This window comes from Purpureocillium takamizusanense, chromosome 5 (assembly GCF_022605165.1).
Source record: "Purpureocillium takamizusanense chromosome 5, complete sequence".
Classification (NCBI taxonomy): Eukaryota; Fungi; Ascomycota; class Sordariomycetes; order Hypocreales; family Ophiocordycipitaceae; genus Purpureocillium; species Purpureocillium takamizusanense.
Genome location: NC_063072.1, coordinates 304,550 through 1,341,563, shown reverse-complemented (window position 1 = coordinate 1,341,563; position 1,037,014 = coordinate 304,550). Strand labels below are relative to the sequence as shown.

Genomic DNA, 1,037,014 nt, shown 5'->3' with positions numbered 1-1,037,014 from the left:
TGCAAGGGGGCCAGGCGAGGCGGGCGAAGACGGCGAATGGCGGGAGCGAGACGCGCGAGAGGCTCTTGGTGGTGAACTCGGCCTCATTGATGAGCACCTCTTGGATGGCCGGGTGCGAGGGCTGCTGCCAGTGGGGGGTAAGCGGCGCCATGGTATCTAGGATCTGGGACTTCTAGTAGAGAAGAGGGAGCGGTGGGCGGTAGAGAGTCGGGGTATAGAAAGCGGTCGTGTGCCGGCGGGTTCGGGTTGGTATTTCAGTCGAGGGTGAGGTCAATTGAGGTTTCTCGCAGCAATGGGGAGCTGTAGTCGATTTCGTGATGAGGGGCGAAGAGCACTTGTCTAATTGTATGAAGGTGCGGCGGGGCAATTCGGTTGTTTATAAGACTTGGAGAGGAGGAATGGAAAAACGAAGAGCAAGAGGACCGATTCACTTGAGTTCAACGGCCCAGAAATTTAATTCCCGCTCCCTACGATTACGGAAAGTACCTACCTACGTAGTGCAAACCATCCGCAGCAACCCGTGCCAAGCGAGATTCTGTTCGAGCAGCCACTGCCATCCGTAAAAGTCCCGATTGCCGAGGAAGCAGTGGGCGGCATCTGGAGTTTTCGCATGCTGGCGGGGCCCGCGACTTGCCCTGGGCACCGACTAACCTAGGATGCTAGGGTCGCTTGTGTCGAGCAAGTGAGGGGATGGAGGGGCGCGGCGCGGTGTTTGGCCTGTGATCGCCCTGCCGCTCACTACCTAGGTGCTGACATCCACCGACATTGCGCCTAGGATCCATACTCTACCTATCAATCCGGTCAATGGGCCGGCGCCCGTTGCGGTGGCACCGACACACCCGTAGCGGCCACCCCCCAGGTGCTTTGCTGCAAAAGCCACCTCAAGGGCGGAGTGTCAACCGGCGAGGGCAATGGGAGGCACCTCGCGCCCCAGATGCTCCGCAACAGCAAGACGCGGTGGTAGCACCAGCACCTTATTTAGGTAGCAGAGAGCCCGGTAACACGAAAGTGGGACGTACGCGTGGATAGGTGAGATGAGGGACACCCGACGCAGCCGCATGGAGCACGAGCCAGGTGACGTAGTGGGCGCCCACCCCTCGCGCATCGCCGCGGAGCGACGCCTGTGGCGGGGTATGGCGGGCACACGGAACCTGCAGCGGTGGCAGACGTCCCCCCGCTGAAGAACACGGGCGTCGCCTGGATGCGGGGCAGCCAGTCCTCTCCAGCTGTCTCATGCAGCATTCCCCCGCCCGCCATTGATCAATCAACCCGCTGGAAGGTGCAAGGGGTTTTCACCTGTGTTGTACAAGTGCAGGGGCATTGCTGCACGCCAAACGGGTTGGCATGAACGGTGCCCACCGGCCGGAATACTGCTCCCACCAGAGGCACGGCAATGGACCGGGCATCATGGTTGCGTATTTCTCGCAGGGAAAGGGAACGTTGCAGAGCTGGTTTCTTACTAGCGGCGCTTGGTATCCTGGGAGCGCCAGAGAGATGGCACTATCCAGGCCTGCCAGGGTATCAATGCAAGCTTCTTCTTGTCCGGTAGAGCTGCATCGACCCTGACACGGATATAATGTAGCCATGGCGGATAGTGACGAGCCAGCTGCTGTGGAGCGCAAGCCGCGGCAGGCGAAAGTGCACGGCAACCTCTTTTGGGGAGGGCGAGTCTTAACGGTCGGTGGCCATGTCGCAGGGCGAGCCGTGTCTCGGCAGCTGTCGGCAGTTCCACGCGAGGACTCAAGTCGTGTGTTCAACGCACGACCAGACACGCGCATGCTAGCGAGGGGTATATCGTCGCGGCATCTGTAGCATGTGCAAGCCATTTCTGCACGGCTTCCGAGGACAGAAGCTACATCCGCAGGCTGCGTCTCGCCCGGGGATTTTTAAATGCTTTTTTTTGTTCAAGCACATCAGCACCCACCACGACACATTTGGTGGGCTGCGTAACATACATGTACGTACCTCTGCACCCGACATGGCGGCAAGGCGGCTCGCTCGCCAATCTGCGACCTGGAGGCTGAGCGGCTCTGGCGTTGTGTCACGGTGGCGGTGAGCGGCCCGTCTGGGCTTAGATCCCGCGGCCGCAGTGACACTCCCGCACGTGCTTAAAATCCGCGCGACGTGGTGTCAGTGTCCACCAGGGTTGGTTGGACGGCCACACCACTATGTACACCAATAGCATTCTGGAGACGCTCATGATGATACCTCGTCCATGGATGCCTCTTCAAGTCCCAGTCGAGCAATGGCCAATTACACACGCAGATCATGTCAATGGCTATGGTTGCTGGGAGAAAAAGAGGTGGAAAAGGGGGCGTGTGGCAGGGCAGGGGAATCACATGTGAAAGTCCTCTTCATTTTTGCCTTCTGTGCAATCAACGCTCTTTCACTCCCAAACACATCAAGCTTTCAGGGTTTCTTGAGGGAAATTGCTCCACTGGCTCGTTCAACATCACTGGACACCCATTGGAGCACAAGCGAAATGGAAAGAGGCGCACACTTTGCGGCTCCTGCCACAAATGGAACAGTGCCGCCTGCTGCCAGCTGGCAGGTGGGACTGACGGTCCGGCAGAACCTTGGAACTCCCGGGGCCATGTAGTATCTTAGTAAGGTTAGTACTAAGGTAAGGTATACGTACAGCAGTCGAACCTGCCCTCCACCGCCAACACTGCCTGGCAATTGGAAGTGCATCACTGTAAGGTTCCAAAGGGTAGGTTCCATAGTACCTAAGGTACCTACCTGTACCTAGCAGGAGGTGTTCAGTGCAGCCGCAACGTGCTCGCGTCACCGCTGGACCGGCCGCTGAGGTGCCATGTAAACAAAGCTCGGGTTATTGGGGCGCCGCTTCATCCATTTCCCTTCCTCACCTACATCCCGCAGCGCGCTCCCTCTCCTGTGCGGTCCGTCACCATTCTTTCATCAAAGCACGGTCGACATCCTGCTCAGTGCCAAACCGTCGCCACCATTGCTTTCCGCCTCCCAGGAAGCGTGCCTTCTCTTTACAAACCTGCTCTCCGCCGTCCCAGCATCTCTTTGTCGGGTAGTTGCGCCTCGCGCGACGTCGAGGCAGGGGTGAGCCTCCCCTGCAACTGCGGACGAGGCTCTTCTCCCAACTCTGCTCCTGACCCAAACAGCTGCGGCCGTCGACTGCGACTGCGACACTGGCTCATCACAGGCAGTGCTCTCCCGCCACGTTCCGCAGCGTCCTGCTCTTCTCTCGTATCGGTTCGCCACTCTTCCTCTTGGCATCGAGGGTCTTCTGCTCGTCGGCGCTCACGCTACCTGATCTCATCAGATCCCTCGCCCGCCTTCGGCCAGCAAAACAAAAACTCGCCAGAGCTGCTCTACCTTGTCTCTCTCGCCCGCCGCCGATTTCCTCGCCGAACTTCGAAGTTGGATGCTCGTTCGAGGCTGTTTATGCATACAGGTCGCTGATTGCTTGCCCTGAACCCAGCTTGGTAAGTCGCTCATCCGATGTTGCTCCCTCTGCTTTCGATTCTCCTGCCTTCCTTTCTACATACCCCCCCGGCCCCGGAGCAGCTCAGCTTCTTTCATCACCCGAAACCCATCTCCATCTGTCACTCCCGCATGGTCATGGGCATCCCAGCTCGCTGCATCTGATCCTTCTCTTTGCCATTTCTCTTCAAGACCTATCCGACACTCGGCTCGCTGTGCAACAGCATCGGGGGAGAGGTTCATCCCAACGGTCGCGACGAGGCCTACCCCTTGCAGCCATCACTCAGCAGAACAAGCACATCTGGCTCTATTGCGTCCAGTAGAACCTTATATCGTGTCCAGTCGGCACTTTGAGGGCTCCGCTTGGGTCCCTGCTGCTTTCCAACTGCCCCTGGCGGACGTTCTCGAACACCAGCATGGTCATGACCAGGTCGAAGCGGGCGAAACGGATCGTCCGCTCTCTGTCCCTTGCCCAGCACGAGGATCACGTTCTCAGTGCCTTCACTCCTCTGCTAATCAGATATAATTTGTTGCACAACTACCATCGCTGCATTCAAGTCTCCGTCGACGTTGGCTGGCCCTCAGATCGCGTCCCAATGACATCGCCCTACGGCACCCTGCCCAACTTTCTGAGGTCGCAATTGGACGCACAAAAGATTACTGACGGCACAAGGCTTTGGTCACAGGTCGTCCCTCTCTTGACATTCATTCAGTCCAACATTCGACGCCTGGGCAAATCCCGCGGCTATCCTACCTTGTTCGTCTGGCACTCGCGTGAGAACCATCGTTCCTACTTCTTTTTTGCCTTTGTCGAGATCAAGATGGTTTCCAAGACATACTCGATTCGTGAACTTGTCCGCATGAGAAACTCCTCGGCAAGTAAGGAGTTCTACGATCGTCTGTATGACAAGCTTCAGCGAGATCCAAGCTTCGGTGCGTACCTCCCACCCTTTATGCTCCTGAGGTCAATTTCGACTGGTATACTGACATTGACGCACAGGTGACATCTTCAGAATGTCTTCTGATCGCTCTCTTCCATTGATTCGCGAAGAAGAGTTGGATATCGTGGGTGTCTCCGATCGTCCTATAATGAAACGCGACTCAGCAAAGGTCATCGCTGCCCGTCAGCTTGATGGCACCGACTATGAGTGGAAGTACCGTGGTCGAAGCGAGTCCGAAGAAGCTGTGCCGCGCCCGATTTGCAGCCCCGTTGGCCTCTCCGCGCAGAAAGATGAAGGGTTCCAGCGATTCTACAAAGCTGTTGTCTCGCCGACGCATGTTCGCGTTACAGCCGGAGGCCGCATAGTCCCCAACACTCGCGGCGTGCCATCGCCAACGGCCAAGTTAGCAAAGGAAAGGCTCAATGGTGATTCTCGGACATCCTCCCGACCCGAAAGCCGCAGCAACCTGGAGAATACCCCATTCTCCATTCCTCAAGTCGCGTATGGTGCGTTTCCACCGATGATCCATGGCATGCCGGCTGCCGTGGCACCACCCATGGCACCCGGGATGGTGCCCGGCCACCCGCCGTATCCGATGATCCCTTGGCCTATTGCCCATGCTTACGGAATGATGGCTCACTCTCACATGGTTCCTGCTGCAGGTCAGGTCCCTGGTACTAGCAATGCTGCCCCTCCGCTCCAGAACGACCGGCAAGGCGACGCTGCCAATTCGGAAAATGCAAGCACAATGCATCTCTCGCCCCCTGAGCAGTTTGATCGCAATCGCCCATTTTTCTACAACGGTCAATGGATGATGCCTCCCGGGACTCTCTATCCACACGGCGCCATGCCCCATGTTGCTGGCTTTCCCGTTGCCCTACCAGGGCAGCCATCTATGGGTCCCAAGCCATCGGCGTACCCCTGGATGCATCTCCAAGCCATGCGCTCGGATCCGTCCATGAATACTCAGGTTCCGCCCCAGTGCACCACTTCTGGTTATGGCGGTACTCTGCACATGCCAGTGTCGTCAATCCTTCAGAGTGAGATCACCAAGAAGCAGCTTGCTCACCTTCGCCAGCACCTCAAGAACGCCGAAGACCAGCTTCTGTACAACAAGCATCAGATTGACGAGAGAGCCACAGAACAGTCAATCGAAAATCTTCGCCATCAGATCAAGCTGTTCGAAAATAACCTTGAGCAGGCACTGGCCAAGGAGGAGAGCCTGAAGCCAAAAACTGATGATGGAGCTGTACTGACAACTGATTCATCCGCTCGCGACGACTTTGCATTAAAAGGGCCGTCTGCTGGTGACCGACGAACTTTTAACGAGCCTCGCAGCGAGATGACGTCTTATGACGGCATGTCATCCGCCCGGAGCGTCAACAATCACAAAGGCAAGGATCGCATGTCTTCACCACTTCCGTCAGGTTCAAGCGCGGCCCAACCCACCCCGCTCAAGAGTGCTCTTAAGAAGCCTCGTTCCACAGAGCCTATCAGAAAGGGATCGTCTCTCCCTGTCAGTGCTGCTCTTGCTCCTCCCTTCCAGCCTCGCACAGACGGCACAGCGTCCGCCGCAGCAACGGACACTTCGGCGGCATCTGGTGAGAACTTGATGTTCGCGGATAATACATATCCATCAATTGACTCACATGGCCTGGTGTCCAAGCCTTACCTTGTTGGAACCATTCGAGCTGGCTGCGATCCCACCCTGGCCAGCGACGCTGATTATATCTACGAGCGCGAGCTGACCGAAGACGAGCTGAGAGCGCGTCACTTGTTTTGGGGGAATACCCCCCGGAGCCTTCAGAGAGGGCTGCCCAAATTTGACGGCAAAGACTTCTACCCGCCGTCTCCCGTCAGAGCTAACATGGTGGAGCCAAAACTGCGACGCCCGATTCCGATCGGTCAAATCCAAACCGACCACGATCTATCAAAGACGAAGGCAGACAGTGATCCTTTCGGATCCATGGGTCGATACAGCCTCCGGTCTTCTCGCAATCTCACCCAGTCTGAGCAACTTCCCAGCTTCCAGTCGCCTGTGGCTGCGTCTCCCGCTTCAAGCAATGTGAGTCCCGTTAAGCGGAATATGCAGCCTGGCCGCTATGACGATTTTCGCAAAGCATTGGGAGACGCGTTCTCCGGTTCCACGAACGAGCACACAGAGAAGTCGTCTCCTGATTCTGGCGATGACGCCAGCCTCCTGTTCAAAGGACGTAGAAACGCATCGATCAACAGGTTTGTGTTCCCCCACATGTTGAGACCCCACCTCGATGTAGCGACTGACGTTTGTCCAGGGCCAAGAACTCCCACGAGTTTTTGACGTCGATGTTCAAGAAAAGCAAGTCAAGCAGCGTCGCGGTGCCGGGAACGATTTCTTCGACAACGGCGCGAGGCGTTCTCCCCCACTACGCCGGGCACGCCACGGCATCGCTGACGCCGGCCATTGCCAACACTCCTAACGGTCGCAAGGAACCTGGTCGCAAGGCGGCAGAAACCGGTGACCTCGACCGTCGCGGAATCGACGAGATGAGCAAAGTAGAGAATCTGCCCCTGAACAGCTCTCACCACAAGGGCCCAATCACCCGTGCCAATGGTTGAATTCGGGCCGTTACGCTCTCACCTTCTGTCAGCCATCCACGACCTACGGCTTGTACAAGGAGATGATACAAAAGCTCTAGCGAGAGCATGCATTATTGCTGTCATACTTACGACTTGTATGAGTATCAAGACGGTCTCGCAACGGTAGGAGCTTACGTTGACCTTGCGTCGGCGTTGTCGACGGGCATTTACAGGCTCGGACTCGCGAGGCGCATCATTTCGTACATGTCTCAATTCGGCTTGGCCATGCGAGACTGTATCCCGTCATTCTCACAGTTACCATTGTTAAAGTATAGAATGTGTTACCAGTACCAGGTGAGAAGTTGAGCCCTTCCGCATTGGCGGCGTTTGCATTTTGAGGAGCATCAGGCAGGCGAGAAAGTCGCGCATGTATGTTCAACAGGTCGGCTACTGTAGCTCAGCCCGACCGAAGCCTGGCTTGGGGTGGCAGCATGGCAGGTCTGTACTCACTTCGATTTGTAATTAGTCATTTCGACAAGGAGACGAGAGTGCGGAATCAATTGTGTTATTGATTACTGACATTGAAATCGTGCTTCCTCCTATCAACGCTGCGGTTGACAGCCCAGGAGCCAGGTCAAGCAAAGTCATGAAGAGGACGCCACAGCTACCTCGAAGTGCTTAGATGCGCGTGCCCGAGGGAGATTAAAGGGCATGTTCCTTACCATCAAATTTCCATCGTCATGGGATCTCGGTGAAAATCTTCGGGCAAGAGCAGAGAACTGGTGATAACATATTGTCCCCCGCTGGTTCGCTCTTCGCCAGTCTTTACCTCGAAGACCATGGATCTAGGTGGTCGACGAGGTGATATGCTAGCGGATTGGAAAACTACGGTGGGGAAAGGGTCTACGAAATGCATACTGAACCAGCGCTACGACTCATATCTCGTTGCTAGGACTGTGACGTTTTACGGGAAAGGACGGTGAACACGAGTCCACAAAGCCGGAGTGCGGACGGCGAAATCAGCCGAGAGCGCAGCGCGGGTCACGACGAGCTGTGTGTCTCGGCAGAGGGCAGAGTGATGACTTCGGGAAACGCCTCCCATGGAGCATTTCACAATTGAAGTGAAATGGCCATTGAGAACCATGAAAATTCTCAATTCATCTACCTGCCGTGGAGTCCCGACCCGCCCGGGGTGTTGGCGCGGGTGTCGCAAAACGCCGGAGTATAAATGCCCATTTCGTTTGATGTCCGAAGGGGAAAATGCGTGCCTTTTTCCTCGTTGTCCCTTGTTTGATGCCTCCATTAGGTGTGTGGGAGGGTGTGTGTGTTTGTGTGATTGAATTGTCGTCATCTCGTCTCCCGTTCGGTCTGCCGTCTCGTCGCTCCGCTCAGAGAGGGTATTCAACCCTCAGTGCGAGGGCGCTTAGGCGGTGACCTTGTTCTTGGCGCGCAGCTCACGGCCGACCTTGGAGCGGGCCAGGATGTCCTCGCGGTCCTTGTCGAGCTTGAGCTTGGTGATGACGACATTGGAGGGGTGGAGGCCCAGGGGGACGCTCTGGCCGGAGGCCTTGTCGCGGGTGACGCGCTCGACGTGGATGACGTATTTGAGGCGGTAGACGGAGGTGACCTTGCCCTCACGGCCCTTGTTGGTGCCACGGACAATGGTGACCTCGTCGTCCTTGCGGATGGGGATGCTGCGGACCTGTTGCAGCGTCGCAAGTCAGTCAAAGGTGTCTCGAGCGCCCATTGTCTCCACCATGGGTGCAACATACGTTGTACTTCTCGCGCAGCTCCTTGCTGAGGGGAGCGCTCATGATGGTGCGGCGCTGGCTGGAGGGAGCCTTGAAGTGCGCGGCACGGCTCTTGCGCCGAGACGACGAGACGGCTGCGAGTCCCGTGGTTAGCGCATTGCTTTGCTGGCGACTAGCATCGTCGACGTTGAGTGTGCCGTATATGTACTTACTGTTGCTGACCTTGACCATTGTGACGGCAGGGGATGGTTGACGACGAAAGGGGGATTGTCGGCTTGTCGGCGTTGGGTGATGAAGAGAAAAAAGTTAAGACCAGGCACACCGTGAAAACGAATTTGGTGGTGTGCTTGGACATTGTGGGCGAAATTTAGGCGAATTGTGGACTGCACGTGACACGATTACCCTACCCCCAGCTTTCTTCCGCCGGCCCCGCCACGCTGTTGAACATGGATCTGAACAATGACTAAGCGCATATAGCAGCGGATTTCCCAATTGGGAAACGCTTTGGAACATGGGTCCTAGAGGGAACTGAGCATGGATGACAGCGTTAAAAAGGTGAACGATGCTGCACAGTCTTTGGTCCGCAGGGCCAGGAAAAGCTGGCCCAGTTGGTTGTTCATGTTGCTGCCGGGAGGTATGTATCTGAAAAGTCATACCAAGCATGCTCCTGAGCACGTCACTGGCTTGACGAGACGGATTCAGGTCCTCAATAGTGCAGTACAGTACGTATATAGTACGTTTGATCCTGTCTACCGGCTCTCTTTGATCTTACACGCAATTGAGTCAAATATATAGGTGACTGTTATACAGAAGCTGCGTATCGCGCAGTTTAAATTATGGCTGGGGCCTTGAACCTGCCGTTGTTGTCATATCGTGCCTCTGCAACTCGCGTCAGCAAGAACCGTTCGTGCATCTACGTAGCCGGGTCAAGGGGGAGGCCATACTGAAAAAGGTGTAGTTTAATGTCACCGTCTCGACTCCCTTCATGTTCAAGTCATTGAGTAGGTCTGGGTCAAGGTAGAAGAAGACGGGCATGTCGACCGTCTCGCCGGCGTTGAGGCGCTGCTCCTCGAAGCAGAAGCACTGGATCTTGCTGAAGTAGGGCGCGCACTGCGCAGGCGTGACGCTGTAGGTGGCGACCCCGATGATATCCTTGTCGCCGCGATTCTCGGCTTTGTAGAAGGCGAGGGCCGTCTCACCCGGGAGGACGCGCACCTCGCGTTGCTGCGGGACAAACTTCCACGGCAGCTCGTCCGAAACGGAGGCGTTGAATGTGACGCGTATTCGATTCGCAGAGGTAACGGGCACGAGGCGGCTCGATATTTCACCTTCGTAAGAGCCACCATGGGCGCGGATGGGTTGGCCGCCCCAACCGGTTGTTTGGCAGATCTGGGAGCAAAGTTAGCAACGGAGGGCTTGCGGTGGCAGCGCAGTTTCGAAGAGCAGGGAGACATGCCATCTTGTACAGTGGTACCGAGCCGTAGGACAACGCCACCGTACCAAGAATTAGGCTCATCGTGTAGTACCTAAACATGACCGTATCAGCATCACTCGCCGCAGCCAGCGTCTGGCGCCATGCTCATACGCCACCGTGCGGTTTTTCCGGCTATAGTGCGCCCGAATCTGCTCCATCGACGGAGCCTGCGCGCCCTGTCCGAGCGTTTGTGGTCGCGGCGGAGGCGCGGCTTCCCTCCGAGGCATCGAGCTGGAGATGTGTCTGCGCATGCCGCCCGCGAGTGGGAACCGGGGTCGAGACGGTTGGGCCTGCGGCCGAGCATGCTGGCAAAAGAAGCACGCCCATTGCGATGCATCGGTGCGAGCCGTGCTCCGCGCGACTCGCGGTGCGCTGTTCATGGCGTCGGTGTGGTTTCGGGCGGCGACGATGTCGTTGCAGTTTCTGGAGGCAGCTCGACGCTGCCGTCGGATGGAAATGTGGATCTCAGTTTGAAGGTGAGCTGACTGACCCGGATCGATGGTGGGGCGCAACCGCCACAACGGCCATGTGTTAGTGAAATGGGCGCCCAGTCAGCCTCCATCAGTTGTAGACTCCAATGCCTACATACCACATACTTCATTCTGTCATTCAGAGATGCCGATGGGGGGATGCAAACTCTTCTTCGTCTCCAGTTTTTATTTATTTGGGAGAATATGAACTCTTGGAAAGAGATTGAGGCTTGTTGTAGGCCGTACAACTAGCGAGCGTCGCATCCTGGCCAGTGTCACTTGCCATTGTGTCTCAGGGAGATAAGCAACAAATGTATCGAACGGCAGAAATTACCTCGTGCATGTTTGGTATTGCCGAATCCCCAGCCCTATCGGCGCGGAAACATTAAGCAACGTCATGTGAACGCCATGTCTACAGCGCAAGCACTCACAGCATATGGGACGCTAAAACGCTACCGCTGATGCAGCGGAATAGACGCTTCTACTACAACCCTCGTGCGTTGAAATGTCGGTGCCCAGCGAAAGATGACGGAACTTCATGCTTTGTAGTACTAAATGCAGTGCTATGATGTGCAAACTTCAATTAAAGCTGATGCATATTCCAAGAAATAGCCTCTATTCCTTCACGCTTGCTTTCCCTGCACCCGCTTCGGCTTGACCCCGTTGAGAATAGGAGTGGCTCTTGACCTGCGCGATCCCGATAGCCTCTCCATGATCTGGACAACGAAAACTTGAACAAGCAGGATCAGAAGCCTAAGAAGGAGATCCCCGAGTCCCAGCTTCGGTTTCTTGCCCCGACTGTATGTAGAATCTTTGAACTCAAACGGCAATTTGGCCCCGAGGTGCTCCTGTGCAACCAATAGGCCACTACTAAATCCATCCTCGTGGAAGCCATATTTGGTCCACGCACCCGCGTAACTGATGCCCCTTTTATTCTGGATATTGCGCAAAAGTTTCTGAGCACGGACTGCTGTGGGAGTGTATAGAGGGTGAGAGTAGAAATAGCGACCTTGAGTTTGAGCCGGACGTGGTCGATGCAACGGGTTCAATGTCACCAAAACATCGCCGAACGGCTCGCGCGGAATGTGTTGCAAGATGTTCATATTGTAAGTGAGGGAGACCTGGTCAATGTTTGCGCGTGACGGCGATGAGAGTGTCAAATAGTTCCAGCTGGACCAGGCCTTGCGTCTCTGTGGCATAAGCGTCAGATCGGAATGCAGAACGACCTCGTTCTGTGACGTTTGGAAACAGGATAAGATTGACCGCTCCTGTTCTGTGGCTGTCGGTGCGATTATGGACAAAGCCTGGTCGCCATGGGTAGCCAGAATAACATGGTCGAATACTTCCGTCTTGCCGCTCTCGAGATGAAGTAACACGTGACCGCTTTCATCGTTGGAGACGTGTCGCACTGGGGTGTTGAGAAATAAGTGGTTAGGTGGGAACCCTTTCATCACAGCATCGATGTAAGACTGAGAACCGTTTCTGAGAGTGAGCCAGTCGGGGCGGGCGGCAACGGTGGAGAGAAGGTGATGGTTCCATCTGCCAGGTAGGTCAGCTCCAAGTCACTGTGTGTAAAGATTTTCATATGTGCGTACAGAAACCTAACCAATGTCACGGCCGGAAACTGTAGAGAACACTTGTCTGGACTCGTGCTCCAGACGGCAGCCGTCATCGGTATCAGGTAATCATCCCGGAAGGCATCAGAATAGCCCTCACGATCCAAATACTCTCCAATGGTCTCGGCCGGAGTGATAGAGTTGAGCATGGTGTCGGTGGGCCGGGCATGATCCTCCTCATCGTGCATAAGCAGGTCCAGGGCGAATTGGTTGAATCGCACAATGTCGAACACCATCCTCCACATGCGCGGTGAGAAGAGGTTTCGCCTTTGGCAGAAGACGGCTCCCAGACTGGTGCCCGCCCACTCGAAAAGGCCCTGGTCTCGGGAGACACCGAATGTCATCTCTGTCTTGTCTGTGGGTACATGGATCTTATCGAGGAAGTTGAGGAAGTTGGCTGCGCTGGTCAGTCTTCGGCTTGAGCCTCGCTGAGAGCACTAGGCCGCGAGGGTGATTCAACTCACGATATGTCGCCGTGTTCAAGACTATGAAGCCCGTGTCGACAGCGGTCGTGTACTTGCCCGACTTCCACTGGACTGTGTTGGTATGGCCGCCCAGGCGATCGGCGGCTTCGTAGAGGTAGACATCATGGTACGTCCTATTAAGAGCCCAAAGCGCTGCGATACCAGTGCACCCGCTGCCGACAATAGCGACCTTTTTCCTGGTAAAACGGTCAACCGGTCGGCTCATTGTCAGCGGCGTTGAACGGCGCCAATTGTACGCGGAGTCGGCACGAGACCAAGGCAGGAGAGTCGAGGCGACGATAGAGAGAGCGGGTCGGGTGCCGACTCGAGGGGGGGCCAAGACGAGGGTGATGATGAGGGAAACGTCTCAGATGCATTGTGGGATTGATTCAACAGGGTGGACACTGAAACAGAACGTCACGGCCACGGGCAAAGTCAATCGACGGATGCCGCAAGGAGGGGATGGGTGCGTGGCGTTATCGACGGCCGCTGCAATGCAATGCGGCTGTCTCATCTGATTCGATGGCGACCGGAACGGGACATGCAGAACGGGATACGGCTGGCGTAACTCACACATGCTTTCGCTCGGCCATGGCTGAAGCCTGGCAGTACGACACGAGGCAGCGACCGACTGGGTTCTCGGAAGGGGACGTACGCGGCGCAACAGGCTTGAAAAAGTGCACACCGGATTCTACCGTTGAGGACGGTGATGATTGGCGTTGGGGAGTTGCCGTCCGCAAGGAAGGAGGTGCCTGGTTTCAAGCGGTCCCGAGGCCCCGCGGCATGTATGTATGTACCTGGCCTGGCTGGGAACACCATCCTCCAGTTCCACCACCAGTGGCAGGAAGGAGCGGCTCAAGCGGCTACGTAGTGTCGCTTCGTAAGACTATGATGACGCCAAGATTCGAAGCGACAGGCTGCCGCGCCACCTGTGGCTGAAGGACCAACGGCCCGCTCCCCTCCTAACAAACTCTGACAGGCATTCCAGGTCCCTCTCAGTGCTCAAGTCTCACCACATCCGGACAGAGCAGCCTGGAGCTGAGCAACCGTCCTGTCGTGGAGCGAGATGGTTTCTCCAGACCGTCTGCAAAGTACGAGAAGAGAAGTGACTGGGCGCATCATCAAGGCACCTGCCGATAAACATGACATAGCGACCTACCATGCGCACCAGGGAGTCCGCAGCATCGCATCTTGTTGTGATGGGATGTCGAGCACTCAACGGGATCGGTCGACGTCGGTACGAGTCGCCAATTCTTGAAAGCGCCGTACGGGGGTGAACCCGCGTTGCTCTGCCCGGTCAATTTCAACTATACGCCACAGACCGAAGTCAAGACGTCGAGCCGGTTTTCTTCACCATCCGGGGGTCAAATTTCAACTTTGAGAAGAAAAAGAAGAAGAAAGCTTTGCTCCCCACAGAACCGCGCCGATAATATTTCCCACCATGGGCCGTGCACGGACCACTTTGAGCGCTAATCACGTGCGTCCGGCTGTGGCTGGGCCCCGCAAATCATCCTGTGACATAGCGGTGCCACCCCGTCTGCGCGCTGACGAGGACGCTGCGCAGGCAGAAGGACAACAAAGGGACACTTAATACGCACAGGCGCAATCTTCTATCAGTCGGTTCATCTATCGCGGATCGTTCTCGGTCTTCTTCTCTGCCGGTAGAGCGAGCTTTCCATCTTGCGACTCTCTTTGCTCTGACTTCACGCCACCCCAACCACTCTTGCGACCATGGCCAACCCCCTCGATACCGATGCTGGCTCTGAGCTGTTCGGCTCCTATGAGGCCGAGCTCAAGCTCGTTCAGGCAGACCTGGCGCAGAAGCTGGATCAGATACCCGAACTTTCGGGCGAGCCCCGAAAGGGTGCTATCAACCAGGCTGAGCGTGCACTCGAGGAGGCCGACGAGCTGGTGCGTTTCCCCGCTACGCTTCCAACGAGACACCCGCTGACCCCTGCGTCGCTTTAGCTCGGACAAATGCGACTCGAAAAGCAGAACATTCCAACGTCTTCCCGCGCCAAGGTCAACCAGCGGTTCCGCAACTACGAGGCAGATGTCGATACGAGCCGTCGAAAGCTCACCTCCCTCTCTTCCGATCGTTCCGCTCTATTCGGATCGCGATACACAGACGAACCTGCTGGAGCTTCAGACATCCACCTTGAGCAACGCCAACAACTTCTTTCCGGCACGGACCGTCTAGACCGCAGCACTCAACGGCTCAAGGCCAGCCAGGCCCTCGCCAACGAGACCGAGGCCATCGGGGCAGACACCCTGGCGAACCTCCACGGACAGCGGGAGATGATCCAGCACACCCACGACACACTTCTCAACAGCGAGGGATATGTGGACAGAAGCGTCAAGACGTTGCGGGGGATGGCGCGTAGGTAATGCCGGTCCTGGATAGACCGACATATCGACAAATATGGATGACTGACATGATTACAGGATGGCTACAAATCGGGTGATTACCATCTCGATCATCACCGTTTTAGTCCTCCTCATCGTGGCGGTCATCATCAGCAAATTTCGGTGAAGCGTATTTGCGAGTTCGGAGTTCCGGCAGTGTATTGGGTTCTCATGTTATTTCTCTGAAGCAAAATCGTCGGACAGACGCGTGCCACTTCAGCGCCTGCGAATGGAAGCTGGGCAGTGTCATGAGATCCGAAACTAGTGTGGCATTGTGAACTGTATTATAGAGGCATTGGCGGGTAATCGGCATACAACTCAAGAAATGTAGGCGATCCTCATGCCGCCACGATAATGTGGCCGTATGCTACTTCGTACCCACGCTACTATTAAAATTAGCATCAAATGACTCAAGACCATATACATCTCGTAAGGTCTTAGACAACGCGTAAACGCCTTTCCGTCTGCTTGAACATTATTCGATAGTAAATTATTATTATTATTATTATGGCGTTTAACGTCTGGGCTAGCCCCGTTGGGGCGAAAGACGCGCTGGGCTAGGGATATATATAGTGGGCCTGTCGCGTCGCGAGACGCGCCCTGCTTTCTATAGGGGTCAAAAGGGGCCACCTTGCTAGGTGTCAAGATAGCTCTCCTCCCTCTGCCACACCCATAACTATGCTTCCCTATCTAACTATTCGGGGCCTCTAGGGCATTATTTTCTAGGCCTATTCCCCCGTTAGCGGGTTTAAAAGGCGCGGGTATTAGCTCGCTATATTACTTTCGGTTCTTTAGCATTATATAGGTACCGTCTTCCTAATATCGGTATAAGTACGTCGCTAAGCTCTATACTACTAATATTAACCATGCTATAGTCTTAGGAAGTATATAGCCGGCTGGAAAAAGAGAGATATAAGAAAAATAAGGAAGGGATACGCCGCGGTGCGGTATCGACTACGCTATTACCTATGCTTAGTATCGTAGGTAGATCCTATTAAAGAACCCTAATTCTTAGGCTAGGTATAGGTAGCGACTCTAGTCTATACTTACTACCTGGCGGAACGTATTAATAGCTAAAGGGGTTAGCTTTAGCCTACTATTAATATATACTTTCCGGTAGTAAAGAAGGTAGTTAGGTAATTTCCTCTACCTATATAAGTAGACGTTATAGGAGTTACTATAGTTAAATCGTTTATAATAGGCTATAAAGTCTCTATATGCCGTCTATACTACTAAGAGATAATATAATTCGGTACGTTAGGCTTAGAGTTCCGGTAGGTAGCTAAGCCTTACTAGAAGGTTAAGGTCTCTATAGTAGTCTAAGACGGTATATACCGCTATTTACTATTAATTAGAGAAGTCCGTCTTAATTTACTAATAGGCTTACTATCGTAGGTATACTACTATAGGTAGCGGTAGTAAGTATAGTAGTAAGAGCGCTATATTAGCTTTCGCTAGCTAGTCTATTCTTTTATTGCCTAAGATATTATAGTAGCCTAGGCACTAATGGACTTATATACTTATAGCCTAGGTAAGGCGTTAGAAAGATAACGCCGCCGCTTAGGAGGAATTAGACGCTTAGTATATAATAGCCTATATAGCTATTATATTATCGAGATAGACTATAGCTTATTAACTAAGCCCTAGGTCTATAGCTACTTAGAGGCTAGCTAGGGTACCTTCGACCTCTACGTTAAAGACTTCTACCTATCCGAGCTAGTAAGAGCTAAAGGTAACCTTAATGCTGTCTCTTATAACGCTATAGCTATAGCCTATAGCTCCGTTAGCTTAAGAACCGTCTATAAAGATAGTAATAATGCTGGCTAGTAGCTATTAGTACTATACGTAAAAGCTCTTTATAGCCTATATCTTATCTTAGCCTTACGTTAAGTCGGTAGTAAGGGGCCTAAGGCGGAGGAGTCTAAGTCTAGTTCTTAAGTTCGTAAGGCTCTTTACGATAAGCCTCTTGAACTATATAATAGCTTTATATTCTCTATATATAAAGAACTATTATTTAATAGTATTATACCGTAGTATAGCCTATTATATAGTATACGTTACCTATTAAGGGAGTCTCTATACTAGGGGGTATCGGTAGTCTAGCGTGCCGAGGTATATAGCTACTATTTTACGTATTAAGTCGAGTATTATATTAGTAAGTACTATATTAGCTTCTCGATATAGTATAGCTATTAGGGTCGTTTTCTAGACCGGCAATATTACTTTAAGCCTAACGTTAAGTACCGTCTATAGCTTCTTAATATATCTTTATGCTTATATATTAATAAGCTTATAGGGGTAGCGGGTAAAGAGCTTTTTTTATCTTAAATACTATATATTAGCGCCGTAATAAAGTATTAGGACTATATAGGCAAGGATCGCCCGCTAAGTAATATTAGCCGGCGGGCCCCTCTATAAGTTCCCTAGGCTCTAGAGGAAGGTTATAAGTCTACGCCCTTTAGTAGCCTATATTTCTATATAGGTCCTAAAGGAAAGCTTCCTATTAAACTAGACCCTTAGCTAGCGTATAGCTATTACTAGCGGCGTAATATCCTTGCCTTAGTATTTAACGCTTAGGTTATTATCGTCTAGGCGCTTACTAAAGTATATAGCTTTAGATTTAATAGGGTTAAAGTTAATACCGTTTTTATTGCCCTAGCTAATTAGCTCTTAGGCCGACTTAATAGCTCGGGCAGCTATAGTATAGAGGTCGTCGCTAATATATAATATAGCTACGTTATTAATATACCCGAAACGGTACTTTTATTGCCTTAGTCTAAAGATAGGTTCTATATATAATAGGAAGAGTATTAGCGAGGTAGGGGACCCTTAGGGTAGCCTATAATTAAGTAGTTCCTCTTATATTCGGATATCTTTATAGCAGACGGTATAAAGGGCTTAGCCTAATAAGAAGCCCAGGGCGCGGCCCCAGGCGTAATAACGCTACGTATAGCTACGGCCTACGCTAACTCATGCCCGCAGCCAGTTACGTAGGCCCATATATAGCAAGCGCTACGTATATAGGGGCTACTCGGTATATAACCCTTATTTCCCTCCTCTATAGTACGTTAAATATTAATAATCTAACCGGCTCTTACTATATAGCGCCGGCCCCGTTATAATATATACTATTAACGATAGTAAACTAAGTAATAGAGATAGACCTAGCGGCAGCCTATAGGCTCTCGATAGAATAGTAAGCGCAATAATAAGTATAATAATAGGCGTAATAATAGGCATAATAATAGGCATAATAGTAAGCGCAATAATAGGCGTAATAATAAGCGGAATAATAAGCGTAATAATAGGCGCAATAATAAGCGCTATAATAGGCATAATAATAAGTATAGTAGCTAGCGTAATAATAGGCGCTTTAATAAATAGAACTTAAATATTTAAGGGCGTAGCTATAGTCTATACTTAACTTAATAGCCCCTAATAAAGCGGCGCCTAAGCCTAAGAAGTAGAAGCCGCTCGAATAGCTAATATAAGACGGTAAGATAAAATACTTTTACTTCTTCCTATACCGACTAAAGAGTAAATATAAGACTAACGAAATAAAAGGCCTTAACGGGGAAAGTAAAGTTACTTAATATTAGCTCTTTAATATATTACCTATTTAACTATAGCCTTATATAAAGGGATTTTAGACTTAAGGAGGACTTAAGGGCAATAAGGAACTATAGGCCTTCTTTAATTATATCGAATGCCTCTTTAGTAATAAGTAAGTTAAAGAAAGAGCGCTTAATAAGCTATAGGGCCTACGCTAGAGAGATAGGTAGCCCTTTAATACTTTCTTCTCTAACTTCGAGAGTACCCTTATAAATATAAGCGGGTCTACCTAGATAAAAGATACCTAGATCTTAGCGCTATAAAATACTATATCCGACGCCTTAAAGGAATAGCTTATTATAGTATAGATACCGGTCGTCTTTTATAAATATACCTAGCGCCTTTAAGAAATTACTTAAAACTTCGAGAGGACCCTATACTTTAAGGAGCTTTAAAAAAGGGGCTAGGGCCGGTTCGAATACTAGCCTATACCCCTAAGAGTAGACTAGGCTAACTCCCTTATAGCTATCCTAACTATCGACTATTATAGCGATATTATAATATTAGCTACCCGCCCTAAAAGGCATAGGACTAGCCTAAATAGAGGGGGCCCTTAAAGAGACTTAATTAAAGAGGGCAATAAGCCTTATTAAGCTAAATAGGCTACCGAAGATAAGAGGGAAAGAAAGAAAAGTAAAGGGCTATACCTCCGCTATAGAGGGAGCGGCTACTTTATAGCGCGCTACCTTTATACCCTAATAAAGCGGCCTATAATATCGAGCTTAGTTAAGCTATACTATATAGTCTTCGTTAAGCTAAAGCTTAAAAGCGAGGTTAACGAAGAAAGCGGAAGTAAAAAAGCGGCGCTTATATAAGGAAAAGCGCTACCCTAAAGTAAAGCTATACTTTAGGGCCTATAGTAATATAAGTAAAGAAAATAAAGCTTAAAGGATACTTAGAGACGACCCTATCGGTAGTAATAATATCGATTAATAAGAGTCCTCTTTATTCTATATTTATCGATAAGGGATATAAGTATTATATAGCTATAGATAAGGAAATAGCCCGAGACCTTAAGGTCTTAATAAAGAAGATCCCTTCCTATAAGGTAAGGGGTATATTAGGCATTATAGATAGGGTAGCTATTAAAGGGCTAATATAGCTAGTCGCAAATATAAAGGGCTACCTATAGCCTATCTACGCCTATATAGTACCCTAACTAAAGTTCCCCTTTATCTTAGGGAAGCCTTAGATATAATATATAAAGTCTTATTTAATCCTATATAAGGGTAGGCTATAGTATAGGCTATTATAGATATAGGTACGGTATTATTAAAGGCCGCCCCTTAATAGCCTATTCTCGAGGGATATAGAAAACGCTTATTATATTACGGTATCGATATTCATAAGGTATATATAGCGGATTAGGAAGTAAGAAGGTAGCGATATAGCTAAGGTAGCTATCTTCGCTATTAATATAAGGGATATCGAAAAAGCGCTTACGCTTAAGCGGCCTAAGTCGAAAGAGGAACTCTAAGAGGTTATCCTACCGCGCTTTTATAACTTACTTCCGCTTTTCGAGAAGCAAGAAGTAAATAAGCTTAACCCCTATAAGCCCGGTATAGACTATTAAATCCCCCTTAAAAAGGGCCTAAACGGCTAGGACCTACCTATACCCTATAATACGCTTTATAGTATATTACGCAAAGAAGTACTAGTCTTATAGAAGACCCTTAATAACCTTCTCGATAAGGGGTTTATTAAAGTTAATAGCTTAGAGGTAGCGGTACTTATCCTCTTTATATAAAAGCTAGGGGGCAGGCTTCGCTTTTATTATAACTATCGCGCCTTTAACGCTATTATAAAGGTAGACCGCTACCTTATTCCCCTTATCGGTAATACCCTTTATAACTTAATAAGCGCCTATTAGTTTACTAAGCTTAATATAATATAGGTATTCTATAAGGTATAGGTAATAATAGGAGAGGAGTAAAAGATTGCCTTCTATATAAGGTATAGTCTCTTTAAGTAAATAATTACCCTATTTAGCCTTAATAGCGCCTTAGCGACCTTTTAATACTATATTAATAATATACTACGGGACTTCCTAGACGACTTCTACTCCGCCTATATAGATAATATCCTTATCTATATAAGCAATACCTTCGAGGAATATTATATAAAGGTATAGTAAGTACTTAAGCGGCTATAAGACTATAGCCTATATCTTAACTTAAATAAATACGAGTTTAGGGTTAAGACTATTAAATACCTCGGTTTCATTATTTATATAAGTAAGGGTATCGAAGCGGACCTTACGAAGATAAAAGTAATTATTAAATAGCTAGCCCTAATAATATAAAAGGGGGTATAGAACTTCCTTAAGTTCGTAAACTATTATCGAGTCTTTATACCTAAGTTCTTAAAGATAGCGGCGCTACTTATAGCCCTAACGGGGAAGCGGGTTCTATTTATATAAAAGTAAGAGTATTAAATAATATTCGAAGCTCTTAAGGAAACCTTTATAAAAGCCCTAATCCTCTCGTAATAAGACCCTAACTTGCTTACTTTCTTAAAAGTAGACTATAGCGGGACCGCCCTAAAAGGAACGCTCTTATAGGATATAAATAGCTAATAAAAGTTAGTAGCCTTCTATTTATAAAAGCTATCCCCTATTAAGTAGAACTACCCTATCTATAATAAGGAGATATTAGCGATTATCCGCTATTTAAAATAATAATTAGCGGAGCTCTATAGCTATAAAAGCTTTACGGTACTTATAGACTATAAGAACCTAAAATATTTTATAACCTATTAACGCCTATTAAAGCAGTAAGCGCGCTAAGTAAAGCTACTCTTAAAGTTTAACTTCTCCTTAGAATATAGGCTAGGTAAGCTAGCTATAATACCTAATACTCTTTCTCGTAGGGACTAAAATTAGGAGACCTAAGAAAACTATAAGGCTAAGGATATATAACTTATCCCCTAGAGCGCCCTCTATATATATATTAGCGCTACCTTAACCGAGCTAGCTACCTTATTCCCTAACCCTTAGCTAGGCTCTCTATAGCGACGCGAAGTAAAGTAGGATATAACTTATTAAAGCGCCTTTTATATAGTTAAGAGCGGCGCTCGCGCCTTTAACTTAAAGCTCGGCCTTAAGGTCTAAATTATAGAGTATAGCCTTAACGCAATAGGGAATCTCTATTATAGGGACCGCCTTTAAGTACTTAGCGCCCCTTAGGTAATAGAGGTAGAGGTAAAATCCGCCCCTAAAGGAATAGACTTATAAAACGAGCTTAAGGGTCGGCTAATATAATAGGCCTATAACTCTCCCTTATTTAGGTACCTAAATAGAGAGGGTATAGTAGCTATACTACTATAAGAGTTCTATTAGCCCCTAATATAGTAATATATTAAGAGGTTCCTCTATAACTATAATACCTATAGCTATATAAAGATTTAGAGGGAATATAAAAAGGGGCTATTATAGCCCTTATTAATACTAGACTAGTTCTATAGGTAGATCTAGATAGACTTTATTATAGACCTCCCCTTTACGAATAAATACCGCTTCCTTTAGGTTATCTAGGATAGGCTTAATAAGGAAGTTATACTAAAGCTAATAGCTATTATAAACGCTACTATATATATAAAGCGCTTCCTTTAATATTATTTCCGTTAGTATAGCTAGCCCGCTATTATTATAAGCGACTAAGGAATAAATTAAATAAGTAGCTTTTAGTAATACCTCTATAAGCTAGTTAATATCGAATAGTAACTTAATATAGTATATTACCCCTAAATAGATAAAGGTACGGAGAGGATTAACTAGGAAGTATAGGCATACCTTAAGGCCTATATTAACTATAATTAAGACGATTAGGACTAATAGCTACTTATAGCCTAGCTCGCGCTTAATAGCTAGATAAGTATATCGATCGGGATATCCCCTTTCTTTACGCTTTATAGCTACTACCCTTAACCTATTATAAGTAGCCCCCTTCCCCCCTTAAGGGAAGTAAGCTAATACGCTATATTAAAAGGTAGGGCTTAAGCCTTTATAGAAAAGCTTAAATAAGTTATAGAGCTCTATAGCTCTACGATAGTAATAGCCTCGCTTAAGTAAAAATAGAGGGCTAACTATATATATAGCCCCGCCGATAGGTATAAAGTAAGGGATAAAGTCTAACTCGATTTCTATAACTATACCTTTATAAGGCTAAAGAAAAAGCTCGATTAGCTATACTTAAAATATATAATTAATAAGGTAATAGGCCTATATATAGTTAAGTTAATAAGCCTATTATTAAGTATATATAACCGCTTCTATATAGACTAGCTACGGTAGGTAAGTAATGACTTTATACTTAGCTAGGCTATTTTAGATAGTTAGCCTATATTAATATAAATAGGTAACGATAAGTTTTATAAAATAAAAGAAGTCTTAGCGGCCCGTTAGAAGCCTTAAGGCTAGGGAGCTAAGGAAGAAGCCTTAGTTAAATAAAGTAAATATCTCGAGCTAACGTAAGAGCCCCTTAAGGAGGTATAGTATATAGAGGTATATAAGCGGTTTATAAGATAGGCTAGTAAAGAGCGCTAAAAAGAAACGTCGGTATTAGCTTTACCCCCCTTAAGAAGGGGGGGCTATTTTATAAGGCATAGTTATTTCTCTTCCTTATTTTCTTCCTTATCCTCCTTATCTTCCTCTTCCTCCTTTTTTGCCTCCTTATCGGCGGCGATAGCGGTAATAGCGGCGGGGGGAGCCTTAATAAGGGCGGCAATAACGGTCTCGACCGCTATAAGGCAGTCCTTAAGGGTACCTACCTCGGTAAATAGCTAGGTATTACTACCTAGGGTAATAGCTAAAGCGGCAGGGGTAGGGGCGGGGGCGGGGGTATTAAGGTTATTAGCGCTACCTCTATATAGGGGTTAATAACTATATTATCGGCGCCGTATAGGGATAAAGGGAAGGGACTTACTTAAGTACGAGGCCTATACGCTTTAGTTCCTAAAGGTACCGGGTCGCTATATAAGCGGCGCTTAGTACTTTCTTCGCCTTAGCCTCTACCTTCTCGGCAGCAATAGTAACGGCGATAGCGGCGTTAGCGGTAATAAGGGGGGCAATAGTAATAACGGCGGTAATAGTAGTAGCGGTATTAGCGGCAAAGATCTAGCCGCGTAAGGTAGCGAGGAGGGCTAAGCCCGATAGGCAATATATATAGTTAGCTATATAGTAGCTATAATAGCTACCCTATAACTAATTAGCGTAGGCTATATAATCGGCCTTTAGCCCGGCATAATATATATAAGGGTAGGAGCGGAGCTCCCTAATAGGAGCGTTAAGTCTTGCCCTCTTCTATCCCGGGTTAGCGACGGCTATATAAAAAGAGATAGAAATACTTATAGAAGGCGATATTAGGGGCGGCAATAAGTAGCTATAGTAGGTACCTTAAGGGGTAGCGATAGGAGGGGTAATAGGGGGGGGGAGGGCTAGGGAGGCGGCGGTAATAGCATAAAGCGTAGTAAAGGGGCCGGGGATAGCTACGATAAGGTAGGCGGCATAGGGCCGTAGGGACGGCGTCGGCGATAGCGACGAGGGCTCTAAGAGCCTAGCCTAGGAGGACTCCGATAATATCTATCCCTAATATTAGCTTAGATCGGTACGCCCCCGCGCCCTATAGGGCAAGGGAGTATAGGGGAGGAAGGATAAGTAAGCTTACTATTATTATTACTATTAATATTATTATTATTATTATTATTATTATTACTATTATTATTATAGCGGTAGTAGCGATAGTACGGTAGCGGTAGTAATAATAAGGATATAGGAAGAAAGAAGGAAGCCTATTAGGCCTAAGGGAAAGAGGTCCTTTTATAGTTATGCTATATTAGTAATTATATAACGCTCGGAAGGTAACTTAAGGCAAACGGCTATTATAAAGTCGTTAACCTAGCCGGCTATAAGTATACGCGAGCTAGCGGGTAGGGCCCGCGCCGAGGGGGGTAAAGATACCTAGTTAAAGGAAGTAAGGCCCCTACGAACGGACTTACGTACTATATAGCCGGCAATAATAAAGGCTAGCCGCGCGCGCCCGCTTACGGGCCGCCGGGTATAAAGGAAAAGGAGCCCTTAGTTAAGGGGCCTAAATAAAGGACTATCGCGAGCCCCCTTATAGTAGCTAGGGCTAGCCCTAGGGGGGGGGGGGGGAAGAGGGAGCGGGGGGGTAATATAAAGGGCTTAGCCTAATAAGAAGCCTAAGGCGCGGCCCCGGGCGTAATAACGCTATATATAGCTACGGCCTACGCTAACTTATACCCGTAGCTAGTTATATAGGCCTATACGTAGCGGGCGCCGCGTATATAGGGGCTGCTCGGTATATAACCCCTATTTCCCTCCTCTATAGTATATTAAATATTAATAATCCGACCGGCTCTTATTATATAGCGCCGGCCCCGTTATAGACGGTAGCCCGTCTCTTACTTATAAAGGCATCCGCCTAGCTAACTACTTATTATAGCTAGCCTTATTCTTAGAGCTTAAGTATAAATCTTTTACGCTAAATGTAATTAAATATGCCTTATATATCTATAGTTAGTAGGGTAGTAACTTTACTTATTATAAGCGCTATCTCGATATCGTATATAATAGCGGTCGTTAGGTCTAATATTAACCTCTTTAGTAAGGCTCTTACCTATTATAAGCTAAGTATGTCTTATATAGTTATTACTTAGGCTATGCGTCGGGCTATTAGCTATTTTAGTCCTTTACTTAAGTAGCTAAGTAGTAAAATCGGTCTCTAGGCCTTAGGCTCGCTTTAATTACGCTTACCTAGCTTAGGTAGTAATACTATTTCTACTATCCGGTATAGACGGGGGTAGTAGCCCTTATAAAGATACTTCTAGTATAGATCTCTTACTAGCTCTCTAATAGCTAGCTAAGCATACTATAGTAGCTAGACTATAATGCTATCGGCGCTTAGGGATATATTGCCTATCCTTACGTAGTAATGCTTAGCTTCCGCTAATATAACTATAAGCTCGACCGAGAGCTAGTATATAGGTTATACGCTAGCTATTAGGTAGTTATTAAAGCTATCTTTCCGCTCTAAGAGGGTTCTTTAGAGCGCGTTAGCTTTATTTATCGGTATAATATAGACCTAGTCTCCTACCTATAGTAGCGGGGCCTAAAAGGCGCTACCTTTCTTAATCTAGTATATTACTTTATAGATCTTTTAGTTATCGCTAGTATTTTTAATAATATCTCTCTAATAGTCTCTTTTAGCCTTCCTTACCGTCTTCTAGAATAACTTCTAGGTCTCTTACTAGCCGTCTTCGAGCCTAAGGTATGCTATAGTCCTAGCGCTATTATATAATAGCCTAGCTTAGCTATAGCTATTATTCTACTAAACTGTCCCTTTAAGCTAGGCTCTCGGGACCTATCTTATAGCTTTTACGGCGGCTTAGAGTATCTCGGTAATATTTAGTGCCTATTAGTCTAGTCGCTCTTCTATAAGCCGTTATAGTAATAACTAGATATATAGTATTATAGCATAGGTATAGGCCTAGAAGTACTTAAGCTCCTCTTTTATCGTAACTTATAGCCGCTATATAACCGGGCTATATATATCTAGCCTAGGTAATATCGTAACTAGCGTTCTATAGTCTACTATAACGTCGAGGTATTATTCGACCTTTATATCTATTACTATAATATTACTAAAAGCTAGGTCTAGGGTATTGCCCTTATTATAGGTCGACTCTTTTAGTAGGTTTAGTACTATTAGGTCTATTTACGCTACTTATTCGGCTATATCGGTGCCCTTATTCTTAGTAGCTACTTTTAGTTACTAAGAGTAATATATTACGTTAAAATCTCCTATTATAAGAGCCCGGGCCGGGACCTAATAATAAAGTATAATATCGAAGGGCCCGTCCTCGGTCGGGGGCCTATAAATATTAATTATAGTAATACTATTAACTTTTAGCTAGACGATATAGTAGGTTAGTTCTAGCTATAGCTATATAGCCATAAGGTATAGGCTCTTACGGATGTATATAATAGCTTTAATCTTATTGTCTTAATAAGTTTATACGCTAGCTAGGTAAGCGCTATAAGACCTATAAGACTTAGTTATAGCTATATTATAGGCTATCTAGGGTTCTTAAATTAGTATTATATTAAATTTACCTTCGTTAGCGAGAGCTAATATTACGTTATAGCTAGGGCTATAATTGCTAACGTTAGCTTAAAATACCCGTAAGGTATTACGTCTATTATAGCCCTAATATTATATATAATTATTTATTAATACGCTAGATAAGTCTACTTAAGGTCTTACGTCTCTTAGTTAGCGAGGATATAGTTATTAATAGCCTTAAGAGCTCTAGTGCTCGTATTAACGTAAGTAAGGTCGGTAGTTCGACTATTAGGCTACTCGAGACTAGGCGCCTTATCTAGAGCTCTTAGTTAGCTATATAGAAGGCTCGTACTCTAGCTAACTTAATAGTAGCTCGTTATCTCTTTATCTAGGCTATATAGTTACCGTTAATCTTAATAGGGCATACCGGGCATTACTTATAGCTATTAAGTACGGGCGTAAAGTAATTAATATACTACTTAAGCCGGCTATAGCTTATAAAGTTATAGGTATTAAAACGACTATAGTTTCTATAGCGGGCCTATCTAATATAGTAGGTCCTAATATAGAAGTTATAATAATTAGGGCACTACTTAAGTACTAATAGCTTTATAATAAGTCTAGCTACCTCGCTATAGCTAAAGAGCCGCTAGCTCTTTTATATCTACTCTATTAGTATTATTATAACGGTAAGAATATTACTAGCCGTTAGGTCGTTATACTTTAAGATATAGATTTAGAGTAGCTTTTAGCCTATCTATGCCCTTACTTCCTTTATTATAGCCTCTTCCTATAGCTAGCTATCTTATAGGCCCTAGAGGACCTTAAGGACGCCTAGTACTATATAGAAGTGCTATTTCTAGTACTTCTCTACTATTATCGCTTTAATCTATAGAGCCTAGCTTATTTCGTAAGCTATAATCTTATCTTAGGCTATTAGGCTATTAGTCTATATTACCTAGCCTATCTTTATTAGGTTATAAGTAATAATATTACTAATAGCTAGCCTTAACTATTCTATTAAGTACTATTAAATAATATAAGGCGAGACCTACTTTAAGGCGCCTTTATTAAGTTTAATTAGTACCCTAGCTTCTTCCTTAATAGGGGGGGCCTAATAGGTCGTCTTAAGTCTAGCTCGGGCCGTAATAAGGGTCTACCGTAATCCCTATTAAGCTACTAACGTATAAGTCTATAGCGCGCTTCCTTTATTTTAATTATATACCGAGCTATTAAGGCTACTATATTTTATTAAGGTAAGTAGGTATTATAGTCGAAGGGGTCTAATATAGTCCTTAGCGAGAACTACTTCTTAGTACTTTAGGAAGCTATTTAAAAAATCCTCTACTATATAGCGCTAAATATTATAGTCGAAGCTCTTAGCTATTTAGTCGAAGGCCTATATAAAGGCCTATAGTACGTCGAGCTTTACTTATATATAGGTTTAGTACTTACGGATTAGTTTAGCTACCGTGCCTCCTATCGTAATAGGCGCCTAGCTTACTGCCTAGCTCTAAAACGGGTCGTTTTCGTCATTACTAGCCTATATCGCTATAGGCGTCTCTCGGCGCGCGCTAGGGGCATTCTATATAGCTCCTAGGTGGCTACTATTATTATTACTAGTAATAGTATCGCGGTATAGACCTAGTCGGAGGGACGGGAAGTCCGTAATGTCTTTTTATAGCGTACGGCGTAGTTAGGCCTGCCTGGCGCCTCTTTAAAGATTGGCTAGCGAGCTAGAGCTTAGTTCGGTTCGAAGGGGTAACGATAGCGCCTCTTCTAGTATGTCTAGAGCTATTTGAGTCGCTATTGCCGCTTATAGCGTAAAGCTATGCTTAGTATTAAGCGGCGTTAATAGTGGTTTTGCGGGTATATTAGCGAAATCCTTAATAGTTGCTTCCAAGACCGGGGGAATATAGGAGAGAGTGGCGTCATTCGATGGTAAAGCTGACGTTGCTGTGAGATACAGGGTAAGCAACTTGCGCATGTTGGAACCGGCTATGGCTAGCCGAGAATAGTCCGATAAACAGCCGCTACCGCACACGATGGCCGAGTGAAGAAGGGCTTCAGAAATGAGCTCCAGCCTCTGCGCTCCAGGTCTCGCAAATCTTTCCCTCACACCACTCCTTCTCCCTCCCACATTGACCACCTCCCTCCGCCGCCGCAGTCGACAGCATTCGAACTTTAACTCATTCCTAGCCTCGTGCTATTGCATACTCATTCTAAATCTCCCCTGCGACTTCTCCGATCCTTCCCCTGACAGCTTGCTGCGTGCTCGACGTGGCATCACGGCCCAGATGTCAGAATTTCTCGGGTACGAACAGCAACTCCTCATCATGCAACTGGTCCAATCTAACGCCCCTTGATTTTCGCAGGTCACGCATCTCGCTTATTTCCAAGAGCGACATCCGGTATGTCATCGCCATGTTCCAACGCTGAGATCGAAACCCATCTGACCGGTCCCGCAGCTATGTTGGCACACTCCACGAGATAAATTCAGACGAGTCCACAGTTTCGCTTGAAAATGTCCGATCGTTCGGAACTGAGGGTCGTCGTGGCCGGCCCGAGGAGGAGATCTCCCCCTCAGACCAGGTCTACGAGTACATCGTGTTCCGTGGCAGCGATGTGAAGGATCTCCGCATCGAGGAACACCCCAGCATCAAGGAGAACAAGGCGCCTCCCGCCATGCCCGACGACCCTGCCATTGTTGGAGTAAGTCTGCCTACCCGAGTATTTCGTGCCCCGCCCTTCACAATGATGAACTATTTCGGATGTAAAACACACTGTTGTCGGAATGCGCAAACATACCATGTCGAGATTTCCGTTGCCTTCCTTCTGATACTGAAGGGCATCTTGCTGTCGAACATACTCGCTTGACAATATTACCCCGAGCTTTATGCTGATGGATGTTCCATAGGCCCGCACTCGCGATGCCGCCCCACCAAACCAAGGTGCTCCTCCCGCTGGCTTTCAGCAACCCTATCCGCCGAACAACTTCTACGGAGGCCCGCCTCCTCCAGGACCTCCTGGCTCCTGGGGCCGTGGAGGTGGACCGGGCCCCATACCGGGCCCTGCTTTTGGCAACATGCCATACCCGCCACCACCGGGCTGGTTCCCACCCGGACAAGCCTTTCCTCCTGGTGGCCCTGGACCGTGGAACAATCATCCCTTCCCGCCTGGCCCTGGCGGGCCCCCAGGCCCTGATGCGCTGAACCAGCGTCAAGGTCCTCCCGCCGGCCCGGCCCAGGAACAAAAGGGCGGCCCCCAGGGCCCTGGTGTGGACAGATCCAAACCAGCAGGGCAGCAGGGCCCAGCTGTCCCTGCGACTGAGCCGAAATCACTGGCTCAGACGGCTCGTCAGCCTTCCAATGCCCCGAGCCTACCCGTCGAGTCGAAGCCATCCGTTGCGGAAGTCAAGGCTGCTGCCAACACATTGAAGGCGAACGGATCTACCGTCAGCGCGGAGGCGTCCAAGCCTGTTCCTGCTGGCCCACGAAACAACCGCGTGAACCCAGTGTTACCCCTCTCGGGCACGGCTGTGAAGCCTTTCCAACTTCCCACAGCTGGCAAGACAGCACCCACCACGGTGAAGACAACCGTGACGGGTGGACAAAACAGTGTTGAGGACGCTACCAGCGCGGCACGAGCCGCCGTCGCTGTGGCCATGGCACAGCTTGGCAACACGAGCGGCACGGCCATGGACAACTTGACGAACAAGGTCAACGAGATGAGGGTGAACGCCGGGAGAGGAGCAGCTGCTTCCAACCCGCGTCCTCGAGGTCGTGGTGGCCGTCACGGCACGCAAAAGATCGATGTTCCTGATTCGGATTTCGATTTCGCGCAAGCCAATGCCAAATTTAACAAGCAAGACATTGCAAAGGAAGCAATTGCTGGATCCCCTTTGACGGAACAACCTACTGAGCCCGTAATCGAGGCTCCTGAAACCGAGCTCGCCGACGGTAGCGTTCCCGTGGCCTATAACAAATCCAGGTCATTTTTCGACAATATTTCGAGCGAAGCCAAGGACAGAGCCGAGAATGGAGGCCAGAAGCCCGGAGGCCGAGAGTGGCGCGGCGAGGAGCAGCGCAAGAACATGGAGACTTTCGGCCAAGGTAGTGTTGACGGCGGATACCGCAACTATCGTGGACGCGGACGCGGGCGTGGCCGTGGTCGCGGATTTGGACGTGGCGGCCGTGGAGGGGGCCGACCGCAGTACCAATCTGGGGCACCCGACCAGTAGATCCAACCGACTTATCGATATCGTTGGAGGCAATTCAGGGTAGGGTGGCAGCTGGATGACTGCCGCAACAGGCCCCAGTTGAGGGCTCATCAATACCTTTCGACGGGAGAATTGCATTTTTATCCCTTTACGACGATGTAACAACACTCCCTCTTCTTTCGGGACGATTTGGTTCTTCAAAATCTGCTTGTGGGAGCGAGTAAGGGATGCGAATACTCCTGCTTTTTCAGCGGACTCAGCGGAACATCGGAGCGATGGTTTTGCCGGTTATGGAACGAAACCAAGGCCCAGGAGTTTGGATTACGAATCAAGTGGAAGCTGCCTTAATGTGAATATGAATACTCGGATGGCGGACTCGCATCGGTGGCGGGAATGGTTATCGGCGAACAGCGTGGGCAATGCGGAAAGAAGCCTATAAGAAAAGGCCAAGCGAGGACTGTAAACTCGACGCCGCATGCGGCTTGAGAAATGGGCCTAGTTTTTTTGCTTGATGCCGGTGGCGATATGGCTGCCCTCGGACGAAAATACAGTTTTCATCAAGGCAACTAACTCACCGTGGCTGATTGTGCCAGTCAACTGTAGCTTGTGAAGCGTACTTCGTAGACTCGTCAACGGATATAGTCTTTGTGGTTGATAGGTGTCCGATGTTGATTGGGTAGTCGCATGAAAGGGAGAAACAATGACCGATGCAAATACTACATTTAGGGCAACCGGGCCTCATCAGGATTCATATGCGTAACGGACTGCGAACAAAGGGCGGCGACAGCTGCAGAGCTGGAAAGATGGTTGACGTTTGACAGTCGACATTTTTTCAGGTTCTGCCCCACATATGTAATGTAATGGCTCTGTCGCCCCGGTGTGACGCAGAGCACCACTCACTGCCTCACCAAGCTCAGAGTTCAGCACATTCCACGCAATCTCTCATGCTCCATCTCATCCCCGGCCGCAGCGCAATCCTTCTGCGATCATTTTCTCCTAACAAATCCGACGGATGCAACCTGATCACCATTGACGCCGCGCACGAAAGCTAGCATATCCAAGGCAACGGCGACGTCACTGGGCATCATCTCAGGTTCCGGGGAGGCAATTCACCGCACGCCACCATGTCGAGCAGACAGCTGCGCAAGCTCCAGCAGCAGCGCGAGCTCGAGAAGGCGAGGGCGCTTGAAGACCAGGAACAGAGCTCGGACGAGGGTGAGGACATTGGGCCCGCGGTGTCGCCCGTCAAGTCCCGGCCAAACCTGTTTGCCGCGCTAGGTGGTGAGGACGAGGACCAGGATGATGACGACGCCGCCGCCGCCGCCAACGACGATGGAGAAGACGATTTCAACGAGGGCGGCGAGATGAAGCGGCGGGAGTTGACCCAGGCGCAGCCCCAGACAAGCTCGAAGAAGAGCAAAAAGAAGAAAAAGAAGAAGAAGAGCAGGGCCGCCGAAACGGTCCCTGCGGATGCTCCCGAAGCCGACGAGGATGAAATCGACAAGGCTATGAAAGACTTAGGGCTTGCGAAGGGTGCTGCTTCTAGTGCGGTAACGGAGGCGGACGCTCCGGGGGGCCGTGGAAGCACGACGCGCCTCAATGAGTTGCTAAGCATCAACACCTACCACCTGCGGCCCGTCAACGAGATGCGGAACCTATTCGGTCGTGATGTCATCGAGTCAGCCAACGCCGAGGAGCAGCAACAGCAGCAGGAGAGCGCTCACCGTAGGAGGACGCGCGGGCCGGTCAACCAACAGGTCGACCTCGAGACGTTCCTGCGGGCGCCGCCAGGAGCCCCCAAGCTGCCCGAGGTGTCCCTGCGCCGCAACATATTCGTGCAGGGGCGGGAACACTGGCCGCGCCGGACTGCTGGCGGCCTGACCATGAAGCAGATCGGCAACGCGGGCGCCGGCGCCGATGGGTCCACTGAGTATGCCTACGTCCACGACAAAGAGTACGCCGATATGCAGGCCCTGTTCTTCGCCAGCGTGCAGATTGGAGACCCGATGCGTATGGTGCATTTGCTCGGCCGAGCGCGTGAGTTGAGATCCTAGCCTTGCACCCCTTCTATGACTCCTTTGAGGAGGGCATCAGGGGGCCCCCTTACGACCTAGACGCTGACATCTCGACCTGCGAGCTAGCCTACCACGTGTCGACATTGCTGCAAGTAAGCAGCGTGGCTAAGCAGGACCAGAACATGGCTCTGGCAGGAGAGCTATGCGAGCGCGCCCTCTTCACGTTCGGAAGGGTGACGATGTCGACATTCCGGCAGGACGTTGAACACGGCCGAGCCCGACTCGACTTCCGCCGCCCGGAGAACCGCCAGTTCTGGCTCGCAGGGTACCATTTCCTCAAGAGCCTGATCCGCAAGGGCACGTATCGAACCGCACTGGAGTGGGCAAAGCTCCTCTACGCAATGGATCCGCGGGACCCCTATGCCATGAAGCATTTTATACACCTCCTGGCCATCCGGTCGTACGAATCTCGTTGGCTCATAGAATTCTTCGAGTCGCAAGCCACGGACGACGCCGACGGAGGCGCCGAGTATCTCCGCCAGACGCTGGTCTTGGCCAAGCTTCAGGCGGGCGATGTGGACGGGGCGCGTCGGGACCTTGCGCACGGCATTCAGCAGCTGCCCTGGCTGTACTGCGCGCTGTTTCAGGAGCTCAACCTGGACGCGCCGCCCTCCATCTGGGGCATCAGCGCGGACTCGAACGCGCGGTCGTTTTGGGTCAAGCTGTATATACACCAGGCCAAGGACCTGTGGAACAACGCGCAGGCGACTTCGCTGCTTCAGGACGTGGCCAAGAGCCTCCCGAAAGTCGACACGTCAGTGATGCCGCAGGACGACCCCCCGCCGGGCCTCAGGCCTACGAGGTTGGCGTACCTCGAAGGCCAGACGTCTCTGCTCGCCGTCGCGCCCCGAGAGCTACTCGAGAGCCAGCCAAATTACGAGTTTGACCCCTTGCCGCCGCGAGAAGAGGACAACATCTTCACGAGCGAGGGCACGCAGCTGCCATGGCGCGATACCCAGCATCAACAGCAGGGCTCCCGCCTGGACGCCGAAATGCTCGCGCAAATAGAGGGCATCATGGCGGCCGGAAACAACCCCCCCTGGAACGCGGCGCCGGCAAACGCCCTGTTCGGTCAGGGCGACGACGATGACGACGACGACGAGATACGGGCTCTGAGGGAGGCTGACGATGAAGAGCTGTTGCGGGACATCGAGGCTCACAGGGGCCGTGGCGCCGGCGAGGCGGGCATCGTGGCGACGCTGTTGGAAATGATCGGTCTGCGACAGACGGGCGCAGACCAAGGCGATGCGGCCGCCGCCGCCCATGACGACGACGACGAGATGGCCACGGACAGCAGGGACGATGGTGGCGAGTCTTCACCGACGGAGCAGCGGTCATCAAGTCAACAACAACAACAACAACAAGGCGCGGGGGACTACCTCCCGGGGGCTTGGCCAACGGGCGATGATGGCGACGCTGATGCGACGGGCCAGGCTCGCGACAGATGAATGTAGTTTTGGCCCCCGGCCCGCGGGCCGAGGGTGTCGGCGAACACGGCGCGGTGAGGGCCAAACACGCCGCGCAAGGATGAGGACAAGGCTGAGTCGTTTTGAGAGTGGGGATGAGCGTATGCGTACGTACAAATTTTGATGGGCTCAGCAAAAGGGTCACAACGGGTTTGGCAATTCTCGTGTGAAACTGTCTGTGTGTGGGAGCATTATACAGAGTAGCAGCAGCGGCAGCAGCAGCAGCAGCAGTATTACACCAATTACGCCTTCGTCGGCAGCTCGCCTTAGCAAGAGGTGCACGAAGTAATAGTACCTAGTCAGAAGTAAAAGGACTTACACAGCAGGTACACGCCTCGCCGACCGTTCCTCCAAATCAGTGCACTCGCAAACGCAGTGTGGTTGTGGCCGGTCCCGCACGCTCCGTTGAGCGCTCGGAGGGAAGCCGACTGACAGACACGTGTGTGACTTTTGGTAAACTCACTGCATGCATGGCCCTGCAAAATAAAAAGTTGACGCTGGGCGACCTTAAGGAGTAGTAGTCAATAACACTCGGCTCTTCGTTTACATGGACTCCGCACATTGCGTGTCGATGTGATGCTGCGGTGACCCTAAGCAGGGGGTTGGGGGGGATGCGCCAGGATTGAGAGCCTTGGCATTTGCGTCCTTCTTTGCCCTGCCGTCTCCCTCGTCCCCTTGTCACCGCCCCTCAGCTCGAAACAGTTCGTACGTCCAGCCGGGGGGGGGGGGGGGGGGCTTATTAGGGCAAGGATGTCGGTGTTGACGAAATGAGCTGCCGGCACAGAGCCACCGCCGGCACGGCAGATGGAGTGCTTGTACATAGGAGTACTACTACGTACTACTAACATGCAAAGTAGGAGCAGCGAGGGGAAAGTAAGACTGCTCTGAATCCCCATGCCCAGATGTGGAATGTCGCGCAGGCCGACCGACGCAGCCATTGTCCTCAGGGGAATGTTTTGCCTGCCGTGCCGCCTTTGACACAGCCTGCAACCTATGCTCATATGTGGGTTTCCATCACTATTGCTCACGCCCGTCGCAACTGGTAGGCTGATAGCCTACGGAGGCTGTGACGAACGCGCGTGTAAGTCGACGTGCGCGGGTGACCCGACCCAGTGCGCGACGGCGAGGCGCAGCGTCCCGTCGCGATTTGATGCCTCGTCGGTGCTAGTAGTAGTAGTTGACGGCGGCGGCGGCACGGTCAGAGAAGGCAGGCTTTTAGTCAGTAGCCCTGCAAGGCTGCCGCGAGCCCGTCGACCTACCAAATTGGTGCAAGCTGGGGCACCCAGATTGGCGTGGTGCAGCAGGGCTTGCGGCTGGATGTGGCTTTGCGACCGACTTCGGATCCGGCGCCCGTCTTGGTGCGCATAACAGCCCCCCTGGTCAAGCTGTGCTGATTGACCTCCAGATGCGCATCTGTCTGGCCCGACCTGCCCAACCAACACGGAGCCGCGTCGACCGAAGCGTATCGGAGCCCATTTCACGTCATGGTTCCAATGGCACATCCCTGTGCGGATCCTTCTGGGAGTTCTCCTCGGCCCCGACGCATGGGCCCCATACATCCAAGGGACCATTGGATCTGCCAGGTAACTCATGGTAGGGTAGCTCACAACTTGTCCACGACTTGGAAGCCGAGCCTGGGCCGTTTTAGAAGCGGCAACGCTTGCGCGGCGGCGGCGATCAAGTCCGTCCGCCATACGTACTTGGTAGGTAGTATGCACACGGCATCCATCATAGGGTATGAGGGATCGTCCGTTGGCCACTGTCCAACGATGCCTGATCGTCGGGCACAGCAAATTCAAATCTCACACAAAGTCGGGGAAGAGCAGCAACAAGTTGATGTACAAGTAGGCTGCGTATCGAGACCACGACAACCGCTGATCTTGTGTGTCGTCTGTTGGTGCGAGCTGGTCTGGTGTCGCTGTCTCTCTGTCCCCTGTCTTGTCACTCAGCTTTCCCCGAATTGACTGCTCGGGTGTATTGCCCAACTGATGACTGACTGTGGGGTCGTACGTTTGTACTTCGTACAAATGGGCGTACGTAGTAACTTTCGTATGCTCCGTCCGCCATGAGGAAATGTCGGAATCTCGTTTTGCTCGGCAAGGGAGCCCACCCGCACGGTGAAATCGCAGATCGACCGCGGGCGGACCAGTGGCACAAAATACAACGGGCCAACCGCCAGCCCGCCGTCCTGGCCGCTGGAACGTCCCTGTGTTCCTCAAAGCGTTGGTGATGTGGGACCGCGGAGGGGGGTGGATAGTAGCAGCAGGTCGGTTTTACCCATCTGCCCATCCATCCTTTGCGCCGCCGGGACCGGCCCCCAACTAAACGCCCTGACTCGTGGAGATGACGCATTGCATCAATGGCTCGACACCCCAGATTGACCACTCGTGGTGCGAGGCAAACGGATGAAGCCGTCGTCCACGTACGTACTAGCAGTCGGTGCCGCATGCTACGTCGGACTGGGCGGACCATGATGCTTGCATGCCGCGCCTAGTCGCTGCAAGATGCCCAAGAGTCTCAGAAAGTCGCGGGCGTCGAGTGTTGGTTCCAACAGCGAGAGGCTGAACGGCTGATCAAGCGGCGGGCGGGGCAACACCTGCTGAAAACCCAAGCTACCAAGTAACTACGTTAGGACTTTGTGCGGCACGAGCTCTCAGGGCGACGAGGGCAGTAAAACCGACGAGAACAGCGACAAGTGGGTGCGTGCGACGAAATGACGGGAGGCGCTGGCCCGTCCATTGGCGGCTTTCTGTCCGCTCCCACTCACTCGCGCCAACTTTGACCTGCGGGTCCGTCGTCGATTCTTCGAAGGTCGCACGCACACCACGAACGGGCGGCCGAGGACAGCCCAGGCAGGCAGGGAGCGACCAGGGTATAGGGCGAAGAGGAGGGGAGCGAGGCAGGCACTGATGAGCTGGACCTGCTGCTGCCCTTGAGTCAGTCAGAGCCGGCCGGGACGAGGCGTTTGTCCTGTGTCCTGTGTGCTCGCTCGTCAACAAGGCTGCTCCGCCCGGCGCAGTGCAGTGCAGTGCAGTGCAGTGCAGTGGAGGAGGAGTGAGTGAGTGAGTGAGTGAGTGGCTGGACATGGACGAGACAAGGAAGCATCCCGACTGGGATGCGTCTCGTGTGCTGCGGCTCCTGCGGCCGGGCCAGATACCAGGCCAGGGCCTAGGATCATCATTGCGTGCGCCGGACTACAAAGTTAGCACCGGAGCCCACATGGCTTGCCCTTGCCAGCATGCGAGCTTGTTGGGCCTAGCCCAGGATCGAAGGTGGCAAAGGTTGGGCCGGCACGAGATGTCGTGTGCGAGCCATGTCGCGATCTGGTGGGCAACAAAGACGTCTGAGACGATGCGAAGGGGGCGGCGGACGGACGGACAGACGACTGCGGAGATATCCGTTTTCTTGTTGGAGGGCAGCGCAGGCACTTGCGAGGCACAGCAGGGGGGGACCGACCTACAGTGTTGCTAGGTACTGTACCTGCCCGACAAGACGCAAGCCCAAGTACTGTACTAATGAACTAACGTTAGTGTAGCACCTTGGGTCGCGGCAATTTAGTACTTTCGCCTTGGTACCCAGCAGGCAGCTACGAGTGGCGGCTCGAGATAAAATAAACTATGAGGTAAGGGCACGGAGTAAGCATCTGGTCAGAATTTGCCCATCATCATCATCATCGTCATCATCGTCGTCGCTCGCACCCATCGCCGCCGCCGCATTTCGCTTGATGAAAGACACCATCCGAACGCGGAGGCGAGAAGGGAAAAAAAAATTCAGGTACGTACCTATCTTTGCGATAGTACATACGTCCCTCGGTACTTGATACGATGTACCCGGGCCGTACGCGCCGGAACTCGTACGAGAACTGCGGAGCTTGGCAACTTGGACATTTTAGCTTCTTTTGATCGGGATCCACGATAGCTTCTGGCATGAGACGATCGGTAGGCACGTTAAAATCCACCCAACAAGTGCGCATGCACGCACCTATACCGTACTGGGTACTGCGCATAAGTTGCGGCCCGGTGAGGCGCCTGTGCTGCTGGAACGGTGCCGAGTCCTCACCTCGCCTGATGCATACCTTAGCTTCAGTGGTACTAATAAGTATGTAGTACGTATTTTGTTCCGTGATGCGTATCCGTACCGTACTAAGTGACTTAGAGACTTGACGCAATGGAACCCATGCCATGCTGCTGGGCGTTGGCGTATGCACGGGCGCCGTCGACGGGTCGAGGCCGGCGCCTGCAGTGCCCAGCTGCCACTGCCGGCTCTCGCCTGGTATCAGCGAGGTACTCGCGCCATATCATCCAGTCGTCTCAGGTACCACGCGCTGCCGGCACCCGAGCAGGGTAACCTCCTGCCAAAGTTTACTGAGTGACGAGATGCTAAGGTCCCTGGGACTTTGCTACTAGGGCGCCGCTAGAAGGGCACTCGGCCGTCTCGCTTCATCTGCCAACGTGGGTTAGGTACTGTAGGTAGGTAGTACCTGCCTTGGACGTGCAAGGAGCAGGCAGGCAGGCAGGCAGGCAGGCAGGCAGGCGGGCAGCACCCTTTGCAAGCCCAGGTCAGAGATGTCGCGGGAGCGTCTTTTTTCACTTCGGGGAATCTCACCACCACCACGATCGAACTCGACTCGAGACTGCGCCGTCTCGTTCCAGCCGCGTCCAAGCTCCCGGGTCCGATGACACCAGACCTCGCTCGGGTGGCCTGCACTCGACCCGACTCGAGACGCGACGCCTTCCCTGGCCGGACCCCCCCTCCTCCCTCTCCCTCCCCTCCCTTCCTTCACTCCGCTGCTGCTGCTGCTGTTGGCGACGAGACGACGATCGAGCCCGGACCATCGGCAAGCAGTTGACTTTGCGGGCTCAGAGCTGGGCCGTCGCGTTGCGCACACGCCAGCCCCAGCGGCACCGCCACCAACAGTCCGAGACCAACCCCGGGGGGGGGGGGCTCACCTCGCTCGGGGTGGGCTGGAAGGATTAGATTGATGGCGCCAGCACTGGCGCCAACACAAACACCAGCAAGAGCCGGCACCGCACCAGCAGCACCGCCAGCTCCCCAAGGAGGACCTGGACCCAAGACCGGCCCCCAGCGCCAGCGCCGCTGCCGCCGCCATCTTCCCACCTCGAGCGCCGCCAGTGCCGATCGTCGACCACGACAAACGTCCGTCTCCATCATCCTCCGCTCCCAGCTTATGCCCCCTGTCGCAACTTGAGAGGCCCGTCCTGCAGGCACGCACCGCAATCGACGTCTCAACTTTGGAGACTCCCACGGCCCAGTCCAGTCCCACAGGCCGGCTGACAAGGGTGCGAGGCTTGTCCGTCATTTTGTCCACCTTCTCTTGACTAGTAGCAGTTGCCAGTCGTGACCTCTCTCGTACCCGCACATCACTTGCGCTCTTCTCCTGCACCTCGTACGGCCCCCCGGCCCTCCCCTCGAGAACAACAGTTGCCGTCTCCGCGCACAAATACAAGTACAGACCAGCCGTCTGGCATCCAGCGGATCCTTGTGCTGGCTGCTGCGCTCTTCAGCCAACGCAACGCGGGACCGACCCTTCCTCCAGCTCCGCCGCAGCGGCTCCACAGGTTCGCACCGCACCACCCACCACCGAGTTCCATCAGGGCCATCAACATCCCATTGGAGAAGAGTCAAAACCTCGAGCAAAACGGCAAACCCAGGGGCGCGCATCGAGCCTCATATGGCCCTTACATGCTAGAACCGGCACCTGTTCACTTTTATCTCGCCCCGCGCCTCGTGGCTTTGAAGTTGTCGAGCATGCCTGACATCATCACCATCCGACCGCTTGTGAGGTAGTGTCGCTCAAGGACACGCGCGCGCGCACTGCTTCACACTCCTACGGCAGCTCATCCGCTCGCAAGTTCGCCACCGCTGCTACTTACGCAACCACCCTGAAGCTCGTTGGCAATTCCCAACGCCTTCGCTGGCGGTGTCTGGCCCTGCCACCATCGCCTGTCGTGTCTGGTCCCGCAATCGCCTGCGTGACGATGACCCACGGGCAACCTACGAGCCTTTGACAACCGACCCTCCTCTGCCGTCCACGCCTCTCACATTTTAAACCACCCTCGATGCCGCATGAGGAGCATAGACTGAGCCAGCACGGGTTACGAAGTACCATGAGCACTTTCACACCCACCAACGACACGGGGCATGCTCCCGCGACCCTGCCCAACACGGATGGCCCTGGCGGCCCCTTTGACAATGCGCCCGCGTTACGACACTCGCCACCTCCACCTACACTCGCAGACGCGAAGCATCAGCATGGCCACCATCAAAACAGCCACCAGCAACAGCCGCAGCACGACCCACTCCCGTCGCATGCCCAGATCGTGCAGCATCAACCGCAATCGCAACAGCCACGCAGCGTCAAGCGACCCAGGCCTGTCAAATCCTGTACAGAGTGCCGAAAGCGCAAACTACGATGCGATCGGCTGCTGCCTTGCTCGCAATGCCAGAAGTCGAGTCGTATCTGCAGGTACGCTACTGACCAAGACGCAGCAAATCTTTCGGACGGTTCAGACGTGGAATCAACGGACATGAGCCGGCCCATGAAGCGAACGTGCCCGCCTGGCTCGTCAGGAGGACCTGGAACAACCTCCCAGGACGTAGCCCATACGCCGAGTAAGACTGGGGACTCACCGAGTCTGCCACTTCTTGAGGAACTGTCGCTGCGAATGGAGCGCCTAGAGAAGCACGTCCGGGTGCGTAGCCCAGCGACAGAGCTCAGTGGTGGAAGACCCATTGCGGCATCCCAAAACACCATCAGAGGGGTGTCGGTCAAGCGCGGGGCCCAAAGGACACGATACTTTGGACAGAATAGCCCCCGTGTCTTGGTGAACCTGGTAAGCCGCTGTCAGCCTTGTGGGATGAGCTGTCCCCGGAGCGTGGCTAATGTCAATGCAGTTCGCAGACGCAAAGGCGTACATGTTGAATCAGCAGCACTCGCCCAGCCACGCTGAACTATTCACCAGCTTTGGGGCTCTGCACAAGACGCTTCAGGACAACTTCAACAAGGCCATGCTGCCAATTACCGTCTTTGTCGATTCCATGATGCCTGTTCAGAAGCGAATGACGGATATACTACCCAAGAAAACGGTCTGCGACCGCCTCGTCGCCTCGTATATTGACACGTCGGAGACCATTTACAGAATCCTGCACTTGCCAACCTTTTCGGAACAATACGAACTCTACTGGGAAGGCAAACTCCAGTCCGAATCCTTTCTTCCTCAGCTACTGTCGGTATTGTCAGTTGCCTCACGGTTCGAGACAAAGTCTAAAGGTATGGGCCATGAGCGAGTAGAAGGCGTGCACATCCCCACCGCCTGCGCTCTCGTACGATCGTGGCTCGACGGTCTCAAAGGCAAGCAGCTGGTCGATTTAGCGACCCTGCAAGTGGAGGTGCTACTTCTGCACGCTCAAAGAATGATCACGCCGCGCGCTCAAGAGTCGTGGACCCAGCTGGGCTTCGTGGTCCGCCTCGCCATGACCATGGGGCTGCACCGGGACCCTTCCGAATGGGAGCCTCGCATGCCCGTTTTTATTGGGGAGCTCAGAAGGAGGCTGTGGTTTACGATTGTCGACATGGATCTACACATGTCCTTGGCATGCAACCTCCCCTGCCTCGTGCGCGATGGGGACTTCTCGTGCCGTCCGCCTCGTAACCTCAACGACTCGGAATTGTTTCTGGATATGAAGGAATTGCCTCCGACCAAACCTATCGACCAGGTCACGGACAATCAGATGCAGGTGTATGCTGCAATGACGCTTGGCGCCCGCATGCGTGTGGCGCCCTTGATCAACAGGATTGACTCTATGCGCGACTATCAAGAAGTCATGGAGGTCGGCGCCAAGCTGGAGCGATTCCTGGATGACATCAACTATATTTTCCCACGTCACGGAATATTAAACGACACACAGAGGAGCAAGCAGTGGCGATGTCGCGTTATCCTCGACATGCACGTACGCCGTCCCTTGCTGGCGCTCTACCGGCCCCTTGCCATGGGCGTGCCAGAAGTGCCGCCACAGATTTCGAGGGCGTATCTGAGGTCATCCATGGTCATCTTGAAATACCTGGATGAGCTGGATCCTCTATTGGCACACTTCCAGGACATCGCCGAGATGTACCATCAAATCTTGAAAAGGGACATCATCCAGGCGGCCCTCAGCGTGTGCTTCTATATTCAGTCAGCTGTGCGCCCCAATTCCGAAGGCCTTGTCATAGGTCAACAAGCGCTACGAATGTCACCGGATTCTCTGGATGACTTTCCATCATACACAGCCGAGAACCTTGTCTTGTGGTCTCCTTCAAGGCTCGTCAATACCGTGCAAAAGACGCTCGCGCTGCTCATGAACAACATCAGCGGCAGCGACACCAAGGATATTCTTTGCGTGGCGATAGTGTTGGAGACTGTAAAGACCGCGGAGCCGAAGGTCCAAGACATCGCGCGGGAACTGTATGGGGTTCTCGACGCTTGCTTGCGGGCTTCGAACCTGACGCGCGAGAAGCTCCGCATGTCGCTGGACCAGCTCCACCAACCGAACGACTTCATGCGCAGCCGAGCATCATACGGGTACCCAGGAAGCACGACGAGCGCCAATCCGGCATTATCGGGGCCCATGGGCGACATGGGCGGCTGGATGCTGTGGGAAGGATGGGACTGAGGACGTGGAGATGTGGGCTATCGAAGATCTGGGATGCGACCGTGGGGTATACATTGAGAGTAGCGGGTGCTGCGACAGGCTGCTTCGTCACACTTTCCCACAGTTGATGGCGGATGTGTGGCGCTTGGGGCGGACGGAGTCTGGACCGTGGAGAACATTGAAGCACGGCGCGGATGGTTTACACGGCGCTTGGGGCTTGGTGAAGAAGGCGATTTTTTGTGACACACTATGGCATGCCGAAGACGGTAGCGATGGGTATGATTACGTGGAGAAAAAATTGGCAGGTCTGACACATATGCGACACAAGACTCGATACCCGTTAGGATGGAGCGCGACTTATTGGATTTGAACAGGCTATGCTACACATCTATGGTGCGATTGTGGGCATGCAAGCACTCTAGGTAAAGTTGCCTGAGTGAATTTTTCGGATAGAACCAAGGAGCGAAGCAGGTGATGGATATGAAGCACTAATTGACGATGACGGGCGACGTGCCATCCCATTCATCAGACTCTGCAGCTTGAACGAGCCACCTTGACGCACTGTGACGCGTGATGATGGGGTTCCAGCCACAACCAGTGCCGTCGTCAGGCAGAGCTCTGACGCTCGACGGCGCGCCTTCGACCAGCCTCGCCGGGCGAGCCAAGACAAAAGGCAGGCCGCTATTGCGCACCAGAGCGTCCATGTCGTTGTGACTCTGCAAAGTCATGCCCATGGCGCCGTGGCTAAATATCAGCTTCATGGGCCAAAGCATGGCCTTCCAGGAGGACCCAACGCCAAAGGAGGAGTTGACGACGAGCTTCGGAGGCGGCGCAACAGGGCTCGCGGCGGCGGCAGCACCAGCAGCACCAGCAGCACCAGCACTACTGGAGGGAAAGACGCGCGTGACGGCGGCGATGAGGACGCGCATGGTGGCGGGAAGGAGGTCCGGGGGCGACTCGCCGCCGGGACGCAGCGGCGAGAAGGGGCTGTCGGAGGTGCGGCGCGGGTTGAGGGCGGTGATGACGGCGTCGGCGAGCCGGGGGGTGGCGAGGGCGCGCTCGACGTCGGCCTGCGAGGTGGGGGTGCCGAGGACGACGGTGAGGCGGCTCGGGTCCGCTGACGGCGGCGACGGCAGCGACGATGACGACGATGGGTCGCGGACCAGGACGGTGACGGTGTGGCCCCTGTCGAGGGCTTCGCGGAGGGCGAGGCTGCCGTTGCGGCCGGTGGCGCCGGCGATGTAGATGTGCATTTTTTCTTTCTGGTAGATGGGTGGTGGTGGATTGGGAGGACTTGAGGGCGGAGAGGGTAGGTAGGGTTGGTGGTGGAAGCGGTGAAGGTGATGGTAGAGGAGGTGTCGTCTGTGATGAGCGAGATCGCTGGGATGGAGTGGGTTGTAGGGATGACGCCTGAGAGCTGTCTGAGGAGGCGAGGCAAGGAGTTCTCCTGTCTGGAATTTCAAAGAGATAAACTAATGCTGTGCTGTGCGTACGCCATGGGAATCGTCGAAGAAACGCGAGCTCGAGAGCCCTTTTAAATACTCCAGCGGGAGGAATTCGCATTTGTCACGGTCGCGGAGCTGCGGCGAGCTGAGAAGTCCGTCTGTTGTCTGTTGCTCCGCACTCGGCCGAGACGACATGCACCCGGCCGGCCGTCGGGCCCGCCGCCTCGGAGAGGACCCGCTCCACTCGGCCGGGTGGATCGGAGTCGGCATGGTCCGGGGCCGAGCCGGGCCGCGAGCGTCCAGAACCAGCGGCAAGTCAGTCAGTGGTGTGGGCCCCCTCCTCCCCCTGCCTGCCTAGAGAAAAAAAAAAGCGCTCCCGAACCGGAACATCCCAACATTCGGTACGACATTGTACTAGTGGTAGGTAGTACCGACCGATCTTGTGCATGCATGCGCCAAGGCTGCAGGGGGGGGGGGGGGGGCATGCATCCGTTGGACGGACGGACGGACGGAGCGGAAGGGACACAGTCAACACCTAGGAAGAGGAGCTTGCTTGCAGCTAGCCGGCCAAGATCTTGGAGCGACTGTTCGGCCTGATCGTGGCAGTCAGCACTGAAGAGATTGTTTGACGGCAGACCACCCTCTGCGCTTCTAAGGTAGGTACTTCAGCGGGCTCCCGGCCTTCTCGGCCGACGGTTGCAGGTTTGTGCCTGCCAAACTGTACACGAGGAGCGGCCCTTGCCGGACTTGACTACATCCCATCCAGCGTCTGCTCTTTTCTTGGGCTTGCGCTTCCAGCCGGACCATACCATTGACAGGTAGATTGAGGTCAGCCTCGCGGGTCCCGATCTGCTCCACACTCGTCTGGTGTCGGGAATCTAGGGGGCAGCGGAGCGCAACGCGTACGGCTACAATGGCTGCATGGTCTACCTGACTTGGAGCCACAAAGCCAAGGGGTTCTCGCATCGTTGCCATCAAACTCTCTCTGCTCGCTAAGAACGAGACTGTCTTTACATCAGCTCGTACCACCATATCTTGTCTCTAATCTGTGCTGCTGTATACGAGCTCGGGTCTTCCCTCCTTCCGTGACGCCGGCTGCCTTCAATGGGCTCGAGGAAGCGACCAACATGCCGGCCCATGAAGGGCCGGTGGCAGCACTTGGTTGACCCTGAGTCATTGTCACCTTGTGCAGTGGCTGCTGCTGTTACGACATTGTTCACCCAGACCAAGTCGCGAGCGTAGCCGCCACACTGGAGCCCTGCGTTGACGCACTGTTCGCAAATGGGAAAACCCCGATCGCACTATGATGGTATGTGTCAGTGGAATCGTAGGTTGCGGTTCTTGGCCAACTACGCGGACCAGACGGTCTGCGCATCATCAGCCGCGGCCGAGTACTGACACCTTTCTTCCTTCGCCGGCAAGTGATGCAGCCTTTAGATCTCCCCGGTACGCCAACCATGACGGAGGTCGTCGGCTCCAGTCTCAAATGCGCAGGAATAAGCTCAGGTCAACAGTCAAGAAGGCCGGTGACGGAAGAGCAGGCGGGGTGAGGATTGGAGAGGGACAGACAGCCTAGGGGAGCCAAGGCGCTGGCGCGTGAGTGTGATTGAAGCTACATGAAGCCATTCCCTCCCCATGGCTCCGCATTTTGGCGCAATTTGTCCGTAGGCTAATTGCCAGCCATCAGCCGCTGAAGACGGCCAACTTATTTAACGCTCTGTCTCACTACATACAGCCCAAGTTTGGCCGAACTTGCTTATACTATATCTGACACAGTAAACCACATTCTACGGACTTCTGTATGCCTATTACCATAAAGGGTTTTGGCCACTGCCGTTTCGTTATTATTCAGGCACCCCCCTATCACCACTCTAACAGCGCGTCCAGCAGTCAAAAAACTACATTGTGTTGGTGCGTGTAAGCCAGCTAGAACAGCGCTCCATGCGCCGTCACAGCGAAAACCAGAAAGATAGGAACATCATTGTGAATTATACTGGCGCCTTGGCAAGCAACGGGAGTGATCCGGCTGGCCCTGGCATAGGTTCTCACTACTACTACTACTACTAACTACCGCTACTATCCTTGCCAGGAGCCCACAAAACGTGAAAGGGATAGCGCAGCACAGCCGCTGCCGATCGGCACCCGCCAGTGCAAAAATGTTTCCTGATTGACCCAAGGCGGAGCAGGGGTGAGGCTTGGGGCCAAAACCCCTGTCTGTAATCATGCCGAACTGTGAAGGGTTCAACGGCTAGTTGGCTTAGACCGAGCCGGGACCGTATTATCTCGTACAAAATCGTCCGCGCCCCAGAGTTGAGAGGAGGAGTCAGGGGTTCGAGTCGACATGCCCAATCATGCCATGGCATGGAGGAACATCATCTCGGTAATCGTGGTGTTGACTACTATATGTTTGTGCTCAATCATACTCTGACTACAGGGCTTCGGTCCCCCCCCCCCCGCCGGGCACGGACGAATTTCCTGAGATGATACGAAGTACGATAGTAAGCCCTCATCTAACACTACTTCGTACATTCGTAGGTAGAAGGCGCCCTGTCTTTCTTTGCACATGTGTTTTCTTTAAAATGCTGCGGGGAGTCTCTCCGCGCCTTGAAACGGCACCCCCTGAGCCAAGATCACGGAAGCAGGTCAGTCGCTCGTTCCCTCAGTACTAGTACCAGGATAGGCATCATTCGTTAGTTGTCTGGTTCAACATGCTTCGGCACGCAGCCACTCTCTTCGCCCTGTTGCGGCTTGGCTCGGGCCACGCTATCGGCGCATCCCATCCTCATCCGCGGGCCGTGGAAGGCATCCAGGGTGTAGCCATCCCCAACGGCTTCTCGCACTGCTTCTTCTATGACGACTTCTCGCAGCCGGCCGGCTCGCAGCCGTCGCCGTCGCGCTGGGCATTCGACCTCGGCCACGGGTACCCCGGCGGCCCGGAGAACTGGGGCACAGGCGAGGTGCAGTCCTACACGTCGGACCCGCGCAACGTGGCCGTGACGGACCGCGGCACGCTCAAGATCACGCCCCTGCGCGGCGCCGACGGCACCTGGACCTCGTCGCGCATCGAGACGACGGAGCGGTGGGACATTGGGTGCCGGAAGGGCGACCGCATGCGTATCGAGGCGCGCATCCGGCTCGGCGACGACCCCGCGACGAAGCAACTGGGCATGTGGCCGGCGTTCTGGGCGCTGGGCTCCGAGTTCCGCGGCGATTACTCCAACTGGCCGGGCGTCGGGGAGATTGACATCCTCGAGAGCATCAACGGAGAGAACAAGCTGTGGAACGTGGTTCACTGCGGCTTCGCGCCGGGGGGGCCGTGCAACGAGCCCTCTGGCCTCAGCCACATCGATCAAGATTTCCGCAGGGGCGTCTGGCACACCATCGCGTGGGAGGTGGACCGCCGGCATTGGCCCCTTGCCGAGGACGAGAAGCAGGAGGAGTCCATGAGCTGGTTCGTGGACGGCAAGAAGCAGTGGACGCTGAAGCAGTCCGCCGTCAAGAACGACACGGCGTGGGAGGCGCTCGCGGGCGGCAAGAAGATGCTGCTGCTCAACGTCGCCGTCGGAGGCGGCTTCCCCGACGCCGTGGCCGGGATCAAGACGCCTACCAACGAGACGGTGGGAGGCCAAGGGGCGAGCATGGAGGTCGACTACGTCGCCGCGTACATCAAGCTGCTTTGATGTGATGCGGACACGTCTCGGCCTCACGTCGTGCTGCTTCTTGCCAGTATGCAACGACACTTCAATTCTTCGCCCATGTGCTTCGGTGACTTTGCAGTGGCTCAACACCTCTGGTACCCAAGGAGGACCAGACGTAAACAGACCGAGCCGTAGCACTTGAACCGTCTGAACACTCTTGAGATGTCCATGTCCGTAGCCATGCCAACCCTCACTCTCACCTCTCGATTAAAGTCTATGAAAATGCGTATACAAAGAGTGAAGATGTTATCAAACACGGTTCGAATCGATCCTCTCTCGCCTCGCATCAAGCCGCCTGCATCGACACGTACTCCCAATACCGGCCCCTCCTTGCCATGAGTTGGGCGTGCGTGCCCTGCTCGACAACGGCGCCCTGATCAAAGACGTAGATGCAGTCGGCGCGGACAATGGAGCTGATGCGGTGGGCGACGGCGATGGTAGTCCTGCCCGTGGCGGCGGCGGCGGCGGCGAGCGCCTCTTGGACCACCGCTTCCGAGTGGGCGTCGAGCGCCGATGTCGCCTCGTCGAGCAGCCTGCACAAAATATATTAGAGACATTGACACGACGGAAAAAATTGACCGGCCGTCTGGCGGCGCGCTTACAATATCTTGGGTTTGCGAAGGAGCGCTCGGGCAAGGGCGAGGCGTTGCTTCTGCCCTCCGGACGCTTGCGTGCCGCGGGGGCCGATGGCCGTGTCGAGCCCGTTGGAGAGCGATGACTTTTTGACGAATGGGTAACGTGTTAGATCGTGGAAGAGAGGAAGTCTATGTTCTCGTGGGTATTGATCATCAGCAAGCACAACGTACCACAAAGTCCCAGATGTTCGCATCGCGACAAGCCCTCTCAATGTCCGCATCGTCAAAGTCCCCGTCGCTGACAATGTTGTCGCGAATCGTCCCGCTGTACAGCACAGAGTCCTGCTCCACAATCGCCAGCCGCCTGCGGTACGCCTGCAGTCGGTAGCGGCGTATGTCCTTGGCGTCGACGAGCATCTGGCCGGAGCGCGGGTCGTAGAGCCGCTCGACGAGGTTGAGCACGGTGCTCTTGCCGCTGCCGCTTGCGCCGACGAGCGCGACGAAGCTGCCCGCCGTGGCCTGCAGCGAAACGTCTCGCAGGACGAGATGCCCTGCGTCCCCTCCAGCAGACGATGGGTACGCAAAGTCTACGTTGCGAGCACGGACGTCCCCGGCCAGAGAGTCAGCGTCATCGCCGCCGTCCTCGTCGTCGACGTCAATCTCGGGCACCGTCTCGGTCAGCGTCTTGAGCCTCAGGGCGGCGTCCTGCGCGCCGGCCACGTCGGGCGCGTGGGAGAAGATGCCGCCCGCCGACTGGGCGCTGTACGTGGTGGCGACGAAGCATATGAGGAAGCGCTGGACCGTGTACTCGCCCGTCGGCAGCAGCCTGGAGCCGCCGTACCAGAAGATGAGGGCCGTGCAAAAGATGATGACCGACTGGCTCGCGCCGTAGAGCACCGACAGCAGCGCGTTCTGTCCCGCGCCGCTGCGCATGTCGTCGCCCAGCTGGAGGCGGTAGCGGTCCGCGACGGCGTCTTGGAGCCCCAGGGCGGCGATGGTGCGTATCCCGCGGATCGCCTCGGACACCACGGCCGCGGCTTTCGAGTCGCGCAGGCTCTTCTTCTCCAGGTCGGCGAGCAGCCTGAACCGCGCGTATCCGGTCGTGAAGATGAGCGGCATGGTGGCCGTGGCGACGAGCCCGAGCTTCCACCCAAACGCGGTGGCCTCGACGAAGCCGCCGACCACGGCGAAGACGCTGTTGAGCAGGGCGCCCAGGATCGTCCCGCTGAGCCCGTTGAGCTGGCTCGCCTGCTGGCTGAGGAACGCCGTCAGCGCGCCGGCGTCGTTGCCCGGCCCGGCGAAGAAGGCGGCGTCCTGTCGCAGGATGGCGGCGAAGGCGACGGCCCGCGCCCGGGCTATCAGGCGAGACGACGCGTGCGCAAAGGCCGCGCCCTGGGCGACGTAGGCGAAGAAGACGACCCATCCGGTCAGCCACTGCATGCCAGCCCAGAAGCCGATTCCGTGGCCGCCTAGGGTCATGCGCGGGTCCCGGAGGGCGAGGACCATGTTGCCGAAGAAGATGGCCGTCAGCGGGTAGCCGAGGCCGGCAAAGGCGCTTCCAATCATGCCAGCGAGTAGGTGTCCCCTTTCCGGATGGTTCAGGCGGAGGAGAAACTTGACGAGCGCGAGGGTCGTTGCCCGAGATGGCGATGCTCTTTGTTCCTGTGCCGACCCGACGCTGCGGCTCTTCTCCAGAGTCTTTCCAGCACCGCTGCTGCTATAATAATCATCCTCGGAGCCATGGCCTACGTCATGATCGTTGTTGGCACTCTGCCGTAGCGTTTGGGCCTCGATCAGCAAAGAGTACGCCGCTTGCATGGCCAAAAGCTGCTCGTGGGTACCCTGCTCAATGACGCGACCGCGATCCATCACCACGATGTTGTCGGCCCCCCGGACCGTTGACAGCCGGTGGGAGATGACAATGGTTGTTCGACCTGGTCCACGATTTCCTAGAGCTGCCTGGACCAGCGACTCCGACTTGGAGTCCAGAGCGGCGGTTGCCTCGTCTAAAAGGAGTATCTTGGGGTCGGAGACGAGCGCCTGCGCAATCGCGACTCGCTGCCGCTGGCCACCGCTCAAGCGGCCTCCATTCTCGCCAAGAACCGTGTTGTAGCCGTGAGGGAGCTGGCAGATGAAGTCGTGAGCGTTTGCTGCCCTCGCTGCTTGTTCGGCCATTGCTTGTTTTGTGTTCGAGTCGGCCTTGGTTGTCAGCGTGAGCATGGTGATGGGACGAAAAGGGGCAGCAGAGGGCGGAGGGGGCAGCACGAACCTTTTCAAAACCCGTGCCAACCAGGCCAAATAAGATGTTGTCGAGAACAGTCGTGTTGAAAAGAAACGGCTCTTGGCTCACAACGCGCATGTGGGAGCGGAGCCATTGCATGTCCATGTCCTGTAGTTCGTGGCCGTCGATGCACACTCGGCCGTGGAGGGGGAGATAGAACCGCTGGAGGAGGTAAAGGATGCTCGACTTGCCGGTCCCCGATGGGCCAACAATGGCGGTGGTCTTGCCGGCTGGGACGTCGAGCGTGAAGCCATCCATGACCAGCTGGTCAGGCCGCGAGGGGTACACCAGCTTTACATCGGAGAACTGTATATGGCCGAGCAACGTGTCGGGCCTCAAGCCTCGGCCCCTGGACGGGAGAAACCCGACAGGTGGACGCCGCTCGATGGCCGCAAAGATGCGGTTCGCCGCGGCCCCAGCCGCTCCAAAGGCCTGCAGATGAGGCGCGACCTGGCCAAAGGAGACGCCCGCGATCATGGACGCGAACAAGACGGTGACGACCTGCGACGTATCGGCGTCTCCCGCGTCCATGAACCGCGTGCCCGCCCAGCACGCGAGGGCAAAGGCGCTGAGCACCGCCCCCATCAAGCCGCCGATGAACAGGCCCATCATGCCCTTGGCGCGCGCGTCGGCCCTCGCCGCGGGCGCCAGCGACGCCTCGTACCGCCGCACGAACCGCCTCTGCAAGCCGTACGCCGCGACGTTGCGCAGCGAGGCGATGGCCTCCTCGGCGAACGTGGCCGCCGTCGACGAGTAGAGGTCGGCGGACGCCAGCTGGGCCCTCTTCATCGAGGTGCCGACGGCCATCATCCACGCGACGACGGCGACGGGCAGGCTGGTCATGACGAGGGCGAGGCGCCACGAGCGGACGTAGGCGACGACCAGGCCCGCGGCGAAGGCGGCGAGCCCGCTGACGGCGAGGCCGACCTTTTGCGAGACGCCGTCCTGGACGACGTTGAGGTCGGCTGTGATCCTGGACGCTGCCTCGCCGGCGCCGAGGGCGTCGAGAAAGGCCATGTTCTGCCGGAGGAGGGCCTCGAAGTAGGCGGATCGGAGGCGCTTCGTGATGCGTTCGCCGGTCCACGTGAATCCAAAGACGAATAGACTGGTGAGCACGAGCGTGGCCACGGCTATATTACTGGGTGTAAGAAAACAAAAACAAGTCTATTAGTGGTACGGGTGCGTCTGGGCTCACCAATGTATACAAAATACAAGACCAAGTGGTTGACGTTGTGTGCAAACGCATCCGAGTTCGTTGTGCTCGCCAGGTCCGAAAAGTTTCCCACGAGGGAGCCCAGTATGACCTTTTCCCCTTTCTCGTCAGTTTCCTCAAAGGGGGAACCCTTCAAAGTCATATAAGCTACTGCAAGGGTGGCTGCCTACCGTCATCAACGGCATCGTCGCGCCTGCACCGACGGCCGCCGCAGCGCTGAGCCCCATGACGAGGCAGTCGGTGGTGCTGGCATAGCAGAAGATTTGCATATACCCTGAGTCGCTGTCGGGCATCTCCAGCTGGCGTGACAGGCAGTTGAGCTCATCCTCGTCAAGGCCGAGGGGGTTCGGTTTTGGGTCGTCTGCTGTTTTCTCATTCTCCGGGGCCATTGCTGGCTACGTTGGGCTGTAAAGAGTTGATGAGTCGGCAGTCGGATGGGTGTCTGGCTTACACGTCCATTCTTCTAAGAAGAGGCCGGAACATGTCCAAGGTCATGGGGCATGCCTGCAACTTATGCACATTGACACGGGGGCATCACGCTGTGACTGCCGCCGTCTCTGCACAGACAGGGAGGAGCTGTGTATGCGCGGCCATTTTGTGAAAACTTTCGCGGCTGTATTCATTCAGAGTCCGGCTTATTACACGCAGGAGGTCGTTCCTAAACGAGTCTGCGAAAGAGGCTTCACTGGTCCAGGAGGCGCCTCGTTCGGGGGGCGGAAATCGCCCGATCAGGCACTTTGCTGACATGGAGACAAGTGCGGTTGAGTAACATGAAGTGACATGGGCAAGCTCGCTCGCATTCCGCATTGGGGGAACGAGGGGGGGGGATGACGACTGACGAGTTACGACGACGCCGCCCGCTGAGCCACGGCCCAATAGCAAAGTCCATCTTCGCAAGCCACATACTGTACATGTATGGTCTCGGCCGACACACCCACGCGGGGGGATTATTTGACTTGTCAGGTGCAAGTTCTGGATCTTGCCTCGTCGTCCGCTCATGCATGACGGGGTTTCATTTCCCATCCTCGTTCCTGAACGAACAAACGAACAAGGGGGAAAAAATGGCCAGCGACTCGGACGTCGACGCAATTTTTGCCAACACGTTTGTCGTGGGCGGAGATGCGGAAAGCATGCAGACGCTGGGTATCGCCGATCATCCGCGCAAGAAGCGGGCGCATCGCAAGAGCCGCCGCGGCTGCATGGCATGTAAGAGGCGCCGGGTCAAGGTAACCAACCACTTCCTCCCTTCCTTTTCCAAGTCGACACGGAGGAACACATCACAGACAACGCGCACACATACAAGGGCTGTTGCTGACTCCTTGGACATGGATGGAGTGTGATGAACGGATTCCGTGTCTTCGGTGTGTCAAACGCAACGAGAAATGTCTACGGTGGCCCCCGGACGAGGACATCGCCCCGAGTCTCTCTCGACCAAGAGCCCATTTCGGGGCCGGCGGAGACGAGCAAATCACCCTGCTTCATCTCGAGCTGTTCCACCACTGGGACAAGGAAACGCGGCCGACGCTGGCATTCGCTCAAGTATGGCCGGTGGTGCTGCAGCGAGCCTTTGATGTCAGTCCCTCCCCCCTCCCCGGCGCGGGAAACGCAAGAGGGATGGAACCATGTAAGAAATAACAAGTACGTATGTTGACCACCGCCGCAGGAAGAGTTTGTCATGTCGACAGTCCTATGTCTAGCGGTAACGCACCTGACGGCACTGCGACCTCAACAGGACGCCAAGTACGCCAACGCCTCCGCGCGGCTGCTGTCCAAGTCCCTGCGCCTCCTCCGGCAGAACCTCTCGCGGGCCTTCACCAAGGACACGTGCAACGCCATCGTCGGGACGGCCATACTCGTCAACTACATCTCGTGGTGCCATCTCGACTTCCTCGACGGGCAGCGCAACGATGACGCCGACACCGCGCTCGACCTGTCGCGGGACCAGCTCATTCTTCTCAGCCCGGGCGTCCTACAGGTCTTTTTCCAGGCTCTGCCCGTCTTCGTGGCGGAGAAGAGTGACTTCCTGACGATTGTTCACCAGCACCCCCGGCTCAACATCGAAGACGCCCTGCGGAAACGAGGCGTGGACCCGGCTCGCTTCGTGCAGCCGTTCATGGCAATCTACGACGACCCGAACTATCAGACTCGCGGGCCGATTCGAACAGAAAAGACGACCTCCTGGGCCGACCCCTCGCTTCACTCATGGCGTTTTCTTATGGGCCTGGAGACGGAGCTCTCGTCCAACGACTCGACCCAGCATACCGACGCAGAGAGGGTCGCCAACAGTCTCAGAGTAGCCGCGGAGAACTCTAGGGCAAGAAACGGCCCCGTCGTCGAGGGCAAGAACCGCGACATCATCGTATCATCTTGCGGCCGCTCTGAGCTATCGGTCCTGCCTCCAGACGACTCCGTCCGAACGGCATACGAGCTCGTCGCGCGCCGGCTCTCCACCCTGTTATCGTGCGCGCTCCTCCCGCCGGTAGGCGACGACGACGTCCACCCCACCGCCGTGCCGTCACGCGCAGACGTCCAGAGGTTCTTCTTTGTGTTCCCCATCCTTTGCTCGGGGACCTTTGCGCAGATGGCCGTGGACGGCGACGCGCGCGCCCTGGTGCTGCTCTTCCACTTTTACCGCGCGGCCCGGACGCTGCTCGCCGGCGTAGGACAGGGCTGGTGGGCTGCAGAGCGCAGTCGAGTCCTAGAGGCCTTGCTGCTGAGAGAGTTGGAGTCGCGAGGCTTGAGCGCATGCTTGAGAGATGATGGTCGTGACGGAGAGCTGGGGAGCAACTGGGAGGCGGGCCACAGCTGCATTGAACTGGGAAGGCATCCCGGCGAGGCGGGATCAAGCCACCGGTTTTAGCCCAAGGGAATGAACATATCGCAGGCCGGCGTCCCTCACAATAGACAATGATTGAGCAAAGGAGGAAGAACAAAACCACCAAAAAACAAACAAGAAATTCAAAAAAGAATAACACATACAACAGCCGGTGTTCGCTGGTCGTCACCGACCCAACTACTAATCTGCCGGTCAGTGGTTTGACGCACGGGGAGCAAACGGGACCCAGTATTCTACACTGCCTATGGTCGTATGTGCTAGGTTGACGACTATATTCAGCTTATATTGGTTCAGTGGGGCGTCACGATGGGAGCGGCATATTGAGACCAACACAAAGAGACGATGAATAACTAATCACGCCCTGAAGAATGTGGATGATGGCGGGGAACAAGCACATCTGAAAGGGAAAGTGAACACATGTTTGTCTCCCGGCTCACTTGACTATGTTTAATTCCTTGACACTTTCATCCTCCTTACATACAATACAGGTGGCGTTTTCAACTGTTTGCCGGGCTTATAAGAGCCGCAGGCATGGCGGTTTCCACGCAAGACTTGCTCTGCTCGTGTGACACCACGACCGAGTTTGTGATCGTGTTTCATGCTCGTACGGCAAGCCGGCTACACCAGACGTGCCACGAGCGCCATCGCACCTCCAACAGAGTACCAACAAAACTTTTGGGCAAACAGGCACAGGTCTCGATGGCGGCCGGCAACTCCAGTCTTGCGCTATGCAGCTGGCCCCGCGTGACCACCTGACGGTTTGCGCCCGCACATCACACAGGGTTCCACGGAGCCAAATGGAGGAGCCGCCGGATGAGGCTGCCGACGCGCCTCGTGCGTGGCAAGGCAGACTAAGCCAAAGTGTTGGAGGGACTGGCAAGTCAAGGGGAATATTCCAAGCCGTGAAAAGTGGCACTGTTTGGGTATCGTTGGGTGTCATTATTCTCGGCACCTGGCCGTCATAATGGGCCGCTGCTGCCTGCTTTGACGCGCCAGGCTCTCGACATGTGCACCTCCCACCTCTGAACCCTTTTATATTTCTTCTCTTGCTCCTCTGGCGTTTCTTCCTTAAAAAAACGCGAAATAATTTCGAGCGAAAACCTTCGCCCGACGTCGATCTTCATCTTTGCTCTATAGACCCAGTGTACCTAAGTCACTAATCCACGGCACCAAAGGGTCGTCACTCGACACATTCGGCCCCGACTACAGCACGAACGACATTAGCCAAGGCATCGTCAAAATGGAATACACTGCCGAGGAGTTGGCTAACATCAAGAAGAGAATCAGCGAAAACATGGCCAGTGTGGCAGAGCAGCAACGAGAGCTTGACGACACATTAGCCTTCATCGCCGATCTCGAAAGCGAGAGTCTTCGTCAGATGGCTAGGAGTTCCTCTAGTTCAAGGAAGAAGAGAAATTTGCCAGAGCCAAAGCCCGTGGAAGAACAGAAAGCGGACATGGAGCGAAAGCGAGCGAGAATAGAACGAAATCTTGGGCTCATGTGGGAGAAGATTCATGATTTGCAGGAGCAGGAGCGGATGTTAGAAGGGAAATAACAGACTCCCCTAGCGTTTATTGTATTTCGACTGAAGCAGTTCTTAACTCCAATTATACTTCTTCTTCAACGCCTCGCCATGGGCTTGCAGCCTTTCCAAGCGAGACCCGTAGAGATTGTGATCTTTCAAGTACTGCGTGTAGCGCTCGGAATGTCTCGCCCTACGTTGCACCTCCAGTGCAAGGGCTTCATGCTCGTCGAAAAACTCAGAGATCACCTCATCTATAGGCCGATTTGAGAGCATTGGAGTAACTGAATCACAAAAGACGCCGGCGACGTCGGTAGGACGGCGTATTACATGCGCAACGTAGAAGGCCATGTCTGTTACGCTCATGCCCAGCTGGCCGATATCGGTTGAGCCATACCATTCTCCTCTGAGTTGGGCGCAGGCCGCGCTAGCGTGACTCTTCTCGTCCAAAACGTTGCGGAAATCGGTATGTATCTGCTTGGCTGTTTCTATCGAGTCATGACCGGTAATCCACGATGGTGGCGTGAAGAGTTGTCGTGGAGTGGTGCCTGAGAACTCCCAGTCTATGACGCCCTGAATATTCAGATTTTCATCCACAATAATATTTGGTGCCCGCAGGTCCATGTGATGCAACACAAAGGGGCCCTTGTCTAGCCGGGGATCGATGACCTGTTGGAAAGGCTTCTCCATCCCGTGCAGAGCGAACAGTTCCTTCTGGACTTCGTGTGTGGTGTGATTGGAAACCGGGGGCACAAAAAAGTCGGACACGAGATTGAACTGGCATCTCATGTAGTCTTTTGCGGTAGTAAACAGTGGCAGAGGTGGCTGCCGGAGTTGAGCAACCGACATCGAGATGAGAGGGCCCACAATCGGCTGGGCGCTGCCGTCGGGATTTGGCATCAAGGATCCGATGGCCGGAAACTCGAGCTTTCTAAGCTCTACTTGGATGTCTATAAGTTGGGAGTATAAAGTTTTGCAGTGCTCCTCTTCGCCCTCAATCAAGAGCTTCTTGTCGAGAGGCTTGCCTGGAATGAGATCCATAATGACAAACATCTGCATCCCGGCACCGGACTTGGTCAGTTTGGCGTCGCGCCCATAACCGCGAATGTGAGGTACAGGGATTCGGGTATTGCTCTTGATATATCTGGGTCTAATTAGGCGCGGTGGGTGAGAGACGAAAACGTGGAGGGGCTTACTGTATCGTAGTGACCTCGCTTATCAACTTGTCCCATGCATCGTCAAAGTCGTCAAAAGCGGGTTCAATGGGCAGCCTGACCACAAGGCTGGACCCATCGTGGCCGAATTCGACGAAGAAACAAACGTTGAAGCTGCCATAACTTTTCCTCGAGAACTGACACGGTTTGCCGTCATTGTATCGTGAGGCCAGGGCGCAGACCGCCTCCGTATCTATGGACGCGATAAATGCTAGGATGGCATCCTCGTACTGGTCCTCTGTCAGAACTGGAAATCCCTGGCTGTCAAGTCCAGGCGTGGCAACCGCCGCTTCACCGGTCTTTGGGTCGCTGATCTCCTGTGAGTCTGGCTTGGTGCCTCCGATCCATGTGGCGCCGAAGTGAAGCAGCCTTCCCCACAGCTTGGACAGAAATAGGACGGCCGACGTCCATCGCGTGCGCACTAGACGGATGAGAGCGAGCAGCATGGCTGATGAACCACCGACGCGAGCATCGTCGGCGAGGCGTCGTCGTTCGCTTCACATTCACGATTCTGTCCCTCGCCTTTTCGCAGGCAACAGACAGATGAAAGGGGTTGGATTTGCGGCAAATAGTAGTTCCGGCGATGCCCCCGAGTCCTGACCACTGGCAAAAGCAAGCCTACTTGCATGTTTAGTGGGGGTTGTACACCGTTGGGAGTGCAACTTACCCTGGAGGTCCGCCTGATGAGTCATGACGGCCCCGGCGTGGTGTTGGGCGGACCTCGATGGCTTCATGGGGCGGTTGCTACCGACCGGGACAGGCTTATTAGATGTTGGAAGAGTAGCCCATGGCATGGCAGGGTCTCTTATTTAATAAGAGAAGAGGAAGTCCTAAATTTTAAACGGGGTCGCGAATTTCAACGTCGTCTTCCGCGTACAGCAGATGCCCGGCCTCTGCCCGTGGACGGACCACTAACTCGCATAGCACTATTGTTACAGGCGGTGCCTCGGCCTAACAAGACTGACGCCCTTCCGGCCACGCTCCCCCACACCGCGCCGGTGCCGAACAGCCTGGCCCCCCACCCCCCCCAACAGCTCCAGTGACGGCGCCCCATAATGAGGTGGACAGCGCGGGGACGGAGCCGGGGCCGAGAGTCAGCCACCAACCCCGACCGCCCGCGAGGCCCAACTCTCCTTGTGACTGACCTCGGCATTATTAGACGCCTGGAGAGTTCTTTCCCCGCATCCCCCGGATAGCCGCCATCGGGAAAATAAATGCGTTGACTGGATGCCTGGTCTGTCGAGGTTCGGTTCATGCTCCGTTTTCTGACAAGAGACCCGTTGCACGAGCGTTGAAGATATCGGATTGATCCTGCCCACTGCGCTTGCCGAAACCTCACCACTCTCCCACGTCCCTCTATCCCTCTTCCCCCCCCCCCCCCCACCAGTCCTCATCCCCGCAGCCCACAGCCCACCATGGCTCGCAAGCAAAAGTCGCCCGTCTACGTCCTGGGCGTGGGCATGACCAAGTTCATCAAGCCCCGCGGCAAGGTCGACTACACGGAGCTCGGCTTCGAGGCCGGCGTCAAGGCGCTGCTCGACGCGCAAATCACCTACGACGATGTCGACCAGGGCGTCGCCTGCTACTGCTACGGCGACAGCACCTGCGGGCAGCGCGTCTTCTACCAGTTCGGCATGACCAAGATCCCCATCTACAACGTCAACAACAACTGCTCCACCGGCAGCACGGGGCTGGCCATGGCCCGCACCTTCATCGCCAGCGGCGCCGCCGACTGCGTCATGGTCGTCGGCTTCGAGAAGATGATGCCCGGCAGCCTACAGACCTTCTTCAACGACCGCGAGAACCCCACGGGCACCACCGTCACCATGATGGCCGAGACGCGCGGCTTCGAGCCGGCCCCCGGCGCCGCCCAGATGTTTGGCAACGCCGGCCGCGAGTACATCGAAAAGTATGGCGCGAAGCCCGAGGATTTTGCCGAGATCGCTCGCGTCAACCACGCCCACTCGCCCAAGAACCCCTACTCGCAGTTCCAGCAGGTCTACACCCGCGACGAGATCATGGCCGCCCCCAAGATCTTCGAGCCCCTCACCAAGCTGCAGTGCTGCCCGACCTCGGACGGTGGTGCCGCCGCCATCCTCGTTTCCCAAGAGTTCCTCGACGCCCGCCCGCATCTCAAGGAGCAGGCCGTCGAGATTGCTGGCCAGTGCCTCGCCACCGATGCCCCTAGCCTCTTCTCCCGCAGCTCCATCGACCTCATGGGCTACGAGATGACCCAGCACGCCGTCAAGACGGCGCTAGGAGAGGCTGGCATCACGACCAACGACGTCCAGGTCGTCGAGCTGCACGACTGCTTCAGCGCCAACCAGATGGTCGTCATTGACGCCCTCGGTCTCAGCGAAAAGGGCAAGGCCCACGAGCTCGTTCGCCGCGGCGACATCACCTACGGCGGCAAGTACGTCATCAACCCCTCGGGTGGCCTCATCTCCAAGGGCCACCCGCTTGGCGCGACCGGCGTCGCCCAGTGCGCCGAGCTCGTCTGGCACCTGCGCGGCTGGGCAAACAATCGCGCGACCCCCAAGACCAAGCACTGCCTGCAGCACAACCTGGGCCTGGGCGGCGCCGTCGTCGTGACCGTGTACCGCCGCGCCGACGGAAAGGAGGCGCCCAGCCTCGATTCCGCGACTATCGGCAAGAAGAACGGCCTGGGCTACAACCCGGCTGTCGAAGCCAAGGGCTTCACGGCGAAGCAAGCCGCCGCCGCCCGTAGCCAGGTCGCGGCGAGCGAGTGGGCGCTGCAGGACACCTTGGAGAAGGTCGAGGCGCGTTTCTAGCAGGTTCCAGCTGCGCGTAGGGATGGGTGATGGGGAAGATTAGGCTGTACTTATACCACGCTGCGTGGCGGCACGGTTCCTGTGTATTTACGTGTATGTAGCGATGAACAAAAGGAGATTGAGTTTACTTTTTCCGAGGCAATGTTTACTCGCCCCTCTGTCATGGTTGCTCGTGGTTGGTTACAACTTACTGGGTAGCTGACATGTTGCGCTCCCCGCGCACGCCTTCCCATTGCTACTTGGAGGCGTCCACCAACGCGTCCAAGTATAAATAAGGCATGTTGTTGCCCGGGTGTCGCTGCATACGAAGTAGTTTCACGAATGCCCGCGGACTCGTTGCGTGTTGTGTAACCTGAACGCGTCGTGACCAACATCTTTCTGAACCCAGTTTCAACAGTCTTACCACGTGTCTCCTGTGCATTGATTCAAGAAACACCTGTTCTTCACACGACATAGACATTCTTGGCTGGGCAGCAGTAGCACTACGTACAACCAAGTTACTACGTACGTAGTTCTGCCCCGCCAATTGACCAGGAGGAACGCGACCCACGACTCGACAGTCAACACCATGACGCAAGAAACCTCGACAACGGGATTCGCCTTGTTTGCGCGACTGCCGCCGGAGGTCCGGCGCGAGATTTGGGCCGAGTGCCTCTGCGCTGCGGATCAGCCGACCGTGTACATCTATGACTGGCGGTGGGAAATGCCGGCGGTGATATGGGATGATTCGTCGGATGAGGGGGCGGCGGCGACGACGACGACGACGACGACGACGACGACAACGGCCATTGAGCAGTATTACGAGCGCCTCGTTGAGGTGGGCAGCATGCCGGCTATTGCCTACGTCAACACGGAGGCACGTGCCTTGTTCAAGTCGTGGATGACATCGAATCGCATGAAGGTACTGTTCAGCGGCGATGGGGAAGGAGCGGAAGAAGCAGCAGCAGCAGATACTGGTCCGACCGTGGGACCCGGCACGCGACCACCTCTACGTTGGGCGCGCCTGTTGGAAAGAGTTTTGCTCGCTCCCGTTTTGGGGACACGGAGGCCTGGAAGGTGCTGGCGGCGTCGATCCGGCACCTGGCGGTCCCGGCGAAGACGGTCTACTACGACTATACGGATATCGGAATACTGTTTGAGAAGCTGCCGCGTTTGGAAACGCTGTCGGTGGTGTGGAAGAAGCTGCCGCGGCCGAGGTTCGACGAGTCGCCGGCGGAGGAGAGACCCAGGAGGATGATCCGCGGCCGCTACGTGCCGATCGACCGCAACGATGCCCCCGACGCCGACGTGGCCGACGACGAGGACGCCTACTACGCCGACGTGGCCGACGACGACGATGACGACGACATCGTCGTTCGCTGCGCGAAGAAACCGCGGTTATGTATGATCGACGGCACTTTGCTCCTTGACACTTGGTACGAGATGCAGCCCCGGTGGGAGCTGCGGCCGGTGGCGGGTGAGGAGTGGGAGGACGCGGCGCACATCGGGGGTACCGACGAGTCGGCGACGGTGCGGGACATGTGGGAGCAGGTGTCGGAGCAGCTGGTCTCGGAGGAGATGCCGGAGCATATGTTTGACGAGGAGACGGGGGACCTGACGCTGCCGGTGCGGGCGGTGACGGGGGTGCGGTGCCGACGCCTGCCGCAATGGGCGGTGATGGAATGATTTCTTTTTTTTTTCCAACGGAATGAATGGTGCTGAATCTCTGATGCAGGAAGGCAGGTTTTCCCTTGATTTGCTTTCCTTTTTGAAGGACGAGTATGCCAAATGCTGATGCTGTGCAATTGCTGATGCTCTCTACATGGGGAAGGCGTCGAGCCGACGATGGATGCGATGCCGAAAAGCCCTCGGCCCGGGGGCGTGTCACGCGGTGGTTGCAGGAGTGTTTGAGACCCCCTTTATTATTAGCGGCCCGTGCCGAGAGGACCGTGGGCCTCCTCCTCCGCCGCCGCCGCCGCCGGCCGGCGGAGCGCAAAGACGGCATCACGCACGCATGCAGGAACGATTTTTCGGTTCGGGATGTGGTGGACTGCCTGCACGGTTGGGGCGGCGGCTTGATCGTGGATCGTGGGGGAGGGGGAGAGCACGCGACTCTACTTTGTCCGGGAAGCGTCATGAACCTACAAAGTACCTTGCAACCTTGATGGCTGGGGCGGGCATGTTGTTGTTGTTGTTGTTGTTGTTGTCGTGGTGGCGGCATGGCCGGAGGGCTGGCTGGGAGGCTGGCCGTTTGTGTGCGCGAGCAAGTTGCAACGTCGCGGCGGCCGTTGATGACGCCATGCGCGCGGCGCGACGAAATACGGGGTAGAACGTTACGAACTTACCTAGTACGTGCTAAACTTGCCTTGCGTGGTCCTTGTCAGACACTGGTACTTGGAAGGCCGCGATTCAATACGTACTTACGTAGAGGCGGCCTCGGAGAAGCAGCCTCGGTGTAAGGGAACTGATAGCATCTAACGTTGCCAGCAGCAGGTGAACAAAGGGGCGTCCGTGTCACGTTTGCGCTTTTTTGGTTGAAGCGCGACGAGATTCAGGGGGCCGACCGTTCCTCTGACGAGGTGATAAAAGGGAAAGGGGACAGCGGAAGGAGGAGTGGCTGTGGCTGTCTGTAACAAACGTGGGTGAAGTGGGTGGTGGTGGCCGTGACTTGAGCATGTTTCACACGGTCATCTCGGCCTCGGGTTGCGTGCTGGTGGTGGTGGTGGTGGTGGTGGTACGCACCCCCCCTCCAGTGCCCTCTTTGTTCCACCGAGGCGGCGCGCCGGCGAGCAACTTGTGCCGCCGTAGGTGGCGTGCGTCTTTTTGGCGGGGTCCGCTCGTTCCCGTTGTTCCTGCATCGTCCATCCTCCACGGCGCACCCTGACGAACCATTATTAATATCGCCCAACGTCCGCTTCGTTGTGCCCTCGACCGCTTCCCTCGACATACTCCCACGCCTTTCGACACACATAAAGAGCCCTTTGCGAGCGCCATCCGCCCCTTGCGCCCGTACCATACCATACCACCTCGCCCCGCCTCCCTCGAAGTTAACACAGACATCTCTCCCCGCCACCATGGCCCAAGTCCACACCTACGAGTTCAACGTCAGCATGAGCTGCGGCGGCTGCTCCGGCGCCATCGACCGCGTCCTCAAGAAGCTCGACGGTATGTCGCCCTGCCCGCTCCCCTGCTCGCGCTGTTGCGATATTCCCCCATACTCGTTGCCTCCCACTGGAACCATGCGCTAATGGCCGTGTCTTTCTCCCCCGCCCGCAGGAGTCGAGAGCTACGAAGTCTCCCTCGAGAACCAGAGCGCCAAGGTCGTCACCGGCCTGCCCTACGAGACGGTCCTCGAGAAGATTGCCAAGACGGGCAAGAAGATCAACTCGGCCAAGGCCGATGGCGTCGACAAGCCGGTGGCTGTTCCCACGACGGCGTGAGCTCCGCGCCCAGGCCAAGAGGGGGTTGGGGTTCGCGCGCGCGCCGACGTTGAATTCTTGTGACGAATAGATGAAAGCTTGATGCATGGACGGGTGAACGGTTGAAACCTTTGGGGGATCATCACGTCTCAGGAGAGAGACGCTGTTCTCTCGGTGCGGACTGTGACTGAGCGTGCAAGCCTTTTTTTGCAAGAAAATGCCACCGCGTTTCTGTTCTTACCAACCTCGCGCCTCGCGGCGCCACTGATGGACTGCTTCGACCAGTGGATTCCAATGGAGTTCTTGAAGGTTGGGCATGTTGGGGGCAACGCGCCCGCCGCCATCGCGATGTTCCCGCTGCTCCGCTTGGCTTCGACATGCCCCACGACCTTCGCACGACAGGGTACGTGGACGGTGTCTCGTTGCCCGCAGAGACGCCCTCATGATCAGAGTCGCAACGCAAGAGCCGCCAGTTCTCAACACGCAGGCCACGACAGAAAGCCAGTTCTCCGTGCGCCTGCTGGTGTCGACATTACGTTATACCCCCAGATCGCCCCAGCAATGACACCGTCGGTCCCAAGCCGTACACTAGGAATATACGTAGGCACTTGGCATTGGTGGCTTGAGCTCCCTTGGAAGCGAGATGCATGCCTGCCCGCCGCCCGGCAAGAGGGGATCTTGGCGGAATGATAAGGGTGCTTGCCGCGAGGACATGCGCTGCATGACGTCGCAGACAACCGCCAGAGAGAGAGGGAGGGAGGGGAGGGGCAAAGGTCGCAGTGGGTAGGGGCTTCTATTATGCTGGGATTTGACCGCCTGGTATATCCGTCGATGGAGCAGATGACACGGTCGTATCAGTCTCACACTTGGCATTCATCATTGGCAGCAGGCCCATGGCACGCGCTCGCAACGAGACCAGGTTGGCCCTTTGTTCAACGGTCCGCCCCGCAGGAGCTGCAGGTTGCGTTTCTTTCGCGTCGATTGCTAGTTAACTACTACCACAAAGTACGAAGTGAGAGTAGAGTACAACAAGCGTCTCCATTCGAGCCAACGTGCATTGTGTCAGCGCCAGACGACGTGCAGCTCGACGGGGAAGCGCTGTCGAAACACTAAAAGTCTTTCGCGTTTTCTCGGACGCATGGCAAAAAGGACAGGACATGTGCATGCTGCTTGCTGGGAGCGGCGAACCTTGCTTGCCCGGCCCGGTTGTTGATTTGGCGCCGATCATCGTCTGTCTGTCGGCGCTAATGCAGCCGGATCTTCCCTTGCGCCTAGCGTCATCCACCATCACCACCACCACCTTCGATAGACGACACACTCACGCGACGGGCGGCGGTGCCGTGTGTGGTCTGCTCTCTCTCTGAGTTCAGGTCGACAAGCCGCCAGGGCGTGGGCCGGTGGAAGCTTATACTCGTCATGACGACAGAAAGAGGGGGCGGCTCGGCGTTGTGGGCTATCGAACGGGGACGCGGCAGGTGAGATGCCACTACTACTACGACTACTAGCGAGTTCTCTGCTAATAATATGGAGGCCCCGAGACTCCGAACGTGAACCCAAGGCCCGGCGGAGCTTCATTGAGAGGCCCCACAATATGCATCCGGCCGGTGGTGTGACAATGCGAAGCAGCACCCGATCATTTCCAGCGAAGCTGTCCACCTTTTTTTGGCCTTTGGTCTCCTGTCGTCGCACGCTTCTCGGCATCATCATTGGGGCCGGCAGAGCCACCTTCCCCTCCCCTCTCTCGAGGGCGCCCCCCCTTTCATCGGGGCTACGAGTCCCCATTCATCGGGTGATGAGGTTCCCGTCCACCGGAGCGCCATTTTTGGCAGCTCGGGCGACAGACGGGCATGGCGTTTAAGCTCTCGATGTTGGAGGGGCATGATGGAGAGTATAAATTCTGGCGGCCTCGCCTGCGTCTATGATGCTTTGGCGCTTCCTGGAGCTCTCGCTCTTGTTCATCGAATACCGTCTGGAAATCATTAACCCAGGAAGAGAAAGACTTCGCCAAACAACCTAAAAAGCACTGACACCGACATATCGCATCAACGCCACCATGACTTCTGCTCAGATCCCCACGGAGCAATGGGCGCAGGTGGTGGAAAAGACTGGCGGCCGTACGTACTTTTTATATACACCTCCCCTTCTCTTTTGCCGCAGTCAAACAGCAAAAACAACAAATCTGACCTGCCCGACGCAGCCGTCGTCTACAAAAAGATCCCCGTCCAAAAGCCGGGCCCGGACGAGGTCCTCATCAACGTAAAGTACTCTGGCGTCTGCCACACTGACCTCCACGCCATGATGGGCGACTGGCCGCTCGACACGAAGCTGCCCCTCGTCGGCGGCCACGAGGGCGCCGGCGTCGTGGTGGCCCGCGGCGAGCTCGTCACCGAGGTCGAGCTCGGCGAGCCCGTCGGCATCAAGTGGCTCAACGGCTCGTGCCTCAACTGCACCTACTGCAACCAGTCGGACGAGCCGCTCTGCGGCAAGGCCCTGCTCTCGGGGTATACGGTCGACGGCTCGTTCCAGCAGTACGCCATCGCCAAGGCGGCGCACGTCGCCCACATCCCCAGGGAGTGCGACCTCGAGGCCATCGCGCCGATCCTCTGCGCCGGCATCACCGTCTACAAGGGCCTGAAGGAGTCGGGCGCCAAGCCCGGGCAGTCCGTGGCCATCGTCGGGGCCGGCGGCGGCCTCGGCAGCATCGCCATCCAGTACGCCAAGGCCATGGGCCTCGACGCCATCGCCATCGACGGGGGCAACGAGAAGCGCGACCTGTGCACGAGCCTGGGCGCCAGCGCCTATGTCGACTTCCAAACCACAAAGGACCTCGTCGCCGACGTGCGGGCCGCGACTGCCGACGGCCTGGGCCCTCACGCCGCTCTCCTCGTCGCCGTCCAGGAGAAGCCCTTCCAGCAGGCCACCGAGTACGTTCGCTCACGCGGCGTCGTCGTCTGCATCGGCCTGCCCGCCAACGCCATGTTCCGCGCCCCCGTCTTCGACACCGTCATCCGCATGATCAACATCAAGGGCAGCTACGTCGGCAACCGCATCGACACCGCCGAGGCCATCGAGTTCTACCGCAAGGGCCTCATCAAGGTCCCCTACAAGACCATCGGCCTGAGCAAGCTGCAAGACATTTACAAGCTAATGGCCGAGGGTAAGGTTGTCGGCCGCTACGTCGTCGACACCAGTAAATAGACTTTTTTGATTGACGACAGCATGGCGCTATTTGGTTACTTTCTCTACTCTATGTTACGGACGTGTAGTTGAGCGCGGTGCTTGGGAGACGAGAAGGCGGTGAGATGAGGCGCATGGCGGTGTCGAGATGGGAGATTCCAGGCGTTATCACGGAGAAATATACACGATCTTGGGCCTTGGAGCCTATCAACTCCGAATCCTGCCATCTGGTGAGCGATTTGTCTAGATACACGGACACGCAGACGTATAAACTTTTCAGGGGTGCTACCAGCTCCTAGTGAGCGGGTTCCACGAGTGCGAAACGGCGTATCGTAGGACGATGGAGCCCGCGACAGCATGCGGATATTCAAGTCTTGATTGTAGTTGCATTGGCTATTCTTCGTCTCTACTTTGTCAAAGCGCCCCTGGCCCTGTCCCCGCTTGACCAACCCTTGCACTCTTATGCCAACACCGTCCGGGCCGAAAGAGGGTCTCATCACCTGCCACTCACTTGCTGCCGTCTGCCCTTCGATATTGCCGCGTGGCTCGATTGGAGCGTTATTTTTCTGTCAACCATTTACGAGCCGCCGGGCCCTCCCAGGAGAGCAAACCTCCGCACAATACTGGGGCCGTACTCTTGGTACTACATGCGAGTTAGCTCACTGTTATCGGCCTCCCGGGTCTGACAGAAGCGACTTACCTCGGCCTTGGTATGGCAGTATGAGCGGAACTCGGGCGTCTGGCCGAGCAGGCTGCCGCCGAACCATGGACCGTGCCGTTGCCTCTTGTGCGTGATGACCTGGACCTCAAGACCGCCGCTGCGAGCTCCTCCGCTGCGGACCTCACTCGCCTTGATGCGGGCGTCCACCAACTGCTTGATATCACGCTGTAACCGCCGACCAAAGTCCTTGTACAACGTGCTTCCGCCTGAGAGAACAATGTTCTTGTATAGGCCGCGGCGCACATCGATGGGGGACTGCTGGATGACGCCATCGACAACAGTCGGGAGGGGCGTCAGGAAGTCGGAGCTGTAGATCTCGGGGTTAAAGAAGATCTCGGGGGCCAAAAAGCGCTCGTAGCCGACATCGACGGTGACTTGGCGACCACCAGGGTGCGTGACGACGTGCTTGGCGAAGCGCTCGCGGTCGCGGTCGTACTTGCTGAACTCCTTGACGATGTCCGGGCAGACATAGCAGTACTCCTCCTTGATCTCCTGCGCCGTCTTCAGCGACGAGTCGGGCTCGCCGCGGTCTCGCAGCAGAGACTGCACAAAGTACGTGATGTCGCGGCCTGCGATAGGGATCGACTTAATCGAGGAACCGATGACGTATCCCTCCGCGACCGGAATGACGTGAGTGACACCGTCACCAGAGTCGATGACCGTGCCCGTCAAAGACCGGTCCGTAACCTTGGAGGAAGTCCAAGATGCGGCGAGGGCGAGGACAGCCTGGACAGCAATGTACATGCCAGCGCAGTTGAAAGACTCGAAGAAGATTTCGGCCGTGTTTTCGCGGTTCTCGGGCGGGTTCAGGGGCTTATTTTGCGTAAGCATATATTCCTCACGGTCAATTGCGTGGCCAAAGGGATCACTTACCGGCTCGGTCAGGAGGAAGTAGTGGTCTTCCGGTTCTACGCGGAGGTACTTGAAGATGGAATTGGACCAGAACCGTTCCATATGGTCCTGCAATGGTCAGTAAGTACCCGGCGCACGTTCGAGGGTTAAGCTGCATACCCAGTTCTCTATTTGGCCGTGACGGATAGGGTAGTGAAGGCCGTACCCTGGGAGGGGTTAGCTGAGGTTCGTCCGCGGGATATTGCTACGGCCACTTACCAGGTCCTGATGCGGCGCTCAGGGCAGCATCGCCAATGTAGAAATCGAGGTCCTCCGTGCCGCGCTTGGAGCTCAGATGGCTGCTGCTAGGCCCAGCGCCGCCGGTGAGGAAGGAGGGCTTGTTGGCGACAGAGGGGCGGCCGGAGCCGGAGCCGCCGCCTCCGCCAGCGCCGCTCTTGGTCGCGATGGCAGTCGGGAAGACGAAGGACGGGGAGTCATTTCCAGCGAAGCCTGCAGGGATCGGGTCAATTGAGAGCGCATTTGGGGGTTTCAATCGATGTCGAGCATACCGAGCTTGGAGAAACCCGTGCCGCTGTGTTGGTTCTCGTCGTTAGCGGTTTGTCCATGGCCGTCGTCGTCGTCGCGTGCGTACGTATCTTGTGCGGGGACGGGGGGGGGGGGGCAAGCGAGCTTACTTGTCCATGACAACGGCGGGCGTCTGGTTTGCCATGGCGAGGAGGGGAGCTGCGTCTGGCGGCGCGCGCGCGATGTATCCGAGGCGACGGGCGGGCGTGTCGCGAGACAGAGGAAGCCGTTGCGTCGAGGCTGGCGGATGTCGTGGATGAGGCAGATGGAGCGAGCCTGTCGTCACGTTGGGGGGGTGAGGTAAGAAGTGGGGTGGTGCCTGGTGAGGCAAGCCCAGGCGCACACGACGACGATTCCAGGCTGCGCAATTGTCAGTTCCGAGCTGCAGTGGGGCACATCAGAAGGCTGGGGGGGACGCTGCTCACTTCCACGTTCCAGCTTGCAGTGATACCTGCGGAGCGGTTACGCCTCGCCGTGGCGGGGGCTTCGTCAGCGCCCCTCGCCCCCGGTAACGACCTAGCAAGCAGGGCCCCACTCACAGAGAGCTTTCGGTTTGAGCTCTGCTGTGTGCTCGGCGCCGTGGATGTTCCTGCCGACATCATTGGAAGAACCTACCTACCCTAAAGCCTCTTGGATTATGTGAATTCACTTATTGACACTGCGAACCGGATCGTTTCGCGCCATTCTGGTTGCCTGGTCGGCACGCTTTCGTGTTCAGTGATTAATGGAGGCGGATAAGGCATGTTGCTTTCGTCTCGCGCCTTAGTGTACCGTGCCGTGCGTGGCACCAAGAGACCAGGATGACTTGCTCAAGCACTGATTCACTGCCCGCCCCAGAAAACATTCTCCCCCCTTCGGATCATTTCGACCACGAGGCATGAGTCCTGACCTACCTGGTCGACTTTGAAATCAGCTACAACGGGCCTTTCCGCCGCGGGCATCAAAGAGCAGTATTCGGTCGAGATACACGTCTTCTGTGAAGGAGACCAGGAGTACTTCATACTTCGTACTACCTATAAAAGGCTGATTCATAGTCGGAAGCTCCTGCCCTCCACGCATCTCCTTCGCTGATTCACCTGCTCAAGGTCAGGCAGTCACCTTATCCCACCGCATTGTAGCTTCCCTCCTACGCACGAACACCTCAGGCGGTGTACCTTCAACGCTGCGGCAGAAAGTTCTTAGCGAAGACCAGTTCTCGAGGGCCGCTGTGCGTGACCTGACCCCAAACCTCGTTTCTCCTACCCGCCGCTCGGGTCTTGGGACGCACGTCCCCTACCGCATCACATCACAGCACTGTTTCCGCGCGCCAATATTCATTTTCATCATTCCTCTCTTGAAGTCTTTAGCGCTTTCCCATCGCCTCAACACCCCCGTCTCATGACTTGCGACTGAAGAAGCATGAGCGCTCGCCGCCACCATGAGACCGCCTCCTCCGTAATGGGCTCCAGCAACTACGGCACAGACGGTGCACTCGACCGCGTGCTTCGCATTGGTCAGAAGCAAAAGCACGTCCCTGCGATTTTCATCCACGCCGGAGCAGGCTTTCATAGCCACCAAAACGAACATGTCCATCTCGAAGCCTGTGTTTCGTACGTCGTCCCCTAAAGGAGCATTTATCAATCAATCATGAATCATGAGCTGACAACGGTTCACCAGCGCCGTTAAGATGGGCATGAAATTTCTCAAAGCCGGATGCAGTGCCACGGAAGCCGTTGAAGCCGCCCTGCGAATACTCGAGGACAAGGAGATCACAAACGCAGGTTACGGTTCCAATCTATCCATAGACGGCACTGTCGAGTGCGATGCCACCATTGTCGACCATTTGGGGCGCAGTGGCGCTTGTGGAGCGGTCCCGAGTACGTCGTATCCTGCCGCCGATCGTCTGAATGACACGCGCTGATGAGCCTCTTCAGATATCCGAAATCCGATTTCGCTAGCCAAACTCATCCTGGACACGAGCAATAAGCCTTTGAGCCTCCGTCGAGTGCCACCCAATGCTCTCGTTGGGGAAGGGGCGAGGATCTTTGCCGAGGAACACGGCATGTTGACCTTTGCAAATGAATATCTGGTGTCCAAAAACTCCCGCGACCGCTTCTTCCGCTGGCAGGACGACTTGATCCGAGCCGAAGGCCCAGCCGAGGAACAGGCACAGCTGGGCTCTCCTCCCGATTCAGTCACCATGGCTTGTGTTCCCTGCCAATACGACACGGCGGCACCGCCAGAACCTCAACAAGGCTTTCCCAGGGAGCACACAGCGGCCATCATGGCTGGAACGTGGAACGAGGGACAAATTGACTCACCTTATGCCGGCACCCCCCTTGTCGAATCACCGAGCGGGTACCCTTCTGAAATGCTTTCGCCCCCTGTTCGCACAATGGGATTGTCCTTTGCCGCCGTTGCTCGTTCTCCCCCACGGACCAGTGGCCCTCGACTGACTCCCAGCCCGGCCAATACTCAAGTGCCGCTACGCGACGACAACAGGAAGAACCGTCCTGCTCGGGTGGACTCACAGGGACCGCGTCTAGATCTTTCCATTCCAGGCCGGAAAGATGGACCAATAGATGGTTCTGTGACCGAGGACTCAACGCTTGAGACATACAAGGACGGCGCTGAAGGGCCGTCGGCGCTCCCTGACAAGGACGTGGCTGACCGGTTCTGGACAAACGACAAATCCGACGCCCCTGGTCTTAAGAGACCGTTTCAAGCGTCAAAGGTGGCTTCAGACCAGGATGCCAAACCCACCAAACATGCCCGCCATTCGATTGCTGAGCCAGAGGACCGCGTTACGGACACTATTGGTGCCATTGCAATCGATGAGCGTGGTCACATAGCCGCCGGATCGTCGTCTGGTGGGATTGGCATGAAGCACCGGGGACGCTTAGGACCAGCTGCCCTAGTAGGCATCGGTACCGCTGTTGTGCCCTGCGCTAAGGACGACGCCGAGGGACGGACTGTCGCAGCCGTAACAAGCGGCACAGGAGAGCACATGGCGACGACCATGGCTTCCCAGAGGTGCGCCGAGAGGATATATCAAGGAACCCGCCGTGGCCCTCAAGGCTATGACGTGAACGTGGACGATGACGACGAGATCATGGCGTCTTTCATTGCGGACGATTTCATGGACCACCCTGGCGTAAAGAACTGCCACTCGGCCGGCGCCATCGGAGTCATGGTTGTCAAGAAGTGCGCGACAGGTTACTACCTGTATTTTGCACATAACACCGACTCTTTCGCGCTGGCGTCCATGGGTGGCGTTGAGAAGGAACCTCGCTGCACCATGTCTCGGCTTTCAGAGGGTGCTAAGATTGCCAAGGGTGGTCGCAAGGTTCGAATAGGGTGATTTCTTGTTGCATGCGGCTCCATGCGTCAACAAGGAACGACCCCGTGGCGTTGGCGTCTCCAGTACCCTCAGCCCTTGCCTTGCCGGACGTTGGACAGAGGGCGGTCTGTTATCTTCTAGATTCTGAGCTCAGAAGGGGGGTACCACAACACCTGAAAATCCTAGATTGATTCTCTATTTGGTCGTGCAAGCTTCATCGTAGAGTGAACGACACGAAAGGTTTCATGGCACCGGCTATAGTGATTGCAGCTGAGGCTGAAAGCCTCCATGCTCTTGAGTGAATTGTGCAGACATGGTATCGTTATAGTATACATGGCGTAATACAGCTCATGACTGAGACGTCATCTATGTCTCTTCTTCAAAGGTTCCTCGTTCCGGAACCGGCTCCTTGTATCCTGAACGCCAGCCACCCGATTGCCGGACATGGTGGATGCTATACAACCAATCCCCATAGCAAGGAGGGGGAGGACGTCGCGCCGTCGCAGAGTGATATCTAGGGACGTGGAGTGCCCGTCGCGCTGCCCGTCTCCTCGCGACCGCCGCCGTTGACGATTCGCTTCTTCTTTTTCTTCTTGCGCGGCACCACTGCTGGTTTAGATCCGTAATTGCCTAGGGCGAGCTTTGTACCACACGTCAAGCATATGGCATCCTCGGGTAGCTCGCAAAATATGCTAAGGCAGATGGAACAGACAAAGCCGGTGTCGACGACCTTGCCGTGGCAGAAGCACGCGGCACGAAAATCGATTTTATCGTGTGTTGGCGTGATGAGAGACTTTCGGGCCTCGGTGTCGGCGACGAGCCCAAACATGAGATACGTCAAGAGTCCTTGTGGATTTGAGGCAGCGAGGAACGTGCCGTCTGTGTTGAAGCAGGCCTGCTGGAGGAACGTTGGGTCGCCGGCGAGGGCGAGGGTATCGATGGCGACCTGGGCGTGGGAAGCCGCGAAGACGGCATTCATGGTGGGAATATACTGCGCGGGCTCGGAATCAGAAACGGAGATGACGACTATACGGCCCTTCATGGGCGGGGCGGCATTGGCGGCAGCCTGGGCGTCGCTACCAATACCGCCGGTTGCTGAGCTGAGGGCCTGCGCAGCTTTGTTGATGTGGCACAGAGCGAGGGTGAGGGCACCGGAGAGTTGCGTGGTCGTCTCGGCGAGGTCCGCCTCGGTGGTCTCGCTCATGAGCCTCTGCATCGAAGACATGACCGTCGACTCGATCTGCGCGAACTGAGGGTACTTATTGGCAGACGACGGGGCCGCGGCAGCAGGCTGTGGCGCGTCGACCATGGAAACGTCGCCGGACGCATCCTTGGCGGGAACGGTTCCACGGGACGACGCAGGCGCAGGGTAGAGCCACACGGCGCGGTTGACGTGGGCGGCGATGACGGCGACCTGGTTGACATTGCTGAAGGCGAGGTGTGCGTTGACGAAGACGAGGACATTGGCGATGGCGCGGGCGAGAGGTAGGCGGTCCTCGAGGGCGGCCCAGGCGCGCGGGTTGGTGTCGAGGACGATGGAGAGGAGCGAGGGGGTGTCGTCGGTGGTGGTGACCTCGTAGTGCTCGGAGACGTCGACAGCGTCCATGGCAGGCGTCGGGGGAAGGGAATGGGTCGGGAGACGACGGGCGACGACGACGATGGGGCGCGTGAGCAGGCGGGAGCCGACGAGCGGCAGCTACGAGGTCGGGGGAGCGTTGGAGCGATGCTTTCTATATTAAGTGTGTTTCTGTGATGCTGTGGGATGATGTGTTGCTGCTAGCCCTGTTCGAGGTTGCGGTACCGGAGAGGAGAAGGATGTCGTCGCGGCGGGACCGGGGGGGGGGGGCGTAGCGTGAAGCTCTCTGTGAGGCTTCACGGTTGAGGATGTTCGTAGTTCTGCATCGAGAAGCTCGCTGATCGGCAGTGGCCCATTCCGTCATTGCGATTTGAGTCGTGCCCGGCGCGCAGCCTGAGACGCCAGTACACGTGACCAGTATCAGGTAAGGTAGCAACACGTTAGTACCTGTAGTTAGAACCCCCTATGCTGTGGCGGGCGCCTGGAGGCTCCGGGGCAGTGGAGTCACCCACTGTGAGTGCAAGACATCGCTGGTCCGGTGGCAGCACGGCGGTGCCGCCTAAGCACATCGTGCTGCTGAAACCACCTATGGCGCACCCGCAAGGCAACTCTAAAACAGCCCGCCATCCATGGACCCGACCAAACGGGAGCCACTCCAGCGAGGCCCCGAGCCCGCCCGCTGAAACTGACGGAAGGACCGCAGTGGAGGGGCACACCTGCATCTCCAAGTGACGGAAGAGGGGCAAGCCGGAAAGCCTCTTTTTGTTTGGTAACCTTGCCGCGCGACCAGCATGGTTGAACCCAGGTCCAATCCATCCCCCGAAACTGTGTAACTTACTACGTAGCTACCTACTACGCCCCAAGCAGCTGTTGGTGAAGCTTGCATTGAGTGCCTCCGCACGCCATACCGCCAACCGCCTTATCTCAATGTAAAACCACCAATCGTTGATTCTCATCGCCGCCTCTCCAACTCCAGAGTTGCGTCATCTGCCGTGCGACTGCACCGAGTACATGCACCGACGCACGCGGCAGCGGCAGCAGCAACAACAACAAGAACAACAACAACAACATTTTCGTCACCAGCAGCAGCAGCAGCAGCACCCGCAGCAGCCCACCGCCCTCACGCGCCCATAGCTCGCGTCCGTCCCGAAAGCCTCCATCCTCGCAATGGCGGCGTCAGTGGACGAGACGTCGCAGAGCGCGGGCCCCCCGGCGTCGGTCGAGGACCAGACGCTGCTCGTCTTTGCGCGCCTCATGGAGGGCGGCCAGGAGGACGAGGAGACGTGCAGGGAGCTCGACCAGCTCACCAAGCTGCTCAACGACGACGCCATCGCGCAGCAAAAGGATAAGGGCCACAAGTCCATATGCAGCGTCATCGACGGCGACTGCGTCGACACCGTGCTTTGTTATCTCGACATGAGGCAGCCGGACATTGTGCGCGGTCACGCCACGCTCACGACATCGGCATATCTCAAAGCCGCGGGCGATGACGGCTCCAAGAAGCTCTCGGCCTTCTTCTTTGACCGCATCAACCGTGGCACATACGACGACTACATTGTCGCCTTCTGTGTCGCCTCTGCCTCCTTCCCCATCGTCCCGGATCTCACGGCCCAGTTGTTCCTGAGCGAGGGTTTTCTCAGCTCTCTCGGCCCGCTCATGCGGCGCGAGTGGAAGAGTCGCAAGGTCGAGACGGCATGCCTTGAGATGCTCAACGCCGCTTGCATGAACCATCTGTGCCGAGAGGCTGTCGAGAAGTACTGTGTCGAGTGGCTGGAGGAGGTGGTTGACCAAGACCCGACAGGAGCGACCAAGGCCTCTATCGGTGAACCCAAGGTTCAAGGCGAGGGTGGCTCCATATCGATGCGCAGACATTCAGAGCAGGTGCAGCACCTGGCTGCAGTTATCCTCGCCAAGCTGCGGGTAGGCCCTTCCTTTCCACTCCAACAAGTCTTGTGCAATCATGACATCCTTTCTTGCGGCTGCTGACGCACATACAAGGCGGTGCCGTCCAAGGCGGCCAATGACCCCAACAAGCCTCGCATCGAACCTGCAACCACAAGTATCGAGGACCTGGCCTGCTTGTTCACTAAGATGATTCTACGGGATGAGGACCACGGCAGACAACACTCTATTGAGGGGCTCGCGTACGCCTCGCTCCAGCCCAAGGTCAAGGAGCAAATTATTGGGGATCAGTCTCTACTCAAGAAGCTTGTGAAGACACTGACAGAGGCGCCGCCCCGTTCACCAACGACATACGGTGCTCTGAGTATATTCGTCAACCTGACGCGTTACCGCCCGGCACTCTCAGAGGAAGAGAAGAAGATGAGTCAACTAAAGGCCTATGCCAACGCTGCAGGAAAGCTGCCTGGACCAGACCCCCTAGATGATGAGGAACACGTTGGCAAGCGATGCCAAGCAGTATTCGACGTTGGACTTGTGCCTGTATTGATCACCCACAGCAAGAATGGTTCGCCGGCCTCGATGGGTCTCATCGTGTCAATCATCCACGCCATGGCGGTGACGAGAACCCTCCGAGGTCCGCTGGCCCAGCAGGGCGCGGTCAAACTACTCCTAGTCGCCTGGTCTACCATCCGAGACACAGAAGACGCCGCTCGTCGCATGGCAGCGCAGGCTCTAGCACGAATCCTCATCAGTACCAACCCTGCCTTGGTTTTCGGCGGCAATCGATCTAATCCCGTCAACGCTGCGATCCGGCCTCTTGTGTCTATCGTCCCCCCGGACCCTGCCGCAGAAACCAGGGACCTGCTTCCTACATTCGAAGCGCTAATGGCCTTGACGAACCTTGCGTCCTTGGAGGACGAAGACACGCGTCGCATCATTATCCAGACAGCATGGCCTCACGTGGAGGAGCAGCTTCTGGCGTCAAACCATCTCGTCTCGAAAGCAGCCGTCGAGCTGGTCTGCAACCTGGTTCAAGACCCGGAAGGAGCGGCCATGTATGCTGACGACAGCGCCAAAGCCCGAAATCGTCTTCATGTTCTGTTGGCCCTGGCGGATGCGGATGATGATGGCACTCGTAGCGCAGCCGGGGGAGCGCTGGCATCTCTGACGGGCTATGAGACGGTAGTCCGCGGCATCATACATCGGGAGGGCGGCATCAAGGTGATCCTCACCATGTGCAACGACCAAGACGAGGGGCTGCGGCACCGTGGCATCGTTACCATTCACAACGTGGCCCTGGCACCCGGCGAAACGGGCAAGTTGGCCCGAGCGAAAATCGGTGAGGAGGGCGGCGTGGAGGCTCTCAAGGAATGTCTCAAGCAGAGTAGGCGACCAGAAGTGGTACAAGCGACCGTGGAGGCTTTGAAGGCCGTGCTGGAACACGAAGCATGACAGCATGGAGGCAAACACGGCGCGAAAGTGGTGGAGCCAATGCACGCACTGTTTTCAGGGAGGCGACTGGCTCCGGCGGCCCCGGAGAGCTTGTGGTTTGGGGAATACGCATATGCACGGCCCGAGCGGCTGGGTATCTGTATTTAACTGGCGCTGATATCCTGATGCGGTGTGTACTACATGAATCATGAATCCATTTGTCCCACGGGCTCTTGGGCTGGCTCTTTGTCACCATCGTGTCTGTTCAAGATGGCAACACCCTCGACATGGCCCGTCTGGGGGAAGAAGTCGAAGCCAACGAGGCTTTCTACATCGTATCTCGCACCATCGCCCTCGCCGCGGACGAGAACGCCCACGTCCCTGGCCTGAGTATGGACGTTGCAGCTGACGTAGAGGATGCGCTTGGGGCCGAACCTGCGCAGCTGGGCGAGGAAGTCGGCGTCGCAACCCTTGCGCGGGGGGTCCAGGACGACGACAGTCTCGTCGCGCGGGTAGGAGACGTTTTTGAAGAGCTGGCCGGCGTCGGCGGCGATGAACTTGCACCGGTCCTCGCCGAGGCCGTTTAGGGAAGCGTTCTTGCGGGCTGAGGCGATGGAGTCGGCGGCGATGTCGATGCCGGTCGAGTGCTGAAAGACGGAGGCGAGGGTGATGGTGAAGAGCCCGGACCCGGAATACGCATCTATGAGGTATTTGATGGGTGAGGAGGGAGTGGAGGAGGGCGATGATGATGATGATGATGATGAAGCCGGTGGTAGGATGCGCTCCTTGATGTACGAGGTGAACTTGGGAAGGATGGAGTTGTTGTTCTGGAAAAAGGATCCGGCGGGGTTGGTGAAGATGTGGTCGCCAATGTACTCTGTTGTGGTGGCCTTGGAGTCTGTCTCGCACGACTTTACGTCGACGAAGCCGTCGCCTTCGGTACGGACGGCGTACGGAGGAAGCTGGCCGTCCGCGGGTGCGACCTCGTCGCCACCGCTGGGATACCGGCGGGTGTTCTCGCGAAGCAGAATAGTTGCGCCACGCTCGTACTTTTTGAACTCGCGCTGCATGCGTTCGCGCTCACGCGTCATGCCCTGACGCACGGCGTCGGTGCCGATGGGACAGTCCTCGATGTCAAGGACCTTGCGCTTGCCCTTTTGCATGAAGCCGACGTCCGGACAGGACTCGAAGGGGATCCCGGGGTTCTTGGAGCGCTTGCTGGGGCGGTAGCCGGGCGGGCCGTCAAAGTGCGGCGTCAGCTTGGTGCGGTAGCCGTACTGCAGGGGGCTGCCTATGGTGTCCTGGATGGCGGGCAGGAGCTCGGCGGGGAGGTTGGAGAAGTTGCGGTAGGCCTTCTCCAATATGCGGCGCTTGAGGCGGAGCTGCTCCGGGTAGTCGAGCATCTGGAACTGGCAGCCGCCGCACGAGGCAAAGTACTTGCACTGGACGCGGGCGTCGTCGCGCAGCGGGGAGGGCTTGACGACGGAGACGAAGTCGGCGACGGTCTGGTTCTCGCGGAGGACGTGGCGGAAGACCTTGACGCGGACGGTGTCTCCGGGGATGGAGAAGGGGACGACGTAGACTTGACGGGAGCCGCCGGGGCGCATGGCGAGGCCGTCGCCGGTGGAGGAGAGCTCCAGCACTTCGACGTCCGTCTCGGAGCCTTCTTCGGGGAGAAGCTCATCGGTGGCGTCTCCGTTGCTGCCATCGTCATCATTGGACGCGGGCTCTGCAGCTTTCCGGGATTCCAACAGTGCTCGGATGTCGTTGCGCAAGACGTCCTCGGACGAGCCCTCGGTGATGTTCTTCTCCCGCTTCGTCTTCTTGTGCTTCCACTCCCTGGCCTTGCCATGGCCGCCGCCGTTGTTGCCGGGGTTCGCGCGCTTGTGAGGAGGCTTGTTGGTGGTGTCTACTACTGCACCCCCTCCGTTACCGTTGCCGTTGACCTGGGCGGGCGCGGTCGGAGCGGGCTGGGCCGATGCCATGGTGGCAAGCGCCAGGCGGCCTTGGAAGAGGAAGAATGAGGGTGGTCGTCGTGGAGGACGGAGGCTGGATGGTCTCGAGAGGATTTGTGACGGGGCTCTCCAGGCGATTCTCATCTGTCTCAAGTGATCACAGCGTCCAGATCAAAGAGGGACAAGGGGAACGCGCTGTGCGATAGTGAGCGATGATGAAGGCGCAACACTGTTCGATGAGGGTTGGAAGCTTGCTTGTGAGTGAAGCTCTCACTGATATTTTTTCCCCAGCCCCAGCTGTCCAATGACGATGCTGACTGGGGTCACTGAAAACGCCTGCGCCGTGATTGGTTGGTGTGGACTGCAGGGGAATCGCACGCTATCCGTCCCTTTTGGGTGCCCGCCAACCTGGAATTTGTGGGCGGCACACGCTGGAAGGGTTCTACACCAGTAACCTCAGTACCTAGGCGCACCTTTCCGCTGAGACACCTCCCCTGGGCGGCTTGCCCGCGTGCCCACTCGAGACCGTGTCCAACCATGGAGTTTGAAAATCCGTGAAGCTGTTCAGAGATAACTACTAACTTACCTAGTAAGGTAGCTCGTCCTTTATACGGCCTGGCGTCAACCCCCCTGGCAGCGGGTCACACGCCCCTGTGACTGCCATCCAGCCCGCTGGGCCGAACAAACCTGGGCGAGCGCCAACGAGTCGGGTCACCAGCACCTCATAGTACAGGCATAACTAACAGCCCAACACGTCGGGATCCCGTAATCACAGACAGATGTGGCGGGGGCTAAAATCGAAGTCACACGGCCATCGTGGTCCGCCGCCGATTGCGCAGCTCCACATGGGGGCTTTGATGTCCACGGACAGCCCGTGTGTTACCTTGCTTATACTTATTAGGTACCGTGTGTAAAACGACTGGCACTGCCGCGCCGACGCCGCTCACTCATCACTCTTTCACGATACCACTCGTCAAGCGTCTCGCGGGACACTCGTTCAGGTGCACCCGGTCGCAGCAGTTGTGTTAGCGTCTATTCTTTGCCGTATCTTCTGTGCACAAGGGGCATGTTTGTTTGTTCTTCTATACCCTGTGGTCGTCTGTCTTGATTAGTGACACACCCTGAAGCCGAGCCTCCGAACCAGCGCCGACGACCCGACACGCGACCGACGGTGAGCCGTTCATGACGGCCCCCGGGGCTCCGACGACATGAGTAGGTCAGCCACCGATCCGGCGCACTTCCCTTCACTCACGACGCATTGTAGGACTCTCCGGCACCTGGCCCCATGCACTAAGGCTGCTCCTGGCCATCTCACTTCACCATGTTGCCGTCACTGCTCGCGCCGTTCCCGAGATCGTTCTCAGCCCGGACTCTCATGGGTCCCTTGGCGCCGTAGCCAGCGAGGCCGCCGAGTGCAGCGCGATAGGAAGAGACCTGATGGCTAGAGGCGTATGTCGTCCATGGACGCGGGCGGGGGCCGCTCCCTGGCCACGTCGAATGTTTGGAAGTGACTGACCTCCGCTCGCAGGGCAATGCTGCCGACGCCTTGGTCGGCACGACGTTCTGCGTCGGCGTCATCGGCATGTATCACTCAGGCATCGGTGGCGGCGGCTTCGCCATGATCCGCGACGCCCACGGCAACTACGAGGCCGTTGACTTTCGGGAGGCTGCTCCCGCCGCGGCCCACCAAGACATGTATCAGGGCAACGTGAACGGGAGCATCGTCGGCGGCCTAGCGGTCGGCGTGCCCAGCGAGGTCCGCGGCCTGGAGTACATCCATAAGAAATACGGTGTAAGTCTTGCCCATGTTTCACATGACGTCCCAAGGCTGGCTGACAACGAGGCGGCAGGTGCTCCCCTGGACGACCGTCATGCAAGGCGCCATTCATGTCGCGAGAAACGGCTTCAAAGGTTTGTCACTACTATCCATAGTCCCCTAAGACACCGTCTCGTCTTTATCTTGCGACCGCATGCTAAACGCTGCAGTAACGAGCGACACGGTCGGGTACATGAAGAGTGGCGTCGCTGGCAGGGAATTCAACTACTTGAGCCAGGACCCCAGCTTTGCGCAGGACTTTGCGCCCAACGGTACGGATTTATTTGCAGCTTAATGCAATGCTGTCCACGCGCTGAATTTGTTACAGGGACGTTGCTGGGTGAAGGCGACATCATGGTCCGGAAGCGATATGCCGAGTGAGTAACCCAACAAGTCTCAAACCACATTGCGCAGACTGACCTTTTGGCAAGTACTCTCCAAAAGATTGCGGAGCAAGGAGGAGACGCGTTTTACAAGGGCGAGATCGGTGAGAAAGGCCACCCCCGATATCCAAACATCGCAGCTGTGGTAACTAAAACTCGCTGCTCCAAGCCGAGGCCATGGTCAAGTACATCCAGCAGACCAACGGCAGCATGACGCTCGACGACCTGTCGTCCTACGAGGTCCTCTCGCGGCCCGTCAAGTCGGTGCGCTACCGCGGCGTCGACCTGCACACGGTGGGCGCGCCCGCCAGCGGCGCCGTGTGCCTCAACATCCTCAAGACGATGGAGCAGTTTGACCTGCCGGACCGCGGCGGCGACGTGAACCTCACGGCGCACCGCTTCGCCGAGGCCATGCGCTTCGCGTACGGCTCCCGCGTCGAGCTCGGCGACCCGGACTACGTGGACGGCGTGCGCGCCTTCGAGGACCGCATGCTCAGCGAGGTCAACGCCCGGCGCATCCGCGACAACATCTCCGACGACCACACGCAGCCCGTCGAGGCGTACGACCCGTCCGACATGTACGCGCCTGATGGGCACGGCACGTCGCACATCGTCACGGCCGACGCCTCTGGCATGGCCACGTCGCTAACCACGACCATCAACCTCCTCTTTGGCGCGCAGATCATGGACCCTACATCGGGCGTCATCCTGTAAGTACTTTAATTGAACAAGCTCCCTGGAGTTTCCCCCCCCACCCCCCCCATTACCCCTGCCCTAGCTAACCCAGGCTCTTCCCCAGCAACAACGAGATGAACGACTTCTCCATCCCCGGTGTGCCCAACGAGTTCGGCTTCCAGCCCTCCGAGGCCAACTACATCCGGCCGGGCAAGCGGCCCCTCTCGTCCGTCACGCCCGTCATCGTCTCGGACCCGCGGCGCGGAGGCCGCCTCGTCGCCACAGTCGGCGCCGCCGGCGGCTCGCGCATCATCACCGCCACCGCCGCGGCGCTGTGGCACGTCCTCGAGCACGCCATGTCCATGCGCGAGGCCCTCGCCGAGCCCCGCATGCACGACCAGCTCATGCCTAACACCGTCTTGCTCGAGTACAAGTTTGGCAACGGGACCGCCGCGTCTCTGGCCGCGAGGGGCCACAACCTGACCTACGTCGGTGAGGGGCTCAGCGCCGTGCAAGGTATTAAGGTGCTCGATGATGGGACGTTTGAGGCGGCGAGCGAGCCGAGGCAGCGCAACAGCGCCGGCTTGACCATCTAGACGACTCCTTTGTAGACAAAGGGGCATTTCCTTGCACATGTATATACACAGTAGAGACGCACACTCACGCGCATGATCTGGACTGGGACAATTGAACCAAGAGCGTTTGCATTACGTCCGTCGCATACCCTCTCTGGTCGTCCATCTGCACTGTCCGGACACACGGAGCCTCGAAAATGTCTATAAACACGATCCCGCTAAAGGAAAGATGGGGGTATCTTTGGTCTACATCTATGCCGTTGTGCCTGACCGCCTCCCACCTATCGCCTCGTCCGTAGAGCAACGAGCCAATCCATCTCGGCCAGCCACTTCTTGGCAAACTCCTCTTCGGTGAACCTCTTGGCCGAGGCGCGGGCTCGCTTTCGCACCTGCAAGGGGTTGGGATGAGAGAGGGCCTTTTCGTAGCCCGCCGCGAACTCTTCCGCAGACGTAGCGTGGTAACCTATAAATGTCAGTCGTTGGCCATTTTCGCGAAGCTGGGCACGAAGCGCTTACCTGTCGGCTCGCCGTCCACGTCGACGACAATGTCCAGCTTGGGTCCGCCGCTGTCGTGCACAACAGAAATGAGGCCCGCGGCTTGGTACTCGACCACGCCGATGCCAAAGTGCTCGTTCCACATGCCGTTGACGCCCACCGAAGCCCTACACAGCCATTCTAAAATCTCGGGCCAAGACGCGTCCAGGTGAAACTCGACGCGATCCTTAATGCCGAGCTCATTAACCAACAGCCGCAGCTGATACACTTTCTTGGAGTCCTGGTCATCTCGCACGCTGCCAATGAGGACCAGGCGGGCCGACTGCGCGGCCTTGGTCTTGGTCCTGAGGAACTCGGCAAAGGACTGCAGGATGAGCTGGTGGTTTTTCTCGGGACGAAACTGGGCAATATAGACGAGCACGGGCTCGCGCCTTTTCTCGCTCGCCTCTGATACCTCGACCTCGTTTTCGAGTTCACTGACGGCACACGGAGGATAGACGACAGCTATTGGGTGCGTCTTTTCCTTCTCCTCACGCCACGGACCCCACAGGCTCTTGACGTGTGCCTGAGTCCACGTCGAGTTGGTCATGACGACATCGATGGAGGAGCCGACCCATGAATAGATCTTGGCGAACAGCTCCCAATATGCCCTCTTGGCCATGCCGCGGCTGCCCGTGCCCTTGCCGGCGTTGACACCCAGAGAGCCGACCGAAGACGTAGGGTCCAGGGAGGCGAGCATGTCGGTAGAGATGGTTGGGTAGTGGACGTAGGCGCCGGTCGGCACGCTAGGAAACAGGAACTTCGAGAGGCCGAGAGCGAAGGCGTAGCCCATAGTGTCGATGAAGATGTCTGGAACGAGTAGCGAGAAGGCGTCCCAGGCAAGGATCATGGAGCCCAACGACTGGCCAAGGAGGGTGAAGTGAGGCCATGTCGAAGCCAAGACCCAATGCCTCTTGGATAGGTAGAGAAATGTAATGGTTGGTGGGTGGAGATGGATGTTGAATCGGCTCTGAGGGTGCCCGTTAGTACTTCGTTTGCAAAACCTTGGGGGGAGGGGGCGCATGGGCCTGGCTCACTTCGATGCGGTGCAGTATGGCATCCTTGTTCACGTCGTGATCGCCGGTATAGACGACACACTTGGCCTTGGGCCAGCGGATTTGTGTTGCACGAATGGCAGCCCACAGAACGCGCTCACCACCGCCTCCGGCATTGCTGGAATTTGTCAGCGGAGAACCTGGCGTGGTGGATCGAGAGCGGATGGCACGTACCAAAATGGGTGGAAGAAGCCGACGATGCCGTTCCAGTCCTGCTGCTGTATATCGACTCCACTGAGCACACCGGCGCCGGCCTCCTGGGCTTGTCTCTTGTCCGCTTGACCGTCACGCTTGTTGTCGTCGTCTTGCATGAGCGACAAGAGTAGAGATCGCCGGCCATCCGTGCGCTTGCGGAGGGTCCAGCCGAGGGCCTGGCCGATGCGGGCAAGGATTCGGGGGAGGACGAAGACGAGGAGAAACGGAGTCGAGGAGATGAGGACGACGACGAACGCGAGGGTACGAGGCTCGAGGCCAAACGAAAACGGCTTGCTGCCGTCGGGCGCGGCGCAGGTGTCGGCGGCCATGGTTGGAAGGTGTAACGACGGTGCGATGCTCTCCAGTGCTGATGCGGTACGAAGGAATTACTTCCAGTGCCTCATATCAGGCACCACAGCGAGCTCGACGGTTTGGTCATTGCGACCGAGAGGTGAAGTGAAGACTTGAGGGCCGGCCGGCAGCGACTGACTGGGGAGGAGGACGAAAGGAGGAGTAAGGTTGGAAGTTGGAGGAGCAGCTGTGTCGTCGTGGGCTCGACGTGGAGCTGACAGCTCAGGTGGTCCGTCCGTGAAGTTGGCCAGTTGCTGTCGAGTCAACGGGAGACTGCCCGTGCTGAGGCCAACAAGGCGTGCTAAAACGGGGGGGAGGGGGGCTCAGCAGGCAGGGGACCAGAGGGTCCAGAGCGCCCTGTGGCTTGAAGCACCTGGCCTCCACTCCGTGGTTCAGGCAGGGCGCGCGTCACGTGGCGTCATGCACCCTCCTAGGGACGTACCACCTAGGTTGGCTCAGGGTGCTGCGTCTCCACTGCATGCATGCACTCTCGCGCACTCGCATGCAGCTGGGAGCTGCAACCACAGCTACCAATGTGGCCACATGAGGGTCAGGCCATGTGGCCGGTTCTGCATGAATCTACCTGTTGGGTATCCCGTGGCAGGCACAATACTTCTTCACCCACACACATCCATCTGTAGTACTAGTACTACCTACTTCGTTCGTGGGTCTTGGTCGATCCCGGTATCCAACCGGCATCGGCAGATCGCGCTGCGGCCCGTCACGACCACCAACAAGCCGACCGACCTCGGGCCCAGCGCCGGGACCAGAGCCAACCTCCCTCATCGCAGTACCTTTCCTGCCCCTTTGCCTGCCAGGCCGGCCGAGCGCGTCTCTACATGGCCGCATGCCTCAGTCGCGTCCCCTCGACGTATGCCTCGGCAGTGTCCACAAACAGCTTCCTGCCCTTGACCCAGGCCACCAAGGGTCCCCAGATCCTCCACCCTCCAGTTTGGCCTGTTGCATACTTCCTGCCCATCGCCAGGAAGAGCATGGGTTTCCCCAGGGGCGAGTACGGCGCCACGGACCCGGATCCCGTCAGCGTCGAGTCTAGGGCCGCCGCCACGTGGATGACTTGGTCATCCGTCACCGTGAGCTGCTTGGTTTCCGTGTCGCCCACGTCGCCGAGCGCCCACACGTTGCGCGTACCGGCGACGCGCAGGCTTGGGTCCTGCTTGACGTTGCCGCATTCGTCGAGCATGTGTGGTGGTACAAAGGACGTGTTGACTCGCACGCCGTGAAGCGGCAGGTAGCAGTCGGTCTTGAATGTCGAGCCGTTTGACAGAGTCAATATCCGGCGTCCCTTGTCGTTGGAGTCCGCCTCGTCACTCACGACGCGCGCGTTGCGAACAAGCCGGACGCCGAGCTGCTGCAGATCGCTGTCGACGGTAGCAATGAGCGAGGTTTTGAGGCCATACCCGCCACCTTCCAGGGGCCTGTTGCCGCTGACGATGAGAGTGATGGTTTTTGCCGACCCGTATTTGGCGGCGAGCTCGCCCGCGACTTCAACCCCGTTGGGCCCAGCACCGGCGACGACGATGGACTTGGCATCGCCCACGCGCCTCTGCAGAGCGTGCCACGCGTCAAGGGTAACCCGGTCGTTGCCGAGAGGCTTTAGTGGCAGTTCGCTGCTGATCCTCGAACCCGTGGCGATGACCAGCTGCGTATAAGGGATTTCCTGTGCCTTGCCGGCGTTGGTGATGACCTTGACAGTATTGGCCGACTCGTCGATGTTCTCTGCGCGACCGAGCACCAGCTCAAAGGTCTTCGGCGGATACCTGCCGAATCCCGGGGCAATGGGGAGGAAAAGGTGCTTGTCAGGTATCTCGCCCGGGATGAGGCCGCGTGCTGCCGCAATATTCCAGAAAAAGCTGCTGTTGGGCGTGACGAGGATGACTTTGAGGGCCGTCTTGGGCGCCGTGTGTTTAAGCAGCTTGTGGGCGAGTGGCAGGCCGGCCCAGCCTGCACCGAGGATTACGACTGTTTGGGTCATTGTTTGCGGCTCTGGGGGGGTCGAGCAGTCGTTCTGTGGCGTGAGGTGTGCGACGAGATGGTACGCGGGCCCCGGAGCGTCTTATACCATCAAATGGGGGACATGCACAAGAAGTTGGAAGGGAAGGGGCAGTGAGTGGGCAGGGAACTGACTCTATTGCTCCGTCGACTCTTGGAGTACTTCCCGCCCCCCCCCCCCGATCTCGATGCCTTGGTCCGAGGCCGTCGCGCATTGTTTGGCGTCACTCAGCCGACGCACGATGGTCCCTCGGGCGACGGGCTCGGCCGGATGTGGGCCGACCGAAGTCCAGAACCAGGGCCGAACTCCGTGTCCGAGCCGCGCCCCACTTCGGCGCATCCCATGATTCCCATCAATCGTTCACCCGCCGCCGACGACCCTTCGCCTCACTCGCAGGGTCCCAAAGACCACTGTCAGTACGTTGGGTCAACAACAACATCACACTCGCCCCGATAGCTCCCAAGGCGGTTACCTCATAGTGCAGCTGCTTTGACCGGGAGCGGACGTGATTCGCGAGCCAAGCGGGATACACAGCACCACGCACCCATCCAGCGACTCGGCCGCTTCCGAAAACCGGACAGCGCATCCGCCAACACACGGCGTTGCAGCACCATATGGGATCGCATCAGCCACGGCTTGTCGCCACCGACAGAGACCAGGACGGCCTCAAGATATGGAGCTGTGTCACCTGTCGTCGCCGCAAGGTCAAGTGTGACCGCCGCGACCCTTGCGCCAACTGCGTCCGCAATGGCGCCGAGTGCCACTTCCCCGTGACCGGCCGCCTCCCGCGCCGCAGTCGAGATCACACGGGTGCCTTTTCTGCCAGTGCTTCGTCGTCAAACCGGCAAGCAGAGCTACTCGGCCGGCTGCGACGACTGGAAGACCTCGTCACGGAGCTCAGTGGCCAGCTCGAAGACGGGAGCTTGCCGCCGGCCTGGCAGCAACAGCTGGGGGCGCTGTCTTCCGGATCGTCGGCATCAGCGGAGAGGAACCCCTTGTTAGGCACGGATGAAATGTATGAGGACTTTGGTAGGCTCGTGGTTGACCAGGGTGGGCGACCGCGTGTGGACAGAGGCTTCTGGTCCATCTTTTGCGACGAGGTGAGTAGGGAACATTGATTCCATGCTGTAGTAGGGCTCCGTTGCTAAGCTTCCGTCCAGGTTGAGCACATATTTCAGGCCATACAGGATGGCTCAGAGGAGCCCGAGATAGCAGTGCGGCAGCGCAGCTCCACAGACAACTGGTCTGCGCCGGATCACTGCCACGGATACCTGCTGGGCATCTCATGCGCATCTACGACCGACGAAGACCTGTACCCGTTACCTTCTCAAATACCCTTCCTCTGGAACACGTTCGTACGCAACGTCGATCCCTTCATCAAGGTACTCCACGGGCCGAGCGTAGGGCGCATCATCAGCGAGACCAAGGGTAAGCTCGACGCTCTCGGCCCAGGTATCGAGGCCATGTTGCTTTCCGTCTGCCTCGCTGCCATCGTCTCGCTGGGCCAGAATGAAGTGTCAGATGCCTTCCGGATCTCCCGAACCGAGATGATGGCCCGCTTCCGGCTGGGCGTGGAAAGAAGCCTCGGTCGCGCGCAGTTTGCGACAACTAGGGATGTCGCGGTCGTCCAGGCGCTAGCCATCTATCTGTCCATCCTTCCGTATATTGGGGCCTCACAGCTGGCGTCGACAGTGACAGGTGCCCTTGTGAGAATTGCGACATCTATGGGACTGCATAAAGACGAACTCGATGGGAAACAGCCAAACAAGGCCGCGGGTGTCGAGATAGAAACAAGAAGACGGCTGTGGTGGCACATTTGCTTCATCGAGTGCCGAGGCATGGAGCCGGGTCTGCCTGGGACTGGCATTTCGGAAGCTGGGTTCACCACTCGAATCCCGAGCAATGTTGATGATGATAAGATTCCCGACACTTCTGGTGCTACCTTTGCTGGCGGAGAGTTGCGGCAAACACCAACGACACTGGCGATCGTCCGTTGCGAAATTTGGCGACTTCGCAGAGCTCTTCGTGGCCGACCCGACGACACACTACCTATGCAGCTGCGAATAGTAAACGACGCAAGGACAAGAATCGAGGGCGTGTGTCCATTAGATCCTCGTTCGGAGGATGCATTTGTGTCGTTTCTGCAAACCATCACTGGTCTGGCCCTTGCGAAATTGGAACGAGAAATCTACCGACAGCATCTGCGCACGTTCTCCACAGATTCAGGGGCCCCGGCGCATGAATCGAGCCAGTTACTCGAGTTGAACGTGGCCGTCATTGATGCCATGCGAGAACTGGGGGCCAACCCGGCCTGGCAGAGGTGGCGATGGCAGCTCCAGGGACGCTTCCCGTGGCGGGCTGTTGGATTCGTCTTCGTCCAGCTGTGCCAGATGCCATGGACACCGGCTTCTGAGCGGGCATGGGGGCTCGCACGGGGGCTCTTCGAGGGCCTCCCCGACGGGGCGAAGCGGGACGCACAGTGGCGGCGGTTGAATGAGCTGGCCGCCAAGGCAGCTGCCCATCGGGGGAGATTGCTGGAGGAGCGAGCGATGGCGCGTGAAGATGGCCTGGATTGGAACGTTTTGCACATGGATGAGACCAGAGCTTGGCAGCCTAACGTCGAGCACTTTGCGTCCGACATTGCGGCTGGGCATCAACTAACGGCTTCTGGAGGAGATGGAGCTGTGGCCAGGACCATGCGTCTTGGAGGTGGTCGGGAAGAGGCGGCAGAGGACAGAGCGTTGCAGCAAGGAGGCGATGCTCATATCACGACTTTGGAAATCGAAAGAACTCAGACTTTGTTCGCTGAGGGCGAACTGGAGGAGAGTGTGGCTGCTGACTGGGAAAGGGATGAATACACTGTCGACGACATACTGATGGACTGGCCTGACTGGGATGACGGGACCGACATGGACATTTTTTGACCGAGAAGACTGCCCAGGGCATTTTCAAATAGAAGCCGGATTGATGCCTCCTAAGTGAAATATTAGGCATTTTTTGCAGGGCTTTGAAACTTGAAGCATTGGCGAATCCTCGAATGCTTCATGGGTTGACAGTTTGTCTCGTTGCCCAACAAAATATTTCTAGACTCGCAGCTCCATCACACTGCTTGCTTTTTCAAACATGGGCGTATATGATCTTCGTAACTTGTCTTATACCATCAAGGTAAGCAATGATTACCCTTTCAGTGCGTGCCTACTTCGTATATACAGCGTACGGTTATCGCGGCTTGCTGGCTTGCCATCCGCGGTCGGAGGACCCACATGAGCTGCTCGCCGCCAAAACTTGCAGTGACAGACAAGAGCTCTCCCTCATTCACATCGCGAGCGGTGACCTCATCCCATTCACGCACACCATCATCAATCGGCCCCCAAGCTCTCCAATCCATCCCTCCCGAGGGAGGCGCGCGCGCGCACCGCAATGCTTTCGCCACTCCGCGCCGCGGCAGTCCCCGCCAGCGCCAGCCTCGCGCCGGCCGCCAGACGCGCCGCCATCGTCTCATCATCACCACGACGCCCGTGCCGCCGCTGCTCCCCCTCGACGCCGACGCCGACGACGAGCATCGCTGGCAGCCGGCGGCACGTCCACCTCAGCGCCCTCGGCGACGCCGTCGTCTGGACCGCCGACGGCGTCAGCGCGCTGCACCACGCCGCCGGCCTCCCCTGGTACCTGGCCATCCCGCTCGTCGCCGTCGGCGTCAACCTCACTTTCCGCCTCCCCATCCAGCACTACACGCGCCGCCTCGTCGTCCGCCGCGCCGAGCTGAACCCCCTCGTCTCCGCGTGGGCCTCGCGCCACGCCGCTTCTGTGCCTGCCGCCGCGCCCCCGACCGCCACGGGTGCCGGAGGCGGGAGGAGTCTCGAGGCCGTGGAGCGGACATGGAGACTCCGCGTCGCTGGCCTGACGGAGCGGTCGCGCCGCCGCATCTACAAGGCCTGGGGCGTCCAGCGCTGGAAGACGCTTGCCCCGTTCCTCAGCATGGTGCCCTTCGTCGTTGTCTCCGAGGCCCTGCGCAGGCTGTGCGGTGCCCCCATGGGCTGGCTCAGCCATCAGATGGGCCTTGCCAATGTTGAGCGCGTCTCCGCCGCCCTCTCCGACTCGACTGGCCTGTTCGACCAGTCCCTCGCCCAAGGCGGCTGCCTCTGGTTTGCGGACCTGACCGCCATGGACCCCTACTACGTCCTACCGCTGCTGTGCTCAGCTCTGTTGGCCCGCACCTCGTGGGGACGCCTGTCCAAGGAACAACTTCGCGCGCTGCTCTCCATCGACAGGTCCGGCGCTCGTGTCGCGCCTATCACGAGGATACAAACCGCCATTGGCAGGACGCTCCTACTCGTGCCCCTCTTCCCAATAGTCTTCGCCGACCTGCCCAGCGCCATCTTCCTCTACTGGGTCACGACGTTTGGCCTCAACGATGTCAACGAATCCATTATTCAAAGGCTCGTGCCGAAACCGGCACCCAAGCTCAAGCTAGGGCCCAAGGCAGCGCCGGCGCTGCCGTATCTACGTGGCGCCATGACAAAAAGTCCATCAGAAAGAAGTGAATAGGCTTGCATTGCGCAATGCGGATTGGTCGTCTCGACGGAGGGCCCGACCCTCGTGTACATACTCATCATGCTGTATACATATAGAACTCCTACAAACGCCCACGCGGTTTGCTGTAATGAAATAGACAAAGAGGCTCTGGCTGAAGCAGCGCACCACGGCTAACCCAGGACAATGGCCAAAATGACAATCGTGAGAATGACGGCGAGGATGAGGAGCAGGCAGCAGCTCTTGTTGCGCGCTGCCTTTTGATATCGGGCGGCCTGCCGGGTCTCGATGTCGGCCTGGCGAGTATTGTCCTGCACATTCTCCACGTTGTCGGCGATGGTGCGGATGCCGACGTCTTGCTCGTCGACAATCTGCGCCACCTGTCGGAACAGCACGTTCAGGTCGCCAACGCCCTGTTCGATGTTCCGAATCTCCTCTTCCCGCTCGATGATGAGGCTTTCCTGGAAGTCGACCTCGTCCTGCGGGGCCAGCTGCGAGACCTGCTGCTGCTGCTGGAGTTGCTCGAGCGGCGCGCCGCCCTGACCCTCGGCATGGCCTGCCTCTGCATCGTGCGCGGCGCGCGCAGCCGAGACGGACGCCTTTTCTTTCTCGAGTGCCTTGCGCTGGAGACCTTGAAATTCCTGCAAGGCGGCCTGGAAGTCGCTCGAGACCTTGGTCTGCTCGTACTTTTGCTGCTTCTGTGCGGTGGGTCAGCGTCGTGCTCTCGTCTTTTGCAAGAATTGCGATAAGCGCGAATGGCGTTCGCGCCCAGAGCCGGGCCAGGTTCTTACAGATAGCTCGTCCCACGACTGCAGACGCTTGACGCCCTCGCCAATCTCGCGGCACAGCTCGCGCGACTTCTCCATACTGCTGTGCACACGCTCGCGTAGGCGCGGCGTATCCTTCTTCGTGCCGAGGACGTTGACATCATTGGCGAGCTTGCGGTTGCCGCTCAGCAGCGACTGCAGCTTGCCCTTGAGCTCGTACTGGAGGTCTTGGAATGCTGGGTCGTCGGTGTAGCCGCCGCGGCGGTTGCCCGACTCGAGGCTGGAGAGCTGGTCGTACGACATGGCTGCGACGAGCGCGAAGGGGGCCCTGCGGCCGTTCTCTGGATGTTTCGGGGAAGAAGGTCTTGATAAATGAGTGTCTCACGGTTGTCGAGGCGCGAGGGTAAAGGGGGCGCGCACGGAGGAGGATGTCGTGGGCGGCGAACAGGTGGGCGGTTGGGGAAGATGCATGAGGCAGATGCGTAAAGCGGCGGGAAGGTTGGCGCAACCGCTGACGCCGATGGCGCTGTAGGACGCAACTGTCCCGTAATTGGCGTCGCAGGCACCACTAATTCCCAACCCCCACAGCGCATTCGGCAGCGCTGGGTGACGGAACCCCTCTGCATGTCCACCAATCATCAGCGGGGCGTCGTCACAGGGCCAAAGAGGTCCTGTCTTGCCTGCCCGTCATCCGTCTCGCCGTCTACTATCGCCACGTGATCACACCTGCGGTAGCTCCAGCCAACCCCTGCAATCGCAAAGCCAGCGGCGCCCCGTCGCGTCGCCCTAAACCCGCCGAGCTGGTTGCCGTGCTGGTGGATTTTCATTATTTACGTACTGCCCTGCTAGGATCCTGCACTTGCACTTGCCATCCGTCGAGCGTCGACCAACCTCTCCCTCCACCGCCAGCCCAGCATCACGAGGCGCCCGTGGACATGGCCGGCCCTCCAGCTCGACGGGCTTCCTACAAGGACACCCTGCAGCCGGCTTTGCACCGGCGCTTCTCCTCGACGGCCACCATCCTCCTCGCCGTCTCATACATTGAAGCCCTGCTCCTCACCAGCTGGAATTCCTGTGAGCATCTCTTCTCCCGAACATGCCAGCATTGGACGGACTAGCTTCTGACCGCGCATCCTCACTGTTACAGACTTTTGGTCCTGGTTTCCCATCGGCCCCGCCGGCATCCGAACCGCCATCATCTTCTCGTGCGGCCTGGCCATCCTCGTACTGCGAATCGCCCACTATCATGTCGGCCTTAGGACGACCGAGTCGGGTCTGCAAACGCTTGGCTCCACACTGCTGAGCCTGCAGACATACGAGACGGGCCTGTGGTATGGCGTCTCGAGCTCCATATTCTGCCCCGTCTTCCTCTTCTCCATGGCCGATTCGTCCAACCTGCGCTGGATCACCTACTTCACCGGCGACCGAGCCAGGCTCAACGAGCGCCCGCTGTTTCTGGCCTGCTATCTCGGCGCTTGCGCCCTGGTGCAGACGATCATCCACTACCGGTATGACTTGGACCGGCTCGACCTGAACTTGCCGACCAAGCCGAAGGCGGGAGAGTCGGGCAAGAAGCTGGGCGTTCTGTCCATGCCTTTCCAGGCCGTGCTTCTACAGGTTCCCGCCTTGCTAGGCCGCTGTTTCAGGAGGGCTGCCTTCTCGGTGGCCGCGGCATTATGCCTCTACCATGTCGTCCTTCGGTCGTTCGCCTGGGGTTGGACCTTGGCGCTGCTCCGCCCTTTCTACAACTTGCCCAGAACGAGCATGCTCCCTCCGTCGTGGCCCATTGACCTATACCTCCTTGCACGCTGCGTATATGCAGGGACCCTCCTCAACTTCTTATGGGCCGTAGGGAATACGGCCTTCTCAATTTTCATGGTCAAGACGCCCCTGAAGAACGGCAAGCCGTTGACGTCCGAGTCCAAAGATCCCAACGGGAGCTTGCTCAATGGGCTGAAGAGCAAAAAGCTTTCTATTCAGGCAAGTGAAGCTACGAGCTCAGCATGCGTATCTCTCCTGCTCAAGTCATCTCACTAACAAACCAATAGTCATTTGCCATGTGGGAGTTGGCGCTCATTGCGCAAGATTTCGAGACCCGTAGGCAAGCCATTTACTGTGATATCGACCGCAAGGATGGACCGATGTGGGCGCAGGTGTACGCGATTTGCATGGGTCTGCTCAAGAGCATCGAGACGCGCGTCGACGAGTACGGAAAGGTGCCGGCTGCTGTGTCTGCTAGCGAAGCGATAACCGTGGCGCCAAAGCAGCGATCCTCGGCCCCTCTACGAGAAGATCCCATATTCAGCAAGAGAAGCCAAGCCTCGGGACTAGTAGAGAAGGCCATCGATCATATTGCGCGGAGCCCGGGGACGTCCCCCGTGTCTGAACTCAGCCCACTGGCTAAGAAGACGTGGAAGACGGCCAAGGACCGAGTTCTGACCAAGGAGCAACAAGAGGCACTATCACCGGAGCACTTGCGCGGCGAGTTGGATCAGTGGACGGCGCGTGTGATGAAACTCGATGGGGTCGGTGCGCTGTTGAGCCACAGCTTCCGCACTCGCTTCGCGGCCGCGGCCCTCGGCGCGCCGTTTGCAGAGCCGATGCTGTACGTGCATGCGACGCAGGCCCTGTGCCAACTTGCCGTCCACAGCCTCGGAGAGGACCAGTTTGGCAACGTCCACCGCGATGTGGCGAGTATAGTGCGGACGCTGACGTCTGTAATTCGAAAGCTGGAGGCGCTGAAGGCGCATTTTCCCGCGCATTGGACGGATACTGCGGGTGTGAAGGAGACGCCCGAAGTCGACCAGGTGTTGGATGCGCTGCGGACGGGACTGGACCAAGTCGTGACCAAGTTTGAGCCTTACAGCAACGACCTGAGGCTCTCGCTTGGCGACGTGCGGCTGGCCAAGGAGGCCGCCGCCCAGCCGAGGGCGGTCGAGCCTAAGGCCAAGGAAGCGGTCAGCAGCCGCAGCAAAGCTTCTGAAGAGAAGAAGAAGCCGGAGGTGAGGAGACCGCAAAGGAGAGAGCAAACGCGGCCGGAGATGGAGCAGGTGCGGTAGCTACGTCAGCGCCTAGCTATGTAGGCATCTGCGTGCTGTACAATGTAATGTATCACGATACCAAGGAATGGACCGCAGAATAGAATACTTTGACTTTGTCAGAACCATGGCAATGCAATGATTGATGTTGCTGTATGTGTTGTAGTTGATGGCACACGTGGACATGGATGCTTGCGCGCTAGTGCCCGCTGTTGTTGGAGTGCGGCAGACCTACCGAGGCTCCACCGTACGTCACTCCAGCCAGCTTGCTCCCCTACCCCCGGGCGCTGGTCCCTTTTTCAAACTTCGTCTCTCCATCTCCTCCCTTCCCGTCCACGTCGCTCACGCGCGCCGACAGCATGCCCTTCCGCCCGTCATGATGAATCTACTGCAAGCAGCCAACTGCGCAAATCATCGAGGGCGCGGCCGCTGAGTAGGAGCGGAACCGACCAACCGACCGACCGACCGCTCGCCCGCTCAGCCACGACGATGCAGTCGCGACGCCTCTTCTCGCGTCTCGCCTATGGGTCGATCTACCTATTCCTTTACGTCGTGCTGCTAGGCCTGTTGCTCATCACCCCTGCCGACGCCATAGATCGGTCCATTGCCAACGATCAACGATACAACGTCCTGATTGTGACCATCTCTTACGTCGTGACCATCACCGTCGTCGTCTTCGTCTACATACTGCGTCTCTACATCAACAAACTGGCACTCGCCGCGATCCCCAAGACATGGGTTCCCATCGACAAGGGCGACGTCAAGGATGCTGTGTACAAGATGGTTGCCGCGGGGCTCAATCGCAGCGCTACAGTCGCCTTCGCCGCACGCCCTCGGGTGCAGGGTCGCGATGACGAGGGACATCCGCACGAATCGGCGTACCGCGAAGGCGGCGCTGAAACCCGGCGAGGAGGCATCAACGGCTCTGCGGGAGGAAAGCGGGCTTCCGACGAGACGGTCTACCCGTTGCCGCCGCGGCGTCGCGCCGTTTGGGGCGATATCGAGCACTACGGATGGGCGTCGCCCAACTCGCCCGATTTGCCAGACTTGCAGTATAGCACCGTGCTTTCCGAGCTGCCCAACCTCATCGAAGCCAAGGCTTTGACCATGGCACCGACAGACCCGGAGTCACAGAGCGATCCACCCATGCTGGACCCCGAGGCCACGGCTCTCTTGCAGCGGCAGCCACACATGAGCCTGAGAGACTACATGGAGCACCTGGCGGGGCTTGGTGTGGTCAACATGGGCCAGGTTGCCACCGATTTTCTCTCCCAGTTTGAATACGCGCGCTTTTCGAACCGGCCGATTTCCAATGCGCGGTTTCGCGAGACTATGCACCTCTTTGCTGAGCTGCTGCGGGCCATGCAGCCGCTCGACCTGGATGCGCTAGACTCGAAAAGTGCCAGTGGCGCCGGAGGCGACGAGGACGAAGACGATGAATGGGGCCCGAGGCCATCAGAGAGCGACATTGACAATGATGCGCCCATGGACCCGACGCCGCCCTCGCCGAGGAGTAGCGTCTCCCACCCACGAAGCGTGAGTAGTAGAGGATCAGCGCCCAAGTCGGGCAGGGCCAACGCGTCGGCGTATGCGTGGAGCTTCCGCACGGCGCCGAACACGCCGGGGAGTAGGCGGACGGGGGGGTTGCGCTCGCTGTCGCGCAAATCCAGTGGCAACAGCTTCGCACAGACGAGGCGGCCCTTTTCACTCAATCACAGCCCGAGCTCGCCTAGCCTGCGGTCCAAGGCGTCGAGCAGCGACTCCGGTTCCGTCATTCGGCTCGCCACGAGGGAGGACCCAGACGCGCTGCCGTACGTCTTGAACCTGCGACCGACGGGTGACGGTGCCCACGAGCATACGTGAAGCCAGTTTTGAGCTCCTGGCGAAGGGCAAGGGGTTCCGGAATTTCTATGACGACATGATACCAAAATAATAGACAAGGAGAGAGCAAAGACGAAGCACGCACGACGACGACGGGGCCTAGATATTTTTCCTATACCGCATCGGCTTATAGTCGGAGCCAATGCGTGAGCTGTCAATACCGGCCGGCTCAGTACGTAAACTTAATACAAAGCATCGGAATAGGACCCGAACGGGTTTTCTGCGCATTGGCGACTTACGTGAAGCGCGATGACTCGGTAGCTGCGCGAGGCGATGCGGATCAAATCTCTAGGTGGTTAGCTACCTTTAATTCAGGCATGAGTGTACGGTCGTCTTGTCCAATACAGAATATGATGCATTAGTAGTTGCGCACATGGAGTATGTCCAGCTTATGCACGACGTACCACCACCCCTGCGGCGGGCTCGGCAGCTACGTAATAAGGTAGGCCGCGGCCACGGTGACAAGACCCACCCCCACGTTTTTTTTTTGTTTTGGTTCGGGAGAAGAACTAAGATGTTCTACGCCCGCCCGACAACTTTCGTGTTTTGGACCTCACAGCAACACAACACACCCACCACCACGCAGCAAAAAGCATCATACGTAACCGTCCTGGGTGCCGGCCAGGACACGACCCGGGTCGTCTCTACTCCTACCGCCACAAACACCGCGAATCCGTCTTGAACAGCCCGCGTCCCCCGATCCTGCAGAGCCCAAGCAGCTTCGCTGTTGCTGCAGCCTGAAAACGATCAATCGCGCGCGTCGTGCAGCTGTGTGTCATCTCGAGATCCGAGGACGGCCTCCGTCGGGGAGAGGGTGGGTCTCGTACCCCCAAAGAGAGAGAGAGAGAGAGAGAGAGAGGACTCCATTCCGAAGCAAACACCACCCGCTCGACACAAATGGCACCGTCAAAGCCTCCCCCGCCGGCCCCCCTCCCCGTCGCCCCCGACCACGCCGTCCTCTCCAACCGCCTCAACCTCCTCCTCGCCAAGCAGTCCGCCCTGCGCTCAACCCTCCTCAGCACGCAGAATACCCCTCCTCCTGCTCGTCCCGGCTCCTCCTCCTCCTCATCTACCACGGCGCAGCAGCAACTCGCTGCCGCAAGAAGGGGACCCGCGCAAAAAAACACCGTCAACGCCAACGCCAACGATGACGACGACGACGACGACGACCGCCTCGTCGCTGGCGCCAACCCCAACGCCGGCGCCGGCTACGTCCCGGACAAGAAGACCGCCGCGGGCACCTTGCCGGTGGTCACGGGCAACAGCAAAGCGGACCGCATGCTCAGGGGTAGGCTGCAAGGGAGGCACGGCGGCGGCGCGACTGCCAATGCTGGTGCTGCTGGCGCTCGAGCGGCCGGGCGACACAGGGCGACCGTCGAGAGCGAGAGCGATGAAGATGAGGGGCGCACCGCGCTTGGCAAGCGGAAGCGCCCGCGTAGAGAGCCGCCACAGCCCGACGCCGAGGCTGCGAAGGCGGCGCGAGACGCTGCACCGGATGAGTCCTACTCCGCTGGGGAAAGGCAGCCGGGCTCTGGCGGTACCGTTGTGGCTCTAAGCGAGAGCCTGCCCATTGACGCACCCATAGCGCAGGGATACAAGAGCGAGGTCAAGAGAAAGAAGAAGGAGAAGAACAAGGGGAAAAGTAAGAGAAAAAATGGAGAGTCAGAGCCATGAACATATGTCCCGAGGTAAAACGTCATCTCTGACATTACTCACATCGCACCGCGGTCGATTGCCACATTCACCACCAGAGCAGAGCGGCGCGTGTGTTCTTGGTGATCCTCAATACGATTCAATTTTGCGCCCTGCAACCTGAATCGCTCCATAAGAGGACCCGGCCGGCATATTAAGCGAGAGGCGATACAGAGCGCATCCAGGCGCCCCAACCGACGGACCGCCTCCCCGGAGCCATACCTGCAAAACACTTGCCACCCTAGGCTCCTCCGCCCCGCCCCAAGACGGCGACCAGGCCAGCGATGGATAGATGGTCTTTCTCTCGTCCAACTCGAGCCTACCTTGACCCGTATGTCATCGTGATTGTGCTTGTAAATATATCCTTTTTCCAACGCATCCTGGGTACCGAGACAGCACCAAAGCACGTCTCGCGAGTGGAGTATCCAAAACAAAACCAAAAAAATCGCAGCCGCTTCAAGCTATGAGATCCACGTCGACGCCCCGATCGTAGCTATATTTTTGACCCTCGTGCGCCACCCTGGCTTGGTGCCATCTGGAAGAGACACGACGACTATTGCATCCGTTTCCGTTTCCGATCATCGTCTCCTCGCGGGTCCTCGTCCTCGTCGGATCGTTCGGCCGTATCGCTGGGGTTCAGAATATGGGCCATGCTACCCCTCCGCGTCGGAGGTGCCGATGAGTCCTTGAGTCCTAGTCCTTTCCCATCTCTGTTAACTGCCGCGCCCCAGGACCACGTGCCGAAGGTGTCCGCTCCGTTGTTGCCTCCTCCATTTGCGACATGAGGCCCTGGTGGTGGAGTGGTTGGGCGAGACAGTGAGTGTGGATGCGATGCCGCCTGCAGCGAGTATGTGGACAAGGATTCCCGTATCCTCTGATCCTCTTGAGGCACGCGACTGGGGGACGAAGGCCAGGGAGCTGACGGCGGGTTCGACGCCGAGAACGGAGAGGGACCCGGTTGCCAGCCATGTGCGCGAATGTCGGCAGCGGTATGTCGTCGGCCGAGGCTGGCGGGATGTGGTTCCACGTTGGAGAGGGGATGCGGAGCCGGAGGCGGCGGGGGCGCGGCATTTCGCAGTGGCGACGACTGTGTTGTACTCCCGCCGCCAATGGAGCCATAACGTCGCGCGCCAATAGATAGGCTGGACGGCACCGTTGGCCGGTAAAGTGGCTGGCCGCGAGGCTGTGGCACCGTGAGACCCCCTTGCCGCCTGGCATCGTCCTGCGGCAGCTGCCTGGGCGACACAGGCGCGTTTTCGACTGTGCCGAAGTACTGTTGTCTGCTGGTATACGGTGCTTCATGCGATTCGTCAAATGTTCGCAACACGTCGGACTGTCTTTGCATCTCGCCTTGCAATGCCACAACTGGATCGCGCGTTAGCCGCTAGTCATCAACATGGGCTGGGTCTAGGGCTTACCATCACGGTGCGCGGGGCTCTCGGCCGGGACGAGTGACAGGACTGCTCGTGAGAGTTCCTGATTGAAGTGGAGCAGTCTGTTGATTGTGTCCATGGCCGCTTGGTTCTTGACATGCATATAATGAGCGTTTTCTTCGCTGCGCTGAAGGCGACTGCTCAAGTCATAAAGGGAGTGCTCGAGGTGGGCCAGCCTCGCCTCCGAACCTTCGGCTGGTGGCGGAGCCGGCTCGGCCGGCGTGCCGGGCTGCGACGAGGACTGCTTGGGATAGTTGCTTTCCCTGTGAACGAGCGCATGTCGACTTGCGCGGCGTTTGATCTCGCGCAGACCCATCAGGTCACCCCGTTTGAAGTTTCCATTTCCATGCTTGAATTCCCACAGCGTGGTATCTGGGTTTCCCGTGTGAAAGACGTCGCGTTCTACAAATGACGGTCAGGTGGGCAAGGCCACGGTTCGTGATTCTCACAGCTCACCTTTGTGAAATCCATACATGTTCAACTGGCGAACGAACGATGAGATGTTGGTGTGTTTGAAGTATTGCCTGTCAATAAGGGTGAGAGAATGACTTGAGTCGTCGCAGAATTAGGATGGCGTACGATAAGACCTTGGAAAAGTCGGCCGAGGGGGACATTACGAAGCTCTCGGCATTGGCAGACCACGATATCAAGTGCTGGATGCTATTGTCCTCGAGCATGCTGGTTTGAAACCGTGTCAGTAGTGCCAAAGTGTATCAACGCCAGGTCGACGAGGCGTTTCTCACTTATAAAGCTTGTGTATAAAGGCGGTTTGGACAATCTTTGGCTGGTGCACGGCGGCAGCAGCAGGCGGAGGGGCTGGCATGCTCGAGGAGCCCGATGGAGATTGCTCGGGTGGCGACGAGTTGCTGGCCTGCGCCTGCGCGACGGGCTTTCCGTTGGGTTCATTGTTCGTGGGAGACATCTTGTTGGACGGGGAGGTGATGTCCATGGAATCACCCCCGTGGCCGGTCGAGGACATGCTGGCGGCTGGCGCGGAGACTGGAACGACGCGGGCACCCATTGACTCTGTGTGCCGAATGCGCAGCGGAGGGTTCGGGACGGTCTAGGAAGCTCAGGCGTCGCGGCCGAGTGCGCTGCGGGATGCCAATCACGTCAGTGATCTAGCGACCCTGGAACGGTGACGAGATGGGAGGTTGAATGCGCCGTTACGGCGATCGCGGTGGTGCGACAAGCGAGGGCTCACCTCATATCCACTGTGCGCAGCTGCCCGTTCGGAGGCGACGAGGAGGTGGGCGGGGGCGCGCAATAGGCAGGGGGGGCGGGGAGGGGACCGCGCCGAGGCGTTGCAGACGAAGGAGACAATGGCAATGGCAAGAAGATATCCGGACGGAGGCCAAGACTCGGGCGCAGTGCAGCGTCAGGCTCGCGGGCGCTCGCGTGTGGTTCGCAGAGGCTTCCCTGGGAGTTCGGCTTCTAGAAGAGCTGGTGTTGCGGGCGCAAGTCGGCCGAGTCTGGGAGGAGGTGCGCGCAACGAGGTGCTGTGTCAGCAACGAGCGGAGCCTGTGCGCTGGGTAGGTAGCAGGTCCCCAAGGTAGCACTGCCAGCACAATGGGTGCGGGTGGCTGATGCGATGACGATGATCGATGCCGGAGGTTGGGGGGACGTGTCGTTGTATCTGGGACGAATTTTGGATGGATGATGGTCTTGCGATTACCTATGTCGAGGCATGAACCCCCGTTTTTCTGCCGGAGACAGCGAAAAGCGCAGGCAAATTTCCCGGGGAGGCAGCGGACGCAGCTGCGAAGGCGGCGGTTGCTGGATTGAGAGTGCGGGCGCAAGCGGAGAGATTGGGGGTGGATGGGGGACGGGGAATCGGGATGGTGGTGGTGGTGGTGGTAGTAGTGGTGGTGGATGGGAAGGTAAGTAGGGTATGGGCCGGGCTGGCTGGCTGGCCGGGCTGGGCTGGGCTGGACGAAGTGGGCGGGAGGCGCACCCAAAAGGAGGAGGGTTGGAGCACTTGTGGTGGTCGTCGTCCGTCCTGAGAGGGGAGGGCAGGTGGCGGATGGATGTGCGGAGACGGCGAACACAGCGCAGCAGCAGTTGCTATACCGAGTCGAGCAGCAGCAGCAGCAGCAGCAGCAGACAGGACAGGAGGGGAGAGCAGAGGGGATGGCGGGAATGGGAGGGTGGTGGAGGAGGAGTGACGAATCGACGAGCAGCGACAGGTTGCTGCTTTCCCGCTGGACCAGTTTCGTCGAGATAAGCTCCAGCTGCAGCACCACTACGAGGACGGGGAAGCACCAGCATCCATGCCATGAGCAGCAGCACGAGCACCGAGCAGTGGAGAAAGGGACTCTGGTTGGCGGCAAGCAGTTCCCAGAGCACAGGTAACTACTAACGCGGACACACCTACCTGGGTTGGCCTGGCCTCCATCTCCTAGGTAGGTTCAGGTTCCTCTCTCCTTGTTTTTATGGGCCTTCCTTGGGAGCTGTCTGGCCATGGATGGCTGGGCTGCGCAGACGGTGGAGCTGGGTACCTTACCTTATAGGGGGGTGGGGTGACGGGGCTGCTGCACTTGTGGGCGGGCGCTGGCCACTGGCGAGGGCAGGAGCTACCCTCCAGACCTTGAATACCTTAGGAGGTTGGTGGAACAGACGTTTCCACAGGTGGCAGCTGGGGCTGGAGTCGGAGCTGGCTGGGCGGTGGTGCAGCAGGTGCAGCAGCAGGCGCAGGTGGAACAACGGTGCAGATTCAGACTAAAACTGGGGGTTTTGCGAACCTTCCAATTGGAAGGTCTCACCCACTGACGGTGCCGGACCACGTACTAAAGAAAACCGCCCGACAGGTCTGTGGCCATGGTTCAGAATCCAACTGACACAGTACAGTGGGTATACGTGTACCTACAAAGTTACCTACCATCCTACCTACCTGTAGTACACTCTTGCTTGTCTGGGACGCCTTATTACCATGGGCTATTTCGTACAATACAATGTTGTACGAATACTTGGATGCATCACAAACTAAAAAGCAAGGGTCCCGCACAGTCATGTTCATCAAGTCTCCACGGACGGGCGAGAAAAGCCTCGTACGCGTCAGCCTCTCTGTCCGCCCATGACGCGCAATGGCCGCTGGGCGCGCATGCCGCGGCATTGACAGTTGTCTACTTTGCAGTCAGCAGTCGCCATGCAGTACCTCGCAGGAAGGGGGGGGGCGCGTGCGTGCGTGCTCACCAGTGGACGCAGCAGCCTCTTGTGCCGTGGAAAGAGGGTGGTGCGCTGCCTCTGGCGTATACCCCCAGAACCTGGAACAAATCCCGTCTGATCCAACGCCAGCAAGCACGGGCGAACAACGGGGGAGCCTGGCCGCGGTGGCGGAGATTGGCTCGTGGACCATGCGCGCGCGCAGCAGCGCCCGAACGCTGATGCAGACAGCAGAGGCGCAACACCAGCGCACCATGAAAGGTTAGTACGTACTGCACCTCTGTAAGGTACATTGTGGCTTTTGGTCCTCGGATCCAAGTACGTACTTACGTGTCAAAGGCAAGGCAAGGCAAGGCGGGGGCCCCTGCTCGGGCAGGTGATAGGGTGACGGGCTTCTGGGAGCGCCGGCCCGGCAGCGCCAGACGAGACGAGGCTCGAAAGTGCATCAATATATCCAACGCCGACTGGAGATCCCTTTCCGGGAGGAATTTACAAAGTACATAAGTACGTGTCTGACGTGACGTGACGGGATTAGTAGCCTGGCCGCCCCCAATACTCTCCTCGGACGGCTCTAGCCGGAGCTGCCCTTTTCCTGGAGTCGAGTCAAAGCAACACAAATAGGCCTCGTCGGTTTACTTAGTACTAGTAGTAATCATGTAATCATGCAGGCCCTGGGCGCCCTAGTACGCCGCTGTCATCTTGTCTCGTCCGTCGCGTCACGCCCGTGTACTCGATGCGGAAACCGCGAATGGAAGAAGACGCACGGACGTTGATCCGCCTGGCAGCGAACCAGGCCGAGCCAACATCCCAACCCCCAACGGCAGATCTGTCTGGCCAGCACGAACAGATAGATCCGTTCGCATGTGCAACTCCAGTACCTTACAGACTGTACAGTGCTTTGTACGTACATGTGTGGATTGCCAGCACCTCTCAAACTGCACGACTCTCTTCAGTGCCTATCCCGTACTGTACTTTGGTGCCTAGGTACCTAAGTAAGTACCTTCGCAACCAACCTCTCCACAGATCGAAACGCCATCCACGGCATTGAAGGAAGGCTCCCGCGCAAGATGGCGGTGGCCCTTTCCTCCTAGTCCATGGTCAGGTCGGCACTTACGTGTACTGTAAAGTACAACCCCTCTGTACTTCGTACATCCATGGATGGCTCTGGACCCCCCCCTCCCCCCCCATTGGGTCCGCCGTGGCCTCGGGACGGGCTCAAATCCTCTGCGTCTCTGCTTCCTTTTCTTTTCATCTTTGCTTTTTCTCCTGATCTTCTCCGACGACACATGCTCCCGACTCATCCTGTATGAGGGTGGATGTGACCACACCACTGCCGCTGCCGTCTCACGCTACTGCTCCTCCCCGTACTTGCCTTGCTTCGCAGCCACCCCCGTCCCCGTCCTTGTCCCCGTCCTCGTTCCCGTCGGCGAGTAGCAACAATGCCAGGCGCTTCGATGGTGCACCACCATTGACGATGGATCATCACCACCCGGGCGAACCGCGGTTGCCGACTCAATCTGACGCCGCCTGCTCGTCTACCAGGTACACACCCACACTTAATCCAGGCAGGGTGCCTTGGCCGCTGAGCTTGACCGTTTGGGCGCACCCTAATAAGTTACTCGGCGTGTGGCGCCGTGCCAGTCAGCGGGCAATGAGCCCATACATGCCCTTCTCATGCTCCAACACCAGCACGGCTCAGCATGCTGCAAAGCTTCTGGGGCCCTTCTCGGAGCTTTGGAAGCACGGCGTCGAGCCCGTGTCTCACCATTGCATTGGTACGCGTCGACCACACGCGCAAGCACCTACCTAGGTACGTAGTACGTATACTGCACAATAGGTGTCGTCGGCGGCGTTGCATCAAATGGGTTCCATCCCGCCGCCGCAGGACGGGCCCGTGGCCCACCTTTGACGCGGCACGTCCATTCGTGTCGAGCTTCGAACTCGCTTTTTCCAAGTTCCCAAGTTCCCTTCGCCGGCCTTAAGTCTGGCGACAACAGCCTGGTTCTTCCGCCATGCCGACCCGACGAACGGAGGTTCAGCGACGATTCGGCAAGCCACTCGCATGCCACGCGTAGCCACGGCCATCCCTATCCGTCGTCTTCGGCGACCTCAAATCGTCAGCGTTCCTGTCCGCTGCACCCGCGTTCGAGGGGGCCCAGAACCTTTTGCCCCGGCCGAGGCTGGCAAGCCACGTCGCGCCGGTTACTTGCACTGTCCACCAACGCCTGGGCTTGCGAGGTGACACAGCCAGGGCAAAATGGCATCATTCACGATCCACGGGCTGGCTTTAGCTCAGCCTCCGCTGCCAAACACGGTAGTCCTCCGCGCCCCAGCAGCTTGCCGCTCCGGGCTCAGGGTGCCGCCGCCACCACCGCCGCTCGGCGACGACGCCCGACGACGCTAGCAGTCTTGATGCGACTGCGCGTCAGTGTGCGTGTGGGCTCGCGGGCGCGCGAACGAGCGTTTACCTCTCAGTGCATCATCTACGCAACAGCTGGGCCTCATCATGCATCGGATACCCACCGCTCGCTGCAGTACTATGCGGGTTCCCCAGAAAATGTCATCACCAGGCTGCTTGCCTGCAGCTGCAGCACGTCAGGCAGGAAAGGGGGCTACGAAGTAGTGGAAACCTTGTGCTCTCAAAGCCCGCTTAGTGATCCGTCTTGCTGACTCCAAGCACCAAGCCGACTACAGCACAGCTTCCGTTGGTTCAAAACACGGGTGGCTCGTCACCGTGTCGGCATGTTCCTAACGAGAAGCTGCCTTTATTTCGTACCATACCGTGACCCTTAGAGAGATCCTGTAGCTCGGGCGTCATCGCCTGAATGATATCCGCCATCGAGGTTGCAAGCTAGGCTCCGGAAACCCAGCGAGGAACAAGGGTCACAAACGTAAAGTACCCAGATTATCAGCTGCTCACCTCGCAGCTGGATATGTACGTATATATGAATTGTAGTGCCAGCCCGGCCCCAGACTCATGCTGTGCCACCCCAGGACCGTTCCCCCCGAGAGCGCCTCTCTGTCCGTCTCTGAGCTTGATTGAGAGAAGGCGAAAAGGGGAGCATGAAAGAAAAGAAGGGGGGGGTGCTTAAAAGTCGTCGTCCTGCATCCCGGCCACCCTCTTCTCGCCGAGCTCGCGAATCTTGTCGCCCAGCACCGATCGCCCGTACCGGTCGGCCACCTTGCCGGCCGCCTCCATCATGCGGCCCGTCCTGTCGCGCATCAGTCCCACCATTTCCAGCGCCCGCATGCCCCTGTCCTCGCCCTCGCGGCACTCAACCGCCAGCAGCTGCAGCAGCGTCTTGTCAATTTCGAGCTCGACGCGCGAGAGCAGCGACCGCTGGCCGTGGCCGCTGCCGGCGTCGACGCGGTCCCGGAGCTGCGCGGCCAGCACGTCCTTCAACATGAACTCCTGCTCGAGCCGCCTCCTCTCCTTCTCACCCTCGTCCTCGTCACCGCTCTCGTCTTCATCGTCTCGCATGCGGTCCTCATCTCCGCTCCCGTTCTCGCCTTCTTTGCGTGCCTTCTCCATAAGCGGAGATCCTAGCGGGACGGAGAATTCAAACTCGGAGAGCAACGGTCGCGGGAAGTAGGGGTATTGGTCTCCTCCCTTGAGGATGATGCAGTGAAACTTGCCGTCGGCAACTGCAATGGGAAAATACGTCTCGAGTTTTCGTCCCGACGCGAGACGCGGTAATAGCTTGGTGTCCAGCAACGGCACCCATGATGCTCGCGATGGTTGCCGCCAATGAAGCAGCGTCAGCAAGGTGCCTGTCGAGTCGTATATGCATGGATCCTGCGTCAAGGTGTCAGCTACAGTAGCTTCCATATCCCCCACGACCCATGATACACTTACCCCTTGGTCAGAGAAGAACACGCTCTTGAGCGTGGCGCCCTCTGGAAGAGCCACTGTGTCTTCGTTCTGGCAAATCTCATCGCGCTTCACGTTTTCAATGCTGTACAGGAGGCGCGAAGTTCCATCCGCACCGACAGGCCCGTTGCCGACCGTAAGGACGTAGTCCCTGAAGCTGGCGCACGTCACCATGGGTGCGCTTTTAGGGCGGTACACCCGATACGGCATACCGAACAGTGTGAAGACTCGCACATAGTTGGCACTCGTGGTGACTGTCACAAATGACTCGCTCAAGGACATGGCCATCACTGTTTCGCCTTTGGGGAGCTCTGTCCTCCAGTCGGAACGCTGAGTCCAGCTCTCGTGGGGACGGTAAAATAGGTAGGCCGGGCTGTCGTCCTTTGGTGGGCTGGAGAAGAGTGTGCCGTGCTCATTGAGGCACGCCTTGTCGTAGAGAAAGGTGTCGGTGAAGTGGAAATCGCGCTGGAATTCGTGATCATAGAACTCGACAGTGACGGTGTGGTGAGCGTCTTGGTCGACAGTCCAAACGAAGCCGATGAGGTTCAGACAGAGGTATTTGCGGTTTCCACGCCACGGCGTCGACCCAGGCTGAAATGCTTCATGGTAGCGCGGCTTCATTAGATGCATGCGCTTGCTCGAGTGCTCCCCCAAATGATCTTCGTCCTCTTCACGGCCACGTTTGGTGCCGGTGGTATATCCGGCACCGTCGTCATCAACGACGAAGTCGTCCTCATCCTCGTAACCGTGCTCACCCAGGAAGGAGTCGAGGCTCCCCAATGACTCGCGCCGCGGTCTGGACGGTAATCCTGGATCTTTTGGGCCATTCTGCGGCACAGGCCGTCTGTTGCCAGAGATCTCAGAGAGGGGATCGTGGATGAAGGGCGCCGGTTGCTTGGACAGCTTGAGCAAGGGTGAGAACTGGTCGGACAAGAAGTCGGGATATATGTAAACCTCTCCGTCCGACGTCGTGAATGAGAGTATGTTGTTCGTGGGGTGCCATGCCAGATCGAGGACGTTGGAGTAATCGTAGCGCTGGATGACGCTCTGAGACTTGGTCTCCCAGACGAGAACCTTGCCGTCCTTGCCCGCCGTGGCCAGCATTGCGCCATTGGGAGACCATGAAATAGATGTGACGTCAGCCAGGTGACCGTCAGCAAAGCGTCGCTGCTTTTCCCAGTCGTTCTTGGAGATGACTTGGATATCCCTCGTCGGCGTCGGCACAGCAAAGGCCCTCCCGTCAGGGTGCCAGATAGCTCGAGTCGACACTTCGGACTCGGCATCGGCGGCACCGATGATCCCATCCACTTTCCGTATCAGTTCGGGCTCGTCTGAAGTCAGAGAGTATACGTAGATGATGCCGTCAGTGCACGAGACGGTCGCGAGGACGCCCTTGGGATCGAAGCTAACGTGTCTGGCGGCACGGTTATGCTCGCGCAGCGTCTTCACCTCGGTGATGTTTTCCGTATTGACAATCTTGACGCTCAGCTCATCGCTGGCCACGGCGCACCACCTGCCATCCGCCGACAGGGCGACATCTCGAATGGGCAGCGACGTGCGCAGTAGGAAGCGCTCAAAGTTGGCCGTGGCGAGCGAGTAGAGGCTTACGGTGCCATCCTCGGAGCCGACAACGAAGAATTCGTCGCCCGCGGCCATGGCGACATTTTGCTCCTGGCAGTCATCGATGTTGATGGGCTCGCCGTCGGAGCCTGTCTTGTAGAGGCGGATCGTGTTGTTGGAGCCAACGGTGACGAGGCGCGAGCCGTCTTTCGTGTACGCGCAGCGCGTAGTTCCCTGGGTGTGAGCCGGCCGTGGCCGTGGCCGCGCGGCCATTGTCGAGTCCATGGCGAATGTGTTGCTTCAAATGTGGCTCAAGGATGCCGTCGAATGCGCCGTCTCGTATCCAGCGAACTGGTTGTGGTTGCTGGTGTGTGGAGGATGCGCCTTGCGATGCTCGGGGAGACGCGTCTAGACGCGTCGCTAAATTGATTGTGGCTCAGGTAAGCACGCCCACCCACCATTGGGACGCAAAGCTCCTTCTAGCGTTTATCCTGGCGCTGCCCCGCGACCAGCGAATGCACATAGTGTATTCGTACCTGAGTCCCCCACGTTTTCTCCTACGATCTTCTACGTAGTGACCGACTGCCGCCATCTTCAGCCACCACTCCATCCACTCGACATTGGCGAATCTCGGGCTTCCAGTAGGGGCTTCCTGCAGAGAACATACTCGCACAGTAAGGTGCCAGAGACGGCTTCAGGCAATCCGCCGTTGCAACCCCGCCGCCATGCAGTCCGCCGACAGGGACCACTTCTTCGAGACCGAGTGAGTGATGCCATCACTTGACTGACAGGCACCGACATTTCTGATCAGAGTCTTATTTGGCAGCGCCTCGCAGGCCCAGCGAGAGAGAAAGGCTGCCAAGGCGAGCAACAAGCATGGCAATCCCGTAGAAATGAAGTCCAAGATCTTGGCAGCCGTCTCGGATCCCGCCTCACCCCTGGCATCGATATTCATCGCCGAGTCTGCGGGCTACGTTCGTCGCGTGAACCTTGAGGTACGTCCCTGATGCAAGCTCTTCCTGAGCAACACCTTGAATGCCCCTAACACGGCAGCGCAGTCTTCGCAAGTAACAAGCACCTACCGAGGACCTCGGGCACCGGTCACATGTTTGGCCGTGGGGGGTGCCGAGAGCAAGACTATCTTCGCAGGCTCATGGGACAAGGACATATGGTCCTGGGACATCGAAACAATGCAGCCCAGACGGAAATACAGCGGCCATTCGGACTTTGTCAAGAGCGTCATCACTGCCCGTCTCTCGGGTAGGGACATCCTGATAAGTGGCGGCGCAGACAAGAAGATCATGGTCTGGGACGTCGACACTGGCCGGCGGATACATACCATCCAAGACCCGACGACAACATTACTCGCCGTGCAGCATCTTGCGACGGACCCCGTCTTGAGCACGCTCGACCAGCTCGTACTTGTCTGTGCGAGCAGTGATCCACACATCCGGCGATGGAAGGTCACCGCCGATGGGCACGAACAGATAGCTGAGTCGTTTCATGATCGGCCCGACGCGGAGCGCCTCACTATTGAGGAGCACGACACGAGTGTGTACAAGCTTCTGTTCGAGACGAACGACGAGGGCGGCGATGTGGACCTGTGGACGGCAAGCGCCGACGGCACAGCCAAGTGTCTTGCAAGGTCTCGGAATTTCGTGGCCGAGGACACCTTCTTGCATGGCGACTACGTCCGTGCCGTGTTGGTGACTGAGCAGTGGGTCGTGACGGCCGGACGAGACGAAAACGTCAAGGTCTGGGACAAAGCTACGGGGAAGCTGTATTGCACCCTCGTAGGACACTATGAGGAGGTCACGGACATGGTATTACTGCAGAATGCCTATGGACAGCCGCAAAGTATTTGCAGCGTTAGTATCGACCGCACGATTCGCACATGGCCTCTTGCGAAGACCGAACTGGACTCTTTAGTCAAGGAGATCGAGGAGCCACCCAAGTCAAACAGCGAAGAGAAATCCAACGATGGCAGTGGAGAGGGTCTGTTGACAGCGGAGGAGGAAGCTGAACTAGCAGAGCTTATGGATGACTAGGACTAGTAGACGATCCGCCAAAAGGCCAAGTCAAAAATGGCTCCGCCTGCCAAGACAGTGCAATACTTGAAGCTTCAAGACCAGATCAGATGTTCGCAAACCATCATTCCGCCAAGAGCAGGCACGCACGTGTGGAGCGGCGGGTGCACGGCAGCAAGACAGAAGCCTCTATAGCTTGGGTTGTCATCGGAAAGCCTAATGTAAGTACCGCCCTGAGATCTGAGCCGTGATCAGCACCCTTCTTGGGCTTATTCGTGATGGCGGCAGAGCGAAGAGCACCCAGTGGAACGTGCATTCAGAGCCGTTTCAGGCCGCGTGTAGGCGACAACACGAGATGGAGCCCGATCGTCAGCTCCCTCCCGCGTCCATAGGTTGAGCCATGTCTCGGCTGCCCGCGTGCAGGACATGCATTGCCTGCCCAGACCAACAAGCAGCGGGCGAGAATGCGGAAGACTGTGCACATACATGCAGGTGGCGCTGCTACGATACTGTTTCTTGCTTGGCGTGCTTACTCGCAACGCACACAAGCCACCGGTAGGTTCGCAGGCTCGCGCGCTCGCGCTTGGATAGGTAAGGTCTAAGTTGAGATGGAAACTCTCTCCACCCCTTTTGGCATGAGCGGCACATGACTAACTTTGACTTGCATTACCCCCAACAAAGGGGCCCTGTCGCCACCCGATGAAATCGACGGCGGGCTTGGCTCAAGACTCAGTTGATTGACCGCTCCGTCGGCCTTCGTGGTTCCCAGGTTACGCGTCGAAACACGGCAGAGGTGAACAAACACCAGTCGCACCCGTGGAAGCGGTGTGTTCCAAACCCGAGACGCCCTCGCCCGAGGTAACGTCTGCGTCCGTCCCGTATATGTCACCCTGTTTCTTTCGTGGGCTGCTGCCACACAGTCTTATCAAGCCCGCTGCGATGGGCTTCGTTTGTGAGCGCCGCTTTTCCCTATCTCCCGCCCACTCAGAATTGGCTGCCAGTGACACATACACACACACATCTACACACACTTTGGGATGGTAATGGTTGGGCTCCCGCAAGTGTGGGCCGACGGGCTGCGGGCTAGCGACTCGCCGTTTCGGACCTACCCGCGATACCCATGCCTGGACTGAGGAAGCATCGGGCGCGGGCGTTTGCGTTCCCGCGTGTCAGATACAGTGCGTGGCACCTCGATACGAGCTTTCCTGGCGGCAAGCCGCGCGCTCGCGCGCCCTGTGCTCTTGTGATAGTAAGTTGGGTAGATGCCGAGGTCTAAAAGCTCACGGGGTGGTGGCGCACCGATATCGATGTAGTGTAGAAGCATGGTTCACCTATGCACTCTATTCACGCGAGAGACAATAAAGCGCAGGATGGTATGCGCGCGCAAATCTTTTGTTCTTGGTGCGTAGGTGCTGCTATTGTTTCGACAGTTATACGTACGCGCAGAGAGGTTCGGGTTACAAAGTGGGCGTCGTCGCCATGGAACAGGCCCAGACTAACTAGCGCATATCCTGGTCTAGATACGCACCTCAGGGTTGTTCACAATCAGCTCAGTAGCTTGTTCTTACCACGAGCTGCTGGGGTAAGTATTCCAAATAAACGTGATCGACGTTGCCGCCGGGCTCTCTAGACCAACGTTCTTTTCTTTCGACATAAAGACAAATAATGGGAAGCTGCACACCAGTTTAGTCACAACTACGTATCGACAAGCCGGCAAGTGAAATTCCCCCGCACCGCACAATGCGTAAAGGCGTACTTGTTAGTCTGCAACGCGAATTTGCAGTCACGTACGAAAGGGCCACTGCCGCATGATCATCCAAGGTAGGATCGGGGGGATTCGGCAGATTCAGCTACTACGTACGAACTACTACGCTACGCTACGATCCCTGCATAACTCTGTTCCTGAAAGGCGATAGTATGTACAAAGTCCGACTTTTTTTGCACCAATTCACGCGGGGCCAGCGGCTTCGGATTTTTCCCATGTCAAAGACAAGAAAGACGCCACCACCGCACACACCTGGATCAAGGTGAAGCGCGCACAGCTTGAGAGCAATCGGCATCGAGTCGGATGGGCAACCGGCAAACGACTTAGAAGGCTCGACATTGACTCAAGGTTACATTGCCAAGGTTTCTTGTGTACGTCTTGCATGCAAGTCCGCTGGCGGCGGTGGCAGCGGCAAGAGCACACACATACACGATCGTTCAGCTGCTACAACCCGGCGTTACATGTTTCAGCCGGCCATGGTGAGTGCAAAAGGCTACAGTACAGTCAAGCACAGGGCTCCGCACTGCTAATACGTACGTAGAAGAAGGGTAACTACACCTCACACCATCAAAGTAGGGTCGGGGACCAAGACCGGCCGGCGCTTGGCATCACGGCTGCTTGACAGCTGCTGCTGGTCATCACCGTCTGTCATCCCTAATAATCGCGGCACTGCAGCATTGACGTGGCGTGACAAGCCAAAAGTGAAAATACCCATGGCACCCGCTGGCTGGCGGCTTCGTGCAAAACGCGGTCCCCGGCAGGCTTGTTTGCGGTTTCGCCTTGTCGCGCGGGCCGGGAAGCGAAAATTAGGGTTCTGCTGGGTTAAAGAGAAGTACCAATTTGGTCTGAGACGCTCACACGAGCCTCGCAGCTCTGTGTGGCATCGGGCCTGCTGGAAGCCCCGGCTTTTCCTTGACCTAACACCTTGGTTAACGGGCGGAGCCATCCTCCATCCAGACTCTTCCCCGAGTGACAAAAGTGTCTGTAGTGTCTGGAATTTCCACGCACTCTGAGGCAATGAATGGGTCAAGATTCATTGCCTAGCTCGATGCAAATAGTCATGTCTATGTCCGTTCGCAGCCACGGACGACAAGTTCGCAAGCCGTCACCCATGTGAGCACTTCATTTATTTGTCAATGGGGACCCGGCGCACGGACGAGCCTGATTCTCGTCTAATGCTGGTTCTGTAGGGAAAGCCCGCTCCTGGTTCCGATCCTTTATGGGGCAGTCTCGGTCTACTATCGTCCTTGCGCGGGTCTATCTCGGCTGACGCAGTGAAACAACTGCCTGTGGTCCCAAGGGGTAACTTGGTCCCATCCGGGACCTCTTGGGAGCACAGCCAGCCAGGGTACCCACGGGATGGACGGCTCCGAACGGAAAACAGACCAAACATATACTTCGTACTGTATGCAGGGGCCGCTCAATCACCTGCACCTCTCCCGAGGACGGCGCTCGCTCTAGTCTGTCAATGAGCTCCGTGTTGAATGTGGGCATGTCTCGCACAGCGCTGGCGTCATGCAGGCCTGGTTCGCGCCACTGTCGATTACAGCGTCAACAAGGCGATCTAATCTTGTTCCTGAATCCGTCGTGCCGCAAGTGGACAATGATCGCCGGATCTGTTGCCGTCAATAGTATACTGTGTTCTGCCCAGCGCCCAACGGCCAACCCTGTCGCTGATGGATGCCTGGACAGCCAGTGTCGATGATTCGTGCCAGGGTCTGAGCAGCACCCCAAATGTTGCCTGTGGAGAGCGCTAAGCATCGTGCCGAGGTGAAGACAGTCACGGCTCACCTCCAAGGGTTAGCGAAGCGTGGTGTCGCACAAATTGTTCCTTGTCTCCAGAGTCATTGCCTGGCTGGCATGAATCCGCAGATTCGTCAAAGCCTTGCGCCTTGTAGGCGCGATGCGAGACGGCACGCAACGATGAGAGCTTGATTCCTGGCTGTCGAGCCCTTGCCCTTCGTTTGACTCCCACCCTCACAAACGGGGCTGCATGTCGGGAAGCATGGCCAATCAGGGGCGACAGAGCTCCCTCTTTTGGATTCCGAGTGCTGGGTCAGATGTTGGGGTCTTGAGGGCTGCGTGCCAGAACGGGCATGGTGGGCAGCTTCGATTTGCGATCCCCTGAAGACAAAGGTTGTCAAGACATGGGGTGCCTGCGGACTGACCAGTGACTGGTAAAACCGCGCGGCAAAGCCCCCCGCCAGGTTCGTTACAGGAGACTGAACCACTTGCGGTCTGGTCAGTTATAAGAAAAGCAGACTTGACTTGGTACGAAATATAGTACGTGGTACCGCTTCGCGTTCCCAGGCTTGCCGGCTAGTCGACGAGTCGCTCATTGAGGCCAAATGAGAAGGATGCCCAAAAAAGAAACAAGGAATCCAGGGGCAGCGAAGCCGAAGCCGAAGCCTTCGGAGCGGGCATGGTAACATGCTTTTGAGACTGCTGCAAACACCGGCGTCCTTGTGCAACATCGACGGCCTGGCCGCCACTGCCGTCTGGTTGACGCGACTTAGCCATGAGAGGACCAGGAATGGATGCTCCATCTGCACCTGCACCAGATGCTATAGCCAACCGGCCAGCGAGAGCCCGGTCAAGGACCATTGGTGGCTTGAAGATGACACGACGACTGCACGTCGCCTTGGCCATGCCAGACGGCGTGCGGCCGCAGCGCGCGCCGTGCGGGCTCCCAAACGCGGCTTGCCCCTCAGCTGTGACCGGGCACAGCGCGCGAACAAATTTGCCTCGTCGCGCGTGCGGCTGTCGCCAGGCTGCCGTGAGCATCCTGGGATCCTTGCGGGCAAAAGCCTCCCCGCTGGCCTGCACCTTCATCCTTGCCCCTGGCCGCAATGGAGGGGAGGAGGGGAGGAGGGAGCTTGCTTGGTGCCGCCAAGGGTGGAGGCACCGCATCGGGATTCGGGGGCCCTGCTGGGCCGGCCATCTGTCTGCCACCGTCGATCGGGACCTGTGAGCGTCTGCCGCCGCCGCTCCAACCAAATTTGACCTGATCCGTGCCCTCTCACAAGCAAGTAGGCACTGCATCCCCTTCTCATCGGGCAGCATGGTTGTCGTCGAGTGCGGTCAAAACAAAGCAGCCCATGGATGGTGCACGCCTCAGGTCCTGTGGCGGTGGCAGAGATTTGCAGCTGAGGACGCCCCCTCGCCTCCGGTGCTGCAACTCGCATGCTCCCGTCCGCTCCCGCCCGCCACCTCAGGGCGACTCGGACGATGCATCATATCGTACCTGTCTTGACAGACAGCAGCCGCTTCGTCGACCCATCACACCCTTGTTGAGGCAAGACTCTCCCCCCGGGCCACTGGTGGGTCGACCGGCCTGCTGCGTTTCGTGGGGCTCCTGGCAACAGGGTCATTTCCAGTCGGTAATGATGGTGCCGTTTCCTGGGGAGAGCGAAATAAGGCTAGTCCATCACAACCCAAATCCAGCAGCGGGTTGCGCCCGCCGCCGAGAAGCCCCCTGATCGGGCCCGCCGACTTCAGCATGGCCGGCCGGTTGTCGTTCGTGCGTGTGTGCGGGCAAGGACGATACGAGGCAGAGTGCCCGTGGTACATTAACAATAAGGTACCTAAGGTAGGTCCGTACCCAATCGAGGTACTGAGTAGTTCGATGTCCTTGTAGCCGTCGCATCTTGTGTTGTTTGCCTTGCGCTGTCGGGCTCGCTCGCTGCGGTGTTTCTGCAGAGACATCTGCTGCTCGCCTCTCTTCGTTTTTCTTCTGCGAACTTCTTCGGTCTTTCCTTCCTGCTTCTCTCTCCCACGTGGGCAGTTTCACACGATCGTTTCTTTATTCGACAGCGGCCGTAGCCGAACGCACCTTCCTCATTCTCGACATCACTGATACGGTCAGTGTTGTTCGCACTTGCCTTCACCGCTGTCGTCTCCATTCTTCTCAGTCGCCTCCCGTCACGACCCGCTTCAACGCTCTTTCACCATTCTTTTTTGGCAATCGCTGTGCATTCACGCTCGATAGGCACCGCCAATCCGTTGCCTTGCGAGTCCGTCAGTGTCGCATTGCTTAGTGCCAGCCTGACATCCGTCTCACTCGCGACCACAGCGAATAGTCCACATCAGCCATGTCACAGGGCCAGGCCATCTAACGGCCTCTCGATATTTTTCACTACCTTCACCCCCATCAACGTCAGCAAGATCTTCACCTGTCGCATTGCGACGTGCAAGTTATTTCGAATCGAGAGGCGGTTGTTTAACTCTGGGCCGCGGTTGAGACAACACCCGCAATTGGAAGCTTTTGTTCGGCGCTGCGCAGATGGCTTCGAAGACGAATGGCCCACTGGGCAGTGTGGTAGCTTTCGAGGGCCACCCGGATACCATTTCCACTCAGTTGCGACTTCTCCCGACATCCTCGCAGGTGCTGATCTTGCCGAGCGTTCGGTGCTATCTGCCGGCCGACAGCCCTGAGCAACCGTTCGATGCTCGTGTATACGTGCGGCAAGTTCACGACGCCTTAGTGGCCCGCAATGATGCCGCAAGAGCTTTCTTACAAGGCTCTACCCCTTCCAACAAGCGCCTCGTCTTCATGAACGGTGGCACCCCAAGTGCTCAGGCACTCTGCATCAGGGCCATCATGATGCATGAAACCGCTGGCAACAAGGCAGACGCTGATGCCATTTTCGACGATTTGATAAAAGACGGCATGGCTGGACTTGAGCATAACAGACACGCCAGTCACAAGAGGAACACCTTTGGATACAGCCAGTGCAGTTCGGACCCCGAGTACCTTGAAGACCCCATAACAAGAGCAATGCGAGCAGCCGATGCACTCGATCGTCAGACCGCCAGCCTACAACCCGCCGAGGGTCTCGATCTGGCTTTGTATAGGCGGCAGCGCAGCTCAAGCTTGCCAATGTACGGATATTCAGACGAGTTTGGTGATGGAGCTCCTTTTTTTGTCTTCGGAGCTCGGAGAGAGAGCCAGGCATCCGAGGCTGGCATGGCCCCTGTCACCCCCCAATCTCCTAGCCTGACTGTCATCCAGCGCGAGGAGCTCACGCAAAGATTGAACCGCCTTGGCCGCCTCTCCATCGCGTCACAATCAAATTCGCCAAGCTGCATTGGAGAGACTTACCAGCCGAAGGCATCTCAAGAACCACCCGAGGCAGAAGCTCCATCACCGGTATCTGACGTCTTCAGCATTCGCACGCAAGACAACGTCATCTATGGCGAGGCCTCGCTTCTAGACGTACGCTCCTCTATATGTAGGGGCACAGTGACAAGGGTCAAGTCTCTAGATAGGATTTATCCCTCGAGTCCCAAGTTTCGAGACCTTGGCATACCGTCGGAGACTTGGCTTGCCGAGCCAGAGACCCCTCGAGTATCCCGCCCTCAGTCTCTAATGTTGGTTGCCAGCGACAGAGATGGTCCGATTAGCCGGCTAAGCACCATTGAACAACCCAGGACGGTCATTGTGCGATCGAGACTGCCGGTTGTGAAGATGGCTCCTGTTCCAGAGAACAAGAAAAGGACCACGAAGCCCGCCCGGGCTAGGTCAACGTACATAGACCGCGGCACGGACGCCACCACCAGCCCGCTCCCGCAGTTTCAACCCATCTTCACTTGCACGGAGGATCTAGTCGTTTATTTGAAAGACGGGGCTCCAGATGGGGTGCTGGAAGCGGCAATCGATGCATTCAAGGATGGGCGCTACCCTCTGCTCTCGCACTCACCAACAGCTTCAGAAAATGGCTGCGCGGCCCAATCGATGCCTGGCACCCCCGAATCTGAATCACCGGGAACTCAAAAGAGATCCTCTTTCAGAAAGCCGGAAGAAAGTACTCTGGCGTCCCTGCAGACGCCTGCAGGTGGAGAAGACTATGACCCATTCGCATACGTGCAACCGACATGGCAACCACGGAAGTCGTCACTGGTTGCGCCGAAAGTAACCATTGTTCGCCCTCCCACACCGCTCCAGACGCCGCCGCCGACCGTCACTGCAGTGGAACAGGAGCAAAAGTTTCACGAGTTTATTGTTGCCGCGGACCAAACCGCGGTGGCTGTTCAGAACTCGTTGAGATCCATGCTCGGGGAGTATTTCCCCCCTGATACAGAAGGCTACCACCAGTTTCAATTTTCCCTGTTGCCCGAACTTGACGGCCTGTGGAAGCCAATGTTTCGCACCTTTGGCCCCGAGAGTCCACAATTCGGTGATGGCAGAGTGCACCAGATACTGGCCATTGGATCCCAGCAAGGTGTTAAGAAGGAGTACTCCTCGGCGATCACGGGCCGATTGGAAAAGCTAGGTAGCAAATCCAGTGTTCTGGGCCGCGCCGACAGACTTGACTTCCGGTAGGTCCCCAAACTTACACAGCAAAGTCACGCGATTGCCGGCGACCTCAACTGATGCTGATTATCAATGTAGTTATCTGTTGGCCAATGCCATGCAAGCTTTCACGGCTCAGCCGCTTGCCAACCAGACATCTGATAACCCGTTCACAAACCCGTATTTGCTGGCAACTCTCATAGTTCCTCACTTGGAGACGTACTTGGCTTTGCATTCCGAAGTCCGCTACCTATTGTTGCAGTATCCGCCTGAACACTTCAAGACCGTCCTGGCGCTGCAAAAGCTGGTTGGAGTTGAGTTAATGAAGGTAGCGCAAATCGTCGACCCCAACAGCAAAGCCAACCTACCTTTTACTCATATCCGAGGGGCATCAATGGGTACAAAAACCGAAGGCAGTCAAACCAAGCGAGCGTCGCCTTCGCCGCGATCATCGTTTGACACTCCAGTGTCCAAGGCTAACTATCTTCTGACATCAACGGCTTCCGACAGAGACATTGCGACCTTTGTATCAACCGTTTGGAATGTCTCCATGGACGAATCTGACTCGGAAGCTACCGAATCGGTGGCAGAAAGAGTGTCAAAGCACAAGACTAAGCCGTCGCCTCTCAGAATCAAGGGCAACATCTCACCCTTGCCGAAAGTTGGAGCGCAGAGCCCAACATCGCCGAGGACTTTGAAGATGCTGCAGCCCGCCCCCGTGTCCGCGGCATCGACGCTGCGACCGCCGTCCGCATCGGACACCGTCAAGACGTTTCGATCAATCCGGAGCCGGCAGAGTCGAAGGGGCAACAGCAATCGCGCACCATCTCATGCCGAAACCGCCTCGATCATGACGTATGATCCAAATGAGGATAGCGATTATGACGTTGAGGAACGCAGGCTCATGCCTCTGTTCATGAGGAAGAGCCCAGCTGTAAAGCCAAGTAGTCGCAAGGCGCTCAAGTTCCTTGGCTTGGCTTAACGAATCAAAAATGCCTAGTTGGCATTTAAGTGAGATGAGGGCTATAGCTATTGTAGCTCGGTCATTCACGTGAAGGAGCCGACTGCGGTGGTTTCAACGTCAACACTCATTTGCAATCAACGCCTTTATTTCCTTTTGCTAAACATATTTCCCATCTATGCTCCGTCGACTTGGGTGTGCGTGGAGCGAACATTTTGTTTCTGCCACCATAGCGGCTGGCATGTTCTTGGTTTTGGAGGAATAGAGGCGGGCGTATCATAGGTCAGGGCAAACCAGCATTGGCAGGGAAAGCCCATTACGTACATGTAAATGAGTCAGGTCAGCATGAGCAGGATGTGCAATAGACAAAATGGTCAAGGGTGTGCATTTTCCCACTACTGTTGTGAAGCCGATGCTCTTTGGACAATATCCAGGGGCAGTGTTGATTCTGTCGTCGGGTACCTACACGCAGCTCGAATCAGCCGTGCATTTCTGGTTCGTCAACCCTGAGACCAGACTCCGTTGGGCTCAGAGTGCACATGCGCGCTTGCATATGTATGCACACAAAAGAGCAAACGTGTCCAAGAGTCACGGAAACCTGCACCCAAAGACAGACCACAACACGCACATGTTATTGAAGAAAGGGGGCAGGCAGGTCGTCGTCGTTAACCCTTCTGCCGCGGCACGGGGGACACACACACACAGAAGGGGGGGCACGATAGAGGAAAAGCAAGTAAATTCCTTTATTAATGCCCGTTTTCGCAGTGCGACAAAAGCAAAGCAAGCAAACAAACGGAGAACGCCAATGACAGGGGATCCATGAAGCCCCTTGCTCAACACGCGCACAGTCCATCGCACAGTCCAACGGAAGGCTCTCGCTGCAGAGTGGACGCACGGTGTTGACGCGGCACGAAAAAAAAGGGGACAACCAGAGGAGAGAGAGCTGGGGGTGTAACGCAGATCGCTAGGATAGAAACATGTTCCCATCTGTCGACGGTCCTGTCGGCAAGCCAGCCCCCCCTGCGTCATAACCCCGCGTACCACGACCGGGGAAAACGTGCGCGTGCGCGAGGTACTCGCCCTATTCGTCCACCTCATTTCAATCACGTCCGGATCTCTCACACCCCGTCAGTAAGGCCCGTTGAAGTCGACTCGTGTCAAAGCATATCGTGGCTTGTTATGGCGGGAGGCGGCCGGGGAAGAGCGAAATCCAAGTGGACATGATTCAGTCTATGCGCAGAAAGGGAAAGAACTGAAAATGGGAATAGAGAAAAACAGTCATAATGTGCCTGCCCAGTCATTTCCGTGCCCTTCCTCCGACCATACTCCAACACCCGACTTCGGTCACGCGTTTAGCAGCAGCTGTTGTTGGAGGACGAGCCGACGCCCTGGCCCTGGCCGACCTGCACGCTTGGCTTGGTGTTGTTCGCAGTCGTTGTGCCCATCCGCTCCTTGATCTGGCGGGCCATGGTGAGGAAAGCCTGCTCGACGTTGCTCGCGTTCTTCGCCGAGGTCTCCAAGAATGGAATGCCCAAACTGTCGGCGAATTCCTGCAATTATCCGTCAGCCCGCATGGAACTAGAGCGCCACGCGACATCATAGCCTGGCAACAAGTATGTAGTGTGACGACATTATTGTAAGAACTTACCTTGGCAACCGTGTACTCAACAACCTTCTTATCCGACATGTCGCTCTTGTTGCCCACGAGCAGCTTGTTGACGCCCTCGGTGGCGTACCGGTCAATCTCCTGGAGCCACTGCTTTACGTTGTTGAACGAATCCATGTCGGTGACATCGTAGACGACGCAAATGCCGTGGGCACCGCGGTAGTAAGACGAGGTGATGGTTCGGAACCGCTCTTGGCCAGCGGTGTCCCACTGTCGGCGTGGTGGCGCTTGGTTAGCCCTCAGGACTTCTCGCCTTGCGTCGCACCAGATGACCTTGACTTACGATCTGCAGCTTGACCGTCTTGCCATCGAGCTCTATCGTTCGGATTTTCTGTGCGCGACTAGATTAGCACCTGGCCAAGACGAGCTGGGGTGCTGGCCTGCGACGTACAAAGTCGACACCAATCGTGGAGATGTAAGACTCTGTGTAGGTATCATCGGCGAAACGCAACAGCAAGCAAGACTTGCCAACACCGGAGTCGCCGATGAGGAGCAGCTTGAAGAGGTAGTCGTATCTGGAGGGCAGGAGGTCAGCGGCTGGTCTGTGGCCACTCGAGGCATCACGACGCCGTCCCGTAGGCGATGCGCGGCGAGAAGCAGCCGTGCAACGATGCAGAATGGGCTGGTGGTGCGTTGTACTCTGAGCGGGCTCTGTCAGCACGGTGCGTTCGGGTCAGGGGCCCGGTCGCAAGGGGACAGGAGGCGCAGCGTACCACTCGGGGTTCATGGTGACGGCGGCGTTGATCGCGACGACGATGAAGCGTGCGGGTTAGATGGGGAGCCAAGCGGACAGCAGAAGGTGGGAGAGCGATGGCGAGTCGCGGGATGTCGTGGGTGTTGATGGTGTAGTGTCAAAGGAGCGTAGCGTACGGATCAGGCAGGCCGCGGGAGATGGTGGTGGTGAGGTCGCAGGTACGTCAGAAAAGGCGAGCCTGTGAGGCGTGGGTTGGGAGGCGGCGGTGGGTGAGTGACTGAGGGAGTAGCAGCCAGTCCAGGAGGGGACAGCTGACAGGTCACGTGTCTTTGTCCTTAAGCCTCGCCAGTTCCAGTTCGTGCAGCCAACCGACGCAGCTCGCCAGCGGTCATAACCCGACTGCTTGGTACCTCATCACAACACAAGAAGTGGGCAACTTGCTCTCTGGCTCGACACGACAGAACTAGGCAAATTCCCTGGCGTAACGCAACAATTTGCCGGTGCAGTCAACTGATGCCGCCTTGTGAGCGATAACGGTCACGATGCCTATACCATGCCTACCTAGAGTAGGTACCCAGGCGGGTTCGCATCGCGCCGCTAATAAGGGGTCCCTCAGCGGCAGCACTGTGGTGACGACATGTCACAGGTGACCCTCCGCCAAGTGACTTCCCTCCCTGCCGGCGCTCTTTGTTCCTTTCTACCGCTGTGCCTACGCCTTTTGCCATGGACGCCTGTCTTGTTGCTTGTCTGCCTGGAAACCGTGGCAAGTTCCATTGGCAGGTACCAGGGCTTGCAAAAGACAGCTGCCTGGGTGGTGTGCAGCACTGTGCCCAGCCAATCTCAACTTCGAAGCCACAACCTGGAAGGCTCCATGCTGGTGGAAGCGCTGGACCCAGTGGCGGTTCCCCTGAAGCCACCACCTGGACGAGCTGGTCGCGCCCCAGTCCACCAAAACGCGGCGGCGGGGCCTTCTCCGATCCCCGGACCGCCCAGCCCAGCACCTGTGTTTTAGGTACTGCAGTGGGGCACACTCAGCCGTCACAATCCGCTGTTCCACCCGGAAAAAGTCACTGCCGATCTAACCTTGCCTGACCTGCTCAGGCCAAAAAATCGCCCCTCCAGCGCGCCGGGCTAGTGCACATCGTCACTCTTCACCTCCAGTCCTTCCATGTCGCAACCCATATTGCTCTGCTGCAGCGGTGGCTCTCCTACGGCAGCACCACACCGCGAGTGTCAATGAGGCGCATCCATTCGCACTGAAGCTCCCGCTTCGCCACAAATGGCCGCGCCGCTGCTGCTGCGCAACGCTCTCAAGAGCTCGTCCGTCATTGTCGTCCCTACGCCGACCACCGCTGCCGCCTCCCGGGCCTTGACTACGGCAGCGAGCTCGGGGGATGCGAACGCCGCCAGCGTGAAGGCGGCGCTGGCTCACCCAATAAACGGGGAACTGCAGCTCTCGAGCACAATAACGACCACGACCACGGCAACATCACGGCCTTCCGAAACCGCACCGCCAGAAGTGCTTCTGCCACCACCGACCCTTGCGCCGCGGAACCTAACTAGACCATGCTTTGTCGGCTCGACGGGCGTGCGCTGGGGCGCTGCGAGTCGAAAAGAAGATAGTTCAGACCCTAACAAGGCCAAGCTGGGCAGGAGTAAGTCATGGACATCGGTCGACAGGCTGCTGCAGGCACTCGCTAAAGCTTCACCGTCCAGCCCTGCGCATACTCCAAGAGCGCATGCCCACGCTGCTCCAGTCGCCGCTCCCGCAGGATATACTCGCGCCCAACATCTCCCTCCACCTCTTCCCGACGACACACCCCCACCTTCCTACCGTCTCCGGCCGAGTCGCGTACAACGCCGCCCTGTGGACCTCCCCGATCGCCTGGAACCGCGTCCCCATCATCGGCAACGTCAAGCTCGAGATCCTCGCCGAGCGCGTCACCTCGGAGCCCATGACCTTTGTGCCCCGGCGTGCCGGCGCCCGCCCCGAGCAGCTCGTCGTCCGCTGGTGTGAGAAGCGCCGCGGCTCCGCTACGACAGACACAGCGCAGCCTGCGACGGGGTCGATGCCAGTTCGGCCCGAGTCCGGTGGCATTGCGCGCTCGCTCTGGCGCGGGCGTGCCGGGGTCGACCCAAATAAGGCCTTCACCGGCCTTTTCATATTTGACTTCGACACCGAGGGCAGGGTCCTGGCGCACACCATCGAGCAAGCCCAGGAGGGTGGCAACTGGGAAAGAGGCATGGGTGCCAAGTTCGTCGGGCTGACGGACTGGCTTCTGGGTGGCATGAAAAACCCCGACGACCCCCCTCCGCTTCCCATGTTTGAAGACGCGAGGAGACGGCAGTGTGGGTGAGCTGGCCGCATGGCCGAACAGTTTCGACTTGAGGGCGAATACCTGCCAAACATGGACTACTATGGTCATTATACCTGGCCGGCTGGTGCTGGTGACGGGCGCAAGCCCTCCCTTCCCTAACATGTCTGGGACAGCACATTGGCCACTTATCTCTCCACAATTGGAGGACGAATGATGTACACTACTGGGGTGAGAATCTCTCCGCCCACTGTTTCAAGGATTGTACGCTACATGCACGCCGGATAAGAGCAACAGGCGCAAGCGATCAGATTTAGGCCCAAAGGATTGGTTGTTTTCTCATTGATCCAGCCGTCTGCGTAAAATCAGTTTCATGGCATGAATGACTGCTCAGCTACTCCTAGTTCATGACGTGCCTTCATTGCGGAGAGCCATGCCCAATCGTCTGGTAGCCATTCGCGTCCAACCCCCCTCGTTTGCGGTGAGGAGGTAGACATCCTACCTGGGGGGAGCATTTCACAATATTCTGCGCCCCCAAACCAGGCCCGAGGGCTTGCAAAGAGCAACGCCGCTGTGGTCTTGAACTACCATGTTTGCTGCCAAAAAAGCGCCCTTCAATGTTAGCACTCCGCGTCCTTCGTTATTTTCTTCACTCAGCGCATTCGCAGGCGCCCAGATACCCGCAGCCTGGCTTTTCAACCAAGGACAATCTCGCCTTGGCTCTCGCCCTCGAAGCCCATCTTGGCGAGCTTCTTAAAGCGCGACTTATCCCGAGCCTTCTCCAATGCCTTGTGCTCATCTGCGAGCCGCTTGACGAGCTCCAGCTCTGCGGGCTCGTAGCCAGGGGGTGGGTCGTCGTCCCTGTCGAGGTCGATTTCACCGAGAAGGAGCACGTTCTCGCCTCGAACGAGGAAAATACCATGCGGGATGTCGGCGAAGAGGCCTCGCGGGGCCGTATCAGAGCGGGCGCTGTCCGGATTCGCCGCGAAGATGCGTTCCGTCGTCGATTGCAGCACAATGTTAGCTGCCGAATACGTCAGCCGGGTCCGTGATCGACACATTCGTGCGAGATCGCATCGAAGGTAATAAGGAATACTCACCAAATTGATCCCAACTTCGCAGCACACCAATGAGCTTCCTGCCATCACGTAGGACAACCATAAGCTTCTCTATAGTTTACCAATCCGTTAGTCAAAGACTCCAGAACAAACGATGAGGACCCCTCCCTCAAAGAGAGGGATCTAGGCAAAGGTGGTGGGAGTGACGTACTGTCCGTGAGATCCAAGAGCTGTGCTGCCGTCGTGAACATCTGCGGGGGCAGCTGCGGAGGCGGCTGCGGAGGGCCGCCGGCCTGAGAAGAGCCCTGGGGCGGAGGGGCCGCCGGAGGGGCGTCGGAGATGGAGAGGTTTTCCATGTCTCTATGTCATGAAGCGGTTGCCGTCGTATCGTCTAGGGAGATTCGCCGTACCAGTCTGGTTCCATCAATCGAGTCCTCACAAACGCCTACTTTTCAGACCATGGTCGAGGGTGGCGGACGCGTGGTGGTTGATGCGGTTGAGCAGGAGGAGGGTAAATGCATGGATGGATCTAGGCCAGACGCGGACCTTGCGCGCAACCGGGTGGTGGTCGTCCCTGCTATCGATAACGTGCGTTTCACGTGATACCCCTGGCGGCCTACCGCGAGATGGAGAGATCCACCCCGCATCGACTCCAACCCAGAATGCATACGTCAGCGCAAGGAGGGCCAAATTTCTTGAAGGAATTGAGTAATGCGGCGCGGGGCAGCTGGACCGGCGAGGGGCAGGCCGCAAGAGCAGAATGTCACCCCACCATCGGCAATTTTTTTTCGGCCCTCGCTGGCCACCTGGACGGTTGCGAAATCGAACCATCGGTGGCAGCAGAAAGATAGTAGGCAGCGCCCATGTACAGACATACGGCGGCTAGAAATGGACGGGAATGATGGAGTAACCCCAAGTTCAAGCAACGAGAAGCGGCGACGTGTAGCTGGCTGGGACCGAGCTCACAGAGCCCAACAGCCCAGCCCGCCTCTCCTTCTTCCGCCGAGGCGCAGAGTCGCCCAGTTGCACACGGGCCGTTGGAACGCCAACGTCACACTCACGAGACTGCTTCCCATCTCACGTGAACGGCAGAGCACTGCCGCCTTGTCTATCGATGCTTGCTACCAAAGGTCTGCGTGTAGGATATGCTCACGTGCGCACACCGACAACCAGTGCCTTGGTCGGCTTCTCTCCCTCCAGCGAGTCTGCCGCCAAAAATGAGCTGGGCCCTCTCTTTGCTCTCGTCCAAAGGAAGCCCACCCCCGCCGGTATGCTATGCCGTGTGCCCATCACTTGTCTCTTTCTTTTTGTCCTGCATTTAGTGCGTGTTAAACGAGGCGCATCGAGGGAAAATCTCTATCATATTTCCAGCCCGCAACGCCTTTGGTTTGGATGCATCATGTCCTCCCGCAATCCCCGACGTGATAATGATGAGCAGACATGAACTTCAAATGACCAGAAAAGCAGGAGAAGGCAGAGGGACGAAAACAAAACACAGAATCAAATCGCAAAGATCGCCCTCCCACAACATGGTGATTCGGTCAGCTCAATCAACCATGATCGGATTGCCCGACACGGCACCAGAGCCTAGGTTCGCGCCGCGGAATCATGTCTTCAATACCGCCGATTCCTATTGTCGCCAGCTCGGTACCCGCCTCGAAAGACGGTGCTGTCTTGAGGCTATGCTTGGTTGATCGTTGACCGTTGCAGAGCCTCCTGCAACTCTGGCCGCGATGCAAGCTCCTGCCAGGCCTGTGCGTAGGTAAACCACTGGCGCTCGCGCTTGTGCTTCTCTGGCCAGTCGTCAACCTCACTCAGGACGGTCGCCTGGTAGAAGGAGTAGCGCGCGCGGTCTTTGGTTGACTTGGGCGGCCGCTTCTCGTCAATAGTTCCCAGATCATAATCAATGTTGATGGTGATGCCTGCCTCCTCCCATGCCTCGCGGGTGGCGGCCTCCTGACACGACTCGTCCGTCTCCCATCCACCCTTGGGCAAGACCCAACCCTTGCGTCGGGTCGACTGTATTAATAAGACGTAGTTCTGATCGGGGCTCAACGGAACGACGCCCGCAACAAGTCGCTCGCCTTTGGAGTTGTACCCTGTGTCCGCAAAGTAGACGAAGGTCAGCGGGAGCCCCGCGTCGCGGTGACGGGATGGGAACCAGAAGCACAGCGCAACATAGCGAGTTGTTCATTCGCCCATTATCACAGCGACGCAACCGATTCCAGGCGGGGATTCCGCTGTCGCGGGGAAGAAAAAAACTCACGTTGCTTATTCCTGCCAACGCGAGACTGCATTGAACGTCCACCAGAGGCCCCCGAGCCTGGGCCCGACATATTCGAAGTCCTGGTTATGGTCTCGCGCAGGCACGGGGCGAGAGGAATCGACGGGTTTATCAGGCGGGAGCTGAAGAATGAGGCGAAGCAGAGGGGCGGGCGACGCCGGGGCCTGCCAGCTGTGCTCTGTTCGTGCTGACAGCGGTGGTGCTGGTGGTGTCGCTGCACTGCTGCAGGTGCGCAAAATCTCACTGCCCGCTACAGGACAAGATCGGAGACGTGTGCGAGGCCCAGTCGCGGGTTCTGCGGCGTTGCGGCGGGCAGGTCAAAGAATTTCAAGACGCATCCTGGAATGTCTTTCTTGAGCCGTAAAGAAGTTGTTGATGTGGATGAGACGGAGAGAGATGGCGAGACGGAAGCTGCAGAGCACCGCTCCCGGAGTGCCGGAGTTGAAGTCCAGTTTCCACGGGGGTGTAATGGATTTTTGTGACAGAGGGGGGACGGAGCGCGAGGGATCAAGCCAGGCCCGCCAGCGCACCACCACCTCAAAACCGCGAGGTCGTCGGAACCGGGCGAGGGCTGGCGCTGGTACAATGGGCGCCGGCGTTGGCGCTGGCGCCGTCTGCTGGTGCCACTGAGACGAGCCCGGTCCTGGTATACTGTACTTGGTAGCGCTACAAAGTAGCAGCGGGCTGGAAGCCGTGAGGGTTTGGAGGGGCCGCCGACCAAGTACCGCGACTTTGCAGTGGAAGCTGTCGGGCCACAGGGCGGAGGGCAGTGGAGGCGACACCCCGCTGGCGATGGGAGGCGCGCGAGCTGTGCGTCCACTGGTGGTCCACTGGGTGGAGGTGAAGGGCAAACAGCCTCACCTCATAGACGGGGTTTGAAGCAGGCAGGTAGTTACCGCGACTCCTGGCAGGTCTAGGTACAATTCCCGTTGCACGCTCGCCCCACCGGAAAAGTGGCAGCTCACGACGAGCCCTCCAGCAGTCCATGCCATGTTGAGTTGCTCAAAGTGGCGCGAGGCACTTGCCGGACTGCTCGGTAATAAAGGTACCTCTTGATACGTACTCGAGTCGTACTAATGCAGGAAAGAGCACAGTAGACACATGTTCCAGCTTCGCGCCTTCCTTACTCTTGGGGTCGCAGCCTTCAGCACCCCAATGACGCCTAGTCCAATTAGTACCTGTGAAGTTGTGGATGGACAGAGCGCGCGAGGCGGCGTGCGGGCAGAATCCCAGGCCGTTTGGTGGTCCAGCACCTCTTCTCCAAAGGCAGCCTTGCTGGACGTGGCTGTTGGTGGGCTCGGACCAGCAGTTGGTGGAACCTCCAAGGACCAGCAGCAGCACTGCTCATCAGCAGGGCGGCAGGCCTGTCACCTGGGTCCAAGAACCCAACAGGTTGGGGCCAAACTTTTGTCCACCACGCTTGATCTGCTGATGGACAGCCAAGTTCCTTGAGGTGGGTACTTGGCGAAGGTGCCAGAACACGGCAGCACTGAGGGCCCTGGTCGCGACAAAGACTGGAGACGCGAATCCCAGAGTCAAAGCAGCAAGTGGCAACCGTTGACCCGTACCTCCCTTTTTTTCCCCCGAGTCTTGTGCTGGAAGGACCGCAACGCGGGAGAAAGGCTTGCGGTGAGAGGGGCGTGGTGGGTACACGCCCAAGGCCCGCTCTCAGATGCTTCAGTTGACTCGGCGTCCCAAAGCAGGTGGACGGATTATGATACAGTGTCGACCCGTTAGCAACCTAGTGGGTGGTAGTCGCGGGAGCGAGTGGAAGAAGCCGTCCCTTTTTTGCTGGCGACTAAATCAGTGACCCCAGCGACTCGACACCTGATGGAGCTTCGAACAGCGTGGCATATCGTCAAGAAAGCAGCAACGTCCGGGCGCCCGTTTTCCATCAATCCCATATACGAGGGGTGTGTGACACTAGGGCTAGGCAAATGGAGTTTCGGGATATATCGTAGGAAGCAGCCTCGTCCAGCTTGTGACCTTTCAGCACGCGGTCCAAACATAGCTCGACTCGTTGTGCCGCTGCGCGCAAGTCGCTGGGTTGGCCGCATGTGTCCCTCTGGAAGGTGACAAAACGCAGCTTGTGCAGGACGGCTAGCTTCTTGAGCTTGCGGCTCGGTCCTTGGCGGACCCAAGCAACTCGCCTACTGCTTGTGGTTGCCAGAGACGTTGAATGTATTCGTGGGCCGTCAAACCTCTCGAATTAGATGCAGGGATACTATTGTCTCCTTATCGTCTTCTTCACTTGTCTCGGCGGATGCTACAACGTACGTGGGCGAGGGAGGTCAGCCACGCTGGGCCGTTGCTCCAGGCAAAGCGTGCTCCAAGTATCATGCTGACGATCTGAGCAACACATGGCCGAATGCGTAGAGGGCATGTAGACGCGAGGGGATCTCGCTTGTGCGTGGACTTGCCTCTATGTGTGAGAAGCAGTCAGGCACAAAGGATGCATAACACCGGGAGAGATCGAGGTAGAACCGCTGCTGTATGCACACGGGACTGGCCTGCAGCAAGACTAGCTTTTGTCAGATCTGCAACTTCTGCAATCAGCAACCCGGAAGAACGCTAGGATCATGTTAGCGATGGCGTGGCACTGGGTGCCGTGGTCTTTTTCCACATCCTCTCTCTCGACATCGTTGGCGGGACGGGGAGCGGATCAGGATTCCGACTCGTCCGCCATATTCCATGTCCGGCATGGAGGCTACCTCATGTGAGCTGGCAACGCAGGGTTTTCATGCTGTCAAGGGTGCTGAGCCTGATCGGACTATCGAGGAGGGACACTGTTTTCGACCAACTTGGCGAAAGGACGGGATTGCTCATCTATCCACAAGATGGCCCGGGTCCATATGATGCGACGTGTAGCCTCTTGACCAGGAAGTGTCTGATGCTCTGCACTCTGCACTCTGCACTCTGCACTCTGCACTCTGCCGCTGCTTCGGTGGGGACTATGCTGAAGCGGTACTTGTCAGGCGGATCGAGGGACTCTGCGTCCGTCCACAACAATGCCGAACCGAAGCACGTTGATGCAGTAATGAGTCACAGATGTAGGCAGGATGGCGGGCAAGGCAGCTTGCCGTTTGGCATGGCTTGGGAGGACACAGGTCACTGCAAAGAAATGTACAGGTACCTAGTACCTACCTTTAATTACCTACCTAGTAGTACCTAGTAGTACCTAGTAGTGTTCCGTGGCGGGGTACCCAAGGGCTGCTTCGTACTTGCCTGGCCTGAGTTGACAGGCACTAAGTTACTTCGTAAGTACTAGGTACTGCTAAGATACTAAAGTACAGCTATACCCAAAGTATTGAGTAGGCCTTCGTGCCCAATGAAGTACGAAGTTCAGCACTCAAGCCAAGTTCTCGCGCCGTCGAGGTGAGGGAGCGACCCTCCGGTACGAAGCTCAGGCCGCGACTGCTCCGTGCTGCCTTACCCAGGTCATCATCACTGAGTGCTCCTTGGCCATCGAACACTTTTGCACATTGTCCGTTCGCATCTGGTCTCGCTCCCAGCCCGATCCCGGCATCTTGCTCATCATTGCGCACGACCTTCGGCACGACCTTTTTCACGGACACGGGCGGTACCCTGCAACAGCGTTCATCGTTGGGCCGCGCCTTGCCCAGGACAGAGGAGCTTCTCGTGTCTGCCATCAAGCCGCCGGCGAGCTGTCCACGCGATCACGTCGCTCGTCTCGCCACTCTCGTGTCTCGAACCTTGCCTTGCCTCTCCCACCGGCTCGGCGACCACGCATCGGCTTGCCGCTTCAGGACGAAAGCCGGAAGCCAACGGCTTGATACCCCTCCCAGCTCAAGCGGGACAAAGAAACCTGTCGAGCTTCGCGGCTGGTGACGACGGGATGGAACCTGGTAGCTCAGTGACCCCTGGAGACGCCTCTCCCGACTATGAGCTTCTCGCTCCAATCGGTGAGTGCTGAACAGCCTGGATGTCGGTCCTTTCTTTCAACGCAGCTGAGCCCCGCCCCCACGTGCTCGTTCCCGCTCCTTTCGTTGGCCAGGCCCAGCTGCAGTTGGTACTCTCCAGCCATGTAAGCGGCATTGCCCTGCGCGTCAACGGTGGTGATGCTAATAAAGGCCCTGCCGTCTTCAACACATCTCACAGCGATTGACCCAGCCAGCTTCTTGGCTTGGTTGCTTTGTGCACCCCCTTGCACCTTCCCTCGGCGGCTCGTCTGGCAGGTTTGCCTGTGTCGTGTGCCTCTTGGTTGGCTCACCTCGGTGTCCACTGGCTCCAACCCAGATGCAACCCTGCCCGAGCTGACACTTACTTTCACCGTTATACTACCAGCTTGATAGGACCGCAAACATTGCGCGCCAAAGCTTCATCCCTTTCATCACTTCGTCAGCACTGAGGTTCCGGCATGTGCAGCTCTTGTTACGCGTCCAACAAGTGTTGGTCAAGCTGTGCGGCAAATGGCTGGTTGAAGTGCCGCGCCGTAGCTGAGGGCTCGTCTGACTAACATTGCCACGTATGATGTAGGCTATGCAAACTCCTCCCGATGCGGCTATTGCGGCACGTCTTCTCGTCAAACGAAGCGTAAGTGCTATCCTCAGCCGTGTCTTGGTGCTGCACAAGTTTTCTAGTGCCAACGTATTCACAGCTGCCTCAGCGTGGACTCTGAGCCCAATTACAAGCGACTAATCATGACGATAGGCTACTCTTACTACGCAACGGCCACTTCCCTTTCTCCTCAGTTTTATCAGAAACTGATCGATCGCTGTTGGAGGCGGTCAGGGACTCTCATGTATCGCCCGAATCAGCGCCAAGCCTGTTGTCCACACTACACGATTCGTCTTGACTCATCGCTCTTCAAACCAGCCCGTGACCAACGGCAGGCCGTCAACAGATTTAACAGGTACATCCTCGGAGTGCAGTACATTAAAGAAGCAGCGCGGTTGTATCCGAGGTCTCGAGCACAGACTAAAAAACGAGACAACGAGTTTTGCCTTGCAGACCGAATCCATGAGGCTGAGTACTCTCACCTCAAGACTCCGCCTGAGCCAGCCCACAAGCTGGTGGTCACTCTCGAAGAGGACTCTTTTACAGAAGAAAAGTACGCCGTGTACGATAATTATCAAAAGGTGGTACACAAGGAGACCCCCGAGGATCGAACGCGACGATCGTTTAAGCGCTTTCTCTGTAATTCGCCATTGAGGCGACAAACTGTCACAGATCCTGACGGACGGAAGCGTCGTCTTGGTTCCTTCCATCAGTGCTATAGAATCGATGGCGATTTGGTAGCCATAGGGGTTCTCGATCTCCTGCCTGATTGCGTGAGCTCCGTCTACTTTCTCTACCACGAAAGCATTCACAGTCTCACGCCAGGGAAGATTGGGGCTCTCTATGAAATTTCCTTGGCCATAGAAGAGGGGTATCGTTGGTGGTATCCCGGATTCTACATCCACAGCTGCCCCAAGATGAGATACAAGATCGACTACACCCCGCAGTTCATCCTCGATCCGCAAACCCTGGCTTGGGATCCACTAGATGACGAGGTACTCCGATTGCTTGACCGAAAGCCGTTCGTCAGTCTTTCTCTTGAGAAGCAGGCTGCGCCGGAAGGCATCGCAAACTCAACGGACCCTATCGCTAGAGAAGGCATCTCTACAGCCACGCCGGGGGAAAACGACGACGATGACGACGCCGGCGACGACGACACAACCACCTCGCTGTTTCGGTCAGACATGCCCGGGATACCATCCCTCGCAGACATGGAGGAGGTGGACCTGGACCACATCCCTCTCAAGATCTTCCCAAGTGGACCGCTCTTTGAGACGTCAGACCTAGTTAGCTGGGACTCGAAAACAGTGCGAGATTGGCCGTCAGCCAAGGCTTCAATGGCTGAGCTGGTGGCAGCGCTTGGACCGGACGTTCTGGATTGCTTGTGTGTGGATTCATCCCGTTGATGCCTGCCTCATGATACCAAGTATATGGAGGTGGTCTCAGCAGGCGGCTTACATAGCGAAGATGTGACATTCTGTTCGGCTCATTGAAAGAAAATTTACACACCAATTAGTCCATAACAGGTCCATTCGTTGAGGTGGACATGGGTTTAGCTGATGGTGGCAGCGGCCTAAAGGCGACAGCCAGTACGACGTGTGTGCTTGCGCCGTCCAGACTTCCAAGTTGCCAGCCGACAGGGCTATGGTGTTGCGCCCCACCACATGTGCAACCCCACATCTTATCGCTCACCTCGGTGAGAGCTCAACCTGGTTATCGCATTTCAGAACTTTCAACATCAACTACAGGTAGTGAGCCGCGCTCAATTGCCGCTCGCCTGCGACCAACTTCAAGAGAGCTCTGCGAGCCGTGCCGCAGGATTTCCCTCATCATGGCTACTCAACAGACTCTGCTGTCCCCGGCGGAGCTGGCCTACCTCCACAGCTCTCTTGCCCTGCGCCCACCGATCCGTCCCGACGGCCGTGCGCCGACACAATTCCGTCCACTCACAGGAGAGACGGGTATCCTGCCCGGCACCAACGGCAGCGCGCGAGTATGCTTCTCGGATGGCACAGAGGCGATTGTGGGAGTCAAGGCGGAGATCGAGAAGACGGCCGGCGCGTTGACGAGCGAGGAGCTTGAGGGAGGGGATGTGCAGCGGGGCGGCGCCAACGGCGACGAGGAGAAGGTGAAGGCGAGGGGCGACTGGCTGGAGATGACGGTCGAGATCCCGGGGCAGCGTGACGACGACGCGGCGACGGTGTTCCTGGCGGAGATGCTGCGCGAGGCACTCCTGGCAGATGGCGAGTTTGTCAAGAAATTGTGGATCAACAGGCGATTCCACTGGCGGTTATACCTCGACGTCAGTCCTCCCTCCTAACGAAGGAAACGATACGTTTGCTGACTCCTTTCGCATCAGGTCCTGTTGATATCGCCGCCACTGTCATACCCTCTGCCTCTCCTCTCGCTCACCACACACCTAGCACTTCTGGCGACCAGGCTACCGCGATTAAAATCCGAGGGCGACGAGGACCCTATGTTCGACGACGACTGGGAGGCGTCCACGTTCCTGTATCCCCGTGAAGTGGCCGTCGCAGGGTCCCGCCCCCCCATCACGCTTCTGGTGGTGGCCGTGGGCGACAATATCATCTTCGACCCGGCGAAGGAGGAGCTCGCTGTTGCGGAGTCGGCCCTCGCCGTGTCCGTGGCGGAGGTTCGGGGTGAGAAGGGACAGGGCGACATGGACGTCGACTCAGGCCGCGAGCTACGATTACTGTCCATGCGGACTGTCGACCCACCCTCCAGGTTAACGCCGCCAGGTGTGCCCAATTCCGCAAACGTGGCGGGCACCGGGGCGTCGCAACCCAAGCCACAGATCAAGTTCGACGGACGGCCCGAGGAGGGGGTGTGGAAGGCGCCGCTGGGTGGCACAAAGTTTGCGGTTTTGGAAAGCATCATACGAGCGGTGTTGGAAAAGGGTGGCGTGGCACACGAGGTCCTGGACGGCTTGGATGGCGTCGACCTGGCATAGAGTTCACGTTGGAATTCGGAGCTTGAGGGGAATTGTTTGAGCTCATCATTCGGGGAGCATGCTGAGATCAATTTTGTTATTATGATACAGGCGAATTCTGCTGGGTCAAGATTCTCCAGCACCGCACGTCTGCTCCTACGATATCCTCCTACAATATACCAAACCACTTCTTCCGCTGCTCCGGCTTCGCCTCTTGTTCTTGCTTGGGGGGGAGTTCGCGGCCGAGGGCCGTCGCCTCGAGCTCATCGACCGTGCGGTTGTCGTCCTTGCCGAATACCATGGTGACGGGGTCCTTGGCCTCGATGCCGTGCGTCTTCATGTAGTATTGACGCTTGGCGACGTCGTCGAGGTGACGGGTGCGGTGCTCCCTGGCCTTGTCGGCCTTGTCCTTCTCGTGCATGACGATGACATTTTTCCACTGGGCGAAGAAGTAGGTGGGCTGGGCCCAGAGGTCCGAGATGGACGGCACCAGGTCCTTGAAGGGTGAGTTGTAGGCGTAGTTGAGGAAGAAGGTGTAGAGGCCCATGGCCAGCAGCGCGCCCTGCAAGATGAGGCATGTTAGTTAGCTCGTAGACAAAACCCTCAGCCATAATCCCCTCTCTCCGTCGCGGGTAGGAAGCCCACAGTACCATTGTGATGAACGTGTGGAGGATTCGGCTGTGCCAGAACCAGTGTGCCCAGGAGCCCTGCGGCGCCATGAGTCCCGGATAGTCCCTCTTGTCCTGGGCGGAGATCTCGTCGGGTGTGAGCTCGGGCCCGTAGTGCCGCGGCATCGAGTTGCGCTTGAGGCGCGAGCCGTGCGATGGTGGGTTGAACTTTGCCGGCTTCTCGAGGACTATGGGCTTGTGCGGCTTGCCTGCGCCGCCGCCGTTGGAGGTCGAGACGAAGCGAACGAGGATGTTTTGCGACAGCGGGATGCGCACGCCGCGCCAGAGCGGGCCCTGAAGCGGGAGCAGGAACCGCGGGATAACGGCCCTCGACGCCATGGTCCTCCTAGCGAATTGATTGAGACGGCTTCGATGGAGGAGAAGGTTTGTTGGCTACCGCTGTGTGCAGGTGCGGTGAATCGCAGCAACCGGAGGCGGTGGGCAAAACTCGTGATGGCCTCGCTCACCTAGAGCTTCTTTTCTTCTCGAAGGTCCCTGGGTCCAGGCCCGCCCACTGGGGTTGTTGACCAGCCCAAGCCAGCGCAAGGGCAGAAAGGGCGGTTTGCCGAGCTTTCGCCGGTGCCCACCCAAATGGGGCAAACGCGGCCGCAGGCGACGTTCCACCCGTTGTATCCGAGTTCACCCGGGCAAGCGGCTGTGGCTGGCCACGAGACTGTGTAATTGGCGGCCTGCTATTGGCCAACTCGGCGCCACATGTGGCTCAGGTCCAATTGCGCCGCGCCGGAGGCTCCTGCGCTAGTTTCTCCATGCTGTCATAAACTCATCGGCATGCGCTCAGGATTTTTTCCTTGAATCTCTCCTTCCCTCCCCTTAACCAACAAGTCAAGATCCTCACACTGTCCAAGGACTGTCTTTATCGACGCGCTCTTTGGCATCCTCCCTTTCTTTTCGAACGACCTTTACGACCCTTTTGATTCCCACGTTTTATTTTTCCCAACCCACATCTAATCACAATGGCTGGCGGTAAGTGTGTCATTCGTTACTCGTCCTCTTGTGTGAGAAAAAAAGAGTTTCGCCGGAACAGCCGAGGTCAACAGGCGCTTGGCATGGCAACGCCCACCATTGAGCCCGCCCGACGCCATATACAACGGCCGCGTTGCATGCGCTTTGCGGCTAGCGGGCGGCGTCGTGTCTGCCCTGTCTGGCGGAGCTGGGAGGTGTCATTTTCGGCGGCATCGTGGTCGGCTTACGGGAGGGCGCGCCGCGTCATTTTCCGAAGCGACGACGAACTCCCGCTTCGCCTTCAGCTCACTGCGACGGCTCGCGATGCAAGGGCAGCGGTGTCTGGACACCTGTTCGTTGCGATCGTCGGTGCGGCCGCCGCGCGCACCTTCGGGCCCTTGCGCTGTTCCGGGAGAGGACGCTGACAAAGGATTCGTTGTGTAAGAATTTCTTGTGCTGACATATAACTCCCCCAGGTGACACCAAGAAGGGCGCCTCCCTCTTCAAGACGCGTTGCGCGCAGTGCCACACCGTCGAGGCTGGCGGCGGCAACAAGATCGGCCCGGCCCTGCACGGCCTCTTCGGCCGCAAGACTGGCTCCGTCGACGGCTACTCGTACACGGATGCCAACAAGCAGAAGGGCATCACCTGGGACGACGGCACCCTGTTCGAGTACCTCGAGAACCCCAAGAAGTACATCCCCGGCACCAAGATGGCCTTTGGCGGCCTGAAGAAGGAGAAGGACAGGAAGGACCTGATTGCGTACGTTTTCTCCTCTGCATTGTCCATCTCGGACACCCCCCCTTTCCACGTCTGCCGGCTTGCGAAGAACCGCCTTGACTGACATTACCCTGCAGCTATCTGAAGGAGTCCACCGCTTAAGCGACCCAGTGGCGGTACGTGGCGGTGTGTATAACGATACCAACCATCTTTCCAGTTTTGTGATAGACGGGGGACGCGGCGATTGTACTATAGAGCAACTAGAATAGTTGAGACGCACCATCACTGCGTGCTTGTTGTACTACACGATACAAAGAAACTCCTCTTTTCGGCGGGATTCACGCCAGCGCCAAGACGCAGCATTTACAGTGACCAAGTGCCTCGGGGCCAGGCACCGCGGGCTCAATCGGCCTCGGCGGATTCCTTCAAAAGTTGAATGCCCTGGCTGCGTGCGTAGTATTAGTAGTAGCTCGACGCCGGGCAAACCCTGTTCAGCCACTCCCGCAGCGGGTGGCAACGTACCCCAGCAAGGACTACGGCATAAAACGGAACAGTTCGTGGCAGCGCCTTTGAGCCTGTCGGCTCGAAATGCCAAGGCCGTGATTTGCAAGGTGGCAAGGCTCTATATTTTACATTCGTCGCCGTTGGGGGTATTTAACATGATATCTAAACAGGCTCCGTCTATAGATTGCTCGCTGCGGAACTCCTCACAAGTACAAGCACACCTAAGCAGACCGCAGCCGATACGAATTAGGGTCCCTGACACTCGCGCGCGTGTTATCCAGCGCGTGCTGCCAGTCCGCGGCATCGATGGTCTGCGGTCCGCAGCCGCCCGCCGCGGTCCACCTGTGGAGCGCGTTCTCGGCAGCCTTTGTGTGCAGCCCGCTGAGGTCTGCGCCGCTAAAGTTGGCGCACCGCGGGTCGAGCGCCACAGCGGCGAGCGCATCGAGCTCACCCTGCGAAGCATCCTCGTGGTTCGTGCGGTAGACGGCGCGCAGGATGTCGACGCGCTCGGTGGGCGTCGGCAGATCAACGAGGAGCTGAACGCTCAGACGGCCGGGCCGGAGCATAGCTTCGTCGATCATCTCCGGGCGGTTGGTCGTGCCGATGACGTAGATGCCCGTACGATCCTGTGCGCCATCAAGCTCGGTGAGCAGGGCGTTGACGACACGCGCGCCGGAATCGGTGGACGAGTTGTTGCGCGGAGGCACTATAGAGTCCATCTCGTCGAAGAAGAGGATGCAGGGCGCCGAGGAGCGCGCTCGCTGGAATAGCTCTCGTACGGCGCGCTCTGATTCACCCACGTACTTGTTGAGCAGCTCGGGACCGTTGATTAGGATGAAGCTGGCCTGGGCCTCGTTGGCGACGGCTTGCGCGACCAGCGTCTTGCCACAGCCGGGAGGGCCCCAGAGAAGGACACCCGCCGGGCGACTGAGACCGAACTTGCGATACAGATCTGGGTTCTTGATTGGTCCAATGATGGACGTCTGGAGTTGCTTGCGAGCCTCCTCCATAGCGCCGACCTGATCCCAAGTGACGCTCGGTATCACCGTGAACCCTTCTTTCCTCAGCGACGGGGTGAAGCTGGCGATGGCCGCCTTGAAGTCGTCCATGGTAACTGTGGCTGGGCCTCGTGCATCTTCACCCACGTGAGAACTTGCGTCGCCGTCCAGAAGTACAAGGTCTCCATTGGCAAGGTCAGGGTGATCCCGTCCCATGATCGGGGAGAATAAGCGCCACGGGATGCTTTCGGAAAGATTCCGTTCGGCAGCCCTCAGCCCTGCCAGCTTCGTGACAGCGGCTATATCAGCGCCAACATATGCATGCGTAATGTTGGCTAGTGCTGCCAGGTCGACATCATCTGCCACGGACAAGTGCCTAGTGCAAATATCGAGGATCTTGCGCCGTGCCGCGTAGTCCGGTATCCGGATCTGGAGCGTCTGCTCGAGGAGGCCGTACTCGCGTATGGCAGGATCAACATCCACGAGCTTGGAAGTTGTAGCCGTGACAAGGACCCGACCCTGTTGCAGACTGGTCAGACGCCTCATCTGGGCCGCGAGATATCTCCGCGCCTGGCTGTGATGATCGCCATGGGTCGAGGCGCCGGGTCTAGATATGTACTGATCGATGTCGTCGATGAAGACGATGCTCCGCTCGAGGCTAATCGCTGTGTCGAATGCTTCTGCAAGACTCTTCTCCATGCGCTCGGGATTGTCGAAGCAGCCGTCGAGGACAACCAAGGAGGCACAGAGCTGTGAAGCCAGGCTCTTGACGGCGGTCCTCTTTCCCATACCCGCAGGCCCGGAAATGAGGACTCCAGACACACGTGGTCCGTAGGACATGTCCCGCGGGAGAAGTGCATGCCAGGTAAGCTTGCAAAGCTCACACAGCACATCGTCAATGCCGCCCACGGGGTTTGGGCTAAGGCTTTCGCCGCGCTCGACCGTGAACGGTGTGGGTTTTTGTGTCTTTTTCAGAGGCATCTTCTCCTCTTTGCCCGGTGTGGTTACCTCGACAGCCGGAGTCTCGGTTCCGCTGGCACGATCCTCCTTTGCATCGCCATCAGCCTGGAGGCGACGCTTCTTCGACACAGGCTGGTCACCGACCGGGTCGGTCGGTTTGGCGTTGGTCTTCCACAACTTGGTCATCTGGCGGTTGAGGAGGAATCGTTCATCTTGTGGCTTCGCAGGTTCGGGAGCGTCGAGGGCGGCTTCGGAATCGTCCGACTCGTCGTCTTGTGCTTCCTGCTTGCGAATCTGCAGGACGCGGTCAATGGCATCCTCGAGTGGGCGCTTTTTGAGCCTCGCAATGCTCGAATTCGATCGCTTTATGGCGTCGTAAGCGCTGGAGACTGTGGTGAATTGCGCATCGAGCTTGTTCAAGATTTGATAGACATCCCGCTCGAGGTTATTGCGGAAGCCTATCCGAGGCGGCATGGCGGGCGCAAAAAAATTGGGAAGGGCGAGGTTGCGATCTCCACGAGAAATTTGGCGGGGTCTACGAAATGCCTTTTGTAGGGGGGTTGCGCTAACACTTATACTATGTATGCTGGGGAGGTGCCCCGCACTCTGCGATGTTGACAGAGGAAGGAACGGGAGCAAAGCTAATACTAAGGTCCTTGGCCTGGCCGTATTTACATCTTGTCTTGCCTTGCATTGCCTTAATTATAATGGCAGGCCCGTCTAGGGGGCTTCAGGCAAGAATGCAATAGGTAGTGCGAGGCTGGCTACTACGTTACTTCGTCTGCCGGCCTGCCTGTGCGGAGTGGCCCTCGGGCAAGTTCCAAGACATGAGCACTGGAGCATTGTGATTAATACGCAAGGTATTGAGTATAGAATACTGAGCTGAGTCGACCGAATGTGTTCTCCTGAGCTGGAGGAGTCGAGACAGTATTGTCATGACCCAACTTTGTGCTTTGGAGCATACCTCAAATGGCGCTCTCGTTTCTACATTTCTCTCGTGTCAAAAAGCCATCTCGTCCCCTGCGCAGCATGATTGTAGCCTCCAAGTCAGGCATGTCTCGATCTGATTGAGCGAAGCCCAAATCCGAGAGCTCGCCGTATGAACGCAGGACCAAGTGGGCGAACAAAATTAATGCGTCATTACTGCACGGCTCCTGCCGCCAGGTCTGTACTGGACCTTTTTGGACCCGATAACTAACGGCACACCAGGCGTGCAGGCGGCTCCATTCCACCACCCGCCTCCAAAAGCGCCGCAATGACGATTGTCCGCCACCGCGCGACAACCCACCTCCGACACACCGCACACCCGACCACCGGTGACTCTGCGGCGGGACCGGCGCCGGCGCACGACACCATGGGCGGCAACTCGAGCAAAGTGACGGCCCAAGACAAGTACGTAAAGCTCCTTCGCTCCATATCCCTGACCGCGCCGCGCGTTGCAGCTACGGGCAGTGCGGGGGACGGCCAAGCAGTCGCGTGCCTGCGACACCTAGCCGAGGAGCTCACACTGACGCGCGGCAATCAAACATTGCAGGGCCATTCTGGACCTCAAGATCCAGCGGGACCGGCTACACCAGTATCAGCGGCGCATCACGGTGCTGACGGACAAGGAGACGGACGTGGCGCGGCAGATGCTGGCGCGCGGCGATAAGAAACGCGCCCTGCTGGCCCTGCGCCGCAAGAAGTACCAGGAGACGCTGCTGGCCAAGACGGACGCCCAGCTCGAGCAGCTTGAGAGGCTGACTTCGAGCGTCGAGTTCGCCCAGATCCAAAAGGACGTCGTCTTTGGCCTGCAGCAGGGCACGAGGGTTCTGCAAGAGATTCACGCCGAGATGGGCGGCATTGACAAGGTTGAGAAACTCATGGGCGAGACGGCTGACGCCATCGCCTACCAAAAGGCACGTGTGCTCTCTTACTGCCCTGCACTTGACAAAGGGTCCCGTTCGGAAGCCGCAAATGCAAAAGACTGACTATTTGAATAGGAAGTCAGCGAGATGCTTGGAGGCCGCATCTCCAACCAGGACGAAGAGGACGTCGAGGACGAGCTTGCCGCGCTACAGGCCGAGGTCGCCGGCCAGGGCGTCGCCCAGCAGCTGCCGTCGGTTCCCCACGCGAACGTGCCCGAGCCGGAGTTGCGCGCCGACGGTGAGACCACTGCAGCGGCTAAACAGCCGGAGAGGCAGGCGATGCTGGCGTCATGACACAGGCCACGGGATGATTTACTGGCGCGCACGGAGCGACGTCATTGCTGGAATGGGATAGTGGTGACGCATGATAGAGGCGGGCGGGCAACGGCGATGACACACACACTACAGCGCGCACTCTCGATACACACGGCGTTTAGTATTTATCCTTTGAATCTTTTACTATTCCTTTGACTATTATGATCCGATTACCCGCCATCTTGGGTCCGAGGTATCTAGCATCAGCTGTCGCCGTACTTGGCAATGAGCTTGCGCATAATGGACATGGCGCCGCCACGGTAGCCGCCACCGAACATGGCAAAGTGGTTTAGGTGATGGTATCTGCCCGACCAAAGTCCATCAGTTTGCAAACGGATACGTGTATATTATGTGTGTGCGTGGGTGGGTAGGTGATGAGTGGGTGGCCGTGCCAAGTTGGACGGGGTTTTGATGCAAACTCACAGCTCGTACAGCGCGAGGCGGTCTTCCCACTCGTTCCTGGGCTCCGCCTTGGGCACGAGATCGTTGTACTCGCTCCAGAAGGCGGCCCCGAAGCCGCCAAACATGCGCATGATTCCAAGCTCGTACTCGGCGTGGCCGTAGACGGCCGAAGGGTCAAACACGACCTCCTCGACGCCACCGCCCGCCGAGGACCCCCCGATGCGCCCACGGCCGTGGTTCCCGCTCCAGAGGTCGCCGTGCACGACGACGGGCACCGGGGCCGGGCGCAGGCGGTCGCCGCCGAGGAGCCGCGGCACGACGCGCGCGGCGACGGCCTCGACGGCGTCTTCGAGGGCGGCGTCGGACCCGCCCCCCTGATTGCGAAGGGCGGCGCGCAGGATGGCACGCAGCCGGTTGTCGGCGTAGAAGTCGGCCCATGAGGCGCGCCAGCCGTTGTCCTGCGCCGTCTCGCCGCAGCAGGTCCGCACGGGGAAGCCGAACATGGGCGCGTCTAAACCGTCGGGCACGGGGGCGGGCGTTGTGTGCAGCCTCGCGAGCTTGGCGGCGAGGGAGAGACCCGAGCCGCGGTCACCACTACTACCACCGGCCGACGAGGACCCCAGGTCAAGGAAGTCGGTGGCAAGAAAGAAGCCTCCCGAGCGATTAGACAGGGCGCCGTGGGCGTACGATTTGGGACAGAAGTTGGGGACAGTGTCGTGTATGGCGTTGAGCGAGGTGTGCTCGCCTTGCGTGTTTGATGGCCACGCACGTCAACACATCATCATCATTGGTCGGGACGGGAGCGTCGACGGACCACGGAACATGAGCTCGGCATCCTTGCCGGTGCCCGTCTTGACAAAGTAGTGCCTCTGCTGGCCATCACCAACCGTCGTCGACAGCTTAAAGGTGGAGGCGAAGCCCGAGCCACCGTGCGTGGCAATGGTGGTGTGCGCTGCGTCGAGGTTGAGGGCCTTGAGGATGGCGGAGTCGACGGGGGGCGGTGCCATGGCGAGGGGGTGAGCCACCACGGGCTATGGTTGTGTCTGTCTGTGTTTTCGTCTGCCGCGTGCTTTGAGGCGAGAATGAGGATGAGGTTGAGGAATCAGTCATTGGGGGCGAGATGGGGTGACGTCAAGTGGCACAATAATGGCGGCCAGCATGTCACATTGCAGGCGACAGTAACAAATCGCGATGATGGACCTTATATATCCTTAGGTATGAACACAGCAAAAGGAGCGGATCAGAGGTTCAAAGAATCATGGGGTCGTTTCTCGCATTGGGTATTATAATTCAAGAACCATGCCATGCTACTCTATCATTTTTCCTGCCCATCACCGCAAGCCAGCAGCTCAACAGCCTGTAGAACGTACCAGCGCCCCCATCACAGTGCCCAGCGTGCCTCCCGTCCAGACCCACCATCCATAGCCACTAATCAACGCCGCCGTTCAAAGGAAAAAAGGACTTCTGAAAGGAGGGAGAGTTTTGCACGACATCTAGCATTTCCAGAAGCTGCTTGAAGGTGGTCTCCCGGAGACTCGGCCGGTTTTCAGTTCTGGAATTCAATGCCGGCGGAGCCGTGCTGCCCGTTCTTGCCGCTGACCGTCACCGCCGACAGTGGGGGAGACTCCACCGGTCGGGTCGCCGGGTGGGTGGCTGGCCCACCCCCGCGGTTCCAGGCCAGGGCTAAAGGTACAGGGCAAAATGCAGTGCGATAGGTACCTGAGCCTACCAGGCCCAAGGCGGTGACGGAGTTCCATGAATGCTGTACGACTTGTCGTGTGTGTCTCGTCACAGTCGGCTAATGGAAGCGGAATCGGGGAGAAGGGGATGTGCAAGCGTCCGAAAAGGACGAACAAGAAAACAAGTCGCCCGCAAAAGCATGCCGTGCTGGAATTAAAGTCCGAGATGGCTAGCGCTTCTACAAAGTATCACGCATTGGCGCTATATGGGTGTGTGAAGCACAGAGAGGTTGTGTATGTGGGTGTGTATGTGTGCATGTGCAAGTGCAAGTGCACAATGGGTAGAGCAGATGGGCAGATGGGCTCCGCATCTCACTGACTCTACTGCGGCGTCACGCGTTCAATGTGCGTCGTGGTCGTTATCGTCGTGCCGGGCTTCTCGGCGACGCTGCAGATGGAGAAGGAGTCGGAGTCGGCCGGCGTTGTGGAGCTTGGCCTACGACTCGCGTCGTCGAGAGCCCGGACGAACGGCCGCTGTTGTTGTTGCTGGGGTTGCCGTTGCCTGTGCTGCCGGGGCGCGACATCCGTGCCCAGGTTGTAGCAGTTGGCGCAGGGGCATGCCGAGGAAGTGTTGAGAGGCGGCGGAGGGGTGCAGTGGCGCGCGAACCAGCTGGATAATTGAGAAGGCATGGCGGGTGTGGTTGATGTGGGTTGATGTGAGCTGATGAGGGTTGTTGAAGCGCAGAGCAGAGAAAGTGTCGGCTGTACTAATGTACGTGAATTGCGACGCTGGCTGAGTCGAGAGTAGAAAGTAGAGAGTTGAAAGTTGAGAGTAGTAGAGAGCAGAGGGGATATCGGAGTGAACGATGGCTAAAACCCCAAGAGCCGACGATGATGCAGAGGGCACTCCAGGTTTATATATTTCGCCCTCCGTACCAATGCAATAACGACTCATGGGTGTCGCGGCCTTGTACGCCGGCGCATCCCCGCTGGTCCTGTCCGGCGTGGAGCTCCGACCGCGCGAGCGAGCGACCGGCAATTCGCGTTCAACGCACTTTCTAAGTTTTGATGTACGTACCAGGTGTATACAAGACAAGGGTATTACCCAGGTAGTGGTGCGGTGCCCGATTCAGACGGCCCAGCCAGGCGGGAGAGAAAAGTACGTGAGACCCAGGTCGGGGGCGCGTCCCACATTTCCCAGCTCAGAGAGCCTCTGGCGTGCGATTTCTTCACACCTCGGTGCAACCTTAGTAGCAAGCTGCTCACGTTTTACCTACTACCTACGTACCCAAGGTACCTTAGAGGCAGTGGAGGAGGTTATGGAGGAAGGAGCGCGCGCAATGCCCGAGCATTGCCGAGGGTAGCTGGGTTTGCCCTGTTTTGCGCCTTTCCGAGCCCCCTCATTGGGCGGCGGCAGTGGTTCCTTCCCTTGGGCTGTAACGACAACGACAATTCAACCTGCCGTTTTCTTCTCGACTCGCGCTGGGCATTGATAAGGTACCTAGGTAACTTGCTGAAGACGTGGGGACGGGAATCGTTCGTTGTATTGCGTTGTAGCACAAACCTGCAGTGGCGCTTTCCTCTTTCCTTTTTGGTCCCCTCTCTTCTTTCTTTATTCAGGGTGTTGTTTTTTCCAATTCTTTTCTTTTCCCATCTTTTCCGTCTCTTGCGTGGCCCTTGCAAGCACCGGCACGACCACTGCATGGCACTGAGACAACAAACTCGGGCCAAGTCAGACGCCGCCACCCGCCCTCCCGGCCGCCCGCTGCCGCATCTATCGTCATTCCCCCCCTGGCGAGCCGATGTCCGGGTTCCCAGCGGGCCCCACTCGGGCGTTTGTCGGGATTCGCACATTTTTTTTCCTCTCAGGGTGCCCACAGGGCTGCAGCAGTGGGCGGGCGGGCGAGCGGCTCTGTCATTGACAAGCCTAGCCACGGCCGGCACCCTGCCCGCGCCGCGACCGCCCTAGTCCCGGCGGACAATCGCCGGTCTACTACGTAAGTAGCCTTCTAGAAGCTCGCGAACGCACGCTCCCCCGTCGTGTTCCTGTACTAACTTATTAGTGGGCAGTCATACGTAGGTACTTCACGTATCGGGCAGGACACGCGGGAAAGGGACTCCATCCATGGTTGTTTCATTTCAATTGGAACCTTTTCTTCCCGCGCGGCTCGCCTCATCTGACGTGGATTGTTCGACTTGTTCCCGTTCTTTTTTTTTGTGCTTGCCTGCCTGCCCGCCTGGCCCTTGTTGTCGTGCCCGACGACCCTGCCACGACATGACATGGCATGACGTGACATGTACTGTCCTGTTTTGAGCCAAAAGGAGCCACCGTCATTGTCGTTGGCGTTGTTGCCGTGCCGGGGGAGCTCAATCAGGCACGCGCGACGGACGCCACATGCACGTCGACTGTAGGTCCGGTCTCCGAGCAAACGCCTCAAATGCATGTTTTGGGACAAGCACCTTTCCCCCCCCCTTTACCCCAAGCACTTACCTGTGCCCCGGATCTGTTGACGATGCGAGCGAGGGGGGGGTGAAGGCGAGGAGGATACGGATCTTCACTTGACACCGGACCCTGCCGCCGCGTCACCAGCGCACTTGTCGATTCTTCGTTCCTGTGCCGCTAGGAGCGAGTGACCGGTACCGAACGCAATCCAAGACAGCCAGATCAAGGCCCATACGGCCAAGACCATAGTCTGAACGACGGGGGTCGGAGCTTCGCCCCACATCCCGGAAGGGCCCCGACGAATCTCCCCGGCCCAGGCCCGCCGTCACTGGGTACGGACGAGCACTTGCCTGCCGCCAGGATATAGTATGCGAAGCTCGTCCCTCGGTATGTGTGTTTGCTTCGACCTCGTCCGCTCATGTTGTGCGTCGTCGTGACACCGCCTTCTGTCCGACTCCAACCGTCGTCACACAGTCTCCGTTGCGTCTTCTAGCAAACGCGCTCCCCCCCCCCCCAAAGGCTTGCTTCCTGTGCAACCTCGAGCACTTCGTACCCATGCCACCCGGCATTCCGGCCTGCATCCTGGCCTTCGGCTCCCTCGAGCCGCCGCTCCCTCTCTCCGACCCCCAAAGTTTGGTCGAGGTGGAACACGTATCAATTCTCTCAAGAAAAGAAGGTGCATAGAAGAAGCAAAGACCTCACTCTCGTTTCCGGTGTCGTTACACAATCTTGCTGCCTACATCCCGCCGTGTCATTTCGCTCATTAACCCAAAACGACTCTCACCTGTTGGCAACAACTCGTCACTCGTGTGCTCCGCCCCAGTTCCTCGATGCAAAGGTCCCTTGCAAGCTCCTCGCCACCAGGTTTAAGATCGATCCATCGCCTCACGTTGGCGAGACAGTTGACGGACCAGGGAGTTGACGAGGTTCTGCGCCCGCCCATGGTCGTCACCATCAGAGATCCTCGGGCGCTGAGACAGGTTCCACTTTCACGCACACGAGATTACATTGCCCGGCATCTCGGGAGGCGCCGGCAGCAGACACACAATTGACAGCCCTGTCACGTCTATAAAAAGTAAGCGTACTAGATCACCCAACACGTGTCTCCGACTCGTCCCAGCACGGGAAAGTTGATGCATGCTACAGCACAGTACACTCGCCACGCCCGACGCAGGCCCGGATCAAAAGACCTGCCCTTGCCCCTAATGAGATGTTACACGCAGTGTCTACCATTCGTACCGAGGCAGACATGCCCAACCCGCCCCTTCCTTAGATGCCCAGCGTGAACTCGACGCCGACGTCGATATCACGCGCTGCGGTCAAATGGTCAGCAAAACATCTCGACTCGTATGCATCAGAACCACACTTACCCAGCTTGACAACCTTGGACAGCTGCACCGCCTTCTCGGCCGCGTTTTGCAGGTCATCGATGGAGAAGATCTTCATGCCCGACTCGTTGATGAGCTTGTGCGCCTGCTCCACGTTGGTGCCCTGCAGACGCGCAATGATGGGGATCTTGAGATTCAGCGACTCGGCCGTGTTGATCAAGCCCTGCGCGATGGCGTCGCACCGCACGATACCGCCGAAGATGTTGACGAAAATGGCCGTCACCTTGGGGTCGCTGGTGATGAGCTCAAACGCCTCCTTGATGGCAGCAGGCGTCGCACCGCCACCGACATCGAGAAAGTTGGCCGGCTGGCCGCCGTTGAGCTTGATAATGTCCATGGTAGCCATGGCGAGGCCCGCGCCGTTGACCAGGCAGCCGATGTCACCATCCAGCTTGATGAAGTTGAGGTTTGACTGGGCAGCCCTGACCTCATCGGGGTCCTCCTGCGTCGTGTCGCGCCACTCAAAGACCTCCTTTTGGCGGAACTCGGCGTTGTCGTCGAAGCCGAACTTGGCGTCCATGCAAAGTACCTGGTGGTCTGAGGTCTCGGACAGGGGGTTGATCTCGATCTGCGTCATGTCGCGTTCGAGGAAAATCTTGTAGAGCTTCTGGATTGTGTCCTTGGCATCCTCGATGCACTGCTCACTGAACCCGAGGTTGGTGGCGATGCTGCGCGCCATGTCGTCCGTCACACCCTTGTTGATGTCAACGTAGGTGGTGTTGATGGCATCGGGAGTCTCCTTAGCGACCGTCTCGATATCCATGCCACCCTGAGACGAAGAGACGATTACGGGCGTCTGCGACCCACGGTCCATAAGGATGGCCAGGTAAAACTCGCGGCGCGCAAACTTGCGCTCGCAAATGTAGACGGAGTTGCAAAGTCGGCCGCCGGCGCCCGTCTGCTTCGTGATGAGCTTGTGACCGATCATCTGCTCAGCGAACATCTCTGCCTCGTGAGGCGAATAAATGACGCGGACACCGCCCTTGAGGCCGTTGTCGAAGGAGCCCTTGCCTCGGCCACCGGCGAGGACCTGGGCCTTGATGACCATGTCCTCGGTGCCGATCTCTTTGGCCACGTTCTTGGCCTCCTCGGCCGTCTTGGCTACGGAGCCCTTGGGAACGCCGACACCATACTATATGACGGACCAACAATTAGTATCTCGATGTTTCGTTCGCAAGACGAGGCATCCATGGCAGCCGGCGTGAGGTGTTCGATTTACCTTTCGCAGGAGGTCGGCCGACAGGTACTCGTGGATGCTCAAAGCGCGTCGTTGTTGCGCGACGCCGGGCAGCCTGACTGAAGGGGCGACCTGAAGCTATCGTGATGCCATGTGTTAGTAGCCACTTGTAGGGGGCTGGTTCGACGAGGTGCGAGAAAAAGACGCCCGGGCTATGAACGCACCTTGGTGGCATTCAGGGCCGAGGCCAGGGCGCGGCTGCGGCCTAGCTTGAACATTCTGAGTGGAGAGAGGCGATCGCCTTTGGGGACGTGGGGTATGGAAGGAAAACTCGCGATGACCGACGACGAGGGCAAAAGGACAGACGTTGCTTGCTTCGACGTTAAAGCAAACGAGCTCCATCAGAAACGATTCTGCCGCAAGCTCCAGCTGGACCCGAGTTTCGCCGGTGTGGTCCGGAAAAACATGGCCGCCGAGCCGCTAAAGCCGACCGAGCGCGCAAGCCCGTCGGTGAGCGTTGTGGGGGCGCCAGAGCTCTCTCTCTAGCTAGGCGGGAGTGGTGAAGCAAACCACCAAATTGTGCCCGGCCGTCATGCTACAAAAAGCCTTGGAACCAAAATCCCACCGTCTCATCAACGAGCTGCCAGCGACCCAGCAGTCGTCGTGTAGCGTCATTCGTCGCAACGGGCTTCCATTTCCTTGTGGGCTCTCATTTTACCGCCTCATGCGCCGCGTCACTGCATTCGGCTCTTGGGGCCGATGCTCCGATGCACCATTGCCGTCGTCTGGAGACGCCACATCTCCAACATCCTGCATCTCGTGCGACCCAGAACCCAGGCCCACCGGCGACTCGGACCCTGTCCAATCCCAGGGCTTGGTTCCCTCATGCATCTCGTACAATCACCACTCCCGACGCAGACGCAGAGTCAACTCTGCAACGGCTCGCAGGCACCCAAAAGGAAGTTGGCCGCGAACTGACCCTTGCACGGTCTGACGATCCTGTCCGCATCGTGCTCAGATGACAGCTGTGTAGCTTTTGCCCAGACGGTGCTTCAGCTATGGAAAGGCATACAGTACTCTCGACGGGCTCGTCAAAAGCCAATAGCAGGATGGGCTCGGAAGCGCAAAGAGACACTGCGCCGACTCGGCTCATAAGGTACTAGAGTTAGGGGCACAGGTAGGTAGTTAGGTATTCGGCAAGTGCGAAATACCTCGTCTTGCCTTGTTGGCAGTCGCAAGTTGTGTTAGTTGCACTTTCGCCCGTGGGGCACTGGCACCATGTATGAACCGGGGAGGAGCCCAACTAGCCCCAGGTCCGCACGAATCCTTGACGTGCGTAGCGTATGGTACTGTACAAAGCGCAGTATCAGGGTGCTTTCTCATGGTACTTTGAGTGCAGTCCTTTGTTCCACGAAACATGACGGTATGAAAACCAGCTGCGGGCTCCATCACTCCCCCAGCTTGTTGGTTCTTGTTCTCTTTCCCTTGATCACCGACGCCGTCCACCCCGTGCTGGCTTGTGTCTACCTTCGTCGCGGTGACGGTCTACGGCCGTGCCGCTGAACGCAACGTCATGCTCCTACGACTCGATCTCGTCTTTGCTGGCACCGTCCTTCTGTTCGCTGCACTTGTCTGGGCTCGGAATCGGGTAGCCGATGACCGTATACGGCGAGCAGGAGGCGCTCGCGCCCCGATCTTGGCTGGCAACTTTTTCTCAGGTATCTTGCCCGTTTCGTATGTAGATGATCCGCCGGAGGGGTTCAATGTTCTTGGCTCTCAGCCCGAGCTTGATTTCATGGGATCGAGCTTTCACAGAAGCAGCCGCGAACCAAGGCCAAAGCTCCCGTCTAGGGCGAACGTTGAGCTGATGAAACGACAGCATCGTGGTTCTATTTCAATGTAGGCAAGAATCAGCTTAGGAACAACTTACCAAATTGGTGTGACCAAACACTGGACGCCTTGCCGGGCAGCCAGCACGCTGCCGAGTTCAGCTTGACGGGCAAGAAGAGGGTGCTTATCACACGCGAGCCTGAGCAGATCAAGGCTGTTCTCGCGACGAAATTTGCCAGCTTCGGCCATGGCTCGCAGTGGCACAAACTCTGGGGCCCATTTCTCGGCGACGGCATCTTCGCCACCGACGGCCAGCAATGGCACAACAGTCGCAGCATGATCCGTCCCATGTTTGCAAGAGATAGGCTGCGCAACCTGACCATATTCGACTACTGTACGGACAAGCTACTCTCCAAGCTGCCACGCAACGGCGAGACAGTGGATCTCAAGAACTTGTTCTACAGATGGTCTCTAGACGCCGCGACAGAGTTTCTCCTGGGTGAAAACGTCAACAGCTTGGATAAGCAAGTCTAATCGAGCCCGACGCTGCCCACGGGAGGCTAACATGCTTCCTTTGCAGCCCCGTACATGGCGTTGCCAACGCGATGACCACCGCCCAGCGAATACAAATGTTGATTTTCGTCCTCAAGTGCGTTGACAGACAGTGATCTTGGAGCCCGTCGATAGACCGCTAACACTTGACAGTCCCATCGCGCCACTAATACCCAAGGGGGCCTACCTCAAAGCGATCGGATGCATCGAGTCTTTCATCGAACCTATCATTAGCCGGGCTTTGGCTCTTAGCGAGAATGAGTTGGACGAGCTTTCCAAACTGGATATTGACTTTACGTTTCTTCATAGCATCGCGAGATTTTCCAAGGAGCCAAAGGTCCTCCGTGATGAGATCATGTCTGTGTTGCTGGCGGCAAGAGACACGACTGCCGCTACCATGTCTTGGGCTGTGTACGAGCTGTCTAACTGCCCGGATGCTTGGACGCAGCTACGACGAGAGGTCATTGACGCGCTCGGGGTGGAGAAACGGCCGACTTACGAGACTCTGAAGAACCTAAAAAGCGTCAGAAACATACTCAACGAGACGCTACGCTTGCATCCAGTAGTTCCCCTCAACATGCGTCAAGCTTTGGAGACGACGGCGATTCCCGGCCCACCGGGTGAGCCAGATGTCGTGCTACTCAAGGGCGATACCGTCACGATCAACACATCAGGGTTACACAAGCGACGGGATTTGTACCCTCCCACATCGAAAACGTTCGCAGACCCTCTCACGTTCAGCCCGGACCGCTGGAATCACTGGACACCACGGCCGTGGACATATCTTCCGTTCAGTGGAGGCCCGAGAATATGCGTTGGCCAAAACTTTGCCCTCACCGAGATGGCGTATTGCCGTTGAGTGCTTCCTCGGGCGCGAAAATCACGGGTGTGGTTGTGCTGATTGACGATGCAGTGGTGCGCTTGGCTCAACACTTCGAACGGATCGCTTATCGCGGAGACTGGGCCTCGCAGGCAACGCGGGCTGACATTATTGCGACGCCAGCATTGGGGGTCCCCGTGGCCCTGTTTGAACCTTCGTCTCAGAACCATTAAGTTTCTAAGCCTCGAAGAAGGAGTTGGACCTGGGGCTTGCTACGAAGCCATCTTGGCCCGGCAGTCGCAGCCATTGAAAGGTCAAGTCAGGCGCCGTACTGTCTACTACGGAGGAGGATGTTCCTGGCTGAAGTTTTGTCCGTTGGAGGAGATATGCATACCATTGAGCTGGCTTGCATCCTATTTCCTATGTGGGCGTCGAGATCCGAAGGCAACGGGCAGAAGAAGGCGGGCGGAGAATCCTCACCAAGTCCGGCAAAGATACCGACCCTACGCGTTCAACAAAGGCGATATCACGGGTCTATGAGTGCCTTGTAGTAACCATGAACCTCCTGAGCCATGCTCAAGGGGGCTGTTGAGCACAGTGTGCCGCCGTCATGCACCTCCCACGATCCGATATCCGTCATCCGCCATCCGACTCGCGAGAGCCAAACTTCTTGGCGCCACGACAGCCAGGTCGCTTCCCCTGACGCCCTTTGGACCTGACCCGGCTGCCCTGACGCCCCTTTTCCTCTCCCCACGGGGAGAAACTGCCATCGACGACCTGAATCGTTCATACTGAACGTATTGTGTGAGGGGGTGTGTCTCGTACGTAACAGCGGACCCGTTCTCTGGGTCCCTGATCCTCGTCTGCCGGGTCTCTCCAGGTTTCGAGGGCAGTTGTGGACATTACTAGTACGTAGTAGCCCGCCTGGTGGAGGTGCTTCCCCAGAGTCAAACGCGGAGAGTACGTTGCGAGAGGCGGTCCATTATTGCGAGCAGGGAGGCTTTACTACCATCGCTTAGAAGCGGGCCATGGTCACGCTGGGCCGGGAACGTTCTGCGGGGTGCGGAGATGTGGGGACGCCGCCGTTTGTTCGTGAGACAATGCTCCATCCGCGGGCCTCGATCGATTCCCAACCCCCGGATGCGGTTCCCACTGCATGGCTGCTGTCCCGCCGCCTCAAACGTCGTCGCAATGCGTCTTGTTCGCATCTCGTGGCCGCTCCACCCCCGGATTTCTACCCCAGGAAATGGCTCATAACACTATTCAATGGACAGTCGCGTCGTCAGTGCTAGAGACACGCCTCCATGACTCGGCGCCACGATGCCTCGTCGATGCCAAAGGCTCCGCAGCGTCTGGCGAGGAGAGAGGAGAGCGGAGTTTCCAGGCTGCCTCCCGGGGATGGCCGCCACCGACAGCCGAGGGCAGTAAAGGGGCTGCGATCATCAGGGGCGTTCTTACCCTTTATTAAAGTTCTAGGAAGCTGCGTGGGAGCCTCCACCACGGGCCTGGGCGGCCGCCCGCGTTGGCTGCAGCTCATGACGCGCTTCACACATTTTCCTTCCAGTAGTAACTAGTACGTGCGTGCGTGCGTGCGTGCGTCAAGGGAACGGCTCGTCGCGCCAAAGCTTCCATGACACACTCGAATGAGCACGCAATAACCACCTTATCTATCTGTGTATTGGATGAAGGACTTTGACACGCAAAGGGCTTGTCGAGGCCAATACGAAGGTGTACTTGGTAGGGCGCGGGTGCTTACTGATGGACATGCCCCACAGGCGACATTGCTCCCAATGTACGGAGTAACTAGGGCGCAGATGACAGAGCCTACCTACCTTCCATTCGCACTTCGTACCTTGGCCCGCGTCAAAAACCAGACCGCACGCCTTGTCAGCAAATTTGCCTACCTGCACGTATTTTGTTCCCAAGAGTGAAGCTCGCCATGCATGTCTTGCAATGCATTTTCGACCTCGAGGCGAGAAAATTTTCGCAAAAGCAGCTTATCAGCGACGACGGCCCGTTGGCCACTTCATGGACGATGGCACGCAACTGCGGGAGACGATGCAACCCCTCATACCGAGCCTAGTACGTGGGTAGGAAGATCCGGGGCCCAGCCCCAGACAGCAGTCATTCCAGGAGCGGGCAGCATTGTCTCTCGCTCCCGCGACACGGGCGCCACGCGACGCCGACACCGATCTTCAGGGTCCGAGACACGACGACACCATGGCGATGCATACGTAGTGGCACGTCCATGTCCCGCCCGCCGAGCTACACCTTCTACCGCGCAACCCGGGGCCGACGCGATGCATCAAATATTGTCACGGCTGGGATTTCGGCAGATCAGAAGTTCAATACTGCTCATTCACTCAAGCTATCAAGGTACCCTCCCGCACTTAGCCTCCCCTATATGGTATCTAGTAGTAAATGGTGTACAGCAGAAAACATGACAACGTAAGGGAGTCATCTCTCAGGTGCGGTACGGCTCGGCTCGTCGCCCAGCCAGTGCCATTCCCTACTCCCATCCACGCAGGCACCCTTCTAGAACGTGTGGTGGATAATGCGCCTCCACGCCGGTATGGCAGCCAGCTTCTCACGGTACGCCCGGATCTCGTCCCAGTCGAGCTCACGGCGGCCAGTGTCAACGTCCATCTGCGCAGTTCGCAGCCAGCCAGTGCGCTTCCACAGGTATCCGCAGATCCAGAAGAAAATGACGACGGGGAAGGCGAGGTACTGCTTGAAGAAGCCCTCAACGGTGCCCATGCCCGGCTTGCCGGGGGGAGCGACGATGGCAGTGTAGAACTGGGCAATGAGGACCAGCACGCACAGGATCAGGCCAAGCCACGAGCCATAGACGCCACCGATGGCCTTGAACGGGATCTCGTCAAGGGTGTGTCCGTGATACTTCCAGGCGTTGCGGAAGCGGATATGCGCCAGGCAGATCGAGCCCCATGTAAAGAGAGCAGCCAGACCCGACAACGCAAGCAGCCAGTCGAAGACGACCGGACCCTGGGCGTTAAGGTTGACGAAGGCCAGCAGACCGAACACAATAATGACGAGAACCGAGGGGAGGGGGCGGCCAGACTTGTCAATATAGGTGAAAATCTTAGGCGCATAGCCTTCCTGGGCAAGAGCCGTCAGGGTTCGCGAGCCGCCATAAACACCAGAGACGCCGATGGACAGCACGGACACCAGGATGACGAGGTTCATGAAGTGGTCGAAGCCCTTGAGACCTGCGTACTTGCCAACTAGGACGAAGGGAGAGGCCTTAACGTCAGCATAGGCGCTCTCGGACAGGAGCGCAGGGTCGTTGCTATCGATGAGAAGGCCGACGAAGAAGAGGCCGAGGATATAGAAGACGGTAATACGCCAAAAGACCTGCTTGATGGCACCAGGCATCGATTTGGCGGGGTTGCTCGTCTCAGCAGCCGCGAGGCCGACCAGCTCCGTTCCAGAGAAGGAGAAAGCGGCCGTGACGAAGACGGAGCAGAAGCCCTTGAAGCCGTTCTTGAAGGCGCCAGGGTCATACCAATAGCGAGCACCCCAGTATTCGTCGTAACGGCCGCCCTTGGGGCCACCGCCGCAAACGAGGACGAGCGAGATAATCATAAAGATGACGGTCGCAGCCAGCTTGAAGACCGACGCCCAGAACTCTTCTTCGGCGTAGCCGAGAGCGCCAAAGATGTTGATGATGAGGATAGCGAGGAGGAAGATGGCGATCCAGACACCGACTGATATATCTTGGTTCCAGTATTCGATCGTCAAACCGCAGACTGTTAGTTCGAGAGGCAACACAACGGCCCACTGGAAGACGTAATTCCAGCCCATGGCGAAGCCCCAGGACGGGTCGATGAACCGGGTCGAATAGGTATAGAAGCCACCGGAGACGGGATACATGACAGCGAGTTCACCAAGAGCGTACACTGCGGGGGAACGCTATTAGTCGCACGTCATCCAGGGCCGACATAGGTGTATCGCAAACTCACCGACGTTGAACATCATGATACCGATGATTAAGAAGTCGACAAAGAGAGTACCGGGTCCCTGGAGATGGTGTCAGCTCGGCGAGACAACAGGCTCCAACGCGTGGAAGGCTTGACTTACACCCTTGCTCAAGGCACCACCGGAACCGACGAAGAAACCGGCACCAATAGAACCGCCAATGGCAATCATGTGCAGATGGCGCGCCTTCATGGGGCGCTCCAACTCGATGAGGCCGGTGCCATAGTGCTGCTTCTTGAAAGACTCGGCGTTGAGACCATTGCGCGTGAACCAGTTGGGGTGGCGTTCAACAACGTTGTCCTTGGGGATAACGGTGCTGGTGCCCTCATAGGTGGCACCGTTGCCACCCTTTTCGTTGGCGAGGCTCTCCTCCTTGGACATGGTGAAGTGCCTTTACAGCGACCACGCTGAAGGGATCCCTGCGGTGTGTGGCACGCAAGAGAAAGAGGCAAAGACGAAGGGAAAGGGAAGGGGTATTGAAGAGTGAAGAGTGGAATGCGGAGGAAGAAAGGTCTCCGTGCAGGCTGAGGATGGGAGGTCGACCCTTCTTAAGCCGGGGGGAATACTTCTGGAAGGACGGCGATGGCTTGCCTCTACACCTGGGAGAAGGGAGGAGGGAGCTGGGAAGGATGGGTGGCCTTTAGTGCATGGAGGAAGGGGGGGTGTGCGACGTTTGGCAGATCAAGGCTGGTTGCACCAACAGGAGGGCCTGCTGGCCAGATTGGATAGGACGGTCTGGGTCTGGGGGGCTGAACGACGGCAACGGCGACGAGCGAGAGGGTGTGATTAGGAAGAGGGGGGGGGAGCGTGAAGGAGGCGCCCGGTGGAATCGAGGAACGACGGATGATGCCCCAGACAGCGAGGAAGGGTTCCATTGCGGCGCACGAAGCAGCAAGGTTCCGCATCACTTGGTCGAAGAGGCGCGCACCGTGGCGGAAAAAAAAGGCCAACCGACAAATTCCCTTTTGCCTCATGATATGCCATTGAGTAAATGGCTGGAGCCATACAAGACAGCAGGGCGCCTCTTGCGCAAGACACGGATAGGCATCTGAGGACGAAGGCACCGCCACAATCGCCAGCGACTTTCCCCCTCATCCTCCTTTACCCCGGCGCAGCTCCGGTGTTGGAGGCGACTCTGCTTGGCCTGGCGCGACCTGGCTTGGTCCGGCACGATGGAGCGCAACAAACGCGAAAGCTAGGCACTTGTGTGTGCACCCGGCAAGGGGTGTGCGTCAAGGTAGTCCCCGTCGACTGACTTGCGCGACGCGACAGGCGGGCAGACGCTCACGCTGCCAGACGGCCCCAGCACCAGGACCTGGTCCAAACAAGAAGGAAGGGAAGCCAGGGCCCCAAAAGCAAAGGCGTGGCGAGCATAGTGCCGCACCGCACAACAGGGCTCGACCTCGACACACGGGTGTGCGGCGGATTAGCGCGGATTGGGGGGAGAGCCACCAGGGAGCCTGTGCAACGAGCGTGAGTTGACTCGCAAAAAGGGTGCGTGTCGTTGGCCCAGACCCGGACCAGGCCTACGAGCGATAGAAACCCCCATCCATGTGCCGCGAGCCCACTCACATTACCTTACCTTAGGGCGATAGCATTATCTGCCACTAAAAAAGGTTAATTAAAGAGCAGTCTCTGGGATCTTCATCACCAGCAGCGCCGGTGACTCGCTGGCGGGCCTTGGCTGGAAACGGATCCGCCGCCCGCACTTGGGGCGCCACGGGCACCCGAGCAACATCCCCAGCCCTTGCCAGGTGGCCAGGCCCGCGGTGGCCCCGAGTTGCCTGTGTATTGGGTGCCATCGTCATGGCTCGTGCTCTGGGGGACGACGACAGCGATGACGCCGTCGACGCGACGTACTGTATTGCCGAGTCGGCCAAGGTCCTGGAAGGGGAGGGGAGGAGGAAGAGGAGGAGGAGGAGAACCGGACGCTGCATGAGCCGACCGAGGCGCGGCGGCGCCCAACTAACTACGGATGACAGGCCGTGGACAGGAAGGGGTCCAGTCCACGCAACTGCATCAGGCAGCTGGCAGAGAGGCCGCGGCACGGCAACCTGGAAGGCAGGCAGGGCTGCGCACTGGGTGCCAGCGTGATGCGCTTCGGCTGCGACCAATGGCGGCCGCGCCGTATGCGGTCGCATGCGGACAACTCGGGCAGTTGGAAGCCAAGCATCCCAAGGTCGACTCAATGGGAATCTGGGGCCGTCCCTTGGGGCCATCCCCTCTCCGAATACCCCAATCAGCCACCGCAACGCAACGGCATCCATGCCATGATCCGTGGCATGGCATGGCATCCACTCCACGCCATCACCGGCTGGGTCAGCCGGCGGGGGGGGGCGACGACGCAACAGAACATGCGGGCATCGCGCGCAGCACGAGCCAAGCAGTATCAGCCCCGCCCCTCCTCCTCCTCCACCAGGCCCGCCATACAGCCAGACAGCGCCCGTCTGCTGGAGGGGCGATTCCCCTCCCCCAGCCTGCCTCCACTCAAACCGTGGAGTTAGCGCGTCTGGGCCAGCCCACAGTGTCCACCATACCCACCTGTAGTGCTGTACCGCACGTAAGGTAGGCAGTGGGAGCAAAACCTCCAAGCGCAAGAGGCGCTTGACGACCCTGAGGCAGCCCGCCCGTTCATCGCCAGAGCCGTTGCGTCTCCGGTCAAGGCCAACGTCGCCGAGCGCCGCGGATATCGCGGGGGGGCGCCCCGCTGATGCAGTGTCTGGACAGCGTGCGGCTGTGCTGGGGAACACGATGAACGTGGGGCACGGCTGACCGGGCTGAGGTTCTGATAATGATCACGAGGAGTGGACGGGCCGTCGCCAACAAGGGCAGTGAAGCAATCTTTCGGCAATGTTTCAGCACAGGAGTCGTCTCTCAGCGCGGCATTTCTGTCTGAATAATCGCCGTCAGCATCCATCCAAAGTCGCTAGCACGAAGTAGTAGATCCAGCTGCGGGCAGATACCTATACTCGGAGGAAGGCAAGCGTGCTGCAACAGCATGCTGAACGGCGGGCGACGGACTGCCTTGGCATCACTGGTGCTTACGCCCACACCATGCCATGGGAAGGCTGCGAAGCAGCTCGGGGACGATACTCTTCTTGTTGCTGCAGCGCTGGGGCACGCTTGCAGGCCAGCACGTGCCGGGTCTTGCGCTCCCGCAACACTGTGCGACAGCGGCCCGGCTGGTTCCCGAGCCGACGTCCGGGCCATCAACTGCTCGGGGCGGAGAATGAGATGCTTCCAGAGACGCTCGCCTGGTAGAGTATATCGCAACGACTCTCTCTCGCTCAAGGTGGTGCGAAGACTGCGACAACAGGCCAGGCAGCACACCGTCATCGTGAGAGACTCCAGTGCAGCCGGCAGATACCTCTAGTTGGCCTGGGAAGTCAGGGGTGCGCTAGAATTAAGCTACGCGCGCAGGATGTAAGCGTGACGGGAGCTATCTGCCAGCGCTGTGTCTATCACTGGGGTCTCTGCAGGTAGGTTACCTTGGGTAGGGTAGGTACTTGGTGTGCCGCGCAACAGCACCTGCCTGCCTTGCCGGCCTGCATGTTGGGTGCTCTTGCACCGTCAACCCATGCTTCTGGGTCATGCAGTAACCTGACTTAATTCCTCAACCCGCACTGGGCCGGCCCCCACCGCGGCTGCCTTGATAGCCCAGCAATAGCCTACATAACAGACGCGGCAGGGGGGAAGTGCGTCCACGCTCACCAATCGTTGCCCCTAATCTCAGTCAAGTTGGGTTAGCACTGCACCTGCACACTCTCTCTCCGTGGCCTTCAGGGTAAATGTGCATGTGCGACGCTATTTTAATGAAGTACCCAGTAACTCAGTACTAGGAGCTCCTTCCCTCAGTCGAACCTGCTGTGCGGCACAGCTCACAACAAGGCAGGAACACCCTGGCAGCTGGCATGCGGGCAGGGCATGGTCGCCGTCAGGAGTGATCAACAAAGGTTCCCAGCCATTGGCAAACAGCAAGATTGTCGCCCAATGGAAATGGCAAGCACCATCCAGGCCCCGGACGATGAGGGCGACGACATCCCTGTGTCTGCGCGGGCGCGAATGCAAAGGAGTAGATCAATCCACCCATCCACCTCCAAACTTTGCCACACTATATACGAAGGCAGTACGTGCGTGCAATACCATACTGTAGGTACTTACACCACTTCAACGCGACGCTTCGGGTGAACACCACCAAGGGCGACGATGTCGCCGCCGCCGCCGCCTCCTCCTACTTCTCCTCTTTGAAAGATGGAGAAGCTCATGCAGGTCGCCGACCCAGATGTCACCTCGCGTCGTGTCGCCTCCAGCCGGTACCGCCACCCAAACCGCCACAGGGCGAAACGCGAGCGAAACACAGATCGGGTCTCGCGCAAAGCAAATCTGCGAAAATTCCCCTTGACGGCGCAAGGACGATGTGGAGGAAATCCCCGAAAACCTTGGCTCCTCAGGATGCCGCGGCGTCCTTGGTTCCGCCATCAAGCCTCGCAAGCCTCCCAGAAGCAAGCAAGCCAAGCAAGCCAAGCAAGCCTCCCCATGACCCCGGACGCCGCCCCGCGCTCCAAGCCTCACTTGTCTGGGGCTGCCAACGCCGCCATTTGCCTCCCTTGCGCGACCACTGGACGCCATCAAACGCCGCCGCCACCACCGCTTGGCTGCCCACAACCATCGTCTTCGCCAGGCTTTGGCTGTTGCCGCTCGCTTGGCTTGATGGCGCACGCTCTCCCTTGACACATAGCTTTCATCCGAGATGTGACGCCCTCTCGGCCGCGTCTATCCATGCTCAACCGTTCCGCTTCACGCGGAACTTGACGCTGGCCCCCGTGCATCCTTTGCGTAGATTCAACTTCGCGAGGTTCAGACACACCTTGTCCTCCAGCGTTGGCCTGCTTTCCCCCCCGCCACACAACCGCGCATGCGACGACACCATCTTATATCAGCGCGCTCGTAGCCCGCGGTCTGGGCCTCCGTCGCAGTGCTGCTTCTCGGGCGCTACAGTACCAGCACGGCACGCTTGCGGGACGACACTTTGTTCGGCTCCCCTCGCTCGCAGTGGCTCGATCGCATGTGAAAGGGTGGGTGCCAAGGGGAGCTTGGCAAGCCTCCTGTCGTCAATGCAAGTCCAACGCGCCGTCGCTCGTTGGGTCGTCCTTGGCCTGTGGCGTTTGGGTTGTTCGGACCTGCTTCCATGCAGTTTTCCAGCGAGCTTCTTTGGCACACCTGCCCTTCTGGGCTGCCACTTCTGCACCCTAGACCGCGGGTCGTCTCGACGCCACCGTGCTTTGCTTAATTCTGCAGTAACCCCGGTGACCGTCGCAGGGGAACGTCAAGCCACAGCCATTTCGTGCCGACGTCGTTTGCTGCAGCCATCATCCCAGTATACTAGTACCAAAGTCGAACGACGCACGAAACAAGCTCGCCAGAAGCTCCGGGGTAGCACGTACCACTGGTCACTGCTCACGGGCGACGGGTGGCACGGAGCGTCCCCCCTGAAGCGCCCTGGAGTGCCTGGCACCGGATCAAGACCCGTGGCCCAACTTGCGGCCGCGATGGCCATGACAACAGAAACAGGCGCTCTCCTGCGATACTTCTGTAAGGAAGAAGAGCTCGGAGATGCTACTGCCCGCACCAGGTCGATGTTCTAATGAAGCACCCAAGCGAGCGCACAGCGGCTAAACATGTATTCGTGAGTAGAGCAACTCTACATCTCGTCAAGGCCCCTCCACTGGCCGGGGCACCGTCTGTAGTGAATGTGGCATCACCTCACTCATCCCGACAACCCCACCTGCAGATGAGCGCAAATAATACCACGCCTCGTGGCCACCACGGGATCAAGAGTTCGGGCCACTGCATCCTATTTTTGCGCTTTGAGACGGATGTGTCATGGCTGCCGGGTGATCAGCCTCCTCTACGGTTTCTCGAAGGCCGGGCAATGGCACAGACTGAGAAAACGGGCGAAAATGGGCAAGGGTTGCGCGCTTCACTGCACGAGATGCGCCGCCGGTCGTTCCGCTTAACCGAGGATGCCACGGGCAGCCAAGGACCCCAGCTCAAATCACTCGGGGTACAAGCAGCAAGTTGACCCCCGGGTTCCGTCGCACCGTACTTCCACAACAACTGAGCACTTTGTCCCCGGCTGACTGGCCACGCGCGACTTGGTCATGGCCGTGATCCGAAGTTCCGGCCATCGATAAAACACAGTAGTGTACATCCTGGCCACTTCGGGTCAGGCTTCTGCTGATGAAGCCAATACCAGATTGCTGAGCGTTCGAGGCTTGATCCTTGTCTACATGCGCCACTGTTCCTCGGGCGTTGACGCTAGAATGCGATATTTACTTCCAGAAACCGCGCGACCCAGACGCTCGAGCCCGCTGGCTAGCATACGCACTTGTCCTCCACTCACACGTCGAATTAGTATCCCGTGGTCGGCCTGGGCGGCATGTTGGGTGAACGATGGCAGCCTGATCTAGAGTCAGGGTTATGTGAGACTCCTTGCGATTTCGATGTGCTTGTCCTCCTGCTTTTCGCATACGAAGTAGGTAGCCTATTGTGCCGAATCGTACGAAGTACTGTCATACACTGCAACCGCTCACGAGCGATACTCGAGGCCACGAGGGACAACCGACACGATTGGCACAAGAAGGCGCGAGGTACCGTGCAGCACAGCATCTCGATGTGCACAGCTACGGGCGCACCATGTCAAGGGCTCAACCCTGCAGGTAGGGGGGATCACGGGGCGCCTTTGGGTCCGAGAACCTCGCTGCGATGGGTCGGGATCCATATTCAGCCTCTTGCGGTCCGCAGTGTTGGCACCACGGCCAGTGGCCTGTCCGATGCTGTGAGTAGCGACGGGTTCGCGAGCATCAGCCCTGTGGATAAGTGAGGGGTCGTACGAAGTTTCGCGGAAAGGTGAGTGATCCGGCTACTCGGGTGCAGTTGTTGGTGCTGCATGCGAGTTTGGGCTACATGTCGCGGGTTAGGCATTCCTTCGCGCCTGGCTGCGGCGATATCCGATAGAGAGGATTACTGTTATCTCGACGGGGCCGTCAGGATGTTTGGCCGCGACCCAAGTGTTCTCGCGCAGCAGCCCTGTTAGTGTCTTTACCCGGAGTCGCTACAGTATACTGTACAGCTGTTATTCAAACGGAGCCTGGGGGCTCGGCAGATCCGGCCGGCTACTACCCATCAACCTTCGCACATTAACCCCGCACAGAATCTGGGGAACGCGGAGCAGCCGGTGAGCAAGCCTCGTCGACGCCAGCAGCGAGCCGCGGTGAGCTCGATGGATGTGGAAATGGGCGTTCCCAAAAGGCTGTCATGGCCGTTGTCAAAATAGTAGGGCCATCCATCACAGGCAACGTCTTTGTACGTAACGTTCTAGAAGGTGGCTTCTAGAGACGTCAGGTGGCGCGGGGAGCATGGTTCAACAATATGGAGCCATGCCGTATGCGTGTTAGCGGTGCGCCGACGTTCGCGGGGCCGGCAAAATCAATGGAAGCTGTCGGACACTGGGCGGAACGAGGGATGTGGAGATTATTAGGGGACGGCAGGCAAGCCGCAGGAGACTCGGACTGGCCGACCAGGAGGATGTGTGGCAAACGGCGACCAACCAATGCCGTGACAAGAGTGAGTGAACCTGTCCTTGTGTGTCTCCTATCTCTCTCGGGCGATGGAGGATGACATGGATCCAGGACAAGGCAGACGCCGACTACAGCTCTGGGGCACAAGACGCCTCAGCTCGTCACGCCAGTGGGCACGCGATGCCGTCCTCCCCCGCGCGCCTCAACGGGGGACATGAGTCGCGCTTACAGTCGAGTCGGTGACTATGGGGTTGGAACGGTTCCGGGCAACAGCACCATGTCCAATTTGGACCGTTGGTTGACGATAAGAGCCGTCACAGACAGGGCCGTTGAGCCAGAAAGCCTTGGCGGGCGACCCGAAGGGGGGGCTGGCCTTGCCGCTGGAGAAGATTGATGTGCATACGAGAGCAAGCTTTTGCTGACGCGATGCTTGATTAGCGATGGTCGAGAGATTGCACCAACAAAACGGTGGAGCCAGAATGCGGCCCGCGCGTCGAGCTCCCGCGCTGGGTCGAGTTGAGCGGGAGCGCGCGCTCACGAGCCCTGGACAATGGGCACGTTGGTCACAGTGGAGAGGCCGATTGACGTTGTTAGCCACGGTGATGCCGGCATTCGCGTTGGATGACGACTGGTCCGACGTCTCCAATAGGATGCAGGTGGTGCAGATGCAGTACTAAACTGTACTGTGCTGCACGAAGCACCGGCTGTGCTATGTATTATGCACAGTACGTACAAAGGTACAGTATAGTATCATGAGCAGAGATTGGCATGAGGACTCGAGGCACATGGTGCGTCATGTTCAAGCGCGCGTATCTTGACGCCATGGCCAAGCGAAAGGTTGCATACGAAGTAACTACGTATGGGCACTCTTGGTATGTGGGCCATTGCGGGCCGCTTTTGCTTTTATCGCGGCGAGAGTCGAGACAATGGGCGCTCTTGAGGTACGAAGTCGGGTGGGATGGTGGCAGGGAGAGTGTGACAGGCGCAGCTGCGTTGCTGAAGATGAAGCGTGATACCCGATTCGGCCGAGCTGACGACAACGACACGCACTGCGCGGCCTCGGCGCAGTAGCAGTGGCGGCTGGTCTGGCTCGCGGGGTTGCCATAGTTCGACAACGTCAAGCACTTGGTGCGCATTTTTCGATGTTAATCTCGGCACCTCGCTATAGGCGCGGTCAGCTTGTCGCACGCTCGTGCTTTCATCACCGCCATCGACAACTGCGTCAATTCGTGACCGGTATCCATTACCACTCTCTATCTGACTATCTCGAGCTGCTCCACTCGTCTGGATCTGGGCCCAGTCACCGGAATTGAGACCCATCAACGGGTGCATCAGAAACCGCTCGTCGCGACTACTATTAGCTCGCCTCCACCGCTTATCTCGATCCTCTACGGACCCGGCCCACTGATACAGCACTTCGCGCGACGCTTATTACTGTACTCTACTGTACTACGTACGTACTACTCCCATACGGACACCCCTTGGAAGGCTCCGCAAAGTCGTCCACCATGGGCAACCCTGACCGGCCGGCCGAGGCATCGGACGACTTTGCGGCGACCAAGGTCCCGGACATGCCGCAGAGGGCTTTGTATCAGCAGACGGTGCCTGTGGCCGTTGAGAGCGGCGACGGCGACGGCGTGGGCGAAGTTGGCGATATGCCGCCTTCATATGAAGAGGCGGCGTCGAGCGGCTCCGGCCGGCCCGTCGGTACCGATGCTAATACCCGCCCCGGGCCCGGGTCCGGGTTGAGGTCGGTGTCCGCCGGGAGCACAGCTGCTGCGGGATCCGACCACGGCAACTCCAGCCAGCACCGAGCCGAGGCGGCCCGAACTACGAGTAGTAGTAGTAGGTGCAGCAGCCTAAACGCCGAGGCGAGTGATGCCCTGCTCGGCCATTCATCAAGCCCGGACCAGCGGCCGCCGCAGCATGATAATCAGCAGCAGCAGCCGAAACCCGCCGACGAGGATGCGGCGGCAGCAGCCCAGCCGAGCGATGCTATCGATATCAGCGGGTACAAGCACACCGATCCCATGAGGTGGGACCTGCGCGAGCGCAACGGCGACTGGAACAAGCTGGACGGCGAGCCCGGCTGCTGCGTGTCGTCCTCCGGCGGCTGCTGCTTCTCATCGCGCGGCGGCTGCTGCTTCTCGGACCGGGGAGGGTGCTGCTTCTCGGACCGCGGGGGCTGCTTCTTCTCCGACACGGGGGGTTGCTTCTTCAGCAGCGGGGGGGCGTGCTGCTGCAGTGATCACGTCGAAAGGGGGCCTGCGCCGTCATCAGGATGAGTTATGGGGGTTGCGCGAGACCCCTGATGATGGGGCTGTGGTCTATAATGCATGGTTCTGATTATGGATACTGTTCGGCAGTGGCGTTTGCGATGAGATGATGTCGATCTGGCTACCTATATCACGAACGTACCCAGCCCAGGAACTCACATCGATGGCCATATGTAGTTGATCCTTTTCATGCTACAATGACTAAATTATGTACAGACTTGGAATACGAAACGTGGACTGGGACATTTCATACAATATACCTCTCTACGCCTCAGAAAGCTATCTAGAAACGCAGCATCATAACTCCACGTCACCAGGCCGTGATATCCGTCACATAAACCAAACACCACAAATCCAAGCCACGTCACTGAACACCGCGCAAATCGCGAGGCCCCTTTCAGGCCCAGCCCACCCAGGGCGTGCCGAGCACGCGGCCCTTGTCGTCGAAGCGGATGCCCTCGGCGCGGAGCAGGCGCCTCTTCTCATCGAGGGTGATGCCCTCGCCGTCACGGGGCCACTTGCCCTTGAAGCCGCCGAGCGACATGCCGGCGGCGACGACGCGGTGGCAGGGGACGGCGGGGGCGAAGGGGTTGCGGCGGAGGGCGTTGCCGACGGCGCGCGGCGAGGAGCCCAGGTGCGCCGACAGGTGGCCGTAGGTGGTGACGCGGCCGCGGGGGATGCCGCAGAGGGCGGACCAGACGCGCTGCTCAAAGGGCGTGCGGCCGGAGGAGGCGATGAGGGCGAGCTGCTGCTCCAGCGTCGCTGCTGTCTTTGTTGTCGCCGTCGTTGTCATCGTCGTCTCCGTCTCCGTCTCCGTCTTCGTCGTTGCTGTCGTACTGGAGGGGGCAGCTGCTGATGACGGCGGCGACGGCGGCGGGTTTGACGAAGTTGTGGCCTTTAGCTTGGCGGGCCGAGGGAACGGCGGGGAGGAGGAGGAGGAGGTTGGTGAGGGGTGATGTTGGGATGACGATGCCGTTTTGGGGGCTTTGTGGGATGATGATGGGCGTTGCGGTGCGGCGGCGTCGTCGTCTTGGTGCTTGCGCTTCGTGCCGGCGGCGGCCATGGCGAGGCGACGGGGGAGATGAGAGGCAAAGAAAGACAGCCGGCAAGTACAATATGAGTTGAGAGTATAAACCTTGCAAACTCCTTTGCCACTGCTTTGATACTTTTTGTCGAGATATATCAGAGCATGAGCGCACAGAGAGAGTGTGCAAACCCGATCTTGGTGCTCCGACTTCACGAGCCGCCGAAATGGAGCGAGGCGGGGGGCGATGGATCGAGTGACAAGGAATGGGGGGCGAAGTAATGAGACGACGGAAATACGGAACGGCGTTGGATCAGAGATGGAGGAGCCTCTGGAGGGGTCAGAACAGCGGGTATATATATATGTGCGTGTGCGTCCTTTTGGCCGTTGCGAACAAAGTGCAAGTGTGCTCGTCCTACTCTTCATTCACGGTCGTTGGGGGGGCGGGCAGCACAGGGCGTGCGTGTGATGACAGGCAGTGCGCGAGTGAGACGCGCGCCCAACATCGAGAGCAACACTCGGATGGGACCGAGCCTAGGCTCGCCTCACCGACGCGAGGTCACGTGCCGTCACGGCTCGCCACTTTCGCCAGCGTTGACCGCACACTGCGAAATGGCCCCCGTCTCACTGGGTGTATCAAAGGGGTGGGGTACGAGTCCTTGATGAAAGAGGCGGCAAACGCAGTGCCTGGGCCGCTGGATCAGCTGCGGGCTCTAAATGCATGGTCCATTCAAGAGGGCATCAAGGCTGGATGCTACGGTAGTGGGAGGGTGTAAAGGTACAGGGGGCGCAGTATATGCGCCGTCTTATGTACAACTGGAGTAGGAGGGCTAGCAGGTAAATGTCCCCAGCGCCCGGATATGTGCCGCAACATGATGTCGTCGTCGGCCTCGCTCGCTGGCCATCATTTCTTTCTCCCTGCCTTTGGTGCCCGCTGCCACGCCGGCGCACGCCAGGATGCAGGCTGAGTGTCTCCAAAAACCCTGACCAGGGTAAAATGCAGTGGTACCTCGCCCTCGCCATTACATGCATGCCTTGGGGTGGACTCCGCTCATGCTCGACTGGTGGGCCGCCCCGTCGTGGTGGTAGCGTCCATGCAAATGTTGCTGTTGATCTCGAAGCATCGTCAGGGGGGCTGCGATCTATGTCTCATACCATGAACGATTCGCCGCAACCGCATTGATCCTCTGCGCCAAGAACCGTCAGCGTCTACCCCTTTACTTTGAACCCTCACACGCCGGTTGGGTGCAATAATCCGAGGACGAGGGATGGGAGATGATGCAACGTACTTATGTTAGGGTTTTTGAAAACGAAGCGCTGGTTGAGCTTGTCCTCAGCCCAGTCCATTTCGCTGCCGATGATACTGAAAAGGGCCTTGCTGTCGATGAGCACCTTGACGCCGTCCTGCTCGACCGTCTCGTCAAAGGCGCCCGGCTTGTCCACATACTCAAGGTGGTACGCCAGCCCGCTGCAGCCGCGGTTGCGCACCCCGACCTTGATGAGCTTCGGGTCCGGCTGGTCCAGCATCATGCGCAGCTGCTCCACGGCCGCTGGCGTCAGCTTCATGGCAGCCTTGCGAGCCCGCAGCTTGGGTCGCGGCCGCGCCGCCTTTGGGGCCTTCGCCGACGGCTGTGGTGTTGTGCTAGTGCTCATACTCGTGTTTGTGCCATTGCTGGGGGTAGTCGGACTCGTGCTTGCGCTCGCGCTTTCAGTAATCGAGGCGGCGGCACTGACGTCCTCGGGCTGTGAATTCTTGGGCGGTGCGGCGGGTTTGGCCGCGACGGGATGCGCCGCCGCAGAGGCGGCCCCCTGCTGCTGCTCGGGGATCTCGCTCGGTCGTGATGGTGGGGTCGGCGGGCGCGTCTCGTGTACCCTCGGTAGGGTTTCTGGCTGTGCTATGGGTGTCTCGTGGATGTCGGCGCTGCGAGGCGAGGACGAGGCGGTGCCAGTCGGAAGCGAGTAGGAGTGGTAGGCGGCCACCAGTCTCGGCGCCGACCACGACGGCCGAAGCGCGCACCAGCTGTGGCGCAGGGCGGCGGTTCGGGCCAGGCAGAAGGATGCGTTCATTGCGGTATCATGAGGTGGCGGGTAGGTTGTTGTGTGAGGTGACGCAGGAAGCAGAGCGCATCGCTTTCGATGTTGACGACGGGATGATGGGATGCGTCAGGCGATTTCAAAGCCGTCTTCGGGTCCCGGGCATTGTCGGTGGCGGGATGGGATGGGGCAAAATGGGGCCACCTGACGTGAGTGTCTCCGGCTCCCAGGCGGCAGCTGGCGCTGGCCCTGTGCCGGTATTGACCGGGCCAATCAGCGGCCTGGAATTGCTAAGCTGCAGGAGGCTTTGCTTCTTCTTTGCCGGGATTCAGACGGAATTGAGGCCTGCAGACTAATATTCCAGCATCTACGGGAATCGTGCTTTCCTGCTCTTTATTACTGGTCATGGATTTACCGCACCGAACAGACGCCCATCGCCCTTGGTTCCAGTGTGCTCGGCCGCAATGCTGCTGCTGTAACTGTTGCGACTCCAACTTGACCTACCCTGGAGTACTTCCTCGCTTCCGTGAACAGAAAGAAAGATACCTGCAGATGTGTAGGCGACAGGCTAGAATTGCAGCTTCTGCGAGTGACTTGGGGGTGGTTTGTGAATACTTTCGGCAATATATTGTGTGCATCGGTGGTTATACCTATTCGCTTCCGATCATGCTTTGCCAGAGGCATCATGCGCCTCGAAATGTACCGTACTTCGTACTTCATGTCCCGATGTGACTGTGCATCGAGAACGACAACGTCCCACATCCAAGACTTTGTTTACTTAGACCTGGTCTGGAAGCCATGGAGAGATACCACACAGATTCTCTGAGCCCGCGAACACAGCGTTTGGGCACACTGGACTGCCGCGATTAACGATGATAGGAGCCCAGACTGGAAAGTGACGACAGTGAGACATAACCCTCTTGAACCACCAGCGGGCCCCAAGCGATATGGAACTATGGTTGGGATGGATTTGGTGCCCCTACTATATCACACGCGCCAGGGGGTCACTTCGATGCAAGCCCATGAGTTCGATAGCAATTTGCACGATGTGGTCAAGGTCACAGTTCATATCCGAGATACGCACTGTACAATCACTGCCCCCCCTCAATTACACAGTGTTGGTCTCGTAGTGGCACAGTTTGTCAGGACACTTTGGCCCACCAGTGACAGTCTGACAGTCAGCCAGGCACCACGCGACATCCCACATCGCAAGTGGTGCAGCTCAGGGTCCAGCGCGAGCGTCGCAACCTCATCCCATGGAGGCGTCACCACTCACGCGGCAACCTCCTCCCGAGGTCTTTACTCCAAAGATCGTTGAGCTGTACTCCTCTCTCCTTAAGGTTCGGCCACCATGACCCCTCCCCAACCCCCCTGAACCTCGTGAGCTGACTTCCTACCTCCAAGGTGAGTCGCCTTTGAATGCTGCCGGCGACACCACCCACCCCTCCAACGCCGAACGAGACGCTGAGCACCAGCCCAGGACGATGAATATGTAGAAAAGTCCGAGGGGTTCTGGAGAGAATTTTTCCTCCTGCGGCCCGATCGCGCGACGCTCCGAACCATTCTCGCCGACCTCTCCCCCACCGACGTCCTTCACCTCGAGCCCCAGACGAGGGACCTCTTCGCCCGTGCCATTGACACCGTCAAGACCGGCCAAGGCCGTGCGCCTCTGCATGCCCTCGATGTGCGACCCTTACCCCCGCCGCTTACGGATGATACAGAGACGCTGCTGACACGAGTCAGACCTTGATCATCTACCTCTCCTGCCTCCTATCCAAGAAGTACCCTCACCCGAGCTCCGACATCATCAATATCCTGGCAGGCCTCGACCATATAGACCCAATATTTTCCGATTTTGTAGGGACGCTGGATGGGATCATACGAAATGGCAAAGACTGTGAGTGTCCACGAGGAACGAGATTGCTCGTATATGATGCTGATGGCTCCTTGTGCGAGTAGTGGAACTACGGCATCGCGCAATCGAGGTTATATTGGCCGTCACGGCGGGCGCATACCAGACGACGCTGCTCACCTACATGATCCAGAGAGATCTCTTCCCATCCGTTATGAAGGTACCGGCCACCACAAGGAGGACCCTTGATGTTCTTCAGACTAAGCTGACTGCGTCGTAGTTCATTCAGGAGTCAGAAGTCCCTGGCCAAGTCCTCGAACCATTCACTCTTCTCGGCCTGCTAGCCAATTACAACAAGTTTGAGTTCCAGAACCCGTATCAGTTGCGATTGAACGACTTCGTCAACGAGTCGACCATTCAGAGGATAATCGAATGCGTCGGCTACACGTGCCAGGCCCTGCGAGCCGATTACATTGATATTCAAGACGACCTACCCGAGGGCTGGACCTTCAGCAGTGCCCTTAATATGATCGGGCTCGGCGCCATCGTACCCGGACCAAAGCCCGAGCGAAAACCCGTTCATGACGCAGAAACCGCAAAGCAGATGCTGGCCGCACTGTGAGTGAACTTTCGCGCCTACTTGCTTGGTCGCTACTGACAAGAATCAGGCCAGGCGCGAATGCAGCCATTCTCTTGGCTACGTATGACTTTTGCCACGCGAATAAGTTATTCTGTTTCAATCTTGTCACGATGACGGACGAGAAGACAAAGGAGCGCCCGATTGCCAGCTTCCTCTCACTCACATCCTATCTGCTGCAACACGCCCATCTCTCGAATCGAGCGACATACTACGCTCACCTGAACCTCATGGTGCTTCGACTCGTCGTCGAGGACCCGATCATTTGCAAAAGGATCTGTGGACAGGAGTCCAAGGTTCCTGTGCGCCTCTGCCGGCAGCGACAACCCTTCTTGCCCCTGGTCAAGGGGGAACGAGTCCTTGCTACATGCCTCCTCGACGCCATGATAGACGGCATTAATCATAATCTGAGGCGACGGTTGGATGTAAGCCTATATACACTGTGTGTGGGAATCATACTACGACTGGTATCCTACCTGTCCCGTTCGAGGACCCGCCTCGTGTACCACTGGTCTGAGTTCTTTCGGTCATTGCTGTCACTGATACGCTTCCTCACGACCTATACCGCTGATTTGAAGGACCTACCGCATCTTGAGATCCTCCTCGACCACGTCGTCAACCTCGTCGCGCTGTCACTGTCTGCCGGCGAGGCGTTCTTACCGACGCCTGCCGCATACGACGACCTGTTCTACAAGGTCGTGGAGTCGGGCGACGTGCTCACAAAGTTCAAGGAGAATTACGGCCTCAAGAGCCGCAAGAGCAACTCCATTGACACTTTGATAAGCGTGAGCACGCACTATAAGCAGATGCTTGCCGAGGGAGGGAGCACTGCCAAGAGGAAAAAGCCCAGCAGCCTCACGACGCATGAGGTTACGGAGGTCATTAAGCAGGGCTATGAGACGCTCAGCATTCAAGCCAAGGAGGGGCTTGACACCTGGGATAGGTTTCGAGAGGCGGATGAGAGGACGCTGCTGAAGAAGATGGCCAGGGCGTCCGTCGCAGATGTTCGCGTCATGGTAGAGCGGCAGATTCGATGACCAAGTTGATGGGAAAGGGCCGGCCTAGTCGACACGTGTGTTTGTTCGGTCAACACACCAATCCCTCTGCCTGTGCATCCAGAGAACCCTGCATCCAGAGAAACTAGCGCAACTCCGCTGCTTCCGAAGGGTATGCGGCGCATAACGCTTACGAGCGGAGTTGTCAAGTTAGGTGTTGCCGCCGGCTACGACATGTCCGCAGCTTTGCATCGACTGGAACTGAGGCTCTCAATTTGGAATACTTCGTACGAGCAGACACGTGGCTAGGAACAGTGGGCGAGTCAAGCATGTTCAAGATGCTGCAGGGTATGGCGAGGCTGATGCCGTTGATGCCATCGTCATGCAACGGTCGTGGTGCGTCACACGATGCAACTCGTGGAAACTGGCAACAATACGCAATAGCCTGTACATACAGAACCACCTACGAACTACGCAGCCGCGGCGCTTCACATGTTGAGCACGCGCCCAAGCTTCTCGGAAGGCAATCTCAGCCGAGGGAGCAGCGAGGACTCGCGCGTCGGTTCCGTCGTCAGGCTGCTTGCTGACTCTCGGCCCAACCATGACAATACGTACGTAGAAGAAGGATCGCCAGACGCATGACAACGTCTTTCGAAACAAGAAGCCATGAGTGGTCCGTGGTATGTTCACTCACTTTTCTGCATGACATTGTCTCAGGTCTGAGGCTGGTCAGGCGTGTGTGCGTTGGTGATGCCATGATATGTCGTTACACTTCGCCCGGATGCCACCACCGCACGCTAGGCCCGACGGATCCAGGAGGGGGCTAAGTTAGCCAGGCCAGCCAGCCGGGCAAACAAGTGGGCAATGGGGCGACGACGGGCCAAAGGAGGGGAGAGGGTGAGAGACAGCCCCCCGGGCCGGGGGGGGGGGGAGGGGCCTGCATCTATTCACTGCTGTCTTGTTTCGTGAGCAAGAGGGATCTACACTCGGAGACACCGGGTGCCGCAACGGTGCGGCCGCGGTCGTCGTCTTGTCAGAGCGCCCACGTGTCGGGCGGCGGCGTTGGGCGACGGCAGATGTGTGTCACGTCGTCGGATCTACAGACTGCAAAGCCCGCACAGGGCGTCTCATGAGGCCGAGCTGCGGTTTGGGGAAACTAGGTGTGTGTGTGTGTACGGACAGAGAGTAACAACTTACACAGTAGTGCAGCACTCGCGCGGACGGAAAACGGCGCCTCGACAGCCCTCCAGGGCTAGTAGTAGTAGTAATACGTACGTAGCAAACCGCAGCGAGCAGGTTGTGATAGAGCTATCAAAACCGCTTCGTGCCCCTTTGGTGGTGTGGGCCTGCAGAGCTCCATTCCTTGCGGAGTGCATTGCGCGAGCTTCACATGACGAGCACGAGCTGTCGGGTTAGCCAACGACTGATGCCGCTGGAAGCGCGCGCCCAACAACGGACGGACGGGCTTTTGTTGCAACAGCTCACTCAGGTCGGCTCTCTGCTGTCTGCTGGCGTTTCCGGGGGAAGAAGACAGGGGGAGAGTTGAGCCAACGCCATCAATACTACTAGTGACACAGACCCGGGCGCACTGGCCCTCTCCCCCATAACGGACTTAGCTTAGCTTTCCCCTCTCTCTCTCTCGCGCGCGGCTTGGCCTTGGCTTGGTGCTGCGCATTGCGCAGAGTCGGCGGCGGCGGCGGCGGCGCCTGCATCGTCGTTAGTTTGCCCTCATATGTATCAATAAGTGAAGGTTTTGAGTTGACAGCTGGCAACGGCAACGGCAACGTCAGCTGGGCCCCCTGCCTTGCGCGTACTAAGTTCGTCACTGCGTAAATGCGCTCCATGGCCCTGGAAACCGGTAGATGGTGAAATGGGGTGATGATTGACAGGGAGGAGGAGACTGCATGGCGTCCCAACGGCCTGATGATGAGCATAAAAGACCGCAGCCACGGTCCAACGCCGACTAGTACCCCCCCTGGCCCGGGGAGCAGACCCGGTACTGACGAGGCACCTGCCGGGACATCCCCGCCTCCAGTCGAAGACGACGCCTCGGGGGCGGGCGACGGTGCTGAGGACGGCGCACAGCAAGCCTCATCGGAGGCGCCGCCGAGGCGTTGAGTTGACACCCGAACTGCACGTCAGCTTGGCCATGGTGGGATGCCTGCAAGGCGTCACAGAAGTGGTACTAACTTGGTCGATGGGTGCTCATCTCTGAATATGTCGCGCTCGTCGTCTCGAGTGCGCAACCGCAGCAAGAATGAACCCCTGCGATTCGTCAAGGCACTTACTTGGAAAACATGGCCACCACGTAGTTACGTAGTTACGTGTGTACCTCGTGAAGCATGGCAACAGCCAGGTTTCGAAATGAGAGCTTGCATGGAGGAGCTCCGGGGGACGCAGCCTGGCTGGGACCGGGATGCGCCTGCCTGCGGGCGGCTGTTAAGTTGCCTTGCCCTCTGCATGGCGTGGCGCGATCTCCCGCCCTGCAACGTTCGGCCAACCGTCGGCCAAAGCGACAGCGCAGCCGCAGGGCTTCGCTTTCTGAGGACTGGACTGTGACAGAGGGGAGTGACAAGCGGCTTTGCGCACCGTCCCCGCTGGCCCTCGCTCACCGGACAACTAACGCCAGAACCCCGTGGGTTCCTGGACTGACTGACTGATTGATTACCTCTCTTCGTATTTCGGCACGCACCGTGGGGCGTTGGCGCGCGTGTCTCAGACTGATCTTCTGCACCGGTTTTCGAAGACGAGACAAGACGACAGCCGTTGAAAAAAAAAGTTGCTTGTTCCCCCCCTCCTCCTCTGACAAGTGACAGCAGACAGCCTCGTTGCCACGCGCGCAGCGGCTCGAGTCTTGCATGGACCCTGCGCCGCTGTTTTGGGACCGCCGCTCCTTGCTTCATGCGGAGCGCCGCTGCTCGTTGCACCGGCGCCGCCTCTGTTTCCCGACGGCCTGGACAGCCCTGGCTGCATTAGACTGCTTCGTACGACATTGCCCCCCCTCTCCCCGGTTGCCGCAGAGAGAGGGCTTGCCCGCCAGTGCACCCGGCGGGATGCCTGGCCAAACGGGAAAGTGGGCTTCTTTTCATGTGTCAATGCGAGCAGGCTGCGGGTTGTCACATTGTTGTTGTACATCGCCTTGGAATGGAGGCAGCCGGGTCCTGGCGTCAAGGCCAAGTTCGAACAATGTGCCTTGACGGGGGAAGACTCCTGAGTTGTGCGGCAACCAGAGGGTGCCCCCTCCTCAAGGTCAACAAGAGAGTCTGATGAACAACTTGGCGTGCGCTCCCCGCTGCCAACCTTCGAACAGTGCTGTGGGGCCAGCCAGGATTGCCAGTGCTCTTGGTTACGTTTGTGCGGGCCATGCTCGTCTGCCGACCGACCGTCCGGTGCTGCCTGGTGAACCAGGGAAGTCCTGGCTTCCAGTGTGGTGTGACATCGTCAGGGGATGTCCGCCGTCGTTGGGTTGGCCATGACAAGGTTGCAGTCGGCAGTCCACACAAGTGTTGATGGTACGCAGTGAGACCCCATGACCTGTGTCGAGCGCTGATGCCCGGAGTGATCGACTTCCTGAGTGCCCATCATCACTGCCGTTCCGCTTAGGGAGCAGCAGTCGCTCAAGCAAGGGACCCGGCGCTGTTTCGCAACGTAGGCAGCGATGATGGCCCAGGGTGATTGACAAATTCTTCACCAGATGCAGTCTTTGTGCGGGCTAAATTGAGAGTCAAGGTGAACCACGCGGCCAACGGGTGTGTCTGATGTATCTCACCCACAAGCGCCCGTACCGGGACAAGACCCTGCCTCTCGCAATTCTTGACAATCCAAGCCCAAGAGGGGCAGCCATGAAAGGCTATCACATGGCATCCACGAGTGCCGGGCCCCATATTGATTGGCACAGATCTTGGTCTGGATCGTCAAACAGGCATCAAGGGTCACCTGGGAGACCTGGGTGCTGACGTCGCGCACATTTCGGCTTGTCAATGCCTCGCGCTCACTGCGCTTCCGCGACGGGAGAAAGCAAGACAGCTTCCCCACGGTCATCCCTGACCCCTGTCGCCTCGAAAGTTGCGTGTTTTTGCTTTGCGTCCGATGAAGAGATTAGCACGGACCTCGTCACCTCGCCTCATTAGGGAGAGACCGCCACGCCCGTGAGGATGCTTCCCTGTCGTTGCATTTAAGCGATCGTGCAATAGCGCACAATGTACTCCGGGATCAAATGTTGCTACAACAATGGGGCGCTGCTGCCGGCGCTGAACGGTAATGCATGACGCAAGACTGCAGGAAGCTTGTCCCGCATCACGATGAAAGTTGCCGGCCCATGTCAGACAAGAAAGGACAAGGTGATCGTACCGCGACTTCGACTTGTACCGCATGAGCTTCAGAAGTCCTTCACCGGTGTCTCCGCTATGGGCCAGCCGCCGACATGAGCCGGGCACGCCCGTGCGTGGTCCACAAGTGCATGTATGTACGCATGTAAGAAGTAACGTGCAAGCACCAAGCCCTCTGGCATCCGATCAGGACTCATCTGTCCTCCTCAAGAGGTGGTAACAGATCCCTTCCTATGCTGCCATTCGAGGATACCACATTAGTTCAGAGGCAACCCAACCGGCCATCGCCGACTGTTGTCTCGGCACCCTTGCTTGATTTGGGTAACTCTTTGGCACGTGTTATGATGACAACGTACTGCATATCGGATATAACAACTGGCCTGCCAGTTGTACTATCGATAGTGACTTGCGACCGGGTGGGTGAGTCTGCGACCAGCGCTGTAAAAGCCATGCTATGCCAATAGTCTATTGTTAGGTTCTTGCGGCGCAGTCGACAAGACGATGCCGATCTAGGCACCTGAAGACATGTTTCCCGCCCAAAACCGTTACGTTGACAAATCTGGTCGTGATGGTTGCCTGTCTTGGCCAAGATGGCCACGTGCGGTTGGCGCACAGGGCATCCGGTCGGGCCAAACTCGGCTAGCAGTTGGCGAAATCGGTAATAAATCCGCTTGGTATTGTCGCGGCTTGCTCTAAGTCCGTGTAAGTCACCTAGAAGCTCGTCCTGCACCTCCTGGCTGATGCATGAGAACCCTCAGTGGCGTAACTGTTGGTACGTGCGGATATATAGCCCATGTGGATCATCGGGCCTCTTTCCGAAGTCGTAAGAAAGCTGGCGGGCTGGTCTCGTTGATAGATCCCGTTTACTTGGTATCAAGAACTACGTTAGGCAGGGGTCGGCGGCCCAGAGCGAGGAGAGTCGCCGCTCATAACTAATAGCTAGCCTGGATCTGTGTACTTTTGCTTGCCGGGCGGTGGAAAGTTAGCGTGAGTACAGTCGACGTACTGAAAGCTGTATAGACTTGGAAGCACCAGACCTACTACTAGTGACAGAGACTGCATGTGTGACTTTGGAGGAGGGGAAGAGTTCATGCAGGATCAACCCTTGCCGATACCACCCTTCATATTTGCGGCGTATGGTCTTTGTTGTGCGCTGGAAGTGGTTTCCCAAGCCGAGTACGCATGGCCAATGGGTGCGGCATTGACCGGCACGCCTAATCCCACTGCCCTCCGGAGTTAGTCCCACTGTGTACTGCACCCGAATAGGCAAACCGGATCAATTGAACGCAAGGCGCCTCGAGGCAGTCATGCCTACAATCGCAGCTGGTCTTCGAAGCCATCCTCGCAACGGGTAGCAAGCAATTCTCGTAGCGTAGGCTTCGCGGCGCAGTCTTCGCAGCGTAGTCTTCAATCGCAACGCAGTCTTCAATCGTAGCGCAATCTTCATAGCGCAATCTTCGCAGCGCAATTCAATCGTAGCGCAATCTTCGTAGCGCAGTCTTCGTAGCGTAGTCTTCGTAGTGCTAGTTAAACCTTTCGACGGCAACACCTGGGTACCTTTTATACGGGTCTCGGCGCCCCTCGAACTATATGGCAGCCACTCACAAGCTTAGGAATTCTCAGACGCACCACCTCACCTGCCTAAATTGGTGCAGTACACAGTGGGACTAACTCCGGAGGGCAGTGGGATTAGGCGTGCCGGCATTGACCACCCCCGAGCCCCCGCCATGCAGCTTCCTGATGGTACAGAAAAGATGGAGCTCTGTAAGGCAGACTTCCTTCAGAGAAAACGTCGGTGCTGCTGCCTTCTTCGTACCTGCTGGCTGCACTCTCTCGTGAGGATATTGTGGGTAATAGTCCGTTGTGTACGTCGTGGCGAATCGGCCCCTCCATGCAGGCCCGCCTGCCCGCTCTTCGCCCGCTTCCAGGATGCCGGGAAAGGCACGCCTGTGGTTGGTGGCTTGGCTTGCACGCCAGCGGCATTGGAGGTATCTTCGTGCTAAGGTAGCTCTTCGAGCACCAATAGGTGACATGGCAAGGTTGTGCAATGGTCCTCGCAAGGTAAAGCTTGCCATGCCTCCTAGTCAGAAAAGAACCCCGCCAAAGACTGCAGCGTACAATGCGACTGGGCTCCGACGGCGCTCGTATCTGAGAAACTGCGCTGTTGACTGTTAATTGGGCTCCGTGGACAATGCTTCAACGGCGCGACGACGGGGCAACAGGGCGGTCCGGTTTCTTCGCCACCAACATCTCCGGGGTGGCATTAGCTCCCAACAGCTCAACGAGCATACCTTTTGGGACTGTGAGAGGCACGTGAGATGGCCGCCGCCGTCCGAGATGCCGAAAGTGGTGCAACCGGGCCTCAAATTAGGCACGATTGCAGTGATCACCCTGGTTTCTTGCGTGGAAGACACTCGATATTCCACGCGTACCGACCCAGATATCTGGCTCACAAGCTCAGCCTACGAGCGAGATAGGTCTGGGTACAGGTTTGTCGCGTGTTCGACTGAACAGTCCGCCGTTGAGCGTAAGCATGGCGAGTGTTTCTTCGGCTTCTTTTGGTCTCTTCCGTGATGGGCTGTGCGTGAGCTAGTGGAAAGTCTCGTGTGATGCAGAAATTTCGTCCCCTGGGATAATTGCCGTTGACCGTGACACAGATTCTGCCAAGGTTCGGGAACTTGGGAAATGTGATAGCAGGGGGCCAGAATAGCCTGCAATGTGTGCCGACCGCTGCTCGTCGACAGGGGGCGGGCGCCCCACGATGACGGGCCTGACCCGCACCGCAGCGAATTGCGGAGAGACGGGAGCCTCGGCCGCACCCGCTAAGGGCGCCATTGTCGGCGCGGACCAGGAACAAGTGCAGCGGCGTCGTGTGCGAGCGAGCATGCATTCGAGTCTGCGGAACTTGGTGTGAGCCGCACTGCTGCCGTGGGACGTGCTTGGACCGACGAGACGAGCGTTGAGTGCGTAGCGCGAGAAGGGGCAAGAGCAAAGACGCTGAGGACACAGGATCCGGATTTCCGCCTTTGTCGGCCCAAGTGCTGGATGTCGACGGAGAGAGGCCGACTGCTGTGGCATGACAAGCACCGTGATGACCGGGCACTGGAGCCGTGGGCTTGCGCGGTGTCGCGATTTGGAGCGTCTCGGCGAGGCACAGCCGGGGTACGGAACCGCTCGGGTGATGGGCGAGCAGAACCAGGTCCCCCGATGGAAGGCGGCGATGGAAGCAACAAAGACGGTGATGCGATGGCGGGATGACGCAACGGTAAGATTGATTGATCGATGAAGATTACATGGATGCTGTGACGACGCGGGTGACGGTTGTTCCTTCCCCTTCCGCCAGCCACCACTCTCGCAGCCCTCAGTTGATGGCGGTACCTCCAGGACAGACGGACAGAGCACGGAGAGCCAAGTACACCACCTACAGTACAGTACAGGTACGCACCCTGATGAGCCGGCCGGATCTGCCCCATGCGCACGCGCGGGGCGGGCGCGGGTGACGGAGACTCTGGATGACCACGGCGCCCTGCAACGACGTGACAACACCTGCATGAACCAGGGCCATCTCTGGTTCTCCTGCCATGCTCGCGCGAAGAACACACGGTTCATCCAGTGACGATGCGCATTCGACGGAGTCCGTCAACGACTTCTGGTACTACCACTGCCTTGAGCGCAACAACCCCTGCCAATGCGGGACCCCGGCCCGTGGATTGGCACGTACCAGTCATTGCACGTAAGGTAGTACGAGCCTGCGTTGACGACATCGTCACGGGCGGGCCAAATGTCCGCATCGCACAGCGGCGAGGACATGGCACCGCGCGCCCTCGACCAAGAGCGACGCCGGGCGCCACGACGGCTGCGCTTTCATTTGCCTAGTAATCCTGACGCGATATGATGGTGTCAAACACGCACGCACGCACGCTCGCTCGCCCGTCCGTCCATCCTCCCGTCCGTCCGTTCGAGGGGCTGGTCAGCCTCTTGATCCATGCAATGCCCATCCATGCCCGAGGTGTCCTCTGGTGCTGGGCAGGTCGATGGCCACGATTGATGCCCATCCCCAGGAACGGGGACACGTGTTCCTGCTACGGACCAGGACGTTGTACGTGCAGCCAGACAGTCGCGAGAGGGAGGCAGCGTCAAAGCAAGGGATGCATCGCCCCACGATCAGTCAAATCTGGGGCAATCCCGAAACGCGCTTGGCTCCCGACTTGCTTCTTGCATGTTCAAATGGCCCCGAGCTTGGCGCCCTGTGCGGCTTCGACCCCGCCTTATTGTTTTTGGGAGTGCTTAGCTTGAAATCGCGATTTGCGACGGGACAGGTGCTTGGTCCGATAGAGATGCAGTCTCTCGTCCAGGGCGTGGACGTGTCCAAAAGAGAAAGGCCCGGTGTCTTGGAGAGAAGAGCCTCGTAAGAAATCATGCTGGTGGCCTCAGCCTCAGCCACGGGCTTTTGCTTTTGTGGTTTCACGCACCTCGTCCCGAGGACGGAGTAGTTGTAGTAACTAATGTCAGTGTCCAAATAAGCGCACTAAGCGTGTCTGAAGCCACGTACGAGCGAGTACTAATATTAACACCGCACAGAAAGCGCACCACAACCCATACACTCGGATGTCGCTTGTCTCGGATTAGCCTTGCAGGCACACGGAGCCTGACACGGTTAATGCTCTGCAACCACCACCGGAGAGTTGCCTCCAAGTCATGTAGCCTTGGCCGGCCACTTCTTGATGGTTGTTGCTGAGGCTACACAACAGCGGCAGCTTGCCATTGTTGCTTGCTTATCCGGAACGGTCTGCACGCTGCATGGAAGGTTGCCTGTCGACCTGAGCCTGCGTCGTCCAGGTTTGGAGCCCCGGCTGCATTGTGGCTCGTCAGTGGACCATGTCAGGAACCTGCTAGTAGTCAGCCGACGCATATGTGGGGGTGTGCATCTCCTCAAAGGGCAACCAGGTTCGCTTTCAATCTGGCCGACATACCGCAATGTTGTGACACCCGAGCGAGACAGAGAACTGATGTGGAACGTTGTCGTTCGTCGAACTTGGACCGGCTTTCATATGAGAGCACCCACGGTGCCTCATTCTACGCGGTTCGGTCTCCTAGATTCGAGAGGCTGCCATCGTTGACCTGGATGTTTCTGTCCAAGACCAGGTTCACATGGGGGGCCAATTGTACGTATAGCAATTGCCATCCTTAGCATGCCTCTGCCGCTGGTGGCCACGGCGAGCATGACAAAGATGAGGATGCAAAGGAGTCGGACGCCCTGCCCCGACCTTGGGTATAGGAGGGCTGCTACTTTGGGAGCCGTGTTATGGACCTTGCGTCGCCCTTTCGCGTCGCACCGTTGCACTCCGCCTGTGCTGCCTCGAACCCTCGTTCCTGCATGTGCTGACTGACTGACGCGTGGAGCGTTCACGGTCATATTAGCCCTTGCTGTTATCCATGCGACGCGATGGATTACCACCGCATTACTCCGTGCACGCCTCAGGAGTAAGCAGTACGAAGCGCGGCGCGAAGTGCTCACTGCAGGGCCATGGAAACTGAGCTCGGCTCTCGCCCACAAGTGAAGCTGGCCTCGGTGAAGCCCAGTCCCCCGTATCGTCTGGCATTGCTCCGAGCAGCAGGCTTCAGGATGACACCGTGGTTTCTGAGTTGCGGTGGATTGATAGGAGCATCCGACGCGCAACAGCACGTAGTTCGGGCGGCCAACCTGTTAGCAGTCCACTCCATGGCACCCACTGACCAACAACGTTGCTTCTCTTTTGATGCACCCGAGCGCTGGATTGCATTGGAGCCTGGTGTGGCTCCAAAACCGACTATGCTCACACGGTGACGCATATTGGACTTTCTAACCGAGCATCGCCGGTCCAGGTCAGGTCTCAGATCCCGAAGGTGGGTGCAAGCCTTCCCAATGATTGAAGCCCCATCTCGCGGTCGCGGCGTCCATCCAAGCCACAGCGAATTTGGCTCTCACGCCGTAGCCGCTGTTGCCCGAGAAATGCCAAACAGCCGCAGTGTTTCTGGCTCGCAAGGTGACCCTTAGCAAACCGGACGCCACAGCTGGCGGCTTGCGCGCCGCGTGTGGGTAATCCAGGACCACTCGGTCTTGAGACCAGATACTGACAAGTACATAGTATCATCGACTGGCCAGTTTTGGGAGCTCAATGCTCCTGGCGCGCCACTGACCGGTCTCAGGGGCTTTGATCTTGGTTGGCAAGTTGTAGGGCCGATGTTGGTTTATATTAGTAGTCCATTGTCGACCGAGCCTTGCCTTGCACCGAACCTGCACTCGTACGACAAGGCCGGAGGCTTTCAGGTGGTTGCCCGGGCCGGGAACCCACCCAGAGCGCTATGTCTTCGGACCCCTGGTCAGAGGTGGAGTCATGGCCGTCCAAGACTGAGAAGCACGGATACTACGCCATGTTGCTGCGGGACCGAAAAGAGGGTAGAGCTTCTTCCAGATGGACATCCAGCGGACTGGCAAATACGGCCGCCCAGGGCCGTGATGGGGAGTAATCTATAAGGTTCCATCGCGCGTCGGGAAGAGAGGGGCAACATTGAGGATCTAAGTTAGTACGTGCCGTGACGTCCCTAGGCATTCGAATTCATCGAGAGCTTCGAGCATGTCCGCCAGGGCGACCCCAAAGAAAGGACCAGAACCGGCGGGGCGGAGACAGCGCCTTTGCCCTTGGCGGTGGCGGCGCTTTGTCAGGGGCAGGGGAGAGCCGACCAGGAACCTTCCCGCAGGCGCCGGCTGCGAGTGTGCTTGTCAGCAACCACGACAACAGGGCGGAGAGGACCAAAGGGGCCTGGTTCCAGCCGTTCCGGGGGTTCGAGCTCTCTGCAGTGCGGCGGCGTCGAGGTTGGCGGGCTTGATTGCCGGGTCGGGTGGCGCTGGCTCGGGAGGGGGGGGGAGGAGGGGACCACCCACGGGGATGCAGGATGCAGGTGGACTGCAGCCGGCTCGCGGGCTACAGACCCAGCTCTCATCCTGTCTTCGTGTCTGCGTGTGCGCGTGCGTCTGTGCCTGAGGCCCTTTTGTTGTTGTGCATACGTACTCCGTACAGTAAGGTATATATACGTACTTGCCTACTGGCTCTGGCGGCAGCTCCACTGCGAGACAGGCGTGGTGCGTGTCCACTGGAGGCGGCGCGGGCGCAGCCGCTGGTGCTGCGGCAGGCGCAATCGCATGAAGTCTGGGCGATGGGCACCCGCCCGCCCTGGGCAGCGTCAATGGGTCTCGACGGCACGCACGGGCAGCAATGCCGCCATCACGTCGCTCGGGGCAGGCGGACGCCAGCTCTCCAGCCCATATCCGATAGCTTCCCAAGGAGAGGGTGGCACTCTGGCCTGCAGGCGCCTCTTGGCGTGCGGCCCCTCGGCACTCTGCCGGCGAGAAGCGTCCCATCACGTCGCGCGGCGGCCTGCGGGCGCCCGGGTACAGCTACCTTAGTACAGTTTACAGCTGCGCTGTCCGAGGTGCCCGGGGCATGCCAAAGCCATGCCCGGTCCCCTGGCCTCCACTGTTCTGGGTGCCTGCCATGGTGCCTTCCTCCAAGATGTGTTCCCCCGGCGGGCGTCAAGGTTCATCAATGCTGGTGCCCTTTGCCACCCCCGGCGGGCTTCCCTCGTGAGTGGCACCCCATCCAATTCATTGTTGCTCCCTGATGAGCCCCTGCCCCCGCCGGAGCGTCTGCCTCAGCGCCTCACCTCGAAAACAGCTTCCGTCACCCCCGTTGTTCTGCACCCCCTGTGTCTTGGCTGCATCCCCAATCCCTCCCCACCCAACCCAACCTCGCGTGCAGGCCCTGCCGCCCGGGTTTGTGTGGTGGAGTCATCGACTTGAGGTGCGGCATCAGAGTTCATCGTCTTCGCGAGGCCGGCTACACATCATGACGCGGCATTGGGCGAACAGAGTTCCTCTCGGGCAAGGGCGTCTCCCCGAAGAGGACACATGAAGCCCTGGCATATTGGGGGGGGTTCTGACTTGGGGTTTACGACCGGCGCGATGACAATGGATGATGAGTGGACGGGTGGATGGACGGCACGGCACTTGGACAGATTGGAACCTCTCTTGACTGAGATGCTGCAGGAGCAGCGCCGCTGGATTGGGATGGATGGTCTGGCCAGGGGAAGCCGCCGTCGCTCGCGAGGTCACGGCAACACGCCCACCCCATCCCCGCCACCCGCTCAAGCGGTCGAGACCAGGGACGACCGACACAAAAATTGCTCGGTACTCGTACGTACGTACTATAGTACCCTTCGTGCAAGCATCATATACGACCTCTAGTACCTACCTACCTAGTTTGTAGGTAGTCACGGCAGAGGGAGGCCGGATGGCGAGCAGAACAAGGCGGAGCACGAGCGCACACCTAACATTGGGTTAGCAGCAACAGCACTGCGGACGGACTTAGTTGGGCGTGTACCTCCACGCGTGGTCAGTCAGTACGGGCAGCCGTCAGGTTTGTTGGCCGTGAGTGATCCTGGGCGGGCTACCAGTTGCCCTAGAGAAAGGGCAGCACATTGGCTTGACTACTAAGGTACCTACTAAGTTACCAGGTAGGTAGGTAAGGTACTCCGGTTGAGTCTTGCTGCCCTCATAGCCGCCATCCCGTCGGCGTCATCTGTACGGGCGTCGAACGGGTTCGATGATGCCCGAACCTCCAGGGGCTCCTATTGTGCTACTACTAGTTTATTACCTTATTACTCTGCCACCGAATCGGCACGTCGACGGGATTCAAGTCGACAGCGGCGGCAGGCGGTGACATTGCAGCCGCTCGCCGCCGCACCCCAATCGTCAATTACGACAGAAAGCCAACCAACGAGCGACACCCGTTTTCGCGGCTGGGCTCCGCGCCCGAACGTACATGAGGTACGAAGTAGATGTACAGTAGGCACGAACGAAGCACCTGGCAGGCGACAGAGCTTGGTACCGCAGGGCGTGCCTGCTTTGGCCGCTTGGCCTTGGCCGTGACTGCACTACGCCGACAGAGACGAGGACCCAAGGTAAAGTGCTAACTTAGCTGCTCCGTACACCGTGGAGTGTAGGTTTCGTGCTGTGCTTTGGTCGCCTCGAGTACCGAGGTAGGCATACTACAGTAAGTTAGTACCTTCTGGATGTAAGTAGGTACGTACGTACCTCCAAAGCCTGCCAGGGTACTTCCAGACCTTAGTACCTTGCCTTGCCCCTCGACCTGGCCACCTCCAGACCCGCAAAAAAGACGACAAGACAACAGCGTCACCCTTCCCCTTGTCCGTGCTCCAGCAAGCCCGCTTCTCCTCGACCGGCTCTGTCTCGCCGTTCTCTCCTCCTGTCCCGGATCTCCCTCTTCCTCTTCCTCTCTCTCTCTCTCCTCTTCTCGCGCGCGCATTCCAATACTATACCCTCTCCTTTTCTCCAATTGCACTCACTTCTCCCATCCCCCAGGGTTTGCACTTTTTTGGTCCAGAACTGAGGCCGACGATATCTGGACGCCATTGCAAAAGGTCTCCATTTGTTGTCGCGGCGCCCCAAACACCAAAAGCCCTTTTATAACTACTACTTTCCAGCCCCTGCCTGCCTGTCCTGCCCTGCCCTGCCCTTTTCGCCTCTTGTCGCCTCGCCATCTTGCCTCGGCCTGCTTGCACCGTCTGTCTGGCTGTGACCTCTTCGTCTGGACGGAAACACCGTGTTCTCAAAATTGAACCCGAGGCATCGAGTCCGGAATACGAAGAGCAAGCCCCCTTTCCACACTCTCGGGCCTGTCGTTTTCTCTGCATCGCCTCATCCAACTTTGGCACCCCTCTGCTTCGTCCTTGCCCGTGGGCGAGTCTACTCGAACCACGGCACACCTGCATGTAAGTCGGTCACTCTGTGTGCCCCAATTCCGCGGCTGAGGCCCCTCCCCCTCCCTCCCCCTTTCCAGGTTAGAAGGGGCCCAGCGGCTTGCCCTTGCCTAATGCCCTGCTGTAATGTCGTCCACGCCCCCAGCAGCTGCTTGCACTTATTAGTCCACCCTGCATTCCTCGCCAGGCCCGCCCCATCAGTCTCTGGCTTGCATTCCAGACACGGGTCAACTGCTCCTGCCACAACATCCAGGTCGCGCTCCGGCTGTTACTAATGCCCAGTTTCGCCTCTAGACACACAAGCGTCGCGTCCATCTCACAACTGCCGGCTGCGCTCAATTGCGTCGAGCTCCGCCTCGCTGGCCGCGGCCGTCTTTACATCTCCGGGTCCCCGTCAACGCCAACGAACCCCATCGCAGAACGACTTGTGACGACATCCCCTTGGGACTCCTTTTCCTGCGCTATTTGGATAGTCAAAGCCATTACTTTGGAGCCAGGGCGCGGCTGGCCGTTGCTCTGGGACGCGCCGTCACCGCTAGACCGTGTGGCTACGACCAGATGAGCGTGGTATTCGTCTTCAGGGTTTCGCAGCCGCAATGCTGAGCGACCGATCGTCGCGAACAGTTCTATACGTGGCCCCGCTGGAGATTCCTGAGTCGCAGCCACAGGACGGTGCCAATGGCTCAGGCCACCAAGAACATCAGACGAATCTCTGCTCACAAACCCCTATGACTCCGCCAGAAACACCCAACAGCTCCCAGGAGGACCTGACGCCGGAGCCTCTTGCTCCGCCCGTCTTCCACAACTTCCTCAGGGCCTTCTACCCATTCAACCCTGGCTATGCCTTATCCGACTCAAGTGTCACCTTGCCACTTGAGGAAGGCGATGTTGTCCTCATACACTCTGTACACACCAACGGCTGGGCTGACGGTACTCTCTTGGCGACCGGCGCCAGGGGCTGGTTGCCGACCAACTATTGCGATGCCTACGAACCCGAGGATATGCGCAGCCTCTTAAAGGCGCTGCTCAACTTTTGGGACCTCCTACGGAGCCCATCAGTAAACGACAACGAGATTTTCAGGAACCAGGAGTTCATGAAGGGCATCATAGCTGGAGTTCGATTTCTGTTGGTAGGTTGGCGCCGTGTATCAGGTAGTGCTAGGCCCCTTCTTATCTTGCTGACCGCGATGTGCCCAGGAACGCACGAACTGCCTGAACAGGGAATCCACCATCATTCAGCGCAGTGACGGCCTAAGAAGAAGCCGCAAGTTGATACTTTCGGAACTCTCGTCTTTGGTCAAGACGGCGAAGAGATTACAGGAATGTCAAAGAGGAACGCTTCAGCCACCACAAAATAACAATGACATCGTCGATGAGATGATCCTGAAGGCATTCAAGATCGTAATCAAAGGCGTCCGGTTCCTGGATGTCCTCGAGGAGGAACGAAGGGCTCGCGCACCGCCAGCAGTTACTGTCATGGCCACTGTCGCGGAGGAATCTTACATCCCGCCTACACCTCCTGCCGAGCGCTTGGCCTTTGACGACCAAAGCCAGAGTAACGGCAGCGAGACGACATCTCGCGGGACGGCCGACAGCGTTGTCGGTAGCAGCGTCACCTCGGAACCTGGCATTGCATCACTGCATCCCTGGAATAAGCGCATGTCGTCACTAGGCGCTTCTCAGAGCTCGGCGATCCAAAATCGATGGTCCCAAGGAAGTCTTCAACAGGGCAACCGCCTTTCCACGGGCATGGCGCACAGGGTTTCCCTGGCCGGCCCATCGCCCTTGTCGAGACCCCAGCACTTGGTGTCGGAGCGCCTCAACCGCAGCCATGACAAATTTCTCTCGCATCTCGGATCTTTCATTGGGCGACTACACTTGCAATCACACTCTCAACCGGAACTGGCACTCGCGATCAAGCAATCCGCCACATCAGGCGGCGAGTTACTGGCAGTCATCGACGGTGTTTGCGAGTACAACAGCTCCAGTGCCGCATCGCTCTGTCATGTCAGAGACGCCATGTTGGGGCGGATCCAGATTTTGGTTCACTCTGCACGAGACATCTTGGCTAATGCCGCTACCGAAGTAGCTGATATCATTCTGCCGCAGGACAATGGCATTTTGCTCCTGGCAGCCACCGGCTGTGTGAAAGCTGCTGGAGAGTGTGTCGCAAAGGCCAAAGTCGCGATTGAGAGGGCTGGGGACTTCGAATTCGAGCTGGAAGGCAATACGCTTGGGATGGACCTGACCATCTTGGATATTGCCGTGGACGAGCGAGCGAGGACACCCTCGGCGATGGATCGATCGATTCATCTGATCAGCGTGGCAGAATCGTTCCAGACCTGCGAGTCGACTGCCCAGCCTCAAAAACGACCCACTGCACCCGCTGTTGACAAGCCGCTTCCCCAGGTTCCCAGGATCACCATCCCCGCGGACTCGCACAGCCGCCAAAGTACCTCTCCAGTGTCCTCTCGACCCCCATCTCTCAACGAAGACAATGCTTCCAGTGTTGCATCGTCGGTTTCGTCTATTCGGCCTGTTCTACCGCCCCTTCCTGAGGTCTCTACAACGCCACAACCCCTGGATCGCGATGTGGCCGACATTACAAGAATTGAGTCGGATGCGCATATCTCGCGATTCGATGCCTTGGCGGCCTCCAGCGCGGGTAGTAGTACGACCTACCTCAGTCGGGACTCGGAGACGAGCATGATGTCACAGGCGTCGACACGAGCGACGACGCCGGACCATATTTTGGTGCCTCGTAGCCAGCCCTCGATGTCGGAACTGAGTACGAGCGGCAGCTTCTCTCAGGCCGAAGAGGCGGATGACGTCGAAACGAGACTTCTAGAGAGGACATATGCCCACGAGCTCATGTTCAACAAGGAAGGCCAGGTCACCGGCGGATCACTCCCGGCACTTGTCGAGCGTCTCACCACCCACGAGTCTACGCCCGACGCGGCGTTTGTCTCGACATTCTATCTCACATTCCGACTCTTTTGTACTCCGGTCAGGTTAGCGGAAGCTCTCATCGATCGCTTCGATTACGTTGGCGAATCACCTCACATGTCGGGCCCCGTGCGTTTGAGAGTATACAATGCTTTCAAAGGCTGGCTTGAGTCCCACTGGAAGGAGCAGACTGATCGGGACGCACTGCAGCTTATGATCCCCTTCGCGGAAGGAAAGCTGGCCTCGGTTCTGCCGTCGGCAGGGCGCCGCCTCTCAGAGCTAGCCAAGCGTGTTTCAGGGGAAGGATCCCTAGTACCGCGTCTTGTCTCCTCAATGGGCAAGACAAACACGGCCATCGCTCACTTCATTCCGGCTGACAGCCCATTACCGCAACCTGTCATTTCCAAAAGCCAGCAGAACTTGCTTACGTCCTTCAAAATTGGCAGTGGCATGCCGACAATCCTTGATTTTGATCCCCTCGAGCTGGCACGGCAAATCACTCTGAGGCAGATGGGCATTTTCTGCTCCATCCAGCCGGAAGAACTGCTTGCCTCGCAGTGGATGAAGAACGGCGGTGTAGACGCGCCGCATGTAAAGGCCATGTCAGCTTTGTCGACGGACTTGTCGAATCTCGTTGCGGAGACCATTCTTCAGTACGCCGAGATCAAGAAGCGAGCCGCCGCCATCAAGCAGTGGATCAAAATTGCCCACAAATGCCACGAATTGCATAATTACGACGGGCTTATGGCCATAATTTGCAGCCTGAACAGTAGCACGATCAGCCGCCTTCGCAAAACTTGGGACGCTATTTCTGTCAAGCGAAAGGAGATGTTGCGCACACTACAGGAGATTGTGGAACCGTCCCAGAACAACAAGGTCCTGCGGACGCGACTTCACGATCACGTACCTCCTTGCCTGCCTTTTCTGGGCATGTACCTTACGGATCTGACCTTTGTGGACATTGGCAACCCCGCGACGAAACAAATGTCCCTGGGTACCCAGTCGGAAGAGGACAGCACAGGCGGCCTTACCGTTGTCAACTTTGACAAGCATAGTCGCACTGCCAAGATCATTGGCGAGCTGCAACGGTTCCAGATTCCTTATCGTTTAGTGGAAGTCTCTGACATGCAGGACTGGTTGGCTGCTCAGGTGCGGCGCGTGCGCGAGGGTGACCAAGGAAATGTCCAGGTCACTTACTATCGCAAGAGTCTCCTCCTCGAACCACGCGAGAGCAACCCTCGACGTGAAGCCGAGCCGCCAACCCCTGTTTCATCAGGGGCTGGGAGCTCGCGCACTGACCTATTTGGCTGGATGTCTCGTGACCGAAGCGGACAAACCCCTACACCAGCTCCTGTATAGCCTGAGGAGCTGCTGGTATCCTGCTATCCCCACAACCACATGGCCTTTCCGGCGATAGACGATCGCCTCTCGGCGCTGGATACAACCCCATCTAGCCTCTCTCCTACCCTTTTCTTGGCGCACATATTCATAATCGGCACCTACCTTCGATTTGATACCCGGATTGTTATTGTCCCCCTCCATTTCTTACTCTGCGTTATTGTGTCGCGCCTGGGGCATTTTGTGACTTTACTGGTACCTGGCGAGAAGCCAAATGGTATGGGATCGGATCGGCGTTGGCCTGGGATATTGTGTCTGTATATGGGTTTCCGGAAACGACGGACGCGCGAGCAAGCGTACATGGTGGAGAAAAATATTTTGCTGTCACGAACGGACTTGAGGCCAAGTTATTCTTATACCCAGGGCAGCACAAAAGTTGGTCGACAGTGTTCGGCTTTGAAAGCAAGTTCTTTTTAGATGTAGGATGCGCGGCATATCGGGCGATGACTCTGGGCATTGCGACCCAGAAACACTTGCATGGACGGAGCGGGTCGCATGCTGTAACGAACATGTGGCGCTGTCAAATGGCTGGTTGGAAGCAAGGAAAGAACTGGAAACGCAAGTAGTGGCGTAACCACGAGAGTTTTGCTTTGACGGGTCAAGTCTAGGCTAAGCAAGAAGAGAACACGAAGAGTCTACCGAACGTCTCAGTTTCTGGTTCGAGCGTGAGATAAGCGACTCATTGTGCGATTTGACGGGCACAGCGAACGGGAGTCAAGAACATCTGAAGGAGGCACTCACCAAGCGGTTACGTAGGAACTAGCACGTGGAGTAGGTACGTCGCACCAAGTGAAGGGCAGAGGGAATGCCGCCCCCGCAGCGAGTTCTACGAGAAAAGTGATTGTAGGTAGCGGTAGAGCTTTGTGAGGGCGTAACAATAAACTTCTTATGCCTTGCAGTAGCGTCTGCTTGCTGACGTGCCGTGCCGCCGGGACCTGCATGCAACTCGGTCGGGGGGATCAGCGGCTTGCCGACCAGGCAGAATCCGGCAGAATGCAACGGACAAGCGGACCCAGAGGAGGGGGGGGAGGATGGAGGCCAGGGGGAAAGATGGGAAGAGTTTGCGATGCTGCGAGCGGTGTGCATATGTGTGTGTGCGTGGGGAGTGATGAGGGAGGCGGTATGTGTGTTTGTGAAGGGGACACCAAGATCGGCCTAGCTAGCACGTAGTTGAGGGGGATCCGTTTTCCAACCATTTTACGAAGTACAGACATGCATGCATGCATGAAGGCATCAGGGTCTCTCTCTCTCCACCGACTGGGCGACGACCGTGGGTCTGAAGGGAGAATTGAACTCGTGTGATCGTAAAACGACTTTGACTGGTAAAACTAAAAATCACAAGATCCTCGAGCCTGTTGGCGTCTTTCTGTCGCTCTTGCCACTCACTGTGCTTTCGGCTGGAGGGTGTGGGCAATGTGTAACTAGAGCGGAGGCCGAATGGAAAGTGGTGGTGGCTGGCAGCGAAAGTTTTGGTATGCTGGATGGAAGGTGAGACGAGGAGGATTGTATACTCTGGTGGTCTACGAAGTAGGTATCTACGTTACTGCCCTGGTGCAGTAGTACACTAGAGTGCCTGAATATTGTTCATGAGACTCGAGACTTGCGGGTACTGCACAGAGTCTCCCAACGACAGCTTATTGATGGATTAAGGTAAGGGCCCAGATAGAGGACCAAGAGTCAGGTTTGGGCTTTTGAATTTAGACAATTATGATTTTGCAGCAATGCTAACCAAAACAATGGAGATGCAGGACCTTGGCTATTGTCGATCTGAGTGCCAAGTCGTTGAGAACGAATGGCAAACATAAAGGCACAGAGTAACGGAAAAGCCACAAGCCCTGCTCGCGCATGCGCGTGGCTTGGGAATACAACACCACGAGTGGCAAGGTGCAATGTAGAATGTATCATCACTATAAGGGTCACCAGGCGGGGGATTGCAATATCTAGGCGACTGATTGGAACGGGCGGGGCTTGGGGAGGGAGAGGCGGTTCCGGATACAACAGGATGTAACCTCTCATTATTATAAAACCGTCAAGAGCACTCTGGTCAAGATTTGAAAGCCAAGCCTTTGATGTGGAACGTTTGTGGTGGAGCGAGCAACCTTGACTGGTCGCCGTGTTTTGGCAACAATAAATGCTTGGATGGAGGTGGTGGGCTTGGTGGATCGTGAGGGGAAGCAGTTTGGGGATGCGGGGGTATGGGGAATCGGCCGGCACGTCGACACATGGCACCTTATGGGATGACTTTAATGCGACAACAGATGTGCATGTCCAAATGTTCAGAGGATGGCGCAAGTGCCAAGGAGAGGAAGGAGGGTGAGCGTTGCATCGCCGGCCCTCGCGTCTAGAGGCAGCCGCCTCGATCTCTCCCGTCTGGACACTCGCCCGCAACTGCGCAGTCATTGTGCATGTCTCGAGCGGACTGAGAGCTGTTCTCGACGCCTTGGCAAAAGCCATGAAACGGGCTAGATTCGAGCACAAGACAGAGCAGAGCGAATCCCTCAGAAGACAGGCTGCGCATCGTGACCCATATCCGCCTGAAGATTGGGGAGCGAGGCTTCAGACTAGCAGTTTTTGACGAAGCAAGCTAGCCGTAATCAAAGTTGGTTCGTGGCTGCCCGCCCGGGGACCTCTGAGGTAACTAAACTGAAGCGACTGACTACTGACTGTATGTACAGGGGCCGCCGTGAAGCCATCAGTTGTTTGTTTGAAGATGCTATCCAGGGAGGGAGCGGACATTTCGACGTTACGTTACATGGGGCTGGTTGGGCCTGTCCTGTCTTTGTGGCTTGCAGACTTGCAGGCTGCGGTGGGTGGGGCCGTCGAGAGGCGTCCAACCAGGGACAGTCCCCGGCTCAGAAGGGGAAATCTGGGCCGTCGGTCGCCCCCCCCTCGTGATCGATACCTGCCCGTGGACGGAGAGACGTTTGGGTGTGATGTCGGCTGATTTTGATTCGAGCTGATGGTGGCGATTGGATTTCGACAGACAAAGCGCCGAGAGTTGGGAGGAGGAGTGACAGAGAGAGAGAATAAGCGTGGCGGGGGGCTGGACTGGAGGCTGCGGGAGCGAAATCGAGAAAACAGGGGTCCTTGTGGGCAGGGCAGGGCAGGGCAGGGCAGGGCAACAGGCGCAACAAGTTTGGCAGGAGCCGAGGTGATGTGCTAACAGTACAGCTGCCCCCGTGACTGTGCTGAAGGGCCTGGCAGCACACGGCGGCTACCTACTAGGCAGTAAGTAGCAAAGCTTGAAGACAAACACGATGCCGACCGAGGGCCACCGGAGGGTTTGACGGTGCAGCGCGCTGACGAGAGGTGGGCAGCCCGCGCAGGCTTGGCAGGCTAGTTACGTTGACTTCATGTTCCCATTCTTATACGGCCGCAGATGGATGCCCAGCTCGACTGCGCTAGGTGCTCATGTCTCGGCCACGTCCCAACCGCGGCATGCATCATCATCATCATCACCTTGGGATAAAATAAGCATGCCATGGCTGGCAGCACTCGCTGTGCCCGTCTCGGTGTTCGTGGAGCGGATTGCCCACGTTTATTCCACGCTGTCGCCAGGCAAGTCGCGGGCGCCGAGCTCACTACAGCCACCTCCACGCGCGACACCGTCACTGGGGGCAAGGGCGCATGTGTCGTGTTGGTGGTAGGTGGATGGGTGTGGGTGGTAGTAGCTACGTAGCCATGCTGGCTCACCTGCAGCGACCAGCTGTTGGCCCTGGCGCAGCAAGAGCCGCTGCCCGTTCAAGACCGGGGCCCAATCAGGGCGCGAAGGAATTCGGTCCTTTGGGTACGCCCATCCGGCCTGGCTGCCTGCCGCAGAGATGCGCAGAGATAAAGTGCACGGTACTTCTTTAGGATGCTGCACTAAGCACTAAGTTCTAACCAACGTTTGTACGCCCTTGTGGACTGAAGGAGAGGCACGCTGCGATACGTATCGTACTCGAGCAGCTCCCGGTGTGTCCAACACGAGCAAGGCGCTGTCTGTCCTATGAGTCTCTTCCGCCGGCCTCAGTGCGCTGTGCAACATTTTTTCCATTAGTACTCTTGAGTCTTGGCCGTCGATGTGCCCCGTGCGCAGGGCCCGAATGGGGCCGCTGCTTTCCGCCTGGGCATGTGGGGGATTGGACGGGATGGGTTGAAAGGTCCCTCCTCCATGCTGATGGATGGTCCGCTAGTTAGGTGCTCGCTGGGGAAACGCCCCAGCGCTGGACTGCGCTGGGCTGGCTGCGGGGACTGGGGCCGCCAAAAGTGCTTGTTAGGTACCGTGGTGGATGCCAGCCTACCGAAGTCACTACCATTAGTACCTTAGTACCTTATCTAGGTGACTAACAACGGGGGACCCTCCGAAGCGGGCTCGCGGTCCGCACGCTCAGCCGAGGTAAAAGTACCTAAAGACTGCATCTCGTAAAACATTTTGTTTGTGCAAGTGCAAACACAGAACCCAGTCACCGACTGCGACCACGGGGCAGGCATGGCGGCAGTACGGGGCTACATACTACAACGCGTGCCGTGAAGCACCGGAGGAGTGATCCCCTGAAGGCGCGCACGCGGGAGTGGGACTCCGACGGAACAGCCCTGAGAAGCTCGGGGCGCCGCCGCGCCAGGGCCCGCCCTCGAATTGCCGGATTGGGGCGGGCGACGGGGTGGCCCCACGGCGGTTCGCCAGCGCAAGTTGCACAGCTACCGTACTATCCATGCAAGTAACACGAGCAACAAGGTGCAGTGGTCTAGTCGTCAGTGGTCAGACCCCTCCTCGTCTGTCCCGTCTTTTTTTGGTTGCTCTCCCTCACTCACTCACTCACTTACGCGCACGCAGTCCGTGTGCCAACAGCGGCTCTCGCGCAGCAGCAGCAGCAACAGCAGCAGCAGCACTGCAGCAGCAAGGGCTCGCTGACCTGCATCGAGCAACGGCCGAGACGCTGTTGGCCCCCATCTGCCGAGACGGCCACTGCCTGTCTGTCTGCTGTGCTTGCCGGCCAGCCAGCCAGCCACGTCGTCGAGGTCCCTCGTGTGGGTGAGTCGGGTCGGTCGCTGTCTGTGGTTTGGAATCCGGAACACGAGAAGATGACTCTGCGAGCGCGCCCAGCCGTTGCGCCGTCTCACGCAAACAACGCTCTCCTCTTTTGCGGCATTCAGTGCTCGTACGACTGCGCACGATGCCTTGTAGTATCACTGTACATCCCTACCTGCGTGTGCCCGCGAGTAGTTACGGAGAACACGTTTCCACCGGCCTTGGGCGACGCACCAAACACCAAAACCATGGACGACGACGACGACGACGACGACGACGACGACAAGTGCCACATGTAACCCGAGCCCCCCGCCTCGTCCCCTGCTCGGTTGGCCGCCCTCCCTCGTCCAAGGTCTCGGCATTCTGGTCATCTCTTGAGCCAAGCTTTTCCAACTGTCACGTAGCGTGAGGCGCCTGTCAAACAAAACACATGAGCCAGCGCCGGGGGTGGAGGGCTGAGGCTGGGCGCTGCAAGCCACTGTTTCCGTGAGTGCATGTTGCGACGACAAGCCCTCCCCGTCCATGCGCCGCCACCGCCCATCGGCCACGCGGGCCGGCCGTGGTGGCTGCTGCTGATGAGAGAGAGAGAGCGAGAGGGCTTTCAGTCGTTGCTTCATCCGATCTGTGGCAGGCAGGGCAGGGCAGGGCAGGCCGGCCAAGAATCACGGCGTCCCCCCTCCTCCGTCCATCCATCCGTCCCTCCATCCATCGAATATGGATCCAATCCAATCCATGGATCCAACCTCTTGGGCCCGGCTGGGTCTGGCTGGGTCTGGCTGGGCTGGACTGGGCTGGGGAATGAAGGGATGGGGTCCGGTCCGGCCCCACTACCAACGTATCCATCCCCCTTCCGCAGCCCAGTGTTCGCGAACCGAGCAACTTGGTGACAGTGACACCACGGATACTACCCTCCCTCTCTCTCTCTGTCCCTGTGTTGCCCACATCACCTACCTCCCCCTCCCTCCACACCACCACTGCTGGGCTGCATCCCGAATCCACGTCCCCACTGGCCCGTCTGCTGCCACTCACACACCCCCCCGCGGCCCCAGAACAATTTGGAGATCGTCGTCGGGGACAATTCAAATACACGTCGCGCCCGCCATCAAGCTCCGTTTCCTGTTCCTCTTTCCCTTGCCGCTCCGTGCTTCCCAGGCAAGTCTCGAGTGAGTTGCAACGACAACCGTTCGCGGTCCCGCGCCAACCCACTCCAGGATCGGTTGGATCATCTCGCTCAACTCCTCAACAAAGGTCTCCTCCTCCGCTCGCATCCACACCATCATGTCCGCCGACGAATCCAAGGCGGCCGCCCAGGACGTCGCCGTCGACGAGCCAGCCCACCAGCAGCAACAACAACAACAAGAACAACATCATGAGGTCGAGTACGTCGACCGCCCCGCCGGCTGGATCTACAAGTCCTTTCGCGTCTTCGGCAGCGATCTCTGGTACGCCTCGCCCAAGATCCAGCTGCTCATGATCTCCATCGTCTGCTTCCTCTGCCCCGGCATGTACAACTCCCTCACCGGCCTCGGCGGCGGCGGCCAGGTCGACCCCACCGCCCAAGACCACGCCGGTGTTGCTCTCTACAGCACCTTTGCCGTCGTCGGCTTCTTCGCCGGGACCTTTGCCAACCGTCTCGGTCTCCGCCCGACCCTTGCCATCGGTGGCCTGGGCTACTGCATCTACGCCGCGTCCTTCCTGAGCTACTCGCACACCGAGAACGTCGGCTTCGTCATCTTCGCCGGCGCCTTCCTCGGTGTCTGCGCCGGCCTGCTCTGGACCGCCCAGGGCGCCATCATGATGTCGTACCCGCCCGAGAACAGCAAGGGTCGCTACATTTCGTGGTTCTGGATCATCTTCAACCTGGGCGCCGTCATTGGCTCCCTCATTCCGCTCGCCCAGAATGTCAACAAGAAGACGGGAGCCGTCACCGACGGCACGTACATTGCCTTCATCATTCTCATGGTTATCGGTGCTGGTCTGTCCCTCTGCCTTGTTGACGCTAAGAAGGTCATCCGCGAGGACAACACCAAGGTTATTCTCATGAAGAACCCGTCGTGGTCCAGCGAGATCCGCGGTCTCTGGGACACCCTCTTCCAGGAGCCCTGGATCCTGCTGCTGTTCCCCATGTTCTTCTCCTCCAACATCTTCTACACCTACCAGAACAACGACATGAACGCGGCGCACTTCAACACCCGCACCCGCACCCTCAACAACCTGCTTTATTGGCTCGCCCAGATCTTCGGTGCCGTCATCAACGGCTACTGCCTCGACATCCACACCGTCCGCCGCAGTCTTCGTGCCAAGATCTCCTTCGTCGTTCTCTTCGCCCTGACCATGCTCATCTGGGGTCTCGGCTGGTACTGGCAGAAGATGCAAGTCACCCGCGAGGAGGCTTCTGACCCCAACTACACTGGCCTTGTGGACTGGGACGACGGCGGCCGCCTTTACATTGGGCCCATGTTCCTGTACTTCTTCTACGGCTTTTTCGACGCCATTTGGCAGACCAACATTTACTGGTACGTATTCCTACGAGCGCTTGAGTCGCCAGGAAATGAAGCTCCTTGAAGCGGGCTCGACATATTCTCATCTCGTGCAAACTTTCTGACAAATCATTTCTAGGTACATGGGTGCTCTCTCCAACTCTGGTCGCAAGGCGGCCAACCTCGCCGGCTTCTACAAGGGCATTCAGAGCGCTGGCGCCGCCATCTTCTGGCGCCTGGACGGCCTCAAGAAGCCTTACGACACCATCTTTGGCGCTACCTGGGGCTGCCTGGCTGCGTCCCTCATCTTTGCTGGCCCTGTCATCTGGTTCAAGATTAAGGATCACGTCTCGATCGAGGAGGATCTCAAGTTCAGTGACGAGACGGTCCAGGACGTCGTCGTTACTGGTGCGGAGAAGAAGACTGAGGTGTAACGTGAGCGCGGGCGACAGACCTTGGCAGCATGGGCCGGGAGGATATCAGGTTATCAGGAACTCGGGCAGGACACCCCGCTTCTCGTTGAGCTACAAATACCCCATCTAAAGTTAATAATGTGAGGCTTCAACTTGTGTCCTATGGTCGACTCCGCCCCCACACTCAGGCCTGATGTAGTGAAATTGTGTGTTTGCCGCCAGGTAGCCTTTTGTTACACAGAAGGCACACTGGTATTAGCAAAATGCTGCACATCACGACTTGGGTCAATACCATCAGAGATAGGCAGGAAGTCTGCTTATGATGTATCGAGTTATGATGCCCTAGAAGAACCCTTTGACTACGGCCCAAGCATGAATGGCACAAAATTTCGAGGGGGGCCCTTCGTTACCAACTATACCACATCATTCATGCTTTGCCAACAGAGCTCGGGCTCCCTTATCGAGAAGCAGTTTTGCGACCGAGATACCCAGTTGCTCTGCGTCGCCATCGCACAGGACGCTGCCTGAGTTTTCGGCATAAATTTCCGACGCTCCATCAACATGAAGAACTGTGGCTCGCAAGCGAAGAATGCCACCACCCTCGCAGGCCTGTTGTCGTGTGCTCCCCGGCCCACTCTCCTCCTCGAAAGGCTCAAGAGAAGACCAAACACCGATCGGAGACGAGCAGCCCCCTTGCAGGCTCCGGAGCATCGCCCTCTCCGCCATGCCGAGCCATCTGGAGGGCTTGTGGTCGGCGTGACGGACGAGATCCAGCAGCAGCACTTCTTGACGCTCTGCGGGCATCTCGATGCCGAGCGCGCCCTGCCCAACCGCGTATGGGAACACGCTGGGGTCAAGACGCTGCGTGATGCGGTGGCCGAGCCCCAGGCGCAGCAGTCCAGCGGTGGCCAGGAGGATGCACGAAAAGGGCGAAGACGGGGCGTCGAGCTTGGCAAGCCGAGTATCTCTAAGTTTTTACGGGCCATTCTGTTTCAGCCCGACTATGTTGTCCTGATGGATGATGATGCACTGGAAGAAGAGAGCGCTCATAAAGAAAAAAAGACTTTGAAGCTTGCCAAGAAATAAATAAAATAAAATGGAATAAAACTTACAGATTGCCTCGACATTCTGCCACTTCGAGATGAGGCCAGTTTCGCCGAATTAGGGCCCGCCTGCGGGACGAGCTCGACCCGACTACAGAGCCGGGCGGTAGCTGATCGATGGACGTGAACGCGGAGCCGGACCTCATGACGACGGCATCGCGCGGGTCCTCGCGCTTGGGGATCGCCGCTAGGAAGCAGTGCGGCGGCAGGGTCGTCGGCATGTCCTTGAGGCAGTGTACGAGGAGGTGGAACTTGCCCGCCAGCATGTCGGCCTCCAGGCCGTTGGTCCATAGGCTCTTGCCGACGTCCGAGCCGCCCGTCTGCTTGGACAGGAGCGCGAAGGGCGTGTGCTTGTCGGCGTCGCCGGCGACGCTGCTGGTGGCGACGCTGAATGTCGTTGGGGAGGAAGAAGAAGAAGAAGAAGAAGAAGAAGGGTCATGCGTTTTGCTGAGCTTGGATGCGATGGTCCGGGCTTGAATGAGTGCCAGTTCCGATTTGCGGCAGCCGAGAACGATTTCGCGAGGATGAGGAGGCGAACCGTCCTGTGTTCCTTCGGCCTGCGGCCCCAAACTACTCGTGTTGAAGCTCATCTTGGCGAGTTGAGAGCGTAAGTGTCGTTGCGTGTGCCCATGCATGCAGGAACTGCAATGAGAAGACTCCAATGTCTTGAGCCGTCGTTCACGGGCTGCACGTGACTAAAGCCAGAGGGAAGAAACACAGCTTGATTATGACCGAGGTATTGACTGACTACCTACCTGGCAAGTAGATATGATCGTATGCAGGGCCGGCTAGGGCCGGTCGAGCGGCAGGATAGAGCTGTGTGTATTAGTTGCGCTTACTGTGGACCCCACGATTGCACAATACCACTATGCTTTCCAGAGTGCTTGAGCGGAGACTTGGTCACTTAAACCCGATCTGGTTGTCGATTCAGCAACTCAACAAGTAGATATTTTTGGCGGCTCCGAAGGCATACAAATGTCATGCAATTGAGTGTAGCATGTCACGATAAGCGATGACTGCGTTTGTAACACAACTCTGCGAGTGGCCTGGGAAGGCAGGCCTTGGTGCAATGAGATTGCAAGAGAAAACGTGCTTAGAATCTATGCTTTGTGGTACGACGACCCTTGGGATCTAGGTCTCCATGCCTAAATAAGGTTCTTTCATAGCACGGCGAAGTGAAGTCCCACTTTTGGAGTGCGGCATGGCCTCTTAAATCTGTCATTGAGGCTCAACAAGTTAATATGAGGTACCCTTTGTTCCCAATAGAGGAAACAATGATGCATTCTGCCAACTTTGGCCTGTCTCTTGAAGCTGCCGTGGGCCCCGAACGCAGTAATTACCGAGGGGGGAGAGTCATGGCAAGGGAGAGGAACTGCATGGTGCTGGAGAGTAACAATGTACGGCCTTGGTTTATCCTCCCATATGGAACATTGCGACGCCCACCAGACACGCATCTAAGGTCATCAACATCAGGTTACCGCCTTAACGTCAAGGATTCAAGCCGGCTCGGCATCAGTATTTCTCGCCCAATACAGCAGGTGGAAGGCCTGCGCCGCCAGCGCGTTACGTCTCATTCATCCATTACAATGCATCACAAACGAACGCCTCTCTCCGTTCATATGCGCAACATGGGTCGGACACTCAGCTAGTCCATATATTCTGTGGGAGCGGGCTATCGCCGACCTCCGGTTGCTGCGCTGGTTCGGGAGGTCTCGGCGTGAGTAGGAGGCTCGTCAAAGGCCTGGTGACAAGCACATGGCACTAAGTTTGCCACAAAACGGAGGCGGAATATTAACAGTCTCGCGGTCTGAAGAAGAGAATGCGAATGTCGTGTCGCTTGTGCTGCGATCCCGAGTCCGAGTCGGGATGCACGAAGTAGTCGGACGGTCAGGCCACCAAGCAAACCTTGCCCGCTGCGACGCTGATGAGACTCGGTCGAGGTTGTGCCATCTGGGCATAGAGACAAGCATGTTTGCATGTGCAAGATGGGGGGACGGATGGACGGACGTCGTGTTACGCCGCGCGGGAGCCGGTGCGTTTCACCGTTCAAGGGAGGCAAGCACCAACCCCGGGTTCCGATTTCGCCCGCGCATCCAAGACAAAGTGGCCTCATGGACCGCCGGGAGCGTCGCGGAGGTGCGCGAGGTAGCGAATGCGCTTCTCAATCCATGCTGTCCTTTGTGCTCATGTGCATACATACGGTCAAGTGCAATCCGACGACGTGGCGTGATGGTGGTAGACAGCCGCAGAGCGCGGTTCACGAAACGTGACAGGCTGTTTTGCATACTGCGAATGCGTAGCACCTTAGTGCATTGGAGGCTGAGCTGGTCTGGTCTGGTGGAGGAGCGGGAGCGCGGGACGGACCCCGCGGAGGCGGGCGACAAGAGGCGCCGCGCCGCTGGGGTTCGGTTGGTGGTGGTGGTGGCGGTGGCGGGCTGCTGAGGCTCCGAGGTTCGGAACCCTAAAACTTGAGCTGGGGTCGCCCTGGCGGCGGGCCTCTCGCCAGGGCATGGCCCGGGGGCATGCAACCCCACAGCAGGGCACGCACGGCACGTTCTTGGTGCAGCTGGACGCGATGCGATCATGGTCCGTTTGCCCATCTCCTGCAGGCGGCCCAGCCCCGCAGGGGACAGATCTGCACCACCTGCATTGCATGGTGGGAGGCGCGGATGGGATGAAGAAGCGCCAGGGACGGGACCGAAGTGTCTTTGTCGTCGGTTGGGTGTGCGTCCACTGCCCCGTGCAGAGCTGGACCAGGCCCAGGCTCGGCCTGTGCAGGTCCTGAGGAACGCTCTGTTCCTCGTCCTGAGTGAAGCGCGTCTCCCCGCCGAACGCGGCATCTTTCCTGGACGAGGCGTCGAGTAACTACTGGCCCGTGCGCGCGCCTCGACAGACGCCAGCAGACTGGCGGTGCGGGGAGACAGGTTCTGGCGACAGCGCCCTCCCTCGTCCCGCGCGTCGTGTCGTGTCGTGCCGTGTCGTCATGTCTCGTCGCGCAACGGCAGCTGTGACGTGCGTTGCTGGGCATCAATTGACCAGTGTAGCCAAAGCCAAAGCTAAAGAAACCTCCGGCTCGGGTGCGGGTGCGGCAGGCGGGTGCTCGCTCCTTCCAACCGGTGCCGTCCAGTCGTGCCCTGGCCGCCTGCCTGCATCATCGCGCAGCGCCGGACCCAGCGGCCCCCGCGCCCGGCCGACGTGCCATTGGCTGAACGAACCCCGAATGTTCCCCAACCGGCGCCAGTGAAGGAAGGGGACCCGCTGAAAAATTCAAAAAAAGACGTTTGCCCTCCTGCAAATTCCGTCGCTGGCCGCTGCCGCCGTCGATACCGTGCTGTAGTAATAGCTATTAGACATGCCAACTCGTCTCGGTGCACGACCCCAGATACGGGCTGCAGCACTACCACACTACTAGCGCCACATGTTCCATATGCTTGCGCTGCTCCTCAGCACATGCACACGCGCTTTTGACCACCACCACCACCATCAATCACCACCACCAACCGACCGGACTCCGGGGAAACTGACGCCTCAGGCAGGAAAGACGCAAACACGCCCACGGAATTAATTGCCATTATACCACCACCGCCTCACGCTTACCTCCGCCCGCTCCCACACACGTGCTACAAGCGTGCCCGTCTCCGCATCGGACCACCATCCATCCCATCCACCCACCACACGCCGCATTACGTGCTTCCGTCCAGACTACCTACTTCTCCTCCTGCCTCCCACCCCTTCCGCGTCTTCTTCCTCCCTCTTTCTTCCAACCACCTCAATCCTCTCACCCTTAAACTTGCTCGTCGTTGTCGTCGCCATCGCCAGTGCAGTCCAAAGCTCGCCCGTGCCCATCTGTCGCCGACCCACGAAACACACATCTCAAACTCCTCTGCTCGGCCAGCTTCCGCGTTAACTCCGACCTCACCACCCGCAAACCCCCCCGCTCATCGCAGACATGTTCACGACTCGGGCCCTCCGACAGGCTGCTGCTCACGCCGAGCGCACGCCATTGATCAAGTTCCTCGGTCCCCGTACCATTCCCTGTGAGCACTCCCCCAACCCCGATGCCGTTCTGGCGACAGGCTGGAGTGCTGACCTATCTCGCAGCGTCCATTGACCACACCCCCAAGCCTCACCCGGCCTCGCCATCGGGCTCGCTTCCTGAGTCTTTTTCCGCGTACGGCAACAGCTCTGCCGCTTCGCGTCACACCTCCTTCAGCAGCTACCGCGACCACGCCCAGCAGCACGGTCCTCTTCAGAAGACGATCCGCAATGCCGAAGCCGGAATTGGTGGCTCCTCCGGCGCTCAGCTCGGCCCCGTCGAGCCCCCCAAGGGTGTCTACTTCGACGTCTCCGACCTGCCTGCCCGCTACCGTCGCCTGCCAATCGATATCAGCGAGATCGAGGCCGTAGAGTCGGGCGGCGCAGCTTTGATCGGCTAAGCGAGAGGCTGTGACGCGGATGAACAGGGGACGACAAGAGAAGAGTCGGACAAGCAAAACATAGGCGGATGAAGCACAGCAACGGCGGCTACGTTGCGCACGACCCAATGCCGTGGCCGACGAATGTATCCCGCCAAGACACCAACCCACGACCCTGCCGTGTCGAGGGGCCAAAGGGTCCAGAGCGGTCTCGGTGGTACTTGAACAACAAAAACCTTTGGCGTACCGGTTCCGGGGTGGCGGAGCGGCTTGCTTTTTCGTCATGGATTGATCGAAGCATCTCCACGTTGTGCAGGCTTGCGGCGTGCTCACCGAGCTCCTTTGGTCTGAGCCTATAGGCGTTTCTTCCAGCGTTATTGGGCTACGGCGGCAGCGGGCTCACGTCGGCATTGTTTCTTTGGCGCCGCCAGGCTTCGTTGTCTCGGGGAAACCGTGACTACGGGCTTCTGCGCTGGCTTTGTTTCAACAGTTGAGACGTCAGCTTGGCCAGGGTTTCCAAGACCTGTACGTAGAATTACTTGTTTGACGAATGGTCAGTCTACAGTAGTTTTACCAATTGTTAAACCATCAAGTCACTTTCATACACACCCCGTGCCGTTGGGTCTCACGCTTTCTTGGGCAAAATGCGACACATGTCTAGCTTGAGACGTGAGCCACGTATGATGGGAAAATTGCGGTCGGTAGACGGCTCAATAGAATGCACCCGTAGACGACAATTAGTCATTGATATCTTGGGGGGGGGACGGGTGCAATGGAGACCGCACTTCTTAGCATCTGGAAGACAATCATGACAGCCAAGAGGCCTACTATGCACGAGCGCAATTCCCATGACTGACTAGGGCTGAGAGCAGTTCGTAAAAGAAATCAGGTCTAATAAGTATGGCAGAGCAAAATCGCCGCTTGCAGATTCTATGATAAAGAATGACCGCGGCGAGAAGAACGCTGGGAAATTCAGAGCCACCCGTCCAGACGCCGTGTCGTAGTCGTGAGTTCGTAACCCGGGCCGAAGCCACGTAGGGTTGTTTGGGAAAACAATTCCAGAGAAACCTTGGGTACAAACTGACAAACCCTTCTCCTCCATTCATTCATTCCTTGCTTCAACCTCTGCTACTTGTGACCATGCTTGAGCGTGTCTTTGATGATCTGGACGCACTCGCTAGGGTCCTCGAAGACGTGCCAGGCGTCGCGCGGTATGTCCTTGAAGGCCTTTTCGAAGCGCTCGGGCTCGTTCTTGTCGTCGATGCCAAAGGACGCGACGTCTGTGGCTTTGCGGATCAGGATGAGCTTGATCCAGCCCGGCCTTGTCCGATAGCTGGCGGTTGGTAATGCACATGTCAGTTCAGTAGTATATACGTAGCTAGTTGTAGCATTTTGCGGAGAGGGGGTGGGAATCAAGGTTTTTTTTTTTTTTTTTTTTTTTTTGGTTTGGCGCGATTGAGGAAGGTGTAAAAGAAGGAGGAGGAGGGATAAACTTACACCTCGCCATACGCCTCGGGATCGGACTGGGTCGAGTCGCCAATGACAATCATCTTGCGCCGGGGCAACCACGAGTTGATCTTGTTCATGCGGTCGACCTTGTACTCCTCGGTGTTGAGCGTCAGCGCCGACAGCAGGCCGGCGACGGTCTTCCAGCTCGAGTCGCGCAGGATGAGCGTGCCCGGCGGGTAGAACTGCTTGCGGAACTGCTTGAGGAAGGGGTAGAGGTTGTACGGCGACGCCGACAGGTAGAACCAGGCCGTGTCCTTGGGTAGGAAGGACTTGACCGTGGCGTACAGCTCGGGCATGCCGGGGATGGGCGACGGGTCCTCGACGAACGTCTCGCGCAGGATGCCCACGGGGTCGCTCGTCTTTGTGATTTTGATGGTGTCATCGATGTCTGTTTCGCGGGGGAAGAAGGACTTTCAGGTTAGTTCAAGGGTGGAAGAGTCTCTCGGTGATGGCTTCTTTTGTAAATGGAGGATTCTACCTCGTGGGAGGGAGGGAGGGAACGAGCCATGATGGTCGTATAGAGTCAAACAAACAAAGGAAAACAAACTTTGATGACATACCCGAGATGATGCCCCAGCCGTCCGGGCCCGCATAGTACGTCTGCATCTCGACGATGGCGCCCTCCCCACCCCCGAGCTTGGTCGACGACTTGACGAGCGAGCCGCCACTGCCGCTCGGCACCGCCAGCACGTTGGACGACAGGCCGTTGACGTTTGTCGGCCCGAGCTTGAGCTCGCCGCCGCCGCCGCGGCGAGTGTAGTGGTGCTGGTGGTGCTGCGTCACGGCGACGGTTCGCAGCGGCCGTATGTCCCAGAGGAACGGCACGATGCGCTCCTCGACCGTCTTGCGCTCGTCCGCGTCGTCGGCGAGGCCCACGGCCCGCACGATGCCCGTCACCATGTCGACGACCTTGCCGCGCGGCTCGCGCTCGAAGACGGCCGCCACGAACTCGGCCTGCCACGAACCGCCGCTACCACCGTCGCTCTTAAAGGCCGTGTTGTCCAGGAGCCACACCAGGTCGTCGTTGGTCACCGCCCTCCCAAACGGGTTGAGGTTGCCGAGCCGGTCGAGCCATCCGCGCGCGCTGAAGAAGAACTGCGTCGTCTCGAGCTTGGGCTTGCGCGGGTCGGGGAGGTTGGACTCGACCTCGTCGAACTTTTTCTCTTTTCTTGTGCGCAGCTGCATCGCGCCCGCAAAGGATGATGGATTGAAGTCGTTTACCGTCATGGTAAACCAAAAGGGGGGGGTGGGAGCGCAGGTCGCCCACGGGATGGAACAGGATATCAAGTAAACCCACTACCTGTGTTGCTGTGTTGCGCGCGCGCACACCCAGTGTCGCCGTACTCGCCTCGTAAAGCCTTGTTTGGATCAGATGCTCAACGCTGTGACTCCCGCTGAAGCGGCTCGTGCCTGCGTATTCGATGCCCGAAGGGTTTTGATTGTGGCGACGACCAAGTCACCAGGTATAGCCAGGAGGGGGGCGCGGTTCTTGCGCCTCTGTCTTGCGTGCCTGATTCTGGAGGGGGGGGGGCCGTGAAGTAGAAGAGAAACGGCGAGCACCAGAAAGGGGGGAGCGAGATGAGCGTGAGCTGTCTTTCCGAGCTGGGAGGGAGCTGAAGGGGAAGTGTGTGTAAAGCCCCCCCCTGGGATGAGAGCGCGCTGGTGACGCGTGACTGTGACTGCATGACGACGATCACCGAGGGGCGGCGCCAGTCACCAACGCTTGACCAGATGTTTGCAAGGGGGCCCAGCTGACGGCGAACGCCCCCCCAGGCTGAACACCCGCTGGATATAGACTTTGCGAATGGGTGTCATCTTTGCGTTGGTGCAAGAACGCCAGTGAGACGCCACGCTTTGGTGAAGGCGAGCAAAGCTGCCCTGCCGCATCCCGAGTCCGACTCACTTTGTGATGGCTGCCTGTGGCAGGTTGACCGGGTGCGTGCGTGCGTCCCTTCTCTCGTCCCAGGCTGCTGCGGCGCCATGGTGGTTTGCAAAGCGACTTACTTTCGCGGCGGTAGAGTGCTCTTGTTCGCAGTGGCAACTACTGCGGTCGTCCTGCTCCCGGCTTGACTTGGCCCAGGGATGACGTCCTTCGGGGTGGGGGCTGCGGCGATGCGCAACCCGTGCGCCGCCCGAATGGGGCTGATCACCTGCGGCGACTAACGTCCTGGGACCTTATCGCCTCGCCTTGCGGCCGGGGGCGCCGAGTGAGTGCAGGCTGTTACGTATTGGTGGTGGTGGTGGTAGTGATGGTGGTGGCAGTATTTCCCCTTTGAGGCTTTGATCTTCAGTCGGTTTTGTCTGGTCGCGCAGGAACGAGGCGAGAGCGCAACGGTGCATATGCGCGACCATCGAGTCCGGAAGTGAGCGCGACACACCCTTCCAACCTTCTTCTCGTCGGCATGTCTTCGCCTGCTTCGCTTGCCGATAGTGTTGGACGGAAGGTGCTGTAAATAGTAGTAGTAGTAGCGCGTTCGTAGCGCCAACCGTGCGGGGGTGGGGCGTGCCTCGCCGTCCCGCGCCGCAACCTTATTAGTGTCGTCCGTTGCCAACAACTTGCGCCGCAATCGTCATCTCGTTTCCGGATGCCGTAGTATAGAACAACAAGGTGATCTTTTGACGGCCATGGTCAGCTGTATATTGCTATCTGGCATGTCAAAAAAGTAAAGCGATCAATCCTGCATGGTATCCAATCCCTCGCAGGGCTTCTGCCTGGCAACCTCAGGCGTCCCTGAATGAGACTTCCAATAGCACCATAACGCCGTACGCCCGCCAATGTGTGCCCTGCGTCGTGCGACAAGGGGCACAGTATGCAATCAGAACCGTCTACCAACTCGCCTACGTGACGTGCCACGCGCTTTCGAAGCCAATTTACAAGGAAACAAACAACTCCTGGGAAATCTTGTCAGCTGCCAACCCTGCCACTTCTCGTATGGCTCGTTGGCTGAGAGTGAAGCTGTCATAGTACAAGTGCTCGTCCGGCTTTTGGCACACCGTGCCGTCAGCTCCAGCAGCCACGACACTAACTCCCACTGCGGGTTTGGCTGTGCAAGGCGTCCAGGTGTTGACAAAGTACAGTGAGTCATTGACTGAAAGGGTGCCTCGGCCCTTGCCGTCCTTGAGTCCAGATCGCCGCATTTCTTCGTCCGTCATGGCGTCCAGAATACTTGTTGTCAGGTTGAGCTGGAGTCCAGCGCGCTGCGGATACGGTGCGTATACGACATCATCCTCCGATGCAGTCTCTCGCGCCGAGTCCTTTTCCGGCTGAAGAGTCGACGGCAGGAGTCTGAGCAACGATTTGGTCTTTGGCCATTCCGTGACCTCCTTGACGTTTTCCTCCTCGATGCCGTCTGGTCGACGGCGCCCCTTGGCGTTCCATGACTCCAGCGCATTCTTGACTTGGGCATTCCAGTGCCTGGTCAAAAAATCGGCGTTGCGCATCTGCTCAGCTTTCGAGTGAGGGTATGAGGGATCGGGCCGCTGCTGCCACCCAGGCGTAATGGTCATGTCGGCCAATTTTGGAATAATAATTCGGAAGCTCTCCAATTCACGTCGGTCAACCTTGCTCTTGGTGGTCGGATCCGCCAGTCGGTCGACATCGCGCTCGGTTGCGTTGGCCCAAAAGTCGGAAAAGGCGACCGAGGTGGGATTCAGGGCTTTCAAGTAAAGAAGTTCAACCTGAACGAACAGGTGTGAGACAAGAGCGTCGATGAGGTGTTCGGCCGACACGCGAGGGAAAGCAGCAAGGTTCCAAACGTCCCACGTGCCAAAAGTGAAGACCCAGAGGGTGTTCCGCGGGGCGTTTTCAGGAGGGGGTAGGGCGAGGAATTGCTTGACCTGCGCCTCGAGGTCCGGGGTGTCCATGGGTACGGGGTATTGCTTCGTGAGAAACTCGTAATCGTTGGCAGGTGTTGAAAGGAAGTCGGACGTCTTGATTTGGTCCTGCAGTGCGTGGAGCTCGTTGCCGTATAGCCCATTGGACGTGAGGGCGGGCTTGGAATTGCCGTCGGGAACAAAGGACAGGTACGAGGAGCAATCCAGCTTACGAATGGTCAGTATTGTCGAGGTGCTGCCACAAAGTCTTTGGCGCAATTGTCTCACCTCTGAACACAACTGCTCTGTCCAGGTGACACTCGAGCCTGCGTAGGCCGAGGAGCTGCCTGCAACATCTTGGGAGCCGAAGACGACAATGCGCAGAGCACCCGTGTCGCGGGGTCTGGCTGTTGACCAGGACAGGCGGTAGCCACCCGTGAGGCGCGTGGGCATCAAGTGCAGTAGCAGCGGTACGATAAGAACACAGGCCGCCAGTTGCAAAATCAAGCGCGGGCCGCCTCGCCAGATGCGATGGGTAAAGAAGACGAGAATCGCGGCGAGGCGGTGTCTCAGTGACGAGGCCGGACGGTCGTGTGGAAGCTGGTGATCCGCCGGCGTCCGGTCCGACCACGGAAAGACGGCCATGGCGGTGTCGGCCGTCGCGGAGGAACGTCTATGTAGGGGGCAAGCGTCCACGGGTCGGCATCGAGCAGGACGGAGGCGACGTGGTCGAAGAGGGTGTCACGGGTGTCAGCCGTTCGGCAGGGCCGGCTTCGTCGGGCGGTCGCTCGGGGGTCGGCACAGAACGGTGCGTGCGGCGGAGAGCCCGTCGGAGTCGAGGCCGAGGAAGGGGAGCTTAGTGAGGTAGTCTGCTCAGGAAAGGCGTGAGAGATGAGGTAAGGGATAGGAGGTCATCAACGAAGGCGGCGTGGGCGGTGGGCGTATTTGGCTGATGCGGCCCCTGTGTCGCATGGCTTGAGGGTTGCGCAAGCTAGCAAACCGGGAGGTGGGGGGGAGGACGGTTCTGTCGAGACACGGATGCCCCCAGACGCATTGTAACAAGAGCAATACACTGGCTCATTAGTTACCTGCCAGTATCAATGGACGCACGTTACGGGGGCAAGGGCTCAGGCCAGGCGCTAATAGGCACCCCGTAGGGCGGACGCCGCGGCAGGCAGGGTGGATGAGTTGCAGGAGGGGACGCGCGTTGCCGGCCCCGGCACCGAGTTGTACCCGTACCTCCTAACAGCGACGGCCCAACGTCGTCCATGGAACGAACAGCCAGCGGCCTCGGCGCTAGACAGCAGGTACTGAGTGAGGTCCACCGCTGTTCCACGAGTCCATGACGCTTGGACCAGATCAGATCTGGCTGGACCCTGGTAGAGCACGGGGCGGGTAGCGTGCAGGTACCTACGTACTGATTGTGCTCCCCTCAATGACCAAGTGCCTTTGGTGCTTTATTCCTCGGGGAAATGCAACGTAAATCTGAGAGCGCTGCAGACCAGGGCCCTAGTTATTCCTGTTCGTGCCCCTTCGACCAGACTTTGCTGGCCGCCAGAAGGGGCTCCTTCAGGCAAGGGGGCACGCGACTCGGCGCATCGTCGTCGACTGACCAGCGCCCACTAAACGCACCCAACGGCATGTTAGTGCCCTAATAACTAGACACCTGCCGGAGACAGCAGCCCATGCTCCCCAATAGAGTCCAAAATGCGCCGCCGCGGCGCTCATACTGCACATGCCCATGAGATTGTGCAATTGCAGGTCTGGTCTGGGGCTGAGTCGCGCAGCAGGCGACGAGATGCCCTGCCAAGCCGGATCGGATATCCAGGTGGACGCGCCAGCCAGTCATTTCGACTCAGGGCCGACCGCCGAGCCTTTATGCCCGCGACTCGGCCTTTATGCCTGCGTCGAGTCCGCTCTCGTTTGCGCATCCCTACCACTTTGGCTGTTTGTTGGTCTCGCCGGGCTCGTTCATTCAATCAGCCTAATAAGTGCAGAGTCGGAACGGCAAGCACGCTGCATCGCTTCGGACTTGGTCGACGGCTGCGGCTCCGTGATTTTTTTTTTCTCGTCGCCAAGTCTGGTGATTTCCATCCTGCGCCAGCCTCCACTCTCCACAGCACGCGAGTGTGGCAGATTGCGGCCGCAAATCGTTGTCGCGCATAACTTTCGAAGTCCGTTGATATATGTGTTGTAGTAGCCAAACATACTAACTTATACTGTACTGCGGGACCCACGCTCATGTCATGCCAATGCTGCCATCATGCCAACGGCCCTCCATGTGCATTCCCCATAATAGGTCGTCAACGATGCAATGGAGGGCAAAAACTCCACGCCATGTCATCAACACAACCAACGAACAAGGCTCATCGAAGAAGCGGCTGACGGCGGCGCAATACCACAGGCGCACCCATGTGGGCTGGGGCGAGCACACCTCACGGCTGGGGGCCGTGCCGAAGCAAAAATCCTACCAAGCACAATGAGCCCTCCTCCTCCCCAGGGCATGTTCCAGGCACCAAGTATCGTCTGATCACCGGCTCATATGCCCGCGTGAACGCGGATGCGGTTGAGGAGCCGTCTGCTGTAGCCTGCCCCCCCGGCCTGCTTCGCTGCCTCATGCATGAGTCTCAGGCATGGCAGCCCCAGACCAGGCCACTATGGTCGCTGATGATGTGGGGAGTGTGACAAGGTTTTGATGCTTGTTGATGACGGTGCCTGTCGATTCCAGAGTTCCAGCGACCTGCTGGTCAAGCAATCAATCAACAAGGACCTCCTCCACGTACCCACAAATAAGTCGCAGCATCTACGGCCCCAACACCCTTTGCCGCCGTCAGCAGCCAAAGCTTGCCCCAGCGGGCCAGCGGCAGCGCCACCACCTAGAGGTCCTAGACTGTACCTACACCTCAGTCTGCGCTGCACTGGGCTGGATACCCGGAGGTGGGTGCGTGGTGCCTAGCAGGTGGCAACCGCGACAACACCTGCTGGCGTCCCTGTCGCCGCGACAATCGTCAACAATCTCCGACGCTCTACACTTCGCCCACGCCCATTGTCGAAAACCTTTGCCGACAAGACCGACATCATTTGCTCCTCCATCGCTGCCCCAAGTAACCTGCACCTAAGCTTGGCGTCCGCGTTACATCCGACCAACAGACCCCAAAGCAAACAGACCTCGCGACCCGACGCTCACTGCCCCTCACGCTCGACCACCCCGTCGTCGACCATGGCGGCTTGAGGTTGTCGCCTCCAGCCTGCCCAGCTGTTGGATCCCGTGTCTCATCTTTCCTGCCGCTCATCAATACTTGGAACCGTTCTGCACTCCCTGGTGCAGCCGTCCGTCTTGAGCGTGCTGGCGCTGGCGCAGGCGCAACCCGCGAGCCATGCTCTCCCATCTGCGCTTCCATCGTCGGGGCGCTTCCAATCCGGCTTCGCCCTTGACCGACCAGCCGCAGTCTCTCTCGCCCCTCGGCAGCCATGACTCCCCGCTCGCGCCCGACTCGGCCTCGCCCTCCGATGCGCGCCCGCCCTCTTCGAGCTCTTCTGCTTTTCCGCCTGTGCTGCCTCCCATTACCCGAGTGACCTCGGCCGATGCAGACCTGCAGCCCGAGCGACGAGGGCCCGACTCGCCCGCAGCGATGGAATCGCGCCCACAGCAGGGACTACGATCCCCTTACAATGGCGACTCGGGCTTCATTGGTGGCGTCGCCTTGCAGAATTATCGTCGAGACGTCGAGGCTCACAAGTACGCTCGGTCCGGCTCCATCGACCTGTCCCACAACGAAGATCATGCACGGCGTCAGCGGCCCACGGCCGTGTCTACGGGCACAGACGGAGGCACCTCCAAATTCTACGCAAAGTCCATGTCGACCTTCAGTACACCCCTCGACCTACAGAACTCGGCCCCTCCCGGCGTGGGCAGACGACCGGCTGGAGCACGACTAAACAACGACGTTCAGCTGGCGTCTTCGGCAGCGGCTAATCCAGAGCCGCAAAAGGGCAAAAAGGGTCTTCCGTTTCTGAAGAACCCCATGTCTACATTGCTCATGCGCCGCAAGAATAACCAGAATGTTCCCGATGTCCGGCCTCTGCCCTTGTCCGGCCCTCGGGACGAACCGATATACGACCCACGCATCAAAGGCACTCGTGTCCATGACTTCAGCGCCCCCCGACGCAAGCAACATGCCCCGGGCCATAGCCTCATGACCGCTCGGTCGGGCTCGCAGACGGATCTGTCCACTAACAAAGGCCAGCCCTTGGAAGGCAAGGGAAGCCGCGTCTTAGAAGCTCGTCAACCTCGCCAGACCAGCAACGCCTCTGAGTCAGCCCGCTCTGAGCCGGCCGCAAGCACGGCTTCCCAGTTGCTCTCAAGGTCGAGCGTGTCGTCACAGCCAAGCCGGGCTCCATCCGTGGAGCAAAAGCTGGCTACGCCGGAAGGAAAGCCCGCGCCACCAGTGCCTCCAAAGGACGACATTCAAGCCCCATCACGGTCGGCTTCCACAACATCGCCACCAGTGCCGGATGATCCCGATACACAACAAACACCAAAGCCTGCAATGTCCCAGCGGACCACCCGATCAAGAAATATATCACTTTCAGAGATCTCCGCCGTTCCCCGACACATGAAGAGTACGTCATCACGATTCAGTTTCGACATGGTGGGCGCGGCCAAGCAGGAGAAGCTTTTAGAAGAACGTCATCGCCAAAGAGAGCTAGAGAGAAAGGCCACCGAGGCTGATGACCCTAGGGACTCAAGATTTGATGACTTTGATGAGGATTCTTTTGATTACGACGCCATGATGGATGACGATGGTCTAGAAGAGCGAATACCAGGCGTCAATGCCGACTTTGACGACGACGAGGAGGTCTACGACGAATCTGACCCTGATAACGACCAAGACAACTTCGCAGGCTTCGTGTTTCAACGCTCGAACCCCACATCTTCCCTCGGAAGCCCGCAGAGCAATGGTATGCTCAACACGCCGAGAGATGCTGAGGGTAAGGCTATTGGGTTTGCCATGACCAAAGATACCCCCAGCCTCGCTACCTTCCCCTTGTCGCCGAGTCTCCGCTTGCCGCTATCAGACCAATCGCCGACAAGTCAGGCTTCGGGCCTGGGCATCCAGGATGCTGTGGAGTCGAAACCGGTTGGTTCGCCAGAGCCGGTTCAAGGAGACGATCTGTACTTCGACGACGGGATGATCGGACTCGAGGATGAGTTTGCTGAGGATCTGGCCGCAACTCCCGAATACGATGCAGCGCCGTTTGACGAGTCGATATTTGACAACAATGACACGGATCAGTTTGGGCGGCCGGTTCCAGGCGCGTTTGTCCAGGCTCAGTCGCAGCGTTGCACCGCTCCCCCCGGCCCTTCTGCCAAGCGAGAATCTGATATCACGTCACGGCTCTCGGCGCATTCGGGCACATCGCATTCCACTGCTCACACGTCTCTGAGCGCCGATGTCCGCAAAGAAAGAGCAACGGCCGCTGAGCCGTCAGGTCATTTCTATGATGAGCAAGAAGCTGACCCGGCGCAAGAGCCTGGCTTGGATGGTGGTATATCACGGGATCCCGTGGCAGCGTACCAAGCGGAGCTTGCTGCGGCGGCTCACAAGGCTGCTGCCTCGGGCAAATTCCAACGCAGTGCTTCACCTTATCAAAATGGCGACTACGACGAAGACGACTATGAGTCGAACCAGGTACACCAAGACGACGCGGTGCACCAGGACATCGATGAAGGAGACTATGATCAGGGCTTCGTGAACATGGACGATTTTGAACTCGACGATGACGGTATCATAGCCGAGGCAAATGCCAGCGCATTGGCGAACGATTCGGACGGCTGGTACGGGCAGGAATTTGGCTTTTACTCAGCACCTTCTGGCCAGCTGCATGGGTCTCAGGGTTCGGGCCCATCAGAGTCTTCAGGCTATGAATATGCAAATGGCGGGTTTTTCGGGCCCAAAGGAATGAGTGGCTTGGATCGCAGCACGAGCGGCCGGATGGTATCAAGGGAACCCAATCTGACGCCGATAACAGAGCGGTCCGAGTACTCTAACCGCAATTCCCTCATGAGCATGGGATTCCCGCCTCTCAGCTCATCGACGCCTGTCGTGCAAAGCCCTGGCCTCGCACAGTTGGCAATGATGGCTGACAGCAGCGATGACCAGATGACACTATCGGCCCTGCTCCGCTTGCGATCAAAAGCGTGGGGCGGCTCGCAGGTCAGCCTGGTGTCGAGCAAGGAGGGATCGCCACGGTCAGACCGCGGCGACATACCCAGCTCGCCTTGGGGCTTAAACTCTGCGACTGCGCCTCCTGGGCCAAACGGGGGCCACATCCGCAAAAGCTCAACCTTTTCGACGCTGAGTCGTGACTCGGACGCCCCTAGTGGCTCGGCAAGCCCGACACTCACCATGGCGAATGTGACATCTGCGTCTCCTTTCCCTGCTCCTCAGGGGATAGAACGGCCGGTCTCTATCCCCGAATCCGGGATGTCGTACACCCTTGCGGGCTTTGAGCGACACGATCCCGGAACAGGCATGGAACTGAGCGAAACAGCGCTGTCGCCCGTTTCGGAGAGGAACTCGATGGACGCGGGTTGGGGTCTCGATGGCAGGACCGCGAGCGCCTCGTCGAGGCTCTCGGGAAGAGGCCACCACCGGCACAAGAGCTCCGCGGACAGCGTATCTTATCTGAAGGAGGAGGGTAGCGGAGAGACGCGCTGGGTTATGGAGAGACGGCGGACAGGGGAGTCGGGTGAGGTGGAGATATTACAGAGAGAGGTTGTCGAAGGGGGACGCATATGAAGTCGGGCAATCATCTTCGCGGGACACTGGGGCCGGCGCCTTCAGACGAACCAAGAGCGGACGGGCTCATATTATTTACTTGGGCGGCTTCGCGGTTGAGGGGTATCATCCTCGCTTATTATGTTCTACTACTTGGGGGAGGGAGGCATCGAGTGCCTCAGGCTGGTCTGACGCATGGCAGGGCCAGAGCGTGTTGTGGCCAGTGTATGAAATAGAGGGTGGCTTCATTGACGCTTGAAACATGGCATGCTAAGTTAGTTCTCACATGTACGTATGTATGCATGGGCCGTCGGCGGTGGCCGTTGGCTCAAAAACTACGCATATTGTTTACAAGAGCGATTCTTGGCTGACCGTCGGAGGACGTTGGGCGACGACCCGAGGCAACCCAGGCATGCCAGGCCATTAGCATCACTGTTACAGGAGTTATGGCCCCACTTCGGTCCAGGATGACAATTTGACGCTGGCTAAGACGTCGGTTGATTGTTTGGCAAGGAGCGTCGTTGGGGGGGGGGAATAATGTACTGTAGACGTAGTCGCGGCTGATGTGCTGGAAGAGGCATAGTTCGGTCTGTGAGGTAGTTAGCGTGGGGGATTGACGGGAAGTGCAATGACGACATTGGGTCAAGCCACGAGGCGGGGATTCGTCGGCGGCGGGAGCTTGTTGCTGCATATTGTGTTGGCCGGGCTGGCCGATGGTGAGTTGCGGACAATGGACGTCGGTTGGCCCTTGGCCTAGGCCGACACAGTATGACGAGGTACAGCTACGATGCTACGAAGCGTCCCCCAAGACGGGGGCCGACAGGGTTTCCTTCCCCAGACGGGCGCGCGAGCACGAGGGGTCTGGGAAGGCAAGGCAAGCAAGACGACGACGGGGAAGCGGAGTAAGGAGAACGAACGGTCGGCGCGGCCCACCTGCTGTATCGGGCCTAATAAACGGGGGAGGAGAGAGAGAGACGTGAGGGAGCCGGTGCTGCTGGTGAGTGGTGACGGACGGCCATGGCTAATATGGAACCTGGAACCTGACACGGGCGCCTGTAGTACTTTGTAAGACTAGAGGTAGTTACTGTACCGCAAGGGACCCATAGCTCGCCCACTCTGGGGCACGGGCGAGCAAGAAGAGCCTATCAGCGTCGCAGCCCTGGCGCACGGGGGTGTTCAGACAGACTCCACCCGCAGTTTAAGCAGGTCTTGGAACGGGCTGGCTTCATCAATCAGCCAACAGCGAGCAGGCGGCGACTGCGTAGGCAGTAGTACGTTAAGGTAGGCAAGGACCAAGGCAGAGCGCGCGGTCCTGTGTATCAGTAGAGTAGTAGCCTCCAACACCTGCTTTTTAGTTACTACACTTGACCGCCGTCCTCCAGAGTGTATGAAGTATGGTGCCCCGTGTGCAATCTTTTAAATTGGCGCGGTGCTGCCCTCGGTTCTTGCCCAACCGCCGTTCCTCGCGTGCTCTCCTCGTCTTCGTCTTCGTCCTCGTCCTCGTCCTCCTTCTCTCTCTTCTCCCGGCCTGTCTGTCGGTAGTCGCCTTCCGACGAGCTTGCCCTCGGCCAATCCAGCTGGCGGCGTATATGAGACTACAGCCAAAGAAGAGCCCTTCAACATCACCGCCATCTTCACATCCTGACGCTGGCCGAAGCCTGGCTAGAAGCCTCGTTCCCGGGAACAAACGACCACACGCCGTGGTCCGCGACCTCCCTCACCGACGGCCCGTCTTCCTTGACAATTTGGCACGAGTGTTTTGCCGTGGTCATACACAGCGTGAGCGCGCAAAGATCGGTCCCGTGCTGCTCGATCCCTGCCTGTACCACCGCTGTCCGACTCCGCAGCCATCCACGCCTCACGCGACACTCACGTGCCACTCGTGGTCGGACAATTGAGGGCCACACCCCCCTGTCCCTCCTTCCTTCACTGTCAAGGAAGCGACCAGCAGTGACCCGGAGCGCCAAAGCGGTGCATGTGCGCGTGCGTGTGCGTGTGTGTAACCGCGATCCCACCAGAAACCCATGATGAATGCATCCTCGGCCCACTCCTCCGCCGCAAGCCCGGAACGGCCGCCGCCGCTTAACATGGGCCACGACAAACTCGAGGCCGAGATTGGCCAGATTGGCGACGATGGCCTCCAACACGCCCGGAACCCCGACGGCTCGTCGCTGCACGGCGGTGAGGACATTCTCGGGCTGCAGGACCTGGATCCCGTGCTCAACATGAAGATGCACCTCGTTAACAACGTGAGTGACGAGATTTGCGCACATCGCGTGCGATCCGTGTGAAACCGCCGGCTGGTTGGCTTTGGTGACGATGTTTGAGAATATCGAAGCCCGGTGATGCTAACGTTGATTGCAAAACAAGGCGATTGACGAGATTGGCTGGACTCCGTACCATCTCAAGCTCTTCTTCCTCAACGGCTTTGGGTCAGCTCCGATGCGCCTTTCCTCCCCTTCCTTTCCATCCGGATTCCCCTCCCCCGCCATCTCCTCCTCACCGGCGTCCCCTGTCCCGTGCCAGTGACAACGGCCTGACTGACTGACCGACCGGCCCTTTTGCCCGGGTTGCTTGCCATATAGATACGCTGTCGACTCCATGATCCTCCTCTTCCAGTCCATCGTCTCCACGCAGGCGTACCGCGAGTTCGGGGAGAGCGGCTACAAGAATGCCCTGACCGTGTCTGTCTACTGCGGCATGCTCACGGGCGCCATCTTCTGGGGCTGCACCGCCGACCTCATCGGGCGCAAGTACGCCTTCAACATCTCGCTCTTCATGTGCTCCGTGTGCTGCATCGTCGCCGGCGCCATGCCCAGCTGGGCCTCGCTCGGCGTCTTCATCGCCCTCCTCGGCTTCGGGGGCGGCGGGAACCTCATCATGGACACGACCGTCTTTCTCGAGTACCTGCCCAGCGACAAGCAGTGGCTGCTGACCTTTCTCGCCTGTTGGTGGGGGTTTGGCCAGGCCATCACCGGCTTCATCGGCTGGGGCTTCCTCGTTCCCGCCAGGTGGAACTGCGCCGACGTCGCCTCCTGCACTCGCGATTCCAACTGGGGCTGGCGCTACACCCTCTTCACCGGCGGCGCCCTCGTCCTCGTCATGTCCATCCTCCGCGTCACCGTCGTTCGCCTGCGCGAGACCCCCAAGTACCAGCTCAGCATGGGCGAGGACGCCGAGCTTGTCGAGACGTTTCAGTTCTTGGCTCAAAAATACGACCGTCCCTGCTCCCTGACTCTCGAGAAGCTCGAGGCCTGCGGCACCATCGGCTCGGTTCAGAAGAAGAAGAAGAAGGGCTTTTCGGTGGCCGGCACCTGGTCGCACTTTAGCGGTCTCTTTGCCACCAAGAAGATTGGCATCTCGACGGGCATGATTTGGCTGTCCTGGACCCTCATCGGTCTCGCATACCCGCTATTCTACGTCTTTCTGCCGTAAGTTGATCGCCCGCCATCCCTCACTGCGCAGCCGGGAGCGAGACCTGACGGCTGATCTTGTCGTTGACAGAACATACCTGGCCAACCGCGGGCTCGAATTCAACCGTTCCCAGTTCGAGACGTGGCGCAATTATGCCATCACCAACATCTGCGGCATCCCCGGCCCCATCATTGCCGGCTTCATGTGCAACACCAAGCTCCTGGGCCGCAAGTACACCATGGTCATCGGCGCGCTCATCACCATGGCCTTCTTCTTCGCCTACACCGCTGTCAAGACCGCCGAGCAGGACACCGCCTTTACCTGCCTCATCGCCTGCTTCCTCAACATCTACTACGGCACGCTGTACGCGTACACGCCAGAGGTTCTCCCCAGCGCGCACCGCGGCACGGGCAACGGCATCGCCGTGGCGTGCAATCGCGTCATGGGCATCGTCTCGGCCATTGTTGCCACCTTTGCCGACACGTCCACCTCGGCGCCACTCTACGTGTGCGCCACTATTTTCCTTGCCGCTGCCATCGTGGCTGCCCTGTTCCCCTTTGAGCCTTATGGCCGAAGGAGCTCGTGATCGGTCGAGGGGCAGGCAGGGGAAGGGCACCGTGCTTTCGTCAATCGGGGGCCAGCGCACCTATTGGGCTGAAAGACTTGGTGAACCATTCGCTATGGCGTTGAGAACATGTAATGATACCCGGATGAACTGAATGGCATGACCTCGTGTGTCGTAAAGTTCTTAAAGAAAAGGCTCGCGAGAGCTATATATTTGAGTTCTTGGTGCCGGTTGGCTAAGTGCAACACTGCAAACATGAAGTCAGCCGACTTACACGAGCGACATGGGCCTGATGGGGTTGCAGGGCCCCCTAATCAAAGCGCTAGATTGGCTGACTAAGACAACTTCCAACACCTGTGACCTGAGGCTCATTCACGACTCGCCACAGTCACCTCCGCAACTGCATCGTCATCGCATCCATCCCAGTGCCAACCATGCTTCCCGGTCAGGTTTCCATTCGAGTGATTGTGGCTTTTTGAATTCCTTGTCCTCTATGGGCTCCTTATACTGAGCCATGGCGCTTTCCCTACATCGTACACCTGTTTTATGCTGCCGCTGTGCCCGCTTGGCATCGAGGGCATTGAGGGCGCAGCCATACAGGGGCGCTGCGCGTTTGTCATCCCAAACAGGCACCGGCTCGCCTAGCGCAACCAGCAAGAATCCATCTCATAAGAAGCAGACCGATGCGGAGGGTCGTATCTCGCCCGGGGAGGCGGAGGATGAGCTCGTCGGCCCAATGGCGCGGAGGCTTGCCGAGGCAACGGAGGAAGCGCTCTTGACTGGCGGGGCTGCAGGCCGACGCGCGGTGGAGGAAGCGGGCTTCTCGGAGGAGCTCAAAGAGAGGCTCCTGGACAAGGTCGCCGATGCCAAGTTCCGCAAACAGTACTCGGGCGCGTTCGCCGAGGCGGGCCTCGGGGCCACCGCCGGCGCCGGGGAGGGCGTCAAGCACATCGCCGCTGCGCAGCCTTGGACAGGCACGGAGTCGACCGAGGACGCGGTCCTCAGGATGCTCGACGACGCCCGGAAGCCGCTGAAGCCCCAAGACCGAGGCAAGTACCAGCCGCCGCCCGTCGACATGCGCCTCAAGCGCGGACCTGTCCAGAGCCCCGGCCAGCGCGCCGCCAGCGCTCGGGATAGAGCCTCCGTGTACGCGGGGCTAGGCATGAAGGGTTCCAAGGGGCTGAGCGACGAGGAGCGAGAGGAGATGAAGCGCGAGTTCAAAGAGAGGTTCCAGCCTGGCGCGCGGTCCATGCCAGTCTCCCCGTCCGGGCTGGCTGCCTTGGCGAATGAGCGCATCGAGAATGCCATCTCCAGGGGCCAGTTCAAAGACCTTCCGCGTGGCAAGAGCATGGAGCGGGATCCTCGCGCGGATAATCCCTTCATCGACACCACAGAGTACATCATGAACAGGATGATACAGCGCCAAGACATCGTCCCGCCCTGGATCGAGAAGCAACAAGAGCTTTCCAAGGCGGCAAGGGTTTTCCGCGAGCGGCTTCGGAACGACTGGAAACGTCATGCCGCACGGATGATTGCCTCTCACGGGGGCTCTCTGGAGCATCAGATGAAGAGGGCGCAAGACCACGCCGCGGCGGAGCAATTGCACAACCCGCGGCAGAGAGGGGCCGAGCAACTTGCCGTGCCCTCAAATTCGACAGACCACCCTGTCATGGCGAAACTGCGAGAAAGGGCCCCAGTGATAGGCGAGGAGCCGCAAGCTGCGGAAGTTCAGGCCCTGCGCGACGAGCCGTTGCCACCACCCTTTCGCGATTCTGATTGGGAGCGGGCCGAGGCTGGGTACATGAAGTTGTCCATTGAGAACTTGAACAGTATTGCGAGGAGCTACAATCTGATGGCACCTGACCTGGCCAAAAAGCCATACTTTTCCTTGCAACGCGAGCTTGCTGCGTGTTACGCAGATGTAGCTCCACTGCTTGCCGAGGAAATCAAGCAGAGGGCGGTAGGGAGGTCGACGCCGGCAACAACGAGGATGGCGTCAACTGGTGGCGGCGGCCTCATGGGCCAGCTGGCGGGGAAAGACGCGGTCAAGGTCCATCTCGAGGCGGACGAGAAGGCGTACGGCTTGAAAGAGTGGTGGCAGGATTTTTGGAGGAAGTGATAGGCAAGCAAGTATCCCGGGGCTGCTGGAGGGAGGCATGTGCAAACCAATCAATGGCCAATGGTCAATAAGCGAAGAGTCGCAATCCGATGTCGCGGCATCTCTTTACCGGTGGTGCTCGACTATCCGCGGCTAATGGGTGTAATCGAAGTCCGAATACGCCAGATCTAGAGCGCACCCCTCAAGCCTGGGTGTCACCATCTTGACTGCAGCTGGAGGCACTAGGCAAGGCTGCAGGCTACCCTGTTCTTAGCTTTTGAGGTCTGGAACCTGGTCGCAACCCGCGTGCAGGGAGTATAAGCTGGCTTTCCCCCAGACTTGCCACGTTGGACGGCGCCGCTGAGGTTGACCCGACGCAGTCTGCAGAGTCTGGACCAACTCGGCAGTCGCCAGTTTGCTCACGGCCAGGCTCGGTCGTTCCAAGCTCGCCGACCAGGGGTGGGCAGCCTCGATTCCTCATAACGGCAAACGACGGCGACGGCGTGGCTTGGGGGCTGGCCTCGGACTGGTTAGCCCCGGCGGGCGTCCAGGCGAAACAGTTCCTTTTTGGGGCAGAGAAGCAATTGGGTTTTCTGTTGTGCCCAGAGCATGACGCCGCGGCACCCCAGATTCAGGACATTGTGTCACGGGGGACACGATCCTTTCATGCGGGTTGGATCCGGGGTAGGGGAGCTGTGGCAGCTGGGGAAAATCCACGATGCTACCGAAATTCCGGGGTAGAATTGAGACTGGCTGCTCTCCACATGGGGAGCGATGGCGAGACGCGGCGGGCCGACTGACGATGGGTTTGGGCTCGTGGGCACGCGGGGAGGTGAGCACATGGCGTTCAATCGCGGCTATTGCGACGTAACTGGAGATGGACCATGAGTCAGACCCAGGTAGTTGTTGCAAAAGCCTGAGAAGAAGTCTGGCTGCGATGGCTGAGGGAGGAAGCAGGTGGTGGTATGTAGAAGCACTTGCAGGTGGGCGGTCTGCCTGGGTTCGTCTCGTCTCCATGCCGTGTGGGTTTCATTGGGTGCTCCTTCCTTCCAAGAGACGATGCACCACCCCGAGTGTTAGTTGTATCGCTGCCCCCCTTCCATGAGGATGTCGCGCGTGTCACATGCCTTTCCCCGCGCGGCACAGACAAACGTTTTGTTCCGGCGACTCCATCAACAACGAGGCACTCAGCACCAAAGCAAGTTTCCCCCCGACGATGGAGAAAAACGTGGCTTGCAACCCCACATGGTTCGTGGAGCATCAAGGGGGACGCCCAAAAAAAAATCGTCAATCCCCAGAGTCGGGCATATGCGCTAATGAAGCCGCCCGGCCCGTTAATTGGCAGCACCGTGGGGGAGGGCCAAATTTTCAGTCGGTAGGGGGCCGGAGAGGTTGCTAATGCAGACGACCGGATGAGTCTCTCTCTCCCGTCTCGTCCTGCTTCAACACGGACCCTGGCAGGGCGGCCCCGACGCTACCATTCATTGCAGAGCTCGCTGCATTCAAGCCCTCCCTCATCACCCTCGTTCCGTGTCTTTGCCTCCCCCTCCCCTTCCCCTTTCCCCGCCTGACATCGCGGCTCGTCACGGCCCCAGACTCATCAATAACCGTGCACAACGGCTTAAATACGAACACACTCCCCCCGGAACTTCGTACATCTCATCGGCTTCAGTGTGTCCATCGCCAGCTAGCCGCAACCTCGTGCTCGCCGTCAGTCGCCATGCGGTAGGGGAGCTGGTCGTCGCCACCGCGTTCCCCAAGTCCTGTTATCCTCATACTGCTGTCCCGAACCCTCACGTACCGCTCATCCAACCCTACCCGGACCGACCCTCATGGCTCGCCGCAGTGATGATAGCCCAGGGGCCATCGGTGCCGCCGGCATCCAGCCTGGGACCGACGACGGCAACCACGAATCCTCATCGGACCCCTCCAAGACGCACCGCACCATTATCGAGCATGCGCGCGCCGCCGCCTCCAAGGAGCAGTCCATGACACTCTGGCAGGGACTGAAGCTGTATCCCAAGGCCGTCGGCTGGAGCCTGCTCATCTCTACCTGCATTGCCATGGAAGGGTACGACATTAGTCTTGTCAACAACTTCTGTGCGTCCTTCCCGGTTCCCACGACCATGCTTGTCTGTGAAGGAGACTAACTCGGGCAAACAGATGCCTTCCCCCAGTTCAACCGCAAGTACGGCGTGCGCCTCGCCGACGGCACCTACGAAGTCCCCGCACCGTGGCAGGCCGGCCTCAGTAATGTATGCTCATCCACCGCCGGCCTATCGTCCCTGGTGCCCGCTGCTGACGTCCTCAGGGTGCCACTGTTGGCGAAATCATCGGCCTCTTCATCAACGGCTTCGTTTCGGAGCGCTTCGGTTACCGCTACACCGTCATGGCTTGTCTCGTTCTCGTCGCCGCCTTCACCACCATTTTTTTCACAGCACCCAACGTCCAGACCCTCCTGGTCGCCGAGATCCTATGCGGCATCCCTTGGGGCATCTTCCAGACTCTGACCGTCACCTATGCCTCCGAGGTATGCCCCATTGCCCTCCGAGGCTACCTCACCACCTACGTCAACTTCTGCTGGGGCCTGGGTCAGGAGATTGGCATCGGCGTAATCCGCGCCATGCTCGACCGCGAAGACGAGTGGGCCTACCGCATCCCCTACGCTCTGCAGTGGATGTGGCCGCTGCCACTCTTCATCGGCATCTATTTCGCCCCCGAGTCCCCATGGTGGCTGGTGCGGAGGGGCAAGACGCAAGAGGCCAAGAAGTCGCTCCTTCGACTGACGAGCCTCGACCGCGAGACTGACTTTGACGCCGATGAGACGGTGGCCATGATGGTCCACACAACAGCCCTGGAGGAGAAGATCACGGCCGGTTCGACGTACTGGGACTGCTTCAAGGGCGCCGATCTGCGCCGAACAGAAATCGTGTGCATGACTTGGGCAATACAGAACCTCAGCGGCAACTCCTTCTCCAACTACTCGACGTATTTTCTGAAGCAGGCTGGGCTTTCCGAAGACAAGTCGTACTCGTTCGCGCTTGGACAGTATGCCATCAACATGGTCGGCGTCTTCGGAGCGTGGGGCCTCATGACGCTGGGCATTGGTCGCAGGTCTCTGTACCTCTATGGGCTGTGCGGTCTCTGTGCCATGCTCTTCATTCTGGGTTTCCTGGGCCTCGTCCCGGAGGAGCATAGAACACAAGGGTCGCTTGCTACGGGAAGCATCATGATTGTGTGGGCTCTTTTCTACCAGTTGACTGTGGGCACGGTCTGTTACTCGCTGGTGAGCGAGCTCTCTTCGCGCCGCCTTCAGATCAAGACCGTTGTGTTGGGACGGAATCTCTAGTATGCAGACCCTGTTCTTGTGCGACGTTCGTTTTGGGTACAGCAAGCTGACCAATCGTCCAGCAATGTGGTTGGCATCATTACCAATGTCTTGACGCCGTACATGCTCAACCCCAGCGCATGGAACTGGCGCAATTATACGGGCTTCTTCTGGGTAAGATGCGCCACTACGTGGAGCCGAGGGCGGTGTGCTAACGGGTCAACCTAGGCCGGCATCTGCTTCTTGTGCATCATCTACACATACTTCCGCCTGCCAGAGCCACGAGGCCGCACCTTTGCGGAGCTCGACGTCTTATTCGAGAAGGGCGTGAGCGCACGCAAGTTTGCGTCTACCGAGGTGGACGTCTTCCACGAAGTTGTCGAGGAGAAGGTGATGAACCAGTACGAGGACATTGTCGACGCAACGGCCAAAGGCCCCAAGTTTGCCTAGTGTGGGACGTGAATGTCCATAATTGGAACTTGCCAAGGCCGGTACCGAATCTGAATGATTGTATGACAAAGACCGGAAATGTACATTGCGCAGAAATTGCTTCTTGACGTATACTATAGCACAAGTTCAAGCCAGCATGCGATTGTAGTGGGCATCATGGCATGCATTGAGAGGTGTCGTGTGATTCAGACGCTAAAACAGGGGTTGACGGGGGGCCTTCACATGCCATCCAATGCCCACACCTACGTACGAGATACATAAATCTGCCGGATTCACCCGCATGAGTGCCAGGCAGGCGCATACAGACTACAGCTGTGGATCTGGCAAGGGGCCCCCTGTGTTGAGCTACGCCAGCCCACAGGCGGGTGCATTTGAGTGTACCAGCGCGGTGCGCGCGGTCTCGGTCTCCGTAGTTCCCGAGCGCGCAGACGACGCGCTCCTACTGCGGCGTCCCGAAGCTTGAGTCTAGGTGCCCCAGCTTCTGGATGCACTGCGTACCGGGGCGCCACGGGAGAGGTGGAGGGGTGAGCGTTGTTGCGCGCTGCAGCTCGATTCTTTAAGGGGCCGGGCATCTCCTGTGATCTGGAGCCCTGCAGGCGACGGGAGGTGGACTGGACCGGAGTCCGAGTCCCCCTAGCCGCCGTCACCTGGAGCCGTGGCCCTCGGGCCACTAGATGTTCCATAGCATGGACCTGTACGAGGGCACCCAGGGGTACTAGATAGGTACCTCCTCAGCGGTCAACGTCCCGCGGGCGAGCCAGCTGCGCTGCCTGCACCAGTCGGCGTGCACCGGCGTTCGGACCCACCGGTCGGTGCTTTTTGGCCTCAAAAGTCACACCAGCCTACAAACAGGACAGCGACGCCGCCTCGACTCACCTCGCACCCTCTCCTCCACTCCCGCAAACGCAAACGTACCTCAACCGACCAGCAATTGAGTTTGCTGGCCTCGTTCCCCCCTCCCTCTCGTCCATCCCCCAGGAACGCTTCAACTGCCAACCATGCTGTCCACTCTCCGCGTCGCCGCCGCCGCGAGGCAGCCCCTCCTGCGCCGCGCTGCCGGCGCCAACGCCGTCGCCGTTCGCTCCGCCTCGACCTGGGCCAATGTGCCCCAGGGCCCTCCTGTGAGTCCATGGCGTCCGAGTGAACGTACTCAATTATTCGGAAGAAGGTGCTGACCGCGATGTTGCGTGCAGGATGTGAGTCGAATTCTCTCCTCGTCTTCGTTCGTCCCGTCCCGAGGGAGCTTCCTCGGCTGACGACAGCTTTCACCCTTGCGCCCTCATGTAGGCCATTCTCGGTACGTCGCCCAACCTCGCCGCGCGCGCTCGGTGCCCAACGACCTCGGACCACCGAGTGCGCTTTGCTTCGAGACTCTTACTGACAGGCTCTTGTTCTCCAGGCATCACCGAAGCCTTCAAGGCCGATTCTTTCGACAAGAAGATCAACCTCGGTACGCTCTCTCCCTCGGAGTGTGCTGCGACGACTCGGGCGCGCCCATTGGCAGGCAAAACCGCCGGGCTAGGTAGCTAACGGGCTCGACAGGTGTCGGCGCATACCGTGATGACAAGGGCAAGCCCTACGTGCTCCCCTCGGTGCGCGAGGCCGAGCGCAAGGTGGTCGACGAGAAGCTCAACAAGGAGTACGCCGGCATCACTGGTGTCGCAGAGTTCCCGGCCCTCGCCGCCAAGCTGGCCTACGGCGCCAACTCGCCTGCCCTCGACCGCGTCGCCGTCACGCAGTCCATCTCGGGCACGGGCGCCCTACGCCTCGGAGCCGCCTTCCTCGAGCGCTTCCACCCAGGCGACAAGAAGATCTACATCCCTACGCCCTCGTGGGCCAACCACAAGGCCGTCTTCACCGACGCGGGCCTCAACGTCCAGCAGTACCGGTACTACAACAAGGACACCATCGGCCTCGACTTTGAGGGCATGATTGCCGACATCGAGGCTGCGCCCAAGGGCAGCATCTTCCTCCTGCACGCCTGCGCCCACAACCCCACCGGCGTTGACCCAACCCCCGAGCAGTGGAGGGAGGTTTCCAAGGTTGTCAAGAAGCAAGGCCACTTTGCCTTCTTCGACATGGCCTACCAGGGCTTTGCCAGCGGCGACTGCGACAAGGATGCCTTTGCCGTCCGCCACTTTGTCGAGCAGGGCCACCAGATTGCTCTGTGCCAGTCCTTCGCCAAGAACATGGTATGTGTCCTTCCGCGGTACTGTCTTGTATGCCTCCATGCTCGCTGTCTAACCGTAGAAATTCCTCTCTCTTCTCTCCAGGGTCTCTACGGTGAACGTGTTGGTGCCTTCTCTCTGGTCTGCGCCGATGCCGCCGAGAAGAAGCGTGTCGACTCCCAGCTCAAGATCCTCATCCGCCCCCTGTACTCGAACCCCCCCATCCACGGCGCCCGCATCGCCTCGGAGATCCTCAGCAGCCCCAAGCTCTACCAGCAGTGGCTCGGCGAGGTCAAGGCCATGGCCGACCGCATCATCACCATGCGTGCCCTCCTCAAGGAGAACCTCGAGAAGCTCGGCTCCAAGCACGACTGGTCCCACATCACCAGCCAGATTGGCATGTTCGCTTACACCGGCATGACTGCCGCGGAGATGGACAGACTGGCCAAGGAGTTCTCCGTCTACGCCACCAAGGACGGCCGTATCTCCGTCGCCGGCATCACATCTGACAACGTCGGCCGCCTAGCCGAGGCCATTTACAAGGTCAAGGGCTAAGCCTCAGCCCCTACGGCGCCGGGAACGGCGGTCAGAATTGGGCCTCTGTGTCACTCCGTCATTTTTCGGACCTCGACTTCCGATCCCCTGGGTCTCTTCCTGACGACATGATGTAGTGAACGATGGGCGAGGCGGTCAGGGAGGCTTGTTAGTTCGATGTGGAATCCTGTACTTTCACAAAACCGGCGAAGCCATAGCTGTAAGATTATCCGTTATAGATGAGGCAGTTGCCTTGCTACGAGTTTTTTGAGTCAGACTCCTGTCGTCGTAATGTGATTAGAAAGCCTAGACTCCCAAGGTCAAACTGTTGTGTACCATGCTAGCCGTCCTGCAGCCGTTCTAGATCCTTCTGCACCTCCTCTATTTGCCGTGTCATTTCGCCATGCACCCTAGCCATCTCCCTCATCAACTTCTCCTTGCCTTCGCCGCCAGCAGTCCCGACGCCATAATCAGCGAGTTCAGCCTGGAGGTTCCGCAAGCGGTCCGTCGTCCTGAGCTCAGCGTCCTGCAAGTGCGCCGCGTAGTTTCGCAGCGCGCCGACCGCCTCGGGAGAGTACACCTCCTTCATAAGACTACGCAAGGCGCCTTGCGCATCGGCGTCGACGCGCTGCGCCTGCAGGGCGACATCGGTCGCGCGGAGCTCCAGGCTGCGCGCGACAACGCCGTGCTTCGCCTCGAGGGACCGGACGAGGTGCGCGAGGCACTGCGTGTACGTGTGCAAGAGTTCGACGAGAGACGCCAGCGTGCGCGTGCGAGCGACGGCGAGATCCTCCACCGCCTTGCCTAAGCTCGCGCAGAGGGCTGCGTAGTCTTGTGGGAGGGAGGCGATGTGGCGATGGAGGTAGGACGCGTTGGTGGTGGGGTGGGTGAGCCGGGCGAGACTAAGAGCTGAGGAGTATAGATTTGAGGAAACGAGGGCGGCGAGGTCCGGCATCATCGACCCGAGTTCTGAGAGCGGTGGGCTGGAAACCAATAGCTCTATTGACTCTGACGAGAGGGTTGTGTCGGCCTCAAGGAGCTGAGGGAGGAGGAGGAGGAGGTCGACGAGCCGTTCGGGCACCTCGGCAGCGCCGCCGCCCGTGGTCACTCCTTCTCGCCTGCGCTGCCCCGGCTGGCTGATGGACCTGGCCGCGGGAGCCCTCGAGTCAAGCGGCGAGGCCGTGGCGATGGCATGTGTGAGTAGGCGTTGCTTGACAGCCACGATGCGGTACTCGTCGAGTTCCTTTTTCGTGTACACGTGAGAAACCAGCTAGGGCATGCTCAAGAGAAGCTGATACCAGGCATATAAACGACGTACCTTGCGGACAGCTTCTCGCTTCTTCTCCCCCTCGTCATGCTTTGTTGTCCCGTCGGGGTTGAGGACGACGTTGGTGAGCGTGGAATACAGCCTGGCGAACTCAGGGTTGTCGCGCAGGACTTGGTCGTCCACGGGCGGCAGCATTTCTTCGTACCACCAGTCACCGCCTCTTTATCCACCAAGTGACGCTGCGCGTAGGTATGCTCACAAATGAACTCATTGACCGACCTCGGCGTAGGTGGATATGCTCGCGCAGATGTCTTGTAGACACGGACCGCAGGCTAGGGTCTCAGTGCTTGGTAGTGAGTTCTGAAGAGACCGATGCAGCAGCATCCACACAGGAGGTTGCTATGAGCGTGACTTCTTTGACGGCGCTTGCGACTTGGACCAACACACAAAAAACAATTGTAAGGTCAAAGACCTGATTACGGAAGATCGCACTTCGAACTCATGTTGCATGAACATCAATTCGGGGTCCGATATTAGGAAGTACTTCGTAGTGGAGGTCAAGGTCGCTGTCGCGCATGCTTTTAGTGGCATGTCGGCCCCCCCCCCCCCATCGCGAACGGCGCACGGGGTCACATGACAGCGCCATCATTGTCCAAGGGTCTTCGAAATCGGGGCGGAACATTTCGGGCCCCGGAGCCTTGAAGCATCCCCCAGTCTCTGGTAAAAATCTCGGCCAGCATCAGTCGACGGCAAGGCATACAAACACATACACGCGCGCATCACGACAGACGGCCTCGGTTGCGTCCCAATGCCATTCTTTTTCACATTATAGCAGCGTCCGACACATTCCACGTCAATTTTGCGGCTCTCCGCCCTGCGCCCGACACATTCAACCGCACAATGGGGCCTCAGCCGGCCTGGTCCTCGTTGCGACGGGTGACACACCTGATTCCCTGCCAGGCCTCCTCTGCTTCCGCCACCTCCGCTTCATTACCCTTCCTCGCCAGCTCTAGGCCCCTGAAGAGAGATACAACGTTCGCAACGAGAACATCAACGTCTCCAGCCCACCTTGCCGCGCGGCTATTTTCGACGACGCCTCCCGTCCAGACGAAGACCATTAAGCCGCACCGCCTGCCCTCCAACCTCATCCCAGAGTACCCCTATGGCGAGCGACGCATCTACAAGCAATCCAACAAGGGTCTGTATGGCAGCGCGCGTATCCGCTTCGGCAACATCGTCGCGGAGAAGCACAAGAACAAGTCGCGGCGGTACTGGCGGCCCAACGTGCATGTCAAGGCCTTCTACTCGCCCGCCTTGGACGCCCGCGTCAAGACGCGCCTGACGCTGCGCGTCCTCAAGACGATCCGCCGCGAGGGCGGCATCGACAACTACCTGCTCAAGAGCAAGCCCGCCCGGATCAAGGAGCTCGGCCCCGGCGGCTGGAACCTGCGCTGGCTAGTCATGCAGACCCAGGCCGTGCAGCGCCGCTTCAACGAGGAGCGCGTCGCCCTCGGCCTCGAGCCCAAGGAAATCGAGGACCGCGACGACATCATCCAGTACGCTCTCGACTACGCCACCCCGGGGCCCTTGAGCGTGCGGAGCCGTGCCACGCTGAGCGAGATGAACGACGCCATGAACGACGCCTTTGTGCTTGGCGACGACGAGGCCGCCCTCACCGACCTTGAGGGCATTGAGGAGCTGTCAGACGAGGCGGAGGAGCTGCTGTTGCGCGAACTGGACGAGGTGGATCATGCTACCATAGCCAATGCGGAGACGGAGAAGCGGAGAGCGGATGTCTAGATGACTTATCACTTGTACTCTTACATGAAGATTACCACTTGTACTTATGCTTGTCAATCGCTTGCGTCAACCTTTGTGTGGCAGGTCGCGGCGTTTTCGCTTGCGGGAGCTACTCGTCCGACTATACTGCGCGGTGCTTTTACTGCCGCCCCCGCCACCAGACGCGGGCATCGGGGAAATGAAAATCATTTAAATAGCTTTGACATATTTTGCACCACGGTAGTCCACTTCATCCCAGGCACACCGGCATCAAGCTCAGACACGAAGAGTTCCACCGGCACTACGGTGGCACTGGGCCCCTCGAATGCCAATAACAAGCTCTTTTGTCGCATTAGGGACGTCTACAAAGCTCTTCCAGTTCCATCCTTCAAAACGCCGGCGCCCTTTTGCGCCATGGGGTATATCTAGAATCTTGTACCAAGAAATCCCCTTTTAGAATCGCAGGTCCCATCCAATCTGAGGTCCAATCTTGGGCAGCTCATCCGCAACGCTCTGCACATCCTTATCACCGCGACCACTCAGGCAGATGACGACGTCCTCGTCCTTCTTCATCGTCTTAGCCAATTCAATGGCACCATAGATGCCATGCGCCGACTCCAAGGCTGGGATGATGCCCTCGAGCTGGCTGATCAACCTGAACCCCTGGAAAGCCTGCGCGTCTGTGGCGGCGATAAACTTCGCACGCTGGCTGTCCTTCCAGGAGCTGAGCTCAGGGCCAACGCCGGGGTAGTCCAAGCCTGCCGAGACGGAGTGCGTATCTGAGATCTGACCATGCTTATTCTGGAGCACGTAGGTCCTGACGCCGTGGAGGACGCCTTTGGAGCCCCCCGACAGGGTGGCACTGTGACGATCTGTTTCAACGCCATCACCTCCAGCCTCGACACCAAGGAGTTTGACGCTGGGATCTTGGGAGAAGGGGTAAAACATGCCAACGGCGTTGCTGCCGCCGCCGACGCAGGCAACCACTGCGTCAGGCAGCTTGCCGCGCTTCTCCATCATCTGCTTCTTCGTCTCGTTGCCAATGACGGACTGGAAGGTTCGCACAATGGTCGGGAATGGGTGAGGCCCGATGGCGGAGCCAATGATGTAGTGCGTCGTCTCGAGCTCAACGACCCACGCGCGGAGCGCTTCATTGACGGCGTCTCGAAGAGTCTTACTGCCGGCCTCGACAGCAATGACCTTGGCACCCAAAAGCCTCATTCGGAAAACATTGAGAGCCTGGCGGCGAACGTCCTCCTGCGATATTGTCAGCAACAGCACGGGAGATCAGAATCAAGCCACTCACAGCACCCATGTAGACAGTGCACTCCAAGCCAAACTTGGCGCAGACAGTAGCCGTAGCAACACCGTGCTGGCCAGCGCCGGTTTCGGCAATGATCTTAGTCTTCCCCAGCCTCTTGGCAAGTAGCAGCTGGCCGAGGGCGTTGTTGATTTTGTGGCTGCCCGTATGGTTGAGATCCTCTCGCTTCAGCCAGATATTTGCGCCACCGGCGTGTTCAGTCAGTCTCTCAGCCAGGTGCAGGCGGGATGGTCGGCCCATATAATCGTAATATGACCGATACTCCTCCCAGAATGCCGGGTCGTCCTTGATTTTGTTGAAGCCCTCCTCGAGCTCCGACAGGCAGTCCATCAGGCTCTCAGGGACGTATTGGCCACCAAACTCTCCAAAACGTTCCGGAATCTTGCCGTGGAGCGCAGCCAGCTGGGCGACCAGAGCGCTGTCCTGCTCGGCAGTGATGCGACCATCTTCGCCGACCACGGCGTTGACAGTGACATTATCACCATTCGGCTCTCTAGCTCCAGCCACGGCTTCTACCAGCCCGACTTCGCGCGTGGCCTTGTCCTGTGGTAAGGAATCACGACCGCATAGGTAGGCCAGATACTTCTCGACCTCAGCAGCTTCCTGGCCTGCCGGAGCCTTCTGGAGCGTGGTCACGAGCTGGCTACCGACAACGACACCATCGGCAATGCTTCCAATGCTCCTGAAATGCTCGTTGGTGCTGACACCAAAGCCGACAGCCGCGGGCTTGTTGCCGCTGTACCGCTTGACTCGCTGGACTAGCTCGGGCAGCTTTGCGTTGATCGTTCCGAGAGCGCCCGTTACACCTTGTCTGGACACGATGTAGATGAAAGAATCCGCAAGCTGGCAGAGAATCTTCATGCGGGTGTCCGAGGTAGCGGGAGCGATGAGGGGTACATATGACAGGCTTCAAGGCGACCATGATTAGCGAGACATGGTTGGTGTAAAGGTTGGGATGGCCAACTCACTTTCCGCGCGTGCAGAGCTTGCGAAACGAGACAGCCTCCTCCGGCGGCAAGTCAACGACGATGAAGCCATTGACTCCAGCAGCCTTGCAGTCCTGAAGCAGGCGCTCTTCGCCGTAGCTGAGGAGGGGGTTGTAGTATCCCATGAGCAACACGGGTGCCTTGAGGCCCTGACTCCTTGCGTCCTTGACCATCTGAAGAGAAGATTCGATGGTTACACCATTTTGGAGAGCAACCTAGACGTGGAATTAGTCGCTTTCCTGTTTGAGACGCCAGATGGAAGATCGGGGAGTCGTACGGTGTTGGCAGTCTGAATCGTGGGGCCGTCGGCGATGGGGTCGGTGAAGGGCACGCCAAGCTCAATCACATCTTCCCGGTGTCAGCATGGTATCCAAAGCATTCGTATCGCTCCCCTGGCGTAGTGGCTCTGCCTAGAGGGTAGTTGACTCACCAGCGCCTCCCTTCTCCATGGCGAGCATGATGCTCGGGGTGTCCTCTGCGCGAGGAAAGCCGGCCGTAACATATGTGACGAGGGCAACCTATACCATGGAGTCGAGTCCCAGTCAGTAAATGGTCTTGTCCCAACGTCTTTAGGGTCATGCCGTGCAGCGGCGTCGCACCCGCTGGCACTCTGACGAACCGAAGAGGGGCAAACGAGGGGCAAGCGAACCTTGCTCTGCGCCTTGCAGCGTCTAAAAGTCTCCTTGATAGCCTCCATAGTGGAAATCAGCAGTGTCGCAGAGCGTAGGTGCAGTCTGAATGGCGATGGTAGCGAGCAAAAGGCAACGAGGAGAAGGGTGGCAGCGATGTCGGGGATGGAGAGCAACTTTTATGTGCGGTCGAGTCTGTGACGCTGCCGTTGGGTCTGGACAAAACGCAGTGGAAAGCGCCCCGCCATTGGACATGACGGGTGCCACCAATATGCAGGATCCCGCTCCGCCGCCTGCATCGGCGCCCCACCTTGCCGGACTTGCCCAAAGCAGCATTTCTGTGTCTTTTTTCCTCGACTCCGTTCCTCGTTAACTATTAACTACGTACCTTATTCACTTACTCGCTCTCCATCGCCATCTGCGGCCGCTCCGGCCTGCATCAATCCCATGCAATGCACGTCAAACTAGCGGCGCTCCACCCCCGAATATCCTGCAGCATGCGCCCAGCCTATGCCATTTTCATGTCTGTCGCGTCATCCTGCAGTCACAGTCACAAGTGAACACCGAGAAACCCGCGTGATGGAGAAGAGGCTGTACTTTGTATATTCTGTATCACAGACATCAATCGGTAGAGCCATGTGCGGGTGGCCTTGATAACGATCCAGACTAACCTGAATTCGGCCTGAATCCAATAGGAAATCATTGCAACCCGCATTATCCCAAAGAGCCATGTTGCACTGCCCACCAACCAGTCCACGCTTCTGCGGCCGGGTTCAGCTCGGCCAACGCGACACCCTCTCTCCCGTGATCAATCCTAGCCCAGTCTGATCCATCTATGGGTATCACTTATTTTCGCCCTCCCCGCTTAGAACTTGTTTCTCGCGTCTGGCGAGCCGCCGGGCCAATCTGTGTCATGCCGCGCATCATTAGAACGGGCTCCCTGGCCGCCAGACATCAACGTCTTCTCATCTCGCGCCTCCCAAGCTGACTCATTGACGGGGTCAGTTGTCCGTGGGCTCAGAGGCAGCCGGTCCTCGCCGGTATAGCGCATGCCACCGTTGGCGTGCGGCTTATCTGGCATTGCCATGCCGGCCAGAGTTCTTGTTACACCCATGAGGACGACGATGACGTAAATAAGGAGGATGCCGGTTGAAATAAGAGCCTCTTGGACAAGGTTGTCATACAGCCAGCGCGTGACATGCTGAACGGCTCCCGACACCTCATCCGTAGTGACCGATGACGGCGACGCGAGAAATGTGTTAAGATCCGAGTCTCCCGAGATCGACTTGTTGGCGCCCATGCTGAAGGTGTCGTTGTCGAACATGGGGAAATTGACTTGTGCATGGTCATGCACCCAGGTCAATCCCTTTTGTACGCTCTCGAGCTTAATCCCGATGACGCAGTGCAGCACAGCCTTGATTGGATCAAGGAGAATGGTGCCGTTGAAAACGGTCTCGAGTCCTTCCTCCATGGTATCCAGGAAAACATTGATAGTGTTGTTGACTGCGTCCGTGGCGTTGACGACATAGACGAGAACCTCTTTGTTGATATCGTCGTTGAGTCCCTTGACGACACCGTTGGCATCGGCAGCCCACTGGTCTGACACGTTCTCCAGCGTCTTGACGACTTGGCCTGCGAACTCTCCGACCTCTCCGGCAAGAGCAGGTACCTCCTTCTCCACCACTTTGAGAAGGATAAACTGACAGAAGCACGAAAAAAAGCCAGCCAACGCAAGCGACAGCACGAAGATGGCAGGCACCGATGTTGCATAAGCAACGCACCATCGCGTAAGAATTTGTCGGCGTCCACTAAACCTCGATGCCAGCTTAATACCACATGTGGCCGTGACGGGTCGCGATGCAATGTAGACGACATCCATCTGATCGTACTGGTTCTGGGCGATGATTTTGGCATTCTTTTGCTGCCGTCGCCAGCGGCGTATCTCGAACCAGGCCATCGGAACTATGGCAGCGACGGCCAATATGGACAGCAACACCACAAAGGCAATCTTGGCTTTCTGAATAAGCTCAAACAAGCGCGTGAAGAAGCTGTTCAGCTTGTCGTTATCCGAGCAGAACGTGAGCTTCTGTTTCTGCGCCAGAGGGAACACGTCGCGGTCAAACTTGTACGCGCTGAAGCTCTTGTTGATGCCATCGCGGGCCATGTTGAAAGGAATCGAAATGGCTTGTTTGGTGAGGTTCTGGACTTGTTCAAAGTTTGGGAGGTCCTTGTCCAACTTGCGAACATCCTTAACGAAGTCGTCTGAGCTGAGGTTGAAGGCTTTGAGGTCATTGAGGGGCTTGGAGAAGTCAATTTTGGGTATGTCCGGGGTGAAGTGTCCAATTATGGAGTTTTCGATGCCATCCGTGATTTTGTTGATGGCCTTTGTGAGGTCGCCGGCGATATCCTTGATTTCAGTTGTAGCCCCGTCAATGACCTTGTTGAACGCCTTGGTCGCGTCCTCCGTGACCGAGGCAACGACACCGAGAGTTCCGTGGACGAGGGCGGTTATCAGACAGACGTATGTAGCCGTAAGAAAGTTGATATAGAAGATGATTATGGCCTCAACACCTTCCAGGACAAGGTCGAGCCCCTTGACCATGCCGTGAACGGCCTTTTCGATGCCACCCGCGGCAAGGTCGTTGACGCCGACAGACAGGTAGTGAGGCATCGAAGCCATGGCGCTACCAATGTCCTCGACTTTGGTGCAGGCAGAGAGGGCCTTGGTCTTGGCGTCGCCGACATTATCGTTAAGCTGAGCAATCAAGATCACCACGCGAACAAGAACAAGCAGTAGGAGGATCGTCCAGCGGTTGATCCATATTTGGGAGAGTCGCGATGGGAGATTCAGATAAGGCGTGATCGATGACGACGTGGTTGCTCGTGCCTGTAACGTCTTGGGCATTTGGCTCGTCTCAAACGAGTCCGACTGGGAATGAAGAGATGCCGGGACGTCTGGATACGACGGGGCCGTCGCGGCGTTGCGTTTTCGTGAAGAAGAGAACATGTTGGGTCTATTCATGAGTGATGAGAAAATTAAATCACTATACGCCGGCGACGAGGGGGGAATAGAAGGAGAAGAAGAGGGCCAGGGGGTGTGAGAGGGTGAGTGAACGGCACGAGGGTTGACCTTTTGCGCGGGAGTTTGAGTAGCGGAGAAGTAGAGAGAGCAAGGGAAAAGTGACGATCACACAAAGGAAAAGAATCTCTATTGTCATGAATGCATTGTAGTTGCGTCAAAGAAAGCGAGAATATGATATCGGTGGGAATGGAAGAGGGAGCAAGACAATAGGTGAGAAGCTGCTTTGAATAGCCGCTACACACAGACAAACTGTTTGAACAAGGGACTGATTGTAGGAACGGCTCAGCCGACTCACCTGAGTCACTGCCACAGCGGCAAGCACCAATTGACTGGACCTGCAGCGGCGGTGTGTTTGTCTTTGGAAACGCCCTCGTGCTTGACCCGAATTATTGTCGGCGGCTGCTGGCGTGTAAGCGCCGCGACGATGTAGTGGGCCAACCAGTCAGGGACGCCGTCGGCTCGCTGTCAGGACAAGACTCTGACACGGCCCAGTCAGTAAACTCTGGGCGCGCGTCGGCGCTTGCAAAGTGAATGGGCGCCGGCCTATGCAATGATTGGCGTTGGCGGCTGGAAGCATGGGCAATGCTGGCGAAGCGAAGTGAAGTAGTGGCTCCGGTTGTCGTTGAGCACCTTGCGCGAAGATATTCCCTGCCAGCAAGCGAATGAGGCAGCGACAAACTCCCAGGTATGGCGAGTTGGCTAGCTAGCTGTCTAGCACATCTCGTTTTTTGTCTCTCGTGGCAAGGCGGGGGAAGCACGTTGAAGCGAAACGAACCCCCAACCTCTCAAGGCATCGCCATGGTGGCGGGAGGCGACTTGGCGTGGCATTTTAATAGCGTAGCGGCCCTCGCGAGGAGCTCGACGTTTGTTGATGCCAGAGACGCACGTTGACGACATGACCGGACCCCGGTGGCCATTCGATGACCCATTTCGGCATCCTCAGTGCAGGTCCGCAAGGGCTGACAACGAAGAGCATCCGTTGACGCTGGGGATTGGTGCGCCGACGACTGGCTGTGGTTTGTGTTTCCGGTTTCTGCGTCGAATAATCGTGGGTGGACAGCAAGGACCTGTTTGATGGCGTGGCGGCGCGCCAAAAAAAGACCGCCCTGGTCTGCCAATCTGCCTAAGGTACTTGCTCCTCCGAGGGAAGGTCCGAGGCAGCCAAGGACCAATGAACCACCCCACCCAGAAGGGGCGCCGTCTCTTTCGGGCCGCCACTCCACTGTGGCTAGTACCTCCACTGCCGCCTGAGCTACGTACGTCCACAGCAACCGCGCGCAGTGCCTACAGCAAGCTACAGGTAGTCAGCAGTCAGGTACTGCACTGCAGGTACTAATAAGGTATGGAGCCCGTACGTGGAACAATGGATGAATGGGATCCGTGGCGACTGATCGTCGCCCATGCAGCGCTCCTCTCCTGGCCACGAGGCAGACAGGGCCTCCAAACCTGTTTTCTTTTCTCATTTATTACAAGAAGGTCTGGAGCCAGGGCAACAGACTTCTTGCCTCTGGCCCTGCCTTTTTGAGCCCTCCACTGTTGGCTTCGTGGAATATAAGGGCTCGTGTATTAGCCGCGCTTTTTGCATAGGGGGTGGTAGGCTGTAGGCATCACGAGTACGAAAGTAGGCATCGCATCATGGTGGGTGACGTCAGCTCCCGAGAAACACACCGTGCCTCTCGAAGTACAATGCCACGCACGACATATTAGCCATGCTCCAGCTTGTAACAGCTTCGTTCTCCCGCGAGCACGTAGGGCAGGCCGGCTCTCTGCATCCGGCACCGAGTGCAAGCACAATAAGTGACTCTCCTACTGCGCCTCGGACTGGCATTCTTGGCCACGCATCTGTCAACGGGGTCGTTCAAAGAGCCAGAACCAAAGGTTGTTCTCAGATGCTCAGCCGGCCACTCAACATGGCCTCTGGGTACGTGCCCACGTTCGCATGCACGCAAGTCCATCACACCATCACTTAGAATGAAAGAATCTTCAAATTTAATCTCACAACAACAGTGCTAGGTCGTGCAGCGTCACGGTCTCTGAAAGCTAGCAGCAGTACCCGGAACGAGAACTAAGCCGCTGGGTCTGCTGACAAATTCCATAAGACCAGGTTCAGCAGAAAATCCACGCGAGAGTCAGACGTTGTCCATCCTGAACTCGCCGCTATCGGCGAGGGTGCCTGCGTCGATATCATCCGCGTCTGTTGGCCGCATGTCCACGTCATACGCCATCCTCCCGGCAACGCAAGTCGGGTGCCCGGCGCAGAGGAGTGACGTGACTCTACTTCAACTTGAACGCTGCTGAGTGAAGAGCATATACGCATGCAAATCAAAGTCCAACGTCTCGTCTGCCTGAAAAGATTCTCCACGGTGTATCCGGAACGCCAGCATCATCATCATTCCTGCCGAAAGAGGGCCACGATTTCGCATCGCCTAGGCTGAGCCGAATGTATTCTCGCCCGAGTAGGTGATGTAGAGGAACCTGCGCCCAGTGTCAGTCTCACTCAGTCTGGGTCCCGGGCAAGCACATGGCGAAACATACCCGTCTTCGTCCTTGTGTTCCTCGTAGATGCTGCTCATCAAGGCAGCCGTCGGAGGGAGGACCTCATCGACGAAGATGAAGATGGCTTTCTCGGGAGACAGCTTGATCCTCTTACGGATGACGTAGACGAACTGTCCAACCGTCAAGTCGGACGGCACCAGGTATTTCTTCTTGTCGATGGTGGCGATGTCGCTCTTCTCGACCTTCTCGCAGATGACCTACAGCAAGGTCACGGTCAGCTTCACGATCAGGTCGCAGAGTCGAGGTCTTGCATGGGGACGTACCGGGATGCGGTCGGCATACTTCTGTCGGATGCGCTCGGCCTCTGCCTTGCGCTTCTCGAAAGGATGCTCGTCCTTGAACTTGCTGCGCATGGTTGCGGTTCGGCCCAGGGAATGAGGGAGTGCTCGTCGTACGTGCGGCGGTGAGGTCGTTTGCTCTCGAGTGCGAAAAGTGTAAATGAGGGAGGGAGCTGGCGTTTCTTGGGAGATGATGCCGCACCGGATCCGTTGGTAGTGAAATAAGGATCAAGGGGGACGGGGTGGGAATCGGGAGAGAAAATGGGAGGGGCGGCTCGGTCAGTGACGATGCGGAGTGACTGAGTGGGAGGCGGTGGGAGGGGGGCAAGGCTGGGTGCTTGGGTGTGTCACCATGTGGCAGGAGGCACCGCTGCACCACGGGCAGCCCAGCACCAGGCAGGCGCCGGCTCCGTCAGCGTCAGCGGCGAGAGGACAGTGAGTAGCGCAGCACTCACTCAAGCGCAAGGCGACACTCGAGGCGCACGGGGCAGCGAGTGAGCATGCAGTGTACTTGCGTGTGGGTGTGGTTTGGCAGAGAGTTGAGGTATTCGCTTGCCCAGCTTGCAGGTCCTCGCCCCGGCACGGGACCCGACGCGCGGGGTGGAGGGGCCCGCACTAGACCGCATTCGGCTGGAAGCTTCGCGGCGCGCAGAGCATGAATCACAAAGCTACGGCAGGTGATGCGAGCGAAAAGGGTGCCTGACTTGTGCAGTCACCGCCCTGGGCGGTACGGTACCCGTTGACTGACGAGGCCACGGGATGCTCGGTCGTCTTAGTACTACCCTATTGCCCTTCGCCCTCAACCATGTCGAGTGAGGGCACGGATGAGCCAGTTACACGTTACCTACTGACGCAGCTTTCTTCTATTTGCGCCGAGGTCTTAGGTACACTACAGTGGCAGAAGGGCCAAGAACTGATGGCAGTGTCGCTGTGGGCTACTTGTGCAGCTACTCGTGCAGCCGCTCCCTGGTCGGCATCAATCTCCCATCTCCCTCGCGCGTTTCCCCTTGATGTACGCGTGCCGTAATTGAACTTGGAAGCGTCCCTGCGAATACTATACGGAAGGCGACGCTCTCGGTTCCCATGTGTCGCCATGGGAGGGAGGTTGCTTCCTCGGAGGCCCTTCTACCCAGTACCTCTGCGACTTACCCTGTGCCACGGCCCCTGGGACGACCGGTCAAGGTCGAACTTGTTCGCCGTCCGCTATCATCGTAAATTTCCTGCCCGGGAGCCTTTCCTCTTTATTTCGACAGCCGGGTTCACGATGCTGAGACACGTCCAGCCTATATCCACGGTGTTCCGGTGCGGTACGGCTCCGTTATGGCACCGGCAGAAAAGAGAAGCCGAGTCATCAGCAACACGCCACTTGGTGGAGCACTTCATGGGCCCGCATCCAGCCGCGATTTTGGGCCGTCGCCATAGCATCATCCCACTACTGGTCTCGGCAACATTCGACTACATCGTCCAAGTCCGCCATCATCACCCGGCTTCGCCCGGCCGCGCAAGTCTCAATCCGCGATCGGTCCCAGCAGCTCGTTCCGGATCATTCTTCAAAACATAGCAGTGCCCGTTGATTTTGTACTTCATTTCCAGCTTTTGGCGGTCTGCATCGGCACGGCAAAGCCATCCTCTGACCGTCCCTCGCTCGTTGTATCTGATATCACCGACCTCAGTTATGGCCTCGGCAGGGCGACAGGCTCAGCGCGCTGCGGCGCAGCTCCGGCCTCGTCTCACGGCATCGATGCCACGATTACATGGCGCGCAATTGTGTTCGGCCCGGCGGGCTGCCTCGAGCTCGACTGGTCGCACGAGCCATGGCCGCTCTCCAGTTCTCGCGCTGTGGCTCGCGGCCGCGGCAATGGGAATCGCTGCTCCACTGGCTCTGCAGTTGGTATAGAACCCCAATGTGCTCCCCCCAATAGCATCACCAGGGCCGACGCTGACCCGGAGTTCCTCCTTGGCGCAGACTTCTACGGAAAGCGTACGGCTCGACAATACCTCCCTCGCCGACAAAGATGCCCAGAAGAAGCGCGAGAGCGGCGTCACCGACGACTCACCGATGCGACTGCGCATGGAAAAGTTCATCAAGGAGCAGCAGCAGATCATTGTCAAGGAGTTGGAGAAGGTTGATGGCAAGAGGTTTCGCAAGGACGAGTGGGACCGTCCCAATGGCGGCGGCGGCATAACCTGCGTCCTCCAGGATGGCAATGTCTTCGAGAAGGCCGGGGTCGGCGTCAGCGTCGTCTATGGTGCCCTTCCCAAGCCCGCCATCCAAAAGATGCACGCCGACCACAAGACGCTCGATCCCAGCGTCGAGTCCCTTGACTTCTTCGCCGCGGGCCTGAGCATGGTGTTGCACCCCAAGAACCCAATGGCCCCGACTGTTCACCTCAACTACCGCTACTTTGAGACGGCCAAACCTGACGGCACCTCTCAGGCCTGGTGGTTCGGCGGCGGCAGTGACCTGACGCCTTCGTATCTCTTCGACGAGGACGCCATTCACTTCCACAAGACACTCAAAGAGGCTTGCGACGCGCACGACAAGACTTACTACCCTCGCTTCAAGAAGTGGTGCGACAAGTACTTCTACAACAAGCATCGCGGAGAGTGTCGTGGTATTGGTGGTATTTTCTTTGATGACCTCGACGAGTCGGAGCGCGACCGTGATAACACCTTCGCGTTCATCCAGGATTGCCTCAAGTCCTTCCTGCCTTCGTATATACCAATCCTCGAAAAGCGCAAGGACATGCCGTTTACGGAGAAGGAAAAGGAGTGGCAGCAGATTCGCCGGGGCAAGTACGTCGAGTTCAACCTTGTTCACGACCGTGGCACCGCCTTTGGCCTCAACACCCCCGGCTCTCGTGTCGAAAGCATCCTCATGAGCCTGCCCCTGACAGCAAGCTGGAGGTACATGCACGAGCCGGAGCCCAAAAGCCGTGAACAGCGGTTGGTGGACGTGCTGAAGGATCCCAAGGAGTGGGTTTAGGGCGGCCATGGCCTCCGCAACGACATATACCATTGACATGTACTCAGACATGGTCACCGAAGTAGGTTTGTGTGTAGTATCTACAATGGCGTCCAAAAATGAGAAGAGATACAGGAGCTATATTCCTGGAAGTGTATCTAGTACAATTGGCTGGTAGTCTTGGGTCTCGGATAGGAGTGGACACGCGCGAAGATACAGCCAAAAATGAGTCTCGGCCCCTGAAACTACCAGGGCATGTACGATATGACTATCAATCGAACAGCGATAATTTTAGATCCGGACTGTTGAAGAAGGGTCGCTCGTGTGTGCCACAAGGTCTTTCGGATGCTGGCGGACGAGCTGCACGGTCAGAGAGGTTACCTGCCTCACGACCTTCAACGGCCCCCTCCCGTTCCGCCGCCATCGAAACCTAACTCCCCAAATCAAGCCAAGTACCACCAACTCTCTTACATCACCACAGCCCGGAGACGGTGCATTCTGGTGAAGCCGCCTTGGAGCCAGCAATGGCATGAAACAATCCAATTGAGTGCGGATAGTCTCGACTTGTTTCAACGCGGCTACCAGCACGAGTTGAGCATGCCGACGCAGCGCCTCCCAGCTCAGCGCCAGCTCCTCGAATCGCTCGTCGTCTCCCTGTCGAGGACGCCGCCATCGCCGGCACCGTCACATGCCGACGACGAACACGTTGCCGGCGACGGCAATGCAGATGACTCTGACCGCCGCCGCCACCGCCTACTTTTGACGCTGCATGTCCTGTTTCCAGACCTCGTGCTGCCAGCCCTGGACCTTCTCGATCGCAGGCTGGTGACGCGCATCATCGCACCCGTGAAGTCTGACGCACCGCGCGGCGTTGGGACCGACGGCTCTGCTGATGCGAGGTTTGCCGAGAGTGCTCCGCCCATGGCATCATTTCGGGCCGCCGATGAGCGACGCTCGCCGGAGTGTACACAGGCTTACTTCGTCCGCTCACTTGCCGCCGCAACCCTGACTCGACAACGGGGCACCCGGGATCCTCTCTCCGCGCCGACAACTTACGCCGTACACCTAGACGCCTGGAGCTGCTCGTGCACGGGCTTCGCCCTCGATGCCTTTGCCCACTATGAAGGTGAGGTGGCGGCGATAGCCGCGGGGAAGGAGAAGCAGGCAAGCATACCCTCTCCAGCTTCGCCGGAACAAGCTGTGGCACCGCAAGAGCCTCACAGTATCCAAGCGGCCAGACGTGGTAGACTATTTGGGGGCAAGAGCTCGGATGGGCTTCTTGACCACAGAGAGGACGTGCCTTGCTGCAAGCATCTTCTGGCTTGTCTTCTGGCGGAGACGTGGGGAGGTCTGCTAGGCGCCAGAGTGGACGAGAGAGGAGCTACAAAAGAAGAAGTGGCCGGTATGGTGGCAACTATCTAGCAGCAGAAGAACCGAGAAAACAAGCAGTGCTCACTCTGCAGCCTGGGTCACACTCCTAGCTGCGGGGAGAGACGACGAGATAGCACAGCAATGCCCCCGTTGTGCTTGGCTGTCTTTGGCTCTACTCTACAAAGTTTTCGTGGTAGTCCATATACAATATAGACGGATATGGTCCAACACATGGCCCTCCGTTAGCCTGCTGACGAGCGAGTGTGGAACACGTTTAGCTGTCCATCTTTTGCTTCGTAATGCACACTCGGTCGTGACTTTATTTCTTCTTGTCCTTCCCTTCCTTCTCCTTGTCGCCATCTTTGGCCTCGCCGTTGACTCCATTGGCGCCTGCCTCCTTCTTCTCGTCCTTGCCATTCCCGTCCTCTTTCTTGGCATCCTTGTCCTCTTGCTGCTGCCGATTTTGGATCTTGTTTTCTATCAAGTCATGGAAGGCAGTGATGGCGCGGATCAGACTACTGAGGTAGATGGCCATCAGCTGGTCGTTTGTCTTGATGCTCATGGCGTGTGCCAGTTCTCCGCCGCCGGTCTTGCTATCACTCTCCGGTGTGGACAGGTTGGGGAGCAGGTTGAAGACGTCCTGCAAGTTGCCGAGAATGGCGTGGTTGACGGGGAGCTGCCCGTCGAGGACCTTTTGCAAGTAGGCGCCGATGTCACGCAGCCGCAGGTGCAAACCTTGAAGCGACTGAAGCTGATTAGTGACGCGGGTGGACAGCGTGCCGACAGCGACATCGCGGATATCCCGCAGCAAGTGCTCGACGCCAATCTCCTCGGCTTCCTCGGCTTCGATGATGGACGGAGTGTGGACGAAGGTCCTGGAGGTAGTCGTGCCGTCCTATGGGAAACGAAAGTTAGCAGCCTGGCACCCGTCAGGCGAAAAACGATGGCGACGGCTTACATCCTTGATCTCTTCGACAGCGAAATAGGCATCTGTGGGGACGCCCGACTCCTTAGGCTGCACATCAATGATGACGAGGAGTGGATTCGGTGTGTAGCGCTTGAAAAGATCGTTGATCTCAAGGTCGGAGGCGCGAAGTTTGGGACCAGAATGGTACCATCCTATCAGCTTCTCGCGGGCGTTGACCTTCTTGAACATGTCGTTCATGGACTCGACGTAGTTGTGGTCTAGAAACCAGACTGAAGGGTCCTTCTCGTCTTCCTCAAAGGGAACTAGTGAAGGCTTCGTGTCAGAGAAAACAGATCTTCAATGGCAGGGAGCACAAATGCGCGACGTACCAGCGAAGCTGTTGGACACCCTCACATTCTTGCCATCGTTCTGGCCGAGCAAGACGCCTACGACTCGCCGTTTCGTCTTGTTCTGAACGGTACGGTTGTAGTGATCGACTGCGGAGAGGAGGACGAGGGGCGCGACGGTGACGTTTCGGGTGACGAGGGAGAGCGTCTCGGCAGTCGTGGTAGGCATTTTGAGCCCGATTTTTGCAATGCCGTCGCCTGGGCTGACGGGTATCCGCGATAAAGGCTCACGAGAGCTTGGTGGGTGTCGGGGCGCTCGATTCTATCACGATAGAGGAGCCGATGTCGTTGATGCGTATGCCCCCGGTTGCCTGGCTACTAAGTTGCAGGTTTAGGACTGCAGTCATGCGCACGTCGGCCGGCCAAGCACGAGAGATAGACGAAGTAGATCCCAATCGATTGAATAGGCGCGGAAAGTCTCCTGCGACGATGTGGATGATGCGAAAGACGGGGAGACTGGAAATGACAAAGTGATGCGATGGCCAGGCACACGGGTTGACGATAGCTTAGCTCACCTTTCGCAAGTTAGTGGTGGCCGGTGGAGCCTGGGCTCTGCTCACCTAATAATGCAGGTACGTACCGGTCACACTGTCGGACGGTGAGGGAGCTTTGGGGACAGGTGCGGCCAGCGTGGACGGCTTGTCACGTGCTTCGGTAATTGTGACCGTGTCTTGACAGCGCCACAGGGAACCAGTCACATAAGGTAGAGAAAGCACAGGACAACATGACGTTGTATAGGTAGCTGAGGCAGTACGCCAGAAAAGTGCGAGAGTGGCGGTAATTGTACGCCTTGTCAAAACACACTGACAACAAAGTACGTCGTACTGGCGCGTCAATACCTAGCGACAGGAGCACCGACCACGACACCGATGTACTTCCTCCCTAGGGGCGCGCACCCGGCCTAGCGCATTGGAATATGGCCTAGGGATTGGAGGGGTCTCGTTGATAGAGTTGAGCATCAATGTTTTGCAGATACCTTGCTCAAATTAAGAGTGACAAGCATGCCTTATAGAAGACGGGCGGCGCGGGAGCACGAACGGAAAAGTTGGAATGAAATGATTACACGCAGGAGTGTATACTGTACTTCGTAGGATCTGGTGGATCTCGGGATAGCCCTTCTGAGATGCCGACCACGGAGCAAAGGAAGTGGTTTGCCTGGCCGCCGCAGTCACGCCAGCTCCTCCGCCTGCCACAGGTCCCTTCGGCCCGGCGGTAGGCACCAGCACCAATACCAAAGCTTACAAGGGCACCGCAGTGAGAAACGAGCGCCAAGTGCGACAACGTTACCTTCCGGCCATCTGATTCTGGTACAGTTGTAGACCTGGCTTGATAGAAACTGCCCCAACCTTTGCTGCGTGCAACGTTTGCGACAACGGAGTCACCTGTACAGGCTGCACTTGAGCCGGCCAGCGTGTCCCCTAATGCCTTAGTACTAAGCTTGCCAAGGGACGACCTGTGCTGTGCAGGACCCGCGGATCTGTTGCGCAACGTTGAGAGATGCAGCCAATCAGCCCCGGGCCTCGGCTGGAGCTCTGGTTGTCTGGGCAGAAAAACACTGGGGACTGCCAATACCGTACAGTACCTTACTCCGTTAGTACCTGTACCTAGTACCTAACGTTACCTGTAGGTCGGGTGTTGCAATGGCGAGCCGACCCCCCCCCCGCCAGCCCTGAAAGCTGCCCGTGCTGATTGCTGGGTTCGCTCCCCAATGCCCACCGAAAACTCTCCAGGACTTCCATCCAGGCGTGTCCACCTTTTGCCAACACTTCATTCCTCTTATTCTCTCGTCTTTGCCCGCGTTCATACCGCTTCACTCTGCGCCCAGGCCGTCGCCTTTCTGCTCTCCCTCCTCGGCCTCCGCTCGCCTGCCCACCGCGATCGAGCCCTGCGAGTTTTACCTTCCAATTGGTCCCGCCTCAGCCGCTCGTTGACACAAGCAAACAGCCCTCCACGCACCAACCCCCAAAACCGCAGCCATGGGTTTCGTCGAGGACGAGCTGAAGCAGCTCAAGGATGTCATCTCTAACCTTGATTCTCGGATCAAGAGCCTCGAGCAGCGCGCTACTGGGTCGGCCCCTACCACCAAAGAGATCCGCATGATCCTCATCGGTCCTCCTGGCGCAGGTGCGCACCCGCCACTCTCAGCGGCCCTCCTGCGCTCCCGTCTTGTGAGCCACCTACCGGCTTGTGCTGACTACATGAGTTTGTAGGCAAGGGAACCCAGGCACCCAAGATCAAGGAGCGCTTTTCTTGCTGCCACCTGGTGAGTCCGCCTGGCCGGCGAAAGCCGTACCCCGGATCATGGAATCGCGCCGCTTTGCTGACACGCGCAGGCCACTGGCGACATGTTGCGCTCCCAGGTTGCGAAGAAGACTCCTCTCGGTCGCGAGGCGAAGAAGATCATGGACCAGGGCGGCCTTGTCAGCGATGACATCGTCATCGGCATGATCAAGGAGGAATTGGACAATAACAAAGAGTGTCAGGGCGGGTGCGTGCTCAGCCCATCTCGGGCCTTGAATCCCCCTGGCCGAATTCACGCGTATTGATGCAGGCGCAGCTTTATCCTCGATGGTTTCCCCCGCACCGTCCCCCAGGCAGAGGGCCTCGATGCCATGCTCGAGCAGCGCAACAAGAAGCTCCAGCACGCCGTCGAGCTCCAGATCGATGACTCCCAGCTCGTCGCGCGCATTACCGGCCGCCTGATTCATCCGGCCTCGGGCCGCTCCTACCACAGCACCTTCAATCCTCCCAAGGAGCCCATGAAGGACGACATCACTGGCGAGCCTCTTATTCAGCGCAGCGACGATACCGCCGACGCGCTCAAGAAGCGTCTCGGTACCTACCACAAACAGACCGCCCCGGTTGTCGAGTACTACCGCAAAAACGGCATCTGGCAAGGTATTGACGCCAGCCAGCAGCCCGGCCAGGTTTGGAAGAATATGTTGAATATCCTCGAGGGGGATAGGAAGGGCCATGCCACGGGCATCCTCTCCCGGATTGCTGGCCAAAGCTAGAGCCCTGTCCGACCGACCGTTGTGTGAGGGAATGTATCACCATGACTAAAATTTGGGGTGGCTTGAGACGCATTCGACGGTCAGCTCAAGGCGGGACGTCGGGAATTCCTCGTGGCCCTCAGATGCCCCTGTAGACTTGAAAGCAGTGGAACGAATGAATGTATGTATCAATACATGACAGCCTTTGCAGTTTTAGCCGTGGCGAGCTGCTGGCAGAACCTATAAGAGTCTGGAAATACGTGACAATGCCGAGTATGTGCTCGTCAAAGAATCTGTCCAAGCCAACTATCCCAATAAACGTAGGGTGATAGTAAGGGAATCTGTGGTGAATATATGCGTGTGCTGCTGTCTATCATTTGCAGTTCTTCTCCGTTCGGCCTCGCCCACGTCATCCTCACACCGCTGCTGCTCTTGTGGCCGGTCCATCTTTCAGGGACAGACGAGGCAACGGGACGGTTACGGCCGACGACTACGGAGAAGAAGTTGGAGAAAAGCAACTGCGTCATCCAAAATAGCGCCTCGCAGTGCTGTGTAAAGTGCTCAAGAAAAACCGAGCAAGAGACAAAAAAACGCAATACGTCTCTGACCCGCAGGTCTTCCCGCCAAGACAAGGCAGAGCCGTGAGGAAGGATAAATGTATCACAGGTAAGGTACGTATTGTAGGCACCCCTATGGATGTGCAGTCTGCTGGCCCCAGGCAGGATGCGCCATCTCGTCTGCCGGGGCCGGGCGGGACGGGCAGAGCTTAACCCGTGAGATCCTATCTCCTCGGGGTCGCTGATCACAATCAGGTCAGTAGAGGTAGAGCAAGTCGCGTTGGCGCAACTGACCATTGACCATCTGCCTCTGCTTGTTCAGCCAGCTCCGCGGCGCATCGTGCCTTCGTTGCAGTACGACATGGTTGCTTTGTAGCCGGCTGGTGAGGTCGTACCAGGCTGTGGCCATCAACGCATTCTCTCTTTGCAGGTTTTTGATGACCTGATCGGTCGCAGCCTGTGAATAGATTGAGTCAGCGTTTGCTTTGGTCAGGTATCGCAAGCGTGCTCTCTCCCAAAAGGTAAAAGAGACTGAGTACCTTCTGCGCGGCAGAGCCATGACTTCCCTGAGCCGCCTTCAATTTGTGCTGCAGGTCGAGCTTCTCCTGTTCCGATTGCTCGAGTTGCTGTGGGAAATTGAGCGTTAGAACCAGGCATAAGTTGCATGGGAGACGAGAAGCTGAGGAACAAGCATTCCTGGCGCGGCTTTAGGTAACTTACCAGCTTGCGCTCCTTGAGACGGGCTCGGAGCTTCTCAATCTTCTCGCTAGACTTCTTGGCAGCCTCCGACATGTCCGAATCGACATGATCCGTGGGAAGCGCAGGGGTGTCGTGCAGCTCTCTGCCTTCCTCGACTTCCTTGCGCAGCTTGTCTTTTGCCAGGAGTGCTTCGATCAGCTGTGACTTTTGTGCGTCCCTCTCGCTCACTACCAAGCTGAACTCCTCTCGCAGTCGGTCTAGTTCCGCCTTAAGCGACTCGGATATGAGTTTGTCGGTGCTTTTCAGCTCGTCAATAGCCGCAGACCCTCCCTTTTCTGCGGCCGATAATTGAGCTCTTGCGCTGATGAGCTCACGTTCTATGTCGGCAAGTTTTGTCTGCAGATCGGCGGAGCGCTTGTCTGTCTCTTCAAATCTTGACTCAGCATGTACGAGCTGTGCCCGCAGCTTGATGAAAGCTTGTGAGCTATTGCGGCAACATGTCAGCACTCAACCATCTCTGTCAGGGAGCAGATACAAGTTCATGGCTCACCCTTCGCCTGTCGCATCGGTCATCAACACCTTGATTTGCTCCTGAGTGACAATGTGCTTTTCGAATATTTCGTTGAAGTTTTGTTGAAGTCTGTCCCGTTGGCGTCTTTGTTCCTCCAACTCGCGTCGGAGTAGCGCAGCATCCCCGGTCGAACCAAATGTCTTGCGGAGCAGCTCATTCTCGGCTTTGAGTCTCGATAACTCCAATGGCACGTTAGTCTGCCCCTCATCGCCGGCCGCGTTGAGCTCGTCTTCCAGATTGAACGTCCCTGAACCAGAACTGAGGCCATCGCCTTGACCCTCGGCGGCGCCACTTTGTTGCAACTGCTCTTGCAAGTCCTGGATGAAGTGCTCGTCATGAGTTCGTTGTGCCTTTAAGCGCACCAACTCTTCCTCGAGAGCCGAAACGTCTTTGATGAGCTGATTCTTCTGGTTCCGCTCGTCCCATAGGTGTTGCTCTGACTGGGTGATCATCTTGGTCAGCTCATCCTCGGCCTTTCTCGTACGTTCCCCCCTCTCCCTGTCGCTCACGAGAGACCGCAACTGCTCCTGAAGCTCGGCTCGCTCGTACTGAAGATTCTGCACTTCCTTTACCAGGCCCTGCTGCGCCTCCAGTTTTTGCTTGTAGCGCTCGGCGGTGTTGGCCTTCTTTTCAAGCTCGTCGGCCTTGTGCTTCCACTCGGTAACCTGGTCCCGGAGCTCGTCTGCTTGCATGCTCTTTTGGCTCAGGCGCTGCACCTCGGTCTCTAGCTGGGCCTTGATCCTGTCGTGGTTTCGTATGGTCTCCTCGTTTCTGGCAATGATTTCCATCTGTTCATGTACCTGTGCTTCGAGAAGCTTGATGGCCTCCGCGCTATTGGCTCCTTCCTGAGTGGCCTTGCGAAGAATCTCGAGCTCGCGATCATTCTTCTCCTTCTCGTACTTGAGCTCTTCGTGGCTCTGCTGGAGGTGTTCCAGCCGAGTTATATAGTCAGATAGCGTCTTCTTGGTGCCATCGAGCTGTTGGCGAAGAGCCGCGTTCTGCTCCTCCACAAGTAGGTCAATATCTCGGGCCTCCATCACAGCATCAATAGCCTCGTCAAGGTCATCATCATCCTTGTAACTGGCAATATCCTGCTGCATGGCGCGAATGATCTGCATGATCTCGGCCTGGTTTTCGCGATCTAGGCCGTTCTGTATCCTAGGCACATACTTTGCATTGTCAGGTCCCATGGCGGCTGCCGAGACCATAACGGCGAGAAGCTATGACCGAGGGAGAATGTGTGTAAGCGCATGTCGAGAGCAATGTAGCCGCACATTGGCACCGGAGGACCGAGGCCTACCTGGCTGATGCCCTGTGCGTCGGGGTTCTCGGCCACCGCATGGTAGTCGAACTTCTTCGCCTGACAGCCCAGTTCTGGAACCTGACGGCGAATGAATCGAAATAGGCCCTTATACACAGCCTGGATGTTGCGCTTGTTGGTCAGGTACTTGGAGGCACCCTGGCTGGATTCGAGATGGGAAGGATCGAACTCCGAGTCGAGCTCGTGGAGGATGTGTGCGAGGATGGAGCCATTATTGAGCTCGTCGAGAGACTCGGCTGTTCGGTCTAAGTCGAATACCCGGTTGACCTAATAGGGGTGCTGCGTGTCAGCGAATGCAACCATGTCCCCATGAGAAACACTGACGGCTTTCAACAGCGCGGCCTGCGCGCCGAGGCTGTAGATGGGCATCGTTCTGGATGCTGAGGGCGAGGCCGTCGGCGCCATTTGCGACGCAGAGGTCTCGCGGGTGAGGAATATGTCAGGCTGCGGGAACTCGTTATCGACGGGCTTGTCGTTGAAGGAGAAGTGCCGCCAGCCGGTACAGCATCATCGTCCGCCGGCGCATCGGCCTCAATCTGAGGAAGGCGCGAGAGCCTGAGCAGGAGTGAGGTGAAGGAGAGGCCGGGAGCACGTCAGGTAGCTCGGCAAGGTACCAGAATGGTTGATTTAGGTCCTCGGTAGGCAGGTGTCTTGTTGCACACCTCAGGTCGATCGGGTGACCATTCGCGCGGTGGGTGTTGCTGGAGACCTCGGTTTGGGGTGAATCTGAGTTCAATATTAAAACGCGTTACCGAGGACAGGTCCATTTACCTGTTTGGGTCCAGCGGCCGTCCCCTGACAAGCACTGCACGGTCGCGTGTGGGGCCACGATTGGGCTACGTGTGAATGAATGGCAGCGAGGGAAAGCACCCAACAAAAACGAACTTCAAGTACGAAGTAGGTACTTCATACTGTAGGTAAGGTACTAATCTTATTAGCATGGGCCGCAGTACGGAAGGTTAGTCCATAGTGGAAGTAAGGTAGGTACGAAGTCGGTGGCGGGCACTTGTCCGTTCGCTCGTACACTGTACGTACTTACTAGGTACGTCGTGATTGAAGAAAGACCAGACCTGAAACGAAATGGCACCCACCTCAAGGGGTATGCGACAGCGGCCTTGCAGTCAGAACCTCTTGCTCATCGTAGGTACACATGGAGGTCTATGGCAAACCCTTATTCCATGTAAGCGCGACAGGATGCGGACAGCAAGCTACACCAGACAGCTACTCCCTCTCGGGGCATTTGGTGTTGTACGGATGTCTCAAGCGCTTTATATCCCAGATATTCGCATTCTGCATGCTTTCGCCATGGCTCAGCCTTGAGCTCTGTCTAGGGACCCTTCCATGTAACGGCCATATTTTCCCGCTCGCACCTCCAGTCTCGTGTCTGGAGTACGTCTCGTCTCTTCGTACCGAGTTTGCAATGGCTGGGGCTGTCCCATCCAGTGCATGAGATGAGCCCGGGTAACCCCTGTGCACCATACCAGTAGCCACGCCCACGCCACACTTTGAAGTGGCACTTTGGCTAGTCCCAGAAACCAGGCAGTCTATTTTATCGGACTACTTCATAGAAGCGATGGTGATCGCCGTTCCATCGGCGGGTATCATTGATTGGAAAAAAAAAAGAGAGAGAGAGAGTTAACAGAGTTGGAAGAAGACAGCAAAACAAAAAGAGGACAAAGCCATCGCTCCCATCCAGCTTGCACATTGGTAGACAAGAACTTTGACGACGGCCTGCCTGCAACACCGTCCATGGCCACGCAGCCAATGTCTCTTGGCGTGGCAACCAATCTTGGCTGGATACCATCTCATCGCTATCGACCCGCATCATATATTTTTCTTGGCATGACGATCAGTCTTGGCTGGATACCATCTCATCGTTGTCGACCCGCATTTTGTATTGACTCTTGCTTGCCGTGACCTGTACGCTTTCTAGGACCTTCTCGGGAGCAACGACGGCAAACCCCCTGGCATCATGTCAGTCTCAAAAGATAAGCACCGCGTTCGATTCCTAGCCGTCGACGTACTTGATGATTGTATAAATGTGGGTTATCTTGCCGCCGGCTTTGACTATGGACTCTTTGGCCTCGTTGACCACGGAGTCGGGTGTTTTCGGATCGTCGAACCAAATGATTGCCGACCGCTTCTGATCAACTGCTAGAGCCCCGGGGAGGATAGCGAGTGCGGCGACGAGTTGGGGGAGGAGTCTCATGATGAAGACTGGCTGTAGATGATGGCTGGCTGTCGTTGATGACTGGGTCTGTAGATGATGGCTGATCGGTCTGTGGACGAGTAGGCAGGTACTGAAATGGCGCCCGTGTCTTGTTGTTCGGGCTCACGGGTACGAGGAGCAGGTTGCAGAATCGGAGATGGCTGTATGATGAATCGCGCCGCGGTGAGCGAGATACCAGAGCGAGTCGTCTAGGAGAGGTTGGATGTGAGGATATAAAGGCGAGCGGTGGTGATGGTATCGGTGGTGTGAGGGAGGGTCAGGTCGGTACTAATGAAGGAGGCCAAGCGGAGGCGCTAACCAAGTCCCTTGGTAAGCGGCTCGGAGATCATTGCACCAAACCTAGCGTTCCACGCTGTGGCTGCCTGGTCTGCTGGCCCTTCCGCAAGTACTCAGTCCCTAATTTTAGTGCACGTTTTAGCCACTTCCAAAGTCCATCTACTTTGAGCCGATTTGAGTCGCCGCGGGGGAGGAGACTGTGATGGGACCATGCCCGATTTGGGAGGTCGTTCATTCCTAACAGTCAATGAGAACCGATCAGCTTGACTTGAATACACCAAAGGCCCGGTTTCACATGCCACCCATCTGCAGTGGTGTACCCCTCGCCAGAAGAATCCGCCGCGCCTTGAATTCACAGTTGCCCTGGCGTGTTGCCAGTCATCTTGCTCAAGGACGCCGAACTAATGTCACCGGCGACAGGCACTTTGTCCGCCACCGCAGCAAATACCGGTATCTCCTATGAACCCCTCTGGGTCTACTACTTGAGATGCGTAACCCGCCGAGGTTCCCGGAATGCCCTGCATGAACACCCCAAGAGGTACTTCAATAAGTTCATACCTACGAAGTGAGACCTACTGTTTTGGTCTGTAGTGCCCTGGCCCAGTGTCACCCTCGTTGAGGAAGCTGCCAATTTAGTGGGCCCACGCAACACACAGCGAAGGCTCGTTCGTGGGTATAGGTAGGTGGTAGAGTTGGGCTCCCGACCTTCTTTTCCTGCACCTGTCTTTTCTGGCAGCTACATCAGATAGGCCAACCCTGTTCCACCAGTTCCGTGTGTGCAACTCTCCAACCATACCCATGGTGGTGCGGGCAGTTGTATGAGGTGCCATGAAATAGCACTACCGACGTACCTACCTAGCAAGTACCCAATAACCTTATTGCTTTAGTACATAGTAGTATTGAGGTAAGGCACGAGGTTATTAGTAGTGTTGTCGCGCGACTCGTATCTCCATCACGAAACACGACAACACAATACTAACTGTTGCTGGCCCGCAACGCCTCCGCTCACGTACAGATCGATGTTGGTACCAACGTAGGAAGAACTGTTGTGGAACATAACGACCAACTTCCTCCAGGGAAAGGGCCACTCTAAAACAACGTGCCTGATGTGTACATACATTCGGGCGTACTCCGTACTATACTATCTCAATGGTCCCTCAGTGAACCGGGAACGCCATGACCGCTCTACCAATTATGAATGTGCACTGCTTGACATTTTTTTTCAGCTATGTGAGCCACCCCCATGCCAGACATCTTTGCTTTCTTGCTCAACTGCGCGCATTGCCACTGCAACGTCTTCCAGCTTGGCGACAACATCTATGACGCCCTGGTTGACCCGTTGAAAGTATCGGTCGTTTGCTTCGCGGCGCTTTCGAGCCATCAAAATATCAACTTCTGTCTCTTCCTCTAGCTTGGCCCCGAGAAGATCGGCACCCCCACTACTGCTTTCTGGCCGACCACTAGTCGTCCCAACGGTACTCTTTGCCGCATCAGTTTCGTCGGCACCCGCCCACGGTGCCTCCGCGAGATTCACCATGATGTTGCGAAGGTCGTCGCCAGCCGAAGGGGCTAAGTCGCCGTCAAGAGTTGTCTCGATTGCGTCATCGGCTTCACTCCGAGCCCACGCCTGAGCGAGGGCTATCTGCGCCGTCCGTAGCTCTGTCAACTTGTGATCATGCTCAGGGCCAAAAACATGTGTGCCCCCCGAGGCAGAGAGCTCCACCTCCTCAAGGGTCGCCTGCATCTCTGCCCATAGTGCGTCGGTTCTATCAGCGCTCCGAGTGCTCGCCGCGGTGAGTAAGGCTCGACCCGGTCGCTGCTGAACCTCGGAAGGTGCCCCGGGACCGGAGCGCACCGACACGCTGCGCTCGAGCGTGGGCTGATCCCGTCTTGTGCTCGCCGGCCCGGGGATTTGGGCACCAGGGGCTAAGGCGCCAGGAAGAGACACATGAGAAGCGCCAGGAGATGGGTGCAGGAACAACACCGGCGGCGGTTCTCGTTGCTTGGCCCGGCTCTTTGGGGGAGCAGCGCTGAGATCCTCGTTAGCGCCCCAAGTTTTGGAGCTGGAACCGGTGTGGGCGGTTTTTTTCATTGAAGAAGCCATGCTGTCGAGGGCACTCCATCTCTGGGCGCAAAGACTAGGACGAGGGTTTGCCGGACAGAGGCGGACGGAAAGTGTTCGACTTGTAACACCAACAGCTGTATATATGAAGTGGTACGTACATAGTTGGCAGTACGAAGTGGCAGGACGAAGTATCGTCGTAGTCGACACTGCTCACTCAGACGCCAATGACGCATATGGGGGCGGGCTTGGCGGGTCCGCTCAGCCAAAAGTGTGGCACTGTCCAAAGTCCGGCTTCCGGGGCAAGTTTTTCCGACAGTCCACAAGCCACGTGACTCACAGACTCGCCCCCCACACCACTTGGCCGTGCTAGGGCGCGAAAACCCTACCTGGCATTTCTGCAGGTCCGCTCTCAACTTTTCGTTGCTCCGCCCGTTCCAACAACCATCCGTCGACGCGATACGCAGATAAATCGGTACGTGCAATTACCAACGCCGAGAGTCGCCATTATTCTTGTCGTAACATTCCCGTCGCTGACTCGAACGACCGTTAGCAATCATGGCTGGTGGCAAACCCCGTGGTCTCAACGCCGCACGAAAGCTGCGAACGAACCGAAAGGACCAGAAATGGGCCGACCTTCACTATAAGAAGCGTGCCCTGGGCACTGCTTTCAAGTCCTCGCCCTTCGGTGGCTCTTCCCACGCCAAGGGCATCGTCCTCGAGAAGGTCGGTGTCGAGGCTAAGCAGCCCAACTCCGCTATCCGAAAGTGCGTCCGTGTTCAGTTGATCAAGAACGGCAAGAAGGTCACGGCTTTCGGTAGGTTCCCGGCGCACTGAGCACTAGCGGCGTGAACGTATCCTCGCGGCTAACATGATTGAAGTCCCCAATGACGGTTGCCTGAACTTCGTGGACGAGAACGACGAGGTCCTCCTGGCTGGTTTCGGTCGCAAGGGCAAGGCCAAGGGTGACATTCCCGGTGTTCGATTCAAGGTCGTCAAGGTCTCGGGTGTCGGTCTGCTCGCTCTGTGGAAGGAGAAGAAGGAGAAGCCCCGGTCTTAGAGAGCAAGAGATGCTTGTGGAAAAGAGCGAAGTCACGTCATAATTTTGGCATGAGGAGTAACATTGGCTTGCTGGCATCGGCATACAGGTTGGGTTTTGTCATGCGAGACTAGGTTCGGAAGGTAGATCCAGGTCTCACTCAAAACATTCAAGCATCACAACGGCACGCTGAATCCCTTGTTTCCTGTGGCCCTCTATTATTGTACAAATTTGGGGCTACACGTTCTGCTATATACCTGTAAGGCTCGACTGGCAGACGGTCATCAATCGGCGTCCTTCGCAGCGGCGTCATCCTCCTCGACTCTGCGGATCAAATAGTCCACGGCCAATCCCGTGCTAATAGTCCCACCGGTAATCCAGCAACCTTTACTAAACCACCACCAACAGTTCTGAACACTCTTGAGATTGACCCGTTTGATCATGACGCCCAAACTGACTAAGGCCCCGCCACAACTGCCAACGAAAAACGCGGTTCCGGCACCAGACGCCATCCCAGCGGCTGCCAGCAGAGCCACTTGCGTGACGGCCAAACCGGTCAGCACTTTCTTGGTATCCGCATCATGCTTGAGAGCAATGCTCTTAATTCCGGCTTTTGCATCGTCCTTGATGTCCATATGGGCATAAATCATATCATAGAGGACAGTCCAGGCGATGTTGGAGGCGTAAAGAAACCCAGCGGCTGTCAAAACAGCCGAGTCGGATAGCAGGTCTAGGCCAAGAGCAGGGAAACCCATTATGGCTCCCCAAGAGAACGTCAGCCCCAAGACAACCTGAGGATAGTATGTTATCCTCTTGGCCAGGGGGTAGGACGCGACCAGAGGCAAACTCAAAGTGCCGTAGAGAATGCACGGGAGCGGGAACTGGACCAGAACCGCTAGTCCTGCCAGGAGCTGAAAACCGGTGAACACTACCCCTTTAAATGGCGTTATGGCACCACGGGCGATTGGTCGAAGTCGCGTCCTCTGTACGTGGGGATCGAGGTTCCTGTCCCAGAGATCGTTGATGGTACATCCAGCTCCACGCATGATGACGGCACCGGCCAGAAACAACAGGGAGAAACTAGTTACGGACCCCAGAGATGCCGCTGGTGAGAGCATTGGCGCCGCCATCAACGTTGAGAATAGACAGGGGAAGTAGAGGTAATATGTGCCCGCCGGCTTGTCGAGTCGCACGAGCTCGGCGTACGGCACCCACGACCGAGGGATCTTGGACAGGACTCCAGATGTAGGTGTTGTGTAGGGAAGCACTACCGGCGAATCGTGCTCGTTGCGTCTCGCATCGATCACCGGTAGTAATCGCGACTTGGCCTCGTGGAAACCCTTCGTCAGGACCGGGGTCAGGGATTGACGTATCAAGCTGCGTCCTGCCAGAGACGGATGATGGAGAGGCAGGTGTATCCGCCTGGAAGCCTTCGAAACTGAGCTGGTTGAGGCCCGTGAGGCCACTAATGTGGCCTTGGTCATGTTGATGAAAGTCATTGGTCAAAAGTGAGCCTCGTGCGGCTTCCCTGTCTCGAGGCCAGATTATCAACCAAGCTGCCTTAAGACGGATGAGGCAACACCTCACTTACAGTGTGAAGATATAAGCCTAATAGAACTTACCCTATGATTCCCTCAAGGAGAGTCAGCGCATTGCTACGGAGGTCGTCATGTTTTCGTGGGCTCGGGTGTCTGCACCTGGCGGGATGTGAACCTCAAAAAAGCGCCACGGGTGAGAAACGATCGGTGTTGTCGTTCGAGTAACGGTGCTGCCACGCGCAAGGTGGGCCCCCGAGTCCCATGTTCCTTGCATGTCTAGTGGGTCATTTAAGGCCGGCTTTTGACCGACAAGTAACGTAGTCTAAGTAGGTCTTTTGTACGATCAGAGAAGAACCTGGTCCAGCAATTTGGGGGGGTATGAAGCAATACGTATTCATAATCGACAAATTTTGTTTGTATTTTCGTGACTGAAATAAGGCACTCGGTGCTCCGTAGTGGTGGGTCGCAACGCTCACAGGGAGCGTACGGAGCTGCTCGACTGACAGTACGAAGCACAAAGGGTGAGTGAGCCCCTGGCGCGCTCCAATAGGAATCACGTGTTCTCGCATCCATCCACCACGACGCGGTCGGCTGGCACCACGCTAACACTCAGCTAAGCATCCTGCGCATTCCCCATCATGTCGAAACAGTAACCACCCTTTTTGGGCCACCCTCCACGACACCACGGCTATCTCAACACCTCTCGACCGACACCGGTGCAATGAATAGCCATTTTTGCTACCGGTGTCACACCTAGCATGCCACTTGTCGCTTGCTACGCTCACGAAGGCCACGACTCAGAACGCCCAGGACTGGACATGCTGACTGAGGCTTTGGCACCCGCCACGACTGCCAAACCACCCAGACTTGCGCACATTGCGCTCGCAGCTTCGCAAATATGCCGACCTCACTTCACCCGCAGGCCAAGTTTGACCCTATACCGCCGGATCTAGACCTTCACGCACTAGTTGACCGCACGCCGAACTTCAAATGGGTACAAAGGGTATCTCGGACCCAGATCCGAAACCTCGGACAGCAGGAATTCGAAAAGCTCGTTCAGATTCACGTCATAGCTGGCGGGAAACCACTCGTGATCGAGGGGTGGGATTCTGTGCTGCCCACTCGGCTGTTCAGCGCCGAGTGGCTCGAGAAGACCTATGACAAGAAGCGTACGTTCCATTTATTTGCACGAAGTTCTCTGCGTGAACTCCTTGTTAACTGATCATTGTTTGTGTAGAGGAAAATGTCCGCGACATCCCTAGTTCTAGCGATATTCCCATGACGATGGGACACTACCTTAGGTCCATGAAACAGCTCACGAATCAATGGAACCCACATACCTTTCGCGACGAGCGGCGGCAGAGACTCTATCTCAAAGACATCGACTGCCCACCTGAGTGGCACGACGCCTTGCAAAAGGTCATTCAGCCCAGCCTCTTCTACCTCAACGAGAACGTCACTACAGCAGGGGGAGCCGAGCTTCAAGGGGACGATCTCTTCCGGGGCGAGAAAACCGCTGCTCCGGCTGGGGACCTCATGTCGAGCCTTCCGGAGGAGATGCGCGCACAGAATCTCATGTGCTACATTGGCCACGAAGGCACATACACCCCGGCACATCGCGAGATGTGTGCTTCACTCGGTCAGAATATTATGGTTGAGGCGTCCAAAGATGGTGCTGGCGAGAAAGCCGGCAGCTCGATCTGGTTCATGACGGAAAGCAAGGACCGCGAAGTCGTCCGGGAGTACTTTCTCTCGATGCTGGGGCACGATATTGAGATTGAGAAGCATTTTGCGCAGGTCAATGCGTGGAAGAAGGCTCCCTTCGATGTCGCCGTCGTTGAGCAGCGTCCCGGAGATTTCATTCTCATCCCTCCACTCGCGGCCCACCAGGTGTGGAACCGTGGAACAAGGACTATGAAAGTTGCTTGGAATCGTACAACCGCCGAAACCCTGGACATGGCTCTACACGAGGCTCTACCCAAGGCCAGACTAGTCTGCCGGGATGAGCAATACAAAAACAAGGCTATTATCTACTTCACACTTGAGAAGTACTACCAAGAACTGCAAGACATGGAGGAGAAGGCAGAGATGGCTCAGCTGAGCTTCATGGGCATCGGCCACAACATCGTCAAAAACTCGCCTCGCGCCAAACATTTGGCCAGTGATTTTAAGAAGCTCTTCTCTCTTTTCTCCGAAATCCTCGTGGACGAGGTCTTTGCAACCAAGGAGAAAGATGTTGAGTTTTTGCCGTTTGATTCTTGCGTCACATGCTCCTATTGCAGGTCGAACATCTTTAATCGGTTTTTGACCTGCAAACACTGTGTGCGAACTTTGGCAAACGGCGACGAAGATGCCTACGATGTATGCATGGAATGCTACGCCATGGGCCGGTCCTGTGCGTGCCTTTCTGGATTGCAATGGTGCGAACAGTGGTCCTGGTCCCAATTGGTCGACAGCTATGAGAATTGGCGGGCCATGGTCATCATCAGCGATGGCTATATTGACTTGCAGAACTCCCCGCCTCCTTTGGAGATCGCTCGCCAGAAGTCAGGCAAGAAACCAGTTGCCCAAATCTGCCAAGAGGCGTTGAGACGGCGTCCTTGGAAAGACATTACCAAACCAGAGCGCGAAAAGACTCCGAGCGACTCTGAGCAAGGCGATGACGACGACAAGTCTAAAAAGAAGCCGAAACGAAAGAAGAAGAAGGGTGAACTGCGTCGATGCCACGTATGCTGCCACAAAGACTACAGCTACAGAGTGCACCTATGCACCAACCCCGCGTGCACCGAGGGCTACTGTTACGGTGTGCTCTATAGAGCATTCGATATGATGCCGCAGAAGGTGCTCGAGGATGAATACTGGCAGTGTCCCAAATGCCTAGGCATCTGCAGCTGTGGCGGCTGCCGACGGTCTGGTAACACGAACGCGTATACTCCAAAAAGCACACTCCTGGGTCATGACACCCGTCCCATTGCTGATGACCGGAGCGTGGAAGCACTAGTCGATTTTCGAGTTCACAACCTGTCCTGGCTGAAGGCGGTCGGAGAAGAGGGTAGGAGTAAGGACAGCCGCAGGATGCAGCGCCTGAGAGAACAGGCAGATAGTGCGAAGGCGCAGGACTTGACGCATCAGGTCGAGGCTGGGCAAACAATGCCGGGTGAGACTGAAGCGACAGGCCCGGTCAGCGTCACTTCCGCCACTGCTGCAGTCAACGGTTATGGCGACCAAAGCGAAGTATTTGGCACAGAAGGCTCCGCATTGGGAGGCTATGCTCAGGATGCGGAGGGCAGTCATATCGACGGGATGGCGACTGGTGTTAATGAAGCCACGACAGTACCAGAAGCTTCTGACATGGGTGACGCCGACGAATCATCCTACCCGGATCCGTCTATACTAGTCCGCCAACGCATCGGAATGGGCTACTACGAGCAGGATGATACACCGGACAAGATCTTGTTCGATCCTTACCAAGCGCCGTCCGAAGATGCTATGAGGATGCGAGATTCTGAGGTACCTGAGTTTGTGAAGAAATCGATTCGGGCGGCGAAGAGGAAGGCGAGGCGAGAGAATGAGGATCCCGACTTTGTCGTTGGGCGCAGTCACCATTCCAAGAAGCCGCGTCTCGCTCAACAGGCAGATATCCTGGAGAGCATGGACCCCGCTCTCTTCGACAGCCCGACTGCCCCAGTTGGCAACAGTCGCGAAGCCATAGAAGACGAGGATTCTCGCCCTGACCGACAATCTGAGACACCGGCAACCCGGTCGGATGATGTGCCCCCACGACGACAGACGGCCCTTCGTTTTGACGCAAATGAACCGGAGCTCCGGCACGCCAAACCTCGAGCATCATACGTGGAAGTTGAGGATGCCGAACTTGACGATGCAGAGGAGGGCTTGTTGATAGCCCAATCGCCACGAGCACCCGAGAAGCCTGCCGGCCCTACTAGAGGCAATGCCATTGACGCTGCCGCAGATGACATCCGGGGAATCTTTGGCACACGACGGGCGTCTGCGGCGCACGAAACTTCAGCTTCAGCGGTGACACCAGGAACAGATCCTAAGAGACGCGGGCGGCCACCGAAGAGACTGTCGGTAATCGAAGCTACAGGCGACGATGGAAAGACGACAATAAGACTTTCGTCGCCCATCGTTGAGACTCATCACAGTCACAGTGGTAGGAGAAAGCGAGGACGGCCGCGGAGCCAGGCCACCAGCGTCGGCAAAGTGACTCGCATCACCAACGACGACGAAGGTTCGGAGCGGCCGTCGAAGGGCAATGATATAGAAGCGCAGCCGGCGGGGAAACGGCTGTTCCGAGCGGATTCGGAAGCCGCACATGAGCAAATGCCTCCGCGGCGTGTGAGCAGACGGTCTGGCGTGACTACTATTGCCGCGGCGAGCGCAGAGTTGGAGTCGGCCAACGGTCCACCCATGGAAGCCTCTGAACCATCGCCCTGCACTGTGCCCCCTTCCACGTCCAGCCGCGGCGCTGCATCAAGGGGAAGGCCGCGAGGCCGTCCCAGACGTGCGGCAGCCGCAGCGCCCACACCATCATCACGCAGGGAGGGTTCACTCACCAGCAACCCCCAATTCATGTCCTTAGCTGAGCGTATGGCTCTGAAGGGCAAAAAATTCAAAATTGGAAAGCGGAAGACCGGAGACGGCGATGTGCCGGACAAGAAGGACGGCCTGCCCGCGGAAGATGCTGAGAATGGACAGCCACCCAGCGACAGGGAGACACCAGAGTCCGCTGCGAGCCAGCCGGGGGATGAGCGTCCTGTCAGGGCGATTGACTACGCTGAGGAACAGATGGCCTCGCCGCGTGGTCCGCAGGCATCAAGCGTCAGAAAGGGGACTCGACACATCGACAACAGTCAACCTCCTATTACACAGAGTGTTGTGCGTCTCGCGGACGTCGAGTCACAAGACAACTCCTGGGAGGGGTCATCGTCCAGCTCTGCAATCGGATCAGGCGACGAGGATGACATCCCGTCTGGCCGACCTGAACCGTCCCCGGTGATCAGGACGGCGCATAGGGGGCGTGCGCGCGGACGGGGAGGCGCCAGGGGCCGAGGGAGAGGTCGAGGACGGGCCGTCGCATGAATGGCTGACAGGCAGTCACGAACTGATTGAACGAACCGGGAAGAATTGCCTTTACATTTTGTTCCCTGATGAAGCTGCACAAAATGCATGATAGCTGGCAATGTTCACAGGACTGCCCGGGTACTCATGTTCCAGATACCCAGGAGGGACTGGAGTGTACCAGTGTAGCATACATTAATAAGGTACTTCTGCCGACCCATGTCAGAAGACGCTGATCTCTCTATTTTTTTGCCCGACTTGGTGACGTCGCCGCAGTGAAATCGACGACAAGAAGCAAGCAGGCAGACACCCAGTACGGACAGCGACGGAGCTGCAGCTGCTTTACCCGTTTACCCTTCCCACCTTGTAGGAACTTGGTTGCCGCCGAGTACGAAGCACATGATACGTCTGTAGAAGCGCATTGTCAGCGCCACGTGGGATTGATGGTCGCCGGGCTAGCCACGCCGAGACTTTCAAAGATTTTGCTGGCGGATCATAATAGTGCGAACGCCTCTGGATGCCGAAGGAGACTCGTCTCGTCACCGAAAGATCCACCAAGGCGGACTGGGAGCATCGAGCCTCGCTTAATTAGCGATTCCGAATCGCCAGGGTTCCGCCGTGCTTGGGGCGGCCACGTGGGCGCATTCGCATCCAATGTGTGGTGGCTGGCTGGCTGTCTGCCAACGTATCCCTCAACCTTCGTGGAATGGCATTGATTCGAGTTGACCTTTGTGTGTGTACAAGACGCGTAATAATTTTATCGTCTCCGCTCCCATCCCTCATTGCAACATTTCTTTTTTTCGAGACACCCTCTGCCGGTTCCCACGCCGCCGCCGGGATCGGACACTACGCGGGCTGCGAACCATGGCTGGACTGCTGCAGCGCGATTGCAGGTAACTAGACGCACGCACCCTTGACGCCGGGCCCCTCCATCGTTTAGAATTAGCCATACGTATAAGAAGTACGCCGTGAGCGAAACGTCGTCTCAGCGGCTCTTCTTCTGTTGCCAATGTGGTGGTAAACGTGGGATACCGACTCTCCCCGCGTTCCCTGCCTTTCCTCATCCTGATTCCTGTTTCTCACACGGCATGTCCGTGCTCCTCCTTCTCTAGCTTGGCAACCCATCACCACCAAAGCACTTCGATCCGGCATGCTGGCCTCCGCCCTCAACGCGGGCGTCGTCGTCACCGCCACCGCGGCACTGCTCGCACACGCCGATGCCGCGTTCCCCGAGTTGCCGCAGCTGCAATTGCCCGTCGAGCGAGCCGCCAATGTCGCCGACGGGGTCGAGGATAGGTGGCATGCGCCTCGGCAGACCAGCCTCAACAACCTCACGGCGGTGCTGAGCGGCTCCGGCGTTTACGGCTTCATCTACAACTCGTCATCTACGCCGAGTGAGCGCTATGGGACATACAACTGGTGCAATATGCCACACGTCAGGCGCACCGAGTACGTTCGGCCGCCGCCCGAGTATGAGCTCCAATATGTTGAGCTGGTGAGAAGGCCCTTCCTTGTGGGGAGGCGTCGAGCTCGGCAGTTCTTCCGCTCACCGGTCCGTCTAGATCCATCGCCACCACAAACGCACACCGTACGCCTCCAATGCCTTCCCCTTGGAGTCGTATCAGTGGGACTGCGACGATGCCCGCCTCTACCTCTATGGTGACCCCCTCGACGGCCCTGATCCGGCCAAGGTTTTCCGCAAGGGATACATCTCCCCCGTGAACCCCTTCGTTCCATCTGGCTGGGTCGGCACCTGCAGCTTCCCCCAGATCACCGCCGAGGGCCTGGTCGATTCGTGGCAGCACGGCGCCGACCTGTACGGCGTCTATCACGACCTCCTTCACTTTCTACCTGCTCGCAGCGCAGAATTCAAGTCTGCTGTTCGGTACCGGGTCACCAACAACGTCATCACCAGCCAGGTTGCCGGCATGGTCATCGATGGCATGTGGGGGACCGCCGATGCCGTTCCACTCATGATCCAGGTACGTCCGTGTCCCCTGATCGTCGACTCTCCCTGCCATGCACGGCACGCGCTTCTGTCCACTCGCTCACAGCACCGTCGCACACACACAGGCTGAGGGAGTGGACAGCCTCGAACCACAGTACACTTGCAAGACTGCCAGCAATCTCTTCGGCGGCATCAAGTCGGACGGAAACCCGGCGTGGAGCAAGCACCTCACGGAATCAGCCAATCTGTACCGCACCCTCGATGACATATCGGGGGTCCCATCCAACGACGGCGGATTCCATGCGTCCTTTGATCATTACTATGACAATCTCTCGGCTCGGCAGTGCCACGGAAAACCACTCCCGTGCAAGCTTGTCAACGGTGTCAACACCTCCACGTGCGTCACTCAGGAGCTCGCCGACGCCGTCTACCGTCTAGGCCACTGGGAATACAGTCAGATCTACCGCGACCACCCGTCGTCTCTCCTGGCGAGCGTGGGGTCCCTTGGCGTATGGGTTGGAGAGTTGACAACTCATCTGCGCGCTTTCATGAACGGGTCGACAGAAGTCATCTACTTCCACAACATTGCCCATGACGGTTCTGTCTCCCGGCTCCTGTCGGTCCTCCAGCTGGACGAGATGGTGTGGCCCGGCATGGGATCTGAGGTGGTTTTCGAGCTGTACAAACGCAAGTCTAAGCAACCACAGCCCACATCCAGCCCCGTCAGTTCGGCTTGCAGCCACGACAACTGCCTCCGCCACTTGATACGGCACCCGGCCACAGCGTCGGCGATTTGCGAACTCGGCCGCCCGACTCCCACCTCTGGATCCGTTGCGGCTCCCACACGGCCATCTCAGTGTCGTGATTCTAACGCGGTAACATCCGCATGCTCCTGTCTTCAAACTGCCACTGCGACCGGAACCCCTGCCCCCACACCGACGACAGCTCCGCCAAGCGCAAGCGAACATTACGTGCGAGTGCTCTTTGGCGGTCGGGTCCTCAAGTCCTCCGACCCTTCACTGGGACTGATGGACATGATTCCAGTGGAGACGTTGCTGGAGTATTTCGACCATTTTGTAGGCAAGGGCGCCAGCCTGGTAAAGTCCAGATGTCAAGAATAAGTTCGAGGTGTAGCAGAATTGTGAATATTGCGTTTGTGCTGATGGCCGAACGAGTCTCGATGACGGGACGGTGGTGCACTAGCCTGGCTCCGCGGGTTCAGGAAAGCCTAGCTTTTGTTCAGGCTGAGCTGTCCCTCCAGGTCAATCCACCTGCCGTTGCGCTTCGAATCCAGGGCCTTTAACCTTCCGAGCCATTGTTGCACGTCGTGCTTTTCTTCTTCGTGCAATGTTTGATTATCTAAACGGCCGACAAGGATGGTGTAGTTGATCAGTGCCTCATATATGGTTTTGATGTCGTCATAATCTTCTAGAAGCTCGCGAATGTTGCTGATTTGCGAGACCACATGAGACCTGCGATCTGCCAGTGGCAGGTGAGGAGCTATGGTGGCAATGCCTCTGGCCTCGGCCACGTTCGACACGAGAAATTCATGGTAGTACCAAAGAGACTGGTCCTCGGGACCAACATTGAGCCCTTCATTTACAAGGTCGAGCTCTTTGGCATGGGTTAGCAGGCGAGGATCGGAGGCTTCATGATCCAGGGGTGCGACTGACCAGTCTCTAGAAAAATCCTTCGAGCTTCGTCGTCCGCCCCGCGTTCGTTGAGCAGGCGAGGTATCAGCTGGCTACGATTATGCCATGCGGAAAAGTTTGAGAGATCCCTGGATATCATCTTGGTAGTGTACTCAAACTCGGACTCAACCATGCAATTGCCAGCAAGTATCGGGCTCTCCAGTTGTGCAACGACGTGGCGCCGATAGCCCCAAGCGTGGAAATTCCTCCCGTCCTTGTCGAGCATCTTGGTGACAAGACCCAGTTCGTCTTGCCAAATTGCCCGCGCGGGGCCGACAGGCAGCTTGACAATAGCCTGGGCGAGGATCCAGAGCCTGTACTTCCAAATCCAGTAGCACTTGGGAAATTCTACCAGCAAGGGCACCGTGAAAGAAAGTTCGGACCTGAGTGCCTGGTTATCCGGGGTCGTTGAGCCTTCACGGGGCCCGCCCGGCGACGAGCTCTGGAGGGACTGCGCAGGATTGGGAGAAGATGAGGATGCGGATGCGGACATCCACGATGGTGTCAAGGACGGTGCAGACTGTGAAAGTATGCAGATATTCATGCAGCGTCTGCGGGCGTTCCACACGGTGTAGTATTCTGGATTAAGCCGGAGAAGCTGCGAGGTGAGTTGAAAAGTGTCGTGATCGAACAAGCCTTCCTTCACCTTTGCACGACATCTCGGTCAGCGATGTTGGACCAGATGGCACGGCGCTTGCGGACTCACCCGCTGTCGAAAGCTAGCCTCCAAATCCCGATACTTGGAGATCTTGAGCAGGTCCTGCTGGAGCTGCTCCTGCGTCCGAGTCCGGACGGCGGTCCGAGCAATACCGTGCTGGTTGCCATGCGTCAGTCAGACCAATACGACAGACACTGTTGATCTGCGCACTCTACATAGAACGAGGACATACACTGGTCATGTCGACGTCGGCCGGTCAAGGGGCAACAGCTGGCAGGCAGGGTCCGGCCACGCAGGTTATCTGGACTTTGGGGCAAGGTAGCTTCCAGATTGATGCCAGTTCGTGCTGGCGCGGGGCGAGAACGGGGGCCCAACAGCAGTGCTATGTTTAGGGGCTTACTTATCTAATCGGACCTATCTCGTCGGGGGGGCCACACGGAATGCCCCATCCACCACGACCGTCTATTCATCAAGACCACGACTCGACCTTCTAGCAGCCATCCACCGCGCGTGGACCGGCCGCTGTCATTCGGAGGCTTTGCCTTGTGTTGCCCGAAGCTGTCGAGGCGGTAACCAACAAGCCCTAAGTGCCCTCTGCAAGGCTCGCCAAGCCGCTAAATCCATGTTTCGCTTCCTCTCCGGCTTCCTCGCTGACAGGCAGGAGACGTGCAGGCGCTGCTATTGCCAGCCGCAAGTCCAATACGCCGATCAAGAGCAAGGCCCTAGAATTCGGCATCTTGGCCTGTGGCATCAAGTGTCCTTCGCGGCAAGGACCTGGGCGGCAGCGAGGCTGCACGGCATTCCATTTTACTGGCCAACTCCTGACAGCCTCGCACGAACCCCTGGGAAGGCACTGGCGCCTGTGAGGCACCGTGGCATTGGCCCTCGATCGAGCGTCGTTGCCTCAGCCGTTGCGGGAAGCCTGCTCGTGTTACACCCATCATGTTGCATCAACTGCGGATGGCTTCTATGGTTGGTTCCATCTGAGATTCGCTTGTAGCAACCGATCCGACGAGCCGATGACTCCCTTCAGCCCAAGGCACATCATCCTTACTTGGTCTATAGGCGTCATCGGACACCTCACTTTGGAAAAGGCCACCGTCCTCAGCCACATGTCGACCACTAGTGCCATAAGATGCCCGCAGGGGTACAGCTCGTACCGTTTGCTTCGTCTCCTGTGTGCCCGGTCCGTTCCCTGAGCCATACCACGACAAGGATGCTTCGAGCCCACTTCTGCGCACCTTTCTGCTCGGTACCAGTCGGCCTATTGTCGTAGTACAGCTCTTCCGCTTCCGGTGGTATATCCCGGAGTCTCCGAAGGCGTAGACACCGCCTCGGGCCTGCGTCACGCGACTGTGCCTGCAAGAGATACCCTCACTCGCGTTCAGCTGCTGACCAGGCACATGCACGCGCCTGCTTGCTGTATCTTGAACTATCACCGTTGCGCCGAGTGCTACGTGTTTCGTACGCGGCTGACCTTCGCGAATCGGTGTACGACGATGGCGCCGCATCGTCGCTTGAACATGTGCAGTATACCCGAAATACATCGGCAACAATCATGTAAGATATTTGTCTCTCTTCAATCGTCTTTGCCAACTGCGAATTCGGCCCTCGTTATTCAGAAAATCCAGCTGTACCCTTGCACCGACCGCAGATCGATTTGAGGGGCTGCGAATCTGTTGTCTTGACGGTTATATGCACTTACAACCTCTTTCTTCGACAACAAATGTTTTCCAATAAGAGTTGAAGGGATAAGCTCTCACCTTGCACAGTAACTTCTATCTAGCTACCGAAATCGCAGTCTCCCACTCCCCCTCCATATGTGCCACAGCTTCGTAACGTGACGTAAAATAGTGCAAGTATCCCTCACATGCTCCAAGGGCGATCCGAGCGTATGGACGACGCCCGAGATAGGCCCTACCCCCGACGGCTCCCTTTCGCATCTGGCGACCCCCTATCGGCCCGGGCACGGTCACAATTTTCGGTCGGTCGGGTTTTGTTACCAAGTGTTGTATCCATATTCCTTGGTCGAGTGGCCACGATTCGCCGACTTTGCGATGCGCCGCCGAGTATGTATGACGGAGCCGTTGGGCAATAGTGAGCAGCCGGCGGCAATGCAGCTTCAACAACTTCCGGCCTCAAGGTGAGACTGAAGGCTGGCCAACATACATGACTTTGGGTACAAGTATAAGAGTCTCAATATGCCCTCTTACGCCTTCATTATAGTGTACTCGCCGCCATCAGCTTGAGCACCGTCATTGCTCCTGTTGTTCGGACCCAGTGCTCGATATAATCGGCAGGCACTGCCTCTCGCCAGATCTTCCGACGATACGATCCGTCGTCTAGCCTTTGTGATCATGCTCTCCCTTCTCGCCATATCAGTGGCAGCTCTGGCCTCGGCCCAGGCTACACTGGCCGCCGCAACGCCCGTGGATCCCTACATTGGGACGATCGACAGGCGATCTAGCGGCTACGTCAACGCCGTCTACTTCACGAATTGGTGCGCCTGCGAGTGCATTCAGAGCAAGCCTGAGACTGCAAATGACGGTAACTAACGGTCAAAAAGGGGCGTTTATGGCCGCAACTACCAGCCCACGGACCTTCCTGCATCCCAGATCTCGCACGTTCTCTATTCTTTCATGAACGTTCAGTCTGACGGAACGGTGTAAGTACTGCGCAATGATAGAATATTTCACTTTAGCTTACCCGCTTCTGCAGCGTCTCTGGCGACACCTATGCCGACATCGAGAAGCACTACCCTGGAGATTGTAAGCCATATCCTCTTGCTCGGCGACACCGGTATGAGTTCGGGCTTTAACTCTGGTTCGCTTTGTCTTAGCTTGGAATGACCAAGGCAAAAATATCTATGGTTGCGTCAAGCAGCTTTACCTTCTGAAGAAGGCGAACCGACACATGAAAGTGATGCTTTCGATCGGTGGCTGGACCTGGTCTACCAACTTCCCATCTGCTTCCTCGTCTGACTCGGCCCGTTCCAATTTCGCCAAGACTGCGGTCAATCTGGTCAAGGACTGGGGCTTTGACGGCATCGACATTGATTGGGAGTACCCGGCCAACGACGACGAGGCTCGCAACATGATCTCCCTGCTCCAAGCCGTGCGCGACGAGCTTGACGCCTACGCCGCCCGGGCGGCCAATGGCCACCACTTTGAGCTTTCCATTGCTGCCCCTGCCGGGCCCAAGCACTACGAAAAACTCCATATGAAGGACATTGGCAGGTTGGTCGATCACGTTAACCTCATGGCATATGATTATGCCGGCTCCTGGGACAACACTACCGGCCACGCGGCAAACATTTTCGCCAACCCACAGAACTCAGTGACCACCAAGTACAACACAGAGGATGCTGTCAATGCCTACGTTGGGGGCGGTGTTCCCGGGAGCAAGATGGTTCTCGGCATGCCCCTCTACGGCCGATCGTTTGAGTCAACGGACGGACTCGGCTCGACGTTCGGCGGCGTCGGTAGTGGAAGCTTCGAGAATGGCATCTGGGACTACAAGGTACTCCCCAAGGCGGGTGCCAGCTTGCAATACGACAGCGTCGCCAAGGCGTCCTGGACCTACGACTCGGGCAGTCGCGAGCTCATATCGTTCGACACACCCGACATGGTCAAGGAGAAGGTCTCGTACCTCAAAAATAAGAGCATGGCAGGTAGCATGTTCTGGGAAGCTTCCGGGGACCGCAAAGACGGCGGCTCGCTCATCTCCACCAGCGTCAATGCCCTCGGTGGCCTCGATACGACCGAGAACTGGCTCAGCTACCCCGAGTCACAGTACGAGAACATGAAGAAGGGCATGTGAAGCAGCTGACGACGAACGAAAGAGAGGAAGTCCTTACATTTGGATTACTGAGGTTTGAGTATGGCATGATGGTGCTGAGCAGCGTTGCTCACCGCCGTGCGCGGCCCTGACGAAGGCTGCAGAGGCCCAAGCCACGATTCTTGTACAAAGGACCTTTATCTAGACAATCTTGACCTGAATATAAGTGCATACTCAAGATACTGAAACAGTACCTTGGTAACCTAGTTGCGCGTCGGGATGCCCCCTGTCACTGCTGTGGAGTGCGGCCCAGGAGATACTCCTAAAAAGGTACTCGTGTCAACTGACTTCTCTCTCTTTCCCCGTCTTTGGGCAGGTACAGAACTGGGCTCTCCTGCCGAATCAAGCACAGCCAGCCCGTCCGCAACAGTCCTTCCCAATCTCACCACAATGTCCTCCAACGTATTAATCTTCCGACCATCAACATCATCCTCCCTTCTACCTTGCCGGGTCTTTCACCCCGAGGGAGGTAGCTTGACTTACCCACCTACCAACTTGGAGCTGCCTACCCCTACCCCTTCTATGCTTGTGTGGTCCCTACTGCCTCTTCTAGTCGTGCAATTGCAAGCTTGCAGCGGCGCCTGACCAACGTGGTAGCCCCTATACCCTTTCCGTATTTTCGCAAGTCTTCCTATGGTTTCACCAAACGCCCAGCTCTCTCTCCGCCGCTCTTATGCTCCTACGCCTAACAACGAACGCACTCGCAGACCACATGCATTTATCCACAACGAGTACATTGCCGAATTTTATTTCTACCGTTGGCTGTCAGAACAGACTGAATGTTTTGTAGCTTGCCTTCCCACTGCTTCTCCTCATATCAGTGGCAGCAAGGGGGACTCTGCACCTTAGACTGTTGCATTCTCGGCTCGCGACGCGCTGTCCCAGCACCCTCTCACGACCGTTTGAAACACAGAAGCGCGCTGGTCGGGCCTTTTGTGCTTCGGGCTTCGCAAAGTGAAGCTTTCCAAGCTGACGCGAGTCGATGGCCTCATCGGAGTGCACCAGTTCGGGGACCACGAGACCGCAGAATCGTCGACGTATCCGCCGGTTTGGCGCCCAGCTCGCAAACACGGGTGTTACTATCGCCCTTACAAGCCCAAAAGACTCTGGCTACCGGCCATTCGATGACTATCACACCCTACGGCCCTTGGTGAGCCGTTGCAGACGCCTCCTTTCCGTTGATGGCCCTGCACCTTAGGACGAGTCAGAGTTGGCGTTTGAGGGTACGCAACCTCGGAGCTACTTAAATATCCAACACAAGCGCGCCAACCATGGCCGCTCTGCGAAAAGTGGCCAAAGAACTCGCTCGGAGAGCGAGAGTGAGGGACCTGACGGCGGTAAGACTTCATCGGCGACCCAAGACGGCGCAAGTTCCCGAGCGCTCGACAGATTTGTCCCTCCTCGAGAGCTTGCGATACCTATCACGGAGCGGTATCGCACATCAAAACTACCGCGAACGCTTTCAAGTACTGAGAGGCTCGCAAGGCAAGGCACTGCAATGTATCCTCCATCCCCGCCCCGAGGCTCCAGACCTTCCCGCACTGGTCGGCCTGCAGAATCGACAGCTGCACCTCCTCTTATCAGGCTGTCGGCAACTGAGCCGCATTCAGGTATTCCCTCCATGTTATTCTTAGAAAGCATTCGTTTGGTGTCCTATTTATTGATGGAGAGACTATAGGTTTCGGGACCAACAGTTTCGCCGTCCAGCAACTTCGTCCGCATCAGTATCGTCAAATGGGCCGAGCGAATACGCTGACAGGTGGCAACTTGGTCTTGAGTACTTGGGCAACAGACGATGGCCGGGGCCACCTGACCCGGCGCGGGACCAATGCTCCTTTCTTCACAATGTCTTGCTTGGTAGGAAAACCGGGCGCGCGGGATATCCTCGAGAGCTATCAAAGCTGTATCGCGTCAGCCCTCGACATTGACACTATCCAGAGGATCCTGAACTTTCACCTGTATCTTCCATTGCCTTCGATAATGTCGGCATCATATCCAATTAGCGATGTCCTGTCTCGAACGAACTCGCAGGCATCTCGTCCCCTGCCAGGTTATTTCAGCACTCATTGTACGTGACTTGACGCGTCGCTGGACGTTCTGCTCACTAACTGAGCAAAAGGCGCGAAGATTTCAGCCCCGAAGAGATCCATCCCCTTGGCCCCCTTCAAGTACTCACCACTTTATTCCTCTGCTGTGTGAAGTTCCAATTGGAGACTGACAACACTTCAGGGTACTGGATGCACCGAACTTGCGCGACGACTACTATTGCTCCACCCTCGCCTACTCAAATACCTGTCGGACTCTCGCTGTCGGTCTTGGAAACCTCCTGTACACGTGGTCTGAGGGGTGTGGTGTTCGCGCTGTAACTGGGTCGCAGATGGATCACGTCTGGCTGACTTCTGTTGGGTTCTCATCTCAGTCTGGAAACAAGAACATTCTAGCGGCCGGGCGCTCTGATGGGTCTCTTGTCCTCAAATCAGTTCATGATGGACTACCACGTTTCGAAGTCCAGCAACCACACGGTGTGACTTGCTTGAGCTGGCGGCCGGTCGCCACGCTTCGGCCATCACGGAACCCCCTAAATCCCGATGTTGCAGTTCAGACCGAGGACCTGATCGTTAGCGACGAGACCGGTACTCTATATCATTACGTTATCGAATGGCCCATGACCTAGGAGGTCTCACGAGATACCTGGCCAGGTTCTATGTCGCTTGTGACCAAGGTCACCCTCCACAGCCAGCAGGTATATGGACTCGCCTGGTCTTTTGATGGTAAATTGTTGGCCTCTGGAGGGAATGATAACCAATGTTATCTACTGGACGCAAGTGAGCTATTTGGAGAGGCCAGAAGGACAGACCGAAGCGGTGTTCAGGCTTGTCGAGCATCAGGACCTACGGGCGTCACTCGAAGCAATGGTGCCAAAGGAGAGCAGCCTCAACTTGTCTTCTCCAGCCCTTATTCCAGAGAGCGGAGATCTTCGACTCTCGATGCGGAAGAATGGACCGTGCGAACACCAATCAACAGCATACGAACCTTCGGGCCCGGGTGTCAGAGGCAACTCTGGCTTCACAGAGCGGCCGTGAAGGCCATCGCCTTTTGTCCTTGGCGGGACGAACTCGTTGCCACTAGAGGCGGCTCCAATGATAAATGTATTCACTTCTTCCATGCATCATCCGGCTCCGCGCTTGCAACAATTTCTGTTGCTGCCCAGGTCACTTCACTAATTTGGTCAACGACGCGTCGCGAAATTGTCGCCACATTCGGTTATGCCCAGCCGGAGCATCCATATCGGGTCGCCGTGTTTAGCTGGCCGGACTGCCAGCAGATTGCCGCAATTCCTTGGGATGGTGAATTGAGAGCGCTGTATGCGGTTCCATATACATGGCCGAGCAAGTCACCGCCGAGGGCAAACGGCTTTGGGATAGGATCCGAGGGATGCATCGTGGTTGCGTCAAGCGATGAGACCGTTAAGTTCCATGAGGTGTGGCCGGCAGAGCCAAGGACAGCATTAGCCGTGCCGGGCGTCTTGGGTGGCAGCGACATTCTCGAAGATCTGGATGGTATGACCAAGGATGGGGATGTGATTCGTTGACTATAAACCGTGTAATGCGGCATGAGGGCGATGCTCTTCTACCAGCTTCGCAGCACAGGTTGAGACGGCCTGGTATGATTGCAAATGAAGTCATGACAAGTACATTTGCGCCGCCTAATCGCATTCTTTTCTATAGTGAAGAGACAGTTGCTCCTAGTAGACTAGAATTGAACGCCCCGTTGTAGCCATAGGTTTACTAAGGCTGCCTGGAGCTGCTGAGAATCTGGAAGTATTAGAGCAGTCAGGTGAGTATCCGCTTCTGCCGAACACGTATGAACGGAGAAATGCCAAGCAGTCGCATTACTTCAAAATCGCAATTAAGAGGACAAGGATAATGATGAGAACGATGATGGCCGTCATCTGCTTATTCTCGCCGGCGCCTTTGGCCACCTTGCCCAGCGTCCTCTTGGCCCGATCGAGCCGGCCCTGATGGCGGTCCGTCGCTGCCTCAACCTCGTCCAGCATGGCAACGTGGCTGTCTAGTTCATCGCCAATCTGCATGCTCAGCTCGCGTTGACGGCCGATGGACTCGCCTAGTCGGTCGAGCTGCTCATCTTGTTGCTCTAAGATCTGTGAATGGTACTGGTGCAGCTGTTGGTTGGACATATCCTCGGCTTGGTCGCGGTAGCCAGCTGTGTCAGCCACTGTCGGATCATCCCGGTACGCACCGAATAGTTCGTTTGGAGGGGACGATGGTGTATCACTGAAGCGGACCGATTTGGACTTCCTGGTGCCCGGCCCCGAGGCTGATGTCGACACAGCGTGGGCGAAGTCATCGGCCAGCTCCTCTGCGTTGGCCCGGGTCAGCGTCGCCTCCGTAGATGGCGACGAGAAGCCATGGAACTGCGCCGTGAGGTCGTCGAATTGTTTCTGAAGCTCGGGCAGGCAGTCGGTGATGGATTTCGCGGCACTGAAAGGCCAGGACGACAACAGGATCAGCCGTTCAGCCCTTGGGAAGACGCAATGAAAGGGGGGGGGGGGTCTCGTACCTCTCGTCACCGGTCTGTTCTAAACGCAACTTCTGTTGCTGGAGGGATGTGAGCCCGGCGCGAAATTGCTCTAGCGACCGCGACAGGTGACCATCTTGGGTGTCACTGTCGAGATGGAGGCTCTTGGCCCGCTGACGTTCCAGCAACGAGAGTTTGATGTGATCAGCGAGGAGGTAGAGCTGGCTGGGTTTTGACATGATGGCCTGCACGTGTGTATGTCGTCGTCGTCGTCGTCGTTGTAATCGGCGCTGTCGTCGCGATGCGCTGCCTTGGCCAGGCTCGTCGTCACCATGCGTCCCCCCCGCGTGTACCGAAGACTATCAGAGCCGAGGCCAGCGCGCGCGACGGCCGCAGCAGGTACAATCTCGGAGGCGCGAGACGCGGCAGCGGGCGGGTTGGAAAGAATGTGTGCGGTGTCGTGAATGTGTATATCTCGGCGCGCGCTGGGCTAGGACAATCGCCTATTACGAGGAAGCATCCGCATGAGAGTGAAGTACTTTATGGCGGTTGCATCAGCAGGTCATCCCAGACACTCGTTGGTCGCTGAGGTGGCGGGCGGTACATGGTACATGGTGCATGGTACTACAGGTAATGCGCGGCACCAGAACGCGCCGCGCGGAGCAACGGCCGACACCCACCCACTGGGTACCTCTACTAGGTGTATAAGGTACCTATGAAGCAGGTAGTACTGAAGGCGGACATCTCCTTTGAAGGTACTAAAGACCCAGGTTGCGAGGCACTGTCCAGGTTCTCTGAGGTACCAACTCTCAGGGTGAAGGCATGGAGAGCTCCACACTTCGGACAGGCTTTTGGGTACTTGACTATAATGTGATACTTACCAGAAAGAAGTCTATATTGAGGTATCTTTGGCACCTACCTTGGTACCTTCTAGGGAGCTTGCCTACTAGTAGGTACCATTAATACTTGAAAAGTGACCCACCTCCTGGCTGGCAATGCAGAACGCCTTTATCGTCCCAGCAAGCAGCGTTACAACAAAGCGTCCGGACGCCTGACAAAGGGACAGTTCTGGTTGTTAAGGCTTTATTTGGTCAATGAGCAAAGTGGCCCAGGCTGCCAATTCTACATGAGGAGTCCACGTAATTCCCGCCATCGAGATCCCCAACAGGTACCCGCCTGATACAGAGGTTCGTGGAGCAAGTGCCTACTGTAGGTAATTAACAAGGTGTGGTTTGGTACTATTACCTGGTAGGTAGGCACTGTTTCTGGCGACCTAACGTAGATACACTGAGCGATCACCACGGTGGTAAAAGTTCTTGTGGGTGGAGGCACATATACCATGCGCCTGACTGTGCTAGTGCGTCGTACTGCGGTGAGGCAAGTCAGGGCCTGAGGTGGGGAGAGACAGAGGTAAGCAAAGCGGGCAACTTGAGATAGGGCGATCCGCACGACTCCCAATTTGATCAGCACAAAGGAGCCGTGTCAATCCACAGGCTTGGTCTGGCATATCCGGCAAAAAAGAATGAACACGAGCACAGGAACGACACCTAAGGTAGAGGAGATGCAAGGCGACACACTCTACGGCCTCGCCAGCCTGCCGCAGGGAGCGCACCAGAAAAGAATACCATACTAAGACTGTCAGATCTCAGTATGTTATAGTACTAGTCGGAGTTCAGACACATGATGCTATTGATACTGTGAATTTAGAAACCCACGCGCGCAGATACCTTGTTCCTGACCGCGAGACAAGGGTCGATACTGTACAAACACTTCCTCTTCACCTTCTTTTGGTTGCAAATGTTCCGAAGTTCGCGTGCAGCCCATAGAAGCACGAAGAATGCCTCATCAGGGCAACCACGATCGAGGGTGAGCACCTAGTCTATCCTCATCTCAGAGTCAGTTGACGGTATGCTGGCTAGGACACTGTTGGACCCCATTTCGATTTCGACACCGTCAAAGACGGGGGGGGACTGCTGCAGGTTGCGAAGAGCACCAGCCACAGTCTTGCTGACCAAGCGCCCGCACCGCAGGTCCTCGGCAAAGAGGAAGTAGCCCTCCGACGACTCAACGAGATATGACTGCAGGCCTTTGCTCTCAAGGCAAATGCGGACGTTGCCGAGAGTAAAGTGGTTCTCGATGAAGCGAGCCCAGCCTCGCGCGGCTGCTTGAATATGCTCGTCGTCACTGATCCTCCTCCAGCCAATGCCGAGTTGCACGGTGCAATCATCAATAACCGGGCCGCCGGCAGTGGTCGTCGCCGCGATAGTGCCATTGAACAATTGCGCGCCTGCCGGTTCCCCGTTGAAGGCACCTGGTGGCGCGCCGAGCTCGAGACTGGCGTCGATTCGTTGCGACTTGTGACTTCGAAGGATCGGGCGCTGCTCTATCTCTCGGCGGTGCCGCTCTCGCTCCTCGGCGGCCATCTGCTCTTCCAGCCATGTACCAGACTGACTGCTTGCGTCTGCAACATAACCGACGTTGGGCTTGATGAGTACCATGCCCTCTCCGTACACCCACTCTTCTTGTTGTTCTGACGGAGTGGGTTCCGGCGCGTCTGGTTCGAGATTGTGCGCGGCTTCGTCACGAGACCGTTTCCTGCCAGCAGTGCGAGCCGAGGATTGTGGCACAGGCTGATCGGATGGCGCGGTGCTGCATGGTGCATGTGTCGGATGCTGATGCGAAAAGCCAGTGTGTAGAGAGTGCTGATGAGAAGCTTGCGGTTGCATGGCGAGAACTGGCGAGGCGGTGGAGAACTGGCGACTGAAGGATGCCATGTTGAAGGCGAAATATCGCGTAAAGAGGCGAGAGACGACGACAGCTGCAGCGATGTGAAGCAACAAAAAAGCAAGATCAGTATTTAATGTTAGTGCGACCACAAACCAGAAGGTCAAATTCGCAACTGTCAATGGAGTTGGCTGTGACAACGAAGGGTGTTTGGGTGGGAAAGCGAGGCTGGAGGCGAATCGGCGGCCGTGCGACGTGGGAGAGTCGTGAGGACTGATGACGCTAGTAGTCGGGGATTGAGCCCAAAGGCAGGCCCCCGGTGGTAGTTATGTACGCGGGTCGCGTAAACCGGGCGGGACGTGCTCGCAAGTTGAGATGCCGTGGCGGAGCTCGCGGAAAGGGAAGCGAAGATCTAGACAAAGGTGGTGGGACGGACAAGATTGACGAGATGCAACAGAGGGCGAGCCAGCGAGTTAAATGTTGGCACGAGCGGGGAGTGCAGGCTGGAAGTCGCAGATGCAGCCGCACTGCGCCGCGCGATGCGGCCCCGTCCGTTAGCACAACCGGTTGCGCTGTGCGACGGGGCGGAAGTGTGAGGCGCGCGAAGAGTGGGGGCTACTGTCAAGATACCTCGTCGCAGACATCAGAGCGCAAAGGGGAGCTGGTTCCCCTTCGTACCCCGGCGACAAGAAACTCTACCGCCCTGGCAAGGGGGCTATACCACGACCTAACAGTGGGCCGTGGTTTACACCTCGATGGGTGGGGCGGCTTGGGCGGCTAAGGGTAACGTGGGCTTTGCGGGGGCCAGAAACAAGGAGCCTTGCAGGTACGTATCCTGCAAGGCAACCGGGGTGGAGCGCAGGCGCTTGTAGCGGTATTAGTACTTCCAGCCTGAAAGTGCTGCGGCAAGTGCGGGACCACATCACGGGGAAGGAGCAGCAGCATCGAGACGGCTGGCTTCACGTCATTGGGCGCCTTGTGACGCAGGCTCATGCGAGAGACCCTTGTTGGACAGGCGACTTTCGATGATAGGGCTGGGCGGCTCCACATCGGTGGTGTCTGGCCATCAGCAACTAACGTTACTACCTGCCTGTGCTACCCTCGTCTGTCAACACGGCCACACCTGAACCGAGCTACACTACCACTTAGTATGTATTGTTCCTGTCACTATAGCGGTCGGTCCAATAGGGCAGTGGTGACTGGGAGCCTACAAAGGGCAAGCATAATTCCCGCTCGGCCACTTTTGCTTCACTACACACGCGACCCTCAGATCATGCGTGGCGGCATGCATTGAAAGGATGTGTCTATTTCTATCGCAGTTTTTCATTGTTGTGACTGACACAATCCCGCTCTTCTTCACCACGGCCCCGAACTCCGCCAGCGCTGCAGCACCTCCTCGTCCGAGTTCTCAATGCCCCCATACAGTCCCTGATAACCAGGAATTGTCATGCCCGAGGAGGACACTGCTCGTTCATCGCCGCCGCCGCCGCCGCCAAGTGACTGTCGCCCTTCCGTGGACGCAGGATCATGCATCACATTCGGTAGTCCCGATTCGATCCGCATTTCAGCCAATCGGCCTGCCTGCATTAGTACGGTCGTGTCGACCCTGCTCTGATGCCGTGACTCTGGCAGAGACGATATGCTTTGCGGCTGCCATGTGTGCGCCAGAGAGTCATCATAGATGGCAAATCTAGGCGTCAGAGATTCCAAAGGTACCGAAGTCGTTATCCCATCGTCGCCCTCCTCCCTATCCAGGCCGCTCACTGCATTGCCTTGTCCTCGACTGCCCAAAGAGCGGACACGGGATAGGAGACGGCCAACGGTTGACTACACAGGCCTCATCAGGTCAGCATACTTCTCCCTTGATGCTTTTCTGGCCGAATCAGGAATATACGCACGCGCATGAGACGCGAATTTGTGGAAGCAGGGGATTCCATGACCTCACCCAGAACCTGATGTGGTGCCCCGGGCGGGTCTGCTCCGGGCCGACCTTCAAGCCAATCCTGGTTCTGGCTGTCAGTACTCTCGCTCAGGTCGTTGACTTTGACATCCGCAATAGCCACAGGGTCGGCAGGAACATCCGCCCGTGCGTCGAGTTGCGCCTGGGCCGACATCGGCAGTATCGAACGCTCTCCAGTGTCTGTCGCCGTGCCCGCACTGGCCGAACGTCTGAGCTGGGTATCGACCACTGCCTTGTGCGGCGAGGCGAAATCAGTGTGGCCCAGACCAGGAACGCGTGGGGCGGCTGTCGACATCGACTGGATCACATCCAAGCTCAGTGGCTTCTTCTGGGAGTTCAACGGGCTAATGCTTTGATGGCTGAGCGAGTCGGAACCCTCGTCGGTAGCTAACACCCTATCGACCGCTGGAAGATGTGAGCCGCGGTCCCTCAAGTGCCGTCTGTATCGACAGCGGAGTTCAAACTCCCCAAGCTCGACGGGAGTCAATGAAATGGCTGTGAAGTGCAGTCGAAGCATGATGGTGGTGTCGTATTTAGCTTAGTAGGTACCTAAGCAGTCAAAAAATTGTCTCGGTAGTCGGTTGTTAAAGATGCCGCGAGCACGAATTTAAAGGGTTACGTGGTTGCCCTTGCACAGCCGAAGCCAACTTACAGGAAGTGGCGCTCAACACTGCTGCGCCCAGTCGAGGCAGTCACAAGCCAGCGCCCGATAAATGACCCTCGCAGGGCAAGGAGCCCAGAAGGCTCGGTTGGCTGGTTTCCCATGGCTACAGTACGCGGCCGTCAACTTTAGGTTTAAGCACCTGGTAAGGCGGGCTTGGTGTACTCTATCCGGGCTCTGTTCAAGGACGAGGAGAATGCGACCTCATCGAGTGAAGAAGATGAGAATCCGCATGGGATTACACACTACCTAGTAGGCACCTTAGCTACCTACCTAGGTACCTACCTAATACTCTACCTAGGTACTAAGGTACTAACGTTACTAGTACCCGATAGTATTGACGTATCATATCAGTATAAAGGTTATCGGTGCAATAGGACGGTAAGCCCCGTCTAGCTAACGGGACGCTCTCATATACCCCATCCCTCGAGTTTAAGGCTCGAAAAGAGAGCTAGATTCCGTATATTTCGCATCTTAGAGAGATTCTGAACACACTGCAGCCTCATCGGGTTTGAATACCATTGATAATGGACCCAGAACGGGAACAGCACCCACAGGTAGGTACAGCACCCACAGGTAGGTACAGAAAGAAAGCCGACGCACTATCGCCAGGCCTACTGACGTGCCAAGGGCAGCAGGAAGTACAAAGTACTAAGTAAGGTACTGACGTAGATCCACCTCAAGCACCGAGGTTCAGTGATTATAGCGGGTACCTACTCCGTACCTTACGTCAATGCTAAGATACTAGGTACCTACCTGTAGTGCTGCTACTAGTGAGTACTGAGGTACCTGCCTACCTTACCTTACCGGCCGGCGGGCTGGCCAAAGGGGCATGGATTTCGACCCACCTGCTTTCCCAATCAGTCACCCACTCACTACGGCGCGCCACCCCCGTCTTTCCGCACGTCTCCTCGTTCAGGTAGTCGTGTCGCCCTGTCATCGTGTCGCCGCCGCCGTCGTCGTCGGCCGGTCGACGTCTCGCTGCATCATAACGTCGGCCCAGATCTCTCAGCACGCGCCCCAGAAGCCCGGGACGGCCGCCATCGCGGTCCCTGGAGCAAACCATCATGAATGGGGACTTGAGCCTCTCTCAAGCCCTCGGGGGCTTGCGAATCGCGAACCCCGACGACGCCGCCGAAGCAACCATCTCGACGCCTTCCGCCGAAACAGATCCTCACGCAACCTTCCAACCCGATGCCGACCACGGCCCGAGCTCTACCGCTCCGTATTTACTTCAGGATGGCCCTGATTCCCGCCGACCCAAATCATCCGTCCATGACAACGACGCCGCCGCGACAGACTTCCTGGCACCTGTCCGTCTCAACCGAGAACATAGCCAGCGAGCGGCTCAGCATCCTTCTCAACTCCCTCACCACGTAACCGGTACCCCCGATGAACGAGTCTCCCCAATACCAGTGCGTCAGAGCTCTAAAGGCCTCGTGTCCGGTGGTGGTGCTATGGGGGCCTCATCCGGAACCCACAACCCAGCAACACAAAGCATCGATGTCGCTCCGTTTGCTGGAGACTCCTCGATACCTGCGACAAGCGAGGAGTGGAAGGATCGTGGAGCCGCCATTGGCGTACGCCGCGAGCTAGATGCGAATGGGAGACCCGTGGCTCGCCAAGTTAAAAAGGGCGTCAGGGATTTTTCCTTTGGCCGCGTCCTCGGCGAGGGCTCCTACAGCACCGTGTATTTGGCGACTGATCGCCAGACCCTCAAAGAGTACGCCATCAAAGTGCTCGAGAAGAGACACATCATTAAGGAAAAGAAGATTAAGTATGTCAACATTGAGAAGAACACACTGAATCGCCTTACCGAGCATCCTGGGATTGTCCGCCTTTACTACACATTCCAGGACGAGACCTCTCTATATTACGTCTTGGACCTCTGCAACGGTGGCGAATTGCTCGGAGTCCTCAAGAAGACTGGCACTTTCGATGTGGACTGTGTGAGGTTCTACGGGGCCCAGATTCTCGATGCGATAGATTACATGCACTCGCGTGGTGTCATCCATAGGGATCTGAAGCCTGAAAATGTACTTTTGGACAGCCAGATGCACGTCAAAATTACCGACTTTGGCACAGCCAAGCTCCTTCGAGACCCCCGGGATCCGAGAGACGGAGCCGGTGGAGACCGCGGCTTGCCAGAGACGGAGAGAAGGGATGGCGAAGACGATGCCCGAGCAGCCTCATTCGTGGGCACGGCCGAGTACGTTAGTCCGGAGTTGCTTACGCACAAGAATGCGTGCAAAGCCAGCGACTTGTGGGCCTTTGGATGCATCATCTATCAGCTTCTGGCTGGACGACCGCCCTTCAAAGCGGGCAGCGAGTATTTGACGTTCCAGAAGATCGTCAATCTCGAATACGAATTCCCACCCGGGTTTCCCCCATCGGCGCGGGATCTTGTCGATCGGTGTCTCGTTCTCGACCCGGCCAGGAGGCTTACCATTGAGCACATTAAGAATCACGAATTCTTCACAGGTCAGCAGTTCGGCAAAGGTCTGTGGCGAGCGAAAGCCCCAAGGCTGCGACCATACGTACCTCCTGCTCAGGAGCCCAGCATCATTCACCTCAACGGCTACTCCCCGGGATCCGCCCCAGCTCCCAGTAACATATCGACAGCTCGTCCACTGCTGCACACGCAAGGGAACACCCCCAGTGCTCAGCGCCCTTCCCGCATCATTACAGAACTTCCGCCCCCGACTCAGCTCGATATCGAATGGTCTCCGGTCCTGACCAAAAGCAATGAACGAATTCTCAAGCTCGGCGACCTGATGGTGATCCAGACGCCACTGTCACATGGTGGCCACGGCAAAGGCTCGGAAGAAGGCCACAAAAAATTGTCGCGTTTCTTCGGGGGTAGCACCACAAAGAAAAGACAACGTTTGGTGATGATTACATCCAGCGGGAGGATCGTCCTTGCTCCTGCCGGGGGTGAAGAGAAGCGAACGAAGCACGAGCTCTCTCTCCTCTCTGCAGATTGCACCTGGAGAAGCCAACAGGATGCCAAGGGACAGTTGATATGGTGCGTTGATACGGTGAGCTCTCGCAATCCTCCTTGCATGACGTGTTTGCTTCACCTCGCTCATCAATCACCTTGGATAGAATGGCCAACATTACACGTTTGAGGAAACCAAAGCAACAGCAAATGCTGAAGGAGGGAACAGCACGGCAGACGACTGGATTGAATGCCTTGAGAGAGCAAGGGACCTTGCCATGTCCCAAAACGCAACAGCACAGGGCGACGACAATCCTTTCTCAGAATTACCCACCACGGCGTCAAGCCCGGCCAGCACCCTTGGCAGCAGAGCCAACCTGGCTGATGGCTATGGGCCAAGTGACCGTAACACGAGAGGTCACCTCAGAAAGAATCATGGCGGTCATGACGAAGCCGGTGCCAAGAGGAACCGCTTTAGTAAAAGGCAGTCACGGAACGGCTTGGGGTCTGCCTTCTAGCTTATCTGTCCGTACAGGGAATGGCGGTCTGGCCAGTGAGCCTCGTTGTTTTTTCTGAGCCCACTTATTTTCGAGTCGCATTTTGTCGTGGATACTGGACCTGTCGGAGCAGTAGACTCAACACCTTTTGCATGGAAATGGGCAGCGAGGCGTATTGATAAGGAGTTTCTTTTGTATTCCAGAGCTAGTGGATTGAGCTCGTGGCCGTCCGATCAGTCCATTTCTTGGGCATCACGATGCAATCGACTGGCGCAATAGCACCGGGTACCAATTATTAGACGTCGTTCTGAAAGTGTAGCGGATCTGCTGATCTAGGGATATCGATTGGGCATGGCTTTGTTCTGGATCATTACCAGGTAGGTTCCGAACTTGGTACGTGGCAAAATGACCGAGAGGCAGTTGGATACTCCTTTGTTCGAACAGGCAAGGGCCTGTCTGTCTCAATGAGACCGGCGCGAATGGAGTGTCGATTCTGCGCGTGCTTAAGGTCACGAAACTGTCTCCATTGAAGTCGCGGCCCCAAAACTGGGCAGTAGCCATCCGTCGGCTAGAGGTGGCAGATGGAAACTACGTCTGGGCTACTGAAATTGACTTGCGGAACCTCATCTTCGCAAGAGTTTTTGGGCTTGAATCGTGGGCATCTGCAAATATCACTACGTATATTCCACTTCATATTGATGGGTGAGTTGCGAGATAGTTACCAGACAGCCCCAGAAGTTCAGAACCCACCGTGGCAAAGCTACGTAGGTACCTCGGTACCTAGGTACTATCTCCGTGCCTCATCAAAGTACGTATCGTCATCACGTGACTGCCGAAATTCCGCGACTTTTTCGAGCCCACTGCGGCCCCCGGCAACCGCAAAGTACCTCCGACAGGAAACACGCTCGCGACCGTTCCAACGTGATCCGCTCGCCAGTGGGCTTCGACACGCTACCAACCAACCCCCTCCTCCGGGCTTCTACAACGCGAGACTTTTTACAATGCAACCTCAGTATCGCAACTTCGCGCAGCAGCAGGTGCCGCAGCGATCTCCGCATGCGCAAAATCAACGACGCGGTGGTATAGGTAGGCCCAGACACCATCCCTTCGACGCGACAAGCACGGCGAAGCAAGACGAGCAGGTGATGTGCTGACGCCTACCTTGTGGCAGGTCCAATGATGTCCTCAGGCCCCCATCCCTCGGCCCCCTTGTCCCAGGCACAGATGGCACAGCAACAACAGGCGCAGGCGCACGCAAACGAGCTGGCGAAGCGCCGCAGCCGCAAACCTACGGACAAAAATATGCCCGACGGCGTTGAGGACAGCATCGTCGACCCCGACAGCGTCCAGCGATACAAAGACCTTAGAGAGATAGAGCGGGTGCTAGATGCTACGACGACGCGAAAGCGACTGGATATCTCCGAAGGCGTGAATCGGAGCCACAATAAGGTGCGTTACGCTAACCTGATTACATTTTGCCAACTTGCCATTCTCCCCCTTCATGTCTCGAGATGCGCTTACACGTCAGGCTTCCCCCGGAGTTCAGCTCAAGAAGACGCTAAGGATATGGATCACGAATACTGTCGAGGATCAGGTCTGGCAAGGCAACGGGCTGAACGTCGACGCGTTCGATTTCACTCCGAACATGGAGGCTTCCTACAGGGTCAAGATCGAGGGCCGTTTGCTCGATAACAATGACGAAACCGAGGAAGAACGCTTTGCACCGGAACCGGGCTCGGCTGTCCAGGACAGCACTGACCAAATGGACCATGATTCGGACAAAAAGAAACGGGACTCGGCGACCGCCAATGCGGTCAAGCACCGGTTTTCGCATTTCTTCAAGACAATCACTGTCGATTTTGACCGCTCGAGGTTTCGAAACGGTGCCGAACAAACGGTCGAATGGAAGAAGCCAGAGACTGGCCCCAAGTCCCACCCCTCTGGTGCTTCCTCCCCAGCCACGGACTTCGATGAGCTTGTTTTCAAACGAAATGGGGACGAAAACACAAACATTACCATCAACCTCTTTCGGCAAGAATTGCCAGAGCGATTTTTGCTCAGCCCAGAGTTGGCGGAAGTTGTTGACATGTCTGAGGCGACGCAACAAGAAGCAGTCATGGCGCTGTGGGAGTACATCCGGTTCTGGGGTCTTCAGGAAGACGAAGAGAAGCGCAACTTTCGCTGCGACGAGCTTCTGAAAAAGGTCGGTGACTCTCGAGCGTGTTGGCGGTGAGCCTTTACTGTTCCGCACCAATTTGCTAAGCTTGCAATAGGTTGTTGGTCGGGGAGACGTCGGTTATATTCCCATGCTCAACGAATACGTCACCCAGCACCTTCGAACCTTACCCCCAATAAGCTTGCCCTACACGATCCGAGTAGACGAGGAGTTCCACCGAGATCCGCAGCCGACGATCTACGACGTGCAAGTTCTTGTAGACGACCCGCTACGTGGTGAACTCCAGCCGCTGATTAATAACGCCAAGTACGCCACCATGCTGAAGGACGTCAGCGCTTTAGACGAGCAGCTGGCGAAGCTCATCCAGAACATATCCGAGTCCAAGGCCAAGCACTCGTTTTTCACCGCTCTAAGCGACGATCCCGCGTCCTTTGTCAGGAACTGGCTTAGCTCCCAGAATCGCGACTTGGAAATCATCATGGGTGAAGCATCCCGAGGTACGGGCGAAGCTATTCACGGCGATGAGTGGCGAAGAAGCGGCACCGGGAGCGTGTGGGCGACCCCAAATGCGCGAGAGAGCGTCAATGTCTTGTTGGCGCGACAGCGGTAAGTCATGTCAGGCTTCAGACCATATATGTCGGGCTTGGCGGATCTTGTGGCAGAAGCGACGAGAGGATAGCATTGAGGACAGTTTGTTTCACGGGTTGGCGCACTTGATTAGGATGAGGCGTTGACATTCCTAGAGTAGGACAGGGCATTTGATTCAATCCGATAAGGACTGGGAATTCTGAGGCACATCATGAATTTAGACCTCGACTGGACCCATCGCTTTTCCTCTCAACCTGCAAATGATGCACGCACTGCAGCCCACCTCGGGGCATACGGGGGCTCTGACGCAGTCGGCAGTTCAGGAACGATTGACCTCCGAACATTCGGGCTGAAACTTGTTCATTATCGGAGGACGCTTACGCGGCACGAGGCGCGTCTTGCAAACTTGCCGCATTGCCGCAGCTCGCGATAGCTCAAGTAAACGTTGAAGACTGTAGACTTCGAATCATCGCTGAGGCGGTATGGGGCTAGGTGGCATATTCCTGATTTGTTTGATCAAGAAGTCCCGCTCATCGATGAACTGCTCATCGTCGGTCCGGTCTTCGAGGAAGTGCGACAAGAAGGTCAAAAGCTTCTCGCGATTCATGAGTAGGATCTTTTGCACAGCAACCGACTTGTGAGGGTTGGCGACGAACACCTTGAATACATGAAAGCCTTCGTACTGGACCATTTTCCTGTCGTCGCGCAGCAAGTTCATACATATCTTGAGGTGGTCGCCTTGGTCGACGTACGCGGTCATGACGCTGTAGTTGGAGCGGTCCAGAAGTATCTCGCCAAGAAGTTTGATTGATTGCCTCTTCGTGACGTAGCTATTGGATTGGACCAAAATCTTGTTATATTTATCAAAAAAGAGGTCGAAGTTGACGGACAAGTAGCGTGGGACCAAATCTTTGTGCCGTGTCAGGAGTTCCTATAGACAATTATCAGTTTCTGTACATGGGCTGAAGCCATAGAAACATTGACGTACACGAAACGTGGTGAAGGCATCGGCGGCAACCTCGAATGAGCTCTTGTCGATCCACTCGAAGAACTTCCAGAAGACGCCACGCCCACTCTGTGGCCGATCACGATCAATGGCGTTGAGCCCCTTTGCACTGGACCCCGGTTCGTCACCATCATCGTAGAGGATGACGGCGGCGGCAGCCTCGTTTTTAAGCAGCTCGCGGAGGACTGAACCCGCGGGCGTGGCGCTCTCCTTGTGGTCGTATGCGCGGCACAGCTCCACGAGAACTTGCGGTCTATTGCAAACGACGTATGAAAGGGCGATGGGGTCGCTCTTGGGGGCCGCCGCGGCGGGACGAAAGCGGAAGACATAGGAGAATATAACTTGAGTATCCTTTCGTGACTCGAATGGCAGGCGGTATAGGTTGACAGCGAGGAGGTGTAAAAGGTCTTCGTCGATGAGGCCGGTAACTAGTTGGTATATCTGCTCAGGAGAGCTATCGGTTTCTAGGCCATCAGGTTCTGTCAGTCAGAGCTGGAGACGGGCGGTACACCACGAGGTTGATTTGCTCGACTCACCGTGTGTTCCCTGCAGTACCAGCTTCATCTGTGCCAGCACTCGGGCCAGCTCCTCTGCCTATGATCATCAGCATTGTCCATAGGAACTTTGCCACCAGGCCCGGCCTAGTGTTGGCAGCGGCGTACCTTGGCGGCACCGTTGGGGCCATCCAACCGCGAAACATGGTCCCGCGCCTGTCTGGGTAAATCGGCGGCGGCTCGCGATCGGGCTCTGCCAAAGAGGAATGACATGGCACGCTCTGCAAACGGCGATTAGGGAGACACTGGACGACGACCTTGGGGTGGCCCAAGGGAGGGGCTCCGAAGCGATAGTCGACCTTTCCCGCAGATGGATCCAGATATAGTGGAATGGAGAACCGTAGAGCGTGAGGAACACACTGTCCAAGCTTCGTTCATCGACCAGGTCTGGATCGCGATGGCGGCAGCACAGGCGAGAGGAGGGGCTTCGGTCCGCGAATCGTGGTGGCTGGCTCCAGATCGGGTACGTGCAGAGGGGTGGGTGGTCTTGATCGCGTCTTTTCAGGCGCTGATGCTCAAAAACGCACAGCTGGAGGAGATGGTAACAGGTGATAAGAAGCAAAATTGGCTGCTGGCGATGCGCCGGTCCAGAGATGAGGATTGTTTATCGTCGCGTCGACCTAGATGTAGTACAGAGTTCAATTGATCAGATACTCGTGCCTCTGGTAGGCCCGTATTGACTAAGTAGGTACTTAGTACTTTGTACTTCGTACCTCTTGACAAACAGACGACGCCAAGTTTATTAGTGGTGCTAGGCAACGGGGTGACCCGCCCGACCATCCTGGAAGACCCAGACGTCCAGTGAGCGAGAGACAGGGCCAAGGGATGGATGCCTCTCCAAGGCTTGAGTATTCTAGGAACCTCGTCCGTTATTTATCCTCAGTCCCTACTCCGAGTAAAATGCGTCGAACAGGAGGCTCTTAATATCCGAATATAGTCTATCGGCCCGAAATTCTTTAGTACCTACCTACAGACTACCTACTACCTAACTTAGTACTTGGGTAGTACCTTCGCTCACTCCTCAGCCCAGGACCACCGCCGCCAGGCTCTGCTATAAGGCTCAAGCAAGGAGTGCCCGGGTTTAACGTCCTCGGTACTGCTAAGTACTCGGAAGTCTCTTGTGTATCTTATACCTACCTATCCAGTACTGCATAAATAGTACCTTGATGAACAAGTCGTTACGGGCATCGATGGTTCAGCGCACCTGGCGGTTTGCGGTCTCTGAGGCAACGCGCCAACGCATCTTTCTTCCTTACTACTCAGCAGTCTCCCCCAGAGGCACTGGATCCAGATGCCGTGCAGTGTCGGCCATCGTGCCCATTAGTAGTAGTTGTTTCGACTTACCTCAAGCAATGGTGCCTGCCACCGCTCTTTCTAATCGTAGCCCGGCCTGGCCGGCGGGGTGGAGGAGGAGGGGACCAGGGAAGTCCGCAATAACATGGTGGGCAGGTGAGGGGCACGCCAGCTTGTACCTTTCCGTCCAACAGCCACAAGAAGGTACCCAAATGGCCATTGCCCGTTGGACCCCACTGCAGTGATTTGATAGTGCCACCAGAACTGTCATTCCGCACACACAACACAAAACTACAACCCCGCCGACCCAACTCGATCACTGCTGGTTGAGTCACACTCTTTCGGCCGACTTCGGGAAGAGGCGAACCAAAGCCGTTCCCAAAAGGCCAGCAGCTGCTTCGACGCGTTCTGCACCATTTTGCAATATCGCGTGGTACCTCCAAGGCAACTCACGACCGGCCCAGGAGACGGAACAGCTGAGGAACAATGTCCATCAACTTCCCCAAGGAGGAAGAGGCCACCATCGAGAGATGGCGCGCCATCAACGCCTTCCATCGCCAGGTTCGCACGCTGTCCGCTCCACTCTCCCTCGCCTGGAATTTCCTTGACGATGATCACCGAGCGCTCTTTGCTAACAAACACCCTGTCCCAGCTCGAGCTATCTGAGGGTCGCCCACGATATACCTTCTACGACGGACCGCCCTTTGCCACAGGCCTTCCCCACTATGGCCACTTGCTGGCATCGACTATCAAGGACATTATACCCAGGTACTGGTCCATGAAAGGTTATCATGTCGAGCGCCGCTTTGGCTGGGACACCCATGGCCTGCCAATCGAGCACGAGATAGACAAGAAGTTGGGCATCTCGGGCAAGGCTGCAGTGACCCAATTCGGTATCGAGAAGTACAATGAAGAGTGCCGTGCCATTGTGATGCGCTATGCCGGCGAGTGGCGCCAGACCATCGAACGGCTTGGTCGCTGGATAGACTTCGACAATGACTATAAGGTGAGCAACTACCAACTATTGAAGCGTTCATGCTACGAGAGCTGACATTCTTCGTAAGACTATGGACCCAAAGTTCATGGAGACCCTTTGGTGGGTTTTCAAACAACTTTTTGAAAAGGGACAGGTATACCAGGGCTATCGCGTGATGCCCTACTCGACCGTTCTTACGACTGCCCTCAGCAATTTCGAGGCCAATCAGAACTACCAGGATGTCACAGATCCGGCCGTGGTTGTATCATTTCCCCTCCTTGACGATCCCAACGTCAATCTTCTGGCTTGGACAACCACTCCTTGGACGCTTCCATCGCATACTGGCCTCGCTGTGCACCCTGACTTTGAATATGTGAAGATCCTCGACGAAAAGTCTGGAAATACATATATCCTGCTTGAGAAACTCCTCAGTACACTGTACAAGGATCCCAAGAAGGCAAAGTTCAAGGTCCTGGACAAGTATACTGGCAAGGAGATGAAGGGTTGGCGCTATAAGCCCTTGTTCGACTACTTCTACGAGGAGTTCAAGGATATTGGTTTCCGTGTTCTCAACGGTACCTATGTCACCGACGACAGCGGTACGGGAATTGTGCATCAAGCCCCGGCTTTTGGTGAGGAAGATTACAATGTCGCCATGGAGGCCGGCATCATCAGCGAAAGCCGCCCTCCGCCCGATCCCGTTGACGATACCGGCCACTTTACCGATCGAGTACCAGATTTCGCAGGCATGCACGTCAAGGAAGCTGACAAGCACATTATCAAACATCTGAAGAACACCGGCCGCCTCATCGTGGACTCGCAAATTCGTCACTCGTATCCCATGTGCCCCCGGTCCGACACACCCTTGATCTATCGCGCGGTCCCTTCATGGTTCATCCGCATACCGGAAATTGTTCCTGACATGCTGAAGAACATAGAGGGTTCCCACTGGGTACCTTCCTTCGTTAAAGAGCGTCGATTTGCCAGCTGGATCGCCAACGCCCGGGACTGGAACGTGGGAAGAAACCGATACTGGGGAACGCCAATTCCTCTATGGGTCAGCGACGATCTTGAGGAACGGGTCTGCATTGGAAGTGTCGAAGAGCTACGCGAGCTGAGTGGCTACGAGGGAGAACTTGTCGACATTCATCGTGACAAGGTCGACCATATCACAATCCCGAGCAGAACTGGCAAGGGAGTTCTGAGGCGAGTCGAAGAGGTATTTGATTGCTGGTTTGAGTCAGGGAGCATGCCCTACGCCAGCCAGCACTATCCATTCGAAAACGCCGAGAAATTCCAGCAGTCGTTTCCCGGCGACTTCATTGCGGAGGGTTTGGACCAGACGCGAGGGTGGTTCTATACCCTTCTCGTTCTTGGCACGCATCTTTTTGGTTGCTCACCATTTCAGAATTGCGTTGTCAACGGTATCGTGCTCGCTGAAGATGGCAAGAAAATGTCGAAGAGACTCAAGAACTACCCAGACCCAGGTATTGTGATGGACAAGTACGGGTCAGATGCCCTCCGCCTCTATCTCATCAACTCTCCCGTTGTGAGGGCCGAGCCTCTGCGCTTCAAAGAGAGCGGAGTCAAAGAGGTAGTGCAGAAGGTACTTCTACCGCTTTGGAATAGCTTCAATTTCTTCGAGAACCAAACGGCACTCTTGAAAAAGGTTGAGGGCGTCGACTACATGTGGGATCCCAGCATGGAATCTAGTAACACCAACGTCATGGATCGCTGGATCCTGGCAAGCTGCCAAAGTCTTCTGCAGTTTGTTAACGACGAAATGCGAGGTAAGTTGATGCGTTCAAAGCGATTGGCCCACGAATGCTCTAACGATGTGAAGGATACCGCCTTTATACGGTCGTACCACGCCTGCTTGGGCTGATTGACAACACCACCAACTGGTATATCAGATTCAACCGCCGAAGATTGAAGGGCGAGAACGGTCTGGATGACACGCTTCACGCTCTTAATGCGCTTTTCGAGGTGTTGTTTACGCTTTGCCGCGGCCTCGCTCCTTTCACGCCATTTCTATCGGACACAATCTATCTGAAGCTCCTTAAGCACATCCCAAAGCAATTACAAGGGGAGGACCCTCGCAGCGTTCATTTTCTTCCTTTTCCGGAGGTACGGGAGGAATTGTTCGATGCCGAGGTTGAGAGGAGAGTATCAAGGATGCAGCGCGTCATCGACCTCGCGAGAGTTTCGCGCGAGCGACGAGGAATTGGCTTGAAGACGCCACTCCGCACCTTGGTCGTGATCCATCACAACCAGCAGTACCTGAACGATGTTGGGTCGTTGGAGAGCTACATCAAGGAAGAGCTAAATGTGCGAGATCTTGTGCTCTCCTCCGACGAGGCAAGCTACGACGTCCAATTCAGCGTAGTAGCCGACTGGCCAGTGCTGGGCAAAAAACTACGGAAAGATATGGCTCGTGTCAAGAAGGCGCTCCCGACCCTGACGAGTGAGCAGGTGCAGGGCTACTTGCGTGATAAGGAGATTTTCGTGGATGGCATTCGACTCGAGGAGGGAGACCTGGTCGTGCGACGAGGTCTGCGTGAGGACACCGCTTCAAAAAATCTGGAAATCAACTCCGACAATGAGGTGCTGATCATTATCGATTCGGAGATTTATCCTGAATTGGCCCAGGAAGGCCTGGCTAGAGAGGTCATCAATCGCGTTCAGCGTCTGCGGAAGAAGGCAGGCCTTCAGGCAACAGACGACATCCGAATGGAGTACCGGGTGTTGGCAGATCCTCAGGATATTGGTCTGGGAGAGGTGCTCTCATCACAGACCAGCGCCTACGAAAGAACCTTGCGACGTGGTTTGGATGAGCTGCGGGAAGGTGTCGACCCGAAGGACATCATTGCCGAGGAGGAGCAGGAGGTGCAGCAGGCAACGTTCCTGCTCCGACTGATGAAATTGTAAGGCCCAGATGCGGATAGCATGCTTTGCAGACGAGGCCATGGACATGTAGACCGCCTTGTGAGGGTAGAGAGGAAATAAATGTCCACCTTCGCAGTTTGGTCGGAACTGAGGGTAGAAAACCATCATATGTCCTTGGCAACCTCGACAAGTTGTGGTCAAAGCACTCAAACCCGAGCAGCAGGCAACATGGCGCGAAACTTCAAATTGATCTTTTAGCAGCTATCTTCTATTCCAAAATCGATCAGTTCGGCGGCCATGACAAATGGTTTCAGTAGACATACCAGGCAGCAATCTTTCAATATCATGAACTCCTTGACACACTTATCTTTCTCCACACTGTTGTAATCCGCCACTATGCACCTGCCATAGGCAGAGGCCTGGCAAAAAAGTAATCAGCCGGCTGCACTGCATCAAAAATTCGATTTGGGTTACGAACTTCTGCGGAACAACGAGTCACTGCTGTTGCGAATCTTTGCAACGGTCGGCTGAGTGGTTTCGTCATGTCGCAGTTGTAAAGAAGGTAGTCGTTCGCCACAACGAATATTAGGCGCACAGTTCGTAGAATCTAATGACTGTTGGATGGATCCGAGTCGGGCGCGGAACCGTTGCCACCGGAAGAGGTAATGCTCGGCACGATCTTGTAAGTCAGTGTGTTCGTGTCTGGGCTCTATCTCGCCTGTGCTGGGCCGCAGCACAGCGACAAAGAGAAGGCACGGAAGTGTTGATGTACTTCGAACGTTACTAAGATATTACCTAAGCCATGTGGGGTACATGAAATACGAAGTACTTCATGTATCAGGCCTCAGTACTAGGTAGGTACTTAGTATCTTGCCATGCCTCCATCCTCGAGAGACTTCATCAGAGTACCAGTTGCTGCAAGGACTTGAGAGCCCAGCCTGAGCCAGGGCCGCACCACGACTACTCATCTCTACTCGGTACTTGGGCCTCTGTCCCTCGTGGAACTTTGCGCAATTCCAAGGATCGGCGCAGCAGTACTTCTAGCGAACGCCAATGGACCAATGGAACATGACATTACTTCGTAGGAAGTAGTACTTTGTACTACTTTATCAGGAGGTACCTTCAAGATACTTATTAGGTACCTATATACTTTCTAAACTTACGCATGGGCTAGTGCTGCCTGGATACTAATTTCTATCTTAGTACTTAGTACCTGTTTAGGATACGCAAGGTACCCCATCGAAATGTCCTGATACCCCGATCGCCGGTTAGAGCGGGCAACAGCAGGGGCGCGCTGGCAAACCAAACCACGCGACACGCGCCTGGGCCCAGCCTAGTGCGCGCCTCGGCGTCGCGCAACAGCCATCGCCAAATAATCTTTCCTCAAACACCGTCAATCCGTGCGAGGAGCGTCGCGGCTCTCTCAACAGCGCCTTCGAGTCAGACAAGGTACCTCCTTCATGCGAGCTCGCGCCCTACGTTTGGCCAAGGATTCTGCTGGTCTCTCGCTTCTGTTTTGCGGATGACCGCGCGCTTCGCATCATCACGAAGAGGATCGTCAAGCCGGGCTGGCGCGAATTCTATCACAGGCATGGCCCGATGACATCTCCGCGTACCCGCCTCAAGTAAGCCATACTCCTCCGCGCACATTATGCAAGAGACTGATCGCCGCAGTGGCACACATAGACAGCGCCTCACCCCCCGGCCGCGCCCGCTCACCAACCAGCACAGGGATGCATACCGGCCCTGATTCGTACTATTCTAATCAAGGTTTGTTTCTTCACGCATGTTATCGCCCTTACTTCAGTCCTGACATAACAGCTTCGTGACAGACATAACTATCTTGCACTTCATCGTCGCCGCTGCTCAGGATGAGCTTGACCATGCACCAGAGCCCAAGCCCCTTCCGGCCGCTGTACTTTTCAAGGCATATGACGAGATCCTACCGACCTTTGGTATCGACCCAGACTCCGATCACCACCTGTCTGCTTTCATTTTCCGAATTGGTGGTGAACAAGGAAATGGCACTCTTTCGGATAAATTTCAGCTCATCCTCGGCCGCATGGGCATCATTCTTGAGTTTGGGGACAACTCTACCATCTCGGCTGCAACATCATCCACGCTCTCAACATCCCCGTCCCAGTCGCACTCGAGTCGCCCCAATTCGGCCCTAAAGCCCGATGTCGTTGGACCCTCTCATGGGGTCCCGGGCGCGCCAGAGGTATCGTCGTGGAATAGAGCTGGGACTCCCTTCCTCGCCAACCTGAGCGTACGCCGTCACGTTCGTCCAAATGCTTCAAACTTGAGTGCCCAAAACGCCCCTTTGTCCAGGTATCTTAGCAGTCAATCAGAGATTGCAGGCGATCGACGCTCGCCTGTTTCTATCGATGGGCATTCGACGCGCCCCGAAAACCCATCTCCTGTCGTATTTCAGGAGGCTTTTGCCAGCAAAATCGAAAACTCGTATCCCGTGAGTCGACACGGGAACTCATACCCTACGCTCACAGGTTACGATCCTACAACACGGGCCCTGGACGTGCCCTCAGCCGGCGATCGTTGGCGAGACCTCGCGAGCGTTCTGTCTGGGCACATAACGCGCGGACGAGATGCCTTGGCCACGCATCGGTCTGAGGCCTTGGAGATCAGCACTCGCCCTGACGGTGCCACTACTGAATCGGGATTACCTCCGTCACAGGACCTACATGAGCCGCCAGTGCCAATGCTTGCAAATTCTGGTCACAGCCATGCTAGCGCCTCAGGGGAGCGAGGCCATCAAGTGTGTATTGCATCACCCAAACAATCATCGGAGTCCCCCGCGACCCCACTGCGCCCAATATTCAACGATAAGGGGGCGTCAAAAACGGTCAGGGCCCCAACGAGCAGTCACCCTGCCAACCTGGGGAAAATCCCTTTTCACCGCGCGGCGAGGGCACGCGAGCTATACCTTGCTAGTAAATTTTTTAATCGATGGGCAGGCCGAACGGCTACCAAACTCGAACGAGAAGCTGTGGCGCGAAGACATATGATACGGTTTCGGTGTTTCCAAGGCTGGAGTAGAGCGCCAACGCTCAAGGCTCCTGCAGCAGAGCATTTGCGCGCAACAACTGCTGTACAAAAGCTGCGCCGAGCAATAGCCTACAATGAAGAGCAGCTCAGCCTAGCTGCAGCGGCGCTTGCGCAAGCTTCTCAAGCCACAATGGTGCGGGCGGCCCTGGGTAGGTGGATGTGTCAGGCAGCTCAGCTTATGTTTCGACGGAGGCTCGGTTCAAAGTCACTTCGCGCAGGTATCAAGCGGTGGTCCTCACGGACTCAGGAGAACGCCGTGCTAGGGCGAGCAGCTTCGTCGGTAGCTGCCCGTGGCGTCGAGCTCAGTGCCGTAAACAGATGGGCGTGTCAAATCGAGAGCAGCGGTGCTGAGCTTGCAGCAGCACAGCACCTCGCGACATCCTTCAGCTCAACCAGCTGCTTGAATGAATGGGCAGCCCAGGTGGAAGTATCGCGACGCGCCCGAGAACATCGTCAGCTTCGGCAAGTGGAGCTACTGAACACGGCGCTCGATAGCTGGGGATTGCGGGCAAGGGCACAAGCGTTCGCCTGGAGGCGCGAGTATCTATCCGTCGCCAAGGCCTTTGAGCAGTGGACCGAAGTGGCCCACCGAGAGAAGGTAGCGGCAGACGCTGCTCAACACCATCGCAGCTTGATCGGGGTGGCGAAAGTATGTGGCGGAATAGGGCGACTCCAAAACGACTGCTTGGAGCTCAAGCGTTTGCATGCCCGTGCCCGCCTTTTCATCGGGTCGTCTCGCCTCTTGGCAACCTTGGACGCGGCCGTGGATCGTCGCAAGAACCGCATGAGAAGCATGGTGCGTCGCTATCTCATGGCGAGGTATGCACAAATGTCGTCCAAGCGCAGAAAACGCAACTTTTACACGGCGCTTGATCGATGGAAAGCGGCGAGCCAGGGCGATGTCATCGCGACACAGGTGGCAGAAGATCTGCATGCCGCCGGCGCCGCAGCCCTTTCTCACAGAGCAATGCTAGTATGGCACATGAGTGCCATCGACGATCAGGGACTACAAGCCACAGCTCGCGACCACTACAAACAGGCTTGGGTGGATGCATGGCTGACACTCACGACGCAGCATGGCGCTGGCGAAGCGTCTGCTTGGAGCGTATGGGCTGCGGAACAACAGCGCCATAGTCTCAAGGCGTGGTCGATAGCCACCCTGCAGCGGAACGGACAGGCACATACGGCGACCGTCTTGCGGCAGAGGCATGGTCGTGATAAGTGGCTGCGAGCCCTCCAACAATGGAGGAATGTCCTGAATGACGCTGGACCGAGCACGAAAGGGCAACTGCCACTGAGGGTGACAGAGATGTCCAGTACCAAAGGCACCAACTTTACTGGCTGGAAGTCACTTCCGCCACGTTTGTCATACGTCAGACGGGATCACGACTTTCCAAACACCCCTATGCAGACACCAACTCGTTGGACGGGGAGTGCTCTGCCTGTGACTAGTACTAGTCGCACGTCAAGGTTCATGGCCACGGTACAGGAAGCAGATGACGAGTCGGCTGCCACTTCAAGCGCCGCGGGAGAGCCGTCGGCCTGGGGGCGACACTCTCGAGGATCGGTCGCGAGTCTCATGGCTAGGCAATTACCATCGACGACACCGCAGGCCCCTGTGCCGACACACCTGGAGCGGCAACGGCAGCTAGGCAGGGGCTTACTAACCAGGTCGGTGCCAGTAAAGCCCATCGCAAGGCATGCCAGACCCAACAGGCCATCGACTGCGACAGGGCCGGGCAGGGCCGACATTCCTGGCCGCAGTCCAGAGCTCGTTGGGTTCACTGCAGCCCTGCAAGGACCCAAGCCGCGTCGTGTGGCACCGGTGGCGCCAGGCAGTCCCGGAAAGCCACTCGTCACCAGAACAGAGACCTGAGCCTCACTGGCCTGGCGGTGTTACGGCCTGATCCTCGCCTGGCGATAGTCTGGCTAGTATCCATAGACAGGACGCACGACGCAAGCGAATGTTCTCATTCCCCAGCTGTTTGACACGGATGGTCTATGATGAGGTCGATGGGTTTGGGCAAGAGATCTGTGATGTGTGGAGTTGTGTGTAGGGGCTTGCGTTGATTAGACTACTTGATACCCATTTGAATAAAGAAACTCCAGTTGAGGCTTTCTTGGTTGGACGATGAGCTATCATTGGGCCCGAGAGGTGGTGCTGCCCAGTAAGTTAGGTACCTGTTGTCCAGTGGCTACGTCATGCTTGGTTGGTAACGTTGATTGCGAAGCGAGAGCACGGTCAAAATTCCAAGACACTGCAGCTTGCGCGGTACCCTGGCCACTACTTTCGGCGGCTACTATACAGTTGATCAACACACGCCCTTCTATCCCGAATTGGCGCTTGGAATCATCTGACGGCTATCTCGTGTGTCGACATACAGACCGACTCTGGGTACGTGGTGCCTCTGGTGAAGGTAATTCACGAGCGCTCCAACCTCCGCCAAAGGCACAGGTGTCTAAGGTACTGAAGTACTTAGGTACCAGGTACTACGTACCTACCTACTAGGTATCTAGAGGTAGGTATCACTTAACTACTAAGTTAATGTAGCGACCATTTTACTCGGCGGGTGGCGTAACAGGTACCCACATGTACCTGATGCGTCTGCCTTGGTACCTCAGATCTTATATTAGTGGTACTGGCAACCCGATTTCCAGGGCGGCAGCATACGTACCTAGTAAGTACATGTAGTACCTAGTACTAGGTACCTAAGTACCTTATCTATCTAGTACTCCCTACCTAGGTACACAAGCTAGGGTACCTTAGCTAGCTCACCAGCTCTGTACACCTTATTAGTACAATCCGTTTGGCAGCTCTCGGGAGCCGCCTCGGTGTAGACATCACCTTCGCCCTGGCAGGCCAAATACGTTGCCGTTCCCCCTCGCGTAGCATCATACATCGCACGCCCTGACAAGGCATTGTGACGATCATTTGCACCTCAACCCTCCCACCGCCTTGACTATTTCCAACTCCACGCACTGAGGGCTGCACTCTATATCGCGCTTGGCAACCGCCTGGTCTACCCAGGGCCGGGATAACGTCTTGACGCGCCACTGTGGCATAGCCCGTCACGCCTTAGCTCGGTTCAAGGCACGCATGTCGACATGCCCGATCTCGGGGCTTCAGGACAGTATGGCTGCAGTCCTCCCAGGTAGGCCGCAGTCCAGCCTCCAAGGCTTGGCGACTGGTTTCTGTAGAGACCGGCACCTCAATGTGAGTCGACACGTCCTTGTTACCCTCTCGTCGGACCACATGCTGTCTAACGCGTGGGGTTATTGTGCGGTAGGCATACATAAGCGGCAGCGCCTTTACCATTCTCGACGGCTCCCAAGCCATCGTGCAGACCATTTACGATAACGACGACAAGCGCGAGCTCGAGGCCATCGCGCTCGACGAAATCTCTGGGAACATAGCCGTCAGCACAGCAAAACAAGTCCGCATCTACAAGCTTCTCAAGCTCGCTCGCGATGACAGTCTGCAGGTGCTGCTCCTTGCCTGGATAACTTGACGCCGACGAAAAGCTGACCCTGCTCTCTCACAGTGGGTTCAAGAGGCTTCCTTCGACATTACACATGCGGTGCCGGGGTCAGCATGTTCCCTTTCTTGGGGAAACTCTGAGGAGCTTCTCGTTGGCACTCGTGCCCTCAGTCTCTACGCCACCCGATCGCAACCCTCCTGTTGCTGGATGAAGGCTTTGCCAAGCCCAGTCAGTTCTGCCGCTATATCGTTTGACTCGGCTTACATTGCGAGCATTGGGCGCTACGATCGTCTGCCCAAGATATGGCGGCGCCTCACATACGGAGCCGACGAGGTTCGCTTCGATATGTCCTACTTGCGCCACCCCGATGTTGTGACGTCGGTGAGATGGCGCAGGCCATTCCACCCGGATCAAGTCGTCGAAAATATTCTATACACACTCTGTCGGGACCTGCACATTCGAATCTGGACCCCAATTGATAGTAGTGATGGCCGCTACTGGCAGCTCTGGGGGCACGTCAGTCTCATGGAGACTTCTAGTCGGCTTTTCGCTGCTCCCACCCCGCGCTTGGTCTGCATCATCGATGGTCGCGACTTCACCGCCGCAGTGGAATGCGCCGTCAAGGACCGCATGGCCGATGACCAGAGCACCGACGATGTGGCTCTCGATCACCTCGTGGCTGTTGCGAACCGGAGTCCAGAAATATGCCTGGTCATCAGCCCTCAAGGTATCATGTCGGCATGGGCTCTGGAGAACGTGGGCGATGCGCGCGGAAGCAAGGGCAGGATTTTCAGTATCGCCCAGGTCCAGTCTCGTCAGTTCGAGAGCTTGGGAGGCTTCCTGAATCCTCAGCAAGACACCCCCCATTTGCAAACGGAGACGTATTGCGACAAGTCCGACGGGCGCTTGCGTATCATGGTACACGCCTTTGACGGAAGAATCGGCGTTCTCACGAGCAACGTCGCAGATTTACTTGACCCCACCACCAACGACAGGCGACTCGCCCTTGAGGCTGTCTGGTCAGGCCATTCATCGCCCATAAAGAAAATCGTGCGCAATTTCAGCGGCCGAGCTATCGTGTCTAGGACCGACAACAGTGAGTGCATCGTTTGGCAACATGGCTTTTCGAGCATGCGCAGCACATCGGCCATTGAATTATCCCGGCGCAGTGTTATCCCGGAAACTAGACGGATCCATCGCATCTCTCTCCTCCGCAAAGGTCGCTTCATCATCCTCCTCTGCGACAACGAAATATCGCTGTGGGATTGCCGCGCCGAAACGGCAACCCTGCTTTCCAGCTGCTCTTTTCACCTTGACGGCAACCCTCTGTGTCTCATCATACTGCCTCGCCCCGACGCCAGGCAGATTACGACTGCTCACGTGGCCACCGTCTCCTCGGATCGTCATGGAATGGTATGGGAGGTTAGGCTGCCTCGATTCATTGACGGCCCCTTGACCACGGAAGGGGCCGCTATTGAAGAGTTCTGCCGCTTCGAAATGGCAGCTCCCGAAGATCTGAAGTACGTCCTTCCAGTCGATCCAGCAGGGTCTTCTCCCATGGCCTCGGGCTTCTTAGATGTGTTCGCACGTGATGTTGCTATTTCCTACACACGCTCCGGGCGTGTCGACTTTTGGACGGCCCGCATCGACCCTGCGCGGCACTGCGTTGAGTGGTTGTCAACTTGCTACACCGAGACGGGTATTCCCGATCCTGCACTGGCCAGCGGAAGCATGTTGAAAAAGGCTGCGCTGGTAAATTCCGCCCGATCACAAATTACCATCTGGGATATAGGTGGCTCCCGCCTCGAGTTTGAGAAGGGTTATGCCACGGACGACGATATTCGGGACCTCGACTGGACATCTACCCCTGACAGTCAGTCGATACTCGCCGTAGGCTTCCAGCATCGCGTCGTACTCTTATCCCAGATGCGGTTTGACTATCTAAACAAGGGCCCTGCCTGGGCACCGATCCGGGAAATCAGCATCCGCAGCCTCAGCCCCCATCCGATCGGCGACTCAACGTGGCTCGGTGACGGCCATTTAGTAGTTGGTGCTGGCAATCAGCTTTTCGCTTACGATCGACGTGCTGGCAGCAACGAATCACTTCTTCCAGATGTTCGACTCACTCACCACCGCAAAGACGGAACCTGGGATCTGTTTGAGGCCGTTCAGCGTTTTAACGGTCCAATTCCTGTGTTTCACCCGCAATTTCTCAGTCAATGCATCCTCTCCGGAAAGAGCATCCAGGTTCGGCGGATCCTTGAAGCAATGCATAAGACACTAAAGTATCTTGTCCCGGGTGAACCCGTCGATGACTACCTCGGACTGGACCTGAAGGGCTTTTACACAACCCCTGTAAGTCGACAGGCGCGCAGTAGGTGGGTGCTCGACCGCTAACGACAACCTATCTAGACCGATGATACGCAACCCGGAGAGAGACCAGGCGTCGCCTTTTTGAATGGGCACAAGGGAGAGGAAATGGAGGAGGATGAAGCAGGTTTTTCTGAAAAGACGGCCGTGGCTATCAACGAAAAGTTGCTGAGCATCGGCATCCCGCAACTGTCGGGCCATGAACAGATGCAGCTTGCGGATATGGTTGAGTGTGTAGCCTTGGTTGAAAAGCACCGGCGGTCCATGGACGAAAATGCGGCCCGATTCATGGTGTTTTTCCGCCAGAACGCGCTCAGGAGGACACGGTCGACCGACATGTACCTGTCCTGGCGAGAGTTTAACTGGGCGTATCACTCCGGAAGCCAAGACCTCTTGCTCGATTTTGTATCTCGGCAAGCCCACGGGCAAATGTTGTGGAACAATGCGCGGGAGAGCGGCATTTTCATGTGGCTCTCGGACATTAACACAGTGGTAAGTTGATGGGCTTCATTTAGTGTAACAAGGACTGACGAAAGGGCCACTGCGCTGATCGCACGCAGAAAGATCAATTCGAGATCATTGCTCGTAACGAGTACAACAAGGGGGACACTAAGAACCCTGTCGACTGCAGCCTCTTTTATCTGGCATTGCGAAAAAAGGCAGTGCTGCAAGGTCTGTGGCGCATGGCCAGCTGGAATAAGGAGCAGGCGGCAACGCAGCGGTTATTGGCGAACAACTTTGATGAGCCCAAGTGGCGGACGGCTGCCCTGAAAAACGCGTACGCATTGCTTAGCAAGCGGCGCTTCGCATACGCGGCGGCCTTCTTTCTTTTGGCCGACCGCCTCGAGGACGCTGTCGAGGTGTGCTTGCGGCAGCTTCGCGACATGCACCTCGCTGTTGCCATTGCCCGGGTTCACGGAGGGGACAGTGGTCCAGTGTTGCGAAAAATACTTCGTGATGAGATGCTTCCACTTGCAGCGCAGCAAGGGAACAGGTGGCTTGCATCATGGGCATTCTGGATGCTGGGTCGCAAGGACATGGCGGTCAGGGCGCTGATCGTGAGTTTCATGGGCGTCGTGAGGACGGACGGTGTCACCTGCCTGGTCTACGCTAACTTCGAATCTTCAGACACCCGTTTACACGCTCTTGGAGACTCCGTGTTCGCCTGACATCCAATCCCGCCTCTTTCTAACGGACGACCCGGCTCTTGTTGTGCTGTACTCACAACTTCGGCAACAGACATTGCAGACACTGCGGGGAGCGTCCAAGGTGACGCCGAAGATAGAGTGGGAATTTGTTCTTCATAGTGCCAAGTTGTACGACCGCATGGGCTGCGACCTTCTCGGCCTGGACTTGGGTGAGTTTGCCTCCTTGTTCGGAGACGATAGACAGACTGTGGCCCCGAACTTCACTGACCGAGCACGCGACGACGACAGTGCGGAACTGGGAATTCCAACAACCTGCAATGGCTGGGTTCGCGGGGGAGGTGAATCCGCTCAAGCTGCTTCGGCGTCGAAGCTCTTTGGTCGTCGACGACCTGCCCTCCATTCGCCGGGACCTTGGCTCTGGGGCGAAGGTGGGCGCAGCAGCAAGAAGCGGGAAGCCGTTGACCCCGACGCCACCGACATTCCAAGAGCCGGATGCCGCGTCGCTTCTAGATAGCTTCGGCCTGTGATAATGATGACCCCTGCCGTGGGCGACTCGCTTATATCCGCAGATTGCGGCCTCTATGTGTAAGGTAGCCATGGCACAACCTGGCCTTGATCCTTATCCAACTGTTGTATTGATTGACGACATGTGGCACCATGTAGCATAGAGGATTATGGTTGTCTTGAGACAACCCTGCACTGTATTAGTCATGGCATGTTAGCGTCAACATGACCTAACATGCTAACCTATACTCCAGCACTAGCTACTAAGTTAGTGGACTTCGTGCTTCGTTTTGTCCTGGCCGCCACCCGTCATCATCAAGCCATTATTCACAGCGAGACAATCTCGAGTCGCCTCGTAGATCGCCCTGGGGGACTTGCAAGCCCACGTCTCTTTGATCAACCCCCAAGCCCTACAACAGCCGGGAGGTGACGTTTGCAGTCTCGGTGTCTCTCACTCACACTACTTCGCCATTTTGCCTCAACGTCAGACTCGTCACGAGTTGTGCACCACCGGTCGCGACAACAACCGTCGACCATGAGAGGGGGCTAGTCAACAGCCAGGGACACCGAGAGGAGAAAAATTCGGTGCCGATTCGGATTCGGGACTATCATCGCCACGTGGAACGTATGGAGCCGATATCGCCGCACCTCCCACCAGGGGAGCAGATGCGAGAAGACCAGCAACTGCTGGACCGGCCGCACATCAAGCCACCGCTGCCACCGGGCCGTCACTTTACGGCGCGGAGCGTCCTCGCAGGCCTCGGTGTTGGCACCGTCATATGTGCTGCCAATGTTTACTTTGGCCTCCAGACCGGATGGGTGTCTATCATGTCCATGCCCGCCAGCCTCATGGGATTCGGCATTTTCAGGCTCCTGCGCCGCCACCTGCGCTTCCCCTTCACGCCCGTCGAGAATGTGCTTCTTCAGAGCGTTGCCTGTGGCATGGCAATCATGCCTCTTGGTTGCGGCTTTGTCGGCGTCGTTAGTCTCCTTCTGCCCAAGTGAAATATCCTTCCCGTAGCTAATGCGCGCCTGTAGATTCCCGCCATGGACTATCTCCTGACTCCAGAGGAGCAAGGCCCCTTATTTCTTAGTGTTGGCCAGCTCATTATCTGGTCACTGGGACTCTGCTACTTTGGCGTCGTCTTCGCTGTGCCCCTGTAAGCGGCGACCCTGTTGTGGTGGATAAAAGTCGCGGGCTTGCTGACCCTCATCCACAGGCGCCACCAGGTCATCATCCGCGAAAGACTCCGGTTTCCCAGCGGGTTCAGCACCGCCGTCTTGATATCTGTCCTTCACGGCCAGGGAGCTCGTTCCTCGAGCAAGGAAGACCTAGACGCTGCAGCTCAGGGTGGATTTGCAAGTCTTGTGCCTCGCCAGGAAACATCGCCCAGTCAGTCACCCATTACCAGTGAACCTGCTCCATTAGACCGCTCGGTATCTCCAGACGGGGACCCCGATGTCTCACAGGACTGGGTGTCCAACATGCGCCTCCTGCTTCTATGCTTTCTTGTCTCAGGGCTCTTCACGGTCACCACCTACTTTCTCCCCTTCTTGCGCAACATTCCGATATTCGGAACCGTTGCAGCTCAGACATGGCTCTGGACGCTGAACCCAAGTCTTGCCTACGTTGGCCAAGGCATCATAATGGGAGCGGAGACCACGTTGCACATGGTTATCGGGGCCGTTGTCGGCTGGGGCCTGCTCAGTCCTCTCGCAAAAGTCAAAGGCTGGGCGCCGGGTCCCGTCGATGACTGGGAACATGGCAGCAAGGGGTGGATCGTCTGGATTTCGCTGGCCATCATGCTTGTCGATGCTGTGGTCAGCCTCGGCTATATCGCCCTGCAACCTTTACTCGGTCGAAGGCTCCTTGTGCTCATTGAGCCGCTGCGACTCCGGCTACGCGCTCGAGGAGGTATCACGTCATTGTTTGGCCGCTCCTCACACCACTATGCGCCACTGTCAGACCGGGACGATGACGGCCGCCAGGCCTCTCGCCCGGCATCTGCCCGTGACCGGTCGGACTGCGGCAAAAGCAATAGCGACGACGACGACGCCCCGCCCGAGCATCGCATCGGGGGACGTCTCGTAGCTGTCGGGCTTGTTCTTTCCATTCTTCTATGCGTTCTGACCATACATGTTGTATTCGGGGATCTCGTCCCCCTCTATGCGACCGTTACGGCCGTCCTCATGGCTCTCGTCCTCAGCATCATGGGGGTTCGCGCTCTGGGCGAGACCGACTTGAATCCTGTTTCTGGCATCAGCAAGCTGGCTCAGCTCTTCTTCGCCATCATTGTGCCCCAGTCCAACAAGAATAGCGTGCTCATCAACCTCGTCGCAGGGGCTGTGGTAGGAACACCCTCACTTCCTGCTCTCCTTAAGTGGCATCGTTTTACCGCGCAACTGAGCTGACATAACTACATGTATAGTCCGAGGCCGTAAGTGGCATGCCTTTGCCCAGATTGCGCTCACATGTTGCCAGTAGCTTACAAACAGGTATCATCGTCGACCAGGGCGCCTTGCAAGCCGGAGACCTTATGCAGGACCTTAAAACCGGTCATCTCCTCGGAGCCGCTCCGAAAGCCCAGTTTTGGGGACAAGTGATTGGCGCCACAGTCGGTGCCCTGCTCAGTGCCTTTATATATCGCTTGTATACTATGTGAGTACCTCTGCGTGCCTCAGGGGTTTGGTTTGGCCATATGTACGGGCTTCTCTTACCAACGGCGCACCACCGTAGGGTTTATACGATCCCGGGAGAGTTGTTTCAAGTTCCGACCGCTTACGTTTGGATATTCACTGCGAGGCTGGTGACTGGGCAAGGGCTGCCGCCAAAGGTCAAGGAGTGGGCTGTCGGCGCTGGCGTTCTTTTCGCCTGCACGACGATGACGAGAACCTTGTCAGTAGGCAAGCGATGGCGATCATGGGTTCCAGGTGGCATAGCCGTGGCTGTCGGTACGTGAGCTTCCCCGTCAAAGTCGCTCTCGGTAATCGATGCAAGAAGCTGAATGTCTATAGGCATGTACAATGTCCCATCTTTCACGCTTGCCCGCGCCATCGGAGGATTATTTGGCTGGTACTGGGTCCAAATTTTGCGGCGGTCCAACACACCGCTCATCATCATGGCATCGGTAAGAGCTTCATGGTCCGCATGAGCTGGTGTCTGTCCTTGCTAATTCAAGCAAGGGGTTCATACTTGGCGAGGGATTCTTGAGCATTGTGAACTTGCTTTTGCAAGGCTTCGGAGTCCCCCATTACTGAGGTAGCCTGTCGGTGTTGGGTCGCCATCACAACCCAAGGAGAGGTGGAAGCGAAGACGGGTAGCCCAGCGTGCTATACTTGCTGGCCCTGAACTTATGCCTAGATGCCTGACAACAAGGGCCTCTACTTAAGTTTCCATGACTGGCTTCTCTCTGGCCGGCCTGCAACACCCCATGCGGCGTCTATGGTGAGGGCTCGAGCATTCTCCTCGAGGACCTTGAACGTAATCTTGCCGGAGACACGTGTTCCCCTAGGACTCGACATGGGCGAATCTCGTGGCTCCGCGAGTAGCAGTCCTTGCTTCCAATGGGTCTCGAAACCGTCTGGTGCCGTGGTAAAGGCGACGTTACCGCTCTTCTTGGCCACCCAAGCATCCGGCGTGGTTGGAGGAGGCGGTATCGGTTCGTGACGCGACGTGGCGAAAAAGTTGTCGAACCAAACAAGAAAGCCGTCGATGTCATCGACGGGCCTGTTCAAGTCTGAGTGCCAGTCTGCCGTGAAAACCAGCTCTTCAGGTTTCACGCTGCCCAGATCGAGCGTCTTGAAGGGAAAGGGGGTGCCGCAGACAGAGCTGCCGGGCATTGTCTCTATGCGGGCCTCATCGTAGATGCCCTCCTGCATCGCTTTCATGTCAAAGCCGTAAACGTCCCGCCAAAAAGAAATGTGTTCGGCCAGATAATTTGGATCGGCAATAGGTGCAACCCAGATCGTCGCTGAGCTCGGAACCAGTAGGCCATCGGGTTTGAGGTACTTGTCGCGCGCATAGAGTACGCTAGGTAGCATTGCTTCGTACAAGAGGCAATAACCCATCCACTCACTGACAATCATGTCCACCTGGTTGACGGGAAGAACCACGTCTTCGATGGCGCCGTGGAGACATGTGATAATGTCTGACAAGCCGTTGTTGAAGATGTTCTCCCTCGCCTTGTGGATGATGTCCGACTTATCCACGGCAATGACGTGAGCCGCGCCAGCCTTGGCGCAAAACATGCTGAGAATGCCTTTACGAGATAGTAAGAGTGGTTAGAATCTAGGGTTAGGCATGCGAGGGCTGGACCTGGGCTTGCAGTACGTACCTGTGCCGCAACCAATGTCGAGCACCACCTTGTCCTTGATGAGATGCTTGTTTCCATAGATGAAGTCACGGTATGCGTCTGTGCGGACCCGATCCTTCAGCATAGTCTCGTGTATGTCTAATGATGAGAGAATTGAGTGAGCTTTCGCCACGACGTGATGACCTTGACAACAGGGTCGACGAACCATTGAACGCATACGACTCGAAGTAGTAGTCGGAGCTGTCACGGGCCTGTGTGTTGCTGGTCTGGGTTAGCGGGCTCGTAGACACGCCCTGGTCGTCGCCCCAGCGCCGATCGAGCGTCTCCTGCACTGTGAGGCGATAGCTAGCGAAGCTAGATTGGATGACCTCAAGTTCAGCCTCGAGCTCAGCATTGCGTTTTCGCAAGGCCGCGGCCTGCTCGCCATCGTCTTGGGAGGCCTGTGCGCTCACTGTCTCGAGGACATCGTCGAGGGAGAACAGTACGGCGTCATTGTCTAACACCGGCTTAAGGAAGCCATCACTGGCAATGTCCTGGAGTGTAATGGGAGACGGCAGGGGCTGGCCGCGTTTCACACTGTCGCGAACGAAGTTGACCAGCTTAACGGCGCCGAGAAAGTCAAGACGAAGCCGAGCAAGATTGTCCTTGAAATCGAAGCCATAGTGATGCAGACAGTAGGACAGCATCTCTTGTAGAGACGAAAAGGTCTTGGAGTCGAACAGGGACACCACAGAAACTGCCTCCTCATCGGGCTCAACATCGAGCCACTCGCCGTCATCAGCCCCAGACGACGACTCGTCGGAGGACGTCACACGGTCGTCGGGAATGGCGGCCATTGCAGCCACGGGTCGCGGGGCGCACACAAGGCTGTGTGCGTGGTTGGAGGTGGATGTGAGCGAGCTTGCGACGTCCTTTGCTGAGATGAGTGAGATGGCAAGGCGGTCGACCTGTTTCGGACCAGAATACCGAACCGGTTATTGACAATGGTCGCTTGGGGCCTGCCCTTCGATTTCTTTTAGTGAAGTGTCTGAGCGGAACGTGGTCGCTTTTAGACTTTGTTTGAAGTCGGTGTGGGTTTTTTTTTTTTGGAGGGGGGGACCAGAAGTTTTTCTCTCGTTGGCTAATAACGCACGCAGTATTTAAGTAGAAAGTCAGGACCAAGGCCATTAATGCATCGTGCGCAGACCAGCACCGTCCGATGCCGCGCTAGTGGTTGAGAGTAAAAATCGAACCCATTTGCTTGTGGCCCATCCAGTCCAGTCCACTTTTTGTCCTTCCTTTCCGATGATGATTGATTTACTTTGACTAGCGAGTGCCGGTACGGTACGGATGAGCATATATTCAGCCTCTATTCGCAATCATATTGTAGTGACATACTGCTGGAACGTATAGCGTATGGCGGACGCTACAGCGACTCATCTTTCTGGTCGAGTCCAGTCGCGAGCAAAAACATGGCTAGATGCGTAGTTGTCTCCCGAGCGTGCGACGGCGTTGAGCGTGATTTGTATTCAGAGTCTGTCGACCGCTTTAGCTCTTCAATCCAGTCGTCACTTGAAGGGCCAATGCATGTCGTGAAGAGGGTCATCGCAACAGCCAGAATAGAACACTTTGCTGGAAACCGCAAACGAGCGACTGCCCGCGATGTTCACGATTCTTGCTGGGGTGCCACTGATCTCATCAGGGCCGCCGGGCCCCTCTCACTATGCATGCATGGAAGCTAGACTGTATTGGAGACGCACGACTGCCGCAGTCATAGCTAGGTGTCTGCCGTCCTCCTGTCGGGCAGTCGTGGTTGACTTCCCCGTGCAACAACACCAAGGCCATCCGCGCTCTGCCTCCATGTGCCCCTTCTACACATTGCACGCGAGGTGTTTTGAGGGGTTGTTTTTTCCTCGTCATCACGACAAGACCAAGGCAGTCGGAATACAAGTCGCCCGTGCTTTCAATCAACGTCGTCGTCGTCCTGGCTACCGCCATCCCCATCATCCTCTGCATCGGAGACGTTCTCGCCGAGGTCACGCAGGCGTGCCTGTAATACGTGGTTTCCTCTTAGCAGCTTTGCCGTGACGAATTGATGGGGGTTACTCACTCTGTACTTGCCCACTTTCTCCTCCAGGTCGCCAAACACCATCAATAGGTCGTCGAGCTCGGACTGAACAGCACTCTTTGACTCATCGGCAGCCGACCTCGATGACTCCGCCTGCACAAAGTTAACAGGTGGCCACCGACCCATCTAAACAATTGAGCGTACCGCGTTAAGCTTGCTCTCTAGGTCTGCCTGTTCAGACTTGCTTTGCTCCAGTCGTGACGTCAGCTCGCGGCATTGCGCCTCTGCCTCTTTCAGCTTCGACGCGACTTCTGCTGCTGCTCTCGAGCTCGCCTCTCGAACAGCGTTCACCTCGTCTACCTTGCCCTTATTTGTCTAGAGGGGAGAATGCCTCGGTTAGTTTGTGACAGGCGCATGGAGCAAAGGCGAGCCCTCCCACCTTCATCAGATCTACCTCCAGACGGCTTATGCTAGCCCGAAGATCGGCGGCGTCCGCTTCTGCGCGCAATTGCACGCGTTCAATCTCAGCTTGTGCAGCTTTGCGCGCTTGCACAAGGCTCCTTTCGTGGGCAGCCTCCCTGGATGTGAGATCGGCCTGCATCGACAAGATACGCCGATCGCGCTCAGAAACCTTCGCAGCCTCCTGACTTTGAATCGTACTGCGGCGGCATTGACCCATTAGCAATGTAGGCTCGAACGCCAAGAAGACAACAACAGGGCGGTGCGAGGGATTGTGTACCGTATTTCGGCCTCATGTGACCGCTGCAATGCGTCGTATGCATCACGCAACTTGGTAAGCTCTAGGGCAGCTTCCTCCCTTGAATGCCTGCCCTCTGCCTTGACCTGGTCTAGCTGCTCCTCTAGATGGCCAGCCCGCACTTTGGCCTCTTGTATCGTGCGATCCTTTTCTTCTACTTGAGACCTCAGCGAATCCACAAGCTCGCGCGATATTCCCTTCTGAACCCCATTGGTTATGACTGATATTTCCAGTTCGGGAGCTCTGTCAATGGATCTCAGAATTCTGCTGTAGTTGTCCTTGAAGAACTCTACGAAGACGGCGTCAAAGAAAACGTCGGCAAGTCCGCTTGGCGACAAAGGGTCGTACTTTTGTGGCGTCACCTCGAAATCCCGAATTAAGGGGTGGCTACGGAGGTTGGTCAGCGTATCTCGGTAAACTTCGGAACCGAGTCGCGATGTCAATATCGAGTGAAGGGTTGACCGTGGAATAGGTGAATCTTTAGTCGAGAACTCATAGGCAACGCCGAGCAGCATGGCCATCAAGCCTTGCACCACGCCGTCCCACACAGGCTTGGGTTGCAGAATCGCCTGGATTAGGCTCTGTACATTGCTGCCCTCCGCGAGGAAGTCGTCCACTGCAGCCATGTCCTCGAACATCCATCCGAGGAGAAGCATGAGGTAGCCCACAAGTGGGCGTGGGTCATCGTCGCGGCCGACACCTGATACAAGATGCGCGGCAATCGTTTGAATACTTGTCACGACCTCCTCGCCATGTTCCGCGTCACCCTCGGTGAGAGCGAGGGCCTTGGACTTTGCAGTGTCATTGCCCTGCAAGAGGTGGAAGGTGATGACAGCTGCAAACCACGGGCGGTAAGGATCAACGGCATCGATGCCACTGTCGGGTCGGAGGAGGACAGTCAAGACGTTGGCAGACTCGTTTTGCCCTTGCAGGTAGCCGTCAATAGCACGGCCGAGGAAGTGAATCCTGACCTCTGAATGGTTGGAGAGGTAGGCCTTGAGACACTCGCAAGCGGCGAAGCGGAGGTCAAAAAGGCGCTGGTCCTGAGTGCTAAGAATAAGGTCAAGCAAACCGTCAATGACGTACAAGGTGTGGGCGCCATTCTGCGATAATGTCCCTGTGATGGGACCTGACACGGGTGACGGCACGCTCAGTTGCGCGAATGCCTCCTGCAGCTGCGTGGAGTTTCGAATCATGTCGCCGCAAGTGACAAAGGCCTATGTGTTCGGCAAGGTTATGAAGGTCCTGATGTGATGGGAGACTTTGGACAAGATTGCACACCTCGGCTCTTATGGGAATGTGGCCTATATCACGGCGAAATGCCAGTTGTAGGACATGATGGACCAGCCCTTGCTTCCACAGAGCGTTCTGGTTTTGTACAACGCCCGTCGCGCCTATGGGAAGGAATAGCCGTAGGATGGCGAGGAAGGCATATATATTCCTGTTGCGTTGGATTTCAGCCCACGCGGCCACGTCTTCGGCGGATGGCAGCTGAGCTTCGAGAAGACCCTGCAGAAGGACGGCAAGATTTCTCATGCAGCCCGATTCCCGAAAGAGAGACTGATTTGATGCATTGCGACGCAAGAGGTTTGCCAACAGGATAAGGCAATCTTCTACGGTACGGCCGCCCTCGTACAAGGCGCCATCTGCCTCGACAATGGCGAAAAGCTTCTCGAAGGCATTCTCGAATGCGACCAGCTTTTGTATCTCGACCGATGTCGGTGTGAGGGCCGTCAGCAGACCAATAGCTTCATTGCGAACGGCGTCGCGATCGTCATCGAGAGCGGCGACGAGGCGGGAAATGCCAAGCGGCGCAGTGAAGACGCACTCCTCTGTTCGTTGCGTGCGAGCGGCGAGGATCGCCGTCAGTAGTTGGAGGGCATATAGTCGTGAGTAAAAGTCAGGCGAATCGACAAAGTCGAGGAGAAGGGTGATGTTATCCTGTCGTTGAGTGAACTCGTCGGCGAGCCAGAGCACGATCTCATCGGAGGTTTCAGGGCTGTCTTGATTGGGATTGAAGAGCATTAGCAACGTTTCGAGCACTACCTTCACCGTGTCCACATCGTCGCCATCCTTGCCCAGGCTCCCGATTAGGCTACGGAGAGCGCCTGACGCCACCGAGGCAGGGAAGTCTTTGGCGAAGCTCCGAAGCCCCTGGATAGCGGCGCGACGGTCTTCAAGAAGGGTTGCCGAGCTCAGGCGGCTGCTGAGGACGGTGATGGTCTCGCCCACAGACTGCTGCTTAGCTGGAGCTGTCGAAATGGAAAACATGGTGAGGATTGAAAAATTGCTGCCATTGAGAGGGCGATTGACCGCCACTAGCTGGCAGGATAAAGGATAGCCAATGGCCAAATAGTCTTGAAGCGCCAAGTTTCAATTACGACACGAAGCAGGAGAAGCCGGAGGACGACATCGCAACCGGCACGATACTTGGAAAGGTATTTGTGGGGGCTTCCCCAAAAGTAGGTACCTGCAGTAGGTATATTAAAGTACCCAGGCATCTTAGTATTCACTATTAAGCGTTCTCCCAATTAGTTACTAAAGTTCTATTAAGGTAACTAAATATAGATACTAAGATAAATACCTATATACTTATATATCTTAGCTTAACTTAATAATAAGCTATTATCTAAGAAAATAAAAAACTGGTAGCTATATAATATCTTAGGTACTTACTTAATGTATTACGTAGCTCCTCAGACCTGCGCAATAGCTAGAGCTACTTCTAGGTACATACTACGTACTATGGTATTTACAGGTAGGTAAGATACTTGGTACCTCTAAGGACTTAAGGTAATGCGACCCGACGGCTCACACAGGTGGTTCCTGCAGGGTCCTTATGGAGCTTACGCTGACTAATCAACATACCCCAAGTCGCCTACCACTCGAAGCTAAATCAATTCTTCCTTATCTTATCATATAACAGACCGCAGCGCTCTGACAGCCATCCAAGCCGCCGCTCACGCTCAGGTTCTTCCAACGATAACATCCACGCACACACCCAGACACATGCCCACGCACGTCCTTTCCCGATAGCGGTAAAGCAGCACAGCAATACGATTGCCCTTTGCGTTGCGCCACCCGGCCCCGTAGGCCGCCGCTAAGTCGGGGCTGTTTGTCCCACCCTTCCTCCATCATGGGCATTCCTGCTGCGTTCCGATGGCTCTCCAACAAATACCCCAAGATTATATCGCCTGTGGTCGAGGAGCAGCCTGTCACAATGGACGATGGGACCGTTGTTCCCGTTGACACAACACGACCTAACCCCAACGGCGAGGAACTCGATAACCTCTACCTCGACATGAACGGCATTGTGCACCCTTGCTCTCACCCGGAGGACAGGCCTGCTCCTAAGGACGAGGAGGAAATGATGCTCGAGGTTTTCAGGTATACAGACCGTGTCGTCAACATGGTGCGCCCACGGAAGCTGCTTATGATTGCTGTTGGTAAGTTCGAGTCTCCTGCCCCTCGATCCTCCAGCAAACCCCTAACCGCCTGTTTCGCAGACGGTGTCGCCCCGCGCGCCAAGATGAATCAACAGAGGTCGCGCCGCTTTCGCTCCGCCCAAGAAGCCAAGGAGAAGGAGACCGACAAGCAAGAACTCCTCAAGCTTGTCAAGCAGCAGAATGGAGGCGTCCTGCCCCCCGAGCACGCCGACACTATCGCAAAAAAGGCCTTCGATACCAACTCCATCACCCCCGGCACGCCTTTCATGGATATACTCGCCGCCAGCCTGCGCTACTGGTGCCAGTACAAACTTAACACTGACCCGGCCTGGGCCAAGCTCAAGGTCATCATATCCGACGCGACTGTGCCTGGCGAGGGTGAGCACAAGATCATGTCCTACGTCAGATCGCAGCGCGCCTCCCCAGACCACGATCCGAATACGCGACACGTCATATACGGCCTGGACGCTGATCTCATCATGTTGGGCCTCGCCACACACGAGCCATATTTTAGGGTTTTGCGCGAAGATGTCTTCTTCCAGGACAGCAGGGCGAGAACGTGCAAGCTGTGCGGCCAGAAAGGCCACGAGGCGCGCAACTGCCGTGGCGAGGCGAAGGAGAAGAATGGCGATTTCGACGAGAAAGACAACGTCCCAGCGCTTAAGCCGTTCATTTGGCTCCACGTCTCCGTGTTGAGAGAGTACCTCGCCGCTGAGTTGGCTGTTCCCGGATTACCATTTCGCTTCGACATAGAGCGTGCCATTGACGACTGGGTGTTCATGTGTTGCTTTGTTGGCAATGACTTCCTGCCTCATCTCCCTGCTTTGGAGATTCGAGAGCATGGGATCGACACCTTGACAGCTATTTGGCGCGATAACCTTCCGTCGATGGGCGGATACGTTACCAAGGACGGCCATATCGATTGGACTCGCGCTCAATGTATACTGGATGGGCTTGCGAGACAAGAGGACGCCATATTCAAACGGCGGAAAGAACAAGAGGACCGACGTGAGGCCAATGCCAAGCGAAGAAAGGTGCAGCACAATGGCGGCGCGCCCCCAACTGGGCGCCATGGGTCTGACGGACCTCGAATGGGTGGCCATCAAGACCCGTCTCGGGGTCTGCAGCTCCATCCCATCGCATCATTTCCAACGGAGCCGCCGCAAGCTATCACGCATGATATGATCGTCAATCGCGGCGCCACCAAGGATGCTACCATGGCTAACAAGAGCGCTGCAAGCATTCTCAAAGACCAGCTGCGCGGTATGCAACAATCTTCGGAGCCAGGGACCCAGGAACCATCGTCGTCGCCGTCCAGTCTCGGCAAACGCAAGGCATCTGAGCTGGAAGACGGTATGAAGCTTCCAACTAACGCGCCAACGGTCGCCTCCGCACCTAAGGTGTCAGGCGCCGAGCCAGTTGACACAGTCAGGTTATGGGAGGACGGATACGCGGACAGGTACTATCAGCAAAAGTTTCATAAAAGCCCTGAGGACATTGCCTTTCGTCGCGAGGTCGCCCGCGCCTATGCCGAAGGGCTTGCATGGGTTCTCCTATATTATTTTCAGGGCTGCCCATCTTGGGACTGGTTTTATCCGTACCATTACGCGCCCTTTGCCGCAGATTTCAAAGATCTCGCCAGCCTGGACATTTCTTTCGACCAAGGCTATACATCCAGGCCGTTCGAACAGCTGATGAGTGTGCTGCCCGCCGCATCTCGTCATGCCCTGCCGGAGGTGTTCCACAGTCTCATGACGGACAAAGACAGCGAAATCATCGACTTCTACCCAGAGGATTTCGAGGTCGACCTTAACGGCAAGAAGATGGCTTGGCAAGGCGTAGCTCTCTTACCGTTCATCGACATGAACCGACTTCTCGCCGCTGTTCGTGGCAAGTACCCGCTGCTGAGCGAGGCGGATGCAGCTCGCAATGGCGTGGGCCGCGACGTTCTTCTCTTCTCGGACGGCAACGAAGGCTTGTATGACGATGTCTTGACGAAGTTTTACTCCAAACGCCAAGCCGCGTCCAAGCTCAAGCTCAATCCCAAAACAAGTGATGGGATGGCGGGCAAGGTCGAGAAGCTTCCAGAATACGTGCCTCACGGGGCACTGCGGTATCCTCTGGACAGGCATGCAATGCCAGATCTGGATTATGACCGCTCTGTCAGGTACAAAGTTCCTCACACACACCCTGCCCGTTCTGAGATGAATGCTGACATCAGCGCAGTGTGTATTACGACTTTCCACAATCTACGCAGACACACAAGTCCATGCTCCTCCGTGGGGCGGAATTACCCGCTCCTATCCTCACCAGGAGTGACATTGAAGTAATCCAGGGCAAGGCGAGTCGGGCCGGAAGAAGTTACGGAGGCGCCCGTCTTGATCGTGCGAATGGCCCAGGTGGGCGCCGTGAGCCCATACACTATGGCCCACCAGCTGGTGCGACCCGCCCTGGACACGCAGGTGCTGGGGGTTATGGACGGGTCCAACCAGACAACTTCTCACATCATTATCCGCCACCTCCAGGAGGAGCTGGCTTTGGCATGGGACTGCCGCCGCCGCCGCCAGCTTATCACCAAGGCTACCGATCCCAAAATAGAGGTAGAGGTCCTCCACCGAACTCTAGGCCTTATAGATAAGAGTAGCGCTATTTATATTAAGTAAAACTATTTATAAAGCCTATTTTCTCTAGTTATAAAGCCGTTTTACTTTTTTTAGAGTTTTATAATTAATAAATAAAGAAAAGTTTAAAGGTAAAAGTATTTTATATTTTTAAAAATATTAGCTAGTTATAAATTATATAGCTTACTGTAATTAAATAAGGTTTATAGCTTACGCTAATATAGGGCTACTCTTATAGCCGCTTATATTTTATTCTTACTTTAATATAATATATATAGCCTTTATAGCTTAATAATTAAGGTTTTAAACCTTCCTTTAAGAGGTTATTAATTTAAATTTAGTTAAAGGCGCTTATCTCTCTCTTATTTTTATAGTATTTAAAGTACCTTATAGAAAAATAGCTTAAGATAGGCTAATAACCTATAATCTATATTATTACTTTTAAAGTATTATTATTAATATAGCTAGTTTTTACTATTTATATAGCTATTAAGGTTTTCTAGTTAATCCTATACTATAAAGCTCTTACTATAATAGCGTATTATAGGTAGTATTATAGACGGCATTATAAGCTATAATATCGCCTATATATAGCGATATTAACTAAGCTAAAAATATATCTCTTAGGCCTTATAAGTATACTTAATTTAATAGCTATAGTCTAATTAAGATATTAGCGTATAAATAGCTAGTATAATATTACGGTAAGATATTAACTTAGGCTTTTAAGATAACTATATAAATAGTAAAGCCTAGTTATATAAATAGTAATACTTTATTTTTATTTATTTATTATTAATTAAGTTTAAATAGACTATTTAAGGCTAAATAGTAAATTTATTAAAAACCCTTATATATAAGGTAAAAAACTAATATAATTAATTTAAGCTAATAGATCGGTTTATAAAAGGATAAGGCTTAATCTTATTATTAATATTAAAGAGATATAATTAAAGATATAGTTAATAATTATAATTAATATATACTCTATCTTATATTATTAAACTAAGGTCTATTAATATATTAATATAGTATATAAGTAAGTTTAAGACTTAATAATATAGCTTTATAGCTAAAGTAACTAAGGCTAATTAATATATAGCTAGTTATAAAGTAATATATTAAATAAGAGATTTATAAGTTAATTTTATTTAATTTTATTATTATATATTATTGTTTATATTTAAGAAGTTAATTATATATATTTAAAGTAATTAATTAAGGCTTAGCGCCTTAAATATAAAAACCCCTTCTTTTTTCTCTCTTTTTTCCTTTTTTTCTCTCTTTATCTTTATTTTATTTCTTTATAAGTTTAATACTTATTAACTTATTAGCCTATTATTTCTTAAGTAATATTAATACTATTTTAGCTATTATATTTTATATATTATAATAAAAACTAATATTATTATATTATTATATTTATTATTATATTTATTATTATATTTATTATTATATTTATTATTATATTTATTATTATATTTATTATTATATTTATTATTATATTTATTATTATATTTATTATTATATTTATTATTATATTTATTATTATATTTATTATTATATTTATTATTATATTTATTATTATATTTATTATTATATTTATTATTATATTTATTATTATATTTATTATTATAATAATAATAAATTAAATATATCTTTTTTATCCTTAAGTTAGTTATATATTATTACTAATTTAAGTCTTAAAGCTATAATAGCTTAAAATTACTTTTAAAATATAAATAAATATTATTATATAATTTAATACCTTTAATTATATTATATAATTATAATATAATTAAGGAGAGGAACCTATAGTAAATAAGGTAATATTAAAAGGCTCTTATTAACGAAAATCTTACCTTTATTAATAGAAACTTTATAATTACCTTAATTAAAAACTTAATAATAGCTATTTATTAATAATTAAAATATAACTTCTTTAATTTTTTAAAATATTAAGATTATTTATTAATATTATAAAGATAGACCTTTTATAATTTATATAAGCCTTAAATATATTTTATTATATTTAATAAATAAAAGTATATTAAATATATAATACTTATATATATTAAAGAGAAAATTAATTAATTTTAATTTAATATATATTTTACTTTAATTTAATTAATATTAATTTATTACCTTTAAAAATAATTTATAATTAAACCTTTTTAAGCCCTTTATAAATATAAGTAATACTATTTATATAGATAAAAAAGTCTATTTATATAGATAATTTACTTTTATTTTAGGCTTACGCCCTACCCCTAAACTATATTAGCTATTTTTAATACGTAAGTATAAGATAGTAGCGGCGCGCTATAATATATATTAATATCTTAATTAAACTTTAATTAAACTATATTATTATTATTAGTCTATATAATATAACTATATAATATTACTATATAATATAACTATATATTATATATAATATAATATACCTATATATCTTAAATTATATATAATATAATATACCTATATATCTTATATTATATAACTATATAATATAACTATATAATATAACTATATACTATAATTATATACTATAGATAAAATACCCGTCGGGTATTTAATAAATATCCGACGGATATTTATATAAGAGACTAGGCGATAATAAGTATAGTCCTAATTACTATATAAAGACTAGACCCGACTAGCCTTATTAAGGTTCTAGCTATAACGCTACGCTAAATTTAGCTATAGGTCTAGACTTAGGACTAAAGCTATGCTAAATTTAGCTATTTTCAGTTATAACGCTAGGCTAAAAAAATAGTATTAGACCGACGGATAGATAATTAGACCGAAGGCCGAGTCTATTTTATTATATATAGAGCTATTGCCTCCTAGTCTAGATAAGATAGAAGATTAAGAAATTCAATACCTTTACTATCTCTATTACCTATTTTATCTCTCTATTACTATTACCCCTTTTGTCTCTATATATCCCTATTTCCTTATTATCTTTACCTTCCTCTGCCTTTATCCCTCTTTCTTATAGTTATAATATAGCGCCCGCGCTAGTATAGCTTAATTCGCTTAAAAACGTATTTCCGCTATTTCCTTACGATATTATAATATTAGGGACTCGTTTTTCCGTACCGTACCGTACCGGGCGGTAATGGCGCCGCGCTTATGCCTATAACTACTAATTGTACTTACGCTTGTAGCCTCGTCTGCCTCGGCCGCGGCGCTAGTAAGGCCTAAAAACGCATTTCCGTTATTTCCTCGTAATATTATAATATCGGGGCTATATTATTCCGCTCCGGGCCGGGCTGGGCCGGGCGAGGGCTAGCTGCGAGGCTAAAGGTGCCGCCGCCCGTAATGCCGTTAACAGGCCTAAGTAGCCCCCCTACCCCCCGGCCCGCGCCGCCGCCGGCCGCCGGCCGCTAGCGATAGCTACTTCGTAATGCCCTCTTAGCCGTTATCGTTATAGTCATCGTTATCGTTATCGTTTAAAGTCTTCTGCTATTAGCGGCGGGCTCGCGCTATTAGAGGCGCGTTATAAGGCATAGCCGTAATATTACCTATCGTATTGCTATATAGTGTTTATATAGGCTATAATGCTATCGCGGGCGGCCCGCGCTTACGTACCTTATTTATATAGGGGCGGGGGGCTATGCGGTATATAATTAGTTAGAAAAAACCAAAAAAAGTAGATTATTTATACGGCTAGACTTTTCTATCTATACAAACAGTACTACTTATAAGTATAATAGAGCCTTAAAGGGATCCTAAGGTTTCCTATTACTTAAGAGGTATATTAAGCTTAATAATAAGTAATAAATATTTATAGAAGTCCGTTAAGAGGGTTTATACCTCTTAATTAATATAAAAGACCGTATAGTATTATTAACGGTAAGTATATAGTAGTTAGGTAGATAGAAGGTAAAAGAGATAAGATCTTTAGTCTCTTTATAGGGTAAGGTAAAGGAATAATAGGTATATAAGAATATTATTAGAATTTCCTTAAGAAAAGAATTTGAATAATATATAAATTATATAAAAGGGACTTATATTAGTTAAGAAAAATCGAGTTAAAGTATATATTATTCTAATCCTTCGCGGGGAAAACTTCGTCCTTATATAGATAATTACGTAAGAACTATATAACTAATTAAGTCTAGAAGATATATATTAAAGAGCCTAGAATCCAGGCTTTAATATATAGGTCTTCCCGTCTCTATATATCTCTTTATTCTTAAGTTGTTTAGTTCCGAAGAGTTAGTATTCTAGTTAAGGGAAAGGGTGCGGGGGTAGCGAACGCTATAAACCTTCTTTTACACCCTTTATAATGCTCCGCGATATCTTAGCGGATTATATATTAATCGGGGCATAAAAATATATATTTAAAAGCCCGTAAAAAGACCTTTTAAATAATACCTATATTACTTATATAAGTATATATATATATAGGGCTATATTTATATTTATATTATATAAGCCTTAGGGTACTTAATAATACTTACCCTTTTAGCCTCCCGTAAGCTATATTATAGAGTATAATATTATACTAAGGTATATAGTATAGATTATAATTATAGCTTATATGCCTTAATAGCTTATATTTATATAGTATATTTTATATAGGTCTAGGTTTAATTTCTAGACTAGCCCTTGTAATTAATAATAGACTAAATACTTAAATTGATTATTAAGGATTTAGCTCCTTACTTTAGTAATAACTATAATATATATATTCGTTTATCTCTTTATTAATCTTTACCTTAAAGTATTAGATTGCTAAGAGTATATCGCTTTAAGTAATCTTACGCTCCTTAGATCGTAAAGTACTTACATTACGGTACTCCTAGTAATCCCTATACTCCTACTTAATATATACATTATTACGTAATATCTTATTTCCTAGGAGGGCCTATTAAGTACTATCCCCCTTATAGCTTTCCTATTTTAGGTCTACCTTAGCTAGCCCGGCGGCTATCTATTAGTTTATAATATTAATCCCCTCCTTCCTAGGTTTTTATCCTTAAGGTCTTTAAAGTCGGCTGCATACCTTATTATCTTATAGGTTCCTTTTTCCTTACTTTCCTATTCCCTATAATATTAATACTATATCGAGTTATATAGAGAAAACGCGCCTTTATAGACGATTAGAACGTTCGACGCTTATATTAATTCTTACCGCTTAAGGTTATAACGCCGATATACCTTATACCTATTACTTCCGTAATAATAAACTATAGCGTATAAGTAAAAAAGCCTCTCGCTATAGCGAGTACGCCTATTAGGGTCATTCTTACGATAGTGTATTAATTATCTCGTCCTATATATATCTAGCTACCTTAACTTCCTTTAAGTTTTTATTAACTTATTTATAATATCTTAGTTAATAGCTTCTTAAGAGAAGCTAAAGAAAGATATTAGTCTATAATATAACTATATAATATAACTATATATGTAATATAACTATATATATAATATAACTATATATATAATATAATATACTTAGATAAATATTTATTTAACTAATAGTTATATTTTATATTTAGGTAAATATTTATCTAATATATATAGGATAAATATTTATCTAGAATTTTATAATAACGGATAGTTTATTATGCCGATAGTTAGTCTATTATACTAACTAAAAGTCTATTAGACTACTATAAGCTATATTATAAGTCTTTAGTCTAATTTAAAGTTAATTAGTCTTAGCTACGCTAAATTTAGCTAGACTTAAGACTAAGCTACGCTAAATTTAGCTAAATTTAGCTATAACGCTAAGCTAAAAAAATAGTATTAAACTAACGGATAGATAATTAAACTAAAGGCCGAGTCTATTTTATTATATATAAGACCGTTACCTCTTAGTCTAAATAAGATAGAAGATTAAATAATTTAATTACTTTACTATCTTACTTACCTATTTTATCTCTATTATTATTACCCCTTTTATCTCTTTATATCCCTATTTCCTTATTATCTTTATCTTCCTTTACCTTTATCCCTCTTTCTTATAAAAGATAAAGAGGCGGCCGAAGATATATTATTTACTTTATAGGAGTAATTATCTATTACTATAAGCTATCTATCCTATATTTATAAGATCTAATAGAAAACTAAGGAGTAAAGCTTTAAGTTATTTTAGCGAGGTATAAAAGAGCTAGACGAGGAGGACGGTATTACTTTAGCTTTAAGAGCCTATAAAGATTAAATAGTTAAAGACCTTTAAGTAATAAGCATTTTAAATAAAATAAATTAAGAGGCCCTTAGCCTTAAGCCTAAGTTTTAAAACGTTAGTTCTTTATTAAATATTATTAAGTCTTTAAGTATTATTCTTAATAATACTATTATATTAATTAAGGATAACGTTTTAAATACGATTTAAATTCTTAAGTATTTTCTATATAATTATAGCTTTCTTATTTAATAAAATACTCTATTCTTTATATTATTCTTTATAAATTTAATATCTATTTAATATTATATTTTTATTTTATTTTATTTTAATATTTATTTTTAAACCTTTTTTAAGTATTAATTTTAATAATAAAATATAAAATATAAGGTATATCCTTATAGTCTAAAATAATAATAATTTATAGCTAGTTTTTAAGAATTTCTAAATAGTTTAATTTTCTTTTAGTTAAGTTTTTCGCTATCTTTTTATTTTAATATTTTATCGAAGGAGATATACTTTATCCCCTTTCTTTAGAGTTAATCTTTTTAACCTCTTTTTATTAGCGTAATATTTTATTTTATTTTAAAGGAGTACTTATTTTTATTATAAATAAGTATATATCTTTAAAGACCTTATATTAACTTTATAGTTATTAAGGCATTTATTTATATTTATTATATTACTAATTTTAGGTTATAATTATAATTAGCTTTAAATAATAATATATTAATAGCTTTATTATTTAAGCTATTATAAACTTATTAAGCTATTAACAATAGTTTTTTATAATTAATATAATATTATAGATATTATTAAAGTATTTAATTAAGTCGTTTAGTTTATTTATCTATCTATAAATAAAATACTATAAATAAAAGTATAAGGGGCTTAGCCCAATAAGAGCCCGGGGCGCGGCCCCGGGCGCAATAACGCTACGTGTAGCTAGGACCCTACGCTAACCTAGGCCCGCAGCTAGTTACGTAGGGCTATACGTAGCGGGCGCCGCGCGTATAGGGGCTGCCTAGTATATAACCCTAATTTCCTTCCTTTATAGTACGTTAAATATTAATAACCCGACCGGCTCTTACTATATAGCGCCGGCCCCATTATAATACATACTATTAACGATAGTAAACTAAGCAATAGAGATAGACCTAGCGGTAGCCTATAAGCTCTCGATAGAATAGCGGGCGTAATAATAGGCGCAATAATAGGCGTAATAGCAGGCGCAATAATAGGCGGAATAATAAGCGCAATAATAGGCGTAATAATAGGCGCTATAATAGGCGTAATAGTAGGTAAAGTAGCTAACGTAATAATAAGCATAATAATAAGCGTAATAATAAGTAAAATAATAAGCGCAATAATAAGCGTAATAATAAGCGCTATAATAGACGCAATAGTAGGCATAATAGCTAGCATAATAATAGGCGCTTTAATAAGCGGAACTTAAATATTTAAGGGCGTAATTATAGTCTATACTTAACCTAATAGCCCCTAGCGGAGTAGCGCCTAAGCCTAGGAAGTAGAAGCCGCTCGAATAGCTAACGTAAGACGGTAAGATAGAATACTTTTACTTCTTCCTATACCGACTAAAGAGTAAATATAAGACTAATAAAGTAAAAGGCCTTAATAGGGAAAGTAGAGCTACTTAATACTAGCTCCTTAATACGCTACCTATCCGATTATAGCCTTATATAGAGGGATTTTAGACTTAAGGAGGACCTAAGGGTAATAAGGAACTATAGGCCTTCTTTAATTATATCGAATGCCTCTTTAATAGTAAGTAAGTAAAAGAAAGAGCGCTTAATAAGTTATAGGGCCTACGCTAAAGAGACGGGTAGCTTTTTAGTACCTTTTTCTCTAACTTCGAGAATACCCTTATAAATATAGGCGGGTCTACCTAAATAGAAAATACCTAAATCTCGGCACTATAGAATATTATATCCGATGCCTTAAAGGAATAGCTTATTACGGTATAGATACTAATCGCCTTTTATAAATATACTTAGCGCCTCTAAGAAATCGCCTAAAACTTCGAGAGGACCTTATACTTTAAAGAGCTATAAAAGAAGGGCTAGGCCTAATATAAACGCTAGCCTACTTACTTAAAAGTAGATTAAGTAGACTCCCTTATAATAGTCTTAATTATTAATTATTAAGGCGATATTATAATATCGGCTACCTACCTTAAGAAGCGTAAGACTAGCTTAAATAAAGGGGGCCCCTAAAAGGACTCGATTAAAGAGGGCGATAAGTCCCGTCGAGCTAAATAGGCTATTAAAGACGAGAGGGAAAGAAAGAAGAGCGAAAGGCTATACCTCCGCTATAGAAGGAGTAGCTACTTAATAGTATATTACCTTTATGCCTTAATAAGGCGGCCTATAATATCGAATTCAGTCGGGCTATATTATATAGTTTTCGTTAAGCCTAAGCTTAAGAATAAGGGCGATAAAGAGAGTAAAAGCGAAGAAGTAATGCCTATATAGGGAAAAGCGCTACCTTAGAGTAAAGCTATACTTTAGGGCCTATAGTAATATAAGTAAAGAAAATAGAGCTTAAGGGACGCTTAGAGACGACCTTATCGGTAATAATAGTATCGATTAATAAGAGTCCTTTTTATTCTATACTTATTAATAAAGGATATAAGTATTATATAGCTATAAACGAGGAAGTAGCCTAAGACCTTAAGGTCTTAATAAAGAAGATCCCCTCCTATAAGGTAAAGGGTATATTAAGTATTATAGATAAGGTAGCTATTAAAGGGCTAATATAGCTAATCGCGGATATAAAGGGCTACCTATAGCCTATTTACGCTTATATAGTGCCTTAATTAAAGTTCCCCTTTATCTTAAGGAAGCCTTAAATATAATATATAAAGTCTTATTTAGTCCTATATAAGGGTAGGCTTTAATATAGCCTATTATAAATATAGGTATAATATTATTAAGGGCCGCCCTTTAATAGCCTACTCTTAAGGGATATAAAAGACGCCTATTATATTATAGTATTAATATTTATAAGGTATATACGATAGATTAGGAAGTAAGAGGGCAGTAATATAGCTAGGGTAGCTATCTTCGCTATTAGTATAAGAGATATTAAAAAAGCGCTTATACTTAAGTAGCTTAAGTTAAGAGAGGAACTTTAAGTAATTATCTTATTGCGTTTTTATAACTTACTTTTACTCTTTAAGAAATAGGAGGTAGATAAGCTTAACCCCTACAAGCCTAGTATAGACTATTAGATCCCCCTTAAGATAGGCCTAAATAGCTAGGACTTACTTATACCTTATAAAGCGTTTTATAATATATTACGTAAAGAGGTATTAATATTATAGAAGACCCTTAATAACTTTCTCGATAAAGGGTTTATTAAAGCTAATAGCTTAAAGGCAGTAGCGCTTATCCTTTTCGTATAGAAGCTAAGGGGCGGGCTTTATTTTTATTACGATTATTACGCCTTTAACGCTATTATAAAGGTAGACCGCTACTTTATCCTCTTTATTAATAATACCCTCTATAACTTAATAAGCGCCTATTAGTTTATTAAGCTTAATATAATATAGGCATTCTATAAGGTATAGGTAGTAATAGGAAAGGAGTAAAAGACTGCCTTTTATATAAGGTATAGTCTCTTTAAGTAAATAATTACCCTATTTAGCCTTAGCGGCGCTTTAACTACTTTTTAACGCTATATTAATAATATATTATAGGACTTCTTAGACGACTTTTACTTTACTTATATAGATAATATCCTTATCTATATAAGTAATACCCTTAAGGAATATTATATAAAGGTATAGTAAATACTTAAGCGGCTCTAAGACTATAGCTTATATCTTGACTTAAATAAGTATTAATTTAGGGTTAAAACTATTAAATACTTAAGTTTTATTATCTATATAGGTAAGGGTATTAAAGTAGACCTTATAAAGATAAAAGTAATTATTAAATAATTAGCCCTAACGATATAAAAGGGGGTATAAAGCTTCCTTAAGTTTATTAATTACTATTAGGTCTTTATACTTAAGTTCTTAAATATAATAGCGCCGCTTATAGCTTTAATAGGGAAGTAGGTTCTATTTATATAGGAGCGGGAATATTAAGTAGCGTTTAAAGCCCTTAAGGAACTCTTTATAAAAGCCTTAATCCTTTTATAATAAGACCTTAACTTACTTACCTTCTTAAAAGTAAACTATAATAAGACCGCCCTAAGGGGAATGCTTTTATAGGATATAAATAGTTAATAGAAGCTAATAGCCTTTTACTTATAGAAGCTATCCTTTATTAAGCGGAATTACTTTATTTACGATAAGAAGATATTAGCGATTATTTACTACTTAAAATAATAGTTAGTAGAGCTTTATAGCTATAAGAGCTTTACGGTACTTATAGACTATAAGAACCTAAAATATTTTATAACCTATTAATACTTATTAAAGTAGTAAGTATATTAAATAAAGCTACTCTTAAGGTTTAACTTTTCTTTAGAATATAGGCTAGGTAAGCTAGCTATAATACTTAACGTACTTTCTTATAGGGACTAAGATTAAGAGACTTAAGAAGACTATAAAGCTAGAGACTTATAACTTATCCCTTAAAGCGCCCTTTATATATATATTAGCGCTACCTCGACTATATTAATGACCTTATTCTCTAACCCTTAGCTAAGCTCTTTATAGTAGCGAGAGATAAAGCGGGATATAATATATTAAAGCGCCCTCTATGCGGTTAAGAGCGGTACCTATACTTTCGACCTAAAGCTCGGTCTTAAGGTATAGATTATAAAGTATAGCCTCGATATAGTAAGGAACCTTTACTATAGGGACTACTTTTAAGTACCTAGCGCCCCTTAGGTAATAAAGGTAAAGGTAAAGTCTATTCCTAAAGGAATAAACTCGCGAAATAAACTTAAGGGTTAGCTAATATAATAGGCTTATAATTCGCCTTTCTTTAGGCACCTTAATAAAGAGGGTATAATAGCTATATTACTATATAAGTTTTATTAGCCTTTAATATAGTAATATATTAAAAGGTTCCTTTATAACTATAATACTTATAGCTATATAAAGATATAAAGAGAGTATAAAAAGGGCCTATTATAGCCTTTACTTATACCTAATTAATTCTATAGGTAGATCTAGATAGACTTTATTATAGACCTCCCCTTTATAAGCGAAAGCTACTTCCTTTAGGTTATCTAAGATAGGCTTAATAAGGAAGTTATATTAAAGCTAATAGCTACTATAAATACTATTATATATATAAAGCGCTTCCTTTAATATTACTTCCGTTAGTATAGCTAGCCTATTATTATTATAAGCGATTAAGGAACGAATTAAATAAATAGCTTTTAGTAATACCTCTATAAGCTAGTAAATATCGAGTAATAATTTAATATAATATACTACCCTTAAATAGATAAGGGTATAAAGAGGATTAACTAAGAAATATAGGCATACCTTAAGGCCTATATTAACTATAACTAAGACGACTAAGACTAATAGCTACCTATAGCCTAGCTTATACTTAATAGTTAAATAAGTACCTCGATTAATATATCCCCCTTCTTTATACTTTATAGCTATTACCCCTAACCTATTATAAGTAGCCCCCTTACCCTTATAAGGGAAATAGGCTAGCGCGCTATATTAGAGAGTAAGGTATAGGCTTTCGTAATAAAGCTTAAGTAAGTTATAGAGCTTTATAACTCCGCGATAATAGCGGCCTTACTTAAGTAAGAGCGATAGGCTAATTATATATATAGCCCTATAGATAAGTATAAAATAAGGGATAAAGTCTAGCTTAACCTTTATAATTATACTTTTATAAAACTAAAGAAGAAGCTCGACTAGCTATACTTAAAATATATAATTAATAAAGTAATAAGCCTATATATAGTCGAATTAACGGGCCTACCCTTAAGTATATATAACTATTTCTATATAGACTAGCTATAGCGTATAAATAACGACTTTATACCTAATTAAGCCGTTTTAAATAGTTAGCCTATATTAATGCAAATAGGCGATAATATATTCTATAAAGTAAAAGAGATCTCTATAGTCTATTAAAAGCCTTATAGCTAAGGAGTTAGGGAAGAAGCCTTAATTAAATAAAGTAAATATCTCGAGCTAATATAAAAGCTACTCGAGGAAGTAAGGTATATTAAGGTATATAAACGTTTTACGAGATAAGTTAATAAAGAGCGCTAAAAAGAAACGTCGGTATTAACTTTACCCCCCCTAAAAGGGGGGGGGGCTACCTTATAGGGCGCGGTTACTCCTCCTTTTCGTCCTTTTCTTTATCTTCCTTATCTTCTTTCTCTTCCTCTTCCTTAACGGCGGCGATAGCGATAGCGGCAGTAAGGGGAGCCCTAGCGAGAGCGGTAATAACGGTCTCGATTATTATAAAGTAGTCCTTAAGGGTACCTACCTTAATAAATAGCTAGGTATTATTGCCTAGGGTAGTAGCTAAGGCGGTAAGGGTAAGGGCGGAGGTAAGGGTATTAAGGTTATTAGCGCTACCTCTATATAGGGGTTAGTAATTATATCGTCGGTACCGTATAGGGATAAAGGGAGGGGACTTATTTAGGCATAAGGCCTATACGCTTTAGTTCCTAAAGGTGCCGGGTCGCTATATAAGCGGCGCCTAGTACTTTCTTCGCCTTAGCCTTTGCCTTCTCGGCGGCGGCGGTAATAGCGATAGCGGCGTTAATAATAGCGGGGGGGGCGGCGGCAATAGCGGCGGTAGCGGCGATAGCGGCGTCGGTAGTAGAGATTCGGCCGCATAAGGTAGTAAAGAGGGCTAGGCCCGACTAACGGTACGCGCGGTTAGCTATATAGTAGCTATAATAGCTGCCTTATAACTAACCGGCGCGGGCCGCGTAGTCGGCCTCTAGCCTAGCGTAGCGTACGTAAGGGTAAGAATAGAGCTCTCCGACGGGAGCGTTAAGTCTTGCCCTCTTCTATCCCGAGTTAGTAATACCCGCATAAGGAGAGGCGGGTATACTTATAGAGGGCGATACTAAGGGCGGCGACGAATAGCTACGGCGGGTGCCCTAAGGGGCAGCGGTAAGGTAGGCAGTAAGGGGGGGGGAGGCCAGGATAGCGATAGCGGCGGCCTAGAGCGTAATAAAGGGGCCAGATATAGTTACCGCGAGGTAGGGGGGGCGACGGACCCGCGGCAGCGGTAGTAATAGCGACGGTAACGAGGGCTCTAAGAGCCTAGCCTACGAAGACTCTAATGATATCTATCCCGAACGTTAGCTTAAACCGGTACGCCCCCGCGCCTTATAGAGCGAAGCGTAATAATAAGGGAAGAGGGGGTAGGGACTTACCGTTATTATTACCGCTATTATTATTACTATTATTACTATTATTATTATTATTATTACTACTATTATTATAGCGGCGGTAATAGCGTAGCGGCAGCGGCAATAATAAAGTTATAGGAGGAAGGAAGGAAGCCCGCTAGGCCCGGGGGAAAGAGGTCCTTTTATAGTTATACCGCATTAATAGTTATATAAGGCTCGGAGGGCAACTTAAGGCGAACGGCTATTACGATATCGTTAACCCGGCCGGCCGTAAGTATATATAGGCTAGCGGGTAGGGCCCGCGCTAAAGGGGGTAGAGATACCTAGTTAAAGGAAGTAAGGCCCCTACGAATAGACCTACCTACTATATAGTAGGCGGCAATAAAAACTAGCCGCGCGCGCCCGCTTACGGGCCGCTAGGCATAAAGGCAAAGAAGCCCCCGACTAAAGGGCTCGAGTAAGGGGTTATCGCGAGCCCCCTTATAGTAGCCGGGGCCAGCCCGGGGGGGGGGGGGGGGGGGTAATATAAGGGGCTTAGCCTAATAAGAGCCCAGGGCGCGGCCCCGGGCGTAGTAACGCTACGTATGGCTAGGACCCTACGCTAACCTAGGCCCGCAGCTAGTTACGTAGGGCTATACGTGGCGGGCGCCGCGCGTATAGGGGCTGCCCAGCACACAACCCTAATTTCCTTCCTTTATAGCACGTTAAATATTAACAACCCGACCGGCTCCTACTATATAGCGCCGGCCCCGTTACAAAAAGTAATATTAGCTATATAAATAGGAAGTACTAACTATATAGATATTCTACTTTTATTTTTTTTCTAGCTAATTATATACTATATAGCCCTTACCCCTATATAAATAAGGTATATAAGCGTAAGCTATCTATAATAGCTTAATAATAGCCTAAGGAAAAATACTATATAGTAATATAATAAGTAATATTATAACTATACTTCTTAACGCGCCTTTAATAGCTATATTATAGGCCCGCGGCTATAAGTAAAAGACTATAAAAAGATATTATAAGGTCCTACCGTAATAAGCAGTAATAATAGCGCTGGGGGGGGGCTATTCGAGCTTATTAATAGTATTATAAGCGGTAGTAGCTTTTACTTTATAGCTAGCCTAGCCCGGCTCGGAATAATATAGCCCCGATATTATAATATTATAAGATATAATAGAAATATATTTTTAAGTAAATTAGGCTATATTAGCGCGCTAGTATAAGCGCTATATTATAACAATAGTTTAATTAAAGTTTAATTAAGATATTAGCGTATATTATAGCGTACTAGTCTTATTTTATACTTATATACTAAAAATAGCTAATATAGTATAGGGGTAAGGTATAGGCCTAAAAAAATATATAAAATATCTATACGGCTAGTATTACTTATAAATAAAGAGTATTTAACTCTTAATTATTATATTAGGCTCTTCTAAAAGTTTAATATAAAGAGCTTATTTTAATTTAAGATTAATTATTTAAGTAAACTATCTTTAATTTATTATTACTCGAATAAATATATATATTAAATCCTAGGTTATACTTAACTCTTTATAAGGTATAAAGTAGCTATACTTTATAAGTTTCTCTATAATAATTAAGATACTATTACAAGTCGTTTTATTATTAATTCTTTTAATAAAGGTAATTTAATAATAAAGTTAAAAGCGATTATATCCTATACTTTACTTAATAATAATAATAGTTAAAGTTTTCTATAGGGTATATATCGACTACTCTTGACTTTATTATATATATTATAATTTTAAATAACTTCCTATATTATATATTTTACCTTAAGGAATTCTTAAGTATATTATAGTCTTATAAGGGTCTTATAAAGAATATTACTATTTATATAGCTCGCTTCATTACTAAATTTTTTTTAGCTAATCCTATACCGTATAGCTTATTACTATATATATATATTCCCGGCCGTAGCTAATATATCTCTATATAATTAAATCAAATTAAATTATATCGTTATAACGTAACTATTATATTAACGCGGTAGCTAGGCTTAATTCGCTTAAAAACGTATTTCTATTATTACCCTATAATATTATTATAAGAAAGAGGGATAAAGGCAGAGGAAGGTAAAGATAATAAGGAAATAGGGATATATAGAGACAAAAGGGGTAATAATAATAGAGAGATAAAATAGGTAATAGAGATAGTAAAGGTATTGAATTGCTTAATCTTCTATCTCATCTAGACTGGGAGGCAATAGCCCTATATATAATAAAATAGACTCGGCCTTCGGTCTGATTATCTATCCGTCGGTCTAATACTATTTTTTAGCTTGGCGTTATAGCTGAATATAGCTGAATATAGCTGAATTCAGCGTGGCTTTAGTCTTAAGTTTAGACCTATAGCTGAATTCAGCGTGGCGTTATAGCTAGAACCTTAATAAGGCTAGTCGGGTCTAGTCTCTATATAGTAATTAGGACTATACCTATTATCGCCTAGTCTCTTATATAAATATCCGTCGGATATTTATTAAATACCCGTCGGGATATTTTATCTATAGTATATAGTTATATAATATATAGTTATATTATATAGTTATAGTATATAGTTATAGTATATAGTTATATAATATATAGTTATATTATTAGTTATATAATATATAGTTATATTATTAGTTATATAGACTAATAATTATAATATTAGCTATATATTATTTTACTTTAGTAAAAGTGCCTAGACTATATTAAGCGGTAAAGTCTATAGCTTAGGCTATATAGCTAGGATAACTTTATCTTATAAAGGCGAGGTAACCTATAATACCGCTTATAATACCTTTACTTAAGCTTAAGTAACGGCGCTACCGCGGCTATAGGTATAACTACCCTATAATACCCTTACTATCTATTAGCCTTTATAAGCTAGCTATAAAGCTTATAGCTATAAAGCCTAGCTTTATTATATAGTATTTACTTTAGCGTTATTATTATTAGTTTTTATTAGCGCTATCGTTATTATTAGCGATTCGAAAGTATTAAGGGATTTTAAGCGTCTTATTAATAGCGTTAAAGTATAGCCAACTATAAGTATTAATTATATTAGCGGGATTATAGATATTAAAGTAATTATCCTAAAGGTCTTAATAATAATTTATAAGTAAGCTTAAAAGTAAAGTAAAAGGTAAAGAATATTATAATATAAACGATAAATAAACTAAAGGCTTTTTAAGCTATTAATAAGTAATAATTTAATAACGCTAAAGCGGCTAGTCTTCTATAAAGTATTTAAAGATTATATAACTATAAGGTAAACTATATTAATACTTAAAGTTACTTATATAAGCCTTTAATAACTTTAGCTTATATTAATTAAGTATTATAGCGAAAGTAAAGCGATATTACTTAATAAAAAATTAATTATTAAGTATATAAACTATTAATTTAATTTACTTAATTAAGCTTATAAGTATATTTATAATAAAGCTTTTAAAGCTATATTATAGCCTTTAAAATATATATTTAAGCTTAATTTTTAATTATCTTTTTTAAAGCTTTATAAAGGTCTAATATATTAGTTATAAAGTAAAATTTAATATCTATATATATAATCTTAATTAAATTATTAATTCTTTAATTAAAGGAGTAATACTATTTATATAAATAGAAAAGTCTAGCTATATAAATAGTCTACTTTTTATTTTTTCTAGCTAATCGTATATTATATAGCCCCTACCTATATATAAATAAGGTATATAAACGTAGGCCGCCTATAATAGCCTATTATAGCCTATATAATAAATACTATATAATAATATAATAGGTAATATTATAGCTATACTTCTTAATACGCCTTTAATAGCTATATCGCGAGCTTATAGCTAAGGGTAAAAGACTATATATAATAATAATAATAACGGTAGCTAAAAGGGCATTATAAAATAGCTATAGTAATAAGTAGCGAATAATATAAGGGGGGGGGGGGGATAGGGAGGGGCTACTTAAGCTTATTAATAGTATTATAAGCGGCGATGACTTTAGCTTTATAGCTAACTTAGCTTAGCCTAAAATAATATATCCCTAATATTATAATATTATAAGGAAATAATAAAAATACGTTTTTAAGGCCTACTAGCGCTATAGCCTTATCTACCTTAATTATAAGCATAAGTATAGGCGTAAGTAACGCCCTTACTGCCCTACCTAGCTTAGCCCGGTATAAAAAACGATTTCCTAATATTATAATATTATAAGTAAATAATAGAAATACGTTTTAAGCGAATTAAGCTATATTAACGCGCCGGTATAGGCGCTATATTATAATAATATTAATTAATTAAGACATTAGTATATATTATAGCGTATTAATCTCGTCCTATATTTATATACTAAAAATAGTTAATATAGTCTAAGGGTAGGGCATAGACTTAAAATTTAAGTAAATTATCTATACGCTTAGACTTTTCTATTTATACGAATAGTATTACTTAATTAAAGTTATAATAATAGTTAATATAATACTTTATTTACTATTTATATTAAGGTATATATTTCTCTTAAATATATTAAAATATATATCTTTATTAATTAAAGGTATTAATATAGTATTTTTATATATCCTTAAAGGTATTAATTATAATTAATAACGTAAATAATATATTAAAAGGCTTTAAATAAATTATTATACGTATATTTTTAAGTAGCTAAACTTAAGACTCCTTTTTTTACCTTTTATTATATATACTTAATTTCGAGGTTAAGGTTTATAAGGGATTATTAATATTATCGTTATTATTATCGTTATTATTATTAATAGCGATCTTATTATTTTCTTTTTAATATAAATTAATTTAACTTAAATATTAATAATAAAGTAATATATATAAAGTTACTATTATATTATAGGAAATACCTTTTATAAAGGCTATTTAAGAAGCTTATTCTTTATTAATTATCGCGACTTTTAAAGTAAGTAAGGTAAAGCTCTTTTAAAGCTTATTAAAGCGCTTAATAAGCTAAAGGAAATAATACTCTTTCTTACTATTAAAAAGGCTAAAATTTCAATAAAGTTAATAATAGTCTTTTAGTCTATAATGCCTATTACTTAAAAAAGGGTAATATAAAGCGGTTTTTATAATATATATTATTAAGGCTAAGGACTTTTAGGAATTTCTTTTATATCTTATAATATTAATAGTAAATCTAAAAGATAGCTTTAAAATAACCTTTATTATTAATATATTAACTTTAATATTATCTCCTTTAAGCTCCTTAATAAATACTTAAGTAGCTATTAAGCTATTAAGGTATTCCTTTTTAATAACTTATATATTATAATAAATATCTTTATTCTAAAAAAAGTATTGCCTAAATAAAGAGTTTTATTATTAATAAAGGAAGAAAAGTCTATAGGTAAAGGTATTTTATATTTTTCTAAACCTACGCCCTACCCTTAAACTTTATTAGCTATTTTTAATATATAAGTATAGGATAAGACTAATGCGCTATAATATATATTAATATCTTAATTAGACTTTAATTAAACTATATCGTTATAATATAGCGCCTATACTTACGTTAATATATTAGCGAGGCTTAATATATTTAAAAATATATTTCCTTATAATATTATAATATTAAAGTATTATTATTCTACTTTAGGCTAAGCTTATATTTATAATTACGCCTATAATTACGCTTATACTTATACTCGAGCCTATAGCTTATCTACCCCTTTACTAATAGGGCTTAATTTACTTAAAAAACGTATTTCCGCTATATCACTATAATATTATAATATTAAAGACTTATTTTTTTAGGCTAGGCCTAGGCTAATTGCCTTATATATATTAAATACTATCGCTTATAATACCGCCGGTTAGCCTTTAGTAACTATACCGTTAACCCCTTTATAATACTTTATTTATCGTTATTAATATTATCGGTAGTAATAGCGGTCTTCTTTAAAGGGACTTATAAAAGACTTATTTAACGGTATTATAAGTAATATTATAGGTAATATTATAAGTAATTTTAAAAGGCATTAGCTATATTATATTAAGGTAGCTATTATATAACCTATTCTCGTAAGGTAGTTTAGCGCTAGCCTTAGCGGTAAATAGTATTTAAGTATAATAGCTTATATAATATAAGATTAGTTAGAAAAAATTAAAAAGTAAAATACCTTTACCCCTAAACTTTTCTTCATTTATTAATAGTAATCCTTTAAATTAATATTATAAATAATATTCGCTATATCTTAAGTTTATATTCTATACTTAGCTATAAGCTCCCTTTCTTTACTTTATTAATTTATTATATATTAGCGAAAGAGGTTATAAATTAATAGATTAAAAAAGCGACTATAATTATATTTACTTTTAGCGACTTTATATACTTACTTTTTAATTCGATAACTATATAGCCGAGATAATAACTTTAATAAGGTAATTAATTTTTAATAAAGCTGCCTTTTAAAGCCTAGCGCTTTATAATAGGCCCTATAGGCTATAATTATAAATAAAGATATAAAAGGTAACTTAAATAATACTATTAATCTTATATTTCTTTAAAGATAATAAAATAGGCGCTATTATTATAGTAAAAGTTAATTAAAAAGACGAAAAGAATATTAAAGGTCTTAAATTAAGGTAATAGCGGTAATAATAAAATTACGTTAGCGATATCGTCTTTATTATCGCTATTTATATTAGTATTAGCGATTTCCCTAACGGTAATAAAAGCCTTAATATATTATAAAAGCGTCTAAGTATTATAAAAAGTCGTTTAAAGCTTAACTATAATTATAAGAGGCTAATAGTCTATTTCTCTTATTATAAGGCTATAATATAAGTACGTAATAATATATTAAAATATATATTAGTAATATAGTTAAAATAGTATATATAAGTAGCTATAGTTACGTTACTAATATAGCTTATAAAGACGCGCTAGCTATAGTTAAGAATAGGTACTTATAGTAATAAGCTATATAGTATACGATTAGCTAAAAAATTCTAGGTAATTAATTAATCTATTAGCTATATAAAGAATAAAAACGAGCTATATAAATAGTAATACTCTTTATAAATCCTTTAATATCTATATAATTAATATTTATATACTTCTTTAATAAACTTTTCTTAACGTTATATAGGAATATAGTACCGGTTATTAAATAAAAGTATATCTTATCCTTTTAATAAAGCTAAGTTCGTTATTTATATAAGCTTATTAAATACGCTAGTTTTACTTTTAGTCGGGTTTAACCTTCTATATTATAATAACTTATTATATACCTAACTTTAGTAGACCTTTATTATTTAATTATAAAATTATAGCTTATTATATTTCTATTAATAATTTAAGATCTTTATAAGAAAGAGGGATAAAGGCAGTAGAAGAAGGTAAAGATAATAAGGAAATAGGGATATAGGAGATAAAAGGGGTAATAATAATAGAGAGATAAAATAGGTAGTTAAGATAGTAAAGTAATTAAATTGCTTTTTCTTTTATCTTATTTAGACTAAGAGGTAACGGTCCTATATATAATAAAATAGACTCGGTCTTCGGTCTAATTATCTATCCGTCGGTCTAATACTATTTTTTAACTTAGCGTTATAGCTAAAAATAGCTAAATATAGCTAAATTTAGCGTAATTATAGCTAAATTTAGCGTAGCTATAGTCTTTAGTCTAGACCTATAGCTGAATTTAACGTAGCGTTATAGCTAGAGACTAGTTTTTTAGGTCGGGCTAGTCTCTATATAGTAATTTAGACTATACCTATTATTACCTAGTCTCTTTTATAATTTATCTATTAGATATATATTAAATACCCGATAGGTATTTTATTAACTATATAATATAACTATATAATATAGTTATATTATATAGTTATATAATATAGTTATATTATATAGTTATATTATATAGTTATATTATATAGTTGTATTATATAGTTATAGACTAATAATCTTCTTATTACTTAAGTATATTAGCTTATCTATTTACGCTTTCTTTAAGATAAATAATCTTAAAGTTAAATTCTAATAGGAATTTATATTATTAGATCTAACGTTTATTTAATTCCTTCGTTATTATAAAGCTAATTAAGTTCTAATAGTTAATATAGACTTTAATTATTATTATTATACCGCTTAAATAATATTTCTATTCTTTAAATACCTTAATAATTATTATAAATTCTTTAATATATATTAAGTAATTAAGTTTTAATTTATTAAGCTTTTTTAAATAAAAGGCAATAAGGTATAGCTATCTTTCTTTATTTCGTTACCTTAATTATATATTAAAGGCTTAATTTAAGGTATTGATTTTAATTTTTAAGGGTTAAGATAAGTTTAATAAGGTATAAATAGATTTTTTTTAAATATTCTTTAATATTATTAAATATAATTTATTCCTTTACGTTTTAAATAAAAGGTCGATTTTTTCTTTTTAAGTTAATTAAGGGGATATTAATTACTTTAAAGTTCTTAACATATCTTTAATAAAAGTTAACGAAACCTAAAAAGGCTTATATTTCTTTAATATTAATTAAAAAAAAGTAAGTCCTTAATTATTTTAATTTTATTTAAGTCTATATTAATAAATCTAAGGGTAATCTTATATTTTTAAGCCTTAATATATTATTTATAAAACTTATATTTAATAATTTTTATAAAGAGCTTTATATCTTTAAGTTTCTTTAAAACCTTATAAATATATTATTTATATTCCTTTAAGGTCTTAAAGAAAATTAAGATATTATTTAAGTAAACTATAATAAATATATTAAAGTATTCCTTAAGGATATTATTAATTATTATTTAAAAGCTTATATATATATATATATATATATTAATTAAATTAAAAGGTATAATTAAGTATTTATAGAGTTTATAGTTTATTTAAAAGGCTATTTTCTATTCTTTACTATCTTTAATTTAGATTAAATTATATACTTCTTTTAAGCTTAATATTATAAAGTAATTAAAGTACTATAAAGCTTATATTATAATTCTATAATTAAAAATAATAAGTATTAGTTCTTAATTATAATATTATTAAGTTATTAATAATCTATATATATTTTAAGTTTATTATTTTTCTTTAATATAAATAAGATAGTATATTTTATTAATAATATTAATAATCGAATATATCCTTTTCTTAAGTTTTCTTTATAATAATTATCAAAGGCTTTTATCTTTTTTTTAAAGTAAGTAAATCTTATAGAACTTAAAGTTTTACTTTAAGCTTTAAGGGTATTTTATAATTTTATTAATTATATTTTAAAAGTCTTATTTTTAGTTTATTACTAAATAGTTTACTATATTAGTAATATTCCTTAAGAATCTATTTATTAAGTATTAACTTAAGCTCCTTAATAATTATATAAATCTTAAAGGCTCTTTTTATCTATTTATTTAAAGGGGTATTTTAATTCTTTAAATTAACTTACTCTTTAATAATTAATTTACTTTTTAATATATCTTATTAAAGTTAGCCTATACTTTAATTAACTCTAGGATTACTCGCTTATAATTAAAATATCTTTAATATAATTTAATATATTAAAATATCTATAATATTAAGCTTTAGGTTATATTATCTTTTATTAATAATAGTTAAAAGGTATATAATCTCTATATTAATTACTTTATAGCTATAGTTAATAAACTCTCTTTTTATAATTTTAAATTAATAAGGTTTATCCTTTATTTTTAAGGTAATTCTAATTTATTAATAAAATTTAATAAAATATAATTTCTTTATACTTTATTATCGATTATTATTTAACTTTATCGTCCTTTAATATTTATTAATATAAGTAGATATTTATATTTTCTATTTTCTATATTTATAAAGATCCTTTTATTAATAAAGGATAATAATCTTTTTAATATCTTAATAGTTTTTTTTTAATAATAGTAAATCTATTACTTAAAGAGCTATTTATATCCTAAAAGATATTAATATTTAAGATACTTAAATTAATTCTAAGATAGATTAATTAATATTTTCTTATATTATACTTCTTCTTATAAATTATAGTATAAAGAAGATATATTAATTAGGCCCTTTATTTAAGCTTTCTTAATATATATAAGTAAAGGTTACTTTTATATAAGAAAGTAAGATTAAAGTAATTAATTTAATAATTAATAATATAACTTAACTTTCTATTTTATACCCTTTATTAATATATTATACTTTAATACTTAAGTTATATATATAATATTAAGTATTACTTAAAGAGTCATTAATTATATAAGTAACTATTTATATTTTAGCTTATATTAAAGATATAAGGGATATAATATATAAATATAGCTAAACTAAAGGATATATTATTAGTCTATATAATATAATAATATAATATAACTATATTATATAAAATTAGCTTTTATATAATATAAGAATATATATTTCTATATAAAATATTAAATAGCTATATAAGGCTAATATATATAAAATACGGAAATATATATTTTTATATATAGCGGATAGTTTATTATATTAACGGCTAGCCTATTATACCGACTAAAAATCTATTAGACTATTATAGGCTATTAGTTTAATTTAGTTAATCTATAGCTATATTAAATTTAGCTAAATTTAGCTATAATACTAAGCTATAAATAGTATTAGACCGATAGATAGATAATTAGACCGAAGGCCGAGTCTATTTTATTATAAGGATTACTATTAGTAAAGGAAGAAAAGTCTAAGGGTAAAGGTATTTTACTTTTTAATTTTTTCTAACTAATCCCGCGCCGCGTAGCTTACTATACCCGGATACCGTTCGCCGCTAGGGCTAGCGCCTAGCTACCTTACGATAGGGCGCGTAGTAGCTACCTTAATTCGTATATTATAGTTAACGCCTTTTAAAGCTACTTACTTATAGAGCCGGCTACGATACCTACGATACTTACGATACTATCGAATAGCTCTCTCGCGACGCCCTTTAAATAAGACTATTACTATTAACGACGATAACGATAACGAATAAAGTATTATAAGGTAGCCGGCGGCGCGGCTACTTAACCCTAACTAACGGTATTATAAGCTACGGTAGCGACGGCACTAAATACGCGTAGGCACCCGGCCTAGCCCGGAAAAATGAGTCCCCGATATTATAATATCTCGAGTAAATAGCGGAAATACGTTTTTTAAGTAGATTAGGCCTTACCGGCGAAGGGGCAGATAGGGCTATAGGCGCGGTTACGGGCATAGGCTTAGCCTAGAGCGGAATAATAATACTCTAATATCGTAATATCGCGAGGAAATATGTTTTTAAGCGAATTAAGCCCTACCGGCATGCTAGCGTAGGCATAGGCATAGGCGCTACGTTATAACGATATAGTTTAATTAAAGTTTAATTAAGATATCGGCGTACGTTATAGCGCGCCGGTCTCGTCCTATACTTACGTATTAAAAATGGCTAGCGTAGTATAGGGGTAGGGCGCGGACCCGAAAAAAAGTAAAATACCTTTGCCCCTAGACTTTTCTTCCTTTACTAATAGTAAAACTCTTTATTATATATAGGACCGTTACGTAAAAAAAATTACTTTACTATCTTAACTACCTATTTTATCTCTCTATTATTATTACCCCTTTTATCTCTATATATCCCTATTTCTATAAGAAAGAGGGATAAAGGTAGAGGAAGGTAAAGATAATAAGGAAATAGGGATATATAGAGATAAAAGGGGTAATAGTAATAGAGAGATAAAATAGGTAATAGAGATAGGTAAGATAGTAAGGGTATTAAATTGCTTAATCTTCTATCTTATCTAGACTAGGAGGCAACGGCCCTATATATAATAAAATAGACTTGGCCTTCGGTCTGATTATCTATCCGTCGGTATAATACTATTTTTTAGCTTAGCGTTATAGCTAAATATAGCTGAATATAGCTAAATATAGCTAAATATAGCTGAATTTAGCGTAGCTTTAGTCTTTAGTCTAGACCTATAGCTAAATTTAGCGTAGCGTTATAGCTAGAACCTTAATAAGGCTAGTCGGGTCTAGTCTCTATATAGTAATTAGGACTATACCTATTATTACCTAGTCTCTTATATAAATGTCCGTCGGATATTTATTAAATACCCGACGGGTATTTTATCTATAGTATATAGTTATATAATATATAGTTATATTATATAGTTATATTATATAGTTAGTTATATTATATAGTTATATTATATAGTTATATTATATAGTTAGTTATATTATATAGTTATATTATATAGTTATATAGACTAATAGAAGTCTATATATAGCTTTAATTTCTAAAGAAAGACCTTAACGGTATTAATTACGGGTTTTAGGTTATAGCTAGGAAGGTAGCTAAATCCCTTAACTATAAGAATAGTATTATCGCTAACTAAAAGACTCGAATTAACTATTTAAAGGCATGAGTTAATACCTACGAGCTATTAAGGCGTTAAGTAGTTAAGAGAGGTCTAAATAATACCTTTACGATATTAGTAATTAAATAAGTAAAGGAGGCTACTAAGCGGGTAATTAAGGTATAGACCGTACGTTAGGAAGTAAAACTTACCGAAGGGTTAATAAAGTAGCCTACTAGATTCGCTATAGAAATCCGTATATAATATAGGTATTAGATTTTAAATTAGACTATATTTAGTTATATAACGCGATATTAAAGGCATTATATTTTTAATATATAAGTACGACCTTAAGGGGGGCACGATATTATAAGGCAGTACGTTATAAAGTATAAAAAATAAGATATATTAATTAAGGTATTTATTTAACTATTAAGCGTAAATTAGGCTATAAATAGCTATTAATCTTAGTTATTTTAATTATAGTTAATATAAGACTTAAGGTATATTTATACCTTTTAATTAATCCTTTTAATAGCTTTATCTATTTAAAGGTAGTATATTATATTAAATTAATATTTAATACTTATTAATTTATAAAAGTATTATTAAAAGCTATTTATTTAATTTATTCTTTAATTACTTATAATAGTAATAAATTAATTATATTAATAAAAGTAGTATTAAAGAAAGTATTTTATATATATAATAGCGCTTATAATAGCTATTAACTTTAGTATAATTTCTTTATTAAGCCTATCTTAAATTATATATATAAAATAATATTTATTTATTAAGGGGAGGTCTATAATAAAGTCTATTTATATTTATTTATATAATTAATTTAATATAAATAAATACCTTAATAAGCCCTTTTTATATTCCTTTTATATCTTTATATAGCTATAAGTATTATAGTTATAAAGGTACCTTTTAATATATTATTATATTAAAGGCTAATAAAACTCTTATAATAATATAATAGCGATACCTTTTTTACTTAAAGACTTAAAGAAGGGGAATTATAAGTATATTATATTAGCTAGCCCTTTAGCTTATTTTATAAGTTTCTTCCCTTAAGTATAAACTTTACTTTAATATTTATTACTTAAGGAGCCTTAAATATTTAAAGGCGGCCTTTATAATAGAGGTTCCCCCTTATATTAATATTATACTTTATAATCTATACCTTAAAGCTAAGCTTAAGGTCGACAGTATAAATATCGCTTTTAATTATATAAAGGGCGCTTTAATAAGTTATATCCCGCTTTACCTTTTATTATTATAAAGAGCTTAACTTAAAGTTTAAAAATAGGGTCGTTAGTATAATTAAGGTAATACTAATATATATATAAAGGGCGCTTTAAGGAATAAACTATAAGTCCTTAACTTTATAATCTTTTTAAGTCTTATAGTCTTAATCTTTATAAAAGAGTATATTAAATATTATAGCTAGCTTATTTAGCTTATATTTTATAAAAAATTAAACCTTAAAAATAACTTTATTTAATATATTTATTACTTTAATAAGTATTAATAAGTTATAAAGTATTTTAAGTTTTTATAGTCTATAAATATTATAAAGCTTTTATAGTATAGCTTAAAGCTTTATAGATTATTACTTTAAGTAATAAATAATCGCTAGTATTTCTTTATTATAGATATAGTAGTTTTACTTAATAAGGGATAGTTTCTAAAAATAAAAAGCTTTTATTTACTTCTTATAAAAGTATTCCCCTTAAGGTAATCTTATTATAGTAAATAGGTTAGGGTTTTATTATAAAAGGATTAAGGCCTTTATAAAAAGCTTTTTAAAAGCCTTAAATATTATTTAATATTTTTATCCTTATATAAATAAGACTTACTTCTTTATTAAAGCTATAAATAATATTATTATATTTAAGAATTTAAGTATAAAGACTTAATAATAATTTATAAATTTAAAGAAGCTTTATATTCTTTTTTATATTATTAAGGCTAGTTATTTAATAATTACTTTTATCTTTATAAAGTCTACTTTAATACCTTTATTTATATAAATAATAAATCTTAAGTATTTAATAGTTTTAACCTTAAATTAATATTTATTTAGGTCGAAATATAAGTTATAATCTTAAAGCTATTTAAGTATTTACTATACTTTTATATAATATTCCTTAAGGGTATTACTTATATAAATAAGGATATTCTCGATATAAATAAAATAATTATTATTTAAGAAGTCTTATAATATATTATTAATATAGTATTAAAAAGTTATTAATACGCTATTAAGGCTAAAGTAATTATTTACTTAAAGACGCTATATTTTATATAAAAGGTACTCTTTTACTTTTCTTTTATTATTATTTATACCTTATAGAATACTTATATTATATTAAGCTATTAACTTTAATAAACCCTTTATTAAAGAGGTTATTAAAGGTCTTTTATAATATTAATACTTCTTTATATAATATATTATATAATGCTTTATAGGGTATAGGTAGGTCTTAATTATTTAAGCCTATTTTAAGGGGAATTTAATAATCTATATAAGGCTTATAAAGGTTAAACTTATTTGCCTCTTACTTTTTAAAAAATAAAAATAAATTATAAAAGTATAGTAAAATAATTACTTAAAGTTCTTCCTTTAACTTAAGCTATTTAAGTATAAGCGCCCTTTTAATGTCCTTTATATTAATAATAAAGATAGCTACCTTAATTATATTATTACTTTTTTATTTTTTAATCTATTATATATACTTTATAAAGGTTAATATTATAATATAAAGGGTATCTTTTATATCCCTTAAGAATAGGCTATTAAAGGGCGGCCTTTAATAATATTATATTTATATTTATAATAAGCTATATTAAAGCCTACCTTTAAATAAGATTAAATATAATTTTATATATCTTATTTATAGTTTCTTTAAGATAAAGGGGAACTTTAATTAAGGTATTATATAAATATAAATAAGCTATAAGTAGCCCTTTATATCTATAATTAATTATATTAGCCCTTTAATAATTACTTTATCTATAATACTTAATATACCTTTATTTTATAAAAAGGGATTTTTTTATTAAGACTTTAATATCTTAAATTATTTCTTTATTTATAGCTATATAATATTTATATCTTTTATCGATAAATATAAAATAAAAAGAGCTTTTATTAATTAATACTATTATTATTAATAAGGTTATCTTTAAGTATTCTTTAAGCTTTATTTTCTTTATTTATATTATTATAGGCCTTAAAGTATAGCTTTACTTTAAAGTAGTGCTTTTCCTTATATAAGTATTACTTCTTTATTTTTACTTCCTTTATTATCCTTATTTTTAAGCTTAAGTATTATAGAGACTATATAATATAGCTTAATTAAGTTTAATTTTATAGGCTATTTCGCTAAGGCATAAAAGTAGCGCGTAATAAAGTAGCTACTTCCTTTATAATAAAGATATAGCCCTTACTTTTTTTCCTTTCTCTTTTCTCTTTTATAGCCTACTTAATATAATAAGGCTTATTTATTACCTTCCTTTATAATATCTTTTTAATAGCCCCCTTTAAAATAAGTAGCTAATATTATAATATCTTTATTATAACTAATAATTAAGACCGTTAAGGGGGGTTATTATATTCCGCTTTTAAGAAAGTAGGCTATTATTTATATTAAGCTTATCCCCTTTTTTATAGTTCCTTAAAGTAAGTTATTTTTTTAAAGTTTTATATAATCTCTTAAATATATTATATATATTTATAAAAAGTATTTAATATCTATATTATAATAAGCTATTCCTTAAGGGTATTAAATATAATATTCTATAATACTAATATTTATATATCTTTTCTTTAAGTAAAGTTACTTATATTACTAAAGGTACTTTTAAAGTTAAAGAAAAAGGTATTAAAGGGCTAGCTATCTTTTTAGTATAGGCTTTATAGCTTATTAAGCGCCCTTTCCTTTATTTATTCATTATTAAAGAGGTATTTAATATAATCGAAAAAGCTATTAAATCCTTATTACCTTTAAGGCCTCTTTAAGTCTAGAACCCCTTTAATTAATACTATAATTATATAGGTAATATATTAAATAGCTAATATTAAATAGCTTTACTTTCTTTATTAAGGTCTTTTACTTTATTAATATTATATTTACTCTTTAGTTAATAAAGGAAGAAATAAAAATATTCTATTTTATTATTTTATATTAGCTATTTAAGTAGCTTTTATTTCTTAGGCTTAAATACTACTTTATTAAGGGCTATTTAATCGAGTATAGATTATAGCTATACCTTTAAGTACTTAAGTTCTATTTATTATTTAGCTAAGAGCTTAAAGGCCTACTTTACTTCTATTAAGTCTACTTTAATTATTTAATATTCTATCGTTAATAATATATATTATAATAGGCTTAGCGCTATATAGTAAGAGCTAGTTAGGTTATTAATAATTAATATATTATAAATAAGGTAAATTAGGGTTATATATTAAGTAGCCCCTATATACGCGGCGCTTATTATATATAAGCCTATATAATTAATTATAGGCCTAGGTCTATATAGGGTCTTAGCTATATATAGCGTTACTATATATAGAGTAACGCCTTAAGCTCTTATTAGGCTAAGCCCCTTATAAAAAGCTAATATTAATTACCCTTTTAATAATAATTATAAAGTCTTTAAGAAATTAATAATAAATTATATTTATAATATATTAAAGACTATAAATTTACTTTTTATATTTAATATAATAATTAATTAAAATAATTAAAATAATATTATATTCCTTTATTAATTAAGTTTATATAATTTAAATAAAAAAAGCTTATTATATTACTTTACTTTAATATTAATAATACCTTTAATATAATAAATTATATTTAATTTCTTTATTCTTTTAAGTTAATAAAGTTTTTAAATTAACTTTATTATTAAATTTAATTATTCCTTTTTAATTAAATTACCTCCCTTTACTTTAATAAATAAAAGTCTTAAACTTATTAAATAAAGTATAAAATACTATAAAGATCCTTTTTATTTCTTATTTTTTATTATATCTTTTTATTAAAAACTTAATATTATTTAGAATATAATAATTATAGTAAGTAATACTTTTAAAGGAAGAAAACTCTTAGCGTAAAGGTATTTTACTTTTTAATTTTTTCTAGCTAATCCCGCGCTATATAGCCCGCTATACTTAAATACCGTTTACTATTAAGGCTAGCGCTAGGCTACCCTACGAAAATAGGCTACGTAATAGCTACCTTAATTCGCATAATATATCTAATACCTTTTAAAGCTACCTACCTATAGAGCTAGCTATAATGCCTATAATACCGCCTATAATACTATTAAATAACTCTTTCGCGACGCCCGTTAAAGAAGATTACCGCTATCGCTACCGCTACCGCTAACGATAACGACGATAATAAATAAGGCATTATAGGGTAGCTAGCGGCGCGGCTACTTAACCCCAACCGGCGGTATTATGAGCTACGGTAGCGATAGTATTAAGTACGTACGGGTATTTAGCCCGGCCCGGAAAAACGAGTCCCTAATATTATAATATCTCGAGTAAATAGCGGAAATACGTTTTTTAGGTAGATTAAGCCCTATTAGCGAAAAGGCAGACGGGGCTATAGGCTTAAGCGCGGGCGCCTTTTAGATATAGTTACGAGCGTAATTATAAACGCGGTTATAGGTATAGGCTTAGCCTAAAGCGGAATAATAACGCTCCGATATCGTAATATTATAAGGAAATATATTTTAAGCGAATTAAGCCTTACTAACGTATTAACGTAAGTATAAGCACTATATTATAATTATATAGTTTAAAGTTTAATAAAGATTTTAGCATATATTATAGCGCGCTAGTCGTCCTATACTTATATATTAAAAATAGCTAGCGCGGTATAAGGGTAGGGCGCGGATCTAAAAAAAGTAAAATATCTTTATATTAAGAGTTTTCTTCCTTTACGAATAGTATTACTTATTATAATATTTATTAATAATATTAATATTATAATATTTACTAAAATTATTTTAAATATTTATATTTTTTTTAAAATAAATTTATAATATTTATTAATTATAAGTTTATTATTATAAATTTATCTTTAACTTTAATAAATATGAATTTATTATTTTTATTTATTAATAAAACCTTTTAAATACCCGCTTTAATTTTTAAGGGATAATACTTTAATTTTTTTTTAAAAGATTACTTTCTTAAGGGTTTAATTTAATAAAAAAAACTTTATTAAGGTACTTACTTTAAAGTATTTTTAAAAAATATTTAAATATATAATAATATTAATATAAAGATTATACCCTTTTAATATTAAAGTAATTTACTTTAATATTAAAGGGAATACCCTTAAATATTAAAAAGTAACTTTTTATTATAAAAAAGGCCTACTTAAAGTATATATTTTATACTTTTAAGCTTATATTAATTTAAGCCCTTTATATAAAGTCTTTATCCCCCTTTTTAATTTTTAACTTAATATTGAATTTAGCTATTTTTTAATACCTAAAAGTAAGTATATATTTAAAGTATTTTAAAATATATTTAATAAAGCTTAATAAATAATTATTAAAATGTAATTATAATAATATAAATAAATTTTACTTTACCTTTAAAGCTTTATATTTATAATATAAATAAAGTATAATTTTAAAAAGGTATGTTTAAATAATTAAATAATATATTCTTAAATTAAAATTAGTAAAATATTATTATAATAATTAATGTTCTTTATATATACTTTATTAATAAAGTATATTTTATAATTTTATAAAGGCTTATTTAAATATATATCTATTATTTTTACTTATATATATATAAAATATATTAGCTTTTAAGATTACTTTAATATAGTATCTTAAGTATTTAAATATTAAAATACTTATATAATAATAAATAAAAGTTGATTTATTTTTTCTTACTTTTTTACTTAAAGCTTAAGGAATCTTAATTTATATTCTTTATAATATATAAGCTTATATTTAATTTTTATACTTTTAGATATATTAATTTATATAAAAGCTATTTACTTTTAGCTTTTAAATATCAAATATTTTCCTTCCTTTAATTTAATATATTAATTTAGCTTAAAATAAATTAAAGACAATTAAATATTACTAATATACCTATATACTATAGTGTCTGGATAAATATTTATCTAGTTTAAATACCTAGATAAATATTTATCTAACTAATAGTTATATTTTATATCTGGGTAAATATTTATCCTATATATATTATAGCCGGATAAATATTTATCCAGAATTTTATAATAGCGGATAGTCTATTATACCGACTAAAGGTCTATTTAACTACTATAAGCTATATAATAGGTCTTTAGTCTAATTTAAAGTCCGTTAGTCCTAGCTACGCTGAATTTAGCTATAGGTCTAGACTAAAGACTAAAGCCACGCTAAATTCAGCTATATTCAGCTATATTCAGCTATATTCAGCTATATTCAGCTATATTCAGCTATAACGCCAAGCTGAAAAATAGTATTATACCGACGGATAGATAATCAGACCGAAGGCCGAGTCTATTTTATTATATATAGGGCCGTTGCCTCCTAGTCTAGATGAGATAGAAGATTAAGCAATTCAATACCCTTACTATCTTACCTATCTCTATTACCTATTTTATCTCTCTATTACTATTACCCCTTTTGTCTCTATATATCCCTATTTCCTTATTATCTTTACCTTCCTCTGCCTTTATCCCTCTTTCTTATACTAGGACTAACGAACTTTAAATTAGACTAAAGACCTATTATATAGCTTATAGTAGTTAAATAGACTTTTAGTCGGTATAATAGACTATCTACTATTATAAAATTCTAGATAAATATTTATCCGACTATAATATATATATAGGATAAATATTTACCTAGGTATAAAATATAACTATTAATTAGATAAATATTTATCTAGGTATTTAAACTAGATAAATATTTATCTAGATACTATAATATATAGTTATATTATATATATAGTTATATTATATTATATGTATAGTGATATTATATTATATATATAGTTATATTATATTATATGTATAGTGATATTATATTATATATATAGTTATATTATATATATAGACTAATAAACGGCCTTAATTATTACATAGCTAGTAGTAATATAGACTAGCCGCATACGTTAACTTATAGGCTAGTAGGCATAAAGAAAAAGAAGCCCTTAGTTAAAGGGCTTAAGTAAAGGGTTATCGCAAGCCCTATTATAATAGCTAGGGCTAGCTTAGCGCCGCTTAAGCCCGCGCTAAAGGGGGGGCAAGGGGAGCGGGGGGATAATATAAGGGGCTTAGCCTAATAAAAGCTTAGGGCGTTACCTTAGGCGTAGTAATGCTATATATAGCTAAGACCCTATATAAACCTAGGCCCGTAGTTAGTTATATAAGCTTATATATAATAAGCGCCGCGCGTATAGGGGCTACTTAATATATAACCCTAATTTACCTCCTTTATAGTACGTTAATTATTAATAACTTAACTAGCTCTTATAACGTAGCGCCGGCCCTATTATACTTTTTATTAATAATTTATTATCTTTCTTTAATTTTTATATAATAACTATTTTTATATATTAAAAAAGTTAAAGAAAATATTTAAATAATTAATTAATATTTATTATTATTATAATCTTAATAATTAATTTATTATAAAGCTTTATAAAGATATTGTTTAAAATAATATTAATTTTAAGCGCTTTTTTTAATTTAACTTCTTTTAAGATAATTAATATTAATTTATTATTATAAAGAGATTAAGCTATTTTTAATATTAAATAAATTTAAACTCAATAATAAAAAGAAAGGAATAATAAATCTATTTACTTTTATCTTAAAGTAAGTTTAAAGGCTATTAAAAGTAATAATTATAAAGATAAAGTTTAATATAGCTATTCTTTAATTCTTTAAAGAATTTACTTTATATTTTTTTAAATACTTTATAAATTATTAAATTATAAAGTATATAATATTATATAAAGGTCTTAACTTAATAAATAATATATTAGCGATTTTATTTTATATTTTAAAAGGTTGTTTAAGCTATATTAATTCAGTTTTAAATTTAAGTCTTTTTAATAAAAATAGTATTTAAGATAATATTATATATTTTATGATTTTATTAAATATTATATAAAAGTCTACCTTTTAACTTTAAGATAATAGTATTAATAATCTCTTAAATTAATATAATAAAGTCTTAATAATATATTTTAAGTTCTTAAATTATCTAAAATATATTTAATATAAAAAGCTATTAAGCCTTAATTTTAAAGTTACTTAATTAAAGCTACCTTTAATATAATTATAGCTCCCTTAAGATAAAGATAGAATTATTAAGTATTTAAATTTCTTAAAGAGTATAATTAAATTATAATAATTAAAGCTTTATAAAGGGCTTATATTAAAGATTTAATAATACTTAAATTAAGTTAATTATAATTATAATATTACTTTTATATTAAGTCTTTAACTTAAGCTTAATAATAAATATAAGGTTTTAAATAATAATAACTTAAAGGAATTAAGTTAATTTAAGATATATAATATCTTTTAAATTTTATATTAAATTATAAATATTAAAATTATTAAAAAAATATAATTTATAATTAAATAAATAGCTTAAAAAGCTTTAATAATAAAGAAGCTTATATTATAGTAATATAAATTATTAAAAAAAGGGAATAAATTAAATAGATTATAAAGTAAGAAGTTAAATTAAGCTTAACTTTTATATTATATTAATTAAAGGTAATAATATATTATAAAATATTTAAGCTTATTTAATAGTATATTATTATTTAATAATAATATTTAAACTTAATAATAATATTATATTTTAATTAATATAAATAAAAGATTTAATTTAAAACTTATAAAGGTTCTTAAATATAAAAGATATTAAATTATTATTAAAGGGTAAAATTAAAGTTTTTAAAGTTTTATATATATTTTATTAAATAATAATAGCGCTTATTTTAATAGAAAGTTTAATAAAGGGGAATTAATCTTAATAAACTTAATATCCTTTAAAAATTATTATTAAAAGGAATTTATAAATTAAGCTTAAAAAGTTAATTTAATTAAAAGATTTAATTTATATTAATATTTTATAATAAAAGGAATTTAATAATTATACTTTATTTTTATATAATATATTTAAAGTTTATTAATTATCCTTTTTTATAATTAAGTATTATAAATATAAAGCTTATATAATATTAAGCTTAATTAAGGTTTATTTATTTATAAAATAAGCTTTATAAAGATTAAATAAGTTTAAAAGTAAATAATAAAGGCTATTTATATCTTTTCTTCTATATTTTATTTCTTAAGATATTTAAGGCTATTAAAATAATAATATCTTTAATAATTAATATATTAATATTTTTTAAAAATTATCTTTTACTAAATATATTTTATTACCTTTATTTTACTAACTTTAAAAATATAAAATTAATATTAAGCTATTTTTATATAATATTATAAGATATATTTAAAGCCTTAATAGTTAAAGTATTAATAAATTATTAATTATTTTAAAAAAAGTAATTAAAGATTTAAGATTAATATTTAAGTTTATTAATATATAATATATTTATATTAATTATTAACTTTATAGAGATTAAAATAGTTAAGATTTTCTTACTTTTAATATATTATAAAATAATAACTTAATATATTTATATTCTTAAATTTAATTTTTAAAGGATATTAAAGAAAATATTAGAGTTAATTATTATTATTTTAATTAAAAAGGCTTTAATTATAATGATTTTTTAAAAATATATATATTTATTTATTTAAAAAGACTTAAAGGACTTAAATTAATTTTTTATTTTAAATATATTAAGTAATTAAAGGAGATTAATAAATAATATATTAGTCTTTACTTTAAAGTCTTTAAGTTATATTAATTAATTTATTTATAAAGGTAATATTAATAATAATATTAGTATTTTTATTAAATTTTATATATTTAATATTATAATTATTAAAGAGTAAAATAATTATAAATTTATAAAAAGCTTAAAAAACCTTAATTATAAATTATTCTTAAAGGTAATAAATAAATATTAATTAAATTAAAGTAAAGTATATATTAAATTAAAATTAATCGATTTTCCCTTTAATATATATAAATAATATATATTTAATATATATTTATTTATTAAATATAATAAAGATATATTTAAAGTATATATAAATTATTAAAGGTCTATCTTTATAATATTAATAAATAATCTTAATGCTTTAAAAAATTAAAGAAATTATATTTTAGCTATTAATAAGTAATTATTATTAAGTTTTTAATTAAGGTAATTATAAAGTTTCTATTAATAAGGGTAAGATTCTTATTAATAAAGGTCTTTTAATATTACCTTATTTATTATAAGTTCCTTTCCTTAATTACGCTATAGCTAAATAGTATAATTAAGGGTATTAAATTATATAATAATATTTATTTATATTTTAAGAGTAATCTTAGGATATTATAGCTCTTAGACTTAAATTAACTATAGAGATTATAATAATAAAATATATATAAACTATTATAAAGGAGTTTAAATTTTTTACTTTATATAATATTTTTTTTAGGAAATTTACTTTTTAGCTTTAAATAATCTATTTAAGCTTAATTAATAATAAATATATAAATATATAAATATATAAAATAGGCTATACGCTATATATCGGGCTTTTATAGCTATATTACTATTTTATATCTAACTAAGAGGTATGCGTCCTAGTCTCTAAAGGACCCACTAACGGGTAGCCCTCAGTAGCTAGCTCTCTCCGCTGACAATCTAACATCAGTTTCATCTCGCTGACAGTCTGATGTCAGCGCTCTGCTAGTCTCACATCAGCAATGCCATAGGCGCGAGGCTCTCTCACTATATAATTGTGCTGCAGGCTTCCACTCTCAAGCCTTCTGCCAACAGTCTTTCCTACACTACGCATCATCACGCAGGGGCACTTGCACCTGCACTTGCTCACTGAGACAACCTCACCTCGAACGCTTCTCCCGCCTGGCCCGTGCTCGCGCCGTCCTGCGACAGGCTTCTACACAATGAGGGCGTATATCTACGATAACCTGCCGGTGAGTCCCAGCATGATAGATCGACACGGACGCGCAAGTCCCGGGCTACTGCTCACTGGCGACGCATCTGCAGGGCGACCAGCGCCTTCCCCACGATTCGGGCCGGGCTGTGGATGTGGATGAGCTCCGCGGGCTCGGAGTCCTATACTACCGCTTCCCCAGCCTCGAGGGCGTTGACAAGCTGGCAGCCGAGCGTGGCTACAAGAACCGCGATGAGATCACCGTGTCCCCCGAAAAGATGGGTGACATTTACGAGGACAAGGTCAAGATGTTCTTCAACGAGCACCTGCACGAGGACGAAGAGATCCGTTATATCCGCGGCGGCCAAGGTTACTTTGACGTGAGAACGAGGGACGAAGACTGGGTACGAGTCCAGCTCGAGAAGGACGACTTGTTGATCCTCCCCGCGGGCATCTACCATCGCTTTACGACGGATGAATCTAATGTGAGTACTCCGGGCTGGTGGTAGCAGGCAGTGGAGAGCGTCGTATCGTGAGGCTGACCGAAAGACGAAGTATGTCCATGCCATGCGCCTGTTCAAGGAGGATCCTAAGTGGACGCCTCTCAATCGATGCCCACAACTGGACGACAATGCGGTTCGCAAGGAGTATGTGGGCCAGTTCTTGTCAGGGTGAAGATGGATCGGAGCACGGTAGCGTGTGTGGGCGAGGAGACTCAGAGCTGCTGGCGGGCCACGGCGAGAAGACACCTGAGAGGTTCCACCTGCCGCCGCCTGACGGAACGCGACGCGAACGCGACCGGGCTGAGCATAAATAGCCCCGGTTGGGGCTTCGCGAGTTGCGTACACGACACATGATGGGATCACGACTGAAGCTACATACTTGTATATTTATTGCGGGCAGATGATGACTCTTTGGTGTGAAGGGGCGCCGCGTCCCTGCCGACGTTGCATGCAAGCATAGTAGGCATATACCTACTAGGTAGGTACCTACGACGTAGTACAGGCACCTAACGTAGGGAGCCACGGAGCATCTAGTATAGAGTATGTTGTCCGTGCCTCCTGACGTACCTTCGGTAGGTAGTCAGGTAGTAGTAGTATCTAGTAACTAAGGTACCTAAAGCGAGAACCCCTCCAACCCCGCCATTTAAAGGGGTTCCAGGTTGCAAAGTACCTCGGCATGTTATTGGGTGGGTAAACCCCCAGCTCTTGTGCCAGCCATGTACCCCAACCCCACGAGCTCGCGTCACCTTGGGAGGCAGGTGCCTCCGAAGTACCCACAGCAGCGGACGAACGGACGGACGGAACTCGGCGTTTCTCCAACATCACCAACTGCTTCAGACAGAGACGCCGCCACCGTCGACCATCGCGCACAACGAGGCGCGCCCGGTGCTTAGCCGCACATGGAGCCGCCGCACGCATTCGACGCCGCCGCCGACAACAAGCCGCGACTCCAACTGCCGGCAAGCTGCGACCCCCCGTCAGCGACCTCACCCACGAAGCAACTCGTATGGATCGTAGGTCGCTCCTTGTACGCCCGCCCACCAACAACCTCGCCTATCTGACCCTTGTCGCACGTGTATAGATCTTCGGAGGCACCGGCCACATGGGCCGCTCGCTAGTCAAGTGTGCGCTCTCCCGCGGTGACCTCGTCACCTCTGTGGGCCGCGTCTTCGAGTCCCGCCCTGAGGATATGGCCGGCATCCACGCCAACTGCCTCGGCATGCTCTGCGATGTCCGCTCCCGCGATTCCGTCGCCTCTGTTGTCCAACAGACCCTGCATCGCTTCCGTCGCATTGACGTTGTCGCCAATTGCTCTGGCTACGGCGTCATAGGCTCTTGTGAGGACCAGGACGAGCACGACGTGCGCAATCAATTCGAGACAAACTTTATGGGAACCGTCCACATCATTCATTCAACCCTGCCGTACTTTCGCAGGCAGAATACCGGCCGCTATCTCATCTTCAGCTCAACCTCTGGCGCCTTAGGCGTCCCGGGCTTGGGTCCCTACTGTGCGTCCAAGTACGCCGTCGAGGGTCTCATCGAGGCCATGCTTTATGAGACGGATGCCTACAACATCAAAGCCACTCTCATCGAGCCTGGCCTGGTGAGGCGCGATGAGCCCGATACGGGCGAGAGCCCTCTGCCCACTTGGGGTCATTTCCTCATCAAGCCCCCCAGCGATGACTACGCCCACGCCACCTCGCCTGCCCTTCATGCCAAGAGGATGGTGCAATGGCTCGGAGATCGCCAGCCCACTAGCGCAGTCAAGTGCGCTGAGCTTGTCTGGCAGCTGGCTCACTGCTCCTACCCACCCTTGCGACTGCTTCTCGGCAGTTATGCCATCGAAAGCATTCGCGACCGCATGCGCTCAGTCACGGAAGAACTTGAGGATTGGAAACATCTTAACTTCCCCGCCCCTCAAGAAAACGATAAGGACTTGATTCGAGACAGCGGATCGAGCGATCATACAATTTTAAATACTCTATCCTAAAGCCAAGCCGAGCTATTCAAATATTTTCTTGTTGTATATATGTATCAAAGTCATAATAGTATAACTATGTAGTTTTCTTCAAGCTTTTTCTATATCATCATGAAGAACCCGAAGCTTAGCACCACACCTCATCATGAGCTGGCGTGCTCAGTCGCCTAGGCAGGTAGCAAAGGTGCGACAACGCCCAGGGCAGAACGAGCCCGCCTGGGCATCGCCAACCCGACATCAAGTCCCCAGCATATGGCGTCTAGGTAGGTGGGAAGTCACATGCGCCGAAACGCTGCCAGACTCAGTCAGCGACATTGCACTAACGCCCTTCTCTACCAAACGGTTGGGGAGAATTTGTTCAATCTATTGCAGGATATACGAAGCCTGTGTGTGTTGCAGGCCGACCGCGATGTAGAATCACAGTACAGAAAACCAAAAGGCAGTGAAAACAAACGACATGAGGCCTCCTCGCCCGGCTATTTGAAATGGGGGGCATTGAGGAACAGTCCCATGAGCACACCGCCGATGGTGCCGGCAATGGGGATGGTCATGATCCATGATAGAAGCAGCAGGCCGACACGCTGAAAGTTGACCGCCTTGAGTGTGCCGTTGCAAAGACCTACGCCGACTGTCGCGCCCGTGATGCACATCGATGTCGACACGGGAAGGGAGAACTGTGAGAAGACTAAGACCGTGATGGCGGCACCCATCTCCATGGAGCTCCCTGCAAGATGAGTCAGTCAGTCTATTGATGGCTCTCACGACAGCCCAAGGGGTCCTATGAAGGGCTTTGAGGGGGACAGGAGAAGAATGGGATAACGGGCACACATACCTCGGCTCGGAGAGTGATACGTGATTTTGTTGCCCATGACTGTGTATTACCGATGTCAGCGAGAGTTTCTCCGCGAGGGGCGAGGCACGACCGCCATGTGAAGAAGACTCACCCTTCATGATATTATAGCCGTAGGTGATGAGACCGAGCGAGATGGTGGCCGAGAGAACGGCAAGCTGCCACACAGGCACAGGGGCCTTTGCGGCGGCGGCGTTGCCAGTAGACCAGGCCGAGTAGATGACAGCCCACGGTCCGACCGAGTTACCAATGTCGTTGGCGCCGTGCGCGAATGAGGCGGTGCAGGCCGTGAGGACCTGGACGAACGAGTAGGTATGCTCCACCTCATTGGAATACTTCTCGGCGTGCGCGTACACGCGCTGCATGCGGTCGCCTTCGGGGGTGCCGGCGATACCTGTCTGAGCCGCGTGGATATCGTAGTGCAGGCCATAGAGCGCGCCCACGACAACCATGGCAGGAACGCGCTTGGCGAGGATCTTGATGTTGTGCAGCTCGTACATCTGACCGGCACCCATGGGGTTGTCGCGGAGGGTGCGCATGGCCCAGCCCAGTGGTCCGCGCTTCTCCATCAGACGCGCGTGGAAGCGGCTTTCACCCTGCGCAACGAGCTCCTTGTAGGTAGCCTGCGTGGCCTCGGCCTTGGCGGCCAGCTTCTCGTTGTCCTGAGCAGGCTCCGTTAGAGGGGCCTCGGTGGGCACAGCCTTTTGGGTACCATCCTCGCCGACAGACTTGGGCGAGCCAGCCAGCGTCTGATCGTCGTGCTCGTCCTGGACAACGGCGTAGTTGGGCACCTTGGCGCGGTCGGCATCGGCAGGGGCTGGGCGCTTGAACAGCAGAGGGCCGAGGACGAACATCCACCACTTGACTGTATAGTCCTTCTTGATGACCTTGGCGTGCACGAATGGAACGAAGAAGATGGCGGCAAGAAGCGCAACACCACTACCGGTGCCCATGGTCACGGCAGCGACGTACCATGCGGGCTTCTTGTTGAGGCCGAGGTTAGGAGATCCCTTGTACACGATGGAAAGGGTGCAGATGGTGCCGGCGATGAGGAAGAAGAAGGGGGAGGTCCAAACGGCCCATTCGACGGGACGCTTGCGCATATGCACGATGAGCTTGATGAGCATGAAGATGGTGGCGGCGAAGCCGGCCGAGATGATGGGAGCCATGCCCAGGCCAGCAAAGATGGCACCGAGCCCCTTTCCGTCGTTCCAGCCCCACTGTACTTTGGAGGCACCGACAGTTGCGACACCGACGCCAGCGACGGCAGAGATGAGCGAGTAGGTAGACGAGACGTGGGCCGAGTGGCGGGTGCACCACATGACCCAGGAGGAGGCAGCGGCGAGAGCGCAGGTAAAGGCGAGCATCTGGACGCCGGCGTCGCCCTTGAAAGCCGAGTTGGGGATGATGCCGTTCTTGATGGTGTCGGCGGTGCGGGCGCCCACAGTGATGGCTCCCAGCATCTCGAAGATGGTGCCGAAGATCATGGCCTGCCTGTACGAGATGGACCTGGATGAGACACTGGTAGCCCACGAGTTGGCAACGTCGTCTGTTTTGGCGTCATGTCAGCGGGCTTGTCAAGCAAGACAATAACAAGGGACCCGAGGACGAGCGAAGACTCACTTGCGCCATTGTTGTAGGCGTCAAGCATGGCAAACAAGGTGCCGATGACAAAGACGTAGGTGTACTCCTCGAGCGCCATGGCGAGCGATGTGCAGGAGGCCCTTGGGCGCTCAGCAACCGGGTGAAAGACAAGGGCGACAAGGAAAGGGGGAGAGGACCTCGAGGTCGGGCGAGCAAGGTCTGGCTCCTTGGATTCGAGGATTGGCTACGTATTCTCACTCGCATCGCAGAAAACCAAGAGGCAGGGAGCGGGCAGGGAGGACGGCTGGCTTTATACGGACGACGGCCGTCCAAGATCCATGCCGGGCAGCAGAGACGGCGGCGGGAACAAGGCTCCTTCCTGGCTGTCTGTCTATCCGTCTGTCCCACACATCCATGGCTGCGTCGGTTCACCGAAGGCTGCGGACAATCAATGCATGCAGCTGCTGCAGCGGCATCCCTCGTGGTCGTGTGCGCAGACGAGGAGGCATCGTGGCAGAGCTGGGACGACGGGGGGGTTCGAGGCACGGGCGCGTCTCTCCTATGACACTCGAGAAGGAGCCCACGTGGGTGCCTTCGCGGCGTTGGACCTTGGGGGGACTATTCGTATGTATGTACGAAGTATGCGGCGGCCAGGGCCAGGGGTCCTTTTGGGCCGTCCGGGGGTCTCGAAGGCGTCGATGGGGTGAATGGCTCGCGTGAGCTTGCGGAACTTCTAGCCAGAGAGGTCGACCGAACGGTGGAGCCCCGGCGAGACTGCATTTTAGGCCCTTAAGCTTGTCCGCCATGCTTACATCTCGACCACTAACGTAGTAAGTAGCGCGTCTGTCTCGGGCGCTGCTTCCCGTGGGTGGTGCTGTCGCCTCTGCCTCCCTGAGCCAGTCTTTTTTTCAGCCGTGTCGTTTTGGCTGGTTGGACGCATGAGCTTCAGGGACTTGCGTCAGCTCTTGCTTGCGTGTTGAACACACCCAAATAGAGATAAAAACAGAAGGGGATTCACGTAACACACACACACAAAGTCCGACCTCCAACGTCCAAAACTTTACCTTGACACACACTGTTGGTCCGCCGAGAGCACCCGGACAAAGATGCCAGGCCAGGCACGCACACACCACACCACACCACACCACCCCCCGTCGAGACAGGCAAGGCCAGACCAAGAGAACAGCCACCGCAGCAGCCGTACCCGCCCGTCCATCGTGTCGCGGGCAAGCACGTGCATGATTCGGCTGAGCTACCCGACCGCGCCAATGCCCGGAGACGCCTCGCTAGCGGGAGCCATCGCGGCCTGCCTGGGCCACGACTGCGGAGCCGCGTCGATGTGCCAGCGGCTACCCGTGGGTTGTTCGCGCAGCGCCATTCGCTCCGGCCCCCCCCCCCTCCTTCTCTCTCTCTCCATCTGTGTGTGTGCAAGTGTGTGTGTTGGTAGGTTGGATGGCAGCCTCGAAGACCGATAGAGACAGCGGCGCGAGTGGGCGACGGACAAACCCGACATCGTGGTTGACGCAATCTCATCTCAACCCGCGCTGCCAGAAAAAAAAAATTCTCATTCTCCACTGAGCTCGCATCTGTCAGAGCAGAGGCTTGAGAGAATCCCCTCCCCGGCCAGCAGCGCTACCACGAGGCTATCTGTCGGGTGAGCCATCGACTGGAATCATCGCCTAGTGGCCTGTCCTCGTGCGAGTCCGGGACTCGGCCATTCAGCGGCGCGTTGCGTGCCCTTGTCGAAAGAAGGGCCCCCATTCTCTGGGACGGACAACGTCTGACCAAGGGCCGCCATGCTGCGCATTTCATTAGTCGGACACTCTGTGAGCGCGTGCGAGGTTGGAACAGTCTCCGCCCGAGGACATACGTACTTGGTAGTACGTCCAACCCAATATATTTTTAGCCCATGGGTATGATGGGACGCAGTGGCAGGTCGGTACAGTATGCCGTCGTAGGTATATATATGTAGCCTCCGCGCGGGCATGGATGTGCCGGACAAGACCAGACGAGGGAGATGCGCGAGTACAGGATGATATCGGAGGTCGTGGCTACCTACTTATAATACTAGGTAACTAGTCGGGAGACCCCCCCCCCCCCGACTTTTGAGCAAAGCAGCCAAGAACCCGCTCATCGTCTGCCCAGTCCTTGGCATCCATCGTCTGGAACTGTCCTTGATGCCCTCGGCTCTATCACGCAAAGGCCTGTCCGCCAATCATGGAAGCCGCCATCGCCCTTTCGCACGCAACCCCAAGCCGCATGTCAAGGCGTCGCCAACTGACTGCATCAGCCACTTCTTGGCGTCGTGTTTCATCGATCCCGGACACAAGCGCCCACAGTTGCGAGTCCGACTCGTCGTCTTGGCCTATAATAACGCGGTCCAACCCACGTCGCACCTCTCCTTGACCGCAGCATCGCAAGCAAAGACGATGACTCGGGCCTACATATGCGCTTGCGCGGCTTGTTGGCCAGTCTACTTGAGGGCCATTCATTACCCAGACTACGCAGATACCTAAGAACCTAGTCATGCACAGCAACTCACACGACAATACTGTCATGGTTCATAACCAGTACCGGAAGGTGTTGTCTCATTTGAATAATGGCATAGATATTTGTCCCTGGAAACGCCTTGCAGCAATGCCAATGCCTCTCTCGTAACAGAAGCGACCAGTCCGAGGAGCCGCCACCAGTGTACAACCAAAGCGTCTCTACGTTAGTACCATGTACGACCATCCGGCGTGTACGCGCTAGTGTAAACTCGCCGACTGCATCGCAGCTAAATGATAAAACAAAAAAACATGTCCCTTTCTACCGCACTCCCCCCGGCATTACGGGGCCCGCAGCGTCTCTGGCACCGGCGACCGCCACGTCGTTGTTAATGCCGTTGTCAGACTCGGCTTGGCCACCGCCTTCGAAGAGACGTCTCCACCATCCTGGAGGGTCGAGAGGTCGAGAGCCGTTGTGCAATGGCGGATACACGTCGGTAAAGAAGTACCAGACGTGGCCAATGACTACGCCCATGATCTCGTCGCGAGGAATCGTGCCATGCATGAAGAGGCTGAAGGCCATGAGGACCCAGGGCAAGTATGGCGCCGTGAACACAAGAAGACCGAGAAAGCTTAGCCTTGTGTCTGGGTTGCGTCGCGACCATATGTAGACAAGTGTCGAGGAGAGCGGGTGCCCGAGAAAGGGCATGGAGACCAAGGGCGAGAGGGCGATCAGACTCGCCATGGCATAGAGAAGTAGCCAGGAGAAGTGCGCAGGCGACCGGCCGGACGACTCCTCCAGGAGGCGCGCATAGCGTTGGAGGAAGTATATATGGAAGAGGAGATCGAGGGAGAATGGCCCAAAGTAGAGAAACGTCGTCACTAGGCGCCAGTACTGGGGCAACGAGACTAGGTCAGCGAGCTTGGCTGCGGCCACGTACGGGACGGGGGCGGGTAGTGAGCATACCTGCGACTTGACAAAGACGGCGCGGAAGCTATAGAATAGCTGAAAGGGCGTCACCATGTGACACTGAACGAGGGCGCTCGTCAGCACGGTGGCGGCAGTCCACCAGCGGGTGCAAACGGGCATCTCCCAGAACCACGCCTCTAGGGGTAGGCGGCCGCCATCCATGACTTGATCCATGGTCTCATGTACGCGATGCTCGTCGGGCGCCCGCAACTGACAGACTCGTGGGATCCGTGGGTGGCGGTTCGGGCGGAGGAGGACTGCCAGGTCGCCGTACAGCGATGCGGAATCGAAACGCGGCTGAAAGTTGGAAGCTGCCGTGTGAGCGGCCGCTGACAGCCACCCGTCCTTGTGCAGTCGCGACAGTCAATAAGATATGCGACTAGGTGTCGCGCGTGCGTTGATGGACTGGTTCGTTGGGCCGATGTGGATGAGGCAGGCGGTGCGAACAAAGCTATTGAGAGGCGACGTATCACCAATGACGCACTGCAAGGGGTCTTGCGGTGGCAGTACAGGATGCGGGGCATAGGTTATTACCTAAGAAGACACATACGCCCACTGTAAGAAGGTCTGCGACGAGAGGCGGCGGCCATGCGTTTGCGATTCGTTCAAGGTACCTGTACTAAACCTGCCTGTAGTACCTGGAGCAGGTCCAGTAAGGTTCCTACCTGGTAGGTAACTGCCCGCACGACGAAACCTTTGTGGAAGCAGTACCTTACACACCATCATTGCGTCCACTGCGTAGGTAAGTACCTACGAAGTGACTGCGCCCCAGCTGCTACTAAGGTAGTAAGGTGCTTTTAGTCGCGCACCTCACCTAACGGTGTCCTGTTCATCTGTGTCCCCAGGCACGTCGAGTCGCATCTCGGGGTCCGCAGCGTATCCGTCCTTGACATTATCCTTTATCGCATTACCTTTGCTACTACTTGCGTCGCTACCGTGGCAGGCACACGTCCTTCGTGGTGGAGAATATCACCTTGTAGCCGCTCGACTCCCGGCACGGCCCAGCTGATTAGTAGTTAGAGGATATTTGGGTACCTAGGTACTTCGTAGGTACTCTCCGCGTCCCCGTCCGGCGCCCGTAGTCCAGCGCCCACGGAGCCGAGGTGGGGGCCAACGGGTGCAACAACGGTCGCCGCGCAGGGTGTGTTGTGCCTCCCGTCCGGAAAACAACCTTGAACCCAAGACACGTAGCTAATAAGGTACAGCACGGGCGAGACAAGCCGCTCCGTCCCTACTGAGGCTGCTCTGCGATTGAGTCTTGTCGTCGGTAACGGCATCAACAACTGCGGGCTGCATCGACATGCTGTACTTTTGTACTTTCGAACTTGGTATTGCCAGAATACCAACGAGTCCTGCTTTTGCCTGTTGAGGTGCACCCGCCATCAATGCGTTTGCTCACAAATCTACTAATGAACGACGGCGGGTGGCTGGGCCGTGGATCGATCAATTTGGGATTGCATCCGTGCATGGATGTTTGCTGCTTCCAGAAGCAGCGTCCCCCAGCCGCCGAAAAAAAAAAGTCGCGGGGCTGGGGGCGCCCGTGGCGTGTGGGCTGGCTTGCTTGCTTTAATTGATTTCGCCCACCACACGCGCCGCCAACGCGCTTGCGCGCGTCTTCTCCCCACAATCCCGACAGAACCTCTCTGGAGCTTCGCTTCCCTTCCCTTTGCACCTTCACGTCGTCGTCGTTACAAATCCAGCATCCTTTTGTCCCTCCTGCCATATAATTTATACTACTAAAAGGACGATTTTTGCCGTACTGGGGTCCCGCGCCACTCTGTCAACACAGCGCCGAGATATCCTCCCTCAGCCCGCCGCGCTCCTTGGGGGGAGCTTCAAGTCCTTCAAAGGCGCCCGCCGCATCGCATCAGAGCCGCCGCCACAACCGCACTGCCGTAATGCCACCTAAAGCCCGCAGATCTACTGGCGCACCATCCGCCCGTCGAACGCGACCAGGAGATGTACAAGGCAAGCCAAGCAAGCTCCTTGCACCGAGCAGCTTCCGCTTCGCAAATGCGCCCGAGCTAACAGCGCGTTGCCCTCTCTGTAGCTGGCGACCCTGTCCCCATAAGACAAAAAAGACGGTATCGCCCCGGAACCGTTGCCCTGCGCGAGATTCGCCAATACCAAAGCGGCACCAAGCTGTTACTATTGAAACTCCCTTTCATGCGGCTGGTAGGTACCAGGACCGGGAATAGAGCTGGACTCCGCCTGATCCGTTGCTGACATGCGCTGCGCCTGCGACCAGGTTCGAGAAATCGGCATGAACTGTCGGCCGAGGGGACGAGAGTTCAGATGGCAGAGCCAAGCCATCCAGGCTCTGCAGGAAGCAGCCGAGGCATTCATGGTGCATCTTTTCGAGGACGCCCAGCTCTGTGCCGTCCACGCCAAAAGAGTCACGATAATGCAAAAGGACATACAGCTTGCAAGGCGCATCCGAGGCATCTGGGCGGGCCTCGGGTGAGAACATTGATGGCGTACCGGCGTCATTGATGTCGTAACGGACGAATTGACTTCTTCTTTGTAGGGCACTGGCGTTGGTGTGCTTTGTCTATACGCGGGGCGTTACTGGGGATTATATCCGAGGCATGTACGCATGGGTCTCAGCTGGCATTGCCGGTGTTGAATTTGAGTGTTTTGCTGCGGTCTCGAAGAGTCTCGCGCAGGGGGGCCATCGTGGGGCGACGGTCAGGCCCGTGGCGCGGCTCAGTTGATAAGACGGAGAGCATGGGGCTCCAGGTGGTGATTTGCGGGCGCCTTAAGATGCTTTCGGCAATCCAATATCCTCGAATGGTGCATTGATTACGTTGGAGATGTAGCATCACCAGCGAATGTCAAAGATCGGTGCCTGTGGGGCTCAATAGCCGCATACAACGTTTTGTCCGGTCATGGCGAGTATGGCATGTGTTTTGGAACGTAGGCATTCTGTGAATTGTTTTGATATTTGTCGTTTTCCTATGAAGCACAAATGCACAGAATAGCTGCTAGTCAAGAAAACTAGCCTCGGCTCTTATTAGCGGCTTCCCATGATGTCCCAGCGAACTCATAAACACTCTATCTAGTGTCCGAGCTACTACCGATGGGGCGTTCGCAGTCGACGGCCACGTAGATGACGTCATTCTCCCGGGTCGTGCTGCAGCTCCGGAATTCAGACTCACATGTACTTCGTACAGACTATACTGTACTCCGTACTTCATACGGGAGCAAGTACGAAGCCCGGCATCACCACTCACTCCACCCTTCTCCAAATCCCGGGCGACGTACCTTCCTCGCTGCACCAAACGAATAACCTAACGAAGACGTGGGAGACAGCGCTCAAGGCGTGCCAAGAGTAAGTATCAATGAACAGGTTACTGCGCTCTGGCGCCTGGCGCAGCGCGCGGCGTCTCGCAGCTCCCAGCGTCATCGGGGGAACCATGTTATTCTGCACCAGCCCGTCCGTCCGATTCGACACGCCAACCGTGCGCCGACCCCGACAGCAACGACGGTCACTCGATCCCACCATATCGCCGGATGTGGTCCGCCAAGTCTCGAGCGGCAGTCTTGCAGGTACCTCTTCCCTTGCTTCCGGCTGTTTCCGCAATGTTGGCCATTGCGGAGCTTGCAGCTCTCGGCGCAGTCTCCCACCCCCAGCATCCGGCTCTGGTGAGGCTGACAGTCCTGACTCACAGGCTTTGCCTCTGGCGTCGTGATTGCCCTCTTTTCTCGAAGTCTGGTCTTTTTGGGGGGGTTACTTGCCTTCTCTATCCAGGTATGTACCCTGCTTTCACGGTAGAATGTTCCCCTGGGTCCCAACTCGGCTCCCTCTCCCCGCTTCTCCTTCTTAGGTTCCCTCAATCTTTAATGACTAACGTTGTGTGGCATCAAGGTTGCTTCTCGATGGGGGCTTGATCTACCCAGGGCCATAGGGTTTAGTCCGCAGCAGTGGCCAGGTGTCTCGTACCTGACCAGAGTAACTGCCGACAACCCATGGTTCACGTCTTCATTTGTCGTCACGTTTATCCTGGCAGCACTCGTCCGCCTCTAGAGGCAGCCAGTTCAGCAGCTGAGATCTTGTTATTGCCTACACCTCATTCCAGGGGTTGCGTCTCGCGGGTGAGCCACGCCATAGTTAAAGGATCGCTCTCAAAGAACGTCTTTGTCTTGGCCAGGATTTCAGCATTGTAGGCGTTGACCCAATCCTTCTCGGCCGACGTCAGAAGGCTCGTGTCCATCAAATTCCGGCAATAAGGCACCATGGTGACGTGCTCGAACCCAAGATAAGGCTTGTCGCCAAAGCACTGCTCCGTCTTGACCTCCTTAACCATCATGATGTTCTCAATGCGGATTCCAAACTTGCCATCCTCGTAATAACCCGGCTCATTGGAGAGGACGTTCCCGGGCGCCAGCGGGACCTCGGTGTATTGTACTCGGGTGCCGATGCCAATTGGCCCCTCGTGGACGTTGAGGTACGAGCCTACACCGTGGCCCGTGCCGTGTCGATAATCCAAGCCGTTTCTCTGATAAACGTCAGCGATCACATCGCGATGTCGCGTACTTTGCGAGCGGGTGCATGTGTGGTAGCCGCCGACCGGAAGACTCACCCATAAATGCTGGCGGGCAAGACAATCCAGCGCAAAACCGGAAGTGCCCTTGGGAAAGACTGCCGTGTCGAGACCAATGACACCCTTGAGCACGAGAGTATACGCCCTCCTCTCAGCTTCTGTTGGCTTCCCGAAATGCAGCGTTCGGGTCGTGTCGGTTGTGCCATCCAGAAACTGCGCTCCGGAGTCACAGAGATACACACTCCCGGGGTCGATTGTTGCACAGCTTCCCCTTTCTGGGCCATAGTGTATGATTGCCGCGCTGAGCGGAGAAGAGCTATGTTAGCCTATGCTAGGAAGCTTTGGTCATGCGGGTTGATGCATCGGGGCAAAGATGATGGGTGACTTACTTGGGTCCTGTAGATGAGATTGTAGGAAAGGATAGGCCGACAAAGTGTTCTTTCTTGGATCGTAACTGTTCCAGCTTGTCGGCAGCCTCGACCTCGTCAAGCGGAGCTTTCTTATTCACGAGCTGATCCTCCAGCCACGCGAAATATTCGATGAGAGCTGCGCCGTCCCTCACATGACATGCCCGCATACCCTCCATCTCGGTCTCGTTTTTGATGGCTTTTGAGTCTCCGATGGGGCTTCTGACTTCCTCCACTGAGCCCTCACCTCCAAGAGCTCTCTGCAGTGCCCACGAGCCTTTGTTCGACATGAGAAACACCTGAGGTGCTGCCGCACCCGCGGCCTTGTTCTTCTCGCTGACCTCGGCTTGTAAATTTCGGGCGTCGGGAAAAAATGCTTCGTAAGGACGCACGGTAACATCGTTAGCGACCAGATGCGACTTGCATCCTTCGTCGAGTTTGGATTCGTCAATGTAGAGGGTCGCCGCATGCGGGGTGACAGTAGCATAGGAGAAAAAAACGGGATTATAAGGGATGTCGCTTCCGCGGAGGTTGAAAAGCCACGCCACCTCGTCAAGCATGGAAACGAAGAAGCCGGGACAGCTCTTCTTGGCCAGCTCCTGGCGGAGATCGGCGATCTTGGCCTGTACTGATTTCCCGGCAACGTTGTCGGGAAGGACTTTGACGGCCAGACGGGGGCGCGAGGGCCGACCGTCAGCCCAGGCAAGGTCAACCAGATTATCATCGAGGGCTACAAGGTCAGAGCCGCCAGCCTTGCGAACCTGCTCCGCAAGCTTCTTGGCAGCGGGCCCAGCGAGAAGGGTGGGATCGACGGCAACAGTCTTTCCACCGGTCGACTGCTCGGCGGCCCATTCCTGCCACGTCGGGACGTCCTGGAGCCCTTGCTTGAGCAGGGTCCAGTTATCATCAAGCTGCTTGGAGGCCTGGTTGAAGTAGCGCCCATCGGTGGCCAGGGCGGCGGCTTGGAGGGTCACAACCGCACAACCTGCAGAGCCGGTAAAGCCCGATATAAACTCGCGCCGGGCATCGCAGTCGGCGATGTACTCGGAGCTATGGCTATCCTCGGACGGCACGACTTATTTGTGGTTGCAGTGTTAGTTGATGTCGGCGCACGCAGGGCCTGGCGGACTCACTGTACACATGAACGCTGCGCTCTTCCATCAACGCCCTCAGCTTGGAAAGCCGAGACGAGGTGTCGACCTTGGCCATGGCCGTAGTGTACAGACGAAGGCCGGTGTGGACAGTACGAGGCTGCAAGGGGTGTCTCGTGGCAGTTGCGAGTCGGATCGAGGCGGTGGCCAGGCGCGATAGCATGAACGAATATTGGAGGGGCAATTGGGGCGCGCGAGCGTCCGTGTTCCGAATTTTGCGTCTTGACGAAAACTATTGCGTGCGTGTGTCGATGGGTATGGGGGTTGGGTAGGTAATTATGTCAAGTAGTGGATGGCGAGCTCTGTGCTGTTGACTCGTGATGATGAGCTTCCACCTTGGGTTGGGTCGGTCCTGGTGGGAACCCCCACCCCACGTCGCCGCGGGGCTCCTGGCGGAGAACCTGCAGGTGCGTACGAAGTAAGCTACCTTACGTACTGGCCAGCGGGGCAGGAGCGCCCGGCTAGCTAGTCGGCAAGGTGTCTAATCAAATTTGATAAAGGGTGACACTGGCACTTGCTGGCGCTGGCGCTACTGGCGCTGGCGCTGTCGCTGACACTGACGTGGCGGAAAGGAGCGGCTCTTGGTTTGCCCACCCTGCCGCCTGTGTGTCATGGGCGCTATGGAAGGTATCACCGGGTCCAAGTACCCACGGAACCTTGGGAGAGCTGCTAGGGCAAGCTTGCTGGGCGGTACCTGGTAGGTAGGTATTTACCGAGCAGGAAGGCGGCCTCCCCTTGTCCTCTGCCTCGTCTGCAAATGGTCCCTTTCGAGCCGACATACGAAGTACGTACATGACCACTGCATGCGTTTCTGCAAATGGCGATGCACGCCTGCCTTGACCACCACCGGAGGAAGACGCTCTGTTGCAACCTTGTGCCTACCTGGTAGTGGCTTACGTGTGTATCATTGGCCCTTGTCCCCGGCGCGCGCATGGTATTGATGTTGATGTACGTCGCAGGCAGTACCTACCTACTGTACTAAGGTACTAACGTAGCACCTGCTCCGCTGGGCAAAGCGCACTGCCGACTATCCATCTTGCCATCTCAGTACTAGGGTATCCGGCTGCGCTGCCTGCTGTCGCGATTCGTGCGTTGTCATAGTTACAGGGCCTAGCTTTCTTCAATGGGCGCACCATCATAAGGCAAGCTCGAGGCAGACGTCAAGCCTCTGTCTACGGTTTGCTTGACGTCCGTACGAATACCGGCAAGCACGCACACAACCAAGTCGAATGGCATGATTGCGCTGGGCAGTGTCGGCCCGTTACCATGCAGGGTAGCACTCGCTGGTAGGTCGGTAAGGAAACTGGAGGTCAGTACTTCGTACATCCACTGAGTGGTACCTGTGCCTACTATATTAGTAGTACTTATTTACCTACCTTAGGTAGCTTGGCCCCCGGTAAGCTCCATTTGTGCAGTATATGTCAAGGAAGTGGGGCACGTAAACTCACCACGGATCCCGACAAACGACGACGTATTTCACCCACCATGCTCTTCAGACAAAGCCCAACGCCATACCCAAGCCCGGCCCGTTCTGCCGTCGCCCCAAATGCAGCGCGCCGTCGCGAGCAAGACGTTGCCCCGGGCCCGGGTCGTCTTCTCGGGCATACAGCCCACGGGCGTGCCCCATCTCGGCAACTATGTCGGCGCACTGCAGCAATGGCTTCGCCTGCAGCACCAGGAGAAGCCCGACACCAAGCTGATATACTCCATAGTCGATCTTCATGCCATCACCACGCCGCAGAACCCCCACACACTCAAGAGGCACAAGAGAGAGGCATTGGCAGCCCTGCTAGCCATAGGCATTGACCCGGATCGCTGCACCCTGTTCTATCAGTCCTCAGTCGGTGACCCTCGCCCACCGCCGTCGTCTCTCGTTCGTCGCACTGACTTTGGCCACACGTCGTCGCACGCGACAGGTCCCGGCGCATTCGGAGCTCATGTGGATACTCTCCTGCACGGCATCTGTTGGGTATTTGTCGAGAATGACACAATGGAAGGTGAGGGCAAGCGACAAACAAAGCCGGCCCCAGAAGCTGATGCCCAGCTCCCAACCCGCAGCAAAAGCTCAGCCTTTCGCCTACCTCCCACATCGAGGACCAGCCCGTCAGCTCCCGCCTGAAACTGGGGCTGTTTGCCTATCCCGTCCTCCAGGCTGCCGATGTCCTTGTCCATCGGTATGCGTCGCCCCCTCAGCAGCCGCTCTCGCCCTCGTGAGCTGACTGACACTCTTCAACCCCCAGAGCAACACACGTACCCGTCGGTCACGACCAGGCTCAACACCTTGAATTCGCGCGCGAGTGCGCTACAAACTTCAACCATGCCTATGGACCCTGTCTTGTGCAACCAGAAACCATGATTCGTACGCCGCACCCCGGGACCAGCAACGCAGGATTTCAGCTGACAGGCTCTTGCAGCACCCGTACATCGCATCATGTCGCTCACAGACCCAACCGCCAAAATGTCAAAGTCGCACAAGAGCGAGCGCTCGCGCATTTTAATCACGGACACACCAGACGAGATTCGTGCCAAAATCTCCTCCGCACTCACCGACTCTCACGTTGGCATCTCATACGACATAGCCACCAGGCCCGGCATCTCCAATTTGCTCGACATCCTGTCAATCTTCGACGCACAGCAGCGCACTCCCTCGGAACTGGCTGACGCCTACAGTCAGACTCATCCTCGTCAGTTCAAAGGGATGATGGCGGATTCTGTCATCCAAGGTCTCCATGGCATCAGGAGCCGCTTCCTTGAGCTGCTGGATAGCGACAGCACCTACCTTGACTATGTCGAGGCGCAAGGCGCGCGCAAGGCGAGAGAAAACGCGGAAGAGACAATGGAGGTGGTCAGGTCCGCTATAGGTCTTTGAGGCCATCCGAACCTCTTACAGGACAGCACGCCACACCCCTGTACAGCCGTGTAACAGTACATGTATCTCATATGTCGCCATCATGTCACCATCGCCAATGGGCCGGGTAAAGATATGCGAGACATACTCCCGTGCCCTATGCAACTGTCACTTGATACACTGCATTGCTCGCCCACTAAATAGTCGCTGACGTGGCCTGACGCGGAACTGTACCGACCTAAACCGACGAGCCCCTTTCCACAGCCCCGTCGAGAGTCCACCCGGCCTCTGTGAACGAAGACGAGCCTCTATGGTGCCGTTTCAATGCGGTCAAACGGGCCCGGGTTGATCACGATACGTACGCGAAGTTGCTTCCACGAGCTGAGAGCCAAAAGTCACGGACTACCTGGTTGGTCGCCCGTGCACCTCTCAAGCTGAAATCATGCATATCATGTTAGTGTACTGGCATTATCGACCGTAGGTTCTGGGGGGCGAAGTGAGCTCATGTATATTGCGTACCTGATGACCTTCTTCACGAATATGGCTTTTTGTTCCGCGCTGACCTTGCTGCTCGGGAAGGAGGCATCGCCGAGTGCGGTCTGCAGCCAGTCCCTTGCAGCAGCATGCCGGCTGACAAGCCTCTTCAATGGCTCGCTGAGTTTGTCCAGCTCGCTCCGGGAAGCGTTCCCTCCAAAGTTTCTGGCCAGACTCTGGGCCAAGAGCGGTCCCAGGGTTACCATGGAACCCTTGACAGCATGCTGTACTTCTTCATCGCCATTGAGGCTCACGTAGGTAGACTAGTAGACGATCAACTATAGTCCACGATTCTAGCATTTAGAGGGGTGCATGTCGGGTTAGTCTTTACCCAGAAATCTGCAGCTGCACCTTTCGGCAGTGGTTCCTTGCCGTCTAACACGCGCAAGGTAAATAAGAAGAGGAACTCTGCGGCGTCGGCCGGCCGCAGGGACAGCACGGTCGCAGGCGCTTTGCTCAGCAGACGGGAGGCGAACTCGATTCCGTTCTGAGATAACTCGGGATCGCTTTCTGGCTCTGGCTTTTGTTAGGATAATGCACCACGGACTTACCCGTCGAATCTGCAACTCACCTGAAAGCTGCCTGAGGAGTCCAATGTCCCACATGAGCAGCGTGGAACATATAGCTTCACGACTGGGAAATTCATGCGACTGCAACGAGCTCACAAATGAGCACGCTGTGTTGACGAGAACGCCCACTCGGGTTGTCGACGCCGTGTGAATGGTGAGGAAATGGGTTACCGTATCCGGCGGGAGAACAAACGGGCCCGCTTCATTCTCTGAGAATCCGCTGCGGAGGACACTGCTGATAAGCTCAATAATTTCAGAGCTCTTGCCGAATGCCTCGTCCAATTCCCGAAGGATTTCCATGATCTGGTCATGCAGCAACTCCAGCCCGTCGCGCGATACTGCAAGCCGACGGCCGCTTGCGTCAACGTCGATCGAAGAGTCGGATAGCGATTGGAACCCCTTTCCTACGCTGACAAGGCTTCTCAGCGCCCTTAAGCCAAGGTGTAGGCCAGGGTGCTCGTCGGACGTGCTGTCAAAACACCTAAGCCCCCGACACGGATGATCATCAGCCCCGGGTGATGATGCATTGAAATGACGGGATCGGTGCACGTCACGGACGACAAACTCCAAAAGTCTTGCACAGGCCCTATATCTTTGGTGGGGGTTCGGTATAGCTTGCGCAACTGAGGCAATAGCTCCTAGCACCTTCTCGCTAGAGATGCAATCGAGTCGCCGGCCGTGAGTAAGGGCTGCGTACTCATCCAAGAATCCTTCTGTCTCCGGATATAGATGGTGTCGACAGGAAGAGCACAATCTCAGGATTGACTTGGATGCAGATGCCGCCATGGACTGCTCACCAAGCAACGTGAACAGCAGACGCAGTGCTGGAGCGAGGAACTCGACATTCCTCTCAAAGTACTCGTTGTACTGTTCAATTAGGGATAGGCAAGTCTGTCGCGTTCTGAGATGGACCCCCGCCTGGCTGTTGTCGCCGAGAACAGAGAAGAGGGGCGATGCGAACACTGGCGTTAGGGCCGCATCAAACCGAATGTCATCTCTGCCACAGTCTGCTAGGCCGCCGAGGCAGAACGCGGCGGCTTCTAATGGAAGCCAGGCCGACTGTGACAACGCCGAAAGTGTAAGATCGGCAAACGTTGCCACAAGTTGAGGGCCCGCCAGTGCATAGGCAGATTGAAGAAAGTCAACAACGTCCTTGCGGGCATCGCTGAAGCCGATGCGATCCACAGAATCCCACTGGCAGTACTCCCCTGAAGGTGGATACGTTATCTTCTGCCAGGCCCTTGAAACGGCCGCCAGGAGCTGGGTCATTGCGGAGGCTGCCGACGGTGACGAGATCTCGGGTTCGTCTAGGTGGACATGGTCTGCCAGTGTTTCTGCAAAGGTTGACCAGAACTCGACTGCAGGCACAAAGATCCTGTCCTCTGCGACTGGGTAGCCAGCTGCCGTGAGGAGTCCGCATAATAATGACAGAAGGTGCTGGCTGCTTCCGTCACTACTCTGGATGAGGGCTTCAGCCTTTGCCTCACCGAAGCCGAGCAACAGATGCCCGAACTGAACGGATTCGAAGTCAAAGTCTCCTTGAAGTAGCTTCTCGTACCGCTCCCGAGCCCAAGGGGCTGTAAAGAGCGTAGCCAGATATTCGTATTGGGTGTTGGTCATGAGCGTCGGGTAGTTTGACAACACATCGACGATGAGTTCCGCTGACGCATCAAACAGAGAATCGCGTGATAGGGATGAGATGACCGGTTCCAGAAGTGGTCGTAAAGACGCCGGAATATTGCTGTGACCCGACGATGCTCTCTGTGCAAATGTGGCCCAAGACTGAAGGGGGGGAAGAAGTGAGCTGTGAACGTCACACGTGCTGGGAAGCACCAGGGGAGAGGAGGTATACCTGAAGGCATTTGACGGCATCGCTATGGGCTGTGGGGTCTTCGATGTGAGGAGACAGACATGCCGCCATAAGGACGACCGCGTCCGGTGTGTTCCTCACCACCGCATCATACAAGCCTGCGCTACGAAGGATATTCAGCAAGAAGCAGCTATGCCGAGCAGGAGCAACAAACACACTTTGTTGCTGCATTCAGATCAAATCTAGCGACATCGTCCATGACGCTGGTGACCACCCAGATAGCAGCTTGAAGCTGGGTAGAGCTCAAGCGAGCTAGCGCATCGGCTGAGCTGACGGTGTCGTCGACGGCGGAAGGGTCAAGCGGTCGATGAGAGGCAAGACACACCAAGAGATGACGGGTATATGCAGGCCAAAGTCGATGAAAGTGGAGAAAGAAGGTGGCGATGGCGGACGAGAGCTTTCGTGATACAAGGGAGCCGGCTCGTCCACGAGCGAGGGACTGTGAGTACCATTCCACAAGCCGCACAAGAAGCTCAGCGGCATCTTCATCGCTCAAGGAGGAGCTTTGGGGCCTCAAGTTAGCCCCGAGATTCATATGCAGCGGATTGCGGTGCGCACCTCTCCTTGTTCAGCTTGATGATGACAGTGAGGGCTCCAAAGAACTTGACCTTGTCATCGGGCCGCTCCAGCAGCTGGTGAATCATGGGCCATGCCTGCGGAGAACCTTGGAAGCAGGCCAACGTAGCCTGTGTCTTGTTGATGACTTCTGGCGGGTTTGCCTCATAGAGAGACAGAATCAACTGCGGTGCGCGGTCAGTGGGCAGCCAAGGGGCCCGGGGGGCGACGCGGGCAGAGTGTGCGGCGCCGTGTTGTGGGCAGCAAGACTGACAGATTCCACCTGATCAAGGCTCAGTTGGACGGGCTGGTCGTCTTGCATTTTTGCGGTCTGTACTGCATGATATCATGGTGCCATGCCTAGTCACGGTCGATCAGTGCTGTCTCTGGGGCCTTCCGCGGGCAAGTAAATAAGTGAGATCGTGGTCAGGTGGCGGGCGGGTGGGTGGATGGTGGTGTGGTGGGGAGAGAGATTGTGTGCACACTGGTGGAGGGGATGGAGGGCTCTTTTTACTGCCCCTGGGCGGGGAGCAGCAAGCTATCAGCTAGGTCCAGCTGCGTGCGCCCAACTATGCCGTGCATGACGGCCACATTGACATGGCGCGGCGGCGAACAGGAAATGGATATCGACGGCTAGGACTCTCCTCGTGCGGCTGTGATGTTCAAGGCTTGCCAGCAAACGGCCCTCCGTGAACGTATGCCGGCGCCCTTGGCCGTTGAGCTTGACGTCAGAGTGCCGACACATGCCCGCCGGCCATGAGCCAAGCATCAGGGCAGTCGCTGTGGAAAAAAAAAAAAAAGATTGCCAGACCTCGATGCATGGCCTTGATCCTCAATACTAAAATACAGGGTATCTGTTGCAGATGTGGCCTCGTCATGGGGTCGAACCGCCCTTCCTTTCGTTCGGGCAGCAGTATTTCGCACCACGACCGTGGCATGCTGTTCGTACATTGATGGCCCCTTCAATACCGACCTTCTCATTTGCTCGGCGTAAGAGGCTGCCTGAGGCCAGCCGCCTCTTTGAATCGGCGGCTGTTAAGCAGCTCCTCCACCTTGTCTGCAGTACCCATCGACTTGGTCTGCCCGAGCTGTGCCCAAGCCGTGTCAAGTCCCTTCAATTGATCCTCAGGAACCTCCATTGAGCGACCGACCCCAGCCTGCGTGAATTCCCATATATTTGCCTTCATTCCCACGCCATAATATTGGTGCTTTCGCAAGTAGGCGAGCCACAGCTGCACAGTCTCCGGGTGGCCATCCTTAATCTGGATCAGTCGCCGCAATGTTACACGCTCAAAGTTCTCTTGTGATTTTTTAAAAATGAAGTGGCTTCGGGGCACTGTCCAACGTTCGGTAATGCGAGGCAAAGGGACTGGCCCGTATGCCGGGAGGCCAAGGTAGTATGCAGCGCGCAGCGCAAAGTCGACAAAGAACTCAAGAGGCTGAAGACTGAAGGATCGAAACTGCAAGTCGCATGATGGGATTCCGAACTCGGCCTCGCGCTTAAGTGGCTTGAGATATAACGCCTGGAGTGACCTTGGCCGACGCAGCTGCCCCTGCCCGCCTGACTTCGATTCGGCCGTCAACTGTCGCTCTTGGACTTCGTCACTACCTGAACCCCTGCAGAAGGAACAAAAGTCAGCCCGTAGCCAGTAACACGATCACAGATGATATGTTCGCGAGTCGAGCATACAATGAAGTGTGGGAACGACGGGCGATTCGCGGTATAGTGACCTGCAAGCCCGTAAGTCTTCCTGCCGAACTCGGTTGCGGAGCTTCTGCTAGAACGTACGGACAGTGACGCCAATGACCTAGAGGTTGTGCGAAGCATTCTGCTGGTAAACCACTAGCAGCGCATGAGCAGATCCTGGTCGCTGGGAGGTATGTTGGCGGTTTTGGATGGACGGCGGAGAGTCGCGCGACTTGAAAATGCTGCGAGCAGGTGGTTCGCTAGCCAATCAACAAGCGACACAAGAGCTTACATAATCTGACCGCTCGTCGCGCAGTTCTACGGAGGACCTTCAAAATGAATAGCAATTGGTAATTGAGGCCCTTGCCATGAAGTACAACTTTGAAATTAGAATTATGCACGTATGACTACTGATGGCATGCTCAATGAAGAAGGTCATTCGTCGATTGTCAAGGAATATGTAGGCCCGCGACTATGGAGACAGACGAGTCCTAGACGTTCTCTGCTGTCTAGTCAAATTGATCAGTCGCCGAATGCCCTGCTTATATAGCATGCACTTCCCCCAACTTCATCCCCTGGTGTCGCGATGGCACAACTGTCCATCGGCACACGTGTCACACGAGCATCCTCGATGCATGGCGGCAGCTAAGCCACAGACCACTGATCACCATCTCATGGCACTAGATGCCATTTGAAGCGGTCCGTGATCCGGAAACGATTGGCGATGCCCATGAAGCGCATTCGCTGCCGTGAACAGGTTGGTTCAGGGCATGCATGGTGCTAGCATCAGTTTGGGCGGGATACCATGAATGATCCTCCAATGACGGGATGCGTCATGAAGCCGATCACATTAGGGCTCCCGCGCGAACGTTGTTGCCCAAGTATGACCTAGGTTCTCGTGCAGTCTTGAGAAACAGGGTTCGCGGCATGGTATAGGAGCTCGTCCATTGCTCACCCGATGTTTAGTCGCTTTGGTCGTCCCTTGGGCCTCGGGGAGCGCCCCCTACGTGCTGAGCCATGTTGGTGAGCGGCAGAGCTAGAGATGAGACAACAGCCTGGTCGTGATTCGTAAGAATACTGGCCTTGCCTCAACTTTGTCGCTTTCGTCTCTGCGACACAAGTCTTTGATAGAATGCCTTCTTGCCAGAGGTTTTGTTCCGTTGAATGCCAGCGTATTTGCCGCTCAGCTTTTCCTTGTCGTGCGCGGCTGCTACCTCCTCGAATATTGTCCGCTTTCTATCTTTACGGGACAATCTTGCACTATAGTAGTCGGCTGGCCCGGATATCACTTCGCCAAGCTGGGAATATTCCGGCGGAGCAGAGCGAAGAGCTTTCTTCTGATGCTTGGGATCCAGAAGCCCTCGCATACGCAGCACCTGCCAGTCCCGCTTGAATTCTGGAGTGAGATTTGTTTTCGGAAGGTCAAACCAATTTGGGCCAGCAGTGTCCTAACAAGTCTGTTAGTCAAATAACAACTTGGTATTGGATGTCGCTGGCGACAAGAAGATGCGAAAAAAATCCCGGAGGGCACGGCGTCCACGCATTGGCATGCAACCCGTTCGTGTGTGCAGATTGATGGGGCTGATAATTCAGAGTAACTATGAAAGATAAAGATCATGAGGTCATGGGCATATGATCCAAAACGGATACTTGTCCCATATCATACGAACCGTAAGGCGGCTCCTTCTCATCACAATATACAGCCTCCCGCAGACAACGGGTCGCAACATATATTCAAGGTAGCAAGGGGACTTAGATGACTCGCCTTTTTTGATGCGCTGACAGCAGGTCGACTCTGGGCTGCGCGCACCGAGAGAGCTTCGTCTGGTATAGGCTTCTTGGTGGCCTTGGGGACGACGGTGAAGGGTTGCGCCACCGGAGAGGCAAGATCAGAAGCGGCACTTCCCCTGAGTCGATGCTCTGCCTCTTTGAGAAGCTCCTCTATCCGATTATCGACTAATTCGGGCATTTTGTGCGGCAGGTTGCGTATTGTCGAAGCTGTCAGCGGATCGCGGCCACGGCTGAAGAGTCTGAGAGCCAGGTTAAAAAAGTTGCAAAAGTCGGGTCGGCTTCTCAGTTCGCAGCCAATTTTTTTTGTGGAGCGGGGGGGGGGGGGGGGGGGTTCGGCAGCTCTTATTAGGTAATCTAACCTCGTGCGTGTCGGTGGGCGAGGCTGACGCGAACTGGAAGCTGGGGGTTGGGCCGACACCCTTTCAGGTTAGGTGTGAAGTACCCCCGGAGTTGAATGCGGTATCTCCCGCCTAGTGAGGGGCCCACATCCGGTATCTGTGACCTTGGATTCGGTGAATGGTACTAGGAAAACCCAGTGCCCTAATCTTCGGAGATATAACTCAGTAACCTAGGTGGCTGGGAAGTGACCGTCCGCGTGCCGACTGATGGACCGCCAGTCAGCTATTCCCGTCACGTCACTCACCACCACTCACCATTCACCACCTCATTCATCAACCATCAGCACCGCCAGCCACTCAGTGCCCTCTGCAGCCTCGGCGCTCCCAATTGTCGCCAGACCTCTTTTTTCTGTCATATGCCACGAGCTTGCTCGTTGAAACCCCGACTTGCAGGACAATTTGAGCGTCTCCGTCAGACGCCTTCTACTCCCCGGGTTGACTTGTCGTTGCCGCTCTCGACTTTCAGCCATCGCGAGCTATCTGCGTGAGCTGTTTGATTCGAAAGCGTCCCAAGTTTTCGTCGCACATGCCGCCAATGGATCCGCAGAATCAGCCAACGCAGTCGCAGCAAAACCGCGCTGCTCCAGTCTATGACCCCAGCCAAGGAGGCCACTATGGTCAGTCGTCTACCCAACCTGTTTGTTTCTTACCGTCTACAGTCCACTGACCCAACTTCCAGGCGCTTGTGCGGCTGTGCGTGCCTACCCGTCTCTTCCAAACACCTGTTCTACTGTTCTAACGCACCCTCTAGCTAGCTTCTCAGGGTTTCGCCCCGGCTGAGCTCTACACTGGCCCGTGGGCTAATGTATGTAAAGCCTGTCCGTTCATTGCAAATGCATGCTGACCCGAAAACCCGGTCCAAAGGTCCATCAAGGTCTTACCGGACAGTACAAGGACATACTCACTACCTATTGGCAACAGACCATTACCCACCTGGAAAGTGAGACGCATGATTACAAGCTTCATCAACTACCTCTTGCTCGCATCAAGAAGGTTATGAAAGCCGATCCTGAAGTCAAGATGATTTCGGCGGAAGCTCCCATCCTTTTCGCCAAAGGCTGTGACATATTCATCACTGAGCTCACGATGCGCGCCTGGATACATGCAGAAGAGAACAAGCGGCGGACGTTGCAACGGTCTGACATCGCCTCGGCCCTTGCCAAATCCGACATGTTCGACTTTCTGATTGATATCGTTCCTCGGGAAGAGGCATCTTCGCATGCTAAGAGAACCACGGCACAACCGGCGGCGGCCGCTCAAGCTGTACCCGCGCCTCCCGGTCAAGGCCAGATGCCTGGCCAACACGCTGGCATGGCTCAGCCAGCAAACCATGCCTCGCATCCGATGGCCCCCGCGGACTATATGGGAGGACACCACATGCCCACAGAGCAGGATTACCGACAGAACCCCGGCATGTATTCCGGCCAGGTCCCTCAGGCCCCTGCCGCTCCGTACGGTCAAGCCCAAGCACCGCCATCCATGTATGGAGAAATGGAGGGCATGTATCCCTACTCAGCGATGCAACCTCAGCAGGTACGTCGTAATACTCTTCGCCGTGGCCTTGCGGACCACTGACGCTATCCAGGCGCCCATGTCTTCTGAGGAATTTGAGTGAAATGAGCCATAGGATGTACCGTGTCTTGTGTATATATTTTGTCAGATGCGCGATGAACTGCGCTTGTGCAGGGTGGCGTTCAGGAACCACAGTGCGCAATAATCTAGGTCAATCCTGGTCTTCAAACGATCGCTTTAGATCATTGCCAGGGAGCTACGTGTCCCAAGGGAGGGGAGCGGCTGCGTGCGAGTCGAGATGTTGTTCTGTGCCGGCGCATGTCACTTCATCATGGCGAAGCGACTTGACAAGTTCGACAACGGCGCGTTTCTGGCAGTGGCGTGCGTCACGGGTGTGAGTCTGGGGGTTATGTTAGTACATCCGGTCAATTAGTGCATTTTCTGCGACGGGCTGCGATAAATCATACTTCTCAAGGAGGAGAGGCCCGTTGAGGGCGTCGACGCGTCCGTACTTTTTGTTGCGAATCGAGATATCGAAGAATTCGTCGTGATTATCTGACTGCATCAAGTTGACCGTTTGCTGCAGCTCGTCCAAATTCTCTCGCAGCATCTGCCCGTTCTCTAGGCTAGCGACGAACTCGGTCAAGTATTCTACATCCTGGGCCAGTGCGGAGACCCCATTGGCGTTTATATGCTTAACTTCCTGCGAAAGCGGGAGAGCCTGGGTTGATGCATGGGTTAGCACAGGGTCGAAGCAGGTGCATCTCGTGTTGGACGTTGTACCAGGATCTTGTTTGCTGCGTGGCTCAATGCATCAAAATATATAAGCTCCTTGATTTCTCGGGGCAACCCAAGCAGTGTTGAGTTCATGATGTTAGACAGGTATCGAGTCAGCGTTTGCATATAATTGCTTGGCTCCGTGGGTACCGTGGGCGTCAGCCTGCCGAAAACAAAACGCATTAGCAAATTTATTCGTTCGGGAAACAAGATAGGGCAATTAATTCACCAGTCATATTCGGCGGTATCGACGAGGTCATCGATTTTGCTGTTGACGAGCTCAAATATGCGCTTCTCTGCCGTCTTCTTGTTATTGCGGAATTCCTCGGTGGCGTTCAATTTCAGCGGTCCCCCAGCTGATGTCGATGACCTTGCTCTGATCAACAGCTGCTCTAGCTCCTGGCATGCAATTTCGAAATGTTCCAGATTGATGAGAATCTGTACTATTTGACCAAGATATTGCGAGCTAAGGCGTTCCACCAGTGACTGGCAAACTTTTTCCGTCAATAGCTCATCTAAAGACTGCGCGATGGCCTCGTCAATATCCTAGCCGGTTCAGTTAACAAGTGGCGTGGGCCCTGGGCCATACCTTTCTCAAAGTCTCGTCAATGACATCAGAGTGCTGAAAATGATCGTCGGAAAAGAAGTAAAACTGATTGAGGAAGTTGCGAATGTCGATACAACATAGTGGATACATCTGAGAGAAAGGCAAAACGCAAGGAAAACTGTAGACAAATTAGCAACAGCAGACGGCGCGCGTTGATGTACATACGTGAGCTCTTCAGTTGGCTGGTCTTGCGCGAACCAGCTGACGTTGATCACCTTCTCGTATTCCTCGACTGAGTTGATCGCCATAGGCATGTAATCGTCGGTGGACACAATCTGAGCCGTAAACATATCAGACCAGGAAACTTGCCGCCGCGGAAAGGTCACTCACCTCTTGGAAGTCCTCGCTAAATCGTCGTTTCAGAAGCTCAGCGTACTTGTCGAACAGGGCCAGAAGAAATGAGTCAAGGGTGGCGATCGAATAGCCCCAGCCCTGCACAATCGAATGAGTCAACTCCTCCGCGGTCGTGTGTTCGCAGTCAAGAAATACCTCCATGGTCTGTATGAACAGCGCTATGAAACCCTTGATCTTAAGCAGGATCTCGGCATTGCCGACATCGCTTAGGGCTCTGGACGTCAGGTTGATGGCTGCGCTGCACATTGATTCCCAAAGCTCCTCAACCTGTACACGAGAACAAATTAGCACTGTGGTATGAAGCATATGCGGATGAGCCTCTCACATCCGCCGGTGAACGGAGATGAGGCAGCCGCCTCATTGTTGCCTTTTCGATGATTGCAAAGCCAGCGATTCCTTCGAGTAAGCTGCTCAGGGATGATTCGTCGTCGGCGAGGAGCTCAACTGAGTTGGGAAGCAGCAAGTCTTTCTGCTGACGCCTGGTGGCGGCGTATTCGGAGCGGAATCGATCGGTCTGGCCAAGGGCATCATGGATATGTAGGGCTTCGAAAAGTGGAGTGAAATCTACTTGAAGCTCCTCATTGTCCATTACGTCAAACTCCTCGCTCTCATCGCAAACAAGTTCAATGGAGGAGTTCAGCTTGAAGTTGGATAGGAACTGGTCGTCTTCTACTCTCTTCCTCTGCCGGGACCTTCGCAATTCAGTGTGGTAGAATGCCACTTCGCCGAGGAACTGGGAAGTCTCGCGGATGCGGAAGAGCCATGTGTTCAAGTCGGTCATGACGGCTTCTGAAATGGCCTTTTGTGAGCCGGGGATGGACTTTTGAATAACATCAGCCAGTCGATGCTGAGTGGCGTAGCGATTCTGCAGGATCGGAACCAAGTGCTCGTTCTGCAGGTCATCAAGCGACTTGAGCGCAGAGTAATACTTCTTGCGGCGGACGAGGTCGTGTGCGTGATTGACAGCGTGCAAGACTTGGAGCGAGTCTTTGAGAGCGTCGGTGGCATCGGCAATGTTCTGCCGAATCGCCTTGGTGTTGACGAGGGCGCCCTTCTGCTCGGCCAGCTTCTCCGTGCTTGCTTGGATGGACTGGTTGAGCTTGAGGATCTCGGCCGTCAAGTTGACTGTCCCTTCACGGACATGCTGAAGTCGGCTGACGGAGTCGAGGAACTCCTCGTGCTTGGTCAGGCCAATGCGCTCAATGTCGGCCTCACGGTCTTCAGAGTAGCGCGTGAGGCACTGCATCAGCGCTGGAGTTCGCTTGGAGTTGGCTGCATCCTTAAGCACGGGCATCAGATGGTCGAGAAATTCGGCATCGGATGAGGAGAGGATGATCTAAGGGATGCTGTTAACAATGTGCTTTACGGCGGAGGCGAGGCAGCAAACATGCCTGCGGCACGGCGGATGCATAGTCGTCGAGGGGCGCCTGTCGTCGCGGCATTGTGGGCCCATTAGACAAGGAAGAGCCTTGGCTCCTGCCGCTGATCGAGGCGGAGAGGCGCGGGTATGCGGTCTCGCAGGAGTCCGATCAACGTGAGACGCGTGGCAGGTGAGCGGCGTGGTGATGGCCGGAGGTTGACGTCGTCGCGTTCAGTACTAGAGGTAGTAGTGGCTCTATCGGCGAGTGGTGCGGGTATCGGATATGCTGCAGCTACTACCTGGTACCTACAGTGCCTTAGGTACCATAGGTATATTAGTACCTTAGCTACTACGCAAGTACTAGGTAGGTACTACAGGTAGTACATGGCAACACGGGGGTCCCCTAGTGGAGGTCTGGCTATCCGGTGCTTTCCCGGTTAGGTACAGCCGGGTGTACAGTACTTCGTACCTTAAATGAACAGTACTACTAGGTAGGTAACTGGCCAAGGGCGGTACTACCTTCAATAGTACCTTACTTAAGGGACGTCCCCGGCAGGCGGGGGGTCTCCGTACCCGAGTACGTACTGGCGAGCGCTAATGAGAATGGGGAGGGAACCTACCTAGCTCTGAGGCCTCTGACGGGGCAAAATGGGTGCGTGGAGCGTTTCCCTTCTTGGGCCCTTGCATGCATGCCATTGGGCGGTGTTGTTGGCGCGGTTCACATTATTACCTATTCAACGACCACAGCAGCCTTGCACGAAGTACGAACGTAAGGTACTAAGGTCCTAGGTAGGTCTGCACGATACGTGAGGCCATGTAGTCGACACTACCCTGCGGAAATCATCAGAGAATCCATGGAGGTCACAGGAAACCCTTATAAGGCATCAGAAGGGCGCATTGCGCCGCATTCGTGATAAGGTAGTCCTGAAAGGCGCCGGTGCCGAACGTGCCACCTGACGACTCAGGACACTCGCGAAGTGTCGAGCTCAGGCCAATATCGCACTGTAAACACTGCCAGCGTTCTACATCGATGCCCATAAGAGTATCAAGATCTTAGGTGCTGCGAACGGCATCATTCACTTAAAAGTCACGCAAGGGTCCCGAGTCTGCAGGGTGAGCGCAGGGAATGCGGTAGACGCAAAGGAGGGACAGAAAGGATCAGGCAACGGCATCATGGCCGCCCATAGACCTCCAGGAGTCCAGAAAAGTGGAAGTGGGAGCTGTGATTCAATGCATTAGCCACATGGACAAACTTACGGGCTCACCGCCCACGAATGACGGCACACCTGTCTCTCCCCTTCTCCTTGACGACCTACTGGGCGAGCTCATGTCCGCGTCGGCTTTTATTTCATCCAAAACAGCCACCGTGCCCAGCATCACTTCATCATTTTGAATGGCCCCGGGGTACTTGGTTTCCGCTTTGTTATTCGCGGGCAAGAAGTCCTGCGACGAGCATTGCTAGACAGGCCAAGGACTCGGCACATCTCAATACAAATAACATATTCGGCTCGTCTCCATCGTGGTGTTTTTCATAGCACTTTCCACTCTTGCCGCCTTCTACATACGGACCTGTCTTCTCTGGCAAGTTTTCCAGTCGGTTTGTTTGGACGAGAGTCATCAAGATCCACCGTTTCTGATCGGGTGTTTGCAGAAAAACCATCACTCAGGCGACCACAGTGGTAGCCAGGTCTCTCCTTGTCCGAGGCATCCTAAGCCCAACCGATCTCGGCCAAGTCGCCTTGGCAATATTGAAGTACTACTACTTCAGCACCGCGTAGTGTGCTTTCTGTGCCGCGACTGCCCTGCCTCGATTGACATCGTCTCGACCGGAGCGGCCGCCTTCCGCTCGCGTGAGGTGGCAGCAGCCCACGAGGAAGGAACCCCCCTCGCTCTCTTGCACCTACCCGAAGAGGGCAGAAAGCCGGAAAGAAGAGGAAGAAAGGTAGGCACCTAAGGCAGCAAAGTGCAGCTGTGAAAGGGAAGGTGCAACGGAGACCTAGCTCAAATCTGATTCTGCAGCCACCACCTGTTCAGGAGGCCGCCACGCATCCTCACCATCCAACGCTTTGTCGACTGTCAACTTTTCCACATCTGCACCTTCGATAACTTCATTCTGCCCGACTACACACTTTAAGACGTACAGAGCGCACCGTCCAGCTCTGCCTCCGCGGCAACCACCCCAGTCCTTCTCTCCGAGCTGACGGGAGACCCTTGACTGACTCCGTCTCCGGTGACGGCAACGTTTCTCTGCAACCCTGTCCGCCACCGGCTTTACTTGAGAACAATCGAGGAAATCATCCTCATCTTTTCGAACCCTGCCACTCGTGTTTCTTACAGCATTTGCCATGGCTCATTCTCGCGACCGGGAGAACCCTGCGTCGCCGAGATCGTCCGCTGGTGGCGCAGAGTCCTTCAAAGGTACCCCCGAGACACGACTGACGGCGTTCTCACCCGAGGATACCTCTGCAAAGTCTTCGAAACTCCTTCAAGGTCTTGTGCGCTCTTCCTCAGCCACGTCATCTGTTGGAGTACCCCAAAGTACCTATCGCGGCTCCGCAGGTCATTTGGACAAGGATCCATTCGTCACTCCTTCCCATCGATCCGGGAGCCGCTTGTCCCCGACGGCATCAGCGTTCAACCCATTCGCAGAGAACATCAGCGTCCCCTTGCCTAGCAGCACAGGTCCTCTTTCTACAGGACTGAGCACCGATTTGGGTCTCAGTCGACACTTGGACATTTCCTCGGCAACATCCCTCACAGTTTCCCAAGTGAATTCTTGGCTTTGTGTAAGTATATAGTCTCTTGATCGTTGTTCAACAAGCTACGCGGCATCTAACTCGCAATCTTTGCATCAGGACGTGGAGGCTCATGGAGAACCCCCGCATGGAACCCGCGTCTTCGACTCTTTCGAGGGGCATGTTTACATTCGTTTTTCGGATATCAGAGATGCCTGCGCCGCATTTTCCGGTATCAGGCTCACTGGTGCCACCTGGAGAGTGGAATACGCAGATCCGAGCCCAACTGTGAAGGTCAATATCACATGTTTTTACTCGGGCAACAAAGATGGCAGTACTGAGAACTTACAGGATGACCGTTCCCGTCATGACACTAGACTTCCGCATCCCGCGCAAGTTCATGTCCTTGCTGTTGTCCCGCAGCATGTCGCTGTAGACGCACTCCAGGCCACCGACGCTGTTCAGCGACTTCTACAGTCACATGGGCGTCTTTTCGCGTTTGTCAAGCGATCAATTTTCCCCAACGGCTCGTTCACGGCGGTGGCTGAGTTCTGCGATGTCTCCGCGGTCCAACCAGCAGTGTCGAATTGCAACAATCGCTACACCGCTGAGGTTAGTCTCCCGTACCTAGACATCGCTTGAATAGACTGACAGTTGGTCAACAATATCAGGGGCTGCATATCCTCGTTTCGGCGCACGATGCCGATGCGACGGCTACCTCTGATCTCACCGGAGCACTGAATGGTCTCTCTTTACAGAGGGCGTCCCAAAGCCCCGCAAAGCACATCGCAGCGGTTCCCTCGGTGCTCAGCAATCATACAGGTCAAACGGACATGCGTGTGCAACCCCAATTCGCCATGTATCCATTGGTGTTTCCGTCGCCGTTCACCGCCAATGTCCCTTACATGCTGGAGCCGTTCCTTCCAGTCAGCGACCCCGGACCAGTGCCTCCAATGGCCCCTGTATCCCCCTCTTATCCGGTGCTCGGTCAGTTATTCCACACGCCGCCGTCCCCGGCTCTCACATCACACAATAGCTACAGTCCTTCTCGGTCACTGTCGGGGTTTCATAGAGGCGATGCTCGAAGACAGAACGCCATGCGCGTCAATCGGTCGCCGTATCATAACATTTCGAGCCACCACAATCACGTCGATATAAGCCGAATCAGGGAAGGTATTGACGTGCGAACAACGGTAATCACCCCCTGAAGGATTCCACTTGGTGGCTACAGGCAATGGAGTGGCTTACAGAATGCAGATTATGCTGCGCAATATTCCCAACAAAGTGGACCAAGCAATGCTCAAACGAATCATCGACGAGTCCAGTTGGGGGAAATATGACTTCATGTATTTGCGCATCGACTTTGCTAACGACTGCAAGTACGTTTGCCTGGTTGACCTTGACATGTGTCGGCTCAGCTAGTGATGCGAGAATGACTGACGATATTGGTAGTGTCGGTTATGCATTCATCAACTTTGTCGATGTGAGTGTTAACGGCAAGCCTACCCTGCATGTTTGTACTGACCGAGACTGTCATCTAGCCCCTAGACATCATTGATGTGAGTCGCTAGCCCTGAGACTATGGTGTTCATTAGATGTTAATAAAATGAACAGTTTGTCGAAGCTCGGGGGAACCAACGTTGGTAAGTTGAGCGTGCCTAATGTTGGCGACTCTGCTGATACCATATCAGGAATTGCTTCAAGAGTGACAAGGTTGCCGAGATATCTTATGCCAGTTGGTCCCTCTACCCCGGTCCTGCTCAAGCCCCCTGACTCACAAATCGTAGCCATACAGGGAAAAGATTGCTTGGTGCAGAAGTTCCGCAACAGCTCCGTGATGTTGGAGGCGCCTCATTACCGTCCAAAGGTGATCAACCAACGCCCCTGAAGTTTCATTTGGGGCGCCAGCTGACGTAGAGTCCGATGCCAAGCTCTATTTTACGTCGAATGGGCCGATGCCAGAGTTGGCAGGACAAGAGGAGCCTTTTCCTGACCCGGACAACCAATCCAAGATGAAGAGAAGCTGTGAGAATGCTGAGCACGTCGGTAGGTGATCAGGCTTCTTGCACATGCTGTGAGCACATCCGTGCTGACCACAACCCAGGCCTGTTCACGCCCAACGCCGGCCAGCACTTCCGCGATGAGCAGCGTCGTCGTCGTTCGCAGTACGACCGCGGCACTCGTCTTGCCGCCTTAGAAGAATACGACTACGAGGCGGCTATTCAACACATGTATGGCACAACTGCGCAGTGAAGGTGGCCAAGAAAGTGGTGCAGCATTCTCATTTCAGGAGACACTTTGATGATCTGGGTGGACATTGCTGTTTTGTTCTCGAAAAAGCCATGGGGCGTTTTGCTATCTATCGCTTTGGTGGGCAGGAGAGTCACCTTGTAAAGTAAAAGACGACCAAGCCTATCTTGGAGGTGCGGCCACGTGCAGAAAACTTCGGGACACGCCGCAAAAGAGACAGTGGGCCGCACCATAGTAATCAAGTCTTAACTTTGGTCAACCACGAAGAAGCCCGTTGTTGCGAGGACAATGTTAACGCCTAGAAAAGGACCTGCCAACCCAAACTTCGGCTAGCGGGGTGGGGATGATGGGTGTTCAGGGAGAGACGGAAGCGGCTTTCGGGAGCCCAAAAGTGACGAGTTTGCTGGGCGGCGAATGGCTGTGCTGCTGGGTTCCCCAGCTATGTCTGGCTCTGGCGACGCCGGACCCAATGGCGTTCTCGTGTCCTCAGGTGACAGGTTGGGGGTAAGTGGTGGAGACAGGCGTCTGTATTCCGAAGGGGCCTTCTGGCATTCGGTCAGACGAGCCGTAGGTATGGCGTCAGGCGAAACCAATTCGGCGAGCTCCCCTCGTGCCGATGAGGGGGTTTGTGAGTGCAGAGACACCTGAGGGTCCTCGAAGCTCCGCTTGCCCTGGTATGTGCCCTGATACGCTAGGCGACTCGTTCGATAAGCCTCACGACGAGGCGTGCCGGGGGTATTGGGGGCTGTGTACGAAGTCCCCATGCCGTGGTCTGACAAAGGGCTAAGTGACGGCAAGGCTACGCCGCGAGAGAAGATCACGAGGAAGAGGCAGGAGAGGAGGATGATGGCCTGAACAATGGCCATTCGCTTTTGGAACACCACTTCGTCTGCCAATACGTTGAGGCGGGTGCTGAGGGCCATCATGTCTTGTTCGGACCTTTGGGCTTGGCTTTCCAGAGCGAGAACAGTTGACTGCCAAATTTGGTCGTACTGCTCACGAATGTTGTGAAGCTCGGCCAACACCGTCTGGTTCAGCTTGTCGAGGAATCCAGTGACCTTTCCATGCTGTTTCTGTTCGCCCCTTTGCAGCGCATCTTGCACATGTCGGGACTGCTCCTCGACGTACTTGAGCGACAGAGTCAAGTTCGCCTCCACTTGCTGAAGTCGCTTCGTGATGGCATTGAAGAAGCTCTCTTGAACGGTGGGGGAAGCAGCAGGCCCACCGGACGTTCCGCTGCCCCTCGATTTTACGCTTGGAGCACTGGACACGGAAGCCTTGGTTGACGGAGAGACGACGGTGCTGCTGTTGCGCTCACCGACGGATCCATTCGCGCTGGTCACGCCAGAGCTGGCCGCTGTGGCGTTGCCTGCAAACGTTTGGCGACTATCGGGGGACGCGACGGTAGAATTTGGACCAGCGGCGGATGGCGCAGGCGTTGACGGGGCGGTCTCTGATGGCGCCTGTCGCGGCGTGGTGGATACTTTGGAGGCTGCTGATGTTGGTGGGATGACCGTGCCTGAGTGTTCGCGACGTTCATTGCCTTCATGGGAGACTTTTGTGTCTTTAACAGGCGTGGGCGTTTGCGAGGAAGGTGCCTCGGACCGAGGGCATATGGCGGCTGAGAAGATAGGCAGACTCGCGTCGGCTGATGAACAGGTTGAGGATGCGTCCGGCGGCGGGGGGCCGCCGTCGCGGGTGCCAGCCTGAGCCGTGGACACGGGGGGCTCCGACGCCGCTTCGCCGTGGATGAGGCCGAGCGAGCTGCCGTCCCCTTCTATCTGAGCATCGTCGTCGCGGCCGGTCTCGCTGTCCTTCCATGAGTCGAGCATGCGAGAGCCGTGGACGCGGAGGAGCGAGACGGGACAATAGTACTCATTGCCATAATGTGTCAGAAACTCAATCCTGACGTACTTTGCCCAGATCTGCGGGTTTTCGACCAGGAAGGGCTGGATATCGCGAGAGTTGCGGGCTTCAAAGGTGCCCAGCTCACGCCACTTGTCCATCTTGACCGGGTAGCGGTCGCTCACGCTGACGCGAAAGTGGCGGACCATGCTGGAGAAGAATTCAAAGTTGGCCAGGACGATGGTATCGACGAGGATGTCGTCGCTCAACTCGACAATGACGTACTTGGATGCCGCGGCGCATTCGAGCAGCATGTACGTGTCCTTGTTCTCGACGAGGATGGCCCTGGCGTTTTTAGCCCCAGCAGCCGTCTTGAGCACGGTGGCGCCAGCATCAAAGGATGAGTATGAGAAGCGCTCCTTGCATGTCTTGCCAGCGTCTTTGCTGCGATGGACGGTGGTCGCCTTGCCATCGCCGTAGACCTGGGCATCATGGGCGGCGGCCCCATCAGAGTCTGGACCATCGCCGCCGCCGCCGCTGCCGGGAGCAGCCCGACCCTTGTCTTGGCCGTCCGAGTACTGGTCGAAGTTGAGGGATATTTCGTCCTCCTCGCCCAGGCCTACATGTCCTGCGTCGGGAGGGCTGCGGTCGTCGGGCGAATGCTCGCTGGGTTTGCGGGACCGCCATTCCTGGGGGTCTTGCCCGGCCTTGCGCAGCATCATCTCCTTCCAATCCTCGAACGACATGAATGTGGTAGCTGCCGCGTCGGCCGTTTGCGTTGTCTCAGCCACGACCGGCGGTTCGGAGGCGGTGTCGGCGGTGGCAGACGTGCCGCCAGAGAAGCTGTTGCTGCCATTGCTTGCGGAGGCAGCAGGTCGCGCGCTCGCCCACGAGCTGGTGAGGCAGGCCTGGGGAAGGGTGTGCGTGATGTAGTTGATGGTCCGCGCTTCGCAGATGCCACCACTGGATGTGACGGTGGTATCGACGGCGGCGGCCGTGGGAGTCGTCGTGCTGTTGTTGACGGTAGCTGTGGTGGTCGGCTGCGTCGTGGTGCTCGTCGTCCCCGTCTCGTCGGCCTGGGCAAGCACGACGGAACCGAGTGCCAGAATCAGAGCCCACGCGGACGATGTGGCGAGGACCATGGTAATGCGCGACTGCGGTCTGGGGCGTCCATGACACTCTCGGCGCGACGATGGAGGAGGAGGCGGATGAGGAGGAGAAGGAGGATGAGGAAGAGTAGGCAGAAACGACGTTGAAGTTACATGGTCAGAGGCTGGCTTATTATTAGGCACAGTGACCCTCCAGGTGGTCGCGGCGGGTGTTTTGGAACGGTTAGTGGGTGTCGCCCAGCTGTCTGTGCACTGTGGCAGGAGGAGCACACGTTGTACGAGGGAGGTACAGTACTTCGTTCTACAGTGCCAGGTGGGGTGGGTGTAAGTTTGGAACAGAAAGACGAACTCCACACCGCAACTCTCACCAAAACCACGATTTAACATTCGAATAAGTTCTCTTTGGTGTACAGCTCCGAAACGCCTGGCGCACACGCCTTGTCTGGCGGCTTGCTACAGCTTCAAGTTGCTTTTCAAAAGCGACAAGGCCAGCGCCTTGTTTCCCACAGACAGCAGCGACACGACGCTGTTCAGCACGATGCAGGCCGACAGGTCCTTGCCACCCTCCTCTTTTCTGCAAAGCTCTAATGCCGTCGCATAATAGTTCGAGCCCAGATAGCTGATGCCCAGGAGCTGGAACAGTCGCCCGACATTGTAAAACCGCTCTGCTTTGGTCGTGTTGCTCTCGTTCGCCATACCAGGTGCTCCCTGCAAGTATTGGAACAAGAACGTCTGGCCCTGCAGGAGCAGGTACTGCCGGTTCGCGGATTGGCGCTTCAGCCCGTAGTGCACATAGGCGAGGCCCAAGCTTAAATTCACCATTGAATTCGTCGGGTCGAGCGAGCGCGCCCGCAGGAAATAGCCTGTGCATTTCACGCTGTCAGCTAACCATGTCTGTTCCGGCGGCTGCAAGCTCGTCTCACATACCCAAGGAGTAGGCATAGCTAGTCGATGTGAAGAGGATATGCCCGTACAGCATCAACAAACAGACGTCGACCTCGAAGCCTCTCACCCGTTGCTGACCTCCAGCGTCAATGGTGCCGCTCTGGCCCGTCGCCTCAGCAGGGACGCCCCCATTCCTGGCGTCGATGGCCTTGATTTGGCGGAGGATGAATTTCTGGGCCGGACCCGACGTGTACCACGACACTGGTGACTGGCAGAGCCGCGAAAGAAGCGCAAACATGCGGTATGAGTCCGTAATCGCCCCGTCCCTCATGAGATGGCGGGCAACCGACACGCATCTCTCTTCGTCGCTCGTGTAGATAGCGCAGACTAATCCCGTCAGCGAGACCTTCACCGAGACGAGTCGCATACACTTACCGCTCCAAGCCACATATATGGCAAACTCGTGCTTGCTTGATTGGAACACGGTCGAGTCCCTGGCAGCTTGGCATATCTGGTATGCCTCCTCACGTCTATGCGCAATCGCCAGCCCGATCGCGTAGTCGAGAAAGAGGTCAAGCCAGTCTTCGAAGGCGATGCCCTCATGAGACATCAACCCTGCAATGGTCAAATCTCGCCCATGGAAATCGCCATGTGGTGCGATGGCTGCTCACAGCCGTTAGCAACAGGAAAACCCCTGAGCCTTTACTCTACAAATGTACTCACATCGTGTCAATCGCTCATACATCTGCGTCAGCTCAGAATCGTGAGTTTCACCCGCACCAGGGTGTTGTGGAGGGCCTCTGGGGCCCAGGAATCGGAGATACTTGTCCCATGTATAAAAGCGCTTGAGAGACCTGAAATCGTCTACCAGCTCCTTCGAGGTGGCCATCCAGGTTGGGACGAGGTCATGCCGACCAGCCATGATCTGTCTTTTGAGATCACGCACTGCCTCGTACTGATGAGAAAGCTTGACGGCACGTGCCTGCTCATCCTGGAGGCGCTTGTCGGGGCCTGCAAGCCTCTTTGGACGATAACGCCGGGGAACAATTGACTTTTTGGATACGTCGCCCGCCGCCGCTGTACTGTCCGCTGCTTGTGCCCGAGGTTTTCGCATTCGTTGTTTGCTGCCAACGGCCCGTTTCGGACGTTGTATTGCCTCTGGTGACTCGCCGTCGCCCTCGAGTGGAGCAGAGGACGGTTGTTCCCGAGCCTCTTTCAAGGCCATGGCTTCCGCTGCTAGAATGAGGGCTTCCTCGTCTTCTCTGGCCCGCTCGTACATGTTGGCAAGCTCGACCCGAGCTTCTATGCTGTCTTCATCAGCGTCGATTGCTGCCAAAAAGCATTCTTCCGCAGCAGGCTGCTCTCCCAAGGTGAGGTAGCACCGGCCCAGCTGCAGTAGCGTTGCCGGATCTGGTTCAGTGACTTCACGTCGCAGAAGCTCAAAGTATTTGGCCGCAAGACCTTGTCGCCCACAGCGGGCGAGCTCGGTGCCCAGTTCATAGATGAGGAAAGGGAAATCGCCCACAAAGTCGGCCGTGCGGCTGTCACTGGTATCGAACCAATCTAGATGCCTCTTGAGAGGTTTCGGTCAGCATATTTCCCTGGGAGTGGCTTAAAGAACATTGGTACGACTTACCAGTGCCTCGGACTCATGGCTCAGCCTCAGCCTATAGGTAGCCAGGCGGACGCGCAGGTCGAGGGGTAAAGCGCTGCCATACAACGTCTGGTTGAAATGGTTTGCAGAATAATCAGAAACGTGGGATCGGCGATCCGCATCGATATCCCATTCCCGATCGTCTGCCTGGTAGTCGTCCCAAAACTTCTCAGAGACGCGCCCAACAAGCCACCGCGATAGGGCCTTGAGCTCATGGATTGCCTCTCCATATCGCTCGGCGGCGGCAAATAACTCGACGTATATTCCTACATCGTGCCAAAGGGGCTGCAGGTCGTCCGAGGATTGCGACTCAACTCCGTGGTCGAAAAATTGACGGTATGCTTGTATTGCCGTGGGCAGAGTTGTGCTGGGGTTCTTGCTGTCAACACAAGATTCGGCCAGTTTCCTCACGAGATCCAAGTCATAAGGGCGACTCCTTAGCACAATTTTGTATTCGGCAACTGCAGCGGCGTGATGGCCCTGGCGATGGCACACGGCTGCCTTGCCCAGTCTCGCGTCAATATGAGTTGGATCAGCTCGCAAGGCGGCCGAGTAGCAAAGCCGTGCGGTGTTGAGGTTGGTTTTCTCGTCCTCCTCGATGGTGTCCAAGGCAAAAGAGGCACATCTCAGCCAGCCGGACACGTCTTTCGGCCGCAGGTGAGCAGCATACACCATGGCCGAGAGAGCCCGATCAAGCTCCCCACGCTCACGGAAGATGGACGATAGAGCCGTCCAGGCCTGGTGAGTCTCTGCATTGATCCGAATCACCTCAAATGCGAGGTCTACGGCCTGATCATAGTCGCCGGCGAGGAAGGCCTGGTTCACTCTCGAGAGCCGAGCGGTGATATCACCTCGCGGCTTTGCTGCTTTTCGCGGGCCCCGCGCCCCGCGCCCCCGAGCACCGCCTCGAGCCAACCGCGGTACATCCGAAGATCCATGATGAGACGCAAGGAACTCTCGCACAGATTCGTCAAACTTGGCGATGTCTCCTTGAAGTTCCTCTAGGTCCGAGTCCGCATCGGACGAATCGCGTGTTTCCCTGGAAACAGTTTGTGAGCATGTTTTCTCATCCGCAGCTTAGGACGTGAGCCATACCTCTCTAGAGAGCCATACTCGCGACGGTCTGAAACATCCATTTGGAAGGGAGTGCTGGGGCAGGGTCGTTCGCCCTGCAACAAGTACGAAGTACGGCCCAGCTGGTTAGATCGTGCGTCTGAGCAAACGCTGATGCTGCGCGAGCAGCAAACAGACGTTTGTGCTCCTGGTCTTGCCTGCGCTCAACCAGACTGTAGTGAGAGCGTCCGAACGATAGCTTTGCGTGGTCCCGACTTCACCATTTTGGCCGTAGGGCGGACACTCCAGCAGTTGAAGCGCCTCGGAAGTAGGAAGCTCACTGAGGTGGGTGCCCACCTCTACCATCATAGGTATTTGGGGGATGAATTCTGCTGAGTCAGCCTAATAAATTGACGAGTCTAACGACTGACCTTGAACCCCAATGTTCAGTCGGCAAACTCAAAGAGACCGCCTCTCACAAAGAAACTGGTGACTGTCGGTGCTGTGGGACGATATGATCCTCAAGCTTTCTTAGTCCTATGGGCAAAGCCTCCAGGTTGTGACGCACGCCTCAGACGTCCTCTCAGTCGGCCAAAGCGTCGACCCTGACCGATCTACATTACAACAGCAATCACGAGGCATCGAGCTTCTAGCACATCTCGAGGAGTTGTATCAAGACCCAGTCTGGATCGTCAAATGACGACGGGCAGTTTATCCATTGAAATTGCTGAACTAATGATCCTGCTTGAGACGGCATCGGCAACGATCGATGCCTCCGGCTATGTTCGGAGGACAATATTTGCCACGTCAAGGTTAACACTCAAGAGGAGCGTGAGGTGTTGTAAAGACAGGACCACTACTACAAAGCACAGACCTGGAGAGCATGACAACCCGCACGTGTTGCTCTAACCTAGCTTGCCCTCTGCCTTTGCCTCTGTGTGTCATCGTTAGTATTGACGTAGCGCCGTTTTCAGGGTCCTGCATACCTTTGACCTGCTCAAACACCTTGAGCATCTTGCGCCTGGCGCCAAGCGCGTTGACGCCGCGGTCCTCAAGCGCCTTGTCGTCAAGCTCGACAAGGTCAGTCCATTTCATATCCTTCAAATTATCTGTATACTTGTGCAGTCGCAGGCTGCGCAGCCAGCTCGGGATGTCCTGAAGTAATGTTGGATCAGTCGGATCCTCGGGCGGCTTGGAGCTGCCCCTACGGCCCCTAGGAGATCGCCCGCGAACCATGTCAGAGTGGTCTGACAAGTATCCCTCGTGGCCAGGTAATCCCAGTTGGCCAAGGTTAACCGATGGCATGCCGCTGTTGAGCATTCCTGAAGAGCCGTCGTAGGCGCTCAGAAACCCGTTGTGCTGAGGCGAAGTGAAGTGCGCTACCGAGCCGAGGCCAGACTGCATCGCGATGCCCGGAGAGCTCGGGCGCGACCTTTGGCCACCCATACCGAGCCCTTGCTGCGCCTGCATGGCCAAAACCTGTTCGCGACTCAACACTTGTCCGTGCTCGTTGATCATAACTACATTAGTGCCGGGAAGATTAATGCTCTGTGTTGGCGGAGACATCTGGCTGTGCCCCGGCGCGTCGTTGGAGCGAGCGCGGCGGTACTTGCGGACGTCGTCAAGTGCGAAGCGGTTGTTGACGGTTGATAAGGCGGCGAGTTTCATTGCAGTCGCGTTGGCGACCATGTCGGCTTGAGTTCCACCAGTAGCGCCGGCATTAAAGGTCGGCGCCATGGGGGTGTTTACCATCGAAGCCCAGTTGCCGCTCCCAGCATTATACGGAGACAGTAGCGGCAGGTCGGCGGGGTTCTTGTCGGGCGCTGTCAAGGTTGTCTGCTGTATGGCGGAACCGCCGCCCATCTGCGGCCGAGGAGACCGGAGACCCCCAGACGGCGGAGGCTGGACGAACTGGCCCATAGGTGTTTGCGTCGATGACGCTTTGGCATTGGCGCCGCCTTGGTCACCAGAGCCGGATCCCCAGAGCGAAGCAGTGTTGCCGATGCCGGCCTCCCGTGGCTCCTGGGAGGCTGAGATGCTTGGGCCGACGATGCTCGAGCGAGGATCAATGGCGGCGCTGTTACGATTGGATGCGGGAGGATTGCCGGTCTGCTGTGTGAACTTCGCCTTCTCAGTTGCAATAGCTGCAGCGGCATCCGGAAACATGGCATTGATTGTCGAAGGGTCCAGGCCGGAGTGGCGTTTGGCCGTTGATGCCATGGTCGAATTGCGCGAGTAGGAATTGCGCGCCGATTCCACGTTCAACTTATTCATGGCATCGCTCAAACGGTTGGACATGGGGTCTGAGGAAGTATCAGCAGAATGCTTTGGATCCAGCTGCCGGTCAAACCGGAACGAACCTTTGTCGAAGTTTGCGGGGGAGAGAACCCCGGACATGGGGTGATTTTTGCCCATCTGCTGGAGAACCTGTATGAAGAACCGAATCTGGACCTGGGTCGTTTGTTGGAGTAAAGCATAGAGAGCAGCCGTGCGTTCGGCCTCGCTCAGGACACGAAACCACTGCTCAATTGCACTGAGCTCGTCCTTGAAGTCCTGGTCCAGAGTAGCAGCAGCCATCTCCTCCAACGTGGTCTCGTACTGATCGATGTCGGCGATCCATTGCTGGGCAATCTTGTCCTGCGAATCGTTCTCGAGACCGGCCTGGCCGTGCCCCTGCTGAGATTGGCCGTAGAAGTCAGACGACGGACGAATGCGGCTCGAAGGCGAGGAGCCGGTGAGGGCAGCCATATCGGCAGAAGCGCGCAGCGAACTGCCCGAGCCGATGGTCCGTGACGAAGGAGGACGCAGCGACGAGGCGCTGTTCGCCTCGGGCGTGCTGTTGCGATTTCCGATGATGTGGCTGCCGGACATGTTGAGCATCACTCAGTCGACGCAGTGGCTGGATATCACGAAAAAGAGTAATGGGTTGCTGAGGGGGTCGGCGAAGGACGCGTTCAGGCGTGGCAAATGCTGGCTGGGGGCGACGAATGGCGTGGAGGGGTTGCGGATCGGCGACCGAAAGCGAGGCTCGTCTCGGGACTCCTGCAGTGACCGGCTGACCTCAAAGGAGCTGTTGACAAGGGGAAGGGCAGCACGACTATCGCATGTTCTACCCGGAAATCAAGGACGAAGCTTGATGCTCGCGTCAGTCAATCATTCGCGAAGCGCTGGGCCCGCCTTGCACAGCATACGGCAGGCTGGTCCTGGCGGAAGTTAGGGCTGAGGGCTTACCGCGAAAACAAAGCCGACAGGGCGACAACGAAGGTACGATGTCTGCGTCCAGGCAGGCAACAAGAAGGTTGATGGATTCCGCCGCTGCAAATGCGGACACCCGAGTCCAAGTAGCGATGCTTGAGGGGGGGGGGGGGAGGTCAGACACGGGTCGAGCGAGGTGTCTGGGCCAGCACACGAGCCTCTCAAATACCTGGGACCCCGGCCAGGGTGGGCTTTTTTTGCGGTTATGCCGCATGACCAGCGGCTGTGGTGGTACGTACCCCATGCTTATGTGCATAAGGTACCTCTTCATGCCTACAGTCAAGGTTACCACTGTAAAACGCCCTTTGAGGCCCCATTCCTCAGCATACGTAACTGCACCGAGTCACTACTCACGCGCCCTGCTGTGCCGCCAATTACTGGTTCCCCGTCCTTTGCGAACACAAGCGAGCCACCTGAGGGTCCAGCAGTACCTCGTACGTAGGCAAATCGAGGTTGGCGTGTTCCGCGGTGGTTCGGAAACCGGATCGGCCTCGTCCAGGAATGTCAGCGGCCTCCACCGGCAATTTTCCCACTGTCCCACCGGGCTACTACTACTGCAACGGCACTCGCAGGCGCCCGCGGGCATGATGCACTGCCTGTCGTTGACGCAGGATTATTGCGTTGCTAGGCGCTCGATAGTAGATTAGAACTACCTCGACCTCCGTCCTTATGACTACGATGCTGGTCAACCTCAAACACTTGGAGTGGCCTTGGCATTTGTGGACACGGGGTAGCATTTTCACGAGTGGTCTCCCTGTGGAACAGCACATTCACAATCGATCAAGTGTCTCTGCCTTGACTTGGATTACGTCCGTCCGTCCTGGCGTGGCCGCCGCACGAAGACATCGCACGCTCGATCTCCACAACAGGAAGGAAACAAACGACCCTCAGTGTGAGCCTGTACGGCATTACACGATACGAGAGCAAGGCCAGGGAGTAGCCTCGGCGTCGCGAATTAACCGGCCGCTGCAGCATGCACGAAAGTCACGCGGATGGGCCATAGTTGCAATGCCGTGTGGCGAGAATAACCCACGCGATCTCCCACCGCACCAAATCCACATGGTCCAGACTGTTCATCGCAGAATGTTGATCTGAAAAAGGGGTCACGGCCCGTGTCAAGAATCGGGTGCCTTCTATTATCCGTGTGTCGCTCCGTCGTATTGGGACGTTGGAGTAATGGCGGTGTGCGCCTCGTGATATCGATGCCGTCTCTGCCAGACCACCTGGACTAGATCAGAGCCCCACGCCCTCAGTACATCCTCTGCATCAGCATCCGGCGCTTTCTAGACGGTGTCCCGCTTGCCCTCCTTCGCCTCCCTCTGTTGCGACTTGTCAGCAGACGACTCCCGGTGCATGATGTATGAAGATCCTTACCAGAGCCTTGGCGGTGCCGTGAAGAGCATGTCGGTGGTTTCGGCGGAACTTGGGATCGCAGCCCTTCAGGGACGGGTATCTCGAAGTCTTGGGCTTCTTGGTGCTGCGAGATTGTCAGCGGCTTCGGCTGGTATCCTGTCGGGTCAAAAAAGACGACTAACGGGTTGCGGTGCGCCTTGCGCCACTGGTTGTGCTGCGAGGAGTTCTTTGACTCTGTGAATTAAACGGTAAGCTGGCCGTTAAGGTATTCGGGATGGATTGCTGTCGGCACTTACTCGCCATTGCTGCTGTCTGTGATGTTTGCTGCACAAAGACCAATTCTCGCGATAGTTCGGGCCAGAGCAAAAATGTGTGCGCCGCCGCCACCGAGCCCTAGGCGACACATGAGGGTGGGACCCACATATGACATAAGCGATACGAGAAGCACTATTGGTTGAACAGGATTGTCACAGCTGGGCGTTTGACCCATTACATAATCACATTATGAAACCCAGAGCCAGGGCCTGGGTTGCATGCCTCCACAAGTGGGCAGGTGGGGCAACTTACCGGTCCTCTCCATTCGCACTCATGGAGAACAAGGATGCTTTCTTAACTTGAAGCAATTCTAATGTAGTATCTGGCATTGGGATCTATCCGCCATATATACGTCTGTCTATCTGCAGCTGCCCCATTCCGTTGCGATACATGCCGACCTCCACCCTCATCCAATGGTGCAATTCAAAGCCAAACAGAAAACAGAATGGTGAGGGAACTAAGTCAACAGACAACCCCCAGCGCCACGTCCAGGCAGCTTCTACCAAGACATGAAATTTTGTAAAGTAAGCAAAGCGCTGCCGTGTGTCCTAGGCAAATGGTCTCAGGAGGTCGTCAAGGGCCTCGTCATCGTGCCATTCCGAGCACCCTGCTGAGCTGCCGCCGAAGCGACCTGAGCGGCCCTTTGTAGCTGCGCCCTCGGGAGCGACTTCAGGTAGCGCAGGAAGAGAACGAAGAGAAGCTCGACTCTGTGCAAACTTTTGGTTAAAATTCAATGTAAGAGAAGGCATAGTGAACGGTAACGTACCTCTCCTTGGTCATCATGAGGATGCCTTGAACCAGGAAGCCCTTGAAGATCTGAGGTCCAATGCCCTTGAAGAGAGCCATTGGACCCTCGTGCTCGATAATAAAGTTCATTACCTCAATGAAGCTTGTGAAAGGCTTCCCATTTCTGGCTGGTGGCGGCTTAGACTGTAAGCCGACCTTGGCGACGATGAGCGGCTGGGTAAGAATTGTGGCAAGAGCCTTGGACATGGCGCCGAGGACTAAATGACAGAAAGTCAGCCGAGGAGGGCATGGGATGGGACAAGAGGAAGCGACTGACTAAAGGCCTCCCAGGGCCGCAAACTGCTCTTGCCGCGGAAGAACATGGTGCGTAGCCGCTCGTATGCGCCATATGTGATGGCAGGGTTCACGACGAGAACCAAACTGGCCTTGAGTCCCCTCCAGAGACCCGAGACTCCATCAGGGCCCTGAACAACCTCACTGGCTGTGGCGAGAAGTCCCTTGCGTTCGTTGGCGCGAGCCGTTTGCTGGCGGGTAGTGACGACGGCGACGGGAATGGTGAAGAGCTGGGCGAGAGCGCCAGCAACGGCACCAAGAGAGAGCTCGATGGCCATGGACGGCGCTGTGGTCGAAGCCGAGGAGATGTAGAGGGACCTGGCGACTGTATACCAATAGAAGTAGGCGAAGTTTGTGGAGGCCACGCCGATGAGGGAGCCGTTCATGCCGGCGTAGAGGCCCCTGATGCCATCGTCGGCGACTATACGCGTAATGGCGTCCCAAGTAGAGGCATAATGCGGGCTGTCGTCGAGGCCGGCGGATGCTTTACTGGACTTAACCTGGACCTGGAGTCGTGTCTTGACGCTGCGACGAGAGACGGTCCATGAGGATGAGGATTCCGACTGTTGAACGGGGCAGACTCACATGTCAAGCGGATATACGAGGGCATTGGCAAGTACAGCGCCCGTAGCTCCGGCGGCGGCACGTCCCCAAGCAGAAATCTCCGGCTTCGATTGCGCACCCATTCTGAGGGCCGGGCCAGTCGCGACGGATCGGGGTCTGTCGTGGGAGATTGGGAGGAGACGGGACGGGCTTTCAGTCTTGCGGGGGGGGGGGCAGAGGAGCAGAGAGGCGCAAACAGGCAAGTCAGGTGCAGCGGTTGTCGATTTCTGAGGGAGAGGACAGAAAGCAGAACAGACGATGCCGAGGACAGCTTGGACAAGACAGCAATGACAAGGTGCAATGTCACGACAAGGAAGGAGACACGGCCTGGCTTCGCGATGCAGGCCGAGACGACAAGCTCTCAGGGCCGTGCTGCGCATGATATCACTGGGGACTCGCTCGCAGGTCCGAAGCGCCGGCCAACGGGTTCGGCGGGCGGGCAGCTCTGGACCTCGGCCCTGGAGGGCCCGTCAGCGGCCAATCCCGTGCGCGCGTGGTTCCAGTCGCTCCATGGACGGCGGCCCACCAGCCCTAGCCCTGCCTTCGGCGGCCCTCCAGCGCGGGCGGTCCCTCAAGACCCGACGGGACACTTGCACCCGACCCACGGGGCCAACCTCCACCATCCTTCCCCACTAACTTTTCATGTGCGGTACCTAGATACCTAGTGTTAGTACCTTACGGGCATGTAGGTACAGTGCCTACAACCTTGGCAACTGTAGGTAGCACTCGGCCGATGCACTGCCGCCGGTGGGCAGCAGTCCACTCCAAGACACCCCATAAGGTACCTTAGTACTTTAGTAGTAGAGGTGGTAACTCCGGGCTCGGAAGTGCCGACGGAGGGGCAGCACTTGACTTCAGGCGCTGTACCAGCAGCCGTGCATGCAGGTAGGTGGAGGCGGCCTGGAGGATGCGCGCAACAACTTGGTATGTAGGTTGTTGGCAGCGGCCGGGATGGTGCGTCGCGGGCCTTGCATGGGGTTTTATTCGGCCGTGCCTCTTCTGTCTTGAAAAACAGATGTTTGCCTGTGGGCAGGGCAGATGGAGGGATCTGCAGTCAACGACGACTCACCGAAGAACCACCTTGGTTGCTTGGATGCTTGGGTCGCTGCGGGTGCCAGTTGGTCGGTCTCACCCTCCGGGCCGCGACAGACCTCGGTTGAGCCCCACCGCGCACGAGTTTCAGTGCACAGCATGTCATGTCAGTCAGGCGTGTCTCCCTCTCCCACTCCCACCTAGAGTACCAAAGTACGAATGATCGATCGCCCCGTTGCGAGTGGCCGTCGGCACTTGCCTGCCCTTGCCTCTGCTTCTGGCATTGGCTCTTTGCCCATAGCTTCACCTAAAGAGCACATTAACTTAGTACCCCGCCGCGCAAACAAGAAAACGCCCGCTCATCAGGACCAAATCTTGGTCGATGGCGAAACAACATCGCGACCCCGTGCCAAGAACCCACCTTGGTCAGGTACGGTGCTCACTGCGTTTGTCGTGTCCAAGTTTGGTAATGTTCGTGCACCTACCTAAGGTATACTGTGCATGCCAACTTGATAACTATACACAATGTGATATATGTGTAAATACTCGGTAGGTGAGTGCCTGAACCCTAGAGCGAGAGCATAAACTTACCTCCTTATTCAGGTAGTGTTTACTTACGAATACGTACCTAGTGGATACGTACCTCCTCCCGTCTCAACCACCACGTTTGCCGCACTTGCGTGCAAGCCGATGGGGCCGACCCCAACTGTCCAACAAACCTGGCGCTGCCCACAACCTACTAACGACTAATTCGACCCAGCTTGTTACCGGGTTGCCTTAAAAATCTATCTCTCGCTCCGTTGATCCGTCCATAACACGTACCCACCCAGCCGTCCACCCCGCGCCGCCGTGGCCGTTGCCGTTGCCGTTGCCGCTGCCAGAGCCCGGCTCATCATCGCCACCTAACCCAACTGCGTCCGTTCCCCAACGTCGCGGACGATTGTGGCAGCGGAGCCTAGGCCTCCCAGCCGTGCTACCTGTACTGCTGCTGTGTAGGTTTATATCCTGTTCCGCAAGAACATCTTGTCGCGCCATCTCCGCACCTCCGACGCTGAGCCATCGAACCTGTCCCAGGCCTCAAGGCTCGACAGCTAGCCGCCTGGAGACCACCCTCAGCCATGTCGCGTTGGTTGGCACACGCGCAACCGAACGCCGTCTCCAGAGTCCAGATTCTGCTTGTGGGTACTACGATTCGGTAGCTGGGCTCTCCCTGCTTGTTCCGGGACAGACAGGCTCCTGACCACCTAGGTCAGACCTGACTTAGACCCCGGACGCCTTACTCGTGACGACGTTACGGATTGCTTCAACTTCGCTCGCACGCACAGGACATGGAGCGGAGAGCACAGGTCCGTCGTTGTTGCCTTCTACACCCCTCACGCGTCCATCTAACGAGATCCCCCACTGCCTTAGGCCGCCGAGGCCCTCCTTGCTCGCTCCAGTGGCCAAGATGCCTTGACGTATGCCATCCGTGCCGCCGAGCTGTATATGGCCGCGGCAGGCGAGGCCTCTAGCAAGTCGGATGCCGCTCGACTGAGACGGAGGTGTCGTGAGCTCATTGCCCACGCCGAGAAGCTCAAGGCTCGGATTGCTGCCAATGCCCAACCAGCCCTGCCGCCTCAGCCTACCATCTTGCGCCTCGCTTCGCGCCTTCATGGCAATGAATTTCCTCCCTGGCAATCCCGCCCTGCGGATGACGAATTTTCCCTGAGTCCTGGCGCCACCCAATTCAGGTGCTCCTTTGCTCTCTCTGCGAACTTGATGGCCATTGTTGACCCTTTCCCCCTAGAGATGACGCCGCGTTTCCGCTCTCGGCAACTCAGGCTGAGAACTTTGCTGGCTGGAAGAGGCCAGCGGAAGCGTTCCGGCTGGACCTCGCCCACGAGACTGTCGACGAGAGCACCCTGATGCAACTTCCAGATCGCTGTGACTTGGTCCAGGACATCACCACTGACTGTTCCGTCGTTGCCAGCCTATCGGCTGCCACTAAAGTCCTCGTGGGAAAGCACGCCGTACGTTTGGCCCGTCGCGTCCTGCCCTCCCTTGATTAGAGTCTGACCAACCCCCCCAGGTACTTGCTTCTATTATCAACCCGTACGACCATGAGCAAGGCCGTCCGAAACTCTCGCCATCGGGTAAGTATGTGCTGCGAATGAATTTCAATGGCTGCGCTCGACGTGTCGTTATCGACGACACGCTCCCCGCATCGCGGACCGACCGGGCCCTCTTTGTGGTTGACAGGCGAAATCCTCATCTGTTGTGGCCGGCTTTGTTGGAAAAGGCCTATCTCAAAGTCAGAGGAGGTTATGATTTCCCTGGGAGCAACTCGGGGACTGACCTTTGGGTGCTCACCGGTTGGATACCAGAGCAGTTGTTTCTTCAACGGTAAGGCTTTCTTTTTCGGCCCCCCATCGCGATCCAGCCCATCACGAGCACGCTCATGTTGATATGCATGTATGACCCCTAATACTGCCACAGCGAGGATTTCGATCTCGACGAGACGTGGGAGCGAATCAAAGCTGCCCACCAGTCCCATGACATTGTTGTGACGCTAGGCACCGGGCGGATTTCTGCCGAAGAGGAACAGTTCATGGGTCTTATTGGCGAGCATTGCTATGCTGTCGAGGACCTCACTCTCGCTGCCGACGGTGGCCGTCTTCTGCTCATCAAGAACCCTTGGTGCAACGCGCCACTCATGGCCGGGACGGCCCGGGACGGGAGCCGTGGAGTCGAGAAGGACAAGTAAGTACTATACTGTACCGGCCGTCCCGGCGTGTGCAGACACGTTGCTAATCGTAACGTGCACGAACAAGCACAACGTGGATGGCCATCGAAGACGTGGCTCAGCACTTCGAGTCCATGTACCTCAACTGGAACCCTGGCCTCTTCGCCCATCGACAGGACAACCATTTCGCGTGGGACACGCCCCCCAAGTACTTGGGAGGATCTGTCGTGCGAAACCCACAGTTCGCCTTCTCCTCGCCGACCGGAGGCACTGTTTGGGTCTTGGTGAGCCGCCATTTTGTCGATGCCGAGCTAGAGATAGCTCGTAACCGACATGGCACCATGGCCGCGGTCGCTTGCCAGCTCGGCTTCATGAGCATCCTCGTCTTCGACAACAAGGGAAAACGCGTGCAAGTCAGCGACGGGGCAATGTATCGTGGACCGTATGTCGACTCGCCGCAAACGCTGGCGCGCCTCGAGACAGCCCCCGGTACTCAGTACACGCTCGTCGTCGATCAGCATGAGTTCCCCCTGTCCAGCTATACCTTCACCCTCTCCATATTCTCTCACACAGAGCTCCACGTCCGCGAGGCTGAGGAGAGCATGTCGCACTTCATTGACCGAACGGGGTCCTGGGGTCGGCGAACTGCCGGTGGCAACCCATCCTGCCCAACATATCATCAAAACCCACAGTACAAGCTGTCCATAGACAGGACGACTCCTTTATCAATTTTGCTGTCTACTGACAGCACGGATGCTCATATTCACATCGACTTGGTATGGGCGCGCGGGGAACGAGTGTCGACGATCCGTGTCAAGGACCTTGTCGCCTCCTCGGGTGAGTATCGGCGCGGGTGCGCCGTGGCCGACGTGCCCGAGCTGGAGGCCGGCGACTACACCATGGTCTGCTCGACCTTTGACGCGGGCCAGATCGCAGACTTCGCCCTTCGCGTCGCGTCCATGGTGCCTGTGTCCGTCAGCCCCATCGCTGCCGACGGAGCCGGCAGGCTGCGGACTCCCCTGGGCGCCTTCCGCCTTTCCGAAGGAGACGAGAAGAGCCGCGTCTCCTTGCACGCATCTTGGCTGACGCGGGCCAGCGTGTCCGTCCGCAGCGTGCTGCCACCTGGCGCTGAGGAAGGCGGGAGGCAGGCCTCGCCCCTCATGGTTCGGGTCTCGGTCGTGCGAGGCTCCGGGCCGGCACAGGAGACGGTGGCCGTCTCGGGCAACGGCGAGTTTCAGGACCCTGTTACGGCTGTCCGCACACCCGACTTCGACATCGACCCAGCCACGGCGCAGGGCGCGGGCCTGTGGCTCGTTGTGGAGTGCATTGGCACCCACCACACGGCCTGGGCCGTAGACGGCGAGATCCTCAGCGACTCTCCCGTGCAGGTCGGCGCGTGGGAACCGTTTTGACGTGGGCAGCTCCTGTTGTGGCAATGTTGTTACACGGTATTCCTGTTCAAGACGAGACCCCACCCAGTTGATTTTGATAGAACAATTACGACAACGGCGCGTCCCGTCAGCCCATGTCCAACTAAAATACTGCGTCATACCGAGGGTGAATTTACGCCCATAATATGTAACTTGGTATATAAATCTGCTGGTTTTCTTTCGCCGTCATGAACTCGTTCGACTCGAACTTGATAGCATCCGGACGCCGTGCCAGCCCTAAAAACATGAAATCCGCCTGACATGAGGTGATCCCCCCACCTTCGCCGGCCAGCCGCGCCTGCCATGACAAAGCGGATGGACGGCCGGGCGGAAAATGAAGAGTCGTGAAGGAACAAGAACAACAGCCCAGCATCCCATGGCCTCCCCAGACCCCCAAAGAAAAGCCTGGTATATAAAATTGTACCCGAATGCGCCGGGCCTGCCGCTTTCAATCAGAGGCGTGAGGCCGAAACGAAGAATGAAGAAATATGTGTTCAAAAAAAAAAAAAATTCCCGCCGATAGTTGCGGGCTACTAAACGCTTCAGTGAAGACAAAGAAGTCACGTCCTGATCGGGAAAAAATGGGCGTAAAGTCGTCGCGGGCATGACTCCAACCGTTCTGCTGTGGTTCGTCCATTGTGGCGGTTCATGGAATCGGAGAGCGTTCTCGCCGAAGCCGCAGGAATACAAGATCCGAATATCGAGAGCCGCGGGACGCGGTAGCAGGTAGCCATGTTGCTATGCAGGGACTCCTCGCCTTCTCCGGCCCCGGTTAGGCCCATCTGGCCGCTGCGCCAGTACCTCCCGGAGCAGCGGATCGTCTTTGTCTTTGTCCACGTGGTGCACCCGAACATGCCTACGCGTTCGGCCACACCAGTTAGCGTTGCCTTTGTACGATCCGGACGGCGAGCGTGGATCACCCACCTTTGCAAATTATCCGGCCGAGGATATTTATGCTCTCTGTCCGGGCAAAATGGGCAAACGTAGCCCGGCGACTCGTGGACCAGACCATGCCGTATCATCTCGTTCTTGCGCTTAAAGCCCTTGCCACCCTCGCTCCGTGAGCAGCCTTTGACTGGGCAGTAGTGCGGACGCGCCGAAGAATGGACATTGGCGTGGGAGTTGAGCAGATATTGCGTTTGGAAGGGCGGGGCATTGCAGCCAGCAAAGCTGCAAACGAAGATGCCGAGGGGCGGGTTCGTGATGCCATCAATACTCATGCGATCCACAACAGATGCAACGGTAGCAGGCGTCGAGGCTGAGTGATCGGTACTGGGAGTCTCGCCGGTGCCACTGGTACTATATTCGACGCTGGGTCGATGGCTAACGCCGTTCGCCTGGTAGTAATATGGACTCGATGCCGGAAGCGAATGCGGTGACGGAAGACTCCGCTGATAGACCTCGTTTGGGGAGATCGGTGGGGAAGCATGGGAGGTTGCCATGAGCGGTAGGCGTGGCCGGCTCATTGGTGGCGATCTTGCAAAAGATGCCCCAGCGCTGTGGAGCCCCGATATCTCGTTGTCTGCGGGCGTGGGCGGTTCGGAGGGTATGTGTTTGATATCGCCTAGGGTGGAGCGGATAGAAGGCAAGCTCTGTCCGTTCGACTCTGACCTGGGGGAGTCCATCTGGAGAGGAGGAAGCTCGCCGCTCGCAGGGGTTAGCATTGCCGGTGGCGACCTGGCCTCTGTGTTTAAGCGTACAGGGGGTCTTTGTTGTTCCCTGGATGAAGCGTAAGCTGCGACGTTTTTGGGTCGGTCATCGCTGATGGACAAGTGACGAGTTGATGCCGATATGTCCAGCGTTTCTCGAGGCGCGGGAGGGCACCGAGGCTCCTTAGATACGACCTGGAGCGCATCTGCGGCCATGTGCTGCAGCGTCGGACCCATCATGCCAGGTCTCGCTCCGGAGGCGATATCCCTGGTCCGGGGCGACTCGACGGGTCCTGGGGATGAATGACGACGTAATAAGTCGTCACCGACATCCTCCTCGGCGTCTGGTAGGGCCTGAGCACCAGCAACCCGTGCCAGTTCCGGACGGCGGCCATTGTCCAAGTAGGACACGAGGACGGCGACTCCGGAATCAGGGCGGATCTTTGACCGATTAGAGGTGAAGAAGTCGTCGATGGGAGGAGGGCTGAGACTGACTTGGGCCGGTGGTATATCCGGCGGCGGACTCGGCGACAGTTCGAGTTTGGGACGCAGGGCTTGCATGAGGGGACTGTCCCGGGGGACTACTTCATCGGGGTCAAAGGTGTCGGTGGCCGAGAGGACTGGGAGCTGTGGCGGATGTTGCTGATGCCGAGCGGCCGTCATCATAGTTGTTAGGATGCGGAGGCGAGTAGTTCAACTAGCCATGGCCCTCGAGGGGCGCCGGGTGGGATGGCTGGAGCTGGGTGCGGTGAAACGGCAAAAGCGAGAGCGCGACCACCACGGGCGACGTCCACGAGAACTTGTGCCTGAGTGAGAGCGGCGCGTAGAGGCGCCCCGCGATGACAAGAGGTGCGGAGTGATTTGCTTATGCCGCGTGGCGATGGGATGTTGTAAGAGGAGGGCACCAGTCGCGTGGAGAGCCAGCGCCCGCTGCTCACCTCGGTCCGTCGTTGCGCTCGTCGCAATGTGGTTTTGATCGCGCGCGGTCACGGCTGGCCAACGAGGGACGCGCACCGTTATCGGGATTCGGCAAGAGAGACGCTGCGCAGCTACTCGGCGCAGGCTAAGCTGGCTAGGCGAGCTCAAAGCCGCCTCTGAGATGACCGATGGTGAAGTGCCTCAACAAAAATGCTACCCTGACAGGCACGGGCACGGAACCAGGTACAAATCGAGGTACGATACGATGGGGCGGCCTGATGCGGGAAGCTTGGGTCAGTCGAGCTCGAGAAGTCAATTAGGAAGGCAGCGGCGGCTGGGATCCAGTAAGGGATGGACGGATAGATGAGGTCGGAGCACTTGTGGAGGCGCAAAAAGCCCAGCAAGGACTGGCTCGTGAGGCACGTCAGGTGAGTTGGCGAAGCGGTTATGAGGCGAGAGGTACGAATAGCAGACGGGACCACCCGTCGACAGTGTTCAAGTATACACACCAGGCTAGCTCCTGGGCGCAGTGGGCGCAGGAAAAGGCACGCTGAGTCAAGGAACTTTCAGGTCCCCTTGAATCGTGTTCCTGTCGTTGCAGCAGAAGCAAGCGCAGTCGTGATGGACGATCGGCATGGGGGTGGTGAGGGCCGGGAAGTGCCGATGGGCTGCGTGCCGAGGGGACGGGGCGAACGAGCGGCGGGCGTTCCAAGTCTGGTTGGTTTTGCGCAAGTCGTTGGTCGAAGGATGAAGAGAGGACAGACGGGAGCAGACGGGAGGGGACGGGAGGGATGGGGGGGGGCAAGGACGTGCGCATCGCTTGAAGGGGTTGCGCTGAGGCTGCCATGCTGCGCCGCACCACTCGGCTTGGGGGGGTAGCGAATTTGTGAAGATGGGTCCAGTCTGCCTGGGGGAGGGGGTGGATGAGCCGCCCATGTCGGCGCGCGCGCGATCCCCTCGCCGCCACCGCCGAGGACGGACGACGATGTTGCAGGAGAGGGGGGAAAAAAGATCAAAAACAAAAGCTTACCTCGAGTAGGGGTGAGGTGGGCTGCAGCGTACGGAAGTCGACACAGGCCGGGCGTGGGCCCGAGATGACTTGTTGAGCAGGCCACTTGGTTCTCGTCGTCGTCGTCCTGGTCGTCGGAGGCGTCGATGGGTTTTGTAGGCAGTGGAGCGTACGGCACAGCAGACAGGCCCGTGGTGTAAGTGCCCACGCTGGCTGGCGTCTGTCACGCTGGGGGCAGGCGGCGCTTCGAAGTTTGGGTGCGTCAGAGCGGCGCAGTCGACCAGCAGAAGCGGCAGCAGCAGCGGAAGCAGCAGCGGAAGCAGCAGCAGCAGCGTTGGGGCCCTCGCAGAGGACGCGATGCGACGGGGAGCAACGAGTGCGGCTCGTTGCCCAAGGAAAAGAGGCGCCCAAGGTTTGCGCGATGGAAATAGGGATCTCGCAAAGGGCCGAGGCGTGCGACGATTCGAAGACGGATACTTTGTATGTAACGGCGGCGGCGTCGGTGTCGGCGGGGGCGGCTCGATTCGTCTATCGTCTGTCGTCTGTCGTCGGAGTCGTTGTTGTCCGTCTTGTCTTCCACCTGCGTCGCCTCGAGGGCCGTCGCTTCAGTGAGTCGTCGTGGACCCGGGTGAGGGGGCAGGGCGCGACCAGACAGGCAGCGAGAGCGAGAGAGAGAGGACAGTGTGAGTGGTGATTGTTTGTTCCAGATACGGGCGAGGTCCGTGACGAGTGTCAGGTCAGTCAGTGTGCATGAAGAAATGCGAGAGCGAGAGCACACGCGCGGGAAATGAGCGAGGGACCTGCCCAGATGAAGGAACGGTTCTCGCTCGGTCTGTGACCCGTGGGAGGGAGGAGTACCTCGCTGTACTTGGACCGTCAGAATTGACTCGAGCTGCTCACACACCCAACTGACTGAGCGAGGTGCACGTAAGTTACAGAGGCAACGAGTTGGGACAAACAGCCAGCCCGTCAACACCGTCGGTCTACCCAGCTACTAGGTAGTTAGTAGTTAACTTAGTACCTCTCCGCAAAGGTAGCAACCGACTCGTACGAACAACCGCCCAAGCCAACGTGCTCGGCTCTCCCTACAGACAGGAAGGCTGCCTAATTTTGGGTCCATGCCTCTCGCTGAGTACCTCGACGCGAGTTAGGTTCGTTTACTGCCTTAGCTGGGTACCTTTTTCCGTATCGTACCGTACCTTACATGCCATGCCCCATCATTTTAGTGCCCGAAGAGACGCTGCGCTGCTGCGCTCTGTCTGCAATGCCGCAGCTTGTCCACGGCTGGGCGCCGCAAACGCGTGCGTTGAGTTCCCGACCATACTAAAGTACCTTAGTAGGGCCAGAGGCCGGCTGGGCAGGGCATCCACCGCCGCAGAGGTCGGCTACTACCTAGTAGACCCAAGTTACTACTAAAGTGCTACCTACCTTAGTACTTACACAGTACTAACTGACCTTCCATTGCTCACCCCGCCTCTAGCATTGAACCCCCCCCTCCTGGGTCCGGCAGCTCTTGTTCTGTGCATGCGTAAGGCGGCTCGCTAAAAAAGGTACCTTTATAACAGACGTCCGCTCCGCCCGGGGCACATATAACAGCTCTGTTCGCGAGGCGTAAGTAAGACCTTTCTAGCTCCTACTAAGGTAGATAATTAAGTACTAAGGCACTACTAAGATACGAGCTTACCTAGTAGTCCTTTACTTACCTAGTAGGTACCTGTTATACCCCCCGGTAAGGAAGTACTTTAGCTAGGAACCACTTTATTCCTCAGTCGAGGAAGATGCGTTGCAGAACCTAGATGAATTTTCGGTACCTTTCCTACCAGGCACCGTGCCCAAGGCAGTACTACCTTAGCGTTTGGCCCGAGGCGTCTCACCGCACCCGGCCATTGTCTGGCTAGAGATTGTGCCTACCTCGGTGGGCTGCTTTGCGCGAGGAGGTCCCGGGCAGAGTGTTCTTGATAAGCCCGCGTCCCCTCTCACCCACCCGGCCGGGCACGACACTCCTCTCCTCCCTGGCAACATGATTAGCCGCACTGTACTTTGTACACGAAGCGCTGAGGCAGTTGATGCATACCTCCATTCGTACCTCCTTCGTACCTGTGTGGGTGGGATGGATGATGGATGGCGGCGCCGTGGAGCGAACGCCATCTAAGCCTCACCCAGCGGGAGATGAGTTTTTTCCAACCCCCTCCTGCTCGACATTGGATGGGACGTGGCATGGGTGGAGGGTGCGGCCAGGGACCCCCGCTTGTCATCAACGCGGCAGCGATTCCTGGCGAGCGGGTTCCGTGACCCCGGGAAGCCACAGTTGCATCGACCGCTGGGAATGGCTTCCCCAGCGTTCGCCATCGCCGCTCAGCTCGGCTGCGAGGCAGTCCCCAAGCGTCCGTCACTGGCGGCCTCTTCCGTCCCTGCTCTGGTGATCGGAGGGTCGCCCGAGCAAGGCCATCCGACACGCTTCGAGCTGGTCTCCTCTGGCAAAAAGAGAGAAAGAGAAAAGGGCAGCGCATCGGCGGCCGACCGAAGGACGGAATCCATGCCTCTTGGCTTCCTTTCGTACGAAGTATCTTAGTACCCGCAAGCGAGGATTCCATATCGCCCGCCGTCAGGGGCCCTCACCTCCTCAGCGCGGGATCCACAGCGGCGTCGATGGGCAGCGGAACAGGCCACGCACGAGTGGCGGGGTAAGCGGAAAACCCGAATCCCAGCCGGAGCTGCAGACCTCTTGTGTGCGTAGCTCGCTTTGTGGCTCATTTGCCAAAGCGAGCGCTCCCTCCCTCTCATCAACTCCAATCGTTCACAAGGTAGTAAGTGTGTACCTACGAGCGCACTCGCATAACGGCGTCCGCCGGCGCCAACAGCACCTCCAGCAGCTTCGTCTCGGTGCTCGGGGGGCTGGCAGTACAAAGTAGTACTGCCTCAGATCAGTGTCTTTCCCACGGCTGGCTCGTCTAGCCTGGTATGAGATTCTCGGGTTGACTTTGAAGAGACTTGAGTTTCCCAGGATGGCGCCAAGGCGGCTCACCATGCTTCCAGAACGGCGCTGCCGTCCTTCCCTCCCTCCTTGCCTTGGTCGGACCAAGACCGCCCGGCTTGCATCCGAACAGAAGCCGAACGCACTGCCAGGCAATCTCCAAACTTTACTAGCCTTGCCCAGACGGCCGGCCACGCCGGGCAAGAGGCTCTTCTGCTCCCATTGAGCTGCTGCTGCTGCTATTAATATCTCCCATCATTGCAACGGTCTGGCTGGCAGTGCTACGTGGGGTATTAAAGGAAAGTGAAGAGCCGAGAGAGTAGAGCAGAGCAGAGCAGAGCAGAGCAGAGCAAAATACAACATTGGCGGCCAGAGAGTCAAGTCATTCTCTGTAGGTCTTGGCCGCCCTGGCAACGATACAGCCCGGGCTGCATCTCAACGAGAACAGCAAGCACAGCACACATGCCAACAAGGGGGGGAGGCGCAGTAGACAACGACTGATGCGTGTGCTCAACTCGGCAACCACCTCGTGCAGACCCGAACGAGCCCCATAACCACATCGCCCGCACGCACGCACCATGACGGGAAGCCCAGTTCCTTAGCCTCATCAGTGGGGGCGGCCCGCCACACCGGCATGGAGCTACCCACCCATGGCCCCCCCCTTGCCCACATCCTCCAATGCTTGCTCTCTTTCAAGTTGCGGCGCCTCGCCGGCTGGTAACTCGTATGTATGTACGTACATACGTATTACTGGTGCTGGAATAATACTCGCCCGCAGCACACAGTGTGGTGTGGTCTGATCATGGTAGCAACTTACTCAGGGATGTGGTAGCAGGGCGCATCGACGCTGTCATGGATGGGGGCGTATCCATCGATCCTTCGTGTAAAGAAGGGCACTCTTCTCCCCTAGCCCGCACGACAAGACTTGTCCAAGACTGCCGCTAAAACCCTGCCCGCTCATCCACTCTCTCACTCGGTCTCTGTTTAACCGGGATCCCGGGTCCTCTTCGACACTTTCTTGGGGGGCACGACCGGTTCCCCCTCGGTACTGATCGTATAGTTACAGGACCGGACTTATTCGAGCCGCGCTACTGTAGTGCTACAGCGCGGCACCGTACGATCGGTACACCACGGAATGCGCTGAGAAAGCCGGTGGTAATCAATTCAAGGGAGTGTCCGCACTGGTTGGCGGACCCCCCGCCTTGCTCGTGATTTCGCAGCCGTCAGCTTGTCGGTTCCTGGAGGGGGGGTTTCAGGAGCTCCTGCTGACCTCGATTGCCGAGTGCCCGCAACGCGCTCCTAGGCCAGCCATTGTCATTGCCGGGAGACCAGCTGCGCCTATAGCGTGCTGCAGTCGCTTCTCTAGCACGTGTGAATCGCTGAAGGCAGTAAAGCACGCATCACCACACGAGGCGGGGAAAAGTGCCTCGCGCGTGGACGACTTTCCTTCCCCCGCCTGATCATTGTCAGTACTCCGGGACGTCCTTCTTTATGGCGTCGCACGATGGAACGAGAAGCATGTCACACCCACGTTGTGTTGCGGCAAGAGCATTGCCAGCGAACGCATCGGTCCCAATGAGGGATGCCTGGCTGAATGTTGCGGCGAGTCCTGCGCCAGGCATAGCCCTTGCCAACCCTCCGAGGCGAGTGTGAGAGGACCGTTGCACAGTCTGGGTGCATCTACACGTATCCGCTCAGCAAGAGAGAGCTCAGCTGCTTGAGGGCTGCCCGCAAGTCATCTGTATCACTCCTCGTGGATGCATTGCGAGCGAAGGCTCCTTGGAACCATGCCCCATCTCTGAACTTTCCCTCCATGTAGGGATCCAGATTTTCGTAGGCGTTACTTGGTGGGTTTGTGAAGTCATACGAGGTTTCATGAGGTCCTCGTCTAGATCCCTCGTGTTGCGTCCAGCAACGTTGGTGCTAGGTTGGAAGAAAAGCCGGTCCGCTACCCATTCTCCGGTCTCCATCACCTAGTTGCCATCCGCCAGGAATGTCACAACGTGCAATACCAACGGTTTGGACCTTGGCTAGCGGCTGTGGGCATTCTACAAGAAGTATTCGAATCATTATATATTGTAGTAAAACCTCATCAAACTGGCAGCGTCTTGGTGGGTCGTAAAGCTTGCCCGCCTGTCCGATTCCCGAGCAGACGCTCACTTGGGATCGGCCTTGGACTCTCCGATCAGTCTGTGCATATGGACTTGACTCCAGTTGGCATACGATATGCCCCTGTCGAGCGGGTTGAGAGACTGCCAGTTTGTCGAGGTTTTGCGGCAAGTACCACGTACGTAATTGTGGACGAGCGTTTGTCGGCACCCGCAGCCATCCCCCCCGCCTTTTCCGTCCTGCAACCCCACTCGTTCTCAGACCACGCGGAGCTATCACAGTCGAGGACCTTGGCCGCAACCTACGACGTTCCCACTAGACATCTTGAACGGCCGTTTTTCGAGTTCTGATCAGACAGCGTCGCAGCCCCATCTCTATATCCCTGCCTAAACCGTCAAACATGGCCCTGCCCACTACCATGAAAGCCGTTGTCTTCGACGGCCCGTTCCAAATATCGGTGCAGGACCGTCCTGTGCCGAAGAGTACGCCGAGTTCATCCCGAGAGTAGTTTCCTACCCACCGAGACTGACTGTGATGAACATGCAGTCCAGGATGACCAGGACGTCATTGTCAAAGTCCAAGCCACCGCCTTGTGCGGCTCGTGAGTTGCATCGCTCCACATTGAGCTCCTGGCAGTTGCTGACGTCGTACTCCTCAGAGAACTGCATGTTTTCCGAGGCCATGAAACGACGACCAATGGCTTTATAATGGGTCATGAGTTCACGGGTGAGGTAGTTGAAGTAGGGTCGAGCGTGACCAGCGTCCGCGTAGGCGACAGAGTGGTGTCGCCCTTCACCGTGTCGTGGTATGAAACAGTCCAACGCCACTCATTTGTACTCTGCGTTGATGAAAACATCTAGTGGAAAATGCTTTTACTGCGAGAGCGGGTTCACCGCTCGATGCGAAAAGAGCCTCTTGTTCGGCTCACGCTTCCTAGATGGCGGCCAGGCCGAGTACGTGAGGGTGCCGCTGGCGGACGGGACGATCTTCAAGGCGCCGGATACCATATCCGACCAGGCTTTGCTGCTCATGGCGGACATATTCCCCACTGGGTATTTCGGTGTCAAGAGCGCGCTCACGCTGTCACCTACAATTGACGTCGAGAAGTCAACCATGGTCGTCGTGGGTTGCGGCCCGGTCGGCTTGTGTGCCGTCCTCTGCGCACTCCAACGACGCCCGCGACACCTTTTTGCGGTTGACAGCGTCGCAAGCCGGCTCGAGGTAGCTCGGAAGCTGGGTGCAGTGCCGCTGAACTTCATAGACGGCGATGACATGCGTCAGAAAGTCATGGATGCCACTGAGGGCCGCGGGGCCGACATGATTATCGAGGCTGTCGGCCACTCCCCAGCCCTGCGGACTGCGTTTGACTTGGCTCGTACCTTTGGGGCAATCAGCAGCATCGGCGTCCACAATGGCGAGGTTCGTAATGATGGGCCAAGACCGACAGTCGGAGACTAATGACAGCATCCCACAGATTCCTTGGACCGGGCGAGAGGGTTATGGGTAAGGACTAAGCCGCTTTGACGAAGCGTGAAATCTGCTGACCATCATGGTGGTGCAGCAAAAACATCCGCCTGCAGATGGGTCGATGCCCCGTTCGGCACATTTTCGGCGAAGCTCTAGCTGTGCTGGAGAAGAACCAAGACAAGCTTGGGTGCGTCCTTGCCATCTCTGCGATTTCAGGCCGATGTGGCTGTGGCTGACTGACCCGCGAATCTTTAGCTTCATGTTTGATCACATCATGCCCCTGACCGAGGCCAAGGAGGGCTATGAATTGTTTCATAACATGAAAGTGCAGAAGGTTATTTTCAAGCCATGAGGAGAGTAGGAGGTGGACTTTAAGCGGGATGTCGGTAGACTCAGTTCTGTCGAGGCTTGACCATCCCCTCATGCATGAGATAGTAGACGACAGTAGAGTCGTTGTGGAGCGAGGCCAATACGAATCTCTTTGCTCTTCTGCTGGGCTCTTGAGGGATCGAGTCGAAGACGGCGGCAAAACGGGCGAGAGACCATTTCTCAGTCAGATGAACAGGCAGAACCCATTCGAATTCGGGATCCTGGAATAGTTTCTCGCCGGTTTTGTGCTCGTGAGAAAGCGCCTCAATTTGATCGTCCGGGTGTAGGTAGAGCCTCTTGGGCGGTAGTCCCCGAACGAGTGGGCGTGGGAAGTCCTGACCGTCGTGGATTTTGACCTGAGTCCAGTCATGCTGGTCTTCGAGATTACTCATTACGGTTCGTGTGACGTTCATGATGGCGCGACCTTCTGCCGACGCCGGGCCTCCGTTGCTTATTTGCTGATCAGGCATGCTGAGTATCGGATGGATTGTGCCTGACGATCGAATGGATGTCCCCGCGGCGGGCGAGGAAAAGGCAGCTGAGGGTAGGTCCGTTTCGAGGAGACTTTGAGTTGAAGTCGCAAATGGAGGAGCGGAATTTTTGCTTGAAGTGGACAGACGGTGTTGCGGCTGCGAACCTTGCTGGCTCGCTAGCTACAAGTTACAACCTAGCGTACTGCCAACAGGTTCCAGCTTACCGGCAGCATGTGCCCGCTGAAAAGCGGATCTATCAGCGACTCCACGGGCGACCAGGCTCTCGGGATTCAGCCAACATTTCTGGACGCAAACACTTTTCGCGAACGATTTTCAAGGCCTTCTTTCTATTACTACTAAAAAAAAAGACACTTTCGAACGGGGATACTACAGCTGCGAAAGCCTTGTGGCTGTGCAAAATGGTTGACGACGCACTTTGATGTCTTCAGTTTAGGGACAACCTACCAAGTTCTGTACTTCGTGCCTGGTACTAACTTATGGGAACCTTCAGTGTTACGCGGTCTCGACGTTTGCGCCACACAGAGGGGCCCAGCACCTGCGCAGCCTCGAGTATGTGCCAGCGGCAGTGGGGATTCCTGGGTTTTAGTGCAGATTCGTAGGGCGCACCCACCTCCGTTCCCAGCCAAGATCGCCAACGAGAACAAATTGCACGCAGGCGACGGTATCTGCTTCAGGCCCAGGCGCTTCTGCCGTGGTGGCTTGCGTATTTTCGAGTCGCCGTTGAACCATGCTCGTGCGATACGCCGTGCGTCACAGCTGCAGGGCACTGCAAGTGCGTTGCTTCGAACGCAATGGGTAGAGAGAAGAAACGAGATGCTGAGACCCTGGCCCTCGGCGATAGACAGATGGTGGCACTTTTAGTACCTAGCGCCGGCGTCGGGCCTGCCTGAGCCCACCAATGGTTCCATTGGCTGCAGGCGGTTTAGAGTTGCAACCCGAGTCGTAACTACGGAGTACGCCATGCCCTTTGAAAACCGGACCTCGATCCCCATCCCCATCCCCAATCTCATCTCCACCCCCGATCATCTCCCGTTCTTTGTCTCCTTTAATACCCTTGGCTCGCCTCGTCACGACGCCCGCGCTTCTGATAAGTCTACCTGTTAAACACTCAGTATTGCGCTGTGTCGGTAGCTGCACCCGCTCGGAAACCCATCATCATCCCAGCGCACACGATTTAGCAAGCGATTACGAGCGTATCGATCGGGAACGTGCCACTCGGCTTGCCGCTCCATCGTCTCCCGTCCTTGGGTCGACGTCGGCTATCCCAGCTGCTCTTCGCGGGCCGCAATGGCACCCGTCGAGAGTCCGGCCGCGACGGCGACGTCAACAGAGCCCTTTCCCGCCATCGAAGGCCCTACTCCCGGGTCACTCGCTCAGACATCGAGCGCCGACGATGGCCGGAGCACGACGACAAACCGCCCTGCCGCCTCATCATCGCTCAGCGGGCGCCTTCGTCGCGCGTCCGTCACCTTCAGTCAATCGGAACTGCCTGAAGGCTTCTTTGCTGCCGCCGGCGGCATTGCCTCATCCGTCTTCTCGCGCCAGAATGTACCCCGGCCTGGCTCTTCGGCGCCCAGCTCCCCCGTCGTCCAGTCGCCGGAAGCGCGCCAAACTGTGCCGGAGCCATCCAACAACATCCCCTCTGTCGCAGAAGAAGCAGGTTCTCGTGAGCCCAAGGCGGATGGCAGCTCGTCATCACAGACGACATCTATGCCTGTCGATGTGCCACCCGCCGCGGCTCCCTTCCCTAACGGATACCATTTCCCGCCGAAACACTCGTTTGGCCAGTCCATGAAGCTCGGATCCATCGCCTTTTGGCACTACTTCCTGACACCACTGGGATTCGTCGTCACCATATATGGTCTGAATGTGGTTGCTTGGGGCGGCATGCTCTTCCTCCTGCTGTGCAATGCCTGTAAGTAGCCCGACTAGAGCGAAGCGAACCTTTCTCTAACGCACAGTTCAACCTCACAGCCCCAGCCATGTGCAATCCGACATGCGATGATATCAACTCTCCCCGGCGAATATGGATCGAGATCGATTCGCAGATCCTCAACGCTCTCTTCTGCGTGACGGGCTTCGGGCTCGCGCCGTGGCGGTTCAGAGATTTATATTTTTTGCTTCGCTATCGACTGCAGCACAAGGAAGAAGCCCTTCGCAGGCTCGCGGGGATCCACAGAGGGTGGTTTCGGCTCGAGGGCTCTACATCCCTGCCCGTCAATATCGGCCCAAGGAATGTCGACCAGCTCCTGGCGCAGGGCGCGCCGCGTTCCGCTTTACCTTTCCCAGAGACGAAAATTCCCGAAGCGCCTTTGACTGGAGTTCGAGCGCCGCCGACTAAGCTGTGGAAGCTGGATCTTGTCATATGGCTCATGGTGTGGAATACGTTCCTGCAGTGTGTTCTATCGGGGTTCATGTGGGGGCTGAACCGATACGACCGCCCGAGTTGGTCGACAGGCCTGTTTGTCGCGCTTGCCTGCATTGTTGCGGCTATCGGAGGCTTGATTATGTTTCTTGAGGGAAAGTATGCCAAAGGTATCGAAGGCGTGCCCGTCAGCCAGCAGGATTTGGAGCAGCTGGAGAGGGACCGGGAGCGCGGCATATGGCATTACAACAATATCAAGGACGAGGACTTGGAAGCCAAGAGGAGGAAGGAGGAGGAAAAGAAGAGGAAGCATAAGGAGTGACCTAGCTGGCAGAGTACGGATGTGCCGAATATGCACGAACTGGAACCGATGGAGCAACGGCGTTTTTGAGTAAAGCTGCTTCCTCGAACTTGTTGTCATGAAGCCTACATAGGGGACTCGACCATGATGTGATGGAGGCAGGTTTTTACCCCATGATACTGGTTTTAACCGATGCCGCAAGGCGAGAAGAGAGCGAGATAGATTCCCTTTAAAGCCCGCGCCGGCGCTAAGCCACGTACGATGTGGGCTCTAACGGGCAATAATGCCATCCATTGACATCACCATGCATTATGCGCGTGTGAGAGCGTCTGTTGAACCATGTTCGTGCGAAACTGTCATGCAGTGGTGGCCAGCGGCTTTCGACGACGATGGCGGGACCCCACCGTGGGGGGGCGCCAGCCAGAGAGGTGTGTGGGGTACGTCAAGGTGGGCAGCCCCAGCCCAGCCCAGCCCAGCCCAGGCAAGCCAGAGCCCAACCTCGCCGCAGCCGGTGCTCGGATCCATGGCTGGAACATGCCTGGCCAGGCCTGGAATCGGACGTCGCGCTGGTGATACAGCGGCGGGGTGGAGAGCGATCGAAGTGGGAGGTGCGTCACCGCCGCGCTGGCTGGCCGGCTCCAACGCACGTTTACCAGCCTTGCCTCGCCTTGCCTCGCTTCACACCTCATCTGTCTATCCGCCTTTCTGTCCGTCTGCCTGCTTGCCTGCCTGCCCGCTCAAACCTGCGCCAACTGCCAAGACAGCCAGACGTTTGAACGACCGCCGGCTGACTGACGGATCGCCTGCCTCACCTCCACCTTGCCTCCCTCCCGTCCCTTCCATCCTAACCCGCGCCGACGAACAGCCCAGGGCTTGAGTACCTGCCGCCTTGTGAGACGAGACGGCTGCCTCCGCGCCGTCTGCACTCCGTTTGACCACCTAGTGACGTCCATCCCGTCGGTCACACCACCACCACTACCACCATCACTACCGGAGCGGTTACCTGGCCTGGTGCCTCCCGTCATCTTCCATCTCTTCAGCGGGTGCCTGCTCGTCGTACGCCCGTCCCGGTGCTACAGCCTGACTTCGACCGTTCAACCTTCAACCCCCAACCAACCCCCACTGGGCCAGCTGACCTGGCCGACCTGTCGCATCCTTTCGCGGCCTCGCCTGAGCTACCCTTATCATCATCCCTTTGCCCGCCGTGTCTCTCGTCTTATCTCGCCCACCACTGCCGCCGCCGCTAGACCTCACCCCTCTCGCTCCGACGGCAACCCCAACTGATCATCCGAAAGCTGCTTTCAGCCCGTGCCATCAACCGTGCGCGTCTACAGCAGCTACCAGACACCTGCCGCCGCCGCCGCCGCCGCCGCCGCACAGTCCGCCCAGCAACGGACGTTCGCCTGTACCTCGACGTCTCGAAGCTCCGTTGTGAGCTGGAACCCGGAGCTTCGGCCCCCCCGGGCACGCGTCACGAACACGTCGATATAGAGACGCTGGCAAGAGCGCCTACATTCCAGAGAAGAGGCATACCACCAGGCTGCGCTTATCCTCCTCGCCCACGCGGCGTGTCGGTCAACCATGGGGCTCGCATACAACACGTATCTGAACAGCAACAAGATCTACGGCTGCAAGTCATGCAAGACGCATCTCGCCAACCATGAGGATATTATTAGCAGGGTACGTTGCCCATCCACAGTCGCCGCCCTCCACTGTGCATACCCTGCCCACAGCTCGCTCCTTTTTTGCCCCGACACGCTGACCGACTGACTGACTTGACGCCCCTTCGGTCTATAGAATTTCCGTGGCCAGCACGGCAAGGCGTACCTCTTCCACAACGTTGTCAACATCGATGCTGGCGAGCCCAACGAGCGTAACATGACGACGGGCCGCCACCTTGTCCGCGACATCACCTGCCGCCAGTGCAAGGAGACGGTGGGCTGGAAGTACGATAAGGCTTACGAGAACTCGGAGAAGTACAAGGAGGGCAAGTTCATCCTCGAGGCCGAGCTGCTCTGCAACGTCGCGTAGGCGACCCCGGCCGCTGGGACGGGCGAGGGCGAGGGCGAGGGCAAGGGCGATGGGTAAGGGCCGGCTGGGCTCGATAGGTAAGGTTGGTTCACACAAGTCAGTTGGTCGACTCAATACGGCGTTTTGGGTGATGATGTTAGATAACATGCATGGGGTCACACAGACGTCAACTTCGACCCCATAATGCACGTTGCTGGTTGATATGCTGGCTTGAGACGCCCGGCGACGTGGTTTACGATACGAGGATGGGACATGTTCCCTTTGAGTATCGAGTACTTACTTCGATAATGTAGCATGCGGCAGCGTTCCCCTCCATAGGTCAAATTCCAAATTGTTTACAGGGAGTGCAGAGTCATTCGATATAGATTTCGTGCCATGCAACTCTCCTGTCCTTCCAAACGCCCGCAGATCCAAGCTAGCTGATTCAAAAGCGTGCTCTAAAACCCACTCCATGAGATGATGTGTGTGCTCTAACGATCAGACCCGAGTCTTGAACCTAACCATGGACGTCCAAACAGCGTGTATCATTCCAGTGTGCGCTGCGTCATTCTACTGGTGCTCGATCGGTTCTTCTGGGAGCAGCTCTTCAACCTCGTGGCTGGGGCGGAGGCTCCTCAGCGGCGGATGAACGATGCCGTTGAAGACAAACGTGGAATACACAAGGATGGCGAAACCCACAATTTGCAGCGCCTTGAATGACTCCCAGCCGAGGCCCAGGGAGACGATCCAGATGAAGAGCGTCCTGCAGGTGTCAATGGTCGACCGCGACGTTGCACTGACGCTCCGCGTCACGGAGAGACCAAAGAAGTTGAAAGCGCTGGTGTTATTTGTTAGCAAGCCCTAAGCGCTTCTAGGGGATATGCTTACCCAATGCTGATCATGATGAGAACGCTCGTGACCAAAATGCGCGTCTGCATCATCTGCCGCAAGCCCTCCTGCATGTCGAAATATCCGTAACGACCGGCGTCGGTCCGGCCAACAGCCAAGTGCATCACAGCCATGCCGGTTAGCGTCACGGAGAGGCCGAATACGCCTTCCCAGCCAACAACCTTGATGGGCTCAATGGATGAGTTCTCCAGCATCCACTCCTCGAGCACGAACTGCGTCGCCGTGAAGATCTGCGCGCCGGCAATAAGCAGGACGCCGATGATGGCCCTCGCGGCATCAGACAGGCCCCCGTCCGCCGCGTCGTCGGCGAAGCCCTGCTGAGATACCTTCTTCTCGTCTGGCCAGATTGCGCCAGCAAGGCCCACAACGGCAACGCCAGAGACAACACCAACCAGGGACAGCCACTGGAAGAGATACAGATGGCGCCGCAGGAACAAGACGCTGAAGAGGCCGACGAAGAGGACGAGGGCGCCGCGAGTCATCTGGTAGATGGAGGCCGCAACAAGGAGCAGCCCGGCGTTCATGAGTGTCGTCCCGCAGATGTCGCAGATTGCCGGCAGAGCGAGAAGCACGACGCGGTACCCGCGAAGAACAGACGGGCGATCGCCGTTGGGTTTGGGTGGACCGTCGTGGTGGTCCTGGTGGGCATCGCCGCCGTCGACAGCCTCATAGCCGCGCTCCGCGGGCGAGGGCTGTTTGGTGACGCGGCGATAGAGCGACATGAGCCCGATGACGAGCCAACATCCCATCTCACCGACAAACATTTGTGCCGTCTGCAGCACCGGCTGCTCGAAATGGGACGGCCGCTTACCGTCCCTTGGGTCACAGTTCCGCACGCATTGGTTGTCCTGGGAAACTGTCAGCGCCTCCGACGAGACCGGCCTGCATAGCCCCGTGCAGGGAGATCATCGTACTTGGTACTTGGTGAGCAATGTGTTGCAGACGCCGGTCAACAGCATCATGGCCACCAAGAAGGGGACAGCGGCGCGGGAGGCCATGGTGGGCGGATGGGGCTGCGCCGCTGCGGCTGCTGGCGGTGCTGCTGCGTGGAGGCGAGTTCCGCTCCAGGCGACAAGCAAGTGGCCTGCGATGGTGGCCGGAGACCACGACCTCGTGTGTGCGAGTCTGTACCGGATGTCGAGGTTTGACGCGGAGAATATAATCTTGTCTCTCGCGACACCGCAGCGAGCGGATGGCTGGGGTCTCCTGCTTGTTTTGATGGATGAAGCAGTCAGCAGGTATTGGGAGCAAGCCGGATGGGCGATGCGGCACGGGACCCTTGGAGAAGCGGGCGTGGATCCAATGACATGGATGTGTGACCTGGTAGGTTGTCTTGGGGCTCAGCTAGCTTCAGTAGCTGCATACCTGGCCTCCGGTAGATACAGCCTTAGGTACCCACAGCAGCACTTTGGGTCAGCGAGGTACATGCACGCTCCGTCGGGTCCCTTGCAGCGCCAACAAGTTCAGCCACGGAAGGGGATGGCGAGCGCTGCCATTCGCCCCGCTGCGGACAATTAGCCCGTCAATAGGTTAGGACCCACTTGCTTAATTAGGTAGGTATAAGGTGAGAGTGAGCACGTCGTTCTAAGTTAGTAGGCTGCATGGCCACTTCGAAACTACAGACTACGGCGACAAGAAGCCGAGAGGTAGTAGGCAATCTGTTACGTTCAGATGATTTGATACTGTATCACACAATCCCACTGCAAGAATTTGCCAGCAGCAGATGGGGGGAAAGAACAATGATACTTTACGTAAATATTGTTCCGTAGTGCAGTATAGGACTTGTAGAAGATGCATCCATAAGCTTGAAAATAATCCGTCCAATGTGACCGAGTCCCGGTTCGGTTGCTGGTCGCTTATAGCAAATCATCCCAATCATCTTCCGAAGGCAGCAGCCGCAGCAAGCCAGAGCGTGCCGGGCGTGTCCGCAACCGTTTTGCTACCGGGGCCGACTCATCGCCATACAGCGATGCACCTGGCAAGTCCATGTCGTCGCCGCCGTTCTCCTTCCCGGCACATAGCGCATAGCGAGCACCACCATCGCTCCGTCTCTTACGCCGCGATGTACTCATCTCCATAGGCGCCGACGCCCTCGTGCTTTGGCTGTTGGAACAGGAACGGTTGCGCAGTTGCCTCAAGGCCTCCCGCGGCTTCTCTTCGACCTGGTCCTCGTCACTATCCGGGAGAACCCACTCGCTGATGCCCTCCTCCCACCGCCAGCCGGAGAACATTGCATTGCCTCCGCTCGGGTTCCTCGCCCCTTTCAACCTCTCGGCGAATGCGAGGTCTCGCAGGTCTTTGGTCCGTTGTGCCAACAGAAATGCGACATCCTTTTGCAAGTCGTGATCGAAGCTATCCCCAAGATTCAGCTCACTCAACTGTCTGGATATGTCCGCGACGCAGTCTCTGCTGGAGATGGCGCGGCTTCGACCGCGGTATTGAGCGATGGAGCACAATAGCAGAATGGTCTGACGGTATCGCGATTGCGACCCTTCGACGCTTTTCGGCGTGGCCGCCAGTGACACGAGATCACGCCGTGCTTCCTGGGCAAAGATGGAACTGGCTTGAGGCCCAGTTGCGAACACAATGTACCGTGCCAGCACCAGCATGAATGCCCCGCTGTCCCGCCCGACTCGCCCACGCTTGCGGCGGCATACCTGATGGAAGCAACAGTCCAAAAGGTATCGTACGCGCCGTTCAGCTCGTTGGTGCCTCGACGCCCGAGGGTCATCATGGCTGGCCTCTGACAGAGCGAGCAAGGTGGCCACCATTCCTGCAACCACACTTGCAAGTCTCTGTTCTGCCTCCATTGGTTGACCTTCCGCTGCGCTGTCGTTGTCCAGAATCATCAGGGGTAAACAGGCCGTGGAAAAGGCCATAGCTGCTGCGCCGGAAGTGGTCGATGATATCAATTCCAAGTTCGATGCCCAAAGGCCCGAAAATACACGCGTAGACAACCACCTCGTTGGTAAGCGATCTTTCTGCGCCAAACTTGACACAGAGGCCATCGCTGCTCGGCATATTGCTCTTTTTGCGTCGAAGCCAACGAGTTCACGAAGAGGCAAGAGGTGCTTATCTTCGGCGAGACCGCTTAGCATTGTGCGTGGTTCAGGTAGAATGACTTTTGACGAAGTTGCAAGTTTATGCACCCCTTCAGTACACCCTAGTCGCGCGCAAAGTCGGATGAGGAGAGCGACGTATATTGGATCGAAAACCTCCTCCGCAACGGCCTGGCAAAGAAGCGACAGCCCGTGGGCCCTAATCGCCAGCTTCAATGGGCGCCAACCGCCTGTGGCTGACCCGAGAGTCTCGAGCTGACCGTAAAGCTCAAACGATACATTAGATGCATCCCACATCGACTGACGTCCCTGTTGCTTTGCCACGTCTCGTTCGTAACATTCGATGTCGGCTACGCAGCAGGGGATTTTTCGCAAACACATTGCGAGAAGCGAGTTTGGCGCCGGCTCTCGGCCTCGAGGCACTGTTGACAGCAGCAAAGTGTTGAGCCAGCCAAGGATGGCATGATAGATACGGTATTTCTCTGCTCCCAGGGCTGCTGCCAATGGACGGAGGTCCGCCGTGACGTCTGACAGGACAGTTCCCGCGGGAGCACTAGATATAAATTCGGAGATATCCACCTGATTGCTTTGTGCTCGCCTGGGCGTGTCTGTGGGGTCACTGATTCGGCGCCAGATCGGAGACGGAATGTCCACCTGCCCAGACGCAGGGGAGGATTTGATCATTTTCATCGCTCCCAGCGTGCGGACTGGTCGTTTAGGAGTGCAAAGTGCAACAAGGGGCTTTGAGTCCTCTGTACCGGTGTCCTCGTGCCGCTTGCGGCCAGCGTACGTGAGCTTGACGCGTTTCGCAGTCGCAGACTTGGCATCGGCCTGACTCGATCGTTTCGATTCCTGGCAGGAGGCAGGGCCCTCATCGGGGGCGAGCTTCCTCAGCCGGGCTAGCCGTGACTGGAGCTGGCGGAGGAGGCGGTGGCAACGTGTTGCGGTCCATGGTTGGAGGTCTGGCGCACTCGGTCGGGTAGAAGCGGCGCATCTTGTCGGCTGCACCTCGTGGCCGAGGCCTGAATCGGCGGCTGTCGCATCGGTTCCCGGATGACTCATTGGTCGTTTGCAAGCAAATTATAATCATGTAGAGGGCATGGATAATCGATAGCCAAGCTAAGTGCTCGGAGAAGAGGGATGCTGTTGGTGAGGACGAGGGAGCAAAAAGACGGGCTCTGGCGTTCTCAAACATGCGACATGTTTACTTTCTTCCTCTCCTGGCCTAGCGCCACAGTGGGGCCTGGAGTTACCCGGCTTCGGGGCCTGCGGCTTCACAACTATACACTTGCAGTACGCCACAAACGCGGGGACGGGCGAGGACAGCCAGGTAGCGTCAAGGTCACCCGAGCTTCGAACGGCCGGCTCTTGCCGTGCAGGCAATTCGTCCAATTTTTTTTCTCCCCAGAATCCCCGTTCTCTTCCCCGTTCTGCCTCTTGTCAAGCCAATTCCCCAGTTGTTGCGCCTCTCTTCAAACCTTTGCCGGAGGGCGCTCATGACCGGTGGCCTTCCCCTCCCCCTCAACCCCGTTGTGTTCTAATTGTACCTCTTGTTCCCATCAGCCGTCCCTTTGTATAACAGAACGTCATGGCTGCCGAAGCACAGTCTCAGACGCCGGTGCCTGCCGCTGCGGCTCCAGGTTGGTGCCCGCCCTCGTGACTTTCGCCTTGCCTCAATTGAAACCCAGATTTGCTGACCGCGGCGTATTTGTCTCTTCCTAGGCGACGCCTCCAATGAGCCTAATGATGCCGTCGCAGCTCCAGCGGAAGCGGAGGCGGAGGTCGAGGCCGATGTTGGTGCCGACTGTACGAGATCTTTCGCCTGCACACCTGCCCGGGCGTCGCTAATCACATCGCAGCGTTAATAAACCTCACTATTGTCCTGCCAGACCCCGAGGCACAAAAAATGCAAATCATGGTAGGTACCCTGGCAAATCTGGCCTTGACTGCTGCTCACAAGACCCAAAGGTGTCTACGCAAGAACAGGTTCACGAAATCCGCCAGTCCATCATCGATATGCCGTCCGCTTTTCGCTACACGTGCTTTCACCTCGAGCATAACGGCCAAAAGGTCAACGACTTCATCCCCCTTGCGGAGGTCCCCGATCTCGAGCCGGAACCCGTCTTCCACCTCGTCCAAGACCCGTATACGGAGAAGGAGGCCCGCATCCACCTCGTTCGAATCCGAGAACTGATAGGGGCCGCGGGCGATAGGACAGATATATCGCAGGGCGTACTGCCTGGTCTGTCGCTCTTCGAGGGGCTTTCCCTCAACTCGCAGGTGGCAGCCACGGGAGACAGTGCCGACGAGCTCCCTGTCAAGGACTATGACTTCCAGGCAATTCCTTCACTCACCACACTCATTCCCGAGCCTGTCAGCCCTCCTCCCAAGACAGTCAAGGGCGTTGCACTTTCGTCTTGGAACCCTCCACCGTGCCATCTCAAGCAGCGCGGCCACCTCCTCTACCTGATTGTTACGACGAACGAAGGAGAGCAGTTTCAGGTGACGGCTCATGTGTCAGGCTTTTACGTCAACAAGTCGTCGAACGCAAAGTTCGACCCTTTCCCGAGGCCTGCCCCCAAGGGCCAGTCAGCCCACTCACTTTTGGAGCTCATTGGCCTCCTGTCGCCTTCTTTCAGCGAGACTTTTGTCCAGCTCCAAGAGTACAACAACCAGCGAGACCCCCTGGCTACTTTCCAGATTACAAACGCGATCCCTGCAGCGCCCTGGGCTGTTCCTCCCCCGAGCTCCGCTCTCTGTGCCCATGTTCCTGACGCCACACGCCCCCAGGAGACATATCTTCTCTCTGGAGTTGAAAACACAGACACTCTGCGTGACTGGAACGAGGAGTTCCAATCTGCCAAGGAGCTCCCGAAGGAAACCGTGCAGGACCGCGTTTTTCGTGAGCGCCTGGTCTCGAAGCTGTTTGCTGACTACAATGATGCTGCCACTAAAGGTGCCGTCATGGTCGCCCGCGGCGAGATTGCGCCCCTGAACCCTACGGAATGCCGGGATGCCCAAATTTTCGTGTACAACAACATCTTCTTCTCGTTTGGCGCCGATGGCGTGGGTACCTTCACATCCGAGGGCGGCGACGAGGCTGCCCGTGTTGCCACGGGTAAGGATGTGGCCGGCGTGAGACTGGTCAACCAGCTCGACATTGATGGCCTTTTCACGCCTGCCACGGTAGTCGTTGACTATCTCGGAAAGCGCATCGTCGGTCAGAGCATTGTTCCGGGGATCTTCAAGCAGCGGGAGCCGGGCGAAAATCAGATCGACTACGGCGCTGTTGACGGCAAAGAAGTCGTTGCCGCCGATGACAGGTTCACGGCCGCCTTTGCGCAGCTTTCTAAGGCGCTCAAGGTCAAAAACCACCCTGTCTGGGACAAGGATGGAAAGAGATTTGACCTGGAGGCTAGTGTCGAGACCAAGGGTCTCATGGGAACCGATGGTCGCAAATACGTCCTGGACCTGTACAGGATCACTCCCTTCGATGTCAGCTGGCTGGATGAGACAAAATCGAAGACCAGCGAGCAGGCAATTAAGGAGTACCCACACCGGATGACTGTACTTCGCCCGGAATTAGTCGAGTCGTTTGCACGATTCAGAATGAAGCAGTGGGTGGACAAGGAGCTGGCTCGCCGCGGACAGGCCAAACAGGAGCAGTCCGCTGAAGGAAGCACCGAAGAGAAGAGCGCCGACAAGGAGCCCGAAAACTCGGCGAAGAACCAGCTGGATCTGTCCGACTTCAAGTTTGCCCTCAACCCCGATGCTTTCAGCGGCCAGGTTCCTCAGACCGATGAGGAAAAAGGTGAGCTCGAGAAGGACGAGAAGGAGGTCCGCGAGGCTTGCGACTACCTTCGAGACAATGTCATCCCAGAGCTCATTCGCGAGCTTTCTGATTCTGACATCAGCTTCCCCATGGACGGGCAGTCTCTCAGCCGGCTGCTTCACAAGCGGGGTATCAACATCAGATATCTTGGCAAGGTGGCAACCCTCGCTACGGATGTCCGCGTACGATGCCTACGCGACATTTGCATTCAGGACATGGTCTCCCGCACATTCAAGCACGTGGCTGCAGTCTATCTTCGCGCTCTACCCGTCCCTTTCACGCCGGCTTGCGTGTCTCATCTGTTGAACTGCCTTCTTGGCCAGAAGTTCAATCCCAAGCCTATCGCAGAGGTTGAGTCGTCACTCCGAGAGCTCTATCCTGAGGCGGACCTTAGCTTCGAGCACGTTACGCCACAGACCCTTAGGGCGAGCATTGAGGAGCAAGTCCTTCAACGTTTCAGGTACAAGCTGAACGTGGACTGGGTCCAGGACATTCGCAGCACGCAGCTGCTCCGTGAGGTTTGCCTGAGGCTTGGCCTCCAAGTCCAGGCCAAAGACTATATCTTTGACAGCGCTCAGCAGTCTGAACCCCAAGCTGAGACAGAAGTTCCTCAATCTCAGACGAATGGACAGGTCAATGGCGAGTCCAAAAAGAAAAAGAAGAAGGCTCGCGATGGCTCGCCCGCTTCTACTGCATCCACAACAGCAAACACCACGTTCACGCCGGACGATGTCATCGATGTCGTGCCTCTGATCAAGCACTCCTGTCCCAGAAGCGCTCTCGCTGAAGAGGCTCTCGAAGCTGGTCGCCTCTCCATAATTCAGAACCAGAAAAAGCTCGGCCAAGAGCTATTGCTGGAGTCCTTGTCGCTCCATGAGCAGATCTACGGAATTTTGCACCCAGAGGTGGCCAAGGTGTACAACAGCCTGTCCATGCTGTACTATCAGCTTGAGGACAAAGAGGCGGCCGTCGAGCTGGCGAGGAAGGCCATTGTCGTTGCGGAGCGGACTGTCGGCGTCGATTCGGCTGAGACGCTGCTCAACTACTTGAACCTGAGCCTGTTTCTCCATCAGGTCGGAGACAGCAAAGGAGCCCTCGCAGCATCGAAGCATGCCCTGATGTTGTGGAAGATCATTTACGGCCCGGGCCACCCTGATTCAATCACGACCATCAACAACGCCGCCGTTATGCTACAGCATTTGAAGGCCTACCATGAGTCAAGGCTTTGGTTCGAGGAGTCGCTCCGCGTTTGCGAATCTGTCTTCGGAAAGCAGTCAGTGAATTCAGCCACTCTCTTATTCCAGCTGGCACAGGCTCTGGCGCTGGACCACGACTCCAAGGCGGCTGTGAACCGCATGCGCGAATCATACAATATCTTCCTCAACGAGCTCGGACCGGAGGACAAGAACACGAAGGAGGCCGAGAGCTGGCTGGAACAGCTGACGCAGAATGCCGTCTCCATCGCCAAGCATGCCAAAGACGTCCAGGCTCGGCGCATCCGATCAGGCATCCGTTTCCCGGCAACGGCTGCGCCTGCCCAGGCTACCACTGGAGGCCCTGCCCAGCGTATGTCGCCATCTTCGCAGATGGACTCGCGCAGCATAGATGAGCTTATCAAGTTCATCGAGGGCGGCGACCAGAAGTCGGCATCGTCCAAGAAGCGGCCTGGGCGCGGCAACCCGAAGCGGAGGGGCCAGAGCACAAAGCCATAAGTAGCTTCAAGCGCAACCAGGGCGCGAGCTGTCACGGATATATTTCTGACGGCACTGTACAATATTGGGGTTAAGCATGGCTGTATGCATATATGGTTGGAGGTTCGCAGCATGAGGCATAGTGGGAATTTGCGGTCTGCAAATGGTACGTCTTGGGCTTGCAAGGGCGGCATGGGGAACGCGACGGCTGAGTTCCAAGGAAGTCTGTGGCAGGCTGGTATACGCCTGGCCAGTGTATTCATATATATCTCATCATCATAGCTGCATCCGGGCTCAGACTGCTGAGACGAAAGACATCATCACTCTCACACCCATCGCTCTATATACCAAGCACTGGAGGTATCGATGCCGAGGACGATCAACGTGGCTTACCATCTGGAGGAAGAGAGGCTAGGGTGAGTTACAAACGTGGGCTCGGTATATTCCATCGCACAGCGATCCGCTGTAGTGTCGCTTGTGGTGCAACTAGACCTAGCATTTAACCCCAAGCCTTTGCACTTCTGTGCAGGGAGGCTCCGTACTGAAACAACGATACGACCTGCGCCGGGGGAGACAAGCTCATGCATTGCCTCAAACACACCAAAATTCCAAAGCAGACACCTCCCGAACTGGCCGCCGCCAGAATGTTCCACCTTGCTTCGTATAACACATCGCACGAAGTTTTTGTTTAACCCTGCGCCCAAAGTCCGATTCCACCTTTGCTCGTACCACCATAATGAATGCGTGACTAAGTTAGTTCCCCTTCAGGGCATTCGCGACTGAGGCACCCTGCCCCACAGGAGCGTGGTACGAGCCGATGCTTTGGAAGCCCCTAAGGTAGAAGAAAGGAGAATGGTTAGTACCAAATGTGCATGGAGTTTGTGCTCGACTTACTTGGTGAGGTCGAAACCCTCGTCTTCTGGCTCTTCGGGTTGCGTGCGCTCCTGCGAGCCGCTCTGAGGCGGCCGTGAAGGGCTGCTTGGAGGAGACTTGCTGGCTTGGGGAGGACTGCTGCTCTGAGGCGGCAACCCGCCGCCCAACTTCGAGGGACTCAGTTCGTACTGCGCAGACGGGCGCAGCGGCGTGCTTCCTATGTCAGCGTACTTCCAGAACGGAGCCGGCGAGCTCGTCGGCATGTGCTGGCTCGGGCGCTGCGCCGTGCTTGGCGGCGCCAGCCGTGGGTGGATTCGGGGCGGCGCGGGCGTGACAAACGACGCCCCCTCATCTTGTAGGTACGACGACGTGAGCGTAGGAGACTGCGGATTGAAGGTCGAGAAGGATGAGTCGGGCCCTGCAGCGGTGCCAGAAGCACCCTTCCTCTGTCGAGGCAATGGACTGCCGTCTGCTGTCAAAGCCGACGATCTTCCGGCACCTCTTTCGGGCGCACGCTCTGGAGTAGACTGCGCTGCCTTGAGCGAAGATCTCGGTGGCGGTGACACCAGTGGCGAGCCTCGTCGTTTCCGGGCTGATGCTGGATCCCTGGATGCCATATCCCTCGGTCCTTGCGTGATGTAATTCAACTGGTTGGGTGAGGACGGCGCGGAGGAGCCTCGGTGACCGCCTCGGCCGATCTTGTACGCGTTGCGTATCATTTCTTCCCTGGCCTCCGGAACGATCTGCCACTTCATCCCCTTGCCCGGCTCATCTGTAGAGCGTGCCACTTTGTCGAACGACTTGTTCAGAGAAAGATTGTGTCGAATGGAGTTCTGGCAGCCAGAGTCAGCAGTGATTCTCACCAGACGCCAAAGGAGCGTAAGCTTACCTGCCAGCCTGCCGCTTGCTGGTGACGATAATACGAGTAGCTGTTCATGATGTACGTGTAGATGCCATTCAGGTTGAGCTTGCCGTCCGGAGCATTGAGAATGGCTTGCGTGATCATTTGCGCGTAGCTGAACTGGGGCTTGATATGGTGGTTATCGTCGTGACTTAGGTCCACACCATTAGCTCCCACCATGACCGCAGGAGTGCTAACAGCCGGGGACTTCACGCTGGACGGAGCACCACGGCGTTGCGCCGAGGGAGGCGTGCCAGGACGCTTGTAGTCCGGAGGAGCGGGTGCGATCAAGGGCTGCCGTCGCGAGGCAGGCACCTGAGACGTCTCGGGGCTGAGACCGCACCGCTCTAGGAACGATGGGTGAACGTGCAGAGGACTTATTTCTGACGGCAGGACAAAGATCATCTCAACATTTCCAATATCGATGACTTGACCGCTCGTCAGGGCGTGGGCGGCGGGGGGCTTTAGTGGCTCCCCGTCGACCTTTGCGCCATTGCGACCCTTGACGTGTAACAACCACTTCTCGTCTTTGGAGTCGAATGAGATGGTTGCGTGTTCCCGGGAGACCGTTTTACTGGGACCAAGATCGATGTGAACATGTCCCTCATCGTCGGGGTCGTCGGGATGTCCGGTCTCGGGGGCGCGACCGATATTGACGGACAATTTTGTGATATAGAAGGTCCAGTCCTGGGCGGCGACCTTGGCGTACGCCTTCACACCGTCACCGTTAGCTTGATATTCGTGGAAGGCATTGGCGTGATCCTTGGCGGCTTGGACAGCCTGGCCCTTGAGATGTTGCGTGACTTGGGAGAGGACATGGTCGTCATTGCGCGGCTGGTCGTCGGCATCGTTGGCCGGCTCGGCGGGTTCGGGAGAACGGGCGGCTCGTCTGCGTCGCTTGGCCGGCCGGCTGGGGGAAGAATCTTCGACATGGGTATCAGTATTGGCATCCGCTGCTGCGTCTCTATCGCGACGCAGGTCGCGGCGGCCACGCTGGGCTCGCTTGGCCGAGGGCGGCATGGCGAAAGGACAGGCTGATGGTGGTGCGATGCCGATGCGGCGGGCGGGAGGAGCGGGAGGGCCGTCGTGCGAGAGCAGTGTGCACAAGTAAGCCTGGCCGCACGACGATGGAAGCCGTTGGTGGTGGTCGGACTCGTTCGCGCTCGCCGACGGTTGCGGCTACCAACTTAATTGGAAGACAAAGTTCTGGCGGCGCAAGTCGCGTCCTCGCGGAGGGGCGTGGGCACGTGTCGAGGGGAAGGGCTGATGCAGGTTGAGCAGCAAGGGAGACGGTGTCGGGGTCTGATTTGTGTTGCTCGCTCCCTTGTTCAGGCCATGGCTGCGTCCACGCAGGCGGTGCCAAAGGCAAAGGCCATTCGATGCAAGTCGTCAGTCAGTCAAGCCAAATCAATTAAGCCGCCGCCCTTGGCCAGCCAGAGTTTGTGAACCGCGTTCGCGTTTGGCCGCCGCTCGTTTACGACATTAGCGCGTGGAGGCTCCACCCGCCCTGCTTGTGCTGCGGGTGCACAGGTACGGCGGACGTCACTATGGGTACTTGGCAGTGGTCGTCGCAGCCTTGGCGGTGAGGCGTGGCACGAGTCGCACAATAGGTATCTTTGGGTCAGGAGCATGTACCCCCTGGCTGGGTTGGATCGGTGGCCGCCTGTCCTGGAACCCCGATATAAGCATGCGCCCCGGTGCGGGGAGGGTGCTGATCCCTTGATCCGGTTAGATTTGTACTATGCAAAGTACTTCGTGCAGTACTCAGTACCTCGACCCCCAAAAGACTGGCCTGGCATAGGTACCCAAGTTCGTCACTGCAGGCATCTGAGTGCCGGGGGCCCCGAGAAAGAGTTTACCTGCCTCTTGCCTGCTACGTAAATAACCAACTGACTGACTGACTTGGTACATTAGTAGGAAAATAGTTAGGTAGAGTTAGCGGCAGCCAAAACCCAAACAAAAGTGTGGCTGCTGTGCATTACATGTTCTTGCAGTATCATGTCTCATCCCGCAACAAGCATCCTCCTCGGCCAGAGTTCACAAAAGGAAAAGGAAAGCAGAAGAAGCACCCGTTGCCTTGCAGAGCCCGGGCCGCTCATGTGGACACCCCTGACACAGACGCATGCTCCTTGCTGTGGCCCGCGAGATTGACGGCTGTAAACAAGAATTGCAAATGATAGGCTGGTCGAAGGCACAGAGCTGCCCCTCGGACCATTTGTTGGCTGTCGCAGCAGCCCGGGCGGCAACAACAGCGCATCACCGCCAACCGGCTCAAGGTTGACATAGAGTCATGGATTTTTCCAGTGGAAGGACCTGGAACGGAAGCACGGGCTGCAGTACTAACTTGCACAGGCAGTGAGGCGCTGAAGAGCGTGCCCGCCAGGTGCTGCCGTATTACCTAATACTAAGTTAGTACCGAATCCACCGCCCAAATGGCTCCATACCTATTCCAGACTCCTTTGCCAAACCAAACTCAAGCCATCCATTGCATGCATTGCATCTTCTCTTCCCCAAGCCCGTAGCTGCGAGGCTGCCGACTAACGAGGCCAACGGCCCATCCTTTAAGCAACAGCGCCAGACCTTGCGCGTCGCGCCTCTCCTTTGCCTTTGTTTTCTTTTCATTTCCTCGCATCGGTCCTCACACAGATGCTGCCAGAGACGGCCGAGAACGAATTGTCACCAGGCCACGACGGCCCGCATTGTTCCCGTGAAGCGCCTCCGGCAGGGCAGGCTGCATTCAGTCTTCTTTTTCCTTGTCTACTCACTTATTGAATGGCACCCGCGTCGGCCCGAACCGACCACTCCTGATCTCGCCGAACCCGATACCATCGCTTTCTCGCGCGCGCGCTCGCACACACACGCTTCCTTCCCCATCTTTGGGGCACACGACCATCCGAGCCGATAGACATGGCTAGCGACCGTGTCTATGGCGTGACGCCGCCGCTATCCTTGTCCCTTCCGACCGAGGCTGAGAAGCGAGCTAGCGATACGCTGATTGAGGAACTGCGACGTCAAAAGACGTTCGAGAGTCCATCCGACACGGAGAAACGGTGCGTTGCAAGCCTCTGCCACCCGGCGCGTACTGCCTCTTGCGTGAATATTGACCCGGTTGCAGATACAAAGTTTTAGAATCCCTGCAGACTATCTGCAACGAGTTCGTCAAACGCGTCGCCAAAGCGAGAGAACCCAAGAACGACATCCTCATAAAGAATGCGCGCGGAAAAGTATTCACCTACGGGAGTTTCCGCCTGGGCGTCTTCGGCCCAGGGTCCGACATCGACACACTCATTGTCGCCCCCAAATATGTCACCCGCGATGATTACTTCGAACATTTCCCCAAGATGCTCGTAGACATGGCTCCCGAGGGCGCCATCACGGAGCTGGCCGTCGTCACCGACGCATTTGTCCCCATCATCAAGTTTGAGTACTCTGGTATCAGCATAGACCTGATCTTCTCGCGCATCATTCAAAAGCAGCTGTCGCCAGACTTCCAAGACCTCAAGGATTCTGCCCTATTGCGTGGTCTCGACGAAGCCGAGTTGCGATCCCTCAATGGCACCCGTGTCACCGATGAGATATTGAACCTCGTTCCAGAACAGAGCACTTTCAAACTTGCCCTCCGTGCCATCAAGCTCTGGGCGCAGCGCCGTGCCGTCTATGCGAACATTATGGGCTTCCCTGGAGGTGTGGCTTGGGCCATGCTCGTCGCTCGTGTATGCCAGCTGTACCCCAAGGCGGCCACCTCGGTCATCGTCAACAAGTTCTTCCTCATCATCAGTCAATGGCGATGGCCGCAGCCCGTCCTCCTCAAGCCTATTGAAAGCGGTCCTCTGCCCGTCCGCGTGTGGAATCCCAAGGTACGTACCAGCATTCGGTCGCATCACGTTTGGCCACTGCTAACCCACGGAACCGTGTCTAGCAATACAAAGGCGATTCTTTCCATCTTATGCCTGTCATCACGCCGGCATACCCTTCCATGTGTGCAACTTTCAATATCACACGGTCGTCCAAGACCATTATCAACCAGGAACTGCAGAGAGGCCTGGAGATCACTGAAGCCATCATGGTGGGGAAGCGACCTTGGAGTGACTTGTTCGTCAAGCACACCTTCTTCACCGCTGACTACAGATACTACATCTCCGTCATCACCGCGAGCAAAGACAAAGAGTCCCACAAGGTGTGGTCTGGCTACGTCGAGTCCAAGGTGCGCATGCTGGTCCAGAAGTTGGAGCTCCACCAGGAGATAGATCTGGCACGCGCCTTCAACAAGGGCTACGATCGACGCCATCTCTGCAAAAATGACGAGGAAATTGCGCAGGTTCAAGAGGGTAGCCTGGATTACCTCATGAAACCTGGGGACGAAGTACCCACTCCGCAGACCGACGCAGACATGTCCGGCGAGGACTCGAAAGAAGGCGACGGTACAGCAAAGCCCGCTTCGCCGACTGTAGTGTATACCACGACTCACTACATTGGCTTGCAACTCCATCCAGGTAAGTCAGACAGGCACTGTGCGCCTTCGACACTGGAAAGATTGGTCCATCTTGGTTGAATGTCTTCCCTGGCAACTGACGGCGCTTTTCTGCAGATGCCAAAGCTCTCGACCTCTCTTACCAGGTAGATGAGTTCAAAGCTCTGTGCACTCACTGGAAAAAATACGAGGACGAGTTGAAATCTCTGGTATCAATTGGTGTCCAGCACGTCCGCAAGTAAGTTTACGCAATCGATATTTGATCTTTGCGCCGTCCGTGATCTAATCGTTGGTTAGCTTCAACCTCCCAGACGATCTTTTCGAGGCGGGCGAGACAAAACCACGAAAGAAGAGTGCTAAGAGCGCTCTCAACGGAAAGAAGCGCGCCCAACCAGAGGTATTTACGAAGTGCCGGCTTTTCTTGTTCAGGAGAGGCAACCTACGGCACCGGGACCTATCGCGCAGGTTCGGATGTGATGGGCTAACAGTTACGCAGGACAATACCCAACCCCCCGCCAAGCGACAGCAGGCCTCTGTAGTTGCAGCTGGCTGAGTGGCGATGACCTTGGCCGACTGAAGTAATCACACCCCAGGGTGCACGATTACATGACATTGAGGGCGCCAATCTGCCCTGCTTGGACATCAACTTGACAAGGACTCGAGTTCACTAAGAGGGCCCCTGGCTTCCCTCGCAAAGTACTGACGTGCGCCTATATGGCGCAGACTCGTCTGGCAAGATTCCGGGCTGAAGGCCGTAATAACTCTGGCCTCCAGTACGCCAGAGGCCTTTATCGGTTGTCGCTGGCTGACTACGAGACAGACGGCAGTGTACACGATGAGCGACCCAAGCATGGATTGCAGGTCGGTGACCGAACAAGAAGTGAATTCTTCCGCAGTATCTGCTGAAGGACCTGACGGGCGTCGTTGCAGCTCCCGCGGGCGCGATTTGACATATCCTGGAAATCGCCAACGGGCGAAGTGACCCTCCCTACGGCTGTCTGTATCTAGAACATGTGGCCTCGCTAGATGATGAATACAGACGTAATTATGAGGCCGTCTGCCTCAGTGACCAATCTGATGCGCCGCCATGCGTTGCCGTGCCTGTCCGTCGTCACATGGTCGTGCCTCTGCATAAACTTTGTCACGCTCCACGCTCGATCCGCGGACGGGAGGGTGCAGGAGCGTCTTGCAAGCCCGCCAGAGATTCCGCGGCTCATCTCGTTCCTACGTGGGCGTAAGATCCATAGCGCAGTCGAGGCGCGTTAAACATCGTCGTCGTCCTCATCACTCCCGCTAGACCAGTCGTCTTGGTAGGCGTCGGCAATCTCCGCCAGGCCGTTGCTCAGCGTCTCTCGTTCCTCGAGCATGAGGGACCGGGACACTTGCGATCGCAGGTTGCGCATGCGGGCCGTCATGGCGGTAGTTGTGGACAGCACGGTCCGCACCGCCGCCGTGGTCTCACCTTCGGGTATGTCGCGGTATATTTGCGGGTAGCTGTCGAGCAGCGGGAATTTCAGGGTGGATGTATACCTAGAATTCCGATTGCGAAAGGGTCAGCCAGGGAGCGTGGAGCGTCGAAAGGGGCATGGGGATCGACGGTTGAATATTAGTCGGGAAGAGGACGACGTACCGTCGAACGACTGGGTTCCCAACTATTGGCCTTGAAAGCCGGTGGTCTTTGCTCTCATTCTCTTCACTCTCATCCAGCTTCGCCGTCCCGCGGTAGGACGAGACCTGGCCAAACACGCGTCCGGGCTTCTCACGATGCCTGTCATTGCGTCCGAAGCGGCCTAGGTGGAATAGATCGACGTCGAGTTTCTCTCGATTCAGCTCGTCGGCGGGCTGTCCCACATCCATGGACGCAGCGGCCAAGGTCTGCGTCCCCGTCGTGTTTAGACTCTCGGCCAGCTCGCTCAGCAGCGTGGGCCGCCGGGCGGCGAGCCGGGACTGGAGGCCAGCGCTCTCCGCCGCCGCCGACAGCAGTCCCGAGACCTGCCAGGGCGAGCCCGGATCGAGGGCGACGGACGAGGGGAAGGGTCCGTCGGGCAGGGACAGGGGCACCACCATGGACGCCTGCGAGCAGGCCTGGCTCAGGGTCTGCGCGGCGTTGACGAGGCGCAGCTGGCGCTTCTCCCGCGGGACGTCACGAACGACGGGGCTCTGCAGGCCCCAGACCCAGATGCACGACTTGGGGTACTCGTCGCGCAGGGCCTCGAGGTACGAGGACGCGAAGCCGCCCCAGGCGTCGTCGAGCGTCGTGAAGACCTGGATCCCCTGCATGAGGTCGCACTCCTCGGCGAACGGCCGCCAGTCGCGGTCGACAATGTCGTGCTCCCTGTCCAGCGAGGAGAAGAGCTCGGTGCCCATGGCGAAGCGCTCAAACGGGCGGATGGTCGAGTTGAGCTCAAAGTCGTACAGCTGCACCAGCGAGCGCGGGTGGAAGTAGACGCGGGAGAAATCGGACCAGTACCGAACGCTCGACGGCGTGGGCCGCGGCGGCGAATTCTCACCGGCGTCGAGGCCCTGCTGGTACGCGCTCGGGCTTACCGCGTCTTGCTTGTGCACCGTCGGGCGACCAGACCTTTGGAAGGGGGGAAAAGGGTAAGGCCATGTCAGCGAGAGAGAAGTCCTTACGCGTAAGAGAGACCAGAGATACGGAGAGCGAAGTCTCATCTCGCACTCGTCTTGGGGGAAACCAGGAAACACTTACCAGAGAAAGTCGGCGGCGGCGTCAGACGTGAGCGTCGCATCGTAGAGGGGGTTGATCTTGCGCAGCGAGCCGAAGCCTCCTTTGAGGTCATAGATGACGGTCCGCGGGAGGAACGTCTCGGAGCCGTCGTGCCCGACACCGGACCTCCAGTGTATGTCATGGTTCACGGGCGACTGATCCTGGTCTCCATACGTGAAGTAGGACTCCTGGGCGTTCCAGAAGTGAGTCGCTGTGTAGTTGCTGAGGTTGCCGAGCTGGAGGGTGATGATTTCGTGCATCACGGCGTTGTGTCTCGGCACCGTTTGAGGTGTTGTTGGTTTCTTCGGCGACGCTCACACCTTTTCAGGCCGAGGGTGATGGTTCCAATTCAACAAGTCGATTCGAACCGCGGCCCGCAAAAGAAGGGTGCTACGATGCCTGTTTTTTTCCCCCGTCATGTACGAGATGCTGGACGAAGGTGAGCCCCTAAGGCGTAAAGGATGGGCAAAATATATTTCCCCATGCAGGGTAGGCGACTAGTGGAGCTCCAAGCTCGCAACTCACAACAGAGCTTCATCCATCTCAGCTTGACAATAACAGCAGCTCTCAACGCACGATTACTTAATACCAGCGCGTTTATGTATGTCGTCATTGCCAACAATAGCTCCCAGCAGCAACACATCGTCGTCACCCCGGCCCGTCACCAGACACAGAACTCATCAGACAAAACAGCGTCTTTGCAGCATTTCCATACTCCGTCCGAACCCGGGGAGCTTTCACATCATTCGCACTTTCCTACGTCAGCCACCATTGTCGTCGTCGTCGTCCTATCTGACCCTGCCTCCGCGCCCGCGCCATGCCCGAGACGACCGGCACGTCGCCCTCCAGCGGTGACAAGGCTGCCCAGCCAAAGTCTGGATTTTGGGCCGAGATCGAGTCGCTCAAGACACCCGCGATCAAGGACGTCGCCCCCGCGCCCAAGGTTGGCTCCCCCGCGCCGTCCACGTCCCAGGTACCCCTGCCAGACGGGCGCAAGACCCTTGTCGTCTTCCTCCGCCACTGCGGCTGCCCATGTAAGTCGACTGACTGTCTTTACCCTCCCCGGGACTGCGTCTCTTCTTTGCTGCCGGCGTTGTCATATTCGTCGCCCTCGCTGTCGTTATTGTTGCTCCTCGCCGCCTGCAGAACCCGCTCGCTGACGCTTCGTGACTATCAGTCGCCGAAAAGACGTTCAAGTCCCTCACCACAGTCTCGGTCCAGCACAAGGACGACCTCCACTGCGTCGCCGTCTCCCACTCCTCCGTCGAGGCCACCGAGCGTTGGGTGCCCCAGGTCGGCGGCGCGTGGCAGACCGACGTCGTCGTCGACGAGGGCCGCGACGTCTACGCCAAATGGGGCCTTGGCCTGTCGAGCGCGTGGCACGCCCTGAACCCCTTTGCCCTGTACTCCGCATACCGTCTTGGGGCCGACGAGGGCATCTGGAACAGGCCCACGGAGAGCGGCAGCCGTTGGCAGACCAGCGGCGCCTTTGCTGTCGATGCCGACGGCATCATTCGCTGGGCACATGTCTCCAGCGCTGCGAACGATCTCCCCAACTTCAACGCGGCCCTTGAGGCTCTTGGAATTGAGCCCAAGAGCGACGAGCACGACAAGAATGAGCACCATCACCATCGCAACAAGTAAATCACCTCGTGGTGCCGTCACATTTTCAATCACCAGTTCCCTTATACCCCTGTGACCGTTGGAACATTCCTGCGAGAGAGATAGGACCAAAAATCATGATGCAGATGATGCCGTCGTTTACTGTAATTTAAGCTGGAGCCGAGATAAAGCAGTCCAGAAACGTCAATTTCAAATGCCAAGCTGAAAAGGGGTATTGATGAATCGTACAAAGCATATTGCATGGCCCGCCTTCCACAGAGTCCTGACCACCGGCGACCATACAAGATCTAGTCCGGGTCCCGAAATCGTGCCGTGCCGTGCTTTCAGCAAGCGGCAAGACACCAAGGCGGCGGGAGCTTCACGTCCCAATGACGCGCCAACTCGGGCCGGATGAACCATGCGGCGATACAACCCACCACTCCCAAGCTACTGAGAAACTCCAAGGTGGCGCCCCCTCCGTGCTTGATCTGCCCCATCAACTCCAAAAGCCCCAGCGGATCTTGATGATTCGGGTTAACTGGTTCTTCGGCAGCTAGCCGCCGGCTTTTGCTCGATCGACCTTTCCTTTGACTCTTGCTTAACGGCATCTCCCGTCGGGACAATTCTTGTCCAAGCAACTGGTGAGATTGGCCCAACCTTTCCGCTGCTAGACTCTGGCGCAAGCCTTCTGCCCAGCTCGATAATTCGATCCGGCCCCAGTACTGTCGTTCCATTTCAAAATTGGCCGTCCCGTATCGAACCAGGGCCGCGTCAGAGGACAGCCTCCGGCACGTCAAGGCGGATTGAAGAGAGTTTCTGTGACGCTGCTGCCGGCGCCAGCTTACCGCTTTGAGTGCAGCCGAGTGCCTCAGCCAGGATGAGCCTTCCGGGGAGAAAACAAGGCCGACCAGCTGAGTAAGTTCCGTGTCCACAAGTGGTTGAAGATAATCGGAGCTCATGAGGATGCTCGCATCGACCATTTCCGGATCCGAGTGGGTTGCGCTCGACACGGCGAAAAGATGTGTGGACTCCCCCACGCTTTCGGGGCTGGCAAAGGAGAAGCAACTGGCGTGCAATTCACCAAGAGCTTGACCAATTTTGTCCTTGGACACCGCTACATCGTCACTGCTGAGCTGGTCGGCCCTTGCAAGGAGTGGGATCACGTTCGTCATGGCTTGTAAGGCCGTGATAGTGTCCAAATCGACTGTGTCAGGGCCTGTATTGCCATCAGCTCTGCATGCTCAGACGCGAAGGGATCGCTGACGTACCCGAACACGGCAACAAATACAAAACAACGTCAACAATCGGCTCACTCCCATTGCTGAGAAGGGTGCAAAGATCCGCGTCTTCAATAGGCTTGTTGCAAAGCCGTGCCAGCCGTGACTCGACGTATGTAAGGTCGGGTCGGGTATCCTGTCATCGTTAGACGGGTGGGACCTTTGCAGCAAATGTGTTCAAGTACCTTGGCGGTATTGCCCGACCCTGGGCAGTCCACAAAACACAAATTTCGGTCTAGTATCTCCTCTGTTGCCGATGACATCCGTCTTCTCCTAGTGTAGGTAGCCGGGTCCATGTCACTGCGCCACCAGGGATGTGGCCTCGTGCTGGCATGTATTTCTGCAACGTCTCCGGCAACGGGACGGCTCAGGTAGTCCATGTGTACGATGTGCGCGCAGGACTGTGCCATGGCCGATATCAAAGACGTCTTGCCGATGCCTGCGGAGCTGTAAGTGATGCTCCTCCTGAGCTTGTTCGAACAGAGCCTTACCGGATCGACCCGTCACGAGAACCTTGAGCTTTCCGAGCGACTTGCCTGCTTCCGAAAAGGGACGACGGCGTGGGACGGTGAGACTGGGCATAACTAACTGCGGACCGGGATTTCCCAGGTTGCCTGTCACGGGCCCGCGGCGAGGCGACGCGCGAGGCGATAGTTCTGAAAAACTGCCCGACATGCTGTGAGGATCCTCTGACACTGACACACTAGACGATATGGCTGGTGATGACGGGACGCTCATGGCAGAACCTGGACCCAAAACGCCGGTCAAGACCGGCGTCATGGGTCGTGAAAGGCCGTGGTCCATTTCCGATGACAACGACGGGGACGTCTGACGGTTCCTTCGCGCGGAACGGTCGGACGCGGATATACTGGAGCTACGGCTTCGCTTGCACGCATAGCTTCGTGAACGAGGGCTCAGCTCTGGGGAAGCCTCGGTCGAATCGAGCTCGGCCTCTGTAGCGAGGAAGTAGGAAAGCGGAGCTATAGGGGCCGTGGCGCTTGACGACAGAGCGTCCGCATCGTTGCGACACGCTGTGCTTCGAGCTCCATCTGCCGGGGTTGGAACAGGCCTCATCGCGACGCAGTGGAGGGAGAAGGAGCCGTTTCTGAAGAAGACCCGAGCGGAGTGACATGCGCCGGGGTGGAAGAGGGAAAGATAAAGGGACGTTGGACGAGGAAGAGAAACAGGGGACAATGTCGGCTGTTCATCACCTCAGCTGTGCCGAGTCCTGACGTCTGATGGGTGGGCGACATCGTGTGCTCCTTCCCCTCCATGTTGGGGCGCCAATACGGCAACGATACCACGGTACCCAGCATGTCGCGTCAGCGCCCCGGGCGAGTACTGACGCACTCACGTTTGGCGTGGCCACACCCGCGGTACCTTCCCCAGGGTACTTCCATCTCGCCTTGCTGTACCTAGAGGCCTGAGGAGCTCGGCTCGTCTGCGCCACGCCGCGGGGCATGACCCCGCTATCGAGAAGACCGATACTGTGGGCCAGCGCTGCGCTACAGCGCTCGGAGTACTTGGGTACCTCCTTGTACCTTATGCCTGTATGGCGGATTTCGGGCTTGACGGGGCGATGCCCCTCCCTCTCCCTCTGACTCTGACTCTCCCTGGGCCGCCATGGGCTGACGAGGATGCTGGTGCGGCAGCGATGCAAGCCCGGTTCGACAGACAATCCGTCGAGGGCAAATTCTTCCACACACCCGTTCTTCCTTCGCCCACGGGACCCGCGACACCGGCAAACACTCGCTTCTGCCGTCCTTGATCTTTCTCATCAATAACCATGGATGGCAAACGACACCCCAGCTCCTTCCAGCAGCTGGAGAAGCTGGGCGAAGGCACCTATGCAACCGTTAGTCGCTCCAGAGCTGGCACAGGGACTCGACGGCACAACTAGCTAACATGCACTCCCATGAATAGGTTTTCAAAGGCAGGAATCGCCAAACGGGCGAGCTGGTGGCACTCAAGGAGATTCACCTCGACTCGGAAGAAGGGACACCGTCGACTGCGATTCGCGAGATCTCACTTATGAAGGAGCTCAAGCACGAGAATATTGTCGCCCTCCACGACGTGATCCACACCGAGAACAAGCTCATGCTCGTGTTTGAGTACATGGATGGCGACTTGAAGAGGTACATGGACACACATGGCGAGCGAGGCGCCCTGAAGCCCGCCACCATCAAGTCCTTCATGTATCAGCTGCTCAAGGGAATCGACTTTTGCCACCAGAACCGCGTCCTGCACCGCGACCTGAAGCCGCAGAACCTCCTTATCAACAGCAAGGGGCTCTTGAAGTTGGGCGATTTCGGCCTGGCCCGCGCGTTTGGCATCCCGGTCAACACCTTTTCCAACGAGGTCGTCACCCTGTGGTACCGAGCCCCCGATGTGCTCCTGGGCAGCCGCACGTACAACACGAGCATTGACATCTGGTCCGCCGGCTGCATCATGGCGGAGATGTACACGGGCCGGCCCCTCTTCCCGGGCACGACCAACGAGGATCAGATCATTAGGATATTCCGCATTATGGGCACACCGACGGAGCGCACCTGGCCGGGTATCACGCAATATCCCGAGTACAAACCAAGCTTCCAGATGTACGCGACGCAGGACCTGCGCAACATTCTGCATGCCATCGACCCAACCGGTATCGATCTGCTTCAGCGCATGCTCCAGCTGCGACCCGAACTCCGCATCAGCGCGCACGACGCCTTGCAGCACCCGTGGTTCAACGACATTGTCATGCACCAGCAACAGCAGCAGCAGCAGCAGCATCAGCAGGCCCTGCATGCGCAACAGGCACGGGCGTACCAACAAGGCGTGCCAACCCAAAACTTTGACAACTACTAGTTGTAGCGCCTCGACCGTGCGATGACGAGGTCTTTGGGTGGTGCAGTTGGTGCCGGCTGACTGACGCCTCCCTACCGTCTTCGTCTTGACGAATGTTGTTTACGAATTGCTCACCTTGGAGTTGGTGGTTCATGTCAGTTAGACTGGAAAGGAGGCGTGCATTTTTGTTTAGCGTAAGGGCCATAGAGCATAATGTCTGAGCGCGCGGCTCATGTACTTGGTGTTGCAACCGGAGGTCAGTTAATGCACGCCTAGGGCGCCAGTAGCGGGCCTGCAGCGGTTGTCTTGTTATATTTACGTGTCGCTCAGTGTCTGTTGACGAGACTGCCGTCGACGGGACTCTTAAACTTGCGCTTGCTGGGCTCTTTGGACCACGTGTCTGCGAGTGCCGCCGTCTCGTCCTCTTCATGCGGGAACCCGGCACTTTCGCGCAGCTTCTGGATCTCGTCGCGAACAGACCTGGCGACTTCGATCCTTAGTTGCACGGCCTCGGGCCCATGCTGCAGGTCCTCGGCGCTGCTCGTCTCCACCAGCTTCTTCCAGGCGGCTCTCTTCTCGCCAAAGAGGCGGTCAACATCGGTGGGCTCGCCGATAACGACCCTGAAGCGCTTTCCTATGCGAGGAAGGAAGCGCGGAAAACCCCGATCCTCGGGCATGATGGACTGGGTGCCGTGGATGAACATGGGTATGAACTCGGGAGCGGGGTCGCTCTCGAGAATGAGCCGGGAAACGCCCCATTTGAAGTATCGAAGGCCGCTGTCGGGGCTTTGGTGGCAGCACGCCTCTGGGAAGACGTGGACCCAGGCGTTGCGGTTGGCGGTATATGCGGCGGGGGCGGGGAAGGAGTCGGTGCCGTCGGTCGAGAAGGTCAGGCTCGGTGGAGTAGGAGAGGTAGAGGGACCGGATAGGAGCTGGACTGCTTGGGTCATGGTGGGTTGGTAGAGACCGCCCAAGGGCGAATGCCATAGCCGTCGAGTTGGCAGCACTTGACCCAGGCTGAAGAAGGTGGAGAAGAAGCTGTCAACCGGTCAGACACGATGCCTACGGTGACAAGTCGGGAAAAGCGTGGGTAGCATGGATTGACAAACCTGTTCTTGAAGCATATGTCGTGCGCGCCCAGGCTCCATCGCAGGTTCCGAACATCGGTCTGGTAGCGCAGAGGAAGGATCCCCCACATGAGCGGATCGTCGACCCTGTGCACGCGCGCCGCGATCGCGTAAGCTACGAACACGGCCCCTCGCGCGCGCGCGCGAAATGGAAGCAGTACAGCGGCTCACTTACACGGCGACGTGGTTGCAGACGGTCAGCAGGCCGCGATCCCGGCACTGGGTCCGCCTGCGATCGAGCGTGGAGAGGAGGTTGTCCAGCCCAGTGACCTCGACCTTGTTGAGGCCGTAGAGGAAGGCCCTTGAGACGAAGCCGACGCTACTCATGACGGCCACGGAGCCGAGCCGCCATGGCAGGGACTGGCGCACGGGAGGCGCCGCTGTACCGGACATGGCGTGGAGGAGTAGGTAGTGAGTGGTGGTGGTTGTCTCTTCGTGTGTCGGACGGGGGGGTTTGGGTTGGGGCGCGTGTGCTTCAATTGCAGTCGAGGACAAGAGCAAGGTTTGGCAGAGCTTGCAGCGGCCGGGGCACCGTTGGCGGCTTGTCTCTCAATGCATGGCGGTTGAGTCGGGCGGTGCGACACGTTGCGCGATCCGCGACGTTGATGAATAAATTTATTTAGGGGAGCAGGCAGACAGACCAACACAAGAGAGATGGAGAGAAAAAAAGGCGGCGCGCGTCATGCATGGGTCGCGGGAAGCCGGGGGGCGTGGGGATGGATTGGATGCCCCACGTAAAGGTGGAAGGAGCGCCGACCCAATTTCCTGCCGTCGCGCACTTACACGGGCAAAAAACTCAGGCCGAGCCATCAAAAATGAACCTGTCACCCACAACTCAAACATTTAAAGAACTGTATTTTGGCCATAGGACTGATTCAATTTTCTAATAAGCGTCCTTGGGTGACCACTAGGCACATAAATCCGAGGAGCGAGAGTACGACGTTTTAAGAGACGACAAAGTGACGCGACAGAGTACATCCGAGTCGACACTCTTGGCGGCGCCACACCAACGATTCACTTACACAGATACCCTGTCCAACTTCTTGGTGACCTTTTCAAGGTACAATACGCCCATCTCCACCCCGTTCGGATCCTGGAATGCCCTCTTGTCGCCGAAATCCTCATTATTCTCGTCCAGACACGTCAAGCACGTCTCAACAACCTCGCTGTAGCGGGTGCCCATCTTTGCCCTCAGTGCGGTGCTGCGACTGAGTGCAGTCAGATGCTCCTTCAGTGCTTTCGGGTTCTTGAGTAGTGCACCACGTTCAGCGAGCCCGAGTGCTGCGGAGGGCTGTGTAGTCCCGTCGGCTCGGTATGTAACGAAGGACTGCCAAAGTCCAATCTCCAAGAGACAAACCCCAAGGCTGTAAACGTCGTGCTGCGTAGTGTAGTAGTCGACGCTGGTTCCTTGCCGTTGCGGATGGCGGTACAGGTTCGTCTCCCACTTGCTATCCGTCAGAGGGTATGTCTCAGCACCCTCTCTTCGCAAGGCCTGGAACCCGACCAAGACGGCCATGCTTGGGAGCTTGACTTCGTCCCTCCTGCTTAAGCCCAATACGGTCTCAGGGCATATGTTTTTGTGCACGTATCCGTGCAAGGAGACGGTATACACAGCGTTGACCAGCCGTTTGGCCATTTCGAGCCGGTCGGAAAGCGAGTCGTGCGCTTGACCTGACAGGAGCAGTTGCCGGACGCTGCGGACGTTTGTGTATTCGTTGGGGAGACGGAAGAGGAAAGCCACGCTGGACTCCCCAGATAGTCGCACAACCCCTTCGCAGTAGAGTATCCCCAAGACCGCCGGGCTCGAATATCGAAAGCGTCGGGCAAGCTCCCGCGCGTACCTTTGCGTGCCTGCCCCTTTGGTGGCGATGTCGATGATCAGGCTCTCGGAGTCGGTCGGGCGCCAAGCTACCAAAGCCGTACTGTACGGAATGGCCTCTTTATTGTACGCCTCGAATGCCTCTTCACCGACGAAGACGGTGTGAGATTCCCCAGCGGGCTCATTGAAACTGGGCCCAGCTGCATCAGCGGCTCCCGTTTCGATGATGTCGTCGAGATATGCGTCGACCATGCGAAATCCGAAATGGTTCTGCCAGGACTCCAGATCTGCGATTAATTCCTCTAGAGTGTCTCTTAGACGCACGTACCGCAGCTCCCCTGACACGTTGGAGACGGGGTGCTTATCGCATCTGGAGTTCTTCCGGCTTGCATCTGTCAAGTTGCCGCTGAGGATGCGATGCATGCGCCGCTGGAGATCCTTCTGGTCATCGGCCATGGGGTTCTCCATACTCTTGGCCACTTCCCACCATGTTAGCCAACGTCATTGTCTCCATGAGAGCCATTTCCGGCATGGATATTTGCGACTTACAATCTACGGACTGAAGACTCGTGCCACTAGCAACAGGTAGCTTCATGTCTCCATGGTCAACCGCCTCGGCAAATGTCCCGTTTGAGGCGGTGGCTCCCGGCAACGGGTAATGCGATAGGGGGTGTTCTAAACCAGTTATCTGAGATTCCTGCGTTGTCAAGCCCTTTTCGATGTAGCTTTCCGAGAGCGGCGATGAGACCGTAGACCTGCACGACTACCCGTCAGCTCAGTGAATGCACGAGGCGCATCGCCGAACAACTTACTCGCTGCGAGCGTCTAAGACTACTGGTTCGCGTGGTATCCAGTCCTGCACCCATTCATGAACGGCCGCCGCGTTGGCGTCAAGTCGCTCTCTTGCCTCTGGTCTGACCAACGCGCGGATGAACGCTTGACCTTGCTTGCCGACACAAGACTCATCCAACCGCTGACGGGGGAAGAGCTCGTCCGGATTCTCCCCGTACTGGATAAGGCTCATCAAATCGGGAAACATGTGAGTCTTGGTCAACATGAAGAACGTCAAGACGCCCAAAGCCCACATGTCTGTCGCTGGGTGGTTGATATCCGAGCGTCCTGTCTGACCCAATAGAATTTCTGGTGCCGTATAATGCTCACTCATGAGCACCGTGCTTTCCGTCTCAACAGGTGCTCCCCCCAGTTGCTTGCTGGTTCCAAAGTCTGAGAGCTTGACCCACCAAAGGCCGGCTTCCCCGAGTTTCGGATGTTGTCGGATTAAGACATTCTTGCCACAGAGTTAAGATGACTGATATGTAATGCAAGAAAGCAACGAGCTATTGCGCTCTGAAGTAGACGTACCTTGGGTTTTATGTCACGGTGCGCATAGCCTTCTCCGTGCATGAGCACGAGGCCTCGTAGGACCTGGATGGCAATCTGGCGAGCCTCGTCCTCGGCCAATGGGTTTTCGTCAAGATATGCCTGCAGATCCCCTGCAGGAAAATATTCCATTGTGACGTACAGATAATTCTTCGACTCATACCATCCTAATGTCTTGACGAAATGCCTCGAATACTACTCCCCTCACGACTGTCAGCCATGCATACTCCAACACGGGACAGTCGCTTTGACGAAAGAGCTACACCAATTATGGGGAACCTACTCTGTCGTGAGAGAGCTTGGTGATGAGTTTGAGCTCATTGAGGCATCGTCGCCTTGCGCCGCTGCGGTCGTCAAGTCGTGTCACCTTCACGGCGCGGCGGGATTGGTATCGATGGCCTTCGGTTATACACGTCTCCAAATATACCTTGGCCTGGCCGCCGCGAGCGATGGGTAGCCTATCGCGCTCCCAGCGTTCCTGCACCTTTGGCGACGAAGGGGGCGCTTGGGGATCATTCAAAATATGGACAACTCTGCGATCCCTGAGGAACCGCGTGTCCAGCTTGTAGTCTCGCACATGCTCCGGCAAGTCGTTCTCCATGGCGGCGGAATTGTCTGTTGGGTTTTCGTGGTAGGAGGAAGGGTTTGTTTCCCGGTGGAATGGACCTCTCTGTTCGTTTGGTTTCGGAAAGTGCAGGCAGAGGGATATAAGAGCGCGACCAAGTGTGCCCAACAAGACCAACAAGAGAGTAAGGGGTGGCGCATATGCAATGGCACGGGTGAGAGGAATACAGCATGACCCATGAACGTGCATGGCGGCTGGGGCGGCCTGGCTGAAGGCCCCCTCTCCTCCGCTCTTGAAGACATGTGGACGGGACGATATTGGCGGCTACGACCGTTGGTAAGCAATATTGACAGGGCAATGATCTTGAAGGCCACCGACTTGGTGCGACGGCCGATAGTTTAGACTTCAAGCCATATATATATATATATATATATCTGGCAAAAGGACCTCACTTCTCACCAACTCAACCACCTGAACAGAAGTTAGAGCTCCTCGGTGGTAAGTGCACGGATCGCTCCAGGGTCCGTTTTGCTCTGCAGTATACATCTCACGATATCACGGCTAGTAGAGGCTGTGCAGTTCGAGATAACTAGCAAGGAAAGAAAGAAGGAGTGAGAGAATGAGTGGCCCAGGGAAGGCTGAGCGGCGCCAGGACCCGCCATCCCGCGGCGCCTAGGCAGAGATGGCCCTCCAGCGGAGCAACCCCTGGTCCGAAAGCGGGCAAGATTTACGTGGTGGCCCGAGAGAAGAAGAGAGACTCGAAGGACAAGGGAGGGTTTCGGGACAGGTCCAAGCGCTTGCTCACCCAATAGGACCGGTCGGCGGCTGAAGAAGGGGATCATGGGATCCTCGAATTGACCCCAGCCTGTCCTTGACTTGACGTTGATACGAGTGAGGCTTGAAGGGTTGTGTTGTGTGATGGATAGGTAGTCTGAGCCCAGCGTGACCATGAGAAGCACTCTGAGATGGTCCTGCCTATCTGTCTGTGTACGTGGTTCCCGAAAGGGGCAATGTTGGGCCCGGCCTGCGATTCTATGCACCTTGGCCTGAGGTACTGAGTTGTGCTTGGCGGACGTGGACAGGTAGCCGCGACGATATCCGTCTCTTCATCCTGGTCGCTGTTACCCTATCTGCTGGGGGCTGTGCCAAGAATATTCGTCCGAGCTGGTATAGAAATAGATTCTGGTATCATAAGCCCGCCATTAGGCAACGTCTAGACGCCAGCAGGTGCAAGGATGAAGCCAATGTGGAGCGGGCGACTTGACTGAGGGCGCTAATAAACCGACTTGCAGTGGAAAGACGTGACGTGACGTGCCCACCCACCCACACACAAGACTTCCTTCCACCTGACGACATACATACTCACTTTGTACATGCACTCCGGCCTCGCTCCTCGCTTAGAATCTCCTCCGTTCGCTGCACCGAAAAGCGAGCCAACTGAGTTCCTCCTCGACAAGACAGCACGCGGCCGACCGGAAACGACTGTGTAGCAACATGGCGCACAGTAAGTCACCGCCCCCACCACCCCCAAGTCCTTGCTGCTGCTGCTGCTGCTGCTGCTGACCACCACACGCGCCAAAACAGGCAAACGAAACACGTCCCGCGCCGTCTTCACCTCCCACGAGCGGGAGCTCGCCAAGTCCAACTGGTCCACTAGCTCCGCCCGCCTCAATCGCGACTCGTTCCTGCCCTTTGGCTCCTGCGGCCTGTGCCTGGGCATCGCGCGCGGGCCCGTGTCCTGCCCGCGAGGCGACATCTTCTGCCGCGAGTGCGCCCTCGCCAACCTCTTGACCCAGAAGAAGGAATTGAAGCGGGCTGACAAGGCGCGGCGCGATGCCGATCTGGAGACGCAGAGGCAAAGGGCCGCCGAGGACGAGGAGGACCGAGAGCGTGCCGTTCGTGATTTCGAGATGACGCAGGCTGGCCTCTCGACGGCCAGGAAACGGCCACCCGTCGCCGCAAATGGCGCGCCGCAAGATGACACCTCATCCGCCGTCATTCACGTGGGCTCGAAGCGGAAATTCGAACTCGACCAAGACGAGTTGCAACGAATTGTTAGAGAGGACAAGCTCAAGGCTAGAAAGGCTATCGAGGACGAAAAGGTAACCAGACACCAGCCCTGCAAGGCAACGTTTCAGACACGCACAGGCAGCTAACTGTCGCCCTCTTCAGGCTGCCAAACCCACGCTACCATCATTCTGGACGCCGTCTCTGACCCCCGATGTGCACGATTCGAAGCTTCCCAACGCTGTCAGAAAGGACAAAGCCGTCCCGATATGCCCTTCGGCGCCCGATGACCTCCCCCACCCGATATCTCTGCACAAACTCATCACCGTCAACTTCAAGGAGGAAACGGATCCATCCACCAAGAGCGACCGCCGAATATGTCCCTCATGCCTAAAGGCGCTCTCCAACACGTCCAATGCTGTCATGACGGAGCAATGCGGCCATGTCCTCTGTATGAGCTGTGTCAAGAAGTTCCTCATCCCACCCAAGAAAACCTCGAAGCAGGAGGGCGAGGAGGCGCCCATCATGTGCTACGTCTGCGACACCCTTGTGACGGGCAAGGCATCGAAGCACCGAGAATCAAGCGCTGCCCTCCCGCCGGGATTGATAGCCCTGAAATCAGAAGGGACTGGGTTCTCAGCCCGCGGCGCAAACGTGGTAGCAAAGCTCGGCGAGGCATTCCAGTGTTGATCGGCGCCGCTGGGCCTGACGCCAGGTGCATCCGCCCCATGGAAGTATGCTGTAAGCAGCTTAGACGCATCCTTGCCCAAAGGGGAAAATCATTTGCCCTGCAGCCGTTTCCGCAAATGAGGCCGCGAAAGAACCCACAAGCGGATAACGAGGCGGTGCAAGAGGCCCTTGGTGAGCATAGTTAGGCCGTGGCTGAAGAAGCCCTTCAGCAGTTCACCTTGCAGGCCATCGTACAGAGCCCTCAACCCCTCCCGTTTCACGATTCTGAATATGACCCCTATGACGGTCTTGTCGAGGAACTCCAGCAGCCGGCCCAGGAGAGACGTCTTCTGCTGGCTGCCCAGGCCCTTATCCTTCTCTGACGCCTCCTCCGCAGGCGTTTCGCTGGGAATCTGCAGCCTCGTCCTGCCCGTCTGAAACGGATATGTGAGAGCGGTGGCGGCCGCCTTGCTAAAGGCAGCCAACAGGAAGGCAGCCCAGGCAATGGGGATGTCCTCCTCCTCGAGAGCCGGCAGCACGCGCTTGGCCAGCCTTCGGTTGACGAAGAAGGTGAGGCTCGGGTTGAGGGTCAGGATGAGCGTCGCCGAGTAACCCGACCACAGACCCAGCACGCCGCTCTCCCTGCGTATGTCGGCGAGCATCTCGCGCAGCGTCTCACTGCCCGAGGACATTTGCATGCGCGTCACGACGCTCGAGATGGGCGTGGTGCAGGCCTTGGAGCACGCGCCCGCCAGCGACCCCATGAGCAGCTCCTGCACCACGCTGGGGTGGCGGTTCCGCCCGCGCAGGTAGCTGTAGAAGCCGAAGAAGAGGAAACTGTCGACGACCGACTTGGCCACGTCGGGCCCCAGCCCGTTGTACAGCGCCGACACGCCGCCCTCGCTGCGCGCGATGCCCCGGAGCGCATCCACGACGCCGTCGTACTGCTCCTGCTGGTCGCGCCGCCGCCGCTGCACCTTGAGCCGCGTTGTCACCAGGTCGAGCGGGAACACGGCCGCCGTCGAGATGGCCGTGCCGGCGGAGCCCGACACGGCGTGTCCGAGGGCGTCGAGGGCCGTGCTGGAGGGCATTGCGGGCTTCGTGGCTCCTGCTCCAGTAGCTGGCGGTGGATGGCGGCAAGGAGTGTGTCCTTTGTTTTTTGTGTAGCAGCGTGCTTAGCTCTCGATGCGAATCCCAAGGCAGATGATTCTGCAGAGAATGAATGAAATTAATGCCAGAAGTGACGAGTTGAAGAGCGAAGAGGACGGATGACTGCCGCCGAGATCCAGCCAACAGCTCGGGAGGCCGAGGTCGACGCCGTTGCCGAAGTGGGTTCCATCCAGCACGCATGTCCATGAACGACGCTACGTCATGACCCGCCCGGGAAACGCGATTCGCGCCACGCAGCCAAGTCCACACTATGTACGTACAATAGTTTCGTGGTATCTACCTTATCCCATGCATGTGAAAAAGGCGCCCTCAGGCACCACCACACGCACTGCAGCACCACCAGCACGCGCACACCACAAACGTTGCAGTATTCCATACAATGTTGGCTGCTCTGCGCTAATACTTCGTACACGCCTACGAGTCTAGCAAACGGAGCTGGCTGCGTGGAGCTCTTCTTGGGTATTGAGGGACAAAAAAAAAGCAGAAGAGGAGAGAAAAGAAGAGCTCCAGGCAGATATTCATGTGCCCTTGATGCTCGCTTTCCAAGCTACCGTATCATACCATACCATGGTCACCGCCATCCAACCATTCAATCATACCCTGTCAAAACACAGAGGCCTGCCCCCCTCCCGTAAACGCCGCCGCCTGATCTCCCAGACCGTCCCGTGCCTGACCGGTACTCCACGAGTCCGCCATCGCTCTTGGAAAATGCAATGCCCGCAACGGAGAGGCTTTTGACAATGAAAGACAAAATGATCATGGCCTGTCCTGTGGCCCGCCTGCCCATCCGCCGCCGTAAACGCCTCGCTGGTGTTCTGCACAGTCTAGCCAAAGTCCGCCAAAGTCGGACAGATGCCGTAGACAAAAAGCAAGCAGGAGAGAGAGTAGAGATAGAGAAAAGAAAAAAGGGAAAATCCGCCGGCGAGCCCTTAACCGCGACTAGTGACGGATGGGCGCCGCTGAGCCGTTGCGCTGGCGCCAAAGGTTGCCGACCGCGCCGACCCTGGGAAAGGCACGTTGCTGACGTCTGGCTCACCAGGCGCGTCTTCGCTGTCGAGCAGGCCGGGGTGTCCGTCTGCGAGCTTCTGCGCGCCGAAGCCAACGACCTGGAAGATGTTGGTGCGGCCGCCGTTGGTGGCCATCTGCAGCTGTTCGTGCAGTCTCGCGAGCTGGTATTGGCGCTTGATTGGGGTGAAGATTGGTTGCGGGACCAGCGGCTGCGGTTTCCAGTGAGCCAACGCGCCCATCACCGCTGCCGTCTCCTCGTCCGAGTCGACGGGTCCATTGTTGGCGTCGTCGTCGTCTTCCACGGGCGCATTCGCGTCCAGAGCCGCCTCTGCATTGGAGGTTAGCCGCGCGGCGAGCGTCGCACCCTGCCCAGCGCATGAACTTACTCTGTTGCTTTGCTTGATTCTTCTTCTGATAGGCTGCAAGAAGCATGTCGTACGGTAGGGAGCGACCGGCGACTGCTCGCTTCGCCCCCATAGAATGGCTCTTGCATGTCAACGACCGAGCGCAAGGCTGGCCGTTGGGCAAAATGACACCGCATTGCCGCTCGACATCGACGGGACCTGCGGTACGTTGGTCAGGCAAGGTTACGCCCTCGAGAGCTCCTTAAATCGCTGCAGCTGGAGTTTACCTTTTGGCTTGGGCACCTTGGCCTTGGGTTCGTCCTTCTTCTTCTTGGTTTTGGGACCCTTGTCGGGCTCGTTCTCGGCCTTGCGCTTCTTGCCTTTCTTGTCCTCCTCGGGTTTCTTCCCGGCGCCCTTTTTGCCGCCTGTCCCGGGTTTCTTGTCGTCGTCATCGCTGTCATCTTCGCCCTTGCCGTCAGCATTCTCCCCGTCCGCCTTGCGCGCCTCTTCTTCCCGGGCTGCCTCCTTGGCCCGCTCGCGCGCTTCGCGCGCCTCCTTCTTACGTTGCGCCTTTTCCTTTTTGAGCTTCAAGCACTGCTCGATGTGCGCCTTGGCTGCCGTCTTGAGAATGCTCTTCTTGCAGTGCTTGCACTGCTGCAGGTCGGGGCTGTCTTCCAGCGGGCGGCCGGTCGCGAATGTCTCACGCGCGGTGTCGTCTAGCTGGTTGACCACGGGTCCGGGAGACGCGGCGGCCGAGGCGGATGGCGAAACGCCGTTCTTCTTTTTCTCGTCTACAGAGTGCTGTCAGCGTCGAGGACGAGCAAGGAAGCGCTGTTGGACTCGCGGGTTGCCTTCACGGTGCATACCTTCGACAACGCTACCATCTCTCCAGTTGCCCGGTTTGCTATGTTTGGGAGGCGGCTTCTTCAACTTGATCGTCCCCGCCTTGGACTCCTTCTTGGATGCGACCTTAATCGTCTGCTCGGAATCGGGCGCCATGTTGGGCTGATGTCGGGCGCGCGGATACGCGGCCAAAGGGGAGTTTCGACAAGACGCAGGCGGTCTGGGGAGCCGCCACCGCCAGAGCAAGTGCGCGGCAACGTGAGGCGAGATGCGCAGGGAGCCACTGGCTTTGCGGAGATGGAAACGTTGTGAACTCGGCGGATGGGTGGATGAATGGGAGTCGTAGACTGGTCCCGATAACGACGCGCGCTGGGCTGGTCGTGACCCACGCGCGGGGCGGTAAGAAAGATAATCCGATCAGGCAACCCCAGATTCTGGAATGGATTGCAGCCCCAGTCCACACACGGTAAGTGGATCCGACCCAGGGACGAGCCATGCCACCCTTGTTGGACTCTTGGACGTTCAGCAGATTCAGTGAAGATTGCCTTAGGAAAAGGTTCTCGTCAAGGTGAGGCCATCAAGCAAAAACAAAAGACAAAGACAAAATCTATCGAATATCATTGCTTGTTTCCAGCAGGGCACCAGGTTTCTTGACTCGTCATGGTTCGTATACTTCGTCAAGTCTCTTCTAAGCCGTGCTACAGTGTGCTATTGCTGGACAGGGGTATATAGTCGCACAATCGCAATCGCCTCACATCCTGCCCTGCCTCTCACGTACTTCGTACCTCGCTTTCCTCCCACAGCCTGTATATACGGTCCCTGATAGCCACGTGGCCCAACGTTCTCTAACCAAATTGGTTAGCAAAAGGGAAGCAGAGGCCGCCACTGGCGACTGTCGGATCAACTATTACTCACTGGATGAAAGGTCTTGCCATAGTAAGTAGGCACGTACCACATTGAATTATCGGTCACCGCCTCACCCTGCCGACTTCTCAACGTCGGGTCCCTTTTCGCTGCCCTCGCCATCATACAAAGCGCGAGCTCTCCCCAGTCTCCGGACGCTTGGGCAGGCTCCAAGCATAGCTCAGGATCGAGGAGTGGGGACGACGAAGCGAGAAGTATGGCCTGCGTTGAGGCAGTAGTCGACGCAGTCGAACGATTTGCCGCTGAGTTGTCCTGGCCTCCAACAAGGAAGAACCATGTGTCATTCCTGCCGTAGTCTGGCTCGGTAATGTTGCGCTCACAAAACCGGTGCCCCTCAAACGCATCATCGTAATCGACAAAAGTGACGCGCGGCTTCGTAAAGCCAGCGTTAATGGCATCGACGGAACGACGTATCTTATCATTGACTCGTAGGACCATACGGTTCATCCTCCGACGGAGGTCGCGCTTCAACTTCGGCCCGCGCCACCACACGCCAAAAGACGACTCGTCGCATTCGTCGGTGTCGGCGTTGAAGAAACGAGCGTACCCGGTTACGAAAATGCTGAACCATGGGTTCCTTTCCCACTTTACGCGATCGAGAATCTCCATGATTGCTAGCCGCAGGCCGTGCTCGAACTCGGGGCCTGCGAGAGCGTCCTCGGAGCGACGTAAAGCCTCATCGCAGGTGCCGGAGTAGAAGCTGTAGAAGCGGAATATGCAGCTGTTCATGATGTCGAAGAAGCCCAGGTCGTTGCCGCCGATGGACAGCAGGGCAAAGTCGGCGGGGAGAGACGTGTTGAAAGCATCTATCTGGCTGTGGGGGGCGCCGGACAACATGTCTTGGATGGTGGACCCTGTGCAGGAAAGGAATTGGAGAGCAGGCGGCGGCACATCGTGGGCACGGGTGGTGGTGTTGAGGTCGGCCTGGATCAGCCTGGGATACGCATGGAGCCCACGGCGGCATTCATCTTCGGTGCCGTTGAGGCCGGTCCCTATGCCAGCCGAGTAAGAGTCTCCGAACGCGACGAAGCCGGCCACAGGGTGCGAGGGGCGATGGGGGGATGCAATTTCGCGGTGACCTGACGACTCTATTGTTTTCACTGGTGATGGCATGTCAGTTCAGCCCTATGGTTGGGTATGTGGTGGGTGTTGTGTCGTGCAAGTGAGCCGCAGCGGGCCAGGGATAGAATGGTTATGCACTGGGTCGGGAGCACATGCGCGCTCGCGAGTTTGCAACCTACCTTGGGGGTGCGTTGGAAAGACGTGCTGCTCATGAGGATCATAGAGCCAGTGCCAGAATCGTGCGGCGTGATCAGGCGGGCGCAGGAGCGCTGCCGCCGCCAGGCTGGACAACGTCAAAGTGTGTAGTAGCCGCATGGTCCTCCGTGTCGGAGCCGGGGGGGTTTTGTTGGGTCAGGGCCAGCCGCGGAGGCAGCAACTGTATACATCAACCGTCAGGACGGCCGAGTATTGGCGACGATGCGCAGGGGCAGTCGTAGACAAGGCCATGCGCATTTAAGAGACGCAAGGGCCCGGGTTGTTCCCCCTCGTTCTTGTGATGCAGCCGGAGGATGGGACGGGAGGGTGCGCGTGTGAGTCTGAACTGAGGATGTGGTGTACGAAGTATAGGGGGGAGACGGGGATTCGAGCCAGTGGGAGCCTCCAACAGAGCCGCGTGTCGGGGCGGTGCGTGGCTGTGGGCGTGCCGCCGATCGGGGTCTCGGGCAGCAGATCAAGTTCCCCAGACCTGACGTCCCGCCCAAAGGCCCGTCCGTGGTTGGAAGGATTACAGCTTGCAGGCGTGACGCGCAAAGGATAGTAGATGCCTTGTCCAAGTCACGAGCACCTACCTTGAACTTGTGTGTCGGTGGGTTCAGCCCTAGATACGAGCGGCTTGTTGGGGAAGTCGCCGTGCAGTCGGCGTTCCTTCCTCCGGCCTTGTATGCGCCCCGACTACTCCGTACAGTATACTTTGTACCGTACTTTGTACCATGGGCCAGCAGCAGGTGCGAACACACTACCTAACGTCGGCACCTCTTGCCCTGCAAATCCTGCTGCCAGAGCCATTCTTCTTTCACGTGGCCACGAGTATGAAGGCTCAACTGGCATGTACGAAGTACAGTATGCAGGATATGTGGCTCCGCAGTGCAGCAGAAACAACTCCAAGAGTAGAGAGGCCGGTCCAGCAAGTACTAACACACATACCGTAGAACTTGCCATCTGCAACCGTACAATAACCACTGAGCGCCAAAGACGGCGCCAGGGCTCAGCTCCCCCGTCCGTGATGGACCCCGAACCGCCTTCGCTTTGGCCGGCACGCGGGCGCCCAGCAGGACGGATCGGGTCGATCACGTCAGTGCCTCGGGCACGCACCAAATTGTGCGAACAAGCCGCCACAGGTCAGCAGCTTGCAGTGGCCGCCAGTCAACGCGCACAGCACCGTGGTGGTGACGTCATTCAAGGCACCACCAATCTCGACCGCCGACTTTCTCCTCGAGAATGATGAGAAGGGCACTTTCAGCTGCGATGACAATGAAGCCGCCGCCGGATGTCACCGCAGCAAGCCGATACATATCCTGTGACATGCAGTTGGCACGCGTTGCCTCCAACACATGTCCATCTCCACAAGCAGTGATTAGCGACAAGAGTGAGTCCGCCGCCGCCTCCTCCTCCTCCTCCACCACAAAAGATCCAGACTCCACGTCCTCCACATCCTCCACAAACCCCTTCCCGTGCGCGCCCCCGCCAGCCAGCCGACTTGGCGCAACAAGCCCACCTTCAACGTCATATGCAGCCCCGGCCTTGGCCCGCCCTGCCCTGCCAGCACCCGCCGCCGCCGCCGTCATCCGCGATCGATCCCGGCCACGCCGCCTCTCGCCGTCACAGGCACCTGCCTGGTCATTGATTGCCATGGTCCCCTCGGATCGTCCCTCTCGTTGGCCCCTTATTCCCCAAGCCCAAGCAGCAGCCCGCCATGCTACGCCGTGCTACCTACGCTACCTTGACAGGCCACCAGGCATGTCGCCAAAAATGGATGATCCGGTTGTGCAGCTAGCTTGCTTGCTTGCTTGTTGCTCAGTTAAGTCGCCGCTTCCTCCAGGGCAGGAGCGCAGAGAGCAGATCCTCAAGCCGTTGCGCGCCTCCACCCCTCCATCCCGCGCTTAAACGACGTCAGAGGCCCGGCTCGCCCGTTGCTCCCCTCGCTCGGATTCCGTAGCCGTGATTAGTATTAAAGCCCCATTGTCCCGTCTTGTCTCAACTTGGCACGGCATGAACCCTCTTGTGAAGCCGAACACCACCGCAAACCTTCGCGACTGTCCCATCCATCCGCTTATACTTCAGTTCACACCACCTCGCCCGTGACCACAATTTCACGACAGCACATCCCCCACCGTAGCAAGAAAAGAACATCCAGCCTCTCCGTCTAATACGCCGCCATGGAGACCATTAGCAGCATGGCCACGCAGGCCGCCAAGGCCGTCTGGGGCGATGGCTCTGAGAACAAGGAGCCCCTGTCCGGCGCTCAGGGCGATGTCTCCCACGGCGAGCCCTACGATGCCGGGAACCTAGGTAGGAACTTCACCTTGCGCGTTCCCTTGTACGCTTCGTCCACCGCTGACTCGCGTGCCAGGAAACCCCGAGCAGCAGAAGATCGAGCGCAAGCTGAGCGGCGAGGACGAATCCGCACCCGCAAACCTGAGTAACGACACCAAGAACGATGCCACCACCAAGACCACCACCGCCGCCACCACTTCCTCCTCCGCCTATCCCGACTCCTCAGCCCTCACCAAGCCCAAGTCCGACTCCGAACCCACCGACATCGAGGCCTCCACTGGCAAGCCCTCCGAGGTCGGCTCCAGCGCCGAGGAGGACGGCGACCCCAACACGCACGTCATGGGCGACGGGCCCAAGCCTCTCGAGACGGTCGCCCGGGAACACGGGGGCGACGCGGGCAACAACGGCACGACGACTGCCACCGGCGGCGACTCGTCCTCGTCCTCAGCCTCCCACAGCAAGCCCGGAGAGGAGGGCAGCAACGAGGACGGCGAGAGCAAGGGCACGGGCGAGCAATACGTCAAGACAACGGGCTTCGCCGCCGACGGGGGCGACTTTGACGCGACCAAGCCCGGTGCTGGTCGGGAAGCAGACCGTGAGTCTCCTCCTCTTCCTTCCCCCCATCCCAAGAAGAATCCTTCCTTATTACCTTTAATCCCCCCCTTCCCACCCTTTTGTTTTACCTGGCATGCTGGTATCGCTGCAGCACCACATATGCTCGCTCCCCCGCGACGACGACCTGCACACCCGCACAGACATGACAGTTGAATCGCTGACTTTTGCGCCTTTCTTCCGTACCCCCCAGGGCTCCTAGAGGAAAAGGGCGTGCACCACGACACCCCCGGCAGCGGCGCCAAGGACTCCTCCCCGTCGAGCGGCAGCAACGATCACCACCACCACAGCAAGGACAAGCCCAGCCTGGGAGAGCGCATCAAGAACAAGCTGCACCGGCATAAGGAGTAAAATGGTTGCCGAGGGCGGCCCGGGAAGAAGGAAGGTGGGGGGGGGGGCTCTTTTACGGTCTTTTGTTGACGCCCCGTTATGCCCACGTTTGGCATGTGCGCGGCTCACTCAGGGGCTGTCTGTTGATGCTATTGCTCAATGCAACGAGCATGCTCCTTCCTCCGTTGAGGTCAGGGGCGGCGAATCGATCCGTTAAATCATTATTGTACTGTACTATACCTAAGCTGCAAAATTCATTCCTGTTTCCCTCCCATTCTCCCATCCACCCACTCACTCACTCACTCACGCACTCTCTCATCTCTTTACATCCAATCCCCCGCCCCCACCCCGGCTGTGAATAAAATCATTTCACCCGCCTCCACCCTAACACAGGGAGGGAGTAACAAGAGAAAGAGATTGCCGAACCAAAGAGATGTGTTGCACTGCCTACCATCTTCCAGCGGGGTCCAGAACCGCGCGTCGTTTCGGTACCAAAGACGCGTCAAAAGACACACACACACACACGCACGCACACGCACCCGCTAGTACCAAAGTTCTTTGGTCCATCGGCTGGATTGGGCATGACAGCTTCCGCCGAGTGCATGCGCGGCGCCACGCTCAGGACGACAGGGGTCATTGTCTGGGGTGCTGATATTGCCGCATCGTGTTTTTTTTTCTCTCGATGGGACACCACGATATTTGGCCCTGGGTGGCCCGCGTGCGAGGGCTGCAGGACGCATACTTGGCAAGCTTGGTTACTACGAGAAAGTGCCATTGTCAGGCTGCATGGAGCGGCCAACAAGGCATCCCTATCGTGTGTCACAAAGCTACTCACGCAGCAAGCGATGTGCACCCCAGGACCGGTGTCATGTACCAGGTTTGCAGGCTATTTGCAAGGGAAGCGCCCACGTTTATGTACAAACAGGAGCTGACTGCATCAACCAGCTGGCGTCGGCCAGTCACTCAGATGCCCAGCCAAGAGTGAAGAGAAAACAAACAATCGGCGATGCGCATCGCCCTTGCTGTCCGCCAGGGCGCGCCGTCAGGCTAAAAAAAAAGGCTCGGCACAATCCGGAATCTACCCTGTCCGTCAAGGTGTGCGGAGGTGGCCTTCCCCATCGTCATGCCGTTTCAGTTGTCGTAACCCATCCATCATCACAGCTGTGCCCAAATTGCCTCCGCAGATCCAAAGAATATCCATTGCGCTCCCTCACACAGTGAGGTAGCAGAAACATGAACTCCACCGACTTCTATCCTCCAATGTCCGAGGCAACTGCCATGCCTGGCTTCCCCGCGCAGGCTCGCCACTGTGCTAGCCAATGCATCGACCAACAGAACCGTCCGGTGTCGTCTTTCGCAGGCCAACATGTTGTATGAATCTGTAGGGGTGGGCGGTGATCCGTGGCTCGCGTTGGGGGTCGACAGGGATGGGGAGGCGATTGTCCAATCCCACGTCTGACGCCACCGAGACGCCAATGTCCAGGCTCGGAAGGTTGTTTAACATTGCGCCCCCCACCTCCCGATGCCTCACACCACACCGCGCGCATAGGGCTTCCGCTTCGCGACGAGCCTTCGTCTCTTCACCACCAGACGGGGCGGCCTCGAGACAGCCGCAGCCATAGTCCGTCGCCTCGACATTAGGCCGCCCCTGATTCGTCTGATGCTGTGAGAATGTGGGTTGCGCATGTGGCAGCTGCAAGCCACCCGTCGACTTCGATGCACTGGTTGGCCTCGCTAAACCAGCTTATCGGGTTTCGTGGCTGGCGACACATGGGCTCCAAGAACGACGGTCGGAGTGGCTAGTTGTAAGACGGCTTAGAGGAAGCCCGATTCGGCCAGCACCCTGTAACGCAAGGCGCGAGAGTAAGCAAATGGAGCATTCTTGGGGGTGAGGAACGGGTGGCTGCATGATGCGCAATTTCGTTCGACGCCTTCACCATCCAGTCGGATGGGAGAGCGTCCGTCAATGCATGACGCCGTATAGCGCGCCATGATCCCGCAAAGCTACGTACCTCACAATCTTCTCGTCCTCACGCTCTCGCGGCTCAATCATCAAACTCTTGTCGTACATCTCGTGCACATCCCCCGCAGCTTGCATGTTGCTCAGAATGTAATCCTGTAGCTCGGGAACCGGCTGCAGCGAGTACACCACGTTCTGGTATTGTTGGATGTCACGAATGACTTCTGCAGTCTTTGCCCGCTTCGCAAAGTTGATCATGTTAGTCTTCTTGATGATCGAGGGTATTCCATCTTCAATGAAAGTAAGGTCGGTCAAATACACGCCTAGTGCCTTGGTCAGTAACTTTGAACATGACTTGCTAGAGGCATACCAAGAGAAGGGAAGTAGGGGGGGGGGCTGGCAGCTCGTACCGAAAAATGGAATGCATGGCGGATTTGCGGCGTGCAGCGCCTCGCGATACTCGCCAAAGTTCTTGGTGCTGGCCATCAGCCGGCGCATCGTCTCCAACACGCCTTGCGTCCGCTGCGGGACCTGGTCCCAGGTCCGCTTCAGTCGAGCTATCGGTGCCGTGCCAAGAGCTGAGATGATTGATGTCAACGTCGAGAAGTTGTTGAGCCCTCGGCATTTCTGGGAGACCTATTAGCCTTGTCCTTTGGTCTTACCTCCGTGGCAGCACTGGCCAGAGGGATAGAGACTTACATCGGCGACCGAAACAAAGTGCTTGATGACCACCACGCGCTTCTTGACGTCCTGCTGGGCGAGAATCATCTCCGCGACCCAGTTGGTCATCTGATTCGAATGCAAGATCAACGCCTTGACATTGGGGGCGGCGTCCGGCTCGCCCTCTCCGACCTTCTTTTGCCACGTCTTATTGAGACACTCTGCCGCCTTGATCTTGCCGTATAGCCGAGATTCGATGATTGTGAGCTGTCGTGCAAACTCGGTCACGTCGATATCGAGAAACTTGAGCTTCTTCATGTTCTTTGGTACAATCGGCGTGGGCGCGCTCTGATTCACCGTCTGGACCATCCGACGCGCGCCCGCCTCCTTTCCGCTCAGCCTCTGATCGAGCACGGCCATCAGAGGGCCGGAGCCTGGCGTCTCAGTCGACTTCACCGTGTCCCTAGCAAAGGTGTACACGTCGCGGATCAGCTGCTTCGATTCTTCGTTGTGCTCCTCCATCCAGAAATTATCAAGCCAGCTCTTCAAGATGTTGACCACTCGGAACCGAATCGGCTTCTGCTTGCGATCTCTCCATGCCTCGTAGTCTTGCTGGCTGATGCCTTCCGGCGGCTGTATACCGAAGCGCTTGACAAGCAGCTCGAAGAGCTCGCGTGCAGAGGTAAAAGACCTGTACGTGAGGAGGAAGGTGTTGTTGAGGTTCGGGTCTAGCTTGTCGTGCCGCGTGAGTTGCTCGACAAGAGCTGGGAGAGACCCGCCCTTGACCGTGGGAGGTGTGGTCTTGTTGTCCCATGACACGTCGTCCTCGTAGTCGAGGCGCATATACACGGGAGTATCACCGCTGACAGTCGTCTGCGGTGAAGGGTCTTCGCCGAATATCTTCTTCACCTTGGAATAGTCACCTTTCCGAAAATTGCCTGGTGGTGGTTCGCCCTCACTGAACGATTGGGTTGTGATCAATGGTGGCCGCATGCCGGCAGTTCTCGAGTCCGAGCGCTGATGGGGCCGATCGTAAGGCATCGTCTCCACCCGCTGCAGCTGCCGTGGCCCTTGATCTCCTCTGAACCGGGGTCCAGCTTGTGGCTGCTGCTGTTGAATGTTGATCTGCACCTGTTCGGAGAGCAGCTGCAGCGAGAAGCCAATATGCGACGAGTTGGTCTCGAGAGCCCTCGCGCATTGGCGCACGTATTCCAGCCGGTTCTCGAGCGCCTCTCCTCGAACTTCGCTCCACTCGTCTGCCAGGGGCCCCGCGACGGCCTGACAGCCAAGCAACAGGTCGGAAATGTTATCGTACAGGCTCTGTTTGTTGGTGCTGAAGTCGGCGAGCTGGGGCGTCTGAAAGCTGTCACCTAGGGACGAGAGGTCGATGGACTCAATCATGGCGATCCACGGCCTGAACCTGTCTACCACTTTGCCACCAGCAGAGCAGACATTGTTTCCAATAACCTCGTGACGATACGGCGTGATGATGCTCTCCGGCGCAACGAGACTCTTGTCGAGTTCCCTAATGCTCGACACGAGAATTCGTTTCTGCTCGTCAAGTCTCTCGAGAAGCTTGCCATCGAGGATGGCAGTAGGTTCCACGGCCCCTTCGTCGTCGTCCAAGAAGTTGGAAGCGATAGGGTCTCGCGGTCCCAATCCGTTGTTTTGCCAGCTCCCACCGGCATTGCTCCCGATTACGAAACCCGGGAACAGCCTCGGGATCTCCTCGCCCCGCTGCTGTCTCGCGACGTCCACGTAGCTAAAGACGCCAAGAAGGACGCCGTCGGCCTCTTGCAAGCATTTTTGTACGGATTCCGCGTTGGGCCAGTCGGCGGCGGCAATGTGCGAGGAAATGACGAGTTTAGAGAATTTTGACATCATGTCGCGGAAGTGAGGATACAATGCCTTGTTCGTCGAGATGATGGACGGCTGGCCAGAGTGGTTGTCCGTGGTTCCCGAACCGGCGGCAAGCAGGAGGCGGAGATGGTCGGATATGTCTTCGGCTCTAGCAACGTACTCGGAGCGGCTGTTGTTTGTGATTGCTTCCCGGTAGCGATCGATGGCGCGCTTCATGTTGGACACGAGCAGGCCCCAGGTGAGGGGAGGAGTAGAGCCATCGTCGAAGAAGGACCGCGGAACGGTAGCGGTGGTGGGGAGGTTGTACGTAGTGCTGGTGAAGGAGGTGGCCGAGGCCATGTTGGGAGGCTCTTTGCTCCCTGCCTTGCCGTTGGGTAAGCCGTCGGTGCGCTTGCGTCGAGCCGGCGATGCGCCGTTTATGGAATCCATAGACGTCGAAGGGGAGAGGGCGCCAGTGAATGACGCGCGATTGCGGGCCTGAGGAGATGCACAGTGGTCAGTGGCGGGTGCGCTACGGGTAGGCGCATGAACGGGCGCACGAGCTGGGGGCATTACCATATAACCCCTCGAAGCAAGAAGCATGGATTCTGCTTCGGCCTCTGAAGCAGACGTTGCGGAATCGTCATCTTCGTCTTGCATCAGGCCTCTTGCCATCATCTCGGGCGGAGGGCGCGTCTTGTCGGGTATGGTGACATTCATGCGATCTCGAGGGCCGCTTTCTGTGGCGGAGGTTGGGGACTCGAGCGGAAGCTCCATGCTGCGGTCACCCGTCATCATGTTGTAGTAGAAGAGACGGCCGTCCGGGGTGGCCTGGGGGATCCAGAAATCGGCCCTCGACTTGTCGGCCATGTCGATGCCTTCGAGGGGCAGGCCATTGGAGCCGTCGACTTCGGACCCGTCGTCGTGCTCGAAGCTGTCATCGTACACGTCATGCTCCTCGGCGTCGTCGTCGTCGTCGAGGTGATCGATGTGACCGTTGTGGTCTGGTTCGGGGAGGTCGTCGGCGCCGGCGATGATCTGGCAGTAGTTGCTGGGGAACCAGCCACGGACACCGTTGATGACGCCGTCCCACCAGCCGCTCTCAAGCTGGGTGATGACTTGGATGACGTCGCCCTCGTGGAAACTCAAGCTGGTCCTGTCGTCGGCCTCGTAATCGTAAAGGGCGCGGACGTACATGTGGCCGGGCGCCGGGGTGCCCACGATGCCGTCCATGGCGAAGGGAGGGGAGAGACGCGGCGGGCGGCTCAGGCTTGGGGGAGGGTTGCAGTGGCAGGCACGGGAAGCGCTCGACGCAGCAGGCGGCGAAAGGCGCAGCGAGCGACTACCCGGCGATGGAGCTCAACGATGCAGGTCGAGTTGGGGATGCCAGGAGGGAATATGGTTGTCGCGCGGTTCAGGGGGAGGGACACGGCGATAAAGGCCACCTCAGGACATGGCAGGTCCACGAGTCAGCCGTTGTCGCGAGCCGTCGGCGGCGGACGAAGAATTGATGAGTGCCGAGAGCATGCCACGCTTGGCCACGGAGCGAGTAAGGCCTGCGAACTCGTTGGGCGGCTGAGGGGGCGAGGCGAGGCAGGTCGCGACGGGGCGCGGCTCGAGGTAGCGGACGGGCGAGGGGTGCGGAAGGTGAGGTGAGGCTGCGTCTGTGCAGAACAGGAGCAAGCGCGCGATAGGACCGGTGGGTTGAGAGAGGTTTGGTGTGTGTGTGTGTGTGTGTGCGTGTGTGTGTGCGTGGTGGGTGCGCGTGGGTGCGTGTGTGTGGGCGCGAGAGTCCGTCTTGTCTGTCTGTGGGAGAAAGAGGGGTTGCAGAAGGGCGACGACGGGACCAAAGAAGGCGCCCGAGGCGGGTTCCCAATCCGCGCTGGAGTTGAAAGCCTCCACTCAGAAAGCAGTGGGAAGTGAGCGTGAGCCACGGATCCATGCCATGCAGTGGGTGCCCGGGCAGTCAACTGTAGGTACCTACTAACGTACTACCGTAAGGTGCTCCACGGGTGCTTGGGCAGGCCGGCGGCCAGCGACAGTGGCTGCGGTGGATGCGCTGCCTGGACAAGCTGGCCGGGGTGAGTGCTGCGCACCTGCGAATGGAAACGGCGGAGAGACAGCACCCTCGCACCTTCTTCCAGGTAGCGGCGGGGGGCGGCGGGGCCCTCCACTGCTGGCTGAACGGGGTCGGGATCAAGCAACTCGCCGTTACCTTCGGCGGTGCGGCAGCGGCCCGCGGCTGGCAGGTACCGGCAAGTACCGGAGCCGCTGGCCCCGGACGCCGACTCGGGGGACACTGGCTAACGAGAGCGACGGGCGGATCACCAGCCTGCTAACATTTCGTACCTCCCTGGTTAGTGGTTTGTGCCCCCAGCAGATGGGAAAGGGGCATCGGGGCGGTTCACGACTCGGTGGGACGGAATGGCGGTGGTTGAGGTACTTCGTATGAAGGTCGAATGTAGTCTCCGCCTGCGCACTCGCAACTTGACTCGGCGAAGGTACACACACACACACATACTCACACCACACAAAGACAATCAGCGACAAGGTTTTCGTATTGAATCAAATTTGTTGCAAAATATGAGCATCCATTCGCCGTGACCGCTCGGAAGTGCCGCTTCATGCGGGCGGGCCAGCGACCCTGTGGACCACCCACCGCCTGTCAAATACGCAACTTGATGGTACTACTAACTCCCGAGTCCTACTCCGAACTACTGGGTGATGACCTACTCGGCAGGAGGTAGCCAGAATGCGCCTCCTTTGTGATGGCGCAGGCGTCGCAGCAGCAGCCCCTGCATGCCTCCATTAAGGACTACTAGGTACTGACAAACACCGGAGGAGTCGAAAGACTATTACAAAGTATCTTACAGCAGACCGTGACCGTGGCCATGCCTCTCACGACCCTGGTCTGGTTCTCGTCAGCCACCATATTGGGTAGGCACATGCATGTAACCTGGACCATGGGGACGGGCCGACTGCAATATACGTGTTTGAAAGCAAAGACAAGACACCCGTGATTTATTCGCATGTATCCTTTGTATGTACGAAATACTCAACTACTATGAATAGGTATCTACTAAGGTATCCAAGGGCGTCTCATGATGCCGAATCGCCCCCTACCCTGTAGTTATTCTGTCAAAGAACTTCTGTCGAGCACCTGACCACGGCAGGTGTGACGGCCACACCTCTTAATTACGACTTGCCTACTCCTAATAATGCAATCAACGTCTCTAACAGGCACCACCTCCACCACCACCGCCACCACCACCATGCGTAGCCACGTATGCTCAAACAAGTCCGTCGTCACGGGAGTCTGTTGATCTTGCACGGCGGGACGGGACGAGACGAGACGGGACGGCTGCATTTGCCCAAATGGGCCGACTCGTGCGCCTACCTACCTCGTCCCATCCACTCACGGGAAAGGGTGCACATAACCGCCCGCTGACATCGCTTTCTGTCACGAGTCCACGACACCAACTCCCTGCCCCCGACTCGCCGGCGCGGCGGGCCGCTCGCATCGCCTTGCCACAGTCGCACGTGTCGTGTGCGCACGCCGCCTGTGTCATGCTGTGACGGGCCGAGGCGAGGCGAGGCTACCGGCTGCCTCCCCTGCGGGCCCCTCACTCCTCGGCCACCCCGGACGAACAAGCGGACTGCACATCATGTGTTTCTGGGAGCGCTACTCGACCACGCGCCAAATTGATGCAGACTCCAAGAACCATTGTGCTGGATTTATGTTGTGGCTAGCAACGCTCGAGTGCCCACTCCCACATTAACTGCGCCAAGCCATACGCGGCAGAGGCAAAGAATCGTGGCGTCCTACGGAATCAGGTAGCCAGATCGATGCAGCGGTGATGAAAGCGCCCGCTAGCTAGTACGTATCAAGAAGTCAATACGATTCACGGGGCTATACAAGCTTTGCTGAGGCACCGTGGCTATGTCAACTACGATTGGCATTGTGTAAGACTAACTCATCCTCCCTCTCGACAACAACAATACTAGTTAAGTTACGTATAAACAGAAATGTACTCGACTGTGACAGTCGCTCTGATCCCCCCCATCTTCACGTTCCGAAACGGCCCCATCATGGAAACAGGAGCGCACTCACGGCCGCGTCAAGCAGGGACGGTACATGAACCCTCGCGAGCCTCTTAGTGGTGAAGCTTCTTGCAGTCATGGGACCGGTCGTCCCACTTGTGGCCGATGGGGCAGTGGCAAGTCTTGCTCTTCGGATCATAGACCTGGCCCTTGGCCTTGCAGATGCACTTATTGACCTTGCCGTTCCAGTCGGCGTCGCGGCCGCAGTCGGGGACGCATTGGCGGCCGTCCCACTTCTTGCCACCAGGACACTTGCAGGTCTTGTCCTTGGGGTTGAAGACCTTGCCGTTGTTGTTGCACTCGCAGCGCCTGTCGCGGCTATCCCAATGAGCCTCGTGACCGCATTCAGGGACACAGTTGCGGCCATCCCACTTCTTGCCATCCGGACACTTGCAGGTCTTGTGCTTGGGGTCGAAAATCTTGCCGTTGTTGTTGCACTCGCAGCGCCTGTCGCGGCTATCCCAATGAGCCTCGTGACCGCATTCAGGGACACAGTTGCGGCCATCCCACTTCTTGCCATCCGGACACTTGCAGGTCTTGTGCTTGGGGTCGAAAATCTTGCCGTTGTTGTCGCACTCGCAGCGCCTGTCGCGGCTGTCCCAATGAGCCTCGTGGCCACAGTCAGGGACGCAGTTGCGGCCGTCCCACTTCTTGCCATCGGGGCACTTGCAGGACTTGTCCTTGGGGTTGAAGACCTTGCCGTGGTCCTTGCATTCGCACTTCTTGGAGTGGTCATCCCACTTGGCATCCTTGCCGCAGTCCCACTGGCACTTATGGTCGAGCCAGACCTTGCCGTTGTCGCACTTGCAGGACTTGGACTTGTCGTCCCACTTCTTGTCATGTTCCTTGCAGATGCACTTCTTCCAGAAGTCGCTCCAGTTGGCATCGTTGCCGCAATTGTGGATGGGAACGACCACGGTGCGGGCGTCGAGGTTGGCGTCGGCATCCCGGTCCACGATGTCGGCCGCGTCGCCGTGCGCGCCGGGCATGGCGGAGACCGGCCCGAGGGCGAAGAAGGCGGTAACGAGCACCTGTTTGAGAAGCATGACGGGCAACGCTGCTCGTAAGCGAGAGACGTTTGTAATGCTTGAGCGAGAAAGAAGAAGAAAAAAAAAAGGTAAAACACGACAGAGAAACTTGTGTCAAGAACGAGAGTTGTTGTGTTGACCTTGATCGAGGTTCAAAGGCTTGTGTTCTTGAGGCTGCCTGGAGAGTCCTCTTTTGATTTTCACAACAGAGCGCGACAGTCGACCTTATATAGAAGAGGTCTGTCGAGGAGAGCCCCTCAGCTAACTTGCCACGATGAACAGCTTCGCGAGCCTTCGCGCAACTGGAACGTTGCCGTTGGCCTAGACTCGGACGCTGGATGTTGCCAAGACCAGATGGACAAGTCACACCCTCTCACGTTGCCCCTGTTGCCGGCCTTGCAATATGGTTTTGGCTTGCAGGATAGCACACCTCAACACGAGCTCTGCTCAGCCTCACTATTGATAGACGAGGCCGAGATTCCATAGACGATGAGCCCGCTCAGGCGAGGATATCCTCCCGTTCGGGTTCCTGTCGACTCTGTCCCGGTCCGGGGATGGATGCGACCTGGATCGGCCTTCGTACCAGGAGGTTCCTTTTTGTGAAGGTCGGTCAGCACATGCGGTCTTGATTGGACACGGGCATGTATTAGCTGAGAGAGAAGCGGCGTTTGTGGTGGTTGAGGTCCAAGCCCGACAGGATCACGCACACACAGACACATATTCACCCACACGGCAGACCGCCATGGCTTGGGGAGGCGCAGGGGGAGAGCTGGCCCGGCTGAGAAAGCTGGCTAGCATTTGGGGCTCCACGTTCAACGGGGTGGACGAGCCGGCGGCGGCGGCCGGTCGACCGACGACCCGGGGCTGAGGACCGGGGTGGTTGGGCTGCGGCGACACTTGGCCATGATGGTGGTGGTGGTGGCGAGGCCAAAGGTTGAAGCCATGCAGACGTGCGTGCACAACGGCCTTGGCGCCTCCGGGACTGAACCATGCAGCAGCTGGACATGGCTTTTCGTTGCGAGTGGGAGAGGGAACTCAACAGTGAGAGAGCAGGCTCGCCCCTGACATGGAGTGGATGGCGCCCTCGCCGCCCCAAGGAACGACGTTCTGGTCCTACGACAACTATAAAATACGAGGGTTGTTTTAAGGTTTCTGTGCCACTCGAAGAGGAGGGGCGACACCCGCAAGCAAGCCCGGAAGACGGTCGTCGAGAGAGCCATGACTTGTGGTTGGCAGTGCCGATGTCGATGAGCCAACGAGGGGCGAAGAAGAATCGTACATGGTAACTACAGCTCAGGAACGATGGGAACCACCAACCACCACCCGCATCAATCAACGCCGCCCTCCCAGCGCACGAACTCTGCCATGATCCTGAAAAATTTAAGAATTGATTTTAGCTCAACGCAGGTCTCAAATGCGCTTGGCAGCCAAGAGCATGAAAATAGATGGCAAGCGTGCGGCGGCAGTTGCCGTGAGAAGGAAACAGGGCAGCCTTGCTTTTTCAACTTCAGCTGGCGTCAGCCCGAGGGGCCAAGCGCAGCAGGAGGAGGAAGGCGAGCAAAGAAGGCCGAGCAAACAGGGGGTGGCGGCGGGGAGGCCCAACCAACAAGCAGCAAGGAGTCCCGCGCGGATGGCGGCGGGGCACCCATAGGGCTGTCTCCTGCATTCTCACCATCGACACACGGGCTGCCAACGATGCGAGTGGTGGCGTTGGTGCGGACCTCGATGCCTATGATGGCTGTGGGATTGCAGTATGTGTGTGCAGCTGCTGGCCTCGACTTGGGGAGTCGTTGGCGGCGGACCGAGTGGTTGACGGGACGGGGGAGATGAAGACGTTCCTGTAGTGAGCAGGAACCATACACACACACACACACTCACACGTTTTGCTGTTCCCGGGCGGGTTGTGAGGTGATGTGGTGGTGGTGGTGGTGGTGGTGGTGATAGCTATTGAACCGTGTAAGTTGAGCCTCACTCATCCGGGTGTAACGCCAAACACAAACGATACAACGCCGCGCCTGCCTGCATGCTACGTAGCTACGTACGAAGTAGCCTAACCTGGGCAGGGCTCCCCCGCAAAAGCATAATCATTCTCGATGGATGCATCGATCCCCACCTGCAGCAGGAGAAGAAGCTAGTGTACGTACCGCTCTCCTGCCAGAGAATAAAAATAAGATTAAGCGTCCAGCTACTATCTGCAACTATCGACTCATCGACCCTTTCCCCGCGAAACGGGTGGGAGGGCGGCGTCAGACTGACGGACCGTCGGGGCGCGCGGGTGCCGGGGGGGGCATGCAGGAGTTTACTACCTTATCTCGTCCCGCCTGTCAGCCCAAGAAGCAACAACTAAGGGAAGCACCTTGACAGACAGGCAGTGAGTGACAGGGCAGAATGCACCGTATGGACGTGCACATATGTACACACATAAATTTAGGCTTCAATGCTATCGAAGGGCTTGCATGGCGCCCTGGCGTGCCAGCCACCCGCTCGCTCGCACCTTTCTGCCACCACTCACTCGCCTTGAATCAATCCATCAACCCATTCCTGCTACTTACAGTAGTAGTTAGTTTACGAGCTGCTGGTCCCCCGTCGAATTAGGAACCGTCGGCCGCCACATGCAGGCGTTGAAGCTCGAGCGCAATTGGGTCGTGCTGTTGGCCGGGCTGGCTGGGCTGGTCTGGTCTGTGCTGGCAAGGAAGCGGCATTCTAACTAACTACTAAAGGTATGCATGCATGCATGCATGCATGAATGCTGTATGTCTCGTGGTGGTGACCTTGTTTTTTTTAACATTTATTTTTGTGTTTCTTCCTTGTATTTGCTGAAGCTCAAATCAACTGCGAGGAGGGAGAGAACAAAGGAAATCGTGTGGGCGCGTGTCCACGACAAGAGAGCAAAAAGAATAAATAAGTGAAAAACAGAGAGAGATAGGAAAAGAGGGTAAAAAGAGAAGGTAAGGAGAAAAGGGGAAAATCGTCAGAGCCAGTCAGCTGGAACTAAGGGGAAAAAAAACACACCCCCAATCGACAAACTCCCGTTCAACCACAACTAGCCACAACGGCGGCGGCGGCGGCGGCGGCTCGAACACACACAACCCACGTCTGCGGCTGGGAGCGCCATGTCCCTTTTTTCCACCATGCCTCTTCTGGCTGGCCGGCCGTCTGTCTGCCTTCTTTCTCTCACTGCCTTGGACTACATTGCACAACTAACTTAGTACTGCGACTGCCGCTGCTGCTGCTGCCAGTCATCGATCGCTGCCCTCTGCCGCCGATGCGACCTCCTCCCTCCTACCCCCCCTGACGCCCATAATGCCATTCTACCCGAGCTGAACGCCTTCCCCTCCTGCAGTCCTCCTCCTCCTCCTCCTCCCCCCTGATCCCCGCCTTGCAGCCCGCCCCGAGCAAGACGGAGAAGAAAAAAAAAACAACGTCACGTCGACGGCATCCGTCCGTCCTGCCCGCTTCCGATCAACGCTTGCCCTGGCTGTCCGAAAGGTTCGTCCGCCCGTCCGCCCCATAACCTTAATAACTTAATATTTACCCGTGTTTATTTACCCGTGCAGCTCTCGAGGCACACAGTGTAGCTACTCTGCGGATATACTTTCCTTGTCCAAGTACTACATACATATCAGCGTCACACACACCCCAAGTCTCTCTTATACCGTTGTCATTTATTACTGTATAACACGAGCAAAAGTGTGTAAAGTGCCTCGCCTCCAACCCCCGTTCCCTGCCACCGCCAGTCAGTCACCCACCTATCTCGGCCACCTCCATCACCTCGCCGACTTCCCCCCTCCCTACCCCAGGCCGGCCAAGACCGTCCCGTCACGACGCCACCGCGCCCAAGTGTATGTATGTACATTGTATTTTCCCCCTCTTCCTGTAGGGCTTCGGAGAGCTCGGAAAAGTCGGTGGGCGAGAAAAAGGCAAAATAAGTGCGCTGACTGGCTTGGCAAGAAGCGGCTAACAAACAACATGACAACAACAATACCGGCTCGCTCGTGTTGTCGATCCGATCGCCCAGGATGCAAAACTAAACTAGTAACTACTAATAATCTTGGCATTTTGCGGCTCAAGTGCTCTCGTTGATGTGTAGTTCTGTCTCCTCTCCCTATCTCTCGGCTTGTCGCCCGGCCGCGCCCTCGGTCTAGATCCCGCGGATGCAAAGCTAAGAACCCCCGAAACAACCAGTGAGCAGGATGCTGATCATGATGACGGTGGAGAGTGACAAAGTTCATCATGCAGCCAGCGCCGGCAGACCATTCCATCAGACTATAACTATAGAAGTGATGTATCATCGTTATGCTGCAGCACACCATTCCATCGTACAACCAACGATGTCGCCGCACGTGTCCCGATTCTGAAGTCGGTAATAAAGCAGGCATCGAGCATGTTTTTGTCATGATCATGAACTGGTTATCAGACCACGACTATTTACTTTCCCCCGCCATGAGCGGCTGACCAATCTAACATGGGGGGCAACGCCTGATGCCTTTGAGCCGTGGTACTACGTAGGATTAGACGCCAGCTCGGCTCGGCAGATGGGACAGGGATGACGCCCGTACATGCCGCTATGTGAGATGGGGGGTCAGGTATGTATCCGTCCGCGTGCGAGAGCTGACAAGCCATCACCGCCAATAATTCATGCATCCTGGGATAAGCGCCCGCTTCCTTGCCCTTTGGCTCTGGATTGTCTACGCCGTCACTGGCCCAGCTGCCGCCGCCTCCGCCTCGGCTCTCTCCCTCTCCCTCGCCCTGCCCGCCGGTGCCGCCACCTTGGACGGCGAGGCTGCCAGACCGGTGAATGGGCACACGCCCTCAGGTAGGCTCCCCTTCCGCACACCGCCGCCGCTGCCGCCGTTTCTCTTTGTGTCCCTTTCCCCCTCTCCTTCCTGCATCTGCTTCGCGTCCTTTCTCTCTTCCTCATCCTCGTCAACGTCGTCCAGTATCTTCCTGCCGTGCAGGTATCCCTCGGGCTCAATCTCAATGTCCAGGCCAGCGGCGGCGGCCTCGCTGTCCCCGACCGCCTCGAACTCGACCCCGTCGCGGACGTGCCACTTGGCCATGAGGTCGTTCTGGATCCAGATGACCTTGTTGAGGGCCTTGACCAGCGCCGTCTTGCGCGATAGGTGCATCCGCGGGTGCGACAGGATGGCCTCGGTCATGATGTCCTGGATGAAGCCCAGGCAGGCGCCCAGGTGGACGTACTCGATGTGCAGGGGATGCCTCCTCCCGAGGCCGACGTGCATCATCCTAACAAACCATTTGCACATTAGCACACCAATTTCTTTTCTGAAACGATAGAAGCAAACCTCAAAGGGCCGTGTCCTGCCGTAGCGTGGTTTTGCCTTTGTCCACCGGCCACGCAAACACACATATTGTCCACGTAAATGAAATGAACCCCCCGGCAGGACAAAACTCACCCAACCTTGTCTAGGTACTCCCAAAACTCCATCCTGCTGGGGTCCGAGCACAGCTTGGCCAGGTACGCGCGCAGGAACATCTTGCGGTGCAGGATCTGCGGGCTGTCCTCGCCCGGCACCTCGTCGACGGGGCCCTCAAACGACGTGCTGCGCGTCGTAAACGCCCGCGCCGTGATGTCGTACTGCAGCAGCTTCTTGTACACGATGTTGACCACGGCCGGTATCAGCTGCCTGACGTACTTGGCGCCCGTGATGAGTGCCTCGATGTCGCCTGTGAATCATAGCCAGTGTTTTTTTTTCTCTCGTGTCAGCCGGCCTAGTGAGTGGAACCTCGGGAAAGGGGGACCACCCGCCCATCGCCGCGCGCGCATTCGCTCACTCGCAGGGAAAGGATGGATAATCTGTTGTGTGTGTGAGTGGACGAACGGAGACTTACGGCTGGAAAAGTCGAGAAACGAGTGCAGGTAGAGGATACGCTGCTCGAGGTTCGTGTACAGGTCCTCGCGCTCAATGTGCTGCATGGGGCGCGTCGACGTCATGGCTTGGCTTGGCTTTGCTGGGCTGGTTGGCAGCTGTGAAGTCTGCCTGTCGATACCGCTGCGGTTTAATCGTCTTGTGCGTATATGTGTATATGTGAATAGCTTCCGTCCGCCCTCGGATAGAGACTGTGTTGTGTACGGTTCTGTCTTGTTTCTGGAAAGCTGTGCTGTATATCGTCCGCGTTTCTTTCGTCCTGCCAGTGAGACTTGCGAGTGAAAGTTTGTGTAGCTACGGTACGGAGGGGGAAAGAAAAATGAGATGTTGACAGGCGGGCGTGAAGCGAGTATCAAGTGTAGCAGAAGACGCGGCAGCAGCAGCAGCAGCGGGTTTTTCTTTCCGGGACATCACGCGCCCCCCATCTCTCTTGCTCCATCCTAACTTACAAGGGGCCGGACGACACGGAGACGTCATCGTGCCACTTTTTTTTTTTTTTTGGCGCTTTTACGGTACATGGTTCCTTTGTACAGTAGCTCGCAAGCCAGAGCCAGCGAGGGCGTCCAGCCAGCATTGCTGCCGGTAGTAAGGGTTGCCAGTCATAAACGCGGTGATGAGTCGGAGCAAGCACCTCCCCCAAAAAGCGTCAATTGGTTTCGCTTCGCTTGTATGATGAGCAGAGCAGATGCCCGGATGGTGGTGCCATTGTGGTGTGATGATGAGTGGGGCCGGGCCGGGGCGCGCGCGAGTCCGGGGTCCCGGATTCCTTGATGTTCCCTCTCGGTGGGGCCGGTCCCCCCCACGCTTTGCCCGCCGCCGCCCGAATACGGCCCGGGACCAGCCGACGAGGGAGACTTGTACACAGGTACTAAGGTGCCTTTTTTACTACGAAGTGAGTGACAAGAAGCACTTGTACCTTGTCGATACCCATTCATTCATTGTACTGCTTTGCTTCCTTTGCATTTATCCATGGTAATCAAACCATCCTCATTCGCTGCTGGTACTGGGGGATCCATGATTGACTCCATATATTCGGCTCCGCCTCCAGCCATCCCTATCCCGACCCCGGCCGGCTGACGGATGATTCTCCCCTTCCCTCGTCAGTCGCATCAACAGCCTCGTCTATGCGTTGAGCATCAACCCCATCCAAGTCAACACAGCCAACCGGCTAGCCCATCATGGTCCGTCGGCATATCATCACCCTCTCTCCGTGTCAGGCCAGACCAAAAGTCCAGACACTAATAGTTCACATACACGCGCCCCTCCCACGCCGCCAGCGGGGGCAACGACACACCCTTGGCCGTCGTCGGGCCGCCTGACCCGCCCGCGGACGCCTCGTCGCCCAACGTGCCGACCAGCAGCCTGACGTCCGCGCCGTCGCCGGCGCACTGCATCGCCCCGGCCACGTCCACGCACGGCCTCGTCTCGGCGCTCATGTTGAGCACCACGACTGCCTTCTTGCGCGGCGGCTTGCCTCCTCCTCCTCCTGCTGCTGCTGCCCCTGACGACGACGACACCACCGCGGCGCTCTCCTTGACGTACGCAAAGAGCGCCTCGTCGTCCCGCGCCATGAGCCTAAACGACCCGTGGACAAACACGTCGCCGTGCTCCCTGCGCAGCTTGAGCGCCCTCTTGTAGAAGCTCAGGATAGAGTGCGGGTCGCGCGACTGCCGCGCCGCGTTGACGGACCGGTAGTTGTCGTGCACGCGCATCCACGGCCTCGCGCCGCCGGTGGTGAAGCCCGCATGCGGCGCGTCGCTCCACTGAAACGGCATCCGCGAGTGATCCCGTGCCAGGATCTGCAGGCCCCTGACCGTCCCCTCGAGCCGCTCCTGGCTGCCCGACGCCGCCGCCTCGGCGTAAAAGTTGCGGCTCTCAATGTCCCGGTACTCGTCCATGCCCCAGCTGCTCGGCATGTTGACCATGCCAATCTCCTGGCCCTGGTACAGGAACAGCGTCCCCGACAGCGTCGCCTGCCACAGCGCAATCGCCTGGCCCGACCGCAACCACAACTCCGGCGTCGACGCGTCTCCGAACCGGCTAATAGCCCGCCCGTTGTCGTGGTTTTCGATAAACGCCGTCGCCCACGCGTCCGTGCCCTCGATGAAGCTCTGCCACGTCTCCGTCAAGCTCTTGAGCTTCGTCAGCGGGTACGGCTGATACAGGTACTTTGCCCCGAAGCCGTTGCCCGTACCCAACCGAATCACAGAAAACTCAAACACCATGTCGAGCTCCTGCGCCGCCGCCGAGACGTATGGAATCACCTGCGACGGGTGCGGCGTATTGGACAGCTCGCCTACCGAGACGGCCTTGTAAGGGGCCAGCGCCTTGCGCGTCATCTCCTTGATGAATTCGTGGATGCGGGGTCCGTTGCACCACATCTCCGGCGCCGGCTGGTGAGGCGACTCGGGGTCGGTAATGGGCGCGTCGACAAAGTCCTGCCGCTTCGAGTACTTGTTGACCGTGTCGATCCGGAAGCCGTCCACCCCGCGCTCTAACCAGAAGCGCATCGTCTCCTCGTAGATGGCCTCGCGGCAGTCCGCGTTCTCCCAGTTTAGGTCCGGCTGGTCCGCCGCGTATAGGTGCAGGTAGTACTCCTGCGTGCGCTCGTCCCACGTCCACGTTGAGCCGGCAAAGTAGCCGCGCCAGTTCGTGGGCGGGTGCTGGATGCCTTGCTCGTCGTACCGCGCCGGCTTCCAGATGTACCAGTCGCGCTTGGGGTTTCTCTTGGATGACCGGGACTCTTTGAACCACGCGTGCTCGATGGACGTGTGATTGACCACGAGGTCGAGAATGACCTTCATGCGTCTCGAGTGACACTCCTTGACGAGAAGATCTACGTCCTCGACGGTGCCGTACGGCGCGTAGATGGACTGATAGTCGGATACGTCGTAGCCCATGTCCTTCTGCGGGCTCTCGAAGATTGGAGACACCCAGACCACGTCGACCCCGAGCTCGTGAAGGTAGTCCACTTCAGAAATGAGACCCGGGAGGTCGCCCCAGCCGTCGCCGTTGGAGTCCTTGAAGCTCGCCGGGTACACCTGGTAGAAGGTAGCATCCTTCCACCACGGCGTCGGGCCTACGTGGCCGCTCTCGACGTCCCATTCGAGAGAGTTGGAACCCATTGTTGTGCGTGAGAACTCTGCTCGTTTCGGCTCAGATGGGCAAGGCAGCAGAACGGTGACAAGGTAAGAATGAGTGAGTGAGTGGGCGAGCAGCAGTCTCGGACGTGCCGCCTCGGCTCCGATTATATCGATTATAGTGAGAGCTCACAACTGAGGGGCCATGCATCCTTTCTATCCACGAGGGCCATGCCCGTCGCCTCGCCTCATGTCTTCCAGTCCCATCGGTCACGAGTCGACCCATCGGTTCTGAGGCTATGACGGTCACTCCGCAGCATTGTGGAATCCGGGGCATTTGCCGACAGGGGCGTGGTGGAATCCGTCTCTATTGGAGGGCGGAGACTCCGCCGCCTGTCGACAGTATTCCGCTAGACTCCGCCGCCCCTCCTAGGTCGTGTGGGCAAAGATGGTCTGTGGCGTTCACGACATGCGGAAGCCCCTGTTGTTCAACGTCCGTCGACTGACTTGCGGCGGCGACTACTGTGACTTTTCCATGACCGGGAAAAAAAAGGTTGTCGGTCATGCGCAACCCCACACGCCGTCGTCTCTCCAGATTTCCCCAGGGTGTCGGTTCCTGCCACGAGGTTTCCCCACACAACATGCTCTTGCGCTCGGTAAAAACTGGCTGTTGGAGGTTGCTGCAGTGTTCCCCGGACGCGTCTCCGGCTCTCCAACCCGGGGGGATAAATAGGCACGCTCATCCTGTGCCCTGCCCGGCCTCTTTCGCCATGCACGCTGGAAAGCAACCCGGGCCTTGAGACCATACACACCCTCCTTGCAGAACCTGTCATCATCCACCGTCTGTGCACCATGGCTGGCGGCATTGATGCCATGACGCCGACCAAGAGTGCAGAAGCTCACTTCGAGCATGATGTCAACGTCAAGCCCTCCGTGCTCGCCGCCGAGGCAAGACATGGCGCCCAGGCCGAGCACCAGATGAGCCTCTGGCAGGCCATCAAGACGTATCCCAAGGCGATTGGCTGGTCCGTCCTTCTCTCCTCTACGCTCATCATGGAGGGCTACGACCTCGCGCTGCTGGGCAACCTATACGCCTCGCAGCCCTTCAACAAGAAGTTCGGCACCCTCAACCCGGCCACGGGCAAGTACGCCGTCTCCGCCGCGTGGCAGTCTGGCCTCTCCAACGGAGCCCGCGCCGGTGAGATCATCGGTCTCATCATCGCTGGTTGGACCGCCGACCGCTATGGCTACAAAAAGACGACCGTCGGCTTTCTGGTTGCCATGATTGCCTTTGTCTTTGTCTTATTCTTCGCGCCCAATGTCCAGGTCTTGATCGTGGGAGAGGTTCTTTGCGGTACGCGACGCTAGCTGCGACTGTCGAACCATCCGAGACTGACTTTGTCCAGGCATCCCTTGGGGCGCGTTCCAAAGTGTGACGCCAGCATACGCTTCCGAGGTTGCACCCGTGGTGTTGCGACCGTATCTGACCACCTTCATCAACATGTGCTGGGTCATTGGCCAGTTCTTTGCTGCTGCTGTCAACAAGGGCTCCATCGGCCGCGACGACCAGTGGTCGTATCGCATCCCCTTTGGCGTACAATGGGTGTGGCCGGTGCCGATCCTGGCGGGCGTCATCTTCGCTCCAGAGTAAGTTATCTGCCAGGATTCCCCAAGGCTCAGCGCTGACTGGCTTCAGGTCTCCGTGGTGGCACATGCGCAAGAATAACCGTGCTGCAGCCAAAGCCTCGCTTCTTCGTCTGACGTCGCGGAACCAGCCAGACTTCAACCCCGACGAGACGCTCGCCATGATTGAGCATACCAACGAAATGGAGAAGCAGCTCAAGGAGGGCGTGTCGTACCGCGACTGCTTCCAGGGCGTTGACATCCGCAGGACCGAAATCGTCGTTGGCATCTGGCTCGTGCAGACCCTGGGTGGCCAAAACATCATGGGCTACTTCTCCTACTTCCTGACGCAGGCGGGCATGGACCCCAAGAACTCCTTCTCGCTCTCCATGGCACAGTACGCGCTCGGCATGGTCGGCACGGCCGGATCCTGGTTGCTCATGGCAAAGGTCGGCCGGCGCAAGATCCACTTTGGCGGCCTCTGCTGTCAATTTCTGCTCCTCATCATTGTCGGGTCTCTGTCCTTCTCAAAGGACAACAACTCTGTCTGGGCCATTGCCGCGCTGCTGATTGTCTTCACCTTTGTGTACGACTTCACCGTAGGCCCTGTCACGTACGCTCTGGTGTCAGAGCTGTCCTCGACCCGCCTCAAGGCCAAGACGATTGTGCTGGCACGTGCCGCGTACAATGCGAGCAACATCTTCGTCAACGTTATGACGAACTACCAGCTGTCCTCGACGGCGTGGAACTGGGGTGCCCGGGCTTCATTTTTCTGGGCGGGGAGCTGCCTCCTGTCAGTGGTCTGGGTGTACTTCCGTCTTCCCGAGCCTAGGGGCCGCACGTACGCGGAGCTCGACGAGCTGTTCGAGAAGCAGGTGCCCGCGAGGAAGTTTGCGACGACGCATGTCGACCCATATGCGCACGAGGTGGAGGATCGGAGATTCGTGGAACAAGACAAGTAGCCGCCGTACTGGGCCTATCTCTGCGTTCGAATTCCACTTGCAAAATAATATGTGGCCTATTGCCTTGTTGTTCAAATGCCTCCTCCATTGTCGTTGTATTCATGGGTCATGCGATGCAGCCATGTTCATGTCGGACTGTAATGTGAGACGAGGCTCACACTGCCCGGCGAGGTGTGCGAACCCGGTGACGCCATGGCTGGCAGCGCTTGTTGAATGTGCTTCTCCAACAGCTCATTGTAGACGGTAAGCCCTCCTGGGAGTTGGAGTATCAAAGCACGCAAGTACGCCAGATCGTCCTCCGGAGGCCCCTCAACAGACATGCCCCTGGCGCTGGGTGAGGTGTGTGGAATCTGTGCCATGACGTCCACAACGGCCGAGGCGACGTCGAAAAGCTTTTCAGTCAACCCGATGCCGTGAACGTGCATAGTGTGAATGGGCAAGTCCCGGGTGGACAGTGTCAGCTCCTTGGCGACGTCGACGGGATAACGGTAGGTCAGGTTGCGGTGGTGTGAAGTCTCGGTCAAGAGGCCCAGTCGAAGGCGGAGTTGCCAAATGATGATGCGCAGCCAGAGCTTGGTTATCCTCAAGTTTGCCTTTTGCGTGTCTTGAAGGGCCGCCGAGGTTGGGATCGCCGAATTGATGGCCCGCTCCGCGCGGTCCAGGACGTCGGGCGAAGAGGGAAGCAGCAGCGCTTCTTCGTTCTTGATCGCCATGAAGGCCGAGTCGATTGGGCGAAACAAGGCTGCTAGACTCCGGAAACCATGAAGTGATGTGTCATTGGCATCGATTTCTGGCACATGGGGCGTAACGTGGAGAGCAATAGACCGGCCATATCGGATGGCATGGGAACGTTCTGACACGAGGAGCACCCAGAAGAGCCGGTTGAGCAGTGTTTCGGCGGTAGGGGATGGCGGCTTATGATCCCTGACGAGGACCCAGAGCGTCGTCGCCTGCCGCAGACACAGAAAGGTCTTGCTGTGGCGGGCGAGTCTGTTCTGGCCGGCATAGATGAAGAAGGCGAGGAGGCAGCTGTCTAGCGTCGGAGTCGGCGGCCAATGGATGGTTTGATATGCCGTCGACGCTGTGTCGAGCAGGGCCTTGCCGTATGCCTCGTAGTCATTCGGTATGGTACTGTCAGGCCCCCTGTTCGCGGGGATCTCGACATGAAGTAGGACATGGGCACACATGGCGACGAGTAGTGTGCAGGCCTCGATGCCAGTCTGCGGGTCCATGGCGGCATCTCGGAGACGGGCCACGTAGTCAACCGTGAGGATCGGGATAGTCGGGTGGCAGAACGCAAAGAAGAGCCGGGAGCATTCCTCGACCACGGGGCCCTGAGCTTCCGCGACGACTCTCGCCCATGCGGCGGCGGCATCGTGACCGAAGGTAGGCAGCGGTGCCGCGGCCGGCCAAGAAGAACCTCCTCTGAGGCACTCATCCCCAAGGCCGGCCCGCAGACATCTCTGGCACGGGCGGCGCTCGTCACAACCTCGCCGCAGCGACTTGCAGCGCTGGCAGGCACGCGGTACCTGGAAGCGTTTCGTCGGTTGGCGGTCATGGGACGGGGAGGCGTCGCCATCTTGTCGCCTGCGATTCTGCACATCCATGTGGACGCACGCTCACGGCAGTTGCCAAGACGAGCCCAGGCAGGGTTGCTTTTAAGGAGCTGCGCGGGCCAGTGACATACTGGCGGGTGGTGAGAGCCAATGGCGGTCGGATGTAGATGTAGGCAGACGGGAGCGCAGAGGGGGGGTGCAAGTGTGTCCTGCGGTTGAAGCTGCTGGATGTATGCGAATCGCGATGGTGGGGTGAAGTTGTGAAGGAGTTGCAGGTGGTGGTGGGCTCGACTTTCTTCGGCGGCGGCGGGGCGGACATGCAGCACCCACCACATGCGACCCTCAAAACAACTCGCCCGCGCGTCACCACAACCCTGCGACAGCATCACATTCCCAACACCTCCGCCGCCAGCTCACGCCCGCGCAAAAGATCCCGACAGAGAGACAAACACAAGAGACGGCAGTCTGACGCCGCCCGCCCGCAACGGTCCGCTCCCCCGACCGCGCAAAGACCAAAAAAGCCATTATGGTACGTTCCCCAGAACATCAACAACCAGCACCGCACGCCCGCCGCTCACCAACGCGCGCATGGGGGGCACAGAACAAGGACTCGTCCTTCACGTACGTGCACATGCACCGGGCTGGCGACGCGGAGCTCTTCGAGGACTTTTGCAAGGACAAGCTGCCCGAGGACGACATCTACGTGCCGCCGCAGCACCAGCCCATCAACCCCGAGGACGAGGACGACGTGGTGCCCGACCAGCACGCCGCCTTTGGCATCCAGCGCGCCACCCAGAAGACGAGGGAGCCGGCGTGGAAGGACCTCGGCCTCGCCGACCTGATGAACAAGGGGCCCGCGCCTGGTCCGGCCGCGGGCAAGGCGGCCGCCGCGACGACGTCGGGGAGCAAGGGTAAAGGGCTGCCCCGGTGATGCTAAGCCATGCCATGGCTATGTCGTCGGGGTGGGCATCTCTCTGGGATACTGGCCTTTTTCTTTGTTCATGTTTGAAGCAGGCGTTGGTTGGCGTTAGAATGGCATGGGAGGAATACTCTGTGTCATAAAGGTATACCACTATTGGGTCTTGCTTGACCCGGCACTATGCGTAGTACAAATACCATGGCGTCTTTGTATGGATTTCTTCAATTCAAACCGCTCAAGATGACCCATGATGCGCAACAAACGCCAGAAACTCCTCCAACCCATGTGATTCCGTCCTTCGCTCCGCACCGGCCCCCACGCGTGCGTTATGGCTACGTCTTGCCGAGGAAGCCCTCGCGCTCAACCACATCGGGACGGAACTTGACCAGAAACACCGTCTTGCCGGGCCACATGTCGCCCTCGCCGACCGTGTGGGCCGTGACGCGGGCGGGGAAGTCGGCGCCGTCGCACACGCCCTCGATAACGCCGGCGACAAAGGCGGCGCAGTTGAGCTGGCTCATCTCACGCGGGACGCTGATGTACTGGTTGACTAGGGGCTCGTTGTCGATGATCATGTACTCGTCGGGCGTGTCGGGGTTGTTTGACTTTTCCAGCCGGTCGGCCTGCCGCCCAAAGAGGTGCTGCCACACGTTCTGCTTGATGAAGTGCAGCAGCGAGATGATGGTCTGCGGGCGCAGCTGCGAGCGCGGCGGCTCGCGGTACAGAAGGAGGTCGAGGAGCTTGATGCCGATGGGGTGGCCCTGCAGGTTGAGTCTGTGAACCGTGACCGCGCGCGCCCCGTTAGCTGATACCTCGTAGAGAAAGAGAGAGAGAGAGAGTAGGAGGAGATCTAGGATCGAGGCAAAAGCCCGAATGCGACCGTCCCGGCGGCGGCTGCGGCGGCGGCTGCGGCGGACCACAAAGAAGACAGCGACAACGCCCGACTGACTCACCTCTGCTCCAGCTCCTGGATGCCCTTGACGCGGCGCTGCGCGTACGTCACCATCTCGCCGAAGAGGTAGGCGAAGCTCGCCTGGCTCAGCTCGGCCGTCTTGCTGCGGTTCAGCGGCCGGTGGTAGATGGTCTTGCCACTGCTCGGGACGCGCAGGCCGGGCTCCTTGACGGCCGGGGCGGACGAGCCGCCGCCGGGGGGCTCGAGGTTGGCCATTGGGAGCTGACTTGCCGCGCGCGGGCGCTGCTGCCCTCGGGAACGTTGGCTCGATCGAGGTAGATGGAAAGCTGCCGGAGGTGCGCCGGGGAAAGAATTGTGAGTGCGATGGCTGGTTGGGGGGGAGCCGCACGGTTGTGCGCCCTGGGTCCCGTGTCGGCGGATAAGGGTCGGTGGTGTTGAGAGGTGAAGTTACAGTGATGTAGGTTGAACAGTGACGGAAAGTTGGTGGTGGAATGGGGGGATGCGGGCGGATCCATGGATGATAGGTGGGGTTCAGCCAGGGGGACGTGAATTGCTGCACCACATGGAGGGTCCAGCAGCTCCAGCGTGATAAAGAGGTGCCTACTGAGTACTAAAGTTAGTTCTGACAAAAGCACACCTCATCGCTTCCCTCGCACGCCGTGAAAAGAAATCTCGACATATGGCCTCACTACTCGTATCTGCAAATATCCCTCGCACTCGGCTGATGCGGATTTGTGTATTCAATGACATGTCCCAATTTCGTGCTACTTGCCCGCCTCAAAATGCAGAAAATGGCCGCCCCACCCCCAGAAGTCAACATCACCAGCACCATCACCTGCACCAACGGCATCAGCCCCAACAGAAGCAGCAAACAAGACGCCAGGAACAACAAGCAGTTGACACCCCCAATACCGAGCACCTTCTTTCTATAACACGTATACCCAAAGCCAAAGCCTTGGCAAGGTACGTACGCACTGAACTGACAGTCAACACTCATTGCACCGTAGACACCTTGGAGTTGGTCTCCTTTTGCTTCACCGCCGCCTCCACCCAGCCCTCGACGTCCTCGAGCGCCTTGCGCGGGCTCTTCTTGCGCTTGAGCAGGAAGCCCTGGATCTCGGCCGGCGAAAACGTCCCCGCCGGGATGCGCCGCCCAAACTCGTGCGCGATGCCCCTGAGCTCCTCCTCGGACACGTCCAGCTCCTCGTGCGGCTGTAGGAGCATGGCTTCGACTGCCGGCCGGTCCGCCGACCCTGACGGCCCCATCGTCGTCGTCGTCGTCGTCGTCGCTGCCGCCCTCTTTTGCTGCTGCTGCTGCTGCAGATGCTCCTGACTCTTCTTCTCCTTTTCCTTGTGCTGCTGCTGCTGCTGCTGCTGCCCCCCTAACGGCAACCCCCTTTGCCGCGGCCGCGACGCCTCATACATGCGGTAAAACAGCTCCGCCGCCTGCTCACTCGACGCGTTCATGAACGCCACCTGTACGTCGACGCGCCCCGGCCGGATGAGCGCCTCATCGAGCGACTCGGGCTTGTTGGTCGTCATGATGAGCACGCGGCCCTCGTGCGACGCCACGCCATCGATGGCGTTGAGCAAGCCCGACAGCGAGATGCTCTCGAGGGCCACCACCTTGCGGCCCGACGACGACGATGACAGGTTTCGGCTGCCCCCGCGCTTCTTGCTCCGCCGCTTGCGACTCTTCTTGGTCTTTGTGTCGGTGTCGGTGTCGGTGTCGCTTCCGCTGCTGTCCGCGGTCTCGTCGCTGTCGGAAGCGTCGCTGTCGTCGCTTGACTCTACCGCCTTCTTCTTGCTGGATTTCTTCTTGGCCTTGTCTTTTTTCCCGCCATTCTTCTTTTTGCTGACGTCCTTGGCCTTGTGGTCGCCATTGACGCCGTTGGTCAAGGCCTTGGCCCCTTTTATCGTTGCCTTGTTAACCTCTCCGCCCTTACCCTCCTTGTTGTCCTTTTCTTTCTCCTTTTCCTTTTCCTTTTCTTTTTCCTGGCTCTCGGCGTCGGAGACGTCTTCGTTGTCGTCGTCGTCTCTTCGGAGACCCGCCGTGTCAATGTCCTCGAGCAAGACGATGCATCGCCGGGGGAGCTTGGTGAAGAGGGCGGCCAGGTCCTCCTCGGTGACGTTGACGTCCTGCAGACTAATGACGTAAATATCGATGCCGAAGACGCCGGCGAGCGCAAAAGAGAAGCTCGTCTTGCCGGTGCCGGGCGGGCCGTGGAACAGGTAGCCGCGGCGGAGGGGGATGCCGCGCGAGGCGTACCAGCGAGGCGTGGCCGGGTGCAGGTACTCGTTGACGTCGGCGAGGACGTTATGCTTCTCCTGGCCGTCGAGGACGACGGTGCGCATGGGGCGGATAGGCCGGCGGGCGACCTGGTGCCACATGCCGTTCTCGCGGCGCAGCTCCTTGGGGCGGGGGCGGTAGATGGTGGTCTTGCGGTAGGTGTCGAAGTAGTAGGCTGTCTTTGCGTCGGCGAGTAGGCGCTTGATAGGCTCTATAGAGCGGCCGAAGCAGGCGATCTTGATCTCCTCGAGGTCCTTCATGGCGCCCCAGCCGCTGGTGCTCATGAGGGACTCCTTGCGGCGGGTGACGCGGAAGTAGGTGCCCTTGTGCCAGAAGCCGGTGATGCCCATGGCGGGGACGAAGCGCGGGCCGGAGCGGGCGGCCTGGTTAGAGAAGTTAAGGTACCTTTGCTGGCCGTCGCCGTCGTCGCCGTCGGTCCAGAAGAGGGCGTGCTCGAGCTCCTCCTCGTCGTCCCAGGCGCTCTTCCACACCGTCTGGGCCATGAGGTAGCGGCTGCTCTTGATGCTCTGCTGCAGCGACAGCCACTTCATGAGCTGCGAGTAGATGTGGTCGTACTCGCCCACGTACATGGCGCACATGAAGTGCCGGTCCAGCAGCTCCCAGACGTAGGCCCAGACCTGCTGCCAGATCTTACTGGCGCCCCAGAGCACGCCCAGCATGGTAAGCACCACCGAGGGGTCGAGCCCGAGCTGCGCGCCCAGCTGCCGGTAGACGAAGAGGAAGAGCTGCATGAGCGGCGACGACGAGTAGCCCGCCGTGGCGAGGAAGCTGTCCATGACGCCCGCGGAGAAGGGACCGCTGGCACCGGAGCCGGTCGCGGACCCGGGCCCGGAGCCGGAGGACCCACCACCGGCGCCGGAGCCGGAGCCGTTGCTGCCGACCCCACCAGCGCCGAACAGCACCGCGGATATGGAGGTCGACAGCGGCGAAGACGACGACGACGACGACGAGGCGTTGCTGCCGGCCTGGAACAGGAACTCGGGCAGCTGGAGGCCCAGGCGGGCGAGCGAGTCCATGACGGAAGCGGCGGCCATTGTCGTTGTCTCGTGTCGGTCAGAAGAACGATTGTTTGTTGGGTCGAGCTAGCGGGGGCCGGGTTCCGACGTAGTACGTACGTAGTCGCGTCTTTCTACTACTCAAGTTACTACTTTCTTTGCTCGAGGTAGGACGGCGGCGACGACGACGACAAAGGGACGGGCTTCCGGCAATGACATCCCACCCCTTACCTAGACAGACCTGCGGGGCGGATGGGGGGGAAAAGATTGGGGTGAACCGGGACGGCGACGGGGTTGAGTTAAGTACTACTACTGACGTCCTTGCTGCTCCCGATCTCGACGCGGCTCTGTTATGTTTCTGTTGGGGGGAGGGTGTGTGTCGAGTGGACGAGGAGAGCTGCACGTGGGCCGCACCAACATGGCAGCCCGTCGCCCCGGTAGGCAGGATGCGGCGGCGGCGGTGGTGATGCATGTCCTTCCACCCCCCATTTTCCCCGTCTAGTCCTCCTCCTCCTCCTCCTCCTCCTCCTCCTCCTTCTCCGTCATCTGCTGCCACCACCATCCGCCACGCTGGGCCGGCCAGGCAGACTGCCGTGTGCGTATACTGTACACGTCCCCCGTACTGTCTCGGGGCGCGCGAGCTTTCGACCCCTGCCTCGTCTACTCAACTTTGCCCCTTTCGCTCTCGCAACGTCGTAGGCAGCAGCAGCAGCAGCAGCAGCTAGTCCGGTCAGCAAGCTTTTGCGAATCAGCGAGCCGAGGGGCGCTCACCGGCCGGCCGCCGCGTGTGCGTGTGTTCTCTGTCTCTGTCTCTCTCTTTCTCTGTGCGTGTGTCTGTCCGTCAAAGTGGCGTGGCACTGCCGCATCCCCCATGCCATGCCCCTCCTTTCACCCACCCACATGCCACCCACATGCCACCATCCATTCTCCATGCATCATCATTATCACAGGCTAGCCCAGCTTGCCCAGCCAGCTGCCCGATATCCCATGCTGCCACCGCGTCAGTGACTCGGATTTCTCGTGGCCCCTGTGGCGACGGGGGCGTCCGCCAAATCGGCATGGTACCTTGGTAGGCCGGTAGGTTGGTACTAAGGTTGGGCAACAACGCTGGCGGGCCACTAGCCGGGCTGCCTTTTTTTTTCCCATTCTTGTCTATCGCTCACGCTCTCGGCTCTCGTCTCTGGATGGCCGCCACCATCACCACCATCACCACCACCACCACCACCACCATCACCGTCACCGTCACCGCCGCTATACTAGCACCATTTCACGACGGCGCATGCTATCCCGTGTTGCCTGCTATGACGTGCCCAGTGGCTCCGTGAATCCTCCTCTCACACAAACTGCGCTAGCCGGCGCAGTACGCCACCACCCCGTGTACGACCCTCACGAGGAGGAGAAGGAGGAGGAGGAGGGGGAGGGTGGGCAAAAAAGGAGGGAGAAATCACCCACGACCACTGATTGATTACCTTGCCTGCATCATCACCGACCGTTGTCGCGACTGTCACGCTGCTGGTGACTCGTCCACGTTGGCAATGACAACGGACGGACGGACGGACGAATGGGGGCTGACTGCTGCGGCTGCGGCTGCGGCTGCTAGCTGTGCCCGGGCCGCCAGACAGCCCCTGCGTCTGCAGGGCGGGCGGCCACCGGGGATGGACGGCGGCGACTGGCGATGGTGAAGGTGGTGGTGGTGGTGGTTGAACTTGATACGCTGGTCGGTGCTGCACCACCAAACGACCCTGTTCTCAGGCCACGCGCCGCCGCACAGATAGGACGGCTCAAGAACCTGCCGATATGCACCCCGCAGCACGGGCAAGGATTAAGCAGCAGCAGCAGCAGCAGCAGTAGCAGCAGCGTCATCAGGAACAGCAGCCAGCAATGGAAATGACAGTGGGTTGCAAAGAAATCATGGCAAAAGAGACGGCTGCGGAGATGCTGCGAATGGACGCGGACATGGGGGAAGGAAACCGGCCGCCGAGGAAATTCCAACAAAAAAAAACCATTCATGGTCCCTCCTCGCTCGACAAGCTCTCTCCTGTGCCCTGCGAGGGGGAGGGGGCCTGGACCTCCCTAACGAGGCGGACACAACGCTGTCTGCGAGAAGCGGCGGAGGAATGAATGCCGACGGACGACGAGGGGAGCGGGAGCCATCGTGACTTGTCGCCGCCTCTGACGCCTCCCCCAGTTGAGCCGCATCCATTGCGAAAGCGTGACCTACTTGCCGTGCCGTGCTTTCGTCCATCCAACCAACATCAAATGACACAACAAAAAGAGGACTCGCTGCTGGCGGGCGGGCGGGCGCGGAGGCGGGGCCGCGCTGCTGCAGGGCGGGCTGCTGCTTCCCACGTTAGGTCATGGCATGTACTGATTTAGCTCTCTGGCCGCTTATCACAAGGGGAGTACAGTAAACTACCTAGTACCAAGGCATAGCGTTTGTTTGTTGTTGGCACTTATTCCGATCGAGCTTTGCTAGTGCGAGGGGCAACGCCCGCTTTTAGTATTATCCATGCGGCTCTGCGCGCACGACAACTGTCTCTCTCTCTTTTCCTCCTACCTCGATCCCTCCTCATCCAGCTTTCTTCCATCGTCGCCGCGTCTCGCCTCCCTGTCCGCCTTGTCCACGCCCCCAACAACAACAACAACCACCCCGGACGCTACTCTCCGTACTCGCCTCGCCTCCCTCGCCTCGACTCAACCCTCTCTCGTTCGTTCGTTTTCACTCTGGCCCATGGCCTGTCGCCAGCCCAAGAAAGATAGACCCCCCTCTCCTGTTCCCCCGCGTGGCGTGTAACCACCCTCCTCTCCGACCCTTGACTTTGGCCCTTGATTTGGATTCATCTTGTCCCCGCGCTCGTTTCCTTCGGTGTTGGTCGGTCTGTCTGTATCACGCAACGTGCAGGGCCTCGAGTAGCCATGTCGCACGACATGGTGCGGCAGCGGCGCGGCGCGGCTTTCCCCCGTCGTCCAGAGGGGGGGAGGGTGGTGGTGGACCGCACAGCTAAGCTGCCCATCTATTAAGTGCATCGTCTCGTCTGCGTCGAGACCAAAGTGTAAAAACAAGGGGGAGGGGGAAGGAATCCCACTTCGGAGTGTTGCTCCTCGCTTCTGGCATTCCATGATCTGCCCGCCCGCCCCCCTTCTTCCCTCCCGCCTCCCGCGCCGTTGAGTATCCCATTGTCCACCGGACATGTAACAGCCAGCAAAGCGATGGTGGCTACTCACGCAGCAAAGCACATATGTATGCGCTACACAGGCGGCGGCCGAGCAGGCTTGCAGACGCACGCACATGGTATTCTCGTTATCGTAGTACGTAGTATAGCCGACTTACATAGCTGCGCGTGCAACACACACAAATCGGGCGACGACGACGGACTTAGTTGCTTGCCTGCCGCCGGCAGCGCTCTCTCTTGCATCTCACTCATGCGAACGCACAGACATTTCTGCGGAGAAGCTGCTCTTGTCGCGCATACCGAAACGCCCTGCAGTTTGAACGCCCCCCCGGCCCCCCAGGGTGGTGGTGGTGGTGGCTGACCTGCCTCTCCGAGAACTCGGTACGGGGCGTTTTGACGGTTGCAGTAACGGGTGAGAGACATGCCTCGGGCGCATCAACTAACTTGGTACTGCGAAGATACAGCCGTGTCTAGATCGACAAGCACATGCACCAAGACCCACTGCTGCCATCTATACGCGTGAGACCTGCTGCCCTGCCTGTATTGCGACTGGCGTTTACACGACCAGGTATCTCGCAGGCTTACAAGGTATACATACCGTACGCCATGGTGACAACCTTGAGCTTCGGACGGCGCATGTGGAGCCGGCTCTTCGCAGGACCTACGTACCTTGTTGTGCGAATATTCGAGCGATTAGTTAGTTCCTAATATTATATCATAGAACTCGCGATGGCTACATCCCGTCAATGCTGGCAGTCTCTCAACCCTCCTCTTCTCTTCCCGCCCCCGCCGCTCAGCCCGTCGGCCGTCGGGGCGTCGTCGCCCCCAGCAAAGATAGCGGTTCGTTTTGTTATCAGAGGTCCAACGAATGATTGTTTCAATGCATCATCCTCCCTGGGCCGCGGCCTGCCCTTTCCTGCATGACGTGCCTCGTCGTCGCCGCCGCCGCAGGCTAATGTATGTATGTTTACTCCGCACGGCGCAGGCTGGGCTGGGAGGTTCATCTCACGCAGCATGCGGAGAGGTGGGGAAAACGACAGCTGCGAATGTGCAGGAAAAAAGAGAGTGAGGCTGAATAGCAGCAGCAGCAGGCGAGGGATATCGGACTCTCCCCCCCTGGTCACTAACTACTTCTCCACACATTCATCACTCGCATGCAAAAGAGGAGCAGCAGCAGACGTGCGTGAGAGGGGCAAGTTCGCCCACAGCCAGCCGCAACAGCTTGACGATGGGTCCATGTATGGATGATAGGACGGACAACAAACAATCATAAGCGAGCTGTGATGTGATGTGAGTGTCCCTCCTCAATGGATTGGTCACGGGGGTGGATAAACGCGCTGCAGCCTAACCGCAACATCACCTGGCCAGAGATAGGTACTGACCGACTTATTACTCCCCAAGTCATCCCCTTTCATTACTACTTTGGGAACTTTCTGGGCCGTTGCGTATTGGTTGTAACTACTATGCGGCTGCGCCACGCATCTCCCACACGCCCCCCATCAAACACGGATTCCACAACCTGCCAGCCACCCAGCCCAGACTCCAATTCCCACCAGTCCCTCCACTCTTATTATTCTTGCGCGTACAACAACACCCCGGGTCTCTCCTCCACGTTTGCCCTTCAACCTCGTACCGGACGGACCGACGCCGGGACCGAGATACTTTGTACTACTGTACTAGGAAGACAGACAGACTCGCACACACACTCAACTCACACTCACACTCGCACTCGTCCCCGCCGCCCAGCGCCCGCCGGACCAGTGCTCACTCACTCACTCACTCCTCCACCATCTTAGCCCCCAGGCAGCAGGCAGCAGAGCCGCACACGTCAGACGGGAACCACCAAGAAATTTTCGAGCGCAAGAAAATTCGAGTCATAAGACAGACCACTACGAGCAAGACAAGGACAGTAGCTCGCTCCGCCACGGTGACTGAGCTGACCGGCCGGTGTGGCGAAAAAGCTGACGACTCGATCCGCCCTTGGAGCGTTCCGTCCCACCTGCATGGACAGCCCGGCCCTTCCGGGCGTGTAAGTCGCACATACATACAACTTCATTCATACCAACTTACCGTAATTTACTTCGTACATCGCCGCCGCCGCCGCCGCCGCCGCCGCCGCCGCCGTCGTCGTCGTGATCTGAGCCCAGCCCCGAGCTGCCAGCACAAAATCACCAGTCAGTCACGCCGTCTGGACATCCATGTCATGTCATCGTCCCACGTATGTGTTGCGCCGCGCGCCCCTTCAGCCACGCAGACAAAAACCCAGCACTTTCTGTTGCTCTCTCTGTGGTGGTGCCGGTGCCAGTGCCAGCTGATATTGATCTTTTGTGTGTCATGACGAACCAGCACTTCGCGGTAGTGCCGGTATTGATCTACATGGCACGATTCACGACGCCCTGCCTATGTGTGTGTGGACGTGTGTGCGTGTGTCGCGTGCGTGTCGGTGCAACACATGAACTTCACACGCCCCCCCCCCCTCCTCACTTGGATTATCGGCTCCTCCTCGTCCTCCTCGGTCTGAACCCTTTGTCCTCGTGCGCGAGAACGTGGTGCAACACGACCGCGCCGGGTTCGTCGTCCTAGGTCGATACAGTGGGGACTGACTGGCTGAGTGATGATGGTGGTGGTGTGTCGTGCGACTCGCAGCTGGCGGATCTCAGCTGGGCACGTTTCCTGGCCCTCGGGAGAGCTCCCGCCGACGAGTCATGGAGTTTGCTGTCTTGCTTCATGTGTATTCAACCTTCTACCCTTCCCAACGCCCGCTCGCTATATGTATGTTTCTGATGTCTTCTACCCAATCAGTCTAGTCTATCGCCTGTTGTAGCGTGCGTGGCTCTGTGCATGTGCCCGTCCCCAGTGTCTCTGTGTGTAATGTGTGCCTGATGTCATCCCGGAGAAGCTGTACTGAATGCCGTGCTTCTCCCTCCCCCCTCTTCACGCGTGTGTCGCACTGGACACGTTGGCATCATGCCGCGCCGCCAGTCACCTCGTGCTCCCTCGCCGTACCATTACCGTCGGTCAGCACTGCCGCCTCCATCTTCTCTCGCACGATATCCACGCCATCCGCGTGCCCGTCGCCGCTCTTGCCGTCTCCGTTTGCCGTTTCGACCATGTCAGCCGCCGGTGTGACCGCCGCCGCCGCCGCCGAGTCCCCCTCGTATCGGAACCCCGAAACGCTCACGTCGGTGCCCCCCGCGAGGTAGTCCTCCGACTCGCCCACGACGCCGCCCGCGGCCCGCCACCGCGCCATCTTGGCCTCGCGGCGGCCGCGGCACAGGTCGTTGAAGGCCGGCCAGTACACGTCGTGGTCGTACTCAAAGTCCATGTCGCCGTTCCAGTCGGCGCTCCACAGCTGCTCCGGCGGCACGTACTGGCGCATGTCCTCGTTGAACTTGAGCTTGCCGCGCGTGACGGGGTCGATGAAGGGCGTGATGATTTTGAAGAAGCACTGGACGATCCACGGGACTATAATTTCACGATTTCGACCAAAGTCAGCGGCGGCCGGGTAGTGCAAGAGAGAGAGAGGAAAAGAGAAAACGACAAAAAGACACAACAGAGTCGTCGTGTGTCACGCACCGTTGATAATGAGCGCCTTGCCCAGGCGCTCCGGGTAATGATTCTGCAAAATGTGCAGCACCTCCCTGGCCGTCGAGATGGGCACGCTCGTGTTCTGCCTCTGCTTGCTGGGCTTGAAGTTGATGAGCAGGCTCAGCGACTCGACGCCCGCGGGCATCACGTCGACGACGCGCTCCACCATGTAGAAGAGGTGGTGGATCTGGCGCGGGCTCGCGTCCGTGTTCTGCCTGCCCGGGTTGAGGTACTGGCAGGGGCGGCCCTCGCGGTCGAAGCCCGCCACCATCTGCTTGCCCGTCTCCTGCTCCGGCGAGATGTACGCCGCCGTCAGACCCTCGAGCCCGTACTCGCGCCGCCACGCCAGCGTCGCCTGCAGCCGCCGCGACGCGTCCTCGACGTTCCACTTGGTCGCCCGCAGGTACCGCAGCAGGCACTCGCGCGTGAGCCACGCCCGCTCCGCCTCCGTCACGGGGCCCGACCGCCGCCTCTCCCCGGTGTTGTTGTTGTCGTCCTTGTCGCTGACGCCACCGGCCGCCGCCGCCGCCGCCGCCGCCGCCGCCGCCGCCTTCTTCTCGTCGCAGTTGACGTCGCTGTAGCTGCGTGCCTTGTCCAGCAGCGCCTCGTACTTGGCCGTCTGCTCCGCCGTCAGCTCCGCCCGGGGCGCCCGCCTGCTGTCCGCCGTGGGGTGCTCGAGCGGCGTCTTTCTCGGCGCCGTCGCGTCGGCCGAGGCTGCTGCCGTGCCGGTGGCGGCCATCGTTTTTGCTATTTGACGTAGGGCCTTCGGGGGAGAGGCTGTAGACGGTCTAACCAAGCGTGCCGGGCCTTCGTGGGAGGAGGGCACGGGGGCGGGGGAGCGAGGACGCGGTGACGAAGATGTATGGAGATATCAGAGGCGGATATGGTCGTCAAAGACTCGACGCTGCTTGAATGGAGCAATTGGCTTTGTGATGGAACCTTGAGGGCCTTTTCTCTGCTGCATACCCGACGAAGAAGTGGGGAGTCGGGTTGCACATGCGGGATGAAGCAGAAGAAGGAAAAGGAGGCGGTGGCACAAAAGCGCCGTGGCTGATGATGGAAATTGTTGAGACCCCGGCTCCATGTCCCCGGTGACAGGGACCCAGCGCGGGCGCTACGTACTAACAGCGGCCGGATCGCCGCCCCGTGCATCCGCCTCTGTCGACGACCCGACCGACACCTCCATCCGCACACCAGCCCGGGAGCTTGGATCGAATTCTGCAATGACGCTGACCCATCGCTTGCTTTCACTGCTCAATATCTACCTCGTGGCTTCTACTGTAGCGTTTGGGACAAACACAAGTAATGCCGTGCGCCTACCTGCTGCCTTCCATCGCGATCTTTAGACATAGTGCCTGACCCGAACCTCAACCCCAACCGCAATGCGCCGGGGCAAAATTTATGCCCTCCATCAAGCACGCTTGTTCTAGGCCGTCGTCTACGGCATGCTGCCCGCTGTGTTTCTGTGCTCCGCGTCGCCATTTCCGTTCACCCGCTTGTCTAAGGTTGTTCCGTGTTCATGTCCATGTCCACCCACATCCATGCGTATCTTATGCCTAGGCATGCTCCACGACTATCGAGCCAACCGACGACCATGAGGCCCCATCCAGTCGCGACTCAACATGGCAAAGCGCCTCGTTCCTTCCTATCGTTAACCTCATGGTCACTGGCCGCTCGCAGTCCTGCTCGGACTTCGGTGAGCCTTTCTTGCTACCTGTTCCTTGACGTACTTCCTGCTTGCCGCCTCCTCGTAGCCGCATGTGTTGACCAAGTAGAGCAGTCTGTCACTCTGCGTTAGCTCGCTATAGTCACCCAAACCACCTCGACGGGAACATACTTCTCGTCGGCCAACACCTGCTGCTGCAGGTCCTCAAAGCCCTGCTGGCTCTCCATCCATGCGACGGCCCTGTCCCGCGGCTTAACCTTCTTGACCCACAGCCGGAAGCTGCCCGTCACCGGCCGATGATCGCTCACGCGAACCTCGTGTCTGCGATACTCCTGCTGTTGGATCCTGCCCCTGCCCCTGTACAGCAGCCGGTCACACCAAGCCGGGCTTCTCTTCTTCTCGCTAGTGTCGTAGTTATCCGTGCCCACATCGTACTTGTATGTTGGCGCAAACCTGATGGGTAGCTCGTCAAAGGCCCGGAGGCGAAACGCTGGGTTACGCCGGCGCGCAACCAGGAGCTGATCGCGCTCCAGAAGCTTGCTCAGGTTCTGTTGCTGCACCGCCTTGACCACCGTGTCGCGCGACATGGTGTCAATCCGATAATTGAGATCTCCATTCAGTATGCACAGCTCGTGATCCAAAATCATGGTGCCATCTCCGCCACATGTGAAGCTGTCAATGCACGCGGCCGGGTCTCGCTCCTCGGAAAACATGGTCGTGTCCAGAATTGCCGCCACGTCTGTGTGGCGAGAGTTCGACTGCGTTTGCCCGGCTGCGAGATGGCAGTTGATAAAGCACAACGAACTGTCGTCCACCTGGAAGCGGATGCAGACAGCCCCCTTGTTTCCGTGGAGGCCGCCCATGCCTCGCTTCACCTCTGCAGCGCTCAGGTTGCGAATCCTCTCCCGGAGGGACGACTTGACGAACACGCAAGTAAACAGCCCCACCATGGGTGCCGACTGCAGCAAGTGATACAGGTCATCCGCCGGCATGTAGTCGTCAAGCGTCTTCATCAGGAAATCTCGCCAGTCGCGATACTGGTGGCTCATTCGTTCCTGGTCAGTCCCCTCCTTCTTCTTGGAAGACTTGAGGAAGCGCTTGGCCGTCGCAGTCTTGTCCTCGAGGTCGACAAGCTCCTGGAAGCCAAACACGAAAATGTCCGGCGAGCCGCTCGACTGGACCAGCTCTTGGAAGAAGGTGGCATCGCCATCCGAATATCGCAGGCTGTGGGGTGTCGACGCACCGGCGTTCCAGGTCATGATGTGGGCGTGAATTTCATCGAAGTCGCAATACTGCGTGTCTTTGGACTTCATGTCCTCCTCAAGCCAGTCGTCTTGCAGGAGCCCATCCCACACCTTGATCTTGTTGTCCGCCCCCAGTGAGATGACTTGTAGCCGGTCTAATCGGTAGGAACTTGCCGGATCTGCCTTCATCTTGACGATGGGCTGGTCATGTGCTTGCCACTCCTTCCTGACCACCCACGGCTGTTGGCTCATGTCGTATACGCACATTTTGCCCGTGTTGTACGCCGCCCACATGTGCTCGCCCACCCCGGCGAGCGCGTTGATTTTCCAGGAGCTGACACTGAGAACGGACAGACAAGAATAGTCCTTGGTCGAGAACACACTGACCTTGCCGTCGACGTGACCGAAGAATACTTGCCCTGGGTGCGTCTTCACCTGCGCGCCGGCGCTGATGTCGCCTGCACCATCGGCAGTCAGTGGTCGCACCAAAACCTGGAAGGGTCTGCTCCCGTCCAGTGAGGGAGAGAAAACCCGCACAGCTTTCCCGGTGGCGTGCCACAGTTCGTCGCCAACCACCATGGAGAAAGTATGTCCCCTCGGAAGCTTGTTGCTCTGATGGGGATGGCCGCTCAGGTTTGGTGTTCCGTCAATATCAGGGCCCCATATGTGTATGGTGCCGCTCTCGTCCAACGTCCACAGCTCGTTGAGGTGTCTATATATGTGAGTGACGTCGCATCGTGCGTGTACGCCCCCTTTGCTCTGTAAAATGCGCTGAGTCGCCACTTCAACCTCCATGATCTCACCCAAGCTGGTACCGACCCACAGTATGGAGCCTTCCGTGTTAGCATCTGCGCCGGGCTTGAATGCCACAGCGGTAGCCTTGACGCCCTCTGTGTGAGCAAGACTCATAAGTTGCTCGCCGTCCATGATGCTCCAGACTCGCGTTAGGTGGCCACTGGTGCAAACCAGCTCTCCACAGACGTCAAAGATCCTTGGATCGTATCTCGTCTGCAGCTCCGAGCAGCCCCTCTTGACGAGTGGAGGTCGGCGGTTGGCTTTCGATCCGTCTGGATATGCTGTTACCTGACTCGACGGCTCCGGCTTCAGGGGTACTGAGCCTGGGACCGATGAAGTCACAGAAGCTTTCACGGGCACAGCGGTTGACTGTGCTTTCGTTCCGCGTTCAGCTGGCTCTTTCTCCGGCATCTTCTCCCTAGTTTTCGCGATGACGAGTTGCTGCGTCGGCGGCGCTGGAAACTGGCGGAAGGAGATCTGGGAGGCTGGGCGGCTTGTTGGCGCCGAGGTAGAAACAGGTACGGTCTTGGTCGTACTGCTCTGCGGAACAGGCCGCGGGGGCCGCGGTGGCGGCATTGCGAGGCTTCCAGTAGGTATCCGTTGTGGAGGACCCATTGGTGCCGGTGTCGGCACCGGTGTCGGCTTTGGTAGTTGAGGCATTCGGCCGTCTCCTGTTTGCTGCGGTGTGAGCTTGCCTTTGCTGGGGCCATTAGTGCTCTGTTCGCGAACCATCCGCTTTCCAGCAATTGAATGATGAAGAGGAGGCGGCTCAAAGCCTCCAGGGTTACTCGAACCCTCAGTTTGAACCTGGGGCCTCGGCCGTGCGGGTAGTTCCGGCGGTGTCCCATCTAACTCTTCTCCAGGGCTACCCGGTGGGCTATTAAACGGCGACGTTTCCTTAGACAAGTTTGGCTTCCTCATCATCTGGCCGCCGACAGGCTGTGGCAAGCTCGCCGCCATAAGGCGGGTGCTCACCGGCCTGTCCAGCCGTGCCGCTGGCGGGGGCGGCGCTTGCTTTCCCTCCTTATCCCTGCGGACCTCTCCAGAACGTCGTGGCGGAGGCGGTGAGGGTGGTCGGGAAGAGGACAGCCGTGGAGATTTGGGGACCACAGGCGGTTGCAAAGGAGTGAGGGGCCGGCTGGGTATCTTGATCGGTTTCGGGAGTCCCCCCGGCAGGTCGGGGGCTGCTCCCGAACTGGGGTCGAGAAAGGGCGACTGCTCCCCAGTCATCAGGACAGACACTCGGCTCTTGGGTGGCGACTGAGGAGGCTGGACCAACAATGACGGTGGCTGAGTGCTGAGGCCGCGGGGTTTCGCCGTCGGTGCAGGCTTCATGGAAGGACTTGGGGGGCCTTCATGATCAGACGGCGGCCCCGTCTTCTTGGCCAACTGGAGGTCTGCCTGTTTCGGAACTGCTTTGATAGGAGTCTTCGAAGGCATAGGATTGCCTTCGTGCAGCGGCTTGAAGCTTCGTAACCGATCCGGCTTTGGGGCCGGCGATATTGATCGCGACGGAGCAGGTGGCTGCGAGGGGGGTTGTCCGGCCGTTGCCTGGTTCATGTTCTCGAACCGGGCGAGAAGGGAAGACACGGGTTTCTGTATGGCGTTAGCAGATTCAACCCAGTGAGTTCCTGAGTCGAGAACTCACGATGGAGGAGCCATCGGGCCCGTCGTCCGTCGAGGGGTTCATCTTCGGCAAATGACGCCTGTCGATGGCGGGGTTCCGGGGTCAGAGTCGCCCCTTATACCCATTCATCAAGGCACCCGACCCTCATAAGAACAGTGCGGGTATGCAATGATACTGTTGGCGGCCTGCGTCCTAGGGTACCAGCTAAAGAGAGGGCCGTGGTTGTGTAGTTGAGGCTGCGCCCGCGACACGGGCGGGATAACGAGGGGGCGGACGACGACGTCGGCAGTTGCTGGTGGTGGATGCGCTCGAAAAGAGGGTCGCCAGCTCGGGGCGCAGGGAGCATCGCGATCCCCCAGGGTTTGCGAAGCTGGAGCGACGCGCGCAGCAAGGTCGGAGGTCGCGTGCGTGGGAGAGGCTCTTCGTGGGCGTGCTTGCTTTTGGCGGACGACGGTCGTTGAGAGTGGCTTGCGTGTCTTCGACGGGCTGCGTCGGCGCGATTGGGGTCGCGGTGCAGCAGCGTCGGCTGTCCTTGACGGTGGATGTCATACATGACAGGGACCCCATTCTCTGACGCTGGATGCACTGTGAAGCGCCGTGACAAATCGACAACAAACACAGTGCGGAGGCTGAAACTCTGGCGGCCGTGCTCCACCAGCAGTGCCACAGCCCGCTAAACACTGGACCGAGCGCCGCTGGGCTCCGGCTGTGCCCTGCAACAGGCACGGCCAGAGCTCCAACGTGGGCTGGCTCTCGGAGTCACCTCACTGGTGCAGCCAACAGCTCCAGGGCTGTGGGCAGGCTCACGGCAGCAGCTCACCCAAGGTACTAGGTACCTTGTGGGCCTGAAATGGGCTGGGGCCAGTTGGGTCGCCTGCCCCGCTGTCATCGCTCCGAAAGCCTCCCGGCACTTCCATCGGCGCACTGTCCTCTAGCGTGTACATACCACCTCTCTCCTGCACTTTTTTGCGCTAGCAGCCATCGTTACAAGCTTCGACGTCAGAGGTGTTCTAACTCCGACTCTGAATCTCTTTCTCGGCTGCCTCGTTGCACATCCTACCGTACACGACTGGAATCGCCATTGAGCGCGAACTCACTAGCAAGATCAGCAACGACGGAGTATACGTCTTGTCACACCAAGCAGGCAAGATGAACACTGTAAGTGAAACCGTGATCGTGACGAGCTCCGGTGGCGCGATATGCTAAGCTGGCACAGATCAAGTCGTTTTGGTTCGTCACTTGCCCGTGCATTTGGGACATGTATGTAGGCTGACCAGAACAGGCTGGGCTGGGGCTCCCTGTGCGTCGGTAGGTGTTCCTCGTGGTTCTCAATCGATGCCGTTGCCCGCTAATCGTCGCGCCCGCTGCAGCCGGTGCCGGTGCCTACTACTTCGCCAAGAAGGAGATCAACGCAGACCGCAAGGCGAAGCTTGAGGAGGCCCGTCGGAAGAAGTATGATATACGCTCGTTGGAATACTCAGCCGGTCAAACTTCGTCCGCGACGTCCGGGACGGCCAACGGCGCACCCGCCAGGACCGACAGCGTCGGCTCGCCGAGCCAAGAAGCCAGCAACGATCCCGCGCCGACGAGGCATGCACCTGCCACCGAATCCGAACGCGTCGCGGAGAAGAGTAAATATGAGAGCGATACACCTTATCGCAGCCGGAAGGGCGATCGGTTTTCGTGAAGAAGACAGCTGGTCGCAGGAAGTTCGGGAAAACCCGGGCTTGTACAAAGAATACTCTAGATCTGGCGTTTGGGAATGGGTCGCGATAGCTGTCAATGAACCATCTCTTTCGCAACTTGGCTTCTACACAAGCCAGGGGTTCCCCACAGAAGCCAGGGTTCTATTCCTGTAGCGTTAGGTAGCTTTCCCATGTTGGGCTGGCGGTGTAGTTAATGTAGTGAGGTTTTGCATCATAACCGACCCTAACTGACATTACGTGCGCGAGCACATGGGCTTCTCCGTTTGTAATGTACCAATGAACTAGTTCTGCCGCAAAGCATCACTCAATTTGGCAGGTTCTGAACAATGCAAACGGAGAAAGCGGAGAGCTCGACAACAACTTGGCCACGGCCTTGCAAATCTCCTTGCAGCAACCGGCGGCCAGCTGGCGACCCAGAGACTCTGCCGCCCCACCCCACCTCAGTGGCAGCAGGGCTTGCACCAGGCGCGAAGCTCCCCTCACTGGGCCCCTGCAACAGCTGTCCAGACTGCCCGCCTGCGCGTTGGCGACTTTGTGCCTGGCAGCAGCTACCTTAGCTGTTCAAGCCCCTCGCCCACCCACCTTTCCCAGCTGCAGCTTTCTCTTCACCTTCACACCTCGCCCGACCCCAGATCTCCTACCACGCGACACGCAGCTTGAGGAGCGCGCCCTCTGCCGCGACGATGATCGTGTCAACTCCGGATCTCGCCGTGGCCAAGGCCGCGCTCACGGCCGCGCTGCTTCGCGACGATCCCACGCCTCTGCCTCGCGGCGGCATCGAGGCCGCCATGGACCTCATCGACGGCACCCTCGACAAGTGCTCGCACGATAACGTTCAGGTTTGCTACTACGCTGGAGAGCCGCCATCTCTCCCGTACCTGAACACCTTGAAAGAGGTTTGCTAAACTTCTCGTTCTAGGAATGCAAGAATTGGATTGTCGCCAACATCGTCCACTCTCATGGCCGCACGACCACCTTTGGAAAGTTTCTGGTTGCCCTCTCCGAAAGTATGGAAGACGACTTCGACCGACCCAGCGTGAGGCGGCGTAGGCTCCACGTACTGTACATTGTCAGCGACGTGCTGCACCACGTCGTGGTCCGTCAGGGCAACACTGGCTTCGCTGCTTTGTGGGGAGCTCAGCTACCCGACATGGTCATGGCCGCGTCCTTCTTCGACGTCGAAAAGAGCCCCAAGCACATCGCAAAGGTTCGAGACCTTCTCGACATCTGGGAGGAGCGTCAATACGTTCCCACGGCACTGCTAGCACGCCTCAGGGAGACTGTCAGCCTCGGCTCCGACAAGCACTCTGGCTATCCGATTTTCCCCAAAGAGGAGGATGCAACCCAGCCGGCCGAGTCTGCGCCTCGCAGCGAGCCCTATGTCCACGGCGACCCGTCGCTTCCCTGGCACGAGCAGCCGGCCGGCTGCTGGCTTCCACACCTGAAGCGCGGGTCTACCAACCCCATCCGTCCTGAGCAAATCCGCCCTCTCACGATTTACCCTACGCCTAATGACGACGAGCTCGACAGACTCGTGGACGAGACAGTTCGCGAAGTCAACGACATGTACAGGCCCAAGCCTTTGGCGGAGGTTGCTGGGTGCGATGTGAACGCCTTGGGACAGATTATCAACCCTGACCTCCCCGCCGAACAGCAAAGAAACTATTATGGCTGGAGCGCGGAGTTTTGTGGATGGATGAAGGAGAGGTTCGGGCCTCGCAAGGACTCGCCTGGCGCTCGAGAGTCCCGTTCTCGGTCCAGAGATGCGTATTCCAGCCGCTCGCGAAGCGTGTCACCATCGCGTTCTCGTAAGAGACGACGCGTCTCGTCCGCCTCCAGAAGCCGCAGCAGAAGCCGGCACCAAAACCGCTCGGATCGCTCTCGCCAGCGACGCAGCTCATACAGTCGCAGTCGCAGTCGCAGCAGTAGCCGTAGCCGCGGCCGCGATCGCAGTTTTACTCCGCGACGCAGCGGATCTCACAGACGTCGCTCGTATAGCCGATCACGTTCGCGGTCCCGCTCGATGCAGTCAGCACCTCGGCGTCCGTCCCCTCACTCACACTCTCACAGGAACGACCGCGGCCCCGTTCAGCCACCCAACCCTGCGGTAGCATCGCAGGCCTATTTTCAAATGCCTCCTCAAGGACCCGCAAGCCAGCAAGTTGCATTACCACCACCACCACCACCACCACAACTAGGACCTCCCATCCCCCCACCACCGCCAATGGGATATCAAGGCACCTGGCCACCACAACCTCCCCCCCGCTGGAACCCCAATCAGCCTCCAATGCCGCCCTTCCCCGTCGCAGGCGGTACCTGGGGCCCAGGTGGCCATCCACCCCATGGCCCTGCTCCGCCACCGTTCAACGGGTATCAGCAGAACAACTGGGGCCGAGGCGGCCGAGGCGGCGGCAGTGCTGGTCGTGGATATCGCGGCCGTGGTAGAGGAGGCTACAACAAGTATGGACCCAGACGTCGCCAGTGATGCCGGTCTAGTCGATGGACGCTGACTTTGAAAAGCTGATACGACGCCGCTCGCGAGCTGTCGGCTCTGCTATGCATGCCCTCTCACAGTCCCCTATAACAACGGCTAGTCAAGCGGCATCGAAACTTGTGGCACAAGGTCTGCAAGGCACGACGCAGCATTATGTTCTTTTCTCCTTATTCTTGACGGGCATCGGAGCGCCGCGCTTCGACGCGACACGGCAGGTTGTTTCCTGTATTCTTTTTCTTCTCCTCGAGAGATGACGAGCGACGAGGCGTCTACGGCAACATTGGGCAACTTGTTCGAGCCGCAGAGGCACACCCCGTCCGCACGATGCGCTTGCACAGCTCGCCAATGGTTTTTGTTCTCTTTTCCTATGTTTTGGGGCCACTGTTCAGCCCTCTTTGATGCTGTGCCAGCTAGGCGCATGTTGCACCAGGCAAGCACTCGACGCCTCTATTCGCAACACAGGCTATGAAGTGTACGATTTGCGAGAGAGAACGAGAGAGAGAGAGAGAGAGAGAGAGAGAGAGAGAGATAGGGATAGATTCCCAAGGGGAGAAAAGGAGACGTGAGGGAAGCTGTTTGAACTATATACCCTGTACAATTGCCAAACGAATCGATTGCTTTGCACATGCACGTTGTTCGCATCACTCGTCGTCCTTCATGTCGCGCGTCTTTCAGACAGGCATGGACAGTCGTGCACGCCCACAAGCGAGTTTCACACACCTCTTACGCACCATACGAGTCCTCAGCCGTGTCGTCACGCTGCAGCACCATCACATTGACAAAGATATTGGGAAAAAAGTCTATCGGATTCAACGTTCATCCTGCTGCCCTTTCTTCGCCGTCTACCAGCAGCTCTCCCCGGCGACCACTACTCCCTCCCACCGCCAGGGCCACCACGGTGGTATACGGTCACACGACGAGGCCGCCAAACACCCGGCCTCGCCGACCCTTTTTTCCTGTCTCCGCCTTGATCAACGCGTGCGCGCAACGCCCTTGATTGCCCATCGGCCCGGGCCGCCATGCGCCAAGTGTCTCCCTGCATCCCATACTTTGCTCCGCCGACCCGACACGACACGGGCATGCCCGAGTGGCTCGAGTGGAACAGCAGCAGTGGCAACACTAAATAAAAAGGGACATGAACTGCCAAACACTGTAAGCCAGTGCCACCCATCACGCCTTTCCTCCTTCGTATTCAAGGTGCACATCCGGTTCTCTCCACGTGTTCGCGGATCCTCGATGGCAAAGCGCCAGAATGAAAGTCGACCCGATCATCAGCTGTCGAACGGACTGATGCTCGCTTTTCGATAAAGCCTTGTGATAAGACAAGACATGTCGACAGGCACCGAATGACAGACAAGGCGGCTCTGGTGCATGCGTCCCAGGCATTTGCTCGGCCACCCATCGTTCCTGTCGAATGCTGCTTTCGACCCGCGGAAAGTAGCGTCACACCAAACAAGAGTAATGCGCGAGAAAAGAGAATATAAATATTTGGTCTCCAGGCTCCAGCGAGCCCCTATGGAGTTCGTGGAAGCTGGTCGTGATGTCAAAATCGTGCAGGCCCTCTGCAAACCAGGGAAGTCATGACCTGGCCGCAGAATGAAGGGAGGGCTGCTGAGCCTCGTCTAGCGTTGCGATCGAGGCACTGTCTGGACGGAGTCCGTCATCTGCTTCGGGTGGAGCCGACAGAGCTTTGGCGGTCGTGACTGGCTGGGCGCCGGCCAGCGTCTTGAAGCTTCAGAGAATCGAGCCTCTTTTGATTGTCCTCGCTGGCTGGATCGACTTCATCGACGCGCGGCAAAGAGCTTCCTTGAGCACGGGGCGGCACATCGCCGCCAACACTGGCGCCCAGTGACGCCCGTCGCTGATCGGCCTTTTCGCTGAGGGCTGCCCACTTGCGCTCGCGCAACGCCTCCCGTTCGGCTGCACTGTTTTGTTGCTCCGTGTAATCGTGCGAACAGTCGTCGAAAAGCTGTGGGTTGATTTCCATGAAGAGCTTCATGGCATTGTACACCATGCCGTGAATGGTTCTGTTCGTGTGGTCAGCAATGCGCCCCATTGAGTAGGACCAGGTAGGCAACGCACCTGTTCCAGTGCCCCTTGGAATTCTCGTAAAGCGGCGCAAACATAATGGGGAGGATGATTTCGACGTTGTCGCTCACGAGGTTGCAGAAGTATTCGTTGTTCCAGAAGTACAATGCGCGCTCGGCGACCTGGAAGTGTGGACTGGCGACTGACTTGGCCAGTTGATGGAAAAGAGGCTCCTGGACCTTGGCGAATTCGGCGGGGTCCATGACTTCGAAAATGTCTTCGACTTCGTTCAAGAACATGACCTCCTTGGTGCTATTGACTTTGGGCCAGTAGCGCAGCAGACCAAGGACGACCTAGAGTTCATCAGCACCTACATCAATGGCACGGGCGAAACAAGATTGAAGACTCACGTCCTCCGTCAAAGATGCATCCTTCTCCAAGAACTGGACGATGCAGTAGGCCAGCTGCGGGTGGTACATGCTAAGGCTCTTGGGCTTATGCAGAGGAAGAAGCACGCGGGTCAGGAAAATCTTGTGCTCCTCCTTCAGCGGCAGGGCAAAGCCGTTGATGATAGACCCGAGAATTTCCAGCAACTCGGCGATGCCGTTGAATCGTTCGGTTTCGTAGGTGAATTGGAAGAAGACGTTGTTGATGGAGCGGCGGATAAATGACCGAAGGTTAAGAAACTTGCCGTAAATGCGATGAAGGGTCGTCTTCAGGAAGTCTCGCTCTCGGGGGTCTTCGGAGTCGAAGAGATCCAACAGCTGCAAGACAAAGCTGTGATCGATATACGCCTTGGCAATATTGGTGTTGAAGTCCTGGCTCTCGATGAAGCGCAGGAAGAACTCGTAGACGACCTGGATATGCGGCCAGGCCACCTCGAGAACCGGCTCGTCTTCTTCCGGATCAAATGCTTCTCCCTGGGGATTGACAGGTGGCGGAATCGGTCGGAAAAGATTCTTGGCGAACATGTCGACGACACGCGGGTACATGGGCTCTGTGATGACCTGCCTGTTGTTGGCCACATAATCGAGAAGCTCGTGAAGTGCAAGTCGCTTGATTTCCTTGGCTTTCATATCACCACTGGCATCGTTGAAGTCGAAAATGACATTGCACTGGTCGATCTTCTGCATGAACAGTTCCTGTCGCCTGTTGGGAGGCACCTCGTGGAAGCCGGGGAGCTTCTCCAGCTCTCTGTGTGCCGAGATGTCAAATCGCGAAGAGTGCTGTCGCTTCGGTGTCCGCAACCCCTCGGGAATGGCGTCGCGATTGTCGATGCCTCGATGAATTAGCAATGACTTCTGACCGGCCTTGGGCGGAGCGAGATCGTGGGGCATGGTTTCGGCGGCACCCGGAGGGGGTATATGCTGTGTTGTGTCAGTTTGGCAACAAGGACTCGCACGCGAACACCAAAATGGCCATGTAAACGCGAACGGGGTCAAGCGACGTACGCCAGGGGTTGGGCTGATGACCACGGTGGGAGGTAGTCTCGCATTGGCGCTGCCGCCATTGGGACTCGAGGCCCCGCCCATGGAGCCGAAGCGGTCGGGAACGCTGCCCTGCTGGGCAACATTTGACAGGTTTGAGGGCTGGTTGGGAGCCGCGTGATCTCCAACGGGAGCGCTGTTTGGGGGGAGCGGTTTATTGCGGATGTCATTGAGCGTCGAGGTGGACGAGGTAGGCGTGAGGACGGGTGACTGATTGGCCGAGTCTCGAGACGAAGGCGACGAGGTCCCGTCCTTGGAGTCCTTATTCTTCTTGGAGGACTTGCTGGCGTCCTTGCCTCGCGAGAGCTGTGCCTTGGGGAATGAGCCCCCCCGGTTAGCTAATGCCGCGCAGGAGAGGTGCAGTGCAGCCAGCCGTATCGTGACGCGAGGGCTTGGGAATCGCGAAGAACAGGGTGAGGGGGGCGTCTACTTACGACTCTTTGGCCGAACCGCTTCATTTTGGCTGACTGTAACATCTATGCGCAGTCGCTTGTGTTGTCGGGCCGCGAACGATGCGGATGCAGCGAGCGCGGTGGGGTAAGCGGTCCGACGACGTCAAGCGGGAGCCCGAGGGCAGGCAAGGCGAGCAGAGGCGGCAGCGGCGTGGATTGAAGGGAGAGCAGCTTGGCCTCGTCGGTTACCCCTCGCTGGGCTTGGGTGTCGCAGGCGCGTGCTGATGGAAACGGAGCGTTCGAGTCGGGGCGGCCGCGACGCAGCGGCTGTGGGGGAGAGCGGATAGGAGAGGCGGCAGGTTATAGGATGGAGCCGTGCCGGGGGGACGCGAGCTGCAGGAGGGGCAGCAGGGGTGGGTTGACAGGCAGTGGCCGCGGGCGATCGGGCCTCGACGCAGTGCTGCACTTGACCCTCGCGGCCCTTTTTGAGTTTAAGGAGTGACTAGGCAGGCAGAGCTCGCAGGCTCAATCGGCTGTCCGCAGCACTGGTGACCCAGCGAGTGCAGTTGTGCGGGGGAGCTTTGTCGTCGTCTGCTTCGGCGGTGAGCTGTTGACGATGCTACTGCTGTTGTTGTTGTTGTGGTCGTAGTCGTTGCCGTCGTTGTCGTCGCCTTCTTCTTCTTCTTCTCGCCGCTGAGCAGACCTAGGACCTCGCGGCGGACCGATGAGAAATCGATGGACGCGCCTGGTTGATAGCTCGAGGCCGAAACGTTGTCGATGAGAGAGGGGATAATGGAGGCGGAGGCGGGCAGGGAGGAGGAAGCCAAAGCGTGGCGCGGCGGTACTGGGCGCCAGAGGTACTGTACGGTAGTGTAGCCAGCCGCCTGATGGACACGGGCTCGAGTAAAGTGGAGGTGTGGTGCCCGGCAGGTGGTGGAGGGGACTGGCTGCTGGCTGGGGGACAGACGATGGGGAACAGGAGGCACTGCGGCGGCGGCGGCGGCGGCGGGGGTTGAGGTGCCCAGTCAGTCCCGTCATCTGGCAGTCTGGCAGGGCAGGGCAGGGCAGGGCAGGGCAAGGCAGGGTGCACGAGGGCGGAGCTTTGAGGGCGCCAGCTGCCCTCCCGCTGCCCGTTGGAAAGCCGCCCGCCCGCTGGAACCTGGAAAGGAATGTTGGGGAGGCGGTGGGCGGCCAGAACGGGTACCTTGGTGTGCTGGTGCTGATAGAAGGTACCTCTGACCGGGGCAGCCAAAGCGCTCCGACTGGGGTACCTTGGTAGCGTAATGCCCGCCGTGGATGGATCCTGTAGGTGTACCGCGCCCCGGGCGACGGGACCACTAAGACTCAGGAGGCAGGTGCAGACCGGGTACCGCCCTGACGTACCGCATACGTAGGTGCATGTAGCCTTGTCCCTGTGCTGCGCTGTGTTGGATGCTTCCAATGCTGGCCGGTGCTCTCACCGGCTCGCCTCTCAACCTTCGAACTGCCTGCCCTGCAGCCCAGCCAGGTGCTCGACAGCTGGAAGGACTGCGATTGCCAGGGGCAGCTGGAGAGAGCTGGGCGTTGTAGAAATGACGCCATGTACCGGGCGGGCAATTCATGGGTGTGGGCCCGCCGAGGCCACAGGGGCGAACGAACCCGACAGCACAAAGAATTGAACAGTTCGCCATCCTTCAATGAACCTTCCAGCAGGTGGCTGGCCTTGTTTAGCGAGCTGCTGGAGCGCCACTTCGGCCGAGATCAATTGGCCCCACACTTCGGTACCTGGCAGGCAAGTACCTAACCAGGCACAAGGAAGGTGCGCGCCTGCCATTGAATTAGTGCAGTTACCATCGTCCACTAAGTCAGTAATACATTATCCAGCTTCCAACCTGAAGTACAGCAGCAGGCCGGGCAGCTCCCAACCCATCCATCATGTTGGCATCAGGAGCTCCTCATGAAACTCCTGCGCCAAAAAGACAACGGCCACAGCCAAGGGTATCTATCAGCAGACACGAAGCGCCAAAATTGCCAGGATTTCGCAAGGAGGGGCTCTCTCTGCTCATTGATTGCACCTCATCAAACCGGGGTCATTCATCTGGTCTCTTGCGCCGCGCATCCGCGGCTGCATCCAGCACCAGCCACCAACACCTACCTAACTTTGTATGTAGGCATGACAGCTCGCCCCCGCGGCTTACCGCCGCGGTGAAGCGGCCGGCAGGGGCCCTTTCTGTAAGGCGCAGCGAAGACCCTGCCAAGCTTCATCGTCGCACCGCTCAGCAGGCTGTCCAGTCCCAAGCCACCAAATTCAAGGGAGTAACCCCGGCACAAGGCCAGGACACACGCTTCCCTTGCTGAACTTCCGTCGTTCTCATGCTGTTTCTCTAGTATTTACTATCCTAACCCGGCACAGCAAACGTGTCCGCCCACCCTTAGCGATATTTTATCATCTGTTACTCTACTTCGTGGCTCCGTTCATTAGTGTAGAAAGCCGTCTTGTCTTTCTCGGATGGCCCTCAATCAGAAGTAAACTACCTAGTGCTGTTGGACTGCAACATCGCGACTTGTAACGGTGTAACGGTTCAAGTAAGACTCAGCTTTCTCTACCTCGTGTTTGCTTGTCGCCCATCCCCTGCAACTCGCCGCTCCCTTTGCCTCTGTTCACGTCGATTACGGCACACATGGCAACGCCAGCAGCATAGCACGATGCCTATAGTCGTAACAATCGAGCCGATTATGATGATACAAAGGATCCCAGGCGAATGTTCCAGGTCCCATGTATCCGAGCCATCCTGATTAGGATCGCAAGATGCTCGCGACTTTGGATCGACCGTCTCGCCAGGAATCCACGTAGCTATCTGAACATCTATGCAGTCACCGAGAGACGGCGGAGCCGGACTGAGGGTCGCGGTATCGGAGGCATCCCATGAAATTTCCCACGCATTTCCCACGCATAGTGCGCACGAATACCATTGGGAAAGCTGTCATCGGATGTGGATGTCGATATCTACTTGTCGGTCTGCATGGTATTGGTGACCGTGGACGCCGGTATCTCCTGGATACAGGCAGCATCTGTACCGGACAACGCTGATGCACCAAAGTCAATGGTAAAGCCACTATCCAGTCAAGTCAGCAGCCTGCAAGGGAGCCGTGACGGATGCAAGACCTAGGCAGAAATGGCATCATTGGTATGGGGAAGGGGGGTAGACCTTGAGCAGCAATTTGCCACGGAAACGATTTTGCTCCTATAGCTTGCCGTCCAAGCTGTGTCAAGTCGCACCGCGTACGCCGTCCACGCGCTTGGACACACGGCTGGGCTGAAAACAAATGGCACAGAACTGTCGTTCCATCCGGCTGGTTGACATGTTGGATGTTGGCTTGGAATAGACGCGACAACTTTAATGCGGGTGTTATTCCAAAACCCCCTAGTGATGGTGTATATACTGGAGAAATGGTCACCACAGCCGCTTGGAAATATGAATGGTGTTGTCAATGGCTGTGACGTGACCACCGTTGGCAGTTTCGTAGTATTAGATGGGGAAGTCACATTCCCGCTGAATACTGAAAACTCGGTCGGCGACAAAGACGACATCTGTCGCAGCCCCATGCACAAGATCGACGAAATAAGTGCTATGATCGTGTGCGGTGTTGATTGAGAGGCGTGGTAAAGGCGAGTATAGTCACGTCAACCTCGCGCGCGGCTTGGAGAAAGGACGCAGGTGGGAAATCGGGAGGAGGGGGGCTATCGGAAAAAAAGGAGCAGATGTCTTGTCTGAGACTGAACCAACAAAAAGCAAAAGGCTCCAGTCATCAAGTTGCAGCATCGCGTTACAAGTTACGAGGTACCTATGTTCTAAATGCACGCTGGTGCACAGATCAACTTAGTAAAGAGTCTTGGCCCTCATCACACCTCGTAGCTGTCTCCAACAGAACTTAACATGATTGAGCTCTTCCGGAAAGTGTTCCTTGGCTTCGAGATCCCAGCCCACAAAGACAGAAGTCACAGCCTTGCGCCTCTGTCGTTGCAATGACTGCCAAGGCGCTTATCTTGGCTCATAGATATTTCAGTTACGACATACATTCCTCTAGTCATCGGCGCGGCAATCGGGGCACTGGAGGTTTTTGTTTTGCTTTGTGTCCCTTGGTTAGGTCGCCCAACTGCAACCTTCCGGTAAGAGTTTGACTAACAGACGAGAAGGAACATCTCGAGGGCCAACTTCTACGAGGCTCTCCTTGGGCACAATCGCCGATGTGGCACTTTTGATTCCAAATTCCGCTTCCTGAAACGCACAAACTTCACCAGAGGAAGGGCCGAAACCCAAGCCAACTTGAATAGGTTGAAACTTTACCGAGGCAACTGAACTTGAAGCCAACTGCAAGAACTATGGTATGCGCGACCCATGGGGTTCTACCAAGAGAGCCTGCACTCTTCAAATCCAGGTGCTACCATTGACCCTCAAGAGGCTTCTTTCGACTTTTTGGACTCCCAACAGTAACATGTCCTCCAACACAAGGTACCAGTCTTGGAGCGATAAGTGTCCGGGCGCGAAGTAACAGAACTTGACCCAACGTCCAATGTGCCATACTCTACCACTATATTGTCCCGACAATCTTACGTCGTAGTCTGTAGAGCTCGTTCACTCACTTCTGTTAACGTCCCTTGAATCTACGTTTAGCATCTTAAACCGGCGGGAAACCAGCATCGGCAATTTACTGTGCAGCTCATATCATGAGTTGCCCTTGCATGGGCCTTCAGGCAAGTCGAGGAAGAACTTAGCAGACTACGACCAAAGAGTGGGCACTTTCACTGACACCAACGGATTCGCGAATTACCGCATTGAGGGCACAACCAAGTCATCAAGGATCGGCAGCTGCGCCACGTGATTGTCCCGGGCCCACACGATGCCGCCATGAATGAGATTGCCACAAGAGGTTGCTTAAATTAAAGTAGTTCGGACAACACTGAGACCCAGAACCTGGATTTGTACAACCACTGACGGATAGGCGTGCGATACTTTGACATGCGCATTGCAAGTGTCAATAACGGAGCATTCTACAGCGCTCATGTCAACGACGAACTTAGTTCGTCGCCTGTGGGTGCGACTGGCGCGTCACTCGATGATCTAATTGCCAGCATGAACAGGTTTAGCGACGAAAACCCCGGTGAGGTAGTTGTTTGGTGTATCAGATACATGATTGATCTGAGAACCTCTCATAATCGCTACTGGAACGAGGCGAAGACGAATGGATTCTTCGACAAGTTGGAGGGCATCCATAACCGATGCCCGCCAAACTTGTCAAAGTCCCCTTCTTTGGATGAACTGCCGATAAGACATTTATAGATGCCAATGATGGCAAAGGGAGTGTTTTATTTCTTACGGACGGACGCCAAGATCCCAACAGCACGCAAATCCCCGAAGCGCGTCCCGATTTAGGCATCTAGTATGGCCCTGGGTTTGTCAAACGCCATGATACATGGGCCAATGAAGCTTTACCTCGCGACAATGCAAAGAAGGAAGTGAATACGCTACATTCCATTACCCGAGAACGTGACGAGGACAGGAACTCGAAGAGCGATAGCTACTACGTTATGCAATGGCAATGCACGCCGTTCGGGGGTTTGCAGCAAGTCGCAGTCTTAGAGTCGAAACCATCGCTTTACTATTACGGCGCCAAGTTCCCGGCGGTGATTCTGCAAGACGCCGTGGGGATCTTTCAAGCTGACGAGATCACGGAACCATACTACGACGCTACGATGCAGACACTTGCCATCGGATTCAACCTCTACATGGTCAGCCAAAATTGCAAAGGCAGCCCGTCCAAGAACCCATTGGCCGAGAAGGCCTCCGACTCGGCGGCGACTTCGAAGGACAAATTGGGCGGCTTTAAAGGCCTCATCTGTGCGAACGGGATAGTGCTCGACCAGGTACCGTCAGGATTCAGGGTCTAGGCTTTGCAATGCCTATATCGCTGTAAGTCCTACGAGCAGGTACGAAATAACTACCAGCCCGCCGAATAGCGAGCAACTCTACAGCCATCAAGAGCGATCCCCTGCAATGAATGTAACCGTGATTTGAGGGCCTCATGTGAATGTTCGGATAGTAGCGACATTGCTACTATGTGCGTTTCGACTTTGAATGGCTTGTCTATCGGAAGTGTATTTGTACTTTAAAAAAGAACCAACAGCTGAAGGAACCATTTCGCACTCAATGAAGGACTAGAAACTGTGAGGTGTGCGGGCGTGCCGCGACCGTACTGTTGTTGAACATGTTTGGTGGTGGCTGGCAGCGGAGCAAGATGTCGATTGCTTGCCAACGATGTTCTACCGCTTGTTGGTCTTTGTAGAAGATGCTGAGCGAGGTCGGCCAAGGCTTCAACAAGCTTGGTGGGCCACACTCACTATTTGTACTGTGACGGAGATGGGTGGATGCTTTGACTAGTTAACTACTGTACTCGAATGGAAGTTGGGAAGGAGCAAGGGAACATGGTGCACGTGCCCGCTGTTTGGTGGGGACGACTCAGATACCGGTCATCCAATTGTACCGCTGCAAGCAACGATTCCAAGTCACAACTTCCACTCACCATCATTGCGGTTCGCCGTCACTCAACACGCAGGGCGCAAACTATCATAATTTCCATCATAGCCTTCCCGCGGTGCTCGTGGCCCTGACATAGGTTATCTTTCCTCCTTTTTGATCTGGAGAGGCGACACGTTCGCGCTCCCTAAATAAGCTTCCAACTACAACACGCACAGGACCAGCTAAAAGCCAGAGAGCGCCTCATGCCATGCAGTGTGTAGCCTGCACCTGGGGTTGATTGCCAATTCTCGGCGCTCTTGCTTCCATTCCACCAGCCATGGCTTCTTCTCCTTCGGAGACCGACGACGATGCCCTGAGAGACAGATTCGACGGCCACACCGCCGGCGATGACGACCAGTATGATGCGTCTCAGGACGGGGCTCCCAGGTATCCGATTCCCTCGCGCAGGCTTGCTGCTGTCGAGGTTCCCGCCGTTGTGGAAAACATTGATCGCGCCATCAAAGCCTTTGGCCGACTCCCTTCACTGGCCCACGTGAGTCCAGCGCCGCCACCTGCGTTCCAACTTTGATCCTGACACTCCCGTGCTCTAGACGCTGGATTCCACGAGAACATCAATACCACTGTACCTGAACCCGGACAGTCCGTTTTGTCCGCCAGTCATGTCTCATAACGCCCGTTCACACAATGTTGTGCTCAAGATCACCGTCCCCAAGCGTACTGGGCGCAAGCGAAAGCGCGGCACCAATGACCCGTGGCAGGGTGACGTTGAGCTCGCCGACGCCGATGCTGCCGGGCCGCCCAACGGAACCCAAGGTGTCGGCTCCATCGCCCGCCTAGATGAGCCCAAGAAGCTCAGACGGCAGCTCGCAGACAACGTGGACACGTACCAAGTCGAAGCCGTTGGTACCATCAAGCACACGCACCGCTTCCGAGGCCTGGCCGACTTTTACTGGGACATGTCCAAGTCTTCTTTTGCGCGCCGATATACGGAGCAGGTTCTGCCCGGTGATGGTCAGACTCGATCTCTTGAACCTACACCTCGAACCTCAGCTGACACCTTTCACAGTGCAAAACTTGAAGAACTTCACTTTTGACCCAGGGATGGATCTCGGGCCAAATGTCGACATTCTTCCGCCGCCCATCTTTACGCACATGAGTCTTCCTTTCAACTACTACTATTCACAGAATCCATACGTCCGCACAACTGAGGACGGCAACACAATCAACACGACGGCCGTCAAGCAGATCGGATACTTTATTAGCGCCGACGATCCTGCCCCTACCGGACCGCAGCAGCCCCCAGATGTGACTGATTCGCGAACCATGGAGATCATTGCCCAGCTCGAGGAGGCGTTCCAGTATCGCCCAGTCTGGACCCGTCGTTCCTTGCTAAACCACATGGCTGGCAAGCTGAGGAATTGGAACGAGCTGAAAAAATATCTCAATTACACGGCATACCAATTCAAGGGCGGTCCGTGGAGGGATGGGGTCGTTCCATATGGAATCGACCCTAGAACAGACCCCAAGTACCGAATATACCAGACGCTCATGTTCAAGCTGTCCAAGAAGAAGCTACCGAGCCAGGACCAGACGTGGCAGTCGCTTCGACGGTCCCAAGGAAGTTTCAACAAAGACTACGCGGTGGACCAGGCACAGAGCCACACATTTGACGGCGAGTCATACCACACAGACGGTAAAGTCTGGCAGGTCTGCGACATTAGCGACCCCCTGCTGAAGGAGCTCCTGGACAATGCAGAAGTGCGACCGACCTGGGACATCAACAGCGGGTGGTATCATGGCGGTCTGTGGGCCAAGGTTAAGGCCATCATGAAGACAAAGCTTGTTGCTATCCGCTTCGGGAGACAGCTGACCCGATCAGACTTTGCTCCAACTCTCGAGTGTGGGGATCGGACGCCTACAAAGTCATCGTCGACGACATTCCATCTGCCACTGCCCAACCTGCAGTTGACCAACGACGAGTTGATACTCCTGCGCGGCCGAGAGCCACCCAAGAAGAAGAGCACGGGATACAACGCTCGCTTGCGAGGTCCGGGCAGGACCCCCAGTGTGGCGGCGGAACAGACACCTGCGAGTGGACTGCCCGACGACGACGAAGAGCCAGCCGAAGGGGGGGTGCTGTCCGGGAACGAAGACGATGACGAGGAGGAATCGGGCAGCGACGGAGACAACGACGAAGACGAGGAGGAGAATCTATACCCAGCGCAAGAGGCGTACGGATCTCATGACGAACACGACGAGTTCTCTGATGCCCCAGGAGAGGACGAGGAAGATGGATTCCCCGTTTTTGGCTGAGACGTGTTGTGCTTCGCCCAGTAGGTAAACAAGCAAATAAGAGCGACACGAAATGACCCCTGTGCACTTGACTCTGTCGGCGTTCTTTAAGTTGGCGCGTGGCACGAGGCGAGCAGAGGTTGGCCTGCAAGCTAGCTGTCATGGTTCGTTGTGGCAGTGCGCTTGTTGAGATAAACCCAGCCGCATGGTTTGCAAGTGCGAAATCTTGTCTACACGCCTATTGTGCTGCCTGCGGAATGGGATGGTAAACAATCAACAATAGAAACAGAGGTGGCTATTTATTGTGCCTCCTCACCCCGGCTTGGGGTGGCCCTTCTTTCCCTCCTCCACAACAGCCGCTCACTCCTGCACGCACGTCGCGCAGGGACTTTTGCTCGTTTCTTCCACTCATCACCGCGCGCACATACGCACCTCCATTCTGCCTCTTGGCAAACCACACCCATCCGCCCTCCCATCACTGCTGTCGGTGGCCTGCCTCCGTTTTCTCCTTCTCCACGAGACGCGCTCCTTCCTCCGCGAACACGCGAGCATCCGAGACGCAACCATCCAAAACCCGTCATCAGCTTGCCGCAGCACATCGACACGATGCCGTCGGGTCTGCAAGTCGACGGCCGCTACTACTGCAAGCCTTGCAAATGTGCCTTTGCAGAATGGGACACGTACTTTGAGCATGTCAAGGTCATGCGCGCCAAAAGAGATCCCCGGCACATCTGTTGCATCCACTGCGGCCAGAGGTTCAAGACCGAGAGAGCCCAGGGCAAGCACGTCCTGGAAGTAAGCCGATACCCAGCGCTCCGCCCCTTTTGCCCTCGAGCCCTGCTCGTCTACTGACTCGGCGGTTTCAGTGCCATCCTCAGCCGCAGCAGTTGAAGTGTGCTGGCTGCGGTGACGGTCCGTTTGCCTCTGCCTCGGCGCTTCTCCGCCATATCGAAGGCAAGAAATGCCCTCGCGTCACCTCGGCCATGCTCAACCAAAAGGCCGAGGAAAGGACAAAGTTCACGCGCGACCTCGAGGCTATGACCCATCGACGCGTCCGCGGCAACTTTGCAGACTACATCAACCCCGGCAAGCCCGGCTACTACAAGGGAGACATTTGGGAGACTAACGACAATGGATCTGCGCCGGCGGCCCTGGATGCTAGAGGCGTCTGGGAGGTCGAGCAGATTGCGCGTGACGGGACTCTTCTCGTCGACCATCAAATGCAACCTTTCTCAGGACTCACAGAGCTCGATGAAATTGCTCGCCAAAGTGCCAAGCGAGTCGAGTCGTCTGCTGGGAGCAACGTTAAGGACGTCACCCCCTCTGACCTGTGGGAAGACACCACCAACAGCGTTGCCGGGGGCCATGCTAAGAATAACGCCTCCGGCTCTTTGAAAGACACTGCAAGCAACCTCGCTGACTTCCTTCGCCGCCGAGACGTTGCTTCGGAGGGCAGCAATACTGGCTCTGCTCTCCGCGCCAAGGACAACGTCATGGCCTGGACCGTTGATGATGCCGCAACCTCTCAGGCTGGCACCGAGGCACCCACGCTGCTGGGTGGCTCTGGAGTCAAGGACTGGCTTTTCGAATCAAAGAAGCCAGACTCGGCCAAGGGGCAGTCTACAGAGACGCTGCCTTCCAGAAGAATCGCTACATGGATTGACAGCGTTGCCATTAAGCGTGGAGCCAATGCGGCCACTTCTACCCCTACTTCGATGAAAGAGGAGAATTGGCTTGTCAAGCAGGACGTGTCCAGCGATCTGCCCGGCTACTTGAGAGCGGCTTCCAATCAATCGGATAGTACCTCCGAACTTATTTCCTTGGCCGGCACGAGCACTCCCAGGCTCCCCGGAAGTCTTGGGGTCGCAGACTGGTCTCTGGCCGCCAGCGACAAGGCCGCCAGCACTTCTGGTGCTCTGATTGATCTTCCAAGCCATGAGACTGCGAAAACCGACGAAACAAAGGGTGTTTGGTCTCTTGATCCAAACGTCGTGTCGACACGCTGGCCGACTGCGGAGGAAATGGCCTCCATCCCTGAACAGGACCTTAATCCCACGTATGACTCGAAGCATCCCCTTCACCCGGACAACCCGGCTTTCAAAATCGAAAGGTGTCGGAACCTTTATAACGGCTACACCTGCCCCATGCCCTTTTGCTAGTGAGTAAGGACTGGGGGGGATTTGTTCTACCAGAGTCATTGCTGACTATTTGTAGTAAAGTGTTCAATGGCGCCAATGGAGGCAGGGCACTCATCGGGCATCTCCGTGGCTCCAGCCATGGAAGCGAAAAGATCACCTGCCCCAGGTGCCACAAGCTTTTCAAGACCAGGGCGTCGGCCCTGGCCCATGCCGAAGCAATCAACAGTCGCTGCAGCACTCGCCACAGCAAGGACTACGACGCGTACGTGGATCAGCTCACGTCTGGCTTGGTCAACGTCAACCTCGATAGAAACATGGACGGAACCAAGATTTACATCACGCCTGAGTCTGCTTGGGATGAATACGGCGGGCCTAAGGGTGTGGTCCAGGCGTCGAAGCAGCCTGCGCACCAGAAGGTGGAGTTTTGGTGATGACGGGGCACTATGAATGGTGACGAAGAAGTGTCACAAAGGGGTGTTGAGACTGGGGGTTCACCTTGCTTGTTGATTTTGACTGTTTTTTGGCTGGCTCTTGCGGCGGAAGGACGTTGACGGGTTGTATGGAGGACGAACTTGACATGGGGTTATGAGAGTAGGATCCGATTGTCAAGACGGAGGGAATGGAATGGATGACGCAAGGCTACGGTATGGCTGGGGGGAAATGGAAACCAAGTAAATCCCCACTCAAGCACGATGAATAGTCAGTGCACCTGAATTGAATTTTGGACTTTATTTTCTGCCATGGTGCAACTCGTGAAGGTGTGGAGGGCGCGTGGACGTACCAGTGCATACCAGGCCACCAGGACAGCATGAGGACGCATACTGGCTACAAGAAAAGGTGCGCGAGAAAACATTAGCCCAAGGGAGACGCAACATGGAAAGGGGATGGTCTCGACATGTACTATTTACTGATGTGGTGTGCACGCGCTGCATGTGTCCGGTCCCGTTGCCTCCCGCTCTCCCCCCTTTCCAGCTTACAACCGTACCGATTTGGACTCTTCGCGTCCTTTGCTCTTCTTTTTTCTTTCCCCCCAACTACTCTACTCGTTGCACACGAACCGCTCTCTCTCCGGCGGCGGAGAGTTGGGCGCACCACCACCATATCCAACCACACCTCACGCAGTGCGGTGAGAGTCGAGTCTCTTAACGGCGGTAGATGTGAGCACGTGCCAACCATCATCCGGGGAGAGTTGTTCTGAACATGTCGAATGTCTGTTGTTGTTGGTAGGGGCTTGTGAATTGGGGACTTTCATTAGGTCCGGATTTTCCATGCTTCTCTCAGCGACAAGGATTCTATTTTGTACTGACTCGGAGATTTGGAGGTCTGGATGAGGCAAGACGGCGGACACAGCAAGGGCAGGGGTTGGGCAGTTGTTCTTCTAGGAAGGCATGACGCATGGAGTAGGTCGGCTGGGGTGTATCTCGTGCGTTTCACTATATGATTGCTAGGTCTTGATCGCCGCGAGGATGTGATGAACCGACGTGCTCCGGCCAGTTGTTTGCCTGCAAGATGCGGTGATTACGATGCAAAAACAACAGCGCCCAACTACACTCTCCTTCTACAAATCACGACTCTGCCTTTATTCTTCCTCTACCTCCCTCAACCTGCTTCGGCTCCTCCACACATCCGCCATAGCAGTCGACCAGGACATCCAACCGCAAAAGAATGAGCGACCACACAAACGCCAGCGCCTTGCTGGCGCTCGTCAAAGGTACTAGTAGCAGCAGACACCGCCCAGCGGGCCCTCGACCGCTCGCATGCCCGTAGACTTTTAACCCACTACTGACTTTGAACGTACGTGCGCGCGCGCGTGCGGGACAAAGCCAACGCAGTCGTTCTGTTCCCCACGCGGCACGTAGAGGTGGTGACGTTTCAGTGCAACGACAGCGCGTACGCCGCCGTCGTGAGCTCCGAGCCGCGCACGGAGACGAGGCCCGGGGCGCCCGAGCTCAAGGTTGTTATTCTCGTCGCGGACTGTGTGGTGATGATGCAGAATACGACGATGTATCACACGTGTCAGGCCTTGGAGAGACTCTTGATGAAAACGCAAGTCAGACTACAAAATCTGGCGATGAACGTGGAGATGTAATTGTGGTTGGTGCCTTAGTATACTTCGAAAGAGAGGACGTTGATCCAGTGATTCTCTATATAGAAAAAAGGGAAATTTACTCGAGTCGTCTAAGCGTTGGATCATCGCATATCATGCCGCATGCACACTGCCATCGCGAGGCAACTTTTATCAAGTGGCCTCTCGATTCCGGGTAGCCTGTTCACCAAGTGGTGGAGTTTCACGTTTTTTGGGTGAGACACGTATTTGCGCGGCGGGGCTGTGTGTGTGTGTGGTTACTGGCGGCCCCCCTGATGACCTAATAATAAGCGCCGCGCCAGCGAGCTCAACACCACCACCATCAATCAACCAACCTCCGTCCAGCTCAGCTCATCAGAATGCTGGCGGCGTGCCGCAGCAACCCCCCTTCCTCCGCTACTACATCAACATCATCATCACCATCATCATCATTTACAAACTCCGCAGCCGCCCCAACCCTCCCGGGCCATGGGCTGAGAGGGTCAGACGCGAAACAAGCAGCAAGTGCACATGCATCCACCTACGAATAAGCACGGGACGCAGTCAAAGCCGCCGCATTGGAGAGAGACGAGGAGCTCGACGACGACGCCGCGGCCGCCCAGGGCGCCGACAAGATGTCGCGGCGGTGCGCGCGCAAGCTCGAGCGCGCGTGCTGCTCGTTTGCGACGTACATACCGCTGATATTCGTCTACGGACTGACGACGTGGGCCGTGTGGGTGGTGATAAAGATCGGCCTGATCAGCGTTGATGGTAGTTGGATAGGTACGTTTGGCATCTGTCGTCTTGGACGAAACAAATCTTTTCCAATGGCTCCTACGGCTGCACGGTTGGTTGGTGGATTGGCAGGTTTGCTGACGGAGTCGCGAAGCAGGCACCGGATCGTCCGTCGTCGGCTTCATCCTCTACGCCCTGCTCAACTGGTCCTACACGACGGCCGTCTTCACCAGCCCCGGCTCCACGACCAACGACGATGGCTACGGCCTGCTGCCCACCACGCAGGGCCAGCAGCCGTCGGCCACGTCCTTCACCGTCAAGAGCAACGGCCAGCTCCGCTTCTGCAAGAAGTGCCAGGCCCGCAAGCCCGACCGCGCCCACCACTGCTCGACCTGCCGCCGGTGCGTCCTGAAGATGGACCACCACTGCCCCTGGCTCGCCACGTGCATCGGCCTGCGCAACCACAAGGCGTTCTTGCTCTTCTTGATGTATACCACGATATTCAGCTTCTATGCCTTTGCCGTCAGCGGCACCTGGGTCTGGGGTGAGGTCATCGAGGAGCAGACGCGCTACACGGACGCTCTCATGCCGGTAAACTTCATCGTCCTGAGCGTCATCAGCGGCATCATCGGCATCGTCGTCGGTGCCTTTACCGCCTGGCACATCATGCTGGCCGCCAAGGGCCAAACGACCATCGAGTGCCTCGAGAAGACGCGGTACCTCTCTCCCCTGCGCAAGACGTACAACCACGCGCACAACCCCGCCAACCATATCCCGCAGGCCGCCCAGCAGTTTGTCGACTTTCACACCAATGCCCTGCCCGGTGTCACGCGCCCCGAGGAGGGCGAAGAGCGGCCTGTCGACCTGGACGGGGCCCGGCCGGTGCACATGTCGTACGACGACCTGGAGCGGCAGCAGTCGCGCAGGCGCTACGAGGATTACCTCGACGAGCAGGAGTCGGAGAAGCTCCCCAACGCCTTTGACCTGGGCTGGAAGCGCAACCTGCAGCACCTCATGGGGCCCGTCCCTGCCCTGTGGTTCTTGCCCATCTGCAACACCACGGGCGACGGGTGGTCGTGGGAGGCGAGCCCCAAGTGGATCGAGGCCCGCGAACAGATGAGGGCCGAGCGAGAGCGTCAGCGACAGAGGGAGATTAACGCGGGCTGGGGGGCGCCGGATGACGACCCGTACGCGCCCGTGACGAGTAACGGCAACGGCAGCGCGAGAGCGGCACCGACGAGCCAAGGGGGTTGGAGGCCGCCGAGCAAGGCGGACCGCGTCCTTGGCCGAGACCCGAACCTGTACGCGGACGGCACGCAGACGATGCAGATGCAGCGCCTGACGCCTCGCGGGCGGAACCTCGAAGACGATCTTCTGGATACGGACGATGAGCATGACGCGGCAGAGCCGTCGCCCCGGACGGACACCCGCGAGGAAGCCGAACGGCGGGCGATGAACGTGGTCACCAACGGCCGCGGGTGGGGCCGGGCCGGAGCGAGCGGGATGCTCCGTAAGGGCAGCTCCCAGAGCGCGAGCGGCACGCCGGCCATGAGCCCGCAGTTCCAGGACGACGGCGTCGACTGAGCGGGAGGGCTGTTTGCATAGATGAGGTGTACGGAAGCCAGCCAGCTGTTCGTTTATTTGCACACTTAACACGGGGGGAAGAGGCGGAAGCGTTTGCTTGTAGACCTGCATATGTTTATACAAAGTATCTTCTAGGAGCCCGGAGGGGCCTTGCCGGAGGGGGCTGAGCTCGCACGTGCACGCTTTGGGCGGCTAGGGGCGAGGCGCAATGCATGCATGCATTCATGGCCCGCGGGGTTGATGCATTTTCTGTGCTGCTGGATGATGATGCCTTAATCTCCCTTCTCCTAGCTGTACGCACGAACGCATGGCGAACCGGGGGCAGCTGTCGAGTAGGGCACGGTAAGGGACTCTAGGAATATGAAACATGGAGAAGCACAACTAAGCGGCTAAGCGTGTCTACTCGCAAGGTGATGTACTACGTACTACTGTAGGAACCAGATCGGACGGGCACATGCGACGTACAACGATACCATCTAGTTTCTCTCAAAGTCTCGCGCCAACGGAGTGCTGAAGGAACCCTACAAGGGAAGCAAATTGAATAATAAAGCTGATCAAGTAGACAAGTACGTACCTAGGCAATCGAGCAGGGGGGGTGGGGGACATGTCAAACGGGCCCGGGTGTGTGAGGTTGGTTACTTTGTGCTTTCTTCTTTCCCTTTGGTCTCGCCGGCATCGTCGTCTCATCGGCCTGTCGGGTTTGCTCGTGTCGTCGTCTGCCGAGAGACGTCTTGGCGTGTCGTTCAGGCCCCTGGGGGTATCTGTCTTTAGTTACTACGTAGGTAGAGAGAAAGTAGTCGAAACGAGGGCGTAGATGAATCACCATCCGCTTTCCCCCGTGTCCGTTTACCGCCCGCCCCCTCCCCCTATATGCCATCTCGACTTTTGCCCATAGTATGTAACATAACCAGTAGCCCAGCAAGTACAAGATCAAACGGGCACCACAAACCTCGCTCGGTGCTTCCAGTGTGGCCAGCGGGTCCTCAAGTGCGTGTGCATCATGCATGCATGCGACAGCCCTTTAGCAATACCGGGTCAAATCCCAGGGTCCACACACACGCACACATTAAGCCGCGGGCTCGACCCAAGACCCCTTTCTGTAGCTCATTCACTTCAGCAAATAAGTAGAGAAGAAAGAAAAGTCATCCTACGTCCCATCCATCGCCATATCGTCACCAGATGCTTCCCGAGCTCTTTGTGGGCGGCATGCACACACGCACGCACCCACCCCTCTTCCGGCCTGGCTCACTTGCACGCAAAATCTCCCCGCGCTGATATCAGGCATGGGAAACGCATTGGATGGAGGGGGGAGAGCAAGAGGATTAGTAGGAGCAGAAAAAGGTGCTCATCTATTTCCAAAAAGAGGAAGATGCTCAGCCGGTTATGTTTCCTGGCGGTCCAGTCCTCCGGCTCGCAAACATGAACTCATCACTACCCCAGCCCCTATCCTTCCTTCAAGTGTCCGATTCCATGGAACTGCTCTCTCCCTCTCTCTCCCTTCTTCAACTTTCCAGACCCCGCCCCCACCAACGTCAGCTAATGTTGTACAACGCTCTACAACAGACAACCCCCTGCCTACCTGCTTGCATTCCCCCGCCCCCGCCACCCCTCCACCCACGCGCCAAAGCCCGCAACAAAACCGCTTACACAAGAAAAAAAAAAAATTCACACTGGACGGCGACACACACAAATGGCAGGCTAGGTCGGTGCTTGAGCGGCGGCGGCGGGCGGATCGTCGCGGAGATGGGACACACACACACACACACTCACTACGTACGTGCTACGTACCACAAAGTGCCAATGGCCCGCCGTTCCCCAGATAGATTTGACGCCACCAGAATCCGGGGGCGAGAGAGCACGTAAGTCAGTACGTAGCGGCATGTATGCAAGGGGAGCGGCGCTTTGTTTGCACCACCCTCCCCCCCTTCTGGTCCACCAACCAATCCAGGACGACGCAAACGTCTCCACGAGGAACATGAAACGCCGCGAGGGAGAGAAACCGTCGTCACGGAACGGCACACCCTACCCACCCCCCCCCCCCGGACGTTCGTGCCAACAACCGTGTGTGTGTGGCCACGGACCCTTTGCTGGCTTTCCTTCGTACCATGGCATTATGGCTAGGTAGGCATCCTTTGGCTCTTTCCGTGTTGCCGCGGAGCGCTATCAAGTCGAAACATTCCGCAAAAGTAATCAAGAAAAGGGGGGAGGGGGGCAGTAAGCGGCGGGGTGACCTGCGAAAGGAGAAGGAAGAGGCGCAATGGAAGCAGAGCGCACAACCATGTATGTCACTGTTAGGGCTGTGTATGTGTGTGTGTGTGTGTGCGCGAGTACGAAAACATTGCGATCATCCCGCATGGAAGAAGCGAAGAGAGAGACAGGCCAGCCAGCCAGGAGAAAAAGGAAAAGGCGGCAAGGGCGGTAAGAAAGAAAAAAACGAAACGAGAGTCCATCTCCAAAAGTCGATCAAGTAAGTACAAAACAACATGATGCCAGGGGCAAACGAATGGTAGTAGCCATCAAAGTGGAAAAAGATAGGAAGAGCAGGGAGAGAGAGGGGGGGAGGGGAGGGGAGAGGGGCGTGTGCGTAGGGAGGGCAAAGGGTAAAGAAAAAAAAACAGATGGAAAAAAAAAAGAAGAAGTGCATGCCACTTCTCTGCCCTAGTTCATCTCGCGGGCGGACCGGTTCATGCGGGGTGGATGAGGCAAACTGGGGGTATCTTCTTTCTTTCTTTTCTTCATCGACCCCAGCGAGAGCGCTCAGCGATCGACATGTCAACATCCCAACCCGTCCCACCACGAATCCCCTGCTTGCCCCTCCCTCCTTTGCCTCATACGTACAAAGCACATTCGTACATTCACCCCCTATTGCCTACAAGATTTTGCCCATGTACGTTAAAGTGCCCGACGAGCGCCAGGTTATTAAAAACAAAAGGAGGGGGGAAAAGCGCAGAATTAAGTGGTCCGGGGGTTAAAACGCACAACCTTGATCCCTTGTTTCCGGTATATTAGGTACAATGCACAACGTACAAAAGTGGATAATACAAGAGGCGCAAACAAAGACAGGCAGGGCAGGGAGGTACCTACAGTACGTTAGGCAGGCCCACCGGGGTCTCGTTGTAAGGTGTGTGTTGTGAGGGCAGACAACCTTGCGCTCGGACGACTGCCCCGGGGCCGGAGAAGGGAGGGTTTGAGGAGGATCACTGCCCGTCTTGTAGTAACGCACAAAGTACTATTGGACAGCGTATCATCGCGCCGCGAGTGGCTGCCACGCGTGGGCGTGCGAGCATAAATACAGAAAGAAAGAAAAAAATCCGGGGTGCATATGTAGGTGCTACATGTAGAAGATATACAGCAGCGATTGAGAGGTACTTACTTACCCCCGACTTTGCTACGGACGCGCCTGCCAAAGACCCGATGACATATGACAACACGCGTGCATGATCAAAAACTCGAACGAGTGACATGACACTCATTGCGACAGGAGGACTCTCCCCTCGCCCACGGTCCCATCGACCACCGGAACCAACCATTTATCAAACCCGGTTAATAACTAACTTAATAGCTAGTACAGTACAGTACAGTCCGTTCCCGCTTTCGTCTGGCCCCCGATGATTGATGTGAGTAATTAGCACATTGGAGAGAGCAGCCCTTGATGGAACGTGTAAAGCGAGATAAAAGAAAGACACAGGTAGAGATGGAAAGAAAGAGACGGAGAGTTGAGGCAAAGAGGTCGACCCTACGCAAAAGGACAACAATACTCATCCATCATTCATGCAAGTAAGTCACCCCGAACCCAAGACCAAAACAGAAACTCAGACGCGAAAAGAACAGAAGGAATCCGAAACGAAACGGAACGAAATGAAACGAAACGAAACGTACCAAACACAGACACAGACACAGATACCTACATACTACACAATTTTACAGCGACGAAAACAGTACCGAAAGAAATTAAAAGAAAAAACACCCCCAAAGAGAGAGAGAGAGAGAGAGGACAAGCAGAAACAAAGCACGATAACTACACAACAAAACCCACACACACATTATCAGAGGCCTACTTACTGTACTTAAACAACTCACGCACAACACGCTACAGCACACCACCAACACCACGGCCCCTCCCCTTCCCCAGTTGCGTCAAGTAGGTATGCTTATCACTGCAGCTTCCTTGTCCCCCATGCCTCCGAAATATCCGTCCTCCTCCCCGCAGCATCCAGACATCCGACGATCCAAGGCAGATTCAAAAGGTCCGAGCACGCGGCTACACACACACACCTCCGCCCCGCTCGCCATCTCCGTCCTTCATGCCCATCGTCATGACCGACCAGACCCGACTCCACATCGACGTCATGCCCAATTCCTCCGCGCCAGCACTGGCGCGCGACGATCACGGCACACATCACTGTCATTCTCGGGCGTCGGTCGGCTCGTTGTCTTTCCCAATACTGGTATTATGCTCAGCTATGTAGGCATCTTCCCCAGCCACGCCTCCCCACAACGAATCCCAACCCCTCCCTACTTCCCACATCGTGAGGCTACAGTAGCCAAGAGTCATGCAGCGCGAGCCACTGGATAAACAACGTCTTTTGTCAAAAGGAAAAGGAGCACGTGTTACAACGTCGATCCTCGGCTCCTCCCTTCCCAACGCAAATGCATCAAAAGCTCAACGCCAAAAGATCCCATGCAGCGTCTCCTGAGCGGCCCCGTGCATTCCCAACGCACATGTGCCCAGACAGACACAGTAAAACATAAAAGGAGAAAAAAAGTGGAGAGAAACATGATTGCCCATGCCCGTTCCTTGTCTATCTTGCCCTTGTTCGAGTGCTATGCTTCCCATGCCCTGTAACAAAAAAACAATCATGGTATATGCAACCCCCGCCATCGTGCAAAGCCCGAAACCACCCTAGCAACACAATCAAGCAACTCTGTATAGCACTCCGCCAGCATGGGGGGGTATTTTCCGTCCTATTTTCGTGCGCCAGCTTTAGACAAAGGGAATAATGATGAAGGAGAAATTCCAAAGAGGAAAAGAAAAGCCAAGAAAGGTTCAATCCTTGCCAGGCCCCAGAGACTGGTGGTAGAAGAGTAAGGGAAGAAACGAAGGTGTTGCTTGCAAATCGACAAAACTATGGTCGTACACGGACAAGGGTGAATCGGCCCAAGTCTCGAGAAAGGGGGGAAAATATGCTTGCCAGTCCCACCGCTCTGTGGCGCGCCAGGATCGCAGTCGATCGTGGGACTGGGCGTAGTGTGTGTGATCGTCATGGCACCATCTTTGCGTGAACAACGCAATTGTTTGGTGACTTGCACAGCTGCTCGGCAAGCTCTGCACCGTCATGACGACCCTTCGCACGCCAACAAGTGTGACCAATGCGGGCATCACGGACAGCTGTCAAAGCTGCTCTTTTCCATGCTGCTCTTCTCCGTGCTGCTCTTGTCCATGCTGCTCTTCTCAAATGTACTTCGTGGGCTGACAGTCCCGTTCGAGCGACCAAAGACCTTGCCCCCGAAGCGATTGAATTTGCTCACGTCCTGAACCGTAGAAGGGACGTCAAAGAGCTTCGTCTCGATGGGGTCGACCTGGATTTTGCAAAAAAGCGTCGAGAACAAATACTGGTCGCCGGCATGATTGAGCAGAGGCAGGGTTCGGTAGCCTTGCTTCAAGTTCTTGAGCTTGGCGGTATATGTGGCGATGGCAGCCCCCTCCTTGCTGTTGTAGCTCTCGCCGTAGCTGGCCAGCTTGACGGACCAGCGCACAAAAATGAGCTCAGGGTGCTTCGTCGTCACCTGGAACTTGAACTGTCCGCCAGAGAACATGGGGTTGAAGCCATTCTCGCGAATCACCTCGGTCTGGAACTGCAGCGGCGAGTCGCCCTCGTAGAATATGTTCGAGCCCACCTCCTTCTTGTCACGCTTGTCGTTGGCGTGGAAGACCTCGACCTCGACATAAGGATCCATGGACTTGGCGGCCGCCAGATTGGGCGGCCTCATCAGCTGTTGGGCCGAAATGACGTCGACGGTAAAGGACACGACAGACCGCTCCTTCTTGCCCTCAGCGATGGCCAAGTCATACGGCCGGACCTGAATGTCGCGCAGCTCAGGTGGCTTCAAGACGTAGCCCGACTCGTCCCTGCCGCCCTCGAACATGGCATGGTTGAGCTGAGTGCCTAGGTCGAACGTCTGCCAGTTGAGCGCGGCCATTTGCACGCCGCGGCGCCAGTAGATGAGCGGATCGAAGTTGCTTGACGCAAACCTTCGGCTGTCGGGGTAGACTCGCATCAGGTACCGCATGTTGTGGATGTCCAAGGCCATCTTGGCTTCTTTGGTGCGGGAGTGCTTGGCAAAGCTTGTCTCCATGAAGGAAAAGATGTGGTTGAAAGCCTTGGCGGCCGGACTATCGAACCCAAAGTACTTGACGCCGGCGCAGTACACGCCCAAGGCACCCAGCACCTTGGTCGTCTTGTTTGCCGATCTCCCGATGGTGCCAATCTCGCTACCGCTCTCGTTATCGCTGGTGCTGCTGCTCATGAGCTCGTGCACCTCACCTTCGGTAATGGTGTTGACGCGACTCTTGCTCACCAGACGGCGAGCTTGGTTGCTGGCAGCGAGAAGCGGACTCTGTGGCAATGACTGGGAAGGCGTGAAGGCGCTCGTGTCCGGGACAGTGGGTCTAGAGAGAGGAGAGCCGAGGCTGCTTCCTCGGCGCCTGCCGGTGACATCGGCGACAGAGCTGTCGTGGTTGCCACCAGGCTTCTTAACCTTGATGAGGATCCGCTCCATAAGCTCCGACGGCGACGGCAACTTGTCTGATGTCGGGTCGAGAGGCTCCGTGACGAGACGCACGCCGAAAGCTTCCTTCATGATGTCCACCATCAAGGCCTGCTGCATGGGGCTGCAGTGAACCTCGAGGGAGATCCACAAGGGGAAGCTCGACTTGACAAAGGCGTACTTGTTGATGGTCGTCATGACCTCCTGGAAGCTGATGGCCGTGGTGAGCGTGCGGCCGTGGACGACCTGCGGCTGGCCATCGGATCCGTCCCAGCAGTCGACCTCGACGCAGCGGCAGCCTCGGGCGAGAGCGGCGATGTATCCCTCAACGCTCGACTGTCCGGCAACCTGGCGGCCGATGAGGTAGGTATTGTGAGAGCTTGAGATGAAGTACTCGTTCATGGGTCTGTCGAGAGTGTATTCTTGGGGCTCATCGGCCAGCGGGCCATTGTGCTGAGAGGAGAGAAAGGCGACGAAAGCCGCCTCCGACATGATGTTGGCGGCGCTGTCCGCATCGAAAACGTCAACATCCCCGGCTCTGTGCTTGCGGACGAACTTGTAAAAGTGCTTCTCCCACATAGCTATGTTGGAGTCGACGTCTTCCCCCTGCACGTCGCGAAGAAAGGAAAGAAACTCCGGCAACGTCAGTCCAGCCTGCGGCTTGGCCGCAATGCTACGGATGATGCGTTGGATATCTGACCGCTGCCTCATAAGCCGGACGAAGTTGAGAAACTCAGAAAAGTTCAGGCGTTCGCGACGCCTGGCGTCGCAGAGGCGGAAGTTGGCCTGTAGAGTGGACTGAGAGCTGTACATGTGCAGGTTTTGGCAGACCTGCATGACTCCCGCAATGTCCATCTCCTCTTGCGCGTCCCCTCGCGGCTGATCGCCAAATTGCCTCATCATCTCACTGTGCCAGTACTGCGCAATGGCTCGGTCGTTGAACGACATGAGAGATGTCATGGCCTCCTGTCGGTGCTTGAGCATGGCGTTCAAGAAGGTGGTCCAAGTAGAGCACGTCTCGACGTCATCAGCGATGAGATGAAGGAACTTTGTCTTTGACTTTTCAGGAATAGAATAGAGGATGGAGAACCAGGTAGAGCGCTCAGACTCAGGGATGTTGAAGTCGCGGCCATACTGCTGGATGTCGGAGCCCGTGCGAATTTCTCGAATCTCGTCGACGTGGAGAAACTTGTTGGGCCTCGCCCGATCCCAAGTGAGCTTGTTCGTCTCGGGCTCGTAGACGAGGCGAATTCGCTTGGAGCGATTTTTTTTGGAAATTTTCCGCAACCAGGTTCCACGCTGAAGCTGCAGGGGAATGACAGGACCAGCCATGTTATTGGAGCTCCCCGGGATGGATCCCGTAGTGCTGTTGGCAGACGAACCCCGGGGCATGCCATCGAGATACAAGGACTTGATTGACGCGAAGTCCTCGCGCTCATCCAGGTCCGACTCAGAGTCCGTGGACACGGCGCCGCCGCATTCTGGCGGGGCGGTGGTATTGCTGTCACTCCGACGCCTGAGGAAGCAAGGGCCTACGCTTCCATCGCGACTGGCAGGGGTGGCAGATGACTGGCGCCGCCGGCTGGTGATGCTCCTTGACGCTCGGCTAGAGATGCGACGGATGATGTTGCCCTTGGACGGAGCGGCATTGACGGAGGACGTCGAGGGTGCGTTGCTTGGTAGGGAGTTGATGGTGGTGCTGTTGTTGTATGCAGCCTCGGCAATGGGACTGGTCGTGCTGCTGAGCCAGCTGTGGCCGAGCGAGTTGGCACTAGGTTTTCGTGATAAGATGGAGTCGGGAAGCTGAAAGCTGGAAGGAAATTGGTCCTCGTCTTTTGGACGAATGGGTTCCGGGGATGCCTGTATTGAAGAATTCCTCGTCAAGACTGCGGTCTCTGGAGACATGATGGGCGAGCCGTGGCGTGAGCTTGAGGCCACAGAGGAGGAGCTTATGGCTGAAACGGGAACGGGAGCGGCGGAAGCGGATGATTGCTGGTGCGCAGCAGAGTGGGATTGGTGTTGTAGTTGATGTTGCTCTGATAGCGGCAGGTTTGTTTGGACGTGGCTCGGACGAGCGCACCGAAGCTGGATAGAAAGCGACGAGGACCTTGTAGGGTCCACGGATTGTGTCGAAGTCATTGGGTTGGAGTCCAGGTCGCCCGACATCAATCGTGCCGAAGGAGCACGAGACACACAGCAAGCGAGCCCGGTGCACGCCTATGAAGGCAGTGTCGACATTTATAAGACCAGATGTGCTCCGGCATGCATGTTGGGACGGGCCGGGGCAGGAACAGAATGCGGGGAAGTGGTCAGAAATAGCAGATCCGCGGCGCGGTGGCTGTTCACCTGGCCAGGGGTCGTATTGGAGCTGCTGGCGATGCGTGTCTTGCAGACTTCTTGCCAATGGGGCCGGCGTCACGACAAGAGCAGCAGCAGGCAACGCCAGCGGGTTTGTGAACTGTGCAGAAGGAGGAGCACCAACTGTCCAGCAGCAGGCTCCGCAGTTCGCGACAGATAATCGACCCAGCCAAAGGTCCAGGAGTGGTGGGCGGCGGCGGCGGCGGCGTGATGGTGGTGGTGGTGGTGGTGGTGGTGTCGGAAGCGGGAACGGGAGCTAGGGGCAGATCTCGCCGTCTCTGCCAGGTTCGAGAGAGGCCCAATGTCGCGGGTGGGAGTGGTGAGGTGGCAGCAGCTGGTGGTGGTGGTATCGTATGCAAGTCGCTGCTTTGGGGTATGCGTACGATGCAGGCCGAGAGGCCTCGTTGCGCTTCAGCCAGGAAGTCGCAGACGATGGGGACGCGGGCTTAGCTGGGCGTGGGTGAGATGCGACGAGTCTGTGTCCCGTGGGCAACGCCCGTCGGCTAGCGGTTTTCCGCGAAGGCGTGGAGGAGGGCGTCGGCGACCAGAGTCGCAGAGCAGAGGGTGCGTACTCGAAGGCAAGAGGCGCGAAATTGGCGAGCCCGGCACGGCGGGTGCGAATCGGTGGTCCTGGCGTTGTTGCGTGTCTGTCGTTTGCTGGTGGCCAAGGAAGGGAAGGGCGGAAGCTGTTCGCAGAGAATCAAGGGCGCTCACTCGCTGCAACAAGCGGCCCAGAGTCGAAATTTGCCAGGTTGGAAGGACGCAGTGGCTGATGTTTGCGCGTCCACTGCAGAGCCGCAGCGAAGACGACGTCGTCTGTCGTCAGAGGTGCAGCAGCTCCTTGCACCAAAAAGGGCGCCTGTTGCGGTGCCGGCAGATGGCTTCTTCCACTTAGTCAGACTGCAGGCAGGGCGGGCAGGACAACGGATCGCTGCGCCAACGATGGATGTCGGAAGGGAGGGGCGCACGTCGTCGATGCGGGTGTCGTGGTACGTCGGTCCACGAGCAAAGGAATCCAGGAAGATGTGAGCCAGGGCGATGTGTGTCGTTGTTGCTGCGGACGGCGCTGGTGTTTATTATGGAAAAGAGATTCTGGCGGTGGAAGAAAAAGGTGGTTGAGTCAAAGGACGGACGGGGTGTGTGGGATCCGGGCGTAGTAGTAGTAGTGGTGGTAGTAGTAGGTAAGGTAGGTAAGGTACTAAGGTAGGAGCAGCAATGGCAGGCAGTACGTAGTCGTCAGGCAGGCAGGCAGGCTGTCCGCCCGTCCGTCCGTCAGTCAGTCAGTCACTCCACGGCGCGGCTGCTGTGGAAAGCACCAGCACCAGCACCAGCAGCAAGGTTGGTTTTTCGGGCACGCAAAGAAAGGTTTGGGTTTGAAGGCGGGTGGTCAAGAACCGGGGGGGGCGTGGAGGGGCGTGTGGGAATGTCTGGACGCCGCCGGCGCGGATCCACCTCGAGGCGTGTGTCTGTGTGTGTGTGTGCGGATCTGGAGGAGGATGAGAGGAAGTACTAGGTGGAGTGGAGGAGCAGGAGCTGGAGGACTGGAGGCAGTTGAGGGCTGGGCTGGGCTGGGCTGGGGCTGCTGGGCTACAATGGCATGGCAAGGTGCTGCCCTGCTGGGCTGCCCTGCCCTGCCCTGCCCTGCCCTGCCCAGCCCAGCGCTGCGCAGCACGGCGGCGGCGGGCGCGGGTGGGTGTGGGGAGCCCGTACCTTGGCAAAGTACTTCCATCATAGCAGCGCTGCCATTGAGTTGAGCAAGACAGCGGGGAGACACCTCAACTAAACCCCCATGGTACAATGACCTCCCTCCCTGCCCAAAGGCCCCGCCGCAGCTTAGGTCACTGCCCGTCGTTGGCACCACGCGCCGCCCGCCCGCGCTTCTGGGTTTTTTTTTCTGGATTTTTTTTTTTGGTCGCCCGCATCACCCACCCACGCACGCCCGCCTGGCCCAGGATGACGGAACCGCCCAAAAGGGGCACGACGGGCAACGGCCCTGGCCTGGGCTGGCCATCTGGGGCGGCAGGGCAAGGGCAAGGCAAGGGAGGGGTGTGCCCGCTCCGTCAGTCCGTGTCTCATTATCGGACGTCGACTGGGGGCTGGGCCCGCTACACCAGGCAGCTCTGGGGGAGATTGTGCTGGAGACGAGACATGCAAAAAGACGCAACAGCGGGACGAGCCTCGCATGGCAGGCATGGCATGGCATGGCATGGTCGTTCGCCCGGGGTGCGCCCTTGCCTTTGAGGGCGAGGCGGCAGCGACTCGTATATTCGGGGAGGTGACGCGCCGTCTCCATGGTGGAATGTCGTTGCGCTTTTCCACGCCGCTTCGTTCTGATACGAAATGCTAGCGCCGGACAGGGCAGGGCTCGTCGGCCTACTGCGTTAGTCGCTGTCGTCTTCTTCCCTCCCTCCCAGGCAGACCCCCTGACAGACTCGTGTCGGTCGGGGGTCTGGGATCCTGGGATCCTGCAGCGGCGCCGGCAGAGCGGATGACTGGGAGAAGCGAGGACAGGGTCCGGCCAGCGCAGCAGCAGGCGGCGACGACGACGACGACGACGACGACTGCTGCTGCTTGGGGGTGTGTATAGTGGTAGTTTTCCTCAGACGCGGATGAAGATGAGCGCCCGTCCGCCCCCCGAGACGAGCGAGGCGTGATGATGCGCGAGAGATCAGGACATGGTCACGCATTGACGCGACATGGCATGACCAAGGCAGGCCGCTGCTGGTATCTGGCAGACACATCGACAACACAAAAGTCCGGGGGGAGGGGGCTCAGGCGTGGAGTGACTGACGTGCCAGGGTGGCAGGCAGAGTGACGAGTGAAGAAGCCAATGAATGGCGTCTTGCATCCGTCCTTCCATCCACCCATCCCATCGATCCGCCTCCCACGGGCCCTCCATAACCAGTCGTTGCACAACAGGGCAAGGCGAGGCGGGGGGAGGGGACAGAGCGTGGCAGGGCAGCACCGACGAGTGGGCGGTCAAAGACACCGACCAAGGAAGCACACCACGGGCAGCGCAGCGCAGCGCAGCCCGCCCATTCATCGCATAGATGACATGGCACACAAATGGCACCCGCGCACCGCTCGCAAGCAAGGGGCGAAAAAAAGAGGAAGACGGGGGAGGGAGCCCGCGGGGAGATGGATGGGATTTGCAAACGATCGGCTCCCCCTCCCCTCTGGGCCAGGCATGGCATGCCAGCGCAAGCCGTGTGATGCCAGGCCATGTCACGCCATGCCAATGTCCGGCGCTCATTGCGGACGATACTGGACTGGTGCCTTTGCTCTCGCAGGGTGCCTGGCGGAACGTCTGGCAAGTCAAGATAGCGCATGGTCTGACGGGCGGGCGCCCGAAGCTGCACCACTACGTCAGGTACATTGGCAGCGGACCTGGGCAGCCCAACGAGAAGAGGCGCAAGAAAAGGCCAAGGGTACTGCAATCTCTGGCGGTGACGTAGGTACCTCTGTCCGTGTCAGCGCAACGTGGGAAAGGCCAGGTAACGTTAGTACGTACATCGCTGAGTTCTAACTTGGGGCGACTGACTGATGAGCGCCCCGCCAGCCGCGCCCACGTTTGAGAACGAGTGCCGGGAGATTGTTGGCTCTGAGTGAGCCAGGTACATCGCCGTGCCTCACCAAGCACAAAGTTCTTACTACGACACCATGCTGACAGGCCACTCCAGGGACGCAGAGAGCCTCACTGCGCCTGTGTCAGTGAGTCTGTTTTTAACTTAGTACTACATACGTACGACCCTGACGCGGGCAAGCAAGGTACCTTACCTTTAATGATGACTGGACCCCGGCCCCCGCCTGCGTGACGCCGCAAGAAGCGCCCACGCGTTGGCGTCGGGTATACTAGCATCGTGCAGCAAGCAAGGCGCTGCTCGTCATCACCAAGTCCCTGCACTGCACTGCACTGCACTTCGCTGCACCGCACTGCATGCAGTGCCAGCGCGCCAAGCCGCTGCCTGCTGGCCCTTTGCGCGCGCGTGGCCGGGCCCGGACCACGAGGCGGCTCGATGCTCTCTTTGGGGCTTTCGCCTGGAACCTGGACGTAGACATGGCTCGGTTCGCCGCCGTTGCCCTACGTTATTGTGAGCGAGCTGCGGCCGCGACGAGACGGCTTGGGCTTCCCACAATGATGAACCCGAGCCCCCACCAGCCGCCCGCCAGGCGTCGCCGCCACACGGCGCTCAGGCAGACCGAAGACTGGCGAGCGGGCATCTTCTTGCTTTGCGGAGCACCCAGCAAGCACATCTGGCCCCCGTCACTCGGGCCAGGGAGCGTGTCGTGCGGCCGAGCCCGGGCAAGCAAAGTCCATGAGCTAGGAATAGCTTTCTTTCTTTGCAACCTGTGATCGACTGCGTCGCGGTCGTGTGGCCAAACAGGCGCCGGGTCAGGTAGTAGAGAGAGTAGAGCGAGGGGTCGCCCATATGCTATAGCAAGCATGTTCAAAGAGCAAGGAAGGCCTCCCAAAGGGGAGAGGCAGCAAGCGGAGTCTGTGCTGCTGCGACTACGGGCACACGTACGTAGGGACGAAGTATCTCAGAGAGACTTGGCCGACCGGGGAAGTTCTGGGCGACCCAACGCCCAGCCCGTGGTGCCTACCTACCTATCCAGCACCTTCTTCAGGTACAGCACCTTACTCACCCGCACCTACCTTGTAGGTACGTAGCGAAAGTCCATGCTGGGCAGCAGCTTGGACGCTGCCATTGGGTCGCACCGAAAGTGGGGTGTGTGCCTAGCGATCGGTCAGGGGGAGGCGAAAGCACCAAGACTCGGGAAGGACGTCGTATCGCACTTGCTCGACGCTCCCTCTCAAAAAGAGGGGGGGGGTAGGGGGAGCCGACAGCACAGAGGCAAGGAATGCCCGACTTGCGTCGCGAGCCCTAAAAAAACAAACATTGGAAAAAAAGATTGGTGTCGATTTCGGTCCGAACAGGGGGAAAAAAAATCAAATCTAAAAATTGGCAGCAACAGCACAGCACGTCAGAGCTCGTACCGAGATGTCGTCAGCCTGGGCAACAGGCCTGTGGGTGATTGAAAGGGTTGGCAGGGGCAGGAAGATGCGCACGTACCCCACGCTGGCGGAAGCTTCGGGTCCGCCTTGGGCTTGGGCTGACGTTTGCCGCAAGGCTGTAGTTGTACGGGCACTGTACAAGGCATGAAGGTTTGATTGAGGGTGCGTGATATACCTTAGCTACCTCTAGTAGGTAGGCACCTGCGTACTACAAGTGGGTAGGTAGGTACCTCGCCGCAGCCTTCGCCGCCGCAGCACCCACGGTAAAGAAAATTAGCTGACTCTTGACATGGCACTCGCGACTTGAATCCATATCGAGGATGGGCATCGGCCCGGGGCGACGCCGCAACGCGCTGCCAATGACACAGCTGACAAGAAGCCTGCGGGGATCCATCTGTCTGTCTGTCTACAGTACTGGGTACGTATCCGCGAAACCACTGGCGGCCAATCCTTGCTCGCCATTGCCCTACAATTGCCCTGCCCTGCCATGTGCCTGCCCTCCCCCACCCCACAAACCAGCATTCAATCCCCGGTGCCATTGGACGATAGGCGCCGTTCTTCAAGTCTTCCATTTCGAACGCATTTCTCCGCTGGCTTTCCTGCCCTGTAGCGACCCAAAGTCCGGCCCCGGCCACGCAATCCATCCATGTGTCAGGCCAGGCAAAGCAGACCGCCTGGAGGGAGGCACAGCACGACACGCACAGCAGCGCAGTGCCGTCTTACCTTAGTAGCCAACTGGCTGGTCTCAGCCCCCGTCCTAAGCTTGACCGGTCGACCGTGCAACGAGCGCGCACATTCGCCCGCCAAAGGGCCCTGGTAGCCGGGTCTGAGCCAAGCGGGAACCGAGGTCTCGCGCACGAAACATTTGCATCAATCAGGGGGTCGCTGCTGCTAGGCAGTACCTGTCCAACCACCCAGGAGACGGCATGGCATGGCACCGCGCTGCACGCGCTGCATTCGAAGGCGGCATGCCGTCAGCCCATGGCATGGGTGGTGGTGGATGATCATGATACAAGACCTGCAGCTCGAGGCCGCATGACCATTGCGCACTGATGACGGACACCGCTCCGGACCTGGGAGCTGCCGGCCGATGAAGGAAGGCTGCGTCCGGAGGCCGTTACCATTATCAGATGCGATGCCATGCGACGCTGCTGCGGCCATCACACCTAGTGCCGTGGTTACACGAGAGACCCTGAGCCCGGAGCTGCCCCAGATAGCGTGGCCATGTCCGTGACCAAGGTCGGCGGGCAAGATCCTGGCCTTGCGACTCACAGACACACACACACCTAGTAACCGGGTACAACGGGTTTCTTTGCAAGTCTAAGCGGAGCGTCTGGGGGCCGTCAAACGCGCTCCGCACCGCCCGTGCCGTCCGTTATGCCGCGCAGGAACATGATGTGGCGGGCCTGCAAAACGTGGCTCGGTTGGGACCTTCTCTACTCACTCCCCGTACTCACGCGCAGCTCGACCAGAGAGACGTTGGACTGGGGGTCGGTGCGAAAGTGAGCGACTCAGTGCAACGACGCACCATGAATGGTCTCACACGCACCATGAAAGAAGGCCAACACGCCCACCCGCTGGCCAACAGCCGCCCGGCCTCTGACCCCCATCTGGGAAACCGTTTCGGGCATTTGAGCGCGCCCATCTCCGTTTGCCAAGGCCCACGGTTGAATACCAAGGCGGGCTTTCGGCTGCTGTTGGGCCTTGGCGCCTACGTACTACGTTGGTATTCCGTACGCTTTGGGCCCCCTTTCGTGTTTGTCGTCTTGTTTCATTTTATGGACGGAGATGTCGAGTCTCCTGTGCGGCGGCACCTTTGTGGTGATGCCTGGGTATGCCTTAAGTTAGTTTGGGTCATACGTAAGGTATTCTCCCACGGGCATTCGCCTGCCTCCGGATGGTAAGTAGTAGTAGTCGTGGCAACTGTACTACTAGCTCTCGACGCCCAGGCAGAGCGGCATGCTTGATCGCCCCAACACCTGAGAGAGGCCAGCGACCGGCCCAAGTCTAGCTTGGCGTCTGTCTCCCTCGACGCGCCGCGCGGAATGGCGCGACCGCCCTGGCGTTCTGTACGGTGGCCGTTGAAGCGGTCTGGGCTGGAGCTTATTGTTATGACTTTCTGAATGGGCCGATCGCACAACGGCCCTGATTTCTTCATTGTTGGTCTGCCACTATGCTGGAGCACTAGCACTGTTCATGTCCGCTGGGCAACCACCTCCCTTTGCCCCATTGACTCACCCGCCCTGGCAGCTTGGGCTGCTGCCGAGCGCAACAGAAAGAAAAATCTCACGACATCGGGCCCGTCAAGCCGTAACGTATCACGACAAGAGCAACATGACCACCTTCCCAGCTGTCTCTGGGCACGATCAATGGTGCAGGCTGGATCGGCAAAGCCGGTCAACATCGACCAACCTCGAGACAGCCCGGCGCTATCCCAATCCATCCGCGCGCACTGTCAAGACTCCACCTGGTGAAGCGCATCTCAGCATGCTTGATGCTTGACAGGAGCTCCCGCCGGCGAGGCGTCTGGGTTAGCGGCAACCTTGCGCAACGGCCCTCTGCCTCGCCTCGGAGTGGCAAGATAGGACACACAGGACAGGGCCACGAAACGTCGTCTCCTCGCCGCCCCCCCCTCCGGACTGTTTCCTGTTCGCTTCCGGATTGCGGGGGAGCCCCAGGCTCAAGCCACTCGCGTGATTCGGCCCAACACGGTTGACTGACAGCGGCCGCCATTGGCAAACCTTGATGCTTCGATGCCAAGTAGAGCGCCATGCTGAGCAATGACATCTCAGAAGCAGCAGTAGCCGTCGGGCGCCGGCAGCAGTGTCCGATGGAGGCTCTCTCTGGTTGATGGGATGGCGGAAGGCGTCGGCGCCCGGCACATTCCACCACCATCTGGGGAACCTGGGCACTCCCTCCACAACGACACCGGAAACGCGGGGAAGAAGAATGCGAGTCGCGCGACTAGTTCGCGTAAAGAGGGTGCCGCAGGCGCAGAGCCGCTGGTGTCAGAGAGGGAGGGGGGGGGGGGGGCTTGGGCTGGGGCTTGGGCTTCTTGGTGCTTTTTGAGAAGCGAGGGGGGGGGGGCGCGCTGTCCGTCTGGCCCTGGATTCCGTTGCGGCGCCCGGCCGAGCTTTGCTTTTTCCCGCAGACTGCAGCAGATGATGTCTAAGATCTAAGAGTCCCGGAGCGAGCAATGATGAGATGATGACAGCGGCTTCCCCACAAAGTAGCCACAGGCTGCTGTCTTGGCGCCAGCCATCGCGGCATCAGAGGAATTCGTTGCCCCCGAGCAAAAGTCTCATGTCCAAAGGCGGCGGCTTCTTGAGCACTGGCCATGGCTCTTTTGAGTTTCCGGTAGTCTGGGCCTGGCAGGGGGTGTCGATAGAGCCCAGAAAGGAGTGCCAGTAGTAGCAGCACAGGGGCGGGCGGACGGACCCAGAGGCGGCGCAGTAGGGGGGGCGGAAGGCGCAACGAGACAGCGGAACGATTAGCGATGATGCAGCTTGTTGGCACGCAGGCAGGTGCTCTGGGGTTTGCCGGCCCTCTTTGTTTGCGCACGGGGTCGCCCTTTGGATGGGGGCTCGCTATTCTCGCGTCCAAAGCCTCTGGAGATGTAGACAAAGTGGCAGCAAACCGGGAGGAAGGCAGCGGCGGCGGGCAGAAGCAAAACTTGCTCTGGGCAATGTGCTTCGTACTTCGTACACCGTAGCTTCCTTTTTTATTCACTGGGATCCACTACGGCGCTGTAGTAAACTCACAGGAGCGCAGGCCGAGGAGATGGCAAGACCATGACAGCCACCTCAGGCACTCGAGCTGCTTGCGTTTATGTCACAGGTGCAGCAACAATAGAAGCGCAGCGACAACATGCTCCGTGCCTCCCGCCACTGCCATTGTGTCACGGACACTCGCGCACCCTACCTGCCTTGCCATGCACTTACTTATTTTATCTCATGCAAGCTCTTCAACAAGGTCAGGAGGTGAGCAAGGTACGTCAGGTAACGTATATAGCCAGCTAGGCTTATGGGCGAGGTACCTGGGGTACCGACTATTGCGAGCTTTGGGCAGGCGCTTGGACCTCAAGTATATATTGTTTTTCTTTCAGTCTCCGCGCCATATCCGCTCCTGCCTTGCGCGGAGCTGGCCACCAAGGTCGGTTGCTGTTTCCCTTCGCAATATGCGCTCGGTACGTAACGAGCGGTGGATAAGGTAAAGTAAGGAGTCGTCAGGCCGTGCCTCAGGTTGAGTTTGTACCTAGTACCGAGGTACCTTACCCATGGCAGCATTGGACGCTGCTATGCTGCCCTGTCCGGTAAGCGGAGACAAAGACACGGGCGATTGCTCCCACGGCCCTCTTCCTCCACGGCCAATTCTCCCGATGTGCACTGCTTTCTGCCGCATCTGTCACAAACGGGCACTCACACGCGACCACAACCCGGCCAGCGCCAATTCGCCGATGGCATATACCACATACTTGGGGACGGGAGGGATGGCTGCGCGCGGGCGCACACACACACACTCACACACATACACACATACACACATACGAAGCACACGCGCCCACCACGCTGTACGGCGCTCGCGTTGCAACGCCCGCATCTGCAGCCTTGTCAGGTCCCATGACGCTCGGCCGAAGCTGCTGCTGCGTCGCGCGAGGCCCGGGGCCGGCCAGTCCTCCGCGCGGCATGCACCCAATGCTGTTCAATCATCTCCGACCTGGCCGACTCCATCCCGCTGCGCTATGCGCACCCAAGACCCAAGGCACAAGGCACCGCCCGCCCGCGCCGCCGCCGCCCTGCTCCACCCCCCACCAAAGTCCGCACGTCGGACACCGCAGGATTCAACTAACAAGGCGCAGTGAGGCCCTACCCTCGGTTTCGTCCAGGGTCCGAACTAGAACACAATAGGTGGTCGTCATTGCGCCCGTCTTGTTGTTGCGCCTGGCCAGAGAAAGAAATCGCCGGGGCCTCTCCAACAACACCAACAACAACAACGCGGCCAATGCCATGTTGGAGCCCTGCTCCACATGGTCGTCGTCAGCATCATCAGCAACCCCCAAAGGGACCGGGGCCACCCAAGCAGAGCCCCCCCTCGTACTTGAGCGTTCTGGGGCTGGGCCGCGTCGACACGCGCCGGCCGAGTGGTATTGATTCGGTCACTCCGGCTGCACCGACGCGGCGGTGTCGCTGATGCCTGTTCAATCCGTGGGCTATTGCAACCGACCAAGAGACGGGGCCAACTTCACCGACTTTTGACACGCGGATGCTCACGTGGACGAGCTCGATAGACCAGCACGTCCATGCTCCAGCCGCCAAGGACCACTCGATCCACGGCTCGACTTGCTGCGAAAATGGGCGGCGCACAGGAACCAAGTCACCAGGCACCCTTGGGCAGACTGCATGTCGGGTTCATTGCGGGCACCAGCGCAGTAGCGCGCACATCAGCCTGCGCGAGTTGAAGACGCACGACGCCGCAGGTGTGGTGTGAGAGCCGCCTGTGCGTGCTGGCCCCCGACGGCCAGCAATGCCTCAGTTTTGGCGCACCTGGCGTCGCACGCCCCCCAACCTTGCGCAGGGCCAACGCCAAGCTGCTGTCCAGATGGCTGGAACCGGCGAGCTGGGCCACGCTTGGGCACTACGAGCCCCAGACGAACCCATTTGCTGGACCACCGCAAAGTGCGATGACGTCCTTGCCCCAGCTTTGCCCAATCGGGAGAAGACATCGTCTTTCGCCGATGTGCAGCCCTAGTCGAGCACGCACACGGGCCGGGACCCGGGGGGGAGGGGTTTTGCCAATCCATGCTGCCAGCACATTGGACGGACTCCGCAAGCGCCAGGGCTCTGAGACAAGCTGACGTGCTGTCTCCTGGGCGCTTTCTCGAATGGTTCCCTTCCTGATGACTGGCTGACTCGCCGCCAGGGTTTGAGGAAACCGCTGGGTCAGCGGGAGCCCTTGTTGCGACAATGAGAGGCGTCGCAGACCGCCGTGTTGGAGCTTTTGGGGGTTGGGGCCGCTGCCAACCGTCCACGTCCTCAGGCTTGCTTGCTGCAGCAATCGCAGCATTACCACCCAGGTCCACGGTAGGTACAAAGCATGGGCCGGCCCTTGGCCCTGCCCTCTCGCCAGCAGGTCGCCCACGCCTGGCACTCGACCCGCTCTGACGTAGCAACAATATTTCCGGATGGCAGATGGGGCCCTGTTGCACGCGTTGGGCCTATCGTGGTTCGGTTGCACCTTTGTTCCCCAACACGGCCAGAGTGCGAGGTCGGTGCGGTCGCGCACCTCAGGCGGGTGGACGTTTATCACCCCATTACTCAGCGCAGAATGGGCTCGACTCGGCTGTCTTTCTCGGGAACTGGACCGTGAGGCGCAAAGATGCCCTTGTGCTCTGTCGAGGGAGGCATGCCCGGCAAGTGCGCCTTTCAAAGGCCGCGCTTCACTTAATCGACTGGAACCGTACATACTCGGCTCGACGAGGCTGCAGCTGGTTGCCAAATTCGTCCGCAACACATAGGCCGGCTTGCCAGCAACGACGTCCGGGGTGTGTCATTCTCGGCAACGCGCGTCATGCGTGCGTTGGTGCCACCTCGCAGCACGGTGCACACCAAAAGGGTCTCTTACAGCGACACGGTGAACCGCAGAACCCCCCGGTGCCCGAATAAGGTACTACTAAATGGCAAATCTCGAAACTAGCTTTCTGGTGCTTCAACTAAATATCACCTTCCCTCGCCGAGTCAGGCCCGAACTCTCTTGCGTTGGTGTTGCTCGGGCCCGGCCTGCATCGGACACATGGTTCAGCCCTAGCATTTGCAGTGTAGACGGCCCTGCTTCCCGTGACGGGGCACGCCCAATTCGGTGATCAGGGCTCAAACCAAACGATGGAGCTCACCGCATATAGGACTCTTTGGGCCTTTCGTCGAGTCAGCTGGACACCAAGGATGCAGACCTGTGGCCTTTGCGTCCCGTGCCGAGCCACCTCCGGCTTCTATTTATTGCCATGAGTCGCGACGAGTTGCAACAAGTGGGCTTACATGACCCTGATGCGATTGCCTCAAATATCCGGGGGTGTGCATGGCGCGATCTTGGCACAGATCATCTCATCACCAGAATGGCATTTTGAAACTGCGCTGCCTTGAAATGGTAGCCTTGGGTATTGGTGCTGTCTCCGAAACAGCTACAACCCCGGGTTCGCTGTGTCGCGCAGCCCGGTGTAGCCACGTGATGTCGCCTACAGACCGCAACGGTCATGCGTGGCTTGTCCTTGACATACTCATTGCACACCAGACACTGCACCACCATGAGCGCGGCGCAGTTGGCCAAGCCCTTTACTCGGGCGGTCTCGAAATATCTCAACAACGTAAGGTGGCAAGCTCGCGATTGGTGTGCAGTGTGCAGATGCAGCTCATAGGACCGTCTGCGACGCCGGAGTTATGCCCCGCTGATCGCGGAACCGCACACCATCCCGTCGTCACAATTCAGCTGGGCTCGACAGGAGCGCGCCAAAGAATGAGGCGCAACTGACTGCTTTGGGGCATTGTCGCTCCCCAGCCTGCGGGTGAAGCTGTGAACCTCAGTCGGCTGCAGGGCTGGCACAGCTCAACCTGATTGACAGCCCCCTTAGCTCCAACGGTTTGGTCTTTATCAAACATAGACAAGGTACCCCGGGAACGCGAAGCACCTGTCAGAGGTATGTTGTTTGATCAGCCCGAGGGCCAATGTATCCCTGAAATCCTGCGACGGCCAGGCTACTGTTCCTCGTCAGAGGACCAGGGCGGACATGATGAGCGGCCCGACATGATCCTGACGACCCGAGAATGCGGAAAGTCGGGGTCGTGCGAGACAAGGCCAGCAAAACGCGCCGATGACTCGCATTTCCCCCCCGACGCATGCGTTTCAGCATGGGTCGCTCTCGCGGCGGACGATCGACCTACCCAATTCAGTAAAGGGAGATAGATTCGTGCTTCTGAGTCGCATGCCCTTGCAACCACAGCCGTCTACGTGTTGTTGCGGCGCGGGAGCGGCGTTGCCAAGACGCAGGGCAAACGCAGAGATACACACAGAGTCGCACTTGTAGCTCGTACACGATTGTGGTTGGGAGGATCGGACGTGCCTCGGCGACGCGATGACCGCATTGGGAGGCACTGACATGTCGCCCCTCTGGCGATTTTTGGATTCCACGCATGCTCAGTCTTCTCGTCATGTCCCTACTCCGTCTTGATCACCTAGCATCGACCTGTGGCCCGACTCACTTGTGCTCAGGCAGGTTCGGTCCCTGGAAAACCTTGAAGGCTACTAACGTTTCAAAACATATTGCCACTCACGAAGGGTGTTGGGCGATTTATTAGCCTGGCGAGCAAAAATGCCTGACGCTGATCAAATATTCGCCCATGCATGCCCAGCATGGCCCTGTTCCGTCATCACAGTCCTCCAAATTTGAATCCCTACCAGGCGCAGTTTGCCGGCCGGCCTGGAGGGGTTTACAGGGTTCAACAAAGAGCGGGCCATGATGCACCCACCCGCGCGACCCAGGACGAGAGAGGATGCAGACCCAGCCCCAGCCAGGGTGACTGTCCGGGGGTTACCATGGACGGGAATCCTTCTAGAAAAGCAACACGTTTGGCGACAAGTCACCATCAGCCCCAGGTCGGCCTGGCCAGCCCGCACTAAAGATTGCCTTCTTGGGTCGCCTTGGCTGGATCGCGGTTTGCTTGCGCATGGTACAGCCCGGCCAACCACGGCCCTAGATGACCCCGCGCCAGGCTCTCACGTGGGTACGATGCTGGGATGCGTGGCAGCAGATGGATGGATGGAAGAAAGGGGCGGGGGCAGTTCGATGACGAGGAACCGATACGGCATCAGCGGCGACATCAGCGGGAGCAGCAACTAACTCACAACCAGCCGTGGGGAATGGCAGGCATCAGCAACGATTGCAATGCTGCACTGGGCCGCGTCCACCAAGTCAAGATGTCGCTCACACCTCCATCCACCATGCGGAGGGCGACGACTGCAATATGGCGCAGTCTGCCTCGACCGAGTCCGCGCGCCCTCCCCACCCAAGGGGGGGGGCCTGCAAACGCCATTTCTGTATGTCAATCGCATACACAGCATTCTGCAAGCAGACACGAGGGCGTCCATCGTTTGTCGTGGCAGCCTTTCAGCGTCCCGGCGTGTTCTTGGTAATCGTCATAGGGTCGTCATCAGAGGGCCATCCAGACCCCGTCAGACGTTCGCGCGAAGCCGAGTAGCCAGCCAATGTCTGCACCGTGATGACTTTCTGAGCCACCGGCATCTGAACCGGCTTCGTCGTATCGGCCGCCTCGCCTAATAGCAGCAGCTGAGGATGGTGACCCCAATGGTACCGCGTCACAGAGATGCGCACACAAGTTGTCGAAGGACTGAGAACGGGAATACGAGGATGCCAAGAGACATCGGCGCTGAACGCTGCAGGCCTGCGCGTACAAGTGATAGACTCGGTCAGCGTCTTCTGCGTCGCTTGACCGCGGATCTGCCACCGCTCCCCAACACACACACTCAGCATGTCTTTTCAGCCGTATCACGGCGAGACGACCGTCAGGCACTGGCCACGACTCAGTGGAAGCGTCATTTAGCCAATTAGCTCATCAGCGTGCCCGCTTGATGTCTTGGTTCAGACCTGGAGCTACCGCTTCTTGCGGACATTCGCATAGGGTTGTGTCAGTTGCGCTCATGTCGGCAAGCCTGCGCGCAGGCAAACTGCAATGCCTTGCCCCGTTCGAGGGGCATCTGCAGCTTGGCGGCCGCCCAGGACCCTAGTTGGTGCGGTGGCACAGCAGCGCGCTTGAAAGCATAGGCTTTCCAACGCCTTGCGACAGTTGCATGCGACGGCCGTTCGCATCTCGACACATCACATGTCGCGATAGAAAGACTTTTTCAGCTCTTCAGCTTCTGCTTCTGGCCGTAGCAACGCCGGGTTCTCGAGGTCCAGGGCACGGACAGGCTGAAGAGACGAAGACATGCTGTGTGACGCGAAGGAATAGAATAGGCGTGCGATGCTCACATCTCATGGGGGCTGGGTCATTTCCAATGCGGCAGAGTCCGTCAAAGGAAGTCAGTCCCCTGCTTGCGGTCAGTGGGCGGCTAAGCGAAGGCGTCTGTGCTAACCGCTCCGGACTCGGGCAATCTGCGCTGTAACCTCTCACCGCGGGCATATGCTACACGAGATTGTCCTTGGCTGGCCAAGACGCTGCGCAAGGCTCGTCACGGGCCCCCCGAGACCGTGACAGGGCCGACTTGGTCTCGTCTTTGGCGCCGTGTGTCATGCTGAAAGTCACGCGTCCTGGGCCCCGCCACTGTCTCGAACGTATCAGTCAAGCCCTCGCGGCAGTCCGGGCGGTTCTCGGACGTGAGGATGCGTGAATCGAGCTCAGGGTCGGGAGAACGTTGAGGGGAGGGACTGTCCGACTTTGCTCTACGCAAGACAATACGTTTGACTGGGACTCGACTTCAACGAACGGTTCGACGGGCGAACGACGACGACGACGACGACGACGACGACAAGGCGTCCACTAGGGCTCTTGACTCATCTGAGCGGCCGGGCGCTCTGAGTCAAAAGTTTCCCGCGAAAAAAACCAAGTTGAGCGAGTTGCCAAGTCGTCTCCCTCTCCGGTGTGCCTGCGATATAAAGTGCCTGCTTCGGATCACGCAAGGACCGCCCGTGCACGCTTGGCAACGTCTCGCACGACCAACTCTGCTTCGTCTGGGTCGCCCCTTCATTTGCTTTTTTCGAATGTCGTTTCTGACCATTTGTTTCTAGAAACATGCCTCGTACGGCCGGCAGCGCCCGTTCTTTGGGCTTCCATGTACTTCGCAAATAATATGCATACGAGTTTGTCTGTGCACAGACGTTCGCGTCTGCTTGCCACATTGCGGGCCGGTGACGAAGCAGCAAGCACGGTTCAGCTGCAGATGCGAGGCAAAGAATTGACAAGAAATCAAAGGGGCCGGCGGGTTTCCCGAGCCTGGCTGGCGCGCCCTGTGTCGCTTTGATTGTGGTCCTGTTCTGTGCCTGGCAAGCCGAGGCTCCTCCTTCGCTCCCCCTGCCGCATGGTGCAGACTGCAGACAGGGCAACCCGACGCCGCGCAAGGATTTCTTGCCTCTGTCTGAGTGCTGCCCCAACTACCGCGTCACTGCCGAGCGTCCATGGACATGCGTATGTGTGTCTCTGTCTCTGACGGCCGCGGGGGGGGGGGAGCGTGTCCGGCCATGACGGCGGCGCGCAACGGCGTGTAAGTCATCAACGCGACTACACCTCGTGCACCACGTACATCCTTGAAGGGCGTGCGTGCACGGCAATGCGCAGCTGCCAATCACAGATACTGGGTATGAAACGCAGTGGTGGCTCTGCACGCCAAGCAACCCTGTGAGCCTCTTGGGGGCGGTCCTTTGCGCATGTTCTTTTTCTTTCCTTTTTCCACACACACACACACACACACCCGGCCGTTTTTTTTTCTTTCAGGGACCAGCCTGGTTTTAATCAAGCCCAGAGACGACGACAGTCCCCAACCAAGCCCCCGCGAGCGCCCTACCAATGGCGCAGCAGCTATAGCTGTGTAGTGTAAACATTGACGTATGTATTCTTTATTTTGTTTTTATTTTTGGAAAACGCGCGCAACCGTTGCGTTAGTACGTGGCTTGTCCGCAGTCAGTCAGTCAGTCAGATGTCACGGCGTTGGGCAGCATATGTGTAGTCAGTACCACTTTGTACGATGATGATTCGCAGGCCACGGATGAGTCACTGCACTGCACTTCATATACTACCCCATACCTGGTGTAAGTCTCAGACACGTAGCGTGGCGATCATCACCTCTAACCAACAAGAAACAACATGTGGCATGATGCATGTCTGTACTACTGCATGTATTAAATGGCACGCAGTAAATGTGGCGTCAGTTGTAGACATGCGTTTATGTATGTATATACATATGTTCGCATCAAAGCAAGGTTGGATATGGCATATAGATCCCAGACGAAGAGGAAGTTGTGTAGTCGACTACGAAACTCGTCTCACCATGCAGGCATGCATATTTTCTTCACCTACTGCTATCTGGCGTGCTGCGTCTTTCAGGCGAGGAAGAGGTGCAGAAGTAGGAGGGGGGCGGTGTATCATGTACGAAGCAGTATATATCCTAGTCAATCGTCGTTCCTTTTTCCTATATACCACCCCCTCCTCCTCAAGATCCTTGGAACTGTCTGTCATCTCTCATTTCCTCTCGCTCGCTTTTTTGTTTTTGAAGCTTCGTCTTCTAAAAATATATATATATATATATATATATATATTTCCTTGGTGATGGACGGACGTGTGTGCGTGGATGCGTGCTTGGCTTACTTACGTGCAGGCGAAAGAAAGGCACCCGGGGGGGAGACGAGAGAGGTACTTGTGGTGTATGTAGCATGAAACACACACGACACACAGGCACATAACACGCAGCACATAACACGCAGCACATAACACATACGTATAACACAGACACACACGGGCACATAGACATAACGCACAACGCACACATAACACACTACAAACATGACACAACGCGCGCACACACACATACACATACAACATACACGCGCACAAACGAAAAGTATTCCGCAGGCACACACACACACATACACACACACATGCCTACCTATACCGCGAGTAACAGCAACAGGATGTATGTCTGTACTACCAGTACAGTACATAAAACACACACAAGACATTTGATCGAGGCGCAGCGTTGCAGAGAGCACAGGGGAGGGCCATGGGAGTCGACGCGCCAAAATCGCACACATAAAACACACACGCATTACACAGACACACACACGCGCACGTACGCACACATATATATGTGTGTGCGTGTCTGTGTCTGTGTATTTTGTCTACTTGCATGGTGAATACATAGTACGAGTAGGATCTTACATAGCAATGTGTTCTTTATGTACCTTGCACCAGCTATCTACCTAGGTAAAAGTCCATCCAAATATCCGTTGCCTCGCAATCCCTCAGTGGGCTGGACTGGACGCACTGCGAGGTAGGGGAAAAGGCCATCAACAGGGTAGGTAAGGTAGGTACATAGGTAATTACCTGGTATAGGTAGGCATGATATGATGATGCCAACGACCTGCCAACACTTAGTACTACCTCACCTCTCTACTATACTTGATACCTGGTATTGTACACTCTGACCCCCCACTACACCAAGTAAGTAACTTACATTGCGGCAACGCATGCTCACAATACTTAGTTACCGCGGGCCTACACTACGCTACATACATCCCATCGATATTCACCGTCAATTCTCTTCTTGCTCAACCAACTACCTATCACCTACATGCGGTACATGCATACAGCATAAGCACATACATGTACACAGCACGCATGCACGCACGCACGCACGCACGGAATCCGCGCTGTCCGTACCCACGTACGCGGCAAGCAAAGCAAAGCAGAGCCGAGTCCGAGCATATGTATACACAACGGTTGGTTAGGTAGGTAGGTAGTTGCTTAGATGTTGACCGTTTGATCAGTCGGTTGGTCAGTTGGGTAGTTAGCTGCTTGGTTGGTTAGTTGGGTGGGTAGGTGCAAGGCTGGTTGGTCGTCGCGAGACACAGTAAGCAACAGACGTCGTCGGGATCGTCCGTCAGCCGCCCCCAAATGGCCAAGGATCAGAAGGAGGAAGAGGTGGTGGTAGTGGTGGTACACGTAGTAATGGGACCTGTGGCGGGCTGGCTGACATACAGACAAGCAGCCAGGCAGCGATGCGCGACGGGGGTAGAGAGAGGGAGGAGAGGAGACGAGGGCGTCGCGACGCGGGCTGCAAGGCAATTTCGACAGGTCAGGCAACGCAAGGAGGAATATATTGTACATGGGAATCGTGCTTTCTGCTGCAGCCATGGACAGACCTGGCACCATACGTCGTGTCTCGTACGTACATACATACATACATACATACAGCAAGCACATACATATGTACACATCCATGCTGCAATGGCGACAACGGTCGCGGAGCAGAGCACACGCCCTGGCATGTCCTGGCCCGCCCCGGCTTGGCTTTCCAACAGATAGTCTTGTCGTGCCCGCTTGCTTACTTTGCTGTGTCTGCTCGCACCGCTTGCTGCACCCTGCGGTGCGCTTCGGCGGCGGCGGCGGCTGCGGCCAAGAAAGACGGACACAGACGTCTCGTCTCCTCATCGCGACGCCCCTCCCTCCCCTCCACCCCCTCCGTACCTTAACCCGTGGTTCCCCAGTTCTCGACCACAGTCCCGGGACGACGAATGGAACATTGAGGGGAAGTGCTGCTGCTGGCTGGCTGCCCGTCTGTCGTGTTTTGCGTGACTCGCTGACGTGCAGCGCAGCGCAGCGCATCGCATAGCATCGCATAGCATCGCAGCAAAAGTGCAGGTTCCCCCTTCCTCTCCCCCTCGGCGCTTGGGCACAGCAGACAGACAGACCAGAAACACGCAGAGCGGCAGCAGAAACGCGGCACTGAGTCAGCCCACGCCAGGCAGCCAGCCGAGGATGCGTCTCATCCGTCGAGAAGCCAAGGAGGGTTCGTAGAAGGTAGTGAGTGGCAGCAGCATCGCATGTCGACCTCCCCCCGGCTCACACGACAGCCCGTTCCCGGGAGTGAATGAGTGGTCGTCCGTGACGCGATCCGTGTAGACCTCGCCTCACTCGCACGCACGCACGCACGCGACAAGCATCGCAACAGCGCGACTCTCGAGCAGCGCCCGCCGCCGCCGTCGACAACGTCCTCCGATTGACACGCCCCGTTTCACACTCTCCACAGCAGCAGCGCGCGCGCGGTCGACTCCCGCAAACCCGGCCTTCTGGCCTCCTCCTTTTCTCTCCCTAGGCTGGCCGGGCCGGGCTGCTCGCTCGGCCATGGCCCGTCGGCAGGCACCCCTCACCCTCACCAGCGACCCCCCACGTGCCGAGCTGCAGACTGACTCGTCACTTTGGCCAGTCGGTCGGGACGGGCCACCACCACCACCACCACTACCTCTTTGGCTCTTGCTGCTTGCTGCTGCTGCTCGCATCCCATCGACGGGTAGGCAACCTTGCGCGACCACTTGAGACCTCTCGTGGGTGCCCCCTCTTCTCGGCGCGTGCCTGGCGCGTTTAGTCCGCTTAGCCGAGGCTGTACAGGGCATTGTGTCCGTCCGTCCACTGCTGCAACAGTCATATTCGGGGCCATGTTTCCAGCCAGGACCACCAGTTTACGTACGTACCTACGTATCTTGTACGTGGTGGCCGCCCGTGTGCCTACCGTACATGTTTCTTGCCCGGCCAGTAGTATGTACATACATCGCCGCAAGTGCCGAGCAAGCCAAACTGCGGTCCGTCGCACAAGAGGATTGAGTGACGGAGAAGAGTGAGAGAAGGAGATGCCTGCCTGCCTCTCTGGCTCGGTAAGCAAGACTAGCCACGACAGGCCCGTCATCCACGGCAACCCTCCAGCACGCCCCTCCCGAGGGCGGCGCACAACAGACGCCTCTTTGGGCGTCTTGCAGCGATTCGACACATGGCTGCGAGGTCCGCCCATGAACGCCTCCGGCTGGGTGGCCTGACACGGCCCGGCGACGCCTTTCTTTGCTTTTCCCCTCCTTGGCCCCACGGCCACGCTGCTGCTCTGCGCTCAGGTGGTCGGGCCTGGCCGCCCCCAAAACACCACTATCTCTTCACCGGTCGCGGCCACGCCTCCTCACCTGGCCTGGCTTGGGGATCGGTGTCGTCGCCTCTGCCCGCTAGCTCCACTGACGTGGCTCGCGCTGGAGGCCCGGCGACGTCAACGTCAGCGCCATGCCTGCGCAACGTCTCACATCCCCAAGGACCGGCCCGCACTTTGGCTTCCGTCGCGCAAGTGCCGACGACGGGCCTCGGCCCTGCCCTCCTGTGCGACCGTCGTCCAGCCTCTGAGCGACCCAGCCGATGCCCTCACCAATTGCAGCGCCCATTGCCAATAAAATGAGCTGAGCAATCGGCCGAGCGTCGCCATAAGCGAGCGAGTCGATTTCGTTCAATCGAGGCGCCGCCCAAGACAGGCAGGCAGGCCGCTGCGCGAGTAGCGCTGACCGTGTAGTCTCTGCTGCCGATTTCCCCCCTGCCAGCCAGTCACCGGCAGAGGCCAGAGTGAGGCTGCCGAACCTGCAGCTTACCATCAATCGCCATGCTCCCCCATGTCGCTATCGAGACCCTTTCCCCTCTCCCATCGGATACATGGGCCCTCGCAGATGCGTTGGCTGCCGGTGCTGAAGATAGGAAGGGCCCCGTGATGTGCTCGATGCGGGCGATGTGTCGCCGGCATGGCACCGTCGTTCCTCGCTCCCTCCCCCTCCGTGCTAGCCATGTTGTTTCCTTTGTCAACCGCAGCCGAGCAGCACGAATTGACACACGCGCTGCCGCCCCGTGGCATCTTGCGAACAATGGGACTCTTGACCGGCGACGTCCAAACCTGCGTTGCCAAAGTCGTGCGGGTGCCACAGCAGTCACGCGATGCGTCTCGTCTGTGCCGGCGTCGCAACATGGGTGCGTGCGTGCGTCTCACAGATCGCCTGCCGTTACGCCCACACCTCCCGCCATCGCCGTCCGTGATAGCCATGGTGTTGCTCGTGACACGCGCTTGTCGTCTCGAGATCGACCGCGCGAGCAAAGTCTCTTCTGTCGTGCGACACATCGCCAGGCCACCGATGAGGCATCAGTCTCGTCACCCAGTAAGCTACACCCATGTAAATATGTGCGCGTCAAGCCGAAATGGTGCAATGGGCGCAGAATCTTGCCGAGTCTTGGCATCGAGGCCAAACGTGCGACCCTGTAAGAGCACCACAAGCACAAGCAACCTGGTGCTTGACTGGCCTGGTCGCTGCCTCGGCGGCTGCGCACCTGTTCATGTAACACACAGACCCGGTGGGTGATCGATCCACAGCTCGTCCTGCAGCTGCCGACGAAACGTTGATTGCGACTCGGTGGAACCGGCGCTCAAGCGAGGCAATATAAGGGAACCATCGGCTCAGGAACATGCCATTATCAGTCTATGGTGTCTCCTGATGCGGCACAGGGGGTTCGCGCGCAAAAGACTTGGCTGGCGAGTGATGTTGTATCGCGTGGCGTATGCAAATGCCGCCTCCTGGTCGGTCGTCGGCAGATGCCTTTCGTCCCAGATGCCCGGGCCAACCGTGCCAGATCCCTGGCTCGGCTTTGAACGTGAGAGAGGTAGGAGGGCCCGAGATAGAGTCCTGAATACGCTATGGCTTAATTGGTCCCAACGCGCTTCATGCTTGGCGGACCGCATCCATCGGTTTCGGATTGCCCTGAATCTCGCGAATGGTCTCTCTCGTCCGGGCATTGTCCTCGAAACTAGCATTGATGAGATCCATCACCTCATCCACCGTAAAGTAAAGGCTCAACTCGCTGTCACACCAGAGGAACTTGACTTCGTTGAGGTTGCTCTGGAGCACCTCGCTGAGGTACTTGAGCCGCAGCCAGTTCGGGGCGTATTGTGCTGTTGCCGGAACTTCGTCCTGCGAAGGCTCTGTTCCTCCAAGCTTGCTGGGCAGGAACAGATCATCCAGTTCGGTGGCCGACGCAATCAGCTTGGCGATGCTGTATGCCTCCTCTTGTCCAATGGCCGGCATGTCGAGAACATCAGTTATGAGTCTCGTCGCCAAGGCGTCGGCGAGAGAGCCAATGGCTTGAGACCAGACCGAGCGAGCAAGAATCGGCTCCCAGGTCGCGGCCATGGTCCTGACACGCGCAGTCCCAGCCTCCACGGCCGCCTCCATGTCGTCTTGCTGCAACAAGCTCTGCAGCCCACCGAGAAGGTCCTGCAAGACCGTCTTCTGAAGGTTCATCTCGGCGCCGTAGCTTCGATTCGCAAAGCTTTGCAACGTCTTAATATCGTTGTCCAGCCGCAACATTGTCTTCGCCCTTGGGGTCAGATCCTCGCGTTCTTTCCAAGCAGCCGAGAAGTGAGACAGTCTCTCAGCAATGTACATGGCATCATTGTACAAGAACCTGAATCTGTCAGCGGTAAGGTCTTCGGCACTGAATGGAAACGTACATGTTGCCGCCGACACCCAAAGAGTAGTAGTATGGCGAGATGGCCCTGAACAGCGCAAGGGCTAAGGTAGGAAGGCCGAACAGTCCCGGGGCGGTCGATGCGACCAGATTGTACTCGTCGTTTGTTTTCGTGAGGGCTGCACCATCTTCGAGGATGGCATAGATGAGCTCCAACACCGGCTCTGGCATCGATGAGATGTTGTACGTCTCCCTCAAGACAAGCTCCCTCGTTCCCTCCTGGCGGACACCCTTGCTTGCCGTGCCCCTTGCTTTGGCTTGCGTGGCTGGCAGTTCAGAGGCCGGTTCCTCGTTACCCCAGCCCCAGGCAGCTGCGCTGTCGTCCGCGTCCGCGTCCGCAGGCTGCGCTGCATCGCCTCCACTCTCCTCCTCATCCCAACCCCAGGCATCTGTGCCATCGTCTTCGACAATCTTGACAGGTGCGCCCTCAGCTTTGGCCGTTGTTACGTTGGCTCCCTGCGCATCGTCATCGTCACCCCACGCGTCGCCCCAGTCATCCCCCCAGTCGTTGGTATCGGCTGCAGCCCCGGCGCCCGTGGTCGCGAGCTCTTTGCCCTCCGACAAGGAGACCATGTGCTTCTCCACCTTTTCGACCTGTCTGGACTGGCCAATGCCACTTGTGAGTTTCCTCCGCACCATATCGAGGGTGTTCTCTCTTCGTTTTTCAAGCCACGTCATGTGAGCCTTGTCCGCCCAGTTCGATAGCTTCTCGTAACCAGTGTATCCGTTTTGGCGCAAAGTACTACAAAAGGCCGCCGTACGGCGAACCATGTCTTGGAAGGTGCTCATGTCTGCTAAAGATGTCGGCACGGCGGGGTTGAGCCATTGCTGGATGAGCCTCGGGACGATTTCGCCCATCATGACTGCCGATAAGGACTCGAGCAGGTCGGACGGCAGCTTGTGCGCTAGCAAGACAAGTACTTTCTCGAGGTCTGCGAAGAGTGCGTCAATGGAGGGGTCTGCTCGGCCTTCCAGCGCCAGCTCATCCGGACCCGCCGTGATGACGGGGAAACTAGTGCCTGTAGTGTTCATGCGTGGCGTTATCAAGGCGGCATCTATATTGCGCCAGAGTTGTTCCATTCGCTCGTCCACCTCCTTGTATGCTTTCAGGCCGATGACAGCTTCGGAGAGTGTTATGGGATCGCCTGGCTAGTCAGCGCAGCTCATTGCCAAGCAGTCAAACGTCGCGGTTACCTTCAAGCTTGTCATAGATAGCAACCGTCCCAGCACCCACGTCGACTCGGACGAGTGCTTTCCATACCTGATCAAAGACCTCGTGGACGTCGGATTTGAGCTCGAAGGCGCGCACATCAAGAAGACGCAGGATGCGACACGCTTTGCTCACACCGACATCGTCCAACGCGGCCCATGATTCTGCGCCAGATCAGTAAGGTGTCGGAGATACCAGAAAGGAGGTGGAAGGGGCGCCGTACGTTCTAGGAGGTGCAAAGAGTTGAGGATGCGGCGCTCGTTTCTCGCAATCTCGACATCGCTCAGCAGCTGATTGACGCGGCAAACCTTGTGCAGAACGCCCGACAGCTGCTGGGTGTATTGTACCTCACGATTGAGGAACTCGGCCTTGGATTCCGCATGTGCTATTACTTCGCCAGAGACATCGGGGGCTTCGGATTGGCGGATAATGTCGTTGGCAATGGCCTTGGAGCGGATGATGTCCTCTTGTAGGGTTTTGGCGTTCCTGACCCACGAGCTAACATCGTCTTTGGTCTCTTCGTTGATGATGTGGATTTCTGTCTGCAGGATTGTGAGCGTTTCATATCATCAGTCGCGGCTGTGAGGCTGGTGATTACCTCGAGCTCCGTCGTAGTTCGGGCAAGGGAGTCGATAGCTGGCTGCAGGTCGGTGTCGGAGACGGGGGGCAGCTCAGCAATGTTGTCGGGGAACTTGCTGTCGAGGGCGAAGCCAAGAATGGCATCGCTGAGCCGCTGCGGCTGCGCAGCGGTCGCCATGTCACAGACAGCAATCTTGAGCTGCAGCGTGTCGTCGTGGTGATTCGTGTCAAGGGACGTCGCGACGGTCAGGCGAGGTGGTGGACCAAGCTCAGGGGAGCCACGGTGTCATTCATAGGCGAGAGAAGCAGCAACAATGTTCGTGGTGTGGGCGCATCGCAGGTGGTGCATGTGCGATGGATGCTTGATGGACAGCGGTGCGTTGTTGACAGGCGGCGTGCGTGGCCGTGTCGCGGCGGGCGGTCGTCGACGATGGCTGGCGTTGATGACGGTGGCTTCAAGCTGCCCACTTTTCACGAAGCTGATGGCATTTGAGGTCATGGTTGGGTAGGCCAGTGGTGTGGCTGCCCCAGGCACGACAAGGTCACCCAAAAAAAAAAGCATGGAAGGGCCTCCCCCACTAGGTAGCACCCAACCCAACCGCAGCACAGGCGCCAGCTAACCCTGATTGCCTCACCTCTTCACTTGGGGCCGCCGTGGTGCAGGGTAAGGTAGGGCAAGTTCGGGATGGCACATGCGAAACCGCCAACGACTCCGGTTCAAGATGCATTAGACTGTTGGAAGTGCTTGAGCGCTGTTCACGGCTATTACTGTACTGTACTTCGTACAGTACAACGCAAATTGTACTGTAGCACAGTACCGGCAAGCCACCACAGAATTGAACGTTCAACGCGTCCATCGGGGGCTACTGCCCCTCCCCCCACCATCACGGCTGGGTTGAAAACACGCTGTGCGCTGGCGGGAAAGCATCAATGGAGGGAGCGTTACCATTGTCTGTCTCTGAGCTGCCAGCATACCCACCACGTTGTGTCTGTGCTGTGCAGATTGACTCTCGGGCGTAACCGGCCCGTCACGCAAGATCATCAACCGTGTTATGTACGACGCGTGACGGCTGGCGACAGGCCAAACGGCTAAATCCACCGAGTGACGGCCGCCTCAACTGACCCGTGCATATTGCAACGCATTCAGACCAGAATGCCTGATGTCTGAGACAACATATAACCACATGGAAAGACGACGAGGTATGGCTGTTGCGTCCGCCCCCAAGGAAGCCTCGGCGTCTCGTCGCTCATCACTCCGGCTGTCCGCAAAGGGCCAAGGCGCGGGGTTGGGTTGCCTGAGTCTCTCGCCCACGTGGTGAGGACCTGTGTCTGTCCAGCCGAGCTTATTGTGTTGTTCCAATTACCACCTCGAGTTGCGGCGCCTTAGTACTAAACAAAAGGGCAACGGCACGATCTGCCTGCCGGGGCAGACGCGGGTAGTGTCAACTATCCCATACCCCTCCCCAGGGTCCGCGTCAGTGTGTCCCCAAAATATCCCAAGGGCCTACAATTTACGTTACGGCATGGCGGGGTTCCTGGCAAGTACCCAGCGGCAGCAACAGTGGTAGACTCAGGTAAGGTAGTGCTGCCACCAGCCGCCAAAAACCCCCCCACTTCAGGGCGTAGCGAACCCCATCCAACACCAAAGACCGTGTGCGAGTGCAGCAAACTCGCCCCCGGACGTTGCATCACATCACATCCCTTCCCTTCCCTTCTCACCCCATCTCTCCCTTCGTACCCCAGCTCCGTCAGCTCATCTTGCTGGGCTCCTATCGACGCGGGAGCTTCTGTATCCCCTCTCCCGCCTCCGTCGACCGACGCCTCCTGCCAACGGGCCGGGATCATCGCTGCTCTCTTTGGTACGTCCGTACGTGCCGACTCAAGGTCTGCCCCGCCAAAGAATCGGATGCTCCTCGTTCTTCGCCCGCAGCCCCTCCTCGACCTACCTATGCTACCCTGCCCTGCCAACCCTCGTCCGTTTCATTCCATCATTTCCAGTTCCTACAGCTTGATGTCACGCTCCCGAGCGCCGGGCGAGTGTCCGTCCAGGTTGTTGCTCAAACCATCACCTCGGTCGGCATCGACACCTTCCAGGCTGGATGTGGCCTCGGTCACGCATCGCCTTCCCCATTGTCCCTGGTCTAGCTTCCCTAGTTGGAATCCTCGTCAACCTCCATTGGCCTGGCTGGACCATCGTGTGCGATGGCTTCTACCCTGCAAGGTTATTAGAGTCAGTGGAAATGGCTTTTCAACAATCTGCCCCCATCCCGAGACGCCCTCGTTTGCCTTTTGCCTTCCCATCGACCATCCCAGACATGCGTAGACGGCAGCACTGCATCCCGCGTCCGACGAGCCCGAGTCTCTCAGATGGAGAAAGCCGGCCTGCCAAGCACCAACCGGTCTCACCCGCTGACCTATGCCCAGGTTACAGTCGGTGCTTTCAGGCGCTCCAGTGCCCAACATGCCGTCAGCATCCCAAAAGGGCTTTCGGAAGGTCCAGACCTTCAAGACGGACTATGCGCCCTGCACAATCACCCAGTATGTCTCGGACCGGAGTGGCATGCAGGTCGTGGTTGCCGACCGCCAGGGTCCCAAGATCAATGGCTACTTCACCCTCGCTACGGAGATTTTGGACGACTCGGGTGCCCCCCATACTCTCGAGCATCTGATTTTTATGGGGTCCAAGAGCTACCGCTACAAGGGCCTGCTCGACAAGCTGTCATCCCGCGCATACTCCAACACCAACGCCTGGACCGCCACCGACCACACGGCTTACACCCTTGAGTCGGCCGGCTGGGACGGCTTCGCCCAGGTGCTTCCCGTCTACCTGGAGCATGTTGTCCTGCCCGTCATTACCGACGATGCCATCGCCACCGAGGTATGGCATATCGACGGCGAGGGAAACGATGCGGGCGTTGTCTACTCGGAGATGCAGGCCGTCCAGTTCCGCAGCTCCGAGATCATGGACCTCAAGGCCCGTAGGTTGATGTATCCCGAGAACGTCGGCTTCCGCTACGAAACAGGTGGCATGACCGAAGCTCTCCGCGTACTATCCCCAGAGCGCATTCGCCAGTTCCACCACGACATGTATCAGCCGCGGAACCTCTGCCTCGTCATTGTCGGCGAGACCAACCACGAGAATCTGCTCCAAATTTTGAACGAGTTTGAGGAGAGCATCAAGGACGACATCCCATCACTCGAGACCAAATTCCAACGGTATGGTTACGGAGCTCATGATACCCCTTCATTACCAAGCACAAGGCTCATGTTCTAATCACTCCTGCCCAGCCCGTGGATCGACTCCGCCCAGCCTCCCGCTCTCAAGGAGTCCGTCATCACGACGGCAGAGTTCCCGGAGGAGGACGAGTCTGTTGGCGAGATTCTGGTGGGCTTCTTCGGGCCCAATTGCATCGACCTCATCGCAACCTCGGCTCTCAACGTCTTGCTCACGTACCTCTGCGGATCCTCCGTCTCGGTCCTCGAGAATGTGCTCGTCGAAAAGGAGGAGCTCGCCAGCTCCATCAGCCACTGGTGGGAGTCCAGGCCCAACTCTGTCATTTGGCTGCAACCCACGGGTGTTGCGACAGAGAAACTTGAATTTGTCGAGAAGCGTCTGTTTCAGGTTTTGAACGACGTTGCTTCGAATCCTCTCGATATGGGTTATATGAAAGAGTGCATCAGGAGAGAAAAGCGTCAGGTCAAGTTCCACGCCGAGACCTCCGAGTCCTTTTACGCTACCAATATTATCACCGACTATCTCTTTGGCAAACGGGATGGGTCGACCTTGAGGGACCTCGAGACCCTGAGCGAGTACGACGCCATGGAGAGATGGACAGACGAGGAGTGGCGTCAGTTTCTGCGGACCTGGATGATAGATGCTCACCATATTTCCATCCTCGGAAAGCCCTCCCTAGAGCTGGCCGTCAAGATGAAGGGCGATGAGGAAGCACGCATCACGAAGCGCAAAGAGGAGCTCGGCGAAGACGGTTTGCAGAAGCTGGCGAAGCGTCTCGAAGAGGCCAAGAAGAACAACGACGTGCCTGTTCCTGCTGAGGTAATTGACCATTGGACAGTCCCTGGAACCGAGTCTATCCACTTCATAGAGTCCGACACCGCCCGCTCTGGCCGCGGACGGGCCGTGGGTATCGGCGAGGGGCAGGCTCAGTCGTTGATTGACGGTTCTCCCGAGGGCAAGTTGCCTCTTTTCATCCAGTTTGAGGACGTCCCGACCAACTTCGTACACATCTCAATTCACATCGGCACCGCCGATGTACCCGTCGAGCTGAAACCTCTGATGCCTATTTTCAGCGACAACTTCTTCAACACCCACATCATGCGGAACGGCGAACTAGTCAACTTTGAGCAGGTCGTCATGGAGCTGGAGAGAGACAGCATTGGCTACGGAATCGGCTCAGCGCGATCCCTGGCGGACCCGGAGGGCTTCATGATACAGTTCCAGGTCGAGCCCGACAAGTACGCCGCGGCCGTGAACTGGCTCCGCACCATGATGTTCGACTCCGTGTTCGACCCCCAAAGGCTCAAGGCCGCTGTGACAAAGGCCCTGGCCGACATTCCCGAGGGGAAGCGCGACGGACGCGGGATGGCCAGCGAAGTGGACGCGGCCATCCACCTTGACAGGTCGACCCTGACCGTGGCTAAGCGTGTGCTGGTCCGCGCCGTCTACCTCAAGCGCCTCAAGAAGCTTCTAAAGAGCGACCCGGACAAGGTCGTTTCATGGTTCAACACCATCAGGAAATCGCTCTTCACGTTCCAGAACATGCGGTTCCTCGTCACTGCGAACCTCAAAAACCTGGTGGATCCCATCACGACGTGGGACATTCTCAGCCAGTCCCTTACAGCGCAGGAGGACATGGTGCCCATCCCAAAGGCTGAAAGCCTTCTCAACGATGAGGGCCGCAAGCCGGGCTCGGTTGGTGCCGTCATCATTCCCATGACTACTCTCGACAGCTCGTACTCGGTCAGCTCCGCACCTAGCGTCATGTCGCTGTCTGATCCGCGCTTCCCCCCGCTCCTGGTGGCAATTGGGTATCTTGAAGCGGCCGAAGGCCCGCTGTGGAACGCCGTTCGCGGCGCGGGTTACGCGTACGGGTCATACTTTGCACGAAACGTCGACTCGGGCATCCTGTCGTACCGGGTCTTCCGCTCTCCGGACGCATACAAGGCCATCATCGCCTCGCGTGACGCCATCCTCAAGGTCGCCGACGGCACGGTGGAAATTGACCGTCACCTGCTGGAGGGCACCATGAGCCAGATTGTCGTCCTGTTCGCCGACGAGCAGTCGACGATGCCGTCTGCTGCGCAGCAGAACTTTGTGAATGGCGTCGTGCGCGGCCTGTCCAGGGACTGGAACAAGGAGATCCTCCGGCAGGTCCGTGCCGTGACAGTCGATGAGATTAGGAACATCATCAAGGAATTTATCCTGCCGTGCTTTGAGCCCGGGAAGAGCAATGTGGTTGTCACATGCGCCAAGTTGATGGCAGAGGTCTGTCGATCCCCCCCCCCCGGTTCATCAGTCCACAACATCCCTTTGCCCCACCTATTTTCCCTTTACAAGCAAGAAGATAAAGTGTGAAAGGTCATGCAGACTGACGAATGAATGCACAGAATATGGAGACTGGCTTCAAGGGCATGGGTTACGAGGTGCGGACGAGGGAGCTGAGTCACTTTCACGATGACTACGGCCTGGAGGCGGGCGAGGACGAGGATGAAGATGAAGATGACGAGGATGACGAGGATGGCTCCGACGACGGGGACGACGGCGAGGAGGACGATTCGGAGGAGGACTGAGGAGCAGTGGAGTAGACGGAGGAGAGCGACGGGGAGTCACAGGCACGGGATGATGTGTCTAGATGTCGGCCATGCTGGGTTCGGGATCGGCAATAGAATTTATCGCTTCAGAAAGGGGGTTCCCGCAAGACCCTGTGTGAGAAGTGACTTGACTGATTCTGTGCAACGTTTTTTTCTTTCTCATGACGTCTATTTTTACATGGCATGGGCCGCCGGCTTATGTCGTGGCAAATGGCAGCTGCCCGCATGCTGCTCAGTCTTTTACTACACCCACCGCCATCTTTTTTAGTGGCACGCACCTCTACTGTCGCAGGCCAGGCCAGGTCACACCCCTAAAACTCTTCTTCCTTGCTCGCATGCAGTTTGCGGCGCTGGGGTGTCATCACAGCTCGTCGCGCCCGGTGGCCTTGACGGCGGCGCCATCCTTGTCCTTGTCCTTTTCCGACGAGGTGAGGGCCTCGCGGGGCTTCCAGTCGAGGGCCTTGAGGCGCTCGGAGAGGTGGGGGTGGGAGAAGTGGTAGCTGGCGTAGACCCAGTCGGCGTCCATGGTGCTGAGGTTCTGGGCGTGGATCTTGATGAGGGAGGCGGCGAGCTCGGCGCGGAAGCCGAGGCGCTTGGCGAATTCGTCGGCCTCGAACTCGAAGCGGCGGGAGAGGATGTTGAGGAGGAGCTTGATGACCGAGTCCATGGGGGAGAGGGCGTCGGAGAAGAGGAGGAAGCCGATGATGATGGGGCGGGTGTGGGTGAAGCCGAAGGCGGCGTAGAGGGAGGCGTTGTTGATGAAGATGGAGAAGAGACTGAAGATGTAGAGGAGGTGAACCTGCGGGAGACGGTCGTGGTTAGCAAAGGGGGTTTTCTGCCAGCCTGTTGCGGACACTGCCGAGGGTAGGGGGAGGAACACGGGTTTGGAAAGGACGAGAGTAGGTAGGTACCAAGGAGGGGGGGGGGGGGGGTGCATACCTGAGAAATGCCAAAGAGGCGCGTCGTGTGGCCCAGCTTCCAATGGCCCAGCTCGTGGGCGAGGATGGCGATAATCTCCTGCGTCTCCGTCTTCTCGATGAGGGTGTCGTAGATGACAATGTGCTTCTTCCAGGGCAGGCCATAAAAGTAGGCGTTGGAGTGGGCGCTGCGCTTGCTGCCGTCGATGACGAAGAGCTCCTTGAGGGGGAACTTGTGGGCGGCGGCGAGGGCCTCGACGTTTGTCTTGAGCTCGCCGGCCTCGAGGGGGGAGAGCTTGTTGAAGAGGGGCTGGATGAAGACGGGGTAGGCGGTGGTGATGAACATTTGCAGGGCGGCGGTGAAGATCCAGAGGTAGAAGACGAAGTGGCTGCCCGTCTTCTGGATGATCTTGAGGAAGGCGGCGAGGATGGGGGGCATGAAGACGGCGGTCAGGGCCTGCGTCTTGAGCAGGTCGGCGACGAAGAGGCGGGGCGTCTGCTTGTTGAAGCCGAAGCTCTCCTCGAGGACGAAGGTGTGGTACAGGCGGGTGGGCAGGGAGAGGGCCTGCTGGAGGACGATGAAGGCGAAGACGAAGACGACGGAGTGGCTGATCTCGCCCGAGAAGCGAGCGGGCGCGAGGCGGAGGAGCGCGTCGCCCGTCCAGGCCCAGAGCTTGGGCAGCACGTCGAGCTGGATGAAGGCCAGGTTCTGCAGCTGGGCGATGAGGCCCGAGACCATCTCGAAGCGGGCCTTGGCGCGCCCGTACGCCTGCGACTTGTCAAACGTCTCCTGGGATATCTCCTTGGCCAGCACGGCGGGCGGGCTGGTCGCCTGCAGCACGCGGTACTGGCGCAGCGTGAGGGCCGTCTCGAAGAGGTACTGCCCGATGGAGAAGCCGAGGATGAGCCTCTTCCACGGGAAGAGGGGGCGGTCGAGGGACCGGGCGAGGCGCTGAGAAGAGTGTTATTAGCCTGCGCTCTGCTGTCCCAATCATCCATCCATCCATCCATTTCCATCCTTGTGGGTGTTGCATGTATGCCGCTGCATGCCCTCTGTCCCCAATTCCGGCCGTAAGGAGGCGGGGGTTGGGAACCGAGCCGACGATGAGGGCATTCGCAATGCGCGACGCGCGGAAGGGGGCAGTCAGCCACGTACCTGGAGGAAATCCATCTTGACGAGGTCGATGATGGGACCGCCTCAGAGAAGGGGGGGTGTTCGGTCCAGCGGGCGAGTATAATCGACGACGATGACGACGACGACAACACGACGGGGATGGGCGGCGCGTGGCAGCGTATGGCCCAACGATGAAGCAAAGAGCTTGCTTGCTTGCCGCTCAAGGGGGTTTTGCGTGAAGGACGCTCGTCTCGTAGGTTTCTGCTATCCGGTCCTCGATGGGAAAGCTGCAAGGAAGAGAAGGAGAGTTGAGTTGCAGGTCGGCGCGCACGCGTGCGCAGCCGCACCCCGGACGGCGGCGGCGGCGGGCGGGCGCGGCGGAGCGGCACAGGAACAGGTGTCCTTAGTACGAAGGTTCCCCAATTGTCTTACAGCGCAGCGCAGCGAGCGAGCGAGCGTTGACGTGGGCTGACGGGGCCGCCGCGGGGCGGGCTGGGCTTTCTTTGGTGCGACGCGCGCGTGCGTTGCCCGTTTCGGAAAGGGCCTGGGTGTGTGTGTGTGTGCCTCTTGAAGCATCAGATGCCGGCCGCCCTGCTCTGCCGGGGGTTCTCTCTGTCTGTCTGTCTGTCTGCCTTTTAGTACTGGTCATTGTGCGCCTCGTCTGTTCCACCCACGCCGCGAACGTACTTCGTATGTGCGGCAAGGTTGTATACCTACGAAGAGGGCAGGCATTCGTACAAAGGTACTCAAGCACAAAGTACGTCAAAATCTCGACCACTGCAGCCATCGCCCGTCGCTCGCACCGCATTATCGCCGAGCATCGCCTACCTAGATACCGACCGCGATGGCGTGCATAGGTAGGGACAAACCCCGGCAAGCCTGGGCCGCATGAGCTCCGCTCGAGCGATGGCATACAAGCTACGTACGTATCAGTATCATATGCTATACCGCGCTGTGAAAAACCCGACAAATCCTCTCGTAACGGCGGTGGTTCCGAGCCCGACGGCCACAGCAGCAGCAGCTGGCCGAAGCCATCACCAACGCAAGGGCAGGAGAGAGTAAAATGGCGCTTGCTGAATCGCGGCGCGCCGCTTGTTGAGCCCCGTAGGTACGGTAGCTAACAAATACTACGTAACGGCCTTGATTCGTACACACAAAGAGCTAACAAAACAACCATCCGTCGGTCCGCTTGACGATCCCGCTTTCATCTCCGTCCCGGCGACGACGGCGCACCCAGGTGCCGGTCAATGACGGCACGCGCCACGTCGTACCGCCGCAGATGGTACCGAACTATGTCTTGCCAATCCTCCGTCCTCAGATCACGGATGAACACGCTGTCTGGCAGTAGGGCTCTCATCTGCTCCGCCATGTCTGGTACGTCCTCGGGGTTGTCGTTGTAGCGCCGGAGCAGCGCGTGCACGCGCTCGAATGCCTCCAGAGACTCAGTGGCGGATCCGGATTGAGGACGAGGAGGAGAAGAAGAAGAAGAAGAAGCAGTTGCCATGGTCGGTGCAGCGTCCGGCGCCCGGGGCCTGACCGAAACGACCGCCCTCTAGTGCCCGTTGACGGCCGCCTGCGCCTGCGTCTGCGCCGGTCCCGGTGCTTGTACCTGCGGCGGCCGTTCAGGTCCGTACGTGATGGGTCGCGCTGGTTGCTCCGCTGGCTGCGTCTCCTCTTCTGTGTCGTCGTCGTCGAACTCGCTAAGCCCTTCCTCGTCGCCCTCGTCAGAGTAGTCGCTCTCCTCGCCGTCGCCGCCGCCGCCCCCCTGACCGTTCGGGTAGCAACTCTCCACCGCGCTCGTCATACCCGCGGGGACTTTGCGGCCCTGTTGCTGCATCTGTTGGATGATGCTCATAAGCTTCTCCGTCTTCTTCTCCGCGGCGTCCACCTTCTTCTTCCAGTCCTGGCGCTCCTCGGCCATGCGAATAATGTTGGCTGCCGTAGCCTCCTTTTGTCGCTTCAGCGCCTCGTTTTCCTTCTCCAGTCGTTTACCTTTCTTGGACATGTCCTCCATCTCCTTTCGAAAGGACAGAAACAGGTCGTTGCTGTTGTTCAGAGTATCCTCGACCTGTATTATTGTGTCAGACCATCAAGGTCTGGGGGAGTGTGGCGGCGCGGGGCTACCCACCTGCTTGAACTTGTCCACGTAAACATTCAGCTGATTGCGCAGCTCCGTCTCTGTCTTGGTGAAGGCCTGCACTTGTCCTTGGAGCTGGCGAGCCTTGCTGGCCTCGGCCTCTGCGTTCTTCTTCTCGCGCTCGTAACGCGCAAGATGATACTGCACTTCAAGTTCTTTGCTGCGCATAAGCGAGTGAAAGTGCAGCTCACGCAGCTCGTACTGCTCGATGAACGATTTGAAGCGGACTCGGAATCTGTCGGCAACTGGTTAGCACCCGTGTGCACCTAGTATACGGCGCACCGCCATTGACAAGGAAAGGTCCTGCTTACAGCTCCTCCACTTCCATATCAACCACCTGCTTTCGAGGCGTGTCCTTCTCCTCTTGGTAGCCTTCTAGCTTCGCTAGAAGAGAGGCAAACTTATCGTCCCAGCTCGCGTTGTTGCGCTTTTGCGTGGTCTGAAGGTCCTTGTTCTCGTTCTGGACCCAATGCGTCAGCGCATGTCAACCAATGGCCCCCGTCGCAAAGCCCGCCGCCACCGACCTTCATCTTATTATTGTCTCGCTGCAGTTCACGACACAACTTCTCGAGCTTCTCCTTAAGGCCCACAGTCTTGCTAAGCTCCGTGCGGTTGGCATCACGTTCCTTTTGCAAGAGGTCACCACGCTTCTTATTCTTCTGATTCTCCTTGTCCAAGCGCCGCATGTCGGCCAGCAGCTCGCTCGAACGCTTCGTCAGGTGGTCAATTTTTTGCATGTCGTCCATCTTGGCGACTTGCTGCATGAGATCGCGGTTGGCTCGCTTGACTTCTCGCTCTGATCGCACGGGTGTTAGCAGCTGTCGCCGGGACGCTTCCGACCACGTCCTCGCCACGTACCAATTTCAAGCTCCTGGTCCTTTTCTCCTGCGGCGTCCTGTTCCAGCTGCGAGATTCGGGCCTGCAGCAGCCGCGAGGCTTCGTTGGAGTCCATGGCTTTCTTGCCCTTGCCCTTTTTGCCGGTCGTAGGTGGCGGGGGATGGGCATGGTCGTGACCGTTGGTCAATGCCGAGTCCGAATGGCTGGAAGGCATCGCTCATGAGTGTATCGACTTGTTCGACTCGTCATAGGGTGAAGGTCATTGAGAGATGGTGTCGCCACATGGAAGGCGGTTTGGCAGCACGTGTTCGGCGATGTTCGCTGGGAGCAGAGCGCTCCTGGTTGTCGCCAGCGCTGCAACTCGCGGGTGGCGTCCTGGCCTGTGCCGGTGTGAAGGGAGAGGCGGCGATCGGGGGCCGAGCGCTTCGGGCACGGGCGAGTCGAGTCCTAAAGATTCACAGCGTTAGAACCCAGTTGCGAAGGCCAGCCGACGTGGACCGCGCGCGGGTCGAACGCAGGAGGCGGAGAATGAGGGGTCGTACAGGGCAGCAATCGATCGTCGAGCGCAGTCGAAGGGCACGATCGAACATATATGCAATGTAGGATAGTTGATGTCTGCAGCCGCGGCGTGCAGGAGGCGCCGATGGTCTGCTATCGATGTGTCGATGATGCCGTCGTTGGAAGGATGTGGTTTTCAGCGGCGAAGATGAGGCAAGCAGGGCTGTGCGTTAGTGCTTTACGTAGCAGGTGGGCCAGCGGCCGCCTGACTACGAGTCCACCGCTAGCAGCTTGGGAGCCGGAAGGCCGGGGGGCCGTCAGGGTATCCACTCCACTACGAGTCCCAGCCAGCTGGGCGTCGCGAGAATTGCCCAGTGGAGGTTCGAATGGCAGGCTCGGCCACTGGTAGCGCTGCAGCCTTAATAATCGGGGCTCCCAATCCAAGCCCGGCTGAGACTCGGCCGCTCTCTCTTTCTTTTCTAGCGCCGCATCGTGAAGTCGCCGGACCGGAGAACTTTCGAATCCATCTGTGGCCGCCGCCGTCTGTCCTTTACATCTATCTAGGCAAACGCGCGTTCGCTCTGTATCACCCATGTTGTACTACTAGCCTCGTTCTTTCATCTGCTAATCCTTTGCGACCCGAGCTGTCGCCAGCCACGATGCTTCGCAACGCCGCCAACGCGGCGCGCAAGGCCGTCACCGAGCTATCGCAATATCCGAAGCCTGGCGACAAGCTACACGGCTTCACGCTCGTCCGCTCCAAGCACGTGCCCGAGCTCGAGCTGACCGCCCTGCACCTGCAACACGACAAGACGGGCGCCGACTACCTGCACATCGCGCGCGACGACAGCAACAATGTCTTCTCCATCGGCTTCAAGACGAACCCGCCCGACGCCACCGGCGTACCGCACATCCTCGAGCACACGACGCTGTGCGGCAGCGACAAGTATCCGATTCGTGATCCGTTTTTCAAGATGCTTCCGCGCACCTTGTCCAACTTCATGAACGCCTTCACAGCCTCGGATCATACCTTTTATCCGTTTGCGACGGCCAACGCCCAAGACTTCAAGAACCTCATGTCCGTCTATCTCGACTCGACCTTGCATCCGCTGCTCAAGCAGTCCGACTTCACCCAAGAGGGATGGAGAATTGGCCCAGAGAACCCCAACGGCCAAACGGAAGAGAGCAAGAAGCTCGTCTTCAAGGGCGTTGTCTACAACGAAATGAAGGGTCAAATGTCTGACGCGGGCTACCTCTACTACATCCGTTTCCAGGACCACATCTTCCCCGACATTAACAACTCGGGCGGCGATCCCCAGAAGATCACCGATCTTACATACGAGCAGCTCAAGAATTTCCATGCCCAGCACTATCACCCGAGCAACGCCAAACTCTTCACCTATGGAGACATGCCGCTGGCAGACCACCTGCAAGAGGTTGATGCCAGGCTACAAACCTTTGACAGAATCAAGGCAGATGGTCAGATCCACGAGCCGATTGAGTTGAAGGGTCCAAAGGATGTCACACTCTATGGACCCCAAGACCCTCTCGTTGACGCTGATCGGCAGTATAAAACATCCGTGTCTTGGATCACGGGCGACACCACGGATGTGCTAGAGTCCTTCTCCATTGCGCTTCTGTCAACCCTCTTGATGGATGGGTATGGCTCGCCGCTGTACCGTGGTTTGATTGAAGCAGGCATGGGGTTCGACTTCAGTCCCAACGCGGGCTATGACTCTTCGGCGAAGCGGGGCATCTTTTCCATTGGCCTGACTGGCGTTCAAGAAGCAGATGTGCCCAAGCTCAAGGGCAAGGTACAAGAGATTCTTCGTCAAGCACGGGACGCTGGATTCGAGCAGACCAAGATTGACGGCGCCCTGCATCAGCTCGAGTTGTCTCTCAAGCACAAGACGGCCAACTTTGGTTTCTCCATGCTCAACAGACTCAAGCCAAGATGGTTCAACGGCACCGATCCATTTGACTCCCTTGCTTGGAGCGACACGATCAACGGCTTCCAGGCGCGTCTCGCCCAAGGAGGCTATCTTGAGGGCCTCATCGACAAGTACCTGCTCAACGACAATGCGCTGACCTTCACCATGGCGCCGTCGCCCACATTTGCGGAAGAGCTGGCCAAGGAGGAGCAAACGCGCCTGTCAGACAAGATTAGCGAAGCCGTTGCACGGGCTGGCGGTGAGGAGCATGCCCGAAAGCAGTTTGAGCAGCAGGAGCAGGAGCTCTTGGTGGAACAGAACAAAACCAACACCGAGGACCTCAGCTGTCTTCCAACAGTTCATGTCAAGGACATCCCTCGCTCGGTTGATCCGGTGGTCGTCCGGGATCAAGTGCTCGCCGGAACTCCCATACAATGGCACGAGGCGCCCACCAATGGCCTTACCTACTTCCGCGCGATTAACACGCTGGAGAACCTGCCTGACGACCTCCGGGAGCTCATTCCCTTGTTCACCGACAGCATTATGCGCCTCGGCACCAAGGACATGACAATGGAGCAGTTGGAGGACCTCATCAAGCTCAAGACGGGCGGTGTTTCCGTTGGCTACCACTCGACCCCGTCTCCCACCGACTTCCACCAGTCCAGCGAAGGCATCATCTTCACGGGCATGGCTCTGGATAGAAACGTGCCGGTCATGTACGACATCCTGCGCAAGCTAGTCCTTGAAACCAACTTTGACAGCCCCGAGGCCGCTTTACGGATTCGACAGCTGCTGCAGGCCTCGTCCGACGGCGTGGTCAATGATATTGCTTCATCCGGCCATCGATTCGCCGTGGGGTACTCGGAGTCGAGCTTGACGCGCAGCGCGTGGCTGCGACAACAAGTTGCTGGCCTGTCGCAGGTCAAGCTGGTGACGAGGCTGGCCGGCCGTCCTGAGACGGACGCGCTGGAGGATGTCATTGGCAAACTCAAGCGGATTCAATCGTTTGCTTTGGCGAGCGACAAGATGCGCACGGCTGTTACTTGCGGTTCAGAGAGTGTGCAAGATAACTCCTCGTCGCTCCAGAAGTTCATGGCCAACCTGCCGAGCGGCCTGGGCGGACTCGAGAACGTGGCTCCACGACAGATGCCTAAGGACAGCAAGACCTTCTTCCCCTTGCCTTACCAGGTTTACTATGGGGGTCTTTCGGTGCCGACCGTGTCGTACACTTCCCCGCAAGGGGCGCCCCTCCAGATCCTCTCACATCTCCTGACGCACAAGCACCTGCACCACGAGATTCGCGAAAAGGGTGGTGCATATGGGGGCGGGGCGCTGTGCAAGCCGCTGGACGGTTTATTTGGGTTCTACTCGTACCGCGACCCCAATCCGCAGAACACCCTGGGGATCATGCGAAACGCGGGTCGTTGGGCGGTCGACAAGGAGTGGACGGACCGAGACCTCGAAGAGGCCAAGATCTCCGTCTTCCAGAGTGTGGACGCGCCCAAGGCGGTGAACCAGGAGGGCATGGCCAGGTTTCTCTCGGGCATCACGGAGGAGATGAAGCAGAAGAAGCGCGAGCAGCTCCTAGACGTGACAAAGGAGCAAGTGCGAGAGGCAGCGCAAAAGTACCTCGTGGAGACGGTCGAAAAGGGGGAAGACCGCGTGGCTTTCCTGGGCGAGAAGCAGGCTTGGGTGGACGGCTCGTGGCGGTTGGAGGAGATGAACGTCCCGGGCGCCGCGGCCGAGTAACAAAGAGAGCTCACGACGAGCAACGCAACAAGCACAACCGCGCCCGACCCCCGGCGGACTCAGCGGCGATTGACGGCCGGCAGCAGGTATGTTGCGCATCTGTACGACACGGCGGGGGTACACATATGTACAGTACTTTACATTGGGGAAACAGCGAGCATACAGGACAGTATAGACGACCCATCTCTAGGACCAAAAAAAGACGCATACAAGTTTGTCGTGGGGATGGGAGGCCTCGGACGTGAGCCGGGTGCGGCTGGGGTAATGGGTAATTGGCGCGCGGCACATGTTTGACGATGACGATTGGTGTTGGTAACTGCAAGTACGCGTTCAGATACGATACATCTTTCTGCCGAGGACCTTTTTAGCTCCTCACAGCCATGGCAGGGAGATCACAGAGCAACGCAAGAGCAAGCACCGACAGAAGTCTCCCCCCGGGCGCGTTCTCGTCCCATTCCGTTGCCCTCCTCTGCTAGACCCCCTTTTGCTCCCCCTCCCTCCCCTTCCTTTCCCTCTCGCTCCCGATGCCCGCTGCGGAGCGTAACAAAATGCACCAAGCGCAAAAGGGGCGGTGGGATCGGAGGGTGGTGGCGGGCGGGCGTGGGCGTGTGTCTGCGAGCGAGTGCGCGCGCGTGCAATGGTGACTTTTCTCGGCCGCGGGGTGGCGGACGTTGAGCTCGTTCTATCAGAGCCGGAGTCCTTGAGCCTTGGATTGCCGGACTAAAGAGCAGAGTACATGCGTAGATACATACATGCCTGAGCTCAATACCGACGAGTACTATTAGGTAGTAGGTACAGGTAGGGTGCTACGCAAGGTCGGTATAGGTAACACAGGCACATGCACAATGTATCGTGTATCGATAGGTACACCTTGGATAAGTAATAAAAAAAGAGAGCCTTGAGTCAGTTGACTTGACAAGTTAGTTGTAAAGAGAGAGAGAGAGAGAGAGGGCTGGCGGAAAAGTATGAATGCCGTTTTTTCCGAAGATGGGGCGGGAAGCTACGTTGGCTACTACGTACTAACGTTGGGTGTTTCGGCGAGGGGATGCGGTGTGCGCGTGTCTGTGTGCGCATGTCTGTGTGTCGCCGCGTCGGCGTCGGTGGCGATGGCGTGGGACGGGTAGACGGCAGGTGGCATCCGTCGTCCCGGCTGGGGGGTTTCGCGATGTCCCCGTTGCACGGACCGATGGGATGGTGCGCACGGAGGAAGAGAGACAGGAGAGGGGGGGGGGGATTATAGTTCAAAGAAGGTGAGCGTACAATAATCGTAATACCGAGCTGACGTTTGCCGGAAGAGGTGAACAAGGTAGGAGCGAAAATGGGGAAGAGTTGCAGTGAGGCTAGCTTGCTTGCTGTTGTTGCGGGTTTCGCTGGCGCATGGCATGGCATGGCATGGCATGTGTCGCGGCACCGGGGCGGGATTCGCACGGGGAAGAGGGGGGGCAATGGATGGATGATGGATGGTCGGTCGGTCGTCGTCGATTTCTGGGGAGAGGGCGGCGGCGCGGGAAACGGCCGACGATGGGATTTGGATAGGTGCACCTGCCCACGAAGGGAATTAGGTTCTCATCCAGCCGTGGCACAGTGAGTGCTACAGTGCCTGGCACGGAAAGAGGAAAGCACGGCTGGACACTACATGGAGAAAGCGCGCAGGCACCAAGGGCAATAAAAAGAATGGAACCGAAGACGGGGGCGACGATGAGGGAAATACATGCGAAGCTGCGGGGGGACGACGAGTGATATACTTGGCGGCGCATGGCATTCTCTGGGGTAATGGCATGTATATAGCTAGAAGAAGAAAAAGGACCGTAGATATAATTCGTATGAGTGAAAATGGCTGAAAAAGGGGACCTCCCCCCTCCCCCTTTCCTCCAACCAAAAAGGGCGCATATATAAGATCGGGGATATATGCAAGCGAAATAGGGCTGTGTTAGACTCGCGGGGGGTGAGGGGGGGAAACCGATTCATCGGCAGTACCTTGGTAGTGGTAACAGCCCACCACCCGTTGAGAATACGTGCGTGTGTGTGTGTGTGTGTGTGTGTGTGTGTGTGTGTGTGTGTGTGTGTGGCTCTGCATGTGCGCGCTGCGGCTTCTTACCTACTTCGTAACGCATGTAGTCCTTATACGGACGACGGCGGGCGTGTAAGTCGAAAGGAGGCAGCCCGCCCGCCCGCCCGCCCGCCCGCTCAGCACCTAGCAAAGAGAGAGAGAGAGAGGAGAAGAGGACAGGCTGGCAACGCTGCGGTCCGACAGACATTGACAGAACAGGGAGGGATTGGGGGGGGGGGGGGCTGAGGGCCAAAAAAAAAGCGCACGAAGAAGGAGAAAGAAGAAGGACGATGAATCTCCTCCTGCAGTGGGCGGCTAGCCGCCTCCTACACTTACTGGCTGCTTGCTTGCTCCTGCTCGACCGCTTGCTCGCTCGCTCGCTTGCCTGTCCGACAATCGCCCCCCCCCCCGTTGATGTGTTGTGGGCGCGTCCCGTAGACAGAGGAGGGCGGATCAACGGAGCCACGATGAACTGTCGTGCCGCATGCACGCACGGCGGCGCCGAGCGGCGGGCAGGAGAGAGAAAAGGGAAAGCGGGCCGGAGGAGGCGGTGACGATGCGGGAAATTCAGGCCCATGGCGTTGAAAAAAGACACACATACATACGGTGCCGCGGCTGCTGTGCTCCGTACTTGCTTGGTACTCTGCGCAGTTTATACCTAGGTACAGCATACGTAGCAAATGGGTTACGCCAGCACCACCACATCGCAGTAGGCACAAAGTACGAAACGAACCGCCCGCTCTGGGGGGTTGCTTGCTGCTGGCATGCAAGGGGCAAAAGGGTGTGTGACGGGCCGGCGGGAGACACGACAAGCAGCAGCAGCAGCAGCAGCAGCAAACAATGAGGTGGCTGGCTACTGTGCTGCGTGGGATGAAGGGGAGGGGGAAAACCGGCGTGGTTTGGTTTTAGGGATTGCGGAAACACCATGGGCAACGATGAGATTGAGATGGGGGCACACGGCAATCGTGGAACGGAAGGGGAGGGACGAGCGGGAGACGGGGGAGATGAGAAAGACGAAACATGGCACGACATCGACGTGACGCAGCTCCTAGGCTGAGCCGCGTTGTTATGGTCAAACTCCGTCGTCGGTCGCACGGTAGCGCGCTCGCACGGCAGATGGGATTATTGAACATGCTTTGTACTACGGAGTGCTATGAGCCGTGTTCCGAGATGCCCGGCAGGTCGATGGGCGCCTGGATGGAGTAGTTTCCGGGGCATGGAGAGACACAGCGAGCGAGCTACAGAGAGACGAAGACGGAGACGGAGCCGAAACAGCCTCATGATGATTATGATGGTGGTGGTGGTGGTGGTGATGATGAGCCGCACAACGCCGCAGGCGTCATGCATGCGCGACCGCGACATCCGAGGCATGCCACTGCTTGCGAAGTAGTACGTACGTAGCATACACGGATATAGAAACGCAATGCAATTAATGCAATGCAACGCAACGGCGAGAAGCCGCCGGGGGCACGAGCGTGGGCGGATTCGTCTGTTCCATGAGTTGCTGGCTTGCTGTTAGAGTGCTTAGATCGAACCGCCCCGGGGGGGCGCCGGATTGAAAGAATGGCGAGGCAGAACCACCATGGCCGAACACGGCACCGCTCTTCTCTCGATCTTGGGCTGCACGCCCCTCCTCCCCCGTCGAGGGCTTGTACTACCAACGCAGTAGCCTCAAACTTCCGGTTGGCAACCTTGCGACCCATTGCCCTGATCCGTCCGGGGGCCGACGAGGAGCAAGAAAGAAGGGCGAGGTGGGCGGCGACTGTGGTGGTCGTAGCGGCACGCGCAATGGAGCGTTCAGAGGAACAAAGCGTCACCAGTTGGCCGAGGTTGCGAGACAGCTGCCCGTGAACGCAAAGCTACAAGGTGAGATGTTTTTTCCCCTCCCACTCCTTCCCTCTCTACCCTACGCTCTCTGGCGTTGCTGCTCCCACCGCCCTCGCTCATCACGGCGGCCGCCCAGCTCCGCCCCCTTAATTGCGCATTAAACGCACCCCGGTTGGGCGGCGAGAGGGGCCCAAGGGCAAGCAAGGCAAGTAAGTAGGTCGATACAGCGGTGCAAGTATCTCGCGCGCGCATTACGAGCATGATGGCTACGACGAGCCAAGGTAGTGTGCTGCACGAGAGTACGGAGCACGGCAGGTGACGGGCGGACGGGCGGACGGACGAACGAACGAACGGACAGACGGACAGTGGCCGAACGAGGCTCGAGACCGGAAATGGGATGTACGCGCGGCGGCGTCTGTCGGCGATGGTTGCACGTCCCCTTTGCGTGACGTCGCAAGATGAGCAGCGACGTCGAGGGTCGATCGCCAGCCTGGCCAGTCAGTCGTTCGGGGTCTGCGGCAACAATATGTCAAAGAGCAAGTCAGTCACAGGCAAATCGGTGCTTGTCGTCGTCAGTCGTCAGGCTGCCCGCCCCGCCGACCCGGTTGCGAACCCGCCACGCCGGCACGTCAAAACCCGCCCGCATGTTTCGGCATCGCTTTCCGGCTCCTGCTAGCATTGCGTGCTGCTCTTGGGGGAAGAAGATCCACGGGGTGAGTGAAACGCCACGGCAACATCGCGCCGTCTGAGCGCGCTCGCGCCTTTGGGGTTCCGGCCGGAGACGCTGCCGCGCTGCAACCCGCGTGGCTGCCGATCAGGAAGGCGGTCCGAGTTTGGATGGGCCGGGGGGCAGCTCTGCCGGGTGTAGGACGGACGGGAGGCGCTGGGATGGCAGGGCAGAGCAAGCATCAAAGACGAGCAGCAACTGAAACAAGGTGAGCAAGACTGAAGCGGAGGGGCCAGTAGGCCGCACAGCAGCGCTGCGCCAATGGCGTCGCTGGCTGAGTGGCAGAGCCGTGACGAGCATGTGGAGGGATGACGGAAACGAAACAGGGACGGCGGCGATGGGACTGGCTGGCCAGCTGCAGGACGCACAACGGACCTGGTGGTGGTGACCTGGCAGTTTTTGGGTTCGAGGCGCGAAAAACTCTGGTGGAGCGAGCGGGCGAGACAGAGAGCGGGAAAAAAAGGTGCAGGTACGTACTCGGATGGGTGTGGGAACCAACTGACCACTGGCGTGGCGCAATAAAAACCTAAGCCCGGCCCGCAAGCGCCCCGCCATCGTCACCGCAAAACGAGTCCAACTCGAGCACACACACGCACACACACTTCTTTCAGTCCTTTTCTCCTCCATCGTCACCGACGCCCACGCCTCCCGTCTGCCTCGCTCCCGCGCGACACCCGCAACGCCGCACATCTATAAAGACGCCCGCACTCGCCCGCGTCAGCTCTCGTCCTTTCCGCCCCTCGCCCTGCAGGGACTGCTTTATTGGAGGAATTGAGACCCCAAAGGTGAGTTAGACTCGAGCCTGGCGCTGCCGCTGCCGCCTCCCGTTGCTTGCGGCTGTTTGGCGGTGCGGTGTTTCTCTCGCAGACTGTCGATGCGCGCCGCCGTGCGTTGTTTTTCCCCTCCCTCCATTCTGGCCGAGAGGCTGAACCCTCCGCGACGGCCTCGCCGGAAGCCTATCGCGGAGAGGCCGCCCTATGCCTCCTCACCCTCGTGCCCTCTTGCCTTTCTCGCTGATTCCCTCGTCATCCTTCCGTCGCTGCCCCTATAGCTCCGGCTTGCGCCGCTGCTGCTGCTGATCCTCCTCTGGTGGCAAACTTGTTATGACTTGGCTTGCTTCCTGGCGCTTGGACATCTTCTCGCCCTCTCCCCGTCCGCCCGTCCATCAAAACTCGCTCTTGAGCCACTTGCTGACCGCCGCTCTCCGCGCAAAAAACAGTCTCTCTCCTTCTCCCTCACCCATCTCGACTGCCTTTGGTCTTCTCAAAGGCAACCCGCTTCGCCACGGCTCCCCCGGCCGTGACCTTCGTCAGTGACCAAGATTTCAGCCTCCGAAAGACATCCCACATCATCAACGCCATCCCTCCTCCCGCCGCTACTGCCGTCGCCGCACGCGCCTAAGCTCTCCCTCCACGCCCTCTTGTCTCTAGACGGGACCCCCTCTCAGCCCCCGCCCCCGTCGTCCTCCGACACCCACCAGCTGCCGCATAGGAGGAACCAGGAGGTTCTTCCTCTCGCCGAGGAAGAGTCGAGGAGGCCTCGCCAGTCCATTGAGGGATCAGTCTGTCACTGCTTCCGACCCCCCTAACACCCGCCACGGTCGATTGAAGTCTAAATCTTTTCCACCTCACACGGCAAACCATCTCAGCAAGATCTACACCCCCTAAACACCAGGGATATGGTTATGGCAACGACTGTCATCGAGACTTACACTCAAGATGTTAATCATGCTCATATGTTAATGAAGAAGCCGCTCGTCGCCGAAACGCTTTTTCAAGACGATGCCGTGGTTGATCCCAAGCAACTGATTGGCGAGGCTCTTCACCAACGCGTCCAGCAGGTCGACCATGAATTGTGCGACCCTGGCGATGAGGACACCTTTTTTGTCGCGGACCTTGGCGAGGTCTATAAGCAGCATCTCCGCTGGAAGAAGGCCCTTCCCCGCATTAAACCCTTTTATGGTGAGCTCCATACCGTCCAACCCCCCCAAGTCCATGTAGCCTTTTGGTCTAATGCCCTCGCCTAGCTGTCAAGTGCAACCCTGACCCTCAGGTTTTGCGACTCCTGGCCGCGCTGGGCTCCGGCTTTGATTGCGCCTCCAAGACCGAGATCGAGCAGGTTCTTTCCATGGGCGCCTCGCCTGAGCGCATCATCTATGCTCAGCCATGCAAGACCAACTCGTACGTCCGCTACGTCAAGTCTGTGGGCGTCAAACAGATGACGTTCGACAATGCCGATGAGCTCTATAAGATTGCCAAGCTGTTCCCGGGCGCCGAACTGTTCTTGCGAATCATGACTGATGACACGTCGAGCCTGTGCCGCCTCAGCATGAAATTTGGCGCCGCCATGGACACCACGGAGAGCCTGCTGGCCCTAGCCAAGAGCCTCAGACTCAGCGTCGTCGGCGTCAGCTTCCACGTTGGGTCTGGCGCCTCTGACCCCATGGCCTTTTACAAGGCGGTCCGAGACGCCCACACCGTGTTCCAGCAGGGCCGCGAGCTCGGCTTCGCCATGCGCACCCTGGACGTTGGCGGCGGCTTCTGCGGCGACACCTTTGAGCAGATGGCGGGCGTCTTGGACAGCGCCCTCGACGAGTTCTTCCCTGCTGGGTGCAGCGTCGACATCATCGCTGAGCCTGGCCGCTACTTTGTCTCTGCGGCGTTCACCATTGCTTGCAACATCATTGCGCGCCGCACCGTCGAGGACCCGACGCTGGACGGCAAGGGCTACATGGTGTACGTCAACGACGGCGTGTACGGCAACTTTTCGAGCATCATGTTCGACCACCAGCACCCCGTTGGCAAGATCCTCCGCCGCAACGGCGAGACGCTCTACAACACGCCGGAGGCGGAGCCGTGCGGCGCTGGCGAAGGCGTCGAGTACTCGGTGTGGGGCCCGACGTGCGACGGCATTGACCGCATCAGCGAGAGCACCCGCTTTCACTCCATCCTCGACGTTGGCGACTGGCTGTACTTTGAGGACATGGGCGCCTACACCAAGTGCTCTGCCACGCAGTTCAACGGCTTCCCCAACGCCCACGACGTCATTTACGTCTGTAGCGAGCCCGGTGCCAAGGCGCTCCTGGGCCTCTGAGGACCAGGCGCTGACTTGGTCGCATTCTTCTTCACTTCTATGGTTGAAAAAGCTGGACACACTGGAGGCTTGGAAAGAGAAGGTTGAATTATTTTTGCTTGCAAATAACGAAAGAAAAAACCACATGATAGAAGGCAGCAATCTAGAGAGAGATATGGTCTAGACGACAATGTTATAGCTTTGGCGCTAATATCATGAACGACTTGGCCCGGCGCATGAATGTGCCATGCTATCTGGCATGTGAAGCACCCCGCGATACGCAAATGCATGCATGCAAACAAACACGTCCGTACTGCAGCAGTGTTGCTGCGCATGCACAGAGAAAGACATGCAGCGGCCGTCCCGCAATGAGACAGACACCTCTCTGGTACGCATAGCTGGCGACGGGCATGGAGCTTGAGAAGCTGTGGGTTGTAGCTTAGCAGCCCGAAGCGCGTTGCAGCCCAAACCAGGTTCGCCAGACGTCGGAGCTGGTGCCCGTTGACGACGGATCCATGTGCGCCAGGATCACGCTGGTTGCCCCGCCCAAACTTTTTTGTGAGGCAAACTGTGGCCGTCCAGGAACCACCACCACCCACCACGGACGTCACCACAACCACCACCACCACCGCCACACTGCCCACTCGGGGCAAGGTCCTTCTACTATATAATTGAACGAAAACTGTATATAGCTCTCTGGGCACGTGGACAAGGCAGCTGGGCTATTTAATACTGGTGAGAGGCATTGTTAAATATTCTTCAAATTTTCCCTTGATGCAGCGCTCTGCTGCCAAAGACTGAGCCCGCTGTCAATCTTGCTTGCACTGGTCAGCAGGGAACTAATCAACACTGCTGGTTGACTGCTCTGCCTGTCAGCCTCCCACCCGCCGGCCTGCAAGGAAAAAAAGAATTTTGTCTGCCTCAGGCCCCCGCGCTAGGGCTGTGGCGCGGGGTCTCTCCCATCCAACAATTCCGCCACCTTTTTTTCCCGCCGTGCAATCTCTTCAGGATACCCCTCCAGAGAGGACTGACTCTACCACGACTTGGGCCACCGTAAACAACTCCCCTCCTTTTTTCTCCCCTTCCCCCCCCTCCCACTTCAGTCTCCAACTTCCGTCTCCCGGCCGAATTCTTCGACGCAGCGCGACGACACGATATAATCACACAAACGCACGCACATTCGTCACAATGGGTTTCACCGATTTTCTCACTGATGCTGGCCTTGGCCGTGAGTTCTCCCTGCCGTTCCCCCCCGCCTTGTCCACCCCGCCTCGCCGTTTTTTTTTCTTCGCCCTGGTCGCCCGCCGCCCGCCCGTTTTGTTTGGTGGTGCTGGTGTCGGTGCCCGCACCACACTGGGCTGGTCGCAATCGGGCAAAGATGCCCTCGACCTGATGCTTTCTCGGCCCCCCGACACCACGAAAATGTTTCTCTTGTGCTGACTGTTGTGGTTCTTTGCAGTCCTGAACAACTGGCTGGTCACCCGCTCCTACATCACTGGGTACGAAGCTCCTCCCCCTCTGTCCCGCCGACCGTTGTCGTGAAAGCGCAGCTGCGAATTTTCTGTGCTGGCTGCCCCGCGCTTTGGGCCGGGTTGCACGCACCTACACCGCCGTCTCCTACCACCGAGACCGAGTTCCTTGTGGATGTTTGCCCAACGCTGCCATCCGAGCCGCCCGCTCCCATTTCGTCGCATCGTCTCATATCGTTGGAACACACACAGCTGACGTCGATTGCCTCTCCACAGCTACAACGCCAGCCAGGCCGACGTCGCCTGCTTCAAGGCCCTCAAGTCCGCCCCCGACGCCGACAAGTACCCCCACGCCGCCCGCTGGTACAAGCACATCGCCACCTACGAGGATGAGTTCAGCAGCCTGTCCGGCGATGCCACCAAGCCCTACACCGTCTATGGCCCCACCGAGGCCGAGGTCACCCTGAACCCCGCCAAGGCCCCTGCCACCGCCGCCGATGACGACGACGACGTCGACCTGTTCGGCAGTGACGACGAGGAGGAGGATGCCGAGGCCGTCCGTATCCGCGAGGAGCGCCTGGCTGCTTACCGCGAGAAGAAGGCCGCTAAGCCCAAGATCGCCGCCAAGTCCATTGTCACCATGGACGTCAAGCCCTGGGGTAAGCCATTCATCTACCTTGCCCAACCCGCACATGAAAAATCTAGTGCGCTCGAAACAGCCTGCTGACGGCGGACCCCCTACAGATGACGAGACCGACATGGGCGAGCTCGAGTCCTCCGTCCGTAGCATCGAGAAGGACGGCCTGGTCTGGGGTGCCTCCAAGCTGGTCCCTCTCGGCTTCGGCATCAAGAAGCTGCAGATCAACCTGGTTGTCGAGGACGAGAAGATCTCCCTGGATGAGCTCCAGGAGGAGATCCAGGAGTTCGAGGACTACGTCCAGTCCACCGATATCGCCGCCATGCAGAAGCTGTAAGCTAGCGTTTGCACGTCGTCGCATCCCTAAGCATTTTGAAACACAAAAAAGAGAACTTTTACGCCCCAACCCACCCCGCAAAGATGATGAAACGATCGCCGCCATGAGAGGGTTTCTCTCGACTTGATGTCACGATTAATGGAGGAAAAGACGCATCATTGTGAAAAAAGAGGGACATGGCTTCTGCAAGGTAGAGGAAAGGACAAAAGGCGGGGAGGTATAAAGACGAGATTCGCGAAAAGAGAAAGCAGGAATGACGTATGCTCTCCCTTGTCGCCCCTCTACTGTCTCCCCCTTTTGTTCGTTTGTCTATACGGAAGGTCTCCCAGTTCCGCTTCTGCCTCCTCTTGTGCATGTTATTGATGATTGAAACCCGAGCGAGAGGGGCTCATAGTGCCGGTGGTAGTGGCCTATGCGATTCGAAACGATTGCGTGGCGGCTTCTGTCAAGTGAAGAGTAACGGCTAATAGGCTGGCTGAGTCGCTGGTTTGCGCGCAAGTCTCATCTGCCTCTCCCCGTGAATACGACCGACTCTTTTCTCCTCTTCCTTGTAGTAGTTATACCGCGAGTGAAAGAATTCGGGGGGTCATGCCTGCCTGTTGCCCTCGGTCGTAAATGTATTTCTTTTTTTTTCTAATCTAGTGGGCATCTCTCCAAGGTTATGCAGCAGCCATCACCACTAACATGAGCGAACGATCCTTGATGCTAACTCTCTGCCTACCTACCTACTTACCTACCCCCGTCACAGCCCATACTATTCACATACATACGTAGACGTAACGCGCCTCGTTCAACCGCCCCGCCCTCCTCCCGGGGTATTTTAGCGGCGCATACAAGGCAGGATATAAGCCAATCATTGCCTGGTCACATATTGTAAGCTCGACTAAAGCCTGGTGCAGGGTAGGTAGGTAGGTAGGTATGTCGTGACAAGATAGCAGTTGCTTGATACTTGGTGGCAGTAGTCGTATAGCAAGGTATGGAAAGGCAAAGGCGCGTAAGATATACCTATGTAAGTAAAATAAAAGCATCCTAGGTAGTACCTAGTAAGTGAGTAACTACCAAGGTAGCAGTGGTGGTAGTGAAAGGTTTGGAGGCACTAACACTTGGAGGTAGCTGGCAGCCGGAAACGCGACGTCGTCAGGTACGGTTCGCCCATCGACAGAGCGTGAGTGCGACGGAGCCGATATGGGACGAGAGGAGAGCAGAGTAGAACAGGGCCCGCATACAGGTAGTGGATCCTGGCGATGAGTACATGTATATCTATGCCAGCTGGCTCCGTTTTCGTATAGTATTAAACTCGTTTTCATGTAGTAGCACTAGTACTCGATCCGCAGACCCAAAGCCTGAATATGGCAGGGCCGCCGTGGTGGTAAGCTATATGCTGTGCGTGATTTCCCCGTATAACGTCCCCCGTATACTGTTGATCTCCTCGCCACAACAAGAACCCAGCCCAGGCTAGGCCGAGATGATAGTGCAGGCGCTGCTGAGTGAAAATGCGGCCGCTAGTTCGACGGCACATGCACGCTTCGCGACCACAATGCCGCTCCAAATGTCCTCAAGACTCCATGCTTGTTTTGTCCCGCAGTCGCTCGCTCACTGAACCGCCAGAAAGCGCCGAAGAAAAATAGAATGCAACGCAGATTATAAATTTGCCAGTCCACGCCAGATATGCGTAGAGCCACGTGGGAGTGGCATGCCCAAATACTCATGATCCGCGGAAGAGAAACTGCATGTCCTCTGGGCTGAGAGAGTCCATGGCCTTGTCGTCGCCGTTAACTGTGGAATGAATCATGTTGGTTTTCTTCTCCTGGATCAGGACCATGCGACTCTCGACCGAGTCCTCAATGCATAGTCGTGTGATAGTGCAGGGCCGTGTCTGACCGATACGATGGCACCGGTCAGCAGATTGCCACTCGGCCGCTGGGTTCCACCATCTAAAGAGCTGGTCAGCGTGCCACCTTGCGCGTGGTATCATGAGCTAAAACTTACGGATCGACAATGAAGACGCGCGAGGCCTCGGTCAGGTTGAGGGCCACGCCGCCCGCCTTGAGCGACACGAGGAAGCACTCTACGTCCACATTGTTCATGAAGTGCTCGATGGATGCTTGGCGCTGAGCCGGCGTCATGCTACCGTCCAGCATGACAGTCGTGATGCCGGCACGGCGTAGACGCCACTCGATGAGCTGCAGCATGGTGGTGAATTGCGAGAAGATGATGGACTTGTGAGTCGCATTGTCAGACCGCAACTGATGGAGCTGGTGCACGAGCAGCTCGATCTTTGACGACGACGTCCAATTCTCCATCTTGATGCGGTTGATGATGGAGTTCTTCTTCACGAGGGTTTCGTCCTGCTCAATTTCCGGCTGCTCCAGATCGATGGCCAGCGGGATGTGGCAGCGGGGACAGTCTGGTTCATCTGTTGACCGTACGTAGCTAGCGACGCAGGCTCGGCAAAAGTCGTGCTTGCAACGGCTCCGCACCGTGTCTTCGGCCGGTTCATCACAAATGCAGCAGACCATGACGTTCTGACCGCCTTCGGCGTTCTTCTTCAAGATCAAGTCCGGATGGTCAGCAACCTGACGCATCTGCATGATCAGGCCAAAGATGTTGGCGTAATTGTTCAAAAGAACACCCTGCGCGACGTACGTGTCGAACTTTCGTTGACCGTTCGTCATGATGCTGTTGGCAAAGTCGTTTTCCTCCTCGCCAAAGAACTGTCTGTCGACATAAATCTCCTTGACCGGAAGCTCCATGGAGTTGGTGTGATCCTTCTTCAGCCGTCGCAGCATGATACGGTCCGTCATGAGTCGCAACTTTCGGAAAGCTTCGCGTCCAGGCCCAAGGTTGCCAAACTTTTGAATGGGGTTCAAGAGTTCCTGGTTGAAGACCGACACATGCTGCATGCCGGCATGGTTGCAGTGGTTGCAACGATTGTTATCGTTCATGGTCCACTCCAGCGATGAGCAAGGGCACTGCTTGCATAGATACGAGGCGAACGGTTTGATGTTCAAAAATCGAATCAGTGAAAAGAACTCTCCGATACGGTTCTGGAGGGGGGTTCCAGTCAGGCACCAGCGGTAACTGGTCTTGAGTGCAAAGCACGCCTTGGCGGTCATCGTTGTGCGTGTCTTGATGCAGTGCGCCTCGTCCAGAATAATTCGATGGAAATGAATGGAATGAATCACGCTTTGCTCCTTGTGGATTCCGTTCTTGCGCTTGAACCCGCGTTCCTGTTTGCGATACATGGATTCGAGGCTGTTATACGACATCATGATGACATCGTATTGCTTGAGCTCTTTGACGGTAATGCTTTTGGCCTTTTGGTTAGTGCCGTGGAAAACAAACGTTTTGAGGGTTCCGTCGGTGTAAGACTTGATCTCGGACTGCCATTGCATGAGCGCAACAGGTGGAACAAGAACGAGTGATGGCTGTTTGGCGGGGTAGTCGGACATGATGAGACTGACGGCCTGAATCGTCTTGCCGAGGCCCATTTCATCGCCCAGCAGACCCCCCCTCCACTCGGTCTTCTCCATTTCCTTCATCCAAGCGACGCCTTCAAGCTGGAACGGCTTGAGCTGTCGTGAGATACTTGAAGGTTGTGCAATCATGCCTGCCTTCAAAACCGGCATGCTTTCCAAATGAGTCCACATGGTAGACAGCTCAGGGTGATGCGTTTCTAAACGGTTGCGCTCCTTCTTGAGGCGTCGGTTGTTACCTCGCCTGTATCCGCGGCGCTGCGTCGCAATTTGCCTAAGGTTCTCGAGACGGCCGCTGGTCTCGTCATCACTAGTGACCGCAGAACTCAAGCCGGACGAGACAGCTGATTCAGAAGTGACGCCCGCATCGAGAGGAGCCGGCAAAGTATCGTAGTCGGAGTCAAGAGGCTCATCAATACCAGGGTCGGAGTCTGAATCGTGCACAACAAAGGCACGCTGACTTGACGATCCGGCGAGCTTTTGTGTGGCAGGGGTTTTGGTAGAGGGCTTGGCCTTGGTCACGGCCGCGCGTGGCTTGACCGGCTGTTTGCCCCTCTGCTTTGCAGACATCAAGGGCTCATCGTCGCTGCCATCATCATAATCGTCGTCTTCATCAGTTGTGTCTCCGGTGAAGAGTAACCCGTCAGACTCTAAAGCGGCGCCCGCAGCGATTTCCGCATCCATATCGAAGTCAGGACTGGAGAGTTCATCAGAGTCTGGAATGACCTTTGCCTTCTTGACCGGTGGAGCCTGCTGAGTGGAAGATCCTGTAGAAGCGCGTGCGCGTTTCGGGGCTGCGCGGGTGGGCAGTGGCACCTTGGTCGAGGCTCCAGAGTTAGAAGCACGACTGGTTCGACGGGCAGGGCCGGGTATTGGTAGATGGCCAGCATCTGCTTTGGCATACTCTTCGCGTTGTAGGCGACGTGCAGCCTGCGCCCCCAGGGAATTGTCCGAGAAGTCCTCATCGTCCGAGTCTGAAATGATGGTAGGGCCTTGCTTTGGAGGTGCCTTCATTGCATAGACGCTAGTGCGTAATGCACGTTCGCTATTTGAGGCGGCCAGACGCGACTTTGTCGGAATGCGTACTTCAAGCGAGGATCCCGACGGCTTCGTGCTGTTCTCGGACGCGGCAGGTGTAGGAACCTTGCTAGTGGCTGGAGTTGAGTACTCGCTGTCAGTCGAGGCGTCGCGCGGCGTAGGCACCGAGGAGGCGGATTCGCTACTGATGGACGCTTTGCTGGGCCGGCCACGGGGCCGTTTGCTGCTGGAAGACGCGACTTCTGCAGTTGAAGGCGATGCCACGGCGGATTCGGCTAGAAGCGAGGCCTTGGAGGGCCTGCCTCTTGGCCTCCTGGTGGAAGGCGTGGGGTCCTTGGAAATATCCATGGCGTCGGACCCGTCTCCTGCGGCTGCCGCTCTGATAGAGCCTGAGCGGGTGGTACGGCCACTTAAAGTCGCTGCTTGGTCTGAATGAGCGGCAGGAACGGGATGCAAAGTGGGAGGATGTGCCATACCAGGGGCCGCTGATGCTGGCGTAGCAGCGCCACTGAGGGTGGAGTGGCGACGAGGGCGCATCGTGATTGCCAATCACTGTCGGACAGTGATGCGTGACTTGGCTCGGAAATCTGTTTGATGCTTGGGCGAGAAAATGATGTTCCTAGAAATTGAAGGAGAGGGGAAAGGCCCTTTGGCACGCAGAACCGCCGCCCGTGATGCAAGGTAGCGGATGCCTCTCAGTAAAGACCCCTGTAGCGGGTGCCGGAGAGGCCAATTGCTCTCTCGGTACAGGCTCGACTGGTAAAGAGAGACGTGAGATGGGCAACACCACCTCTTTTTGTCGATAGAGGCGACGGATGGCCAGGGGACAAACAGCTGTGAAGGAGCTGGCGGACGTGAGGATGAAAGGATTGCCACCGGGTGACTGACTTCTTTTCCCCTTGTCGTGCCTGACGGCGCCAATTCACAGTGCTTGTAGGACGAAGGGCGACACCCGCGTTTTCACTTAACACGAAAGCACGTGCGCGACGTTGGGCGACGGTAAGAGGCCGTCGAGTCAGCAACGCGCACTGGGTCCGCGACCCACCGTGCACGTTAATTGCGTGTGGCGTTGTGCATTCGGACAGTGCGCGCAGAGCCTCATTAAATTTCTCAGCTCCTCACGTGATAGCGTGGTTGCTCCGCGAGTCAATGAGACACGCCGCCCAGGCGTGCGTCTCAACCCGATCAAACGCCACCCGCCGCTTTTTCCTGCAGTCATTGTCGTCATTTGCAGGGCTCGACATTCCAGCGACTCTGCGCCTCCGTGCGACCTCACCGACACCAACCTCTCGTCGGGAATCTTCTTTTGTCTTGTTGATGATCGTCATTGATCTTGTGCCGACTTTTGCCACTCCACCAGCCCTCTCTGGTGCGCGTTGTGAACCATGTAAGCCAAACCGCCCCACGGCTACCAGGTAACGGAATTGACAGAGAGACTTTAGGGCCCGACAGAATCAGGACCAAAATCAGCGGCAAGGCCAGAATACACGGCCGACTAGGAACATAACGGGACCGTAAGTGATTATAGTGTCTCATGCAACGTGCTCTTTGGCTGACGTTCCGACATCAGGCAGTCGGCGTTGACAGACTTTCTCGCCGTAAGTGATGGCCGAGTGCTTTTATCACGGCCTGTGGGATACTGACGTGGACCATAGTCGCACAACATCTCAGCACGTCAGATCAGGGATGAAGCCGAACATCGCCGACAGCAGGCCCTGTCTCAAGCAGAGCAGAATGGCGAGCAGCTGACGGTCACTGTTGCTGAGTCCAGCAGCAGCGGCCGGCGACGCGCAAGCCGCGTCGAAAACGACGAACAAAAATCCAAGAAGAAGGCCGAGGAGGCTAAAGCGATAGAGAAGATCAAGGCGAGCAAAGCGTTTAAGAAGCGCAAGAAGAACGCTTACGATTCGGATGACGACGACGAGATTGCACGGGCTATCTTTGAAGCGCATCATGCCCCGCTTCCCGGTCAGATTGAGAACTGTGCCATTTGCAGCAAGCGGTTCACAGTCACGCCGTACTCGCTGGCTGGTCCTGATGGCGGGTTGCTGTGCGCGCCATGTGGCAAGGAGCTTGCCAAGGAGAAGCAAGGACAGCCCAAGAAGAAGCCCCGGAAGCAGGCCGGTGGAGTCGGCTCGCGCCGGGCCATGGCCAGCCGCATCCTCGACGGAGATGTCGGGACCAAGAGTCTCGCGACGCTCTGCGTCCAGACCCTTGCCAAGAATGTCGATCTGGCAGACAGCCTGGGCGACTTGCCGGAACATCTCGTTGACAAAATTGCTCGGATATTCTCTAAGCGCAGACTGCTGAAATCTGAGACGCTGCCTCTCTTCGCGCAGCCGTTGACAGAGACGGTGCACATCTACGACGGCGCGAGACTGGGAGAACAGGATTTCATCAGCATCTTCCAGGTTGCCCCGAATCTGAAGCGATTCAAAGCGCGGGCGGCAATTCAGTTCAAAGATGAGGTGATGGACTATGTGCTCTCCCGAAACACGTCCCTTGAGAGCTTCTACCTACATGGCGCGAACTTGCTCAGTGAGGAGAAGTGGCACGAGTTTTTGGCCGCCAAAGGCCAGAACCTCAGGGGCCTCCAAGTCTATTACACGGACAAGCACTTCGGCGACGACAGCATCGTCACTATCGCAAAATACTGCCCCAACCTACAGCGCCTGAAGGTCGAAAACAACCAAAAAATGACTGACAAGGGAGTGGAAGCAATTGGCGAACTATCATCCTTACAGCACCTTGGCCTCCAATTGCAGAACCGGACAGCTCCCGAGTCCATCACTCGAGCCCTCTCCAAGGTGGGCGGGACTCTCCGCACCCTGTCGTTGAAGATTGTCCCCGACGCGGACGACAGGGTCCTGGAAGCCATCCACGAACACTGCCACTCCCTCGCAAAGTTGCGCATTACCGAGAGCGAGCATATGACCGACAAGGGATTCGCGGACCTGTTTACAAACTGGGCAAACCCGCCACTCCAGTTTCTGGACCTGCAAAAGTGCCGGCACGTCGATTCGACCCGACCACGCCACAATGACGATGGGATTGGCCTGTGCAGTGACGGATTCAAGGCCTTGATGGCGCATTCTGGATCCAGGCTTGAGCATCTGAATGTCCACGCGTGCCGACATATCTCACGAGAAGCGTTCGAGGAGGCCTTTGATGAAAAGGCTCATTATCCCGAGCTGAAAAAGCTCGAAATCAGTTTCTGTGAGGAGGTGACGGACTTCATCCTGGGGTGCGTCTTCCGGGCCTGTCCCAAGATCAAGGAGATCAATGTGTTTGGGTGCATGAAGGTGAGGGACGTTCGTGTACCACGCGGAGTAATCATGGTGGGGGTACCTAATGCGCAAGGCATGATTACCGAGGGAACGGAATAATGAGCATGTACAAGATGGATTGCTGCTGTCTCTCCCGGCGTTTAGAGCCTGGTCAGAGCAACTACACGGAGTTCGGCGCGAATGGGCAAGTGCCACATGACGTTTCTGAAGGCTATGTACAGTTATCCGATGCCGACGCCAGTATACTAAAGGAATGGGCTACGTGTTTGTAACATGAGGAGGTCGATGAAAGCCATGCGACATGCGATCGGAGTACCGTATACACCAAGGCAAGTGACTTGCGCCCCGCCGTAGGAAGTAGAGTCTCTGACACCCATTTGCCTCAAGAGAGAAATCAGCTGCCATTCTCTCGTCGAAGTTATGCTGGTTGTCGTGGTTTCCGAGCTGGCTGGCCAAGCCAGCACTCCTCGCTGCCAGTGGGCCACTTGAAACTCTGTACGGTGAGGTGCATACGGTAGTTGTATTCATTATGCGCCGGCTGGCCGTGTCCCAGACCCTTGGATGTTTACCTGCCGAACGATGCGACAGCCCGGGGGCCTCGCGCCCATCAAGCGCCCTTGACCAAGTTCTGATCCCACTGGCTCCACAGAGTGAGACGCTGCTCCAGCTCCTCATCCGAGACGCCCTGAGAGTCTCGTTTCCAAGGTTGAGGGAACTTGGCACAGCCAATCATGTGGGTAAGGTAGTAGAGATGAGAGAAGATGTTGAGGCCAAACGTCCCGGCATTGCACTCCGTGTTGGCGATGCCGTCGCAGCGGCGCACGGCGCCGACGGGATAGTCCGTCTGGTCCACGCCGCCCCCCGCGAGCCAGTACTCGGGCGAGATGTGGCGGTAGCCGAGAAACATGGGGCCCAGCCGGGGCACGGGGTCGTCGCGGTGGGTGACGCGCCACGAGCGGCCGCCGGGCTGGCTGGTGACGAAGTTGGCGAAGGCGTCGTTGCCGACGCGCGGCGAACCAAAGGTGAAGACGTCGGCGACGAGCCCCGCGCGGCGCAGGTGGGCGGCCGCGAGGGTGGCGACGGCGCCGCCGAGCGAGTACCCTGCGATGACGACCTTGTAGTCGTCGTTGCCGTGTGGGGAGGAGGAGGAGGAGGAGCAAGCACGCGTGGCTGCTTCGAGTCCGTGGGTGGTGGCGTCGGCAATCTCCTGCCAGGCCTTGCGGAAGCCGCTGTGGACCTTGCAGTTGGCGACGAGGTCGCAGTCCTCGCGGGCGAAGACGAAGTTGGTGATCCAGTTGCGGATGTTGTCGCTGCCGCGGAAGGCCAGGATGATCTCGCGGCGGGTGTGGTCGAGCGCGATGATGGCCCCGGCTCCGGTCAAGCGGCCGCTGGGGGAAAATGGGTGTCAGCTTTGAGGGTGCGCTCAACTCGAACGAGCGGTGGGATGGTCAAGGGAAAGGGGGACATACACAAACGTGGACGAGATGGTGGCGTTGTTGGCTTCTACGCCGGCACAGGTGGTGCCGCCGCCGCACTTGATGCGGTCGCCAGGCTTGCGGCCCACGTTGCAGTACGCGGCGGCAGTGTACTCGGAGTAGATCCTGAAATTATCAAGCTCCATTTGCGTTATTGAGTCTAAGTACGCGATCAGAGCTGACACCATAAAACATGATCATTGTCCTGAGCAACAGATGCGGCCTACGTCTTTGTTCCAGGTTGTGAACGACCATGGAGTCTTTGCTAAGCTTCATGGGCTTGGCCATGACGGCCGCCGAGGCCACGGCGAGGAGATATGTGGCTTTCATCTTGAGAGTCTTCTTCCTGGGTTTTGAGACTCAAAAACTGCTGCTTTGAAGCGGCAGCCACGCCTGGGCGTCAAGGACAGGCGGAGCAGCTCACGAGGTGTGAGTTGAAAGAGAAATAACTGCGCGCTCTGCCGGCTTGGCGTGATGGAACAGCTCATCGGGGACGACGCGCCGCGATGCCTTTATATGTGTCCGTGACGTCCTCTGCCGTAGCCCGCCAGCAGCATGGTTGTCGGGCGGGCGGACAGTAATCAGAGGGGGGCCGTCTTTGGTCGACCTGCTGTATACTCGTTTACCGCCAAGCTCGTCCCGGGGTCGGTAAAAGGCAATGAAGCAGCATCGTGTGTGTGCGGTCAAGTGACCATGTCCGCACACATGGAGCAGCTTCTGGGTAGTATCAACTCCGCGTCCGATCAAACCCTCGCCCCCGCTCACTACCATGCGCGCGAGCGGGCGGGCGGACGGGCGGATATTGATGGATGGACTGGGGGCATCGGGGTCGTTAACTGTACGCAGTGCAGTGCACCACCACCGCCTGTGTAGCACGCGGGCAGCGCTGGTTTCCCTGCGAGGACGACGACGAGGAACAGCAGCAGCAGCAGCAGCAGCAGCGTCGTCTTCGTACGTACGTACGTACGCACGTACGTATGGAACATGGAGCAATACAGCCGCGGCTCGAGCACCCGTGAGTCGTCAGCGTGGCATCGGTGGGCCAAACAACCCGTGGGGTCAGGAGTCAGGAGTCAAAACTCACGACTCAAGTACCGATGAGCCGCGGCCTGGCTGGGGCCGCTCCAGTCGGCGCATGTCGTCGGGCCATGGGAACGGTTCGCGGATAGATGACCCAAAAGGGGGGACACGAGCCACACGACGACGGGACCCTCTCGACTCGCGCGCGGGAAGGGTTACGAGTCCACCAAGGGGAGGACTGGAGGGCTGGAGGCAACTGTTTGGCGACTCTCTTCTGCCGCGGGCGGGCGGGCATGGACGTGGCTGGACAGCTGTGGGACTGACTGCCCAGTGCGTTTGCGCCATGTTGCAGACTTGCGGCAAGTATGCATTCGCTAAGTAACAACAGATGGAGGAAGCCCAAATGGAGGACAAAGGCTCACAAAAACTTGACGACGCCAAGCATGGCAAGCGACGTTGAGCCACCGGCCCGTGGGACGGATTAGAGTCGAAGGCACATACTGCGTCGTATTGCCGCCGTAATGAATTGATGAATAACGGGGAAAAGAGGTCCGAGCAGCAGATGACAGGCCGGGGGGACAGGTGTGGGGGAGTTGACAACTGTTGATCGAGCCGCGGCCGTGGGTTCTCCATTGTCTTGGCGCATATATGGAGGTTCCTGGACATTGAATCCTGGAGGCTGTGTGCGTGGGGGGAAGGAGATCAATGCCCCGACGTGCGTCCGCGCTGGCGGAGATTGATGTCCAGATCAAGATGAAGTTTGGCGACTGGCGCCCCGCACGGGCACTGATATGGGCTGGGGGTGGCCGCCCGCCGACCGAAGTGAGAAGTATGGGCGTGGCCCTGAAGTCGTTGCGAGAACTTCGTACGTGTAGTCTTATATGCCGTTGGCCGGATCATGTTGTCCGTTGAGGTCACGTTCGCGCCACGATGAGGCTGCCGGACGATGAGCTGGGATCAGAAAAAAAAAAAAAAAACAGAATGCTCCGCCCCTTGCTACCGTCATGGAACGCAGACCAATTTCTGTCCCTCAACCCAGCATTGATGGTGATCCGCGACTCTGTTGACGGGTCTATCGTCACCGAGAGTCCGCCAAACGCAAGCGGTCTGCTCACATGCAAGCCCAAAAGATGTTTAGCCAGGGGCACTTCTAGGGTACCGCCTGCTGCGTAATGGCTTGGCAGGGGTTGGATTCCGCCGACATGCTGCTGCATGCAGAATCTGCGGTGGCGAAGCCGCACTCCATGAACCCCATGTGTGTAACAGAGACCCTGTCATTGAGACGTGCTGTCCGCCGGCCCCAGCCAGTTCAATAAACTGCTCAATACTGAGCAAACGGAGCGAGTCTGCGGGCCAGAAATTCGTTTTTATTCTCGTATCGCCGGTGGGAGGAAGGCTTACGGCAACTCTTATTGATGAAACCTCAACTGTCTGTTGTCTTCGTCCATAACCATCAATGATCCAGGCCCTGATATGCACGTGGACCGGCTGGGATGTTGGGACGGGAGCAATCAATATCGCTAACCCCAGGGGGCAGCTCCATTGTTCCCTACAGTAATAAACCGTCCGGACTATAACTGCAATGCGGGGGTAGCTTCCTGGTGCGACTATACGGTCAATTGCCGCCGTGGAGTAGTTCCCGTTCCATGACTTGACCGCCCCTGTATGTCCGGCACCAGACTTAGGTGGATGGACTTTTCGACGAGACGGGAAAGAAGTCCGTTTACAGCATTGGCCAAACGTGAAATCCCTGCTAGGGCATTGATGTCTTGAATCGCACACGCAAAGTGTTCTCGTTCAAAGCTAGGGTTTACTGGAGGATGGGAACATGAGCTCTCATGAGAGCGCTTTGGAGTGTCGCCAAGTTTCCAGCGCCAACGAGAACGGCGCAACATGAACATAGCAAGCAACAAGTACGCGCAGGCTATCAAGTTTTGAATAGCCGCCCTGCCAATCAGAAACGTCCCGTTTCCGAGCCGTTCGGCATTTGGAACTCGCGAGATTGGAAGAGACGGAAACACCTCCAGGAACGATCCATGTGCTCCGTCGAATATGGCAATGGCAGGTAGGACATGGCTGTCCGTGAACCAAACTACCGAGAAACGTAACGCCCCTGTACGTGGACCACAACATCCCACAAAGTCATGTTCCCTTGGAGATGGACCCAGCTGGACCCAGCTGGACCCAACTCTCCAATTCCCTCACCCATCCCATCCCGCTGCTCTCCCGAGGCAAGCTGGACCTTGAGACGAGACCTCTGCGAGATGCGTCCCTGGACTTCCAACCGCCGCCTCTCTTGTATCGCGGTGCTGCCCCTGTGGCGTCCCCGCGGGTACATGTAGTCCCAAGGGCAAGGCAATGCCAATGCCGCCTTCCGACTCCCGACACCACCCAACGGGCCCGCACGGGGGCCGTCATTGAACTGCGGTTCGGGCCAGATTGTCATGGATGCGGATCATGGTGTCCGCAGCGGAGACGGCGCCCCCGCTTCAGCCCAGGTGTCCTCCTTGGACGGCCCAAGGAGCAGAAGAGCAGCGTCGCCTGTGACACATGCGGGCTGTGAAGGGTCAAGTGTGGCGGAGCAGAGCGGGTGAGCGAGCACTGCACTGCCTCTGGGTAACGTAAGTCTGCTCCTCATTGTATGACCCGAAAAGACCTGTGGAAAGTGCTCAAGATTGTTGATCCGGCGAGAAAATGCACATACTACAGTATACAGCGGCGCTGGCAGAAGATCGTTCTCGACGAGGAATGACAGGTCACCGTCCCTTGGCACCGCAAAGGTAATACGTAGATCGAAAGCAGCCCGTTGGCCATCGATGTAATGACTGCAGTGGTTGAGCAGAGCAATAGTTTTGATTTATTCGTGGCCTGAAATAAGAATGCTGCTGGGATTTGTTTGGCTCGGTCCTTCAGTGAGCTCTTCGCCTTGTGTGACGATAAAAGACCTCCCCAGGACACCGCGATTCGTGTCACGACGAGATGCAGAACGATGAGTGACCTACATAATTGTTTGTTTGCTCGTTTGACAGGAAGCTGTATTAAGAGTGTAGCGCAAGAATCATCATGCTAGTAGGATCGCTCAATGAGAGAACGCTGGTCACAAGATGTGGCATATACGGCGTCTTCCCTGCTTGCGTGTGGTGATGAGACCCGACATATGGAGGCTGTCTGAGGCGTATTGAGGTTTTGCTGAGACCATGTACGAAGTAATGACGTCTGGTGCTGATCTGGTCGGCATGGTTGGTTGGCCTTGTGCCATTGCTGCCAATGACACCACCTTCATGCTCCCAAGGTACAATAGACCAATAGGGTGGTGAGTTCCTCTGTCCTTGGTCCGGTGTTGGGTATTGCATCGTCATCCGAGCCTGTTGTGCAATGCGGGGCTTCGTTCAGCGAGCTCGGTCCCCGTGGCCAGTCTGTCTGGTTCTTGACCAACGCAAATGTGCTGGTTCTGATATGATCAAGACTCCATTTCTCACAACACAACACTATATACGTTGAAGGTGCCTGGTGACACACTCAGTCGACCCGAGCAACTTTCTCACAGCGGTCATGGCTACGGATGCAGAGACGGGCGAATACCTCAAGACGCTTCCTCCGAAGCATCTCGAGCCGCTGTGGTCGCAGATGAGCTTGCTGGTGCCGGCACTACCAAAGCCCGTGGCGGAGCCGCATATGTGGGAGTACAGTGAAGTCTTCCCCAGCCTTGCAAAGGCGGGCGAGATTGTCCCCGAGGACAAGGCCGAGCGCCGGGTTTTGATGCTCGTGAACCCAAGTATGAGTACGTCTCGCACACACTGGTAGGGGGTCTGTCTCTTCCGAGGCTCAAATCGAAAAACAAACTTGCCCCCCCCCTGAGCTGTGTGGTCTCTGATGATGAAAACGTGCCCGGATGCAGAAGCCCCTTGCACTACAGACACCATCTACGCCGGGCTGCAGCTCGTCAACCCGGGAGAGACGGCCCCGGCACATCGACACGTGGCGTCAGCGTTCCGCTTCATCATTGACGGCGAGGGCTTCACGGCCGTCGAGGGTCAGAAGCTGCCGCTGAGGCGCGGGGATGTCGTCGTCACGCCCGCCTGGCGTTGGCACGATCACGGCAACGAAAGCGAGAGACCGGTTGTGTGGCTCGACGTCTTGGACCTGCCGCTTTTCACGTATGCCAGGGTGAATTTCGCCGAGGGATATGGCGAGAAACGATATCCGAGCCAGTGAGTTCTCCATGCGTTCAATATTCGGCTTGGTTGTATATGTCTGGTGCGTAATCAAGGGAGCACAGCACAGCATAGGCGGCTGATAAGTCGAGGTGCGTGCGCATTTACGCAGACCCGTTGAAGCATCGGAATGGCGCCACCCTTGGTCCGATACACAGAAAGCACTGGATGCCCAGACTGGCGACCACGCCGTATATCACTACCGCGACGTCGCGGGCGAGCCTCTCGCGAGGACGCTGGGCGCGCAAGCCGAGCGCATCGGGCCCGGCACGGCGACGACGGCGACGCAGGACATACGGTCCTTTGTCTACCACTGCTACGCGGGTCAGGGCTTCAGCATGGTCGAGGCGGCGAGCGGTGGTGAGACGCTTCGGCTCGAGTGGACGTCGCGCGACACGTTTGCGGTGCCGGCGTGGTCCAAGGTGGTGCATGTGAATAGTTCGGAGACGGAGCAGGCGTATCTCGTGGGGATGCATGACGGGCCGTTCTTGGATGCCTTGGGCCTGCGGCAGTCGAAAACATGAGGGCACGGGGAAGAATCCGATGCTTGCTTGGATCAGGATCGACGTTTAGTGCGTTCGTTGTCTGATGTTTGTACCACGATCTGACGGTTTTGCCATCTACGAGTCTATCCGCTCAGTACAGTCGTCCATCACTCACTCCTTCAAGGACATGAAGCCAAACTTGTCGCCCACATTCGTCGTGACGCCCTTGCTCTCCGCCTCAGCCATCCTCTCCAGCGCCGCGGACGCCAGCTCGCGCGCCCTGCCGCCAAACTGCTCCGTCTTGGCCACGGCGGCGAACCGCGACTTCCACCCGTCCCACAGCGCCGGCGTCCACTTCTGCCTGCCAATCTCGATGAGCGTCTCCCCCTCGCACATCTCGTGCAGGGCGTCGGCCGCGCGCAGAATCCACTGCGCGGCCGCCGACGCCCACGGCTCGTAGTGCCGCGCCGCCTCGGAGGCGTCCGCGTACGCCGCGCTCGTGAGCGGGTTGACCGTGGCGAAGGGCGAGGGCCGGATGAGCGCGCTGAGGCGCGTCGCCTCGACGACGGCGCCGGCGAGCAGGCGGGCGAGGAAGGCGGAGAAGTTGACGTAGGACGCGGCGATGGCTTCGGAGCGCTCGACTTGCTGCGTGGCCGTGAATGTGCCTTGTTGCCGTGTCGTGTCCCCGAGGTTAGGTCGTGAAGAAGGAGATATTGACATGCGCGGCGGTTATATCCAAGCCCTTATTACTTACCTTGATCGAGCTCCCACAGCTGCTGCTCGAAGCCGTCGTATTTGTTCTCGGGCGCCAAAACCCAAAGCTCCTTGTGGAAGAGCTCGTCGCCGACCTTCTCCGGGACCTCATGCCGCGGAAGGCGCTGGAGCTCCCGCAAGAGCTCGACGAGGCGGTCCTGGCCAGGATGGTCGGCGGGCACGGCCATGGCGGCCTTGCCCAGACAATCCCAGAGGTACCTTTGCCACCCCGACGGCCTGGGATTGTCCGTCTGGCGGCACTCGTCGACGACGACCTTGTCAATGTCCCGCGCGCCGGACGCAGAGTCGGTCGCGCCGTTGACGAGGTCCTGGAGGGTGTTGGCGATGTCAACCTCTGACTTGCAGTCGTCGGGGTCGGATAGGCCGAGAGAGATGGAGGACACCATGGCTCGAGGAACGAGAGGAGATGGACGAGGGGAGCGGATTATGTTGTGAGGATGCGCATGTGTGATGTGATGGTCGATGCTCATCAAATGTGTTGGTGACTATCCATCAGGCATTTATACAGGAGCATTGCTATTTATACAGCCGCATTTCTCTATTCATACAGCCGCCTCTAATCGCCCAGCGTCACGTCACGTCACATCTTGCCGCAATGCCACGCCAGCCATTCGCACGCCGATGTCTCAATCGAACGGCAGCCGCCGGACCCGGCGCAGCCATTGAGGTCTGAGGGAACGTACTGTAAGGCGGCTATATGAATAGCAATGCTCTTTTTCGCGACGGGCAGACCTCCGCCATCTATGCTACCTTTATGAATATTCATCTCCTCTCCGAGCTGGCTCCGTCAAACCGCAAGGGCACGCACTTGTCAACGGAGGGCGTGGATGCTAAGCTCACGCACATCGTCAACACATTCATCATGATTCACGAAAGTGTTGGGTTTAATTCGTCTTGGCAGTACTACTACGAGAAGGCGCAAAGAGCCTCTAGTTGTTTTCTTCATTCGTGTTCCCACACTGCTTGGCGACGCGGAGGCAGCAGCAGGGTCTCTTCCCCTCCTCTGAGTCTCCAACAACCCGTTTATGCCTTGCCGCCACTCGATTGTTGGAATAGGCTCTCCGTGCTGCTGCTAGGCTAGCAGCAGATGTATCGGGCATAGTCGGCCGACCATGATTAGACTTTCCCGACACTCACCCAACCGACAAACTACTATTTAAACCATGTCGTATCGTCAAACCCGCTCACCGATCAATGATATCCGCACACGTTGTATTTACAACTCCATTGCCGCCTTAAAATGGCAGCCATAACCGTCATTGGTCTCGGCGCCGCAGCTTTAGCCGTGTATCTCCTCTACGCCTACGTCTTGCATCCCGTCTTCTTCTCGCCTCTTGCGCGCCTTCCCACCCCGCACTGGTCATGCGCCGTCTCCGATTTCTGGATCCTGCGCGCGAGGAAGAAGGGCGTCGAGAACAAGACGCTGTACGATGCCCACTTCCGCCACGGGCAGGTCGTCCGCGTCGCGCCCAACACGGTCAGCGTCGACGGCGTGGAAGCCATGCGGGCCGTCTATCAAGGCGGGTACGAGAAGGCGCCGTGGTACCAGCGGTTCAACAACTATGGGTATGTATTGCTTGTTACTGACCTGGCCTCTCCAAGATGTGATTTCTGGCGGCTACGAATGCTCACACCGGTGGTTACATGTAGCGTGCCTTGCATCTTCTCAACGCTTGGCTCCAAGGAACATTCCCGCAGGAAGCGCATGATGTCCAACGTCTACTCCAAGTCGTATATTCAGGCGTCCCGGCCAGCCAAGGCCCAGAGCCGGATAGTCCTCCTCGGCAGGCTCCTCCCTTTGCTCAGACGCGAGGCCGCAAGGGGGGCCGCGGGCGGCACGGAGGTGCAGTCCATCTTCATGGCCACGACCATGGACCTCATATCCGCGTACATCTTTGGCATACAAAACAGCACCAACTTCCTCGAGGACAAGGCCTACAGAGACCACTGGCTGCGGCTCTACCTCTCGAGACACCATCACCACTTTTGGCCGCAGGAGATGCCGGGCCTGACGTCGCTGTGCGCAAAGTTCGGCGTCAGGCTGTATCCGACGTTTGTGGATAGGGCGAATGCAGAGCTTAGAGACTGGAACAAGCAAATATGTGACAAGACGCTCGAGTACCTTTCTTCCACGGGCTCCACAGCGGCACTGCCGGAGTATGAGCCCGTCGTCTTCAAGGCCCTTCACGCAGGAATCGACAAGGAAGAACGCGCAGAGGGCGACGCTTCGCTCCTCTATGAGACGACGATTCGCCAACGAGACTCCTCCGTTGCCAGCGAAATACTGGATCAAGTCCTGGCAGGTCACGAAACAGCCGGCATTGTGCTTACCTGTCTTGCTTGGAGGCTGTCTCAGAACCAGGATCTGCAGCGCCAGCTTCGGGTAGAGATTCTGGCCCTGGAACCCTCACTGGCAGCAGCAGACACCGACCCGGCGTGTCTCCCCGACGCCAGGGCCCTGGACAACCTGCCCATCCTACACGCCGTCGTCATGGAGACTCTCCGCCTCCACGCCCCAATTCCGGGCCCGCAGCCGCGGGAGACGCCGTACCCGTCGTGTAGCATCGGTGGCTACGAGCTCCCTGGAGGGGTCCGGATCGCCGCCCTCGCGCACACTCTGCATCTCGACGAGAGGGTGTATCCCGACCCGAGGCGCTGGGACCATACCCGGTGGCTGGTGGCCGGCTCCGCCACGGACGCGCATCGCAGAGAAATGAGCCGGCAGTTCTGGGCCTTTGGGAGCGGAGGCAGAATGTGCATTGGCTCCAACTTTGCATGGAACGGTACTCTTGACCACGCTCTCGGAAATCTGAATAATCGTGTTCGGGCGCTAACCTATGCGCAGAGATGAAGCTTGTCACAGCAGTGATATATGCCAACTTCGCAACAGCGGTCGTCGACGATACCGGCGTGGAGCAGACGGATGGATACTCGGCCAGACCTGTGGGGAACCAGTTGTACTTGAAATTAACGCCCTTGTGACATTTTCGAGTACTTGGATACATAAAGCATAACAAAGACGAGCTTGATTGTAAAATATAAAGCCCCTTTGAAGAAGTATAAACCTGCTGAACATGAATTTTATAGCCACAACTTTTTCCCCCACCTCGAGTCCCTCTCCTTCACTTAGAGACACCATCCAGACGTAAGGCGACCATCATACGTCCCGTGCCTTATTTGTCGCACACGCGAAAGGGACCGCTGCCCTGATGGGTGTTGCGATCCTCGATGAAGTGGGTCATGACGCCGCACAGCGTCTTCCCGTCCTGGAGGTAGACGACGCGGGCAGGCGTCCCGATGTAGCCGTGCTTCACGTTCTTGTCGTAGAAGGACCCATCCTTCATGACGGGGAACTCGAACAGCTTGGGTTTCTGCTCGTTGCACCGCAAGTCGGCGCCGTAGAACTTGAGCTGCGCGCCGTCGCCCGACTGGCCGCCAAATTCATGGGGATCCCTATACGTGCGTGCGTGCCTTGTGTTTCAGCCTCGCGATTTTTTCTTGTGCGCGTAGCGTGTGGGTTTTCGGGAAAGGGGGGATGAAGGAAGGGGGGTTTCGATTTTGTATATACATACCCGGACTTGCCAGGTGTAGTCCCTCCTGCGTTCATTGCAGCGTTGGCCCAGTTCTGCGTGATGGCGAACCTGCCGATGTTGGTCCCGCAGCAATAGTCTGCGGTCTGCTTGTATTGTCAGCTGCTGCGGGATGCTAGCAGTCTAGTCCTAAGACGCCGAAAAAGGGGGCACAAACGGCAGCGGCGACAAGTGTCGCGACGGCAAACAGGCTCTTGTTGAACATCATCTTGAATGGATTGGTATTGGCCTGTGCTGCGAACTACCCGAGTATCTCTGATGAGCTGGCATAAGTACTCTGCAGCAAACCGTTAACTTTCATTGTTCCAGCTTAAGGTCTTCTTATACGGTCCCCTCAATCCTTGCGGCAGCGCTCTAAGAATCAATCATTGAAGCTATCATTACATTGCTGTGTAACGCCCGGTACAGGGTTTTAGCCGCGCGTAGCATGCATCGTAGAGGTCCAGTGTGACACGGGTCTGTGGTTCAGGGGAAAAGTGATATATTCAGCTGGGCTCGACGTTGCACTCGTGGAGAATTGTTCTCTCTGAGACGAACTGCTTGCTTTACTGAGCCGGTTGTGGTCCTTACGTTGTGGACAGTGGCTAGCTGACACGAACACACATTTTGCCGTGCTTATGTTCGCGTAGTCTCATACGTTGCAACTGTGCGTTCTTCGTTCATGTAATCAAATGCGACAGTGGCGGGTGTCTTAAAGGCGGGTGGTCTTCAGCTCAGTTTCTTGACATGGCGCAGCTCAACTTGCTCGAGGAATATGCAACATGATTGCCGGGACATCACCGTTACTCCCGGAAGCATCCGCAGACCATAGGCACTACGGCCGTTGTCCGATACAGATGTATGTGTACCCCTACTTTCACGTCTGGTTGTAGAGTTGAGATGAGACCGCCTGCCCCTATGTGCAATCAATTGAAAAACATGCCGCCAATGTCACCACCGCGGACCGACAGTTGAGCCACCCGCAGCTCAGTTCAGCCCGCCGCAAGCATGCACGTAAACGAAACAACAATGCTATAATATATATGTACATTTGAAGGTGCCGTAACCGAGATCTCAGCGGCTTGCGCAGATACAATGCTTGTAACAATGGTCCATCTTTCGTATGTATCTGGCTTGAGTCTTCGCAACCTACGCTGTCAGTAGATACATGTATGTGACCATGATATGATCAGGACTTTTTCCCGTCTGCGGCAAGCTGCCAGCAGAGTTCAAGCCGCCTGAACCTCCTTCCTTTCTTGGGTACCTCGCAGGGACCTTGGGCAAAAGGGTGAGATATGATAGGCCTTTTGAACAGTTAGGCACAAGAGGTACATTGCCAGCCAGAGGACACCGACTCCCTGCGAGACCAGACGCCAATAAATGCCTACCTGTTCACAAAACGGGAGCCCCGCTGATGCCACGGGTCGGCTTGACCTAGAAGGGGCGAGATCGTCACCCGCGGATCAGATGACAGCCGTGTCTGTGACGACTCGCCGTTTCGAAAACTCCTCGGACGGAAGCTCGGCTGTCGATGCCATCTTCGTCATCGTCGCTCACCAGACGACCGCGCTGGGAGAAACCGACTTGAACTGCATGACAATACCTGCGTTTCTTCAGACTGGACCCGCTATTTATGACCACTCAGCCGGCAAGGGTTGCCTGATATCTCACGGTGACTGTAAAGACAAGCCCTAGCACCCTGTCCAAGTTAAAGTCGAGTCGACCGCAATAGCGGCAAACGGCATGCGAGTATTGACGCGCCCCGAGCCGTCCTAGGTCCAGAATGGCACGTGCTTGTAATACCGTCGTCGATTTATCGGTGATATTCGCCCTGGTGGTGTGGTGCGGCCGAGGTTTGCAAGTCCAAAACAGGGAAAAGGCAACATCCATTCAATGCGATGATTATATTCGCTTCATATAAACGAGGCCGAAGCTACAGTCGGGCTGCCATTTCATAGGGGCCCCACCAAGGGATGGGGTCTGGTGCATAGACGCCGTGGAAGTTCGCCGAGAATAGTTGCCGATGAAATTTATGCCGCGCCATGCTAGCGCGCGAACTCGAGTCAAGTCGTCAGGCTGATGGGGAGAAGATGTCACAACATAAGAAAAGCATGATAACTTGGGCACTAGCGTGCCGGTACACTTTTGCTCAATTGACGCAACAGAAGGCAGACGTCGATAGTTGCTCTTGGCGGCGGGGAGGTAGGGTCTATGCGAACTAAATTATACTACGCAGGTCACAGCTGGCACCTAAATACGGTCTCATGTGCGTACGGGGCCTTGGCAGATGCGACCTTAGTAATGTTCGGCAACTCCCACATGCCCTAGGAGATATGGCAAGGCCTTTGCCTCCAAGCAACTAGACGTGAATACACGGCGTGTGCATGGTTTCTTAAATCCAGCAATAATCATGCGCATTACTTTGGACAGCGGAGAGCCCAACAAAGTCAGTAAAGCCCATGCTTCAGTGTTCAACATGGTGCCACACGCGTCTTGTCCAACACGCTAGTAGGCGCAATCATAATCGCAGTTGAGGCCTTGAACAACAACATGAAAAGGAGAAGCCCTTCTTGGCCCCTCGTCTAGATATAAATCACTCCCATCTCTCCTACGTTTCATTCTGTGTCCGTCTCCTAACGCATTCCATATATCGCATCGTATTGATCACACTATTCCCCGTCGAGTCTCACGAAACACTATTGAAAGGCAACACGTTTTCAAGATGAAGGCTTCCCTCTCTACCCTCACTTTGGCTCTTGCCTTCACCCTCGGCTCTGCCCAAGACTCTTCCGAGAAGCCTTCCAACGAACTTTGGGAGATGAGCACGCAGCAAGCTTGGGCCAACTTCAAAGATAGTTCTGGCAGAAATGAATACAAGTTTTGCAAGAAGTCTGAGGTAAGTACCCTCTTCTCAGCCTGGCCGGTGTAGCTACTCACTACGGGTTACATGTGCTTATGTGACTTGAATGTGTCCCGCTGACATCTTGGACTATAGGCAACAAGTCACGCCGAGGGCCTCTTGGTGTGCAACGCTCAGGATGTTGACGTCGCCCCTGATAAAACAACCGTAGGAGTACCCACGCGCGACCCATGGACAGGCATCCTTTTTGCTTTTAAGAGGGCTCACAGATGCTACTTGAGCTGTTGTCGCACTCAGTCATGACGAAGCGAAAGCTCCAAAAAAAAAAAGCATGGAGGCTAATAATTCTGTGACTACTAGACCCCATTGGGAGACGGATGGGTTCGTCTCGAAGAGGCTTGTAAGGGCCGCGCGGATGGTGTAAGTCAAGACTCGAGCCTTTCAGCGTCAATCTGCTAACACGGATCAAGTGCCACCTTTGCTACAAGACTAGCGTTAAGAAGCAGTGGGAGGTGAGTAGTACCTTTGCCATATTTGGCATCGAAGGGAGCACGGATCGCTGCTCGCCCCAGATGTCACTGACTTCCTCGCGGGTGACTAACAGATGTATGAATCAGTCATTGCCGACGCGGTTCTTCTGCTACGAGAAGGCGGAGAGCACCCGCAACGCCACACTTCAGCTGCTCGAGTTTCTCAAAGAAAGTGGTCTTTCTAAAGACGAAACTAGGGAACTCGTCCATTCCTGCGATGCTAAAGCTTCATGCGGCGATGAACCAAAGCCGAAGGCGAAGGATCAAGAAGTTGACATGAAGCATTTCGAAACTATGAGGGACTGCGCGGTGAAGTATCGGGTCAACTTTCCGACCCAAAATTGAGACAGGCCGGATGATGGGGCGTGTAGGTGCCTCGCATGTATACATGTATGGACGAGAAACCTCACTGCTCACTCAGCGCGAGGAATGGGTGTATATAGCCCATCATTAGGAGTAGCACTAGAAGTCGATGATAAGGTGGGTGTTATGCATCCGTCTCACCATGCTTCTATATTGAACTTTAAAAACAATATTTTAAGCACCGAGATGTGTTGCCGTCTTATCAAAATCAATTGAGATGGCCTTCACACGCCGCCATAACTAAGGATATTTTCAGCAGACCGCCAAGTTTAAAAGGTGCCAGACGTTGCCCGCCCGGACCTCCAACTGACGTCTTTAAGTGCCTGACATTATAACTGACGAGACGGGACCCCCGATAACAAGACGTCTCTGTCGCCCCTTCTGACGTCGCCAACGACACTCCTGGCTAGTACCGCAGCTCACGCAATGGCATAAACCAACTTCTCGCCGCTAATCGGCCGCATGTACTCCTTCTCCCCTTCCTCGTCCCGCCGTGGCAGCCCGCGCCCCTGCCCCCGCTCCGACACCAGGCCGGACAGTAGGGCAAAGCCATCCGGCACGATGCGCTCCAGCCCACCGGGCATCCTGCGCACCGGATTCGGGTGCAGCTTCACCTGTTCGCCTGCCTTGGCGCCCGAGCTCAGAAACCGGAAAAAGTCGACGGCAAAGCGTCTCGCCTCGGGGCTGGCCGGGAAGATGAGGCCTGTGTGAGGAAGGGTATTTCGTTAGGCGCCATATATCGTCTCCCGTAGAGGAGAGGGAGGAGAAAGGAAAGGGATAGACAAGGGGGAGATAGTAATGTAGAGGACTTACCGCCACCATAGTCAATCTCCACGCCCAAACCCTCCCACACCGCACCATACACCGGCTGGACCGCCAACCCCTTGGTATCATACTTGCCCCCCTCGGGCCCACGAAAGACATGATACTTGCCGCCCTCGGCCAGCGTGTCGTGCACCCTCGCCACCGTATCCCGTTCCGAGATGGCATCGAGCGCGTAGTCCACGCCCCTACTACCCGGCGTCGCCGCGCGCACTTTGTCCACCCAGTACGCGTCGCGGTAGTCCACCAGCACGTCGTACCCATACGGCGCCGCCCGCAACGTGCCGTGGCGGGACACGCTCGCCGCGCCGATGAGGCGCAGAGGTCGGCCGGACGCGCGGGCGGCGACGTGCGCGAGCTGTGCGGCGAACATGCCGAGGGAGGTGGAGGCGCCGTATATGAAGATGCTGATGGGTGATGCTGACGATGCTGACGATAGCGATGACGAGTCGTTGTTTGGCACTGGGGTTGCGTGTTGAGGGAGGAGCTCCGAGAGGGATGGAGAGGGGGAGGAGCTGGAAAAGGTGCTGGGCAGTCCGAAGCGAGGGAACAGGGCCTGCGCGGCGGTGAGGCCGCACATGCTGATGGTGGACGCCTCCTCAAAGGAGAGCCCCTCGGGGATCGTCCAGAGGAGGTCATACGGCGCAACCACGTATTCGGCGAACGCACCGGGCCTGTCGTTGGCAGATGAAGCTATGAGTATAGGACGCCCGTGTCAGCGTTCTGCTCCCCCCTTTTCAAGGACCGCCGCTGCTGCCTCCGTTGTCTGTCTGCTGCCTCGACTCACCTCCTTGAACAAACCCAGCGACGCGCGCCCCCTCCACGGTCCTCGCGTCCTCGTCCCTGTCTCCGTTCTCGTGCTCGCTTGAGCTCGCGGTGGCAGGCCCGCAGTCGACCACGACGCCCGCAAAGTCGGTGCCCATGACGCGCTCGGTCTGCGCGGCGATGGGCCCCGCAAAGTGAATCTGGTCGACGGGGTTGAGGGCCACGGCGTGCACGCGCACGAGCACCTCGCCGGGGCCCGGCACGGGGCGGGGCACCTCCTTGACCGAGGCGGTGCGGGTTGCCGTCTCGAAGACGAGGGCCTTCATTGCGCATATATGTATATGTATATATATAAATAAATATATTGGCTGAGTCTTCCTGTGTCTTTGACAAGTGGACCGGGGAATGATGAATGATGGATGATGGCTCTGTATGGGGAATGATATACCGCGGAATTTGTTTGTTTCGATATGTAGTGTGGCGCGGAGGGCATGTCCTGAATGTCGCCGTGCTATTGTTTTCTCTCATTCAATTGCTGCTATTGCCGTTACCGTTGCTGTGAAACGAGCAGTCAACCACGAAAGACACAACACCACGGGAATCATCGTGACTATATATACCGTCCCTCAACTACTTGCTTCTCCATCGACTCTCTCCACCCCTACTCCACAAGTCTAAGCATCAAACATGCAGTGTCAGTCAGTCCGCGTCATGAGGACTTGCGAGCTTATCATGCCCAAACCGTCGCAACACGCCCTTTCTCTCCTTACTTGTCGCGATTTGTAAACCACCAAGTTACTACTACTACGACTAAAACGCCCCGTCTTCACGAGCCTTGTTTCACCTGCGCGTCTGCGAGCAACCCATGCCCCACGCTAACCCATTCGCTCTCAGCCGCAGCAAGCAAGCCCAGCGGCTTACTAGTTATGTATTAGAAAGTTGGCACGCAGGCACTGCGGACCTAGTGCCACCAAAGTCGAAAACTGCGCTTGCATCAGTTCACATTATTATTAGCAAGCATGTCGGGCAAAGGGCTGACCCGACGGACGACCTCGCGACTCCACTCCACTCTGCCCGTGTAGGCAAATCGTATCTCCTGCCCTGGCTGCGCACCTACGTATGTGCAAAATACGAAGCACCCGCTGGGGTTACCTACGGGGTTGATGGCTCTCTTGTCCGTCGTTCGGGCGAGATCCTTGCCTAAACTGGCCATGGCGGCGGAGTTCCGTGACTGACGACATACATGTGCCTCCAGATCGACTACGTGCGCTGACAAACTTCACTGGAGGGCATAACCAGCCCATCTCTAGCCTCGTCTTGGACCGCAGGGCCTTTTATTCTTCATGTTTAATCTTCATGCGCAAACAGTGTCGCCTCATGCATCTCTCTCGTAAGAGCGCGCGACTTTCCACCCCTCGCGTAGCTCGCGCAGCTCCTTCTCCAGGCCGATGCCCGTGGCTGCGGTGGCCCTCGCAAAACACGCCTCCAGCGCCGCCTGTTGCGCCGGGTGCGTCATCTCCCTGGCCACGTAGAGCAGCGCGCCGACCGTCACGGGGTCCCACTGCTCCGCGAATTCGTTGCGCGCCGCGATCCCCGCAATCGTTTGGGCGTGCCAGCCCTGCGACGACGAAGATGCCGCCGCCGGCCGTTGTCGGTGCGAGTCCCCTGGCAGCTTGAGCAGGCGGGGCTTGTGAGCCAACAACAGCAGTGATGTGATGTGGTATGCCACGTTGGCGTGTATGGCCAGCGCGTTGGTGTACACTTGGATAGGAAACGAGGAGCCATCGTTGGGCTCGATCTGGCCGGCCTCGACGCTGCGGATGTCGAGAATGGGCCGCATCGTGAGCGGTCTGTTAGCAAACCACGTCTGACAGCTCGTCCAGAGCGAAAACCACCGCGCGCTAAAGCCGGCATGTGCGGACAAGGAGGCTGCCGGTGGGCTCTGAGGAGAGGGTATGGACGGCAGCTGAGCGCTGTTGTGGATGAGGTGTAGGCAGGAGGTAAGGTGCTGTAGAGACCAGTTGTATATGCCCGTCGGCGACGTGTCTGCCGTTGATGGTGTTCTGCTGCCCGGGGTATGAAAGGTTATTGATGTGACGGGTGGCTGCCCGGTGAGTATAGAAGAGGCAAGGTCTTGGAACGCGGTTAGCACGCACAAAGAAGCCGGCAGGACGGAGGGAGGCGGGAGCAATTACCTATTCTTGCGTGCAGGCGACAAAGGGTCTGCAATGGCTCCTCCACCGTCGAAGCCGATACGTTGCTGCTGACCTCTTTCATGTACAGCAGCGGCAGGTTGCGCCACCGGCTGGGACTGGAGCTGAGGAAGCCCTCGAGAGCCAGCAGGGCCTCGCCGACCCTTTTGGCCCTCTTGTCGTGCTCAAAGAGGTCGTCGCTCGGCCTCTGTCTATACGCCAGGCTCACCATGTCGTGACCGGCAAGGCCCGCGATGAGGTCCAGTTGCAGCGTCGATATCGCGACAATGGCCGTGTGGATCGGCGGTCTCTCCTGCGACAGCTGCATGATGTCGACGCCAAACTGGGCGGCGGGGTCGCCCGCCTCGATCCACGGCACCATTTTATAGCGGAAGTGACGCAGCACCGCCGCCTCCTTTCTGCGCGGCGACACATCCTTGGTCGTGAAGTAGCTGTCCCAGGTAGAAAGGGGACAGTCTTTTCTTCGGGGCGGGCGCCTGTCTGTAGCCGCCGCGGGCGCAGTTGGCTTGGAGGTGGCCCTAGGGCTCTGGGAAACGGAACTCTCCTCTCGCGTTGCTCGCGCATTGCTGTTGTTGGCAGTGAGGGGCGCTTCCTGCGGCGTGTCGTCCTTGTCGCTCGCCTTGGAGGGGGGCGTAGGCGGGCCGTGGTTCACAAACTGCGCAGCGAGCATGGTGTCAGCGCGGTGGCGAGAGAGTAACAGCCAGGCGCGGGTCTCATGAGCTCACAGTAATGGTAGAATAAGACGTGGACGGCCGCCTGAGCCCATGCTCGGGCGGAGGGGCGCTGCGCGAGGCCTGGACAAAGGTCAGGTCGGGATACTTGCAGGCGAAGCCGCGGGCCTCGCAGCTCGTGCACTGGGGCTTCTTTTCATCGCCTGGACGCGGGCGGCCGGGCCGTCAGTCAGTCAACCAGTCGGTCAAGTAGGTGTCGGTGCACAGCAGGTCGGTGCGGCGGTGGCGCAAGGACATACACTTTCGGCGTCGTCTGCGGCAGCTGAGACACCCGGTGCGGACCCGTCTCTTGTTCTCGGGCGTGGCTCGTAGGACAGGCATTCGCCGCGGTGTTTTTCACATGGCGCGGACCGAGTTGACAGGATGTGAGGTCGGCGGCTCGCGACGGCGGCGGACGAGCGTGGCAGGCGGCGGGCGAGCAGTGAGTGTTTGATGGGAGATGGCTGGCGATGACGATGCATGAGGACGGGACGCGCAGGAGATGCAACTTGGCCGAGCGGAGCGGAGCGTTGAATTGTTGGTGTCGCGTGGTGGCGTGGGGCAAAAAGCTGGAGGTGGCTGCTTCCTTCCTTGCGAAGTTCCATAGCTGCTGCATGGGCTGGTCGTTTAGTTGGGCGGGGCCCCCTGTAGCGTCCCCTGTAGTGCCTGTCGGACCCCGCCGCCGGCGCCCGCGTGTGCAGTGATGCGGGGTGCCGGACATGGCCGCCCGGGGGGCCAGCCTGGGTTGCATTGGCATATAAGTTGCGTCTTTCGAGTCATGGTCGGGTGCAGCTATTGTGTACTCATGTTGCTACTATCGTAGTACATGAACTCATTGCTCGTTTACGTCCAGTCCCGAGTTTCGAGTTTCCGAATTCGACGCGTCGCTTGTTCCCACCACGGTCAACAGTGAACACACCGCACCGGGCCGCCACTTACACGATTTGGGGATAATAACATCACATCATAATACAGCCACGAGTTGCCCTCCCTCCCTAAATACCCTCAATGTGCTTCTCCACGCCCGCCTTTTCGCTCCCCCCCGCCTCGCGCCGTTCCAGCAGCGCAATGAGGCCCACCTCCTGCTGCGACTCGTACAGCAGCTGCGCATCCCGCTCGCCCATGTGGCTGCCAAAGACGCGGTCCATCTCCTCGAGCGTCGCGTTCTTGGTCTCGGGCAGGAAGAACCACACCCAGAAGATGCCCGCCGTCAGGAACACGGCGAAGAAGATGTAGGTGCCCCACGCCCATGCCTCGAGCATCGGCGGCACGAAGAAGGCAATGGCAAAGTTGTTGAGCCAGTTGCTCGACGCCCCGATGGCCGCCCCCTTGGCCCGGATCGACAGCGGGAAGATTTCCGAGATGAGCGTCCACGAGACGGGGCCCCATGTCGCGCCGAAGCCGGCAATGTACACCCAGATGAGAGCTGCCCGCGTTTGTTTGTCTGTCAGCGAAAGGGAACACTCTAATAACCCTCGGTCGGATCGGGGGAGTCGCGCGGATGGCGACTGGAACGTGGACTATGTTGCTGCTTACCGACGGCTACCCAGCCCGCGCCCACGTGCGACGGCCAGTCGTGACGAAACTTGGCGACGATGATGCCCACAATGACCATGCTGATGCCCATGACGACGGAGCCGACGAGCAGCATGGGCTTGCGGCCGACGCGGTCAATAATCAACTGCTCCCGTCGTTAGTCGTCGTGCTCTTGGGCAAGTATCATGGACAGGACAGATTCTCTCAAGTGCACCTACCATGGCAGGAATCGTGCTGAAGAGAAAGACGACACCGGTCACCCCCGTCGCCAGCAGCGCAATCGTGCCTCCCGTCAGGCCCAGGCTCTGGAAAATGTTGGTGGCGTAGTAGATGATGGCATCGATGCCGCTCCACTGCATCATGTTTAGCATGCGACTCCCCTCATCGATTTCTCACCACGGGGGTCTCCTCCTCGCTCAGGGGGGTGGATGGATAGATAACAACGGACCTGCTGCCAAAACATGACCAACCACGCGACGGCGATGCGCTTCACATTGTCCCTGGTGCGGAAGCAGTTGACAAACTGCGCCATCTGCTCGCGCAGCGCGCTCTTGCTGCCCTCCTCGGCCATGCGCGGGAACTCGCGCGCAAAGGCCTTCTTCTCGAACTCGGCCTCGGCCTTGATCTCGAGGTACTCGACCTGGATGCGGTCGTCGTCCTGCGGCAGCTTGCGCATCCAGGCCAGGGTGCGGCGGGCCTCGTCGTCGCGCCCGACCTTGACGAGCCAGCGCGGCGAAAAGGGCATGAACCAGATGCCCACGGCCAGCGCCACGGCGGGGATCCCCTGGATGATGGACGGCAGCCGCCACGCCAGGTCCGACTGCGTGTCGCCCGTGCCGCCAATGTAGTTGCTGCCGTAGCCGACCCAGAACGACAGCATGATGCCCAGGATGGTGGCGAACTGGTAAAAGGACACGAGCAGGCCGCGCATCTCGGGCGACGACAGCTCCGCGTTGTACAGCGGGCCGACGCCGCTGAAGAGCCCGACGCCGAGGCCCGTGAAGAAACGGCCCGCGTAGAGCAGCGCCGGCATGCCCTCGCGCGCGCCCACGTACAGGTAGCTGCCCAGGATGACCCAGCAGCAGGCGATGAACATGGTGTACTTGCGGGAGATGATCTCGCTGAGCACGCCGGCCGACAGGGACCCGACGATGCCGCCCAGCTGCAGGATGGACGTGAGCCAGCCCGTCGCCGACGAGGACTGCACGACCGAGGGGAAGTTGTGGATGAAGCGCGTCATGACCAGGGACTGGCCCAGGACGCCCTGCTGGTAGCCATACTCGAAGCCACCGAGTCTGGTAAGTGTTTGTTTACCGGGTCAGCCGGCGGTCGAGAGCATTCAACAGCAGCAGCAGCAAGCAAGACGCGAATTGGAAAACGTACGACGCGAAAAAGGCGATGAAGATGACCTTGGGGTTGGCGCGGATCGACTGCCACAGCGTCTTCTTCTCCGACAGCAGCCTCTGGGCCGACTCCATGGGCACACCGGCGGTGGCCCCCTCGACATCTGCCGAGGAGTGTTGCGTGGGCGATGCCATCGTAAGTAACTCGTCGTGTCTCGTCCGTCAAAGGAGCATAAGACGCAATGCCTCTTGAGCTGCAGCTTCAACCGGGGACCGAGGCGCAACTCAATGCCCGTTCGGGACGAACCCACGGCTTTATATACACATGGCCCGCGTGAGACTCTCCAGATTCTCCCCTCATCACCCCATCACCCCATGTTTTTTTTCTTCCGCAGTCGCCCCCAGGCGTTCCACGAGAGCCGGGTCCAGGGAGAGGGACGTGTCGGAAAGGTGACCCAAAACGGATGAGCCGTAGGCTATGTACCCCAAATTAGGGTGGTGTTGAAGATTGTGGGGGCCGGCGTCGAGAGGGAATTGGCTGCAGAGTTTGCCGGCGGCTTGCACCAGGGCAAGGGCTAGACTGCCTCTTTGGGACGAGTGGTCCTGACGCTGCGCAAACCCCGCGCACTGCGGCAACTCGACGCCGTGACTCGCGCGCGTCTTTGATGACCGTGGTTGATGCGACACCATCGACAACAGGTTTCTTCTTTCCCGCTTATTATTTCTTCAAAGCACCTGACTGTTGCGGGGAAGTACGTACTAGCTGCCGACATGCCGGGGTGAGCCGATCGAGCCACCATGCGCGCGTTCGTTCGCCTTCCCTTCTGTCGTGATTCAATTCAATGGCTGTAACTGGCAGACGGTTCCAAATCAACGCTCGCTCTCTGTATACAGTACGCACCACAGCCGACGGGCGGGAACGCGGCCGCCGCTTCAGTCATCGCGTGTTGGTCTTGGACTTGTGTTCTCTGTTCCTCGTATGTTTGTCCCCAGTTGAACGAGCGATTCCACAGCGAGAATTCATCCATTGACGTCGCCAATGGCCCCGCGACGCCCGCGGTGGAATCACGCGGTTCGTTGCCAGTGTTCCGGGGGTCGCCAGCCGTATGACACACTGAAACGGGCGCTAGTGTCAGGCGGCTACGGCGCTGTGGGGACTCTTTCCAGACGATGCTCGACCGCCACGAGGCGAGGGCATCAGTGGGGTGGGAGGTGGGGCCCGCCCCGGTCAGGTCGGGTGTCTTCCAGAACATGGAACCCCAGGTTCCATTTCTCGTCTATGTCTGTCTGTCTCGTCTCGTCTCGTCCCGATCCCGACTCTTTGTCATTCCGTCCGCTCTCCATCCTCGTTTCACCCCCGTTCGTCTAGACACATCCCTCTCACCGTCCCTCCGGTTGTGACACCACCCACCATCCAGTTCATGCGCCTGCCCACGTTTCCGGCGGCAGGCACCACCTCGGGGCCATTGCGCTGCCAGTGACAATGGACGATCATCCCCTCGACGAGCCGCCCTTTCTCTCCCCGGGCTCGCTCTCCGTCTTCGACGAGTACTCGTCCAACCCGCGCTTCATCGAGCTGCAAGAAGAGCTGCGATGCGTCCTCTTCGCCGGCGTGTCGAGCCACGACCCCAGCAAGAGCGCCACTCCCGAGCTGCCGGAAAGCGGCGCCGACGGCGGCCTCGATCATCGGCGACCCAGCCAGGCCTTTGACTTTTCGCGCGTCTCCATCCCCAAGGCCCGTCTAATCAGCTACTTCAAGAACTGGATCGTCGAGTGCTCGCCATATCTCGACAAGTTCGATGACGACCGCCACTTCGGCATCCACGTGCCGTTGCTCGCGCAGACGTCGCCGCCCCTCTTCCACGCCATGTTGGCCTTTTCGGCGCGCCAGATGGACCTCCGCAAGGCCAGCCCCGACGCCGGCTACGACAGTCTGGAGCTGTACCAAGAGTCGATTCGCTTGCTCGCGCCGGGTCTGCAGGCCAAGGACCCCAATATGCTCGTCACCGCCTGCATCCTCGCCGTGCTCGAGCTCATGTCCGGCAGTCCCAAGAACTGGCGGCGACACATCGAGGGCTGCGCCTCGCTGTTTGAGTTCTTTGCCGTGACCGGCTTCTCCGGTGGTCTGTTGCAGGCCGTGTTTTGGTGCTATGCCCGCATGGAGCTGTGCGGTGCCATTATCTCGGGAGGCGCCTCGAGCACCGTCTTGCCCCTCGACAAGTGGATTCCGCCACTGCCCGAAGGCGTCACATCCAACGACGCCGCCGACGACTTCTCCAAAGGCATCTTCTATCAGAGCGGCCGTGACACGCCGGGGATGCACGCCAACTGGGCCGTGTATCTCTGTGCGAAAGCTTGTGACCTCATGTGCCGCCGCACGCGCCACCTCGAGCTCCAGGAACCCGACGATCGCGACACGCGCCCCTTTATCGACCAGTGGACCCGGCTCTGGGACGACTTGCAGTTTTGGCTCAAGGTGCGCCCCGAGGCCATGTTGCCTCTGGCCGTGGGAGACCCTGGCGACGACCTGCAGGTGTTCCCCACGATCCTCTTTACGCACTGGGCGGCCATCTCGGCCAACCAGCTATACCACGCGGCATGCATCATCATGCTCGAGATGCGCCCCGCCGAGGCGTCGCTGCCCTCGCCGCAGAGCTCCGCGCTGTGGCATGCGCGCCGCGTGTGCGGCATCTCGTGGACGAACCCACACCGTGGGAACCTCATCAACGCCATCCAGCCGCTCTACCTCGCGGGCAGGCTGCTGACCCATCCGAGCGAGCACCTCGAGGTGGCTAGACTCTTTAAGATCATCGACCGCACGACGGGCTGGGGAGCGCTGTGGCGGCTCAGAGATCTCGAAGCAGAGTGGGGATACGCCCCGGGAGAAATACTGGCTGCCATTTGAACTACCATCTTATTGTCCACCTGTCTCGAATAACGAGTCCCCACCATCAGAAGTCTTGCTACTCGGTGCAAACCGATTCTCCATCTTCAAAAGTGCGGCGAACCGCGCCGTTTGCACATTCGGATACTCGGGCGGCATCTCAGCCGTCTCCTCCGTCGCCGAGTCGTGGACAGGCGCGTGCACTGCGAACCGTCGAGGCACTTCCAGAAGCCCCTTTTCTACAATGTTGCACCGAACCCACTCTCTGTGCCGGGCGACGCTACCTGCAGACGGTCTTTTGCCCTTGCCCTTGTCCGGTGGAACGACGAGGGTTTCTGTGTCCTGGACGCGGAGAGCATCATTGTACGCCCTGGTGATGGCGAGCCACTCTTCGTCGTAGCACAGTTGGAACTTGTCGCTCCCCGCCTGCTTCACTGAATACGGACCGTCCTCTGCACGGAGAGGCACGTCAATCTCCAGCACGTTCAAAAAGTTTGTTGTCGGGCGACCCTCCTTGAACTTGTCTAGAGCGAGAAACTTGGTCGTCTGTCTTGCACCAGCAGGCTTCGTGCCTGAGACAAAGTATTTGCGATGGGACTTGAAGACCGGCAGCTTTCCCCGAGTGGAAGCCATTACTGGCAGAGCCCGCACGGTGTCCTCAATACGCTCCGCCGTATGCTGTATCGTTGCGGTAAAGCGATGGTGCATGTGAGCTGAGAACCAGTGGGCAGGGCGGAGATGATTCAGCAGTTCCGTGGCCGGGAAGCTCCCCAAGCCATCCTTGCTGGCGCTTTCCAGGAAGTGCGGATGGCTCGCGAACAGGCTCTTGTAGTCACCAAACAACTCGACCCAAGACGGCCAGTCGTGGCTCATGGCGATGTCGACGCCGCTCTCTAGTCGGAGGAGCTTTTCCACGTCGTATTCTCTGACGTGGTATACGCTCTTGATGTCGTCGCGCTCATACGGGAGGCGCTCGTGGTGAGGGCCGCGGTAGTCCTTTCGCTGGTATATTCCCGACAGACCGGCCACACGCAGAGGCCCGTACCGGACAACTCCCGCGGCGCCGAGATAGTATATCTTGGGCGCGAGCCACCCACCGTGATAGAGCTCGAACAGGTAGTTGGATGCCTCGTGGTTGCCGCCGATGACGAGCGTGAGGACGGGCGCGACGGCGGCGCCAGAGTAGTACTTGTGGAAGTCGCCCAGCTCGCGATACTTGCGTGGAACCGACATGCAGTTGAGATCTTGGGCATTGCGTACGGCCTGTGCGGTGTCAGTCAACAGGCCGATGACGACTGAAGCGACAACAGCAAGGACGCAGGACCTGGAAGTCGCCGCAGATGAGCAGCAGGTCAAGGTCGGCGATGGACCAGCCCTTTTGGCGGCACTGGGCCTCTGCTGTGGCATATATGGTGTCTAGCTTGCCGTGGCCCTGTTTACTGTCAGATGAGAATCTCGGATAATATCATGAAACAGCATACGCAGCCGACGACAGCGATCTTGAGCCGCGCCGAAGAGGTTGTCATTTTGCGAATGGACCGTATGAAGCCTGGATCACGCTTGGTGATGAGTATTGGCAACTATGGATGAACTATGAGCGAAAACGACGGCGCGCACGGCAAACGTGCATTTTAAACGTCCAGCGGTGATGCTCAGTGGTGATGATGCCCCTGTGAGTCACGCGCCGTGAGGCTGAGAAAGCCAGTGCGCCCAAGGCAGACACACACACTCAAACACATACATACGCAGCATTCCATCGTAGCTTGCACACGGACCAAAAAAAAAAAAAAGAAGCCAACCGCCAATACCTGTCGTCTCTCTCTTCTCTTGCTTCAGTTGTGCCAGCGAAATCCCGGATGCTGCCAGTCCATGTCCTGAATCTCCTGCAAAGACTTGCCCTCGAGCGCGCCCTGGACGTCGCGCTCGGCGCGCTTCTTGTTGTCCTGCTTGATCCAAAAGTAGAGCACCACGGCGATGACGAACATGAGCGCCTGGGAGGCAATGTTGAGCCCGTTGCCGATGTTGTAGCGGGGTGCGTCCTTTGCAATGTAGGCCCAGGTGGAGGCAAGGCCGCCAATGTTTCCGAACATGACGTTTGTCGCAATGGCCGACGCGCGGGCCGTGTCGGAGACGACGTTTGCGGCGACATGTGCGTTGGTAAAGGGCCCGTAGGCGAACATGCCGAAGAAGGGCAGGAAGATGGCACCGTAGCGCACCGAGGCGCTCGTCGAGGGGGCGAGGAACAGGGCGTAGCCGATGACGGCGAGGGGCGCGACGCAAATCATGAAGATGCCGCGGCGCTCGAGGCGCCAGCTGGCGTAGCTGAGGACGACGCAGCCGGTGGCGCCGACGACGTAAGGGGGGACGGTGAGCAGCTGCTGCTGGGTGACGGAGCGGTCGGGGTAGAGGGTGCCGACGATGGAGGGGAGGAAGAAGGAGGCGCCGTGGACGGTGATGGAGTTGAGGAGGAAGATGGCCGAGGTGGGGAGGACGACGGGGTTGAGGATGCCGCGCCGGATCTTGGCCTTGGAGAAGGAGTCGACGAGCTCGGTGGTGCCGATGCGCTCGGCCTTGAGGCGGGCGACGGCGAGGGCCTTGTCGGCGGGGGTGAGCCAGATGGCGGACTCGGGGCGGTCGGTGAGGAGGGCGAAGGCGGCGAGGGCGATGACGATGGTGACGATGCCTGCATGTATATCACATTTACGCTTAGCGTTGGGGTCTAGATGGGTGCTGACCACAAGACGAACAACAAGATGGAGGGTTACAGGAGTAAAATGGGGAAAAGGGGGGAAGATGGGGAAAAGGAGCCTTCGTCTGTGGTTGAAATACGCACCCTCAATGGCAAAAATCATGCGCCACGTATGCAGCGACCCAAACGACGGCAGCTTCACAATCGCCGACGCCAGCAGCCCGCCAAACGCGCCGGCCAGGGCGGCGGAGACGATGAAGAGGGATATGCGAAAGGTGAGCTCGGAGCGGCGGTACCAGCGGGAGAGGTAGTAGGCGATGCCGGGCATCATGCCGGCCTCGAAGACGCCGAGCAGGGCGCGGACGCCGCAGAGGGCGCTGAAGCTCTGCACGAAGGCGGTGGCGATGGAGGTGATGCCGAAGGCGAGCGTCACGGCGGGGAGAAACCATCCCGGGCCGATGTACTTGCAGGCGGCGTTGCAGGGGATCTCGAAGACGATGTAGGTGATGTAGAAGACGGAGAGGGCCGTGTTGTAGTCGTAGCCGCGCATGTGGAGGTCGCGCTCGAGGCCCGAGAGCTTGGCGTTGCCTGCATTTTTGTGTGTTTTGCATGGTAAGTCGATGAAGTATGGACTGGAGAAAGATGATGGTGCTCGACTGGGACATGAAAGATGTTGTGTCTGGCACGATGCTTGTGGATGGACAAGACGGGGGGCATATACAGCATCGGGGCGAAACATGGACATGAAACATGAAAGCAAACACACACAGGGCCGTGTTCACTTACCAATGTTGGAGCGGTCGATAAAGGAGATGACTGTCAATAGGCACACACATACGTGTCAGCTGCCGCGTCCTCACTGAACCCTACATGATGAGGGAGATGAGGGAGAAACCTACGGTATATCAGACTGACGAGCGGCACGACGGCAAAGTCCATCTTGAGGCGGATCCGCGCCTCGTGGACGGGATCAATGTCGATGATGGCATGCCCATATCTAAAGCCCAAACCATCAGCGTCCATCTTGTCTGAAGCCTCAACTCTCACTCTGTGTCTCTCGCGGCATTCATTCTCGTTTCAAAGGGGGCAAACACGAGGACCTGGAAGGGGGGGCTCTCACTTATCCGTCGCCTGTCGTCCCGCCTGGGCCTCGAGGTGCGAAGCAGCCGTGTGCGTGCCCTGCTTGGAGTCGATGCTATCCGCGCCGCCGTCGTCGCCGCGCGAGGACTGGTCCGGCTGCAGGTCGTGGTGCTCCTCCGGGATCGCGTCGCCGCCGCGCAAGCCGTTGAGGAAAGCCATCTTGGTCGTGGTGATTCAAAGCGGGGAGGGGGAGGAGGGAGGGGGGCGTGTATAGTCCCGTCTCTTGTCGTCAAGTGTGGTGCTGCTGCTGCTTCCCGCGTCGTCGTCTCAGGTCTCCCTTCTATATGCGACACTGACTCGAAGGCCGCGTGGGTGAGACGTCAAGAAGGGTCCGTCAGTCAGTCAGTCGGTTAGTCAGAGTGATATGTGAGTGCCGGGCTTGTCTGCCTGCCCAGTGCGTTCTGCAGGGGGAGACTGGACTGGACTGGACTGGGGGCGGGCTTGAAGGGGGGGGTTGTAGAATGCAGACACAGACGTCTTCACCCCATCAACAATGGCGTCCAGATATGTGCAAACGTTCACGGGCCGCCGCCCATGATGGGCATGACGATCATATATACGTGATTTTACTGCACCACCACCACCACCACCACCACCTCCACCTTCAATATTCGTGCCCCCCCCCCGTCATCCCGGCCTTTGCCGATGCGACCCTGCGGCAGGCACACGTGTAGTGTAACCATTATGCTGTGTAGCCCTTTCCCAGACCTGGGATGGGCGGGGAGGAGGGGGGACAAAATCGATACCCGCGCTCACAAGTCCAGACTAGTAGCTTACGAAGATGCACGCGTACAAAATACATGAAGTCGGCCGGCCAGGCCCAGCCGACTAGCTGTATATGCAAGGAAAAAGCCGGGGGGTGTGGTGTGGTGGTGATTCAGAGCGAAATTCAAAGCATATGGTCAAGCTTTGGACTTTGCCGGGCGGCCGAGGGAGGTGGTGGCGGCAGCAGCCGGGCGGACAGGGGAGGGGGGGCGGACCCGAGCACCAGACGAAACATCCACTGCGCTACTATCTGTAAAGTAGTTACAGGTACCCGTTGGTGTGGCTGCGGGCTTGCTTCCAGCCCCAGGTCCTGAGAAAACATGGAAAAAAGGCAAAGGACCAACTCATGATATTGAATCGCGCACCACCACCACCAACAACAACAACGGACTGGGGAGGCTCATGAAGAAGCGGAAACGGCTTCACCCTGCTCACATCCTCGGAATCGCATATTGCCCATGTAGTGCGTTCACGAGCAACCAAATTCCGTTTCCGTAAGAAAATAAACTGCTGCCTGCATTTGCGTTTGTTGGACCTCGTCAAAACTGCCGGCCCTGTCATCTGGCCACACACGCCACCACGATCTCCAAAAAAGCAATCGTCTGTTCCCCGCTCCTCCTCCTCCTCCTCCTCCTCGTCCTTTCCCCCACCCGGAAGGAACAGCGCTCGGGGGCCGGACTAGAAAGCTAGGCGTTGTCGGGCAAGTGATCAACGGTGGTCCCCGCATTCCCCCCCCCCGGGCACAAGGTCTCGAAGCGCTCATGAACCCTTACCCGTAGCCCCCCATTAAGTTACGACTCCCCCCTCCCCTGGCAGCCTAGTCCAGCCAACATGTATGTCACCGTCAAGATCTCGGCCAAGCCCACAAACGTGGCTGACCGCAGGGCATTCATACTTCGGATGCCTCTTGAGCCGCAGCTCAGGGGCATGGCGCCGGCAGGCAAGCCCCGTGGCGGCGGCATGGAAGTAAATAGCCTGCTTGTCGCCAGATGAGAGAGAGACATGCCCCCCCAAAAAAACCAAGGTGAGGAAAGCTTTGCGACTGACTCCCGGGGTCGTCTGGTGTGCAGCGGGTGCGGCTAGAGCGCAACCAGGAAGGTCCTATGAGAAGCGTGCAGCCGCCCGCCATGCACATCAAACCTACCTACGTATGTATGCATATGTATGTATGCTGTCGGTGGTGTCTGATCCAACCCTCCAACAAACCAACCAACCATCCAAGCTAGCAAGCAGTGGTGACTTACAAAGCCACGCGTTTCCATCATTACGATTCGCGCGAATGCTCCCTCACCGCACTGTTGGCTCTGACGTTACACCACACACCGGACAAAAAAACTACCTTGCCTACGTGAGATGGGGATGGCCGGGGGGTGGGATGCGAGCTGAGTGAGTTTGAGCCCGTCGTGTCCTGGCAGTTGGGACCAACACACACACACACGCTGCTGATCGTGCCCTCTCAGCAACTCGGCCGTACCCTCATCTAGGACCGCGCGCGCGGGAGCCAGCCCCTAAGGAGAGCCGGGGGGCGGATTCGAAAAATAAAAAAACGGCCGGAATCAACGAGCACGGATCCGCAGTCTGCAGCGTCGTCGCGATACAGCTGCAGCACGTTGAAATATTGTAACGGTCCACGTTTTGTTTAAATTGCTGCTTTTCCTACGTGACGTCAATGGGGCCATAGAACCAATATCGTCGTCTGGTTGGATTGACTCGCCATGACGGTTGAACGGCTGGAGGGAGGAGCAGACAAGCGCTGGCCGCGTGCATGCACTCACCATCGCCAGGTCTCTCCCTCATCTTCAAGAAGCGGGTTGTACTGCCATGAGCTATTGCGACCATACTTCATATTCAAGGCCGGAATCACAGACAATGACTCCGAACTGCGGGGGGAACCTCCACCAACATCAAAGGATGTCATCGCCGGCCCGACCTTGAACTCGGACAGGCGCATGGACGACGACCAAGATCGCGGCAAGGGTCGTTGGCGCACCCTCACGGCGCCCGCATTCACCCACCACGCAGTCGGAATCGGCGCCGGCTAGCTCTCGCCAATCAGCGGCATCTATTTTATCAGCTGCTGCATCGCGTGATGCACCGGCCTCGCTTGCCACTCGAGCGAAACGCGGTCCAGGCTGCCGTCGTGTCTCCCGCCTAAGCGGGACAGCATAATGATGCAGCGTCGAGCGCCAAGGCCCAAGACGGTCGTCGACTTCTACGTACTCGAATGATGAGAGGCCCGGTTTCCGTCTTCCGAGGCTGGATTATCCCGTAGGTGATGACAGAGCGACATGGCAGCCACCGGATGGTGGGTGACAAGGGGGTATGTTGGGTTTCAAGCAAGATGTCGTCGTGGCGATTGGATGCTGTTGTCATTCAAATTTGTTGTCTACCGTATGCTATGCTACATAGTGTACTTTGAGTGGGTGCCCAATGTCTTTGACTCTCGCTCTGTGAACGTCTCGAGTTTACGTTGGACATGTTGAATCGTCTTGCAGCCGTGGCCCGGCCCAGTCCTCCGCGCACCTCCAGTCTGTGGCCGGGCTCGAAACCAAGGCAATCCTACAGTATGGCGGGGTCTCAGGGCAGGCAGGCTAATTCCTGTTCGTAGGCGTGTCTCTTCTTGCTGTGTCTGTAAATGCGACTCTGAAAATTGCGCGACTGGAGTACGTACTGCGGTGAAAGGGTTGTGTCGTGTTGCATGGGCGATCAATGTGAACAGCACGTGGGCTGAAATCTCAGTCTCAGGCATACGTCACCCCCCGGATCGGTGCCTCACTTCAGACGAAAAAGGGACTTTTGGTATTGTCCAGTCAATCTGAGATGTGTTGATCCGCGCATGTGCCATTGAAATTGGGCGGGCAATAATAGACGTGACGCGCTCTGACTTTCGATTTCTACGACAGTTGGACTGGAGCATGAGACGTATGTCGAGCTAAATGCGAAACCAGGCCGCCTCATAGGAGGAGCCCAATGACGACTTGTCTCTTCTTCCATCTAGAGTGCCTTGATCTCGTCGCGCCCATGCTGTATGCAGGAAAGCTTCCGGACGCGGAGGGTGACGTATTTTCCCGGATACCAAGACGGAGCCCACTTCGCCCTCAACGTGCTGGTATCAGGGGCTGTTGCCCGTCCCGACGACTGCTCATCGCGGCTTGAACGGAGGGAGCGATTTGATGACGACTTGGAGGCTACGTAACGTGTTTTCTGCGACGGGGTATAATCACCTCAATGTCGGGTGTCGGGCGCGCGGCCGTCTCCGTGCTCGCTCGACATGAGGCCATGTCGTGGCGGCGAGAACCACAGCATCACCCGTGCGTCGATTTCTCTAACGAACGCCGCCTTCGATGTGAGATGAGAAACGCGCACGCAGCCTCTGCTTTGGCCCGACTTTCGGGACCGCGGGGCCATGCGTACATACATAGTCGGGGCCTGCATGATTTCACGTATAAAGGGGTTCTGCTTTTTTGCAACTTGTAGCCCTGAATCTGCACGCACTGAGGCAATACGCAATTTTGCATATCTCTTCCCAGTACCATACCCCGTCGAAGACATACTTTTACATCATGAGACTCTCCGTCGCTCTCATCGCAGCCTTTTTGGCCCTCGCCGCCGCGTCGCCGGCGGCCAACCCGCCCTATCCCGTTGACCCGCATGAAAAGGTCCCGTCAGCAAACGGCAAGACGCAATCGCCGACCGCCGGAAGGAGTCGTGCATCTACGCCCGGCAATCCCCCCTATCCCGTCGACGGAGACGAAAAGGCCCCGGCAGCACTGGGCAAGACGCAAGGACAGTCCCGCAAGAGTCGTCCGGCTACGCCTGGCCCTCTGCCCTATCCCATCGAGGAGGGTGACAAGGCCCCGGTACGAGGCACGAAGAAAACGCCGACCGGGCAGAAGACTGCGGATCCGTCCAGCCTCCCCTACCCTTGTGACGACCAGCACATGTTCACTTGGGAACATGGCCCAGCCAGTTGGCCCGAAACGGATCGTCTGCCCAATGATCCTCATGGCCAGACGAGGGCAATTGAGAAAGGGGTGAGAGACCATATGCCACATGTTCAAACTGCAAGCGAGCAGAGTGGAACTAATAAGTCATCTTCCATAGTTCTGCATACCCGGGGACGACGTGACGTCGACGTTTTGTTTGGTTCGCGTGGGAAATCTGGCGCAGGGGACTCAATACAGGATGCGTTGCGACAAGATGGTAAGTGAACCCCCCTTTCCTTGCATCAAGGCCTGGTGGCTACGCTTCCTGGTATGATGTTGGATTACTGGACGTACTGACCGCCCCTTCTCTCGCAGTGCAAGGAGAACGATGCATGCCAGCATGACCGCAGGAAAGGGAGGACCCAATGCTAGGTGGGCAACAAGACTTGGCGGAAACCTCGACAGACTAAACCGACCGGGGGTGGTTATATGTTCGTTTGTGCGCTCTTTTTGCGACTTCCTTCAGAGAGTTTGGATCTTCATTCAAGGCAATTGGTTTATGGTCTCTCGTTCATGTATACGATATCGAGTAATGGGATGGAGCAGCATGTCTCCTTCCACGGGGGTGATTGAGCAGCACCAGGCGCATGGTTGGGTTGACCTGGGTCGACCATGCCGTAATATATACAATATACAGTCGTTACACGAATAACAGTAGCTCAAAAGGACTACTCCACACTGTGGTCTTCGCCTGAAGCCATCTGCATGTGGCCTATATTTCTTCTTTTGTGATTTTGTATTGCCACGTCTTTTGAGTACCTACGCCGGCACTTTGTAATAAGTTGCTTCGTTCATCGTACCCGATGTGGTACTAAGGGAACGTGGGACATCAGCGGACCAAGAGAGCCCGTTTCCGAACAAGCTCCGTCGATACAGCATCGTACTCCGCGCGCGTCCCACGGTCCTGATGCCGCTGAACCGTTGTTAGCCTTGAGGACTATATACGTACATTGAGCCAGTGTGGGGATCCCTGCAAGTCAGACATCTTGATGCCATTTCCCCATGGTGGTTACACCAGACCGAAGAACACTCAACACCTCCTCGCCTTATGGCCGCCATATCGTCTTCCAGTCGTGATGGCGAGCGGGGAAGGAGGGGATGCAGCAAGTTGCTCTCCATGGAAGTAACCTGACGAAGCTGCTCCGGCCCCCCGATAGGGATCAATGTCTCAAGTTCTCAACCCACGTTTGACGAGTCGAGTTGCACGGCATTTACTGTGGCATGGACACTCATACCCGATTCGGGGGATGCGGGACCGCTGCTCCCTGCAAGTGCGCCACCCCGGCGGCAGCTCTTGGTTGCAGGGAAACTCTGAACACTGCTCAAGCATCCAGGTTGGGGAATCGCTGCGCCGGCCCGTACTGCTTAAAAGACGGCCGCGCCGGCAGAATCGGGCTGCGGGGTACTGGAACTCTCTCTCTCTTTCTCTCATTCCCCCAAGACAGTCAACTGCAATCATTCTTTCGGAACCCCACTGAGTGAGGATCGATACGGATACGGAAGGGCTCGGCGAGAGCGAGACAGACGTGAAGCGACCGGCTGATAAAGCAGAACTGAATAAGCCCGGCAGCTACGCACTTGACGGCCAGCTATTAGCCAGCATAAATAAGCACAAGCACACGTCCCTTGGGGGTTCTCGCTGGCTTCGAATCTTTTTATAAGAGCCTACAGCTATACGACGCCCCGTCTTTGGACTTGTTCTGGGCGGCGACCAACATATTTAGCCACAACCAAAGACGAAGGACGGAGTGGTAGAAAAGACTGGTTGACCTAGGACCTTCAAAAAAATGGCAACGACCGTCGACACGACCGGGCGCTGCAATTGCAGGTCCATTACCGTCACGCTCTCCAGGGCGCCTACCCAGACGGTCATGTGCCACTGGTGCGTCGTTCAATAAAGCCCCCCCCTTTAGGCTCTGACACTGCTAACACAGCATGACCCAGCCTCAACTGCCGTCGAGCAGGAGGACGTATGTTTTCCTGAGCGCCGATCCAAGCAGCAACTCACTACATGTGCCTTCCATTGGATGGTGCTGGCTGACAACACATGCTCTCACAGCGGCCTCGATCAACTACGTTCTTGCCGATGAAGACATCACCGTCAACGACTCGCAGGGCAGCCTCAAGACGTATGCGGACCACGACACGGCATCCGGGTCTGTGTGCAAGGTAAGCAAGTTAAGTTGTATATGCCGCATAGGCAGGCCCTGCATGTGTCCGCCCACTGACAATTTGTTGCTGTTGACACTAGCGGAGCTTCTGTGGTAACTGCGGAAGGTATGTTGGCTCTTCTCTTACGAGATTCAGGACACGAGATACATGTACCTCCCTCTTACAATAAAAACTGCTGACAAGTACAATCTCGACAGTCCAATCTACTCAGTTGCCGTGAGCGCAGTGGGAAAGAAGTTCCTCAAGGCATCCCTGTTTGAGAACGTGTCAACCAACAAGTTCGACTTTTTCACCCAGAGGCAGATTGAATGGGCTTGAGAAGCATACAGTCCTCTGGCTCTTTCTCTCTGTGGTGTTGAGCAACCGATCGGGTGGGACGAGACCGCGCAGCTATCAATCCGGCGGCTGGGGGGCAAGAAAGCGTGGTCTACTTTCAAAACGACAGCGATACTCCATACAATGGCCGTTTCAATGCCAATGGCAAACATTCTCCGTTCACTTGTGCATATATTTCACGGTGGCCTGCTATCTTTGCTGCGACATAGTCCCGCGCTAGGGGAGCCTGCGTCTCAAACGATTCACCGTGGAACCCCATCCTCCTCCTTCTCCTCCTCCAAGGCTGCGTGCGCAGCGTACATGGCTCATGAGAACATTGATCACTCACGGGCAATGAACTGGACGATGACGCCGGGCAATGTCTCGAGCTGCTCAATGACGTTCGTCTCCAGGGGCCTACGTCAGGCGCGTCGCGCGCAGTCAGCATAAATTTTCCAGCCATGCAATGAATCAAATGGGGGAAACACGCCAGATCTTGGGGAAACCCCAATGGAGACTTACGGAGGGTAGCAGGTCGGGGGCAAGGCTCGGGTGCAGATCCAGTCCTCCGTACCCGTGGCCGCCTTAATGATACTGTGTCGCTGTCAGGTCCAGGTAACTTTTTTTTTTTGCCTCTCTTCCTGTTTCTCTCCTCCCCTCGCGTCGCTCCAGACGTACCTGCGGACCTGGAAGTCACGGTCAACAAAGTCCTGACCAGACTCATAGGTATATAAGATCAGCTATCGCAGATACTTGTCAGCTGTAACTGTTATTCATGAAGGGGAGACGATCGTCGGGTGACGAACGTGCTTGTCGACGGGGCTGGCGAGGCCGGCGGCCGCGAAGAGAGCGCTGGCGAAGAGGGCGAACTTCATGGTGAATTATAATTAAGTTGTGTTGTTTGCTAAGTCTGTTTGATGAGTGTCGATTCGAATGAGGTTGATGAGAAACTCTGCCTTCGAAGGGAGAGAGGCTCTGCCTTTTATACATGGAAGAATGGGCGCAGGCTCGTCCCAGGCAACCAACCCTTACCGTCGTCGACGGTCACGCTCCCTATGCTCCAGCAATAGGTATCATAGAGATCGATGTTGCATCCCGCTCTACAAAGTGCCCGCATCGGCAGGATACGACCAACGAAGACTATTAACCATGCATGCGGGCTGTGCCGTCTCGGAAATCGGTTTCTGGAGCCGTGTAACGGCGGGATGAAAGTGCCGGCACGGCAGTATGGCTTCGCGCATACGGCCGCGTGTCATCTGAATGCCTACCCCTCTCATGACGTGATTAAAAACGAAAGTATTCCGGAGAGGTGATGAAGCAATGATGTTAAGCCAAGCTGCCGGACGCACTTCGATAGTCTATGTTAGTGTGGTTCCAGCCAGGGCGAGCCGAAGCGCTGCCATGAAGGCACCAAGTCAACCCAGAGTATGGCCACTGCACATCCCAGCTGATGGCAATAAGCGGCTCATCTGTGTGTGGGGCGCAAGGAGGAATCAAGGTGTCAACGCTATGCCGGAGCATGAGGTCACAGAACATCAAATGCGACTTACAGAACCGAGACCCTACGTCAGGTGCACAAGTTCATCTGATCCTTCACATGTCAGTCCTACAAGCATCTAGTTGCCGTCACGTAAATACGCGGCAGAGTGCTGAAGCCAAGACATGAATCATACGAGGTAGGACGAGACGGCTCATGTATTGCAAATCTAGATTCGGGGACCTGCATTAGACCGACGAGACGTCGTCACATCGTCGGTGGGCATCACCATCAGTCTCGGCGCGTCGGTCCGCCAGCCGTGTGTTCGTATATGTCAAACACGGCACGCAACCGACAGAGCCCGACTCTAGCCGAGCGTCAGAGCCTTGACGGCGATTGCTTCAGTACCGAGTCGAGTGCCTATTTCTAGAAGCAGTCAGAAGAACGCCGTCCCCGCCCGTGCTCAACAGCTCAACGCAGGATCTGTCTAAAAGTCCAGCGGGAGGGTTAAGCGCAGTCGTTGGCAAACAGCCGGCCAGATTCTGTGCAAAGGTAGTAACTGCGCCAGGGCTCTGCCAGCGCAAATGCAACCGTGCCAGGCGGGAGTTGTCGCGTTTGTCCCGCCGCCTCCCGCCCCATGCATAGATTCAGAAGACGAAGTCGTCCACGTGCAGTCGGTGAGCGGGCATTAAGTCGCCTCTCGCGCAGTGAAAAGCAAGACATGGGAGTCGACGCTCATCTCAGGGCTTAAGTGCGTACATCCTGACGGGAAGCAGCGTGACCGGGGGCATTTCTGGGAAGCCACGCTGAAGGTCCGTCCTCACGAGCTTCAGGCCGGCCTCCTCAAAAATGTGCCGAAATGTCGCATCTTGTCTATCCGACAATCAGACACGGCTTGAATACGAGAAAATGAGACTCACCTCGTAACACTACTATCCTCGTCGTCAAAGACGTCGACGTCGGTGGTGCTGAGGTTCTCCTTGATGACGATGACCCCGGACCCCGGTTTGAGAACCGTCTTGCAGAGCTTCAGATACTCCACCATCTGCTCGTCAGTGAGGTGGCCCAGGCACCATTGCGTCCAGATCAGGTCGTATTCCGCTCCGTCATTGGGCCTCCACTCCTCCAGTCCGACGTTGAAGATGTCCCGCACGCCGGGCTTGCCTTTGAGTGCTTCTGTGAATTTGGCTATAGGCTCGACCACGTCGACGTGCTCGGCAAGGTGAAGTAGCAGCCCTTCAGTGATTCTGCCGATGCTGTACAGCGGAGATCACCACAGTCAGCGTCGAGAAGTGTCGCGGAAGGAAAAGTGCCACCGCCGCCCGCATACACGGCCCGTAGATGGACATACCCCGCACCGCCCTCGAGAGCGTTCGTCACAGGTTTGCGGCCGCCCTTGGTCCCGATGCCCAACCTGGCGAGGAACGTGCGGGAGCCTTGAAGGTCGATTCTTGAGAGAGAGCCAAAGCCTTTCAGGGAAGGGATGCCACCGAGCATGCCGTTGACGTCGGCTTGGGTGCCCTCCCAGTACTGCCTCCCGGCTTGGGTGTTGATGAGACCATCTGGTGCCGTTGGCTTCTGATTCCTGGATCCCTGTGTGTCGCCCATTGTAAAGGATTCTGCGTCCTCAAGGGAGCTATGATCCGCCTGGCTGATTCTTCTCGAGGTTCAAAGGCGGGAGGCCGGCGTGTTGCCTTGTCGCGCGACACTTGCGGCTCGGGATGAGATGTCACAGACTAGCCAAATGTCTGGGGGTTTCGCTGCGGTGCAATTGTCATCGTGCCATGGAGCAGTTGATGGGATGAGTGCGCCGCATGTTGTGTTGTGATAGAGAACCCACTGTCGTCCCAACTGGCACGAGATGGTGAGGAATGAAACACGTGACCCGAGAGGCAGGCAAGCGCTTGACGCCAGTTCCTTCACTGCCACTGATCACCAGCACACAGTATTCATCAATCTAAAGAGTCCGTCCAGCTTCACCAACGCAAAACAATGTCGGGTCCAGTTAGACGCCATCATCCTCCCTGCTTCCTTCCTCCCTCTGTTCTCATGTTCTTTTCGATGCTCTCCACCAGCCACCTGGCCCTCTCCCTCGGCACGCCGTGACGGCCCAGCACCACGTCCTCTGCAAAGCTCACCCTATCCATCCACCAGCTCAGCCATCCCTCGGCCCTGACGCCGTCCCCCTCGCCGTCGTCGTCCTGCAGCAACCCCGCGCTCACGTCAATCAGCTCCGGCCGCCAGCGGTCGTGCCAAAACACCGTCGCGCCGCAGCCGCCGCAGAACTCGCGCATCACCCCCGGCGAGGACTCGTACCCGCGCAGCGTACCCGTAGCCCGCAGCGCCTCAAAGTCGAGGACCTTCCAGCCGTCGTCGGCATGTCCGTCCACGCGGGCGCGATACTCGATGTTGGTCCGCGGGACGAACGCCCAGGACTGCAGCTCAAAGCCCGACACGAGTCGGCACGTTTGGCACGCACACAGCCCGGCCATGTACTTGGTGCCGCTCTCGCGCAGCCACCACTTGACGTCCGCTGGGTTCTTGATGTCCGGATCGCCCGTGTGAAAGGGGATTATCATGTCGGCGAACCCAGAACAGGGCTCGAGGCTTGAGGCGTTGGGGCGGGTGATGCGCAGAGCCACGCCGCCGCAGAGACACGACGCGTCGAGTGTGTCGTGGGGTCGGAGTGCCTTGTGCACGAGCTTGGCCGAAGAGTAATGCCTCACGCTCTTCTCGGCATGTTTGGAGATGGGCAACTCGACAAGCCACTTTGTCAAGCCGCCGTCACGAGTCTCATCAGCACGGGCATGGGACGCAAACTTGGCTGCCGACAGCTCGTTGCCGTCAGTAAGTGTCCCCGTTGCAACCTCAACCCTCGTCTCTTCGGGGCCAGCTGTGGTCCGAAAGACATGGCACCCGCACGTCGAGCAAAAGTACAGCGCAGTAGCTGCATCACGGGCCGCCCCTCCTGAATCCCCTCGTTGCGGCCCGGCTGAGTCGTATCTCGAGAGCGCTGGACTTGCCAACAGCGGCAGCGTGCTGTCCCGGTCGACTTCGTAGTATGATGCGTAGAGCTGCCCGGTCGAGTGCCGGCAGCCGTAGCAGTGGCACAACTCAATGTCGCTCGCATCTGCCGCCCCGGTAAGGGCGTGCTTGACGTTGCCACAATGGCACGTCATCTGCAGCTCAGCCATCACGGCTGTTCGGTCGACAATAGTGACGATTTTCTCGGACTAGAGAGGCGCGCCCGCAAGATTATATCGAGTATAGAAACGCAAGAGACGATGCTAAAGCCTTGCCTTGTGGGCAGCGTCGGAATAACGCCATCGGGCTATCTATCTCCGTTGATGACAAACTCTCCTGCTGGTGCTCACAAGCTCCTGGCGTCACCTCATTATCCGTCGCCTCACGGCCCGGCCATCCGGTGCGGCCCGCCATTGACCGAGGCCATCGTCACCACTGCCGTCACTGGAAGCTCGCTCCAAGATGCCCTCTCGAGCTTGGTGCATCATTCGCAACAAAGACGGTCACATTTCTGCGTTCAAATGGGTAATTGCATGTGACTGGTGAGCCGCTTCGACACACACAGCCGGCGAGAATTCGCCCGAGGCATCGCGGCAGCAGTGTCAAAAACCACCCCTTGACTACTTTGTTGCAATAGTTCACCGGTGCTGGGATATGTGACTGACGTGTTCGTTGGCATACTCCGAGGCCTCGACGCAGCGAAGATGCGGACTGCTGAAAGGTGACACCGTGATGGTACTGCGTCCGCAAAAAGGACTGCGAAACATTTCAGACCTCAGTGCGACGTTCCCTGGCCCTCGCGCTTGTAGTCCAACATGGCCTGTTGTTCTAGCCCACAGTAACAGGCGTTTGGTGGTATCATGAGAATCGGTTTGATCTCTTGTTGCTACATAATGTACAAGGCCAGCACGGAGGCCGCCGTAACCCGCATCTAAACGCTATACATGCGCATCCTCTTCGTCCTGTCGTTGTATTCTTCGAGTCCGAAGCCGGCCCCATCACCACCCCACATTCCTCCTCCCCTTGAGACGCCTCCGCAGCAGAATTCTCCGCCCCGTCTTGCTCTTCATGCGGTAGAGAAAGCCGTGCCGCCGCTTCTGCACCAGGCGTGTATGTCCGTTCATCGTGTTGCGCGGGCCGAAGCGCATCTGCAGCGCGCCGCCCAGCGCCGGGTGCGACGAGACGGCGCCGGCGGGGACCAGGTCGGCGGTCGCGGCGCCGGTTGTTGGGGTGGCGAGCGTGGGCGCGGGGGTGAAGCTCGTGAGGGCGGTAGGGCGGCGGAGAGGTGTGAGTGACGGGCGGAGCGGCGAGAGGGTGGTGAATGTCCTGCGGCAGAAGAGGGTTAGCGATGGTGATGTCCACGAGGGCGAGGGCGAGGGCGAGGGCTGGTGAAGGAGGAGTGCGTGCTGGTGGCATGCGTACCTGGCAGAGGAGAGGGGCTTGCTGAGCAGTGGCCGCGCCAGGCGGGTGAGAGACTGCATCATGGATGTCCCGGGGTGGTCAGAGACGTCCGCTGGTGCAATTGACGGCTTGATGACGGGCAAGGAGCAGGGCGAAGCTGTTGGCGATGTTTGAGTGGGTGGACTTTCCATGCGGGAGTGGAAATTTCTCGGGCCGGGTGCCGGGGCCCGCTTTTCCTTTGATCAACCGCCCCAGCACAGCAGCGAGGTGGCTACAGCGAGTGACTGCACTGTACTTTGTCTCTATAGAAGACCTGATCATCGCCCTTACTACACCTGCTTCATATAGGACGCGGATGATCAATTTTCAGCCTGATTCCTCGATTATATCAACTGATTGTCGCAAATGTCCGCAAGCGCCCCTCACGATGCAGACCGCAACGGCGCGGCCTTTAGTCTCCCAATCAGGCAAGTCATCCTGGCGCAGTGCTAGAGTATAGAGTGAGTCGGAAGTCCGGCATCATGAGTCCCATGACTCACCGAGACGGGATTCCCGTACTCAATAAATACACATAAATTCGTCCCTAGAGTCAGCGTGTCCTTGCAACTCGACTCGTCTCCCATTGAGCGTGATCTTGCTTGCCATGGCCAGAGCAGCAGCCCCCCACATATGGATCAATGGCTTCCCCGGCGTGGGCAAGCTCGCCGTCGCCAGGGAGCTCCAGCGCCTGATGCCGGGATCCGTCCTCATCGACAACCACCAGCTCATCGACGTCGTGGACCTCCCTCGCGATCACCCCGACTACACCGCCCAGCGGGAACGCGTGCGGCTCGAGGCGTTTGACAAGTGGGTGCATCCGCAGACGGACAGTCAAAGCGCCTGCGGAGATATCGCTGAGCAACTACGCCAGACCGTTATATTCACCGGTAGGTACTAACTACCATCTCTCTCTGTCTCTATCGACCGCCTGCTACCGTTGTCTGCTGCCGTAGACTAACACTCAGTCTTTACTCAGACTGCCTGTCTGACGACGCCATCGGGGTCGCGTGGGCTCAAGGTCACCAAGCCGCCGCGAACAAGGCCGGCCGTCCATTTCTCCCCATTTACCTCATTTGCTCGCGCGACGAGAATCTCAAGCGTGTCGTCAACCCTGAGCGTACACGGGGCGGCCGAAAGAAGCTCGTCGACATAGACATCATGACTCGCTTCCTAGACAAACTCTCCATCTACAGATTTCCGGCGCTCGGCGTCGAGATCAACACCACCAGCTTGGAGCCGCCGGCCGCTGCCAGGGAAATTGTCCGCGCTTTGGAGGAACGCGTTCAGCGATGACAGCCTCACGGAGATCTACAGATGATATGACATGAAAGGCTTCACATGCAATTTCATGTAGCCGTCCTTCTTCTGATCAGGCTTGGCTACTGGATATACCCGGCATCGCGAAACGCCCGCTGCAGAATCTCCCGAATGACCGGCTCCTTGCGCAGGTTATACGCCGCGAGCCTCTCGCCCGCCGCGACCGCCTCCCCGGCCGCCCGCCGCTTCTCGCGCGCATACAAGTCCCTGTCCTCGGGGCTCTTGGCCAGCCAGTCGCGGAAGACGCGGTGGCGCACCACCTCCGGGCAGTCGGGCCCGAAGACGTGCAGGTTGGCCTGCGGGTCGTAGCAGCTGAAGAAGCGGTGCTGGTGCCAAGCGGGCTCGCGCGTGCGAAAGTGCCACCCGGCGGCCTCGAGCGCCGGCACGTAGGCGTCCTCGTCGGCCGGGTCGGGCACCTCGACGTCGATGTCGACGACGTCCTTGGCGGGGAGGCCCGGCACCGACGTGGAGCCCGCGTGCGCGATGTGCAGGATCGTGGACGGCGGGAGGGCCGCCTCGATGCGCGCCTTGAGGAGCTCGTAGCGCTGCGGCCAGGAGGGGTCCGGCTCGACAATCTCAATGTTATTGGGCACCTTGCGGGCGGACACCTTTTCGATGCCGTCGGGGCTCCAGTCGTGGTGCGTGATGATGGCGTTGACGGAGGGTGCCATGGCGAGTGTCTTTGTGCGCAGAGGATGAGGCAACACAACAGGGGGAAAGCAATCGCAATATGGGGCACTACACGTTCTTGATTCTATTCTTCGTCAATACTTTTTAAGCATGCTACGTGACTTGAACGCGTCCTCTCGCTCAACCGCCACGCTGTACTCGGTCAATCGGCAATGACTCACACGGCGCACACGTCTCACCTTACTTATCCTACTTGCGGAAAATGGAGTCGCGCGGGAAAGGAAAACAGTAATAAGGGACAAGACGGAGACTAAGTTACTTCGTACGCGACGGGGAAATCAGGGCAAACAAGCCGTTGTCAACTTTGACCCCCGTTTGCGCAGCGATGCTTCTTCGGCGAGCCCTTTGGGGAATAGTGTCAGCGGAAAGGAATGGCGGCACAGGAGTTCACCGTGACCCAAAACGACCAACAGAAACGACGAGTACGTAGGTGCAAGCGGCTCTTTCTATTCGCGAGAGTCGGCGATGGAAATGTTTCTCGTCGCTGGCAAAACTGTCATGGGTGTGTGTGTGCCCCCGCATGTATGTATACTCCAGTAATAAACCCGAGTTCCCAAACCGGATGCACACCTCAATGGAGCTGGGAGTGTGTCGAGGCTGCTGCAATGCATCGTACATGTTCACCGTGCTATAACACGGTGACCACAAAGCCAGCATCGGAATCATGTCGTACCACCAAAGGTCATACGCGCCATGCTTTACCACAGCATGAAGGCGAAATCTCGGAATTCGCTTCCTCGTCAGGGTAACTCCCTTGCTAGACCTCTCTCCCCTTTCCATCTATCCCATGTGAATATATCCATCATCCTCCATGTCCATCCGTACCATTGCCTCGGGAAGAGAGAAAAAAACACCACGCACCTCATCACACACTCGGCAGTCACCTACTACCACAAATCAACCTCGCCATACGCTTCCCCGCCCTCCCACACCGCCGCCCTCCTCGCCGCCTCCTCCCAGCCCATCACCACCGTCACCTCCCCAAAGTAATTCACCTCCCCGCGCTGCGTGAACCCCAGCCCCGCGAACAGCGCCCGACTGCCCGCGTTGCCCTCCTTGATCTTGGCCATCAGGCCGCGTAGCCGCACTGGAGCGCCTTGCTGTTCACCATCATCATCATCACCATCATCATCACCAAAGGCATCGTCTTCGCTTCGCCGCGTGTGCGCGGTCGAGCTAGACGACGAGGGGGGACATGCCCGTCCGTGTTCGCCGCCCCCCGCGTACTCGGCGAGAATGCCGCGCATGTTGCGCCGCAGGTACACGAGCAGCGCGCGCACCGCTCCCCTGCCGAATCCCCGTCCGCGATGGCCCTCGTCCGCGATCATGACGTCCACCTCGCCGACCACCCACCTCGTCCCCCGCCGCGCGCCCGTCTCGCCGGCACACCGCCCCGACGGCGCCTCCGCCCGCCCGTTCTCGTCGTCGTCCTCACCCCCGTCATGCTGCTGCTCTTCCTCCTCATCCGCGTAGAGGAAAAAGTTGATGTCGCCCCTCATACTCTCCGCTCTCGCGCCGTGGTCCCTCACCGCTGCTGCTGCTGCGCCAAGCGCCGGTGCCGGCGGCTCGCACACGATAAAAGTGAGCTTGTCGTGCGCCTCCCGCCACGACACTTGGTTCTCGTACTCTTCGTCTAGGCTTAGCGGTTCTGAGGCGGTGGCCTCTTGTATGCTCTGCGCGGGGCCATTGTTAGACGGATCTATGTACAATGTACTCAGGGCTGCCGCGCTGCGGGCCAGGGATTGTCCTCACGGGATCCTGCATCCAGCTGTGGTATGTGTGAACATGATGTTTCTCGTAAGGCACGAGTAGCACCCTGCTCGTCGAGACGGCTGTGAAAGCATTAGCAATTGACTACTTATACTTGAAACGAGGCAAGTGCTGACCTGTTTGGCTGTTTATCTTCATGCTGCTGTCGCTGGCGGGTTGAAGTGGTCAAAGTTTGATTTGCCTAGGTGGCTTCAGGGTAGCCGTCAATCGCCCCGCCAAACAAAGGGGACGCAGCGTCGTCGGCCAAACACTAGCAAAGCATACAACGCTGAACATTTGCGTATGGTACAGTTCTAATTGATATATAATACACTGGTGTCGTCATACATCTTGTGCGATTGTTTACTTTGACTCGCTGAGCTTCTCGTTCGCTGCGTGCGTCTCCGCAAGGAGCTTCGTGACTGCGTCCTCTCCCATTCGGGCCTCCATGGCTAGTAGTTCGGCCATTTGATTCATCTTGTTCTTTGTCTTGGACTGCAGCATGGTCTTCAATTGCTTCATCACCTCCGCATCCGAGTCGGTCCCGCTGGGCGTCGGCGGGAAGATGGTGTCCCATTTCTTCATCCGTTCTTTGTCGCTGCCAGGCTTCGCTTCCGTGCCGTATTCGTCGTCTTTGCCCTTGTATGCGTACTGCACTGTGCGTCGATCAGGCCTCACCCCCAGCTCGTTGAGCAGCTCCGTAGCCTTGGTTGGCATGATGGGCTGAAGCAAAATGCCTGCAATCCGCAGCGCCTCAGCGCTGTTAAATATGACCCAGTTCAAGAGCACGCGCGATTCGGGCTCGGGGTTCTTCACCAAGTTCCACGGCTCCGTGTCGGTGATATAGCGGTTCGTCTGTGGCGTGTAAGTCTGGATCCGCAGGTGAACTCACAAGAAGTACTTACCTCGCGCAAGAGATTGAAGATTTCCCGGATAGCTGCGCCTGTATCGTAGCTATCCATCTCCTTGGAAAATGCCGTAGTTACCATGTCGAGATGGATGTTTAGACTGGAAAACCGCTCATCAACAGCATCTCGATCATCGCTCTCCATGGATTGAAAATCTCCTTTGCGAAACGTTTCAACGGCCTCTTTCGTAGACCACTTTGCCGTAACTTTGGGGCGTGCTATGCGGTAGAAGAGGTTGCCAATGTTGGCCTGCAGGTCCTTGGCGTAGGCGGAGCCGATCAGGTCGTTGGAGTAGCTCATGTCCTTGCTGAAGCTGCCATTGCGCATGAGAAAGTATCGCAAGGGGTCGACATCCCAGCGCTGGACAGCAAAGAACGGGTTCACGACGTTGCCCAGTGACTTGGACATTTTGCGGTTCGACATGAGCCAGTGATTGTGGCACAGCAGCCCCTTTGGTAGCGGTAGGTCAAGAGCCATCAGAAGCGCGGGCCAGTAAATGGCGTGAAAGCGCAGGATGTCCTTGCCGATGACTTGCAGGTCCGCTGGCCAGAGACCCATGTCGTCGCTGGAGGAATACCACTTGGCGCCATAGCCTGCCTTTGTCAGGTAGTTGATCAGCGCGTCGACCCAGACATAAATGGTCTGGTTGCTATCGTCTGGGTCGCGTATGCCCCAGCTTAGCCGTGACACTGGGCGTGTGATGGACAGATCCTCCAGCTGGTTTTCTACCCAGTTGCGCACTTCGTTCATCCTGGGTGCTGGGGTGATCCACCCGGGGTTCTCGTCGTAGAACTTGAGCAGTCGCTCCCTGTACTTGGTCAACGGGAAGAACCAAGTCTCCTCCTTGACCCATTCCACCTCGTTGTCCGTCTCCACGCTGACCATGATTTTCTTGCCAGTCTGGGGAACGATACTGGGATGGACCATGTTTTCGGGATAAAAACACTCGTCGCTGACGCAGTACCAACCCTCGTGACTTCCCTTGTAAAGCCCGAGCTTCTCTGGCAAGCCGTGCTTCAGCTGCAGCCAGAAATGCCTAACGGCCTCCTTGTGCTCGTTGTCGGTCGTCCGGATGAAGAAGTCGTTGGAGATGTTGGCCGACGCCGCTAATTCTCGGAACTTGTTCGAATTGATGTCGCAGAATTCTTTCGGTTGCATGCCCTCCTTGGCTGCCGCTCGCTGAATCTTCATGCCATGCTCGTCGGTGCCGGTACACAGGACTGCTTCTCGGCCATTGATCTGCTGCCACCGCTTGAGCACGTCGGTCAGAACCATACAGTACAGGTGTCCTATATGTGGTGCTTGAAGCAAGTCAGTTGGAGCCAATTGCAATTTCGCGATCGAGCCACGCACCGGCATTGACGTAGAAAATCGGCGTGGTGATGTAGTATGGCTTCGCGGTCGTCGCAGGCGAACTCTCGGAGCTGCTCCAGCGCCATTGGCGACCTCGAGGTGGCTCGCAACTCGGACAAATCCATCCGAGGCGCGTAGGGAGGCGCGGCCTGGATGGCCGCATGCCGCGAAGGGCGCGCACGCCGAACGGCCCCATTTTTGCGACGCGATGGAGCTTGAGAGTTCGATGGTCGAAGCTATCATGAGTTGCTGGGATAGTCTCGGCATCTGGCGCTGGATCAGTGTACAGTGTTTGTACAGTGCTATCGATAACTGTGACAAACCTTTTTTTGCCTAGCTCCCCTCCTCATGCAAGTCTATGAGGACTCTCGCGGTATGTCTTCAGGCCTCGAATGAGAGGGCGAAGCATCTCATTCCTTACACCTTCTCAGCCTCCTTGTCTCGCCGCCAATTAGGGTAATCCCAATTTTGTGCCGTATTCCTGTGTTCTCATACTTGCTATGCCGCTTCCCGACGCCGAAACGGAGGTGAGGGCCTCCAGCGAAGGTGCGTCGCGTCCCAAGTGCCCTGATCACACTCACAACAAGAACTGACGGCCGTCGCTCAGCTGCGGAAAACTTCACGGATCGGTATTATCATGCGCTAAACACCCTCGCCAAGCTGGACTCGTTCTACATCAACTCGTCGTCAAAATACACCATTCCCGCCGACATCTCTATCAACGGCAAGGTGCTGTCGACGCCGGCTGAGTACCTCACCCTGTTGGAGGGCCAGGGCCAGGGCGTGCGGTACGAGATAGAGTCTCTGGACGCCCACGTCATAAATCCTTCCACTGGCTACGGTGCGCCAGAGAACATTCACGATAATCCCAAAGTGGAGAGGACCGGAGGGCGGATGAGCGTCGTTGTCACCACCATGGGTAGGGTCCAATTTGGCAAGGCTCGAGATTCGCCGCAAAAGATGTTTAACGAGACGTTTGTGCTCGTCCCAAACTGGGACGCCATGACGAGGAACCCTCCACGCGGCCTGCAGAAATGGTTGATCATGTCACAAAACTTTCGAGCTCTATGAGCACTGTATGGCGCGCGTGCTTGCTACTGGGAACATAACGCTGGGAGGAGAACTGGAGTTTGGGATTGCTGTCACGGTGCACGGGGACATATTGCGGGTGCTTTGTTGGCTCTTCGGTTGGCCCGGGCGACTTGGGCAACAATTGAAAACTGTCTGTCTTGATATTGGAATACGTAACAGTGTCTAGGTCCGAGCTGTGCCTATACTGTACTAATGGAACTGGGACGCCTGCCTGCTGCAGTCGCGCTCTGACCTGACAACCACGTGCCTCACAGTGGCTGTACATCATTGCCTGTTCTTCAAGCCACAACCTGCACTACGTATGCCAAACCCGACTTTATTTCAGACCGAGGCGACAACGTTCGTTTCCACTGTGCCGCAATCGACGAGGCGGGCATCCAAACCACTTTGGTGGGTGCCACATGGCTACCGCGCTCGGCGCGAAAATGGCGGGGTCGCGCAGAACAATGCCAACTTCCTCCCTTCAGCAGCTACCACCCCCCCACCATCCACCACCTCCAAGGCTCCGACCATGCCGCCCAAGCAGAAGGGCGGTGCCAAGGCCAACAATCCCGAGCCTCAAGGTTGGTTTGCTCGCGTCGGCTGCGGAGATTGAGCTAACCATTATTTAATGCGTAGCCCCCAGGCCCGTCATCGAGACCGTCCAGGACCGATCGCGCGTGCGCTTCTACCAGACCAACCCCGTCGAAAAGCGCTTCGAGGAAGTTGGCTTGCCCGGCCTGACCCCAGCCGAGAAGAAGACATACGTCCATTCGCGGCTTCTGCAGCCTGTCGCGCAGCACAAGGTCCCGTTGACAAACAAGACCGAGCGCGAGTTCTGGAAGCAGGTTACCAAGGAGGCTCTCCCTGTCCGCCGCCTCGCGAAGAGCTACAACTGGGGCGCAGACCGTAGTGGACGAGACTTTGGGTCGTACAAACTTGAGGAGTTCCAGCAGCGTAGCCTCAAGCAAGCTCGGCTGACGGCTCTCGACATCCTGCACCGCGGCTTTCTCGCAAAGAGAGACCTTGCACAGCGCCAAGGACTGAACTTGGACACCGAGGACATTGAGAACGAGAAGAAGAGGCGAAACGAGATGGCAGCTCTGAAGCGAGAACTCTACGGCGAAATTCCCGGGCCGCTGGCCAACGACCCTGAGTGGGATGACGTGATTCCCATACCCCAGAATGAACCAGAGGATGCCTTGGCCAAGATTGCCTATCCCGATGATTATGCGGAGGGTAAGTTTCACAAGTCTTGCACCTGAGGACCGTCCTGACTCTGGATAGCCGTTTCATACCTCCGCGCCGTCATGGCGGTTGAGGAATGCTCTCCTCGGTGTTTGCGGCTGACAGAGCTCGTCATATCCATGAACCCTGCGCACTACACTGTCTGGCTCTACCGCTTCAAGATCGTATCCACCCTGAAGCTGTCGGTGCCAGAGGAGATTCAGTGGCTGAATGAGGTCGCCTTGAACAACCTTAAGAACTACCAGATCTGGCATCACCGACAGCTGCTCTTGGATTATTACTATCCGACAATTGCCTCTGACGAGGATGCAGTCAAGAAACTGGGCAGGTCTGAGACAGAGTTCATCGCCACGATTCTCGCAGAGGACACCAAGAATTACCATGTCTGGTCCTACCGGCAGTACTTGGCCGAGAAGTTGGGTCTATGGACGCCGAGCGAGCTAGGCACCACGCAGAGCATGATTGAGGACGATGTTCGCAACAACTCGGCATGGGCGCATCGCTTCTTCTTGGTGTTTTCGGACCCCAAGGTGTCCACCCCAGATCTTCCACCAACGTCTCACGACCCCAAGGTACCCGATTCGATCATCGACAGAGAACTCGCCTACGCGAAAGAGAAGATTCTCCTGGCTCCGCAGAACCAATCAGGTTGGAACTACTTGCGGGGTGTCCTCGCCAAGGGAGGTCGCCCTGTCGTCGATGTGAGTGACTTTGCGGAGCAGTTCGTCACAGGACTTGGCCAGGACGACGAACAGGTCCAGAGCTCGCATGCCCTGGACCTCTTGGCGGACGTGTTCAAGGACAAGGGCGACAAGGACAAGGCGAAGCTGTGCCTGCAGAGGCTTCGGGAGAAATGGGATCCCGTGCGGGAGGGATACTGGAAGTACCGGGTGGCCGAGATGGACAAGTCCACGGTGTAGACGGATTGCGGCAGTATTGGGTACTACATGACTACCTAGTACTATGCACTTTGTTTGCCGAATCGAGCACTGTACCTAGCTTCCAAAACCTCGTCACCTCCTGTGTTTGTATTGAATAGGTTGCAGCCATGGCGTTTGGTGGTATTATCTTGGTGGCGCTGGAGCGACGTCCGCAAGGGACCCAAGCGCCCCACCCGAGCTGCACCAGACCCCTCGGCCTGCCTGGAGCTCCCACCTCCCACCTCTTCCTCCACTGTCTACCCCACCAGCTGCGCCGAAGGCCAACCTCCCTCATCATCATCGTCACCATATTTTTGCCCCTCCTCTCGTAACGTTACGTGACTCGCTGTCGTCACCGCCGAATCTCTTTCGCAGGAACACGCCGCAGGCAGTCGAGCCTCTGGATTGACCGCGGCAACCGTGAGCTCCACGGCAGCCAACGCGTGACATCCTCAGAGTCGCGCCTCCGCACGCCGCAGTTCACGGTTCGGTCGAGGGCGGCAAACAGCGAGCTCGTCAATCGCTCGCCCACCATGGCATCTCCAGCAGTACCCAATCCGCCGTCGCCCCAGGCGGTCATGGCTCACATCCGCAGACTGGGCGACGCGGACCCCGACTTCCGGTTCATGGCATTGAACGACTTGCTGCAGCTCCTAAACAACTCCAAGCCCGACTTCCTGCACCACGACTACAACATCGCAGCTCGGGCTGTTGATAGTGTCATTAAGACGCTCGATGACCAGAACAGCGAGGTCCAGAACTTGGCCATCAAGTGGTAAGCATCCAAAAGCTGACCTGGCTGCGCGGGAGCGTACTCAGCGCTGACCATCATGTGCTTCGCAGTCTAGGTCCGCTTGTGGGCAAGGTGCCCGCGACGATTCTCCCGCCCATGATTGACAAGCTGTCATCTTTGAAGCTTAAGAATGCTGTCGATAACACAGTCCCGTCTCTGGCTCTTCGTTCCGTTGTGACGGCCCTTCCCCGCCCCGTCCCGGGGTTGCCGGTCACGGCCGACGTCAAACATGCATACGAGGCCATCCATCGCGTCCTGATTCCGCGTCTCATCGGCCCTGGCTCCAAGACGCAGGTCCCAGACACCACTCTGGATCTCCCCACTGTCCCCACAGGGCTCTTGCAAGACGAGGACAGCATCAACGGGGAGGCGGTTGACGTCCTGATAGATCTGGTGCGCTGCTTTGGCCCTCTACTTCAATCTGTTGAAGTGGAAGCCACCGTTCAGGTGGTTATGCAGCTTCTGGAAAGCACCAAAGGCACCTCTGTTGTCAAGAAGCGGGCTGTGGTCGCCATATCCATGCTTGCAGTATATGTGACAGATGACCAGCTTGAGGATGTTATCCAACGTCTTACCTCGGGGCTCTCGCACGCCAGCACCAGTGCGGTGACGCGGAAACTATACATTGCTATTCTCGGCAGCATGGCTAGGTCGATTCCTACCCGATTTGGGCCTCACATTTCCATGACGGCGCGCTTCGTGCTGCAGGCACTGTCCGAAAGCGAGCTGGAGCAGCACATGGAGAAGATGAGCGACGGAGAAGACCTAGGGCAGGACTTCAACGAGATTCGCGAGTCCGCTCTTGTAGCTCTCGAGGCATTTTTGGCATCCTGCCCTCAGGAAATGCGGCAATTCACCGACGAAACAATCGCTTCCATTGTGCGATATGTCAAGTACGATCCCAACTACGCGGTCGATGATGATGAAGACATGGAGGTGGATGGCGACGATGAAGATGCCGACGACGACGACGACTTTGAAGAAGATGATGGGTTTGAAGACGACGACGACGACGCGAGCTGGAAAGTGCGAAGATGTGCCGTCAAGGCCATGTATACACTGATCGCGACTCGCGGGAGCGGAGATCTCCTCGACAACGGCGTGCTCTACGGCCACGCCGCACCGCTCCTTATCAAGCGCATCGACGAGCGGGAAGAGAATGTTCGTCTGGAAGTCATTTCCGCCCTCTCGCTCCTAATTCGCAAGACGGGCGAAGGCCTCCATATGACAGACCTTTCTTTGGACGAAACGGAAGCTGAGCCTGTTGGTCACATGCCACTCAGCCGTAAGAGAAGGAGGCAAAGCAGCGGCGGCAGCGCGAGCGCGTCGAGATTCATGGCCACGCCTGGGTTGACATCGCCAGTGCTGGAAAAGGTCCCCCCCACCGGCCCCCGCGCCGATTTGTCCCGCCTCATTCCCAGCATTGTCAAGGCCGGAACAAAGCAACTCAAGGCTAAGACGGTGCCAACGCGGCAATACATCATCAATATGTTCGACGACCTGGTATCAGTCCAACGAGGCGGCCTTTCTGACTACTTTGAGGATATCATTGGTCCCGTCACCGACGAAGCCAGGTCCGGCAGCCCCGTCAACGTTTCGTCGTCGCTTGCCTCGGCTGGTGGATCCTCGTCCGCGACTCCGAGCACGTTGCGTATTGCAGCGCTGAGACTGATCAGCGACATCTGCAAGACGCACTCTTCGTCAGTCCTACAGCCACATCTGTCCAAGATTGTCGCAGCTGTTACGGCAGCAGTTCATGATCGGTTCTACAAGATTTCGAGCGACGCGCTTCGCGCCGCCGAGGAAGTTGTTAAGACCATCACCCCTCCGCGCTCGCGAAATGCTGGCGTCAAGTACAAGGCAGAGCTGGAGAAGCTGTTCGAGGTTATTCTGGACCGGGGCGCCGCCAACGATGCCGATGCAGAAGTTCGACAGCGGGCAATCCACGCGCTCGGTGTGCTTGTATCTCGGACATCTTCGCCAGAAGGGTCCGAACTCCTGTCAGACGAGAAGCGCAAAGTGGCATTGGAAGTGCTCCGTGATCGACTTAAGAATGAGACGACTCGACTCGCTGCCGTGCGCGCGATAGACAATGTCGCTGCTTTTGCCGTCACGGCTGGCCAGCTCGACAAGGACTGGATGCAAAGCGTGGCTTTGGAGCTTTCTTCACAGCTGCGCAAAGCCAATCGGTCTCTTCGCGGCTCGAGCGTCGTGGCACTCAAGCACCTGGTCCTGTCCAAGGCCGCGCAGGGCCAACTCGAGCCTTCCACCATTCAAGGAGTAGTCACTGCGCTGATGCCCGCTGTTACCAACAGCGACACGCACCTGCTCGGCCCGGCACTGCTCATACTAGCCAGCATGGTACAGACCAATTCTACCCTGGTCGTCACGGACGACATGGTCGCCGCCCTCTGCCAGCTTCTCAAGTCTCACTTCGCTAGCATCGTGCTGGACCAGCTCCTTGAGCTCATGGATCGGGTCGGACAGAGTGGCACCGCCCAGCAGCTGATGCGCGGTCTTCTCAACGAGGTTAGTGTCCTCGGAGATCCATCTGTCGTCGGCAAGGTAATAGGCACGCTTCTGGTGACTGGTGACAAATCCACGGGCGTGTCTCTGGATAGCTTCATCTCCGAGCTGCAAACTAGTGCTCAGACTGGCGATGATGCTCGGGTCAGCCTCGCGCTCGCCGTGCTTGGAGAGGCAGGTTTCCGCCTCGGCGCGAAGTCGCCGCTGAAGCCAGATCTATTTCTTGCCCAGTTTCATGCCGAACCGGACAAGGTGTCCCTCGCTGCCGCCATCGCACTTGGACGAGCTGGGTCCGGCAACGTCTCTCAATTCCTCCCGATTATTCTTAAGACGATGCAGCAGGGCGGCAACACGCAGTATCTGCTCATCCAATCCATCAAAGAGGTTCTGCAGTCTATCCCTGTGCAGTCGACCGACCTGCGTGACTATGCCATTGCCATCTGGAACCAGCTCCTGATGGCCTCGGAGAACGCGGACAACCGGGTGGTGTGCGCTGAATGCGCTGGCCGGCTTGTGATTCTTGACCCCAGTATCTTCATGCCAAAACTTGAGGTAAGTTTGAGTTTTCTTCTACATCACACGCGTGTCATCGCATCGCTAACAGGAACAGACCCTGCTCAAGGACAAGTCTCCCGGAATTCGAGGCATGGCCGTGCAGGCCGTCCGTTACACTCTTCCAGAGAGCGATGAGGCATTCGACGCAATGCTCAAAGGAACACTAATCAACATGCTGCTTGTCATGCTGCAAGATTCGGATATGGAAATCCGGCGGCTGGCCATGTCGACGCTCAACTCAGCCGCACACAACAAGCCTGACCTGATCCTGCCCCATCTGGGCGAGCTGGTGCCGTTCGTGCTCAGCGAGTCAGTCATCAAGCCAGAACTAATCAAGGAAGTGCTTCTGGGTCCCTTCAAGCACCTAGTGGATGACGGGCTGGAAGTCCGCAAGGTATGTCATTGTTGGCTGGCGTTGTGAGATGCGAGACTAACGTGTCTTGCAGAGCGCATACGAGACCCTTTATGCATTGATGGAGACGGCATTCACCCGCATGAATAATATTGATTTTTATGACCGGGTAGTTGCGGGGTTGAGGGATGACAACGATATTCGCCAGCTGTGTAACCTCATGGTCACAAAGCTCATCGTCATCGACCCCGACGAAACGGCACGCAGGCTCGACTCGATTGCCGAGGCGTACCGTGGCGTTCTCTCGGTCAAGCTGAAGGAGAACGCCGTCAAGCAAGACATTGAGAAGCAGGAAGAGGCCAACAAGAGCGTGCTCCGCGTGACACTCTTGCTGGGTGATAAAATGAAGGCCATGACTGGAAATGCGGGCGCGGCCACATCCAACGCCGGCGGCGCCGGCGTGTGGACGCTGTACTGGGAATGGGTCAACAAGGAGTTCGAAAAGCAGCTCAAAGGGCTGCGAGAGGAGACGAAAGAGCTTCAGACGAGGATGGTTTGATGGTGAGAGTGTATTTTTGGCCGCCGATGATGATGACGATGAATACTGCATTTGCTCTCCGCGCTGACGCGTGACGTGTAAGTGTGGCAGGCCCGAGCTTCAGTGGCATCTGCCTTTGGAATTCTCGTATTTTATTTTATTTTATTTTTTATTTTTTTTTGGCTGGATCTCGATAGCCTGGCTCGGCCCTTGGTTAGAGCCTCCCTTGCGTGGCTGCTGGCAGCGTGAGACAGGAAGCAGACGTCGCGGCATAACGGCCCAATAACATGGTGTGGCGATGGCTTTATTGGTGCCATGGCAGCGCGGACGCACGAGATTCCAGAAAGAATGTGCGCCAGCGGTGTCTCGGAAAGTCAAAAGGCTCATAATAGGCAGCGCCACCGGCCAGCCGCACTTGGTCGGGGCACGGTGCGCTGTTGCTTCTGCCGATGAGGGAGGGGTTGAGAGCGTTCTAACGTTGACCACAGACCGGCCAGACGGCATCAGCCGCAGCCAGCCAGACAGACAGACAAACAAGCTTGCTTGTTTTCCCCAGCCCTGACGCACAACACGAGCTGTCGACCTCTTCGTCGTCGAGAGGTGGGGCCCACGAATAGCCGCGAATCAAAGGGAAGCCGCAGATGCGACGCCTCACTTGACCGCCCCTATTAATAGGGATGCCCGTGGCCTCATCACGATTGGGCACCACAGCCGAGGGTCTGGCTGGTCTGGACTGGAGCGTGCGGGCTGTGGGCGACGCCGTGGCGGCTCGTACCGACAAGTCTCAGCCCTATGGCTGGCAAACTGCCCACCCATATACTGAACATGCATAACAAACGCGTCGTCTCCCAGGACTGCAGTCCGCGTCGAGGCCGTCCGTGGGTGGTCGGACCCCAACGCCCCAGCCCTTCCAGCTAGCTGGGCTGGCTGCCGGTGCTCGGTACTTGAGAGGCTCTGAGCTGCCACACAGGATGCCTGGCCCCATGTGTTGTCGGACCAGGTACTTGCTTGTTAGTGACTGCACAGGTACAATTCCCGGAGTTGTTGGCATAGTCATCCTTCAATAGTATTAGCCAAACTTTCTAAGCTGACTGACGGCAGTTGCATATCTTGCATGTTGGCGAGGGGATCCCGGACATATTGATGCCTGGGTTTACTCAGGGGCACATATATGTAAGCGGCAAGCAGCATGACAGCCGCAGAGGAGCTGAAGCATCGTGGAGAGTCCTGATTTGCGCAGTTCTCGCGTAGGAGTATACAACTGTCGCCATGCGATGCAGGGACAGGCAGGCAACGACAGGCAGACAAACTGCGCGTGGCTTGCTGCCGGCTGATGAGGCTTCTGCGGGCAGGGATGTCGGGTTCAAGCCTTGACCTCCAGTCCTTCCGCCCAGACTCTCGGGCCCTCTCAGTCAGTCATCGACGACGACCGACGAGCCGTTTCTGCACGGTCCAGTCCCCACGGGCAAAGAAGGGCGGCGGCGGAGAGGGGAGTGGGGGAGGGGCGCAGACAACGACTCCCCAAGGCGGCGGAACAAACCGTCGATGGGCAGAGAAAGTGAAGACTACGAGGCTCGATTGGACACACTGCTGCAAGCCGACCCCAATAGCTGGATGCCCAAGTCAACCTTGTCTTGGATCTCGGCGCGCTTCCTAGCCAGTCGACGGGCACGGGCAGGCAAAATGAGGGAGACGCCAGCTAGGCACACGAGAGCATCAGCTGGAGGCAGCTACTAGCCCCATGCCACGCGAGGCATACCGGGCGAGAGCTATTCATGGACACGCGGGGCGTGTAGGGCGTGGAACGACGGGGACGATGAGGACGAGGACAAGGACGAGGACCTCCCTACCTACCGATGGGCGTCATCCGCCTGGTAGAGGCTGTACACACCACGAACAGCTGCATCGGGGGAGTAGATGCGAAGCGTTCGGCGGTGATGGTTGGGCAAACCGCTCGACACCAGCGGCAGGCTACACTTGGCAGCAAGGCAAGGCTCCCATCTCTCTCTCCTCTCTCCCCTTCTCTCTATCTATTTCGTGTTCAAGTGAGAGCCGCGAAACTTTCTATAAATTGGCTCTCCTCCTCGCCGTCTGTCCTCGAGAATATTCCCACTCATCCACAGAAACATCCATCAAAGAGCCCACAGGCACACAAGAGCCACTTATCACAGTCGCTTCTTTCTCTCTCAAGTCTACGAAAGCTTTTTACAACTTCTCATCAGACTTTTGTTGAAAAGAACCCTCGTTCACACACACAACATACGCAAAACGTTCAATATGCGCTTCCTCGCCCTCATCGCTCCCCTTATCGGCCTCGCCGCCGCCGTGCCCGCCGCTGCGCCCGACGCTGATAAGCCCAGCAAGGTCAAGATCCGCGGCGTGAGCCTGCTCGGCAGCGGCTGCCCTCCCGGCAGCGCCGACGTCCAGGTCGACGCGACCGGCACCCTCTTCGAGGCGACCTTCTCGCAGTACGAGGTGCAGACTGGTCCGGGCACCAAGGCCATCGACTGGCGCAGAAACTGCAAGCTCACGCTCAACATGGAGTTTAACTCTGGTTTCCAGTATGTTGTGTTTTCTGCTCCCCTTTCCTTACGCCCCGCCCCCCCAAAAGCGCTGCTGGGCTGCTACCAGACCGCTTTTGTCCTCCCTCCCCCATCATGAGGTTCCAATAAGCTAATCACCCCGATGCTACTTAGGTTCTCTATCCTTGACACCGACATGATCGGCTTTGCGGAGATCCCCAAGGGCGCCAAGGGCCAGTGCACCAACGTCTTCTCGTTCACCGGCAGCCCCAACAACCAGGTCACCTATGCCATCAACCTCCCGGGCAAGTGGAGCGGCCCCTTCGACCTCCGCTCCCGCGCGGGCATCGAGTCGTGGTCTCCCTGCGGCGGCAGCACTGCGATCCTCAACATGAACACTGCCTGCAACCTCAGCCCCACCCACCTTCCCGCCCTCATTGCTGTAAGTCTCTTCTTCACGCCCTTCTCCTGTTCCTCCTCCGTGTTGTGTTGTGGCGTTGTTCCCATCCATCCATCCATCCATCCGGAGTCAAACAATCGCTGACAATACCACTCCCTCCAGGTCGACCACATCAGCGGCAAGCTCAAGGTCAAGTTCGCCGTCAAGTGGCGCCACTGCCGCAAGTAAACATCGCGACCTGGTATCGTGACTACCGTGCCCGCTGCGCACGCCTAGACACGCGATCCCAGTTTCGCCGCCGACGACATGATCTCGGGAAGACGCAGGCCCTGGGGGCTCTCGTCACGACTGGACGTAGAAGGAATTTCGGGAAGCCAGGGGTTGGTCGGCGGGTTAGGAGACGACCGTTTGAGTTTTTATGTCGATTCGATGCTTTGAAATTGATCTCACGTCACTCCTTTTCTTCACACTTTTTTCCGCTTGGGGGGTTCCTCGCTAGATTCCTGTTCGACTAAGCTTTCAAACCACTCCCTTAGCTATAGGCTAATCGAATCTTTGCTGTGGAAGAATTGATCAACACGTGACAAGATATCGTGAATGGTTTTATCGTCTCAACGAAGAAAAGGTTTTTCCAGCTCGCTTAATGATATGAAGAGGCATCGGCAAGAAAGCCAGTGAGACCCCGAGCGGACTGCTGGAACCTTGCATAGTAGGTCTCCCTTGAACCCATGACCCACCATCAGACCGGCGAGCCAAAGTCGCAAACAAGTGCCCAACCAGTACGGCCACGCATGCGGGCTCCAGCCTATAAGTGGCCGCTGAAGCTATCTATTTGGTATCTAGAAACCCTGCCGACGGCCTGTCGAGCTTGACTGCGGGGTTCTCGTGTAGACAAGGGGTGGTGATGGCCTCAACTGCGTAATGCGCTACGCAATGGCCGACACAAGAATCTTGGTATGGTATACGGCCACTACTGAGCAACGTTCAGGGCCCGCACAGCATTCATGGCCACACGTCAAAGGTTATTAGCTACTCGTACACAACAAGCTCAGAATACCTTCCCCTTGCGAAGACGACCGTTTGGTTCTCACCGCTTCGCGGATGAAGCGCTGGCGCACCCGTCAGGAGCCCATTGATGGACCGCCAGTCCTTTGTCCACTCCCGCCCGTTAAACTCCCTCAGGTAGACCGCGTTGTCGGTTCCTTGTATAGCCACGGCTATGTGCTTGTTGTCCCACGTCACTACGTCTGGTCTCGCAGCCGTAGCTCCGCCCAAGTTGCGCCATGACCACCATCGGATCCCATCAAAGCTCCTATGTAGGACCTCGTTCCTTGGCCCTCGGATGAAGATGTCTAGTCGGTTGGGCATCGTGGAGACCGCTTGGATGTCGTCCAGGGCGACGCCGCTGAGGTTGTACCAATTCTGATCAGACAGGTATAGGTGAGAAACGTCCCACCCCTTGTGGAAGACGGAGTTGTCGGGTCCGCGAATGAAGACGTCGAGTCTCTGCGGCCCCCAACTAACTACCTTAGGGCTGCCGATGGCAACACCGCCAATGTTGTACCAGCCGCTCCAGTACTCTCCATTCCACGAGTTGTGGTAGATGTGGCTATCGACGCCTCGGCCGACTAAATCAATCCTGTCGGTAGCCCAGGAGACGGCCGATATGTCTCCAACAAAGAGCCCCCCGAGCGATGTCCAGCGCTGCCAGGAGTCGCCATCATACCACTGGTGCCAGCATTCGTTGCCTATTCCTACCCCGAAGAGGTCAATGCGCGGCGCGCCCCATGACACGGCTGCCACGTTGCCGTATATGGTGCCTCCAAGATTTTCGTACATTGCCTGGGCAGGCAACCAGGGAGAGCCCGTGCCTTCCTTCTGCCATTTGTGATGGATGCTGTTGCTCCCTCCACGAACGAAAACATCTACCCTCGCGGGTGCCCACGACACTACCGCAGGGCGGTCTGCGTGATCGTTAGCTTCCATTGATCATTGTCTAGAAGAGGATTGACAGCGCGTTTTGGAAGATGATCTCACCAGAGAATGAGCCTCCAAGGTTCGCCCATTGCGGATCCAGTGGTTTTAGACGAGCTCCGATGATTGGAGAATCAAGTGCTGCAAAGGCAGCAGAAGAAATGAAGACAATTTGCAGTATGATGAGTTTCAGCATCTGGGTTGACATGATCACTTGATTCGGGATACTGGTGAGACTACCAATGTTCATAAGTCTTTGTGTTTTATAATGGAATAGAGTGATAGATCCGGATCGCTCGCTACTGCCATGCCAAGGCCGACAACAGCCTCTCCCGTGGCCAATGTCGTTATACTAGAGGCATATTGGCCCTGGACATGGTAATTTTTCCGTTATAACAGGGACTTCAGAACCTTAAATCAACCTAGGATTTGTTGACGACGTAAGCCAAGAACGGTGGGAAATGGCATGCCTCCTTCGTCCTTGTTGACCAATGCATACAGGCACAGATCGGCAGCAATTTTTTAGTTCCCCAATATTTCTTCAAGACCACATAGACTAATAATGGCATCGACTTGATAGGGATCGTAGATGTCAATTCAGTCTCGTTTCACTTACGGTCAATCACAACCCACAGAGCTGTATTTGGGCGTGGTACAATGAGTCAGTGCAGGATCATCTATGGTCTTGGCTTTGAGGTTCAGATGATCCAACAAGAAAAACTCAGACGCTTTGTGGATTCCTGTAGCCAAGTGCGTCATTTACTTGACCGACATCATACCAGACGTCGAACTTGCTGAAAAGGCCTTGCGTAAGCGAACGCAGTCTCAACCGTTGAGGCTTCGACACTTTATTAGTGAGGCTATGTGGAGCAGTTGCAAGGGGGAATTCAACCTTAACTACGTGAGTTATATAATTTGATGGGGACGATAAAGCTCGGAAACATGCTCGTTTTCTATACTCAATGCCATAGAGGCATGCCGGCTACGGACGGATGGTGTCTAGTTCATGTCCCAGCTCCCTCTTCTGCTGCAATTGAGTATGTCTTCTCACGTCATGCCAATTTTGACTCCATGTTCTCGTGACCACGATTCCTCGTCCGTCAACCAAACTCTTATCACTTCCCGAGTCTTTGAGCTGCCAGAATCGGTTGTCGCTTTGTGATCGCCGACTGCCGGCTCGCTCTCGGGATTTAGGTTGCGAATTATATCCGGAGGGGTTCGTGTTCGAGCTGCCGTCGTATTGGACCCGTGACGCTGCTACACGGCCGCGGATAAAGACTGCAAAGGATGGTAGACAGCCAACAACAATAGCTAATAAGTCGGATGACGACGTTAGCACTCTCCAGTCGACACGTTGATGATCATCGAGTCGGGTGTACGTACCGACTGCTCCCTCGATCCCCGCCCACTGTACGTTCAAGGTCAGCTCAGTACATGTGCTTGACAATCGGCGCAACGGCGTGATAGATATTCATTAATTTACATACCAGCATGAGCCATGTTGTGCTGACTTGACCTGAGCTTGTGCTCGACTCCAAGGAGACACTGCGTATGATGGCAGTGACCATGGTAAGGATGCCAACAACGAAGACAAGGCCGATGCTGATCTTTTCGACGAGAGATATCTTCAAGTTCCAGAGCACCCGGATGGGCACAGCCATAACTGCTCCGGTCAGTCACATGCAAGGAGTCAGGAGGGGCGACGTGGAGTCTGGGAGAATTACTCAATAGGTCTGTCGCCAAATCTGCACCCAGGCTGAACCACAGACTGATCTCCTTTGCTCTAGCATCCCGGGGTGTTGCGCACTCCCCAGCCGTGAACCAGGCATGCATGGAAGAGCAGCTGGTGAAGTTGCTCACGCAGCATCCGATGAACGTCAGGATCGAGAAGACGAGCACCGCCCACCAGATCTTGTTGTATAGCGGCAGTCCGTCCGTGAGTCTCTTGAACATGAACAGCAAGCTCCATTTGACCGCCCACAACGTCAACCAGAAGAATAGCTGGACGACGAAAAACTCTCTCAACATGACCTTCAAGTCATTCGGTAGACTGGGGTACGGCTGCATCTGCCCCGCCGTTATCGCCATGACGTTGAAGAAGGTCGGGATCGTGGCGAGGTACAGTGCGGCGGTGATGGCGAAAGATGCGATGGCGAGGTACATGAAGACATCCTCCATCTCTAGAGGGATCGTGCGGATCTTGTACCATCGCGCGCCAGTCCGTAGGACCACGAACACGATCGCGACGCAAAGACATGCTACAAGACCATGCTGCGAATTGTTAGCCGCTCCATCATCCCGTGAACAAAAGCCGTGCTTGCGTTCCACTGCTCGTTCAAGCCAGGAACTTACCTCATCCGTCGTGCGGGAGATGTTCTGAGACACCATGGCCGGTGATGCGTGTGTGATCCACGCACACAGCACGGGACACGGACTCGAGGACTGCCGACGGGTCGAGAGTCTAACCGTGCCGCACGGCACACGGCGTGAATCTCGGAAACCACGAGGTAATTATGGATGTCGGGTAGCAGATCGGGCTCCACGTGATGGACACTAAGAAACAGAGTCTTTTGTGTCCTCGGCGCCAGCCATTCTTCCAAGCGAGCGCAATACGAAGCAAGCCCCTTCCTTGGGTTGCTAGATCGACAAGCCCGAGACGTGGCGCCTGCCAGACAGGGCATCCTTCCCATCTCATACAAGCCTGGCAGAATTTCAGAACTACATGTCATTACTTGCTGGGGCCGTTCGATAAATGGCTGCCAGATAGTTGACCGTTCGTTTCGTTGTCCTGCAGCCTGTGTTGATATGACTCTGATCCTCTGGACTTTCATGTTGCAAAAGAAACAGACATGAGGAGCCGGTCCATCGTTTGGAGTCACAAACCCTTTCCTAAATTTATTTCTGCCGGCAATTGTTCAGCCGCCCCCCAAGAACTCACTGCCATCATTCTGCTGCCAGGGCCGAACGCCTGTACAGCCTGTCTGTCACATTATGGCGTTCAGTCCGGTTACATGCCTTGTTGCTAGTGGCCGCCACACGGGCGGAGCAGAAACCCATCGACCAGTCTCTCGCTCTCTGCCTCTGCCGCAACACGCTTGTCAGAATCTGACAGTCGAAAGGATGGACAATCGGGTCCGGCCCTTGATGCGACGGCCGGTTGTCCCAAGCCAGCTAGCGGCAACACACGATGGATGACAAGCCCGCCACCCCGGCTGGGGCCCCCGGCCCGACCCCGGTGTTCCCTTCCCCTCAGCCCAAACCTAGCCGGGAAAATCGTCCCGTTGATGGGCTGCGTCTTGCTTTCTTAGCGAGCCCAGTGTGCAAATTGCGGCCACCACCGGAAACAGCGGCCCCCCGGGACGAGGGGAAGTCGCGCAACCGCACCATGTCCATCACCAGACTGCAGGCGGGCTTGATAAAGCTTCAGAACAGGCCCGGTGCCCACCAATAATTACTACTACACACAAGCAGCCCCCCCTCCCCTCCTTCTCAATCCTGCAGGTGTGTGTTCCAGGAGCTGCATCTTCATTCTGTAGCTTGTCCTGATTTGGGCACCACAAGTATCAAGATGCGCCTCCTCAGTCTTGCCCTGCCTGTCCTGCTGAGGCTGGGCTTCGCCCGCGCAACCTTTACCCTAAACCAGGTCGAAGATCAGATCTCGTCATATTTGGACCAAAACGAGACGATCGCAGAGCGGTCTCTTTCGCAGATTGGCTGCTCGGTTGCCGTAAGAAAGCCTCTCCCATTGATTGATGGGGTTCCCCGTCGCTATCACCAGACGTTTGTGCTGACCGCCGTCCGTCGCAGTGTGGCTTCCTCTCATTCACCCTGCCAAAGAGGCTCTCATACCCTGACACGCCAAACTACGAGTTCGAGGAGTCGAGGTATTGGTCGCAGCAGCAGGCGCTCACGAGACCGTCGTGCCGCTTTTCCCCGGCCTCGGCAGAGGAGGTGTCTCTCGCCGTCTTGACCCTGCGCCTCACCCAGTGCAAGTTTGCCGTTAAGAGCGGCGGCCATGCTGCCTTCTCCGGCGCCTCCAACATCAAAGACGGATTGACCATTGACCTGATCAACCTCAACAAGATTGTCCTCTCGGCCGACCAGAAGCAGACGTCTGTGGGCGCCGGCAACGTCTGGTACGACGTGTTCAAGTACCTCACGCCCAAGGGTCTGACTGTCATCGGAGGGAGAGTCTCGGCCATTGGCGTCGGCGGCTTGACGCTGGGCGGAGGCATCTCCTTTTTCTCTGCCCGGTATGGATGGGCGTGCGACAACGTCAACAACTTCCAGGTGAGCCTCTCATCAAATTCCATGTACAAACACACACACACACACACACACACGTCTCTATTATACGGGGGCGACCCGAAGCACTGACTGACATGGGAGGGTGCTAGGTCGTGCTCGCAGATGGATCCATTCGCGATGTCAGCTACTCATCCTCCTACTCGGACCTGTACTGGGCTCTTCGCGGAGGCGGCAACAACTTCGGCATCGTGACGCGCTTCGACCTCGCCACCTACCCGCAGGGCGACCTTTGGGCAGGCGCAAAGACCTTCCTCTACACCAACGAGACGGCCGCCGCCGTGAACAACGCGTTCTACTATCTTGCTGTCAACGGCCCGTCCGATCCTTATGCGCAGACCATCGTCGCGTACGCGTACGCCCAGGCGCAGGGCGTGTTTGTTATTGCCACGGATCTCCAATACGGCAAGCCCGTTGCGAACCCGCCCATCTTCCAAAACTTCACGTCGATCCCCGGCGCCATTGCCGACACTCTTCGCGTGACCGACCTTCCCGGCCTGACGATTGAGTTCAACAACACCAACCCTGGCGGCTTTCGGTATGGCGTACCCCCCTACCCCTAACCTTGACATAAAAATGCATGGAACCCACTGAACGGCACTGACTCGGGTAATGTGGAATAGACAATCGTACTGGACTTACACGGTGGGCAATGATCCCGATCTGATGGCAGAGATGGTCGCTGCCTACATGGACGAGGTCAACAAGATCAAGGACGCTCCAGGGCTCGTCCCTTCAGCCGTGTACCAGCCCATCACCACGGGCATGACTTCCCACTTTTCGAAGAATGGCGGAAACCCGCTTGGGCTCGCTGGCAAAGGTCCCTTCAACGGTATGCATTTTATCCTTTACAAGTTAATGCTCCTTTCTGTTCTCGTCACTGACGCATGCCAAAGTCGTCAACATTGCCATCTCCTGGTCCAATGCCGCCGACGACGCTCGCGTCCTCGCTGCGGGAAAGAACATAGTCGATAGGGCCGTTGCCGCGGCCAGGGCTCGGGGCCTGGACCAGCCGTTCCTGTACCAGAACTACGCCTCGCAGCAGCAAAATGTCTTCGCTTCTTACGGGAGCGACAACCTCGCTAGGCTGAGAGCCATTAGTTCCAAGTACGACCCTGCCAAGGTGTGGCAGAAGCTGCAGCCGGGATACTTTAAGCTCGGCTAATCCAGATACTATTCACAATATAATCTCAGTAATGTCGCCGTCATGGAAACACTAGGCTGAACATCGCTGCAGTGTGTACTATAGACTGTACATGTAGGCCATTTTCGAGATCTCCCCAACACCATCCGTGTCTTGGTCCATCGGGCTGATGGGAGTGCTGTGGCCTGCTTACCTACAAAATCCATTGATTCGACCTGAACTTGTCCCTTCTGCCTGCAAAGCGATGACCTAAATGAACTGCCACCGAGGATCAGGTGGCAGTACTGGGGACGCGACTCTGACGCTGGAAAACACGTCGGATCATGTGGAGGAGCAGGACGTTGTTGAATGCCATCATGTGCGGCACGACTACAAAGGGGCGACGCTTTACCCTCCACTTCAGCCCGGGCCAAAACATGATGTTTTACCACGTCGGGGACCAAATCTCCCGGTGAGGTATGTTCTGTTCAAGATCTTCGACTCTGATCCGGACTCAAAGGCCAAATGGTAGGTGTCAATGCTGCCCGACCACATCAGACTTCACTGAACTATCACACAGTAGGGTGGACCTTTTCAGCTAAGTGTTGAGTCTCAGGATGCGAGCAAGTCTCCTTTGGCCATCGCTTCACGAAGCCCCAGCTCAGAAACGCGGAAGGGCATCGAGGTCAGAACGCTCTTGTTCAAGTACCCCTGAACGCGCTGCACCGCAGCCCAGGCCACGCACATCGGCGTCTGGCGGACAGCGGTCAGCTATACGGATGGACAAGCATATCTCAGCCTGCCTGCGATCATTTTTTGCAGACGCATTGTCGGCTGTTGGTATTGTGCCGATAGGCAGCACAGGAGTATGGTCTGATTCAATGCGGCAACATTGAATGCATGGTCCGCAGCAGGGCTACTGTACGTCCCAGTCTGGTCATCTGGGACACCCTGTTCCAAAGACGACATTCTCGGACGCTTCGGGATGCCTTCCTATCTAGGTTTTCCCTCACTCAAAGGAAACCTGCATCGTGTCTTGAGCCGATGTCATCGGAACGGGGCGGCGCCCTTTCAGTCGCAGCATCAGTACGCGGCCACTGGTTTTCATTTTGCTTCATCGTCCCTCCGTTCCATCAAGTCTCAGTATCACAAGTCAAGCAAATGCCTCCAGTTTTGACTCGCTCAAGTCTTCTTCTCGTCGAGGCCCGCTATCGCCGCACCGCGCGCACCCTCCGTCCCCGGCTCAGGGGCTTCACATTGATACGCTGCGTCGGCATCGCCGCTGTCGCCGACCTCGACGCTGTCAATGGTGTCCCCATCGTCGCTCTTGGGGGTCACGTTGGCGCCAATGTCGAGCTTGCCCTCTCCGCGGCGCGAGGCGGGCACGAGGGGCGCCAGCCAGCGCGGGAACACGAAGCCCCCGGCGACCAGCAGCAGCGCGATGTGGCCGACGCCGAAGCCGAGGATGTGCAGCGGGTCCTCGCGCAGCGCGTAGAATGACGGGTACGAGAAGCTGTATACGATGGCGAGGATGGGCGCGGACACGTAGCGGAGGAGCGGCCCCCAGAAGGACGGGAGCGACCAGTTCTTGCCGCGGGCGACGATTTGGTTGAGGTCGCGGCGGAGTTGGTTACCCTTTGTCTGTGTCAGATCCGGGACTCATGGCGTCTCGTGGTGAAGGAAGGGGTGAGGCTCACAGAGTAGAAAGCAACAAACCAGAGTCTCCTGCCAAAGAGACTGTTGCTCCATCCTCGGGGCGTCGCCGCGTCAGGGACCCTACCCGTCAAACCCGCAACGAGGGTGCCGACGATGAAGAGTCCAAAGCCAACCCCTGCACCAGCAGCGGGCGAAACAGTCTGCGCGACCGTCACGCCGAGAATCATGCCGCCAAAGTAGCCCGCGTTGTATATCGCAAACGACGGCAGTCCGACCTGGCCGACGACATCCTTCCAACGGTACACGGTGGTGGACGATACGCACTCGGCCCAGACAACGAAGACGAGCGCCACGTCGTTGGTCCAGCGATCGATGCCCGTGAGCAGGTAGTACCCAAACTGCGTGCAATACGGCAACGAAAGAAGGAAGAAGACGGCGACGATGGCGGAGACGACGAGCGGGCGGCTCGAGCGCGGGCGGGCGTCCATGACGAGGGTGACGAGCGCGTCGACCATGGCAAAGGCAGAGCTGTAGCCGAGCACCATGAGGGTGAAGAAGAGGAGGACCGCCCAAAAGTTGGCGCCGGGCATCTGCGCCACGGCAGACGGCAGGGTGATGAAGCCGACCTCGAAGCTGCCCAGGCGGACGCCGTCCTCGGGAAACAGGCCGAGGAAGCCGACGACGCCATACACGGCAAAGGCGGCGACGTTTTCAAACAGCACGTTGCTAGACACGATGAGGATGGCGTCCATGACGGCGTTGGAGTACTTTTGGTTATACGACGCGTAGCTCGTAAAGTAGCCGAAGCCGACGCCCGTGGAGAAGAAGACTTGCCCGCACGCCGTCTGCCAGATCTGCCCGCGGCCGAGCTGCCCGCCGTTCCACGTCGCCCAGAAGAGGCGCACGCCGCGGGCCGCGTCGTCGAGCGACAGCGCGCGCCCGATGAGGATGAGGGTGACGACGATGGGGAGCCCCATGGTGAAGTAGACGACGCGGCCGGTGAGCCCCACGCCGCGGAAGATGGACAGCCAGACCAGCAGCCAGGTGAAGGCGGTCCAGCCGACCGTCTCGCCGATGAGCGCGACGCCCGGGTACGCGGTGTAGTCGAGCACGGCGGAGCCGTCGGCGGTGAAGTTGCCCGGCACGGGGTCCACGTTGGCGACGACGTCGCGCCGGAAGAAGTCCTCGCCGCGGCCGCCCTCCCACGGCAGGGGGCTGGTGAAGGAGTTGCGAAAGTAGACCATGATCCAGGCGAGGTTGGCGACAAAGTAGGGGCTCACGACGAAGCCGACGTAGAGCATGCCGAGGCCGACGCCGCGCAGGCGGTGGCCGAGGCTCGAGTAGGCGACGACGCAGCCGCCGCGGTGGGCCTGGCCGACGGCGATCTCGAGGGCGAGGACGGGGATGGCGATGAGCAGGACGCACAGCAGGTAGGGGAGGAACCACTGCAGGCCGTGGTTGTTGAAGACCTGCGACGGGTAGCGGAGGAGGTTGCCCATGCCCGCGCAGCCGCCCATCGAGGCGAGCAGGAAGGCGGCCCGCGAGGGCCACTGGTCGCGCCCGTCGGGGGACTTGCTGGGCGGGGGGGCGAGCCGCGCGAGGAGGTTCTTGAGGGACGTTGCGATGGCCATGATGATGTCGGGTCGGTCGGGGCCATGGAGGAGGAGTAAGGGGGCGAGGAGGAGGAGGAAGAGGAGGTCGTATCAGTCGTCAAACGTCGTGTAGCCGTCAACGTTTGTCGGTGGCGAGACGGGAGGTCTGCTCAATGGTTCTCAAACACGGCGCGAGAGAGGCGCGAGTATTAGCTTCAATGATGTTGTAGGATGTTTTACCACATCAAGGTGGCCAGCGATGAGATTGAACTCGGGATATAAGTCTAGAGACATTCAACGGCATCAACGACACGCAACGGAAAAGAGAGAAAGAAAAAAACCCTCGAGCGGGCCAGACCGAGTGCCCGTCATCGGCAACTCAGATGTCGACATTGCTGGCCGGCGTCTTGGCAGATCGTCTCTCGACACAGCACGTTGGGGAGGAGGGAGGGGGAATCCGCATTTTTCTTTGTCTTCCTTGCTCCGCCGAAGCCCTCGCGGTCTTGGCGGGTTGACGGCGCTCCCGCGAGGAGGAGCTGATGGGATGGGATCAACAAATGGCACAGATGGTGGCGGGCAGGCGGAGGATGGGGATAACTGTGAACCTAAAGAGTCCGTGTTGCCACTCTAGTCTCCGCACCACGACTCGTCGGTCCCAGCGTCCATGTCCGGCAGCCTGGCCGTTGAAGGCCGCGACGCGTGCTCGTCTGTAGCGCCAAGCATCATGTGGACACGAAGGATTCGAGTTCATACGACCACATACTTCGTACATGCTGTATATACGTAGACAGACGGCCAGCCAGGATGTTCACGGGCGGGCGTCCCTCACCGAGAGCGAGCTCGTCAGTCTCCTTCCCCATCTACGCAGCACGTACATACAATATACAAAGTACATGTACTCGGTACGTTTCGAGCGGGCCACCACCACGAGGTCGGGCGACAATTCACCATTCGCAGGAAAGGAACCGGCGCCTGGCGCCAGGGCAGACCAGACATCATTGCGGGGACAGGCTCATAAGGTTATCGCGTATTATTCTTGGCACCGCCGCCCCGAACGTGTCTAAAAACCGGGGCGCCGAGCCGCTTGCCAGAGTCCGGGTGGCAGGGGGCTCGGAGCGAATGAATGAATCGCGCCCAAAAGTCCGGGTCGGACGGACTTGGGACTCGCTGGAGTGAGTAGGTGAGTGAGCATTCATGTTGGGGCATGGCACTTTTCTCTGGCCATGATCGATTTATCGCTTGGGGGGAGTTTTTCCCTTGACATCTGCCGGCGTTAATGGCCAAGAGCCTGAGAACGTAGGCATCAGATGCTCGCTCCATGACAGAGTACGTCTAAGACATACACGACGAGGCATCGAATAAATACACTCACGACCCTTCCAGCATATCACGTTGATGACAAGACGGGTAACAAAGAATAATAGACAACTTGCGGGCTATGAAGAAATGGCCTTGAATCATCGCACGAGCCGACACTGTAGGCGTCAGCATCCCCATGCCGTTCCACGTTAAACCTCGCTTGCTACGGAATTTATCAATACAGGGTAGGCCGGACCGACTTGGGCCTGCCGGCCCGCTCCGGATCGTCGGGCGCAGGCTTCAACTGCCTGCATCAAGTGTGCCAACCCTTGCCCGACAGATTGAGACATGCCCAAACTTGTCCAGGGTCTTTTGAGACTCATTCCACCTTTTGTAGTTTGCGGCGACGCATCTGCCCATTTCGTCTCCTTCGTATACATGCATTGGAGATTGATGCATTCAGTCGAACATTGGACATTGACCAATACAGTCATCATCCAAGCGGCTCAACCAACTGCCCCGTCGACGGTCCCAAGGACACATTGTCGAAACGCCACGGGGCAGAATACGAGGCGTTCCAGAACCCAATCCCCGGACCGCGGCTCTGCTGGCTGGCTGGCTGGCTGGCTCCATCGTGTCCGGTCCCTTCCCGCGCACGAGGCGCGGTTGGCCAGCCACGATTGGTGGACGCCTGCCTTTAAACGTCTGTTTAATGTTCAGCTGCGGTGGGCCGCCGCCTGTTCCTCAAAGAGGCGTTGCCGCCCGTCGTGGTAGTGGGAGCCTGGGAGGAGTCACGTTGACATGGTGGTTGCATCAAATAAAGGCCGTGAAAGAGGCTGAGGTAAATATATGTAGTTGAGTCTGCGCTGCCGTTGAAAACACGTACTGCGTATTTATGTCTGTTGAAGAATTCATCTCCATACCTGTTGCATAGAGATCCATCAGCTCAAGTGAGTCCAGTCAGTCCCCCAAGACATCACCATCGATGGTCTGTCCGTCTCCTAGAGTCGGGGCTGAAACCAGACCACCACATCAGGGACCTCGACTCCCAGGCCGTTCATCGTCAGTCAGGTGGGGTCTGTTCTGCGAAACCGCCTTGCCGCAATTGAAGCTCGGCGCTTCTCAAGCCCAACATCAAATCGCCAGACTCATCAAATCTCACCAAGTCGCATCAAGCCGCACCACCACTCATGGCACCACCACCACCACCACCATCGGCATCAACGTCCCGCGCCTGGGTCTGGTCCGCCCGCGGCGAGGCCTCGTCCGTCCTGTCCCTCGCCTCCCTCCCCGCCCCGACCCTGCCCCCGCCGCTGCCGCTCCCGCGCGACGCGCCGCAGCCCGAGGAATGGATCCTCGTGCGCGTCGCCTTTGCGGGCCTCAACGTCGGCTCCCTCTGGCAGATGACGCTCGTGCCGGCGTTTCTGCGCAAGGACCCCTGCACGGCGGAGATGGACTTGTCGGGCGAGGTCGTCGACGTCTGGCACCCTGACGGCGACAGCAGCAGCAGAACCAACGCGCAGAGCCAGGAGACGCGGCGGCGGCGCTTCAAAAGGGGCGACGGGGCCGTCGCCATGCTGCCCGCTAGCCACGCCCTGGCCACGGGCACCGGGGCGCTCGCCGAGCTGGTGGCCATCCCCGCGCGCTACGCCGTGCCCAAGCCCGAGGGCGTGAGCTACGCCGACGCCGCGGGATATCTCCTGACGGGCATGACGGCGGCCAAGATGGTCGACGAGAGCGGCGTGGCGGCCGGCCACCGCGTGCTCGTCGTCGCGGCCAGCGGGGGCATCGGCACCATGGTCGTGCAGATGGTGCGGCGCGTCGTTGGCGACGAGGGCTATATAGTGGGCGTGTGCAGCGGCAAGAACGCGGAGCTGGTCCGGAGCCTGGGCGCCGACGAGGTAAGGCGAACCCCCCCCTACTACCTACACCATGGCACGATGATAGTTTGAAGGTCAGGGGGGTCGATCATCATCATGCTGGCTCTGGACTCACATGTCAACAAACGAACTAACGCACCAAAACCAACAGATCGTCGACTACACGCAGCACGGCGACGTCAACAACCTCGCCGCCCACCTCGCCACGCGCTTCTCCGGCGCCCCGCCCTTCTTCGACACCGTCATCGACACGCTCGGCTTCCAGGCGCTGTACCTGGCGTCGCCGGCGTACCTCGCCCCCGGCGGCAACTACTCGTCGGTGGGCATCAAGCCGCCGGGCTTCTCGGTGGCGCACTTCCTGCGCGCCGTGTGGACCATGAAGCTCAACGAGTGGTGGCCCACGAGCCGGTGGCTGCTGGGCGCGGGGCGGGCGTGGCGCGGCGTGAGCATGATGAGCCCGACGCTGGCCGACCGGGAGCGCGTCGTGGGCATGCTGGCCCGCGGCGAGGTGCGCGTCGTGAGGGACGGGGACGGGGGCGGCGGCCGCGCGTGGGCGTACGAGGACGCGAGGGAGGCGTACGCGCACCTGGCCAAGGGGCACGCCAGGGGCAAGGTGCTCGTCAGGGTGAATCCGGAGGTGGGCGACGATGAGTGCTGATGCTGATGCTGATGCTGAACATGAAGACGATGACGGCTGGCTGGATGGGTTCTTGCCGTGGTGAGTGCATTTGCTCATGGAGCGTCTGGTGTGTCGAGTCTTCCTTCTCCCCTTATTCTGAAGCGTCTGAAGCGCAGGAGCCAGTTTTGTCGCGAGGAGTCTTGCTAGCAGCACATGCTGCCGAATGCGAGACTCCTCAATGGTACAACTGCATGTATGATGTGTGATGCTCTTAATTTAGAGGTATGGGGCTGTGCGTTGATTCTGATGTCAATGTATCTCATCCATGACTTGTGTGAATCGACATCGTCTCGCTCAACGTGCAGCGGCACCCACATGTAGCCGCTTCTTCTCGATCCGACATGATCAAATGCTAGGTAGAGACGTGTGCTTATTGACGCTATGCGTTGTTGTTTCTAGGTACATGTAGATGAGGCCGTCTTCATGTCTACCCATGCTCGCAAAGACAGCATATACATGCATATATGTACGAAGCACATTTGGTGTAACCCCTATTTCACCATCGTCAGGCAACAAACCCGCCACTAGACGAGCTTCTTGAGCTCCACAAAGTTGGGCGTCCCCAGGCCCGTCACCGGATCCCAGCCCTTGCCCGCCGAGAAGCCCTCCGTGTCGCACCCCGGGTTCGTCCCCTGCGTGATGTCGTTGAGCCCCGCGTGGCCCTTGCTGTACAGCCAGGGGTTCAGGAAGCCCAGGGGCGCGCGGCCTTCGGCGACGCGGTAGTCGTTGAGCAGCGCCACCACCGACGCGAACGTGGGTGAGGAGCAGCTCGTGCCCGCGAGCAGGTGGCTCTTGCCGCCGATGACGACGACGAAGCGCTCCGCCTGCGCCGCCACGTCGGGGATGCCGCGGCCCCCACGGTTGTACAAGCCCGCGTACTTGTCGCCCAGCCCGGAAATGTACGCCTTGGTCTGCGCCGACTGGTAGTCCGGGACGGGGAAGTAGTCGGAGAAGCCGCCCGACGAGAGGCCGGCCGCGACCTCGGGGTTGCTCTTGGTGGTGCCGCCGACGGCGGTGACGCCCAGGGGGCAGCTGGCGGGGACTTGATGATGATGATGCCATCGTCAGCCTCTCTCTCTCTCTCACATAGTCCACATACATGACATGATGATGGCAGAAAAATACAGATGAATGTCTGCTGGAGGACTCACACGTGGGCAAAAACTTCCTCGTGCACTTGCCGTCGTTGCTCACGCACTTGCTCGTCTGGCCGCCCGCGACGCCCCCGTCGCCCGAGCTCACCAGGACGCTCACGCCGCGCGCCGCCAGCTTCATGAACTGGTTGCACACCGTCTCGGCGTAGTCGCGCGGCACCGTCTGCTCGTTGTCGCCGTACGACGACGTCACCGTCGTTGGCACCTTGTCGAGCCCGTTCATGTAGTTGAGCCACTCTATGTACGGCTCGTTGGTGTTGTTGGGGGTGCTCGCGTCCGGGATAAAGGGCGGCGAGCCCGCCGTCGAGTAGAAGTCGTTGTGGATCGGGTACGTCAGGCCCATGGCGTATCTGGCCTCGGGGTTAGAAGGAACTTCGTTATCGTCACAGGGCATAATGGCATATGGTATACACAGCAAAACATATGGTGAGGGGGGGCCAGGTAACTCACTGCGTGTCGAGGTTGGCCTCGCCGGTGCCGTTGCCGTCGTTTGTGCCACCGTTGATGAGATGCACGCCAAACGTGGCGTCAGAAGGAATCTTGGTGTACTGCTGGAGGAACGACTGCAGGTCCGCCTTGCCGGCCACCTCATGGAGGTAGCCCGTGATGCCAATGGTCGTCTTGTTGGCCTGGGGCGTGTAGCCCTCGATCTTGTAGAGATCCCTCAGGCACGGCGGGGTGAGCCCCTGATCGCAGCTCACGGCCTTGTCAGCACCGTCCGCGACGCCGCCGCTGGCCACACGGGAGGACAAGGCCGTGACCCGCGTGCGCCCGTTGGACATGTTCATGTCGCTGAACAGGGTCGTCGGCTGGACCATGGCGATGGCGTCGTGCACGTCCCGCGGCAGGCTGTACTGCGTGGTGCGCACCGTGTACACCCCCTTTTGCGCGTGGTAGTAGACGCCGTACTTGGCCCCGAGCAGCTCCTCGGCCTGCGTCGCCGACATCGTCACGGCGAGGGTGCCGCTCACGACGTCGCCCGCCCGCACGCCGTGCGACTCGAGCCACTTCCTGACGGCGCCGACGTGGGCCGCCGACGGCGCCGTCAGGGCCTCAATGTCCGCCTTGGACATGTGCTTGCCGTAGTCGGCGTGCTCCGGGTTGCTCATCTCCAGGAGCCGCTGCTGCAGCTTGTCCATGTTCTGCTCCTTGAGGGAGATTTGCATGTTGAGCGTCAGGTCCGCCGGCGCGGAGGCCTTGAACTCCCAGCCGCTGGAGGCCTTTCTCAGCGCCTGCTTCGTGACCATGTCCTGGCCGAGGGGCGAGGCGGCGGCCAGGGCTGCCGCGACGAGCAGCGGGACCAAGGTGCCGATCATGGCCGGTAGGTAGGTAGCTGAGACGCGGCGAGGAAGGGGAAGGGGGGACCTCAATGACACTGCCGGGGAGAAGTAAAGAGAGTAGAAGGTTCGGCAGCGGGAGCTAGCAAGCACGGGCCGATGCCTGTTTGTTGTCTACGGTATATCTGCAGGAGACAAGACAGTAGTATACGAACCAACAAGCAAACTGGGACGGCAGGCCGAGGCTTTATATACGGACTGGACAAGACAGGGTCACGGCTCGACGAGACCCTGTGCAACAGGCTACCTACATGTACCTGCCGCAGCGTCACATAGCACGCAGCCGGCGGTGTATACTTCGTACTTCGTAGATCATATCAAAGGCCGCAGTCGGAGACTCCATTCCCCATTCTCACGAGGACGGAACATTAAACCCCGGCCGGGCGCGGGGCGGTGGGAGGGGAGGGGTCACGATCGCTCATGGCCCGGGCGACCTTCCTTCCTCAACCATGCAGTCGCCCGCCCTTTTGTCGGCCACCGCGAAGACGTGCAGGACATGGTAACAATCTGCGGGCCCACGGCTGGGGGGGTCGCATGTGTGACGCTGCGAGCGGAGCGCGCGAACCGGCGCCTCGCCCCCCCGCCGCCGCGCACGAACACACGGACGCGCTGGAAGAAGAAGGTCGACGGGCGGTATCAGGAAGCTCTTCATTTCGTCGTCGGATGTCGTTGCCGAGGTGGTATTCGCACCTTGCCCGCTTCAGCAGGGGCTAAGAACGCCTCTTATGGGGGGGCGGGTTCCTTGGGGCGCATGCGGGGACGGGGGGGGGGGGGGGGGGGCTGCTTTTTGCTGTTGTCTCTCGGCCGGGACTTGGTTGCAAGTGCGAGGGTAGCTCTAGTGCTCTGGCCAGTCGCGCGACCTTGGATGAGCCGGGTGAGCCATGCGGGTGTGGTCGCGCGACCTCGGTAATAAGCCAGGCATCTCTGTGGCGCAAGAGGAGGGGCGGCTGGCGCAGCATCTAGGATAGTCATAGTTCATTAGTTCTCAGAAGCTCGCTAGGCTCCATAGGAGTGACTCTACCGCCGCGGGAAACTACGCTAGATAATATACCTCTAGATAGCTCCTTATACCGCACATCGTTCTAATAGCTCGTATACTATATCGTCTTTTACCGCTAAGATCCTCTAGTTATAGCTCCTATATCTAACCTTATGTAATAAAATATCTACCGCTACTACTATATAGTCGATCCTAGATGTTATCCTATACTTATAGCGGGCGCACTAGTCCTCGAGCCTAGGTACGTAGCTATATTAACTAAGGGATAGGAGACATAGGGGGGCATTAGCTGATAACGGGGCGACGGGACGGTAAGCGGCGCAAACTACGTTTAGAGCACTATACGAGGAAATTCCGACCAAGTACTATAGTGGTAGGAGTGTCGGCAATATTACTCTCACCTACAGCCCAAGTCCTCGTTCAAACTATAGTCACAATACAAGTCTAATTCTGCTCTAGTTGATCGTGCCGTGACGGCATTTGCATGACGTTTCTACGAACCGTATTATAGAAACCCAAGCATGACTATGAGCAGACACCTCACCCACAGCGGCAGTACTTCGTAAACGGGTCTCCAGAGGCCCGCGTATCGCACAGGGGCTTCGACCCATCGCGACAGGTCCAGATGGCGCAATCGGACCGCGAGTCACAGTATCGCCTCGCCGGCGGTGGACTTGCCGTCTTCTTTGGTGGCGCCGGCGTCGCCGACGACGACGCCGCCGCCTCCTTGGGCACGCACTGACATGTTCCGGCCCTGGAGCCGCCCATGGCCTTGACCAAGCAGCCCGGCTGCAAGCCCTCGGTGCACTTGTACCTGTCGCACTCCGAGTCCCCTTCGCATCGCGTGCCCGGCGGCGGAGTTGCGTTCTTCATGTCCAGTAGGCAATTAGCAGCAGGAGCTGAGGCAGTGTGGTTGCATGTGGGAGCGGTCAGGCGAGAGACTGGAGGATCATACCGGCCTTTTCGTGCTTCTTGGGCGGGTCATGGTAGAGTACCAGCCATCGCGAAGCATTGGAGCGGGAGCATTGGGATTGTATGTGTACACATGATGCGCAGCACCGCAGGATAGAGTAGTCGTAGTCGTCGTGGTGCTGCCTCGCGTGTTACAGCCCGTCATTGTCCTGCTGCACTTTTCCCTGCCGCAATGGGTCGTCGTGGTCCTGTCGAATCGCATCACCGAGCACCCTACCTCGCAAAAGGAGACCGTGGTGTGTTTTCGACAGTCTTCTTTATCTGGCCCGCTCGAACCGCCGTACGCGACACATCCCGGACCGACACAGTTCTTCAAGTTGATATCGCAGAACGGGCCGATGCAGCCGCATATGCCCTTGCATCCACTGTCCGGGGGGTTGCAGTTCACTCGACATTTGGAGCCACATGAACTGGGTGGATGGCAGGTCGGTTTCGTCAGCGGCGGGTTGCTTCTAGTGAACCTGACCGTTGATGGGAAGCCCCTGGGCGGCGGGTCCGGCTTGTGTGTCTTGGGTGGAGGGCCCGGCTTGTTACTCTTGGCCGGGGGGCTCGGCCTGTGTGTCTTGTGCGGAGGGTCGGGTCTGTCTGTCCTCGGCGGAGGATCCGGCCTGTTGTCTTTCTTGGGCGGAGGAGGGTCCGGCTTGTCTGTCTTCTGAGCTGGGTACGGCCCGGGACTAAAGGTCCAAGTGACTGGGGCAGCCGTCTCGCCCGACCTCGTACTCTGCGTTATAGTGATCGGGGGGATGTTAATGCTAGACGTCAGCCAAATGACTGTTGCGTTGTCGTGGTTGTCCTCCTCTTCGCGCTCTTCCCATACAACGTTCCATAGCTCAATGGCCGTCGTCGTTATGGGTGGAATAGTGACCACGGTGCTGGTGATGCTCGCGGCTGGAACCGTGATGGTGGTCCCTCTAAACGTTGTTTCAAAACCCCAGTTCTCCTCATAGGTAATCGTGGCAGGCGGCACGTGGATGGTCGTTGGTGTTCGCAGGACCCAGGGGGGAAACACAAATGTGCACGGAGGAATGCATCCCACCTTTGGATGCCGTTCCTTGTATAGATCGGGGCTGATGAAGATAGGACCCGACCCCGAGTCTCCGCCGCGAGGGCTTGTATCCGTGTCATAATCCGCATCAAGGTCCATGGCCCAATCCGAAGTCCCGCCAAAATTTAGGTCGGCGATCCATTGCACTTGTTTATCATACCTCTCTTTTGACATCCAAGACACCCATTGTACATCGTCGTACACAAGTATATCTCCATCTTTGTCCGAGTGCTGCGTAACCTTGCCTCCGCTTGCAATGATTTCCCGGATCTCAAAGTTGGAGATGTAGCCGCTTGTGTTTGTGCATCTCCCTGGGCGTGCACCTGAGTTTGGGCCAGTAAATGAGCAGTCTGGGCCATAACAACCCGGTCTTGCCATCCTGAATGACCTGCCGTACAGCGCCATACCGATGATGAGCTTGTTCGCTGGCACGCCAGCTTTGGTAACCATGGCAAGAGAGTATTCGATTTCAGTCTGGTTGAGATGGTGTCGGAGACAGCTCCCTGTGGGACAACCATCCCTATGTACTCTGTCAGTAGTTGCACTTTGTCGTTCTCTATATGTGAGCTTACGTCGACCAGCGGTTACCATAATCCCACTGCCCATGAAGATCGTACGTCATGTATACGATGTAGTCAACTACTTGTGCAATCTCTGCGATTGGAAACCCCTTTAGATACCAAAACGAAGCCGGGGCAGCTATTCCGATCGTCTTGTCTGCTGGAAGTGCCCTTCGAACTAGCCTCAGAAACCTGAGGTAGTTTTTGCCGTCATCTTGGCCACCGGCCGGGATGCCAGGTATATCAGGCGCACCTACGGGAGTACATCAGCGAGAGGGCATAACAGGATTCGGTATCAAGTCTCTATACCAGGGTACTCCCAGTCAAAGTCGACGCCATCCAGATTCTCGTCGGTAATGAACTATTGAACCTCAGCGCAGGCGCTCGCAAGTGTAATCGTATCGTGAATATAACGTACCTTGGCCACATTAGTTGCGAATTGCCGGCGTTTTGATGCAGTCACTCCTTCCCTGAATATTGAGAAAGTGTCACGGTCTGTCGAAAAAGACCAGCCTCCAAGTGATAAGACGCGTTTCACTGATCTGAGGGCTTTGAACTGGTCAAACGTGTCTCGGAGCTTCCCAAGATCTACCTCGAAATTCGAATTGATATTTGCAAAGGCGAAATGCTGGCATTTTCTCTGTTTAGTATGAAGTTTATGTGGTTGAATCAAATCCGCTTACTATATGTGTGTAGTGGGTGGTATCGATTTGATGAGGCTATAGTATTAGTTGGACAAGCGTGCTCAATGAGATGCAGCCATAACTATCAATCATGACTTACCCGCATGTGCAAACAGGACCTTTCCAAGTTCCATGCCTCATAGTAACCAATCCGCATGAACGATGGCGGCGGCGCAATGTTATTGACAACTTGCAAGCCGCAACTGGATATGCAGCCGTTTGATGCGGGTTTTGCCGTGCCAGGGGCACCGGTGTCTGCTGGACTGGGGATACAGAAATCCGCGGTGATTCCACACTGGCCCCAAACATTGCAGCAGGCGTTCAGGGGGCATGGATTCAACCCCGCAAGCTTGGACATGTCTGCAGGCTTTTCCGTCCCTGGCACCTGCGGGCCGCAGACCGCATTGCTGATGGGACCCGGCATTGGAGGTGACCCTTCGGACAGGCAGAGGACTTGGCCAGCCATGAGATACTGGCACCCTGCCCAGCCCCAGGTCTTCTTGTTGCGCTCCTCGATTTGAGAGACAGTCATAGAGTTTGCGAGTGCTATGGCGTAGCAGGTGTCGCCAGGGTTAACCGTGTAGGTCTTGCAGGAGCCATCTGGGCCGGGCTGGGGAGAAAAGTCGGGCAGTTCGCCGGGGGAGCAACAGACGTACTGACCGACCTTGAGTGTGCTGCAGAGGTCTCTGTTGCGGTTGTACCGACGCAACCTCCCCTCAGTTGTCTTGCATCGATTTGCGAGTGCCCAGCAACCGTCGTCTGCAGCAGCCTGTGTGTACTGACAGGTTGATCGTTTAGAAAGCTTGGAGTGTTCATCCGCTTCGAATGTAGCCTGTATGGATGAGCTATTGGACTGAGGCTCAATCTCTGATGGAACGGCTTTCTGCGTTTCGCTTTCGTTCATAGCCTCAACACAGCCCGCATCTTCCCACTGCTGAATGATTTTGATAACCGAGCTCAGCTCACCATCGCTGACTGCAGCAATGCCAAGTATTTCGGTGCTCTGAGAGAGATCATTGCACACTTGTGCAATAATCGAGTTAGCACTTGGAATCCTTTTCCTCTGGAATTCTAGGAGCACATGGATAACGCTTTGCTTGGGAAACTTGGAGCCAGCATACAGGCCCAAAACGGTGCGCCCGGCTTTAGACAGAACGACAATCGGGGTGTGTCCGCTGTCGTCTGTCTGGATCCAATTGATCAAGGCCCCAACCAGGTCCGATCTCTCGGACTCTATCCCATCAGCTGAGCTGTCATCGACTTCCCAAGAAATTTGCAAATTCGGCTTCTGATTCTCAGTACGAACACCAAGTCGCCCAGCCACAACGGGCGAGCCCGACTGGCTGTGAAACGGGAATGGCCACTCTCGGCGCGTTGGCTGATGATCAACTGTGCATGCAGGAAAGATTCCAGGCGTCGCCCCGACATGGACCCTGCTATGCAGACCCAAATTGACGATGATTGTCTGATTGCATGTTTCTACTCCGCGTGTGTCGTGGTAAGGTGTCCAACTGTTGCCTCTGTCACATGGCCTCGGACATCCGGACAAGTTTGAGAACGAGCCGTACGGCGATTCTTGTTGACTTCCAGAGATAAAAAATGACAACACGCATAACAAAAGCAATAGGGTTGAAAGGCCGCCAGCTGGTTGCTTGCCCGCTGGACCGTTGAGGTGCATTATGCGTTGCAAGATCATGGTCGCAATTTGAACTGCCTTGACTGTGAGGTCACGGCAGAGGCTTAATACGGTCCCCAGGTCCGCATATATAACGCTGCCTCGGTGCCTGGGGAGTACTGACATTGATCTCCCTCAGATGACTGCATTGTCCACATGCTGGGGCAGAGCGAGATGACTGCTGCCTGATTAATATCGGACCTCATATCTCCAGAAAAGGAACATGCATCTCGTTTGTCTTCAATACTTTGGGCATACAGTCTAGAGATAGCTGGGTACTGTTATCGAAGTAAAGCCTTCAAGTGGAGGCTGCTTTACAAACCCAAAAGCATAATGTGCATACGGTTGACAGCGCCGCACTCCTATTCTTAAAACCGAGCCGATATCAACCTCCAGATGCGGCAATTAATACCTTATTGTATTCTTGGTTCTAGAAGGGAGATGTATGTAACGGTTCAGTTGATGCAACGATCACAAGGAGGGGCTCTCTGTGTACCCAAATTCAGACTTTGGCACACAGGAGTAGAGCTTCGCACGACAGGAGGATCCTTTTTATGCTACGGCAGATTTCCCCTCTCGCTCTTTTGGTCGCCTCGACCAAGATTATACGTAGCGAGATATTGTTCCGCCCGTCTGAGACCCACCGAAGTACGGCCGGAGCCCGAAAAGTCGCCAAGCTTGATTATACAATCGACTGCTCGGCCTCCTGTATAGGGCATTATAGGAGGATGGTACGAGTGGTGGCCCTTACCTTCGACCATGAAGCCTTTAATAGCCAGTCATTACCTGATCTAGACGCTTGTATTCTACTATCATCAGTATTTTTGTCAAAACCCTAGCATAGTTACAGAGAAATGGCACCCATCTCGGGGGCTCATCTACGTTTGTGGTCTCTTCTCATCACCTTGGTGACAACGTCAGTTGTCAGTCGAGGGTAAGACACTCTATGCAGCTTCCAATCGTCACGTATCTTAAGTTCTTTGGCATGCCACTTACCTGATTGCCTATGTGGTAGATCCTATTTCCCGCCCCTTTTTTTCCAACCAGAATCTCTCCTCGAAGAACAGCCCTTCTGTGGTGCGCGATGCGAGCTAGACGTTTGTGGTGCAGGACAGTGTGCGGTGGCCGCAGACCTCAAGCTCATAGGCCGCGGTATACCAAGTCAACTCTACGACGCGGCAGGGCTAAACGGTACAATCGAAACTCCGCGGGTGCTCGAGAAGAGACTATTTCGGCTGGATGCCACTTCAAGCACATATGCAGGCGATGAGCATCCCTTGGGGGCCGAAATCGACCACTACCTTGTACAAGTCCACAACGGGCATGAGACGCTGTACTTTGGCGAGCCAGACGGCTTCTTCAATGGTGAGGAGAATTTTGATTTAGTGAACCAAGCCACTTCCCATTGATCTCTATAAATACCGGTATCTCACTCGCGCGAATTCCTTGGAACGTTGCTGACGACCTTGTCACACTCAGGCGATGAAGCCGCTGTTATGCACCAGCGGGAGTTTGGAGATGAGCCATTTCAGTTCGAGACAGGCGGCATACACGGATGCACCATGGTCAGTACCACATAGGGGAGCTTTCTAGTGAACTAGCGAAACTTTTGTAAGCTCATTTGAACACAGGTTGCCCTAATTTCCAACAGAGCTATCTGGATGGCGCACTTTTGGGAAACGTATTCTCACGGCACAGTAGATACCGGGACCGGTAGAAATCGCGCTTTTAAGGAAAGAGTTCTCGACGCCATGGAGGGAATCCCAGTAACACGTCCGACTCCTCACAAGGTCAAACTCGATGGGAACGGACAACCTGAGATGGGGAAACCCTACATCCCACCTGTGGGGAGCCCAATCAATCCGAGCCTTTTCAACCGCGATGATGATGAGACGAGGCTTTATATCTCTGTTCCGACCGTCATGGGGGACGACGAAAAGGAGCGTTACGCAGTGCGTAACAATGAAATCAAGAGAAAGGTGGAACAACTTATTGGTAAAAGGTTTAAGAAGGAAGAGTGCATCCTACCCTACCAAGCTCTAAATTACTTTGACACAGATGATGCAGCACTCATAGACAGGTCGCATAGAGGCATTTATTTATTCCAATACGATCCGGACAGCGACGGGCAAGGGCAAAGAGCATGGCGTCTATTCCTAGAAAAGCGCTGGAGATTCATGAAATTGCCTTAGCGGGGTCACTCTGAGTTAAAGGGTTAAATCAATCGCCATTTCACCAAGTTTATAATGTGGTTGGGAAAATGCTTCACAAACCGCAGTGCATCACTGAATTGTGTTCAACGATGTCTCGTTGGCAATGCCATGATAGATTTATACTTTCTTTTCGGGCACCGCCTTGGGCGACTTGTCATTCGCATATCCCCTGGGGTGACTGCTTGCATGAGTATTTATTTGATAGTGTTCCGGCTCCGTTGAACTTCATGAGCTTGTGATACCAAAAAAAGGAATATGGCCGATATACTTCTACCTCCAATTTGCGAGGGTGCCGGAAGGAAAAGAAGTATGGCTCGTCTTCAGATCTACATCAGGCCTTACCCATATATTCTCCGTAAAGAAGCCTCTTCGAGCACCAAAAAGGTAAGGAACTAATAGAGCGATCTAGATTGACTGCTGAAACTTAGCAATACATAGTGGAGCAAGAATAGGCGCCCATGCAGGTGATGCGGTGAAGTCGATATCTACTGAACCGAGAAGGTTTAAATAGTCACGAACCCGACGGTGATTGAACACCGGCAAGCGGTAGGCTCGCCCACTGGCCTCGTCGGTCCCCGATCGATCCTGGCCAAATACTGGTCCAAACATCCCTGAGATCATCCCTTTCATCGAAATCGGCCCTCAATAGCTCGCCGTCACTGTTGTTTCGTCGGCCTTCGTCGTGGGCAATCTCACGTACGCTCACAGTACCACTCACGCTGTCCCGTTGACATACCCAATTGCGCGCAACCCATTCCAGCACACGGTCAAAGTCGCTATCGTATGACAGTGGTGAGAATTCTCCCACGTTATCGACCTGTACCTTCAGATACCGAACGCAATTCTGCCTCTGCGCGGTAAGGACCTCGAAAATGGACAAGGCGAGGCGGGAGTCGACTGCGCTGTTGACAAGAGCACGGCGTAAAGTGCTCGTAGGGATGGGCCTTCTCGTGTCTAGTTGTGGCGCGGGATCACTTCGTCTGGACGGTCGAGAGCACGAGCAATTCAACCTCAGCGACAGATATTTTAATCGTGGGAGTTGTCCGAGTGTTCGGTAAATTGCTGTCTCCTGTTCATCTCCTTCGGTCCGAGGTACTAAAATCTCAAGTCTTTCTAGAACCGTACAATATGAAGGAAGTCGCTCAATATGTTGTGGCCGAAGGGCGAGCGGCATCTCGTCCCTCGAATCTGACCGCGATGGTACCCACTGGAACTGCCTTAGTGTCGCGCCGTGCTTCTCAAGTACTGCTTGTAATGTGGCTTCTCCTAAAAAGCCCCCTAGGAAGAGGGTTTCGAGAGGCCTCAATGTGCGCATGAACATGGCTATTTCTCCGTCCAAGGTATCTCCTGTCCATTCATCACGGCAAAAGAAGGTCAGAGCCAGCGACCGGAGAGATGAGAAGCCATCACACTGCGCTGCGCTATGTAGACGCCGAACATCGCGCAAGTATACATACTGGACCTTCAACTCTAATAATTCCTTGAAATTGGTGACTTCAGCCCAGCCATCGATCTCGGAGGAGCGGCAAGTCAGACGGTGAAGATGTCCATTCCTTGGTAAAGGGAATTGTAGGCCCTGGGCATTGAAGCCTTTCCACTTCGGTAGCCTGTCTTGAGGTATCTGCAAAGCTAGCCGCATCTGCGGGCTATAGCCAGGATAATCGGGCTCCATCTCAACAGATTTGAGGTTCGGTGCGGATGATGAAACCATTTGCATCACTGCATCCTTGTTGAATCCAATGCGCCCATCCACGTCAAACATAAACCATTTCATGGCGATGCTGCACAAACAAGGTGATGTTACCAGCATGTACTCATCTGAACTAATGGGTTGATGCGGGTCGCGTACAGGCTGATAGAGGCTCCTTAAGCTGAAATGGTTAACGTGAAGGCGGGCTGTTGGGCACTTCTCATGCACAGCCTGTAGCAAGCATGTGGGCACTTGGTCGGTGCAATCGTATACCAAGTCTGCCAGACAGGGCAAGCTCCCGATGAATTCTGCAACAGGCATCCACAAAGCGTTAACCTTCGCTTTCATCTCAGGCGTCGAGGCATAGAAAGGAGAGTACTTTCTTTGACCGTCCAGTGTCGAGCAGAGGGTTGTAGGAGCTTCAAAGAAGCTCTTGAGTTGTGGCAGTCTTGGCCTCTTTATTTCGACGTCATCCTCTCCAGAGCCGTCGTCTCGCGTCTGGGGCCTGGGTGCATGAGTGAGTGTCAAGCGTCGCACATAATGTGAGTGCAGATCATGGTTTGGCCTGAGCACCCGTTGCAGGCGGCTCAGGTCATGTTGAAGTTCTGGTGTATCTTTGAGACATATGTGCTGGAGACGGTAACGTCTGGAGATGGTGGCGTAGTGAACGCATGTAAGAGAAAAAGCACACAGATCCCTCTTGCTAGTAGCGAGGTACTCGCAGACGGCTTCCAGGGCAAGCAGTGGTAGCCTCTCCAACAAACAGGCAGTCGTAGAGCCCCATTGCTGGATTGAACTCGCCTCGGCTTGCATAGTTGACTCAGCAGGCAGGGCAGACAGTGATGGCGGAAAAAAGCGTGGTGTAGGAAATGGGGAATGAAGATGATGGTCGAGTTGATCTGACTGAGGCCACTGTTACTGGTAGCGAGGGGTACTGTAGGCTTTGCCTGTATTCTGCCTTGAGAATTGGAACTGGGGCCTACTCGATCAGCAGGCGAAGCCACGGCAGTCGACATACGGATCTCACCAACTTACTGCCGCATACGAACACACGAGAAAGAACCTCGATAACGTGCCAGACCGCTTCGTAAGGTTGCTGAGGTAGAAACGGCGTTTTCACGCGACCGACTTCACCAGGGCAATACTTTCATGGTATCGTCTCGATGGTAACATAGGGTCCGCAGATGGAACAAGCAGCATAAACAGTGACGTGGCGGATGTGACGGCAGACGAGTAACACGGCTGTTGGTTTACAGTCAGGTGGAGCTGTGAACCATCTGCATACAGGCAGTCGCTCCTTTGGGGGCAGGTAAGCGCAGCCCAGCAGATTGATCAATGCTCGCATCAACGAGGCATGCACAACTGCGGCTGCGACAACAGAGTTTCGTCGATCATGTCGAGCCATTGTTGCGTCAATCGAGCAAAAGTGTATCACGGGCACGCTCGTGGTGCACTAGTTATCAGGACTTTTATGCCGCAACAGCCATACGACAAATTGGAGCCGACTCCACTCATGGAGGAGCCACATGAATTTTCTAGTATGAACTCTCAACAATATCATAAGCAACGGTCCGTATAGCGCAAGCGGCGCGCTACACGAGGTGCTTGCTCATGCACCCACTCGACGAGGGAAACGGGAGTTGTTCCTCGACCCCCATGTTTCAATAAGCAGTCCCCAAATCGTTCCCACGCACCTCAATTTCCTCGTTTTACTAACCTTCGTATCGCAAACCACTGTAATAACGCCCAAATAAAAAGGAATATACTATATTAACCCTGATCCTAAGGCTAGCCCTAACCGCTACTAACCCTAAGATGTTTTGACTATGCGTCCCTTCTTAGCAGCTGTTATCGGGGTATGTTAGGTGTATTACGAAAGACTAGGTCAAAGTCGTACGCGCTACGATTTGGGGGCTTTCTATTGAAAAATAGGGGTCGAGGAATAACTCCTGGGAAATAGTGCTCATAGGGCCCCGTCCAACCCGTGTTGCTCGGGCCGGATGGCTCAACAACTCAACAGCCGTCGCTGAGCGTCATACTTCGGCCGATGCCACCAACTCAGGCCCCGCAAACGCTTTTCTGTAGTCTTGCTTTTACGATGGGGAAACGTAATGCGTGAGAGGCCAAGATGAATGCACACCTTCAACGCGGTTATGTCGAGTAATTCATGGCCATGATGAAGCTTTTTTCTCGCTCGGCGGTATACCTTCTTAAAAAGATAACTCAATGCAGTAGAACAAGGGTTCTATATAGTTCAATATCCGGAAAGGGACACGCACATCCTTGCAAAGTGGTACAGTGGTACGGAAGAAGTAGGAGGGTCTGACGCTTGCCTAGATGACACACGTTAACTGTAGGTTGCCATATTACTATGCCCCTGGGTCTAATTCAAGATGGGGTCATTCACCTACTATCCTTGGTTGTATCCAGGATATACCACATGGTGGGCCTTCTTCATCGTGCGGACAGCATGTCACTGGCGTGTTCCGTACCCGAAGTTGTCGAGACTCGTGACCGGAAAGCTCGGTGATTCCGAGACACGTGGACTTTATGGTAAGAACCGGATTCAGCCCATGGTCTGCGAGGAGATGATGTATATTACTGCCCGCATCAGTCTTACTCGGGTCCTGAATGCATCTTCAGTTCGAACTCAGGCCCCCTTTTGTGCACGAACAAACTACCCTACGCGGCTTGTCTTCTCATCCGCAACATGATCAAGTCTACCGCCATCACGGCCTGGCTTCTTGCCGCCCTCCATGCACACGGCCACGCGACCGTTTTGCCAGGAGCCTGTACCTTTAGCACGGCGGCCCGTGATGGTGACACCTGCTCGTCTATGGCTGAGGCCTGGGGCATAACTCAAGATGAATTTACGTCCTTCAACACGGGTATTGATTGTGCAAGTGGTTTAGAGGCGGGCCGCAATTACTGTGTGGAAAGTTCGACCACCCCCACACCCACAGGTGTAGAGTCCGTCCTCGAGGTGTCCTCATCAGTGGTCACCACTGCAACCACCACGCCCAGTCCCGTGCAGGCCCCGAACGGTAAGAGCTGAAATGGAATGTCTCGATACTGCTACGCGCCCTCGCTGATAAAAGAAATGGCAATAGAAAAAATCGTCACCCCAGTTCCTGCCCAGCCCGGTATGGTGTCCAACTGCAACGCCTTCTACTTGGTCAAGCTTGGAGAGACCTGCCAAAGCGTTGCCGACCAGCACGGCATTTCCGTCGCGGACTTTATGGTTTGGAACGCCAATGTCGGCAGCTCTTGCAATGGTTTATGGGCAGGCGCTAATGCCTGCGTGGCCGTCGTTGGCGGACAGCGGGCGACGGTCCCTACGCAGTCTCCGAACAGGTATATCATCTGCCACTGCCCCTATGTCCAATCTACGCAATCCTGACACGAGTCCTTTCACTACATGTAGCATTGAGACTCCCCGGCCGGCCCAACCGCAGATGGTTCATAACTGCAATAAATTCCACCTCGTGAAGAAAGGGCAGTCCTGTTCTACAGTCGCGTCTAAGTATGGCATTAGCTTGGATGATTTCATGCGTTGGAATCGTGGAGTGGGGAAAGACTGCTCTACCCTCTGGGCCGATGCAAACGCCTGTGTAGGCGTTACCCTATAGATAGTATGTCAAAGAGGACACTGGCGACACGCAGTCTCCTTGGGTATCTTTTAAGATGATTCGTCCTCGAAGTGCTGAAAGTCCTGTCTCTGGGCGTGGAGTGCCGTCGAAGAGTATTCCCCCCCGTTCCATGCATCGTTTAGACCGACGGCGTACCCTCGACCCGATATTCAGACCAAGGCGTTGCGCATGCTTTCTTGTTTGAGACCTGCTACACCAACATGCTGCGAAACAAGCTGCGACCTAACATCTGGTTTGGGACTACCGATGTAGAGTGAAGAACTTCCACGTTTCCAGTGAACTCGATCCATCGCACGCCCACAGTGAGACTTATAGCCCGTTCAGCAACCGATGGGATATGTGCTTGTGCTCATCCCCGAGAAATGTTGGGTCTATGCCACCACATTACTGGCGTCCGTGTCCTGGGCATCCCGTGGCCAGCTTTGGTCGCTGAGGCGTTGCTGTGCACCATTATGACTCAAGATGGCCATCAAATCGGCGTCTTCGGGTGCGCCAACAGCAGTAGAAGCGTTTCTGTCCCGTCTAAATTTGCAACCTGCCTAGAATGGCTCGCCGAGATTTATGGCAGTTATAGCGTGCTGTTCATCAGCCACGGCGTAGTAGTAGTCACGCAGGCCGGCAGCGCTATCGCCTAACATGACAACTCTAGCAACGCTAATGAATATACTCAATGAATATTCCATCGCGGACCGCGCAGCTAGCTTACGTCAAAGCTAAGATTGCACCTTAAACAACGAGCCGGAATATATAGCAGGCTACCTAACGACAGACTTAGTCGTCGTCGCGCGCTAGCTCAGGCTAGGAACTATATTTAGGTATAGCGAGCTATATAGTATAAGATTAGCTAGAAACAAATTAGGGTAGAAACCCTATAACTAGAGAAAACCGGCTCTGCGAATAGTACTACTTATTACCTTTAGCGTAACTCGCGATTTACTTAAGATATTAGCGTTTAGTAAATATTATTATTAATATAGTTTATGTAATACTTAAATATAAGTAGTAAAGAGATTAAAAGATATTAATTATTAAGAATAACGGGGTCGTCTTAAAATAATTCTCCCCTTTCTCTAGACGTAATTATTATCGACGATATAGTAGTAAAGTCCTTATTTCCTAGTAGCTAAAACACAGATATTAGTTACTAGGTATATCGTTAAGGTCGCGTAACGGTTGCGCGACCTTTCGGGGCGGCTCGCGTTGGGCATCTATGCATTACCTTATTAGCTTACGCGGTCCTACCGGAGCTAAATCCGCATCTTCCACCGAATCGTTCGGGACTATATCCGAGGCTCGTGGGTTGCATTAGAAAAAGGTACCGGGATCGACGACAGGAACTGCTCTTTTGGTTGGGAGATGGACAGGATTGGGAGGGTCATCAGTCCGGTTATGCACTAATAACCCGGGCGCAAGCAATATGAACCCCTCATTGAACCCTCTTTCAAGCCGGACGCCACGACGGGCCGTCAGGGTTCAACCCGTCATACAAGGCGGAAGAGGGGTTTCTGCAGTGAACGTCATGACTTTCATCATGCGGCCGCGGGGAAAGAGAGAGAAGAAGGGGGGGGAGGGGGGGCAAGTCTAGTAATTGCAGGGGGGCGATTGTGGCAACTTTTGCTTGCTTGACACAAAACGCCATCAATCCCAACTCGGCAGAACAACACATGACAGCAAACACAACTCACGGCAACCTGCAGCCGCCTTCAAACGCTAGTATCCGGTGTGTGGCGCGCGGGCGGGCGCTCGCGCCGGGAATATACTTCACGGAAAGCATCCATCCGACAAGCAACCTCCAAGCCGCCCGCCCGCCCCCCACGTTCCCGACATATTGCATCGACTAGTTGGTAAAAGCCAACAATCCGTCTGACGAAATAGATAATACCCAGTGACGCGGTTGGGGGGCCGTCGCCAGCCACCGCCACATCCTTCCCTCTATCATCATCGGAGATGACTCTCGTGCTGACTATGTAGCACGCCCAATTTGATGCCCACCAAGTAGTACGAGACGGGAAGACAGGAACAAGAAAATGCAAGGGGCCCGTCGCGTGGGTAGGTGGGGAGCACGAGATCAAAATGGATGGATTAACGACGGGAGTGGCCGCTGCCGCCACCAGACCGCCGCTGTCACCGCAAATCCTCCCCGGTGCGGTACACCCGCCCGCCCGCCCCCATGGGATCAAATGGATGACACAGGCGGTCCGCACCGTGTTCATGTTGGTCAGAGTCCCGTAGCACATCTACTATATATATGTATGTTTGTATATCGCCACGAACAATAAGCAGCAAGGCAGCACTACATGTACAGCTCGCCCGGGCTGTGTACACACGCCCGCGTTGTCAATGCTTCCCTCCTGCACGCCTGCCCCCCCCCCCCTCGTCTTGTTTATTACCTGCCGTGAGACGAGATGGCGCTCTTGGGGCGACGGGGGGGAGGGGAGGAGGGGGCGTCACATATGCAGCCTGCCGTATAACAGGAACCTGTCTGTATCTCGTAGGCAACTAAGGTAGGTAGTACCAGACCTGCGCAGGATCGCATTGATATGTACGGAGGTAGCCGACGACGGGCTCGAACCCGTCATCCCGCCTCAATATTGAGTTCTCTCTCTCTCTCTCTCTTTCTCGCATGGCTTTTTTTTTTGTTTCCCTTCTCTCTATCTTTTTCTTCTTTTCTAATCTCGGGATCAGGGAGCATTTGATGTCATTCAGTCAATCAGTCAAGTCAACTTCCGATGGAACGGGTATCATGACACTTTTTTTTTCATGTCATGTGCACGACCGGTGAAAAGTGAATGGCTTGAGTGAATTGAGTCTCCGGTGGTGGAATAGTGGTGGTAGTAAAGTAATGGTGGTTGTGCCGGAGTGAGCTTGTTGGGACGGTGGGTGGCCCGTCCTTCATGTATGTCAGTTCGTCCCCCCTTTCCGCACCTCTGATAACGCCCGAGGCTCCAGTCCCGTCGCTACGTCTGGTATACATACATACATACTACTACCTAACAACTCGATGGCGCCCTGTAATCACGAGCGTCTCATCTCTTCCGAAAAGGAGAAGAACAAACGTCAACACGAGCGTTCCACATTAACCATACCCGCATATACTTGTTCAATCGTAATCATTCACAACCATACCGACGTGTACGTCCTTCAATCGTAACCATACTCATAAGCATAAGTATAAGGTACAAGGTATACCCGCTGGGGATACTGCCAACTGCATCCACAACTGCGACTGCGACTCCTCTCCATGCGTATAGTATAGGTTCTACTAATCCCCAGCCACCAGACTCATGCATGCATGCACCAACTCCCCCTCCCCCGAAAACGCCGCCCCGCACCGTCCCCCAAGGAAAGACCGCCACCGCCACCGCATGGAAACCACGGCCATGTGCAAAACCCCCCCAAACGCCGCGCCAAAAACAAAAGACAGAAACGTAAACTTAAACTTAAACGGACAGCAAGCAGCACCAAGACCAACCCAAAGCCACCATTGCCGCCAACGTTGGGACAGCCAACCCATCATCGTACAAAACACGGCAAGGAGGGGACAGGGGGAAGGGGGCTCGTTCATCCCATCCCATCTCACAGCGCCCGCCCCGGCATCGTGCTGCTGTCAAACGGATTCTCCCGCTCCTCCGCCGGGTGCGACCACTTCGGCGGCCGGTACTCGTCCACGCTGACCCTAACGTGCTGTCTCTGTGGTGGCGCCGTCTGCTGCTGCTGCTGCTTCTGTTGCTCGTAGCTCCCACGCGTCCGGCCCTCGTCGTCGTCGTCACCGGCGTGACGGTGCACCACGCGGCCGCCTTTCCCGCTGCCGATGCCCTCGCGCATCTCAATGCCCCCACGCGCGCCGTACTCTTCCTCCTCATCGCTAACATCGCTCCGGTCATCATCATCAGCATCGTCATCATCACAGACGCCCTCGTCGTCAGCACCGCCGCCGCCAGCATGCATCCGCATCACGCACCGCAGACCCTTATCCTTCTCGATGCGCTGCATCAGGTCCTGGTCCGTGGGCCAGTACACCCGCCGCACGCCCTGCACCACCAGCTCCAGCGCCACCAGCACCGTCAGGCCCAGCAACATCGTCGTCCACCACTGCAGCTCACGCCCAAAGTTGCGCAGGAACGAGTCCCGCACAATGTACGGTCCCACCTGGCGCTTGTACACGGCTGACAGGATCATGTTCCAGAGGAACCAGCCCCCGACGGAGATGATGAGCCCGCCGAATATGACGGCCGTCTTGCTGTGCACCTCTAGCACTCTACAAACCGGGTCAGCATATGCCAGGAAACAAGCAAGCACCCGCGAAGAAGAAGAAAAAGAGGAAGGAAGGAAGAAAGCACTCACAAGAGCTTGATGTTGATAAAGATGACGGCCACGGTGAAGCAAATCACGCCCATAGCAAACAGCCCCGTGTCGTTGGTAAACAGGGCCCGCGCGTACACCCCGTACATGGTGAAGAAGATGACGAGGCTCTCCGCGGTGCCCATAATCATCCAGCCAAAGTACTGCGCAAAGTTGAAGCCCTCGTTGCGCTGGCCAAACGTGTACAGCTCCGGCACCGCCAGCAGCGTCTCAGGCGCCAGGTCGCGGTCGAAGATGCCAAGCAGGATGACGGGGAGCGACGTAAAGGCACTATTAAAGACGGTCAAGCTCCACGACTCGAAGAGCGACGTTCCCGTGTACCCCGTGTACCGCTGAAAGTGCGCCTGCACCAGGAAGAACACTATTTCCTTCCAGAACGTGGCCAGGACGTACTTGCCCGTGCGCAGGTAGTTCCAGCGGCCGTGGACGAGCAGCAGCTTCTGCAGGAACCGGAACTGCGCGATGGAGTAGTCGGCGATGCGCGACGCCTGCAGGCCCTCGCGCCCGGATATGCCGATGCCCACGTGCGACGCCTGGATCATGCCAATGTCATTGGCACCGTCGCCAATCGCCAGCGTCATACAGTCTGGGACGTGGCGACGGATCGACTTGATCAGGTCCGCCTTTTGCGACGGCGACGCCCGGCAGCAGATGACCGAGTCCACACGCACCACGAGGTCGTTGAAGAGCAGCAGCGAGTCGTTATCTGCGTCGATGGCGGCGAGCGTCTGCCCATCCACGACGAGCACCGAGTGCGGCACCATGCCCCGGCCCACCTCGTTGAGGATCGTCGTCATCGACTCCTGCAGGTTGCCCTCGGCGACGTCGAGGATGTAGAGCTCAGAGTAGGGCTTGCAAAGCCGGGCCGAATGGCCGATGTTGATGGCCGTCTCGCGCTTGTCGCCCGTGATCATCCAAATCTTGATGTTGGCGCGCCGCAGCTTGTCAATCGTCTCTGGCACGCCCTCCTGCAGCTTGTCCTCGATGGCCGTCGCCCCGGCGAGCTCGAACCTTTGCTCGATCTGCTCACCGGCCTCTTCGATGAGCATCTGGCGGTCCACGAGGCTCGTCTGCGCCCGGTGGTACTGTTCCTTCCAGCTGGCGTACGAGTCCTCGTCGACGTACCGGTACGCGTAGAGCAACGTCCGCAGGCCCTCGGACGCAAAGTCGTCGACGTGCTGGAAGCATCGCTCGAAGACGGCAGCCTCGTTGCTGGCCAGGGACTCGTCGACCCAAGAGCCGTGGTCAAACGAGCGCGTGGGCAAGTCGGTCGATGCGCGCGGGGACGGCAGCTCTTCCGTTCGGCGCCTGTTGAGCCACGACGCGACCCCGTCCGACTGCGCAAGCCGGGCAAGGTCCGTTGATCGTCTACCGAGGCTCAGCCTCAAGCCGCCGCCCTCCCTCACGTCGCTCGAATCGGCGCGCCTCATGGCGAAGCTCGTCCTGGGTGTCCCCTTGGCGCTGCCGCCCTGCTCGCTCATCCGCCGCAGCGCCTTGTCCTGTTCAAACGTCTTCCGCAAGCTGGCCCTGCGGCTAATGTCCTTGGCCTTTTGCTCCGCCAGGTGGCTCAGCTTGAGGCGAGACATAATGACGTTATCGGCGCCCTTGCAGAAGACGCAGATGCGCCCGTCCGGCATCCTGATGACGATGGACATGCGCTTCCGCTTGCTACTGAACTCGACCACGTCCAGAACCTGGTACGTCTCGACATGCAGAGACCCATCCGCATCCCGCGTCTGCAGCTTTATGGACTGGGCAGGGCGGTCAATGAGCAAAAATCCCAGATCGCGTGCCGCCTCGACCAGTGCGAGCTCGTCGGGGGAGGCAGCTTGGAAGGCCAGCTCCCCGCCGTCCTTGTATTCAGGCAGGCAGGTGTGGCAGAGAGCAATGCACAGCAAGAAATGCTTGGCCTTGCGTGAAAATGTCGTGTTTGGCCTGCGTTGGATGTAGTCAAGCAGCTGCTCCGTCTTCATCTCCGGCTCGTCGTCGGGACGGACGGAAGATTTCCAGTGTGGCATGGAGCTCAACGAGCCCTGCCGAGCCGGGTACGGCTTTGCCTTGATGCTCATGTCATCGTCTTCGTCGTCTTCTTCCGGCAGCGCCTTCATCGGCGCCGACGAAATGGCCACATCCCTGCCTTTGCCCTTGGCGTGCTTGGCCGCCGCCGCGTCCCTCTGGAGGTCCATGTCGTGCAGGCAGGCCACGCCGGCGACGCTGAGCTTGCGGAAGCGCATCAAGTTCTGCGTCATGGTCCCCGTCTTGTCCGAGAACACGTAGCTCACCTGCCCCAGGTTCTCCAAGATGGTTGTCGTGTTGGCCACCATGGGCGTGTCCGTTACCGGATCGTACATGTCGACGTCGCGCATGAGCAGAAACTGCCCGATCTTGATAATCTCCATGCTGATGTACAGCGAGACGGGAATCAACGTGTTGAACATGAGAATGAAGCCGACGAAGATTTCCTTGAACGTAACGTGGCCGTTATAGACGGGGGAGCTGGGGAGGAAGGCCGAAGCAGTGGCGTGTACGCTGGGCTCCCAAAGGTAGTAGCCGGCCGTCAGCCCGCCCGCCAGTCCCAGGACGACGAGAATCTGGAACAGAACCATCTTGTTAATGATGGTCTGCATGGCGGGCTTCTTGGCGCGGACGTGTTTGTTCGCGTTCATGCGAATCTTGCACTCCTCGCCCGAGTTGACCACGAGGCCAGTGGCTTCCGACGTGTTGCGGAGGGTCGAGCCGCGGAAGATGACATTGTTAAGGGAGAGAGGAAGCGTCTCACCGTCATCGACCGCCACTCTTCCCTCGTAGCTGTACAGATCGAGGTTGGGGTCCTCGGAGACAATGGTGGCCTGCGCAGACATGATGCCTTGGACGGTGCTGCACCGCTCAACCAGCAGAGGGCACGTCTGCTTGCTCTTGAGGTTGGTCTCGCCGTCGAGGGCCATGGTCTCGATGTACGCCACGCCATTGGGCCCCGTGGCATGCAGCAGGACCATGTCGGCGGGGGCAGCCTGGTCTCGTCGCAGCCGCAACACGTCGCCGACGCGCACGTCTTGCCATTGAACGGTCACCCAGCTGGCGGCGCCCGTGCCAGGCCTGCTGCCGCCGCCGCCGCCCTCTAGATCTCGCAAGGCGGCCTCCTCGATATCGCCTGGCCTCTTTCGCGAAATACCGGACGGCTTCAAACCGCCGCTGCTCCGGACACCGCACGCCAGCACAGATGCCGGGCTTCGGTTCTCGACCTTGTCGAGCTTGTACCGCCTGTAGTCGTCGTATCCTTCTTTGCCCATGCTAAAGGCCACAAAGAGACCCAGGGGCACGGCGGTGGTCCAGCGTCCGACGGTGCTCAGGCCGGGAATCATCTGCAGGATGGCCATGATGAGGAAGTAAAAGTTGCCAATTTTGCTAAATTGGAAAATGAGCTGCTTGGGGATGAAGTCGTAGAGGGTGTATCTGCTCGACCGGATGAAGTTGCTGATGTAGGGCTTGCCGCTGCGCTCGTCGACAAGACCCTCTGGGCCGACGCCTGAGGGGCAGAGAGGAACATGGCGGCCGTCTGCCGTGGGCGGGAGCGGCTTGCGGCGCAAGAGGCCTTGGACGATGAACCGCTGGTAGAGAAGGGCCAGCTGCTCCGTTGCGCGCTCTGTTCGAGAGACCCTCCTTAACCGCCTCTTGTTCCCGCCACGTCGCCAAAAGAACAGTCGCGACGCCTTGTTGGTCCCATGCGACGTTACCAGCTGCACGTCTTCGCCAGGGCGCTTTTCCGTTCCTTCAGCAACTTCTTCGCATGAGGGAGCAGCAGTGCCTCGCTGCTTTTTCGGGGGGTCGGCCATTGGGGCCGTCGAGGGTATCGTCTGCAACTCGTGGACGTCATATCCCCTTCTCGCGCCGCCGTGCTCGCCAGCCAGCGACCTCGCGCGGGCCGAGGCGAGTCCCGTGGTAGCGGACGACGACGAGCTCGCCCGTCGGGGCGGCGTCGGGCGGACGTAGGGGTATCGCTCGTTCAGTGCGGCCAGGTCGTCGCGGGCATTGGGGTCGGCGATGGCGTTGCGGGCGTCGTGTCCCGCGGCTTCGTCACGGCCGGGCGCCATGTGGTCGTGGGGTGGTTTGTAGTCGTCGTCGTCGTCGTCGCCCTCGCCGAGTATGTCTCAGCATGGGAATGCCCCCAGGCTCAGGATGAAACACGCCCCGCGTTCGGATCGCATTCCTCGTGCGCGTGCTCTCGGCGTGTTGGTCGCGTCTCGTATAGTAGTAACTAAGTGGTGGTGTTCGTCTCAGGGCTGGCTGGTCGGGCTCTTCCGTCTCTCGTCCGGGTAAGCCTTGTACTTGCTGCTGTCACCCGCGCATGTGCTTGTTCGAAAACTATGCTCGTAATTGTATGTACTGATTCCAAATTGCGAAAATGACGGCCCGGAGGGGGGGAAGCAAGGGAGGATAGCCGGCGCAGGCTGGTAAGCGAAAGCAGCGGCGCGGCGCAATCGCCCGGGGGTGGTCTTGAAGCGATCGACAGATCAGAGGTGGGAAACGGACGGCGCAGCGGGACACGGCGATCTGCACCCACGACGGACGTCGCACGCACGGCTCAAGAATGACAGAATGAAGCCAAGGCGCAGCAGGAGGGAAATGAAGACAGAAAGGATGCAACTGCAACCAAAGCGGCCCACGGCAAAGACGCACGCATGCACGCAGGCCTGGTTCGGCTGGCTGGCTAGCTGACGACGAGTCGTCCAAGAACCTGGACTGGACTGGGACCGCTGCCACTGTATCTTACCTCTACTGGGCGGCTGTGCCAGGGGGGGGGGCGCTGGCCTGGAAGCAGTGGAGGAAAATGGGCCTCAGCCGCTTACGACTTCGCCCTCTTTCCCCAGACGCAACCTACGTGGCGCAGTCCGCCCGGGGCGGTGCTCGGCGCCTTCACCACCTGCAATTGGCCCTCTGTTCCCACCCTTCTTGGGCGACGACGACCCAAGCGGCCCCCATCCCTACTCGTCCTCGTCTTTCTCTCTCCTCGGCGCCTCAGAATCATCACCAGATAATGCACGCCCAGCATTTGTCTCTCGGTATACCCTTCCCCCTGTGAAAGTTCCTATACGGGAGGACGAGGAACAGCCACCAAAGTTCACCCCCCGTCCAACAAAGTGTTCCCCTGCCCTTGCCCTTGCCCTTTCCCTTTTCCCCCCCTGGCGCGACAGAAAACTGACGCCACAAGCCCATCAGCTGCCTGCCCAGAATGAGCAGACTAGTATTAGCAAGCACCTACTGTATGCAAGGTAGTTCCGCCCGCCTACCGCCCCCCTTTTTCTTTGGTGGTTGCCCAAAAACTCAAAAGCCACCGCCTCGTCACGGCCCTCCCCCTATTTTCGGTACTGTACCTACTGTGCCGACCGGGGCCTCGCTCATCGCCCTTCTAGAAGGGCAAGAAAAGAAAAAAAAAAGGCACCGCCGTTTGCAATTGCACTGCGCCGATCCCGTGCTGCGCATAGTAACTTAGTAGATACAAAAGCAAGGTGCTTCGTAAGTTCGCGGCACGTGCGCCCGCCGTCTCTACGTACGTGCGGCCTGTTGCTACGCCTGATCGACAGAAACCACCATGAGGCGCGTGCATACTAATGTTCTCCATCATCAATCAACTTTTGTTCGGCCTCGTTCCAGCCACCATGACCGCCCGCCAGCCAGCCAGCATCCACCACCATCACCACCACCAACAGGGCGCTGGCGCCCTTGGCCCTCACGCCCAATCCAGTGCCCACCTGCCGCCACGGGGGGCGGGCGGGCGAGGCGCGAGACATGCTCGGTCGATACCTTAGTAGGTAGGTCTAAGTTAAGTTTGCAGGCTTGGGCGGCACCGCTCTCGATCGGGGCGACGTTCGTTTCCCGTTCCCGCTCCTCCCTTTGTCCCAGCCATCCCGCCGATACCTCTAGTATAAAGTAGTACTACTAAAGTAGCTACGTAGATGCACCGCCCACCCGCCGCCGCTGTCGCCGGGAGTTTGTTTAAGCTCAAGGTTCTCCCGCGCGTCTAGCATGATAAGCACATGGGCTTGTTCAAACGTACGGACGTACAGTACAGTACAGTACAGTAAGTACACATCGTACCAAGATGCAGTCCCATCTTGCCAGGGTCTTCCACCCCTCCCCCCCGCCCTAGCATCCCGTCAAGCATGCAGTACCAAGGCAGCAGGACCATCGCAGGCGTGGCCTACTCGAAACAAGGCGACATGTTATAACTCACATTGTATGATCCCACGTGCCCTCGAGCGACTAGCAAGCCTGCCATGTACTTCGTACATACATAACAGGGCACTGCGTACCTTGGTTACTCGCCGCACGTAATAGGCATGTAATATGCATGTGCCGGGTGTTACGGTTGCCCTACCCAACACAACCGTGCGCTGCTCCGTCCAGCAGTGCAGAGAAATAAACCGGGTCGCTCACATATGCCGAACGGGCAAGGATCAACGGCATGAGCGGCTCCCGAGTCGGAGTCCCATGTTGCCAGTGACATCAGACGCAGCTTAAAACTTGGGACGTGGAATCCATTGCTAGCTAGCTGTCCCCGTCCGAGTCGGCCAGGCGTGTACTATCCCTCTCGGCAAAGCAGCGCCAGACACCCCGCTTCTCGGGGCGTCCATCGGCGCGCAATAGATTTCCAGTCTCCCCAAGACCTTTCCGGAAGCCTGGACGACTCCCCATACTCCCCATGGCCGCAGAATAGCATGCATGAATTGCTCTAGTTCCCCCGAGCTCCTCCCGCCATTAACGACCGTAGAATTCCCAGTGAACCTGGCCAAGCCTCCAGGGCTCGCTTCCCCATTCAAGAAAACCCCCCAAGTCATCCGCGCGCACACACACAAGTTTGAAAAAGAAAAAGAAAGAAAAACACAGAGTGACGACGGCGAAGACCGGAAACTGCCCTATTACTCGAGAAAGAAAGAAATATGCATGAGTAGAATTAGGTCTCGGCGGGCCGCGTGGTGGCTAGGCACGGCCCGCGCGACACAGAACGACCCGTGACAATGGGTCAGCAAAAACAAGAAGCTGGACGAATCGACAAAGAAACATTCAAGAGCTAGAAAAGAAATTTGCAATGGGCCACCAGATAACAATGTTTGCTCGCGGTCCGCCCCGGGCCCGTGTCCCGGGCCGACAACAACAGACTGTATCCCGCGAAGCAGTACTGGTAAACAAACAAGCACGATCGCTGTGCCGGACATGCATGACCGATGTCGTCGATGTGAAGTATCGTCATGCCAAATTCGTTATGGCTCGCGCGCACGAAGCCAGAGGAGGTGGAGGAGGAGGGTAGGTTCGGACCGACGAAGCTACTCCCAGTGCGAGCCGAGCGCCGAGAGAGCGGTGCCCGACGTGGTCTTTGCATCCAACAACAAGACAAAACTCGATAAGCCCGTGGTATCAGCTGCTGCCTAACAATAACGCCTTCGAAGTGCATCAAGTCCCCAGGAGTGAATGCTTTTGATCGCCAGTGAAACGAGGTGCGGAGGCGTCGCTGCCCCCTGCTTGGTGCCTTCATGTGGTCGGGGGCACCGTCTCTGGCGACAGGCTCGCGTGGTCGACGGCATCGAACTGCACCAATTGGTCCATGTCCAGTTCGCCGTGCTGCGATGGCTGGACAAAGGTGCCCGGGGACGGCGTGTGCATCGGCAAATTGATGGTGTGTTTTGAGTACATCTCGTTGAGGCTGTGACCGTCTTCCGAGACGGCGCATGAGCCTTCGTGACCCGTGTACAACTCGGCAGAGCCGGGGCGGCCCATCATCGACATTGGCGGGGACTGTTCAACAATGGACGGCTCAGACGGACCGCCGAAGGGAAGTGGCGACACGGCAGCGGCTCCACCATTGTCCGCGTTCACCATCGGCGACAGGAATGCGCCGCCGTAGGGCGTGCCGAAGCTGGAAGTAGGCATGTTCGGCTCCGGCTGAAAGTATCCGGGGCTCGGGGGAAACTCCGAAGGCGAAGCCGTTGTGGCAGACATCGGGTACTGCCGCATGTCGAGCCCGAAGCCGGCCTGCGTGTCGATACGGAGGTTGCTTCCCATGCCGCTGGGCTGCTGCGGGACAGGCGCGTAGATGTTGGGGTTATGTTGAGGGGGCCCCATCTCGCCAGGGGGCTGAATATAAAAGGACGGCATCGGTTGGCTCTGGAACATGGCAAAGTCAATCGGTCCAGGCACGGAACGGCTGCGCTGTCGCTTGTGCCCCTGGGGCATGCGCATGCCCGAATGCATCTGGCCAAGGCCCCAGTGATCCTGCGGCATGCCTCCGTGGGCCTGTGGGAAGCTGGGCTGCGACGACGGCCGGGCGGTGGGCGAAACCGGGGCAGACACCGAGATTGCGTGGGGATCGCCGTAGGAGAGTGGGTTGTGGCGGTTCATGAAGGACTCGAGGGAAACGAGCTTGGCCAATTGGTTCGTCAGGACCTTGGGGTTGCCGCCAAGATGATGGATCATGCATTGTGAAGCCTGCAGGTCCTCAGTGAAGTCGCCGACCTGGAGGAAACCGTTGGTCTGACACGACGAGTCCATGAAGAAGTGCGGAGGGCGATTGAGCTCGATGACGATGCCGCCAAGCTTGTTCTGGTCGCCCTCGTTGTTCTCGAGCCAGATGTTCTTAATGTACGAGAAGGGGTACTCAATCTTGTATCCGGCCTGGTCGCTATTAATGTAGTAGGTCATGGTGCACTTGTCGGGCGAGTAGAAGATGATGAGGTCCATGGTGTTTTGACCGACACGAGTCCACTTTCCGATGCTGAGCGACCGGCAGGTCAGATGATGGATCACTAGAGAGAGGGTCAGTTTGAACCAGATTCGCGCGCTCGAAATGGGCGAGTCGCGTCTGCCACTTACAAACTTTGCCTTGCGCGCCCTGATCGCCGAGAAGCATGCCACCGTGGCCAAAGGGTAGCAGTCCGGTGCGGCCGAGGTAGCTTCCGCCAAGACCTTTGCCAGACTCCATGGCCTGCATCGCCAGATATGCTCGCATCGATTCGGGAATAGAATCGATGTCTTCACCCGTCTCCAGGCTCTTCTTCGCCAGCAGCTTGATCTTGGCGCGCCTAGCGAGATAATCCGCGTCAGTCATGATATTGAAACGTCACGCGCAGGAGGGTGTGACAAAAAGGTGGCTCACCTGTTCTGGAACCAGATCTGAACGGATCTCTCAGTCATATTGATCTGCTCCGCGATCCTCTCCCGGACATTAGCGGTCGGCGTCGGATTCTTGTTGAACTCAACCTCGAGAACGCCTAGCTGATCTTGCGTGGCCCTCTGCCGCTTTTGGTTCTTTTGCTGCTGAGTCAAGGTGCTCTTTCGCGGAGGGCGCTTCGAGGCGGATGACTGGCCGCTGGCGCTCGAGATGGATTGGGTTGGGGACTGCTTCATGTGCGCGTTGGGGGTCGTGGCCGTGGCAGAGGTCGGCGTCGTGCCGGCGCTGGGAATCGATCCCCCCCGGCCAAGGGCCATGGGCTGCTCGATCTCGGTTGCCATTGCTCAGCGATGCTGACCAGTCACTCAACAACGAATGTCCTCCCACGGGGCGCGGACCCTGATCTTGAAATCTCAGCACAGCAGAGGCGGACGTGCGCCTCGGGTGCCTCGAGTGGTCGTTGAGCCAACGCCTGCGGGGGGTGGGTAGGTGCAACGGTCGACGGTCTCGCGGTTGGATCGAACGTCCGAAATGTGGTTTGTGGGCCAGCGCGGTGAACGGAGGAGCAGGATGCAAGCACGCCGAAGACTGTCCAAAGGCAAGGTAAGAATAGGGAAAGTAGCAAAGTTGGATTGAGCTCGAGGGTGGGAAATGAGTGTCGGTCCTGGTCCAAAGGAGAGGACAAGGAACAAGATGCGCAGCGACGTCGTGAGTGTCGGTCGGCCGTGTGTGGTCGAATTCGAGAATTGGCGGCGTGGATTACTGGGCTGCGGGACGAGCCGAATGAATGTATAGGTCCCGGAAGGAGTGACGGGTACCGTAATGGCTTTGGAATAACAAGAGAGTGACGTGAAAGGAAAGAAAAGAGGCCCGGGGGGGGAGGGTCGGTGGTGCAGAATGGCGGATGGCGATGGAGAGAAGAAGGAGGCGGAGGAGAGGAGGACGGAGTCGGGTGGGAAGACGTGGGCAAAAAGGGACAGACAGGACGGGACGGGACAGGACGGCGGCCCTCGCACCGACTCGAACTCGCGGTGGGCGGGCTGCTGCGGGTGCGGAAGGGGGGGAGGGGAGGGGAGGGGAGTGGAGGGGGGCCAAACGCACCTCAGGCACTGGAGGGTCAGCGCAGCGCGCAGCACGGGGCACCGCACCTCAACCCTCCACGCTCCATCTGGAACTGCTGCCGTCGAGTGGGCGGGCACCGCAGCGCAACGCCCAGGCCAGGCCAGACCACGCCCGCCCAGCAAGTACCTACCTTACACTGGGAGGTCAGAAACCCAAGGTGCTGGGGTAGGTACTAACCGCACCGACCGGCCCAGGTTGGCTGCTGGGCGGGCAGCAGGTTGGCCAGCGGCCAGTGGGTGCAAGTCGGGTGGGCTGGGCTGGGCTCCCCTGGACTGGACCGGGCTGGGCTGGGGCGCCGCCGCGCCGCGCCAGGGACAACTCACGTCACAGCAGGGAAGCTGCCCGCACCTGAGGCGCTGAGGTGTGGGCTGCCTGCCTCGATGGAGCACGCACACGGGTACCTGAACGCCTCAGGTACCCATGCAACCCGCTTCGCCTCGCCCTCGCACGCCACTGGTGGACAGGCGACGACGGCGCTGGCGGCTGCACCGCTGAGTGGCCCGCCCTCCCGGCGCCTGGCCAGTGGAGCCACACGAGTGGGGTACTGGGCGGCTACCGGCCAGGATGGCGTCGCCCGCGCCAACGCGCCGGTCACTCCAGGTACTGCTCGCGACAACCAAGTGTTGAGACGGAACCCGAGGGGTGCCCGTCTATCGCCCATCCACAACCCACCACCACACACGACTCCCCCAAGCACCATCGAGCAGGGCACCACCATCAGCGACCCTGGGGCGTGGGAGCCGTCTGTGACTGGCTGACGACGCTTGTGGGATGGGTACCGTGTTTCTGTGTGTGTACATTTTTAGCATCTCTTTCTAAAGGGGCAAGGGCGCCAAAACAGTCCGCCGCCTGCTGCTCTCCGGCACTGCGCGCGAACAAGGTCTAAAGAGCGAGGGCAAAGCCTGTCCGAATGCTCTGCTCGAGACCGTGCCTGACAAGTTGGCCCGTTAGCTAGTTACGCCTTCGTAGGTTGCGGTCGGGACCATGGGTAATGGAATCGGTTTGTGGTGGGTGCACTGATTGGTACCAACACCTCCGGCCACCCCCTGCTTGGGAAACTTTACGGAGCCCGCGGTGCTTGGCCGCCCTTCGTACTCGTTCGTGCGTGCGTCTCAATGGGCGCATTTTCTTCTCCATCTGCTGTTGATGCCTCCTCCGAGCCGGCAAAACCACCACTCGAGGACGTGCGTTGATGCCGCCTGGCTGGTCCGTTGGCCAGGCGGGCGCGGGTGCAGACGGGGAACCGGGGGTGAGACGCCACGGGCTGCTCGAGACTGGTCTGAGAAAACAGCCGCTACCTATCTACTGCCTGCTGTTGTGCTCGCTCACGTAGTGACGCTTCGCCCGTTTTTGGGGGTCTCCGCGTCGAGCCCGCCCAGCACGCGTCGCCCCGGATGTTGGTAAGAAGTCGTTACGTAGTCAGGAGATGGAAGCAGGCCCGCGTTGCCGGCGACGGGGATATGGATTTCAAGCGACTGGTGCGGTCAGCTTCACGGCCGCAAGCCTTGATCGCGATGGGTGGCCGCGTCGGCCCCTGGCGAACGAGGCTTTTGTGAGAATCGACCGTTGCTGTCGCGTCTTTTGGCGGCGGCGGCGGCGGCGGCGGCGGGCTTCGCTGGTGCTGCTACTGCTGCTGCCGGCGGACGGGTCCACCAACCAGCGACGCTCTCGTGACGGCCGGTGTGCACCCTCTTCCGCAAGGCGTGCGCAGTGCAGTGCAGTGCAGTGCAGTGCTGCAAGGTACGACATGTCCGCGCAGCCAGCTCGCGCGTCCAGTGTCGCACAGTGCCAACGAGGCTGCGCGGGTGTGAAAAACAAAAGCTGATTGCCCTCTTCGACCGGGCATTGTCAGACATCTTGCAACCAAGTGGGAACATACATGGGCCTAGCCTCGCACGGTAGTAGTCGTCGGGTCGGTCTTGGACCTCCGGACGTCTCCAAAGGCAAGCAGCAAGTCACTCCGTCTCAGAAGCCACTGTCCCCTGGACCTAGCCGTCCGATGATGATGCCTCATAGCCTCGTCCCAGGTATCGTCGTCCGCACGGCGAGGGGTCTCATAGTCGACTGGTCAATGCTTTTGTGCGTATCGGGCCGGTACGGACTTCGAGTATGTACTTTTCTGCGCGTTATGTCCTCGCACATTCTGTGCGTGCGTGTCATCCACAGACCCATCGTCTTGTCTTGACCGCCCAACGACTTCCAGCTGGATCGGCTTCGAGCCGCCCGAGCCTGGTGCGTGCCGTGGGCCTAAGACGGGCAGCCTGATCGTGGATCCCGGACTACGGTATGGGTGGACCGATATCCTTGACCGCTCAAGACCCCCTGTCTGACCCCCAAATGCCCCTCTCCTAGACTTGCCCTCGCCTTTCCCGCCGAGCCCCCATGCCCCTTCCTTTTGGAACAGAGGATTCAGACGTCGTTGTCGACGCTTTGTGCATGACTCTCGTCTCGTCTCCGGCGGAAAGGCGCGCCGGGCACGGCCAAGCTTGCCGTGCGCCAGCGTCTGCAGTGTGCCCGATGGCGCGCGTCCCTGCGTTTGCCGGGAGAAAGATGAGCGTCTTGTCCATTTGGACACGATACGCACGGACGAGTTGGTGTTCTCGTGGGATCCATTCGGCATCTGACGGATCGATTTTGCAGACAACGCCCCAACCCGCGCAAGGACCTCGCGATGGGGAACCGGGGGGCTGGGTGCCATTGCCACTTGTTGCTCCCGGCATCTGCTCGGGTAGCCACTATGGTCACCGCGTGTCAACTTGGGGCGCCTGTAAGAGCACAGTATCCTTCGCATGCAGCACGAATTGCTGTACGTACATACGTATACACTGTATTACAACATGGTAGCCTTCCAGAAAGGGAGCCACGAAGACGCAGACCAAGTTTGCCTTGGGGAGCGCAGAGGCTTGCCCAGGTCACCTCGCGCGGCGATACCGCAATTGACCAGAAGCAGACTCGACAACGATGGAGCGGGCGCGGGTGGTCGACCCTGTGTCGATCGCCGTCCCCCGTCTGGGCGTCTGGACCTTGTTCCCGGCCATGCCTGGGTGCCACGCCACACAGCAGGAGGTCCGGAGGCCGCGGCGTCTGGGGGATGCCTGTCGCTCGAGGGGCCGCCGTTACACCCGACGCGTCCGCTTCATTCTTGGTCGGGGACCGGGTGACTTGGTCGTGGGCACGAGGCGTGCGGACGGGATCGACGGGCGAGAAAAGGGGCAGGCATCAGATCAGAAACATCTGACGACAGCGGGGTCCGATGTTGTGCGACAGGGAGCGAGGCTCCTGAACTTAGGTACGCCCTGCCGGAGGACCAAAAGCGTGAATTCGTCTGGAGTTGCAGGCGCAGTAAGGAAGGCAGGCACGAACAGACGCCGGTATTGCCCTGGCCGGTTCGGCATTGTGGTGGTAACAGGCGGTACCTGGGCTGGGGCAGGGTGCGCATCTCACACCAGGCAAGGTGACGGGCTGTAACCTCATGTAGGTACTCAGGTTAGCAAGGTACCTAAGGTACCGATCCGATCGACGGCCAAGGGAATGCGCTCGTGCAGTACCTTCCTCGTTACTATACCTTGCCTGCTGCATTCACGCCCTACCTTATTGCTGGAAGGCAGGACGGTTGGAAGGGACGGACGAGCGTGGTGAATCAGTTGTTCCTTCCTTCATGACAGCCACGGCGACCAGACCAACAGAGCCAGTTGAATCAACGAATGTGCGTCTTCGCATCTCTTCACGTTTAGGTCACGACACTAGGCAGGGCCAGGGCAAAGGCACCGCACCGCACCGCACAGCACAGCACAGCACAGCACCTGCATCCACTCCAGCCACGCGACTGCCGTCTGGCGCTCACTCACGATTGTCCCGCCCGGGGCCTCATTTGTGAATACCCTCAATCATTCAGTCATTCATACATTCATTTCGTCGACGTCGCAAGCGCTGTTGACTGATCCCATGTCACATCCCATGGGCCATCGAACGTTGCGGGGACGGTACGAGAACCAAGTGCCGCAGTTCAGCACACGTCCCCGATGCTGGCATCAGCGCCCTAATAATGAACCGCACTGCACCGCAACGCACCGCATCGCGTCAGCGCCGCACCGCGCCGCAGCACACCACACCACAGACACTCCACCGTCTCACGCCACACAACGCCAGACAAGACGGGGCCAGACAGCCGCCAGCCAGACAGTTGCCAGACCCTGCCCAAGAGCCCACGCCGGCCATGTTCCTGCAGTAGCCTCGTTCGCCAATGCGCCCCTATCGTCATGCAGCGGGGTCGGCCCCGACAGTGTGACTCTGGTCCCTGGTCAGCCTGCCGGACCCGACTCCTTGACCTTGGCCGGCGCGGCCCTCCAGGCTGAGAAGGACTGCGAGGCGAGATGCCTGCTGACCCGACAGTTGCGCCAACGGGGATATCACAGCTGCGATGCCTGCCGCTGCTGCGACTGCGGCGACTGCTGCGACAAAGGTGATGTGGATTCATTACCAACAAAACGTGCGACGTCGCGGGTGACGAACCGTCTACTAAAGCTAGTGTTTACCAAGTAACTTCCTACGTACGAAGAACACAGTAGTACTGTCGCTCGCGGCGCGGCTCCGCGGAGGAGATCCCCTGCTGGAGGCCCAACGCCTCGTCGACGGACCAGCCGGCCAACGGCCCTGTCCCGGCGGTGACGCCATGGGTGTCTGTCAATGGACGCAGCAAGTCAAAGTCCAGACTGCCAACCGAGCCCCGGCAAGCGACCTCTTGCTCCATCACTCAGCTCAAGCATGGGCTTTGCGTGTCGCTGTCAAAAGGAGAGCAACGACAACCGTCAAGCCAACAAGTCTACAGCGCCGCTGTAGGAGAGCTTCAAGGAAGCTGCAGGAAAGCCGCCTCGCCGCTAACCCGGCCGCTGCTCCTCCTCTCCTTTCGACACGGCCTCGAGCCATGGTTCCCCGGTGCTACCTGCGCCACACGATTGTCTCTCCCGCTCTGGGCCTCCCTGCAGGTGACAGAGAAAGGCACTGTGTGTCACCAGGGCTTTTGTTGCGGAGCACGTCCTTCTGCTCCTCGAGAGCCGGCGCCGCCACCTCCCACCCCACCATCCAAGACCTCCCTTACCCCTGACTAGGACCCTGTCTGGTGCCTCTAGCCTCTCAGCGAGGCCTACCACGGCCCGCCAGGGCCGCCCGACCACGGCCACATGCCAGCGCGTTCGCACGACAGTCTCGTCCCCATCGAGGCCCGCGCCGCCAAAGTTGCAACAGCGAGAGTGAAGCCCCCTCCCCCCTCTCCAAGGGTTCCCAAACCCGAACAGGTCTAGCGGACGATCGGCTCTTGGCCGCGTGAACCCGATGACGGGCAGGTCAATCCTGCTGCTCCTTTTCCCTCCGTCTCGTTCCTGAACCGGACGGCGGGGACAGCCACGCCTGCGGGGACAACTGTTGTGGGCAGGCAAACCATCCAAAGCGCGTTCAGTCGCAGCCGTCCAGTCTGGTCGTGCTAGTACTACCCCTGACTCGGCTGATGTCTCACGCCCCGTGCCGCCAGCCAGGATCGACTGCTCCGTCAAATCCACGCCATCCTATCTGTCGACGGTACTTCGCACATGACCACAGTCGGTGTATCACCTCGTCCAAGCTCTGGTTCTCAGCGCCGTCGAGGTTTGGTCAAGCCGCAGCACGACGTGGTTCCCGGCCCAAGTACTGTTAGTATGCTGACATGCATACCCCTGTCGTCGCCGCTCGCATGGCTCTGAGGTCCTGGCTTCGAGGCGTCGAAACTTAAGTTGCTCGGAAGAGTTCATCGGGTGCATCGCCTGCGTACCGCAGCGTCGCACGCCGCACGGCCAGCCAAGCCATTCTGAGACGCTGGCACGAACCCATCTTGGTGGCCAAACTGGGCACAGCCGCCCGAGTTTGATTTCGACGGTGGCTCCTGGTGTTGACGTCGTTCTGCGTTGTGCGCCCGCCCCGGTTGGTCTGTGGTCGCGGTTCGTCCAGTCCCCATGATGGAGTGCAGGCGCCAGCTCGTCGCAACCCAGCCGCATGGGCCAAACCTTGATTGCTTGATGGCCACGACAACTCGCACCGGTATGAGGGATGTGTTTCGACTGATGCCCGCGGCCTGTACTCTATGTCGCCCAGGTCGATCCCCGCCGTAAACCTGTGGTCGCTCGATAAGATGCCAGGCAGCGCTGCGTTTCGCAGACTACTCGCAATGGCTGCTCGCGGTGCCGGGAGTTCGTCATCCGCAATTTTGATATTCGCCAAGGCCGGGTCGAGTCAGGCTGCTCAATGCACCACGGCCACAAGGCAGCGTAGAGCACGTTCACACCAAGCCTAACGCTGCGCATACGGATGCGAGTTCGCATTGGGAGATGGCAGCTATATTGACCCAAAGTCTCGGTCATTGGCTTGCCATGTCCATGGGCGCGAAGTTCTACCCTCAACGGGCACTCTCGAAGTGACCGCGAGCAGCGGCATCCTGTCTACCTGATGTCCTGCACGCACATCCAGGCCACCGAAGCCTGCACCTGCCTGGACGCGTAGTGTAGATGAAACCACCGGCTTCGACTCTCCGATCTGGTCCTCGATCGAGATGGTCCCGAGCAGCCAGGTGACGCGCCCGACAAATGGGACGGCATACGAGCTTATTCATATTTAACCACCTCATACTGAAGCCACCTTGGACAGAGCACGAGGTCCCTCTGCAGCAACCTCACGGCGGCCGCGAGGGTCACAGCTCACGCATGACCTCGGCGACGGCGCGCGCGGCCATCCTTTTGCGCTGCGCTTCGTTCATGCCTTGGCCGGCCTCTCGCGCCGCCTGAAGTTTGCGCATCATGCGCTCCACCTTGGCAACGTCATCTTCGTCAAGCGCCTCCCCCTCAATATCTTGCCCTTTTTGGGGTGGCGAATGTGTATGCGCGCGGCCGTCTTGGGTCTGCACGTCGCTGGTGGCGTTGCCAGCAGTCGCACCCGGGGCGTCTGAGGTTGAGTTGCCCTCGCCGGGTTCCACGCCGGAGCTCCAAATGGCCTTTTTGAGGCCCTCAAAGTCGGCTCGGTCGAAGCCAAAGTCCAGACTCTCGGGGTCCAGCGAGGCGTTGTCGTCGACCTCGCTGTCAGTGCCCTCGAAGGCGCCAAACTCATCCATGCCGTCCCCCTCCCAGTCGTTGGCCTCGAGGGCCTCACGCACGCGCTCCATACCCGACTTCTCCCCAAACTCGTTTCGGCCTCCCGGCGCAGACGCCGCTGCCCACGACGGCAAGTGGACATACTCCATGCCCGCCTCGGCGCATATCTCGTCCCACTCGGCCGCCACGCCGTGATCTTCATCGACGCCGTCACTGGTGGACAACGGTGGCCCGCCAACACCGATTGCGATGCGCACACCGTCCCATTCCCAGCCACCGAGGCCGTCGCCGAGCACGCGGCCAACGTGGTGGACCAGCTCCTTGACCTGTTGCGCGGCGTCTGGGCTTGTCGAGTCGGTTCCATTGGGAAATCGCCCGACCGTTCTGCATCCTTGGCCTGCGGCTGCTGGTGTGTTTGTCGTCCCCGTCGCCGTGGATGTGACTTGTGTTGCTGCTGTTCTAGTTGCCGTCGCCTCCGTCGGTGGCACCGCAAACACGACCACGACGGCGCCCAGCACGTCGAGCACCTCTCGCGCCTCGTCGGAGAGGAAGCTCGCGGCCCAGTCGGCGGCTGCCGTGGTCCTAGACGCGACAGGATCGACCGCTCGTGCGGTCGTCGCATCTGTTCCTTGCTTGTCGTTGCGTGCTGTCCCCGCCGCTATGAGGTCCAGCCATACCGGCACAGTGGCGCGGTAGTAGCGCGTGGCAAGGGACAGGTCATGCGTGGTGCCGGCGAGAGATGACTCGGGGTCGGCGGGTTCAGGTACCTTGCCGGTGAGTTCTGCGTAGAGGTGATGTCAGTCCGCGCCGTCTATAGGCCCCATGCGCATGCACTGAAGGTGCAACTTGAAGAAGGGAGATGCAGCAGGGCAAGAGAAAGTGACATGGTATCTGCGCTGGTACCTTTGATGAAGGCGCCTAGGTGCGCGGCCTGGCTGTCCAGGCTCACGGCCAGAACACGGCGCGGGTTGGACACCTCTTCCATGCTTGGCGCGATGGTCAGCCTTGACACTGCCTCTTCCAAGGCACCTGCTTGGATGGCGTGCTTCTTGTATCCGAGGCGGCAGCCACCTGGGTTCTCGCCTTGAGAATATGAAGACTAGATGGTCGGTGCGTGAGTGAGAACAGTGGGCAAGCGAGCGTGGCGCAGCTTTCTTTAATCGATATGACTGGATCATACGATGGTTTGCCTGCTGGAAAAGCCGCCCCCTGTACTCGAGCAACGATGCAGCGCGCGAAGCAGATGATAGAGGTATCAGGATGTGTGGTGTGGAGTGAGTTGAGGCGAAGTGGGAGGGAGAGCTGCCCGCAGCAGCTAAATCTCCGGGAATCAAATTGTTGCTGTCGCCGGCAAGTGCGTGGGCTTGGCCAGAGGGAGGAGACGAGTTTGCTGTGAAAATGAGGTGAGGGCGAGACGTGGTGGTGAGAGGCGTGAGATGGGGTGAAGTGAAGTGAAGTTTTGAGGTTGTGACGTTCCCTGCTGAAGCTGACCAAAGTGGTCGGTCGGTCGGCGGCGGGGCAGCGGGACAGTCCCCGGTACGTACATATTCCCCGGCGCTGGCACCTTGTGGTGGGGTTTCTTGGACTGCAGCAGAGTTATTAGTTGCAGACATAACTACCGCCAACAACAAGGAGGGGTCGCCCACTCCACCAGCGTCAACTAAATCCAACGTCACTCCCATGATGGGGCGCTCGCTTGTGTTGCATCCCAGCATTTTTTAAACAATATTATTAGCAGTATAGTAGGGGTGGTGGTAGAGTAGTAGCTACTTATACACCACTCCGCAGTACGCCTATACGAAGTAGGTACAGTATATATTGTACATCGGCAGGCAAATGTGACCAAGTATAAGCGCAGGCAGGACAGAGATACGAGTGCTAGTGTCGTTCCATGAATGATTATTCAAGACAGGCGGGCAGATATATAGACAGACATAACGAGTGCTTCAGTAGGTCAGGTAGGTACTTGGTCAACCAACCACTAGCCTCGTCGACTGGAGACGGGACAGAACTCGGATAGACAGCACGTAAAACATGGGCACATACGGGCATGTAGGCGCGAGGCGAGGCGGCATGCACGCACGTTCTCAACTACCCACCTACGAAGTAGTTTGTAATATATATGTATGTGTAGACAAGGGGAGGTGATATAACGTTAAAAGGTGGGTAGACAAAAAGGTATAAAGGTAGGTAGGTGTACGTACGACTCGGCGTAGGCAGGCCAGCCAGACGATGTATAAACACCCGTCCCAACATGACCATCCCATGCAGGGCATGCATGCATGCATGCATGCACGCGCGCACACAAGGGCATGGAGTGAGTGCCTTGCTACATCATATAAGAGCACAAAGACTCAGACAGAGACCCCCTGCCCCTCTCAAAGCGGGAAGTAAGGTGATAACGAAAGCAAGCAAGACAGAACAGGCAAACCAATCAACCGGGCAAGCGGGCAAGGAAAGAAAGACAGACAGACAGACAGTCGCCATGGCTCATATATAACGCAACACGCACACACACACACACACACACACACACAACGCCGGCATAGGCCACAACGCCCCATACACAAAACAAGAACAGACATGTAAACGCAGGCAGGGCCGAAACACCAGGAGAAAAGAACAACAAAAAAAAGGGGGGAAGGCAGAACTAGTCGTCACGTCGTCAGTAGCTCCCCTTCCATCCACCCAGCGGCGAAACTCGGCTCGGCTTCAACCTCCAGATATATCGATACTCCTGTCCACATCTCATGCCCACGCTTCCTTGCTCAGCACGAGTCCCCTCCCCATCCAAACGACCGGTTCACCACGCCCATGGCCTCCACCCCGGCCCTCACCACGCCCTCGAGCCCTCCCGCTCCCGCTCCTCCCCTCACGCTCCTGCCTGCTCGCCCATCACCGCCGTCATCGCCGCCACCACCCCTCGGTCCCTGTTGTCCCTGTTGTCCCTGTCCCTGGCCCTGCAGCAGGTCCCCCACGTCCAGCTCGCCCTGCCTCCTCTCCAGCATCGCCCGCTGCAGCGGCCCCGCCCACAGCGCGTACCAGCGCTCCTCGCTCATGCCCGCGGCGTACCTCTTGCGGCCGGGCACGCTCGTCGGCTCGCTGGCGCGCCACTCGGCGGCCTGGGTGTCCCAGCGGCGGGTCCGCAGCCTGAGCCACGGCCAGGCCAGCAGGAACAGCAGCGTCGCGTAGAAGAGGGCGCGCACCCACCGCGTCAGCCGCCAGCGGCTCGTCAGGCACGCACAGTGCACCTCGACGCGGGCGTCGCGCACCGGGAAAGACGCCTCGACGCGGCCCCGGTAGTTGGTCGCCCGCGCCAGCTCCTCGAGCCGCCGGCCCAGCGCCTCAAAGTCCCAGCCCGCGACGCGCCGCTCCAGCGTGAAGCACCGCAGGCCCCGGCCGCGCCCGTCTGGACCCCCCGCGGCGCAGTACCGCCGGCACCACTCGGCGAGGTCGGGCGTGCCCTCCTCCGGGGCGTGGCGGCCCCCGCTGCTCCCGCCGAAGCCGGGCGCCCGCTCGGCGAAGACGGTTCCCCGGCGGACCTTTTCGAAGTTGCTGGCCGTGACGACGGAGCGCCAGGCCGACTGCGTGTGGATGTCCGTGTAGAGCAGGTGGGTGAGCTCGATGCGCAGGTCAAAGTCGACGACCGTCTCCGTGCTGCTGCTGCCGCCATGGTTACTACCGTTGCTACTGCTGCTGCTGCGCCGCCGCCGCTCCTTGTGCGTGCCCCGGAGCTGCATAAACGGCCGCGGCGGGAGGGCGGCGAGCCGCGTGATGTGGTCGAGCAGGAACACGGGGTCCGAGTCGAGCCGCGGGTCTATGTAGTACGTCGTCGTGCCGTCGCGGCTGTGGCAAAAGGGCTGGACGAGCTGCTCGCCGCCGCGGGGCACGAGCGGGTTGACGGGCGTCACGCCATGGTTGTTGTTGCTTCTGCTGCTGCCGCCGGCACCGCCAGCGACGCCGTTGACGGTGGGGCTGGACGCAAAGTCGTCGTGGTCCGAGTACAGCGGCGGGAGGTCATCGTCGGCGTACGCGTACTCGTCGTCGTCGTGGTTGTGCGACGGAGGGGGATCGTCAAAGTAGCGCTCGTGGGTCGTCGTGTTGAGCGAGATGGCGCTCGCCGACTCGCCCAGGTGTGGATGACTCGGCTTCCTGGCGGGCGACGGGACGTGCTCGCCGTCCGACGGCTTGCCCATGGTGGTGTTGCCGTTGATGGTGGTGGCGAGCTGCTGGTGACGTTGCTGCCGGCTGCCGCTGCCGCTGCGGCCAAACGCTTCAGACGGCGGCCCAGCCAGTAAGAGGTATGCTGTACTTCGTACTTTGTGTACACACGGAAATAAACACCCCACGAGCAACAGCAGAGCAAAGAGGCAACGCGCGAGATGATGTGAACCCGTCTGTCGCACACCGGTGGTGTTGAATTTTTCCCGAGAGAAGCCTACAGCAGGGCGATGAGGCGGAGCAGCGTTCATGAATCAGGCAGGCAGGCAGCTGTTTGCTTGCTTACCTTGTCCGTGCAAGGTAAGAGGCGGACGCCTAAAAATGCATTTCATCCATTCATAGGTACGTCTCTCCCGTTGGTTGGTCGCGCCACCACTGACTGCAGTGCTGCACCATCCATCCATGGATCCTTCAGCCCCAGGGGTCCCTCCCCCGCTCCCCCGCCACCACCACCTCAGCGACACGCAAGCGCCCCTCTCCCCCCCCTGCCCCGCACTCTCTGGGCTCTCTCCCTCCACCAAGGCAAAAGGAAAGGAAAAAGGGAGAGAGCCTCCATGATAACCCCCCAACACTCACACTCCGCACCTGGCACCTCCATAGTTAGCCTCCCGATACTCACACTAGGTAGTTACATATGAAAACTAACTGCACGTAGAAAACCTCCATAGCCTTAGTACCCAACACTCACTCACACACTCACACAGGTACGTAGCTTAGTACCTGCACCTTAGGCCGAGTTAGTACTCCATACCTTATATACAAAGTATACATAAGTAGGTACTCAAAGTCAAAAGGGACGAGGCAGGGAGCGAGCGAGCGTCCCTCGCGAGAGAGAGAGAGACATGGCGCGACATGACTGATAGATATGCTTGCTTGCTTGCGCCTCGCCACCCCCCTCCTCTAACCCGCCAGATGTGACACCTTGCAACCGACAAGGGCTATGCAAGAGAGGGCTGTGCTTCATTCATTAATGCACGCACGACCGACTGACAGACGGACCGTTCGACCTGCGCCTCGGTCGAGCTTTCGGCTGTCAGCACAGCACAGCACAGCACAGCACCTTGGTACACACACGCATCGCGCGCTCCAACACACGCTACACTCTGCTAGCAAATACTTCCGTGGAGAAGCATGTCCATTATTCCGCTATTCTTTTCTCTCGAGCCATTCTAACAATCCAATGCGTGTGTAATCATGCTCCATGCAGTATGCAATGCAGCCACGGCCACAGTAAACCACGTCCTCTCTCTCTCACATACACAAGTACAGCTCTCCCCGACAAGACTGCAACCAGGCAGGCACGGAGGCAGACAGACAGACTCACGACACGTCCACCAGCTGGCCCTCGTCCCACTTCTTCTTGGCCGCCTTGAGCAACACCTCGAGCTCTCCGCTCATCTCGCACATGCTGCGGAACGAGCCCTCGACGTCGCTGATGAGCTCCCACGGGTGCCCAAACTCCACCACCTCGCCCTTGTCCAGCACCAGCACCTTGTCGTAGTCCACAATCGTCTGCAGCCGGTGCGCAATCGTAATCACCGTCCCCGTCATCTCCCGGATCGTGTCCTGGATCTTCGAGTCCGTGCTGTAGTCGATCGACGCCGTCGCCTCGTCCATCACCAGCACCGTCGGCTTCTTCAGCATCGCCCGCGCCAGGCACAGCAGCTGCCGCTGCCCCTGCGACAGGTTCGACCCCGACTCCGCCACCGCCGACCCCAGGTCCAGGAACACGTTCTTGTTCGTCATCACCGACGGCGCCGGCGACCGACCCCCCACCGATCCCGGGGCCCCTGCCACCGTCGGCGTCGGCGGCACTGTTGACGGCTCGTCGGGTCCGATCAGCTGCACCCGCCGCAGCGCCTCAAACATCTGCTCGTCCGTGTACTGGTCAAACGGATCCAGGTTGGTCCGGATCGTCCCCATGAACAGCGTCGGGTCCTGCGGCACAATGGTGATGTTGTCGCGCAGGTCCCTGAGCCCAATCGTCCCAATGTCGATGCCGTCAATCACAATCTTGCCCTTCTCCGCCTCCAGCGCCCGGAAGATGGCCAGCGCCAGCGAGCTCTTGCCCGCCCCCGTCCGTCCCACGATGCCCACCTTCTCCCGCGCCTTGATCTTGAGCGAAATGTTCTTGAGCACCGGCTCCAGGTCGCTGCGGTACCGCGTCGTGTACTGCACAAACTCGACGTTGCCCTTGTCCGGCCACGACGCCGGCGGCCGGCTGTCCTCGAGCACCGGCGGCGCCTCCTGCTCCAGGTCCAGGTACTCCTTGACTCGCTCCATGGCGTTCATGTTTTGCTCGTTCATACCGTACAGTCGCACGAGCCACAGAATGTTCTCGGTAAAGTTCATGGCGTAGCTGAGCGAGATGCCCGCCGCGCCCGCGTCCACCTTGCCCAGGCTCAGGATGATGAAGACGCCCGCCGCAAACGATACCGTGTTGCCCAGGGCGTCCGCCCGGAGCGCGAGCCATCTGTTACACGCCCACAGGTAAATGAACGGCCGGCTCTGCGTGTTGACCTTGTGCAGGTTGTCCCGAATGAACCGCCGCTCGTCGCCGTACGCCCGGATTGTCGTCATGCCGCTGAGCGTCTCGCCAAACTGTTGGAACAGCGGGCTGCGTTGCACCGACTCGAGACGCTTCAAATCGCGAGACGCACGCAGGTAAAACGTCGCCACCAGGTAGAAAAGCCCGGCAATGAACACGGCCGCGATAAGAAATCCCGGCGTGATAATGGCAATCAAGACGACAGTGACCACCAGAGACAGCGCACACGACATGACGCCAATCGCCACGGGTGAAATCTCCTGATCCACGGCCTCGAGGTCCTTGCTGAAGCGGTTCATCAGCTGGCCGAGCGGCGTCACGTCGAAGAACTTGAACTTGGCCCGCGTCACGGCGGACATGAGGCGGTCGTGAAGGCGCTTCGACGCCGACAGCGATCCAAAGAAGATCCAGATGTCCCTGATGAAGGCGGCGAGGGCGCCGGCGGTGCCAATGATGGCCAGCCCCGCCAGATAGTAGCCCAGGTTGACTTCGGGATACGCAGGCGTCGAAAAGGGCACCTGGCCGTCCGCGACGGCAGCCGTGACTTGTCCAGACCCGTTGCCGCCCAGTCGCGAGACTGTAGCCCACGTGCCCTTGGCAAACGACTGGACTCCGTATCCGTGAGAGGCAGAGCTCAAGGCCACGCGGGACGTGTCCTCCTCGACGTACTTGTTGGCCCACTCTCGCACCCACACGTTGGTGGCGACTGTTGCGAGTTGCTGAAGGTTGAACACGACGATCGTGACGATCCAGAACCACCAAGGCCCCATAGACTTGAGATAGATCTTCATGACGGGCCACTTGACGGCGCCCGTAGCCTTGCCCTCGTCCATGGCGTCCACCTGCGGCTTCTTGGACTTGATCTTCTTAGACAATCCGTCGAGCGCATCGCCGTTGCCGTTGACCATTGTCTCGTCACCGACGCTTGACGGCACGCGGCTGGGGACACGGGAGCCACACGCCGACGGAGGCCTGGACCTTTGGATGTCCTCGCCAAACTTGCCAGAGCTGATCAGCTCTTGCGCAGATCCCTGGGCGGCGACGCGACCATTGTCCATAAGAACGACAAAGTCGGCAGACGGCACGCATAGAGAGACGTTGTGAGTGACGAGGATACACGTCCTGCCCGTCATGAGCGGGCCCTTGATGCAGTTTGTAAAGATCCACTGGGCCGTGTGCGAGTCGACGGCGCTCAAGCAGTCGTCCATGAGCACGTGTGCCGAATTGGAGTACAGGGCGCGGGCGAGGGAGATGCGCTGCTTCTGCCCACCCGAGAGGGTGATGCCTTTTTCGCCCACCAGCGTCTCGTCGCCGTGGTCGAGGATCTCCAGGTCGCGCTCCAAGGCACAAGCGACAATGACGTCCCTATACCGCTGCTCGTCGTATGGTGCCGCGAACAAGATATTGTCCCGAATGTTGGCATTGACCAGCCAGGCCGCCTGGGCGACGTAGGCGATTGTATCGGCGAGTCCCGTCTCCGGGTCTGGTCGAACTTCCTCACGGCTGCGACCGCCGGGACAAAAGACGCGGCCATTCACCAGAGTCATCTCGCCCAAAAGACCCATGAGCAAAGACGTCTTGCCGGATCCCGTCGGGCCCGCAATAATGTTGAGCTTGCCAATCTTGAAGTCGACGTCCATGTCCAGCAGCTGGAAGGCCCGCGAGCCGTCCTCGCCGACCGAGTCTTTGCCGCCCCAGATGAGGGTCGCGTCCCTGAGCCCGATGCGCTTGACGCCGTCCTCGTCGACATTGTCGAGGCCCAGCTGGTCGTACTTTTCCGTTTCCTCTTCATTGAGGAACTCCTCGACACGGTCGACCGAAACCTTGGCCTCCTGCACGTGAGCAAACATGTCGCCGAGCTGGTCGAGCGGGACGCGCAGGAGCATGAAGAGCGAGATGGCGGTGAAGGCGATGGACGGGTACAGAGGCTTCTTCTCGATGAGTGTATAGACGAGGAAGGAGAAGAAGGTGATGAGAACGGGAACCGAGTTCCAGATGGCGACGGCACATGCCCAGAGGATGAAGCGCGAGCGCAGCGCATTGAGCTCGGCTCGTCGCTTTTCGTCGATGATGCGGCCGAACCGCTCCTCCCAGGCAAAGTACTTGATGATTCGAATGTTCTGAAGCACCTCGTTGGTGACGTTGATGCGCTTGTCCGTGGCCTTCATAATATTCTTGGAGGTGATGTTGAAGCCCCGCGCGAGGAAGTAGTTGATGGGCAGCAAGAAGGCCATGACGACGAGGCCGGGAATGGCACTGAGCCCCATGACCTGCCACAAGAGCACGACGGAGATGACGAGCTGCGTGGGCGCCGCGGCGCAGAGGAAATGCAGATACGCCGTCACCTCGGACACCTTGAAGCTGTCAACGGACATGAGGTTGATGATGGTGCCCAGGTTAGCCTGCTCGTCGTCGCCAAGCTTGGACAGCTCTTCCACGCTGGGAACCGAGTTGGCGGACTCGGAGTCGCTGTCCGGATTCTTCTTCTTCTTGCCTCCGAGGCCAAGGGCGTTCTTGATCTTGGCCGCGGTGGTGCTGTCCCCATCCGAGTCCGTCTTCTTGGTTTGCGCAGGCTTGTCGCCAAGTAGGACCTTTTCTTTGCCCGAGGCGGCCTTGCGACGGAGCGCCTTGGCATAAATGTCCCCAATGATGATGGCTCGGACGCGGATGCAGATTTTGCGACCGGTCCAAAGAGCCATGCCGTCGGCAAAGGATCGAATCGTGTCAAGGACGGGCATGCCAATGACGTAAAGCCACAGGACGTTGATTGGCGCCATGTCGGGCTCCTCGACGTACTCGAGGATTGCTCGAAGCAAAAGGGTGGGGGCAAAAGTGAAGAGGCCGGAGAGAAAGGCGAGGAAGCACTGGTAGAGAAGCATGCCCTTGAAGAACTTGAGCAGATGCCACGTGAGGGCGCCCGTCTTCTTGAGCTGTCGGTAGTCGGCGATGACGGCGGCCGCCTTGTCCTTGGGCAGGAGGTTCCAGACGTCCTCGAGCTCCAGAGACCTCTTCCAGCCCTTGTACACGATGGCGTCGACCCAGGCAAATGTGGCCAGGGAGAAGAGACTGGCCAGGGGCTCGCGCGACGGCTCAATGCCATCCTCCCACTCCAACAGGACCGTCTTGTTTCCCTTCCTAGTCGTAATGGCCATGCTGAAAAGCAGTGTGATGAGGGCGAACTCGATGATGACGAGGATTTGGGCCATGCGGCTACTTGGGTGGATCATGGCGGAGCGGAAGATGAAGATGTTGAAGACCCAGCTGAGCGCGTAAATGGCGGCGGTGTGATTCCAGAGGTGCGGAATGCGCCACTTGGAGGTGCCGAGAGAAAGTCGAAGCGAGGCCAGGATGAGGACGTAGACCCAGGTGACGAGACCAACAATGGCGGCAAGGGTGCCGCGCTGGTACCGATACGCGCCAGAGACGAGCGCGATGACATTGACAATGACGAGAGCAACGATGGCCAGCTCCTCGACCGCTTGCGACAGGCGCTGACCCGCCGGGGTATCGGCCTGGACTAGGGAGCCTCTGCTCATCGTCTTGGCGAGGGCCAGGCGACCGCCGTTGATCTCAAGGTCGCCATCGTCTTCAGTGTCGCTGTCGGCGGTCGCATCGGGAGGGAGGCCGGTGTGGTCTTCGGCGGCGGTGTGGCCATTGGGCACAGGCTTGTAGCCCTTGTACCCGTGGCGGGCAAGCAGGCGGGGGAGGTTGTCCCAGGCAATGCGAGCAAAGGAGATGCCAATCACGATCAACGGTAACAAGATGCTGAGATAACTATTGGTTCCCAGTCAGCGACGTCTGTGCAACGGCATTGATGCAGCAGCACGCGGGCGGCGGCATGGGAAGCACAAACTCTGTTTGAAAGCACGGCAGCAGGTCGTCAACCCGCCATATCGGCCACGGGCATTGCGCGAAAGCACCCATGCTGCTGGGCGCTGTGGTCGAGATGCCGCGATCCGCCTCGTCCTTTTGTCACCACGTACGGTGAAGTGGGACGGCAGGCCGGACAGAGACGACCAGTTCGCTCGTCTTGGGTCGCGGAGCGAACCGTGACCGAGGAAGCGCAGCCGAGCGAGCTACGGATGAGGAGACTCGACTCGAGCCGCGAAAGGGTGCGTCGTGGAAAGGATGCGACACGGGTGCGCTGTAGGGGAAGGAAGACAGCCGATTGAGCCCGAATGAGGAGGCCGAGGCGCGGCGACGGTGCTCGGTGCTCCGTCGGGGCGGCGTGTGTTGTTGTCGCAGATCGCGTTGGACCGAGCCGTGGGGGTGGTCCGGTGGTTGGAATTGAGCGCGGGCGGCGAGGGTAGCGTCACGTCACGGCGGAGGCGATTGAAGGTGGGCTCCCAGCACCGGAGACTCGGTGTTGGCGGGGAGCGAGGCGAGGAACCCAGCAAAGAGAGAGGCGCCCCAAAATCAAAGAAAAAAAATGCGAGACACAATTTCTGCGCCGACTAGCAGTAGTAGCCGCCCACTCGAGTACGTCTGGCCAAGTCGGTGGCGGCAGCTGCTCGAGTCCGCTGCCTCTTTCTTTCCCTTCGTAGGCAGAACAGAGAAAATCCTGCGCTGCACAAAAAGAGAAGGCCTAGTATAGAATACACGACGCTCCGCGCAACCTGCAAAGAATAGGTGGCGACGGAGGGGCAGGAGGGAGGGAGAGGGAGGAGGAGGGGAGTGAGAGGGGGGAGGGAGGAAGGAAGGAGGAAGGTGGTAAGCTTCGACCGAGCCGGACGGCGCAGGAAGCGGAAAAGGCGTGAACAAGTACCTCTGCGGCGGTGACGGAGGGACAGCGACCTACGGAGAAGGTACGGTTGGTCCCAAGGTATAACTTAGTGGTACGTAGCTCCAATCTTCACGGCACGCCACCAGAGGCCGGCGTCCCCCTCCCGCCGCACGCCCCGAGGGATAATGATGGGGCATAACGGAAGGGCATCCATACAGTACGTAGATGGCAGCACTGAAGGCATGGAGGGCGCCAGTCCCTGTCGAGCAAGCCTCCTTGGGTCCCTCCGTCTCCATGTCATGCCCTGCCATGTCACGGCCGCGTTGCTTCTCCGTCCGCCGTCGCAGTCACTCGGTGACGGGCCGGCCGTGTCTGGTCACTGTCGGCCGGCGGACGGACGGTCCTCTCGACAGGCCCGGCCAGACTCGAGACCAGCCAGGGCTAGTCCCCCCCGGACGGATGCAATGACCAGGGGTGACGCCAGTCGGGGAGCCAGGAGGGGGGCACCCCCGGGGCGACGTCGGCGGGCGGGTGGAGACGGTTTGCAGGCCCTTATTAGTGCAGTGCAGTCGTACAACGTATCGCGGAATCATCAGCGCGCGTGTGTCTCAGTGTCGCATCTCGCACGTCGGGTTCATTACCGGAGATATCTGGTGAGCTTGTGTATGGCATGAAACTCGTGCAACAGGACAACAACAACAAGCCAAATGATAAACACTGGGAAAAAGCAAGGCGCGAAGAGGCGCCTTTGCACCAGGCATCATCACGCAACACCCATAGACAACAGACTGGGTTCAAGGCTCGGGGGGGGATGCGTTTTGATGGCAGTGACTGCCCGCGCCGGCCGAAGTGGGTGTTTGTGATTGCAGTGGAGACGGCATGGATGACAGAGACCTGCTGGCCGTCAGGCGTGCATGGACGGCCTCCGCACGCTACTACTCCTGCTGCTAACCTGTCCATCATTCTGCGGACGGGACCGCTTAGGTTTAGTGGTTAAGTTAGTAGTATTGTGTGAAAAGGCTTCGAGACAGTCACGGACCGGGCAGGCAGGGCAAAGGGCAAAGGGCAAGAAGCAAGCAACCTTAGGCAGCTGGCTCCGGGGCCCTCCTGTCTGTTTCGCTCGTGTCCCTTGGCCAAAGTCGCAGTCGCAGGGAAGTCACCATCTCGCTCCTTCCAGACTTGTCCATAACCTTGGGAGTAACTTACCGCCTCTCCCAGCTCCGTACCGAGTACGAAAAAGGTATCTCACCAAGCAAGTTTGATTGGTAAGGTACCAACCCCAGGAACCTAAGTACTGAGGCACTTTACCGTTCAATGCGCTGCCCAGCAAGCACGACTCGCGCACAAAAACAATGGAACAACAGCCCGTTGCGGCCACGCCTAACTGAGGTGGCCCTGTTCCAGAATTCCATTGCTCTCTCCCCTCGAGGACAAACCTCTGCCTACTTTTTTTACCGAGCTGATAACGCTCGCCTCCGTTCCTCGCCACAAAAGAACCATGCCCGGCGAGCCAGAAACCACCTAGCGCTCACGGCCGCCGCCCAACCACCAAACGCCTGGTATGCCACTGGCGTCGTGCACTTGGTAGAGTGGACGCCGCCGCCTCCAACTCCGCCGCACACACTGCAATCAATCGGTCCCCCACGAACGCCATGATGCCGCTGCTCGACTTATTAGCCGCTGCACGCATCTGCGTCCGTTGAAGAAGTATTTGCCGTTGGCCAAGATCCCCCCCCCCCGCGACTCCTTTCGCACATGTACGTGCGTGGAGCGAGCGCGCAGAGAACCCACAAATATCCATGGATGCCCCTGACAGTGGTAACAGCCGTCTGCGCGCCTCCAGTCGTTCGTCAGGCATGGTTGCTTGCTTGCAACGCGGCATGGGCGTTCGCATAACGGCCGTGCAGCCGTGCTCCCTATCGCTGAACTACGCACTACGCAACATTGTTGCTCGCAGGCGTCTGCCTGATTGTATCACGACTCTCCCCTGCCCGAGGCATCCAACTGCCGTGCGAGGTGTTGCGGTCATAGACTCTCGGTCAACGAGCGTCATTTCCGTCCAACATGGCAGCATCGGCGGCTCTTATTGATGCGCACGCACGCATTGCCCGTCCGCCTGGCTGTCACTACTAAGGTACAGCACGCCCTACGAAATACAGAGACAGCTCAGTACCCAGTCCTGCCTCCGCTTGCCGCGGTCCTGTGACTTGTCCTTGGGCCAGTCAAGGGTCTCCCGAGCCACGGCTTGCATCATCCGGCCGACGCTCGATGCAGGCCATACACCATGACGTGCAACAGCCGCCCCAAACTTTGCCCATGTAAGCTCGAGGAGGAATCAATCACCCACTGGTCACCCACAGGGGTCCATGCACGCTGTGCGCTCGTGACTCACCGCCCGCCCAATTCATGTCGGTCCCCAGTCTCACCTCTCTCCACCACGGTCGATTCTGCAACAAGCATCCATTGCTGTGGCGTGCTGTGCGCTAGGCTGGGTGCCATTGCAGCGCGCATCCCTGCCACGACGTGAGCCGCACATTTCCAAGGCGGTCAGGTGCAGGCTGGCTTGCCTCGTTGCGATTATGTCGCGTTGCACCAATGTCTCTGGCACGCGCATGTACAGTATACTGTCCAGTATACGCACGTCGCGCTGCGGCCGCCACGCAGTGATTGCACCGTTCTTACTGTACAACGCAGCCGTGCTGTACTTCGTATGTATGTACGTAGTTCGTACGTAACTACATTATATACGTAGTCGGGTCGCAGCTCGGGACCAACCAACGCCTCGACGAAAGTCTGGTCGACAAGCAGCACCAGTCGGCGCGTTTGTCGGGGCCCCGGATAACCTGCATTTGCCATCCACCTAACTAGTTGCATGGCCTGCCTGGTCAGGTGCATCCAAACGTTCGTGGGGTATAACTTATCGACACACACTGCTGTTCATCCTGTTCCGTCTTTGTCGAGTTCGCTCGCCCCGCCCCGCAGCTCGGGCCTCGTACCCGGAGCTGCGGCGACCACCATCACCGCCACAGCTCGTCGCAAAGCAGGTGTCTGCTGAAAGCTGATGAGAGACCAGAATCAAACGCGGATATTACTATCGACGTACGCACTGCGCGTACAACTACTGCACCATTGCTGTACTGTGGTAGCACAACCTACCAACTTCCACCTGAAAGCTTCTTCTTCCAATCATGTCTGCGCCCGCCACAAATTCTGGCCGCCCACTCAAATCAGAACGCGTGCTCCGCCCTCCGCAAGACAATTGAGCGCCGCCTCGCCACGGGAATCGCGGCGCTCCATGTCTCTCGAACCCGGCCGGTGTGTGACCGCGAGACATTCTTGGACAATTGTGGGTAGGCGATGCTCAGAACTCGAGGAAACCTGCAGGCGATCCAGCTCCACGCAACAAAGCACCCTGCCTGCCTGCCTGCCTGCCTGCCTGTGCATCGTGACTCACAAGCTGTTCAATGGTGACAAGACATGAGCAGTGGCGAGTCAGTGGTGCAGTACGGTACGATACTGTGGCATGGCGCACTGTAAGTTTTTTTTCCTTGCTCTGCTTGCTCCCGTCCGAGGATGGGATGGGAAACGGCTGCTAACAGAGGGCGGTGCAGGTCGTGCGTCAGTAATACTAGTGGCATGCACGTACACAGGATTAATGCGCGGCCTAATGCAAGATCCGAGTCCAAGAGGATTGGTCGTCGTCCATGATGAGATTGACGAGAGAAAAAAGACCCCACGACTCATGATGATGTGCAATCGTTGATCCAACGACCAACGACGAACCGACCCCTCCTCCGTGCAGCATTTCCTTCCTGCTCAATGCGTCCCCCCAGAACCGTTTGATCCATCCGGTCTGACCGTCTGTCTGTCGCATTCAATCCGATCCGTTGTCTTCTCGTGACGAATCACAGGCGCGTGCACAGCACAGGGACTAGGTTTACTTGCTGACTATCCTTAGGCAACCCATCAACTACGAAAGTTACCACGAAAGAAGGCGTGTTCGTACTGTGCGTACACTCGTATATATATATATACCTATACGAAGAGCCAACGGGATTTATCAACTCACATGCTCAACTGTTGCCTGCCTTACGTTGCCTTGCCCTGCCCCCTACGTATTCCGAGCCACTCGTCGCGCTGCCAGTATTCGTGCGCGTATTACTCCGTACCTTGTAACCTTGTGTACCTTACCTTGCCCTACCTACTAATTAAGTGAATAATCCGCCATGTGCAAAGTACGAACGGAGCACCTACACACGTACCTATCTAACAATGTTTCGATATAAACGCCTTCCGCGTCGCGCGTGAGGGGTTTCCCCCTTGCGGATGCATGCACGTTTACGTCCTGCACGAACACCGTTTCGCGACATCTATATAAACCCATGTGACCTGACATTCAACCCTTTATTTTTCTCTATCGATACATCAACATTTATAGAGAAGATGGCAATTGAGACCACATGATAGCTTACGTTGACAAGGTGTGGGCGTGAATGATACAAGACGCGAGATAGCTTTGGGGCGAGTCCACTCGTCGTGTATGTCCTACCCTAAACCCGCCTGTGACGCATGCTCGCGAGACAGCAATTGGACACGACACAACCAACCTGTTTGCAACCTGATATGCTCTCTTCGACCGTCAAGTACTAGACGCACCACCGCAGTCGTACGCTCTTTTGTAGCCGTCTTCAATGCACCCTGGATGCAGACTTTCAAGTCATGATTTCATTTGTGCTAGCCGGCTCGTCCGGGGCAACGCAATGCACCAGTCTCTCCACGTACAGTCTCATACAATCGACGCCGCTCGCCCCGCAGTCATTGCGCCGGCCTGTGCCCCGTCTTGACCTTGTCCCAGCTGACTTTGCAATTGACGCCCACCCTAGACTCCCCCGTTCGCTGTGGATTTTTTTCGAGGACCATGGCTGTGCCTCCTTTATATGTTCCTTCGTGCTTCCCTCCCCACATATGCCATTGTTGGTACAACAAAAAACGTCTCCCGTGTCTCCGCGCGTCGAGGGGGCTCGCGGCAGAGTCGGGTCGTGTAGAAATGGGGCTGCCGTCTGTCGGACTCGGCGCGATTACCCCATGATCATGCCCTTCATGCCGGACAGATCTCCCTCCTTGGCGGCGATTTCGAAATAGCCGTAGATGATTCTGCCAGCTGTTAGTTCTGGACGCAATAAGATAGAGAGAAGAAGGCACTCACGTGACGGCAAGGAGGGTACCGGTGCCGGAGCCAAGAGCGCCCATCAGGTCGCTGGCGACGGAGAGCGCGCCAATGCAGGCACCACCAAAGGCGGCGGCCGTGGGGATGATGCGCTTGAGCTCCTTGTACATGCTCTGGTCACGGTGGCCAGCCATGACGAGGCCCTGGTCCTTGAGCTGCTTGGCGACGTCGCGAGGGCTGGAGCCGGAGACCTCAATCCACGTCTTGGAGAAGAGAGCGCAGGCGCCGAGCATGTAGACGATGTAGGCGGCAGTGTGGATGGGATCGAGAAGGGCGTCCTTGAAGTTGAGCGGGGGCGACATGTAGTAGACGAGGCCGGAGGCGGCGTGCAGCTGCGAGGAGCCATCCTTGGCCTCCCAAACACCGAAGAGGCGGACGAGGAGGTTCTCGGAGAAGCGCGAGTACAGCATCTGGCTGATGAGGAAGACGTTGGAGGACAGCGCAGACTGCAGCATGATGGGCATGTTGGAGGTGTAGAACAGGCGGACAGGGTACGAGCCGCGGGCGCCGCGCTGGCGGGACGACTTGACGGGGATCTCGACGCGGAAGCCCTGGAGGTAGATGACGGCGACGAAGACCAGGATGGTGGCCAGCAGGTTCATGATGTTGGGCAGGTTCTGCCTGTAGAAAGCCTCCTGAAGGGCACGCTGCTTGTTGGGCCACGTCATGAGCAGATGGAAGAGGGCGATGACGGCACCCTCGAACTCGGGGCCACGGCCGGTGTTGATGGTGGTCGGGGAAAAGGCCTTCCACATGATGGACTCGCAGATGTTGGTGGCGATGAACAGCGAGATTCCGCTGCCGAGGCCGTAGCCCTTCTGCAGAAGCTCGTCGAGCAGGATGACGATCATGCCGGCGACCACGAGCTGGAGGATCAGGAGGAAGACGATGCCGGCGCCGAGGTCGGAGGGCGGGCCGTAGAGGCCGGTGAAGACGTAGACAGTGGCGGTGCCGGCGGACAGGATGAAGGCGAAGAGCTTCTGGGCGGTCTGGTAGAGCTCGCGGTCCGACTTGAGGTCGAGGTTGACGTCGATCATGTGGGTGCCGGCCAGGAGCTGGAAGACCATGCCCGAGGAGATGATGGGGGTGATACCCAGCTCCATGAGCGTACCGCGGTTACTGGCTATCACCATACGCAGCCAGTACAGCGGATCCGAGTTGTCGGAGGAGACGATGCCGTAGAGGGGCATCTGGCTCATGACGAGGAAGATGAGGAGCGTGAGGGCGGTCCACATCATCTTCTGGTTGAAGGGAATCTTTGTCTCCGGCTGCTGAACCTCGGGGAGGAACGGCACGAACGGCTTGACAAGGTCAAGGAATCGGACTGCAGAGGAACCGCGCACGTTAGCATTGTGTCGTTGGCGGTCAATGGTGCCGCGCGCGTGGCGAGCATGGACGCGCAACGGCGCCCAAGAGGTGGCGCGACGGAGCTCGCGCGCACGCATCGCAGGAGCGACTTACGGGAACTCATCTTGGCGGCTGGACGAACAAAACCCGGGAATTAAAGAAGGAATGAAACTCAATTCACCAAGGGGAAAGGGGGGAAAAGGACGAGCCGTGAGGAGCTCGCGCAATGGGGGGGGGGAGCGGACGAGGTCGCGGCGGTTTAATAAGGAGAGGAGGAGGAGGAGGAGGTTGGCGATCTGGCTTCTGGAGTGGCGCCTTGCCCCCGAATTGTGAGATGTGTCCAGTCCAAAATTATTGGGGGACAGCACGTGACCAGGGGGAAAGGGGAGCTGAGCTGGGAGCTTGGGGTTCCATGCTGTTCTGGATTGGGGCAGGGGCCCCCCTGTGGGGCAAGCTGGGGAGCCGCTAGTGGTGCAACTTCTGAGCCTGAGGACCGGCAGAACGGGACGGGAAGCTTGGATCTTAAGACTGGCGATAGCTCCAGCGCAACGTCGTTTTCTCCATCCACGGCCCCTGCACGGCCATATCTTGAACGCGCGCCCCTACATACGTGGATGCTTCGCTGCCTCGGACCGCGCCTCCTCCGCCGCAATGTTGCAACAATGTCCGCCCGCAAACCCGCGAAACCGCTGCTGGTCGTCCTGGGGTCGACCGGCACCGGCAAGTCTGATGTAAGTCTCATCCACATCTCAAACGCACGTGCTTTGGTCGATTTGATTCACTGCTGACGGGTCCTGACAGCTAGCCGTGGAGTTGGCCATGCGCTTCAATGGCGAGGTCATCAACGCCGACGCTATGCAGCTCTACCGCGGCCTGCCCATCATCACCAACAAGATTACGCCTCAGGAGCAGCACGGCGTCCCGCACCACCTCCTCGGGCACATTGGTCTTGACGAGGCGCCATGGGACGTCGAGGATTTTAGGCGCGAGGCTACGCGCGTCATGGGCGAGATTCGTGGTCGCGGTAACTTGCCCATCCTCGTCGGTGGCACGCAGTACTACGTCGACCCCCTGCTCTTCACCGACATCATCCTCGATCAGGTGCAGCAGGCTGGCCCGGACACGTCGTTCCCCATACTCGAGGAGCCAACTGAGGTGCTGCTCGAGGAGCTGCGCAAGTGCGACCCCGTCATGGCGGAGCGGTGGCACCCCAATGACCGCCGCAAAATCCAGCGCTCGCTCGAGATCTTCCTGCACACGGGCAAGCCAGCGTCACAACTCTACGACGAGCAGCGTGAGCGCAGAGCCGCTGCGGCTCAGGAGACCGGCGGCGACGCCCAACCCTGGGAGAAGCTTCTCTTCTGGGTCGACGCGGATAAGGAGGTCCTGCGCGAGCGGCTGGACGGGCGCGTGGACAAGATGCTTGACGCGGGCCTCCTTGCCGAGGTGCGTGAGCTGTACGACTTTAAGCTCGACCAGGCGGCCAGTGGTACGGAGCTGGATATGACCAAGGGCATCTGGCAGTCCATAGGCTACAAGCAGTTTGAGCCGTACCTGGCCGCTCTCGACGGCGGCGAAGATGTTCCCGCCGATGATCTGGCGGCCCTCAAGGCCAGAGCTGTCGAGGACATGAAGACGGCGACGCGCCGCTACGCCAACTACCAAACACGCTGGATCCGACTCAAGCAGATCCGCCGGCTGCGCGAGGAAGGCCCCGAGGCTCTGCGCAGCCTCTACCTTGTCGACAGCACCGACGCCGCGCAGTTTCACGAGCGCGTTGTCGGCCCCGCAGCGGACGTGACGGCGCGGTTCCTCGCCGGCGAGCCGTGTCCAGACCCGACGACTCTGTCGGAGCGCGCGTGCGAGGTGCTCACCGTGGCGGCCGAGCCCCCGCCGCCGGAGACGCCCGCGCGCCACACTTGCGACTTGTGCCAGACCGTGCTTGTCACGGAGCAGGCCTGGCAGCGGCACGTCAAGGGCACGGCGCACCGTCGGGCGCTGAAGAAGAAGAAGAAGCTGGCGCTGGTGCCGCTCGAGAGGACGAGAGGGGATGATTCTGGAGGGGCGACACCACCATCGAGCCCTGATATTGGGTCCTTGTTTTGAGGCCATTTCATACCGATATCCATGTAGCCGGGTCACCGATACCCGTTCTCTCATATAGATCCAGCCAGCTTCTTTTAGGCCTTCCTAAGAATGCCGAGCTGCTGTTAACGAAGTAGAAGATGACAAGGGATGCCCTTTTAGGATATTCGAAATGATACATCCACGTACGATTTCTATCCCGCTTCATGAACGCGTCATCTACTTCCCCATTCCTACCTTGAGTCACTTCTCCAGGCGTCCCGAGCGATGATTTCCTGGGTGTTAAACAGCTCGCCGACCATGTAGCTCCAGGTCTGGCCATCCCTTTCCATACAGGTTTCCTCCCGCGCATGTCCCGTGGGAGCTCCCAGCCGATTCGGGCGCGTCAATTGCCGCTTTGGTAGGGGACTAATTCACCGCGGAGGGATTCCTTTTTGGCAAGGATACATGGCGGGCATTCGGGTCGTGCGCAGTTCTACGTGCAGTTCTATGCGCACGCCTCGGGCTACCTTGTCCGTCCATCGCGTACCTAGGTAGTCCCAGGGGTAACGTGCGCGTGCACAGGTAGATGCCGTCCGTTGCGATGTTGTTGGCGTGGCGGAACACAATCTCACCATCGATCTTTTCGCCTTCTCGGGTCCGACAGGGACGTCGGTCAGCGTCTCGTCGGGTGGCGAATCCCTTAATGTGGAAGCAGCCGCCCCCGGGCCCGAATCACAAAGTCCTTTTCGGCTTCGGGGATGAGGCGTTCGGCCTCGGCGTATTGGCGCCTTGTCTAGCGCGGCCTTGATTACCCTCAGGGGTGAGCGAGCCCGACCAGATGTTGCTGTACTAGTACCATGTTCTCAATGGAAACGAACTTGAGAAGTGCTAGTCGCGTTCGCTGAGAGAGAGCGTGAGAGAGTGCCAAGGTGAAGAAGGCCTGCTTCGAGCTGGGCGTCGAAGGGCCTCAGCGGTGCGGACGACGGTGAACCCAACAGCGGTCCGCGCCGGCAGTGCAGTGGCGGATCACAGGCAACTTCGAGCTCGGGAGGGACATGGAGGGGGGCGGGCGCGGTGCGGACGCAGACGAAGGGTCGTGTTGATGCGGTGGCGTAAGTGTCTCGGGAGGGTGAGGCGGCGTTGACTCTCTGTTCATGATTAGATTACGTGCAGCACGGCAACTGGGACTTTCCTCTCTGGAGCGTGAGAAAACAGAGACTGTGGTTACGTCGGTCAGCCGGGCAAGGCGAATTGCAGCTGCAAAGTGCCCGCCCGCCCGCGTGCCCTGCAGAAACGCTTCGTTCAATCACCTGCATATCCGAGGAATACGTGTTTGCGAGACCGGCAGTTATCCCACGACCCCTACTACTACTCCGTACCTTGCCTGTGCTACAGTACCTTCCTACAAACTTTGGTCCATACCACCTTCACCTTGTTGGGTAGTAACACAACAACGGGCGCGGACTGGAAGTTACTACCCACCCACCCGCCACCACGGCTGTCGTCAATCCCACCGAACCTACCCACCGGCCGGTTGCCTTGCCCAGGGTCAGTCAAAACGTCGACGTCGTGAGAGAACCAAAGAACCAAACAAAGGAAAAAAAAGAAAGCGCCACGACCCCCTCCTCGGCAGGCATCTAAAACATCCGGACCCGATCGACACGCGCGAATTGCGACTGTAAGCCGGAAAATGCTGGAATCGGAGAGACACGCGAAAAAAGAAACAACAATTAGAAGGAAATAGTAGCAGTAGCCTGGCAAGCCTGGCTGGCTGGCTCGCACTCTAAACGAGGGTCGCTCCCGAAACAAGAAAAGACTCACAAGGAGTCATCCGTGGTCACGCGCCCAGCCCACGAATTGCAGCCGGGAAGAAAAGGACGGGACTGGTAACGCGGGTGTGGACGGTACCTTACCTGATGCTGGGCTGGGCTGGGCTGGGCTGGGTTGCCCTCCCAGGGTTCCAAGACAGTGAGTGAGTGCTACGTACGACCCTCTGTAGGATTCAAGCCCGCGCGCCGCCCGTCGAGTCATCACGCCGCCGGCGGGTCGCGGCCCCTCTGGGGGGGGGGGGGAGGGGAGCTCTCGGGCAGGGCAGGGGGCGGCGGCGGGGCGCGCACGAACCGGATGGACACGGCTCCAGGCAGGGCTGGTTATGCACGACGAGATGGGATCCGAACGTATTCTGGCCATGCACAAGTGGACGCCACGGCGGCCTGCCCTCCGTCCGCCGCCGTCGCCGACGCCGCCCGCCTGTCCCATCTTTGTTGGTGCCTTGGACTCGCTGCCATCCGGGAGACGACGACACGCGCGAAGGTCGAGAAAGGACAGAGAGAGTGTGTGAGAGTGACCAAAAAAAAAGGAGGCTGCTGCACTTCCTCCCACTACCACGTACGTCAGCGGAGCCAGCCTCTGGCGGACCTGTCATCGTGACTCCCGCACGCGCAGGGCGAAGGCGGGCGATCGGCGGCGGCGGAATTATCAGGGTTGCCAGCCAGCCAGCCATCTGATAATAACTCGTTGATTGAGGATACGTCCAGTATACATGTATTCTCGCCGCTCATGGTAGGTACATACGTCACGTATAGCCAACGCATCTGTTCTGTATATGGGGTATGGAGTGCGTGCTCCGTACGTACGTACGTACGTAGTCCTCGTGGTCCTTTTTATTTGATGCCCCTGTCGCGACCACACACACGTGTGCAGCAGCTTGCGACGAGCCATCCATCCATCCATTCTTCAGCTCGGGTATCGCTCCCGCTGTGCTGTCCGCCCGCGAGGAAGAGTCAGAAACGAATTGACTGCCAGCCCAAAGAGGACACGGTCGACGGTTTGATGCTTGAGGCTGCCTGTCGCCTAACCAAAACGTTGGTCGACGCCTATCAGCACCACCTCTCCCGTTGAACCACGTTTTTGCGAAGGCTCATCTACCTCCGCGAGGTATCTTCTTCTCCTACTCTCCCAGTTTTTTTTTTTTTTTTTTTTTTTTTTTTCGTTGTTGCCTGCCGGCTGGCCCCAACGATACACGTTCATCAAACAGCACCAAACAAAAAGCGACTTTGCTGGCTTTGGCGCCATCGTCCGCTGCCGGCACCGCCATTTGCCTTGTAGGTTCTGGCGTGGTTGCTGCTCCGCCACTGATAAAACAACTCCGCAGTCTCGTCCGCAGGCGCCACACCGTCCCAGTCCGCCGGCCGCAGCAGTCGTCATCGTTGCCTTGATCGTTCCAGCCGTTGTCTGTCCTTTTTTGGTTTGATAATCTTGCTGCCTCAAACCCGCGAACCCTGCCTGCCCGTCTGCCTGCCTGTCGTGGAGGCTCCATCAAAGCTTTCATACTTGCTGGGAAACCTTCCACCTAAGCAAACCCTTGCTTGACAGGCGCTGCTGCCGCGTAAGTGCCAATTCCCAACCCCCCCCTCTCCCTCTCCATAGCCGCCCGCTCTAGGCAACGTTCGTCGGACGCCTGATGCAACTGCACTACCTGAGATGCATGCCGCGCGCGCTCCACTGGGTTCGGTGTGTTTCCAATCCCTCTCTCCACTGCCCGCGGTGACGCCGCGTCTTCAATCCCTCAGATCAGTCAGGTACCTTGCCTACTCCGGCAGCCTAGCGCTGTGACGGGGAAGCCCTGGAGGTTGTGTGTAGCACAGTCGGAGCTTGCTGCTTCCGTTTCTGCTGGCGGTGGGGGACAAGGTTCCCACCACTGACCCAGGGCTCTGTGCGCGCGCTCATCCCTAGCGTCCCGTCTGCAGCGAGCCGTTCTGGCGAATCGGCCCTCCAACTCCACTACTACGTTAGTACCAACGATAAGTGTGCTGTTCGCGCTGACGTCCGTCCCCCCCCCCCCAAAGGTTGTTTGCCCGCAGCGGAGCAGCCATCACTGCCTTGTACAAGTAGTGCCTGCTGCCGACCGCGCCCCTCCACGTGAAAACCACCGCGACCCCCCCCAGCTTCCATCGTCATCAGGCAACCAACTTCTTCATTCCACGCCTGTTCCCGCTCCCGCACTCGCTCCGTCGCTTGTCCCCTGACTAGCGGATCAAACCGACGCCAGGCAGCATCGCGCACTGCCCATTAAACAACCCGTGCCACCCCGCCGACGGAGCCGAACTCGTGCCTTGGTGGCCTCGCCTAACCGCGATCCCGACGATTCCTCAACTGCCAACGACGACGCCGCCCCCGCGCGCGCACCTCACGGTATCTCTGCCTTGTGCGACGCCGATCCAATCCTCAGCGGGATCTTGGCCACCCGTCGTCGACCCTGACGCTCCCATGTGAGGCGCTGGGCGTCCGCGCACCCCAACATGTCGTCACACGCCGCCTCGGCTGCCCCTCACAGGCACGCCCGCGTGCTCGCCTGCGTCTTGTGTCAGCATCGCAAGATCAAATGCGATCGGAATTTCCCATGCGCAAACTGCGTCAAGGTTCGTGGTCCCCGTCCTTGTCGCGACGGCGGGTCGCCTCTTCTGCCCCATCCCATCCCCGCCATGCGATGCCCCTCCCCCGCCATCATGCCACCGCATATTTCCTTGACTGACAGCTTCGCCTCAGGCCAACGTCACCTGCACGCCCAGCACGCCCGCTCCGGCCCGCAAGCGCCGCCGTCCGAACCAGGATCTCCAGGAGCGTCTCGCGCGATGCGAGGAGCTGCTCAAGCAATATGCCGGCGCTGCCCCGCCGCCGACGGAGCAGTCCCCCCCGGAAAACCAGGTCAAGCCGGAGCCCTCGGACACGACGCCGATGAGCACCGACACGCAGCAGAGCTGGGCACCGGCCTGTCAGCTGGTCAACGAGGACAACGGCCCCCGGTTCATGGACAGCTTCATTTGGGCCAGCATATCTGAGGAGGTACGTCCCGCCACACTGCTTCGTGCGCCGTGGCGCATGCTAACGGACCCTAGCTCCAAGCCATGCGCGACATTGTCGAGACAGAAGACCCCGAAGATTCCAGCATACTCGGCTCCGAGGAGTTGACTCCCGACAACAACACAGACCTCTTCTTCCAGAGCGACGTGTCCACCAGCATCGATGAGCTCACTCCGGAACCCGTCCACAGCCTCAAGCTATGGCAGCTTTTCCTGGAACGGGTGAACCCTCTCACAAAAGTCATCCACGTCCCAACAGTGCAGCCTATTGCCATGGAAGCGGCGACCAACATGGCCAATATTCCCTTTCACGCCCAGGCCCTTCTTTTTTCCATATACACCATGGCCGCCTTCTCCCTCACAGATTCAGAATGCATACAGACCCTTGGCATTTCGCGAGAGGCGGCGATGCAAAAATTCACTGCCGGCTTCAAAGGGGCGCTAATGAGGTTGAATTTCCTCAAGAATTACAACATGACTGCCCTGCAGGCCCTTGTGCTATTCCTGGTGAGCACAGTCCTTGACCACGTCTCTGCAGAGGTGCCGCTAACGCTCTCAGCAATCACTACAAGGACGGTATGACCGACACGCCGCCTGGATTCTCTGCGGCACCGTCGTCCGCATCGCTCAGAAGATGGGCTACCACCGCGATGGTGAGACCCTCGGACTCGACCCTTTCGAGACGGAAATGCGGCGGCGCATCTGGTCGCAGCTCGTCATCCAGGACTCCAAGTACGCCATGATGTCGGGGCTCACCCAGTCCATACCTCCAAGTACCTGGAACACACAATTGCCTCAGAATTTGAGCGATTCCGACATCTATGCCGGAATGACAGAGCCTGTGCGTCCGCGTGACGGGCCGACCGAGATGGCCTTTGTCATCATGGTCAACGAAATCTTCAAGTTCAAGCTGGAAAAGGACAACAGTTCTGACGGACGGGCCTTTGAGGCCGCCCTCATGGGCCAAGACCTGGACGGCGAATCCGACTCTACCGATGTGCACCACACCATATTTGCAAAGTTCCGTGCCTCGGCCGAAGCCCTTGAGAGGAGGCTCGCCGAGCTCGAGGCTAAATATGTGGACAGGAACGCCGGCCCTGTCCACAAGGCGGCGCTTGCTCTGCGGCCGATGATGACGAACAAGCTGTCGGAGATGTTGGTACCGATGCGTGAGCAGCCCGAATACGGCACCGAAATCTTTGGCCCCAAGGACAACCTGTTCAAGGTTTTCATCATGGGCAACGAGCACAAGATGGAGGCCATGGACGTGCTCAAGGACACGGGGTTCCTGTGGTGGGTGAAGCTGCATTTCCAGGTGGACGTTCTCGCCCTCATGATCGCGCAGCTCTGCCGGCGGCCGACGGGAAGCCTCGCCGACCGCGGCTGGGCCGTCCTGGAGCGCGTATACGACTATCACGAGGAGCTCTACGACATGACGCAAAAACAGAACCTGGTGCAGGTGCAGTATGTCCTCAAAGCGTGGAAGATTCGCGAGCAGGCCTACGCCAGGGCCGGCCGGGCGATCCAGGCGCCGCCTTTCATCTTGCAACTCCGCGACATGTTGCCGTCCCACGAGCCTCGGTCGTCGACGAATTCGTCAGCGACGCCGCCGATGGCCTCGCAGCCGCCGATGCAGCACGCCCAGCAGCCCAAAGCCGAGCAGGCGATGGGTTTCCAGCCCGCCAACGACCTTGACCCATTTATGAGCGGTTACCTCGACATGTCGACGCTCGACTGGGGCGTGTTTGGCGACATGATCCCCAGCGGAGGCGACCAGCTCTCGGCGGCCATGTTCAGCGGTCTCGGGCTCGGCAACACGCCCATGGAGGGCATGAGCGTTGTCGACAACATGGGCAACCCGAGCCACTTTTGATGCGCCAGCGGCATATATTGGCGGTACCGGAGTTGTGAGAAGAGAAAAAGACTGCGCGCATGCGCGATGGTGTGCGTGTGTGTGTGTGCGCGCGCGCCGGAGGATAACGATGCGTTTTCCGGGCGTTTTTATGGCGATATACTATGATTGATATACAACGGAGGACTGGCATCTCCCCCCTCCTGGAATCCATGGATATGGACGGCCGGCCGGCCGGCTGGCTGGCTGGCGGAGTTTTCAAACGGCCACCCCACTCGCGGCGAGTGACGGACTGACTGACGGACGGACGGACCAACTGTACACTACCTGAGGTGTCTCTCCCCCTGTACTCTTATCTTCCATGTGGAAATGCACCAATACAAAAACTCTACTATAAGGACTCGCTCGACGTTGTCATCGTCATCGCTGGGCTTCTCTCCCCTGACTGTACGCTACGCTGTTTTGTTGTTACGTTGGTTGTGTACTGGGGTGGGTGAAGGAGGGCTGGGGTTGTGCTGGTGAAGGTCTTGCTCGGATGCACGAGATGATGGACAGAGGTTCAACTTGTGATGCGCGCTGCCGTGACAGGTGAAGCAACGAAGTACGAAGTACAGTATACTCTTCATGCTGTACCAGGTTGATGGATGACCTGCTGGATAATCTCCGGTCAGGCCCCACGGCACGTGACCCCCACATCGCCAGACCCCCCCCCCCCCAGCAATAAATTCTAACGTCCAAACTTTTTTCTCCCCCTTCCCTTCTCCTTTTCCTCTCCAGATAGTCACGAGCCGCCCGCCGTGCGCTGCCCTACTCGCGCCTTTCCGCCGGGGCAGCGGTCCGATCGGCAACCTCGGGGCCCTTGGGTCCCTCGTGGGCGGCTCGGAGAGGAAAGCTGATCCTTCGTTAATCTCGACGCCTTTGTTGGTCCCGTCTGGGTGTCGTTTCATTCTGAGATCTACATGCTGAACTGAACCCCTGCCTGCGTTTTTGTGCTGCTGAGAGAGCGTGTCTAGACCCGGAGTATACTCGCCGCGCCCCCTTGTGTGGGCCGAATTGAACCCTTCGTTTGTTTTCAATTGACGTACATGCGAGCGTCCCGTCAAATTGGACTTCCATGCCGGGTCGCGTGGCCCAAGTGAAATGAAATGCGGTGCCACCTCTTCGCGTGAACCTGCTCGCGATTTCTCCAACGTAAACCGCCGAGCGCAACACCAACATAAAAGACGCGTCCGACATGTCGTTCTTAACGACAGTCTGTTCCCGTCCGCCTGCCATCTGCCGACTTCATCTTTATCGCTTGGCTCCAATGTTCGCTCCGCAACGAGCCCCGAACGCATCCCGTAGCTGGTGCTGATTCCTTGTTCGCCCGATGCCCACCCCTCGCAGTCGTATCATGTCGGGAGTTGTACAAGAGTTCGCTCGACTTCGCATCGTCATGCTACTCCATCATCGCATCGCAATAGCCTCACCGTCATTCGTCATTTGCTGCGAGGACCGCCCCGTCCGGTCACCATGCAGACCGACGCCCAGCTGCCCAAGAACACCGCGCCGGCAGGCTTCGCCCAACTTACAGGACCAGCCTGCCGACGCCATTGTCCGGACAAAGGCACAACACCCCGGCTCAAAAACTCTCAGCCGGCGACGCCCCCCTCCACGGACCACCTCCGGCGCACCGACGTTCCCGGGCTCGAGGGCCCCGGCGACTTGCATCGTCGGCGCAAGCGTGGTTCTGGGCGTGGGACCGACTGCGGTTGTGAGGACAGTATGCGGGCTGGCCACACTGATGAGAATGGCGCTGCCGCGTCGCTTTCTCTGCAGAACATCACACTCGCTCAATGGGGAGCAAAGCACGCCGCGTGAGGAAGGCAGCAGCGGAGGGGACGATATGATTCAGTACCGACACCTCCGACGACGCATCCAGTGACAATGACAAGGTTGACATTCTGCCGAATATTGGATGTAATGAGGATCCAGCAATCACTACAGAATAGAGAATTCAGGATATATCGCTTGATAATGAACTACATCGAACTACATGTAGGACTTTTAATGCCCCACGCCATTGGTAAGGGTATTGTCGGCATCATTAGCACAGGCATCGCAGGACTCGGTCTCGTCTGCAACATTGTCCACCGCTCGAATGCCTCGAGGGCATCGCAGCCTAGGATGGTTCGGCCTCGCCGCTCGCAACGCACGGTATTCCGAGCACCTTGTCAAGGCCTCCTCGTTGATCAGGTCCCTCGCGCCGCACCGTCGGCACTCCGACACGTTCTGGATATAGTAGCACATGGTGAGACGTGGATTGGAAACGACCCAGGAAGAAGCCTTTTCTCGATGTCAGAAAAGTATACTGGACAATGAAGAATCCGCCGTGGGCTGTAGTGTTCGTACAGCCGATTCTGCTCGGATCCGGTCTGCAAGTCTCGTTGTATCGGAAAAGAGCGATTAACATGGGCAACAAAATGGAGAAATGCCCCCCTGACTGGCGTCAGCGTATTTATTCCGGGATTGGAGCTCATGTGATTCATTGTCGCCTTGATTTGTAAAAGACACCCACGCCTTGCGGCTTTGGCTGGGCTTTCTTTCGTTCTACTATCACTGATCTGATCACGCCTGTGACAGTTGAAGTGAGCTTGTGCAAGTCACGCGCCAGGTAGTCACGCATACAAACAATAACATAAATTCATAAAGACAATGCAAACTTGGGGATACGTATTAAGGGACCTCATTCATTCCATCACTCCAATATGGGCAAAGCTCGTCCCCCCCCTCCCCCCTCACAAACCACCACTCCCCGCGGTGGTACGCACTACTCAAGCCCCAGCCGTCGTGGGCAATGCTTGCAGGAGTTCAACTCGCTCCTGACCTTCTCCTCCACACGAACACCGTCCGGGCAACAAACATGTGCCGACGGAGCAGCTTTAGCTACCGCGGCGTTGTACTCTGCGCAGCGTTCTATGGGGCTCGTCCCCATGTACTGCTTTGCCTTGCACCTCCTACATTTCCTGAAGTTCTGGTATTCGACGCACATGGCGGAGGTGGTGGCCCAGTTCTGAAAGATGTGGGACAGTGGCAAACGAGAGCGAAGAAGGTGCTTGGTGGTTGGGAGGAGATTTTCTAGGATGTTGTGGGAGATGATGCACGCTGTGCTAGCAAGATGATGGGAGTTGGCGTAGTGTGGGCAAGCTGGCGCTCTTTTATAGTTCCGCGCACCACGATCTCCAAGTGCATGCGCAACATCAAAGACTTAGGGCCAGTCTACGTTTAGGGTGCGCTGATTCACGCAATCTGAACAGCTCCAGCTCAAGTCCGGTTAACTCCAGTTGAGGCAAACTGAACGCCATGAGTCCCTCCAAGCGGATTGTTGGGACAGCGCTTGCTGGACAAATATATGTGCTGAACATGGACTGGCTTTGTTATGTTTGAGGGCAAGCACACGTAGACGCAACTAGGCTTTTACGACTGTAAAGAAAGAAGAAGGAAAGAGCATCAAAGGGACACTCTGAACACTCTGGACTAGAGAAAGGAATCGAGCCAAACATCCCAAGAAATTCCACTCTTTGCTTGATTTACCTCAGTCTTGATTTACCTTATTAAGTACTGACAACTATCTAATAAAACCCTTTGAGCGAAGGTATGCCTTGTTCTTGCGCCTTGCAATCCGTGCACCGGGCGGTGCCCACGACGCGAGGCTGGTACCTGTACCCTTGCCAACAGCGGGGCTTGCGTTCACGGCACCCGTTCTGCCGCCACTGCTCCGTCCTAGCTATCAGATCAGCTCCGGGGAATGGGGTATCCGTGGTGGGAGGATTGGCGATAACGAACAACGCTGTTAGTTCAGGCTAAGAGGACAGAATCTTTGCTTGGGGAATGGGACCAGGATATTGTCTACTTCGTCGTTCGAAATTCAAGGAAGAGAATTAGCAGTCGGGAGCCGAGGCAGAAGCGTTTTATATTGGAGCTCAGACTTCGAGTATATCACGGCTTCTTGGGCATTTTCAACTGATTCATGCAAGTCTGAATAGTCCACCTGCCTCCGCAGTCTCGCGCGTGTTGCTGCGCTCGTCGTTGTCACTAAATCACTTGCGGCTCTTCTCAAATAGAGATGCTAAATACGAAATGGCTATATCGCGTTTAAAGGCGAGCGTACCTCGATGCAACTACTTTTGTAAAATTATCAAAGAACTGGCACTTATTACTCCGAATCAAAAGAGAGATCACGAGTCACCACACTTGAGGGATGAGGGCTTATTCAGTGCACCCGAACGCGCGATCACGAGAAAGTAAACGCTTTGCTACTCTACCCCAACGAGCACTAGCAAACACGAATGAAACCCACAACGCTCAAAGCCAATGAGCTCACTGCCTTACGTCCTCGCCCGGCACTCAGTACACTCCATGATATATCCCATCTCGCGCTTCCTCTGTACGGGGGCCTTGCCACAGACGGGCCTGGGGCCCTTGCTTCCTGTCTTCTTCCACTTGTCTATCGCTTTCAACAGCTTACCGCAGGGGTCGGGCTTCGATTGCTGCGAGAGGTAGATGCGCTCGCTGCAAACTCTGCAGCGTGCACAGTTGTTCCATATAAGGCACATGTTGGTGAATCTCCAAGGCGACAAGCTGTCCTGGCCCTTGTGTGCGTGAGAATCTGGAGAGAAAAATGATTGCCGTTAGGTTGGGCTAAGAGGACTGAAACTCCGATCGACACGGCAAGGGACTAGGTTTTCGTTCTTGAGTTGTAGATCGGGGGCCGTTTGAGCGGTTTGGGGTCGAAGGAGGCACTTTTTATACTGATGCTCCAACTGTAGTTAATCACAGCCTTTTCGTGTTCATTTACTGATTCGCCTAAGCTCAACCCGCCTATTCATGCTGCTCTGAAATCCTCGCGCGCGTTGTTTTCCATGTCTTCGTTACGGAATAAGTCTCGGCTCTTCCGAGATTGAGAGGCCTTCCAGCAACAATGAGCTACATTTTGTTTGATACATTCAGCGTGGACAAGTAGCTACGGGAAACCTACACAGTCAGTCACTGACAATATGGCCATTTCAGCCCCTGAGCTATGGGTCAGCACGTAGTCATTGGCTACATAGTAGAATAGCTTCAAGAATACAAGTCCCTCACTGCCTCCAGTCCTAATTCAAAATGGCCATGACGTTTTATGTGACCCTGAACCTCGCTTTCTGCTGCTCTGCACCCGGTGCAAATGCAAAACCCTGTCTTGTGAGGCTTCTGCACCGTCCCCATCCGGCGTATGCCAGAGGCTCTGCACCTCACCTTCTCCGGCCCCCTCTACTCGCGTCTATCAAAACTGCACATATGTCTGGTTCCCATAGAGAAACGTAGACGCGCTGCTTACGGCGTTAACATGCTGCGAAGTTATCCCGTTACTTGCACATTTCAGCCGTGCGCGGAAGTGGCTAGCTCTCCAGTCTGCTTCCAGCTTCTTGAGCGGCGCTTGATAAGCATTCGTTTCCTCTCTGAGTTAAGTGAACGTGATCAATTCGCGTATAGAAATATTTAAAGTCAAAAAGAGAGGGCCTCAACCACATAAATACCTAGTAAATCTCGGAAGCCTGGGAATACAGCTAGCCATGGAGACTGTTGCCAGCACTCAACGCCCTCCCCTCAGCCTACTGCAGTTGGAGCAAATCGGTACGCTACCGATAACGCGAGTCGTTTCTTTCACGCCCACTCGGCACTCAGGCTCGTTCCCAGGACTCTGCCACGCTGTCCACGACGCAATCAGAAATTGATAACGCCAGCAACGGACCGGGGCCGACTGTCCCATATATACAAGGCTCGTGCACCTTGAACATCTTCGGTAGTCGTTGTATACCGTACACATTGCTGAACGCTCGTAAGCTACAAGAGCTTTTTCTGGGAGAGACAGTGATGGTAGGCTGGGAAGGTGCTCTAAATAGCCGGGTCAGGCGGTCGGCTTGGAAGTGTACAGTTGCTTCGGATGTGATCTGGTGGTTTGGAGCGGGTATTCGGTCTCGAGTTTTAAGAAGGGATGTTGGTTGCGATAGTTGAAGACACTTCATTTTATATGCACCGTACAGACTAAGAAATCGTGCTTCAGAGCATGGCGATGGACGCTGAATCACGCGCATACCGTGACATCGATTAATTGTAGCCGCGACCACCCACGAGGTGGCCAAAATGCGCATGTACTTTCAACTGCATAACAATCGTTTTGCCAAGGATCTTATTAGTATGGCAACTGATTGTGGAAGCTGTCCTACCGCCGAAGAATGATCACGGTAGCCAAAGTGTCTGCTGGCCTCCCCACCCTTTTCTCATGTCTACCTTTCTGGGCACCCCCCGCAGTCTGGCACCCGAGCAATGACGCGATGTATGACGGCAACTTTCCGCGGACATCTAGGCTGCGGGAGGTCCTGGACTTGCTGGGCATTCCATTTTGCCAACGCTCCCCGGAGCTCTTCGCAGGATTTCAGCCTCGATGCGACAAATATGTGTGATCCACAGATCCGACATTCTCGGTACTCGCACCTTTTTGTGCACATGTCGTAACGCTCACCAGCATGTTGTCCAATCTAAGATGTTTCTTGGTATAGTAGAGAACGGACTTCCCTTCGTACGCGCCCTGCTTATGGACTTGGGGAGAACATCACGAAGCCAAAGGTGCTACGCAATGTCCGGTCTTTATTATAGTGTGATTTAGTTTGACACATGCAAGTATTCACTGTCAAATCGCAAGTGGTATACTGAATCATATAAAAAGGAGTTTGTGAGCCCGTGTTGTATCCTGGTGACTTGATGGGCTTGGCATGATGGCCAGCGTGATACTTCGACCTGGACATCGTCAGACGCCATTAAGTACAGCCTACATAGCGGTAGCATAGCACCATTCAGCTTCCCCCTGTATGGATTTGGGGCAATAGGCACGGGGTACCATTCGAGCGACGATATGACTTTCGTTGCCCATTGGCCGCGGGCATCCGGGCCTTTCACACCCCGAGTGCTGTCTGACATGAAGGCGTGTACAAAATGTAGAACACAGATAAGATCTTGAGCACGCTATATGCGCAGTACAGCCCTCCTACATGCGGCAGGGCATTCCGAAGGTATAGGCAGGGCGACGAAGGCCGTGAGCGGATATGCATAACTTCTTGGCTGTTAATACAGTCCCGATAGTTGTGGTACATGATACACATATTGGGTCAGCTGGAGCTGGCTCCGCGAGTCCGTTTAAGAATCTCGATGACCATAGGGAAGGGTCGGATGCTGGGCGATGAGCTCGCTTTCGTGGGCAGCTGAGGGGATCAAGAGGAAATCGGAATTCTAGTCTGTCCCTTTGATCTCTTGACGGGAAGTTCGTAGAAAGCAGCAGGAGAAAAGGCTGGGGCCGGCATCAAGCTCGTACAGACTACCATCTTATTCACAGGTACGGAATCACGCAAAGTACCTGATACACAAGCTACTCTGCCGTCATTTACTCTTCTAGACTGTCCTGTTTCATACAAGTTCCCTACAAAGAAGCTCGCGAAGGCACTAAAGCTCTGCTGGCCTCTCCATCATCCGAGACGGATCACCGCATTAAGAACTACCTGGAATCGGGTGTAAGCAATTGAAGCAACTCTACATCTGAGCGGCTATGTGGCTTCTACATTGTGTCGCAACGCTAATAGGAGGCCACCCGGGAGTCGACGCGCCTTTGGTTCATTATGTTGGGGCACCCAGGTCGCCGTCCCGACACCCCTTCGCCTCCCATCTCTCCAACTTGAGGCCGAAACTCCTCGCAGGGCGGGCCCGTTCGCGTCCTGATGAGCTTATTGTCTTCGCACTTCTGGCAGACGCGCCAGTCGTAATACACTACACACATGTTTGGATACCTTGTCGTCATCCCTGCAAGTGGGCTCCAGATATCCGGGCCGAGAGCCGTTTGAAAGCAACCACAAGAAAGGTACGCGGCAATGTCACAAAGAGAGAGGGCATTAACTCGTTTGAATGTTGTTTTGACAGGGAACCGAAATGTATATTCCTCAATACTTGAACGCTCACCATAGTCATTACCATAGGCATCCGTCGAATCACGCGAGCCCCTAGCATATCAGCGAGCTGGTCGTTGACGACCCCTGCTCCTGGTCAAGCTCATCTCCACCTTTGATCTACCATATACCTGACCACCTCGTCAAATGTACATGCGTGACGCCATTCTGAATACGGCCCTTTGCAGAGCGGGCAGGTGCATGAGTGGATTGTGCGCGCTTCAATAGTCAGGGCAGCACAATTTGGCTCTTTGCCTTTGAATCCTTCGGTATGCCACTTGACGCACGCGTCCACCAGCTCGTTGCAATCACGCGGCGTAAGCCAGAGAAAGTGCCGTGCGCCGCATTTCAAGCATTCTCTATAGTCCTCCCAGATCTTGCACATGCTCGATGATGGCGGCCGAGAGAGGCGAACGGGTTTCTTTTTCTGGCGGATATGTGTTGCCGAGGGGGGGGGGCACTACCGTCCAATCGACTAGTACTCCTCGTTTCGTAGGAATTCGGCTTGGCTCGGGCGAAGAGGGTCAGATCTTCGGATAATTTGGCGCGGCCAGGTGAGGGCTCTCCCGGGTTCTCTCGTCTGCGTCCCTATGGTGTTGCTAAGAGCAAGAGATTCATGCGTGATCAAATGAGATTGCTGCCCGTTCCATTGTTCCGGTGTGTGTGTGTGTGTGTATACATGTAAGAGAGAAAGGAGAGAGGCAGAGAGAGGGGTACGGGGAATGAGAGATATTAAATATTCTTGAAGACATGCACAGCAAATATAACTATCATCTCCAGCGAGGAAGCTGATTTCTTCTGGCGTAATGGTCTGACACATAGATTTCCAACGCTTGATAACTCCCGCCCCCGGCTGCCTGGTGCGCAGCTCAGCGGGCGGGAGCCGCATTGCCGAGCATGGCAAATGCGCTCAGGATAGTCAGTGCTCAAGGCAGTCGCCTATGACCCAATGCTTTGGCCGCTGCTTCTGGTATATCTTAGCAATGGTGCTGCACCAAACACAACTTCTGGGCGCGCGCGGCGGCGGCGGCCGGAGGGGGGGGGGGGGGGTTACCCACGAGTAGTATATTGCGGGCAGAATGCAAAGCAGCAGAACAGCAGACAGCGCATTCTCAGATGAGTTTGCAAAGCCCGAGACGCCTCTTGATCGTCTTCGTGAGGATAGGTGCACGGATCGACTCGCTGGGCCGCGTCTCTCGGCCACTCGGGCGTAATCACTCACAGCGAGCCACAGAGTCGGTCCCCGTGCGTTACTGCGTCGTTATAGCGTGTTGTTCTGAACAGTTTCGCAACTCACGGCCATGAAGAGTTGTCACGCGCTGTATAGGCGGCAGTCCCGACGCCGTCTAACTGGTCGCGTGCTTGGTGAACGTCAATGTCATTGGCCCCAGTCTGATACGAGAACCTACCCAGAATAAAGTCTGCGAGGCCTCGGCCCTCTGTGACGCCGTCTTGATCACTAGAGAAAATGGCATCTTTCGCGCCTATGTAGACCAGCTCCCGCCGTGAAACCCGGCGCCAAGGTCGGCTCTGGATGCATTGACTTGTGTCGCGTCAGGGGCTGGGCTGGGCCTTGACCACGTGCGTAGTTTGTATGCAACAACGACCGCCTGAGATGGGGTGCCCTGACGTATAAGTGCCACGAGCGGTTGCCTGCGCCATCTCATGCGTAAAGGTTTGATGTGCGCTACTTGTTTTGAGGAAAGCATTAGCAAGAACAAACCTTGTTGGCATTTGTACATCACTAAACCCTCATCTCGACGGTTCGATTCGCGCCATTGAATCCTTGCGCTTTGGACCCCTCTCACGATAACCTGTACGCACTTGACAATGTTGAAAGGTTGCCCTCCTTTTATCTGTCTGCGTGATGCTTTTCGCCACTGCGTCGCATCAGCCACCCAGACACCCAAACTCGCGCCGGGACGTGGACGGGCGCCGGGAAATGGGCCACCAGTGGAGAAAAGGGGCATGAGCCACCATATTCTTTTGTGCGCATGCCGTCGCTCGTCGTCCTTCCATATGCTTCGGCGCCCAGAGTAATGACTTAAATACCCCTCCCGTAGCGTTGCGACCCGTCGGGAAAGTCCGCGCGTACAAGTGGTACGGGCCACCACACCTCCGCGCAAGAAAGGGGGTTGCCGTGTGCCTCGGAGCACAGGGTATGCTGTCCGCTGTATCGGTCCAGGCTCCCATGTGCCACCATCCAGCACAGCATGCTAAATAATCAGTGCTTTACCCTAGTTTACCATTGAGAAGCCGTCGTATTCAGCAGAGCACTCGGACGCTGCGCTAGAGTGTGTTCAGAAGACGGGACTTCAATGGGAGAGGACTGGAGCTCTGTTTCTTTCCTCCACGTGATGAGGGCAATGAGAAGAGGAACGACGGCGTATATAGAGGAGTTTCTCCCTGACTAGCCCATTTCAACATTGCTTGAATGAGACTCGCCCGCCTCATACACTTGAAGGTCAGCTTGGCATCAGACGTTGCGCGCCGGGCATCAAAACCACGGATGCAGACTGTGGCAGTCGAATGGAAGTCATTGATGACACACTCCCGCATAGGGTATATCGTCGGGAGCGCGCCCTCATGCCGTTGGTCATTGGCATCGACAGGCACTTGATCAGCCAACAACACAACACGCCCCCATCCACCGTCCGTCAGTCGAGACTCAAGAGCACGACATGGCGCACCATCGCGTCTGAGCTCATCGCGAACCAACCCCAGGGCAGCTAATCCCGCCGCTGAAATAACTGAGCTCAATCGTCTATCGTCACTCTGCGTACGTGCTTGAGGACACACCAAAGCCTCACGTTGGAAGTGCGAAGACGAAGTATGAATGTCGTGCACGTGACTAGGCATATAGGCGAGCGCATCATCACGTGAGCCCCCGGGATGAGGAATTGTAGCCCCCTGATTGGCGCGCTGGACCGAGGAACCGAGTCTCTCCCACTCCCCCCCGGGCCCCGTCGCCGCCCGCCAGCAGCAGCTTGTGGTCTTCCCGACAGGCGGCCTGTGTCCGAGGAACGAATCACCGCCGGGGGTATCAATTCCATCATCGGAAACGCCTCTTCTCCCACCCGCCACTCCAACGTCCTGACCGACGACGAACTCGGCTCAATCTGCCCCCTCCCCCGACGCAGTAGCAGCAGCAGCAGCGACAGCATCACAATCGCCGCAATGATTGCCCAACGGGTCGGCGTCGCCGCCCTGCGCAGAGGTGCGTCCCGCCGCCTCGCCCCCCCATCCGGAAAGCCGAGGGAGAGGGAGATGAGCGGAAGCAGGCTCTCTTTGTGTTGCGAATGGCTCCTCGCTGTATGAAATGAGCTGGACTGAGCTGATGAATTGGCTTTGTGTAGGCGCGACGCCCAGCGTCTTCTTCAACCAGACCATCCCCAAGGCGGTCCTCGCCTCGAGCATGTCGACGTCGCAGTCCCGGTACGCACGCCCGCCCCCGAACCCTTGCCCGCCATACATCACTTCTATAGGCCCCCCCTCTCCCATATCTCGTCCTGTCAGTCCCGTCTGCTACGGACAGGGCAAAACCACGAGTGGCAGTAGCATTAGCATCATCATCAGCAGCAACTGACAAGAACCCTCCCGCAGCCCCATCGCGACCACCAAGCTCTCCCCCTCCGAGGGCCAGCAGATCCTCGCCAGCCAGCGCCTCCAACGCCCCGTCTCCCCCCACCTGGGCATCTACAAGATGGAGCAGACGTGGTTCGGCGCCTCGGCCTGGACGCGCATCACCGGCTGCACCCTCTCCGGCGCCGCCTACCTCTACTTCACCGGCTACCTCGTCGCCCCGCTCCTCGGCCTCCACCTCGAGAGCGCCAGCCTCGCCGCCGCGTTCGGCGGCCTGCCCTGGCTCGTCAAGGGCGGCGTCAAGTTCGGCCTCGCCTTCCCCTTCGCCTTTCACTTCATCAACGGCATCAAGCACCTCGTCTACGACATGGGCGTCGGCTTCGCCAAGACGAGCATCAAGAAGGGCGAGATCGCCCTGTGGGTCTCCAGCATCGTGAGCGGTCTGGTCCTCGCGTTTGGCGTGTAAGACGGAGGGAAGGAGTGCGCGTGTCACGGCGCCATGGGCGCGTTTCTACGGACCAACTGGACGGAGTTGATATTCGCTTAGGCATCAGGTGGGGGGACGGCGTGTGTCAGAGTAACCGGGTGTAGAATACCGCCGAGAAAAAAGGCATTCCTTTTGTTGACCTTCTACCTAGAGGGTCCCTTTTTTTCTATCTAGACTGGCGGGGGAAGAAATGAAGCATGCAACGATTCAATCCTGGTATCCGCCAAAACGCCATGCGCCGACCCCCGTGTTTGCTCTGTTTGTGTCTACTCCAATTGCCGCGCGTCTAGGACGGTGCGGATCAGGCTGCGGTTATGCGACGACGCGATGCGCTCGCCGACAATGGGGCCGATGAACTCTTTGAGGTCCGCCACCTCGGCGTCGGTGGGCGTGCCACCCACGCCGTTGATGGCGTTGTCGGTGCGGCCGGTCAGGGACGCCACGGCCTGGACGAGTCCGTGCACGAGCATCTCGTAGTCGATGCTGCCCTCCGACTTTTCCTTGAGCGGCTGCAGGATGCCGGCGTCAAATGCCTTGAGGTTACGCAGGACGAGGACGCGGATGGCCTCAGGCCCGCCGGCCTCGAGCAGGCCCTGGATGGCGCCGTAGAGGACGGCGGGAGGCTTTGTAGGGTCGAGCAGGTACTTGAGGCATGTTCGAGTGAGCTTGGGGCGGAGCAGGGTATTTGAGGCGGCGTATTTGCGGGCGATACGGCCGACAAGGGAGGCAGAGAGCTGGCGCAGGTCGTACTGCTCCTTGAGGGCGTCGACGCCATCGTCGGAGCCAAGCTTGCGAGCCATGAGGCAGGTGAGGGCGGGAGCGGAGAGGGAGCTGGCGTAGGGGTCGAGGAAGAGGCTCTTGTTCTCGATGAGGGCGTTGGTGAGCTCCATCATCTGCTTAAGGGTGAAGGTGTCGTCGAGGTGGTGGGTAACGCGATCCATGACGAAGTTTATGAAGTAAGGGACGAGCTGGTGCAGGCCCGGGTCGTCGCGGACGGAGCCGAGGGCGGCGTGGCGGAGGCGCACCACCTCTTCGTCGGGGTTGTCGTCGAGGACGGCGGCCTGGATCTTGTCGAAGTACAAGATGAGCTCCTTGCTGACGATGTGCTTGACAGAGGGCTTGATGGAGATGTTGTCGTTGCCGGCGAGGGCGTTGAGGGCGGGGTTGGCGCCGGGGCCCTTGGGGAGGAGCTCCTGGGAGCGCGAGTCGGCCGTGGTCGGGTTCTGGGGGATGGAGGGCTGGACGCCCTCGATGGCGAGCCAGTGGGCTGTGATGGCATGACGCGTTAGCGGGCGGCACAGAGAGACGGACAGAGAGAGAGCAGCCACAGAGACGCGACCGTCGACGGAGGGGGCAGGGGCCTACCGGTAAAGTTCATGTCGCGCGGGACCTTGGGCAGGGGCGCGTTGATGAGCTTCTCAAAGTCCACCTCCTCGTCCTCGATGTAGAAGAGCGGCTGGCCGGGGCCGAGGCTGGCCTCGCCGTAGCGCAGGGGCCGGGTGGAGTCGTAGCCGAAGAGAGGCTCGACGTCGAGGACGCGCAGGGCGAGGGAGACATCCTGGACGGTCATGGTGGTGCGGCGGGCGGCGCGCATGAGGCGCAGGGCCTCGACGAGGATCTGGCCGACGCGAAACTCGACATCCTGCTGCAGCGCCTTTTGCGCCTCGTCGTTGAGGGAGGCGATGCCGACCGACTCGGCAATGTCCTTGATGTTTTCGGCGTTCCAGAGGAGCTTGGTCTTGGGCTCGGACGCCATGACGGCGGCGGCGACGAGTGATGTCGTGGAGTGGTGAGCCGGAGTTTGGCGATGCACGAGGTGGAGTGACGAGGGTGGGATGGGGGGAGGTTGGTTGGAGGGAGCTAACGGCCTGGGGCACTGCTGAGGTAAACTGTGGGGCGAGGCGCTATAGTGGACAGCTGCGCGCGGCTGTTGAGGTAGCCTAGTGGAGTCTAGTGATTTCGCCTTGCTGCATAGGTAGCACCTGCAGCCTGGTCGAAACGGCGGTACCTCATGGAGTAACAGGACCATAATTCGTGATGGGCTACAGCCTCCTAACCGGTTGCTCCCGAAAACTGGGCATTTTCTGCTGGCCATGTGCCAATCCACGGCAGCATTCGGAGCACCGCAGTCGTGGACTGGTGACGAGACTGACTGACACACCCAAACAGCCCTGTGCAACTGTAACCCCGGATGCTAGCGGCTGTCGCTGGCCAAGGTAATAGTAACTGCTAAAGCAGGGCTAAAGTAGGGAACGCACGAGACATGTACGCCTCTTCACAAGGGCAGGGGAAAATATGTCAACACTGCCCTACCAGGGAGGGAAACCAAGTGCCGGGTGGCGGCAGTTGATGAGACGGGCTGCATTTGCATTGCAGGCACTGGACCTACCAGAACAGGGGGCATGTGCCGCTCTGCTCGGGCAGCTGAAGGCGACAGCCACAGCCGCGGGCCCGCTTATTCACAGGGCTTGTTCGCCCCTGGCAATCTTCAACTTCAGGGCGGCTCCCGTCCATCATTCCTGGGCTCCTGACCGCCCGCCAACAGGCCCGTCCCCGGCGCCCACAATCGGGGCTGTGCCGGCTGAGACACACCCGACCCGACCCGGCCGTCACCTGCGGTGGTGTAGCGTTACTTACCTAGCGGGCCGGCGCCTGATGACGTCCGCCCTTGAGCGCTACTGGTAGTACCTAGAGGTCCCGGCGAAGCGAACGCCTCCCGAGGTCTTCTCAGTACCTTCTATTTCCTATTCTGGCACTGGACCGCCTCCACCGGCCGCGAGTCGCTGTCCGAGACAGGCCAAGCAGCCAACTAACTTACACCTCGACTCCTTCATAATAACCTCGCGGCGCACCTCGCGCTCCCTCTGCCTTCCCCTTTTCACTCAACACACACGCGTCTTGATGGGGGCTTCTCGAGCCATCTCTGCTTCACACGCGCGCACATTGTCAGAATCATGTCCGTCAGGCAATTACCCTGGCGCCAGGCGCTGCTGGCCCAGCCCAGTCGACGCGCCCTGACATCGCAAACCTCCTCCGCCTCCGCGTCGTCTGCTTCCACATCCGCCTCCACAACCCCTGCGTCCTCTGCCTTCTCCTCGCCGCGGCTGCACCAGACCATGACGCTCCCCGACGGGCGCACCCTCGGCTTCGCAGAGTACGGCAACCCGGCCGGCGCCCCGATCCTCTACTTCCACGGCTTCCCGTCGTCGCGCCTCGAGGCCCAGCCCGTCGCCTCCATGCTCTCCCACCTGGGCGTGCGCCTCATCGCCCTCGACCGCCCGGGCTTCGGCCTGTCGAGCCCGCAGCCGGGTCGACGCATCATCGACTGGGCCGACGACGTGCGCAGCTTCGCGGGCGGCAATGGCCTCGACCGCTTCGCCGTGCTGGGCACCTCGGGCGGCGGGCCGTACGCACTCGCCTGCGCGTACGCCCTTCCGCGGAAAATGGTTGCCGGCGTGGGCCTCTTTGCCAGCGGGCCGCCGTGGGAAGCCGGCGCGCATCACATGTCGCGCACGAGGCGGGCGGCGAGGAGCATAGCGATGCGCACGCCGGGAGCCATGGCCGTGTGCACCAGCGCCATGATCGGTGCGTTGCGTTGGATCGCGACGCGCGAGGTGGTGGCGCGTCGCATCGACAGGTGGTTCGCGGCGGCGGCGGCGGAAGCCGAGGGAGGCGACAAGGCCAACGGCACCAGCGAGACCAAGAAGAATCACGGCGTCAAGGCAGCAGAGGAGGGCAAACGGGGCGCCGTCGCAGAGGAGCAGGACAGGATCGCTGCCATAGCCGCCCAGAGGGAAGAGACGCTGCGCATCGTCCTCGACGAGCCGTTTGTGCAGGGCGCGACGGCGGCCGTAGAGGAGCTGCGGCTGCTGTCGAGCACGGACTGGGGATTCCGGCTCGAGGACGTGGCGTACGACCCGGTGCGCATCTGGCACGGCGAGGAGGACGCCAACGCGCCCATCGCCGCCATCCGCTACCTGGCTGAGCGCGTGCCGCACGCGGTGCTGACCGAGTACGCGGGCGACAGCCACTACACCATGGCCAAGTACATTGAGGGCGCGATGAGGGAGCTGCTCGTCGACGGAGGGTGGGAGAAGGCCTCTGGCGGCGGTTCATGAGCGATGGGAGACGATGTTTCCTGCAAACCGACGGCAGGACTCTGCATGAGTTCGATTCGAGACGGGCAGCGTTGTTCTTGGCCAGCGTGGAGGCTGGCTGCTCGAAGGATTTGTTCGATACGAATGGTTTGGATGTCCGTAGAGGTGGTACCGGCGACGACACTGGGATGCTGAAAGATTGCATCTGAAATTCGGATTCATGGCATAGACGGCGCACCGGACTTGGTTCATTTTGTATCAGAAACCCCCCCAACTCCGCATCCCTGAATTCTCATACCCACCAACCGCCTATATATACAGACTTACTGTTAAACGCCCCCCTGGACCACTTTACCGTGCCCGGTCTACTAACATGTCTATCTAGGCTTTAAACGCCTTGTCAAAGCCCGTCAGGGTGAAGCGGTAGTGGACCTTGTTCTCCTTGAGGCGCTCGACGGCCTGCTTGCAGCCGTCCGCGGAAATGTCAATGGTCTCGACCCAGGCGCGCACGCCCTTGTCGGCGGCCAGCTGCAGCATGTCCTTCATCTCCTGGTTGTTGCCGAGGTGGCTGCCCGTCAGCTTGGCGCCGTTGGCGGCAAAGGCACCGGCGCTGAGCTCGGGCAGCGGCTTGTCCGGGATGCCGACCATGTGGAAGTCGCAGCCGGGCTTGAGCAGCGAGAAGTAGGTGGGCAGGTGGAACTTGTCGGTGGCGTCGGCGCAGTTGAGGATGAAGTCGAAGGTGTACTTCCAGTCGTCGGCCCAGGCGCTGGCGTCCTTGTCCCCATCGCCCTTAGCCCCCGCGGCCTTCGTCACGATGACGCCCTTGGCGCCCAGCTTGCGCGCGTCGTGGGCCTTGCCGGGCGAGTGCGTGAGGGCGTACGTCTCTGCGCCGAGGGCCTTGGCCCACTGCAGGGCGAGGTGGCTGAGCCCGCCGATGCCCACGACGCCGACGCGCTTGCCCGGGCCGACGCCGGCGCGCACGAGCGGCGAGTAGGTGGTGATGCCGGCGCACAGCAGCGGGGCGACGGCCTCCGTCTCGAGCGCGTCGGGGATCTTGAAGGTGAAGAAGTCGTGGGCGCGGATGTGGCTCGCGAAGCCGCCATGCGCCCACGACCCGTCCGGGTACTGCGCGTTGTACGTGTCCACCATCTCGTGCGGGCAGTAGCACTCCTCGGTGCGCGGCCGGGCGGTGCACAGCCGGCAGCGGAGACAGGCGTGGACCTGAGCCCCGACGCCGACGCGGTCGCCCTCCTTGATGCCCGAGGTGGTGACCCCCTTACCGACGCGCACCGCCCGGCCCACGACCTCGTGGCCGACGCACAGGGGGCCCTCGTAGTCGCCCCAGCCGCCCGTGATGGTGTGCACGTCGGAGCCGCACACGCCGCACGCCTCGATCTGCACGTCGATGTCCCGGTCGCCAAACGGCTTGGGCGTGAGCTCGGCCCGCCGGAACGTGCTCCACGTCTTGGGGCCGTCGACGCAGAAGCCCTCAAAGGTGTCGGGGTAGCCCATGGTTGCGGGCGGATCGCTACTATCGTTGTACGTAGTCTTCCAATGTGTGTGTATATATGATGTACCTTGCTCGATCCGGCAGCCGGGTCAAGGGGGTCGTTCAAAAGGGGGTGCGTGTATTCAGGGGTAGATGTCGGGGCAGGTCTCGTGTGCCTTGGATGCTGCGGTGCTACACTCCTTTGATCTGGAGCTGGGGCGATCTCTGCAGTGTCCATCAGGGTAGATGGGCTGCATCAGATATATATACTCCCGACAAATAGCACCGAGGGGGGGCACGGCACTGCACCGTGGTCTGGCGTCGGTGTCGTCGCGGTGAGGCGTTCATGACGTCGGTCATCGCCAGACGGCGTAAACAAAAAAAAAAAAAGCGGGCGATCCTAAGGCCCTCCACCACCATATGTCCCCCGCGTGTGCTCGCCGCGCTAAAGACGGATCGCTCAGAGATGGAGGAAGAGGAGTCGAGACTTCTCCCTCTCTCTCCCGCGGCCATTGATCTATGACGACAGCGCGTGGTATCGCGTCTTCTTCAAGGGGGGCGGGGGGCAGACCAGCTTTCCCAAGAGGACCACTGGGAATCGTGATGATGATGACGATGATACTGCTGCGGTGCTGCGGCGGCGGCGGCGGCCAGGGCGTATCGCGTAGGACTGCCAAAGGAAGGGGGGGGGGGGGGGGGGGGGGTTCCGGGGCTATGTCTCGCCCGATGGCTCGGCGCCCCGATTCTTGGATCTGTGATGGGAAAGTGTGGAGTGCCGCCGCCACCGCCGTGGCCCGCCGGAGCTTTCCTCCGTCAACGGGGGACAAAAGTCAATGACGTGTAACTTGTCTCTCACATGCTGGGCTGCGGCGGCGGAAAGATGCCCGATGCCAGATGCCAGATGCCAGAGCAAACGCTAGAAACCTTCTAGAAGCAGCAGCAAAAGCGGATAGAAGCCGGGGTGCATCCATCTACGTGGCGTTTTCCTCATCCACGGGGCGAGTAATGTGCTCAAAGCGGGAGCAAAGGATACGTCACCAGGTGGTATTCCCCCTGGGGACGCGGTGCGGTTCGTGGGGGTGTAGCCCTGGGAGATGGGCTTGGGCGGCAGAGCCAGTAGAGATGCTGCGCGGAGGCGAAAGACGATCAATATCAAGTCGGGTAACAAGTGAGCTGCGTAAGAAAGACGCCGCCCCGTTCAAGGGTTACAATGTGAGAAATGGGCCGTGTTGAAGCCAGCAGTGCTCGTGCTCTCAACTGCCAGGTCACGACATGGAAAGGCTGCAGCCAGGTCTCTTGTGTGTGACGCCTCGGCCCTTTAAGAAAAAAAAAAGACGTAAGACAGCTATGCGTCGTTGACTGGAGCTTCGGTGAACCCGCAGCCCGCCCGAGTTTGAGCGTCAAACGGTAGTGCGTGCTGCACAAAGCTGTAGGCGAACCGCAACGAATGACCACGTACCCGTGCGCTATCCGTGGGTTTATCATAGTCGAGAAAAGACACAAATGACTTGTCGTGATGCGTCGTAACCAGAGCGCAAGGAGTGATGCGTGCATTTGAAGTTTTCCTGTGTGTTATCGCCGGGAGAACGTGAATGGCCGTGCACCAACACAACATCGAAGGGTATGTGGTGTCTGGCGGCGGGATAGAGTTGATGCCACACTCACTCATCAGCTAGTAAGGGCAAAAACAGTTGCTTGCTAATGGTAAACGTGCTGGTTGTTGGTGAAATATTCCACCTTTCTTTTTTGCCCTTCCTGCAAAGTGCGAAGGGGTCTCTCTTTACAACTGCCATTGAATCGTTTCAGAGCGAGCCTGGCAGTCATCGTTCCTCCGGCGCTCATGTCGGTTGTCCCTTCCAATAGTCGCCTGCTTGGACCAGCCGTTGTTGGCCTGTTCAACTTTCGAAACCTTGCGATTGCGCGGCCTTTCCCCCCCCGCGCGGCCTAACCGCAGCGAGGCCTGTACTCTAGGCCTGTACTCTAGGCCTGTACTCTACGTAATTAAATGCGTAATGTCAATGTACTTGGAAAACATGCAGCCCGCGGGCGCAAAGGCGGGGTTCATAGGATGACCCCGACGACATGCGCAGCGGCTCTTGTGTCTCGCGCCAAAGTCCTGCGTGGCATGAGGCTCGTCATCTTACCGAATCAAAGCGTCGTTGCCGATGGAGCGTGAGGCATTTAGGTACCGTTGGTAGTTGCGAGAAACATGACCAGAGGGAGCATGGGCGCATAGCTGTTGAAGAGACTTGATGGGCTTACGGAGGGAGGAAGAAGAGGAGCTATGTAGGTGGCCGAGAGAGAGACAGAGAGAGACAGAGAGATTCGGCGATCTGGGAGGCTGACCAACCCATGTATAATACCAACTACATACAATGTATCGTCCATAGCATCCCACCGCTCTTAGGTATCCTTGCATTGGCAAGACAATCCCCCGTAGTGCAAACCTAGGGTGCATACTTAGCATGCACTCTAATAGGTAGTTAGGCTCATTAACCTACTCTTCTACCGCAGCTGTTAAAGCGATAGCGCATCCAGACTTCCCATTTCTCGGGATGCTCCGAGGTGCTGATGTAGTAGGGATGCGTTGCCCAAAAGAAACCACATGATTGTAATAGCTGCCCGCATTCCTATATATCAATATATTAGTAACGAATATCCCCTAGCTAGTAGTAAGAGTATATACATACTCCTTTAATGGGGTTTCCATTCCATAACTGCTTAGCATATAATGCTTCCTCTTGGGATTGATATCTATGTAATATCACATCGCCTTCCCTTGGGAATTGTCCGCGAATAGCAAGCGCCACGGGTAAGAAGGAGAGGAAGAGAAGCCTCATAGTTGCTATCGGATGTCTTAAGAGTTCGAGGGTTCAATGGCGGTTACGCAACTAGCTAATATAGGGTCTGGGGGACTATAGACGTCTTTATATAATATACGCGTTATCATATTAGCATTAACAGAAATAATATATATACGTAATATTATCCCTAATATACGATCTAGGTAGGAGCCTAATAGACGTACGTATGCCTATAGTATCTATTAAATATATGGGGCTATTATAGCTCTACCCGGGCGAGTTATATTATATAAGGGTATTACTATTTCTATAGTAGCAATACTAATATATATACTGCTTTTACGTATAAGTTTAAGTTATCTCGTAAGGAGTATTAGACCTAATACGATAATATTTATAGTGCTTAAATATAAAGAAGTTATATAGGCGATAGCTAATAAAGAGACTTAATGGGCTTATAGAGGGAGGAAGAAGAGGAGCTATATAGGTAGCCAAGAGAGAGAAGAGAGAGAACCGAGTAAAAGAGCCGGCTAACTAGGAGGCTAACTAATCTATCCGTAATACTAACTAACGTTACCCATTGTCACACCTCTTAGTTAGTTTCCGCAGGACCCACCAACGGGTAACTAGTCGTCCCCGTAGGCTCCGGCCGATAACAGTATATACGCCAAGAATTCCCACCACCGCCCTTAAACTTCTTCCTAGTAGCCCAGCATTCCCCCGTAAAGCATTTCTAGGGTGCATATTTAGCATCCACGCTGATAGGTAGCTAGGCTCGTTAACTTACTTTACGGGATGGTTGCGTGCGATAGCGCTTATAGACTTCCCATTGCTCGCCCCATTGTACCCCCTTGTTAAAGTAGGGATGTAATGCCCAAGCGAAAGTGCATTGTTTAGACAATATGTCGTACGTCTATATATAAAAATATATTAGTAACGTATATCCCCTAGATATTAACAAGAAGATAGATATACTCCAGGGACGGGATTGTCATTCCAGCGCTCGACGTAAGCCATAGCTTCACCTTCCTCTGCAAATATGCAAGCTAGTACATCGTCTTCTCGTGGGGGGTGTCCCGATCTTGCAAGCACCACGTACAAAAAGAAGAGGAATAGTAGATTCATTATTGCCGTCGGATGTCTCAAGAGTTGGGGGGTTTTATAGCGGTTCTTGAACTAACTAATGATATGGGGTCGAGGGCACTATAGGCGTCTTTATATATTCGCGTCATTATATGAGCATGAACATAAAGAAATAATATGTAAACGTAAGGTCAGCAATAAATTGGCCGCAATGAGAGCAATATATTATCCATTGCGTACGATGTAGGTGGGAGCCCTGATAGACGTACGTATGCCTATAGTTCCTGTTGAATGCACGGGGCCATTGTAGCTCCACCCGGGCGAGATGCACTAGATAATGGTATCATTATCACTATTCACATCGCAGCAGTACCATACGCAGCATACCACGGCTTTTACGTATAGGCAGGCTTGATGGAGACCGAGTTATCTCGCGAGGGGGGTGGGGGGTTGGATTTGACACCGTGATATTCATAGTGCTCAAATCTATTTGATTTCGATTACTTTAGAGTTTAATGATGTATCCTGGGGTCAAAAGACTGGAGAGGGAGTGAAGATTATAACTGCCGCCAGAGTTCTGCGTACGCTTTGACCGTGGCTGCTATCCTTACATGCCACTTGCTGTCGCTGGCAGACAGTAATGACATCCTATCAAGGTACGTATTAGGAGTCATAGAGGGTTACGTAGGGCGGTTGCCCCTGAGGATGGCCAGCATGGCATCACGATGACGAGGACTCCATCTTTAGAAGGGTTCGGGGATATCGAGAGCCATAAGGGGGGGGGGGGTTCTTTCAGAAACACCTGCCGCATGTATCGGAGCAACCTAGCCTAACATCGTCACCGCGCTTCGAACACATAGACGAGGTGTCAAATTACATCCATGTTATGAGTCCTAAGTCACTATATTTTTTCTTGTTGTTCTTCTCGTTGTGCGTAGGACCCCTTTCACGCGGCGTGCCAACTACAAGCAGACTGCGATCCACTCTCCCCACGTCGACTGTGTGACACCACATCTTCCCGTCGCACACTTCTAGAGCGTACGTTCAGAATTCGCGCTTATAGGCAATAAATAGTTCGTGAACATACCGTGGTGACGCAAGTAGCTTCGCCGGGACGAAGAATGATGAGCCAGGAGACATGGCACTGTCCCTCGCTGCTTACTGATGGAACAGGATCAAGTGCCCATTTGAAGCTACACTTGTGAGTGTTGTGGTCACAATTCTGCATGAAGTCAATTTGGCATTGCGTGGCCCTATGTATTGACTGACAGGGCTCATTCATACATACCCCCAAGATGGTGTCGCTATTCCGCTGCCACACTTCAGCTTCAGCGTCGACTTTCGATGTCTCGATCGTCTTCCAGAGCTCATCGCCTTGGAGAGCCCACGTCAAACCGGCAAGCGCTAGGGGAAACAAGGAGAGGAGAGGACGCTTCATTGTCGTTGTCGGATTGTCTCGTGAAGTGCTGGGCGGGTACTTGAGGTGATTCTGGGAGTTCTTGGATTGTGCTACAACCAACTTGAGTCCCAGGAACCCATGGGGGTCTTAATATACACTTGCCAGGCGTATTGAGGCTTGTGAAATGGAAAAATAAAAATCAATTGCCTGTCACGTACGAATCGAGGGCGAGCTTGCTCGTATTCCGTCGTGGCAGAAGCAGACGCAGAGTGCCCCGTCCTTCACGTGTAGGCAGCTCTGACCGAAAGCCGAGTGATCTTCACAATGTATAATCATTTACGTAGTAGATTTTGACTTCAAAGCCGCAGGGGCCTAGGTCTACAGGTCGAGATGACATAGAGATTGCGAATCACGCTAGGGTTTCGAGTCTTTTTTTTTTCAACGATGGCTGCTATCGTCAAGTGCCGCTTCCTGTCGCTAGTAGATAGTGGAATTGTATGAAATATACGCAACATACATAGATAATCCTGCTGCGTCGCGATAGACATGACGTTTTTCTTTGTATTACAAACTGTATTGCCTCGAGTGCCTCGTCCGAGCCCACGTGCAACGGCTTGCGCTCGAGCCTGTATAGGTCAACAGAGACCACACGTATACTTGACAAAGTCAAGCGTCGTGGCCGCCGTGCTAGGCAGAAAAGGCACCCCATAGCACCCCCTCACTGCCCGTTCCATCGCCTCCCGTGCCCCGTGCCCCATGCCCCGCGCCAACTCCTCCAGCTAGGCTCAACTCGCCTCAAAGCCCGCCCTCCACCGATCGGCCCGGCCCAGCCCAGCCGCGTCATCCACTAGGGGAGTGAGTTGCTGTCTGACGTGGAGTTCTAGTTGGGGGGTTTGCCTGCCGAGAGGTGGCGTAGCTGCACTGTGTGAAAAGGTGACCCTCGCTACGCGCGGCACAGCGCTGTTGTGGGAGGACTGCATGTTTATGCTCCGATTGATGGTTACATCTCACCTGTCTCAGGCTGCCTCTTTTCCCTGTTCACTCCCTAGCAGGAAGACAGTCTCATCAAGCAGCCTTGTTTCCCCCCTTTTCTTGACACATGTTGTACCGCAGGTGTCGACGATAGTACAGGCTCACGAGAAGACGGCGAGGCATCCGCAGCTCTCTCTTTCTCACTCTGCATCTCCATCTCTCCATCTCTTACGGCATTCAACATGGTCGAAGAAATCAAGTACGCCCGAGTTGATAGTGACGCCAGCGAAGATGGAGAAGGGGGATACCAACGGCCCCTGCGGCGGCGACGGCAACACCGAGGATGGGTCTCAGCGCTGGGCTCGTTCCTCGTCGGCCTCGCCACCATGGGCGCGGCCACGGCCCTCTATTCGGCCCTCACGATGCCAGCACAGCACTCGCACGCGCGCAACCTCCCGCACGCGCGCAACGGCACCGATCCCGACACCGGCCTCCCCCTCTCCTGGTCGCACGGCGACTGCGGCAACTCGCCCGAGGACGCCCGGGCGCGGGGCTGCCTGTACAGCATCGTCCTGCACTCGTGGCTGCCGGCGTCCTGCCTCACCGACGACGACGCGCAGGACGCGAGGGACATGTACCGGGGCCGCCAGTGGCCCTACGAGACCGCCGCGGGCCGAAACCTCACCATGTTGGAGCTCGGGGCCGGCGACTACGGGCACTTCACCACCACGTTTGACTGGCACGTCGCCCACTGCATGTACGTCTGGAAGAGGCTGCATAGGATCCTGCTGGACCCGACGCAGGAGCTGGACTCGTACACGGCCAATTATCACCACACGAGCCACTGTGTCAAGATGATAGGAGGTCACCCAGAGGGCATGAAGGACTCGGGCACCAAGATATTTGTCAAGTATCCAAAGTGCGCAAAATAGAAACTCCTCACTTTGAAGCCCATGTAAGCCGGGCGACTTGATGTTGGCACTACGGGGTCTTCTTCGCCGGTGACTAACACCCGGTGTGTCACTTGCGCAAAATTACACCAGGCACCGATCATGAGCGTTTACAGAGATATAATATCATATAATGAATTTCGCCATCACAGTTTACTGCTATTGGTTCTCTCAATCGTGTCGCAACGGCGCTCCCATTACGTGCTTGGCAAAGTCCAAGTCCGTCGTGGCATGGTGCTCTACCGCCCAGTCCCGAATCTTGTCAAAGTTCCTGCACGTGTGCGTCGTGTGCACGTTGCCAAACATCCTCTGCTTCTTGTCGCTCCACTCCCAGTATATGGTGCTAATGTCCGACGAGCACTGAAGCGACTGCCGCAGCTGCTCGTAGCAGTGCTCCATGTGGAAGATGTTGTCGGCCGCCTCCTCCGACTCCGACGTCAGGTCCATCGGGTAGGCGGCGGGGTACACGAGCTTGCGCAGCATGTTGAGGCAGTGCAGCTGGTGGAAGACGTCGAGCTCCACGATGTAGTGGTCGGTGTCGTACGTGAACGGCGTGGTTGCGTTGGGGAGCTTCGCGGCCGACTCGGGGGATATTGCGGATATCAACACGTCTGGAAGTTATAGAAGTGATGAGTTTCATATACCATAAAGCCCGACGGTTCGGTGACAGAACAAACCATTGTACATCTCATCCCATACGGCGTCCACCTCTTTGGAGGACCCTTGGAACTTTGACTTGTCACCCCGCAGCCCACCGGTGAAGACAACTGTTTCATACTCGACCGCAGACAGTGCGGGCGCTGAAGACATGTCAGTATGCTGCCCTTCATAGAAAGAGATTCAAAATGCTTACAATATATTTCATTTGGGATATACGCCTTGTTCGGGTCGTGCCTTTGCAAGATCCATGTGGCGAGCAGGGCCACCAGCAGCGTCACGTTGAGCGCGCCAGAATACGGCAAGAGACGCGCCCACCTTGCTTCTCGCCTTGAAAGCCTTCTCGAAGTTGTGTACGCATCCTTTTCTTCGTCGGCTAGGAAAGGCACCTCATCCGAGGCTCGATCACTGGTGCTGCGATTCATCATTGTGAAAGGGACTCAAAAAGCTCAATGGAGAACTCCCCTGGATGAACCTCGACTATCTCCTAGCAAAAGAGACTGGAGATGGCTCGCGGCGTTGAGTGTTTCTCTGAGCCAATCCAACACAAAGCACACGCAAGCAAGAAGTCGGTTGCTGTGTAAGCTGGTCCAGAGTACGTTCGTGCAAGCATCTAGTTACTCGCCCATACGGTACCGTGCGGCATGTACTGTGTGAGCAGGGAAGCACCACGAGAGCCTGATTGATTCCCACCCGGCGCCCATAAGCCCATCTTCTCGGAACGTTGCATCTTTTCTACTTTAAGAAGGTGGCATCCTGCCCGACGGCGTATAGAACAAGCCTTGCATCGCACTGGTGTGAGATCTCCTTCACGTCACTGAGTTGGGTTCGGGTGGCTATTGGTCACGGCATGTAGAGTCCGGTAAGCGCTATGGGTAGTTGCAGACGTAGGATGGCGTCTCGACGCAGAAGGATTGCATCAACTGGTCAACCTCGCGTACGCTATGTGAGACAATCGCTCACTCACAGACGCGCGTAAGAAGAATAAATAAGCAAAATGTCAATGGCAATTGCGACTTCTATCCTGGAGCATAGTATTGCCCCCTCAGCCTCAATAGACAACTTTCGGACCCCAACATGAATGAAGTCCATATGGCCTAAGCCGAACCGAGCTCTCTCCCATGCCAACCTCTGATGATGTCAAGGACAATTGAGGTCGGTCGACCGGCGGCAGTTTGAGATGGAATCACGCAAGCGCGTGGTGATCAAAATATCCGGATAAATGGGGGTAAGTGGTACGACTGGACGCATAGGTCTGGAGAGGTAAACTAGTCTTACTGCATGTGCAGTGCAGGACGCATCTTGGTGAGGAAGAGCCGGACACTCCACTGGACAGTCAATGAGGACGTGGCTTACACGAAGGATCGCCAGCGCCCATCTTTTCCTCGGCTAGTTAGTTCCTCGAATTCTACCCCGCGTAGAGGATGGAGGGGTATTCTGAGATCAAGGACGAGACGAGACGAGACGGTGATCATGGCGGGTGACACAACAGTCGGACAGGACGCAGGGTCCCCGCCAGCGCGCTGCATTGCAACGTTCCGAGATTGAGGCTTTCTGCTTTAGGGAATTCGTGGTCAGATACTCATACTGCTATAGATATCCAGTACGTCCATAGTGTCTGTCTTGTCTTTGCAAGAGCAACACCGCGATATCACAGCAGCACAACTCTTTTCCAAACACTCATCTGTTCATCTTGAAAGAAAAAGAAAAAGAAACGCCAAAATGAAGGCTGTTCTGCCTATCGTCCTCGCGCTATTCGGTGCCGCCATCGCTGCGCCGGTTCAGCCAGAGAGCGCCGACAGCAAGCGCTCCGAGGCTCAGAGCCCCGATATCTTGTACAACAACCAGGCCGGCTGGGGCAAGCGATCTGAGGCCCAGAGCCCCGACGTCCTTTACAACAACCAGGCCGGTTGGGGCAAGCGTTCCGAGGCCCAGAGCCCCGATATCCTCTACAACAACCAAGCCGGCTGGGGGAAGCGCTCCGAGAAGCGCTCCGAGGCGCAGAGCCCTGACGTTCTGTACAACAACCAGGCTGGCTGGGGGAAGAAGCGTTCCGAGGCCCAGAGCCCGGACGTCCTCTACAACAACCAGGCCGGTTGGGGGAAGCGCTCTGAGGCTCAGAGCCCTGATATTCTTTACAACAACCAGGCTGGGTGGGGGAAGAAGCGTTCCGATGCTTGAAAGCCGCGATTCACTACATGGCGCTGCTGAGTGACAGGAAATGATGTACGAGCTTAGATCATCACTACCATGAAACGCGTGGTGGCGAGCCGAAACTTAGTCTTTGCGAATACAACTCGAGAAAACCCAAGCTTGCCATGCGTAGAACTCCATAACCCAGCGGCCAATGTGATAAGAGTGTGACTGTACAAGACCATGACCAAAACGACTCCTCGATAGTACTATCTGTCCCACTCTTCCAAGACAGCACGTCGGAGCATAATGGATTCCAATCATAGGACCTGTCCCTCCAAGATCGTAGCGCTGCATGTAACCTTGCAGAAGGAACTAGCGCGATCCTACTGCAGATATAGTCAAATACCGCGCCGCTCGAAGTCTCAAAGACTATACGAGTTGCCACTTGACCCCGCACCTCCGCGCGTAGAAGTGCAGCATGTGGGGTTTCAAGTTCCGCCAACGAACGATACTATGATAGCTATGCGGCTAATAAGTGTTGCGACGTGTGCTACGCGAGGCGAGGCGAGGCAACGGGTCCGAGGTAAGCGCTAATGGCAGTGCGTCGGCACTGTTGCATCCGGAGTCAGTCAGCCTGTTCGTATGTACGCAGCTCGCCAAAGTCGTGCCATCATCGCTCACCAGTTGCGATCACCACAGCTCGCAACATCTGTGTTGTGTGCTTTTTGCCAGGCAACACGATGTATTCAGAGAGATCTCTGGAAAAGGACAGTGATCCTACTGACTCGCAAGACACAGAGAGTCTTTTGAGTCAAGATAAATCCCAGGAACAGCTCTTATTATCATCATCACAGCCGTCCACATCTAGGCGAAACAAGCGACTGATAACGCACCTCCACATCGCCGCCTTTGTCTTTTACAGCGTCCTTACCGTCACACTTTACGCATGGAACGTAAGAATAAATGCGAAGAAATGCGACTGTGAAACTGCCGCGGTCTATTGTAAGTAGATGAAGAAAGAAAATGCGCAGATAAATGTGATTGCTAATCTGAAGTTGTAGCTCCCGCAAGAGCAGCCATAAAATACGAGAAGCAAACAATCGTACACAATCTCGCAGACAATGGCAAATACAGAGGCCCGCCGCGACCAGAGCAGGACGCAGCATGGGAGGACCTGTTGAGATGTACGGAAGTCCCCCTCCCCCCCAAGCCCCGACGGAGAGAGCGCGCCACGCTGACAAGAAGGTCGTCGTCAAAGACAACAACCTCCGCGTCCAAAAAGAAGACCTCGACAAGGCAAACGCCACTTCCGTGCCCCTCAACGACGCCCAGGGCGGCTACCTCGCGACGCTCGACGTCTTTCACACGCTGCACTGCGTGAACAAGATGCGCAAGTCGTACTACTCGGACTACTACCACGACCCGAACCCGCTGGCGGACCAGCGGGAGCACTTTGACCACTGCGTCGACCTGCTCCGCCAGGTCGTCATGTGCCACGGCGACGTGTCCCTGCACACGTACGAGTGGAAGGACGACTACAGGTGGCCGTGGCCCAGCATGAGGACGACGCATCAGTGTCGGAGCTGGGACAGTTTGATGGCTTGGTCGAAGGAGCATTACGTCCCGAGCTTGACGGGTCCGATATTGTCGCATCCGACGTTGGGTAAGTCGGTTGATGATGGGCGTGTCTGTCCTGTGATCTCGCAGAATGAATGCTGATTTTCGTGACAGGTACATCGTTTCGAGGAGATGAGCCTCATAGTTGATATCAGTAATGGGGTGGTGATGGCACGGTAATCATACGCCCGGATGGTAGTATTAGACATGGCAATCTAGAAGTCGTAGCCGATTATCCATTGTTTCAGTGCCGTTCAACGTCAACATGGCTTGTCAGTGACTACACCTGGAATTAGAGATCCATTCAAGAGCAGAACAGACGTATGCCATCTAGCACCACCAAGCAAGCAAGACGGGCTGTCTGATGGGAAAAAACATGGGCAGTCGAGCGAACGCTCCCCATCAAGCAGCAACCCCTCTTCACCCCATGACCTTCTCCAGCAGCGGGTAAATGTCCTCGTACAGCGCACAGCTCGCGTCCAGCTCCGTCCCGTTGACGGGCGTCGCCCCCCCGGTCTTGACGTCGCCCACATCCCCGAGGCTCGCCACGTCGAACGGGAGATACGCCTGCTCGCCCGTCGCCGGCCAGCCCGGCCCCGCCGCCGGGTTGCGCACAAAGGCGCCGACCATGCCGCGGAAGTAGCGCGCAAAGGCATACAGCTGCGGCGTGAGCGCCGCGGGTCCCCCTTTCCCGCCTCCTCCTCCTCTTCCTCCTCCTGCTGCCCCCTCTCCTCCCGCCGAGAGGGACGGCGAGAAGAACGCTAGTAGCACGTCCGCGCCATGAAACTTGCCCAGCCAGTGGAACTCGGGCGGCAGGAGCTCCGCGATGGAGGCGTTGAAGTACCCGCGCCAGACCGGCTGCTTCTTCTTCTCCTTCCTCGCCACGTCGTCGTCGTCGTCGTCGTCAGCAGCAGGCACCGAGGCGGACGCACGCGCGAGAAGCCGCATCGGGCATTGCCAGTGAAAGGCGGTGTATATCGCCGCCGCGACATCAAAGTCCGTCTCCAGCGCGGGTCCTCTCCTCCTCCTTCCCCTCCCTACACCATCCCGGTAGTACTTCAAGATGGCGTCCCGCTGCGCCGCAGACACGAGCGGCTGCGGGAGGTACACCTCGAGGAACCGCTCCATGGTCACGTTGCGGTTCACCAGCGCGCGCCCTTCCTCGGCCATGGTCGTGGACAGGACGGGCACCCGGGCCGTCCTCCCCTGCCGCCACGCCGCCGCCCGTCCCGACGGCACCGTGATCCCATCGGCGATGGGGCTGTACGCCACGCCGGCGCGGTGCATTGCCTGTAGAAGCGCCCCGGTGGACACGTTGCCCATGCATGCGAGCGTGCCGCCGCGCCGTGCCGTTGGTACATCTTTGTCGGCTCCGCGGCGGCCGCTGCAGCCGACCTGCTCGACGACGGCGTCCCAGCTGCGGCTGTCGTCGGGGCGGCTCGCCAGGGAGAGCATGCCGAAGGAGTACTCGCCGCTCGACATGATGGCGGCGCGGAACGAGGGCGCTGGCGCCGGCCCACGATCTGCTTTCGCTTCTGGGAGAGCGGCGGCGGCGGCGTGCATGTGCAGGTCGACAGACATGGAGCCCGCCGACTCGCCCCAGATGGTGACCTTGGCCGGGTCGCCGCCAAAGGCGCGCGCGTTGGCCTGCACCCACGCGAGGGCGCGCCGCTGGTCGTGCAAGCCGAGGTTGCGCTGCTCAAGGGGGATGTCCGGCGCGTTGGGGAATCCAAAGACTGCGGCATCACACATATGGATCGTCAGCCCTGAGGTTCTGGGCCAGGATGCGTCGAGACGGGCGAGGACACGGCAGCGCCGAGGGGGAGTTGGGACGAGTATCAGAGGAAGGAGGGAGGGTTGGAACAAGACACTCACTGTTGGTCCGGTAGTTGAACGTAAAGGCAACAATGTCCTCGTACCCGGCGAAGCCGGAGAGGTCAATCAGGCCGTTGCCCATGGTCCATCCCCCGCCGGGGATGAAGACGACGACGGGCCGCCCCGACGGCGGGCCTGGCCATGCCGGCGCAAAGGCGTCATGTGCAGGCAGTCTTCGCTCTCGGGCGGATGCCGGTTGAAGAGCTTCTCGAGAATGTCCTGTCCAGGGCCAACGTCTAAGTTGGTTAGCACATGAACGCGCATGTCGGTGAGCTTCTAGGATTGTCGAGGCGAGAACAGAGCCATCCCTCCATCAATACAGTCCGTGTAAGTGGATGGAGAGAAATTGCCAGCCGTTTATTGCGCTGGCTGTGCCGGACTTGAAGAGCAAGAACAGAAACGCCAACACACTCACCCGTCCTAGGCACATACTGAACGCACGAGTCCCCAAACGCCGTCGCGTTCCTCGCCGCCGTCCACCTGTCCGGCGCTCGCGGCAACCGGAACCGCCCCGGCGGCGACGCGGCGTACGGCACGCCGAGGAACTTGGCCACCGGCCCCATGGCGCCCGGCAGAGACGTCGAGGCGCCGAACACGGGGCCCGAGTCGAGCGTCGCCGTCGGGGTGGTGACGTCGCCGCCTGCTGCGCTCGCTGCATAAGGCAGCAGGACGGCTTGTAATGGTGGGACTCTCATGTCGTGTTTGTGTGTATGTATGTGTGCGTCTGTGTGCGTGTTCGTGTTTGTCGTGTGTGCCCCTGGCTCCCATACCAACACACTGAAGAGGAAAAGCTAGGAGCATGCGTACTATAGGCGAGGGCGACTGAGAAAGGTCTCTCTGCCCGTCTCCCTACCTGTGTCTCTTAGCTTAGCGAAAGGCTTTATAGCAAAGGGAACAGACAACCTCACATCAGCAGGTAAACCCGCCTCGCGCACACTTGACTTGAACCTCGACGGCACCGACCTCGAGCACGCACACTGGCCGCCCAAATTAATTTATATCGCAGTTGAATCTCATCAAAAGACGGCGATTACGACGAGACGCGCCGCCTCCCGGAGAAAGTTATTACGGCGCCTACAGTACTCGCCTGGGGGGGATGAGCAAAGTTGGCGCGCGGGAGTGGGGGACCGATCCGTCGTCGTGTTGCTGGACTTTTTATGGATACGACGGATACGGGCCACACGGGGCGGGCCCTTTCGGCTCGGCCGCCCGCCGGTGTGGTTGGCGCGCCCGGGGTTGGTTGGTTCGTTTTTCCCTGGTATGAGGTCCTTGTCTTAACTTTAAAGTTAAGCTGCTGCCTGATGTGGGGAGACTGAGTATTTATTGTTGTTGTTGTTGTTGTTGTTGATATTGATAGATGAGATTCTCAGGGAAAAGGCATACGCGTGTTGCCGAATAAGCACGTACCTACGTCGCGCTTCTGATGCTGGGCTTCTGATGCTGGGCTTCTGATGCTGGGCCACACAGTGCCGCACTACACTCCTTGTGCCCGCGGACTGCTCGCTCTCCTCCAGGACCCGGGCGCATCGTCAAAGTCTTCCTGCCACCGTAGCTGGGGGGGTCTCAGGTACTCGTCCTCCCAATTGCCAGGCTGGCTCAACGACTCCAGCGAAGAAACGTAATCGGTGGTTTCCATGTACATCCAGCCCACGTTCTCGAGGGAGCTCTCCGTCAACCCCCCTTCCCATACGGAGTCGTCCTGTATCGGTCCCAGCTCCTGTATCTCTTCCACTGAGTACCGGCCGCCTTCGTCTCGCTCAGCAGACCACGTCCTTTGGACAGCCTTGACCACGGCGCCGCACGCCTGATCCATGGATTCGAGACAGATGTCATCCACGACCAAGAAGAAGTTGTAGCGTGCCCCGCCAGAGTAGCCATGCGTTCTCCCTTCCTCATCGGCTTCAGAGTCCTCAACGGAGGGACGCTCGCTCTCTTTGCAGTTGCGCCTGTACTCTTGTAACACCCACTTGGAAAAATCGTCGCGCAGTTGGGAAATGGTCGCCCCGTCGAATTGGCTCTTGTCATCCATTATTTCGAACCGATGGCGCGGATACAGATGCTGATTGACGGGTTCTTGCTGAATGGACTCGACGCTCTCGTGCAGATGCTGAAGCATTCGGTCCCACGCAGCATCATCTCCGTATGCCACCCTATACACGGCAAGCCCCCACGGCGCGTCGGCTTTAAATGAACGATGCTTTAGTGTCGCCTCGACTTCCTTCAGCGGATCGGCTGAGTTGTTGAAGTCCTCCTCCGCGTATGCCTCGCGGACCTCGTCCTCGATAGGGTGGGCATCCCAAACGGCTTGGCGCACCCTGTCAAACTCCTCTGGGTCGTACTCGGTGATTCCACTCATGGCCTGCTCCATGGCCGTATTGAACGCGCCTATGCGCCTGCGATCATCCTCGGTAAGCACCCTCGGCGCCATCCTTGTTGTATGGATGGGGTGAACGAGCCAGCTTTGTCTGCCGTGGGCAGCGGTATTTTGAGAGGGCCGTTGAGAGCTCGAGGACGACGATCTTGTTCTGGCGGGTAATGGACGCTGGACCCAAAAGCGCTCGGAAAAACCAATCAAGTCAGGGAAGGCTCCTGACTGCAAGATGCAACGCAAGTGCATGGAATGATTAAACAGTGGCATGAATTGACGCTTGGAAGTGATGCGAGGGCCTGTCAAATGCACCTCTCCCTGGAGATTTTCTGGGTGGGATTGGCGTTCTAATTCCCCCCCCCCTGCCTCCCCGATACCAGCCACAGCATATCGTTTCAATCGCCGTGGCGTCGCTCCCGGGATGCCTGCCCGCCGTTGTTGATTGGCCTTTAGCAGCTGGTGGATGGCCCAACGTCATGTTGTTGCCCTTCGTCGGACCCCCTTGCTGTGACATGGCTTTCTGTTGATATACTATCCAGGAGCACTCCTTCGACATGACTTCGAGGCTGTCATGTAACGAGTGGGTGACATTTGGGTAAGAGGCGCCGTTGGCTGGGACGTCGTTGTGGTCCAGGTTATTGTCCCCCTGAAACGCGGTCCCAGAGGATGAGCTGCATCTTACTTGGAAGCAGTTCATCACTTTGACGTGGAGACTGTGCGCAACTATTGGGGATTTCGGCGCCGCCAATTTTCTTTATTAATGCCTCTTCTTGCTCAGCAAAGCAGGACTATGTGAGAAGGCGCTCGTTAGCTCTGTTGCCATTGGATCGAGAGCTCGCGGCTTACAAGTGAGAGGTGCTCTTGTCGGCTAAAGAAGTTGTAAAGGCGTCTTCGGAATGCTCGCCCCAAGTTCGCGAGGTACCAACAAGCAGATATACGCCACAAAAACCCGCGGTCAGAACTGTTACACGTGAGCAAATGATCTTCACGCAGCATTTACAACTCCTCCAGGGCCCCGTGTCTGTTCGGAGACATGTGTCTCATCTCTTGCACCTGCGGACAATGTTCCAATTATACAAATCTGATTGCATTCAGGGCGTTTCACCGACATGTCAAGTGTCGGACTAATTGCCAGCACCAACGGCAACCCAGACGCTCTCCACTGTGGCAAACTTGTCCCCATTGGAACCAGTCATCTCCCCCTTCATGATGGTGTTGCGGCTTTGAACGTCGTCTATCCAGGTTGTCACGCACACGGCTTCTTCGGTCACCGGCACGGGCGCTAGAAATCTGATATTCAGGGACGCCGTAACGCTGACAGTCGTAAACACGGAGCCTATCTTGCCAAGGGCCGAGTTGAGTTCGTTGACAATGGCGAGGCTCTCGTCGAGCAGCGTTGCAATCAGCCCGCCGTGAAGAATGCCTTCATAGCCAGAAGTGCCCGCGCCAAAGGCAAACAACGTAGCAACGCGCAGGATGGGCCTCGCTGGATCGTGGAGATGTGAGTCGTCGCTGGGCCGGAAAAGCGAAAGCATGTGTCGTAGAGGGGGTTGTTTTCTGTCGAGGAGGCTGCTTGCCGTCTCTTCTGTGGTGGCGGCGGCGCCAGCTCTGCTGTACCCGTGGGATAGTGTATCTCCAATGAATTGCTCGTGCCGCGAGCTAGCTGGGTTGAAGCACTGAGGGATGAAGGTGATGGCCTGGCCATGTCCAGGAATTCGGCCGCACGTGGGCGAACCATCATGAATCAGACGGGAGCACCACGGAATACTTGTGAAGAAGCTCAGGGCGGATGGAAAGAGGTTTGGTGGGGAATCCGGGGGGTAAAAGTTGAGGGAAGGGGCTAAGATGCGGCGAGGAGGGGAGAGCGCTTTGGGGTATTTTCCAGGTATAATGTGTGAGGGATGGTTAAGCCATGTTGGTGGTGAAGCGCTTAACAAGTCAAGTTGCTTGCTCTCGACGTCGTTGGATGCCAGCGTTCGCTCCGTGCCCATGCGAGCCAAATATTTGCCGACGTAGGTCTCGTCAATCACGGGAGGCGGATACAGGTCATTACCCCAGATGCGGTCGTCGCCCGGGATGGGCTCACTCCTCAAGTCCGTATATTTGAGAGTTGCAAGCATGGCTTCATCGGTAAACCGGCACAATAAATCAGCAACATGGGCGAGCATACCGGTCGGACGCGACACAGCGCGCGCCGTGACAAGCTGCCGCCACTCAACAAGAGGCACAACGGTCATTCAGCCCTCGTGTGCGCCGGCCCCCATCATGGAGAAGAAGTCGTCAAACCGTAATGCCTGTGGATTCTCAAAGTCCACGTCACAGCCCATGAGCCGGGGCTGCTGAACCATGATGGACGCGAGGCTTGTGCAGAGGTAGTCAACGGGCATCACGGCAGAGAGGTCGGCATCCAGGCTCGGGTACCTGCCCGTCTCCAAGCTCCCAACAATGAGACAGTGCAGGACGTCTTCGATGCCAGGCTCGTAGATGCCAGTATCTGAAGATGCAAAGATCAAGGGCAGTCGGTATATGGAAGCGTTGGCGCCGCGCAGTCGCGCCTCTGCCACCATGTGCTCTGCCATCGACTTGGAGGTGACATGACTCTGTTGTCTCTCATCAGGGCATGTGTCCAGGTCTAAATGCTTCGACGGGGTGGCGGAGGTCGAGATGAAATGGATAGATTTACTACTTCCTTGCGATGCCAGGCGCAGAACCTCACGGGTGCTCACCACATCGGGACCGATGCAGTCGTCCCAAGGTCGTCGAGAATAGTCTGCTAAAGTGTTAAAGTGGCAGATGGCGTCGACATTGTCTGCCAAGTGTCTGAAAGCCTCCGCACTCAAGCCGAATTTCGGCTGCGTCATGTCCCCGACCACAGGCCTGACGAGGGGCTTGTATTGTGGCCTCCACAAGCTGTAACCTTCGAGGGTGGCCTCTAATCGCTCCATGACCTCGCCTGTGTTTTCAGCCCGCACAAGACAGTGAGCCGTAATACCCAGTTCGAGAAGACTCTGCAGCAGAAAGGCGCCCACAAAGTCTGTACCGCCCGTGAGGAACACCGACTTTGGCACCCCTGGATGCTGGACAGCGTTATCAAACGTCAAGCTGTCTTCAAGCTCCCCTGTTCGCGAGAGTTCCGTCTCTGAAAAGATGGCAGAGCCTTGTGTGGGCGAGTCGAAGTAACTGGATCCCGTTTCGGTAGACTCGGAATCGACTGAGTCTCTCCGCATTAAATGTAAAAGGTACTCGGAAAAGGCCCTGAGGTTGGGATGCTCAGTCGTGACGTTGGCTGGTAAGGTCATGTCCGTCGCAGCCGCCAATCTGGTGCGCATCTGAGGCTCCATCACCGAGTCGATGCCGTTGTCCTGCCAGGTTCTGTCAATGTCAACCTCGTCGGTGGACGAAATGCCTAGTGTGTCGGCCACCACTTCCCTGACGACAGACTGGACGATTGTGTCGTGCTGCATGGGAGCAGCATACCGCAGTGAGATGCGAAGGTCGGTGTTTCCGCTCAGTGGAAGCGACATACTGCTCTCGCTCTTCAGGTTCATGTTTCCACCAACATTTACATCAGACTGACCCCCCTGTGGTAGAGACCTGGAGAGTGACAAAACGCGCTCGCGCTGAAAAGCATACGTCGGCAGCTCGACTCTCACGTAGCCAAAAGGCTTGAAGTAGGCGGCCCAGTCCACTGGGACATGCAAAGCGTGCAGGGCCACGACACTACCTTGAATGGTCAAGGTGCCGCTTTTGCGACCATGGAGAGATGGCAGCCAGGTACAAGGCCTGTGCTTGCTGGCACTTATTAGACATGCCGCGCCGAGGCCAGATAGTACAGGCTGGGGCCCCAGCTCAACGAATATGCCAATGTCCATGTCGAGAATGGCGGCGATGGCATCACTAAAGCGGACAGCCCTTCGGGCCTGTTCCACCCAGTAGTGAGGCGTTTCGAGCTCGCCTGGCTCGGCTAGCTGGCCGGTGACGCTGCTGACGATGGCGAGTCTGGGTGGGTAGAACTGGATCGTTTCGACAACGGCTCGAAACTCAGCGAGCATGCCATCCATGTGGTGCGAATGGAAAGCATGAGAGACATTGAGAGGCTTAACTTTGCGGCCTAGTCCGGCGACATACGCAGCCATCCTCTCCGTGATGTCAATGTCCCCCGATATGACGGTTTGCGTCGGCGTATTATGACTGGCTACATCGATCATGCCGTTGAAGCCCAACTCGTCGATCATGGCAGCTACCTCGCTAGCATGGGCTTCTACGGAGACCATGCCGCCGCCTCGGGGCAAGGTCTGCATCAAACGACCACGCGCCTCAACGAGCCGGCAAGCACTAGAAAGATCCAGTATCCCAGCAGCGTACGCAGCGACGAACTCGCCGAGGCTATGCCCCAGGACGACATGAGGCTCCACGCCCCAACTCCGCCATAAGTGAAGGAGGGCAACCTCAAGAGTAAAAAGAGCAGCTTGGGCAAAGTCGGTGCGGTTGAGCAATGCAACGTCGTCTGGATTATCGGCGTCTGCCCACATGATGTCGAGCAGTGGTCGCTCCAGAGTGAAGTGAGCGGCCGTCACCTCCAGCGACTCTCTAAAGACCGGATACACTTGGCTCAGATCTCGACCCATGCCCGGTAGCTGGCTGCCCTGACCAGTGAAGAGCATGGCCAGGGGGCGTGTATGTACAGATGGGACACCCTGACGCACTGCGGCCGCGGCTAATTGGTCCCGTAAAGCAGCCTTACTCTGTGCCATGAGAACCAGCCGATGCCGAAAATGTGTCCGGGTAGTGGCCAGTGAGTAGGCTAAAGGACCAAGGCGACTTTGATCAATGTTGTCGTCGCCTAGAAAGTGCCACAGTTTAGTAGCCTGTTGACGCAGGGCTTCTTCTGTGTGGCCCGAGATGAGAAACGGAAGCGAGTCCAGCGGCGGTGGCAGTTCAGTCTCGCTGGCACCTGATGGCAAGGCTTCCACTCCCACTGGAGCCTCTTCGATGACCACATGTGCGTTGGTACCCCCTATTCCAAACGAGCTGACACCAGCGCGGCGCAGACGACGCTCATCACGCGGCCAGGGTCTCTCTTGTTGCACCAGCGCCATGCCTGCGCCCTGCCAGTCCACCGCTCTCGTGGGCTCGCTAATGTGTAACGTACGGGGAATCAGCTCATGCTCCAGCGCCAAAACAACCTTCAGGACGCCCACCAGGCCTGCGGCTGCTTGGGTATGGCCAATGTTGGACTTGGCCGAGCCGACCCATAGCGGACTCCTATCAGCCCCTGAATGGCTCCCAAAGACGGCGGCCAACGCCTCCCCTTCGATCGGATCCCCCAACTTGGTTCCGGTGCCATGTGCCTCGATATAGTCAATGTCACCTGGCTCGAGGCGCGAAGAGGCAAGAGCATCACGGATAAGTCGCTGTTGAGCCGGGCCGCTGGGTGTCGTCAAACTCGCACTCCGTCCCCCATGGTTAACGGCACTGCCTCGCACGACGGCGCGGATCGCGTCGCCGTCGCGCTGGGCGTCTGGGAGCCTCCGAAGCACCACAGCTGTCGACCCCTCGGCCCAGCCAGTTCCATTTGTATCGTCCGAAAAGGCTCGGCACCGCCCGTCCCGCGATATGCCTCGCAACCGAGAAAACTCCACATGAAGCCCAGGGGTAAGCATCAGCGTAACTCCGCACGAAACCGCCATATCGCATTCACCGCGGCGCAACGCTGCACAGGCAAGGTCTGTCGTTACTAGCGAAGACGAGCACGCCGTATCTACCGTCATGGAAGGCCCCTCCAGGCCCAACGCATAGGACACGCGGCCCGAGAGCGTTGCGCCGGAGCTGCCCGTGGCGGTATATCCGTTGAGGTCTTCCAAGGGCCGGGTATAGTTTTGGTGGGCTGGCATGTTGCTGACGCCAATGTACACGCCTGTGCGGCTTCCGCGCAGCTTCTCGAGCGGATAGCCGGCTCGTTCGAGCCCTTCCCAGCACATCTCCAGCACCAGCAGCTGCACGGGATCCATTTCTTGCGCTTCCCGGGGAGAGATGCCAAAGAATGAAATGTCGAAGGAGTCGATGGAGCTGAGATATCCCCCCTGGCTACAATATGTTTTCCCATGGACATCTGGGTCCGGATCGTATAGCTCGGTAGCATTCCACCGATCCTCAGGTACGTCCGTAATCGCGTCACCACCTGCATCAAGCAGCTTCCAGAATTCTTCAGGCGTAGTAACACCTCCAGGAAGCCTACACGCCAGAGAGACTATGGCGATGGCATCGACTTCACCTGTTGCAGCCGCGGGTCCATAACCTGTGGACGGGATCTGCACTGGGCTGTTCATGTCGCCTCCAACCAGATATGCCGCTAATGCTTCGGCGGTGTAGTGCTCGAGCAGTTTAGCTGTCGAAATTGGTCGGCTTAGAAGCTTTTCCAGTTCGGCCTGGACTTGGATGAGGCGTAGAGAGTTGCCACCAACCTGAAAAAAGTTGTCCTTGGTACTGATGCTACCATGATCCAGAGCGCGGGCCCAGATGGCCACGATGCGTCGCTCAAGCTCCCCGACAGAGCCCGTGCCGCACTCAAAGGAAGATTCTCGAGAGGCATCAAGGCTCTGCTCAGCAAACGGGCTAGGGAGAGCCTTGCGGTCGATTTTGTTGTTGGGCGTCAAGGGAAAGGCCTCCAATTCCACAAAGAAAGCGGGCATCATGTAGGATGGGAGGTATTTGGCCAACCATGGGCGGAGCATGGCGTCCATGGTGACTGCCGTTCCCAGTGCCTTGTCTTGGTGCGAAGGCGTCTCATAGTTGTGGCCGACACACCGGATGCAGTACGCAAACAGCTGATCTTTGCGAGCGACAACCACCGCCCCAGAGACACCCGGGTGGCTTGTGATGGCTGCCTCAATATCACCTAGCTCTATCCTATAGCCTCGGACCTTCACCTGGTTATCCGCGCGGCCTAGCACTCTCAGCTCCCCGTTGGCAGAGAAGCAGGCGATGTCGCCGGTGTGGTATATGCGTCCCCTCAAGTCTTCACGCCCGCTGTCGAGGAAGCTGGCTCGTGTGAGCTCTGGCTTGTTGTGATAGCCGCGAGCCAGGCCGGCGCCGCCTATATAGAGGTCACCAGAGACTCCAGGCGGAACAGGCGCCAGAGACTCATCCAGAACGTAGAGTCGGTAGTTGGCTAAAGGTTTGCCAATGATGACATGTTCGGCTGGTCGCACCCTCCAAACACTTGCCCACACCGTGGCTTCAGTCGGTCCGTATAAGTTCCACACGGCACCACCACATGCAAGGAGGCGGGTGCCGAGTTGTTCCGTCATCGCCTCACCACCACAGAGTATTTTCTTTAGCGAAGAAGTACCACGCCAGCCCGAGTCCAGGAGCATCTGCCAAGACGCTGGCGTTGCTTGCATCATGGTGATGGCCTGGCTCTCCAGCACCCCACGCAGTGCGCCTATATCTTTGACTTGTCGTGACTCAGCAACTACCGTCGTGGCGCTGCATAGTAGCGGTAGGAACAACTCTAGTGCCGCAATGTCGAACGTAACAGTGGTCACGGCCAGTAGGCGATCCTCCGAAGTGCATTGTAGTACCTTCTTCATCGACAACAACAAATTGCATAATGCCCCATGGCTGATCTCTACCCCCTTAGGCTTTCCAGTTGAGCCTGACGTGTATATGACATAGGCGAGGTCGTCTGGCTGCACATCCAGATCCAGGTTGGTACGTTGAGCAGGTGACGTTGTCAACTGGCCGTGTTCCTCGTCGACACACAAACAGATATTTGACCAGAGTTTCATAAGCCTCGCTGTTCCAGCTGAGACGACGACAATCTTTGGTGTAGCGTCACTGAGCATGTGACTGATGCGTTCTGCTGGAAACTCCGGATCAATGGGCACAAACGCGGCCCCCGTCTTCAGCACCGCCAACAGCGTTACCACAAGGCCAACGCTGCGATCCAGGGCCACGGCGACCAAGTCATTTCGCCCAACACCCTGGCATACCAGCACTCTGGCGAGATGATTTGCGGCAGTATTGAGCTCCTGAAAGGTGAGACTGGAGTCGGCACAGGTAAGAGCAAGGTTTGTCGGGCAGTAGGCCGCACGATCCTCGACCAGACGGTGGAGGCAATGGCCCAGAGTCGTGGCATCATCAGTGTCGTTAAAGGCCTTGAGTGACATGTGTGCGTCTTTTGAAGGAATGGACGCCATCCTATGGATCCTGCCGTTGACCTGGTGTGGTGATGATGTGTGAAGAAAGCTTGTCACGTTAGATAGAAAGGTCTCTGGACTGTCCAACCTGCCCAAGACACGTCCTACGGGGTCCCCTGCGTTAAATCTTTGCCAACCTCAATATATATTCTTGCGCTAAGGCTTCGAAGCCTGCAAAAGGTGATGAATACTGGATGACCGCCAATGCGTCTCCATGCCACAGGGAGGACGCCAGCCATACAGCGATTGAAGCCGGTCATGGCGAGTCATGGCCCCGTTTACAGAGCAGCCCTTGTGTATTAGAGGAGCACTTCGCCGGGAAACCCGAGACACGTTTTCATGTTACCTGCCGTAATATCCATAAGAGTTCGCACGCTAAAGCAAGTATATAGGTATGTACCCCTTACCATTTGTCACGGGCGAATACCCAGGGATATGGATCCGGTTTTGCCAGTCCTGCAGTCCCAAACCCCTGTCGATCTGCAACGACAATTGGGCCGATCCTGGAGCACAAGCTTGCAGCCTGGCGGCCCCTTTCCTCTCCTTTCCTTCCTTGGCTTTAGATAGACAACACGAAGGCATCTTCTTGTTGAACAAACTCAGTACAGCCTCTTACACCATCTTTAGCTTTTCCCAACACGAACAGAACTGAATGCGCAATACCGAAAGGAGAAACATGGAACAACCACCGGACATGAATCCGGTTTCACCACCTCTATCAAACGTATCGTTACGCGAGCTGATTATGCAACACGGGGCGAGGAATAAATTTCTGCCCGCACACGGGTGTAGCACCAACAGTAATACAGCCACATGCGGCTGGGGGCATGAAGGGCGGCACGGCAGAAGCCCCGGACACCACAAGAAACCACAAGCCGCCCCAATATCGCAATGCGGCTGTTGTTGGCGATACGTATGCCTGTGAGTGACCTGACACCCTTGCCGCACTTCACGTCATACACCGGTCCAGTGCGAGTCGCAGGACGCAGGTCACGGCACTTGCATGGCAAAGCTCTCACCCTGGATATTGGTGAGATCGCCCACCACGTTGAATGGAACGGGATATGACCTACAACAAGCAGACGTGTCAGAATCCGATTGGGCTTCTCAGGTTGGTGAGGGAACTGCAGTGCAAACAGTAACAGCGTGCCCTTCATCATTGAACTAACTTGAGTTTCATGTTGTCCGGATACCTTGCCATCATTGCCAAAGCCTCCTCTTGTTGTAATTGTGCGTCTATTCAATCCACTCACGAACATCTACCTTCGAGAAAAACGCTCTCATACACCATCTACTTGGTCATCATGAAAGACGCAGTCGCTTCCAGTTCCTCAACTATGGTGCAAAAGAAGCAGGAAACAACAACCAATGGTGTCGAGAGAAAGGACAATCTGGACGCATCGTGCGTTTTGCACAATTCACTCGTTTCGATCCCCCTAACTATTGCCTCTGCCATGGGTTCTTATATGACTCTGTCCACCGGCCAGCGCGTCCTCGATGCTTGCACCGGCGCTGCTGTTGCCATAATAGGCCACAACGACCCTGATGTACGGGCTGCCGTCATGGAGCAGATGACCAAGGTGTGTTACACGCATATGGTGGTCTTCACGACGCGAGCGGCAGAGGATTTGGCCGACTGCATTCTTCATGGAAAACCGCACGGGCTGTGTCGGGCATTTTTCGTCTGCTCCGGCAGCGAGGCGGTGGACTCTGCTCTCAAACTTGCACGGCAATACTATGTTGAGATTGGCCAATCGAACCGAACGCACATTATGTCACGACACCGGTCATACCATGGGAATACGATTGGGGCGATGAGCGTTGGGAGCCATGTCTCGCGAAGAGCTCCGTTCGAGGGGGCCCTGATGCTCAATAACGTGAGCATTGTGAGCCCAACGTATGCCTACCGAGGACAGTTGCAATGCGAATCGGACGAAGATTATGGCTCGAGATTGGTTTAGGAGCTAGACGACGAGTTTCAAGCTCAAGGCCCAGAGAAAGTCATGGCATTCATCTCCGAGCCAGTTGGTGGTGCCACGGCAGGATGTCTTACGGCACCCAAGGGATATTACCAAGGTGTTCGCCGGCTGTGTGACAAATACGGCATCATGCTCCTGCTAGATGAGGTCCTGTGTGGCAGTGGTAGGACAGGCACTTATTTTGCCTTTGAGCAGGAAGGCGAAGGTGTATACCCTGATCTCATGACCATGGGCAAGGGCCTGGGTGGCGGGTTCGCTCCAATGGGTGCCGTTCTTGTCCACGAGAAAGTCGTCAGAGGATTCCAAAGTGGAAGCGCCTGGTTTGTTCATTCGCATACGTGCCAAGCCCATGGGGTTGGTTGCGCTGCCGCCCTGGCAGTCCAGAAGGTGCTTCGCCGGGACCGCCTCATCGAGCGATGTGCAACCAAAGGCAAGTGGCTCAAGAATTCTCTCAACACGACATTTGGTGACTGCGAATACGTCGGCAACATCCGCGGGAAAGGGCTGTTTTGGGGCATCGAGTTTGTCAAGGACAAAGCGACCAAGGAGCCGTTCGAACCAGGACTCCGCTTTACGTGGAGGATGTTGGATGAGGCGCTGAGGCGGGGACGAGCCATGTACCCAAGGGCTGGCACCGCGGACGGAGCCAAAGGTGATCACGTTATCATCGCTCCGCCATATAACATGTCCGATGAGGACTTTGACAGCATGATGAGATTACTAAAGGACACATACGACACAGTCGAAAAGGACGTGGCGGCTATACTTTAGCATGTGCATTGCATTGAACACCGAATGTAATCGAGTAGCGGGCAACCAATGATGATTTGAAGTACAGCAGAATCATAGCTATTTCGTGTAAAGATTTCAGATTCGTATGATGCACTCTGTCCAGATCCAGGGAGCCATCCAGTTTGAAGCACAAGGCTGTTCCGCCGCTCTCTTCCAGAATAGAATCGGATGTTGTGACCTGCAAGAGTAGCTTTACAATTTTGCAACTCTGCTGTCGATCTGTCACCATGTACAATGGAGACAAGAGGGAACTACGCTACGGCCCTGCCGAGAAACTAAGGCAATGGGTGTAGCTGCAGCTGCTTCCTATGGCGCCACTGGCCCTAGGGGACAACAACTGGCGAAACAATTGCGACAAACAAGTCGATAGCGAGGTGCTCAAAATCTCCCTCCCTTCACTTCCTCACGCGGAAAGGCATGCAACTCCAGCTCATGCATGCATGTGGGCCTGGTCCTTGCGGCATCGTGGCGCGCGAAAAGGCCACTAAGACACGCACGTCGACAGACCTGTGTCTCGTGCATTCTTACATAAGAGTTTGATGACACGGGAAGAGCCGAGGCAAGAGCTCATGTACAGTATATGTAGTGGCCGGATCTAACACCCCCCCTACGCAGCAGGCAATTGCTACAACTGGCACTACCTACATGTAGAGGTGGGAGCACCGCTTTTCACTCTTCTTCATGAGAGCCTAACGCGATAGAGCAGCATGCAGTGCATGCTGCTTTCATCGAGTCGTCCTGGCCCAAGGTTATGTCACATAGGCATCCTTGCTAGTTTGCGCCATTAAATATGCGTGGATCTGATCATTCTGTTTGATCTGCTCAGCCCACTTTAACCGTTGTGCGCACAGCATGCACTCAGTTGCTGTGTTCTACACTCACCCTGCGACTACTGTTTCAACCGTCCCAGGCAGTTTGTGGTTTAGCAGCATGACCAGTAACGGCATCAGGGAAAGCGTCGTCAGCACAACATGTGTTTCTTACCGCATGCGAACATTTCAGCTGTCTGTTGACATGCGGTTGAGAAGCCATTTCGGGCATCTCTGTCGGTCGTCATGCAACGTAATAACCTCACCCTGTCGAGCCGTGTAAGTACTGTATGGCTACAGGACTATCGCCAACATTCGCTTATCATCCTTCCACCGAGCTGCAATTGGTGCTCGGTGCATCGAGCATGAAGCAACACTTTTGACTAGCTTTTCTTTTGCCGAGCCGAGTCAAACACTGGCCCCGGCACTGCACGCTGATCCCTCGCAGAATTCACTTGGGTCAGGATGAGTGAACCGGCTCTGAAAGGAAAGAATTCGGGCTTTGGTGTCGCGAAGGGACATTCAGTCGGCACTCTCCCAGCCATAAAAAGCCCTTGTGTGTGCTGCTGCGCTGAGGCGTCACAATCACATACTGTCTCTATACAAGTTATCGATTCGGGAGCATTACTGAACCAGGCTTCTTTTACCCGCATCTCGCCATGACTGTTGACAAGACTGTGCTCATCTCGGCCGACGATGAGTGGTCTCCGCTGAAGTCCGTCCTCGTTGGGTGAGCCGAACACTCGGCCTTTCCAGCCGAGCCACCTCATGTCATTTCGTCCATCATGCCAGAGGGCCATTGGGACGAGTTCAAACTCCACAATCACTTCCCGGCGCATGTCGTCGAAAATGCCCAGAAGGAACTTGACAACTTTGCGTCCGTCCTGGAGCAGCATGGCGTCCGTGTGTATCGCCCCAAGGAAGTCGACTGGGTCAAAGCTGGCGGTTACACTGGCTCCATGTCTCGAGATGCTTTGACGACCGTGGGCAACACCCTCATAGAGTCCGCCTTTGCCTTTGGGTGCCGTCGCCACGAAATCGATCTTGGCTACTCGGAAATATTGGCCGACTTCACCGCGGCGGGATCGTCAACGATTGTCCGGGCGTACCGCGATTAATTGGCCGTGACACAATTTACGACGGCGTAGCCGAGTCAATGAGCAAGAACTCTGGTGACACCCGCGGTGTCACAATGTCCATCAACAACAGTCGGATAGCATTCGATACTGCCGACTTCATGCGGTTTGGCAAAACCATCATAGGACAGCTCAGTCACGTAACCAACGAGGGCGGAGTCGGCTACGTCAAATCCGTGCTCCCGGAGGGGTACACACTCGAACTCTTGGACACTGTGATGCGGCCAGGAAACATGCATATCGACACCACCATCCTTCCACTCCGTCATGGACTGATTGTGTACTCTCCCAAGTATGTCACCGAGGAGAGACTCCGCCAGCATGCAGTTTTTAAAGATTGGGAATTGAACGCGTATCCGTTCGAAGCGAAGAACGATCCGGATGGCCCCCCCGCATATACATGCTCGGCGTGGTTAGTCTTGAATGGACTGAGTCTAGATGACAAGCGTATCTTCGTCGAGGAGAGAAACGTGCGGTTTGCGGAACGGGTCCGAGACGAGTTCGGAATGGAGCCCATTATGCTGCCCTTCCAGCATGTCAACTGTCTTGGTGGCTCATTTCATTGCTCAACGGTCGATCTGGCCAGGGCACCTGTACCCCCCGTCAATAACTCAGTGGCTTACCGTATTGTGAGGCAACAGTGGTTCGGTGCACAAGGGCCGCTTCGAATGACATCTGGAACTTGCCCAATAGTGCGGTCTTCCTTAAGATCTTCGAAGACGCGATACGTTAAAGTGGAAAAGAGTCATATATTCTCAATACTTACACACTATATGTCAGGCTAGCAGTAGGTACCTGTTCGCCGTCCGGCCCTACATCCTGATCACGGCCTGCCCTCAGAGTTCGGCGCACTCGTCGAACCCTTGTCCTCGCGCCTCGAATTCGAAGAGTTGTCGGGTATAACCCAGCCCACGCCCTTTTGGAACGTTCTGTACGTCTTCACCGTGTTCCGTGGATCATCTCCCCGGGCAGCATCGTCAATGATCACTACTCGACGCTTCTTCGAGAACCACGAAAGCATCCGAGCCAGGGGGCCATTGCGCCTTTCTTCGTAATCGGAGTCGTCATCTTTACCTACAATGCCATCATAGGAGGACATTGTATGTATGTCCCCAATGACGAGAAGGTGGTCCGTGTGTCGGGTGATGGAGACGGCCAGACGGCGAGGGTCCTTCATGAAGCAGGGTCCAGAAGCCCGGTTGACGCAAAGCACGAGAATTACAATCCTGCTAATGCCCCCGTTGAACGAATCAACAGTGTGGCACGCAACATTCGCAAACGCCTCTCGGAATAAATTCTCCAAGTGTCGCCTGTTCTCGCCGTAGGTAGTGACGACCTTGATAGCTTGCTCAGGGATCCCGGCTCCACAAAGACCGCGGAACAAGTTCAACGCGAAGCCATTTTGCTCCTCGTTATACCTAGAAGTTGAGGCTTCGAAGAGCCGACAGTTTCCAGGCTTCGAGAAAAACACTGGATAAGACTTGGCTTTCGGCGAAGCAAGTCCGTACTCGGAGGATAGCCATGCGTCCACTTGGACGGCCAAGGGCCGATGAACCAACCTTGTCGAGTCGTCATATGTGTACGTCTTTGAGACTTCCCCGTATACAACCTTCAGGGCCAGATCAAACTGGCCGATGGCCATCCGATACTGATGGTCCAGATTGCATACGGGGTGTCCGATTCTCATGACGTGTTCCAGTACGGACGCCTGCCCGTCCTTCGCGAATCTGTTGCGAGGGATGACGGTCTCTCCAGTCTTCTGGAAGCAGTTGTCGCCAAGGCCAAACGTATCTTTCGCGGAAAGTATGGCCGGCTCCATTTGCCTCCAGTCTCCGACGATGATGCAGGGGCGGCATGCATTGCCCCAAACATTGATCGCGTCCGCCCGACACATTGCTCCCGCGGCGCTAAGGACGATCACGTCACTCGTCCTCTTTAATGGCTCGAAAAAAGTATTTGCCGAAGTCTCCGGGGTACTGCATATCACAGACGCACACGAAGCAACCTTGCATTGCAGGTCGCGGAAATCGCTCTTTGAGCACTCTTGTCCAGCCTGGTACTCTTCGTACGTCATTGTGCCAGATGCGAGACTCCATAATCCCGCGTATTGACCTGACGTTGCGATGGAGTCTCGAAGTGCCACTAACGGCGGGCTGCCCTTGTCGCTCAGCTCTGGAATCTCGTCGCTCACGAATCCCAATGCCTGCAGTGTGAAGAATGCCAACGAGTTTTCCAGCGTCCAGGAACTGGGATGCCAAATGTTTCCAGCCAGACCGGATCTGTGCTCGTTTCGAGGAGCCCGCAATCGTTGCATAACTTGATCCTCTTCAATCTCAAGCTGATAACCGCGAAGAACTATCGCTTGGCAAAGCCGTAAGATTCTGTTCGTGTGGTCCAGATCGTTGATGAGCTCGACTCGAATTTGGTTAATACGTTGGCAAATATGGCTGACGGCAGCGTTCGTGGAGGCAGAGACATAGACTCGCTTGATTGACGGATTGGCCAGCATCGCGTTGACCATGACGCTGGCGGCGGTCGTCTTCCCTGACCCGGCAAAGCCAGGAAAGACCATGAGCCCCAATTGCGCAGACCGGGCATAATTGCGAAACCTGGAAGATGAAGTCGCCCGATGCTTCGCCAGGATCATCTTCAGCGTGTCTGCTGGCACAGACTCAAATAAGTCCGCCCGTGGAGGGAGGCCAAGACCGGGGGCTAGGTGACCTCGCGACCACCTATCAACGGTGGCTTCGCCGCTCTCCGTTGCAGACTGTGGGACATAGCGGGCACTCCAGAATCCCTGTCCACGTAGCAACTCGCGATGGAAAGATTGCATCTGCGCCCATGTGTACCTTTCCCACGGCCACGGTGCGGCTGACTCCAAGTTGATATCTTTTGAAACCCCTCTGGCAGCCAGCGCAGGAAGAAGGGTTGCAGTGCTCTCTACCCGGATTTTGTCGGACTTCAAGATGCTTCTAACTGCAGACGGACCGTGGTATGAAGGACCTTGATTTGATCGGAGCAAGGATATATCGAAGAGCAGGTTGACAGTGTCCTAGTCGTGCAACTCGCTGTTCAGAACTTGTTCCCATGTCTTGAATCGTGTCATTTTCTGTCCAGCACGACGAGGAGATCGAATTTTCATGTGAAGCACTATTGCCCACGGCTGGTTCATGCCCGCAACGTTGGAGCTGATGGAGAATTTGGCGTCCCAGATTGATTGTTGATCCCCGTGATTCGGCTTGACAACCACGGCGAACGGGTATGCGCTCTTCATAAGCCTACGCCAGGTGGCTGCGTAAACATTATCCTGCACGTCGTTAGAAATACAACAGCCTGAACACTTCATCATGATGAGGACGGCTCACAATTCTCTCGGTGACATTCAGCACAGCCCACACTTCACTATCGTTCGAATCGACTGGCAGTAGCGCGGCCTTGACGTTTACACCACTGAGTCCGACAATGTCTTCATGAAAGTAGAAGACGTCTTGGATGTGAGGTTGAGACACGCACGTGACAAAATCTTCCACGTCGTCGAATCGCCAGTGGGCTTCGTACCCGAACCCCTCGTTTTTGGGGATTATTCGCCGGTATCTCTTCATATCAAAGGTGTGGCTGCTCATAATCGGTCAGACGATGGGGATAACGACGGTTGAGAACGGATTGAGTGACGTTTGGCGCACATTTTGCCAAAAGGGTACCCCTGCCAGTTAGGCGGTTGACCAGCACACGCCTTGAGGAATTTGCGCATGCCATCTTCGTTGGGAATCAGGAAACGAAACCGTCTGGAAGAGAGGATCTCCGAAAGCGCTATCGAGCCGCAGATGGGGCTATCGAGATTGAGCCAGGAGCTCAACTCGGTGTCACCGCCCACGTATGGCTTTCCAAAGCCATCAACCTCGACATGAAGGCCCTCCTCGATGGAGAAAAGAACACTTCTGAGCTTTGAAATGTCACGGCCTTCACAAAGACGAGTGCTGAGGCCTTTAGGTCTTGACTCCGTGCCGAGAACGGCGCTCCAAAGGAATTGGTTATGGGGAAATTTCACCGTGATTGTATATCGAAGCGAGTTTTGTCCGGCTTCCGAGTAACAATCACCGTTGCTGGGGGAAGCCTCAACGGGAAATACAAGTCGAAAACCGACCACAGACTTGGCTTCTAGGCATTCTTTTGAGAGAAGCTGCACTGTGACCTTGCTGTCACGAACGAAGTCTCTGCCGAGGAGAATTTCGGGGTCGCCAATGATGAGTGCGGCAGCACGGGCATCCTCCCGCAGTCTATGAGCGATTAGCAACAAGGCACCACAGAGCATTGTGGCGAAACTTGCCCGTCTGCCCCAAACGATGCCGGTTCATTCTGACGCAGCAACGCCATGATGGCGGAAGACCGATGGTAGATCGTCAAACTATCACAGAGTGCGCAGCTCGTGGAAGGTGTAACGCGCAGTCCGACACACGCTGCAGGCCGAATCGGGGCTCTTGGTGGCCAGAGAGATGCAGCCGCCGATGGAGGTCGGAGAAGTTAAGAGGGAAGAAGCTGGCCGTGGGAGGCACTCAAACGGAACACAGTAAAGAGGGCGGGTGAACAGTGGTGCGTAAGTACCACGTGACTGACAGCTGTGCACGGCCACAGACAGCTGTTCACTTCAGGGCACTCAATGTAAGGCGTTGTAAGGCATCCGACCGCTCAGGGGGGAGTGGCCTCAGGCAGCCAGCCGTATGCCTGAGAGCAGACTCGCCGGGTGTAATGCATTCAGCACGTGAAGGCATAGAACTCCGTAAGCCGCCAGGCATGGTCTCCATGGTCCTGGTTGCTCGGCTGCCATAGTTGGCGTTTCTGTCACTGTCGCCTGGCGACGGAAGAAGAGAGCAGCAGAGGAATGATGATGCTGGAAGGAAACGCTAGCTGGCCACGGCAGTGAGGCAGTGAAGAAACAGATCAATGGGAGTCTGACTACCACACTGCCCATGAAGACACGGGAGTAGATGGTCTTCCGTTCCTTTTCAGCCATCTCACTTCGCGGACGCCGATTCCCTCTGCTCGCTCGGCTTCCCACGAGCCCATGCACTCGCACCTGACAGGCCGCCCGTTGCCGTAGCCAGTACAGCCATGAAGATGCATTGTTACCACGAAACGCCCCAGTTAGCCCACGCTGCCAGGTGAGAAAAGAGAGACATCTTCCCTTTCGTCCCAAGGCTGGCGACTCATCAGTCATGTGTGGCCTGCGGTCAGCCCCCATCCTCGTCAGTCTTGACTACCAACTGCGCCCGCGCGCGACGTCGAGGGGATGTCATTCACAGGCAATGGGCAAAAAGAGAGACAGGTGATCATTTCCCCCCTGACAGATGCGTGAACGAGATCCTCAAGCCAGAAAGAGGAGCAAAAAGATGTTCCTGGGGGGATTCGAACCCTCGACCTTGACATTGCTAACCATAAGAAATCCATAAAAGGATGGCTTATAAGAGTCACGCGCTAAAGCCACTGCGCCACAGGAACGTAGACCCACTTTAATTTTAAAGGGCTTAAAACTTACTATCAAGCCCTCGCACGATTTCGCACCTGGCCGGTGCGCTGTCTCTACTGGCTCCCCCTGACCCTTTCTTTGGTGGGTGCACTTCTGGTGCAGAAGCTCGGGACAGACGAGGAAGTTGAGCGACGACAACGTGCAAGTGCGACAGCTGCGATGGCAATTCAACGAGCACACGACGCCATGCGCGTAGCCGACGCGTTGGATACCAATTTCTTGGGAAGTGTATGGCAAGGTTCCGGGGAAGAAAAAAATGGTTCTGACGCGCGATGGGTTTTCAGCGGCGAGCTAGCGCGGCGTGCCAGTAGCGTTGGCGGCTGCTTGTCTTGCCTGTGTTGGGGGCGAATGGTGGTCATCGAAGACACGCCTCGCTCTGAGGCCTCGCTTTACTCTACAATATGCGCGGTCATCACCAACGCAGCCTCTGCTTCGTTCGGCTTCTCAGGGAGTAGTAGCAGCAGCAGCGGCCAGCAGCAGTAGCGCCATAATTAGGTCAATTGGGTTTCATTCACGCTTGTAACACTTTTGATCATTTTGTATCTAGGGCCCTGACAACTCTTTTCTCGTCAGCCAACTCCGTGCGTCCACTACTTTTGCTGCTGCGCGCGAACGGCCTTGGCCAGCTCCTCGCCGAGGCGCCGCGCCGACGCCGGGTTCTGGCCCGTGATGATGTTGCCGTCGACGACGACGCGCTCCGCCCAGGGGTCCGCCGCCTCCCACAGGGCGCCGGCCTTTTTGAACTCGTCCTCGAGCAGCACGGGCATGTGCTGGGTCAGCTCGACCATGTCCTCCTCCTTGTTGGTGAAGCCGGTGGCGCGGCGGCCCTGCACGAGGGGCCGGCCGTCGGGGCGTCGCGCCTTGGCCAGGACGATGGGCCCGTGGCAGACGGCGGCGACGGGCTTGCCGGCGCGGTCAAACTCCTCGATGAGGGCGATGGAGTCCGGGTGGTCGTAGAGGTCGTACATGGGGCCGTGGCCGCCCGGGTAGAAGAGGGCGGCGAACTCGCCCGACCGCCCGAGGAACTCGCTGAGCGGGCGCGTCTGCTCGAAGACGTGCGCGTGGTTCTCGAGGAAGGCCTTGGACTCGGGGTCGGATGCGAAGGCCTCGGCCGATCCGGGGTCGAGGGGCGCCTTGCCGCCCTTGGGCGAGGCCGAGACGATTTCAAAATCCTTGTGGAGGACAGCGTGGGGGTGCGACAGCTCGGGCTATGGGGGGAAAGGGATCATCAGCACTTGTTGCTTTGCGGATTGGGCCCGTAGTCGTCGATGCTCCTCCCCTGTGGCTGCTGCTGCTGCTGCTGCTAGTTCTGTGGCCCCCCCAGCTTTCAAGCCGGCTCAATTGTCGGTGGCGAGCTTGGAAGCTGGACGGACACCAGAAGGTGGCAGGGACGGCGGGGGCAATGGCTCAAACTCACAAGGTACCAGCCCGTCTTTTGGCCAGGGAGCTTAGTGTGCTCGTCGTGGCTCGTGAGGACGACGAGGATCTTAGGGTTAGCCATAGCGTATTGATGAGGCTCGTGCGACTCGTCTATACAATTAATGTGTCTTTCGGCGACGATGAGATGATGAAGGCAATGTTGGCAGCCAAGTCATCCACCCTACGTCGTCATCGCATCGAGTCGGGGCAGCCTGCGACAGTCTTTATACTATAGCATCCGCATGCTTAGCTCCGCGCCCCGCCCCTCGTCCCCCCTCTCCCATCTCCCTCCCGCCTCTCTCTCTCTAGGCAAGCTCCTGCGTCTACGTACTCGCGCGCCGAGGCACTAACGTCGCCGCGGCGCCCCCCCCCCCCAGCCAGCTGTCCCCCCGTTCTATAGCGTTCGATGGACATTAGCAAGCAAAGCAGGCTGAATAGGCCGCTGGTCGAGCGAGGTTGTATGATGCAGACGTGTGGGGCAGCGGAGAGGGAGGGTGGGCTCTACTTCGAAGTAGTATCGGCACTGACATCAAGGTGCAGCGGCGTTTAGCTCTGGCGCCAGCCACGATGGACATGGTTGTAGATCTACGAGCCTCAGATCTTTGTCATCCATCCTCGCCTCCGGCGTCCCCTGCTCCTGAAGGTTCGGGATATGGTAGTGGAGCGCGGAGGGGACTGGCTTTTGCTCATTGGCGAGTGAAGGAGATGAGCGGATCTATCGATCTTATCCGGATGGTGTCCTGGCTGGGTCAGAGCCTGTTTCGACTGCTCGCCTCGCCCTGATGGAAGGGGCTTTGCCTCGACGGCTGTGTAACGGACGGACGAGCGGTTCGGCCCAGGACGAGTGCAACACTTCGGTTCCAAGTTGGATAAGTCTACCATTTACCAAGTGCGTACCGAGATCCGACCCGGCACAACACGCATCCCTTAATAATGAGCCATTGATGTGCTTGTATATCGTGGAAGAAGCATCGGCGTTAGGTGTTATGCCAACTCCACGGACTCGAGCACACACACGGTAGAAACTGTCGTAGAAGCGTGGCGTTGCTGCTGCTGCCGAGTCTGCACCTATTGGTCTCCATAGGCTCCGCACGGCACCCTGCGGAGTTGGAGAGCGGAGCAGACCGCCAAGAGAAAGAAGTGGCGCTGACGATGGTTGGAGCGCCCACTTGTTTTGATCCCAACACGTATAACGCTCATTTGCAGCTCACTAATTATCTAAGCGGCCATGGTGTAACGGTTAGCATGGCTGATTTCCATTCAGCCGACTCGGGTTCGACTCCCGATGGCCGCACGCCTTTGTTTTTTGAACTACACGCGTCCCATTGCCTCGCAGCAATGGACATCGCATTCTTTTTTGTTACATGTCAAGGTAGTTGAGTTGGTTACCCTGGGGTTGAGCCCAGGAGCCGAAATGGATTGCGCAATCATCTTGGGACGGTGCGAGAAAGCTCATCATGCTCGATATACGGGCTGAAGACGCGCCTTAGTTTTCATGAGAACTTTTTGCTCTGCATGGCAGAAGATGAACGCTGCGCGCTATGCTACCCGATATGAAGTGACGTGAGATGGACCTGCTGCTCAATAGGTAGGTAGCACTTCCTGTGCCTAAATCCACAGGTGGCTTGTCGCCGTGTACTCCGTACGCCGCGACTTGGTGGTGGGCTGCTATAAGTCACGCAGGATAGTACGTATCCCTCGTGAGACGTACCGACACGTACCCATTTACATGAGCCAATTTAATTGCAACACTCCTCCTTCACACTCTCGCCTTGAGCGACGGATTCATGCGAAGGCGCATCACAACCACCAGCACGGCCGCCCCGAGCGCGAGAGACCCAGCATAAAACATGGCCGGTCGATACGCCTGCAGGCCATTGTCCTGGCCGCCGTACGCATCCAGCAGGTAGCCAGCGATGGGCGCGCCCTGCTCACATCACGCCGTCAGCAGCAGCACAATTAATCGAGGGATTCTGAATTCTCGCGGCTGGGTGCAGCAGCAAGACTCACCATGAGGTACCCCGGCCCCCAGCCCGTCACCACCATGCCCAGCGCGACGGCCACACGCGCCGAGCCAAACACGTTGCCCACGACGGTCGGTATGGTGGCGAAGAACCCCCCGTTGGACGCGCCGTTGAGGACGGCAAACAGCGCCAGCGGGGCGACTGTTGTCGACGCCGGCCACAGGACGAGCATGCCGGCGCCGCTGACCACGAGTGTCGCCAGCAGCGTGTTGAGCGGGCCCAGACGGTCCGACAGGAGGCCGCACAGCACGCGGCCCAGCGCCGATGACAGGTTGAAGCCCGCCAGCAGGCCGGCGCCCGCCGACGACGACAGGCCAAGTGCGTGTGCGTACAGCGGCAGGAAGAAGGCGGGCACGAGCAGCGGGAACGTGGCGACGGCGCCAGCCAGGAAGATGAGGAGGAAGCGCACGTCGCGGAACAGCCGCCACTCGAGGTGCTGCCCGCCGCCCGTAGCCGAGTACGATGGCGACGACGATGGCGCCGATGCATGCCGCCGCTCCTTGATGACGAGCGCTGCCGGAAGACCCGTGACGAGCGCGGCAAGCCCCACGATGCGGTACGTCCAGGCCACGCCGAATCGTTGGATCAGCACGCCCTGCAGCAGCGTGACGGCCGCGCCGCCGAGCCCGCCGCCCGCGAAGACGACGCCGTTGGCGAGGCCGCGCCGGCGGCGAAAGTACTGCGCGGGTGTGACGGCGCAGGTGGTGAAGCAGAGGCTCATGCCGAGGCCGAGCATGGCCCCGGCGGTGACGAACAGGCCTGGGACGCTGCGGGCGCAGAAGCCGCTGGCGACTTCGGCGGCGACGATGATGCAGACGCCGGCGATGGCCACGGCGCGCAGGCCCACGGCACGCACTAGGCGAGCGTTGGTGACGGCGCAGGCGGCGATGAGGGTAGGCGGCAGGGAGCCGACCCACGACAGCGTCGAGGCCGGGGCGAGACCTGAGGCGACGAGGGCCGACTGCATGACGCCCCACGAGTAGCTGACGCCCGTGAACCAGAAGGAGACGACGGCGCAGGCGGCGATGACGGACCACGCCTCGAAGCCTCCGTCGGGCACGGTGCTGTCGGCAAGTCGCGACGCCTCGAGGACGGGGTCGGCGGCGGCGGTGTCGGAGGACGAGGCGGAGGAGGGAGGAAGAGGGCGAGCGGCGCGCTGTTGGAGGGCAATGCCCCCATTGTCATTGTCGACGCTGCTGTTCATACCGCCGCCGCGGGGACCGAGCTCGATGGCTGTCGCCGTGGTGACGCCCGCGACGGGAGCGGGCATGGTCACCGTCGCCGTGGCCATGATGCGATGGGATGGTGAAGCTCTGGTTGGACAGACTATACCGGGAATCGCGCAGACGACGCAGCATCAAGGGACAGGGCCGTCGAAGCTACATCTAGCCGACCGAGACAGGTGTCATTGTCTTGCGCCGAGGCTAACAAATTCTTTATAGCCAAGTCCCGATGCTATGACTCGGAGCATCGGGCCTCACTCCCCCTTGGCTCGGAGCGGGACCGGCAGGCGCGGGTGATGTGGACCGGGCGCACGCCCTACATGTAATGGTGCCGGCCCCCACTCTTGACAAGCCCCGGGAGGCCTTGGTGTTAAAAACCGGAGCTCGCGGCCGCAAGGGCGTGCGGGTGACTGGGAGGGGCTGGCTGCACTGTCACAGTGGTTCAAAGAGTATCGTGTATGGTGGGTTGCGGAGACGACGGCGACGACGACGCTGCTTCGTCGGCGACTCCTCTCACATACGCCGCTCACCGCACATCGATCCCGGTCGCCTTTGTCGCCCGCGGGTAGCCGAGCGCATCCCTCTCACGCCGTATCGCAACGTGACAAGTCTTGACACTGTGAACCTGACGACACCCGGTCATGGAAGTCGATGACAACGAGTGGCCGCAGGCCCCGGCCCCCGCCCCGGCTCCGGCTCCACCCGGCCCCGGGACTCATAGCGGGATACGGCCCCGGCATGACGGCGATGCCGATGACACCAACGACGGCAGCAACAACCCGCCCACGGCCGATCTTCACCCAGGACGCCGTCCGCACGCTGCGCCGCTGGTTCGCCGCCAATAAGCACCACCCCTACCCGACACGCGACGACAAGGAGTCACTCTGCGCCCTCACCGGCCTCGATGTCGTCCAGGTCGCCAACTGGTTCGCCAACGCCCGCCGCCGCCGCATCAAGGTCGGCAGCCCGCCTCCGCCGCCGTCGTCAATGTCATCGTCGGCTGCTGCCGTTGCGTCGAGTGCGCACGTCTTGCGCGCTCACATGAACAGGCAGCAGCAGTCCTCATCCTCCTTGGCCACCTCCCCGTCCTCGCCGCTGCGCGACGTCGTTGGCATGGACGCCTCTACGCCCATCGACGTTGTCATGCCCCAGCCGCCGCGCCGCGCCCCCACGCCCGGCGTCTTCGAGGACATGATGGATCCTCTGCAGCGCTGGGCCAACTCGCCCCCCGAAGACGAGCCCGCCGCCGCGACGGCCATCTACCGCGCCGCCAACGAGCCCTTCTACGCCTCCGCCTCCGTCTCCGCCTACCCGTACCTGTACCTGTCCGATGACGGCGGCGGCGGCGGCTCCAGCGCCTCGGCTAGCAACCGCTCGTCCCTGAGCCGCCAAGGCATCGGCGGCGGCGACAACATCAGCAACCCGCGCAGCGAAAGCTCTGTCGCCTCGTCGCGCTCCTCGAGCTTCGGCGTGCCCCCCTCACCGCTTGACCAGGCGGCCCACCACGGCGGTTCGTCGTCTCACCCCCGTCAGCAGCACCACCGCCGGCGCCGGCGCCGTAGGAGGAATCACACTCTTCTCCCCGCGCGGCAGTCGACGCTCGGCCGCCCCTCGCGCGGCATCTTTCAGTGCACCTTTTGCGTCGAGGAGTTTCGCACAAAGTACGACTGGCAGCGGCACGAGAAGACGTGGCACCTCCCGCTGGACCGGTGGGTATGCACGCCCACGGGGCCCCTGGCCGTGCGACGGCGCGACCACCACCGTCGTCGCCGCGCCTCCTCCTCCTCCCCCTCTTTTCCCAGGGGGAACGGGAATGGGGACGGGGAATGGGACGAGGAAGAGGACGAGGGCGGCGGTGGCGACGCACTCGTGTGCGTGTTTTGCGGCGAGGAAGGCCCCGATGCGGCGCACATCGAGTCACACAACTTCTTGCTCTGTAACCGCCGCGGTGTCGACGAGCGCACATTTTACCGGCGCGACCACCTGATGCAGCACCTGCGGCTAGTGCACCGCGTGGGGGCGGGCGTCCCCGGCTCGAGCTTCGACGCGTGGAAGGCCGCGGCGCCACCCATACGCTCACGCTGCGGCTTCTGCGGTCGCTGCCTCGACGACTGGGCCATGCGCGTCGAGCACCTCGGCGAGCACTTCAAGGCCGGGAGCACCATGCGCGACTGGGTCGGCGACTGGGGGTTCGACCCGGCGGTGCTGCAGACGATAGAGAATTCGATGCCTCCGTGTAAGTTGAAATTCTTCCCCCTTTGCTTCTCGGAGAGACTGTATACATGCAACGCCCATTCGGTCCTTGGTGCTGACGAGGATACATACTCCAGACCTCCTTGACTACGAACGTAATTCACCCCTCCCGTACAAGGCTGGCGGCGCCTCTCCCTGGACGCCCTCGACCGCTTACGACCTGCTCAAGATGGAGCTCCAGTACTGGGTCATGAATCATCTCGACGCCGCGGGCGACCAGCCGCCCGACGCCGACGTCCAGCGCGAGGCCTGCCGCATCATTCTCAGCGCGGACCTGGCCGGCGGCAACACGCAAGGGCTGGGAGCAGCAGCGCAAGCGGCAGCCGCAGCCGCAGCTGCAACCAAGACAAGCCCTTCGTGGCTGCGCGACCTGGCCACGGCGTCGCCCGAGATCCTCCAGGGCGCCATGCTGCAGACTGTGCGCGGGCAGGCCGAGAACCGGCTCACGACGCTGCGCATCAATGGCAAGGACGACATCTTTGAGGGCTGCGAGCTCGAGCGCCGGCTGCTCGCTGCCATTATCCGCGCCGCCCGCCTCCGGCCCGCGCCACTTTCGAACCGCGAGATACAGGCCGAGGCCGTGCGCATCGTGCGTCAGACCGAGGAGCGGTCCAGCGCACCGTCCGACGTCGTCGCCGGGTGGCTGCTGCGCATGATTTCCGCATCGACAGACTGGCTTGAAGGGGTCAAGGAAAGGGCTCTAGGACGGGCGCAGGAGGAGGCCGAGGGAGAGCATCAGGAGGATGAGGAAGACGGCGAGGCAACAGAGGGCGTGGGTGTGTCGCATCCTTTATCCCTCGATGACACGGAGCTCGACGTCGCTGCGCTAGGCGCGCAGATGGATCTCGTCCTGCCGGGGACTCATCAGGGGTTCACCACCGACGGCATCGTTGCGCCCGCCGCCGTGTTCCCTCCTCTCGATTCCCTGCCCACAACTGACGACGACATGGACCTCCTCTGGGCCCTTGACCTCTCTGCCGCTGACGATGCCATCACGCCAGCCCCATTGATCAGCAGCACCGCAACGCCACCGCACGAAGAGGAGCAGTCGCGCCTCTACCAGCTACACACCATGAACAATGCGCACCGAGCCCACCGCATACACACCAACACCATCACCACCGCTAGCACCAGCACGGTAACTGCGCCGGGTGCCGTCCTGGCGTCCACTGCGACCACGTCGCGCTCGCCGTCTGGCGCGGGGGCCAGCAGCGCGACGGAAGCAGGAGGACCGCGCGGCCACCATCACCACGCACAGCTGGCTGCCGCGGTGACGGCGTCGACGCGCCCGCCCTACTTCCCCAACGACGCCAACGCGTACCGCCGTCTGGCGCACGACCTGGCGCGGTTCGTGGCCGCGGCCGTGTCGGACAAGAACCCGAACCGGCACGTGCCGAGCGACGAGGAGATTCAGTACCAGGCGCGGTGGCTCGAGTTTGACGAGTGAGTTTGCCTGACCTTCAGCCTTTGTGTTTGTTTCCACTCCTAGCAGATGCCCCCCCTTTTTTTTTTCTCATGCAGGATATTTTTTCTATTTTTCATATCTCAGTTCGTCCCCTTTGCGTCGGCTTTGACATATAGTCAGATGTGGTGATATGCCGAGAGACAGACCCCCTTGCTGACTAGCGTTTGCTATCACCGTACAGCGACGACCCGTGGAACCAGACGGCGGCGGATAACCCCGAGTGGCTGATGCGGTTCAAGCGCGACGTGGGCTTGCTGCCGCAGGAGTCGGGTCCGGGGCTGGGGCTGGGGTACTTTGCCGCGCCGAGACACAGGTGAGAGTGGCGGCTAGGTAGTTACTGTCGACTGTGTCTCATTCGACTCCGAGGGTCAGGTGTCGAATGTAAAGTGTAAATATAACGGGGCGCAATGGCGGATGGGAATTGCGCGTGTACCGATGCGGCGAACGCCAGACTACATGCAGGCACGGAAGAAGGAGACAACGGTATATGGTTGTAGCACAATCCAGCTCTCGCATCTATATGAAGCGGCAATTATGTCCACTGCACTCCCTATGGACCTCGTCCCCCGTAAATCATACAAAAGAAAAACCTAATTACATACGCGTCAGGTCCCCCCTTTATATGCCGGCAAGCACCCACGCGTTGATGCACCGTATAGATACTCGTTGGGCCCTCACGTCGTCGACGACGTCGACCCCCTATTCACCTTGAGCGCAAACACCCCCCTCTCTATACAATTCAGCAGCACCGTGCCCGAGGCGAAAAACGGATACGCCGTCCACGCGCCGTCGAACTCGGCGCTCCCGCCCTCGGCGTCATCATCCGGGAAGCAGTCAAAGTGCGCCACCTCGCGCATCGTCTTCCCCTGCGGGTCCCCCTTGGCCACGCCCGATACGTCGACGACGCGCATCCCCGAGCCGTAGTTTGCCATGTAGCTAAGCCCATCGCGCACGTACTGATTATGGTCGACGCTCTTCACGGGCGCCGTGTACCGCCCGGTCCATCGCGGCGCAGTCAAGTCCCGCACGTCGAAGACATACGTCGTGGTGTGCGTGTCGCCGCCGGGGGTGCGCCCGCGGTTCTCCTCGTCGAGCTCGTCGTCGAGCAGCAGGTGCGTTAGCGCGGCGCCGTCGACGGGCCAGGTCTGGTGCGTGTAGGCTCCCGTGCCGTTGAAGCCGTCGTAGGTGGTCTTGCTGAGGACGAGCGGGGCGGCGCGGTCCGTCACGTCGTAGATGGTGAGCGTGTCCTCGTTGCACCCGAAGACGATCTCGCGCCCGTGGTAGCGCGCGTCGGCGCCACGGTAGGTCACGGCCAGGGCGTCGTGCACGTAGCCGTCCTGGCCGGCGCAGCCCGTGAGCGTGGGCTTGGCTGGGTTGCGGGCGTCGAGCATGATGAGGCCGCCGTTGGATGACGAGGACGGCTCTGAGGACGACGACGGTGGTGATGCTGGTGATGCTGGTGATGCTGGTGATGCTGGTGATGCTGGTGATGATGGTGATGGTGATGGTGATGGTGATGATGTCGATGACGATGACGAGTTGGAAGAGCCGCCGCCGCCCGCGAGCCCCTCGCACGCCCCATCCAACCCGTCCTTGCCCGCCCCCAGCACGTACACCGTCTGACTCTCCTCATTGACCGCCACGTTGTGCGCGCTGCCGAACCCGACGTACCACGCCGTCAGGTCCAGCAGCGTGCTAAACGTCTTGGGCTTCGCACCCGCACCCCCTGCCCCCGCGGTACCACTGGCGTTGCCGTTATTCAGGGCCAGCAGCTTGGTCAGGTCAAACACCTGCAGGCCGTGGCCGTACGCGTCGGCCACAATGTACGCGTGGTGGCCCAGCACCTTGATGTCGCGCCAGATAGCGTTTTCCGTCTGCGTCGGCAGCCGGCCCAGGTACGTCAGCGAGCCGTCCTTGAGCACCTCGACAAAGGCGACGCCGTCCGTCTGGCCGACGATGGCGAACTCGCGCCCGTCGGTGTGCGTCCAGCCTGTATTTACGTACGTGGGCCACCACGACATGTGGTGTGCCCGCTTGCTCGTCAGCGGTCGAGTTTCCCTTTACTCACGGGGAGATGTATTTTCTCTCTCCCCTTCTTTTGTTTTCAAAAGGGGGGCAAAGATGAGGGGCAAAAGGGGGAGGAAGGAGGGAGGAAGGGAAGGAGGAAGAAAGGCGTATCGCACCCCAGAGGTCGTTGCCCGCGCGCGTCTGGCTGCCCATGGCCTCGTGCGTCAGGTGGCCCAGCAGGTCCACGTTCTCGCAGCTGTACTCGCCCACCTTGCCGCCCTGGCACCGCGTCGCCTCCTGCACCTTGTAGCGCCCGGGGTCGAACAGCCCGGCGTCCTGCTTCTGCTGGTAGTTGGACGTCTTGAGCCCCATGACGGCCGCCATCTTGCTCTGCTTGTTGGGGTTCGCCTCGAGGATGGAGGAGGAGGAGGAGGAGGAGGAGGACTCTCTCCTGTGCGGCGCGGAGGAGCTGGCGAGCGCCGCCGCCACCAGGGCTGAGAGTATCGTCGTCGTCGTCGTCGTCGCTTTCATGGTGGACGGGCAGGCGGCGGCATGGCACTATGGGTGATTTGCCAGGTCGTGACTCCGTTGGACGTATAGCCGGGGCGAACAAAACCACAAAACGTCACCTCACCAGCCGTGTCGTGTGTGTGCGTACGACGCGTTCTGTAACGGGATATAGCAACTTGGTATACTACTAAAGGGGAAATCATGGTCCAAACACCACTTGCCGCTCTTGGAAATACGCTCTGCCCTCTCTGGCAGGCGGGCAGACGGACGACCAACAGCCGCCGTTGCACTACGCGTAGACGCACTTGATGCTGCTTGCGGCGGCGGCGAGCCCACCGCCCCGTGGGCTCGCCAAGGGTGGGACATGGAGGGTCCTCGGCAGCTGGCACGAAATGATGTTCAAACGATTCATGTCAACAAGAGAAGCTTGGAGAATTGTAGATGTGCGTAGATCGCAGAGAGAATAAATAAACCCCCCCCCCACGCGCAAAGTATTCCGCGATGTGATAACGCTGCTTGGCGAACGCGCCTGACATGGACGTCCGTCCACTCACTCCTTGCTGATCTGATCGTCATCAACGCACCATGTCGTATAGAGGTGAGCCCTCTCACACTCACACAACAAATAAAGCTGAGCACCACACGACAACGTTAGTTAGTACCTACGAACATACATACGTTGCGGCAGCTCCCCTGATTGGAGCACCAGCGCCGCCGCCACAGCCGCTTGCAGCCTAACTAGCTAGCCGCCCCCTTTTCGGGTGGCGCGCGCAGCTCCGTCCAGATCTCGTGGCGTGTTGTTTGTTTGCGAAAACCCACGAGCCCACCCGTCCATCGCTATGTCTCAGCCAGACGTCATGCCGACTGAGACTTTGACTGACGCAGCATTCTTGGGGGGGGCGCTTGAAGCAAGCCCGGTTTAAACGTCCAACATGCCAGACAGAGCATGACGAGTCCACAAGCAAATATCTTGGTGCCACAGCCGACCCGGCTGGGTGTGGCTTGCGCCGCGTGTAGGTGAGTCCCCAACGGCATCGGGGGCGTCGACGCCTCAAGTTAGATGCTCTTGGCCGCGGCGCTTTGACATGATGAATCGAACACGTTCGAGCAACCAACTCATTTACTGTGAACTTGTTCCATGTTCGACTGGCCCTGGATTTACCAGAGGAGCCTACTACAAAGTCCGCCGTAATCGGTCAGTCGAGCAAGACCCGGCAGCAGACATCGCCGATCCCCCAAGACGCCACACCATACCCTACACCAGGCTGAGATGCGTTCGTTGCGGTCGCTCTGATACGCATTCGCCACCTCTTCGCTTCGCTTTCAAACACCTGCCCCTTCACTTGTACATACATACATAGTAGCGCACATACCTGGCGTCCCATGGCCGGTACATACATGCACACAACGTGGTAACTTAGTATGCCGCCCCCTTGCCTTCAGCCGCGCGCCTGCCGGGCCATCACCACCTCGGCCAGCATCTGCACCCTCCCCGTCAGCACCTCCATCTCCAGCGCCTGCCTCCGCACCTTGTCCTCCAGCCTGCCGATGCGGCCCCACAGGGTCTTGTTCGTCCTTCTCAGCTCTGCGATCTGGCCGCGCAGGTCCCGGGCAGGGGGGTGTCCGTACCCGTTGTCTGGCAGCGGCACGGGGGCTGGCCCTTGCGCCTGCGCCGGCGGAACGGAAGGGGCCGCCGGTGTTGGAGTCGTCGCGCCTCCGCCGGACTGTAGTCGGGAGAAGAGGCTGTCCCAGACCGTTTCTCCGGCCGGAGCAGGCGGCGCGGCCGCGTTGGGTGTAGATGCCGTGGCAGGTCTTCCCCGGGGAGCGTGAGTCGCGGCGCCTTGGGGTGGGTACGCGGCGGTCGTCGGCGATGGTGTGGGAGGGGCCCGGCGAGAGAAGGGCGTGTCCTGCGGTTTGTTGATGCCGATGCTGGGCGCGTACGCATCTGGATACGTCTGCCGCGACGAGGGGGCGGTCCGTCCGGACGTGGTGGAGTGATGATGGCGCGCTTGCCATGCATCTCGCGGATGCTCCATGTCGTCGTGTCCACGCGAGGACGACTGCATGCGAGGTCCCCGGGGCGCGGCGGCCCGCGTCGGAGAGCCAGCCGCCCCGCGTGCCATGCCGTGTCGCTGCCCCTGACTCTCCGCCGTAGTAGTCGATGTAGTCGTCGCTCGGACTGGGGGAGGGATAGCCTCTGCGTGCGGTCGAGGGGCTGACGATGTCGTCTCACCGCCATTCCCCCTTCCAGTATCCAGGTCCATGGCGTCGGGATCCCTGTTCCTGTTGTCTCGCTTCGGGTTGCTTGGCTGGGCTTGAGTCGACGGCGCGGGCGGCGGGACAAGTGTCGTCTTGTGTGTCGATGGGATCCGCTTCACGGGGCTGGACTCCGTCGACGAGATGTATACGACCTCGTTCATGTTGTCCTTGTCGCTACCACCTGCCGGCTCGTCCTTGTTCTTGGTGTCCTTCGTTCTCTGCTTCTTCTTCTTCTTCTTGTCGGTCTTTGGCTCCGTCTCCTTCTTCTCCTTGGGCTTCTTCTCGTCCTTCCTTTCCTTGTTGTGCTTCTTGTCTCTGGTTCTCCGCCGCTCGGCCCTCTGCTCCTCCTCCTCTCTCTGCTTCTGCTCTCTCCGCTCCTCATCCCTCTTCTCCTGTTCTTTCCTCTCCACGTCCCTTTGCTCCTTGCGAGTCTCCCTGCCGCTCCTCTTGCGGTACTCGACCTTGCGCATCCTCCGCGCACTGCCACGAAACTCATACCGCCCCGCCTCGTACGCATTCTCATTACCGCCCTCAGCAACGGCGGTAGTGGACGTAGCAGCCACAGCTACCCTCCCCCTCCCTCCCGCCCGGTCCCTCCTCGTCGTCGTCGCTATGGTCGTTGCCGCCGACTCCTGCTCCTCCTTCTCCGCCAGCAGAAGCACCTGCGCCGCATTCGCCGGCACCGCGCCCGGCCCCCTAAACGTCGCAGCATAGGGGTGTTTCCTGTGGAATGCGTCCCACCACTCGTAGGCCATGAGCGGCCGCAGGCCGAACATGGTCACCAGGACGAGGAAGACGGCGTACGAGGGCAGCGGCGGGCGGTCGACGACGGCTGAGGAGGTGGTGGCGGTGCTGCTGCTGCTGCTCCTCGTGGTGGTAGTGGCGGTAGCCGAGGGGGTGGAGGAGGAGGAGGAGGAGGAGGAGGCGTAGGGACCCCGAGGGGACGCGTACTTGCGCACAATGAGGTGGCTCGACGGCCGGTAGGTGCCGCGGGTGACGCGCGCAATGGGCGTCAGGGCCTTGAACTCGGCCCGCACCGCGGGGTGCCAGCGGCGGTGGGAGCGGCGCCAGAGGGCCCGGAGGCGCGCCGCGATGTCCCTGTCGATGGGATTGCGGGGGGGCGCGAACTGAGGGGGTTCTTCCTTTGCGGGCATCATCAGATGGCGACAGTGGCGGCGGCGGCGGTTGTGTGTAGTTGTGGCTCGTGGTGGGCGTTGGTTATGATGGTCGTGGTGGGTTGTGTTGTAGTTGTTGTAGTTGTGAATTTGTGGTTTTCTGCTTGTGGTTGTGTAGTTGCGGTTGTGAATGTGGTTGTCGTGAGTTGTCGTTCCTGAAGACTACGATGCCACACACACAAACACCAGAACACCCCTCCAACCTCCTTCCAGACAGGCAGGTCAACTCCCAGGCCAACAACGCCCAGTCTCCGAGAGTTGGAGCGGCATTGTTCAGCGTTGCGGCTTGCTGTAAACACGCTTCTTTCATCCCGTTTGCCCCCCCTCGCCCCTTCTCCTCCCTTCCCCTGCCTACCCATATATGACGACGACATGCAAACGCTCACTCGCTACTCACCGCTCACTCACTCACGCATGCCACGCCTGACCCTCGGATGAAACAAGTTCAATTCGATGATGCAAAACCCCGTCCGTCACACCTTTGCCCTCGTCCCAACGGACTGGCTACCATGCGCACACCCTTCCCCCAGAAAAGCATTCCCGCCCATGTTACGCCCCGAAACGCCTCCCGATACAGACCAGACCCGTCGTGGACTCGCGATGTAGGGCAGCCGAGCCGAGCCGAGCGCCATCAACGTGCTCACTCATCCAAACGTCTCTCTATGCCTGAACGGACGTCGTCCAATCGTCGCCCGCCAGGCACCGCTGTCGGCCGACCGCCTGGATCGCGAGCCCCCCAAGGGTCTGCATAATAAAACACAAGTGAGGTATCTTTCCGTCATGTCCCGTGTCCCGTCCAGTTCCCGTATGTTGCAGCCCCCGTGTCCCTACGATTGCGATTGCGGGCTCGCTCGCTCGCTTGTTGGCAAGGGGCCAAGACAAGGTCGCGTCAAAGAAAAATAAGTGAAGAGAAAGGAAACCGTGGGAATGAGGGAATGAAGCGCCCTGCTGCACAGTAGACGCTGGTCGACAGTGGGTATCCGCGTTGCTGCCCTAGCCCATTTTGCTACTCCGCCTCTTGTTGATGTCAACACCTCGCGTCACATTGTCGCTTCTTCTTTTTGGTCTTGCCCGATGAGCTCCGCTCGGCTCACCCCATCTTGACATCGCCATTCGTCTCGTGCGTCGGAGGTAGCGGCCTGTCCTCGTCGGTCGACGGGCGCCGCTTCTTGCCCATGCGCTCGCACCACTCCTCGGCGCTCACAATGGTCCCGTCGACGACGCCCGTGATTTGCGTCACCATGTCGAGACCCTCCTTGGCCAGCACCAGCACCTTTTGCGCGCCTTCGCGAATCGCCGAATCGCTGTCCTTGGCGCCACCCTCCGGGCTGCTCGTCATGGTCGCCACGCGGAACCGCTGCGGTAAGCTGGTGAGGTGTCGGCGCACCAGTGTCCGCGCGTTCTCCGGAAGGGCGCCGCCGGCGTACTTGGACACGGTGTTGATGGAGTCCTGCAGCGTCTTGAGGACGTCGCCCTTGAGCGTGTTGATCTTGTTGGCCAGCTCCACGCGCGACTCCTGCGGCGTCTTCTGGCCCGCGGCGAGCGGCTCGTCGTTTCCGTCTTGGCCCTGGCCCTCGGCCACCTCATCATTGACCTTTTCGTACTCCTCCAAGGCTGACTTGAGGTTGCCGATGACGCGGCCCATGTGGTCGTTGCTCCAGCGCAACCACTTTAGGCAGTACTTGAGGCTGCGCAGGCTCTCAGCGCTCATGGCGACGCTGAGGCCCGACGTGGACATGATGAGGCGGGACTGCCACGGGGCGTTGGAAGGGTTGGACCGCGGCGGGCTCTGCGGGTTGTCCGTCTCCGTGTAGGCGGGTGAACGCATGTCGTCGTAGGCCGGGAGCGTGTCCACGGTGCTGGCCGACGAGAGGCGCCGCGGGCTCCTTAGGTCCGACGACGGCGAGTCGGTGAGTTCCGACAGCTTCTTGAGGTCCCTCGCCTGCTCCATGACGCCCTGGCTCGTCTCGCCGGAGCCGCCCATCTTGCGCCTCTTCTTGGAGCCGCCGTCTTCGTCGGTGGGGGCGGCGTGTCGACGCCCGGCGCCCAGGAACCACCGGACGCCGCCCTCGACGCCCGTGGCGCGGCCGACCGAGTTGACCGTATTGGCGATGGGTGTCAGGTAGCCCTCGACGTACTCGGCGCCCGACTTGAAACGAGGCGAAAAGTTCTTGGCCCCCCCGTAGGCGGAGCTGGCACCGCCAATGGTGCTGCTGATGAGCGGGTGAGAGGTCGTGAGGAGCGACAGGAGCGGCTCCGACTGCTGCGGCGACCGCGAGTTTCGCGATGAGGTCGGGGCTTGCGCGGCCATGGTCTGGGGGCTCATGGGCGGCAGCGAGCCGCTGTCCGGAGGGGAGGAGACAAAATCTGCGCAGCGTCAGCATTGTACGTCTCCGTCGGGAGCTTAGCTAGGCAGGGCGATTCTCACCAGCTCGAAGGTCGCCCAGGGCCTCGGCGGCGAGGCGCACGTCGGGGTCGTCGATACTAAGGGCGTTGGGGCCGTCGGCGCCGGCTGGGGGCGTGGCGGTGCTGGTGACGCTGCTGCCGTCGACGTCCATGTTCGCCGGACTGTCGGGCTGCTGCTGCTGCTGCTGCTGCTGCGACGGCGGAGGGGGCTGGCGGTAGGCCATGGATCCGTTTAGTGAGGGCCAGTGCGAGGGCGGGCCCGAGGGCGGCGGCCGATCGAGCCTCACGTCGCCCGTCACGCTGCTGAGGGAGGGGAGCATCTTGTCGCGATCATGGCTCGTCAGGGGAGGCAGGCGTGTGGGGAGGGAGTCGATGTCCGGGGGAGGCGAGAACTGCATCGAGGCAGCGTTATCGAGGCGAGCAGGCGGCCAGGACCGGGGAGGTTGTATTTGTAGTCGGGAGGATTCGTCGTCGGGGGCGAAGTCGACGCAGGTCCCAGTGACGCCGTCGGACGGGGTGGAGGGAGGCGGCGGCGGCGGCGACGACGACGGCTATGGCTCTGCGAGGGCGTCGTTTGGCTGGTCGTAGGCCGTAGATGTAGAGGCAGACGCAGTGGCACGGGTAGATGCCTTTTGGCAATGGAGGAGAAGGGGGAAGAGGCGCGAGAGCGGCCGGCCGTGGTAGGAGTGGTGGTGGTTGAGGCGGCGGGTGGTTTGGTTTGGTTTGGTTTGGTTGGTGGTACACGGGCTGGTACTTGATAGTGGGCGCGGTGCAGTGGAGGCGCTGGCAGACGGTCCGCACAACGGCTGCCGGTGGCGGCTCGGGGGCCCAGGTCCCTGGACGCAACCTGGAACTTATGGTACTATCCCTGATGGCGTCGAAGCCGCTGTCAGATGCGATGCGAGTGCGAGCGGGGGACTCGGGCGTCGGCGACGGTAGCGGCAGCGTTCATGGAAGGCTCGTGCGTGCGTGCGGACGGGAGCACAGCGGGCGGGCAAAAGAGCGGGAGGAAAGGAAAGGATTCTAACTTGCTGCTAGTACCGTGCTACTGTAAGTTACTGCCCGCCGCTGCTGGAGCGCTGTGCGGTGCTGAGACGGTTTCACGATGGCCCCCGAACAGCGGGCGCGGCGCGGCGAGCATGTGATTGCGCGTCGCTCCACCAATCCGATGCGGTATTGCTTCTGCCGTTCAGGCGCCACGGACTTGTGCTGTTGGGTTGGGTGTGTCCTTTTCAGCGGGTCTCCTGCCCTGTAAGTGCCCTGCTGGCACCCCATTCAGGGGAGGGATCCATTCCAGGGGATGTACCCACCAATTAGGTACCTAAGATGTCCTCCGCTGACGCTTCAGCTTCCCATCTTTCTTTTTTGGCTTGTGATGGACACGGACAGGGAGGCGGCCGGCCACGCTGCGCCGGAGACACGGGGGATCAAACGATCCAAAGAGCTGTCAATCTGCCAGTTGCGTGCGTGCAGCAACCTATATACGCCTCTACAGTGCAGTGCAGAGTAGTTCAGTGCAGTACCTTCACTTCATCAGTGCTGCTGTGGCGGCGGCGCCGACGACGTGATGACGCTTGACGCTGACGTTGGGACAAACACGAGGTACCTGCAGTACAAGGCGCTTCGTACCTCGTCGCCGAGTTTGTTGGGGCGCCCCCAAGCCTCCTCCTCCTTCCATCCATCCATCCACCCATCCATCCAACTATCCATCCATTCAGGCAGCCCCCTCTTCCCAGAAGGGCCCTCAGTTGCGGGCTCAGACCCAACCCACTCCGGTTGATGAGCGTGTCCCTGCTGCGGCGGCGGCTGATGCTGCTGTTGCAGGCACTTGACTCGACTGGCAGTCGGCGCGGAGCTCTTAGGTTCCCCGCGATTCGCCCTCTGGCGCCGAACTGGCCCTCCAGAATACGTAACAGCGCCAGCAGCTGGCCTGGGATGTCCGTCGGACAACTGGAGTAACTTACGGCATTGCCACATGCGGCATGGCCAGCCTAGCCGTTCGTTGTACAGCAAGGGGCTTGTTTTCTCCGGAGCGAGTTGACCGACCCCAGCCTGAAGCAAGGGGGAGGAGACGAGGCAAGGCATCTATCTGATGTGAAGTGAGGTGCTGATGAACCTGCGAGACACAGTTCCCCCGAGTCCGCTCTTCACGGGCATTCATATGCCAGCAGACGGAGATGGTAGCATTGTCGATCGCAGCGCGGGCAGCAGCATTAGGCGCCATGAACACGGCTCGGGCGAGCATGGGGGCGGGCGAGCATGGGGGCGGGCGGGCGGGCGGACACAACGAAAGACAGCGTCACAGAGACGGTGCTGGCTGCTTGGGTTGGCATTGGCGTTGACGTCGCTGTCATAGCCTGGGGAAGAAGGACAAAGCAAAGGCAAAAAAGCACGTGTCAGTGGGTGATGCTGCTACGTACTGCCGCCGCCACCATTGATCCCTGCATCTGGCAGCGGCGGGGAACATGGAAATCACATGCGACGGGCTGCCTCAACTGGGACGGGGCACACCAGTGGAGCTGGAGCCCGACAGGCAGCACACTGGACTGGGCCGCTCAGCACCACCGCCGCCGCTGCCGCTGTAACCTGGGGCGGCTTCCAGCAGACTTCCATGCCGCCCTGTGGAAGGGCTCATCAATACAGCAGGCCATTCGACAGCAGGCCATTCGAGCACAGGGGCACTGGCACCCACCTTGCACCTCCTGGAAACCACCTCGGAAGCCGCTCCCTGGCACCGGCAAAGTATGGGTATATCTATCTACCCTTATCGCGGCGCGCGCAGAGCGAGGCGTCGCCGGCACAATATTAGGGACGGATGCTTCGGCCCCGCCCGCCAGCTAGCTTCACATGCCCGAGTGCCCGTCGCGGTGGCGAACCACCACCTCAAGCACGTTCTCCCCGTCCGGATTCGCGGGCAAAGCATCACATCCTCACGGTCCACTTCCGGTTGGTCGTCACACTCCGCATGGGCTTCCCCGGAGACCCCTACTCGCAGAGGCAGCGCCCATAATGGACATGGCATGCCAGCCGACCAACCGGCTGAAGCACATCCAGAGTGTAAACTTGGTTAGCCATCCATGAATGGATGGTTGGACCTGGCCTCCTGCCCAACCTGGCGACAGCGTCCTCTGTACGACGTCAAGGTACACACCGTTCCATCGTCCATCTCTCCAGTAATAAGTCACCTGGCCGAGACACCCGTGAATCTGTTGAGCCCCTCCTCTCGCCGGCGCCGGCAAAGCGTCCAAAGTCGTCACACGACGCCCCGCGCACCAAAAGGGGGTCGTTACCAACGCCAACGGGCAGTGGCTTGTTCTGACATCGCGAAATCGCCACAGACGCCTCGCCTTGGGCGTCCTCTCCGGCTGAGGCGTCAGGATGCGGATTCGTAGCAGGACGAAAGAGGGCGGTAGATAGCAACTGTCTGGCGACAACGCACCCATCCACCATGCCCCTATCGTCTCTTGTCCAGCCGAGGCAACGGCGTAAACCACCAGAGACATAGCCAATGGATGCTACGACATCGCCCATCTTCACAGCCTGCTCCCAAGTCGTAAGACTCGTCCGAGAGGCTGCTCAAGGCAAGCAAGCAATGGGGAAAAAAAGTCGTCCCCATTCACACACACACCTAGGTCTCAATCGCAAATCGTCAAAAAAATGTCCGGCTCCTCTGACGCCGCCCAAGCCACAGAGGGGTGACTATTCATCGTACTCGGGCAGCTCTTAATGAAACCATGGAAAATGTCCTTCCTCTCCGCGCCGCGAAATCGCAGCTTGCCAACCACGGCGCCGCAAGCCCAAGATCCGACAGAATGCCGGTTGGGCGCGGGCTGGAGGATGGGCTGCACTGTCTAGAGGGCGCGTTGGGAAGGGAAAAGAAGGAGAGGAAAGGCAGGCACTGCACGCGCGTGTGGAATATATTTTCACGTTGACCTCAGCTAGCTCCACACGATGGGCTGGGTCACGTGCTATATCACAACCTAACGCTATGGACGGCGCTGAGCGTGCTGGATGGAGTCGACCAGCGTCAGGGGCAGGTGCCTGTGCCCCGTCGTTTACCCGCGCAGGACCCCCCACCTGGTGGTGGATGGACGAACGGACAGGAGACAGCTCAGTGACCTCCTCCACTCTCATTGGCGCCCTCCAGCACCTCCAGCACACTGACTGCAAGGTGTGGCCAGCACTCCCTTAGTACAACCACCACCTCCAACAACCCGCCGGCGCCACGACGCAGCACGAGCTCCTTGAAGCCAAATTTCCAGAAAACCACCATCGTCACTTCAAGCCAAACCCACCATGACCCGTCTGTGAGCGCGTCCCCCCCCCCGCCCGCCTCCCCCGGAGCTCCTGCCGTCCGCAACGCCCATCAACACCACACGACACACTTGGCGCTCGTGCACGCCTCTCTCCCTCTCCCGTTGTCGGCCACGGCGCCAATTGACGCCCGCCTCCTTGCCTCACCCCGTCTGCGAGCCGTGCCCCCCTCCCTCATCCTCCTCCTTCTCCGCGACTGCAACGCCCAACGACAACGATCACGATCACGATCACGATCACGATCACGACCACGACCACACGACCACGACGCGCCACCACGTCGGCCGCCATCCACCATGGCGTCTGCCCTCTTCTTCCTCGACCTCAAGGGCAAGGTGGGCTCCCCCCCCCACCTCTTCTAACGGACGCAGCGCAAGCTGGCTGGACGGAGGGCCAAACACGAAAAGCCGACTGACACTCCAAGCAGACCCTCCTCGCCCGCAACTACAGGGGTGACATTCCCATGTCGGCTGTCGAAATGTTCCCCGTCCTCCTCTCCGAAGCCGAAGAAGAATCCTCCGCCGTCCCGCCGTGCTTCTCCCACGAGGGCATCAACGTGCGTGCCTCTCTATCTACCTACCTCACCTACTCCCAACGGCCACGCGACATCCCGATGGCCCTCTCCCCCGTCCTCCTCGCTGACATGTCACTTCCAAACCCCTAGTACCTCTACATCCGCCACAACAACCTCTACCTCCTCGCCCTCACCAAGCGCAACACCAACGCCGCCGAGATCCTCCTCTTCCTGCACAAGGTCGTCCAGGTCTTCACCGAGTACTTCAAGGCCCTCGAGGAGGAGTCCATCCGCGACAACTTCGTCATCATCTACGAGCTCCTCGACGAGATGATGGACTTTGGCTACCCGCAGACGACCGAGTCCAAGATCCTGCAGGAGTACATCACGCAGGAGTCGCACAAGCTCGAGATCCAGGCCCGCCCCCCCATCGCCGTCACAAACGCCGTCTCGTGGCGCTCCGAGGGCATCCGCTACCGCAAGAACGAGGTCTTCCTCGACGTCGTCGAGAGCCTCAACCTCCTCGTCAGTGCAAACGGCAACGTCCTGCGCAGCGAGATCCTCGGCGCCATCAAGATGAAGTGCTACCTCAGCGGCATGCCCGAGCTGCGCCTCGGCCTCAACGACAAGGTCATGTTCGAGACGACGGGCCGCACTACCCGCGGCAAGGCCATCGAGATGGAGGACGTCAAGTTCCACCAGTGCGTCCGCCTCTCGCGCTTCGAAAACGACCGCACCATCTCCTTCATCCCCCCCGACGGCGAGTTCGAGCTCATGTCCTATCGCCTCAACACCCAGGTCAAGCCCCTCATCTGGGTCGAGTGCGTCGTCGAGTCCCACTCGGGCTCCCGTATCGAGTACACCCTCAAGGCCAGAGCCCAGTTCAAGCGCCGCAGCACCGCCAACAACGTCGAGATCATCGTGCCCGTCCCCGACGACGCCGACACCCCGCGCTTCCGCACCAACATTGGCTCAGTCCACTACGCCCCCGAGCAGAGCGCCATCGTCTGGAAGATCAAGCAGTTTGGCGGCCAAAAGGAGTTCCTCATGCGCGCCGAGCTCGGCCTGCCCAGCGTCCGCGGCGACGACGAGCTCGGCGGCGGCATGACGGGCGGTTTCGGCGGCAGCATGGGCGGCGTCGGCGGCATGGGCAAGGGCGCCAAGCGGCCCATCCAGGTCAAGTTTGAGATCCCCTACTTTACCACCAGCGGTATCCAGGTCCGCTATCTGAAGATTACCGAACCTAAGGTACGTCAGCCAGGATTCCCCCTGCCTCCCTCTCCGCCAGCCCTCCACCGCCCCCCAAACTGACGCTTGGGACAGCTGCAATACCCCTCCTTGCCGTGGGTACGATACATCACACAGTCCGGCGACATTGCCGTGCGCCTACCAGACGCTGTCTGAGGGAGTCTCCCCCACCCTCTAGCTCCCCTCTCGGTCTTTAAGCGTGCCCCCGGGTATTTCAGCATGAACAAGCCGAAGAGGCCTATCCCTGGATTTCGGCGAGCACTCGTGGCCCATCCCGCTTGCTTTCCTCCCGCCGCAGCATGGCACGCGTGGGGACAAAAGGGACCAACGTGTTTAAGAAAAGGCGCGAAGGCGCTGCAGGACGGCGCCCACTCCTCGGCGAATAGACAGCTAGCTTTTTTTCTTGACTTGGCCCGTTCGTGCGAGTATATCTGACGGGCTCAGGGGCAGCGGGTAGCAGCAGCAGTAGCATCGCGGGTGGCGCATCGGTGGCGGAGTAGCAAGGGGTTGATTCACAGAGTAGTAGTAAATAACGGAGGGAGTCATTTGGAGTTCAGACAAGTCACCCGCCTCCTTGGTCAGAAGAAGCAGCAGCAGCAGCGATATAGTTGGGGTGGAGAAAGGGGTCTGGAGGAGGACGGGGCGGGGTGAGGGACGGACGGTCATGCCAGCCATATATGATGGGGCGTACTTTATAGAGCGAGTGCTGTCAATTCGAGCGTTTGGGCCAGAAAAGAGAAGAGACAGAAGAGAGGAAAGAGACAAAGGCTATGAACTTTTTCAGCCGCCAACGCGGAGGCCGCAGGGCGTCTGTACAGAAACGTACAGAAAGGAGAGGGGCCCGAGAGGGAATGAGGCAGAAGACTGGAGCTCTCGGGGGGAGAAGAAGAAGAAGAAGAAGAAGAAGGAAAGTAGTGCAAAAACATGTCCAAAGAGACAAAATGGAAACGTCTCGTCGTCACGCATCCATCCATCCATCCATCCATTCCCCCTACCCCCGCCAACGTTTTTTGATGCGTTTTCCGATCGCACATTGCAACCGATACGTCCACTCGTCCGCATGTCCGTCACCGCTCTGTTCTCCGTGTGAAATATCCAAGTAACGTAACGTAAAGTTTCAGCGAGTCTGTATCAAACCTTAAGGTCCCCCAACTTCAAGGACAAACAGAAGCAACCGTCGTAGCACATATGAACCTTCGTGTCCTCTTGCTGTTTGTCCTTGGGAATGGGAGCGGAGTATTCCTGTAACGTGTGTGTGTGCGCGCGCGCGTGATGGGCCGCGAATTTGATAAATAACCCATGGACGAAGGTGTCATGTTCTCTTCCCATGCGGCCAAAGCAATCTGTTCCTGATAGAAGAAAATCGCGGACCTCGTGCCGAGCCAAAGGGCAGGGCGCAGGTCTCCAACCAAAACATATAAATATAGAGAGATCACGTCAACTTGGTCGCCTCAAGGCATTGCGCGGGTGTTCTCTCTCGTCTTGCGCTGTGGATAGCTGCTGCGCGACGACGGGAGCTAACCGTGACATGGTCGTGATGGCCAATGAGCTCCGCCGCCATGGAGTTGAATCGAGGGATGTGTCGAGGAGACGAACTCATGCACGGAGTGCTCTCATTGTGACTTGCAGCCCGAGAGCTCGTCAGCGCCTTGACGAACTCGACGAGCTCGGCTCATTGACGATGGCATGGTTTGCCCACTCGAAGTAATGCAGCCGCTCATGATACGAGCCAGGGTTATCGGGGTCTACACAGACCACCACCAAGAAGCCGACAGGGGGTTGGCAAACTGTTGGATCTTCCGGGCCTTGAGTCAGCGGCACGCGACACTAGGGAGGGTTGAGTACACGGCGTACATAATATCGGATGGTGACCACTCCTATGCCACACGCTGTTCCGCCACAGGGCATTGGGGCCTAGGAAGACGTCGTGAACGTTCCTACGGCTGAATGCCATCATACCTAGGAGGATGCCAAGGTCGCCAGCCAGCCCTTTTGATTGCGGTGACAATGACGAAGATTGCTCGTACGTAGGTGGCACGAGGCTTGGGATCAACCTCGAGCCCACTCCAGCAAGACTTTTCTGAACGGTGGTGTTTGGTAATGGAGGGTCCGAAAAATCCCCCGTCGAGGCGTATGATATTCCATCAGAGTCCAACGCGTGCACAAAGTGCAGAGCGTGCATATTCTTCTTTTGATTCAGAAGAACAGAAGTGGTAGGATCCTCCGGTATTATTATGATCGGGAGATGGGGGTTGGAAGCAAACACACCACGGGAGCTGAACTCCTGAGCGATGTCACCGTCTTGCACATTACGTATAAATCCTGGCTGGCCCAGACTACCGCGGTGCCAGTAGTAGTTAGGAGCCTCACTCACGGAACCGTCGTAATATCTCATCACCAGGCTCGGGTCTTCTCGTGTGTATCCAGCCCTGGTCCTCGGCGGCAAGGTATTCATCCACTTGTCCCTGCAATAGTCGGGCTGGGGCTCTGAGCCAACGAGAGGAGGGTCATAAAACGAAAGCCTGTTGACGACGAAGAGAAAGCTTAAAGGATAGCCTCCGCTGGAGCTGGTCTTGGGCTTGCTCGACCGGTGACGTCCGTCCGAGGAGTTCTGCTTATCGGGATACTTGCTGCTCCGCTTCACCTGCTTCGACTCCCTCTTAACAACATGTCAGGTACGCAACTCGCGCGCGGCATCGCGGGGCTAACCACTTACATAATAGTCCCTAGAGGACATGATGCTGTGTATCGCTTCGCTTGCGCCTGGCTCGAAGATGTAGACTGCGGGGTGGCGACATTCCCATCGCACGACGGTCGTCTGGCGTGCCGGTACGATGAAGCCTCAGGATGGAGATTCCCAGGGCCGCATATTATGTCCCAAGCGTTTCCCTAGATCCCCGACAGCTTTTGCGTGAGCAAGGAATATCGCAGAGGTATCGATGCCCAAGGCCAAGGTGTCGATGGAGATCGGTGAGGTTAGGCCGACATGTTGTGCGCCAGCGGTTTGAAGGAGGTCGAAGCCGTTCAGGGCAGTATTCGAGTCAAGGGCCTCCAGGCGGCGCTACTGACTCTGCATCTCCTCGGGACGGCGCCGGGCTGCGGCTGACTGGGGCCCGTGTGTCGCGGCGCGAGGCCTTGACGTCGGCGTACATGGACAAAGCAGGTCTGCGCCCGTCTCCCGTGAGGAGGCGCCCTGGGCCGCTGGGCGCGGGAAATCCAGCCAGCGTTGTGCGAGGGCCGACCCAGGGTTGGTGTCATTGCTCCCTCAGACCGGCCGTCGAATTGCCTCTTTGGGGGCCTCGCTGGTCTCCCCCCCACGGAGACCGCGCGAGGGGTGTGAACCGCCGGCGCTTCGCTTTTGTCGCGGGCAAGATCGCCGCCACGTGGAACTCATCGGCCAGCGCCTGTGTTTGTTCCCGGCTCTTGGCTCATCTCACTACCCTTCCCGTCCCGCCGTCCGTCCGAACCGCTTCCACAGGCACGCATGTACGTATGCTTCGCGCTAGCCCGCCATGCGGGCGCTGCTCGCACGTCTCGGAATCGGTGTCGACCAGCGGGCCAGTTGGACGAGCGGGGGCGCCGAAGGTGTCTCATCAAAACAAGTCTACCGTATCCTGCGGCCGTCGGGCCAATCGATGGCGGCGTCCAGCCAGGATGAATGGGCGAATGTTCACGCTAGCCGCGGCTGCGTCCGAAACCAATGTACAGTATGCATGCTCTCCTCGAGCTTCCGGTTGTCAGCGTTACTTGCTCAAAAGGGTAGTTGAGCCTCATCGATCAAGAGGTGCCCGCCAGCCGCGATTCGCGGCCCAAAACCTGGTTTTGGGTGCGTGGCCAATCCACGTATCCCGAGGTCCCCACGAAACCTGATGACGCCGAAGCGGTCAATGGAGGCTCGGGGGGGCTGTCTGGCCCTGGGCCGGGCAGGACACGTCTCTATCGAACAGCCGATGAGGCTCTTGTCCTTGTCAAGCCGGCGTCCATCGCGCTGCCCGGTTGAGCAAGCAGCAGCACCTCTGTCTGAGGCGCCAAGCGGCTTGACACTGGAGATGACGAGGTTCAAACCGCGGAAAGCGCCCGTTAGGGTAAGACGGCGGATGGGTAGCACGATGCGCTGCGAGTTCGACAACACCAATCCATATTGTCGGGACGGCTGAACGAGTCCAGACCGATGCCGGGCAGACAACACCGCCGAGTTGGATCGTAACTATCACGGTTTCTCCGACACGAGCTCGCTGCATCACGTTATATGTCAGTTGTCACGGCGCACAGAGCCGTGCGCCCTGCAGGTTGACATCGTTGGCTGGGCAGCCATGTAATACGCCCACCGCTGTGCTCGGTAGATGTTGGCTTGATGTCCGGTTGCACAGCCTTTACACCCTACCAACCGCTTGGTCACCGTCTGACAAAGCAGAGACGAATCAGTGGTTCTGACGCCTCAGTATGCCATGGCTCGGGTCTTCTGAACGTGTTGTTGAAGCTCATCACCGTTGGAACCTGCGTCTGTAGCCACAACATTGTGTCAGCAGCAGGGGCTCGTATGCTGCATCGAGAGTCGAAACATGTCTCGGAGCTGCAGGCTTGTGTCTATTCCTGAGCCAGTTAGCAAACGATGCTGTCAACCGTCCTGGCATGCCTGGTTACTTCAACACTTGGACCGTGGTTCCCAGAACAAGCCAATGAACCCCCGTTGCGTGTCACCATAAGCATCGTGTCATGTATGTCAGAACGGACGTTCATCGGCAAAAAGCCCTGCAACCGGGAAAGAAATTGAGACGCCCAATAAAGGGCCGGAGTGGTTTGAAATGTCTATTAGTGGCTGTCTCCCTGGTCGCCCGGTTTCGTTTCCAAGCCAGGTGTTGGCCTGCAAGTCAAAACGATGGCGTCAACGACGTTGAGCGATTCGTCTGGAGTCCTTGGTCTGTGGGTGAATGGTTTGCGTAACCAGTGGCTTTGCGTAACCAGTGCGGCCGCGCGGGTCAGCCAGCCCGCCTGGCTCTTTTGGCCGGCATTGAACCCCCCTGTTCCGTCTCATTCGAGGCGCGGGCTAGGAGGTCCTTGGCTTCCTGCAGAAGTCTCTTCTCTCCCAATCTCACTTGCATGGCCATTCTTTGACGCGGAGTTGTGCTTCCTTGCTGCAGGAAAATTTCATCCTCGGCCATAGTCGTTGGGTATCGTGACTCGATGTCCAGGAGGGACTTGCCCAGGATGGCCTGCTGTATCCCATCACGTTTCCTCTTGTCTGGAACGAGGCTCTCATCGATTTTTTGCAGGGCCTTCAAAAATCTCTTGAGCTGGTCCTGAAGGTCTGACGGCATATCCTGGAGATTGGCTGGGCCAGCAAAGGTACCGTCAGAATTTGGCTCGACAAACTCACGCTCCAGAACGAAGACGTCTTCCAAGTCGGCTTCGTCCAACCTTTGAAGCTTCATCAAGTCAGTTTCTATGTCAAAGCGTCGAGGGTTCCACTCACAGCCTTCTCAACAGTGTCCACAGAAAGCCCGAGCTGGGCCACTGCAGCGTTCAAAACAGTGTCCCATGGGATTTCAACAACATCGTAGCGCACGTGTCTCTCCGTAACGTATCCATAGCGGCGAAGGAGCTCCGAGTTTGGTAGCGGCCCGTAGTAGTTGAGAATCTCCTCGCCGGCCTTGATCGGGCGGAGAGATGTCACAGTTAGGCTCTCATCCTCGTGATTTACGTGTGCCTGCATCGAGTTAGTCCAGGTAACTCTTGCCCTCGTCATCCAGTACACTTGCGTTGAACTCGGCATCGGCGTTCAGTATGTCGGCCATGGGTACCATGCCCATCAACTCCTTGCCTTCTCGGTCCTCGACCCATCCGTCTTCGTTCTCCTCCTCTTCATGTTCATTCTCCAAGTCGAATGCATACGCCATGATGGTGCTGCCCATCCTGTGCGCCAGCGCAATGAGGGCCTCGTCGTTGAGCCCCTCGCTACCGGGAAACGCACCAGGGTTCATTCGCACGGCCGGCAGCATCTTCGAGCGGAACATGGCTTCGGCGCTCTCGCGGCCAATTTTGGAACGCATCGCGCTTGCCTGTAGCTCTGCGAGCTCGGCATCATCCCAGAACATTGGCGTGTCAAAATTTTCGGGCAATACATCCAGGTATGGCTTCCACTGTGAGTTCTCGCCTTGGAAGTGCTCGTAGATGAGTATCAGGATGAGCGCGGCCCAAGAGTCGAGCTGTTGCTCATGATCCTCGTCTCCATGGCTCTCAAATAGGTGTGGAATCCGCTCCTTCAGCGTAGATGTCTCGGCATTGATGATGGCCTTCCTGGGGATCGTGAAGAGCGTGGCATCCGCTGGGATGTCTTGAGTAGCGACTAGTCTTGTTAGATTCACGGGCGGGCGACTGGGTACGGCCGACGTACCTATACCACGACCAGCATTGCGAGCTCTCAGGTCGACAACCCGTATGGAATCCGAAAAGGTAGCGCCAGGAAGCGACTTGAACCAGCGCAGGAAGCTGTCGGTCGCCTCGTCAAAGGATTCCTGGGCCATGATATGTGAGGGAGGCAGCCGAGGCGTTCCGGGTCACTCGGGAGCTGCGCGCTCGGTAGTCAGCCTGTCTCAATGGTCAACAGCTGAGCCGTTTGCCTCGTCAGCCCTGCGAATCGCACTCGAGACGTCGGGGTGCCGTAAAATGAGGCTGACGGTCAGGCGTTCAACGCATGTTGAAAGTGCAAATTTCACAGTGCCCGCCGTGCCCGCAGCTGGGGCCAATGCACCGCGCTTGCACTGTGTTCCCCAGCCACTGGCGCAATGTCCGGGCCGTGCTCAATTCCACCGATACTGTGGGGAGCGGGTGCGGCAGGAGCAGCGGTGCACGCGAACTCGTCAAATGTCATTTTTGAGGTGGAACTACCATGGTGGGCGTAGCCTGAGCGGTCTTCTGCAGATTCGGAGAGAATTGTGCCTATTTGTGACTGCAACCCTCCCGGTGATGTGAGCAAACATGACTTCCCCTTCAGGCGACAGACGATGCAGCGGCCCGGTGTGGGCAGGATGGATGGATCCGATAGCATGGCTCGAATCAATTCGGTTGCATCCACTCGCACTGCCTAAGGCAATATTCACAAACACTACGTGTACATATGAAGTAACGTCCATCGCTTTATTATCTTACACAAGTCGCCTCCTCGATCGCATACCCAGCTTTTCATTATTCGTCTTTCCCATTGGCCTTCTTCTTTATCTCTCTCTTCTTCGGCCGCAGCCACTCCTCCATCCCCTCGGGCCAATACACTCTATTCTCCGATCCGCCCATCGACACCCTCTCTGGACTGACCTTCCTCTCTGGCACCAGCACCTCGTCTTCGCCCTCGCTGCTCTTGGCGCCCTTCTTCTTCGCCTTTGCCTTTCGCACCACCGCCTTACGCGGCTCGTCATCCCGCTCGTGCGGCACCACGACGTTAAAGAGGTCCCATCCGGGCAGCCGGAACGTCCACATCAGCTCGAAAACGGCCTGCTCCTTGTCCTTGGCCTCAATCATCAGGTCCATGTCCGGCAGGCAGGGAGGCAACGTCTTAACTCGCGCAGAGTGCTTTCTCCGATCGCGGGGCGTTACCGCCGCCGCCGTTGCTTCGCTGTAATGCATCTTCTGGGTGATGCGCTTCCTTGTCCACGTCGCGCGGATGCGGTCGTACAGCTGCATGATGTCGAGCGTGCCTTCTCGCATGCACGGGTCGAAGACGATGTTGTGGTGATGATAGTCCAAGACAAGCGGGATGTTGAGCTCCTCACATATAGGGAGCAGGTCATGCACGCTCCAGGACACATCGTCGTTTTCAAGCACCAGACGCCTCTTGACGCTGTCGGACAGCAGGGCGTAGTTTTCCCTGAAGCGATTGAGCGTCGCTTCCTTGTCGCCGAACATGCCACCCATGTGCAGGATCATGACGGCGTCACGGTTCAGCTGGTCTGGTAGCTTCAGCAGCGTCAACATCTCATCGTGGTAGTCTAGGTCACGGATGGCGGCCCGGACAACCTCCTTTCTCGGGCTTCCAAGCTGCGTGAATTGGCCTGGGTGCGTCGTCAAGCGGTGGCCCAGCTCGCCAGCCACCCTGCCGGCCTCGGCCAGCACCGCAGAGGCAAAGGGCGCCAACTTGTAGCCGTACTGATCGTGGCTGGCAAAAGGAAACATCTCGCTGCTCAGCCGCAGGAACTTAATGCCGTACTTGTCGTTCCAACGCAGCATCTTGACAATGTCCCTGGCATTGGCGAGGCCAAGGTCCTGGACGTACTTGAGGCCGCGGTTGTCGTCTGCGGGCTTGCTCGTGTCGGGGCGGTTCTTGGTCGGGTGCTCAGGTTGGGAGGGGTCCTGGAGGGGGTGTCGGTGCTCCAGGATGGAGCTGATCCTGCAGGTCCTAGAGCAAAACACCGGTGGGTTCGCGGATCTCAAATAGGTGTTTAGGCACGCCTGCTTGTATGTTAGTAATGAGGGCATCTTGTACCTTTGGCAGAGACCACCACGGATCTGCGGAGGTTTCTCACGTAACCCAGGCGACCCGACCATGGCAGAGGCAGTTTCTCACTGTTGACGGGAGGCGGCCTCCGCGCGCCGCGTTCTGGAGCAACATTGCCCTCCTCGTCCTTGGTGCCAACCACGTACTCCGAGTCGCCAAGCTCGTCATCCGAGTTCATGCCATTTGCCTTGCCCAAAGCAGTTTCGGGGACCATCTCCTCCGCCGCCGAAGAAGAAGTGGTCTGGAACGCGACCCGGGTCGCGTCTTCGGCGTCGACGCTGAAGCTGGAGCTCTGAATGGCGAGACGCTGCCGTCGGGTATCATCCTGCAGTTTGTGTTCCATCTCACTGAGCTCGAGCATGGCCCGTTGCACTGCGTGCTTCGCCTTGGGAGAACTATCGTCAAGAAGTCCCATCTTGGTGATGGCCGTCGACGCATCCATAGCACTAGGCGACTCCTTGACTCGCCTGCTGCTGCGGCGCGGGGGGGCATCGGCCGGCTGATGGCCCTCGGTCCTCTTTCGCTTCGGCGGCATGGCGAAGGCGACGGCTGAGAACGATCGCGGGGAATTGGGCAGACGCGTTGTCGTCGTCGTTGTCGACAGTGGCGGCTGGTGGGCTCTCAAGACGCCTCGACGCAAGATCGGAACAGAGCTCCTCGCCGACATGCGGCTCTCGACTTCGTTTTCGAGCGACTAGCTGGAGACACGTTGAAGACTGTGCAGTGGGGAGGATACCAGAGGCTCAGGGGACATTGTCACGTAGATCAACAGGGCGTCTGCACCTCAGCCAGCAGGGACTCGGCCGGGGATGGCCAGTGCTGTATGTACTCTGTAGATGCTCAGGGCGCCGGAGGTTCCAATCCGGGGACGGGGACCGATGACGGGTGTCGGTGCGTCATGTGCATGGCCGACGCGACGGGAGGGCTGGCGGACACACGCGAAGGGATGGAGATGGAGGGTCCCTTTGGAAGGACAAGGCTTCGCTGGCTGGCAGATTGGCGCAAGCTGGGGCCACCCGCGGAGGTTGCCCCGAGCGAGAGCATCGTGCAACGCTCAGAGCCGTGCCTGCGTCTGCGTCTGCCCTCCCTTGCCTGCCCCTTCGCGTGTTCGTCTGTCGTGTAGGTAGCGCAGTACATGCAGAGCATTGTCGTGGCGAATAAGCGGCCGCCTCGATGGGCAGCCAGCGAACTCGATTCGCGCGTTGGCGGTGGGTATGAAGTCATCAGCGACATTCCATCGTCGATCGGGGGCAGATGGAGATGGCTGGTGGCTGGAGGGGGTGCGATCGGAGTACATTGGGAGGTTTGCACCTGACGGGTGGCCACAGCTCCCGTCCCTGCCGGTTGCCGGACTTGATTTCAGGGATGGTTGTTCCACAGGCGCTCATCCGTCTGAACTGGCGCACTGACAGCTAGGTAAAGCCGGGGCATCCCCCAGCCAGGCTTGCCAGGCGTCCAGGCCACTAAATCCCAGCGATTGCTGCCCCGGTTTCTTGTCTGTGCCCCCGCTGAAACAGCACGGGACCTTCCAGCTAGCCGGGCAGAGTGGAATGATGGAATGGATGGAACATTGGCGGCCCATGACATCAACTGCAACCTTGTTTGTGCACCCGTCACCTCGTCGAGCGCCATCGACAGGCGGATGCAGCGCGGACCATCCCGTCCGGGGCCCAATGCCTGGTTCCAAATCACCGTCTGGACCCTGAACACCACCGTCACGGTCGGTCGGCTCTACAAGCAGTCTTCTAATCAATCACTGCTAGTTCGCACGCGCCCTGCATCCGATTGCCTGCCCAGCCACGATGCGCACGCGGGCTGGTCTTTGCTCATCACGATGGCAGGCAGGCAGCTCGGCCGAGCAACGCACCAAGCCTCCTCCTCCCCTACTGTCGGCGGTGCTTACACTGCTTGACTTCCGCCTGCTGCACTCGATGGTGAGGGGGCCCACAAGCTATTACGGGCTTCCCAGCTTTCAACCTCACACTCGCCGCAAAGTGCTGTGGCTCGGCATCCGTATCAACCTGTCTTTACGGGAACTCCGCGGTCCTGACGGCGTTGCGATTTTCTTGGCTGCCTTTGCGCAGCCATATAAGCGTAATGTCGCTCATCCTGCCCTGCTCATGACACCATGTGCTTGGTAGCTGCTCCTTGAACAGAAGACTTGATACGGGACTTTTCATCATCTTGACCATCTCTTCGTCAATTGACGGCGATCCAGTGTCATTCCTTACTATTAGCTTTTCAACGACAAGAGGCCCTGAGCGGAAGTCAGACTCGTCAGAGGCCGAGATAATCAAGGTGTAGCAGGATCGTAGCATCGTGAGCTGGCGGCTTCCCACAACAAACTTCCGCCGGGGAACACTCCCATGCTTGCTTCCTTCAGACGACTCGAATATACCAGCGAGAGTCGCAATCAGTCAGCACGACGCGATCCGCCCTCATCGGCCATGGGTTATAGGGCAGTGAGGTTCACGACGTGGGTAGCCTACACGGCCAAGGCTGGACTCAATGGTTGGCCAAAAAGGGGCGTTGCATGTACATTCGAGTGCTATAAGCTGTTTCTTCCAAGTGGCATGCCGCACAGCTGGCCTTGTCACAACGGCTTTGACCAGGAGGAGCACGGCGTTCCGAGCCGTTCATGGCGCGTGGGAGGCGCACGTGCGGGCGCGCTATCTTGGCATCAAAGAAGCATGGCGTGGCGGCAGTGGCTGTTGCGGCCAGGGCTCTCGGCAACGAACGCCAGCACCGTGACTCGTGAGACGGTGCGCGGGCCTAGAATTGCCAGCGTAAGTAACCGAGCTTCTGTGGGGGTAAGAGCGGGATTCCACGATTAGTATTACTAGTACTAGCATCAACTAGCGGACGATCGTCTTGGTCAACTCTCGTTTGCCATGTACAGTCTTGTTTGCATGCTTCACGGCGCTCCAGGGGCGAGCGCCAACCGTGTGTCACGACCCACGTCGATTCTTGGCGAACCTCGGGCTTTGCACCGGACGCGGCCAGATCTTTTGTGGTGGCGGGCCGAGCATTCTGATCCTCGTCTTGTTCGTGTGTTTTCTATCATGAGCAGTACTTGACGCTGTTGTCTTCGTCTCGGCCTTGAAGGCGTCTCGTCTCGTTCCGGAAGGCTTCTGGAACAGGCATCAAATCAGACCATGTTGGCTTGGAAGCCACAAGCGGGCGGCTCCTTCCAGCTGCTGCCGACGTTGATCACTGAAGAACAAGTACCATGTACCCCGTCGTTATGGAGCGCCGGCGGTGCACAGCCCAAACCTTATCGCTTGGCAGCGGGGAGTCGGCGGCCGGGCGAGGCGGCCATTGGCGTAGACGCGGCCCGCCAAGACGACGCTGCAAAGGCTGCACCTGCCGCGAACCCCCACGGTGGGGCGAGGGCAAACCTACACAGTGCGTGAAGCCGAGTCGACATGGAAGCGGCCAACAACACCTCCGGCTTCACTCAACACCGGGCACTTACGGCTTAACTTGGCGCGAGAGCATCGAGAGACACTTCCAGCTTGGGCGCCATCAGCCGTCTCTCGTGTGTCGCGGCAACGCGTGGCTGCTCCATTGCCTGGTCTATTTCCCATCCTAACTGGTGCCGATGACGATTCGCCGTTGGTCTTGTCGCTCATTGACATCTCCGCAGGCCAAACGCAGACAAGCTGAACCGCCAACGTTACACAAGAAAGTGCAACTCGGCAATCGACCATGTTCCAGGCCTGGGCATGGCATATTGGCGGGCACCCATCAGCCAGAGATGTGCAGCTGCAAGTTCACGTGCGTAAGGTACTCTCGAAACCAACAGCTTTGTCTACCCTAGGCACTATACCGCCGCGCCAGTCTTTGTGTCTTTGTTGCCAGGGCTGCCACGGCAATCGTCCTTGCATGTCGAGCGCAGCGCCGTTGGATGGCAACGTGGCATGCGAAACAAGAAATAGCCCGTCGACGACGCTGTGTGACAGTGTGACACTCCCTCCGCTGCGGCGGGACAGCCTCGACGATGCCTTGGACGCACTGCCGGGGGGACCAGGTCGAAGCCAAGTCCCGATTATGCGGGTGGTATCTAGGTATGTAGTACCCATTGTACCATCAATGTCTTACATGCCGGGCAATGTCGAGGAGTGTCGTGTTCCAAGGACATGCAGCAGATGCAGCAACCACACCCCAACACGCGTCAACGACACTCGGACACGTACTTGACTCAAAAGCTGGGGGAAAAGACTCCGACGTCGACAGGCTACTTGATCATCGACGATGGCTGGATAGCATCAAGGGATAGTGAGCTCGCCCGCGGCTTGACTGCGCACCATCATGGCAGGTCACGCACCAAGACTGACGACGCATTGGACGTCCAAGGCAGACCTCTTGCTGGACTGTATACCGTACAGATACAGCATCATCGACGTCGCTCATGGGATGCAGGCAAGACCAGCTCAGGCCCTGCAGGCCTCTTTTTCCATCAAGCCGGGACGGCGACAACGGCTCACGAGCGATTCGCGAATGCCACATCGCCATTTCTGCGCTGCCAAGGGCCTTTGGTGGTTTGGCAGGGACTGCCAGTGCCCAGTGCACTGTGCCCCAGTACGAACATGTAATCCGATACATGCTTGCGGGCGCCAAGCCGCCCGCGTCTGCGCCATCGTCGCAGGAAGAACTTGACGGCAGGGGAAAAATGGGTTGCGGTGAAGTCATTCGCCTCTACCTACATGGCTAGCGAGTCGAGTCTTCGCCGGGGACCCCGTTCAGGCGAAGGGCTCGGCGGCGACCTCTTCGAGCATGTACCAAACAAAGTCTCTCTCCGCGTCTCTTGGCGCGTGTCTGCACTTAAAGATAATCATCGCCCTGCCCTGTTGCCAGCATCTGCCTTCTTCTTTTTTCCTCCCCGGTCTCATCCACATTCGTTCCCTCCATCCCTGGTCGGCACGACGGCACATCTATCGAGCTGACGCTTCAGCTTCAAGCCGCGCTGATATTCGGTCCTGCCAGTCGTCGTCACCCCGGCTGTACACCGCTGGTGTTGCCGATAAAGAAGGTCCACCTGTCTGCCTTCTTCTCAACATCGCCCCTCCCCCCCCGCATTCTTTGACAAACTCAACTGCAGCCCTTGACTCCTGTCTTGTTTGGTCGCCATGAGCGGCAAGGAGAAAGACCCTGTCGGGGAGCACGTCTCCGGGCAGGCCAATACGCCCATGACGGCCCCGGCCCACGCCCTCGCCATCGAGCAGGTCGTGAACGAGCTCAAGGCCAATATCGAGGTTGGCCTCTCCGACGAGGAGGCTAAGCGACGATTGGAAGAGTACGGTCGCAATGAATTCGGCGAGCAAAAGGGCGTGCAGCCCGTCAAGATCTTCATTGGCCAGATCGCCAATGCTCTCACGCTGGTACGTTTCCCTCCTCTACTCGCCGTTCGTGGCTCGCTGTTGCTTTGCACTATCACCGACTCATGATGCCCGAGACGACCCATTGTTCCTGACAGCCCAAATCCAGGTCCTCATTCTTGCCATGGCAGCCTCCTTTGGTATTCGGTCATGGATCGAGGGCGGTGTCATTACCGCTGTCATCGTCCTCAACATTGTGGTGGGCTTCTTCCAAGAGTTCAAGGCTGCAAAGACCATGGATTCTCTGCGATCCCTTAGTTCTCCCACTGCGCAGGCTATTCGCAACGGCAACAACGAAACTGTCGTCACGGCCGAAATTGTGCCCGGTGACATGGTGGAGCTCAAGACCGGTGATACCATCCCGGCCGATATCCGCCTAGTCGAGGCCGTCAACTTCGAGACCAACGAGGCCCTTCTTACCGGCGAGTCTCTGCCTGTTCGCAAGGAGACAGCGACCACCTTCCCCGAGGACACTGGCCCCGGCGATCGTCTCAACGTCGCATATAGCTCCTCGACTGTGACCAAGGGACGCGCCCGCGGTGTCGTCTTCGCTACCGGCCTGTACACGGAGATTGGCCAGATTGCTGCCGCCCTACGTGGCAAGGAATCCCGCCGACGTCAGCCCAAGCGGCGTGAGGACGGCACCACCACCTTTGGTCGTTGGCTTCAGGCCTGGACTCTCACTTGCTCCGATGCCGTCGGCCGCTTCCTCGGCGTCAACGTCGGCACCCCCCTCCAGAAGAAGCTGTCCAAGCTGGCTATTCTACTTCTCGGCACGGCCATTGTCTGTGCTATTATTGTCCTCGCCGCGAACAAGTTCGACACCAAGCAGGAAGTCATCATTTACGCCGTCGCCACTGGCCTTTCCATGATCCCGGCCTCCCTCATCGTCGTCCTGACCATCACCATGGCTGCTGGCACGAAGCGCATGGTCCAGCGTCACGTCATTGTCCGCAACCTCAAGAGCCTTGAGGCGCTCGGTGCGGTTTCTAGTAAGCGTCGCACACCCCCGCGTCTTGTCAATCGCTTAACTTGCCCGTAGATATCTGCTCGGACAAGACTGGAACCCTGACTCAGGGTAACATGATTGTCAAGAAGGCCTGGATTCCTGGCCGCGGCACCTACTCGGTGGGCACCACGAGCGAGCCTTTCAACCCCACCGTTGGCCAGCTCGGCCTCGCAGTTGCCCAACCCAAAGACATTGACTTCCGGGGTGCCAACGCCGATGGTGAGGCCATTGATGGAGAGCAGCTCGTTGCCAAAGACGCCACCCTGCGAGAGTACCTCAACGTTGCCTCGCTTGCCAACTTGGCCTCTGTGAACCAGGTCGAAGGCGAATGGAAGGGCCGCGGTGACCCCACCGAGATTGCCATCCAGGTGTTTGCGTCCCGCTTCAACTGGAATCGTCTTCGCCTGTCCACTGGTGATGGTGCTACCTGGCAGCAAAAGGCCGAGTTCCCATTTGACTCTGATGTGAAGAAAATGTCCGTCATTTTTGAAAACAAAGAGACGCAGAAGCAGTGGCTCTTCACAAAGGGCGCTGTGGAGCGAGTTCTCACGTCCTGCCCACGGTACGCCGTCGGCGATGAAATCAAGGACTTCTCCGAAGACATCAAGGCCGATGTCCTCAAGAACATGGAAGCCATGGCTCGTCTGGGTCTGCGTGTTTTGGCGCTTGCCAGCAAGACCGACATCCCTCATGTGCAGGACAACGAGGCCGAGCTCGAGCGGGGAGACTTTGAGGAAGACCTCACATTTCGTGGTCTCATCGGTCTCTACGACCCTCCTCGCCCCGAGTCTGCGCCGTCCGTCCGCATGTGCCATGAGGCTGGCATCAGCGTCCACATGCTGACCGGTGACCATCCCGAGACTGCCCGTGCTATTGCACTCGAGGTCGGCATCCTGCCTACCAAGATGAACCAAATTGCTTCCGACGTTGCCAAGACCATGGTCATGGCTGCGTCTGACTTCGATAGACTAACCGACCAGGAAATCGACGGGCTGCCTCTGCTCCCGCTCGTCGTCGCTCGCTGCGCCCCTCAGACCAAGGTCCGCATGATTGAAGCCCTCCACCGCCGCAAAGCCTTTGTTGCCATGACCGGCGATGGCGTCAACGACTCGCCCAGCTTGAAGCGGGCAGATGTTGGCATCGCCATGGGCCAGGCTGGATCGGATGTGGCCAAGGAGGCTTCTGATATCGTCTTGACCGACGACAACTTTGCTTCGATTCTCAACGCCGTCGAGGAAGGCCGCCGCATGTTTGACAACATACAAAAGTTCATCCTCCATGTTCTCGCCGAGAACATTGCCCAGGCTTGCACGCTTTTGATTGGCCTCGCGTTCAAAGATAGCCGTGGCATCTCCGTGTTTCCCCTGGCGCCCGTGGAGATTCTCTGGATCATCATGATCACCTCGGGTATGCCCGACATGGGCTTGGGATTCGAGATTGCTGCACCAGACATTATGCAGCGACCGCCTCAAAATGTTAGTCTGGCCTCTATCACCTCAACCTCAACATATTTACAGATCACTAACTATTCCTCAGCTCAAGCAAGGTGTCTTTACCCCAGAGCTTCTGCTCGACATGGTCGTTTACGGCCTGTGGATGTCTGCACTCTGCCTGGCGTCATTTGTCTTGGTGCTGTACGGCTTCGGCAACGGGGCCGCAGACATTGGCCACGACTGCAACAACCACTACTCGGAGGACTGCAAGGTCGTTTTCCGCGCTCGCGCCACGACCTTTGCTTGCCTTACGTGGTTCGCGCTGTTCCTAGCCTGGGAAATGGTCAACATGCGCCGGTCGTTCTTCCGCATGCAGCCCAAGAGCAAGAAGTACTTTACCCAGTGGATCATTGACGCCTGGCGCAACAAGTTCCTCTTCTGGGCCATTGTCGCCGGCTTCGTCACCATGTTCCCCATCATCTACATCCCCGGCCTCAACACGGTTGTGTTCAAGCACGCGGGCATCAGCTGGGAATGGGGCATAGTCTTCGTTGAAGCCTTCCTCTTCTTCCTGGGCATCGAGTCGTGGAAGTGGGCCAAGCGCGTCTACTTCCGCCGCAAGGCCAAGAAGGGCGGCAACTTCAAGTCGGACCTCGAGACGCGTGTCTTTGGACAATATCTCGGTCGGGACGGCGACGGTGACGGCCCGGCCAAGGGCGGTGACGAGGAGAGCGGCACCAACAGCGACACTGCGGCTCCTGAGAAGTCGGGCGCGGACAAAGCCGTGGCCGACAACGAAAAGGAAGCTCAATGACATGAGTGGGAGACGGGGCGGTCCGGGTGCGAGAGCGCGTGCGAGAGCGCGTGCGGGACGGCGCGGCGTCGGCGGCTCTCGGCTGGAAAGATGCCCCGTATAGAGGAAGATGATGTTGACGAGCCCGCCCGTCGAGGTGAGCCGACGGGCGGGCACAGTAAGCGTTGCGAATGCCGCAGCGGCAGAGGCAGTATTCGCGACACCAGTAGTAGCAGTAGCAGTAGTAGCAGTAGCAGTAAGTGGCATAGATTGATACGGCGGAGTAGATTAAGCAGTAGCGATGGCAGTATCCTGGGTCCACTAGGGCCCAGAATAACAAGTTGTAGCTGTACGCTGTTGCACACGCGTGCGTGTGCGTGGCTCTGTCTGTGTCTGTGTCTCTGTGTATAAGGTGTTTCGTCACCACGGGCTTGCGAATCGCCCGCTTGCCCGCTTGCCCGCTCTTTTCTCGGCGTGTACGTCGTACCAAGTAGATGGATAACTAATGGACAGGTGGAAAAAGTATATATCTATTTTTATATATATATATGAAGTGGCACACATTACAAGCACCCGCATATATATATGTATGCAAAGTGGTTTAATATAGGTCATCCTCCTCTGGGCATGATTTTGGAAAAGGAAGGTCCCGATGTACGTACACCGCTCTCTCGGGGGAAGGGAAGCAGAAAGGGAAACGAAGAAAAAAAAAAGGAGAGACGGGTCAACAACTGGCGCGTGAGAACTCGTCGTTGGTCCTTGGATGTTATGTGTTTTAGGGGCGAGGACAATGGGATGAATGATCGCCATGGACCCTTTATTGTTCAATCTTTTGGGGGGGGGGGGGGGGGGCTTGACGACGCGGGGCAGGTGTTACGACTACGTGCCTACATTCGCCATGTAGATGGATAAGGTAGGCAACCCTCCTGTGACGTAGATGGGTAGGTAAAGTACTAGGTAAGTAATAGAGGTAGGTAGGTATCGATCGTACTGGAACGCACGCACATCCGTACCTACGTTCTATACTAGTAGTAGTAGCAGTAATACTAGCACAAAGGGGCAAGGGGTCGCGCAAAAGACACTCCTCTACGGACGTGGAACGCGCCCTGCAAGATCACTCCGACGACCCTCGCTGAGGGGGCCGCATGAGTGAGCCTGGGGCAAGCGACGCGGGATGACGGGACGAGGCAGACCCAGCAGGCCAGGGAGGGGACCGACCGAGCGGATGACTCTTTGACAGGTTTTATCATGACCTATATGCGTGTGTAACTCTCGAGATGAGATTGTAGATAGAGAGAGACAGGCCATAGGGCGGACGGAGGAAGCCTGGGGGGGATTCTGCGGCCGAGCTGCTTGAGGGTTGGCGATAAGGTGACCATCGACGACGGTCGTCGCCAGTTGTTGACTATACGGCCTTTGCTTGAGGGAGGATGCGCCGACTGGACAGCATCAGCGTGCCGGCGGCATGACAAGAAGCTCCCCGCGCCCAGTAGGAAGACGCCCCGGCCGGCACCCGCGGAAGTGAGATGCTGCGAGGTACCGAGACGGCGTCGCTGGCGACTGCCAGTCGTGATATTTTTGTGCGGAGGGGGCGGGGACGTGGTCTGGACGGATGGTACACATCGCGGGCTGTGTGCTCTCCGGGAGGAAAAGGGATTACAGCGCCCCGAGGAGCTTCGACTTCATCACGCCTCGTCGGCGCCCGCCCACAGCGTGCTGGCTCAACGTGGGGGGCCTCGAGGATTCAACTCTCGGTACGAAGTAGGGCCGGCCGGCCGGCTTACAATTCGCAGAGCACCGAGATGGGCAGGTACAATTGGTCATCCACGTCAGTCCGCATAAGGCAAATGATGATATGAAATGATGCATGTTCGACGGGTGACCACACTGCAGGCTCACCGGTTGTTGTGCCCTTGTCCCGAAGGGCCGCCTGCCAAAGCGATGCGAAGTTTTGACAGAACGGGGTCCAGATGGATGACTTGGTCAACAGAATAGGACATGTCACTCCTTGCGAGTCTTGGCCGAGGGCGAACCGAGACATCGTTATCGTAGGGCTGGCTGCACATGCATAGTTCCATACATGAGCGGTGCGGCTGCAAGACTGTCCACATCAAGGTTGGAATCGTCGCCAAGGGGAGGTGTCTTTTTCCGATTCGGAAGCGCTCATGTGCGCCGGGATGGCTTCGTTAGGCAGGTCGTTGCCCAGAAGAGTATCCTTGCTCCTTGATGAGACTGTTTCGTATCCCGTCGTATAAGTAAGTGCCCGACGACGCCATTGTGACGGATGGTCAATTCGGTCGCAACAGCCGCGAGGGGAAACAAACGGCGCAATGAATGGCACTGCAGCCAAGAGCTGGCCGCGTCACAGCGAGCGAGCGAGCGAACGAGCGAGGGGGCCCCATCCAGGTAGCAAGCAAGCAAGCAGCCTTTTGGCATAGCGCACGTGTTGTCCCAAACCAATGGGTGATTCGAGGGGCGTGCCCGCGTGGTTCGCCCTGGTGGAGCGGTGCAGTGATACATGCTTCCATGCTGAATGGGCTGATTGCCACCGATGTCTTTCGGCTTGTTGGTTGCCAGACCCAGGCAGTCCTTCTGGGTCGCAAAGAGTTAGGGTTTAGATTGTTCCGTGGCATGGAGAAACTCTTGGCCTCAGCCGACGTTGGGTGTCCGGTCAGGGAGCCGACAAGTCAAGTGGGCGGGTGCCGCGGCCGGCGTCAAACGCCAGGATGGATCGATCGATGCTCAGCACATCTGCTAGACAACAAAGTCACCTGGTAGTGATGACGAACAGAAGCTTAAGCAAGGGGGAGAAACAAAATTCGGGCAGCGATGCGAACCTGCAGCTGCCACGGCGGATCAAGCCAAGTGCGCTCATGTCGCTATGATGGGCCAGCCACGCTGATCAGACGTGGTGGTGATTGACGTTTGCCTACAGCGCCGCTTGCAAGGCTCGGCGTGTCCTTTGCGTAGCCCATGGCGCAAATCCATTGCTGTGCAGGAAATGCAAATGCAAACAAGGTGCATACGTTACTAAACAAAGCGTGCGTGCTACAGACTCCATAACGGACGGTGTCGATGGACGGCGTCGACGGGGCCGAAGAGGGCTGCTGGTCTGGAACCCAGTCGAGACGGCGTCGAATCCTTCGATCGGCCGGACCAGCTGGGCGAGACAGATCAACCAGGCGCGAAGAGGCCCTTGGAGCTGCCAGCGCAAGTCGAGAAGTCGCTCGCGGGCGCGGAGTGTTTCCGTACGTGGCGAGCGCGTTATCCGCGATTGGCAGCGTCGAACCCCAACCTGTGCCAAAAAGGCAGACGCCGAGGATAGGGAGGGACTGGCACTTGGATGGCGGACTGAAGATTGATTGATCATCATCGAGGCTGGGAGCCGGACCGAGCAAGCGAAAAGTTTCCGAGCGGGGATGTGCTGTGTTAATCGTGCTTACTAGTTACTGGTGCTACGGGAATCGTTAGTACTAGCAGCACCCGCCCCGTACATCAGCAGATCTCGACCGTCAGCAGCATGGCTGCCGTTTGCAAGCCCCACACTCCATGGGGCCAACCGTTATGCTTGAACGCTGAATGTACGTATGTTGGCATTAAAGTCCGCGGCACGAGGCATGGCGCCTCGTAGTTGGTGCAAGAGACAGAGACTGAGAGAAGGGGGGAAGGGGGAGGCCTATGCGGCATTGCGCGGCGCCACGATAGCCGGCCGGCAGGGGCGTTGCCCCATCATGGAGCGTGCCAGGAAGAGGATACGAAAGAGGAACGTGAGTCGACTCCATTATTGGGCTGGAGATGGTGGCATGGGCCGGCCGTCAAGCCACGAACGAGGCCTTGGCCGTTGAGACGTTTTGATAAATGACACGCACGCATGGGCGAGTTCGTCGGGGCGATGCCAAGGTCGCCCGTCGCCAGCGGCTGTCGCCACTTGGGTCGTCGTTTTGATGTCGTTCTTGTCTTGTTGCGCTCGATGTGGTTCGTGCCTGTGTCGTCGAGGGGGCATCTGCCGAGCCTGGCCTTGCCACACACGCACGCACCTCTGTCAGCCGCGTGGGCCGCGAGCCACAGACAGACAGGGCGGCACTTTGTCAGTTTTGACATGTGTACGTTTGAAGAGGCACAGTGCTGGAGCAGTACTTAAGTTAATACGTTAGTCCCTAGTAGCAGCAAGTCGCGGCGGGGCGTACTATACCATACATATGCACACGCGCGCGATGGCGGGATGGCTGGGTGACACAAGCAGAAGCATGTTGGATGCGACCGACCAGCAGCCCTGCCTGCCTGCCTGCCCGGGCTGGGATCCATGCCGGGATGGTGCATCGTGGGGACAAGACAGGTGGATGTTGTTGGCTCTTTGGCAGCCTGAATCTGGGGCTGTGCTGTGCTGTGCTGTGCTGTGCTGTGCTGTGTGTTGTGCTGCGTCGGCTGCGACCTGCTGGAAAAGGCTCATCAGTCAGTCATGGCTGATTCAGGGAGCGACAGGAAGGGGGACGACGGGAGTCTACAACTGCGTACATTGACTGTACGCATACCTACTGTACCTTATTTCCTGAGGAAGGCGCGAACCTGGAGCAACTGCCGCTTCTAGCACCATGGTACCAAGTACACACATGGATGGCTGCTGCCTTTTTGCGCAGCGAAGGACTGTGCGCCGGCAAGGTCGATATCCGTCCGGCCCTGGGGCAAGTGCCACCAAGAGCCCCCCCCCTCTCTACAGTACCTACTAACTAATCCGCCTCCATCGTGCATCCGTACCAAGTACCGCGCAGCCAACACGGCGTTCCTCTGTCACTCCATGGAACACAGGAACTTGCGATCCCGTCTCCTGTCTCTCGAGACCAATGTCTGGTCTGCGACTTAGCATGCGACACAGAACGGACAGGGCGTCACCGTTTGTCTTCTGGCCTTGCCACAGATTCACAGCCATCCACTGCTAGCAGGTTTGAGGTACTACAGGTACGTAATCGCCCTTGTCTGGGATATCCGGCGGCCTAACACGATGAGGTACAGAGCCCAGGCCCCCACACTCTCCCAGCTTCTGGGCGGACCGACAAGGCCCGCAGGACGGCCTGGGCGGTTCCGAGTCTTCGGAACAGCCATGGTGCCCGGCTTCCGCCGTCGTCGCTGCCGCCAGCACGCCGCTCCGGTCTGCCCACGGACATTTGGGGGCCGACGGACAAGGTCGACGGACCTCTGAGCGTGCCGTGGAACACGAGCATCCGACCATGGCGACAGACCAGCGGAGTAATCGCCGCAACGGCGCAGCCTTGACACACGCGCGCCAGGCCGTGCCGTGCCGTGTGCCGTGCCTGGCATGGCATGGCATGGCATGGCATGGCATGGCCAAACAAACAAAACGCCTAGCCAGCACTGGTGAGGCAAGGCCTTGGACGACCGCTCGACTGGGGATGGGGCGTGCAGGGGCTGGGCTTTGCCAGCGCCCAGCGCCCCGGTCCAGCGCCCTATCCCGTCCGGGGTTTGCATCAATGAATCCATCCCTCCCCCCATCCATGCGCAATGCTGGACGAGTCCCACGTTGGTGCTCATGCCCCATGCATGCTGGCCCTCCTGTCACCAGCTCGAACCGTGGACGAGGCTCGATGCCACAGTGGAAGACCCTGCGTTTGTGGCGGCATATCCCAATCCCGGCACCGTTCTTGATGGCCAGCAAACCAGACACTCGCTGCTGTCGATGGTGCCGGTACTTGGCAGGTAGTGCCGTACAGTCAGTCAGTTTGTCCTGCTGCTGCTTTGGCCGCAGGATGGATCGATCCCATCCATGGATGGTGATGGATGGCAAATGGAACCTGGCACACACACCTCAACAGCACTCAGTTGAGGTGCGGGCAGCCCACTCCTGCTGCGACCGACCCTCGGCGCAGGGCCAACCGCGATGGGCGGCGGCCCTCCTCCAGGCCTTGCATGTCCCCCACACCTGACCCAAGCAATGGCGGTGGCGCTAAGGCGAGCAGGCAGCCTTGATGCATGGATGCCGGTCATGTCCAGTGGGTTTTGCCCATAACAAACGACGCCTTGGCTGTCTTGCGGCCACGGCGTTGTTCGGTTGATGGATGGCACAGGCATCCCCCCGGTTGGGCAACCCCCACCATCGACCGCCTTACGTTCAAGGCCCACCACCATCCGCCGTTCCCGTCCACCTCTTGCGCCCAGCAAAGCCCAGTCATCAGCACGCCGCGGCTCGTCTCCACCATCCCGCGCACCGCGCAGGGGCCTGGACTGTCGGCTGTTCCTCGCGCCAGGAGCCCCTGTCGCGCCGTCTCTTATTTCGTTGGTCGACCGAGGCGTGGCCTGCCCGCCCACCCGCTCGCTTGAGATATCTGGATAGGCGCTGCCGCAGGCGCCCATGCGCCGACGCTCGACAGTGGACACGCGGCGGTTGGCATCGTACTGGACGTACCTGGCCGACACGAGCACGTTTTTGCGCCGCGACGCTGGCGTGTTGGCATTTATTTTGCTTGCAGCTTTGGACAGCTTGTTGCGAAAGGGATCCTTTACTCGCCACCCGGGCGCGCCACGTCTGTGCGCTCGTGGGAGACATGAGATTAGGCTCTGGGTACCAAGCAGGTAGTACTATGCGAGACTCATGAGTCGTCCCACAGTGTACGAATATGGTCAATGCCGGCGCAGCTCCTCGCTCTCGAGCGCTGACGGGCTTCAGCCAGCCAAATGGGGGCGCAGGGCAGGTAAGCAGCAAAGTCAGTCCAAGTTGCACGTATGTGCGTACGAAACACTTACTGTACGTGATATTTTAACTGACTTAGGCACTACCGGAGCGGCCATGCTTTGAATCCAAATTCCGATGCCAATCCCGATCCCCGTCCCAATCCAAGAGGAGAGGGTCCATCTCCGACCCCGCCGGCCCTTGTTGTTTGGTCCCTCATCTATCATGCCCGTCGTGAGCTAACTACGACGTACTCCGTAGCTTGTCTTCGCTCTCTCCACGGCGGCCGTGGCATACGTAGATTTGCACTGCACGTCCTCGTTCTCTCGCCCCTCGAATGCGCAGCACGAAAAGTGTCAACACGATTCGACGGGTCATCCGAGACATCTCCAACCCCAGCCCCGTCGAACGGCATCGTCACCATCACCCACGCACGACATGCTCTCTGCTCTCCTCGACGGGCCTCCCCCTCCTCCCACGTCTGCCGCAGCTCTCCCGTCCCTGTGGCGCGACTCGCCACTGCAAACTCGCTGCGGCTACTAACATTAGTAGTACTAGCAGCAGTGGAAAGCACCATCCATCACCCTGCGTTCACGCCCCCCATCCCCTCCTCCACCAGCCTGCTCCTCGTTGGCTGCTCTGGTGTGCTGTCTTTGCTTGGCTGGGGCCACACCCCCTATGCAGGCGTCGGGACGGGTCCCCGTTGAGTTGGAGCCTCGCCTCGCTCTTTGTCGTTGCCCCTCGGCCTCACCATCGCTGCCATGTCGTCGCCTGGGCCGTGTATCGCCGCCCTGTTCCATGTGTGCTTGGGAGGATTCGCGGGCGGAGGGATTGGTTTACACGTGCTGCGTAAGTAAAGGGAGTGCCCACGCAGCATCATGGCAAGCCCACCGTCTCAGAAACTCAGCCATCCAGTCATGCCGTCAGCTTTGGTTCTGTTAGCTCAGTAAGGTAGGTCGGGTAGGGTACCACGGGAGTCAATCGGCGCCAGCAGCGTCAACACAGGCTCCTCTGGGGTGTGGGTGAGGGGCGATGGCGCTCGCCTTTGGCTTGTAGGAAGCCAGCGCTGGCTCCCGCCGCCATTCATCCCAATTACAGAAGAGTGATGCTAGGCCAGGCCCTGCCGAGGCCACCAACAGCCTTCTACCAGCAGACGGGCGGCCAAAATGGGGCGCCGTACCGCACCTTGCGCACCTTGGCTTCACGCCCCCCTCGCCCCCTCGCCGAAACGGTCCAATCCCGTGAACCCGTCGTGTCTGCCTGCCACTGCCGCGCCAGACCAGACACTAACACGACCGGGAGGCTTGTCGCTCGCTCGCTCGCTCGAGCTGGGCCGGGCTGGGCTCGAATTGGCTGGCGCCATCTTCGGCCGACTGAAGGAAGCAGCAACCCAGCGTGCCAATCCTTCCCTCTCAGGCCCGTCCAACGACGCCTGTGCGGGCGGGTGTGTCGTCGCTCCGTCCCATCGCCTCCCCCCATTTATCAGCCTCTGGACCGCCTCTTGTCTCGCTTATGGCCGACTTTTACGACCCCCCCCCTCTCCCGCCGGCGTCAGCAAACCCCTCGTGCCCCCGTCTCGAACTCGACCTCGTCTTTTGCCTCGACCTGAGACGCTTTTCTTGCGGGGAAAGGCGAGACCGGAGGGACAAGCAAGAGGGCACGCGCGCGACGACTCGACTCGATCGACTCGCCTCCAACTGATCGACTGGCTGACGGAACCAACCGACTGAGGTCGCCCAAAAAGCAGTGGCCTGTGCCCGGTTGCTTCGCGCAGTGTGTTGCGTGTTCCTGGCCCAGCGAGCGGCACCTCCAAACGCCCCCCCGTCCGTCGCCAGCAACCTAACCCGACAGACTGGCAGCCCTACCGACACTTGCTGTGCTGTGTCCGCAGCCCGCACCCGCAACAACCAACCGGTCCTTCAAATTCATCTTGCAGCCAACACCCCAACTGCCTGTCAAGTGGCACCTCAGCCTAGACGCCAACTGGAGCCGGACACACCCCTCGAATCGAAGCCCAGTTCGTCGTTCCAGCCCCCGCGCCCGCCGCCCCGGAACGACAAAACTCCCGACCCAACAACGATCGAAGCACCCTGCCACGAAACCAACGGCAGTGCGGTTGCGCTCCAGTCCTGTACTACTACCACATCTCCACGATCGCGAATTCCCCTCCCTCTCCGTCAGCCCTACCGGCTTCCGACTTGACTTACTTCACGCCGCATTGCTCTGCAAGCCGCTCTCCTCGCCGCCCGCACACTACGCCGCCTCGAGCCGGCCGACTCTTTGCGAGCCCTCGGCGCCCCCCCCCCCCCCCCCCCCGAGAAACCGAGTCGACGACGCCCGCCTCTTGCAAACGCCGTAAAGCCCTCGCGTCGGCATGCCACATATGCGCGAGGTCAAGACGTGCGACCGTTGTCGTCACTTCAAGCGGCGGTGCGACCTCCTCAAGCCCTCGTGCACCCGCTGCGTCCAGGCCGGCGTTCGCTGCAGTTTCGATGTTGCAGGAACCGCGGCACCCAACGGGGGCACGCAGCCCGCCGCGACAGTCGCACCGCAGCGAGCGGGCACGTTTGGCCTGACGGGAGCGCAGCATGTGCCGCCGCAGCAGCAACATGCTTCGAACCTGCAAGCTTCGCCGCACTTTGCGTCGTCGTCGATGGGATTTGGCGGCTCCCACGCCGCCGCCGCCGCCGCCGCCATGCCTGCTCCGCGCAACGCACCTCAGCCTGCCTCAGGACCCGTCGAGCGCGCTGCCGTCGCTTCGTCGTCTTCGGCGTCGCCAGGCCAGGACGACCTCGCTGGGACGCCGACAAATGGCCTCATCTCCCCCACGACTTCGACCGAGAGCCCTGAGCCGGGCTCCTCCAATATCCAAGACCAAGATGAGCCGCCGACCCCGCATGACATTCCGGGCTCCAGTAGCGCAACCGTCAACGGCCAACGCATCGTGCGCAAGCGCAAGCGCAACTGCCTGAGTTGCCTGCGCTGCCATCGCCTCAAGGTCAAGTGCGACAAGGAGCTTCCGTGTGGGAGGTGCAAAGCCAGCGGCAACGGGAGAGAATGCTACTACAGCTACAACAAGGGCCCCAATGGGGGCAAGTTCCCCTGCCCCACGGCACCCGTCTCCTCGAGCAAGGACGAGAAGAAGCCTCAGATGGCAACCTGGCAGGTGCAACACCGAGTCCGCGGATCCAGCCACTGGAGGGAACTCATGACCAAGGTACGTGAAGCAGATGACGGGCATGTGGTAGGTACGAATGCTGAGTCTAAACCTCCCCAGATCGGGTCCTTGGCGTCGTCGGCCACGGGCGAGACGTCGCCGCTTGCAGCAGCGCTCGAGGGCGTCGGGACGAATGCCTGCCTGGCCAACTTTTGCCTCCCGGGCAACTTCCCCTTTGGCACCCCGGGTGCGACGAAATACTACGCCCGCGACGCGGTGACGCGGCTGTTGGCCGGGGAGAAGGCACGGTGCGACGAGTATTTGACGCGATACCTGGAATTGCTCGACGTGGTGAACCCCATCCTGGACATGCGCACGTTTCGCGAGGAGGTAGACCGGTACTGGCAGGAGCCCAACGCGGTCAGCCTGTGCTGGCTGTCCGAATTTCTCATGGTTATGGGGCTTGGGTGCTTCACGTCAGCCGACGAACCGCCCGTGGCGACGGAGCTGATGATGGCGGCCGAGGCGTGCCTGATGCAGACGCCGTTCATGTTCCGGCCGACGCTCATGACGCTGCGGGCGCTGTCCCTCATGACGGTGGCCAAGCTCGTGTGCAACGCCACGTGCTGGTCCGTCGATTCCTGCTGGACGCTGCTTGGCCTCCTGGTGAGGGTGGCTTTCATCTTTGGCCTGCCCCAAGAGAAGAACGACAACGACGAGGACCTGCGGGACCCGGTCGAGAAGGACTCGCGGCGCAAACTGTGGCTGACGATCCTCTACCTCGACATCAAAGTGTCCATGTGCACGGGAATGCCGCCCCTGACGCGGCCGGACGAGCTCGGTGGATTTCGGTCGATGCCCGACGCGCCCGACAATCTGCAGATGGTGCTGTTCCAATCGCTGCCGACGGTGCTGTCGGTGCTCGCGCAGATCAACTCGAAAAAGGACCAGATCTCGTACCCCGACGTGCTGCGGTACAATGCGCAGCTGCGCGAGCTCATGGGCCACGCCCAGCGTGTGTGCACGGCGCAGCTACAGCGCATCACGGTCGACATCTTCTTGCGACGGTGCCTGATGGTGTTGCACCGGCCGTTCGCGCTGCACCCGGAGGGGCCGACGCTGTTCCCCGAGTCATACTGGTCGTCGCTCGAGTGCTCGCTGGCGCTGCTGGTGCACTACCGCGAGCTGTGGTGCAGCGACACCAACATGCGGCTCGACCTGGTGGGCCGGGCCTTTGTGCTCGACTTCTTCTCTGCGACGCTGACGACGTGCGTGCACATGCTGCGCGAGGACGCGCCCCTGAGCGGAGCGGCCGCGACGGGATGCCGCCTGCCGCCGCGGCAGCTCATTCTCGACACCCTGCGCAGCTGCGTCGACATCTGGAGCGGGGAGCAGGAAAAGAGCGTCTGCTGGCGCACGGGCTACCACTTGCTCAAGGCCGTCATCGCCTTGCTGCCGGCGGTGGAGGAGCGGCCCCCGTCGTCGTCGGCGGGGCCAAACCAGCCGTTGGGCGCGATGCAGCACTCCATGGCCATGGGGCCACCCTAGGTCGTCGCGCGGACACGAAAAGGTGAGGTGGAGCAACGGCGACGGCAACGGGCCTGTTTTGGGGGGGGGGCATGATTTTACGTGCCCGTGACGGAGGCTCATCTTGTTTATTTGTTTCTGTGCCCGACGGGCCGGTGCGTGTACGCACATATACTACGGGGCGCATGGGGGTTCCTGCAGCGGGGTGGCCGTCGAGGGACGACGACTGGGTGGTCATGGCGGGGTGTCGAAGGCGTTTTACGAGAGATATCGAGCCATTTCCCTTATTTTATCCTTTTCCCCTCCTCTTTGTCTCTCCATATCTCTATGATCTCTCTCTCGCTTCGTCTTTCTCCCTTTGTTTCCAGTTCCCTTTTTTTTAGTTGCTCACGGAGAGGCTGGGGGGTAGGGATGTGATGCGAAAAAGACCAGAGACGCCCGAGGGTATAAAGCAAAGGGCAGAGCAGAGCCAGGAGTTGGCCGGGTGTGGATCGAGATGGCGTAGGACGGGACGGGACGGGACGGGATACCCAGAATACCAAGGTTATTATCTATCATGGAAGAATAGGACTTGAAGTGCGCTCCCGTTGTGTAAGTAACCTGTGGATGTTGGATATTGGCGTGACGCTCTGTTGGCTGCCGTATGCGTGCATACCCCCCTACGAATAGGAACGTCGGTATTTAGTCTGTATATATATGCACTAGTACCGTGTTCTTCTGCGAAAGGGCATGTGCATGGCGCATGATGGATGCAGAATAAGCAAGGCACCTAGGTAGGTTGGTAAGTTCTCGATTTATAACGCAACACTTATTGACAGGCAGTTTCCTTGCCTTACAGTAGCACTAGATGCTAGATGTTTCCCATGCTATCAGTGAGATACGTATTGCTATAATTCGATTCTCTGATGCGTTGCCTTGTCTATCTACCTACCCTATTACTGTATGCTGTGAATTACCGAGGAGGGACCCTGATCAAGCCTGGGGGTCATGTTGCTGATTACTAGGTACCTAGGTACCATAATCAAGCCGGTGTTAAAGAACTGATCACGTAGGTAGGTACCCTAAGCCCGTGGATGGCGGATGGCGGATGGCGGCACGGCACGTGAGGCGGGCGTGGCGCCGGGGACGTGAGCGCTGGACGTTGGATCGTTTGCGCACGAGGGATCGTGATGAGACATGATGGTAACTAGTACCCAGCCACCCGGCTTACTTAGTACTAACATACTAAGGTAGCTACGAAAGTAGCTCAATAATAAGAGTACCAAGATACTAATGTTAAAAAGTTGATAGGCGTGAGCGGTTGCTGCAACTTGAGTCTACCATCAGCTTGTTTTCCACGTATTGCTTGGGGGAATGGGCTGTCTGGTATTGGTATCTGCCTTTGGAAAGCGTCTGCCACTCTCGCCGTCATGAAACGTCATGCCCAGTACCCCCCCCACCCCCCAAACAGTGTCGTTACTGCTGCTGCTGTTGTTACAGTACCCGACATGTTAGGTAGCAGTCGTAGGCGCTTTTGGCGTTGTTGCTTTTCCCGCCTGCGGGCACCCTTTGTTACTCCCGCGTCTCCTGTGCGTCATCGGTTGCACCAGCCAGGTCCGCTGCCGTCCCTGCTGCTGCTGCTGCTGCTGCTGCTTCGGCACAAAGGGCGGGGGCAGACTGACATCAAATCCACTCCACTCCGTTCCGATCCATCCACCTCACCTCACCTCTGCTCACCTCACTTCAACCCCAGCTTCCGCCAGGTCAGCCCAGTCCCGTTACTTGGACTTTTAGCCCTTCCCCCGACCGTTTTTTTTTATCTCCCTTGCGAGCAATCGTTCCTGTTCCGTGCCGTTGGAGCAGCACCGGCAAGCTCAGCACAAACACAGCGACGACGGACCGATCCACGCGCGCAGAGCAGGACCACTCCGCCACCATTCCATCGCTCGTGACCCCGCCGACCGCATCGTCCCATCATCACGGGTACCTGCTTCCCCTCCACCACCCTCGAGCCGCGCTCGCCCGCCGCCGCCGCCGCCGACAACGACGACGCCCCTCGACGACGCAGCACACAACACATACTGCGCCGCCTTGCCCTGTTGGGGTCCTGTGATCGGTACAGCGACGACGACGACGCTCGCGCGTGCTGGACCCTGCTGCCTCCCCACCAGCCCACCTCGTTCCTGCAGCAGCGCCTGACCACCACGCCGCCCATCTGTTCGCCATCACCGGCCCTCGCTTAGCCCTGCTGCAGCCCAACCGGCCTGACACCCTGCGGGCTCAGTGCGACCCGTTCTCTTTGTCTTGCTACGGGACTCGATAGTCGGACTCTCTATACCACACCCTTCACATTTCCCTCTTGTACCCCAAAAAGACGCTTCCATCATGGCGTCTGCAGTCGACGATTCCCCTGCCCACTCGCCTCCCCAGGGCCACGATGCGAAACGCCCCAAGGGTAAGTTGTCCCGGCCTCGTCGTCGTGCGACAGCGGCGAGGTAAACGAGCGCTGACATTCGGACCTGTTCCAGGCATCCTCAAGAACCCCTCGCATACCCACACGTCACCCCCTCCGGCCGCCGCCCCGCCCCAGACGCGGGAGCGCTCCATGTCGGGCCGGGAAATCACCCTCGCCAACACGCAAATCAACGCCGGCCGCCGGTCCTCCTCCTCCGCCGGTCGCCCGCCTGGCTCGCGCCGCCAGTCTGCCGCGAGCAACAGCGCCGACGGGCTGGCCGAGTCGTCTCAGCGCCTCAAGTGGGACGAGGCGAACCTCTACCTGACGGAGCAGGAGCGCACCTCGACCATGAAGATCACCGAGCCCAAGACGCCCTATGCGAAACATTACGATCCTGCAGAGGACCCGTCCGACGACGAGGACGGGGGAGAAGCCGCGGCGACGGCGTCGCATGCCGCGGGGCCGTCGGGGACTGGCCATTCTGACCTGGCGGCTGGTGGTGCTGGCCGCAAGGCTCCACGCGCGCGTGCTGAGGACGACATTCCGGGCCTTTCTCTGGGCGAACCGGAAGAGGAGGTCCCAGAAAGCCGAGCTCCGGCGTCGCCGCCGACTGGCGAGGAAGGCGGCCAAGGCTCGCACCCGCACCCGCACCCGCACCCACACCCGCATCGGCGCAACTCGAGCGAGAAGAGCGTGCACGTCGAGCCGCGAAGCGTCGCCCCCAGCGCCGAAGAGGAGGTGGTGGGCCTTTCGCCCGAGGAGCGCGAGAAGCACAGACGCTTCGAGGCCGCCCGCAAGAAGCACTACGAAATGAAGAATGTGGCGGAGCTGCTGGCCCACCCGGAGGCCATCGACGAGGACGAGGACAATGACGACGTGCCGCCCCTGCCCAATGGGTCCGCGTAGCCGGTCGGTCGTGCCTGGACGTGGTTCCGGAGACGGCGCCGGCTTGGGCGATGCGTGGGGAGTATACATCCCCCATGGTCGCACGACGAACACGGCTGCTTGGCTTTGATACGATGGGGGGACACATGTCTTTTGGTCTGGCGTTTTGCGTCTGCGTCTGCGTCTGCGGGCCCGCCCTCGGGACACGCACGCAGCACTACCTGAGATTATCACTATCGAGCTGTGGAGTTGACGATTGCTTTTTTTGTGGCAGAAATTGCGATGTGAAGGAGGAAGAAGAAGGGGAGGGGAAAGACGATTGCAGAGAGAGAGAGTGTGGTAGAGCGAGCTTCAACCACGAGGAGCATTGTTTGCACAAGAAACTTGAGTCTGTCGACGACGACCTGGTGGGATTGCTCGCTACCGCCTTTTGTGGTGTGCGGCCCATCGTGTTTGTTGTTTGTTGCGCCGATATTCGTAGTATACATAGAGGACCTCCCGTTATATACCAATACGCCGTCTCCTCCTCCTCCCCCTCCCCTTTCTTTTCCTTGTCAAGGAAGAATGAAACCATGCCATGCCATGCCACGCCACGCCACGCCGATGCCCGTGAAAACAAAATCAGATGAGATGATTTACTTATAAGAGACCCTTGCGGGCGAGCTCAATCTTGCGCGCGGCCTCGCCGGGGCGGAAGCCGCCTTTGGAGACGCAGACGCGGAGGCCGTCGGCGAGCTCGACCTTGTCCTGGTGGGAGTCCCAGGCGCAGGGGCAGTGGTGCGGGAAGTGGACGCAGGCGAGGGTGTCGGGGCAGAGGTACTTGTCGCAGGAGGCTGTTTTGTGGGCGCGGGCGCGCGTGGATGTTAGTGGGAGAGGGAGTGAAGGGGGGGGGGGAGCAAGAAACAAACGATAATTCAACGAGGTACGGGGCGAGTGGGTGGTTGGTGATGAAGATGGCGATGAGAAGATGGCAAGGGGATGAAGGGGAGGGAAGAGGGTAAAGGGAGGAAAGGAAGGGGAGAGGATGGCAACGCAAGAAAACGTACACTGATCGTAGTGCGCGCGGTAGATCGAGGCGTCGCTCGGGTTGTTGGCCTGGCGCTTCTGGTGCTGGTGGTGCGGGTGGTCGTCGTCGTCATCGTGCTGAGAGCCGCCGCCGCCGCCGCCGAACATTTGGTCGAAGAAGCCGAATTGCGCGGCGGCGGAGGATAGGAGGGAGAGGAAGATGGGGATGTAGAGGAGGAGGCGCATGGTGCTGGCGGGCTTGTCTGTCTGTCTGTCTGTCTGTCTGGCGGGATGGATGGTAGGAAGGTAGCAAGCGTGGGCTTGTGAGCGTGTGCGAATTGCGACAGCTGTAGCAGCTCCGAGTAGGGGGGCTCGTTGTGAGGCGCGTGGCGACAGGTCGTGTGGTGGGGAGCGGGAAGGTGGTGAATGTCGTCGCTGCGATGGGTGGTGGTGGTGATGATGATGTCGGGGCATGCTGGCATCTTTACCTTACACGTAAGTTACGAAGTACCTGTTAGTCGCCCGCGGGCGGACGCTGGTAGGTGGCTTATCGATAATGCCATGTGGCCATCCCGAACAGGGGTGCGGTGCAGGAAAGCGCCCATCTCGCGGCTGACTCAGCGCAAAATTGAACCAACCCGGACCTCAGCAGAAGACGCAGGTTTGGACCAGCACGACCGACGGCATCGACGCACAACTTTCCACGACACGAGCGAGCAGCAGCAGCAGCGACGAAACCGAACCGTCGCGGCGATGCGGTTCCTCACGATGCAGCGGCCGCTGCTGACGGCTGCGGCATCCGCGGCGTCGTCGGCCTCGCGCCTCGGGCTGGGCGGCCTCGCGGTGGCGGTGGCCGGCGCGCAGCTGATGGGCGGCGTGCTGGCCCAGGGACGGAGGAACGCCTCGGTCAAGGCGCAGGGAGCGTACAAGAAGAAGAGCAAGAGGGGGATTCCCAACAAGCTGGGCGCGAAGCGGACGGGCGGTACGTTGCTCTCTTTTCTTTGGTGTCGATAATTCTCCGCGACCGGGGCTCAGTTGGACGTGATGCTCGAAGCCCACCTCCCAATTGCGGCTGTCCACGGGGCCAATTGAGCACACAAAGAACGCCTCGATGACACAGTATGGCTGACTTGTATTCTCTTCCCTCCGCGCACGCAGACCAGTTCGTCATCCCTGGAAACATCATCTACAAGCAGCGCGGCACGCACTGGTGGCCCGGCGAGAATTGCATCATGGGCCGCGACCACACGATCCACGCCATGGCGACGGGCTACGTCAAGTACTACCGCGATCCGGCGCGGCACCCGGACCGCAAGTATATTGGCGTCGTCTTCGACAAGGCCGACACGCTGCCGTACCCGGCGCACGCGGAGCGCCGGCGCAGGCTGGGCATGACGGCGCACGCGATCCGCGCGGTCGAAGAGCGGCCCGCGCTGTCGCCGTCGGGGATCCCCTACGAGGTTCGTCGTGTGGGCGAGAAGAGCAGCGATGCGGCGGATGCTGCCGCCGCCGTTGGGGTTAAGAGCAAGGGCAGGGGCAAGGCGCGTCAACAGGGCGAACCGGAGCGGCTGCTGCGGCTGCGCGCCGACTACAGCTACCGCGAGGACAACTGGCGGATCGGGCGGCTTGTGCAGACGACGGGCCTGCGGACGACGCGGTTCCGGACGCGCAAGCAGTTTTTCCGGCACAGGCGGTGGAGGCGCGAGCGCGAGCTTGAGGGCCAGCGCAAGGCGGCGGCGCGGCGGGCCGAGGCGGGTGACGGCGACGTCGTCAAGGCGCCCAAGGCGATGAGCAAGAAGGCGGCCAAGAAGGCAGCCAAGAAGGCGACCAAGAAGAAGTGAGGGCCAGTCCAGTGGAGCATTAAGCGGGAGAGCGAGCACCTCGCTTGGCTACCTACCAGCTGAGCGGTCTGGGCGATGTCGCGGCGGTTGCGGTTGTTGGTGCTGCAGGCATGTATGATAAGACGGGATGTAGGCATTATTGCATGGCATTTTGAGCATGTGAGCCATGGAGTGTACGCCTGCCCATGCCCTCGTGCCTGAGCTGGCTGGCGTGAGGTAGTTATCGTGCGGACTGTCTTCTCCGGCACGGATTCTCTGCGGGACGACAACTCCCGTCGCTGTGCGGGTGGGGGCCGTCTCCTACCTATTGCATCCCCGGAGCCCACCAACCTAACTTAGTACAGTATATACTGTACACAGAAGCAGGAATGCTTGTGCGATGCTCTTTGCGGAACGTAAGGTTTCCGAAAGGTCTTTCTGTTCTGGCGGGCTGATTTTGGGGTTACGCAAATCTTGTATTGGTGTTACACAAATACGGCCTCTGAGTGGCTGCTTCCTTCAACTCGACGAAGGCCAAGGTCATAGTCGTTGGTGCTAGCTGCTAAAGGCCAGAGCCAAGGCCGGCTGCCAAAGGTTAGATCTGAAGCCAGCTACAGCTACTAACAGCTAGCTAGTAATAAAGCCAGCTGCCAAAAGCCAGCTGCCAAAAGCCAGCTGCCAAAGGCTGGAGCCGGGGCTGACCTTAAGCATAGAAAAGCACCTCGTTCCTCAAGGCTTGGTGTAGCAAGGCCTGCAGCCTTGCACTCTCTTCCAGTTTACACGATACTGCACTGCCCTCCAAGTGTCTATATGTCATAGGGGCCTGCTACGAGAGAGAAAGAGCTGCCTCATTAGTGCTCCACGGCTCCAACTGCTCTAATAAAAGTGGAGCTTGCCTCTCCAGGCTGTCGGGTCCCGGCAACGTGCTAACTACGTCCCACTCCCCCAAAAATTACCAGCCGCGCGCGCGCTTCGGCGCGTCTCACTCGACACCTCTAGCACTAACCACTTCATACCTACCTTGCCTATCCATCTCAGACCTCACCTAACCTCACTTCACCTCGCCGCTAAAAGCCCGTCACGGCGCCGGCGCCGCCTCTACACGCATGCATAGCGCCGCAGCGTGCTCCCACACCGGCACCTCGACGTCTCTCACGCACAGAACGGCAGCGAATGGCCATCCCCGCCTAGGAGATCCAACTCGTCCCCCCGGTCCGCGGCAGGTGCTGGCTAGGCGACCCCCATCGTGGTGTTTACTCGAGCCTCATCGTACCACCGATTTAGCACCCGTGCTACTGCTGCTCGAAGAAAAGCTCTCGCGCGAGACGAAGGTGTTCGACTTGACGACCGCGTATATATAACGGCCTCCCCGTGCGACCTCATTGGCCCTGTTTCCTTTACCGAACGCCCTTCCGCCTCGGGCGCCTTGAGCTATCGCGGGCCTGGCCTGGCCACTCAACGTGGGTGGAGGGCGTGGCGCGGCTTCAGCGGCGATGGCCTCGGCGCGGGGCTCAGGGTCTCCCATCGCGCCGCTGGCCGCGGGCGAGCGCGCGTCCGTGGCGAGAAACACTAGCGAGGTGATGCCTCCCAAGATCCCCGCCGGCGCTCCCGGTGGTGGTGTGGGGGTGACGCCCGCGTCGCCCGCGTCGACGACGACAGCGACGACGACAGCGACGACGACGGCGTCGTTGCTGGCGACTCCCCTACAGAAACTCCAGCCGCAGCCGCAACTGCAGACGCAGCCGCAATCGTCGCCGCCGTCGCTTCGGCACACGCCCCCGCCCCCGCCCCCGCCATCGCTCGCGGCGCATCACCGCATCCGCGCGCTCAACGACAAGTGGAAGGGCGCTCAGGCGCTGGGCACCGCCGCTGCTGTGGACAATAAGGTCGCTGGGATAGATCTGGAGAGCAGCGAGAGCAGCGAGAGCGACGACGACGACGATGACGACGATGACGGTGACGACTCGGATCAAGATGCCGAGGATGAGATCGGTAAGCATTCTTGGGCGTCTTCTCCTCTGAGACTTGATTTCTTGAGGGCTTGGGCTGACGAGGGATAGTCCGTGAGGAGGTTCATGTGCCGCCGGCGAAGCCTTTGCCTTCGTCGCAGACGCCGGTGCCGCTACCGAGCTACACGAGAAGCGTGCTGCCGACAACGACGACGACGACGCCTATGAGCTCAGTCCAGGCTAAGCCTGCCCTCGCTACAGGGCAAGGTCCTTCGAAGCCTCGGCCTCTAGCTCCGCTGCGACCCGTCGTTGCGAGCCTCAAGTCAGTAACAACAGCACCTGACAGCCATGTCGCCGATGCTACCGACACCGCCCTGCGAGCCCAAGCATTGCGCCTTACGGAAGACGCCGTGTCCACGCAGCTCCACTCGGTGCAGGATATGCCCCCGAGCAGCGCCGGCAGCGACAGAGACTCCGCGGTCACCTCGCGCCCGTCGTCGAGCGGCCACAGCATGCACTTCCCCTCGGCGGCCGAGCTCCTGGATCGGATACGTAAAGATGCGGAGACGGCCCAGCCGAGCGCCAGCCAAGAAGCGTCCTGGCCGGCGACTAACGGCGCCGGCGACGACGAGGGCTCCGAGTGGGAGGCCGGTAAGACAGGCAGCGACCAGGACGACGAAGACGACGACGACGACGGCCTGGTGGAGCTGGATGAGATCCCTGCTGACTTTAACAAAGCCCCCCGGCCGAGACCCGGTTCGGCACCGGAGATTCTGGCGGCCGTCGACGGCCGCCCTTACAACCTGTTTGAAGGTACGTCACGCCAATGGCCCGCCGGGGATCGCTCCTGGGTGGGTAGGTACTGACAAGAGGCAGGCCCCGATGGCAGAAAGGATGCGGCCCGAGGCGCCATTATACCAACAAACTATCGGCTCCAGGACCAGGCTCCTCGATTCGTCTGCCCGGTCCGAGACTGCCGGCGGCTCCTCAAAAACATGACGGCCCTGGGCGCGCACTTTGGCAACGTGCACAAAAGGGTCACCTTCAACGACAACTGTGACGGGACCTTGACGGTTCTAGGACCCTCGAGGGACAAGAGCCAGTCCGGATTCTACTCGGGCATCGTCGTGTCCCAGAACCCCCTGCCGCCGGATGCACCGCCCCCAGTCGAGCCGTCTCAGCCACCTTGGGCGCTGACACAGGTTTCGAGGATCGATCGGACCCCGATACGGGCCCTGCCCGGCTCGTCTACGTTTCGCTTCTCGTCGGCACACGGACTGCGCTCGCAAGAGTCGTTTGGGTCCGACTCATCCCCGGCTGCCTCGACGCCGGGCTTGGGACCGCTGGGATCCCTGCCGTCTCAGCCGACGGCGCCTAGAACAGGGAGCGCAGAACACTACGGCACGCTGGCCATTGCAAAGAATCCCTCGCCGCCTCGACAAAAGCCCAGCGAGTATCTCACCAGTCTGCTGCACAAGGACAGCCTGATGCCGAACCGGGCGGACATTCGATTCCTCAACATGTGCGTACTCCGGCGCGAGCTACCCCTCTCGTGGATCGAGCACCACCAGGGCACGATGCTGGCGGCGCCGTTCTACGCGTCCGCCATGGCGTACATTGTGGGCTCGGCCGTCGAGGGGCGGCGCGCCTGCACGCGCAAGAAGACGACTACGCGGCGGCTGTCTGACCTTTGCATCAAGCTCCCCGCGAACATGCCGCCCGAGACCAGAGTTGTGTTCAGCAAGACGGAGACGTGCGCCGGGTGCCACTACTACGCCAACTTGCACCGGCAGAGGAACGCCTGCGACTGGAACCTGGAGGCGGACTGTGGATCGTCGGCCGAGTCGGCGGAGCTCGAGACGCAGCACCGGCACCAGCGCCAGCTTCAGTGGGAACAGGGGCGCAAACGACGCCTGTCGACGCAGCTCGAGCCGCAGCGCCGGCACCAGCGCCAGCTTCAGTGGGAGGGGGCCGCAAGTACAAGCGCAAACGGGCAGGGGCGCAAACGACGCCTGTCGGCGGCCGAGGCGGCGCTGTCCGAGCCACCGCGGACCAAGGTGGCCAAGACGGCTGCGTCTCCCGAGCTCAAAGACTCGGAGCAGCAGTCGCTCGATATGGAGGACTGGGAGTTTGCGCCGGGCAGGGTGGTGGACGAGGAGAGCAACGAAAGTACGTATGCCCCTATTAACCCCTATCTCCCCCACAACCCCCTACTCTGCTGTTTCTAGTTCCCTGGGCCAACTAACGTTGGCCAACGCACGCGCGCGCACACACACAGACATCATCTACTCGATGCCCTTCCTGTCCAGCGCGCAGCCCGTCACCGTGGCCATGGATGTGGGCGTAAACATCCAGGTGGTCAAGCCGGGGACCAGGGCGCGGTGGGCGGCCGAGGCGGCGCAGCTCCGGTCGTGCATGGTCTCGCAGGGCAAGGTCAGGGTGCGCATCGGGACGACTACGGCGCACGTGGGCCCGGGGGGCCTGTTCGTGGTGCGTCCGGGGAGGGAGTGCGCCGTGGAGAACAGGCAGTACGGGGACGCGGTGATTTTCTGTACGACGCACAGGTCGTACGAGCTCGTTTCGGACGAGGACTGAGATGCCAGCGGCGGAGGTGCTTGGTCCAGTCTGGCGTTATGGGCACTCTTGATGGTGCAGGCGAGGAATCGACGGCGACAACCTCTTGGTTGTTGTGGGTATTTTCAGTGGCGAGACGGTGGCCGAGGCGTTGGGCCATGACGTTGCCTTTTCATCTGGAAGGCTGCTCTCGGGGTGGGGAGAGAAACTACTACTTAATCCTACGGGACGTCCCTTGGGACGGAGATGAAAAAAAAAAGGAAAAGAAAACCTGGGGGCGAAGACGCCAGCATGGTGGACTGGGGGCTTTTTTTGGGACTGACATAGCATGGTGTGGCATGGTATGGCACGGCACGGCACGCATTAGCACGGAGGGAACACGTCCGGGGGTACGAGCTGTCACGTTTCTTGGGGTCGGCATCGGGGTCCATGGCTTGGAGGTGGGAAACCCATGTACGTGTAGATAAGCAGAGCCATTATCCCCCAGCCCACGAAACATGATCGATGACAGCACCGCGTGCTGCGCCGTATGAAAGTGTCGAGATTGAAAATGCAAGGGAACGACGGGATGCGATGGAAAACGAGGGCGGCAGCGAGCGCACCGGCGGAGGAGGAGGCGGGCGGGCGGAAGGCCATGTGCCCATGTGCCCGGCGCCGTGATCACGCGTGGCGTCGTGGGCGCAGCGACGTCGTCTCACATGAGCCTTGTCGGGTTTTTCATCTTCACTCCGCCCCGGCAGCGACTCGTACGTACCAAAGTACCGAGCGAGCGAGCGAGCGAGCTGCAGCGCGCGACACGCGAGTTACGTGCCAAGTCTGTCTACTACCTACGTGCCTGCGTACTACGCACATTCATCCAGCCTTGTGATCCAGGGGGAGACAGTAGCTGGATATGTAATGTAGGTAAGGTATAGTAAGTAACGTCATTCAGCAGCCCCCCGCCCACCCGCGGACGTCGCAGTCGGCGATTTATCAATACCTAGGCACGCAGTGTAGTGGGTGACTATGGAGAAGGGAGGCATGACACGGCTACGTACGTAGGAGGAGCCGACGGCGGGAGAGAGGGAAGGGGAGAAAGTGAGGTGGAAAACGAGGAGGCCCGTGGGAATCACGAGGCAATCACGCGTATGGTCCGGAGAAGAGGATAGAGTCGCTAACAAGTCGTCCGCTGTAACGGTATGAGGCGGGCGCGGGGGGAGGGCGGCGTGACGTGACGCGCGAGAAACGGGGGAGAATGGGACGTGCTGACCGGCGACGATCTCGGAGGGGCGAGGCAGGCGGTTGCAGTTGCGGTTTCGCTAAATTCCAGCGAGGTAAACCGGCACTACTAATGTGAGATAGTTACCTAGGCACTGGGCCTGATGAGGCGGCGCAGGGCTTGCAGTTCAATGGAAACTCGTAGGTGCGGGCTAAGGCACGCACTGGGGGTTGGAGGAATGGAGACCGAAGACTGGCAGACTGCGAGATGAAGAGAGTTGGAGGAGTTGGGGTTGGATGGCCTCGCCATTGGTAGGGCACGGGGTGGTGAGTCGTGACTGGGGAGGGCAAGAGCAGCAGGTGACTTGCACGAGCGCAGCTAGGCAGGCAGACAGATGGGAAGGAGCGATGACGGAAGGAGAGAAGAGAGAGAGCCTGGCGTAAATCGTTACCGATTTTCTTCCCGAGCAGCATTCATTCACACCTTTCTTTTTGAAATGTGATTTCGCTCTTGTTGTCTTTATTTTTCTTTATTAATCCGTGTGCTGCTGCCCTTCCGTCGTTGGGCGGGCTCGCATAACTCTCGAACAGCAGCCAGCCATCGTCGCACCCACGGAGGTGTGTATCGTCCGTCGCTGTTCCTCCCTGTGGACGCATCGCACTACTACCCTGCACTGAGAGACGACGTGACGTGTAAGCCGGAAGGCAAACACCCACGCAGAGGACGGATTGGCTCGACATAGGACAGAGTGCAAGAGGAGGAGAGAATAGAAAGAAAGCAAGAGGCGAAACTCGCGGGGCGTGGCGACGGACGAAATGGTGGCCGCTCGCGATGAGGCGGCGGCCGCGCAACCAGCGCACGACACGGACTCGTTGCACGTCCATCCAGGGAGCCCGCAAAGCCCGCCGCCTATGAGCGCCGGGACATCGCCAGTACCCCTACAGCCACCGAATTCGCCTCCTTCAAATCCTAGCTCTGGCACAGGAGAGACAGACCTGAAGGCGGGTCATGATGTGCCCGTGAATCCAACCAGCAGCGACAACAACAACGAGAAACAGCCGCCACCGCTGCGCTTCACCATCGACCCGGATGGCGACCTTACCTTTGACGAAACCACCGTCGACGTGGTCACCGTGCCATGTCCCGGCGGCCACCCGCTGCGCAGCTGGACCCGAGACGGCCTGCTCGGACGCTACTTTGGCGCCCCGTCCATGCGCGACACCACCACCGGGGCAAAAGCCGAGTCGGGGACCGGGTCGGGCTCCGGAACGGGCCAGTCGCAGGACGACCGCGGCCCGTCTTGGGTTCGGCAGGGTATCCGGCGGGAGGCGAACCGCGCGCGCGTTCTCTTGTACGAGCACCCGCCCGTCGACGCCGAGGGCTCCACGCTCGGCACCTTGGCCGACGCGCTGCTGCGGGAGCTGGCGACCCTGAGATCGCGCGAGGATCTAGACAACGGAGACGGGCGCGGACAGGCGCAGCGACCCTTGGTCTTTGTGGGACATAGTCTGGGCGGGCTGGTGGTCAAGATGGCCCTGTGCAAGGCCACCAGGGACGCGCGGTACGAGGCTATTGTGCGCGAGTGCTACGGCGTGGCTTTCTTCGGTAAGCGACGATATCTCACGTCCTCAAACTCGTCGTGTGAAAGCCCGTGTGCTGATAGACCCAGGAACTCCCCACCAGGGATCGAGCTATTTTGCCATGCCGAGTCTCGCCACCAGCATCCAGGCTCTGCTGCAGCTCTCTGCGCCGCTGCCCGCGAGCATCACGGATGACCTGCGCGTCGGAAATAGCCTGCTGCTGCACGTTGATGAGGACTTCAAGTCCGTGTCCAGCGACGTCCAGGTCTGGACATTCTATGAGACCATAGACTCGCGTCTGTCGGGAGGCAACAGCACCCTCAACAAGGACAAGGACGGCGACGTCTACTTCACCGCGCCCCTCACCTCTATCAAGTCGGCCATCCTCGGCATGCGCCAGGAAAACATCTTTCCCCTGCAGAGCGACCACGCCAACATGGCCTCGTTTGGCCGCCACAACGTTCACACTCTGCGTCTCTTCCTGCGTCAGCTCGCCGCCTGCATTAGCCGCGCCGATGCCGTGTCCAAGGATGTCGATGCGGGGCGCTGGACCCTCAGTCTCGAGCAAAAGGTCAACGTCGAGGTCCACGGCTTTTTCGACGACCCGCCGCTGCCGCCGCAGCTCGGAGGTGACGCCGCCGTCAACGTGGTACGCGCGTGGTCGACCAGGCTGCCCCTGAAGGAGTTCCTCTCCAAGGGTCCCGAGGCGTGTCTGAGCGAGCGCCTCAACGAAGTGGACGGCGCCCCGGAAGAGAGCCGCTTTCTGCGTTCAAGGGGTCGCACGTCTCTTATCGAGCGTCAGCAAGAGCAGGCCGAGATGCCCTTTGTGGCCCCCGAGCCCCTGACCATCAAGAACGCGCTCGGTATTCAGGACCGCACGGCAGCGGCGCGACAGACAGTCACGCCGGGCTCGCCCATCATCCGTCCCATCGACGTGCTGCCTCCTCCATCGCGGCAGCCGGGCAGGACGGAATCCCGGTCCAGTGCACCGGCGGCGGCCACCAGAGGCGCCGGCGGGGGAAGCAGTGTCGTCACCACGCCGCCCTCGAGGGCCATGTCGCCTCCTACCAGGCACTCAACACCACTCATGGGCCGCCCTTCGGCACTGATACGCGCAGACTTTGAACAGGATCTTGCCGTGGATAGGCTGTCGCCGCCGATGCGTCCCCGCGTGGGACGCTCCGTCAGCCGCAGCTTCAGCCTGGGGAGCGACCGCTCGCGCATCGAGTACAAAGACTTTCCTCCGTTTTCGCAGCGGAGCCGCAGCACGGTCGATGCGGTCGTGGGCGGCAGTATTGACGGTGAATATGACGACGAAGAGGACGATCTCGAGGCCTCGCCGCAGCTACCGGAAGCGGTGATGGCGATCCGCAAGGCGGTCCAAGGGGCACGAGGGCGCATTAAGGAGACGGTGGTGGTGGACGAAGTGCCAGTGGCGTTTGTTCGGCCTGATGTCAAGGCCCGGAGGTTTGTTTGGGTCCATGTGCCGTTCAACAACCCTACCTGGGTCAAGGATGTGTTGCAAACGCTCGAGGTGTCGTACAAGAGGGACTTCTCGTCGCTGTACAGCCACGACTTTTGGGCGACGCGGCATACGCGCGGGCGACACGCGCAGCATTATGCCTACTTTGCGAAACCCGGGTGCTACTTTACGGCGCCGAGGACATGTATGTGGTCCCGCACTCCCCCGTGTTGACATGGGGAACTAACAACCTGACAGTGTCACCTCGTCAGTCCCTAGGCAGCCCGGCGCTTTCGCCCGCCATGGTCCAGGACTCGCTCTACACATGCCTTTTCCTGCCGTACCTGCATTTTGACTCGTACAAGCGGCTCATCCGTCGACGAGAGGTGATTCTTAGGAGGCTGGGCCATGGCCGGTCGCGTCCGGTCCCGGAGCTGGTTGCCAAGTCGGACTCGCTCGAGCTCCAGGTCGTGTGGGAGTATCTCGGGCATGACCCGCCGATCAACTGCCGTCGCACACTGGACCAGTACGGATATCCGAGCCTGCGAGACACGCGGTCGCGGGACGACGACCAGATGCTTTACAAGCTGACCAAGGAGCGGCCGTGCGGACCGGAGCAGCAGGACGGCAGGGGCGGCGTGTACGCGCAGTGGTCGACGGCGGGCAGCGGCGGCGCCTCGGAGAAAGATGCGGGACAGTCGAGTGGCGCGTCAGGTTGGCGGGAGAGGCTGACGGGTAGAGCACAAGCCGACGACACGCCGGAGGAGGATTCGCTGCTGAATGGCAATGTCCTGATGGTGGACCAGCTATGGCTCTGGGTCATTCACTCCCGTACGTTCTTTGACCGCTCCCTGGGTGATGTGTGCTTACGTCTCAAGATACGGTCGTGTCCTTCTTCCCCAGGCGAGAGAGCGACCCGATCGAGGGCCCCCTTTATCAGCAGGCGGACCTGCGGGACAGCATCTTCAATGAGGTCAATGTGGATCTGACGAGGCAGTGCGAGAACGCGCTGGATCTGGCGGCGCTGGCGGCGCTCCACGCGGTGAGCGTGTTGCTGGACCGGTCATCACACCCCGACCTGGAAGTCTTTCGCATCTTTGAGGAGGCCATCAGCGTCTTGGTAAGCTTGACTCTCAAAACAAACATCGCGGCGTTATGCTGACAAGTATAGACGGAGCGGCTCACCCAGTCGCTCAAAGAGTTCCGGACGGTGGGCTTTCGCGACAAGGCGTTCGACTATGAGCCCGTGGAGAACAAGGCGCGGTCGATCCGGGCGCGGCACAAGGAAGAGGGCGAACGCGCGGAGCAGGAGAACCGGGACAACACGTCGGCGCTTCTGGAGCTGCGGGACATCGAGGACGAGCTTTTGACGCTGGTGCATCTGTTCGAACGGCAGAGCAAAGTTGTGGCGACGATGCACGCCACGTACGCGCGACCGGAGCTGCGGGAGCACACGGCCAACGGGCGCGTGTTCCTGTCTGAGGCGCTCAAGCGGCTGCGCGAGTACGCGCAACAGGCCGATGAGATGATCGCGCGGGTGCGGGCGACGCGAGACGACTACGACAAGTTGCTGCAGATGGTGCAGCGACAGGCGCAGGTGGACGAGGTGCGCCTCAGCCGGCTGCATGCGGACCTGGCGAGTGCGCAGAGCCGCAGCGTCATGATCTTTACGACATTTACCGTCATCTTCCTGCCCCTGACCTTCTTCACTGGGCTCTTTGGCATGAACACGCAGGAGTGGGGCGGCGGGAACAACTTGAGCCTCAAGACGATTGGGTCGATTGCACTGCCGGCGAGTTTCGTGCTCGTGGTGGGGAGCCTGGTCGTGGCCTTTAGCACGAACGCGCGGACGGTTTTCCGCTGGATAGGAAGGGCGTACGGCCGGGGGCAGCGATGGGTGTACGTCGTCTTGTGCATGCCCGTGCTGGCCCTCGTGCTCGACTGGGGTCACGAGGTGCGTGAGAAAGTGTTGGCGAGAAGCGGTCGCAACGGCGATGACGGCGATGGCGGCGACACGGGGAAAGACGGGCGCCGGGGTAGACGGAGCGGAGCCGGGGCCCGAAGGAGGGCGGCGCTGCAGAAGGAGGCGAGCGACTTTTGGGAGAGGCACAGGCTCGAGCGCGAGAGGGGCTACCATATTCCCCAAGTGAATCGCCGACGCGACGGGGGAACGGGGCCGCCGGGAGGGAGACTGGACGGCGGCGGGACCGGGGGCAGCTCGGGGAGCGGGACATTTGCGCGGAAGAGAAAGTAGAGGTGGGAAGATGACTGTCGATGTAGGCGGGGCGTTGCTTGTTACATGTGGTTGCTGGCGTTGCATCTGAAGAGGCATTTATGCGGAGCTTGGAGCATGGCATTTAACGTCGGGCCCCTAAATTCGGGCACACCTACTTTCGGGCACCCTATAAGAATATATAAATAATTCCATTATTAATTAAATAAAATAGGTAATACGCTACTTTTTTAATATATAATATCTTATTATATAGAATATATAGTAGTTATAAATTATATTTTATATCTTTATTTTTAAATTTATTATAGATTTTTAAAGTTATTTTTAAAATTTAAATAATAATATTAATAATAAATTAAGTAAGCTATTTATAAATTAATATATAATATAATTAAATCGTAATAATATTCTATATTTCTATTTTAAAGTTTACTTTATAATTTCTATTATATATAATTTTTTATAGATTTTTTATTATATATATAAAAATTACTATATATAGAAAATATAGAAAATATAATTTATAATAATATATTTTTATTTTTATAATATATAGATTTAAATATATATATAAACCTTATTTTTTAATACTTTTATCTTTTATATTTAAGGTATAAAATAAAAAAAGAATTTATTTTTTTAATTTTTCTTAAGAGAAAATTTAATATTAATATTATATTATATATAGCTTATTAAAATATAAAATAATTTTTTTAATTTAATATTAAAAGCTTAAGTCTTATATATTTAAAGAGGTTAACTTTATATCTATTTTCTATAATTAATAATAAGTTTATAGATTTAGTTAAGGTTTCTTAAAGATATCTATAGGAATCCTTAACTAAATTTAATATATATCTTTTAAAATTCTTTATTAATTTTATATTATATATATAAGAAAATTTTACTTATATCCTTAAAGCTATATTAATAAATAAAGTAATATAAATAAAAGAATATATAATATAATTTATTTAGATTTATTAAAAAAATAAATCTTTTATATTTAAATACTTAAGATATTTTATAAAAAGAATTTCTATTTTATTAAATATAATATAATATTATATAGTTATTATAAAATATAAGAGAACTATATTACTATAGCTATAAAAGTATTTTATATTTAGCTTAGTAATTATATTAAATATATTATTAATATTACTAAGGTATTGCTTTAAGTATAGAGGTGTGCCCGAAAGTGGGTGTGCCCGAATTTGGGGGCCCGACGTTACTTGGGTGTATTTATACGGCGCGAGATGGGGACGGGAGGGATCTGGACGGACGAGCATGAGCTGATTGAAGTGGACGAGCATGGACAAGGGACCTGGCGGCATGACACCACGGCGACGGACGACAGTCGCCAAGCATAGCATATGGGTAGCGTGTGAATGTATTTTGAGGTCCATGGATAGGTGTGCTTGTGTTTGGTGGGATGCTGGCGCAGAGGCGCGGCGCGTCGTCGTTGCGGATGTGTAAGTCGGGCGGGCGGGCGGGCGGGCGGGCGTCCGTTCCGTTCCGGGAGAACGGCCCCACCGGACCCGGCACCGTTCCGTGCCGTGCTATGCCGGATCGTCCTAGGTAAAATGCAGCATCAGCTCTAGCAGCGGCAGCGGCGGCGTCACCCGAGCACGCACGCGTGCACACATGTTAGTGCGGCGGCGCAAGAAAGGGGGGGGGGATGCTATGATGGGTCTTGGAGGAGTGAACTGCCCGCGTGATGAGTGTCTCGTGGGTGTGCGAAGAAGGCTGTGTGTGCGTGCGTGTGGATGGGAGGAGCCGTCTCTGGATCTGACGGCGCCGCCGCCGGTGGTGGTGGTGGTGGTGGTGATGGTGCTCACGAGGCCTCGCCGTGTCAACGGGGTTTGCTGGTCGCGTGGACACTTTGCACCACTTCTACACCACCACCACCACCACTACCGCCGCCGCCGCCGCCGCCGCCGCCATGGTCCATGACAGTGGATGACACGGCGGGTTCTTCTCCTCCTTTGGCCTGGGCTAGGTAGCGTAGTAACTTAGTACCTGATGTGTGGACGGACGGGAGCCCGCCCGGGAGGGAACGAGCCTGGGAACTCGACATGCTAATGGGGTGGTGCATGGCGAGAGGACTTGGAGTGGGAGGGAGCAAGAGCTCTCGTCAGGCGTCGGCGGTACGGGACGAGGGAGTGTGAAGGGAGGTGAAGGTTCAGGGTCTCAGCGATGGGATGGGATGACAGACACGACGGGAACCATACACCACGTAGACTGTGAATGGGGATACGTTGGAAAGGGAACCGGGGGGGGGGGGGGCATGTAGGTGCGCTGGTGGCGGGCGGCATGTGCCCCCCGTATGCTGTAGTTGGAAGCCAGCCCAGGCAGCACAGCGGCAGCCTAGCAGAGCGGCTGGAATCCACTGGGCACTGCTTCAGTGTGCTCAACAGGCGGTGGACGGGTCGGGTAGCCTCCATCCACTCCAGCTCCACTTCACTCCACTTCACCCACTGGAAGGGTCCCTCCCGTTCATGCCTCCAGTGTACGGGGTATAGAGGTACGTACAGTGGGTTGTACCAGGCAGGACCCCTGGACGACGGGGACAGACCCCTGGATGGAAAACCGGCCTCCATGTCGCCTCACGTTCGGTCGTCCGAGGCGGTCGATGATTCACTTGTTTTTCTTCCCCCTTCCGCACCTCTTTTCCCCGTCTCTTCTCCTGGTCGACGTCTGCGTCTGCGAACTCGAACTTTTGACTTGACGCTGCGAGACGAGGGCTTGAATGCAGACTGCGTGCGTGCGCGCTCCGTCCGCTTGTGCGGGAGGTTTGTTGATTTTTTGACTCGAATACGGCTCATCGTTCACTTGTTGACGATAACCTCACTCATCGCGTTGAGCTGCGACGCAACGCCCGCGCAACTTACTTTATACAATCTGAGGGGCTACAATTTTAGGCCGCTAGCGCTCGAATACTAGCAACGCCAACGCCCCATCCCCTACGGCTGGGTTCTTTGGACCATCGTCATCGCCATCATCGCCATCATCACCACCACCATCGTCATCCTTCCCCATCATCAACACCCGCCATGAAGCTCCCCTCGCTTGCCACGCTCCTCCGCCCCCCCGTGCAGACCCTCCCCCTCTTCCCGCACCTGCTCCTCCCCCTGGTGCTCCTCGCCGTCCTCGCCTGCGCCACCCTCTTCGCCCACTCCGACGTCAACGCCGCCCTGCTCTGGTCCCAGTGCCACGCCCGCGAGCGCCTGCCCCTCCTCACCGACGCCCGCCTCGTCCCCTCATGGGTCGCCACCCCGGCCTGCTTCCTCGTCAGCTTCTTCGCCGAGGCCCTCGACGCCGCCCGCTCCCGCGCCGCCGTCGCGGAGCTGCTCGCCGGCGTGGGCGCCCTCATGAGCGTCGCGACCGCCGAGTCGGCCCGCGCGTGCAACAACAACAACAGCAACGGCAAAAACCGGCGCGGCGGCAGGAAGCAACGCGTCGGCAAGCACGTCATTGCGAGGCCGACGCCGTGGTGGCTGCTGTTCAACCTCGTCGGCGGGGCGCTCGTCTGGCAGGTGGTCATCGTGCCGGCGTTTCTGCACCGCGCGCGGTCGTGGTTTGCGGGCGGCTCGCGCTCCGACGGCGAGGACGATCCCATGGGCGTGACGGCGCAGCAGCAGCAGCAGCGGCAGCAGCAGCAGGACGAAGAGGGGCGACGGGACGAAAAGGCGCTCGACACGGACCGCAGCGTCGCCGACGCGGAAATCGTCGCCATACCGCTCGCCGTCGCGCTCGGCTTCTACCTCCCCTCGGTGCTGATGCTCACGCTGCGCTCCCCGGGTTCCGTCGCCGCGTGGCTGCCCTTTCCCGTGTACGTGTCGCTGCTGCGGCAGCTCGTGCGCTGGGCCGTGGGCAGGTTCCGCCGCTCAACGCCAGCGCGCGTGCACATTGAGTATGTCGGCGGCCGCAGCAGCAGCAGCCACAACAACAACAACAACAACGACGACAACGACGCCGACGGCCAGAGCAGGCACCGCCGGCAGCAGCAGCAGGGGAGAGCAAGCGGCGGCGGCACCAACAAGCCCCTCGCGGCGCTGTACGGCCTCCCCGCGCTGGCGTCGGTCGCGGCGCACGCGCTGCTGGCGGCCAACCTGGCGGCGGGGCGCGACGACCGGCGCGAGATGACGCGCTCGGCCGTCAAGTTCCTCGAGGTGGACGCGCAGTTCCTGGCCCTGACGGTGCTGTACTGGGTGTTCGCCGAGGTGGGCTGGCGGGCGCCGGCGACGATGCTGCTGGTGGGCGCGGTGCTGGGGCCGGGCGCGGGGGTGTGCGCGGGGTGGGTCGTCCGCGAGAGGCTGCTGCGGGAGGCGCTGAGGGGGCTGCTGGGTGGTGATGATGAGGGTGAGGGTGAGCTGGTGGAGGACGAGGATGAGGAGAGGGAAGACGAGGGACAGCGGCGGGGGAGGGGGGAGAGGGAGCCGCTGCTGGGATGATGGGCGGTGGATGAGGTTGAGGATGAAGACTCGGAGGCAGGCAGGGGGTACGTAATGATAATGGTGGATTTGGTTCCTATGCGATGTATGGAGTGGTGGTGGCACGATGAGCATGCGCTGATGAGCTTGGATGTCCTGTCATGTCTGCTTTGATATATCCTAGCCCTTTGTCTCCTTCTGGCCTACTAGCTGGTGCGTGGTCCATAGTCGAGCTGGGAAGTAATGTCTGCGTTACACTACCTAGCAGCACCTGTTCTGGTCAAGGCTTGCTGACACGTCTTTGGTGGGCTTGGATGTATTTATATTGCATGGCGTTGAGAGGGCATACATCTGCATGGAGCTGAGAGCGCCCACATCGACATCAGGTGGTTGACATCACCCTCATCTCGCCATGGCGTACTGACGCCACCCCAGTGCGCTTGCATGTATAAATGTCTGTATTTTGATGTGCCCGAGTTCTGTCTAGTCATGGCTTCCAGCTTTTATACACACACCGTCTCTGGCGGCCCATCCACCCATCCACATGCATCCCGTCCACATACCTGCCGTCCGCCTCTGATGATACATATAGAATTACACGCCCCCTCGTGCACCAGCTACCTTTTTACCTGGCCTCCTGGGGCGGCAGGCGCGCGAGTATCCGCTCGCGCACCACCCGCGACGCCACCTTTGCGCCGTGCTGCAGCGTCACGGCGCCCACGACGGCCATGACGGCGCTGCTGAGCACCGTCTCCACGCCCGAGGCCTCGAGCCGCCGCGGCAGACGGGGCTTCCACCGCACCACGTCGAGCATCCCCACGCTCGACGCCAGCGCGTGCAGCCGCTCCTTGCCGACGGCGTCGCGCGGCGTCGTCGCGGAGAGGTTGTCCACGCCCGCGAGCGCCTCGTGTGTGAATGGCTCCCGGCCGTGCGGGTCCGCCGCGGCGGCGGCGGCGGCGGCGGTATGGGGAGGACGGCTGATGATGTCCTTGGTGGCTTCCATGATGATGGTGAGGCGGCCTGCGCGGGGAAGACGGTCAGTCAACGGTCCATTGAAATGGCGAATAGGAGAAAGACAGAAGGTGTCTGATGGAGGGAGAGGAAGAGGGGAGAGTGGGACGCACCCATCAGCGCAAGGCGGTCGTTGAACCCTCGTCGCCCTTGATCAAAACTCTTGTGCGTCACCGCCAGCCACTTGAGCTCCTCTGGGAGCATCTTGCTGCCGCCGGGGCCCAGCAGCCGCTCGTACATGTCGTCGAGCCGCTCGGGGTTGCTGTTGACGGTCCACACCTTGTTGCGTGGCGACCGCGCAAAGTCCATCTGCACCGGCGCCTTCATGCCCGCGGGCGTCTGGCTCCACCGCGGCGGTGCCGCCGCATTCGTGCCTGATGATGCTTGAAAGGACTCGGGGATTGTTGTTGATGTCGAGGAAGACGCTGATGAGGAGAAGGATGAGGAGGATGAGGGGGAGAAGGATGTCGTCGATTCGGTGGTCGCGTAGCCGGTGCGGAGGGGGGACGCGTGCAGACTGCGCAGGGCGAGGCGGCTGCGCGCGAGGCCCGCGCGGCAGGGTGGGAGCGCCGCCATGGCGAGGGTGAGAAGGAGGGCGGTGGACGTGTCGTGTCGAGTCGAGGAGAGGTGAAGCTTGTTTCGCTCTGGGATTTTTTTGTCGATGCGCGAGAATGGAGAGTGTCGCTGCTGCAGCAGGATGGAGCACGAATTTCCGTGGTCACGTGCGCCGTGTCGGAGGACGGAGGCTGGACTTTGAAGGAGCGGACGACGGGCAGCGGTGAGTGGGTGGGGTCGCGGCCCGCCCGAGCCGGTTTCCCAAACGGGCAATTCCAAAACGGTCGCGAAAACTGTCAACTGCAAGACGCGGAGATATCGATTGTCACACCACCCAAGTGCAGCAATATGATGTGCTTGAGAGACTCTTGAAAAACAACCGAACCAGCTGCTCACAATACAGTACAATAATACGCTGTGGTGCATAAACATATTTGCACACAGCGTGTGGAGCCGCCGCCGGTCCAGACTTTGTCAAACCCCTGCCCGGCGCAGGCTCAGGGCGCAAAAAAAAAACTCCACCAGTCCAGACCAAAACGCCAAACGATGATGGGCACGCTTGATAAGTGGATTCAGCTCGGGAATTTTCCCATCAGCAGCCGTCGCCACGACTCACTACGATGACCTCAAAAAGGTCATTTCTCCATCTTCCGTAGTATAGTGGTCAGTATGCAAGCTTGTCACGCTTGAGACCCGGGTTCAATTCCCGGCGGGAGAGTTACAAGGCTGTCTTTCTTTTTTGGCCTTGTCACACTTCTTTTTTGTCCACCCTTTTGTTGCTTTTCCTTTTGGCCCTGTGGTCGTTGGCATAATAATACTGAGTGGCTGCATATTAGTGCACTGCATATCGCCGACGACGGGTGCACAACTCTGACTCTGCACTGCTCACAACACCATGCGCCATCGCTCCACGATGCTTTGCTGGGAGACGACCACCCTCCTTCCTTCAGTCCGGTTCAACGCTGCTCTTGAGTTTTCGACTTGTTACTTCCGTCGCCGGTTCGGTCTCATCTTCTTGTACAGCGGGCTCTCCGGGTGAGAGAGCGCCCCCTCGGGCCCGTTGAGCACATGGTCCGGCGCGTCCACCATGTCCATGTCGATATTGTACACCACCATGCCCTCCGCCGTCGCCACGGCCTCCACCGAGACGCGGATGACCTTTGTGATCCACTGGTAGTAGTCCCGCAGCACCATCTCCCTGACGTCCCTCTTCCTCGTCTCCCCCGCCCCCCCAAGAACCGCCGCCGTCATCCTGCCCACGTCGCCCATGGCCTCGTGCACGGCGGGCTCGCGCATCGACGCGACGCTCACCCACGGCTCGTCCTCGCCGGCGCGCCACCCAAACGCCAGCACGAAGCTCTCGGAGCTCGCAACAATCTCCTCGCGGAACACGTCGCAGTCGAACCGCGCCATGAAATACGCGTACGCCGCGAACCCACCACCACCTCCTCCTTCTCCTCCTCCTACTTCTCTTGCTCCTCCGCCCCCAGCCGCCCCGCGCGTCACAAACATGCGCCGTCGCGCGTCCCACTGGTCCGCCGGCAGCACCGAGATGGCGGCAAAGGGAAACTCGGGGCTGTGCGGCGCGACCAGGTGCTCGTTGAAGCCGCGCCGCAGCACCAGCGCCCGGTCCTGGCTGTCCTCGAGCTCCAGCGACAGCTCGGCTGAGACGTGCCGCGAGAGGAAGATGCGCGCCGGCTTGGGCTTCTCGCCGGGCGGGCGGCGCGCGTGCTCGTGCGGGCGCACGCGGTTGTACACGCCGCCGCCGTGCTGCTGGATCCAGATGCCGAGCTCCTCGCCGTGCGTCGTCGTCGTCGCCGCCGTCGCCGTCACTTGTCCCCCTTGGCCATGTTCATGCGCAGAAGAAGGCGGGCCACTGTCGTTGTAGTAGTGCGCGCAGTTGAGGCCTAGAAAGTAGCCGCCGTCTCCGGCGAAGATGCTCGTGTTCATGCGCAGCCCCTTGTTGGTGATGAGGAACTCGGGGTCATACGCCGCGTCGCGCAGCAGCCGTATAGACGCCGCGCCGCGGAACTCGGCTGGCGACGAGGCAAGCACGCCGCGGAAGCTCTGCGGTTTCCTGTCGCCCCCCTCTTCCTCTGTTCTTACCGCTGCTCCTGCTGTCGCCGCCGCCGCCGCTGGCTGAGCCGTCCACGCAAACAGCGAAAGGTCGTTGGTCTGCGACGCAATCGCCTCCTGGAGCCGGAGGAACGCGCGCTCGCCGCCCTCGCCGTAGAGCAGCGGCATGTTGACGTCGAAGACGCCCAGCAGGCAGTACGCCGCGTCCTCGGCGCGCGTGGTCTCGCGCCCGGCCGCCCACGCCATGCGCGCGGCCACGGACAGGCGGTGCATGCGCTTCGGGTCGGCGAGCGTCGAGCGGTGGACGTTGGTGATGCGCGCGAGCTGCGCCCCGAGGTCCGCCTTGGTGCCGCGGGGGCGCCAGGCCGAGTCGTAGAAGCGGACCGTCGGCGGCGCGATGAGCTCCTGCAGGGTCCAGCCGCGGGTGAACCAGCGGCAGCGCTCGAGGCCTGGTATCGTCACTTTGGAGGCTGCTTCGACCTTTTCCTCCTCCTCGTTCTGCTCTTTGTGCTCCTGCTGCTGCTGTTGCCGCTGGTAAGGCGAGGGGCGCATCGATAGCCCTGCCTCTTGACCTTCCGCCTCAGGGGCCAGGTCGGCCAGCCAGGCAAAGCACACGGCGGCGTCGGCGTACCACCGGAACATGGAGTTGATGGCCTCGGTGAGCTCGGCGCTGCTGCGCTTGTCGATGCAGCACGTGTCGACCCATGAGTGCGTGAGGCCCTCGGCCCGCGCGAGCTCGCACGTCATGGCGATTTTGCGGAAGCCTTTCTTGTCTTCCTTCCTCTTCTGCCCTCGAGGGAGGCGGCCGCCGTCCTCGGCGTCGATGAAGTCTTCGAAGACGACCTCCTCGTCGGCCCAGGTGTGCGAGAGGATGGCGTAGGCGGGCGGCTTGCCCATGAAGGACTCGAGCGTGAGCGTCGCATTGTTGATGAGGCGCATCGTGGGGGCCTGGCGTTATAAGACTGTTGCGATGCTTTTACTTGAGGGGTTTGATGGACGACGCAATGCCTGTGCTGCAATCAACAGTGGGTTCTTATAACATGGTGGTGATTACTCGAGTCGCGAGCTCGAGTCTCGGCGTCTGGCCCAATTTGCGTGCTGACGCTTCAGGGGTTGATGGCGCGCCTGCTCATAGCGCCAGGCGTGCTGGTCGGGTAAGCATGCTCTACGCCGACGGTATCCTTTACTCATGATTGTCGTAGGACTAGTCGTGAAGCTCTCACGGGCAACATGAGAACTCTGTGGTTACATCTACGAAGTATTGTACGTTCTATTTGTTCAAAAAGTACAATTTTTGTTTCCATACAACTTGACGCCACGCCTCGCTGATCCTTGTATATTCTGTCTGTAACCCCGTGCGCGCCTTGAGAATAATGCCATCACCGCGTATTGCTACCTGCCGTACCAGTGTTAATTACCCCTGCAGCCCTCTGAGGAACGGCACGATTTTAGGACCAGAGCCTCGTAGCGCCAGGCTCACAGCGCTCTACAGCGCCGTCCGAGGTACGACTACGAAGAGGCAAAGTCCCTGCCCGCGATGACGGTGTCGAGCGTCGTGGACGCGCCTTGGGGTAGCTGCCGCCGGACGCTAGAGTCGACGCGCGGGACCGCCTCGAAGCACTCGTGCCCAAAGAGCGGCGCCGTCAGCTTCACGTCGTCGAGGTCTGCCTGGATCTCCGGCGCCGACCTGGGCACTTGTGCGTGCTGCGTCGTGCTGCTATGCTGTTTTTGCGCCGACATTGTATCGTATGTTGCTTTGTTTGTATGAGAGAGGGTGGGTGCGAGGGTACTGGTGTGCCAAATTGGGGCCGCTCCCTCAACGGAGATGTCGCGATGATGATTGTAGCGGGCTTGGATCGTGACCGATATTGCACGTCGTCGGTTGCGGTGCTGTTTCACAATCTGCGAAATATAGTACTGTGAATCTGCACTTGCTACTCCGTAAAGTCTGGTGCAAAGTGTTAGAATCGATGATGGAAGACGCAGTACAAAGACAAAGCAATGACACAGCAGCCAACAGAAAACACATTGCCCCGAAACAGCCCATTCTTTCTTAAACGTAAGCACAGTCATGGTGCGAGTGACACGGCATTTGGACATCATGACGGCAACAGGTGATACAAAGCTCGCCCATGCGCCTCCCCAGCCCCGGAGGTCTCTCCGCCACGGAACCCCCAGTCTCCTTCGCAACCCGCCGCCGCCTCCCATCCAACCAACCCAGTCCACAGCCGGCCGGCACCTCGTCGGTTTCTCGGAGCAGCGTCCGTTCAACGGCAACGCCACTGATGAGATCGCGCCAATGGGGCAATGGAGGGGATACATTGAGGCGCCTCAGCTCCACCTCCGGGGTGACGGAGGGGACATGACCAGCCGACGCTGGGGCACAGCAAAAGCAGTTCAGGCTCGACATGACGTGGCTTTTCAACGTGTTTTCCAAAAAGCTCTGATTTTGATTTAGAAACCTGTTGGTTCTTGAGCTATCAGGGAGATGCCGACCCGTCGGTGACTCGCAGGGCTGAAATGGCGTCGCCTCACGAAAAACAAAATAACCGACAGAAACGAATCGACCAGACTTGACGGTAGGAAAGACCATGAAACAGGCAAGAAACAGTTCGTAGACCTCAAAATATAATATCCCTGCGTACATATAACAGTTCCTGCCCCTTTGATGTTCCCCATGTCCAAAGCATCGATGTGACTCCTACGAACACCAGAATGTATGAGCCTGCGTGTTGTATGCGCAATGTCCCCTCACGCACTGCAAAGACGGGTGGGTGAATGTTAGTCCTCGAGCCAGAATCTCCCCACTGCCCACGCCAAGAACAGCCGATGCTACTTACCTCTTGGGGCGCACAATTGAAGGCCTTCTGTTGTCCGTAAAGCAACGACTGCTTTTCGTCGCACTCGTCGAGTTTCTCGTCGCCATATTCGATATAGCAAATCTGCGTTCTTGGAACGCATTTCTACAGGCACAACCGCCGACGTTATTGACTCGCCCATACGTAGATCGTGTAAAACAACGCCTCGCTCGTACTTACGCCACGTATCGTTGCTGCGACCTCATTGCCTCCTTGGAGTGCGTCCCGGTGGGGGGAGGCGCTAGTCCTCTCCTTGTCAGACTTGGTCTTCTCCTCGTCAGACTTTGTCTTCCCCGCGATGACTGCGCTGGCGAGGATAACAAGGGCGAAAGATAGTCGACGAGTCTTCATGGCGGCTTGGTAGCAGTTGTTGGCTCGGGATGGACGTGATTGATGGTTGGTTGACTGACTCGACACTTCCCAATCAGTGAACAGGTTGCTCATTAAATAGAGAGGAGAGCAACTACACGGACAGATTTACGTACTCGGCATTGCTTCGAAACCCCTTGACTTGGTCTGATCCCCTCCAACCCTGTGAGAAGGAAAATGTAACAATTTCGCAAACGTGAAGAGCTGCCAAAGCCAACCGAAGGGGGCATGGATGTTTGAACGAGGCTTGGTGATTGCGCGTATAGGCCCATGCGGCTATCGTGCTTGTTTTTTCTCCTTCATTGTTTCGGCCCGTGCGTGCGTGCGAGCCTTCAAGGGCCGGGGCGTTGTCGAGCCTCGGGGTCTTCGCCCGTCGCAGATGGCGCTGCAAGGGAGGCGTGCGTGCCTATGCGCCCCACGGACTGTTTCGACAACGGTGACGAGTTCTAGGGGCATCGACCGAGGTGCGAGCGCGGCGGAGCCCCCGGGGATGCCGGGTGGTGGCCACGTACCCAGCCTGACACCAGACATGTCGCCTGCATCACGTCGCTTGGGCGCATAGTGCCGGTAGCATCATCGTCGACGGATCACGCGAGCCACGCGTGGGTTCTGCGCCTGCGGGCGTTCCTGGGGGTCTACGATGTGCGGCGCTGGCGGGCTCGCGAGTGACATGCATCTCCCTTGAATGTTTACGGCCAAGGCAGTTGGGATCAAGTATGAGACGCCGAATGCCGAAATTTTATAATTCATTGCCAGGGTTCTGGAACGACGTAACTCGAGTTCTCTCACTCGATCTTGCAACCTTTCCCAACTTGATTTCCAACAACCCACAAACAGTTCTTCCCCGCCAATCGCTCCCGTGATGCATTCCAGTTCCACCTTCAGATGCGGTACCATGCTCGGAACCCATTACAAGATTGTGACTGAGCTCCGTGGACGGGAGTCGCATCATCTGCCACGATTCCTGTCGTCTACTCGCCCGGCTCGAGCACAAAATGGTCTCCAAAGTCAGCATTTCGCCCTGTACTCCTCGACTGTATTCTCGTGGCACACGCATTCTGCACAGCGAGCCTCCGTCGATAGCGTGAAGTATTGCGTGCCCGTGCAGTTACCCTCGTCTTTGCAGGCACTCGTAAGGGTCGAGTTCTTGAGGATGTCCTCAGGACAGACAATGAATACATTGTTTGCGAGGATTCTGCGGTTCGTCAGATCCTGTGGGTCGTCTTTCCATATTTGCGGCCACCTGTTGAAGTTCGGACCCCAGGCACAAGCCAGGGTAGGTAGAGCGAGAAGGGCCACGAGGCGCAACATTTTGAGAGTCCGTACGTGGTAAAAGTCGTTCCTGCACCGACAACAGGGTATTGATTGCCCCCAGATTTGTCGTACCCGGCCGAGGATGCCTAACGTAGGTTTTGTATGAACGAAGCAGTAAGAAATGAGGAACAAGCGTCTAGTATTGTAGTGCCATCAGGGCCTTGCGGATAACGAGCTTCAAGTATTTCATTGGGGATATTAGGCAGAATGCATTAGATTATATAGCTCGTGATCCAACTTACCCCTTTTTGATAAGTTTTACGTTATTATGAGTCCCATCATTTAGGTTACGACGAGGGGCGCACCGTTACGTTATAGTAAGAGACTGCTCAAGTTTTGGGATAAGACCATGGACACGACTGAGAAACAAGGAGGGCATTTTCGACTCTTAGAGTGTCACGTCTTAATTCGGACCGAAAACAGGCGTTGTCGTGTATTTCAAGAGCCTGAGTAGAACGAAATAGATTTACATACCCTATGAGCCACACCAGTAACTTGTGCCTTGAGCTTGTGCAAATAGACACTCACAAGAGTAAGAAAGGTCGCTCAAAAACGTCCCTCCCACAGGCCCATGCCCCAAGGTGGATTCCAACAGCAATTTCTCAGACGGCAGGGTCCGCCACTCGCCGGGCCCATCAATCGGCAGAGAGCACACGGGCCGAGGCCGCCACAAAGCCTTACGACGATTAGCCGCAGACGTAGCGCTTGATCACGTTGTGGGTGTTTCCCTTGCAGTCAATCTCCTTCTTTGACACGGCGGAGCAAGTGCCGTAGAGCGAGTTGTCCTTGGCGCGGCGCAGCCTCTTGGGGTTCTGCGCGTACGGCTTGCCGCCGGAGCAGCCGACCAGGTAGTAGTCGGTGCCGTCGAGCCGGAAGTTGCGGTTGCAGACGCTGGCGCTCTCGGGCGCGATGGACACGTCGGTGGTGCAGGGGCTCAGGCCCTCGACCCACGCGACGTTGAAGTGCGTGCCTCCCTCTCGGATCTGGTTGCCGATGGAGATGGCGCCGTGGGCGACGGGGAGGGCCGCGAGGGCGAGCCCGGCGATGAGTTGAGCGGTTGACGAGGCGAAATGCATTGTAAATTGCTTTGAGGGTTGGAGTAAGGGGATGTGAATGCGGAGACTCTTTGTGAGATGCTGGATGGTGTCTATTTTTCTTGTCTGGATGCTCGAGGGAAAGCTGCTCTCTTTATAGTTGACTGCAGAGGGACTCGCTGGGCTAGTCCAAAGTCTGCTCGCTTGGGAACTCGAGCGATCTCTTTGCACAAAGTGGTACGATCCATACATGTAAGCCACGGCCAAGGATTCCTGAGCAACGAAGCTATGCTCTGTGGAACCAAACACTGGTCCCGTGTTACCGACACTTGCCTACTTCAAGGATATTGTGCCGCTTGCTTTCTCGCCCGAGGTGCCGTGGGACTCTGGCGATCGGCCGTACCAGCCGACCGACCGCTCACCATCCACAAGGGTGTTGTCTGTAGCTGCGAGGGTATATGCGCCGGTATTGATGACCCATCGCGATGCATCATGATTGGGCGCTGATATCTGACGAGGACTGGCGCTGCAGGTAAGCAGGAATATGTGGAGGCTCGGCGGCTATGCCCGTGCGCTACTGTTGATCATCCTCGGGACCTGAACGGCACGCAAAGGATCACCATGGCACCCTCTAGTAACTCTGCCACGAATCTTGAGTTAGAGTTATACTGTTCTCACCCTTTCCTTCGTTATTGTTAATATTTTTTCTCCACGTCTGAAGACGGGTCTGCAATAGGCATGATGATACATGTAGTCTTTTCTAGCGGGCCTGGTGCGTGAGAGGACCAAACTTAGCACCTCGATCCGCCGCTTGAAGATCCTATCCCATAACTGATCACCGGCACGACGCTACTCCACTCATCTCTCGCGAGTCGTCGTCCACTGCCAGCCGACATTTGAGGATGCCGCATGCCCCATTTCACTGGCATAGTGTTGCGACGTGAACTAGAACGGGCCATGGCTGACATGGAGCAACCCAACTTGGGAGTCTTCCATGAGCTAATTGAGCTAGACGGAAGTCTAGAGACCCGCAAAAGGACTATACGCGTACAGGCCCCTGGAGATCTACGGAATGACAGGGATCAACGGAGACGTACCGCAGATGGTGGCCACGTCTGGTGATTGGCAAGGTATACGCGTACCTGCGCGCGACTATCGAACATGCTCGACAGTTGAAGATGCTGTCCCGACCGAGAAAGGTCGGATTGCGTTGGCATGCAGGCTGTGAGGTTTTCTGGTCGCTCGAATAGGAAAAGTGAAAGCGGCGTGTCGGGGTATTGATCTTCTCCGACGCAGCAGAATCTACAAAGTTCATGTTCTTAGAGCTGCCCTTCTTCATGTTGTGGCACTTGCTTGTGTCGGGATGTTGGGCCGTATTGAGCTTTGCGACACATCTCTACTTTAGGTAGTGCCACTTAAGCTAAGGGATTCCTGCAAATGGTATTTTAGGTAGAGGAGTCCGAGAGTCTCACAGCTACAACTCTGTTGTGATGTGCTGCTGACATGGCGCCTGAATACCTTGACTTATCGTGCAGTGTATGAGCATAGTCCTTGCAATCAGGATGAGCAGGCATTCCCAGCTGCACTTCTCGGTTTTCTCAACAGTATGTGCTATAAGTGATTTGGAGATGTCATGGTGACAGTGGAGTGAAATAAAGCTATGTGCAGCGCGCGTTGAGCGAGACTGAAATCAGAGTCTAGAGAAAACGGTTGTTAGAATCACGGCCTACCATTTGCGTGCGATTGTGCAGATTATGCAGTCTAACGAGTACATTATGGTGAAGGGCATAATATGGTACATGCAACTACCTCGCATGAGCGTTGCAACTGGCTGCCAGCTTGTGTTCGGTCACACATAGCACCGGGCAGGGTTGCAGCATGTGGGCAGTTGGTCGGTGTGACATGTTGCAATGCATCTGGCAGCTCAGCCACGTGATTGAAAATTGTCCAATCGTCCGTGAATCATGTGCATCTTGTGTTCAGACAAGCGTCGATACTTGAAGGCGCCGCAAGCGCTTTCCCCTCGTACCTCTCCTGCAATGAAAGCGATTGTGGACACCGACGGGTTGACGACAGCATCGCCGTAGACTAGTCACAAACGCGCGTCGCGCACATCCTGTTCGCTAGTCCGGGTTTCTAGGAAGGCGGTTGAGGTCGGCACAGGTTAGTTTGCACCTCCCCTCTTTGAGTCTCGTTTCCTTATGAAACGTGATCGTGACTGCATGTATTGGGGCCGCAGAGTCTAACCCCTTGCGCAGAGATATAGGCCAACCTGCTTGTTCCACAATGCCATCAATTGCGCAACTAACCATCCGCGCCTTTGGCGTCACATCGTTTCTCTCAGGGGTTTACTCCTTGATGGCTTCAACATCAGCCCTCTCCTCAGATAGTCCTGACGCGGTGGTCGCCTCGGGCAGAGGCAACGCCCTGGCTGCCATTGCCATGGGACTCTACTACAACCTTGCGGCGCACCAGAACAACACGGCCTTCTTCGCGGCGACGGTGCCCATGAGAATGCTATCTGCCGCGGTGTTCTGGGCCCAGGGTTGGCGCGCCGTTGCGGCATGGGAGGGTATAGGGTCGTTGAGCACGGCGTTGGCGCTATGGTGAGACTCGCGGTGATAATATCGTCAATAAATGGTGGGAGTTCAATGCCAAAACCTCGACCTTGGCGCCGCGTGGTTGTTGCGGGGCCTGTTCCAGACTAAGGTCAATAATAACTAGCCACACCCCTTATCTGACTGCCTGCGGAGAGGTAATGTATTTTGGCTGATTATTAATGCATTCTTTCGTGGTCTCGGCCGGAACGCGGTTTCTGCATGAATTACTTTGTCGATGGCTGGATATTTCAACATTGCTGCTCTCAACTTCACATTGTAAAGCGCAATTCGACTTAGCCCACTCTGTTTGTGTGTTCAGCTGGCGTCGTCCCCAGTCTGCGGCTAGAGTATCAGGCCAGCAGATGCACTTGTGAAGCCACGTCGCTCGCCAGCCAAGCAAACCCCTCCAGCCACCATCATGTCGTGGCTCGCCAAAACCCTTGCGCGCCCCGTCCGTCAAGGGTGTGTTCAAGTTTACTGCCCAGGCAGGCTTTCCTGTCGCGCTCAAGCTAACCACTAAATCGCAGGCCATTGGCACTGGGTCCACGGCTGAGGAAGAGCTCCTCAGCTGCCGCGGCACAGAAGGCAGAAGCAAAGTACAAAATCGTTGATAGGGCAGCCAACTTTCAGGAGAAGCAGGCCAAGCGGCCAGACTTTGAGCCCGGAAGGCCGATCGAAGTCACCAAGCACCCTAAGCCCCAGTGGACTTACGGCCAAGGCGTGGAGGGCCACGATGCATCAACGCCTCACAAGGAGATTGACCCCTACGCTGCGGACCGGCCCATGGTGAACAACTACCGATTGCTCATCTCGGGCATCGCGCCCCGACCTATCGGCTTGATAAGCACCGTCTCTGGAGACGGCGAGACCAAGAACCTCTCACCATTTAGCTACTTTCAAGTCATCGACCATGACCCTCCGATGTTCATCGTCGGCTTCTCCTCACGGCCCGGTCGTGAAAAGGATACCTTTCGAAATCTCAAAGAGATGGGAGAATGCGTCATCAACACTGTATCGGAAACTATGATTGAAGCCGTCAACGCGTCGTCCATTGACGCCCCCTACGGCCTGTCGGAATGGCAGATATCAGGCCTCCACGAGGCGCCCACCTCAACGGTGAAGCCCGCGCGCGTGCAGGAGAGCGTTCTCTCAGTCGAGGGCAAGGTAGTGGACATCAAAGAGTTTGGCGCCCCCTCGGAAGGCATGAGCGTGGCGGGGCTCGCGCTCATCAAGGCGACGCGATTCTGGGTGCGCGAGGATGCAACGAACCAAGAGGCCAGTCACATCGACTTGGAAAAGCTGCGACCCGTGGCACAGCTTGGGGGCATGTCGTACGGCCGCATATTATCGACGTTTGAGCTGCCGAGACAGAGGTGGCATGACGAGCGTCCGCGGAACGAGGCCCTCGCCGAACTGGAACGTCGGTCCATGTCCAGTCGTCAACGAGAATAGAAGGCTGAAGAGTGCAGCGTATGCACCGCGGGCTGAAGAGGTGGAACACGCATGATGCAATTTCCTTCCCCGCTTCTTCCTTTCACACCTTGCCGTGCTCGGGGCGCTCTATCAATTGATTACGGTGCTGTTGGACGCTGCGCCGGGTTGGAAACCACACTGCCGAGGTCCTTCTGATAACTCAAGCGGAACGGGTCCAAATGCACGACTGACCTGTCAGTCGCCGAAAATAAGAAAAGGTGAAGAGATGCTTTTTTCGTCAAGCATAGACGTAGGAGCGGGTAGCCAATACGGCAGACCAGGTTGCATGTGCGCGGTGCTTCAGTCCACTCAACTACTTGGCCGAGGGCCATGCTGCAAGGGGTTCGTAGGCTACTCTCGATATCTCTGAGCAGTGATTAGGTTGCGGGTTTCAAAGTGGTAGCTAGGGCCTCTTCTTGAGGAGCTTTGTAGATCTCTAGATTCTGCTCCGGCATCAATTCATAAAGAGAGTACTAGTAGTAACTCACAGCACCGGTTCGCCCCCTAGCCCCCATGATGGGTTTGCCTGCATGTGCGCTTGGGCACATATCAGGCTTGCTTGATTATCGACACCGACCAGAAGAGCAGGACCGAGCGCGCCCTCAGCCGCGGCACATACCGCAGATTCCGCGCCGTATCAAATGCTTCTTTCACATTTAGCTCGCGTGGCGCCGTAATCACTCCCCAGGGGCACGCTTGTGTGTGGCGTCGAGTCGTGAGGAGCTGCTAGGGAACATGTCGTCGTGGTCACGAAAAAAAAAGGAAATCGCTCTTTCTTTTGGTTTGCAGCCGCAGTGCTCTCCTCTCGCCGTTGCCGCCCGTTTTTCTTTTTTGCCGTTGGGGAAAATGTCTCCTCTCCTTTTCCACCACCACCACGAGGAGGACGACCCTGAATCACAATCACTGCAAGATGGCGAGCGCATGTCTCACGGGACTTGCCTCACCATCTGCAGCCCTGACAATTAATATCTGAGACACGTGTGCTGCGAGCAGCTTTCATCGATGCATTGACTCTCCTACAAACTCTACGGTCTCGGCTGAGAATGTCATGCACCTACCTCCCACGATTACGTGCCGCACAGCCCAAGCCCGTGTGGTTGTTGTAGTGCTTTTCTCCGCGCGCCACATTTTGCTTCTTTCAAGACCGTTCGCTCCAGGCCCAGAGCTTTGCTTGCTTGCTTGGTCCTGTTCCCTCTTGCCTGCACCCCCTCAGTGCTCGATCCCCGCGCGCACACTACACTACCTCGCGCATCCTATAATAACAAGTCGGTATCGACTTTGACGCGAGGCCGTGCCCCCCCCCCCCCGACACTTGTCATGTCTCGCCAAGAACATTCTTCAACACTTTGGCAAACATGGCGAATGCAACGGTCGACGATGGATCATCCGGCATCCCGAAAGCGGGTCAGGTCATGAGCATCATTCTCTCGCTGGCTGCCGCGACGGTGCTCACTTCGTTTCTTGGTATGAGCCTCTCTCTCTCTCGATGGCCATGGATCTTGGACGCTGGGGGTTGCTTCGCATGCAAGCTGAACTCAATATCGCAGCGCAACGATTTCTGGCCATAAAGACTTGGCGTCGTCTGCCGCTGGTCGTCTGGTGTAAGTGCCCGAGCGTTTTCTCCCCCAGCTCCGTATAGGGACGCTTACTGTACGCTTTGAAAGTGGTGTTCGCGATTTACATCGACTCGTATGCGTTTGTCTTCGCCACTGCCACACTTCAACACGCCTTTGGAGTAAATGCAAGTCAGGCAACATGCGAAGGCGCCATTCTCCTGTGTCTGGTGTGCTATGTCACAACAAAGGTACCCTTCCCGCTTTCAACGAGCCCGCAAGCATACTAACACTTTTTTTCCACCAAGATCGTAAGCCGGCTAGAACTTTGGCATCAGTTGCAAGACACCGCTTACTGAACTTTTATTAGTTTATATACATATTCTTGGTTGAAAAGGCTGTAAGTAAGGCACCATTCGACGTCCGGAGCCCCGCTGATCCTGTTGCTGCAGCATATCATCCGCGGAACGCCCAAACGCCGGTTCCAGTCCAAGCTATATCTATTCAATGCCTTTGGCATGCTGTCAATATATCTCGTTGTGATAATACTCAACTTCATCTTGTAAGCAACATTTTCCTTTACTCATCGCAAAGCTAACGATTGTAGTCGAATCGCCAAGATGCGGGACGGCACTTGCATCATTGGCATGAAGAGTCTCGCCATGATACCTCTCATCAGTTTCGATACAGTCGTCAATGTGTACCTGACACTCATGTTTTTAGTACCAATGAGACGTACGATCGTCCATATAGCCGGCTTGAAAGCACTTCTTGGCTAATATCGCGGTAGGGATGTACTCGTTTAAGAACATGCCGCGGACGCCGGCAAATCTACGCTTGCGAACAATAGCATTCAGGACATTCATCGGCGCTGCCAGCACACTGGTTAGTAGCATTGTGTAAGTCCCCGTTGCCTCTCGGGTTGCCCCACCAGCGCATCTTTTCTGATATAAATCTTTCAGTAACCTCACCGTCCTGATGGCTCTCAACGGCGAGCCCGGGTGGGTTTGCTTAATGTGCTGCAATAGCGATAGTGAGTGCTCCGCTGAGTCGAACCCTTGCCGCACCATGCTCATACCTCGCTCTAGTTCTTTTCTCCGCCATCGTGATCCAATGGGTCACGTCTCGGGACAACGCGGCCACCTCGAGCGCAAGTCACGGCAGCCACGGTGGCAGAAGTCACCACGAGGACGGGGACCCAAGTTCTCCAGTGGTGTCTGCACCTGGCGCGGCCGACTCAATATCGTGCGCGGCAACAGAGGAGATTTCCCTTGTCACCAAGATGAGAGGACGCGGTTCAGACTCTAGGGAGGACACTGGCGACGAAATGGCAGACCCGAAGATGCCGGCCGCTGCCGTCATCACGGGGAAGAGAAAATGGTAGACCTGGCTGATCTTGGAAAACAGCACAAGCGCCAAGGGTTTTAGGGTTATCTGGGAGAGATGGGATTGAAGGTTCGTACTGGCGTGCAAGTCAAGGCAGCTACAGCTACACCAGGTAAAACGAAACGGTGCCCAGTTCAAGTATATATTTACGGCCATGTTCGAGTTGCAACAATTGAACACGATGAAAGGCACACTACGTATGCTTTGGTAATTCACTTGCAACGATGGGGGGAACATGAAGACGACACCGGTTCTAGGGTTCCGTGACATGCAGTGTGTTTGGCCTATGCTTCACGGATGTGGAGTGGATCTGGGCCGACTTCGGCCAGGTGCAGCTGGCTCATTTTGGGACGGTCGACTTTTTGAATGAGCATGCGCGTGAATCAGGCGGTTCGGCGAACCCGAGCGGCGGTCGTATTGTGTACATTGTTGCGGATGGAAGACAAAAGACTCAATGCGGTTGCAATGCAAACGGCGCTCGGTGTGAATAACCTGGCTGATAGCAGACGCGTTACAAAGGAAGCGCTGGGATCTGTGCCTTCTTTGTGCTGGACACGTATCCTGCCTAGCCCTCAGGGATGCATACTGAAAAGATGAATGGGTTTGATCAGAGCTGCAAGTGTTTCAATCCCTCTTTGCAGGTTGGCGCTTGTGGTACAGGACGGAGTGAGTGACCTCTAAAGCATAGGTATCCTTCATCAACTTGAACTCGCCAACTAACTCCAAGGAACATAACATGGCCTTTCTCCCAGTCCAGCTATGGCCCCAGGAAAGTACTTGAATTGGTCGTGTTTCCTCGCCGGGCAAACAGCGGATGCCGAGGACGCGACTGTTCCGAAATTGGGAGAGTGTCATGGCAACAGGCTATTGTTCAGTCCTGAACGTATTGAACAGGCGCGGATGGCCACAGGTGCCCGCAGCTGGCTAGGCCATTCACGCGGCAATCTAATTGTTTTCTCGCGTTTTCTTGCAGTCACAACTCCCGGGTTTCTTCCACTCTGCTTTCATTCCTTTGACCAACCTTGATACTCGTCGCTTAACCATCACTTTGCATCTCACCAACCGCTCATCTTCATCTGTCTTCAGCTGCGCTACATACCTTCTCGTCCATCTCGATCTCTTCAATGGCGACCATCATCGACTTGACCGGCATCGGAGACGACGATGCTGTTGATCAGTCTACCGTCAAGCGTGAGTCATCTCCCGACGTGATCATCGAACGTGTCGTCCCTTGCGAGCGTGCCACCCGGCGCCCCCAGCGATTCGCGAGCAACGGAGCGATCGAGATCATCGATCTGACGGGCGACGAGACGGACACGGATAAAGACTCTGATGAGAAGACCACTCCTGCGAATCGGGCTGTGAGCCTTTCTCGCTCTGCATCTCCCGACAATGAGAACGACCAGGTTGACGACAACGCCCGCCGGGCCGCTGCCACTGATGACACCAACAACTCCATGAGCCCACGCGATGGCGAATCTCAAGGAGACAAGGCCGAAGATGAGGCCCTTGAATATGCCGAGATCCCTTCGGACGACAACGAGTCTTTCCACACCACGCGCTCGCGCAGCTGCTCGCCCATCAACGAGACTGAAGCCGATCCTTGCCCCGGCCTGGACGACAATGACAGCACCGCGGGCCAAGTTGAGACCGAAAGCAACAGCAGCACCGAAGTGCAAGTCAGCTTCGAACATTCTCGCAGCCTCTCACCCGCTGATGATGCCAAAGACGGCATCCATGACACCGCGGACGACAACGACAATGACAACGTCCTCGATGCCGAGCACGGCATCCGCAACGGCAGCGCAAAGCGATCACGAAGCAGCTCAACCGTTGGAGACACCCAAGTAGGCGCCACTGGCGATGCCGACCACGTCGACGGCAACAACAGCGCCGAAGAAGAAGATTCGTCCCCCTCCGACGGCAAGCGGCGTCGCACCACCCGATCGCCGCCCCCCGTCCCCGAGCACGGAACCGACACTGACCGCGCCGCCGGCGAGCAGAACACCACCACCGACGGCGACGACGACGACGTCTCCGAGGACAACGAGTCCTTCATCGGCCCCAAGCGACGCGGCCACAAGCGAAAGCGCTCCGAAGAGACGCCCAGCCCCGACAACAGCAGCGGCAGGGACAAGCGCGTGCGCACCGAGGAGTTCCGCCTGGCGGCTTGCTACCCGGGCATGTGGGATGGTCGCCTCACGCAGGACAATCACACCCCGGGCTTCAATCCGCTTGCTCCGGTGTCGGGTGAGATGCCGCCGCGCAAGCGCAAGGCGAGCAAGTCGCGCAGCAATAGCTCGCTGTCCCAGCGGTCTGCCATGGAACCATCGGCGGGTATCTGAGTCTCAGCTCTGGAAGAATTGCCCAGTTGCCGGAGATTCGAGGTTGATTGGATCGGGCAGAGGTTGATTGGCGTGGTGATGCATCGCATGGTGACGAAATTGCCAGACTCTCTTATTCAACGTTGGATGCACTTTGACGGTGAATGTATTGGGGGTTGGTGGTTTGTCTATGAAACGACGACGGAATGAATCGAGGCATGGGTGGCTGGCAGTACATTGGCTCTTCTGGGACATTATGGCATTCGTGGTCAAAGTGGCAGTTCGGTACTGTCTTATCGCAGACCAAATCTTGTCACAAGTTGTCAAGAAGCGAGTTGGGTGGAGGACATGACACTGGTTGTCGTCTGGTGATCCGCCACATTCGGCGTTTGTAAGCTTGTCGCAGCAGCAGTTCAGACAGTCTTGAACAGACAGTTCATTTTCATCTCAAATACGGCTCACCATCTCTTCAACTTGAGAAACTGCCATTTACACAGCAGATGTGCTCGCGAAGTGATGGTAAAGGAGTGACTGGTTTATTTATTTATAGCTCTAGGCGTCTCTTTAAAACACTTCCGACAGTCCATGCTCAGGCCGTGTGAAAAGTTGCACGTGCTCTCCTGCCAATCTCGTCGCAAATAACCGGACGCAGAATTGATCGAATGATGCTCGGCCAACAACAAAAGTCTCCCGTCGGCAAGATCGCCCGCATTGCACGGGGCGGGCGATGGATGGGCCAGTGTTGAACTTAGGGGATGGTGAAGTCGGGAGGGACGCAGTAGGGGCTGCCGTTTGCCTGGTTGAACTTGCAGACGTTCTTGGGCGGGCAGTTGCCAGCAAACTAGGAAGGGTTCATTAGCACTTGACATCGCTGTTGTTTCGCGAATTTGGAAATCCAGGGGCGGAGGAACCGCGGGACGTGGAAGAGTAGGAGGGGTCATCATCTATCTAGGCTACTTACCACCCATTCACCGCTGGTGTTGCAGACGTCCCACGCTGCGGCGTGGGGTTCGCACCGGTAGGTGGCCGGCTTGCAACCATGACCGCCGGTGGGCGTGGCGGCAGCGAGGGTGGCCAGGGAGGCGATGGCGATGGCGAAGACCTTCATGTTGGCGGTTTTGGTATGGTGTAGCTGTGCCAGCTGCGGTGGGGTTGTTGCTTTGAGGGATCGTTGGGATCTTGAGTGTTGGTCGGATGGCGGATGAGGAGAATCAGACTCTTGGGAGCGAGGGCATCACGGCTTTATATACTTTTGAGGAGGAGCGACACATCTTGCCCCGCGGGCACTCGCGTAGAGAGAGAGAGAGAGAGAGAGAGAGAGCCGGTTTCTATTCTTAGATGGTCCGGGCTCACGTCAACGACGACGGACTGGAGTGTCGGCATCGAATGACAGCCTAGCCAGCTAGACGATCAGCCGGCTCTCGCTGCATCAACTCGCCGTCCTCCGAGCCAAGTGTGTGGTGTGGCGTTCTCGCCGAGTGAATTTGCTACTGCTGCGCCGTCACGGAACAGCGAGGCTTGCACATTGTGCGCGAGCACGCACACGCACACACACAGGACATACGTAAGAAGAATGCCCCGACTGGGGTCCCATTTTTGCCTCCCGGACGGGCGTCTGTGACACTTTGACCTGACGGCTCGGCACATGCCCACCCCCGGCCTAGCGCTCCAAGATTGATATCGAGGCGTACGGTCCCGCTGAAGGGGGGAGGGGCTGTGTGAAGAACATCCGAGTGTGTGTATGTGTGTGTGTGTGTGATGAAGATGATGTGTGGGAAAGCACAAAAGTGCGTGTGTCTCTGCCTACTGTACCTACACTTGTACCTACACGCCTTTCATCATCTGGCTGGCCCCAAAGGTTAGTCTGCCTTGGGGGCTGTGGTTATGTTGTCATTCCTCCCATCGTGGCGGTTGATACGAGCGAGCGGGCTCGTATCGGGGCGACCGCCAACCTGGACGCCTCCAAACTACCAAGGGCGGGTGTTGGTGTGTGGGCGATTTGATAGTAGTAGCAAGTTAGTACTTGGTGGTAGGCAGGTATGCTTTGGTATGCTACTATTCCTAGGTCCGTGCCCACAAGGACCCTTCATCGGGGCGACACAACACCCTTTTTGCGGGGGAGGATGCGCCTTCACCGAAAGTTTGTTCGTCTGCCCGAGGCCGTGATTTGTTGATGGATGGAGCAAGCCGCCGCCGCCCATCGAAACGGGTCCGCCGCCTGGTGGTTGCCCTGTACGTATGTATTGGCGGCTGAACCGGGTCTCCCGCCGGGCCGTTTGAATTCTTTATGTGGGGTTCACTGGGGTGAAGCACTTTGCACATGTAGTACAGTAAGTTGGTTAGTCTGTAGTTAGACGGAGGCTCTTCGGTGAGAGCTACTAACTACAGCTTACTTTTGTCGGCGGTGCCGTTATACTCGCATTCCGGGACAAGTAGCACCGACGATCGTTGCCTGCACAAGAACAAGTCCCACGACTGCGCACTATCGAGAACATTATTATGCCCAGGATAGCTTATTCCTTGTTTGTGGTGGTGGGTGTCCCTTTTTTTTTTTTTTGCTTGGGTTGTTCTGACAGCAGAGCCCGTGCCGCCCAATTACATGGAACACATGACGTTGACGGCGTGAGCATGAGCCCAGCGCAGAGCTGAGCAAGAGGGAGTGAGGGGTTGTTGATGTGAGTAAGTGAATACGAGGGTCCCCGCGTCGGGTCAGCATCAGAAGCGTCGAGTATGTCGTTCAGCCGCTTTTTTTGCCAGGCCGACCATTCATGGCATCAAGTTGGAGCGCCTCTTTTCTTTTGGTCCCCTGCGCTCGCCGATGCAGCGGCAGCGCCACCATCGCGCCGTGGGCGTTCCGTGCCTGGCCGGCGGACGGACTGGACGGACGCCTGCGGAGAAGGAAGGAAGAGTGCCTGCTGGACGAAAAAGCAATGCGTGGCGTGGCGGGCGCGGTTACGAGCATCGATGCACACGGCCGGCCGGCCGGCAGGCAGCCGAGAGAGCCCGCCAGACTGGGCCGCATGGCAGCATGTCTTACGGTCCGAGACGGGGGGGAGGGTTCCCAAGTGCAAGAGTCAGCTGATGAGCGTCATCATCATCATCATCGTCCTCGGCCATGGTGGATGTGTCGAGCAGGTCTCCTCCAAGTCGGCTCACCTGGCTCGCTGGACTGTCCCATTATGGCATGACAATGCGGGGAAAATATGCAGCATCATTTGGCGACGACCCGAGACCGGGGCAACCCTTGACCTGCGTCATACACGACTGCAAAGAAAGCTGTTTACGGAGAAGAACGAGGGCGGTGGGAGGAAGAGGCCAGGGCGCACACCAGCCGGGGCTGACTGACTGACTGACGTGGTGACGCCGACACCGACGCGACGACGCGGCCAGACGGCCCGGCCATGAACTATTCCGGGCAGCTCGTGTTACCACAGCCCCGGGCTGGGCTCATCACAGGACCAGGAGCGCATCCCGATGACGCGCACGCGAGCGCGGGGGGCCCCTGCTGCTGCGGCGTCCTGTCACCGAGCTGAAAACGAGACACAAGAGAGAAAGGCCAACCGAATGTGTACACGGCCGTGCCGGCAGCGGGCGGGCGGGCGGGCGGGCGGGCGGGGCGCCTGACGCCGAGTGTGTGCTGCTCTGCTGCTCGGCAGAGGCATTTCTGGAACACTTGACAGGCCAGCGATATCCGGGCCCCTCGTACCTTGTAGACGATGTTTGCCAACGAAGGAGCCCCGGGGTCGCCCGGAGCTAACTCTGTAGGTAGGTAAGTCTGCCTACTAGCGGGGTGAGGCTCAAGCCTCAAGCCCCTTCCCTCCCATCATGTTGGTCGTCGGTCTGTCATCGTCATCGTTGTCGCCGCTGCCGGTGTCGCGCGACGATGATGTGCCGAGCGCCGCCGGCACATAATAAACGCAGCAATAGTCTGGTACGCGATGATGAGCTACTGCAGGGCCCGAGCGCCTGCCGTGCCGCCGGGTCGGAGTCTGGGTCTGGGTCTGCGTCCGGTCTGGTCCGGCAGCAGCCGATGGGACGTTGCGGCGCAGGATTCCGGGGAAGAAAGGAGGCGCCGCATCCATCGTCAATGTTACATCGCGCACGCGGTATGTGTGCAACGAAGCACTTTGTGCGTAGTACAGGGCTGACAAGTTGTGTTTATTTTACCCCCTTGTCCAACGTCTAGACTACGTCGTACTGTACACACCAGGATTCGGCCGGCCTCGAAAAGTAAGAGCCGCACCAGACGGATTGATAGCCGGAACACCTAAACAGTATACCAGCCGCCCAGCCAGCCGCCCAGCCAGCCGCCCAGCCGACGACGCCGTGGCTTGACGGGTTCCATGTGCTGAAAGAACGGACATGCAGTGCGCCTGCAAGACATACTCTAGCGTGCGTCGTACTCGGCAAAGGCCCCAGCCAGGCAGCAGGGAAACAAAGCAAAGGCGATACACTATGACGAGATGCATTTCGGCGAACCGACACTTGACGGAAAATATCCCTCAAAGAGGCACGTGGTGCGCGTTGTCGAGTTGCGGCGTGCATAGTCAGCCTCGGGGACTATGAACGGACCACGACAGGAGCGCAGACAGACAGACGCACGACTACACCGCTCGCCTTCAGTAATAACTTTCGCAACGCGTGATGCGAAGACCAGTCCATCAAAGATGTCGCGGCTCTCAAACGACCCGCTCGGCTGCTGAAGGGTCAGGTTATACGCTCACCGATGGAACTGTACCGACGTGACGCTCGCCGAGAGGCGGGTAATGCCAGGCGGCCATGACGCTCCTCAGAAGGTAATACCCGCCTCTCGGCGAGCGTCACGTCGGTACAGTTCCATCGATGCCGTGATGTAGTAGCCGCCGCCCGTCGAGATAGTGGAAGCCCTCGCCCTGGGGTCCGGCTTGCCGGTGACGCAGTCAGACGCCACGCCTTGGCCTAACAAGATATCGTCTTCATCGTCCGCTACGGTGCACAGGCAGACAGAAGACGCCCGGCTCGGGTGCGCGATGGAAACGCGCATACACGACGGTGAAGTTATTGGCGTCGACGGTGATGCCCCCCCGTTAGTGGCGTGCGGGCAAAGGTTCTGCGTGGGACAGCACGACGGGGGGGAAGGTCGTCTTGCCGGCTGTAGCCGCCAAAGTGGTTGGGGCAGTACGCGATGTCGAGGATCGAGGCCGGGGCGGCCGTATCGCACGCGGCAGGGGCCGCCGGACGTGGGTACTGGACTTTTTGGAAATTGCGGTAACGAGTGGCCGTCGTTTTGGTCTCTGCGTCGGCGGTGGACTCTGACCTTGACGACGTCTCAGTTCATGTCCATGTTCCGGTGGGCGTGGTCTCCGTCGCTGTCCGCGACGTGTTTGCAGAGCGGCCTCCGTATATTGTCACCTTAACAGGGGTCTGGATGATGACAATGAAAGGGTCGGTGCTGCAGGGACGGATTGTCGCACAGGTCTTGGTCGGGCTGAGCTAAGGAACTGTGACGTGATCCTTGGCCAGGGTTGGGTGTGACGGAGTCGACCTCTGAATCTAGATCTCAGTCGTCAGAGGGCAGAACCCCAATGGCCCAGATGGAGCATGCTGCCAGTGCAATGACGTTGAGGCGGATCATGACGGTGATTCTAGAGGAGGACCAGAAGTGGAAATGGCTGTCGTTGCGCAAGGAGCCTGCTGGGTGGCTAGACGAAACTACATGTGCATCAATGTGAGTAAGACAGACCTTGATCAAGTTGACTCGAATCAGGAAGCCAATAATACATGCAGATTACCATTGCATTCAAACACCCACGCGAGAATGCTAGTCCAGTCTTCCGACGGAGCATTGCATCTCCCTCGCTTTCACCTGCCAGCACCCGACCAGGTGGTCACCTACTCATCACCGCGATCAGTCTACCAAAGATATCACCAAACCTATATACAAAGAATAGGCGATCGGAACCTGTCTTGATCACATTGTCCTTCGTCGCACGGTGCTGACATTCGTCCTAGCAGCTTCCCATATAGGGTTGACGTGATGATGGCGAAAATGGCAACACGACCGGCTAAGACATTCGCCTGCGCCCGAAAAGGGACTACGAGTGGCGTTCCGTGATGAGGCAACCTGAGACCAGTCAACTGTGGTTGGGGGGTGGACAAGTCCCGTAGTCACGCCAAAGACTGGACTGGACGTTCAAGTTGTTGACCGTGACACTGTCTGCGATGTAAGTCTTGCTGGATAGAATTAACGACTGGGGTGAACTGATTAAGACTGCCCAACACATGAATGCAAAGTTGCTTCAATTCCCAGCCGTGACCAGGACTTTAGTGTTCATCAGCAAGAAGCAGCCTGCTTCCAAGATTGAAGACTTACCCATGGCTAAGCACCGGCTACGATGAAAAAGAAAAAGCGGTACCTCGATACCCGTCTACCTATGCGCCGTAACATTTGCCCGTTCGTGAAGCGTCTCACGTGGTGCCACATTGATGTGGCCAGCGTCGACGGCCACGCCATGTCCAGCGGCTCGACAATGAACCTGCACGCCGCGCTGGCCATGATGCTAAAGGCAAGGATATGTACTGTATCAAAACATGCTGAATTAGGGGTCCATCTAGGTGGCCTGCATAAGTAGGGCATGCCTCCCCGCCTTTATATAAAGAAAGAAGACACTCTAAGAAATGTTATACACTTGCCCTTCAACACCTGCCAAGCGCAAACAGCTGCGCCGTGGATCGTCAGCGCCAGAGGAAACTGATACCCCGCCGGTGTGTCAAGCAAGCCCCAGAATACCCACGCATCTTGTGCTTGTATGATACCCATGATTTAAAGAGGGTTAAACAAGAGATTCGACGTAATGGTGTGACGGGCCGTCTACGTTGGGGATGTTACCGCGCACTTCGAGCAGGGGCGAGTTGTCCGCGTCTAATGCAACAGTGCTCTCCAATGTCCGCAGTGGCGAAAGCGGTCGCCTTGTCTGGTGTTTGAAAGCCGGTGCGGAAGGTCCAAGGCGGTTTTCGCGGTCGCATTTGGGCCGCCCTTGCCAATCAAAGACGCCCAAGACAGGTCGCCTCTTCAGGCCACAGCACGAAAGCGATGCTGCTTCTTGGGCATCAACGCTGCTCAGCCTCAGGGGTCTTGTCATGCTCCGCCACACTTCGGTCTCTCTCTTTGCCGACGTGCAGCCCATATGTAGCTTTCCGTCATCTTCTTGTGCGTCGCTTTATTCTCACGGAATCGCCCGCTTTCGCCAAACCCCAGCCAACCCAACCTCTCTTCCTTGCTGGAAAGACCACTTCATGTTCCCAAACCGCACGGAGATCGCAGCTCGAGCATCCGTTGATTCATCACGAACCTGTCTTTATGACAATTGGGGCTGGCTCTCGTCCGTAATTGCGAACTCGCCTTTGATATTTGGACATTCGCGGGCTAAATTGAGAGGCCGTGGTAAATCGGTCTCTACACTACCATTGTCCCCCGTGCAGCAAAGGCTAACTCGCTCAAAGCCAATTTTAGGCTCAAAGCCCGGAACACCTACAATACCGAAAACATAGCAAGCCAACCGTCGCGACGAAAGTGCGCCTCAAGCCGCCGGAGGAGTTGAGGAGCAGCGCCTGCACGAGCTGGATGGGCGGGGCCGACTAGCCATTCTGCGAAGGGAGACCCCCCGCCTCCCTCCGCTTCGATCGAAGACGTCGATTTCGCAAACGCCATCCCCGTGACTTACACTGATATCAGCATGGATACTGCTCAGGACGTTGCCCGCGCAGGACGGGAGGACCCAGGTGTTCCCGTTCCCCTCACGATAAATGATGAGCTTTTCGATTTTTTTTTTGACTGGGCACCTTACTCTGACGCCAACCGGCGCTCAGACACCGAGAACGGCGGACCATCCCCCAAGGATCTGAACAATGGCATCATGGAGAGCCCCTCTATTCAGGCTTTGGACCATATGTCTCTTGAAAGCCTACAGTCGGAGTTCATAAAGATGAACTCTTCCTTCACTCCCGAAGATGAACTGGATGTCACGTCTGACATCTCCCCCCAGACGGCCACAAGCGAGGACGTTATTCTAGACTACTCTCCTGCTCGACAGGTCCAGGACGACTCGTATGGGAGTCAATTTTCTCATGCTCCATATTCCGCCCTCAAGCATCGCCGCTCCGAGAGCCCAGCTCGAAGGCCCCGACATCTAGTTAACCCTACACGGACAGCTGATGTCCGGAAGACTGGGGCATGTCTCCCGTGCCGAGTCTCCAAGACTCGTGTAAGACAAAGTCCCAAACCCCTATTAAAGGAACAAGAAACTGAGCCCCCTTCAGTGCCATGACAGTGGCGTCTGTCCTACATGTCGAAAAGCGTTCCCAGAACAATGTCACCGAGTGTGCACTCGCTCGACCCTGGTCACGCATGTACCCGTTATTAGCAGAGCTCCTGGTATGTCAAGACACTGGACACACCATGTGGGTTGGGGCCTAACAACTAATATGTCTGTTGTCAGACGTATGGGCGTTCGGCAGTCCCATGGAAGAGAGATCCCGCTTGGAACCTCGACTCTACATCGGAAGACCCAGAGACATAGCCATTATCCTCTCCTCTGAGGACATCACCGGTCCTGCCCTCGGCGCTACGATCCAGCCCTATCGGTTACCGGGTAGTAGCCAGGACAACCCTGTAACTGCGGCATTTTCTCGGGAAAGACTTCCCAGTCATCAGGAGCTTCAGAGATGGGTTGAAGCCCAAATGCAGCGCGAGAGCAGTGGTTCCAGCTTCAAGCACTGCTTAAGGAACTTTCTCTACGCCTATTCCGAAGAAGGTCACGGTCTCCCCAAGGTGAGAACTGTGTGTCCCTCTATCCTCCGGGCTAGGCTGCTGACCCTACCCCCCTCTAGCATGACCTGGTGAGCAAAGTTCACAGCATGAATTGCTTCCTCAGGATCTCTAGGACACATTCATATTTTTACCGTGACTCGAGCAACAGCTTCGTCAAGTTGCCGCTGGCCGCCCACACTGAATTGAGGCACATCGCCCGCAGAGCGCTCGAGCCTCTCGAGCACGATGCTTTCAAGCATTTGGATGATATTGTTCAGCAGGGATCGATCAAAATCGAGGAGAAGTTAGCTATTTGGGCGAGCACGTGGCAGTTATTGTTGATATACCGAGACATTTTGGAAAGACTCAAGGCCGAAGTTTCTCGCAGGAATCGGCCCAATAACCCTGCAGCTGGTATGCAAGGTCCCTACCTTTCGTCGAAAACGCAGCGTGCTAATTAGGTGTAATAGCTCATGACGAATCTTTGTATCAGTGGATGATCGACAAGGTCTTCTCACATCTGGCCACATTTTACCACTACCACTTCCGAACAAAGAGGAGCCTGGAGATATCGCTAGATTGGCTCAATTCTTCCAAATACCCTTCCCGAGCCTTCCACAGTCAGAAACTTCGCAAGTTTACGAAAGATATGCTCAGATCCAGGGAGGATTTATGTACGTACCCTATAGCCTGTTGCACTCTCCCGCGGTTGCTAATTGGCCACCCTTCCTTTGTCATCATACTTTCTTGGCATGCAACTGTTAAGAAAGTAGCGTATTTTACACCAATCTGCTTAACAACTGCACTACCAACTCTTTGAGCCGCGCGCTGCGCTGGCTCTGGCAGCGGCCATGGCAACTGCCACGGGCTCGCATGCCAGCTCAGATCCCTTTGATCTGGATAATCATGTCCCTCTAGTTTTCGCCGACCGGGCCCGTGCAGCCCAGCTCCAAAACAGCTCCCCGGTCGTAGACCGGCCGATTGGTGTCTCACCTGCGCCACGGCGAGCGGCCCGGACGCCATCCTCGCCTTTACTCCGACTCTCCAATACTGCTGCTACGGAAGGGGCGCAGTCTGCATTCGCGCCGTATAGGCCTTCGTTAGAACCCATTCTGGAGCCCGTCTCCATCGTCGAGAGGGCCAACGTGGTCGCACAAGAGCAAACGGATGCATATAATGCCAAATTGGCAGTTTTCCAAGCGTTCTGTGAATCGTTCGACCACGCCGCGAAGCAATTCACGTCTGGAATTGAGCATAGCTTTGCGAACCAATTCGCCACCAGCTTCCTCGACTTTTGGCGCCAGTCTCTCTCCATACTGCCGCCCGTGACGGCGCCGACGTACAGCAGCGTCGCCGCCGGTCGCAGCCCTCGCCAGCCCCCCGGAGGCCAGGCCACTCCCTCTGCTGAGGCCCCGCCGCCCGCACCACAACAAACAACCGACCTACGTCTCCAGGGACGACCAATCCCCGCCCCACCGAAAGAGGACCTCCGGGTCTTCGTGCGACTCGACGCCGAAGCGCCGGCGAGGAAGTTCGAATCGTACGCGATTCGGACCCACATCGCCGCGAAAGTCGGCATCGACCTCCACCAAATCCCGGCAGCCTTCACCGTGAATTCGGGCTGGGCTGTTCGCACCACAGATACAACTACCAGGGACCTCATCGTCCAGCGCCAGTCGGACTGGGCACAGGATCTCGGTGCTAACACTGTTGAGACCAGTCGAAAATGGTACACCTATGTCGTCGCCAACTGCCCTCGAAGGCTCACCGATCTGCAAGGCAACGAAGCAGACTACGACGAAGCCGTTAGAGGCGAGATTACCTGCCAAACCGGCCTGACGGCCGTCAGCATTCGCCCGAGCCGTCATGATTCGAACGACCTTCCAAGCAAGACACTCCTCGTGTCTTTCCTCACACCCACACAGAAACCCTGGCGGCTTTTCGGCTCCAGCAGACTCGCCCGATACATCGACAAACCCGTAGCGCCCAGCCAATGCGACAAATGCTGGGACTTCCACGGCCGACATAATTGCGACCGCCGACCTTCCTGCAAACGATGTGGGAAGTCGCACGCCAACGACTCAAACTGCACTGCCCCAACGCAGTGCGTAAACTGCCTAGGACCACACACCGCGGACTTTACCGAGTGCCCTGCACGACCCATCCGGTCGCATGGCGTCTATCGCCGACTGACACAAGAAGAAAGGAACCGCGTGCGAAAAATGGGAGAACAGCTCTTCGCCCAGCGAACACGACAGACCGAACAGAACGAACCAGGGGTCCAACGAAGCCCGCGACCGCAAGAAACGCCGCCGTCCGTACCTGAGCAAGTCCAGCCCCAGGATGCAGGCACGGACGCCCGCCACGGCAGTGACGTGCCACCTCCGAGCTCGTCCCAGCAAGCAGATGGCCAGGAACCGGAACGCCGAGAACCAACTCCACAATGTGAGAGCGTACAGTCCGCGCTCAGCCCGGCCGTGACTATGTCTCCGCCGTGCATCCGGGTGGTCACGACCCCACAGCCCGATAGCGATGATGAAACGCCCAGATCACCGTTGAAGCGGAAGCGCTTCAACCGCGCCAGCCCCTCCACATCATCACTATGAGAAGACACCGCAACAGCCAGACCGGACAGAAGACCATTCGCGTCTTCCAGGCCAATGTTGGCAAGATCCCGCCGGCACATGACTGTGCCCTCGCCCTGGCCGACGCTGAGCAGTACGACGTCGTCTTACTGCAGGAGCCGTGGACAGAAGCCAAAGAAGGCCGCTGCCTCACCAAAACGCACCCCGCCTACGATACATTCTCCCCGGTTGATAGCTGGACCAACAACAGCACCCGCCCGAGGGTCATGACGTATGTCCGGCGTCGTCCCGGCCTAGCGGCCGATCAACGGCGGCCCGCAACAACCCGTGACATTCTCTGGCTCAGTATCAACAATATTACCATAGTCAACTGCTACCGGCAGCCTGATTTCGACGAGGCTCTGGACATACTCCTTGCCTGGAACCCGTCGAGCCGGTGCCTGGTAGCTGGGGACTTCAACGCGAAACACTACAGCTGGCAGACCGGTCGTCTCGATGGCCGAGGAGACGACATCGCTCACTGGGCATCGGAGAATCGCCTCAGCCTGCTCAATCCGACCGACGTACCCACAAACCCGCATGGGAACACCATAGACCTTGCCTTCTCGAACGTACCGTTGTCGGAAGGAGTCGTGGAGGACCATCTGGCCACTAGCTCCGACCACTTCACGCTCAGCATAGAGCTTCCTGAGGTGGGCGTTGCGCCAATACCACCGGGAAAAGTCCGCGTCACGACGGAAGACGAGATCAAGCGGTTCGTAGATCTCGTCCAGTATGGGTCAGCGGATATTCCAACCCCGACGACAACTACCGACGACCTTGATGCTCTTGCATCCGCCCTGGTGCGCCTCCTCCAAGTGGCGGCGAAGGTGGCCGGTCGCCCCGTTCGAAGGCAAGCCCGCAACGCCCCATGGTGGACCGAGGAATGCCGACTCGCCGCAGCGGAATACCGCGCAATTAGAAGAATTTATCCCCTTGGATTTTGCCGCGAAGTTCAGCTCGCCAAGAAGGACTTCCAGAAGGTTGTCCGCCGAGCTAAACGGCTATACTGGCGCAACCTCATCGACAGCTTTAACGACGGTGCGTCTGTGTTCAAAGCCGTCCGATGGATGAAGTCGCCAGGTGCCTTCCAACCACCACCCCTTGAGGTGGATGGCGAGGTACACGAAACACAGCTCGACAAAGCCAATGCCCTCCGACGCGCCACGCTGGAAAGGCGAACCTCAGAAGACGACATAGCCGACCCGTGGGTCCCAGTCGCCGCGACTAGAGCGATACCATTCTCCCAAGATGTATCACTGGCCGAGACGCGGGACGCGACCATCCGCACGGGAAACACATCCCCCGGCTCCGACAACATCACTGTTAAGATGCTCAAAGCGGCCTGGCATATCATCGGCGAACATGTCCGTCGTCTATACGAGGGATGCCTCCGACTTGGTCACCATCCGCAACCATTCAGGGAGGCAGAAGTGGTCATGATAGCGAAGCCGGGTCGTCGGAATCTGTCGACACCGCGTGCCTGGCGACCAATCTCGCTGCTCTCCTGCCTAGGCAAGGGTCTTGAGAGGCTCATCGCACGCCGTCTAGCGTGGGCGTCCATCCACTATGGTGTGCTCCATTCGCAACAAGCTGGGGCCCTGCCGAAGAGATCCGCTGTCGACCTCGTGGCCGCTCTTGTGCACGACATCGAAGAAGCATTCGCTCGCGGACTGGTCGCCACGCTAGTGACAATGGATATCCAGGGGGCTTTCGATACCGTCCTCCGCAACCGACTGATCCTCCGCCTCCGTCAGCAGGGATGGCCTGAGCATCTCGCACGGTGGGCTGGCTCGTTCATGTCAGAACGCTCGGCGTGCGTGCGATATCAGGACATTACCACACCCAGTTCCCCACTTCAGTGCGGGCTGCCGCAGGGTTCGCCCGTCTCGCCCATCCTCTTCTTGCTCTATACAGAGCCGATCTATCGCCTGGGCAATCCGAAGGGTCGATTCGGCTATGCCGACGATACCGGTATCCTATGCGTAGGAAACTCGCTGGAGATGACGGCCGACAGGGCGTCGCGCTATGTCAGCGAGCTCGTAACATGGGGCGCCGCCAACGGAATAAGCTTCGACCCGGCAAAGACCGAAGTCATGCACTTCTGCCGAACCAAACCCAAGGTGTCGCCGCCTATCTTCCACCAGGGCGAGAGACGCCCGGAAAAAGCGATGCGCTGGCTAGGTATCTGGCTTGACAGCACTCTGACGTTCAAGACCCACGTCGAGAAGTGGACAGCCAGTGCGCAGGCCGTGGCACACCACTTGCGAGGGCTCGCCAATACCAAACATGGCCCGCTTCCGAGCGCTATGCAAAGAGCCGTCCGAGCCTGTGTCGAGCCAGTGCTGCTCCACGGCGTCGAGGCCTGGTACCCTGGATTGAGCAGCCCTCGCTGGAGCCAGCCCACGAAGGAGGGCTCCTCTGGAATCCAGCAGCTGCTGCGGAAGATGAACAAGTCGCTTCACAGCTCTATGCGTGCCGTTCTGCCAGTCTGGAGGACGACGCCTATCGCCGCACTGCATCGTGAGAGTGGCATCCCGCCGATCGTCCAGCTGCTCGAAACTCGCCGGATGCGCTTCGCAGCCCGCCTTAAACGTGTGGACGAGGCACACCCGCTGGCAAAACGCACACTGCAGCCGAAGCCGCCGACCATCCATAGGTCGATCAAGCTGAAGTACCAGATGCCTCGCGAGGCTTTCCGGACTAGACTCAGACGCAGCGATCAGCTGCTACCTCGCAGCACACGACCACTGCTCCTCCCCCGCCGTTTCGACGACCACGCGACGCCCCTACAGGCCGCGTCGAAAGACGAGTCTGCAGAAAACTTCCTGGAATGGGTCCGGTCTATCCCACGTGAGACGCTCATCGTCTACTCAGACGGATCCCTTTCCACGGAGAAGACCGCTGGGTACGGTTATGTGATTCATCGCAATGGACTCACCTTGACGACTGGCAACGGTCGACTTGGCCCAGCTGAGGTCTTCGACGCCGAAGCCAAGGCTGCCCTTGAGGGGTTGCGTGCTGCAATGAACCTCCCTAACCCACGACGCATCTTTGTGTGCCTCGATAATCTCGGGGTCGCAACCTGCCTGAGAGGCATGCCCGCGGACTCCTCTCAGGAAGTGTTCCTCGAGTTTCAGGCTCTAGCCGCGACGCATGGCGCCACAGAGGTCCGCTGGATCCCCGGCCACACCAACATTGCCGGCAACGACCAGGCGGACGCCTTAGCGAAGGCGGCCACCTCCTTGCCCGAACCGGCAGACGCTCTCCCGACACTCGCTCATTTGCGCAGGACTGCCCGGCAGCAGTCCAGAGACGCTTTTGAAGCCTGGTGGGACGCCTCTGCACCCGCCCAGTACAAGCCACTGCATCTCAAGCCTACCACCGGCTGCCCACCAGAACTAGAGCTCCCACGACCACTCCTCCACCACCTGCTCGCGGCACGGTCTCGCCACGGAGACTTTGCCGACTACCACGAGAGATTCAACCACGACGATGCGCGGCTATCATGCTCGTGTGGCCGACGTAAAGAACCCAGTCATCTCTTCTATTGCCGAAAGATCCTGCCGCGACATCGGATGAGGCTGGCACCCTCACCGACTGCGGCAGTCAATCGTGCAATAGGCAGAGACTTCGACAAGTTCGTCGAGCTGGCGAAGGCAAGCTCGTTCTTCGAATGGGTATGTCCTCGCCACTAGGCGAATGGTGATCGCTCCCTTTCTTTCTTTTGTTACTTCTCACTCTGTGACCCGTCCAGGCGGAGGGTGCGGCAACACCCTTTGCCCGCCCAGGTCAATTGAGGCTGCTCTCGCAGCCTCCGACGAAGGCCTCTCTTGAGGCCAGTAGAGTACGGCATTTAGATGCCACGCTTGAACGACCCGCTGACGGGCATCGAGCACGAATTGGAGCGCCTCAGAGCCGATGAAATGCTGGATGGTGGTTTGTTTACTTTTCGCGATGGGAAGATGAAGGGAGACGTGGAGGTAATCTCTGGGAGACCCACCAGAACCTGTATCGATATCGTAGGATAGACCCACTAGCTCAGCACGTCCTGTGCCCCCTAGGGACCTGAGCGGCCTCACGGCCGCTGGACGGAAAATACACTAACTAAGGTTGCTAATTGGCATAGGCAAGAGCATTGCGCAGTCCACGGGTGAAATCGACCAATTGCTTTGCGTGTTGGTTGTCCACCATGAACTCAAAAAGCTGAATGCTCGGCGACGGGTGACCAAGACAAAAGCTGTCGAGCGAGTTGAAGACAGCGAGGCAGAGACGGTAAAAGCAAGCTCCGTCACTGAAGAAGTTGGCAAGACCCAAATTACAGTGCTCGCGGACAATAGCCCCTCTATACAACAAGGAACAGAATCACCACCGGTTGCACCCAGTAAGCTGTAACTCTCGTTCAGGGCTTATCTCACTTCTCTGACATGGAGACAGACGAGGAAACACCTAGAGGGCCTCGAACTATTTGTACGTCCAGAGTTAGTAAGGATTCCGGTTACGGTTCTCTTGAAACCAAGTCCACAGCGCACGGCAAGCTTCAGGCCATTCAAGAGCACCAAGGAACGGATAGTATCGATAATCAGGAGGAAGCCGATGAGCTACAGACGATATACTCTGATGCCTCTAGCCTTCTGCAACATCCAGACATCGACAAATACATCTCTGCGTTTGCCGATGTTCTGTCTCGCTCTCTCCCATCGGAATTTGATGAGAGTGACGCGGAGAGGGTCTTTTCAGCACTTCCATCCCTTCTCAGGGCCTTCGCGGTCAGGCTTGGCTATGAGAGTTCTGAGCGCATGCCACGGCAGTTAATGTACCTTGTTTCAAGGTTTCGAAGGTGAGTAAGCATCTTTTCCTTCTAACTCTCAATATCTTCCAAGGAAAGACCACTGATATTTGTCTATTATACAGCGAAATAGCCAGATGCCTTAAACGCATGGTGCATGAGGAGTATCATGACGGTTCAAGTGTTCATAAAATGAACGGTGAAGGAGACAGCCCTCGTCAAAACAAGCCCTTCATGGGCCTTGACGACAAAATTCACATGTGGCTGTCAAAAGAGGATGTTCTTGAGACCGACAATGCCCGATTTTGCGACTTGGACGAAGCAGAGCCTGGCGCCTGTGATTATTTGGACGATCTTGGTGGGTTGGATGATTTGGACGCCTTGGACAGTTTCAAAGAAGAGGGTTTCCTGTCTGAATATCGTCAATTGCTCTCAAGATCTCCCGCATACCAATGGCTGCGGTCTTCCATCCGAGTCAAAAGTACTCTCCAGGTCCCCGGATCAGATGCTACGGCAAGCCACATCGGAGATCGGATTGTCAAAGCAGTTGGTCGTCCGAACAAGTTCAGTCGGAAGCAGACCCAAGAGCTCCGGATGCATTTCGTCGTTCCTTGGGACCCATTCCTCTTCTTACAGGAGCAGGAGTACGAGAAACCGCTAAGCTACGTCCTAGCGCACGCGATAACACTCACTGGTCATGGTAACGACCTGCAAGCGGCGACATGCGAGAGCTACATGAGGCAAACGTGGCCAAATACAGGGCTGCAATTCCTTGAATTCCTCCAAAGGGCCGTCAAGAGCGAGTCTGGTACTTGTGAAGGTAAGTAGGCTGGCCATTAATCTTAACCCCAGCCCTCGGCCGCGAAATCGGAGTACATTGCTGAGAGAAAACAGAAACATTTTCGGATAAGACACGGCTGGCTGCCCAATTTACAGATTCCAAACTTCAGCTAGTCGTGACTGGGAATGTCTTCTCTGTTTCCGAAGTCGCTGACCAGATAGCGTGGATAGCAGCCGCTCTTCGTTCCTCACCTGACGTCGGGGGAGCCGCCTATAGTACCCCACGTATCACCGAACTTCGCCTGGACAACGCATCTCTTGACCAGAGTAGCATCTGTGGCTCTTGCAAGATTGAGTTCTGGATGGAGAAGATGAGGGATGCGGACCTCCCAGAGAGTGGCAGATGCTGGCGTGCCATGTTTCGGAATCCTGTCATCGTCAGAGAGTATCCGATTCCACGTCGGCCTGAGACCGGAACGGGACTCGAAATTTCTTTAGAGATGGTAGCAGCGCTAACCAATTGTCGAAGGGTTGTCAAGTTCGCAGGGATGACATTCGTTAAGGGATTTGCGGCCATGCTAGCTTTCGTCCGGGTTGTTGGTGATGTCATCTTCTGGCACCTCTGCTACAATGCCAAGGGCGAGTATATCTCTTATGAGGACCATCGAGTCCCCCGACTTTCTCAGCTCCACGCCGAAACAAAACATCTTGCAATGGACACTCTAGAGAGGAGTCGCCATATCGTGGGATGGAGTGATGATGTCAGAAATTTTGCCGGTAAGCTCATCTCTACCCTTGCGTAACCTGCGCTAACAGTTCAGGTGCCCCCGATGCGGATTTTGCTATTGAGTGGACTGATCTACCCAGCCCGAACTCGATGTGTGCGCTTGAAAAAGTCACCATCTCTGGTTCCGCCGTTCCGTTCATAACCTCGGGAGCCAGCATCGCCCTGGGAATCAAGGATAAGGCGCTTCATCTCGGCTTTGGTAGCAGTGACGACTATATGGGGAATCTATTCACCATCGAGAAGCGACACTTTGTATTCTATGACACTGAGGAGAGACGCGCCTGGCTTGTCGACGGTGTCAGCACTGTCCTCCACCTTCTGCGTGCCTACCTCAGATTTTATCTTGAGGACAGTCGCGTAAGGGACTACTTCATCTACAGTGACGGCGATATCGAAGAAGCCGGCCCAAACGTGGCCTACACGGGCGCGAGGGCCGCCTACGAGGTTCTGAAGAACGACAAGAACCAAAGACTGCCGCTGTATCCGAAAATGTCGGAGGAGTCAGAGGAAAGGATAGCCAAGCTCGGAACCAAGCACGAGGACGACGTTACAAACCTGAAGGCAACTAGCAGGAACTTCACCCTTAAGGAGCGCGTCGAACAGCTCTGCTACGTGCTCTTGCAGATTACCGCGTATCATGACGACATACATACGCAGTCAGGCTTCGGCTGGAGGATTAAGAAGTCGCCCCGCCACCGAATCGAGGGCTTCGAGTACGTACTTCAAGAGACTTCTTCCCTTTTAGCTCTTGCCTGGGCTGTCTACATCCTCTCTACACTTTGCACCTGGGATCACTGAGTTCTACACCTGGAGACGAAGATGCTAACTCCTGGGGCTTATCTCATAGATTCATGGATGTGGCTACCAAGCACGACACGCTCTGGCCCAAGGTCGCCACGCTGGATGCCGTGAGCGTCGGCTGGGTTGACTTTGCACGAGCCTTACACGCCGTGCCTCTGTTCGGTGTTGGGTTCGGTGATCTATTCCGGCCAGTCAGGACAGACGCGCCGTGCTGCAGCTCGACAGCCTCTGTCCCCACCGGCAAGGACTTTCTGGCAGTCTATGGGGCCGACCTCGAAATAATATTGAGACGAGGTTCGAAGCGGAAAAATCCTTGGCGACTTGTCGGCAATATCCATTGGCATTCACCTGACGGCGTGGCCTTCGAATCGTGCAAGTGTAAAAGCCTCACTCTGGGTGGAGATAGCCGGCCGATCTCTGCGGCCCAGAGAAGTTACAAGAAACAGGATCGAATGGGACAACACAGGGCTTCCTGTGAGCCCGAGAAGAAGGGGCTGAAGGGGATGTTTGGAGAACGTGGGTTTGGCCGGCAGAAGAGTCAGAAAGGATCGAGTCCTGCCGATAGGGTGCAGGTTCTCCTGCCAGCTACCTTCCCCCAGTTCTATGGTCGAGGATTGCGAAGCCCCGCGAAGGTGGTGCCGAAAGGCGCCGTGATCTTTGGGCATAGCTGGAAATTTCCTTTGCGATGGAGCTTGTCGAAGGACGTTCCGCCAGAGGAAGGCGAGCCAGACCCACCGTCCCTGGATGAGGTGTCGAACCTGATGGATGACAGCGGCATTGGCACGAGCATTGACTCGTCATCCGGCGGGGATACGTCGGCGTCGCCTTTCTTTTACGGTCTGGGTAACAACCCCCAGGTCCCATGTGGTAGCAGGGACAATTCGTCAATTGAGTCTGGGATCGGCAGCGATAAGCCTGGCAGCGAAATAGTTCCTGCTGAGCAGGTCGTTCAGTATCGGGAGGATTCGAAGAAACGTGCGATTTGTTTATCAGAGGCGGATGACCATGATGACCTGGCGAGGAAGCTCCGGCGTGTGGAGAAGAGGATAAGCCTGGGCTAGGATAGTGAGAGAAGCGGTCGCTAGCTGTCGGTAGGTTTGTCCATGAGAGACGATAATATGAAATGCTGTAAAATCTCTCTCGTGCAGAGGAGTGCATAGACAACATATACCAAAGACATTGGGGATTGCTGGGCGCCATCAGCCGGTGCCACTGGTGTTCTGGACGATGCCGCATCTCCATTATCCTTAACATACAAAACCTCTATAAATCTGATTAATACATATAGAGCAAATGGAAGTGATCAACCAGTCCCTAAATGCAGGTAACGCGAGTTGCATGTAGAGTCACCAGAGTATATATGATGCCAACAGGAACACAGGTGAAACTGTGAGACCATTTCTTTCACGAGGCATGGGACTGACGAGTCTTGCGAGAAGCTTTTGCTTGATGAAGCTGATTATTAGACAGACTAGTCCATGTTCATTACGTTGACCCTATCCATCCATATTTATGTGAACTGGGAAACCCGTACGAGAGAGCCAATGCCAAGGGCTTATATCCTCGGATATCGTTATCACATTCTCGGCCAGTACAGTAACTCAAAGAACACACTGAAACATATCGTTAGGGGTGAGTTTCAGAGGACTCCAGTCACTTAACAACCGCGATTCAAACAATAGCAACGGGTTGGGCCACACTGATAGCATCGGTATCCAAGTCGGTAGCATGTGGCGCTACAGGCTCTCGCGGTAAGGCCACCGCAACGTGCCAGCACTCCCGCAGCATCGGGGTCTAGCACCAGTTGTCAGTTTCAGACAGTGAATGCAACAAGGGGTTATTACTGGAGTAGATTGAAAACGAGTCCTGCGGAAGCGCCGTATCTGCATCTACCGCAACTTCGAGGGCATCTAACTCTGTTGCAGCAGCGGCAACAAGGCTGATGCAGGTAACGAGGACCAAAGTAGGCTTCATGTTGTGGTTATAGTGCTGTCAAATGTTGCTAGTCAAAGGGATGATCAAGTAAAGCTAGGTATGGTTGTGATAACTCTGGCGTCGAGAACCTGCTTCGCACGGGAGGCCGTCGTCGTTATATACCCTGATGCCCTTCTTGTCCGCGGTCCCTCAGCCGTCTCGCGTCCGCCAAGGCTCGACTAGATATTGACAATAGCAAGTGGCGTTTTGCGTTCCGTGCCATCGCCCGATGGCCCGGGCAAGTCTCCAGCTGCGACAGCCCGGTCCCATTCACCATTTGAAGTGCAGCATGCAGCACAACCCTTCAATCGGGAGCTGGAGAACGGTGGTGTGGCACGGGAGGCTTACCAGCAATTGAAGTGCCCAATCGCATGTCGCGGAGGATCATGGGTTGCATCACCACTTACATATGGGCGCGCATTTCGACATGTCTGGTGCATGGCTTGCCGCTCGAATTTCACCAAGCTGAATCCCCGCCTTGGAAGCGTCTTCTATTGTCAAAGAAACACGACTGCCCAATGACGAGGTTATGATGCACACCCTCACCGCTCATCAATCTAAGCACAAGCCGTGATGGCAAGGCAGAATCCTCCTACAACTCCTTCTCATTCATTGTCATGCGAGGGCGGTCGTCTGATCACAAGCAAGCACCGAACATGCTCCCGCCCGCGGCAGACGCCACTATTACCTAATTTCAACGGTTAAAGGAGCATTGCAGCCAATGGTGTGAGTGCCAAATACTGAGCTGCAACTCACCGGCCGTAATCTCCAGGTTAGGTATCGAAGCGAACGACGACTGTCCGAAGGAGACGATGGAGGATACGGTAGCTGGTACGACAGAGGCACACACCAAGGTGGGCGTTTATACTGATCTCACAAACGGTATAACATTCGACGGGCCAAGCCAAATACCTCAGCAGAAGGGTTTGTGCGAGCCCAGCAAGTCCCCAAGCGTTACGGCCGCGCTTAATGTTGCGAGTCTGAATGACAGCAGTGACCATATCGCTCCTACTCATCGCCGCTTCATGTATAAACACCAGTCCGCCGGGCCAAAGCTGACCGACCGCCTAGTACGGACGGTCGGGGCATAGAGGTAGTCGGAATGGGCGGGAGGAGCTTGTCATCCCCCAGACCATTCAGCGGCGAAGCAGACGTCATATAGGCAATTAAAACTTATTGTCAATGGAGAAGTCAAGCTGAGTCGGCAGAATCATAAGACATGAAGGCTTTCTAATGCAAGCGATCGTATTACAATCTCGAGTCCATGGTACAGTAGTATGCGCCCCTCCGTATAAGCGATAATCGACTTGAGCTGCGTTGGAGTATATCTCGCCGTGATAAGTGTGTGCCGGACGACGACGTGTCGGTTGCAGGGTCAGCATGCGCGATACCTCGTGTACTTGGTCACCGTTCAGACTTGGCCAGACCCTGGTCACACAGCGAAGGTACACTCGATCGTTGCTGCTTACCATGGCAATTCCAGATGCATCGCAATATGCTCAAACTCTTCTGGCATGTTGCAGACCTGAATCATGGCATGACATCCATCGTGAGCTGATCTTGCGCTCTTTACGTTACAACGAGCTCATGAGAGACACATGCATGCGGAGGGGTATTGGCGTTGCATTCCGATACAGAACTTTCGTGTTGTATCTGGAGACGTGCTAGCCTTAGTGGGGGGAACATGGTCGTCCTCTCTTTCCCAATGATGTCCTCAGAGGGCCATTAAGCGTGCTGCAGATGTAACCCAATGAAGTATTCGAAATGCTTGGCCCTAAGCGGCCGACAGATAGTCGTCCAAACCGCCGTACATTACCGCCTCGTTTTGTTGCCCCAGGATACACCGAAGAGCATGATGAAGCTACTAAATCATGGCGCGCGTTACGTGCTCACATCCTTAAACAGATGCACTGACACAACCAGGCTCATCACAATCGTGCTCGACGTATCACTATCGGATCAATGATAGACAGGTCCGCAGTTGCAAAGTGTGAGTCAGATCGTATACTGTACACCAACCCCCTGCACCCTAAACACTACCCTTCCCGCCCTATACGTGACGCCGTATTATCTTTTTATGCAATGCCGCGAAGAGCTGTAGGTACGGCATCGCGCGGTTAGACCTGGGCCGTGGTGTCCAAAGCTCCCTAAACCCAGCCCTAGGAATGCTTTTAGCGACCCAAAATGCCCATCGAAGACGGGTGCCTCCCCAACCTGACAGCTCTAAGATATTGCGAACCTGCCGACACGAGACACGTCACCCTCTCGCAAAGGGTCTCATCGTCTCGACGTTGCTTCCTCGCCACCCTTGACTGAAAGGCAAGCCACATGTCTGGTTTGTAGGGGGAGGTTTGTGCGCAAACAATAATCGGTTTGGCGGAGATTGTCCAACAAAATGCGAGAACAGGAGAATTCCTTTCATACTACAGCACCTTGGTTGCGCTCTCCCCGTTGCCCAGATAGACGTTCGCTACTCAGATCGTCGTGCTAGTCACGGGGCAAAATATGTAAAGAACTGTTACGAGACGTATCTGCAGTACTTCCTCCTCCGACCGCTGCTTTCATATGGCTATGAAAGTACCGGCAACAAACCCCGCGTCCCTGTAGACAATGGATGAGATCCCTGTACGTACGTGACTACGATGCGGCGACAGCACTGCCAAAAGAATGCCATATGATCCTCCGTCGCGTCCGCTTGGGCCGCTAAGCAACATCAGAGAGTGCGTGCTCGGTAAACTTCCGTGGTGACGGTAAAGTTACGGGCAAATTCACTGCTAATCTGGGAAGGTCTCTATTACGACTTTGCCCCAAGAGCCCATACATACCAGCCAACATCTGACGGATCAACATCATGATGGTAGGCTTCGAATCTTTGAATCTTCTGGGTGTACTTCGCTCCATGCTCTGTTGTGAGCATTCATTTATCCTGCCTTCTCGAGACCTCGCCTGGCTCAGTCCGAGCCTCAAGTTTCCAATCTCTCTTGGAGGTCATAGGATGCCGTTCCGCTCCGATAGAGAATATGCATCGCAGATGCAGGAAGATCAAAATACCGAGAAAACAGGATTGCATTTGCAGAAACCATGCAAGCAATGGCGGTATACTACGACATCCCGTGGAACAGCTGGCACCATATGCCGCAAGTCAACCAGAAGGATAAGCCTTCCAGTCAAGAGCACATGCGAGTGTCGTTTACAAATGTGGAATTTGACCATGAGCGTGCTGGTAAATAGCAAGACCGAGCCTAGGCCTCAATAAATTTCTTCCTCGTCGACTATATTCGTTTCATGTTTTACGGTCTGTGTATTACGCACTACTAGCGTTACTCATTTCTCAGCCTGGCCTCGGATGTCCTAGCCGCCCGGGACGGCACAACACGCCAGCTCATTGCATTTAGACCGCTCAATGTCGGAGCGGCACCGGGAGCCGAGCGAGCCCTTTGGTTTCTCGTCGGCGGTTCTAGGCCCTGTTCAATGCTATCCGCAGCCAACTCGTCCCATGTGCGAACCGCCGCCTGTATCAGCCGATGCCTCCACTTCGAGGGACTTTTCCACTGGCACTCTGCTCCCCGATACTACTCCTAGTGACTCTACTTGTCTGGACCAGAATTGCCTTGAGCCCAAAGATCTGTTTCGGCTTGCATTTGTCCCGGTGCTGAACATCGGATTTACTTTTTCCTTCTCAACTGAGCCGAGAAGGCCGAAGCGCGGGCCATTCTCGGACATTACCCTTCGCCAGCAGACTGCTGAAATGCGGAAGATCGGGTCACGCATTAGGCACGCAATGCAGCGAATACGTCAACGTTCGCAGAACGATAAAGATTAGGCCAAGCACGCCAATTCCTTCCAGGAAGCTAACATGCTGGGTCTAGTGCAAAATGAGCCCTGAAGACCCTAGTGGCGAGTGTCTGATATGTCCCAATCTAATAGATTCATCGCATGGTCGTTCTCATTGCATGAGGTACAAACTCAGCAGTCGGAAAACATAGAATGGTCCAGCTTGAGTAGACTCGCGACCATGACTGGTGACTGGATGCGCAAGTGGCAAGACTTTAAAAACAATACGAACACGGGTGGTTGTCCAGCCAGAGGTTATTCGTATATAAGCAGATATCTCGACGTCTACGTGCGGGAAATCTTCGACAGCGACCTGTCAGTACGAATCCCAGGCCATTTTGGCGCTAACAACGACTGCCCAGGTTCAACCACGGCGTTTACCTTGGCAGACTTGGTAGCTACCAAAGACGCTTATGCTCATTACATTCCGAAGATTACCGGATTTGTCTTGAGGCATTTCTCAGAGCCGTCTGACAGACTACTGCATCAAACTTATCGGCTGACGTGCCACGTTTGGTTGCGCATTTAGAATGGCTGGCACGGCGTGGACGTAACGTGCCGACTTGCAAAGGCATTATTTGCAGACGTTAAAGTCTCTACGACCAGCAAACTCTACCTCCATAAGTAGCACCACTCTAAATATATAATAAAACCAACATGCTCATCACCTACATTTAGCACCCTCTCGAATTATATCTGTGCTGCGACATTGCAGTGTCTCGCTGCCCGCGATGCTGACTTGCTGGAACAGCTGCAGGCCCCAGATATTGATATCTATGTGACAGCCAGTTGAGCACCCAGCAGCAACGCCGAGAACTGCCCACCTCATCACACGGATAGAAATTTTAAAGCCACCTGTCAGTCCAGTCAGCGCGGCGGCAAGAGTCCGCCATATACGTGCACACTTGCTTGCTTGCTAACTTCTGCTGCTGTAGCCTGGGAAGTGCACCCTCGTTGCCCATCGCCAGCCATACCATAAAGTCGCCCCGACAGTGATGAGATTCAGGTGTATCGCGGCAGCGTGATACTTAGAGAAGGACCTTCTGAGCGACTGCAGACTGCTCGGAGGCTTCTCGACACCCTCTCTGGCGATATCACCCCTGTCTGTGACAGACGTCAGTGGACACGTCGTCTGCGCACGTTTCGAAGCAACGTACTGGCAGGGCTAAATAGATCTAGCATCGCGCGACGCGTCTTGGGTCCGAATATATTACATGGCCCTTAGCTAAAACCGATAAAACGTATAAAATAGCTATTATATAACCCCTATAAGCTAGCCTAGCTAAGCGGTATATAGCCCCTATAGATAGACCTTAACATATACGAGTAGTGCTATTCATACAGCTCGATTTTGCTATTCATACAGCCAGTGGGTCGCCAAGAAATTTTTGGCCAATCCCATACCGCGCATCCCGCTGCACGTAAGCGCTGTCCTGATCGAGACTAGCGTATCCTAGGATCGACTCGACGCCAGGCATTTCCAGTACGCAGGGGTAGGTAACGGACTGTAGCGGCGCGCCAGAATGCCGTTGAATCACATCGTCATAACGTAGCTGCCGCGCCGCCGCGCTGGCCGGGCTCAATTCGCTCAAAAACGCATTTCCGCTATGCTTCACGATGTCATGACATCGGGCGCATATTATTCCGCTCCGGGCGAGTGCGTAGACCGTGCCGGACCGCGAAGACGGCGGCCTGGGCTGCGCGCTGCTCGTAATGCCATTGCCCAACCGCGGGGTAGAGGCTGCGCGGTACGTAATTGGCCAAAAATTTCTTGGCGACCCACTGGCTGTATGAATAGCAAAATCGAGCTATATGAATAGCAGTACTCATATATATATATAGTAGGTATAGGTCTCAGTAATAAACAGAAAATCAAGCCTCTAGTAACCTAGTATAGTATATCCTAAGCAATAGTAATATTTAATAATATACATTCTATATCCTCGGATGTATAGTGGAGTGTAGTGGCTTTGAACCCTGCTGTAGCAAGTCTTTCATCGTGTGACTTTCTCCTCGCGTATCGAACTGCTATAGAACTCTAGAGATATAAGATCTGGACAGAACCCTTGCCCGAGAAGCCATTTTGTGGCTGATGACAACATATAGAATGTTCAACTACCCGATTTGGAGGGACAGCCACACGGCCCCCCTAAGACGGTCCCCATGGTAAAGTGGTTAGGCCCCCCAATTAATTGCCCTCAGAAAATCCCAGGCGATCGTCAGTGATTAGCAGGAGGAGCTTTGTATAGATCTCGAATAGCTAGCTTCATTTGACCTGATTGTAGTTCACAGCTTCATAGTGCGTGCTTGTCTGCCGCCACTCTTTCTGGTCTTCCGCCTATCAAACTGCCCCAGAATGCCGCGCAAGCGATCCGCCTTGCTACATGCCTGTTCCTGCTTCCAAATATCCCCGCGGAATGGCCTGCCAACACCGTCGTCCTGTTGAGAACGCAGCACGTTGGAGACAGTGCCCGCAAACATGCGGCACTCGTATGCATCGTCCACATCGTCCCAATGCACCTCAAACCTGGCTAAAGCCTTTCCTATGGGCATGGAGCACTCGTGCTGGCGTCTAAGGCTGTCGCCGCCCCCCATGATGACGAGGGCGTACATCCTCTCCCTCATGGGCAAGTTCTTCACTTCTTGAAAGCGCTCGTAGATTTTGGGAAGCATCTCGTCGCAGTCCGTCTTTACCCAGTAGGAGGACGTCTCCAGGAACGAGCTGCCCATCTCTCGCTGGATCATGCCTTTTTCCCAGAAAAGGAGCGGGCTATCTTGCAGCCGGGTAGCTGAGACCTCGGAGAGCATATCTGGGTTGGTAGATAGTATCCTGGAGGCTGGGAGCAGTCGGAGGTCCAGCAGCGTTTTTTCATTCCACATGTCTGGATCATCAAGTAACGTAGCAACCTCAGCACCGAGATGACGATAGAGGTGCTGCATGGTTTCGGCTGGTCCCAGCATGCTGAAAATGTTGAAGGAGCATATAGGATCCTCCTGATCCTGAACAAAGAAGAAGCGAAAGGCCACAGTAATGTCTTCGGGTAACTCCGCGGCCCTTGAGAACGCGTGATGGTCTACGCATTTCTGTAGCTGCCTCTTGTCAAGCGACGTGAGGCGCCACGTTGCGTGGGCCGGCTCGTCTATGACACGGAGCCGGATCTCAGAGACAACTCCGGCGCCGGCAGCGGCTCCACCGCGTATGGCATGCAGCAAGTCTGGGTGATTGTGCTCGTCAACGTCCAGGACAATGCCGTCCCAAAGAACAATGCGCCCGCCGACGACGGACTGGCAGCCGATTCCGTAACGGCGGGTCAAAAGAAGATCCCACCCAGCGGTGGTGAAGTGGCCGCCCGCACCTACGCCGTAACAATCTCCATGCGGTACAGCCTTACCATGCTTAGCTAAAATGTAGACGATACGTCCCAGAACGCATCCCGGCTCCACGGTGAGGATGTCGCCCGTGACGCGGCAGGCCGTCATCTGCCCCAGGTTCAGCATGATACCAGAGCAGGTTGCTCCATTGAAGTAGCCATGGCCGCCGCTCTTGACAGAGATGGGTATCTTTTGGTAAACGCTGAGATCATTCATGGCCTGCAAAGCCTGAGAAATAGCCCATTCACCTCTTGGCGACACGACAAGCGCAGGAACAATGGCCGCTCGATCATGCATGCGGGCATCGAGTGGTACAGCCTCCTTGTCGCCCTGTGTTTCATGGACTTCTATGCCGTTGAGCCGCAGCCGCTCCGTGAGTTTGAGGAGTAGGCTCCTTGGGTGGATAATGTTTGGATCTACCCATGGAATACTGGTCTGGTCGGAATCGGTTTCGACAGGCTCTGAGATGGCAGTAGACATGTTACCAAGCACAAAGCAGATTGCCTTGATCCGGATGTACGTACGGTTATGTAATTTCAACTGCAAAGAGGTGATAATGTAAATAGACAATGTCAGGACTCAATGAGACTCCCAATAAATGTTGCTTGGTCACTTCTTCTGTAGGCGCTGTCGCAGTATATGTAGTCGCCGAATAGGCAGACGACATATTATCCACATCCAATAGAAGCGTTCCCCTCACCTGCTCCCCCACGCCCCACAAGTCGGTCACGGAATAGCATGGCACTCAATAACCCCATCATGCAGTTTGTTTTTTTTTGATAATCAGTGTGACTGACCGCCCTTTCCATCTGAAGTGGGTTGGCGGCCGGCGCCAGTGTAAGTCTAGGCGTAGTTAGACGTCAAGTGTCTTGCGGTGATCAGTCCGAGAAGCATGGCGCCGCTCAAAAAAGAAAGCAATCAAAGCAAAAACAGATACATAAATCACCTAAACATGAAACGAACTTGCTATCATCAAATAAATCAAAGAATCCGCTCCGTGTCTGTTCATGATTGGACCACGATTGTGGTGTTCATGATTGGGCCTCGATGCCACTGGATAAGACACCCAAATCATTTTGCTGAAACATGCCCGAGACAACATCACAAACAGGGCTTGGAAGTCGACCTTGGGTTCAATAAGCTGATCATGAGATCTATGAAAAGGCAAACTACTATTCCCGTGACGACTTTTCGATCTGCCATGTTGAGACAGTGTCTCGCGATCGTGCGTGTATGGCTTTTTGTTGGGTATCACTGTATGCCCTTGCAAACCGAATGATGTCACTACCGAAACCTCTATGCTATCGGCTAATTTTTTTAGAGTAATTGCCAGTTTCTCATTTTAGAAAGAAGAGAAGCGACCTGCGAGCTCTTAAGGCAGACACATCATGTACATATAAATATGAGCTCAGAACGCAACATTTCTGCGAGAGTCCATCCTCTGAACTTGACCTACACATCTTACACCAACCAAACATCAGCCATCCCTGGTAAGCTAACTTCACCCAAACGCTCTGTTTCACGTTTTCTTCAACTGGAAAATGTCTTCTCGGGTGACAGCAGCTGCTGAAGGATGGGCCGAGTATCCACCTCGCACGCCTATCCCTAGCCTTACCCTTGATGCGTCCATTAGCCGTGAGGATGTCAACGCTGGCCAAGTCGTGGACAAGTGGATTGCAGACCTGGCCGATTCCATTGACCACAGAAACGCTAAGGCGTTTGAAATCCTGTTTGTGCAGGAATCGTGGTGGCGGGATCTTGTCGCCCTGACCTGGAACGTGGCCTCCAAGTTTGGCCCCAAGGCTATCAGTGCTTATGTGCTCGGGTCAACGTTCGGACTCGGGCAAATCAATGTGATCCAGTCGCCTTCGCTGCAGCCGAGGCTGGAGCAGCTGGGGCCGGCGACCTTTATACAGGCTGCCTTCACATTTACCAATAAGTTTGGCTCTGGCCGGGGCGTAATTCGCTTAGCCAACGTTGGGCCCAATAACCAATGGAAGGCGTGGACTGCATCGACAGAACTGGAGCGGCTAAAAGAGCCACGATATGTAATCCGACAAGTAGATGAACAAGCGGGGCAAAAGGCAGGCCAGCTACAGGTTGTAGTCGTCGGCGGTGGTACGCTCAAATCTTCACCCAACACACAGTGCTCTGCCCCCTATTCTATTTCTATTAGTGTTAATATTGCTGACGCCATGAACTGGGTTGACCCAAAAGGCCAATGCGGATTAAGCTTTGCCGCGCATCTTGAACACATGGGCCTTCGATATTTGCTGATTGAAAAGACTCCCAGGATTGGCGACTCGTGGCGCAACCGATATAACTCTCTTAAGACGCATACACCTACCACCATGGACAGCCTCCCATTCTTGCGCTACCCAACGAATTGGCCCAGAAACATGACCAAGGATCAGTATGGTGATTGGATGGAGTGCTATAGCAAAATCATGAAACTCAAGACGCGCACGAGTACGTCAGTCAAGAGAATTGTGCGTGATCGAGACAATCACAGCTACAGGGTTGAACTGGAAACGAATCGAACTTCATACATCATCACGACCAAGCATGTTGTTCTCTCGACCGGTCTCCATAGCGACCAGCCAGTCCGGCTGGGTTTACCAGGCCAGGATGCCTTCCGAGGCGAAATATACCACTCGTCCAAGCACAAGTCGGCATCTGGAGTGTCCAACCTCGCCAGCAAGAGTATTACAATAGTCGGGACCGGAACTAGCGCGCACGACATAGCACAGGACTTTGTCAACCACGGCGCCAAGAGCGTGGCCATGATCCAGCGGAATCCAAACATCTTTGTCTCGCTGGAGTCGCTGGAGACCATTATGCTTGGCCTCTGGATGACCCCCAATCTGAGTACCGAGGACGCGGACCTAATAGAGACGTCCTTTCCCAACGTGGTCGCGCTCACTCTCGAGTCTGGCACCATGCCTCTCTGCGCAGAATTCGACAAGGAGCTCATTGAGGGCATGGAGAAGGCGGGCATGGTGTTCAGGAAAGGCGAGGACGGCGTCGGCTTGTTGGACCATCTGATTTTGAAATCTGGCCACTTTTACATCGACCATGGCGCCGCTCAGATGATTGCCGACGGCAGGATCAAAATCCACAGGTCCAAGAAGGGACTCAGTGCGTTTTACGACCACGGCCTTGTATTGGCTGATGGTGGGACTAAGCTCGAGTCAGATGTGATCGTCCTGGCAACTGGCTGGGAACGCACCGCTAAAGTTGTTGAACGGCTACTTGGTAAGGACATGGCCGACGCAGTCAAAGCTCAGGAATGGGGAGATCTGGACGATGAATCAGAGCGTAAAGGGGTAAGTGTATTTTTGCCGTTTCTGTTTCCGCTCTGTCTTGGGTCTTTATTGGCCCCCTGTCCCATGTTTTCAGAGACAATACGCTATGTTTATTGATAGTCCACTAATACCTGCTGTTAACTATCTAGTGGTGGCGCCCAAGCGGTGTTCCGGGGGTGTGGTGCATGTCGGGGGCCATCAGCTGGGCCAGGCAGTACTCCCGGATGCTTGCCTTGCAAATTGACGCTGTAGAGAAGGGCTACAACGACGAATATTATGTCGCAGTCCCTAAATTCAAGCTGTAACTAGTTGTCGCTCTCTTCCCTGGCGCTGAACCAGCTTGCAACCCTCGTGTCATCCTCCTGGATCTAGATAACCAGCGCGCTCTAATCTTACTTTTTGCGTCAATGTCCACCCGCCTTTCGAATCTCGCCAGATTATTCAATCTATTCACAAACACGTCAGGAAGCGTGCGATATAGAAAACGTGGTTGTTTAAAGCTCAAGATTTGCTGTAGCGGATCACAATGATTATCTGCCCTTTACGGACGAACACGTTCCTAGTCGCTAGCTTTATGTTTCGTAGCTTAATACTTGTGATCTCGGTGCCTCTACTAGGTAACCTAGCCGTTAAATAAAGTACGATAAAGATCTTCCTTATAAGGTCGATACTAGCTTCGAGATATAATGGTTAGGAGTAGCTTAGCTATTGACCTGCCTTAGCGAGCGCCGTACCGGGAGAAGAAGATAACTAGGCCCGATGCGTTATGCCCTCATATTTTCCTAGAAAGCCATTCTCTAGGCTATCGAGGAAATACCATCCCGGTACCTTAATAGTAAGATCGTCGGCGATTGTGGACAGGTCCTCCGTAGGCTTCTATCCGAGCATTATCTCGTCGACTTGCTCTTACACTCGCTAAATAGCATCGAGATAGGCAGTGTAGATGTCGGATAAGTATACTAGCTTTTGACGTTTCTATAACGTCTCGCGGTATATCGTCTCGGACTCGTCGTACCTGCCCTGCCCGAAAAACATCTATGCAAGGTTGTTTATATTTATGAGCGTATAGGGGTACTTATCGCCGAGTACCTCTCGATATAGCTTTAACGTATCGCGATTTATCGCTTTGGCTTCCCGATACTTCCCCTAGTTGAAAAGGAAAAGGGCTAAGTCGTCCTTATACGTAAGTATATCGGGATCTTAATCGCTAAACCTCTATCGATAACGCCTTAACGTCTCGCGGTATATTAGTTTAGCCTCCTCGACGTTTACCTTATTAGTATATATAGCTACGAGGCTATTTATATTTATGAATATATTACGTCGTAGTGCCTATTATCGGTATTTGCCGACGAGGCTCAACTTTAAGTATAGACCCGCTGTATTCAGGCGGTAAGAGTATAGATGGTATAGGCTTCGGGGAAAGAGATTCTTTCAGGAGCTTCGTCTTCAAATAAAGCGTAAAACTCTATACGACTGTTTGGGTAGTTTATGCGGGTATTAAAGAGCACCTGAGGCCGTTTTTAAATTATATTCTTAGCACTCGTTAACACTAAAGTGAGTTTTAGCGTTCGGGATCCCGAATATTCTTGTGGCTATGGTCATATATGCTCGATAAGTCAAGCAATACCGTATATAACGGTATAACGCCTGGTCTTTAAAGTCTATGCCATAACGCAATATAGACATTCCAGATCTATACCTCGCGGTCGGTCGACTTATTGCTCAACGCTGAACCCCGCATTAGACCATTAAGAGGGGAAAATAACGGAAAAGGCTATAGCGTCACGCAAAAACGTCAACTGTCCCATTTGCCTTTGCCGTCGCAAATACCGCGCTTCTCTCCCCGGGTTCTTGATCGGAGGCTTCGATAGCTGCGGAGACTTCATGTCACAGCCCGGGCCCCATCTCAGCCGAGCCACCACATCCACATGGGCGTTGTTTTTCGAGGCGGTCGAGCGCAGGTGCTGTCATGTCGTTTGCCTCTCTGCAGTTGGGCACCCAGCGCCTCGCGCCAGCCTCAACACGTCTCCATGGCTTTCGGCTCGTTCCACTCGTGTAAACATATACACGCGGTCTCGATTTTCTTTTTAATCATATGTCCAGTTTTGTGCGCCCATCTAACGCCGACTTCGGTGGCATACGTCCGTAGAGTACATTGTGCGCGCGCACCTTGTTGTCCACGCCCGACGCCAGGCGTGTCGCGACTAACACGGCTCCGAACAGTACGGCCAACTGCGAAGATGGCCGCATATCCCAGTTACGGGAATGGCGCAAGCAAACCCCGGCTTTAGTCGCAAGTCTCCTTTCAATCTGGGGACCAATCACTGGCGCCGAGATGTAATCGCTGATAACCCACAATACCTTGATGGTCAGTCGCCAGAACCCTGATGACCCGCATCACGTACCTCGCCTCAGCACTTACATGGGCAGAGACGGGAGGTTGCAGTAGGTTTCAGCCCTCGAGGGAGTGTTTGGCCGTCGAAATGTATATAAGTGAGGCTGCGTACGCGCACAATTCGTTTTGCTCCATCGTATCTCTTTTCCCCTGCTCAAAATCAGACAAGTCGTGAAGAAGTTCTGTGTGAATGACAAACGCGCGAGGCAAGATGCGGACCATCTCGAAGAAGACTAGAAAAGGACATGGAGCCAGGAGGACGCAGGTTCCTGAAAGGCCGCTCCCAGTGACTCTCCTTTCGGGTTTCCTGGTAAGACTGACCATGCTGCGCGGTATCAATATGTCGCCATTTTGGCAACGTGACTTTGCTAATAACAAAGTCAGGGGTCTGGCAAAACCACTCTGCTTCAGCATATCCTCAAGACGGAACATGGCCTCCGCATCGCGGTGGTGGTCAATGACATTGGAGCGTGAGTGTTGACCAAGGGGGCCATGAGTCGGCTTCATTCAGTCATCCGAGCACGCAAGCTGACATCGGGGTACTGGTACATGTTAGCATCAACATCGACGCCGCGCTCATCAAGAAGACGCACCAGCTCACCAAGACGGACGAAAAGGTCATCGCACTGCAAAACGGCTGCATCTGCTGCACCCTGCGAGGCGATCTCCTCGAGGAGCTGGTGCGCCTCGCCCAACTGCAGGAGTTTGACTACATCATCATCGAGAGCAGCGGCATCAGCGAGCCGGAACAGGTCGCCGAGACGTTTGACGCGCGACTGGCCGAGACCATGGGCGACATGGCCGAGGCGCCGGGCGCGGCGCAGCTCGACGAAAGCATGGTCAAGGTCCTCAAGCAACTGTATGTGCTCCCCCTCCCCAGACTGCGCTGCGCTTTGCTATGCTGTGCTGTGCTGTGCTGTGCTAACTAGGGTGGAATATAAGGAAGAAGGCTGGCGGTCTGGAAAAGTTTGCCAAGCTGGATACGACGGTGACGGTCATTGACGCCTTCACCATGATGAACGACTTCGACACGGCGGACCTGCTGTCTTCGCGGCGCGACGACGTCACGCCCGAGGATGAGCGCACCGTGTCTGACCTCATGGTCGACCAGATCGAGTTTGCGGATGTCATCATCCTGAACAAGACCGACATGGTTCGTGGCCCCAAGCAGGCACAGAGGGAGCAACAACCTCAAGTCCCTAAATCACCATCAATCCCAAACCCCCAAATTAAACCCGTCTTCATCCAGATGCCAGCCCGCAGCTGACCGCCCCCCGTGCACAGATCAATGAAGAGACCAAAAACGAGACGCGCGGCCTCATCAAACGGCTCAACCACCGCGCCAAGATCATCGAGGCGTCGTACGGCAAGGTCGACGTCAAGGAGCTCGTCAACACAGGCCTGTTCAAGCTGGACGTGGCACAGTCCGGGTACGGGTGGCTGCAAGATCTCCACGCCATGACTGTTCGCGAGGTAACGTGTGCCCTCCTCAAACCGCAGTTCACCTACCCTTGCTTGCTCTTCCCGGCTCGCTGGGATACATCTATCGCACGTCATTAGTTCGCATGTGTGCGTGCTGAAGTGCAAGTGCGTTGTTTTCACTGACACGTGCGACGCTCAGGTCAACGGGCGCAACGTCCTGACGCCCAAGCCCGAGACGGAGGAGTACAACGTGCAGAGCTTCATCTACAGCCGATACAGGCCGTTTCACCCCCGGCGCCTGTTTGCGCTGCTGTACGACAAGTTTATCCTGCAGATGGAGCACCCTGATGAGGAGGAGGACGATGACGATGACGAAGACGAGGGGGACGGTGATGACGACATGCAGGACGGGGGGGATGGCACGGACGATGTCGAGATGCAGGGCCAGCTGGATGATGAAGAAGAAGAACACTCGGACAGCTCTCGCTCCTCGTCCTCGTCCTCCCCCTCATCCTCCGCGAGCACAGGTCTCCTGGGGACCTCTCCCCTGAGCGCTCAATCAGCCTCCACGGCCCGCACCGCGCCCTCACCGACTGCAGCCAAGGTGCTAGCACAAACAAGCACAGGCGACGATGGAGTACAGTCCATGCAGGCCGTCGACAACATCGGGATGGACACTGACGAGGAGGAGCACAAGGAGGAACTGGCGGCGGCGGAGGAGGACCCCCTGGACATCCCCGCCAACGACATCATCCTCGCCAACAAGCGGTCGCACCCCACGCTGCGGCGCCTCTTCCGCTCCAAGGGCGAGTTCCTCCTCGCGACGCGGCCGCACCGCGCGGGCGACTGGTCGCAGGCGGGGGCGATGCTCACGCTGACGGGCGGGCGGCCGTGGTTCTGCACGTTGCCCGCGGAGGAGTACGCGACGGGCGACCCGCAGGTGGACGCGCTGGTGCGGCACGACATGCGCAAGGGCGGCGAGTGGGGGGACCGGCGGCAGGAGCTCGTCTTCATCGGCGAGGGGCTCGACCGGGAGGCGCTGGCGGCGATGCTGGACGCGTGCCTGCTGACGGAGGGGGAGATGGCGCGGTGGGAGGGGGTGATGCGTGAGGAGGGGCTGGATGAGGGGACGAGGAGGGAGCGCCTGGAGGAGCTGTTTGAGGATGGGTTTCCGGAATGGGCGGAGGATGATGATGATGATGATGACGAGGAGGAGGAGGAGGAGGATGATGAGGAGTGGGAGGGCATGGACGCTGATGGAGAGGAAGATGCTCGTCGCAACGGCCATGCTCACGGCCGTGCGAGTCGCGAGCAGAAGAAGCACAAGCACAAGCATGGGCACAAGCATGAGCATGATGGGCACAGGCATGAGCATGGGCGTCGGCACATGGTTCAGGCGTAGAGCCAGGTGGACGAACGGCGGGCGGGCGGACGGGCGCCATTGACATGACGCATCATGGCATCAATCATATCTCCTCATGCACGTCGGCCAAGAAACAAGGAGTAGTGTGTACTTGCTGTACATCCTTCCTTCTCTCCACATGGTCGCGTTTGTTGATATTGCGCGTCGTCATCCATGATGAAACTCGAATACGAGATGTGTACGTACAACGGATCTGTTGATCGGGACCAGATCATCATCTTCATTGTACCGCGAGATAACGTCATGGGAGGCGTTGAACTTGCCAAGCCCTCATGCATCCGTTCATCCTTCCCCTTTCCCCAGACAGCATTTGATTGACAACGTCCCCTCCCTCCTCTTCTCCGGCCCTCTCCGGCGGCGCGGTGCGGGAAGAGAACTTTCCGCCGCTGATTCGTTCCGGGGATCGCCACCGGTCGGCCTACCGACATACTGGACTGTTTGATGCCATCAACCCAGGACAGCTAGTTTACGTCAGGGACAGGGACACTTCCCGGAAGATGGGGTTGGAAGGAATCGGAACGCCGGCGCGGAATTGCGACAGCAGAGCAACGGCAGCACAGACCGACAGATGGATGCCTTGGTTGAGTCGAGGAATACGTAGATCGATCGACACCGGACGTCCCGGTCTGTGCTGGCTTTTCACCGACCTGCAACTCACCCCGGTTCTTTCTTTCATCAACTACCGATCTGGCTGTGACATCGGAAGCAAAATCTAAAAATGGTAAAAAGAAGGCAGGTGTCCATCAGGGTTCTCGTGCTTCTCTCGCGCTGTGGCTATCATCCGTCTGTTTATTCCATCTTACCGCCTGTGCGCCGTGAATCTCTCTCGGCATACTGCTAGTTACGCCGCACGCCGACCTTATCTATAGGCCTGACCCATGACAGTAAGACACTAAGCTGCGTATATACCACTTGGGAGCGTCATCTTTTTCGTCCTCGGCTTCGTCACTTCAGCCCAGCGCCAAGCTGGACAGATTTGTGAGACCCCTGACCCTGGCCATCAGCCAGCCGCTCACTCTCTCTTCTCCACCGTTAACGCGCCGGGCTCCTCCCCGCGGGAAGCGATTCGGAAAATATCCGCTACATTAGTAGTACTATGTACTCCGTAGAACCGCAGCAATATTTAGATTATCGGACGCGCAGCCAGCTGCATACATGCCCGCACGTGCTGACGTGGTGCGGGCGGCGGGCGGACGCTCGCCGGGCCCGCGTTTCGTGTCTCGGGCATCACAGCGCCCCCGACAAACCTGAGTTGCTGCTGCTGCTGCTGGCGGCTGCGGCTACGTAGTGTGCTGCTACTGGGCCAAACGGGTGCGTTTCATCGTTTTGTTTCTGCAAACGCTGAAGCGCGCGCAAGCGTTGTGTGTGCGCCAGCGCATTGAACCAGGGGCTCCGGTCGACCGGCGACCCTTGCGGCTGTGCAGGCGGCGAGCATCAAAAATGTGTGTATGTTACTGAGGTACGGACGCAACACCATGGCAACTGATGCGCCGCCCGTCGCCCGCCAAGAAACGAGCGCCATGGCACGTGCAAACGCTAATGCTACGACGATGCTACCCTCTGTTACACCAGTGTTGTAGGGTGTAGGCATGTATGTACTTCGTATTTGTGTCCCTTCTATGCCAAGAGAGCCTGTGTGTGTGTAAGTGTTCGCGGGCGCAACCCAGCGGCTCTGCTAGTAGGGCACACACACACACATCATCATCATCACCATCACCATTCGTGCCCCGGAGGCAAGGCCGCTGCTCCCAGCCAAAACCATGTACGTATCGTCGCACCGAGTGGGTTTGTGGAGGCAGGGAAGGGGGGGGATGCCCGAGTGGCGGGTGCGTGCGCCGCTGGGCTCTGCTGGGTGTCTGTCTCACACACACGTCAACTTTAAATGTAAGCATAATCCATGGATGGCGGCGGCATGGTGTTCTGCGCCGCGTGCGTGTGTGCGTGTGTGCGACCGACCATGACGAATGTGTCTGAGTTTTTTTGTTTTTGTGGTGGGCGAGTGAAGAAGAGTGAGCGAGATTGGCCGCATTGTGTTGGTGAGACTTGCTCGTCCCGGATTGTCCATGCTTCGCCAACGTGAGACTGTGGTGGTTAGCAAGAATAGGCGCGCTGTGCTTTTTGGTCTTTGTTTCGTCTTGTTTGCGTACTCACTAGCACGCCATTCCCTTCGCTCTTCGTCGCGACAGCAGAGAGAAGCTGAGGCCTCCTGCTCCATGGATGCACGTGGGCAGCCAGCCGGTATGTAACTCTCCAGAAGTGAACCCCAACGTCCCTCCCTCTTCCCCCCTTGTTTGCATCGCCCCGTGTCGATCCCCCCCTCTAGCTCCAGCCGGCCGGGTGGGTGAGCACGTTTCTTCCCTTCTCCAGTCCGGTCCAGTCCGGAGCCGGCGACAACAACACAGGGGGGGGGCCGACTGTGTTGCAAACAACCATCACCGCCTCAACCGCAGCCCAGTGCGCGCCCGGAGGGTCTTGGCGAACGTACTAACGTACTACGTTGACTACCGCAAATAATTACATGCCGCCCGTACATACGGGAGTACGTACATACATACATAACGTCGTGCATTGTACGCCCGCCAAGAACGTATGTGCGCCCAGCCCAGCCCAGGCGTCAAGAAGCCAAGACGCGAGTCAATGCAGCCCGATGTGCGTAGGGAGGACATGGATGGAGATGGATGGACGGACCGCCCAACTGCCGGCGCCGCAATCTCGGCGGCGCCCGGGACAGGGCAGATGCCGCCGCGCCGCCGAGGATGGGGGGCACACCAATGGCGGAGGAGGAGGAGGCGGCGGCGGTGGGCAGCTCGTAATCGCTTTCTCTCTCCGCCCTGTGACAGGGAGGGGAGAGTTGAGGGCTGAGGGCTGGCATGGCGGGAAGCGCGGGTGCGTCAGCGCCGCCGGTAGACTTTCCCTATCGCGACCGTCGCAGGGGTTGTCATTGGTGTGCCCTGGTCTTGGGTTGGGTTGCTTGGCTTACACGCTCCGCCTCGGGGCAATCCATCAATCAGCAGCACAGCCCGGCCAGCCGGTGGTGGTGCTAGAGCGGTGGAGGATGAGGTAGGTGGTGAAGTCGACTTACAGAGTCAACCGTCACCAACACCTCAGCTCCCAACCCAGAAACCACCATTGTCCATGCGCAGTATTCGATATAGTATCCTTTCGATCAGAGCCCACAACTCCGATCCGATCACCATGTATGGAACCGCCCCCAGAGAGTGACGAGACTGATGTGAGCAGTGGGCTACGTACGCACCAAGATCAATGCTCTTCCGTCTGCAACGCGCGGAGCGGGAGGGAACCCCCGTCCATACTTGTCCGAACACCCTCCTCCCCAGACCCCCAACCCCCCCAATGCGGCATTCCGCAGCATCCCCGGTAAAAACCAATCCTCCACGTATCCCACACCTGATACCGTCCGCTCCCGTCATGATTCCTTGGCGCCATCTTCAACTGCCGCGCAGTTAGTTAGTGCCTGCCCCCCCGCCCCTCCGCCCCCTCTGCCTTTGAGCTTGTAACTGATAAGGTTACCAACTTAGCAACGTTGATGGGCTCCAGACATGTTTGTTTGGTGGACGAACCCCTGCGCCACCGATACGATACTACCTACTGCATCAACGTCTGGTACCGTCGGGTTGATTCAGTCGTGTTGCAAGAGAAATGCACTGCACTGACAGTGCAGTTCTAGAGCCTTAGTACGCAGTAAAACGCCCCGCGCAAATCAATGCCTTTGTCCGCTGTCTCTGTCAAAACGTCGACTGCTTGCCTGTCTGCCTGACTACCTGCCCTGTATGCCAAGATCTCGCTGTCTCAGCCGTCCCCAGCGGTCCGAGTCTTTTTAGTTTAGTTTTTTTTTTTTGCCCTTCCCTTGAAGGACGCCGCTGCCGGGCAATGCGCAATTCCAGGCAGCGCCCGTCATGTCTCACATAGCCCTCAGGTATTGTTCACGCTTCTTGCCCTCCCCCCACCCACATGCACCCATCCATGTCCGCTAATGCTGGCACCGCCGTCGTCGGGCACATTTTGACGAGACCTTTCGAGGCTTGGCGGACACATGCCTGGCTTGGGATTGCGCGTCGTCCAGTCCAGTGCCAGTCCGGAGGGAGGGGGGAAAGGGGGGCGGCGGCTGCATCATTGACCACCTCCAGTTGTGCTCGCTCGATTTGGAAGCGTCGGGGTCGACGTAAGCGGTCATGGTCCCTGTCGATGCCACTACGTACTGCCTCCCCATGACCCCCGAGTGTACCACATTGAAGCCAAGCCCATCCGTGCTAGTTTAGCAAGATGCTTATATCTACTACTACAGCTGCTGCTACAACTACTACGGTTTGCAAGTATTAAAGGGCTTGGGTCACGCCCCCTGGCCGCCAGTTCAAGAGTGCTTGGATCTGGGTTATACGTCTGTAGAGACCCTCTCTCGGCCGAAACCCATCTCAACACCTCCCGGAGCCGAACACACTCTCCCAGTCTCTCAACTCGACATCCGCTGGACGATACATCACCGTGGCGACATCAAACAGCCTTCCAACACGAATACTACAGAGAGTCGGCCGCGACAATGGTCGGCAGCTACGGGCCAGATCCTGCCTTGTGCAAGCACTATGCCGAGTTCGCCTCTCACATGTCCATGTGGCAGTTCCAGGTCATCTACTGGGTTCTGTTTGTCGTCAACCTGGGCGTGCTGTTCTTCGCGGCATGGATATACACCAAGTACGCCGCCAGCCAGTTAACTGCTCCTTTTTTCTTCTTCTTCCTCACATCCGATGTTTGCCCACAAACAAAACTTGAAACAGCTGGCACTGGGAAAACTAACATGGTGTGTGTGTGCTTCATGTAGGGCCCAACAAACGCTGGAGAACCACGGCCCGCAGACGAGACAGCGAGCCAAGAGCATACGGACGTACATACTCATCGCCCTCGGCTCCGTCGGCGTCTCGACCGTCCTCGTCGTCATGGAGGCCTTTGCCCTCCTGGCGGTGCAGTTCTGCGACGGGGAGCCACTCATGCCGCTCTTCTGGTCGACGTGGGCCATGGTGCAGGTCGGCTCGCTGGTCGCCATTGTCGGCACCATCCTCGCCATGCTGCATTCCCTAAGGGACAGCAAGCACCCGTACGTACCGTCACCACGCGCTTGGCGTCCTCCAATGGGGGGGGGCGGTCAAAATCAAAATCAAAATCCAAGCAGGCAAAGATTGGGAGTGTGCATATTTGTGCTGACGGTGTGTGTTTCGCAGGCCGTGGGCTCTCGCGTTGGGGACGCCCGTGCTCGTCATTGCCGGGTTCATGCACCTCTTCCACGACTGCACCAAGAAGAGGATAAAGAACGTGAAGCGCAGTCGGACATTACCGAGCATTGTCGGGACACCGACAGTGAGCCAAGCGTACGTGTTTTTTTTTCTCTTCCGTTCCTCCCCCCGTCCCCAAGATACCGCTTGGACAGTTGAGGAGGTATAGCAACGTCCACTGACTAGCCACCGCAGAAACACGATACATGCATCGCCGAGCGAGGAGAGCATCGGGGACGAGGAGGCGCAACACGAGGCCGAACTCATCGGCTTCACGGTCGGGGGCGGGCCCATTGTGAGGTTCGTCAGCCCGCTGCGCGGTACGGCGGCCGCAGCGGCGGGCGAAAAGGGCACCGTGCTCGGCCACGGGACGCGGAACCGACCCATTGTCGTCTTTGAAAAGGGCAGCGTCGAGTTTGTGTCCTCCAAGGAGGTGAAAGAGTAGACCGCCATCACCGCCCGAAGCGGAGGACCCAATTCTCAGCCGATTGAACCCAAAATGATGGGCGATTTCGGCGGCTGAGAGTCGTCACGGCTACCAGCTCTTTTCTTTTTCTTCTTTTTGTTATATGCATAGCATGGATGTGCTTATGATGCGTTGTGCGCATGCGGCAGCGGATACCCTCACTGGCAACGAAAATAGCCCTTCACGTTCTGTTATGATGACGAGGCCCGCGGCACATGGGGAGGCGGGGAGTTGTTGATTTGTCGACCGAGCCGGCAGGACCGCTTGGTTATACCCTGGGGCGTTTGGGGCATGCATGATACAGGGCGGGCGAGACATACAAAGAGTCACAAGACAGCAGGCATGAAAGACAAGGACAAGGATATAGAGCGACACACGCGAAGGCGCTCTAGAGCAATCGGGAGTCGTGGGCGCGAGAATAAAAGCGACACAGGATACGACTGAGAAAATAAAACGCGGCTGTTCTCTGTCAAACTGCTTTGTATGGGCATGCGACGATCTGTGATGTGATGTAACAAGGCGCGAGACGATCATGTTGAGGGTTGATGAAGGTTTAGGGTTAGGGTTAGGAGGTGCTGGCCTGGACTATCTGATCGCTTTGGTCCAGCAATTGGAGTGAGGGCTCTGCAGGCTCCCAAAGAGGCAAGCAATCCACAGGGCGGGAACGGCGGGCCGAAGAGCCTTCTCCGCCACTGAGCAATTGCCCATTCCCCCACTGGACAGGACCCCTCGCGGGGGGCCCGCTTCAGTCACGGGCGCTGATGCAATGGCAAGAGCAGCCTGGAGCAGTGCACCCCACTACCGCTGTGGTGGCGGCCCCTCCGCCCATCGGCGCAATTCCGTCCATCCATATTGCCCGGATGAAGTGCACTCGGCTGCTTTGAAATCAGCACGACGCCGACGTCTCCGAGCCGACGGCACAGCTTTCTCCTTTGGCAAAATCTGGTTTCCCCCAGACATCACGACCGTCATACACCGACCTGCCAATCCCGCTCCTCCGACGTCTGCTTGCCTGGCACACCTGGGAGCCTGTCCAGCGGCCCCTCCGACATCATGAGCCTGGCCAAGGTCAAGCACATCGTGCTGGTGCGCACCCGCAACCTTGCCTCTCACGCATCACCACAACAAAGCGAAACCAACTAACAATACCACGCGCAGGTCCTCTCCGGCAAGGGCGGCGTCGGCAAGTCGTCGGTGACGACGCAGCTCGCGCTCTCGCTCTCCCTCGCGGGCCACTCGGTGGGCATCCTCGACGTCGACCTCACCGGGCCCTCGATCCCGCGCATGCTCTCCATCGAGTCGTCCAAGGTCACGCAGGTGCCGGGCGGCTGGTCGCCCGTTGCGGTGCACGAGGCCGATCCCGTCCGTGGCGTGGGCAGCCTGCACGCCATGAGCCTGGGCTTCCTACTGCCGAACCGGGGCGACGCCGTGGTCTGGCGCGGGCCCAAGAAGACGGCCATGATACGGCAGTTCCTGCGCGACGTGCTGTGGGCCGACACCGACTACCTCCTCATCGACACGCCGCCGGGCACGAGCGACGAGCACATTTCGCTGGTGGAGACGCTGCAGGCCGAGGCGCGGGCCGGGCAGGTGGCCGGCGCCGTGGTGGTGACGACGCCGCAGGCCGTGTCCACGTCGGACGTGCGCAAGGAGCTCAACTTTTGCTTCAAGACGGGCGTGCGCGTGCTGGGCGTCGTCGAGAACATGAGCGGCTACGTCTGCCCGCACTGCTCCGAGTGCACCGACATCTTTGGCTCCGGCGGCGGGCGGGCCATGGCCGACGAGTTCAAGGTGCCGTTTCTGGGGTCGGTGCCCATGGACGCGCAGTTCATCGCCCTCATCGAGGAGGGCACGAGGCCGCGCTATCCCGTGGGCACGCGGGTCAACGGGCAGGACATTTCGGGGGCCGACGTCGGAGCGGACGAGCTCGACGAGGGGGCGCCGCAGCAGCAGCAGCAGCAGGGCGACGGGAGCGGCGAAATGCTGGTCAACAAGTACACGGCGTGCTCGCTCTGCCACGTCTTCCGGGACATTGCGACTACGCTCCGGGAGAGCATTGCCGCGGCGGAAGCGACATGAACAAACGGGTGGCTGCAGATACGAGCGAATGAACCAAGACTCTCAGCAAGGGCGGTCGCAGCGGCCCGCAGGTCCAGCCACGGCGGCGAGATGATCATTGCCAGCTGGCCAGGTACCTGGGTTGGGGGGGGGCGCGAGCAGTTCGTTGATCGGCGAGGGGTCTACGAACGTGAAGCGCACGCGGAGCTAGGGCCTCCCGACGTCGAGCCGACATGACAGGCAGGCAATCGAGCGATGATGCCCTAACCGAAGGCGCACAGCCAACACAGCCCTAGCAGCGACGTGGATGGACGAGCATCTGGCCGGCCACAGCTTCCCCCCAGATGAGGCGCCCGACACGGGCAGTGGGAAGGAAACCGGCAGACTCGCTGACGGGGCCATAAGCCACATTTGCTGCAGCTCAAGAACGCCCAAATGAAGGCGGCACGAATTCTCGCGAGTCTTTTTTCTCTGTTTGCGTGTGTGACGAGGCCGGTGACAGGATGTATAGTGCGCCAGGCCACGGCGCCCGGTCGTGGCGGCGGCCAACCATCGCTCATGCAACTGCATTGCCCCAGGGCCCCACCAGAGTTAGGCCTAACCCGATGCCCCGCGCGCACACGATTTGTGCCCAAACGGGGCCGTCCATCCTCCTCTCTGCATGGGTGGATGGGCGCTGCGCTGCCCGGTCACAGTGGGAGCATATCACCTCAGTCCAGCGGGCTGCAGCTGCGGCGCCAGTGGCCAGCCGGCGTGCCACCCCGAGCCTGCCCTAAAGCCCAGCCTGGAGGAGGTGCCTGGTTGCCCTGACGAGTTCCGGTTTTCCTACTAGGTACAGTGGCTAGGTGTGCTGCGCTGCGCTGCGCCCAGTCCAGTCCAGCCCGTGCAGTGCAGGTGCTGGCCGTCGCACAACAGGGACTGCGTCTTTGTCCCACCCACACGCGCCGTCACCCTCCCACGGCAACCAGCATTGGATCGTCCATCCCCAGGAACCGGACGCCGTAGCTTAGTACCTACAGTATAGTGGTCGCAACACAAAAAGCCTGCGACAAACTTTGTAGCGCGACAAGGCAACGACGACAACAACAGCCGGCGTCGCTGCGTGCCGCCCACAATCGCCCATTGACTTGAGCTGTCAACAAACTCTTCTTTGTTGCATTAATTGGTTACTTGCCTCGTGTTGATTGACAGATCATCCCGGGGTTGTATATATACCGACCAAGGTACCCGTGGCCTCGCCCTCGTACTGTACTAATGCAAGGCCCGCTACGTCACCGCAATTGGCCCGCCCAATAATTATTACCTACCTCTCCGTACCCGGTAAAGTGTGGCGCGGGGCAGCCCGAAGCAGAGAAAAATCTTGTCTTCCCACATCAACACTCACTCACACGATCACCTTCCACCCGCCGTCCTCGACACTCCCCACGCTCCCATGCGCCCATAAACATACCGGTTTTTTCTTCACGCCGCGTCTGTCTCTGCTCAAGAGACTCCCGACGGCCGTCGCCTGAGACGCGCCGCCGCCGCCGCCAGCCCCTCCGTCTGCTTCTCCCCGAGTTGCGTCGCTCCGCCTTTCATGCGCTCGACTGATCCGCTTCGCTTCCTCTTCTCGCGTCCCTCCAAGTGAGTACCACCACAGCGAGAGGCTTGCCTGTCGTCAGCTCGCTCGGTTCCATGCTTGCCTCGCCTTGCCTTGCCTCGCCTTGCCTCTCCGCACCGCATAGCATGGCATGGCATGGCTCCGCTCCGCTCCTCCGTGCAACGCGCTGACCGTTCGTCTCGCTCTCGCAGGCCCGGATAGCACCCCTCGTGCCACCCCAGCCAGCCAGCCAGTCCAGCCTTTTCGCCGCCTCTCCGCTGCTCAGCTTCGGCCCTCGCAGCAGACGCTTCCTCTGCCCCCCTCGATCCGGTACTTGTCCCCCGGGTATCGGACCGCCCTCCAATCGACCAACATTCTGTCGCAGAAGCTGTTCCTCCACTCCCTCCGCTTCCGACCCCCTTAACGTCCACCTCTGTGACGTTAGCCTCCTCCCACACGGCTCATTGCTGCTGGCTTCCGCCAGCGTCTTTGGTTCCAACCCTTCCTGTGGGCCTACTCTCTCAAACAGACACCGCAAGGTCTGTTTGAGTGGCAGCTAGTGCTCCGCGGACTCTGCCGGCCGGGCAAAGAACACAACCACCGTCAACACCTTTCCTGAGCCTTTTCGTCCCTGTTCACGCCTGGCGCCCGCCTCCGGAAGCAGCATGGTCAACCTCTCGGTCCCCAACAACTACACTTTTTCTCCCAGCGAGGGGACCCCGCACCTGACTATCAATCATGATGTCGCGGCAGACCTCGACTCGAGCGGCGCCTTTGAGGGGCCCGAGAAGCTCCTCGAGGTCTGGTTCGCCCCCAGCGCCGCGACGCTGCCCAGCGGCGTCCGTGCCAACGGCCTGAAGAGCGTCTCCAAGGACACCTGGGTCGGCATGCTCGACATGGTCAACTGCAAGATCCTCTCGGTCCTCGAGTCCGAGGCCGTCGACGCCTACCTGCTGTCCGAGTCGAGCATGTTCGTCTTCCCCCACAAGCTCATCCTCAAGACATGCGGCACCACGACGCTGCTTCTGGGCCTCCAGCGCCTGCTCCACATCGCTGCCGCCGACGCGGGCTTCCCCTTCCACAAGGCCGCCTCGGTCGGCGACATCCGCGCCGCCGCCGTCCCGTACCGAGTCTTCTACAGCCGCAAGAACTTTCTGTTCCCCAACGAGCAGCGCGGCCCACACCGCAGCTGGAAGCAGGAGGTCAAGTACCTCGACGACTCGCTCGAGGGCGGCGGCAGCGCCTACATGGTGGGCAAGATGAACGGTGACCACTGGTACCTGTACATCACGTCGCCCAGGCAGACGCTCACGCCGCCCCTGACGCCCGAGTCGGAGGCACACGGCCAGCCGACGCCCGAGTACTCGGTCGCGTCCACGGGTGCCAACACGCCCGGCGCCAACCACAACGACGAGACGCTTGAGATCCTCATGACGGACCTTGACCCCGAGAATGCCAAGCAGTTCTTCTTGTCCGACGCGAGTGCGGTCGCGACCGACAAGATGGCTGCGCAGGCCCGGGAGGCTCGCCAGGCGGCCGTCGACAGCCTGGGCGACCTGTCCACCCCGCCCGACGAGGTGGACGTGTTCGAGAACTGCGGTGACTCGGACCTGGACGAGGCCAAGGCCAAGCTCACCAGCGCGACCCAGGAGCTCACCGCCGAGGAGCTCACCACCGAGGGTCACGCCCTGGGCACCGTCGTCTCCGACAATTGCGGACTGTCCCAGGTCTACCCGACATCGGTATACCCAGATGCCCGCGTCGACGCCTACCTGTTCAGCCCCTGCGGCTTCTCCGCCAACGGCGTCATCCCGGCGCCGGCGTCGGCCGAGGCGGACCCGCACAACTCGACGCACTACTTCACGGTGCACGTCACGCCCGAGCCCGGCTTCTCGTACGCCTCGTTTGAGACCAACGTGCCCAGCGGGCAGAACGGGCGCACCACGGCCGAAATCATTGAGCACGTGGTCAGCATCTTCCGCCCCGGCCGCTTCAGCGTCACCCTCTTCGAGGCCAAGGGCCGCGGCGCCAACCCCTACGGCATGGGCGACGGCACGCTCAAGAACCTGGCCATGCAGCGACTCGTCGACCCGGTGCGTGGGTACCGCCGCGTCGACCGCATCGTACACGACTTTGAGGACTACGATCTCGTATTCCGATTCTACGAGCGCGACGACTGGCTGGGCGACAAGTCCGCGCGCGTCGGCGAGGTCAACATGTGATGTGATGTGATTGGACCCTGGGTGTTGTGTTGACGGCGGTCTCTGTGCCAGTTGCTCCTGATTGTGCCTTTGCGGTTTCTATACTTTGACTCGGGCTGGCCGAATCACTCGGTCATGACGCGCCTGCTGATGCGTGCGTTTTCTTGTTTTTCTTTGGTGGGCCAAATCCCTATCAAATTGATCCGGTCTGGCCGCGAATCCGTTTCTGTCTTTGAATAACCCAGTGTTTTCTTTGGTGCTCCTAGCTGCGATTGAATACAAACAGTACTTGCCAACTCCCAAGATTTCTTTCGATGCGATGAGGCGCATGTTGACTCTGATTTCCTTCGTGTCGTCACCAACCTACACAGCCGCCGGTACTAGCTAGTAGAGGCAAAACACACTCTTATCTGTGACCTCGTAAAACCGACAATTGCCGCCCCCCTCAGGGCACTAGGCAACGCGACAAAATTTGTTAGCCAATATGGGTTCTTTATTTCAATGTTTTCGTGTCTTTCTTTGTTTTGCTTGCCAGGGGGCCTGGTGTAATCTGACTTTGGTGGTAGGTAAGGTAGGTAAGGTAGGTAAGGTGGGTAAGGTGGGTAAAGTAGGTAGGGTTATGTAGGTTGTGGTGGTCGGAAGGGATCCGGGTGGAGGGGGGGGGGACTTACACGGGGCCACGAATGGCAAGGTTTCGTCGTCACACCGATATGGACGTCCCACGGGTGCCCGACGACCATCCTTTCCGGGAAGACGATCAATGCGTACTCGAAGCAGCAGGTCTGGGTTACGTCGTCGCATTTCTGCGTGCGTGTGCAAAGAGTCGGGGTGGTGGTGGTTGACAACCCCCCCACCCCGGCCCCCCGCAGGTGTTCTTTAGTTTTACTTGGTTCAATGGTTCGAGCTCGTTCAATAACGACTGTAGGTATAGTGTGGTTGTGGGAAAGGGGGTTCAAAAAAAAAAGAACGAAAAAAAAACAAACGGCACGGGGCGCGCGCCCGGGGGGGGGGGGGGGTAAGGACACAACCATAACCCTAACGCACCCCGAGGCTGTTCCAGTTGAACTTTCTGATTGCGTCATTGGCGTCGTCCTCGCTGGGGTAGCTGCCGTGGAATCGGAGGTCGGCCGGCACGTCGCCGAAGCCGCCGCTGCCGGGGTGGCTGCTGCCGAGGAGGGGCAGCAGCAGGAGGAGCAGGAGCGAGGCGGGGGAGGGGATGAGGCTGCTTCGTGCCATGGTTTCCGATCCGAATGGGACGCGGGGGGGGGGGGCCAGGAAGGAAAGCTGTCCTGTTGGGCGTTATTGGTCGTGTTTTGTGAAAAGAAAGAAGAAGAAGAAAAACCGAAGAGTAATCCGTTCTGTTATCCTCCTGCTCCGTGTTGGAACGGTGTGGAAAAGGGGAAAGAAAGGAGGAAGAAGAAGAACGGGGGGCAAGGAAGCGGGAAGAGGAGGGTTGTATGGATAATATAGGGGGGGTTTTTCTGGTCAATATCATGGCATAGCCGACGTGCAGAGGGAATTCACTCCATGAAATCCGTTTTTACGTCAGTTCATTCAAGCCTGGCACGCACGCACGCACGCACGCACTGACGCCGCCGGTGCCGGGCTGGCGCGTTGCTGATGATGATGATGATGATGATGATGATGCTGCAACGACAACTCGTTTACATGAATGGGGCCCGTAACACAGCTCGTTCACAACGTCGTTTGACTAAAGCTTTGCCAATTTTGCCCTTCTTCTTCTTCTTCTTCTTCTTCTTGTCCTTCTTATCTTTTCGCTTCCCCGGATGCCTGTGCTTATTTGCAAAATGGTAGGGCCTGGAGTTGTTTCAGCGACATGGCACGTGTGTGTGTGTGTGTGCGTGTGCGTGTCTTGCTGGGTGGGTTGGGCACGCACGCACCGGAGATGGGTACTCAACCGTGCGTTTGGCGGCTTCTTCCGTATTTTCTTTTTTTTTTTTGACCTACCCTTCTTGGTGCGCGGCGAGGGTCATGTGGTGAGTTGGATATTTGCGGGAGGAGGGCTGAGTGTTCGAGGGGAGGCCAGTATCTGATCTACTGTGTGGTGAAGGGGAAGATGACATAACTTGGCCATGGACCTTGGGTGCTATTCGTTTTTAATGTCTTTTTTCTTCTTTCATCTTCTTCTTTTTGGCATGGTAACGTCTGTTGTGAGGAGGCGTACGAGAAGAGGACTGGAGGAGGACGAAGAAGTAGAACATTCAAGACGCTGAGGACATCGGTCAGCTATTCAAGGGAGAAAGGGCGGGTGGTGGAACACACAAGGGAAACGTCGTGCTGGTGACTGGACTAACCATGGTGATATAGCAATTGAGCCGTTTCTTGAGTTCTATAGGCTGCCTCGTCTTTGCCGCATAGCGGGTATCCGTCGCTTGGTACATCGCGATAAACTGCATCGACACAAGTCATTCTACTTTTTCAAGTCTCGTCAAAGTCTCTCCATATCCCCCACCCCGCGGAAAATATCCACCAACGCATGCATCCTCGCCCCAATCAACTTCAACCTCCCGCATGATGTTGCACACTGCATTACGCCCCCGGTGCAGGTCGAGTCTACCGCCAGCCGGAGCTCTCTGCAGATACAGCATAGGCTCTCCCCCCGCACCACGGCAGTATCAACGGCCCCCGGTCGACGAAGGTGCCACAGACGGTTCGGCCTGCCGCGTGCTTCCGGCCTTCCAGGGCACGGTGCAATCTGCAGCGCGGTTGGGATCCGGATGCTGGCATTTGCCGGGCGGGTTTTTGCACTGTTATATATCGGTAGAGAAGGGGGTTTCTTGGTCAGCCCAAGATCCCGTCACTTATTTCCAATCATAATGGGCTGGTGTCTGCTGGCCATCTTCAAGGGCCGCGCCATTGCTTACCGGTTTATCCTTGGCGCAAGGCAGGCCACGTTTTATATGGCTGAACTTCACGGGCTGGCCATTGTTGTAGTTGTACCGAGGATCAATTACCGCGAAGTTGGAAAATTCGCATCTCTGAGTGGTTTCTGAGCATTCCTGCATCGCGAGACGGGTACCGGGGGAAGCTTCTGATTAGCTTTCACCTTCACGTGGGATCCCGGACGCCTGCTTTTGGACAAGACGGGGTGTGGAATATGGGAAGAGAAAACGGGGGTCGACCGGAAGCCCAGTGCTCACTTACCCCCGTGATGTTGCCGTTCCACTCCTGAACGGACACCTGGGCCGTCTTCAAGTCCTGCGGCCCGTCGAGGGCACTCATCCAGTGTCTTCCCTTCGCGTGGCTCCCGCCACTGAAGAGCAGCAGTAGCAGCGTTGATGGGAGTGCGAGGCCGAGGTGCTTCATGGTGGTCGGTTTTCCTCCCGTCCCAGGAAGGTCTGTCTGCTAGTACTTCGTATTGATGGTTGTGCGATGCGAAGCAATGTTGCGAGTTGCCTTGGAGGACTCCAAGACGTCTTGCCATAGAGGGACGTGAAAACGAAAGGAGGCGATGGCAGGGTTCATCATTCATATTGGCGCATAGAAGTCTAGTAATAAGAAAGACCAGAAGAGCTTGGTTACCAATTCACAGAGTTCTAAGCAATCACTCTAGCCGTTTGGCCCAACGGCTACCCACGAATTTACACCGGCTTCTTGGCTAACACTTACGTACTTGGTCGAGGCTACTTCACCGTCGAGCATGACCTGCGTCAAATGTAGATGATTGCGAAGCAGGCCTTGCGCAACCCGACCCAACGCCGTGTCGCCCGGGGCCTTCTGCGTCCCTGCACTGTCCGTGACTTCGCGAGGCACTGCGTAGCAAGGCGACACGCGCCCCGCCGCTACGGCAGTGGAAGCATGTCCTGACCCGGGCGAGGGTCAGTGCATTGTTCAACGACTCAGCGGCGAACGAGCCGGTGATGCGTGTTGTGCGCACGGTAAGGGGCGTCGGTGCTCAAACCTCTGTGCTGCATCCTGGACACCAAGTACGGCCCCTGCAAATCGCGCAGGGCATAGGCGACTTTGCCCATCAGAGGGGTGATGAATGGTTCGTCTTCATTTTGAAAGCCCATGCGTAACCATACAGGTGCATGCGATCGGGTTGACGGTCATGCGCCTTGGTCATCGTTACTCGTGTACATGTGTCGAACGTGACACTCCCTGTTGCCGTTTTGTAAACGAGGTTGCGGTCGTTACGGAAGAGAATCGTGCTTGCGAGACAAGCAAGGTGCTCTCCCTTCTGTTCAAAGCAAAGGCATTCACGTGGGGTCAATAAAAGATGCCCATGTCGAATTGCATCACTAGAGTTTGGGTTGCGCTCACACATTAACCGCAAAGGAAATGCTACGTGCCAAGAGCAGACAAGCAACCTCGATGTCCACAACCGTGGACTCTCCTGTGCAGTTTCGTTCCCCCCTCATCCGTTTATCTTCAACCCCTGTTGGCCTCCATGTAGGTCGCTTCCTGCGCCAAGGGACCCGGCTAGCCAGCCGCCTTTTTTTTTTGCGGCGGGATTGACCAACTACAACCAACCTCCGTGCACCTACAAGGAATGAACTTTTTCAGAAAGTGGTTTCGTCTGCTGGAGAACGTATGGTGATTTGCATGCTACTTCGGGGTCTAAAGCGATCATGATAAAGGCCATGATCCCATCACCTCAACAGCCCCTTCTCATACTCCGTACATTTTGCCTTGTCGTTCATGTCATATTGCCAGGCCTTACGCCCGACATGGACATTGGACCTGGTATATGGCTGGCGCTGCGCCATCGTTCTTGGAAGCACACGATATGATGTCGTAAGGAAAAGGTCATGTCATCGCCCTGCTGCTGTGTCGATAAGGAGATGCGGGGCCTTGATGGCCAGGGCGGCGTTGAATGTTGAAACATCAACCCGCCCTGTTGGTCATCCATACGAACCATGGTTTTTTTTTTTCGCGCACGCATTGCGGCAATATCTGTGCAGATATCAAGTCTATATAACTACAGTGTTGCTGTCTGCTTCTCCGCCTCCTTCTTTTCCTCCCCAGACGTCAGTACGGCACCGTTTCAACCCGCTATCTAAGCTACTGGCTGCTTGCCTTTACCCTTTGGCCAACGCGCAAACTTTTGCGGCGAGTCGGACGCGATGAGCGTTAGAACCGCTCTCTTTCTACTCTTGATGACGCTCTATGGCCTCGTGCTGGCCATGGACAAATCAACGCAACCAGAGCAACCGAAGAAGGCCAGAGTTACAGTCAAGGACCTGGACACCTTCAGAGAAAACATCGCCCACTGGCGCAACACGCATGAAGATGCGTGGGGGGTGAGCAACAACATCGCTTCTCTTGATCAATATGTTGTTAGAGGAACGAGTGCTTACGCTGCCATGTGCCTAGAGGTGTTTGACCAATGGGGAGTGTTACGAGAGAATATGGCGATACCAAGCCGAAGAGAACATCAAGGCTGGAGAAGCCCTTCTGGTCGATCCTGGTTGGACTGTACGGCGTTGTGATCGGAGCCACCGAGTAAGTCTGATGCCCACGCACGCGTACCCCGGCTCTTGTCAACCCATGGCAGCCCCCTTCCGTACATGTATCCTCCAACAAGGCCGCTTCGGGCACTTGGACCGCAGGGCTGATTTGGAATAGTGTCGACCTCCACTAAGGTGCAAGACGCCCAAGGGGAAGAAGAGGGCGGTATGTGATAAAAACGCCGAGATCTCCTGGCCACTCTGGACGGCGGCCGAGTCGAAGGAATGGTCCCGCGATTATATTAGGAGTGATGGCGAGCGGAATTTTCGCATCGTCTCTGAGTTCGAATTTCAATTTTAAATAAGTATCATTCTTTACAGTCATGCGTATCTCTATCCACACATGCCGTGGCCTGCCAAGCCCGTGACGGACAATAGCAAAGCAACCCCTATCCCATAGCGAGTCACAGTGCCGTTCCATATGCCGCTGTACGTAGCGAGCTGGTCTGCTCTCAGGCCTCAATCGCGCGCACCCAGCTGCTCTAGAGGCTGCAGCTCGGCATCCTGCGATGCCTTTAGTGCGCGTAGCGCTCGCGCGGCCCGCTGGCATAAATGCCGTGGCTGTAGCCCGGCAGCCCAGCAGGGGACAGTGTGGCCCTTTTAGGCCCCAACTTGGCGGATCTTGGATGAGCCATTAAATAGAGAAACGGCATAGCTATACTTTGTACATGGTGCTCCTCTAACAAACATACTAAGCGGGCAACAGGCTGCACTTTATTGTCGAGCGCTAAAGACACTGACACAGACGCACACATCACACACATATAAAACTCAGCCTCACATACAAATACATCTGCATCAAAACGAACTTGTTCCAGTAGTCCTTTTGTAGCATCCCCCATCACCATTCATCCCTCGTCTCTGCGAGCAGAAGGAACCTCAGGTATGAAGGAAGACTAACTTGAGCCTTCCCGCCGCCATGCAACATTGAATGTTCATCAGGCTGTAGTAGGAAGACATCTATCGAGAAGACATGTAGCGTGACATTCGAATACTGTAAGATAAAGGCTCTTGCGTACTGCCTATGTCGGAGAGCTATGTGGAAGGCACTAAGGTGAAATTCTTGAAACAGTATGAGATCGTGGAGTGTGAGATATGGAGCTATATATATATATTGCGTCTTATGTCCCTCACCTACGTACGACGGTGTATCTCGAATGATTGAAAACTGGAATCCTCCGGGCCTAATTACTTCGTAAATAGTGTAAAGTTGACGCCTACGAATGTAGGATGACAAGCTAGTACTGCGCGGATCGCAACGGGTCGGATAAGCTTTACGGCTATGCTGCAGGCCGGACGGCCTACGCTCTTTAATAGCTATCTATGACCCGCTACGCAACGCCGTGGGACACTACGTAATATACGAGACGAGGCTGGCTCATCGGCGTTCAAGGTCGTTGGCGCAACCACCCACCGGAAATCGATAAGCAGGCACGTGACCCACTATCCAGCGCGGCGGCGCGGTCCTCCGAAATTTTTCAACACCACCCACCCAACCCACCGCCGCAAGCACACCCCATCCAGTATCACCACTTCTCACCACCCGCGAACAAAACCCAACTCTCTTTCTCTCTCTTGTTTGCCGCGCAAACGCCCGTCCGTCGTGCAAGCACACGCAACCCCCCCTCGCCACACAACGACCCAAAAAAAGAAAGAAAAAAAGACACGGCGAAACCAAAACCGGAACCGAAACAAAACGCAAGGCCTCTACATCACGATGCATCTCATGTACACGCTCGACGCGCAGGGCAACCGCCTCTACACGCTCAAAAAGGTCGCCCACGGGCAGGTCACCAAGTCGGCGCACCCGGCGCGCTTCTCGCCCGACGACAAGTGGTCCCGGCAGCGGGTGACGCTGAAGCGCCGCTTCGGCCTGCTGTTGACCCAGCAGCGTGAGTGCCCCCCTCCTTCCCTTCCTTCCTTGGCCATTGTTCCGCGCCTCATCTTCCCTTGCTACGAACGAATTAGCCCCGTCCTGTGTCAATTGATGTTCTTTCATTACCTTGGCGGTTGTTTGGTTCCGGGTTTGGTTTGGTTTGGTTCGGGCTTGGGAGTTTTGGCACTCGTGGAAGGGATTGAGGGCGCTGCGTCTTATGGGCTTGTGTGCTTGTGTGTGTGCTTGTGTGTACATATGCTAACTGGAGTCCTTGCAGCGGAGGAGAAGCAGTAAATTGACAGCGACAGCGCGCCGAATCGCACGACCATAACGACAAAAGATGCGCGAGGGGGATAGACGTGTGTCAATGTATGGGAGAGGCAACAACAAGGCTGGAGTTGAAGCGGACGACTACGACAAAGACGGCGAGGAGGAGTAAAGCGCGAAAAGTGACTAGGGGAGACGACAAGGCTGGACAGGTGGCTGCTCGCGCTCCAGCCCTCGTCTTGTGAGTTGGGGGAGAGAGGTGGGTTGAGGGAACCTCATGGGCTGGCGTTTGCGGGCCACGGTTACCACGGCCTCGGAGTTTGGATTTCCGATTCAGTTCAGTTCAAATCAGATGCAATGCAATGTAATGCAATTTACGAGCATTTCGCCCTTGTATGCCCACGTACGCCTCTATGATGATGATGGTGATGATGGTGATGGGTGCCGATTGAAAGTCGTAGCAACATTACGCTATAACCCCCCAGACAGACGGACAGACGGACAGACGGACAGACGTATTCCGGCCTTGTTTCTTTTCTTCTTCTTCTTCTTCTCCCATTTAATGCTTGCGCTTCGAATTGACGTTACGTCCAGCGCCCACGCGAAGCTTGCCGCCCCTGCCGCCGGACCGCGACCCCGTCAAGATCCCCGGCAGGTAGTCCTGGTCCATGACGTCGAGGCGGCGCTCCCTGCGCTGCTCGTCCTGCGCGCGCGTGTACTCCTTCTGGTCCTCGGCCAGCACCAGGTCCGAGCCCCAGCCGTTCTTTCCACCGCCGCCGTCGCGGTGACGGCCGTTGGCGCTGCCGTGCACGGGCTTGGGCACGCTGTAGACGTTGCCGCGGTTGTTCCACTGGAAGTTCTTCTTGAGGTGGACGCGGAAGTTGCCGCGCTCGTCGGTCGAGCAGCTGGCGCGCATGAGTGTCGGCTGGCCGCACGACGGGCAGAACTGCTTCTCCATGTCCTTGGTGACGGCGAAGCAGCCGTGGCACCGCAGGACCCAGCTCTTGAGCCGCGTGATGCGCGCCAGCGACGGCGCCACGAGGTTGAGGTTCATGCGCAGCGCCACGTTCTGCATGGCGTAGTCGGAGGTGAGGACCGCGGCCTGCAGGACGAGCGGCGTGGAGGAGGAGGAGGAGCCGCCCGAGGGGTGGGCTGCCGCGTTGGCGTCGTGGTCCTTGTGCTTCTTGACGTTGGAGGGCGTGATCCAGCCGTCCGAGTCCGAGTCCGAGCCTTCCTCTTCTGCGTCTTGCTGTGCGGACACGACCTCGTCTTGCTTCTCTCCAGAGGCCTCTGGGGCTTGGACGTTGTCGGCGTCTGATGACTCGACGAGCGGTTCCTGGCCAACGGAGGCCTCGTTCAGGTCCAATTTTTCGAGCTTCTCCTCCACCTGCTGTTCTAACGGAGCAGCTTCCTCGCCTTGCGACGCACCAGCGGCATCCTCCACTGGATCTTGGACCGCAGCCTCCGCATCTGATGTCGTAGGTTGCTCATCCCTGCTCTCCTTGTCGCCCGGCCGCCCGTTCAGGCCCTTTTGCCCGGGCGTGTTCCTCAGCCGCCAGTCCCCGCCGTTGCGCTCGCACTCGAGCTCGTACCCGAGGGCGAGGACGTCGACGTCCGGCCTGCTCAGCACCGCCAGGTCGCCCGTGCGGCGGGCAAAGTCGCGGATGTGGCGGACGCTCTCCGGGCGCGGGGCGCGCACCATGAGGAACGGCAGGAGCGTCGTCTCGACGCGCGCGAGGGTGACGGCGTCGCGGATCTCGCTCAGGATCACCGGTAGCGTGTACAGCCGCTCGGCCCTGGCGAGGAGGGTGCTGACGGGGGGGTCGTTCTTGATGAGCGGGCCCGTGTCGAGGACCAGGCTGTGGATGGGCTTCTGCTGCTGCTGCTCAGGGACGGGCTGAGGCGGCGCGGGGCCAGCCTCGGTGGGCGTGGCCATCGATGTGTGTGTGTGTGTGTTCGACAGAGATGTCCGACAAGAATACTTGGATGCGGCTTGCAGCTGTCAAGTGACAAATACGGCGATGGTAGCAGAGACGTTGTGCGACCCGATGTCCCTCAAGATTCTGATGTCGCCCACCAACGCGGGGCAGCACAGCCCGTGGTGCGGGAGACGAAGAAAAAAAAATCTTATCGCGATAAGATAAGATATTCTTATCGGCGGTGGTGGTCGGCATTGCACACCGAGGTGAGCGGAAGCGGGCCGCGAACCAACGTCATCCGTCGGATGCCGCACGCGGCGAAAGCATCACTTCAAACATTGGCGAGCCGCTCTGCGCCCTTCAATTCCAAAAATCCGTCTCACCTATGTCAAGCCATGTGTTTCAGTCTCTTTGTCTCTGAGTCACGAATGCAGCGTCTACAGAATTGCTAAGCATTGTTCAGCCAAAGACAGCTCCGGGGAGGCGTCAGCGTGCCGGTTGCGGCTAATGTGGCTCGCGCTGATAGACCATCACAATTCGTGCAGAGGCAATCAACGGCGGAGAGACAGGGAAAAATAAAAGCAACAAGTCTGTCAGCAGTCCGGACAGCTTTTCAGTCGGCGCGCATGGTTATGCACATCGGGCGGCGCAATGTCACCATAAAAAACCGGCGGGATACAGGGTAAGCTCGGCCAGCAGCGGCCAACGGAGGGCTGGGGGTCCCGTCCGGATCGACATTTCAGGCCGTAGCCGACGTAGCGTTCCCGCCGCCGTGTCCTGCAAGCTGCCTTGGCTGTCCGGACGTTGCCAGGCCAAGGGTGTCAGCAAGAGAGGGCGCTGACGTCGTGTTGCGCATAGTAGTAGATGGATCGTAGTAGAAGTACTGTACATCTTGGAAGTACTAAACGAGGAGGTAGGGGGAGCCCTCTTCCCCAACAATATCTCGTGTGCTAGCACTAACCTTGGTCGCTACCCCATGGGCAAGGAAGGGGGCATGGGCATGGGCATCGCGAGATCCGCTTCGGCTGAGGGACGTCGGTGTATCAGCCGCCAATCGCGGCGGGCAGACTCGGTACTCTTCATTTCCACGTCCCCGCCTCCGCCATTTGGGCCAGCGGCTCCGTGGATTCGAGCCGGCTGTTCCTAGTTCCTTGTACGTAACAGGAGAGGAGACGAATTGCCGCGCGTGCGTTTACATGGCGATGGAGACGCCAGCGCAGAGCGAGCCTGGCACTGGCTGGCTAGTAGTGCTTAGTACGAAGGCTGCGGCAAAAAGGAGGAGCTCCCCCGTGTGCCTCCCCGTGGGGGACGATGGAGACTCGGTCAATGGACTAGCAGTCGCCAATCGCGGACGTGATGATGAGACGCGTTTGGGGCGCTGACGTATCGGGAGATGCGTAGAACCTTGAAGTTTGCGCCCGTATACATACGCATCTGGGACGGACGGCGAAAAGACACACCAGCTTGAGCCGGCAATTCCGAATGACAGCCACGGGCCGGAAGCGACGGCGCTCTCAGACGCACAACAACAGAGCCAGCACAGCCGTGGCAGAAGCCAGCCGTATGGGGGGGTGGGCGGTCGCAGGCCGCCTGTGGCTGCTGTGCCTCGCCCTGACATGTACATACGTACGTATGCACGCTCTTTGTTGCTGCTGCCTTGCGGTGATCGGGCCGTCAAGCCAGATGTGGGTGGCGTGCAGCTGCAGATGCAGACAGATGCGCAGACGGGTTTCACCCAGTGGGTGGCGCACGATGGACGGTTCCGGCTGTGTCTCGAACGAGAGTGAGAAGGCAAGCCCAGCAAGAATTACGCCGATGAAGAGGGCGTAGGAAAACCAACAAAGCCAGCCCACGGACGCAGAACATCCTGCAAGGGGCGTCATCACACCTGAGAGGAGATGCACGTTGGGCAACACCTGTGTGTAGATGACGGCTGGCCGTCGCGGGGACAGGTGGTTTATAGCTTGCCGTGCTGTACTGCACTGCATCATTGCACGAGACGTGCCCCTCGGCGGGAATGAGGGTACAACACACCGCTTCGTGCCAACACAAGCCAGTACGACAGGTAGAGTACAGTACCTGCGGGCACTCGTATTACCGCCGGAGCCGGACGGGTCAGGTCACCAGGGACCGGCCGGGCCAGCAGCTGGGCTGGGTGAGCCATCGGCGTTGTTTCGTGGAGACGGACAGGGCAGCGACGGGTCCCGATTGTCACTGTAGCACTCGCGATTTTTTTTTCTTTCCTGCGCGCAGGCATTGTTGGCGGAGCCTCGTGGCATGGGGGCAGTGACCGGGACCAGGGCGCCGGCGCATGTTCCTTCTGGCGCGTGCGCGATGTGCTGCGTTGTCTCGGGGCGCGCGGTGGCATTGGTGGGTGGATGGATGGATGGATGCGCCTGGCAGCGACAGCAGGACCCAGATTATCTCATGCATATCAGCAATCAGGTGGGCGTTTCTCTTGCCGCGTTGGCTGGGCTTGACTCGCCTCGCCGCGTCGGGCAACCTTCGAGAAGGCTTCCAGCGCCGATTGCCTCCGCAGATCCCAGCCGTAATGCCCGGCAGTAAGTGAGACGCCAGCACGCGAAGGGAATGGCGCCGAAGCGGCGGGCGAACGAGAGACAGCCATCACAGCTTGCCACCCCCTGTGTGTGGGCCGGCCGAGGCCAAGTTGTGTGTGTGTGTGTGTGTGCGCGCGCGCGCGAATGATGCAGCGCGGTCTCCTGGCGAGGAGGGATGGAGGGGTTTCTTTTGGTGGGCGAGTGGTGGTGCATGATGGTGGTGACGATGGCGGCTGCGGCGATGCTGACGATGCGTGATGAAGATTGGGCGTCAAGGTACTTACTGGTGTAGTGGAGGGGAAGAAGAATCTAATGCAGGTGGGAAGGTCAGGCGCCGCCGCCATGGTGCAGTCACGCTCACTCACGCTCCTAGTACTTGCAGCGGGCTTCAGTCCGTCGAGAGCCGCCGTGAGGGGACGCCCGGACGGTTCCATAGGTGGTGGCAGCACCGCGCTGGAATTCCTCTAGAAGCCGCTGTCAGATGCGCTATAAAAGCACAGAGCGACGAGGGCTCCGGGTGGGTTCCCTAAGTTCTTCTGCAGTGGTCTGCGCTGCGGCTCGGGCCCCGTCTTGGCTGCGTGAGGTGAGGTGGCGGACGCATCACAGGGGAGAGGGGTCCACAGGGGGGGAAGAATCATGCGTCCGTGCTGCCATTGAGGCGGCAGGCACAGACGATGCATGTGGCGGGCGATGAAGTCACATGATGGTGATGGACCTGATGGTGATGGTGATGATGACGATGGTGAGGAGAAGAAGGAGGAGGAGGCGCAGTGAGGGGTCGTCACGGCCGCCTCGTCGTCCCTATGGTGAAGAATGCATCACGGGGTCGATGCGCCTTCGGCGGGTGTCTCGTCGGGTGCTGGCAGGCGCCTCAGTGCTCTACCCGCTGTGCTGTGCGTCCCTGTAGGTACTGCAATTCACTAACGGCATTGACGGGTGGTGCGCCGCGTTGAGTCCCGTCCATCGTTGCTTGGGCGGGCTCTTTAGGGCTGCTCCAGCGGAGCCCGGCCGCTGTGAGTGGTCAATTCCATTGGATCAGTGGAGGGACCCGACCCGACGTTCCAGGCTGCCAGCCTCAACTGTGGCTGGCACGCCAGGCTTGGCTGCAGCCTCTCCCACTGTCGGTTGCGGCTCTCCCGGGCGGCGGCGGTGGTGGCGGCAGCGGCAAGGGCTTTTTTCGACTGGCGCACACCCTCTTTCGGGAACAAGACGTGAGAGATTGAATTTTTTTCCTTTCCCGTTTCGTCACTGCCGCGATCCGAAATCGACTGCCGCCAAGCCAACAGGCACCTCACTCTCTGTCAATCCTGGTCGTCTGCCGCCGAGCTGTCGTTCATGCGCGTTGCTGCCTGCCTGCCTGCCTATGTTTTTCCATTGCGAAACCCATCCAGCGATTGATCTGCCCTCCCCCTCCCTCTTGGTCGCACCGTTCTCTTGCGTCGAAACGGGTCCCGCCTCTGCTGGGCCCCCCTTCTCTGTCCCCTGCCCTAAACTGTGGTTCGACCCATTGTTCCGGCATGCTCGACCTGCGAGAATAGCGGCGCTACCCCAGGAATCGTTGGGATAGCGGGATTTCTCGGACATACCTTGACACATGGAAACTGACTCGGCCCCGGCCAGGCCAGATACAGAAGAATGGGGGAGACAGAAGGGAAGGCAGAAAGAAAGAGAAGAAGAGCCCGCCTGGGGGGAGGGGGGGGGGGGGGTGCGGCAAGGTGGTGGTGGTGGTGGTGGTGGTGCGCTAGGCCAGCGACGCACATCGCGTCCTGATCGCCCACCCACGACGTCGAGACGCCGCGGCGGAAGCGGAAAACTCGGACTCAGACAGGCGCGCCTCGACAGTCGGACAACGACTGGACCGGACGCGCGCTGCCCCACACCGACCCTCCGTCTCTCTCACCTCGTCCACACTTTGCTTGGAGCCTTGGAACCTCCCGGCCCCAGCTGCCGTGGCAAAGTCCGAACGAGTCCATGCAACCTCGTCGTCGTCCATGACGCTACGCTACGCTACGAGCAGCCAGCCGTAACCGCCGCCGCACACGGCGTCTCAGGGCCGATCCCGTCACATCGTATGGCAAGCAACGTTTGCGGGGGTGGTGAACGCCTCTATCTGGGGTACCGTCCAGTCCAGCATTCACCATTACCGTTTCTGCTGATGCTGCTGCTGCTGCTGACGCCGCACGCCGCCCTCCAACTCGACCACGACGAGCATGATCCTTTCGAGTCCCGCGCGGCCCCCCTCTCCCCACAACAACCTTCCGCCCCATCGCCCACTGCCCTCGAGTCGAGCCCATCACCGTATCCTCTCTCGCGCGTCGGGGCCAGCCAGAGCCAAGGCCACCCGGCGGCCAGCAGTCCGATGACCCAGGCCACACATTATGTGATGCCTCCCTCGTTGTCCCACGGCGAACCCGGTGGTGGACAAACAGCACAGGTCTCCAGTCTAGCCAGCCGTACCCCGTTCTCGAGGCAGTGAATCTTGCGCAAAGTGCGCGAGCCAAGCCAGCAAGCTGCCGCCGACATGGACGAGTGTCATGTGTAGTGTATTGTAATGCGCCTCTGCTCAGTGGTAGCGGCTCTTTCTCTCTCTCTCTTGCCTCCCCCCTCCCCTCCCCTCCCTCCCAACTTCCATACGCACACTCTATTGCAGCAAACCTCCTCGATCATCGTCGCGCAGCCCGCCCCCCCCCTCGACCCACTTGGCATCCGCTTCCTCTTGCAAACTTGGCTTGGATCCCCCAGCCTCGGGAGTGTCTCTGCCCGTTCGATAACCTACCTCATAGAGTTGCGGCCGCCCGCCCTCCCCGGCGCTCCAGACTTCCGCCTCCCAAGCCCTCCTCCCTACCATACCTTGCACGTCGCGGCTGCGGCAAGCATTGTACTGTACCTACGGTACTTGTACTTTCATCCCAGCACGAGCGCCCCTGGGGTCAACGCTCCCACTCCACCCCGTCACTTCCACGCCTCCCCCAAGGCTGCTTCTTTATCTCTGTGCCAAGTCCGTCTCTTCCCCACGTCGCTTGCGACTCATTTTGTGTCTTTTTGACTTAAGACAAACCCTCTTCCCTCCACCTTCCATTCTTCTTTCCTCACTCACTCTTCTCGCCCCCCCCGCAAGGCGTAACCCTCCTCTGGACCCTTTCCCCTCCACCCACCATCTACCCTCTCCTTTCTTTCCCTTCACTTCCTCCTCCGGTCGTGTGCACGCGACTTGCTTTCGATACCCATTTATACTATACCCATACGTTCCGCCCACGCCAGAGGCATTTCGCCCCGCCCGCTCGCCCGACTCACACCGGCGGCTCGTGTTCGGAGTGTATCTCTGTCCAGTCCACTCCGGGATATCCTCTGCGCCCGTTGACGGACGCATCATCACAGCCACCATGGACGGGTCAAATCGAACTACGTATGCGCCCATGCGCTCGGAAAAGGACTCCAAGTCCAACTCGCCGCTTACACGCACGTCGTCCCAGCCCGGTGGCAGCCCGCCGCTGTCCGGCCCTCTCGCCGGCGAGACTAGCGAGTTCGAGGAGCGGCGCGCCGATCTCGAGAAGCAAAAGACGGCCCAGGGCAGCGCCCACTTCAACCGTCTCGGCTGGAAGCGCCTCACCATTGTCCTCATCGTCGAGGCCATCGCCCTCGGCAGTCTCAGTCTGCCCGCCGCCTTTGCCACCCTCGGCATGGTGGCCGGCGTCACCTGCTCCATCGGCCTCGGTCTCGTCGCCATCTATACCAGTGACATTGTCGGCCAGGTCAAGATCAAGTTCCCCGAGGTTGCCCACTATGCGGACGCTGGTCGCCTGCTCATGGGCCGTTTCGGATACGAGCTTGTCGGTGCCATGTTTGTGCTGCAGCTGACCTTTCTCGTCGGCTCTCACTGCCTGACGGGCTCCATCGCCTTTGGCAACATTACCAACAACGGCGCCTGCTCCGTCGTCTTTGGAGTCGTCTCGGCCATCATCCTGCTCATCGTTGCCATCCCGCCCTCGTTTGCCGAGGTGGCCATCCTGGGCTACATTGACTTTGTCTCCATCCTGGCTGCCATTGGCATCACCATCATCGCCACGGGCATCCACGCCGGCAAGATTGGCTTCGAGAACGTCAACTGGTCCGCCTGGCCCAAGGAGAACGTGACGTTTGCCGAGGCCTTCATCGCCATCACCAATATTGTCTTCGCCTATAGCTTCTCCATGTGCCAGTTCTCTTTCATGGACGAAATGCACACGCCGCGCGACTACGTCAAGTCCATCTGGGCCCTGGGCATCATTGAGATTGCCATCTATACCCTTACCGGCGCGCTGGTCTATGCGTTTGTCGGCGCCGACGTGAAGTCGCCCTCGCTCCTCTCGGCCGGCGCGACCATCTCCAAGATTGCCTTTGGCGTCGGCCTCCCCGTCATCTTCATCTCGGGATCCATCAACACGACTGTCGTGGGCCGCTATATCCACGGACGCATGTACAAGGATTCGATCACGCGCTTCATCAACACGACCAAGGGCTGGGTTACTTGGCTGGCCGTCATTTCCGTCATCACCCTCGCCGCCTTTATTATCGCCGAGGTCATCCCGTTCTTCTCCGATCTGCTATCCATCTCTTCATCGCTCTTCGTCTCGGGCTTCACCTTTTACCTGCCGGCCATGATGTGGTTCAAGCTGCTGAAGAAGGGCTCGTGGCGATCGCGGGAGAACATTGTCCGAAGCATCGCCAACGGCACCTGCTTTGTCATAGGCATTATCGTGCTGGTCTGCGGAACGTACGCCAGCATAGACGACATTGTGAGTTTTTTGACCCACGGCTCATGTGCCGCAACTTTTCCTTCTAGTTGGCTAACCCGACTCGTCATAGATTATGCAGTTTAAGAACGGGACCACCAAGGGCGTCTTCTCATGCGCGCCCGTGGGTTAGAGAAACAACGAGACGCGGCGTGGTGGCTTATCAGCAGGAGAGGAGCAATTTACGCATGGCGATTGGCTTTGCGATGGTGGGCACGTGCGCTCTGTCGAAGGCGCATGGGCCGGCGGCGACATTTTGGCAGCCGGCCAGGCAGGACGACTCGAGAGGAGCTTGGAGGCTCTTTTACTGCGTTTTGCGGGGGACGCACCCACCGGCGCTGATAGCGGTTCGATGCGAGCGGGCAGGTTCACCTAGCGTGCCTTGTTTTATTCCATTTTCATCTATATTCTCGGGTTAGAAGGAGAAGTGACTTGTATGGATACGTGTGCGTCGCCGTGCCATGGAGCCCCATTCTGGGCCTTGTCATTCTTTCCTGTGAAGTGGTGTGGAGTGTATGGAGCACGCGGAGTACTATTGTCTGGTGTCTTGTCTTGTCTTGGAAGCAGCGCCGCGAGGTGACCATGTGTTTGCTGTAGCATGTCTCACGTCAAGTCCGAATGCGGGCAGCTCAATGGTTTCTCTCAACGCACATGCAGTGTGTAGACTAAGTTGGGTACACCGCGCCTACGCACTACGCATAACGTACATAATTACCTACAACGTGTGTACCTTACCCCCCAAAGTCTAAAAGTCAATTGAGATGGGACTGTTGTTCGCATATATACTGTATTTACGTGCGCATATGTTGTGCATGTGGGCAGCGCTGCGCTCACTCACGGCTTCGGCTATCGTTCCGCCGAGGGGAGGGGGGTTGGTTGTGCGTACGACGAGAACGGGAATCGATCACCTGCGCTGTCTCTCTCTCTCTCTCTCTCTCTCTCTCTCTGCCCTGGCGCATGGGCTGCATGTATGGTGCGTGGTCAAGTGGTATGAAACGGCATGGCAGCACGGCACAGCGCAGCAGCACGGGGCACGGATGTATGTATGTATACTGTAGGTAGTAGTAGTATTATTGCACTGCACGTATGTACGAAGTACCTTGGCTAACGAGTTAGTAACGTTGGTATACTGTGCGTAGGTCGTTTTGACGCAGGTGAGCTAGGTACCTGTAATTGAGTGAGGGGGGGCGCGGGTCGTGTTGTGGTATTTTTTGGGGTGATATGATGTCTGGTGCTTGCGCCGCGCGTAGTGAAATAGTGTTGCGCGGAGGGCTATAGTCGAGTACTTCGTACATGTGTATTGATGGTGGTGCTGGTTGTGGTGGTAGTGATGGTGGGGATGGGGTGTGATGCTTGTGGCCCTGCGCAGCAATTGTTAGGGTTTCAGGTAGGTAGGCAGGCAGGCAGGCAGGCAGGTAGGTAGATAGGTAGGTAAAGGCGGCGGGACCAATGCGTGTACCCTGCTATAGAACCGTAGTGTTATCTGAATCGTTGTTGATGATATTGGTATCATACCACGGAATGCGCAACTGGGACGTGCGGTGTGGGGAGTGGACGTGAAAAAAATGACATGGAGGTGCGCTGGCGTGGGGGTTGTGTGAGATGGAGCCTAAGGGAAGGGAATTGAGAGATGAGTTGACAGGAGATGAGGTGAGGGGTGAGTTGAGGTGAGTTGAAACAGGTGAGGCGAGATGAATTGAGTTGAGCTGAGGTGAGATGATGATGTCTGGTGAGATGCGGTTGGGCTTCATGTTTGGGTTGATGATTGGCCGCGTGCCGGATCTAGGTGACTCTCACCCTCGTGCATGAGGTAGACTACATGCTACGATGAACTGCTTCTGAAGTTGCGAATGGTCGTGTTCGAAGTGTGTTTTGTTGTATGGGGTGGTATGTGTGCGTGCGTGTGCGTGTGCGTGTGCGTGTATGTGTATGTGTATGTATGTAGCATGTCTGGTATTGACAGGAGATAACTGCGTGTGCTCGATATGTTGTTAGGATACGTGTTGCGCATGTCCTCGTCCACGATTGTCCAGTAGGGATACTGCGCGAGTACATGTTCCCATGGCTACGTTTGTGCTTTGGTTAAGAGTTTGCCTCAACTTCGAGATGAGTTGCGGGCTGATATACATGTGGCTTTGACAGAAGACAATGAGGGCTTCTTTGCTCGCGGCTCCTACGTACGCTGCTGGAGAAGTGTGACTGCATGGAAGTGAATTTCTACAGTGACCACCTCCTCAACGTCTGCACGCGCATCACCACTCCCTCAGCTCGCCCCCCGGCCCAAAGAACCCTGGGCTCACCCACGCCGCCGCGCCGCGACTCGCCTCTCTCACCTTCCCCTCGTCAATCTCTATCCCCAGACCCGGCCCGTCCATCAGCCGCACGTACCCGTCCTCCACGCGCCACACGTCGCGACTCCCCTCCGCCAGGTAGTCGAGCAGATCGTAACCCCCCTCTCCTCCTCCTGCGGCGGCGGCGGCGGCCGTGTTGTAGTGGATGCCCAGGCTCATCTCCTGGATGGCAAAGTTGGCGGCCGCGGCGTCCACCTGCATGCACGCGGCCAGGGCCAGGGGTCCCAGCGGGCAGTGCGGCGCCAGCGCCACGTCGTACGCCTCCGCCATGGTGGCCATGCGACGCAGCTCCGAGATGCCGCCCACGTGGCACACGTCGGGCTGCAGCACGTCGATGCAGCACGCCGGCTCGAGGAACGGCTTGAGGTCCCAGCGGGAGTGCAGGCGCTCGCCCAGCGCGATGGGGACGGGTCCGTATGCTCCTCCTCCGTTTCCACCTGCTCCTGCTCCTACTCCGCCACTGCCGCTAAAGGAAGCCTGCGAGAGCGAGCGGATCCCCTCGACGTGCTCGCTCAGCAGCGGCTCCTCGATGAAGAGCGGCTGCAGGGGCGCCAGCCGCGCGGCGAGCTGCTTCGCCATGGGCCGGTGCAGGCGCCCGTGGAAGTCGACGGCCGCGTCGAGCCCCAGGGAGCGCACGGCGGAGACGCGCGCGACGCACGAGGAGAGCGCCGAGGGGGAGTCGAGCCACCCGACGTCGCCGGTGGCGTTCATCTTGACGGCCGTGAAGCCCTGCGCCTTGCGGGCGGACCTGCAAGGGAAGCGGCGGGGTGAGCGAGCGATGAAAGGGGGCCAGCCAGGCTTGCAAACGCAAAGGGGTGATCTTGTATGTGTGTGCGGAGGCTTGTGGCCGGGTGGTTTCTGGTAGGATGAAATAAAAAAAGGAGGGGATAAAAGGGGGACAACGACGTACGCTTGTGCCTCGACGTCGTTCGGCCGGTCGCCGCCGATCCAGGCGTAGACCTTGAGCTTGGAGCGCAGCTTGCCGCCGAGGAGCTGGTAGATGGGGACGTTGAGCTTGCGCGCTGCCCTCTCTCATCGTCAGCGTTGATAAACACCGCCCGTCCTTCACCCCTTGCAAATACACGCGGGCATCTCCACCCGCAAGGAGCGGCCGTGTAACTACACTGCACACATCGAAGGCAGGGCACACATTGGCATCAGGGGAGGGGGAGAGATAGAGAGAGAGAAAGATGCGCACCTTTCAAGTCCCAAAGCGCAATGTCGATGCCGGCGAGCGCGCTCATCAGGACGGGCCCGCCGCGGTAAAACGACTTGCGCCAGGACATTTGCCAGATGTGCTCAATGTCACTGACACGCAGAAAGAGAGATTAAATAGGGGCAACAGTCAGTCAGAGGCTGTCGTCTAGGCATAGACGGGGCATCATCACCACCAGGATCGGTGGGTATGTATGTGGGAAAGGTCACGCACTCAGCCTCCAGCCCCGTGTACTGCGCGGCCCAGGCATCCAGGCAGCCCTCCACGGCCTGCGTGTGGCCCTCGAGCGAGGCCTCGCCCCAGCCCGCGCGGCCGTCCTCGTCGGTGATCTTGACGAAGAGCCAGCGCGGCGGGACGCGGAAGTACTCGATGCTGGCGATTTTGCCCATGGTTGATGGCGCACGCACGCACGCACGGATACGAGAGAGAGAGAGAGAGAGAGAGAGAGAGAGAGAGAGACTTGGTCGCCCCCGTCTCGGGCTGGTCTCGATATTAGCCGGTAGAGAGCGCTGTTTGAAGCAAAGCAAGGTTGGGCTGGGCTGTGTTGTGTGTCTGGCACAGGCGCAGAGTGTGTGCGTCGTGCGAGTTTATGAGTGAGCAGAAAGGAACCAAGGGCGGGAAGAGGGTTGCGGCGGCAGCGGCAGCAGCTTCCGTTGGGTGAGAGTAACATCACCATCTGCCGGCCAGCGAGGGGCGGGGTTCATATATCGGACTACGTACGACCCCCCACGGACGACCAGATACGCAGGCCCCGGCCCCGCTCCGTAACCGGCGCGGGGGACTGAGTGAGGCTGGACCGCCGGAGAGGAGGGGGCCCGGCCTGTTGTCATTGGCGCGCATCGGCCCGGCTCCGGCGACGTGCGTCCGATGCCCTCCCCCCTGAGTGCCGGCAGGGATGCCCTGTGGAGGATCAAATGGGTGGTTGTCACACATGACATAGATGCAAGGCACGCATTGCAGTTGAGGCTGAGTCGAGCTCGTGGCGCAACAACAAAAGACCTCGTACTCCTGGCTGCATCACTGGGACGAGGCTGAACATGTCTGCCTGACTTGTTGCTTTTTACCCTGGTAGATTCACACGCTACATAAGCATGGCTACGGCTTCGCAGCGGAACTGTTGGCGCGCTCCGACAGCTCGGAGACCACCGACTTGAGCAGGCGGTATCCGCTCCGGAAGCACAGCGACCGATGCTGCCTGCTGGCGTAGCTGTCGGTCCACAGCTCCAGCGTCTCCAGGATGGTGCGCCGCGGCGGGATCGCGAAGCCGTCCGCCAGGGGCGCGTCCTCGCGCAGGAGGTGCAGGCTGGCCGTCAGGGCCGCCGCGAAGAAGTCCAGCATGTACATGTCGGCCAGGGGCCCCAGCCCGCGGACGTCCCATATCGGTAGCGGCGGCGGCTTGGCTTCTTCGTCATAGCCGCCGCCGCCGCCGCCTGCGTCGCCGCCTGCGTCGCCGCCTGCTGCCTCGGTGCTCTCGTTACTGTTGGCGTTGTTCGTGTTGTTGTTCATGTTGTCGTTGTTACTGCCGCCAAGCCGCGCCGCCGCCTCGGCCTCGGCGTCGCAGAGTTCCCGGTGCTGCACCAGCAGCGCGAGGCTGCACTCGAGCGACGCCCAGTACGATATCGGGTACCGCGCGGGCGCGTCGGGCTCGAGGGCGTGGCGGCGGTGCAGCACGAGCAGGACGCGGCGGAAGAAGACGTCGATGGCGATGCGCAGCGCGGGCGTCACCTCGGGCCCGCGCACCCGCTCGAGTATGCCCATCAGCTGCCGCACCTTGGCGCTGTGCTCGATGATCTCCTCGTACGACGGCCGGTCGACTGCCGAGTTGACGCGCGTCACCACCTGCAGGATGGTCGGGCACGCGGTGTGGATGACGGCGTGCCAGGCCGCCGTGGGCGTGGCCAGCGTGGGGAACGTCCACGACATGCCGCCGTTGTCGCGCAGCAGCTCGTCCGCGGATAGGCAAGACGGCATGCCCGTCGTGACGGCCATCTGGACGTCAAAGTACAGAATCGTCGTCCAGAGGAGCTGGCCGGCCTCCCAGTCGCGGAACGCCACGGCGGGCGCGTCGGGCGGCGGCTCGGGCCGGTGGATGCCCATGCAAACGGCGAGACGGACCACGACGCCGAGCAGGGCCCAGCACGAGTCAAAGGACCAACACGTGCCGTTGATGACCTGCTTAGCCAGCAGCATGAGGCAGAGCGTGCGCATCGTCGATACGGTCGGCCTCAGCATAAAGGGCGTGCGGGCGAGGCACGCCTCGGCGGCCATGCAGAGCTCCACGGTAGACTCGGGGTCCCTCCCGCCGCGGCTCTCGACCGCAAAGCAGCCCAGCGCCATCACCATGAGCATCTCGGCGAGCCAGCCGACGTGCGTGCCGGAGGGGTCGTCCCAGAAGCGCGCCGTCTCGGTGAGGAAGCGCGGCGTGTCGATGACGGGATGCAGCGGCTGGTAGAGCGCGAGGTAGGCGTCGACATACAGCTCGTGGCGGGCGCGGTGCGTCTCGAGGAGCTGCCGCACGGGCTCGAGGGAGGGCGAGGCGGCGAAGCGCACCGCGCCGGGGCTGTTGAAGGGGAAGTTGCCGGGCAGGGCGCGACCCTGGGCGCATTGGGTGTGCTGCTGCGCGATGTCGGTGGCTGGCGTGTGCAGGACCCGACTCGTCAGGTCGCTCAGAGAGTCCAGCTTGAGCAGTTACAAACGTCAGCGACTTGGCCATGATATATGCATGGGCCAGGGTTCACGCACCCTGCAGAGAAGGGCCCTCCAGTGGCTCAGCCCTCGGTGTCTCGCGTGCCAGGTGGTGATGACGGTCTCGGGTTCCTCCTCGGTGACGACAAAGGGCACGGCATCGGCAGAAGCCGGAGTCGACGGATCGTCGCGCGCCATCATCGTCGCCTCATCCTCGACGCGATGCGTGTAGGCGCACTGGCGGCCCCAGCCCGACAGGCGACAGCGCGTGCAGGGCTGCTTCTTGTCGCACTTTACCTTGAGCCGGTGGCAGCGCACGCACGAGAGACAAGCCCTGCGGCGCTTCTTCCTCGCGGGGCTCATCCGGTCATGGGCGTCTGGCGCATCCTCGCGGGCGTCATGTCGGCCGTCTGCGTCGACGGCGTTTGCGTCTACGTCTGCGGGCGGCGGACGGCTCGCCGAGTCGTCGTCGTCGTCGTCGTCAAGGTTCGCGGCCGGACGAGGAGCAGCCGCCTCGCTCGCCTCGGCTGAACCCGCGGTCACGCTCGTGTCGGCCGAAGCTGGAGACGTCCCGCCCGACGACGTCGACGACGACGACGTCCCAGCGGCGGGGGGCCACTGCGAGCACTTGGCGTGGGCGCGCCGGCACTGCAGGCAGGCGGGCTGCTCGCGGTCGCACTTGATCTTGAACAGGCGGCAGCGCTCGCACGTCTTGATTTGTCTGCCGGGCATTGCGCGGGGCCTTACAGTGTCATAACAACGCGTTGGATGGACTGGGCATGTGATTTGATGATTTGGTGATGAATGCCCTTGTCCGTTTGGATGTCATCGTCAAGTCGTTCCGTCGGTCGGCGATACCGGACGAGCTTCGGCCGAGCTGAGCGTGGCACCACCGGCGTCGCCCAATCCCGGTCACGTGTCGCCACCATCATCCATACCCCGACTGCATTAACTTGCACCCGCACCGAGATCCCTTTCGCTAGGCGGACTGCTTTTCGTGTACGCGGCATGTTTGGCTGGAGGCGTCAAGAGGTCGATGCGGAAGGCTGGCCTCAGTATCTCGCCTACACACGGTCATGGTTGTGTGGTCTAATTGATACCAGCCAACAACTATACTGTAATGATGCACTCACCCGCCGAATAACAACGACCGACTATTATAACCCTCCCGCTTTCTTGCAGAGGTTGTGACGCCATTACGGACGCATCTGCCAATTGGAATAATTTTCAGCGTTGCACTCATAGTGGGTGCACGACAGTAGGCGTGCAGGCAGGGGTACATGTATGGGGATATGCGTCTGGTTATGCACATTATCACGTCACGATATGTGAATTGGCGCAGGATGGATCTTGGATCTTGCAAGAACTGCGCGTCCAGGACAAGCTTCCTAGAGTCCGTCAAGAGTGAGCTAGGAGCCTCTTGTCTCCATTATCCGAGTCCTTGCCGTCGCGCCCCCCCGCCCCCCCCGCAAGCCGTGGCCTCGAGTGTGAGCCCAATATAGTGCTACTCCATACAGGTAGGAGGAATTGGAGGGATTCTCATCACTTTATCAATATCCTCTAGGCCGACTTCGCCTTCACGCACTGTTTTATCCATCTCTGTCGCCACATCTTTAACGTGATTTCTAAGTTTTTGAACGTACTTCTCCCTCGGTGGAATATTATAGGCCCCCCTGGGTATATTGTCCACGAGGAATGTCGTATAGTGCCCTATGAAGTTCCGCATAAATTTGCGTCGCTCGGTAGCGATTCGATGATTGATAGCTTGTCTCGACTGGTCCAGGTCGATGCGAACTGTACTCGTCCGATTCGTAAACTTGTCGCATATGACTTTCTCGAGCTCCTGGCGACCGGGGAATTCCTCGTCTTCCAGCAGTCTCTGTCGCGCTGCCTGATCTGTAGTGTTGCTGACTTGGCCAGCTTTGAGGATGCCACCCGCCTCTGCTGCCACCATGAGATCCGACAGACGAGAAATGGTTATGTTTCGATCTACCTGAAGCTCGGTCAAGTGGATCGTCGTTGAGTTCAGTATCTGATTACGGATCGAGGACCATTCTTCCTTGTAGCGCTGCTTCAGGCCTTCGGCACTTCTCAGCTTGTCCCATTCAGCCTGCATCTTGAGGGCGGCGGGTATCGTTTTGACGAGGTTTCGTACACCGTGTATAGCCAGGCCAAGCGGCCACGCGGGGCTGAGAAGTAGGGTGTCGGCAGCAACGCAAGCTTGCGTGTCAGCAATCTTGGCCACGTCAAAGCTGCTCCCATCGGCGGCGCCATCAGCGGCAAATCTCGTTGCACACCCCACAATCGGCACGATGGATGTAGCGACCGCAGCCTTCTCTTCCCAGGGGAGGTCCCTTTTAAAGGCGTCGACGACATCCTTGACCCAGAACCCCACGCCCACAACAGCTACAATGCCCATGCCCGGGGATGCTTTGCTTGGTTTCATGTAGAGAGTCTTGTAGCCCTTCATCTGTGCCCGGAACTTAGGATAGAGGTCCTTAACCGGCACCCCGTCGAGAGACTTCATGTTTTTGAACCCGTACTTGGCCACCCAGCGTTGGAACAGCGACTCCGCGAAGTCGTCGGCGATTTTCTCAAGTTCCTCCTTCTGTAGTGCTGGCTGCGATACGTCCTTGACGAACGATTCCACTGCGACTTCGGCGGCGCCCTCGGCGGCGGCGCCTTCACTTGCCGTCTCCTCAAGCGGTTCCAGGCATGGCTCAAAACCGGCGCCGACGCCTCTTTTGAACATTCTTGGAAAGCAGCTAGATCGGGTTTTGACGCGCCACTGCTCACGCGGCTTGGTGCAAAAGTCTTTGATCTTGTCGAGGCATGAATAGTGAGGATTGGGCACCCACTCGAGCTGGGGCGCCTCCAAGTCCCGAGCGCGGACTTTCCAAGCGCCGACGATGCTCTCTCTGGGGACATTCCCCGGCGTAAGGAACGTGTATTTCTTGGCTTCGGTGAACTCGGGATGGCTGCTGGGGAGGTAGTACCCATCCTCAAGATTCTGTGGCGAGATCTTGAGAAAGTAGGCCGGCGTGCCGGGCCTGATCGAGCCTTTATATGCTACTTGCGCCGAGCCGGTGAGCTGGACAAAATGCGTCTCCTTGATGCCAACGGGCTTGGCTTCGACAGCAAGCTGAGTGCGCTTTAGGCCGTTGTCAAAGACGTCACCGAGCTCTTGATTTGCAGGTCGTGGAGAGTAAAGGAAGCCTTTGGCACTCCCCTCATTCTTAGGAGTCGGAATTTCAGACGCCGCCTTTGCGTCAATCTTCTCGGCACCCCGCCAGTTCGATGGGTTCCAAAAGTTGGCACCATCTGACTCCGGAGCTTCGTGGCCTGGTGGTAGGCCTGGCCCCTTTTTGGGTGTGGCTTCCTCAAAACCTGTAAGCTCACCACCCGGACCGCTATCCTCCGGTGTGAAGGTGCCGCCGTTTGCACCGTTGGCCGCCCCGGGACCACGCCCCGGGTCTTCCGCAGCAGAGGCCAAAAGGCCTGACAGTAAGAACACAAGATACTTGGGCTTCATAATGAGTCCGTAATAGCGGCTGAGACGGAACGCAGAGGTTTTTCGAAATCTGCAGGTGCGATGTCTAAGCGTAACGCATCTCATATCATTCCTCTCGGCACTTTTTAACCATGAACGATCGTTAACGTAATTACCTAGGGTCCTGCATCCCTAGCCAGGACGACCTATAAAGCATAGCGTCATTCATGCGTCTTGTAGCCTCACTTATGCGCGTGAGCTCACTACTCTCCCCACGGGAATTTAAATGCGCGTGAGCTCAAAAAAATTTATATTATGCGGAATGGCTTACTCAATCATTATATTGGAAGACGAGGAGCCGCGTAACGGCTGTAGAACGTCTTGTGGTCTAATCTTATGCGATGATATTAAAAGGTGAGCTGAGCAGCAGGGATCTAGCTTCCTTAGTCCCAATTGAAAAACTCGATTAGTACCGTCTAATTACCAGACATCCCTGCAACATCGTCCTCCTGGTGACTTCTTGCCGAGAGGAGATAGTTGAGTAGATGACGTAATATAGGGCCTACAGTTTGTCATGGGACCGTAGAGGAGAAGTCCGAGTTGCCTGATTGATGACCGGGATATTGGTCTCCCTTGATGATAGCTAGGTGTCCATTGTTAAACTGACGACGACATCACCGCGGAGATGCTCTCCATAGTCCTCCTCGTGTCCGCTCTGTAGTCAGTGTGTTCCATACCTCCCTTGAGCACCGGACAATGGAGCCACACGAGACGGCCATGGACGCCCTCAAGAACCTCACCAACAACATCCCGGGCTGGTAGCGCCGGCTCGACGATCTAAGCGGGCAGATCGACCACCGCCAGGCAGCGCTCAAACCACACGACGATAGGTCCAACCATGCCGATACCAACGACATATCCGTACTAGGTTCCCATTTCGAAGAAAGGCAGCAAGGCGACATTCCCCTTCCCCCCGCTATTCTATTTCCCTCGGGTCCCGGGAGCGCGAATCGTATAGCTCGACACAAACTCGCGAGAGAGCGCCGTCCAGGCTGCACACTCTAAAGCCCAAGGCCAGGCGGGGAGGAAAAGGCGGTCGTCGTCAGTAGAGAGAGACTCAAGCCAGACTTTAACTGCGCATGGTGACCAAACCACGAAACCGCCCTGCGGCTCATAACTTGGATGGTAAAGTGGTATCTCGTTGCGTGCCGCTACGTATGATTATAAGGTAGCTTAGCTATATCTTTTTTTTAGAGTGTAAAGATATGAAATTCACGCTTAAGTAATATATATTATACTAAGGTCAATATGTATCTTATCTCGAAAGAATAATATTAGAGGTATTAAATTAATAGTTCCCATATAACTATATACTTAAATAATATAAATGTTAACAATAAAAATTTAGTATGCCTAGTTTTCGCCGCCTCTGGCACCATTCCTATGATGGTTAAACCCGCTGAGACTCTGGAAGCAAGGGATATTCCTTGGTGTGTTTCCAGGGAAATAAATGCAGATTTTGGGCGTTTAGCAGATTGACATAGCGAGCAAAAGCACTGACCATGGCTAGGAAATCCTCGCGAGCCTCTTCTAGGTCGCTATTAGCTAGGACCCTTGTTTCTATGAGCCTGGCGACCTTCCGAAACGTTGCGTAAAGGAACGTTGCGCCGGCGTATCCAACAAACTCGGATGGTACGGAGACGAAAATATCGTAGAGGGTTACGAGGTGCTGTAGATCGAACTGCGGCTGTGTTGCTGCAATTTTGAGTATATTGTTCAACACGTTATAGCCAAGCGGCCGGATTTCGCCGTTAATGAACAACATAGTGGCAAAGTAAGACTCCTTAGAGCCCGCGCCTGAAGGTCCCCGGCCCTGATGTACCTTAAGAAGGTCGTCCGATATTCCAGACCATGACTTTTTGGTCTAGAGAGGTTCAGCACGAGTTATTGTAGAATACGTGTAGAGCTAATAAACGTACCTCGGCATGGATTTCCTCAACTAGCTCTTTTACTTCCGCGGAAGAACCCGTCCTTTCGGTAGCCAAGGGAATGGGATCTGTCGGTTGGGGCTGTGAGGCGTCCCACACGACAACCTCAATCACCTGTTTTGAGTCTTTACAAGCTTTCCACACCGAGTTCCCGACTTCTCGTAGGCGGCTCATGTCCTCGGGGACGATGTGGCCACAAGGCGCGGCTGGCAAATATTCTGACAGAGGGCCATACTTGACAGCCAGGTGCTGCAAACCGGAAAGGAATAAAGTCCCATCCGGCTCCGTGGTCCGGTCTGGAACCTTATAATCTGCCTTGGTGTACTAGAAAGACCCGTTAGGCGCACTTATATGCTAGGGACTGTTCAAATTTGACTTTTGATAACATACGATAAGTCGTTCGGATGGTACAAGGTGGTATAGGTGGTTGCCAGAGACCAAGGCATGGTTCTGAAGAGAGCGATACGGTAAATGCTCGAAGAGCAGATCCACGAGACGGGGGTTTAATTGATCGTCCAGCACTGCGGTAACTGTGGTGTCTAGCTGAGGCCATTGTATTTTAATCTTGCGTGACTGCGTATAGCTCTTGGAGACCGTCATGTTGTGAGTTGAGTGTGAGAGGCGCTTCTTGCTCTTGGCGTAGAATGTATCGTTAAGGACCAGCCTACTATATATCATAAAGTTCCTATGTCTATAGTTTTATACCGAAGGGTGGGCATCAGTAGTGAAAAGTTGGAAAAGATTCGCTTCAATTCGTATCGGGCGCAGGTGGAGGTACGTAGTTGAGACGCAAAGCGGTCACGCTCAAGGCCGATTTTGGGCCACCTGGGGTTTTGCAAAGGGCCAGTTCTGTGCCAGCTGTCCTGCTTTTGAAAAGCGCCATGCCACGCACCTGTCTCACTACAGCCCGCCACAACGCCTCACCATGCAGTAAAACAGTGCAATACGAGCAAACCTCTGGTCATATTTCAGCTTTGTGACATTCATGTTTGATTACGTATCGTTCATCAGCGGTGCTCTTTCTGACCACTTGCTCCAGAGATGCCCTTTCATCAACAGCATGTCTTTGGGCATAGAAGCGGAAGGTAGGACTGGTAAACGGGACGGTGTCCCGCTGCCGTTTGTAGCTGATGTTGGTTTAACTCCCATGTTTCACAGAGACTCCAGTACTGTATTGTACCATCTATATGCCTGATAAATACATACAGGAGTAACCTCCTTATACTACATACTCATTATATAAGGTTCGATATATAGAAGTTACCCGAGCAGGGCATAGCGGAGCCTCCGCACCGTGGCAATGAATATCGGACATGCAGCTATCTCACGTAAAAAACTGGGGTGACCTAAGAACATCAAGCAGAGACCAGTTATATCATAACGGTTTATATTACGAGATTATAAACGACTTAAAAGTACCCTTGTTGGTCTAAAAGACTTATTACCACACCGTATGTCTGACACGTAGATGCATGTGATGTCTTGCAAAAAATAAAGACAGGGTCGCATGCATGCGCTACTGAAGCTCAGAAAGACACGTCAACGCGTGCTCCACTAGATGTACGTGGCAAGTCGTGGCTAGTCTTTATTGTAGCTGCTTTCAGCACCCGAATTTGGGTTGGCTTTGATTGCCCGTACTCGCGCAAACAGTCCATTAAACCCATTGTAGATTGCACCCTTCGCCGCCTACGCGGCAAGACGCAGCACAAGCTGAGCATGAGTCTCGCATAGAGACAGACTGTAACCAACCATGGCCTCTACCGCAAGTAACATCATCCCGAATGACCCAATGCTGGTCCAGCTACTCAAAGTGGTAAGGCGGACGACAGAACCTATGATCCACGATGGATACGGCTTCGACAAAACATACGCAGATCTACTGGGAGATGTTATCCAAACGCGAAATCTCCTTCGGACCCGTTTGCCACCGGCAGCGCTGGATAGCGAGGGCCTTGTGCAGAAAAGCCGCCCGTATGTGATTATTCTGGCTAACAGCGGGTACGAATTTATCGTCGGTTTCTTCGCCATCCGGGCCATTGGAGGAGCTTGCATACCTTTGGGTGGGTAAACATCACATCTCGTACTTTTGGTACACAGCAATAATGACAGCGCTGAACAAAATGTGTGCTGATAGCTTCCGGTACTCGTTCGCACGAGATACAAGTCATACTATTAAAAGCCAACGCGATCGGCCTGCTAGCCGATCAATCACATCACAACCAAGCCGACAGCATCGGCAAGTGCATGGGGCAGACTGAGGATTCGGCCTTATGTGTTACCGTTGTCCTCATTTCCAGTGATGCGCCGCCTCTGCATCACCTCAACGTTTCAATCAGCGAATCTCTACAGATTGACCCACGAAGTCCTGGTCTGGTCATCTTTACCTCGGGCACGACCGGTATCCCCAAGGCTGCGGTGCTGCCTAAGCAATGCCTTGCATTGCAGAGCATGGCTGAGCACAACAGTGCAACTATCAGCTGTCGACCACCGAATTGGATGGGGGGCCTAGCAAATCTGCTTCAGCCCGTTTTGAGCGGCATGCAAACCCACATATTGAAAGAAGGAGCCGGCGCGAGAGCAATATGGGATACACTGAAGAACCATCGTATCACATACATGTGTTTCGCCCCGGGGTTGCTTCGACAGCTAGAAGAGATATATATGGACGAGCTGTCTCACATCTCAGACAGCGAGCTTCAGGAGTACCTCGATGGCTTCAAGAACCTGGACAAAATCACAATAGGTGGCGCCTTGGTTTCAAGAAGAACACGTCAATTCTGGACAGACCTCTGTGGCAAGCCTTTTGTGAGTGTCTATGCCTCGACGGAAATTGGAGCTATTGCTCTGCAAACGGACTGTCGAGAGTCAGTCAACAACGAGGTACGGAATATAGGGCCAACCCAAGCCTCGGCTTACCCATCGGCTAACCCCACATTTGCTCTGTCCAGTGTTCCCTTGGGTTCCCAGTGGCAGGAGTGGACGTCAAGCTCTCAGAGGAAGACCATGGCGAAATCCTGGTGAAACATACGGCCATGCTCAGCCGGTACGTGCCCCTATCATGTAACAACGCAATAGGACTCGGCGAGCGGCTGTCCGGTGAGGTGCTAATTCAGGTATTTGGCTAGTTATCTGGCGGACGAAGAAGCCACAAAAGCCGCATTCGACGAGAACGGCTTCTTGCGAACCGGGGACCTTGCGCACATCATCGATGGCGAGTTCATATTTGACGGTCGAGCAAACTCCGACTGTACGTTTTCCAAGGACTCCAGATATATAATTGTGACATGCAGTTGCCAGAATTTCTGACCGAGTTTGTAGATATACGCTTTCACCATTGTAAAATACCAGCCCTGGAGGTTGAGGGTGCGCTGACGGCTCTCCCATATGTCTCTGAAGCATATATTCTTGGAGTCCCTGACCAAGAGGCAAGACACCTCTGTGGAGCTCTCATTTGCCTGAGCAGCAGGATTTTGCCTCGAGCAGAGGTATCATTGACTCGCATCAGAGCCGATTTATCGGAGACGTTACCCCCGTACATGCTCCCATGTCTCCTACGCATCGTACAAGACGGAGAGCAGATACCGCGAACCGTATCGCTGAAGCCAAGGAAACGAGACATCCTGGAGCAATTTTTCGGAGTCAAAGACTTCTGGAGAGCCGATGACCCAAGTCCGGGTGTAGAGGCTTTAGACCACCCTCCTATACCAGTAGGGGCAACGACGCATATGTCAGACTACTGTAGGCAGTCGTGTGCGTAGTTTACTCTAACAGACACACTGCCGATTTTCAGTAGACTTACCCAACAACAAATACAAAATGTCCTTCGCGGGCCTGTCAGCGGCAGTAGCCGTGGAACTAATATAATACATCTGGCCCTGAGCCGCGACTCTGCGCAGTCGCATCGGAACACCCTGCTTGCATTGATCCATGTCGGCTTGAGGGACTGTCAATGACGGAAAAAATGACACGAAATGGGCTGTATGGAATCCAGTCACGTTAAGCCTTCTGAGACTTAAAATGGACCTTTCTTTCCGTCTACAGAGTCTAGGTAGACCAAGAATAAGTCGATTGGGTATCGCCCCGTCCTGAGCCCATGTTCTCGTCGGCTGAATCGATGGACAACGTCAATGTCGTTGTCACCCATCGTCTCCAACATAAACTTTCCATATTGCCAGTATGCACGATTATGGGCACCACTGCCAGCCTTGCTATACGCGACAACCGATTAGCAAGCCAAGGGCCTCTGTTTGGTGCTCCATGTGAGCAATGGCGTCTTACACTGAGGTAGATGTCGCAAACCGACTGAGGCCAGTTTGGATAGCATTCGCCCGTGTCAGTACGAAGACATCCTTGCCGACATGTCGCACAAGTGGCGCGCTTCTCCTGCTGCCCCGTGGGGGAGGCAAGGCTGAGGCCAGCAAGGGCAAGAAAAGAGATGACCGCGGAAATATTCATGTTGAGCGGAGTCGTAGCGATGAGTTTTGGAATTGAATGTGGCGGGCAGACTTATAGTGAGGTATTGGCCAGAGATGAGGGTTAAGTGAAAATATCGGCAAAACGAGCAATGAGGGCACTCTATTATATCACTGCTACGAACTTTTGCACAACCTATAGTAACCTGTTCGAGACAATGAAGACACAAACAATATGAGACGACGGCGGTTGGCTCGGCTAAGTGTCACCGAGCAGCGAAATCCCTCGACTGAGACTTTGTTTCGGGCGGAAGCATAGACAGCGACGTGGGGCGCTATCCCGTGGCATGCTCCGGGTGGGCTTGGGGCTGTGGGAGTTCGTGCAAGTTATCCACTGGCAGGCATTGCACTGAGATAAGAGACTGTTTACTTGAGCTTATGTACTACTGGCCTGGGGGCCGTTACCTGTTCGCCACCCGGCTCGGAATGCTTGCTTGCACCGAATCTTAAAGGTTTGGGGCCTCGACCTCGAATGCCATGCTTTCTTCGCGGCGACCGCCATACGCAGTGCCTAATTAGTGAACCGTTGAGATGTCTTTCAGCATGGATTAATAAAGAGTTCATGACTTTTACAGTACACCAGTCAACGAGATACCATGCCTGAACCCTTGATTCAACGAACTGCGTGAGCTGCACTTTTGGTCACACGCGCGAGCCGTCTCACCTCATTACACCAGATAGTGCGAGAGGCCGAGGCGAGCTGAGATGGCTCGTTAATAACATTTGTTTATCTTTGCTTTTTGTATTGCGTATTTGGACCCTAGAGGCGGAAAGACGGGGTGGTTCTGCTACCAGACGTCACTGCATGTGCATATGAGACGCTACCACGGGCTACTTCGTACAGGGTCCAGCCACACAGGCATGCCCATCAAATTCAGTGCTCGGGACTTGTCAAAGGCGGAATGTGTAACCGACGGCCGTGTGCCCGCGAATTCGCAAGGTCTTCAATTTTCAGTATCAACTATTTGGCTGTACTACTCCCGCGCTGGCTCATCCTCACCTCTTTGCATCAACGTATACTGTACGCCACTGTTCTGTACTACACCGACTACATCTTCTTCGTAGTCACCTCATTGCCCGCCCAGGCGAGCCCATACTCTTCAACAATCTTCTCCGCACAAGTCACGCCCGTGAGGTAGGCAACAGCTTGGGTGTGGCCGCTGGGCAGGACAGGAACCACACTCATGTCCGCCACCCGGAGGTTATCAATGCCGATGAACCGGAAGTCAGCGTCCACAGCAGCGTCGGCGTCCCCGCCCTTGCCCATCTTGATCGTGCCCGTCATGTGCCAGCTGGACGAGATGGTCTGTCTCCAGTGCGCCAACAGGTCCTCGTCCGAGTCGCTCTTCGGCCCCGCGATCATAGCCACGCTGTTCTTGGCGTAGCTGTCCTGCTTGGCCACCCGCAGGGCCTCGCGGAGCGCCTCAATGGCCACGCGCCGGTCAAACGGCGTCGCGAGGAACTTGGGGTCCATCTTGAGCGGCACGTTGGGGTCTTTGGACTGCAGCGTCACCTCTCCCCGAGCCTGGGCGTTGTAGTAAAACACGATGAAGGCGGACGCGTTGAGGCAGTCTTGGGGAAAGTCGGGCGAGAACCAATGGATCGGAGCGTGCGTGATGATCTCCCAGTGAGGAATCGTCTCCTTGGTTAGAAAGGCCTGCTCCTCGGCCGGGAGCGCCTTGAACTCGTCCGACGCCGTGAGCTTGTCCAGCTTGAAGTAGCCGACTCCTAGCTGACAGGCAAACTTGGACCAGGGGCCCGTCTGGTCCTTCTTCCATTGCTCCATTGCGCCATCCATGACCTTTTGGTCCCCGTAGAACTCGGCGCGGTCGGTGTCGCCCTCCACGCGAGTGAAGGCGAGCGGGCAGAATTGGTGGTCTCGCAGACCCTGGCCCACGGCGGCTGCATGCTTGGCGACGGGTATTCCATACTCTTGCAGCTGTCCTTCGGGGCCGATGCCGGAGTGCATGAGAATCTTTGGGCTATCCAAGGACCCGGCCGAGAGAATGACTTCCTTCGACGCGAGGTCTGCAGGATGTGAGCCGACGTGTTAAAAGCATCTGTCCAGAAGCATCGGCAAAAACTTACATCGTTTGCCGTTCGACTCAACACCTACGGCCTTATTTCCTTCCAGAATGATCCGTTGCACGGGTGACGAGCTGATGACGGTGAGGTTCTCTGGCCGAGGCTGAAGCAGGTCTTGGCCTGTAGAACGCAGACCCTTGGCGCACGAGTTGATGAGCATAGACATGCCGATCGGATTGCCCGAGTTGTGATCTGGGTTCAAATGGAAGCCAGCTTCCTGGAAAACATCGAGCATCGGCGGCAGGTCCTTCTCGCACTCTGCAGCATATCCGGTGTGCAGGGGTCCAGACGTGCCATGGTCCTCTGCCCTTGGACTGGCATATTTGCCCTGCAGGTCCCGAGGAAGGTCGTTGTGAAACGTCTCGAGCCTCTTCAGTCGGCCCTGGATCCTGTCCCAGCCAAACGAGTCGTCGCCGACGATGCGTACCCACTCGGCGTAGTCGTCGCGCGCGCCGACCGTGAAGACGCCAAAGTTGACGGCGCTGGAGCCACCGAGCCCCTTGCCGCGGAAGTAGTCGAGCTCGCGGCCGTCGCAGTGCTCCTGGGGCGTCGTCTTGTAGCCCCAGTTCATCTCCTGGTTCGCGACGGTGATCCATCTTTGGCCGTCGACCCGGAGCGTCTTGTCGCCGTTGTCGCCGCCGGCTTCAATGAGCAGCACTTTGGGCTTCTTGGCGGTGTTCGCAACGCCCGCTGCCACGGCGCATCCCGCTGGACCTCCTGCGCGTGAGACAATACATGGTTAGATGAACTACCTGTGATCCGAGGAGACGAGGCAGGGGGATATTTACCGCCCACCACTATAAAGTCAAACGTTGACGATTCCATTCTTGATACTCGCTCGAGTCTCGAGAATGCCGTTGGCCTTGGCTCGCGCGGAGCCGATACAACGGGTGGGAATGTGGGGTCAGTGCTTGCAGAAGAGGTCGAGTGAAACACGTTGAGCAGTGATATTGGCTGGGCCCAGGGACGTTCCGGCCGAGGAATGTTGTATCAGCGTTGCAGATCGCATGTGAAGGTTGGCGGGGAGCTGCAGCTTTTTAGGATATTCTGCACAGCACTTTTGATGGCATTTCCATGATCACCCTCACAACTAAGAAAAGCACCATTTCGGTTTGAGCACGACGCTCGTGGCTGTTGAACAGCGGTGGAAGGTTTAAGCATAGTTTCGGACAGCTTACATGCTGATTCCATATCCCCCGCGCCATCCGAGGACTGATTACAGCGACAACTCCACCGCGCCAGCTGGTACAACGAATCGTCTTGGACGTTTTTTGCGTCGGGTGTCTAGGCGGAATGGTCTATCTGAGGCGAAGCGCCTCCAGATTAAGACTACACGCAATTGATGCGGGGATTGCGGCGAGGCAGAGAGCAAGCCTAACCAGGGCGGAGTTGGTTGCACTGCCCAACTACCGGATCTCAACGGCGACGCAGCCGTCGGTCTAATGCACGACGTGCGTAACTCCGACGACAGAGACGGTCAACTCTCCAGTAGACGAGACACTTCGGTAGTGGGGGGGAGTAATACGCTTGATGGCATGCCGGGCGGTGGCAAGTCATCTGCTGCTAAATATAAAGTCATCGGCGCCCAACGAGCTTCCTATCTATTCGTACTGGTATAACGAATTGGGTGCGAACCCAGGACTCCGATCCACACGTGCTGCATAGTGCCATTCGGTCACAATAGCGCAGGCTATATTGTCTCTAGCGAAGGGTCCGATTCCAGAACATGAAGCGTGTCGATTAGCTTCATGTTCTTGGCGGTGCAGGCAAAGTCACACCGGCACCCTCCTTCAGCCTTAGACATGACCTGTGAGCTGACTTGTGCCTGCGGTTTCTTTCACCTTCAGTTTTCTTGGCTACCGCTGGCTACCGCTACTTACACCTCATAGGCCTCCTGCGATTCATCGAGTGCCCAAGAACCAGGGGCGGACACGTTCAATGTCGACGGGGTTCCCTCTAGTACACGTGCAGGCTTCAGCATCAGCCACGCAGAGGTGATTGAGTAATATGTGCAGCTTGCCTGGCGCTTGATGCTTCGGGTCGAAGTATCATTCTCCCATTACACCGGCCTTCACACCCCGGGGCCGTAGGTCGACGGTGCTCGCGGCTCGAGATGGAGATCAATATAACGGTTTGGGGGCGCTCGAAGAACACGCATATGTACGAAGTGTGGTCAGCTGAAGTCGCCTGTATGATCCAAACTTCCGTGTAATGGAGACACATCGGCAATCGCGACCCTGTGGCTCTTGTCGTACTTTCGCATATTGCAGTAAGTGACGATGGTGGCTTCCAACAGGAGGTGCATATATTGTACGGTCGAAATTTGCGCATCTCTCCAGTCACTGTCCTCGAAAAAGCATCCAATCTGCGGTCTCAATGCCAAAATGGCGATCCAAGCCGTGGTAATGGGCTTCCCAAACCCTGATAGCCCCCAGCGCAGACTGCGCCGTGCTTGTTCCGCAGCCACAAACGGGAACAGCCGAGACAACACGCAGCACAATGCAGAGCGATAAACTCTTGTGCATCGCCACTGTAAGGGCACTGAAACAGAAAAAACTGCCTGTGGCTGAGGCATCAATGCAGATTGCGTTGTGACACGTACCCGGTCAAGAGGGCAACGTCAATACCACCCACCTCCCTGGAATCGGGCTTCATTTGTACCGGCAGTGGCCTTTGGATCTAACATTGGCCGCCCCGTCTACGCGGAAGTCGGGTCAAGCGACGTATCCCAAGATGTCCTCAGGTGTCCTCGCTCTCAGCTCGTTTGCAGGCGTTCTATCTCATTATGCGATATTCGTACGAGGAGAATGGGACAAACACGCGCCAATCCTGTTCCATTGTTTCGGCACTGCACCGCTTGTCCTCGTATTGTCGTGTTTGGCTGCGAGTCTCAACAGCATTGCTGTCGTGGTCATTCAAGTTTGCTCGTGCTACGTCTCGTCGCTATGTGCGTCGATTGCGGCATATCGCCTGCTCAAACATCCATTGAGAAACTTTCCAGGACGCATATCCGCGAGACTGAGTATATCAAGATGGATCAAGGTCGCGGCCGTGGACCGCAAATGGCATCTTGAAGTGCAAAAAATGCACAAGATTCACGGCGCTTCGTTCGCATCAGTATGTTCTTGTTGTTTTCAGCCGCTTGACCCAAAGGCTAAATGACCGCGTTGAGGGCCTCGTGAGATATCGGTCAATGATCCCAACGCTATCCGAGGCGTTGCCAAATATGACCGAGGCCCCTCTTTTGACCTGCATCACCCAAGCCAGTCTCTGCTCATGATAAGGGATAGGACCTTTCACCAGCGATAGAAACGGGTTTGGCAGAAGGCCTTTAGCCCTACTGGTAAGCTATGCTATAAACTCATATATATCTACGAGCGTCTGCTAACAAGTCTGTGTAGCTATGTTGGTACATGAAGGCGATGTTCGGCAATGCTGCGAATAGCTCCTTTGTTGTCTTTTATCTACCGTGGGGCAAGCGGTGGAGATTACTGAGCTCCTACATCGGATGACTTTTGAGGCAATAGGCTTGTTTGCTTTCGGAAGATCTTTTAATATGCTACAGTAAGGCTCAACACACAGCGCGTTCACATAGCTTAGGTCCAATAAGTACCTTAGGGGACTGATGCTATGGGCGCCTTGGGCAACAATACTCTTTCGCAACCTGCCCTTTTTCCGATCTACGGTGAAAGACTGGATGTAGTGGTGTATCGAAGAAGTAGAGGAAAGAAAGAAGGTAAGTAGGTAGTCTTTAAATAGCCCGCAAATATCGGGCTGATACGTACTGAAGAGTTTAACCTCGGGTCACGACCTCTTTAGCTATCTCCTGGAAGATGACTACGCGAGTGCGGAGGTGTCGGGCATAAGAGGTTAGAGTTTGCTTCTTGATTGCGAACTGGCGGTCGTGTCGGGCAGCGACTCTACCGCTTCGGTTCTTAGTGCTCTCCTATGTCTACTCGGTACTTACACAGATAAGTTAGCGGCCCTATAGAAAGAATTAGACGCTATTAGAATAGGCAAGCTATCTCTACTATATGCTTCTTTAACGAGCGCTATATATCTTAACGGCTATATTAATAAGATACTTCGTCTTTACTTAGCTATTATAAGTAGATCATAAAGAGAAACTAGGCTATATAGTATAGTCATCTATAGCCGATTTATACCCCTATAAATGCTTATATCGATTCTAATATACGCGCTTTATTAAGGTAAAAAGATCTTTATTACTATAAGCTATATAATTCTAGTCTTAGCTAATAGGACTTAAATAAGAGATATTTTATAAGACTAAATAAGTTTATTTAAAAGCGGTAGTTTAATAAGCTTTATCTTATCTTTAACTAAAAATATTTATTCCCTTTTTTATAAAAAAGTATATTTATTTAAGTAAACTATTCTCTATTATAGAGATATATATAATAATATCGTTTATAATAATAATATTTAATATTAAAGCTATAAGTAAGATAATAAAAAAGCGAAATATCTTATAGATATTTAATTACTTTATATCTTATATATTAGCTATATCTCTTATATTTAAGCCTTAGACTTAAAAAGATTATATAATAAAGTTAAGTATCTTAGTTCTAGTTATTAAAAATAGCTCCTTTTAATACTGCCTTTAGTAGCTATAACCGCTAGGGCGCCTGCCCCTTCCCCCCCCCCCCCCCCCCTGGGGCCCTAGTCCTATTAGTATACTAACGCTAGCGTCTTAAGCGCTATCTTCCGCTATGCCTTTTATTACGGCAATAATATCCTACCCCTTTAGTTAAATCGACGTCTAAATAACGCCGCCCTATAGCTAAAAGTAGCTACCTATATAATTAAAGACTAAAGGAGTATATAGGGTTAGGGTTAGATTTAATTTACGATTAAAATAAAAGTAAATATTATATTACCTATATTATAATAATATAAATACCTTACTTATAGTTATGCTTAATCTTATTATAGACTAAGTTATAAAATATAACTTATTAATTAGCTATTTAATAAATATATACCTAAACTATTAAGTTAGTTTTAATATATAAGATATATTCCTAGAGAGGGATTTATATATTAATAGCTTAATATATACTTTTACTTATATAAATATCCGATATAACCTAAAAGTACTTAAAAAGATTCTTAAAATTAAGTTAAATAAACTTAAGCGTAACTTAATTATAGTTAGCCTTATAATATAAGTTAAATATATAGCTATATAGATATAGTAAGAATATAGCTTTATTATATATATATTTAAGGAGATTAAGTAAATATAATTAATTATAAAAGGATCTTAAAAATACTAAAAAGACCTTTTAAGACGATATAATAAAGGTATTTTAAAATAAGTATTATTATTATATATATAATACTAAATTAAAAAGGCAATTAAGTAATATAGCGATTAAAGAGCGTATTAAGCTATTAATCTAGTATTACCTTTAGGAATAGACTTAATTTTAAGCCCTCCTATATAACTTTAATATAAATATAAGTCTAAAAGATATTATAGATTTTAAAGTTTATAATATTAACTTAATAGTCTATTTAGCTATATATTATAAAGTATGCCCGCTATAGCTATTTATACTACGGTATAAAGGTAATAATAATTAAGTAACTTCTTTTAAAGTAGATTTTATATTAAAACTAAAAGAGATTCCCTTAGTTTTAAGGAAAATATAGTATATCTACTCTATTAAAAATAAATAGCTATCTTATATAGACTATATATATACCTTTAATTATATATTATATATAATAGATTATATTAAGAAGGTTTACTTATAGTATAAAGAGCCTTATACTATATTTATTTATTACTATCCCTTATATAAGTATTTAAGAGACTTCTTAATAAGCCTCGATTATTTAAAAACTATATATAGACTATATATAGCGTAAAGCTTAGGAAATAATTAATATAGCTTATTAGTAGGAAATAGTACTATAATATAAGCATTAAGGTAAATTAGGACGCTCGTATAGTAAAGACTTAAAGCTCGTTTATTATCCTTTAGGACCTATAATATATATATATATATAAATTAATTACGCCTAGTAGCTAGCTAGCTAATAGAGTAACTATTTATTAAGTATATATATTTACTTATAATATTCGACTAGTTTTATATTAGCCTATACCGTATCTATCTTTAGCTATTTTATTATGCCTATTTATCTTAATAACTTATTCCTATATATAATTTTATTAATAATTAAACTTAAAAGCGATTCTTTAAATATCTAAAGTCCTATTTATAGTAGCTAAAGCGATGCCTACTATTTAATATATAGGTAATATATAAGAGGGTTAGTAATAAATAGTTAGCCTATTAAGGGACTATTAATATCGCGTATTCTTTAATCGTCTTATTACTAATATATAGCGTATTGCAGTATATATTACTTCTATATTTAATGCCTAGTTTTTATTATTTAATCTTTATTTACCTCTTAAAAAGAATAATATATTTCCTTATTATATATCTATATATTATATTACTTTTATATAAAACGCTATTTATTTAATATATCGAAAAATAATATAATCTACTATTTCTTAGGTATGTCTATAAGCGGCTTAATATCTTATATTATATTTGTTTTCTAGCTTTAGATAATTGCCTTTTTCTCGTACTATTTAAGCTATACTAATATCGCATTCTTAACGTTAGTACTAGTACTAGGATATAAGCTATAAATATTATAGACTTATATCTCTTTACTTATATTAAAGTTCTTAATCTTAGCCTAATATAGCGTAGCTTTATACCTTTAAATCTTAGGTTCGTCCTTAATAACATTAAGTAAAACTAAGAAACGCTAAGTAAGTATAAATTTTTATACTATAAAAATATACTAGGGTTAATTAAAATTAGCTATAACTTATCTATTAAATATATAAAAGTCTAAAGCCTAAGGGCTAAGTTAAACTCTAAGGATTTATTAATTAACTATATTTTTAAGATAAGAACCTTTAACTAAACGATCCTCTTATATTATTAATAGATAGACTTAAAGCGATAAGCGAAAAAATTAGTTATAATATAGATTTAATACCCTTATTTAAGGACTAAAGTCAATAGGGTTTATAGGTATTAATAAAAGACGCTTTAAATTGCCTATAAGAGCCTAGCTAAAAGATTAAAAGTATAAGAAAATCGGCGTATTTATAGCTAAGAGCTTTTATAAGAGAGTAAAAGGTTTAATAGCAGTCCTATTTAGGAATATTTATACTATCCTTAACTTTACTATTATTATTAATATAAAGCTAATAACTAGACTATAATTAAGGAATCTAAAGATATATAACTATTATATTAGTAAGAGAAGGCATAAGAAAGAGCTATAATAGAGAGAGACAAAGGAAAGGGGGGCCTAAGAATAAAAATAGCTAGGGGCAAAAGGGGTAATAAGGGTAAGACTATAAAGGCAACTATAAAAAGGAGGAACCTTCCTAGATAGATAAGAGACATTATGCCTCTTTAGTTATAGCCAATAATACTTACTCTTTTGCCCTATTTTTATGCTTTAAATATAAGTATACTTTATTAATATAAGTATCTCGCGCCGTTATAGATTGCCGTATAGTTTTATATACTATCGTAAATATAGATATCTAATACTTAAGACTATTTAATTAGAGCCTAACGGCCTTTTTACTATACCGATATACTAATATATAAGAGTCTTTATATTACGACGCGCTAAGTAGGGATAGGAAGAGTATAAAGGGAACGCGCTCTATAGTTTAGTATCTTTCTCGCCTTAATATACTATAATAATACTCTTTATTATATAGCGGTATTTATATAATACCTATTTTATTATAGGACTTTTTAAACTAGTTATAAGTATATATATTATAAAGTACTAGGACAGAACGTATATATGCGAGCTTAAGTAGAGAATTAAGGTATATATATAACGCCCCCGAACTATAGGGTATTAAAGCCTAGCTAGCTAGCGAACTAAAAGCTTAAACCTATAAGCTTTAGTCTTATAATATTACTACCCTTACGCTCGTCCGATTATACTATTACTTTTCTTACTTAACTACTAAACTAATATCTAGTAAGTAAGCTATAATAATATATATAATACTATAAAGTATTAATAAGTTAAATATTATTAAGCTATATATTAAGTAAATATTAGGTATATTAAGATATAAGTAGGATAAACTTAAGCTTAGGATAATATTAAATAAGATTATTAAATGCTTTTATAGGTTAGGTATATTATTTAGGGATTAAGTAGCCGCTTAAAATGCTTATAAAAGTAAAGCGATATGCCTTATAGGCGCTTAAGTTAGCGAATTAAGTACGGCCTTAAGGACCCGCTAATTAATAAGTAAGCTTAGGGCTCTAATCTTAAAGTATAGCTTAGCTAAACTTTCTAGGCATTATAGCTTATATAGGCTTATTAGCCTAAACTATTATTAAATTTAAGCGGCTTACTTTTAAAACCCTAATAATATAAGGATTTTAAATAACTATAAAGCTTATCTCTTAAGAGCTATATATTTAAGTTCTTTAACTATTAATGCATTCCTTATTAATAGGCTAGAGACCCTTTATATAGTTCTTAATAAGCCTATATCGCTAAGTAAAGACTATAACTATATTAAGTTCCGCTAGATAGGAATAGACTAAAGTAAGTAACTATATTATATTATCTTTAATACTCTTATAGACTTTATTATAGAAGTATTATACTATAAGAGTATATAATTAAATATAGAGTTTTACTATTAATAAAGGAAGAAAAGTCTAGGGGTAAAGGTATTCTATATCTCTTAAAACTTTTAGCTAATTATATATTATATAACTTACTATACTTAAATAAGGTTTATAGCCTAAGCTAATATAGGGCTACCCTTATAGCCGCTTACTTTTTATTCCTATTTATATATAACGTATATATTATAGCCTTTACTTTATATTATAGCTTTACCCTTATATTATAGCTAATACTCTTATATTATACCTTTAATTTACTTTTTTATAGACTAGCTTACTATAAGTATAGACTTTAATCTTATATTTAATATAAATTAACCTATTATTAATAACCTTATTATTAATATTATTAATATTATTAATAGTAAGTTCCTTATTAATTATAACGCTAATAAGCTAGCTAACGATATTTTAATATAAATATAAATAATAGCTTTATTATTATATTAATACCTTTTTTATCGCTATTATTACTTTTCGATATTTTTTAAGAACTCTTTAACTTCTTAATTAACTTTTACTATAAAAATAGTATTTATATCATTAAGGTTTCTTTTATTAACTAACGAGAGATTAATAATATCTCTTAACCTATATATATTATTTTTTATTACGATTATAGCCTTAAATAGGTATTTTAAAGTATAGGTATATAAAAGTTAATAACTTAAAAGCTTAATTACTTTATTAAAGTTATTACTTTAATTAATAAGTCTTTTAATTAAAAATAAGTATATAAAGTAATTAAAGGTTAATATAATTATAGTTAATTTCTTAATTTATTTATATATATTATTTTCTATTATTATATAATAACTTAATAAAATAAAGAAAAGGGGCTTATAATTAAGTATAATATATAAGCCTAAAAGATAGTAAATATTATTTATAATATTAATTTAAATTATAACTTTTTTTTAAAAAAAAAGATATTTATAATAATTATTAAGTTATTAAGAAAGAATACTTTAATAGCTTTATAGCTATATAAGTAGTTATTAAAGAGCTTAAATAAATAAAAGAGATTAAAGTTAGTAAATTATTTAATAATAAAAATCGCTTTAAAGCCTTTTTTTAAATTTACCTTTAATATTATAAGATATAAAAGAAATTCTTAAAAGTCTTTAATCTTAATAATATATATAAGATTAATTACTTTAAAATACCTTTCTTTTAAGTTATAAGTATTATAGATTATAAAAGTATTTTACCTTTACCTTTAGCTTTATTAATAATAAAAAAGAATATTATTTTTAATAACTTATTAAGTAATTTTTATAAGCTTTATAAAAGCCTTATAATATTAATACTAGAAATTATAATTATAAATAAAAAATAAGCTTTTTATATAGCCTTTATAAAGGTCTTTCTTAATATATAATAATAGCTATATATATATTATATTTTAGTTAATATTAAAGCTAAGATTAATATTTATTAAAAAGATAAAAAAGGTAATAATAATAATAATAATAATAATAATAATAATAATAATAATAATAATAATAATAATAATAATAATAATAATAATAATAATAATAATAATAATAATAATAATAATAATAATAATAATAATAATAATAATAATAATAATAATAATAATAATAATAATAATAATAATAATAATAATAATAATAATAATAATAATAATAATAATAATAGCTAATTTATTAATACTTAAGTTATTAAGCTAAAGCTTAACCTTAACCTTAAAAATTATAATTATATATAATAAAAGGTAAAAAAAGATATCTTAAGTTTATTAAATACTTAAGATAATATCTATAATAATATATATAAAGCCTTTTAAGCTATTATTTATATTATTAATAATAATCTCTTTAAAGATATTTAAAAGTCTTTTATTAACTTCTTAAACTATTAAAAATAGACCCTTTAATATATTTAAGATAAATATATACTTTAATATTAATAATAAATTAAGTATTATATTAGTTAATATTATAACTTTAATTAAAGGGTTAATAATTTTATTAAGATTACTTATATAAATATTAAGTCTTATCTCGTAATTAATATATTAGACCTTTATTACCTTTATAAAGGCTTAAAGTTAATACTTAAAAATAAAGCTTAAGCTTATATTTAAAAGGCTATTAAATAGCTTTATAAGTAATAGCTTTAATATATTTAATAGACTTAATTAAGTAAGTTAAATTATTAACTTATATATTTAATTATTAACCCTTTTATTATATAATATTACTTTATTATTATTATAATACTTAATTAATAAAAGTTAATATTATTATAGGCTTATATAAGTAACTTTTAATATTAATATAAGCTACTTTATAGTTATATAATCTTTAAATACTTTATAGAGAAATTATAGCTATAATATAATTAAATTACTACTTATTAATAGCTTAAAAAGCCCTTAATTTATACTTTTTATATTATTAATTTCTTTACTTTATATCTTACTTTAAGATTATTTATTAATTAACCGTTATTAAAACCTTTAAGATAACTACTTTAAGTTCTATAACTTAACTATTATTAAAATACCTATAGCTAACTGCGCTTTAATATAGTTAATAAAAAGCTTTAGGTTTTATATTATCTTTAACTTAATAATAATAATAATAATAATAATATTAATAATATTAATAATAATATTATTAAGGCAAATAATATATAGCGACGTTAAGCTTTATAGCTAATATTATAAGTAGCTTTATAGGCTTACTATAATAGCTTACGTTAATAGCTTAATTAAATAGTTAGTTAAGGTATTTATTTATTAAACTTAAATATAAATATAATTAATCTTACTTTAAGGAAGAAAATAATAATAAAGTATTATAGTAGCTTTATAATATATAACGCTAAAGATAATATTATAATAGCCTTATAATAAGTCTTAAATAATAGCTATAATAATATTATAAGTTATTTATTATTAATAATATAATAGCGATATTACTTAAAGCTAACTAATAGTATTATAAGCGATAATACTTATACTTATACTTAGCTTAATATAGAATAATATAGCCTTAATATTATAATATTAAGGGAAAAGAGCGAAAATATTATATTTAAGCGAATTAAGCCTTATTAAAGTAAATAAAGTTATAAGTATAATTAATAAGTAATAATAATAATAAATATAGATATAGCGTTAATAATACTTAACTTAAAGTAAAAGAATATCTATTTAAATATAATAATATTATAAGAAAATAATAGAAATATATTTAAGTAAATTAAGCCTTATTAATACGCTAATATAAGTAAGTATTATAATAATTTAATTTAATTAAGATATTAATATATATTATAGTATATTTATCTCGTCTTATACTTATATAATAAAAATAGCTAATATAGTCTAAGGGTAGGGTATAGGCCTAGAAAAATATAGAATACCTTTACCCCTAGACTTTTCTTCCTTTATTAATAATAAAACTCTAGATATAAATATCCTTTTTATATTACTTAAGCTTAATCTAAGATATAACTTACTTAGCCTTATAGTTATTATAGTCTTTTAAGTAGAAAGGCTATTTAATAAGTTTAATCTTAATTAGTTCTAGACTTAGGAATTTCTACCTTATAAAGATACCTAAGAGATATAGGTATTTAAGGTCCCCTATTCTTTTTTTTATTAACTTTACCTATAGTTAACGACTATATATATATAGATATTAGTACTTTCTTACTATATTAATAAGAGAAGGCATAAAGGAAGGAGTAAAGAGGGAGAGATAGCCCGAAAAGGAAGAAAAAAACGACTAAAGGAATAGCTAAGGGTAAAAAAGAGCTATAAAGATAAAACTATAAGGGATAATTATAAAAGGGGGAAGCTTTCTTAATTATAGAGGGTTTATTATACATCCTTAATTATAGCTAATAATACTTATTTTTTTTACCTTATTTTAATACTTTAGATATAAATATACCTTAATAATATAAGTATCTTACTTAAGTATAAATTACTATATAGTTTTATTATTAAGCGTATATATAAGTATTTAATATTAAGGACTATTTAATTAACTTATAATTAACCTTTTAGCTATAGAGGTAGTTTAGAATTTAGTATCTTTATATAGTAATATATTAAACAGAGATAGGAAGAGGGAAAAGATAAAGGGGATTATATCCTACGGTTTAGTATCTTTCTTACTTTAATATATTACCTTTTTAATATCTCTTTAAATTTTAGGGTTTTAAATACGCTAATAACTATAAAACCCCTTATAGTAGTTATTAAGTATATATAGGACCGGACTTAGACTAATAAAATAGCGATCTTAGTTCCGTCTATAAAAGATAGTACCGGCTTTACTATAGAGTACCTCGCGACTACTTCCTTTAAGAATAAGAGACTAAAACTTAAAGTTATACTCGCTTATTAACTCCTATAAATACTAAATAGAGGAAGTTATTCTACGCTTAATAAGCTAGAGTAATTCTTAGTTTAAGCTAGACACTTTTTACTATAGAAGGATATAGTTAGAAACTAGCTACTAAAGCTATATTTACTTAAGGCTAGGTCTAATTAAGCATAGTATTATAGCGAATATAGCGATAGATAGCAGTTAGGAACTAGCGGAACAAAGCGTAATAATATCTGCTAATTCTCGCGGCCTCTAGAGTAGTTGTCTATAAGGATATCGCCCGCTTTATAAGAGACGGCGGGCCTAATCTCTGCTATTTCCGAGGAGTCGGTCCTATTTTCTACGATAGAGTATTAGAAACTTCGTTATAAATAGCTATTAAGTAAGCGCATCGAGAAATCGAGGCTGTCGAATATATGCTAGTAATTATTAATAGAGAGGGTAAGGGACGAAGAGGACGGCGAGGACGATATTATTAAAGTAGTATATTAATAAGAGAAGGCATAAAAAAGAACTATAATAAAGAGAGATAAAGGAAAGGGAGGGCCTAAGAATAAAAATAGCTAAGGGTAAAAAGGAGCTATAAGGATAAGACTATAAAGATAACTATAAAAGAAAAAAGCCTTCTTAATTAAAGAGGACTTATTATACCTTTTTAGTTATAGCCGATAATACTTTCTTTTACCCTATTTTTATACTTTAGATATAAATATACTTTATTAATATAAGTATTTTATATCGTCGCGGATTACTATATAGTTTTATATACTATCGTAAATATAGATATTTAATACTTAAGACTATTTAATTAAAGCTTAACGGCCTTTTTATTATATTAATATATTAATATATAAAAGTCCTTATATTATAATATATTAAGTAAAGATAAGAAAAATATAAAAGGAATATACTTTATAGTTTAGTATCTTTCTTACTTTAATATAATTAGTCTTTAAGGTATAAAATAACTTAAAGGCTATTATATTAACTTAAAAGTACCTTTAAGCTATTAAATAAAAGAATATTAAGTTTAAAAAGAAAAGGGGTAAAAAAAATATTATTAATAAAGAAAAAAAGAAAATTAATAAAATAATAAGCCTTATTCTTAATAAGGGACGATTTAGCCTTAACGTTAAAGAAAGGGTTTAATATTTAAAAAGAAATAAAGTTAAAGTAAATATAAGTAAAAAACGATATATATTTAAAGGGATAGGGGTTAATAAAATAAAAATTAATAAATAAGGAAAAACCTAAAGGCTATAAAATTATAAACTTATATTAAAAGACTTAATTAAATAAAAACCTAATAAAAATAAATAAAAACTATTAAGAATCCTTATAGTCTAGATTATAACTTAAGTAATTATTAAGGATAGTTAAATAAAATAGGTATTTATTATTATAGCTATAATTATATTAAAAAGAAAGATAAAAATATTAAAAAAAGGTAAAGACTATTTATAATATTAAGCTAATTTATAATAAAATAATTTAACCCTTCTCTTTTATATAATAAGTAACTTAAGATCTCTTAATAACTTAATAAAAGGTATTCTTAAAAGAAATCCCCTTATATATAAGGTAAGAGTATTTAATTTACTTATAATAAAGTTAATAAATAAACTAAAAGAACTTAATAATAATACTTTAGCTTAAATTATCTCCCTTATAGGGAAATCGCTATTTAAAGTATTAAGTCTTAATTAATATTAACTTATTATCTTAAAGTTTAATAAATAAAATATAATAGACTTTATTAAAAAGTTTAAAGTTAAAATAAAGGCTTACTTAATTATAAAAAAAGAGATATTATTATAGCTTAAAAGCTATATATCCTTATTAAAAGTATAAAAGGTAAAAATCCTTATAGATAGATTATATTAAAAAGATATAAAGACTACTTTTATTAAGGAATATTATTTACTAGACTTTAATTAAATAAAAACTATATATATTTAACTAAAATAATACCTTATAGTAAAGCTATAAATAAACTAAAATATATTAAATTAATTAAAGTAATATATATACCTTTAGCAAAAGGTTAAACTTAATATATAAAAGATAAATAAAGGATAGTCTAGATATATCTTTATAGCTATACCCCCTTATATTTAAGTTAAAATCCTAGAAAAAAAAAGAGCTTCCTTTTTAAATATAATTAAAATCCTTTATAAAGAATTTATTAAAGTAATCGAGGATTACTTAACCCCCTATCTTAATATTAAATTAAGGAAAGCTTTTTACTTTAAGCTAATCTAAGAAAAGTAATAACTATAAGATTAAATAATTCCGAAATATATAAATTAAGGAAAATAATAACTTAAGTCTTTATTATCTTAAAATATTAATAATATAAAATATATTAAAGGTAAAATAAATAAATTAATATAATAACTTAAAGCGCTTAAAATTAACCTTACTTAATAAAATAATTAATAAATAAAAGATCTTAAATAATTCCTTATAGCGTAAATATAAAAGGGTAAAATAATAAAATAAGAAATTAATAAAATAATAATATTAATTAAGATATAAAAGGTATAAATTTATATAATTTCCTTTAAGGAAGAGGATAACCTTAACTAATTTATAATAAAGGTAATTTTATAAAAAGAAGGTAAATATAAGTAGCTTTATTAATATTATACTAAACTTAGCTATATCTTAATTAAATACTTAAAATATAAATATAATAAGGAAATTAAATTTACTTACTTTAATATAAAAGGAAGAGCCCTATAAGTAAGAATAAAAGAAAACGGTTAAATAATCCCCCCCTCGCTTATATATTAATATATTAGGCTTAATAGTAAAATATACTACCTTATATATTATTAAGTTAAGAGATTTAATAAATACTTTATTAATCCCCTATTCTTAATAGTTAAAGCTAAAGAATTAAATATATAAGAGAATTAAGAATTACTTTTAAGAGAAAAGGAATACCTTAATCTCTTCTTTATAAGGTTAAGGGATGTATAGAGACTTAAGTAAATAAGCTAAATTAATATCGCTTAATATAGCTAATAAAATAATAAGATATTATTTATTAAGGTTATTATAATTAAGGAAAATTAATAAGACTATTTAATTAAAGCTACCTTAATTAATATTAATATTTATAAAAGAAAAAGAGTATACCTTAAGGAAAATTAATATATAAAACCTAAAAGATAAGAGACTTAATAAAACTTAATAAATATAGAAAATATTACTTACTTTAAGCTTAGATTTAACTTTAAAAAAAAAATAAAGTATTTTTATAAAGGTCTTATTTATAAAATAATTAATAAAAAGCTTATTATTTCTATAATAGATTTAGCGAAAAGATTTCCTTAATTTAAAAGGTTAATTATAAAAAGGATCTTAAATATAGCTAAAGGAGTAAAAAAAGTCTAGCGCTTAAGTAATAAACCTTTAATTATTAAAAATAATAGAGGTATTATTATTATTAAGCTCTAAGATCTAAAAATAAAAGAGATTTTAAATAAAGTAAAGGAAAAGCTAAAGATTATATTTACTAGCCCTTAATTAAATAATTATAATATTAATATAAATAAATTACCTATTAAAGAAGATATTTACTTTTATATCCTTAAAGAAATCCCTTATAAAAGATATAATACCTTAATTATATAAGGATACCTTTATAAAAGAGGTAATTAAATAGAAATCTATATTATTTAAGGGGTAGACCTAAAAGTAACAAACCTATTAAGTAAGATATTATATATTAAAATAATCTTTATATTAAATAAAATACCTATATATATATAAGACTTATTTAAGATTTAAGTATATATTAAGAAGCTAATTAAACTACCTTTCTTTATATTAATAGACTTAAGTATAAAAGGGAACTTTATTACTTAAAAGGAAGTTAAATAAAGAGGACTCTAGATTATACCTATCTTTATAGCTATTAAATTATATTCGAAAAATATAATTAAAATATATAAGGAGGTATATATACTTATCTATATAGGAGATACTTATAGGCCTATTAAGCTTTATATAATATTTAATATTATCTTTATACCTTTAATCCTTAAAATATTATTTATTAAGGCTATTTAAATTATATTTAATTACGCTATTAAAATAAGGGACCTCTATCTTAAATATAAAATAAGGAGGATTTAAGTTATTATATTAATAGCTAAAGCTATTAAATAAGAATATAATAGCTATATAGAATTAATATAGGTAAATAATATTAGATTTATTATTATTAAAGTAAAGAGCTTAAATACTTAAGATCTTAACTTTTATAATAATTAAATACTAATAGGCAATATTAACGATAAAGGATCCTAAAATAATAATATTACCTTTATAATAAAATTAAATATAAAAGGGAGCTAAGAAGATACCCCTTATAATAATTAAATAACCCTAAAAAACAAAACCTTAATTTTACTTAACTTAAAGACCTTAATTATTATACTTAACTTACTTTAAGCTAAGATAAAGGTATAGTTAGTAAAAGCCTATAAAGTATTTAAAAATAAAGCTATATAACTAAAATAAATACTCTTAAAGCTTACTATTTATACTTTATATAAACGTAAGGGGATTAAAACCTACTTAAGAAATAATATATCTTTTAATAAAACTATCTTAAAAAGTAACCCCTATTAGAAATAAAAGATATAGGATAAAGTTAAGGGGGTAGCTTTAACTAAAGGAAAATATATTAACTATATTATTAGAAAGTTTTTTAATATTAAGTAAAGAAGTAAGTTTACTTTTAAGAGGCTATAAGGGGTTATAATATAAATAAAGGGATTCTTCTCCTTAAAAAAAAAATATTTAAGGAAATCCTTTATAATTATAAAAAAGCCTTTATATAAGACTTTAAAGACTATAAAAAGCTAGATTAAATAATAACCCCCTTATAAAAGATTAAAATAATTAAATATATTATATAAAGGGTAGGTATTATTTTAATCTTAAAAGGACTAAAAAAGAAAGTTATTAATCTCTTATATATAAGGATTAAAAAAGGGATATTAAAAGAATTATATACTTTATATAAGAACTTATTCTTCCTTATAATTAAGAAGGATAGAGGCTTATACTTTATTAATTTAATAATAAAGGTAAATAAAATTATAATTTAAGATATATTTATCCCTTTAAGTATAGATAAATTTAATAATAACTTTTCGATATATAAAATCCTTTTATTACTTAATTTCTTCTTTAAATATAATTAAATATTATTTAATTTAATAAATCGAGACTTAATAACCTTTATAACGCTAATAAAGCTACTTTAGATATATACTTTCCCTTAAGGGGTAATAAACTTAATAGCCTAATTTATAAGGCTTATTTATTAAATCCTCTTTAATTTAATCCTAATTATTTATTAGCCTTTCCTTAATAATATTATTATTTAAGGGCCTAATATAGACTATAAATAGGAGGAAGTACTCTTTAATATTTATTAGTTTATATATAAATACCTTATTAATATTAATAAAGTCTTATTTAATATAGAGCTTTTTAAATATATAATCTTAATAATAAAATTAAAGTTTTATTAATAAATAACTAAGATTATAAGCTATATATATAGGATAAATAGAAAATTACTTATTAAAGCTATAATTATAAAGATAAATAAATAGGAATCCTATATAGATATTAATAAAGTTTAATCTTTTTATAGGCTTATAGGGTATTATAGGTAATAGATTAAATAATTTATATAGATCGCTATATTATTAATAATATTATTAAAGAAGAATATAATATAGATTTAAGGCCTAAAGTAATAAGCTTTAATATCTTAATTAAAGAAGGCTATTATAATATTATTAATTTTAATTTAATTAAATTTAAGAAAAGGCTATAAAGAGATTATTATAATATATAATATTAGCCTCTTAGGTTAAGGAATTATATTAATATAAATAATTAATAGAAAATAATACCTTATCTATTATAAAAATAAAATATAGATAAAAGCTAAATAAGGATATAATATTATAAAAAAAGAATATAAAGTAGTCCTTTATACTTTATAGCGGCTTAAAGGGATTATCTATAAGGTCTATTTTACTCTTAAGATAGATATAAAAGTATTTATTAATTAACTTAATAATATACTTAAAGATATATTAAATATAATAATTATAAAAGAAGTTAGCTATATCTTTCTCTTTAACTTTACTATATAATATATCCTTAATATAAAGAATAATATCGCTAATACCCTTTTTTATATATTTTATATCCCCTTAAATATAATAGATAAAAGGTATAAAGGAGATATAAAGGAATTTATCGACCTTTACCTTAACTTAATTATAGAGGCTAAGATAATAATTTATTATTCCCTTAATTACTAATAAATCTTTAAATACCTTTTTATATTATAAAGACTAATTAATTTACTTTAAGTTAAATTTTAAATACTTTAGTAAAAGGTAATTTAATTCTTTATCGATAAGGACTAACTTTACTTATACTTTAATAAAATAACTTAAGGACTTATATTAATTATAAATAATAAAAAATAATATAAATAGATTATATCTTAATATTATAAATAATATAATTATAAAAGGAGAAATATTACTTTTTATTTAATTTAAGATAGATATTAATAGCTAAAACTATAAAAAGATATATTAAAAGCGATTTAATATTATATTAAATATTAAAAATTCTCTCTTTAGCGACTAAAGGAAATAATAATCTTAACTATATTTAAGTACTTAATATTAAAGGTATATTTTAATTATTAATATATATTAAAAGATAAAGGTTATAAATACCTCTTAAAAGCTTAATATAATTTAATAAAATAGATCGAGGCCTATTTAATATATATAATTAATATAGCTATAATAAGTTAATTCGCCTTATTTATATTTTATTAATATAGCTATATTATAAATATAGTAATCGATAGGGGACTAAAAATATATATTTAATTTCGCGACTTCTTAAAGGGGTTAAGATTAAATATAATCTTTATTTCTATATATAACCTATAAATAAATAATATAGTCGAAAAGGGGTATTAAACCCTTACTTAAGGCCTTAAGAAAATAATATACTTAACTAAAGGATATTAAATTAAATACCTTAATTAAATACTTTTAATAAAAAGAATAGCTATTCGATATATTTATAGAATATTAGCTTTTTACCTTATTTATAAATAGGAACTAATTTTACCCTTAAAGGTCGATATCTTAATATAGTAACTAATTAATTAAAACGATATAATAATTATTAAGGACTTCTTAGCTATAAGAATATATCTATTTATTTAAAAAGCTAAAGATATAGCTATTATATAGGTAAAAATTATAAAGTATTAACGAAAGCTAATTAATTAAATAAATAATAAAAATAAGTATTACCTTTAAATAATAAATATAAAACTATAAGTAAGGGACTTAATCCTATTATATAATATCTATTAATTAAATAATTTATTTAAGAATATAAAGTTCTAGCTTAAATAATAAAGACCGTTTTAAATAATCTCTTAAGTATTTATTATATAAATTTATATAATATATATAATAGATAGTATTTAGCTCTCCTATATTATTTTAAAAGACTAACTTAAATATTTTTATTAAAATAATAATAAATAATAAATATCTTTAATAAATAATTAATTACTTTAAAATAAAATATAATAAGCTTACTTAATAATAACTATTATAGCTCTTCTTAGCTTAAATAAACTTAATTAAATAATTAACTTAACTTTATAACCTATAATTAAAGGCCCTATCTTTATACCCCCCCCTTACTTTAAAGTCTAGTTACTTAAGCCTTTTATATAGGTAAAAGAAAGCTCCCTCGACTTTACTTCCCCTTCGTAAAACTTATATTAAGCTATAGGCGAGATCGATTAATTATTATCGCTATAATATAAGAGGGGTAATTAAGGTATATAAAGATAAAAGAAATAAAGATAAAAAGAAGAAAGCGCTTTAAAATAGGTACTTTAATAAAATAAAAGCTAAAATATTAAAAAAAAGATATATTAATAGGAATTATTTAATTAATCCTTTAATTATATATCTTAAACGCTATTTAATATACTTTATTTAATATAGACCTTTATATACTTAATAGGGAAGAAATAATTATAGTTAAGCTCGTAATTAATATAACTAAGCTTAGCGCTAAATTAATAAAGGTAATATTATAAAGGATATATATTATTATAAAAGGGATTTATATATTAACTAATAGCTATTATAAAAGTATTACTAACTTAAAAATATAGGCCTTTATATACTTAATAGGGAAAGGGATTTATATATTAATAAATAGCTACTTTAGCGGCTAGCTATTATAAAGGCATTAATAACTTAAAGATATAGGCCTTTATATATTTAATAAGGAAAGGGATTTATATATTAATAGCTAGCTATTATAAAGGCATTAATAACTTAAAGATATAAGCCTTTATATACTTAATAAGGAAGAAGTAATTATAGCTAAGTTTATAACTAATATAATTAAAATAATAATTAATTATATAGGGCTAATATAATAAAATATAATAAGAAATAAGCTTACTATAATATAATTAATTAATTATAACCTTAAAAATAAAATAAAATACTAAAATAAATTAAAAACTATATAGAATATAAAGCTAAATATAATATTTATTATAATTAATAGCTAAGTTTAAAAAAGGGAATAATAACCTTAGAGCCTATAAAATAACTTATTATTAATTAATTAAAAAGTTCTAGACTAGCCTCGACCTTTTTTAACCTAAAGAAACCCCTTTTTATATAGATTCCTATTATTTAAAACTATTTATCCCCTTCCCCTTTAAGAAGTCTACTTATATCTCCTCTATATAAGAATCGGAAAATATAGGGACTAAATAAGGATAATTACTAAATAGCTAAAGGAATTAAAAATACCTTAATAGATTAACCTCTTAAGCTAAAAAATTCTTAAAGTCTATTATTACCTTTAATACTAATCCTATTAAAGTTAAATATAGATACTTTAATATAAAATAAGGAAGGAAACTAAAATATTTATATTATTTATATACCTTAACTTAGCTATATTAAATATAGTTAATATAAGCCTTAGTTATATTAATTAAAAAAAACTTTAATAAGATATACTTATAAAATAAAAATATTATATATTCCTTATTAATAAAATATAACTATTATAATATAATTAAATAATAAAAATATATAATTAAGTTTAAATACCCCTTAAATAAAATAAATAAGGCCTTTATATATTTAAGGTATTAAATTAAGGTATTAAAAAACTATCCTTAAGGGTAAATATAGTCTACTAAGATATAGATATAATATAAATTCCCTTTTAAAAGGGTAGTATATAATATTACTTCCCTATCTAATAAGTAAGTAATATAAGTAAGAACCTATAAAATATTACTTTTCTTAATAATCTTTAAAAAAATATTATCGATCTATATAAAAAGTAAGGGATAAAAAATAACTTCTTTATATATAAGAACGCTATATTAGTTACTTATATTAGCTCTATTAAGGTTTTAAACCTTAAAGTAATTATAAATCTTTTTCTATTAAGATATAATTAAATAAAGGGGAGGAAATATTAACTTATTTAATAATTAGCTATAATATTATTAATAGAAATAATATTAATATAGCTATATTAAATAAAGTTAATTATATAAGAAAACTCTACTTTATTAAGATAATTTATATAATATAAAGATCGTAAGTCTAATAGCTTTAATTATAAAAGGCTTATAATAAAGGCTTACTTAATTATCTTTAATAATAAGAAAAAAAAGGTTATTATTAAAAAAGAAAAAAATAAAGTAAGTAAAAAAGGGAGAAATAAAGAAAAAGTAAAGTAAGGGCTTTTATATTATATATTATAATATAAGATAAAGTAAGGTATATAATATATAAAAAAGGGCGCTATACCTCTATTTTATACTTACCTTTTTTACCTTTTTTAATTATATAACTTTAAAAGATTTTATATATACTTAAAGAGTCTTTAATATCTAATTTAAAAAGATTATTTAATTAACCTTAGCTATATAAAGCTAATATATATACTTTATTATTTATAAGCTAAACGTAAAGAATTAAAAGTAATATTTACTTAATTTCTATAAAATATTATATAAATAAAGCCTACCTTAAGATAAAAATAATAAGAATAAAAGGCTATATTAAAAAAATAAATTAAGAAGCTAATAATAAAAAGACTAAAATTACCTTTTCCCCCCCTTTATACTTAAAATACTTCCCTATATATATATCGATTAACTAACTTAATAATATTAAATTAATAAAAAGGCCTTTAAGCCTTTTATAAGAAAATATACTTAAAGAGAATCCTTTAAGGGATAAAAAGAAAAGTTAAAATAAAAAGAAAAGTAATAATTAAGGGGTTTTTTATTCCTTTAAAAAAAGCTATTATAGATCTCGACTTAAGTAAGCTATATAAGTATTAAATACTTATATTCTACCCTAGATAATATTAGCTTACCTTAAGGGTTAAGGCCTAATATATCGCTAATATATTAATCTTAATTAACTTTTAATAGTTTAAGGATATCTTACTTATAGGTAATATAGCTATTATTAGCTTAAGATAGATAGATTATATTATTAATCTTAATAGACTATTAATAAGTATATATAAAGGAGAATAAGCTATAAATTTCTAACTTTATAAAGCGCTATATATTATTACCTATAAGATTAAATACTTTATAGTATATTATAGCTTTTTTATAAGAGTTATTATCGTTAAACTTAATTATAATAGGGTAGAACTTAACTTTAATAACCTAGCTTAATTACGCTATCTCTATTCTATAGGTATAATATTTATATATACCTTATATAAAATATAGCTTAATTGAATATATAAATATTAATATTAATAGAGATTCTATATAAGATTCCTTAACTTTATATAAGAAGAGAATTATATTATTTTAAAGCTTTATTAAATTAGCTATATCTAAGATAAGAAATATAACTAACTTATTATATATAATATATTTAAATATAAATATTAAAAGTATATCTAAATAGTTATTAATTATTAGCGCTAATTCCTTATTAAAGTTAGCTATATTTATAATTTTTAATTCCTTATGCCTTTAATCTTTAAGTAAAAAAAAAGATAGGAATATAAATATTTAATATTTTTATACCTTATATTCTATTTATAAGGGTAAGTTAGATTTATATTAAATAAATATAAAGAGCTATTATAGATATTAATAGATATTATTAAAGCGTTATAAGGCCTATTAATATATATACTATTCTTTTATAAGGATATATACTTTAAGGATTAAGCTATTATTTAGCGATTAAATAATTTATATAAGATAATACTTAATTTATTATTCTTTATCTTTATAGCAATAATTATTAATAAGCTAGGACTTTAATACTTAAATAATTATACCTATATTATATTACTAAACTAAAGGGCCTTTTAGGACCTTTAAGTAAATACTATTAATAATAATAAGTTTAAGCCTAATAATATTAAGTATAGCTTTTAGACCTTTACTAAGCTTAGCGGTATAAAATACTTTATATATATCTTAAAGGTTAAGAGGGATTTCCTTAACTATTATAGTATCGAAATTAAAGAAATAAAGACTATAACGAAATACTCTCTTATCTATAATATATATACTTAACCGCTACCCTTTAGGGAAGAGGCCTTTACGCTATTATTAGCTATTAAGGCTACTTAAGATACCTATCTATAAATAGCCTTAATCTTAGGGACTTAAGTAATATATAGATTAAGCCTAAAGATAAAAAAAAGTATTATTAAAGTTATAAAGACTATTATAATTAAGGTATTATAACTTTTAGACTTATTAACTATAATACCTAAGCCTATTATATTATTATTATATAAAGCGACCTTAGCTTAAAGACTTATTTATCTTAAAGTAATACCCTTTAAGAAGTAATAAAAAGAAGAGAATACTTTAAGTATAGGTATATAAGAGGAATTATAGGTAAAAGGATTATTATAATAAAGTAATAAGCTTATAAAAAAAGTTACTACTTAGCTATAAAATAGGGTTTTTAAGGCTATAAACCTTTTTACTATAAAGCTATAAAGTAACTTACTTTAGCGGAATAATAGACTTATAAATAAAGTTATTACTTAGCTATAAATTAAGGCTCTTAAGACTATAAGCCTTTTTATTATAAAGCTATAAAGTAATTTACTATAGTAAAGTAATAAAATTATAGATAAAGGAATAGCTAAATAATAATACTTACTTATTATATTATTTAAGGTATAACCTTAGCCTTTAATAATAAATATATAGAAATTAATAATAAAGAGCGCTTTTAAACTCTCTAAAGAATAATTAAATATTCTTACCTTTTTATAAAGACTTTATTTAAGAGTTAAAATTAAGATAATAGATAAAGAGCTAATTTAAAATAATAAAGTAGCGAATATATAATATAAAATTAATATAATAAATCTTTTATATCTTAAATAAATAAATTAAAGAATTAATATTAAAGTATAAATAATAATAGTAATTATCCTTAATATATTCTTATAAATCTTAAATAAGTTTAAAACTATATTATATACCTTAATTAGCTATACTTACCTCTCTTTATTACCCTTAAGAGTAATTAATAAAAGGTTTTAGCCTATAATAAAGTATTTAATTAAGACTTAAATAATTAAGTAAGCTTTATTTAGGCGTAAAGGAATATTAAGGAGGACCCTTATACGTAATAGACTTATAAGAGATACCTTAAAGACCCTATATATATAAAAGGAGTTAAATAAGCTCTAAATCGATATAATAGATAATAAGATACTTATAAAGAGGTAATAAAGGGCGATAAAGGGGGTTATAACTTCTTTTTAAGGTAAGGGTATATATTATTAAAGAGGTATATATTAGTAAAAAAAGGTATAAAAAAGAATTATAATAAAGAGAGATAAAGGAAAGGGAGGGCCTAAGAATAAAAATAGCTAAGGGTAAAAGGGAGCTATAAGGATAAGACTATAAGGATAACTATAAAGGAAAGAAGCCTTCTTAATTAAAGAGGACTTATTATACCTTTTTAATTATAGCTAATAATACTTTTTTTTACTTTATTTTTATATTTTAGATATAAGTATACTTTATTAATATAAGTATTTTACGTTATTATAGATTACTATATAGTTTTATATACTATCGTAAATATAAATATTTAATACCTAAGACTATTTAATTAAAGCTTAATAGCCTTTTTATTATATTAATATATTAATATATAGGAGTCCTTATATTATAATACGCTAAGTAGAGATAGGAAGAGTACGAAGGGAACGCGCTTTACGGTTTAGTATCTTTCTCGCCCTAATATAGTAGGACTAGAGATAGTAAATGATCTAGGCGGAGACTGGGATAAGTAGGTCGTTGAGGAAGGCTTTATGAATAGTCGCTTAGTATAGATAATTAATGATCTAGGGTAAGAATCTAGGGTATTGAATGTATCCTAGTGAGTCCGAGGAGATTGGCCCGTTGCGCCGTCGGCTGCGTTCCGAAGTGCGAGCGCTGGCGGCGCGTCCGTGTCAGCCTCCACTACCGCCGTCGCCTCCTCCCGCACCGCGCATGCCACCGCTTATCCTAACTCCGCCACCTGAATAGTGACTGATCGAATGCATAGGCAACTTCCACGGAGCCCCTATCGATCGATGGCCGTGGGCATCCCGCCGCGTGCGGAAATCCGGGAGCCTGGAATCCACTGGATCGCTTCGTCGGAAGGTCGGTCCGCTTTTTCTCTCGACGGTCGAGCGGGCCAATTAATAGGCTATACGCGGTCGAGCTTAGCTCTGACGCCTACCGGACCGTTAGCCTAACTTGCCTTACCCCTGGGCGTCTTGTCTGCGAGATCGACCTGCTGTAAGGCGGGTCTGTACGATCTGTCGCGCTGTGATAAGCAATGTTTGCGATATAGTAGTCTCGCATCTGGCAAATCAGCCGAGTCACACTCGGTGAGCGAATCAAATGCACGAGTATAGTTTCGACCCGCTCTATGATGCGTTTCTCTTCATCTGTTCCTGGATTGCTTCCTTCCCATGCCTTTCCCCTCAACGGCGCCAAATTAATAAGGCTAATGGACATCTAAGAGCGGGTTCTCATCCGCTATACCAGCAACATATAACTCCATCCGCCTTGACAGCTCTACTGGCATAAAAACGCATAGGTCGTCATCTGTATTGAAATCGTCACCCCGGTGTGCGTCGTACCACTCCTGGAGCCCGTGCCCTTCCAGCTCGACCATGGACACATGCAAGTCAAGAGATTCTGGTCTTGGTGTCTTCATTCGGTCTTAGAAATTGTCCAGAACGACCTTCCAGCAACCGCTCTTGAGCTGCACCTTCGCCATTCGGAGGGAAACGGGGGATGACAGATGTGATGATTCAAGGTTGCTTCAGAAAAAAAGCCTGCTAAAGGTGGTCCGAATCGACATCGGTCATCGACACCCAGTCGGTCAGACGCCTTTATATCCAGCCGATTGTCCGGTCGTCCCTCCTGCCGTGCCCTGTTAGGCAAATGGAAAGCGGCAGACGCCGCGCCAGCGCAGAACTGCCAGCTCCATGAGCAGTGATGGCGGCCCACGGCTCACCAACCAACGAGGCAAAGGCTATGGTGTTTACAAACTTTCTCTGTAGAACTGATACAACACGGGCAGGCGCCATATCATCGCGTAACCCCACCTGAAAACCTCCTGCCAAGGTCCTCTTTCGCGGCAGATGGATGGATCCATGGTGTCAACCTCACTGAGACTTTCCGCTCGCGGCTCAGACATCATTCATCCACTTGACGCCAAGTCAACGCATCTCGACAAGAGACCCGCTCCCGATTCTTTAGTACTGCTAATGGGGGCCTGTATTTCTTTGCTTCTTTCGCTGCGATTACTTGTGCGATTCCTTCCCATCGCGAAACTCCAAGGTGCCCTGTCAGTAGAGTAAGATTTCCCGGAGCCGGTAATAGCTTGCTCAGTCCCTTTCCAGTACGAGCTGCGCGGTTCGTGGAAGCAGATCAAGCCATGAGCTCAGAATTCGTAGCTTGATTCTGTTCAACCGGACTGGTCCGTCGGGATACTTTATAGTAGTCGCCAAGATCTCGTACTCCCTGTTCTCCGTGACAGCCGGTAACACTGCAGCAGTCAGGCTACCCACGCACCGCTACACGCATGGGTAGCTGACCGGATAACGAGAAAAGATTCCATAAGCCCCAAGAAATGTACACAAGCTGCGATGATAACAGCCACGTGGAAGATTTGATGGCTAGCGCCGTAAATATCAAACTGATAAGGCAGCCACCTCTCTGGGACCTATTTCAAGTTAGTGACCGTCTGACTTGCTCAGGCCAGGTACAATACCCTGGCAGCATATATTGCTGCGCCGGTAAGGTTGGCAGTCGCCATCCAGACCATCCAAATTAATGACATGCGTGTCTTCTGAAGCTCCCAGCCATGCAAGGTAAGGCCATGCGCGACAAATACCACAGAGCTAAGTCCAAAAGCAGCATAGAAGCTTGCACGCCAGTGCCTGAACTGTGGCGAGCCGAAACGAGGACTAAGAGTAAAGACCGCGCAGCATAAAGCTGCACCGCTAGTCTGGCAAACATTAGCTGTGGACAAAGGTGGTGGGCGGTTGACTGACAGTTGACCAGTAGAGCACTTGCAAACGTGGGTTGCAGAAGAATCCGTAATAGATCGTGGGAATACCCGCTCCCCACATCAAGACGAGGATTCCCACGTAATCCAGTTTATTGCAGAACTTTGCAAAATTTTGACTGTGATTCCAGAGGAGATGGAATCTATACCAGGTTAAGGTCGGCTCTCCATATGTGGAGGCACACTTACGTCGAGGAGAATGCAAAACAGACTGCAACACCATACGAGTATATGCATATAACCAGCAAGTCTACATTCTCCGCATTGGGGGGAAGATTGAAGACGTAATAATAGAAATAGAATGGGAGCAGAGCGAAGATCACAGCTCCAATGAGGTGCGAGTACGTGTTAATAGTCTGGTTGTTAACATAGAGCAGACTCGCGACAGAGATCCAGACAGATCCTGATGTCGGCCTGCACAAAGAGTTAGAACCTAGCCCATATAAAATGGTGTACTGGGTAGGTCCGCTACCTGTAGCCTGAGAGTATAAATTCGTTATCTTGCTGCCATGATGGTATTTCGTGGAAGAACAGCAACTTTGATGGTGCAACGAGGCCATGTAGCCCGAGATTTCCGGCACCACTCTGGCAAGGAGATGGCTGTTTAAAATGCCCATTGCATTCTGGGGGTGTTCGCCGGAGAGACATGAGAGACGTGTGGCTGCTGAATATGACAACGGCGCAGAAGATGGAGTGCAATTGCTGAGATTGTTAAAGAAGCGTCTTAATTAACGTGGGCCCCCTAATTTCGGGCATACCTACTTTTAGGCACCCTATTTCAATACTAATACTATATCTACGCTATATATCGCGACCGCGTTTTCTATACTAAAATAAGCGGCTTTTTTAAATAAGTTAATAAGGCTATTAACGATACTTAAAAAGACCGAATATAGTAAAGAAAACCTATAAATAGCTATTATAGTAGTTTAAAACGGCTCTTTATAGCTATAAGTTACTTAAGGCTATAATATTTTAAGAGTTATACTTTAAGGTTATCTTAAAGGTATATTTTTAAATAAAATAGCTTTTTAAAAGTATTAATATTTCTTTATTAATTAAGAAAGGTACCTTTAAGATTAAATCTTAGCCTAAAATCCCTTAAGCTATTATTAATATATCTATAAGTTAAGATCTTTATAAGTAAGATTATTTAAGTTAAAGGGGATTTTCTTAACCTTTAATAAAAATTAAATAATAGGCTTTTTATATTATAACTTAAAAGTTAAGATAATTAAAGATAAGATTATTAATTTTATATAGCTTAATAATATATTAATATTATAGATTAAGGAATAGTTTTAATTATTAAGCCTCTTTATAATTAAGGCTATTAAGCTAAAAAATTAATATAATATAAATAAAATAAGGATATTAAAAGGTCTTAAAGTAAATAGCCTTATATTTAAAAAAGTAGAAAAGTTATAGACTTTATAAAATATATTAAATTATATTATTAAACTACTATTATTAAATATATCTTTATAATTAATTAAGCCTTAATATTACTTATAATCTTTAAAAGCTAAGACCTTTAATAATAATAGTTTCTTTAAGAAATAACTTTTTTAATTAATTAAAAATTTATAACTATAATAAAGGGGTAAATTAATAATTTAATTACCTTATCTTAACTTAAAGAGATCTTTATATTATAAATAAAGCCTTTTTTAATAATAAAAGGTAATATATATTAAATAAATATAAAAGCTATTAAATTAATAATTTTATATATAAGTACTTTAAAGCTAGCGTTTTCTTACCTTTCTTATTATTATATATATTATATATCCTTTAGCCTTTAAATATCTCTTACTTTATATTATTAAAGGTAGTATATTATTATACCTTTAAGACCTTTATTATTTATAATAATATAAACTTAATTAAAAAGGCTATATTTTTTAAGAGGGTTATAATACTTAAAAGCTTACTTTAATAGTTAAGATTATATAAAGAAGCTAATAAAGGTTAAGTTTATAGTTAATTAATATAGTTAAGCCCTTTATAAGTTAGTTTATTTTATAAGATTAAAATTTAGCTTAATAAATCTTTAAGATATTAAAAAAGTAGCTAAACTTAAAGATATATCTATTATATATATTATAATAGTTATAAAAGGTATATAACTTTAATATTAAGCTTATTAAAAAAAGAAAGGTAACTTAAATAATAAAGTATTTATTTTATAAAGTTAGCTATAAGCTTAATAAGTAAAATATTACTTTTATTAAAGCTAATATAAAGATATAGAAATTAAAGTATTAATTAAAGTATCTTTAGCCTTTAAAGAAATAAAAAATTAAGCTAGATTTAAATTATTAATTTAATAATATTAAATAGGTTATTAAAATAAGGAAAAAGATAATATAAATACTTAACTTAATAATATATACTTAAATTAATTAATAGCGTAAATTTAAGTCCCTATATAATAAATAATAGCTTTAATAATTACGATAATATAAAAATCGGTTAAATTAGCTATATTTTAATATTATAGTCAAAAGTTATGATATATATATTATAGTGTTATAAGGGTGCCCGAAAATGGGTGTGCCCGAAATTAGGGGGCTTACGTTATCGAGAACACTTCTTGTGTGTTAAGTCTAGGGACGAGCCCCTAAACATGGGTAGAGGCAAATTTAAGATTGGGCCAGCCGAGCCGCTGACTATCCAAGGACCAATCATATACCATCTCCAGCCGCCCAAGAAAAGCTAACGGGGGAGACTAGTGCGGAGTCTGGTGGCTGCCTGTTCGGGCCGGCCCGACGACAGCTCATCAGTGTCCAATAATTGTCACATGCAGCCACGTTGCGTGACTGTGGTGATCCTGTCTCACCAACCCTGTCAAGGCTTCGGGCGCCAACCAATGGGGTACCATACGCTTGCAGCGCTCTGACTAACCGCGGTTCAGGTACTCCGTACAAGCGCCCGATCTCGAACTGTTTACGGACCCTGGCATGATTGTTACGCGAGCCGCAGTTGGTCATAAGCGACATGGTGGTGCATAACGCGAAAGTCGCTGGTCGGGACAATGTGATAACTGGACTTGAAAGCTTTCTACAAGCGGGTAGCACGATGTCGCGCATCTCTTGATGCTTACCTTGCCCTCGCTTCGGGTCTTTTAACGCAGTTTTCTTGCACAGAACTTCTGCTCTTGCTTCCTCTAGCGATAGGACATGTCCGTGGAGATTCAGCAACCCAGATCTTTGAACACAACGTTGGTCGGCTTTACGCAAGAACCTGATGGTCGAGGCACCCTCTCGCTACTTCTTTCTTGCGTTTTCACGCTGAGTCTCTGCGTCTGGTCAACGGTGCACCTGAATCTGCCGAGATACGATGAACGGCAAGTCCAGTACGCATACCGGTACCTTAAATAGAGTGTATTGGGAATCTTCGGTCCGGAACTCGTGATATGGGCTGCCTGGCGTCAGTACATCTCTGCTCGGGCGCTGACGAAAGTGGTCAAAGAGGTATGCACAATGTTCGCACAATTCGCCAATGCTAATGGTGATAGATCAAGTCATCTGGTAAAGATGCAACACCTAGCCTGCAGTGGACAATAGTTCACAGCTTCTATGCCGGTATGGGTGGTTTCATCTTTGACCTTGCCGGTCCCGATATAGCGAACGGACAGCCATTTATTCCACACCAGCGGCGCCTTCACGTAACACCTCGAGGAATCCAGCTCCTAGCCAAATGCGGCTTACTGCCTTCTATAACTAGGGAAGACATCACCGACAAGAGCAAGACCGACGGGTCCGGCAAGGTCATATATTGCATACAAGTGGCATGGGTGATCATTCAGGCAGTGGCTCGCGTAGCTGTCGGATTGCCCGTTACGCCGCTTAAAACGAATACCATCGCTCATATCGTGTGCGCCTTTATCAACTACACCCTATGGTAGAACAAGCCCAGATAGATAAAAGAGCCAACAATACTGCGGGGGGAGTGGACTCGATCGATGTGCGCATACATGTACATGTCCAGTCAAGTCAGCGCGGCGGACAGGATTGACCGAGACATTTTGCGAGATCTTGGCGTTAAGACGGAAATGTCTGGTGTTTTATATATGTCCGGAACGTCTAGCGTAGAAACAAAGGGCTTCGCTTAAACCGCCACCGAACAAGTCGCCATAACTTCCGAGAACTCTGGCCAACAGGTGTCTTCTAGATCTAACCCATCTGCGCCCGATAAAGAATCAGTAAAGAACCAGTAAGTAAGGGGCGGGCGCATGGTATTACGAGGTGGCATACAAGTTGGTACAACCTTAGCTTAGCGCCCCGAGTGCGCGGAACGGGCGTCGGAAATAGTAGCGTCGAATGCCATGCGGTAGACTAGATGGCAACTTGCCTCTAAAGCGATCGATGGATACTCCGTAATCTAGGAACGGCTAGAGCCTGGGGAATTTGACGACGATGAATTGAGATTCCATAAGGCGCTCCGATTATACCTAGAGATGCCCTAGAGAGTCTAGCAGCAATTTAAGCGCCGTGGCGATCTAGGCTTGCTTCTAATAATGCGCGTACCCGAAGGATTGGTTTGCACTTCGGAGGAGCTTGTCGTCGACCGGCCACGAAACTGGCCGGGTGATGACTTGATTCGCCACATGTAGGGCCATCTAATGGGCATTTTCCTATGGACGGCCAGCACCGTGTATAGAGCCATCCACGTGGCAGGGTGGAATGAACAGTTTCCCACGATCGTGGAAGCTTGGTTTTGGAGAGCGTCCGCGCTTTACATCGTCTTCAGCGGCTTGCTATAGTCGTTGCTTAATAACCCTAACCCTTATTAGGGGATAGTAAAGTAATAGTAATAGTAGGTAAGCTAGGTTATATTATAACCGCCTTATTATATATACCTCTTATACCGGATAACGGTGTTAATCGCGTTAAGTTAAGTACTTATCACCTTGCCGCCTTTTTATAGCCGTTTAATATAAATTAAGGCGTTTAAGGCACCTAATAGTTAAGGTTAATAAGTATTATATTCTAGTAGATTACTTAGTATAAGAACGGTATAATAAGAGTAAAGGGATATATTAGTATAGAGGCAAAGAGGAAATTATAGGTATAATTACTTAGTAAGCGCTTTATAAGCATTTACTACTAAAAGATATATAGAATTAATATTAGTTATTAATAGCTAAACGGCTAGACTCCTTTTATACCTAGCCCGTTATCTATTCGCCCCTCTTACCGTACTCTATTAAGCGATAGTAAGTAATAGACGCCGCGTTAGTAATAGAGCGTATATTAAAAAAGTTCCGCTACGCCCCTTACCCTTTTACCGTCTTCGTCCTGAGTTTAGCGTTAGGTAACGTCTGATATTATATAATAGCGAAACGGAAGAGCGATACTATTTCGGGCACGCTAGATATCTAGCTTATTAAGTTCGAGTCGAGGGAGCATTAGGAACTATACTATATTATATCCTTATATCTTATCGGCCGATATTTAAGCTAAGCTAAGCTACCTAACTATATAGCAATATTATAATTAGGTTATAAAAGATAGATCTTTAATAAGCGCGGTAATAAAATGCCTTATATATTATTCGAGTCTATTAGTAAGCCTATATACTTAGCTTACTTAAGTATTAGTTAGGGACCCTATATATCCGCCTGCTTTATAACTAGTTTTAACTCGACTCGAAATAATATTAATAGTTAAGAGGGATGCTATTAGAGGCCTCCCGAGCTATATACCTTAGTCGCGAACGGCCTTATTTATAAGACGCACTATTAAGAAAGGCAGTCTCGCTTCCTTTATAGTTAATAGGCAATCTAAATAAGGTTCTTAAGTAAGCATCTAGTATAGTAGCTAGAGCTGCCTTAGATAGCCTAGATAAGTATATAAGTAGCGCTTATCGGTCCTATCTAAGGCGAAATATAGCTATATAATCTATAGTCACTAGAAATATACGGTCGGCGGTTATAAGAGGCGGCCGATTGAATATAAAGCGTAGGATAGCACCGGCCGGGGCGACGATAGTAGTCCTATCGTATAAGGTCAGTAAGAAAATCGCGTATATAAATATACGGCAAGAGGGGATAGACGGGCGCATAAAAGAGTATAGTAGGGCGTATAAATAAGAAAGGGAGAGAGTTAAGGGTAGAAAACGAGTAGTAGGGGGAATAGGGATTTATAAATAACGGTAAAAGCAGCATAGCGCTAATAGGAGCTTAGCGAGGGGCGCTAAACCCGGAGGGGCAAGCTATATTACTAAGATAATAAATACTAAGATATAAGGATAATAGTAAGTTATACCCCTATAAATATTTATATCGATTTTAATATATATACTTTATCGAGGTAAAAAGTTCTTTATTACTATAAGCTATATAATTCTAGTCTTAGCTAATAGGACTTAAATAAGAGATACTTTATAAGATTAAATAAGTTTATTTTAAAGTAGTAGTTTAATAAGCTTTATTTTATCCTTAACCTAAATATATTCGTTCTCTTTTTTATAAGAAAGTATACTTACTTAAGTAAACTATTCTCTATTATAGAGATATATATAGTAGTATCGTCTATAATAGTAATATTTAATATTAAAGATTTAAGTAAGATAATAAAGGAGCGAAGTATCCTAGAGATATTCGATTACTTTATATCTTATATACCGGCTATATCTCTTATATTTAAGCCTTAGACCCGGAGGGATTATGAATACTGAGATATAAAGACGATAGTAAGTTAAAGAATCCCCCCGCGATAGGATTGCTATGCTACGAAATGCGACGATTGGGTGTGCTATACCGCCGTCCCCACGGCCGGAAATAGAGTTGCTACCAATACTATGCGTGTGAATCCTCTGCACTTGCTAAGTCGATGGCTCGAGATGGAAGTTTGTGCGACGAACCTTTGGTCCTTGCCACCAACGTTTCGCGATGTTGCACACGAGCGATGACTACCTGTGGTGAACACCCTAACGGTCAGGCCAAGAGTACACCCAGGCATGTGACCTGCACGATTTTATGCACTGGGACCTTGGCATCGCGTTGGCGTGTCGGCCCTGGGAGGGAAGCCTCTGGCTGCGCGCATAATTCGCTACGCGTGAAAACAACCGAATCGCGCGCTTCATCACCGTTCGTGTCGCATAATGATCGGTCGGCCAGGTCGCAATGCTGTATATGTAGGTAGCTGGGACAATAAATTTCGCGATGCGAAATATATGCGAAATATATGGCTGCGGCTTTTTGGCGGAGAGAAGCAACGCCCAGGTGTCCGGAAGGACTCGAGGCACATCACTCAAATAGTATTCCCGCGGTCTTCTATTTGCTGTCACGGTCTTGCTATCATATTGCTGGCTTTCAGGTCACAACCTCCTCTCGGATCCCCACGTCTCCAGCTGTTCCTTGGTGAAAACAAAGGAAAAATCGCCACCCCCCGCACGACGCGCTATCATCCGTGGTGTCTCCCGCATTCGTTGGCGAAAGCTGCAACCTCGTCCTTTTATCCGCTCTTCCACCACCCCAACAACAGCACCCGGGGAGCCCTCCCGCAATAGAGTCTAACCCACCCCGTCAGTTCATTAGCCGACGGGGTATGAAATACGTTCGTTCGTGCGTAGTGGCCGCGGTACGACCGAGGTGGCGGCTATTGTGTGGAGCCACTGGGTCCCCTTGGAGAGACGGCGAGGCTGCTAGCGGTCGGTGAACCATGGAAGCGCGTGGTGCATGAATCGTTCCACCTTGGACATGGGAGAACCAAGGCTCGTTACAATAAATAATTCATGGGGCTAGGTACGCAGACGAGTTGATGCTATTACACTACAAAACGCCAGAGCCAGGCACATGATGCTCAATCGCCATGCTCTCCTGGCCTCGACTGTGCGAGGTTCTCCGAGGAGTGCACGCTGAAGAGAGCGCAGCTTTTCTTCTTGCCCTCCCTGACGTTGAGGCTAGGAAAGGGCAAAATCAATAGCCGGGCGGCATCTCACCTGCATCTTGCGCCCCCACGCCGCCATCTGCCTGCGTACTAACCAGACGTTAGCTAACTAGTGAGCCACACCTTCATGGCATGGCGGGATAATGGCGCAACGGGGAGGCGTGCCGGCACTCTGGCGCCCCTGTAGATCTGCTGCGAGCCGCAGTGCCGCGGACCTTTTCGGCTCGGAGCTCGAGTGCATAGTTGGGTCTTGCCGTCATCAATGGTCACGATAGTATTTCGAATGTAGCAGGCTAGCTTGTGAAACGTAGTCCACCGGTTCAATGAACGATAAAACGCGACCCTTGGGTATAGCAGGGGAAAGCGAGCGCGCGAGGGCAAACGGCGTTGCTTCAGCCAGAAATCTCTGCTCATCCGGTGCTCTGCTGGAATCTGCACTGAGGAGCCTCCACTGCCCAGCTGGGTCCCTCCACCATCCCGTCCATGGGCCCCCCTGTCACACCAGATCACTAGTTGCGGAGCCTCAACAACACAAACGAACGTTCAGACTGCCAATGTCAAGGTCGCCTGCCATCCCGCTCGGTGGCATTCCGCGGTGCAGGCACCACACCCCCAGTCGTCGTGCGGGCCTCTGACGACACCACCCTTTTTGTTCCTCCTTCGGCGAACGTACGGTTCAGACTCCCACCCCTCGTCATGCTGGCATCCATCCAGTCTGGCTGGTGTCAAGTCTGTGTTCTCCGCGGGGTGGGCTGTTCCAGTGCCCCCAGGATGGAGCCCCAGCCCAGCCCCCTCCCCCTTGTTCGCTGGTGAAGAAACCAAACCACGCCACGGGGGCACAGGGAAAGGACTGGACTCTAACAGAAAAGCTGGAGATGTGGGGGACCTTGTTTCTGGAAGATGGGGTGAGTTGTGCGGAGTGTGGGAATGCGGGCGGGTTGAGCTGGGGGCACGGGGAATGTGACCTTGCTGGAACCCGACTCCAGTCCAAGGTTGCAGTAGCAGTTGCACTTGTGGCTCGAGAGCACTAGAACGAGAAGTCTTACATATTTAAGGTGTTTCCCGACCGAAAATCCGTCTCTGTCACTAAGTGTACCGTTTCGAGGTCTGCTGGCTGCTTGTGGAACGACGACCGCTGCCTCCCACGGTGTCGCTTCTTCACGTTTATTATCCTCTCGCCCTGCGCTGTCCGTCTCACACACTCACACAACATTGAAGGCTCGTCGCGCCTCATACCAACGTTCACCACCGTTAGCAATGGCCGGCGACGAAATCACCCAGGCGCAGGCCGCCCACGGTTTCGACGCCGAGAAACAAAATGTCGAGAACCTCGAGCACGTCCAGGACGCTGCCGCACCCGCGAGCGGCGGCGAGGGCGGCTCCCCGTTCCCAGCCATGGATCCTGCGCGGAGGGCGGCCGTCGAGAAGAGCCTCAAGCGCAAGCTCGACACGCGGTGCAGCCTCTTCGTCCTCATCTACATCATGAACTACCTCGACCGCAACAACATCGCCTCGGCGCGCCTCAAGGGCCTGCAGACGGACCTGCAGCTCGACGACACGCAGTACGCGACGTGTCTGAGCATCTTATACGTCGGATACATTCTCATGCAGGTCCCGTCCAACATGTTCGTCAACCGTATCCAGCGCCCGTCGCTATACATCGCCCTGGCCATGCTGCTCTGGGGCCTCATCTCGACGCTGTCGGGCAATGCCAAGACCTTTGCCCACATGGTCACCATCCGCTTCCTGCTCGGCTTCATCGAGGCCGCCTTTTTGCCCGGCGCCCTGCTCATCCTGTCCAAGTGGTATACGCGTCGCGAGCTCACCACCCGCAACGCCATTCTGTTCTGCGGCAATCTCATTTCCAACGCCTTCTCGGCGCTCGTCGGAGCCGGTGTCTTGTCCAACATGCAGGGCACGCTGGGCCACGCTGCCTGGCGCTGGCTGTTCTGGATTGAGGGTGCTGTCACCATGACCGTGGCCATCTCCGCCGCCTTCATCTTGCCTGACCTGCCGCACAATGCGCGTGGTTTCACCGAGGAGGAGAGAATGGTCGCCCAGCTGCGCATGTACGAGGATGTTGGCGAGGCTGACAAGGATGCCGAGAACCAGGGGGCTTTTGACGGCCTCATGATGGCTGTCCGCGACCCCAAGATTTACGTCATGATGTTCACGTTCACGGCTTACGTCGTTGGGCTGTCCTTCAACGCCTTCTTCGTGAGTGTCTTGCAGCCCCTGTGCGCGCTAAACGCACTGCTAACGCGACATCCAGCCTACCTTGACCGGAACCCTGGGGTTCGAATATGTGCCGACACTGCTCATGAGCTCCCCGCCGTGGGTTTTCTCGTGCCTCATCTCTGTCATCATCTCCTGGCACGCCGACCGAACGCAAGAAAAGGTAAGCGACCTCACATCTCGCTCTCCATGCACAAGTTCACCACTGACTTGCACAGTTCTGGCACATCGTCGGCCCCATCCTCATGGGCATCGTCGGCTTCGTCATCAGCATGGCTACCCTCAACGTTGCCGCCCGCTATATCGCGCTCTTTCTCCAAGCTGGCTCGTATGCGGGCTTCATCGTCTTTTACTCGTGGATCAGCTCCTCATTCCCGCGCCCTCCCGCCAAGCGCGCCGTTGCCATCGCCATGATCAACGCCTTCAGCCAGCTTGGTAACGTCGCTGGCTCCTATGTCTGGGACCTCAAGGAAAATGGCTACCGCAAGAGCTACGGTATTGTGCTGTCCATGTTTGGCATCACTATCGTGGGCTGCTACCTCTTCAAGCTGATGCTTGCGAACCTGAATAAGAAGCTGGCCGAGAGCGAGATACACGATGTGGCGGAACAGCGTGCCGAGGGCGACTTCATCGAAAGCAATGACGAGTCGCTGCGAATGCGCAAGGGATTCCGCTACTTGGTCTAAACAAGATATTGTTGTACATAGCTGCGACGTTACGAGCGAATGAACTTATGAATTTGTCCAGGCTCTGCTGGAGTGTGGGCACCCGACATATACGACAACGTGAACCTGCGATTGGTTTCAACGTGCTTTTATCTGTCTCTTATCTGATCAAGTACAACAAGCTCTGAGAGTCTGCACGTATCATACTCATGGAGCATCGGGGTCGGGGTTATTGCCCCAGATCCTCGTTGCGATGCCCTTGCCAGTCAGCTTCACATCCGCACTCGGCTCCAGCTCCAGCACAACCACCTGGTTGTCCCTTCCATGCGCCTGCACATACACACCGGGGACGTAAAGGCTCTGCTGCGGCCCCACAGTCCAGTAGCGGCCGAGGTTCACACCGTTCACCCAAACCTGGCCCTTGACACCCTTGGGAAGCGCAAGAAACGTGTCGCCCGACAGGTCGGTCTTCGCGCTGTCTTTCACCTTGAAAGTACCGGTGTAGAAAACAGGTGTGTCCTTCACAGCAGCCTTGCCGGATAGATCCTTCGGCAGCGAGGAGAGTGGAATGGAGTATGCGGACCAGCCGCTGAGGGCCTTGTCTCCAACCTTGACGTCTCCGACGATGCCCTTGGCCTGCTCGCGCAGAGGCTGGCTGAAGTCTACGCGACCGAGATTCTCGACCAGCAAACGAAGGACGTCGCCCTTCATGAGGGTCAACTGCACCGCCTTGGGCGTGACGTACGTCCTGTCCACGACACCGACCTTCTTGCCGTTGACGTATGCGATGATACGATCGCGGGGCACGTCACCAGCGACCAAGATACCCGAAGAATCCTCGGTAGCGGTGTGGTCGTACAAGACGAAACCGTACGACTGACCGAGCGACTCCATAGTCACCGGCTGGTCGGACTTCTTGCTAGGTTCCTTTGGCAGGGTATCGAAGAGCGCGACAGCAGGAAACAGCGCGAATTCGTTTACCTCGGTCAAGTCGGGCGTAGCCGGTAGAGCAGGAATGCTACCCTTGGGCACGTACTTGGAGATCATCTCGCGCAGCTTGTGGTATACTTCAGTCGGGCGACCGCTCTCATCGAGGGGCGCGCCGTAGTCGTAGCTCGACGTGACGGCATTGAGGCGACCGTTGACGAAGATGCCGCCGTTCTCGAAGCCAAAGTTGGTGCCGCCGTGGAACATGTAGATGCTGAAGGAGTGCTTGTTCTGCAGCACCCATTCGAGGTCCGCAACGACCGAGGCGACGGCGTCCGCGTTGCCTGACGTGATGTGGTGCGTCGAGTTGGCCGCCCAGTCGTCGATCCATGTGATGTATTTCTCGCCGTTGAGAAGAGGACCGAGCATCGTCTTGTCAGTGACGTACTTGTCGCGGGCTTCAAATGCCGCCTTGGAGTCGTCTCCGTCGACTTCGGCGAGGACGCCGTGAAGACTGCCTCCATCCAGGTAGCTCTTGCCGCCGCCGTCGTTTGTGTAGAGGAATACGTCAAAGTTGCTCCGCAAAATGTCCGCCAAAGACTGCAGATACGCCTTGTCCTTGTCGAAGCTGCCGTACTCGTTCTCCAGCTGGGTCATGAGAATGGGACCTCCGTTAGTGACCTGCAGCCGGCGCAGCTCGGCGCCTAGGCGGTCGAGGTACTTCTTGGACGCATCCAGAAACGGCTTGTTGTTCTCCCTGACCTTCATGCCCGGGATCTGGCTCAGCCACGCCGGAAAACCTCCCCAATCGCGCTCACCGCAGATGTACGGCCCAGGACGGAGAACGGCATGGAGACCCTCCTCTTGCGCGATGCGGAAGAACTGCGCAATGTCGTTGCGGTCGCGGAAGTCCCACTGGCCCGGGACGGGCTCGAGGTTGTTCCAGTAGATGTAGCTGAAGATGGTGTTGAGGCCCATGGCCCGCGCCATCTGCAGCCGGTGCCGCCAGTACTTCTTGGGGATGCGCTGCGGGTCCATCTGACCGCCGATGATCTGGTAGGGCTGGCCATTGAGCAAGAATTCCTTGTCATTGTAGCTGAAGTTGCCCTTGGGCGTCGGGTTGGCGGACGCCAAAGGGGCGGCTAACGCGAGAAGCGTAGCCAACCCTGCGGCGGCACTCTTGAGCAGCATGCTCGCAGCCGGGTTGGTTTAGCTCGAGATGAGAGATTCAATATCTTTACCTCAGAGTAAACAAAGGTGCCGCCAGCAACAACGTTGCAGTGTTGAAGTTGGGCTTACCAGTCTGCTGGTGTGGGCTTCCTAGGTCGGGGACGGGACAGTCACGCCCTTTTTAACCTTACCTGCCCGCACGGCTCGTAGCTCCATCGGAAAGCTTCAACGCATGGCGCTCATCCAGACATGAGAGGAGGCATCACACGGGGGCGAATGCTGAGGTAGGAGTCGCGATGCGACTGCAGAAACGCGTCCAGGCCATTGGAGCGCATGTCTTGATGCAAGTTGATGCGACGTTCGATGCGACTGGGCCGTCGAAAAGAGGGGACTCTACAGAACATGTCTGGAGACGGGTAAGTAGGAGGACGGGCTGGGCAGCGTCGAGTGGAGATCCCCCGCAAGGGGGGGCGGGGATGGCGGGGAGCAAGACGAACGACGTGCTGCGAGCTTCCGTATTGAACCGACGATCTGCACTAGCTCGGACCGGGTACGAGTCCCCGGCCTGAAGATGGAGTAATCCGTGTGGCAAAGAAGCATTTCCTCTGCCTCGGATGGGTAATGTTTAATCGAGTGTAGATTGGGACTGGACGATGGCGCACGAAGACGATCGTCAGATGGTCGGTTACATGGACTAGACGCAGTTCGCCAAAGGGGAATGGACGCTGGAAACACTGCTTGCCTGTTGGCGGTTACTGTGCCTGATGACAGTGTCTGACAGGGATAGGAGATCAATGGAATCAGCACAAAGTCCCGACGGCTGTCGTCGGCAGGATCTGCCGAGTGCTTGGGGCTATGAGGGGAGGGCTGGGGTTACATTTGGTACCCTAAGAGACAAGCTTACCGCGCTGAAGATAGAGCCGGTTCGAACGTGGCAGCTTCATTGTAGAAGCGCGTCTATCGAGGGGCTGGGATCAAGAGGGCTTCGCTTCCCGTCGTGCAGTCATGGCCGAGCTTTGCTGGTTTACCACTTCAGAACAGTCCATCTGTAAGCACTTGGCACAAAGAGCGTCTGTAGTGCCCGACTCGTCGCTCGATGTCCCGTGAAATCTCACTGGACTCAGCGCGCGGCGAACGCCCATATCACTAGCTTCGATAGATTGAGTCCATCATCGCATGAGTATAATTGGCAGCAGCCTGGTCAATATCTCAGTTCTATTTTTCCGAATCTGAATTGCAGATAGCATTGCATCGCACACCATGTGTCTGTATAAGCCCGGCGTAGGTGTGAGCGTGTCGGTGACTCTGGACCGAAGCGCACCAACGGCTGGGCGCGGAGACTCTCTCGCTATGCGATGGAAGCCATCGTCAACACCATGTGATTCTAATATCAAGAGCACATTTCTAACCCTCGCCAGCACCACCAAGCGCACAGAGCCATTGCCCTTCTCCTGCCGCCCGGACCGCAACGTTGCACGAACCCTGCAACGTTGCAGAGTCCGTGCTATCGATTGAGTAAGTTGATCCATCTTGGTCGATACGGGCGGCACAGGAGAGCCCCCCCGGACGAGAGCCGACGGGCCAAGTTGCTCCGCTTTCGCAGGCCCGAGGCTCCGCATGGGAGCTCCCAGCTGCCGTTTGGGGTAGGGCTTAGGGGGGGCGACCGGCTCCGCCCCCGGGCCGCCGGCATTGACGTCAGCCCCTTTAGCTGCGTCGTGCCGCCTGCGTCGTGCCGCCTGCGTCGTGCCGCCCGCGTCGAGTGCGGTGTGGCTTGCCTGTGAATCCCGGCGGTGCATTCTTCATCTTGTCGTAGGCTCGAGCGGACGCAACGGATGAACGCCCTGCTACTTCCAGCCCCAGTTACCCGCGGTGTCCGTGTCCGTGTCCCCGTCCTGCCATTCTTGTCTGGTCTGGTGCTTCGTGTAAACCCCAGATTCTCGACTATCACGACCGCCGATCGTCAATTGTTACATGCAGGCGCCGCTGCAGGACGGGATGAGTTTCTTTTCCTGAATGCGACGTCGACGGGGATCGGCGCCGGACCGCCTCCGGTCTTGTCAGTCAGGGCCCAGGGATTTAAATACTGTTGCATATTGCCGCCAATTTGTCTGCTACACACCTAACTAATTTGGAGGACAAGGGCACTCACTGCACGGCGGTTCTACAAAAGTCAATTAACCGCGCTTCCCCTCTCCATTCACCCAGGAGCGCACCGACATCGACGGGCCGCAGACTCGACACAGGATGAAGTCTCAGATTGCGCTTACGGCCGTCGGGCTGGTTGGCGGTGCCGCCGCCGCCGGCTCCGAGCCTCTGCTGCCTCTCCCTCCCATGGGCTTCAACAACTGGGCCCGCTTCATGACCAACATCACCGAGGGAATCTTCGTCGACGCCGCCGAGGCTCTCGTCAAGACTGGTCTTCGCGACGTTGGCTACAATCGCCTCAACCTCGACGATGCCTGGTCGACCATGGCGCGTGCCGCCAACGGCTCCATGGTCTGGGACACCAAGAAGTTTCCCAAGGGCCTGCCGTGGCTTACCTCGTACATGAAGTCCAAGGGTTTCATCCCGGGCATCTACACCGACGCCGGTACCCTCTCGTGCGGTGGCTACCCCGGTGCTCTCGACCACGAGGAGATTGACTGGAAGGACTTCAAGGCCTGGGGCTTCGAGTACCTGAAGATGGACGGCTGCAACCTGCCCGACGGTGGCGAGCCCGTGTACCGCGAGGTCTACGCTCGCTGGGGGAAGCTCATCGCCGAGGACCCGGAGGCCATGGTCTTCTCCGACTCGGCGCCCGCCTACTTCGAGGGCCAAAAGAACCTCACCGACTGGTACACCATCATGGGATGGGCGCAGAAGATGGGTCACCTTGCGCGCCACTCGGCCGACATCCAGACCTACCCCAAGGGCAAGTCGTGGCCCAGCATGATGTACAACTACGATCAGCACGTCCGCCTCGCGCGGTACCAGAAGGTCGGCTTCTTCAACGACCCCGACTTCCTGAACGTCGACCACCCGTCGTACACGCTCGACGAGAAGAAGAGCCACTTCGCCCTGTGGTGCAGCTTCAGCGCGCCGCTCCTACTCAGCACCGACCTCACGGCCATCACCAAGGAGGAGGTCGAGTACCTGTCCAACAAGGACCTTATCGCGATCAACCAGGACAAGCTCATCCAGCAGGCCACCCTCGTCAGCCGCGACAGCAACTGGGACGTGCTGTCCAAGGATGTCGAGAATGGCGACCGCATCGTCACGATCCTCAACAAGGGCGCCTCGGCCGGCAGCCTCACGGTGTCGTGGGAGCGCGCCGGCCTGTCCACCAAGGCCCTCCGCCGCGGCAAGGACGTCACCGTCAAGGACCTGTGGACGGGCAAGACGACCAAGGTTGACGCCAAGAGCGGCGGCATCACCGCCAGCAACGTCCCGTCGCACGGCACTGCCGTCTTCCGCATCGCCAAGTCCGTCAGCCCCGTGACTCCCACCGGTCTCATCTTCAACACCCTCAGCATGAAGTGCCTCACCGACGACAAGTCTGGCAAGGTTAGCTTCAAGGCGTGCGACGGTTCCGATGGGCAGACGTGGCAGGTGCGCCGTGACGGCCACATCAACAGCATCCTCCGCCCTGACGAGTGCATCGTGGATGCTGAGGGCAAGATCCTCTCGCGCCACTCGGGCTGCTCCACCGACGGATGGAGCTACGCCGTCTCTGGCAACCTGATCAATGGAAACTCGGCCAATTGCCTGACCGAGGCTGCCGATGGTACCGCGACGGCGACAAAGTGTGGCTACGAGCTGAACGAGCAGGTGGTTGCTCTGCCCATTGGCGTGACGGTCAACGAGAAGTAGACTGGCGCGCACCTGAACGTTGCGCAATCTTCCATTCTTCGAGCAAGGAAATGGCAGCGATTTGAGACTATTCCGTCTAGTATACAAAAATAAAGTCTTCGTTCTTAAGGTCCGTGACATCATCAAAGGCCTTGTTGCCCACCGCCTCATCCAAGTGGTTCAGCACTTCGCCTTCGGACGCCTCCTTGGCCCCCGTCATGCTCAAGTCCTGGATGTGTTCGCTCTTGCCGAGCGCCTTGCGCTTCGCGGCCTGCTTCTTATTCAAGAGCCAAATAAGACCCATGCCTAGCACTATCAGCACAGCCAGTACGATGAACAGCGCCAGGTTGGTCTTGACGCCACGGTCGTAGCGGGGCTTCTCGCTCGGCTTGAACAGGTGCGGCCCAACAACGTTGCCTGCACTGGCGCCAACGAAGAGCATTCCCGTGGTCACCTTGCGCTTGGTGTCTCCGGCTGTGTTTTGCCCTGACCACGAGTAGATGAGCGGCGATATACCGGGATAGACGGAGATGATGTAGTAGCCGACGAGGAGGACCGCGCGGTCGCTTGGCTCACGTCCAACGGCGAGAAGAACGGCCAAGCCGGCGATCGGGGGAAGACAAAGTAGTAGAAGGACGGGGGACTTCATGCGGAGCTTGTCGGAGAGCCAGGCACCGCCAAGGGTTGCAATCATCTGCACGGCCCCGAATGGGATGTTGAACAGGATGGTGGTGAACTTGTCGAAGCCGAACGACTCAATGATGAGAGGCCCGAAGGTTGAGATGCCGCCGCTAGGGACACTGAGCGTGTCTGATGTTAGCACAAGCACAAGCCGATGTGTGTTTGCTTACGTGAGTAATGGGGCACGTACGATATCACAAACATGAGGAAGAACCATAGCCAGGTCTTTGGGTCCAAGGCCGCTTCAAGCACATGGTCCCACTTCCAAACGCCGGATCCGATGCCCATCTGGTTCATACGAAGGCGCTCAACCGCGATGAACTTTTCCTCTCGGTTGAGAAACTTGGCTTCCATTGGCGAGTCGGGCATGAAGATGCTACGTTGGGTAAGCGTTGGCGGCGGAATAGGTCAATGCAAGTACACAGGGAAACATACAACATGACCACGGAAAATGCAACTGTAATGCAGCCACAAAAGAGAAAGATGATCTACACGTCGTGGGTCAGTCTTGATGCCAAAAGCTGGCACGGGAGAAGCCATCACGTACCTGGTACGGGTGCAAGTGCGACTGGATATGGCCGAGGCCATATGTCAACAGGCTTCCCAGCTACGTCACGCCAGGATTCAATCAGTATACCATTGAGCAGTGTATACAAGATGGGAGTTATGTCGTACCATGTTAACAACGCCGAGCATGGAATACCATGATGCGTTGCGAACCGTCTGTTCTCGCCGCCTGTACCACATTTGCACAATGGCGATAAAAGTGGGCGCTGGATCTTGTCAGTATCTCACATCCATTGCTCAACGTTGAACAGTGATGCTAGAAGGAAGTTGGCTTACCGACCGATGCCTCAAACGCACCCAGCAGCAGACGCGCTGCCATCAAGCCTCCAAAATTCGACGCCGCCGTCATGCCACATAGCACGGCGCCCCAGCAAAACACCATCACTGCCGAGAACTTGCCCACCGGGAATCTGACCAAGCCCCAGGCGATCAGCGGCTGGAAGACGAGCTGCGCCAGGTAGACAATGGAGCCGAGCCAGGAAAACTCATCACCGACGAGGTTCGTATCCTGGATGATGCCGAAGACGGATGCGTACGAAAGGGTCGTCTTGTCGAGTGATTGAAGACAGTAGACGAACAGCATGATGGGGAGGAGTCGCATGTCGATCTTGCGGCGGACGCGATCATTGTCGGCCGGTGTCACCACGACCGGGTGGTCAGCTTGCTTGAGAAACTGTGCGGCCTTGTCTCTGAGCTGCGGATGGTCGCTCGTCGTGGTGCTTGGGACGGCAGTAATACCGTCTTTTGCATCGTCGGGACTCCCGGTCGGAGCATGCTGCCGAGCGGCCTCTAGGTGGATGCTGTCTGCATTACCGTCCTTGCTGCTGTAACCCATGTCGAAGGGAGCCTAACGGACAGTCGCAACGGGAGAAATCCGAATTGTTTTGACAGCTTTGAGCCTTCAGGAGGCATCAACTCGACGGAGTCTGGGGCGTTGCTACAGGACCAGACACCAGCTGCTCTTACCTCCTGTTTATATCCACGTCATGCAGTAGCACACGGAGAGAGGCCCGTCCGGTGTTGGTCGTCTCGGCAAATGAGACCGGGTCAGGCTCCCCATGGGGATTCCATTTCGGGTGGGCAGTGGCCGAATCTGGGGTTGAGGAGGCGGGGGGGATGTAAGCGGCAGTGGTGGGTAAATGCAGCCACCGGACATGCTTTGCTTTCTCCGATCGGAGTTGACCCATTTTCTCCGTCAGATTTTGGCAAAGACACCACGAGGCAATTGGATCTTGAAGGCTAAAAGGCAAATGCGTCCGACCCGTGGCCTACAGTCCGTTCCGGTCGGAGTTTCCCTCCTTTCTCCGGTCCGTCTTTTGCACCGGAACGAGAGTCCGACTGGGACCTCATGATGTGGCATTATGATGAGACGTTCCGATCATCGTCGCTTGACGCTTTATAAATCCATGGTGCTCTCAATTCGCAGGCTTACTGAGCCAATGCCTTCTCCCTTGCAGTCCTGAGCCAACCGTCATCACCCCCTTTGAAACGAAAGCGGAGCATTCGCCAGCGGACTGAACAAAGCCTCATTCAGCATGCCTCAACAAGAATATGTCCCTGAAGCCTGGGCTTTAGATCCTGCCACTGACCCGTCAACGCCACGGATCAGCCTTCGCAGCAAAGACCCCACGGATGGCTTCACTTTTACTCTAGAGGCAATTCGTGCCAATGTTTTCAGAACGACCTTTACTTCAGAGACTCATCCCCTGCCCCCGCACCCCAGCATCCCCCGGCAGGCGCTGCAGTCACAGTTGAGCTCTAACGCGGCGGCTGTCGAATCGGCAGACAATCGCAAGAACATTCGCCTGGGGGATGTCTCTGCCTCTATTGACTGGTCCGACGGCGCGCCTCTTGTCACAATTAACCTGGAGGGCTCTAAATCTGCCCTGCATGAAGACGTGCCGCATCGTTCCTACGCCGTCAATGGCTCTGGCGTCGCCCATTATTCGCGCTATAGGCGCAATACCCTACACGTCGGTCTCGGCGAGAAAGCCGCACCCATGGATCTCTCTGGCCGGCGATTTCAGCTGTCTGCGACCGATAGCTTTGGCTACGATGTCTATCGTACAGACCCTTTGTATAAGAATATTCCTCTCCTCATTAATGCGACCCCAACTGGCTGCGTGGCGTTGTTCTCAACCGCCCACACGCGCGGCGAGTACTCTGTAGGTGCAGAGATGGACGGCATGTGGGGACCTTACAAGGTCTATAGACAAGACTACGGCGGCCTTGAGGAGATTATCATCGTCGGCAAGACGCTGAAGGATATCGTCGGCACGTATGCACAACTTGCGGGCTTTCCGCTGCTTGTGCCGCGGTGGGCATTCGGATACCTCTCTGGTGGGATGAAGTACTCGATGCTCGACGACCCGCCCGCATCGGAAGCCCTGCTTGAACTGGCACGGAAGATGAAGCAGTACGATATCCCCTGCTCGGCATACCAAATGTCGTCGGGCTATACGGTCTCCGAGACGCCGCCCAAGACTCGCAATGTATTTACCTGGAACCGTCACCGCTTTCCGGATCCCGAAGGCTTCATTCAGGAGTACCATAAGCTCGGCATGCGGCTCATTGCCAACGTTAAGCCGTATGTTCTGGCAAACCACCCAGAGTATGAAAAGCTCAAGGCCGCTGGCGCCCTGTTCAAAGACCCTCGCACTGGCGACACGGCAGTGACCCGGCTCTGGAGTGCCGGTGGCGGCGAGAGTGGCGAAGGCGGCCACATAGACTTCACATCGGCGGCGGGCTTCAAGTGGTGGTATGAGGGCGTCCGTCAGCTTCGGCGGGAAGGAATCGACTGCATCTGGAACGACAACAATGAGTACACCATCACCGACGATGACTGGCAGTGCGCCTTGGACGAGCCGTCTGTAAGAGACGCGTCGGATGCGACCAGATCCCGCCCACAGGTCGGGCTTTGGGGCCGTAACCTGCACACAGAGCTTCACGGCAAGGCTTCTCACGATGCGCTCCTCGACGAAGATCCCGAATCACGACCCTTTGTGCTCACCCGCAGCGCCACGGCCGGAACCCTTCGCTACGCGTGCAGTTCGTGGAGCGGCGACAATGTGACTTCCTGGCCGGGGATGAAGGGCGCCAACGCCATCGCCCTCAACGCTGGTTTCAGCCTCATGCACTGCTATGGACACGACGTTGGCGGATTCGAAGGGCCGCAGCCGAGTCCCGAGCTGCTCGTGCGCTGGGTGCAGCTGGGCGCCATGTCGCCGAGGTTTGCCATCAACTGTTTCAAAACGGGCGGAGACAACAACGTCGGCGATGTGATCGAGCCGTGGATGCATCCCGAGGTGACGCCGCTCATCAGACAGGCGATCAAGAGGAGATATGAGATGATACCGTACCTATACTCGCTCATGCTGGTCAGCCACCAAGAGGCGGTGCCCCCGCAGCGGTGGACGGGCTGGGGCTACGAGACGGACCCCGAGGTGTGGACGAGCAGACAAATCACAGACGGAGAGACGCAGTACTGGCTTGGCGACGCCCTGCTGGTCGGAGGCGTGTACGAGCCCGGAGTGAGCGACGCCTTGGTCTATCTCCCCAAGGCAAGCGATGACGACGAGGGCTTCATCAATATCAACAGTCCGTATGAGCACTATGAGGCTGGTCAGTGGGCTACAGTGGATGCACAATGGCACGGCGCTGGTATTCCCGTGCTGGCAAAGGTCGGGGCGGCCATACCAATCGGGCGGAACGTGCAGGTGCTCTCGCCGGGAGAGAAGGAGAACGTGGCAAGCTTGCCGCTGGATGACTACCGCGGTGTCGAAATCTTTCCGCCGCCACGAGGAAAGGGAGCAGAAGATGGGAGGTGGTACAAGACCACGTGGTACGAAGACGACGGCGTGTCGACGGCGCAGAAGCACAGAGTTTCCAACTACACCATTGCCTATCGAGTTAAGGGATCGGTGGTGGAAGTGACGTTTGCCAGGGACGAGAGCTCTGGGTTTGTGGCCCCGTGGACAAGCCTGATCATTACCCTCCCGGTGGGAGACACCAGAGACCTGACCGTGGTGGGTCAAAACGCGCAGTTTGCAGGCATAGATAGGTCTGGGCGCAGGTCATTTAGCATCGTAGCATAGAGGGAAAGAAACTGCAGGCAATTGCATAATTGATGACATGGAACCTGCTTACGGAAAAAGATCTGGTCCTTGGACAGAGACACCAATCGGCACGGCAAGAGTAACTCAAGTACAGATACCGCGCTCAGCATGCGAAACCCACTCTTGAAAAGTGTATATGCGCCTTCCTGTCTTGATAGCGTTGGCTTTACCTGGTGGTGATGTATCAATACGTTGGTTCCTAGCAACGTGCCCCTATCGTAAATCAACGCTTGCGGGCCGCGGCCTTGCACACTGTGGAAACGGGATATCATTTATGACAATTTTATCATTGACTATGGCTGCTCACCAGGCAGCGGGCCGTGGCTGCAAGTCTTGCAGCTCATGTAGTCTCTGATTATTGTTGCCAGTCTCGTAAAGGCTCGACTATATACGACGGGCGCGTAGTGACGATGCGTCACCGTCAAGGCAACAGCAACGCGCTCCCTGCGCCATCGGCAGTTACGCTATATGTCGCCAGTTCAATGAACAGAACAACTGCCGCATGTCTGTTAGCGTGAATGTCTCATCCACGATGGATCATCACATCACGGTCGGCCCCGCCGTGCGTCGAAGAGGTCCCCCGTCCCAGCCAAATGCTACGCTGTTAGCCAAGATTCTCGGCAAAATATACGATAATGAATTAATGCCACAACCAACACACAGTCCTGGGTCGTCAAGTTGAATGCAGCCAGGCCCCGCACACGGGCCACGCCGCGTACTATATTTTGCTTGCGCCCGAGGGATTTTTTTGTTTCTAGGCAGCGTCCCTTGAGAGCGGGATCCTGTGCCTGTGACGATATCTCGGCAAGCCGTGTGCAAAACTGGGCAGGAACTGTTGCCTGCTGCGTGGTGCCAACCGTTTCCCTACACATGTGCTCCAGTCCTGACACGTCCTGCTCAAGAAACCGGGCACCACACACATTCCATGTTCTGTGCGTTCATGGCGTCAAGCGGGCTATTCTAACAATCTAGAACACGAAAGCCGAGAAAGCAACACACTACGCAGTGTCTACAATGGGCAATACCAAAGTTAACGAGGAGGCTCTCGAGTTCCCAGGTCCAGGCCTGGAGCCCGACTACGGACGCCGCCTGCTCGTCAATGTGGTCGATGAGCGTGCATCAAACGAGCCTGACCGCGCGTTTGTTCATATCCCCGTGTCCAACGACCCAAAGGACGGCTGGAAGCCGGTCACATACAGGCAGGTGTCGAACGCAGTCAACCATGTAGCCCATGAGCTTGTTCAGCGGGCCAAAGATCAAGGAGCTCCGACAGACGACTTTCCCACGATAGCGTACATTGGACCAAGCGATGTCCGCTACCCCATCTTCATGCTCGCCTGCATCAAAGCCCACCACAAAGCCTTCTTCATCTCACCGCGGAACAGTACAGAGGGGCAGATCTCGCTCTTCAAGGCTATCAACTGCAGCATGCTGTATTTCGCGGAGTCGTACCTGCAGACGGTTCTACCCTGGCTCGAGCGACACCCTATGCGGATTGTGATGGCCCCCGATCCTGAGACCTGGCTTGCCTCGACGGCCTCGCCCATGGCCTTCACAAAGCTATTTGATGAGGCGAGATGGGATCCCCTGGTCGTGCTTCACACCAGCGGTTCTACCGGGATGCCGAAGCCGATCGTCATGCGCCAGGGTAGTCTGGCCATTGCCGATGACCTCCGAAACGGCCCAGACCTGCACGGCGAACCGTCTGCGTGGTCGTACTGGGGCACGGCAAGCAAGTTCTTCCTTCCGATGCCGTTGTTCCATGCAGCCGGGACCGCGGCTGTTGCCTCGCTGGGCATATACTACGGCGCGGCCATGGTGTTGGGCATCACGGCGCGGCCCCTCACACCGGACATGGCGGTCGAGAGCCTCAAGTACTCCAATGCTGACGCCGCCATGCTGCCTCCTTCTGTTATTGAGGAGCTTAGCCACATGGACGAGGGCGTAGAGGCTCTCGCTGCCTTGAAATTCATTGGCTTTGGCGGAGGTGGGTTGTACGAGCCTCGTGCTTGAACCTCGCGCTGACGCTTGTTGTCTTTAAACGATTATTAGGGAACCTTGCCGCTGCTGCAGGACACTCGCTTGTGCAACGAGGCGTCTCTCTAAGCAACCTCATTGCATCCACCGAGTAAGTTGAACAGAAAATCTCAATCCCGGGCGGTTGATTCCTCAGAACGAACGATCTCGCTGATACGTCACTATCAGATGTCTCCCATACGCCGTGCATTACCAGTCGGATCCTCGGCTCTGGCAATACTTCATCATCAACACCAAGGATATGGGTGCTGAATTTGAGCCTATGCCTTGGGATGCCGAAGTTTTCGAACTGATTTTTCGCCGCGACGAACTGGGGGAACCTGGACGCAAAGCAGCTTTTTACACATTTCCTGACAAGACGGAGTGGGCAACAGGCGATCTCTTCAAACCTCATCCGACTCTTCCTGATCATTGGAGGTACTACGGGCGTGCAGATAATATAATGGTCTTCTCTAACGGAGAGAAGCTGAACCCCGTCACCATTGAAGAGACGATGCTGGGCCATCCGCGGATCAAAGGAGCGTTGGTCGTCGGCGACCAGAAGTTCCAGCCCGCCTTGATCCTAGAGCCTCATATTGTGCCCGCGGATAAGGGGGAAGCGGATGCGTTAATTGAGGAGGTGTGGCCGCTGGTCGAGCAAGCGAACAAAGAGACTGTCACACACGGACGCATCGCCAGAGAGCTGGTGGTCCTGTCGGACCCAGCGAGGCCTTTCTCGCGGGCCGCCAAGGGATCCATCCAGCGCAACCAAACCGTCCGCGAGTACAGCGATTTCATCGAGGAGCTCTACCGAAAAATGGATGAACGGGTGGCATTGAGTGCCGGAGTCGAGATTGACCTGTCTAGCAAGGAGCTCCTATGCCAGTCTATCGTCAAGGTCATCCATGATAGAATCGGGAACGTGCGGGTCGGTCCGGACACGGATCTTTTCGCTGCTGGCATGGACTCTCTTCAAGTTATTAACTTGTCCAAGATTCTTCGTTGGGGCCTGGAGGCCGCTGGCCTGGCTGTCGACCAGAACACGGTGGCTCCGCGAGTGGTATACGCGAATCCAACTCCCAGAGCCTTGGCTGACCGTCTCTTTCTGGTCGCTCACGACGAGGATATAGGCCAAAGCGAATCATCGCGGGATATAGAGGCTCTCGCGGACATGATTCTGAAGTATACGGCTGATCTACCGGCTCCGCGTGGCGATCAGGCGGATCCATTGGATCAAGATCAGACCGTGCTCATCACGGGTACCACGGGATCTCTCGGCGCATACATGCTCGATCGTCTCATCTCGAGTGACAACGTCAAGAAAGTAATTGCCCTCAACCGTGGAGAGGATGGTGGGCGATCTCGACAGCCCGCCTTCAATTCCGAGCGAGGTTTGACCACAGACTTCTCCGAGGTTGACTTCCTCGGTGTCGACCTGTCCGTGCCGACTTGGGGGCTGGAACAATCTGAATACGACAGACTGCTGGCCAGTGCGGATCGCATTATGCACAACGCGTGGCCAGTGAACTTCGTCATCAGTGTGGCTTCCTTCGAGCCGTTCATTCGCGGCGTCCGGCATTTGGTTGACTTTGCCAACAGTGCCGCCAAGCGCGTGCCGATTGTGTTCATATCGAGCATTGGCACGGCAGACGGGTGGACCTCGAGCGACCCCGTGCCGGAGAGGCAACTGAGCGACTTGACTCTTCCGCACATGGGCTACGGGCGATCGAAGCTGGCCGGCAGTCTCATCCTCGATGCTGCAGCGGAGCGCTCCGGCGTACCGGCGGCGACTGTCCGGGTCGGTCAAATCGGTGGTCCCCGAGGCAAAATGGGTATGTGGAATCGACAAGAGTTTATTCCGAGTCTGATTTCCAGCTCGGTGTATCTCGGGGTGCTCCCCGACAGCGTTGGACCGATTGATGTGGTGGATTGGACGCCCGTGGAGGACATCGCGGGGCTGATACTAGATGTTGCTGGGGTCACGGCACCGATGCCAGTATCGGACATCTCGGGGTACTTTCACGGCGTCAATCCCTCGGCGACGACTTGGACTGAGGTAGCCAAAGTGCTGCAGGAGTTTTATGGCGGGCGGGTTGAGAAGATCGTCCCGCTAGAGGAGTGGCTGGCCAAGTTGGAAGCGAGTGCGAGCGATGCCAACGCCAACGCGGACAAGAACCCCGCGATCAAGTTGCTGGACACCTACAGGGGGATGGTCGATGCTAATCGGGCGGGTCTTGGACATGTTTACTTCGACATGAGGCGCACCGTAGAGAAGAGCCCGACAATGAGGGGTTCGGGGCCCATTGACGAGGGGTTGGTCAGGAACTGGTGTGAGCAGTGGAAGTTTTGACAGATACGAGCAGTCCAGCGGTGAACTTGAGAGATCGACTAGTTGAAGAATGAAGTATCGTATCCAGCTCGATGGCGTATCGGTGATTGTTCGTGGGTGTGCTGTCAACGCTCCGAGCTAATCATGATGACTCCTTGTCGTGAACATGAAGTTGGGGAACCGGTGGCGAGACAAGATGTACCATCCAACCGTGTAACGGATGGCAGCTCGTGTTCAGACAACATGGAGCCTCTCACAGCTGTCGCAGAGCAAAACAGTACCTTATGAGGCGCCTAACGATTCGGGGCCAGTCCAGCCGAAACCCATGAATTCGTCGGCACCGCTCAGGGCCTCGAGTAGTATCCCGTCCAGCCAGCCGGCCTCGGTAGCGGACGACGAAAAGAGTGTCAGGCCAGGAAAGTCCCACTCGAACACGAATTGGTCCGGCACGAACGCGTCTGCGTCTGTCTCTCCGTCCCCCGAGTCGTCCATGTCGCCGCCCCTTCCCATCGGCGCCCTAGCGCCTCTTGAACGGCTCATGACCAGCGGCGAGGGCTGATTTCCATCGAGAGCGTGTGAGTACTTGTCGATGCCGGTCCGTAACAGCTGCAGATACAGCCTGCCGGTGCTGCTCCTGTGTCCATCGGCCATGTCCCCTCCCGCGGCGCTCAGCTCGTCGAGCAGCATGTTCCCACAGGCCACCAAGTCATGGCCGCCGCGGCGCTCTCGGCGGTCCGCCTCGGGCAGCAGAATCGACAGCTTCAGGAGCAGCAGGTAGCAAAATACGCATTTGGCCCATACAAAGTCCATTGCATATCGGAGGTTGCGCAGGTATAGACGCGGCTCCTCGACGATGATTTCCAGGTGCTGCCGCAGCGCAGCCCTCGCCATGCTCAGAAGCTCCGTTTGTGTCGCCGTCATGAGGCTCACGTCTTCTACGCCCGTCGTGCGAACCGCCCGACAAAGCGCCATGGTCACACCCCAGCACCGCTGTACCTGCAGGTTGAGCTTCAGCCAGGGGGCCTGTGGATCGCCGCTTGCGTCGTAGATGCGCGCCCAGTCTGCGAACCAGACGTCCAGGTCGATGATTGCATCGCGCACATCGTCCATGATGGCTTGATCGCTGCCGTGCCCGGAGATGACGCGTCGAGGGTCCGACAAAGTGGCTTGGATCTTTGCACGAAGTGAGTTTAGCTCGATTTGAGGCCAGAGGCAGAGGTCTTGCTTCGCTGAGGTCGGGCGATGGAGCAGCACCCGGCATCGGCGGACGTTGCCTGTGAATTGCAGGGATAGGAGGTCACCGGCATCAACGTGGAGGATGTGTCCCATGACCAGAATGAACAGCCATGTCCTCGTTTTGCGCATCAACATGGCCTCATCTCTCACCGGCACCTCCGAGCGTTGCCACTCGTTGGTGAAGGTCTGATTCATAAGGTCATCATATGCCTCTGGTATGCCGATAGCCACAGCCATGCGAGCGGCGACGGACACAAGGAGTGACCGCTCGGACGTGTAGCACGCGCGCACCAGCAGCGCCTGCACCGTCTCCAGGCATGCCATCTCGGGCATGACCAGCGCCGCGTTGAGCAGCCGTCGAATGTGAAAGTTGAGCAGCCGCCAGTGCTGCGAGTCGGTGCCCGCAAGAACGCGACAGCCCACGGCGCAGATGGAGCAAAAGAGGATGCTGCTGCGCGCGCGGACGCTCTCCAGGGTGTCGAACGAAGGGTCGAACACCGGGACATAGCGGTCTGAGCCGTGGAAGAAGGCCTCAAAATAGACCCGCGCCTGTTCGGGAGAAAGCAGACCGACATCGATGAAGTCGGGGACAGACACGGCCACTGTGTCGAAATGCGAGGCGCGACGGGGTGGTGGTGGCAAGAAGGCCGATTCCGGCGAGCCGTTGGCCGCATCCTGGAGCGTCGTCGCAGCACTGGGAACGGTGACTGTGGAGAGCGGCGAGATGACAGGATGGCCGAATGCTCGGTTTGAAGCCTGCGAGGTGTCCGGTGATATCGATGTGACGGGCTCAGCTCCTGCACGCTGCGCTTTGGTTGCATCACTGACATGGGACGGAGATTGCAGCTGAGCCTTGAGTGAGACAAGCTGTGTCTCCAGCATCTCAATGCGTCTTTTTTTTCCTGTCAATATAGCTCTGACAAGAAAGAAGTAACGTTAATAGGCGAATGCAATACACTCACATCTGCTGTGCATCTTTGGGCCGCTCCTCGAACGCGCACTCCTTTCCGAGAGCTCGACAGCTGCCACAGTAAGCTCAGTGCGTCAGGGAGGAGCATGATGAGATTTCTCTTACCGTGAGCATGGCCGCTTGCCGTCGCATTTCGCCTTTGCGTCGTCAGTTCACTCTTCAAAAGACCCCAGCTCAGGACAGGTCTCTGCATACTTTGGAGTATCGGCACGAGCCACACGCAGTCTGCAGGAACAACATTCGTCAGCAAGCGAGATCGGGGAGTGCGGGGATCCGATGGGGGTTTCCCATCCAGAATGCTTACCGGGATTCTCCTCTTGCGAACCCTGGCTGGCGAGCCGCCCGTGGTCGCACGCATGATCGCACGTCACCATGTCCCGTCGTACGCCGATCGAGTGCTCGCTTCGCCTCGCAACCGGCAAAGTCGGCAAAGAGCTAATCTGCTGCTTGGGCCGGAGAGTCTGCCGCTCCAGTATGCGGTGACAGGCTCGCCACATGCAGGTGTCAGTCAGCGCAAGCTCCCAGGCCGGCTCGAGGGACCGTCGCGTCCAGAGACCCTGATAATGCAGAAGTGAGGTTACAGCGAGGGGTCGGATGGCGCCCAAGGAACGTTCTCCACAATCATTTGTCCACCAGTGGAGGCTATCGATCTGTATGCAACAAACGTGGCTTGGATCCCTCCATCATCAGCGGCTGGCCGGGCTTGGGCGTGGAAGCAGGGCGGGGACAAGGGTTCTGGGCTTCTCCGCCTTTTGGGGACATCAGATGGCGGTGCGCTAACGAGGGCATGAGATGATGATGAAGCTACCTCTCTATCCAAAGGCGGGGGGCCGTCGGGGCATCGCCAGTCTCACGCGTCATCCGTAGCCACACATGGACTCAACAAGGTCGCCATTAATTAAGCTTTGACACCAGTGTTTCCTGTACATTGGACACCAATCTCTTGACAAGTTCCCATCCTCGTTCCATGTCAAAGTCAAGTCAATTGACCTTCCACCACCTGTACCTGTCTTGACCCGGAGCTGGCGCCGATGATGCGCATGGCCTGCGGGGAAGACGCCGGACAAGGCCGGTCGACCCCCACATGGCGTTGGCCCTGGTGAGGCCAATACTCTGGTTCCTGATCCACGGCCCAGGTGTTCAAGGGCAGAACCCAACTGGCATCTAGTGCAACCTGGTTAGGCCGCAAACCAGGACCCTATTCTGTGCCGCCGCCTCTTACTGCCCTCTGTCATGATGGAACGTAACGTTGTGACCCCCGAGCACCATGGCGTTCTATATCACGGCTCGTCGCCCCGGACATGATGCCGAAATGTCACGCGCTTCGCCTCTACGTAGCGTCTGCCAACAGCAACTCTCTACTAGACCCTGGTCTAGGCGATGCCAGTCAGCATGCTCGGACACGCGCTCGCTGGCGCCGCCCTGCTGGGCCTCGCCTCGTCGAACCCCATCGTCTCGCAAGCAGGACAACGTGTGGCGATCCCCAACTGGGACCTGCAGCCTGCAAGCGGTGTTCACGGATCGCTCGACGCCGTGTCGAAACCAGGCCACGATACTTCAGCATGGAACCACATCCCGCTACCGAGATGCACGATCCTCGGCTGCCTCCTGGGCGCGGGAAAGTACAAGGACTCGGAGATTTGGTTCTCTGACAACATGAACAAGTTTGACTGGGGCCAGTTCCTGCAGCCGTGGGTGTATCGCAACGAATTCGCACTCGCTGGCAAAGCCGACAAGGGCCAGCACTACTTCCTGGAAACAAATGGCATCAGCTCGCGCGCGGACCTGTACTTTAACGGGAAGAAGATCGCGGACAAGGCGGCCCAGGCGGGTAGCTTTGGCGGGCATACGTACGACATCACGTCTCTGGTCGGGCAGAAGAATGCGCTCGCCGTCAACGTGTATCCGTCTGATTTCAACTACGATCTCGTGCAGGGATTTGTAGATTGGAACCCGCACGCGCCGGACAACGGCTCGGGCATCTGGCGCGACATCGTCGTCAAGCAGACGGGTTCCGTGGCCATGGGCCCCGTGAGTGTCTCGGTCGACATGGACGTGCCCGTGGAGAAGAGCCGGGCCACCGTCACCGTCCGTGCGACGGCACGCAACTTGGAGAGTCACGACGTCAAGTTCGTGGCACGTTCCGTCGTCAAGGGCCCCTTGGGGTGCAAGGGGCTTACCGAAGACAAGACCATCACGCTGCGCGCCGGCGAGACCCAGACGGTCGCCATCGTGCACCGCATCGACAAGCCCAAGATCTGGTGGCCCAAGACATGGGGGGCCCAACCCCTGTATAAGTCGACGCTTACCTTTTCCGTGGACTCGAAGCTGTCCGATACCTCGAGCCAGCGCTTCGGTGTGCGAACGGTGACCTCACGTGTCAACTCGTACAACGACACCATTTTCTCTGTCAACGGGCACCCGTTCCAGGTCATTGGCGGAGGTTACTCGCCCGACCACTTCTTCCGATGGGACGACAACGGGAAGCGGTGGGAGGACATCGTGCGATACTCGCTCGACATGGGCCTGAATACGATCCGTCTCGAAGGCATGATGGAGCACCCGCAGCTGTACGAGATTGCCGATGAGATGGGCATGATGATTATCGCGGGCTGGGTATGCTGCTCAAAGTGGGAGAGCTGGGAGTACAACCATGAGCTGCAGATTGACCCCGTGCCGCTATGGACCGACAACGACTATGACACGGCCAACGCGAGCATGCGACACGAGGCCGCGATGCTGCAGCCGCACCCGAGCATGCTCGCCTACTTCGTGGGCAGTGACTTCTGGCCCAACGATCGTGCCGTCAAGATCTATGCCGATGCCCTGCACGGGGCTAGCTGGCAGGTCCCTATCATTGCTTCCGCTAGCAAGAGGGGTTTCCCGGCACTCCTCGGCCCCGGTGGCATGAAGATGGATGGTCCCTACGACTGGGTGCCGCCCAACTACTGGTATGACACGGAGCCGTCCAAGGACCGAAAGGGCGCAGCCTTCGGCTTTGGATCGGAGCTGGGTGCCGGCGTGGGCACCCCTGAGAAGGGGAGTCTGGTGCAATTCCTCACCAAGAGCGAGATGGAAGAGCTCTGGACCAAGCCGAACAAGAACATGTTCCATATGTCGACAAACATGTCCTCGTTTTACAACCGGCAGATTTACAACGAGGGTCTCTTTCAGCGCCTCGGTAAGCCGACCTCACTCGACGACTATCTCCTCAAAGCGCAGATCATGGACTTTGAGGCGACGCGCGCACAGCACGAGGGCTATGCCTCACAGTGGAATGCCAAACGCCCCGCTACGGGCACCATCTACTGGATGCTCAACAACGCGTGGCCGAGCTTGCACTGGAACCAATTCGACCACTATATGCACCCAGCTGGCTCCTACTTCGGCACCAAAGTCGGTGCGCGCCTGGAACATGCCGCGTATGACTACGTCCGCCAGAGCGTGTGGGTGATTAACCGCTCGCTCAGCAAGGACGGCGCGCGCACTGTTGACGCCGAGCTCATGAGCCTGGACGGCAAGGTCCTCGACAAGCAATCGCTACACATCACCGGCAAGGCCAACACAGCGGCCAGCGCGGGCAAGCTCAAGGCGGTCAGCAAGATCAAGGGCGTTGCCTTCCTCCGCCTCGTGCTCAAGGACGGGGCGGGCAAGGCGCTGGGCCGCAACGTGTACTGGCTCGCCGACGCGGGCGGCGTGGACGAGCTGAACTGGCCCAACTCGACGTGGTATCACACCCCCGTGACCAAGTTTGCCGACTACTCCTCGCTGTTCTCGATGAAGTCGGCGCAGGTGTCGCTCACCAAGGGCAAGTCAGGGGGCGATGGCTCACACGGGCTCGTCCTGGAGAACAAGGCGCGCGTGCCGGCCTTTTTCGTGCGCTTGAACCTCGTCGATGCAAAGGGCGCAGATGTCAACCCTGTCGTCTGGTCGGATAACTATGTGACGCTGTGGCCGGGCGAAAAGTTGGAGCTGGACGTGAGCTTCAGGGGGCCGGGCGCCAAGGTGCAGATCAGCGGTGGCAACGTCAAGGCTGCGGAAGTCTCATTGTAGACTCGGCGTTTTCCAATTCACATGAGATCGATGTTATAATACAAAGCGATTTGAATTAATGTCCCTGATGCGTGGAGAGTGTGTATCGCGTGCTTCATGATATCCAGACGCCGAGTCCATGTTGCCCAGTTGAACGCCTCTAGTGTGGTTATCCGTTCCCCAAACGCTCGAGATGCATGATTATATGATACAGAATCGGAAACTATACATCACTGCAGTCGAGCTACCTGACGCACGTTGTATAGCGCGTCCCGGAAGAGTAGCATGGCGTACACTCTGTGAAACCAGAACATGATTGCCGGGCTCAACGGCTTGTCGACAGTCGGGTTGCACGTCACGCACTCGAGCGAGAGTTTGACTTGGCTGCCTTCGCAGCAGACGCTAAAGCGATGGCAGCCCGCAAACTGCCCCTCGCTGGAGCCGTACAAGACGTCGACGGAGCTGGTCGTGCTACTCTCCGCAGGAGCTATTGACTCGTCACGAGCCGATGCGTCCGCGATGTCGATTGCAGCAACCCGGAAGGCACCGAAAATGGTGGAAGAGGGAGGAGGCAGGGCGTCGTTTGACAGCTCTTCAGTGCTCCAGATGGGTTTCTCCGGCGTGGTCAACCCTGTGTGTGTGTGTCAGCCTGCTGGAACGATGGTGGGACAATCAGAGGCCCCGAGGAGAGGAAGGAGGAAGCTCACCAGGGAAGGGACCAGCTTGCAGCCGCAAGACCCCGAGGGCAATTCGCTCCAGCGCAAACACTCTGCCTCCAAAGAACCCCTTGACAAAGCTGGCCAGAATAACTTGGTCGGACGGGTTCTGCGGCTCGCCAGTCCGTTCCTCGTCGTCATCCGCCGCGTCACGGCTTGGCAGCTCCAACGTCACGGAGCGCGAGTCTGTCAACGCGACATACCCCCGGGGATTCACGAGGTTGCGAATTGTCGTGGATTTGGCAAATGACTCTGACACGGAGTTTGCGCTCGTAATGGTGCTGAGTGGTGTGGCCGACACGCGGCGGTATATTAGCGCCGTGTACACGCCGGCGGTGGCAGTGGCGACAAGGGCCGACGAAAACAGTATTCTGCTGTTGAAAATTCTGGTTGCCATTGAAGCGATAAGTTGTGTGATAATACAAGAGGCTAGTACAGCAATATCGCAATTTGCACTGTCGTGGCCGTTTATTATATGTACTCTTGCGTGTATGAGGCTGGCCGGGCGTCTTCGGGACCAGCTCCGGAGCTGCCCGCTTACACACTCGGGCGCGACAGCTCAAAACGTCACGCGGCCATTGACTCACACTGCGCCAAATAACTGATTTTGATTCAATGGATACTCTATTTTATGGAAAATTTCGCCGTTACGTGGCCGCCGCTGGTCGGATCTGCTCGTCGCTTGCATCCTCAATGGCATCCTCTGGGGGTTCGTGTCTGTCAGTCCAGGGCTCATAGAAGCTCGCGCCCCTCAACAGACCCCCAAAAGTCTCCCAAACAGTAAGAAAGGCCACTAGAGACATGACAACTGCCATGAACTGCGTCGTGTTGAGGTGGTCGTGCGACTCGGGTAGGACGATGAGGATAATAGCGACGATAAGCCGCATGCCGATTCGAGGATACTTGGGCAGCATGAGGTATGCCTCGTCCTCGGTGCGGTAGAGCATGCCGTACACCCACAGACAGAAGAGGCCGACCCCGAGTCCTCCGCCCAGCAGCCAGCGCTGGCCGTCCTCGAACTCGTGCAGCTTGGTGCTAATGGCGCAAATGTGGCCGCCGATGAGGAACGAGGCCGACATGGGCAGATGGAGCAGGAAGAAGCCAAACGCGGTCCAGGCAGAGCGGCGGATCGGGTGCGTCGCCTGCACGCTGCCGTCTCCGCTAACGTACAGCCAGTTGAGACAGAAGGCGATGATGAGTGTGAAGACGGCCTTTGCGTAGCCAGACGTCAGCCCGACGCCGGCGGGGTCGCCGACGATGACGCTGTAGACGAACTCGCCGAGGATGATAATGAAGAAGGCGGCCATGCGGTCGATCTCGTGGGCGATGTCGACGGCGGTGCTGTAGCGGAGCTTGAGGCGGCGCTTGATCCAGGGGCTCAGGGTCAGCGCCCACGTGCACTCCTGGTAGAAGACCATGACGGCCACGACGGCGGCCTTGGCCTGGATGCTGACGGACTCGAAGAAGAGCGGGATTGCGATGAGGAGGCCGACGGACATGAAGGCCGCCATGATGCGCGCCTGGGCCCGGTGCTGGTAGCTGGCAAAGGAGCTGATGAGGAAGACGCCCATGGTGGTGAAGCGCGCGACCACGTAGGCGCCCGCCGCGGTGCGCATGGCGTTGATGTCCTCGTCGACGAGGCGCGCGTTGTTGGCGTACAGCACCAGCAGCGCCATGACCCAGAGGATCACGAGTCGCTGGGCCAGGTCGTCGGTGTAGTACGAGTTCATGATCTCGCGCAGGTCGGCCCAGATGTGCCACGCCGGCGCGAAGATGAGAATGTACTTGGCGAGGTGCGCGCCGTTGGCGTGCTCGGCGAGGTCGTCGCTGAAGTTGGCCACGATGGCGACGTCTGTGTCTCTCCGTGTCAGCGCTCATGATCCCTCGTGTGCTGCTGCCGCAGAAAGGCACTCATCGCGCGAGCAAGCAAGCAAGCAAGCAAGCAAGCAAGCAAGCAAGCAAGCAAAACCCGTCCGGTCTGTCTACATGCAGCGGGGCCATACGCACACAAGAGGTCGAGAAACAGCTCAAAGCGACCGGCCTGGCGCTCCTCGTCGCTCGCCTTATACAGGCGGCCCTTGTAGAACCATTGCAGCGCCTTGGGACGCTTGACCACGTAGCGCGATCCGCGCATCCCCTCCTGGAGCTCGTTGCAGTTCATGATGATGGCGTCGCGTCTCCCGAGGACGAGAACGAGGTGGTGAAAGGGCAAAGGACCTGACGATGGTGAAGAGAGGCCGTGTGGCGTCTGTCTCTTTTATCACTAGCTCCCCTTGTCCGAGACACCAGGCAGGCTCTCGCGCGTGCGAGCGCTCATTATAGGCGGCCGGCAAAGCCTCACCACCGTACTATAGCATGAGATGCGCCACCCGGCTGCCGGGCGGCTGAATCCGGAAGGGTTTAGTTAAACTCATTTGGGGCGTCGAGCTGGCCTGGAGCTAATGAAGCAGCCGTAGCGGCTTTGGCGCAGACTGGACGCACCTTCAATTCCACCACTCACCTGCCCGGTAGAACGGTTGTTCTAGGGCTCACTCGCGGCAATGTTCTGAGTCTAATTTTGCCGTTGGCTTTTTCTCTATCCGCCCTGGACGCTACGTTGGTGGGCGATGCCACCGTCGCGAGCACATATCCTCTGCGAAGGTCCCAGCTGTCGTATAAGGTTCTGACTGACACTGCTTCTCAATCTTCCCACGCGCTCTGTATCTGTCGTGAATTTATAGTCAATTCTCTCTTACTAGCTGTGACATGACCGACGTTACTGAGCTCGCGAATATCCCGTACGACCGAGGTTTGAAGAAGGGGTTGGAGGGGGGCACTGTGGAGAGATAGGGGTCTGGATGCTGACAGCCTCGGAGACAAAGCGCTCTTTTAGCGCTGGCTAGGGCCATACCTCGACCGTTCGTTCAATCGCTGATCCACAGTTCGTAGCGACAGCCTCAAACGGGAACCTTGCGGTGGCGACGATGTGTGGCCAGTGCCTGTCACTCCATCCTCGCCAGTCGTTGGCCGTGACCTTCCGTTTTCCTTATTCCAAGTGCAGTCGCCAGGACTGGGTGGCTACATCATCTTACATGGAAGAGACATGTCGGTGAGCGCCAGCCACCGCAGCTCTGGCGTGCGCACAGTTGGTGCCTCCATGTACCGGAGCACTTGCAAGCGGGTGGGGGCCAGGGACACGAACTAAACATCTGCGTTCTCGGTGTGCCAGACGTCCGAAGTTAGACATCCCGTCATCACTTGTGATTTAACCTTCTTATACTTCATACAGGCTGGCCTATCTGACATCAAAATTCACCTCATCACAACAGACCTATACGGGCCCTTTTCCATGCATCGCCCGCCACGAAGGCCGATCCAATCCCCAGCACATCCAATGTCCTTGTTGGCTGCAAAGAATACGTTAGCCACATGCGATTCTATTCGGAGGTTCCGTGCCTACCACGACTCAGCAGGAAGCCTGCGGTGTTGTAAAAGAAGGCACCGGTCTTGCCGTCGAGATCGTAGCAATTGCCGGTACTCGGAGCCGCGTGGTAGAGAATGTTTCTGTCGTGGAGGCTACGAAACACTTGTTAGACACCTAGGCTTGTTTCATGGGTCTGTCTTCCTACCAGTCATCCATGGTGCGGTATTGATTCAACTTGGGCTTGTCGCGAGGGAGCAAGGAGTGGCCGGTGCCGTCTGATGGCGCCGCCATTGCACACGGCAAAGCCAGAAGAGTTGAGAGAACGAGAAATTTCATGATTGATTACAAGAGTTGGAGAAGAATGCTTTTTAATCAGTGGTCTAAGCTTTTGTGTGAGGCGGCAGGCATGGCCTTTATAGTCGGTACTGTGCTGCTTTGCTATTCTTGCCAAATCACCACCTTCCTGCGTACTTGGACCGTCCCTCTCCAGATTGACTTCACACAGGAACACGGCGAACTGCCCAACATGACCGCATAGTAATGCACTCACTACGTGAGGAACTAAAATCTGACCGGGGACAGAGAAGGGGGAAGTAAGTCGGACACGTCGATCACGGATAGTGAACAACACAACTGATGCAGGGCATCCTGTGAGACGTCACCGCCGACGACGTAACCCAGCGGCTAATGATGACGGGTCACGATCCTGTAGGATCATAAGTCACACAGTCACCAAGCGTATTTCCTCGCCACTGATGTGTGTGCTTCATGTCAACGGTCAGCCGGAGCGGAATCTGCCCGAGAGGATGGAAGAAAATACGCATGAAATGAGGCTTCTGTGAGCTACATGTATTGGGTGCTAAGAACATTATGTTGTCTCAGGACTCACAGGATTCACATCCGCGGCAAGCAAGTCCGAACGAGCCAATGACCTCGGCTAGGGACCTAGCTCTCTTCAGCTCAAGTGGGCAATCAGGCGCGTCATTGGGGGCGAACGGTACAAACGCGACCCGCACTTATCCGCGCCGTCGGCCAGTATCACATACTCGTACAGGATAATCCTCATATACCTTCCAAATCGGCTATTCGTTAGGCGCGAGGTCAAGTTATATGCCGATCGTTCTAGGCTTACCGCAGGATTCAATGCGACAACAAATCAAGGCGGTAAGCTTACTCACGCCAATAGCGCCACTATAGCGAAAGATATACCTTGTCGATTTCCGGATCAAGTCAGCCGCGTTCATGTCTACGACGTCAGATCGAGTTGCCAAGTTTAAAAGATGCCTGATCTTTGTCAGGACCTGAAGTCGGATCAGATCGTCGGGGCTAGACTTTGCAACTGACGCCTCGACAACAGACCACATGCGTCCCACGTCTCACACATGATGATACTTGCCAGTTATTGTGTAGACATATAAGAAACGCATGCCCGTGCTGCTCCATAAGAAGCACTTGCTCTCCTGCCTTTCTTCGCTGTACTCTGCATCATTCTTCCACTGTCCCCCGTCCAGTCTCTCATCAGTGCCATACCTACGACAACAAAATGAAGTTCTCAGTCTTTTCTGCGGCATTTTACCTGCCCATGATCATGGCAATGCCTTCTGACCCCGCGGGTACATCTCATTTGGAAAGCCGAGACAAGGTAAAGCTGAACCAGTATCGCACAGTGGACGATTGGTAAGCTGCGACTCCATCATGCCAACTTCGAGTCTTGCTCATCGTTTGTATATAGTGAGCACGACAGGAACATCCTTTTCCATGCAGCACCCGTGTCGGGAAGGTGCTATGAACTCGATGGTCAGACTGGTGCATTCTTTTACAATACTGGTGGATATCTGCAGTCGCATTGTGAGTATATGTGATAAGCCACTGAGCAGGAAGTGAAAATTTTGCTAAGGCAGTTGCCCCAGCCTATGACGGCCATGGATGCTCCGGAACAAGTCACAAGCTTCAGCGGTACACAGGTCGATGTGTGGAGAGAGGCTCCCAGAACGCGGTTCGGTTTGTTTGAGTGTTTCAACGTCTTCAATGAGTTCACAATACATGTAGCTTAAAAAGGCCGGCTAGAGGCTTTCCAGACAAGAAACAACGAAGTACGTTTCTGGCATCTTCATCACGTTGATTCAACGCTACACCGTGAGTAATTTCAAGTCTGGTGCTCGCATCAACCCGCTCTTCAAACTAGATAAGCAACCAGTCAGGCTCTGCCGTCGACCTCAGGCCTAGAAATGCATACATACAGTAGCTTTACTCGCCCATCTACGGCTACTATAATGTTCCGTTGGATCAATTCCGGGATCTTCTGCTTCTTACGCCGTTGTTACAAGGGGTGCTTTTCCGGGTCATAAGAGCCTTGATTTTCCATCTATTGTTAGGACCTATGCCCCCTATATATACATATTTAAGGTCCGTCTATAGGGGCTATATAACGCCTAGCCGGACTAGCTATAAGGGATATATGACCTATAGATAGGGGTTATAACGATATCAATGACCCTTATATGCAGCCACATTAGGCTGCCTCCACAGGTGCTATAGCTACGGGCCGTATAACAGCCGTACCGAGCAGCCCTAGATTCCATACGGCAAACAACTTCACTACGCCATTTCACTCTTGTTAAGCTCTATAGTTAAATTCACTACGTTCGCATTCCCGTTATAGCATGTATGCTATAGACGACGCCCGCTTCCTGGGCTTCTTCGACTGTCTAATTGCCGTACTGTATTAACTTGGACGTTTCCGATTCCGATTCATGAATCCATTCATCAGCGACGATGAGTGCAATGTCCTTGAAGCTTCTTTGATTAAAGTCTCGCACCCGATTTCGTTCCTGGAGATGCTAAAGGGTGCCCATCACCCACGTCACGTAACTCTGTTGCGGATCCATGTCCTTGACCGGTAGAGGCACTCTCTATAATAACTCCCTAACCTCGAAAACCATGGTTTTGTCAGGCACTTAACCGGCAGCAGTGCGTCCAGGAAACTTGGCTGTGAGTGAGACCTCGGTATCATCTCGTTTATATAACTACCAGTCCATAGTAGGATTTACCATGCGCATGGTGACGGTGTCCATGTAGCATTTGTCGGTAGCTCCTGATGACGAGCGGTGTCGGCCATCCTAGTCCCTAATGATGAGTATCACTATTTACTAACACTCATGCTTTTCTCTATCTATACACGTCAAGGCCTACTAAAGCCGCTACGGCCAATGGCAACCCCTGCCTTATAGTAGGCTATAGTGCCGTTTTATGTGCCGCCGTAGGTCTGGCCTTGCTTTAGCCTAATGGCTTCAATTGCGCATAGTCGCTGGCTTACTTCAAGCCGCGATGGCTGCAATTGCAGTTAGCCCTGGTCCCACTGCGGTCCGGCAGCACAGCAGCCCGGCAAGGGACAGTGTGGGCGGCACCGTAGTCCTGGCTTAACAGGCCTTAGATGTATAAAAATAGAGAAAAGCGTGATTGTAAATAGCGCTACTCCCCTAAGATAACGTGATATTAATACTATCGCTAAAAGTCCGGTTTCATAGAGACGTAAGACGATAAAGAAATCAATATACCAATCTTTAGCTATTTGCATTATCTAGAGATATAAGACTAATAGCATATAACTAAATTAGGATCGTTGTCTTCCGCCTTCCCATTCTTATAGTATACTAGACACTCTGGTCCTGTCGGGCGATTCTCCGCACCACACTATACTTTTATTAGCATCTGCATTTTATAGTATTATGAAACGAGACTTACGTATCCCTCAGTGCAAGGGTATTCGCATTTTTTATCGTAGGCATACCGTAGACCGGTTTTCGAAGAGTAGCGAGTCATTCCTACGACGTAATGACATACATTACGATAAACATCGCACTATAACATTATAATCAGTAATACAGTTGCGTTGAGTTATCCTGGACTTGGCACCTTGTCGCCCTGGAGCGCCGTATTCTCACACCAGACGTCAATTTGTAGCTTCTGCTGGTCCGTCAAGGGCATTAGGTCTTGATATTGCTCCAGGTTCTCGTCTGAGGGATGAGACCAGGCCGCGCTTGCGAAGAGCAAAAGCCAAAGAGCTCGAAGTAGCATCATTGATAGTAGAAGACGAGCCAAAGGCATTCAAGTCAAGAGGGAGGTCGAGTAACTGTCCCGCTTGCTAAAACTCTGGGATGTCTGCCGCTTTCAATATTTATACAAACCGCGAGCCGGGATATCAGCCATATATGCCATGATACGGGATAGGTATAGCGTAGGGCTCACTGGGTGGTAGCCTATATCATAATTTCGTAATGAGTTACGAAACCGCGGCTTTAAGATAGCATATATCCGCAAGCGGCACTAATTTATAAAGCAACGACCAAAAATAAGGGGGCATAATAGGACACGGACGATAAAAAACGTAGAGGTAATTATGGCTAAGGTTACTCTTATGTATAGTTGAGCACTCGATGCTTCTTTTTGCGCCCCAATTTGTAATTGAAAGGGGCGTGGGGCCCTCTTAGCGCACTTAGGAGGGGTTCGTAATGGAGCATGCTTTAGTAACGGCGAGGATCATAGATATGCATAGGCTGCTCGCTGGCTTATATTATATCACGGCGATGCACCGAGTTCGTTATTATTTAATTTAGACTACCTCTAGCTTACGTATTTTAATGATCAATATAACGTAAAGTTTTCTCCAGGAAGACGACGTTTTGGAACACCGAGACGACTCCGTGCACATGCGTTGTCAATTCGGCTAGAGATAACAAGGCCTGAAGACGCGGGGGCTCGGTTTCATCGGGCGTGTGGCAAGGAACAGGTGATACACGTCATTAAAGATGACGTGTGTCCCAGGATGGCCGCCGTTGGTGCTCATGGTGAACGTGCGAGCCTGACATGAACGGAAGCAGTGGGCCGGTCAGCGCAAGTAAGGGAACCACTTTCATCACATAACGTCAATATGTAATGTTCCTACGGAGTGAGAGCATTGATAGAACCCGTCTCACGTTTGGTGTTACCAGATTTCCCTCATAGCAGGTGCGCCTATGGGAGGTCCGTGATATTTCCCCGTGAGCAGTTCGCTTCTCGTCATGTCCCTACACGTGCCCCCTTCGGGCGATCGGGCGATCGGGCGGCAGTAATGAAATGCACTATTTTTTCGGCTGTTATTTTATGGATTGCTATGACTTGCGGAAGTATGCCGTTTCATACATACGGTTTACGTTAATAAATGATAAATATAATAAATAAAAATAGCCTAGTTCGCCTCTGGCTATATCTATCCTATATCATAACACGCCTAGAAGTCCGGCTCGCGATTTATATAAAAGCGACAGAGATCCCGACGTAGATCCCAGGCAAGCGGGAGAGTTACTACACACCTTAGCTCAAACATCTTTCTACGATCAACAATGCTACTACAAAAGCTTCTGCCGTTCCTCTTCGCAAACGCTGCCTGGTGTCAACCCGAAGATGACGATGAGTCCTGGTGTCAACTATCATACGACGACGCGCACTGGTGGCAACTACTCGACGACTCGCTGCCGCCCCTCACGGTGCGGCAGAAGGAGCATCTGGATGCGCATAATGAGGTCTTACTTCACAATACAGGAGTGAAAGGCCATAAGGTACTAAGTCAAGTAGCTCCGAGATTATTATATTGCTGCTTATGATGTTATAGTGCGAGACTCGAGAAGGTGTTGATATGTGCGGCTATTTTAGGAAACTGCGTCGTTATGATCAGAAGAACGACAAATTCATTGTCTATGGACGCTATAGTTGGGCCCTTTGCTTGACTGGATCTGTAAGTCCCATCTTCATAGCCCCTATAGAACATATGGATGCTAAACTTATAGTGTGGTATAGAAAAACGCGTTGATGGACCAGGATGTATCGTCGAATATCACGTCAGCAATCAAGATCTGCCTACCGAGGTTCACTGTTATTAGTCTATCACTTCTAGAAAGAGTAGTAATACTCACAGTCACGCGTTTCTCTAATTTCACACATTGAAGACCTTCCAAGCCGGGCTTACAGGGACTGTCCCCTGCGGGGCTGCCGGGCGGCAGTGGCCCAGCGGGCTGCGCGCCATCGAAGCCATCACGGGCTGTAGCAAGGCCAGCAAGGTGGAGCAGGCCAATGGGCTACGCGCAGTTGAACTGCATCGCGACATGTAATCTTCTCTCCATAACAAGCGTAAATACACGTCCAAGTTTGCAAACGCCATTAGGGCTTAAGCAATACTTTGACCTGCATCTCTTGTCATTACCTCTCTAAGTAATCTCATATTGAACAGGGTTTAGGTTAGTGACCAGTCCATGGCTTTTTGCCCTTCACGGCGTTCTATGAGGCCATCGCAAGCAGTCAACAACGATATGACTTAGGAGAGAGCTGTATGTGACAGCCCTGCGCTCAAGGCCGCGACATGCCACCTGCACTATCAACTTTGTGCAATTAGATCCAGTTACAGTGTCGCTTTGCAAAAGCTCCATATTCTCAAACCCGTGTTCTCTGTTGTATTACCTCCACCAGTGCTGCGTGATGGGGGCTTTCCCCTGTAATGACACGATTTCCAGGGATACGTTTGAGTCTTCGCTTTCTAGTGGATGCATGCAAACTATGCCGTGCGAAGATCCGGTCGCAAAGGGATTTGGGGCAATAACGATATGAGCTCCATTAAACGTACCGACTGTCGATGTTGTAAGTCAGGGGACGCCCTCAACTTCGAACTGCGTCAACGAGGAGTCACACAACGTTGTGATGGCATTCTGCCCTGGAACGATGATTTCGGAGAGATTTTTCGTCGGGGTTTCATGTTCACAAGTGATCTCCAGGTACACAGTCGCGGCGAAAACGTGACACGATATAGTGGAGAAACGGCCCACGAACTTGCCCTTTTCACAGGGATCAGGTCTCCCCAAGTCAGTGATCGACGTTTGCCACAATGTACTGTCGTTCTTCGGGTCCCCAACTTGTTCATTTCCGCAGTCATGCCGGCGTGTTCTAGACAGCTAGTATATGGTGCAGAAACGAACTATTGGTTACCGATTTGCTAATCGTTTCAAGACCTGAGACGATGCTGAAACGCTTGAGGAGCCGAGTCTGATAGGTCAGCGCTCTTATAGAAGGAGCTTCGCCGCACACCCGTTTTTCCCTCCCAAAAAATTTCGTCCGATTTTGAAGGATCATGTGGACTCCACGGATACCAGGGGCTTGGAACACAAGGATTGTTGATGCCGAGTGCTGAAAGAGAGCAACCAGTACGATCACACAGAATTCACACGATTTCACCGCCGTAGCGTCCGCTATCGGTCCGACAGAAAGGAGCGTCTCAAGTTTTGGAGCGACTCATGAGGAGACATGGTTGAGAGTGTAGTTTCTAGACGACAGCGATCAACGAGCAGAGAGGCTGTGCACACGGGCGTCATCATCTTCGCCAAGAGACAGGCAGGGCGGGCGTACCCTCGACTCGAAACCGGACAAGACGCGTATCTTCAGACAAAACAGAAGGTGTGGTTGGCTTAATATCAAAAGATCTTGCCTGCAAAAATACCCGCCCTAATATCGGGAATGGTGCGTTCATGTTGGCTAGGTTGTGTCTGTGCGGCGGCGAGATGTTGCCGCTCTCGGGCACAGCCGATGCACGAGTGTCGATGACGTCGATCGGAGAAAGGATGGTCCCGCCTCAGTTCAGATACGTGCGAACCCAAACGGACTGCGTGTTCCACCGTCTCATCGTCGGTGTGCACGACGTGAGTCTGCAGATCAACAGCCGCCCAGAAGGGCAAGTGGTTTGTGGCTGATGACCCGATAAAGGCGAAAGGCGCAGTTGGGCCATGCTATTCACCCTCGTGCATGATCGCCGGCTTGGCTCTCCAGAGTACGAATGCAGACTGCCTGCGTGACGTGCGGAGTGCATTGCATGGGCCGCCACTGCCTGGGGCCGAGACAGGCAACGAGGTGCGGGCCAAGCGGTCTAGCGGAGGAGAGGCGGACAGCGCAGGTGCGACAGAGGGGGGAATAGTACCGCGCGCGTGTAAGCGATCAACGATTCAAGATCCCGGATTAAGGAGCTCGGCCAAGTGCCTTGGATGCGTAGCGGTTGATGCCACAATGCTAAAGCACCGTACACATGCTAAGTCCTAGTACTAAATTTAACCATGCCAAACAACCTCAATTCGTACCCGCCAGACCAAGCAAGGATGCGCAAGCGAGGTCGCCCGCGGGGGGGGGACGGCGAGAACATGTGGAAAAGGCAGCTGGCGTCTCGCGCTTGCATGGAAGCGAAGAGGAGGCGCGTCCGATCAGCGCTGAGCTCCCCGGGGCTGGCTGCCTCACAGAGATGTGGCTGAGCGGGTCTGGGAACAAAGGTCCTTTCCGGCTGCGTTTCCCGTCACAGCCAGTGCCCTGCCCCGTAGCTCTTACTGCCGGCCTCTAGAGGACGGGGTGCAGCAGCGGCTGATACGCGGGATGCGATATGAGTCTGTCTGTCCGTGAGCGAAGGAGGAAGGAAGGACAGGCACGCCCGCCCGCCATGTACGTCAGACAGGCGCTGGTTCAAGCGGTGACGTTGGCGTCCGTCTGACTCGGCCATGAGGCGAATATCGCGAAGGAAGCTTGCCGGTGCCTGTTGGCGTGCGTGCGCGTAACTGCAAGTAGATATCCGTTCCT

General features: G+C 55.5%; 288 protein-coding genes and 4 non-coding genes across 329 annotated transcripts in view; 139 read left to right on the top strand and 153 right to left on the bottom strand.

The window, feature by feature from the left end:
• JDV02_005987 (uncharacterized protein) overlaps positions 1 to 442 on the bottom strand; it is a 1,675-nt gene extending 1,233 nt beyond the window's left edge. Inside the window, exon 1 of the mRNA XM_047987336.1 lies at positions 1 to 442. This exon is cut by the window's left edge and continues 107 nt beyond it. Coding sequence (XP_047843321.1) covers positions 1 to 151 — 151 coding nt within the window. The 5' untranslated portion in view covers positions 152 to 442.
• Positions 443 to 3,872: 3,430 nt separating this feature from the next.
• Positions 3,873 to 7,509, top strand: JDV02_005986 (uncharacterized protein; the record flags this gene model as incomplete). Its single annotated transcript, XM_047987335.1, has 4 exons — positions 3,873 to 4,389; positions 4,457 to 4,903; positions 5,060 to 6,632; positions 6,692 to 7,509. 4 exons carry the CDS (start codon positions 3,873 to 3,875, stop codon positions 6,993 to 6,995), a joined length of 2,841 nt encoding a protein of 946 aa, XP_047843320.1. The 3' UTR covers positions 6,996 to 7,509.
• Positions 7,510 to 8,379: 870 nt separating this feature from the next.
• RPL26A (60S ribosomal protein L26A) lies at positions 8,380 to 8,938 on the bottom strand (the record flags this gene model as incomplete). The annotated part of the gene is made up of 3 exons (XM_047987334.1): positions 8,380 to 8,658; positions 8,729 to 8,841; positions 8,920 to 8,938. The coding sequence occupies 3 exons, from the start codon at positions 8,936 to 8,938 to the stop codon at positions 8,380 to 8,382; spliced, it is 411 nt and encodes a 136-aa protein (XP_047843319.1).
• A 598-nt stretch (positions 8,939 to 9,536) lies between these two features.
• On the bottom strand, positions 9,537 to 10,561 carry COX11_2 (Cytochrome c oxidase assembly protein cox11, mitochondrial; the record flags this gene model as incomplete). The annotated part of the gene is made up of 4 exons (XM_047987333.1): positions 9,537 to 9,586; positions 9,652 to 10,096; positions 10,164 to 10,233; positions 10,293 to 10,561. The coding sequence occupies 4 exons, from the start codon at positions 10,559 to 10,561 to the stop codon at positions 9,537 to 9,539; spliced, it is 834 nt and encodes a 277-aa protein (XP_047843318.1).
• Positions 10,562 to 11,178: 617 nt separating this feature from the next.
• JDV02_005983 (uncharacterized protein) lies at positions 11,179 to 14,101 on the bottom strand. Of its 3 annotated transcripts, XM_047987330.1 has the most exons (4): positions 13,305 to 14,101; positions 12,732 to 12,928; positions 12,247 to 12,664; positions 11,179 to 12,190 (listed from the first exon to the last, which is right to left on the bottom strand). In XM_047987330.1, exons 1-4 carry the CDS (start codon positions 13,322 to 13,324, stop codon positions 11,275 to 11,277), a joined length of 1,551 nt encoding a protein of 516 aa, XP_047843315.1. In that variant the 5' UTR covers positions 13,325 to 14,101; the 3' UTR covers positions 11,179 to 11,274. The 3 variants fall into 3 exon arrangements, with proteins under 3 accessions (XP_047843315.1, XP_047843316.1, XP_047843317.1); XM_047987331.1 differs by having other exon boundaries at positions 12,732 to 14,101; XM_047987332.1 differs by lacking the exon at positions 13,305 to 14,101 and having other exon boundaries at positions 12,247 to 13,303.
• Positions 14,102 to 14,279: 178 nt separating this feature from the next.
• vti1 (t-SNARE VTI1) lies at positions 14,280 to 15,552 on the top strand. Of its 2 annotated transcripts, XM_047987328.1 has the most exons (3): positions 14,280 to 14,642; positions 14,700 to 15,115; positions 15,177 to 15,552. In XM_047987328.1, the coding sequence occupies exons 1-3, from the start codon at positions 14,463 to 14,465 to the stop codon at positions 15,262 to 15,264; spliced, it is 684 nt and encodes a 227-aa protein (XP_047843313.1). In that variant the 5' UTR covers positions 14,280 to 14,462; the 3' UTR covers positions 15,265 to 15,552. The 2 variants fall into 2 exon arrangements, with proteins under 2 accessions (XP_047843313.1, XP_047843314.1); XM_047987329.1 differs by having other exon boundaries at positions 14,700 to 15,552.
• A 13,209-nt stretch (positions 15,553 to 28,761) lies between these two features.
• On the top strand, positions 28,762 to 31,612 carry JDV02_005981 (uncharacterized protein). Its single transcript, XM_047987327.1, has 5 exons — positions 28,762 to 28,800; positions 28,849 to 29,144; positions 29,206 to 29,241; positions 29,299 to 29,542; positions 29,748 to 31,612. The coding sequence occupies exons 2-5, from the start codon at positions 28,903 to 28,905 to the stop codon at positions 31,068 to 31,070; spliced, it is 1,845 nt and encodes a 614-aa protein (XP_047843312.1). The 5' UTR covers positions 28,762 to 28,800; positions 28,849 to 28,902; the 3' UTR covers positions 31,071 to 31,612.
• Positions 31,613 to 31,956: 344 nt separating this feature from the next.
• On the top strand, positions 31,957 to 34,861 carry JDV02_005980 (uncharacterized protein). Its single transcript, XM_047987326.1, has 2 exons — positions 31,957 to 33,086; positions 33,191 to 34,861. The coding sequence occupies exons 1-2, from the start codon at positions 32,174 to 32,176 to the stop codon at positions 34,570 to 34,572; spliced, it is 2,295 nt and encodes a 764-aa protein (XP_047843311.1). The 5' UTR covers positions 31,957 to 32,173; the 3' UTR covers positions 34,573 to 34,861.
• Positions 34,862 to 39,009: 4,148 nt separating this feature from the next.
• JDV02_005979 (uncharacterized protein) lies at positions 39,010 to 44,711 on the top strand. Its single transcript, XM_047987325.1, has 4 exons — positions 39,010 to 39,102; positions 39,123 to 41,444; positions 41,506 to 43,543; positions 43,617 to 44,711. The coding sequence occupies exons 2-3, from the start codon at positions 40,671 to 40,673 to the stop codon at positions 43,261 to 43,263; spliced, it is 2,532 nt and encodes an 843-aa protein (XP_047843310.1). The 5' UTR covers positions 39,010 to 39,102; positions 39,123 to 40,670; the 3' UTR covers positions 43,264 to 43,543; positions 43,617 to 44,711.
• On the bottom strand, positions 43,646 to 44,723 carry JDV02_005978 (uncharacterized protein). Its single transcript, XM_047987324.1, has one exon. The coding sequence runs from the start codon at positions 44,493 to 44,495 to the stop codon at positions 43,731 to 43,733; it is 765 nt and encodes a 254-aa protein (XP_047843309.1). The 5' UTR covers positions 44,496 to 44,723; the 3' UTR covers positions 43,646 to 43,730.
• Positions 44,724 to 47,395: 2,672 nt separating this feature from the next.
• Positions 47,396 to 48,367, top strand: JDV02_005977 (uncharacterized protein; the record flags this gene model as incomplete). Its single annotated transcript, XM_047987323.1, has 1 exon — positions 47,396 to 48,367. One exon carries the CDS (start codon positions 47,396 to 47,398, stop codon positions 48,365 to 48,367), a length of 972 nt encoding a protein of 323 aa, XP_047843308.1.
• A 304-nt stretch (positions 48,368 to 48,671) lies between these two features.
• On the bottom strand, positions 48,672 to 52,843 carry JDV02_005976 (uncharacterized protein; the record flags this gene model as incomplete). The annotated part of the gene is made up of 6 exons (XM_047987322.1): positions 48,672 to 48,918; positions 48,988 to 49,103; positions 49,192 to 51,159; positions 51,230 to 52,371; positions 52,437 to 52,545; positions 52,625 to 52,843. 6 exons carry the CDS (start codon positions 52,841 to 52,843, stop codon positions 48,672 to 48,674), a joined length of 3,801 nt encoding a protein of 1,266 aa, XP_047843307.1.
• Positions 52,844 to 53,515: 672 nt separating this feature from the next.
• On the top strand, positions 53,516 to 55,342 carry JDV02_005975 (uncharacterized protein; the record flags this gene model as incomplete). The annotated part of the gene is made up of 2 exons (XM_047987321.1): positions 53,516 to 53,680; positions 54,118 to 55,342. 2 exons carry the CDS (start codon positions 53,516 to 53,518, stop codon positions 55,312 to 55,314), a joined length of 1,362 nt encoding a protein of 453 aa, XP_047843306.1. The 3' UTR covers positions 55,315 to 55,342.
• An 84-nt stretch (positions 55,343 to 55,426) lies between these two features.
• Positions 55,427 to 55,542, bottom strand: JDV02_010893. Its single transcript, XR_007157343.1, has one exon. It is a non-coding gene; the product is annotated as a 5S ribosomal RNA (ribosomal RNA).
• Positions 55,543 to 56,302: 760 nt separating this feature from the next.
• JDV02_005974 (uncharacterized protein) lies at positions 56,303 to 56,916 on the top strand. The gene has a single exon (XM_047987320.1). It carries the CDS (start codon positions 56,531 to 56,533, stop codon positions 56,843 to 56,845), a length of 315 nt encoding a protein of 104 aa, XP_047843305.1. The 5' UTR covers positions 56,303 to 56,530; the 3' UTR covers positions 56,846 to 56,916.
• Positions 56,819 to 58,627, bottom strand: JDV02_005973 (uncharacterized protein). The gene is made up of 2 exons (XM_047987319.1): positions 58,009 to 58,627; positions 56,819 to 57,956 (listed from the first exon to the last, which is right to left on the bottom strand). The coding sequence occupies exons 1-2, from the start codon at positions 58,470 to 58,472 to the stop codon at positions 56,888 to 56,890; spliced, it is 1,533 nt and encodes a 510-aa protein (XP_047843304.1). The 5' UTR covers positions 58,473 to 58,627; the 3' UTR covers positions 56,819 to 56,887.
• Positions 58,628 to 59,055: 428 nt separating this feature from the next.
• On the top strand, positions 59,056 to 60,932 carry JDV02_005972 (Propanoyl-CoA C-acyltransferase). The gene is made up of 2 exons (XM_047987318.1): positions 59,056 to 59,119; positions 59,186 to 60,932. The coding sequence occupies exon 2, from the start codon at positions 59,442 to 59,444 to the stop codon at positions 60,816 to 60,818; it is 1,377 nt and encodes a 458-aa protein (XP_047843303.1). The 5' UTR covers positions 59,056 to 59,119; positions 59,186 to 59,441; the 3' UTR covers positions 60,819 to 60,932.
• A 1,119-nt stretch (positions 60,933 to 62,051) lies between these two features.
• Positions 62,052 to 62,483, top strand: JDV02_005971 (uncharacterized protein; the record flags this gene model as incomplete). The annotated part of the gene is made up of 1 exon (XM_047987317.1): positions 62,052 to 62,483. One exon carries the CDS (start codon positions 62,052 to 62,054, stop codon positions 62,481 to 62,483), a length of 432 nt encoding a protein of 143 aa, XP_047843302.1.
• Positions 62,484 to 63,871: 1,388 nt separating this feature from the next.
• Positions 63,872 to 64,237, top strand: ATX1 (Cytosolic copper metallochaperone; the record flags this gene model as incomplete). The annotated part of the gene is made up of 2 exons (XM_047987316.1): positions 63,872 to 63,962; positions 64,074 to 64,237. 2 exons carry the CDS (start codon positions 63,872 to 63,874, stop codon positions 64,235 to 64,237), a joined length of 255 nt encoding a protein of 84 aa, XP_047843301.1.
• Positions 64,238 to 65,448: 1,211 nt separating this feature from the next.
• Positions 65,449 to 67,530, top strand: ADH1 (Alcohol dehydrogenase). Of its 2 annotated transcripts, XM_047987315.1 has the most exons (3): positions 65,449 to 65,691; positions 65,747 to 66,330; positions 66,414 to 67,520. In XM_047987315.1, the coding sequence occupies exons 2-3, from the start codon at positions 66,270 to 66,272 to the stop codon at positions 67,412 to 67,414; spliced, it is 1,062 nt and encodes a 353-aa protein (XP_047843300.1). In that variant the 5' UTR covers positions 65,449 to 65,691; positions 65,747 to 66,269; the 3' UTR covers positions 67,415 to 67,520. The 2 variants fall into 2 exon arrangements, with proteins under 2 accessions (XP_047843300.1, XP_047843299.1); XM_047987314.1 differs by lacking the exon at positions 65,449 to 65,691 and having other exon boundaries at positions 66,150 to 67,530.
• Positions 67,531 to 67,752: 222 nt separating this feature from the next.
• On the bottom strand, positions 67,753 to 69,926 carry ARP3 (Arp2/3 complex subunit, actin nucleation center). Its single transcript, XM_047987313.1, has 7 exons — positions 69,641 to 69,926; positions 69,515 to 69,537; positions 69,225 to 69,455; positions 69,126 to 69,172; positions 68,988 to 69,074; positions 68,094 to 68,927; positions 67,753 to 68,036 (listed from the first exon to the last, which is right to left on the bottom strand). The coding sequence occupies exons 1-7, from the start codon at positions 69,673 to 69,675 to the stop codon at positions 67,971 to 67,973; spliced, it is 1,323 nt and encodes a 440-aa protein (XP_047843298.1). The 5' UTR covers positions 69,676 to 69,926; the 3' UTR covers positions 67,753 to 67,970.
• A 1,041-nt stretch (positions 69,927 to 70,967) lies between these two features.
• Positions 70,968 to 72,870, top strand: JDV02_005967 (uncharacterized protein; the record flags this gene model as incomplete). The annotated part of the gene is made up of 3 exons (XM_047987312.1): positions 70,968 to 71,119; positions 71,187 to 71,386; positions 71,444 to 72,870. The coding sequence occupies 3 exons, from the start codon at positions 70,968 to 70,970 to the stop codon at positions 72,868 to 72,870; spliced, it is 1,779 nt and encodes a 592-aa protein (XP_047843297.1).
• A 231-nt stretch (positions 72,871 to 73,101) lies between these two features.
• On the bottom strand, positions 73,102 to 74,743 carry TFB4 (RNA polymerase II transcription factor B subunit 4). The gene has a single exon (XM_047987311.1). The coding sequence runs from the start codon at positions 74,453 to 74,455 to the stop codon at positions 73,364 to 73,366; it is 1,092 nt and encodes a 363-aa protein (XP_047843296.1). The 5' UTR covers positions 74,456 to 74,743; the 3' UTR covers positions 73,102 to 73,363.
• A 478-nt stretch (positions 74,744 to 75,221) lies between these two features.
• Positions 75,222 to 77,987, top strand: SHE4 (SWI5-dependent HO expression protein 4). The gene is made up of 2 exons (XM_047987310.1): positions 75,222 to 76,345; positions 76,424 to 77,987. Exons 1-2 carry the CDS (start codon positions 75,593 to 75,595, stop codon positions 77,777 to 77,779), a joined length of 2,109 nt encoding a protein of 702 aa, XP_047843295.1. The 5' UTR covers positions 75,222 to 75,592; the 3' UTR covers positions 77,780 to 77,987.
• TRM2 (tRNA (uracil(54)-C(5))-methyltransferase) lies at positions 77,908 to 79,956 on the bottom strand. The gene has a single exon (XM_047987309.1). It carries the CDS (start codon positions 79,855 to 79,857, stop codon positions 77,965 to 77,967), a length of 1,893 nt encoding a protein of 630 aa, XP_047843294.1. The 5' UTR covers positions 79,858 to 79,956; the 3' UTR covers positions 77,908 to 77,964.
• Positions 79,957 to 80,171: 215 nt separating this feature from the next.
• On the top strand, positions 80,172 to 83,380 carry JDV02_005963 (uncharacterized protein). The gene is made up of 9 exons (XM_047987308.1): positions 80,172 to 80,925; positions 80,978 to 81,162; positions 81,242 to 81,505; positions 81,564 to 81,624; positions 81,700 to 81,801; positions 81,858 to 81,906; positions 81,961 to 82,016; positions 82,082 to 82,622; positions 82,712 to 83,380. The coding sequence occupies exons 1-9, from the start codon at positions 80,922 to 80,924 to the stop codon at positions 83,181 to 83,183; spliced, it is 1,734 nt and encodes a 577-aa protein (XP_047843293.1). The 5' UTR covers positions 80,172 to 80,921; the 3' UTR covers positions 83,184 to 83,380.
• ALG11 (GDP-Man:Man(3)GlcNAc(2)-PP-dolichol alpha-1,2-mannosyltransferase) lies at positions 83,217 to 85,551 on the bottom strand. Its single transcript, XM_047987307.1, has 4 exons — positions 84,926 to 85,551; positions 84,734 to 84,869; positions 83,679 to 84,666; positions 83,217 to 83,625 (listed from the first exon to the last, which is right to left on the bottom strand). Exons 1-4 carry the CDS (start codon positions 85,273 to 85,275, stop codon positions 83,444 to 83,446), a joined length of 1,656 nt encoding a protein of 551 aa, XP_047843292.1. The 5' UTR covers positions 85,276 to 85,551; the 3' UTR covers positions 83,217 to 83,443.
• A 581-nt stretch (positions 85,552 to 86,132) lies between these two features.
• On the bottom strand, positions 86,133 to 87,336 carry JDV02_005961 (uncharacterized protein; the record flags this gene model as incomplete). Its single annotated transcript, XM_047987306.1, has 1 exon — positions 86,133 to 87,336. The coding sequence occupies exon 1, from the start codon at positions 87,288 to 87,290 to the stop codon at positions 86,133 to 86,135; it is 1,158 nt and encodes a 385-aa protein (XP_047843291.1). The 5' UTR covers positions 87,291 to 87,336.
• A 171-nt stretch (positions 87,337 to 87,507) lies between these two features.
• On the top strand, positions 87,508 to 90,314 carry JDV02_005960 (uncharacterized protein). The gene is made up of 2 exons (XM_047987305.1): positions 87,508 to 88,408; positions 88,469 to 90,314. Exons 1-2 carry the CDS (start codon positions 87,923 to 87,925, stop codon positions 90,230 to 90,232), a joined length of 2,250 nt encoding a protein of 749 aa, XP_047843290.1. The 5' UTR covers positions 87,508 to 87,922; the 3' UTR covers positions 90,233 to 90,314.
• Positions 90,315 to 90,728: 414 nt separating this feature from the next.
• On the top strand, positions 90,729 to 91,994 carry JDV02_005959 (uncharacterized protein; the record flags this gene model as incomplete). The annotated part of the gene is made up of 1 exon (XM_047987304.1): positions 90,729 to 91,994. One exon carries the CDS (start codon positions 90,729 to 90,731, stop codon positions 91,854 to 91,856), a length of 1,128 nt encoding a protein of 375 aa, XP_047843289.1. The 3' UTR covers positions 91,857 to 91,994.
• On the bottom strand, positions 91,721 to 93,110 carry PEP12 (SNAP receptor). The gene is made up of 2 exons (XM_047987303.1): positions 92,633 to 93,110; positions 91,721 to 92,539 (listed from the first exon to the last, which is right to left on the bottom strand). The coding sequence occupies exons 1-2, from the start codon at positions 92,909 to 92,911 to the stop codon at positions 92,015 to 92,017; spliced, it is 804 nt and encodes a 267-aa protein (XP_047843288.1). The 5' UTR covers positions 92,912 to 93,110; the 3' UTR covers positions 91,721 to 92,014.
• A 327-nt stretch (positions 93,111 to 93,437) lies between these two features.
• JDV02_005957 (uncharacterized protein) lies at positions 93,438 to 95,761 on the top strand. Its single transcript, XM_047987302.1, has 3 exons — positions 93,438 to 93,682; positions 93,756 to 94,588; positions 94,657 to 95,761. Exons 1-3 carry the CDS (start codon positions 93,544 to 93,546, stop codon positions 95,665 to 95,667), a joined length of 1,983 nt encoding a protein of 660 aa, XP_047843287.1. The 5' UTR covers positions 93,438 to 93,543; the 3' UTR covers positions 95,668 to 95,761.
• Positions 95,762 to 95,958: 197 nt separating this feature from the next.
• Positions 95,959 to 97,849, top strand: JDV02_005956 (uncharacterized protein). Its single transcript, XM_047987301.1, has one exon. It carries the CDS (start codon positions 96,136 to 96,138, stop codon positions 97,507 to 97,509), a length of 1,374 nt encoding a protein of 457 aa, XP_047843286.1. The 5' UTR covers positions 95,959 to 96,135; the 3' UTR covers positions 97,510 to 97,849.
• Positions 97,850 to 98,083: 234 nt separating this feature from the next.
• JDV02_005955 (uncharacterized protein) lies at positions 98,084 to 99,265 on the top strand. The gene has a single exon (XM_047987300.1). The coding sequence runs from the start codon at positions 98,425 to 98,427 to the stop codon at positions 99,199 to 99,201; it is 777 nt and encodes a 258-aa protein (XP_047843285.1). The 5' UTR covers positions 98,084 to 98,424; the 3' UTR covers positions 99,202 to 99,265.
• On the bottom strand, positions 98,612 to 102,466 carry SFL1 (Flocculation suppression protein). The gene is made up of 6 exons (XM_047987299.1): positions 101,857 to 102,466; positions 101,396 to 101,746; positions 101,232 to 101,330; positions 101,109 to 101,176; positions 100,638 to 101,054; positions 98,612 to 100,584 (listed from the first exon to the last, which is right to left on the bottom strand). The coding sequence occupies exons 2-6, from the start codon at positions 101,671 to 101,673 to the stop codon at positions 99,773 to 99,775; spliced, it is 1,674 nt and encodes a 557-aa protein (XP_047843284.1). The 5' UTR covers positions 101,674 to 101,746; positions 101,857 to 102,466; the 3' UTR covers positions 98,612 to 99,772.
• Positions 102,467 to 106,847: 4,381 nt separating this feature from the next.
• mcl1 (DNA polymerase alpha accessory factor Mcl1) lies at positions 106,848 to 109,623 on the bottom strand. Its single transcript, XM_047987298.1, has 2 exons — positions 107,671 to 109,623; positions 106,848 to 107,610 (listed from the first exon to the last, which is right to left on the bottom strand). The coding sequence occupies exons 1-2, from the start codon at positions 109,528 to 109,530 to the stop codon at positions 106,903 to 106,905; spliced, it is 2,568 nt and encodes an 855-aa protein (XP_047843283.1). The 5' UTR covers positions 109,531 to 109,623; the 3' UTR covers positions 106,848 to 106,902.
• Positions 109,624 to 109,808: 185 nt separating this feature from the next.
• On the top strand, positions 109,809 to 112,495 carry JDV02_005952 (uncharacterized protein). The gene is made up of 5 exons (XM_047987297.1): positions 109,809 to 110,008; positions 110,072 to 110,240; positions 110,304 to 111,493; positions 111,561 to 111,863; positions 111,954 to 112,495. Exons 1-3 carry the CDS (start codon positions 109,971 to 109,973, stop codon positions 111,291 to 111,293), a joined length of 1,197 nt encoding a protein of 398 aa, XP_047843282.1. The 5' UTR covers positions 109,809 to 109,970; the 3' UTR covers positions 111,294 to 111,493; positions 111,561 to 111,863; positions 111,954 to 112,495.
• A 4,158-nt stretch (positions 112,496 to 116,653) lies between these two features.
• On the top strand, positions 116,654 to 120,666 carry JDV02_005951 (uncharacterized protein). Its single transcript, XM_047987296.1, has 2 exons — positions 116,654 to 119,355; positions 119,429 to 120,666. Exons 1-2 carry the CDS (start codon positions 117,320 to 117,322, stop codon positions 120,309 to 120,311), a joined length of 2,919 nt encoding a protein of 972 aa, XP_047843281.1. The 5' UTR covers positions 116,654 to 117,319; the 3' UTR covers positions 120,312 to 120,666.
• Positions 120,667 to 121,019: 353 nt separating this feature from the next.
• ypt1 (ras GTPase) lies at positions 121,020 to 122,887 on the bottom strand. The gene is made up of 5 exons (XM_047987295.1): positions 122,673 to 122,887; positions 122,348 to 122,471; positions 122,240 to 122,287; positions 121,939 to 122,166; positions 121,020 to 121,840 (listed from the first exon to the last, which is right to left on the bottom strand). Exons 1-5 carry the CDS (start codon positions 122,681 to 122,683, stop codon positions 121,643 to 121,645), a joined length of 609 nt encoding a protein of 202 aa, XP_047843280.1. The 5' UTR covers positions 122,684 to 122,887; the 3' UTR covers positions 121,020 to 121,642.
• A 920-nt stretch (positions 122,888 to 123,807) lies between these two features.
• On the top strand, positions 123,808 to 125,404 carry JDV02_005949 (uncharacterized protein). The gene is made up of 2 exons (XM_047987294.1): positions 123,808 to 124,305; positions 124,367 to 125,404. The coding sequence occupies exons 1-2, from the start codon at positions 123,930 to 123,932 to the stop codon at positions 125,005 to 125,007; spliced, it is 1,017 nt and encodes a 338-aa protein (XP_047843279.1). The 5' UTR covers positions 123,808 to 123,929; the 3' UTR covers positions 125,008 to 125,404.
• Positions 125,278 to 126,536, bottom strand: JDV02_005948 (uncharacterized protein). The gene is made up of 4 exons (XM_047987293.1): positions 126,434 to 126,536; positions 126,235 to 126,383; positions 126,066 to 126,134; positions 125,278 to 125,989 (listed from the first exon to the last, which is right to left on the bottom strand). Exons 2-4 carry the CDS (start codon positions 126,377 to 126,379, stop codon positions 125,661 to 125,663), a joined length of 543 nt encoding a protein of 180 aa, XP_047843278.1. The 5' UTR covers positions 126,380 to 126,383; positions 126,434 to 126,536; the 3' UTR covers positions 125,278 to 125,660.
• A 1,167-nt stretch (positions 126,537 to 127,703) lies between these two features.
• Positions 127,704 to 128,359, bottom strand: JDV02_005947 (Diphosphoinositol-polyphosphate diphosphatase; the record flags this gene model as incomplete). Its single annotated transcript, XM_047987292.1, has 2 exons — positions 127,704 to 128,122; positions 128,290 to 128,359. The coding sequence occupies 2 exons, from the start codon at positions 128,357 to 128,359 to the stop codon at positions 127,704 to 127,706; spliced, it is 489 nt and encodes a 162-aa protein (XP_047843277.1).
• A 3,136-nt stretch (positions 128,360 to 131,495) lies between these two features.
• JDV02_010857 (uncharacterized protein) lies at positions 131,496 to 132,129 on the bottom strand. The gene has a single exon (XM_047992596.1). It carries the CDS (start codon positions 131,955 to 131,957, stop codon positions 131,601 to 131,603), a length of 357 nt encoding a protein of 118 aa, XP_047843276.1. The 5' UTR covers positions 131,958 to 132,129; the 3' UTR covers positions 131,496 to 131,600.
• ATE1 (Arginyltransferase) lies at positions 131,656 to 134,343 on the top strand. 3 transcript variants are annotated; one of them, XM_047987290.1, is made up of 4 exons: positions 131,749 to 132,230; positions 132,323 to 132,352; positions 132,427 to 132,861; positions 132,926 to 134,343. In XM_047987290.1, the coding sequence occupies exons 3-4, from the start codon at positions 132,824 to 132,826 to the stop codon at positions 134,229 to 134,231; spliced, it is 1,344 nt and encodes a 447-aa protein (XP_047843274.1). In that variant the 5' UTR covers positions 131,749 to 132,230; positions 132,323 to 132,352; positions 132,427 to 132,823; the 3' UTR covers positions 134,232 to 134,343. The 3 variants fall into 3 exon arrangements, with proteins under 3 accessions (XP_047843275.1, XP_047843273.1, XP_047843274.1); XM_047987291.1 differs by lacking the exon at positions 132,323 to 132,352 and having other exon boundaries at positions 131,656 to 132,230; positions 132,805 to 132,861; positions 132,979 to 134,343; XM_047987289.1 differs by having other exon boundaries at positions 131,656 to 132,352; positions 132,979 to 134,343.
• A 208-nt stretch (positions 134,344 to 134,551) lies between these two features.
• Positions 134,552 to 135,974, top strand: RRP42 (Exosome complex component rrp42). Its single transcript, XM_047987288.1, has 2 exons — positions 134,552 to 135,127; positions 135,185 to 135,974. Exons 1-2 carry the CDS (start codon positions 134,657 to 134,659, stop codon positions 135,794 to 135,796), a joined length of 1,083 nt encoding a protein of 360 aa, XP_047843272.1. The 5' UTR covers positions 134,552 to 134,656; the 3' UTR covers positions 135,797 to 135,974.
• Positions 135,823 to 136,950, bottom strand: JDV02_005944 (uncharacterized protein). The gene is made up of 2 exons (XM_047987287.1): positions 136,426 to 136,950; positions 135,823 to 136,337 (listed from the first exon to the last, which is right to left on the bottom strand). Exons 1-2 carry the CDS (start codon positions 136,780 to 136,782, stop codon positions 135,945 to 135,947), a joined length of 750 nt encoding a protein of 249 aa, XP_047843271.1. The 5' UTR covers positions 136,783 to 136,950; the 3' UTR covers positions 135,823 to 135,944.
• Positions 136,951 to 137,267: 317 nt separating this feature from the next.
• On the top strand, positions 137,268 to 138,463 carry CYC1 (iso-1-cytochrome c). The gene is made up of 3 exons (XM_047987286.1): positions 137,268 to 137,427; positions 137,883 to 138,168; positions 138,264 to 138,463. The coding sequence occupies exons 1-3, from the start codon at positions 137,418 to 137,420 to the stop codon at positions 138,286 to 138,288; spliced, it is 321 nt and encodes a 106-aa protein (XP_047843270.1). The 5' UTR covers positions 137,268 to 137,417; the 3' UTR covers positions 138,289 to 138,463.
• A 281-nt stretch (positions 138,464 to 138,744) lies between these two features.
• RIX7 (Ribosome biogenesis ATPase rix7) lies at positions 138,745 to 141,100 on the bottom strand. The gene has a single exon (XM_047987285.1). The coding sequence runs from the start codon at positions 141,060 to 141,062 to the stop codon at positions 138,852 to 138,854; it is 2,211 nt and encodes a 736-aa protein (XP_047843269.1). The 5' UTR covers positions 141,063 to 141,100; the 3' UTR covers positions 138,745 to 138,851.
• A 778-nt stretch (positions 141,101 to 141,878) lies between these two features.
• Positions 141,879 to 143,487, top strand: VPS20 (Vacuolar protein sorting-associated protein 20). Its single transcript, XM_047987284.1, has 3 exons — positions 141,879 to 141,980; positions 142,123 to 142,486; positions 142,571 to 143,487. Exons 1-3 carry the CDS (start codon positions 141,943 to 141,945, stop codon positions 142,787 to 142,789), a joined length of 621 nt encoding a protein of 206 aa, XP_047843268.1. The 5' UTR covers positions 141,879 to 141,942; the 3' UTR covers positions 142,790 to 143,487.
• JDV02_005940 (Protein-ribulosamine 3-kinase) lies at positions 142,912 to 144,436 on the bottom strand. The gene is made up of 3 exons (XM_047987283.1): positions 144,027 to 144,436; positions 143,234 to 143,957; positions 142,912 to 143,113 (listed from the first exon to the last, which is right to left on the bottom strand). Exons 1-3 carry the CDS (start codon positions 144,217 to 144,219, stop codon positions 143,014 to 143,016), a joined length of 1,017 nt encoding a protein of 338 aa, XP_047843267.1. The 5' UTR covers positions 144,220 to 144,436; the 3' UTR covers positions 142,912 to 143,013.
• An 836-nt stretch (positions 144,437 to 145,272) lies between these two features.
• JDV02_005939 (Protein-ribulosamine 3-kinase) lies at positions 145,273 to 145,581 on the bottom strand (the record flags this gene model as incomplete). Its single annotated transcript, XM_047987282.1, has 1 exon — positions 145,273 to 145,581. One exon carries the CDS (start codon positions 145,579 to 145,581, stop codon positions 145,273 to 145,275), a length of 309 nt encoding a protein of 102 aa, XP_047843266.1.
• Positions 145,582 to 147,906: 2,325 nt separating this feature from the next.
• LSC2 (succinate--CoA ligase beta chain) lies at positions 147,907 to 150,477 on the bottom strand. Its single transcript, XM_047987281.1, has 4 exons — positions 150,124 to 150,477; positions 149,942 to 150,037; positions 148,705 to 149,854; positions 147,907 to 148,647 (listed from the first exon to the last, which is right to left on the bottom strand). The coding sequence occupies exons 1-4, from the start codon at positions 150,175 to 150,177 to the stop codon at positions 148,604 to 148,606; spliced, it is 1,344 nt and encodes a 447-aa protein (XP_047843265.1). The 5' UTR covers positions 150,178 to 150,477; the 3' UTR covers positions 147,907 to 148,603.
• Positions 150,478 to 151,353: 876 nt separating this feature from the next.
• JDV02_005937 (uncharacterized protein) lies at positions 151,354 to 153,745 on the top strand. 4 transcript variants are annotated; one of them, XM_047987277.1, is made up of 5 exons: positions 151,354 to 151,617; positions 151,779 to 152,253; positions 152,310 to 152,378; positions 152,435 to 153,135; positions 153,195 to 153,745. In XM_047987277.1, exons 1-5 carry the CDS (start codon positions 151,473 to 151,475, stop codon positions 153,332 to 153,334), a joined length of 1,530 nt encoding a protein of 509 aa, XP_047843261.1. In that variant the 5' UTR covers positions 151,354 to 151,472; the 3' UTR covers positions 153,335 to 153,745. The 4 variants fall into 4 exon arrangements, with proteins under 4 accessions (XP_047843261.1, XP_047843262.1, XP_047843263.1 ...); XM_047987278.1 differs by having other exon boundaries at positions 152,435 to 153,745; XM_047987279.1 differs by having other exon boundaries at positions 151,779 to 152,378.
• A 1,706-nt stretch (positions 153,746 to 155,451) lies between these two features.
• INDA1_4 (Amino-acid permease inda1) lies at positions 155,452 to 159,071 on the bottom strand. The gene is made up of 3 exons (XM_047987276.1): positions 157,200 to 159,071; positions 157,082 to 157,139; positions 155,452 to 157,018 (listed from the first exon to the last, which is right to left on the bottom strand). Exons 1-3 carry the CDS (start codon positions 157,476 to 157,478, stop codon positions 155,637 to 155,639), a joined length of 1,719 nt encoding a protein of 572 aa, XP_047843260.1. The 5' UTR covers positions 157,479 to 159,071; the 3' UTR covers positions 155,452 to 155,636.
• Positions 159,072 to 165,667: 6,596 nt separating this feature from the next.
• On the top strand, positions 165,668 to 167,232 carry JDV02_005935 (uncharacterized protein). Its single transcript, XM_047987275.1, has one exon. The coding sequence runs from the start codon at positions 166,186 to 166,188 to the stop codon at positions 166,960 to 166,962; it is 777 nt and encodes a 258-aa protein (XP_047843259.1). The 5' UTR covers positions 165,668 to 166,185; the 3' UTR covers positions 166,963 to 167,232.
• A 118-nt stretch (positions 167,233 to 167,350) lies between these two features.
• On the bottom strand, positions 167,351 to 168,016 carry JDV02_005934 (Methylated-DNA--[protein]-cysteine S-methyltransferase; the record flags this gene model as incomplete). Its single annotated transcript, XM_047987274.1, has 1 exon — positions 167,351 to 168,016. One exon carries the CDS (start codon positions 168,014 to 168,016, stop codon positions 167,351 to 167,353), a length of 666 nt encoding a protein of 221 aa, XP_047843258.1.
• Positions 168,017 to 169,126: 1,110 nt separating this feature from the next.
• Positions 169,127 to 170,044, bottom strand: ISA1 (Iron-sulfur assembly protein 1; the record flags this gene model as incomplete). The annotated part of the gene is made up of 2 exons (XM_047987273.1): positions 169,127 to 169,164; positions 169,267 to 170,044. The coding sequence occupies 2 exons, from the start codon at positions 170,042 to 170,044 to the stop codon at positions 169,127 to 169,129; spliced, it is 816 nt and encodes a 271-aa protein (XP_047843257.1).
• Positions 170,045 to 170,381: 337 nt separating this feature from the next.
• On the top strand, positions 170,382 to 174,873 carry JDV02_005932 (uncharacterized protein). 3 transcript variants are annotated; one of them, XM_047987271.1, is made up of 7 exons: positions 170,382 to 171,148; positions 171,198 to 171,351; positions 171,492 to 171,695; positions 171,755 to 171,908; positions 171,971 to 172,083; positions 172,144 to 172,481; positions 172,532 to 174,873. In XM_047987271.1, exons 1-7 carry the CDS (start codon positions 170,967 to 170,969, stop codon positions 173,535 to 173,537), a joined length of 2,151 nt encoding a protein of 716 aa, XP_047843255.1. In that variant the 5' UTR covers positions 170,382 to 170,966; the 3' UTR covers positions 173,538 to 174,873. The 3 variants fall into 3 exon arrangements, with proteins under 3 accessions (XP_047843255.1, XP_047843256.1, XP_047843254.1); XM_047987272.1 differs by having other exon boundaries at positions 170,382 to 171,351; XM_047987270.1 differs by lacking the exons at positions 170,382 to 171,148; positions 171,198 to 171,351; positions 171,492 to 171,695 and having other exon boundaries at positions 171,696 to 172,083; positions 172,532 to 174,391.
• Positions 174,874 to 181,857: 6,984 nt separating this feature from the next.
• Positions 181,858 to 182,235, top strand: JDV02_005931 (uncharacterized protein; the record flags this gene model as incomplete). The annotated part of the gene is made up of 1 exon (XM_047987269.1): positions 181,858 to 182,235. One exon carries the CDS (start codon positions 181,858 to 181,860, stop codon positions 182,233 to 182,235), a length of 378 nt encoding a protein of 125 aa, XP_047843253.1.
• A 4,930-nt stretch (positions 182,236 to 187,165) lies between these two features.
• BUD5 (Ras guanine nucleotide exchange factor bud5) lies at positions 187,166 to 192,784 on the top strand. The gene is made up of 2 exons (XM_047987268.1): positions 187,166 to 188,772; positions 188,840 to 192,784. The coding sequence occupies exons 1-2, from the start codon at positions 188,239 to 188,241 to the stop codon at positions 191,945 to 191,947; spliced, it is 3,642 nt and encodes a 1,213-aa protein (XP_047843252.1). The 5' UTR covers positions 187,166 to 188,238; the 3' UTR covers positions 191,948 to 192,784.
• Positions 192,785 to 197,895: 5,111 nt separating this feature from the next.
• Positions 197,896 to 200,116, top strand: JDV02_005929 (uncharacterized protein). The gene is made up of 2 exons (XM_047987267.1): positions 197,896 to 199,513; positions 199,617 to 200,116. Exons 1-2 carry the CDS (start codon positions 198,276 to 198,278, stop codon positions 199,909 to 199,911), a joined length of 1,533 nt encoding a protein of 510 aa, XP_047843251.1. The 5' UTR covers positions 197,896 to 198,275; the 3' UTR covers positions 199,912 to 200,116.
• A 68-nt stretch (positions 200,117 to 200,184) lies between these two features.
• Positions 200,185 to 202,158, bottom strand: JDV02_005928 (Hydroxymethylbilane synthase). The gene is made up of 3 exons (XM_047987266.1): positions 201,967 to 202,158; positions 201,003 to 201,908; positions 200,185 to 200,857 (listed from the first exon to the last, which is right to left on the bottom strand). The coding sequence occupies exons 2-3, from the start codon at positions 201,626 to 201,628 to the stop codon at positions 200,314 to 200,316; spliced, it is 1,170 nt and encodes a 389-aa protein (XP_047843250.1). The 5' UTR covers positions 201,629 to 201,908; positions 201,967 to 202,158; the 3' UTR covers positions 200,185 to 200,313.
• Positions 202,159 to 204,942: 2,784 nt separating this feature from the next.
• On the top strand, positions 204,943 to 205,429 carry JDV02_005927 (uncharacterized protein; the record flags this gene model as incomplete). Its single annotated transcript, XM_047987265.1, has 2 exons — positions 204,943 to 205,030; positions 205,095 to 205,429. 2 exons carry the CDS (start codon positions 204,943 to 204,945, stop codon positions 205,427 to 205,429), a joined length of 423 nt encoding a protein of 140 aa, XP_047843249.1.
• An 840-nt stretch (positions 205,430 to 206,269) lies between these two features.
• Positions 206,270 to 209,451, bottom strand: JDV02_005926 (uncharacterized protein). Its single transcript, XM_047987264.1, has 3 exons — positions 207,478 to 209,451; positions 206,906 to 207,305; positions 206,270 to 206,741 (listed from the first exon to the last, which is right to left on the bottom strand). Exons 1-3 carry the CDS (start codon positions 208,142 to 208,144, stop codon positions 206,537 to 206,539), a joined length of 1,272 nt encoding a protein of 423 aa, XP_047843248.1. The 5' UTR covers positions 208,145 to 209,451; the 3' UTR covers positions 206,270 to 206,536.
• A 73-nt stretch (positions 209,452 to 209,524) lies between these two features.
• Positions 209,525 to 211,928, bottom strand: JDV02_005925 (uncharacterized protein). Its single transcript, XM_047987263.1, has 2 exons — positions 211,019 to 211,928; positions 209,525 to 210,958 (listed from the first exon to the last, which is right to left on the bottom strand). The coding sequence occupies exons 1-2, from the start codon at positions 211,373 to 211,375 to the stop codon at positions 209,789 to 209,791; spliced, it is 1,527 nt and encodes a 508-aa protein (XP_047843247.1). The 5' UTR covers positions 211,376 to 211,928; the 3' UTR covers positions 209,525 to 209,788.
• Positions 211,929 to 213,580: 1,652 nt separating this feature from the next.
• Positions 213,581 to 217,848, top strand: JDV02_005924 (uncharacterized protein). Its single transcript, XM_047987262.1, has one exon. The coding sequence runs from the start codon at positions 214,108 to 214,110 to the stop codon at positions 217,531 to 217,533; it is 3,426 nt and encodes a 1,141-aa protein (XP_047843246.1). The 5' UTR covers positions 213,581 to 214,107; the 3' UTR covers positions 217,534 to 217,848.
• Positions 217,849 to 218,906: 1,058 nt separating this feature from the next.
• On the top strand, positions 218,907 to 219,410 carry JDV02_005923 (uncharacterized protein; the record flags this gene model as incomplete). Its single annotated transcript, XM_047987261.1, has 1 exon — positions 218,907 to 219,410. The coding sequence occupies one exon, from the start codon at positions 218,907 to 218,909 to the stop codon at positions 219,408 to 219,410; it is 504 nt and encodes a 167-aa protein (XP_047843245.1).
• Positions 219,411 to 219,536: 126 nt separating this feature from the next.
• Positions 219,537 to 221,512, top strand: FGR2 (Sugar (and other) transporter; the record flags this gene model as incomplete). The annotated part of the gene is made up of 4 exons (XM_047987260.1): positions 219,537 to 219,761; positions 219,883 to 219,944; positions 220,098 to 220,943; positions 221,017 to 221,512. The coding sequence occupies 4 exons, from the start codon at positions 219,537 to 219,539 to the stop codon at positions 221,510 to 221,512; spliced, it is 1,629 nt and encodes a 542-aa protein (XP_047843244.1).
• A 373-nt stretch (positions 221,513 to 221,885) lies between these two features.
• Positions 221,886 to 224,559, top strand: JDV02_005921 (uncharacterized protein). Its single transcript, XM_047987259.1, has one exon. The coding sequence runs from the start codon at positions 222,006 to 222,008 to the stop codon at positions 223,608 to 223,610; it is 1,605 nt and encodes a 534-aa protein (XP_047843243.1). The 5' UTR covers positions 221,886 to 222,005; the 3' UTR covers positions 223,611 to 224,559.
• Positions 224,560 to 224,967: 408 nt separating this feature from the next.
• JDV02_005920 (uncharacterized protein) lies at positions 224,968 to 227,503 on the top strand. Of its 2 annotated transcripts, XM_047987257.1 has the most exons (5): positions 224,968 to 225,689; positions 225,753 to 225,844; positions 225,901 to 226,937; positions 227,001 to 227,091; positions 227,146 to 227,503. In XM_047987257.1, the coding sequence occupies exons 1-5, from the start codon at positions 225,422 to 225,424 to the stop codon at positions 227,365 to 227,367; spliced, it is 1,710 nt and encodes a 569-aa protein (XP_047843241.1). In that variant the 5' UTR covers positions 224,968 to 225,421; the 3' UTR covers positions 227,368 to 227,503. The 2 variants fall into 2 exon arrangements, with proteins under 2 accessions (XP_047843241.1, XP_047843242.1); XM_047987258.1 differs by having other exon boundaries at positions 225,901 to 227,091.
• An 862-nt stretch (positions 227,504 to 228,365) lies between these two features.
• On the top strand, positions 228,366 to 230,090 carry AAT1 (Aspartate transaminase; the record flags this gene model as incomplete). Its single annotated transcript, XM_047987256.1, has 5 exons — positions 228,366 to 228,488; positions 228,655 to 228,664; positions 228,767 to 228,817; positions 228,910 to 229,559; positions 229,641 to 230,090. 5 exons carry the CDS (start codon positions 228,366 to 228,368, stop codon positions 230,088 to 230,090), a joined length of 1,284 nt encoding a protein of 427 aa, XP_047843240.1.
• Positions 230,091 to 230,287: 197 nt separating this feature from the next.
• Positions 230,288 to 231,892, bottom strand: JDV02_005918 (uncharacterized protein). The gene is made up of 2 exons (XM_047987255.1): positions 231,388 to 231,892; positions 230,288 to 231,312 (listed from the first exon to the last, which is right to left on the bottom strand). The coding sequence occupies exons 1-2, from the start codon at positions 231,529 to 231,531 to the stop codon at positions 230,410 to 230,412; spliced, it is 1,047 nt and encodes a 348-aa protein (XP_047843239.1). The 5' UTR covers positions 231,532 to 231,892; the 3' UTR covers positions 230,288 to 230,409.
• Positions 231,893 to 232,060: 168 nt separating this feature from the next.
• On the top strand, positions 232,061 to 233,352 carry JDV02_005917 (uncharacterized protein). Its single transcript, XM_047987254.1, has one exon. It carries the CDS (start codon positions 232,237 to 232,239, stop codon positions 233,134 to 233,136), a length of 900 nt encoding a protein of 299 aa, XP_047843238.1. The 5' UTR covers positions 232,061 to 232,236; the 3' UTR covers positions 233,137 to 233,352.
• TRP3_1 (Tryptophan synthase) lies at positions 233,310 to 236,253 on the bottom strand. Its single transcript, XM_047987253.1, has 6 exons — positions 236,072 to 236,253; positions 235,853 to 235,940; positions 235,700 to 235,770; positions 235,405 to 235,637; positions 234,422 to 235,343; positions 233,310 to 234,372 (listed from the first exon to the last, which is right to left on the bottom strand). Exons 1-6 carry the CDS (start codon positions 236,117 to 236,119, stop codon positions 233,569 to 233,571), a joined length of 2,166 nt encoding a protein of 721 aa, XP_047843237.1. The 5' UTR covers positions 236,120 to 236,253; the 3' UTR covers positions 233,310 to 233,568.
• A 388-nt stretch (positions 236,254 to 236,641) lies between these two features.
• On the bottom strand, positions 236,642 to 240,182 carry PRM1 (plasma membrane fusion protein prm1). 2 transcript variants are annotated; one of them, XM_047987251.1, is made up of 2 exons: positions 239,429 to 240,182; positions 236,642 to 239,065 (listed from the first exon to the last, which is right to left on the bottom strand). In XM_047987251.1, the coding sequence occupies exon 2, from the start codon at positions 239,056 to 239,058 to the stop codon at positions 236,917 to 236,919; it is 2,142 nt and encodes a 713-aa protein (XP_047843235.1). In that variant the 5' UTR covers positions 239,059 to 239,065; positions 239,429 to 240,182; the 3' UTR covers positions 236,642 to 236,916. The 2 variants fall into 2 exon arrangements, with proteins under 2 accessions (XP_047843235.1, XP_047843236.1); XM_047987252.1 differs by having other exon boundaries at positions 236,642 to 240,182.
• Positions 240,183 to 241,559: 1,377 nt separating this feature from the next.
• On the bottom strand, positions 241,560 to 242,042 carry ATG8 (ubiquitin-like protein atg8; the record flags this gene model as incomplete). Its single annotated transcript, XM_047987250.1, has 3 exons — positions 241,560 to 241,608; positions 241,669 to 241,886; positions 241,953 to 242,042. 3 exons carry the CDS (start codon positions 242,040 to 242,042, stop codon positions 241,560 to 241,562), a joined length of 357 nt encoding a protein of 118 aa, XP_047843234.1.
• A 991-nt stretch (positions 242,043 to 243,033) lies between these two features.
• Positions 243,034 to 245,302, top strand: HEM13 (Coproporphyrinogen oxidase). The gene is made up of 2 exons (XM_047987249.1): positions 243,034 to 243,858; positions 243,934 to 245,302. The coding sequence occupies exons 1-2, from the start codon at positions 243,643 to 243,645 to the stop codon at positions 244,951 to 244,953; spliced, it is 1,236 nt and encodes a 411-aa protein (XP_047843233.1). The 5' UTR covers positions 243,034 to 243,642; the 3' UTR covers positions 244,954 to 245,302.
• A 1,145-nt stretch (positions 245,303 to 246,447) lies between these two features.
• Positions 246,448 to 248,634, bottom strand: RPN8 (proteasome regulatory particle subunit). The gene is made up of 3 exons (XM_047987248.1): positions 247,600 to 248,634; positions 247,262 to 247,533; positions 246,448 to 247,198 (listed from the first exon to the last, which is right to left on the bottom strand). Exons 1-3 carry the CDS (start codon positions 247,784 to 247,786, stop codon positions 246,623 to 246,625), a joined length of 1,035 nt encoding a protein of 344 aa, XP_047843232.1. The 5' UTR covers positions 247,787 to 248,634; the 3' UTR covers positions 246,448 to 246,622.
• A 617-nt stretch (positions 248,635 to 249,251) lies between these two features.
• On the top strand, positions 249,252 to 250,849 carry ADK1 (Adenylate kinase). The gene is made up of 4 exons (XM_047987247.1): positions 249,252 to 249,741; positions 249,828 to 249,880; positions 249,951 to 250,105; positions 250,175 to 250,849. The coding sequence occupies exons 1-4, from the start codon at positions 249,594 to 249,596 to the stop codon at positions 250,629 to 250,631; spliced, it is 813 nt and encodes a 270-aa protein (XP_047843231.1). The 5' UTR covers positions 249,252 to 249,593; the 3' UTR covers positions 250,632 to 250,849.
• A 404-nt stretch (positions 250,850 to 251,253) lies between these two features.
• Positions 251,254 to 254,484, bottom strand: JDV02_005910 (uncharacterized protein). The gene is made up of 7 exons (XM_047987246.1): positions 254,083 to 254,484; positions 253,738 to 254,025; positions 252,417 to 253,657; positions 251,888 to 252,350; positions 251,707 to 251,793; positions 251,462 to 251,624; positions 251,254 to 251,408 (listed from the first exon to the last, which is right to left on the bottom strand). The coding sequence occupies exons 1-7, from the start codon at positions 254,161 to 254,163 to the stop codon at positions 251,392 to 251,394; spliced, it is 2,340 nt and encodes a 779-aa protein (XP_047843230.1). The 5' UTR covers positions 254,164 to 254,484; the 3' UTR covers positions 251,254 to 251,391.
• Positions 254,485 to 255,607: 1,123 nt separating this feature from the next.
• JDV02_005909 (uncharacterized protein) lies at positions 255,608 to 255,967 on the bottom strand (the record flags this gene model as incomplete). Its single annotated transcript, XM_047987245.1, has 2 exons — positions 255,608 to 255,722; positions 255,783 to 255,967. The coding sequence occupies 2 exons, from the start codon at positions 255,965 to 255,967 to the stop codon at positions 255,608 to 255,610; spliced, it is 300 nt and encodes a 99-aa protein (XP_047843229.1).
• A 1,178-nt stretch (positions 255,968 to 257,145) lies between these two features.
• JDV02_005908 (uncharacterized protein) lies at positions 257,146 to 258,509 on the bottom strand. Its single transcript, XM_047987244.1, has one exon. The coding sequence runs from the start codon at positions 258,366 to 258,368 to the stop codon at positions 257,487 to 257,489; it is 882 nt and encodes a 293-aa protein (XP_047843228.1). The 5' UTR covers positions 258,369 to 258,509; the 3' UTR covers positions 257,146 to 257,486.
• Positions 258,510 to 258,737: 228 nt separating this feature from the next.
• rps23_2 (ribosomal protein S23) lies at positions 258,738 to 259,707 on the top strand. The gene is made up of 2 exons (XM_047987243.1): positions 258,738 to 259,143; positions 259,208 to 259,707. Exons 1-2 carry the CDS (start codon positions 258,885 to 258,887, stop codon positions 259,384 to 259,386), a joined length of 438 nt encoding a protein of 145 aa, XP_047843227.1. The 5' UTR covers positions 258,738 to 258,884; the 3' UTR covers positions 259,387 to 259,707.
• COQ2 (4-hydroxybenzoate polyprenyltransferase) lies at positions 259,551 to 261,355 on the bottom strand. Its single transcript, XM_047987242.1, has one exon. The coding sequence runs from the start codon at positions 260,862 to 260,864 to the stop codon at positions 259,650 to 259,652; it is 1,215 nt and encodes a 404-aa protein (XP_047843226.1). The 5' UTR covers positions 260,865 to 261,355; the 3' UTR covers positions 259,551 to 259,649.
• Positions 261,356 to 261,527: 172 nt separating this feature from the next.
• Positions 261,528 to 266,207, top strand: JDV02_005905 (uncharacterized protein). The gene is made up of 2 exons (XM_047987241.1): positions 261,528 to 262,072; positions 262,141 to 266,207. The coding sequence occupies exons 1-2, from the start codon at positions 261,802 to 261,804 to the stop codon at positions 266,004 to 266,006; spliced, it is 4,137 nt and encodes a 1,378-aa protein (XP_047843225.1). The 5' UTR covers positions 261,528 to 261,801; the 3' UTR covers positions 266,007 to 266,207.
• A 488-nt stretch (positions 266,208 to 266,695) lies between these two features.
• Positions 266,696 to 269,144, top strand: JDV02_005904 (Acid phosphatase). The gene is made up of 3 exons (XM_047987240.1): positions 266,696 to 267,480; positions 267,548 to 267,967; positions 268,059 to 269,144. Exons 1-3 carry the CDS (start codon positions 267,136 to 267,138, stop codon positions 269,052 to 269,054), a joined length of 1,761 nt encoding a protein of 586 aa, XP_047843224.1. The 5' UTR covers positions 266,696 to 267,135; the 3' UTR covers positions 269,055 to 269,144.
• A 17-nt stretch (positions 269,145 to 269,161) lies between these two features.
• Positions 269,162 to 270,618, bottom strand: BET4 (Protein geranylgeranyltransferase type II; the record flags this gene model as incomplete). Its single annotated transcript, XM_047987239.1, has 4 exons — positions 270,493 to 270,618; positions 270,331 to 270,438; positions 269,607 to 270,270; positions 269,162 to 269,547 (listed from the first exon to the last, which is right to left on the bottom strand). Exons 3-4 carry the CDS (start codon positions 270,166 to 270,168, stop codon positions 269,162 to 269,164), a joined length of 948 nt encoding a protein of 315 aa, XP_047843223.1. The 5' UTR covers positions 270,169 to 270,270; positions 270,331 to 270,438; positions 270,493 to 270,618.
• A 2,021-nt stretch (positions 270,619 to 272,639) lies between these two features.
• On the top strand, positions 272,640 to 274,101 carry CHT4_2 (Chitinase; the record flags this gene model as incomplete). Its single annotated transcript, XM_047987238.1, has 4 exons — positions 272,640 to 272,782; positions 272,849 to 272,947; positions 273,001 to 273,050; positions 273,122 to 274,101. 4 exons carry the CDS (start codon positions 272,640 to 272,642, stop codon positions 274,099 to 274,101), a joined length of 1,272 nt encoding a protein of 423 aa, XP_047843222.1.
• A 3,541-nt stretch (positions 274,102 to 277,642) lies between these two features.
• JDV02_005901 (uncharacterized protein) lies at positions 277,643 to 279,179 on the bottom strand. The gene is made up of 2 exons (XM_047987237.1): positions 278,701 to 279,179; positions 277,643 to 278,621 (listed from the first exon to the last, which is right to left on the bottom strand). Exons 1-2 carry the CDS (start codon positions 278,895 to 278,897, stop codon positions 278,012 to 278,014), a joined length of 807 nt encoding a protein of 268 aa, XP_047843221.1. The 5' UTR covers positions 278,898 to 279,179; the 3' UTR covers positions 277,643 to 278,011.
• Positions 279,180 to 280,322: 1,143 nt separating this feature from the next.
• On the bottom strand, positions 280,323 to 281,890 carry JDV02_005900 (uncharacterized protein). Its single transcript, XM_047987236.1, has one exon. It carries the CDS (start codon positions 281,430 to 281,432, stop codon positions 280,533 to 280,535), a length of 900 nt encoding a protein of 299 aa, XP_047843220.1. The 5' UTR covers positions 281,433 to 281,890; the 3' UTR covers positions 280,323 to 280,532.
• A 2,991-nt stretch (positions 281,891 to 284,881) lies between these two features.
• PKH1 (Non-specific serine/threonine protein kinase) lies at positions 284,882 to 288,208 on the top strand. Its single transcript, XM_047987235.1, has 2 exons — positions 284,882 to 287,041; positions 287,109 to 288,208. Exons 1-2 carry the CDS (start codon positions 285,071 to 285,073, stop codon positions 287,457 to 287,459), a joined length of 2,322 nt encoding a protein of 773 aa, XP_047843219.1. The 5' UTR covers positions 284,882 to 285,070; the 3' UTR covers positions 287,460 to 288,208.
• Positions 288,209 to 288,211: 3 nt separating this feature from the next.
• ssr3 (Non-specific serine/threonine protein kinase) lies at positions 288,212 to 290,575 on the top strand. The gene is made up of 4 exons (XM_047987234.1): positions 288,212 to 288,524; positions 288,610 to 288,887; positions 288,985 to 289,641; positions 289,712 to 290,575. The coding sequence occupies exons 1-4, from the start codon at positions 288,440 to 288,442 to the stop codon at positions 290,222 to 290,224; spliced, it is 1,533 nt and encodes a 510-aa protein (XP_047843218.1). The 5' UTR covers positions 288,212 to 288,439; the 3' UTR covers positions 290,225 to 290,575.
• HYM1 (Hym1p) lies at positions 290,343 to 292,393 on the bottom strand. The gene is made up of 4 exons (XM_047987233.1): positions 291,871 to 292,393; positions 291,745 to 291,802; positions 291,191 to 291,672; positions 290,343 to 291,133 (listed from the first exon to the last, which is right to left on the bottom strand). Exons 1-4 carry the CDS (start codon positions 291,973 to 291,975, stop codon positions 290,669 to 290,671), a joined length of 1,110 nt encoding a protein of 369 aa, XP_047843217.1. The 5' UTR covers positions 291,976 to 292,393; the 3' UTR covers positions 290,343 to 290,668.
• A 921-nt stretch (positions 292,394 to 293,314) lies between these two features.
• On the top strand, positions 293,315 to 297,276 carry ILS1 (Isoleucine--tRNA ligase). Its single transcript, XM_047987232.1, has 4 exons — positions 293,315 to 293,616; positions 293,708 to 294,061; positions 294,120 to 295,821; positions 295,875 to 297,276. The coding sequence occupies exons 1-4, from the start codon at positions 293,542 to 293,544 to the stop codon at positions 296,957 to 296,959; spliced, it is 3,216 nt and encodes a 1,071-aa protein (XP_047843216.1). The 5' UTR covers positions 293,315 to 293,541; the 3' UTR covers positions 296,960 to 297,276.
• A 915-nt stretch (positions 297,277 to 298,191) lies between these two features.
• JDV02_005895 (uncharacterized protein) lies at positions 298,192 to 302,119 on the top strand. The gene is made up of 3 exons (XM_047987231.1): positions 298,192 to 298,542; positions 298,592 to 298,687; positions 298,750 to 302,119. Coding segments are annotated over exons 1-3 (3,207 nt in total). The 5' UTR covers positions 298,192 to 298,541; the 3' UTR covers positions 301,860 to 302,119.
• A 675-nt stretch (positions 302,120 to 302,794) lies between these two features.
• On the top strand, positions 302,795 to 307,704 carry RAV1 (regulator of (H+)-ATPase in vacuolar membrane). Of its 3 annotated transcripts, XM_047987228.1 has the most exons (7): positions 302,795 to 303,197; positions 303,271 to 303,465; positions 303,526 to 305,817; positions 305,875 to 306,324; positions 306,393 to 306,890; positions 306,961 to 307,189; positions 307,269 to 307,704. In XM_047987228.1, exons 1-7 carry the CDS (start codon positions 303,081 to 303,083, stop codon positions 307,505 to 307,507), a joined length of 4,020 nt encoding a protein of 1,339 aa, XP_047843212.1. In that variant the 5' UTR covers positions 302,795 to 303,080; the 3' UTR covers positions 307,508 to 307,704. The 3 variants fall into 3 exon arrangements, with proteins under 3 accessions (XP_047843212.1, XP_047843213.1, XP_047843214.1); XM_047987229.1 differs by having other exon boundaries at positions 306,393 to 307,189; XM_047987230.1 differs by having other exon boundaries at positions 302,795 to 303,465.
• A 51-nt stretch (positions 307,705 to 307,755) lies between these two features.
• On the top strand, positions 307,756 to 311,392 carry OPT8 (OPT super). Of its 2 annotated transcripts, XM_047987226.1 has the most exons (7): positions 307,756 to 308,465; positions 308,523 to 308,644; positions 308,705 to 309,833; positions 309,914 to 310,143; positions 310,222 to 310,436; positions 310,500 to 310,612; positions 310,668 to 311,392. In XM_047987226.1, exons 1-7 carry the CDS (start codon positions 308,112 to 308,114, stop codon positions 310,740 to 310,742), a joined length of 2,238 nt encoding a protein of 745 aa, XP_047843210.1. In that variant the 5' UTR covers positions 307,756 to 308,111; the 3' UTR covers positions 310,743 to 311,392. The 2 variants fall into 2 exon arrangements, with proteins under 2 accessions (XP_047843210.1, XP_047843211.1); XM_047987227.1 differs by having other exon boundaries at positions 308,705 to 310,612.
• rmt3 (Type I protein arginine methyltransferase) lies at positions 310,866 to 312,633 on the bottom strand (the record flags this gene model as incomplete). The annotated part of the gene is made up of 3 exons (XM_047987225.1): positions 310,866 to 311,743; positions 311,819 to 311,935; positions 312,003 to 312,633. 3 exons carry the CDS (start codon positions 312,631 to 312,633, stop codon positions 310,866 to 310,868), a joined length of 1,626 nt encoding a protein of 541 aa, XP_047843209.1.
• A 274-nt stretch (positions 312,634 to 312,907) lies between these two features.
• USO1 (Type I protein arginine methyltransferase) lies at positions 312,908 to 316,994 on the bottom strand. 2 transcript variants are annotated; one of them, XM_047987224.1, is made up of 6 exons: positions 315,883 to 316,994; positions 314,584 to 315,818; positions 314,284 to 314,503; positions 313,887 to 314,219; positions 313,175 to 313,826; positions 312,908 to 313,102 (listed from the first exon to the last, which is right to left on the bottom strand). In XM_047987224.1, the coding sequence occupies exons 1-4, from the start codon at positions 316,870 to 316,872 to the stop codon at positions 314,031 to 314,033; spliced, it is 2,634 nt and encodes an 877-aa protein (XP_047843208.1). In that variant the 5' UTR covers positions 316,873 to 316,994; the 3' UTR covers positions 312,908 to 313,102; positions 313,175 to 313,826; positions 313,887 to 314,030. The 2 variants fall into 2 exon arrangements, with proteins under 2 accessions (XP_047843208.1, XP_047843207.1); XM_047987223.1 differs by having other exon boundaries at positions 312,908 to 313,826; positions 313,887 to 313,997; positions 314,049 to 314,219.
• A 537-nt stretch (positions 316,995 to 317,531) lies between these two features.
• RAT1 (5'-3' exoribonuclease 2) lies at positions 317,532 to 320,801 on the top strand. The gene is made up of 3 exons (XM_047987222.1): positions 317,532 to 318,047; positions 318,108 to 320,214; positions 320,274 to 320,801. The coding sequence occupies exons 1-3, from the start codon at positions 317,738 to 317,740 to the stop codon at positions 320,683 to 320,685; spliced, it is 2,829 nt and encodes a 942-aa protein (XP_047843206.1). The 5' UTR covers positions 317,532 to 317,737; the 3' UTR covers positions 320,686 to 320,801.
• A 37,512-nt stretch (positions 320,802 to 358,313) lies between these two features.
• Positions 358,314 to 359,709, top strand: ADI1_2 (Homogentisate 1,2-dioxygenase). The gene is made up of 3 exons (XM_047987221.1): positions 358,314 to 358,597; positions 358,671 to 359,042; positions 359,113 to 359,709. Exons 1-3 carry the CDS (start codon positions 358,568 to 358,570, stop codon positions 359,230 to 359,232), a joined length of 522 nt encoding a protein of 173 aa, XP_047843205.1. The 5' UTR covers positions 358,314 to 358,567; the 3' UTR covers positions 359,233 to 359,709.
• A 115-nt stretch (positions 359,710 to 359,824) lies between these two features.
• Positions 359,825 to 361,135, top strand: ADI1_1 (1,2-dihydroxy-3-keto-5-methylthiopentene dioxygenase). Its single transcript, XM_047987220.1, has 2 exons — positions 359,825 to 360,073; positions 360,142 to 361,135. Exons 1-2 carry the CDS (start codon positions 359,960 to 359,962, stop codon positions 361,048 to 361,050), a joined length of 1,023 nt encoding a protein of 340 aa, XP_047843204.1. The 5' UTR covers positions 359,825 to 359,959; the 3' UTR covers positions 361,051 to 361,135.
• JDV02_005887 (uncharacterized protein) lies at positions 361,020 to 365,477 on the bottom strand. Its single transcript, XM_047987219.1, has 5 exons — positions 365,347 to 365,477; positions 363,512 to 365,271; positions 361,983 to 363,437; positions 361,871 to 361,909; positions 361,020 to 361,762 (listed from the first exon to the last, which is right to left on the bottom strand). The coding sequence occupies exons 2-5, from the start codon at positions 363,588 to 363,590 to the stop codon at positions 361,515 to 361,517; spliced, it is 1,821 nt and encodes a 606-aa protein (XP_047843203.1). The 5' UTR covers positions 363,591 to 365,271; positions 365,347 to 365,477; the 3' UTR covers positions 361,020 to 361,514.
• A 568-nt stretch (positions 365,478 to 366,045) lies between these two features.
• JDV02_005886 (uncharacterized protein) lies at positions 366,046 to 367,358 on the bottom strand. The gene is made up of 2 exons (XM_047987218.1): positions 366,926 to 367,358; positions 366,046 to 366,853 (listed from the first exon to the last, which is right to left on the bottom strand). The coding sequence occupies exons 1-2, from the start codon at positions 367,100 to 367,102 to the stop codon at positions 366,281 to 366,283; spliced, it is 750 nt and encodes a 249-aa protein (XP_047843202.1). The 5' UTR covers positions 367,103 to 367,358; the 3' UTR covers positions 366,046 to 366,280.
• A 1,468-nt stretch (positions 367,359 to 368,826) lies between these two features.
• On the top strand, positions 368,827 to 369,392 carry CSE4 (centromeric DNA-binding histone H3-like protein cse4; the record flags this gene model as incomplete). Its single annotated transcript, XM_047987217.1, has 3 exons — positions 368,827 to 368,896; positions 368,979 to 369,103; positions 369,177 to 369,392. The coding sequence occupies 3 exons, from the start codon at positions 368,827 to 368,829 to the stop codon at positions 369,390 to 369,392; spliced, it is 411 nt and encodes a 136-aa protein (XP_047843201.1).
• Positions 369,393 to 370,908: 1,516 nt separating this feature from the next.
• Positions 370,909 to 373,341, bottom strand: JDV02_005884 (Xaa-Pro aminopeptidase). The gene is made up of 3 exons (XM_047987216.1): positions 373,013 to 373,341; positions 371,862 to 372,954; positions 370,909 to 371,773 (listed from the first exon to the last, which is right to left on the bottom strand). Exons 1-3 carry the CDS (start codon positions 373,191 to 373,193, stop codon positions 370,999 to 371,001), a joined length of 2,049 nt encoding a protein of 682 aa, XP_047843200.1. The 5' UTR covers positions 373,194 to 373,341; the 3' UTR covers positions 370,909 to 370,998.
• Positions 373,342 to 374,068: 727 nt separating this feature from the next.
• On the top strand, positions 374,069 to 376,571 carry MSW1 (Tryptophan--tRNA ligase). The gene is made up of 6 exons (XM_047987215.1): positions 374,069 to 374,316; positions 374,389 to 374,870; positions 374,947 to 375,027; positions 375,089 to 375,204; positions 375,271 to 375,389; positions 375,445 to 376,571. Exons 2-6 carry the CDS (start codon positions 374,577 to 374,579, stop codon positions 375,897 to 375,899), a joined length of 1,065 nt encoding a protein of 354 aa, XP_047843199.1. The 5' UTR covers positions 374,069 to 374,316; positions 374,389 to 374,576; the 3' UTR covers positions 375,900 to 376,571.
• Positions 375,310 to 380,199, bottom strand: PDR6 (member of the karyopherin-beta). Of its 2 annotated transcripts, none has more exons than XM_047987213.1 (7): positions 379,410 to 380,199; positions 379,010 to 379,354; positions 378,834 to 378,954; positions 376,984 to 378,763; positions 376,398 to 376,928; positions 375,810 to 376,312; positions 375,310 to 375,687 (listed from the first exon to the last, which is right to left on the bottom strand). In XM_047987213.1, exons 1-5 carry the CDS (start codon positions 379,493 to 379,495, stop codon positions 376,687 to 376,689), a joined length of 2,574 nt encoding a protein of 857 aa, XP_047843197.1. In that variant the 5' UTR covers positions 379,496 to 380,199; the 3' UTR covers positions 375,310 to 375,687; positions 375,810 to 376,312; positions 376,398 to 376,686. The 2 variants fall into 2 exon arrangements, with proteins under 2 accessions (XP_047843197.1, XP_047843198.1); XM_047987214.1 differs by having other exon boundaries at positions 376,398 to 376,675; positions 376,744 to 376,928; positions 376,984 to 379,354; positions 379,410 to 379,591; positions 379,681 to 380,199.
• RSM10 (Tryptophan--tRNA ligase) lies at positions 380,168 to 381,289 on the bottom strand. The gene is made up of 3 exons (XM_047987212.1): positions 381,196 to 381,289; positions 381,097 to 381,137; positions 380,168 to 381,023 (listed from the first exon to the last, which is right to left on the bottom strand). The coding sequence occupies exons 1-3, from the start codon at positions 381,232 to 381,234 to the stop codon at positions 380,384 to 380,386; spliced, it is 720 nt and encodes a 239-aa protein (XP_047843196.1). The 5' UTR covers positions 381,235 to 381,289; the 3' UTR covers positions 380,168 to 380,383.
• Positions 381,290 to 381,454: 165 nt separating this feature from the next.
• On the bottom strand, positions 381,455 to 383,170 carry fcf2 (dTDP-fucopyranose mutase). The gene is made up of 2 exons (XM_047987211.1): positions 382,859 to 383,170; positions 381,455 to 382,541 (listed from the first exon to the last, which is right to left on the bottom strand). The coding sequence occupies exons 1-2, from the start codon at positions 383,060 to 383,062 to the stop codon at positions 382,182 to 382,184; spliced, it is 564 nt and encodes a 187-aa protein (XP_047843195.1). The 5' UTR covers positions 383,063 to 383,170; the 3' UTR covers positions 381,455 to 382,181.
• A 375-nt stretch (positions 383,171 to 383,545) lies between these two features.
• HAP5 (CCAAT- binding transcription factor component) lies at positions 383,546 to 385,333 on the top strand. Its single transcript, XM_047987210.1, has 5 exons — positions 383,546 to 383,899; positions 383,962 to 383,975; positions 384,034 to 384,087; positions 384,147 to 384,815; positions 384,868 to 385,333. The coding sequence occupies exons 1-5, from the start codon at positions 383,809 to 383,811 to the stop codon at positions 384,895 to 384,897; spliced, it is 858 nt and encodes a 285-aa protein (XP_047843194.1). The 5' UTR covers positions 383,546 to 383,808; the 3' UTR covers positions 384,898 to 385,333.
• On the bottom strand, positions 383,902 to 388,173 carry SEC15 (Rab GTPase-binding exocyst subunit S15). 2 transcript variants are annotated; one of them, XM_047987208.1, is made up of 10 exons: positions 387,924 to 388,173; positions 386,858 to 387,868; positions 386,668 to 386,799; positions 386,509 to 386,610; positions 386,344 to 386,453; positions 386,161 to 386,296; positions 385,801 to 386,093; positions 385,578 to 385,734; positions 385,262 to 385,515; positions 383,902 to 385,194 (listed from the first exon to the last, which is right to left on the bottom strand). In XM_047987208.1, the coding sequence occupies exons 1-10, from the start codon at positions 387,972 to 387,974 to the stop codon at positions 385,116 to 385,118; spliced, it is 2,325 nt and encodes a 774-aa protein (XP_047843192.1). In that variant the 5' UTR covers positions 387,975 to 388,173; the 3' UTR covers positions 383,902 to 385,115. The 2 variants fall into 2 exon arrangements, with proteins under 2 accessions (XP_047843192.1, XP_047843193.1); XM_047987209.1 differs by having other exon boundaries at positions 385,262 to 385,734.
• Positions 388,174 to 390,237: 2,064 nt separating this feature from the next.
• On the top strand, positions 390,238 to 392,880 carry JDV02_005877 (uncharacterized protein; the record flags this gene model as incomplete). Its single annotated transcript, XM_047987207.1, has 12 exons — positions 390,238 to 390,678; positions 390,748 to 390,921; positions 390,979 to 391,239; positions 391,299 to 391,820; positions 391,885 to 392,006; positions 392,080 to 392,110; positions 392,169 to 392,186; positions 392,242 to 392,270; positions 392,319 to 392,362; positions 392,415 to 392,494; positions 392,559 to 392,673; positions 392,732 to 392,880. The coding sequence occupies 12 exons, from the start codon at positions 390,238 to 390,240 to the stop codon at positions 392,878 to 392,880; spliced, it is 1,986 nt and encodes a 661-aa protein (XP_047843191.1).
• Positions 392,881 to 392,927: 47 nt separating this feature from the next.
• Positions 392,928 to 395,964, bottom strand: JDV02_005876 (uncharacterized protein). The gene has a single exon (XM_047987206.1). It carries the CDS (start codon positions 395,862 to 395,864, stop codon positions 393,207 to 393,209), a length of 2,658 nt encoding a protein of 885 aa, XP_047843190.1. The 5' UTR covers positions 395,865 to 395,964; the 3' UTR covers positions 392,928 to 393,206.
• Positions 395,965 to 396,204: 240 nt separating this feature from the next.
• On the bottom strand, positions 396,205 to 399,746 carry TFC4 (transcription factor TFIIIC subunit tfc4). The gene is made up of 6 exons (XM_047987205.1): positions 399,466 to 399,746; positions 398,353 to 399,409; positions 397,440 to 398,289; positions 397,152 to 397,379; positions 396,759 to 397,103; positions 396,205 to 396,694 (listed from the first exon to the last, which is right to left on the bottom strand). The coding sequence occupies exons 1-6, from the start codon at positions 399,504 to 399,506 to the stop codon at positions 396,285 to 396,287; spliced, it is 2,931 nt and encodes a 976-aa protein (XP_047843189.1). The 5' UTR covers positions 399,507 to 399,746; the 3' UTR covers positions 396,205 to 396,284.
• A 302-nt stretch (positions 399,747 to 400,048) lies between these two features.
• On the bottom strand, positions 400,049 to 402,776 carry VTS1 (Flap-structured DNA-binding and RNA-binding protein). 2 transcript variants are annotated; one of them, XM_047987204.1, is made up of 3 exons: positions 402,655 to 402,776; positions 400,410 to 402,555; positions 400,049 to 400,357 (listed from the first exon to the last, which is right to left on the bottom strand). In XM_047987204.1, exons 2-3 carry the CDS (start codon positions 402,301 to 402,303, stop codon positions 400,329 to 400,331), a joined length of 1,923 nt encoding a protein of 640 aa, XP_047843188.1. In that variant the 5' UTR covers positions 402,304 to 402,555; positions 402,655 to 402,776; the 3' UTR covers positions 400,049 to 400,328. The 2 variants fall into 2 exon arrangements, with proteins under 2 accessions (XP_047843188.1, XP_047843187.1); XM_047987203.1 differs by having other exon boundaries at positions 400,049 to 401,726; positions 401,784 to 402,555.
• Positions 402,777 to 403,441: 665 nt separating this feature from the next.
• Positions 403,442 to 404,386, bottom strand: rpl29 (60S ribosomal protein L29). Its single transcript, XM_047987202.1, has 3 exons — positions 404,328 to 404,386; positions 404,053 to 404,265; positions 403,442 to 403,997 (listed from the first exon to the last, which is right to left on the bottom strand). Exons 1-3 carry the CDS (start codon positions 404,332 to 404,334, stop codon positions 403,945 to 403,947), a joined length of 273 nt encoding a protein of 90 aa, XP_047843186.1. The 5' UTR covers positions 404,335 to 404,386; the 3' UTR covers positions 403,442 to 403,944.
• Positions 404,387 to 404,644: 258 nt separating this feature from the next.
• ANT1 (ADP/ATP carrier protein) lies at positions 404,645 to 406,399 on the bottom strand. Its single transcript, XM_047987201.1, has 4 exons — positions 406,012 to 406,399; positions 405,410 to 405,951; positions 405,113 to 405,350; positions 404,645 to 405,053 (listed from the first exon to the last, which is right to left on the bottom strand). Exons 1-4 carry the CDS (start codon positions 406,110 to 406,112, stop codon positions 404,909 to 404,911), a joined length of 1,026 nt encoding a protein of 341 aa, XP_047843185.1. The 5' UTR covers positions 406,113 to 406,399; the 3' UTR covers positions 404,645 to 404,908.
• An 864-nt stretch (positions 406,400 to 407,263) lies between these two features.
• Positions 407,264 to 411,470, top strand: RIM13 (cysteine protease). 2 transcript variants are annotated; one of them, XM_047987199.1, is made up of 8 exons: positions 407,264 to 407,491; positions 407,694 to 408,053; positions 408,136 to 408,407; positions 408,472 to 408,791; positions 408,848 to 409,070; positions 409,130 to 409,443; positions 409,537 to 409,800; positions 409,872 to 411,470. In XM_047987199.1, exons 3-8 carry the CDS (start codon positions 408,390 to 408,392, stop codon positions 411,193 to 411,195), a joined length of 2,463 nt encoding a protein of 820 aa, XP_047843183.1. In that variant the 5' UTR covers positions 407,264 to 407,491; positions 407,694 to 408,053; positions 408,136 to 408,389; the 3' UTR covers positions 411,196 to 411,470. The 2 variants fall into 2 exon arrangements, with proteins under 2 accessions (XP_047843183.1, XP_047843184.1); XM_047987200.1 differs by having other exon boundaries at positions 408,136 to 408,791.
• On the bottom strand, positions 411,256 to 415,770 carry JDV02_005870 (uncharacterized protein). 2 transcript variants are annotated; one of them, XM_047987197.1, is made up of 3 exons: positions 414,811 to 415,770; positions 412,138 to 414,055; positions 411,310 to 412,069 (listed from the first exon to the last, which is right to left on the bottom strand). In XM_047987197.1, exons 2-3 carry the CDS (start codon positions 413,526 to 413,528, stop codon positions 411,952 to 411,954), a joined length of 1,509 nt encoding a protein of 502 aa, XP_047843181.1. In that variant the 5' UTR covers positions 413,529 to 414,055; positions 414,811 to 415,770; the 3' UTR covers positions 411,310 to 411,951. The 2 variants fall into 2 exon arrangements, with proteins under 2 accessions (XP_047843182.1, XP_047843181.1); XM_047987198.1 differs by lacking the exon at positions 414,811 to 415,770 and having other exon boundaries at positions 411,256 to 413,303; positions 413,358 to 414,573.
• Positions 415,771 to 420,125: 4,355 nt separating this feature from the next.
• Positions 420,126 to 422,003, top strand: JDV02_005869 (uncharacterized protein). Of its 2 annotated transcripts, XM_047987195.1 has the most exons (7): positions 420,126 to 420,354; positions 420,419 to 420,473; positions 420,531 to 420,677; positions 420,733 to 421,291; positions 421,347 to 421,375; positions 421,434 to 421,526; positions 421,595 to 422,003. In XM_047987195.1, exons 1-7 carry the CDS (start codon positions 420,273 to 420,275, stop codon positions 421,689 to 421,691), a joined length of 1,062 nt encoding a protein of 353 aa, XP_047843179.1. In that variant the 5' UTR covers positions 420,126 to 420,272; the 3' UTR covers positions 421,692 to 422,003. The 2 variants fall into 2 exon arrangements, with proteins under 2 accessions (XP_047843179.1, XP_047843180.1); XM_047987196.1 differs by having other exon boundaries at positions 420,419 to 420,677.
• On the bottom strand, positions 421,732 to 422,178 carry JDV02_005868 (uncharacterized protein; the record flags this gene model as incomplete). The annotated part of the gene is made up of 1 exon (XM_047987194.1): positions 421,732 to 422,178. One exon carries the CDS (start codon positions 422,176 to 422,178, stop codon positions 421,732 to 421,734), a length of 447 nt encoding a protein of 148 aa, XP_047843178.1.
• A 1,013-nt stretch (positions 422,179 to 423,191) lies between these two features.
• On the top strand, positions 423,192 to 425,167 carry JDV02_005867 (uncharacterized protein). Its single transcript, XM_047987193.1, has 2 exons — positions 423,192 to 424,117; positions 424,177 to 425,167. The coding sequence occupies exons 1-2, from the start codon at positions 423,490 to 423,492 to the stop codon at positions 424,887 to 424,889; spliced, it is 1,341 nt and encodes a 446-aa protein (XP_047843177.1). The 5' UTR covers positions 423,192 to 423,489; the 3' UTR covers positions 424,890 to 425,167.
• Positions 425,168 to 426,449: 1,282 nt separating this feature from the next.
• MOH1 (protein yippee-like moh1) lies at positions 426,450 to 426,899 on the top strand (the record flags this gene model as incomplete). The annotated part of the gene is made up of 2 exons (XM_047987192.1): positions 426,450 to 426,548; positions 426,666 to 426,899. 2 exons carry the CDS (start codon positions 426,450 to 426,452, stop codon positions 426,897 to 426,899), a joined length of 333 nt encoding a protein of 110 aa, XP_047843176.1.
• Positions 426,900 to 427,129: 230 nt separating this feature from the next.
• On the bottom strand, positions 427,130 to 429,056 carry JDV02_005865 (uncharacterized protein). The gene is made up of 3 exons (XM_047987191.1): positions 428,702 to 429,056; positions 427,767 to 428,635; positions 427,130 to 427,716 (listed from the first exon to the last, which is right to left on the bottom strand). Exons 1-3 carry the CDS (start codon positions 428,783 to 428,785, stop codon positions 427,449 to 427,451), a joined length of 1,221 nt encoding a protein of 406 aa, XP_047843175.1. The 5' UTR covers positions 428,786 to 429,056; the 3' UTR covers positions 427,130 to 427,448.
• A 457-nt stretch (positions 429,057 to 429,513) lies between these two features.
• Positions 429,514 to 432,001, bottom strand: JDV02_005864 (uncharacterized protein). Its single transcript, XM_047987190.1, has one exon. It carries the CDS (start codon positions 431,906 to 431,908, stop codon positions 429,644 to 429,646), a length of 2,265 nt encoding a protein of 754 aa, XP_047843174.1. The 5' UTR covers positions 431,909 to 432,001; the 3' UTR covers positions 429,514 to 429,643.
• A 258-nt stretch (positions 432,002 to 432,259) lies between these two features.
• Positions 432,260 to 436,802, top strand: CLU1 (Intracellular distribution of mitochondria). The gene is made up of 4 exons (XM_047987189.1): positions 432,260 to 432,486; positions 432,569 to 432,652; positions 432,706 to 432,764; positions 432,815 to 436,802. The coding sequence occupies exons 1-4, from the start codon at positions 432,435 to 432,437 to the stop codon at positions 436,388 to 436,390; spliced, it is 3,771 nt and encodes a 1,256-aa protein (XP_047843173.1). The 5' UTR covers positions 432,260 to 432,434; the 3' UTR covers positions 436,391 to 436,802.
• FKH2 (transcription factor) lies at positions 436,801 to 439,569 on the bottom strand. The gene is made up of 3 exons (XM_047987188.1): positions 438,132 to 439,569; positions 437,264 to 438,075; positions 436,801 to 437,201 (listed from the first exon to the last, which is right to left on the bottom strand). The coding sequence occupies exons 1-3, from the start codon at positions 439,161 to 439,163 to the stop codon at positions 437,123 to 437,125; spliced, it is 1,923 nt and encodes a 640-aa protein (XP_047843172.1). The 5' UTR covers positions 439,164 to 439,569; the 3' UTR covers positions 436,801 to 437,122.
• Positions 439,570 to 440,627: 1,058 nt separating this feature from the next.
• Positions 440,628 to 443,685, top strand: PAP1 (Polynucleotide adenylyltransferase). Its single transcript, XM_047987187.1, has 6 exons — positions 440,628 to 441,193; positions 441,259 to 442,000; positions 442,063 to 442,636; positions 442,732 to 442,852; positions 442,912 to 443,011; positions 443,111 to 443,685. Exons 1-6 carry the CDS (start codon positions 441,051 to 441,053, stop codon positions 443,165 to 443,167), a joined length of 1,737 nt encoding a protein of 578 aa, XP_047843171.1. The 5' UTR covers positions 440,628 to 441,050; the 3' UTR covers positions 443,168 to 443,685.
• A 12-nt stretch (positions 443,686 to 443,697) lies between these two features.
• Positions 443,698 to 445,755, bottom strand: DML1 (mtDNA inheritance, partitioning of the mitochondrial organelle). Its single transcript, XM_047987186.1, has 3 exons — positions 445,325 to 445,755; positions 444,245 to 445,195; positions 443,698 to 444,144 (listed from the first exon to the last, which is right to left on the bottom strand). The coding sequence occupies exons 1-3, from the start codon at positions 445,600 to 445,602 to the stop codon at positions 443,877 to 443,879; spliced, it is 1,497 nt and encodes a 498-aa protein (XP_047843170.1). The 5' UTR covers positions 445,603 to 445,755; the 3' UTR covers positions 443,698 to 443,876.
• Positions 445,756 to 445,894: 139 nt separating this feature from the next.
• Positions 445,895 to 447,073, top strand: JDV02_005859 (uncharacterized protein). Its single transcript, XM_047987185.1, has 2 exons — positions 445,895 to 446,376; positions 446,520 to 447,073. Exons 1-2 carry the CDS (start codon positions 446,160 to 446,162, stop codon positions 446,984 to 446,986), a joined length of 684 nt encoding a protein of 227 aa, XP_047843169.1. The 5' UTR covers positions 445,895 to 446,159; the 3' UTR covers positions 446,987 to 447,073.
• Positions 447,074 to 447,095: 22 nt separating this feature from the next.
• Positions 447,096 to 449,459, bottom strand: JDV02_005858 (uncharacterized protein). Its single transcript, XM_047987184.1, has 4 exons — positions 448,713 to 449,459; positions 448,407 to 448,660; positions 448,213 to 448,357; positions 447,096 to 448,160 (listed from the first exon to the last, which is right to left on the bottom strand). Exons 1-4 carry the CDS (start codon positions 449,293 to 449,295, stop codon positions 447,289 to 447,291), a joined length of 1,854 nt encoding a protein of 617 aa, XP_047843168.1. The 5' UTR covers positions 449,296 to 449,459; the 3' UTR covers positions 447,096 to 447,288.
• Positions 449,460 to 450,007: 548 nt separating this feature from the next.
• On the top strand, positions 450,008 to 451,071 carry PHO85 (negative regulator of the PHO system; the record flags this gene model as incomplete). Its single annotated transcript, XM_047987183.1, has 2 exons — positions 450,008 to 450,076; positions 450,145 to 451,071. The coding sequence occupies 2 exons, from the start codon at positions 450,008 to 450,010 to the stop codon at positions 451,069 to 451,071; spliced, it is 996 nt and encodes a 331-aa protein (XP_047843167.1).
• Positions 451,072 to 451,102: 31 nt separating this feature from the next.
• TAZ1 (Lyso-phosphatidylcholine acyltransferase) lies at positions 451,103 to 452,586 on the bottom strand. Of its 2 annotated transcripts, XM_047987181.1 has the most exons (3): positions 452,353 to 452,586; positions 452,160 to 452,264; positions 451,103 to 452,088 (listed from the first exon to the last, which is right to left on the bottom strand). In XM_047987181.1, exons 1-3 carry the CDS (start codon positions 452,568 to 452,570, stop codon positions 451,377 to 451,379), a joined length of 1,035 nt encoding a protein of 344 aa, XP_047843165.1. In that variant the 5' UTR covers positions 452,571 to 452,586; the 3' UTR covers positions 451,103 to 451,376. The 2 variants fall into 2 exon arrangements, with proteins under 2 accessions (XP_047843165.1, XP_047843166.1); XM_047987182.1 differs by having other exon boundaries at positions 452,160 to 452,586.
• Positions 452,587 to 453,195: 609 nt separating this feature from the next.
• Positions 453,196 to 455,977, bottom strand: JDV02_005855 (uncharacterized protein; the record flags this gene model as incomplete). Its single annotated transcript, XM_047987180.1, has 5 exons — positions 453,196 to 454,475; positions 454,546 to 454,751; positions 454,809 to 455,284; positions 455,359 to 455,571; positions 455,660 to 455,977. 5 exons carry the CDS (start codon positions 455,975 to 455,977, stop codon positions 453,196 to 453,198), a joined length of 2,493 nt encoding a protein of 830 aa, XP_047843164.1.
• A 1,379-nt stretch (positions 455,978 to 457,356) lies between these two features.
• JDV02_005854 (uncharacterized protein) lies at positions 457,357 to 459,836 on the top strand. The gene is made up of 3 exons (XM_047987179.1): positions 457,357 to 457,445; positions 457,526 to 458,043; positions 458,114 to 459,836. Exons 1-3 carry the CDS (start codon positions 457,436 to 457,438, stop codon positions 458,636 to 458,638), a joined length of 1,053 nt encoding a protein of 350 aa, XP_047843163.1. The 5' UTR covers positions 457,357 to 457,435; the 3' UTR covers positions 458,639 to 459,836.
• On the bottom strand, positions 458,091 to 459,892 carry JDV02_005853 (Acylglycerol lipase). Its single transcript, XM_047987178.1, has one exon. It carries the CDS (start codon positions 459,706 to 459,708, stop codon positions 458,728 to 458,730), a length of 981 nt encoding a protein of 326 aa, XP_047843162.1. The 5' UTR covers positions 459,709 to 459,892; the 3' UTR covers positions 458,091 to 458,727.
• Positions 459,893 to 460,166: 274 nt separating this feature from the next.
• Positions 460,167 to 462,301, bottom strand: sgf73_2 (SAGA complex subunit Sgf73). Its single transcript, XM_047987177.1, has 4 exons — positions 462,006 to 462,301; positions 461,427 to 461,930; positions 461,182 to 461,358; positions 460,167 to 461,123 (listed from the first exon to the last, which is right to left on the bottom strand). Exons 1-4 carry the CDS (start codon positions 462,136 to 462,138, stop codon positions 460,717 to 460,719), a joined length of 1,221 nt encoding a protein of 406 aa, XP_047843161.1. The 5' UTR covers positions 462,139 to 462,301; the 3' UTR covers positions 460,167 to 460,716.
• Positions 462,302 to 462,588: 287 nt separating this feature from the next.
• Positions 462,589 to 464,777, bottom strand: sgf73_1 (SAGA complex subunit Sgf73). Its single transcript, XM_047987176.1, has 3 exons — positions 464,148 to 464,777; positions 462,898 to 464,006; positions 462,589 to 462,827 (listed from the first exon to the last, which is right to left on the bottom strand). The coding sequence occupies exons 1-3, from the start codon at positions 464,281 to 464,283 to the stop codon at positions 462,753 to 462,755; spliced, it is 1,320 nt and encodes a 439-aa protein (XP_047843160.1). The 5' UTR covers positions 464,284 to 464,777; the 3' UTR covers positions 462,589 to 462,752.
• Positions 464,778 to 465,433: 656 nt separating this feature from the next.
• JDV02_005850 (uncharacterized protein) lies at positions 465,434 to 467,676 on the top strand. Its single transcript, XM_047987175.1, has 3 exons — positions 465,434 to 466,476; positions 466,538 to 467,056; positions 467,267 to 467,676. Exons 1-3 carry the CDS (start codon positions 466,344 to 466,346, stop codon positions 467,422 to 467,424), a joined length of 810 nt encoding a protein of 269 aa, XP_047843159.1. The 5' UTR covers positions 465,434 to 466,343; the 3' UTR covers positions 467,425 to 467,676.
• Positions 467,677 to 468,263: 587 nt separating this feature from the next.
• On the bottom strand, positions 468,264 to 473,684 carry CDC25 (cell division cycle- protein). Its single transcript, XM_047987174.1, has 5 exons — positions 472,439 to 473,684; positions 470,063 to 472,360; positions 469,774 to 469,990; positions 469,416 to 469,686; positions 468,264 to 469,246 (listed from the first exon to the last, which is right to left on the bottom strand). Exons 1-5 carry the CDS (start codon positions 473,093 to 473,095, stop codon positions 469,219 to 469,221), a joined length of 3,471 nt encoding a protein of 1,156 aa, XP_047843158.1. The 5' UTR covers positions 473,096 to 473,684; the 3' UTR covers positions 468,264 to 469,218.
• Positions 473,685 to 475,800: 2,116 nt separating this feature from the next.
• JDV02_005848 (uncharacterized protein) lies at positions 475,801 to 477,244 on the bottom strand. The gene is made up of 2 exons (XM_047987173.1): positions 476,549 to 477,244; positions 475,801 to 476,272 (listed from the first exon to the last, which is right to left on the bottom strand). The coding sequence occupies exons 1-2, from the start codon at positions 477,007 to 477,009 to the stop codon at positions 476,017 to 476,019; spliced, it is 717 nt and encodes a 238-aa protein (XP_047843157.1). The 5' UTR covers positions 477,010 to 477,244; the 3' UTR covers positions 475,801 to 476,016.
• Positions 477,245 to 481,679: 4,435 nt separating this feature from the next.
• On the bottom strand, positions 481,680 to 482,947 carry JDV02_005847 (uncharacterized protein; the record flags this gene model as incomplete). Its single annotated transcript, XM_047987172.1, has 3 exons — positions 481,680 to 482,238; positions 482,409 to 482,679; positions 482,845 to 482,947. 3 exons carry the CDS (start codon positions 482,945 to 482,947, stop codon positions 481,680 to 481,682), a joined length of 933 nt encoding a protein of 310 aa, XP_047843156.1.
• A 1,045-nt stretch (positions 482,948 to 483,992) lies between these two features.
• JDV02_005845 (uncharacterized protein) lies at positions 483,993 to 488,547 on the top strand (the record flags this gene model as incomplete). Its single annotated transcript, XM_047987170.1, has 3 exons — positions 483,993 to 487,316; positions 487,369 to 487,609; positions 487,659 to 488,547. Exons 1-3 carry the CDS (start codon positions 486,815 to 486,817, stop codon positions 488,545 to 488,547), a joined length of 1,632 nt encoding a protein of 543 aa, XP_047843154.1. The 5' UTR covers positions 483,993 to 486,814.
• On the bottom strand, positions 484,054 to 486,420 carry JDV02_005846 (Oligo-1,6-glucosidase). The gene has a single exon (XM_047987171.1). It carries the CDS (start codon positions 486,005 to 486,007, stop codon positions 484,121 to 484,123), a length of 1,887 nt encoding a protein of 628 aa, XP_047843155.1. The 5' UTR covers positions 486,008 to 486,420; the 3' UTR covers positions 484,054 to 484,120.
• Positions 488,548 to 488,672: 125 nt separating the features above from the next.
• JDV02_005844 (uncharacterized protein) lies at positions 488,673 to 490,154 on the bottom strand (the record flags this gene model as incomplete). Its single annotated transcript, XM_047987169.1, has 1 exon — positions 488,673 to 490,154. The coding sequence occupies one exon, from the start codon at positions 490,152 to 490,154 to the stop codon at positions 488,673 to 488,675; it is 1,482 nt and encodes a 493-aa protein (XP_047843153.1).
• A 285-nt stretch (positions 490,155 to 490,439) lies between these two features.
• Positions 490,440 to 491,281, top strand: JDV02_005843 (uncharacterized protein). Its single transcript, XM_047987168.1, has 2 exons — positions 490,440 to 490,632; positions 490,705 to 491,281. The coding sequence occupies exons 1-2, from the start codon at positions 490,630 to 490,632 to the stop codon at positions 491,032 to 491,034; spliced, it is 333 nt and encodes a 110-aa protein (XP_047843152.1). The 5' UTR covers positions 490,440 to 490,629; the 3' UTR covers positions 491,035 to 491,281.
• Positions 491,174 to 492,403, bottom strand: trs31 (Trafficking protein particle complex subunit 31). Its single transcript, XM_047987167.1, has 2 exons — positions 491,976 to 492,403; positions 491,174 to 491,796 (listed from the first exon to the last, which is right to left on the bottom strand). Exons 1-2 carry the CDS (start codon positions 492,188 to 492,190, stop codon positions 491,355 to 491,357), a joined length of 657 nt encoding a protein of 218 aa, XP_047843151.1. The 5' UTR covers positions 492,191 to 492,403; the 3' UTR covers positions 491,174 to 491,354.
• Positions 492,404 to 492,651: 248 nt separating this feature from the next.
• Positions 492,652 to 495,602, bottom strand: JDV02_005841 (uncharacterized protein). Its single transcript, XM_047987166.1, has one exon. It carries the CDS (start codon positions 495,278 to 495,280, stop codon positions 492,929 to 492,931), a length of 2,352 nt encoding a protein of 783 aa, XP_047843150.1. The 5' UTR covers positions 495,281 to 495,602; the 3' UTR covers positions 492,652 to 492,928.
• Positions 495,603 to 501,379: 5,777 nt separating this feature from the next.
• On the bottom strand, positions 501,380 to 502,998 carry PDR16 (Phosphatidylinositol transfer protein (PITP); the record flags this gene model as incomplete). The annotated part of the gene is made up of 2 exons (XM_047987165.1): positions 501,991 to 502,998; positions 501,380 to 501,879 (listed from the first exon to the last, which is right to left on the bottom strand). The coding sequence occupies exons 1-2, from the start codon at positions 502,739 to 502,741 to the stop codon at positions 501,380 to 501,382; spliced, it is 1,251 nt and encodes a 416-aa protein (XP_047843149.1). The 5' UTR covers positions 502,742 to 502,998.
• A 228-nt stretch (positions 502,999 to 503,226) lies between these two features.
• Positions 503,227 to 507,835, bottom strand: JDV02_005839 (uncharacterized protein). Its single transcript, XM_047987164.1, has 3 exons — positions 507,356 to 507,835; positions 503,840 to 507,303; positions 503,227 to 503,783 (listed from the first exon to the last, which is right to left on the bottom strand). Exons 1-3 carry the CDS (start codon positions 507,395 to 507,397, stop codon positions 503,666 to 503,668), a joined length of 3,624 nt encoding a protein of 1,207 aa, XP_047843148.1. The 5' UTR covers positions 507,398 to 507,835; the 3' UTR covers positions 503,227 to 503,665.
• Positions 507,836 to 508,483: 648 nt separating this feature from the next.
• Positions 508,484 to 509,021, top strand: JDV02_005838 (uncharacterized protein; the record flags this gene model as incomplete). Its single annotated transcript, XM_047987163.1, has 4 exons — positions 508,484 to 508,492; positions 508,551 to 508,564; positions 508,617 to 508,642; positions 508,705 to 509,021. The coding sequence occupies 4 exons, from the start codon at positions 508,484 to 508,486 to the stop codon at positions 509,019 to 509,021; spliced, it is 366 nt and encodes a 121-aa protein (XP_047843147.1).
• A 574-nt stretch (positions 509,022 to 509,595) lies between these two features.
• On the top strand, positions 509,596 to 512,070 carry JDV02_005837 (uncharacterized protein). Of its 2 annotated transcripts, XM_047987162.1 has the most exons (3): positions 509,596 to 509,879; positions 509,960 to 511,500; positions 511,561 to 512,070. In XM_047987162.1, exons 1-3 carry the CDS (start codon positions 509,724 to 509,726, stop codon positions 511,562 to 511,564), a joined length of 1,701 nt encoding a protein of 566 aa, XP_047843146.1. In that variant the 5' UTR covers positions 509,596 to 509,723; the 3' UTR covers positions 511,565 to 512,070. The 2 variants fall into 2 exon arrangements, with proteins under 2 accessions (XP_047843146.1, XP_047843145.1); XM_047987161.1 differs by having other exon boundaries at positions 509,596 to 511,500.
• Positions 512,071 to 512,193: 123 nt separating this feature from the next.
• Positions 512,194 to 516,394, bottom strand: RTS1 (serine/threonine-protein phosphatase 2A 56 kDa regulatory subunit delta isoform). Its single transcript, XM_047987160.1, has 5 exons — positions 515,484 to 516,394; positions 515,014 to 515,355; positions 513,973 to 514,929; positions 513,617 to 513,915; positions 512,194 to 513,561 (listed from the first exon to the last, which is right to left on the bottom strand). Exons 1-5 carry the CDS (start codon positions 515,523 to 515,525, stop codon positions 513,195 to 513,197), a joined length of 2,007 nt encoding a protein of 668 aa, XP_047843144.1. The 5' UTR covers positions 515,526 to 516,394; the 3' UTR covers positions 512,194 to 513,194.
• Positions 516,395 to 521,175: 4,781 nt separating this feature from the next.
• On the top strand, positions 521,176 to 521,370 carry JDV02_005835 (uncharacterized protein; the record flags this gene model as incomplete). The annotated part of the gene is made up of 1 exon (XM_047987159.1): positions 521,176 to 521,370. One exon carries the CDS (start codon positions 521,176 to 521,178, stop codon positions 521,368 to 521,370), a length of 195 nt encoding a protein of 64 aa, XP_047843143.1.
• Positions 521,371 to 521,991: 621 nt separating this feature from the next.
• Positions 521,992 to 524,529, top strand: TFC1 (tau 95 subunit of transcription factor TFIIIC). 2 transcript variants are annotated; one of them, XM_047987157.1, is made up of 3 exons: positions 521,992 to 522,491; positions 522,550 to 522,970; positions 523,026 to 524,333. In XM_047987157.1, exons 1-3 carry the CDS (start codon positions 522,276 to 522,278, stop codon positions 524,270 to 524,272), a joined length of 1,884 nt encoding a protein of 627 aa, XP_047843141.1. In that variant the 5' UTR covers positions 521,992 to 522,275; the 3' UTR covers positions 524,273 to 524,333. The 2 variants fall into 2 exon arrangements, with proteins under 2 accessions (XP_047843141.1, XP_047843142.1); XM_047987158.1 differs by having other exon boundaries at positions 522,550 to 524,529.
• A 94-nt stretch (positions 524,530 to 524,623) lies between these two features.
• On the top strand, positions 524,624 to 527,088 carry JDV02_005833 (Protein S-acyltransferase). The gene is made up of 3 exons (XM_047987156.1): positions 524,624 to 525,046; positions 525,118 to 526,409; positions 526,466 to 527,088. Exons 1-3 carry the CDS (start codon positions 524,858 to 524,860, stop codon positions 526,818 to 526,820), a joined length of 1,836 nt encoding a protein of 611 aa, XP_047843140.1. The 5' UTR covers positions 524,624 to 524,857; the 3' UTR covers positions 526,821 to 527,088.
• A 1,726-nt stretch (positions 527,089 to 528,814) lies between these two features.
• PFA3 (Protein S-acyltransferase) lies at positions 528,815 to 531,186 on the top strand. The gene is made up of 2 exons (XM_047987155.1): positions 528,815 to 529,237; positions 529,344 to 531,186. The coding sequence occupies exons 1-2, from the start codon at positions 529,090 to 529,092 to the stop codon at positions 530,771 to 530,773; spliced, it is 1,578 nt and encodes a 525-aa protein (XP_047843139.1). The 5' UTR covers positions 528,815 to 529,089; the 3' UTR covers positions 530,774 to 531,186.
• Positions 531,187 to 535,207: 4,021 nt separating this feature from the next.
• On the bottom strand, positions 535,208 to 541,380 carry JDV02_005831 (Phosphoinositide phospholipase C). Its single transcript, XM_047987154.1, has one exon. The coding sequence runs from the start codon at positions 539,705 to 539,707 to the stop codon at positions 536,153 to 536,155; it is 3,555 nt and encodes a 1,184-aa protein (XP_047843138.1). The 5' UTR covers positions 539,708 to 541,380; the 3' UTR covers positions 535,208 to 536,152.
• A 12,690-nt stretch (positions 541,381 to 554,070) lies between these two features.
• On the bottom strand, positions 554,071 to 554,454 carry JDV02_005830 (uncharacterized protein; the record flags this gene model as incomplete). Its single annotated transcript, XM_047987153.1, has 1 exon — positions 554,071 to 554,454. The coding sequence occupies one exon, from the start codon at positions 554,452 to 554,454 to the stop codon at positions 554,071 to 554,073; it is 384 nt and encodes a 127-aa protein (XP_047843137.1).
• A 6,225-nt stretch (positions 554,455 to 560,679) lies between these two features.
• Positions 560,680 to 561,093, bottom strand: JDV02_005829 (uncharacterized protein; the record flags this gene model as incomplete). Its single annotated transcript, XM_047987152.1, has 1 exon — positions 560,680 to 561,093. The coding sequence occupies one exon, from the start codon at positions 561,091 to 561,093 to the stop codon at positions 560,680 to 560,682; it is 414 nt and encodes a 137-aa protein (XP_047843136.1).
• Positions 561,094 to 562,203: 1,110 nt separating this feature from the next.
• YTM1_2 (ribosome biogenesis protein ytm1) lies at positions 562,204 to 564,975 on the bottom strand (the record flags this gene model as incomplete). The annotated part of the gene is made up of 5 exons (XM_047987151.1): positions 562,204 to 562,945; positions 562,992 to 564,153; positions 564,203 to 564,382; positions 564,442 to 564,760; positions 564,817 to 564,975. 5 exons carry the CDS (start codon positions 564,973 to 564,975, stop codon positions 562,204 to 562,206), a joined length of 2,562 nt encoding a protein of 853 aa, XP_047843135.1.
• Positions 564,976 to 566,488: 1,513 nt separating this feature from the next.
• JDV02_005827 (uncharacterized protein) lies at positions 566,489 to 570,872 on the top strand. Of its 2 annotated transcripts, XM_047987149.1 has the most exons (4): positions 566,489 to 566,681; positions 567,222 to 568,013; positions 568,086 to 570,300; positions 570,423 to 570,736. In XM_047987149.1, the coding sequence occupies exons 2-4, from the start codon at positions 567,259 to 567,261 to the stop codon at positions 570,603 to 570,605; spliced, it is 3,153 nt and encodes a 1,050-aa protein (XP_047843133.1). In that variant the 5' UTR covers positions 566,489 to 566,681; positions 567,222 to 567,258; the 3' UTR covers positions 570,606 to 570,736. The 2 variants fall into 2 exon arrangements, with proteins under 2 accessions (XP_047843133.1, XP_047843134.1); XM_047987150.1 differs by having other exon boundaries at positions 566,489 to 568,013; positions 570,423 to 570,872.
• On the bottom strand, positions 570,756 to 573,026 carry STE24 (Ste24 endopeptidase). The gene is made up of 3 exons (XM_047987148.1): positions 572,700 to 573,026; positions 571,566 to 572,495; positions 570,756 to 571,425 (listed from the first exon to the last, which is right to left on the bottom strand). The coding sequence occupies exons 1-3, from the start codon at positions 572,712 to 572,714 to the stop codon at positions 570,988 to 570,990; spliced, it is 1,383 nt and encodes a 460-aa protein (XP_047843132.1). The 5' UTR covers positions 572,715 to 573,026; the 3' UTR covers positions 570,756 to 570,987.
• Positions 573,027 to 573,861: 835 nt separating this feature from the next.
• JDV02_005825 (uncharacterized protein) lies at positions 573,862 to 574,161 on the bottom strand (the record flags this gene model as incomplete). Its single annotated transcript, XM_047987147.1, has 1 exon — positions 573,862 to 574,161. The coding sequence occupies one exon, from the start codon at positions 574,159 to 574,161 to the stop codon at positions 573,862 to 573,864; it is 300 nt and encodes a 99-aa protein (XP_047843131.1).
• Positions 574,162 to 574,209: 48 nt separating this feature from the next.
• On the bottom strand, positions 574,210 to 575,845 carry JDV02_005824 (uncharacterized protein; the record flags this gene model as incomplete). The annotated part of the gene is made up of 5 exons (XM_047987146.1): positions 574,210 to 574,725; positions 574,786 to 575,029; positions 575,106 to 575,254; positions 575,319 to 575,590; positions 575,653 to 575,845. The coding sequence occupies 5 exons, from the start codon at positions 575,843 to 575,845 to the stop codon at positions 574,210 to 574,212; spliced, it is 1,374 nt and encodes a 457-aa protein (XP_047843130.1).
• A 754-nt stretch (positions 575,846 to 576,599) lies between these two features.
• CYM1 (Mitochondrial presequence protease) lies at positions 576,600 to 581,025 on the top strand. Its single transcript, XM_047987145.1, has one exon. The coding sequence runs from the start codon at positions 576,789 to 576,791 to the stop codon at positions 579,807 to 579,809; it is 3,021 nt and encodes a 1,006-aa protein (XP_047843129.1). The 5' UTR covers positions 576,600 to 576,788; the 3' UTR covers positions 579,810 to 581,025.
• A 3,955-nt stretch (positions 581,026 to 584,980) lies between these two features.
• Positions 584,981 to 587,758, top strand: SPE1 (Ornithine decarboxylase). The gene is made up of 2 exons (XM_047987144.1): positions 584,981 to 586,374; positions 586,440 to 587,758. The coding sequence occupies exons 1-2, from the start codon at positions 586,092 to 586,094 to the stop codon at positions 587,504 to 587,506; spliced, it is 1,350 nt and encodes a 449-aa protein (XP_047843128.1). The 5' UTR covers positions 584,981 to 586,091; the 3' UTR covers positions 587,507 to 587,758.
• Positions 587,759 to 588,345: 587 nt separating this feature from the next.
• EFB1 (Translation elongation factor 1 beta) lies at positions 588,346 to 590,471 on the top strand. Its single transcript, XM_047987143.1, has 4 exons — positions 588,346 to 588,713; positions 588,945 to 588,984; positions 589,231 to 589,613; positions 589,699 to 590,471. Exons 1-4 carry the CDS (start codon positions 588,674 to 588,676, stop codon positions 589,926 to 589,928), a joined length of 693 nt encoding a protein of 230 aa, XP_047843127.1. The 5' UTR covers positions 588,346 to 588,673; the 3' UTR covers positions 589,929 to 590,471.
• A 723-nt stretch (positions 590,472 to 591,194) lies between these two features.
• RAD16 (DNA repair protein rad16) lies at positions 591,195 to 595,364 on the bottom strand. Its single transcript, XM_047987142.1, has 3 exons — positions 594,919 to 595,364; positions 591,918 to 594,864; positions 591,195 to 591,862 (listed from the first exon to the last, which is right to left on the bottom strand). The coding sequence occupies exons 1-3, from the start codon at positions 594,977 to 594,979 to the stop codon at positions 591,634 to 591,636; spliced, it is 3,237 nt and encodes a 1,078-aa protein (XP_047843126.1). The 5' UTR covers positions 594,980 to 595,364; the 3' UTR covers positions 591,195 to 591,633.
• A 255-nt stretch (positions 595,365 to 595,619) lies between these two features.
• On the top strand, positions 595,620 to 598,762 carry RAD7 (UV-damaged DNA-binding protein rad7). The gene is made up of 5 exons (XM_047987141.1): positions 595,620 to 595,829; positions 595,885 to 595,956; positions 596,013 to 596,040; positions 596,098 to 598,058; positions 598,117 to 598,762. Coding segments are annotated over exons 1-4 (1,833 nt in total). The 5' UTR covers positions 595,620 to 595,827; the 3' UTR covers positions 597,829 to 598,058; positions 598,117 to 598,762.
• Positions 597,886 to 599,534, bottom strand: JDV02_005818 (uncharacterized protein; the record flags this gene model as incomplete). The annotated part of the gene is made up of 3 exons (XM_047987140.1): positions 597,886 to 599,117; positions 599,199 to 599,364; positions 599,432 to 599,534. 3 exons carry the CDS (start codon positions 599,532 to 599,534, stop codon positions 598,337 to 598,339), a joined length of 1,050 nt encoding a protein of 349 aa, XP_047843124.1. The 3' UTR covers positions 597,886 to 598,336.
• Positions 599,535 to 603,661: 4,127 nt separating this feature from the next.
• JDV02_005817 (Gentisate 1,2-dioxygenase) lies at positions 603,662 to 604,963 on the top strand. Its single transcript, XM_047987139.1, has 3 exons — positions 603,662 to 604,005; positions 604,123 to 604,435; positions 604,551 to 604,963. The coding sequence occupies exons 1-3, from the start codon at positions 603,777 to 603,779 to the stop codon at positions 604,960 to 604,962; spliced, it is 954 nt and encodes a 317-aa protein (XP_047843123.1). The 5' UTR covers positions 603,662 to 603,776; the 3' UTR covers position 604,963.
• A 131-nt stretch (positions 604,964 to 605,094) lies between these two features.
• JDV02_005816 (uncharacterized protein) lies at positions 605,095 to 606,096 on the bottom strand (the record flags this gene model as incomplete). The annotated part of the gene is made up of 2 exons (XM_047987138.1): positions 605,678 to 606,096; positions 605,095 to 605,588 (listed from the first exon to the last, which is right to left on the bottom strand). The coding sequence occupies exons 1-2, from the start codon at positions 606,081 to 606,083 to the stop codon at positions 605,095 to 605,097; spliced, it is 900 nt and encodes a 299-aa protein (XP_047843122.1). The 5' UTR covers positions 606,084 to 606,096.
• Positions 606,097 to 606,937: 841 nt separating this feature from the next.
• On the top strand, positions 606,938 to 608,679 carry JDV02_005815 (uncharacterized protein; the record flags this gene model as incomplete). The annotated part of the gene is made up of 3 exons (XM_047987137.1): positions 606,938 to 607,263; positions 607,348 to 608,480; positions 608,543 to 608,679. 3 exons carry the CDS (start codon positions 606,938 to 606,940, stop codon positions 608,677 to 608,679), a joined length of 1,596 nt encoding a protein of 531 aa, XP_047843121.1.
• A 191-nt stretch (positions 608,680 to 608,870) lies between these two features.
• Positions 608,871 to 609,495, bottom strand: JDV02_005814 (uncharacterized protein; the record flags this gene model as incomplete). Its single annotated transcript, XM_047987136.1, has 3 exons — positions 608,871 to 609,150; positions 609,270 to 609,373; positions 609,445 to 609,495. 3 exons carry the CDS (start codon positions 609,493 to 609,495, stop codon positions 608,871 to 608,873), a joined length of 435 nt encoding a protein of 144 aa, XP_047843120.1.
• A 2,493-nt stretch (positions 609,496 to 611,988) lies between these two features.
• Positions 611,989 to 613,001, top strand: JDV02_005813 (uncharacterized protein; the record flags this gene model as incomplete). Its single annotated transcript, XM_047987135.1, has 5 exons — positions 611,989 to 612,162; positions 612,262 to 612,333; positions 612,487 to 612,546; positions 612,597 to 612,638; positions 612,744 to 613,001. 5 exons carry the CDS (start codon positions 611,989 to 611,991, stop codon positions 612,999 to 613,001), a joined length of 606 nt encoding a protein of 201 aa, XP_047843119.1.
• Positions 613,002 to 613,438: 437 nt separating this feature from the next.
• On the bottom strand, positions 613,439 to 614,932 carry JDV02_005812 (uncharacterized protein; the record flags this gene model as incomplete). The annotated part of the gene is made up of 3 exons (XM_047987134.1): positions 613,439 to 613,722; positions 613,833 to 614,534; positions 614,629 to 614,932. 3 exons carry the CDS (start codon positions 614,930 to 614,932, stop codon positions 613,439 to 613,441), a joined length of 1,290 nt encoding a protein of 429 aa, XP_047843118.1.
• Positions 614,933 to 615,920: 988 nt separating this feature from the next.
• Positions 615,921 to 618,070, bottom strand: JDV02_005811 (uncharacterized protein). The gene is made up of 4 exons (XM_047987133.1): positions 617,790 to 618,070; positions 617,545 to 617,693; positions 616,802 to 617,474; positions 615,921 to 616,739 (listed from the first exon to the last, which is right to left on the bottom strand). The coding sequence occupies exons 1-4, from the start codon at positions 617,869 to 617,871 to the stop codon at positions 615,982 to 615,984; spliced, it is 1,662 nt and encodes a 553-aa protein (XP_047843117.1). The 5' UTR covers positions 617,872 to 618,070; the 3' UTR covers positions 615,921 to 615,981.
• A 284-nt stretch (positions 618,071 to 618,354) lies between these two features.
• On the bottom strand, positions 618,355 to 620,852 carry JDV02_005810 (uncharacterized protein). 4 transcript variants are annotated; one of them, XM_047987130.1, is made up of 5 exons: positions 620,449 to 620,852; positions 619,514 to 620,360; positions 619,284 to 619,418; positions 619,066 to 619,210; positions 618,355 to 618,955 (listed from the first exon to the last, which is right to left on the bottom strand). In XM_047987130.1, exons 1-5 carry the CDS (start codon positions 620,601 to 620,603, stop codon positions 618,525 to 618,527), a joined length of 1,713 nt encoding a protein of 570 aa, XP_047843114.1. In that variant the 5' UTR covers positions 620,604 to 620,852; the 3' UTR covers positions 618,355 to 618,524. The 4 variants fall into 4 exon arrangements, with proteins under 4 accessions (XP_047843114.1, XP_047843113.1, XP_047843115.1 ...); XM_047987129.1 differs by having other exon boundaries at positions 619,514 to 620,852; XM_047987131.1 differs by having other exon boundaries at positions 618,530 to 619,210.
• An 830-nt stretch (positions 620,853 to 621,682) lies between these two features.
• JDV02_005809 (uncharacterized protein) lies at positions 621,683 to 623,313 on the top strand (the record flags this gene model as incomplete). The annotated part of the gene is made up of 1 exon (XM_047987128.1): positions 621,683 to 623,313. Exon 1 carries the CDS (start codon positions 621,892 to 621,894, stop codon positions 623,311 to 623,313), a length of 1,422 nt encoding a protein of 473 aa, XP_047843112.1. The 5' UTR covers positions 621,683 to 621,891.
• A 9-nt stretch (positions 623,314 to 623,322) lies between these two features.
• On the bottom strand, positions 623,323 to 624,818 carry DBR1_1 (lariat debranching enzyme; the record flags this gene model as incomplete). The annotated part of the gene is made up of 3 exons (XM_047987127.1): positions 623,323 to 624,555; positions 624,617 to 624,724; positions 624,774 to 624,818. 3 exons carry the CDS (start codon positions 624,816 to 624,818, stop codon positions 623,323 to 623,325), a joined length of 1,386 nt encoding a protein of 461 aa, XP_047843111.1.
• Positions 624,149 to 626,931, bottom strand: JDV02_005807 (uncharacterized protein). Its single transcript, XM_047987126.1, has 6 exons — positions 626,881 to 626,931; positions 626,750 to 626,797; positions 626,126 to 626,569; positions 624,774 to 625,975; positions 624,617 to 624,724; positions 624,149 to 624,555 (listed from the first exon to the last, which is right to left on the bottom strand). The coding sequence occupies exons 3-4, from the start codon at positions 626,529 to 626,531 to the stop codon at positions 625,125 to 625,127; spliced, it is 1,257 nt and encodes a 418-aa protein (XP_047843110.1). The 5' UTR covers positions 626,532 to 626,569; positions 626,750 to 626,797; positions 626,881 to 626,931; the 3' UTR covers positions 624,149 to 624,555; positions 624,617 to 624,724; positions 624,774 to 625,124.
• A 6,398-nt stretch (positions 626,932 to 633,329) lies between these two features.
• Positions 633,330 to 634,526, top strand: JDV02_005806 (uncharacterized protein). The gene is made up of 5 exons (XM_047987125.1): positions 633,330 to 633,754; positions 633,817 to 633,842; positions 633,932 to 634,041; positions 634,124 to 634,149; positions 634,242 to 634,526. The coding sequence occupies exons 1-5, from the start codon at positions 633,660 to 633,662 to the stop codon at positions 634,360 to 634,362; spliced, it is 378 nt and encodes a 125-aa protein (XP_047843109.1). The 5' UTR covers positions 633,330 to 633,659; the 3' UTR covers positions 634,363 to 634,526.
• Positions 634,527 to 634,534: 8 nt separating this feature from the next.
• Positions 634,535 to 635,234, bottom strand: JDV02_005805 (uncharacterized protein; the record flags this gene model as incomplete). The annotated part of the gene is made up of 3 exons (XM_047987124.1): positions 634,535 to 634,953; positions 635,038 to 635,099; positions 635,166 to 635,234. The coding sequence occupies 3 exons, from the start codon at positions 635,232 to 635,234 to the stop codon at positions 634,878 to 634,880; spliced, it is 207 nt and encodes a 68-aa protein (XP_047843108.1). The 3' UTR covers positions 634,535 to 634,877.
• A 1,342-nt stretch (positions 635,235 to 636,576) lies between these two features.
• Positions 636,577 to 637,444, bottom strand: JDV02_005804 (Protein N-terminal methyltransferase; the record flags this gene model as incomplete). Its single annotated transcript, XM_047987123.1, has 3 exons — positions 636,577 to 636,709; positions 636,757 to 637,092; positions 637,188 to 637,444. The coding sequence occupies 3 exons, from the start codon at positions 637,442 to 637,444 to the stop codon at positions 636,577 to 636,579; spliced, it is 726 nt and encodes a 241-aa protein (XP_047843107.1).
• A 407-nt stretch (positions 637,445 to 637,851) lies between these two features.
• On the bottom strand, positions 637,852 to 639,066 carry JDV02_005803 (uncharacterized protein; the record flags this gene model as incomplete). The annotated part of the gene is made up of 1 exon (XM_047987122.1): positions 637,852 to 639,066. The coding sequence occupies exon 1, from the start codon at positions 639,028 to 639,030 to the stop codon at positions 637,852 to 637,854; it is 1,179 nt and encodes a 392-aa protein (XP_047843106.1). The 5' UTR covers positions 639,031 to 639,066.
• Positions 639,067 to 639,527: 461 nt separating this feature from the next.
• Positions 639,528 to 640,371, bottom strand: JDV02_005802 (uncharacterized protein). Its single transcript, XM_047987121.1, has 2 exons — positions 640,283 to 640,371; positions 639,528 to 640,186 (listed from the first exon to the last, which is right to left on the bottom strand). Exons 1-2 carry the CDS (start codon positions 640,342 to 640,344, stop codon positions 639,859 to 639,861), a joined length of 390 nt encoding a protein of 129 aa, XP_047843105.1. The 5' UTR covers positions 640,345 to 640,371; the 3' UTR covers positions 639,528 to 639,858.
• Positions 640,372 to 640,881: 510 nt separating this feature from the next.
• On the top strand, positions 640,882 to 642,812 carry JDV02_005801 (uncharacterized protein). The gene is made up of 2 exons (XM_047987120.1): positions 640,882 to 641,187; positions 641,277 to 642,812. The coding sequence occupies exons 1-2, from the start codon at positions 640,905 to 640,907 to the stop codon at positions 641,591 to 641,593; spliced, it is 600 nt and encodes a 199-aa protein (XP_047843103.1). The 5' UTR covers positions 640,882 to 640,904; the 3' UTR covers positions 641,594 to 642,812.
• Positions 641,680 to 642,554, bottom strand: JDV02_005800 (uncharacterized protein; the record flags this gene model as incomplete). The annotated part of the gene is made up of 2 exons (XM_047987119.1): positions 642,487 to 642,554; positions 641,680 to 642,371 (listed from the first exon to the last, which is right to left on the bottom strand). Exon 2 carries the CDS (start codon positions 642,286 to 642,288, stop codon positions 641,680 to 641,682), a length of 609 nt encoding a protein of 202 aa, XP_047843104.1. The 5' UTR covers positions 642,289 to 642,371; positions 642,487 to 642,554.
• Positions 642,813 to 642,957: 145 nt separating the features above from the next.
• Positions 642,958 to 644,239, bottom strand: JDV02_005799 (uncharacterized protein). Its single transcript, XM_047987118.1, has 3 exons — positions 644,194 to 644,239; positions 644,060 to 644,139; positions 642,958 to 643,980 (listed from the first exon to the last, which is right to left on the bottom strand). Exons 1-3 carry the CDS (start codon positions 644,213 to 644,215, stop codon positions 643,195 to 643,197), a joined length of 888 nt encoding a protein of 295 aa, XP_047843102.1. The 5' UTR covers positions 644,216 to 644,239; the 3' UTR covers positions 642,958 to 643,194.
• Positions 644,240 to 644,355: 116 nt separating this feature from the next.
• On the bottom strand, positions 644,356 to 646,546 carry MSM1 (Methionine--tRNA ligase). The gene is made up of 3 exons (XM_047987117.1): positions 646,318 to 646,546; positions 644,962 to 646,265; positions 644,356 to 644,911 (listed from the first exon to the last, which is right to left on the bottom strand). Exons 1-3 carry the CDS (start codon positions 646,511 to 646,513, stop codon positions 644,420 to 644,422), a joined length of 1,992 nt encoding a protein of 663 aa, XP_047843101.1. The 5' UTR covers positions 646,514 to 646,546; the 3' UTR covers positions 644,356 to 644,419.
• A 140-nt stretch (positions 646,547 to 646,686) lies between these two features.
• JDV02_005797 (uncharacterized protein) lies at positions 646,687 to 647,639 on the top strand. Its single transcript, XM_047987116.1, has 2 exons — positions 646,687 to 646,863; positions 646,925 to 647,639. The coding sequence occupies exons 1-2, from the start codon at positions 646,818 to 646,820 to the stop codon at positions 647,386 to 647,388; spliced, it is 510 nt and encodes a 169-aa protein (XP_047843100.1). The 5' UTR covers positions 646,687 to 646,817; the 3' UTR covers positions 647,389 to 647,639.
• Positions 647,640 to 647,698: 59 nt separating this feature from the next.
• HAT1_2 (Histone acetyltransferase) lies at positions 647,699 to 649,591 on the top strand. Of its 2 annotated transcripts, XM_047987114.1 has the most exons (4): positions 647,699 to 647,799; positions 647,877 to 647,972; positions 648,028 to 648,627; positions 648,676 to 649,591. In XM_047987114.1, exons 2-4 carry the CDS (start codon positions 647,921 to 647,923, stop codon positions 649,554 to 649,556), a joined length of 1,533 nt encoding a protein of 510 aa, XP_047843098.1. In that variant the 5' UTR covers positions 647,699 to 647,799; positions 647,877 to 647,920; the 3' UTR covers positions 649,557 to 649,591. The 2 variants fall into 2 exon arrangements, with proteins under 2 accessions (XP_047843098.1, XP_047843099.1); XM_047987115.1 differs by having other exon boundaries at positions 647,699 to 647,972.
• A 244-nt stretch (positions 649,592 to 649,835) lies between these two features.
• Positions 649,836 to 654,473, top strand: JDV02_005795 (uncharacterized protein). Its single transcript, XM_047987113.1, has 4 exons — positions 649,836 to 650,331; positions 650,400 to 653,427; positions 653,486 to 653,824; positions 653,877 to 654,473. Exons 1-4 carry the CDS (start codon positions 650,090 to 650,092, stop codon positions 654,339 to 654,341), a joined length of 4,074 nt encoding a protein of 1,357 aa, XP_047843097.1. The 5' UTR covers positions 649,836 to 650,089; the 3' UTR covers positions 654,342 to 654,473.
• A 2,124-nt stretch (positions 654,474 to 656,597) lies between these two features.
• Positions 656,598 to 657,470, top strand: JDV02_005794 (uncharacterized protein; the record flags this gene model as incomplete). The annotated part of the gene is made up of 3 exons (XM_047987112.1): positions 656,598 to 656,881; positions 657,017 to 657,284; positions 657,405 to 657,470. The coding sequence occupies 3 exons, from the start codon at positions 656,598 to 656,600 to the stop codon at positions 657,468 to 657,470; spliced, it is 618 nt and encodes a 205-aa protein (XP_047843096.1).
• Positions 657,471 to 658,271: 801 nt separating this feature from the next.
• Positions 658,272 to 659,081, bottom strand: JDV02_005793 (uncharacterized protein; the record flags this gene model as incomplete). Its single annotated transcript, XM_047987111.1, has 1 exon — positions 658,272 to 659,081. The coding sequence occupies one exon, from the start codon at positions 659,079 to 659,081 to the stop codon at positions 658,272 to 658,274; it is 810 nt and encodes a 269-aa protein (XP_047843095.1).
• Positions 659,082 to 660,643: 1,562 nt separating this feature from the next.
• On the bottom strand, positions 660,644 to 661,604 carry JDV02_005792 (uncharacterized protein; the record flags this gene model as incomplete). The annotated part of the gene is made up of 3 exons (XM_047987110.1): positions 660,644 to 660,879; positions 660,941 to 661,487; positions 661,569 to 661,604. 3 exons carry the CDS (start codon positions 661,602 to 661,604, stop codon positions 660,644 to 660,646), a joined length of 819 nt encoding a protein of 272 aa, XP_047843094.1.
• A 1,012-nt stretch (positions 661,605 to 662,616) lies between these two features.
• JDV02_005791 (uncharacterized protein) lies at positions 662,617 to 664,686 on the top strand (the record flags this gene model as incomplete). The annotated part of the gene is made up of 6 exons (XM_047987109.1): positions 662,617 to 662,717; positions 662,778 to 662,943; positions 663,024 to 663,506; positions 663,614 to 664,059; positions 664,145 to 664,353; positions 664,418 to 664,686. Exons 2-6 carry the CDS (start codon positions 662,785 to 662,787, stop codon positions 664,684 to 664,686), a joined length of 1,566 nt encoding a protein of 521 aa, XP_047843093.1. The 5' UTR covers positions 662,617 to 662,717; positions 662,778 to 662,784.
• Positions 664,687 to 666,290: 1,604 nt separating this feature from the next.
• JDV02_005790 (uncharacterized protein) lies at positions 666,291 to 668,083 on the bottom strand (the record flags this gene model as incomplete). Its single annotated transcript, XM_047987108.1, has 1 exon — positions 666,291 to 668,083. Exon 1 carries the CDS (start codon positions 667,929 to 667,931, stop codon positions 666,291 to 666,293), a length of 1,641 nt encoding a protein of 546 aa, XP_047843092.1. The 5' UTR covers positions 667,932 to 668,083.
• Positions 668,084 to 670,068: 1,985 nt separating this feature from the next.
• On the top strand, positions 670,069 to 672,014 carry YIM1 (2-methylene-furan-3-one reductase). The gene is made up of 2 exons (XM_047987107.1): positions 670,069 to 671,092; positions 671,223 to 672,014. Exons 1-2 carry the CDS (start codon positions 670,382 to 670,384, stop codon positions 671,727 to 671,729), a joined length of 1,218 nt encoding a protein of 405 aa, XP_047843091.1. The 5' UTR covers positions 670,069 to 670,381; the 3' UTR covers positions 671,730 to 672,014.
• JDV02_005788 (Tripeptidyl-peptidase I) lies at positions 671,977 to 674,253 on the bottom strand. Its single transcript, XM_047987106.1, has 3 exons — positions 673,355 to 674,253; positions 672,902 to 673,254; positions 671,977 to 672,792 (listed from the first exon to the last, which is right to left on the bottom strand). Exons 1-3 carry the CDS (start codon positions 674,218 to 674,220, stop codon positions 672,275 to 672,277), a joined length of 1,737 nt encoding a protein of 578 aa, XP_047843090.1. The 5' UTR covers positions 674,221 to 674,253; the 3' UTR covers positions 671,977 to 672,274.
• A 1,528-nt stretch (positions 674,254 to 675,781) lies between these two features.
• JDV02_005787 (uncharacterized protein) lies at positions 675,782 to 676,243 on the bottom strand (the record flags this gene model as incomplete). The annotated part of the gene is made up of 2 exons (XM_047987105.1): positions 675,782 to 676,140; positions 676,237 to 676,243. 2 exons carry the CDS (start codon positions 676,241 to 676,243, stop codon positions 675,782 to 675,784), a joined length of 366 nt encoding a protein of 121 aa, XP_047843089.1.
• Positions 676,244 to 690,718: 14,475 nt separating this feature from the next.
• Positions 690,719 to 696,818, bottom strand: DNF3_1 (drs2 neo1 protein). Its single transcript, XM_047987104.1, has 2 exons — positions 692,074 to 696,818; positions 690,719 to 691,987 (listed from the first exon to the last, which is right to left on the bottom strand). The coding sequence occupies exons 1-2, from the start codon at positions 696,180 to 696,182 to the stop codon at positions 691,306 to 691,308; spliced, it is 4,791 nt and encodes a 1,596-aa protein (XP_047843088.1). The 5' UTR covers positions 696,183 to 696,818; the 3' UTR covers positions 690,719 to 691,305.
• A 1,670-nt stretch (positions 696,819 to 698,488) lies between these two features.
• Positions 698,489 to 702,265, bottom strand: TRF2 (Transcription elongation factor SPT4). Its single transcript, XM_047987103.1, has 3 exons — positions 701,240 to 702,265; positions 700,957 to 701,165; positions 698,489 to 700,889 (listed from the first exon to the last, which is right to left on the bottom strand). The coding sequence occupies exons 1-3, from the start codon at positions 701,593 to 701,595 to the stop codon at positions 699,619 to 699,621; spliced, it is 1,836 nt and encodes a 611-aa protein (XP_047843087.1). The 5' UTR covers positions 701,596 to 702,265; the 3' UTR covers positions 698,489 to 699,618.
• Positions 702,266 to 702,756: 491 nt separating this feature from the next.
• Positions 702,757 to 703,134, top strand: JDV02_005784 (uncharacterized protein; the record flags this gene model as incomplete). The annotated part of the gene is made up of 1 exon (XM_047987102.1): positions 702,757 to 703,134. The coding sequence occupies one exon, from the start codon at positions 702,757 to 702,759 to the stop codon at positions 703,132 to 703,134; it is 378 nt and encodes a 125-aa protein (XP_047843086.1).
• Positions 703,135 to 709,091: 5,957 nt separating this feature from the next.
• Positions 709,092 to 710,473, bottom strand: JDV02_005783 (uncharacterized protein; the record flags this gene model as incomplete). The annotated part of the gene is made up of 2 exons (XM_047987101.1): positions 709,092 to 710,269; positions 710,392 to 710,473. 2 exons carry the CDS (start codon positions 710,471 to 710,473, stop codon positions 709,092 to 709,094), a joined length of 1,260 nt encoding a protein of 419 aa, XP_047843085.1.
• A 1,097-nt stretch (positions 710,474 to 711,570) lies between these two features.
• JDV02_005782 (uncharacterized protein) lies at positions 711,571 to 713,996 on the bottom strand. The gene has a single exon (XM_047987100.1). It carries the CDS (start codon positions 713,958 to 713,960, stop codon positions 712,257 to 712,259), a length of 1,704 nt encoding a protein of 567 aa, XP_047843084.1. The 5' UTR covers positions 713,961 to 713,996; the 3' UTR covers positions 711,571 to 712,256.
• Positions 713,997 to 714,815: 819 nt separating this feature from the next.
• On the bottom strand, positions 714,816 to 721,089 carry YBT1 (Transporter of the ATP-binding cassette (ABC)). 2 transcript variants are annotated; one of them, XM_047987098.1, is made up of 2 exons: positions 720,111 to 721,089; positions 714,816 to 720,031 (listed from the first exon to the last, which is right to left on the bottom strand). In XM_047987098.1, the coding sequence occupies exons 1-2, from the start codon at positions 720,179 to 720,181 to the stop codon at positions 715,030 to 715,032; spliced, it is 5,073 nt and encodes a 1,690-aa protein (XP_047843082.1). In that variant the 5' UTR covers positions 720,182 to 721,089; the 3' UTR covers positions 714,816 to 715,029. The 2 variants fall into 2 exon arrangements, with proteins under 2 accessions (XP_047843082.1, XP_047843083.1); XM_047987099.1 differs by having other exon boundaries at positions 714,816 to 721,089.
• Positions 721,090 to 725,463: 4,374 nt separating this feature from the next.
• SEC61 (translocon subunit) lies at positions 725,464 to 727,826 on the bottom strand. The gene is made up of 3 exons (XM_047987097.1): positions 727,669 to 727,826; positions 726,187 to 727,531; positions 725,464 to 726,134 (listed from the first exon to the last, which is right to left on the bottom strand). Exons 1-3 carry the CDS (start codon positions 727,676 to 727,678, stop codon positions 726,059 to 726,061), a joined length of 1,431 nt encoding a protein of 476 aa, XP_047843081.1. The 5' UTR covers positions 727,679 to 727,826; the 3' UTR covers positions 725,464 to 726,058.
• Positions 727,827 to 728,087: 261 nt separating this feature from the next.
• tit1 (tRNA dimethylallyltransferase) lies at positions 728,088 to 729,828 on the top strand. Its single transcript, XM_047987096.1, has 2 exons — positions 728,088 to 728,285; positions 728,356 to 729,828. The coding sequence occupies exons 1-2, from the start codon at positions 728,169 to 728,171 to the stop codon at positions 729,658 to 729,660; spliced, it is 1,422 nt and encodes a 473-aa protein (XP_047843080.1). The 5' UTR covers positions 728,088 to 728,168; the 3' UTR covers positions 729,661 to 729,828.
• Positions 729,829 to 732,333: 2,505 nt separating this feature from the next.
• On the top strand, positions 732,334 to 737,399 carry JDV02_005778 (uncharacterized protein). Its single transcript, XM_047987095.1, has 5 exons — positions 732,334 to 733,009; positions 733,470 to 734,042; positions 734,170 to 734,466; positions 734,520 to 734,990; positions 735,043 to 737,399. Exons 2-5 carry the CDS (start codon positions 733,923 to 733,925, stop codon positions 736,354 to 736,356), a joined length of 2,202 nt encoding a protein of 733 aa, XP_047843079.1. The 5' UTR covers positions 732,334 to 733,009; positions 733,470 to 733,922; the 3' UTR covers positions 736,357 to 737,399.
• Positions 737,400 to 737,801: 402 nt separating this feature from the next.
• JDV02_005777 (uncharacterized protein) lies at positions 737,802 to 738,336 on the top strand. Its single transcript, XM_047987094.1, has one exon. The coding sequence runs from the start codon at positions 737,848 to 737,850 to the stop codon at positions 738,193 to 738,195; it is 348 nt and encodes a 115-aa protein (XP_047843078.1). The 5' UTR covers positions 737,802 to 737,847; the 3' UTR covers positions 738,196 to 738,336.
• A 9,139-nt stretch (positions 738,337 to 747,475) lies between these two features.
• SDH3 (cytochrome b subunit of succinate dehydrogenase, Sdh3p) lies at positions 747,476 to 748,478 on the top strand. Its single transcript, XM_047987093.1, has 3 exons — positions 747,476 to 747,564; positions 747,704 to 747,782; positions 747,951 to 748,478. Exons 1-3 carry the CDS (start codon positions 747,525 to 747,527, stop codon positions 748,393 to 748,395), a joined length of 564 nt encoding a protein of 187 aa, XP_047843077.1. The 5' UTR covers positions 747,476 to 747,524; the 3' UTR covers positions 748,396 to 748,478.
• Positions 748,479 to 748,512: 34 nt separating this feature from the next.
• taf6 (histone H4-like TAF Taf6, SAGA complex subunit) lies at positions 748,513 to 750,243 on the bottom strand. Its single transcript, XM_047987092.1, has 2 exons — positions 749,782 to 750,243; positions 748,513 to 749,683 (listed from the first exon to the last, which is right to left on the bottom strand). The coding sequence occupies exons 1-2, from the start codon at positions 750,170 to 750,172 to the stop codon at positions 748,683 to 748,685; spliced, it is 1,392 nt and encodes a 463-aa protein (XP_047843076.1). The 5' UTR covers positions 750,173 to 750,243; the 3' UTR covers positions 748,513 to 748,682.
• A 1,127-nt stretch (positions 750,244 to 751,370) lies between these two features.
• Positions 751,371 to 752,534, top strand: JDV02_005774 (uncharacterized protein; the record flags this gene model as incomplete). Its single annotated transcript, XM_047987091.1, has 1 exon — positions 751,371 to 752,534. The coding sequence occupies one exon, from the start codon at positions 751,371 to 751,373 to the stop codon at positions 752,532 to 752,534; it is 1,164 nt and encodes a 387-aa protein (XP_047843075.1).
• A 215-nt stretch (positions 752,535 to 752,749) lies between these two features.
• On the bottom strand, positions 752,750 to 754,239 carry JDV02_005773 (Alcohol dehydrogenase (NADP(+))). The gene has a single exon (XM_047987090.1). It carries the CDS (start codon positions 754,023 to 754,025, stop codon positions 752,895 to 752,897), a length of 1,131 nt encoding a protein of 376 aa, XP_047843074.1. The 5' UTR covers positions 754,026 to 754,239; the 3' UTR covers positions 752,750 to 752,894.
• Positions 754,240 to 760,502: 6,263 nt separating this feature from the next.
• On the top strand, positions 760,503 to 761,192 carry JDV02_005772 (uncharacterized protein; the record flags this gene model as incomplete). Its single annotated transcript, XM_047987089.1, has 1 exon — positions 760,503 to 761,192. The coding sequence occupies one exon, from the start codon at positions 760,503 to 760,505 to the stop codon at positions 761,190 to 761,192; it is 690 nt and encodes a 229-aa protein (XP_047843073.1).
• Positions 761,193 to 761,381: 189 nt separating this feature from the next.
• On the bottom strand, positions 761,382 to 762,498 carry JDV02_005771 (uncharacterized protein; the record flags this gene model as incomplete). Its single annotated transcript, XM_047987088.1, has 3 exons — positions 762,064 to 762,498; positions 761,888 to 762,010; positions 761,382 to 761,821 (listed from the first exon to the last, which is right to left on the bottom strand). The coding sequence occupies exons 1-3, from the start codon at positions 762,293 to 762,295 to the stop codon at positions 761,382 to 761,384; spliced, it is 795 nt and encodes a 264-aa protein (XP_047843072.1). The 5' UTR covers positions 762,296 to 762,498.
• A 1,010-nt stretch (positions 762,499 to 763,508) lies between these two features.
• JDV02_005770 (uncharacterized protein) lies at positions 763,509 to 764,179 on the top strand. Its single transcript, XM_047987087.1, has one exon. It carries the CDS (start codon positions 763,590 to 763,592, stop codon positions 764,046 to 764,048), a length of 459 nt encoding a protein of 152 aa, XP_047843071.1. The 5' UTR covers positions 763,509 to 763,589; the 3' UTR covers positions 764,049 to 764,179.
• Positions 764,180 to 764,743: 564 nt separating this feature from the next.
• JDV02_005769 (uncharacterized protein) lies at positions 764,744 to 765,874 on the top strand (the record flags this gene model as incomplete). Its single annotated transcript, XM_047987086.1, has 4 exons — positions 764,744 to 765,005; positions 765,065 to 765,187; positions 765,262 to 765,666; positions 765,735 to 765,874. The coding sequence occupies 4 exons, from the start codon at positions 764,744 to 764,746 to the stop codon at positions 765,767 to 765,769; spliced, it is 825 nt and encodes a 274-aa protein (XP_047843070.1). The 3' UTR covers positions 765,770 to 765,874.
• Positions 765,857 to 767,372, bottom strand: JDV02_005768 (uncharacterized protein; the record flags this gene model as incomplete). The annotated part of the gene is made up of 2 exons (XM_047987085.1): positions 765,857 to 766,280; positions 766,392 to 767,372. The coding sequence occupies 2 exons, from the start codon at positions 767,370 to 767,372 to the stop codon at positions 766,041 to 766,043; spliced, it is 1,221 nt and encodes a 406-aa protein (XP_047843069.1). The 3' UTR covers positions 765,857 to 766,040.
• A 189-nt stretch (positions 767,373 to 767,561) lies between these two features.
• On the bottom strand, positions 767,562 to 768,190 carry JDV02_005767 (Acetylcholinesterase; the record flags this gene model as incomplete). Its single annotated transcript, XM_047987084.1, has 2 exons — positions 767,562 to 767,731; positions 767,911 to 768,190. 2 exons carry the CDS (start codon positions 768,188 to 768,190, stop codon positions 767,562 to 767,564), a joined length of 450 nt encoding a protein of 149 aa, XP_047843068.1.
• A 779-nt stretch (positions 768,191 to 768,969) lies between these two features.
• JDV02_005766 (uncharacterized protein) lies at positions 768,970 to 769,952 on the bottom strand (the record flags this gene model as incomplete). The annotated part of the gene is made up of 1 exon (XM_047987083.1): positions 768,970 to 769,952. Exon 1 carries the CDS (start codon positions 769,921 to 769,923, stop codon positions 768,970 to 768,972), a length of 954 nt encoding a protein of 317 aa, XP_047843067.1. The 5' UTR covers positions 769,924 to 769,952.
• Positions 769,953 to 770,987: 1,035 nt separating this feature from the next.
• On the bottom strand, positions 770,988 to 771,983 carry JDV02_005765 (uncharacterized protein; the record flags this gene model as incomplete). Its single annotated transcript, XM_047987082.1, has 1 exon — positions 770,988 to 771,983. The coding sequence occupies one exon, from the start codon at positions 771,981 to 771,983 to the stop codon at positions 770,988 to 770,990; it is 996 nt and encodes a 331-aa protein (XP_047843066.1).
• Positions 771,984 to 772,100: 117 nt separating this feature from the next.
• Positions 772,101 to 777,269, bottom strand: JDV02_005764 (Type I Modular PKS; the record flags this gene model as incomplete). The annotated part of the gene is made up of 1 exon (XM_047987081.1): positions 772,101 to 777,269. The coding sequence occupies one exon, from the start codon at positions 777,267 to 777,269 to the stop codon at positions 772,101 to 772,103; it is 5,169 nt and encodes a 1,722-aa protein (XP_047843065.1).
• A 2,903-nt stretch (positions 777,270 to 780,172) lies between these two features.
• Positions 780,173 to 780,814, top strand: JDV02_005763 (putative secondary metabolism biosynthetic enzyme; the record flags this gene model as incomplete). Its single annotated transcript, XM_047987080.1, has 1 exon — positions 780,173 to 780,814. The coding sequence occupies one exon, from the start codon at positions 780,173 to 780,175 to the stop codon at positions 780,812 to 780,814; it is 642 nt and encodes a 213-aa protein (XP_047843064.1).
• Positions 780,815 to 781,681: 867 nt separating this feature from the next.
• Positions 781,682 to 782,762, top strand: JDV02_005762 (Glycine amidinotransferase; the record flags this gene model as incomplete). The annotated part of the gene is made up of 2 exons (XM_047987079.1): positions 781,682 to 781,923; positions 782,016 to 782,762. The coding sequence occupies exon 2, from the start codon at positions 782,430 to 782,432 to the stop codon at positions 782,760 to 782,762; it is 333 nt and encodes a 110-aa protein (XP_047843063.1). The 5' UTR covers positions 781,682 to 781,923; positions 782,016 to 782,429.
• Positions 782,763 to 783,555: 793 nt separating this feature from the next.
• On the bottom strand, positions 783,556 to 785,352 carry JDV02_005761 (DNA helicase; the record flags this gene model as incomplete). The annotated part of the gene is made up of 2 exons (XM_047987078.1): positions 783,556 to 784,198; positions 784,340 to 785,352. 2 exons carry the CDS (start codon positions 785,350 to 785,352, stop codon positions 783,604 to 783,606), a joined length of 1,608 nt encoding a protein of 535 aa, XP_047843062.1. The 3' UTR covers positions 783,556 to 783,603.
• A 480-nt stretch (positions 785,353 to 785,832) lies between these two features.
• Positions 785,833 to 787,092, bottom strand: JDV02_005760 (uncharacterized protein; the record flags this gene model as incomplete). Its single annotated transcript, XM_047987077.1, has 3 exons — positions 785,833 to 786,087; positions 786,146 to 786,395; positions 786,464 to 787,092. 3 exons carry the CDS (start codon positions 787,090 to 787,092, stop codon positions 785,833 to 785,835), a joined length of 1,134 nt encoding a protein of 377 aa, XP_047843061.1.
• Positions 787,093 to 788,168: 1,076 nt separating this feature from the next.
• Positions 788,169 to 788,276, bottom strand: JDV02_005759. Its single transcript has one exon. It is a non-coding gene; the product is annotated as a tRNA-Ile (tRNA).
• Positions 788,277 to 788,785: 509 nt separating this feature from the next.
• JDV02_005758 (uncharacterized protein) lies at positions 788,786 to 789,909 on the bottom strand. The gene is made up of 2 exons (XM_047987076.1): positions 789,722 to 789,909; positions 788,786 to 789,512 (listed from the first exon to the last, which is right to left on the bottom strand). Exons 1-2 carry the CDS (start codon positions 789,803 to 789,805, stop codon positions 788,895 to 788,897), a joined length of 702 nt encoding a protein of 233 aa, XP_047843060.1. The 5' UTR covers positions 789,806 to 789,909; the 3' UTR covers positions 788,786 to 788,894.
• A 1,036-nt stretch (positions 789,910 to 790,945) lies between these two features.
• JDV02_005757 lies at positions 790,946 to 791,017 on the top strand. Its single transcript has one exon. It is a non-coding gene; the product is annotated as a tRNA-Gly (tRNA).
• Positions 791,018 to 791,293: 276 nt separating this feature from the next.
• Positions 791,294 to 793,130, bottom strand: JDV02_005756 (uncharacterized protein). Its single transcript, XM_047987075.1, has 2 exons — positions 791,734 to 793,130; positions 791,294 to 791,650 (listed from the first exon to the last, which is right to left on the bottom strand). The coding sequence occupies exons 1-2, from the start codon at positions 793,036 to 793,038 to the stop codon at positions 791,483 to 791,485; spliced, it is 1,473 nt and encodes a 490-aa protein (XP_047843059.1). The 5' UTR covers positions 793,039 to 793,130; the 3' UTR covers positions 791,294 to 791,482.
• A 491-nt stretch (positions 793,131 to 793,621) lies between these two features.
• JDV02_005755 (uncharacterized protein) lies at positions 793,622 to 797,211 on the top strand (the record flags this gene model as incomplete). Its single annotated transcript, XM_047987074.1, has 3 exons — positions 793,622 to 795,206; positions 795,301 to 796,666; positions 796,870 to 797,211. The coding sequence occupies 3 exons, from the start codon at positions 793,622 to 793,624 to the stop codon at positions 797,003 to 797,005; spliced, it is 3,087 nt and encodes a 1,028-aa protein (XP_047843058.1). The 3' UTR covers positions 797,006 to 797,211.
• A 151-nt stretch (positions 797,212 to 797,362) lies between these two features.
• JDV02_005754 (uncharacterized protein) lies at positions 797,363 to 799,226 on the bottom strand (the record flags this gene model as incomplete). The annotated part of the gene is made up of 2 exons (XM_047987073.1): positions 797,363 to 798,678; positions 798,872 to 799,226. The coding sequence occupies 2 exons, from the start codon at positions 799,224 to 799,226 to the stop codon at positions 797,363 to 797,365; spliced, it is 1,671 nt and encodes a 556-aa protein (XP_047843057.1).
• A 1,418-nt stretch (positions 799,227 to 800,644) lies between these two features.
• Positions 800,645 to 802,621, bottom strand: JDV02_005753 (uncharacterized protein; the record flags this gene model as incomplete). Its single annotated transcript, XM_047987072.1, has 1 exon — positions 800,645 to 802,621. The coding sequence occupies one exon, from the start codon at positions 802,619 to 802,621 to the stop codon at positions 800,645 to 800,647; it is 1,977 nt and encodes a 658-aa protein (XP_047843056.1).
• A 1,108-nt stretch (positions 802,622 to 803,729) lies between these two features.
• On the bottom strand, positions 803,730 to 805,443 carry OPI1 (transcriptional regulator opi1; the record flags this gene model as incomplete). The annotated part of the gene is made up of 2 exons (XM_047987071.1): positions 803,730 to 805,006; positions 805,068 to 805,443. 2 exons carry the CDS (start codon positions 805,441 to 805,443, stop codon positions 803,730 to 803,732), a joined length of 1,653 nt encoding a protein of 550 aa, XP_047843055.1.
• Positions 805,444 to 809,188: 3,745 nt separating this feature from the next.
• apm1 (AP-1 adaptor complex mu subunit Apm1) lies at positions 809,189 to 812,083 on the top strand. 2 transcript variants are annotated; one of them, XM_047987069.1, is made up of 4 exons: positions 809,189 to 809,694; positions 809,731 to 809,915; positions 810,024 to 811,121; positions 811,197 to 812,083. In XM_047987069.1, exons 2-4 carry the CDS (start codon positions 809,823 to 809,825, stop codon positions 811,275 to 811,277), a joined length of 1,272 nt encoding a protein of 423 aa, XP_047843053.1. In that variant the 5' UTR covers positions 809,189 to 809,694; positions 809,731 to 809,822; the 3' UTR covers positions 811,278 to 812,083. The 2 variants fall into 2 exon arrangements, with proteins under 2 accessions (XP_047843053.1, XP_047843054.1); XM_047987070.1 differs by having other exon boundaries at positions 809,787 to 809,915; positions 811,197 to 812,035.
• A 4,017-nt stretch (positions 812,084 to 816,100) lies between these two features.
• Positions 816,101 to 817,645, bottom strand: RMS1 (Ribosomal lysine N-methyltransferase 4; the record flags this gene model as incomplete). Its single annotated transcript, XM_047987068.1, has 4 exons — positions 816,101 to 816,547; positions 816,595 to 816,828; positions 816,881 to 817,467; positions 817,516 to 817,645. 4 exons carry the CDS (start codon positions 817,643 to 817,645, stop codon positions 816,101 to 816,103), a joined length of 1,398 nt encoding a protein of 465 aa, XP_047843052.1.
• Positions 817,646 to 818,187: 542 nt separating this feature from the next.
• MUS18 (UV-damage endonuclease) lies at positions 818,188 to 820,968 on the bottom strand. Of its 3 annotated transcripts, none has more exons than XM_047987065.1 (2): positions 819,638 to 820,968; positions 818,188 to 819,563 (listed from the first exon to the last, which is right to left on the bottom strand). In XM_047987065.1, the coding sequence occupies exons 1-2, from the start codon at positions 820,274 to 820,276 to the stop codon at positions 818,307 to 818,309; spliced, it is 1,896 nt and encodes a 631-aa protein (XP_047843049.1). In that variant the 5' UTR covers positions 820,277 to 820,968; the 3' UTR covers positions 818,188 to 818,306. The 3 variants fall into 3 exon arrangements, with proteins under 3 accessions (XP_047843049.1, XP_047843051.1, XP_047843050.1); XM_047987067.1 differs by having other exon boundaries at positions 819,679 to 820,968; XM_047987066.1 differs by having other exon boundaries at positions 818,188 to 820,968.
• Positions 820,969 to 821,411: 443 nt separating this feature from the next.
• On the top strand, positions 821,412 to 821,750 carry JDV02_005748 (uncharacterized protein; the record flags this gene model as incomplete). The annotated part of the gene is made up of 1 exon (XM_047987064.1): positions 821,412 to 821,750. One exon carries the CDS (start codon positions 821,412 to 821,414, stop codon positions 821,748 to 821,750), a length of 339 nt encoding a protein of 112 aa, XP_047843048.1.
• Positions 821,751 to 823,400: 1,650 nt separating this feature from the next.
• Positions 823,401 to 824,385, top strand: JDV02_005747 (uncharacterized protein). The gene has a single exon (XM_047987063.1). It carries the CDS (start codon positions 823,749 to 823,751, stop codon positions 824,202 to 824,204), a length of 456 nt encoding a protein of 151 aa, XP_047843047.1. The 5' UTR covers positions 823,401 to 823,748; the 3' UTR covers positions 824,205 to 824,385.
• A 90-nt stretch (positions 824,386 to 824,475) lies between these two features.
• Positions 824,476 to 828,574, top strand: ENA2 (P-type ATPase). Its single transcript, XM_047987062.1, has 4 exons — positions 824,476 to 824,990; positions 825,097 to 825,979; positions 826,030 to 827,471; positions 827,533 to 828,574. Exons 1-4 carry the CDS (start codon positions 824,739 to 824,741, stop codon positions 828,241 to 828,243), a joined length of 3,288 nt encoding a protein of 1,095 aa, XP_047843046.1. The 5' UTR covers positions 824,476 to 824,738; the 3' UTR covers positions 828,244 to 828,574.
• Positions 828,575 to 836,343: 7,769 nt separating this feature from the next.
• On the top strand, positions 836,344 to 840,275 carry JDV02_005745 (uncharacterized protein). Its single transcript, XM_047987061.1, has 2 exons — positions 836,344 to 838,121; positions 838,182 to 840,275. The coding sequence occupies exons 1-2, from the start codon at positions 837,279 to 837,281 to the stop codon at positions 839,607 to 839,609; spliced, it is 2,271 nt and encodes a 756-aa protein (XP_047843045.1). The 5' UTR covers positions 836,344 to 837,278; the 3' UTR covers positions 839,610 to 840,275.
• A 1,002-nt stretch (positions 840,276 to 841,277) lies between these two features.
• JDV02_005744 (uncharacterized protein) lies at positions 841,278 to 843,434 on the top strand. Its single transcript, XM_047987060.1, has 2 exons — positions 841,278 to 842,022; positions 842,096 to 843,434. Exons 1-2 carry the CDS (start codon positions 841,953 to 841,955, stop codon positions 842,926 to 842,928), a joined length of 903 nt encoding a protein of 300 aa, XP_047843044.1. The 5' UTR covers positions 841,278 to 841,952; the 3' UTR covers positions 842,929 to 843,434.
• LCL2 (Long chronological lifespan protein 2) lies at positions 843,192 to 844,377 on the bottom strand. Its single transcript, XM_047987059.1, has 2 exons — positions 843,954 to 844,377; positions 843,192 to 843,740 (listed from the first exon to the last, which is right to left on the bottom strand). The coding sequence occupies exons 1-2, from the start codon at positions 844,156 to 844,158 to the stop codon at positions 843,547 to 843,549; spliced, it is 399 nt and encodes a 132-aa protein (XP_047843043.1). The 5' UTR covers positions 844,159 to 844,377; the 3' UTR covers positions 843,192 to 843,546.
• Positions 844,378 to 844,559: 182 nt separating this feature from the next.
• On the top strand, positions 844,560 to 846,116 carry MRPL2 (Isocitrate dehydrogenase (NAD(+))). The gene is made up of 2 exons (XM_047987058.1): positions 844,560 to 844,894; positions 845,071 to 846,116. Exons 1-2 carry the CDS (start codon positions 844,666 to 844,668, stop codon positions 845,751 to 845,753), a joined length of 912 nt encoding a protein of 303 aa, XP_047843042.1. The 5' UTR covers positions 844,560 to 844,665; the 3' UTR covers positions 845,754 to 846,116.
• A 614-nt stretch (positions 846,117 to 846,730) lies between these two features.
• Positions 846,731 to 850,276, top strand: JDV02_005741 (uncharacterized protein; the record flags this gene model as incomplete). The annotated part of the gene is made up of 4 exons (XM_047987057.1): positions 846,731 to 847,724; positions 847,793 to 848,494; positions 848,558 to 849,850; positions 849,960 to 850,276. The coding sequence occupies exons 1-4, from the start codon at positions 847,226 to 847,228 to the stop codon at positions 850,274 to 850,276; spliced, it is 2,811 nt and encodes a 936-aa protein (XP_047843041.1). The 5' UTR covers positions 846,731 to 847,225.
• Positions 850,277 to 852,096: 1,820 nt separating this feature from the next.
• JDV02_005740 (uncharacterized protein) lies at positions 852,097 to 856,651 on the top strand. The gene is made up of 4 exons (XM_047987056.1): positions 852,097 to 853,058; positions 853,123 to 854,700; positions 854,754 to 855,615; positions 855,667 to 856,651. The coding sequence occupies exons 1-3, from the start codon at positions 852,269 to 852,271 to the stop codon at positions 855,482 to 855,484; spliced, it is 3,099 nt and encodes a 1,032-aa protein (XP_047843040.1). The 5' UTR covers positions 852,097 to 852,268; the 3' UTR covers positions 855,485 to 855,615; positions 855,667 to 856,651.
• Positions 856,652 to 859,362: 2,711 nt separating this feature from the next.
• On the top strand, positions 859,363 to 861,507 carry JDV02_005739 (uncharacterized protein). The gene has a single exon (XM_047987055.1). The coding sequence runs from the start codon at positions 859,788 to 859,790 to the stop codon at positions 861,186 to 861,188; it is 1,401 nt and encodes a 466-aa protein (XP_047843039.1). The 5' UTR covers positions 859,363 to 859,787; the 3' UTR covers positions 861,189 to 861,507.
• A 154-nt stretch (positions 861,508 to 861,661) lies between these two features.
• Positions 861,662 to 862,839, bottom strand: JDV02_005738 (uncharacterized protein). Its single transcript, XM_047987054.1, has 2 exons — positions 862,292 to 862,839; positions 861,662 to 862,187 (listed from the first exon to the last, which is right to left on the bottom strand). Exons 1-2 carry the CDS (start codon positions 862,752 to 862,754, stop codon positions 861,793 to 861,795), a joined length of 858 nt encoding a protein of 285 aa, XP_047843038.1. The 5' UTR covers positions 862,755 to 862,839; the 3' UTR covers positions 861,662 to 861,792.
• A 540-nt stretch (positions 862,840 to 863,379) lies between these two features.
• Positions 863,380 to 863,451, top strand: JDV02_005737. The gene has a single exon. It is a non-coding gene; the product is annotated as a tRNA-Asp (tRNA).
• A 221-nt stretch (positions 863,452 to 863,672) lies between these two features.
• Positions 863,673 to 865,795, bottom strand: JDV02_005736 (uncharacterized protein). The gene has a single exon (XM_047987053.1). It carries the CDS (start codon positions 865,746 to 865,748, stop codon positions 863,718 to 863,720), a length of 2,031 nt encoding a protein of 676 aa, XP_047843037.1. The 5' UTR covers positions 865,749 to 865,795; the 3' UTR covers positions 863,673 to 863,717.
• Positions 865,796 to 866,318: 523 nt separating this feature from the next.
• Positions 866,319 to 866,549, bottom strand: JDV02_005735 (uncharacterized protein; the record flags this gene model as incomplete). The annotated part of the gene is made up of 1 exon (XM_047987052.1): positions 866,319 to 866,549. One exon carries the CDS (start codon positions 866,547 to 866,549, stop codon positions 866,319 to 866,321), a length of 231 nt encoding a protein of 76 aa, XP_047843036.1.
• A 3,196-nt stretch (positions 866,550 to 869,745) lies between these two features.
• Positions 869,746 to 870,566, bottom strand: JDV02_005734 (uncharacterized protein). Its single transcript, XM_047987051.1, has one exon. It carries the CDS (start codon positions 870,424 to 870,426, stop codon positions 870,037 to 870,039), a length of 390 nt encoding a protein of 129 aa, XP_047843035.1. The 5' UTR covers positions 870,427 to 870,566; the 3' UTR covers positions 869,746 to 870,036.
• Positions 870,567 to 873,251: 2,685 nt separating this feature from the next.
• Positions 873,252 to 874,926, top strand: JDV02_005733 (uncharacterized protein). The gene is made up of 2 exons (XM_047987050.1): positions 873,252 to 873,446; positions 873,512 to 874,926. The coding sequence occupies exons 1-2, from the start codon at positions 873,403 to 873,405 to the stop codon at positions 874,434 to 874,436; spliced, it is 969 nt and encodes a 322-aa protein (XP_047843034.1). The 5' UTR covers positions 873,252 to 873,402; the 3' UTR covers positions 874,437 to 874,926.
• An 886-nt stretch (positions 874,927 to 875,812) lies between these two features.
• Positions 875,813 to 877,394, top strand: JDV02_005732 (uncharacterized protein; the record flags this gene model as incomplete). Its single annotated transcript, XM_047987049.1, has 9 exons — positions 875,813 to 875,921; positions 876,005 to 876,058; positions 876,122 to 876,261; positions 876,381 to 876,410; positions 876,463 to 876,572; positions 876,618 to 876,745; positions 876,801 to 876,909; positions 876,973 to 877,043; positions 877,099 to 877,394. The coding sequence occupies 9 exons, from the start codon at positions 875,813 to 875,815 to the stop codon at positions 877,392 to 877,394; spliced, it is 1,047 nt and encodes a 348-aa protein (XP_047843033.1).
• A 1,126-nt stretch (positions 877,395 to 878,520) lies between these two features.
• On the top strand, positions 878,521 to 879,741 carry JDV02_005731 (uncharacterized protein; the record flags this gene model as incomplete). The annotated part of the gene is made up of 1 exon (XM_047987048.1): positions 878,521 to 879,741. One exon carries the CDS (start codon positions 878,521 to 878,523, stop codon positions 879,739 to 879,741), a length of 1,221 nt encoding a protein of 406 aa, XP_047843032.1.
• Positions 879,742 to 880,468: 727 nt separating this feature from the next.
• On the bottom strand, positions 880,469 to 880,828 carry JDV02_005730 (uncharacterized protein; the record flags this gene model as incomplete). Its single annotated transcript, XM_047987047.1, has 2 exons — positions 880,469 to 880,561; positions 880,682 to 880,828. The coding sequence occupies 2 exons, from the start codon at positions 880,826 to 880,828 to the stop codon at positions 880,469 to 880,471; spliced, it is 240 nt and encodes a 79-aa protein (XP_047843031.1).
• Positions 880,829 to 887,435: 6,607 nt separating this feature from the next.
• On the top strand, positions 887,436 to 889,328 carry JDV02_005729 (uncharacterized protein; the record flags this gene model as incomplete). Its single annotated transcript, XM_047987046.1, has 5 exons — positions 887,436 to 887,963; positions 888,019 to 888,133; positions 888,198 to 888,529; positions 888,589 to 888,922; positions 888,979 to 889,328. 5 exons carry the CDS (start codon positions 887,436 to 887,438, stop codon positions 889,326 to 889,328), a joined length of 1,659 nt encoding a protein of 552 aa, XP_047843030.1.
• Positions 889,329 to 895,559: 6,231 nt separating this feature from the next.
• Positions 895,560 to 896,749, top strand: JDV02_005728 (uncharacterized protein; the record flags this gene model as incomplete). The annotated part of the gene is made up of 2 exons (XM_047987045.1): positions 895,560 to 895,972; positions 896,047 to 896,749. The coding sequence occupies 2 exons, from the start codon at positions 895,560 to 895,562 to the stop codon at positions 896,747 to 896,749; spliced, it is 1,116 nt and encodes a 371-aa protein (XP_047843029.1).
• Positions 896,750 to 897,276: 527 nt separating this feature from the next.
• JDV02_005727 (uncharacterized protein) lies at positions 897,277 to 899,350 on the top strand (the record flags this gene model as incomplete). Its single annotated transcript, XM_047987044.1, has 3 exons — positions 897,277 to 897,478; positions 897,523 to 898,201; positions 898,336 to 899,350. The coding sequence occupies 3 exons, from the start codon at positions 897,277 to 897,279 to the stop codon at positions 899,348 to 899,350; spliced, it is 1,896 nt and encodes a 631-aa protein (XP_047843028.1).
• Positions 899,351 to 906,383: 7,033 nt separating this feature from the next.
• JDV02_005726 (uncharacterized protein) lies at positions 906,384 to 907,949 on the bottom strand (the record flags this gene model as incomplete). Its single annotated transcript, XM_047987043.1, has 1 exon — positions 906,384 to 907,949. One exon carries the CDS (start codon positions 907,947 to 907,949, stop codon positions 906,384 to 906,386), a length of 1,566 nt encoding a protein of 521 aa, XP_047843027.1.
• Positions 907,950 to 909,010: 1,061 nt separating this feature from the next.
• On the top strand, positions 909,011 to 911,079 carry JDV02_005725 (uncharacterized protein; the record flags this gene model as incomplete). Its single annotated transcript, XM_047987042.1, has 3 exons — positions 909,011 to 909,587; positions 909,687 to 910,795; positions 910,924 to 911,079. 3 exons carry the CDS (start codon positions 909,011 to 909,013, stop codon positions 911,077 to 911,079), a joined length of 1,842 nt encoding a protein of 613 aa, XP_047843026.1.
• Positions 911,080 to 913,256: 2,177 nt separating this feature from the next.
• Positions 913,257 to 916,161, top strand: JDV02_005724 (uncharacterized protein). The gene is made up of 6 exons (XM_047987041.1): positions 913,257 to 913,482; positions 913,557 to 913,642; positions 913,729 to 914,031; positions 914,115 to 914,325; positions 914,457 to 914,645; positions 914,794 to 916,161. Exons 1-6 carry the CDS (start codon positions 913,363 to 913,365, stop codon positions 915,994 to 915,996), a joined length of 2,112 nt encoding a protein of 703 aa, XP_047843025.1. The 5' UTR covers positions 913,257 to 913,362; the 3' UTR covers positions 915,997 to 916,161.
• Positions 916,162 to 920,083: 3,922 nt separating this feature from the next.
• Positions 920,084 to 922,226, top strand: JDV02_005723 (uncharacterized protein). The gene is made up of 5 exons (XM_047987040.1): positions 920,084 to 920,233; positions 920,324 to 920,727; positions 920,855 to 921,127; positions 921,252 to 921,398; positions 921,498 to 922,226. The coding sequence occupies exons 2-5, from the start codon at positions 920,576 to 920,578 to the stop codon at positions 921,745 to 921,747; spliced, it is 822 nt and encodes a 273-aa protein (XP_047843024.1). The 5' UTR covers positions 920,084 to 920,233; positions 920,324 to 920,575; the 3' UTR covers positions 921,748 to 922,226.
• Positions 922,227 to 922,614: 388 nt separating this feature from the next.
• On the top strand, positions 922,615 to 924,285 carry CFD1 (cytosolic Fe-S cluster assembly factor cfd1). The gene is made up of 2 exons (XM_047987039.1): positions 922,615 to 922,854; positions 922,927 to 924,285. The coding sequence occupies exons 1-2, from the start codon at positions 922,822 to 922,824 to the stop codon at positions 923,845 to 923,847; spliced, it is 954 nt and encodes a 317-aa protein (XP_047843023.1). The 5' UTR covers positions 922,615 to 922,821; the 3' UTR covers positions 923,848 to 924,285.
• A 908-nt stretch (positions 924,286 to 925,193) lies between these two features.
• On the top strand, positions 925,194 to 927,910 carry SPE2 (Adenosylmethionine decarboxylase). Its single transcript, XM_047987038.1, has 2 exons — positions 925,194 to 925,449; positions 925,618 to 927,910. Exon 2 carries the CDS (start codon positions 926,071 to 926,073, stop codon positions 927,625 to 927,627), a length of 1,557 nt encoding a protein of 518 aa, XP_047843022.1. The 5' UTR covers positions 925,194 to 925,449; positions 925,618 to 926,070; the 3' UTR covers positions 927,628 to 927,910.
• Positions 927,911 to 930,428: 2,518 nt separating this feature from the next.
• On the bottom strand, positions 930,429 to 930,933 carry JDV02_005720 (uncharacterized protein; the record flags this gene model as incomplete). The annotated part of the gene is made up of 2 exons (XM_047987037.1): positions 930,429 to 930,626; positions 930,772 to 930,933. 2 exons carry the CDS (start codon positions 930,931 to 930,933, stop codon positions 930,429 to 930,431), a joined length of 360 nt encoding a protein of 119 aa, XP_047843021.1.
• Positions 930,934 to 934,739: 3,806 nt separating this feature from the next.
• Positions 934,740 to 935,618, top strand: NOP10 (snoRNP complex protein). The gene is made up of 2 exons (XM_047987036.1): positions 934,740 to 934,969; positions 935,231 to 935,618. Exons 1-2 carry the CDS (start codon positions 934,795 to 934,797, stop codon positions 935,245 to 935,247), a joined length of 192 nt encoding a protein of 63 aa, XP_047843020.1. The 5' UTR covers positions 934,740 to 934,794; the 3' UTR covers positions 935,248 to 935,618.
• On the bottom strand, positions 935,563 to 937,288 carry nob1 (20S-pre-rRNA D-site endonuclease nob1). Its single transcript, XM_047987035.1, has one exon. It carries the CDS (start codon positions 937,154 to 937,156, stop codon positions 935,780 to 935,782), a length of 1,377 nt encoding a protein of 458 aa, XP_047843019.1. The 5' UTR covers positions 937,157 to 937,288; the 3' UTR covers positions 935,563 to 935,779.
• A 5,792-nt stretch (positions 937,289 to 943,080) lies between these two features.
• On the top strand, positions 943,081 to 944,602 carry JDV02_005717 (uncharacterized protein; the record flags this gene model as incomplete). The annotated part of the gene is made up of 2 exons (XM_047987034.1): positions 943,081 to 944,472; positions 944,543 to 944,602. 2 exons carry the CDS (start codon positions 943,081 to 943,083, stop codon positions 944,600 to 944,602), a joined length of 1,452 nt encoding a protein of 483 aa, XP_047843018.1.
• A 2,097-nt stretch (positions 944,603 to 946,699) lies between these two features.
• JDV02_005716 (Galactonate dehydratase) lies at positions 946,700 to 949,495 on the bottom strand. The gene is made up of 3 exons (XM_047987033.1): positions 948,019 to 949,495; positions 947,731 to 947,842; positions 946,700 to 947,568 (listed from the first exon to the last, which is right to left on the bottom strand). The coding sequence occupies exons 1-3, from the start codon at positions 948,104 to 948,106 to the stop codon at positions 946,722 to 946,724; spliced, it is 1,047 nt and encodes a 348-aa protein (XP_047843017.1). The 5' UTR covers positions 948,107 to 949,495; the 3' UTR covers positions 946,700 to 946,721.
• Positions 949,132 to 951,755, bottom strand: JDV02_005715 (uncharacterized protein; the record flags this gene model as incomplete). The annotated part of the gene is made up of 2 exons (XM_047987032.1): positions 950,779 to 951,755; positions 949,132 to 950,715 (listed from the first exon to the last, which is right to left on the bottom strand). The coding sequence occupies exons 1-2, from the start codon at positions 951,451 to 951,453 to the stop codon at positions 949,132 to 949,134; spliced, it is 2,259 nt and encodes a 752-aa protein (XP_047843016.1). The 5' UTR covers positions 951,454 to 951,755.
• Positions 951,756 to 952,225: 470 nt separating this feature from the next.
• Positions 952,226 to 954,253, bottom strand: JDV02_005714 (uncharacterized protein; the record flags this gene model as incomplete). Its single annotated transcript, XM_047987031.1, has 1 exon — positions 952,226 to 954,253. The coding sequence occupies one exon, from the start codon at positions 954,251 to 954,253 to the stop codon at positions 952,226 to 952,228; it is 2,028 nt and encodes a 675-aa protein (XP_047843015.1).
• A 1,408-nt stretch (positions 954,254 to 955,661) lies between these two features.
• JDV02_005713 (uncharacterized protein) lies at positions 955,662 to 956,799 on the bottom strand (the record flags this gene model as incomplete). The annotated part of the gene is made up of 3 exons (XM_047987030.1): positions 955,662 to 956,135; positions 956,191 to 956,523; positions 956,590 to 956,799. 3 exons carry the CDS (start codon positions 956,797 to 956,799, stop codon positions 955,662 to 955,664), a joined length of 1,017 nt encoding a protein of 338 aa, XP_047843014.1.
• Positions 956,800 to 957,949: 1,150 nt separating this feature from the next.
• JDV02_005712 (uncharacterized protein) lies at positions 957,950 to 958,259 on the top strand (the record flags this gene model as incomplete). Its single annotated transcript, XM_047987029.1, has 1 exon — positions 957,950 to 958,259. A coding segment is annotated over one exon (310 nt), but the record flags the coding sequence as incomplete, so codon positions are not given.
• Positions 958,260 to 961,666: 3,407 nt separating this feature from the next.
• Positions 961,667 to 963,581, bottom strand: JDV02_005711 (uncharacterized protein; the record flags this gene model as incomplete). The annotated part of the gene is made up of 3 exons (XM_047987028.1): positions 961,667 to 962,699; positions 962,760 to 963,473; positions 963,545 to 963,581. 3 exons carry the CDS (start codon positions 963,579 to 963,581, stop codon positions 961,720 to 961,722), a joined length of 1,731 nt encoding a protein of 576 aa, XP_047843012.1. The 3' UTR covers positions 961,667 to 961,719.
• Positions 963,582 to 990,546: 26,965 nt separating this feature from the next.
• Positions 990,547 to 992,239, bottom strand: JDV02_005710 (uncharacterized protein). Of its 3 annotated transcripts, XM_047987027.1 has the most exons (6): positions 992,059 to 992,239; positions 991,776 to 992,000; positions 991,573 to 991,729; positions 991,290 to 991,526; positions 991,114 to 991,241; positions 990,547 to 991,039 (listed from the first exon to the last, which is right to left on the bottom strand). In XM_047987027.1, the coding sequence occupies exons 1-6, from the start codon at positions 992,232 to 992,234 to the stop codon at positions 990,904 to 990,906; spliced, it is 1,059 nt and encodes a 352-aa protein (XP_047843011.1). In that variant the 5' UTR covers positions 992,235 to 992,239; the 3' UTR covers positions 990,547 to 990,903. The 3 variants fall into 3 exon arrangements, with proteins under 3 accessions (XP_047843011.1, XP_047843009.1, XP_047843010.1); XM_047987025.1 differs by having other exon boundaries at positions 990,547 to 991,241; XM_047987026.1 differs by having other exon boundaries at positions 990,547 to 991,526.
• A 2,936-nt stretch (positions 992,240 to 995,175) lies between these two features.
• Positions 995,176 to 995,496, top strand: JDV02_005709 (uncharacterized protein; the record flags this gene model as incomplete). Its single annotated transcript, XM_047987024.1, has 1 exon — positions 995,176 to 995,496. The coding sequence occupies one exon, from the start codon at positions 995,176 to 995,178 to the stop codon at positions 995,494 to 995,496; it is 321 nt and encodes a 106-aa protein (XP_047843008.1).
• Positions 995,497 to 1,000,589: 5,093 nt separating this feature from the next.
• JDV02_005708 (uncharacterized protein) lies at positions 1,000,590 to 1,002,405 on the top strand (the record flags this gene model as incomplete). The annotated part of the gene is made up of 3 exons (XM_047987023.1): positions 1,000,590 to 1,001,701; positions 1,001,757 to 1,001,882; positions 1,001,938 to 1,002,405. Exons 1-3 carry the CDS (start codon positions 1,000,742 to 1,000,744, stop codon positions 1,002,403 to 1,002,405), a joined length of 1,554 nt encoding a protein of 517 aa, XP_047843007.1. The 5' UTR covers positions 1,000,590 to 1,000,741.
• Positions 1,002,406 to 1,002,591: 186 nt separating this feature from the next.
• On the bottom strand, positions 1,002,592 to 1,004,502 carry JDV02_005707 (uncharacterized protein; the record flags this gene model as incomplete). The annotated part of the gene is made up of 1 exon (XM_047987022.1): positions 1,002,592 to 1,004,502. One exon carries the CDS (start codon positions 1,004,500 to 1,004,502, stop codon positions 1,002,592 to 1,002,594), a length of 1,911 nt encoding a protein of 636 aa, XP_047843006.1.
• A 1,797-nt stretch (positions 1,004,503 to 1,006,299) lies between these two features.
• Positions 1,006,300 to 1,008,438, top strand: JDV02_005706 (Alpha-galactosidase). The gene has a single exon (XM_047987021.1). It carries the CDS (start codon positions 1,006,726 to 1,006,728, stop codon positions 1,008,328 to 1,008,330), a length of 1,605 nt encoding a protein of 534 aa, XP_047843005.1. The 5' UTR covers positions 1,006,300 to 1,006,725; the 3' UTR covers positions 1,008,331 to 1,008,438.
• JDV02_005705 (uncharacterized protein) lies at positions 1,008,403 to 1,010,633 on the bottom strand. The gene is made up of 6 exons (XM_047987020.1): positions 1,009,834 to 1,010,633; positions 1,009,666 to 1,009,763; positions 1,009,538 to 1,009,597; positions 1,009,426 to 1,009,478; positions 1,009,181 to 1,009,366; positions 1,008,403 to 1,009,109 (listed from the first exon to the last, which is right to left on the bottom strand). Exons 1-6 carry the CDS (start codon positions 1,010,390 to 1,010,392, stop codon positions 1,008,407 to 1,008,409), a joined length of 1,659 nt encoding a protein of 552 aa, XP_047843004.1. The 5' UTR covers positions 1,010,393 to 1,010,633; the 3' UTR covers positions 1,008,403 to 1,008,406.
• A 459-nt stretch (positions 1,010,634 to 1,011,092) lies between these two features.
• JDV02_005704 (uncharacterized protein) lies at positions 1,011,093 to 1,013,651 on the top strand (the record flags this gene model as incomplete). The annotated part of the gene is made up of 1 exon (XM_047987019.1): positions 1,011,093 to 1,013,651. The coding sequence occupies one exon, from the start codon at positions 1,011,093 to 1,011,095 to the stop codon at positions 1,013,649 to 1,013,651; it is 2,559 nt and encodes an 852-aa protein (XP_047843003.1).
• A 1,035-nt stretch (positions 1,013,652 to 1,014,686) lies between these two features.
• Positions 1,014,687 to 1,018,038, top strand: JDV02_005703 (putative NRPS-like protein biosynthetic cluster; the record flags this gene model as incomplete). Its single annotated transcript, XM_047987018.1, has 3 exons — positions 1,014,687 to 1,015,659; positions 1,015,725 to 1,015,800; positions 1,015,878 to 1,018,038. 3 exons carry the CDS (start codon positions 1,014,687 to 1,014,689, stop codon positions 1,018,036 to 1,018,038), a joined length of 3,210 nt encoding a protein of 1,069 aa, XP_047843002.1.
• JDV02_005702 (uncharacterized protein) lies at positions 1,017,870 to 1,020,851 on the bottom strand. The gene is made up of 2 exons (XM_047987017.1): positions 1,020,528 to 1,020,851; positions 1,017,870 to 1,020,448 (listed from the first exon to the last, which is right to left on the bottom strand). The coding sequence occupies exon 2, from the start codon at positions 1,020,133 to 1,020,135 to the stop codon at positions 1,018,300 to 1,018,302; it is 1,836 nt and encodes a 611-aa protein (XP_047843001.1). The 5' UTR covers positions 1,020,136 to 1,020,448; positions 1,020,528 to 1,020,851; the 3' UTR covers positions 1,017,870 to 1,018,299.
• Positions 1,020,852 to 1,021,504: 653 nt separating this feature from the next.
• Positions 1,021,505 to 1,024,326, top strand: GLS93 (Exo-1,4-beta-D-glucosaminidase). The gene has a single exon (XM_047987016.1). The coding sequence runs from the start codon at positions 1,021,604 to 1,021,606 to the stop codon at positions 1,024,274 to 1,024,276; it is 2,673 nt and encodes an 890-aa protein (XP_047843000.1). The 5' UTR covers positions 1,021,505 to 1,021,603; the 3' UTR covers positions 1,024,277 to 1,024,326.
• Positions 1,024,261 to 1,025,484, bottom strand: JDV02_005700 (uncharacterized protein). Its single transcript, XM_047987015.1, has 2 exons — positions 1,024,963 to 1,025,484; positions 1,024,261 to 1,024,886 (listed from the first exon to the last, which is right to left on the bottom strand). Exons 1-2 carry the CDS (start codon positions 1,025,366 to 1,025,368, stop codon positions 1,024,486 to 1,024,488), a joined length of 807 nt encoding a protein of 268 aa, XP_047842999.1. The 5' UTR covers positions 1,025,369 to 1,025,484; the 3' UTR covers positions 1,024,261 to 1,024,485.
• Positions 1,025,485 to 1,025,580: 96 nt separating this feature from the next.
• JDV02_005699 (uncharacterized protein) lies at positions 1,025,581 to 1,027,211 on the bottom strand. The gene is made up of 2 exons (XM_047987014.1): positions 1,026,979 to 1,027,211; positions 1,025,581 to 1,026,823 (listed from the first exon to the last, which is right to left on the bottom strand). Exons 1-2 carry the CDS (start codon positions 1,027,130 to 1,027,132, stop codon positions 1,025,619 to 1,025,621), a joined length of 1,359 nt encoding a protein of 452 aa, XP_047842998.1. The 5' UTR covers positions 1,027,133 to 1,027,211; the 3' UTR covers positions 1,025,581 to 1,025,618.
• Positions 1,027,212 to 1,028,262: 1,051 nt separating this feature from the next.
• Positions 1,028,263 to 1,028,665, bottom strand: JDV02_005698 (uncharacterized protein; the record flags this gene model as incomplete). The annotated part of the gene is made up of 3 exons (XM_047987013.1): positions 1,028,263 to 1,028,357; positions 1,028,411 to 1,028,526; positions 1,028,580 to 1,028,665. The coding sequence occupies 3 exons, from the start codon at positions 1,028,663 to 1,028,665 to the stop codon at positions 1,028,263 to 1,028,265; spliced, it is 297 nt and encodes a 98-aa protein (XP_047842997.1).
• Between the last annotated feature and the right edge of the window lie 8,349 nt (positions 1,028,666 to 1,037,014).

Coding starts and splice junctions, on each gene's coding strand:
- RRP42 (XM_047987288.1), top strand. CDS start 134,657: ATGGCTACTCAACAGACTCTGCTGTCCCCGGCGGAGCTGGCCTACCTC. Junction 135,128..135,184: donor ACTGGCGGTTATACCTCGAC/GTCAGTCCTCCC, acceptor CTTTCGCATCAG/GTCCTGTTGATATCGCCGCC.
- OPT8 (XM_047987226.1), top strand. CDS start 308,112: ATGGAGCCGATATCGCCGCACCTCCCACCAGGGGAGCAGATGCGAGAA. Junction 308,466..308,522: donor GTTGCGGCTTTGTCGGCGTC/GTTAGTCTCCTT, acceptor GCGCGCCTGTAG/ATTCCCGCCATGGACTATCT. Junction 310,437..310,499: donor TGGCATAGCCGTGGCTGTCG/GTACGTGAGCTT, acceptor GAATGTCTATAG/GCATGTACAATGTCCCATCT.
- JDV02_005736 (XM_047987053.1), bottom strand. CDS start 865,748: ATGCGCCTCATCAACAATGCGACGCTCACGCTCGAGTCCTTCATGGGC.
- CYM1 (XM_047987145.1), top strand. CDS start 576,789: ATGCTTCGCAACGCCGCCAACGCGGCGCGCAAGGCCGTCACCGAGCTA.
- JDV02_005973 (XM_047987319.1), bottom strand. CDS start 58,472: ATGCTGCTCGCTCTCATCCGTCTAGTGCGCACGCGATGGACGTCGGCC. Junction 57,957..58,008: donor AGCGAGGTCACTACGATACA/GTAAGCCCCTCC, acceptor AATTAGACCCAG/ATATATCAAGAGCAATACCC.
- JDV02_005827 (XM_047987150.1), top strand. CDS start 567,214: ATGCCCAGGTTACAGTCGGTGCTTTCAGGCGCTCCAGTGCCCAACATG. Junction 568,014..568,085: donor CTCGAGACCAAATTCCAACG/GTATGGTTACGG, acceptor ACTCCTGCCCAG/CCCGTGGATCGACTCCGCCC. Junction 570,301..570,422: donor GCGCCAAGTTGATGGCAGAG/GTCTGTCGATCC, acceptor ATGAATGCACAG/AATATGGAGACTGGCTTCAA.
- JDV02_005910 (XM_047987246.1), bottom strand. CDS start 254,163: ATGGCGCCGACGGCCTCGCCCTCAGCATCCAGAACGATGCCCATCTAC. Junction 253,658..253,737: donor ACGCACAGGGCATCAGCCAG/GTAGGCCTCGGT, acceptor CCTCGGTCATAG/CTTCTCGCCGTTATGGTCTC. Junction 252,351..252,416: donor ACCGATGCGACAGGCGAAGG/GTGAGCCATGAA, acceptor TTGCCGCAATAG/CTCACAAGCTTTCATCAAGC.
- USO1 (XM_047987223.1), bottom strand. CDS start 316,872: ATGTTTTCCATTTCGACAGCTCCAGCTAAGCAGCAGTCTGTGGGCGAG. Junction 314,220..314,283: donor TGGAGGTAGATCTGATGAAG/GTGGGAGGGCTC, acceptor TCTCCCCTCTAG/ACAAATAAGGGCAAGGTAGA. Junction 313,998..314,048: donor TAGAGAGCAAGCTTAACGCG/GTACGCTCAATT, acceptor AACTTTGTGCAG/GCGGAGTCATCGAGGTCGGC.
- JDV02_005810 (XM_047987130.1), bottom strand. CDS start 620,603: ATGGCATCGCCCACGCAACACTCCTCGGCAGATGTCGAGGGGGCCACC. Junction 619,419..619,513: donor TGGTCATGTTTTGGCAGCAG/GTCCGTTGTTAT, acceptor AACATGATGCAG/TGGAGCGGCATCGATGCCAT. Junction 618,956..619,065: donor CGCGGGCTGGGTAGCCGTCG/GTAAGCAGCAAC, acceptor AAACGCGGGCAG/CTCTCATCTGGGTGTACATT.
- CYC1 (XM_047987286.1), top strand. Junction 138,169..138,263: donor GACAGGAAGGACCTGATTGC/GTACGTTTTCTC, acceptor ATTACCCTGCAG/CTATCTGAAGGAGTCCACCG.
- JDV02_005948 (XM_047987293.1), bottom strand. CDS start 126,379: ATGGAAAACCTCTCCATCTCCGACGCCCCTCCGGCGGCCCCTCCGCCC. Junction 126,135..126,234: donor GCTCTTGGATCTCACGGACA/GTACGTCACTCC, acceptor GGTAAACTATAG/AGAAGCTTATGGTTGTCCTA. Junction 125,990..126,065: donor GCGAAGTTGGGATCAATTTG/GTGAGTATTCCT, acceptor CGTATTCGGCAG/CTAACATTGTGCTGCAATCG.
- PRM1 (XM_047987252.1), bottom strand. CDS start 239,073: ATGAATAGACCCAACATGTTCTCTTCTTCACGAAAACGCAACGCCGCG.
- JDV02_005788 (XM_047987106.1), bottom strand. CDS start 674,220: ATGATCGGCACCTTGGTCCCGCTGCTCGTCGCGGCAGCCCTGGCCGCC. Junction 673,255..673,354: donor GAGGCCAACCTCGACACGCA/GTGAGTTACCTG, acceptor CCCCGAGGCCAG/ATACGCCATGGGCCTGACGT. Junction 672,793..672,901: donor GAGGAAGTTTTTGCCCACGT/GTGAGTCCTCCA, acceptor ATCATCATCAAG/TCCCCGCCAGCTGCCCCCTG.
- JDV02_005978 (XM_047987324.1), bottom strand. CDS start 44,495: ATGCACATCTACATCGCCGGCGCCACCGGCCGCAACGGCAGCCTCGCC.
- JDV02_005841 (XM_047987166.1), bottom strand. CDS start 495,280: ATGGCCGCCGCTTCCGTCATGGACTCGCTCGCCCGCCTGGGCCTCCAG.
- CFD1 (XM_047987039.1), top strand. CDS start 922,822: ATGAGCCTGGCCAAGGTCAAGCACATCGTGCTG. Junction 922,855..922,926: donor AGGTCAAGCACATCGTGCTG/GTGCGCACCCGC, acceptor TACCACGCGCAG/GTCCTCTCCGGCAAGGGCGG.
- JDV02_005935 (XM_047987275.1), top strand. CDS start 166,186: ATGGGCAACCCTGACCGGCCGGCCGAGGCATCGGACGACTTTGCGGCG.
- RTS1 (XM_047987160.1), bottom strand. CDS start 515,525: ATGTTACAGTCAGCCAAAATGAAGCGGTTCGGCCAAAGAGTC. Junction 515,356..515,483: donor AGCGGTTCGGCCAAAGAGTC/GTAAGTAGACGC, acceptor CCCAAGGCACAG/CTCTCGCGAGGCAAGGACGC. Junction 513,562..513,616: donor TCCAAGGGGCACTGGAACAG/GTGCGTTGCCTA, acceptor CCACACGAACAG/AACCATTCACGGCATGGTGT.
- JDV02_005831 (XM_047987154.1), bottom strand. CDS start 539,707: ATGTCGGGCGACCTGGACTCCAACCCAATGACTTCGACACAATCCGTG.
- JDV02_005908 (XM_047987244.1), bottom strand. CDS start 258,368: ATGGCTTCTTCAATGAAAAAAACCGCCCACACCGGTTCCAGCTCCAAA.
- NOP10 (XM_047987036.1), top strand. CDS start 934,795: ATGCATCTCATGTACACGCTCGACGCGCAGGGCAACCGCCTCTACACG.
- ADK1 (XM_047987247.1), top strand. CDS start 249,594: ATGGGTTTCGTCGAGGACGAGCTGAAGCAGCTCAAGGATGTCATCTCT. Junction 249,742..249,827: donor CATCGGTCCTCCTGGCGCAG/GTGCGCACCCGC, acceptor ATGAGTTTGTAG/GCAAGGGAACCCAGGCACCC. Junction 249,881..249,950: donor GCTTTTCTTGCTGCCACCTG/GTGAGTCCGCCT, acceptor TGACACGCGCAG/GCCACTGGCGACATGTTGCG.
- ypt1 (XM_047987295.1), bottom strand. Junction 122,167..122,239: donor AGACGGTCAAGCTGCAGATC/GTAAGTCAAGGT, acceptor CCACGCCGACAG/TGGGACACCGCTGGCCAAGA. Junction 121,841..121,938: donor TTGAGTACACGGTTGCCAAG/GTAAGTTCTTAC, acceptor GGATAATTGCAG/GAATTCGCCGACAGTTTGGG.
- ENA2 (XM_047987062.1), top strand. CDS start 824,739: ATGAGCGGCAAGGAGAAAGACCCTGTCGGGGAGCACGTCTCCGGGCAG. Junction 825,980..826,029: donor GGCGCTCGGTGCGGTTTCTA/GTAAGCGTCGCA, acceptor ACTTGCCCGTAG/ATATCTGCTCGGACAAGACT. Junction 827,472..827,532: donor TGCAGCGACCGCCTCAAAAT/GTTAGTCTGGCC, acceptor ACTATTCCTCAG/CTCAAGCAAGGTGTCTTTAC.
- JDV02_005865 (XM_047987191.1), bottom strand. CDS start 428,785: ATGGCCTCCCGCGCCGCTGTCCCCTTCTTGGTGGCCATGATGCTGTTG. Junction 428,636..428,701: donor CATTGCTCACCAAGTACCAA/GTACGATGATCT, acceptor ACAGTTTCCCAG/GACAACCAATGCGTGCGGAA. Junction 427,717..427,766: donor CTCATCATGATCAGCATTGG/GTAAGCATATCC, acceptor AAATAACACCAG/CGCTTTCAACTTCTTTGGTC.
- JDV02_005747 (XM_047987063.1), top strand. CDS start 823,749: ATGCAGCAGATGCAGCAACCACACCCCAACACGCGTCAACGACACTCG.
- RAD7 (XM_047987141.1), top strand. Junction 595,957..596,012: donor ACTAGGAACATAACGGGACC/GTAAGTGATTAT, acceptor TTCCGACATCAG/GCAGTCGGCGTTGACAGACT. Junction 596,041..596,097: donor CGTTGACAGACTTTCTCGCC/GTAAGTGATGGC, acceptor CGTGGACCATAG/TCGCACAACATCTCAGCACG.
- JDV02_005770 (XM_047987087.1), top strand. CDS start 763,590: ATGAAGGCTGTTCTGCCTATCGTCCTCGCGCTATTCGGTGCCGCCATC.
- JDV02_005944 (XM_047987287.1), bottom strand. CDS start 136,782: ATGGCGTCGAGGGCCGTTATCCCGCGGTTCCTGCTCCCGCTTCAGGGC. Junction 136,338..136,425: donor TCCACACGTTCATCACAATG/GTACTGTGGGCT, acceptor CTCATCTTGCAG/GGCGCGCTGCTGGCCATGGG.
- JDV02_005876 (XM_047987206.1), bottom strand. CDS start 395,864: ATGGTCCTCGCCACATCGTCCGCGTGGGCTCTGATTCTGGCACTCGGT.
- TFC1 (XM_047987157.1), top strand. CDS start 522,276: ATGGCTTCTTCTCCTTCGGAGACCGACGACGATGCCCTGAGAGACAGA. Junction 522,492..522,549: donor GACTCCCTTCACTGGCCCAC/GTGAGTCCAGCG, acceptor CCCGTGCTCTAG/ACGCTGGATTCCACGAGAAC. Junction 522,971..523,025: donor GCAGGTTCTGCCCGGTGATG/GTCAGACTCGAT, acceptor CACCTTTCACAG/TGCAAAACTTGAAGAACTTC.
- TRP3_1 (XM_047987253.1), bottom strand. CDS start 236,119: ATGGAGGCTATCAAGGAGACTTTTAGACGCTGCAAGGCGCAGAGCAAG. Junction 235,941..236,071: donor GCTGCAAGGCGCAGAGCAAG/GTTCGCTTGCCC, acceptor TCCATGGTATAG/GTTGCCCTCGTCACATATGT. Junction 234,373..234,421: donor GCACTGTCTACATGGGTGCT/GTGAGTGGCTTG, acceptor ACAATATCGCAG/GAGGACGTTCGCCGCCAGGC.
- JDV02_005926 (XM_047987264.1), bottom strand. CDS start 208,144: ATGACGGTAAACGACTTCAATCCATCATCCTTTGCGGGCGCGATGCAG. Junction 207,306..207,477: donor CGGCTGGGGCATCATCTCGG/GTATGTCATCAA, acceptor CCCGCGAAACAG/ACATCGATGACACCATCAAA. Junction 206,742..206,905: donor CCCGAGGCGTATGGCGAGGT/GTAAGTTTATCC, acceptor ACCAACCGCCAG/CTATCGGACAAGGCCGGGCT.
- EFB1 (XM_047987143.1), top strand. CDS start 588,674: ATGGGTTTCACCGATTTTCTCACTGATGCTGGCCTTGGCC. Junction 588,714..588,944: donor CACTGATGCTGGCCTTGGCC/GTGAGTTCTCCC, acceptor GGTTCTTTGCAG/TCCTGAACAACTGGCTGGTC. Junction 589,614..589,698: donor CATGGACGTCAAGCCCTGGG/GTAAGCCATTCA, acceptor GACCCCCTACAG/ATGACGAGACCGACATGGGC.
- sgf73_2 (XM_047987177.1), bottom strand. CDS start 462,138: ATGGCGCCCGATTCCGAGCAGACGATTAAGGTCGCATCCAAGAAGGAG. Junction 461,931..462,005: donor AGATGGTAGCGTTGTCGAAG/GTATGCACCGTG, acceptor AGCACTCTGTAG/ACGAGAAAAAGAAGAACGGC. Junction 461,124..461,181: donor GAATCAAGCAAAGCAACAGA/GTAAGTTCATGC, acceptor CCTCCAATGCAG/AGGCGGCTCTGGACGCGAAT.
- SEC61 (XM_047987097.1), bottom strand. Junction 726,135..726,186: donor GGTACCCTCCTTGCCGTCAC/GTGAGTGCCTTC, acceptor AACAGCTGGCAG/AATCATCTACGGCTATTTCG.
- JDV02_005706 (XM_047987021.1), top strand. CDS start 1,006,726: ATGAAGTCTCAGATTGCGCTTACGGCCGTCGGGCTGGTTGGCGGTGCC.
- SPE1 (XM_047987144.1), top strand. CDS start 586,092: ATGGTTATGGCAACGACTGTCATCGAGACTTACACTCAAGATGTTAAT. Junction 586,375..586,439: donor CCGCATTAAACCCTTTTATG/GTGAGCTCCATA, acceptor GCCCTCGCCTAG/CTGTCAAGTGCAACCCTGAC.
- JDV02_005799 (XM_047987118.1), bottom strand. CDS start 644,215: ATGAAGATAAACAGCCAAACAG. Junction 644,140..644,193: donor GAAGATAAACAGCCAAACAG/GTCAGCACTTGC, acceptor ATGCTTTCACAG/CCGTCTCGACGAGCAGGGTG. Junction 643,981..644,059: donor ACAGCTGGATGCAGGATCCC/GTGAGGACAATC, acceptor GGCCCCGCGCAG/AGCATACAAGAGGCCACCGC.
- JDV02_005904 (XM_047987240.1), top strand. CDS start 267,136: ATGCTGGCCTCCGCCCTCAACGCGGGCGTCGTCGTCACCGCCACCGCG. Junction 267,481..267,547: donor AGCTCCAATATGTTGAGCTG/GTGAGAAGGCCC, acceptor CGGTCCGTCTAG/ATCCATCGCCACCACAAACG. Junction 267,968..268,058: donor CCGTTCCACTCATGATCCAG/GTACGTCCGTGT, acceptor GCACACACACAG/GCTGAGGGAGTGGACAGCCT.
- JDV02_005854 (XM_047987179.1), top strand. Junction 458,044..458,113: donor AGGCTATCGAGGACGAAAAG/GTAACCAGACAC, acceptor CGCCCTCTTCAG/GCTGCCAAACCCACGCTACC.
- JDV02_005957 (XM_047987302.1), top strand. CDS start 93,544: ATGGCCGGCCCTCCAGCTCGACGGGCTTCCTACAAGGACACCCTGCAG. Junction 93,683..93,755: donor CCTCACCAGCTGGAATTCCT/GTGAGCATCTCT, acceptor TCACTGTTACAG/ACTTTTGGTCCTGGTTTCCC. Junction 94,589..94,656: donor GCAAAAAGCTTTCTATTCAG/GCAAGTGAAGCT, acceptor ACAAACCAATAG/TCATTTGCCATGTGGGAGTT.
- ssr3 (XM_047987234.1), top strand. CDS start 288,440: ATGCAACCTCAGTATCGCAACTTCGCGCAGCAGCAGGTGCCGCAGCGA. Junction 288,525..288,609: donor TCAACGACGCGGTGGTATAG/GTAGGCCCAGAC, acceptor ACCTTGTGGCAG/GTCCAATGATGTCCTCAGGC. Junction 289,642..289,711: donor GCGACGAGCTTCTGAAAAAG/GTCGGTGACTCT, acceptor AGCTTGCAATAG/GTTGTTGGTCGGGGAGACGT.
- TRF2 (XM_047987103.1), bottom strand. CDS start 701,595: ATGGCAACCGAGATCGAGCAGCCCATGGCCCTTGGCCGGGGGGGATCG. Junction 701,166..701,239: donor CAGATCTGGTTCCAGAACAG/GTGAGCCACCTT, acceptor TTATCTCGCTAG/GCGCGCCAAGATCAAGCTGC. Junction 700,890..700,956: donor GGGCGCGCAAGGCAAAGTTT/GTAAGTGGCAGA, acceptor CCCTCTCTCTAG/TGATCCATCATCTGACCTGC.
- JDV02_005734 (XM_047987051.1), bottom strand. CDS start 870,426: ATGCATTTCGCCTCGTCAACCGCTCAACTCATCGCCGGGCTCGCCCTC.
- JDV02_005921 (XM_047987259.1), top strand. CDS start 222,006: ATGGCGCTTTCCCTACATCGTACACCTGTTTTATGCTGCCGCTGTGCC.
- JDV02_005905 (XM_047987241.1), top strand. CDS start 261,802: ATGCCGACCTCACTTCACCCGCAGGCCAAGTTTGACCCTATACCGCCG. Junction 262,073..262,140: donor GAAGACCTATGACAAGAAGC/GTACGTTCCATT, acceptor TTGTTTGTGTAG/AGGAAAATGTCCGCGACATC.
- JDV02_005778 (XM_047987095.1), top strand. CDS start 733,923: ATGTCGTCACACGCCGCCTCGGCTGCCCCTCACAGGCACGCCCGCGTG. Junction 734,467..734,519: donor GGGCCAGCATATCTGAGGAG/GTACGTCCCGCC, acceptor AACGGACCCTAG/CTCCAAGCCATGCGCGACAT. Junction 734,991..735,042: donor AGGCCCTTGTGCTATTCCTG/GTGAGCACAGTC, acceptor TAACGCTCTCAG/CAATCACTACAAGGACGGTA.
- JDV02_005817 (XM_047987139.1), top strand. CDS start 603,777: ATGGCTACGGATGCAGAGACGGGCGAATACCTCAAGACGCTTCCTCCG. Junction 604,006..604,122: donor GCTCGTGAACCCAAGTATGA/GTACGTCTCGCA, acceptor GCCCGGATGCAG/AAGCCCCTTGCACTACAGAC. Junction 604,436..604,550: donor GAGAAACGATATCCGAGCCA/GTGAGTTCTCCA, acceptor GCATTTACGCAG/ACCCGTTGAAGCATCGGAAT.
- DML1 (XM_047987186.1), bottom strand. CDS start 445,602: ATGCACGAAATCATCACCCTCCAGCTCGGCAACCTCAGCAACTACACA. Junction 445,196..445,324: donor GCCGCCGCCGACTTTCTCTG/GTAAGTGTTTCC, acceptor CCCCTTCCAAAG/GTCTGGTCGCCCGACGGTGC. Junction 444,145..444,244: donor GGGAACCCAGTCGTTCGACG/GTACGTCGTCCT, acceptor TCGGAATTCTAG/GTATACATCCACCCTGAAAT.
- JDV02_005807 (XM_047987126.1), bottom strand. CDS start 626,531: ATGCGCGGCTACGACTACAACACGGCCCTCTCCGTCTTCTACATCACC. Junction 625,976..626,125: donor CATGATTTTTGCCATTGAGG/GTGCGTATTTCA, acceptor ATATACATGCAG/GCATCGTCACCATCGTCATC.
- BUD5 (XM_047987268.1), top strand. CDS start 188,239: ATGCTGAGCGACCGATCGTCGCGAACAGTTCTATACGTGGCCCCGCTG. Junction 188,773..188,839: donor CTGGAGTTCGATTTCTGTTG/GTAGGTTGGCGC, acceptor CGATGTGCCCAG/GAACGCACGAACTGCCTGAA.
- RIX7 (XM_047987285.1), bottom strand. CDS start 141,062: ATGCCGCCTCGGATAGGCTTCCGCAATAACCTCGAGCGGGATGTCTAT.
- JDV02_005723 (XM_047987040.1), top strand. CDS start 920,576: ATGGTCGGCAGCTACGGGCCAGATCCTGCCTTGTGCAAGCACTATGCC. Junction 921,128..921,251: donor CTAAGGGACAGCAAGCACCC/GTACGTACCGTC, acceptor TGTGTTTCGCAG/GCCGTGGGCTCTCGCGTTGG. Junction 921,399..921,497: donor ACACCGACAGTGAGCCAAGC/GTACGTGTTTTT, acceptor TAGCCACCGCAG/AAACACGATACATGCATCGC.
- JDV02_005850 (XM_047987175.1), top strand. CDS start 466,344: ATGGAGACCATTAGCAGCATGGCCACGCAGGCCGCCAAGGCCGTCTGG. Junction 466,477..466,537: donor CTACGATGCCGGGAACCTAG/GTAGGAACTTCA, acceptor CTCGCGTGCCAG/GAAACCCCGAGCAGCAGAAG. Junction 467,057..467,266: donor TGCTGGTCGGGAAGCAGACC/GTGAGTCTCCTC, acceptor CGTACCCCCCAG/GGCTCCTAGAGGAAAAGGGC.
- TFC4 (XM_047987205.1), bottom strand. CDS start 399,506: ATGGATGTTTCAGACCGTCGCGAGTATGGCTCTCTAGAGAG. Junction 399,410..399,465: donor GAGTATGGCTCTCTAGAGAG/GTATGGCTCACG, acceptor AACTGTTTCCAG/GGAAACACGCGATTCGTCCG. Junction 396,695..396,758: donor TAGCTATGCCTACTCCTTGG/GTATGTGAGACG, acceptor TGAAATGCACAG/GCTATTTCCTGCGGGCGCGC.
- JDV02_005918 (XM_047987255.1), bottom strand. CDS start 231,531: ATGCTGCCGCCCGTGGACGACCAAGTCCTGCGCGACAACCCTGAGTTC. Junction 231,313..231,387: donor AGCGAGAAGCTGTCCGCAAG/GTACGTCGTTTA, acceptor TACACGAAAAAG/GAACTCGACGAGTACCGCAT.
- JDV02_005773 (XM_047987090.1), bottom strand. CDS start 754,025: ATGGGCTACCCCGACACCTTTGAGGGCTTCTGCGTCGACGGCCCCAAG.
- PDR6 (XM_047987213.1), bottom strand. CDS start 379,495: ATGATTCACCAGCTGCTGGAGCGGCCCGATGACAAGGTCAAGTTCTTT. Junction 379,355..379,409: donor ATCAAGCTGAACAAGGAGAG/GTGCGCACCGCA, acceptor GAGGCCCCAAAG/CTCCTCCTTGAGCGATGAAG. Junction 376,929..376,983: donor ACTCCTCAGGCAGCTTTCAG/GTGAGTTGCAGA, acceptor AACAAAAGCCAG/AGCCAGAAAGCGATCCCGAG.
- JDV02_005981 (XM_047987327.1), top strand. CDS start 28,903: ATGAGCTCCAGCCTCTGCGCTCCAGGTCTCGCAAATCTTTCCCTCACA. Junction 29,145..29,205: donor CAGATGTCAGAATTTCTCGG/GTACGAACAGCA, acceptor TGATTTTCGCAG/GTCACGCATCTCGCTTATTT. Junction 29,543..29,747: donor ACGACCCTGCCATTGTTGGA/GTAAGTCTGCCT, acceptor GATGTTCCATAG/GCCCGCACTCGCGATGCCGC.
- ADI1_1 (XM_047987220.1), top strand. CDS start 359,960: ATGGAGCCGCCGCACGCATTCGACGCCGCCGCCGACAACAAGCCGCGA. Junction 360,074..360,141: donor CGAAGCAACTCGTATGGATC/GTAGGTCGCTCC, acceptor GCACGTGTATAG/ATCTTCGGAGGCACCGGCCA.
- JDV02_005858 (XM_047987184.1), bottom strand. CDS start 449,295: ATGAGGCCTGTTCCAACCCCGGCAGATGGAGCTCGAAGCACAGCGTGT. Junction 448,358..448,406: donor GGTCGGGCAATACCGCCAAG/GTACTTGAACAC, acceptor TAACGATGACAG/GATACCCGACCCGACCTTAC. Junction 448,161..448,212: donor GTATTTGTTGCCGTGTTCGG/GTACGTCAGCGA, acceptor ATGGCAATACAG/GCCCTGACACAGTCGATTTG.
- JDV02_005932 (XM_047987271.1), top strand. CDS start 170,967: ATGGTTGGGATGGATTTGGTGCCCCTACTATATCACACGCGCCAGGGG. Junction 171,352..171,491: donor TGTACTCCTCTCTCCTTAAG/GTTCGGCCACCA, acceptor GCACCAGCCCAG/GACGATGAATATGTAGAAAA. Junction 172,084..172,143: donor TCTTCCCATCCGTTATGAAG/GTACCGGCCACC, acceptor ACTGCGTCGTAG/TTCATTCAGGAGTCAGAAGT.
- ALG11 (XM_047987307.1), bottom strand. CDS start 85,275: ATGGCCGCCGACACCTGCGCCGCGCCCGACGGCAGCAAGCCGTTTTCG. Junction 84,870..84,925: donor GGCTTCTTCCACCCATTTTG/GTACGTGCCATC, acceptor GACAAATTCCAG/CAATGCCGGAGGCGGTGGTG. Junction 84,667..84,733: donor CCATACTGCACCGCATCGAA/GTGAGCCAGGCC, acceptor GGGCACCCTCAG/AGCCGATTCAACATCCATCT.
- taf6 (XM_047987092.1), bottom strand. CDS start 750,172: ATGGCGTCCGAGCCCAAGACCAAGCTCCTCTGGAACGCCGAAAACATC. Junction 749,684..749,781: donor GCGCGACATGAACTTTACCG/GTAGGCCCCTGC, acceptor ATGCCATCACAG/CCCACTGGCTCGCCATCGAG.
- JDV02_005739 (XM_047987055.1), top strand. CDS start 859,788: ATGAAGCTCCCCTCGCTTGCCACGCTCCTCCGCCCCCCCGTGCAGACC.
- JDV02_005983 (XM_047987331.1), bottom strand. CDS start 12,957: ATGAGCCGACCGGTTGACCGTTTTACCAGGAAAAAGGTCGCTATTGTC. Junction 12,665..12,731: donor CTTGAACACGGCGACATATC/GTGAGTTGAATC, acceptor TGACCAGCGCAG/CCAACTTCCTCAACTTCCTC. Junction 12,191..12,246: donor GTGACATTGGTTAGGTTTCT/GTACGCACATAT, acceptor CCTACCTGGCAG/ATGGAACCATCACCTTCTCT.
- ADI1_2 (XM_047987221.1), top strand. CDS start 358,568: ATGAGGGCGTATATCTACGATAACCTGCCG. Junction 358,598..358,670: donor ATATCTACGATAACCTGCCG/GTGAGTCCCAGC, acceptor ACGCATCTGCAG/GGCGACCAGCGCCTTCCCCA. Junction 359,043..359,112: donor TTACGACGGATGAATCTAAT/GTGAGTACTCCG, acceptor CGAAAGACGAAG/TATGTCCATGCCATGCGCCT.
- JDV02_005758 (XM_047987076.1), bottom strand. CDS start 789,805: ATGGCTAACCCTAAGATCCTCGTCGTCCTCACGAGCCACGACGAGCAC. Junction 789,513..789,721: donor AAAAGACGGGCTGGTACCTT/GTGAGTTTGAGC, acceptor TTCCCCCCATAG/CCCGAGCTGTCGCACCCCCA.
- CDC25 (XM_047987174.1), bottom strand. CDS start 473,095: ATGGACGGCATCGTGGGCACCCCGGCGCCCGGCCACATGTACGTCCGC. Junction 469,687..469,773: donor GCCATGCATTCCATTTTTCG/GTACGAGCTGCC, acceptor CCAAGGCACTAG/GCGTGTATTTGACCGACCTT. Junction 469,247..469,415: donor GAGGACGAGAAGATTGTGAG/GTACGTAGCTTT, acceptor CTTGCGTTACAG/GGTGCTGGCCGAATCGGGCT.
- JDV02_005974 (XM_047987320.1), top strand. CDS start 56,531: ATGGAATACACTGCCGAGGAGTTGGCTAACATCAAGAAGAGAATCAGC.
- RAV1 (XM_047987228.1), top strand. CDS start 303,081: ATGTCGACATGCCCGATCTCGGGGCTTCAGGACAGTATGGCTGCAGTC. Junction 303,198..303,270: donor GTAGAGACCGGCACCTCAAT/GTGAGTCGACAC, acceptor ATTGTGCGGTAG/GCATACATAAGCGGCAGCGC. Junction 303,466..303,525: donor CTCGCGATGACAGTCTGCAG/GTGCTGCTCCTT, acceptor GCTCTCTCACAG/TGGGTTCAAGAGGCTTCCTT.
- trs31 (XM_047987167.1), bottom strand. CDS start 492,190: ATGGCCAACCTCGAGCCCCCCGGCGGCGGCTCGTCCGCCCCGGCCGTC. Junction 491,797..491,975: donor ATCCAGGAGCTGGAGCAGAG/GTGAGTCAGTCG, acceptor CACGGTTCACAG/ACTCAACCTGCAGGGCCACC.
- LCL2 (XM_047987059.1), bottom strand. CDS start 844,158: ATGCGCCTCCTCCTCTACATCCCCATCTTCCTCTCCCTCCTATCCTCC. Junction 843,741..843,953: donor CCGCGCGCACTACGATCAGT/GTACGTTTTCTT, acceptor CCCACAAAACAG/CCTCCTGCGACAAGTACCTC.
- ILS1 (XM_047987232.1), top strand. CDS start 293,542: ATGTCCATCAACTTCCCCAAGGAGGAAGAGGCCACCATCGAGAGATGG. Junction 293,617..293,707: donor TCAACGCCTTCCATCGCCAG/GTTCGCACGCTG, acceptor ACCCTGTCCCAG/CTCGAGCTATCTGAGGGTCG. Junction 295,822..295,874: donor TGTTAACGACGAAATGCGAG/GTAAGTTGATGC, acceptor AACGATGTGAAG/GATACCGCCTTTATACGGTC.
- JDV02_005979 (XM_047987325.1), top strand. CDS start 40,671: ATGCCGCATGAGGAGCATAGACTGAGCCAGCACGGGTTACGAAGTACC. Junction 41,445..41,505: donor CCCGTGTCTTGGTGAACCTG/GTAAGCCGCTGT, acceptor ATGTCAATGCAG/TTCGCAGACGCAAAGGCGTA.
- JDV02_005895 (XM_047987231.1), top strand. Junction 298,688..298,749: donor TTCGTACTATTCTAATCAAG/GTTTGTTTCTTC, acceptor GCTTCGTGACAG/ACATAACTATCTTGCACTTC.
- STE24 (XM_047987148.1), bottom strand. Junction 571,426..571,565: donor GCCTCTTTGGCATTTCTCAG/GTATGCACCCCC, acceptor CGTCTCCCGCAG/GTTCACCTCCTCTACATCTT.
- JDV02_005929 (XM_047987267.1), top strand. CDS start 198,276: ATGTCCGCCGACGAATCCAAGGCGGCCGCCCAGGACGTCGCCGTCGAC. Junction 199,514..199,616: donor TGGCAGACCAACATTTACTG/GTACGTATTCCT, acceptor AATCATTTCTAG/GTACATGGGTGCTCTCTCCA.
- JDV02_005972 (XM_047987318.1), top strand. CDS start 59,442: ATGGCTCGCAAGCAAAAGTCGCCCGTCTACGTCCTGGGCGTGGGCATG.
- MUS18 (XM_047987065.1), bottom strand. CDS start 820,276: ATGTCGGCGAGGAGCTCTGTTCCGATCTTGCGTCGAGGCGTCTTGAGA. Junction 819,564..819,637: donor GGTCGGGTCGCCTGGGTTAC/GTGAGAAACCTC, acceptor ACATACAAGCAG/GCGTGCCTAAACACCTATTT.
- JDV02_005710 (XM_047987027.1), bottom strand. CDS start 992,234: ATGTCTCTCCGGCGAACACCCCCAGAATGCAATGGGCATTTTAAACAG. Junction 992,001..992,058: donor TTTATACTCTCAGGCTACAG/GTAGCGGACCTA, acceptor CTCTTTGTGCAG/GCCGACATCAGGATCTGTCT. Junction 991,242..991,289: donor CAGCAATATATGCTGCCAGG/GTATTGTACCTG, acceptor AACTTGAAATAG/GTCCCAGAGAGGTGGCTGCC.
- JDV02_005811 (XM_047987133.1), bottom strand. CDS start 617,871: ATGCCTGTCCTACGAGCCACGCCCGAGAACAAGAGACGGGTCCGCACC. Junction 617,475..617,544: donor CGTCTTATTCTACCATTACT/GTGAGCTCATGA, acceptor CTCGCTGCGCAG/TTTGTGAACCACGGCCCGCC. Junction 616,740..616,801: donor TCGCCTGCACGCAAGAATAG/GTAATTGCTCCC, acceptor CCGCGTTCCAAG/ACCTTGCCTCTTCTATACTC.
- rps23_2 (XM_047987243.1), top strand. CDS start 258,885: ATGGCTGGTGGCAAACCCCGTGGTCTCAACGCCGCACGAAAGCTGCGA. Junction 259,144..259,207: donor CAAGAAGGTCACGGCTTTCG/GTAGGTTCCCGG, acceptor ACATGATTGAAG/TCCCCAATGACGGTTGCCTG.
- JDV02_005867 (XM_047987193.1), top strand. CDS start 423,490: ATGGCACCCGTCGAGAGTCCGGCCGCGACGGCGACGTCAACAGAGCCC. Junction 424,118..424,176: donor CCTCCTGCTGTGCAATGCCT/GTAAGTAGCCCG, acceptor TCAACCTCACAG/CCCCAGCCATGTGCAATCCG.
- PKH1 (XM_047987235.1), top strand. CDS start 285,071: ATGAATGGGGACTTGAGCCTCTCTCAAGCCCTCGGGGGCTTGCGAATC. Junction 287,042..287,108: donor TGATATGGTGCGTTGATACG/GTGAGCTCTCGC, acceptor CACCTTGGATAG/AATGGCCAACATTACACGTT.
- JDV02_005937 (XM_047987277.1), top strand. CDS start 151,473: ATGCTCCTACGACTCGATCTCGTCTTTGCTGGCACCGTCCTTCTGTTC. Junction 152,379..152,434: donor ATGTTGATTTTCGTCCTCAA/GTGCGTTGACAG, acceptor AACACTTGACAG/TCCCATCGCGCCACTAATAC. Junction 153,136..153,194: donor CACCGAGATGGCGTATTGCC/GTTGAGTGCTTC, acceptor TTGACGATGCAG/TGGTGCGCTTGGCTCAACAC.
- SDH3 (XM_047987093.1), top strand. CDS start 747,525: ATGATTGCCCAACGGGTCGGCGTCGCCGCCCTGCGCAGAG. Junction 747,565..747,703: donor CGTCGCCGCCCTGCGCAGAG/GTGCGTCCCGCC, acceptor GGCTTTGTGTAG/GCGCGACGCCCAGCGTCTTC. Junction 747,783..747,950: donor ATGTCGACGTCGCAGTCCCG/GTACGCACGCCC, acceptor ACCCTCCCGCAG/CCCCATCGCGACCACCAAGC.
- RSM10 (XM_047987212.1), bottom strand. CDS start 381,234: ATGCTTCGCACAACCTCTAGGTCATTGGCGTCACTGTCC. Junction 381,138..381,195: donor GGTCATTGGCGTCACTGTCC/GTACGTTCTAGC, acceptor ACGGGCTTGCAG/GTCACTATACCGCGAATCGC. Junction 381,024..381,096: donor CGTCGTTCCCACACTTCATT/GTATGCTCGACT, acceptor TTCCTTCTGCAG/GGGTTCAGGTAGTGACGAAG.
- JDV02_005702 (XM_047987017.1), bottom strand. CDS start 1,020,135: ATGCTGGAGACACAGCTTGTCTCACTCAAGGCTCAGCTGCAATCTCCG.
- JDV02_005716 (XM_047987033.1), bottom strand. CDS start 948,106: ATGTCCTGGCGCAAGTCGTTTTACCGCGGCGGGCCCGTCCTGATGAGC. Junction 947,843..948,018: donor TGCGCTTTGGGACTTGAAAG/GTGCGCATCTTT, acceptor GAGAGAGGGCAG/CGCGCAAGCTCAACGTCCCC. Junction 947,569..947,730: donor AACGACGTCGAGGCACAAGC/GTACGTCGTTGT, acceptor CTTCCCTTGCAG/GTCCGCCCGCAAGGCGCAGG.
- JDV02_005837 (XM_047987162.1), top strand. CDS start 509,724: ATGATCGTGTCAACTCCGGATCTCGCCGTGGCCAAGGCCGCGCTCACG. Junction 509,880..509,959: donor GCTCGCACGATAACGTTCAG/GTTTGCTACTAC, acceptor TTCTCGTTCTAG/GAATGCAAGAATTGGATTGT.
- JDV02_005756 (XM_047987075.1), bottom strand. CDS start 793,038: ATGGCCACGGCGACGGTGACCATGCCCGCTCCCGTCGCGGGCGTCACC. Junction 791,651..791,733: donor GGGGGCCGGGGTACCTCATG/GTGAGTCTTGCT, acceptor TGATGTGAGCAG/GGCGCGCCCATCGCTGGCTA.
- JDV02_005833 (XM_047987156.1), top strand. CDS start 524,858: ATGCCGTCGGGTCTGCAAGTCGACGGCCGCTACTACTGCAAGCCTTGC. Junction 525,047..525,117: donor AGGGCAAGCACGTCCTGGAA/GTAAGCCGATAC, acceptor CGGCGGTTTCAG/TGCCATCCTCAGCCGCAGCA. Junction 526,410..526,465: donor TGCCCCATGCCCTTTTGCTA/GTGAGTAAGGAC, acceptor GACTATTTGTAG/TAAAGTGTTCAATGGCGCCA.
- JDV02_005733 (XM_047987050.1), top strand. CDS start 873,403: ATGTCGTGGCTCGCCAAAACCCTTGCGCGCCCCGTCCGTCAAGG. Junction 873,447..873,511: donor GCGCGCCCCGTCCGTCAAGG/GTGTGTTCAAGT, acceptor ACTAAATCGCAG/GCCATTGGCACTGGGTCCAC.
- HYM1 (XM_047987233.1), bottom strand. CDS start 291,975: ATGTCATTCCTCTTTGGCAGAGCCCGATCGCGAGCCGCCGCCGATTTA. Junction 291,673..291,744: donor GGTACTGCAGGGAACACACG/GTGAGTCGAGCA, acceptor CTGATGGCCTAG/AAACCGATAGCTCTCCTGAG. Junction 291,134..291,190: donor ATGCCTTCACCACGTTTCGT/GTACGTCAATGT, acceptor AATTGTCTATAG/GAACTCCTGACACGGCACAA.
- JDV02_005795 (XM_047987113.1), top strand. CDS start 650,090: ATGGCATCTCCAGCAGTACCCAATCCGCCGTCGCCCCAGGCGGTCATG. Junction 650,332..650,399: donor CAGAACTTGGCCATCAAGTG/GTAAGCATCCAA, acceptor TGTGCTTCGCAG/TCTAGGTCCGCTTGTGGGCA. Junction 653,428..653,485: donor TCTTCATGCCAAAACTTGAG/GTAAGTTTGAGT, acceptor TAACAGGAACAG/ACCCTGCTCAAGGACAAGTC.
- JDV02_005884 (XM_047987216.1), bottom strand. CDS start 373,193: ATGCTATCGCGCCTGGCCACCGCCTCGATCCGACTCGCAACTGCCACG. Junction 372,955..373,012: donor GCGCAGCGTTCATGTGTACA/GTGAGTCCGCCA, acceptor ACCACAAATAAG/TCGTGCCGTCCGAGGATAGC. Junction 371,774..371,861: donor ATCTCATCTACAGGACCCAA/GTAAGTCACCCA, acceptor TTCTCCGCTCAG/CGCGGCAATCATACACTATG.
- JDV02_005952 (XM_047987297.1), top strand. CDS start 109,971: ATGCAGTCCGCCGACAGGGACCACTTCTTCGAGACCGA. Junction 110,009..110,071: donor GACCACTTCTTCGAGACCGA/GTGAGTGATGCC, acceptor CTTATTTGGCAG/CGCCTCGCAGGCCCAGCGAG. Junction 110,241..110,303: donor TTCGTCGCGTGAACCTTGAG/GTACGTCCCTGA, acceptor ACGGCAGCGCAG/TCTTCGCAAGTAACAAGCAC.
- YBT1 (XM_047987098.1), bottom strand. CDS start 720,181: ATGGGTGCTTTCGCGCAATGCCCGTGGCCGATATGGCGGGTTGACGAC. Junction 720,032..720,110: donor CTGCCGTGCTTTCAAACAGA/GTTTGTGCTTCC, acceptor GGGAACCAATAG/TTATCTCAGCATCTTGTTAC.
- JDV02_005859 (XM_047987185.1), top strand. CDS start 446,160: ATGCCCGAGACGACCGGCACGTCGCCCTCCAGCGGTGACAAGGCTGCC. Junction 446,377..446,519: donor CCGCCACTGCGGCTGCCCAT/GTAAGTCGACTG, acceptor CGTGACTATCAG/TCGCCGAAAAGACGTTCAAG.
- DNF3_1 (XM_047987104.1), bottom strand. CDS start 696,182: ATGGCGCCCGGCCGTGACGAAGCCGCGGGACACGACGCCCGCAACGCC. Junction 691,988..692,073: donor TTTATCAACATCAAGCTCTT/GTGAGTGCTTTC, acceptor CCCGGTTTGTAG/AGTGCTAGAGGTGCACAGCA.
- SEC15 (XM_047987208.1), bottom strand. CDS start 387,974: ATGCCGCGACGACAGGCGCCCCTCGACGACTATGCATCCGCCGTGCCG. Junction 386,297..386,343: donor CAGCCAACTGAAGAGCTCAC/GTATGTACATCA, acceptor ATTTGTCTACAG/TTTTCCTTGCGTTTTGCCTT. Junction 385,516..385,577: donor ACGCAGCAAACAAGATCCTG/GTACAACGTCCA, acceptor GCATCAACCCAG/GCTCTCCCGCTTTCGCAGGA.
- PEP12 (XM_047987303.1), bottom strand. CDS start 92,911: ATGTCGTACGACCAGCTCTCCAGCCTCGAGTCGGGCAACCGCCGCGGC. Junction 92,540..92,632: donor AGTCGTGGGACGAGCTATCT/GTAAGAACCTGG, acceptor CCCACCGCACAG/AAGCAGCAAAAGTACGAGCA.
- GLS93 (XM_047987016.1), top strand. CDS start 1,021,604: ATGCCAGTCAGCATGCTCGGACACGCGCTCGCTGGCGCCGCCCTGCTG.
- mcl1 (XM_047987298.1), bottom strand. CDS start 109,530: ATGGACTCGACAATGGCCGCGCGGCCACGGCCACGGCCGGCTCACACC. Junction 107,611..107,670: donor TGTTCTTCTCTGACCAAGGG/GTAAGTGTATCA, acceptor ACCTTGACGCAG/GATCCATGCATATACGACTC.
- LSC2 (XM_047987281.1), bottom strand. CDS start 150,177: ATGTTCAAGCTAGGCCGCAGCCGCGCCCTGGCCTCGGCCCTGAATGCC. Junction 150,038..150,123: donor CGGCCCTGAATGCCACCAAG/GTGCGTTCATAG, acceptor GCATCACGATAG/CTTCAGGTCGCCCCTTCAGT. Junction 148,648..148,704: donor GTCCAAGGTTGTCAAGCTGG/GTAAGTGTGGTT, acceptor ATTTGACCGCAG/CGCGTGATATCGACGTCGGC.
- JDV02_005700 (XM_047987015.1), bottom strand. CDS start 1,025,368: ATGGCAACCAGAATTTTCAACAGCAGAATACTGTTTTCGTCGGCCCTT. Junction 1,024,887..1,024,962: donor GCAAGCTGGTCCCTTCCCTG/GTGAGCTTCCTC, acceptor ACACACACACAG/GGTTGACCACGCCGGAGAAA.
- JDV02_010857 (XM_047992596.1), bottom strand. CDS start 131,957: ATGGCAGACACGAGAAGCTCCTCTGTCCTGGGCAAGGCGCGGCCCAAC.
- JDV02_005870 (XM_047987198.1), bottom strand. CDS start 413,528: ATGATGACGGCCGCTCGGCATCAGCAACATCCGCCACAGCTCCCAGTC. Junction 413,304..413,357: donor CGGATATACCACCGGCCCAA/GTCAGTCTCAGC, acceptor AATCGGTCAAAG/ATCCGCCCTGATTCCGGAGT.
- rpl29 (XM_047987202.1), bottom strand. Junction 403,998..404,052: donor ACGGCACCGCCAAGGCTCTG/GTAAGGATCTTC, acceptor AAGTCGCAACAG/AGGGAGGCGAAGGAGGGCAA.
- JDV02_005782 (XM_047987100.1), bottom strand. CDS start 713,960: ATGAACGCTGCTCCGCCTCATCGCCCTGCTGTAGGCTTCTCTCGGGAA.
- JDV02_005699 (XM_047987014.1), bottom strand. CDS start 1,027,132: ATGAACTGCAACGAGCTCCAGGAGGGGATGCGCGGATCGCGCTACGTG. Junction 1,026,824..1,026,978: donor GCTGTTTCTCGACCTCTTGT/GTGCGTATGGCC, acceptor GGAGAGACACAG/ACGTCGCCATCGTGGCCAAC.
- JDV02_005864 (XM_047987190.1), bottom strand. CDS start 431,908: ATGAGTCATCCGGGAACCGATGCGACAGCCGCCGATTCAGGCCTCGGC.
- RAT1 (XM_047987222.1), top strand. CDS start 317,738: ATGGGCATTCCTGCTGCGTTCCGATGGCTCTCCAACAAATACCCCAAG. Junction 318,048..318,107: donor GCTGCTTATGATTGCTGTTG/GTAAGTTCGAGT, acceptor CCTGTTTCGCAG/ACGGTGTCGCCCCGCGCGCC. Junction 320,215..320,273: donor GATTATGACCGCTCTGTCAG/GTACAAAGTTCC, acceptor ACATCAGCGCAG/TGTGTATTACGACTTTCCAC.
- JDV02_005901 (XM_047987237.1), bottom strand. CDS start 278,897: ATGTCAAAACCCAGCCAGCTCTACCTCCTCGCTGATCACATCAAACTC. Junction 278,622..278,700: donor GAACAGACCGGTGACGAGAG/GTACGAGACCCC, acceptor CTGGCCTTTCAG/TGCCGCGAAATCCATCACCG.
- JDV02_005797 (XM_047987116.1), top strand. CDS start 646,818: ATGCCGCTTCCCGACGCCGAAACGGAGGTGAGGGCCTCCAGCGAAG. Junction 646,864..646,924: donor GGTGAGGGCCTCCAGCGAAG/GTGCGTCGCGTC, acceptor GCCGTCGCTCAG/CTGCGGAAAACTTCACGGAT.
- JDV02_005846 (XM_047987171.1), bottom strand. CDS start 486,007: ATGGGTTCCAACTCTCTCGAATGGGACGTCGAGAGCGGCCACGTAGGC.
- JDV02_005801 (XM_047987120.1), top strand. CDS start 640,905: ATGGCCAGAGCAGCAGCCCCCCACATATGGATCAATGGCTTCCCCGGC. Junction 641,188..641,276: donor CCAGACCGTTATATTCACCG/GTAGGTACTAAC, acceptor GTCTTTACTCAG/ACTGCCTGTCTGACGACGCC.
- YIM1 (XM_047987107.1), top strand. CDS start 670,382: ATGGCACCACCACCACCACCACCATCGGCATCAACGTCCCGCGCCTGG. Junction 671,093..671,222: donor GGAGCCTGGGCGCCGACGAG/GTAAGGCGAACC, acceptor CAAAACCAACAG/ATCGTCGACTACACGCAGCA.
- JDV02_005917 (XM_047987254.1), top strand. CDS start 232,237: ATGGGGCCTCAGCCGGCCTGGTCCTCGTTGCGACGGGTGACACACCTG.
- JDV02_005900 (XM_047987236.1), bottom strand. CDS start 281,432: ATGGCATCCTTCAGTCGCCAGTTCTCCACCGCCTCGCCAGTTCTCGCC.
- HEM13 (XM_047987249.1), top strand. CDS start 243,643: ATGGCCTCGGCAGGGCGACAGGCTCAGCGCGCTGCGGCGCAGCTCCGG. Junction 243,859..243,933: donor CTCCACTGGCTCTGCAGTTG/GTATAGAACCCC, acceptor TCCTTGGCGCAG/ACTTCTACGGAAAGCGTACG.
- COQ2 (XM_047987242.1), bottom strand. CDS start 260,864: ATGACTTTCATCAACATGACCAAGGCCACATTAGTGGCCTCACGGGCC.
- vti1 (XM_047987328.1), top strand. CDS start 14,463: ATGGCCAACCCCCTCGATACCGATGCTGGCTCTGAGCTGTTCGGCTCC. Junction 14,643..14,699: donor TCGAGGAGGCCGACGAGCTG/GTGCGTTTCCCC, acceptor GCGTCGCTTTAG/CTCGGACAAATGCGACTCGA. Junction 15,116..15,176: donor TTGCGGGGGATGGCGCGTAG/GTAATGCCGGTC, acceptor ACATGATTACAG/GATGGCTACAAATCGGGTGA.
- HAP5 (XM_047987210.1), top strand. CDS start 383,809: ATGCCGCCAATGGATCCGCAGAATCAGCCAACGCAGTCGCAGCAAAAC. Junction 384,088..384,146: donor ACACTGGCCCGTGGGCTAAT/GTATGTAAAGCC, acceptor CCCGGTCCAAAG/GTCCATCAAGGTCTTACCGG. Junction 384,816..384,867: donor CAGCGATGCAACCTCAGCAG/GTACGTCGTAAT, acceptor GACGCTATCCAG/GCGCCCATGTCTTCTGAGGA.
- HAT1_2 (XM_047987115.1), top strand. CDS start 647,711: ATGCCAAACCCGACTTTATTTCAGACCGAGGCGACAACGTTCGTTTCC. Junction 647,973..648,027: donor CAACAATCCCGAGCCTCAAG/GTTGGTTTGCTC, acceptor TTTAATGCGTAG/CCCCCAGGCCCGTCATCGAG. Junction 648,628..648,675: donor TCCCGATGATTATGCGGAGG/GTAAGTTTCACA, acceptor GACTCTGGATAG/CCGTTTCATACCTCCGCGCC.
- VTS1 (XM_047987203.1), bottom strand. CDS start 402,303: ATGCTCAACATGTCCGGCAGCCACATCATCGGAAATCGCAACAGCACG. Junction 401,727..401,783: donor CCCCGCAAACTTCGACAAAG/GTTCGTTCCGGT, acceptor ATACTTCCTCAG/ACCCCATGTCCAACCGTTTG.
- ATE1 (XM_047987291.1), top strand. CDS start 132,164: ATGGAACCTGGTAGCTCAGTGACCCCTGGAGACGCCTCTCCCGACTAT. Junction 132,231..132,804: donor TGAGCTTCTCGCTCCAATCG/GTGAGTGCTGAA, acceptor CGTATGATGTAG/GCTATGCAAACTCCTCCCGA. Junction 132,862..132,978: donor GTCTTCTCGTCAAACGAAGC/GTAAGTGCTATC, acceptor TCATGACGATAG/GCTACTCTTACTACGCAACG.
- JDV02_005777 (XM_047987094.1), top strand. CDS start 737,848: ATGCAGACCGACGCCCAGCTGCCCAAGAACACCGCGCCGGCAGGCTTC.
- JDV02_005705 (XM_047987020.1), bottom strand. CDS start 1,010,392: ATGGGTTACAGCAGCAAGGACGGTAATGCAGACAGCATCCACCTAGAG. Junction 1,009,479..1,009,537: donor CGCACTTGCACCCGTACCAG/GTACGTGATGGC, acceptor CACGACGTGTAG/ATCATCTTTCTCTTTTGTGG. Junction 1,009,110..1,009,180: donor TTCCTCATGTTTGTGATATC/GTACGTGCCCCA, acceptor AGACACGCTCAG/TGTCCCTAGCGGCGGCATCT.
- JDV02_005960 (XM_047987305.1), top strand. CDS start 87,923: ATGGGATCGCATCAGCCACGGCTTGTCGCCACCGACAGAGACCAGGAC. Junction 88,409..88,468: donor GGTCCATCTTTTGCGACGAG/GTGAGTAGGGAA, acceptor GCTTCCGTCCAG/GTTGAGCACATATTTCAGGC.
- JDV02_005738 (XM_047987054.1), bottom strand. CDS start 862,754: ATGGCGGCGCTCCCACCCTGCCGCGCGGGCCTCGCGCGCAGCCGCCTC. Junction 862,188..862,291: donor CGACCGCCTTGCGCTGATGG/GTGCGTCCCACT, acceptor TTCCCCGCGCAG/GCCGCCTCACCATCATCATG.
- JDV02_005740 (XM_047987056.1), top strand. CDS start 852,269: ATGGTGGCCGCTCGCGATGAGGCGGCGGCCGCGCAACCAGCGCACGAC. Junction 853,059..853,122: donor CTACGGCGTGGCTTTCTTCG/GTAAGCGACGAT, acceptor TGATAGACCCAG/GAACTCCCCACCAGGGATCG. Junction 854,701..854,753: donor CTTTACGGCGCCGAGGACAT/GTATGTGGTCCC, acceptor ACAACCTGACAG/TGTCACCTCGTCAGTCCCTA.
- PAP1 (XM_047987187.1), top strand. CDS start 441,051: ATGGCTAGCGACCGTGTCTATGGCGTGACGCCGCCGCTATCCTTGTCC. Junction 441,194..441,258: donor CCATCCGACACGGAGAAACG/GTGCGTTGCAAG, acceptor ACCCGGTTGCAG/ATACAAAGTTTTAGAATCCC. Junction 443,012..443,110: donor AGAAGCGCGCCCAACCAGAG/GTATTTACGAAG, acceptor ACAGTTACGCAG/GACAATACCCAACCCCCCGC.
- JDV02_005980 (XM_047987326.1), top strand. CDS start 32,174: ATGTCGAGCAGACAGCTGCGCAAGCTCCAGCAGCAGCGCGAGCTCGAG. Junction 33,087..33,190: donor GCATTTGCTCGGCCGAGCGC/GTGAGTTGAGAT, acceptor CCTGCGAGCTAG/CCTACCACGTGTCGACATTG.
- RIM13 (XM_047987199.1), top strand. Junction 408,792..408,847: donor CCTGGCGCCACCCAATTCAG/GTGCTCCTTTGC, acceptor CTTTCCCCCTAG/AGATGACGCCGCGTTTCCGC. Junction 409,071..409,129: donor TCCTCGTGGGAAAGCACGCC/GTACGTTTGGCC, acceptor CAACCCCCCCAG/GTACTTGCTTCTATTATCAA.
- RPN8 (XM_047987248.1), bottom strand. CDS start 247,786: ATGCCTACCACGACTGCCGAGACGCTCTCCCTCGTCACCCGAAACGTC. Junction 247,534..247,599: donor GGTGTCCAACAGCTTCGCTG/GTACGTCGCGCA, acceptor AGCCTTCACTAG/TTCCCTTTGAGGAAGACGAG. Junction 247,199..247,261: donor CTGTCGAAGAGATCAAGGAT/GTAAGCCGTCGC, acceptor CGTTTCCCATAG/GACGGCACGACTACCTCCAG.
- sgf73_1 (XM_047987176.1), bottom strand. CDS start 464,283: ATGCGGCTACTACACACTTTGACGTTGTCCAGCCTGGCGGCGGCAGCG. Junction 464,007..464,147: donor CTTTCCAACGCACCCCCAAG/GTAGGTTGCAAA, acceptor TGCCATCACCAG/TGAAAACAATAGAGTCGTCA. Junction 462,828..462,897: donor ATGGCAAGACCTTTCATCCA/GTGAGTAATAGT, acceptor CAATTTGGTTAG/AGAACGTTGGGCCACGTGGC.
- RAD16 (XM_047987142.1), bottom strand. CDS start 594,979: ATGCGCCCTCGTCGCCACTCCACCCTCAGTGGCGCTGCTACGCCAGCA. Junction 594,865..594,918: donor GCCAGCATCAGCGGCCCCTG/GTATGGCACATC, acceptor ATTCAGACCAAG/CAGCGACTTTAAGTGGCCGT. Junction 591,863..591,917: donor CGCGTCTTCATTGTCGATCC/GTAAGTTTTAGC, acceptor CCAGCTCTTTAG/ATGGTGGAACCCAGCGGCCG.
- JDV02_005887 (XM_047987219.1), bottom strand. CDS start 363,590: ATGGCGCTCGAGGAGTACACCTACGTCTTTGTCATCGGCACCTTGTTT. Junction 363,438..363,511: donor CGCCTACAACAATGGCGCAA/GTGAGTCTTCGC, acceptor ACGCCAAAACAG/ACGACGTTGCCAACTCGTGG. Junction 361,763..361,870: donor GTATCACTCTCCGAGCCGAG/GTATGTGTGCCC, acceptor CTCATCTTGCAG/GGAGCTCCATGGAGATGGGT.
- JDV02_005940 (XM_047987283.1), bottom strand. CDS start 144,219: ATGGCACCGCCCCCCGTCGACTCCGCCATCCTCAAGGCCCTCAACCTC. Junction 143,958..144,026: donor TGCCGAGCTCATGTTCCGTG/GTCCGTCGACGC, acceptor CAAACACGCAAG/GCGAGCACACCTCGCTCAAC. Junction 143,114..143,233: donor CGCCTCGCGCTGTACGAGCT/GTGAGTTTGCAT, acceptor TTGGTCGGGCAG/ATACCATCACCTAAACCACT.
- JDV02_005928 (XM_047987266.1), bottom strand. CDS start 201,628: ATGCATGGGCACACGCAACGACACTTACGCTCTCAACTCGCCAAGATG. Junction 200,858..201,002: donor GCAGAATGTCGAGGCAATCT/GTAAGTTTTATT, acceptor GTAAAAACTTAG/AGATACTCGGCTTGCCAAGC.
- MSM1 (XM_047987117.1), bottom strand. CDS start 646,513: ATGGGGCCGTTCGGCGTGCGCGCCCTTCGCGGCATGCGGCCATCCAGG. Junction 646,266..646,317: donor GATTTTCTACGTCAATGCCG/GTGCGTGGCTCG, acceptor ACTTGCTTCAAG/CACCACATATAGGACACCTG. Junction 644,912..644,961: donor TCTTCAATCTCTTGCGCGAG/GTAAGTACTTCT, acceptor TACACGCCACAG/ACGAACCGCTATATCACCGA.
- JDV02_005956 (XM_047987301.1), top strand. CDS start 96,136: ATGCAGTCGCGACGCCTCTTCTCGCGTCTCGCCTATGGGTCGATCTAC.
- PFA3 (XM_047987155.1), top strand. CDS start 529,090: ATGTCGCGGCGGTGCGCGCGCAAGCTCGAGCGCGCGTGCTGCTCGTTT. Junction 529,238..529,343: donor CGTTGATGGTAGTTGGATAG/GTACGTTTGGCA, acceptor GGAGTCGCGAAG/CAGGCACCGGATCGTCCGTC.
- JDV02_005886 (XM_047987218.1), bottom strand. CDS start 367,102: ATGGATCAAGTCATGGATGGCGGCCGCCTACCCCTAGAGGCGTGGTTC. Junction 366,854..366,925: donor CCGTCTTTGTCAAGTCGCAG/GTATGCTCACTA, acceptor TCGTTGCCCCAG/TACTGGCGCCTAGTGACGAC.
- JDV02_005848 (XM_047987173.1), bottom strand. CDS start 477,009: ATGCTTCTCAAACAGGTGCTCGTTACCGCCTTCTTCGCCCTCGGGCCG. Junction 476,273..476,548: donor CATTGGGACAGCCGCGACAG/GCGCTGCGAGTG, acceptor TAGCCGCGACAG/GCGCTGCGAGTGCAACAACA.
- nob1 (XM_047987035.1), bottom strand. CDS start 937,156: ATGGCCACGCCCACCGAGGCTGGCCCCGCGCCGCCTCAGCCCGTCCCT.
- fcf2 (XM_047987211.1), bottom strand. CDS start 383,062: ATGCCCGAATTAGTCGATAATCGGATAGAGGAGCTTCTCAAAGAGGCA. Junction 382,542..382,858: donor CTGTCAGCGCATCAAAAAAG/GCGAGTCATCTA, acceptor CAGACTTGTTAG/GACACTGCTGGCCCAAATTG.
- tit1 (XM_047987096.1), top strand. CDS start 728,169: ATGCTTCGCTGCCTCGGACCGCGCCTCCTCCGCCGCAATGTTGCAACA. Junction 728,286..728,355: donor CCGGCACCGGCAAGTCTGAT/GTAAGTCTCATC, acceptor GGGTCCTGACAG/CTAGCCGTGGAGTTGGCCAT.
- JDV02_005745 (XM_047987061.1), top strand. CDS start 837,279: ATGCCACATATGCGCGAGGTCAAGACGTGCGACCGTTGTCGTCACTTC. Junction 838,122..838,181: donor GGAGGGAACTCATGACCAAG/GTACGTGAAGCA, acceptor AAACCTCCCCAG/ATCGGGTCCTTGGCGTCGTC.
- JDV02_005955 (XM_047987300.1), top strand. CDS start 98,425: ATGGCACCGTCAAAGCCTCCCCCGCCGGCCCCCCTCCCCGTCGCCCCC.
- SHE4 (XM_047987310.1), top strand. CDS start 75,593: ATGGCGGCGTCAGTGGACGAGACGTCGCAGAGCGCGGGCCCCCCGGCG. Junction 76,346..76,423: donor TTATCCTCGCCAAGCTGCGG/GTAGGCCCTTCC, acceptor CGCACATACAAG/GCGGTGCCGTCCAAGGCGGC.
- TAZ1 (XM_047987181.1), bottom strand. CDS start 452,570: ATGTCCGGTACAGCGGCGCCTCCCGTGCGCCAGTCCCTGCCATGGCGG. Junction 452,265..452,352: donor GTCTGCAACCACGTCGCCGT/GTAAGTGAGCCG, acceptor GCGCGTGCACAG/GGTCGACGATCCGCTCATGT. Junction 452,089..452,159: donor GACATATGCTTCAAGAACAG/GTTTGTCAATCC, acceptor ACCGGTTGACAG/CTTCTTCTCCACCTTCTTCA.
- JDV02_005744 (XM_047987060.1), top strand. CDS start 841,953: ATGGCGTCTGCAGTCGACGATTCCCCTGCCCACTCGCCTCCCCAGGGC. Junction 842,023..842,095: donor CGATGCGAAACGCCCCAAGG/GTAAGTTGTCCC, acceptor GACCTGTTCCAG/GCATCCTCAAGAACCCCTCG.
- ARP3 (XM_047987313.1), bottom strand. CDS start 69,675: ATGGCAAACCAGACGCCCGCCGTTGTCATGGACAA. Junction 69,456..69,514: donor CACGGGTTTCTCCAAGCTCG/GTATGCTCGACA, acceptor CGATCCCTGCAG/GCTTCGCTGGAAATGACTCC. Junction 68,037..68,093: donor ACTGCCATACCAAGGCCGAG/GTAAGTCGCTTC, acceptor ACTCGCATGTAG/TACCAAGAGTACGGCCCCAG.
- ADH1 (XM_047987314.1), top strand. CDS start 66,299: ATGGGCGCAGGTGGTGGAAAAGACTGGCGGCCGTACGTACTTTTTATA.
- FKH2 (XM_047987188.1), bottom strand. CDS start 439,163: ATGCCGCCCTCGGCCAAGCGAGCCCAGCGTGGCCGCCGCGACCTGCGT. Junction 438,076..438,131: donor AGCAAGCGGCAGGCTGGCAG/GTAAGCTTACGC, acceptor TCTGGCTGCCAG/AACTCCATTCGACACAATCT. Junction 437,202..437,263: donor GAGGGTTTCGACCTCACCAA/GTAAGTCGAGCA, acceptor CTTCTACCTTAG/GGGCTTCCAAAGCATCGGCT.
- JDV02_005949 (XM_047987294.1), top strand. CDS start 123,930: ATGGCCGCGCCGCTGCTGCTGCGCAACGCTCTCAAGAGCTCGTCCGTC. Junction 124,306..124,366: donor CAAGGCCAAGCTGGGCAGGA/GTAAGTCATGGA, acceptor TTCACCGTCCAG/CCCTGCGCATACTCCAAGAG.
- JDV02_005724 (XM_047987041.1), top strand. CDS start 913,363: ATGACAAACGCGCGAGGCAAGATGCGGACCATCTCGAAGAAGACTAGA. Junction 913,643..913,728: donor GTGGTCAATGACATTGGAGC/GTGAGTGTTGAC, acceptor GGTACATGTTAG/CATCAACATCGACGCCGCGC. Junction 914,646..914,793: donor ACGCCATGACTGTTCGCGAG/GTAACGTGTGCC, acceptor TGCGACGCTCAG/GTCAACGGGCGCAACGTCCT.
- JDV02_005802 (XM_047987121.1), bottom strand. CDS start 640,344: ATGATGCAGTCTCTCACCCGCCTGGCGCGGCCACTGCTCAGCAAGCCC. Junction 640,187..640,282: donor AAGCCCCTCTCCTCTGCCAG/GTACGCATGCCA, acceptor CTTCTGCCGCAG/GACATTCACCACCCTCTCGC.
- INDA1_4 (XM_047987276.1), bottom strand. CDS start 157,478: ATGTCCAAGGAGGAGAGCCTCGCCAACGAAAAGGGTGGCAACGGTGCC. Junction 157,140..157,199: donor GTGGTGCCTTGAGCAAGGGT/GTAAGTCAAGCC, acceptor CACCATCTCCAG/GGACCCGGTACTCTCTTTGT. Junction 157,019..157,081: donor TATCATGATGTTCAACGTCG/GTGAGTTTGCGA, acceptor GTTCCCCCGCAG/TGTACGCTCTTGGTGAACTC.
- TRM2 (XM_047987309.1), bottom strand. CDS start 79,857: ATGAGAATCGCCTGGAGAGCCCCGTCACAAATCCTCTCGAGACCATCC.
- JDV02_005963 (XM_047987308.1), top strand. Junction 81,506..81,563: donor ACATCCATAAGAAATACGGT/GTAAGTCTTGCC, acceptor ACGAGGCGGCAG/GTGCTCCCCTGGACGACCGT. Junction 81,907..81,960: donor GTCCGGAAGCGATATGCCGA/GTGAGTAACCCA, acceptor CCTTTTGGCAAG/TACTCTCCAAAAGATTGCGG.
- SFL1 (XM_047987299.1), bottom strand. CDS start 101,673: ATGGGTGCCCGCGTCGTTCCAGTCTCCGCGCCAGCCGCCAGCATGTCC. Junction 101,331..101,395: donor TTTATACACAAGCTTTATAA/GTGAGAAACGCC, acceptor GTTTCAAACCAG/CATGCTCGAGGACAATAGCA. Junction 101,055..101,108: donor CATGTATGGATTTCACAAAG/GTGAGCTGTGAG, acceptor CGTCATTTGTAG/AACGCGACGTCTTTCACACG.
- JDV02_005869 (XM_047987195.1), top strand. CDS start 420,273: ATGGCCCTGCCCACTACCATGAAAGCCGTTGTCTTCGACGGCCCGTTC. Junction 420,355..420,418: donor GGACCGTCCTGTGCCGAAGA/GTACGCCGAGTT, acceptor ATGAACATGCAG/TCCAGGATGACCAGGACGTC. Junction 421,376..421,433: donor ACCGGGCGAGAGGGTTATGG/GTAAGGACTAAG, acceptor ATGGTGGTGCAG/CAAAAACATCCGCCTGCAGA.
- MSW1 (XM_047987215.1), top strand. CDS start 374,577: ATGCAGCGCGCCGTCGCGAGCAAGACGTTGCCCCGGGCCCGGGTCGTC. Junction 375,205..375,270: donor GCCGATGTCCTTGTCCATCG/GTATGCGTCGCC, acceptor TTCAACCCCCAG/AGCAACACACGTACCCGTCG. Junction 375,390..375,444: donor GCAACCAGAAACCATGATTC/GTACGCCGCACC, acceptor AGGCTCTTGCAG/CACCCGTACATCGCATCATG.
- JDV02_005920 (XM_047987257.1), top strand. CDS start 225,422: ATGGCTCGCCGCAGTGATGATAGCCCAGGGGCCATCGGTGCCGCCGGC. Junction 225,845..225,900: donor GGCAGGCCGGCCTCAGTAAT/GTATGCTCATCC, acceptor TGACGTCCTCAG/GGTGCCACTGTTGGCGAAAT. Junction 227,092..227,145: donor ATTATACGGGCTTCTTCTGG/GTAAGATGCGCC, acceptor GGGTCAACCTAG/GCCGGCATCTGCTTCTTGTG.
- VPS20 (XM_047987284.1), top strand. CDS start 141,943: ATGGGCGGCAACTCGAGCAAAGTGACGGCCCAAGACAA. Junction 141,981..142,122: donor AAAGTGACGGCCCAAGACAA/GTACGTAAAGCT, acceptor CAAACATTGCAG/GGCCATTCTGGACCTCAAGA. Junction 142,487..142,570: donor ACGCCATCGCCTACCAAAAG/GCACGTGTGCTC, acceptor CTATTTGAATAG/GAAGTCAGCGAGATGCTTGG.
- ANT1 (XM_047987201.1), bottom strand. CDS start 406,112: ATGGGTGCGCAATCGAAGCCGGAGATTTCTGCTTGGGGACGTGCCGCC. Junction 405,952..406,011: donor CTCGTATATCCGCTTGACAT/GTGAGTCTGCCC, acceptor CTCTCGTCGCAG/CGTCAAGACACGACTCCAGG. Junction 405,351..405,409: donor GCGGCCCTGGGAGGCCTTTA/GTCAGTCGCTTC, acceptor TCTGTCATTTAG/TCCTCGGCGCCATGTCCAAG.
- JDV02_005924 (XM_047987262.1), top strand. CDS start 214,108: ATGCTCTCCCATCTGCGCTTCCATCGTCGGGGCGCTTCCAATCCGGCT.
- TFB4 (XM_047987311.1), bottom strand. CDS start 74,455: ATGGACGCTGTCGACGTCTCCGAGCACTACGAGGTCACCACCACCGAC.
- SPE2 (XM_047987038.1), top strand. CDS start 926,071: ATGGTCAACCTCTCGGTCCCCAACAACTACACTTTTTCTCCCAGCGAG.
- JDV02_005925 (XM_047987263.1), bottom strand. CDS start 211,375: ATGGCCGTCTTTCCGTGGTCGGACCGGACGCCGGCGGATCACCAGCTT. Junction 210,959..211,018: donor CAGAGCAGTTGTGTTCAGAG/GTGAGACAATTG, acceptor ACCATTCGTAAG/CTGGATTGCTCCTCGTACCT.
- JDV02_005806 (XM_047987125.1), top strand. CDS start 633,660: ATGGCAACGACCGTCGACACGACCGGGCGCTGCAATTGCAGGTCCATT. Junction 633,843..633,931: donor CTGCCGTCGAGCAGGAGGAC/GTATGTTTTCCT, acceptor ATGCTCTCACAG/CGGCCTCGATCAACTACGTT. Junction 634,150..634,241: donor TTCTGTGGTAACTGCGGAAG/GTATGTTGGCTC, acceptor CAATCTCGACAG/TCCAATCTACTCAGTTGCCG.
- apm1 (XM_047987070.1), top strand. CDS start 809,656: ATGGCGTCTGCCCTCTTCTTCCTCGACCTCAAGGGCAAG. Junction 809,695..809,786: donor TCCTCGACCTCAAGGGCAAG/GTGGGCTCCCCC, acceptor CACTCCAAGCAG/ACCCTCCTCGCCCGCAACTA. Junction 811,122..811,196: donor TGAAGATTACCGAACCTAAG/GTACGTCAGCCA, acceptor CGCTTGGGACAG/CTGCAATACCCCTCCTTGCC.
- CLU1 (XM_047987189.1), top strand. CDS start 432,435: ATGGCTGCCGAAGCACAGTCTCAGACGCCGGTGCCTGCCGCTGCGGCT. Junction 432,653..432,705: donor GGCCGATGTTGGTGCCGACT/GTACGAGATCTT, acceptor ATCACATCGCAG/CGTTAATAAACCTCACTATT. Junction 432,765..432,814: donor CACAAAAAATGCAAATCATG/GTAGGTACCCTG, acceptor CAAGACCCAAAG/GTGTCTACGCAAGAACAGGT.
- JDV02_005951 (XM_047987296.1), top strand. CDS start 117,320: ATGGCTTCGAAGACGAATGGCCCACTGGGCAGTGTGGTAGCTTTCGAG. Junction 119,356..119,428: donor GCCGACAGACTTGACTTCCG/GTAGGTCCCCAA, acceptor TTATCAATGTAG/TTATCTGTTGGCCAATGCCA.
- JDV02_005839 (XM_047987164.1), bottom strand. CDS start 507,397: ATGAACCCCTCGACGGACGACGGGCCCGATGGCTCCTCCATC. Junction 507,304..507,355: donor GGCCCGATGGCTCCTCCATC/GTGAGTTCTCGA, acceptor AACGCCATACAG/AAACCCGTGTCTTCCCTTCT. Junction 503,784..503,839: donor CAGGTGTTGGCCGACGAGAA/GTATGTTCCCGT, acceptor GCAGAGTGACAG/ACTGCTCTACTTGGTCAACA.
- MRPL2 (XM_047987058.1), top strand. CDS start 844,666: ATGCGGTTCCTCACGATGCAGCGGCCGCTGCTGACGGCTGCGGCATCC. Junction 844,895..845,070: donor GGGCGCGAAGCGGACGGGCG/GTACGTTGCTCT, acceptor CCGCGCACGCAG/ACCAGTTCGTCATCCCTGGA.
- JDV02_005853 (XM_047987178.1), bottom strand. CDS start 459,708: ATGCCCTCCAGCACGGCCCTCGACGCCCTCGGACACGCCGTGTCGGGC.